Below are 1146974 nucleotides of genomic sequence, written 5' to 3'. Positions count from 1 at the left end.
GTACCCACACCAGAAGCCACTGTGAGGTTTCTTCTGGCAGAACTCCCCTCTGGCCATAATTCGGAGCCTGGAGGTGACTGAAATGACCAAGAAGTGGGGACTGCCCCCACTGAGGAAGGGGAAGGTCTTCCTGACAAAGGAAGCCTTTGCTCTGTGGCCGCTGCCTGTCCTGGGGCCTGCATGTCAGGATCAGCCTTCCATTTCTTTCTTTTTTTTTTTTTTCTTTTTTTTCCCCAGGCATGATTGACAACATTTTATGATTTTCAGATATACAACATAATGGTCTGGCATTTGTATGTATTGCAAAATAATTACATTAATGTAATCTAGTTAACATCCATCACCACACATAGTGACAAAAATGGAAAACAGTATGGAAGTTCCTCAAAAAATGAAAAATGGGAGCGCCTGGGTGGCTCAGTCGGTTGGGTGACCAACTTCGACTCAGGTCATGATCTCGCAGTTCGTGGGTTCGAGCCCCGCATCGGGCTCTGTGCCGAATGCTTGCTCAGAGCCTGGAGCCTGCTTCAGATTCTTTGTCCCCTTCTCTCTCTACCCCTCCCCAACTTGTGCTCTGTCTCACTCTGTCTCTCAAAAATACATAAATGTAAAAACAATGACAAAAAAAGAAAAGTGGAACTACCATATGATCCAGCAATCCCAGTTCTGTTTATTTATCAGAAGAAAATGGAAACACTAACTTGGAAAGGTATATGTACCCCCATGTTCACTGCAGCATTACTTACACTAGCCAAGATGTAGAAACAGATCATCTAAGTGTCCCTGGATAGATGAATGGATGAAGAAAATGTGAGATATCTTCCATTCCATACACACAATGGAATATTATTCGGCCATAAAAAAGACTGGAATCTTGCCATTGGTGACAACATGGATGGACCTTGAGTGCATTATGCTAAGTGAAATAAGCCAGAGAAAAAAAGATAAATATTGTATGATCTCACCTATCTGTGGAATCTAAAAAATGAAATGAGGCTCATAAATAAAGAGAACAGATTGGTGGTTGCTAGAGGTGAGAGGTTTGTGGGGAATGGGCTAAGGGGGGTCAAAAGGTACAGACTTGCAGTTACAAATCATGAAATCACGGGAATGCAATGTACAGCTTGGCAACTATAGTTAATCATACTGTGATGCATATTTAAAAGCTGCAAAGAGTACATCTTTTTTTTTTTTTTTTTTTAAGTAGACACCATGCAAGGCATGGAGCCCAGGGTGGGACTTGAACTCATGACCCTGAGATCAAGACCTGAGCTGAGATCAAGAGTCAGATGCATGGGGCACCTGGGTGCCTCAGTGGTTGAGCATCTGACTTCAGCTCAGGTCACGATCTCGCAGTTCAAGCCCCATATTGAGCTTGCCATTGTCAGCACAGAGCCCGCTTTGGATCCTCTGTCCCCCTCTTTCTGCCCCTCCCCTGCTTGTGCTCTCTCTCAAAGATAAACATTAAAAAAAGAAAAAACTATTAAAATTTAAAAAAGACGCTTAACTGACTGAGGCACCCAGGCACCCCTAAGACAGTACATCTTAAAAGTTATAATCACAAGAAAAAAAATGTAACTATGTACAGTGAAACCTATCATTCAACCCTCTGCCCTAGTTCTTGGTGGTCTCTCAAACCTTTATGATTGTCCAAGCAGCCTATTTTATTTCTCATAGCTCCCAGTAGTTGAGGGTATGCCAGGACCTGTCAGTGTCGTAAAGGACCTCAGACAACGCCTAGATCCAGGCTGATTGGAAACCAGACCCTCAGGCCCAATAGGTCCCTTTCACAGGAAGACTGAGTTCCTGTTGCTGTGACCCGAGGGTGGTGGCTATTTAATATATGGGACAGCTGGAGCAAGGCAGAGAGCACAGAGATTGCTTCCGCAGGCCTCCGTTCCTTGATTGCAGCTGTGTAGGCCCCAATTAGTGGGCAGGCCGAAGCTCCTCAACAAGCAAATAGGCCTCCTTCCCAGAAGGACTGGGGCTGTATTTCAGTGTGCTCTCTATACAGAGGCCAGAACATCTCTGATGATTACTGTCCCATGGGACCCAGGAATACAAGCCCCCAGGCGCTCAGAGCCAGGTGATCAAGGGGCATCCCCTGGGCTACAGCCACAAAAACTGGGTCTTGGCAAAACCAGGGCATCAGCTGCATATAGAAGCTCCTCTCCGGGAGAAACTGGAGCTGAGAAGCACGGCAGAGAGGGGCCTCAAAGATGGCACCCGCCAGGAGGGAGCAGAAAGATGGCGTCCATCGGTTTTTGTCCAGAGAGTATCCCAGCAGGCCCCTGCCCTCGAGTCCAACGCTTTAAAATTAGCAAATGACCTTCTGTCACATAAAGTCTGAGCACTTTTCAAAGGCTGCTTCTGCATTGGGCCAGAAGCCCGTGAGTTACACGGTGAGTAAGTCCACGTGTGAGTTCTTTCAGAGCTGTTTCTCAGTTTGCCGCAGCCCCACAGGTCTTTTGGGCTTGGGCCTGCTTGTTTTTCAAAGCTAGCTGTTTTGAGGGCTTGTCTTTCAGGAGCAGGTCTCAAAAGCTGGGGTGACTAATATGGGTACCAACTCCTCAGGGGAGAAGCTCTGGGTTTTGAGTCCCCTCCCAACTGTGGGTTGCTGCTGGGGGGTGGGGGGTTAAGGGTGCAGCGGTAGGGGGCAAGGAAGTGAGGGGGTAAAGAGTTGAGAGGGTGAGGGGTAGGGAGGTGAATGGGTAGGGGGTAAGAGGGTGGGGAGTTGGGTTAATGGTGAGGTTGTTTTTCAGCCTTTCCTACCTGCTTTGATGTGATTTTTTCCCTCTCATTTGCTGGATGTGAAGGGGTCATTCTGCTAGTTTTGGGGGTTTTTTCAGAGCAAATTTTTCCATGGGTAACTGTAGATTCAGTGTGTCCATGGGAGGAGGTGAGTTCAGGATCCTCCATGTCGCCATCTTGAACACGAACCTCAGCTTCCCTTTCTTAGTGAGGTCAACGTCAGCAGGAGAAGGCAGCAGGAAATAGTTCGTTATGAGCAGAGATACTGGAATCTAGGTGTCCTGGAATCAAATCTTGCTTTGTGATGCTGACAAGCCATGTGACCTTGAGCAAGTTACTTCCCTAGTTGAGCCCCTCTCCTAACTAGGAGCCATTTCTCCTACACTGTAAGTTTTGAGAGACTCTCATGGGTCTGTCACAATTAGAGAATGTGATTTACGTTGGCTTTCACGTTAATTCCAAACTAGTCCAAGTATCACAACTATTGGAGCTATTAAACTTTAAAATAAATTTTGCTTAAATTTAGGCAAGAAAACCCACGTTGTTAATCTGACTGAAACTCAATCACTTCCTCTACTGAAATTACTATTTCATAGCATGAGTTTTCTTAAGCAGGCGACTCTTCCATTATCGTGGAAGACTATACTTAATTCATACGATTGTTGTGAAGATTATGAAGGCAGGTTCGATGGTGAGCCTGTGATGAACTCCCAGTAAAGTCCTCCCTGTGACTGAATCGGCTCTGAATGTCTGGCACTATTGACCAAACTCAGCAATCCTTGTTTAGACTGAGTGGGGACCAGGGCATTACTCTTTCCTTTTAAAAAACTCTTGCTTCTGCCTAGTTCCTCTGGAGAAAAATATTTTTAATCTCCAGGAAATGTGGCCTTCCTGGAGCTTTCTAAGTATCCCTTGTTTTGATTCTACTAACAAACAATTTCTTCCCTGGGAGATTAAGTAGCCAATAGAATCAAGATAGACCTCTTAAAGGGGCACCTGGGTGGTTCAGTCAGTTGAGCATCCAGCTTCAGCTCAGGTCGTGATCTAGACGAACAGGGTTCGTCTGTTCAAGCCCCACGTTGGGCTCTCTGCCATCAGCACAGAGCCCACTTTCGATCCTCTGTCCCCCTCTCTCTTCCCCTGCCCTGCCTGCGCTCTCTCAAAAATAAATAAGCATTAAAATAAAGATAGACCTCGTATCAGCTCCCAAAACCAGAATTTGGAGCATGGGCCAGTACAGTTTTTTCCTAAAGATAGTTCCTGATGCTTTGATATTTGGGGAGTGTTAGCACTGCATATAATGCTTATCATGTAGCATCAGGAACACAGAAAAGGGTATATGCTACAGGCAAATCAAGTTCATCTAGACCTCTGTGTGCCCACTGATTTGGGAGGCTCAAATCAACAGACTGTAGCCTGTCATCAGGGCCTCACTTGGCATCAGGCCCTGGCTTCTAGCCCGACTCTGACACTCACATTGATGTGACGAAGCACTTTACTTTTCAGCCTCCGTATCCCTATCTATCAAATAAGGTGGTTTGACAGCCTTTCAAGTTAAACATTCCAGGGTCATTACAGAGAATTTTGAACAGACCATCTAGTCTACTTCAACAGCCTGAGTAACCTGAGGTCTTTCCGTTCCAAGCAATTGGAAATCATGTCTGCTATTTCAAGCTTAATTTTTCCACAGATTCAGATAAATGATAGGTTTTACATACAAAATATGTATATTCGCTCTTGATTTTTTTGTTTATTCCATTTACTAGAGCCAAAATGTTTTTGTAACATTTGTCATTCTGAAAATACTGAGTTTTAAATACCTCAACTTTTTTCTGCATTTTCCTTGACATGTTGATCTACTCTAGATTGCCACTGTTGCAGCACTCCAGGGGCAAATCTGTACTTGGTCATGTGGTCCACAGCTCAGTAGTGTAGAGAACACTTACCTGGTGCAAGACATCGGGGCTAGATTTTGAAGTGTCTTATGCAGAAGTCAGTAAATTAGTGAATTCACCTTCTTGTCCGTTCTGTCCCCTAAATCTCTAATCCAGTCTGTTTGCCGCACGTTTTCCCTGAAACACTAGTCCCAAAAGATACTCCTTAAAAAAGAATTCCATAACCAGATAAGCTAGAAAAACGCTGAATTCTAGAGTCCTTTGCAGGTAAGATGCTTTTGGTGATAAACCACAGAAAATGCTGTTTCAAACTGATTTAAAAATAAAATTATTGGGGCACTTGGGTGGCTCAGTCGGTTAAGTGTCCAACTCTTGATTTTGGCTCAGGTCATGATCTCATGGTTCATGAGATTGAGTCTGGCATCAGGCTCCACACAGACAGCACGGAGCCTGCTTGGGATTCTCTCTCTCCATTCCTCCCCGCCCCCTCAAATAAATAAGTAAACTTAAAGAAAAAATAAAGATTATTTTGTCCTGTGCGGGACATCTGGGGGGAGGGGGGAGGAAAGGACAGTTCAGTCATTCTGTTTATCATGCATACGCAGAAGAAGGTATAATGTAGTAAGTACGAACATAATTCAATACCTCGGCCCCTACCAGAGACTGCTTATATACCTGTTCTCAATGGCACCCCTCTCCATTCCCACATATGATTCTCCTCAGTGAAGTATTTAACCCTCTTTTGATGATCCAGGGTCATAATTCAAACAGTGGTTATTGTTGTGTGCTCCTACAGAAAGTGAGGTATGTCAGGCTCCCCACCTCTGACCTGAACGACCTCAGACTCTTGATTGAAATAATCTATTCCTATGTCCCCACCAGTGAGCGAACTCGAGGACAGGGATTCTGTCTTCTTCATCTATTTGCTAAGAGCCGAGCATAGGACTTGGCAAGACGTAGGTACTAATTTATATTTTGTTCTCACAACTGAATCTCTAATCTAAAAATGGATGCCGCCAGAAAGAATCGGACTCGGAGGTCTCTGGTAACTCCATTCTTCTCTCCTGCAAGAGTTTTAGCAAATTCATTTCGCCGGAGTCGTGTTTACATTTGACCTGTGAGTGGCAAACATTTGGTCAGAGTCCAAGTGCCCCATCAAGGACAGACAAGGTGACCACCCGCAAGTGCACTGCCACACTCTCCACGTGGCTGTAAAGGGTTAGGTGGTTGTTTGTTAGAAACCATTCTGATTGCTCAGCAGATTTTGTTCTCATTTTTATAATTGTGAAGGTACTGCGTATTGGGCAAACTACTGAAAGATCATTACTCTTGGGCCTGATCCTAATAAACAAACCCGGAAGTTGATCTCTAGACCCAGACGGGCTAGTTCATCTAAGCAGGGTGGAGTGTCTATGATAGCATCTTCTCCCTGAGAGGGATCAATGCCAAATCCTTTGTTCTCTCCTGGACTGTTTTGTTCTTTGGAACAATGCTGCTTTGATTTCTCTTTTGGGAGCTGGTGCTCCAAGTTCCTTAGCCGGGAAAGAAGTGGAGACTTCATTTCCTGCCTCGGCCCGCTGCTGGACTGTCCTGGCCCCAGCTTGTGTGTAGACGCGTTCTTCTGTCTCTCTCCTCCTGCTACTTCCAACTCAAAGTGGCAGCAGAAGCAATGTGAAGGAGCCCTCTTGGGCCAAGGAGGGGTGAGAAGGGAGCATCACCATATTCCTTGACCTATTAAGTGAGGGATGAATGCTGGAGTTTAGTTTTTATTATTTTTTTAACGTTTATTTTTGAGAGAGAGAGAGTGAGCACAAGCAAGGGATGAGCAGAGAGAGAGATCGACAGAGACAGACAGAATCCAAAGCAGGCTCCAGGCTGCGAGCTATAAACACAGAGCTCAACGTGGGGCTCAAACCCATGAGCCGTGAGATCATGACCTGAGCCAAAGCTGGACACTTAACTGACTGAGCCACCCAGGCGCCCTTGGTGTTGGTTTAAAGAACGTTCAAACCTTGCTTCAGCACCTGCAGCTGTCTTATCAGTCCACCCTGAACACTCTGGCCTCAGAATCATACACCTCCTTCCCGTCCATGGTTCACAGAAATCACAGAACTCAGGTTTCCACCCCTCTGATCCTCCAAGAAGACTCAGGGACTCTTCCTGCTGGAATCTCACACTGCAAACAGTTGGCTTCGTCAGAAACCTCTGTTCAAGGCAGATTCGAGGCTCTCAGTTGTCATATGATCTGGCATTGACTCCCAGTGACATTTGTGCTGTGGCCACTGGCCCCTATGCCCTATCACGAAGATGGCAAGTGCTTTACAGTTATTTGGCCCAAGGGAACAGGGTCCGAGAATGGGGAGAGGCTTTGGCCCCTTTGAAAAGAGCTGGGACTCCACCCATAGAAAAAGTTGGAAAATCAGTTGTTTGGATCGTAAGAAGACCTGGGGGCACAGACTTGCTTCTCCATGCAGTAGAAGCTGAGTCCCACTCCTGGAGACGTAGTATAATCCTTGGTGGTCAGCAGGGGAGCCTGTATTATGTTGTGCATCAGGGTTGTCAAACTTTTTTTTTTTAATTTTTTTTTCAACATTTATTTATTTTTGGGACAGAGAGAGACAGAGCATGAATGGGGGAGGGGCAGAGAGAGAGGGAGACACAGAATCGGAAACAGGCTCCAGGCTCTGAGCCATCAGCCCAGAGCCTGACGCGGGGCTCGAACTCACGGACCGCGAGATCGTGACCTGGCTGAAGTCGGACGCTTAACTGACTGCACCACCCAGGCGCCCCATGGGTTGTCAAACTTTAATGGGCTCAGAAATCACCTAAAGATTCTGATCCAGTAGGTCCGGAGTGAGTCCAAATATTTTACAATTCTAACAAACTCCCAGATGATACGAATCCAAAGACTACAATTTGAGTAGTGAGGTTGTACCTCATGACAAGTGTACCCCAGGGGCACCTGGGTGGCTCAGTCTGTTAAGCATTTGACTCTTGATTTTGGCTCAGGTCATGCTCTCTCAGTTCATGAGATCAAGCCCCATGTTGGGCTCTATGCTGACAGTACAGGGCCTGCTTGGTATTCTCTCTCTCCCCTCTCTCTCTGCTCCTTCCCTGCTCTCTGTGTCTCTCTCTCAAATAAATAAACATTTAAGAAAAAACAAACTGGGAACTGTGGGAACACCCACAGTTTTTTTTCATTGGGGCTAGAAGGCCCGGCTTCTAGCCCGGCTAGAAGGGGCTTGGTGTGGAGAGACAGGGAAGGGGGAGGAAAGGGTCAGAGAAGGCTTAGGGAAACAGGAGAAGATATGAAACCGTTATTTCAAAGAGCAGGAAAGTGGGCATACCTGAGAGGCAGTAAAGTCAGATGGTGTAAACTTCAAAGGGTCTGAGTCCTTGGAAGAAAAGAGGACAGAAGTGGTTGGAAAGTGCTGATGGGAAGTAAGGTGGTCAGGGGCCCATCCAAGGCCACTGGCACGAGAGGAAAGAGAGCAGGGGAAGTCACGGGCTCAGGCAACAGCCAGATTTCCTTCAGAGAAAGAAGATGACTGTAATGTTCAGAGCAAGATTGCATATATGGGGACATTTGCTGGTGACAGACTGGGGGACCTAGGGGACATGAAGAAAGGGTTTGAGAGAGCAGGGGTGGGGAATTGGGACAGAATAGCATATATACAGAAAAGTTCGGGGTGAGGGTCTAGGGTGGAGGACCAGGGGCCCTCGGGCTTCTGTTGGGGTGGGGAGGGAGTGAGGCATGATGGGAAAAAAGGTGCTTAGAGTGGGGGTACATTCTCCTACGACTCCAGTAACGCAGGGGTCCCTACTGAGGGAGGGGGCGGAGGGGAGGGCAGGGGCATAAGAACTACAGAACGGTGTCACTCCTGGCCCCGCAGGCTGGGTACCTCTTCCCCAGGGCCTGTTGCGTTGTGGCACTGGAGTAGGGAGGGATGTGGTTGTGACCTTGTCTTTCCGTGGCACGTTGTTACTGACGTGAGTTTTGTTAAAGCAGTGTGGTTAGGCAGTGCAGCGTCCACATTGCTCTGGTGACAGGACTCCCTGCTCAGCATTTCCAAAGATAAAACAGTAATTGTGTTTCGCGTCCCATGTACCATATATGCCCAAATGGAAGGTGGCCTTGAATTACAGTGTGATCCTTTTCCCGCGGTAAAGCGTCTCTCACTGCTCAAAAGGTGCTTGATTTAACTGAAGTTTATAGACTTTGGGATGCAGGCGAAATAGTTCAATGTCTATTAATCACAGGTATTAATTAATTTACAAACATACATTTAAAACCACATATAAAACAAAACATTGGTTAAGAACTAGTGTTTTTCTCCACATTTCATAAAATAATTTTACTCAAATTCATCATAAAATCTTTGACCAGGGCCTTGGTCTCCAGCCACGTTCCAAACTATGTGGCTTTTGAGAGGAGGTATCCTTCCCTCCCCGGGCATTGTTTGTGATCCAGGCCTGACAGTCTGTCTATGTTTGGCTGGAGACGCATCCTGAGCTACATGTGCTCATTCACATCACAGTAAGACTTTGGGCCTTTCCTTTTGTCTAGTAAGTGCATCTTGTGCGCCTCCATGGAGCATACTGATTTTTAAGTTGATCCTTAAAATGCTTATTTGTAATTTTTGCTAACTCTTTAGATTGTGTGATTACATCCCCAGGAATAACGATTAAATCTGTGTTAAATTTCTCTGTGCTTTTTTGGTCTGTTTTGGTCTTTTACACCGAGCCTGTCGGGGGAATATCTCCATACACATTGAAAACTAGCATTGATTGGGCCATTTCAGGTTCATGTTGATGGGGTTTTGGAGTGGTGGTGGGGGTTCAGAGCCGACAGCCAAGAAAGAATTCTAGAAACGTCTTTGGTGCAAAAAAAGGTGATTTTATTAAAGCGTCAGGACTGGACCCGCTGCCCTGGGGTTGTGAAGAGTGACTGCTTATATACTGTGGAGTTGGGGGAGGTAAAGTCAAGAAGAAGTTTTTTGTTTTTTAATGTTTATTCATCTTTGAGAGACAGAGACAGAGCGTGAGCAGGGGAGGAGAGGAGAGAGAGAGGGAGACATAGAATTCAAAGCAGGCTCCAGGTTCTGAGCTGTCAGCACAGAGCCTGATGCAGGGCTCAAACTCACAAACCGTGAGATCATGAAGTCAGATGCTTAACTGACTCAGCCACCCAGGCGCCTCTCAAGAGTAAATTTCTTAAAGGGATTGCCATATGCTAAAGAGGATTTAGAATTACTGGAGGCCCAGCTGTTGTCAAACTAAGGTTGTTTTTCCCTCTAGCAAAGCATTATCATTAAGATAGTAGGGAGTTGCTGGAGATTAGGTTATTGATAAGATCACCCTTTTCTTGTAATATTACTAAGATATTTGTAAACCGATGGAGACTCTATCACTTTAACCATTTGTTTTCTGTCCTTTGTTCTTGGGCAGCCAAGGTTGCCTGAGGAATACCACACTGATCCCACCCAGCCGGAGGGGGTGGGAAGGTGGGGTGGGGGGTTGTGCTAGCTTACCGCTTGGCCCTCAGCTTGCCTTATGGTCCCTCATGAGTGTGTCATCCCCAAATAATACATCCTTGTGCACAAAAAGTAATTGAGAGGGTCTCCTGTCACTTGAAACAAACTGTTAATGCTAAAATGTTGGGCCATTTGGGGATGGAAAACTGCAGGTATCTATGGTGTGGGTTGCCATATTTTAGTTTCCCCACCTTTGGAAACCAGCTCCAATGTTGACTGTGTCTAACAGAAAACATATAAGCTTTAGAGTTATTCATACTGTAAATCCTAGTTCTTCCAACAACAAACTATGTGACTTTGGACAGTGGCTTCATTTGAATGGTGGCTTCATGTCCCTCAGCCCTGATTTCCTATGGGTTCAATTGGGATAACAATGTCTGCACCCCAGTACTGTTCTGAGATTCCAATGCAATAATGTATGCCATGGGCCAGGCACATAGTTGGGGCTCCCAGAAGCCAGCCTTTTTCTTACTGATTTCTAAGAGCTTTTTGTGGCTTTTTTTTTTAAGTTTATTTATTTATTTAGAGAGAGACAGAGACAGCATGAGTGGGGGAGGGGGAGGGAGAGAGGGAGAATCCCAAGCAGGTTCCATACTGTTGGCACGGGGCCCAACGTGGGGCTCCAACTCACGAAACCATGAGATCATGACCTGAGCCAAACGTTTGACCAACTGAGCCACCCAGGTGCCCCTGTAGCCAACTCTTAATTGTAAATATGGCAAATATTTTTCTTTGTTTGTCCTTTGTTTATTTTGAGCCAAACAGGTTAATAGACAAATCCATCAGTATGTTCCTTTGTGGTTTCTGGATCTTGTTTGTTTGTTTCCACGCAGAGGTGGGTTTTCTGTGAAGTCGAAGAAGCTTATGCTTCAGGGTCCCCCACCTCCTTGGGCCCTGTACCTAATTTTGTATTTGTAATTTTGTATTATTTTTCCTAAAATGGCTCCTCAAATGATTTCATCTTTGGGCCTCACAAAATCTGGGGCTGTCACCAGTGATATGCTCTGAAAAGTCACCTTGCCCCAAATTATGAAACTCTTTAATATGATTAATTTTATATCTTTTCACTTATTTTTATTTTCTAAGTTTTCAGCGCTAACGGGGATTACTAGTGTGGTAATTTTTTTCAGAGTTGATTTTTCTCAGAACAAAATAGAGCTCTACCATCCATTCATTCATTCATCCAGGCTCTTCCCTCACCTTCTGCACCCAACTGGGTAGTGAGGTGGGTTCTGGGGAGGGGACAGGCAGGGGTGGCCTGGAAGGCTTCGTCATGGTGGCAGTGGGGATGCTAGTAGAGCAGGGGCAGGTGTGCTAGTTTCCGTTTCCTAGGGCTGAAATTGCCTCAGAACAACAGAAATGGACTCTCTCTAGTCCTGGATGCTGGAAGTCTGAAACTGAGACATTGGCAGGACACCTGAAGGCCGTAGGGAAGCATGTGGTCCATGCTGTTCTCTCAGCCTCTGGTGTTGCTGGCAATCCTCGGCATCCCTTGGCTTGTAGAAACCTCACTCCAGTCTCCACCTTTCTCATCATATGGCGTTCTCCCTGTGTGTGACTGTGTGTCTCTTTTTTCTCATACGGACACCATCCATATTGGATGAGGACCCATCCTTACGACCTCATCTTGATTACGTCTGCAAAGAGACGATTTCCAAATAAGGTTACAGTCACAGGTCCCTAGAGTTAGGACTTCCACATATCTTTTGGGTGAGACACAACTCAACTCATAACAGGTGGATGTGGAGGCTGAATGTTCCTCACCTCGGTCCTTTGGCCGGACCTTGAGAGGCGCCTGCACCATCAGGTGCTCACCCAGCTCTGATTGTACCCTCCCAGGAAGGAGGAGCTCACTGCCCCTGGGTGAGTCTCTTTCTTTCCTTTCCTTCTGTTCCCCCAACAGGTCTAGCAGAGATGAGTTGTGGCTCCTGAAATGCAGGGCAGGGTTTGAATGATGACCCCATGACAACGCTGTGTCCTAGTACATCAAAAACGCACACAAAAGGTGCCCATGACTTCTTGTTGAATAAATGAAAGACCCTGGGCAAGGTGCCAGTTTCCTTATCAATAAGATAAAGATAATAAAGTACTTGTCTCCAAGAGGTTGGGAAGATTAAATGGGATGATTAATGTGCCTAATCCAACCCCACATGTACGAAATGCTCAAGCAATGTTAGCTAGAATAAGCACGCTAATATGCCATAGCAAAGGGTGGATAATATTAATGAATAATTAATAGTATTAATAAATAATAATAGTAATCCTCCAAAGGCAGTCCGTTCCACTTAGAGAAAAAGCCACAGTCCTCATGATGTCCTGCTCTTTCACATGCCTCCTTGCCGCTCTCCAGCCGCAGGACCCTGCTCTCTGCTCAGCCACACTGGCTCCCTCATTGTTCCTCAGACGCCCCATGTGTGTTCCCATCTCAAGGCCTTTGGCTGTGCTTCCCCTGTGCCTGGAAAGTTCTTCCTCCAGACATTTGCATCATTCACTCCCTCACTTTATTTAGATCTTTGCTCCAGGGCCCCTTCCTCACGAAGCCTTCCCTGAACGCCCTATTTCAGCTAGCATCTGCATCACTCCCTGCTCTTCTGTTTTATTTTGCTATGTATAGCACTTTCCATCAGACACCAGCCACTTGTTTCTTCTCTCTCTCCTGTCAGCCAGAATGTGCGCTCCAAAAGAAGCCTTTGCCTCATTCACTGTTTCATCCCTAGCACTGGAACAGGGCCCAGCATGTAGCTGGTACTCAGTAAGTATTTCTAAGATGAAGGGACTTGTAGAGCAATCCCCACATCTGTCAAACACTGTTTCTCATTACCTGTCTATCCTGCTCCTTGCAATGACCCTAGGAGGTGGCCAAACCAAGGATTATTTCCATAGATAAGGATGGGCGCCTGGGTGGCTCAAGTTGGTTAAGCATCTGACTTCGGCTCAGGTCATGATCCATTGATAAGGCATATGAAGCCCAGAGAGGTGAAGCAGTTCGCCTAAGCCCTTGGAACTAATTACTTGGGAATTAGTAATTACTGGGATTCAGGCTCGTAGAACTAATTCCTTGGGAAGCTGGGATTCAGGCTCCAGTCTGTGACGCTGTGGGTCTCACGCAGACCTGGGTGGCCCTCGGGATTCACTGATAATCAGTCACACTGTTGACATCCACGGTTGACAGGGGGACCAGACCAAACCAAAGTAAATTCTCCCTCTCCCCTCCCCCCTTGATGAGCATGCCCAATAGGTTTGGTCCTCTTTCCCCTTGGGCTGTACCAGACGAGTTCCCTGGTGTCCTCCTCCCGAGAGGGGTGGGTGTCTTCTCCTCGGAGCCCAGCAGAGGGCGCGGTGGAGACAGTAAGCCTGACCTTGGCTCTATCCCATCCTTAGGGACTGACTCCAGGTGAGGTGGGCTGACAGGACAGTCTGTGGGTCTGGGTGGCATGTGGCTACAGGGTCCTGTGTATGCTCCGCTCTGCTGTGTGCTCAGGCGTCTTCTTGACCAGAGCCCGGGGTTTCCTTGGAGGACCCCCGTTGGAAGGCTGACTCTGAATCTAGTGAGGTATGAAGAAGGAGCTTTGTAAGTCCCTGTCCTCCTGGCCCTGCTGAGGAGCTGGTCCCTGAAGCTGCCCTGCACTGCCACCTCTGGCTGAAGATGAAAGATGTCCCCTCAATCAGAAGTGTTGGTGGAGCGCCTCTGGGGTGGAGGGGTGGGCGGGTAGATGGGGGCTCTGCGGAGCCAGGAGAAAGGTGAAGCCGGCTTCCCTACCACTGCCTAGAGAGCCCCCCCGCATCAAACGCTTGTCAGGAGAGTGATTCTTCCTTGAAGTCACAGCTTCTCCAGGGTGTTTCCTCCTCTTGGCTCGGGTGGCCTATCACCGGCCGTGGTTGCACCGTCAGCTCCCATCTACCTCCCCCGCTGTAGAGGAGGGGGCTCTTGCCTGGGAAGACATGGTGTCTCACTGCTGTCGTGTCGCAGCCCTAGCACAAGGCTGGCAGTGAGTGATGAGGCGCTCACCTTTGAATGTACGAATGAATAAATTAACGTGGGGAGCTGAACGTTTTGTAATTGGATTCGAAGCAGATCTGGTACAGATCAGGACAAGAATGATCATGCCGTCGGGTATCAAGTATAGTCACTCGCTCGGATTGCCAGGAAGTCAATGAGCTTGTTTCAAGGCCAGACTCTTACACAGGACTCTATCTGGACCCTGACCCCAAGTTTGTGTTCTTGAAGAGACACACGTTTTCCCTCATGCCCCAGTTATATAAAATTCGTGTTCCACAAAACCTCGATTCATTGTTGCATTCCATAGAATGCATTCCATTATTGGTCCTTAATATGTGTCTAGCCCTGTGCCAAGCCCTGGGAATAGAGCAATGAACGCGACACTCCCCGCCATCTGGGAGCTCTCAGCACAGTGGAAAGCCCGGGAGCAAGCAGGTGGTCAGAGCGCAGTGTGGTGAGTGCTAGAAGGGGAGTTGGAGTACAGAGAGGCCACCTAGCAGACAATTATGTTTTGGCTGTCTACCCAAGTTCCCTTCCAAAGTTCTTCTTTCCCTTTGCACTGTAAGTCTTTGCAGGCACCAGGGCCTGCTTGACACAGCAGGAGCCCTGAAGATACAGGCTCCGCAAGGGGAGAACACGTGATCCAAGCCTAGTCAGTTGTGGGCTTCTGCCTGGGGCTCTGAACCTGGACCCGATGTCACTGGGGGATTCAGATACCGGCACAGGAGGCTCTGGGGTGTGATGGGGGTGCTGGCAACATTGCTCTGGTCAGGCGGTTTCTGTGGTTCAGGCTACCCAGCTTCCCTTAGTCCCTCTTCATTTCTAAGTCTGGTCTCAGGGCTCCCTTGAAGGGAGTTCCGATAAAGTTCCTTTCTACTCAGTTTGTCCAGCGTAAGTTTCTCTTCTTTGCATCCAAGAGCTCTTGATTGGTACAAACTCCTCACCTAGTCTTGGCAGAGGAAGGCAAGTTTTCCAAATGTGGAACATTTATGCTCATCTCTGAAGGATGAGTGAGAATAAGCTAGATGAAGGGAGATGAAAAAGTGGGAATAGTAAGGAGAACAATGGTCCAGGCACAGGGAGCAGCCTGTGAGAGACCCAGAGATAGATGAAACAAAACAAAACCCCAAAACACTTAAAGGGGCAATCAGCAGGTAACTCCATTGCTCCATTGTTAAAAGAATTTGGATTTTCTTCTGAAGAAAACTTGGAGCCACTAAAGGGCAGAGTTTTAACACTCTGTGATGCAGAGAATGGACTGGAAAAAGAGCAAGATGAATGGGAACGGCGACTGTTCGGAAGTCAATTGCAGTGATTCAGGCGTGAGACAGTGGAGCCTGGTGCGGGGCAGTGCAGTGGAGATGGGAAGAAGGCAAGGGCTTCAGTAGCTATCACGGAAGGAAGATGGACAGAATGTGGTTGGGAAGGAAGCGAGGTCAAGGGTGACTCCTTTTGGGCTCAGATGGGAGTACCATTTAGAGCCAGAAAAGGAGGAAATGTTGGTTTGAGGGAGTTTAGTGATGGACACACTGAGTTTGAAGTGCTTGGGGCACATTCAGATAAAGCGTCCAGGAGCTGGTTGGATGTGCAATTTGATGCTCTTCCAAGACACAGACGCCTTCAGGATGTAGATGGTAATCGGAGCAATAGAAGTTGAGTGTTGAGCAAAGCGTAACAGTAACGTTTATAAGCCAGGCTAGAAAAGAGCTTTAAAAGGACACCGAGAAGCCTGAAGGCAAAGAGCTAAAAATTGCTGAATGCTTTTCATAGGTCAACTAAGACTGAGAAATGCCCATTGGATTGATCTGATTGGAAGCTCGGGATGGAAGCAGCTAAGGTAAAATGTGAATTCGCATACATCAAAGGCCTACTTCCGTAGGAGGCTCTGCTAGTGACATTCACATTACTTTTAGTTCTTGTGGCATTATTCCCATTTTCAAATCAGCTCAGAGGAACAAAGTACCTTGCCTAAGATCACACTGCTACTAAGTGGTAGGAATGAACCCTATCTTGTTACTCAAGTCCTTCCTTTCCACTTTTTCCTTTTAGGTCCAGATCCTGTCAGGTAGAGTAATTTTATTAATTTGTGATTTGGTTAAGTATTCTGTGTGCTAGGCTCTGGGGTTAGATACAGCCAAACAACAAAAAACTCCATCTCCTCACATTCTGGAGGGAGTTAGACCTAAATATGCAGTAATGGTGGTCATGGCACAATCTAAAAAGGAAGAGAATAAATTATGTGCGTTTTGTTTTTTGTTATTAAAGGAAGCTCTACACCCATGGCGCTATAACTCCAAACCCTGAAGTCAATAGTCACATGCTCTTCCCACTGAGCCAGCCAGGTAGCCCTGAGTTACATTTTTTAAATAGGGTAGACAGTGGGGTCCTAATTAACCCGGCATTTGAGCCACAACTTGGGGAGCCAAGTCATCTAGTTATGGGGGTGAGGGGAGAAATGGGAAAAAGCCTCTTATGCTTGGCATGTCCCAGGAAGTAGGAGGCCAGCGTGGCAGGAGAATGAATGAGGGCCAAGTTGCAGGAAATTAGAGAAATAGGGTGTTGGGAAAAGGACAGGACTGCAGACCAGATCAGATGTAGGGCTGTGCAGACCAAAGTACTATCTTGACTTAAAACCCACTATACTATGGAATGGTATTAAGATATACCACTGATACTACACCACGGTCATTATTTTTGTGTTGTCCGGCCATCCATGTACGGTTAGCTTCTCAAGTTACCATGTATTTCACAGGACAAAGAAATGTCACCAAGTTTGTTGCTATGCATTAGTAAGGGTTCTCTAAATTTGTGAGACTTCCCCTTGAATTTTCTCTCATCTGTCATTTTTTTTTTTTAAAGGTTTGAGAGAGCAACAGTGTGTGTACAGGAGCAGGGGAGGGTCAGAGAGAGAATCCCAAGCAAGCTCCCTGCTGTCAGCACAGAGCTGGACGTGGGCCTCCATATCACGACCCATGAGATCATCGTGAATCGAGAGGTGGACGCTTAATTCACTGAGCCACCCAGGTGCTCCTAAACCGTAATTCCTAAACCTGCCTGTAGTTGCTACTTAAGTCACACACAACTCTATCAAGTATCACAATGTTTATTGATAGATACAAGTATATAAAATCAGGGCATGAACATGACTTGATAAATTAAGTAGACTTAATTTCAATACTATAATAAGAGGGACCAATTCAAATTCTCACCATTTGTTTCACACCCACAAAACCACTTCAAGGGCATTAATGATCTCTCAAAACTGATCAGTTTTGTGCAAGTAAACCATGTTTCTTTTAAAAAGACTTGTGCACTTGCCCAGGCTCAAGGATATTAAAATCTAGCACATAAAGCCCATTACTAGAGGTAGAAATACAGGCAATATACTATTACGGCAACAACCATCAATTACAGTTAAGAATTTTTCTGTAACAACCAAATGGATAATCAAATATTGCAACAACTCAAGTATTACTGAGCAAAGTGCATTTCTACAGTATTCAGTGTTGCTATTCAGTTTTCTAACTTAAAACAGCCTATGATAACTGGCAGCAAAGAAGGTCCTTGCAATAGACTGCCTCTGCTTGAGAACTTATGATGTAATTATTGCATGCTGCTAATATACTATCTAAACATTAAAGATACTCCTAAAATATTTGATGGTAGACTATGATTAAGACATTACACTACAAAAAAACCTTATGCAGAAGGAAATCCTAACTGACGTGCTTCTGCTTTAAATATTGTGAAAACATTACAGCGGAATGAATTTTCGCAGTGGTTAGGTCAAATGCAGTTACGTCATAGCAACAGTATGTTTTGCACAATTTAAGGCTTTGGCTGGTTCTTTAGTCAGCTTCTTCCTCAGATTCTTCTTCTTCAGCAGTTTCTAGCCAGGTTAGCCACTGATTCACCTGTAAATTTGTAAGTTAACAGAATTAAGCTATACTTCTGAAAAAGAAACTCAAATCCATAGTTTTGACTTAGCTCCTTTAGTGGGTTTGCTAGCTTGATCCTAAGTTTTAGGTGGTACACCCTTTATAATAAAGAGAATTTATTCTTTATATGTGGGAAGCTGTTGACTTCTTGACACTACTTCCAATCACATCGTAGACTCATTTTAGTATGGGACAGGGGCTCCTCCCAAACCTGAATTATGTTAGCAATACTGGGGAGAGAGAGGAGAGAGATTCCTAAAAAGATTTCTAGCCCTATCCCAGAATTGCTAGCAGATTCCCCAAGGGCAGGGAGAATGATTAGCTCACAAAGCTCACCTGTGAACCTTAGGAAGAAAATACTGTAGAGACCAGTGCTTCTCAAAGCCTGATCCCCTACGAAATCAGCATGAGAATCGCCTGGACTGTGTTGTGTACCACAGACCCGCTAAATCTGATTCTCTGAAACTGGTTTTTCAACTACTCTGTAGGTGATTAATGTACTGTGATTTTAGAATCCCCAGAGATATAAACGTCTTCCCCTAGGACTAGAATTCTACTCACAGAAAATGAAGATGTGAGAAATGAGAAGCAATCTCTTCTTTACTAACATTTTTTTAAAAGCTTTAATCCAATCTTGTGCAATCACTCAACCATTCAACCTTTGGGAGTAGCTTTACTCCTAAAAAATGTTAGCCGCCAACATCTTACATATGTAATCACTAGGATAGAAGCCTTACACCACTTCACAGCTTTCCCTCACTGTACTATTTTTACCAAAGCTTGTAAACATGCAGAAAGAAACATACAGATAAAACTACAACTATTTTGCCTCCTGTACTTCACTAAATACTAAGTAAACTGAAAAAAGCAGACTAAATGCCTACAACAAAAGATTTACCTGGAACAAAGCCTTGCCTTTCCCAGGAAATTCTTGGGTTATATCTTCTTTCCAAGCCAAAAAAGCTTCTTCTTCAATAATTTCCATGTCATAAAAGTGAACAAAAAAGCGGAGCAACATGCCTAAAAGATAACACACAAACCCCGTGATCTAGTGTGATGTGGAAAAAACTGCCCCACGCTCGCCACCGTCGGGCTACTGTCCTCGGCCACTCACCTTTGGGGAAGTTGCTGTTGTAGCAGTGCACCTGCAGAGCATACAGGGCACTGACTTGCAGATCAACGTGATCATGAAGGAATTTCTGCATTACTGGCTTGAAAGAAAGCAGCAGTTGTTTTTCCTGCTCTAACTGTTCTTTGGAAGGAGCAGAGGAAGAATCTGTCTCATCACTGGGTGGGTTTACTTCACTAGAAATATACTGTAAGAAGCTGCACAGAAAGAGATCTTGTCAGAACCCCAAAGCAAAATTTTCTAGCCCAAGAAAGACCATCCTTAGTCCCTTGCCTTATATTTTCTAGTAAATAAGTGTTAATGTAACCATGGACTTTACCTTACCTAGTCATTAAGATGTTCACAAATCCTTTATCTACATGAAGTTTGGGGGAGATGTTATCTTTAATCCATTTATATATGGTTTGAGGGGATGGATCCAACTTTATTTGCTTCAACAATTCCTTCTCCAATTTGAGGAGTGGGAATAAGAAACTCAGTCCCTTTCCTTCCAAAATCTCCAACATGCGGTCCTTATTCTGATCAATTTCTGAAGAGACAAAACCATCTACACATCAGCAGGTAGTTCATTTTAGCCAGTTGGCCTGTCTAGAAAATGGCTTTACAAATGATTTCCCAAATGTACAAGATTTATAGTAACCCAGCAAAGCAAACACTTAGTATCTGGATCAAATGAGAGCAGTTAAATCATTATCACTTTTCATAAAGGTGAAATCTAACCTATGGTAATGCTTATCATTATCTGGACAAGATAATCCAGTCTGATTTGTATAGATCCACTCAAGATACTGAAGACTCTTCAGATTTTGTATTAAGAAAAAAAATCCCCAGGGGCGCCTGGGTGGCGCAGTCGTCAGTTAAGCGCCCGACTTCAGCCAGGTCACGATCTCGCGGTCCGTGAGTTCGAGCCCCACGTCAGGCTCTGGGCTGATGGCTCGGAGCCTGGAGCCTGTTTCCGATTCTGTGTCTCCCTCTCTCTCTGCCCCTCCCCCGTTCATGCTCTGTCTCTCTCTGTCCCAAAAATAAATAAAAAACGTTGAAAAAAAAAATTAAAAAAAAAAAAAAAAGAAAAAAAATCCCCAAAATTCTCTTACCTGGGAGCATTTTCTGCATATTGACCTTGCTTTGTTGAAAAAGTTCTGTTAACCATTCTCGATCTTGTAATTTAGCTAATTGCTGAAGACAAAGTAAGAAGAGAGGAAAATGGGTGCCACTTTCCAGTGGTTGAGCTAGTTCTGAAATGCTCACCAGCTCTGAAATGATGGCACGAGCTGCAAACTGTGCTAAATATGATTTCACCAAGGGGATGTCAACCTCCAGTTTGGGGCACTGGTCCAATACGTTCAGGAAAGCCTTAGAAGGAATACACAACACAATCAACTTAGCAGTTCTCAAACGTGAATGCAAAAAAGTTCCCCCAGAATCAGAGCAGTGTTCTCACCTGCATGAAGTTGTCACTGGTGGCTATCCCTTCCTGTTTGAGCAAACTGATCAAAGAACTTGCTTTTTCTTTATCTTCATCACTTCTATCTAGTGACAGGATAATTACTTTGCTTAACATCTCAGGAAGAAAGTGTTTAGGAGCCCTCATCTCTCTCACACCACTGACCGCTTCATTCGCGTTCCCACTATTCAGATATTCAGTCACAACAGTTTCCTGAAAAGAACACAATCCAAATCTCTTTAGTGTTTTCCTATCTCAAATAGACTCCATGAATCAGACTATGGGATTATTTGAAACTTACAGTTAGTTTAAGTAGTTCTTCCTTTGATGGTGGTGGCTTTTTACTAGTCTTGGCAGGCTTTTCCTGGATAAGTGGAGGATTAGTTTTGAGACCAAGCTGAGGTGTCTAAAAACAAACAAAAACACAGCAACATGACAAGTATGATTTAATTTTTTTAAAAGTGTGTGAAGTTATAGGAAAGACCCTAAAAAAAATCTTCAGACATCTTCATAAAATACCATAACCATAGAAAATACTATCCTACTACAGTCCATACCTGTCCCAGAGGTGGTGTTTGAGTGCGTGGTGGTTGTGCACTAGGAGGAATCATAGTTATCTGGGGCTGAAGCTTTGGCACTTGATTTTTATTCATTAAGAACGACTGAGCAGGCCTCAGGCTAATCTAGAATTGAAAACAAAACAAAGTTAACATGCAGTTGGTAAACATTAGATCCAACATCCTAAGATTAATTCAGTATATACAGACATCCTAGAATCTAGGGCGGAAGTTAGAGAATGGACCGCTGAAAAGTAAGCTCCATGTTAACGTAACTTCTGGCAAGAAAACTAAAGATCTGATCCACATGAAAATAATATACAGTTACAAAAATCTTGTATTTGTACTAGGACTCTCCTAGAATAAGCACCACTAAAATATTAACTAGAAAATGTCTTGTTTTATTCTTATAGTTAAGTCATTCTATACACAGAAAAACACCATTAAAATCCTGACAACCATTTTCTTTGCTTTAATTGAAGATTTTAAGAGACTTGCCCTCATATCTCATAATCTTCGCTCATAGGACGCTGGACATCCAAAGAAAGAAAAAGAAGTATAGAAAAGAAAGAATTAAAGAACTCCAGCATTAAGTCCTCTTAATAACGCGTCTTATTTATAATCATCGGGCAATAGATTTCTGAATTGACAAACTATGACATAGAAGTAACATAGGCAAATGTACCTCATCTGCATTAAGCTGTCCTTTCTTAGAAAACCGAGGTGGCATATCCTTCGACTGTCCTTGCAGCTGGGATAAGAGTCCCTGACTCTGGTTATGGTAGAGCTGGCTTAGCCCCTATTTTAGAAAGGGAGAAAGAAAGTCTAGATAAAAAGGGGTCCACAAATTATGGTAATGAAGTACCAAAGGGATGAGCCAAGCCATAAGGAAAGCTAAACTGAATTTGCCCAGAGAAAGTAAAGATGCAACAAGGGAAGAATAAAAATCTAGTCCTATCAAATAAAAACGCTGTGATTTTACTAATTTTAAGGATAAGCATCTTACCCAGTTTTAAGTAACTGGTCACACAGACGCTTTGGTTTAGAAAAACAAACATTACCCTAAAATATCACTTTTAAAAAAGCAAAAAATAAATCACATGTATTGGAGGATTTAAAATTTGTTGCCTAAGCATTCTTACGTTTCCTTACCTGGCTTTTCATAAACTTGCCTCCCATCTCTCCAAACTGCGATTGTGTGGGAGGCATGATGTGTCCCCCATGGCCATTGAAGAGTTGATTAGAACGATGACGCCCCATGGTGGGTGAAAATCTATCCTGGATAACTCCTGGACCAGTACCAATTCCGCTACCTTAAAATACATACAGGAACAACTCTTTACAACTCTGCTACTGTTAAAACATTTAAAGTTGATTTTTTATTTTAACAAAACCACGGTTTTGTTCAAAATCACCTGGCATTTGTCCAAACATATCAGCAAGTCCTCCAAGTGGGTCCCTATCCATTTTCATCCTGGGTGGCATGAACGGTCCCTCCAGAAAGAAGTCACTTCTCATCCCTTGAGCCATAGGAGCAGGAATAAAGACTCCTAGATCCTTTAGAAATAGCGAATAAACACCTGATTCTAGACACTATTTTACATAAATAATTCTCATTTGGGGGGAAAAAAAACCCTTTCAGGCTACTGGAGTGCTAATTATGCAATTTCTGTATATAATTTCTTCCCCAAATGGTAAACAAGAAACTAAAAACATTAATAAGCTCCATCGGTAAGAGGAGTCTCAAGTGTTAATAGGATCCTTGTGGTTCAATAAACTTAAAACCAACCGGATTAAAAAAACACCAGTATCTTACTTTTACTGCATCTTGACGGATTTGATTGATCGTCTTTGGTCCATTGTCAAGAAAAGCCTTGCGAGGAACCCAATGGTGTTCTCGCAACTCTACGGTATCCTTTAATTTAAAAATAGTTCCGGTAAGTTTTAATTTTAGTATTTCCAAAGAGAAGAAATCAGCTTATCAACACAGTTAAACCAGTTTTACCTGCAGCAGGAAACGAATCCTCGCTGGCAATTCCTTACTTAGCATCAAGGAACACATTCGGGCAAAGTACTGATCCATTAAGGACTAATAGAAGAGAAAAATACTTCACTAAAACATGTTATGACAAAAGTGTACTATTTAAGGCTTTTAAGACTTCTCACGTTATAATCAAAGTTGATGGGCTAATATGATAATCCCCTGTATCACAAAAACAAGTCCTTTGATTTGAAGAAAATTAACACAAGCTACTTAATAACATACCTTGGCTCGTTCATGGTCTAATCTAGGTCCCACTGTCCTCATTATCTGACAGAGGCACTCCAAATCCTCTCCCATATCTTTGAGTTGGACTCTCTTCTTCTTTTCCAAAAGCTACCAAAAAGAAATGCCAATGTGTTGACAAAGTCTTATTTAAGTTGTAACACTTTTCTACCTGTATTTTACAAAACACACTGCATACTTCACGTCACTATTTACAACATTTAACTAGCAGTTTTGCTGACCATTCTGAAATATTAAACTAACCTACCAACATTCTCAGATAGTACAAATTATAATTGACCCCTCTCCCACAAATAATCATGTAACCAGTGATAAATCTAAGCCTACATTCACATACTTACTGTTTTGATGCACTTATGAAGGATAGATTCATGAATAAGATCAAGCTTTCCAAGTTCTCCAATGAATTTGATGTTCCCCAACATCTTGATCTTAGCAATGGCTCTCTGTTCCTCCTCCTCGGGGAGGAGGGGATTTTCACGCTTATCATAGACTGAAAATACACAACAGAAAAAAGTCAACATTCAGAATGAAATTCAATATCCCCAGTAGTACTTAGGTATCAAACATAAACTCTCACCATCAACATTTCTGGTTCGGTTTTCAAATTCATCTTGTAATTTGGAAATTAGGAGGCGTCTGAATGTCTATTGGAAACAAAGACATTTGGCAGGTTTTGTTAAATGAAATCTTTCAAACCAACTTTGAAATAAGCAAGCAAACACTACCACTTACTGTGCTTTGCTTCTGTCCTGGTTGACCCTCTGCTGCTGGGCCATCAAAGTTTGGTGCATCTTCTGCCAATCGCAGACATAGCTGAGCATACAGTGAGCTATACTTTGGCTCTTCTAGGGCTTTGTCCACAATCTACAGAAAATGGCATTTTTCTTTTTTTTAAATAGGACAACCTTCTGAAAGTACCCTTCCTTTAACTTAATACTTCCTTATAAGCCTTAAGGATCTTAAACCTCCTAACTTTACTGACAAACTCTGCCTCGTTTACCTTATGCATATAATCTCTTACAAGTAAAGCCCCCCCACCCCCTCCAAGTTAAAAATATCTTGGATACTGAAACTATAAACAGACACTGAAATCTTATTATCAACTATCATACAATTCATTTCCAAGACCAAAATAGGTTTTCCACAGAAAGAAAAACACAAAAAATGTGAATAGCCTGTGCTTAGCCCATTTAACTCTCCAAGCATTGTATGAACAATTTACAAATTCACCTTTTAGGACAAAGGACAACCACACTTGGGGTAAGCACTGTGTAATGTATGAAATTAGCAAATCTCTGTTGTGTATGTGAAACTAGTATGAAATTGTATGTCACACTATACTTCAACACGAAAAGTAAAAACCCACCTCTTAAATCTGATGCCATTAAAAGTTGGTTATTTTTAAAATCACCATCACAATTCAATAAACACGTAGCTCATGCCTCCAAGTTTTAAGCAACAATGTAATGTACAGAAAACTTGGGTCTGTTAACTATTTTACTCTCCCTTTCAGCTAAGCCAATTTTTAACTTACCAGCAGTATGACCCCTTTAAGGATGAGTTTAGACTCTACACCCACATTGAGGAGCTCAAGGCATAGCTTGTCAAACTTTTCAGGAGTAAGCTTATTTAGTATGCTGGGGAGAAAGGAATCATACTAAGTGTCAGGCAACACACAAAAAATTAGAGTTGAAAAACAACTTTGAAATTAATTTTTTCTTCAAGACCCATCTTACCCGTATAACCAAAGGTATGTTAAAATAAAGCTGTTATTCAGGTAATATCTGTACCTGCTTCGGGGTCCCCAGCTGTTTGACAAATCTCACTACCTCAAAAGTCAGAGAGCAAGAATCTTGTTAAGGCTAAAATCCAGGAACTAAGACCAGTGTGTTCCATGCTTCTTCAGTGGGTTACACATCAGGCATGGGAAATATCAGGACTTCAAAAAGGCTTATGTATTTTAACTCAATGACCACAAGCAACCCTTAAGCCTCAAAATAGCCAACATGCTGCTCTTCAGTTTAAGATAAAACTGCCAACACTGGCATTCGTTAAAATACACACTTTGGACGTGAACATTGCCTTCTAAGTAATACAGCCTACACACGAGACAAACCCAGCCAACTCATTCTTTTTCCCTCGTTTTAGTGAAAGAACAAAGCAGATGTATAAACTTACCCTCTTACTTTCCTGAAGATTGCATCATGTCGTTCTTTTTCATTTGCGGAGTTGTTTGCTGCGGAGTTGTCATCTCGTCTAGTGCTTCGTGCAGGAATCCATTTCTGAGCGTTTTGCCCTGGGGTTTTCCCCAGGAACTCGCTAGTAAAAATTTATAAGATTCCTAATTAAGATGATTTAAAACCTAGCACGGTCACTTATCAAACGTCATCCCACTCGGGTATCTTTCTAAATAGAATAAGCAGTTTACATGTTTTCAGTTTCCCTTACAACTAAGCAACTCGCAATCAATGCTTCTCAAATTCAGAATCACCTGAAGGGCTCGTTAAAAGAGATTGCTGGGCCCACCCGCAGTTTCTGTTTTAGTGGGTCTGGGGTAAGACTAGATAATTTGCATTTTTAATAAACTCCCAGGTGATGCCAATCCTGGTGGTTCTAGGAGTCACACCTTGAAAACCAACATTTTCTAATGTTGTGTGACCATGTTCCTTGCATGCGTACAGCTCTACCACTAATTAGTACAGGTAACTGCTGATAATAGTAATTGTTGATTTCTGAATATTAATGAAAACAATCCAAAGAGCTAAGGATAAAGAGCAGTTCGAGGGCCCTAATTCAGGTAATTTAGCAAAAAGGATAATTAAGAGCTGATATTCTAAGATACGTAGCAGAAACCATGCCCAGTATGATTAAGATTCTCGATATCTATAACTACATCGTTATATGTGTGAAATACTATTAAACTAAATCTGTTCTATGGCAACTCATGGCTTCTACACACTTACTATACCTGTTGCCAGCAGTCTTGGGATAGTGCTGAGGTGCACCCCTACTTCCTCCTCCGCCCGAAGAAGCACTATTTAAAAGAAAAACTTCTTTAAAAATCCATATGCCACCTGTCTCACTTAAAAGGGCTAAAGGGTCTCTTTAAGTATTCTGTATTTCAGAAATTACACTACAGACGAAGAGGAAACTGGGCCTAAAGGAAAGTCAAATCACTGACAACTACTTTTCAGAGGACAAACAAAAAGATAATGAGAAGTGAAGAACTTAAAAAAAAAATGTACGTGGCACATTATACATTGAACTTGCAGCATATTAAGTCAGAATTACTTAGCGTGGGGATTCTTTTGATTTTGCGATTGGTCTCTTGGTAACAATTGCCAAAAATAAATCTCCACATACCTGAAACGAGAAGCACCCCCTTCTGCGATCGCACTCTCCACTTTGGCGGCTTGACAACGAAGAATCTTCAAAAGAATAATATTAATGGATGGGGTGGGGAGGGAAGAGGATGGGAGAAATGAAAAACCTAGAATGAGAAAGAGTACCAAAATTAGACACTGCTAACACACAAATCTATAAAGTTTCCTTCAATTAGAATTTATTTCAGATCCTGGCACTGCAGTTAACTGAACTTTGACTGCATTGCAGATCTCCTAAGACTAAAATAGAATGTACTCAAACACAAGTGGACAATTATTTTGCTTAGCCACCTGGAAATTCCCTTATGTTCAAAGATGCAAAGAACCTTCACAGAAATACAAGAGACAGCATTTCAACTGTGAACAACGAATCTTTGAAAAAGCCACATTCTACTTTCTTGAAAGCTGAGCACCGACATCAAGAACAGAAAACCTAACTTATCCGCACGGGCACATTATGTGGAAAATATCCTAAGTTTGCACTGCCTCGACGACGAGCCCAGCGGGCCGAATAAGACCTGACTAAAGGCTGTTTAGCAGTTTTCCTTCACTGTCCGTTCTTTTAACCCCTCCGCACACAGGGCATCCAGGAAGATGCGAGAGGGACATGGGTGTACGGTGGCTGGCACTCAGCAGGCGGAAGACACCGGCAACAACATGGCAGCAGGAACCTCCGCCCCATTTTTTCCCTTCTTGGGAACAAAAGAGCAGTGGATTCCTCCCACCCAGGCTGGAGTTAGGGAAGTGCTTCCGACAGCCTCCCCTCGAAGCCGCTGGGGGCAAGCCTCGGCGGGGAGGAGCGGAGGCCGCCCCCGCCGGCCCAGCGCCCGGCTCTTTGTTCTCCAGGCAGGAAGGCGGCCTCCTTCCCACCCGCCGCCTCCGAGCGGGCCCCCTCCCTCCGCATAAATCCCCGAGGGACTGACAGCCGCTTCTCCGTTCCCTTCCCTGCTGACAAAAAGACGGAAATCTAGTTTTCTCTACCCTCGCCGGTCCCAGGCGGGGCCCGCTCCCCGCCGGCACCGGGGCCTCACATACCGCCTCCCCGCCGGGAGGACGGACTCCGGGACTCCTACGCCTCGGCTGGTCCCGCGCCAACGGCCGGGCCCTCCCCGCCGGCCTGCACGTCGCTCCCCGCCGGGGCGCGCGCGGCCCCGCCACGCTCTCTCCCTCCGAGCACACCAGCGCCTCGGCCCGCCCTGACCCCGGCCACCGACAGCCACGATGACGGCCGGGGGACGCCACGGCTCCCGGTTTCCTTCTACTTCATCAGCAACGGGAAAGGAGAACAAAGGAGAAGAATTTCTAGGTGCCCGGAGCGCGGAAAACACGCTAACAAGGGCCGCCCCGCCCGGCTCCGCCTGCGGCCGCCATTTTGTACCGCTCGAGAAGAAGCGGCCAGGGGACGGCGGCCATTTTAGAGCGCTCTACTCGGCGGCGGCGGCTCCACTCACCTTCACCGAGAACTCAGCAGCTGCCGCCGCAGCTGCCTCCTCAGGATCCGGTCGTCGGGGACAGGGAAGGGAGGGGGAAGGGGAACGGAAAACAAAAAAGGGGGAGGGAAGGGGGAGGAAGGAGTCGGGAACGACTTGAAACTCTCAGCTCAGAGGAGTCGCTGCCGCAGCCACCACCCGGTACTCGCCGCCACCTCCATAGAGCTCCGACTCGCTGCTGGCGCTGAGGCGTGTCTGAAGCCGAACTTATCACTCTGGAGCAGCCGAACCCACCAGAGCCGCCCCGAATGGCTCCTTCGCCACCCAATCAGCAGTCTGGTTGCACTCTACCACCAATCCGCGTAGAGCGGTGGGGAGGAGTCACAGGGCCAAGCTCGGTTGTGGCGCAGCCCCGCCGCAGTGCGCAAAGCCATATTCGCGAAGGCTCTGAGACCAAGCCAGTGGCGTAAGGGGAGCTGAGTACCGTGGAGGTGCGGGCCACTTGCGTAAAGTCGGAGAGCCCTTCTGCGTCTGCGTTGGTGTGGCTGTCTCATCTTCCTCCTCTTTGTTCCCTGACTCTACCCTTGCTCGAGTTGTGTAGCCCTCTTCCCCTCTACCTCGTTTTGTCACCGGGAATATGGGGGTGGAACTCACTTCTCCCCTACCCTACCCGATTCCGGTCCGTGGCGAGTCAGAGCACTGATCTTTCCTGGCGCCCCCAAGGAGCCTTGATTTCCCCACCCCGCAGCCCCGGCTTCTCCGGGACCGGCCTATAGGGTTGAGGCCTGGCGCCCCCGGGGCGCAGTGCCTGGAATAACTATTGGTCTCCAGGTGCTCAGCTACGGCCTCCTTAGTTAGGTCGGGGAGGCGGGAGGATGGGTTCAGGAGACAAGAGGATGCACCCAGATGCGTAAAGAAGACTTCATTCAGCCTCTCTTTTATTCTACCCCCTGCAGAGTGAATGAGGGATAAAAAGAAGGGGTTTACTGTCTTTGTACCTCACACGAGAAGCAGCTTTTCCCGAAGGAATGTCCGGCCAGCGGTCACAGGAATACCCAGACTATACCAGACTTCTTTGGAAGAAGTATTTGCGGAGCGCGGGCGTTTGGAGGATTTTAATTGCTAGCTCCTGATTTTTGTTTTTTGGTTTTGTTTACTTGTTTTTAAGCACGTTGAAGATTGTCAGCCGTGTATTTCCATTTTATGTAAGGTTCACCATAACAAATAGGATTAGGCTTTTCAAAGCAGCAGGATGAACTATTTATACTTCTCAGGTAATATTTTTAAGGAGGGCTACCGGAAAATGAAGTGTTCCATCGTTTGCGACATTTCAGCTACAAAAAAAATGGAGTCCTGGCTATGCAAAAATGGAGTCATGTTTCCATGTACTTAGAAGAAATTTCCCCATCTTCATTTTGAACATGCAGTTCTCGATACAATGTATATCAAGAGCAAGAAACTGTGTTTTAATATGCATGTCTTTTAAAGAAAGTGTCCAATAAAGGACTGGATTTTCACAGACCAGACATGTTTGACAGGTCAAAACAGCTCTTGGTGTTGAAAGCACCTAGTCCATAATATAGTCTTCACGAAAGTTGCAGTTTGTCCTAGGACGTTTAAACCTGCTAATAGAAGGGTGTGGTGTGGCTCTGAAGATTTCTAACACAATTCCAGCATCTTTAGATCTTTGACATATATGAGGCTGATCATTATCCCTCATTCTTTTACTAGTTATTTGTTATTAAGTCAATTTCACTTGACCTTTATCTTTAACAATTGGAAAAGATCTCACTCTTGGAGTTAGTTACATGTGGAAAAAAAAACATTTTGGGAAAGGAGGAAAATTGTGTATCAAATACAAGAAATTGTGTTTCAAATACTTTGTAATTTCAGGACCCTGTAGCTTCAAAATAACACCAGAACAATATTTCTTTATAATATTGTTATAGGGCTTTATAGGTTTGCAAAAGGGCTTTTCATATTTGTGGTACTTTTTTACATAACTGGTTTACATTCTTCGTGACTGATAATTAATCTAAAGGAATATTGTTCAAAAACACTATTCTAGTCTAGATTTCAAAGAGAGTATTTCCTGAGCCCTAACACCCGGATGGTCTTTTGAGGAAACTGAAACTCAATAATTAAAAATAAAAAAAGGTTTTACTTAATCTTTGGTAATTGTGAACTCCTCTGCTATGGACTTGGCAGGTATGAATGTATGTGAGAAACTTGGCTGGGAGAAAGTAATGCAACTAAGGTGAAAATATGGATAAAACATGATCATAATTACCTTTCAATCAGTAGGAGAGATAGATTCACAATTTTGAAATGTTTCCATCACATCATGGATGTATGAAAATTCAAGTCATTATCTGGATTTTAACTTTTAGTTTATAGAAAATTGAATTTTAAATACACCCACTTCAATATGCTAGTTTTCACATTTCCATTTTATGTCAGTTTTCTATAAGATTGAAAAACAGAGTCCTGACTGACTTGTTAACTAATATATTTTTGCATTCTTTTAACTAGCCATGTCAAATGCTGGTTATTATTCTAACACATACAACTCCTGGAGCATCTGCTACCCTCTTTGTGCTTCCAGATTCCCTAATCATACATCTCTAGCTCAAATCTCTAACTTCAGTTCTGAATTTCCAACAGCCTATTATTAATCAGAGATGCAAACTTGCAGCCATATTGTATTTGGGCCACACAGTAATTTTAAACATTTGAATTAGTTGACATTTACATTTTTGAAGATTTTTACACAGAAATCTAGATTTCTATCTTCTTATGAAAAATCTTAAAACATGGCAATAGCTGAGTAGCCACTGCCTCATTTATGTTTTCTCTTCATTTCACTACAGTTAAATCTGATTTGATCTACTCATTTATATTTCTGCCTGGCCTCTATGCCAGTTTACTTTTTTGAGTTATTTGTTCAAACTCAAACAATTCAGTATGTAACTAACTGATCATTTTCCTATTATAAAGAAAAGGAGTCAGACCGGTTAGTTCAACTATCTTCTCTTACTGTGTAATGTTGGCCAAATTATTTAACTGCTCTCTTTTTTTTTAGTTTTTAAATCTGTAAAATGGGAATAATAGTAGTTATAGAGTTGTACAGATTAAATGGCATAATGTTTGTAAAGCACACAGCCTAGACCCTGACAATTTCTGTTACCATAGTATAATATTGATCAACCGTTTGACAACTGCTCTAGTTTTGCTAAGGATTCTACTAGAATTTATACTAGAAATTTGACTCTACATTTTCTCCTTCCTTTTGATCAGGTTTAATATTCAGTCAGTTACTAAGTCCTAGTGTTACTTCCCTCTAAATCATCTTTTTCCCTACAGTGTCATTGCATACATCCTAATCTAGGCCTTAGTATCTTTTTCTCCTAAATTATTGAAAAATTCCAGTTGGTCTCCTAGTCTTTTCCCTCTACTCTGTATACACATTAGTCCTCCTTAAAACACTTTTTTTCCCCCACAACATATTATCCATGCTCAAGAATATTAGTGCTTCATTGTTTTCTACATCAGGTGATCTCAACCTTGGCTGCACAGTAGAATCACCTGAGGACCTTTTATTTATTTTAAGGTTTTATTTTTAAGTAATCTCAATACCCAACGTGGGGTACGAACTCATGAACCTGAGATCAAGAGTCACACACTCTAGTGAGGCACCCCGCTGAGGACCAGGACTTTAAAACAATGTCCGGGCTGGATCCAGTTCTAGATAAATTTGGATCTCTTAGAGTCCAGGCATCAACCACTTTCAAAGCTCTCCGTGCGATTCCAATGTACAGTTAAGGTTTGAGAACTACTGCAGCAGGTCAGAGTATTACAGAAAATGATACATTTTACAGTTGGAGAAAACCCTAGGAAAAGGAAACTGCGTTCTAGAAAAGACAAAGGACTTTCCCCAAGTAGGGAAACAGGCGTTAGAAGTCAGGAATTCCAGTTCTTAACGCTTTTGTCTGGCTTTCAAGCCCTTCATGTTCTGGCCCTACCATACCTCTTCTGTTGGCCTTATTTTTCACCACTCCCAGACACCCAATCTTCCGTCATAGAGCCAGTTAAGCTGGTATTGCTACCTCAAAAAAATTCACTCCCAGTGATTCTCCATAGCTTCGAATTTTGAGGCCATCCTCATTTATTGCCTCCAATTCATTCCTGAAGCACAGTTATGAGTGTATAATTGCCTTGCTCAAAAACCTCAGTAAGGTCTACCACAGCAGAATAACATCTGATCTCCTTAGTTTGGCATAAAAGGCACTTTGCAATCTTGTTTTAGACTACTTCCCTGTTCCTAGGCACATCCCTCTTCTATTCCTAATTATCCATATTCTCGTTCTATAGTACTCAAATTTTACTTATTATTCCAGTGTTCTATACCATATGGCTAAAATTTGGAGGTCTTTGTCTACTTGGCAGAAAAAAATAAAGCCAGTGAGTTAATATACTAATGGCTAGACATGGGACTTCGGCTTAATCTCTGTTTTTAAGGAGCTCACAATCTAGACAAAAGATATGTAATCTAGCCAATTACATACAAGGGCAGGGAAGGGTAGAATCAATGCTAAACTGCGCTGCCAAGAAAAAGTGCTATAAGGTTTCATGAAGCTGTATCCATCCTTCCTTGAGTACCAAAATGATGATTTGGGATGGTCTAAATGGGCAAAGAAAGTTCTTGAGTTGATCGGAACGCTGATGACTTTTAGTTTAAAGCTAATCAGTTTTCATTGGTTAGAGTGCCGTTTTAGGGAAATTAACCTTGTGCTTGGAGTAGAATGGATTGAAAGGCAAACCTGAAGATAGGGAAATCAGTTAGAAGGCTATGTACTGTATTATTTTTATGGGGCTTATTTTTATTTCCCTTTCAAAATCATAAGGTCCTTGAGATGGAGAACATTTCTTTTGCATTTCCAGTAGAGTTCTTTGTACACAGCAGGAGCTGAGAAAATATTTATGCATATTATCTTGTTGACATTTATTCGTTCATTTTTCTCTTGGCTTCCATGACTTGACAGTTTCCAGGATTTCCTCCTACCTCATTGTCTCCATTACCAATTCAGCTGTCTTTACTGGCTTCTCCTCCTCTGCTTGACCTCTAAATATTAAAGTACCCAAGGATTTATTTTAGACCTTCTTCTCTTCCCTCTGACTACTTTCCCCCTAGGTAATTCACCTATCCTATGATTTTAAATACCATTTATATAATGATGATTTCTAAATTCATAACTCCATCTGATTCATCCCTTCCCCCATGCAAACTATAGATATATGTCAAATTGCCTACTGAAATTTCCCCTTGGGTATCTAATAGGCATTTCAAATTTAACATGTTCAGAATAGTTTTTTCCCCCATTGTTCATTATATGCTGGTTGCTAAAGCCAAAACCCTATGAATCACTCTTAATTCCTGTCTTTCTTCTCCCATATCCAATGCATCAAAGTTCTGCTGGCTCTATCTGCAAAGTATATCTTAAATCGGTCCATTTCTCTTGATCTACATCACTGTCACTTTAATCTAACCACCATTATCTCTAGCCTGGATTACTGCAATAGCCTCCTAACTGGTCTCTCAACTTCATCTCTTGCTCTCTAATACATTCTCTACCCAGAAGCCAGTCATCTTTTAAAAACGAAAATCAGATAACACCACTTCCATGTTTAAAACCCTTTTGATCATGGATATACGTTATATCCATAGTAAAATTCAAACTTCTCATTGTGGCCTACGTAACTTTCCATGATCCAGCCCTTGAATATCACTCTGGCTTCATCTCCTACCATGTTCCTCCTTGTCCTTGATAGTTCAGTCACACTGGTCTTTTTCTTTTCTTCAAACATTTTAAGTTCATGCACAGCTTTCTATTCCTCAAACATGCAAAGGCTGAGGCTGCTGCTTTTTCAAGTGCTACTGTCCAAAAAGCTTATTCCTGTTGTTGTTTTTTTATGTGGCTGGCTCTTTTTCATAATTTAGGACTCAGCTTTATCAACTTATGGTCACCTTTTTAGAAAAGTCGATCACCCTATGTAATATCTCCCTTCCAGCCACTCTATCTTATTAGTTGATTTAATTTTTTTTCATAGTCCTTATCACTATATGAAATGATTTTGCATTCTTTCTTGTATATTGTCTGCTTACTGCATTAGTATGTAAGCTCAATGACAGCATGGACTTTGTCATTTTCACTGTTATATCCCTAGATACAGTGCTTTTAGAAGAGTTTCTGGCATATAGAAAATATCAGTGAACATTTATTAAATATAAGAATATACATTCTCTCATTTGAGTGTCAGTACAAATCATGTGGATAAGTAGGGAAGGGTCATTTCCCCCATTTTATTTTATTTTATTTTATTTTTTCAACGTTTATTTTTGGGACAGAGAGAGACAGAGCATGAACGGGGGAGGGGCAGAGAGAGAGGGAGACACAGAATCGGAAACAGGCTCCAGGCTCCGAGCCATCGGCCCAGAGCCCGACGCGGGGCTCGAACTCACGGACCGTGAGATCGTGACCTGGCTGAAGTCGGACGCTTAACCGATTGCGCCACCCAGGCGCCCCTCCCCCATTTTAGAGATAGGGAAATTGAAAGGTGGCTTTTCTAATGTAATTCAGTTAGACTATAGCAGAATCTCATACTTTTCCAAGCGCACCAAGCTATTTTCTACAGCAACATGACTAACTACAATGGGGATATTCCTTTTTTTTTTTTTTTTCTTTTTGGTCACTTTTGCATGTGATGTGTAAGGTGCTTAGTTTCCTGTGGCTGCTATAACAATTTGTCCCAACGTGGGTGGTTTAAGACAACATAAATTAATTTTCTCACACTTCTGGAGGCCTAAAGTCCAAAATCAAGGTGTTGGTAGGGCTGTACTCCCTATAGAGGCTCTAGAGAACCCATCTCTTGCCTTTTCCAGCTTCTGGTGGCTGTTGGCTTCAGGTTGCATCTCTCTCTCTCCCGTCTTCACATTGTCTTCTCCTGTGTCACAAAAACTTTCTCTGACTTTCTCTCATGATACATATGATTGCACGCAGATAATTGAGAATAAACTCCTCTCAAGATCCTCAACTTAATCTTATCTTTTTGCCACTTAAGGTAATATTCATAAGTTTCAGTTTAGGATATGGACATATGTCTTGGCGGGGAGGTGTCACTATTCAGTCCATTAAATTGCTCATAGCATTTTATCCATAACTAACTTCTTAGAATTCTATTTAACTATGATAGTTAATTTGTGTGTCAACTTGCCAAAGCCTCAGTGCCCAAATACTTGGTCAAACATTCTGGATATTTCTGTCAAGGTGTTTTTTGGATGAAATTGACATTTCAATTGGTAGATTTTGAGTAAAGCAGATCACCATACATGATGTGGGTGGGCCTCATCCAATCAGTTGAAAGCCTTAATAGAAAAAGGAATAACTTCTTTCAAACAAGGAATTCTGCCAAAAGATGGTCTTTGGACTCAAACCGTAACTCTTTCCTGAGTTTCCAGCCTGCCAGCCTGCCCCATTAGATTTTGGACTCACCAAGCCTCAACAATCACATGAGCCAATTCCTTAAAATAAATCTCTCTATATATATAAATACAAATCCTGCTGGTTCTGTTTGTCTGGAGAACCCTGACTAATACAGCAGCTACTTGGAAAACTACTGTGGCCAGGTAGAGTTGTCTTTTTGGAGAAGTTGAAATTAATCTCATTTTCTTACTTTCTCTGGAAGGTTGATGGTTAACTTAAAACGCAGGTCATTTAAAAAGAGTACCTGGTCGTAGGTAATTTTTAAAGTACAGATATGCAAGACATTCAAACATGCAATTACTACGGGGTGAGTTTTAAATGCCAGAAGATGGGTTATTTATGCTTTTGCTTTAGGAACTAGTATATATATGTGCTGGAGTGGAATTCATCTACTAACTTGTTTGAAAACTTAATTTATATAATGAGAATTAGAGATATGCTATATGAATACATGTTTCTCTTTATAAATTTTTAAGTTTCTCTAATGAAAGAAGACCAATCATGATAAGTACTGAGCTTAAAGATGATGACAATAATCATAATAATACTTCAGAGCTGTGCAGCAGTATTTTTCTAAGTAGTCCAAAGCATTTTCTCATGTCACATCATGCTATCTTTTAGGGTGGATGGTAAGACGTAGGTAGTATTACAGTTCTATAATTCTACAGATGATGCAACTGAGGTACTCTACGATCTATATCTAAGGTCTTGCTCCTGAAGTTGCCCAAGGCAGGGTCTAGAAACCAGGATACCCAGTTCTGTGCCAAATATTCTTCCTTCTTTTTAAGTTGTTTGCCTCATTTGTTTCCTGGGCTGGGAATTCAGGATCCCTGACCCTTCTTCAGATTTAGGAGGTAAACTAGAGCTGTGTTTGTTGTGTGTTTAGATATCCTGTATTTCTAGTAATTTTGCCACAGACTGTGGTATAACCCTGAAGGACCACTTCAATGATGGAGAATTTCAAGGATTTGTGAATACTGTTGGGAATTCCAGCACATTTGGACTTGAGTACTCTAGTACTCATCATGGCTTGCAATTTTAGACTAAAAATATTAGTGAACATGGGAAAGATATGAGAAAATGAGAAATGGGAAAGTTTTGTGATACCAAGTAAAGGAGTTTCTTTTTCCTAGGTTTATTCATCCATTGAGAGAGAGAGAGAGAGCGAGCGAGCGAGCACAGGAGGGGCAGGGAGAAAAGGGAGAGAGTCCCAAGCAGGCTCCCCACTCTCAGCAAGGAGCCCTATGTGGGGTTCAAACTCACGAACTGTGAGATCATGACCTGAGCCAAAATCAAGAGTCAGATGTTCAACTGACTGAGCCACCCAGGCGCCCCAGGTGAAGGAGTTTTTACAGCACAACCAGCTATGTGCTTTTTTGAATCTTAAATTTTGGCAATGAAACTCAAATGTAGAAGAATGTTCATTTTTACCCATAAAATTATAAATTCATTACATGTGATTGCTCTGGTTCATGTAAATATTGCTCAAAGTGTAGTAGTCATTCTATCAATAATTTTGGTAGGATAATTTTTGTGCTCCTAAAAATAATAACATATTACTTATAATAACTAAAGAACTTACTGAAAATAACATACAACGATTGAATAATGTTTGCTCTATAGAAAAAAAATAGAGAGCCAATTATAAAAGGGAAAGAAATTTGAAAATAGTGTGGCAGACCTATGTGTAACAAAGTGAATTCTGGTTGCTAGTGCACCAAATACCTACCTTTCCTTGGCTATAAATACACTGTTCTCCGATTGACAGTTACATTTTATTGTGGTTGATTAAATAATAAGTGGAGAGAGAGAACATTTGTGAATCAAGGAACTAAAAACAGAAAGCAAAGTATCATAGTGAACCGATACTGATCCATAGTTATAAAAGTCTGTCTTAAAGACTTTACTTTTTCTCCCACAGCACTGCACATCTTCATTTTTATGTCCTGCAGCTCAACTCAGAGCCTGTCCATGACTCCTCCCCTCCCTTAAAAGAGACAGTACCTCTTGGGGTACACAAATCAACAAAAATCTTGGCTTGGGATGCAGAATGACAAACCAGAACAAAGGATTGTCCTTATTTTTAGTTAATTCACTGTATCCTGTTTCAGATCCTCTTTTCCCCCTCTCAACTATCATTTAACTTAGAACTTTATATTTTAGAAAGGATTTTTATTCTCTTCTGGACAGAACATTTTACACATTTGCCTGCTTTCTGCATTCATTCACTGTGATTACAAGGCAGAGACAAAATCCAGCTGTTCGGGGAAACAACTGGTGAGAAAGAAACTTAAATACATTTATTCAATGGTAAATTCACTCACACCTTTCTGATTCAGCTCACCTTTCCACATCTGACTGGAGCCAAAGGGCAAACACACATATACTGACAAACCACCAAATCAAAGTCAGAGGGGTAAAAAAAGGACCAGAGTCATTTCAAGTCCAAAGTAATGACTTTTGAGAACTTGGAGAGCTGATGATTTGGGAAAGAGAAAGTATTGTTTATTTTTAATTAAAGGAATTTAAAGGAAAGTCAGAAAAAAATGTAATTTTGACAATCCCTGGTAAGTTTAAGAAAGAAACAAGGGAGATCAAGATTTATGATTACAAGATGCACTTCTAAGCTCTCAAAGAAAACATAATATAATGTTAGAAGTCAAAGGGTAAACATTCTTTTTTTTTAATGTTTATTTATTTTTGAGAGAGAGACAGAGACAGAGACAGAGACAGAGTGTGAGCAGGGGAGGGGCAGAGAGAGGCGGAGACACAGAATCGGAAGCAGACTCCAGGCTCTGAGCTGTCAGCACAGAACCTGACGTGGGGCTTTAACTCGTGTACCACAAGATCATGATCTGAGCTGAGATTGGATGCTGAACCGACTGAGCAACCCAGGTGCCCCCAAGGGTAAACATTTTTTCTTTCATTTAAGAGTCAATGGGGAAAATCTTGAGAATCTACCTAAGTAAACAGCTACTTCTTTGCCTATAGACCAAATGCAGCTCATTGAAAAACAAATGCAGTATTAGCTTCTGCTTCATCTCTATGTTCTGCCTAGCACAGTGTCTGGCACATTGTGGTCATTCAATAAACATTTGCTGAATTGTTAGTGTGACTGAAGTAACATAGATCTTTCACCAATAACATCGTGGGTCAACTCATAATAATAATTAACAAACACTGTGCATACTATTTCCAAATATAGTTCTAAATATTTTATATGTGTACACCAACCCTAGTAGGTAGTTGATACTCTTCTTTCAAAGACAAGGAAGCTGAGGCACAGAGAAATGAGTATGTGACAGAACCAGAATTTGAGACTAGGTAGCATGGGTTCTAGATTCCAAAAGCTATACCCCACTTACACTGCCTTGGGTCAATCAAGAGAGCCCCACAGTAACTCCATGCTAAATTTAAGCAAAGCTGGATACCTGTCTGACCTAAGAACCAAGAAGACGAAGTGTGCCACTAGGCTGGGGAATTAGCATAGATATGAGGTGTTGGCTGATAGTAAGCCCTGGGAATCAGGAAGGGCCTCTGCTAGTTTATGGAGTGGGGCAAACACACTCACTCATACCCACAGTTTGGTTAGTGGAAAGTGAAACAGATTTCAATTCTTCAGCAGGTCTTTTAGACCACTTTTCTGGTCACCTTTATGTTGTACAGAAATTGGAAAAGGAGAGAGGTTAGGGGGTCAAGAGGGAGAGAGAAATAGGGATTAAAAGCCAAGAACAAAAACTGGCATGGGGAAAAGGGGAGATGGAGTCAGACAGCCAAGACTCAGAAGTTGATAAATCCATTATGGTGGTAGTATGATTGAATGGAGTTTCAAAAGTTTCCTCTTACCTCCACCCCTCAAATTCTGCTAAAAGGTCTTGTTCCTTTTGATCAGAGGAACAATATAAATACCAACAAGTAATAATGAACGTGGTTTTTAAAAAATCAATCTTACGAGAGAAAGACTAGAAGGGGAAGGGGTATATAAAATTTAGCTTGGAGTTTTTAATTTTCTGTGGCATAACATCTAAAGGACACTGTCAGAAATGGTCCTGGGTAGACAAGAATAGCATGTGATTTTTTTCCCCTCACAGACTGAAGAGGCCTGCAATCATCTTTGGTCCAAGTGCTACATGTAAATCCACAGAACATACAGGTGGATGCACAGATAAACTGCTGATAGGCACCAGGTGAAGAATAAGGACAACAGTTTATTAAAAAATGGCCTGAAATCCAATTCATATGCAATTTTCCCCAGGGCCTACATGTCTGAGACCTCAAGGAAAGAAGGGGACAAAGGACATGAGGGGCACCCTCAAGTAGGCTATTGAAAAGATCTCATGAGCCTGGTCACCAATTAACCTGTGTTAGAACAAAAGGCTATGCTTTCTAAATTGGAATTTTCCTTTTTGTAGTCTCTTTGCTGAACTTCCTTTTGGAATCCATTATGTTTTAACAAAACTCATTTTGGAAAAAAAAAAAAAAACAACCTTAAATGCACTAATAAGGAAATTACCTACTATATGCCAGGCATTGTGCTAAGGGTGCTAGGGATATGATAATGAAGAAGGCTTTGCCTTCATGCAGCTAAAAGTCTTAGCCTTCATGTAGCTAAAAGTCTTTTGGGGGAAGAAAGACACTGAAAAAGAAATTCAAATGTGATGTGTTGTTATGAAAGAGGAAGTACAAGTTGCTAAGGGCATTAGCGGAGAGAGCAATCAGACATAAGCAGAAGAGAAATTCTCAGTGGAAAGAAAAGCCAAGATAAAAACCAAGAACTCTCAAGAATAAGTGGGAATAGGTGGACATCCATGAAGTTAAGATTTTATTCATTTGACATCAAATGGGTTGAATAGTTCAATTAGGTAAGGACCCCCCCTGCTCTTTTTTTTTTTTTTCTTTTTCTTTTTGAGCCTTTGTCCAGAGAGTGGGAGCACTCTGAAAGATCTGGTCTGAATCCAGGCTCTCTCATTATTTTTATGGATTAATTAAAACTGTTATACACAACACGGCTACAGAATGTGGGAGATAGGGCTATTGTCCAGAAGAGCTGACAGCCTGGAGAGACGATGTATAAAAATGAAAGAAATAGAAGCAGTTTGTCAGGAGGTATAAATGAATAAAGCCTTATAAAAGGCAGAGGAAGAAATTGCTACGGGCAGGAATGATAAGACATGATGTCATGATGGAGATGTCCTATTTTAGAACTTACTGGTAAGTTATGATACCCCAAGACAGGGCTTAGTGTACAAACCTGGGTTTTAAAATTGACCAGGATTTATCAATCTCCATAACTATTGATATTTTGAGGCAGATAATTCTTTATTATTGGAGGCTGTAGTGTATTGGAGGATTTTTAGCAGCAATCCTGGCCTCTACCCATCACATCAGTAGCAACATTCCCCTCAGTTGTGACAACGAAAAATGTCTCCTAGCATTACCAAATGTCCCCTGGGAGGTAAATCACCCACCAGTTGAGAACCATTGCATTAGACCCTGATACCGTATTGAGCGTTGCTCAAAATGGCATACGGAAGGAGGTTCAGCAATACAGGAGAGTAGCCAAAGATGGGTTGATCTGTAGTTATGATGAGATAAATACTTGACATCAAGATTACACATTCTGGTATCTAGGAGGGGGGTCTTGGACTCCAGAAAGCCAGGCAAAAACTTCCCTTTCAGTATGAGACATTATGGGTTCAATTGTTATTGAGACTATCCAATGATCAGGACTAGACAGCTATTTCTGGGCCAAATGAACAGGGAAGATAATTCCATACTGTCTCTCTCACTCAAAGGGAAGATAAAAATCTACTCAAACAAGTATCTATTAGGGATCTACAGTACAATTATGTCAACATATAGGAGATGAGCAGGTTGAGCCATGAAGAGCTGGAACAGGTGGAAACAGATGTGAAACCACTTCCTTTAGGTTTGGGCTTACTCATGGGAGCTGAACTAGATACTCTTTCAACAAAGGGAAGACATTTTAATAATATTATATATTACTCATTAAGTGTCTACTATGTGCCAATACTTTAAAAACAGTATCTCACTTAGTCCTTAAAACAACTTAGTGAAGTATTACTATCCTCATACTTTAGCCAAGGTTTAGAGGAGTTAATAACTTGCTAGTTTATTAACAGCTAGTATGTAGATAACCCAAAATTCAAACCCAGATTTGTCTGACCCCCAAAACTTTGATCTTTCCAAGCACCATGCTGTCTTCCAAGGTGTAATAAGAAAGTGATGTGAAGGAAATTTTGGTTTCAGTAAGGGGTAGGTGTATGGGAAATGAATAGGCTCTGGCTGAAAGAGGAATTGTGTAAGGATGAGTGTTTACTCATACATACAGAGGTTCTTAGCAAATATTTAAAGACAGTTTGTAAAATAGTATCATGTTTAATTAAGGGATTATGTTTAAGGGAGGCACTGATGAATGCTGGATATCTAAAATATAATTTTATGCTTGTTCTTAAAGAATCCTCAATCTAATATAACACAACTAACAATTCTACAGTATAATAAAATAATACTTTATGTGAACAAAATTCCGTGGAAGCTGTGGGTTGATGCTCAACCTCTTTCTAATCCAAAAAAGCTGGAAAAGTAGTGACATTTCCCAGACTCCTTTTCATTAGGATTCTAAATGTGATTCAGTTCAATGGATCTTGTGAGAAATGAATTCAGAACTGAGCCATGGAAAGATACATGGAATCTAATTCACTTGTGTGGATTTGGCAGAGGTAATATATGTGATTCTGGAGCTAGCAGTTTCCCATAACATAGCAGCAGCAGCAGCAGCAGCAGCAGCAGCAGCAGCAGCAGCAGCAGCAAAAGTAATGCAGTTCTGTGGTGAACAACAATGGCAGCGGCTTCCTACAGCAATGATAGTGGGAATATTTCTAACCATGGTAGAAATGGATGGTGGTGAGGACTGAAGGTTATTCTGAAGAGTTGGGCCTAAAAGTTTCTCCTTTGGTACTTTCGAAGATTTTATAAGCACTCAATTTTTCATTTAAAAAGTTTGCCTAAACATGAACAAATAGATTGATGAGGACAGCACAAGCATCCTGGAACACTACTGTAATAGCCGTCCTCTGGGGATAAAGGTTGCCATGTGTTGCCATTCAAATGGGTTTTCTAATTTTAATGACAGTGAGAGATCCTGAGGTGGCAGAGGTCAGGTAGCAGAACATAACTGCTGTAGACACAGTGGGCACAATTACCAATATAAAGTAGTATTATAGTAGTAATTGAAAGGTTTGATCTACAGAGATCTTTGGTGGTGGTTAACTCTTCAGAGTTTCCAGTACTAAAATAGCTAAGGTCTTAAATATTTGTGTAATTGAACAAACCCTAGGTTGGGAAAACAGAGGCCTGACTAGAGATACCACCAAGAGTAATGTAATACCTTTCACCCATTTCCTAGTTCTGGAAAGTTCACAGACTCAGAACTACTTGAGTACAGAGTGTGCTAGGTACCTGTGAAAAAGGACCTTGTGATAATATCAAATGTATCATGTGTAAATCTTTCTCTCAGCCTTTCCCTAAAGGGACATACAGCTATATCCTAGGATAAAACTGTACACAGGTGGGGGGGAAGGGAGAGATATGGACAATGGTGTTAATCCCTGGTGACCCAGAATATTATGCACACAAGACTCACTGGTCTTATTGTATATCCTCACCATCCAGTAGCAGCGAGCCTTTAGAATTCTTCTTGAGTGGTCTTCTGAAGACTCAGTTCCAGTGTCGGCAGGGAGGGAACAATTTGCAAAGTTAGGGGTTGTCCTATTGCAGGGATTAGCAAATTATAGTCTGAGGGCTAAACCTGGCCCACATCCTGTTTTTGTACACTCTTTAAGATGGCTTTTACACTTTTTAAGGGTTGTAAACAAAAGCAAATATGTGACAGACAGCATATATGGTCCTTAAATCTTAGAATATTTACTATCCTTTATGGTCCTTTATAGGAAAAAGTTTGCTAACTCCTGTTCTATAGTATTATGTGTTGTGAACTAGCAACTAACATAGAGTACTGTTTTTCCCTTATCTACAGTACATAAGCTGGGGATCCAGGAGTGAGATAGACACCTCCCACTATCATACCTGTTGATCTATCCATAAAATGTTTTGCTTTCTATTCCCGTAACTTTGAGGTTTGCCATTTAAAGATCTTAGTATCCAAGGGAGGAATATGCTCTGTGAAAAACTCAACAATGGTTCCACTTAACTGGAAGTTTAAACTGATAGTTGACTATTTTGGGCTCTTCATGAGACTGGAACAATAGGGGGGAAAAACAAGTTACAGCATAGGCTGGGATAATTTATCTTTGAAATCAAGTGAAAATCCGATTGCTGTTACATAATAGGAGAAAGGATGAGAATGTCTTGAAACTCAGGAGGTACTCTGGGTTACCTCCTAGTATTGCTATGTACAGTGGAAAATAGAAAACTATAGCAATTGAATTCAAGCAGAAGCATTAAGATGCTTCATTCCTGAAGAATGAAGATTACCACATCATGTGAAAACCTAACTAGCTGTAGATGCTGGCAAAATAGATATAAAATACATGATGGATGAAAAAAACCTCAGACCAGTTATAAAATGAGGATGTAGTAGCTATCCATCTCCTGTGTTCTGTTTTATATACATCTATGTATGTTAATCCTACCCATTGACTTGTTTTCTTCCTACTTGATATAAGGTATATTTGTAGTTTAATTAATGGTATTATACTAATATTAATTTTTTAATTTGTGTATGATATGGTGATATAAGATGTTAACATTGTAAGAAGCTAGGTGAAGGGCATTTGTACTATGCAATTTTTCTGTAAATCTAAATTTATTTCAAAATAAAAAGTTAAAAGCACAATTATAAAAACAAAATATAATTTAGAAATACATATAATAAGGTGATGAAATTTTAGATGCAAGCTGGCAATAAAAAATGCACTTATATAAAGTTTGATCTTTTTTAAAAATACAAATGGCATTAAATATTTCTTCTAAATTACACTAGTCACACAATAATTTTTCTTCTATTATTTCTTCAGTGAATGCTGCCTTAAAATTCTCTCTCATCTCTTTTTTGGAACTATGAGAGAGATGTTGAAATCTCTGGATTTTTCTTACATATTAAACCACCTCTTCTCCAGTATCTTTGTTATTTTGGAATAATTTTTCAGCTTAGTCTTCCAGTTTTGTTTATTTGTTCATCATCAAAGTCCATTTGCTGCTTAGACCATGCTTTAATTTAAAAATGTTTAGGGGTGTCTGGGTGACTTAGTCGGTTAAGCATCTGACTTCAGCTCAGGTCATGATCTCTCAGTGCGTGAGTTTGAGCCCCGCGTCGGGCTCTATGCTGACATCTCAGAGCCTGAAGCCTGCTTCAGATTCTGTATCTCCCTCTCTCTCCGCCCCTCCCCTACTTGTGCTCTCTCTTTCTCAAAAATAAACATTTAAAATAAAATTTAAAAATAAATAAAAATAAAATTTTAACAAATTTTTTTAAAAAATAATTATTTATTTTGAGAGAGACAGAGAGGGAGGGAGGGAGGGAGGGAAGGAGAGAGAGAGGGAGAGAGAGAAAGAGAGAGAGAGACACCCAAGTAGGCTCCGCACTGTCAGCGCAGGGCTCCACTTATGTACTGTGAGATCATGACCTGAGCCAAAACCAAGAGTTAGATGCTTAACTGACCAACTGACCCACCCAGCCACCCCTAATTTTTAACAATCTTTAATCAGTTCTTTTTCACAAATTTAGATGCAGTATTCTCTCAGTCTCTCATATTCCTCTGGGGATATTCTGTATAAGGATTAAAATCTTAAAATACATGTAAGGTGCTTAGAACAATGCCTGACACCACACCCATTATACAGTAAATAATTGTCATTTCCAAGACCCTCCTCTGTTTACTCTAATCACTATTTGCTTGGGTGTTAGTTCTTTTGTTGATTGGTGTCAACCTTTCATAGTATTGGTTTTCCTTGGTATTTGGTGGTTCTTGATTTTGTATTCATTTTCCTTGGGTATTAGGCGGTTCTTCATCTTGGTATTCCTTATTCTCTGTGCATGATGCTGTTTCTGTTTACCATAGTTTGCTTTGATGATTGTGAGGGAGGGTATAGTAGCTAATATTCTGGGTGTGAAATGAGGCTTCCTTTCCTGGATATAGCCTCCTGGGGTATTGTCTGGCTTATCTGCCACAAGTTTCCAGAGTCATCGAGCTAGCCTAGGGGCAAATACCATTCCAGAGTACCCTAAGCTTTAAAGAATGAATGGAGGGAAAAACCAACTCAACCAGAGGTTTCAAATGCCATTCTTTTATGGTTGCTCTAGGACAATGTACCCTTCCCATTACCCCTCAACTCCCAGTTATCCATTGCCTCTGAGCTTGAAGCCTGATTTTTGCTCTGCAAATCTGATTTCATATGCCCTCTGACTTTCAGGGAGTCCTCAAAATTCCAAATCTGCTGGCAATCCTGGACTCCAAAAATCTTTAAAAATCTTGATCAGGTTTTTTGGTTTGTTTTTACAATTCTGTGCCTTTGTCACCTGGCAGAATCAGATTCATGCTTTAAGACTCAAAGTAATTTTTCTTCTTCAATTCATAATTCTTTAATCATATTTCTTCAGTGAACTTACATAGCTCCTTGTATACACCTTTATTGTTATTTACAAATGTCTGTATCCTTTCCCACTAAAACTGTGAATAATCAACAAATGAAAGATACGTTCTCTAAAGGTCTATGGGTGACACTGAGTGTCCACCAGATTCTTTTCTTTATGTGGTCTTGTTGAGAAGTAACTTACATTTTATGTGCTTCTGATGCTTCTGTGCTTATGAACCTTCTGATATTACTAAAATTTGAAATTTATGGTACCATGGACTGAGAATGAAAAAAGTTGAACTTGCCCTATCTATGAAGAAAATGATTAGGATGAACAATACTAGGAAAAACAATTAGGATGGAAATGGCTTACTCTTAGAGAACAGATTTTTAACACTTTAGAATGATTCATTTCTAGACAAGTTTATGCTAACCTTACGTTATTACTATGCATTCAATGGGAGAAGAGTAATAGAGGGAACACCGTGGCTTTGTCAGGCAGACGTAATTCGGAATCTCAGGTTTGCTACTTTATCAAGCAACTGGAACACTCTAAGCCTGCAGGAGGGCAATCTTCTAAAGTGGCTCACAGTGCTCTCTGCCTCCTGATATTCATGCCTTTGTGTAATATTCTCTCCTGTTTTTTGAGGGGACAGGGGGCTATATTCCCTATGCTCTCTTTTCATCCCTGTGACATAATATTTCATAATTAGAAGTTTGTATATCTTAATCCCCTTCACCTGTTTTTCCCATCCCTCCCCCCCCCCCCCAAGCCCCTCTTCTTGGGCAACCACCAGTTTGTTCTCTGTATTTATGAGTCCATTTCTATTGTAATACTCTCTCCTCTTGAATGTGGGCTGGATCTAGTAACTTGTTTTTGTTTTGTTTTTAAATAATCAATAGAAATTAAAAAACTTTTTTTTAATTTTAGAGACAGAGAGAGAGAGAGAGCGCGCGGGAGAGAGGGGCAGAGGGAGAGAGAGAATCTTTTTTTTTTTTTTTTTCAACGTTTATTTATCTTTGGGACAGAGAGAGACAGAGCATGAACGGGGGAGGGGCAGAGAGAGAGGGAGACACAGAATCGGAAACAGGCTCCAGGCTCTGAGCCATCAGCCCAGAGCCTGACGCGGGGCTCGAACTCACGGACCGCGAGATCGTGACCTGGCTGAAGTCGGACGCTTAACCGACTGCGCCACCCAGGCGCCCCATAGAGAGAATCTTAAGCAGGCTCTACACTCAGCACAGAGCCCAACCTGGAGATCAATCCCGCGACCTTGGGATCATGAACTGAGCTGAAATCAAGAGTAGGATGCTCAATCAACTAAGCCACCCGGGTGCCCATAGAAATTTATTTCTTACAGTTCTTCTGGAAGCTGGGAAATCCAAGATCAAGGTGCTAACAGGTTTGGTGTCTGGTGAGAGCCTGCATTTTTGGTCATGTAGTGGCTTGCTTTTAATGAAAAGATGACAAAGCGAACACTTCCAAAATTTAAAAACGTTAAAATGTAAAAGTTTATGACTTCTGTCTTACTGGCTGGCACTCTCTCACTTGCTCACTTTGATAAAGCCATCTGGCATATTGTAAGCAGCCCTATAGAAAGGTCTATGTGTTAAAGAGCTGAAGGCAGCCTCCCACTCAGTCCAACACCCTGTGAGAAACTGAACCCTGCCAACATAAGGGAGTTTGGAAGTGGATCCTTCCCGAAAAGAAACTTGACATGACTATAGCCCTGGCCAATACCTTCACTGCGGCCTATAGGAGACTCTGAAGCAGAGTCTGAACCTAAGCTGTACCTGGATTCATGACTTAATAGAAACTGTGAGGTAATGTTTTAATCCACTAAGTTAATTTGTTATGCAGCAGATAATGCAAAGCCTTAGCTTTCTCCTCTCTAAAACTGGGGTTGATAGCTTCACAGTTACAATAATTAAATGAAATAATGTATATAAAGCATTTGCCATTCAATATATACATTTTTTGAAAGGTACCCATTAACTCAAGTCCATAAAAGACCTCTACCAGGTATGTTTTATCAAAACACTTATGACATTAAAATAATGATTTTGAGGGCACTTGGGTGGCTCAGTCGGTTGAGCATCTGGATGACTTTGGCTCAGGACATGATCTCGCTTGTGGGTTCAAGCCCTGTGTCAGGCTCTGTGCTGACGGCTCAGAGCCTGGAGCCTGCTTCAGATTCTGTGTCTCCCTCTCTGCCCCTCCCCTGCTCACGCTCTCTCTTTCAAAATTAAAAAAAAAAAAAAATGTTTAATAAAAAAATGATTTTTAATGCTATACCATTTTTTATTTTTATAAGTTTATTTATTTTGAGAGAGAGAGAGCACGTGTATGCGCAAGCGGGGGAAGGGCAGAGACAGGAAAGACAGAATCCCAAGCAGGCTCTGCGCAGACAGTGCAGAGCCCTATGTGGGGCTAGAACTCACAAACTGTGAGATCATGACCCAAGCAGAAATCAAGAGTCAGACGCTTAACTGACTGAGCCACCCAGACATTCCTAAATAGTGCTGTAGCATTTTACAGTGATTTTACATACATTATCTTGTTTGATTCTCAGAGCAAGAACATGTGGCATAATAATATACATGGTTTTAATTCTGGGGTTCTGCTACAGAGTTCCCAACTCTTGGAATTTCCTGATAGGAATGTCTTTTGTCCCTCATTAGGGGTCCCTTTTGAGCACATCTGAGTTTATGCTAATGAGGTGACTTAGGTAGGGCCCCTAGATAGCCTTGGGATGGGGCTAGTTACCAGAAAGATCTAGTGGTCAGAGGCTTGGAACTTTCAGACCCACCCACTGACCTCCGGGAAGGAAAATATAGGGAAAGGCTAGATTATATAAAACCTACTGAACAACAAGTTGATGAGCTTCTGGATTGGTAAACTAGTGGAGATGTGAGGAGAATGGCTAGCCCAAGAGAGTGTGGAAGCTCCTCACCCCCTCCTATATACCTTGCCCTATGCATCTCTTCCATCTAGCTGTTCCTTAGTTATATCTTTTTATAATAAACTGGTAAAGGTATGTCAATGTTTCTCTGAGTTCTCTGAGTAGCTCTAGCAAATTAATTAAACAGGAGGAGGGGGTCATGGGAACCTTGAATCTTTAGCCAGCTGCTAGGGTGACAACCTGGACTTGCTATTGGTGTCTGAAGTGGGGCGGGGGGGGGGTGCGGTGCAGTCTTATAGTACTGAACTCCTAACTGTGGGATCTGACACTATCTCTATGTAGTGTCAAAACTGAATTAAATTATGGGAAATCTGGAGCGCCTGGCTGGCTCAGTCAGTAGAACATGTGACTCCTGATCTCAGGTCATGAGTTTGAGACACTCACTAGGTGTATAGATAACTTAAAAATAAAATCTTACACAAAAAATTGCAGGATACTGGTCAGTGTCTGCTGAAAATTGAAGAGTTGCTTGGTGTTGTTGAAAAAACCATGTATTGGAAAAAGAGAATAAAATACTATTCCTATTTTACAGATGAAGAAACTGAAGGTCAGAGAACTTAAGTGATTTGTCCAAGTTTTCACAAGTAGAAAGTGTCAGAGCTGAGATTCACACCTAGTCTTTTCTCTTCATTACCATGTTAACATCCAACACTTAGTGAACAATTATTAGGTGTCAATCATTATTCTAGGCCCTGAGAATACAGAAGCAGATAAGAAAATCAATGCCTATGTCCTCAAGGAGCTTCTATTTCTTTTTATACTATAAAATTGGAAAAAAAATAATTAACTTTTCATTCATTAAATCTTTTCTGTTTATTGTGGATTGATTTTCAATATTTTATGGCTTGGAAATGCAACGTTTACTTTACCATCAACTTTGTCCTAATGTGAGTAAATTTCACTAGGAATGATGTAATACAAAGCAGAACCACGGTGGTGTTTCTGTATTTGGCTAAATACTAGATAAATGCTCCACACATACATCAAACAATTTCTTCAGTGATTTTTTTTTTTTTAAGGTAGTCTTGATGCCTGTGTAGAGCTCAACACAGGGCTTGAACTCACAACCCTGGGATCAAGACCTGAGCTGAGATCAAGAGTCAGACGCTTAACTGAGCCACGCTGGAACCTCCTTCAGTGATTTTCATAATAGGGTTTATAAAAATAAATTTTGAACTTCAGGCCTTTGTTTCCTAAGTTTTACTCATCTCTTATATTGTGGCACAGAGTTTAGTTGATGAAGGTATGCTTTGAGCACAAAATTAAGTAGAATAGATACACAGATACAGTTTATTGGTGTTGCACTATTTAAGGAGTGCTAGACTTATTTGATGATGTTTGCAGGAACACTGAGAACTTACTGATAGTCAATTTATTGTGAAATTAGTAAGACTCACTTCAAGCTCACAACAGACTAGAGATTATCTATATTGTGTCTGACTTGACACTGAAGCCTTGAGAGTACCTTGTTTTCTAGAATAAGTACACAGTTTGTCAGAAGAAAACTTTCCCAAGCCTTCCTGAAAAGGGATGTTGGCTTGGTTCCTGATGCCAAGTGTCTGGTCAATCTATGGTGCTTTGATAGACCATATTTATATTTAAAAGCTGGTATGGGTATTTGAAAAGCGAATTGTTATTAAGGTAGATGTATTCTAGAGTGATTTTCACTGCTGCCTCCTGAAATAGGTGCTTGGTAGAGGAAAAAGATGGTGAATGAATGTTGCTGAGTGAATCTGGGAGCTTCTGAAAGTATTTGAGGCGTTGACAATATGTCATGACCTCCTACTTCTTATAAGACATGTCTAGCCTTTTCATTTATACATAAAGAATAATTAAAAATAACATTTTGCATTTTATTTTATTTATTTATTTTTTTATGTTTTTTTAAATTTATTTTTGGGACAGAGAGAGACAGAGCATGAACGGGGGAGGGGCAGAGAGAGAGGGAGACACAGAATCGGAAACAGGCTCCAGGCTCCGAGCCATCGGCCCAGAGCCTGACGCGGGGCTCGAACCCACGGACCGTGAGATCGTGACCTGGCTGAAGTTGGACGCTTAACCGACTGTGCCACCCAGGCGCCCCACATTTTGCATTTTAAATGCCCTTGTCTAAACCAAAAGTACTTCACGTTAGGCAATTAATTCTTCCATATCATGGTTATATAACCTACCACAGAATTGCCTAACACCTATGAAGTGCTTTGTAAATTGACATCAAGAGTGATTTTTAAATACTGTTTTTGGGGGTGTATGGCTGGCTCAGTCAAAGAGCATGTGACTCTTGACCTTGGGGTCGTGAGTTTGAGCCCCACATTGGGTGCAGAAATTACATAAATAAATAAAATGTAAAAAATTTTTTTAAAAATCTATTGTTTTTGTAGCATGGTGAAACAAAATTTTGGAACAAAAAATCTTATTCTGTCATCCCAGAATAAACCAAACCAGCACTATTATATTCAGACCAGAATTTACCTTACATATTTTGGGCAGGGAAGTAGGGGCTGCTTCTTTATAAGAAACCTTGAAATCATCTGGTAGAAGGAATTTAAAACTAAGTTAAAAAATAATTCCAACACTGAAATTCCTATGGGTGAGCCCCTTTTGCTCCTCTACCAAAAATTCTGGAATTCTCTTCCTTGAGGGACAGGGGAAAGGTGACAGCAAAAAGGACATGGTGGTAGCATGTAGAGTTACTAGAAGAGTATAGGTACTTCAAGAGTTACTAGATGAGGCTTGGAAACCCAACATCATCTTTTCACTCAATAAAAACATAATGAAGGCCAAATCTTTTATACATCATGGACCTTTGATTAATATACTGCATTTACTTATGATAAAGACAATCACCATTAAATTTTGAATGCTCCCAAATTTAGATAGTTGTCAAATTTGTGCCACAAAAAGTCTAGCATCAAGCTATATGGGATGAAAAGAAGTACAACATACGTTCCCTACTCTTAAGAATGGAGATGGAGGGGCGCCTGGGTGGCGCAGTCGGTTAAGCGTCCGACTTCAGCCAGGTCACGATCTCACGGTCCGTGAGTTCGAGCCCCGCGTCAGGCTCTGGGCTGATGGCTCGGAGCCTGGAGCCTGTTTCCGATTCTGTGTCTCCCTCTTTCTCTGCCCCTCCCTCGTTCATGCTCTGTCTCTCTCTGTCCCAATAAAAAAAAAAAAAAAAAAAAAAAACGTTGAAAAAAAAAAAAGAATGGAGATGGAGAATCTTTCAACTAATGTGTACATTTTCTAAAGGGGTCTCCACAGTTTTGGGTCTCCTCAGAAGTATATCAAGGGCCCAGTATCATCTTAATTTTGAGCTCTTCAAAGAAAGGATTCTATATGGTAGATATTATGTCTGTACTAATGGTTAGAATAGCTACAGTTAACAATAGCTCTTTCCTCAGTGCCTTCACACATTTTTACAAATAAGATACCCCCGGAGATGGTAACCTAACCCCAAACCCCTTTTCCTGTTTGAGAACCACAATGGCTTCTCATTGTACTTGAAAAAAAATCCAAAATCTGGTTCATTCCTGTACCTTTGGCAACTTCTATCATGCTCATAGAAGTTTATTCCATATATACTCATCTTTCTATTCTTTAAACACACCAAGCTCTTTCTGTATCAGGATGCTTGCATTTGCCTTCTCTCCATCTGGAATATTCTTTTCCCAATCTCATTTGAGTGGCTCCTTATCACTCAGGTTTCAGCTCAAATGTCACTTTCTTGAAGACCTTCTCAGATTATCTGTTAACACTCTGCTTCATTACTGTTTTATTTTCTTCACAGAACTTGTCTTTCCCACTAGAATGTAAATTCTTTGAGAGTAAATGACATGTTTATGCCCTTTTGTGTTACTATTCATTTAGTCTGAGTTTGACATTTCTTTCAGCAGGTCTATGGAATTTTAGGAAGGTAGAGTCAAAGGTAGGCACTTAGGTCACCACCTTAAGCCTGAAGTCTCACTTGTTTGGGGAAAGGTTTATTTTGCTCAAAGGGATTTGTTAAGAAAGCCATGCTAACCATGATGTGATGGATTTTACCCTGTCAATATCTAATTCTTCTGAGAAGTTAAAACAATCCTTTAGGGAACTTGTTTACAATTTCGACAGAAAGCAACTTTTAAGAAAGAGGACTACTCAAACTACTTCTGGCTGATTACTGTCCCAACAAGGCATATGAGTTATTAAATTAAAAAAAAAAATCACACCATATTTATCTAGGTCTTCAACAAATTAAAGGAAAAATAAGTTTGTTTTCAAGGTTAATTTCTAACTTGAATTTTATATGCCTGATTCACAGCTATCCCAGCCTAAGCTAATAAATAAAATACATTTATCAAGTTGTCCTACCAGGAGAAATAAATGGCACTTGATGATACCTAATAATACCAACATGCACTGATTTAGTTTCTGGTCTATAAAGTATTACCAGTGGCATAATTTTGAATGATAAAACTATGGTAGATGACTAAGTAAAGAGATCAGGCTATCTTAGTTTGGGATGGCACTCATCTCAACATTGAAACTAAGTTTACCAATAAATTTTACTTTATATTGCTTTCCCTTTGGACTATGTTATGAGGATTTTGCCAATGTAAACTATCTTTTTATTTAAAAATTTTTTTTAATGTTTATTCATTTTTTTTGAGAGAGAGACAGAGTGTGAGCAGGGGAGGGGCAGACAAAGAGGGAGAATACAGGATCCGAAGCAGGCTCCAGGCTCTGGGCTGTCAGCACAGAGCCGGACATGGGGCTAGAACTCACGAACTGCAAGATCATGACCTGAGCCGAAGTCGGACACTTAACCAACTGAACCACCCAGGCACCCCTCCAATGTAAACCATCTTAATAAAGGCATTTATTGGTCTAGGTAACAAACAAATTACAGGCAGGATAGTAATCAAGTGCTCTGATTCAGTCAGGGCTCTGATTTAATTTCTCACTAAGTTTCTGGCTCTGCCCTCCTCTATGTGTTGGCTTTATCCCCAGGCTAGAGAGATGCAGCAATTCCAGTTCTCCCAAGTACACAGGACCTTGATTTCTTCTTTAAAAAAAATTTTTTTTTTAAGTTTATTTTTGAGAGAGACAGAGTTCTAGCAGGAGACAGGCAGAAAGAGAGAGAGAGAGAGAGAGACAGACAGACAGACAGACAGACAGAATCTGAAGCAGACTCCAGGCTCTGAGCTGTCAGCACAGAGCCTGACAGGGGGCTCAAACTCCTAAACCACGAGATCATGACCTGAGACGGAGTTGGACACTTGACCGACTGAGCCACCCAGGTGCCCCAGGACCTTGATTTCTTTAAAGTGAGGAAACATCTTTTCTCAAAGCCCCTATAATAATCCACCCTTGCTTTTCTCTAGCCTACACTGGGTCACATGCTACTCTGGACAAATTCTTGTGGTCAGAGTAATACTATGCCTTAATAAACTTAGATCCAGGTTCCTGAACAATTGTTGTAAGTGCAATGGCATTGCACTCACCAGTATTTTTCAAATGGTGGATCATGACCCAAGAATGTATCATGAAATTAATCTTCAGGACCTAGTCTTCATTTAAAAAATTAAACAGATTTGAGATTGTGTTGCATATATGAAGTTAGTAGTATTTTATGAAACTTTGCTGCTTATGCATACACACACCTGGATTATAGTATAAAATCTGTTTCTTATTGTAAACTGAGGTCAAAAAGAGTTTGAAAACTACTATCGTATGCAAAGCAGTTTCACTCCCCAAACTGGAGTGGGGTCAGCTGTTGCTTAAGTACATGGATTATGTAAGGGAAAAATGGATCCCTGAAAGAAAATAGATACAATTTGGGAGAAGAAAATAGATGCTGGGGATAGTCAACAATTCCTACTGCAGCTTGCTGGACACTTTACTATTTAATCTATACTGGATTCCAATACAGTCATAACCAAGTGTTTTTAAATTTTTGCAATGTTCTCTCAAAGTATACCTCTCTTCCAAAGCATTTCTTTCCTTCCATCCAGTAAGTATCCATGATGGGGCAATTTATAAATTTCATCATTTGGTTGGTGGAAAGTATTATGGTAAAAGACTCATTGAAAAGCTTGGCTTCTAGGGAAAAAAACCCATATTTCAAATAACTGAGCACATCTTTATCATCATCCTAATCTTTAGGTTTAAATGTGGATCTTATTTGACAATAACTTTAGAGCTCATTTTAGTTTAACTAAGTCAAGAAACTAAGGCCTACAGAGGAGGATGAACTTATCTAAGGCAGTTAATTAGTTGTAGAACACAAGTCTCTTGACACCTGCTTCAGAATTCTTTCCACTGTACTAATTAACAGTACAGTTACACCAACTTTAAAAAAATGAAAGCAAGTAATGAACATGAGTAAATTCCAGATGAACCTAGTTTTACACTGCTGATGGATTCTTTTAAGAGGTGTAGGTAAATTATATTTGGGGGAGAAAAACTGCATTTTTTAAGGCAACATGGGAGCTTATTTACAAAATGCCACCTTTGAAGTCTTTGAGAGGCAAAAAAGTTAATACTTTATACGTTTAAGGCTAAGAATTTTAAAGCTAATTTTTATAATGTTACAGTATAAATTGTATTTCACTTTAATACTTCACCTTTTAAGGCAGGGAATTCAATTCACTGAGCTTTTTTTTAATGTGTATTTATTTTTGAGATAGTAGAGAGCATGCAAGTGTGTGCACAGGGGAGGGGCAAAGAGAGGGGGACAGAGGATCCAAAGCAGGGTCTGTGCTGACAGCAGAGAGCCCTATGCAGGGCTCAAACTCACGAACCATGAGATCATGACCTGAGCTGAAGCCGGATGCTTGACCAACTGAGCCACCCAGGTGCCCCTTTGTATGATTAGAAATTTACTAAGATCTATGAATGATCCTAAAGAAGTCCCAGATACTAGAAATTACAATGAGTATTTATGCATGTGTGGTACTAGGAAATAATCCTCATTAAGAAATAAAAGCAGTTTCAATTACTTATTTTTTATTACCATTTCTTTTTTTTTAATGTTCTTTTTTTTTTTTTAATTTTTTTTTTTCAACGTTTATTTATTTTTGGGACAGAGAGAGACAGAGCATGAACGGGGGAGGGGCAGAGAGAGAGGGAGACACAGAATCGGAAGCTGGCTCCAGGCTCTGAGCCATCAGCCCAGAGCCTGACGCGGGGCTCGAACTCACGGACCGCGAGATCGTGACCTGGCTGAAGTCGGACGCCCAACCGACTGCGCCACCCAGGCGCCCCTATGTTATTTTTTAATGTTTATTCATTTTTGAAAGACAGAGAGAGACACAGCACAAGCAGGGGTGGGGCACAGAGGGGGACACAGAATCCAAAGCAGGCTCCAGGATCTGAGCTGTCAGCACAGAGCCTGATATGGGGCACAAACCCATGAACCGTGAGATCATGACCTGAGCCAAAGTCAGATGTTTAACGGACTGAGCCACCCAGGTGCCCCTACCATTATTTCTTAAGTAAACTCTGTGCCCAACATGGAGCGCAAACTCATGGCTCGGAGATGAAGAGTTGCATGTTCTACCCACTAAGCCAGCCAGGCACTTCGCAATTTTAATTACTTTAAATATAGAGATGCACAGTGAAAAAGTCCTTTTGGGTTAGATACATCAAATTTTGTTTAATGCACAGGAAGAGTAACTATCATTTGAGGATGCCATAAGGACATTTTTTAGTTCCCAAATATCTCTTCCAGTATGAAGCATGCCACCCATTTCTTCCTTTAAGAGTTGTTTTCTCTTTTGTGTGAAAGGGTTTGGAGTACAATAGAAAGGGAGTCTGGCCGTGTTCAAGACTTTGTTTGCTTTGCTTTTATTTAAGAAAGGCAAAGTCTGAAGAGTATGTAGGGTTTAAACATCCAAGGAGGGGCGCCTGGGTGGCGCAGTTGGTTAAGCGTCCGACTTCAGCCAGGTCACGATCTCACGGTCCGCGAGTTCGAGCCCCGCGTCGGGCTCTGGCCTGATGGCTCAGAGCCTGGAGCCTGTTTCCGATTCTGTGTCTCCCTCTCTCTCTGCCCCTCCCCCGTTCATGCTCTGTCTCTCTCTGTCCCAAAAATAAATAAACGTTGGAAAAAAAAAAAAATTTTTTTAAAAAAAAACATCCAAGGAAAAAAACATCTTCTGTCTTAGGATTCAGCCATGGTACCTACAGTAGGTTAGGGTAACACAGAAGTTGCTGTCTGGAACTAGATTTGCCTATCATCCAGCAGGTCCCAGGCCCACCTTCAGGTGCTAACAGTCTACTCTCACTAGCCACACACACTATCCCTAGGTTAGTCCTGATACGTTACAGAACAGATAAGAAGTTGGCATCAAGAATCAAGTTGGGATAGTGGTAGCATTAAAGTGGTCTATTACGAGACAGCAGGGTCCCAGTCAAAGGACCTGGGTTTAATGCCAGAATCTAGACTCTCAGAGGAGGAAGTTACAGGTAAAGAAAGATATCTCAAAGGGTGCCTGGGTGGCTCAGTTGGTTAAGCATCCAACTCTTGATTTTGGTTCAGATCATGATTTCATGGGATCATGAGTTCGGGCCCCACAACAGGCTCTGCATGGACACTGCTGAGCCTGCTTGGGATACTCTCTCTCCCTCTTTCTCTCTCTTAAAATAAAGACTTAAAAAAAAAAAAAAAGAAAAAAAAAAAGGACTATCTCAAGAGAATGATACTCTGAACAAAGAACTTAATCAAGGGCTCAGGTTCAGTGATCACAAGAGTCCAGTTACAGACTTGAGGTATCAGCCAGACATGGACATTATGGCATTATATACACTTCTCAAATTAGCGTAGATTTAATTCTAGGATTAGTTGACAAAAAAACCTGCATATATGAGAAATTATGATGAATCTTTTTGGAAAATTAATTTTCCCTGATGGCAATTTACTCCCTATTTTTACATAGTTTTATATTAAGCAGTCATACATTGAAGTAGAAAGCTAATTTTTGATTAATCTAGAGAAGAAAACACAGGATTTTAAAGAATGTCCACATTTTAGTAGGGAGTTTTAGCTATACTCCCAAGTCACTGTTTGATGCTCTTAAGAAAAGTCTGAAAGGCAGTGGACCACAAAAAGTACCATCTATGGAAAAGACCTGCTATATTTTATTTGTTTTTTAAAGTAAGCTCTACACCCAATGTGGGGCTTGAACTTATGACTCCGAGATTGAGAGTCTCATGCTCTACTGACTTAGCCAACCAGGCACCCCAACCATCTGTTTAAATTACATCTTTATTGTGTAACCTTGGACAAATTAAAAACTCACTTAATCCCATAAGATTGCTGTAAAGATTGTTAACATACAAGCATCTAGTAAGATAAAATAGGTGCTTAATATTATCTGACAAAACCTGGGCTAGACATACTTAATCTTGCTGCCTTAGGTTAGGTAAGGTCCTACGGACTAGAAGGCTATTGAGTTGTCAGAGAATAAAAACCTAGACTAGAAGTGAGTGTGGAGGGGCGCCTGAGTGGCTCAGGTGGTTAAGTGTCTGACTCTTAATTTCAGCTCAGGTCATGATCTCACAATTCATGAGTTTGAGCCCCGCTTCATGATCTGTGCTGACAGCAAAGAGCCTACTTGGGATTCTGTCTCCCTCTCTCTCTCAAAAATAATCAAACATTTAAAAAAATAAATACAAGTGAGGGTGGAAGTGAAGTTTAAATGGGACATGGTTGGATATGACAGAGAACTAATATATGCTGTACACCTATTCCTATCATCTACTGTTAGGAATTTTAGATACATACTCATTTGATCTTATTAACAACCCTCAAATAAGGTGTACTTTTACACATGAGAAAACTGTGGTGTGGGAAGGCTCAAACTGCCCAATATTAAATAGCTAATTAAGCAGTGGAGCAAGTCCTCCAACCTAGTCATGCTACCACATTCTGCCTTAGTGAGGGGAGGTACTTCTACTCCCCAAAATGTGAACTCAGTTTGAGTAAGTGAGATTAAATAAAATAATGGCTACCCATATAACAGGAACACAAAATATTTAACACTGAGCTGGTGACCTGTACATGTGAGGTGATATGGGAAGAGAGCCTATGGAAAGTCAGAACTCTTTCAAAGAATTCTAAAAATAAATTGATAGGGTGTTTCAAGTCTAATCATTAGTAAGTGATTAGTAAAACCTCATTAGTCTACAGTATATGGAATTTACAATACTCTATATAGGAACCGAGAAACAATAAAAATATCTGAAAGCATTCCTCATTCTTCCTCCCCTCTCCAATATTTCAGCTTGGATAAAAGCTGTGACATCATTTAGTGACTTCTGCCTCATGAATTCTGGGTAACAGAATAATTAAGCCAAAAACACAAAGGGTAACTAACATTCAGTACACATGCAGATATACAAATATGAGCCACCATACCCTATTCCGTTTTTTGTTGATTCACCTTCACAACATTTTCCTTTACTGAGAATTTTACTTTAGTAAGGCCTTTTGCTGGGTAACAGAGACAGTGCTGAATAAGACCTTACAGGAGCTCAGTCCAGTAACAATGGGAATCACGAGGCCACCAAGTAGTTCCCAGTTGAGACAGACACAAAAACCAGGACCAAAAGAGAAAGATAACAGAGAATCAAAGTACCAAAGAGAAGTTAAGTCAAAGTATTGAAAAGCAAGTAAGAGTTTGTCAGGAAGCAAGGGGAAGGAATATTTTTTGAGACCTGAAAGCATGAAACAGTGTGATGTGTTTAGGGAACGGCAAGAAGTTCCATGTGACTGGAGGGCTGCATGGTAGGCAGGACCAGAAAGATTCCTAGTGATTAGATCCTAAAGAGATAAATTATGCTAAGAAACTGGGATTTTATCTTGTGGATCAACATCTTCCACAGTTAGGACCATGAAACTCTTTGAAATTACAATGTGAAGAAGAAATACCAACAATAAATACACACTGAAAGCTTCTGATTCTTTAGCTTTCCTAAAATCTAAAGTATAAAAAATATGAATCATTTTATTTAAAACCCCAAAATACCAGAGATGAAGTAAATCATCTTTTATTTTCATCTTATACTTGGTTATCAAGAGACATGCAAAACCCTCTAATTTTAATGAGAACAGTGTTTTTGTGTCTTTTTATCACATATCCGCTTAATATTAGGTGTAATGTTGCTAAGTCGAATACGCATATGAGGTGCGGCATCAAGTCTTTTCCTGTATTTCGTTTTTGTTGCAGCATAGTATGAAAATCCTGTTTCACACAGGTGCATTGTAGCAAAAGGAAGAAGTACACGAACTGCACGCCTTGCAATGCTTGGGTACTCTTGAATTAGGCTACTCCAAAAATCATTTAGTGAAAGTTCGCTGAAATTTTGTTTCACTTGAGAATCAGATGTTAAATCAATCAGGCTCTCATAGTCCCGTGCTACTAATGAAGCTGGTTTAACAGTTACTGTAAATGGATTTCTAACCCAAGTGTTACTGTCATTTGTTACAGGAAAATATTTTAACAGAGTAGAGCGCAAACCCCTTAGGTGCTGCACAATGGCACTACAAATATCTTTATCAACTGTAGAATTAATTTCGGTCAAAAAGTCACTGAGAGTAGGAAAACAATCAAAGTTTTCTTCTTCTACGGATGAAGCCCAAAATTCCAATTTTCTTAGCAATGATGACATTTTATCAAATACTGTAAAAACTGTCACATTTTTTCCTTGCATTGATAGATTTACCTCATTTAATTTAGTAAAAATATCTGCAAGATATGCAAGTCTTAGCAGCCAAGATGAATTTGTTAAACAATCAGACAGTCGAAAAGCAGAATCCATGAAAACCAATAGTTCACGACGGAGCTCAAAAAGTCTTACAAGAACTTTACCTCGGGAAAGCCACCTCACCTCTGTATTCAGAAGAAGTGCTGTGTGCTGGGCACCCATTTCCTCACATAAAATTTTTAGTAGCCTAGATTGATGTGGTCGAGCTTTAATGTAATTGATGATCTGTACTGCCTGATCTAGCACATTTTTCAGAGATGTAGGCATTATTTTAACTGCTAGTGCATGTCTATATAATAGGCAGTGACTACTGGTGCTTTCGGGAGCCACATATTTTATCAAGGTGACAGCCTCAGCAATTTTCCCGTCCATTGCCCTAGAGGCATCACTACAAACATCAACACATTTTTCCCATTCAATTTCATGTTTCTGCATAAAACTGTTGATGCAGTTGAAAATTTCTTCACCAGTAGCATTACTTTGCAAAGATTCACATAAGAGTAGGTCTTCCTCAATAGATTTATTAAACCTGTAACGAACAAAAACAAGCAGCACAGCAAGTCCTGAAACATCAGCTGATTCATCTAGTTGCAGTGAAAACCCATCACAAATTTTCAGTCTACAAACAAGCTCTTCTTCAATGTCAGCAGCAAGATCTTTAATTCGACGTGCAACAGTACTATTTGATAGTTGTACTGCATCTATTTTTTTACTATATTGTTCATCAAACATCCGCATCACGACATCTTTAGCACAAGGCTTGATGAGTAATTCTCCAATAGTATGAGCCTCTCCACTCAGGGCTATATGGTAACTTACATTGTATGATGCCTCTGTAGCACTTTCATTATCTGTATTGACAATTTTAGGTGTTGGGGGTTTATTATTTTCAGGTGAATCAAGATGTTGCTTGAAAAAGCTTATGTCTTTGTCTTTATATGCAGCGTGTTTAGTTTCCAAATGTCTTCGAAGCTTACTAGGGGCCAAAGAACTATTTGATAAAATTTTCTTACATAACACACACTGAGCATGAGGTGCATCTCTATTTCCAAAGTAAGTAAATCCAAAAGACAAGTAACTTTCATCATATTTTCTTCTTTTTGGTTTCTTACTAAATGTTGTTATTTTGTTGGAATTGGATATAAATTTGACCCTGGAAAGCTCACCTTCTGATTTTTTAGAAACTGAAGGCTGCAATTGTTCATCCTCACTTTGTAATATTCCAACCTTTTGATCATTTGATTCAGACACAATTTGATAACAAAAAGATTCTACTTCTTGTTTAAGACTTCCTTGTTTCAGCAAGAGATCCATAGGTAACGTGTTTGTGGCACAAAACATGGTTAATTTAGAATAAACATTGAGTATCACAAATATGTTGAAATTATATGACAGGATACATAGAAGATGAGCAATCATCAAAGAGATGATACAGAGCAATACATCAGTTAATTTGTAAATGCTGCCTATGCATCAACGCGCAGATGGAACATCACACGTTCGTGTATCAGGTGATCTCTCATGCGACTTCCTGGTGCTCTCAGGTTTGGCACACCTTTTCTTAAAGGTAGATTATCACATAAAAATAAAGCTATAGAAATGAGTTTAGTATTCTTAAACTTATATTTTAAAATAAACTATAAAGAAAAATTGTTAGCATTGATCTTTTTCTCAGAACACTTATTAACTTAGAGAATATTAATGTTCTATAAAATATAATGTGGGAACCAGTGGGCTGAGAAATAATGAAGAGCTGATAAGTGTGTTTTTAAGGAAGGGACCTTGAAGAATATGTCCCATGGCAGGGGTTGGCAAACTTTTTCTGTAAAGAGCAATCTAGTAAATATTTTTGACTTTACAGGTCATATAGTCTCTGTTTCAACTACTCAACTCTATAGTTGCAGCATGGCAGCAGACACAGACAATACTAACAGAACGGATATGGCTGCGTTCCAATAAACCTCTATTACAAAAACAGACAGCTTGGGCCATAATTTACCAACCCCTTCTCATGGCAAATAGTGTCTTGGAATCCCTTTTAACTTTCTGATGCCTACTGCCATTACATATTTTCACTGTTGGATACTATTATACATATGAAGCCTCCTTACCAGGGCTAGCAACAATTGTGATGAGCTGTATTAAAAATACACACAGTTCAAAGTTTTGCAAAACACAGAATTCTGTATCCTAAATACTGTGCTAACAATGAAAAATAAACTAATGACCAAAAGTTACCTACTATTTCTCTGGAATCAAAATCACATAAATATTTATATTATCCAAATTAAGACCCATTCAAAGTAATGTACATTTTACTGAGTACTCTGCATTCCATTATGCTATAGGTGAAGATTTAACCACGACCTAAACAAAACATAAACTCTGATTTTAATAGGTTTATTCCTCATATAATTTTTAAAAGCATAATTAGAAGGGAGAGTAATGCAAACTTTAAGACCTCTGAAGAAGACTACTAACTTTGCAAGTTAAGGAAAACATATTCAGTGTCTATCCAAATATATCTGCTTTTGATTTAAACTTCATGATTTGGCTACAGAGTAAGCTTTGAATTCTTATGTTACATCCTAAAGCAAAAATGGTTCTCCTATTAACAGCTAGATGGTAAGATACCTGAAATGAGTAGTACTCCCTTCTGCAATCACACTCTCCACCTTGGCAGCTTGAAATGCAGACTCTTCAAAAGAATAAAATTAAGGGATGGGGTGGAAAGGGAGTAACCAAAAGCCTAGAATGAGAAAAATTAAAATTAGACACTGCAAAAGCAGAACTAACTACAAACCTCTAAGATGACCGTTCATTACAATTTATTTTAGACCCAGGCAGTGCAAGAGATTCTTCACTGCAATGCAGTGAACTGAAATAGAAGATGGCTAGCATAGTAAAAATGCTAGTATCTTTGTTTCATTTAATGCCCTCGTTATTTCATCGTTTTGAGACAGTCTCCCAACCACTGACTTCATAGAAACACATGTAAAAAACTTTCAAAAACTAAACCTAACTTTTAAAAGTACAGCCACATTTTAATGTCTCTAAAACTAAACATGAAAAGTTATCTAAAATAGAATCATACAGGGAAGTGTTATTTGAAACATGCATTTTTGCTATAACCACTTTTGTCCCCTAACCAAGCTCCTAACTTAGGTTATTAACGTTTAGTGAGTGATCGTTTTTTATTATGCTTGAAACTGCTAGATCCCTCATACAGATTATTTAATCCTCAAAACAAACTTGAGAGTCAGGGACTATCAACAACCCCACTTTAGAGATGAACCAACAGACACAGAGAAGTTAAGTCATCTGCTAACTTAACACATCTTGCAAGTGAAGAACTAAGAGCAGAACCCAAAAGGTTGGGACTGCAGAGCTCATGAGCCTAACTATTCCTTGTGTGTACCTTGTATTCTAATTTCCCAAGCACTAACCGGCAACAGAGGGAAATGGATTACAATGGATTACGACTGCCAGAAAGTCGAGGGTCTCAAAGTGCAGCAACAGAAAACCCTACTCTTATCATTGGGAGCAAAAGAGCAATAGATTCTCGTTTCTACAATCCCGATTTGAAGTTAGCAACAGAGAACTTCGTGGAGCTGCTGGTTAGGATTAGGATCCCTCTCCCTTGGTACCAGAGGACACAACGGAGTAGGAAGCTTTGTTTTCCTAAGGCCTCAACCCCACCTCTTTTAGAGGTGCTTCCCGAATCTCTCGAGGACAAAGAGTCTGGACTCCCTAGAGAGTAAAGTTTCTATTCCATTCCCCGAAAAGGCTGGCAGGGCGGGGGCGGGTGAGAAACCCGGTTTTTTTGTCTCTTCTGAGTTAACTGACAGGTAATACCATCCATTCACCAACCAACCCCCCCTCCCCCGCCTCAGGCGGTTCCAGCTGTGAACAATACCCTCAGGGGCAGGAGGGCCAGGTTAAGAGCGCAGTCCACTCAGAAAGCCTGGGCAAAGGTGGGTGCGGTCACCCCTTCCTGCACCTACATGCTCCTTTAAGCGGCCACTTCGATGTGCTGCCCAGGCCAGCTATCCCTCCTTGTCACAGGTGCAGGCTGCCAGCAGACCGCCACATCTGGGGACTCGCCCACCCTCGCCTCCAGAACTCTTCTCTCGAGTCCCCGGGAAGTCTCCTCAGCACCCAACACTGTCTCTCTACGTCACCTCCATCAGTGATGGAGACCGGTCTTCGCTGCGGCTGGGCTGCAGAGCAGCGCCGCGGTCCCCAGCTGAGCCTGCGGCCGCCATTTTACACAGCTCAAGGCAGCGGCCATTTCAGAGCGCACCGCTCAGCCGCCGTGGCGGCTCTGGTCCTCACCTTCACCGAGGCCTGAACGGGGTCAAGAGCCAGTCGTCGCGGACTGGAAGGGGGAGGAAGGGAGGAAGGAATGAAAAACAAAACAGAGGGAAGGATTCGGGGACAGGGAGATGCTCTCAGCTCAGGGATATCGCCTATGCCACCTCCATAGAGATCCAGTTCGCGGCTGGCGCGGTCGCTCCTCTGAAGATAAATTTAGCACTCTGGAGCACCCGAACTTACAGTCTCCACGAGCGGCTCCGCCGCCGCCCAATCAGCTCCAGAGCTGCTCCCCGCCACCAATCTGCGCTGAGCAGCAGGGCGGGACCAAAGGAAAGGACCAAGCTCGGTTGAGGCGCAACCCAGCTGCTGCCGCCGCCGCGTTGGACCGGGGCGATGGGAAGCTTCGGCTGGTGCTAGACGTGAAACGATTGTTTTAAAACTTTCCTGGGCTCCAGATAGTCCGGGGGCTTGTTTAGAATGCAGGTTCCTGGGTGCTGCCTGACAAAGTCGGTGGTTCTGTGGGGCTGCACATGACTCTTGGAATCTGCATGCTCCCAAGCACTGGCGTGGTGCCCAGGCGGCGGTGATTTGTGTAGTTTCGCAGTTACCCCAAGGAGCGCGCAGAGCCTGGCTGCGGCTGCTTTCACGACTTCTTTGTTCCCCGAGCCGCACCCCAGGCTCAGGTTACGCAACCGCCTCCTCTTTCTCTTGTTTTCCCAAAGGAGTGGGGGCACAACACCCCTTCCTTTCCTCGCCCCTCCCGACGCTGCTGTGCCAGGGGCTCGTGGGGGCTCGTCCGGGAGCTGAGCCTCCCGCTAGAGGTCTCGAGTGACCCCAGACGCGGTGCGGGCCGCCGTGTAGGGATAGCGGCCTCTCCGCTGTGTCACAGGAAGAGTCCGCTCGCTCCGTCTTGGCACCTCTCACAAGTGGCACCCTCCCCGAGGGGAACACCCGGCCGCCTGCACCGGCAGGCCGGCCCTCTGGAATACTCCGTTGGCTAGCTGCCGCTTTCGGGTGCTTTAAGCGTGGTTCTCTCCCACGCCCCTCCCGCCTATTAAAAACAGCCCAGCAGAGGGTACCGGCTGGGTATTTCCCCTTTGGCGATCCGTCGCGGAGACCAGGAGTCGGTTTTTCCAAACTGTTTCCTTAAAATATATACACGTCTAGGGATAATTTGTTAAAGTACCAGTAGTACTAAACAGTAGGTCCCATTGTGTGTAATATTTCAGCCTTTCGAGGTCCCGTGGAAATAGCTAAATGTACGCTGGATAGTGTTTTCAGGCACTGCACCAATGACAAAATTCCCATCTTGTGGTCAAAAACAAGGGCAGCTTCTGTTTTTCTTAAAAATGCTTCCTACATATGTGAACAGATCTCTTAGGTGTAGAAAGAAGCCTACCCTGCCGGTAGCCAAGATATCCAACCAGCCTGATGGGGCAGGGCCCGGGTGGTGGACGGATTGGGACTGCATGGTGGCCCACTGACAGTGAAGCTTCTTGTACTCCTGCTTTTATGTAATGTGGCCTTAGCGTTGGTCAGGGCAGCTCCCCTACCAATGAAAGTACCTGGGGATTTGTCGGTTGGGGAATTGCTCCTGACAGACACCCCCCGCCCCCAGGAAAAGAACCACTGGGGAAAGAAAGAAGATTCCGCAGGGAAATTATGCAGCCCTACGTCCAGCTCTTGCCACTCTCCTCTACCTAAAGGAAGGATAGCTCCATATATTTCCCAGCCAAGGAGGGGGACAAATGGGTTCAAAGTCCCCACTCAGCAACAAAGGAATGTATCTATGGATACAAGTTACTCCAACCCCTAGGCCCACTTGGCCACCAGGAGGCATTCCAGATGATAACTGGACCTGGTGGGTTAAGGTACAGAATGGTTCATTAATTCCTAGGTATACATGTCTCTCTGGGAGCGCATAAGGCGTGGGTTCCCAGCGCCCTCTTGGCTCCCTCCCGGCACCCCAGACCAAAGTGAATACTTTTGTTCCTTGTACCGCAAATGGTTCAAAGGAACAATTAAGAAGTCATGTTCTTCTAAACATTCCACTTGAGGTGTTGAGAGCTAGATGACCTTGAAAGGGCAGGAGGGAATGTTACAAGAAAATAACTATGTTGTTCCTTAATGGGTGATTATACAAAGAAACATTTTTAGAATTAGGTAATGCTGAGAAACGTAGATAACACACGCTACAAGAAAATTGCTAACGAATATAATGCCACACTTGCCGCAATAAAGCGGCCAGTCTAACACAGTGCTGTTGTCTGTGCCCATTTTGTTGTTGTTGTTATTTTTTGCTGATGCCATTCATCCTTCGGGAACCCCTAGACCTGCTGGGGCTGGACCTTGGCACTACCCCTTGACACAATTTTCAGGAGGCCTGCATAGATGATTTCCTTGGAATGTTCATAGAAGACAACATTTGGTCCTAAATATTTTTAAGCTAATTCAACATCTTCAGATCTTTGCCCTATAGTAAGTAGGCTATCCATATGTCTTAATTATTTAAAACAAATTTTCCCTGTGAAATCAAATCATCAAAATTTTAGGTTTCATTTGAACTTTGACCACAAAGGTGGGAATCATTTTTGGGAAGGGGGCGATGCAGTTTTACTTGAAGAGCAAAGAATTTCCTTTCTTCATTGCAAGAGTTGTCTAGCTTGATAATAACATTGGAATGATATCCCATATTTTCATAGATTTTATATTTCACAATAAACTATTACATATAAGCTCCCAATTTACTCTTCACACATCTGGTTTGCATCTTTATGAATTGAGAAAATCTGAAACATTCGGTTAATGGGAGAAATAGTGTTTAAACAAGTTCAGCTGAAGTCTAGGACTTCACCTACATCTTAAACATCTGAAGAGTCTGATAATCAAGGACTTGAAACATAAGAACTTATACTGTAATTGCTTAGTCAATAAATTATTAGGTAATGTTGGCTGATGAGACAGATTAGAAAATATATAGACAATGTAGAATTCAGACCAATAATGACAATAGCTAACATTTATTGAGTATGTAGTAGAATCCAGGGGCTATTCTACACACTTTTTAAGGTGTTAACTCATTTATTCTTCACAACAACCCTATCAGATGATTGTTCCTATTTTAAAGATAAAGAAATTGAGCAGTTTGGTAATAACTGCCTAAGTTCCCAAAGCTAATTGGTGGCAGAGCTTAGGTTAGGTGCAATTCTGGTTGTGGGAATTACAAGCCAGGTGGGTCTAGATGGTGTATGTGTGTGTGCACATGCACTTGCAAACTCGTATTAGACAGATAACTATTGTAAATAAGATTATATTAATACATGGGGTATGTAGGTAGAGACTTATCATTAAAAAAGGAACTCTGTGTGTTACGGGGGCTCAAGTAAAATCATCACTGGAAGCAGTTACAAGAATTTCAACTGATCACCCAAATTTGCAGCCTCAGTTGCTGTAAGAGGTCTAAGATAGCAATTCTGTTCACATTGGTTGCATGAGTTAATTTGCATTGCAGTTAGGTTGGCCAGAAGCATGTGATGAGACAGGGAGCTCTGGAGCCAGTATTGTAGTTCAGAGTGTCCCCCCCGGTCCTCCTCTGTGCCAGGAGCTGATCCATCCAGCCTTCCTGATGGCACAGCCCGGGTGGTTGGTGGACCACCACACAGCGACCCTCCAAATGGGAAGCTACTGGTATCCCTTCTGTTACTCATCATGGCCATCCCCATGGTCCAATTGGCACTGATGATTCAAGATAAACCCATGGGGGCAAACCCGGGGATATTTTCTGGGGATGACCCCCAGGACAAAAAAGAAACCTTATATCCAGCAGGTGCCACCCCTGCCTGCCTGTCCTCTACCTAAAGGAAGGATAGCCCCATATATTTCCCAGCCAAGGAGGGGGACAAATGGGTTCAAAATCCCCTCTCTGGCAACAAAGGAATGTATCCATGGATACAAGTTACTCCAACCCCTAGGCCCACTTGGCCCCCAGGAGGCATTCCAGATGATAATTGGACCTGGTGGGTTAAGGTGTAGAATGGTTCATTAGTTCCTAGGTATACATTGTCTCTCTGGGAGCACATAAGGTGTGGGTTCCCAGGGCCCTCTTGGCTCCCTCCTGGCACCCCAGACCAAAGCGAATGCTTTTGTTCCTTGTACCGCAAATGGCTCAAAGGAACAATTAAGAAGTCATGTCCCTGTGAACATTTCACTTGAGGTGTTGAGAGCTAGATGACCTTTCATGAAAATAGCAACGCAAATACTTTATCAACTATAAGTAAGCGTAGATACATAATGAAAGTAGTATGAAGAAATTAATCAATAAGCAAAGGGCAGGAGGGAACGTTACAAAGAAATAACGATGATGTTCCTTAATGGGTGATTACACAAAGGAACATTTTTAGAATTAGGTAATGCCGAGAAACATAGATGACACGAGCTACAAGGAAATTGCCAACAAATATAATGCCACGTTTGCCCCAATAAAGCGGCCAGTCTAACACACTGTTGTTGTCTGTGTCCATTTGTTATTTTTGCCGATGCCATTCATCCTTTGGGAACCCCTGGACCTGCTGGAACTGGACTCTGGCACCTCTGTTTTTCAGTATACGTGGGCTGGCCTGGGAAGACTACAGCTGAGTCAGGCCCTGAGTGAGCTGACAGCTGGGGGGCCATTTGCTGATCTTGCACCTGCACCTTGAGCAAGTCCTTTCTTGAAAAAGGATCTGAGTGGCTCATCTCCATGTCTTGAAGAGCAGAGGTTATACACAGCATGTAACCTTTAACATAAATATGATAAATTAGTATAGTTGTCATTACTTTTGTGAAAGTTCACATTATCGTGGTGTTGTGTATTTTGTCAACTAAAAAAAATTTTTTTAATGTTTATTTATTTTTGAGAGAGAGAGAGGCAGAATGCGAGTGGGTTGGGGCAAAGAGAGATGGAGGCACAGAATCTGAAGCAGGCTTCAGGCTCCGAGCTGTCAGCACAGAGCCCGATGCAGGACTTGAACTCACGAGCCGTGAGATCGTGACCTGAGCTGAAGTTGGACGCTCAACCGACTGAGCTACCCAGGCACCCCTATATTTTGTCAACTTTTGAGATGTATGAAATACTTAAGTGTTTTGTGACCACGTGTATGAGATTGAATTATTGGTATTGGATTTACAAGAGTTACATAAGTGCTTATAAAGATTTCATTGGCTGAATGTTGGATATATTTCTTTTTTAAACTTTTTAAATTTGGGTTTTTTAAAAAAAGTTTATTTTATTTTGAGAGAGAGAGAGAGAGAGAGAGAGGGCATGTGCAAGTTAGGGAAGGACAGAGAGAGGGAGAGAGAGAGAATCCCAAGCGGGCTCTGCACTGTAAGGGTGGAGTCCCATGCAGGCTTGAACCCACGAACCATGAGATCATGACCTGAGCTGAAGCCAAGAGTTGGAAGCTCAACTGACTGAGCCACCCAGGAGCCCCCAAAAAATAGCTAAGAAAAGCTGACTATTTGAATATGCAAATTATGTTACATGTTTAGGAGGCATGGAGTCTGTTAAGCTTGTGAATTAATTAAATCATAGAGCATAAGTGAAAGTGATTGCCCATATTTTTATGCTAAGATTAGGAGATTATAGGCTAACAACATTTATAAATTGAGTTTAAAGGCTTAAGAAATATGAGTTTGCAATTTTAACATATTGTGCCTATTGATAAACTCATCATGCCAATTATCAATTTATTGGTTATTGCTTTTATTCACTCCTAGGACTTTCTGTATCCACTCCATGTTCAATGATTCTCAAAATATAACACTTACATAACTGACTTCCCACTTGAACCTCAGTTCCAGATTTTCAAGTCTGTAGACTTTCTCTTTGAATATATACCAACAGCTCAGATTAAGCATATTTAAAACTTTACAAATTCTCGCTAATAATACTTGTACTCATTTATGTTAAAGATTTTATTATTCTTTTAATATTCCAAGCAAACTTGGAGTCAATAGTCAGTCTTGACTAACCTTTATATTCCATATATAAAGGCATCAAGTTGTTACTTTTTTCAAATGTTGCTTAGGTCCATTCCCTTCCCTCTATGGTTCTTGTATGTTCTCTAGACCAGTCTCAAGAAATGTTCCTTCTAAATTATTGCTACAGTCTTGCTGGCTTCCAGTCTCTTTCCATTTAATTGGCTTTGTAAACCAATCTTCCATATTTTAATATCTCAGTGACTCACTAATTCTTTCATGTTATAGAATCATAAAACTTTAGAGCTAAAGAAAATCTTTAGAAAATATTATAATGCAATCAATCCCCCTTTCCCTTAGTTTTATAAAAGAGAAGAATCAATCCCAGACCTATCACATGATTTTGATGTCACATGCCCCACTGGTCTGGGGCATGTCTTAGAATTCCTTTTTATCTCCCATTGCATTAGACATAAACTGTTCATTTGGCAGATACACTGTTAAATATTGGTTGATATATAAATTTAGCCATTTTTATTCTCTGTTAAAAATTCTCTTTCTCTTGCAATGATAGATATCTAACCCATAAGCAAAAAAGTTAATTTTTTGGCTCACATTACTAAAAAGCCCATTGGTACAGGTATGGATGAGTTCAGTGGCCCAAATGATGTTTTTAGGGCTCTGTTTGAGTCTGTCTTTATAGGCCCTCTCTGAATGGTAGTGTAATTAATTGCCTTTGGCATCCCTAAACTTATGATGAAAGAGAGCATCTTCCCTAATAGCACAGGGAGAAAGGTTTCCAGAAAGATCTTTCCTTCTGTTTGTGTTATGCCCTTCCCTTCAAGGGAAGGAGCACTTAAATGGTCAACTTGGGACACATATCTCCTTGAATTTTGAGAACATAACTTTACTCTGATTCACCACCAGAATCTCAAGAAATGATTGAGAGGCAGTCTCTTGAAGGAAAAGATTCTGGAAAAGTAGATACTCACTAAATTTACTCTCTTTGCCCCTCATATCTGATCAGCTGCCAAGAAGTCCTCCACTGTTATATCTCTTGGTCCAAACTTTTCTCTCTAATTCTACTGCCATCAGTTTAGTCCAGGATCATATTATTAATCTCCTAACTAATCTCCTGGTTATCATCAATCTCTTATCAAATTTATCTTGCATGCAGGTAAGCACTTTACACACATTAAAATCATTCCCTTACTCAAAGCTATCCCCATTACTGGGGCAATAAACTCCTTGGCTTGGCATTCAAGATTCTCACAAAACTGATTTCAATTTTTCAACTTTTAAGAAATTTTACTGCTAGGTAGTAAGTGAGGCAAGTAAGGACTGGATTGTCTGGGGCTCCCTCTCTTCAGTCAGTGATCATATAATATGTAGGTTAGTTGTTCTGGCTTAAAGGCCCAAGTTTGAGTTATTCGTTTTGTTGTTTTATTTTTAATTTTTTTATTATTATTAAATTTTTTTAAATATTTTATTTTTTAGAGAGAGAGACAGAGACAGAGAGACAAAGCGTGAGCGGGGGAGGGGCAGGAAGAGAGGGAGGCACAGAATCCGAAGCAGGCTCCAGGCTCTGAGCTGTCATCACAGAGCCCCAACACAGGTCTCGAACTCATGGACCATGAGATCATGACCTGAGCCAAAGTCGGACACTTAACTGACTGAGTCACCCAGGTGTCCCTGTTTTATTTTCAATTTTAAGTTTTATCCCAAGCATAAAGTTTAAAAATTCAAATAGCACTGAAAGGATTATAAACAACAACAACAACAATTATTCCTTGGCTATTTTTTCTGATGCAACCATTTGTAACATTTTATGCCATACCTTTTCATATTTACCTCCATATTTCTTTTTTTTTTTTTTACAGTTTTATTTATTTATTTTGACAGAGAGAGCATGAGCAAGGGAGGGTCAGAGAGAGGGAGAGAGAGAATCCCAAGCAGGCTCTGTACTGTCAGCATGGAGCCCGCGCAGGGCTCGAGTTCATGAACCATGAGATCATGAGCTGAGCCGAAATCAAGATTCAGATGCTCAACTGACTAAGCCACCCAGGCACCCCTACCTCTATATTTCTTAATGAATATGTGCATTGCTCACATATGATCCATCATTATTCTGATTCTGAATCTACTTATCTAAAATCATTAAAGCCCTCAGTTCATTGGCTCAATCCTTCAGTGTTCCAGTCCCAAAATCCTGAGAGTGGAATCTGGTCCCAAGTTAATGTTTTTTCATCAAGCCACCTACCACTGGTCAGCCTTTGGGTGAGCTGCCTTTAAGTTGAGTCCCTACTGTTGCCAGGGGTGGAACAAGATGGGTGGGTGCTCTGGGCTGGCTCTAATAATTTGGCATTTGATTGTAGCAGGCATCACACATTGATGTCCTAAACTCAATTATGACTCCCTTCCAGCAAGTCTTAATGCTTGAGACTGGAAACCTAGAGACTGTATTTTCCAGAAGTCCTTACAGCTTGGACTGAAATCTAGTTTTTCCTAGACCATGAAACCTAGTTTCCATAAAACAGATATACTTTAGTGAGATATGCAAGTTAAAAGTGAACATTCTGAGGTGGAGGCTTTATTTCTGCCACTTCTGTTATTTCCACTGGCAGATGTTGGTTTTTCTGAGCCAGCTTTAGCAGAGGCCCCAATGTCCAGCCCCTAAATTTCATAGGTGATGAGAGACAGGGAGCAGGGTGTCCATTGTGCTGATTCAGATTATGTCAGTCAACAGCTGTGGAGATGGCTTCCTAATTTCCCAACTCTTTAAGTGTGTCAGAAGCATGGCACCGTGTTGGGCCAGTTTTGTAATCGTGTTCTGGAAGTTGTTCCTGAAAGCAGAGTTTCAAGTCTGTTCTGCCAGCCCTTCCAGTGATTTCATAAATCTCTAATTTCTCTTGGAAAATAATTTTCTGTTTAAATTAGCTGTAGTGATATCTGTGATTTACAATTGAATTCTAAGTGATGCACCTGTCAAAAGTATTCTTTAAATATTTGTTCAGTTCGATGAGGCAACCAGAAACTTCATTTTCAATTAAAATGATAAACACGTCCCTAAGCAGTGTCAGTATTTTGAAGCAATCTGGCAATATATTTCATGTTTTTTAATAGTTTCTATTCTCTTTTCACTTTTGCAATTTTTCTGAACCAGACACAATCTCTGAAGACATATTAAAAGGTTTGAAATTTGTATTCTAAAATTGATCACTGGTTCCTGGCCAACAGCACTATCCATGAACTATTTGGTTTCAGATTTAGTCTGCCTGATAAATTTAATTTAATTGTTCCTTCATAAATGCAAGACACAAAAGCACATGACAGACTTGGCTAGACTTGTCGATGCATAGTGATTACAGGTCCTAGAGGAAGACTGGTGTCTGTCTGCTACCTGCACAGTCTTGGGCACATCTCAATTTCCTCATCTGAGAAATAGGTTTACATATTAAGAAATAATTTTGTTTATTTTTTATATTTGAGAGAGAGAGACAGACAGACAGACAGAGAGTGAGTAGAGGAGGGGCAGAGAGAGACAGAATCTGAAGCAGGCTCCCGGCTCCAAGCCGTCAGCACAGGGCTGGAACTCATGAACCGTGAGATCGTGACCTGAGCCAAAGTCGGACGTTTAATCGACTGAACCACCCAGGTGCCCCTATATATTTTTTAAATGTTTATTTTTATTTTTGTGAGAGAGAGGGTGAGTGGGGGAGGGGCAGAGAGAGGGGGGTGGGTACAGAGCATCTGAAGCAGACTCTGTGCTAACAGCAGCAAGCCCCATGTGGGGCTTGAACTCACGAACTGTGAGATGACCTGAGACAGTGAGACACTCAACCGACTGAGCCACCCAGGCACGCTGAGAAATAAGTTTAAAAACAATAACATACAAACAACAAATATTTGGGTTGAAGTGGAATCATACATGTAAAGCACTTGATAATATGCCTGGTATGTAATAAGCATTCAATAAACGTTAGATAATACTACTGTTTTTAGTTTCTGCTACCCTGTATTTCAAGCAGGGGCAAATTTCTATTCCTTTACCTGTGCAAGAATTTGCCTGTGGAAACCTTTTTGTATCAGTAGTTACCAATTATTCTAGTGATTTTTCAGTGCCCCTTATAGAATAATGACTTGGGCCCAACCGTCCACCTTTTAGTCCAACTCTGGCTGTGTTTTGAGGAAGGATTGTGTGAGCGGCAGAAGCTGAAGAGGGAGGCAGTTCACTCAGAAAAGGAATATGGCAGATATTGCAGTGAACAACATCTCTAGTATAATCCAATTTAATTTACTTTAAAAGGCTTAAGTCACTTTGTCATTTTAAATTGTGACATACCTTACAAATAAATGCTACACTCTCCTTTTCTAGATAACTGCAGTGGAGACCTGTTGGTCTAGAAAGAACAGATTATTCAGCCCCGAATGGAGAGGATGGAATATGGCAAATCCAATGTCTTCTCATGTTCTGGAGTTGAAGGGAATGAGGCAGGAAATATATTGAGATCTCAGGTTTCATACATTAATAATTAACCTGGAACTTCATACCTGACAGAGCACCTTTACAATCTTTCTTCTTTGAGCATCAGGACAACCCATTTAGTTAAGCAGGAAGATACTCTTATTCCCATTTTACAGATGAGGAATCTGAGGTTTAGAGAAGTGGATGGAGTTGCACTTGGTCGTACCTATGGTTGTTGGCGGAGGCAGTGCCTGGATGTTTTCCTGACTCAGATCGGTGTATTTCATGCTTCCTTTTCTTTAGAAAAACTTTCTTTAGAAAGTTTTCAGAATTAGGATAATGCAGTTATAGAATACTCTTGCTAAGTTATTGATCTTAGGCTAAATAGTATGATCAGAGCTGTCATTTGGAAAAACACCATGTTCTTCTAGGATTGTCCTCTTATAGAAGGTGAAAACTAATCTTACTTTCTCCGGAAGGTTGATGTTAAATTGTTAAAAGCCATTCCTTTAAAAAGGATGCCAGACATGGGCAATTTTTAAAGCCAAAGTGAAGGTTTGCAAGTCATTTAAACACTCAATTACTTGGGGAGAGACTGAAATGCCAGGGGATAGGGTTATTTATGGTGCTGTGCTAAGAGCCAGTATATATATTTACTCGTACCAGAGTGGAATCCTGGCTCTGGATCATTTCCTGACTTGTTTGAAAATCTAGGCAAGTCATTTATTATGTCTGTATTTTGGAATTATAGCCTTGCTTCAAAGGTGTGCTCTGTGAATAAATGAGCCTCTATTTGTAAGTCTCGTTTAAATTTCTCTGACAAAGGCATATCAGTGTTGATAGTTGTGAAGGGTAAGGACATTGATAATAACGATGATATCAGTGTCTTGAATTTATGCAATACCAATGCTCTGAAAAGCTTTGAATGCTTCCCATCCAGCATGTATTTCTTAAAAAACTGTGATTACAAATACTTCACAAGAAATTATACCTTTTTTTTAAAAAAGATTTTTATTTTTAAGTGATCTCTACATCCAATGTGGGACTCACACTTTCGACCCCGAGATCAAGAGTCACCTGCTCCACGGACTGAGCCAGTCAGGCACCCCAAAATTACTATAATTTTTAAGTGCAGAATTAATAAAGAAAAATACAAGTATGATCTTATTTTATCTTCTCCCAGCCCTCCCCTTATTCCCCTCACTCACCACAGGTAATCACAATTAATAGTTCGTTGTCTACACAGATATATGTGTATACATACAGATGCATATGACTGATATACATTATTTTATAAATTACTCTGCAACATGTTTTGGTCTTGTCAATATGCCTTGAAGACATTTTCATGTCAGCATATATAACTCTATTTCTTTATTTTTTTTTTTTAAGGTTCGTTTATTTATTTTGAAAGAGACAGAGAGCACGAGCCGGGGAGGGACAAAGAGAGAAAGGGAATCCCAAGCAGGTTCTGCGCAGAGCCTGATGCAGGGCCCAAACCCATGAAACCGTGAGATCATGACCCCGTGGAAACCTCTAAGAGTTGGACGCTCAACTAACTGAACCACCCAGGCACCCCTTTATTTCTTTACTTTTAACAGCTGCAGAGTGTTCTACTTAATCTATTTAATTGTTCCCTTATGGGAAGATTTTTAAATTGTTTCTAATCCTTCAGCATTAGAAACAATGCTACGGTAAATTTCCTTGTTTATACATCTTTGTGCATCTATGTGTGTACTTCGTGGGTTAGATTCCTAACGTGGAATCATTGGCTTAAACTTTAAGCCTGAAAGCTACATGTTAAATTGTGCCACCAAAAGTCTGTACCAATTTATACTTCCATAAGTAGCACATGAGAGTACCTATTTCCATCCCTATGCGAGCTCTGTTTTATATATTATCAATCTTTCTAAACGTTGCCATTTTATAGATTAAAAACCTTGATTTTTAGTTCACTTTTACTTATTAATGAGGTTAAGCAGCTTTTCATAAGTTTATCCACCATATTTACTCTTCTGTGAACTGCTGTTCAGAAGCTTTCCCATTTTCCCTATTGGGTGGTTTTCTCTTTCTTACTGATATGGAAAATCTGTCGAAATATTATGATTATGAATCTGTATTAAGCAGGTTTTCCCCAGCTTACTGATTATCTTTTAAGACATTGTTAATGTTTTTTGCTGAAGAGAAGTTTTGAATTTTTATGAAATCAGGGTTTTCCTTGATGACTTCTGTGGTCTTGCCTAAAAAGGAAATTCTTCCACCACTTTGACCCAAGATTATAAAAAAAAATTCTATTATTTTTTTTTTCCAACGTTTATTTATTTTTGGGAGAGACAGAGCATGAACGGGGGAGGGGCAGAGAGCGAGGGAGACACAGAATCGGAAACAGGCTCCAGGCTCTGAGCCATCAGCCCAGAGTCTGACGCGGGGCTCGAACTCACGGACCGCGAGATCGTGACCTGGCTGAAGTCGGATGCTTAACCGACTGTGCCACCCAGGCGCCCCTCTATTATTTTTTTTTAAAGCACCACGTGTTGTTTAATTCCTGTGGAGTGTATTCTGAATAGCTGTGAGAAAGGGATTTACTTCAATGTTTTTCCAAATATTTAGCCAATTGTTTCAAGTCATAAGCTAGCTATTTCATTTTCATCCCAATGGACTGAGATGCCATCTTCTAGAACTATCAAACATTTACAGTTCTTGATTCTCTTTCTAGGTACAGCTATTTGTCAATTTCTATATCAATATTGTATTATTTTATTTTTATTATTTACACAGCTTTATAATCTATCTTAATATCTGGTATAGATATTTCCCCCACTCCCACATCATAGAGCTATATATTGTGCATTTTCTCTTTTTTCTTTTTTAAAATGTTTATTTATTTGTTTTGAGAGAGGGAGAGAGCATGTGTGTACACAGGGGAGGGGCAGAGAGAGAGGGAGGGAGAGAGAGAATCCCAAGCAGGCTCCACGTCCAGCACAGAGCCCAGTTCGGGGCTTGATCTGATGAACCATGAGATCACGACCTGAGCCAAAATCAAGAGTTGGAGGCTTAACTGATGGAGCCACCCAGGCACCCCATGCATTTTTTTTCAATAATAAGATTAGAATAAGCTTTTCAGATTTGATAAATAACAATGTTAGGATTCGGTTGGGATTAGACTTAATTTATAGGTTAAATGTAGGAGAGTTAGCATTTTTATATTATTGGGTCTTCACATTCTGGAGCATTTTGTGTTTTCCATTTATTTAGAACCATTATTTAGGCAGAAGATCTGCCTTCTGATGTTGTCAGAAGGTCAATAGTAGCCTATCGTTAAGTCATAATGCCTACATCCTTCACCTCGCTTCATCTCACCATGTAGGCATTTTATCACCTCACGTCATCATACAAAGAAGGGTGAGTAACAGAACAATAAGATATTTACAGGGAGAGAGATACAGAAAGAAACCATATTCACATTATTCTCGTTACAGTGTATTGTTATAATTGTCCTATTTTATTATTAGTTATTGTGTGTCTCTCCGAGCCTCATTTATAACTTAAAGTTTATCATAGGTATGTTGTATAGGGAAAAACAGTATATGTATGGTTGGGTACCATGGCATCTACTAGGGGTCTTGGAATGTATGTGGATGTCCTTGGCCTTGAATCAGATGTTCAGTTACTTGTCAATGGAAAACAGGATTCTGATCGTTTGTAACATGCAGTAGGATCATGATTAATTAAAGTATCACCTACAGTTATTTGGGAAGAAGTACCTCTTGAAGTAGTTGCCTTCCAGATCAAGCAGATTGTTGCACTTAACCATTATGGTAGTAATGATGACACTGAGGACTATGGGGTGGGATGATACCTTATGACTGCACTAGAAAAATGACAGAAAAAGACAAAATCAAGGCTTTAAGGTTGCATTCACACAATCAGAGAACTTTTATGGCAATCCTAAAAAAGCCTATTTCTTATAACTGTAAGACCAACTATATTAAAAATGTGATCAGGTGGTTGCAGAATTTTAAAGGAAATTGAGTTCACTGAGCCACCAAATTGTTTATGTAACAATCAGAGCTTTGGGAACAAGTGGGATTCTCAGACTTGGATTGCACTTGGATGAAGTTAAATGCCCAGGTCTTTCTGAGCAAGCAGCTGCAGTCTCTCTTCTTATGACTGAGAACACTACCCTTTCCTTCTTGGACTCTAAAATCACCTTATTTGAGGCAGTTGCCTTGCAAGGAGATGCTTATTCTCCTCAAGGCCCATCCTCAACTGTCCATTATTCCTATTCTAGACCTAGACTAGAGTCAGATCTCAGAACGCTCAAGCAGAACAAATGAAGATTCTGATTTGGGAGGAAATTGCTTAGAGTACAAAATAAATGCAGGAGTTTGATAATTCATATTGGTAGAAACCCAAGAGATATGTGTGAGAATAGATTCTAAGGATGTTAAGCCAAAAGGAACAGAATATAGTTTTGTATCAGGATTAATATATTGATATAGGTACATTTACCAGATATTTATTCTAGGTTTAATGTGGGTTAGCTAAAGCTGGAAATGGCTCTAATAGTTTGCTTGGATAATTAAATTTTAGACTCTATGATGGTGCACATTCATTGAAATTTGACACCACATCTTCCCTAACATAATATATGGAAGGACTCCAAGTGCCCCAAAGAGTGATAAAGGTGTCTTGATATCTATAACAAATCCCTTTCAACCACACCTGAATTTATGTTAATGAGGTGACTTTTGGAAAGCACCTAAGGAAGGGGACTGGTTGCCAAGGGAATCAATGGCGTGATTAGAGGGTTGGGACGCTTGGTCCCACCCCTCTACTTCCAGGGAAGGGAGAAGGGCTGGAGAATGAGCTCAATCACCAACTGCCAATAATTTAATCAGCCATGCCTATGTAATAAAGCCTCCATAAAAATGCAAAAGGAACGGTTCTGAGAGCTTCTAGGTTGGCAAACACATCTATGTACTGTGAAGGTGATCTACAAGGACAGAAGCTCCTGTGCCCTGGACCCTCTCAGACCCTGCCCTATGTGCCTCTTCATCTGACTGTCCATCTGTATCCTTTATCATAAAGTGGTAAACATGTTTCCCTGAGTTCTGTAAGCTGTTCTAGTAAATAATTAAATCCAAGGGGGAGGAAACCATGGGAATGTATGATTTCTAGTCAAGTAGACAGAAGTTGTGGGTAACTTGGGGGACCTACTACTTATGATTGTCATCTGAAGTGGGGGACAGTCATGTGGGACTGAGCCCTTAACCTGTGGGATCTGATACTATATCCAAGTAGATAGTATGAGAATTGAGTTAAGCAGATAGTATTAGAATTGAGTTAAAGTGTAAGACACCCAGCTACTGTCACAGACTTGCTTGTTGTGGGAATAACCCCTCACATCTGGCATCAGAAGTGTTGTGAGGGTGGTAGTGGTGTAAGAGAGAAGGAGACACAGAAAAGTGAGTTTTTCCTACTCAGTTTGTGGCACCTTCCTCATATCTCCTGAAGTAGTCCCAGTTGGGATTTCCTCCCCTGAAGTATTAAGAAATACATTAGCAGGTGCAAGCCTGGATCAGTTGGTAAAGCATGTGACTCTTGATCTCAGGGTCATGAGTTTGAGTCCCATGTTGGGTGTAGAGATTACTTAAAAATAAAATCCTAAAAAAAAAAAAAAAAAGAAGAAGAGGAAAGAAATACATTAGTGAGGAAGATACTAGGATCTGTGACATGCTGTGTGGTGTGTCCCCAAAATGATAGTGGCAGGTATCAGCCCCAAAATGATAGTGGCAGTTATCAGCACTGAGATGGACATAATACCGCCCTTCATTCACCTTCTAATCATGTCCCTCTGCCTCTTTTTCTCTCTTAAACACATATGGAGTCTTACTTTGCTGGGATTACCATAGGAATTGAGAAGCATTTGCATTTCATATCTCTAATATTTTTTATCCCTGGCTGCTGTATAACTGATGAATCACTTTAAGGAGGTGGGAATTTCAAAGATTGCAGACCAGGGCCAGGGGTTCTCAAACCCTAACTCCTAGTTACCAAATATAAAAATGAGAAATGGGGAGAAATTGTGGAAGAAACTAAGATAGTGTGTTATCAGTGAGGGCCATTAGCCATTTTTCTAGTTTTCCTAGGACTTAACAACTCTATCAATAATGTGCTTTAAAAATTTTTTAATGTTGGGGCGCCTGGGTGGCTCAGTCGATTGAGCGTTGGACTTTGGCTCAGGTCATGATCTTGCAGTTTGTGAGTTTGAGCGCCCATTGGGCTCTGTGCTGATAGCTCAGAGCCTGGAGCCTGCTTCAGATTCTGTGTCTCCCTGTCTCTCTGCCCCTCCCATGCTCATGCTCTGTCTCTCAATAATAAATAAACGTTAAAAAAACAGAAAAGTTATTTTTTAATGTTTACTTATTTTAGGGTGGGGGAAGGGGCAGAAAGAGGGAGACAGAGGATGCCAAGTGGGCTCCAACTGATAGCAGAGAGCCAGATGTGGGGGCTTGAACTCACAACCGTGAGATCATGATCTGATCTGAAGTCGAACGCTTAATCAACTGAGCCACCCAGGAGCTTCTATCAATAATGTGCTTTTTAAAATTTCGAGTTCAGTCACCAGAATTGAAATGGAGAAAATAGTTAATTTTATCACACATCAAAGGAACTATGTTGGGTATTCAGTAAGTGAAGTCACTTCACTGAAAATTTTAGTAGAGTGACTTATGTGTTTTTGGAATTATTGAGCATTATTAACTTACTGAAATGCTTTACCTTATCACCGACCTAGTAATAATTTGTTCACTAGACTGTGAATAACAAGTCACTTCTAAAAGGAAAAGAAAATTTGCAGTAGATGAAGGACAGTGTATCTTGTAGCAGATCCATATATATCTAAACTTTTAAAAAATCCATACCAACCTTTTCCTGGTCCAAAATGCATGAAGTCTTGGTTAATACATTTAATTTTTGCTGAATAAATAGATGACTAAATGCTTAACCATAACTGTCTGTGAGAATCTGAGTGCTTGTACTGAGAGTTTGCCTATGCCTTCAAGTGTTTATTTATTGTTGAAAGAGAAAGTGAGCAAAAGAGGGGCAGAGAGAGAGGGGGACAGAGGATCTGAAGCTGGAAGGCAGACAGCCGGATGCGGGGCTCAAACCCATGAGCTGTGAAACCATGACCTGAGCTGGAGTCTGATGCTTAACTAACTGAGCGACCCAGGCACCCCTGCCTGTGCCTCCAAACCCTGCGTATCACCATACCTCATCTTTATAGCCAGGCCTGACCTTACAATTCCTAAAGGAAGGAAGTGACTGCCACACTATACAACCTCCTAGGATGTTTGCTTAAGGATGGAGAGTCATAAACTGATATTCAGGTGATTTTTTTTTTCCTTTTCTTTATAGGTTATTTATTTAATGCCCCTCCCTCCACCACTTTTTCTCAAATTTGTATGGAGCCAGGCCAGCAGTTCCACATATGAATAGATTGTATGGAAACCTTTCCGTTTCCCCAGGCCTACTCTCAAACTGCAACTTTTCCAGAATCTACTGATGGATCATTGAGTCTCTGTGTTCCTCAGGACTCTAGACTCATGAAAGATATGAGGAGATACAGTTAAGGAACATCACTGCTATGATGTGTCATCCTCCTTCTCACTTTCTTGGCAGCTAGGACATTATCAATGTTCAGTTTTCCACCTCTCCATCTTTTTTTTAACCCAGAAGGTAGAAATCGACGGCAGGCATGAGAGAGAACACAGCACTGATTCTCCAAGTTTGGTGTTGGGACCACTTTACACCTTTAAAAATGACTGAGGATCCCAAAGAGTGTTCGTTTGTAAGGGTTATATCTATTGATAGCTCCTATGTTAGAAATTAAAATTAGAGACATTTTTGAAATGTTTATTTTTAAGTAAAAATAATAAGTTTATTATATATATATTTTTAAGATTTTATTTTAAGTAATCTCTACACCCAACATTGGGTTTGAAGGCACAACCCTGTAATCAAGAGTCATACACTCTACTGACTGAGCCAGCCAGATGTCTCCAAGCTCATTATATGTGAATGTAAATAACATTTTATGAAAAATTATTCTGTTTCCAAAATAAAATTTTCAGAATAGTAGCATTGTTTTACATTTTAACAAATTTCTTTAACAGCTACTTAATAGAAGATAGTTGGATTTCCACATCAGCTTTTACAGTCAATCTATTAAAATATGTTGTTTTAGTTGAAGTATATAAAAAAATCATGTATAAATCACACAGATATGTAATTGGAAAAGGGAGGAGTATTTTAAGATATTTTTAGTTAAGGGGTGCCTCGGTGGCTCAGTTGGTTGAGCATCTGACTTCGGCCTAGGTCATGATCTTGTGATTTGTGAGTTCGAGCCCTGAGTCGGGCTCTGTGCTGACCGCTCAGAGCCTGAAGCCTGCTTCAGATTCTGTGTCTCCCTCTCTCTGCCCCTTCCCTGCTCATGCTTTGTCTCTCAAAAATAAGTAAATGTTAAAAAAAAAATTTAAAAAGATATTTTTAGATAAACGTGGACAATCTTATTTGATATTACCCCAGAATTCGACAAGTGCAAGTTTCTTAAAAGAATGGTTCAAATGTGGAATCTGGAACTGTAGCAGTGAATGTTTTGTATTCTATTACATTACAATCCAGAGGTCTGTTTTGTACCTTGAACTTTTTAATTACCCTTGCATAATTTTGTAACATTATACATTGGTCACTTGGAAAACATTGACTTGCTGAATTACGCAGATCTTTCACATGTTGATGCATTTAATTATAAAACATCAAAAAATAATTCAATACTATTACCACTGATCTCATCAAAAAGTCTTAAGTTATATGGGGATGATGTCAAGCTTATGGCATTGTATACAAGGTTTCCAAAATTCTAATGTTCTCTTGAAAGCTAGAATGTTATCACTGGCAACAAATACTGCCAGCTGTTTTCCTTGTATTGACAGACTCATTTCGTTCATTTCTGAGAAAATTTCTGCCAGACATCTAAGTCTGATTTACTATAGCTTGTCTGTTGTTTCAAGAAATAATGGAGTTCCACAAAAAAAGCAGCTAAGTCAGCTTGTGACTCCAATGATTGTACAAGTACTTTTTCTGGAGACAGCCATTATATTTTGGTATTCAACAGAGGTGTTTTATATATACCTCCCATTTTGTCACACAGAATATTAGACCCAAGGGTTGACATTTCCATAATATTAATAATTTTTTACTGCTTCATCGAAGGCATTGTATGAGATGGGCTTTATTTATTTATTTATTTTTATTTCCTGTGAGTGTCTGGTAATGAAGAACAAAATGGCTACTAGTAAGAGTTAGGTGCCTAAGGAATCAGCAGCTTACCCACAATTATTTTTGTTCCATCAGTACAAATGTCAACACAGTGAGAAAGGCAAACAACATCTTAGTGTTTTAATCTCACAGTCCTCACACAATGAGAACAGTGGGTCTACATGACCAGCATATGAGACACCGACAAAATTCTAAAATTTAAGTCTTTTAGTGTTATTATCTTGAGCTTTCTCCAGCCTACTCTTCTTCATGTCCTTGCTATGTTGACTTTTTCCCCATGATTCTTTTGGGGGAAATCTTCATTCCTGTCTTCTTCTGCCTCTGTTGGGTTGGGTGCTCAACTCTGACATTAATTGCCTTTTTATCAGTTTGATCAGTAAGTCAAATATTTATACATAGACATAATTTAAAAAACATATACCAAGTTGGGGTGCCTGGATGGCTCAGCTGCATAAGAATTCGACTCTTGGTTTTGGCTCAGGGCATGATCTTGCAATTCGTGGTTTTGAGCCCTGCGTAGGGCTCTGTGCTGACAGTGTGGGGCCTGCTTGGATTCTCTTTCTCCCTCTCCCACGATCTCTGTCTCTCTCTCTCTCTCTCAAAATAAACAAACATTACAAAAATATACACCGAGTTCTTGTACCCTATCTGCTTCATATCTTTCAGAAATTCATCAAGATTTCTTTGGTGGTGATTGCATTCCTCTCAATTTTTCTAGTACTGCTATTTGTTTTTCTTTTTATGTCTTTGTTATTTCAATGGTATTTTGGAAGGAGTGGAAAGAACTTTGATTTCATTTGTCAATATCTTAAACCCAGAAGTTTTCCTTGTGTTTGGAGATAATGGAAATTCTGACTTTTCACCAATTTAGATGGATCTTTCCCCCAATTAGATTGGCTTGCAGAGCGAGGTTTTGGATACTTTGTGCCTCGGAGGTGCACTCGTCACCTCATTGTTGACTTTCGCTGTGCTGCCTCCCTCCAGAGTTCATTTCAAGGGCAGGGAGGTTATACATGCCAGAGATATCATAGTGTATCAGCCTTTCTAGTTGGCTCAATCTCAGAGCAATGTTCTGTTCTTACTCCAAACAATTCTTCATTGAATTTGGCAACAGTCTTTGGGCCTGGCTCTTAAGATCCCATTTGAAAAATGTCTATCCTTTTCGGTATGTTTTCATGACTTCATATTTTCTGGCATGAAATTAAGATAAACATGTCTTTCCACCAAGATCTAAATCAAACAAATAGGATGAAAATCTTGTGGGAGAGTTGTTTATTAGAAGGGAGGTTATAGCATAAATGGAGGCTATGTATCCTCAATTGAACAATGCAGAATCCAGCATAATGTCATCATTCACCATTGACTTATTTCACATGTGAAAATATTAGCAGCATATCAAGGTCTTCAAGGCCAAGGAAGGTTAGGCTCTATATCTTATGTACACCGGATATTTTTTACTTGAGCAGAGATAGCGTTCATTAAGATTCCTTCAGAAACTTGAAGTTTTCCACAAGTCAAAAATTCAGATGTCAAAAGGATTTTTCTTTTAGGAAGATTTTCAAAAAAGGTATATTAATTCTGTTCTTATTGATAGTGTCAGATTCACTTTTAGTGCTTTGATATATCACATGGACATCTTAAAAAGTTCTCATTCAGTACTAGAAAAGAAATTGTGTTGAAGTAAAAGTTCTTCTTGAGGTGATAACGCCGCTCAGCTAAGAATAAAGTAGTAAGTCAACGCTTGTTGACTGAATCTGGGTAAAATTGCTTTGAAGAAGTTAATATTTCTATATGGCTTTTAGCAGTAACACATATAGCAAGAATATGAGTATTATTCATTCATAATACATCCAATGTGGTTAGTAAGAAGACATTATTGCTCATTATCCACAAGTAGTAATAACAACATAGTTTTAAATTAATTAATTAATTAATTAATTTTTAATTTACATCCAAGTTAGTTAGCATATAGTGCAACAATGATTTCAGGAGTAGATTCCTAAATGCCCCTTACCCATTTGGCCCATCTCCCCTCCCACAAACTCTCCAGCAACCCTCTGTTTGATCTCTATATTTAAGAGTCTCTTGTGTGCTGTCCCCCCTCCCTGTTTTTGTATTATTTTAACAGCACCTTTTTTTAAAGCTCTTCTCCAAAGGAGGCTGTGGAAGAGTAGATTGTTATTCAGTGAATTTTCGTTACCTCCCTCCCAACCCTTACGGTAGGGGCAAGTATTCTTCTATTTCTCATTGATGTCAGACTTGGCTGTATGGTTTGCTTGGGCTAAAGCAAAAGGTATATGGGCAGAAGTGATAACATACAACACGTGAGCCTAGGTCTTAAGAGGAATTGTGTGCATCCTTACATTGCTCTGGGAACTTTTGTCCTTTGCCATGAGAAGAAAATGCCCCCTGGTAGCTGTTGCTCCTTTAGCCAGACTATCCTGGTTATCTTGCAAATATACATCCTAATGTAGCCTGTCTCAGCCAATCTGAAGGCCTGTGAACATGAGAATAAATGCTTGTTGTTGCATGACAGTCTTGTGGTGGTTTGTCATGCAGCAAAAGCTGATTTATAGAGGGATTCATAGCATTGCCTCAACATCATACAACTGCTTCCTCTAGGATATTAAGGTAGTAAGTAGATACTATAATTACTGGGTTACTAGGTGAGACAGAATTTTCTAAATTTTGCCAGGAACTTCTTCTTTGACCCATTGAGTCTTAAAGCATATTTCATTTCCATGTATTTGTGAATTCTCCAGACTAGCTTCTGTTATTTACTTCTAGTTTCATTCCATGGTGGTTGAAGAAGATATTTTATGATTTAAATTCTTTTAAATTTATTGAGGCTTGTGGCCTAGCACAAATGGTGTATTCTGGAAAATGGTGTATCCTGGAAAATGTTCCATGTGTATTTGAGAACATGTGTTTTCTACTGTTATTGGGTGAAGTGTTCTACATATGTCTGTTAGGTCTAGTGGGTTTATGGTGTTCAAGTCCTCTATTTCCTTGTTGGTCTTCTAATTGTTCTATCCATTATTTAAAAAAAATTTTTTTTTATTATTTATTTTTGAGAGAGAGACAGAGACAGAGAGCAAACAGGGAAGGGGGCGAAAGAGAGGGAGACACAGAATCCAAAGCAGGTTCCAGGCTCTTAGCTGTCAGCACAGAGCCCAATGCGGGGCTTGAACTCACAAACTGTGAGATCGTGACCTGAGCCCAAGTCGGATGCTTAACCAACTGAGCCACACAGGTGCCCCTGTTCTATCCATTATTGAAAGTGGGGTGTGAAGTCTCCAACTATTATTGTAGAACTGTCTACTTCTCCCTTTAATTCTTTTGGTTTTGCTTCATAATGTTTTAGGATTCTGTTGGGTATGTATGGGTTTATATCTGTTATATCTTCTTGATGAATTGACTCCTTTATCAATATGTAATATCATTCTTTCTTTATGATCGGAGGCATTTTCTGATCTAGAGTGGTAAACTGGATATACAACCTACATCACTGCCCACTAACATCTGCTCTAAGCATAGTTGCATTATGCAATAAATCCTTAACATTTGCTGCACAAAAAGGTATGAATGAGATGGATATTTCAAGGATGGAAATAAGGTCAGTGTGGCTGACATATTAGTATCAAGTGGAATCTATAAGGAGTATAGAACTTTCTTAATGAAATGAAATTTTAGTGGAGGGTTTCAAGCATGGGAGTTACATTTTAAAAAGTTCACTTTGGCAGCTGATGAAGAATGGATCATAGACAGGCACAAGTAGAAGACAGGGAAAGTGGTGAGGCTTTCTCTAAAGTCCAGATGAGATGTCAATGGCTTGGACTAGTGGGGCAATAGTGATGGAGAAAAGAATAGACTTTGGAGGTGTATCTTAGACACAGAATGGATAGGGCTTGCTGATGGATTTATGTAGGGAATAGTAGAGAGGACCCAAAAATAGCTTACATTTTTTTGGGGGGGGGGCTTGAATATCTGTATAGTTTTTCCTGAGACAAAAGAAAGAGTAGTAGCAGGTCTTTTTTTGTTTGTTTTGTTGGCTGGTTATTTGCTTAGGGTGAAGAATAAATCAAGAGTATTCTGTTTGCTCTTGCTAGTTAGAGATACCCATTTTAGGTAGTTAGGTGGCTCAAATGCTGTGTTACATCAAATAAGATGAGGACCAAGAAGTGATCACTGGATTGGCAATGTGGGAATCATTGATAATTCTGAAAAAGCACAGTCTCTGGAAAGCGGTGGGGCCAGAAATGTGATTGGAGTGGATGACCAGAGATTGTGAGATGAAGGAGTGGAGACAGCATACAGAGACAACTCTATCAGGAAGTTTTTCTGTCGAGGATTTGAGAAGTAGTTGGTAATAGTTGGTGGAGGTTGTGAGGTTTAAAGGAGGTGTTTTTTTAAATAGTTATTTTATTTATTTTGAGAGAGAGAGAGAGAGAGAGAGCGAGCACGAGTGGGGGAGGGGCAGAGAGACAGGGAAAGAGAAAATCCCAAGAGGCTCATGTCCAGCAGTCCAACATGGAGCCCAACATGGGGCTTGATCTCACAAACCGTGAGATAACGACCTGAGCTGAAATCAAGAGCTGGCTGAGCCACCCAGGCACCCCCAACACCTGTATTTTTTTTTTTTAACCAGTATTCTATAGTCCTTGTCTTCCAGACATCATTAACATTCATTCATTACTTCAACTCCATTTTCTGAGAACTCTGTGCCTTTGGCAGGTTTTGAGTTAATCTGCTTATCCCAGTAGACACCACTCCACTTGCTTATCAACTTACTGTTGATGGCTTTCTAGGGCTTCCCTTATGGATCTACTTGTCATGTACTTAGTTCCCTTGCTATCTCCTTTAAACCCACATATTCTCTGAAGAGCTCCCAGTGTTGTGCGTATTTTCCCCTCCTCCTACTTCCATCAGCACAGGTGCCTTCCTCTTTCCAGGTATCAGCTTGCTCCCTCCTAAGGGAATCCCAATATTCATAAGATATCTTAGCATTTTACAACTTCTCAATTTTTTTTAGTGTTCAATTGAGAGTGAGAGAGAGAGAGAGAGAAAGAAAGAGAGACAGAGAGAGCAGGAGAGGGGCAGAGAGAGAGGGAGACACAGAATCTGAGGCAGGCTCTAGGCTCCAAGCTGTCAGTACAGAGCCCAACACAGAGCTCCAACTCCTAAACCATGAGATCATGATCTGAGCTAAAGTCAGATGCTTAACCGACTGAGCCACCCAGGTGCCCTTGTCTGTTTTCTTCTACTGCCATGATCTTTCCATAATACCCATAGGGCCCAAGTGTGGCTAAGGGATTCCACTAGCTAGAGCCTTTTGATTTCTTCTCTCTCTGGGCCCCAAACTCTTCATTTACTGGACTCCAGAGGCATTGAAACAAATCGATTCTTTAGATCCCCTTTCCCCCAGAGAGCTGATATCCAAGTGTCCTTATAGATGTAGAGAACTGTGACAGAATAGTATCACAAAGGAATTATTAGTGGGACTAGGAGAGGCACACAACTGGCTCAGGAGACCTGTCTTCCTGGAAAATGCATTTCCTGAACTCCAACAAAACAGCATCTGGGGTTTTATTGAGAAAACTGACCAGGAAAGCCAAATATCCTTCACATTTCAATAAATGTCAACTTGCCCATTGAAAAAACACAGTGGAGTCTCCATCAAAACATGGAGTTGGGGCATGAGGTAACTAACATCTGTACTAGTAGTCTTCTGGGTTGTGGTTAAGGACTGAGTTTCACTGGGGTAGTGGTCCATGGTTTTACCTGTAAGGCGACTCATCTATGGCAGAGCCAGTCTTTATAATGGGGGTTAACCAATATAAAAATAATTCCCTGCTAAGATATAGGGGTTTCATGGGTTGTCTGGTTACATGTTCATGTAAGCATTTACAGCTCTGTGATGAGGTTGCTACTGTCTCGCTTTATGCTTATCCTTCAACAGATACCATTTTTTTCAAAGTGGTTATGATTTTGGCCTTGTCACTTCTGTCACTAGGCAGCTTCCAAATTGCCCATTCTTGGCAATGTTTAATGCCTTGTCCCCTGTCCTGCTGTCAGGGGCAGCTCATTTAAGCTGCCAAGAGGACCTGCTTTATTGCTCAGCCAGCCAAGGCCTATGCTGTTTTATGACATTTCAAAATGAATCAATGATAGAAATTTCAATTTGTTTCAGAAGAGAGTTGTCAACAGGCCCAGAGCTCAGAAAATGAGTGGCCAGGTCTTTTGGAGGCATTGGTTTGAGTATATGTGGAAGAAAGGCATGCTTATTGCTATTTCGGCATGCATTTACTCTCTGAAACTCATCCTTATTTATATGTGGGCTCTGCTTCTGAAGAAACTGGGGTAGCCTTAACACTTACTAACGAGTAGAATTCCTTTTTATCCACTTTGCTAAAAGTGATCACAGGTTGTTCTTGCCTGTCCCTTTGGGGGACTACCCCTCCTCAGTCCCTGTGGTGTGAATGCAGCTGATTTCAGATCTTTGGTTCACAGGTAGGCATGTGACTCAGGCCTGTCCAACGAGAAACATGGATTTGATATACGGCTGGGCATGTTAGCTGTATTAGAGTCCTGGAAACAGATGAAACTCTCAAATTGGGTTATCAAATAAGCTTCCCACAGAGATGTGGGCAGAGTAAAGAAAACCCTAAGTGAAAGTGCAGTTCCTGGGGTTACTCATAGCGGGGCATTGTTACCACACATGGGTTGTAGAGGCAAGACTGAGAGCCATTACTCAAACTCAAAGAGAGAGAGAGAGATGAGTAGAGAGAATTGAGGCAGGACCCATGACTATTGACCATGAGACATAGCTAATTGACGCAGACTCTTGCCAAGGAACTGGGGGTAATGAATATCTCATCTCATTCTTTCCTCTTCCCCCAGTCTCCTGCTGTCTTCCTACTGACAATCCCCAAAGGAAAGAGGAGGGGAAAGAAGCTATTGATGCATCCACACAGGCCAGCCTCTCAGCTACAGAACAGGGAGAAAGGTGGAGAGTAGATTTGAAGGGCAAGATGAAATGCTCAGCACATGAGCCAACTCAGGCCAATTGACAGTCAGCCCTGGGACTTTTTGATGGAACAATTAGGAAATAGGTACTCTATTTCCAGTGGAATTTCTGTGGAAAAGAAGCTTGGAGCTACTGGTGGTCCTCTTGTCATCACTCTGGAGAGAGGAAAGCAGAGCAGAGAGATGGGGACAAATTCCCTATGACACCATTAAGTGATGCATCACTTTTTAAAAATGTGATGACACACTTGGATCCAGTTACACTTGATGACTACCCTTAGCATTTTCAGCTAGGGGCCAATACATTTTCCCTCTGCTTGAGCCAGTCAGATTTCCACACTTGCATCTGAAGGAGGCCTGATGAATACACGGTCATGCTCAGTGTACTGCAAAACTTAGCTCCTGGAACTATTGAGATGATCTCTCTCACCACACCCAGCAGTGGCTTCTAACCTATTCATTTCACTAAATCTGGTCTTCTTGACTGTGCAGGTGCCAGCCCCTGTCTTTCCATAACCCTCGCTAGCTGTAGCTTGTTCCTCGGTAGCCCTGAGATAGCCAGGGTATCCCTGACCCAGATGCAACATGGAACAACATCTGGAATTTTACAAATCCCCATGTGTTCATGACAGTATTCAGTATGTGAGAGACAGTATTTCAAAATATGAAGGAAAAATAATGCAGGTCTTCCTTGGTAGGGAAAAAAAAAGGCTAGAATGAATATAGACTGGGGTTAGATGATTTATTTTTTTTTATTTTTAATTTTTTAAAGATTTTATGTTTAAGCAATCTTCACACCCAACATGGGGCTTGAACTTGCAACCTCAAGATTAAGAGTTGTATGCTCTACCATCTGAGCCAGCCAGGCACCCCTGGGGTTAGATGATTTAATTGAGATATTAAAATGTGTGCAAAGTTTATAAATGCTGGGCCAGATCAAATAATTCCATGGGAGAATGATTTTAACATAAGGATAGGCCCCGCTTCGTGTGCTCAGGGTTCAGAAACACCTGTTCTGAGAGATACTTAGTCTCAAAAGATATTTGATAAGTCTGCATCTTTGATAGGTGGTCTGTTTACAGGAAACCCTCTCTTTGGAACAATGGGTGTGTCCTTTAATATTATACTTTTCATCAGCAAGAAAAGAACCGGAGATAGTTTGTGGGCAGAGTGCCAGGAGGATACAGTCCTCTTCAGAGCAGTCTGGCAGCGTGCAGTCCTCCTGCCTCCATCTCCAGCATTTTCTCCATCCATACAGTGCAGAGTCTGTAAATACAGGGCTGAGGGGTGGGGTGGGTGGAGGAAGGCTGGAGCACAGAGTGGCAGAGCAGAAAGAGCATAAACTTGGACCCAGATTCTTCCATTTGTTAGCTGTGCAAACTTGGCTTAATCTCCCTGAGTTCCCGTTTCCCCTTCTGTAAAATGGCAATAATAAGATCTTCCTCAGAGCATGGTTGCAAGGATTAAATGAGATTGAATGAACAAAACTTCTAATGTACTGCTTGGCAGTTGTCTTCATAAGCGGCCAAAACAACATCAGTGAGGAAAGTCTGGGCAGGTCGGATTGCAGCACATCAAAGATTCAGTTTGAAGCCAGCATGATGCCTGGCGTTTAACAGCAGACACTAATTCCTATCTCCTTCTTCCTGCTTTCCCCAGGAGTGTTCCATCCCTCCCATGCAATCCTCCACTAACTGAGTGGGCACGCATGAGATGATGGAAGCAATTCTAGTTTTAAATAGCCTCAGTCTGCCTCTTTGGCCCCACAACCCCCCATAACCCCATAATAATTCTGAGGATTAGCCTAAGAAACAATCTAAAAGAAAGAAAATGTACCTTGTGCCAAGATGTTTACTACAGAATTATTTATTTATTTAAATGGTTTTTAATTTAGTTTTGAGAGAGAGCACAAGTGGGGGAGGGGCAGCGAGAGGGAGACAGAAGATCTGAAGCCTGCTCTGTGCTGACAGTAGGGAGCCCCAAGCCAGGCTTGAACCCATGAACCGTGAGATCATGACCTGAGCCCAGGTTGATCGCTCAACTGACTGAGCCACCCAGGTATCCCTACTACAGGATTATTTTTAATAGTAAAAAAACTTGTCAATATGCAGTAATGAGGTCAGTTCAATTATGGTAATTAACTAACTGGGTTATTCTGCAGTCATGGAAATGATAACTTTAAAGACTATACAGTAACATTAATATATTATTTAATATAATTTATTAAATTCTAAGCCAGGTAAATCAAAGATACACACAGAATTGTGTTTATACTACGACACGGGCTTGTGTCTATATCAGGGTCCTACTGGAGTCTCTGTTCTCTAAGTGTTCATTTTCTTCATCTTTCCACACTGGGTTTGTATTCAGATGGGGAGATTCTCTAAAGTCTCTTTTTATTTTTATTTTTTTTATTAAAAAGAAAAATTTTTAACATTCATTCATTTCTGAGAGTGAGAGAGACAGAGCATGAGCAGGGGAGGAGTGGAGAGAGAGGGAGACACAGAATCTGAAGCAGGCTCCAAGCCTTCAGCATTGATGCAGGGCTTGAACTCATGGACCACGGAATCATGACCTGGGTCAAAGTTGGACACTTAACAGACTGAGACACCCAGGCACCCCCACTAAATTCTCTTTTTTTAAAACTTTGTTTATTTTTTGATCAGGTGTGAATATTTTTTATCCATAAAACTTACCAAGGCCAGTAAAGAGAGACTAAAAAACAGAAACAATTTGATTCTTTGGGGTAACAGGAATTGTGATGAGTTTGATAATGCATTTTAATTCCTCCTGATGGACACAATGTTTAATTAACAATATTTTAAATTAATATTAAATACAATGTATTTTATTACTATTAATAATGTTTAATTAACAATAATGTACATTAGAATTATGGAATAATCCTCCCATTCCTGTTTTACGGTGCTTAGGGAAAATGAATTATTGGATATTAAGTATTTAGAATAAGATCGGACATAGAGTGAACAATAAATAAGAGCTTGTAGCATCACCATTTATTACATAAGAGGTACTACTCTTCCGTGAATGGACTCCAATAATTCTCATGACAATGCAGTGAGGGAGAGGCTGTCAGTATTCCAGTTTTAAAGATGGGGAAACAGGCATAGAGAAGTTAAATTGCTTGTTTAGGGTCACATCACCAGTAAGGGGCAGAATCTTGCTCCTCACTGTCCCATCACAGTACATGCTCATAAAGGAATGCTGGCTTATAGAAAACGAAATGGCCGGCTGAGCTTTTGGTCTTTGGGTCGCTAGGCCTCTAGGGAAGGGAATGATGAGGGTCTGGAGAGGGGGAAAAGAGGAACAGGGGCTGGCTCTGGCTCTTGTCTCTGCATCTTCTGGAGTGGAGGGAATGGAGAGGTTGGGAGTAGGGCAACCCAGGATTCACACGTTTGTTGGTGGAGAACGTCCATGACAGACATGTTGCTCAATTCAGACCTGGAGTCTGACAAAGAAAAGGGTCTGAACCTATGGGGCCACTCTTAACTTCCAGGGACTTAGAACTGGATGCTTGTTTGAGATATCTGAAACAACACGCTCCCCCACACTACTTAGAGAGTAGGAAGCAAGCCTTGAGATGGCAAGTGCCTTGCCTTCTTGTGCCTCATTATGTTTCTCCTAAGTAACCCCAAATCTGTAGACAGAAATGCTCGCAGACAGGTGTGAGACTCTCTCCAGTCTCTGTGCCCTGTCAGGGCTCTGCCTGAGGCAGTGTTGCCCTCTTCTCTCAGACCTCCACTCTCTGAGAGGCCTGAGAACCTTCCCACTCTGACTGCAATGAGACAGTGGGGGGTGGGAGTGGGCCAGCATGAAATCAGAAACAGCCCGGGGCAGAGCTGTCCCAAGTGATGGAGGGATTCCAGGAATCGGGGCCCAGGGGATTGATCAGGGAACCCCCAGCTGCTGGAATTAGAGAGTAAAGTCAGGCTGAGGGTCAGAAGCAGGCAGGGACCATAGGGACAAATCCTCACCCTCTGCCTGTCCTGGGAATGATCCCGGCTGAAAGAGTACCCAGGGGCTGGGGCTGAATCATGGAGTCTTCACCTGAGACTAGGAAGGAAGCCAGCACTGCAGAGTCAGAAACATGTGAGAAGCTGTGGTCTAAAAAGGGAAGTCCAAAGGGTCACCAAAGTGAAGGGGCCAGAAGCAGCTATGGCAGCTGGGATATGGAGCCAGGAATCTGAGAACTGGGGAGGTGAGAGCAAAAATAGTAGGTCCAGGGTAAACAGGATTGGCCTGGAACAGGTGCAGCTTGTGGCTCACTCTGGTGGGCCAGCTGGGTATGGTGGGGTATGGGTCTGCTAAATTTAAAGGGCCAGGACTCAGCCTGGGAGCTTGTTATGATAGCCAGGGCTGAGTCTGAGACAGTCTGGGCACAGTTTGCCCCGGACCTGGGGCTAGTCGACCAGGCCAAGTCACAGGGAAAGGCAGTGTTGGAGATAAGGACAAAGCCTGATGGGCCCTCAGGTGGAGGAACAAGTCTGAGCACTGGGGCCTCAGCACGGCACCACTGGTGGGGGGTGGGGAGGGGCCTGCCTGCTCAGGCCTGTTTGAGAATGTAGGGCTGCGGGAGAGAGTGGCTGATGAGTCACAAGTCCCAGATGTGGAGCAGATGCTGTAGGCAGCTTTGGGCTTCTTGTCAGCAGATTTGACCACGCCTGGGCCAGCTGTCAGGCTCAGGCCACTGGCCCTGTTCCTAGCACAGAGAAATCCTAAGAACTTTCTTCTCTGTGAGCTTTCCCTCTTGGAAGTGTTTTGTAGCCCCACAGAACCACACTGGGTGAGCAAATGTGTTCTCAGAGCCAGGCTTTACAAGCTGATTTTATGACGCATCTAGGCAGAAGGTGAAACGCCCCAGTCATTAACTCACTTCCCCTGGTGGGTGAATTCTGCAATGAGTCGTTCATCTGAGCTGTGGAACCAGCTTCTCTAGCACACACAGACCTGTCTGTCAGTGTACATTTGGCTGCTCGGAGAAATCCCTGGCACCTCAGGGGCTGTCCCTGGTTCACCTCTGAGACCACGTGCTTTCTCTTGCAGGCGACTTCAGCTGCTTCCTGGAACGGGCCAGGACACAGGGATGATGTTCCACAGATAAGGCTGTGCTGTGCCAGGCGAGGCCCAGACGCACATCTGGATGCTTAAACCCCAGCATACAATGGCAGCCAGATGGCTTCATCTGTCCTTTGAACGTGTCTGTCCTTTTAAATTCCAGCTTAATGGCCACGTGTTTTAGGCCACTTTTATCATCCCAAAATAGCGCTCTGACCATGTCTGCAAAGAAGGGCCCCTGAAGCAAACGCAGTAGGCTGGCTGCCAAGGCTGGCAGAATGAGACACAGTACTTGAAATAAATGCAGGGTGTTTGCTTACAGATTCTTCTCCACCACATCATGGATGAATCAGATGACTTCTCACCCCAGATTCTGTTTTTACCCACTTTCCTACTCAGAGGCGGGGGTGGGAGGATTTTATAAAGCTGAAAATATATCCCCAAATTATATCTTTTTTTTTTTCTCCTGAGTTTTAATGTAGACTAGGAATTCTTTCATTCTTTGACACAGTCAGGAATTATTTTTTACTTTTCTAGTTTCATTCTGTTTTAATTCATACTTGTGGGAAGAACACTAAGTAGGGAGTCAAGAGACTGAGGGTCAAGTCTCTGCTCTGCTCCCAAGGAATGGATTTGGGTCAAGTCAGTTCGCCTCTCTGAGTTTCAGTTTCTTTGTTGGCAAATGGGGTGCCAGTTCCCTGAGAAAGCTGGGAGCGTCCATGGGGCAGGCTGGCTTCCCCCTCGGGAGCCCTGGCGTCTGAACCCCAACCCTCCGCTTCCCAGGCCTGTTATGACATTAAGTTAGATCACGTGTGGAAACGCTTTGAAAACTAAAGTGCTACATTTCTGAGAGAGGTCATTATTCCTGTATACCATGTCTCTCCCACCCCCCCAAGAAGTGTCTCTTCTCTCCAGTTTTCTTCACACTCAACCTTGTAGCGCCCCCCCCCCCACCTCCTGCCTTTTTTTTCTAAAGTGCTCCATAAGTGCTTTAGGGGTACAGTGTAGTGGCATTAAGTCCTTGTCAGCTGCTGCTACCATCCATCTCCAGAACTTTTTTCAGCGTTCCAAGCTTGTGTTTGGCTTGTTTCACTTAGCATCTCTTTCAAGGATCATCCACGTCTGCTTCTTTTCAGAGATACAATTCCCAGAAAGTTTTAAGCAATTGGGTTTTTTTTTTTTAAACCCAACAATTTTGCCAGAACTTATTATAAATTGGGGGGAGGGATTCTGAATGGATATATCCACTTCTTTGTGTTGTTGTAGCTGTACAAAGTTTGTAGATGCTGTTTATAACTGGAAAGTCATGTTTGTAAATAAGAAATAAAATACTCTGTGTATCTGTATCAATCTCAGTTGCCCAGCAGCTGAGCGAGTGTGCAATATTTGGTATGTGTTGTTGGGCAACACTCTTCTTCCCCGACTGTTTATTTGTAACTGATGACTTACCTGGGAACTGGAGGAGTCCTGAGGAAGAAGACTTAAACCCTGTCCACAAATGGGGGTCAAACATCAGTGTCACAGCTGATGGTCTGAGGGTTCTGACCAAAGCCAGTTTTAGGAAAGGGATTTGGACCCTTTGGGGAAAATTCACTGAAAGGGAACAGGTAGGCTGGCATGGTGAGCCACACCTAGCACCTGAGGGGAGCAGCATCGAGACCTCTGAGCACCCCAGGAGGAAAGTCCACATATAAAAATTAGAAAACCATTAAACTCTGTAATACTTTGGGGTCCAGTGCAAACCTGCCAAGGAAGTTATAGCAGGATGATGGGGGGCCATTCTCCTCTTCCGTATGACAGTGACTGGTGACTAGAGTAGCACCGTCACGAGCATCAGTGGCTCAGGAATCTGGTGTCGGGGAGAGGGTCTCCATCCAGCTCAGCAGAGTCAGCGCAGTGACAGTGGTGGGCGTTTTAGTCACTGAGATGATGTGAAGCAAGCAGGAATCCCAGATCTCAGGCTTGTTGATGTAGAGGGCACATCAACAGCTTGGTTTGTATGGATAGAGGCCAGCAGCATGGGGAAGCCTGAGCTGATTCACGTTCAGATGTCAAGTCCCTTGGAGACTCCTGTAAAGTCCTGGAGGAGAACTTTGTAAGAGGCTGTAATTCTTGACGCGCTGGATTAGAGGCCAGGCCAATGAGATTCAGCTATTAATATGACCGTGATGGTAGTCATACCTATTGGCTGGTGTGCGTCAGCAACCTGCGGGTTATATATGTTTTGATTTACTTATTTATTATTATTTTTAAAATGTCTATTTATTTGTGTGTGAGAGACAGACAGAGTGTGAGCAGGGGAGGGGAAGAGAGAGAAGGAGACAAAGAATCTGATGCAGGCTCCAGACCTCGAGCTGTCAGCACAGAGTCCAACACAGGGCTCGAACTCACAAACTGCGGGATCATGACCTGAGCTGAAGTTGGATGCTTAACCGACTGAGCCACCCAGGTGACCCTATATGTTTTGATTTATTAATGACAACTGTAATGTGGTTTATTCTGATTACTAATTTGTTAATGTCATTTCATTTAAAATGTTTCAAGCAGAACTTACAAATTGCCAATACATAGGGAAGGTACACCTCTTGCTTTTGGCTTGTTTATGAAACTCAGGGACTTTGAGAATAGATGAAATCATCATTATTATAGTCTGTTTTTTGGATTTAGTCACATTTTCAGAACACAAGAACACATTGAGAAAACAGGAGGCAAGCGAGCCGTGAAGCCTATGGGATATAACTTTTCTGCGACGATGTTTGCTAAACCAATCTCTGTTTCTGAGTGGCTGCACTATCAGCAATTTCTATTTCTTCCAATGCGTCATTTATCATTGTTCTGGAATGCTAGGATCTGAAGGGGTGTTTGCTCAGAAATGACAAGTTTTTGTTTTGTTTTGAGCCATTCTCTGTTAGTTTCCTGCAGGAACATGTTTGGGTATTTCTACATGTCATACAGGTGGGTATTAACTACTCTTTTTTTTAATATATTTTTTTAAACTTACATCCGAGTTAGTTAGCATATACTGCAATAATGATATCAAGAGTAGATTCTAGCGATTCATCCTCTGCATATAACACCCAATGCTCATCCCAACAAGTGTCCTCCTTAATGCCCCTTGCCCATTTAGTCCATCCCTCCACCCCAACAACCTCTCCAGCAACCCTCAGTTTGTTCTCCATAGTTAAGAGTCTGTTAGGTTTTGTCCCCCTCCCTGTTTTCATATTAGTTTTGCTTCCCTTCCCTTCTGTTCTGTATCCTAAATTCCTCATATGAGTGAAGTCATATGATATTTGTCTTTCTCTGACTAATTTCACTTAGAATACACTCTAGTTCCATCCATGTTGTTGCAAATGGCAAGATTTCAGTCTTTTTGATTGCTGAGTAATCCTCCACTGCATTTATATACCCTATCTTCTTTATTCATTCATCTGTCAATGGACATTTGGGCTCTTTCCATACTTTGGCTATTGTTGATAGTGCTGCTATAAACATTGGGGTGCGTGTGCCCCTTTGAAACACCTCACCTGTATCCTTTGGATAAATACCTACTGGTGCAATTGCTGGATCGCAGAATAGTTCTATTTTTAATTTTTTGAGGAACTTCCATACTGTTTTCCAGAGTGGCTGTACCAGTTAGCATTCCCACTAGCAATGTAAAAGGGTTCCTCCTTCTCTGCATCCTTGCCAACATTAACTACTCTTGTTGAAATGATTCCATTCAATCCTATTCAAGTACAGGCACTGGAGGCTAGGACCTATTCAGATCCCCATCTTCCCTTTGGTAGGGCTTATGGGTGTCCTGAACCGTTGTAAATAGGATTTTTCTCATTAGGTAGGTCTCTTGTGCTAAGAAAAATGTTGAGACATGGGTGGGCATTGTTGCTGTTGGACCATGCATGGCTACATGGGGGTAACTGGTGATGGGATGCCTTCACTTGGGGACAATGTCGGCAGCAGAAGGGGCTCATCAGCATAGACAAATATTGGCTAAATTCTGGGCATTGGCTGAGCTCCCACTGACAGTGCTCTCTTGGGCCCAGCTGAGGCAGTCTCTTGAGGCTGACTCTCATCTTCCAGTGGCCCCTTCAGTTCTGGAAGCTTTACTGACTTCCCTTCTCAGGCCCCTGCCCTCCCACCCATGGCAAGTACAATGTTAAGGGAATCTGGTGATCTTCATCTGTTCTCTTTTCAAGTTATTTTTAAGAACTGCTTATTACATAAATCTTCAAACATACAGAAGAGTTGAAAGAACAGAACTGTGACACTTGCATGCACTCTATCTTGAATTAAAGCAATTGTAACATTTGTCATATTTACTTATATAGAACATCTTATATATGAAATACTTCAAAGTAAATTGCAGACTTTTCCCTCCTAACACTTCAGTATTTAGTTTGCATCTCCTAAGAATAAGGATATTCTTCTACATAAAATACCATGATCACATCTAAGAAATTAATAATTTGCTAACATAATCTAATTTGAATTACATATTTAATTTTCCCCATTGTCCCCAATATGGATTTAAAAAAAAGTGTTTACTTATTTATTTTGAGAGAGAAAGCGTGAGCAGAGGTGGGGCAGAGAGAGAGAGAGGGAAAGAGAGAATCCCAAGCAGGCTCCATGCTGTCAGCACAGAGCCCGATGCAGGGCTTGAACCCATGAACCATGAGATCATGACCTGAGCTGAAGTTGAGTCAGACGCTTAACTGACTGAGCCACCTAGACACCCCTCCATTATGAATTTTTGAATTGATACTTTAGATCCAGGATCCAATCAGAGTTTGTGCATTGCATTTAGTTGTTATGGATTTTAATCTCTTATTCTAAAATAATCCTCCCCGTTTTTTAAAAATCACATTGACACTCGGGGAGCCAGGCCAGTTGTCATGTAGTATGTCTCACCTTCTGACTTACCTGATCACTTTCTTGTGGTGTCATTTAATTTCTTTTAACAGAGCTCTTACATTTTTCTGTAAACTGGAAATTAATTTTAAAGGCTTCATTGTATTTGGTTAACAATTTTGGTAGGGTGGCCAATTTTTTTTTTTTTTTTTTAACGGACAGGCATCGTGCCCTATTCTCTTGTAGGTTTGTCCTTTGAATTTCAGCCATTTCTCTTTCTCCCTTTTTCTGTCAAAAGGCTTAGCTTTGGCACAGTACTTTTTTTCATAGCTATTGCTACAGAAGTATTTTATCAACCCATTTTGGAGTCTTCTCTTTGTATTTAAGCTGTGACATTCCTAATCTTCCTGTGGCGATGCACAATTGCCACTAGGAAGAAATGGAGTACAAGACAATGCAAAATGGAAAAGCACCTTGATTATGTTTGAAGGCTTACTGCATCATGCCTTCAAAGAACATTGCCATCTGCTGTGAAGGATCATGTTCTGGAGGTTAGAAGTAAAGGGAAGTAGAGGTCATGCCCCCAAAAGTCTTGCTCCACAGAGCTGGAGGGACACATTCTGCAGAATCCAAGCCTCCACTCCTGATCTGTATCATGTGAAAATATGCAATTTGGGTCCTTTTCCAAAACCAGGTCCCAAGAATAAGACTTATTTTGCAGCTGCTCATATTTATTTAGCAGTGCCATCATCCTTAGCATTTTTCCTGTTGACTCAGGTCTTAGAGATTAGTAGAAGGATAAATTATCTAACTATGAAATTCATTTTGATTCTGAACAAAGTCTCATAATAATCTCTATCCTATGGCGTCTTCTCTAGTAGTCTCAGGAAATCAGTAGGGAATGGATCATTTGTTTCCATTTCGTGGAAAGAAAATCAATCTTAAACTTTCTTTCTTTCTTTCTTTCTTTCTTTCTTTCTTTCTTTCTTTCTTTCTTTCTTTCTTTCTTTCTTTCTTTCCTTCCTTCCTTCCTTCCTTCCTTCCTTCCTTCCTTCCTTCCTTCTTTCTTTCTTTCTTTCTTTCTTTCTTTCTTTCTTTCTTTCTTTCTTTCTCCTTTTCAGTTCAACAAATGCATATTGAACCTATATTGTGCACCAGGAGCTGTGCATCAGAGAGCACAAAGTTAGCTTGAGCCCACGTGTTGCTTACAGTGGGAAAGAAGACACATAAACAGATACTTTCACTATAAAATTGCAGAGATAAGAAGTAGGTGTCAAGAGGTCAAAAATGAAGGGCATATCTTAGTTTTCCAGGAGGAGCTGAGGCCTGAGCAAAGACTTGAAGGGTGAGCAAAAGCCGGATGCCAAACAGTGAGAGGAGCCCTCTCAGCTTGTGCAGTGTGGTTTTCCCACCATCTGGCACATGGGAAATGTGAGTTTATCAAAGAAATCTCGGGGTGCCTGGCTGGCTCAGTTGGTAGAGCACGTGACTCCTGATCTCAGGGTTGTGAGTTTGAGCCCTGTGTTGGGTATAGAGATTACTTTAAAAGAGAGAGAGAGGGGCGCCTGGGTGGCGCAGTGGGTTAAGCGTCCGACTTCAGCCAGGTCACGATCTCACACTCCGTGAGTTCGAGCCCCGCGTCGGGCTCTGGGCTGATGGCTCGGAGCCTGGAGCCTGTTTCCGATTCTGTGTCTCCCTCTCTCTCTGCCCCTCCCCCGTTCATGCTCTGTCTCTGTCTGTCCCATAAATAAATAAAAACGTTGAAAAAAAAATTTTAAAAAAAAGAGAGAGAGAGAGAGAGACAGCAAGCTCAGCAGAGGAAGTGGTCTAAGCACAAAAAAGGTGTGGGGAATATAAATAGTTCAGAATTACCAGAAGACTAATGCTTACCCTTTATGGGGTCACAGACTCCCTTGAAAAAACTAATGGAAGCCGTGACAGACATGTGGTGGGGCAAAAACACACTGTACAGTGGGAGACTCGGGGTAGACAAGCATCCCGTGGAATACTTCTGCTTTTGTTGCCCAGTCAGTTACCCCTTATTGATAGTAGTTTGCTAAAGGATCACTTACTTTTAGCAGATTCTCAGAGTGTTCTCTACTACGATTGAGTTTTCCTAAAAGCTCCCAATATCACAAGTTGGTTCTTTGAATGATTTTCTTCTTGGTGTTTCTGGCAGGCAGGAAGCAGTTATAGCCTGAGAGGTTCTTCTGTGCTCATAACTTTTATATTTTCTTTGGAATTTGGAGGTTTCTTCTACTCCCAAAGAACCTAAAAGTGAATTCAATGAATATGTCTTATTGTTTGAGAAAACTCTATTTACTCCTTTCTTATTGTCCTTATGAATTCCAAAACAACAGGGTGCTCAGTAAAAGGTGTTAAGTCAAAAGGCCATTGCCATATTGCAAAGCATTCTGGGTGTGGGCTGTGTATTGTGTGTCCATCTAGAAAATTCTATTCTTTATGCAAGAGGGAAAAAGAACTAATACTGTGGCTACTGCTCTGTGTTTCACTTGCTTGTATTCTTTATTGAATAATTTCTTAATTATAGCTCTAGCTGCTTTCTAGCATATTGGATCCACTTTCATGAAGGATTATACAAATATTCTCTGATATAGTTTCATAAAAAGAAGCCTCTACCCAGGTGCACAAGCTTAATACGAGTGCAGGAAGAAGTGTTCATTAACTGATGCGAGAGAGACCGTGCATCTGTCGAGCAGAGTGGTGAGTCGTATGGCACAGACTTGGAGCTCTTTGCTATTGTAAAAGTTATGGTTTGTTAACTGTGAAAATGAATCCACATTTTTCTATGGAGCTCTTGTCAAACACACACACACACACACACACACACACACAAGAAGGGATGATTATACAAATGTATGTTGCAGTTCACGTGCACAAATGCAGACTGGGGATTTGGGGAGGCTGCCAAGTAGAGCAAAGCTTCTCAAACTTCACTATGCACACAAACTACCTGGGTGCTATATACAGACTGAATGTTGAGGCCCCCCCGCCATTCCATATGTTGAAATTCTAACCTCCAACGTGATGGTATTAGGAAGTGGGGTCTGTGGTAGGTACATAGGCCATGAGGGTGGAGTCCTCATGAATGAGAGTGATGACCTTATCCAAAAGACCTCGCAGAACTCCATTAACTCTTTTTTGGCAGTGAGGACACTGAAAAGACTAGGAGCCAGGAAGCAGGCCCTTACCAAACACCTGATCTGCTGATGCCTTCATCCTGGATTCCCAAGCCTCCGGAATGGTGAGAAATAAATTTCTGTTGTTTTTAAGTTGCCTAGTCTATAATATTTTGTGATAGCAGCCTGAACAGATTAAGACCCTGCGCATCTCTTTAAAATGCAAATGCTGATTCTGTATATCTGAGATGGGGCCTAAGAAAGAGCATTTCCAAAAGGCCCCAGGTTGGAGGAGCAGTGACCTAGGGAACCTCTTGGAGGAAGTGCCTGGATACCTCACAGTCTGCTTCTCAGCTTTTTAAGCCCAAAGTAGTGCAATCTAAATCTATCATCTGCAATTTTGAAATCCAGAAGCTCTGAAAACCAAAAGCATTTTTATAGTTCCTTTTGAGGCAAAACCTGGTTTGAACTCATGAGAGGCTATTTATAATCCTTATTTCTTTTTTTTTTAAGAAATATATTTTTATTTATCGAGATGAGAGAGAGAGAGAGACAGAGAGATAGAGAGTGCACGTGGGGGCAGGGGAGGAGTAGAGAGGGAGTGAGAGAGAATCCCAAACAGGCTCCTCGCTGTCAGCACAGTTCCCGGCTCAGGCCTCGATCCCTCGCTATGAGATCACAACCTGAGCCGAAACCAAGAGTCGGACACTCGATCAACTGAGCCACCCAGGCGCCCCAATCCTTATTTCTTATTTTGTATGAATATTCATGTTTTCATTATAAAAATATTGATGCCCTTGATTATAGGAAGCTGCTTTTGACTCTGCAGGGGATGTGGTATGTGACGTACACAAACATATTCTAGAATGTAAAAAACTCTGAATCCTGAAACACTTCTGACTCTCTCAGAGTATGCAGACTGGTGGCAATTTGGGGGATGCTTGCCCCCTCCCTAATCTTCCTTCTCCTTCAGAAAATGGTTCTCAATTTCATGGAGCTGGGCATGATCCTGGCTTCCCGCTCCCAGCAGTCTCCCAATCCCCAACGAGAGTGAATTTGATCAGGGTGGATACCTGACCCAAACTGGGCAAACCATATTCTCCTTGTGGGAATTTAGAATTGGGGTTCACAGATGTGTGTCTCTCTTGGCTGCTGGCACTGAAGCAGGTGAGAAGTAGCCTACTTCAGCTGCATGGCTGAGAAGCAGAGATAGCTGATCTATATGCAGAGAGAGGAAAATGAGGCAGGTGTGAAGAGAGAAATAGAAATGAGCGTCCGTGCCGCCACAGAGTGTGAGAAGGAAGGGGAACAATCGTGGGAGTGTGAGATGTACGCCCAGGGCGAGGGCAGAAGCATCTGTCCTGATTGCTCTCTGGTCCTGGTCCTAACTGCCCTTTCTGTCCTTGAGTTCTGGGACACATCGTTACCAGCTTATAACAAATCCCCACAGTATGTTAATGCTAGGTAGAGTGGGTTTCACTGAATCGCAACCCAAAAGGCTTAACTAAGACACTAACATAACTTTAAGTGCAGTAAGATTTTTTAGACTCTGGAGGATGGACATGCAAATCAAAGTCCCAAGATAATGCTGATTGATTAAATTTCCATGCAGAGTAACTGCCAGTGGGACCGGAATACTCCCGCTTACAGGTCAGCCTGTTCTCTTCCAGTAGGAAAATCTACATGGGAAGCCAAATTATAATGAGAAGGCTGCCTGATGAGTGCAGACAGAACCAGATAATTAGGGGATCTGAGCAGACTGTCTCCACACTACGATGGCCAGAGGCACTTTTCTCCACTTTCAGGATATGCTACACCTTGCATGTGGTATACACACAAGCGTGGGCTCGGGTATGCTTGGAAAATAGGCCAACTCACTAAAACCAGTTCACCTGTAAGCCGAGTCAGCTAACGGGCCATTTACCTAAAATTAATATTTGTCAAACCATTTCATGTACGATGGAATGGTTTTCGCAGCTTTCTGAATATTTTTCCCCTAAGGTGACCAGCGACTGTTTTATGTTGTACAATTCTGTCCCCTCTCTTTTCTCTTTCTTCTCTCTCCCTCCCACACTCCCCACCCTCCCTCCTCCTCTCCTTCCTTCTTTCTCTTCTACCTTCATTTCAAAGATATTGTGCCCACTGGTCTAAGGTTGTCTACCTCCTCACACCTTCATCTCCTAGAGCCCAAGACTGGAGGCTAGGTCTTCAGACGTGAGCTAGTTAAGACCAGAAATAGTGCCCAATGGAGAAAGTGGGTAGAGTAAATCTAGAGTGACAGAGAGAAGGGATGTCGGAGGGAGAGCTGACGGCCAGGAGCCAGAAGGGTCCAGGCGATTAAAACACTAAGACCAAAGCAGCAGGAGCAGGGCTGCAATCAGACCAGGAGCCCAGAATGGGATGAGAGACTGGACTGAATGGGCTGAAAGCAAGTGATGATATAGTAATAGTTGCACTATATTTCCATTGCCCTGTGGCTATCTCTTACTTTGCTATTTCTTCAAAACTGTAGTATGCGCCTTTTGGAAAATTTTGTGCAATCTTGAATTTGCATAAGTCTGGAGTTGCTCAACTCAGGGGGTGTTTTCTTTATGATTCATCGGCTTTATCCCTTTTTTTTTTAAAGCTCCTCTTTCCTGCTGCTGGTTGTCTGCCTCTCAGATATTTGTGTACTAGGTTTCGTTATTGAGCAAATTACCCCAAATCCACTGTTTATTGCTCTATAGTGAGGCATTTCTGTGTTGACAGGGAGAATGAAGAGAGGAGACACATTCATCAGAAACATATTAAGCTTGATTGCTTTTAGATTTTGTGACATCTAAATGATGAACTCATACTGCACTACAAATATTAACCCACACATTATTTTTAAAGCTTCTTGTAACCAAATGAAGTTTGTTTCCACTGTAAAAATGGTATGGGGCACCTGGGTGGCTCAGTCCGTTAAACAACTCACTTCGGCTCAGGTCATGATCTCACGGTTCGTGAGTTCGAGCCCAGCATCGGGCTCTGTGCTGACAGCTGAGAGCCTAGAGCCTGCTTCCCATTCTGTTTCAGTCTCTCTCTGCCTCTCCCCTACTCACACTCTGTCTCTCTTTCTCAAAAATAAATAAGCATTAAAAAAAAGTATACATTTGTGTTCATTTCCTGTTGCTGCTGTAACTAACTGCTGCAACTCAAGACAACACAGATTTATTATCTTACAGTTCTGGAGATCAGAAGTCCTAAAATCAAGGTGTTAGCAGCTCTGTGTTTCTTCTGGAGACTCTAGGGGAAAATCAGTTTCCTTGCCTTTTCCAGGATCTAGAGGCTGCCTGCTTTCTCTGAGTCATGGCCGCTTCCTCCATCTTTGAATGCAGACTCTTCAAATCTCTGTGCCCACTACTGCTTCTGTCGTCACATTGCCTCCTTCCTCTGACCCTCCTGCCTTCCTCTTAGAGGGACCCTTGTGGGTACATTGGGCCAGATCATCCAGCATAATCCCCATGTCTTGAGATCTTTAATCACATCTGCAAAGTCCCTTTTATCATGCAAGATACATATTCGCAGGTTCTAGGGATTAGGACATGGACATCTTTGGAGAGTCTACAATACTCACACTATTCAGCCTAATAATACCCATTCATAAGGCATTAATAAATACAGGAAAACAGAACAGAGAAAAATACAACTCATGGTTTGCCTACTGGAAGGTAAACACAATGAACATTTCCTTCTATCTTTTTAAAAATGAACAGTTTCGGGGCGCCTGGGTGGCTCAGTCGGTTAAGTGGCCGACTTCAGCTCAGGTCATGATCTCACGGTTCGTGAGTTCGAGCCCCGCATCGGGCTCTGTGCTAACGGCTCGGAGCCTGGAGCCTGCTTCGGATTCTGTGTCTCCCTCTCTCTCTGCCCCTCCCCTGCTCGTGCTCTGTCTCTCTCTGTCTCAAAAATAAATAAAACGTTTAAAAATTAAAAATAAAAATAAAAAAAATTAAAATGAACAGTTTTTACAGTTCTAGCCCTACTGTGTATATAATTTGAAATTCTGTTTTTCACTAAACATTGTATCATAGCCTATTTTCCATGTTAGTGCATAGTCTGAGCAAATATTTTTATTGACTATATAATATTTTATTGAGCAAATATCTCATTTTACTTAAGCCTTGCCTTGTTTTTTGGAAACTAAGCCTTTTTAAAAAATTTATTTAAATATTACAAACAACTCTATGACAAGTATTTTTGTTCTTCCTTGGAATAGATTCCCAGATGTGGAATTACTTTGTCAGTCTTCTTACAGCAAATATTTTTCAAAGGGTTTACACAAATTTTCAGAACCATCAGATCAATGTGAGTAGCCATTTCACTACATTCTCACCACACCAAACAAAACAACAACCATGATACTATCTTTGCCAGTCAGATAGGTGGAATAGATAACTTACTTTTGTTTTAATTTTCATTCATTTGTTTACAAGAGAGAGTGAATAATTTTTCATGGGCTTAGTTACTGGTTATAATTCTTTGTTGATGGATGAATTATTGATTCAGGCCTTTTACTTTTGGGGTTCAAAGTATTTTTAACCCATTTATCTAATATCTATACATTTAAAACATTTATTTAATGTTTGTGATATTTGTTCTAAATATTTTCTCTTGTCTCTTATTTCTATACTTTATGTCCAGAGGTTTTAAATTTGTACATGGTCTAATCTATACATTCCTTTTTTCCTTCTTTGCTTTTTAAAAAATCCTCTCGTCTCAATGGTTAACTACATAGTACATTTAATATCCTTCTAGTTTTTCTTATAGTTTAAAGAGTATCTCTTTAATCCATCTGGAATTTATGTTGGTATGAAATCTATGGATAGGCTCTGACTACCTGTTTAAATTTTACCCAGAGGAAGGGCCTGATTTGCACTTCTGAATTCTCTGCACTGAACCACCTGCCTTTTTTTCCCTCTTCACTGAAAAAAAATAAAAGAGGTGACAGAAAGCTGTGAAATGCTATGTTGTTTCCCTAATCACAGGGAATAAGTTTCCCTTTTTCTGAATATAGCTAACTTTCTCCAAATAGTCTCACCTTCTCATTAGTATTTTAGCTTAAAATTGAGACAGAAGTAGCCTTACATAAATTTGCTTAAATACACTGAAGGTGCTCCAAATTGGGCAAATAGAAAAAAAAAAAAAGTCCAGCTTTTAAAAAAGTTTTGAAAACCACTCTGTCAGATGTCCAACATTGTACATTTGAAAAATATGAATTGTAGATGAATTGGTCTGGGTGAAATAAACAAGAGCTGACAATGTTTCCTCTGGACAATAAATTAGACTAGCACAGTCCAATGAAAATGAAATGTGAGCCACATACAGACTTTTAAGTTTTCTAGTAGCCACGTTAAAAAAATAAAAAGCAAGCAGGTGAAGCTAATCCAATAATCTGTTTTGTTTAACACAATATGTCTGAAATATTATTTCAACACAAAACCTATGTTAAAATTATTGAGAGAGTTTACATTCTTTTTTTCATACTGAGTCTTTGAAGTCCAGTGTTTATATTACACCTACAGTGCATCTCAATTTGGATTAACTTCACTCCAGATACTCAATAGCTACATGTGGCTATTGGATAGCCTGTCCTATTGGATAGAGCAGCTCTAGACACAGTGACACATTTTGGCTGCTTGACTTTTATTTTTCTGCACTCCATGCTGAACAACCTTTACAAAATGTCTTTTCTCAGGGCCCAATAGAGTTGATCAGCTTTTGGCATTGCTTGGTTACAATCATTTTAAACATAACTCTCCTCGGCAGAACTTGGGGTGTTTCCCAGGCTCCTCGGCCATGATTTACAACCTCCGTTGTGGATGGCTGATGAGTCTCTTGGTCCCTCTGTCTCTCGGACTCTTTCTGCCTCTACCTCTTACTTCTCACTTATCTCCCTCCAGTTTTAGAATAAACGGCTTCATTACCTTTTCTGATTACAAAAGTAATAGCGTATGTTTATTGTGAAAAAAAAAAAAAGAAAAGAAAAGAATCAGGCACTTGGAAAAAAAAGAAAGTGATAATCAACTGTAGCCTATTATAGAATGATAGTCATTAGTCACACTTAGCAGCTTGTTCAGTATTGCAAGTATATATATTTATGAAAACAGAAATACACTATATGCTATTTTACCCTGCTTTTTACAAATAATGCATCATGGATACATTTGTATTAAAAAATGTGGATTGACTTCATTGTTCTTCATGGCTGCACAGCAGTCCATATATGCACTTACCATGTTTTATATAACTAGCTTCCTATTGTAGGGCATTTATATCATTTCCAATTTTTTACCCCTGGAGTAACTAGTACATCAACGAACATCCCTTTAAAAAAAAAAAAAAAAAGGTTTATTTTTGAGAAAGAGAGAGAGAGAGAGCATGTGAGCAGGGGAGGGGCAGAGAGAGAGAGGGAGACAGAGAATCTAAAGCAGGTTCTACACTGACAGCAGAGAGCCCGACACAGGGCTCAAACCCACAAACTGTGATTTCATGACCTGAGCCGAAGTCAGATGCTTAACCGACTGAGCCACCCAGGTGCCCCCCTAAAAATCTATTTCTAACTCATGATCCATATCCAGTGCAGGTCAGCAGGGGAGTTTTGTTCATTATAGACACAAGGTGACTCAGGCTGACAGAGATACAATCTCAAAACTTGCTTTTAGAATCATCTCATCAGGTAGAAGGGGACCTAGCAAACCGTGGTTCTTAAGCTTCCATCTCAACAGATACAAGCCACTTCGGCTCATATTTCATTTTCCAAAGCAAATCAGAAGAACACACCCTGCTTTCAAGGGGATATGGGAGGGCAGCCTTACCATAAACTTGGCATGAGAACAGGACTGTGAGCTTCCCTAATGACTGGAAGACTTGGAGGAAAAAAACTCCTATTTTCATGCTCCTTGTGTTCTCAGTCAGCATATCAAACACATCACTGTGCATAGTCCTTAGTAGGCCCTTCCTGCTTTCCATGTGACAGACTGTCCAGAGTCAGTTCTCCTATTGCCACAACCGTCCCCCAAAAGTACCCACCATGAGGTGCTTCTCATAAGGCATACACTTTGGTCCATCGTTTGTAAATACAGCAGTATCATTGCTCTGGGAAGGTTTTCTTGCAAATATATCTATCTTTCAATTCAAAGGAGGCCCAAAGAACATTATTTTGGACAGCTGAGGTCTTGATAATTTATAGGCATCTTGTTTGCATGCATTTTGTTTCTTGACAATAATATTGGAAGGAAACTAAAATTTGTTGGGACCCCTCTGGCTGTCAGACATGGTGCTAAGCATTTTAATATATTTTTATCCTCATTTATTTTTCATAATGACACTCTGAGGGAGGAGTTATTATTTGGGAGTGTAATTATCCAGTCAAAGAGGATGATTAAAGTAAAAAAAAAAGAGAAGATTTCTGGTCTGAGATTTATGTATAGGAGTAATAAGACTTTCTTTATCATGGCTTCCCTTAATTACTCTCATGGGGTGTTTTTCAGCCTCTGTAGGAGATTTGTAATTTCTCCAAGGTGTGTTTGACCATCCTGCATCCCTGTGAGATTTAGAACTTGAGGGCATATCATTTAGGACTCTTTTGGATGCAATTAATAGAAAACTAAACCCAACCTGGCTTAAGTGAAAAGAAGGGGGGGGGTGCGATTTACTGATTTACGCAACTAAAAAGTATAAAGATAGAACTTCAGGTATAGTTTGATCCAGGAGTTCAATGTCAGTTCTAAATTTTACTCTATTTCTTGTTACTCATTTTTCCTATATTGGCTTCATCTTCAGGCTCTAAGTGGTGAAAAGAAGGCTCTGGCAGTATCGGCTTTTTGTCCTCCCAGATTTAAATACAGTGGAAAAGATCATGTGTTTTTCTCTCTTAGCAGCCCCACAAAAATCTAATTGCATTTCATAGGGTGTGACTAGGTTAAAGTCTGTCCCTTAGCAATCACTATGGTCTGGGGACTGTGATGCTGTAACTGATGGAGCCTGAGTTAATGCCCATCTCTGGAATTAGGGATATGTCACCATGCCCTTTGTACATGGACCTCATGAGAGTGAGGGTGGGGATGGTTCCAGAGAGGAAAATCAGGGTGTAGTTGCCAGAAGTTAAATGTATCCTGTGTAGTGAAAACAACTGGAACTCAGTACAAACAGCACTTCCAAATCATCCTCCCTCTTTTACCCCTTAGAATGGTTTACAGTATAAAAATATTTTCTTCGTGCTATAGAGGCTCAACTGACAAGGTCACTGCAAGTACAAAGAAAAGTGTTCTTTAGAAGATAAACATTTATCTAATAATTACCACGAAACATGAAAACTTTCCATTTCTTAACCATTAGCAAGCTTAAAGCTCTATTAGTATTCAATTATAAAGACTCTGTCTTCCCAAGTTCTCACTATTTATCTTTTTTTAAAATAGGAACTTTTTTTTTTTTTTTACTTAAAATGACAAGAAAAAAATACATATTCTGGCAGAAAAATTGGAGAATAAAGAAAAACCCAGAAATAATCTTGTCATCTTTTTTCCCTTGTATATATGCCATAAACCTCCCTCATGTGCAAAATTGGGATAATGCCATGCATTCTATGAAATCTTTTACATTTAACAATATGTAATAAACATTTTACCATAGATATAATTATACATGTTTTCTTAAGTTTTAATTTATTTAAGTAATCTCTACACCCCACATGGGGCTTGAACTCACAACCCCAAGATCAAGAATCTAATGATCTTTTGACTGAGCCAGCCAGGTGCCCCTACAAATCATTTTACATGGTCTTTAATGACTGCTTGGTATTCCTCCAATGGATGTACCATGATTTACTTATACACATTCCCTACCTTTTTTTCCCCTTTTGTATAAATATAGTGATGGACATCTCTGTATATAGCTTCAGTTAATTCCTTAGGATAACTTTTAGATTTGTTCGCCAAAAAGATGGTATTGCCACATGCAATTTTCTTTTCATAGCTGCTAGATGAGTGAAGGAAATGTCAGTAGTATATTGCTACTTTGCACAAGAACACAATGATTTTGCACCCTGTAGTTGGAATGACCCACTTGGTCTGAGTGGGTGAAGACAGAAGTCATTTGTCTGCAGCTCTTGGCCAAATCCTGAGAGTTCCATCAAGCTTCTTGGGTTACCTCCCCTGGGGAAGAAACTGGAGTGTTCCTCTGTTTGAGGAAGGCAGTCCCAATGTGCAAGCTTTCTCTATCCTTAGCAAGAGTAACTAAAGTACAAGTGAATATAATTTCTGGACACAGAGAAATTATTACAGAAACCTTAAACCCATTTCATGTTCCATTTGTTGTAAGAAGTACAGTCTTCTGGAAGGGTGCACACAGACTTGATGTGACTTAAACATAAGAATGAATCACAATTGTCTAATCTTATTGGTTTGCCATGAGAAGGAAGGAAATATCAACAGTACGGGAGTGTTGGGGCATTTGGGTGGCTAAGTAGGTTAACCAACTCTTGGTCTTGGCTCAGGTCATTATCTCGCAGTTTGTGAGATCAAGCCTGCATCAGGCTCTGTGCTGACAGCACGGAGCCTGCTTGGATTCTCTCTCTCCCTCTCTCTCTGTCCCTACCCCCTCTCAAAATAAATAAATAAACTTGAAAAAAAAAAAAACAGTATGTGAGTGTTAGGGGCTGTTAGGGTGCATTGAGCAGAACTTCTCCAGGGCTTTCCAGTCCTTCTGTGTCAGGTAAAGCCAGTAACTGAGGAAACACCAAATACTTTCACTTGAGTTGTAAGGGCTCCAGAAATATTGCTACTAGTGAGTCATTCAAGGGTGTAGCCAAAAAGCAATTCCAGACAGGTGGAAAGGAGAGGTTTTGGATGACTCCACTATTTGAGTTCCCCTGAGATAAAGATCTGGCATGGGATCAACAACAGTGACACTTGGCCCTGTGCTCTGTACTTCACGTGATCAAGATCTCAAGAGCCAACTTGACCCAACCCTAAGCTCCTGGCAAAGATGACCTCTGGAGGTAAAAGTGAACACACATGGGCCACAGGCTGAGCAATGTCCAAAAGAAGTCCTTGTTTGTCTTTGAAGTCCTCATCTAAGGGCAAGACTTCTGTGCTGTTTATTTTTGCTGCAGCACCTGCCCCCACCCCTCCACCCCCACACACAGTGGTTACCAACATCTGCTGGATAGATGAACAGATGGATGGATGAGGCTAGGCTAGGACCAGTTCCAGCTGCCTCCAGTTCTGCCTGCCTAGTCTTCATGCATGGGTGCACAATGCTGTACTTGAGCAATGAAAGACGATGTGACAGAGGCCACTGTAGAGCACAGAGGGTTCAAGCTTGGGATTTGGAGCCAGACACATCAGGGCACTCATCCTAGCTCTGCCACCTGTTAGTTGCATGACCTCAGACCAGTTATGTGATCTTGGAGCTTCCGTTTCCACACATATAAAAGGGGTATAATAAAATCTCCCTCATTTGGCTATCAGGAAAATAAGATAATGCCTGTAAAATGTTTAGCTAAACCCTTGGCACATAGTAAGTGTTCAACAAATGGGCTCAGCTGGGACTCTATGCATCTATAGATGTAAAGCAATAGACTCAGAGAGTTAGCTTGGGAGGAACAGTACAGATCACTGTTTCTAAAGGAGGTGGCATTGTGGATTCTGAACCCTGCTGTGTCAGCTGGGGATAGCACTCAGGATTATTCTGTCACGTATGGGGGCCATGAATCATGAGAGAGAGGCTGTGAGGTCACATGTGTGGGGATGAGGTCAGGGCTGAGCTTGTGGTAAAGTGACAGCGAGCCGGAGGCAGATCTGCTTGATTCTCAGAATGAGTGATGGCTGATTTCATAGAAGATGAGAGACAGAAGGGATCTTCAGCTGTGTCTAGTCTGGGTCTCAAATTGGACGGGGCTTCTTCATCAATCAAGGCATGTTTCTGCTCAGCAGGGTTAGACCCTCCCTGCCAAGTGCCTTTATGGAAACTTTGTGACCGTTAAATTTGATTCAGGCAAGATGCACCACTGGGCAAATTTTATTACAAGTTCTACATGCCAGGAACTCCTACAGTTTGTCATCTGAGAAAGCCCCAGAACATTGACACAGGAGCCAAGCGCTGCCCTAGAAGCCAGGTGGGTGAAGACTCCACGTGTGAAATTTTACTTGCTCAGAAATGACTGATGGGGCTGTGGGTAATTACTGAATTCCATCTTTGGTAATCAGTCATTCACTCAACAAACATTTATTTTTCTTCTTTGCTTTCCTCCTAGGAGAATCCGCAGTAATGAGAGGTCACGTATCTGGGCCCACAGTGTGCTGGCAGCTCGTCCTTCTATACAGGCTCTCTCCCGCTCTTTGCTTCCACACACAGAAGTGTCTCCACATATAACCCCAGGGAGTTTGGGGACTCAGATATTCCCCAGACCTGCCTTTTTTTTTTTTTTTTTTTTAAATTTTTTTTTTTCAACGTTTATTTATTTTTGGGACAGAGAGAGACAGAGCATGAACGGGCGAGGGGCAGAGAGAGAGGGAGACACAGAATCGGAAACAGGCTCCAGGCTCTGAGCCATCCGCCCAGAGCCCGACGCGGGGCTCGAACTCACGGACCGTGAGATCGTGACCTGGTTGAAGTCGGACGCTTAACCGACTGCGCCACCCAGGTGCCCCCAGACCTGCCTTTTAAGGCAGTGGGGTTACAGCACAGAGGCTGGATTCCAACAGCACGAGCACTTGAGAAGATGTATGTTACAATTGCTGTTTAGCATCTTTGTGCATGAATTAATCTCACTATCAGAAAATGGGAATTTAGGTAGCACTCACTGGAGGAGGTCAAAACTTTGAGCAACAGAATTGTTTTACATTTAAAACTTCTGAACAAGTCACACTCTTACCTGTAGTCTATAATCACAGCCACTCAGGGGAGCTCATGGGAGTCAACACACTTTGAGATCAAATCCCCGTGCCCCTGGTGATCCCAGAGTGGCTCTTTCTCCAAGGCATCAGCATGATGTGGAGAACCCTGGACTCTCAGCTGGAGGTTGGGATATTGGGGTTCAGAATTCTGGCTCTGCCGCTCATCTGCCAGGTGACTCCCTGAGGGCTGCTGCTTCCTTGTGCATAGAAGGAGGGCAGGTGGGCCAGCCACAGAATTGCTCCCCCTTCCAACATTCTAGGAGAATGAGCTAGCCTGGCAGGTCATTCAGAAATCTGGAAACAATGTCATGACTGTTCCAATTAGTATATCCTTGGGGCGCCTGTGTGGCTCAGTTGGGAAAGAGTCTGACTTCAGCTCAGGTCATGGTCTCACGGTTTGTGGGTTCGAGCCCTGCATCAGGCTCTGTGTGGACAGCTCAGAGCCTAGAGCCTGCTTCGGATTCTGTATCTCCCTTTCTCTGCCCCTCCCTGGCTCTCTCCTTCTCTCAAAACTAAACAGAATAAAAAAAATTAGTATGTCCTCGGTAACTCTGAGCAGGGGTCACAGACATCAGGCCCTGGGTAGTGACGTCCCAGAGCTATGGAATTCCACTCAGCCGCAAAGTCCCCAGAGCCATTCAGCGGCCACTCGTTTTGAACGTGAAATTCTTTCATGGGTAACTTTATTATGTTGGTAGATTATCACTTTTATTAAACTAATGCTCTTTTAGATCTATGGCAAACTGAAATCTCCTGTTATTTTTCCTTGTTAGTAATACCAAAAAGATAATAGCATCAACTATGTATTCAGTTCTTATTATGCAGTAAGCACTTTTTTTAATTTAACTTGTTTTATTTTTTATTTTTTAAAATTTACATCCAAATTAGTTAGCATATAGTGCAACAATGATTTCAGGAGTAGATTCCTTAGTGCCCCTTTACCCATTTAGCCCATCCCCCCTCCCACGACCCCTCCTGTAACCCTCAGTTTGTCCTCCATATTTAAGAGTTTCTTCTGTTTTGTCCCCCTCCCTGTTTTTATATTATTTTTGGGAATATATATATTCCCTTCCCTTATGTTCACCTGTTTTGTCTCTTAAAGTCCTCATATAAGTGAAGTCATGGTTTTTGTCTTTCTCTGACTAATTTCACTTAGCATAATACCCTCTAGTTCCATCCATGTAGTTGCAAATGGTAAGATTTCATTCTTTTTGATTGCCGAGTTATACTTCATTGTTTATAAATATACCACATCTTCTTTATCCATTGGACATCCATGGACATTTGGGCTCTTTCCATACTTTAGCTATTGTTGATAGTGCTGCTATAAACATGGGGGTGCATGCGTCCCTTCGAAATAGCACACCTGTATCCCATGGGTAAATGCCTAGTAGTGCAATTACCGGGTCGTAGGGTAGTTCTGTTTTTAGCTTTTGAGGAACCTCCATACTGTTTTCCAGAGTGGCTGCACCAGCTTGCATTCCCATGCAGTAAGCACTTTTTATGTTGCATTAAGCCTTACCTTATTAGACTCTCCCAATAACTCTTTTATTGCTCCCATTTTACAGATGAGGAAACTAAGGCTCAGAGAGGTTCAGAGGATTTTTCCAAGGTCACATCATTTGTCAATGGAAGCACTAGGATTCAAATCTGGCTCAGTCTGACTTCTGAGTCCATGCTCTTCTCTTATGGCCAGAAATGCTAGTGTTTTGTATCACATGTGACTAGTGTCATTATAATCCACACACACTGGCTAAGTGTCAGCTGTGAGCAGAAGGCTGAGGAGGAGAAATAGGATGTAGTCCTTGACTTTGAGATCCTCAAGTCTAGGAGATGGAGCATGCCTGTATGTGATACAGCAGTATAAAACAAGTTGATTGTTAGAACTGGAGGGGTTCAGAGGCAGGAAAAATCTCCGAGGATTCAGAAAAAGCTTTATTGACAACATGGGACTTCATTTGGATCCTACAGAATCTGAGGAAAGCAGAAAGAAGAAGAGAGATGCTGGAAGCAAGGGGAAGGGGAAGAGCAAAGACCTGGAGATGACCGTGTACTTGGCACGTTTTAAGAATGTTGGGTTGGCGTGGCTGCTTGACACTAGAAGTTTGGGGAGCAAAAGATTCATTTGGGGGGCACTCGGGGGTCTCAGTCAGTTGAGCATCCAACTTTTGGTTTCCACTTGGGTCATGATCTCACAGTTTGTGGGTTCTAACCCCGCATTGGGCTCTGTGCTGATGGTGCAGAGCCTGCTTGGGGTATTCTTTCTCCATCTCTCCCTACCCTCCCCCCCCAATAAATAAATAAACTTTCACACACACACACACACACACACACACACACACACACACACACACACAGAAAGATTCATTTGGGAAGGAGGCCTGGGCCTTGGTCACCAGCTAAGGACTCAGCATCCACTGTGAGGACAGTTCCCTGAAGCAGATACACATAGGCTGCACGGGTCTTCTTTGTAAAGCAAGAAATGAATGACTTCCATAGAGATATTAGATACTCTTACATTAAAAAAGTGACTAGAGAAGTTTTACCAATGCTAAAACTGCCACTTAGAGAACATTTATAAATCCCCTCAAGGACTCTAACATTGGGTTGGCCACACGAATGGAGCAAACTAATAGAGCGTCCATACGGCAAAGTGTTCATGCATTTACTGATAAGAATTGGCAGGAAACAAAAGCAACTAAAAAGCCACGTTAGGATGGATGTTTTGTTTTTTCCTCTTTAAAGTTGACTTTACTGTCTCTCTCAGAAATAAACATATATTAAAAAAATTAAAAAAATAAAGATAGATGCCTGGGTGGCTCAGTTGGTTAAGCATTTGACTTTGACTCAGGCCACGATCTCAGTTCATGAGTTCAAGCCCCTCGTTGGGCTCTGTGCTGACAGCTCAGAGCCTGGAGCCTGCTTCAGATTCTGTGTCTTCTTCTCTCTCTGCCCCTCCCCTACTCTCACTGTCTATTTGTCTGTCTGTCTCTCTCTCAAAAATAAACAAACGTTAAAAAATTTTAAGTTGACTTTAATATTACTGTTAAATACTAATTGGCATTTTTTTTAAGGAGCTCAATCATGTTGGGATCCTAAGGGAATTTCTGAATTAAATATTAAGTAAGTTATTTACAATTTGTAGTGAGTGACCAGAAATTATTTCAGATTTAAAAAATTTCATCAAAGAAAAATTTACACAAGTCAAAGGAGATTGCATACACCATTCCTTGGCTTGGACTGCCTTTGTTTCTGGTTATCAGGGGGGATCCTAATCATCCTTCAAACACCAAGCAGGCTTCATCTTCTCTTTGAAGCCTTCCGTTCTGTTTTGCCCACTTGTGCCCCACCCACAATGAGTTTACCCAAAGGTGACTGTTTACCCGTGTTAACTTTTTCAGTAGGAGGCAGTAATTCGGAGTCAATTTGGCAGTTTACTTCTCCTAGCTCCACTACTCCTTAGCTGTGTAGTTAACTGATCCTGATTCCTCCTCCATAAAATGAGGATAATAATAGCTTTTGAACAGATGAGGATTGAAATAAAATAAGATGCTTAGACCAGTTTACAACATTTAATATGTGCTCAATAAATGGCTCCTTCCATAATTATCCGTTTCAATGATTGCAATTTATGTGCTGCTTACTTGTTTTTCTCTCTCACCAGCCCTAAAGGGCAGAGGCAATGTTTTCTTATCTCTGATACCCAGGAGGTGGCAGATCTCAGGCTCTCAGTTAAGTGTTTATTGAAGAAAGGAACCAGGTGAACTGCTTGAAGGTTTTGGGGTACCTGCTCTAAGGGCTCTCCTCTTCCCCCACAGCTGGATCACTCCCTAGCCCAGCTCTGGGCCCCACCATCACCCTACGCCAGTTTGGAATCCCCCTGACAGCTTCTGCCCCTGGAGCAAAGATTCCAAGGCTGCAGGCAGGGAGGAGGCCAGGGCAGGAACAGTCATGAATTCAATGAACTTCTGAGCCTTTCAGTGAGTGCCTGCAGTGCTCCCGGGTGGGGGCGGAGGGACTCCAGGTCTGAGTCAGGAGCTGGGTGCACCCCTCCAGCCTCCAACCGTCAGAGAGGGGCCTGGCCAGGGCTAGCAGGAAATCCCCCCAACTCTGCAAGCCAGTTAGACCCCCGAGGACTGGGTGAGGCCGCAGGGAAAAGATGAGGGTGTTTAGGAACTGTTCTGCAGCTGGCGGGGTGGGAGCAGGAGGCCCCTCTGCCTCTCACTTGGGTGCCTTCCAGATGCCACCTGGCCCCTTCGGCTCCCCTCCAGGACTTGTGCAGTTTGTCTGAGGACAGCAGAAGGGGTGGGTGGGAGCCCCTGGCCTGGCGCAGTAATACTTTTTTTTTTTTTTTGGCCAACTGGAGGGAGCTGGGGAGGCAGAGTTGTGGGGAGAAGGTCCCCAGCAGGGCGGAGGAGGCAGCCCTGGGGAGCGGGGTGGGGCAGAGTTTGAGGTGTGAAGGCAGTAATGAGGACTCACAGGAGAAAGGGGCCAGGGGGACACAGGTCCAGAATGCTGGAGGGAAGGGCCCAGAGTCCCTGTGGACCTGGAGGCTCTGACGCAGAGAGGCAGGAGCCAGGGTGGCCAACCGACCTCTCGGGAGTGTGGGAGAGGCCAGGAAGGACATAGTGCCGAATTTGGGGGGAGGTTGCTGAAGGGAAGGGGAGAAGGAGGAGGGGAGATGGAAGAGGAAAGGAAGTAGGGGGAGGAGAGAGGAGCAGAGAGAAAGAGACAGTGAGAGAGACACACACAGATTGGCAGAAAGAGACAGAGACACCCCCAAACCACACAGATCAACAGAAAGAGCCAGAGAAGTGGAGAGAGACAAAGACAGACACACACAGAGGTCAGCAGAGAGGGGGAGGGGAGAGAGAGAGACAGAGAGAACAAGAGAGAAGGGAGGAAGGTGGGGAGGAAAGACAGAAGGAAGGAGTTGGGGTGGGGGCAGGCAGAGAACGGAGGGAGAGAAGGAAAGAGAAAGAAAAATCTAGAGAGAAGTGGGAAGGAGAAAAGGAGGCGAAGATAGAAAGAATACCGGGAGGGGAGCAGAAGAGAGGCCCTAAGAGAGCCGGAGCAGCTGCCTGGGAGAGGCTTGGCCAGAAGCCCCCAGGGGGAGGAGACTTTGAGGAGCCAGTCTGGCAGCTGAGAGAGAGCTCCTGCTCTGATATTACCAAATAGAAGGGTTCAACAGGGAAAGCACCTTCCTCACTTAGTCAACAAGGCGGGGCTGTGCTCAGAGGCTGCTGAATGCTTCCTGGAGGTGCCAGGACTGGAGGAGAGGGTGTCCCAGTCTCTGTTGTGCTCCCCCCGCCCCCCCACCTCCCCCCCCCCACAAAAAACAAAAACAAAACAAGAAGAGAAGGCAGTGGGGAGGACAGGAAGGAGAACAGAAGGAGAAGGCAGAATTGTTGCCTGATCACTGGCTGAGGGGCACAGATGGAAGGAGGTAGTGTTTGTTGACAGGTATTTACTAAGCGACTACGGTGTGCTGGGCATGACCCCAGGCTCTGGGGCCACCGAAACAGAACTTCAGCCTCATGTTATGAGACAAAACGCATATCCCAGTGGGGTGACCATGGGTAAGTTACTGAACTGTGCTGTGCCTCAGTTTCCTCATCTGTAAAATGGGGCTTATTAGGAGACCTACCCTATAGGATTGTTTTGAGGATTAAATGAAATGATCCATAGAAAGTAGTAATTTGGTGCCTGGCTCAAAATGATATACTCTAAAAGGGTCTATCAGTGCTTGAGCTGCTGGGTCTTGAAGGAGAAGGCATTTGCCAAGTGAGAGCGGAATGGGAAGAACCTTTCAGGCAGAGACCATAGGAGGGATGGCTAGGATGCTTGTAGGATTAATGAGCACAGTAGGTACGTGGATTCCCTGTAGTAACATCACCCAGAGGGAGGGACTTGCAAACTTCAGGTTCTTGGGCCCCTCAGACCTACTAGATCTGGGTCGCTGGGCGGGGCCTTGGAATCTGAATTTTAACTTGCACTCCCAGACATTTCTGCTGCACCCCTTCCCTTCACTCTAGACCAGGGCCCTGTCCTGGTTCAGGCCTTATGGTGTTCAGTTGACTAAACAGCTTTCTGGTGGATCCAGCCCTGCTTTAGCCTCTCCACCTGTAATCTGACCCTCTTTCAAAGGATATCCCCTCTGTGAAGCCTCCCCTGACTGTTCAGGGGGGAATTAATGGCCCACGTCTCCATTCCTGCTGCACTTCGAACATCCCTGTATTCCAGTACTCATGAAATGATCAGAGTTGTTGGTATACATGACTATGTCTCTCTTATGCCTGTCCTCTACAAAAAGATGAAATCTTGAGGATGGAGGCAGGGCCTGACGGATCTTTTATCCCCTGGTCTGACACCTGTGGGGCATGTCATGAAGACCTATTCACCAAGTGGCTGTCTAGCTCTCTGGAAGATGCCAGGGAGCGAGAATCCCCTTACATGCTCTTCTAGGGGTCTCTGGGTTTTTCTTCCCTCTGTTTTCTTTTGTTTTGGGGTGCCTTACTTAGTAGCAAGATAATTCCTGTAGAAATAAATTTCTGGGCAGAGTACACAGCAGATCTCAGGCAGATATGTCAAGTTGCCCTGGAATGAATCTTAAGTACCTTGTAGGGTAACGTGTCCTGGAGAGAATCCTACGCTTCTTTCCACTTTTCTGTATTTTAGATGAAGGTAATAATAGTTACTCTCTTCCCTTCTTTATAGATGAGGAACCTGGATCAGGGACATATAGCTTGGTAGTGACACTAAGGAGTGGGACAAGGGGCACGTGACCTGGAATCCTGTTTGTCTGTTCCAAAGGTCCTAGTTGGTAAAGTCTAGGCTGCCGATTTTCTGTGTTTTTTTTTTTTTTTTTTTTTTTTTCCAGCTATGAGTCAACTCATAGATTTACAGATTCAGGAGTCCCATCTGAGAAAGGTCTTCAGCTGGCATCAGTGGTGATGGTTCCAATGGGGATGCATTTAAACTGATAGTAAGGTGCTCATGCGAGGGCTGTGGCCAGGCTCTGGGTTAACTGTCTTCTCACACACTGTTCTCATAACAACCCTATACAGTAGGTAATATTCTTCTTCTTCATACAGAAGGGGTAAGAAACATACCCAAGATCACACAGCCAGTAAGTAGCAGAGCTGGATTTTGAACCCCTGCCTGGGTCACTCCAGAAATGGAGCTCTTAACCACATGGCTCTCCCAAATTCATTGCCTTTTCATTCCATTTCATTGCATGAACATTAGAGGGTCTGTTATTGACAATCATTGAAAAGAATGATTGCAGGAACCTTGAATGAGCATAGAAAATGTTGATGATCCAATTGCCATAGTAAAGAAAGGAAGGCTCACTGCATTGGTCTGAAAATATTTATCAAAAATTTTAAAAAATGTTTATTTTTTAGAGAGAAAGAGAGACAGAGTGTGAGTGGGGGAGGGGCAGAGAGAGGGAGACACAGAATCCAAAGCAGGCTCCAAATCCAAAGCACAGAACCCAATGTGGGGCTTGAACTCATTAGCTGTGAGATCTTGACCTGAGTCAAAGTCGGATGCTTACCCAACTGAGCCACCCAGGTACCCCTGGTAAGAAAATATTTAACAGTAGGAATAAAAATAATCCTGTTGGCATAATTGTGGGTGAACTTTAAGTCTCAAAAATATCTTTATCATTATTGCTTCGTAGTCTTTAACAAAATACCACCACATAAAGAACGAACCCTGGTTTGATGTGTCATACTGGGAATGGCCACATGATGTCCTCCCAGCTCAGTCTAAGACTTCCAGACTCTACATCCAGCAGTCTTTGCCTGGCTGAGTGGCAAGGGCTAGTTAGAGTGGAGAGGACCCTAAGCCATTGAATCAACTTCTAACTGCTGAGGCCCGAAGGGCACTATGGCCAGAGGGGACCGAGGACTATTTCTCAGGCTGGAGGCTAATGATTTATTTGCTTGCAAGGTTCTCCATGGACAGTTTTGATATCAAAGTTTCACTCTGAAGACGACTTTGGGATTGTCTGAAGGAAGACAACGGAAGGTTTTAGATTTACAGAGTAGGAGGGCCACTTCCTGAGGGTTGAACAATTTGAGAGGGAGCAGAAGGAGGCTGAAGTGGGGGCTGAGAAACAGGAAAGGACAGAGTGTCTGTAGGAGAGCTCACAGCAAGCAGAGTGTATCACACATCACTAAGGAAAATATAGGTGCCCTTTCTCCCAACATTTTGTTTAGTTTTCTTGCCAGTCTGGCTTTAAGCTCTGACATTTAACCTACATACTGGGCAGTTGTTAAGTTTTGATTTGATGGCCAAAATCCAACCTTTTTAGTAGCATTTGGAAAGCAACTATGCTTACCACTATACCACCAACGCTGCACATGCATTTGGAGTTCCTGGAGGGCGTGGTTTTCAAACTGGTATGGATCACTATCACTGGCAGCACTTGTTGCAACAGATAGCTGGGCCCCACCCCGTTTCTGATTCAGTAGGTCTAGGGGGGGGCCTAAGAAGGTGCATTTCTAAAAAGTTCTCAGATACTGATGCTGCTGGTCTGAGACCACAGTTTGAGAACCACCACTATAAAGGAATTACTTTCCTCACATGGTCTGCCATTGTACCCTCCATTTTATTTATTTATAGGTTTATTTATTGATTTTGAGAGAGAAACAGAGCACACAAGTGGGGGAGGGGCAGAGAGGAGAGGCAGAGAGAGAGGCAGAGAGAGAGAGAGAGAGAGAGAGAGAGAGAGAGAGAGAGAATCCCAAGCAGGCTCCACACTGTCAGCAGAGAGCCCGATACGGGGCTTGATCTCACAAACCACGAGATCGTGACATGACCAAAGTCAAGAGTCGGATGCTTAACTGACTGAGCCACCCAGGTGCCCTTGTACCCTCCATTTTTAAAGACAAAAGCCGAAGACTCCAAATCTTTCCACTGGGTGCCCAGGTATAGGCAGGGATGGGCTGTGACCTGAGCTTGGTCAATGGAACAGAGTTTTTCAGAGAGTCTGGAGCACATGTTTCAAGGCTAAGTTGGATCGGTGGGAGGTTTTTCGAGGCAATAGCAGCTTCCAGCTGATTGGGCCATAGCTATTGGTGGGTTGCCTGGATCTCCAGTGACTGGGTTACTTTGGGTTCTACTGGGTCCAGACCAAGCCAGGTATTCCAGCCTCCCTTGATTCTGATCCTTCCGTACCCTTACAGCAAACTTCCTTCTTACTTAAGGTAACCAGAGTCCCTTCTGTTGTTTACAGCCAACATCTCTGACTCAGCCTGTCCTTTGTGCTGTCTCCCACTGCAGCAGCATGGAGGGAACAGAGTGAACTCAGATCACACTCAAGTTCGCAGAGCCAAGAACTGGACTTCTGAGGGGCGCCTGGGTGGCGCAGTCGGTTAAGCGTCCGACTTCAGCCAGGTCACGATCTCACGGTCCGTGAGTTCGAGCCCCGCGTCAGGCTCTGGGCTGATGGCTCGGAGCCTGGAGCCTGTTTCCGAGTCTCCCTCTCTCTCTGCCCTCCCCCATTCATGCTCTGTCTCTGTCTGTCCCATAAATAAATAAAAACGTTGAAAAAAAAATTAAAAAAAAAAAAAAAAAAAAGAACTGGATTTCTGAGTTCCTGTCTCCTGGGCAGTGGGCTCTTCCCTCCACATACACAGCCCTGCTCAGAAAGGCATTTGCAGTGTATGTGTACTAAGTCTTCCTGAAATATGGTAGGACATCCAAATATAAATATAGCCAATCTCCAAATATAAATATAGGCAATCAGTAGGTACTCAAAGTCCACAGTACTAGAATGCTATCCTTGCATGAGTTATGTTTCTCTTAAAAACAACAACAAGATTCAGCCCTTTAAGCCCTTGTAGACAGGTTTAAAGATGGTAGAACTCACACTTTAGATATTGTTTGTCAGTGTTTTACTGTTTTAGGATATCAGACCTTGTTGCTGTGGACAGTGATCTGCTATAAAGATACAGGTGGCGGGAGGGCAGAGGATCCCAAAGGAAAATGCTGATTCCTGTTGGTCCCTCTACTCATCCCGGTCTGCCACCCTGCCATCCCTAGGAAGGGGGCTGTGGAGGGAGAGGAGGCAGTTCGATAGCAAGGACTGGCAGCGGTATAACCAGCCCACAGCCCTGGAGGGGTGCACACCCAAAGAGGAGCTGTCCCTTCTTTCTTTGGGCAGGGCTTTTGGGAGGAGAATGAGCTCTGGTCACAGCCCCTCCAGTATCAGCTGTGTGACTTTGGGTTTTACCTCTCTGGTCTTTCAGCAGTTTCCAATTATTCCTTAACAAAACACTACAAAGTCCATTGCTTAAAACAACGCAAGCTTATTATCTTACCGTTTTGGAGGTCAGAGCTCCGCGACGAGTCTTAGGGTGCTAAAATCAAAGGCTGTGAGGGGCACCTGGGTGGCTCAGTCGGTTAAGCATTCAATTCTTGATTATGGCTCAGGTCATCTCATGGTGAGACCGAGCCCCACGTCGTCCATCATCATCGTCGGTCTCTGCACTGAAAGCATGAAGTCTGTTTGGGACTTTGTCTCTCCATCTCTCCCTGCCCCTCCCCTGCTCATGCTCTCTCTCTCTTTCTCTCAAAATAAACAAATGAATATTAAAAAAAAAAAATCAAAGGCTGCATTCCTTCTAAGTTCTAGGGAAGAACTCACTCTTTGCCTTTTTCAGCTTTTAGAGACTGAGTGCATTCCTTGGCTCCTGGGACATCACCCTGATTTCTGCTTCCAACGTCACACCTCACCTACCTGACTCTGACCCTCATGAGTCTTTTATAAAGACTCTTGTGATTATATTGGGCCCACCTGCATAACCCAGGCTACTGTCCTCACCTGGATCCTTAATTACATCTGCAAAGTTTCCTTTATCCTGTAAGGTAATGTATTTATAGGTTCTGGGGATTAGGACATGGACATCTTTGGGGAGTCTACCATAATACTCATTTACACTGTTGGGCTCCCCATAATGCCAGGCCATGTCTTCGAGCAGCATGTTTTTGGAGCTGTGGGGGGTCCACAAGGGGAATGCACATCCTTTGGCATCTTCTGTTTTCAGCAGGAGGGATGGGTGGTAAGGGGATACAAACAGCCTCCCTGAGACATGCTCCCCTCCCATCTCTCAGGGTGGAGGAGGGACCCTAGTCAGTCTCTTGGGGCAGCAGTGAGATCGGTTGTTAATTAGTTGTTAATTAGCAGGTGAGCTATGGAGAGGGCAACTTTCCCTGGAACTACTGTTACCGGGACGAGGAAAACTTCCTTTGGCCTGGGCAAAGAGGCCTCCTGTTTTCTGATTTTCTTATTTCTAGACACGAAACTGTCTCGGGGGCTTCAAGTGCCATTGGCTGCATGGAATTTTAACTGTCAAATCAAGGGGTTTTTAGCCTGTCTCTGGATTCTGTCCTGCAGACAATCCTCACCTTACCCACAAGCCCTACACATTTTTACATAAGAGAGAGGGAATATATACATATTTAGTGCATATTGTGTGTCGGGCACTATGGTAACCGCTTACACTACTTACGTGTATTATCTCGCGGATTCCTCATCACAACAATCCTGGGAAGCAGGTACTATTATTTTCCCTTTCACAGACGAAGATGTAATGACTTAGTTTGGTTCCATAATTTGCCCAGCATTTCAAAGCCGATGAATGGCAGGGTCGGGATTCAAGTCCTGTCATCTGATTCCAGCTCTTCTCTGTCTACCCTGCTTTTTACCAACAGATGGGGTGTGATGAAGATTGGTTGGAGGTGGTGGGGCAGGAATGCCCTGTCTCTGGGTCCCGGAAGAACAGGTTGAATGGGTGCAGTGCCTGTCTCTGCCCTCCAGCCCTGCCTGGACCCAGCCCACTTGGCCCAGAGGCCCAGTGGGTGGGTTTGGAATCGCTACTCAGGGACCTGGTATTTCACATGGTTGGGGGAGTTCTGAGTCTCCAGAGCCACCAAGTCAAAGGATCTCTTCCCCCTGACACAGGACTTGCATTGAATTCTTCCCCCACAACCCTCATTCAATCAACATTCATCCCATTAAATTCTTTGCTGGGTGTGGACTTCCAGGCTGGGCTGGGAGCCCTGACCCCACATGTCTGTGTCCTGATTTTCTGCCTAGTCCTCTCAGTGCTCCTTCCTTAGAGTTTGGTCCTATGCTCTCCATTCCCAGCCCTGAGCAGTTCCTTCCTGAATGGGCTCATTGCTGACTGATGGATTTGATGTGGCTGCCCCAAAAGGACCCTGTGGCCTTTGGATGCCATTCTTGGATGCTTCTGCTGAACCCTTGCAGGCTTCTATGACTGTGTGTTGTTCCAGTCTCCATCCTGCAGGGTCACAGATTCTTTTCCTTCTGTAGGGAAAACTGTTTAGCTTTTATGCAGTTGCCAAACTGAAGCCAAGAGAGCACTTGCTGCTGAGTGTTTCTGCAGAGTGAACTAACCCAACTCGTCTGTGATTTAGACATTTCCCCCTGCATTTTGCTTTCACCCTGTGTAATTAAAAAAGTTTTTTAATGTTTATTTATTTTTCAGAGAGAGAGAGAGAGAGAGAGAGAGAGAGAGAGAGCAGGGGAGGGGCAGAGAGAAGAGGGAGACACAGAATCCAAAGAAGTCTCCAGAGCTGTCAGCACAGAACCCAATGCAGGGCTTGAACTCACGAACCTTGAGATCATGACCTGAGCCAAAGTCGGACACTTAACCAACTGTGACACCCAGGCGCCCTCTTGTATGACTTTTTTATATGTGTGGGAAGGGGTGTCTGCTGGGTCTCAGGATACCCTGTATGACTACAAAGCACTGGCTCCTGGGAAGAGAAGAGCAGTAGCTTCTTTATTATGTCAGTTTGGAATCTGCATATCAGAATACACACCGTCCCTAAGGGGGCTGCTTTAATAGCTTTAATGAGCCTTCCTGCAGGTCTCAAGGGATACCCACTAAATGGTGATATATTCATTGTGGAACTGATTTGGGTCAGATGTGCCCACTTTATAGTCACTGTCAGATCCTAGAAGTCTCTAGATTTTACAGATGAGGAAACCCAGCCCTGAGAGGAGAGTGAGGCTAGGTTTGTATTAAAGACCACAGCCTGACTATAGCTTCAGTACAAGTCCTTGGTTCAGGAAGCCATAAACCAGGGTAGGCTTTCAGCAGAGAACCCCCAGCCCTGCAGCCACAGGTGAGCCTGTGTATTATATTCTTGAAGGACCAGCAGTTAGGATATCCCTTCACCTTGCCTTCCAAATCCATGTAGGGTGACTAGACTGGGAAATACGTGCTTATCCTGTAAGGGAAAGAAGCTTAATAGTGAATCTACCCCAGTTCATTTCACTGGGGCCACTGTATTCATTTCATTTGAGAGCGCCAGACAAGAGGCAAGACCCCAGAGAAGACATGGCTGGGTTGTGTGTCTTCGTCCTAAGTTTCCCTTGGCCAGCTTGTCCTGGATATCACAAGGTCTGACACAGCTCCACAGTTGTGGAGGCCCCACATGGTGTAGGAGGAGCAGAATTAATTCCTAGGCACTGGAGAGTGGTATGGAAGTGGCTGGATGAGTTGAACCTGAACAGGGTGTTTAGTTGGGAATGACAGGTAACAAAAGAACATCTGAGGTTATATCGTTGTGGGTAGACAAAAACGAAAGACCAGATCACCGCCTCCACTCCAAAGCCCTGGTTCTCTATTCCTCTGGGAAAAGGAAAAAGGGCACCTCAGTGGAATGGGGCTTAAAAAGAAATTCAGTTATGGAAAAGGGAAGTCTTATTTCTTGTGTACTTGAACTGTGGCCTTAGATTCAGAGCCACCACACTCTAATAAAGCATGACTGCTCCCAGTAGGCTCCTTCCTTCCCTGTCCCACAACAGACACACAGTGAAATGACTAGGTCTTTGGGCCTCTTCCCCAAACACATTCCCTCCCTTGTGGGGTCCTGGAGACTCAGGTGAGCTTTTCTACCGCTTACATCCTCCTATCTCAACACAGTTACACCTTCTTACACCCAAGCCTTGACAGCTGCTGTTTTCCTATAGTTCCTTAGGCGTGGGCTAGCCCCATGTGACCCATAAACATCTCTCCTCCATGCTGATCTCACCTTTCTGGCCATCACCAGTGATGAACTGACCACTTTTGCATGGTTTCTGATGTTGTTGTCATTCCTCTTAACCTTCCACCATTGTTTCTCTGCTGGAATGATTATTGAGCTGGGGAAGTTTCCTTCTCCAACTATTTATTACTTTTCTACTATGCTCAAAAAAGAATGACTTTATTCTCATTTTGTAAAATAACATGGCTAACACTTCAACTTTTATTTTATTCTTTCTTCAGTATTAGTCTCAAGGGCTACTTCTTCCATGAAGCCTTTGCTGATTCTCTCCTCCCTTCCTCATGTAGAGCCTATCTCTCTATCACTTATTCATACCTCTGTGGTTTGCATATATTGTGTTGTATTAAAATGATCATTTTATGATCTTTTTCTCTCAGAGGGCCTCTGGAAGCAGGCACTGGATCTGATTAATTCCTATCCTCAGTTCCTAGCATCTACTTCCTATAGTAGGTGCTCAGTAAATGTTTGATGAACTAAGGTCTAGCCCATAGCTCTGTGATTCTGTTTAATTTCTGTTGTAGAGTAGTAGAGATTTCTCAACACTTAGAACCTAGGGGGGAGAAACAGCATTTTTTTTTTCCTGGAATTCTTGGCCTTGCTTAAAGGATTTGTGGAAATAAAGGGACTGGTTTAGGGGACTGGGTTTGACTCTCTAAGACCTATGAATCAGGATTATTTTATTTTATTTTTTTAATTTTCTTTTTTTTTTTTAACGTTTATTTATTTTTGGGACAGAGAGAGACAGAGCATGAACGGGGGAGGGGCAGAGAGAGAGGGAGACACAGAATCGGAAACAGGCTCCAGGCTCTGAGCCATCAGCCCAGAGCCTGACGCGGGGCTTGAACTCACGGACAGCGAGATCGTGACCTGGCTGGAGTCGGACGCTTAACCGACTGCACCACCCAGGCGCCCCGAATCAGGATTATTTTTGATGTATATGGAAGAGGATAACAATTCACATTTTTCATTAATAAATTAAGATGGAGTTTGCATCCATGTTTCATCTCCTGCATTAGCTCAGAAGTGTTGGTTCTTTAGTATAACGGGGAAAATTAGAAACTGGTCCAGCCTTCAAAGGGCCAAATAGGCAGGCCCTTCTGGTTCCACTTAAGTTCTGATTACAGTCATTAGCCACTGATGGTTTCCCGCCTCTGCCAGGCTCAGACTCAGGGGGCCTTTTCAGTGTGTTCCCTACTGCTCAGGCCTGAACTGGGCTCCTGCACAATGGTCTGGCTGCACTCAGAATGGGTATGGAGCAGCTTGGGACAACCCACCTGGGCATGCATAGCATTGGAGCTGTAGGCTGAGGCTAGAGTTGATGGCTTTGGTTTAGGACTGGGGTATTTCACAAGGACTCCCTTCCTGCTCTTGGAGGTCTTTGGTTCTGTGACATGATGGCCCCAGAGATGCTACTGGGTCTTCTTTTTTTCCCCCACTCCTCCAGCAATTACACTGGAGTGCTGATCATCCATAGGAAGATGATTATGGCTTTCTTCCCTCTCCGTCTCCTTCTCTTGTTCCCTGAGCCCACCCTTGCACTCCTAGGAGGTCCAGTAGTGATTCTGTTCTGGGAGTCAGGCCAATATGGCCCCATGTCAGCCTGGCTCCTTCTACCCAACTCCAGATCAGTGCATTGGCACCTACCCCTTGCCTGTCTGCAGTTCAGAAACACTCTCCGTGCCCTAGTCTGATCTGTGGCTCTTGGTTCAGCAGGCCCCCGCCTCATCTCCTTCCAACAGCCCCCTCCCCTGCTTCACTAATAGGCACCAACTGCCGACTGCAATCACCAATCCTAGATCTCATCTGTGGAACTGGATTCATCCCCTCCAAACACATGCTTATCTAAGGGGGCAGATGCCATTGTAGTTGTTGAAGAACCATTTCACATATGCTCACAAAGCAACCTCCAATTCCACGTAGGAAATGGGCTCCATGAAACCTTTGTTCATCCAATGTGCCAGACCAGAACAAAAGGACTTAGAATTAACCATGTTTGGAGCATCTAGTTCTTTGATTAAAGAGGGCAGAGATGCTGGTTGTGTGGGCAAAGAGGGTGGCTCTAAAATGGGCAGTGTTGTATTTCAAACAAACCACTTGTCAAGAAATGAGCATTGTCTGTATGGGGGGAGGTTGTAATGAGGTGGAGTAACCAGCCAGCCATGCTACCCTTGGTCTGCCTATTTGGGAATCTATTGCAAACTGAGGAGAAGGTTTAGGGATCACCGTGTGATAGTTGCCGTCACTTTGAAGTTAAATTTTGCAAGAGCCACTGGCTATTTCCTCCAGGAATTCATATGCCATCTGGGCACTTGCTGCAAGGTGAATTTACCTGGATTAGATAAGTTAGATATTTTTCCTGGATGTTTTAAGTCAGAGGGAACACGTGGGACATTGCTTACTGTAGTGGTACCCAGATTTTGCTATGTGTCAGAATAACAAGGGGAGTTAAGAAAATTCCCACACCTATGCTGTGCTCACATTAAATCAGACTCTTTGCGGGTGGGACCTATCCAGGCATCAGTATTTTTAAAAGCTTCCCAGGTGATTGATTCCCAGGTGGTCTAGTCACTTACACTTTCCTCGTCAAAATCTTATATTAAAATAATTGAATTGTTATTAAATATACATAAAATGATAATTCAGAATTAACATTTAAATAAATATAACTACCTAGGTATAATGTAGAAATTCTCTTGTGCCAGATTTCAGTTGCTATCAATGATTGCTCTCTATAATCCTGGTTTGTTTGTTTGTTTGTTTTTTATTCTGCTTTAAGGAAAGACCCTGAGCTTTCTTTAACTTGGACTCTCAGTGCTAAAAAGTCCTAGGTCATTTCTGAGAAACTGACAAAATGCTGAAAGCAGAAGAAAATTCTGCCTGTGGAGCAGAGGTCAAATTTGAAAAGCTCTCCCAGAATTTAAAGAAAATATTTTGAGCTGAAGGAGAAGGAAAAGGTGATAAAGGGTATGAAAGTCAAAGACTAAGAAGTGGCTCAGGAACGATTATGAAAAGTATTACCAAAAAACAATTTTGCTAATTTTCTAAAAATCCTGAAATTAGAGATTAACCATCTTTGGATCATTCAGTTCTTTGATGGTTTCATAGGGTTGAAGCAAAACTGATCTGCTTACACCAACACCAAAGTGTCAGCATTGAAATGCTGGTCTGGGCGTTAAAGCCCTGCCTTGAATGACAAGAACGCCTCTCACCCATGTGAAGTGGGCTACATCCTCAATTCCCACTGCCTATTACTTTTAAAAAATTTAACTTTTATTGAGGGGCGCCTGGGTGGCTCAGTTGGTTGAGCCTCCAACTTTGGCTCAGGTCATGATCTCACGGTTTGTGAGTTTGAACCCATATCAGGCTCTGTTTACCCTCTCTCTCTGCCCCTACCCCATTCTCTCTTTCTCTCCCCCTCTCTCTCTCTCTCTCTCTCTCTCTCTCTCTCAGAAATAAACATTAAAAAATTTTTAACTTTTATTGTAAAAAAGGATCACCAAATATAGAGTTTAAAAAGGCAAAGAGTAGTCTACAGATTTTAATAAAAAGCAATCGTTTTATGCCCCGCCCCCGTGCCCCCATACCTCGTTTCCACTCCCCAGAGGCACACTTAACTCTGGCTGTTTCCCCTGGTATTTATCTTCATGTTTCTAAAAACCACGCTTATACTGCTATTTCTTAAACTTTCAATTTTAGACTTTCCCTATCCACTTCCCATTATGGAAGATATCTTTTAGTCCTCTTCTCCCTCCTCCCTCAAACTTTTCTCCTTCATCATCTTCCCAATAAAGTTAGATCAACATTCAATATTTGCCTTCTTTATGACCATTTAATTATATCGCAGCTGGCTAAGAAGTAACCTATGAATACATTTCCTTCCTTTTAATACTTTCTCTTTCTTGGAGGTAATGATTGTCTAATTTTCTCCATTGCTAGGGATTTGTTTGTGAACTCATCCCCCGTTTTTCCCCAACTCTCTCTTTTTCCTTAATGTTTATTTATTTTTGAGAGAGAGAGTGAGACAGAGAGAAAGGGACAGAGGATCCAAAGCAGGCTTGACAGCAGTGAGCCTGAAGCAGGGCTTGAACTCATGAACCATGAGATCATGACCTAAGTAGAAGTCATACACTCAACTGCCTGAGCCACCCATGTGCCCCTCCCCAAACCCTTCCACAGAGCTGTAAAAGTCCTCTCAGTGAGGTCAGGCATGCACACCAGGGATCCAGCAGTTTTGTTCCTTTCCCTGGATACATCCCTCCCACGGACCTCCGTCCTCCTGCTCTGGTTTGTACTGGCTGTTCTTTTCTAGGCCTTAGGACTAGCTGAACCTTCACTGAACACCCTTTTCCTCACTCCCATACTGGGTCTTTGCTTTTAGAAAGAACTCAATATCTTCCCTTCTCTTGTTTTACTCTCTAGTTTGGGTGGAGTATATCCTCCAGTTTCTTTTTCAGAAAGGGTGCCTGTAGCTAAATTTCTTGAGTCTTTGCATGTCTGATAAGTGACTAATGAGGGGAGGGAGAAGCTGGGCAAGGCCAGGGCACCAGGGGGCTGGGGAGCTGGAGGCCCAGTACAATCCCAAGGAAGCAGAAAGGCAGTGGGAGATGGAACTGAGAATCCAAGCCCCCTGCTCAATGCCCTGTCAGAATTCACTTATAAAACACAAACTGGAAGATCAAATTGGTAAGAATTTCAGGATGGTGGGAGCAGAGCATTAAACCAGTCACATAGGGCCCTTCTGAGCATAAGGCCCTGGGCGATTGCATGTGTAACATACCTATGAAGCCAGCCCTGGTGGGAAAAGAATGGCTTCCATATTATATCATGCTTTTTAACTGACCCTATCCATCCAGGAGAAAATGAAGAGACCTTTAAGTCTCTCTACATTCCAGAATAAATTTCAGATGGATTAACGATTTAAATGGAAGAAATGGACAAAACAATACAAGAGCAAAATCTAGTAGAACACAGAAATAACCTGGTGGCTTGGGAGACCTTTAAACTAAGACAATAGACTTGAAGATGCTATACTGGAAAAGATAGCTTTATGTACTTGCATAAAGCTTAGAAAATTGCATGGCAAAATATTTCATAAATGAAGCCAAAAGACAAATGACAAACTAGGAAAAGTTGCAGCATATAAAGAGATAAAGGATTAACATTTAAAATATTGAAATACCTCTCCAAACTGATAAAGAAAGACAGCCCAGTAGGAAGATAGACAAAGGATATGAATAGACAATGCACCCAGGAGGAAATCAAACACCCTGTGCAAGATGCTATGCAATGAAATCAAAGGGATGAGGAGATAGCGGTGCTCACACATCATGCTGGGAGAAATTAAACAGAGGTAATGCCTAGTAGAGGTTTTTTGCTGGGGAAGGGGCACTCACGATACTGGTAGAAATGTGAATAGTTAGAGCATTTACACAAAGAAAAAAATGCTCATGATGCAACAATTTCATTTTTGGGGATTTCTCCTGTAGAAATTAAAGGACTGAAAAATAAGGTTATGTCTACAAATGTGTTCATTGCAGCGTTTTAGTTGTGTCAACAAACAAAAATAACAAAATGAAGCTACAAAAAAGGATAATAAATGGTAATTTAAATATCCATCAGTACAGAGACTGTTGAACAGATTGCAGTATATGGATAATTTGAATCATTATGAAGCCTAGAAAAAGTGAATTATATCTATACCAACCTAGATATAACCTAGAGGGACTGCCAGTTAGGTGAGCTAACTAAAAGCACTGTGTGGAGAAGTGCATATAATAGAATCGTATTTTCTTTGTGTGTGCAAAATAATGCCTAAATTCCCAAATTGTATATGTGTGTGTAATTTAGTTGCACGAATGCGTGTGTGTCATTTAATTGCCCAAATGTGTGTGTTGTATAAGAATGAGTGTCATTTAGGGGCACCTGGGTGGCGCAGTCGGTTAAGCGTCCGACTTCAGCCAGGTCACGATCTCGCGGTCCGTGAGTTCGAGCCCCGCATCAGGCTCTGGGCTGATGGCTGGAGCCTGGAGCCTGTTTCCGATTCTGTGTCTCTCTCTCTGCCCCTCCCCCGTTCATGCTCTGTCTCTCTCTGTCCCAAAAATAAATAAACATTGAAAAAAAATGTTTAAAAAAAAAAAAAGAATGTGTGTCATTTAACTGCACGAATGTGTGATAACAGAAAAAATGTTGAGGGCAACCACCAGTATTTTAACGTTGGTTTTGCTGGGAGATGGGGAGGAGGAGGGTAAGTGGAAGGGGGATGATGGAGGTTGTTTTGGTGAGGAGAGCTGGGTATGCACTCGGAATAGAACGTGGATGACTGCATTGGAGAGAAGGGTTTGGTCTCTGAAACCTTTTATGGAAGGTTTGGCTATTGCCTTGGCTCTTGATGTTTGGGTTCAGGATCAATAACAATTTCACTATAATTTAATTTTAAGGATGTAGGAGTCCTACAGGCAAATAAGCTGAAACCCTAAGGATGCTTTTGAGGAATCTGTTAGATTTCTTCTCTGGAACACTAAATTCCAGAAGTTAGCAGTAGAATATCTACAGAAATAGAAAACTTTTACCCAGTGTTGTGGACTGAATGTTTGGTTTCCTGACACACCCCCCCCCATTCATGTATTGAAACGTAATTCCCAATGTGATGATATTTGCAGGTGGAGCCTTTGGAAGGTGGTTAGTTCATGATAGTAGAGCCCTCATGAATGGGATTAGTGCCCTTATGAAGCGACCCCAGAGAGTCCCTCCCCCTTCCACTATGTGAGGTTATATGAACAGGAAGTAGACCCTCAGCAGACATGGACTCTGCCAGCACCTTGCCCTTGGACTTCTCAGTATTTAAAACTCTTGAGAAATAAATTTGTATAAGCTATCCAATCTATGGTATTTTGTTATATCATCCCAAATGAACTAAGACACCCAGCCACATTGTCAGCAATATATGACAGCATTCTCTGATCTCTAAAAGCTAAGAAAAGGTACCAGCCAAGTACTTTTTCTATAAGAATGACTCAAAAAATGTCTCCACGTTACATAAAAATGAATTACAACAAGAAGGTAAGATAGGGAATTTAGGATTTGAGAGAAGCAAACAGTAAAACCTGTTAAAGATATAAAAAGTTAAGAGAAAACCGCCAGAAGACTAGCAGAACGGAGTCTCCGGAGCCAAGCGCAGACGAGAGGCCCACGGAAGAGGGTAGGAAGGGCGGCGGGGCGGTGTGCGCTCCACGGACTGGCGGGAGGGAGCCGGGGCGGAGGGGCAGCCTGCCGGCCAAGCAGAGCCCCTGAGTATGGCTGGCAAAAGCGGAGGGGCCGGAGTGTGTTCCAACAGCAAGCGGGACTTAACATCTGGAAGGTTATAAGCTAACAGCTCTGCTCAGAGAACGGGAGGGCTGGAGGACAACGGAAGGGAGAGTTGCTGAGTCCCGGGACGACAGAGCTGTTTGACGGGGAACAAAGGCACTCGCCAGCGCCATCTCCCTCGCCCATCCCCCAGCCAAAATCCCAAAGGGAACCAGTTCTTGCCAGGGAACTTGCTTGCACTGTGCAAACACCCAAAGCTGTACTTCTGTGGATCCATCCCTCCGGCGGGTCTGACTCCCTCCCGCTGCCGCAGGGCCCCTCCCGAAGCGGATCTTCGAAGGAAAAGGGAGCTGAGACTGTCCCTCCTGCCCCTGTGCACCTTGCCGATCCACCCCAGCTAATACTCCAGATCCCCAGCACCACAAGCCTGGCAGTGTGCAAGTAGCCCAGACAGGCCACGCCACCCCACAGTGAATCCCGCCCCAGGGAGAGGGGAAGAGAAGGCACACACCAGTCTGACTGTGGCCCCAGCGGTGGGCTGGGGGCAGACATCAGGGCGGACTGTGGCCCCGCGCACCAGCGCAAGTTATTCAAGACAGCACAGGGGAAGTGCCCTGCAGGTCCGCACCACTCCAGGGACTATCCAAAATGACGAAACGGAAGAATTCCCCTCAGAAAAACGTCCAGGAAATAACAACAGCTAACGAACTGATCAAAAATGATTTAAACAATATAACAGAAAGTGAGTTTAGAATAATAGTCATAAAATTAATCGCTGGGCTTGAAAACAGTATAAAGGACAGCAGAGAATCTCTTGCTACAGAGATCAAGGGACTAAGGAACAGCCAGCAGGAGCTAAAAAATGCTATCAATGAACTGCAAAATAAAATGGAGACAACTACGGCTAGGATTGAAGAGGCAGAGGAGAGAATAGGTGAACTAGAAGATAAAATTATGGAAAAAGAAGAAGCTGAGAAAAAGAGAGATAAAAAAATCCAGGAGTATGAGGGGAAAATTAGAGAACTAAGTGATGCACTAAAGAGAAATAATATACGCATAATTGGTATTCCAGAGGAGGAAGAGAGAGGGAAAGGTGCTGAAGGTGTACTTGAAGAAATAATAGCTGAGAACTTCCTGGATCTGGGGAAGGAAAAAAGCATTGGAATCCAAGAGGCACAGAGAACTCCCTTCAGATGTAACTTGAATCGATCTTCTGCACGACATATCATAGTGAAACTGGCAAAATACAAGGATAAAGAGAAAATTCTGAAAGCAGCTACAGATAAACGTGCTCTAACATATAAAGGGAGACCTATAAGACTCGTGACAGATCTCTCTACTGAAACTTGGCAAGCCAGAAAGGAATGGCAGGAGATCTTCAATGTGATGAACAGAAAAAATATGCAGCCGAGAATCCTTTATCCAGCAAGTCTGTAATTTAGAATAGAGGGAGAGATAAAGGTCTTCCCAAACAAACAAAAACTGAAGGAATTCGTCACCACTAAACCAGCCCTACAAGAGATCCTAAGGGGGATCCTGTGAGACAAAGTACCAGAGACATCACTACAAGCATGAAACCTACGGACATCACAATGACTCTAAACCCATATCTTTCTATAATAACACTGAATGTAAATGGACTAAATGCACCAACCAAAACATAGGGTATCAGAATGGATAAAAAAATAAGACCCATCTATTTGCTGTCTACAAGAGACTCATTTTAGACTTGAGGACACTTTCAGATTGAGAGTGAGGGGATGGAGAACTATTTATCATGCCACTGGAAGTCAAAAGAAAGCTGGAGTAGCCATACTTATATCAGACAAATTAGACTTTAAATTAAAGGCTGTAACAAGAGATGAAGAAGGGCATTATATAATAATCACAGGGTCTATCCATCAGGAAGAGCTAACAATTATAAATGTCTATGTGCCAAATATGGGAGCCCCCAAATATATAAAACAATTACTCATAAACATAAGCAACCTTATTGATAAGAATGTGGTAATTGCAGGGGACTTTAACACTCCACTTACAGAAATGGATAGACCATCTAGACACACGGTCAATAAAGAAACAAGGGCCCTGAATGATACATTGGATCAGATGGACTTGACAGATCTATTTAGAACTCTGCATCCCAAAGCAACAGAATATACTTTCTTCTCAAGTGCACATGGAACATTCTCCAAGATAGATCACATACTGGGTCACAAAACAGCCCTTCATAAGTATACAAGAATTGAAATCATACCATGCATACTTTCAGACCACAATGCAATGAAGCTTGAAATCAACCACAGGAAAAAGTCTGGAAAACCTCCAAAAGCATGGAGGTTAAAGAACACCCTATTAAAGAATGAATGGGTCAACCAGGCAATTAGAGAGGAAATTAAAAAATATATGGAAACAAATGAAAATGAAAATACAACAATCCAAATGCTTTGGGATGCAGCGAAGGCATTCCTGAGAGGAAAATACATTGCAATCCAGGCCTATCTCAAGAAACAAGAAAAATCCCAAATACAAAATCTAACCGCATACCTAAAGGAACTAGAAGCAGAACAGCAAAGGCAGCCTAAACCCAGCAGAAGAAGAGAAATAATAAAGATCAGAGCAGAAATAAACAATATAGAATCTAAAAAAACTGTAGAGCAGATCAACGAAACCAAGAGTTGGTTTTTTGAAAAAATAAACAAAATTGACAAACCTCTAGCTAGGCTTCTCAAAAAGAAAAGGGAGATGACCCAAATAGATAAAATCATGAATGAAAATGGAATTATTACAACCAATCCCTCAGAGATAAAAGCAATTATCAGGGAATACTATGAAAAATTATATGCCAACAAACTGGACAACTTGGAAGAAATGGACAAATTCCTAAACACCCACAAGCTTCCAAAACTCAATCAGGAGGAAATAGAAAGCTTGAACAGACCCATAACCAGCGAAGAAATTGAATCAGTCATCAAAAATCTCCCAACAAATAAGAGTCCAGGACCAGATGGCTTCCCAGGGGAGTTCTACCAGACGTTTAAAGCAGAGATAATATCTATCCTTCTCAAGCTATTCCAAAAAATAGAACGGGAAGGAAAACTTCCAGACTCATTCTATGAAGCCAGTATTACTTTGATTCCTAAACCAGAGACCCAGAAAAAAATAGAACTACAGGCCAATATCCCTGATGAATATGGATGCAAAAATTCTCAATAAGATACTAGCAAACTGAATTCAACAGCATATAAAAAGAATTATTCACCATGATCAAGTGGGATTCATTCCTGGGATGCAGGGCTGGTTCAACATTCACAAATCAATCAACGTGATACATCACATTAATAAAAGAAAAGATAAGAACCATATGATCCTGTCAATTGATACAGAAAAGGCCTTTGATAAAATTCAGCAACCTTTCTTAATACAAAGCCTCGAGAAAGTGGGGATAGAAGGAACATACTTAAAGATCATAAAAGCCATTTATGAAAAGCCCACAGCTAACATCATCCTCAATGGGGAAAAACTGAGAGCTTTTTCCCTGAGATCAGGATCACGACAGGGATGTCCACTCTCAGTGCTGTTGTTTAACATAGTGTTGGAAGTTCTAGCATCAGCAATCAGACAACAAAAGGAAATCAAAGGCATCAAAATTAGCAAAGATGAAGTCAAGCTTTCACTTTTTGCAGAGGACATGATATTATACATGGAAAATCCGATAGACTCCACCAGAAGTCTGCTAGAACTGATACATGAATTTAGCAAAGTGGCAGGATACAAAATCAATGTACAGAAATCAGTTGCATTCTTATACACTAATGAAGCAACAGAAAGACAAATAAAGAAACTGATCCCATTCATAATTGCACCAAGAAATATAAAATACCTAGGAATAAATCTAACCAAAGATGTAAAAGATCTGTATGCTGAAAACTATAGAAAACTTATGAAGGAAATTGAAGAAGATATAAAGAAATGGAAAAACATTCCATGCTCATGGATTGGAAGAATAAATATTGTTAAAATGTCAGTACTACCTAAAGCTATCTACACATTCAATGCAATCCCAATCAAAATTGCACCAGCATTCTTCTCAAAACTAGAAAAAGCAATCCTAAAATTCATATGGAACCACAAAAGGCCCCGAATAGCCAAAGTAATTTTGAAGAAGAAGACCAAAGCAGGAGGCATCACAATCCCAGACGTTAGCCTCTACTACAAAGCTGTCATCATCAAGACAGCATGGTATTGGCACAAAAACAGACATATAGACCAATGGAATAGAATAGAAACCCCAGAACTAGACCCACAAACGTATGGCCAACTAATCTTTGACAAAGCAGGGAAGAACATCCAATGGAAAAAAGACAGTCTCTTTAACAAATGGTGCTGGGAGAACTGGACAGCAACATGCAGAAGGTTGAAACTAGACCACTTTCTCACACCATTCACAAAAATAAACTCAAAATGGATAAAGGACCTGAATGTGAGACAGGAAACCATCAAAACCCTAGAGGAGAAAGCAGGAAAAGACCTCTCTGACCTCAGCCGTAGCAATTTCTTACTTGACACATCTCCAAAGGCAAGGGAATTAAAAGCAAAAATGAACTACTGGGACCTTATGAAGATAAAAAGCTTCTGCACAGCACAGGAAACAACCAACAAAACTAAAAGGCAACCAACGGAATGGGAAAAGATATTTGCAAATGACATATCGGACAAAGGGTTAGTATCCAAAATCTATAAAGAGCTCACCAAACTCCACACCTGAAAAACAAATAACCCAGTGAAAAAATGGGCAGAAAACACGAATAGACACTTCTCTAAAGAAGACATCCGGATGGCCAACAGGCACATGAAAAGATGCTCAACGTCGCTCCTCATCAGGGAAATACAAATCAAAACCACACTCAGATATCACCTCACGCCAGTCAGAGTTGCCAAAATGAACAAATCAGGAGACTATAGATGCTGGCGAGGATGTGGAGAAACAGGAACCCTCTTGCACTGTTGGTGGGAATGCAAATTGGTGCAGCCACTCTGGAAAACAGTGTGGAGGTTCCTCAAAAAATTAGAAATAGACCTACTCTATGACCCAGAAATAGCACTGCTAGGAATTTACCCAAGGGATACAGGAGTACTGATGCATAGGGGCACTTGTACCCCAATGTTTATAGCAGCACTCTCAACAATAGCCAAATTATGGAAAGAGCCTAAATGCCCATCAACAGATGAATGGATAAAGAAATTGTGCTTTATATACACAGTGGAGTACTATGTGGCAATGAGAAAGAATGAAATATGGCCCTTTGTAGCAACATGGATGGAACTGGAGAGTGTGATGCTAAGTGAAATAAGCCATACAGAGAAAGACAGATACCATATGGTTTCACTCTTATGTGGATCCTGAGAAATTTAACAGAAACCCATGGGGGAGGGGAAGGGAAAAAAAAAGAGGTTAGATTGGGAGAGAGCCAAAGCATAAGAGACTCTTAAAACTGAGAACAAACTGAGGGTTGATGGGGGTGGGAGGGAGGGGGTGGGTGATGGGTATTGAGGAGGGCATCTTTTGGGATGAGCACTGGGTGTTGTATGGAAACCAATTTGACAATAAACTTCAGATATTGAAAAAAAGAAAAAAAAGATATAAAAAGTTAATAAAAACTTCTAACCACTAACAAGAGAAGGTTTGATACAGATAAATGTAAATAACTACTACCACAGAGACAAAAAGGACTGCAAAAACATACAACTTTATTTATTTGCCTATTTATTTGTAATAGCATTTTCAGGTTGTAAAAGAACACAAGCTCATTATAATTAATTTTAAAATGCAAAATAAAAAAAAACATAAAGAAGAAAATGGAACCCATAATCCCATCATCCAGAGGCAACTGTTAATGTTTTTGTGGTTTTTTTTCCTCTCTTTCTCTGTGTATCTCTCTGTATTTTAAAGAATGGTTTTTATTATATATAAAGTTTAATATTCTATTTGTTTTACTTTATATTATATTATGACTATTTGCTCAGCTCATTAAATATTGTTTGGAAAGTTGATGTTTAGGGGCTTCACAATATTTCATTGTAAGGAGTACACAGTTATGTAACAATTTCTCATTTGGTGACATTTAGGTGTTTCCAGTTTTTAGGTATATTTAAGAGAAAAATTCTGCTACAAATTGCCTTCAGGATTATTCTTAACTGCCTAGTTGGTAATTTTCTTCACATTGATTCCGAGAAGTGGCATTATTGGGTCAAGAAATAAAAACTTTTTTTTTTTTTTAAAGATTTCATTTTTAGGTAATCTCTACACCCATGCGGGGTTCAAACCCATAACCCTGAGATCCAGCATCACATGCTCTACCAACTGAGCCAGCCAGGCACCCCAAGAGATATAAACTTTTTAAAAGCCTCTTAATGCCTGTTGCCAAATAATTTTCCAGAAAGTTAATTCCAATTTATTCTCCCACTAGCAGAGCATGAGAAGGCTCATCTCACTGAACCCTTCGACATCAGAGTAAGAAATGAAAGTTTTGCCAATTTACAGGTACTGTTTCTTTCAAAAAATTTTCTTTTTGAAAGTTATGTACAATTTGTTCTTTCTTTTAAAATCAATATTGTAGAAAAATCAGAAAATACTGAAAAGCGCAGGGAAGAAAATCATAATCACATCATTACTTTCGAATATGCAGAACATTTTTACACCTTTTCCATTAAGTCCTCCAAACAACTTCATTAAGTATAGTTAGTGTTGCTCCCACTTGACGCTTATTCCCACCACAGGTCAGAGAGGTTAAGTGAGTTGCCCATATCACACAGCTAGTGACAGGGGATGCTGGTTACTAACTCAGGTCTTTTGACATTTGATCTCACATTTCCCCCCACTGTGCTGGTTGCCCCTGGAGGGGCTGGACTTGAGAGGACACTCATGCCCCAGCTATACGCTGGGGCACTCAGAGCAGCACATTCATTTTCAGGTCCTGGGAGACTTAGTGTGGAGTCTGGGAGCAATGGAAAGGGAACCTGAGACCAGGAGTCAGGAGCCCTGGCACCCATCCCAGCTTGCCCATGGATTTGGTGTGTGCCATGGAGGTCAGGTCCCCTTTCTGAATCTGTTTCATGATCTAATCAATAAGAGTTCTCACTGCATGGTCACACAGGCAGTGAGTCTAGGAGACAAAACCTGGGTTCTGAAGTCAGAGGCTGGAGAGAGGGGCACGGGACGCCAGGGTGTGTCTGCCTGCTGTTCTTGGACATTCAGCTCGGATGCGTGTGCCCCTGCCCTGGGACCCCAGTAGCAGGGTCTTCATTCTGCCCTCAGCGGGGACAGGCTGTTTCCCAGATCATATCCAAGGGGACCAGGCACTGGGCAGGACAGAGCTCATTTCCCCTCTGTGTCATGATCCTTAGCAGAGGTCAGGGAGCCCTGCTAATTAATAGGCTGCTCTGGGATCCTCTCAAATTTGCTTCCAAAATGAATATTTGGAAGGGCATGGGCTAGATCACAAGAAGTTGGCCCTGGTATGAGGCATAAGCTGCTCCCTCTATCTTCATAAAGCTCTTCTTATTTATGACAGAAGACCCAGGTTTGGGAGTCAGAATCTGGGCCTCCAAAGATGCCTATTTGGGAACAGCCTTGTAATCTGTGGGAATAGCTTCTCACACTTTCCAGATCACTTTGGAAACAACTCCACTGTTACCTGTATTGTGGTTCTTTGCTTGCTCCAAATACACAGCTTTGATTCTCTGGCCTCCCTTATAATTCTGGTTTCTTGACTCCAGGTGCTGGCAAGCTTTGGCTCTGGCCCTGGTTCTGCATCCTTTCCACACCTGGACAAGCTCTGTCCTTATGGTTTGGACATTCCTTCTCCCTCTCCCTCTAGATCCCCTGCTTAGGGCAGATCTACTGGGTTGGAGGGAGAAAAACACCTAAGGATAGCACACTGAGAATACCTCCTTCTGCCCCTGTCTTCCTGCTTACACCAGGTCTTGAGGATTTGGATTTCACTTTAGTTTTCCCGTTATGGTTATAACTTTAATTGTAAAGAAATATGTTTGGGAGATCTATCCACATAGTCCTGGCAATGAAATGACCACTTAGGATGGGCTTAGACATTACATTTGGGGTTTTACTTAGACTTGGCCTCCTACAAAGACCAGGCTCAGCAGCTGTGAGGGGTTTGTGTGTTATTAAGATGGATAAAGCTAGGGGTGCAGGAATTCTCATATCTCAGCATGTAGAGTTCCTAAGGGAACCTGTACACGCAAGACAACTCTCTGCAAACATTCATTCATCAAACAAATGTTTATTGAACACCTGTTACATGTCAAGCACGGTTCTAGGTGCTGGGATACAGTAGTGAACAAAAGGGATAAAAACTCTTGCCCCCATGGAGCTTACATGTGGTGGGAGTGGGGATAGGACACAGGGTGGTGGGCAGCCAGGGGACCAGGGAGGAAGGCGAGGTGCACAGTTTGTATAACCCCAGAGGCAGACCGCGCATTCCAGTCACACGGCTCAGCTGCAGTGTCATTTGGAACGTTGGCTTTTGTTTTCTCATCTGGGATTATTTATAATCACAGCAGCCAGCACTGAATATGTATTATATGCCAGGTAGTGTGCATTTTCTTGGGGGAGTATTATCACTCCCATTTTGCAGATGAAGAATCTGAGGCACAGCAAGGTTACATACTATTCCCAATGTTACACAGCTAGAACATCTATCTGACTCTAAAGATGTGCTCTGAAACACTGCCCACTGCTGCCTCCAGCAGTTTCTAAATGGGAGTGCTGGAGAAATGCCTACCCAGGAAAATAGAGGCAAAGCCAAGCAGAGGGGTGCATAAAACTGGTTTTACACAGCGTTCAGAGTCCTGTTTAACTTGTTCTTTTCTGTATCAAGGCTACCAGAAAAAGACTATAACACAACTAGAAGAAATCTCTTACAGAAGCAGCTGGTGACAGTAGCCAGTTGCTAGGTGTTGCTAGGGCAACTTAGCTGGGAGTCTGGTTGTGAAGTAATTAAGCAGGGCATATAAATTACCTTAGCTAGTTTCCCCCAGAATAGACAGTTTCCTGCATTAAAGGAGGCGACAAGTTCCCTTTTCTCCTAAAGACGAAATGTATAAGAAACCTTTTGAAGATGCATAGAGACATGTCATGGTAGGGGTGCTGAGATCCTTTTCGTGTCCCATAGACCAGCTGGAGCTGGTCAGGATGAGACAAGGGTGTGTGAAGGTGGACGTGGGCAGATACCAGCAAGGGCAGAGCATGACTGGGGCTAACAGTGGGTTGGAAGTCAGGGCAGGAGCCAGAAGCCAGGGCCAGAGCTGATGGAAACCAGGGAAGAATGGGCAAAATAGCAGGGAAAAAACAAAATCCCAAACCACCCACGCCAAGTATGAGGCATCGCTTGAATTTACAATGTGATGGAACGAACTAATTGCACAGGGTGAGAAAGGGATTCCAAGCTTGTGATATCAACCCTTCTACTCCTGGTCTGAACAGCATCATTTATTGAGTAAGGCACCAGGCCCTGTATCAAGAGGCTACAGAGATTCAATCTAATCCCATTTAAGGTAGACAATAGTATGCTCCCATTTGACAGAGGAGGAACTCAAGTTTTAGTTACTTATCTTATCCAAAGCCAATTAGCTGGTCAACAGTGGATTCTGGAATCAAACCTGTTTCTATCTACCTCCAAACTGAAGACCTCAACTGCTCTGCTAATTTGTAGTTACTCCACCCATGGGGGTTTCCATGTTCAGCTTGCTTTGAAAGCACTGAGGGACCTTGACACTGCCTGCTGTGGCCCGAGTTGGCTCAGGACCTGGTCTGGGCCAGGGTCTGCATCAGTGAGCACTAGTATGCCAGCGGCAGGCTTCTGGGGGGAAGACTGGTGTACAAGGAGTTAGGCAGGGCCAAGAGCATGCACACAGCTGATGAAAGAGGCTTCAGAATGCAGTGAGGTCTGTGAGAAGGTGACATCGCTTGGAGGCAGCATGGAGGAAAGAGGAAGTGAGTAATGAGTGGCCTGCGGTACGCTCTTGACATTTTCCTTCAATTTCTCTTTGTCCTTTTCCAGCAAGTTGTGCAGTTCCCAGAGAGCTGGCTGGCTTGTGGAAGGCCCGAGTAAGCTTCTTATCCCCTCCCTTCGCAGTGACTTTGGAGTTTTGCTGTGGCGGCTGTAGTAATTTTGGCCTTTGAAAATTAGGGAGAAGAGGTTTTTTTGTTTTTTGTTTTTTGTTTTTTTCCCGTAAATATGGTGGTAAGAGTCAACAGAAGTCATAGTGTGTACTAGTTATCTGTTGCTGTATGGATCACCCCGAATTTAGCAGCTTAAAACAACAAACATTAGGAGCACTGGGTGGCTCAGTTGGTTAAGCGTCTGACTTCGGCTCAGGTCATGACCTCACGGTTTGTGGGTTCGAGCCCCGCATTGGGCTCTATGCTGACAGCTCAGAACCTGGAGCCTGCCTTGGATTGTGTGCCTCCTTCTCTCTCCGCTCCTCCCAACTCACTCTCTCTCTCTCTCAAAAATGAATAAACATTTAAAAAATTAAAAAAAAAAAAACCAACAAACATTATATCATACAGTTTCTGAGAGTCAGGAATACAGGAGCTGCTTAGCTGGGCAGTTCTGGCTTAGGGTCTCTAATGAGGTTGCAGTCATGATGGTGGCTAGGCTATGGTCTCATCTGAAGGCTTGTCTGGGGGGCTGGGGATCCCCTTCCAAGATGGTTCATCCCCATAGCTCTTGGCAGGAGGCCTCAATTATTCTCTATGGGTCTATATGGCTGACCTCTTGCAATGGCAACTGGTTTTCTCCAGAGTGAGTGACTGGAGAGACAGAGAGAGAGAGAGAGAGAGAGAGAGAGATGCATTTTTTTACCTAGTCTCAGAAGTTATACACCATCAATTCTGCTATATTCTCTTGGAATTGAATCACTAAATAGAGAGAAAGGAGAATTCATCTACACCTGTTGAGTGAGAGTATAAAAAAAATGGGGACAAATTTTTGGAAACCACCACGCAGCATAAACAAAGACCTGGGTGAAAAAAGTTACATGGCCAAATATAGAGCCTGGGAGTGGACAAAGATCCTTCAGGGATGGCTGCTGGTGCTAAGCAACACACTTGTGTTCTGAACACAGGGGAGGGTGTGCTTGTGTTAGTCTCTGATGGCTGCTACCATCCAGATGACAATGATTCATTCCATTTTCTCTTTGTCTGGAGAAAAAATCTCATTCTATGCAAGCCAAGCTGTTTATGGATCTTTCTATCTATTCACCCATTCATATGGGACCCAGGGCATGATAACAGCTATTCAAACTGAGGAATGTTAATTAGATGGAAAAATGTACACATCAGCTATCTCCATTTCAACTGAGAAATCTGGCTGAGGTACATAATTTGCTTCAATGTCATCTGTGTCAGGATTTTGAAAGGGTGGCAATATATCACTGTGTTAGACAAAAGCGTGGGATAAAAGGAGAAGGAACTATTCATGGCAACATGGGTTTCAGGATATTAATAAGTACAAATATTTGCTTCTCTATGGGAGCATTAAACTTCCCTTCATATGTCTTGGTTCTCGTGCCCAAAGTTATTTGCTTTTTACTACTGATATTGAAGTAGAATATTAGCTCATCTTTTGGTTATGAAATGTAGTTTTTACAATGGGCAAGTGCAACAAACAATCTCAGGGCTGACTGGGTGCCTCCTCTGCAGGCTGTGATTCAGAAAATCTATAACAAGGAGTGATGGAAAGCCAAGTATGATATTAAACAGTTGGCAGAGGGAGAGTTCCTCATTATCTCCATTTTGAACCTACCTCTTTCCCTTTCTTCTTTCCTGTCTTCCTCAATGGTAGAGTAGATGGCCCTACTGAGACATGTGCTTGCTGACCCTTTATTCTTAGCATGGCGAGCCATTAGTTGTGCCCTCGTGCACCCTGATCCTAAGGCAGAGTCAGTGGTGACTTGGCATATAGCTGACACTTTTCACATGGAAAATGACATTGTCAAGAAGGTCAGAATTGTTTCCCAAGTAGAGGAGGTGATACAGGCTCTCTGTGGCTGGACAGGAGAGCTGTCCCCAAATTTCTGGTGACTTATGGTGAACAGGACTTGCTCAGGGAGGGCATATCTCATATGACCAAACTGTGCTATGTAGATTCTTCTCCACCCTTTAGGGAGGGGCAGAACTTTAATTACCTACTTCAACTACATTCTGTTTCCTTCAGGTTGCTCCCCTGCCCCTTGTACTTTTGGTCTCTGTCCGTCATGCTGGAAACTTCTCAGACGAGCCTGGTGATCCCTGCATATCTTTGCACCGAGGAGTGGGGTTCTAAAAAGCTGTCATTGGTGCTTGTCAACTGGGAACTCATCTGTAGGGTAATCTAGTGGTGCCACTTGTTGGGGAAAACTCCAATGTAACTTTTAAAAATCCTTCCCCTTGAACCAGCTAGATTCTTCTTATTGACTCTTTCACTCTCCTGCCTGGAAAAAAGGCCTGGATGCTATGTTCTGAGAGCCCAGTTCAGGAAGCAAGACGAGAACCTGAACATTCTGTCTGTTGTAGTCACTTCATTCAACATGGTACCCTGGCCTTCAACTGGTTCTGTTGTCCCTCAGTCCAGACACCATCTGTGTTGTCCTCTCTAAAGAATAAACCTCTAGTCCTCTCTGGACAGGGAGGGCAGTCACCTGGGAGCATAGAGTTGGGGGAAGGGAACTTAGGATCAAATCGCTTCTTAAATAATTTGCAACAAATCTAACTTTTACCCTCCTTTACCCTCAACCCCATTGGTATCATTGCTGCTAAATTTTGTGCCTTTTATTTTTGTGTTAATTCTCAGCTCTCTCCATGTCAGTTTTAGGATCCAGTCTCCTTGGCCTTGCTGGGTGAGTGACTTTTCCTCCAGTTGCTCACTGTTTCCCCAAGTTCTGTGTTGTGGTCTCTTCTCTTCTCTGTTTCCTGTCTTTGTGGTTCTTGTTTCTCACAAGGCCTCTGGCCCTGTGCCGTGGACCAGGCTCTCTCATGGCCACCTTCCCTCTTTTCACTGACTATGTTCTCCAGTGTCACCGCAATGAGGTCGGGGCCAGGCCAGACCACATTTAACTTCTCTGCATAGGAGATTTCGCTCCATCACAGCATGACTGTCCATAGAAGTGATCAAGAGCCCTTCTGGGTACAAAAGCCAGGTCAGAGATTAAACAGAGGAAGAGACAACTTCTGTCAGGGGATTGAGGGAGGCCACCTTGAAGGAGGTGGCATTTGACTCAGGTACTGAGCAGCTCATTCACACTTCAGCTCAACTGAATTCAAATTCACATGTTCTGTATATGAGCAGGCATTGGGTTAGGGTAGGAGGTTAGTGTAGCAGAGAGGGGGCCAGATGGCATCTGGATTTGAATCCTGGATCCTCAACTACTGACTGTAATCTACATAGATTCTATGATCTTCACCTTCCTCTTGTACATATTGGAGTTAATAATAGTATAGTTCTCTGAAGTTGCTGGGCGAATTAATTAAATGCAAATCTGCATAGAAAGTAATTAGGGACTCACAGTGCAGTATGAATAGGTAGGTAGTGGCTGGGTATCTAAAAGGCCTGGATTTGAGCTCTGGCTCTGCCACTTAGTAGCCGTGTGAACTTGGGTAAGTGATGTAGCTTTCCTGTGCCTCACTTTACTCATCTGTACGCTGGGGATTATGTATTGTGAGGATTAAATGACATAATGTGTATTAAAAATTTAACATAGCACCTGGGACATAGACAAGAGTAATATTTGGTATGAGGAGTGTAAAACATTAGGAACACAATCCCTGAACCAGACTGCTGGGTGCAGACCCATGTCTGCCCTCAGGGCCAGGTGTCCTTGGTGAAATCCCTTAACCGTCCTTTGCCTCAGTTTCCCCAACTGTAAAATAGACATAATAATAGCCCACTGTGTAGGATGGTTGTGAGGATAAAAACGGTTAAAGTATGTAATACAATTAGTACCTATAAATGCTGGCTTATTACCGCTGTACCGGATTCAGCTGTTTTCCATTCCTTTGCTTTTTCCCTAGTGCCTTCCACCCACGGAAGGTTCTGTCCCCAGTGTGCCTCATAGGGCACACGGCTAGGATATCCTGGGGACATGAACTGAACCCAGGCTTGCCTGGCTTCAAAGTCTCAGCCCCTTAACTTCTCACAGTCCAATCCATCCTCTGGTGGGAAAGCCCAGGAGGAGTGACTCCTGCAGCCTGCTTGGAGGAGGAGGCCGTTCAGCCAGGTGTCATTGCTTATACTCTGCTCTTCCTGCACTTGGATCAGGAGGAGGCCTTGGAGGCACCTGCTTCTGCCAGAGGCAGGGGCTGCCGGCCCTTCCCGAGGTGCTGGGAAGGGAAGCTGGGCTCTTCCATGGCTGTCGCCCAGCAGGTCCCGGCTGTGACAGGTGTGTAGCTCAGAGCCCAGACTGATGGCAGTGAGGACGGGAGGCTGCAGTCATCACTCAGTGGCCTGATAATTGGATATTTCTATAATGACAAATTACAGCTGTTTCTCTTGTCATCGGTGTAAAACATTTCCAAAGCAGTGATTTCCCAGGAGGGGCTGTGGTTGTTATCCAGTTAAGACTATGGAAACGCCTGGCGTAGGGGACGTGGAGCATGGCTGAGTGGAGCTGTGTTTCCGCACCGCCAGCCTCTGGGTGTTTGGCTCTGGCGATGTGTGCAGAGAGATCAGTCTTCTGTCATAATATTATCACTGTTAATTCCACGCAAGTGTCATGTTGAGATGGGCTTGGAGGCTTGCAATTTGTTATCTGGCTCCAACCTGTACTGTTTTTTAATTTCACCAAAGGATATTGTAAAACATGAACATTAATGAAAAGTTCAGTCTTTCTTAGCTTGAAAATGCTTATAGCATTCAAAGTGAAAATAATCTTGGAAATTTGTTCTCGGGCCACTGGCCTATTACCTGAGCCATGAGGTTCAGATAGGGTTAGAAGCCTCCAAAATGTCTGTTTTGGCCTCCAGAAAGTCAAATCTCTGCTGTTTCCCCAAACCTAATTCTCTGACAGAAGTTCTGCAAGATAGGCTGAAACCGTCCTTGTCCTGGGGCTTCTAGGTGCTCCACAAATGGAAGATAAGCCCGTGGGGAGAAAGAGTATTATGTCATTTAACTTTTCTGAGTCTTTAACTTTTTTTCCTCATGTGTAAAGTAGAGTTATCATGAGGATTTATGAATTAATGCATGCATAGCAGCTAGAACAGTGCTTGGCATACGGTATAGGCTACGTGTAAGTGTTAGCTACAAAGAGAGCTCTCAGACTTGGGGCTCTTTCTGGCCTGAGAAACATCATGGAGATAAAATTGCAAACCTCCCCAAAGGGCCAAATCATCCTCATCTTTTATTTTTTCCAGGGAAGATCTTTCTTCATTCTCTGTCCTGGCAGCCTCTGCCTTTCTTCTTTTATTCTTCCTTCCTTTTCCCCTCTCTCCCTTCCCTCCTTCCTTCCCTCCTCCCTCCCTTCCTTCCTTCCTTCCTTCTTTTCTTCCTTCCTTCCTTCCTTCCCTTCATCCAGCCCTGCCTTTCTTTTTTTTCTTCTTCCCTCCTTCCTTCCTACCTCCCTTCCCTCCTTCCTTCCTTCTTTCCTTCCCTCCCTCTTCCTCCCTCCCTCCCTCCCTTCCTTCCCTCCTTTCTTCTCCTCTCCTTCTCCTTATTTTATTTTTTTGTTAACCCTCTATAGCACCTACCAGGTGCCAGGCACTTCTCTAAGGCCTTTACATATATTAGTTCATTAATCTTAACAATCGCTCCATGAGGTACAATGATTAGCCCCATTTTACAGATGAGGAAACTGAGGCACAAAAGTTAAGAGACTTGTCTGAGCTTACACAGCTAGTAAATGGCCAAGTCAGGATTTGGGCCCAGGAAGTGTGGCTCCCAGTCTCTGCTTTTAGCCACTGTGATGTTTCTTGTTTGCATGCAGTACAGGGTCCCAGTCAGAGTCTTTCTCAGAACCCAAGGGCCCATGTAGAACTTCTTGGTCACTGATACCAGCCTGGACTGAACCTGAATACTCGGTGACCCCAGACTGAACACCGAGCTCCAGATTCCCGTTTTCCCATTCAGGGGTCTGTGCTCTAGTCAGGCTATGGCCCCAGCCATAGCCATGTACTTCCTTAGCTTCCTCCATCACCATCCTTAGTCCTTCCCATTGCTGAGACCCAGCACAACCTGCAGCTGGATGCCCCCTCAGGACACCCTTGGGACACCTTGTAGCCCCCCCAAACACCAGGACACTTGCCAGAGGCCACATAACCAATAACTAGTTAAGTTTGGATTCAAAACGACGTCCATCCACCATTCTCCATAGATCCCCGGCCCCAGTGGTCTACACTCAATCGTCAGAACTCCAAGATCAAGCAGAGCAGCTGCCTATTCTTCCTGGGCAATGCAAAGTAAGACCAGGACCCCCAGGCTGTGCTCCAGCCTCGCCTCCATCCTTGGGGCACCCCCCTTCTCCTGGCATGAAATGGAAGAGAAGCAGAGTGCACACTGGCTGTCCAGGTAAGCCCAGCTGTCTGAACTGCAGCTCATTAGACTTGGGCTAATTTGTTATTAATTCCTGAGGAGCACAGAACAATCCAACAAGAGGCAAAAATCAATGGTCAAGGAACAGATAAAGCAACCTTCTGAGCAGAATGTGAGTGAGGAGAGTGGTTTTAAAAAGGCCTCGACAAACTATTTGAGGCACAGCCTGTAAAGTAGAGAATAAATGACTTTTTTTTTTACATTGGTTCATATTTTTTGTTCCAAGTTGGAAAGAGGAGAGAGGTAATGGGCTAGGGTGAGGGGCCTAGCTGGCCTCACAATGCTGAGATAATTATTGCTCAGTTCAAGCCCAAGCGATTTTTTACTTTTCAGAGGCGCAGAGAGCAATTGGGGGCTGAAATGGGTTTCAAAGTGATGGAGTGAACAATAAAGTTCAATTAGCAGTAATGGCATTGGCTGGGAAAAGCATCAACCCAGAACACAGTCAGTGCCTTCCTCCTTTCTCCTTTGTGCCCAGCAAGGAGGAGATAGGCTGAGCCAGAGGAAGAGTGGGAGCCCTGCTGAGGGGTGGGATGGGGTAGGAGAGGCCCTGGGCACATGGCCTCTCTGTGGGAGGGCCACACTGCAAGCCTGACTCCAGACTGCCAAGTTCAATGCCAAGACACATGGAGCCATTCCTGAGATAGTGCCACAGCCCGCCTCTGACAGAACAGGCTGGGCTGGAATTGCTGTCCTGAAGTTCCTGCCAGGGACCCAAGTAAATTAAAAAGGGCTGCCTGGGAGCGTGGGGGCCTCAGAGCAAGTTTACAGAGAATTTATAGCAGCCTACCAGGCCTTCCTGACCTGCCTAGCCACCTCCTTCACCTCTTTGGCCTAATTTCTGTTGTTATTCCCTTCCTCACTCTGATGCAAGCATGCTGGCCTTCTCGCTGTTTCTCTAACATGATGGGCACCCTCTGTTTAGAGCCTTTGCTGTATTTCCTTTGTCCCAATTGTTCCTCACCCAGATCTCTCTATGGCTTGAAATCTTACCTCCCTAAAGTCTTTACCACTCAAAAACACCTCCTCACTGCAACCTGTTCTAATCTCCCTATTTAAAATGAAAACTAACCCCAGTCTACTTTTTCTTTTCTTTCAAAGCACCTAGCGCTTTCTAAAAATACATATAACTTATTTGCTTATCATGTATTTGTGCTCATTGCCCGGCTTCCCTCCACTACAACGTTAGCTCCATTAGGGCAGGGGTTATCTCTTTTTCTCAGTGACATATTCTGACCTTCCAGGAAAGTGACTGACACAAAAAAGGCACTTGATAAATGTTGGCTGAATGAATGAGGTGGACTCAACTTCAGAGGCCAAACATTTCAACCTGCTTCTTCACAGGTGGAAGACTGAGATCCAGGGTGAGGGTGTGGCTCACTCAAGGCCAGTCAGCAAATGAGCAGCAGAGCTGGGATGAGATGCATGTCTTTGAATCCCCAGCCAGTGTTCTTTGTTCTTTCTCTGATTTGGTGGAGGGCAGAGATAACCCCTTCCAGTGTCTACTGGGGGCCAAGCACACGGCGTATCTGGGCCTCATTCGATCTTTACCTGCATCCCAGCCCAGTGACCTGCCAGGCTACTTTCTTCTCCTCACTGTCCTCTTAGCCTTTCTTATTACTGCCTCTGGGACATTCTGCCTGACGTTCCAGACTAACCCTCCCCCCTTGCTTCTCCTAAAGCTCTCAGCACATCCCCATCCTTATACTCAGGAAACATACTGAAATCACCTGGCTTGTCTTCTCTGCTTGGATGGGTGCTGCTGCTTGAGGACAGATTGCATTGGGTTCGCTGCTGTTTCCCCAGGGTCTGGAATCATGGAAGGCATTAAAAACTATTTGATGCATGAACAATGAAGTTATTTTAGTTATCTGTGCCTCACTTACTTCACCAATAAAGGAGGGCCAGTAGCATTTACTTTGCGGGGCTGTTGACAGGACTCTATGTGGCATGTAATAGGTATTCAGTTACCAGTCTTGCATCAGTCCTGTGTGGTGGGTTGTTCTGTTCTTTTAGGTGATGATTGGTCAGGTATGGCTACAAGTGGGACACAGGAGAGGCACGAGAAAACAAAATTCACTACACGCACAGATCCTTGATAGGGGGTCACTGTGTGCCACATGGTCACAGGGCGAGTGCCAGCTTTGGGTCAGGTGGGGAAGATGGGGATGAGGAGAAAGCATTAGGCCAGAGCCTTTATTGGGGTTTCCATGGCAGAGACAAGTTGGGCAGAGAAAACAGTTTAGGACTGGTTAGTTTGAATCTTTTGGGCAGGCTCTAAGCTATAGGGTGGTCCCTAGTTGCCTGGCCCCTGGCCCTTGGATGGTTAAAGCAGAGGAATATTGCCTCCTGGGGTGTAAGGGCAGGCAAGATAGAGGAGCTGAGGCTGTCGGGATTGCTTAGTTTGCACGTCAAAGCTGTGCTCCCAGCTGAGTTCTTTGTTATCTCTAAGAATCAGATTGTCCTGAGGGGCAGTGTCTCCCTGGTCAGAAAAGTTTATGATGTCAGAACATCATACTATATAGAAAACAGGAACAACAACAACAAATGCACACTGTACAGATATTACTGTCCCTGTTTTACAGTGGGGAGCTAGGGTCTTTTCAAGGTCAAGTGACTTGTTTAAGGCCATATTCTTGGTAAGTGTCCATGTGATGCCCAAACTTGAGCTCCTCCTACGATGCCTCACCCCTGACAGGCAAGGGTGGCTTATCTGCTCCTTTGGCTTTAACACTATGCAGCAGCAATTTTCTGGTTAGTTTGGGATCAAATGCCTGCCACTGAGAAACCTAAAGAAAGTGTGTAGGCCTTGGCTTACACATGTAGTGAGCTCGGTTGCTTCCACCAGCCCCGCCCCATCCTGGAAGCTTCTCTGCCTCTCCTGCAGGCCTGGTCACCGCTTGGTCGCCACTTAGAGAATTCCCTCCAGAGCTCTTGCCTGCCCTCAGAATTCCTGGGAGAGCCTCCTATTTAATTCTGCATGTGCTTAAGTCTTGGGAGCCTGGCTGGCCTCCTGTGTCTATCCTCCTCGAAGCCTTTGGTGGAGAAATCAGGAGGGAGTCAGCCTGTGTTTGCTCCCATCGTCCATTAAAATGGTGAAGTACATTGATTAACTTTGTTGTTTTTTTTCTAAATTGTGGCAAAATATACATAACATAAAACTTGCCATTTTAATGATTTTTCAGTGTGCCATTCAGAGGGTCTGATGTACATTCACCATATTGGGTAACCATCATCACTATCTATTTCCAGAACTGTCTCATCATGCCAAATAGAGACTCTGCCCATTAAGCAGCAACTCCCTGTATCTCCCTACCCTCAGCTCAGCCCCTGTTAACCACTGTTCTCCCTCCTGTGTCTATAGATTTGCCCCGTTTACATACTTCATATAAGTGGAGCTATGGGATCTTTGTCCTTTTGTGACTGGCTTCTTTGACTTAGCATGGATCAGAATTTCATTTCTTTTTAGGGCTGAATAATATTCCATTGTATGGATATACCATATTCTGCTTTTCCATTCATCTGTGATGGACACTTGTGCTGTTTCCACTTCTTGGTTATTGTGAATAATGCTGCTGTAAACATTGGTGCACAAGTATCTGGATCCTTGCTTTCAGTTCTTTTGGGTATATGCCTAGAATATCCAGTCTGAATAGATAATTCTCCAAGGAAGACATACAGATGGCCAGTAAGTACATGAAAAGATGCTCAGCACCATTAGCCACTAGAGAAATGCAAATCGGAACCTCAGAGCAACATTACTTCACACCCATTCGGATGGCTATTATCCATAAAACAATAAATAACAAGTACGGGGAGGATGTGGAGAAGCTGGAGCCCTTATGTATCGCTGGTGGGAATATAACCTCCTGGTCTCTTGGGTGCAGTGTTGGGAATAGAACGAGGGTTCTGCTGTCTGTCTTCACCCTGCCTGGGGCCGCTGGGCCTGTGCAGACACTGGCCAAGGGGATGGGATTCGGGTTGATGTCTTCAGGGCTGGAGATGGAAGAGGCTACTGGGTGCCTTGGGCCTTCAGGTGAGCTAAGTCACGGTTCATAGGGGAAGAGTGAGGCTCTGGTGCCATCATCCTTGCCCAGAGGCAATATCTCTAGGGCTGGAATGGGGCTGGGGGTGAGGGTGGTGATAGGGGATGAAGTCAGAGAGGAGGCAGGTTTGTGAGAAGTAAGGTCGGTTATAGCATACAACCATTATGGGCTGGCAGAGCACTGGTGGGTAGTCTACTTGGGTGGGAGAGGGCCAGGTGTCTGCTATCCTGTAGCCAGGCTTCGTGCCCTCTGCACTCATGCCTCTGTATTTCCGGGAAACTGGGCCAATCCAATGGCTCTGTCCTCACATCTTCACCCCCCATTCCACATCGGGGTGCTGATGCTTAGTAGTGGGCAGGCTTGTGTGTGCACATGTGTGCAGACCTGAGACAGGAAACGGGGTCATTGGTGTTCCATTTTCACCAGATAGAAAGTTGGTGTTGTTTCCCGGCCCAGTCTCTGAGTTCTGCTTCTTCATGGCTCAGTGAAAGGGCACTGGACTAGGAGTCAAGACAGATGAGATCTCATCTTGGGTGTACCCTTTGCTAAGTGAAAAGGGGATTTAAAGGATAAGGAGAGGCTCATACTTGAGCAGGAAGAGGCTCTCCCTCTTTCCTCTGTCAGGGGAAGGAACAGGGATCTGCTTCCTAGGTTTGTTTCTGCTGAGCATCACGGTAGCTACTGCACACATCATAATTTAGTCAGTACCTTAAAGGTATCAGCAAGCACCCTTTGTTTAGGAATTTGTAAAGACAACAAACAGATGAGCTAAGAAGCAAGCCCATTGTATTTCGTTTCCTCCAACAGTTAACCTAATCACAGCTGTACCTACATCAGCCACATACGATATGATACAAGGCTCCGCTTCAGGGAGGGCTGTGTGCTGTCAACCTTGACTCCCCTGGGTGACATTGACCTCTTTAGACACAAGCGATTTAAGCACCATCCAGTTCCCCTGTCCCCTGCCTTGTCATGATTATGCATATTCTGCTAACCCATTTCTGCTTCCTGTGCCGGCTCATGATGTGCTCAGCTCCACGCTGATGATTTCCTTGTTCAGAGCAGATGCATCCCCAACCCAAAGCTCTCAGGTATGGCTGCTTTGTGGGGAGGCATCAAAGTTTAGCCTTCAGATTCCTGAGGTTTCATTACTAGGTTTCTGGGTTTCTAGGTATTTCTAATCCTATGTGCTACTGCAGATATTGATGTAATAGGGAAAGAGTGGAGGTTTGTTATTCTTTGGTGGGAGGGGATAATCAAATTCAGTATCAGCTCCGTGCTCACTTGGGCCCCAGAGCCAAGTACAGCAGAACAGGTGCCAGCACAGGCTGTGGCTTCAACACAGACCCCACTTCATCTTACTGTTTTGCCAGGATGATCCCCATTGCTCCGAGGGCCTGGGTGGACCACGTCAACTGGCTAGGGCTGGACAGGTGGATACTCTGAGACTAAGAGTGGGTGTTGGGTCCTCTGACATTAATTTAGCTTGGCCATTTTATTATTTTATTTCATATGGTGTTATTTTCTTTTATGTCATTCCATTTTATTTTACAGGCTGTGTTGTTTTTGCAAACGACCTCCCACCTGGCTCTCTGCAGTTATTCTTGAACAGCTGTAGTCCCGGGGAAGTCCCCTCTCCAGAGGTATCTGGCAGAAAGGGGAGCATATGTCAGGGGGCTGGGGAAGCTGGCAGAAACCTCTTTTGTTCAATATTTTATTAGAGTCCATGTAGCAATGTATATAAAGTAAGTCCCATGGTGGGAAAATTTGGAATAAATTACTGCCTGCAATTTCCTGTTTGGCATTGATTTTACAGATTGGAGACTCGAAATGGGAATGGCCTGGTATTATTATGCCAACATCAGTATTGAAGGTCCCACAAATCCCTTGCAAATCCTACACTGTCAGAGCCACATGGAGCCTAAGAGACCAGTCAGTCGAACCCCACATAATATGGATGAAGCTCAAAGAGCCAGGAAGGCTGGAGGCCACATGGGGAAGAAGGACATAATCTGAACGATGATATTAGTTCAGCTTTCACGTCCCGAGGCACAGATTTTAATAGGTGTGAAAGATTGTTTTAAGGCAGCCAAAGTCTGTTATTACTTACTGAGAGTCCCCATCAGAGCGGTTGGCCTGCATTTTCTCTCCATGTTGTTCCTTAATGCGTGTTTCCGGCCCTGTTTTGAGACACTTTGGATTCTTTGATTCCTCTGGCAGGCATAGGTAGCTTTAACAGAGAGCTGTTCTGGGAGGAAAAGCGCCCAGGGCCTGGACAAGCCCATTCCCCAGTGGGACACTCACTTTTGTCCTCTGTGATATGGGGTTGGCAATCCCTGACCTGCCTTTGTCACAGGTAACAGATAGATGTCACAGGTAAATGGAAAGGCCTCCTTTGTCACAACAAAGCCAGGACCTGGGCAGGTTTAGTCCCATCTAACACGGCCAGCTCACCTCTTGAAATTGTCTCCCGAAGTCTTACCATCCCCAGGCATGTCACCTCCGGCTCCTCAATGCCAGAACGTCAGCAGGAGAGGGAAGCTGCCTTTGTTATGCTTGCCAAGGGAATCTCATGCTGCCTGAGTGTCTGTGTGTTCTCCTGTGTCTGCCCACTTCCTTTCTACTCCACTGCCAGTGATTGTATTAGGTTCCCTTTTCCATACCCTATAGAGTTGTGTTTGTTTTCTACTGGTATGTAACAAGTTGCCTGAAAATGTAGTAGCTTAAAACAGCAATAATCATTTTTTTTTTTTTTTCTCTCTCTCTCATGATTTCTTTGGAGGCAGAAATTCTGGAGCGGTGTGGCTGGATGGTTCTGGCTCACGGCCTCTCATGAGGTCGTGGTCAGATGCAGCCAGGGCTGTATCCATCTGAAGGCCTCAGTGGACCTGGAAGGTCTCCTCCCAAGGCGGTCCATTCACATGGCGGGCAAGTCGGTGCTGCCGATTGGCAGGGTGTCTGTGCCCCTCCACAGGGCAGCATGAGTGTTCTCACATCATGGCAGCTGGTTTCCCTCAGAGCAAAAGGTCTGAGTCCAAGGGAGAAGTTGAGAGGCTTTAAGGCCTACCTGATTTTCTGGTCACTCTGGACCAACCCTGAGGCCGTGTAAGAAGGGACCACATGGGGGCACGAATACCCGTGGGGTCATCGGAGTTTGGCTACTTCAGTCTACCTGCTGGCTCCTGATGATTCCTATATTTCCCACATGAAAATACACTCACCTCTTTCCAAGGTCCCCACGTCTCATTATGCTGCAGCATCAACTTGAAGTCCTAGGCCTTGTCATCTAATCAGGTCCAGGTTCAGATGAGGCTCCCCGGATGAATTTCTCAAATACAGCTCTTCCTGTAGAGTTCCTCTTGATCTGTGGGCTTGTGAAATAAAGGAACACGTTACCTTCCCTCTACATAATATGCAACAGTAGGACAGGCATAGGATAACTATTGTAGGTCCTCTTATAAAAAAAAAAAATGAGAGGGGAAAATGGGAGATACACTGGGATCCTTAGCAAGTCAGAAATTCTACTGGGTGCATGGGTCTTTTCTGGATTAGAACTCAGCACGACTGCTTGGGGATGGTTCTCGATGGCTCCTGGCTCTACCCTCTGGGCTCAGAGGCAGCAGCCCTCCAAGCCAGGCTCTCTTTTCCATAAGAAATGGTAGTTGTTTGCAGCTAAGTCTTTTCCTCAGTCTGCTTTCTTACAGGAGGTTGGAGGGCCAAAGACCTATTATCATTTTGCACTGCCGCTCTACCTTTTAGTCTAAACAGGCAGTGTTTCAGACAATGTAGTCATTTTACAATCATTGTGAGCTTTCTGTGAATCTTATGGGCACTTACTCCTTAGATAAAAGTCACAACCACACATATCAATGAGACTAGCCTCTTTCTACCGTGAGTTTTCTGGAAGGCTGCTGTGGGACACCACACTTAAGATTACCAGAAGCCCTATTGTTTATTGGTAAGGATCTATGAGGGACTTTTTTTTTTTTCCAGTTTGAATCACCACCTTAAATATTTCCAAGTTCTTAATAAAGGGTTTTATATTGCTTCCCTCAGGTTCATCTTTATACCACATTTTCCTGATATTTTCCTAGATTTGATCCTTGCCTGGAGGCCACTTAAAATTTTAGTATCATTTCTGTCTGGAGAGCTTAGGAGTAAGACATTTTTATTTTCAAACCCAGCAAGTCCTGGCTCCTTTGTTCTGAATGGTTCTTTCTTTAACATGTCTTCTCTCTTTTCATGTTTTATTATAAGCAACCCGAAGTCAGATGGCATGTCTGACATTCTTCCTGGAAATTTTCTTTGCTGCATCTTCCAATTCATACAGTACACTTCATATTTTCCATTTTGTCACAGCAGACAGTGTTGCTACGATTTCCCTGGCTATATGTTATGGGCTGAATGGTTATGTCCCTCAAAGTTTATATATCGAAGCCCTAACCTCCGATGTGACCGCATTTGGAGACAGCGTTTGTGAGGAGGTGATAAAGGTAATGAGGTCATAAGAGTGGGGCCCTAATTTGTAGGGCTGGCTCTGTCTCTTTGCCATGTGAGGACACAGTGAGAAGGTGGCCATCTGCGAGCCAGGAGGAGAGCTCTCACCAGGAACTGAATTGGCTGGCCCCTTGATCTTGGACTTCCAGCCTTCAGCATTGTGAGAAATAAATTTTCATTGTGTAAACCACCCAGTCTGTGGTATTTTGTCCCGGCAGCCTGAGCAGAGTAACGCGCTATCTAACAAAGATCCCTTTCCCTCCATCTTGCAACATGATCTTCCTTACTTTCCTTTAAGCCCTCGTAGGTGGCCTCCTTGAAAAACATCAGATTCCACAGTTTCTTCCATACGCTTCCAACTTCTGTCCTCAAAGCCTCAAAGCTGCTGTGTTTTTAGTTTTTTGTTACAGCCATACCTCTCCCACCCCTCCCCACTTACAGGTACCGAAATCTGTATTAGTTATCGGTTGATGCTAACATAGATCCAACACTCCAAAACTTATTGGCTAAAGCAATAATAGTCACTTGTCATCTCTCATAGTTTCAGTAGCAGCTTGGTTGAGTGGTTCTGGCTCAGGTTCTCATGTGAAGTTGCAGTCAGATGGTGTCTGGGCATCTTAAAGGCTTCTGGACTCCTGTGTATATAAGTCCTAGGCAAAGAAGACTTAAACAGCTGGTGGGGGGGGGGGGGGGGGATGGGACAGCCAAGTCTCCTTGGGCATCTTTCTCTGTGTGGTCTCTCCTCATGATTTCTCCAGCATGGCACCGTCAGGGCAGCCAGACTTTTACATGGTGGCAATAAGTGCTCCCAAGACATGTGTTCCAAGAGAGAGCCAGGTGGAAGCTGATTGCTTTTTATGACCTAGTCTCTGAAGTCACATGGCATCATTTCCGCTGTGCTCCGCTGGGGAGAGTAGCCCTGAGTGCAGACCAGATTCAGTGGGACAGACATAGATCCCACCTCTTGGTGGGAGGAATGAAACTCACTTTGTAGCAAGAACATGTGGGATGAAACTCACTTTGTAGCAAGAACATGTGGGATGGATGGATGGATAGACAGATAGATAATAGTCATTTTTGGAAAATACAATCTAACATAATATAATCCAGTACACAGGGGGTCTTTTATGAATGCTTGTTGTTCATTTAGTCGTTTTTTTGATCTTGTGGCTACATCCTCCTCCTCCACCTCATAATGAGAATAGTAAAAGTAGTAACGGTAATAACAAATACAATGACCATTTATGAAGCACTTACTTCTCTGTGAAGCACCTCTTTCAAAATTTCCTTTTTGATTGAAGCATAATATTTATGCAGTAAAGTTTACAAAGCTTGAGTGTATAGCTCAGTGAATATTTATACATGTTTACAGACATGCACGCAAACCTGCAACCAGGTATGGAAGATTTCCAACACGCCACAAGCCTCCCTTACATCTTCCACAGTCAATGCCCCTGCTGCCCCCAGGTAAACACTCTTCTGATTCTTGTCACCATGGATTAGTGCCAGAGTCCAGCTCCAGCAGGTCCAGGGGTTCCCGAAGGATGAACGGCATCGGCGAAAGTAACAAATGGACCCAGACAACAGCAGTGTGTTAGACTGGCTGCTTTATTGTGGCAAGCATGGCATTATATTTGTTAGCAAATTCCTTATAGCGTGCATCATCTATGTTTTCTGGCTTTACCTAATTCTAAAAATGTTCCTTTGTGTAATCACCCATTAAGGAACAACATAGTTATTTTCTTGTAGCGTTCCCTCCTGCCCTTTCAAGGTCATCTAGCTCTCAACACTTCAAGTGGAACGTTTCCAGGGACATGACTTCTTAATTGTTCCTTTGAACCATTTGCGGTACAAGGAACAAAAGTATTCGCTTTGGTCTGGGGTGCTGGGAGGGAGCCAAGAGGGCCCTGGGAACCCACGCCTTATGCGCTCCCAGAGAGACAACGTATACCTACGAACTAATGAACTATTCTGTACCTTAACCCACCAGGCCTAGATGTGCTCTGGAATGCCTCCTGGGGGCCAAGTGGGCCTAGGGTTTGGAGTAACTTGTATCCATAGATACATTCCTTTGTTGCTGAGTGGGGATTTTGAACCCATTTGTCCCCCTCCTTGGCTGGGAAAATATATGGGGCTATGCTTCCTTTAGGTAGAGGAGTCTTTATAGGGAGTGGCAAGGGCTGGATGTAGGGCCGCATAATTTCCCTGCGGAATCTTCTTTCTTTCCCCAATGGTTCTTTTCCTGGGGGCGGGGGGGGGGTCTGTCGTGGGCAATTCCCCAACCGACAAATCCCCAGGTACTTTCATTGGTAGGGGAGCTGCCCTGACCAACGCTAAGGCCACATTACATAAAAGCAGGAGTACAAGAAGCTTCACTGTCAGCGGGCCACCATGCAGTCCCGATGCGTCCACCGCCTGGGCCCTGTCATCAGGCTGGTTGGATAGCTTGGCTTCCATCAGATTAGTTTAACCTATTCTTGAACTTCACATAAATCCTAGTGCATGGACTCTTTTTTTTTTTTTTTTTTTTGTCTAGCTTTTCTACAATGTGAAGCCCTCCATACACATCATTCACTTAATTCTCAGAACAATCTTAGGAGGTATTCAAGAATTCACATGCTGGTCATATGCTGGCCATGTGTGCTTTGTTTAGCATGCACTATCTTTTTAATATATTTTGAGTTTGACTACTTTTTAGCATTGGAAGTTTAATGTGAGCACGTGTTATTTTATACCCAGGACAAGTCATTTATTTTCCTTTCCTGGTACCTATAGGCATTGCGTTTGCAAACTCCAAGAAGAGCATTACTGTCTCCAGCTGCTTAGAAGCTAGTGGTTCCCCAAGGGGTTAAAAAACGTGTGTAAAATCTCACACCAAGTTGATGGCAGTAGTGGATTTGAAATCAGGCCTGTCTTCCTCCAGCATTCCCATGCTAGGATCAGGGAGGACAAGTTTGTCCCCAAATGCTATTGATTCTGATTCTGAAATGCCCTTGTCTGCAGTCTCACCATCTCTGCCTTAGCCCGTGGGCAGGGCTGGGCCATTGCGACCAGCCTCAGCCCGACCCCTGCCCTCTCTGATGCTCACCAAAAGGGTCTCCAAACTCATCCAGTCCTTTCAGTCCCAAGCACATCTGTGTTCCTTGCTTCCGCATCTTTGTCATGCTGGATCCTTCTGCCTGGAAGGATCACCCCTACTTGGTCATCCATCTGTCAAAGCTCAGCCAAAGATGCTACCTCCTCCTGGCTGCTTGAACCTCCCCTGGCCAATCAGATGCTGCTCCTCTTCTCAGTACACCAAGACTCAGTTTTTAAAATTGCAATGCAATTACCAAACGATGGGTCAGATTGACCTGGAGTAATTTTTAGAAACGTGATAAAAATATCAGTCCTATAAAAGGTTAAAAAGGAACCCAACTTCATTTATTTGATCTCTGCTAAACACATCACTAACTTTTTATTGATTCTTAAGAAAGGGAGATGAGAGGAGTCTGAGCTTACCCCCACTGGGTGCCAAATGAACTAGCGGTTGGAAGTTTATTACTTCCAGATATCCCACTTGCTTTCCAGATACCCCATTGGGTTTCAATTCCATTGCAGCAACACTTGCTGAGCAGCCCTGGGCTCGACCATACAGGCTGGGTGTCAGGGAGGGATGAAAAGGGAGGCTGCATACCTGGCTGGAATGAGTCAGGGGCCTGGCTGAGGGCTGCCCATGGAGACGACGGCAGGGTGAAGTGCATCTGGGTATATCACTAGAGTTCAGGGTCTCTGATCCAGCCCTATCGCTTCTCTTTGTGAGACCTTGGGCCAGTTATTAACTTCTCGGGGCTTTAGCTTCCTTACCTGAAAAATGCATATTTCATGTAACTTTATGAGTTTCTGGACCCGGGGCAAATATTATCGTCCTTAATGGGATTTTGCTTTTCCCCATGTTTTGAAGTTTGAGATGCAAAATTATATTTTCTTCTAGCACTGTCCAGGCAATAAAATAATGGAAGCTATCTTTTACTGGACACTTGCCATGTGCCAGTCAGGATGTAATGTGCTCGGTAGGCCTATCACACACATTACATCCTTTATTCCCACTCCAATCACAGCCATCTCCTTGGGACAGATGAGGACAGAAAAACTCAGAGAGGCAAAGTGACTTGCTTGGTATCACATGGTTGGTGAGTTACTGAAATTTGACTGAATACATTCTTGGTAAATTTAAGGGTTCACATCTAGTTCCTTCTTCTGCTTGGTATCTTCCCATCACCGTTTTGTCTTTTGATAGCATATTTGGCCTATTTGGCCAAGGATAAGGTTAGTCATGGTACCCCATGCCACTGGCCTCAGAATAGGTCAGAGAGGTTACATATGGTGTGGGCTTCCTGGGGTTTTCCAAATTGCAGCCTGAGGGATGGCTTTTTTCTTTCTTGGATCATGGCTTTGGAAGAGTGAGGACCTACAGGTAGGCATGTTCTATCTTGCAACTTGGGGGAAAAAGAGCAGAGGTAGAGAGAGAGAGAAAGACAGACAGACAGTGCTGATGGTAGCTGGGTCCTTGGTTCAGCACCTAGGCTGGACCCTATCATGTGCTGCCCACATTCTCCTTAAGGAATTGTATTAGTGAGTTCTATCTGCCATAACCCAATACTGCAGACTGGGTGGCTTAAACAACAGAAATTTATTTTCTCAGCGGTCTGGAGGCTGAAAAACCCAAGATCAAGGAGCCAGCATGGCCAGGTTCTGGTGAGAGCTCTCTCCTCAGCCTGCAGATGGCTGCTTTCTCACTGTGTCTTTATGTGGCAGATAGAGGGCTGTGGTGTCTCCTGCTCTCCATATTAGGGCACCAACCCCATTGGATTAGGCCCCACTCTTATAACCTCACTTAGCCTGAATTACCCCCTCACAGGCCCTATCTCCAAATAAAGTCACATTGGGGTTAGAGCTTTGACATATGAATTTGGGGGGACACACACTTCTAGTTCATAATGGGAACGAAGGACTGTTTTACCTCAAGCTGCTAGCAGAAGGCTCTGAGCGGTCTGTCTCCTGTGGGGATTGCCTCAGCTCACGAGGGTTGCCTTGCCTAAGGTCATGCCCCGCTTTCTGGTGGGTTACAAAGGCCTGGCCTTTGTCTCAACTCAGGAAAACCGGCAAACTATGCAAGGGTAAAGTCTCAGCCTCCTTGCTCCAGCACTGAAGGATCATCCCATCTTCAGAATTTCTCCGGGGTAGTCCAGGGCTTCTGTCAAGAATGGCAGGGACTCAAGTTCCCCGCATCCCCTCCAGTCCCATGCTTTCCCCACCAAACTTCCTCCATGCTAATATCCATCTAACAGTCCATCCACTTCCTAGGGATCCCAATCCACCGTGGCTCCCAAAGCTGCAATTCTGTGAGCTACTTCAGTAACATGTCCTTATTTTTTTTGGCTTAAAGGCTGGTCCAAATTTAATTTTTTTTTAACTTCTAACCTCATAAACAATTCTGAAAGATTCCCAACTAGTCCAGGGAGGAAACTGTTTCCTCCCTCAACCTAGAAGCCCCCGGCAGAGGGCTGGTGGGACCTAGAGCCAGGAGTGGAGGGTCAGAGAGGTCCAGGGCCATGAGTGGATGGCACACTGGCATGTGAGAGGCTGGTTAGTGCATGGGGTCCCGGTGGACAGTTTCCAGGAACATCACGTTGCACGCACCTCTGTGCAAGCCTAGAGTCCAACCTACTTCATGTTCTAATTCTCCATTCTCATGCCTCATCTCGCCCAATCTTGGCTTTGGGACACTGAATTCTCTTTGTGTTTCTTATTCTTCTGTTCCTTCTCAGTCACTATTCCTTTACTCTTGATTTACACATCAGTGTGCCCCGGGATCCTGTTTCAGACCTCTCTCTTCTTACTCTTTTCAGTCTTTCTGATTGAACTTTTCAGTGACGTCAGCAGCCACTTTTTGCTGATCCTTCCAACTCGGTATCTCTAGCCTAAATCATCTCTGAATTCCTAAGTGATCCATCCCACTGATTGCTGCTGGACACTCACCTGGAATAGGATAGTGCTGTGGGTTGAATTGTGTCCTCCTCAAAATGATCCTGAAATCCCCAACCCCCAGTACCTCAGAATGTGACTTTATTCAGGAATAGGATCTTTACAGAAGTAATCAAGTTAAAATGAGCTCATGAAGGCACTCTATCCAATATGTCGAGTATCCGAATAAAGAGAGGAAATTTGGACACAGAGACACATGCACCAGGAGACATCACGTGAAGATGAAAGCAGAAATTTGACTAACGCAGCAGAGGCCAAAGAACCCCAAAGATGGCCCGCATATCACCAGAAACTGGGAGGAAGGCATGGGACCGATTCTCCCACATGGCCCTCAGAAGGACCCAGCCCCGCCTATGACTTCATCTCAGACTTCTGGGCTCAAGAACTGTAAGACAACACATTTCTATTGCTTGAACCCGCCAGTTTGTGACACTTTATTATGACAGCCCTTGGAAATGGATACAGCATAAGCAAATATACAAGTCTGAGGGCACTATAGAAAACTGTTCCTTTTAATTTATTGTTTGTGGAGACGTGTTTAACCTGACAGGGGAAACATGATGTATACATGTGTAATACACAAATTTGTATTCATCTGGAAAACTACTTAAGGTATTACATGCAGGAAGGAACTGATACACAGAACTTGATGCTTAAAAAATATTTGAAAGGGTGGGAACAGTAAAGGTTGGGAAAACTGCCAATGGTCTCAGAAAATCCGGCAGATATAAGAATTACAAAAACTCCCACCACCAATGATCTCAGCTGCCTGAAGCACAGATGTGGGTGACTCACAGGGGGACGTATGGCAGCCACTGCGAGACCTCCTGCCTGCACCTGCCAAAGCTTGTCTGCCTGCTAAATGTCTGAGGAGCAGTAATGGCTTCTGTTTCTCTTCTACATTCCAAATCTCACGGGCATGTCTCCTATTGGTGGAATCAAAACTAGAACTCTGTTGGCACGGGGATCTGGGAAATGTAGTCTATTGGTTTCCAGGTTCTGGTGATATAGAAAGAGCTGAGGAGGGCTGGGGTAGTGCTGTGTGCTAATGGTCAGCACCCAGCACAAAAGGCATTTGGAAATTACAAAAAAAAAAAAAAAAAAAAAAAAAGACCCATGCAAACAGAAAAGCCCTGTAGGGTGTTAAGGAGGTAACATTTGTGAATTTCCTATGCTGAGTAAAATGTGCCACTCCAATATAAGATGTTCTATAGCTGGAGAGTGTTCAGCACATTCAATGAACCAATTCTTTTTTTTTTAATTAAAAAAAAATCCAGATAATTGGGGCATCTGGGTGGCTCAGTCGGTTAAGCATCCAACTTTAGCTCAGGTCATGATCTCACAGTTTGTGAGTTTGAGCCCTGCTTTGGGTGAGTTCAAGCCCCACTTCGAGCTCTGTGCTGACGGCGGGAGACTGCGTGGAACTCTCTCTCTCTCTCTCTCTCTCTCTCTCCCTCTCTCCGTCTCTCTCTGCCCTTCTCTCACTCATGCTCTCTCTCCCAAAAATAAACTTATTTTAAAAATCCAGAAATTATTTTTGCTTTAATTAACACGAAATTATTTTTGCTTTAATTTTCTGAATAATTCAAAACTCTATTCTCAGTGAGTGGATGAATTTCAGACAGTACCTGTTTGTTGTGTGATGTTTGTGTGTGCAAATTTATGTTTTCTCTGTATTTGTATGTGATTCTGTGAAAAAGCCTCTGTGTTGTGCCGTGTGTGTGTGTGTGTGTGTGTGTGTGTGTGTGTGTGTGTATTTCAAGTTGGAAGTGTCTCTGTATATATTACATGTATTTGTGAATTTCTGCTCATGTCTGTAGGACTCCACTCCAAATTTTAGTAAGGATGTGAGAACTGGCTTTTCTTAGCACACTGGATAAGCACCACGACTGAGCTTTTCTTTCCTTTCTGATGGCCACATTATCTGCTTTCTTGCCTCAGGAGAGGCTTTTTGGTACCAGGGAGCAAAGTGTCACACTTTGTTATTACAGGGAAAAATGGAAGAAGCTGGGGCTACAGAAAGGGTCTTTGACTTAGCTCTGCTGAGCTTTCCAAAAGACGGTCTCTTATAGCACAGTCATCTCAATAAGGGAAGTGGAGCTGGGTTCAGTGTCTGTGCGTGTTTGTGTGCATGTGGGCATGTGTGTGTGTGCACTTGCACGTGCATGTGTGTGTGCATGTGCAGGTGAACCTGGGCTCAGGCTGCACGGTGTGCAAATAAAGCCTATCGGAAAGTCTGTTCCAGCTATCCTTGTAGCACCTTCAGAATCCAGACTAGATCCCCTGTATCTCCCTCCTGATCTCTCTTGCTCTCTCTCCCCACTCCAGGTCTATATTCTAAATATCTCTTTGTCCATCTGGGATGACCTCCCCATCCCCACCACATACCCCAGGTCATTTTCTCTCTGGATGATGGCAAGGGCCTCTTCAGATCACTCCCTTTCTACCTTCAAACCTATTCTTCTACTTTGGAAAAAACCATGTTTTCTGCATGTAAGCTGACCTCCTATTTTCCTCCTCCACTGCTCACTGGGTGTAGAAATTAGTTCAGAAGTCAAATGGCTTCCACAAGGAACCCCATTATTGCATTATTGCAGTGAGCGGAAGCTTGCAATTCATGTCTTATAATTAGATAAGCTGCTAATTGAGGAGGGGCATGCCAACCTGATTTGAGTCCTGACACAGTGATTAGAGTCTTAATTATAAGGAGGAGAGGCATCAAGACTCCTCATCTGGGCTTATCCCTGTTCATACTCCTGGCTGCTGCTGCCCTGGAGGAGGCACTGAACATTCCAGACTGCAAGATGGCTCTTCAAAAGCTGGGGCTGAACCAGGCCCGGCTGGTGGGAGGACAGATACCCCCACGGGAGATTTTTTTTTTTTCTTCTTGGGGCTGATCTTGGTGTTTTCAACTTCACAAATGAATCTGCAGAGGACAGGAATTCATCCTCCCAGAGCTCTAAGAAGTCACCTTGTTTTCAAGGCAGCTTCTAAAATCATTCAGAAAAGCATTTGCCTCCCCCCATTTTGGCAAAGACCTTGCTTCTTCACTCCCTCCTACCCTGCTTTTGTAGCATTCACTTAATTATGAATTAGCTCCATGAGATTGGCCTGTCGACATGACCTTCACTGTACCTCCAGTGCCAAGAGCCTGGCAGAGAACTGACACTTAGTATTCTGTCACTGTATGAATGTGCCAGGTACTGTCCTGATGCTGTGATACAGAGACAGATCAGACATCCCTCCTGCTCATGAGGGGGACAGAGACAATGAAAGGAATGGTGAGAGCACAGTGAGGCAAGGACAACGTGAGAGGTGAGCACAATGCGACAAGGGAGGCTGGAGGAGAGGAATCTCACGCTCCCGCAGTCAGCAAATATTTTCTTGGAAGAGGAGAAGCCAAGCTGGGTCTTAAAAGTTGTGGGAGTTATCCAGGCAGAAGAACAGGGGAAAGGCATTCTAGGTAGAAGGAAGGGCTTTGGCAAAGACATGAAGGAAGCATGAAGTACCATGATGTGTTCAGGGAATTGTAAAATGTTTGGAGTGGCTGAAGCATGGGGGTGTCGAGGCTGGAGGGTCTGGCCCTGGGGGTAGGGACACCAGGTATGGCTGTGCAGGCTGCTGGCTTTACAAGCATGCCCTACCGAGGGGGTAAGGGGCTGAAATACAGCTCCAGCTCCATGTGGCAAGCACATGCTTGTAGTTGCAACCTCCCAGAGGAGGCTCGACTTCTAATTTACACAATGGCTCCTACGGGCCAGCAGCATCTCCGTGGAGGTCCTTGCAGATCTTGCTAAGGGTGTACCCCTATCTGGGGCAGTGGTTCTCAAACTCTGTGCATCAGAATTAGCAGCAGGGCTTGATAGAACGGAGATCAATGGGCCCTACCTTTAGGGTTTCTGATTCAGTAGGCCTGGGTAAGTCCCGCAAATTTGTATTTCTTATATGTTCTGAGTGATGTTGATGCTGCTGGCCCAGGAACCACACTCAAAGAATTAGTGATCTGGGAAACAGGAAGCCATTGGAAAGGGTTAGGTTGGAGAGGCAGAGACAGAGGCTCAGGTGAGAAGGATCTGTTTTCTGGGGTTAACGTTTCTGATATCCCTTATGAACCAATAAGGACAGTTGAGGATATCAAGGACAGTGGATACGTGACATTCCCCCTCTTGTCCTGTCAGGTGAAGTCCAATGATTATATTCACTCAAGTAGGAGTTAGGCCCAAGAGTCCTCCTGTTTAAGGAGGTTTTGCCCACAGATGATTTAAGGAGTGGCCACATCATTACAAGAAGCTCACCCCCAGAGCTTTTAAATAGTGAGCTCCCAAAAGATTTAAATATCTGTTTACACCTTTTAAACAATTCCCTGGAGAATCTGGGCACCAGAGAAACCTACAGCCACCACATGTAAGATGAGTCAAACCTGGTGAAAAAGCTTCTTCGAAAACTCTTGTATAAACTGTAAAACTGTGTGTGTGTGTGTGTGTGTGTGTGTGTGTGTGTGTGTGTGTTTGGAGAGGGGAGGGGAAAGAAGGATATGGAACTACAGAGTGTCAAGACCTCACACACATTAGTGAACGTTTGCTGGATGAAGATGTGATGAGTGGACTGAGCATGGTGATGGAGAATCCAGGGACAGTCTGAGTGAGGGAATGTGGGCTGACAGGAAGCTGTCAGGGGGCATCTGGCTCTGGGCTGGATGTGGAAACTTGACTTGGGAAGCTGGACCTTCCCAGAGCCAGGGTTCTCTTTTGTGGTCTTTGAGCATAGTAAAAAGATGTCCTTGTGTACAGAGGGAGAATGGCTGCACCCTTCCTCCCTTGGAGGCTCAGGCCCAGCCTGTCCTCTGGCTGGGACTGGAGCTGACAGGTGGTCAGGGGTAGAGGGAGTCCATCTCTATTCTCTGGTTGAAATATAATCTCCAGGACAAACTGGCTTTGGGATGGGGGTGGGGAGAGTGGGTGCTGGGAAGAACAACTGACCTGATTATCTATCTTCTGCCTATTTCCAACCTCAGCCCCAGCCTTTCCTCAGAGCCAGGGCAGAACCAGACGGCAAGATCTTTTTTATTCACTGATTTAGGTTTCCCATTAGGGAGCCTCACACTGGCTGAAAGGCCACCATCCCCAACTAGCTCAACTGTTTGCAAACCGAGCCTGTCAGCAGCAATGTTGGGAGAAGGAAAGCCTTGTTGAAGGCAGCCGGATTCTGCCCCTAGGCGTCAAGGAGAAAAGAAGAGGGGAGGAGAGTCCACTCAGAGGCTGCAATCAATATCAGGTTGTTCTTAATTAAGACAGCTCCAGGCAGCACATTTCCATAATTCCCCATTAAAGAGGTCCTGATGTATGAGCCATTGCAGGCTGTGATTCCCCGAGTCAGCACTGTTCAGTGTCTGAGGCCTCTCGAATCAAAAAACTAATCCATTTCAATCACCCCAGCTTTCTGAGCACCTGAGAGGAGCCAGACACTGTGCCTAGAGAATGACACAGCAGCGGCTATGACTGTAGTCCCTACCGCCCAGGGCAAAGCCTCACTAGACCCTCACCTGGGAGGAGGAGCGTGGATTCAAGAGCACTTGGGTGTGGGGCCGGTCCAGGTGGGCGCTGGTCCTTCCTGTGATGACAAGGAGCAAGCATGGGACTGAGGGAAGCTTGCTGGATTGGAGACAGAAGGTCTGAGTTTCATTCACTTAGCTAAACTCTGTTGTCCCACGGCAGCCTGTCACAACATAGGGAGTGTTCTGTGAGATAGAGAGGTGGATGGTAGACAGGCTTGTGACAGCTCCCCACAGGACCGCCTATCTCCCCATGTTCTCGGGAGGCTGACAGGGTGTTCTGTAAAGATATAGGTCAGACTGTGGAGAAGGCTCCCGTTTGCGCCCTGTGAAGAGGGGTGCAAGGTCGTCTTGCTGCCATGGCCAGCCTGCTTGTCCACATCATGTGTTTGCAAACTTGGCTGAAATAGATAGTTACCTAGGAAATGTATCATACTAAAAATGGCTCAGCAAGAATCAGGAAACTTGACTAGACCTATAACTATTAAATAAACTAGAATAATTAATAATGCAACTCAAAAGCTACTGGGCATAAGTTCCCCCCACCCCCACAGGAGAGTTCTAGAAAATCTTCAAAATTTAGAGAATCCTTTTAAAGCTAAGTCAGATAATACAAAAAGAGAGAGAGCTATCGCTTGTGAGCTATTTCACACACACACAAAAATAGACAAGGCTAACACGAGATATAGATCATACAGTTATCTCTCTTAATAACATAGATGCAAAAATCCTAGCTAAACCGGTTGTATTAAGAAAAATCATACAACTAAGTTCGGCTCATCCATGAAATTCAAAGACAGTTCAATATTAGAAAATATGTTGGTGTATTACACCTTGTTAACAAATTAAAAGATAAGTCATATGATTTTCTTAATGCAAAAAATTATTCTATATATTTATTTACCTACCCTTTATCATATATAATATATTTCAAACACATTATTTTATTTTTAAAATTATTAGAAAATCAGAGCCAGGAGAAATTGTCATGATCTGGCATAGAGTATCAGAACCCCAAAATGCACATGGGAGAGTGGATCTAAGATAAATTTGAAGAAGCAGGGTGCCTGGGTGGCTCAGTTGGTTAAGTGTCTGACCCTTGATTTTGGCTCAGGTTATGATCTCATGGTTTGTGGGATCAAGCCCTGCTTTGGGTTCTGCATTGATAGCATGGAGCCTGCCTGGGACTCTCTGTCTCTCTCTCTCTCTGCCCCTCCCTTGCTCACACTCACCTGCCCTCTTTCTCTTTCTCTCTCAAAATAAATAAATAAAACTTAAAAAGATAAATAACAAAATACATTAAAAAAATTTTTTTTGCATTTATTTATTTTTGATAGAAAGAGACAGAGAACAAGTGGGGGAGGGGCAGAGAGGGAGACACAGGATCCGAAGCAGGCTCCCAGCTGTCAGCACAGGGCCCAATGCGGGCCCGAACTTACAAACCAAGAGATCATGACCTGAGGTGAAGTTGGACGCTCAATCGACTGAGCCACCCAGGCGCCCCAATAACAAAATACATTTTAAAAAATTTGAAGGGGTGCCTGGGTGGCTCAGTCTGTTAAGCATCCAACTTTGGCTCAGGTCATGATCTCACCATTTGTGAGTTTGAGCCCTGCCCTGGGCTCTGTGCTGACAGCTCAGAGCCTGGAGCCTCTTTTGGATCCTGTGTCTCCCTCTCTCTCTGCCCCTCCCGCACTCGCACTCTGTTTGTCTGTCTGTCTGTCTCTCTCTCAAAAATAAATAAATATTAAAAAAAAATTTTTAATTAAAAAATTTTTTTGAAGAAACAGCAAATTTGGGAGAAGTGATAGGATACTTCTCCACCAGATAGCCAGGGAGGGAACCCAGCCAGCCTGCTGCAATCCCACAGAGAGGGATGGGGGTGGCGATAAATACCCTGATCCTACTTTCCTCCCCGCGCAAATTTCCTGTTAGTTCCCTTCATTGGCCACACACAGTAGGAAGCAGGAGGCAAGGGAGCCTGCTGATCAGTCCATATCATTCAGCTCCCTGGGATCCAGAGCAGGAAGGGAAATGGTGAAGAGTGGTATCTGGAAGGATAAACAGAAGATGATTAAACACACTTAGGCTCTTTGACCAGCTACTTGACTCCTAGGAACATACCCTAAAAAAATTCATATGCTTGTAGGCAAGAAGATGTATATAAAGTTGTTTATTACAGCACTGTTAAAAATAAGAAAAAGTGGAGGGGCGCCTGGGTGGCTCAGTCAGTTGGGTGTCCGACTTTGGCTCAGGTCATGACCTTGTAGTTCGTGGGTTTGAGCCCCGTGTCGGGCTCTGGGCTGACAGCTCGGAGCCTGGAGCCTGCTTCGGATTCTGTGTCGCCCTCTCTCTCTGCCCCTCCCCTGCTCATGCTCTGTGTCTCTCTGTTTCAAAAGTAAATAAAACATTTAAAAAAATTAAAAAAGAAAAAGAAAAAGTGGAAACAACCAAATTGTCCCTCATTAGGTTGTTACATAACGAGGTTATATAAACTGTGGTTTATTCATAAAATGAAATGCCATAATACAATTAAAGTGGATGAACTAGATAAACATGTATCAGTGTCTATAAATCTCAGAAAGATAATGCTGAGTGGGAAAACTGTCACCAAAAGATACAATATGATAGTACTTATGTAAAAATTATTCAAGCCTGTAGCAAAGTGTATAAGTTTGTAGTAACTGCAAAAATATGAATAGGAAGGAAGCACTCTAGCTTCAAGATGATGGTAGCCTCTGGGGATGGGGGTGAGGGAAGGGAAAGAGAAGGGGTACTTTAGCTGTATTTGTATTTTTTTCATTTTTAACTCAGGATGAAACAAATATGGCAAAATGTTAACATCTGCTTAATCTCAGTGGTAGTATGTGAGTGAGTTATTTACTATTTGGTCTAATTTTAAGTATGTTTGAAATATCTCATAATTAAAAATTTAAAAACAATAATGAAGGAAAGTATGAATGATTTGAGAGACATTTAGAACATAAAAAAAGAGCTAAATGTCACTTATCGAGAGCAGAGTTAGGCAAACGTTTTCTGTAAAGGGCAAGATAGTAGATATTTTAGGCTTTGTGATCTGTACAGTCTCTCACAACTACTCAATACTGCTGTTTTAGCTTAGAAGCTGCTATAGGCAATATACAAATGAATAGGTTGGCTATGTTCTAACAAAGCTTTATTTACAAAAACAAGTGGCCAGTGGGATTTGAGTCACGGGCCCTAGTTTGCTGATCCTTGATCTAGATGTTCTACTTATCAGGCATGCTTCTTTCCCCAAGAATGTGTGTGTGTGTGTGTGTGTGTGTTTTAATGTGTATTTATTTTTGAGAGACAGAGAGAGTGACAGAGAGCGACAGAAAAAGAGCTAGAGAGAGAGAGAGAGAGAGAGAGAGAGAGAACAGGGGAGGGGCAGAGAGAGAGAGGGAGACACAGTATCCAAAGCAGGCTCCAGGCTCTGAGCTGTCTGCACAGAGCCCAACATAGGGCTCGAACCCATGAACCACGAGATCATGACCTGAGCCGAAGTCAGATGCTTAACCAACTGAGCCACCCAGGTGCTCCAAGAATGTGTTTTAAATAAGGCTCTGTGGTATGACTATATTCCCAACCTGCAATACTACAGATTGATTGATAGCACTTTGGTTGACAGTCTGTTGTTCAGACTCTCTTCACCACCAATCAAAGTACAGTGGCTGAAGAATGGATCCTCATCTGTCTTCATCTTTGTTTTGCTGTGAACATTAGCAGTCTTTCAAGGTTTCACTTTAGCTTGTTTGTAAGTATACTTTGAAAGCACTGGAAGTGTGGCAATCCTAGAGTAACCTCTTGCCTAAGCTAAGCAGAATGAACAAAACAATGAAGTATTAGCAGACATTTTGAAACATGCCGGCATCATTAGTAGGCTGTTGTGACTTGGAAGTCCAGCATATCATCAGAATTATCTAATTAGTTTCATTTTATGGGATTAAATGGAGAGGCAGCTTGTGCAGTGGTTAGGGACATGTACTCTGGGATTAATTATAGCACCTATCTCATTGGGAACCCACACCTGTTTCAGTCATCTATTGCAGCATGGTAAACCATTCCAGAACAATGGCTTAAAGACAGTAACAATCAGGAATGACATTAGCAGGATGTCAGCAGGTGGAATAGGTGGTCTCAGCCCTTGTCCTCCCTTAGAAACACTGATTTACCAAGAATCCATGGATAAAAATATCTTTATGAAAGTTCCAGAACCCAGGTGAGATGTTACAGCACTCCAGTGGCACAGAGAAATGAGAAAAGACACATTGAAAAAGGTAAGACAAAAGGTTCACTTTACTTCCCTAACTTGGCACAGTGCAGCTCTGAGAGAGATCCCCTTGAGTCACAGGTTTTCCTATGGGAGAAAGAGAGAACATGCCCACTTACAGATCCCATCAGCCTGTGGATATGTATAAAAAGCCCATAGCTGGGGCGCCTGGGTGGCTCAGTCGGTTGGGTGGCCGACTTCAGCTCAGGTCATGATCTCGCGGTCCGTGAGTTCGAGCCCCGCGTCAGGGCTCTGTGCTGACAGCTCAGAGCCTGGAGCCTGTTTCAGACTCTGTGTCTCCCTCTCGCTGACCCTCCCCTGTTCATGCTCTGTCTCTCTCTGTCTCAAAAATAAATAAAACGTTAAAAAAAAATTAAAAAAGCCCATAGCTAACATCATACTCAATGGTGAAAAACTAAAGCATTTCTTCTAAGATCTGGAACAATGCAAGAATGTCTACTCCCATCACTTATATTCAACACAGTACTAGAAGCCTTAGCCAGAGGGATTAGGCAAGAAAAAGAAATAAAAGGCATCAAAACCAGGAAGAAATAAGTAAAATTATCTCTGCATATGATATGCTTTTATATATAGAAAACTCTAAAGGCTATACACATGTGCATATGCAGACACACACACACACACACACACACACACACACACACACACCTTTTGGAACTAAAAATTAATTCATTAAAGTTGCAGGATACAAAATTAACACACAAAAATCAGTTGTGTTTTCATACACTGCCAGGAATTACCTGAAAAGGAAATTAAGAAAACAATCCCACTTACAACAGCATCAAAAAGAATAAAATACTTTGAATGAACTTAACCAAGGAGTTGAAAGACTTGTGTACTATAAACTATAAAACATTGATGAAATAAATTAGGGAAAATTAAATGAAAAGATATCCCTGGTTCATGGATTGGAAACATTAATATTGTTACAATGCCCATAGTACCCAAAGTGATCTACAGATTCAATGCAATCCCCATCAAAATCCCAATGACGTTTTTTACAGAAATAGAAAAAAACAACCCTAAAATTCATATGGAACCACAAAAGACCCTGAACTACCAAAGCAACAAAGTTGGAGACCTCATACTTCCTGATTTCAAAAATACATTACAAAACTACAGTAATTAAAATGGTATAAAAACACACATATAAATCAATGGAACAGAATAGACAGCAGAGAAGTAAACGCATGTATGTATATATGGTCAACTGATTTTTGATAAAAGTGCCAAGATTCACAAAGGGGAAAGGATAGTCTTCAATAAACAGTATTAGGAAAACTGCAAGAGAATGAAATTGGCACCTTTTTATACACCATACACAAAAATTAACTCAAAATGATTAAAAACTTAAACAGAAGAACTGAAACTATAAAACCCATAGAAAAATACATAGGGGAAAACTTCTTTATATTGGTCTTGGCAAGGATTTTTTGGATATGACCCCCAAAGCACAGGCAACAAAAGCCAAAATAGACAAGTGAGACTACATCAAACTAAAAAGCTTACGTGCAGAAAAGGAAATGATCAACAAAATGAAAAGTTAACCTACGGAATGGGGGAAAATATTTGCAAACTATATACCTGATAAAAGGTTAATATCCAAAATATATAGGGAACTCCTACAATTCAGTAGCACAAAACTAAATAACCCAATTAAAAAATGGGAGAACTGAATAGACATTTCTCCAGAGAAGACATACAAATGGCCAGCAGGTACATGAAAAGGTGCTCAACGTCGCTAATCATCAGGAAAAATGAAAATGAAAATCGTAATAATATATCACCTTACACTAGTCAGCATGGCTATCACAAAAAAAGAGTAAGTGTTGGCAAGGATGTGGAGAAAAGAAAACCCTTGTATACTGTTGGTGGGAATTGGTGCGGCTACCATGGAGAACATATGGAGGTTCTTCAAAAAATTAAAAATACGACTACCATATGACCCAACCATGGCACCTCTGGGTATATATCCAAAGTGTTTGAAATCAGGATCTTGAAAAGATATCTGCCCTTCCGTGTTCACTGAGGCATTGGTCTCAATAGCTAAGACAAGGAAGCAACCTAAATGTCTATTCACAGATGAATGAAAAAAAAATGGGGCATGTAACAGAATGTTATTATGCCTTAAAAAAGAAGGAAATCCTGCCATATGTAACAGCAGGGATAAACCTTGAGGACGTTATGCTAAGAGAATTAAGTCAGGCACAGAAGGATAAATATTACATGATACCATTTATATGAAGAATCTGAAACAGACCGACTCAGAAGCAGAGAGTAGAATGGTGGTTGCAGAGGCTGGGGATGGAGGGACATGTGAAGTATTAGGTGAAGAGTACACAATGTCAGTAATGTAAGATGAATAAGTCTTAGAGATCTACCATGCAGCAACAGAACCTACAGTTAGTAACAGTATTATATGCTTAAAAATCTGATAAGAAGGTAGATCTTATGTTCAAAATTCCTATCACACACATAATAACAATAATAATGATAATAATAATAATAACGGCAGGAGGAAACGTTTGGAGGTGACGGATAGGTTTATGGCATGGATTGTAGTGATGGTTTCACAGATGACTTATCTCCAAACTCTTCAAGTTGTATACGTGAAATACGTACGGCTGATTGTACGTCAATTATACCTCAATAAAGTGGTTTCAAAAGATAATTACAATCATTTATTTTGCTCTGGAATCTGGGAGTAGACGGGGTTCAGCTAGAAAGCCATTTCTGGGGCTGTCTCATGATGGTGGTGGTGGGACTAGGAACACTCAAGCAGTTGAATCTGAAACACTAGGGGCTCTTCAGGCATCACTGTCTCTGGTCTTTTCACCCTGGCCACCCTGGTGGCCTCAGGGTAGTTGAACGTCTTACTGGCTAAAGGCTTCCAAAGTGGCCCAAGGGAAACTTGCCAACCTGCATGACGTTGTCTCATGTAACCTCTGATGTCATGGAATACCATTCCTGCTGCGTCCACCTCAATTCTCTGTGACAGTCACAAAGGCTCTGAAAATGAATAGTTGATATACATAAAGTTCTTTAAGCCAGTTCTTGGCACAGAGAAAGTGCTACATGTGTTTATAAAACAGCATATACAAGAATTTTCTAGCTGGGGACTTTAAAGTCCCCAAATAGACACATGACCCACTAACTGGTCCATGGACAGGAAGCTTCCTGTCTCCTCTGACTTTATCTACTGCTGTTGTTCCTGTCCTTGTCACTGCCCCTTCCTTCTTCATTTCCACACAGATACACCAATAATCTATGCCTCCATAGCTACACCAAAGATCTGGGCCTTGAACCTTCCTATGAACTTGTTCTCTCATTTATTCAGAAATCACTGATGAGCAGGTCACTGTTAAAGGTGCTGGAGGTAGACAGTGAAGACAAGATCTGTGTTTTCCCCTGGGATCGTGTAACTGTGGCAGGTCAAACTGTTAGCTTGCAGGTAGGGAAGATCTGGGACTCATTATGGTTCTTGACATCATGCAGTGAGATATGTATTATTCTACAGGGAGCTACAAGGTGAATGTGTGTATGCATGTGGGGGGCGGGGGTTGACGTGGGCATAACGGGACTCAGAGGAAGGACAATGGATGTGTCACTAGGACGTGAATATATTTAATGAGGAGGCTGTCAGAGGAGTGACCATAGAAGAAATGACATTTGAGCTGCATCTTGAAAGGTGAGGAGGAGCTTTCCTGGCAGACTCTGTAGGGAAGGGCGTTGCTGGCAGAGGAATAGAATGTGCAAAGGGCCAGAGAATGTTTGCAGAACATGGGCAGTTCTAGAAGAGCAGATAAAATGGCAGCTTCGGGAATCCTGCCCAGAATTCCCAAGTGATCCCCATTTAGGTGGCCTTTGGCAACCTCACATGGTGCCCCAGAGCTTTAAAGTGCAACTGAGTTTGAATCTCACCCCTGGCACTTGGGTACTCTGTGACATAAGATAAGCTATTTAACCTCTCTGAACTATAATTTCTTTATCTGTAAAATGGGGATAATATCTTCCTCACGGAAGGAGATAGAGATGAAATGAAACGATGTATGAGAAAGCAATTGGCATTGTGCCCGGGCTGCTTGTGGGTACTTGAAGATAGTAATTATTACCCTCTTTATGGAGAGGCTTTGAGGTGCACCTAACAGGCACAGTATAGGGACTTATACCGGGCAGTATGTCCTTTCTTTTCTTACTGCCTAATACCCTTTTCTTGACACTGAAATGGCTTATGTCATAGGGAGTAATGGGAGGCAAATTAATGTCAAGACAAACCTGGGTCCCAACTATAACCCTGCCACTTACCATCTGTGATTTTGGCAAACGACATGTCTTCTCTGAACCTCCATTTCATTATCTGTAAAATGGGAGGTATTAAGACCTAACTCACAGGGTTGGTATGAGGGTTAAAAGGGGATAATAAATCTAAAGAGGCTGTCATATTTTGTAGGAGCTCAAAACTGTCATTGTGATGTGAAATTGCTTTGTACAGCACAAAGCACTGTACAGCATATTATTATTTTATTAAGGCAAAATTCATGGATCCAAAGTCTAATGGCTATTTCAAGCCAAGGTTTCATTTTTCTGCTGACTCTTGTTTTGCGGATGGAGCTGGGGAAAAAGAACACCTTTGTTTCCTCTACTATCTGGGGACTGACATTGTTCCTTACACTCTGCAGCAACCAAGACAAGTCACAAAGCAGCCCCCCCAACGTCAAAACAAAATGCCATAGGGTTGTGTCTTGACGTCCCATGGGAAGGAACATGTTCGTAATTGTGTGAAATGTGATAGAACACGAAACATGGACAGCATGATAAATAAGTCCAATTCACTGTGAAACATACATAATGATGCTTAAGACAGCTTAAAATTTGAAATTTGAAAATTTTCTATAGAAACCATAAAGAAAATTATGAGCGCCATCTTGTGGTGAGCTCTTTATTAAAACATCATTATTGAAGAACACTCCTTCCCCTACACAGAGCCTCTAAATTAAAGGCAGACAGCATCCATCCGTCCGTCCATCCATCCATCCATCCATCCATCCATTTACTCTCCCATGCATCTATCCATTCGTTCATGTAGAAATCCACTTAATAATTTGTTTATTTGTTTGAATGCTTTCTATGGTTTGGTCTGGGAGATGCCAGGACCTTGCTTGGAAGGAACCTACAGAGAGTGATGACAGATATCGGCAAACCAACAGTTCTGGGGAAACTTGATGGAGGGAACTTAATTCCGTTCTTGTTATTGTTGAGGTGGAAGATACAAGCAGGGGAGGCTTCTTGATGGCAGTGGCACCTAAACTGAGATCTGAAGGATGAGATTCTAGGTAAGAGGAGAGCCCTAGTGTCCTGGTTGGGGCTACTTTTTCTGGGCTGTCACATGCATGTGACATGTCACATTGCTGTCAGATGTCCACCTTAGTAGAATGACAAACTGGAGGGTATCCATCACACAGTGGTCAGTGTGGTGAGGAGACACTTGAAGGAACTAGGGAAGAGCCATGAAATGAAGTGCCTGCTAAGTGGACAGATTCTATAGCACAAGATTAATGCTTCCTATTAATGTTAGAAGGTATTAATAGCTGCCATTATGTTGGGTTTTTCACTTAATAGAATTCGTTATACTCATATCAGCAGAGTTGTGTTAGCATGGGCTGTTGGCCAAGATGTGGGAATGGCTTCATTATGTATGGCTGGATACATAATGGTGTTCTGTATCCAGAATCTACCTCTATTACCTGTTACAGGTTGTTAATTGATACATGTATTACAGAAAAAAGGCCCAGCAGCAAACTGGTTAAATTGGCCGGTGCTTGGCCGACATCTGAAGGATGGATGTCCCTTTAGCAATCATCCTCTGTTCCCTTTGCAGTCTCCCAGAATTAATGCTGCGCATATCTGACATTTGCCTAGCGGAGCATACAGTAGCTCCAGTGAGCCTGAGCAGGGCTTGTTGTCTTCAGGCAGAGCGAGTCCTCTCCAGTTCAGCACAGTCCCCACCACGCCCCATCGTCTCCTGATTTTCAAGTGTGTGTCTGTTATCTTTTGCATCACTTTGCAGGATTGTTCTCTTTATGATACAGAAGCATGTCTCTGTGTTCCTGTCTAGTAACAGTAATGAAATACAGACCAGAAAGGGGTTGTGTATTTCAATGAAAAATGGTGCAAAGCATATTTCTTTGTGGGATTAAAAAAATTCAGACACATTTAATATATAAACCAATTGTGTCTGTGTCTTAGACCTTGTCTATCTTCTTCATTCATATTATTTCCTTGGACTCTGTGAGTATTTGATTCAGGATGAGCAGGAGCAACCCTGGTCAGTGTCCCAGAGCAGGTGTTGTTGACCTCGACTGTCACTTCCCTTCAAAACAGTGCCTCCTCCTCAGATCCCAGCACTGTCCACGGGCAGGCTGGCCATATTTAAAAGATCCTGGATGGGACTTAAGGGCAAAACTTCAACATTTCAACAATTTCTTCTGATGGATCCTCACTTCTCTTCTTTAGTGTAACTCAAATCAGAAGGAATATGATGTTTTATTGGAACAGCCTTAGTGTTTCATTGTCTACAATTATGTCTAAAGTAATTTGTTTTCTCTGTGCCAGCGATCGATCTGTGAATTCACTAGTCTGGCTCCCCTTCCCAGTCCTCACCACTTCACAGCTGGGGTAAGTGGATTTTCAGCTTCAGGCTCTGCCCTCTTCATCCTCCTTCCTCTAGCCTCTGGAGCTCCTTTTGCCTCCGGTCGCGGGGGTTGGAGTAGATGAAGAAAGCATGGGGATGAGCATTAAGGCCGTCCTGCTGTTTGGATAAATTGAATTTTTACCCAGATCTGGTGTGGGGCTTCTGCTTTGTCCCTCTGACCAAATGCTAGCTCTCGAGGACCTTCCAGAACTTCCTGTTCCTGTTTAGAACAGTTAGTGTGGCCAGATGGTCAGTTTCCCCACTAGAGCTGATGGCCCTTTCAGCATTTTTCAGGGGAAAGGATTATGAACAAGGAGGTGGTAAAGAAAGTAAAGAAGTTAGTCTGACCAATTGAAAGTGTTAGCGACACCCACTGGCCAGTGTGGAACAAACCCCACTGCATTAGAGAAACTGATTAAATAATAGTGCTTACAGTGTAATAGTGAAAGTAATGGTGCTTCGAGCTTAAGTGATGTATGGACCCCTTTTGAGGGGAAAAAAAGCTGACAAATTATTACCTTAACTTCAAATGGGCAGATACTAACCTAAGTACAATCTCCTTAAAACCAAAACAAATGCACACATTCATTCATTCATTCATTCATTCATTTATTTATTTATTTATTTATTTATTTTTAAACGTTTATTTATTTTTGAGACAGAGAGAGACAGAGCATGAACAGGGAATGGTCAGACAGAGGGAGACACAGAATCTGAAACAGGCTCCAGGCTCTGAGCTGTCAGCACAGAGCCCGACGCGGGGCTCGAACTCACGGACCATGAGATCATGACCTGAGCCGAAGTCAGCCGCTTAACCGACTGAGCCACCCAGGCGCCCCCAAATGAATACATTTAAATATAAACAGCAAAAATATTCAGATAGACTTTTACAGATTTATAAAATGCAAACAGGTCCACAACACCAATACAACTCATCTATTCTAAATGTCCTTTGTTCTAAATATGCTGCCTTTGCTTCTGCAGGATGTAGTGAGGTTGTTTATTCTTCCCTTTGATCGGATCATTTGTGTTAAAGTTCATCCGGTTCATTTTTCATCAGCCTGAGACAGTTAAAGCAGTTCTCTGTGGCCCCTGTGCTGTCATAAGCACAAACCTAAATGTGGACACAGAAAATCTGTGGCCTGAGCTGGTCAGCCAGTTGATTCACAAGATACTTATATTGATTGTTTTTAGATTTTCATCAAAACAAACCCACAAAACTAAAAAACACTATCAAAAAGTTATGAACCCAGAGGAAAATGTCCAAAGGCTCTAGTTTGAGAAACACCAGTGTTAAAAGCCTGATGACCTGGCTGTCTCTGTGGTATGGGACAGGAAATGGAGCGAAGGAACAGGGCTTAAACTGTCAGCTTCTGTCTGCTTTAGTCTACATCTCCTCAGAGCTGGTCTGTTTCTCTGATTTACTGGGGAAACTGAGACAGCTCAGCTACTCACTTGAATTCTGGTCCTCAACTATCATTCTGTATCTGGCTTTGTGCTGCCATACCTCCCTGACAATCAGTGCTTGTGATCCCGCTTAGTGCTGGGCACAGGAATTGGTGGTTTCTGTAGCAGAATCCAGTCACTCATTGTCCAGAAACACAGATTGGAAACCTTAGTCTGAAAAAATTTTTATGCTATTGCTATGTTTGAATGTGAATGTTTATCATCAGGAGAATTTTAGATAATGGGCATTGGGAGGGCCCAAGAGAACTGCATAGATTCCAATTGTAAAGAATTGTTCAGAGTCAGGAAGAAACCCTGGATGCATTCAAACAACTACCAGGAACCTATGAGCTCAGTTGCCTTTTTCAAGATGGGCAGAGAAAAGAATATGTGTCACTCTGTGACTGGCAGTGGTTAATCCCTATGTCCAAAAAAGCATTCTGAGTTGATACTAAAACATATTATTTTCAGTCTCCAAGTACTGATTCATTGGGGAGAAACTGAGGCAGTGTAATGCTTGATCATCAGGGCCTGTCCCCAAAGTCCTACCGACAGGCTTGGTTCACGTGCAACTGCCCTCCATGGTCTGGCCAGTCTATCAGTGGTAATCAAAGCCAAGGATGGACTTTCTCTTGTTTCTTTCTGTGGAGCCAGTTGTCCACAGCCCTGTCTGCCCCAAGAGTTCAAGCACCAAACCTCAGGGAGTGATTCAAATCCCCTCCCAAGTGCTTCTGCCAACCTCATTCGAACCGACGATGTGCCTTTCAGTTGGACACTCCCACCCTATTTTCCCTAAAACTCAATGGTCTGAACTGAGTTGTACTGGTTCCACATTTGTGAAGTCATCTCAAATATATTTTAGAATGAAGTGGGATGTGAATGGATGAATTATGTACACACATATGGTAGGATATGTGTGGTGGTTAGAGATGGGTTCTGGACTCACACAGGCCTGAGTTTTAACTGTCCTGTCACTCAAGAGCTGCATTACCTTAGACAGATTCCTTGCTCTTTCTAGGACTTAGTTTCCTTCTTTGTAAAATAGGAGTCAAAATAATATTTATTGGGGCATCTGGGTGGCTCAGTCGGTTAAGCGACCAACTCTTGGTGTTGGCTCAGGTCATTATCTTGTGGTCATGAGATTGAGCCCCACGTTGGGCTCCATGCTGAGTGTGGAGCCTGCTTAAGATTCTCTCTCTCTCTTTCTCTCGCTCTCTCTCTCTCCCCCCTGCCCCTCCCCTGCTTGCATGTGCTCTCTCTCTCAAAATAATTAAACATTAAAAAATAATATGTATTTCATAATGTTGAGAGGACTAAATATTAATGTCTGAGATACCCAATGGGCACTCAGTCAGTTGTAATTTATTATCATTATTATTATTGCTGTTGCTATTGTTATTAGTTGAGCATATTATATATATGATACATATACACACATGGGCCTTTGGTTAGGCACAAGGGCTACCAAATTCTCCATCCTCAAATAGCTTCTAACGGTTCTGGGGTCTTCTCTGGAGCCACCCAGAGTTGGATCAACAGTCAAACTGGTTTGATGCCACACCAGCTGAATTTGGGGCCAGGATAAACAAAATCCACCGCCATCACCCAATCCTGATTAGGGTAGGATTCACTCTAGAGCCTGTGTTCCAGAATTAGATTGCACTGAGAAGGGGAGAGATGGGAGAATGGTAAGTCCAATCTTCACTACTTCATAGTTGAGGCTTCACTTAATTTGGGAGGTCTGCCTCTGCCCTCACTGGAAGATGACCCTGAAGACAGTGAATGAGCTGTGTCCTGCCAATGGCTATCGCACAATGAACTTGGGAGGAACCTCAGGCCATCTTTCCTTCGTAATGGCTGGAAACATATGTCTCAAGCAGAGTTTATAAAGATATCATTTCATTCTTTGTCTCCTCATTTCTGAGTCAGTACACAAATAGCTTGTTTTCTGGAGCTTCAGGGAAGCCCAGATTGACATGTTAGCCAGGAAGTAATGTGCCTTCTTTCTTCTTCTGTCCATAATGCATTCAAATCCAGATAAAAATATGTCGGAATTTGTTCAAAATCCATCAGTTGGGCCATTTTCTCAATGACAAACAGATGGCTCCTTTGAGTTATTCAGAGGGAAAACATTTTTCCTTTTTGTTCATCTCCGTTTTTATGGCTTAAAAGAATTAGTGTTTAATCCCAATTCCAAAATTGTTAATTAGTTTGTATTTGCTTCACTAAATCTGTTAAATAGATTTTTATCACTTCAGCTATATCTCCCTGACAGCATCTGGTGTCAAGTTTGCAGAAATAATGTTGGTTTTACAGCCAAAAATCAGAGGTTAAACCCCCAGGACTACAGATGTGACAGCATTAAAGGGAAATTCATCACCCCAAAGCCTTTCATTCCCATATATTTTAGAATCAGCCCAAACACCAACCCATGTTCTTGTTCCCCTTTCATTCTCTAGGAGCACTGTGGCTCAGTTCCTTTTTGATTTATTCGTGTGGTTATTGCTGATGAGAGCTCCCGGGGAGACCTCAGCCCACCCCTGCCATAGCCTTGGAAAATGAGCAAAAGCTCTTCTTGCTCAACTGCTTTCTGTTGCTTATAGAAGCTTCCATCCTGGACTAGGGCTATACAAGACTAACATAATTCATCAGTTAAGCTGATAAAAAAGACTGTGTAGGAAGTCTGTGCAGACACAGCTCTGTAATTTTACTTATAGGTAGGGGCATAATAGAGCAGAGCAGCACGAGTAAGGCAGTGTCTGTTGCAAATAAGCTGTTTTGAACTTGAATCATTGCACTTCAGGGAAAAATTAAGTGAAGTAAATCAAACAATCGGGATATTTGAGTCATAGTGGAAGGCTGCTGGACAATAATCCACCTGGGTATCTGTAGTAGGCTGAATAATGGTCCCGAAAGACGTCCGCATCCTAATCCTTAGAACCTGGGAAAGTTACTGTACGTGGCAAAGAGGACTTTGCAGATGTGATTAAGTTCAGGCTCTTGCAATGGGGAGAGTATCCTGGATTCTTTGGGTGAGCCCTAAATGTAATCACAGATGGCCTTAGAGGAGAGAAGCAGAGGGAGATTAGATAGAAGAGACGGGGAGGCGAGGATGGAAATACAGGTTCGAATGACCCCTTGAAAATGGAGCAAGAGCCACAAGCCAAGGAATTCAGGCAGGCAGTAGCAGCTGAAAAAGCAAGAAAATGGATTCTCTTCTCAGAGCCTCCAAAAGGAACCAGCACAGTCAACACCATGATTTTAGTCCAGTGAAGCTGATTCTGAACTTAACATTTGTTTATTTTTGAGAGACAGAGAGAGACAAAGTGTGAGCAGGGAAAGGGCAGAGGGAGAGGGCAACACAGAATCTGAGACAGATTCCAGGCTCTGAGCTGTCAGCACAGAGCCCAATGAGGGGCTCAAACTCATGAACCATGAGATCATGACCTGATTCTGGACTTCTGACTCCTAGAACCGTAAAAGAAGAAATTTGTATTGTTTTTTATTTTAATTTTTTTAATGTTTATTTATTTTGAAAGAGAGGGACAGAGCACAAGCAGTGGAGGGTCAGAGAGAGAGGGAGATAGAATCTGAAGCAGGCTCCAGGCTCTGAGCTGTCAGCACAGAGCCTGACGCACGGCTTGAACCCATGAACTGTGAGATCACGTCCTGAGCCAAAGTTGGATGCTCAATCCACTGAGCCACCCAGGTGCCCCAAAATCTGTATTGTTTTAAGCCACCACTTTCGTGGTATTGTTACAGTAACTGTAGGAAACTAATACAGGTATCTTTTCCTTGCCTGATGCTGAAGAGTTCTACTCTAGCAGACAGAAGTAACCTATACAGGCAAGGAGAGCCGGAGGGGACCAGCACAGTGCCTCCATGCTCTCAGGGAGTTCCTCTTTGGTATAGGTATGGGCAGCTGCGGCTGGAAGTAGAAATGGAAATAACAGCTAGCAAGCTCTGGCAGGTTGGGGAAGAACATTTCTGAGAATCATGGACAGTAGGCAATAGCACACAGAGAGACTGAGAGCTCTCGGCAACTGGATATTTACATACTTATTAGGAAAAGTCCAGTAAGCACAGACAGCAGAGGTCAGAGGAAGGTGGAGAACAGAGGTGAGCAAGGAAGAGTATCTGGACAGGAAAGAGCCGAGAGGCTTCACCCTAGCCACTTGAGAGGTCTGGCGGAGAGGGACTGGCAGTGAACAGCCAAGCCTCTCTGGTCTCACCCTTCACATGTTGCTATGGGGGGCGGGAGGGGATCTGAATGTCTGGATCTCTGGATCCACCAGCCCCATTCTGGATTAGTCTGAATTGGACAGATTGAGCCTCCAGTCGGGATTTCATTTCAGTAAATATCCTATTGTGCAAAAAGATTTCTTGGTAACTTAATTAAAAAAATTTGTCTTAATATTTATTTTTGAGAGTGAGAGAGACAGAGTGTGAGCAGGGGAAGGGCAGACAGAGGGAGACACAGAATCCAAAGCAGGCTCCGGGCTCTGAGCTGTTAGCATGGAGCCAGATGCAGGGCTCAAACCCATGAGCCTCAAGATCATGACCTGAGCTGAAGTTGGGTGCTTAACCGACTAAGCCACCCAGGTGCCCCGTTGGTAACTTAATTTTGATATCATTCTAAAGTACAGAAAATTGCAATAATACGAAGTCCTCCCATGTACACTTCAACCAGATTCACCAACACTTAGCATGTAGCCGCATTTGCATGATCATTTGTTCTCTCTAAATACAGATGTATCTGAACCGTTTGAGTAAGTAGGCATTATATCCCTTTACCCCTAAATATGTCAGTGTTTATAAGAACAAGTACATTTTGTAATTTGTTCTACAGTACGATTATCAAAATTGGGAAATTTAACATCAACAAAATGCTGTCATGCAATCCACAGTCCAAATTCAAATTTTGCCAAATACCTTTATAGGTATTTTTTCCTGGTCCAGGATCTGTTCCAGGTTCACACATTGCATTTGTCATGTCTCCCCAGTTTTCTTTAATTTGGAATTTTTCCTCAGCTTTCGTCTTTCATGGCCTTGACATTTTTGAAGAGTACAGGCCAGTTATTTGGTGAATTACCCCTCAGTTGCGGCTTGAATGGTATTTCCTCATGCTGGGACTCAGATCATGCAGTTTTAGCTTAAATACCACAAAAGTGATGCTGTGTTCTTTTCAGAACGTTGTACTGGGAAAGGGCATGATGTTGCCTTGTCCCATTGTTGGTGATGGTGACCTTGATCCCTTAGTCAAGAGGATGGTGGCACCTTCTAGGTCTCCACTGTAAGTTTTCATTTTCTCCTTTGTAATTAATTTGCAGAAAGATACCTCAATATTAGGTAAATCTGTTCCTTCTCAAAGAGCCACCCACTCATTGTAGCAGCCATTGATAATTCATATCTGACTCTATTATCACTATGATGATGGCCAAGTGGTGATTTTCTTACCTTCACCATTCCTTCTACATGCATTAGTTGGCATTATTGTATAAGAAAGCTCTTTTCTTTATTTCCCATTTACGTATTCATGTATTTAATTATGTCAGGTACACTCATAGATCTTATTTTATTCATGGGTTGTAAGTCATTGCTATCACTGTTCATCTTGATGCTCACATTAACCCAGATTTGGCCAATGGGAGCCCCATTAAGATGGCGCCTATGTTTTTTGATATGTTCCTATAATTTTTAAAGCACTTCTTCACTCTCTGTGACAAGACATTCTAGGTCCTTTTTGCTTCAGCCTTGGAAACAGCCATTTCTCCAAGGCAACCTGGTTCCTTATACTATTATAGGGGGAAATATTAAGAAGACCTGGGTGGTAGGTGTGTTCATTGCTACTAGTATAACATTGCTTCGAGGCCTTTTCAGCTTATGCATCTGGAACACACACATACACACACACACGCACACACGCACACAAACACACACATCTGTCTTTCTATCTATCCTATATCTCTAATTCCAATCCTACACCACAAAGTTCATCCCTAGCTTCTCCCATTCCATATTGATAACAGCTGTCTGTCACAGTGAGAAACTTGGCTCCCACCATTTCAATCTATTTATTCACGTGTTCAATCCTAGTTTTCACAGAAAGTGGTTTCAGAATTGCTGACCCATCCCACAGCAAGAACCAAGTAGAATTATCTATTAACACTTCTTGTATCTTTAGATTGCAGGTACATAGTCTCAGTACTGTGCTCAAAAGTTACTCGGGTTTGTTCTCTTGTTTTTTCCCTTTCGCGATGATTATGTTATTCTTTTAAATTCTAATTAGAGCTCTTTTTTTTTCTGTTTATAGTCCATTTCAGAGTGGTAAAACTGGTATCCATTTTGATTTGACTTAATTTAAAAAAAGTATTTAGGGGCACCTGGGTGGCTCGGTCAGTTAAGGGTCTGACTTCGGCTCAGGTCATGATCTTGTGTCCAGGCCGTGAGTTTGAGCCCCACATTGGGCTCTGTGCTGACGGCTCAGAGCCTGGAGCCTGCTTCAGATTGTGTCTCCTTCTCTCTGGCCCTCCCCCACTCACACTCTGTATCTCTCTGTCTCTGTCTCTCAAAAATAAATAAACATTTAACAAAAATTAAAAAAAAAAAGTATTTAAAACATTCATATGATCCCAAACTCCAAACATTTACTCTCACTGAAGTATCACTCCCTTACCCACCTGGTTCCCATCCACCCCTGTGGGTAACCATTCTCATTAGTTTCTGGTTTATTTTTTCTTGATTTCCTTTTGCATTTAAGAAAGCAGATACATGTGTCTTTCTCATTTCCTCTTTCCACACAAAAGGTAGAATGCTATATATATATATACCCCTTTTCAGTCTGCTTTTTCACACACAAAATATATCCTGGAAGTCACTCCCTGTTACTGCATACAGTCCATCTCTATTCTCTTTTACCACTGTGCAGCACCACATTGTACGGATATCATTTAGTTTATTCAACGCAACTCCTTACATACGAACACGGAGGTTGTTTTCAAGATTTTGAAATTATAAATCATGCTGCAATGAGTGCACTGGTGCATTTATTACTTTGTCTTGTTGCAGGTGTAGCTTCAGAGCAAATTCCTAGAAATGGCTTCCTGGAACAAAAGGTAAATGCATGTATAGTTTTGTTAAATACTGCCACATTCTGCTCCAGAAGGCTGTACCATTTTGCATTCCTATCAGCAATGTAGGAGAGTGCCTATTTCTCCCCAGCCTTGCCAACACAGTGTGGTGCCAAGTTTCTACATTTTTGCTAATTTGCTAGGTGATAAATGGTATTTCAGTGTGAGTTTAATTTGCATTTCTCTTTTTATGAGTTGAACAACTTCTCATAAGTTTAAGGAAAATTTTATGTCTTTTTTTGGGTAAATTGTTCACAAATTTTGCTCATTTTTCTATCAGGTATTTGGCTCTATTTGCTCACTTTTTTAGAAGAGTCCTTTATATATTATAGCTATTAGACTTCAACTATGATATATGTTGCAAATAATTTTTGTTTTGAAAAAATATTTAATACCATTACTTTATATGGTTAGAAACTAGCTATAAATATGGATGCTTGTGGGGTGCATGGGTGGCTCAGTCATTTAAGCCTCTGATTCCTGGTTTTGGCTCAGGTCATGATCTCAAGGTTTGTGGGAGTGAGCCCTGTGTCGGGCTCTGTTCTGATGCCCAGAGCCTGCTTGAGATTTTTTTGTCTGTCTGTCTCTCTCTCTCTCTGCCCCTCCCTCACTTGTATTCTCTCTCTCTCTCTCAAAATAAACATTAAAAAAAAAAATACTTGTTCTTGTGTTGACCATTAACAAACTCTATGTTGTTTACCCTTCTGTGTGTGTGTGTGTGTGTGTGTGTGTGTGTGTGTGTGTGTGTGTGTTTGAAATGATTATAAACCTTAAATATCCTTGATTCAGTCTAGATTAAAATTGAAGTTAAATAGCCTTGGGATCCTGGGGGCTCAGTTGAGTGAGCAAGGTCAGAACTCTTGATTTTGGCTCAGGTTATTCATGATCCCAGGTTCATGGGATAGAGCCCTGCATCGGCTCCGTGCTGAGTGTGGAGTCTGCCTAGGATTTTCCCTCTCTCTCTCTCTCTCTCTCTCCCTCTGCCCCTCTCCCCTGCTCTCTCTACAATAAAATTTAAAAAAAAGTTAAATGGCTTTTTTGAAGGAGGACTTTGCCTCCATTTTGACCTCAAGCTTTCTAATTGATTAAGTTCTTCTTTCCAGCTTATCTCTTAACTCAAGCAAAAGACCCTGCAAGCAAAGCAGCCCCTGATGGGAACCAAACTACCCCCTCAAGCATTAGGGACTGTCCTGAGCCAGAAAGACCTTGCATGATTGATCCCGAGAAAATGATCAACCTGACCTTCACTGCCCACCTGCCTATAGCCACTGATTTTTGCCCCACGTTTTCCTTATATGAACCTGTAAGTATTTTCAGCACTTTGGAGACAGTCTTTGAGACTCTAGTTCACTGTCTTCCTGGTACTGGCCTCACTGAAATAAATTCCTCTCTTGTTTCACTACCACTTGTTTCTCTGCCTTTGGGTTTTGTCAGCTATGAGTGGCCAAACCTGGTCTGTTTGGGACCCCTGTGCCACAGCTACATTTTCAACAAATGGTATTGGAGCAACTGAATATTCAGAGGCAACAACAAAAAGAACATTGACCTAAGTTTTGTACTTTATACAAATAGACTGAAATGAACAAACCTAACACTTTCAACTTATGGAAAAACACATAGGAGAAAATCTTTGGGATCAAAGGCTAGACAAAGAGTTCTCAGACTTGAAAACTAAAGCACAATATGAAAATGGATAAATTAGACCTTACCAAAATTAGAAACTTTTTGTCCATGAAAGTGCATGTAAGGAGGAGGAATAAACAAATGATAGACTGGGGAAAAAATTGCAAACCACATATCTGATAAAGGAGTAGTATCTATAATAAATAAAGAACTCTCAAAACTCAACAGTAGAAAACCCCAAACAATCCAATTAGAAAATAGGCAGAAGATACATAATGACAAAATAATGGTATAACCATTCTTAGAAACAGTTTGACAATTTCTTAAAAATAAAATGCAACTACCAAACAACTCAGCGATTGCATTCTTGAAAAATGAAGATTTATGTTCACACAAAAGTCAGTGCACAAATATTTATGGCAGCTGTATTTGTAACAGCCCCAAAATGGAATCAGCCCAGATGTCCTTCAACAGATGAATGGTTAAACATATTGTGGATCATACATATCGTGGATACTAGGTGGCAGTAAAAGGAACAGACTATTGATACATGCAACAACTTGAATGTATCTGCAAGGAATTTTGCTGAGCATAAAAGGCCAATTCCCAAAGGTTACATACTAAATGGTTCCATTTATATAACATTCCTGAAATGAGAACATTTTGGAAATGGGGGGACAGACTAACAGTGTCCAGAGGTTAGGGAGTGGGGTAAGGGTGGAGATGTGGGAGGCATATGAGTGTGGTTATAAAAGTGCTAAGGAGGGATCCTTATGTTGTTGGGACTATTCAATGTCTTGCTGCTGGTGGTAGATACATGATCTCATACAGGTGATAAAATTGTATGGAACTTAATACACACACACACACACACACACACACACACACACATCCACAAATGAATACAGGTAAAACTGGTGAAATCAGAATAAATGGGTGGATTGTATCAATGTCAATACCCTGGTTGCAATATTCAGCTGTACTTTTGCAAAACAAACCAAAAAGCTTTGTCATCCCTGAAGGAAACTGGGTATAGTATACAAAGGATCTCTCTGTATTTCTTTTCTTTTCTTTTTTTTCTTTTCTTTTTTCTTTTCTTTTCTTTTTTAAAGTTTATTTATTTTGAGAGGTAGGGGCAGAAAGAGAGAGAAGGAGAGGATCAATCCCAGGCAGGCTCTAGGCTGACAGCAGAGAGCCGGATGCAAGGCTCTCACTCACAAACCATGAGATTATGACTTGAGCAAACGCTTAACCAACTGAGTCACTCATGTGCCCCTAACTTTACTTTTTCAATTGAACTTTTTATTGAGATAATTGTAGAATCACATACAACTGTAAAAAACACAGGGGGTTGCCTCGGTGGCTCAGTCAGTTAAGAGTTTGCCTTGACTCAGGTCATGGTGTCATGGTTTGTGAGTTTGACCCCTGCATCGGGCTCTCTGCTGTCAGTGCAGAACCTACTTTGGTTCCTCTGCCCCGTTCTCTCTTTGCACCTCCCCCGCTTGTGCTCTGTCTCTCTCTCTCCAAAATAAATCAACATGAAAAAAAAAGTAAAGTTAAAGCCAAAGTGATAGGTTTTTAGCAAAAACATTGAGAGAAACTTTGAAGAGCCATCAATTCTCCTGCTTTGAGACTAGAGTCCTGGGTAACCATTTAGCCTTTGTTTAGACCAGTCATTTTCAATGGGAGCAGTATCACTTCCGAGGGGGTGAAAATTGGTTTTGGCCAGGGGAGGGGGGGAATCTCTAGATACTACAATGGTGGTTCTCCAAAGGATATAGTATGTAAACATATAGCAGTATAAGTACAGACACACACACACACATATATATAACTTCAAAAAGTTGGGGCTACTAGGGAAAGAAGGGCTGCTCCAGGGGATAATGAGAAAAAATGTTTGGAATCATTGGTTTAGACCAGTGATTCTCTTTTTTTTTTTTTTTTAATTTTTTTTTTTTCAATGTTTATTTATTTTTGGGACAGAGAGAGACAGAGCATGAACGGGGGAGGGGCAGAGAGAGAGGGAGACACAGAATCAGAAACAGGCTCCAGGCTCTGAGCCATCAGCCCAGAGCCCGACGCGGGGCTCGAACTCACGAACCGCGAGATCGTGACCTGGCTGAAGTCGGCCGCTTAACCGACTGCGCCACCCAGGCACCCCTAGACCAGTGATTCTCAATTGGAGTCAGGATTACTTTTTGGGATGTTTTTGAAAATGTGTGGGAGTGTTTTTGGTATCACACTGACTGTGGGATGTCATTGATATTTAATATACAGGCCCAAGAATGTTAACATGCTACAATGCATCGCCACAACGAGAATGTTCTTACCCCAAATGCCATTGATACCCTGATGAAAAATACTTGCTTAGCAACTATTCATATGCTCTGTACTCTAAAATTTACACGAAATCTATCTATTCTTACTCTGTATCTTGTCATCATAAAGTTGATTTTGTAAACTTGTCTATTAAGATGGACAAAGAGTTTTCCCTCAACATTAATATTTTTATTTAACTTCTAAGATTTTTAAGCTTGCTACTCTGAAGTTTTGTTATAGGAAACAAACACTTATTAGAATGTCTTTATTGTAATAAAGCATATTTGTTATGTGTTTTTTTGGGGTGTGTGTATGGAAAACTGTGTTTCTATCTTTTTTTCCCCCTGCCTACAATTTTAAACTATATTTGCCATAGAAGGTTGATTTTATTCACTTCACCTAACATCAGCCCTTGTGTGATGTTAACTATAATTTCACTGATATAGTGCTAATTAATTAGTAAAAAGGACAGTATAGATTATTTATAAAGAGAAACATAGCTATAAATATACCTTATTTTAAAATTTATTTTACAAGTCAAATATAGTGACTCTGATTACCTTGAAAATAGAAAATCTGTTTTATGCTATTTCTCAGTAAGGTTTCAGCTTCTTTCTCTCTCTTTCTTTCTTTCTTTCTTTCTTTCTTTCTTTCTTTCTTCTTCCTTCCTTCTTTCCTTCCCTCTTTATAAAGTATTGAGATAAACATTTCAGCTTTTTCTTTCGTCCTTGCTCCTTCAATCTCTCTCTCTCTCTCTCTCTCTCTCTCTCTCTCTCTCTCTTCTGTCTTTATAATGTCTTGAGATAAAGGAACCATTGCCAGAGGGAATAATTCAGATGGCTTTTGCAATCACCACCTTGGCATCTGAATCGAGCAGGAAGGCATGCCTTTTACAGTGGGTCACAAACGAAACTTCTGTTTGGTTACCCATTCTTTACCCAGACAAGCTGTGTGCAGAAACTCATGGTGACAGCACAGCCGGCTGTGCAGATATGGGCTGCCCAGGACAGGATCGTGGACAGGGAAGGCAGGCAGACGTGGGATGTATAGACCCACTGTAGAGACAAAAGTTGAGGAGACAAGGATTGAGCAGAAATTGGATTGTAGAGACATGGAGTTTACTGACAGGAGTTTCAAAAGCACAGTATGCAGTCTGGATTATTTATTATTATCTATTATTTATAGATGCAGTTGTAGTATAGACACTGGCCCTGAAGGCATCAGTCATGTAGACATAGCCTGTGACAAACTCTTCAGTCCTGGCCTTCGGGCAGGTTGTATGGCTCCGGCCCAGCAACAGCTACCCACTCATGTGCCAGGGAGAGACTTTGATGTCTGCAAGGTAGGAAAGCAGCTGTGAGTCACTCTTGCTCTGAGTACTGGCTTGGAGTTTTCCTTACAATGCCACTCCCACCCCCAAGGGACTTGGGAAGTCACTTCTTTCTGTCTTTTCACCGATGCTCAGAACAGAGAAAACTCTCTGAGGCTCTACTGCCAACAGGATCCACTCACTAACTCATTCACCAAGCATGTAGCAATGTGCACATGTCCTGCCAGCCATGACCCGGAGATAGCCCATGCCCTAGGGACCTCAGAGGCTGGCAGTGGAGACAGGTGTGCACACACGTTCTCTGATACCATGTGGGAAGAGCTGAGAGTTGTGATAAAAGCCCAGGTGGGACCCCAGAGGAGAGTACAATTCATCTTTGGGAGGGCAGGAATGGCTTTAGGAAGGAGAAGCATTTGAGTTTGGCCTTGAAAGAAAAAGAGGATTAGAAGAGGCAAGACAGAGAAAGGGAGTCTATGAAGAAAGGGCAGGATAAACCAAGGCCTAGAGGCTGGAAAGCGTCTGGCCAGCTGGGGAACAGAAGTGGGCGCATCAGCAACAACACAACATAGAGTATGGGCGTATAATGGAAATGAATCTGGAAAGGTTAGTGAGGACAACCTCATTTTGAACCTGACTAAGGTGCTCTAAAAATTACAGAATAAATTTTGGGGCTTCTGTCCTTAGTAAATTTGCATATTTGAGGGAGGCTTATTTTATACTCATTTTGATATCTCCCTATTTGCTCTCTCACATATTGGTACCGCAGTTGAAACTAAGGCAAGAAGAATCTCATTGTGATTATCCTATTACCCCCATATTTCTAAGGAATTGGGAGTTTCCTGGGAAAGAAGAAAGGGAGACACAGAGAGAAAGACATGTACACAGAGGTACACAGAAAGAGACAAAGACCAAAACTGAGGGTGGGGGGGGGGTGCAGAGAGAGGAAGAAAGAGAAAGAGAGAGAGAGAGAAGGAAGGAGGGAGGGAAGGGGAGAAAGAGAGACAGAGAGACAGACAGAGACATGGAGAAAGAGGAGGCAGATTCAGACAGGGAAGACTTGAGAGTGGATGCTGACAAGGCTGGCCTTCAGCTGGTCCTGGAGACCACCAGAGGTCAGTCTTGGGTCCTTCAAGAGGAAACCAAGAGGCATTTGCTAAGTATTGCTGCTCACCTGAGGACCATTCAGAGGAATTTATTCCACTTTAATATACTATGGAGTTAGCAGCTTTGAAATTCTTTACTGCCAAGGGGCCCTTAAAACCAACGAAGCAGGAGTCTCAGGAATGACCCATATGTCAGGCCTGCTTATTTATAACCCTCAGGACCACAATAAAAGGTGAATTTAATCACCTAGTGATTCCGGGCTTGTGGGGTCCAGATGTACGAACCCACTCCTCAGGCCCAGGAGTCTGCCTGAGCTTGGGAGTGAGTGAGTTTGGTGCTGGGCTCAGTTGAGAAAACGTCAGGCCTGGGCTAGTCCAGGGCTGGCTTGGTCTGGGGCTGGGCTTGAACTTGGCTGCCAGGTTATTGGTTCTCCTGTTATAGAAATCTGCTTCACAGACTGTGTCAAGAAAACATGGCACGAGAACAGGCCAGTCCAACTGTTTCTACAGGAAGCTCCCCGCTGCCCCCATCCCTCAAGCTCACTGAGATTGGTTTAAGCTAACCCCACATGGGACTCTAGAGCCTCTCAGCAGGGAGCAGGCTTTAGGCCTAGACTATTACTACACCGTTACAGAAAAGGTACTTGCGGTCTCTAGACAGAGGATTAGTAACTTGTACAAAGTTGCACAGCTAGGAAATGTCAGAGCCACGCAGCCTACACCCTGAGCCACAGCACAGATCAAGAAGACCCTTTCAGCCCGTGAAGACTTTACATCAGTGGAGCAAAAGCCACTAACGTGGACAAGAGTCACAAAGGGAGGCTCAGCAGCTGAGTGCGGAGGCCTGCGTAGGAATTGGCAAAGTAGGCAAGTGGGTGTTGTGGGGAGCACTTATTCCCCACTTCTGATGTTTCCTTCCACGTGGAGGGCAAGTTAGTACAACCCTCCTGGCTTCTTCCTTGACTTGTATGTTTGGGATGAGGAAATGGGCATGTGCCCCTTTCTCCTAAGGGAGGAATGAGGCAGAGCATTTTCCAGGGCAGGCCTCCGTGTGAGGGGTGTGTGGCCCTGCAGTGTGGCTATGACTGGGGCGACCAGTCCGTTCAGTTCTGGGCCTCAGAATGAGGAAGTCCTCTGTGGTGTACCTAAGCCACACACTCCTGTATTAGCCTTTTCTGTAATGAGTTTCCAGATTTGGTCTTACCACTCAGGAAGTCAAGATTTCAGTGAGGGGGATGGTGGTGGAGAACAGCATTGCCATTTTTGGGCCTCCCTCAGGCTATTTTAGACACAAAGTAAATCAGCAACAGCAAAGAAGCGGTGCCCTTAAGCCATCTAAGCCTTGTCCTGGAACCACCCCAACTGGCAGAAGAGGTATCGGGAATTTTAGTTTCTTCCCTTAGTATTCAAAATCCAGTTGGCCAGAAGCATTGCAGCTCTTCACCAGCTCCCTCCACGACCTCAAATGAGCCTTTTTTGGGGGAAAGGGGCCTTTCACTGAGATGGCTCACCTTCCTGCAGGGACCCTGGTGGGGCAGGAGGCAAGGAGGAGCTGCACATCCAGAAGCTGTCCCTTTGGCATAGACTGGGGGCCCGGGAAGGAATCCCTATAAAACCTCAGAGCCTCCTGGTCTTTTTCCTCACCCCTGTTTCATCATTAAGTGGAGACTGAGAATGGAGAGCTTCCAGAAAGAGAGCTCTCCTGCGACCTGCCTACGGAACAGTGTCGGGTAACCAGGGAAAGCTACTGGGACCAAAAAGCCGCGTTCTTAACTGAGGTCCCCTGTCCCTTCTGGGGCTTCTTGGAGACCACGGATACTTCCCCATTCTTGCTCTGAGGGGCCTCAAACTGCAGATAACCTTCATCAGGGGAACATTCAGAGGCACAGAGCCTCCATATCACTGACCATCTCAGAAGCAGCTTATTTTTTTTTTTTTTTAATTTTTTTTTTTTAACGTTTATTTATTTTTTTGGGGACAGAGAGAGACAGAGCATGAACGGGGGAGGGGCAGAGAGAGAGGGAGACACAGAATCGGAAACAGGCTCCAGGCTCTGAGCCATCAGCCCAGAGCCTGATGCGGGGCTCGAACTCACGGACCGCGAGATCGTGACCTGGCTGAAGTCGGACGCTTAACCGACTGCGCCACCCAGGCGCCCCAGAAGCAGCTTATTTTAACACTGATAGTAAAGACTGCGTTCAAATTGGTAATCAGTAATAAAGGCAAGCACACTACCACCAACTACTGGGAAGTTACTGTGTGCCAGGCACTGTTCCAAGCACTTCATGTGCTCATTTCATCTTTATAAGAATCCTATGAGATAAATACAGTATTATTCCCATCCTACAGAAGAGGTAACAGGTTTAAAGAACTCAAGTCTACTTGAAGGGGCGCCTGGGTGGCGCAGTCGGTTAAGCGTCCGACTTCAACCAGGTCACGATCTCACGGTCCGTGAGTTCGAGCCCCGCGTTGGGCTCTGGGCTGATGGCTCAGAGCCTGGAGCCTGTTTCCGATTCTGTGTCTCCCTCTCTCTCTGCCCCTCCCCCGTTCATGCTCTGTCTCTCTCTGTCCCAAAAATAAATAAACGTTGAAAAAAAAAAAAAAAAGAACTCAAGTAACTTGCCTAAGTTTATACAGCTAGTGAATGGCAGAGCTGGGGTACAATCTTGGGCACTCTGGCTCCATAGCCATGCTCACAATCCTCATAACGTAATACTATATAATATCACAGTCTGAAGCACCGTTGGAGAGCCTGTATGCTAACCATCTTGCTGTGGCAGATGAGGAAACGGAGGCCCAGAGAGTGTAAACGACTTGCTTAAGGTCACATAGTCAGTTAGTGGCAGAGTTTGAACACAGACTCAGGCCTTCTGGCTCCCAGCTTAGAGCCCTTGTGACAGTCCATGTGGTCACCATTGTTACCAAACCAAATCTCAAGCCATTTTAGCTAGAACTCAAACCTTGCGTTGACTAATTGGAATGGACTAGAATTATACTGCTGGCCTTTTGGGCTTCAGTATACTGTAACTTCGCTCAAGCACTATCAGCTTGCCAGAGAATATGAGTAACATGAAATAGCACCTCCAGCTACAGAGATGACCTCTGACTGGAACGGGGTCTAGGCCTGGGTCACCTCTTGCTTCCTGTGTCCATTTCTAGGCCAGGGAACATATCCTGGACAAGTGAGAAAACAGGGCATTATTTCCTACGTGGAAAAAAAATATACACAGTTTTTTCCTTCAGGCAAACGGGCTCCCTCTCAGATCACAAATTGTGACAGGTTTTTCATGGGAGGCACAGGCTCTGATGGGAACAGAGAGCTCTGGCGTAAACAACCCTCAGAGAAGGAGTAAATCATCTCTTGAAATGTTCTTGGCAGTTGTTCACTCACTAACAAAAATACCCTGCTTGGCATAGCTATGGTCAAGTCAAAACCCACTCAAGAGGCCTGGCAGTTTTTGAGGCGGGGCTCTGCTTTTGAGGAAGGCCTCCGTGGCTGATAGGAGAAGAGTCCCCTTCGGAGGGGCGACATGGGGTGGGGAGTGCCCGGAGGATCTCCGAGCTGAGCTGTGGCTGGAAAAGAGCAGCGTGGAGCTCCATAGTACCTTGTTAACTTGGCTCCCCAGCAGCCGGGGCTTGTGCCTAGCTCCGTGGGTGTTTGCTGAATGAGATTGAAAGCCGTAAAGGGAAAACCCTGAACTGAGGTTGCAAACAACAAACTGCTCAAGTGTAGGAAGAGGAGAGGGGGCTTAGCAGAGGCCAGGGTACAAAGCCCTGGGAGCTTTCGCTGAGTGAGCACTCATTAGGCGCCACCTCTATGCCCTGGCTGTCAGCGGGACTAATGAATCCACCTTAAGCTGTGCTATCATCAGCCTCGATTCCGCATCAAAGCGAGAGATAATCCCTGCAGGCTTTGCTTTGGTCAGCCCGTCAGGCCACATCTGAAAATCGGTGTCCACTTCTGGGACTCACATGTTTAAGGGGCGTGGGGGCAAATTGGAACATAATTCAGGGAAGGAAGATGCCAAGATTTGAAACCATGTCAGATTGCCTGAAGAGACTGGGGCTGTCAGGCTGCAGAGCATCAGTCTGGGAACAAGGCAGAAAGCGGAAGGGGGAGTCAAAGGTTGTTTTTGAAAATGTGAAGGGCTGTCGTAGGAAGAGAAAATTAGGTATTCTGACTTGGACAGGAGGCAGCTAAGAGTTGAAACAAGAGCATGAGCTTTAGAGCCAGAGAGACTTGGTTCACATGGCTGGTTCCTTCACGTTCTGCTGGGCCATAGGCAAGCCATGGGACCTCCTTGAGATTCAGTACTTGATCAGTAAAATGGGGACAGAAATGCTTCTTCAGCATTGTTGGGATGATATACCACTGAGAAGACAGAAGTCTTACAAAGAAGTATAATTGCAGAGGAAGAGTGTGAACCCAGGGCAAGGGCAAACTTTCTAACAACCACAGCTGGTTTTGAAAGCTGACTTGCTTTTTCTGTTGCTTTGTTTATGTTTATGTTTTTCTCCCAGAAGAATGCTTTCACTTTTATTCCCTTTCCTTGTGGCCTGCCTGCTTGCATTTCCTCATATAAATTATTCAGCTACTTTTCATCTTTCTTTAAAAGTGAGAAATAGAACACACACGTACAAGGCATCTAGTCCTAACGACTGCTTGTTTTCGGGGGCTGGCTGTCCCTTTGCTTAGCTCTGAAGAGGTCCTTTCACCTCTTACTATGGACTTCCCATTCTGGGGCTGGATGATCCACCAGCCCATCCTCGAAGCCTCTGTCCTGAGTCCTGCAAAGGATTAGAGGTCAATATCGCTGCCCTGACCTCCACCAAGAGAGTTAACCTGGATTGAAAGATAACTTGGGAGTTGTTGGAGCCATCTTAGTCCTCTGAAAATGTGTGAGTGGTAGTCCATTGTCCACCCCATTCTTGGCTTCTAATGAGCCAGGCCTCTGTTAGTCTACCCTGACGGGCAGGGTGTGGAGACTTCATGTCCGACTGCTTGGAATCTATGACTAATCTACCCTTGGAGGCCCATGACCAATACCCATCAGTGAAAGCAGGAGAGCTTGCACTCGGACATTCTCCGAGACCCTGAAAGATGGCTGGGCTTAAGTGGGTGGGTGTGTGGACTGTTTGGGTGGTACTATTGTGCCCAGCGAGCTGAGCAAGGATATACGAAGTCTGGAGACTGAGGGGCCAGCAGAATGCTGTTTACTCAAGGCAATGTGTGGCAGCTTGGTTGTTTGGAAAGGGTGGTGGGGTGGGGAGCCCAGGCACGTTAGAAGGCAGGTAGTATTGGGTGTCACCTCTGGAGGGACAGATGAAGTCAGAAACAGGAGAAAGAGCAATGAGGTTTAGAAGCAGGGGAGTGAAGGACAGGATGGAATAAAGGCTAAGGAGCAAGACACACAGTTCAGCATGGATGCCAGGAATAGTGGGGAAAGGCTAGAGGGTGTGGGAGGGGAGAGGGATGGTGCATTAAAGGGCCAGGGAACATGAATACCGGTGATGGCCCTCCTTTCAGGATGTCTCTCCAAAAAGTCTCCATTGATCTGCCAGGACAGGAGAGTCTGATCTCCGTTGGAACATGGACCATGGCCAAAGCAGAGTCCTATCTTTCATGGCAACCCTAACTGGGATCCACATAAAGTGCATTCACTGCAATTGCTTGATACATCTCTTAAGTTTTTTTTTTTTATCTTTAAGGTACCTTTTTTTTCCTGTTGTACTTTACTTGCTGAATGAGCTGAGCATTTTGACGTATAGAGTTTCTCACACGAATTTTGCTGCTTGTTTCCCTGTGGTGTCGTTTAACACATGCTTCTGTGTCTTTACTGTAACTTGGTAGATAGATCTAGAGATTTGGTTAGATTGGGGTTTGGATTTTGGCAGGACTACTCAAAGGCTGACCATCAGGAGGTATGTAATATCTAATGGTCTCTTAACTCTGTGATGTTACAACTATCGATAATTATTGACTGGAGTCCATTCATTCAATAATGGCTGCAAAATGGTGATATTCTACTTCTATTAGTTTTATTTATTTCTTTATTAATTTTTTTTAATGTTTATTTATTTTTGAGAGACAGAGGCAGGGAGACAGAGAGTGAGTGGGAGAGGGGTGCAGAGAGAGGGAGACACAGAACTCAAAGCAGGCTCCAGGCTCTGTGCTGTCAGCACAGAGCCCAACGCAGGGCTTGAACCCACAAACGGTGAGATTATGACCTGAGCCAAAGTCGGATGCTTAACTGACTGAGCCACTCAGGCACCCCTATTTCTTCTTTATTAAATTAGAATACTTCTGGGGCTCCTGGCTGGCTCAGTCAGTGGAGCATGCAACTCTTGATCTCAGGGTAATGAGTTCAAGCCCCATGTTGGTGTAGAGATTACTTAAAAATAAAATATTAGGTGTGCCTGGGTGGCTCAGTCTGTTAAGCGTCTGACTTGGTTTCGGCTCACGTCATGATCTCACAGTACGTGAGTTTGAGCCCTGTGTCAGGCTCTGTGCTGACAGTGCAGAGGCTGCTTGGGATTCTCTCTCTCTCCCTCCCTCTCTGCCCTACTCCATGTGCTCTCTAGCTCAAAATAAATAAATAAATATTTTAAAAAATTAAAAAAAATAAAATCTTAAAAAAAAGAGATAATTTAGAATACTTCCGTGGAGAGAATTTTCACATGATATACGGTCATACAGAAAAGGCAAGAACGTACTAGATTCTTTCCCTTTATTTACCAATTTGCAATTTGTCAACATATTTGATATATTTCAATCCACTGCAATGCTGGTTCGTGTTAGTGTTCACATCATCGCATCATTGGCTGACCACGAGGAACTTATTCAAGTGGCGTCTGAAGACCTTTTGATGCAAGCCTAGTAGTCTTTAGTAACTTCTTCCCTTTCCGGTGGGACAAAATATTCCAGGCTTATCTTGTACATTTCTTGTCCCCGTCTGGAATCCACCATTTCTCCCAAGAAGCTTTGCTTTTTTTTTTTTTTTTAAGTGGGAAATAGTTTTAATTGGCCACAATTTGAGTGCTTATGGTTTTCATTAACACTGTTTCTAATTATTGTTTCTAGGTCTTATAGTGTGATGGAGCGGGGGAAACTATGTATTTTTAAATATTAAATATACAATGAGGTTTTTTTTTTTAAATGGATACTTCTAATTCAAATGAAACATTATGGCTTAAAAAATCTAAATCTGTACCTCCTTTCATTACTGTCAAAAATACAGGCTCCCAATGACAACAATATAACTCTTGTTGCTTTATCCCATACCACATATAAACAGTCTCAGAGTAGCGATTTAAGATTATTAACACAATTTAAGATTGTTAACAACAATCGGTTTAAGATTATTTTCCTATTTCTTTTGTGCACTAGGCACTAGGCAAGTGCAGTTAAATTATGTTTATGTGCTTTAAAGTCACTTGGAATAGTTCTCTGTGTGGTTATGCCTCCAACATTATATGCATTTACATTTGTTTGTTTTATTTTACTTTCAGTTTTAGGGGTGACTTTTTGAATCTTAATTTTGCTTCATAATTATGGAAAATATTGAAGTATATCAGAAGTCGTCTAAAATGTAAGGTACATTCATAAAATCTACTTTCTACTATTCTCTCCCACTTATTCTCTCCTGTTCCTGGAAGTAATAATTTTTTTAAAAAATTATGGTTTATTATTTGCCTTAGTTTTTTTTTTTCCTCCCATGAAACAGCTCTGAGACAATGAGTGTGTGCAGGTAATTATGTTTTGGAGGTGACCCTACGGGACAGTAATGACAGAGAGAGAGGGAGAGAAAAACAGAGGGAAGAAGGTTAATCTAAAATGTGTTATTAAGCTGAAAGCTACAACGGGCAACTGGGGTTCTAACCACAGAGGACCTTCTGAGGAACCACATAGACTGTGCCTCAGAACTGTCTGCTGAAGACACAGAAGGTGGGAGGATCCACGGCTCCTGTTCTCTTGTCCCCTGTTGGTCAAGGATTGTCTCAGGGGGTGTTAACTTCCTGGAGCTTCCACATGTGCTTATGAACCAAAGTGGGTGTCAGCAGTGGCCAACACATCTCAAAGGACAATGCCAGAGATGCGCAGTACAACTTGGGCAAGGGCGGTGGCAGCTTACAGCTGTGCACAGCTGGTTTCTGCAGCAATGGCTGCCTGGAGTTAAACATGGGCTTGTAAAGATGAAGGCGGGGTGTGAAGAGTCTAACATATCCTTGCACAGTGTGTGTGTGTGTGTGTGTGTGTGTGTGTGTGTGTGTGTGTGTGTCTGTGTGTGTGTGTGTGTGTGTCTGTGTGTATATTTAAACAAGAAGCAATGTACGTACGCACACACATACACTTTCTCTCTCTCCCTTAGACAAATAGTAAAATAATCGCATACACACCTTATTCCACCTTGCTTTTTTCACTTAATCTGCTATCTTAGAGATCACACCACAGCAGTAGATGGAGGTCTTCATTCCTTTTCATGGGTGCCCATACTCCTTTGTACAGATGGATGTACCATAGTTTATTTGACTGGTCCCCTCTTGATGTTTGAGTGGGTCCTAATCTTTTGCTTTTATAGATACTGCTGCAATGAATCGTCTCTTTCATCCATTGTTTTCCCTTTATATTTTACCAGTGTTCCTTTAGAATAGATTCCAAGAGATGGGATTACGGCTTAAAAGGTGAATAAATACGTACTTGTGCTAGATATTGCCAAATGTAACCTCCTGCATTTCCATCAGCGAAGTATAAGAATGTCTGCTTCCCCACAGACTCACCAACAGACGTTGTTGTCAAACTTTTGGATTTTGGCCAATTGGATAATGAGAAATATCTCAATATAATTTTAATGTTCATTTCTCTTATAGTAAGTGAGATTGCACAGTTTTTCACCACACTTTTTTTTTCTGGAAGCTACTACTACTCACCCCTCTAGCCCAGTGGTTTAAAACTTTAGTGTGCCTCGGGATCCCCTGGAGGGCCAGTTACAACAGATGCTACATGCTGGGTGTACTGGGAACTCTGGGTTCAATTTGTTTCAGTCTGCCACCTTGACTGCAGTGACACAACCACAACACAACAGCAACAATAACAACCACCCCCTGTTGCAAACACATACGACACTTACTTCACACCAGGCGCCATTCTACGGGTTTCAGTTATATTAACTAATTTAATCCTTTTAAGAATATATTCTTCTCATTAGAGATGAGATAGCTGAAGCACACAGCAAGAGCAACTCGCTCAAGGTAATAAGTTGAACCAAAGATCTGAACCTGGACAATCTGGGCTTTTAACCATGACTGCTTCTTGCCCAAATGGCAACTTTTCAGTAGAAAGTCATTCAGATGGACACTAAACAAATTTTTTTAATTCTCTCTGATGGCACTGTTTCTAGGTCCTATGGATGAGCTGTCTTTCACCTCTACATTGGTAGTAGACATGTGTAGATCAGTCAGAAAACAACAGGAAGACTTACAAACAGGGAGTTTCACAGGGGGAAGAGTTCTGGTCTTTCAGCATGGGGAGTCTGGCCAGGGGAGGACAGGGAAGGTGGTGTTAGGATCATGGAAGAGCCTGCCCACATCCTGCTGTTTTCCGATTCAACTATCAAGTACCTCGCAACAACTTGCCTCAAGAACCAGCCATGGTCCTGGTAGGACTCAGAGGCAAGGAACCCAATAACCCCCAAGTAATCCTCCCTTCTGCTCATTTTGCCTGAAATCCTGTAACAGAAGGTCTCTGTATCTTCCCTCTGCGTAGAGAAAACTTTGAATACATGTTCCTCTGGGAGGGAAACACATTGTTGTGGTTGATTTTCAGTCTCCGTCCATCTGATTTGATCCACTCCTGCCTTGAAAAGGCAGATGGGGGAGGTTAGAGAACAGAAGGGCCCTGGTCTGACTCGGGGAGGGTGGGGGCGGTCAGAGAGGAAGGGATGAAGTAAATGTTTAGGTAACACTTTATGGTTAACAAAGCACTTTTGTATCCATTCAGTCTTCACAGAAGCCTGACACTAGGGGTATCATCATCCCCATTTTTTTTTGAGAGAGAGGGTGCAAATGAGCGAGGGGCAGGGTGGGGGAGGAGAGAATCCCACGAGGGGCAGAGAGAGAGAGAGAGAGAGACAGGGCTCACCTGAAACAGGGCTCCCGTTTTTACCTGAGTGGGGTTTGTATTCACCCGAAGTGGGGCTCAAGCTCACAAACCGTGAGATCATGACCTGAGCCAAAGTCAGATGTTTAATAACTGAGCCATCCAGCCGCCCATCCCCATGTTTAAAAAAATTTTATTTATTTTGAGAGAGAGCATGAGTGGGGGATGGGCAGAGAGAATCCCAAGCAGACTCCGTGTGGTCAGCACAGAGCACGACGTGGGGCTCGAACTCACAAACCATGAGATCATGACCTGAGCTGAAATAAAGACTCAGATGCTTACTTGACTGAGCCACCCAGGTGCCCCTCATCCCCATTTTACAAGAAGAATCTAAAGCCTGAGAGGGGAGCAGGGTGAAGCTAGGACTTGACACTATGTATCTGGGAACGTCCTGGTCACTATGGCATGAGGAGAGGGAGCAGAAAAGAGGGGATGGGCCCACAATGACGTATGTGCTGTGGAGTTTCCACCCCTTCTCCCATGTGTATGAACAGAAGGCAAAAGAAGCCAGTGTTCCGTGTGGCTTCCCTGCGCCCCTGCCCTTGTGGGAAACCACAGCCTGAAAATTCTACGATGGCACCAAGCAACTCTTCCCAGGCCCCAGGCCGGTCTGAAGAGGGGTACCCCACACGTTTCTGAGCTTGCCACTCTGTGTCTTTATTTCTTTGGCTGAAATGAGCTCCCATTTCTTGGCTTTCCCTCTGAGCCTCCACTACATCCGGGCCTTTGCCTTGCAGGGTAAATTTGTGACTTGTTTTTGCCAGTGGAGTGATGGGGAGCACTGAGGGACACTCTTAAGCCTGTGCCCTCCACTTTGCCTCTCTGAGGCTTTAGAAGCCGGAGGTCAGCCCCAATCTGCCTGGGAACCAGTGAAAAACAATAATGAAAATAGGCTTTACATTTGTGAGTTGATAAAAACCTCAGATGAATTGTATTATTGTGTCTTCTCAATAGACCCACGAAGGGGATTCTTTTAACCTGTTTTACAAATGGGGAAACTGAGGCTGAGAGAGACCAAATGACTCATCCAAGGTCAAGTAGCTGGAGGATGGCAGAGCTGGGCCTCCCCTCCAGTTGGTTTGACTCCAAAGCCCTGGCTCTCACACCCCACCAGAGAGCATCAGAGTTTGACGGATGATTTGCCATTCAGACTGCCAAGTGGAATCTCTGCAAGATGGATAATGAGGAAATCATTTTTCAGGGGATCAATGTGGATGAAAGATTAATTGATGAAACCCTGCCAAAAGGGGGATGGTGTAGAGTCTGGATTATGTTTCAGGGTTCCGGGAAACAGAGAGCATTGGAAGGAGGGAGAACATTGTTCTTGAGGAGAGAGTTCATGGGAGAGGGTGGACAGCCTCTAGACATGCAGGGGCCTCAATCGCCTGGTGTCTGGTATTACTGTTGGGAGACAATGCTTACTGGATACCTGGTGCAGAGACTGGCCACCTACTGGCCTCTTGTGCCCAAGGTATCTTGGAGATTTGGTGTCTTTCTACCTCCTGCGTCCCACCCGACACCCTGGGCAGCTGCTTTTGTGGGAGGCCTGCCTGCACCATGCTGCTCCGGTATTTGCTTACCTCATTCCCACCAGCCCTGTCTCCTGTTTTCCCTGCCTTCCTCTTGGAGGTGTTTCCCAGGGAGGTCATGTCATGCTGTGGAAAAGGGGCAGAGCGGTGTTGAATCCAGACCCCATTACTTTCTGTGTTACCTTAGGCCGCTTACCCTCGCTGAAACTCCCTCCTCTCAAATGTAAACTAAAGACAATGGACCCACCATGAAAAGTTGGGGGGAGAAGGAGGGTCAGGTCAGGAAACCTCCCAGACCAAGGCTCAGTGAGAGGAGACCATTTGAATCTGGTGACTCCTCCTTGGCCCCATCCCTATCTTGTGTTCCTCTCCAACTTGACTCTCAGAGCAGGTTGGCTCTGATTTTGAACTCTTGGGCCCTGCTCACTCCTTTCCCTTCCTGGGGAATTACTGCTTGTGAGCGAACTGCCCTGTGCTGAGAAGAGGGAACTAGGTCTGAGGGAGGTGAGAAGGGCAGCTTCCTACACAAGTCCACCCTGGGTCTTGCTTTCTGCTCACTTTCTTTCCCGATATCTTCCCACTTTGCTTCCAGGCCCAGGGAAGTGGATACAGCTCAGTCCACACAACCTTTCAGTGCTAAAGCCCCCAGGCCATCTAGGCTGGTGCCCTGCAGACCTAGACTGCTGCCTGCCCTCAGCCCTTGGTAGAGCCTTGACCATTCTCTGCTGAACAGGAGAGGCTTAAATAGGCCTCAGGCCCTGGAACCAGGTGCTGGGGTGCAGTCTCAGAGCTCAAAGAAAGACCTGCCGCTCTCCCCAGAGTTCCAGTCCCTAAAAACACTTTAAGAGGGATGTTCCCTCCCGGCCTCTCCTCTAGCAGAGTACCTGGCTGACATGATTGACAGGTCAGTGGGAGGGCTCTGGAGGCACAGGAGGACCAAGCCTGTGGGCAGGAGAGGTGTCAGGGCTGATTAGGCCTACAGTTCGGCAGGACCATTAGGCTGCTCCTGTGGTGGCTTCCAGGTATCCAAATGAAATGTCCATGGGGTATAGGGCACTTAAGCCTGGCGTGGGCTGGTATCACCATACAGGGACCTAGGAGGAAGGGCAATAGGCATGCCGGGGAAATGGTGGGACCCAGAGAGGGTCAGAATGGACATGTGATGAGCCTCCCTTGTGTGTTGGCATAGCATCTAGTGTCAAACAGGTGGTACAGGAGGAGGATCCTGGGTCCCAGAGAACACACTGTCAAAAGCTAAGTCAGGAGCTATACAATAGTTCTGGAGGTTAGGGCTCTGGGTGCAGGCAGTTCCAACAGAGAAGTGGCATGCTGGGAGGGAACAGAGGTAGAAGCTTGGTCTTATGACCTGGGTCAACATGATAGGAGCTTGGGGAAGTCGATGAGTCTATGAGACTATGGAGGTCCAAAGCTCTTTTGGGCCCCACCTGCTAATGGAGCTGAGACTCCCAACCTTCTCCCCATCCTGGTTCAGGGAAACCTTAAGGACTGGCCAGGGCTGAAAGCATGGAAATTTGACTGAAGGAGGTGGAGAAAGCAAGGAGCTGGAGAAAGCAAGGAGCTGGAGAAAGCAAGGTCATGAACTTTCCTGCTGGCCATAACTCACCATTTGTATCTCTGTGCTTCTCGGGCTGGGATCTGGGCTTGGATTTTCCTTCTTCTTGCATTGCCGACCTCTTGACACTCACAGATTCCTCTAGTTAATGGCCAACAGAGCATCTTCTAATGATGATGATGCTCTTAAGTTTTAAAAGTTCTTATTTATTCCCATGTATGAAATACCTCAATCCCCTAATCATGTCTGCTATAGAGAAATGCTCAATTCCAAGAAGGGGCTGAGGTGGCAGAGGGGTGGGGGTCTCCTGAAGTCCAGAGAGAAAAGGGAAGAAGCATGTAGGCTTTATCCTCCAGGAAAAGAATTGAGTGTGAAAACATTAGACATGCAGATGGGGTGGGGATGGAAATGGGAGACAGACATGGGGAAATGCCTGCACAGAGCTCCAGGGCAATATGCGAGGAGATGAGGAAATGTGTACACATAGCATGGCAACTCCCTGCAAAAGACTATGCATAGTGATTCATTTGTCCAGCTGATTGTTCTCCCAGCCAAAACTGGGTACCTACTCTGAGTCAGGGCTGGGTCCTAGAGACACATAAATGAGTAAGACTCTATCCTTGCCTTCCAGGAATCCACAACCTAATTAGAGTCAGACCAATAAACAGACACTTTTCAAACAATGTGGAAACCATGGAGTGTTATGGGAGTGAAAAGGAGGGGCTTCTGCCCCAGTCCAGAGTGCAGAGTGATGGAGGATGGTGCAGAGAAAGGCTTCTAGGATATCAGATGGCTGAGATGCTTCTGAGAGGTTAAAGAAGCATCTGGTGAAGAGGAATGAGGAGGGCTGTCCAGACATGAGTGAAGAACTTCAGGCAACCACAAGACATTTGGTGTCTTAGAGACTACAGCAAGAAGCAAGGAGTGGCATGGTAGGGACGAGGATACTGGAGATATCCAAGGATAGGTCTCTGGCCTTGGCCAGGCTCATGGGAAGTAGGAGCCAAAAGGCCTAGAAGAGGTTGGGAGACTGGGCCAGGCACAGGGAAGAAGGGCTTTTTAGATGATGTAACTCAACATCAGGAAGAATCTGGCCTGTCAGGTCATGAGTTCATATCAGGGGCTGACAAACCATGGTCCACGGGCCAAATCTGGCCCATCGCCTGCTTGTATATAAAGTTTTATTGGAACACAGTCATATTCATTCATTTGCATGCTGTCTCTGGCTGCTTTCATGCTATGTCAGAGATGAATATTTGTGATAACAAAGAGTATATGGCCCACAAAGTCTATAATATTTACTATCAGGCCCATTACAGAGAAAGGTGTCTGATCTCAGGCTTAAAGTAAAGATCAGCTGCACAGTAGGAGTAGGAGGCTGGACAGGCAGGTCAGCACATGTGTCCTGAAGGTATGTTTACAAGATGGTCTCTGCTCAAGCCAGCATGGTTCAGGTTGGGCTTAGTTGAGCTGGCTTAGCTGGTCTGTTGATGTTGACTGGAGCTCCAGAAAGCCTTGCCCTAATGGCACTTGGATAATAGAAGGCTTTTAGCTGATGCTATATTTCTATCCAGGTAGCTGTGTCCTTAGAGGGACACAGGGCTCTCCTCAGGTGAGGTTTCCTCCTCTTTTGGGAGTTCTCAAGATGTCATTTGGGTCTGAAGAACGCAGGGATCTGACCTCAGGAGTTCTCCAGGATTGACCACTCAGGGTTGTCGCGGTCCCTAGGTGAAGACAGCAACCTGCAGCATGGGTCCTGACAGGCATCTTTTCCAAACAGGCACATTTTTCAAACTGGTTTCTTGCCAGCAGAATTAGTGCCACAAGTATTTGTAGTCATTTATTCTGGGTCAACCCCTCCTATGAAAGCTTTTAAATAATCTAAAGACCTTGCTCTATAACATTCCTTTCAAAAGACCATCATTCTTAAGTCTCCATTGGCTTCCCGAGCTTGCTATGGTCCTAGGCAAGTCATTCCGCCATGATGAAGCTCTAGGAAACAAACACACATCTCTCAGGCTATTTCAGCCATCACACAGGGATTAACAGAGACCATATCTCCCTCTTCTCTAAGCGCTCAGATTTCTCAAGGCAGCAGTCATGGTGACAAGTCTTCTCTCCAGGTTAGGTAGCTGCAACTCTTTCAGATTTCTCTGCTTTCCACCCTTTCTGGACACGCAGCTGCCTGCCAACCTTCCACTCAAGGTATCATAGGCCAAAGGTCCTACAACAATCCAGGGGTGGTCTGATTTGGATCCAGATATCACCAAAGGCCAGTAGACTTTCTCTGAGGTGCTACTTCCATCATTCATGACCTGCAGAGACTGACTCCTTTGGCCATCAGGTTAAGATCCAGTTTAGGTTCATGTCTGATGAAATATCCCAGAGGGAAGCATGGCTGGGGAAAGTGATAGGTGCTTCAGAGACTCTGGTGATGAAAGAATGTAAGAGAATCTCAGGGGATTGAAAAAGAGAATTAGACCATATTTGTGTATGACCAGATCACCTCCACAATATTTACTCCTTGGAGAGGGGCTTTGTGAGGCATGCAGCCTCTGCTAGCTGGCAAAGAAATTGATAGTCCACAGGTGTTCTGTCCACTCTGCACATCCTAAACAAAACTGACCCAAGGAACCAAGGCCTCACTTTATATTTGGCTATTGGGACAAGACCAGGTAGCCAGGAGATGCATTGTCTTATGCCATCAAGGACCTAGTGACCTTCTGGTGGGCACTGGAAAATGGCTGAGATGGGACATCTGCTGCTCCAAACTCCCATGCCAGACCTGCTTGCTTCTTTCCCTGAATCCTGTCTTTGAAGAGTTCATCTTTCCTGATAGGCCTGGTGCCATTAGACTGCCCTTGACTCCACTGTTAGCAGAGAGGAAATGCTGAGAGGGCAGGTCTGGCTCTGGCTCCCAGCAGTCTGGCTTTGAGCTTGGTTTAAAAAGCTGAGCAATGACTAAATTAAGGCAGTACTGGACATGGGGAAAGCACTTTTAAACTTTGATTATGAGGTAATTATAGATTCATATGCAAAGAAATAATAGAGATCCCCTCCACTCTAGCCATTGGCCTCCAGTGATAACATCTTCAAAACTCTAGTGCAACATCAAAATCAGGATGTCAATATTGATAGTCAAGGTATAGAACATTTCCATCCAGAACCACACATTGCCTTTTTATAGCCACAAGTCTATTCTTTCTTTCTTTCTTTCTTTTCTTTCTTTCTTTCTTTCTTTCTTTCTTTCTTTCTTTCTTTCTTTCTTTCTTTCTTTCTTTCTTTCTTTCTTTCTTTCTTCCTTCCTTCCTTCCTTCCTTCCTTCCTTCCTTCCTTCCTTCCCTATCCCCTCCTGAACCATGGCCAACATTCACCTCTTCTCCATTTCTATAATTTTGTCACTTTAAGGATGTTATGTAAATGGAATCATATAGTAGATAACCTTTTGGGACCTTTTTTTCAGTCAGCATAATTCAATGAAAATCCATCTAGTTGTTGGGTGTATCAATGGTTTATTCCTTTTCACCGCTGAGTAGTATTCCACAGTACAGATGTACCACAGATTATTTAATCTTTCACACACTGAAGGACAACCAAATTGTGTTCAGGTTTTGGCTGTTGGAAATAAAGCTGCTATAAATATTCATACACAGGTTTTTGTGTGAATAAAAGTCATCATTTCTCCAGGGCAAGTGTAGAGGACTGCAACTGCTGGGTTGTGTGGTAGTTGAATGGTGACTTTTTAAAGAAACTACTGAACCATTTTCCAGAGTGGCTGTACCATTTTACATTCCCACCAGCAATATCTGAGTGATTTAGTTCCTCAGCATCCTTGTCAGCATTTGGTATTGTCACTATTGTTTATTTTAGCCACTCAGATAGGTGTACAGTGATATTTTATTATGGTTTTTATTTGCATTTCCCTAGTGAGCAATGATGTTGATTGAACATGTTTTCATGTGCTTATTTACCATCTGTGTATTCTCTTTGGTAACATGTCTCTTCATTTCCTTTGCCCGTTTTCTAATTGGGTTGTTTGTTTTTCTACTGTTGAGGTTTGAGAGTTCTTTATATATTCTGAATATAGTCCTTTGTTGAATAAGTGGTTGGAAAACATTTTCTCCCAGTCTGTGGCTTATTTTTCCATCTGGGATTTTCACAGAGCAAAAGTTTTTAATTTTGATGAAGTCCAATTTATAAAGTTTTCCTTTTGTGTACTGTGCTTTTGGCATTGAGTTTAAAAACTCACTCTCTATCCCTAGGTGTCCAAGATTACTCCCTCTGTTTTCTTCTCAAAAGTTTTATAGTTTTGTTTTACATTCGTGTGCATGACCCATTTTGAGTTCGTTTTTGCAAAATGTGAGATTTCAGTCAAGATTCATTCTGTTTTTCTTTTTTTTTTTTTTTTTTGCCTGTGGATTTCCAATTCTCCTGCTCCATTTGTTGAGAAAGCAATTTTTCCTCCACTGAATTGATTTTGCACCTTGGTAAAAAATCAGCTGGGCATCTTCATGTGGGTCTGTTTCTGGGTTCTCTATTCTGTTCCATTGACCACTGTGCCTATCCTTCTGCTAATACCATAGGGTCTTGATTAGTGTAGCTAGATAATAAGACTTGAAATTAGATACACTGATTTCTTTTGCTTTTGTTTTCCTTTCAAAATTGATTTAACTATTCTGGTTTTCTTTATCTTTCCATGTAAATTTCAGAATAATCTTGTCAGGATATATATATATATATATATATATATATATATATAATATATATATATATATATATATATATATATATATATATATATATATATATATATAACCTCTCTGGGATCTTGGTAAGAGTTGCATTAGACCTGTATATCTATTCAGAGAGAATTGATGTTTTTACTATGCTGAGTTTCTTGAATATGAAATGTTTCTTCATTTATTTAATTCCTCTTTGGTTTTTCTCAGTAGCATTAAATAGTTTTCAGCATTTAAGTCCTGTACTTGTTTTGTTAGATTTACACGTAAATATTTCCTTTTTTTCTTATTTTTTAAGGTTATTTATCTATTTTGAGAGAGAGAGAGCAGGGGAGGGGCAGAGAGGGGGAGAGAGAGAATCCCAAGCAGGCTTCGCACTGTCAACACAGAGCCTGGCTCAGGGCTCAATCTCAAGAAATATGAGATCATGACCTGAAGCAAAATCAAGAGTCAGATGCTCAACCAACTGAGCCACCCAGGTGCCTCCTAAACATTTCAGTTTTTGAATGATGTTAAATGGTATTGTATTTTAAGTTTCTGTGTTCATGTGTTCACTGCTAGTACACAGAAATACGAGTTTTGAATGTTCATTTTGTATTCTATGACCTTGCTGAACTCACTTATTAGTTCTAGAAGCTATTTTGTAGATGCCTTGGATTTTTCATGTAGACAATCTTGTCATCTGCAAATGGGGACAGTTTTATTTCTTCTTTTCTGATCTGTATGCCTTATCTTTTCTTTTCTTGCCTTATTGCACTGACTAGAACTTCCAGCACCACCTTTCATATTCCTATGTTAAGTAAGATCAACAAGAATAGAGGTGATTGGGTGGCTCAGTTAGTTAAGCATCTGACTTTGGCTCAGGACATGATCTCACAGTTTGTGAGTTCAAGTCCCACCTTGGGCTCTGTGCTGACAGCTCAGAGCCTGGAGCTGCTTTGGATTCTGTGTCTCCCTCTCTCTCTGCCACTCCCCCACTTGCTCGCTCTTTCTTTCTTTCTTTCTTTCTTTCTTTCTTTCTTTCTTTCTTTCGACATTTTCATTCTTTTTTTTATATGAAATTTATTGTCAAATTGGTTTCCATACAACACCCAGTGCTCCTCCCAACAGGTGCCCTCCTCAGTGCACTTTAACTCTCTTTCTCTCAAAAACAAATAAACATTAAAAACAAATTAAAAAAAAAGAAGAACAGGGGCGCCTGGGTGGCGCAGTCGGTTAAGCGTCCGACTTCAGCCAGGTCACGATCTCGCGGTCCGTGAGTTCGAGCCCCGCATCAGGCTCTGGGCTGATGGCTCAGAGCCTGGAGCCTGTTTCCGATTCTGTGTCTCCCTCTCTCTCTGCCCCTCCCCCGTTCATGCTCTGTCTCTCTCTGTCCCAAAAATAAATAAACGTTGAAAAAAAAAAATTAAAAAAAAAAAAAAAAAAAGAACAATGAGAATAGACATCCTTGATTTGTTTCCAATCTTAGAGGGAAAGCATTCAGCTTTTCATTATTATAATGTCAGTTGTAGATTTGTTGTAGATGCCCTTTATCAAATCGAGGATGTTCTCTGTTTCCATTTTCCTGAGAGGTTTTTTTTAAAAAAAATTACTATTATTATTTTAAATGTTTATTTTATTTTTGAGAGAGACAGAGCATGAGTCGGGGAGGGGCAGAGAGACGAGACACAGGATCCAACGCAGGGTCCAGGCTCTGAGCTGTCAGCACAGAGCCTGATGTGGAGCTTGAACCCACAAACCGTGAGATCATGACCAGAGCCAAAGTTGGTGCTTAACTGACTGAGCCACCCAGGAGCCCTTAAAATTATTTTTAAAAAATCCTGAATGTGTAGTGAATTTTGCTTTATCTGCATTGATTAATACGACCATATGACTTTTCTACTTTTGACTGTTAATAGGGTAGATTACATTGATTGATTATTGAATCCTGAGCAAGCCTTGTGCCCCTAGAATAAACTCCCCTTGGTCACAGTGTATGGTTCTTTTTACATATTGTTGAATTCTATTCACTAATATTTTGTTAGGGATTTTTGTGTCCATATTCTTGAGGAATATTGGTCTGAAGTTTTCTTTTTTATTCTGTTTTTGTGTGGTTTTGGTATGAGAGTAATTTTAGCTTCATAAAATGAACTGGGATGTATTCCTTCCTCTCTTATTTCTTAGAAGAGATTGTGTAGAATTTGTGTTATTCTTTAAATCTATGGTAGAATTCTCCAGTGGTCACTGACAGTTTGAATGAGAAATTCACTGTCCTTTAATTTTTTTTTCATACCAGTGAGGTATTTCTCTCTACTTTCAAAACATTTTTTGTCTTTAGTTTTTAGAATTTTGATGAGATGTTTGGAATTTCTTTGGGTTTATCATGTTTGACTTTCAAGCTTCTTGAATCTGTAGGCTTATGTCTTTTGCCAAATTTAGGAAGTTTTCAGCCATTATTTCTTTGAATTCTTTTTCATACCTGCCCTCCTTTCCTTCTTCTGGGACTCCAACGACATGAGTATTAGATGTTTTATCACGGTGTCACAAGCCCCTGAGGCTTTGTCCTTTTTTCTGCAATCTATTTCTTTCTCTTTTTCAGGCTGAGTAATTTCTATTATTCCATCTTCCAGTTTGCTGATTTTTTCCCCCTATGCCCTCCATTCTGCTGTTGAGCCCATCCACTGAACTGTTTCTTTTGGTTATTGTATTTTTCAGTTATAAAATTCCTATTTGGTTCTCCTTTCTATCTTCTATATCTTTACTGAGGCTTTTCAATCTTTTCATTTGTTTCAAGCACGTCTGGAATTGCCCATTGAAGCTTTATTTTATTTTTTCTTAAAACATGGCTACTTTCAGGTCTTTGTCAATTAATTCTAACATTTCTTTCAACCTGGGGTTGGCATCTTTTGATTGTATTTTTTTTCATTCAGTCTGAGAGTTTTCTGGTTCATGATATGACAAGAGCTGTTTGCTTGAAACCTGGACATGTTTGCATTACATTACGAGACCCTGGATGTTGTCGAAACCTTCTATTTTAATTGGTTTTCTCTGACAAGCTCTGACGGGGAGGAGGGTTGATGCCTCATTACAGCCAGGTGGAAGGAGAAGTGCAGATTCCTCACTCAGCCTCTGCTGACACCCTAGGGGGTGGCCTTGTTATTGCTGGGAGGGGGTGAAGTCCTGACTCTCCACTAGACCTCCTCCCATTCCACTTTCAATGAGGAGTGGAAAGATGTCTCATTATTGCCAGGTGGGGATGAAAGCCAGGAATCTCATGTGGTCTCCATTGCTGTAGGAAGGGTGGTGGTTGGCCTCATACTGTCTGGTGGGGATATAAGTCTCAGTTCTCTATTTGTCCTTCTTTGACACTATTCTGACTGGGTTGTTAGGGTGCCTTGTTATGACGTTACAAAAGTGGAAGTCTAGGCTCCCCACTTGACCTTCATTGGCATGGATGGGGATGGGGCTACAGATTTTTTTTTTTTTTTTATGTGGTGTGTGACTGAAAAAGAGGAGTTATTGCCTAAAAGTTTTCTGTCTTCCTAGGCTGCTCCTTTTGGATTCTTTGGCTAGAGAGAGCAAGCTTTTTCCCCCCACCCTGTATCTCCTGGCATTTTCAGTTTGCTGGTTTCTTTAGCTCCATATGTCTAGGATAAATGAGGCAAAAATAAAAGTCAGGCAACTCATCACCATCTCATTCCTTGTTTCCATGGTCTCTAGTTGATCTGCCTACTTCTGTCCATCTTTCAGATGCTTCTCACATTTGCTTTCGAATATACTATCAAGGACTTTTTGGTTCTACTAGCAGGAGGAATTGGGGAAAAGTATGTTTGTTCCAGCTTCCCAGAAGTTAAAGTCTGTCTCTTTGCACAGAGAATTTTTGATTCATAAAACTTCAATGGAAGGTCCCAACTCAAGTGAATAGGTAAATGATCACTTCTGCCATGAAGCCCTCACTAAATACTGTCCTCTAGCTTCCAGTCATGGGACACTCCAATCACTCCTTGTATTTATGGTTCAGATATTAGCTTCTCTGTTCACTTTGGGGTTTAGCATCATATACTCTTTTATACATGGAAGGCAATTTTCAGGAGCAAGCACAGAACAATTTTCCAATGCTCAGCTCTTTTCTCCTGGGAGACCCATTCCTAGAGAATGTACACTCCCCATCCCTGGAAACATCCCATTAGAGGCTAAAAGTCCTGGATTGGGAAGAAGGAGGCACTACTTCTAAGGCCTTCATAAGATTGTGAAACTGTGAGTTCACTTGCTTTCATTTGGATGATCTCCCAGGGACAGAGGCCATGTGTAATTTCTCATTTGTTTGGCCTGGGTCCTCGTGCTGGGCTTTGCCCACAGAATGCAGTTTGTGTCACTAATGGCATGATGACTGAGTGGCTGAATTTCTGAGTAGTATGCGGTCTAGCAGGCATCTGTTCAAACGAGCCAGACTCAAATACATGGTGGGTGGGTGAGCAGAGTTGGCTGTTACTCAGATTATGCTGTGGACTTGGGGGAAGGATCTTGATGTCAGACTCACTCCTTCCATACCAGCCCTGTATACTACATAATATTTTGGCTCAGCTAGTCCAGCAAAGATGGGCTGACTTAAAACTCACAGCACAGCAAATATCCTTAGAGAATGTGTAAGCATTTACCTCGCCTTGCCATTTCATTCTTGGCTGAGGACAGTTGGTCTCTCTTGGATCAATTACAGCATAAGAGCCAGATACCCAGGGCTCAGATTTTCAGATTTAAAGATTTAGAAGTCCATTAGGTAGTGAAGAGAACCAGGTAGAAAGGGCTGGCTTAGCACTTTTCTTCTCCTGAGATATGCAGAGACATCAGCTAATGAAATAAACCCATTAGGAAAAGAACATGGGGAAATTCCTTTCAAGAGCATGGAGGTCCTCTGGAGGAAAGAGAGCTGTATGACCAGGAGAGGGATTCAAGGATCTGTGGGCGAAAGTGTCTTTTCACAATGGTTTCTTCAAAAGAAACAGAGGACCTACTGTATTCCAGGCACTTTCATCTAGGATATAGGTGATCTCAGCTAAGTCTCATGGCAAATGGACAAGTTAGCCATTGCCATGGCAGTTTTAAGATGAGGAAAAAGGCTTCAAGAAGTTAAGAAATTTTTCTGAGGTCACAAAGCTGGCAAGTGGCAGAGCTGTGACTTACACCCTGGTCTGTCTGACTCCAAAGCTCATGCTCGCATCAGACCACTATTCAGGTTCTGCTAGGAGGGGAGGGCCAAAGGGAGAATTTCTTGGAGATTTCCTTTGAAAGGACCAAGCTTAGGAAGATGAAAGGAGAAAATAAGTATGAACTTTTTAGATTTACCCCTATTTACCACTTTTTTTTTGGTTATCATTCCTTATTGTATCTCAGACCCTCTATCTGTGAGCACTGTTCTGAATAAGTATGTCCTTTAGTGAATACGTCAGTTAGTGTCCAATCAGGAGAGAGAAACCACACAGTAATTTGAACAGAGAAAATTTAATATAAAGAATTATTAATTATAATGGGGACTGGAGTGATAAGAGATTGGTTAATGAGTAGCAAAGACCACTTTAAAGAATATAGGAATAGCAGGGGTTCCTGGCTGGCTCAATTGGTTGGGCATCTGACTCTTGATCTGGCTCAGGTCATGATCTCATGTTAGATCAAGCCTAACATTGGGCTCTCCACTAATAGCACAGAGCCTGCTTGGGATTCTCTCTCTCTCTCTCTCTCTCTCTCAAAAATAAATCAGAATAAAACTTTAAGAAATAGATACAGAGGGCTTCCAGCCCTCCTAGGGCTGAGATAGAACACCTAGACCAAGCACCTCCAGAGTTGAGGTCCAGGCCTTGCTAGAGAGTGTGGCTGTGGCTCATTTAATGGTGGAAAAGTTGCTATGGGATTGCACTTATGGAACTTGCTGGAAATCTGTCCTCTAGGTTGTCAGGGAAAGCTGTTTATCAGGAGTTATTTCCAGAGTCCCTCCACTATGACACCAACTGAGGGAGTTTCTGGGGAAAGCTGCTGGTGCTGTCAGTTGCCAGGCCATGGAGGAGCCAGGTGCTGGAGAAGCTGGGATGAGAGGTCATGAACTAGAATGAGGAGGGAAAACTGTCTTGCAACATCCCTCCAGTGCTCTCCATTGACAAAGCCTAACATGATGCCAGCTGGCACAGGAAAAGTATTCATACAGCCCATCTCTACTTTTGCAGAGCAGAGGGCAAATTTGAAGCTGGGAGACAATAAATTGATAACTGGCACAATGAAGGTCTTCTGATGACATTTGTTTCAATTTTTGTCTGAAAACGTCACCCCCTTTCTTGATAGTCATTTTTGCTGGGTGTACAATTTATTTTTTCTCAGCACCTGAAGGTATCATTCCACTGTCTTTTGGCTTTCACCAAGGAGTCACCTGTGGGTTTGATTGGTTTTTGTCTTTTTCTTTTCTTTTCTTTCTTGCTTATTTTCAAGTTTCTGTCTTTGCCTTTGGGGTGTTGAGATATGTCTAGGAGTGGATTTTGTTTTAATTATTCTCCTTGGAATTTGCTGAATCCTAAGATTAATGTCCTTTAGTTTTGAAAAAGTTTCAGCCATCAGTTCTTCAAATAATGCTTCTCCCCTCACAGTTTACTGTTTCCTCTCCTCTGGCAACACTGGTTAGGTGTAAGTTACACCTTCTTGCTTTATCCTGCTCGTCTCCTAACCTCTCATGTATTATCTATTATATATAAATATATATATTTAACTTCTGTATATTATATATAACCTCTATATATTGTGTGTATGTATATATATGTGTATACACATATGTATATGTATGTATATATATGTGTATATATATATATGTGTGTGTGTATGTATATATATATATATATATATATATATATATATATATATATATATATATAGTTTCTATGCTGCATTTGGGATTTGCCTTAAAGTTGACAAAAACTCCATAGGTGTATCTAAGAATGTTATACCCATTTGTTGATTTTTTTTATTTCAGTTTATACTTTGTTTATAGATGGTGTATTTGATTCTTTTTCAGATCTGTTTGCTGATGCTTATAGCTCTCCATACTGTTATTTTAGTCTTTTTATTTATAAACATATCAAGCATCTTTTATATTTTGTGTCTGTTAATTCTGATATCTGAAGTTTGTATAAATGTGATGAGGCTTATGTTGTTTCTGTTGGTTTTTACTCATGGTGTCATGTTTCCCTGTGTGTTTTGTTTTGTTTTGTTTATATTTTTGAATATAACTGCATATTCCTTAGAAATTTATTCATAGGAATTATTTGAGGACAGGGTTGAAGATGAATTCCTCCAGAAAGGATTTGTTTCTCATGGACTCCTCCAGGAGCACTATTAAGCAAGGGCCCCTTTACATTTCATTCTCAATTTGAGGTTTTGTGGACAATCCAAGCAATAAAAATTTGAGCTTCAAATCCTGATGATGATCTGGTTTGTAGGTGCAATTCTTAGAAAATGTTGTCCTCTTCACCCAGAAGCCAAGGTCTGAGGGAGTCGATTTTCTATCCTGTCCCTGCTGGTGAGTGGTGGCCTGTTATTTGTACTTCACCCTTTAAGGTTGAAGCTCCTTGGGTTCCTACTTTATGCAGGGGGTAGTGTTTCTTCTACTGGACCTCCCACTTTGGAGGGGTCATAGCCTTTGTCTCTTGTTTCCTATAAGCTGCAAGGCAATGAATACTGAAGTTCAAGGTTATGTGGGTTTGCCAAATGCCTTTGAAGGAATATTGGTTTCAGTATTCTCTTAGGTTTCCACCTTTACCTACTTTTGGCTCTGAGAATTTCTAACTTTCTTCCTAACTCATTTATTTCCATACTTTATTTAACATAGTACGAGGGTATGGAAGAACCTCTAACCTGCTGTAGTAAGAAACGGTAGTGTGAGCTAGACTCAATATATAATGCTATATTTAGTCCTCACAATAACGTTGGGACTAGAAACTCAATTTTTTGTTGGCCCTAGAAACTGAGGCTTAAGGAGTTTACGCAGACATCAAGTGACAGAACCGGGCTGGGACCTAAAGCTACGTCTTCTGGCTACACTTCTTCTGTGTTCTCCCCAACACATTACTCTGGTTTTCTGGTTTTCTCTCTTCATTTGATGCAAATTCTAGAACTCTGCAGGATTTGGGCTATTCCTTTAGCCCAGAAATGCATGGAGAATTCTACAGCCATCTTATATTAATTCTCCTCTCCTTTGTTCAAACACAGTCCAGCTTCTTCTGAGGGGACCCTCTTTTATTATGGTAGGAGACCCAGTAAGAACTGTCCAAAGGGATGGAGTGAGGTATCATGGTTGCAGCCCATGTGTCCCTGAAGATCTGTGGAGAGCGAGGGAGAGCAATCTCCTTTGCAGGGTATTTCCTACTCCATATTGTTTGTAGAATGTATGCCTGGCCTTCCCTTTGTCTGACAAGGCCTCTCCTCTCCTCCTTACTTCCTTTCCTCTTTGTCTGCCTCTTCCACCCAGTTCTCCCTGTCTCTTGCCAGGGAATTCAGAATAAACTCCAGGGACTGAGTACTTGTGTCAAACTGACGTTAACAATGGAAACATCATAAGTACGCATTCTGCCTTCTTCCAGACTTGGAAAGAACTGAGGCCAATTAAAAGTGAACTTTTAAGAGAAATGAACATCTTGCATGCCAGGTTTCAGCTGAATGTCACTGCAATTGCCTAAATTATAACTATCAGAAAAAAATGCATTCTAATTATGGAAATGCCATTAGAAGGAGTTCCTTCTGCCTGGAACCAGCTTAAAGAATGACTACCACCCACCCTCTACTTCTACCCTATTGCTCAAAAAAATTTCTACAGTTTACAGGGGAAAAAGGCAGTGTGCTATGGTGAAAATAGAATTTGCACCATATAGAACCTAGGTTTGGCTCCTCATTTCCTCCCCAATTCAAATGTTGAAGCCCTTAACCCCCAATGCCACCATATCAGGGGACAGAATGGCAATTAAGATTGCATGAGGTCATGGGGAGTGGCGAATCCAATAGGATTGTGGTTTTACAGGAAGAGGACATGTGAGGACATAGCAAAAAGGTGACCATCTGCAAGGAAAGAAGACAGCTGTCACTAGGAACTGACCCTGCTGAGCCTTGACCTGGGCTTCCCAGTCTCCAGGACTGGGAGAAAAATTTCCCATTGGTTACACCACCTAGCCTATGGTATTTTGTTATTTTGTTATGGCAGCCTGAGATGTCATTGCTTTCCTTTTGCTTTTTTTCTCTCCCCACAATTTGAAAAATTCTGTCAATCCCAGTGGCTAAATAGTTCTCTGTTTACAGTGTTTATTTTTATAAAGTTAAATGTGACCCATGGTTTAAAGAGTCATATATTTCTACAAGTCCTTTACAAAAATACTGCAGTCCCCACCCCGCGTCACTCCACCTCCTCCAGTCCCCCCTCCTTTGGTGGTTATGTTAGTATTTACCTCCAGCTCTGAACTGTATACCCACACATGCTACTTCGGTCCTTCAGTGTTAGTCTCATCTGTTGACTCCCGTGTGGTGGTGAAAGTTTAGTTTTGTCATCCCTTATCTCCTTGTGTATACAAACCACATACTTCTACAGTTTCCCCATCCTCCCTTTATATTCATATGATCACTTCAGTTTGATCAAGATTCCGCATCTATAGGATTATGGCTGCAGACTGTTACTGCTTGTCCTTTCCTGTACAACCTTTTGTTCTCCATGGAATTGATATTTATCTGGCATTAAAATTTTCCCATAGTTTTCTTGTACTCATCAGTAATTTAGCCCCTAAGCCCTTTCCCAAATGTCTAATCTCCTCTCAATATACTCACCAGATAAGTGGTTTATCAACATCTTAAAGAAGTTGTTTGTGAAGCTCCTGACCAACTCTAGGAGGGACTGGTGACTTCTATGCTTGCTGCACAGAGCATACCCCATCATTCTTCACTGGCAGCCTGGGAGCCCCTTTGTCCCTCATTGTGTCAGGTTCCCTATTTCCTGACCTCATTATCTTTTCTTAATTTACTTCCTTATTTTGGTATAGTGTATCCTCCAGTAACTTTTTTTTTTAATTTTTATTTTAATGTTTATGTATTTTTTGAGACAGAGTTAGAGAGTGAGGGAGGGACAGAAGAGAGAGGGAGACACAGAATCTGAAGCAGGCTCCAGGCTCTGAGCTGTCAACACAGAGCCCAACCCTGGGCTTGAACTCATGAACTGTGAGATCATGACCTGAACCAAAGTCAGATGCTTAACCAATTGAGCCACCCGGGCTTCCCAACCTCCAGTAACTTTCTGAGAAAGAGTTTATAGGAGATATTCTTATTTTTTAACTTGGCAAATCTCTAAATGTTTTTATTCTTCCTTCACATTTATTTGATATTTTGAATTATACAGTATAGAATTCTGAGTTGAAAATTATTTTCCCTCAGTATTTTGATGGCATTGCTTCATTTTCTTCTTGATTTTTGAATTGTGGTTAAGAAGTTTCATGTCAATCATATTTTGACCCCTTAACTATAATCTTTTCTTCCCTCTCTCTGCAAGATTTTAGGGTATTTTGTTTGGCCCTAGGGTTCTGAAATTTTCCTTTTATGCCTTAAAGTGACTATTTTTATCCCTTGCGCTGGATTTTCGATGGGTCCTTTCATTATGGAAACTTATGTCTTTCAGTTCCAGGATATTGTCTTGGAAAAAAATTTTTTTTTAAATTTTTTTAATGTTTATTTTTGTGAGAGAGAGATAGAGTTGAGTCGGGGAGAGGCAGAGAGAAAAGGAGACACAGAATCTGAAGCAGGCTCCAGGCTCTGAGCTGTCAGTACAGAGCCCAACCTGGGGCTCATGAATGGTGAGATCATGACCTGAGCTGAAGTCGACGCTTAACTGACTTCGACATGCAGGCACCTCCCCACCCACCAACTTTTTTTAATGTTTCCCTTCCCACTGTTTTGTCTTCTTTAAATCTACAATTCCTATTTGTCAGCTACCAGATCTTCTGAGATGATCTGCTAATTTTTTCACCTTCTCTCTCTCATTTTCCATCTCCTTATCTTTTTGCTGTACTTTCTGGGTGATTTACTCAATTGTTATCTTCCAGAACTTGTGTTAAATATTTCACTTCCGCTCACAAGTTTCTGTGAACTTCTGAGAGCTCATACTTGTCTGTTTTCTGAATAGTGCTTCATAATAGCATCTGTTTCTAATTTAGTGGATTCAGAATCTTCACATACCTCTCTAGGGTTATTATCAATAGGCACCTGGATATTTTCTTTTTCCTGTATAGTCTCTGTCCCTCACATTAGTTTTTCCCATTTGTTTTAGTCTGTCTCCAGGGTGGGGACATTCCTCACACATTTGTGGATTCTTATCTGTCTGTTTTTATTCATAACTGGGACTTACCAACCCTGGGCGTCAACATAGGGTCGTTGTGCTGGATTATTTAGGTGGATCTAGTGATATCATAGGTTTGAGCCCTCCTTTTAGACTGGTCAGATTTCCTAGAGAATAGTCTTCCAGTTTCCTGCCTAGAGGGTATGAGCCTAACTTAATAGCAATCACTAGAATCCATGTGGAGAAAAAGGCTGGAAGTCTCAACAGCCAGTGTGTAAACACTTTTCTAATCTGTCTGTTTTTTAGTGTGGTGCCTCTGGTATTAAATGGACTTGGTGTCCCTTAACCCAGAGATCCAACAGTAGCCTCTGGCCACATTGGGCTATTGGCACTTAAAACGCGGCTAGTGTAATGGAGGAACTTAATTAAATTCAATTTTTAATTTTAACTTGTTCTTAAAACTGCACATTCTATTTGGTATTGGGAAACTGTTCCGTATTTTGGAAAACTTAGGTATGTGGATCTACTTTCTAAATTGTAGGTTTTATCAAATCTAAACATAGATCAAGTATTTTCAATGAAAATTAACTGTTCAAATTAACGTGTACCAGAGTAGTGGGGAAGACGGCTGAGTAGGAGGATCCTAAGCTCACCTTGTCCCACAGATACAATGAGATAATACTCACATCAGTGTAAATAGCCCAGAAAATGACCCAAAGTCTGGCAGAACAAACTCCACAACTAAAGGTAGAGAGAAGGCCACGCGTGGAAGAGGGTGGGAAGAACAGAGATGTAGTGCGGAGCTAAACTGACCAGAGTGGTCCCGGAGAGGTTGCTGCCGGCATGGAGAGGGGAGAAAAACAGACCTTAGTGCCAGGGAACCTGCATGGAGATGAATCCCCATATAATTTGGCTTTGAAAACCAGAGGCGCTGAATTTTAACGCACAGGACTTAAATCCCGGAACCTTAAAAATCATGAGGTTTGGCTCTGGGAGAGCCTGGAGGGTGAGAGGAAGCTGAGTCCACAGACATAGGACGACATAGTCCTTACAGACATAGCATGACAACCAACCCACAGAGACATGGCCTAGAAGCAGTAGTTTGGAAAATTAGAAGGATACCAGAGGGTTATTTATTCATCTCAGAGTGTGTCCTGGGGTGGGGGGGGCAGGGTTTGCCGGGAGACTCCTCCAGGAGCATAGGAGTTGGTAGGTGCCATTTCCCTCCCCCACCCTCAGCATGAACACACGGCCACTTGCAGGAACCAGCTCGGTGCTGGCCCTCACAACCTAACTTGCTTACACCAAGATCTGCACCGCAAACCCACCCCCCCCCCCAACTCCCAACCACACTTCCATGGATCCACCCTTCCCAGTCATGCTTGCCTCAGTCCCGGTGCTGCAGGTCCCCTCCCTGAGAAGACCACCCACAAACCTTGCAGAGACCATATCTCTCAACCTGCATGCTCTGTGGGGCCTCAACTGGAGGCACTGGCGGGTCACCTCCCCATGAAGGCTGGCACGCACCTTGTTACAATTGGTCCACTAACACAACACAGATCAAACACTAACCACAACAAAGAGAGTCTTTGCAGACCAATGGACTGAAGGAAAAAATGGCCAAGATACAACACCAAGGCATACATAACACACATAGGAGACATGCCTGAAGCACCGAGTTCTGGTAAACAGGGCACTGTAGGACCTCTTCTTCACAAGGCCATTACTTTCAAGAGCAGGAGACATAGCTGACCTTCCTAACACATCTAAACACAGAGACAAAAGGAAGAGACAGAAGAATATGTCCCAAATGAAAGAATAGGACAAAACGGGAGAGCCTGGGTGGCTCAGTTGGTTAAGTGTCTGACTTCAGCTTAGGTCATGATCTCACAGTTTGTGAGTTCAAGCCCCGCGTCAGGCTCTGTGCTGACAGCTTCCTCAGAGCCTGGAGGCTGCTCTGGATTCTGTCTTCCTTTCTCTCTGCCCCTTCCCCGCTCACACTCTGTCTCTGTCTCTCTCAAAAATAAATAAATATTAAAAACAAACAAACAGAATAGGACAAAACCACAGCACGAAAACTAAGCAAAACAGATAAGTAATATGCCTGATAGAGAATTTAAAGCAATAATAATAAAGATACTCGCTAGATGTGAGAAAAGAGTGGAGGATGTGAGACCCTTAACAAAGAGATAAAAAAGAACTAATCAGAGATGAAGAACACAATAAATGAAATTAAAAATACACTTGATGGAATAAACAGCAGGCTAGAGAATGCAGAAGAATGAATTAGCAACCAGGAGGACAGAGTATTGGAAAGTAATCAAATGGGAACAGGTGAGAGAAAAAGAAATTATGCAAGACAAGAATAGACTTAAGGAACTCAACGACTCCATCAAGCATAATAACATTCACATAGGAGTCCCAGAAAAAGAGAAAAGGGGGCAATTTATTTGAAGAAATCACATTTGAAAATTTCCTGACTCTGGAGAAGGAAACATATCCAGATTCAGGAGGCACAGAGATGGCCCAACAAAATCAACCCAAGAAGGTCCACAGCAAGACACAAAGTAATTAAGTGGCAAAAAATCATGACAAAAAGAGAATTTTATTATTTTTTTTTTTTTAATTTTTTTTTTCAACATTTATTTATTTTTGGGACAGAGAGAGACAGAGCATGAACAGGCGAGGGGCAGAGAGAGAGGGAGACACAGAATCGGAAACAGGCTCCAGGCTCTGAGCCATCAGCCCAGAGCCCGATGCGGGGCTCGAACTCACGGACCGCGAGATCGTGACCTGGCTGAAGTCGGACGCTTAACCGACTGCGCCACCCAGGCGCCCCAAAAAGAGAATTTTAAAAGCAGCAAGAGAAAAGAAGATCATTGCATACAAATGGGACTTATGGAAGCCCCATAAGGCTATCAGTGGATTTCTCAGCAGAAACTTTGCAGGCCACAAGGGAGTGGCAAGATATATTCACAGTGCTGAAAAGGGAAAATCTGCAGTTAAGAATACTCTATCCAGAGGCACCTGGGTGGCTCAGTTGGTTGAGCATCTGACTCTTGATTTCAGCTCAGGTCCTGATTCCAGGGTTGTGAGAGGAGCCCTGTGTTGGGCTCTGAGCTGAGCATGGAGACTTCTTGAGATTCTCTCTTTCTCTTTCTCTCTCTCTCTCTCTCTCTCTCTCTCTCTCTCCCCCTGCTCCTCTCCCCCACTCATGTGCTCGCTCACTCTCTCACTCTCTCAAATAAAAAAAATTAAAAAAGAATAAAAAAAGAATACTCTAACCAGTAAGGCTATCATTCAGAATAGAGGGAGAGCTAAAGAGTTTCCCAGACAAACAAAAGCTAAAGGAGTTCATGACCACTAAAGCAATCATACAAGAAATGTTAAAGGGGAATCTGAGTGGAAAGCAAAGACCATAAGTAAGAGTAAGAAAAGTAGGAAGCACGAAAGCAGTAAAAGGAAGTGTATCTGTTAAAGTCAGTCGAAGTACTCACAAAACAAAAGGATGTAAAGATGACACTATATATCTAAAATGTGAGGTTGGGGGAAAGGAGCAAAGAATGGGTTCAACTTAAGTGACCATCAACTTAATATAGACAGCTATACGCAGAAGATGTTATATACAAACCTAATGGTAACCACAAATCCAAAATCGGTAATAGATACACAAAGAATAAAGAAAACGGAGTCCAAGTATGTCAGTAAAGAAAGCCAGCAAACCATGAGAGAAGAGAACAAGAGAAAAACAATCAGAGAAGAGCTACAAAACAACCACCAAACAAATAACAAAATGGCAATAAATACATACCTATCAATAATTACTTTGAATGCAAATGGACTAAACACTCTAGTCAAAAAACATAGGGTGACAAGATGGATTAAAAAAACAAGACCCAGGGCGCCTGGGTGGCGCAGTCGGTTAAGCGTCCGACTTCAGCCAGGTCACGATCTCAAGGTCTGTGAGTTCGAGCCCCGCGTCAGGCTCTGGGCTGATGGCTCAGAGCCTGGAGCCTGTTTCCGATTCTGTGTCTCCCTCTCTCTGACCCTCCCCCGTTCATGCTCTATCTCTCTCTGTCCCAAAAATAAATAAATGTTGAAAAAAAAATTAAAAAAACAAAAACAAAAACAAAAAACAAGACCCATCTATATGCTACCTACAAGAGACTCATTTCATACCTACCGACACATGCAGATAGAAAATGAGGGGATAGAGAAACATTTATCATGCAAATGATTGCCAAAAGAAAGCTGAGGTAGCAATACTTCTATCAGAAAAAAAAGACTTTAAAACAAAGACTGTAACAAGAGACAAAGAAAGACATCATATAATAATAAAAGGGACAATCCAACAAGAAGATATAACAATTACAAAAATTTATGCAGCCAACATGGGAGCTCCCAAACACATAGAATAGTTAATAACAAACATAAAGGAACTAACTGATGGTAAACAATAATATTGGGAACTTTAACATTCCACTTAAATCAACGGACAGATCATCCAAACACAAAATCAGCAAGGAAACAGTGGCTTTGAATGACACACTGGACCACCTGGATTTAACAGATATTTTCAGAACATTCCATCCTAAAACAGCAGAATACACATTCTTTTCAAATGCAGATGGAACATTCTCCAGAATAGATCACATATTAGGCCACAAAACTAAACCTTGACAAATTCAAAAAGATCGAAGTCACACCATGCATCTGTTCTGACCACCACACTATGAAACTAGAAATCAACCATAAGAAAAAAATCTAGAAAAAAAACACAAATACATGGAGGTTAAATAACACAGTACGAAATAATGAATGGGTTAACTAAGAAATAAAAGGAGAAATCAAAACTTACATGGAGACAAATGAAAATGAAACACAACAGTCTGAAATCTTTGGGATGCAGCAAAAGCAATTCTAAGAGGGAGGTTTACAGCAATAGAGGACTACCTCAAGAATCAAGAAAAATCTCAAATAAACTACCTAACCTTACACCTAAAGGAGACAGAAAAAGAACAACAAACAAAACCCAAACCCACCAAAAGGAAGGAAATAATAAAGATTAAGCCGAAATATATGATATAGAGACTAAAAAGGAACAGATCAGTGAAACCAGGAGTTGGTATTTGAAAAGATCAACAAAATCAATTAACTTTTAGCTAGACTTATCAAAAAAAAGAGAAAGATGACACAAATAGATAAAATCACAAATGAAAGAGGAGAAATAACTGATACCACAGAAATACAAAGGACTGTAAGAAAATCTATATGCCAACAAACTGGACAAACTATAAGAAATGTATAAACTCCTAGAAACATATAACCTACCAAAACTGAAGCAGGAAGAAATAGAAAATTTGAGCAGACCAATTGACAGCAGTGAAATTGAATCAGTAATCAAAACTTCCCCCAATAAACAAAAGTCCAGGACCAGAAAGCTTCACAGATAAATTCTACCAAACATTTAAATAAGAGTTCATACCTACTCTCAAACTTTTCCAAAAAGTAGAAGAGGAAGGAAAACTTCCAAATTCATTCTATGAGGCCAGCATTACCCTGATACCAAAACCAGATAAAGAAAACACCACGAAAGAAGAGAACTACATCGCCAAATCTCTGATGAACATAGATACAAAAATCTTCAACAAAATATGAGCAAACCAAACCCAACAATACATTAAAAATATCATTCACCAAGATCAAGAGGGATTTATTTCTGGGATGCAAAGGTAGTTCAATATTCATAAATCAATCAATGTGATACATCACGTCAATAAGAGAAAGGATAAAAACCATACGATCAATTCAATAGAAGCTGAAAAAATATTGGACAAAGTACATCATCCATTCATGATAAAAACTCTCAACAAGGTAGGTTTAGAGGGAACATAGCTCAGTGTAATAAAGCCCATATGTGAAAAACCCATAGCAAACATCATACTAAATGAGGAAAAACTGAGAGTTTTTCCCCTAAGATCAGGAACAAGACAAGGATGTTCACTTTCACCACTTTTATTCAACATAGTAATGGAAGTCCTAGATACAGTAATCAGACAACAAAAATAAATAAAAGTTGGTAAGGAAGAAGTGAAACTTTCACTTTTGCAGATGACCTGATACCATACCCAGAAAAACTTAAAGACTCCACCAAAAACTACTAGAAGTGATAAATGAATTTAGTAAAGTTGCAGGATATAAAATCCATGTACAGAAATCCATTGCATTTCTATCCACTAATAATGAAGCAGCAGAAAGAGAAATAAAGAAAACAAGCCCATTTACAACTGCACCAAAAATAATAAGATACCTAGTAATAAACTTAACCAAAGACCTATACTCTGAAAACAATAAAACATTGATGAAAGAAACTGAAGACAACTCAATGAAATGGAAAGACATTCCATGCTCATGGATTTGTAGAACAAATATTGTTAAAATGTTTATACTACCCAAAGCAATCTACAGATTTAATGCAATCCCTATCAAAATACCAACAGCATTTTTCACAGAGCCAGAACAAACAATCCTGAAGTTTGTATGGAACCACAAAAGACCCTGAATAGCCAAAGCAATCTTGAAAAAGAAAAGCAAAGCTGGAGGCATCACAATTCTGACTTTAAGTTATATTATAAGGCTGTAGTAATCAAAACGGTATGGTATTAGCACAAAAATAGACACACAGATCAGTGGAACAAATAAATCCAAAATTATATGGTCAATTAATCTTCAACAAAGGAGGCCAAGAATATGCAATGGGAAAAAGACAGTCTCTTCAACAAAAGGTGTTGGGAAAACTGGATAGCAACATGCAAAAGAATGAAAGTGCACACAAAAAATAAACTATGGATTAAGGACCTAAATTTGAGACCTGGAATCATAGAAAACCCTACAAGAAAACAGGCAGTGATTTCTCTGACATCGGCTGTAGCAACATTTTTCTAGATGTCTCCTGAGGCAAGGGAAACAAAAGCAAAAATAAACTATTGGGACTACATCAAAATAAGAGCTTCTGCACAGCAAAGGAAACAACCAACAAAACTTAAAGACAAACTACTGAATGGGAGAAGATATTTACAAATGACATATCTGATAAAAGGTTATATTCAAAATATGTAAAGAACTTATGAAACTCCACACCCAAAAAACAAATAATTCAATTAAATAACAGCCAGAAGACATGAACACACATTTCTCCAAGGAAGGCATACAGATGGCCAACAGACACATGAAAAGATGCTCAACATCACTCATTGTCAGGGAAATGCAAATCAAAACTTCACTGAGATATCACCTGTCAGAATGGCTACAATAAAAAACTCAAGAAACAACAAGTGTTGGTGAGGATGTGGAGAAAAAGGAACCCTTGTGCACTGTTGGTGGGAATGGGAGCTGGTGCAGCCACTCTAGAAAACAGTATGGAGATTCCTCAAAAAATTAACAATAGAACTACCCTATGATCCAGTAATTACACTAGTATTTACCTTAAGAATAAGAAAACACTAATTTGAAGGGATATATGTACCCCTATGTTTATTGCAGCATTATTTATAATAGCCAAGTAATGGAAGCAGCCCAGGTATCCACTGATAGATGAAGAAAGATCTATATTTTCAGTAGAATAAAATTCAGCCATAAAAAGAATGAAATCTTGCCATTTGCATCAATGTGGATGGATCTAGAGGGTATAATGCTAAGAGAAATGAGAAATAACAAATACCATATGATTTCACTCACATGTGGAATTTAAGAAACAGAATAAAAAAGGGGGGAAAAAGGAGACAAACCAAAAACACAGACTCTTAACTACAGAGAACAGAGGTTTACCAGAGGGGAGCTGGGGGTGCGTATGGGGGAAATAGTTGCTGGGGATTAAGAGTAGACTTATCACGGTGAGCACAGAGTAACATATGGAAGCGCTGAATCACTACATTGTGCACCTGAAACTAATAGAACCCTGTATGTTAACTACAGTGGAATTAAAATGAAAAAACAAACAAACTGATGTCTATTCTTCAAGTGTCAAGTACACACTGTACTTTGAAAATTAAGAATGTAAAAGATCTCATCAATAATTTTCTTATAATGATAATATTTTGGAAATATTGGGTTAAATAAAACACATTATTAAAGTTAATTTGAGGGTCACCTGAGTGGCTCAGTAGGTTCAGTGTCTGACTTCGGCTCAGGTCATGATCTCGCAGCTCATGAGTTGGAGCCCGGCGTTGGGCTCTGTGCTGACAGCTCAGAACCTGGAGCCTTCTTCGGATTCTGTATCTCCCTCTCTCTCTCTCTTTCTGCCCCTCCCCACACATGCGCGCTCTCTCTCTCTCTCTCTCTGTTTCAAAAACAAATAAACGTTAAAAGTTTTTTTAAAGTGAAGTTAATTTGACCTGTTTCTTTTTCCTTTTTTTTTTTTTTTTTTAAATGAGGATACTAGAAAATGTAAAATTATGTACGTGGTTCACACTGTGTTTTTATGGGTAGTGCTGTCTGAGAGGCTAGGGATGATGCTTCAGGGGGCATGAGGGTTGTCATTCGGCTTGGGACTGAGTCTCCCTGCTCTGTAAAGGTACATGCAGTGAGTCTTCACATCTGAGCCCCTGGCAGAGGTCCCAGTGCCTCTGCCTATGGGGCTTCTGGGTGCAGATCAGGTGTGGTCTGGCTTTGCTCGTTGCCTGGGTGGAATCCAGTTTCATTGGATTTGCTCATCAATTACGGACTAGTTGTCTGCTTTCAGATTTCTAAAAGTTTATTGCTATTGACTTTTTATCTATTCCCTTTGCCTTGAGGATTTATACTTAAGAAATAATTTACTGTTGTTTCAGTGGGGTTTCAGAAGGGAACAGAGATAAAAATGCGTGTATCCAATCCACCATCTTAAACGGGAAATCCTAAGTATTTTTTGATTCTCTTTCTTAATCCATCCTACTTTGTGTCCTCACTTCTTAGGAGGAAGATCCATCAAATATCTATTGGCTGACCCGACTTCTAGCCTCTCCCCATGCAAAGCTCTTTTTCAGGTTCCAACACACAAACAAAAATACTCAAGTTCCTCAGCATGACGAAGAAGATTCCCCTAGAACTGACCCTTTAGTACCTCCCTGCCGTATTGCTGCTACTTTCCACTCCAAATCTCACTGTCCATCAGCTCCCACATACAACATATTCTTCAATGCCTCTGCTTCGCCCATTCTATTCCCTCTTCTCCTCCTCCATTTGGCCAACTACTCTATTCCTGATAACACAGCTCACCAAACCTTCCCCAAACCTTGCCTTTGGTGGTCATGGGTGAGGGGATGGGGGCCAGACTGGGTGTCCTGTCTATTATAACAACAACACTAATGGCCAGCCCACACAGCACGAAGCAGGCACTCTTCCAGACCCTTTACATACCTGAGCCCACTAATACTTTGCAGTATGGCCTCATTTTCTATATGAGGAAAAGGAGGCACAAAGGTTCAGTGACTTTCCCAACTGACTCAGAGTTAGAAATTGAACACCAGAGTGGCTGCCTGTGTGTGTCACAAGTGCCCTGTGCTTTCATCACAGCGGTAGCAGCTGACATACGGGTCTGTCACCCCCACCACACTAGGAACTGCCTGAGGCCAGGGACCAGGTCATTTTATATCGCTGTATCAGAAATGTCTGGCACAGCGCCTGGCATCCAGTAGGTGCCTAATAAGGGCCTGGCATCCAGTAGGTGCTTAAAATATATCTGTTGAACAGACCTGCCATCCTCTTGTCATCTTCTATGGCCTCTCCCCATTTCCCTTGTGTGCATGCCACAGTCCTTGGTCGAGGTTTTCTGGCTTAGTCCCTTTTCATGCTGCTTATTTGGAAAACCATGATTATCAGTCCCTGTCAGTGTTGGAAGAGAAGGACCCATCAGAAGACATCTTCAGCAGCTTCCCAGGCATTTGCTTAAACACATTTTGTGTGCTTTTAGAATGGCAGTCACATTACTATCATTATTTTATTTATTTTTTTTAAAATAAATCCACTGGTTTAAATCATTGCAGAGGTTTAAATGATGCGGAAAATTCTAACGATGTTCCTTTGATGAAAAGATTTTATTTTTTCTTATACTTAGCATAATCTCCCTTTGAATTATTCCAGAAAATCTTAAAACCATAGTTTTATTTTTTCTCACTGTAATTTCTTTTGGGATGCCATGCCAGTGAACCGTGAGAAGGAAGGAGCTCTTTGCGTGCGTAACGGAGATGGCTCCACAAGGGGCAGCGCGAGTGCAGAAAGTGCCGGAAGCCTGTGGGCTGGGAAGCGGTGGGGGGAGGGGAGGCAGAAGAGTCCCACTAGCCAGGGCACGAGGTCAAGCCAGGTGAAAGTTGTCCTGGCCGGGAGAGTGGTTCGAGGGAGGCCAGATGTTGGCGCCAGGAGGCCGTCTGGGTGGGCAGGTTCATCTGGGAGTGGTCTTAGCCTTAAGTAATGATGGTGGAATCAGAGTAGAGTGGTTCCAGAGTTCTCCTATTGGAAAGCTTTAAGGGGTGACAATTTGGCTGAAATAGGACTGAAAGTGCTTTCGCATAGCAATATATGCAGAACTAAGAAGAGTTCAATCGTCCATATGAAGGTATGGGGCACTGATGGACTTCCACTCTGATCACCCCATCTAAAGAGCACCCTCTATTACTCCCATCCCATGAGCTACGGCTGTTTTCTTCTTAGCCCTTTGAATAAGTTACAGAAGAGATAAAGCCACCCACTACTCCTTCCACGACAGCATACTGGCCGGTGCCACCAGGCAGATGGCACTCCTGGAGGGGCAGGAAAGGGACTAGTGCTTGCAACCACGAGCTCTCGGGTCAGACAGGCCTCAGTTCAAGTCCTGATCCCGCCACATATCAGCTGTGACATATTTGTGTGACACTGAGGATTCTACTCTTGGCTTTTCAGTTTTCTCATCCATGCACTGTGGCCAACACCAACCTCTTAGGGTTGTTGGAAGGATTAAATGAGATTCTAGGGGTTGTTAGAAGGATTAAATGAGATTCTAGTTAAGCAACTGACTTTGGCTCAGGTCATGATCTCACGGTTCGTGAGTTTGAGTCCCCTGTCAGGTGACCGTGAGCCCTGCACTGGGTGAGCATAAGCCCCACTTCTTTCTCTCCCTCTCTCTCTCCTTCTGCTCCTTATGGGATTCCCTCTCTCTCCCCCTCTCTCTTACTGCCCTCACTCACTTGTGCCCGGTCTCTCTCTCAAAAATAAAATAATAAAATACAATAAAATAAAATAAAAATAAAATAAAATAAAAGCAAAATAAATAAAATAAAATAAAATAAATGAGATTCTAATGCATGTAAAGCATTTAGCAGGGTGCCTGGCATATGGTAAATATTGATATGATACTAGATGCTATTACTAGTACTATTAGTGTCTTTTTATTATTACCCACATGAAACGTCCATTCTCAGAGTTCAGGTAGTACCAGGGGGCCACGGGGAGCCTCAGGGACCAGAATCACTCCTGAGGTTGAGTGGCTGCAGGAACTTGGCAGGTGCTGAGGCTCAGGGTTGGCCTCAGGCCTGGGGGAAGACTGGCATACCTTGCAGGGAACAGGGCAGACTCCAGGGTGAGGGTTGGGAGATGCCCCTCGGGGACAATGGATGCAGGGGGCTGTGAACTGGGCTTGGAGAGCTCCTCCTCACGGCTCATCTGTCATATACACCTGAGGGCTGGGGCAAGACAGCTTACCTCCAGGCTGAGGATGGTGTAGCTACAGTTACTGATATCTGCTCTGGTAGGATGGGATGGGGCCGGGGCTTGTAGTTTGGCTGCACCCAGCAGGGCGGCGGCGGTGGGAAACAGGCTGAGACCCTAGGAGCCCCTCCTTGGTACTGCAGACTCTGGCTGTTGAGCTGCCCCTCACCCCTGCCCCGTCTGCTCTTCCAGGTGACGGTGGCCTCCAGGTACGTGTTGGGGGAGGGGCAGTGTGATCAGGATGTGTGGGGGGTTGGGCAGTGATCAGGTAGAGCTCAGCAACATCACTTCAGACACGCAGGCTGACATGGAGTCTGTGACCTCTGGGAAGCGGTGCACTATCAGAAGGAGAGCGACAGCTCAGGAAAGCCCCCCAAAGTGGCCACAAGGGCCAAGGTAGCAGGGCCCTGTGCAGGGGGGAGAGAGTAGGCCAGGCCTGCCCCTGAGTCTGATCCTCTGCCAGGCCGTCCCTCTAGGGGATGAGGCATCAGGCCTTCTGTCACCCTACCGTGACTCTATGCTCCCTGAGCCACCTGCTGGCAATTTGGCTGTTTCCAGGGACACAGAGTCAAATCAGGCCCACACCCAGGCCACTCAACTCTCGCTGCAAATTAACACAATGACCACCGGCTTAGAGCATTAGTCTGAATCGGCCTGAGTCTTTTTTGCTCTGGGACTGACAAAAATTCTGTTTCTAGGCCTATGATGAGGCTGAGGACCAGTCCCTGGACTGAGAGGTTTGCCAAAGTGGTAAGTGCTGTCTTGGGAGGCTGTTGGGGAACTACCGGCATGCTTGGCCCAGCGAAGCCCATCCTCACCCAGGCCTTTCCCTCAGACGGCTGCCTGTTTGTGCATGTCTGTATGCGGGCGAATGTGAGTGTGTGTATCCCCCCCCCACGCTGACGCCTTCAGAAGGTAGTGAAGGGCCAGTGCAGGATGGGCCACTGGAGCCTGTATTACTCCCTTTCCCCACACACCTCTCCCAACCCCCAGGGAATCACTATTTGTTAAAAGCCACATATGAGGTGTTAGCCTGGGAGTTAAAACTCTGAAAGTTAAGACGAACTATAATTCCCCATCTTTCTTATAACATCCTGGGTATTAGCTCGGGCAATGAAGTCAAAGAACCAAATGCTCCATTCCCTAACTCCGTGCTTTAGGACTAGCCTACCAGACCAGCATGCCTCAGTGTCCAGATCAGGATCATCATGCTGCCTTCACTCAGGTGACATGAGAATTAAATGAGATGATGTACGTGCGACCGTCTAGTATAGAACCACAACCAGGTACCCAGAAAGAGCAAGATAAATGGTAGCCTATATTGTTGGCTAAATTCTGAATGCGCTCCCTGCATGGATGTAGAAAAAGTTTAGCAGATCTTTTGTATTATTCTCCTGGCAGGACTTTAGGCTGGTAGCCCTGAAAAGATGCATGAAGGTGAATGCAGGCCTTGATTCTAAGATGTTGTCATTTGTAAGGTGCACCTCGTGTTTAGAATAGCTGTGTGTGTGTGTGTGTGTGTGTGTGTGTGTGTGTGTGTGTGTGTGACACAGAGAGAGAGAGAGAGAGAGAGAGAGAGAGAGAGAGAAATAATATACTGAATGTGAATATCTATTATAAGACATGTTCTGATTTCAGAAACATTAAGATACAGAAAATTGTGCATCTTAAATTAAGAAAATGCAATACTCCTCTTAATACCTTATCATGATTGAGGGCTTGCTATACAACAGGCACTGTGCTAAATTCTTTGCAGAAGTTACATCATCAAATCGTCATAGTGTCCCTACCTGAGTGGCACCATTAGGATCCTCCCTTGACCAAAACAACAACAACAACAACAACAACAATAACAACAACAACAACAACAAACAAATGAAGGCCAGAAAGTTTAAGTCACTTTTCCTAGACCATACAGCTGGCAAGTACTAGAAGCAGAACTTATAACCACTGGCTGATGCCAACGTATTTGTTCTTAATCCTTCTGTGCTGTTGCCTTCCAGTTTAGGACACCAGCGTCAGTGCTGAAATGGACATCCTTAGTCATATCCATTTCTCATGTTAGGGCACATATGGTTCCATTAATACATACATCACTTTTTATAAATTCTGGTTTAAATACAATATACTTTCTGGAAAGAACTTATTAACAATTCACACTTGAACGTGAATTCAAGTCTCTGAGTCTTATGATCTTACAGTGACGGGAGACCTTAAAATGCATCTAGCGTTGCTTCCCACCGAAGTCAGAATCCTCTGAACAGTGACTCTACCATGGCCACCTGACTGTCCTTTAACACCTCCCATGGCAGGGAGCTCACCATCTACTACTTCTCTATACTCACCAAGCACTAATTGCTAGATTATGTTGACCTGAAATCTGCCTCTCTGTAGCTCACCATCAGCAATCTTCACTCTTCTCTCTGGAGCGAGTATAAAATAAAGCTGCTTCCTCCATCCTGTGACAGCATTTCAGATATGCATGAACTCTCATATCCCTTCGCTTTTCTGTGCGGAATGCCCCGTTTTCTTGACATATTCCAATAGGACTAGGTTTGGTTTCTCTCACATCTCGGCCACCTGAGTGTCTGTACGTGCTCCAATTTAAAAAATATAGCACTGAACATATGTCACCAGGTAGGGTCCTTCTGCTGGGGCATTTGAAACTCAACCTTGACTTCTCCCTGCTGGAGTAGGGTTTGTAAAGAAATTTTAGAGACTGACTTCTAGTTGGGAGAGGTATTTATGAACCAAGTGCCATGTATGCATAACCACCCCATGACTCATTTTGTAGGAATTTTTAACCCGATGGGGAAAATCTACGTGTCACTCTGGTCCTCCTTGTTAGACCAAGTTTATCCAGGGTGGGCAACACGTCCAATCATCCCTGGGTTCCTCCTACATGCCTACTGCATCCATCTGCCCCCCTTTGCTGCCAATAAATGCAGTTGACTGATGGACTCACTGGGGCCTAAGAAGTCATTTTCCACTCTGTTGCATTTCAGAGTCCAGTTGTGTCCGCTGGAACCAGCTCTCCAGCTCACCCATTTCCTCCGTGAACATGGACTTAGACCCCATAGCTTGCTCATGCATCACAATAGAGTGAATTTCACTTTGGAGCATCACTCTCTTTTACCCCCCAACTGACAGGGAATCCAGAATCCTACGTGGAATTGCACATCCCAATCTGCAAAGAGCCCTGGGCACCAGCCCTCCCTGTCCTCCACGTTCCCCTTCTTGTATTTATCTGCTAAAGCGCCTGGTAATGAAAATCTCCCAGGCATAGGCATATTCCTAGGCTGAAGTGTGTGCAGAAGGGGGCAATGTATCAAACAGATGGTTCCAATTGCATCTTCATCAAGCCTCTTGCCACTGCTGTAGCTCCTGGCCCGTCCCTCTTCCCCCTCCTCCTCCCTGATGTTGCCTATAAATCAAGCATCTCTTTTTAAAATTGTAATCACCCAAATAAGGCGGTGATTTATAAGGAATTCTGAAATACCAAATAATCAGGCAAACACTTCAATTTAATGGCAGCAATAAGTCAAGTGCCTCCACGTTCATCTCGGGAGGAAGAAGCACATAGGTCCTGGTTGTTTCGAAATGACAAATGCTCTTTTGTGAGTTGTAACAAATCAATTATCCACATGTTGAAAACTGAGCAACTTCGTTTTAAGATATACTTTTATGGGTACATTAAAAGAAAGATGTCTTAGGGAAGGAGGGTACCAGAGCCCTTTAGTTATTTTTCTGGCAACAGAAAATTGGGGAGATAATAGCTCCAAGGAGAAAGCTGTCTGAAGTGACATCAATCAGAGATGCAGGCGCCCCGTGCCTACGGAAGGTGCACACAGAATGCGCAGGGTCTGGTTTCCAGCCAATCTAAGCAGGTAACAAGGAACCTGCTTCCACCTGCAGTGACATTTTCAATCGAACTAGCTGGCTCCCCAAAGAGCCCTGTGGGGGCATTCAATCCTCAAGCTCTCCTTGGGCACATTTGTCTGATTTGTATTTCTCATTTCAAGGAGAGTTTCTTCTCTTTCCGTTAAGAAAGAAGTCACGCCTCAGCAGCTGGCCCTGAGATTGGAAGCAGTGTTATCTCATTCTGTATGGCCCCATCTGTTGGGGCCGCCCAGAAAGGCTCGCGCCCTTTCCCACGTTCTATTTTCCTCTCCTCCCACCTAGCATTCATTTGCCACACAATGAAATACAAGAGCATCTGCTGTAAATAACCTCTCCTGTCAAAGCAGGCGGGCTCAAAGCCATCCCCGGCCCTCTCCCAGCTGGCAGGTTTATCAGTTTCAAAGGCCTTGAGAAGGTCATGCCATCACAGTTCCAAATGTCACGGTTGTCCCAGGGCATCGGGCTTTAGCCACGTCTGGTACAGTGGGTGCTGTTGTGGGAGACACCCTGCAAAGGAGATGTTGACAAACTGGAACCTGTCCTGGGGGTGGGTGAGCAGAGGATAACTGGTTTGGCCACTGGCCCAGGAAGAATGGATGCTTTGAGTTGGGAAGACTCATTGTGTGCAGGTCCATACATGACTAAGTCCGGAAGTGAGCACCCCACCCCGTCCGTTGCTGAGCGTGTTTATACACAGGGGCATTCTGTGGTAGGTAGCAGGTGACCAGGGTGGGCCCTTCAGGCTTTGCATCTCAGGCTGTATGACCCCATCCCTCTAAGTGGTGCCTTTGCTGGCAGGTGGCCTGCAATGTAGCAGCTGTTTTGGTATCAGACGTCCTGTGCCCCTGTGCAGGCCTGCTCTCTGCCACTTCCGCCCTAACCTAGCCCCTCTGCTTGGCTTCTCTTAGCAGACTGCCCTTCCACCTTCTTCCCTTCTTCCTTAAATCCTTCTTTGTCTCGACAACTTTCTTTCCTTTGTATTCCATCCCCACCCTTTTCCCAATTCTCAGCCTGCCTGGTTTGCGTGCTTTGTGGAAAACTGTATTACGATCCATTCATGGTTCACTCATTCAGCAATTATATTGAATGCTTTCTATGTGTTAAATAAACACATATATGTGATGGGCTATTTTATGCCAAGTTGACTGGGCCAAGGGTTGTCCAGATAGCTGGTAAAACATTATTTCTGGCTGTGTCTGTGAGGGAGTTTCTGGAAGAGATCAACGTTTGAATCAATAGACTGAGTAAAGAAGATAGCTCTCACCAGTGGGGGTGGGTATCATCCAATCTGCTGGGGGCCTGAACAGAATAAGAAGGCGGAAGAAGGATGAATTTGCTCTTTGCTGGAGCTGGGACGTCAATCTTTCCTGCCCTTGAACATCATTACTCCTGGTTCTCGGGCCTTCAGACTTGGACAGGTAAACCACTGCTCTCACCTGTCCACCCCCCATTCCTGGGGCTTTGCACTTGGACTGAATTATACCACCAGCTTTCCTGATTCTCTAGTTTGCAGAGAGCAGAGCATGGGACTTCTCAACCTCCATAATCCTGTGAACCAATTCCTATAATCAATCAATCACTCAATCTCTCTCTCTCTTTCTCTTACATATACATATATACATATATGCATGTATATATGTATTTGTACACACATGGATATATGTATGTATATGTACGTACATGATCTGGAGGACCCTGGCTAATACAACATACAAATAGTTCCCCTTTGTGAAGGCAAAAGCAAGTGTTATTAGAGAAAACCATGAGGAAGACCTGCCTTAGATTGGACAGGTGGGGAACACTTCTCTGAAGAAGGGATGTTTGGATTCAGACCTGAAAAATGAGGAGTCATCCAGATTAAGAGCGGGGGCCAGAGTGATCCAGTAAGGGAATAGAATGTACAAAGGCAGAAAATAACTTGGAGTGTTCCAGAAGCTGAAAGAAGAAACATTCGGTTTGTATTATTAATATTATTATTATAATCAGGGCACCTGGGTGGTTAAGCATCCAACTTTGGCTCAGGTCATGATCTCACAGTTCATGGGTTCAAGCCCTGCATCAGGCTCTGGGCTGACAGCTTGGAGCCTGGAGCCTGCTTCGGATTCTGTGTCTCCGTCTCTCTCTGCCCCTCCCCTGCTCACACTTTCTCTCTTAAAAATAAATAAACATTAAAAAAATTTTTTAATGAAAAAATATTATTATGATGTGTCACAGCATGAATGCACACCAGGACCCTTCCCACCTTGGGGTCTTTAAGCTGCTATTTTCTCTGCCTGGGAAGTTCTTGCTCAGAGGATCACATGCCTGGTTCCTCCCCATTGTTCTTATCTCTGCTTAGTTGTCCCCTCCTCCAAGAGACCTTCTCTCACCACACATTCACACCCATTCTCCCTTATCCAACCTCGTGTGTGTGTGTGTGTGTGTGTGCGCGTGTGTGTGTGTGTGTGTGCACTGAATAAAACTCTATTATTTATTTGATTACTTCCTGATAGATGATCTTCTTCCGTTAGAATGGAAACTCCACAAATGCAAATCCTATACTAATAAGCTGTCATATTCTTAGCACCAGGCAAACAACAGGCACTTAATAAATGTTTTGTGAATTAATGGATGATGAATGATAGGCTTGAGAAACAGAACATTTGTAAAGAAATGTGATTCCATTATAATCAAGCACCACAGAACAAATGCTGAAAGCAAGAGGGAGGATGTGTCAGGGACCCACGCCAGGACATTATTAAAGAGGTAGGAAGATGTGTAATGAACGTATTTATTATGTGAGCGTAAAGGCCAGTACTTAAGCTCCTTGCTCTTCAGTCAGCTAACACTTCTGCTGTTTGCATTATGAATTTGCTTAGCAACTCCTTTATGATAAATAAATACAGACACATTTCTGTAACAGGCATTCTTAATAATTAAGCTGCTGCCAAGCCCCCAGTGAGTGCAATGCTTGTCGCTGGTTACAACAAATGCTCTGCAGTGAAAGCCTCTGACCTACAAATGTGGGCACCCTTTCCACGGCTGTGCCCTTCCAAGGGATCATGTCTGGTTGTTTCATGTTTGCACAGCCATGAGGGGATGAAAAGGCAAGCCGACCTGCACTTAGGTTATTCACAGCTCTTTCTTGAGCCTTTAAGTAGCAGTCACTCGCGAATTCCTTTTCGCTTTTTCCACCATGATATTCCGGTGGCTGTTTATACAACACAGTCCCATTGTCAAATCCTAACACAGAACAGAACAACAACAAAAAGATCCAAGTACTTGGAGAATAAAACAGGTTGGAAGGCAGAATGGCTTGCTGGGTGAACGCTTAGATGTCGGGACTGAGGGAGAAACAGGAATCAGGATGATTCTTGATTTGCAGCATAGGTAAATCTGGTGGATGTTTGTATCAGTCAGATACAATCAGAAAAGCAGAACCACTAGGAGACTGATCTCTTTCTATCAATTGATCTATCATCTACCTACCGACACATATGCATAGAGATATAGGCATGCGTACAGATTTATTATAGGGGTTTGACACACAAGGTGGGAGCTGGGTCAACAGTTGTGTCCAGGAGTTACTTACTTTGGTGTCTGTAGGGCAAGCGGTCAGGAAAGGAAGATAGACGTGACATGGGAATGCAAGACAAAAGGGAATCTGCAGGCATGAGCTGGAACCCACAAGACTGGCTAGAACCTGTATCGCTCTGTCGCCGTCTTTAAGTGTTCATTGCAGGAGAAGCTGATTTCCTTCATCACAGAGCTCACACACACCTGGCCCAGCAGTGTGCGATGAAGGGAGCGTTCCAGCGGGAGCTGGAGGAGCTGTCTGCCTGGCTTTTGCTCACACGGGTGAGGAGGGCTAGTGGATAAGCGGTAACAGCACCTGCTACCCTGCAGCAGCTGAGAGTAAAACAAAAATTGTCTCTGCTTCCCTTCCGTCTTCCAAGGCTCACATAAAATGTCTTTTGTGGCTGATGTTAACCCAGGACTATGCAGGGAAGGGATATATGGAGAACAGAGGTTCAGCCTTGCCAAATGGACAAATCCCCTACAGTGGGGACTGACAAATCCCCACGCAAGGCAAGGGAAGTCACGGCCATGGATGAGATAAGTCAGGGATTGTGTCAAGCCAGAAAGTATCATTCTAGGGATAGGCACGGGGTAGGAACCTCCCGTGGAGAAGGAGGAGAAATCTGTGGGGTAGGGGAGAGCTGGTGGGAGGCAGGGCTGAATTTCTGGGTTAATGCTTGCATAATGAGAGTATGTGTCCATAAAAAATAACGGAGACCATGGGATGATGATAGCCAGGCATATGGTGAATTTAACAGTACCTATGGCACTGACCAATCAGACTGGGTGCTGGGCCGTGGGGAGTTCCAGGGACCCTGAAGGAAAGCCATCCCACCACCATGTGATGGTGATGGTGGTGGTGGTTGACACTGGGTGGCCAGGGACTTGGGGAAGCAGCTATTCACAATTCACTGTGGGTGACACTGCGGGTGTCAAAACATTCCTGTGTTTTGACAACTATTGTACCGTCTTGGTGTATATCCTCCGAATATCAGCTCTACTAGTACCGAGCATGAATCGAGTACCTATTATGTACCAGGTACTCAGCCAGGCACCATGAGTCTGTGCGATGGTGGTGTTACCTCTGAGTGCATTGCCCCTCCCTGACTGGCTCTGGGAGAAATCAGAGTCTGCGATCCCGGCAGACCAAATTGTCAGGCTTATTGTCACCAATCTCTGCTGCCATGGTGTGCACCACGTTTGCGGGAGGATGTATTTTGGGGAGGTTTTATAGGCCTTTTCCATGTGGGGGAGAACATTTAAACGCACAGCAGCTGCTAATGAGTGCCAGGCTGCTAATTAGAGCAGTCTGGAGGGGAGCAGCTGTCCTGCACAGTGGTGGTTTAGAATGACAAAGGGGGCTGCAGCTAGCTGTAGGAGTTCTGGGGGCTGCCTCTGTGGGGCAAATTCTGAACTAACAGAATCCAGGAAGACTCATGGAGCTTTAACCTCCGAAGTTCTCAGCTTGGATGATTTGATGTGATTGTCCACCCAGATCAAACATCAGAGGATTTCCACGGTGTTCTCTTGGTTGGTGGTTTATGGGTACAGTGTTGGAGACAACGCCTGAAAGGACTATACTCAAAGTAACCCAGAGGTTACTCACTTTCGCTTCATCCTCTCCCTGGCAGCATGAAAAGTATTCTTCTCCACCTGACTTCTGCCTTCTGAGAGTATCTCAAATGATCTGGGTATCTGTGTTAATACTACCAGATTGACCGAGGAACATATATCCCATTCCCAAGTTGTCTGTTTCCATTTAGCTCGGCATTAGTTGAGGCCAAGGTGAACAGGTTCAATTCAGATAGGAGCCAGGCAGCCCCAATTGGCCACAAACGTGTCTATAATGGTGGGCCACCCGCAGTGTGTGCCTTTGGTCTCTGAGGAGCTGGCAAAGAGGAGAGCAGTTCATTGGCCCTTTCACCTCAGCCACTAGGGGGCAGCACAAAACACAGGCTTTATTAACAGTGGGTCAGTGGGCGCCACTTTGATTTATGGAGCTTATCTTTTGGCTATACCTGCTCAGTCAATATGTCCTTCCTTGGATATTGTTTCCTACATAATGAAGAAAATCAACAAATGGTGGCAAATTGGATCTAGAGTTGGCAACTTTCAAAAAGTGTATTGATTATTTCAAAGACTTAAATTTGCTACATGCGTTCCTTACCAGTAAGTAGCAGTGTCCCCTTATTCATTTGTTATGAAATCCCAGGCTCTGGAGCTGGAAGTGACAAGGGAATCCCAGGCAGAGACAATGACACTCACAAAGGTATGGAAGCTGGAGTTTGGCAACAGCCATGGATAGGGTTAACTGGGGGCAGTGAAGTATAAGAAAAGCTCTCATTTTTATTTTAACAGCTTAAAAAAAAAGGGTGCCTCGGTGGCTCAGTCAATTAAGCATCTGACTCTTAATTTCAGCTCGGGTCATGATCTCACAGTTTGTGAGATCGAGGCCCGCCATGGGTTCTGTGCTGACAGCAAGGAGCTGCTTGGGATTCTGTCTCTCTCTGCCTCTCCCCTGTGTGTGCTCTCTCTCTCTCTCTCTCTCAAAATAAATACATAAACAAAAAAAGTAAGAAAAGAAAAGAAAAAGACTGATAGCTACTCTTTCAAACTCCAGACATTGTAAACTGGAGTTTTAGGTTCATCAACAATGGGGTTTAGGCAAAGAAAAGCAGAAAAAAAAAAAAATTTAATTCATTTCATGTTTAATTACATCTGAAGTTACTACTAATAATTACCCATTTCCCAACCTCAGTTGTGTTTATGACTTCCCATGATTATCTAAACTAGTTTCACAATTCTTGATGTTTGTACGTAAACATTAAAGGTTTGCAGTTCAGATGGGCAGAAACAGGCATGTCAAAACAATTTGAGAGAAAGATAGTCCTTATCTCTTTTTATAGAATGGCAGCTGAGAAATCAAGTGGGATATAATCTAGTTTAGTTTTACTGGGGACCTTGTCTCAATCTGATTTGTAAGCAAATAGATTCTTTAACTGCCTAGGTTGTAAATAATCTTTATCCTCCAGCTTCTTTTATCAGCCAAGAAAAGCAATTTACAGCATAATGCCTGGATAAACAAAAGCACTTCTAGGTCCAAGTGATTTTTGTCAGTTTCCCTTTAATTATAGCTGATTCCCTTCCTAAAAGGTGATTCATTTCTCATCTCAAATTTTTCTTTCTTGAAGAGGGGGACTTACATGATTCTGTTTTTGCGAGATTAGTATACTTCCTCAACATCCAAATGTGCAATGTTCTTCCATCACTTATAGGGTAAAGCTTACAAAGGTAAAACCTGAGAGGCCCTCCTCTGGTTTTGCCTCCTGCTGCTCCGTGCCCCCCTCCCCGCACCCCGTCCCCCCAGCCAGTCCGGTGCCTTCTGCATCCCTGCCCTGCTGAACTTCAAGCACCATATTCCTTCCCACCACTGAACTGGGGTACATGTGCTTTCCTCTGCCTGGAATATTCTTCTGTGCTACCTTCCTTCACCAGCTACTACCAGCCAATTTTTGTCCCAGATGACATATCCCCTCCTCGGGGAATTTGCTCTGACCACCTTCCCCATACATTCTAGTAGCCCATGCTTATATTGCAGTATTTTGCTCACTTGCAATCATCTAATTATCGATTCTAATTTATTTAAGTTTTGTCTTCTTTGCTAGACTGTAAGTTCCTTGGGGACAGGGGTCATATCTATTAGTTTACCACTATACCTTCCTCACATTGTATCCACAGTGATTGGATGCACTCAGTTAATAGGTGTTAGCTGATGGGCAAAAATACAACTCTTAAGTAAAACAGCTAAGTGCATTAAAGTAAAAGAATACACACTTTTAAATATTAACACTGTACATTTAAAAAAAATTTTAATGCTTATTTTTTATTGTTAGGGGCAGGGAGGGGCAGAGAGAGAGGGAGACACAGAACACGAAGCAGGCTCCAGGCTCTAAGCTGTCAGCACAGATCCTGACTCAGGGCTCCAATCCATGAACCGTGAGATCACGACCTGAGCCGAAGTCAGACACCTAACTGACTGAGCCACCCAGGTGCCCCTAACCTTGTACACTTAAAAAATATTGACAAAGCAAGATTTGATTCAATAAATTCTAGACACATTCTAGTATCCTTTTCATTGATCTTTAACTGCTACTCATCATGAAAACATTTCTTAGTGATTTATCCTGGAATCATTATCCTAAAGTCAGAAGCATCCTCAGGACAACATTTTCTCTGTGACTTCAGCTCAGTGATTTCAAGACAGTTTGACAACACATGCCCTTCCGTCTTAGACTGGTTGGTGGCATTTTCTGCCTCAGTCATAAGGAGTTTATTGCTTGCTCATGGATTGAAATCAGAGTGGCCCTCACTGCCTTCCTCACCTCCAGCTAGGAAAAACCTCCGCTATGAATAAATGACACCAACAAAGAGGTTCCTTGAGTCACAGGAAAGAGATTTTTTTTTCTTCCTCACAGTCAGCTTTTAGAAGCAGAGTGAAATGATTTTTCCTTGATTTTGCCATAGCTGAGTGATCCTTGCCTGCTCAAACCACAATTAACCTGTCACTTTCAACCTTCCATGCAATACAAGCATGGGCTGCTAGAATGTATGGGGAAGGTGGTCAGAGCAAATTCCCCGAGGAGGGGACATGTCATCTGGGACAAAAGTTTGGTGGCAGTAGCTGGTGAAGGAAGGTAGCACAGAAGAACTTACCATCTGGTTAGGCACAGAAAGGTAAAAAGCAACTCAAGGCAGGATATGCTCAGGGATGTATGAATATGTTAGGGACTAAGTCCTGGAATTTGGGGGTAGGGGTGATTTCTAAAAAGCTTATGTTGATCTCTAAGAAGGAGAAGACTTTGAAGCTTTTACCCCAATTTTCATGTAATTGATTTTCATTGCATTCATGTCTCAGACCCAAAGTTACCTCCCCAGAGCAGCCTTCCCTGACCACCCTGTTCCATTCTTTGTCCCTTTACCATGCTTTATTTTCCATATTCCCCACTACAACGTAAGTTCCTAGAGCTGAGGGTCTGTGTTTTGATCATCACTGGATCCCTAGCACCTAGAAGGGTCCTTAGCCCATAGTAGGCACTCATTAGTGTTTGTTGAATGGACGGAAGGGGGTGGGGGCTGAATGTACCTGGAAGATGGAAATCCAGGTGACAGAAATGGCATGAGCAAAGGAATGAGGCTGGCTGAAAGCAGGCCATACTGATGGGAGGGAGTGGTTCATGTGAGTGAACAATGAGAGAGTGAGTGGTTGTTTATGAGGTAGGATGGGGCTAGATCATCAAAAACTTTAAACAGCCAGCTGCAGAGTTGCTAGAATTGGAGTTGCTAGAATTGCAGGATGTGTGGGCTGGGCCTGGCCCAGGCTTGTGGCAGTGAGAATGAGAAGGTGAGGAGATGTTATATAGAAGCCATTGGCAGGCTGTGGTGAGTGACAGGATGGGGAAAAAGGGAGCATCCAAAGAAGGGGTCCAGCTGTGGAACCTCCAAGAATGTCGGTGCTTCTGACAGTATCAGCAAAGTCAGAGTAGAAACCGATTTTGGAGGCAGGCAGGTGGGCTCTGTGTGAGCTAGGTGCAGCTGAGGGAACGGCAGGACATCCCAGAGAGGCTCACCGCCCTAGGCGCTGCCACATGGATGCTCCCAGAAGAGGCGAGGGCCTGTTTCCAGCCTGCCCTGAGAGCTGACTCATGAAGCCGCTGGTTCCCACTACACTCTCTCAACAGCACCACAGGTACGGCAACCACGGGTTCACCTGGGCCTCGCCCCTGCCCCAACTACATTCTGTTTAAAGTCCTCTTGCTCAGTCCTCTTGCAAACCCTCCTCCCATCCCGATGAGGTACATTTCATGCCTAGCTAAGAGCTGATAGCCAGGCATACCAGGCCTTGACCCCATCCTTGTCATCAATCCAAGGTGTGACCAGCTGCTCACCACCCAGGTCTTGTCTTTCCCACAGTGCCGACCATCTAGGGAAATAACGTTTTGTGCCCTTACCTCGGTCTGGATAAATGCCAGTACTCATTTAGACGGACAGAGAATTCCCTTCAAGAACCAGATCAAAGTATAAGCACTGAAAAGTACAAGTTGTCAGGGCACCTGAGTGGCTTATGTCGGTAAAGTGTCCAACTCTTGATTTTGGCTCAGATCGTGATCTCATGGTTTGTGGGATCAAGCCCTGCGTAGGGCTCTGTGCTGACAGCATGGAGCCTGCTTAAGATGCTCTCTCTCCCTCTCTCTCTGCCCCTTCCCTACTCTTTTTTTTTTTTTTTTAACGTTTATTTATTATTTTTGGGACAGAGAGAGACAGAGCATGAACGGGGGAGGGGCAGAGAGAGAGGGAGACACAGAATCGGAAACAGGCTCCAGGCTCTGAGCCATCAGCCCAGAGCCCGACGCGGGGCTCGAACTCACGGACCGCGAGATCGTGACCTGGCTGAAGTCGGACGCTTAACCGACTGCGCCACCCAGGCGCCCCGTGCCCCTTCCCTACTCTTGCATGCTCTCTCAAGATAAACATTAAAACATTAAAAAAAAAAAAAAAAAAAAAAAAAAGGAAAGCACAAGGTGCCTTTAGACCCACTACCTTTATGCCAATGTCCTGTCTTGGTCATCATCTCCTTCCCTCTGTAGCAGCTCACCCAGGACTCGTCTCTAGGGTTTCCCCCCACTTACTCCCTTTTATAAAAGTCTCTGTTTAGAGAGTGATCCTATGGGCAAAGGATGGTTTTTAGAGGAAGACAGACTTGGATTATATCTAGGGTCTACTACCATCAATTGGGGGACCTTGGACAATGTACTTAATCTCTCTGAGCCTCATTTCCTTATCTGTCAAATGCAGAAAATACCATCTCAAAGGACTGGTACGAGCACTGACCAAGCCTCATTCAATGATCTTCATCACAGAGTGCTTAACACAGTGCCAGACACCCGTGGGGACGTTCCAGAAAAGTTCATTTCTCTTGTGTGTTTCCTTCTTCTGGGAAAGGATTTGGCTGAGTATGGTCTAATTCGTACTAAGGTGTTAATAGCTGAAAAAGCTGAACATTCTTGTACCCTAAGGAAGAGATCATGGTGAGATTTTAGGCACAATCAAGAATCTCTACAACTTGTAAGGGCTGGACAGCCCCTCAGACTCCTCTACAGTGGCACCAGCACACCTGGCCATTCCAGGGACACTTTTTTTTTTTCCCTTTTAGGCAAACTATGGACACATACCTCTCTTTTCTTTTTTCCCTGACAAAGCCATAAATGATCTGAGTGGTATTCTCATAGCATGGCCCTCTATTTTACCTGAGATGCTTTTTAAATGTACACATCATCAAGCTTCATCCAAAACCCACTGAATCTGGCTCTCTCTGAGGGTGGGATTTGGGAATCTGCTTTGTAAGTAATCTCCCCATTGATCCACTTATATCCTTGTGCCCGAGAACCACTGGTCTAGAACCTTAAAGGGGATAGTTTTATTGAGGTTCCAGAGCAAATCAAGCAAATAAATGAATGTAAAGTGAGTAAAAGTGACTGAGTTTAGGGCTTTGGCTGCCTTAGGGTTCTCAGCAGAGATACCTGCATGTCCAGATGGGGTCCATCTGGCTGGGAAGACCTTTCCTCCTCTCAGATCCTCAGCTGGATCTTCAGCTTTTTCCACCTTGATTCTAGGCACCTCTAAAACTCCAGTTTGGGCCGACCCTGTGGATCCTGTCCCAGATGGATTCCCCTGCTGGAGGCAGGAACCTCTCTATCTGGCCCCCAAAGATGTGGCCTACTTCATGGTCTCATGAGACTGGACCCAGGCCTCCACCTTGATGATGCGGCTTTTGGTCCATAATCTTTCCTTCTTCTAAGCACTTTGCATCTTTTCCTTCTCCCTCATTTCTCTATCTAGATCACAAATGTGCTAACATGTGCAACTGTGCATGCACATGTGCACATGTACACGCACGCACGCACACACACGCACCGATCCCATTATCCACAGGGTGCAAAGCCTCCGTAATTGAATGAGACCAATGCCTGGCATAAAGTAGGTGCCTAATAAATGCCAGTTCTCTTCCTCTGACCCCTCTCTCTCTTCCAGCTGTGGTAGACTGTCCGGAAAAATGGGAGGGAGTTCGAGAGGGGATATATTATGACTACATTCCAAAATCTGATCAGCGCGTGGGGCTGGCTGCTGGGTTTCCATGCCTGCATACCAATGAAGCTGCATCTGGAGCAGAATAGTTTGTGCCCATAAACCATGACCTTCATTATCCACAGAGGCGGCCAGCAGTGGCAGTCCCTGTAGAAATCGTTCCCATCCCAATTGCGAGGGTGGCAGAGGCGACAAGACTATGCCATTCGTCTCAGCAGCGCTAACAAATGTTTTCTATAGTGCTGTGCAAAATACACTCTTCCGCTATTCTTTCTGGCTGGGATGGGCTTTTTTTTCCAATTAAAAATTAAAATAGTTGCTGAATTTATATTCATTTCTTGGGTTTGCAATTCACGCTCCATTTCTCATAAGCAGACTGCATTATCATGGAGCTCATCTGCTTATATCACCTCTTGGAAACAACCTCTTAAATTTCTGCTTGGTTAAAGATGGTTCCCTTGTGACAGAGTACCAAAGGGCAGAGACACATGGAATCAAGTCAACAGAGAATGACACAAGGCCATGCAGCCTGACCCCTTCCCAGGAAAGAATTCCCCCCAGAGCCACCCCCATGGGTCATCTTGCCTCTTCCTCAACAGCTTTAGGGTTGGGAGTCACAAGGGTGGCAACTTGAACACTTTGAGAGTTCTTCCTTATAAGTAACTACAATTTGCATCCCCGTAATCTTCACTCCCTGTTCTTAGTTTTGCCCTTTGGGCCATATGAATAAAATCCTCTGCAAGAGAATTTTTGAACACATGAAGACAATTCTCTTGCCCTGTTATGGGCTGAATGGTGTCATCCAAAGAAAGGTATTGAAGTCTAATCCCCAGTATTCAGAATATGACCTTAATTGGAAATACAGTTGCCATGGATGTAATTAGTTAAAATGAGGTCCTACGAGAGTAGGGTGAACCTTAATCAAATATCACTGGTGTCCTTGTAAGACACACAGACACATAAGAGGAGAATACCACATGAACACGGAGGCAGAGATTGGGATGAGGCAGCCATAAGCTAGGGAATACTGGGTGTGGGGGCAGCACACCAGAAGCTGGAAAAGACAGAAAAGGCTCCTCCCTAGAGACTTCAGAGGGAGCATGGTGCTGTGAACACCTTGATTTTGGACTCTGGACTCTAAAACAGTGTGAGAATAGATTTCTGTTGGGTTAAGCCACCTAGTTTGTGGTATTTTGTTATGGCAGCCTTAGAGAACTCCTCTACCCTCTGAGACTGAACACACCCAGTTCCTTCCATTGTTTCTCATGTCATATGATCTCCATCCTTTCCCACACCTTGCTCCACTGATCATATTTCTTGTTCTAAGCCAATTACTCTCAAGGTGGTCTGAGTAGCCCATCTTGTACTGAGACCATGGCCTTCCACATTTCTGGATTCTGTGCCTCAGAGCACAGTGGCTTTCTTGGCACCTTTTTTTTTTTTTTTTAGCATTTCAAATTCCTGCTGAGTATATGGTCAACTAAGACCCAAGATTCTTCTCCAGGTGAACTGTTGCTAACTCTTGTCTCTCAACTGGTATGACAGTTTTGTTAAAATCTCTTATAATATTGATGATTGCTCTGTCTTCTTCAGATATTTTAAATCTTGAGTCAATTCACCGATGCATTCAATTCTTCCCAGCTCCATTCTTGTTTTATCTATTTCCCCCAGAAATCCCTTTGCGTTTTCACTCAATTATTAATCATATTAAGCTGAGGACAGAGAACTCTGACATTCCATCAGAGGCTTCTCTGCAGACTTGCTGTGAATCCATACGTTTGCTCACTCAGTAAATATTTACCGAGTTCCTAGTGCATGCCAGATATTATTCTAGGCACTGAGGATTTGGTGATGAAGAAGACAAATCTTAGTTTTCATGGAGTTTCAATTTCCATCCTTCTACTTTTAGGGATATATCTGACCATTCGTGGAATGTATTCATATCTGGGTTCCAGCAGATCCTCTTTTTAAAATGTCAGTTTCAAACCTCCTAAGCCAGGGTCCTGGAGAAATACTATTCCTGAATGGAGGATCAGAGGTAGTTCTTTCCAGCAAGCAAAAAATTTTTGCTTGTTCTTCTTTGTGACCAGGAGTTTCTGTCTCATTTTGCCACTTTTCTCTCCTTCAGACCTGCTAATGGGTAGAGCAGCATAGGGTTTGGATGGGAGGTATGGGGAAGGGCTGAGCTCCAAATAGGCAAGTGGAGACAGGAATTGGGAAAGAACCAAGTGCCCTGACTTTGGATCCTGAGGACAGGAAGCAAGATCAGCCAGAGATTTGTGCAATGGAGAAAATCGGAGTGGGGAGAGAAGGCAGAGTCAGGGTCAATGAGGAAGAGTAAAGGAAGGAGGTGGTATCTAGCTTGAAGAAGGGAAGACTTGGAGGATATGGGACCTGTATCCAGATATTATGCATTTCTTTCCCTAACATCTGACCAGTTGCAAAGCAAGAGAATAGGAGTGTGCTGGTTGTGTTGGTGGCAAGGAACCTAGATGTACTTAGCTGGGTTTATGCCCAGATGCCGGCGACTCTAAGACTTTAACAGCAACCTTACTGTAGACTGTCTGGCTCTCTAGTGGTGTCAGGGCTGCTGTTGCCTCTGGCATTGATCTCTTTTCCATAGCATCTGCACTTTGCTTTACACGTCATTCTCCTTTCTCTTCCTATTCCCAGCTGACTAATTATCTTTGCATTTTCCCCTTCAAATTCTGGAAGGAAAGCATCTGACAGTCCTAGTAAATTACCACCAATCCTATTGAACAGAGCTTTTCACACCCAGCTACTTTTTGGTAACTGAGCAGCCTCTGGATGGGCTCATCTTGGCCCAGGTGTCCACTCTGGTCCAGTTAGTTGCTGGTCTTTGCTAAAGGGCCAGTTAGCTGAGTTTCCCTTCCAAAGGGAGGGTGGGTGTGGTGGTCGTCATGGTTGCCACATAGTTTTTCATGTCCAGTGAATTGTATTTCCTAAACATCTCCATTCTGTTTCCACGTTTTGCCTATTTCACCATAATTTGGATGGGCCTGTCAAAGATCCCTTCTTTTTTACTTTTAAATGTTTATTTATTTTTTTGAGAGAGAGAAAGAGAGAGAGAGAGAGAGAGAGAGAGAGCTCTAGCTGGGGAGGGGCAGAGAGTGACACACAAATCTGAAGCAGGCTCCAGGCTCTGAGCTGTCAGCACAGAGACTGATGAGGGGCTCAAACCCATGAACCATGGGATCATGACCTGAGCTGAAGTTGGACACTTAACTGACTGAGCCACCCAAGCACCCCTCAAAGATGCTTTCTAACCTTAGTCTTGCTTCATTCCCCATATTGCTGTCACTATGATCTTTCTTTCTTTTTTTTAAAATATAATTTATTGTCAAATTGGTTTCCATACAAAACCTAGTACTCATCCCAACAAGTGCCCTCCTCAATGCCTATCACCCACTTTCCCCCTCCCTCCCACTCCCCATCAACCCTCCGTTTGCTCTCTGTATTTAAGAGTCCCTTATGGTTTGCCTCCCTCCTTCTCTGTTTGTAACTTTTTTCCCCTCCCCCCCCCATGGTCTTCTGTTAAGTTTCTCAAGAGCCACATATGAGTGAAAACATATGGTATCTGTCTTTCTCTGACTGACTTATTTCACTTAGCATAATACCCTCCAGCTCCATCCACATTGCTGCAACTGACAGGATTTCATTCTTTCTCATTGCCAAGTAGTATTCCATTGTATATATAAACCACATCTTCTTTATCCATTCATCAGTTGATGGACATTTAGGCTCTTTCCATAATTTGGCCATTGTTGAAAGTGCTGCTATAAACATTGGGGTACATGTGCCCCTATGCATCAGCACTCCTGTATCCCTTGGGTAAATTCCTAGCAGTGCTATTTCTGGGTCATAGAATCGTTCTATTTTTAATTTTTTGAGGAACCTCCACACTGTTTTCCAGAGCAGCTGTACCAGTTTGCATTCCCACCAACAGTGCAAGAGGGTTCCCGTTTCTCCACATCCTTTCCAGCATCTATAGTCTCCTGATTTGTTCATTTTAGCCACTCAGACTGGCATGAGGTGGTATCTCAGTGTGGCTTTGATTTGTATTTCCCTGGTGAGGAGTGACGTTGAGCTTGAGCATCATTTCATGTGTCTGCTGGCCATCTGGATGTCTTCTTTAGAGAAGTGTCTATTCATGTCTTCTGCCCATTTCTTCACTGGATTATTTGTTTTTCGGGTGTGGAGTTTGGTGAGTTCTTTATAGATTTTGGATACTGGCCCTTTATCTGATATGTCATTTGCAAATATCTTTTCCCATTCCATCGGTTGCCTTTTAGTTTTGTTGATTGTTTCCTTTGCAGTGCAGAAGCTTTTTATCTTCATGAGGTCCCAATAGTTCATTTTTGCTTTTAATTCCCTTGCCTTTAGAGATGTGTCAAGTAAGAAATTGCCGCAGCTGAGGCCAAAGAGGTTGTTGCCTGCTTTCTCCTCTAGGGTTTTGATGGTTTCCTGTCTCACATTCAGGTCCTTTTCCATTTTGAGTTTATTTTTGCGAATGGTGTAAGAAAGTGGTCTGTTTTCATTCTTCTGCATGTTGCTCTCCAGTTCTCCCAGCACCATTTGCTAAAGAGACTGTAATCTTTCTAAAATTTTTTTAAATGTTTATTTATTTTTGAGAGAGACAGAAACAGAGTGTGAGCGGGGGTGGGGCAGAGAGAGAGGGAGACACAGAATCCAAAGCAGGCTCCAAGTTCCGAGCTGCCAGCACGGAGCCTGATGTGGGGCTCGAACTCACAAGCTATGAGATCATGACCTGAGCTGAAGTCGGATGCTTAACCAACTGAACCACCCAGGCGCCCCTAGAGACTGTAATCTTTCTAAACACACAAGTTAATATCACTCCCCTGCCTAAAGTCTTTCAAAAACTTTCCATCATTTTGTAAGGAAAAAGGGAAACCTCCTTTGCTTACCAATTTCATCTCCGCATCCCATCTCAGCTCATCTCCCTGCCCTCTGTTTGTTCTTTATACTCCATCAAGGCCCAGCATGCGTTTTATTTCTCCAAGTCCCTGTGATGTTCCCTCCCTCCCTGAGTGTAAGGAAAACCCTTATTTATGTTCAAAACACATTGTAGACATCACCTTCTCTGGGAAGTCTGCTTTGGCAACCACCTCTGCTTCTGCCTCAGAGCTAATCACTTTCTCCTCTGTGCATTGTACACGACTCTATTGTTGTACTTATCATGCTGTATTAGAATTTCTTTTTAAACATTTCTTTCTCTCCTACAAATTTGCATGCACCCTCAGAACAGGAGCTATTTGTTATGCATATTTACATCTCCAGCATTTACCGCCAGTGCCTCAATAAATGTTGAATAAATGAATGAATGAGGAAATGATTGAGAGGAAGGTAAACTCACCTGGTATCTGCCAGGCACTGTGCTAAGTGTTTTACATGCACTATCTCATTTAATTCTCAAGGTGGGATGATCAGGAAAAGGAGGGCCTCAGGGAGATCCAGTGCCTTTTCCAAGGTCAAGGAGCTGATAAATGGTGGGACTGGGATTTGAGCCCAGGTTTGTCTGATTCCAAAGCCTTCACTGTTTTCACTGCATTAGCAGAGGAAGAAAGGTCTACAGAGACAGATTCTAGCTTAAAAAAAAAGAAACTTTTTTTTTTTTTTAAAGGATTGGAACCATCCAATGTGGAAATGGGCCAGCTCCACAGTTCCCATGTCAACAGAATGGGAACAGCTGACTCACAGGAGACAGGTCCCAGGATGTTGATAAAGTGTAATTTTCGAAAGGTTAAAAAACATCACTCTCGTACCAATATAAAATGAACATATGTCAAAGATTTTATTCTACTCATTAATTAATAAGGGAACCAGTCTAATTAACATTGGAACTGGCTTCAAGAGCATTAAGAAGGTAGATATTTGTAGGAAATGCTGAGGGAAGTTTGCTGGGCTGGATCCAAAACTGATTAGTGTCTAATAGGGTCATAAATGTAAACTTTGGGGGTATCTTTTTCACTGGATAGAAATTACTTACACCACTAGTGGTCAAAATCAACAAGTTAATATGTAACTTTACTAAATCTGAGATTTTAAATCAATAGTAAATAGCGAGTTGAACCAAATACAATCCCCTAGATATTTCCTGGGTGCCCTTGACCCCTCTGTGACTTTGAAAGGGCATGCCACCCACCCTTTGTCTCCAAGTTTTGGATAATTTTTCTGACAGCTGTACTGTTCAGCCCCAGGGCCTCACCCAAGGCAGGCTGCTTTGGGGCCCGGCTGGGGATGGGATGGGAGACGGTCAGTGTGCCAAGAGAATCCTGGGTCCTTTCTCATCACAAGGTGGGGATCTCTCCTCCCACCTTCGTGGGGAGCCAAAAGGAAGGAGATGAGGCCACGGCCAGAAGGGCTCCATGTGCTGCAGGCTGGGGTTGCTGCCATCAACCCCAGTTAGAGCACCTCCACTGGTGGGAGGTCTAAGTTACAGCCTCATCAAATTTTTAAGTTTTTATTTTGAAAATATCCCAACAGACACACACATGCAGTTGGATCTAACCCACGCCCTCATTTTCCTCAGGGTGGGGCAGATTAAAGCAAATCTGACATGTTATCACCCTCCTAAATTCCTTTACGTTGCACCTCCCCACATAAAAAATAAAAGGAAAAAAAAAAAAGGAGACGCATGTTCTTATGCCACATTGTCATTATCACATTTAACAAAATTAACAATTTCTTACTGTTATCTAATCCATAGTTAACATTCATATCTCTTTTACTGCCTAAAAAGCGCATTTTTATAGCCCTGACCACTAATATTTATTGGCTACCTCATCTGGACCAGGCTTTGTGCTAAGTGCCAGGCCCGCAGGGAAGGATGCTAGGGACAGGATCCCGCCCTGGTGGGGCTTGCATTCTCATGGTCCAGAGAGTGTGAAGGCTGAGCTCCTCATCTTGGAGCTGGGTCTGGCTCCGTGAACTTCCTTGGGTCTGGGTGACTCCCATGGTGGTTGAGCACTCCAAACCAAAACAAGCCTCGTTTGCTGGTTCAGTTTGGATGAGGAGGTAGCTGGAACAGGCTTGGGCTCTAGCTTCTAGGAGATGGATTGCAGAGGCCCTAGGCTGAGGACAATAGCATCCCTTAAGGAGAGGGAAGGGCTTTGGGCGTTGTGAGACAGTATTGGCTTGCTTCCGGAAGGCCAGGGGAGAAGAATGACCCACCAGAAGAGGTATGGAAAGAAGGGCACATACAGCATGTAGAGGAGCAGAGAGCTGAGCAGTATGGCATGAATGGGAGCAGTTATGGTCTAATTTGTTTTGACCTATGGTCGACACCCTTACATTTTTCTCTAATAAGGCCCATCTAGACATGTTTGGCTTGGTGGTTCGGCCTGTGAAAATCACTCCGAATTTTGATCCTGCCAGCCCCCCTTCCCAGTTTCCCGACATCTGGTTATGTGATAATTGTGCCTTCTGTGTCCTCATTCAAGTCTGTGATGAAAATGTTGAAGAGGACAGGACAGAGAATAGAGCCCTGTGTCATCTCTTGGAGAAATTCCTCTTGGTTGACAGCAGACTTTTAATCTAGACATTACAAACGGACATTCTTTGGACCTGCAGATGTGTCTGGGGTCATATTGGAGCCACGGATGTGTCTTGTTGGTTATGCCCAGTGTTTGTTTTTTAACTGGAATGTGCTTGCAACATTTTAAAATGGCACATCCAGATTTTTACCTTCTTTGAAAAGCCAGGGCTCTGGCTCCAACTTGCTCGAGTCCCCTCATGGCCACAGGACACTACAGCGAGGTGATGGTGGCTTCTCCCTTTGGGCTGACTTCCTCTTTGCTGGAGTCCTCGCCACTCTCTCCACTCATGTATAGGCATCAGAGACCCTCTTCGCTTCATTAAATGATGTGTTTTGGTTATGTTGATCTACTAACCATGAACCAGCTTCACTCACTCATTCTTCAGCTTTCATCTCACCAGCTGGTCCACAGGGTCTTGTGAGACACCTAGTCAGCATCTTCTGGAAGTTCAGTTACACACTCTCTACTTGATTTCCCTGATCTGCAGATTTAATAACCCATGAAAAAGGGAAAGGATGTGAGTTGACATAGCCTGTTCTTGGTAAGCCTGCACTGGCTCCTGGCAGTCACTGCTTCATTTTTAAGTGTTTAATAATTGATTAGGAATTATTCCCAAGGAAGAATAGAAGGTGAGCTGCAGCTTGGGGGTTGGGGCTGCAGCAAACTACTCCCCCCAAAGATGATCATGCTGCTGAGAAAAAGGCAAGAGCTTTAGATCTAAAAAACAAGCCAACATTTGAGTTTGGTTCAGGCACCTATGAGATGTGTGTCTTCCTTCCTCTCTCTGGGCTTCAGTCTCATCCACAAACTGGAGCTGACTTGTTCAATGAGGCTTCAAGCCATGCAATGAAGGGAATGTTTCTCAGCTAAAAAGATACCCGGCTGGAGAGGGGTAGACACCCTGGGGATGAAACTAAACTGCCTGGAAGTGTCAGAGCTGGACCATCTGCTTTGTGGGTGTCTTGGATCAGCTATACCAGATGATGACGATGCCCCCATAAAATCTCAGAGCCTGCAGGTGGAGAAACTGAGGCTCAGGGAGGGGAAGTGACTTCTAAAATTTCAAAGTGAAAACTGGTGGCAGAATGGAGATTTTTTAACCCAGGTCACCCAGATTCCAATGAAAGATTCCATCCACTATACCAGTGTATTTCAAACTTTTCTGATTCTGGCTCAGACTAAGAAATACATTATAATTCCTGCCTGGAACATAGTCAAACACATATATGGTGTGTTTGGATAAAACATATTTGTAACAAAATATTCATAACACAGTACCTATTTCTACATGCAATAAGCTCTACATATTCTGTTTATTCTATTTCATCCCATCCTAGTTCATTTAAAAACAAAAGTTCTGGTTGACACTTGAATTTGTTTTTGCTTTGCTCATTGTAAAGTAGGGGTTGGCAATCTACAGTTTGTGGTCCAAATCCTACCTACCTGTTTTTGTGAATAAAGTTTTATTGGTACGTAGCCACATCCGTCATTTACTATTGTCTGTGGCTGCTTTTGCGCTACAAGAGAGGAAGTGAGTACTTGCAACTGAGTTGCTGTGAATCTCAAAGCCAACAATACTCATAATCTGGCCATTTACAGAAAGAGTTTGGGAACCCCTGTAGTAACCTCACTTTGAGCCAGGCTGAAGCTTTTCAAACCACTTTCGTGAATAAAGTGTGACAATGGGTGGAAAGGAGAGAGGAAAGGGAAGGAAGGGGAGGGAAAGGTCTGTGGGCCCTGAGCAACTTGTGTTTTCAGAGTTTCTGTTGACAGGACAGGAGAAGCCTAGGATTCTCCATGCCATTTGCTGGCCTGTCCGTAACCTGGAGGCTTCTACAGCCCCAGTTTTGGGTTCATGGCGCCTTGGGGAAGGGCCACCGAATACAGCTCTTCTTTATGCTGTGGGGCAGGGGGAAGGTGGAAGGAGCAGGACCGCACCTGGTTTCCAGGCCCAGATCTAGCAGCTGGGGCCCACAGAGAGGTCAGTAAGTCTCTGTTCAGCAGGTCTTGCTTTGGATGCTCCTGCCTCTAGAGTTCTTAGTGGAAACGCTACGGTTTTTAGCTTCATTGGCCCCCACTTTGACAGGTGCTGGGTTGTCACCAAGTCTTTGGGCAGCCAGTCCCCCTGGCCTGCTGCCGTGCTGATACATGACAAGTGGGAGCTGCCATTTTGTATGCAGTGCAGAGACCTGGAGCCCTTCCTTGGCACCATGGAGACGTGATGATGCCTTTCTCAAATGAAACATGACAAGTAGCACCTCAGGAACTGGGGTTAGGATTGGTTACTAAGAATAAGCGAGACAGATTTTTTTTGTTGTTGTTAATTAGGAACAAATGTTCATATGCCCCTTGTTCAGCTCATGGAGACAGTGGTGTTGAAACTTTTTGCGAGGTGACACAGTTCTGTTTCAGGATCATGTGTCTCTGTGCAGGACCACTTATGGAAATATATTCACTCTGTTCCTATTCTGCATATATTACCCAAACAGACTGCGTAGTTCAATAACGTGTATACTTAGTGCATATATCCATGTGTGCTTGCATTTACCTATACAAAGCGTAGGTCATACATACAGATCATTAATATTAGTGATCACTAATCACTAATACAGCACGGAAATACATTTGGCAAGTGATTGAAGTATGCTACCATTAGATGGCCAGTTGCCAAGGCTTTTTGCTCATTTATTTTTAATAACAATGATAATAACAGCAACCATTTATCGAGTACCCACCACGTGCCAGGCTCTATATTAGGTGCTACAATACATCCTCTTATTTAATTCCCCCAAGCAATACTTTCAAAATAGACCTATTCATCTCCATTTATCTCAGAGCCGTGACCAGAGTTGCCCAAGGTCACAAAGGCTACAACATGAACACGGTCTCTGTCCTCATGGAGTTTATATTCCAGGGGGAATGCATAATTATAAGGAGAAATAATGGTCAGGAAGAAAACATATAAGGCTCTATCCAAACATACACCAGGGCGTTATGCTATGGACCAGCACTATCCAATATAAATATAATGTGAGACACAAATACAAGCCACGTACATAACTTTTAAATTTCCTGGTAGCCACGTTAGCAAAGGTAAAAAAAAAAAAAAAAGTGAAATTGTACTATAATATTTTCCTTAACCCAATATATCTAAAATATGATTTAAACATGTAATCAGTATTAAAAATTATCAATAAGATATTTTACATTCCTGTTTTTGTCCCAAGTTTTCAAAAATTTGGCATGTATTTCACACTTATGGCGCATCTCAATTTGGACTAGCCATTTCTCGAGGGCTCGGTAGCCACAGGTGGCTAGTGGCCACTGTATCATCACAACTCCAGACCAGGGGGTCAAGAAAAGCCTCCCTAAGAGGGGGCTGGTTAGCTGAGAGTTGAAGGATGAGCAAGGGTTAGGGAGATAAAAGGGGTCACGTCACGAGAAGGGTTCACAGGAAGGGGCCAGTCCATGCCTGAAGGCAGGGTACATTTGAACTGAAAGATAGTCAGTGTGGTTGGTCTTTGTGAGTCGGGAAGAGCCTGGTAGTCCAAGTTTAAAAATATGGCTTTTTAGGGGTGCCTGGGTGGCTCTGTCAGGTAAGCATCTGACTTCACCTCAGGTCATGATCTCACAGTTCATGGGTTCAAGCCCCGTTTCAGGCTCTGTGCTGACAGCTCAGAGCCTGGAGCCTGCTTCGGATTCTGTGTCTCCCTCTCTCTGCCCCTCCCCTGCTTACTCTCTCTCTCTCAAAAATGAACAAACATTAAAAAAAATTTTTTTAATATGGCTGTTTATCTGAAGAATGGGAGACACTGAAGAATTTTAAGCTCAACATTTGATACATGGGAATGAGCCTCATGAATGCCTTGGGGACTCACGAGGAGTGTCACTTCCTTTTCCCTGGGTTGTTGCTGAGGCCATGGTCTTCCTGCAGGTTCCAAGCTGCTCTGACTCACAGAATGGTGAGAGGTAGAACTCTGCCCTGATGTATCATATCCAGCTAGGGCTGCTAGTGTGTGGCCCATAGACAGCTGTGTCCTGGGACAATGCTCCACAAATGAGCATTAGAGGCATACTTCTCTCTTCTGAGAGACAGTCTTGCAGTAAGGTCTCCTCTCATGCTGCAAGGACAGCCCTGGAACTGCTCTGGTTTGGAGGTGACAGAGCCATGCATTCTGGGAGAGGCCCATCCCGTGATGTCTCTGGACCCCTGCCAAAGCTTTCTCCTGTCGCATGAGGCTTGGGCTCCTGCTGCTCAGTTGTCCCACCTCTCTCGGCCTCTTTACTTCTGTCTGGCATCTTCCTGCTCCTGTTCTGTTGAAGGCAGGCCGGGGAAGAGGGAAGGTGGGCTGATAGAGGCATCCCTAGTGCTTGGGCTGTTCCCTTCCTCTCTGGGAAGTCTTCCTCACCATCCAGTCCTGAGCTGGGGCAAGGGACCAAGAGGGGAGCTGAAGGAAGGTTTTTGGTACAGGCTTCAAATATATGAAGAGATGCCTTAGAAATCAGGCAGTCAACCCATTCCAGGTCAAGGCAGAACCAAGACTGAGGTATATGAGTTGCAGAAAGACAGATTTGTTTTCATAAAAGGAAGTGCCACCCTATAATCTGAGCTGTTAGGTATGTGTGACTGCCAGGCAGTAAGGATGAGAAGATCTGAGGAGATTTCAGAGAGCATCTTGGACAGGGACAATCCCAGGCCCTAGGCTAGGGCTGATCCATGGTCAATTCCTACTGGTCTCTGGTGAAACAGAGAAAGTGTAGAAATTTTCCATAGAACTCAATTTTCTTTTTTTTTTTTTAATTTTTAAAAAAAAATTTTTTTTTTCAATGTTTATTTATTTTTGGGACAGAGAGAGACAGAGCATGAACGGGGGAGGGGCAGAGAGAGAGGGAGACACAGAATCGGAAACAGGCTCCAGGCTCTGAGCTGTCAGCCCAGAGCCTGACGCGGGGCTCGAACTCACGGACCGCAAGATCGTGACCTGGCTGAAGTCGGACGCTTAACCGACTGCGCCACCCAGGCGCCCCAGAACTCAATTTTCAAATGCTGAGATTATATTCTTTACTTTTTTGGTATTAAAAAACAGTCTCTTGTTACAGCCTCTCGATACAGATTATTGTTATTTTTTATTGTCTCTTATTTGGTTGCCAACATTATAAAGTCTCTAAAAGAGTATTTTTGAAACTGTAATAGCCCATGATATCCAAATGCCTGGAATCATTGATCTACTGTAACTGTCCTCTTCTTCCCAGAAAATCGAAACCATGAGAATGCCCTCCACATCATTCAGCCAGCACCATGTGCAAGGGAAGCCCCAACACTTCTCACCACTTGTGTCTTGGTCTTGAGCCTTGAACCCTAGCTGTGTGTCTTGTTGACCTGTGGTTGGATGGGGACATTGTCTAAGAAATGCCAAGCTCCTATTCCTAACTTTGGAGGGGCCTAGCTACTGAGCATACCAAGACCTCATCAACAGAGACCAAAGGAGGCTGACAGGTAGATAGCACTGGTGGGTTTGAGAACTGGAACATGGCCTGGCTGTGAGTCTGGTGGATATTCTATTGCCCAAAGGCCAAAGGTTTTCCATGCTTGTATATATACAATAGACATCCATGCCAGGGACATGGGGCTGGGCAAGTTGTTGGGCAAGGTAGTGGTCACCCAAGTGGTAGAGGTCATGAGAGTGGAGGGGCAATGCTATTCTCAGGAAACATTCCAGCTATAGGAGGCTCCCAGGAAGAAGCAGAACATCTGGATGTAGAGAACAGCCCCTGGGGAGGGAGTAGTGAGAGAAGCAAGGGTCAGGGTCCCACCAAGTGGGATAAGGTTGAGGACAGAGTTCAAGTCCAGCATAGAAATCAAGTGCGAGGCAAAGAAACTGGATAAGAGCCCGGATGTAAGGACTGAGCCCACCTGTGGTGAAGGGGAAGGTCAGAGGAAGAGAAAGAGTGGGTTATGGTCAGCAGGTGCCTGGGAGTCAGGGTGCTGCTGCTTTGCCCTCATGATCTTCTCGAGGACCTCTGTTGGGGAAGTTGAGGTCACTGAAGTCTTCCTGTGCTGCTCAGGTTGGCTGCAGAAGTGGGTTGGGCATAGTTCACAGGCAGAGGTCTAGCATCTGGAGCTTTGAAAGGAGGAGAAGACCAGAGTTTCTGCTGTAGAAAACAGTTCCCACAGTGTGTTCCCTATAATACTAGTGGGCAAAGAAATTTGGTCAAATCTGCATACTCTGTCCTCCTTTTGGAGATTCATAGCCTACACAAATGTATTCAGGGCCCTGAGGAATCCTGTGGGAAATAGCTAACTTTGCTAAATCCAGCATTCCCAAAATGATCAGAGCATAGAGCCATATGTTAGGCCCAAGCCTATTAACCTTCCTCAACACGAGTGTTGACAGAACACCTGGCAAGAGATGCTATTCCAGTTACTTTAGGTTGGACCTTGAGGCCAACCAAATCCCTCATGCTCTGAGGGCTGTGTGTGTGTGTGTGTGTGTGTGTGTGTATGTGTGTGTGTGCATGCATGAGTGTGTGTACATGCATACTAGAGAGACAGAGAGAGAGAGGGGGAATCTCCAAACCAACCATGGGAAAATTGTGCATTAACACCACCACCTTCTGCCTGAACTGGTCACCTTAATGGGCTCTGACAAGAACACTCAGTCTTTGCTTCAGGCCTCTTCATTTTATTCTCAGGGAGGCTCTGGTTGACTCACTTTGACAGCAAAAATATGAGAAATTTTGGGGACAGAAATCTATCATGGGACAGATTTCCCATGATAATGCCTTGACTCCTCCCCTGCCCTCCCAGTGTCAGGGCAGTTATATTTCAAATTGTTTTTTCACGGTATTTATTACCAGCAGGTGCACTTGGCTAAGCATGGCGACAGCCTCCATCTGCATGCAGAGGGGGTGAGCTGTGCCCAGGAAGGCCTTCAGTGTTAGAACAAAACCTTGAACTGCTCTCCACTCACAAGAAGAGTGTTTACCTTGCACGGGAGGTCTGACCAACCAGAAGTGACCTGGTTTCCTTGAGCCTCACTTTGGAGGAGACAGCATGGCCTAGTGGCTTAGAGTCTATGTGCTGGTGCCCAACTGCCTGCATTTGAATTGTGACTCCAACACCACCAGCTGTTTGACCTTGGGCAAGTGATTTAACCACTCTCAGCCCTACTTTCCTAATCTCGAGTAGCATCTACCTCCTCAGGCTGTCGTGAAGAGTAAATATATGTAAAACTCTTAAATCACAGATAAGGGTGCAATAAATGCTGGCTATTATCACTACTTCTTAGTAACATCTTCCTTTTAGTTTTGGATTCAGAAGTAGGGTTGGGGGGGTTAGCTGTTTGCCTTGAATGCTTGGCTCAGATATAGATATAAATTCCATCTTTGGTTTTAAAGAGTCTACTAAGGAAGGACAGCAGGGAAATAAACACTAAGACTACTGGCAGAAGCATCACAATCCAAAGCACACACACAACATTTACCTTCCTCCTCGAGACTTAATATGTGGATTAAACAAGATAGTGTATGCGTAGTGCTTAGCACAGTGCATTTGCAGAGTGATCTATTAACACGCTCCCAGTGCCACCAGTGGTGCGAGAGTCAGGGGAGGAATTTGCAGAGTGTTTCATGTATTTTCTAGTTTAATTCTCCCTGGAATAAGGCATTTTGATGGAGGATCAGGGGCTCCGGGTATGGTCAACGCCCATCTTCTCAATAGATCGACTTGTCTCATTAATGTATAATGTATCATGTATACACGGAGGAAGTCATGAGAAGTTTGGCTGTGGTCAGGGGCTGTAGGAAAGAATGGAGAAAAGGACCACAGAAGACATAACCTTTGTTCGCTGCCTGACCCTTCGAATGGTGCCTGAGTCCCTAAGGTTAGGAAGGTGAGGATCAGAAGCTAAAAGACCTAACCAACTTTTATGAGACACTTTGGAGAGCTGCAGGCACAAGCAGAAACACTTTGGAGTCCCAGGAAAAAGCCAAGCACAGATGTGGGAACTTGCCATTCTCTCCAACCCTGCATGGCACCCCGCACTGTCCTGGCTCCCCTGGGGCACTGAGAAATGACACCCTAGAAGCGCATAGTGGACACTGTGTGATGATGGGAGGAGATATTTTTTCAGGTCTCTGTGAGTCTACTTGAGTTCTACAAGTAACCAGGAGGGCAAGTTCTCTAGCAGAGGTAGCAAATCCACAACCATCCCTCTGCCACTCTTTTTCCTCTGTCCTCAGAGCCAGGGCAGACATCACTAATCCATCACAACCTTCTTCTGATAAGTTCAGATGCAGCCTCAGAATTTTTCTTGACTTAGTGTCAAGAACCCCAACCAAGCATTCAAATGTTGGAGAGATGAAAGGCTATGCAGTCTTTGGCCTGTGTCAAATCCGTGCTTCTGGGCAGAGCCTTCAAGGCCCATGACCTGGTGTCCAAGCCTCCTCTCCCAGCCACTTATCTCCTGAATACTCTGTGACTTTGACCACATTGTCCCACCTTACCCCCACTTCTTCTTCCTCCAATCAGAAATTCTCTCTACATCCTCTCAACCTACATATAGTCAATGCATCCTTCAAGATCCCTCCTCTGCAATGTTTTCTTGGGATCATCCCAGGGACTTCCACTAGCTTTGAAGACCTAAGCCACTCAGTCTTCACTGTTGGCAGGATTTGTGCCAAATACAACTGAAACAATGGAGGGAGGGGCGTAGCCCATTGCTATGGACTAAACTGTGTCCCCTGAAAATCCATAGGTTAAAGTCTTAACTCTCCACCCCCCAATGTGACTGTACTGGAGACAGGGCTTTTAAGGAGGGGATTAAGGGTAAATGAAGTCATAGAGTGGAGCCCTGATCTGATAGAACTGATTCTCTCATAAGAGAAAGAGACACCAGAGAGTTCACTCACTCCATCATGTAAGGACACAGTAAAAAAGTAGGTGTCTAGAAGTCAGGAAGACAATCTTCCCCACAAACTGAACCCTGCCAGATCTTAGAACTGTGTGAAAATAAATTTCTGTTATTTAAGCCACCCAGTCCATAGTATTTTGTTAAGGCAGCCCAAGCAGGCCAATACACTCATGTTCATTGCATCATTAACATGTAGGGCCCCGTGGTCTGCATGAGGAGTACACAAATAAGAAAGGCATAGTACCTGACTTCAAAGACCTCATTGTCTTTTCTAACAGGGGCAGGTAGAGACAAACGTGACCAGAGGCTAAGGGACACTTTGATAAATATTTTGGTAAAAGCAAGCAAAATGCGCTGCGGGGAATGGTAGCATATAGCATAGTGGTTGGGAGATCACACGGACCTTGGTTTGAAACCTGCCTTTACAGTATGACCTCAGTCAAGTTACTTATCCTCTTCGAACCTCAGCTTCCTCATTGTAAAATAGAGATAATAATTCTGAATCATAGCATGATTATGAGGATTGAATAAAGTTAAGCAGATAAGATACTTAGTAGAGACACATGGACAGAACTGACAGTTATTTAAAATATTACCACTAATAGCACATGTAAAAGGCATCCAAGTCATATTGCTGGAAAGATAGTCCAAAAATCTTCTCAGAGGAGATAATACTAGAATTGAGTTCTTTAGGATGAGTAGCAGTTAACCAGAAAAAAGATGTGAAAGACATTCTAGGTAAAAAGAACAGAATTACTGGGGACAGGAAATAGTAAGCTACATCTGAGGGACTTCCAATAGATTGATAGAACCTGATGAATTCTGTGCAGGGGGTGTGGTGGGAAAGCAGAGAGAGTGGCAGGGGATGCAGAGCAAGAAAGGTGGTCAGAATCTATGAAGGCAGAGTTTAAACTTTGTTCTGAAAACTCTGGGGAGCCATTGAAGAATGTTGAACAGTAGGGCTTGGAATCATTATTGGATTTATATTTTTGAAAGCTCACTCTGGCAATAATGTGGAATGAATTGGAGAGCAATTGATGGCAGAGAGATTGGCAGAGAGATTTATGTGGATATTTTAGTGATCAGAGGAGAAGGGACAAGGGTCTGAATGAAGACAACAGCATTGGAAATGGAGAGAAGTTGACAGGTCCAAGAGACTGGGAGATGAGGTGGGGAGAAGTGTGAGGAGTGGGCAGCCAGCAAGAAGAGAAAGAAGGAGAAAATGGACAGAACTGACTTCCAAGTTTCTCTCTTTGCCTCAGGATGGATGGCAGTCTCATTCTTTGAGATTGGAAAGGCTCAGAAGTGAGACCAGGAAAGATGCAGGTGGGACACAAGATTTTGGTGTCTCTGGGTCATCTGTATTGAAAGGTCCTTCAGTAAGAAGTTGAATATAGAATTCTGAAGAAAGGCAAAAAGGTCTGGCCTGGAGAAATAGATTTGGGTTTATCTTAATACTGGAAATTGAAGCCCAAGTTTGATGAGGTCCTTTAGGAAAGAAGTGTGTAAAGCAGAAGGCAAAAAAAAAAAAAAAAAAATGTGGTGAACAGAGACATTTCAGGGAAAGAGGACCAATCAGAGCCAGTGAAATGATGATAGAGTGATCAAAGTGTTGGGCAGAGGGACTGGTGCCACTCCATCGAATAGGAAAAAAAGCTTTAGGAAGGAGGACATGCCAGCTCTACAAATGCCACAGAGAGGCCAGACAAGGTGAGGTGTGTTGGATCTGACAATCAGTCACTGATGGCCTCAGGGGAATTGTTCAAAGCTGAGGAGCGAATGGGAATTGAAAAAGCCTGCCTGTTAAGTGAGGGCTAAGGAAAGGAGGTTACCTCAGGAAGTCTACAAGGCTATGACAGGCACTCCTTTCAAAAAAGGAAGAGACTTATGCACATTTATAATTTGTGGGGCAGGAACCCATGGAGAGGAAAGGTTGAAGTTAGGGGTAAGAGAAGGTGTGATCGATGGGACCACACTCCTACAGGGACCTGCCCTACCTGGGAAGGGTGTGCAGACCTGGGTTGCAAGTCTAACTTTAGACAGAAGGAGGGACACTCTTTCATTGCAGAAGTGGGGAAAGAAGAATGAGATACATGCAGAGGCAGGTAAGTTTGAAGGGGACCAGAAAGGGAGTTGTCTGCATGGCTTGGCTTCCTCCATAGGGTAAGAGGGGAGTCACCTGATGAGATGAGGATCTTGGAAAGATGAGGAGCAGTTTGGAACAGTGGCTGGAATTGGGGAGAAAGATGCCAGGGGTGTGTAGAAGATTTCTCAGCAGCCCAGAAGCCTTAACATATGTCATAGGATCAGGGTGCCTGGGTGGCTCAGTTGGTTGGGTGTCCGACTTTGACTCAGGCCCTGATCTCATGTTTTGCGGGATCGAGCCCTGTGTCGGGCTCTGTGCTGACAGCTCAGAGCCTGGAGCCTGCTTCAGATGCTGTGTCTCCCTCTGTCTCTGCCCCTCCCCTGCTCATGCTCTGTCTTTCTGTCAAAAATAAATAAACATTAAAAAAAAATTAAGAAAAAAAACATATGTCATAGGATCTATGCAGGGCAGGAGAGCTGAACACAATGAAGACCGAAAGATTAAGGTGCTGTTGATTAAGGAAAAAGAGAGGACTCTACAAGAGGACAGATGGATGGGCGATCATGGCTGGTCTCCATTAGATATGCACCAGGCATAAGAGAATGAGAGATTTAAAATGGTCAGGGAGGGGCGCCTGGGTGGCGCGGTCGGTTAAGCGTCCGACTTCAGCCAGGTCACGATCTCGCGGTCCGTGAGTTCGAGCCCCACGTCGGGCTCTGGGCTGGTGGCTCAGAGTCTGGAGCCTGCTTCCGATTCTGTGTCTCCCTCTCTCTCTGCCCCTCCCCCGTTCATGCTCTGTCTCTCTCTGTCCCAAAAATAAATAAACGTTGAAAAAAAATAAATAAATAAAATGGTCAGGGAGCAGGACAGGATGGAAATATTAGAGAGGTGGACGAATGCAAGTTTCCAGATGTGCTCATGGATGTCTGTAGTGGCTAATGTAAGTGACCAGGAGGTTTCTGGATTAAAAAGCGTGCCCTAGGTGTCTCAGTTGGTTGAGTGTCCAACTCTTGATTTGGGTTCAGGTCATCATCTCGTAGTTTGTGAGTTTGAGCCCCAGGTCAGGTTCTGCGCTCACAGCTTGGGATTCTCTCTCTCTCTCCCTTTCTCTCTGTCTCTCCCACATGTGTGCACACTCTCTCTTTCTCTCTCTCTAAATAAATAAATAAACATTAAAAAAAGGGGGCCAGGAATTGTGAGGGTCAGGGTCTTAGATGGGTCTTCTGTATCAGCGATTCTCAAATTTTAAGATGACGCCTGTAACTTACTAAGGGATTTTGTTAAAATGCAGATTCTGATTCAAGAAGTCTGGGTTGGGCCAGAGTTCTTCATCTCAATAAGCATCCCCAATGACGCCGATCCCCCTGGTCCACAGACCACACTTTGCAGCACAGTGTCGAAACGGACATTGGAATGGTCCAGGATGAAGAGAGGTCTAGGGGTGGAGAGGAAGTCCTTGCCTGTGGCCTTCCGATCAGGAATGCTCCCAAAACAGAAAAGAGGAGTAGAGCAGAGGAGTGTGAGGGGAGCCTGCTCTGCCTGGCATGTCCCACAGCAGCCTCCCTGCAATAAGAGAGAAGGCTGCTAATTGGCTAGAAACACTTGATATTAATTAACTCAATAGAATCGTTCCCTTGAAGCCTGTTTTGCATAATTAATGAATGCTTAGCTATAAGCTGATGAAAACACTGAAGCCAAAGTGTTACAATTTTCCGATCAGCTAAGCAGAAACACCGCAATCCATACGGTTTGTGGACACAGCGAAAAGCTTAACTCGTGCTAATTACTGAGATTGGCTAAAGAGCCCTTGGCTTTGCCACATCTTAATGGGGGAGGCAGGGCTAAACTAGGACACGTGGGCACCACAGGCAGGCCGATAATTTGATACCTCTTCAATGAAATATTCTTTAAATATTTGTTCAACATTTACTTAGAGGAGAAGCTGAGTGCAGCCTTGAGGGAAAGCAGAGTTGGAAAGTGCTGGGCCAGATGCAGTTTTTCCTTTGTTGTCTCCAGCAATTCAGCTCTGGCCCAAACTTTTATCACATTCTCAGCAAAATAAGACTGTAGTTATAGGCCCATCCTCCCTAGAAAGTAGGTTTGCTTTCACCTCTAAAGATTACTGGAAATGTTCATGGGGAGTTCTACCTTTCATGCCAAGTTGTTCATTAAAGGACTCTCTTTGAGAGGTCTTTCAATAATTTTTTTTTTTTTTTTTTGGTACTTTGTTACATTTCTGGAGAAGTTGAGCTTCACTTTTCAAATGGTACTGTGGGCAACTGCTCAGATGGCAGTGTCTTTGTTTGGCTCTTGGGGATGGTACTGGGATATGTCAGAATCCTTAGCATTCGACCAGAACAGAAGTCAGTGGGGAGAGCTGGCTCACTTCTACCACGTATGAAGAGTTACCTTGCTATGGGTAGGATACTTAACCTCTCTGAGCAATGTGGATCAGAATACTTAATACCGTTAAAATGGCAATATTCCAAAATTGGTCTACTGATTCCATACAATCCCTATAATCCCAACTTTCTTCTTTGCAGAAACTGCCAGGCTGATCCTAAAATGATTATGGAAATTTAAGGAGCCATGGATATCGAAAACAACCTTAAAAAGGAATGAAGTTGTAGGACTCACATTTCCCAATTTCAAAACTTACTACAAAGATATAGCATAGTATTGGCATAAAGATAGACATATAGATCAATGGAATAAAACTGGGAGTCCAGAAATGACCCCTGTTGTAATCAAACCCAGGTCCGATCTTTTCACTGCATGACAGGCCAATAAGTCGAGAGATAAGGCGTGGGGGCAAAGGAAAGTGACTTTGAAGCAGCAGGCTAACCATGAAGATGGTGGACTAATGTCCCCCCAAAATCATCCTGACATCTCAGTGCAGGCAGGTGTTTGTAATGGGGGAGAAATGGGAAGGTGGGGGAGGGTGTGTGGATAAGTAACAGGCTATAGCAATCAGTCAGATGTCTTCAGTCGACATTCAGGATATGCTGATTAGTTTACCTTGTGCAAGGTGTTCTGTATCTTAGTTCGCACTCCCACTAAAAGTCAACTAATTCCCCAATGGGCTTATAATGCACAAACAGGTCTAATGTAGAATAACAAAGGAGGAAGAAGTGCTCGAGGCAGAATGAATTCAAGATGGAGTTCGTCTATCTATGTCATGACAGTTATGATCAACAGATTTTTGACAGGGGTGCCAAAACAATTCAATGGGGGAGAGAACAGTCTTTTAACCAAATGGTGCTGGGACAACCAGATATCCAGATGCAAAAAAAAAAAAAAAAAAAAAAAAAAATTAGGTTGGGGCTCTACCTCATAATGGATCAAAGACCTAAATGTAAGAACTATAAACTCTTAGAAGAAAACATTCACCCCGATGTTTCATGACCATGGATTAGGCCGTGGATTCTTAGAAAGGACAGGCAACAAAAGAAAAAAGAAATAAACTGGGCTTCTCCAAAATTAAAACTTCTCTGCTTCAAAGACACCATCAATAAAGTAGGAGACAACCCACAAAATGCGGTAAAATATTTGCAGATCATATATCTGACAAGAGATTTGTATCTAGAATAAAGACCTCTTACAACTCAATAACACAAACACCTGATTAAAAAACAGACAAGGGATTTGAATAGATATTTTTCTAAAGGAGATACACAAATAGCCAATAAGCATGTGAAAAAATTCTTAACATCATCAGTCATCTTGAGAATGCAAGTCAAAACAAGACTGTATAGTACTTCACTCCCCCCACTGCCGAGGATGGCTGTAATAAAAAAGATAGTTCATAACCAATGTTGAGGAGGAGACAGAACCCTCACACACTCTGGTGGGAATATTGAAAGGTGCAGCCACTTTATAGAATAGTCTGTCAGTTCTTCAAAAGGTGAAGAAACATAGTGTTATACAACCCAGAAATGCCACTCTTAGGTTTACATCAAAAGCAATGAAAAGATATGTCCACAAAAACTTGTACACAAATGTTCATAGCAGCATTCCTCGTAACAGCAAAGAAGTGAAAGCAATTCAAATGTGCATCAACTGATGAGTGAATAAATAAACTGGTATATCTGTGCAATTCAACATTATTCAGCCATAAAAAGGAATGAAGTAGTGATATGGGGTACAACATGGATAAACCTTGAAAACATTGTAAGTCAAAGAAGCCAGACACAAATGGCCATATTATTCTATTTATATGAAATGTCAGAACAGGCAAATTCATAGAGACAGAGAGATTAGTGGTCACCAAGAGATAGGGGTTGGGAGGAACAGGAAGCAAGTGCTAATGGATATGGAGTTTCTTTCTGGGGTTATAAAAATATTCTAAAAGGGCACAAATCTGTGACCACACTAAAACCCATGGAGGGGCACCTGGGTGGCTCAGTCGGTTAAGCGTCTGACTCTTGATTTCAGCCCAGGTCATGATCTAGCGGTTGGTGAGTTCGAGCCCTGTGTAGGGCTCTGTGCTGACACTGTGGAACCAGCTTGGGATACTCTCTCTCTCTCTCTCTCTCTCTCTCTCTCTTCCTCAGCTCCTCCCCTGTTTGTGTTCTCTCTTTATATCAAAATAAATAAATAAACTTAAAAAATAAAAACCATGGAATTGTTCACCTTAAATGGGCAAATTTTATAGTATGTGAATTATATTTCAATAAAGCTCTTACACACACACACACACACACACACACATTATCTCACAGTTTTCTGTGTGTGAAGTGTTCAGGCACAACTTAGCTGAGCCTTTCCCTTAGGATCTCACAACATTGCAACCAAGATGTCATCTAGGGCTAGGTTTTCATCAGAGCTTTGACAAGGGAGGGAACCATTTCTAAGCTCCCTCAGGGTTTTGGCAGAATTCATTTCCTTGTGATTGCTGGATTCACTCAGCCTGCTTCTCCAAAGCCAGCAATGGACACGGAGACTCCAGCAAGATGGGTGCTATGTAATCATGTAAACAGAATTAGGTACATCTCATCTCTGCTACATTCTGTTGGTTAGAAGCAAGTCACAGTTTCCACCTTTCAAGGGGAAGAAAATTGTGCAAATGTGAATAGGAGGCAAGGATCAGGACCATCTTAAAGTGTGTCCATAACAGTAATATTCTCAGAGACAATTTTTATAATTAGGTAAAATAGTTTTCAGTGGCATTTCTGGTTCTAATTTTTGGTGGGGGGGTGATTTTTGACTGCTATTCTGGAATAATTTTCAAAATTTCTTATATATAATTATTAATATTAATTGCCATCACTGATTGAGTGTTTCCTTAGTGCCTGACACTATACTAGGCACTTTTGACATATTATTTTATTTCATACTTAAAAAAGGAAGTATTATTGTATAGCATTATATAGTATTGTAATAATATTGCATAGTATTATTATGCAAGGAAGTTATGATTCCTCAGTTTACAGATAAAGAAATAAAGGCTATTAGAGACTATTACTCCCGAGGTCACACAGCTAATAAATAAAGGAGGTGGGATTTGAACCCAGGCCTTTCTGAGTCCAAAGTCTACCATGCCTGTAGGCACTATCCTATACTGGTCAGGTGTGTGTGTGTGTGTGTGTGTGTGTGTGTGTGTGTGTGTGCATTTACGTGTATGTGTGTGGTGTATGTTTTAGGCACTAGCAATATTTTTATTAGAATTTCCATAGAGGTGGGTATGAGTATAACATTAGACACCTTGGTGCACAATACTGGCTTTTTAGTCATGTATGGTACACCTAGTATGCACCAGGCATTTTATTAGGCACTGGTGATATAAGGCAATCTAAACAGAAATAGTCTACTAACTCCTTCTGTGACAACAGATATGCTGGGCCTACTTTGCTTAATACATTTTGCAGCTGTTATTTGATGCATATGCATATAGAATTCTTACAGCTTCCTATTGGATAGACTCTTCTATCATTATGAAATCTCTATTTCTAGTAATGTTTATTGACTTAATGTCTACTTAGGTATAGCTACCCCAGTCTCCCTTTGACTAATATTTTCACGGTGTATCTTTTTCCACCCTTTTACTTTCATCCATTCTGTAACCTTCTATCTAGGATTGTAAACCCAAGGCCTGCAGGGTTGGCCACAATCCTTCCATCTTTGGAAGAAAGGATTAAGCAGAAATAGAGGAGTCCTCACAAGATGTGAAGCTCAACTCTGAATCATCTGATATCTTATTCTCATTAAGGTGATCTGCCAGAAGCAAAAATAAGTACTCTCTGCAGTAAAATACCAGAGCCACAAGTGATCTCTACAATTTGTCATACATAATGTACGGCATGCAACAGAAAATAATCAGGCATGCGAGAAGATCAAGTTTGTTCAAAAACACAAGGGGAGAAAAACAGACAAAAAATCGTATTCACTAAAGATCTTGACATTACAGTTATCCCACTCAGATTTTAACTAATTAATCATTTTAAAGATTAAATATCTAGATAGGAACATTTGGCAGAAAACTAGAAAGTATTGAATGGAAATTCTGGAACTGAAAACTTCTTCTCAGAAGAGTGTGAACTCTATTTTTTTTTTTTTGTCACGCTAGCTCTGGGATTTCTGAAAACCTCGCTCTATTTCTCAGTCTTTCCATCACTGCTCTTGCTTTTGGAATTGTACCTTGCCTGTAGGGAAACCCAAATGCTGGGCTAAACTCTCTTGTATAACCTCAGTAGCTTTCCTATGCTCAAACACATTTTCACAATATTTTGTTTAGATTGTATAACTGTTTTTAGAGAGAGACTTGGGTGGAAACAATCATTGCCAGAAGCAGAACCCACGACAGAGTTTCTCAGGATATTCTTCTGGGCTTAATTTATTGTGCAAAGGAAAGCTGCAGTCTCAGAATTTAAAGGAAGACTTTCTGTTTCCTCCAGAAGAAAGGAGGAAAGTGCTTAGCAACCAGAAGCTGGCTGACCACCACATCCTCGTTCTCTAGCCCTTGAAAATCACAGGCTTCCTTTCGTAAACAAATATAACATAAGATCATTTCTGACAATTGCCTTGTGGTCAGCAAGGGAGGAACTGGGCTTTGACCCTTAGGTAGGAAATGTCTATGATACTCATGGGAATTGAGGGGGGACTAGTGGGCCTACATTAGGGAATTTCAAGAAGGATTTGTAAGAGATGCTGATAATATAACACGCATTTTAGAGATGTCAGTCCTCGTGCTGAGGGTTTAACTTTCGTTGACTGACAATTTACATGTTACACATTCTCTCTCTGCAGGTACAGCGCTGATCTCTTCAGCCCTTGGTTCTAGCTCATACTGCTTCAGCTGAGGAAAGAGACTGGCAGGGTTGTACTTTCCATTATTTGGTAGAAAGAAGGCATTTACCACTTTACTTGAGTTGCCTTTCAAAAAGGACTGGATAGCTTCTAGAAGAGAGCTGGTCTCCTTACTGGGAAAGTCCCCTATCTAAACAATTGCTTTGGCTGGCATTTATGCTTTCCTTGGGGCTGCTGATAATTCCTAAGTCGTGTGCTAATGTGTGGAGAACTTCCAAAGTGGCTGTCACCTTGAGTGGTATAATTATAGGCAGTGTATGAACCCTTGATAAGAAAATGGAGAAGAAAAAAAATCAAGATTAAAAATAAAAAACACCTGAAGATAATGAAGGTGGTAATGAATTCATTTTCCAGGAATGAGGAAAAAAGGAATAGAAAAAGTTTCACGGTGAATCTAGGGGTAGTTTGTTATTTCCCTTGTGGCCCTAACAGTCAGGACAGCAATGGTTAGCATCACAAGAAGCTGCATGAAGAAGCCTGAGCTTTAGAGGAGAAAGAAGGAAGGTCACATTGCAGTTCTATCATTAGTTAAGCACATATTCTGAAAATAGTATTCACCTCTTTGAGCCTCATCTGGAAATTGGCAATGATCATTCTTGCTTCACTGGCATGGTGTGAGGATGAAATGTGGAAACCACTGTGAAAAGAATAGCACCATCAGATAGAAAAAAGAGAAAAGTCTGGTTTGGCAGTGTGCTTAAATATGTAGATTTTGGAGCCAGACAGGCCTGGGTTCAAATCCCACTTACTTACTTTCTTTCTTTCTTTCTTTCTTTCTTTCTTTCTTTCTTTCTTTCTTTCTTTTCTTCTTTCTTTTTTTCTTTCTTTCTTCTTTCTTTCTTTCTTTCTCTTTCTTTCTCTTTCTTTCTTTCTTTCCTTCCTTCCTTCATGTATGTTTATTTAGTTTTGAGAGAAAGAGAGTGGGGGCGGGGCAGAGAGAGAATGGGGGACAGAGGATCCCAGGCAGGCTCTGGGCTGACAGCAGAGAGCCTGATGCAGGGCTTGAGCTCACAAACCATGAGATCATGACCGAGCCAAAGTCAAGAGTCAGACACTCAACCAACTGAGCCACTCAGCTGCCCCTATGTGCAAGGAACGTTTAATGTGTTCAGCCCTAAACTAATCACCAGCAGTGGGAATGAGACCACGGATTTGTCTGAGACAATCAAGATTCACCTCCTGGATGTGGGAGTAGAGCCCTCCCCACCTAGAGCTGGTGGCTGCCTGGAGAAGAGGGGGGCATATGGACAAAATCAGGGTAAAGTTTGAAGGAAGGAAGGAAGGAAAATAGTATTGAAAATGCTTTTGATTTCTTCTTAAACTTAGGAGTTGTTTAAACTTGAAGAAACTTACATTTTAAAACGGTCACAGATTTTGCTTTGTTTCCACTTTAGTTCTGAACTGTGGATAATATGATTTTATGTTTTTACTTTTAAGAACTTTTCAGTTTTTTTTTGTATACTATATACAGAATGTTTGCGTTTTATGGCCACATGAAAAGAAAAAGTAGTTTTTGTTCTTAGGTTGATATTGTTAATCATGTCATTCAGCTTTTCTGTATCTTTATCTTTTATTACCTTGATCTTTTTCTAAACTATTTTGGAATAATTTTAGATTTACAGAAAAGTTTGTGAACATAGTACATATTGGTGCCAGATATCCTTCACCTGGCTTCTCTTAATGTTAGTTAATATAACTACAGTATGTTTATAAACACTAAGAAATTAACATTGGCACAATTCTATTATCTCAACTGCAGACTTTGTCCTGATTTTACCAGTTTTCCTACTAATGTTGAACTTGATTTTTAAAAACCAAGATGCATTAAAAAGCCCCACTGACTTCTTTCTCTTTGCTTTTCCAGCAACGTTTGGCTTCATTTATTTTAATTCTATGTGGTTTACCGTATATAGCTGCAAGGCAGTTTTATGTTAATGGGGATCTAACCCTTCATAACTATAATGTGATTTTTTAAATCCCATTTAATGCTTTCTTTGCATTCAGCATTTTTGAGGAAGACAAACCCTGATTTCTTTAAATTTGCCTCCTACTCTTTTCCCCATTCTTTTACTTTCAGCTTTATGAGTAAATTTATTTGGGTATGTATCAGTCAGGGTCCTAGAAGGAGAGTACCATGCTCAAACTGGGTAATTTGATGTAAATTTTATACAGGGACCATTTGCAGAGGCGTGAAAAGGTATGTGGAGAAACCACTAGGGACGGTGTGGTACCCTTGGACTTTATGATGCATTACCATCTCTGCATCAGTTACCAGAACCTAGAGAGAAGGGGCTGCCTGACAGGAGCTGTGCCTTTGGTGGTAGGAGGCAGCTAGCCATTAGTAAGTTTCCATGCGGGAACCAGGGAAATAAATGCCCTGACCCCACTCTCCTCCCTCTGTCAGAGGACCTGTTGCCACCTCCTAGGACCAAACCCCATTGGAAGCCAGAGAGCAAGGCAACGTAGTGATACGGTGGTGTTGCTTGGCCTCCGGGCTAACAAAGCAGTGGAGAATAGCAGAGAGAGGGTTCAGAGGGCAAATGAAAGATACCTAGCGTGAGAAGTGTTGTTTCTATACGGAATGGTTATAACTAGGTTTCGCTTATTGGACCAATCTGAGAATTCTTTTTATGCCTTAGGTTATTTTATTATTTTTTTTGCATTAACACTTATTGTCATAACAGATGTGTTTAGCTTTATTTCTGTCATCTAATTTCTATTTTCTACCTTGCAAATTCTTCCCAATTCCTAGTTTTCTATCATTTGCTATTGTTGTCAGTTTGTTCTTTTCTATTTTCCGTTTTGCTCCCTTGAAATGTATACAGCCTGGGGCGCCTGGGTGGCGCAGTCGGTTAAGCGTCCGACTTCAGCCAGGTCACGATCTCGCGGTCCGTGAGTTCGAGCCCCGCGTCAGGCTCTGGGCTGATGGCTCAGAGCCTGGAGCCTGTTTCCTATTCTGTGTCTCCCTCTCTCTCTGCCCCTCCCCCGTTCATGCTCTGTCTCTCTCTGTCCCAAAAATAAATAAACGTTGAAAAAAAAAAAAAAAAATTTAAAAAAAAGAAATGTATACAGCCTGTTTTCAGCTCTACTGCTCGTTAAGTCTGCAAGTGCACTTAAATACTACAGTTAAACACACTTTTAGTCTCTGATTATCAACTCCACAGATGAAGGAATAGCTACGGATAGCCCCACCTTCCATGAAAGGTAAGAAAATTAGTGTATGCACTCTCCTCACCCCTCCCCACTCCCCAGATTTTGTTGGTAGGGTCTGTGGTGTTTGTTCCAGTTTATGATATATTTTCTTTCCCTGATTTTTACCTTATTTTATTTTAAGAATTATAAATGTCACCTTCTGTTTTGTGATTGTGATTGCTTTAGTTACTGAGACCTAAAGGCTTACCTGTATTAATTGCTCTGGAGAATTGTGCTGATTTGGAGCCAGATTCCATCCCATGGCTGCTCTTCAGTCCATAGTTTGTTCTGTCTGCGTTGGGGTGAGCTGGCTGTGTTTATGTAAAATCCTAGAGGTTTCTGGCTTTGGATTCCCTTTTGTCAGTTATCCTTAGAAGTACATTCTCTTGTTTCTCTCCTACGCTGTGCTCAGGAAATTATCTGCATCCCAGAAAGGGAGCACTAGGTGTGGTATTCCATGGCATTCCCTTCTGGCCACTTTTATCCCCGATTTCCATTACTCCAAATTAGGTATGGAAAGGTGGATATTTCTATATAGATGTTAAAGAATGTTTTCTTTTTCTTTAAAATGTTTATTTTTGAGGGGGTGGGGGAGGGGCAGAGAGAGAGGGAGACAGAGGATCTGAAGCGAGTTCTGTTCTAACAGTAGAGATTTTGAAGCAGGGCTTGAACTCACAAACTGTGAGATCACACTCTGAGCCAAAGTGGGATGCTTAACCAACTGAGCCACCCAGGTGCCCCAGGAATATTTTTGTTTTAGTATCCATGTCTCTGTTTTGCACTCTGTGTGTCAATTCCTGGAGTTAAATACTTTTAATCTCAGTTTCAAGATGAGATTTTTTTTTTTTAATTTGTGGTGTGAGATTGGGATCGTTCTGTACTTTCACTCTTGGTGTATATTTGCTACTTCTTTTTGTTCATTTCTGTAGGTTTGGGAAAATAAAGTTTTATAAATCTGCTCATATACTTCATTTTTTTAAATAAAAACCATTCACATTTAAATCTTTAATTTCTCTTATACCTGTTTTTCTATATGGTATAAGGTAAAGACTTGACTTCATTTTGGCCCAACGGTTCGTGTTTTGTACCAAACAGTTTGGTATCATTCAATAGAAAGATTATATTTCTCACATCATTTGAAAAACTACCTTTACTATGAACTAAATTCTCATCTATACTTAGGTGTCATTTGAGGTTTCTATTCCACCGATCTTGTCTTACTATTTTGTCATTGCTTACTTACACCCCCTTCTGCCCACAACCCCAAACCCATTCACTGTGTTTTGGGTGTGACAGTCCTGGCCAATAGCCACCCTTGAATCCAATGCTTTCTTTATTTTCCCTGCTCCTTAAAAGCATGGTGTGTACTCTCCTTCCCTATATGGTTGCATCTGTCTCTTACTCCGAGATACTTCTGAGAGGTTCTCTCACCCAGTTTGTATCTCCATGGGGAGAGAGATGGCTTCTAGGACCTGAGAAATCTATAACCATCCACAGTCCTGGACTCAGTAGATGAAAGAGCTTTGCAGGGTGTGGATGTGCTGCCTTCTCCAGCCCATCCTTCCCCAGACTTCCACTATGGCCACGAGAAGACCTTTTGCCTTCAGGACAATCTCATCTCATCACCAGCAAGGGCTTTCATCTAGCAACCACTCTGTAGAGCTTTGCGACTGCATACCATTGAGCTTCTAAGCTATTTAATGAGTCTGTCTTTCCCCAAATCATGAATATAGAGACAATTCTGCAAGCCCCCCAGAAGAATAAAGAACTGAAGATGTATTTTGGTAAATGTCACTGTTCAGAATTGCACAACGACCCTCAGAGTCTTTAAACAATTGCAACTTTTCAGGAATTCTGGACCTACTAGAGGGGAGACATTGACAGGAATATCATTTTTCCTGTTTTGTTTAAAAAAGGCAATTTTAGGGAAAATTGAAATTTATGACACAGTTACTTTTTTAGCACTCTGTAAATCTAAAACCATCTTGATAGCTGCAGAACATAAAAATGTATTATGGATAACTTGGTTTGCTCATAAAAATGATCATATTTGGCATATTAAATGTCAAAGTATGGTTTATGGCAACAGCAATTATACATTTACTAATTGAATCGACATTCAAATACAACTTGATTGTAACAAACAGAATGACGACACGTGGAGTTCAAGAACAGAGCACCTCAGAGTGCCCACGAAAATAGCACATTTCTTCATGCTCCTTTAGGGGATTTCATAGTCGCTGAACCATGTTGGAGCCTGTCAAGAATTTCAGTCAGAACTTCCAGAACTGGTGCTCTTTTCTTCCTCTCTATCACGAAAGGCAGGGTTATACAGAGGTAAAGACCATGGACTCTAGAACCAGACTGCTGGGGTCTGAATCCCAGCTCTGTGCTTACTAGCTGAGTGACCTTGTTCAAGTCTCTTAATCTCTCTGTGCTTCAGTTTCCTCAACTATAAAAAAAAAATACGATGAGAGATTTCTTCATAATACTGTTGTAAGGATTAAATGTGTTTGAAAGATACATAAAATTAAAAGTAAAGAAGTGAGAAAATGGATTAAAGTGCGCTAAGATCCTTATATTGATTAGGAAGAGAGTAAAAAAATATCAATTAACATTACACTTTGATGATTCAAGAATGGATGCGTCTGACAATAGCCTCAGAGTCTGAGAAGTAAGGAGGGATGCCCGGGTCCAACTCCGTCCAGTTATCCTCTAAACAGGGCACTCCTTGTTTCTGGTCAGGAAATCTGATCACCATCAAGATGTCACTCGTCTCTAATTTAATTTATACATTCATTGTGATCCAAATGAAATACTAAGACAGTTTTTTGCCCCTGGAGGTAGACAAGTTGATATTCAAGTTCACGGAAAAATGAACATATAAGAATAACTAGGGAAAATACTGAAAAGCAAGAACTGAGATATAATTAGCCTTCCCAGTTATTAAAACATACTAAGAATGCTCTATAACCAAGATGCTGTGGTACTGGCACATGAATAGACAAAAAGATTATTGAACTGGAACACGAATTCAAGAAACAGATCCAAGTACATATGGGAATCATGCATATAACATCTCAAATCACTGGGACAAAGAATAACTTTTTCGTAAATCGTGTGGGAAAATGAGACATTTGTCAACAAAGGAAGTTATATTCTTCTTTTACACCATATGAGAATAAGCTTGAAATGGATCAGGTATCTAAATATGCAAGATTAAACTGTAAGTAGTGAAAGAAAACATGGGTGAAGTCCTCTACAACCTGAGTGTAGGGAAGGTTTTCAAGCTATGACTCAAACTCCAGACGCAATAAAGGAAAACATCAGTAAGTATGAGTGCAAAAAAAAAATTCAAAAACCCCACTTTATAATGGCAAAAAATGACATAAGTAAGTCAAAAGACAAATGACAAGTTGGGAGAAAATATTTGCAACATATATCACAGATGTGGGGTGATATCCCTAATATATAGAGAATTTTTTTTTTAACTGGGTCGGATGGGTGGGTAAGATCTCTAAAATCTCCAAAAGAATCCCTAAAACTACAAGAATTCCTAAAAACTACAAATAGGAGGGGCGCCTGGGTGGCTCAGTTGGTGAACATCAATTCCTGATTTTGGCTTAGGTCATGATCCCAGGGCTGTAGGATCTAGCCCTGATCTGATAGTAAAATGACAAAATCCATGAGCAACCAATTTGTAAGAATATATTAAGATGGCCCTGATATTTATGAAAATATGCTCAACTTCACTCACAAATAAAAGAAATGCAAATTTAGGGGCACCTGGGTGGCTCAATCAGGCTTAAGCATCTAACTCTTGATTTTGGCTCAGGTCATGATCTCAGGGTCATGAGATGGAGCCCAGGGATGGATCCATGCTGAGCATGGACACTGCTTAAGATTCTCTCCCTCTCTCTCTGCCCCTCCCCAGCTCATGTGCGCTCATGTTCTAAAATTAAAATAAAATAAAATCCAAAAAAATAAAAATAAAAGAGAAATGCAAGTCTAAACTAAAGTAAGGTATCACATTTCATCCATCAGATTGGTAAACATTCAAAAGCTTGAAAATATACCTAGTTGGTGAGGTTGGTACAATCTCCACGGAGGGGTATTTGGAAATATCTAACACAACTACATATTCACTAAGTCTTAGACCCAGCAATCCTATCTCTAGGAATTTACCCTGAAAATACCAATATGAACTGTAACGATATGCACAAGGCTTTTCACTGCTGCATTTTTAAATAATGGCACATATTGCAAAGTACTTAAATGCTCAAATATAGGAGATTGGTTAAAAAAAAACATGACACATATACACATTGGAGTACCATTGAACTATAAAAAAAAGAATGAAGATTATCTCTATGAACTGATAGGGAGTAATTTCCAGGATATATTGTTAAGTGACAAAAAGCAAATTGCAAAACAGTATGTACAGCATGCCATCTTTTGTGTAAGAAAGAAGGGGAAATAATGAAACATATGTATATCTGCTTACTTTTGCCAAAAGAGACAGAAATAAATTTGACTACTTACAAAGATGAGGGGGAATGGGATCAATAGGGCAAGGGAAAGACTGTCATTTCTTTGTACATGCCTTTTTGCCTGTTTTTGGCTTTTGGAAGCATGTTAACATTCTGCATACTCAGAAGAGCAAAATTAAATCATCAGGGATGGGGAAATTAACTACAACTGAATGCAAACAGAAATAAGTGAACCCAATTGTATTTTGAATTAATAACATAACCATATTAAAGGGAAAAGAATTAAGTAATCCAAAATAACTCTTTTTTAATGTTTATTTATGTTTGAGAGAGAGAGAGAGAGAGACACAGAGCATGAGTGGGGGAGGAGCAGAGAGACGGGGAGACACAGAAGCCAAAGCAGGCTCCAGGCTCTGACCTGTCAGCACAGAGCCTGACTGCGGGGTTTGAACCCACGAACCACAAGATCATGACCTGGGCGGAAGTCGGATGCTTAACCAACTGAGCCACCCAGGCACCCTTTCAAAACAACTTTTGAGCACAGCTCTGACTACTATATATCCTCCATCTAGGGGAATAAAGGAACTACAAATGTTTTTAACGGTATGGGTAAAACTATTTTGAAGCTAATTTAAGTACATTGTAGAAAATGAATCGTAACTAGGTTGATGTTTTTGGGAGCTAGGACTTTACAATGTGGAAGAGTGAAATCTCAGTGTTAAAGAAGGGAAAGTGAGGAGGAACTCTGTAGGGTTGGATTGGAATTGTAAATACCAATAGGAACTCATAATGTGTTATATGTGCATATTCCCCAGCTCTGTATATTGAAAGGATCTAGAAGCAATAATACTTCAATAGCACTGAGTATACCTACTGCCAAAGTCCTGGTTTCTAAATACCATTCCTCACTAAGAGGAAACCAGGTATCTTTTGAGAAACAGCTAATTCCAAGGCCGCATCAAGAAAGTACAAGATAGACCTGGAACATCTCTTTGTGCCAGAAAATGTAAAAAAGTGTTTAAAAAAATGAGGGGAACATGTCAACAAAGATATAGAAACCACCATGAAAGGGGACCCACTGGCCAAATTGATGATAATTTAAGTATCAAAACAAATAAGGGCATTAATGGATTGTAACCCATTGAACAGGGATCATGAGTTCACATAGTAGATGCATAGATACACATTAGATGGCTAGATGGATGAGACGAGAGGTCTAATAATAGAATACTAACTGGAAAATGTACGAAAGTATGGAGGTAAAAGTTATCATCTTAGAGTCATCAGAGTAGACAGCTTGTGTAAGCAGAAAGAGTTAGGGGTCCCCAGAGAAAGAAAGATGAGACAAAGTTTTTGTGGCAAAAGAGAAATCATTTTAGGGCCCCAGTTATTTTCCCTGATCTGTGCCCTCCTGGCTCTACTTGGCCTAGCACACTGCTTGCAGAACTTCCTGGGAGGATCAGAACTACGAAGAAATGCAAAAAACTCAATGGTTAAGGATTTTAAGGGGACGCAAAAACCAACAGTCTCTACCAGGCCAGGAAATAGCCTAACCATATCAGAGATGGTAATGTGGGACCCAAGGAATTTAACAAAAATCCCCTACCCCTGGACAAGCAGAGCAAGACTAACTCCATTTTGTGCTATACCCATCATCTCATGTATAACCCCCACATGACCTACTTATTGCTTAAGACACTCCCCCACCCTAGTCAAGCTGCTGAGCACACCCTTACTGGAAACCGGCTCAAATAGGAATGTGGAACCCCTAACCGCCAAAGAATGTAAACCCCGCCTTTTGCCCGCCAAACTTGGGCGCCAATTCTGACCAGAGTGATAAGCAAGTTCAAACAGTTACTATAGGGTAATTGTAATTCAATTGGCCACCTGCGTGTGGACTGACATGACTATGCAACTTTCTGTGTGTGTTACAATCTCATTGGCCACTGGCCCCCATGAAACTGCTACGACTCTTAACCTAGGGGTCCAAGTCCCTGCTCCGCTGTGTCGGGTATACTTGGGCCCAAGCTCGAGCTTGCAAATAAACCCTCGTGCGTTTGCATCGGTATCGGCTCCTTGGTGGTCTCTCGGATTCAAAATTGGGGGCATTACAGGTAAATCAATGGTAAAACTCCCAGAGCTATTTCAAAAGTAAAGATTGACCTAATGCACATTCCTGAGTTGTTTTTGTAGGATTGAAACCATGCCCCATAGGGTTAATGAGGTTGAAACTAGCAGAAAGTTTAAAGCCTGTTTTTCAGAGAACGGTTGCTCCCTAATCAGTTACTGTTTCTTTTCAGGCCACACTAACAAATCCACCAGCTGTCTCTGCAGAAGCCTGGACTCAGGGTCAGCTGATACAGCTCCAGCCTAAGAGTCAGCAAGGCCCTGTATTCCTCACCTGAGATAAGGAGTCCAAGACTCCATCCAGTTCATAGTGGCTCTCAGAGCCCTCCCCTGATTTCACAGTTACCTCTGCTTCATTATAATGTCACAGTCTTGGTGTCTGGAGGAACACAAGCTTCATTAACATAACCTAGCATGCGTATATAGGCATGTTTTCAAAGTACACCTGCATAACCTTGTACCGCCTCTATAGGGAACTAGAAAGATCCCCCTTCTGAATATTCGTCCTAAACTCTATATAAAAGCAACCTGCTCACCCCTGCTGGGGGTTCACAGCTTTACAAGTTATTCCCGTGATCTCCTTATTTGCTGCAAATAAAGTTTCCTTTGTATTACAACACAGCCTCCTCCTGTCACTCACCAAGGAGCAAACTCAACTCATATTCGTTCAGGTACAGTTGAATCAGGCACAAATCATCAACAGATATTAAATCAAAGACAGAAATTTGATAAGGAGCAGGATGTTTTGGTGGTCTCTGACGTGGGGGAACAAAGGCAGAAGAAAAAAATTAAATTTCCTTACAACTTACAGCCCATTGACAGACAAGCCCTTGAGACAGGCAGAGTGACATTCTTCTCTGAGCTCAGATGCCTCAATGTTGACACTTTGCTAAGGGCAAAAGGCAATCTTAGCCCAACCCCTCAAGATCCTGTAAGACTACTTTACCATATAAAAATTCCTTTGAAAACTTCTTTTATCTCTACCCCCCAAGGTATATGTTGGCAATCAGCCTCCAAGTGGGCAATAGCCCACTGATACACATATGAAGGGTCTCATGACTGAGTTTTTACTAAACATTAATAAATGACCTTTTCCTAATAGCAGTTGGCCCCTCAAGGTCCTGGAAACCTTGTTTCCAAAATTCCTTAGAGAGGTGTGCTATCCCTAACCCCTTCCCAACTTAAAGGTATATAATCAGTCACCTGTCACAACCTCAGGGCGGCTCTTTCTGGGTTCTGTCCCTGTGGTTTAATAAAACCACGTTTTTTGCACCGAAGATGTCTCAAGAATTCTTTCTTGGCCGTCGGCTCCGGACCCCAACACTTTAAACTACATCCGTCTCAAAATGTCTCCTCACAGATCTAGATAGAATGTCTAGACAGGGCGTTTTAGAACCCAAACTGTAATATCTGAAATTTAAATCTTAATGCATGGGCTTAATAGCAAATTGAACACAGCAAAAGAGAGATCATTAGACAATTTCAAACCTTGGCACAGAGAAAAATATTAAAACACAGAAAGTGTAGAAGTAAAAGAATGAAAAAAGATTTATCATCTAAACACTAACAAAAAAAACTTCCATAATTATATTAATATCAGGCAAAATAGACTTCAAAACAAAAAGCAATGTAAGAGAAAGAGGGACATTTCAGAATGATAAGACATTTAATTCAACTCTAAGATATAGCAATTAAAAATGTTAATTTTACTTTACATACCCTCCAAATGTATAAAGATTGACAAATCTACACTTGCATTGGAAAATTTTAACACACTGCTCTCAATAAGAAAGGCAAAAGAAACAAAAAACAGGTAAAGAAATAAATGTTTGAACAGTATAATTAGCAAACAACCTCATAAACATTTTGAAAATACTCCACCCAACAAATTAAGACTACACGCTTTTCAAGTATACATGGAATATTTATTTTAATTGATAAAAATTTAATAAAAAAAAGTCTCAACATATTTCAATGAATTGATATCACACAAATTCTGTCTGTAATGCAATTGAACCTGAAATCAATAACAAAGTAGTGATAAATTCTCCATATGTTAAAAAATTTAGAAATACATTTTAAAATAGCCCATGGGTCAAGTAAGAAGTCACAAAGGACATTAGGAATTTGTTTGAACTGAATGATATGAAATACCGAAAGTTTTGTGTGTAGGTAGGTAAAGAAGGTATCTTTATACTATGATAATACAAAGTAATAAATCAAGTATCTTTATCAAGAAGTTAGACGAAGAACAGCACATGAATAGCAAAGAAAGCAAAAGTAAGTGAATGATAAATATGAGCAGAAATTAATGAAACAACAGTAAAAAAAATACCATGGAGAACATCAACAAAACCCAAAGTTGGTCCTTGGAAAAGATTAATAACCTGATACACATCTGCTGAGTATATCAAGAAGAAAAGAGAGATGGCACATGTCCAACGCTAGGGATGAAAAAGGCAACATTGCTAGATTCTGCTGATACTAAAAATAAGATATTAATAGCCTATTATTAATAACATAGCCTAGGTTTAGATTAGATGGGCACTATTCTGGAACAATACAACTTGCAGAAGATCTTCATAAGCTTTGGTGTATGGAAAGATTTCTTAGGGTATAAAAAAGTGCTGACTATACAGGAAAATATTAGTGACGTTTACTACATTGAAATTCAGAACTTGTCTGTTCATCAGATAACTCCATTGGAAAGGTAAAAATTCAGCCAAGGGTAGGAGAAAATATTTGCTCTGCATATGATAGACAAAGAGCTGATACTAGGAATACAAAAAGAATTTGTGCAAATCGATAAGGAAAAGTCAAACAACCAAATAGGAAAACAGGCAGAAGACTTGAGTAGCCACTCCACAAATGAAGCTATCTAAATGACCAGCAAACACATGAAAAGATGTTGGAGCCCATTACTAATCAAGGAATGTAAATTAAAAACACGAGATACCATCACACTCCAACAGAATGAATACATTTAAAAACAATATTTATTTTGAGAGGGGGGAAGGGGCAGAGGGAGAGAGAAAAAGAGTCCCAAGTTGGCTCAGCCCGGAGCTCAGTGGAGCCCAATGGAGCCCAGTGGAGCCCAATGGAGCCCAATGAGATGCGGGGCTCGATCCCATGACCATGAGACTGATGAGGGAGCATAAGGCAAGATGAGGGCAAAGCACAAGCTAACAACACCCCACTCCCCCTCCCCCCAAGGTGGGATATATGTGACATTCCTCAGGCCTTCCTGGGTGCCCAAGAACAAAGGAGGGGGGGGGGAATAATGGTTACTGATAGAGATCACAGTCCTGCAGGATATGAGTCTCCATCAGTTTACAAATGTCTTAATAAATTACTAGAAAAGGCAATCTCAACAGCCTCAGTCCTCAGTCTCAATAGCCTAACCTCCAGAAACCTATACACTCAATAACCTGGAGCCCTAACACCACCTTCCCCTCCATAGTGATGTGGGGAACAAAGGCAAGAAGAAAGTGTAAATAACATTACATTTCTTTATAACCTGCAGCCCACTGACAAATATTTGAGACTGAGGCAGAGTAAAACATTCCTCCAATAAACTCCCAACTGCCTTGTCTTAATGTTAAAACCTTACTAGAGGGAAAACAGCCTTAGTTGTACAATAACAAGGCCTCCAGTATCTTATGAGCCCTCTTTAGCATATGAAAGTCCTTTTGGAAACCTCCCTTTGGACTTTACCTCCCCCAACTCCATGGATATAACCTCTCACTCTTCACAACCCCAGTGCAGCTCTTTCTACCCACGGGTCCTGTACCGTGCTTTAATAAAATCACCTTGTTGCACCAAAGACATCCCTAGAATTCTTTCTCAGCTGTTGGCTAGAGACCCCACCACCACTCCATGACCTGAGCTGACCATCAAGCCATGACCTAAGCTGAAATCAAGAGTTGGATACTTAACTGACTGAGCCACTCAGGCACCCCCAGAATGAATATATTTTAAGTCTGGTCCTACCAAGTGCTGGAGTGGATGCGGAACAGTTGGAACTCAGCACACATTGCTGGCAGAAGTGTAAATTCACCTGGTGCCGGATTGGCTCAGTTGGTTAAGTGTCTGACTCTTGATTTCAGCTCAGGTCATGAACTCTGGTTTGTGGGACTGAGTCCCATGTGTGTGTGTGTGGGAGGGCTGACAGCAAGGAGCCCGCTTGCGATTCTCTCTCTCTCTCTCTCTCTCTGCCCCTCCCCCACTGTGTCTCTCTCAAAATAAATAAACTTTTTTAAAAAGTGTAAATTCACACAACTGCGGTGGAAGAGTGATCATTACATTTTAAAGTTGAACATACACATACCCTATGAGCCAACAGTTCCATCCCCAGATTTATAGCCAACAGAAATTCACGTACATTTGTGATGTGGGGAACAAAGGCAGAAAGGAAATGTAGATAAAATTAGGTTTCCTTAGAGCCTGCAGCTCTTTGACAAATACTTGAGGCTGGCAGAGTAGTACTTTCCTACAGGAACTCCCAACTGTTTTAATGTTAATTAAATGGATGGAAAAACAACCTTAACCACAACAGCTATGGCCTCCAGTGGGAGTCTTCTTCATCATATGAAAGTCCTTTTGGAAACTTCTCTTGGTCTTTATTTCCCCCTCAACTCTGAGTTGGTCCTCAGCTGGTCCTCACAATCCCAGGGCAGCTCATTCTGCCCGTGGGTCTTGTCCCGAGCTTTAATAAAGTCACCTTTTTGTACTGAAGACGTCTCAAGAATTCTTTCTTGGCCGTCGGCTCCAAGCCCCAAAATTTTGTGTACTAAGAGGTTTATATAAGAACATGTCTTGCTGCATTATTCACCGTTTGTCTCTGGCATTAATTTTAGGAGGCTGTGCTAGAGTTTGGGAACAGGTGCCCTTTAAACAGTTTGTATTGTAAAAACGCCTTCCCCACCCCCTCCCTTTTTTCCCCTTCAGGCTCAGGTGATTGTGGGCTATGTTTACATCTCAAAGACAGGAGAAAAAAGTTTAACTTCAAGAGACCCAGAAAGAATGTAAGCTCCTCTAAGAAGGACTTCGGTTTCCTAAGGCCAATCATTTGCAAGCCTTTTGAGATAACTATGGAAAGTTTGGGGGTTGGTAAAGGAGTCAGTGAAGGTTGAATGGTCTCTAGAGCAGCAAGTCAAGTTTTGTTGAGATTGTAAGATAAGGAAAGCTGCTCTCAATTCTTCAAAGAATTGGGTTGGAACTTAAATGACATCATGGTTTCATATCTTCAATTTACTTCTTTCCCTCTGGGTACATAGTTTGAATTAGGGGAGAAGGCCTTAAAAAAATTGCCATCAGGCTCTGAATTATCAGCTTCCAGTTGGGCCAACTTTGACTATGGAGCTACTTCAAAAAACTTCTTGTCAGTTTCCAGCTGGGACAGAGAGTAAATATTTTTGGCGGTGTTAAATAACCATCCCTTGGGGTAAGATGGGTGGGTCCTCAAAGAAGGTGCGAAAGACACCTTCCCAAGGTGCAGGGTTACTCCGGGAGATATCCAAAAGAAAGAGGAACCACCTCTGTGTCCCAGGCAGACAAGTGAAAAAGACAAACAGGAAGACAATAGCTATTTCTTTTCAGCCCCCAGGGTCTCAAATGCCTGCTGCTCCAAACAGTCCAGATGCCACAGTGGCACATTTTGGGGAGGCTTGCTCCAAACTCTCTTGGTCTTGCCTTAGAAATTTTGAAGAAATTTCACAATCCAGAAGCTAAGTTCAATTTTTAGTGTGCTCTTTTGCTAAAGCTAGAGAGGAAGAGGGGGAGGGGGAGAAACTTCAGGGGAAGGGAAGGGAAGAGAAGGAGCAGGAAAAGGTTGAGAGGCTCAGGGGAAGGAAGGGCAGGTGGGGCAGGAGAGGCGGAGGAGGAGTTTGTGAAGCCTATTTCTCTGATTTTGAAAGCCTCAAAAAAGATCGGAAGTCGCTTTTGAAGGTTTTGAGTTAACTACTTGAAGGGTTGAATTTCTTTTGGAGGCCTCCAGATGCCAATTAAAATTAGCTTCCCACTCATTTTGTTCAGTTTTATAATCTTTTTTCCTCTCCCAACTGTGCAGGCAAGTAAACTAATTTTGGGATATCAAAAGTGGCCCATCTTAGCCAATGAGGTTTGTTTTCTTCCTTCCTTCCTTCCTTGAGTGTGTGAGTGGGGGAGGGGCAGAGGGAGCGAGAGAGTTTTAAACAGGCTCTTTGCTCATCTTGGAACCCAATGAGGGACTTGACCTCATGATCCTGAGATCATGACCTGAACTGAAATGGAGAGTCCCATGCTCAACTGACTGAGCCACCAGGTGCCCCAACCAATGAAGTTTTAAATTATTCCCGGTAATATGAGTCTAACGGAACAAAAACATATGGAGACCCATATATATAAATAAATAAATGTAAATATATATTTATTTACTTATTTTTGAGACAGAGAAAGAGCACACGTGGGGAGGGGCAGAGAGAGGAGACAGAATCCAAAGCAGGCTCCAGGCTCTGAGCTGCCAGCACAGACCCTAACGCGGGGTTCTAACCCACAAACCGTGAGATCATGACCGGAGCCGAAGTCGGACGCTTACCCAACTGAGCCACCCAGGCACCCCCCATATATTTTTTTAAACATAGATCCTGCTGGCGTTCCCGAAAGAGGTTGATGACTTAAGGCTATTCTAAAGGATATATTTCCCTATGCTTTGGAAAGGTTTTAGATTGAAAGAAAACTTGGCCACCTGAAAATAAGTTGAGCACCCACCAGTAAATATCCTTAAACACGAATCCGGACGCCTGGACAGCAAATTCCCTTAAACCTGAATCCAGAGGGCAAATTCCTCCCCTCCAACAGAGCAAGGACAGGACCAGTTATTTTGCCCAAATAAAGTCTGATCTGAACCTCGACTAAAAGAGATAGGAGGTTCGGATCCAGGAGAACTCACCGCCAGAACCCCGAGGCTCCTCACAGTGGGAACACTTTGGAGAACCGTGGGTCAGATTTGCCATCGGAGCGTCTGCTGCTGGGCCCTGTGGGGGCAGGTGTCGGTTGCTCTGATCCCGCAGGCTAGGCCAACAATTGTCAACCAAGAAAGAATTTACTGAAATTTTAAGCAAACAGGCATTTATCCAGGCAATTAGAATTACAGTTGAGGAGGCACAGGGTCAGGACTTGCGTTGGAAGGAGACAAAGAGGGGCAGAGTTAGAAAGGTGAAAGGTCATGAGTTCTCATTCCGGTCTTCCAGGCAAAACAGGGGTTGAAATCACGTTAGCTGGGACTGGTTGGGTAATTTGCAAATGAGGGATTGAAACTTGTCAAATTGAGTTGGCTCCTTTTGATGGATACAAATGGTTCCTGGGTTTTGGTGAGGAGTTAAGTCCAGGCTGAGGGCTTGCAGCTGGCAAAAGGTTCAGGGCGCCTCTGACAGGACATGCATAAATTCCTCCTCCCCATGGCCTCCCGGCCCTGTTTTAAAAGAGTCTCTCCTAGCTAGGCTTGCTGGCTCCCTTTTGAAAATCTGTTGTGATTGGAACAAAGTCAGACCTGCTTATTTAGTTTACTACTGTCCATGGCTGCTTTCACAGCACGGTAGCAGAATTAAGTAGTTGCTAAAGGGATCATCAGCTAAGTGAAATATTTACAATCTGGCTTTTTGTGGAAAATGTTTGCTGACCTCTGACCTAAAACACCTGAGAATTAATTTCACAGGTGTTCCTTTGTGACAAATCACTGCCCTCCATTTTTTTCTTTTTCTTTGCTGTGCATTTTTGTTTTATGAGGGGTTGGGTTTTTTGTGTTGTTTTGTTTTGTTTTTTTTTGGTATATATGTTCTATTTCACAATAAAATATTTTAAATCTATCCTTGAGTTCAAGCAGAGAACACCGGAGCTGTTCTGGAGATATACATACTGGGCGGTAGACCATCTTACATACAATTTGTTCCCCCATCTGAACAAATTTACACTTCATGGGTTTTCAGGGTTATACAACAAAGCCAAAACAGGAATGTCCCCTTTTTACAGATGGAGAAATTAAGGCTCAGAGATTGTTTTTCCGGGATCTCAAAGCTTGAGGGGGAAGATGGGATTTGTATCCATTCTGTCTCACCGTAACCCACGATCTTTCCATTATACCATGGAGGTTGTCTGCTGGTTATTGTTAGAAATGAAACCAATAGAGAAAGAAGGAGAAACATCCTGATCCTCAAGCATTTTAAAGTTTAGATCCAGCCCTTAAATTAAGCCAGTATGTATTTCTCTAGAACACAGAAAAAGAATGCTTAACTGAATAATGTTTTTAGTCTTTTAAATAAAGTGCTTTACCAAAAGACTATCCAGGAGGGGAAAAAGAACAGGGCTCTGGAAACTTCTAGTTCTGGTGACTTCCAACAGTTACACAGGGGAACCCATCTTCAAACACAGGGTTGGTTCCGAACCTCACAGAGACCTGCAGGTGACTGATGGCTTTAATCGTCAGCGCCCCTCCAAACATTTCTGCCAGCCAGCCATTAAAATGAAATGACAGGACTGTCCAACCACTCATTCCCTGTGGGCACGTTATGCTCTGTTTTCTCTGCAATACGCCCAGAGTCACAAATGAAACAGTCCCCTTTCCCCAGCAACAACAGTTAAAGCAGAGATAGATGCCTTCTTGACATCTGCTCTGCCTTTGCCAAACTTTGGAAGCCTCCCATCAACAGTTAACGAAGTATAAATAATGGGGCAGATTAACCTCCTATTATTACAATTGTTCATTCAACTCTTTACACTAAGAGCCATTACATGGATATTAGATGTGAGGGAAATGCTATTTATAGCTGCTGGTCCAGCACCCAGTGGATGTTCCTAGATTCATTTATGCATTTTGCTAATGGAAACCCTCAACATGTTAGGTTATTCTTTCAGGTTCTTTAATCTGGAAGTGACCTTAAATCATCCAGGTCATCACAGTGGCATTTTCTTTTCCATCATACTTGAGATCATTTATGTAACAGGCAGGGTTGTGCCCAACACTCTTGCTAGCCCTCAAGACACCAGGGGCACCGTGCTCTAACGTGCTTGATTTGGGCACCAGACAGACCTGGGTTCAAATCCTAGCTCTTCCTCTTGCTGGGGGGTGGGGGAGGGCAACATTATAAAAGTTGTTTAATCTCCCAAAATTTTGAGTTCTTTCTGTATAAAACGCACATTTGTCAGGATGCAGTGGGATGATAGATACAAAATATTGAACAGGTTATCGGGCCAGTAGGAGGTAAGGGCAGTCATCAGTACAGTTATTTAGTTCCTGGTATCCATTGTTATTGTCTAATGAAACCCTAATTTCATTTAAAGACTGGACAGACTGGAAGGGGGGCCAGGTGCAATGTTGGGGCAGGGGTTATGGAACCTATTGGAAATGGCAGGCATCAGGATGGACTGGGGCCATTTTATTATGGGATGGCTTGGGGAGAAGAAATCTGTCCCTGCTCAAAGTCTCTCCTCCAATTTAACATCTTTGCCTGTTAGCTTCAGGCCTGTCCCTACTTTTGGACCCAGTTTACCTGAATGTCTGGTGTCCATTCCACATTTCAGCTCCTGGCTAATAGCACATTTACTCTCTTGTGACCTGGCCCATGGGATCAACCATCTAATACAGGAGATGGTTAAAATGGGTTCCATTGCCAGATGATTTGTTTAAACCAATGTATCTAAACCAATTTAGACCGCTTTTAATAGTTTAAAAGTTTTATTTTTTTTTTCACTTTTTTGATCGTGGTAAAATATACATAATATAAAATTTAGCATTCTAACCATTTTGAAGTGTATAGTCCAGTGGCATAAAGAACATTCCTATTGTTGTGCAACCACCACCTCTGTCCCTCTTCAGCACATTTTTTATCTTCCCAAACTGAAATTCTGCACCTATGAAACACCACTCCCTAGTCCGCCCTTCCCCAGCCCCTGGCAACCACCATTATACTTTCTGTCTCCATGAATTTTAATATGAGGCACCCTAGATACCTCATATAAGTGGAATCATGCAGCATTAGTCGTTTTACGACTGGCTTGTTTTCCTCGGCATCGTGTCCTTGAGATTCATCCGTGTGATGTGTCAGAACAGAGCCCAACTTGACCTAGGCATCCTTGAGCAATTTCCTTAACTGCTGGAGTTTTCACGTCTGTAAAATGGGAGCTACAATAGATTTGTCGGCCCCTGGCTCGCAGCAAGTGCTCAGTACTTGCAGTCTACCTCTGTTGTGTTCCTCTCTGATCTGCTTTCCCGGGCTCTTTCTGAAGATCTTTCGCCCTGCTCAGCATGGTGCTCCTGGGCCATCATAGCACCTGACACGTGGTTGGCTCTCCATACACATCAGTGGCATGAGTATCTGAATGAAACTTATTCTCTCCCCAGGTCTGGTCCCAAAGGGTTGGATGAGGGACACACTCTCTAAGATATGTCAGGGAGAATAATAGGGATCTGTTGAGGACATAGTTCAGCTCCCAACAGTTTTCAATATGGTACCTAAACCCCAGGGGGAATGAGTTAGTGGGGATGAAATAGAAAGCAACATTGTCTACATCTTGAAGTTGACAGGCCCAGTGCAGAGTTTAAGATCTCATTTTGCTACTTGCTGGGAGTACAACCTGGACCACGAATTTCCTCCTGACAGCTCAGTTTCCTCATCTCTCGGTGAGGGCCACAATCCCCCCTTCCCAGGACCACCAAGAGAACTGGATGAGATCACTGTGGGAAGACCTGCTATACTCTATCCCCTCTGCACCAACCCCTTCCTTGAGGAGCGGGGAGCAGCCTTGCACAGAAGGGTCTCAGCTGCCAGGGGAGCGACACATTATTTGCAGTGTGGATTCAATTTCCTCCTGCCTCTTCTTTTTGTCACAAACATAATAAAAGTGAAAGAGACAGATGGCAAGACTTGATTCACTTTTACCAAATGTTTTTAGGGTGTGAATATAAAACTGAAATCGAGGGGAACGAGAGGGAGGTTTGGCCTCCAAGAGAAGGCAGAGCCAGGGGCTGAAGACCCGTGGATCAGACAGTGCCCTTCACGCTGACCACGCTGGGAACTCTAATGTTGGTGAGAAGAGATGGGGCGTGGAGGGGCTGATGCCTGCACACGGCACCTTCCCAAGGGACCCGAGAAGGCAGAACACAGATCACTTACTGGCCAATGGCTCTGGATCAGATGAAGTGATGCTGTTTTTTTCCCCAGAAGAGTGAGGGCAACGTTCTGCAGCCTGTTCAAGGGCAGTGCGGCGCCTGACCTGAGCCTGGGTTCCTTTTCTTCACTATGGGGTACTGTCCTGTACACTTGCCTCTATTTCTTGGCATCCCTGGCCTCTACCCATTACATGCTAGTGGTACCCTCCCTCCCTCCTCAACCATTAGGCCAAAGCTGTCTGCAGATGTAAGGGAGGACAAAACTGGGGCACAAAACTGCCCCCTGCCCAGAACCACTGGGTTAGGCCTGTCAGGGGAGCCTGCCCAGGCCTGCCCTTCTCCTGGGGTGGGTAAGTCAGGAGGTCACAGGCAGAGTTATCTGACAGTCCCATGCTGGATACCTTTGGTTCTGTCTCCGGCCTTCCCCACCCGAATCAAGGGGCTCCCCTGCCCTCTGGCTTCTGCTTGGCTTTGGCCCCTGGGGAATGAGGAAGGGATTGGAGGAACGGAGGAGCCTGGGGTTGGGGTTTCTGTTCCCTCACTCCTTCTCTGCAGGGTGTCACGGGCTGCCTGCCTCCCTTGCAAAAGGCCACAGCTGCCCCTCCAGGCCCCTCCAGGTTCTTGTCGCTTATTCACACTTAACCCCACCAGGCCAGGGGTGACAACAGCCCCGTCTCCCCTCTCCCCACAAAGGGGGCTTACAGGCACAAGGGGACTGTGACCTAGGGAGTCTGGCTTCCAAGGGATGAAGGTGCTGGATCTCTCCCAAAGATGTCATGTCATCAGGTGGCTCTTCAAAGATGTCCCTAGATCACAGCAGTGTGTTGTAGGAAGGGGCACAAAGCCTGTGTAGGCTCCTCTCTCACGCCTGGGGACTCTGTCCTGGAAGGACTGGGCTCTGCATCTTTCAGCCCAGAGCCTCCTTGCCACAGTTCCAGAACACATTCCCCCCGAGGCCTTCCACTCCTTGGCTGACTGATGCCATGAAGAAAGAGAACATTCCAGAGCAGAGAAGTCTTTCCCTGCAACAGTTGCCAAACAGGCTCCTGTCCAAGATGCCTCCCTGCTGCCTGCCAGCCAGCTGTATTTCAAAGGTCACAGTTTCCTCCCAGCGGTTTTCTGTAGAGCTGAAGTCTCTAGGACCCCGAGATAAATTAAAATATTGATTGATTCTTAATATTCTCTCAAATCTCTCAAAATCTCTGGGTCTCATATAAATCAGTGTGCCAGTTCCAGTGACTTATTCAATAATCTGTAAAGTATCCTGGTAATTACTTTTGGGTCCCCCACCATGGCAGGGGCAGGCCACCTTTCCATCATTTTTAGGGCCCTGGGTACAATAGCCTACCAGGGGACTCCCATTTCTTATTTTAATTACTGAGTCTCTTCGACACAGTGCCTGTACAGCAGAAGGGAGCTCACATATTGGAATGAATTTGTTGGGCAGACCCGGGTCCGGAACTCACAAACTCTGCGCCTCTTTGCTGTCTTGTCTGGCCCCACACTGCCTGCCCCCGCCCCCCTGCTCCACCCTCTGCCCTTAGCTTTTTGGCCATGTTCAGAAATTCATTTAATAGCACCTCATTCCCCCAGATTAAATAAAGAGCCTGTCTTATTAAGGACAAGCTGTCTGAAGGCCACCAGCACATGGGCACTTCCGATGCTGCCCGAGGGGGCCACCTGGGTTTGGGTGTGGAGGTGGGATGGGGAGGCGGAGCGGGGAGACGGGCCATCTGCCTCCCAGAACAGCGCTTGCTTCCTCTGCTGTAACAAAATGACTTCAGCTCATTAGGGACCAACGCGGCTGTCCAAGAGGGTGAGCTGCTCCTAACAAAGCTGGAGATGCTGCTTTGTGCCAAATCCTTCCCATCTGGCCCCAGCTACTTCGGAGCCTCGTATTCTGTCCCAACATCCTCCCAGGCTAACCTGCAGCCAGATGGACCACCAGCCATCCCTGCTATGCACTTTGCTCTTTCGCCGTTCCTCCCTCCGTGAAAATATTCTTCTGTCTGGGATGCTTTCCTCCTCTTTTCTCCACCAGACAAACTCCTGGTCATTCCTCAAAACCTAGTTCAGATGTGAACTCTGAGGGGAAGCCCTGTGCCCACACCACACCCTGCAGTTTTCCTCTGGAACTGGGGATCCAGTTAAGCCTCAGAGGTATTTTCAGACATGGCTGCAGGGCTGGCTTAGAATAAAGCTCTCACGGTGTCCTACAAGACACTAGGTTATCTGCCTCCCACTGCCTCTGAGCTCACATCCTACACTTTGCAGTGCTCACTGGGCTCCATCACACTGGCCGCCCTCCTGTGGTCCAGATGCCGGGCATGGTCCCCCCTCAGGGTCCTTGCATTTGCTGTTCCCTCTGCCTGGGATGCCCTTTGCCACCAGCCTGGAGATCACAGTCCCTCACTTCTTGCTAAGTCTCTGCTCAAATGTCATCTGTCCACAGAGTCCTTCCCTGGCCACTGTATTCAAAACAGCCCCTCTTTTGTCTCCTTAATCTTATATATTGCTCATCAAAACACCACACGGTGTTATACAATGCATCAACTTACTTATTGTCTATGTTTCAGACTAAATTGGCAGGCCCATGAAGGCAAGGATGTTTGTCTGTTTCTTCATTGCCATATCCTCCAGAACCTAAACAGTGCCTAACATGGTAAGAAAATCAGCATAGATGTTTACATTAGGAAGTGAATGAACGAACGGTGAAACTTCATTTGTGGGAGTTGATTTGCTAGCTGGCCCATCCCCTGGACAGGTATCCCAGCCCCCGGAGGGAGAGAGACTGCAGGCGCGCTCTGAAGGAGCTGTTCTGGCAGAGTGGTCATGGAGGTCACACGTGTTAGATCCCCAGCTGAGCGTGTGCAACAGTGTCAGGGAGCGGGGCCTTCTGCCTTGTTCTGCCTGGGACCCAGCAGTGCTCAGGCATGTGGCAAGCTTCAGGGCCACCGTGGGGGCACTCCAGGAGACCTGGCAGGAAGTGGAGAATGGGGAAGGCCACTTGGAACTCACAGGGGTGTCCGCTGGGGCCCCAGGGCTGCAGTCTTGTGTGGGCAGAAGGAAGTAATGAGACAGTGCAATCTGAGGTATTGCTTTTACTGGGACCCTATTCACACCCACAGGCTGGAAGAAGGGTTTATTGTTTTGTTGACCAGTTTGCCTCGGGTTACAAACTGAGATCTCATACCGAGACATGCATGTACCTGTTGGAAGTGGCTTCAGGCTTGGTCATCGTCATGGAAAAACACTCTCCAGCCAAACTCCTCAGGCCTTCTGGGAATTTGGATTTAACATTCAAGCTTATTTTCTTTCAACTGCTGAGCAGGGAATAAGTCTTTGGTGTGCCTGTACTAGCCCAGGTAGGTGGGGCTATTGAACCTTGACCACCGGTGGCCACTCATCTGTTTAATCCACGGGTGGGGTGCTGCCCAGTCATACGTGGTGAGTGATTATTCTTCTGCTCCCCAAAGGGGATATGAAGACCCTATAGAGAACATAAGTTTGTTTGCCCAACATCCTTTCCCTGGGTGAAGCGTCCTTCCCTGACTCAAGGTGGCTCAGTGGGCGCTGTGAGTCATGGTACCTTTCCCCACCCCAATGACCACACTATGATTTGAGGTACTTCATTACCCAGCGGGGTCGTTCGTCCAGCGGCGGGCACACTGTTTTCAGGATCCACCATCTCCCGTGAGCCAGCTCTGAGGACAATGACTTGAGTCTCCCAGCAGCCATTTTCCCACCAAGTGGAGCATGTCAGCTCACAGAATAAAGTCACTACCTAGATGGAAGCCAGGCTGAAAGAAAGAGGGAGAGGCAGAGCCTCGCCGATGCCATTTGAACTTGGTTCTGGCCAAGCCTAAGTCAGTTTCACCCTGGGCTTGTTCAGTAATATCCAATAAATCCCCTTGCGGTGTGGCTAATTTGAGCTAGATTTCTGTCATTTACAACCAAAATGTCCTGACCAATACAGGTCAGTTCTTCTCTTCTGAAAACCACATGACCTGAGAGCTGGAAGAGAAAACTGGGAAAATTCATGGGATCCTCTCCCCAGGACCCCCGCTGGCCCCTCGCCCTCTGCTGCTAAATGCACCTGTGCACTGGCAGTCACCACAGAGCAGTGGGGCAGGGGCTGGAGCTCCAGCCGGTAGCTCGGTGCACGGATATTTAGCACCAGCTTCCCTGCCCTTTCTTCAGCCGGCAATGTGGGTCTTTTTTTTCTGTCCTACAGATCCAAAGTCCCAAGAGATGGGATAGAGAGAGTCACCATAACCACATCCCTCACCCCCCAGGCGGGAACTTAGGGCTCAAGACAAAATGTCTAAATTCTGTGTCACTTGAAAGGATTGGGAGCCGGTCGGCATGTGGGTCTCTGCTCGGCTGCAGCCAGAGCACGGAATTTGTCAGGACAGTGGGTGTCTCAGGAAGGTGGAGCTTAGAGCCACACAGAAAGCCCAGGTCCAAGGGGAGGGGCTTAAGTGACTACTCTGAAGAGGATGGAAGAAATGTCAAAACCTGGGAGTAGGTGCAGAAATCTAGGAACCAGGGAGGTGAGAGCAGGCATCGTGGGCACAGAGGAAGTGAAGAGGCGGTGGGACAATCAACTGCAACATATACAGGTGCCTTTTGTGGATCCTCAAAAGTGCCATCAATGGGTGGGACCAACTTAATCCAGACGGTTAACTGCTATGGGAAGCAACCACTTCTTTCCTAGTCTTGCCTTTACATAATTGTATTAGGACAATCTTTGTTCTTCTTTCTCTAAGCTAGTGAGAAACAATTATTAGGAAAAAATTTTTTTTTTTTTTTCTCAAGGAAAGTCATATCTGAATTTGTCTGCCTTTTTCCATTTTCCCCTATGGCAACCACATTCCTCTTACTCTGCACTTCCTTTGAGGAGACCTTGTCAAGGACCTTCCTTTCACCCACCCTGGAGCATGCCTCGGCCCGGAGCAGAGACTTAGGAATGTGGAGTTCTAGCCCTTTGCCTCTCATGGACCAGTTGTGTGACTTTGACTGTGTCACCCACTATGGGTAGTTTAAGTCATTTTTAAGGACCTCCCAGCTCCGCTATTCTGGGATGCTGCATCTACCTCCTTTACCAATTAATCTCTAAACCACACCCCATCCAGAAATGCCATTCCAAATTCTCACTGGTAAGCAGGTGTCTGCCCACAGACCCCGCTCCCCAGATGCTACAGGCAATTTGGGAACTATATTTTTAAAATCGCCACAGATGGGAAGACTAAACCGAAATGAGACTTATTTGAAAATGCTGCTTTTAGCATTTTAGCCCCATCTCTTCATCCCTCATTGCATTCAGCTTTTTGGATGGCCGCCCCAAATAGCCCATGATCTTTCCGATTGCTCAACAAAGTCTCTTGGAGAAGAGCCTGCTGGCTCCATGGCCCCTCCTCCCTGCCACCCGACAATTCTCATTCTAGTCCATTGCAGGGCTATTAAGATCCTATATGATCAATGTTATGGCCCTTTAACAGTCTCTGTTAGCTGCATAAACATGGGCAGATTTGCTTTTTCATCGTGCCCTAGAGGTCTATAACAGCTTCTATTATTTTCCCTGCCATATCTGTCTGTAACTTTAATCTAGGTTCTTGGCTCTATGGGTTCATTTGCATATGCCATCTTTTTATCCACACAGTAATGCTCTTCCTGCCTCTGTATTGCATTTTCCTTTCCTGGAAACAATCTATCTTCAGGTAATATCCCCAGAATTGGGGCCACTTTCAACTCTAACAAGCTAGGACTTGTCCCAGGAGCTGGTCTTGTCCCTGGGGCAGTATGGCAGTAGGCAAGCCTCAGGTTGGCAGGATGGTGAGTTGAGAGCTGGGCCAGAAAGCAGGCACAGACCAGGATGAAGGTGTGGGCAGCTCAGGAGCCAGGGTGGATGGAATTAAGGCAGGAGGGGGCTTCCTGGGAATTGGGAGCCAGGAACTGAGAGGGGAAAGTCCGAGGTGAGGGTCTTGGGAGTTGGCTTGAATTCAGAAGCTGGAGACTTATAACCAGGTCAGCTAAGCCCGAAGCTTCATTGGGAGCCCAGGCAATGTGACAGCCCTGGACCCAAAGAGACTTCTGCTGGGGACCTTCATGAGACTCTGGAACCAGTCTACTTTGGCTTAAATTCTGGCTACCCCTTTACAGCTGAGTGACTTGTGACAAATTATGTAGTGTCTCCTCACCTCAGTTTCCCCATCTGTAAATTGGATGACTGTAATAGTATCTTCTTTATAAAGTTATTTAAATGAGTTAACATTTGGACAGTTCTTGGAAGTGGCACTTGGCCCATAGTGGCATTGGATTCAACAATTTTCTTGAAATGTTTAAAGAAATTAAAGAAACGAGTTTACTTTGCACATGGAGAATTCTGCCCCAAGGGTATGTACCTTCTGATGCTACTGTGGGGATATGTTTCCACCCAGGGAAGGCTTGGCTTTGGTGTGCCACTTGTAACTCCTGCTGTCTCCATGTGCTTATTGGTGGGATAATTAGACAAGTATCCATTTGTATTTCTAAGTTCCCCTGAAAACATAGAATATAAATATGGTCTAGTTCTGCAATAAGTGTGTGTTATGGCACTAGTCAGTCCTTGGTTCAAATCCCCAATCTTCTATTCAGTCATCATGTGACACCTGGCAAGTTTTAACCTTTTTTTTTTTTTTAAGTTTAGTTATTCATTTTAAGAGAGAGACAGAGAGAGGTGGGAGAGGGGCAGAGAGAGAGAGAGAGAGAGAGAGAGAGGGAGAGAGAGAATCCCAAGCAGACTTTTCACTGTCAGCACAGAGCCCAATGTGGGGCTTGAACTCACAAACTGTGAGACCATGACCTGAGCTGAAATCAAGAGCGGGACCCTTAACCGACTGAGCTACCCGGTGGCTCATTTACACAATGAGCCAATTGTTTCCGCATTGACACAACAGAGGGACCAATATCTACCTCACAGAATGAATTCAAAGTTCAAGAAAAAGGGTGTAAAGCATGTGTCTCAATGCTTTTTTCCTCCCAGAAAGCCCCTTGTCAGCCAGGGCTGCAGTCTCATCTCATGGCTCTAGTGGGGTGGGGCAGGGGATTGGCTTCCAAGCTGATTCCCATGCTGTTGGCAAGATCCAGTTCCCTATGGGCTGGTGGACTGAGGGTTATCAGCTGTCTGTTGGACAGAAGTCACTCTTACTTCCTTGCCACATGGGTCTGTCCATAGGACAGCTCACAACATGGCAGCTGGCTGTCTTCAGAGTGAGCAAGCAGGAGAGCAACAGAGAGAGTGAGATGGAAGCCAGACTCTTTTTATAACTAATATGAGAAGTGATACCCATCACTGCTCTTTAGCAACAACCCTCAGAGGTGGGGGCTGGAGTTATACAAGGGTGTGAATACCAGGAGGTGGGGATCACTGGATGTCTTGGTGGCTGCCTCCCACACTCTGAAACTGCTTCTCCCCACCCCCCAACAGACGTCCCTACACTTCCCCTCTCCAAAGGCACCATTAGCCACAACCTCTGAGTCATTTTTCACTTTACCCCTTCCCCACCCTCCACCAGAGCCCAATCCCACATGCACTGGAGACTTTCAGTCTCTAAGCAAGAGATTTAATGTAATGGAGGCTCTTAATATAGTAATTTCACTTTCTCACTTGAAGATTTCTCTTTTTTTCCCCCGGGATCCTTTTAAGGTTTCCATTTCTTTAAACAGAGACGGTGGCTTTCCCCCTCCACCCATCTCCAAGAAACTATAGTAGCTAAATTCTGTCTCAAACATGTGTTTTACTACAGGATACTAGAATTCTTCCTTTATCTTGAATTCAGAAAACTTCTAACTCTAGTACTGTTTAAACACTGCCTTTGGCATGGCTCAGATGGCAGGGAGTGTTGGCTTCTGTGGGGACGGATTAGCCCTGCCGTTCACTGCAAAGCTGAGACACATCTGCTTAGGGTTTGCTGATTTCTTCCACTAGGACTCATGTCGGGCTTCAGTAGCCGTCAGGCTGAAAAGGAAAGAGCAAAGACAGGCTGAGATGGTAAAGCTGATAGCAAAGTGGGAGCAGCCTTGAGAAGAGGCGAAGTGAAGGATGGAGGCAGATACAGGATGCCTGTAAGCAGTTAGTCTTGGGGCTCAGCCGGGAATCCCAGAGCTATCTGTGCCACAGCCCTAAAATCTAAGCCAGGGGCTAGAGTTCAAAAGAGGTCAGAAGCAGTAGTAAAAATCAGTAGCCGAAATAATCCTAGAGACTTAAAGTATTGCGAGGTAAGTACTAGAGTTAATGGGAGCTGGAGAGTCAGAGAGGTATAGCAGTTTGTTCAAGGTCACACAGCCTTGAAGTGCCATCATATCCCCCAACCCCCTTTCCCCAGGCTGGGCCCTGGCCCTGGAAGGGGGAACCAGGTGAGTCCAACCTCTTCACTGCCCATGTGTGAAAACAGACCCAGCGAGGAAAGAGACCTGCCTAAGGTCACGTAGCAAGGAAACGGCCCGGAGTTCTCTTCTGTATCCTACACTCTTTCTATTATGATGCCTAGATTTTCACTTTAACAGACTGAATCCAATCCAACAGCTTTTCTGGAGCTACCGCCCCTGCCCCTGGTGTTCTTATTTCGGTGCTCCCAGCCTTCATCACCATGGATGCCTCTCGTGTCATTTTCCCCTTCAGGCTGCATGCTTTGGAAAGTTTTATCTACCATACACTCTTCCCTTACAGATAATAATAAATTTGTTTTCACAGATTTATTCACCAAAACCATATGTGTCTGCCAATCAGAGCTTCTGATCCATAAGAGATCATCACAGTTGGTATAAATATTGAGTTGATATAAATTGAAGCTTGTAGCTTCATTTAGGTTGGAGAGGAGGTGACTGAGAAAAGCATGTGCAAATTGCATGAGGCGTTTTAGAATTTTTAAAATAGCACACAGAGCTCTGCGACGGCTACAAGTGTGGAGGTAGGACAGGGCCCTGAGACCCCAGTGGACAGTGGAGTTCCTGGATCCCTGTGCTAGAAGGTGCCTAAAGGCAAAAGGTCCTCCAGCCAGACACCGAGCCACCCATCCCTGGGTTCCAGGTGTCCGTGGGAGCACTGGGACAGGACCAGATGGCTTCTCATTTAAGGGGAAATGGGCAGGGCTCTCCATCCACGGCCCCTCTTAACGTTGCTTAACTTCCACCATTAGTGCTCTATTCTTTTGATTCTTGAAGCAGATACACTTGGGAAGGCAGGCAAGTGGGCACAATTTAAACTGCGATAAGCTGTTTACTCCAAGTTACCACCCAAGCCCTTTGTAGGCCTGACAGTTCACCAGATGATCAAGGGTCCCAACAATGCCTCTGAGGGCCTCTGGGAATGGTCCCCAGTTCTCCTGACCCGTCTCTGTGGGCATGACGTATCCGGGCCTAACAAAGGGCTAGACGACCAGGTCAGCTGCTGGCACCTCCACTCGGTACCCCATTCCTAGGCTGGACGTGCTAACATCACAGAGCAGCCTCAGCTGGAGGGTCAGGGCCTGATGTGAGATGGAGACACTGTGATTTCCAAACCACACCAGGTTATTCCCCATATGCTAGCCACAGGGCACACAGCTTCCAGACCTTGTGGCAGCCTAGGGGTTTATCCAGCTTGCCTCCAAGATGCTGTTGGCAGGAGTGTAGGCCTAGGGCTGGGCTCAAATAAGGGGCAGAAAACTGATCTCCATGGAGATGGGAGAGCTAGAGGTGCCAGGGAGCCCAACGCTGTCTCCACCGTAGCCCTGTGGCTAAGGCCCTTTTCCCGCCCGATCTTCTGTAGACTTTCTATTGCTCTCCCCACACCCTCCCGGGATCTTCATAGTGGATCTTGGGCATCATGAGGCGGTCAGACCCTCCAGGAAGGAGGACATAGCCCATGGAGCTAGGTGCGAATGAGATGAAATCGGCCATGACCCTGCCTCAAGGGACGCTCTGTGAGGGGCTGCACATTCTGAAGCTAGAAACCACATTATCTTTTTTTTTTTTCTGACAAAAAAGGTAAGATATGGCAGATAAATTTTGCCTTCTTAGGTAGATATATCTATTATATAAATGTACATTTAAAAATACATGTTTTAGTTAATCTTTTTTTTTTTTTTTTTTTGAGAGAGAGAGACAGAATGTGAGCAGGGGAGGGTCAGAGAGAGAGAGGGAGACACAGAATCCAAAGCAGGCTCCAGGCCCTGAGTTGTCAGCACAGAGCCCAACACAGGGCTTGAACTCACAAAATGTGAGATCATGACCTGAGCTGAAGTCAAATGCTTGACCAACTGAGCCACCCAGGCACCCCTTTTAGTCTTTATTAAGGGAATCATAAGGGAACGTATGATCCTTTAAAGTAAGATTTAAATTAAAACAATTTTTAAAAAATTTATTTTTTATTAAAAAAAAATTTTTTTTACATTTATTTATTTTTGAGAGACAGAGCACAAGTGGGAAAGGGGCGGAGAGAGAATGAGACACAGAATCTGAAGTAGGCTCCAGGCTGCAAGCTGTCAGCACAGACCCCAACACAAGGCTCAAACTCACAAACCATGAGAGCATGACCTGAGCCGAAGTTGGACGCCTAACTGACTGAGCCACCCAGGCGCCCCAAAAATTTATTTAAAAAAATATTTATTTTGGGAGAGAGAGAGAGAGAGAGAGAATGTGTGTGTGTGAGTGGGGGAGGGGCAGAGAGAGATAGGGAGAGAGAGAGAATCCCAAGCAGGCCTCATGCTGTCAGGAGCCCAGTGTGGGGCTCAATCTCATGAACTATACCGTGAGATCATGGCCTGAGCTGAAATCAAGAGTCGGATGTTTAACGGACTGAGTCACCAATGTGCCCCTAAATTAAAATACTTTAAAGGTTTTTATTTAATAGTAGTGACTGGGAAACTTAATTGAGGATTCAGGTTAAGGTGATGGAACAATTTTGAGACAAGTCATTGAAAATCCATAACAAGACGGAATAATGAGTAAAAAACAAAATCCTTGCCTTTTAACAAACACCATAGAAAAGCACCAGTTTATTTCTAGATAGTCTGGTCTGAGATTCTTAATTGTTTTTTAAAAGGTAGCATATTATAACAGGAAAACATAAATAACTAAAAAATAATGGTAATAAATACAACAAACCCTTATAGGAAAGAGCCTTGATCCAAACTGAATTGTCAGGGAGCCTTCAGACTGAGCTTATTACATGCATTTTTCCAGCAGTTTTAAATGAGGTCAGGCTCCAGTGGGCCTGGAGACCTGTTTTGAGGGATATATCAACACCTATCAAGCCGTGAATCCTGTGCCTTTACACCTCTAATTGTTTGGGTTTCTTCCAGTCCCAAAGGCAGTAATTCAAATGTCTTTGACTTCTTAAGCCACCCTGATTTCCAGATTTCCACTGCATCTCTTTTTATAAAGCCTAGAACCTGAAATTGCCTTCAACAGATTTTTCTTATCTTTAAACTCCTAAAAATACTGCTTCTGGGCAAGCAGTGAGACTGTGCCCTCCTTCAAACCAATCTGCAGGGCCAAGGTCAAGGTGGGTGATGCAGGAGGAATGGTCACCTTTGACATGCGGAGGACTACCATAAGAGCTGGCATTAGGGGACGGTGGGCAGGGATCAAAGACCCCATAGAATGGAGCCCCAGGTCTGTAGCTCTAAAGCTTCTGACAATTCAAGCTGCCCTATTAAAGTTTGTGTAAAGAGGTCAGAAAGGGCCTTTCTTCTCTTGAAACCTCAAGATTGCTTTCTAAACTTCTGTGTCACCTGGGAGGTGTCCTCAAGTGACTCCCACAAATAGCCCAGACCCATTCTTTCCTCAGTAACATTTTCCTCACTTTGAGTTGATTGACAGCAGTCTTGTTGCCCTGGACACAGCTGATTGGACAAGAGGGAAGCCACACCCCCAGATGTGCGCCATTAGCATGACTGTGCAATAGGAATCCTGTCTATTGGACAGTGATGAACCAACTCAATCAAACCTTCACTTATGGAAAGAGTATAAATGCAAGATACACACAAGGGAGTGGAGTTTGATTGAACTCAAGTTACATACTGGGTGACAATGAGCTGCAGTTCTGGCTGTCTACCAGAAGTGCCGGTCCCAGGTCCACGCAGGGTGAGGAAGGAGGACGTCCCATGATTCCAGGCTGTGTTAGTTTCCTGTTGCTGCTGTAACTAATTAGCACAAAATTAGTGGCTTAAAACAACACAAATATGGGTTTTGGGGGTTAGAAGTCTAAAATCAAAATGTCAACAGGGGTATGTTCTTTCTGGAGGCTTCAGTAGAGAATTTAGATCCTTACCTTTTTTAGCTGAGGCTATTTGCACTCTTCAGCTTGTGGCCCTTCCTTGAATCACTCCAATCTCTTGTTTCTGTGTCACATCTCCTCCTACTGTGTTTTCTACCCTTCTGACTCCCTTTTATAAAGACTCTTGTGATGCCATTTGGCCCACCTGGATAACCCAGCACGATCTTCCCATCTCAAGATTCTTAACTTCATCACATCTGCAAAGTCCCTTTTGCCATAGAAGGTAACATTCACAGGATTAGGACGTGGAGATCTTTGGGGGGCCATTGTTCAGCTACCATACCTGCTTTGTATATTCTTTCAATAAGTCTGAATTTCTTGTAATCATCTACACAACTCTATACATTTGGGCTTCAATATCCACCCTGCTCACAGTCCCTGGCAGGGATAATGCAAGTATTATGTGATTCCACCTTCCTTGGCAATAAATAGTTGGTGAATAGCTGATCTATTTTCTGGTTGGTGACCTATTGGGTAATGACCCATTGACTTACCGTTGCCAGCCAGTGACTCATTGACTTCTAGAGAATCTGGATGAGATTGCACAGGAACAGTGCCCAATTGAGAGAGGGCTGTTTAAACTAAAAGTCACCTAGAATCAGGATTGATGGCTGATTGATGCACACGGCAGTGGAGGGCAAGCACAGTGTGTGTAAGCAGAGGAAGATGGTTGATCAATAGAAGAATTGAATGGAAACAGAATTAGAGAGATCATATGACCTGACAGAGACTGAGATGTCCTCAGGCCTGGGTCCTGTGGGGGTCTGGCTGTGCTTTCTACCCTGTCTCTTTAGTCTAACGTCCCTCTGTGTCACTGCAATAAACTACATCTCTGTTCTTAAGCCACAGTGGCACTTGATTCTTTGCAATGAAAACAGCTCCAATAAGAAGACTCTTTTTTGCTTGACTTCTTAAAAAGGTGACTCACGCAACCCTTTAAACCAAAGACCCTGTGTTCAAGAGGGGTTGTCGAGAATTCAAGAAGAGCAATGAGGAGGTGGGGTATTGCCCCTGTGGCCTCCTTATATCCAAGGTACTTTAGCTCTATGCCCTGGTGGTCCTCACTTCCCCACAGCTAGAACTAGAGAAGCTCTGAGGGAAGACCGCGGTTCTCCCACCCTGAACAGGATGAGGGGTTACTTGACAATTTTTTCAGGGTTGGGTTGCTGAGGAAAACAAAACAAAACAAAACTATTCTCACATTCCTACCCTTACCATATTACCTCAGTCCACAGGTCTGGATTTGATTTCTGCCTCAGTTTCCCTGCACTGAACTTCATTTCCTCACCCTGAATTCTCCCCATCCTACTCTCTCCCTGGGTTGGCTGTCCCTTGCTTTACCCCCAGAAAGTGGTCGAGGCCAGGCTGTGACTGAGCCATTACTCAGAACCATATTACCGAAGCACCTTCTGCTGTCTGGACTCACACCCGTCGGGTACTGGCACCTGCTTCTGCCACGCCCAAGCCGGCCTGTCCTCTGGACATCACGTGTGCCTTCCAACCTCCCAGAACCCCGCTGCCTCTGTCCCTACCTCCCCAGGATATAGGGTACTTCAGAAAGCACCTGGAAATCCCAGAACCGTAGACTAATGAGATGATTTTTGTTCAGCGGCATGTGTTCTGTGCAACAAAGTATTAATAGGGTCTCTGCTGCCTCCATGGCTTTAGTTGTCAGGGAAAAATTGAAGACCAAAACTGCTGAGGAGCTGACTGGTGATTTAATTTTCTCTAATTTTTCTACCTCTAGGGAAACTGTCAACTTAATTAGAAGCCAGACCTCTCAACTCTGCTGCAAAGTGTGAGTGGTTGCCCTGGGTTTGCAGGCCTACTGGCTCAGCTGGGAGGTCTCAGACACTGGGTCCTGTGGGACAAAGCCACCGGGGGGAGGAGGTCCTGAGACAGTTGCCCCTGCTGCCCGGCACGTTGCAGGGAAATCCTGCTTTGACAGTCCTGCTAGGATCGAATCTGCTCTCAGGTCACCCTGTCAGAAGCTGTTCCTCCTGGGTCTGTTTCCCTCCCGCCAGCAGCTGTTTCTACTGTGGAGCTGGCATTGTTTCTCCTTAATTCTTGGGGTACCAGACAAGACCTGGGTGTACAGAGAGAACCCCAAGGTGCAATACATTGGTTTCCTAAGCCCTGGACATAGCGCTAAAAGGCTGGCAGTAGGCTCTGCAGCCCGAGACAGGGTTCAGTCTGCAGCATTTCCCAAGCTTATTTGGTCTTGCAACACTCCGGTTTTAGAGCACTGATTAACATCTCCCTCAAATAGTGTTCAGTGGAACACGTGTTAAGAAAATGTTACTCTATTATAAGATTTATCACACTGTATTGCAATGATTTATTTGCATGTCTCCCTTTTCCACCAGGCTACGATGTCCTAAAGGGCAAGAAACGTATCTTATTCATCTTCTTAGCTCCGGCACCTAGTAAAGTGCTCCTTCATGGAGTTGGTCCCCTACCCAGCTCATGTCAAGGTCACCAACAATCTTCACTGCATTCAAATCCCTGGTAACATTTGGCATCCCCTCCTTCTCGAAACACCCTGGTCTCTTAGCTCCTGTGACACCGTACCCTCCTGGTTTTCTTCCACAAGGCCAGCAACGCCTTTGCAGTCCCCCTACAGAATCCTTCTCCCTACCTGTTAAAAAATATTGCAGTGCCCAGGGCTCCATCCCTGAACAGTTCCTTTGCTCTGGCTACACTCTTTTCCTCGGTGACCCTGAGCAGATCCACAGCATGAAGCACTTTCTATAAGCCAGTGGTTATCATGCATATATCTCTCCATGTGATCTTTCTCTTGAGCTCTAGACTCCCATGTGACATCTGGTCTTAGATGTCAGTGTTTGACAAATCTCAAACAAAACTCTTGATTTTACCCAGCAAACCTGTTTATCTTCTGGTCCTCCCTACAGTAGTAAGTAGCATCACCAGCCACCAACTGCTCACATCTCTGAAATCTGAAAACCATCCCACTTCTTTACCTTCCTTTTCAGTCCCTCAGGACAATCCTACTAGTACTACCACTATAATCGTTCGGAATATTGTTATTATTATTATTGGATATTCACTCCCCTCCCCCTCTCTCCATAGAATATACTTCCCATACACCTCATTGATATTGGACTCCGGTAGGTGACTTGCTTTGGCCATTGGGATGTTAGCAACCGTGTCCAGAGCTGAGACCCTAACTGTATTTGAAAAAACATAGTTTGGTACTTACATCCTGTTGGTTATCAATATGTTACCTCTCAGTCCAAGTTCACCGTTCGTTGCCCGATCTATAGAAGTGGATAAGGGTCTTTTACATCTATTGCCTTTGCCAGCTGACATGATGTTAAGTTTTGTCACTAGAGGGAGCTGGAGGTGTCTGACTCCCTCTGCATACCTGCCGACCAGCCTGCAATGCCCTGCTCCCCAGAGGGGGTTCTGGCTTGCCTGACAACTTATGGAGCAGCTCTGGCTTAGCAGCCCAACAAACTTGTCTTCCATCACATTTCTCCTCAACTATCCCCATAGCCTCTGAACTCGTCTCTTTTCTTCCATTCTTGCTACCCTGCAACACATCGTGATTCCAGCTGATTAATGATGTTATCATACATGACGTTTTAATATATATCAGGTTCTGTTTAGACTCATTTATCCTATTCTAGCACATGCTCTATCACTTATTTGATTTAGAGCCCTTGCCACAATATTTTAATTATGATATCTTTATTAAATATCCTCCCACCTGGTAAGGCAGGCCCTCCTCACTGCTCTTCAACATTTTTTTTGTTCAACTACACTTCCTGTTCACTCTTCCAGATAAATTTTAGAAGAATCATTTTGTCATGTTCCCCCAAACCCTCCAATATTACAGATTCCTTTGGGAAAATGAACATCTTTATACTATTGAGTTTTTCTATCTAAGAGATTGACACATCTATATTTAGTTATCTTTTTTTCAATAAAGCTTCCTGAGGTTCATTCTGTTGGTCCTGCACTTTCTTTGTGAAGATTATTTGTGGGCATTTATTGCTTTTATTGCTATTACAAACAGGATTCTTTACTTTTCTATTATAGCCTTTAAATGATTACTGTTGTTATATAGAAAAGTTGTTGATTTTTGCATGTTTATTCTGCAATGAATTATTTTATTGAATTCTCCTTGCTAATTCCATGTGTTTTCAATAGATTCTCTTGAGTTCTTTGGGGTATGAAATCATACTGAGTGTAAATAATGTTTTTCCTCCTCCTTTCCAATAATTTACCTCATACTGATGTTTGGTATCTTACTATGCCAACCAGAACTTCTAGTTGTTACATGATACATGATATCATGATACAATGTTACATGATAATGGTATTCTGGAAAATGTTTGCATTCATATGTAAAACATGAACATTGACCCTTTTCTCACACATTCCTATAAAAGCTAACTCAAGATGAATCTTAGGCTCAAATATAGAGTTTTAGCTCTTAAGAAGAAAGCACAGGAAAAATAATATTCATGTCTTTGGGCTAGGCAATGATTTTTTAGGACACACAAAAAAGCATGAATCATAAAAGAAAAAGTGGCAAATTAGACTTCATCAAAATCAAAACTTTCGCTTTTTGCAAGACATTCTTCAGAAAATGAAAAGACAAGCCACCAAGGGGAGAAAATATTGCGAAACACAAATCTGATAGAGAATTTGTATCCAGAGTACATAAAAAACCCTCACAGCCCAATAATAATAAGATAAACAGCTGTAGAAAAAAATAACTAGATGAAGAGTTTGAACAGACCCTTCACCAAACAAAGATATTTTGGTGGCAAATAGACACATGAAAAGATGCTCAGCCTTATCTGTTATCAGAGAAATAAAAATTAAAACCAAACCAAGAGACTACATCTACTAGTCAGCTCAAATGAAAAGGCTGATCATATCGAGTGTTAGTGCAGAAGGGTACAGAGCACGGGACTCTCATGTGGTGTTGGTGGGAATGCAAAACAGGACGGCACTTTGGAAAACAGCTTGGTAGTTTCTCTGGAGTTCAATATTTACTAATTATGACCCAGCGTTCCTACTCCTAGATATTTACCCAATAAAAATAAACATATGTTCATACAAAAACCTTTACGCAAGTGCTCATAGAAGCTTCCTGCCTGATAGTCTGAAGCTGAAAACATCCCCATGTCTATCAACCGTTGGACTGTGAAACAACTTCTGGCACACGCATACAGTGGAATAGTGCTCGGGCAGCCACGTGGATGGATTGCAGAAGTCGAACGCTAAGTGAAAGGAGCAGGCCACCATATGATTTCGCCATATGACATTCTGGAAGAGGCCACCCTACAGACACAGATCAGAAAAATGGTTGCCAGGGTTGGGGTTAGGGAGAGAATTAACTCCAAATGAGCTTAAGGGAAGCTTTTGGGGTGATGGACATAGTTTATACATTGAATGTCGTGGTGCTTAAGTAACTATATAGATTTGCTAATAGTCATCAAATTGTAAATTTTAAAGAGGTACATTTTAGCATATGCAAACTAAATCTCAACAAATCTGACATTTATTTATTTATTTATTTATTTATTTATATTTTTGTTTTAGAGACAGAGAGAGCATGCATAGGGGGAAGAGCAGAGGGACAGAGAGAGAGAGGATCTCAAGCAGGCTCCGTGCTCAGCACAGAGCCCGATGCAAGACTTGATCCCGTGACTATGGAATCATAGAACTGAGCTGAAATCAAGAGTCAGGTGCTCAACTGACCAAGCCACCCAGGCGCCCCAACAAATCTGACTTTTAGAGAAGATATGGATGCATAGGCCAAAAAAAAAAAAAAAAAATGGTAGCATTAGCTACAATCTTTGTTTTACTCTTAGTTTTAATAGCGATGCCATTATGTATTATTTTGGCAACAAGTTTGAAAACGAGAGACATATTCTTTGTTAGGCTAAGGAACTAGCCTTCTGCATCACTAAGATTTCTTAGCTGTTCATAACAGAAACTGATGCTGGAGGATTTCAGTGAAGAAGAAATTTTGATGGGACCCTGGATAGCTCAGAGAATCACCACAAGGTCAAGAACGGATGGAACCTGGGCAGTGGTCACCATGGCCCAGATGCCCCAGAAGACAGGTGTGGCCATGGCCATCTTGGATGTGAGATGCCACAGCTTGAGATGCCACAGCACTGTTGGCCCCTGGAACCCAGATACAGCAACTGCACTGCTGTCCCTGCAAACCCATGTTACTGCTGTTACTGGAGCCATCATACAAAATCCTCTGCATTTAATGAAACCAAATTAAAAATAAAAAACTCTCTGCTGCCTCTTTTCTTTGCTCCATCATCTGAGTGTAGGCCGAGTGCCTCACTGTTGCTGCAGGGGTGGGGCCAGCGCCTGGAAGAGTGAGCGTCTGGCATTTTCTCCATTTTCATACTCGGAGATAGCTCTGTCTGTCACCCAAATCCAGAAAGTGAGAAATTTCCCAAACATAGGGAGAGGGTTCAGATGTGGAGTGCCAGCCCACTAACCACCTCCATCCCAACAAATGTCCACTTGTCCCATCTATTCCTGGTATTTTAGAGAATGTCCCCTTTGGGAATTGATGTTGAATTTTCATAAATGATTTTCCTGCTCCTAGTGAGATAATCATATGGTTTGTCTTATTTGACCCTTTGATGTGTTCTATAAACAGATTTACTAATATTGAAACAGGTTTGCATTCTTCGGGTAAACCCTACTTGGTTGTGCTAAATTATTCTTTTAATATACTGTTGAATTCAATTTGCTGGCATTTTGTCTAGAATTTTCACATCTATATTCATGAGTGAGATTGGTCCTGTTTTCTTTTATGCTGTCTCTTTGTCAGCTTCAATGACATTCTGGACTCTTCCTCTCAGGGATTTCATGCCCCCTGATTGGGATTTGAGCCCTGAAATCTTTTTCATAAACCGCAGGCTTTACGACAACTCACATGGCTCATCAAGGGTTAGGAAATTACGGGGATAGACACAGATATGATGGGAAGTCCAGATGCCTAAGGCATCCCTTAAATTACTCTGGGACATTTACTGAGGGCAGACCATGTGCCAGCTGCTGAATTATTTAACCTGACGCTTAAATAAGCTTCTCCTCTGTGGGTAGAATTCAGATGACATGTGAAAATCATCTGGAAATAAGAGCATGTGAGAAGAGATGCGAGGCCATCTCATCTACCTGTGTTTTTTTTTTTTTTTTTTTTTTTTTGGTGGGGGACATGAAGCTCAGAGAAGGAAAGAGTGTTGCCCAAGGTACAGACCCCAGTTTCCCTGACTCTGTCCTTTGTTCTTCCAAAGACTCTACTTCATAGACAGTGCAGCTAAAAAACAGGTCCAGACCCTGGTGAAAACATCGTCACCAGCAAGGGCCGGCAAACTGAAAGCCCTGGCCCAGCTGGTATTGATGGGCTCCATACACAGGCCCCTGCCATCCTGCCCACCCGAACCGGTCCTGTCCAAACATGAGGACAAGGAGCATCAAATATACTCCAAAGATTACATCAGGGGTTTGGAGCCAGGCTGCCTGGAGGCAAACACTGCTTCCACCTCGTCGCAGCTGTGAGACCTGGGATTCCGACGCCTCCGTTCTTCATCTGTGAAATGGGGTATGAGAGTGCTTACAGTCCAACCTGGCCCGGGCTCCGAGCAAGCCCTCGGGTTATTTCTATAAGGAGCCGGCTTCGTGCCACGCCTGTGCCCGCGAGTGAGGCTACGGAGAGAACTCGGACTCAAAACAATGTATTATTGCAATGCCAACACCTGCTCAAAATACGTGACTTTTGCTCACAGGGATGGCATCTTTAGAAAACCGTATCTTTGATTTTTCTCCTGAAGCTCCCGAAGTATTTAACAGGACAAAAAGGAGCTTTGAATAATGATCAGAAAATTTCCTCAGCCTCTTCTCCAGGTTCTTTGATTTTTGCAGAGACACTCTGGGGATTTCCCAACTGTGTCGCCGCTCCCGCTGCTCATGGCCCAGGGGATGTCTGGCAGCTGGTGGCCAGTGCCCAGAGGCTGAAGTCACAGGCTGGACGCCTACAAATGTCTCCTGGCCACTCAGATCCCTATTCCTGCTTTAGGAAGGGGGTGTTCTTGTCTGTGGTGTTCACCCCACTCCCGCACACTCATGCCATGCCTAGGAGCTTGGCTGTGCTCTCCAGGCCAGTGGCTACTCCTGTTTCACCGTAGAGGCGTCTGCACAGCTTTGCCTGGGGTCTGCGCCTTGCATCTATGTCCCCAGCTCTAGCGTCCCCATGGTCTAGCCCTTGTTACTTTTTAGAACACATAACAGACCAGGGACAGACGCTGTTCCACAGCAGAGTTCTGCAAACAGCCTGAGTTCATAACAGCCTTGGCCTAGAGTGGGCTGATGCCACGGGCGACAGAGGGTCCTCCGATGGCACTTCCGGATATGCTCTGAAGGCAGAGCTCTGCCTTCACCTTGACCATCACCCACTCTGGGTCTTGGTTTCCTCAGCTGGGCAATGAAAGCCCTTCCTATAGCACTGATCTCCCTGGTCTAGTGGGCTTTAAAACAGGGTAAGTGAAAGTCAGAGGTCTTTGGACAATAGAAAGCTGTCATGAGTAAGGCAGTCGTATGTGTTGAGGTGTTTAACTGACATCCAATATGAGAAGACATCTTTATCAACAATAGAATAGAAACAGTCTGAACCCCACTTAAAGGAGGGGCTACAGGGGTGTCCCCAGGCATGCCCCAGAGGAATTACAGCTGGGCTTTACAGGGACGAAATTCATCGGAGACTCCTCTCTATCTCTGTCTGGGGCCATGTGCCTCTGTCTGTTCCATTTTTGTCTCTGTAAACCAGTTCGTTCTCCAAGGCTCACAGGTGTACTCCCAAAATGCAGCTACAGAATTCAGCCCTGCCCCACATCAGGGCAGCATGAGGCCTGGCTTTTCCTAACCTACAGTTACAGTGCCCATCACCAGGTGGCTGATTCCATCCTCGTGGCCTAAGACGGACCTGGCGGGGTGTCCACCTTTAGCCCAATCAGGACTCTGTGTCCAGTAGGGCCCCCTGTTACCTAGAACTGACATCAGCGTGTGGCAGGTAGGTTCTCCGAGACCGAGGGAGAGGCTGGCACACCCTTGCTGGGGCTCAGACATCCATCTCTTTCATTTCACAAATGGGTAAAACAGGGGTGCTTGGGGGGCTCAGTTGTTTGAGTGTCCCACTCTCGATTTCGGCTCAGGTCATGATCTCAGGGTTCACAAGTTTGAGTCCCATGCTGGGCTCCACACTGATAGCACGCCAAGCCTTCTTGGGATTCTTTCTCTCTCCCTCTCTTTCTGCTCCTCTCCCGCTTGTGTTCTCTCTCTTTCTCCCTTTCTCTCTCAAAATAAATGAATAAACTTTAAAAAAAAAAAAAAAACCAAATGAGTAAAACAAATGAGGGAGTGAAAATGATTAGTGCACTATTACTCAGAGAAGGGCAATGTAGGCTTGCATTCAGGCCTCCCCACCCATAATACGGACTTTTTCCATGATATCCCTCCTGCCCTTTTCTGCTTCAGACTCAGACAAGTGTTTGTGTTAGGTGGCCTTGTTCTCTAATAAAGAAATGGAAATCAAAACAACACCCCTGTGAAGCCAGGCTGGCCATGTGGGCAAGTTAATGTTGGTGGGAAGGGCTGTCTTCTATGGCTAAGCCTCCGAAGCAGGGCTGTGGGCCTCACTCTGAATGAAGCCTGCGGGGTCCAGGCGAGGCACCAAATGGGGCCGATGTGGCGCCTCTGCTCACTCACTAGACCTGGGCAGACCACTCACAGACGTCAGCCCTAGAAGGCGTCCTGGGACACGCCTCCTGCCTCCCAGTCCCACTCCTTGTATGGTGACAGAGAGCCCAGATCACATCCCATACCCACCCTCTCCTGGATGCACCAGAGAAGGGAACGTTTATTTTGAGAAACGTTGGTGCTAGGTTCTTTGGGGATATATGGTGCTAGGCTCTTTGGGGATATAATGGTGAGCAATCAGGCCATGTCTCTGCCCTGAGGGGGCTTGTGGCCTGAGCACCTTGTGTACATGCTGTGAAAGGAAGGAAGGGGCAGGGACCACAGGAGCATGGGAAGGCTCTGGCCCTGGTGGGGTGTGGGGGCAGCAGGGGCCACCCGCCATAAAGAGGGACACCTGGGCTGAGGCCTGCAGGATGCATTAGGATGGTCACTAACATTTCCAAACACTCACAACGTGCCTGGTACTGTGGTCTACACACAGTGCCTCATGTACTCCTGCAGCATTGGAGTGCACCCATTTTACAGATAAGGAGACTGAGGTGTGGAGAGCTTTAGTAAGTTGCCCAAAGCTACACAGGTTTTAAAAAAAAAAAAAAGGTGCTGGAGCTGGAGATTGGAATCCTGAGGGTCTGACTACAGGTCCTGTGTGTGGAACCACTAACCACAGCAGACATTAGCAGGTGGGGGAAGAACAGGGGAGGTCCCTGGGGGAGACCCGGTAGAGAGGCCAGCTCTGGCTGCAGCACAGTGAGTGAGGCACAGCCCGGAGCAGGCTAAGACCCGAGGCCTTGTAGGGCCTTGGGAGCCATATTAGGAATTGTATTCTTATCTGGAACACAATAGGTCAGAAGACACTGAATAAACTGAAGGACAGAAAACACATGATCAGAACTGTATTTTTAAAGCATTTTTTTTTTAACGTTTATTCATTTTTGAGAGACAGAGTGTGAATGGGAGAGAGGCCGAGAGTGGGGGAGACACAGAATCTGAAGCAGGCTTCAGGCTCCATGCTGTCAGCACAGAGCCTGACCCGGGGCTCGAACTCATGAACTGCCAGATCATGACCTGAGCTGAAGTCAGACGCTCAACCAACTGAGCCACCCAGGTGCCCCAGAACTATATTTTTAAAAGACCATTCTACGTGGGGCACCCGGATTGCAACCCCGGTTGACAGTCTGACTTCAACTCAGGTCATGATCTTGCAGTTCGTGAGTCTAGCCCCACTTCAGGCTCTCTGCTGTCAGCACAGAGCTCACTTTGGATCCTCTGTCCCCCTCTCTTTGTGCCCCTCCCCTGCTCATGCTCTCTCTCTCAAAAATAAATAAGCATTAAAAAAAAAAGACTATTCCGTGTCCAGAATGGAGATCAGATTGAAGGGACAGGAGTACATATGAGGAGACAAAGTCAGGGGTCACCGCAGGGTCCCAGAGAAGGGGTGCTGGCAGCTTGAGGGAGGGGCCAGTGAAGAAAGAGGGAAGTGGGAAGGGGCCTGGGAAAGCTCTTGACAGTGGTTGGTGAAGAGGGGGCTGCAGAGGAGAGTGGTATCAAGGGGACGCCTCAGATTCTGGCTTGTACCACAAGATGGAGAGGGGCCTGCCACTGAGATGGAAGACACTGGAAGGATGTGTTTATTTTCTGCATTCGTCCACACTTTTGTGTAAGTATGGCGCTTAAATTCTAAGGCCAATTTTACTTGGAGGATATTTAAGAATAGCCGTGTGTAAGGCAGTGGTTTGATGCCTCTTGGGAAAAAACAAAATGGCAGCCTTGTCTTTCCTGCCACTCATGGACCCTGCAATGGCACAAGGAAAATGACATTGAGGATGGCGCCAGAGCCCACCCTCAGCGGAGTAAAGGGAATGGGTTCTCAGCAGCCTTTCTGGAGACAAAGTCTCATGCCTGGATTTCAAAGCTCACTTTGCAGGAAATTCATAGTGTGTCCTAGAATTCCACATTCCCCGGAACCCGGGTTTTCCCAGGGAAGCCTGAGTATGGGGGACACCCATGTAACCATTGCAAAGTAGCAGGTGCAGAGCAGTACCATGGAAAGTCCCGGGGAAGCGCTGCAAAGTTCCACCGCCTGCCCCTGGAGCTGGGAAGAGATTTGGAAGTGGAGGACAAGGAAGCAGTCACTAGAGACTGCTTCAAGCAATAGGGAGAGAGCAGCCCTTCAAGCAATAGGGAGAATCCCCCCCACTCCTACCAGCACACACAGCTCTGTCATCCCATCTAAAATCTCTTCCTCCGGCAGAGATGCTCTCCTCACAGGCAAGGCATTTAGTGAAGCAGGTTTACTGGCCATGGTGGGGCCTGTCCAGAGGTCCCTTTGGGACCCGGGCACTCGTTCCCCCAGGTGCCAGGAGTGAAGGTTGCTGATGGCTCACAGTCTAGACCCCCCTGAAACTGCCCTCCACCTCCTCACTGCTGCACGCAGGCCCTGTGCTCTTCTGGAGGCAGCCTTGCCTGATTCCAGACAACCCTGAAGGCCAGCCTGGACGCAGAGCTCCATGGGGAATGGGTCCCTGTTGTGACTGCCTCTCTGTTCAGCTTCTCCCTTGGCCCCATCCCGCTTTTCTTACTCAGAGAATATCCCTGAAAAACCTCAGCCTCCGGATTTCCACCTCCCTCTCAGAGTCTGTCTCCAGGGGAGTCTGACTTACCGCACCGATGGCTTTGTAACGTGGCATTTTGGCTTTGTTCATGTAAAAGAATTCCCTTGCTTGTGTGTTTCCTGTTGGGGTGTGTCACAAGGGAGATTCCCTTGAGATTTTGGAGGGTAAAAGGGAGGCAGAGCCTGGCTCTGTAGCTAATGTGCTGACTCAGCTCCTTGCATGAAGCAGCAGCTGGACCAGATGCGTGAGTTTAGCTAAGTGATGAGGAGCCCGGCCTCGACATGGTTTCCACTCCACCAAGGTCAGGGGCAACAAGAATGGACACAGCTTCCAGGCTGTCCTTGTGGGGTCCCTGCTTGTGCCTGTGGGGCTCCAGCCTGCTGGTGATCTTTGCTTCCTGACTTCCCTACGGCCTTCAAGCTCCAGTATCGGATGCACAGACATCTGTACAGGGGCCATTTTTAATCCATTCCCACGATGCATGGGTCAGCTCCCTGCAAGCCATTCCTTGATATCCCAATCTCTTTTTCTAGAGATCTACTTGTTTTGCTTCACAGGTCCAACCCTGACTGACACAGACACACGTTCTAATTAGGGGCAAGTTGAAGCTGCTGCATAGATTAGTGCAGAAGCAAATAGGGTCAGATTAGCTACAAAAATAGAAGCACGGCTGGCAATGTCTGCTCTTTGAAGAAAGACATGTGAGCAGTAGGTATGTCTACCCTGGTGCTGGGATAGGGAAGATGAGGCTGTCCCAGCCCAGAACGAACACGGAACAGATGGAGCAACAGACTCAGATAGTGTTGGAGGAGATCTTGCCCCAGCCTCCTGGTTTACGGCAGCACCAGTGTCTCACAGGGAGGGGCTGGTAGTGAAATCCTTACCTGGCACCTGCACAGGGTTATTGCCGGCACCATTTTTGGATGTGTGAACATATACAAACAACTCCGTTCATCCACTGTTTGCCTCACTTATTCTCAGCTCTTTTTCTTGTGGTCCATAAAAGGCCGAGTTTTAACGTCCCTGCTGACAGATGCAGTACACGGGTGTGGCTGACCAGGTGAGCCCCAACCTATACAGACTCCGGTCCAAGCTGAGTTCTTGTCCTGAGACATTTCACCTTATCTAAGGGCATCTGTTTTCAAGTCTTGTCTTTCCATCTTCTTTCAGGAAGCCGTTATTTTACTTTCCATCCTCCGAATGAGACTGGACGTTGCCCCTCGGAGTTTCCGTGGCTGCGAGTGATTTACCTGACATGGAAGGATGAATAAGAATGTAGGCATAAGCAAGCAGAGACAGAAAGTTACCAACTGAGTCATAAGAGGGGATAAAGAGTAAGAGCAACAAAAAGGAATTGGAAGGAGGAGGTTTATTAGCTAATACTTGAACACATGATGGCCCCAGAGCAGAATTCTTAACGGATACTATGATTTTCACACATATTTTATCTGCAAAGCTGGAAAAGGCCTGTGAGAAGGGAATGTAAGATTCCAGAGCAGTTTACCTTTCAATTCTTCTCCTTAGAAGACCTATCCTTGGGCTCTTTGGCTCTAGGGCCTTCACTAGGGTTCCTTGCTGCTTTCTTCCCAAACCTCCCCTTCCTCTGAGTGTGGCCTAAGTACTTTGGAGCTGGTTCTCCTGGAAGCTGCATTGTTTGGAGGGCGCGCAGGAGCGGAGACTCCCGAGGGCAGGGCCAGGGGCGGAGCCTTCAGAAGGCAGGGCCAGGGGCGGAGCCTCCCGAGGGCAGGGCCAGGGGCGGTGCCTCCCGAGGGCAGGGCCAGGGGCGGAGCCTTCCGAAGACAGGACCAGGGGCGGAGCCTTCAGAAGGCAGGGCCAGGGGCGGAGCCTCCCGGGGGCAGGGCCAGGGGCAGAGCCTCCCGGGGGCAGGGCCAGGAGGCCTTTCTTTTTCTGAGAACTCCAATTATTAGCATATTTGCCAACTTTGGTTAGCTAAAAAAACGATCCCCCCAAAGATATTCACGTCTCAATCTCCGGAACCTGTGAATGTTACCTTCTATGGCAAAAAGAGGGCCGTTGCAGAGGGGATTAAGTTAAGGATCTTCGGATGGGGCGGTTGCCCTGCGTTACCGGGTGGGCCCCGAGTGCAGTCACACGTATCCTTATGAGAGGGAAGCAGAGGGTGACTTGACACACACAGAGAAGACGATTTAAAATCGGAGCAGAGACTTGATGATGCTGGCCCCGGGGACTGGAGTGATGTGGCCACAGGCCAAGGAAGCTGCAGCCGCCAGAACATGGAAGAGGATTCTCCTTGGGCCTCTGAGAGAGACTACGCTCTGCCAACATCTTAATTCAGTGCCATGATACTGGTTTTTAAACTTGTGAACTCCAAACCTGTGAGAGAATAAGTTTCTCTTTTCTTAAGACACAAAGTTTGTGGCTAATTTTCCACAGCGGCTCTGTGAATGTTTGCTGTAAAATGTCTCCTCTGTTAACACTTGGGATGGGGGGGAGCCTCTAGAGAAATGGGGTGAGGATGGGCCATAGTGAGTGGGGGTCTGGGTCCCTGGGCAGGTGGGGCTGCTGGGAGGGAACGGCCCAGGATCACCAGGTGCAGTGATGCAGAATAGTCCGGAGGCTGTGGATTCAGACAAACTTAGGTTTATATCCTGGTTTTGCTTCTGATCTGTTATTCGATTTTTGGCACGTTATTTTAATGTCTTTGAGTTTCCTTCTCTGTCAAACAGAAAAAAATAATACGTACCCTACTGGCTATTGGAAGATTTAATGAGACAAGGCAAGTCAAAAATAGTGCGGAGCACCTAGGACATCTAAATGCTAAATAAGAGATAACTCATGTGTGGGATTCAGGCATGGTTCTGGCAATCCTTACCTCCAGGAGGATAAATCCCTCTGGTCAGGCAGGGTGGCAGGTGCTGCTGAAGTGCACCTAATTCTCCATGTAGCCTGGGCTGCAGCCATGTCAGGATATGTCCACATAGGGGCAGAAACAGGGCTCAGGGCACTGGCACAGGGGGGTGGGATCTGGCTTGGGGAAGGAAGGTGGCCAAAGCCAGGCAAATTTTAGACTCTAGCCCCAGAGGACCCCAAGGTCCTGGGCATCGGGGGTACCTCATTTGTAGGACTCAGTGCACGATGAAAACATTGGGGCCCTTGTTCAGACTATGATGAATTTCAAGACAGCAATGCGGAGCAAAAATGAAGCACGGGACCTTTCTGAGCACGGGGTCCTGGAGACTGCACACCTTGCATACCCATGAAAGCAGCTCTGCCAGCTTTGGGGTGGCGGGGAGTCAAAGATAAAACTCCGTCCTGTTACCTGGACCAGGCCAGGCAGGAAAGAGCAGCATTCTGCTGAGCCCCAAGGCAGTGCTTGCTGCTCATCTCTGCTGTGAATGGGAATCATGGGGGACCTGTTAACAGGCAGATTCTGATTCAGGGGAGCTGCAGAGGGGCGCCTGAGGGTCTGCAGTTCTCACTAGCTCCCTGGGATGCCTGATGCTGACAGTCCCCAGGCCACACTTTAAGTAGCAAGATCCCAAGAGACACCTTAGCGACAGCACACGTGGGCGATGGGAACCTGGGCGTCAGTTTTTCTTTTCTTCTGTTTCTCAAGCTACCGATCTTACGTTTAGGGACGTGACACTTCTGTTCTGACCCAATGGGAGGACACCTGAATGTTATTCCAGGAGTCAGGCTGGGTTTGAGTCCAACAAAGATAGGAAATTTAGATCCAATAAGAGGGTCTATCAATTCTATTACTGATAATAACAGCAACAATAAACTAACATTACTTAGTAGTTTCTATTTACTGAAAACAAACCATGTGCTAGAAACAGAACAAAGCACTTTAAAGGCATTGTCTTTTTTCACTGTTTATACCTGTATTTAGTTGTAAAGTATTAATAATAGCTAACACACAGGTGCAAGGCCCTAAGACAGGTGGTTGTGTTATATATTAACTTATTTAAAGTCCTAACAAAATTTTAACTATTGATTTTCATGCATTATCTGGCATGACTTCTAACATCCCTGTAGTAGGCACAGGTACTGTGCCCATTTTACAGATGTGGAAACTGAGAAACGTTCAGTTACTTGCCCATATTTGTCTGACTCCAAACTGCATGCTCTCAAACACTCTCAAGTAGTTTGTCCTGGTGGTAGATAAAGCGGAATAGGTGAGTGTTGGCCATCACTAAACAATGTACAATGTGTGCTCACAGGTGACAATTTAGTGGATCCTCACAGCCACCCTGTGAAGCAGTGCTGATAAAGAGATTGAGGCCTGGAGATGTCAGTGAACTGTCTATGTTCACAGCCAGTCAGTGGGAGGTGTGAGGCCGGGGGCACTCAGACTCTATGGCTACCTCAAGCTGCCATTTCTCCATTGGAGGGACAATGACGGGAAGAGCAGTGTTCCAGGAGGTAGGCTTCCAGCTCCAAGTCCGATGAGTTCAGGCAGTGGCTCCAAGGAAGGGAGACATCTAGGGACAGAGCTGGGAGTCTTAGGAGGCATGTGCTCCCAGGCATGGCCTTTCCACAGCGGGCGCTGGGCTTCTGCTGCCACGGGAGGGGGTCAGAAGTCACCTCTTCCTAAGGACTGTCCTCTGCCTTTCCCAGGGTTGGACAGGCAGCAGATCTAAGGGCTGAGGGTGAAGTCTCAGACTCTCAGGTCTGATCGAACCCCTCTCGCTGGCACATTGTCCTGTTTCAGACCAGTGGAATTGCTTATAGTGCCCCCTGACTGCTTAGCTGGAGGGATTATGTGAGTAATCCAGGGAGAGCTCTGAGAAGAGAGCCTGGCTCCTCCTCCTATTGGTAGGGGTCATCTCCCTGCACAGGGCTCTCACCTTGGGATCTCGGGACTAACAGCAAGTCCCCTTGAGCTGAGGGCTGGGGCTTCCTTTTCCGAGCAACTGGCAGCATTCGCCATGTTGGCTGGGCTCAATTCTGCTAACATCTTGGGAAGGAGCACATTGTTGGCACTCCTTCCCATCCGTATAAAGCGTATATAACCTTCAAAGAAAAGGACAGCAATTTTCTCTCCAAATGTTATGGAAAAAATAGCTCACGTCGCAGGAAGAAGGTCTTGGTTCTCATTTCAGCTTTGTTATTGGGTAGCCGAGTGGTTTTGGGAATTCCAGCAAAAGTCTCTGGGCCGTGGCCTCCCTGTCTAAAGAGTGGGGGAGTTGCATTGACAAAGAATACAAGGCCTCTCCCCTCAAGGAGCTCCATCCTGGAGTAGAGGAACACCCCGGTGGAGGCATGTATTACCTACTCGCTATTTGTGGCTCTGACATTCTAGAATTACCCCCTTCTCACCCCTGGATCCTACCCACAGTATTGTGCTGAACAGGAAAGAAATAAATATGTTTGTTGCTAGTCCTGCTCTTTTACCACGTACCTTCCTCTCCAGTTAAAGACAAATCCCACATGAAGGCCAAGCTTTGAACCACTGACTTAGTGTGGCATCTGTCCACAGCAAGGTCCTCTCACTGGTCAAAGTCCAGTGGCTTCCAAAGTTCGGATCCAACAATATTAGACATGACCTTGAGTTTCTTTGGGCTGGTGAAGACAAAGATGTTCTGAGGTTACCTCTCACATTCTCTCAGCTCACCTGTACCCTTTTCCAGGAGGCCTCTGGCTGGTACTTCAAATCAGCAGGCCTAGAGGCTTACGTCTCAGTAATTCAACAACTACAGCAGCTGGTTCTTTTCCCTTAAGATTTAATACTTGTCATTTATCTGTGTCAAAACTGCAAAGGAGCAAGTTTCCAAAGACAGATTTATTATGTGTGCCGAATGTCTCAGGTGCAGCAGTGCATAGAGATGGGCTGAATTCTGTATCTTGCCTCGGTTTTTGTTCTATAAAAATAGCCACTTTTACTTTGCATTCAGACAAGTGAGAAATATACAGTCTTGAGCTGTGAGTCACCACGGGGCACTCACAGAAAGTAACATTATTGTGGGACTGGGTTCTAGCTATTGCTTTCAGGGTCAGCTGCTAGGCTTGCACATGTGTTGGCTTATGCAAAGAGCAAGTTGTAACCAGAACTGGCTACATAATTTGTGAGCTCCATGCAAAATGAAAATGCAGGGCCTCAAGGTTAAAAAGCAGGGGAAAAAGTGCTGCTATAGATAAAGCTTTTTCCTTTCTCAGGCTGCCTCTCTCTCACTTGTCATGGTGTTTTGCATTTGCTATTTAATGTTATTCTAAGAAAAATTAAAGTTTTCACTTACTAGCATGAATTTTACTATTCATCTTTATGTTGTGCAATGCAAAATTAAATGCAAATATGAGAGCATATAAGTCTTGGGTGGAGTCACTGAAATGATACAATTCATACTTTGCAGCTCCTCCCCAGAGGGTGCCCGACCCGGCCAGAGGAGGCAAGTCCAAGCCAGGCTTAGGAAGGTAGAGGAAGGAAGAGAGGACCCCTTACCCATGGAGCTGGCTGAGGGGGAACTCCAGGCATGGGGACACTTGCAGGGGAGTGTGAACCTTCCTGGGTGTCTTGGGGCCCCTCCCCACAATACGGGGCCCATGCACACTCTTTCTGGCTTGAGGGCTGCCAGCTTCCCCTGCCTGGCTGCTCTGGGGAGCCTCTGGACTGAGGCTTCCTACAGCTGCTGGGAGTGGGGTCTGGAGAAATCACTCTCCCTCCCATGAGCTTACCACCCCAAAACACAGCAGATGGGTTCCCCAGAGTTCGAAATGTTGCTGGGACATCTTGGTAACTGGGTTGGGGGTAGGAGAGCAGCTCAGTGTGCTGGAGACATGGCCTCTGGCTGCCCAGTCCCACCCCAAGATGCTATATAGGGTGTGAGCTGGGCCCTGACTCCCCCTGTGCCCTGCCTGGGGTTGAGGGCAGCAGCAGTTGTGGGGGCCCCCTGGCTGAGCATTTTGAGGAGGTGGCAGGAGGCAGGACGAGGAGATCTGAGGCCCTAATCCATGGTGAGTGCTCCATTGCCCCATCAGAGTTCACATGAAAACTGACTCTGTGATAATAACTAAGATTATCATTATCGAGAATTAGCATTATCAAGAATTTCAAGATGGTGATCAATCAGAAAGCATTAAACCCCACCGCAGGGCCTTTCTGGGGAGCAGTCTGTATGATGGCACTGCCCATGAGGCCTGGGCTGTAACCCTAGATCCACATCATGGCTTGGGCGCTGTGCTCCCTGAAATCCCGTGGGCTCTGGCTTCTTCAGGGCCATCACCCAGCAGGCCCACCGGGGCATCAGGGCCATGTGGGAGAGAGGAATAAACGCCAGACTCAGGGGCAGAGAATTCTTTGTCTCTATCCTGCTTCGGACCCTGCCATCTGTGTGTCCTTAATAAAGTCACTTCACTTTCCTATACAGCAGATCCTTGAACAACACAGGTTTGAACTGCATGGATCTACTTAGATGCGGATTTTTTACAACGCAGTAAATGTATTTTCTCTTCCTTGTGATTTTCTTTACATCTCTAGCTTACTTTATTGTGAGACCACAGTGTATTATATATAAAACATACAACTTATGTGTTAATTGACTGTCTACATTGTGGGTAAGGCCTCTAGTCAACAGTAGGCTATTAGTAGTTAAGTTTTGGGGGACTCCAAAAGTTATATGCAGATTTTTGAGTATGTGGGGGTCAGTGCCTCTAATCCTCATGTTGTTTAAGAGCTGACTGACTGTGCTTGAACACATTTCTATCCATGTTGTATCCTAGGAGATAAGGTGCATACTCACTAGTTTGTGGTTAAATAGCAACCTCAAGGCAAAAAGCAACCTCCCTGGTAAATCAGTTCTGCACTAAGCTTCTGCAGGTGTAATTGATCCATGCCTTAACAATAGCAGTGGGAACAGTCTAGAAAATAATTGCAGGAGGTATGCGTGTGGTGATTGAGGGACAGGGAGCTTGATTTTCACAACTTCATAAAGCAAGGTCAATGATTCAAACCTTGTCGATCGCGACAAGGGAACCTTCTGACTGAGGCCTGCTAGTGATCTCTCACTTTATACAGTTGATTAAAATAAAGTCTTCAAGCTAAATAAAACACCTGAGCAGATTTCCTGTGCCCAGATATGCTCAAGGATGGCCTCAGTGGTCTGATTTTGGACTTTGAGTCTGTCATACTCTAGGCATGATTTTTTAGGCACATTGTTTATTTATCAATAAATATTTGTTGAAGTAATTAAATGACTCAGAACCTGGTACCATCCATTTTTGAGAGCATTCCCTTATTTCCACAATTATTAGATATTTCTTCTAAATTTATGCTGGTTGCCTTTTTCTTTTCTTCTTCTTCTTTTTTTTTTTTTTTAAGTAGGCATCCTGCCTATTGTGGACCCCAACACGGGGCTTGAACTCACGATTCTGAGATTAAGACCTGAGCTGAGATCCATCAGAACCTGAATTGAAATCAAGAGTCAGATGCTTACCCAACCGAGCTACCCAGGTGCCCCACCCTTTTGTTTTCTCATCAAAAGTTAAACTTGAATTTCTCAGGCTAGTGTTCTATACTTGGCACAGGTATGTTTTAGGCATAGTTATTCTACTACTGATTACTGTACTGTTTCTTGTGGGGAAAAATCTGTTAAGAATAATAGAAGATCATTGGTGGTTTTTGACATTTCTTTGGTCTTTGATATATGGGCAAGAGTTACTTGGCCTCAATACTGGTGCTGCTTATAGACCTACAACAAGGGTCTATAAGCTTTTTCCTTAGAAGGCCAGATTGAAAATATTTTAGGCTGTGTGGGTCATATAACGTGTACAGCCACTGTTCAACTCTGTCATTGTAGTATGGAAGCAATCATGGACACCACACAAACATAAGCATGGTCGTGGTCCAGTGAGATCTTATTTATGGACACTGAAATTTCAATTTCATATCATTTTTGGTACAAAATATTATTTTTCTGATTTTTTTCCCCAACTAGTCAAACGTGTAAAAGAAACTTCTTAGCTTGTAGGCCACACAAAAACAGGCTGCAGACGAGTTTTGGCCTGTGGGCTGTGGTCTGCCAACCCCTGATTTAGGGACTGCCTAATAAGAATACTCTTTTGATACATCAGATAGCATTTCCCAAAGAACTTAAGCAGGCATTTATTCTGGCCAGTCTTCTGTTTAATCAACATTGCTACTCCTCTTCAGTGATTTTGATATCAGGGTATTACCCCCTTGTTATGAAAAATTGAAAGGGGAAATTCACCTATTCATAGATACCATAGTTTTGTGTCATGAGCCAAGACTGACCTCAATAGACAACTTACCTACTATGGAATTAATGTTGCAAAGAAGGAACACAGATCAAATGCGTCTAAAAACAAAGTCATCATTTTTGGTAGACAGCCTCCAACATTAAATTGACTTATGGCCAATAACCCTAAGGAACAAGTTAACTAATTCAGTCACAGAGTCATATATTTTGCAAACAATTTAGCTTAGAGAGGGCACCAGGAAACTATATTTCTCAAGGTTAAATGTTCCATGGGTGTTTGCAGAGATGTTTTATGAACAAGATGGGTATTTGGTCCACCTGCTTTAAATTTTTTCCAAGCAGAAATTATTGCTGTTTGTGCCCAGGTGAAGAATTTTGGGGGCTTAGCTGCTCTTTTGCCTGTGCACTGGAGTGTATCTTGTGCCTTGTGAGGAGGATCTTGGTTCACCGAGGACTCCTTCCGCCTTCCCCGATGCCTCCTGTTCATGCACGTGTCCTGGCCAGGCTCCTCAGCTTCTGGAAGGGTGCACTGATCCTGATCCCACTAGCTGACTATTGAGACAGATTTGCCCCATGCTCAACTTAGCAAGATGGCAAGCTCTATCACATGCCAGGTGTTTGACAAGCAGTCTCTCTAGAAGCCCAACCGAGCAGTTGAGAGACTCTTGTATGGGTAGAGATTTGTTGAAAAGGTAGCCCAGGAATTCTCCTCCTTGGTTCCGGAACTTTGGGGGGGCTCAGAGCCACCAAGGGTAATCTGATGAAAACTATGGGCCCTCTCCTCAGGTTGGGGGGGGGGGAAGAAATTGCTTTAAATTTCAGGAGTCTTAGCATGTACATCTGTTCTACATACTCTAAAACCCATTCCAAGTTGAAGGCCGGCAGCAGAGACGCCTCGCCCCTCCCTGTGGATGTTTTTCCTAGATGGTGTTTTGGGATTATCACATCCAGGGCCATTTCCTTGTTTAATATGAGGATATTGTTGAGCACGCTGTTCACTGCATCATGCATATCCTGCAAAATGAAAATCTGTGGGAGAAACTGCTCCCTGTGACCTCAGAACCGTTTCTGTACTTCTTTCGAGAAGCTGCTTTTGTTTGGTTTATTATTTATTTTTCTTTCTACATGTCGTGAATAATGCAACTCAGCATCTCTCCACCGTAGCTGCACACTTTAGAAACACAAGGGAGGGGCGCCTGGGTGGCGCAGTCGGTTAAGCGTCCGACTTCAGCCAGGTCACGATCTCGCGGTCCGTGAGTTCGAGCCCCGCGTCGGGCTCTGGGCTGATGGCTCAGAGCCTGGAGCCTGTTTCCGATTCTGTGTCTCCCTCTCTCTCTGCCCCTCCCCCGTTCATGCTCTGTCTCTGTCCCAAAAATAAATAAACGTTGAAAAAAAAAAGAAACACAAGGGAACGTTCACATCCTAAAGATGCCAGCCTGGACCAATTAAATCATGGTCCCCAGGATGGGGCCCCGAGTACATTTCAGAAGCTCCCAGTGTCCCTACTGGGCAGCCTGGGTTGAGAACAGCTGCTACTTGAGGACTCACCTCTGCTGGCTGCTGGCAGCAAATGCCCAGGGTCTCACAGCCCCCACGGGTGTCCTCTCCTCTCTCCTGACATCATTCATACCAGCCTTCGGGTCTTGTTTTCCACTTGTCAGTACATTTTAAATGTGACATTATCTTCTTGCAACGTATTTTATTTTAGTTGGAGACTGCTGGTGGATAACTTAACCTGAGCTAGCTTAACCTAAAAAGAATAGAATGGGGTTGTAATATTGCAGGGTTATCTCATGGACACAGGGGAGGAGGTGCAATTGGGTCACAGGAGGCACAAAGACTGGGATTGAGAGAAATATCAGAAACCAAGGCATTCTGTCTCCTAGTCTCTCTCCTTCCTCTTCTCCAAACACCCCATTTCTTTTTTTTTTTTTTCCTAATGTTTATTCTTGAGAGAGAGAGAGGGACAGAGCACAAGCAGGGGAGGAGAAGAGAGAGAGAGAATCCGAAGCATGCTCCAGACTCAGAGCTATCAGCACAGAGCCTCATGCGGGGCTCCAACTCACAAACTGAGAGATCGTGACCTGAGCCGAAGTCAGACGCTCAACTGACTGAGCCAGCCAGGCACCCCTCCAAACGCCCCATTTCTATGCATCTGTTTCATTCTGTCTGCCTCTGTAGAGCAGCTTTCCTTTCTTCTCTGTGAAAAAGGTTAGGTGACATGGTCTCATTCAGCCAGTCGGTGGAAAGTGACTGCTGTCTTCAAGTACCGGTTTCAAAGTCATGGGAGACAAATTGCAGTTGGCCCTGCTTGAGTCAGTCATTTCCACCAGGTCTGTTCACCTGGAACCTCGTGGGTGGGGTAATGAAGTGCAAACATGGCTTCCAGACCCCCCACTATAACCGAGAGGGGGAGGTCATGGGGCAGGCAGATACCCTTACAGACGGCTCCAACAGCAGTGTTCATGTAAGCCACTCTGAGCCTTTGTGGAATAAGGAGGAGTGCAAACAAACACATGAGTAGGAATGCTCAACATGAATTATGTCAGGAGCTGCCTGAGAATTCGCCTTAGGATCCCTGTAACAGAGGCAGACAATACAAACATTTCACACAGAGGCCAAAGGGGACCAGTATGCTGAGGAGACAGGAAACAACAGACATCTTAGCATCTCGAATGCTCCTCAAACACACTGACCCCTGCAAACGTCCTGAGGGTAGCCATTTCTGAATCTCTCCTCGACAACACACCTGTACGTGAAATTCATTCTAGACGTGATTCTGGAAAACCTGAGTCATCGCCCTTTCATGGCTCTTGGCCTTACTTGCCAGCACTGCTTTAAAAAAATGTTGCAAGGGGAGAGCAATAATTCCATGTTAACAGACATTACTGTTCCCTGGGGTTTGGTTCACACATCTGATGATGCTCAACATTGCTGCACAAATTTTGACAAATTTCAAAGGCACCGCAGCAGAGTCAGGACTGGACGGAGTCTCATTTGTCAAGCTAACATCGAGCAAGGTAAAAATCAAGCTGGTAGTATTAGCTGTAGCAGATGTTCATCAGGAACTAATTTATATTATGTAGCAGTAATAAAAATAACTCATTTTTTGAGTAGCTATTATGTGCCAGGATCTGTGCTAGGAAGTTACTTTCCTTAGTCTTGGTCATAATGCTATAGAATATGAGGTAAGTTTTTATGAGCGTTATAGTGAAGCATAAAGCACTTTCCTGAGGAACTTACTATAAATGTTGAGGTCCATGAATTTTCACAAACTAAACACACATATAACAAGCACCGAAATCAAGAAACAACATGACCACTTTGTGGTCATTTCCAGGTAGTGTGCCCACCCAAGGGCAGCCATTGTCTTTGTGTCTAAAAGTATACATTAGTTTTGTCTGTTTCTGTACTCTATACAAATGGAATAATAAATAGATACTTATTTGTATCTGGCTTTTTCCACTCAATATTGTGTTTTCTGAATTTCATACACATTTTTACATGGATGTAGACCATTTATTATTCTCATTTCTGTGTAGTATTACATTATACATGAATATGTGTTGATTTATTAATTCAGCCTACTTTTTTTAAAGTTTATTTTTATTTTTGAGAGACAGAGAGAGAGAGAGCAGGGGAGGGGCAGAGAGAGGGAAACACAGAATCTGAAGCAGGCTCCAGGATCTGAGCTGTCAGTACAGAGCCCGACGTGGGGCTCAAACCCACCAACAGTGAGATTATGACTTGAGCCAAAGTCGGACGCTTAACTGCCACCCAGGCGCCCCTAATTCAGCCTACTTTTGATGGACATTTGGGTAATATCCAGTTTTTCCTTTTATGCACAGTGTTGCTGTGGTCATCTAGTACATATTGTTTGGTGACTCCATAAATGAATGCCTTCCTCCTGGGGATATAACTAGAAGTGAAACAGCTGGGTAGTAAGATAGGCATATGTTCAAGTTTTTATTAGACACTGACGAACAGTTTCCCCAAATCACTGTACCAATGTGCACTTGCATCAGCAGTGCCGGAAAGTTCACCTTGCTCCACATTCTCCCCAGCCTTAATTTGGAACTTTCCACCTTTTTCTTTTTAGCCATTCTGGTGGGTGTGTTGTGGTACACACTATGGCTTTAATTGGCATTTCCTGTATGGTTAATGAAGTTTAGTACCATTTCATATGGTTGGTGTGGGGTTCTTGGGTTTTTTTGTCATTTGGCTATTCTCTTTGTGAAGTGTCTGTTCAAGCCTTTTGTCCATTTTTCTGTTGGGTTGTCTTTTTCTAACTGATTTATAGGAGTTCGGTATATATTCTGGATACAGCTCCCTGGTTAGATGTATGTTTTGCAAATATCTTTTCCCACTCTGTGTATTACCTTTTTACTCTCTTAATGATGTCTTTTGAAAAACCAAAGTTCCTAAGTCTACCTTATCAATGTACAGTTGACCCCTGCACACTGTGGGGTGTAGGGGTGTGTAACTCTTGACTCCCCCAAAACTTAACTACTAATAGCCTACTGTTGACCGGAAGCCTTACCAGTAACATAAATGGTTGATTAACACATATTCTGTATGTTGTATGTATCATACACTGTATTCTTACAATCAAATAAGAAAATCATAAGGAAGAGAAAGTACATTTACAGTGCTGTATTTATCAAAAAAAAAAAAAAAAAAAGCCACATGTAAGTGGATCCGCATGGTGTAAACCCGTGTTGTTCAAGGGTCAAGTGTAATCGGTATTCTACTTGGTAGGAAGTCAGAGGGCAAACCTCTCCCTCAGTCAATGGAACAAAAGTTTAGTATCCAGCTGTATCAGAACTGGTCCTAGCAGGGTCTAATTGACTTGGAGACCAACGATTTAACAACAGGGAGTGTCTCCTACAGTTTTAGGGGGCACGAGATGGCAGACAGCAACAGAGTTCCCACGGTCAGATGTGTCCCCTGTACATAGAGGATTAGAATTCCCAGGAGAGCTAACTGCTGGGTCTTGGATTGCCAGGAGCGGGGGATGGAGTGGAGTAGAGACCCTTGAGTAGAACAGACAGCCTCTGGAGGAATAGGGTGTAACTTTTGGGACAAATGCAAAGAACTAGGACCCCAACCTCTCCTTAAGGCTAAGCTTTTCTCTAGCTACCACAGCGATAGTACTGCGTTTTGGCTGGCCACTGTAAAAAGAAATGAAAATTATAACAGATGTATAAGAAAAGGGAAAAATGAATATGATTATTTCAATCATGAGAGCGAATATAGAGGGTCAGAAGGAGATTAAAACAACAATAAAACAGCAATACACATTTTTAAGGGATTGTAAATCACAATAAAGATGAAAGGTTAGGAACTTAAAAATAACAATAGAATAGAATGGATGAGATTTAAAAGAAAATGTAAAAGGCAATAAACCAACAAAAGAAAAGGTTAAAGATATAAAAGTAAATGAGAGGAAAGATTAAGATAAAAGAGTAAAACCATAAGGTAAAAAGCATAAAAAGGAGTACAAGTAGATGGGATTTAAGGATTAAGAACTAAAATTAAAAATTAAGGGGGACCTGACTCACTTGGTTAAGCATCCAACTTCAGCTCAGGTCATGATCTCACAGTTTGTGGGTTTGAGCCCCGCATTGGGCCTTGTGCTGACAGCTCAGAGCCTGGAACCTGCTTAGGATTCTAGGTCTCCCTCTCTCTCTGTCCCTCTCCTGCTCCCACTCTTTCTCTCTCTCTCTCTCTCTATTTCAAAAATAAACATTGGAAAGTTTTAGAAAATTAAATTAAAAATTAAAACTGTAAAGGTAAAAATACATAAAATCCCAAGAATAAGATAGGAGAAATAGCTTTTTTTTTTTATTGAAGTGTAATTAACATACAGTGTCATAATAGTTTCAGGTGTACAATATGATTCAATAATTCTATACATTACTCAGTGCTTATCATAATAAGTCTACTCTAAGATTAGACAAATATCTTTTTTTTTAACTTTTTTTTTTAATTTTTATTTTAATAGGCTCCATACCCAGAGGGGGGCTTAAACTCATAACCCCGAGATCAATTCTCTACTAACTGAGCCAGCCAGGCACCTCTTGAGAAATATCTTTGGATAAAACAATTTTTAAATGTTTATAACTAAAGAGAGAAACAAAAAACCTCAGCAAGCAGGAAGCAACTAGAAGAAATAGGAAAAAGACTGGGGATGATCCAGCTGGTGGATCAAACCCTCTAGAGGAGGGAGCTAAAAAGGGAAAGGTGGTGTCTCACATTCGTCGTATCACCTTCAACATAGAAATTAGCACTGTAGGAAACCAGTCAAGTTCTTGGCTTTGCCTATAACAAGAGAAGGCATGAATCCCTTACACAAACAGCCCCAGTGTCAGGGTCAGCCAAGCCAGCCTTTTGGCAACTTTCCAGTAAGAATAATCATTTCAGGTGGGTATCAGCACCTCCCTGGACCGGGTAAATATAAGTGCTTCAAGTCAGACCAGCAGAGCTGAGAAATAAGATCAAAGTCCCATCTTCATTGTATAGCTTTGTCCATCCTAAAGCTTCCAAAGTCTAATCCCCAACTGCCAGACTCAGGAACTGCCCTGTTCAGTTAATGGTAACTATTGACCTCCAACTATTAGGAATCAAGTAATCAATTCACTTATTTTCCGTTCCACGATTTCCTGTCTTCTTCCTCTCATTGCTTAATTGTCAGAGTGTATGTATACCATTTATATTCTTTTATGTCACTTTTACCTCCACCCTTGTTTTCATTTGGGTCTGCAGTTAAATATATTTGATGCTTGCTGACATTCTTTTTGCTAATCCCCCCCCCCACTCCCCGCGCCCAATTATCTCTTGTTTGATTAGGGCTCATTCTCTGGTACTCAGGATTCTCCAGAGAACAGAACCAATGGGGTCTGTCTTCCTTGTTCTCTCCCTCCCTCCCTCCCTTCTTATGAGGAATTGACTCATGTAATTATGGCAGCGGAGAAATCCCCAATTCTGCAGTTGGCAAGCCGGAGACCCAGGAGAGCCGGTGGTGTAGTTCCAGTTCAGAAGCCAGCAGGCTTAAGACCCAAGAAGGGCTGATGTTTGAGTTCAAGTCCAAGGCAAGAAAAGACTGATGTCCCAGCTCATGTCATAGGGCAGGAGTTTTTTGTTTTTGTTTTTGTTTTTTTTTTAAATTAGGGGTGGGTCAGACATTTTGTTGTTTTCAAGTCTAAAACTGATCGGATGAGGCCCACCCATATTAAGGAGGACAAGCTGCTTTACTTAGTCTGATCCCAATGTTAATCCTGAGGTGCCTGGATGGCTCAGTTGGTTGAGTGTCCGACTCTCCATTTTGGCTCAGGCCATGATCCCAGGATCATGGGATCGAGGCCTGTGTTGGGTTTCATGCCAGTGTGGAGCCTGCTTAAGATTCTCTCTCTCACTCTCTCTCACTCTGCCCCTCTCCCCCACTCGTGTGCTCGCTCTCTTCCCACCCCCCCTCTTTCAAATAAACAAAACAAAACAAAACAAAGAAAAGTTAATCCCATCCAAAACACCCTCAGACACATCTACAATAATGTTTGACCACATATCTGGGCACCTCATGGCCCAGACAGGTTGACACATAAAATTCACCATCACTTTCTCCTATTTTTCTCATGAGAATAATATTCCCTGAATTTTTGCATGTTTAAACTGTTAGCCTTTAGGCTTAAAGACAGTTTTTCTAGACAATAAAATTCTTGCCTCTAATTCCTTTTCCTGGAATATCTTATAAGAATTGCTTCATGTATTGGAGTTGAATAGTACTGTGGGGAAGTGTAATGTTAACCTGATTTCTTTCCTTTATAAGTGATTTGATCATTGTGCTTGGCTGTTGAAAGAATCTGTTACCTTTAAACTCTGATAATTTCATTAGGCTATGTCTCAATTATGACCATCTGGAGTCAGTTTTCCCTCGTACACGATTTGTCCTTTCAATATATGCATTCATGTCTTCTTTTACACCAGGAAAGTGTTCTTGAATTATATTTTAAGTAATTATTCTGTCTCATAATTTTGTTTTTCTTCTTTGGAGACACCAATTATGCATATGTTGGATTTGGGGGGGCCTATCTTCTTTGTCATCTGCAGGCATCTTCTGTATTAGCTGTAGTGTCTTATCTTCATTGTCCTCCATCTAATTTATTCTTCTTTTCTGAAAACAATTTTTTAGGGGTCTCCTATTTAATTCCTGAATTCTGCCAACTCTCATCTCACTTCTTTCCTGACTTCTTGTATTTCTGATATTTTCATCATTTTTTTCATTGCTGCATGCATCAAGTTTTTGAATTTTATGATGGAATATTTGGTTATAATGTTTATGTGGGGAGTTTTCTTCATCTGTGGAATTTTTTTTTTTTTTTTTTTGTCTTTGAGAGTATTTCTCTTTTGTGAGTGTTTGAATGGGTCCTGTTCCCATTCAGTATTTATGTTGGATGACTTTCTGGACCAACTATCTATAGGAAATTGCTTTGTGCTTATGTTGGAGAGGGCTGTGAGATGAGGTGAGAAAAGAGAATATGGGGAATCTCTAAACTTTGTAGCTCAAGAGCTTCCTCTTCTGTTCATAAAGCAGCAGACCATTTCCTCCAAATGTGGCACCTCCATGCAGCCACACATGCTGTGTCTCTCTGTGTGTAGCCTGCCTCAGAAGGGCTTCCAACTTAACCTTGTTTTCTTGTTTGTTTCTTAAAAAAAAATCTTTTTTAAATGTTTATTTTTTGAGAGAGAGAGACAGAGTGCAAGCGGAGGATGGGCAGAGAGACAGGGAGATACAGACTCTGAAGCAGGCTCTGAGCTGTCAGCACCGAGCCCGCTGCAGGGCTTGAACCCGCGAACCGCGAGATTGTGACCTGAGCTGAAGTTGGCTGCTTAACCGACTGAGCCACCCAGGCACCCCTCCTGTTCATTTATTTATTGGCCATTGCCACAAAAGGACACAGCCCCTGCCTCCAAATGTATATGTTTGTGCTTTCTGAGGTATGCCATTCCTTGACCCACAGGGGACACTTTGGCACCTTCTCTCTGTCCCTCCTGCTCACAGAAGTCCCTCTAGGACATTTCGTATTCCTTTCGGGGAATGCATTTCTTGTCAAGGATCTGAGCCCTGCTAACTAGAGCCTTGTTCTTCCTGACTTCTCCCTTCTCTGACTCTTAGGAGGATTTCCACAGGATTCAGCTGGTCACACCTGCTTCAGTGATTATCTACATATAACTTCTCTATTTTTTAGTTTCTATTTAAAATGCACTTGTATTCCCCACCCCTTTCATTCTCCTTGTTGCTCTATATGGTTTCCAAAAGAGTAAAACTCTAAAATGAAATCAAACCACACAGTAGTTTAAAAAAATCTCCTAGTGATTTTAATGTCTGAAGGGGGAATGATGACTCTAAAGAAAAACAAGGGGAAGATAAACACAGAATTCAGCATAATGATTATCCCTGGATACAGGAAGTATGTGGGAGGCAGGAAAATGCAATTGGGGAAAGAAAGCTTTAGCAGTATTGGTAATTTTGTATTTCTTAAATTGAGTACCAGGTTCAGAAGTATTCGCATTATTGTTTTCCATAGATTATTATGTATGATTAAACTATTTTTTAAAGTCTATTTGGTTATTTTGAGAGAGAGAGAGAGAGAGAGAGAGAGAAAGAGAAAGAAAGAGCAAGCGTGAGTAGGGGAGGGGCAGAGAGAGAGGGAGGGAGAGAATCCCAAGCAGGCTGAGCACTGTCAGCACAGAGCCCAATGTGGGACTTGATCTCACAAACTGTGAAATCATGACCTGCGCTGATACTAGGAGTTGGATGCTTAACCAGCTGAGCCACCAAGTGCCCCATGATTAAAATATTTTGTAATAAAAATCAATAACATTCTTTAAACATGAAAAGAGAAAATTATACTTTAGTGTTTTGAAATCTAATTTATATTCATTTGACTATTGCTGATGATACAATTGGAATAGGTTATATTTAAGGACAACAGAAAGGTAGCTCTGTGTGAGGAGCCAGTAAGCCAACATTATTATTCCCTCATCCCCAGCCAGATGAAAAGACCTTCAGAAAGTCAGAAAGTCCACCAGGATTCAGTGTTCTTTTTATGCTATGCTGTCTTTAACTGGATTTTAAAACAAGAGAATATATCATATAATAAAATTCCCACACTGCATTAATCTTGTTTGGCTGGAGCCAGAAGACCCTAGAGTGGTAACCAGAGGTCTGGGCAATAATCCCCACGGTCCTTGACTCCACAGTCTTATCTAAAGCCACTGGGAGTCAAGATTCCCTTCTGCTTTGCAACCCTTTCTCCAAGAACTTAAGACATGCTCCCCAAGGATAGGATCAGAAGGCCAATGACAATAATAACAGTAATGAAAAAAAAACACCACTCTAATTTTATATATACTGGTGTGGAAAGTTATATTGTGAAGGGGAAAAAAAAAGCCATGTGGACCAACATCCATGACATGTCCTATTTTGTCAATAAATTAAAAGACATCTATCCATCTGGATATATTTAAGTATCTTTTGTCTGCAGGCAGAAAATGTCAGGAAGGATGGACAATGGTTATCATGCAAAGCAGGAGTTGGTGTTAGGATAGAGGAAAGGAGTTTCGCTTCCTATTTTAATAACTTTAAAAGGTGTGGGGTGATTTTATTCAAATGTTTTAAATATATTTTTCAAATATAGAAATAGAATGCCTCTCTTCTTGTGACAGCCAGAGTCCCAAGGGCAGATCAGCTAAAGTGTCACCTGCCTTTAGCTTCTAGCATGAAGGGAGCTGCGTGTTCCCTCCCCCAGGGACTGAGGCAGCCTTCCTGCCTCTCTTTTGCAGGGAATTCAAGGACTGGACAGTTATGGCCAAAGTTCCCAACCCCATTTTTCCAGGACACCCTGGTGGCCTTCCTTGATAATTCAAGGTTCCTACATTCAGCATGGGTTAGTCTCTCCTCCCCCACTTGGTTTTTGTTTTGAAAAATGACCAAGGAGATGTATTAAATTTAAACAGTTCAAAACAAAGAGGCTTTGAAGACACCTACTTTTCTCCCTCTCTGGAAAACCTGATTTGAGTTTCGATCTGGATCTGTAACCAGGGGTCCTGACTTGAGGTTGCCAATTCCAGCCTCCTGGGGATCCTCAGCTGAGCCAGCATCCATGTGGGTCCCTGGGAGAGGATAGAGACCAGTGTACCTTTCACCCCCCTTTGGCAGGAAGCCAAGGCTGTCCTGAAGCTAAGAGGCTTTGCTTTCTCCTGGCCATTGGACATGGCTGACAGGGATAGAAAATCTGAATCTGGAGGACAATGGTATGTGCTAGCCCAAATCAGAAATCCAAATATGACTGGCAGATGGCAGAATGTGTGGTTATGGTGGGGGTTTCCTACTGATTCATAGACGTTTCCCATAACTTCCAAAAAGTTTCTCCAAAATCTCACTTGCCATTTTATCAGGACAAAAAAAAAAAGGAATAGTTTTTTTCATTTATAGCAAAACTCCAGAGGCATCTCCTTGTCAGATGAGGCTATATTGCTCCTACAAATAGAGTTCATTATTTTGTCAAAGTGAATTAAAATAAAATGTCACTTACTGAATGTCACATTTCTGGATTTGACATTGTATATAAAAGGTCCTTCTTAAAAAAAAAAAAAAAAAAAAAAGGAGAGAAAATCTGAAAGCCTTGGTTGGAAATCCACTTGAAGAAGAAGAAATAGAGGCATTAAAAAATCCCATTTGGGTTTCATAAAATTCCTTTCAAATGTGACAGTCTGGTAGAAATCAAGTATTTTTCAGTTCCTAAAATACAATTTTGATTAAAAATTTATAAGCTATTTGCAGGAAAGATACTCCATAAACTGAGAATAAGTCTTATGGGTCCTTTAGAGGAAAGCTGGGAACTTTTGACACGAAAGTGGTAAACTGTATTGCCTCCTACAAACATATACCCCTTTCAGTGTTTGGAGTGAATCGCTCTCCATATTCCAGTTGTTTATGCCTGTGGTGGGTATGGATGACCAGGACACTTGAGGGTGATAGAGCCACGAGGACTGGGCTCTAACAGGAGGGCTGGGTGGCCCCTGCAGGCTACACTCCAGAACTCGGGGTCCATATCCTCACCTCAGATCATTTTCTCTAAAATTGAAAACCGTCACCTCCATTTTCTGGTAGCAGGTAGAAGTGGGCAGATAAAGTGAAGAATGTTTGGTCTTCTTTTCTGCCCACATAAATTCTTCCCATCGCACAGGACTCATTTGAGTCCTGAGTAAGCGTGAAGTAGAAACCATAGGCTCATTTCTACATGGTTGTACTGACTGCTCTCTCTCCTGTCCTTACCCCCCACCTTCTTTGCCTGATGAACTCTTACTCAAGTATTCCTTCTCCTGTCAAGATTCTTCCTCACTTCCAAGTAGGAATAATTAATTCTGGACTCTCCAAATACATTGTATATATCTCTACTATGGATCCTAAAACATTGTAATACAATTATGTATGTAAATGGCTAGCTAATCCCATTAGATTATAAATTCCTTAAGAGCAAGGATTTTCTCTAACTGAATTTTATATTCCTAACATATAGTATGATACTTAGCACATGATAGGCATTCAGGAAACATTTGTTGAATAATTAAGTGGCTTGATGAATGGATAAATTAATAAATGAATGAATGAATGATTAAATGAAACTACAAGTGAATAAATAAATTCAAGTAAGGAAAATTAAATAAATATGAATGAATGGACCAATGGACAAATCAAATGTCTATTCTCCATATATGGGTGTATGTATGTGTGTGTGCATATATGTTTACATAAATGTCACATGTTACCATATTGAATTTCCCCCACATTAAAATTCATTTCTGCATTCTCAGGAAGAGACCAGTAGGCTCTGAGATCATTCACTTGGAAGGAATCAGGAATCAGAGTAGCCTGGTCCTTTGTCGGAGGTTGCAAGAGGGAGGTTACTTCTTAAGGTTTTGCCATGATGGTTTTGTTGGTTGAGTCTTCCCATTCAAGAACCTGTTTCCCATTTTCTACTCTGAAGATTTCCTGGCTTATTGACTTCGAACCTCCTAAGATGACCACTGAATTCCAACAGGGTTGTTCAGAACATAACCATGACCATTAGTACCTGTACTTAGCTCCTGACACCTGTCCTCCCTCCGGGGAAAATGGGGCAAAGGGTCTAAGGCCTGAAGTCTGAAGACACTTCAGCTGGAATGAGACTCAAGCTTACAACCCAAAGTACTGTCATCCAGAGACATGCATGGGGTACACAGAGTTCAGCAAATCCTGTTCCAGATCCTGGCTTTGCTCTTCCCTTGCTACATGACTAGTGTAACCTCTGTGAGCCTCAGTTTACTCAGCTGTTGAGTGGGGGATAATATCTATGAAGAACACACACATGATAAGCACATAATAAGAGGCAGTTTCCTTCCTGCCTGATGGAACAATGTGAAAATAGTAGCAGTTGAAGGTGAGAAGCTGCTTCTTGATGCGAAGTTCTTGGCATTATCACCCAAGATGAGGCTCCAGAAGGGCACTGATTCCACTGAACCCCACCAATAGCCCCATTCATTCGCTTTCAGTGATGCTACGGGTCCTGGCTCATCTCCCAAGACAGCCTGCAAGCTCCCAGTGGTCACAAGGGGCTATACTGCTGAGCGATTAAGCAACTATACAGTGTCACATGGATAAAGACTCAAGATAAAGACATGGTGGACACCTTGGCTCTTATTGCAGGACAAAGCTTGTTCTTCCATCTTTGTCTACCAAAGATCAAGAATCTTGTTACAGCCTTGGGGAGAATGGTGGGTCCTCAGCATTGCTGACACTGCTGTCCTCTATTGTGTCAGTTGGAAAGAGATAGACGAGAAGGTGGGAATAATTTCTGCACAGGGAACCCAGTCATCAAGCCAGCATTGGCCTGGAGAAGCCCCTCAGTCACCTGGGGGTCCTTTTTCAGAACTAGGTTGTCAAAGCCTGGAAGGAGAGCTAAGAGAAAAGCATGTTTCAGAGAAAGAGGCGGGACCCTGGAATCATCTGGATCCGGATTCATGCCGAGCAGGTGTGGGCAGGTCACACTGCCAGGGACTGGAGCAAGGCAGCCGCCCCGAGAGGGGCGCCACCTTCAGTTCTGCACCCTGGTTGCCTGCCTCACTTGCCTCAACCTGGGATTGGGCCTGGGTCACAGAACCTTAGCTACCTCATCTGTACAGCAGGATGTTGACGATTTGTAATTATAACAGTTAATGCTATTGAGAATGCTTCTGTTCACTTTACCCACATTAACTGATTTAGCCCTCACAACCACGTTCCCCCGTCTAGTAGCTGGCAGAGCTGGGGATGTGAATCCTGGGGGCCTGGCCCCAGTGTCCAGCCTCATCCAGCTACAGTGCAGGGTGGGTGTGAGAAAGACCACATGGGGTGACATAGACCAGAAATCATTGCTGAGGGGAGAGACTTTCATTAATAAACTGAGAGGGTGCCCAGTCACCCAGACCTTAGCTCCCCCATACTTCTTTTTTTAAATATATATATATATATGTATGTATTGTCAAATTGGTTTCCCTGCAACACCCAGTGCTCATCCCAACAGGTGCCCTCCTCAATGCCCATCACCCCCTTTCCCCTACCCCCCCATCAACCCTCAGTTTGTGCTCAGTATTTAAGAGTCTCTTATGGTTTGCCTCCTCCCTCTCTGTAACTTTTTTCCCCCTCCCGCTCCCCCCGTCTTCTGTTAAGTTTCTCAGGATGCACATAAGAGTGAAAACATATGGTATCTGTTTTCCTCTGTATGACTTATTTCACTTAGCACAACACTCTCCAGCTCCATCCACGTTGCTACACAAGGCCATATTTCATTCTTTCTCATTGCCAAGTAGTATTCCCTTGTATATATAAACCACAACTTCTTTATCCATTCATCAGCTGAAGGACATTTAGGCTCTTTCCATAGTTTGGCTATTGTTGAAAGTGCTGCTACAAACATTGGGGTACAAGTGCCCCTCTGCATCAGCACTCCTGTATCCCTTCCCCCATACTTCTTGATGCCTAGCTGGGCAGGTCCGAGGTGACACGCATCCTGAAGACCAGCATGGGCAGTATGGCCTTGGAACACTCTTGCTCCGGCAGATTCTAGACCTGGGGTTTTTTGGAGCACACTCAAGACCCGGGTTCTGGGTGATTGACTTCTCTCCCAGGGCTACCACCTGACTTTGTTAATCTAGCCCCTGTGAGGCTGTCACAAGGTTCATTCACATGCATTTTGGATAATACCCATTAGTGATGCCCATTAATTAAGCAGAGCAATTTGTTTATAATTAACTTGAGAAATTTATGGCTTTAGAAAACAATTACAGGAGCTGATATAAACACATTAGGTAGTGATAGCAATGCCAAATTTAATTGCTTTCAAGAAGAACCACTGATGTTAATGCTACAGCCATCACTAGTCATGTTTGACAGCAGCTTGTAAATTCATCGGTTCATGTATGAGCCAACACCTCAGGTGATCTGGACTGGGAAGCTTCGGCCCTTGGAAACGGTTTATGATATAGTACTAAGTGAAAAAAGAGGTTTGAAAATTATACGTGGTGCATTCCCAATTTGGTAAAAACAGTTCTTTGTGTATATCTACGCCTTCCTCGTATGATATATATATATCCTATGTTTATGTGATACATGTATTTATGAATATGTATGTACACATATAAATACATTTATTTCTTTCTAGTGAAAGAAATACATAAAAATGAAAGCCATGCGCACGGAGTACATATAACAGAAACGCAGAAGCCCCGATGGTTTTCCCTGGGTGACGGGATTACGATTTTAATTTTTACTTTATGGCTTTTTGTATTTTTCACAAATTTTATCGGAAGAACGTACCCTTTTTATACCAAGAAAAATTTAACGGTTATTGAAAGGGTGGATATAGAAAAGAATAAAAAGAGAGAGAGAGATGTTCTTTTTCAAGGAAATTATTTTAAAAAGATAAGCAGATTCTTCTGTAAGAATTGTGCGTGCTACTTCGTTGGCATTTCAAGATTATTTTTATTTTTGCGTGAGAAAATGACAAAATAAACTCACCATATTCATGTTCATCCTTACGTGATCCTCATCGTTGGGTTATTCCTGTCCTGGTTCTACAATTGAGAAAGAAAAGCAGCGCCCTTCAACTTTTAAAAATATCAGCTCATGAAAACACCGCAAGGGGCTGTTGGCCTGATTCCCACACTGCGGGCGCCTGCAGATTCAGGATAAGACACATCAACCAGTCACTCTGGACAAGGACAGATTCTCAGAGGACTCACTGAATAAACCTCCTGCTGACAAGTGCACGCGCTTAGGAGCGGGGTGACGGTTCATCCTTGCCAAATGATTCATCTTCCCAAAATGTCACAAGAAAAGGGAAGAAAAGGAGCATTGGGCTAAAAGCTGTGAATGCCTTTGCAGAAGATGCACTCCCCAAATGGTAGAGGTTATCTGACCCCACCTGCTCCCTCCCAGCTGAGGGGAGCAGTGTGACCCTTAGGGCCACATGCAAGCCAGAGACGGTGCTCGTAACGAACACAGACTGGCTCCTGTTAACGTGTAATGAACACCGACTCTGTGTCAGGCAGTGGCCCCATCTTTCATATTGCAGCACGTTAATAATTACAATTTAGCTCTGCTGACTAAAGATTTTTAAGCCCATGATCTGGTGCTCCTCCAAGTATAGTCATTGGAGCTTTTGTGTGGCTAGGTTTTCCCTGGAAAAGGTTCTGTAGTCCAGAAAGTGTGGGAGACCCTGATTATTATTTCCCTTCCTGGAGATTCCTAAAGGCATCAGCTTACCAAAGTCTTGGAGGAGTCCCACGATAAAGAAGCTTATTCATTCTCGTTTAATAGGGTGTCTTCCAGACTTGTTGAGCACAGAATGCTCTTGATCTTATAACATCTCTTCACATCTGATGTTAGTGTTCCTGAAACCAGTGTTGGGGAAAAGTCACCGAGTTCAGCTAGGGGGAAGATGCAGAACGACTGAATTTAGGACTGCGCCAGCCGGCACGTTATTTCCCTCACGCCTCCCTGGGTTGCTGGGATATACCTGGCACACAGAGTAGATCCTTAAAAAGCAGCTGAATCTGAGGAAACTATGAAGATTCAACTTCAAGTTCATAATCCAGGCTCTGTTTTGTGTTTATGACACACGTGGAGAGACGTTCCAACACCAAATAGAATAGCAACGCCGTCTGTAGAGCCATGAGTACGTTCTCTTGCTTAGCTTGGAAGCAGAACTGTGGGCCTGGATGACCCAATACACCTCGTCACCGTAGAGGCACAGCTGACGTTCACAAAGCCGTGGTATTTGTCCGAGTCGCAGAACTAGTGAGGCGGTCCAGCAGCTCAAACCTCCTGACTCCAAGGCTGGGTGCTCCTCAGCTCCAACTCTCTGTCCATGCTTATTCCCCCAGCCCTGCCACCCTGAGGTGGCACAATGTGATGAGGTAAACAGGGTCTTCTAAATGAGGCAGATGTGGATCTAAACCCCGGTTCTCCAAACCAGAATCTGGGGGACGTTGGGCAAGTAGCCTGAATGCTTTGTGCCTCAGTTTCCTGATCTTTTAACTCACCTCACAGAACTCCTGAGAAGGCAGATAATGATATTAATAATAATGGTAATAATAATAAAGCCATTGTCATATCCTCCGTAGGTATGGTATAAATGGTATCCCCTTCTTTTTATCACTATTTTGAGGAGCTCTTGACTAATTTTGCTCCTCAGGATAGGAATTCAAGTTTCCTTTTCTCTGTGGCTCTCACTTTGGAATGGTCCTTCATATCTGAGTAACAAGAACCTTTTGTATCAATAGGAAAAAAATGGAACTAACAAATAAATTGCCTGTTAATAAAACAGTGATGTTGAATTCTAAGGGTGTGAAACTGAGAACAAGAGAGAGTATGATTTGGGGCGCCTGGGTGGCTCAATCGGTTAAGCGTCCAACTTCGGCTCAGGTCATGATCTCATGGATCATGAGTTTGAACCCCATGTCGGGTTCTGTGCTGACAGCTCAGAGCCTGGAGCCGGCTTCAGTTTCTGTGTCTTCCTCCCTCTCTGCCCCTTACCTGCTCACACTCTGACTTTCTCTCTCTCTCTCTCTCTCTCTCTCTCTCAAAAATAAATAAACATTAAGACAAATTTTAAAAAAGAGAGAGAGTGTGTGTAATTTATCACACCCTGGGCTCTGTCTTCCGGTAAGGCTTGTAGATATGGAAATCGGGTCACCTCAAACGGAAGGACTGAGAGCTGTGTTCTGATCACTGCCTCATCGTGAGCTCCAGCTGAGAGGGACAGTCTCACTGACTTGGGTCCTGATGCTGTCATAGGTCAGCACAAGGCAGACACCAGTACATTTCTCTAGGAGAGTCATTCACTTTGGGCTGGCAGAGGGCTTGCTTCCTCTGATTGTCAGGCAGGGCTTAGAGCATTTTGCAGGCAGCTGGGCCCCAAGAAGACCTTACCAAGCTCTTTGGCTGCATCACAAGAAGCATTTATTTATTCTGACTCCTTTGAGACAGACGGCTGGCTTTCAACATCTAGAGGGACATCCTTTCTCTCCATTGCTCTCCTTCATTCCGCCCCCTCCATGCCTTCACTCTAGGCCTCATCTCTTATTTGGTCCACTGTACTGGCCTCCTAACTGGCCTCCCAGCCTCCTTTCCAGCCCACTTTTCACTGATCCTCTGCAGCCACAACCGTTTTTCCAAACTGTTGACATCTGATGGCTTCCTATGGTTTCCAGAAAACAGCCCAGAGACCTTAGTCTGACATTTGGGATCCTCCAAACCTGGCTAGTCTGCCTTTAACCTTAGTTTATATTCTTCTCACGTGTGCCTTATTTGCCCCAATCATACTGAGCTTCTTGACATTTGTTTTTTTTCTGTTCACAGCCTGTTATTTTAAGTCTCTAAGTCATTGCAGTGGCTACTTCTTTTGGATGGCATTTTTTCCCTTCTGCTTCACTTTCCAAACTCAGCTCAAATGTCAGCTTTGTGAAGTCATCTTCCCATATTCTCTAGGATAATCATCTCCTCCCTTTGATTCTCACACTGCTCTCTTCATATTCCTCATAAACATTTGTAAAAATGTCCCTTTCCCCCACCAGATTATAAGTTATTTTAGTGTTGGGCTTGTGTTTATTCAGCTCAGTATGCCCAGTGCCCAGTTGTTTATGACATAGTATCTGCTTCATAAATGGATGTATTAATATTTGGATGGACAGATGATAGATAGATGATGGATGGGTGGGTGGGTGGGTGGGTGGATGGCTGGCTGGCTGGCTGGATGGATGGGCAGATAGCTGGATGGGCAAATAGATGGGTGGATGAATAGATGGATGGATGGAAGATGCATGGATGTATTAGCAGATGGAAGGAAGGGAAAAAGGTAGATAGGAAGGAAGGATGGATTAGTGAGTGACTGAGTAGATGAGATAGGGAAAATGTAACCCAAATAGATTTAAAAGCTTGAAGTCCATTTAAGTACAACTGTTTTGCCTGCAGTGGGGAGGTTGCAATTGATTTTGTGATAAAACCAAAGGAAGTTGTGATGTAAAATATAAAGGAAAACACTCAGAAGACAGAAAGTAAGGAAGGCTGGGAGAAAATCATTGTAGCAGAAAAGGTAAGCAAAAGTCCAAACAACGAAGAGGGATTTTGCTACTCATCTCTGAGTTGCCCAGAGCCCAGATCAGTGGATGGCACACAGTAGGTATTCAATAAATGCTTACTGAATGAGTGAGAAAGCCTATGCACAAAGCTCATATGGAACCCAAAGCAGATACATTCTCTCTCAGAAGCAATAAGTGATTTGGAAAAGTCCTTGTCTGTGAGCATCACTGAGAGAGAATTCTGTGATTCTTTTGGATGCCAAGTTATACCCAGGGGGCTTAGGTGACGTAGGCTGATTTTCTGTTATTCGTTTGGTGTGTGTGGTAGGATCATTCTCAAACACGGAGTGTTCACACATGTGCAGCTATGGGCTGCCAAGTGGATGGTCTTCCCCTCCTGAGTGTGGGAGCTTCAGCCAAGGAAGGAACCTGTTTTCCCTGACAGTGGGACCAGCAGAATCAGACAGAGTACCACAGCTATGTTTCACCTTTCCACAGGGAATATTAGGTGTTGACGCTCTGAAATGGAAGTACAGCTCCAAATATAAAACAAAAAGAAATGTGATGGGAGACAAAGAAATTTCCTTACAAAAGACTTCCTGGCTATTGAGAGAGGGATGTGCTTGCACTGGATGGAGTCAGTTGCTAAAAAATTCAGCTGGTTTAGATATTTGGGGTCTGGGAATGGAAAGATACCAACACAAAATTCACTTTCCCTATCCTTCAGATATGGGAGAAAAGGGACTGCCCTCTTTATTACAGGGCTATTTAGGTCAACAAAACATTTATGAAACATTTACTATTTGCCAAGAACTGAGTTCCAACTGGGGACACAGAGAAGGAGAAAGCCTGTTCCCTGCTCTCAAGGAGCCCTGTGGGGAGGAAGGCAAGACAATAATCAATGGCAGTTCCATATGTCCAGGGCTCAAATGGAGGCATGAATGTCAAGGTCTAGAGGTCCACAGGGGAAGGGGTTGCACTTCATCTTACATGAAGAAACCATGAAAGGCCTCTCAGAGGAAGAAGGCTTATGAGGAGGGAAATGGAGAAAAGAAATGGTGTTCCAGGCAGATGGGCTAAACGCTGGGGCAAGACCAGTGCAAAAAGACCTAAGTGGGTGTGAAAATAATTGAGATGTGAGATATTAAGGGGGGATGGGGAAAATGCAGAGTCGAGATGCACACAGGAGGTAGAGCTTCCTGGACAGGAGGAAAGCCTGGCCAGGAGGGACGGGGAAGGCGGAGTCAACGTGTCAGGCACCATTCACAGAGATGGGAAACAGATGGGAAGGAACAGACTTGAGGGTGATGCCCAGAGGGGCAGATTGGACTGTCCTCTCCCGCAGTGAGTCTGCTGTGTTGGAGGACCCTTGGGAGGAAACATCTGGATAAACGGATCTGGAGCTTAGGGCAAAGAACAGAATGGAGATACAGGTTTGAGAGTCCTCCAGGGAAGCAGATCAGGCCCTGGGGATGCCTTTCGAAGTTGACAACTGCGAGTGGGGAGGTTGTAACAAGGGCTGGCGCACAAAACCCTCACCCCTGTGGGTTCATCAGTCCAGCTGTGGGTTTTCTGGGCTACCCCTGTGGGTATCACTTCTGCCATCACTCACCTACCTGCCTGTTGGTCCTCTGGATTGTCCCTGCTCTGCATGGCTACTACATAATCGAAGCTGCAAGATTAAAAGGTGGTAAACACAGCTCAAGCGACCAGTGTCAAATTCCAAAAGCAATGCGAGGGAGCACAGGCATCAGGAAATGGGGGGACCATTTATGTCACAGGCTTCCTGGTTCAGGGGGCTGGAGGTGGCCTCCACCAACTGCTGTAGGGGGCTCTTCTGTGCTCAGGAAGAGCTTTAGCTTGACTAGATTCCTGAGTTAGAGAGTGAGCCCTTCATAATGTGGTCTGACAGCCGAGTGTGACTTTTCCCACATATTGTTTTAAAGGGAAGATAGCTGCACTGTGGGTTCACTTTGTTCTGGGGTTTCCACTGAACTCCCCACAGGAAGAGGCCCTGGGCTGCAAACCTTGGGGACTTCTGTGTGAGGAGTTATGGGACCAGAGAAAGGGGTGACCTTCTGGGTAGCCAGCATTAGCATTAAAGCCCAAGGGCCCCACCTCTTAAGATTTAAGATGCTCTTGGGATGCCTGGGTGGCTCAGTCGGTTAAGCCTTCAATTTTAGCTCAGGTCATGATCTCATGGTTCGTGAGTTCAAGCCCTGTGTCGGGCTCTGTGCTGACAGCTCAGAGCCTGGAGTCCGTTTTGGATTCTGTGTGTGTGTCTCTCTCTGCCCCTCCCTTGCTTGCACTTTCTCTCTCTCTCAAAAATAAATAAACATAAAAAAAATTTTTTTTTTTTTTTTAAGGATTCAAAAATGCTCTTATGTTCTGGTGCTCACCCATAGGGGGAGCACTACAGTCAGCTCTTCTGAGGCCCTACTTTCCAGCTCCTGCCTCTCCCAGAATGTAAGGATTTCTGGATGGAATTTGGGGCCTGGGTTACTCAGGCTGAGTCAGTTTCTGCCTCCAGCTTCAGATGTGTCACCTGTCCCTTCCTGGAAGGAATTGTCGGGTGGGAAGAAAAAAATCCCTTCAGTTAGAAACAAGTGCTGCTGAGATTCAAATATTCACCTCCACACTCCTACCACAACCCTAAAAGATACAATGTCCTAGGCTTGAACCTCCAGGGGCTGGACCTGGTGGTAGTGGCGGGGGGGGGGGGGGGGGGGTCATTGCTGGCTCTGACAATCACCAGCTGTGTGACTGGGGGCACCACCTTTCAGTCCCTTCTGCCTTAGTGTCCTTACCTGTCTGGGAAATGCCAGAAGCAGGAAGGGAGGGGCTGTTCATACCTAGTTTTGTTTAGGACAGGCATATTCAAAGAAACGGGGGTACAGCAGGTGGCTCTACTTCTTGTCCAGGCAAACTTCTGCCCACTTCTACACACAAGGGCATGCACACAGACAAGTGCACATACAGTCAGACGCTGCCCCTGTGGGACCTCCCGAAGGTGTGGGTCCCCAGAATGTTATACAGGTTATAATTTAAGATAAAGGAGGGGCAGGAAGTAGCTTTTACGGGGTCCCACCAGGGGGCAGACACTATGCTCTGCATTTTTTCCATGTCACCTTATTTAGCCCTCACAGAATTCTATGCAGGGATTCAGAGAAGCAAGCCACTTGCCCAAGGTCACTCAGTAAGTAAGTGGTACAGCCAGGACTTGAGCCTTGGGGAGGTCTGGCTCCCAATCCTAGGCTCGTTCTGTCCCACACTTCCTCTGACACAGGACCTCTCCTACTGTGCACCCTGTCCAAAATCCTCCAGTCTGGGCTGCAATCCAGCTCGTCCTATCTGACTTGCTAAGAGCTCCCTGGCACAGGCTTCTCAAGTCCCACTCTCCTTCCTGAAGTCTGTTTCTTTGATTCCCACCACCCTTCCTTTTCAACCCCGCCTAGGATGCAAGGTCTCACCAGCAAAATCTCCCTTCAGCCGACTGTCCAGTATCAGTTCTGATCCACTGGTGACTTCTCATACTTTTCAGACGTCTCAGACAATGCATTCACTTCCCCATTTCCAGCTGCAGTTCTCCCACTTAGTACAGGATCACACTGAGAGCTGTTCTCTCTGTCTTCAGCTGGAGGAAGCTGGTACTTCCAGCTCCCACGGGATGGCCCCTCCAACCCGGTGCAGATAGAGTCTGAGATGGTTGGCTGCCACATGGGTGAGTTCTCTATCACCTACAAGCCTGTGAAGCACCACTGGACCAGCTTTGGGGCCACCTGCTTCTCCTGCTTCATCCCTCTCAAGTAGCCTGCTTGGCCAGTAAGGGGACAGGCTTCTCTGAATGGGTGGATGGATGGATGGATGGATGATAAATGACCTTAGAACTATACCCTCATTCCCATCTCTGGGCCCTTGATTTTGCTTTTCCTGATTCCCTACATTTGTCTCTGACTTTGGGTGGGAGAGTAATACTTCTTCTGCTCTCAGTCCTTTCTAGAGACTTCCAAATGAGGACTCTGGCCACTAGTCCATGATTTTGTCTCTTAGGCCATGGAGAGAACTTGTCAATAAGTCAGTGATTGACACTCTCCCTGCATGCCTTCTGGTCTCTTTCTGCCCAGCCTGTGCAATTGCAGAGGACAGGGCTGTGAGGACGTAACCCAGGCCACTGATGCCCTGCCTATCTCCTCTTAGCATTCGCCACCTCACACTGATGGCTCCCTCTTCAATGTCTGCAATTCTCTGCCAGAGGGGGTGGCTGGACATACTGCAGAGCAGACACTCCTGGGAAGATCCCTGGGCCAATTAGGGATGGCAGTTGGAGGAGAGATACCCAGCTCTCTTGTCACTCAGATGGCACAGCTCGGAGACGTAGTCTACACTATCAGATGTCCCCTGTGAGATTACCCTCAATTCCCAGCTCATGCACCCACCTGAGTTGACGCTCTTCCTGTTCCTGTCTCACCCCTCACTCCCCTAAAAGTACTTCCTGTACAAATTGCTGGGACTCAAATCCTTCTTAGGGTCTGCTTCTTGGGTCACGCAACCTAAGACAGGGTCCTAAAGCTGAAGTACTTGGTGACTCTGGCTTCCACATAGCTCTTTCAAAGGGGTCACAGCCACCAAATTCCCACAAAAGTTTCATGACTGAGTCAGTGCATATGCCAAAGCTCCAGCAAGTACAGGAGTAAAAAAAAAATGTTTAACATAGTCATCTTTAATGGAAGCAAGTTATGGAGCTAATAATACTGATATTTTCAATGGACCGAATTAAATTATGCTTCCCATCTTGTATCTTAATTAAAGGAATAAAAACTGTTTCACATTTTAATTAGCAAGTATGTCTTGAAAAGACTTAAATTAATATGGGAGTCATCACCATAGGAAAGCAGCCCTCTGCCAAGATTCATGAGGCCAGAGAGAGCATGGAGAACAGAATGGGGTTCTCGTCGTGGATAAGCGCAGCCGCGGCTGGAACTCAGAAACCTTGGCTCTTTGAATTTTCTGAAGGGATAAAAGCAGGAGTCTGGCGTGTAGCTGGGAGGCATGACCATTTTCTTTTCTAGAAAGGGCCACCTTCCACATCTTTTCTAAGGCATTTGAACACTAGACCTAGAAAATGTGAGTGTAACAATGATCCTTTTTATAATGACTCTGCCTTGGCTGCCTTCTTGCTTGCGAGTTCTTAGAGGTTCTGGAAGCCTTGTTGGCAGAGACTGGGAACAACAGGGGCTCTACCCCTGGAGCTAGCCTGGCAAGTGCCTTGAATAAATGTCCTGTGCAGTTTGGGAGAGGAGTCAGGCTCCAATGGCTGTGTGTTTCCCCTGGTTTGGGGCAAAGCATGCTGTCTACCATCAGGTGTGTGAAGTCCTACAGCAGGCATGTCTGCACATTGGTTTCTTTTTTTAGTTTTACTTGAAAAAAAATTCACAAGTAATATAACTTGTTTAAAACATTGAGAATACATGAAGCAAAGAGGAAAATTCAACCCCAAAAGCATCATCCCAGCATCCGCATCCAGAGATAATCACTGATGACATTTTGATGTGGTTTCTCTGCCTGTTGGCACCTCCTGGCTAACGTTTCTGAGGCCACTGGGGAATGAGGGACGGGAGGATGGAGGACGGCGCTCTCCTTCTCCTTCTACACCCCTGCTCCAGTCCCCACAGTACCCTTCTCACCACCAGCCACCTCTCCTGTTAGTTGTTCCAGTGTTGGGTTGTCCTCACCTCATTCCTACCATGAGCTGCCTGGTTCCCCCTCCTCCATGTCCCTCAGGATGCTTAACCCAAGTCTACTGTATAACGACCTGGGTTAAAGGGTTTATGTAAAATGGGGTTTCAAGATGGAAAAGGTTAGATTAGATGTCATTACTCCTCCCTTGAGGACTCTTCACTGCCTCTCTCTGCTTGGTCCAAGGTCCTGCCAGCAGACTGCTTGGCCCCCTCTCTCCCAAATGCTTCTCCTATCTCCTCTCCTCTTGGTTGTCTCAGTTTCCCAAACAATTCCCTTACTTGAGTTGCCAAAGGACCAATCTGAAGCTTCTTTTTCTCTTTTCTTTTTTTAAGTTTATTTATTTCTGTTGAGAGAAAGAGAGAAAGCACTAATGGGGGAGGGACAGAGAGAGAATCCCAAGCAGGCTCCATACTGTGGGTGCAGAGCCCAACGTGGGGCTCGAGCTCAACAAACCGAGAGCCCACATCAAGAGTCGGCCACCCAACAGACTGGGCCACCCAGGAGCCCCACCCTCAAGTTTCTGCTACTTTGTTGTGCTAGGTTCTTTTGTTCCTATTTTGTTGCTATCTCTTCCATATAGACCAGCTCAAAGCCTTACCTTTCATAGACAAGAGACCACAGATTTTCTAAATCCAATAGCCAACTACTTTTGAGTTTTATTTTATTTTCTCCTTCTCCCGAAATAAACGTCTTTAATGTTGTTTGATTTTTTTTTTTTTTTAAACTAAATTGAGGGTGGGAGAGTGGCATGTGTGCACAGGCTTAACCATATCTTTAGACTTAATTCTTAGAAGTGAAAACCTTGCTCAGGAACCATGAAGAATGTCAAGGCTTTTGACACATTCTGCCGAACTGCCATGCCCAGAAGAGTGCCATCTACTATCCCTCCGGCACTCCCCTGTGAGGGTCCATTTTCTACTAGCCTGGCCAGCTTTGGATGATATAATTTGGAGGGGGGAAAGAATGAGCCGTTTTGATGGCTGGAAGTCATACCTGCGTGCTGATGGGATTTCCAAAGCAGTCTCTGAGCTGTGTGTGGGCAGAGCCCGGGAGGCAGGAGCCCCCCGTGGAAAGCCACATGTCACCTATTTGACATCAAACTTCCAAATGGCAAATGGAATCTTAAGTTCTGCACAGCCATTTATCAAAGAGTTTCCAAATGTCACTTTCCAATTTGCATCAGACCTTTTCTACATATTGATGTGATTCTGTAACTAATGTATGTATTTTTTGCTGCTCTACCTAAATTTGCATTTGAAACTCTAATGAGGCCAGAGAGTGAGCCAACTCCCTGGGGGAAAAGCGTGCGGATGCTTCCCCCTGTGGTCCGTGAGGATGTCCTCAAAGAAGTCACAGAAAAGTCAGAATCGACCCAGGCAGCCCACTTGCAGTCTCTGTGACCTCTGGTGCTCAGTTTGGGCTCTGGGCTGACTTTTGACCCACGTGTCCTCTTGCCTTGGGGGAGGCCTATTCTGGTTTGCTTGCTTGTTCACCATCTAAGACGATGAGCCTGTACCAGAAGAGTTGGGCCCCCTGCTTTGCCCAGGGGTTTTACCAGTGGGGGCTCCGGGGCCCAGAACTAAGTTAGAAGCTTCTGCAGCAGAGGGAACTCAGGGCAGGGAGAGTGAGATGGCCACTCCAAATCTGAATTCTTTGGGAAAACTTGTCCCAATGTCTGATACTTCTGCTGCATTGTCCAGGGGCCTGCAACTAGTACCTTTGGGCATCACGGCCCAGGGCAGGGCCTCAGCTCTGAGCCCACAGGGTTTGCACTCCAAAGAAGCTTGTGGAGGGTTTACTGCTACTCATTCTGTCACCCTCTGCTCTCTCCTCCCTTTCCCAGGCCTGAGCTTTGAAGACAAGATGTTATCTTGAAGGCTTGTTTGGAGGTTTTGGAGGGGAGCATCTGACCCTCTGTCAACTGAATCCCAGTGTGGAAGGCCTGACCTTTCTAGGTGAGCATGGGACTCCCTGGTTAGTGTCAGGTTACCTGAGGCCCTTTAAACCAGCCTCTGGTCTTCCCCGGGGCATGCACTGAGGTCCCACCATCCCTTCCTTGAAAGGGAGCCACAGCCCCCAGCACAACAGCAGCAAGGCAGGTACCTAAACTCTCCTTGCTCATCCTTGGCCTGCTTTCTCTCCAAACTCCATTTTGCTCCATTCTGAATCCTTGGCTTCACACCCACATTTCGATTCTGTGTCTTGAGACTTTGGACTTGGTGTCTATGCTTTGTCTTCCAGGTATCTGGATCTCAGCTTTCTCTGGGACTCATGCACCAGGCTCTCTGCTTTTCAGCCTCCAGGATGCTGCAGGTAGGTTCCTGTCTATGTTCAGCCCTGGCCCCTGACCTAGGCCCCTCAGCCAGGGCCCCTGTGGGTCGAGGGCAGGCTCTCTTCCCCTCAAGTGCAAGTAGTATGGGGAGGAGAAAATAAAGGGGACCCTTGAGCTCTGTATCAGAGAAGCCGAACCCAGCCCGGGACGGTGGGGTGACAGCTAGCCAGTCCCCTACATCCATTCTTTCAAATGTATGGTCAATTCATAAAGATGGGCCAGGTGAGTACATCTCTCCCTTCCCCGCACACACCTGTCAGACCACACTTCTGCTGCAGGGAGCCACATAAATCTTTGGAACTGCTGGACTTCAGGCCCTGGGCCTGTTTCTGCCTGCCCCAGCCCTGCTTAGCAGCGGGCACCAAACCACTTAACCAGGAACTTTTTTTTTTAAGTTTTTCTTTAAATTCCAGTTCGTTAACATACAGGGTAATATTAGTTTCAGGTGTACAATACAGTGATTTAACACTTCCGTACATCACCCCGTGCTCATCACAAGTGCACTCCTTAATCCCCATCACCTGTTTCACCCTTCACCGTCCCCCCCCTCCTCTCCTCTGGTGACCGTTAGTTTGTTCTCTATAGTTGAATCTGTTTCTTGGTTTGCCTCTCTCTCTCTCTTTCTTTTTTCCCCCTTGCTTGTTGGCTTTGTTTCCTAAATTCCACATATGAGTGAAGTCATGTGGTATTTCTTTCTCTGATTTATTTCACTTAGTATTATACTCTCTAGCTCCATCCACGTCATTGCAAATGGCAAGATTTCATTATATATATATTTTTAACATTTATTCATTGTTGAGAGACAGAATGCTAGTGGGGGAGGGGCAGGGAGCGAGGGAGACACAGAATCAGAAGCAGGCTCCAGGCTCTGAGCTGTCAGCACAGAACCCGACGCGGGGCTCAAACTCACCTACTGTGAGATCGTGACCTGAGCTGAAGTCGGATGCTTAACCTACTGAGCCACCCAGGCGCCCCAAGATTTCATTCTTTTTTAAGGCTGAGTAATTTTCTATTGTATGTATATACCACATCCTGTTTATCCATTCATCAGTCGATGGACACTTGGCCTTTCTCCATAGTTTGGCTATGGTAGATAATGCTGCTATAAACATTGGGGTGCATATATCCCTTTGAATTAGCATTTTTTGTGTTATTTGGGTAAATACATAGTAGTGCAATTACTGGATCATAGGTAGTTTTAAACTTTTTGAGGAACCTCCATACTGCTCTCCAGAGTGGCTGCACCGGTTTGCATTCCCACCAACAGGGCAAGAAAGTTCCCCTTTCTCCACATCCTCGCCAACAACTGTTGTTTCTCGTGTTAATTTTAGTCATTCTGACAGGCATCATGAAGAACTTCACTTGCATGGGGACCAGGAAGGCATGAAGCCCCAGCCACTCCCTCAAGTCAAGAGAGGAGTTTTGGGGCTTCTACGGTCAGCCTGTGCATGCTGGGGAGAGACTCTGCTCTCCTTCTCAGGCCCAGGCCCAGCCTCAGCGTGCAGTCACAGGACTGCGGGCATTTCCTGGTTTGTCCAGAGTCTTAGCAGGAACGAAGCCTGTAGTTTGCTAGGGCCGCTGTGACAAATTACTACAAACTGGCTGGCTTAAGACAACAGAAATAATTCTCTCACAGTCCTGAAGTCCAAAATCAAGACATTGGCAGAGCTGGTTCCTTCTGGAGGCTCTAAGGGACATGGATGTCTCTTGTCCTCACTTCTGGTAGCTGCTGGCAGTCCATGGTGCCCCGTGCCTTGTGAACAACAGTGCTTCAATCTCTGTCTCTGCCGTCACCTCACCTTCTGTGGGTCTCAGCTCCCCTTCTCGTGTAAGGACACTGGTCATTGGATTCAGGGTCCACCCTGGTAGTCTAGCCAACTATAGAACCCTACCCTGAACCCCAGCTGACATGACTGGATTCTATCCCTGTGCGGCTTCCCCAGAAACTAAGCTTTTTCCTGGGACCCTTGCTGATTCCCTGCTGTCACCCACGACCCTGTATCTGAGCTCCTCCAGCAGTGCTCTCCCAACTTGTTCACTGAATTCTTTGATCCACCCAGAATGTCAGAATTAAACCAGGGTTCCCCATACCCCATGAGACACAGAACAATGGATTCTGGACCATCCAAACCAGGACAAGGCAGTGGCTCAGGGGAAAGGGCGTGGGCTTTGGTGTGAGACGAAGCTTGGTTCTCGGCTCCAACACTCACTCCCGGTACAAGGAGCAGGGTGGTGGAGGGGGTATTTATACTCACTGCCGAGTTTAATTAACCTGGAGTCTACTTTGGATAATGAGTATCACACCAGGCAATATTCAGTCCCCCCTACTCCAAAGCGAAACTCAGGACTAAGAAATCTTACCATTTTTCTGCCAGTGGCGATATGGATCTCTGTGATGCGTGAGCTTGGTTTAAATACCTCACACTTGACAATGAATATGCAAACAGATGTTAATTAAGGCCTTTGCTCCTCTTCCTGCCTCACTTTGAATATTCAGCCACAGTTAGTGGTGTTGGTATATCGCTCAGTGCCCAACCCTGAGCACCGACTGGCCTGTCCCCAGGTTGCCCTCCCCAACCTCCCAGGATTGTTCAGGGCTTGAATCATGTAGACCTGACCTGAAGAAACCTTTCTCTACTAGCGAGCAAGCACCCGCTCACACAGCCCTCTGATTAATTAACCGAGTCGTGGTTGAGGGCCTTTTTGTGGATGGGTGGAGGAGAACATGTAGCCCTGTAAACATGCTTAATTAGGCTGGATGAATTACTGGACTCCTTAGCAACGGTCTGGGCCTCAAAGCCAGCCTTGTGGCATATTTGCACAATGTGCTCTGTGTTTGCATGTTTGAAACGGGATCGATCTATCTGGGGGATGCCTGTGTGTCTGGTATTCAACATTTTTTCTTGGCACAGTCAGATTAGGGGGGAGCTCAGAGGAACGTGGCCCTCCCCAGGACTCTCCTCAGAGACGAGCTATGATTCTACTATTCAGGGAGCATGGCCAGCTGCTGCCAAGCAGGAGAAACAAGATGTGCATGTAGTTGCAGTGTTAGTCAGAAGTGATATGTGAAATATTTAATAATAGGGGTAGCACAGGTTCCAACCAATCAGAGCCAACAGCAGCCCTGAATGACAGAGTTGTTCTAGTGTGTACTAGCTGAATACCAGCCGTGGAAAACGTTAGAGTTTACAAAGAGTTTCACGTATATTTACCCTGTTTGACTGTAGCCACGACCACGTGAGATGGGTTTGGATACTTTCCCAATTATAGCGATGGGGAAACTGAGGTTCAGAGAGGCTATGTGTCTTTCCTTAAAGCCACATAGCTAATGCCATAGCTAGAAGCCAAGCACCGTCCTTGTTTCTACTACCATATCATTTGGCTGTGCCTACACAGATTCTGGGGCTCCACCACGTCCAGGAAGATCTAGAGAAAGCCCCCGGCTGTGGCTGGGCTACCAAGTGGCAAGCCCGGGGCCAAGGTGAGAGTGAGGGCAGGAGAGGGGCCCACAGTGTTCTGGGATTTGTAGTCAATCAGGGTGGAGCCAAGAGGCAAGAATGGGCCTTTTTGTGTCCTCTGCTTGCAAAGCTCTATGACCCTAGGGAGGCTCCGAGGAAGAGAAGAGGGTACAGAGCAAACATAGAAGCATTCCTGGAAGGCAAGGGCACGCTATTTATCTGGAAAGTGATCCCTGGATGCCAGGAGGAAGTGGGGAAAGTTAGATACAGAAGGCAAAGAGCTAATTAACGAGTCACCATTGTGGGCATTCCCCTGGGCATTCCCCTAGGGTTGTGGGCCATGTGGCCCTTGCCTCAGAATTGTGCCAGTGGAGAACGAGGAGGTGGGGCACTTTTCTACCCTCTGCCACCCCCCAGCCCCTCGCATGAACTTCACTGCACTTCATGGTTGTGCCGGGCCACTAAGAGAAGTCAGACAGGCAGAGACAAGAGACCGGGCGCAGGGGGTGAGGCCTGAGGACTGTCTTCACAACTGCCAGTGAACTTGGGCTGCTGGAGGGATATGGGATGGGGCAGCCACAGATCCCATAGGGGGCCAGAAAACAGGCTTTTTCCCGTTGTGGGCTGGTTTTCTCCATGGGAGGCATGGAGGCCTGGATGTTTCAGTCCCATGCCCAGGACAACACCTGATCTTCTGGGAAACTCTGAAGAACGTGCCCCTCGATTCTCCAGCTGTGGAGTCTTACTGTCTGGACTTCCATCTCCCAATCCTCTGACTTATTTGAGAAGCTTCTGGAGCCTTCACAGTTTGGGGAGCCTTGCTTGTGGCTCTGGTGGGAAGTGCCACATGCCCCAAGGCTGACAGTTTCCCCTCCTCCACGTCCTTACCCTCACACCAATCTGTAGCTGGCATCTCTACCCTGCCAGAGGGCCTGCTGAGGACATGTGACAGATATAGAACGTTTTAATTTCGGATGCCATTGATCTAGAGCACGTTAATAAATGGCACCTGTCAGTCCAAATGTTGTTTGCCATTTGTCTTGTCTTATCTGAGCACTGACTGCATCTAGATAGGAGCCGTGGCGGTCTTTGGGGACCGATTGTCACACAGCTGCTCCCCCCACCCTCCTGCCCCAGCGTCAAGAAGACTTGTCCCTCCAGCCTATGAATAACAAGGGCAGTGCCTCTGAGGTTGGCTTAGGGGCCAAGGATAGGAGAAAGTATCAGCAAATTGCTTGGAGTGGCTAAGAGAAGAGTGTCTTCACCTCCACTATGAGGGCTAGTCTTCCATTTTGGCGGTGAGTTGAAGAGAGACTGGATTGTTACCTGCTTACGGACCTCCACAGGCAGCTTCATTTATGTAACAAGTACGGGCGGGGGTTCATTATGGGAGTTTGTAGCTTGGCCCTATCTAGCCATATGGACACAGGCATGTTGATTGCCCTCTCGTTTCTTTCATCACATCACCTAGGAAAGAAGCATGGAGGTCTCTACCTGGTGCCATTTCATTGGGCTGCTGACAGCACTAAGTCAGGACAGCACTAAGAAAAGTAGAAGGAACTGTGGAGGTGCACTTCATTTATATCAAGGTGGATGAGTCAAAGCCAAGAACACCTGTACCCATATGGGATGGGTGAGGCTGGGCATGGTGACTCACCGATAGCTTTGGGAGAGAATCAGTGATGTTAACCCATCTGGATAAAGACAGAATGTGCCAGCAGAAGGGAAGGGGTCCAACACAGAAAGTGGGCTTCAGAGAGGAGGGGTGGTAGTCTAGCCCCAGCTCTGTCCTAGAGACAGGTCTGTTTTGGGGTGAGGACAATTCGTGGATCTTAGTGGAAATAATTCTCTCTGCCTCCTAATATTCCTCTTGTCTTATTCAGACACAACAAGCAAGCCTCTGAAGAATGTTTTGGTCTCCTCAATGCTCTAAAAGAGTATCCTGGTATGGTGGGCGTCAGCTGGATTTTCCAAGGAGCATTGTGGCGCCCGTATCCTATTTCCCTCTTTTTCATCCACCAGCTCTTGGCATAAGGATGAAACGCCCCCAGATCCCCAGGTGATATAGCCTTCAGGCAATCAGAACATAATGTTCCTGTCCTGGCCACAAGGGATGAATTCAGTGATGGCTACATGACCTAATGAGAACCCAAGTGAGATGCTTACTGGGGCTTCCAGGAGAGAATCCTTATTCCTGCCAGCTAGACTGGAAGCTGAGAGGATGGGGTCCTGGAGGGTAGGAAGCTATCTTGCAACAATATGGAGCCTAAGATGGAAGTCCACGTGGTGCAAAACAGAACCCAAAAAAGGAAGAAATTGAGTCCCAGTGATACCATTTGAGCCCTGAATCCAGCAGGGCCTGAAGTTGGACCTACCTCTGGAACTTTCAGCCTTGAAAACAAATAAAGTTCTTTCGTGCTTAAGTCATTTTGAGTTAGAATTTCTATCTCTTGCAACCACAAAGGTATCAAGTGAAATACCTGGACGAGGGATAGTAGCATTCCAGTCGCCTTTATGAATAGTTAGGTTGCATTCTTTTTTTTTTTTTAATTTTTTTTTTCAATGTTTATTTATTTTTGGGACAGAGAGAGACAGAGCATGAACGGGGGAGGGGCAGAGAGAGAGGGAGACACAGAATCAGAAACAGGCTCCAGGCTCTGAGCCATCAGGCCAGAGCCCGACGCGGGGCTCGAACTCGCGGACCGCGAGATCGTGACCTGGCTGAAGTCGGACGCTTAACCAACTGCGCCACCCAGGCGCCCCAGTTAGGTTGCATTCTTACTTTGCATCAGTGTCTTTTAGCTGTGTTTACCCTGAAAGATTGATGATTTGGGGGTGCACTGAAGAAGTCTACATTCTGAACTTGGCTGGCTGATAACTTGGCCTGGGTATAGCCCACCTATGAAAGACACTGACCAAGTGACCATCTCTGTGGTCATTGTGGATGGCACCTTATTTGTTCACCAACATACCCTCATGGGCTTCCTTCCTTCACGAGGCTGACAAGGTCACAGATGCTAGGTTACATATCATTCATTGCTTTGCTTATTGAGATGTCCTTTAATTCATTCAACAAATAAGCAAACAAGGAAATGGTGAAAAATAAGGATAGTCTTGTTGACTGAGTCAGGAGTAATATTCAAAATACAGTAAAAACTTGGTTTGTGAGCATAGCCTATTCCAGAAACATGCTTGTAATCCAAAGCACTTGTATATCAAAGCGAATTTCCCCATAAGAAACAACAGAAAGTCAGATGATTTGCTCCACAACCCCAAAATATTCATATAAAAATGATTACAACACTGTAATATAATACAAAGTAATAAAGAAAATATAAAATATAAAGAAAAAGAAACAAATTAACCTGCACTTACCTTTGAAAACCTTCATGGCTGGTGTGAGGGAGACATGAGAGAAGAGGGTTATTGTGTAGGATGACTTTCACTATCACTAACAGAATCACTGCTAGCTATTGGCTCCATGGAATCTTTTTCTTTTCGTGTAACTTTAACAAGGAACCTATCCAATGACACTTGCTTTTGCCTCCTTTTGAGGATTTCATGGAAATGTGACATTGTATTGGTAATCCTCCACAATCCCGCAGAGAGAGAGAGAGAGAGAGAACCATTGGCTCAGCTGTGATCATGTGACATTCAGCATCACTGTACTACTCATATTGCAAGACATAGTTCATTTATCAAGTTGAAATTTATCAACTTGAAATAGGAATGTTTGCTCGTCTTATGGAACGCTCGCAAAACAAGTTACTTGCATCCAAGGTTGTACAGTATTGCATTTAATAACCAATATGGTCTACTATAGAAGCTGTGGTTCCTGCAAGTGTCCATGCAAGGGCACCTCTAGAGAATGCTGGGCCATGTCAGGGATCTCAACCCACCATATGCCTTCTGGGGGGGCCAGTGCCAGGTTGAAGAATCCTTATTCTACCTTGAAGACAATTGGGAGCTATTGGGGCTGTATAAGAAGGAGACTGACTTAACCAGATTTGTGACTTGGAAGCATGTTTCTAGTGACGGTGTAGAAGATGATTGGACGAAGCACCACAGACAGGTAACCTTGGCAGAAGGCTGGTGACGACAGTCCAAGAGAAAGATGGGGTTCTATGTTAGAATAATCTTTTCCCCTTTGGGGGCTACTGAACTGAGTGGCTTGGAAGGACTTGGCCTTGAGATAATGTGTGTTGAGGGGGGGTAGTTGAATCTCCATAAAATGTGACACTTTTTCTGATGGTGTGGGGCAAGAGTTGGCTGTTTTTTGGTTTTTCCTTTCCCGTTGTGTTTAGGAATTCCCGAACACTCCCAAGAAACCTGCCCTTGCAAGATCCTGTCCTCCATACCTCCCACCATCCCGGTGCTCCACAGGGAGTCTGAAAAGCTTCAATTCACTGATACACATCAGGGAGAAGCTGCTGCTCAGCTATTTAAGCTTTGACTATCTCTGCTTGAAAAGCTTGAGATAAAATTTTCTAAAGAATCCTCCTTCCTTCTTTGCTGGAGGGGGGCACTTAGGTGGCTTAGGCCCTTAACCAATCACACTCCACCAGCAACCCTGAGAAGATCCCTGAATGTTCTTAAGTGGAAATGAGTGGATCATCAACCTTGGGGAAATTCATTCATTAAGCATTTGCCAAGCCCCTACTGTCAATCAGGCGCTTCTGCTCCTTTCACACCTGCACACCACAAAACATGTCATCAGCCCACAAAAGGGGGTGGCCGAGGCAAATCCAAAGTGGTATTTTATTTCCCTCATTGGGCAAAGCTGGCTCAGCACCGGGGCAATATTAATGGCCAGTTCCATTTAGGAGCTCCAGAACTGCCCCTTTCTTGGTTCTTCCATTTCCCTAAGGTAATTCTTAGGCATCCAAAGATTATGGCTCTAATGGACAACAGGTCAAATCAAGCACCGGTTTGATAGGTCACCTCTGTTATTCCCCAGTATCAGAGAATAGCGCTCCCACAAAGATCCCCTTTACTGCACTGTGATGTCTTCTGCAGAACTTGGAAGCAGGAGCTATAATATAAGGGGCCAAGGCTGCCACTCAGCCCAGACCAGACTTTGGTCTTCGGGATGGTTTTGCAATTAAGTAGGTGATATGGTTTTCTGCTGATAATCCCTTTTCTGTGGCCAGGAAGTTGATTCAAAGCTGCTTCTCACTGGAACGCTTTCTTTTTCATTCAAAACTGGGCTCTTAAAGGAGACAACTCTTTTTGTACTGAGCATTCAAGCCACCATTGTGAAGGACACCTTTTTTTTTTTTTTAATGTTTATTTTTTTTTTTTGTATTTATTTTGAGGGGCGGGGCAGAGGGAGAGGGAGAGAGACAGAGACAGAGACAGAGACAGAGACAGAGACAATCCCAGGCAGGCTCCACGCTGTCAGGGTAGAGTCTGTCGCAGGGCTCCATCTCAGGAACCTAAACCAAAATCAAGAGTGGGACGCTTAACCAACTGAGCCACCCAGGCCTTTGAATTCAAAGAGAGTCTTTTCCTCACATAGACTCTTGGGGGAGCCTGTCCACTAGGTGTGGGTGTGGGGAAGGGGATTCATGGTGAGGAAATGTTGAGAGTAGAGGGGGAAATAGAGGGGGTCCAAGGATGGGAGAAAGCCAGACAAACTCAGGAAGAATGCCAGTTGTCTTGAGGGCCAGCCTTGTTGTGGGCACAGAGGTTGAGCAACTCCCCTGTGGGCACAGGGGGATGCTAAGTAATCTAATGGGAGGAATCTGCTGGAATCCTAGATCACAGTTAATGCTAATAACAGCTACTACTTGCACTATACTTACTATGTGCCAGGCACTATTCTTTGTATGTATTAACACATTTAATCCTCAAAACAAGATAAATGTCATTATTATTATTATCATTTTCCAGATGTGGAAATTGAGGCAGAGAGCAGTGGAGTAATTTGCCCAAGTCACAGGGCTGGTGAGTGGTGAGGCAGGATTCAGAGATGAGGAATCAGTTGCGGGTCTGTCTGAGATCTGCTGCCCCAGGATGGGGTCTGGAGAGGGGGCCCCACCCACACCAGCAGGAGGGTCTGGGTGAGTTCCTGGGACCCTCAAGTTTTCACCTACACAGTTGGGGGAAGGATGGATACCAGTGGGTCGTGGTGAAGAGAAAATGAGACAGTGAGAGGGAAGTGTGCTCTGGGGGCCGGAGGGGTCTGGGCACACCTTCAGTGAGGTTGGTTTGCTGCTAGGAAGAGGGGAGTTGGGAGGCTGAGAGATTGGCTTTTCCAAGGAGAACCCAGCTGGTGTCCCAGAGACTCTGAGATTCTAGGGGAGCCATTGAGCCTGGAGAGGAGATGAAGGAGGCAAGAGAGAAGGACTCCCAGGAAAGGAAGTGAGTTGGGCATCAACCCCCCTCAGGAGCCATCCAGACCCAGAGATGGAGCTGGAATTCTCACTTCATGCAAGGTCCCATCTGGGGAGCCGGCAGGGGCCTCTGGACATTCCACTGGAGCCCAGCAGAGTGTTCCTACTGCAAACCTCAGAGGTCTTGGGCAGCTCTCATCAGGGCCCCTCCTCTATCCCTCTTCCCTCTGCTCTAAACTCTGCTCATCTCTCAAGGCCCAGGCCAGATGCTGCCTCCCTCATGAAGCTTTCAGGTCATTTACAAGACCAAGGACCATTCAGCTTCCTGAATGACTCACCACTGTGCGTCCACTTTCTGCCTTTTGTCAGGCTTATTTGCATCTGTGTGAGCTCACCAAGTGTGGGGAACTTGGTTACTCCCTGAGCCCTTGACAAATGTTTATTTAGTTGAATTGAGGAATGGTTTGGGAGTAGCCACAGCCCTCCTTCTAGCTCTACTGTGTGACCGTGGGTTAGTCATGAAAACTCTCTGGGCTGTCTCGTCTGATGAGGAGAGGGTTGGGTGGGATGATTTGGAGGGCCCCTTCAGCTTTGACCTCCCAGTGTTCTAGGGATGGAATGTCACGAGGTGGGCAAGCAGAGGTCCACCTGTGTGTCTGAGAGGCTGGCCCCCCTCGGCTGTGGCCTCTGTGGAGCAGACTCTGTGCCCAGCACTTGTCTTTTATTATTATTATTTTTTTATTGTTTATTTTTGAAAACTCCTTTGGGAGTTCTTTGAGAGACAGAGACAGAGCACAAGCAGGGGAGGAGCAGAGAGAGGGGGAGACACAGAATCCTAAGCAGGCTCCACGCTCCGAGCTGTCAGCACAGAGCCTGATGCAGGGCTCAAACCCACAGACTGTGAGATCGTGACCTGAGCTGAGGTTGGACTCTTAACCAACTGAACCACCCAGGTGCCCCCTAGCGCTTGTCTTTAATGCCCTTTGATTCTCACTGGCGGCTCTAAGAAGTCATTTAGGACCCTGAGTGGGTAGAATGAACACCAGCTTTATTCGTCTGGCAACAAGAATTTGGTTGGGAATAAATTGCTTGGCCAATGAGAGCATAATCACTTCTCATCAGATGACCCCTTGCCAGGAGCTGTTCTGAAATCCTGTCTATGGCTGATCCAGCTCTCACTCCCAAGGAAAAAAACTAAAAGCAAATTAGATGCAAGGATGATGAATCTGATGAAGGACAAAGATACCCTGAGGTTCTGTCTCCTGTAGAAAGACTCAGGAAGTGGGGAGCAGGTCACAAGCAATCTTAAGAAGCTGCCAAAGAAGCCTGAGGTGGGAAGAACTGGCAGCCCCCCACCCCCACCCCCAATCTCACGCCTGCGATGTAGGAAAGCGGGCTTCAGGCCCAATTCCACTGCATGGTGGACAATTATTCACTCGCCAGGCAGGCAATAAGACAGTTCTTACAACCTGTTCTGTGAGTTCTGCGAAGTCCCCGCTCTCCATCCTATTACATCCAACCTCACCTTGTGCGAAAGGACAACGCAGACAGGACAAAATCCCATCCGGGGGATTCCATGATTCTGGTCGACATCACAAGGCGAGAAAGCCTCCTAAACCAATGACCAGAGCCAGAACTGTGCTTCAGGGGTGAAAGGCACGGGCCTCCTTGGATTCTTATGTCCTTGTCACACAAAGATGAGTATTGTCCCCAAACTACTTTCAGCCAGACCTCATATCTGAACCCCTTTCATTCCACCAATGCAAACTCATTTCTAAATTTTTTTTTTTTTCAACGTTTATTTATTTTTGGGACAGAGAGAGACAGAGCATGAATGGGGGAGGGGCAGAGAGAGAGGGAGACACAGAATCGGAAACAGGCTCCAGGCTCTGAGCCATCAGCCCAGAGCCTGACGCGGGGCTCGAACTCACGGACCGCGAGATCGTGACCTGGCTGAAGTCGGACGCTTAACCGACTGCGCCACCCAGGCGCCCCAATGCAAACTCATTTCTGATATTCATCTTGCTAGCCAATACGCTACCATTTTCTCCAATAAAACTCATTTCTGACATGCAACATGCTAATTTTCAGAGCCTTAGCTGTTGGTTGAAAAAAAAATAATAGAAGTGCTTACACCGGTCGCTTCTGACATATGGGCTTCATCCTGAGTGTGCATGTTAGCTCATGACCCCTGGTCTGTAGATTCTCAATTAGGGCAACATCTTGGAAAATTGAGTTCCTCTCTATGCTGAAGTATTTGGAAGTAAATTATGGACATCATAACAAGAAACCAGTAATGGGAGACCCTGTGACTCTGCAAATCATTGAGTTTGAAGAGAGAAAATAATTTACGAAACCTTATCTCATACACAGCTTCTCTCCCCAGCTGGAGATTCAGTCACTGACTGAGTTCAAATCCCTGATCCCCATCACCAGCTTCCCTCTGCTCCTGGCCACAGGTGGAGTCACCAAACTCTCCAGAGTCTGGACCGCAGACAACCTTAACAGAGGAGCCTGGTGCAGATCTTAGAACAGTGCGTGATTGTAAGTATTCAGGCCACTGGATGAGCCTTCAAGCTGAGTTCCCTCCGTAAATTTAGTTTGGTTTGAATTTTATGTCAGTGGCATTCCTGGGAGAGATGTGGATTTTCACCTCCTTACAATACAAACCACTAATTCAGGCCTCTGGGAGTTCTTTCGTGGGGGGCTTTCACTTCCTATAAATGTACTGCCTAGATTTTGGGCACATTTGGGGACTCAGAGTCAGTTTAGCATTTTAAAAAAGCTAAAGAATATGTAAAGCATCCTAATAAAAATATAGTTAGAGCCCAGGCGGGAGGAATAATCATTACGTTAATGCATGGGGCTCGTATTCCCAAAGGCACTTTTGTGCTTATATAAAATCCTTTCCCCCCTGGTTACTGGTCTCAGAGAATGGCACTGTATTTACTGTTTTGTTGTTGTTTTCTGAGACCATTGGCATTTCTGAGTCTGGTTTTTGAAGTTCCATCCATGTTTTTATTTATGAAGCAAGCATGATACAGACAGCCCTGTGAACAGGTCCTGAGTTTTGGAATCAGACACCTGGCATCCCCTTCACAGCTCTGCCACCCCCCAGCAGGATGAGCTTGGGCTCTTCTTAGCTTCAACCTGAGCCCCAGTGTCTGCATGTGTGAAATGGGGCTAATAAAATTTATTTGGGGTCATGGGATGACTAAACTCATCAGTATTTGTAAAGTACTTATCATTTAGGAAGTGCTCTGTTAAGGGTAGGTGCTTAGTCCAAGGCCAACCTGACAATGCCTGTGTATGGAAACAGCTTTAGAAATGTGTGCCCTCAGGCGCTGTGAGTGGTTCTGTTCTGAAGAATATTTGTGAGCTAGTGGATCTGAAGCCTGGCTGACAGTGGTGGGTGGGCCTCAGACCGGGGGTATAGTGCACTTACCATTTGGACCCCCAACTCTGGGCACTGCTTGGTAGACTTAGCAAGGCTCTAGAATCCAGACCTTCTCTGGAGTCCTGCCTGAAGTTGGTGGTGGCTTGTGCTGGTCCCAAGTGAGGAACGACCGTCAGTCACAGATCCCTGGTTGGGAGACACAGGGGGCACTGGCCTCCTCCTCTCCTCAGCACATCCCCTCACCACACCGCCGCCTCCTGAGGCTCAGCCCACCCACCGGCCACCCCAGGTCAGGAGGAGGTCCGGCTCGGCATCAGCAGCCTAGCACCGGGTCCTTCTGACCTTCTGCCACCTCTTCCCTAGCCAGTCCTCCCCTGTCCCTTGTAGCCAGGCTCCAACGATGGAGGTGCTGCTGCAGTTCCTGTCTGGTGTTTCAGAGGTTCTAGAACTAGAATTGAGCCTTGCTCCCCTTACCCCCCCCCCCTTTGCCAGGCCCCAAGAGTCATGCCCCTGGTTTCCAGGGTCTGTGACTGGGGTCCTGCTACCTTCTCGGAGGCACCCCTAACCCTGGGCTCCCCACTCAATGTCCACTGCCTAACCCATCACCCAGCATTTGACCGTGTGTGAGTCCATCTGGCCGTGGGCCTTGGCTACCCTTGGGCTGGTGTGTCCCACCCTGACTGAGCCCTGGGCCGGGCCCAGGAGGGCATAGCCGCTGCCAGCCCCAGCTGACATGGGCACAGTCAGCACAGAGGCCATCTGCTGGGTGTCCAGGGAGCCCACACACACTTGGCTGGGAGTCAGGAAGTCTCAACTGGGGAGCAGCATCCGCCCCTCACGGCCTCTGCTGGAGAGTTGTGGGAGGGTTCTGCAACCCCAGCTCCTTGCTCAAGCTGTCTCTGCAGGCTCTGAAGCAGCCTGTGTCAGGAATGTGGGAGGGGGTGCAGATCAAGGCGGGGGAGCTGCCGGCAGCTGTAGGGAGGGGCGGGGGTGGCAGCTGCTGCTGTGACCGCCCACTCTCCTGTCCCCTCCACAGTGTGGCATTTTGGGACCAAAGGAAGCCTCCACCCCAGATGCTTCTGGGCTGAATGTAGAGACATGGGCAGAATCAGGCCCTCAGTATGTCCTTGGTCAATAATTAACATGAACAAGACTCCAAAGCTGTTTTTCAATGCCCAGCCCCTTGTCCCCCACTTCTGCTAGTCAGCTTCTGACTAATTGATCTGAAGCAGAGTCTGGGCTAAGTATTTTTCAAAGCTCTCCAGGTGATTATGATGTGTAGCCAGTGCTGAGAACTTCGGCTCCAGAGCTTTGCTATTCAAAGTGTGGCCCATGGGCCAGCAAAACTGACATCACCGGGGAGCTTGTTATTAATGCAGGGGCGCCTGGCTGGCTCAGTCGGTCAAGCGTTCAACTCTTGCTTTCGGCTCAGGTCATGATCTCGTGATTTGTGAGGTGGAGTCCTGAGTCAGGCTCTGCACTGACAGTGTGGAACCAGCTTGGGATTCTCTCTCTCCCTCTCTCTCTGCCCCTCCCCAGCATGTGCGTGCTCACACACACACACACTCTCTCTCTCAAAATAAACAAACATTTAAAAATAAATAAATGCAGACTCTCAACCCCAGCTATGGAATCCGAATCTGCTTTGTAAGATCCCCAGGGGGTTCAGAGGCACATTAAATTTGGGAATCACTGTGGGAAATAAAATCGACCTTCACCCAAGGAGGGCTGTTTTAGGACACCTCTGGCTGCTGCTTAATGGCTGTGACTGTGCCCATGTCAGCTGGGGCTGGCAGCGGCTATGCCCTCCTGGGCCCGGCCCAGGGCTCAGTCAGGGTGGGACACACCAGCCCAAGGGTAGCCAAGGCCCACGGCCAGATGGACTCACACACGGTCAAATGCTGGGTGATGGGTTAGGCAGTGGACATTGAGTGGGGAGCCCAGGGTTAGGGGTGCCTCCGAGAAGGTAGCAGGACCCCAGTCACAGACCCTGGAAACCAGGGGCATGACTCTTGGGGCCTGGCAAAGGGGGGGGGGTAAGGGGAGCAAGGCTCAATTCTAGTTCTAGAACCTCTGAAACACCAGACAGGAACTGCAGCAGCACCTCCATCGTTGGAGCCTGGCTACAAGGGACAGGGGAGGACTGGCTAGGGAAGAGGTGGCAGAAGGTCAGAAGGACCCGGTGCTAGGCTGCTGATGCCGAGCCGGACCTCCTCCTGACCTGGGGTGGCCGGTGGGTGGGCTGAGCCTCAGGAGGCGGCGGTGTGGTGAGGGGATGTGCTGAGGAGAGGAGGAGGCCAGTGCCCCCTGTGTCTCCCAACCAGGGATCTGTGACTGACGGTCGTTCCTCACTTGGGACCAGCACAAGCCACCACCAACTTCAGGCAGGACTCCAGAGAAGGTCTGGATTCTAGAGCCTTGTAAGGAGCGGGTAACCAACCTTTGTATCGGTCCGTTTTCTCCAGAGAAACAGGTTTCTTTTCCAGGAAATCTGCTTTTGCTTGTGAGGCCTTCAGCTGATTGAATGAGGTCTAGCCACATTATGGAGGGTAATCGCCTTTACTTCAAGTCCGCTGATTGTAGAAGTTTACCCCGTCTACAAATACCTTCAGGGCCACGCCTAGATTAGTGTTTGATTGAACCACTGGGTGATGTAGCCCAGCCAAGCTGACACCTGAAAGTAATCATCACACCCTCCAATGTGTCCACTGGTGTGGTTTTGGGGTGCCGGTGCCTTTAGGGGAGCGAGCGTTTGCCCGCCTGTCTGTATGCAGGGCTGGATGCTGGTGTTCAGTAGGGATGGGACTGGATCCTCCCTGTCCTTCTCCACCCCTGCCTGGGCTCAGGTCCCCAGCACCCAAAGCTTAATCAGTGCCACAGTCTCCCAACCGTGGTTTCCAGCCTTTTCTCACACCACACCCAGCAAGACCTTCTTAAAAGCAAATCCAATCAGCTCACTCCCTGTCTCCCTAAACTATTTTGGTTGCCTTTCTCTTAGCACAGCTGACTTCTTTCCAGCCAAGCCACTGCCTGCAGGAACTACCAATACGTCCTCAAAAATCCAGGCCGCCTCATATCTTTGGGTGTTTGCTCATGCCAAGAATGCAACTTCTTTACTTATGCACTCTATCCTGTCTCTCTTTTATCTGTCACCCACTGCCTATGTACACACACTCAGACACACATGCATGTACACACGTGTGAGCACACACTCAAGAATGCCTAGTCTAGTGGTGTATCTAGACCTCCTCTATGAAGTCTTTCCTTGCCTCTCCTCGCCACCTTAGGACTAACCACTCTGTCCTTTTTGTCCTCTCATCCACTCACCCCGTGCACTTGCCCACCCTGGGGTCAGTGTCTGTAAACGAACAGTGACGGAAGGAATGAGCAACTAAATGGATACATGCATGTGTGAATACCAAGCTTCCCCCAACCAGCTCATTTCTTTTTTTACCCTTTGAAGCATCCTGATACCTTCTCTTTTTTTTTTTAACTTAAAAAAAAAAATTGTATTTTGAGAAAGAGAGAATGTGAGCAGGGGAGGGGCAGAGAGAGAGAGAGGGAGAGAGAGAATCCAAAGCAGGCTCTGAACTGCCATCGTGGAGCCTGATGTGGGGCTCAGACTCATGAACCATAAGATCATGACCTGAGCCGAAACCAAGAGTTGGACGCTTAACCAACTGAGCCACCCAGGCACCCCAGAAGCTTTCTGATGCCTTCTAATTCCCACTGACAACCTGAGACTCAAAGAGGATGTTTGGATCCCATTAGGTCAGCCAGAATCTCACTCCTTCTCCCCACCGCTGGGCAGAGCAGAGGTGGGGGTAACAAATGCAATAGCTTGTGTGTGTCGAGCACTTACTATGTGCTGAGCTTTACATGGATTATTTTATTGAATACTTACAACTCTGAGGGCAAGTACTTGTATTTTCCCCACTGTGCAGATGAGAAAACTGAGACTCAGTGACACAGCTAGTAAGGGGCAGAGCCAGGGCTTGAACTTGGGCACCAAGCCTGATTCCAGGGTCCCCCCTCAACCACCACACTAGACTGTCTCCCAGAGGGACATACAGTTGCATTGAACAATTTGGTGGAAAGCACTTTATTTAAATACAACTCAGACCACAATTTGATTTAAAAAGTATATTTTCACTTTTATTATTTATAGGTAATGTTGATGCATGATGAAGTTTCTTCTAATGCACTTATTTTTTATTGAGATATAATTCACATATCATAAATTCATCCTTTTAAAGTGTACAATTTAGTGGTTTTAGTATATTCATAAAGTTGTACCATCACCAGCCAGTATCTGATTCCAGAACATTTTTATCACCCCCCAAAAGAAACTACATATACCCACTAGCAGTCACTTCCCATTGCCCCTCCCTCCAGCCCCTGGCAATCACTAATCTACTTTTGTCCCCATTAGTTTGTTTATGCTGGACATTTTATATAAATGGAATCAGATATTTTGGGGCCTTCTGTGTCACTTTTTCACTTAGCCTGATGTTTCCAGTTTCGTCCGTGTTGTAGCATGTATCAGTAAATCATTCCTTTCCGTGGCTGGATAATATTCTATTGTACAGTAGGCTGAGTAATGACTCCCAAAGACATCCGTGGCCCATCCCTGGAATGTGATCTTATATGGCAAAAGGCATTTTGCAGATGTGACTAATTGAGGATTTGAGATGGGAAGATTATCCTGGATTATGATAAGGATAAGGATAAAAGCAGGATTGCCGTGTTGCTCTTTGAAGATGGAGGGAGGGGCTTCAAGCCAAGGAATACCCAGTGGCCACTGGAAGCACCAAAGGCAAGGAAAGAGATTCCTCCTTCATAACCTCTAGAAGGCACAAGTCCTGCCTCTAGCCAGTGAAACCAGTTAAGGGCTTTCAGCCTCCAGAACAGTAAGATAATAAATTTGTATTGTTTTGGAAATTTCTGGTAATTTGTTACAGCAGTAATAGGAAACCAATATGATATGGATATAGCACATTTTGTTTATCCATTAATTAATAGACATTTGGGGTTTTCTTTTTTGCACTTTCTAGCCATTGTGAATAATGCTGCTATGAACATTCATGAACAAGTTTGTGTGTGGACATACTTTCAATTCTCTTGGGTCTATACCTGTGGTGGGGGGAATTGCTGGGTCATAGGGTAACTGTTTAACTTGATGAGCTTTGTTTTGCAGACTCTTGCACATCCTGAACGGCCAGCAAAGTTTCAAACCGGGCAGGCAAGCTGATGGCCGGGCAGACGGGGGAGATTAGCATACGGGAGCGCTGCGGAGGGCAGGCAGTCTGGAAGTTCCAAAGAGCTGCCATTTCATGCATATGCAGCACTTTCCCAGAGCCAAAGGCAATGGGACTGCAATCACTTTTTTCTGTGTATCTATTCGAAGGTAGAAGCAGGTATGCGGTTTCCTAAAGCTGCTGCCGAAACAGTGTAGATATGCCTAATTTGGTAAAAATAAACAGTAAGGATTTCAAAGGACGTTCACAACAGGCGTGATAAGGACAGTGTCTGTCAAGTGTCTTCAGACCCAGCAGTGGCACCTGAATACCTCCTGTGAGCCTCAGGCCAGGCCCTGGGATGGGCTCCCTCATATCAGTTTTTGGATTTAGTTCCCACAGAACCCCACGAGGAAGTATGGCGTTCCTCCATGTGTGACATTTGAGGATGACACAGAAGCTGAGCCAAGGGAAGCGTCTGCCCAGGTCACAAAACTGTTGTTTGAGGGAGTCCGAATTCAAACCAGATCTGTCTGCCTTAAATTACTTTTCTCTCCATAGGAAAGGAGGACGTTTCCTTCAAGGTACTTGTTTGGGTTTGTAAGTACACACTCTGAGACGGCTTCGGCAGTCACCTGATCTAAAACTTCTCTGGTTCACGTTAGAATGGGAAGTCCTTCTGAGGGAAATGACGTAGAGACAAAAGTCTTGGAGCTCCCCACAGGAACTGGGGAAGACAGAGGAATTAAAGCAGTCTGGGAGTGGTTTTTGTTTTGCTTTTTTTGTTTTGTGTTTTCGTTTCTTGAGCACCCATCCCAAGCCAGGCTTCCCCTACAGTTGTCTCAGCATCCTTTTGAGGTACTTATTATCAGTGCTTCACAGATGAGAGGAAGGGAATATGGAGAGGTTACGTCCCCCAAGTGACCCAGCTGGAAAATAGTAGAGGCAGGATCTGAATCCAGGTTTGCTGATTGGAAAGCCCTTGCTATTTTCCCCACATAATCTTAACCACTTCTTGGTTTGGAATCTGAGACTCAGAAGGGATTAGGATTCTTCTTTCTGGGAAGCATGGCGAGGGACGTGAGGGAACAGAGAGGTCCAAGCCAATGCCTCGGAAGCCTACGTTGACCTCTGAGTTGGTGTGAGTTTGGGAAGGAAGATGTAGACACACCAAGCTGGGAGGGACCAGAGAGACTCATCTGGTACAATATTGAAGCGTAGGCCCAGGAAAGGAGTACAACCTGGCAGGCCAGGATGCAGAAAGAGCGGGAGATTGGGGACCAAATCCTGCTCCACCTACTGGGTACATCTGGGCAAGAGATTTAATCGGGAGATGAGGAGGGCCCTGTGGCAATTAGAAAGAAGACACGTGACCGGGCAGCAGGTAGTCAGCATGCCTGGCCTTCCCAGGCAGCTGGGCTCTAACGGCTGAAGCAGAACAAAACGTCCTCGCCGGGCCTTCTTGGAGGCTCAGATGATGCCCATGAGCCCACCGGAGGCTGGAGCCTTCTCCTTCCTCCATCACTGACGAGAGACTGGGTTCCCAGTCAGGCTCGCCAGACCCGGATGTCACAGACAGCAGGGTCTCCGGTGGTCAGTACTTTTGGGCAAAGAGCTTTGCAGAGTCTGGAAATCCAGCTCAGCGTTTCCTCAGCCTGTAGCCCCATGAGACCTCAGGAACAAAGACACTGCAATCCCGCTGGCGGCTGCTTCCTTGTTGCTAAGCGACCACATATTTGATACTAAGTTCCTGTTGATGAAGCTAATTGCAAAGGTTAATTGTCCTCCCAGATGAAAAACGCTCCAGGAATGTATGTAGGAGTTGGTCTCTATGAACTTCTGAGAGAATGTGATTTTTGGGAAAAGCCTGTTTTTCAGACGGTGATGGCATCAGCACTTTGTTCTTCATGCTTTGTTCATTTCTCTGGGCCGAAGTTTTCAAACTTGGCAAAAGGGACTCTTACATGGAACCGCAACATATGTAAGAGGTCAAGGAGAGCTAAGGAGGTGGGTGGAGTCCCCAGAGCCCCGCCCACCACGAATCCACGCCCACTCGGAGCCCCGCCCACTCCCCCGCCTCCCTCCAACCCAGTGGCGTCCCTGTGGTGCTGGTTTCTGGCTTCTCCCTCTCCTTTCCTTTACTAAGCAGTGATACCCTTGAGAGGTAAAGCTGTGCTGTCTACCTCTGTGTTTGGAGTATCCAGCCTAGAGCCTGGTGCAGGGCAAGTGAACAGTGAATGCATCACTCATAAATGACACCCTCATGTGTCATGAACCAGGCTGGATCGCTAATGTGGATGCAACTAAAATACTTGATTCAAAGATCATGGAATGCAGTTTCAGCACTGTTCCAGTTGCTGGGTTACAGTCCCTGGGGAAGCAGGTCATGGGCATGAGAACAGAGGAAATAGTGGGTTTTCATTTCACCTCCAGTACTTACTGGTTATGTGACCTTGGGCAGATGGCTTCATCCTCCTGGAGGCTCAGTTTCCTCATCTGTAAATGGGGATGATAAAACCCACTTTGTCTCTCAGTGCTGTTCTAAGAACTGGTGTTGACTGTATAAAATATATGGCCCTGTGCCTGGCAGAGCCGGAGTTCAATAAATGGTAGCTATTTTTTTCGTGTGTTGTTGCTTTCCAACAAGAGGCTGGAGTGGTCACTGTGGGACAGCCTGCCTCAGGCAGGAGGGCGAATTCCGATTCAATTCATGCATGCTCTGAGAAAAGACACAGCACCAAAGCCAGGGGCAGGAGTAGTAAGCAAAAAGGAGTGGAGGTATGGCTCTCCAAAGCATCTCCAGTGGCATCTTTTGCATTTCGCAGTGAGGATTTAAGAGGGCTTTCCTTCCAAGAAGATGCTGAGCCTCTCGTTAGAGGGGCTGTGAGTGGTGCTGGGTTGATCACGTGGGGGCCTGCTGTCGGCCCTGGCTCAGGGTCACCTGTGAGGACCAATGCAGGTGACAGCATCACAGAGGGGCTTCCCAGGATCTAGGTGGAGCTCAGATCCTGACACTTCAGCTTCTGTCCTCCACACATTCAGCCCTCAGCACGTATTTAGGGAAGATGAGGGGGTCAGAGATGGAAGACGTGAGTCCTACTTCAAGGAGCTCATAGTCTAATTCAGGGGTTAGCAAACATTTTCTATAAAGGGCCAGCTAGTAAATATTTTCAGCTTTGTGGACCATATGGTCTTGTGCAGTTACTCAGCTCTGCCATTGTAGCATGAAAGCAACCATAGGCAATATGGAAATAAATGGGCACGACTGTGTTCCAATAAAACTTTACTTAAAAAACCAAGGTTACCCAAGGACTATAGTTTGCTAATGCCTTAGAGAAAGACAAAGTGGTAAACAGATCTTTACAGTAGGTGTCATCATGCAGATGTTACACAGGATATAGCAGGTATCCAGACAAGGAAAAGATATTTGCTCAAAAAACTTCCTGAATGGGGCGCCTGCGTGGCTCAGTAGGTTCAGTGTCCAACTTCAGCTCAGGTCATGATCTCACAGTTTGTGAGTTGGATCCCCACATTGGGCTTTCTGCTGTCAGTGTCTGCTTCAGATCCTCTGTCTCCCTCTCTCTGCCCACCCCCCCCCCCCATAAATACAACATTAAAAACAACAACAAAAAGAAACCTCTTGATGGGGTGCCCCGGTGGCTCAGTCAGTTGAGTGTCCAACTCTTGATATCAGCTCAGGTCATGATCTCATGGTTTGTGATTTTGAGCCCTGCATCGGGCTCTGGGCAGACAGTTTGGAGCCTGCTTGGGATTCTCTCTCTCACCCTCTCTCTGCCCCTCCCCCACTTTCTTTCTCTCTTAAAGTAAATAAATGAACTTAAAAAAAAAAAGTAAAAAAAAAAAAAAAAAAAAAGAAACCTCCTGAAGATATCAGCTGGGTGGCTTTGGAGAAGTCCCTCTCTATATCTTAGTTTCTTCAGTGGGATATTAATATTATAGAGATCATAGCATAAATGTGTTATACACCTAACATACTGTCTAGGTCATTGTTATATCCATAAGCTAACTCAATAAATGTCAGCAATAATAATAGCTAATGTTTTTGAGGGCCTTTCATATGCTAGCCACTCTTTCATGCACTCTCTCTATATTATCTTATTTAAATCTCATAACTATACTGTGAGAGATCTATAATCCCTCCAAGAAGATGCTGAGCCTCTCGTTAGAGGCTCTGTATGAGAGATGTATAATCATTCTTTCCATTTGACATATGATAAGACAAAGGCACAAGGAGATCAAATAAATCTGGTAAAGGCACAGCCAGGACTTAAAGGCAAATTCCTGAGCCAGAACTCTAGCTACTGCACTCACAATAACCACTGACAGTATATATTAGGACCCAGTCAAGCCAAGACGGACAATTGCTGGTCAGCAGGCATGTTTCTGTGGGCAGTGGGTCATGGGCTTCATTGCTTGCCCTCTGGCAGCAAAGCCTGAACCTAAGTCTCTGAGTGATGCCCACACCCTATTACCGTGACACCCAATGGGTCATTTCAACCACGTTTGCCTCAAGGACTCAAGGGCACAGATGTGTGGTGGTGTCTTCCAACCCTCTGTACCTGGCAGTACAGTGAGCTTATCATGTCAAGCTTCACTCCTTCCCTATACTTTCTCCCCTTATGTCTAATCACCAGCTACCCTCAAAAACAAGCAAACAAAATATATGGAGTCCTGTAAGGATGGGCAATGATATCCTCACTCACCATTTTGGACCCATTTCTTTAGAGTTAAAGTTTCATGGTGTGCCCACAGTGGGAGCAAATGAGCCAACTCTATCAAGAAATAGAGGCATAAACACTGTGGACTAAGGATGCCTTTGTCCACTTCTTGACTGATGGTCTCCCAGGGATCGGACCATCTCACTTGCAATCTATGCTTTTAGCAGCTAATTGCATTTCTTAACCATGCTGCTTCAGACAAAGTTACACAAGTACAATTCCTGGAAGTCTGACACAGCTTGTCAGAGTAGCAGGGCAGAGCTCATCTTACTGGAAATCCCCCTTGGTCTCTTGACGGGGGGGTTGAGGGGGGTGGGGTGCTCAGTATAGCAACATCAGGAGCCCCAGCCCCCTTAGCATTTACTGGGCTTCCAATTAGTGTAGGCCCTTGAAGTTGGGGTATGAGTCAGCCCAAGTCTGTAAGAGACAGCTTGTATCTGGCCCAAGGTCAAATTTCAGAGCACCAGACTCTAGGAAAGAGGCCCATCCATGTTTAAGGATTGGTGCCTGCACGCAGCTAGCTCACAATGATAATAACAACAATAGATACCATTGATTGAGTTCCTGTGGATCAAAAGCTCTTATGCAAACACTTTTCAGCATTGCCTTTCTCTTGTTGCAGTGGCCGGTTCTGCGTGGGCGTTGGTTGATTTCCCACAGGTACATCTTGATAGTTTCTCACCTCTGCTATGTGCATGTACCATGTGCCTCCTATGCTGGGAGTTCTCTGTTGATGCCCGTGTAAAGCCCCACTCTGCATCCCACAAGGGGAAATACCAAAGTGCAAGAGAGTCCCCCGTAAGACGAAATTTTGGCCAGTTGGAGATAGAAGTCACTAAATACATTCTTCCCTCATTCTCTCCCCTGAGAGATGGTTCCAAGACTCATCTTGTATTGCCCAAGGGCTTTCAGAGATGCCACTATGATTAAGCATTATGGGATTGCTTCTGCTAGTTATAGCCAGAATCTGGTAGCTATAGTGCGCTCAGGCTGGAGGATTTCTTGGCATGGGTGGAGTGGGGGGCTAGTCCCCAGAGCAGCGTCTTTCTAGGATAAGAGGCTCCTACCAAGTGTTAAAGGCATCAGTTTCAGTAGTGAAGATGAACTAGATTGGGCTAAGCAGGAATCAGGTAGAGGTAGATTGCTTTAATCTCAAAAAGCCTACGTATGTTCTTGACTTTCTGAGGATTTGGCTATTTACTGCCATAAATGCAGAGTAAATTGAAACCTACCTTTCTTCTCTAGGATATACTCCCTCTAGTTGCTCCCAAGTTTGGGCTAGGTAGCTTTCTGGACCAAGAGCTAATGGAATATCAGGTCTGAGGAGGCTATTTTTGGATGATCTTAGATTAGCACTTGAGCCAAAGCTCCCACATAGCCTTTGAAATTCCAGACAAAATATAATCGGGACAGACCTCAGGTATGATAACATGCCTCCTCACTATGACTTTGAGCCTGGAATTCATTATGTCGTGCACATTTGGAGCAGTGCTAACTAATCTAGGGTTTTTTTCTTCAGGTCCTTCTTCTGCTGGCTTTAACTAGCAATACTTTTGCCCAGTAGTCACAAATGGGGTGTGGCATAGACAATGCTAGCGTGGGGACTTAGGAATATCATATTTCACAATCTCCCCTGCAGTCTGCAACCTCAGACTGGGTTCTAACTTATGGGTTGTAGGCAAATATATGCCACTTTCAGTCCTGGCCTTAAAACTCTACGTATGTACATTTGCCCACACTTTCTCCCTTTTTTCCCCTCCACCTAGTTGGAAGCAAAGTTTTCCAGCTGGGTGGGGCCCATGATGAAAGGAATTCAATCCTCAACACTTGCTTGGAGGTGGAGGTATCCAGGAGAGTCACTTGTCACACATCAGGCTACGTTAAACCACTGAGATCTGGGATTGCTTGTTACTGGAGCTTAGCTCACACATACTAACAAAGCGGGGGACAGTGCCTTTCCAGCCCTCTTGCCCCCAAATCGCTCCAGGATGGTTGGGGAGCAGTTAGGTGTTCTCCCCTGGTCTTTGGCTCACCAGTCTTTGCCAGGCTGGATCAGGATGGAAGCGTGGGAAGGTTTTACTGAAGGGCCAGGTACATTTCAGAAGAGCAGTGTCCTGTGAGAGGAGGAGAGTTTGTAACTTACTGTGATCATTCCCTGTGCGTACAAGGGAAGCACTTCAGAGAAGCAGCCCGTACAGCTTCAGACCTCTGTCTTGGTTCCACCTGGGACCCTCTCAACTCCATTGGGGTTTGTCCTCATCCCTGGCTCTTCACAAGAAGATGACATTCTGCCCCTCAGATCCTTTAGGTTTTGTAAACCAGAGTGCTTTAGGCTTCCTTTCAGCTGATAATGGTGGTTCTGCTATCCCTGGGAGGAAGTGGTAAGGGTGTCTACGGGATGGTGTCACAGTCTCCTTCCCTCTCTCCCCTGCAAGGGGCTCTGGCTGCCTTTCTCACAGGCTCATCTGGGAAGCAAGTACCCCTCTCCATGGGTGTGCTACTTTTTTTGTCAGAGGCAACCTGGCACAGACTCATTTAAGGAAAGGACATTCTCTTGGTCAGAAGTTTTGACCTCGTCCCTTTATCAAACAGCGACCCCTTTCATTAATGCAAGGGGCCTTTGGTTCTTGTGGGGGCCTGGGTTAACTCATAAAGGTCACCAATTGGGCTACAAATAGCTCATTTTTGCCATTCAGAAGAGGTGACAGCCTCTCCTTTGGGATGGATGGTTCTCAAGTTACTCAACTCTGTTGGGGGGTTCCCAAGTTATTTTCATGCTTTCCCCAAATTGTATGCACATATATACACACATGCACATACACATGTGTATATACACACACACTCCCCTAGATGGTAGATAAGGTCATGCCAGAGCACAGCACACAGGGCACATTCCTGTCTCAGGGCCTTTGCACTTGCCTCTCCCTCTGCCTCAAACACCTGGTTTTCAGATTTCCATCTGGCTTGCTCCCTGCTCTCATCCAGGTTGTTGCTCAGATGTCATCTTCTCGGGGAGAAGATCATCCTATAAAATTGCATCCCTCATTCCCCAGCATCCTTATATCCTTTCCCTGCTTTGTATGAACTCCCAGCACTTATCACATTCTGACAGGGTATATATTTTACTTGTTTGTTAGTTTACTGTCTGTTTCCCCCAAAGAACATATGAACTCCAAGAAAATAAGAGTTTTCATCTGTGTTGTTTCCTCCTGTATCCCCTGATCTACAACAATGCCTGGAATATGGCAGGCGCTCAAAAGATACTTGTTAAATGAATTAATGATCCCCTTTTCCAGATAAAGAAGCAAAATCTCAGAGGGGTAGTTAGAGCTAGGGCGTGTCAAGAAAGATTTCAAACCCAGGAATTTCTGCCTCAAAGCGTTTTTATTTTCTGCTCTGACATCAGACTTCAGGCGTGCACGCTATGGCCAAGGGGCTGTGATGTGGGACGATGCAGCCACGAGGAGAATATTCTCTAACACCAGGTACCAGCGAGCTGTCTGCCCCAGTAGCTGTGCCTCGTTTGCAGGGTTTCTGTTCTGCCCACAGAAGCATTTACCTCGTCAGCAGCATCCGTGGTCTTTCAAATTGCTTCACCTCTCTGTGGCTCAAACACCTTCAGCTTCCTACCTGCAAATATTGCCTTTGAGGTTTTCGAGCCATGCTTCCATTCTGTCATGCTTGACAGGCTGGGGGTCAGGTGCCCTGGGGCCCCGTTGTCACCACACGCTTCTTATCGGTGTGTTGTCTGTGCCTTCTTTCCCAGGTGGCTCGCACTCCAGAAGAGGTGACTTGTGATTAGCTACTCACATTTGCTGATCAGGATTTCCATGGCCACATTCACCTTCCCTTCAAGCCATAAAGCTTTCCACGGAAGGGATCAAGCGTCACTTTAAATCAGTGGGGGCTTTAACTCATGCTGACGGCTGCGTCTACCCCCAGAGATTCTGATTCCATTGGTCTGGGCATCGGAATTGTAAAAATCTCCCCTGGTGATTCTCAATGTGCAGCCAGGGCTGGGAACACTGCTTCGATCGGCTGTTGAGCCTCTTTCTGAGAGGGGAGGAAGAGCGTACAATGTAGCTGAAAACACATACATTTCAGAAATAGTCACGTTTCATTCCCGAGTTCTCCTGTCCCTCCTCATCCGACATCCTGCTGGGGCCCGGAGACCGCGTCCTTCTCAGTTTCGTTGTGGAAATCTGATATTTCTATTTTCTAGATGCCTTTCTTACTACAAATAATGGCAAACTCTGGTGAGTATGAGGTTCTTTCTATTGGTCGTGTGTACCTCAGTTTTCTCACCAGGGAAATAGGCATAATAATAATAATGCTGACATGGTAGGTTTGTTGAGACTTCAAGGAGCTAATATATGTAAGCTAGGAGTTAAGTGCCTGGCATCAGCTACTATTTTTGTTGTTAGGCATCTTGCTTATCAAATACCTTCTCCAGAGTCCATTGTTATAGGAACTGATATTGGCTCTGAAGCAACCTTCCACCTAGATATTCCATGACTTTTTTTTTTTAATTTTTTAGGTTTATTTATTTATTTTGAGAGAGAAAGAGCGAGCAGAAGAGGGGCAGAGAGAGAGGGAGAGAGAGAATCCCAAGCAGGCTCTGCACGGTCCGCACAGAACCCGACGTGGGGCTCAAACTCAGAAAAAGTGAGATCGTGACCTGGGCCGAAACCAAGAGTTGGACACTTAACCGGCGGAGCCCTTGCATGACTCTTTAAGGGCTTTTGGCTTTGCCATGCCTCTGGCACACTCCAAATGTGTTACAAAGAAAGTCTCATCCTCTGTCTTTCAAAAGGTGAATGGCACTATTGTAAATCTTGGGACTTGCCTTGGGCAGGGGCCAGCCTCACCTGCCTCTGGACCAGTGTTCCGAGCCTGGCACCATAGTGGTGTCTATCCCCGGGGGTAGCTGTGACTACACCTCCCACAGGTCCAGAAGCAGGTATGGACAGATGCTGCCAAGACAGCGGAAGTGGCCACGGGGGTGGGTAGCAGAGAACTAAGTGGAGGAGCCCAGCATTGGAAGGGCCCATGTGCCGATAACCCAGGGATTGTGGGCCGGCATAGCCACAATGTTTGGTCCAATCACACATGCAAATATCTCCCGGAAGGGGGTGTCTGGGTGGCTCAGTTGGTTAAGCGTCTGACTCTCGATCGTGGCTCAGGTCCTGATCTCACAGTTCGGGGGCGTCAAGCTCCACGTGGGGCTCTGTGCTCACAGAGCAGAGCCTGCTTGGGATTCTCTCTGCCCCATCCCTGCACACACGCATGTACACATGTTCTCTCTCTCTCTGTGTCTCTCTCTCTCTGTCTCAAAATAAACAAATAAACATTAAAAAGAAAAAAAAAAAGGATCTCATGGATCTGGACTCAGAAAATTAATTGCGGAAGTCTGGTAAGCCGGACCCTGATCAGGGTGCAAGTATCTGTCTCTTCCTGTGGCCTGAAGTGGATGAAACAAGAGCACCCGCCCAGGGGAGAGACCACAACCAAAGGGAGGCAGAAAGTGCAATAGTTGTCCCCAATCTGGAGAGAATGATAGAGATAGAAGTGATACAGACACCACCTCCATCTCCTGAGACTGTTTTCCAGGGGTAGGGACAGACCAAATATTTGACAAGGGTAGTCATGTAGTGTGATGGGTTTCATGCCAGAGACATGTAAGTAGCTGTGGGCACAAGTCACAGGAGACCCGGGTTCACCCTGAGCTCCCAGTGGCAGCAGCTTCCCTCGACTGTGGCTGAAGGTTACCAGACCCACAAGCCTTTATTTCTTTACCTCTGTCTACATGTGTAGGAACTGAGAATGCCATGCTTGCCTTGTGTTGGCCGCATGCGGCTGTCCTAGCCCAGAACCTCTGAGAGAGGGGGAATCAGGTCCCCTTGTTCACCACCGTGTCTCGAGGGCACAGGAAAGCATGTGGCATTAGCAGATGCTCTGTAGTTATTCACTGAATACATGGATGGCTGCATGAACTAATGAATCCCAATGTAACACAATGATGGGGAACCCAGGGAAGTGGTGCCCAGAAGTCCACATGCCAGGTAGCCGGCAGGTAGCAGGGCACAGTGTGGTTAACAAGGTAAGACCCACTCAAAATCACTGGGGTGGGAGTTTGCAGCAGGGACCAAGATATGCACACAGAGCGGGCCTAAAGAGCCTCTGTGAATCATGGCCCCAGGACCTGGGCAGGTCTGGGCCTTTGGATGGGGATCAACACGCCCAGCAGCTGGGAACTGCTGACAATGGAGGAGGGCTGACACAGCAATGAAAAAGACATACGGTCCATTCAAGAGACAGCTAGTTAGTGAAGAAATTGCTCTGGAAGTAGAATATTTCTGAGATGGATGCAGAATCCGTAGGCTTTAACCATAGATCACATCATGTTTTCAAACACATTTCTCTGTGTCGACAATTTCACTTATTCTGCAGGTTGTGACGGATTCAAGTGCCATAATTCCTGCCAATGAGACCGGAGCCACATCATGTGGGTTCCCAAATTGGGTTTGTGTATTGCAGCTAAATGGCCATCTCTTCATTTAGAGGAGCTACAGTTTGAAGATGCACCAACAGTACAGCCATGATGACAGATGAGAAACCCCCAGTCTGGCAGGGCCTCCCGCCCAGTCAGAGCTGACTGCACACCCGGGAGGCCCTGTCTGCACCTGCTAGTAGTGTCATCTCATGTGTGGCCTTGCGCTTTGGGGATGGCAGGTGGGGCCTGAGGCAGCTGGTGTGCTGAAGGGGCAGATGGAACTCTGTCCAGAACTCAGTCCAGAACTCAAGGGTCATATCTAGTACCTAGGACAGCTGCTTCCAAGGTTCCTCAGGCTGCACTTCACAAGGACCAGCAAAGGGTAGAGACACCGGCACACCGTGAAACACGGGGTCCTTGGGTACCTGTTTGAGGCAAAGCACCTGCAGGGATGGGGAGGCTGATTGAGTCAGGTTTCATGAGGTCGCAAGAGCAGACACGCAAAAACATGCTGCAGTGATGCTTCCAATATAAAGATGTATGGATTGGGGTGCTTGGGTAGCTCAGTTGGTTAAGTATCCGACTTTGGCTCAGGTCATGATCTGGTGGTTCCTGAGTTTGAGCCCCGCATCGGGCTCTGTGATGACAGCTCAGAGCCTGGACCCTACTTCAGATTCTATGTCTCCTTCCCCCTCTGCCCCTCCCCTGCTTGCTCTCTCTCTCTCTCTCTCTCTCTCTCGCTCTCAAAAATAAATACACATTAAAAAAAATTTTTTTAAAAAGATGTATGGATTGAAAGTAAATGGATAGGCAAAGATATACCATGCTAACACTAACCAAAAGAAAGCAGGAGTTGCTGTACAAATTTCAGACAGAGCAGACTTCAGACCAAGAAAAGTTACCAGGGACAAAGAGGGGCATTACATAATAATAAAGATGTCAATTCTCTAAGAAGACATAACAAGCCTTAATATGTATGCTACTAACAACAGAGCATCAAAAGTATTGTCCTCTGGTTGTATACATTGTTTCTCTTATAATTTCTTTGACCCATACTCTTAACTACTGCCCACGCTATTATCCCTCTGAAAATGAAATGCAAGAGAACTTAGCTGCGCTCAGAGCTGTCCGCATTCTGAGACGCAACAGTTCAGTCAGGATTGAAACGAGGGGCTTATGCAAGGAATTCAGGGAATTCGGGGATGAAGTTTGGCTTTTCATAGAAGGAAGATTGCTTTATATCAGAGCAACATTCGGAGCTGAGAAAATCAACCAGAGCTGAGACTTGAATGCTCTTGCTGCTGGTTCAGGAGAGAATTGAGGAGAACAGGTAAAATCTGATTCAGATAAGCTGGAGCTCAAGTCTGTTTCTTTTGCCTCCTCCACGTGGTGCTGGGACCGGGTCTCAGGGATGAGCTAGGCGAGCGCTGGTTCCACTGGGAGAGAAGGAGTCAGTAAGAACGTCTCCTGCAAAGTCTTCTAACGTTGAAGCTGGCTTCATGACAGACAGCCTTTGCTCCCGTGCAGACCAGCATGGAAGATAAAAAATTATAAAAGTGTCAGCTCAAAGATGTTTAGTTCTTTCTCAAATGGCAATTCTCAGCATGCCACAGAGCTACTGGTTAACTCAGTAGCGTCACAGATGGGGCTTATGAGCTCAAAATTATGGTGAAAATTTTATGAGGCTCCATTAGCTTCATACGAGCAAACCACAGATGCTACTGGTGTACTTTGAGGAGTGATAAATAAATACTTACATACATACTTGTTTTCTTTAGTTGATTCATTCCTGAGGCAGAACCTGTATTTCATTTTCTCCCCCAGAGCTTGTGTTGAATGCTCGGGAATGATGTTTTAAAGACACTAAGCTTGTTTATTTGAGCTCTCGGGCCCCTCGGAGCAAAGCGGTCCTGACTGACCTTTCAGCATGGGTTGACTCAAAGTGACAGTTTCCTGTGATCTGTTACAGGAGAAACCATCTCTCTCTCCTTCCTGCGCTGAGCCATGTTAGCAGTCAGCCTGAAGAGTGAGCACAGGGTGAAGTCAGGGCTTCTGGCTTTTACTTCCAGCCTCCCCTGTTGTTCTCATCCCCTCGACACATGCCCGCCCCCCGCCTCCACAGAGCAGGCACCTGGTCTTACAGTGAGGCTGAACCAGGAGACAGTTCTGACTGGCAAACGCCAGGCTGTCCCCTGAATTGTCCCTTGTCCTGCTAAGCCTTTCTTACTGAATCTTACAAGCTTGGATTCCTCTTCCCTTAGGATTAGTTTTTTTCCAGGAAGCTCTTCAATTTTTTTAATATAATGTTTCGTTATTTTTGAGAAAGAGAGAGCGAGCGAGTAGGGGAGGTGCAGAGAGAGAGAGGGAGACACAGAATCCGAAGCAGGCTCCAGGCTCCGAGCTGTCAGCCCAAAGGGGCTCGAACTCACGAGCTGTGAGATCATGACCTGAGCCGAAGTCAGCTGCTCAACTGACTGAGCCACCCAGGCGCCCCTAGACTAGCATCCTTTAAAATTTTTTTAACGTTTATTTATTTTTGAGACAGAGAGAGACAGAGCATGAACGGGGGAGGGTCAGAGAGAGAGGGAGACACAGAATCTGAAACAGGCTCCAGGCTCTGAGCAGTCAGCACGGAGCCCGACACGGGGCTCGAACTCAAAGACCGTGAGATTGTGACCTGAGCCGAAGTCGGACACTTAACCGACTGAGCCACCCAGGCACCCCTAGACTAGCATCCTTTAAATGTGCTCAGAACACTGACACTGGCCTACATTTGGGCAAAACTCATCTCACACAAAGCCTATTTCACAATTAAGTGTTGAATATCTCATGCAGTTTACTGAATACTGTACCATGGAAATCAGAATGGGTGTGTGGGGACAGAACGGCTGTGTGTCAGTTGCTTACCCTTGTGATGGCGTGGCTGACGGGGTGCCGTGGCCTGCCACCACTACCCAGCATCACAGGAGAGGAGCGCGCCACATATCGCTAGTTCAGGAAACTAGCACAGTTCCAAATTTCCAGTATGGTTTCTACTTACGGGGCATTGCTTTTGCACCACGGTCAAGTTGAAAAATTGTAAGTGAAGCCATCGTCAGCCAGGGACTATCTGCACTTTCTATATTCTAGATACTGTGTTAAGTATTTTGTATACTGTAATTGATTCAGTTCTCAAAATAACCTTGTTAATCAAGATTCTTTTGATTACAAATGACAGAAACTTCAACTAAAACCGGCTTACACATACAAGGCAATTTCTTGACTTAAGTAACCAAAAGTCCAATATAAGCACATACCAAAATTAAACAAAGTAGTGATATGGTTCCCTCTGGGTGGATCTTGGGTAATTTCTCTTTCCCTTTTTATGTTCTACATTATGTATTTGCTTATACTAGACATTTGCTATGTTTAAAATCAGAGAAACTTTATTTGAACGCGGCTTATACGGCATTCGCCACATCGTTTCATATATTCTAATCAACTGGGACTCTTGTTCCCTGGGCTATGGTGTTCTCAAGGGCAAGGACTTCTACATGTGTCTTTGTAGGACCTTCCTTTTCTTTTCAATTTGTGCTCAAAGATATACATAAGGTGGATTGAATTCACACGTCTCACAAGGATGCTTTTTGCTCTTCCAATTCTTTCAGAAGACAGATGATAATAAGACAATAGTTTACACTTGATTCAATCCATGATTCCTCAGGACAAACCATGTAACCTCAAATGGAGGTAATAATCTCAGGTTATTGTGAAGCTCAAATGAATTAGAGCCCCGTGTGAGCTGTAAAATTCTGTACACCTGGCAGTCGGTAATGACTTGGGTTTATAGAGACTTCTCATTCCACAGCTTCTATCCTAGGTGAGTCATGTCTATTTCTAAATTTTCTAAGAACCATCATTATCTCTTGATGAAAAGATATGGGAGAGGAGAGAGGAGCTGGGAACATCAATTTAGGACACATTATTAATCCCCTGCCGTGTGCATGCTCCACACCCACACATCCTGCTGTCAGATTGTCAGATTCTTCTGACATCTCCTTCTGGAAAGCTTGAAGGGCTCTCAAGCCCAATAGGTTTGAGACTGAGTTCAGGATCTTGCTTCCAAAACTGGTCCTCTTGAAGCGTTCTTCATACCAGTGAATCTTTCCACCCTCAACTCTCTCTCTTCCTCAGACTCCATATTCAAGCCACTGCCGTGATCTGTCTACTTCACCTGTTATAGGTCTCTGGAATTTATTCTTCTTTTCATCTTCACTACCATGACTCTAGTCCAAGGTACCATCACTCCACCTCCTACTTGATCTCTCCATGGAAGAGCTTCCTTTCTTCCAATCAACTCCACTTAGTAGCCAAACACAACTCTGATCGTGTCACCTGCTCAAAACTCTTCAGTGACTTCCTCACTCTGAGGATACAGGTCCCATCTTTTTTTTTTTTTTTTTTAATTTTTTTTCAACGTTTATTTATTTTTGGGACAGAGAGAGACAGAGCATGAACGGGGGAGGGGCAGAGAGAGAGGGAGACACAGAATCGGAAACAGGCTCCAGGCTCTGAGCCATCAGCCCAGAGACCGACGCGGGGCTCGAACTCACGGACCGCGAGATCGTGACCTGGCTGAAGTCGGACGCTTAACCGACTGCGCCACCCAGGCGCCCCACAGGTCCCATCTTTAAGCAAACTCATGCAGGCCCTGCAGTGAGTAGGGTACCACCTGTCTTTTACCGTCTACCCTCATTTTCCACCCCTTCACTCTTTCGGCTCCTCCTGCGTGAGCTCCTTAGAGGCCCTTCTACCTGCCTCTTTATGGGCTGTTCTCCCAGAATGGAAGGACATTCCTCTATCCTCCGGTTAATCCTTCACAACATACATAACATCTCAAATGTCACGTCCTTGGCATCTTTTATTTCCCTGACTAGGTTGATCCGCCTTTTGTTCTGTCAGAATTCCGTATGTCCTCTTCTTAGCACTTGCTACAGTTGCAATTTTACATTGTTGGTTTAATTACTCGATTAATATTTGTTTAGTTACTCGATTAATATTTCCACCAGATTGTAAGGTCTATGAGGGTAGTGACTGTGTCTCTTTGTATTCCCTATCATATCCGTAGCATACGGATGGGGACAGATCCCAGGGGATGGGGACAGCAGGGGATGAGGATGGCACCCAGAAGATGATTGATACACATGTGTTGGACGGATGGATGAATGAATGAATGAATGAATACATGTGTACATATGAGGCACTGTGCTAGGAGCTAGTGATACAAAAAAATCAAGTACCCACAGTCAGGCTGGACATGGGCACAAGTCCACGGCCAATCACAGTGCAAGGGAGAGGGGCACTAGCCTGGTCCTGGAGGCTCGGGGACCACTCTCAGAGGAGACAGATTTTAAGATGAATCCCCAAGGACTAGCACGAATGCATTAGCTGGGTGAGCAAGGTGGCCCCAGATCTGCATTTTATAAACACCCTAGTAATTCAAATTGGGGTGGGGGTAGGGCTAGGGTGGATCACATGCTGAGAAGCATTAGTGTGGGAGGTTAGGGGGGGAGACAGGTAAGGGGGCTTCAGTGATAGTCGAGGTGTAGGGCATGGTCTTGTTTTAAATGCTGGACATTCCAGGGGCGCCCAGGTGGATCAGTCGGTTAAGTATCTGACTTCAGCTCAGGTCATGATCTCACAGTGGGTGAGTTAGAGCCCCCCGTCAGGCTCTGCGCTGACAGCTTGGAGCCTGGAGCCTGCTTCAGATTCTCTGCTTCAGATTCTGTGTCTCCCTCTCTCTCCTCCTCTCCCCCACTCATGCTCTATCTCTCAAGAATGAATAAACGTTTAAAAAAATTTTTAATGCTAGACATTCCAAGTGGGGACTCCATGCCATGTCTCTTTGCACAGACTGAAGAAGGAGATACCCTCCCAGGATGCAGACCTGAGGCCTAGAGGCCAAGGCTCTGAGCTGAGCTTTTCCCCGGAGAAGGGAGTTGGTTGTGGAGACCCTACAAAGGCCTAGCTTTTATATTTGTGTGTTTCCCCTGGACTACGAGAAAGTTTCGTAAAGCGTGCATAAATGGAAAACATGGCTTGCTCCTACATCAGCGATTCCCCTTTGCTCTAGCCAGGCAGAGAGGTCTGGTCCCCCTGACTGCCTTGGGCCGTGGAGGCATGGAGAATCACAAGAAGTCAGCCTGCTATTTCGTCTTTGCTGGAGGAGTGGGCTTTGTCCTAGAGGTTAGGGAGGTGAGAGCCAAGGGAAGACTTGAGGGCAGAGATGAGACAGATCGCTTCACTCCCAAGAGAGGCAGATGAAGGGCAGTCTCTCCTCTCTCTCTTACTCTTCAAATCCAGTCATTCTTCAGGATTGATCATTTTTCTCTCCTCCCTTTTCTTCTTTCTTGCTGACATGTCTTTCTCTTGCCTTTTCCAGAAAATTCCTACTCACCTAACAAACCCCAGATTATAAATCACCACCTCTTTTCTGTGGCGTTCTCTGACTGTCTCAGGCAGGCCACACACACGCGCGCGCGCACACACACACACACCCCATGTCTACATGAGAAACAATAGTAAAATTGGTCTTGGAGTCTGAAGAAGTAGATATGAATCTGAGCTATTTCATTCCCTCTTACTAGTTCTGGGACGTTGGGGAAGTTCTCGATCCTAGCTGAGCCACTACCTTTCCTCATCTGTAAAATGGGGACTTAATATTTACCTTGTGGGCTATTGTGAAACTTAAGATGGATGTCAAGATGGATATGTAGGCTATAAACGCGCATCAGAAAAATCCCATTGTTGGATTTCTTTTACTTCTGGTTACATTAAACTCTGATGGCCTAACACCCTACCTAAGACTTCCCTTCAGCTGGTGAGTGCCCCACAGGAGACACCTGGCCTCCTGCCCTTTCACTCTCTGCCTGTACCCAGGGATCTACAAAAGACAGCCTGCTGAATGCATGACTTTGCAATCCCTCGTCACCCCTGGGAAGGAGGTAAAGGCCTATTTGAGTTTGGCCCACTTGGTGAGGTTTAGACGGCCATACTGTTCTTATTCAGTGTCCTCGGTTTGGCCAGTCTGCCCGTTTATTTTTTTATTTTTATTTTTTTATAGTTTATTTATTTTGAGAGATGGAGTGAGTGGGGGAGGGGCAGAGAGAGAGAGAGAGAGAGAGAGAGAGAGAGAGAGAGAGAATCCAAAGCAGGCTTCACACTGTCAGCTCAGAGCCCGATGTGGGGCTTGAACCCATGAAACTGAGAGATCACGAACTGAGCCGAAATCAAGTGCTGGACGCTTAATGGACTGAGACAGGCGCCCCTGCCCAAGTTTAAAGTGGAGAAAGAAGTTTCTTCCCCTCCTATGCCCTTGTCCTTTGGTTTTCCTTGAACCATCAATCACCAAGATACAGTCAGCCTCCCTGGCCACACTTCTCATGTGTGGGCACTTGGGCTTCCACAACTACCGGTTCAGGGCTCTGAGCATCCTACCCACTGCTCTCCCTTCCCCCAGACTGCCTTTCCCTGCAGCCCCTCCTGCCTGTCTTGCTGTTGACATCGAAGGACAAATGCAGTCCTATATTTCAAAGTCATCGGGCAGATCTGATTAATTTTGGAAATGAACAACATGAAGATTCATCACAAACTTTCAGGTATGAGCAGCAATAAACAAAACCAGAGCATGGAGTGCTATTTATTTATTAAAACAGTAAATTGAAGGGAAATGGGCTATTTATTTTGCACGATGTCTTCCACAGAAATAATTGGCTCATTAATCACACTCTTGCTGTGGTCACGTTCAGAAGGTCAGGCTCGCCAGGGAATTGAAACAGGGGGGCGGTCTGCACAGCCCTGGCAGCGTGTAGAGCCTGGGGGGATGCTGGCTGCTGGGGGCCTTGGCATGTCCTGTGGATTCTGTGTCACATGAAGGTAGCCAGGAGGCTGGAAGGCAGTGTGGCACAGTGGCTCGGGCAGCAGGGGGCCTGGGTTCAAATTCTGGCTACTGCCACTTCCTATCTGTATGACCTTGGGCAGGCTAGTTCACTCCTACGTCTTGATGTCTTCATCTGTAAAATGATGCTGGTAATGGGAACTAACTTGTAGGGCACCAAGAGTTTAAGTGAGTTGGCAAGGCACCAGCATGGGTCCGGGGCAGGTTTGGTGCTCTTATGGATGTTAGTTGTGTTTGTTCGTTTGGTCCAGGTAGAGCCTCAGGCTGGGACACCCTGGTGTCGTGGAAGCTTGGAGCATAAGGTTACTGCAGTGTTGCCAAAGGTGGCCAAAGGAGGCAGACAGCATAGTAGAGGCTAGGGGGTCAGGCTCTGCAGTCAGCCTCCTTGGGTTCAAATCCAACCTCTGTCTCTTACTAGTTATATGTCCTATGGAATGACTTGGCCTTTGTGTGCCTCAGTTTTCTTCACTGTAAACTGGGGGTGATCACAATAGCACTGCTTGGTGAGACTATAATGAACGTTAAATGAGAAAATAAATGGAAAGTACTTGCCTCGGTGGCGGGCGTTAGAAATAATCGACATTTGTTATGATCATTTTTAGGACCTTCCTGGCCTGGGCCTTTCCCCCAGACACCCGGCGTGGTCCAGGCATGGTGGAGGTGAGCAGACATGCTGAACTTTGGGCCCCTTCCCTGGCAGGGACGCAGAGGGTGCCAGAGCCCAAAAGGGGAAAGGCTGGGGAAGGCGTGCCTACAGCAAAGGCCAATGCCACAGCGCAGCTGGAGGGTCCACGTGGTTTGGGCAGGTGACAGCAACGAGCAGGGGTTTGGGTTGATGGGACAGAGCAGAGCCCCCATGAGTAGGTGGCCTCTGGTAGCAGCAGCCCAGCCAACAAGAGGCTGCAGAGCACCATCCCAGTGGGCCGAGGGTCACGGAGAGGCCCCGGCTGGGAATCAGACTTCTGGAGGAGCACAACGGAGGGGGTGGATGGGCAGGGCGGAAAGGCCAAATGCGGGGCACCCATGCATTCCTATCCTCTCCCCTGCTCACCCAGTCTGGTACCCTTGGAAGCCAGAGCCAGAGTCTTTCCCAACACATCACTCCAGGAAGCTGTGGCCAACCAAATACCCTCAAATGGATGGGATCTCTTTGCTAGTCCAGGGCTACAAGGTCAAAGCCCATCCTAGGCTCTTCTAGGGCAGTGAGGTCAGCTCCCTCACATGCTGGTCAGGAGGGGCTGAGGCTATTGAAGAAGACCTGAGTTTCTTTCTCTTTCTTTCTTTCTTTCTTTTTCTTAAGTTTATTTTGTTTTTTCTTTCTTTTAAAAAAAAATTTTTTTTAATGTTTTATTTATTTTTGAGACAGAGAGACACAGAGCATGAACGGGGGAGGGGCAGAGAGAGAGGGAGACACAGAATCAGAAGCAGGCTCCAGGCTCTGAGCTGTCAGCACAGAGCCCGACGCGGGGCTCGAACCCACGGACCGTGAGATCATGACCTAAGCCGAAGTCGGATGCTTAACTGACTGAGCCACCCAGGCACCCCTAAGTTTATTTATTTTGAAAGAGAAGGAGAGAGAAAGTGAGCATGAATAGGGGAGAGGTAGAGAGAGGGAGAGAGAGAATCCCAAGCAGTTTCTACAATGTCAGTGCAGAGCTCGATGCGGGGCTGGATCCCACAACCGTGAGATCATAAACGGAGCCGAAGTCAACAGTTGGACGCTTAATGGACTGAGCCACTCAGGTGACCCTGAAGGATGCCTGAGTTTCGATGACCCTAGAGGAAGTGGACAGGAGGAGGCAAGATCCTTGAGAGACTCCAGCTGTAGGTGGGAAGACCTCTCTCCCTTCTCTTTCACATCAGTGAAGGAATACTTAAGTGGGAAAGTACGAGGTGTGGTCAGTTTCAGGGCAGGAGGCATCCAGAGACTGGGGGAAGGGTGTGAGCTGGCGAGGAGAGAGGGCCAGTAGGCGGCCTGGGACATCCAGACCAGGGTGAGGCTGAGCGTGAGTGTGCTGGTTATTCTCCCTCTTGGCTCTTCCCTGGCCTGCTGTGTGGACCGCATCAGTGGTTCTTCTGCCCTCTGCCTCCAGTTGGGTTTGGCCAATGCGAGGCTCTGGTAGAATATCTGACAGCAGGGGGGCAATGGGGAAGAAGTGGAGGCATTTGCCCTAAGCCTTCCCCATGCCCCCCAAAGGCTCCCTCCCTGCTGGGCTGCGGGCTCTACAGTGGGGAGCCCTCAGGCTGTGGCTGTTCGTCCTGCTGGGCAACCCACTCCCATGGCAGCATCAGTGAGGGTTGGAAGCCCCCTGCTCTTAGTCCCTTTAGCTAGAAGAGTAGGAACAGCATCCACTTTTGCTGTCTGGGGGTGCTTCCCCCTACCCTGCCCACACCTCTGAAGACTGCGGTCATTCTCCTGAAACCCTCTTCAGTTAACCTCCGGGGGCATCATCTGAAGGGTCCTTTTGTCCGAGTAGGGAAATGGGTCAGATTATGCCAGGGGCATTTCTGTGGTCAGGAGCTGAAGACGGACCAGGCCTGTGGAAAAGTGTGAGTAGGACATCGAAGGGGAGCAGAAAGTTTTTGGGGAAAGTAACTTTCGCACCGCTCCTTGGTTTGGGGGTCATTTCCTTGGAATTCCTGTTGGCAGTTGGATCCCTCACAGAAATCCTGGCGAGCCTTACCACGGAACCCAGGGATGGGATCTGGGCCCACACTTCTGAGCACAAAGGGAGCACAGCACCCCCTAGGGGCTGATGTGAGAGTGGCAGCACCTCTAGAAGAGGAGCAGGGAGGGGCAGAGAGGGGCACAGGGCCCAGAGTCCTGGCTCAGGTGCCTCTCTCACCAGAAGCAGCTCCTTTTAGGAAAAGGTTCTGTGTCATGGGCTAGATTCTGGGTGTTTTCTTAAAAAAAAAAAAAAATGCTGTGTCACAGGCAGGATCTGCAGTATAATTTGCCAGGCCAGGTACAAAATAAAAGTACGGGGCTCCTTGTTCAGAAATTAGTAAGAATTTCAAGACACAAGAGCATGGAACTAAGCCGAGGTGGGGGCCCTGAGCTCGGAGCCTCATGCCACATGCCCATGAAGACTGCCTGGGCCACAGCTTGTGGAGACCACGGGGGGAGCCCCCACCCATAGGCCCAGCAAGGGAGGTAACAGAGACAGACATGACATGGTGACAGCCTTGAAAGTCTGGCTTCCGGGTGTGGCTCTGCTGTGTAATTTGAAAACATACACATAGTAGGGCTGATGCCTCCCTAGGCCCTTTCTGGCCAATCATGTGAGCCAGATACCAATGAAGGACAAAATTCCTGTCTGTGGGTGGGGAGAGATGGGCTGAGGCCAGAGGGCGGGGCAGCGGGACCTGAGGGTCTTGTGGGGTCAGGGGCTGGATGTGGGCCAATGCATCTACTACATTCCCCTCCCTCCTCTTTGGCTGAAGTCAGGAGAAAGAGGAAGGATACATTTTTGGGTGGCTCTGTCCATGTTTGCTTTCCTGGGCTATTTAGATGGCTGTCATCACGAGGAAAGCAAACAAACACAGACTCTTAAGGCCAGAGAGTCTCTCCATCTTGCCTCGGAACTACCTAGTATCTCTTACCTGGAATTAGGAAGAAATGGTGAGGACGGAAGAACTCGGATTTCCTCTGCTTCACAAGAACCATGTTAAATGGTGTTAAGTGACGGCAGCCCAAAAGATCTTTGGGGAGTGGGCAGAAATAGCTCTTCTCTTTGGAGTCAGTGTGTGCGTGTGTGTGTGTGTGTATGTCCACGCATGTATCTATGTGACCGCTGCATGTGAGTGCACACATGTGTGCACGTGAGGGGCTGTGTGAGCCTGGGCATGTATTTACATAGAAGGTGCAGATGATGTCCCTCTGCTGCACGTGTGCGCAGTAGTTGTAGGTATGCTGTGCGTGTTCACACGCGTGTGAGGGTCTGGGAATGAGCAGGTTCTGGTGTCCAAAATCTTTACGTCCTGCTCCGGTCAGTCTTGTTGGCTGTAAAGGGCAGGGACCCGCTCAGCCAACTCTGGGAAAAGGCGAATTGGCAGGATGTGGATGGGTGGGGTCTGGAATGAGGAGGAAATGCGGGCAGCTCTAAGGCTGTCTCTGGTCTTCGTCTGTGTCATGGCCACATGCTACGCCTTCCTCATGGTGGGTCTGCTGCCTCTGCTCATCAGCTCCTTTCTCTGCCCCGCTCAGCTGTGGTTTCCCCCTGGTGACCTCAGCATGCATGAGGCTGTGGCTTGGTCGGTCCTCCTGGGGCCCCAATCTACCCTATGGCATGTCTCTACGTATGGCCATGGCTTCTTCACTAACTGGTTGATTTTTTTTTAATATTTTTAAATGTTTATTTATTTTTGAGAGAGACAGACAGAACGCAAGTAGGTTAGGGGCAGGGAGAGAGGGAGACACAGAATCCCAAGCAGGCTCCAGATTCCGGGCTGTCAGCACAGAGCCTGACGTGGGGCTCGAACTCACGAGCTGTGAGATCATGACCTGAGCCGAAGTCGGACTTTCAATCAACTGAGCCACCCAGGCACCCCTGGTTGATTCTTTATGTGTGTCATAGTGCAAATGTGCAAGCAGAATTTGATTGACCCCGTTCATCTTTCTGTGTTAAGTCATTGATTACTGGCCAGCCTATGGACACTTCCCTTGGGTCAACTTGACTCCCCGTGGAGGAAGACAGCATGGTCATGGTACCGGGGGGGGGGGGGTCACAGCTAGGGCTGTGGCTGGGACAGTTTTCCTCAAAAGGGGTGTGGATACAGAGGACAACAATAAACTTCTCAGGTCTGCATGCACAAAACTCCCTGTCACCTGCTCAGTGCCCACTCTCTTCCCTGGGGACACCAGGACAACTGGGGTGCCCCCAACAGGCAGGACTTGCCAGGCAAGGTGGGTATGAGTGTAGGCAGTCCCCCGGAGCCTGGAGTATGCCCTTCACCACCCCTCTTCCGCTCCCTTTTATGGGCTGAGTTGTGTTTCCCCCCAAAATCCATATGTTGAAGTCCTGGAAGTCCCCTCAGAAGTGACCTTACTTGGAGATGGGGTCTTTACAGAAGCAGTGAAATTAAAATGAGGACATTAGGATGGGTCCTAATCCAATATGACTGGATGGGGCACCTGGCTGGCTTAGTCGGTTAAGCCTCCGACTTCAGCTCAGGTCATAATCTCACGGTTTGTGAGTTCGAGCCCCGCGTCGGGCTCTGTGCTGACAGCTCAGAGCCTGGAGCCTGCTTCAGATTCTGTGTCTCCCTCTCCCTCTTCCTTCCCCCTGCTCCCGCTCTGACTCTCTCTGTCTTTCAATAATAAATAAACGTTAAAAAAAAATTTGTTTTAAAAAAGAGGAAGAAATTTGGAAACCGAGTCATACACACAGGGAAGACAGTGCAAAGGCGGAGGGAAAAGATGGTTAATTGTAAGCCAAGGAGAGAGGCCTGGACACAGCCTTCCATCACAGCCCTCAGAGGAGTCAACCCTGCTGACAGCTTGATCTCGGACTTCTGGACTCCAGACTGAGAGACAACACGTTTCTGTTGTTTGAGCCACCCAGTGTGTGGCACTGTTACAGAAGTTCTGGAAAACTCATACTCACTCCAAGAAAAACCTCTTGAAAAAAAAGAAAGAAGATACAGGTCACCAACATCCCTAGAGGGTGGGTTAGGGCCACAGGCATCCAGAGCATGTGACAGCCAGGAAGCTAGGCCCTCTCACACCCACAGCCCACCCCTGACCTGGGCGTTTCCGAAACTCAGTTCCTGGACTCACTGAAGGAGGAAAGTCTGAGGCTGGCGCCCGAGCTACTCATTTACCATCTTCGGTGAGACCCAGGCGACAGTTTTAGGCCAGGGGAAAAACTGATGACATAGCATTTCAGGAAGATCACTATGACCGTTGCAGGGAGGAGGGCTGCTGAGGTGGTGTGGCGGGGCCCATGCGAGCGATGAAGCAAGATGTGAGCAGTGGGGGCGTGAGGGACGAGAGGAGGTCTCTGGCGTGAGCACCTGGTGGAGGTCACTAGAGCGGCCCTGGGAGAGGAGCAATGGGTTGGTTCTCTGCTTGTCACATCAGCATTGTCTGAGGGACACCCACCCAGACGCCCAGGGCCCATCAGCAGCCGGAGATTGGGCCTGGAGCTCAGGATATAGATGTGGATTTGGGCGTCCCGGTGTCTGGGTGGCCCTGTGTCACGGGCGTGAGACTGTGATGCAGGAGTGGCCGTGAGCAGCTTCTCCTGGAGCAGACCCAAAGACTGGCATATGGGAGGTGACTGGGTCACAGCAGGGAGGGAGCTGGAGGGCGGGGAGATAGGGAGGGAGGAATGCCAGTAAAGTGCGCATTAAGGTGGGTTACTGGGGCTCAGTCCTATGGGGGGACTGTGGGGGGGGGTGGTGAGGCCTCACATGTGTGTTCCTGAAGGGTGAGGAGGCCCATCCCTCATGGACGGGCTTGTTCCTGAGGCCCACCCCCCTCAGTACTTCGGTCTGTCCACACGCAGGCCCGAGCATGTGCCTGTGGCCACAGAAGGGCCTCAGACAGAGACACAGGAAGCTGCGGGAGCTGCAGGTCTGTGACCCCCTGGCAAGTGACCTTTGGGGCCAGCCAGGATATGGCCAGGTCGCTGGCTTCTGCCATTGTCTCTGCAAACAATTGTGTCCGCTTCCGGTCGGGAGTGAGGGGCCCATCTTCTCCCTTCACTTCTCGGAGCGGGTGGGAGCCTGGGTACTGGCAGGCGAGGGCTGGGGCTGAGCTGTGGAACCAGGCTACGGGGCTCGCTGTCCTGGAGGTCCTAGACACCTGCTAAAAGAGCCCTTGATGGTATCAGGGAAGACCATTTCCTGTTTCTACCAAGTCGTCGGATGTGCAAACCATTAAGAAAATAATGACCTCACTCCAGGGCGTTCAGAGAGCCCCCAGACAGCTGCTAGTTAGCTTGCACCAACATCAGGGAAAAGCAGCCAGCTGAGGCTGCATGTGGCCGAGTGCCCTTGGCCTCCTTCCTTTACATTCTCTCCTCCTGCCTCTGCCCCATGCTCACCAGCCCCTCTGCTTCGGAGACGTGTGACCTTGTGTGTCTCACTTTTATCCCTCTGAGACCCAAGTGAGCCTGGACTGGCCATGTGGCCCTCACTCTTCGGGGGCCAGGGCCCTCAGGGATTATCTCAGAGCCAATTCTCCCACCAGGGCCTGGGCATCTGGGCTCAGAGAGGAGCTGCCCCCTATCCCCCTGTTTTCACTGCCCCCGGATTAACTCAAAGGGGAGAGCTCTATTCTGGGGTTTGCTTCTTAGAGTGTAGATGTTGGGAGTGGCTGAAGGCAGGGTGCCTTTGATAGGACAGGGGTGTGCGGAGTTTGTAAAAGCGTGGGTTTGGGTGAGGGCAAGCGCCTCTAGGCAGGTGAGACTGACGGTGTAGATGCTGGCACAGGCTGGACGGGCCACGGAAGCCAACAGGCCTGGTGAAGTATGGGCGTCGACTGGTGTCAAGGTGTGGATATCCATGACGGCGGCTGGGTGTTAGGATGTCAGTGGATAAAATAACAGTAGTTATGACTTGATAGCACTTACCATGTACCTGTCGCTGTTCTTAGTGTTTTACATAAATTCCCACTCGTTTAATTTTCACAACAACCCCACAGAAGACATTCCTATTTTTTAAGGAGAGGAAACAGAGATGGAGAGGTTTAGTAGCTGCCTGAGACCATCCAGCCAATAGCTGGGGCTGACTCAGAGTCCCCACTCCTGGTTCCTCTGCCCTACAGCAGGGACGGGGCGCGGGCTGTGGAGGTGCGGGTGTGGGTAGACTCAGGGCGTCTGTGATTGTGGCTTCAAGTAGAGGCTGCCAGGTGTAGGGGAGCACGTGATGGATGTAGCTGGGGTGGGAGGCCTGGGAGAGAGCAGGAAGAAGGGCACAAGGGAAGTGGTCCTGGCCGGGACCGAGCAGGGGTCTCAGACTCCAGCAGGGAATCAGAATTCCTGGACCATTTGTTAAAACCCTGTTTCTGATTCAGGATTTCCAGATGGGGCTTGAGAACTGCCCTTCTAGTAAGTCCTCAGATGATGCCGATGCCGCTGGTCTGGGGACCAGACTTGGGGGCCACTGGCAGGCGAGTGTGTGGGGGTGATGATGAAGCACAGCAATTGGTGCTGAGAGGTGAAGCACCAGGTGGGTAGATGAGACTAGAATGGAGGGGACTTGGGAAGCGTGGCTGGGTTGCAGGGCTCGGAGGAGTTTGTCAGAATGAGGTAGAGGAGTAAGTGTGGGGGAAGCCATATTGAGGCCCTGGCTTCCGGAATATGGCAAAGGCAGTGCCTACAATTCCCTCTTGAGGGTCTTGCTTCCTGTGTCCACCTCCTGGGTGGGAGCCATCAGGTGGGAGCCGCCTGGCCAATGTCTGGGTATCCTCTCTGGTCTGTGGTGGGAAAGCAGTGTAACCCTAGGTGGGGGGGGGGGGGGCGGCTATGGTGGCAGCCTGGGAAGTCCTAGTGGCCCTCTAGGGTGAAGCCTGTGCATGCGGGTGTCTTGGTGTGCCAGATGGCCAAGACGAGAGGCTCCTCTTCCTTGGGGGTCCCTGAGGCACAGGGGTGTTTCTATGATCACCAGTGTTTCAGCTATAGATTATTGATCCCCAACAAGCGGGTGTTGGGACTGGAGGCCCCTGGGAAGGAGGTCCCAGAGAACTTGAGAGGGTGGGTGGGGCTGAAATCTGTCCAGGAAGGGTTTCCTCTCCTGCCTCGGTCCTACAGCCTGACACTCACTACTGCTCTGCTATGAGCGAGAGGGTTGGAGGTGGTGCTGGAGGTGGGGTTGGGGTGTCCTTCAAACTAAAAACAGGAGCCTTCAACCTGAGGAAGGCCTACTTTGGATTGGGACAAGAACCATTCAGCCGGAAGCTATTGGAGGGACAGAGGATTGAGTAAGAGGCTCCAAGAAGGATGGTTCTACTCTGAGGGCCACTGGTCTCCTGAGGCTGGGCCCAGAGGGGTGATGTGGAGCCATAACTGAAAGAGCCATGTGTTATGGGTTCAATTGTGTCCCTACCCCTCAGTACCTCAGAATGTGACCTTATTTGGAAATATAGTCTTCACAGAGGTAATCAAGTTAAAACGAGGTCACAATGGTGGGCCCTAATCCAATATCACTGGTGTCCTTGTAAAAATGAGAAATGTGGACCCTGAGGCAGACACACAGAGGGACACAGGAAGCACATGGCCACCTACAAGCTAAGGAATGTTTGAGGCTATCAGAAGCTAGAAGAGAGACCTGAAACAGATCCTCTCACAGCACTGGGAAGGACCCAACTCTGCCCATCTTTGATTTTGTACTCCCAGCCTCCAGAACTGGGACAGAATGAATTTCTGTTTAAGCCAGCCAGTCAGTGGCACTTTGTTATGACAGCCCCAGGAAACAAATACACCGTGACACATGGAAGGAGCCGAACCGTCTTAGCAACTGGAAGGAGGCATTTGCTGTAGGCCAGGGTTACTGCTGAGGGCCGGGGCAATGGACCGCCCTGGGAGGTGAGGAAGGTGATATCAAGATGGGGCAGTGTGGCCTAAAGCCTAAAGCTCAGCAGCTGACGCTCGGGGGCCAGCAGAAACCCTGCTTTCTTCAGGAATGCTGTCTCCAAAGGACGCATCTGCTGTGGGAGAGGCAGAAGGAGCCTTCTCTCTGGAGGTGACTGTGAGGTCACAGTGCCCCACTCGCCACCCTGGGCCTCACAAAGAAAGTGGGCTACAAGAACTCCAAGTTCAGAGGAACCAGGCAGGCAGCTCCACTGAGCACCAAATGACTGCAAAAGCCCTTTTCTTAATCAATAGTATTTTATTGTCAGTTATAAATATTTTCCATTTGTCCCCTATTTACAGTTGCAAAATAGTTTATGATATTATACCATCACCCACCATTCGGCACCTTTCTATAAACTCCATGAAAATTGAATAGGAAATAAAAAGCTCTTTTGGGGGGGTCCCGCTAACCTGGTTCCCCCAGACTCAAACAACCCCCCAGACAGCAGGCAGCATTGCAGCAGGTGCTACACAGTAGCAAAGGGACGGGCGGGGGCCGCTCCCAGCAGGGTCAGGACGCCAGGCTCCTCAGGACGTTGGTGATGCTCCAGTGCTGGCCTGAGCACCTCTGCAGCACCAGCTGGAAGCCAAACTCCGAGTCGCTGTTCTCCTGCAGCTCCAGACAGCGCTTGGACTTGCGGTTCTGGATGGGGCCTCCCTGGGAGCCGGGGCAGAGAGTGGAGTCAGAGGCTATAGACGAAACAGGGGAATCTGGGGGGACCTCGGGCCTAGAGTTATCGGTGGGTCCAGATGCCTGGGGTCCAGAGAGGCTACAGGAGGTGTGGGGGCCAGCATTCCCATGCAGCCTCAGGCTGCCCTTCTCTGATGTGTTGGTCTCCTCCCTGAGACCGAACATGTGCCTTGGTTTTCTTCACAGGGCCCTAGTCCTTCGTTAGGACGGAGACACCCTGCCCCAACTTCCATCCACTTGCTGGGGTGTGGCATGCTGGTGTGCTCCCATAGCTCCCACCCTGGGGGCCAGACCCTGGTCCCCATAGGCATGGGCTGGGGTCCTGCTCTGAAAAGTCTAGTTCCTTGGGACTCCCCTCCCCATGACTGGCCTGAATTTGACCACCACCAGAGGCCCAGGACCTCCTGCTTTTAGGGTCCATGTACCCAAGTGGACCTCTAGAGTCATCAGTGTTGGTCTCCACCAAAGTCAGGCTCCTGGATATGTCTCCTAGGCCACTGGGCTCCCTCAGCCCTGGGCATGCATGCTTTTCCCCCATGCTACTGATGTTCTAGAATGTTCTGTAGCCATGCACACTCAGTTTATGCCCAAAGCCTCTTGAAGGAAGAGAGGTGTTGCTCCCCAGAGCAGCCCCATGGCAGCAAAGAGAAGCCCAATCAGTTTTTATTTTAGTGAGGCCCTTGCAGAGCTCAGATACTCTGAGGCTGCTGGCTGTAAGTCTGAGCATCAGCCCGGACTATTTGAGTATCTTGGAGTTATACCAATTCTGCAGGCAGAATTGCTTGGGGTAGGTGGTGGTCCTTATAAGTGCACTCTTTGTAGCTTAATGGCACTTGAGTAGATGTTCAAACTCACCTTCTCCCCAGAATCTACTCCTCTTGTGTTTACCACCTCAGTTATAAATATTTTCCATAAATAATTTCCCCCAAAAGCAATAGCCAGGCATTCGTGTGGGAGACCTGGGCATTCTCACTGACACCTCTGCCTTCTCCCCAGCATCTGATTAGGCACCAAGTCCTGCCAATTCCACACCCCTCTTGCCTGGTGACTGTCCCCTTAGTGCTATCACATCACAACCCTGCCTGCGTTCAGGCCACCATCTTCTGTCCCCTGGACAACTGCATCAGCCTCCTAGTTGACCCCCCTCAGACCTCCAGAGGCAGGGAAGAGTGATGTCTCTGAAATGACGTTTGGTCTAGAGGACAGAGCCCAAGTTCCTTAGCACAGACCTTCATGGCCTCATCTCCTCCCTCAGCCCCCACACCTTTTGTGCAGCCACACCAAACTTCCTGCAGTTGTGTAAAGATTTCTGTATTATCAGGGTTCCTAGACATCAAGCAAGCCGTGTCCTGTGCTGGGGGTCCTTCTCCATGCTTCCGTAGCAGGCCAAGGCACAGTCACATTTCAAGGCTAAGCTCCTGCTCCATTTCTTCCAGAAGCCTCCTTATCTCTCACCTCAGCCCCTCCCACCTCTTCTCCTCCAGGCCACCCAGCTAGCGAGGTGCTATTCACCCGTGTTTTCACCGTGTTTTCTCTATTCGCCCAGCATGATTGAACAGTAGAGGAATTACTAGTTTACTTGTCTCCCCCCCACCCTCCCATACTGACAGCTCTATGTCTTATCAATTTCTGTGCCCTCAGCATCCAGCCAAAAGCCTGGTACATAACAGATGATCAGTAAATGTTGGCAGTCATGACCTGCATAGGTGAGGAGGGATGGGTCTCCAGACAGGGCTGCTGTGTTTCACAGGTGTTTCACTCTGGAGTGGCCCTGAGCAGGCCTGGCAGCAGGGGGAGGGGGGCCCCTGCCTCTTATGACTGCAGCCCACCCCCAGCTACATCCCATGCCCATTCCATTGAACAGCATGCTGGGAGAGGAGACCTCGAACTTCTTCTGAAAAGGGTCATCCCCAGTCAGCTACCACTATCCCCATGGTGATGGCTGACATCTCAGAGAACATGAAGACTCAGTTCTCACAGCGACCTAGGAAACTGGCAGTATTTACCGCGGTTGGACACACGCATCTCCGAGACCCAACACTCCCACACTAGGTCTGTACCTAGCACAAATGCGTGCACCAGAGACAAGCACCTGAGTGCTTTCTTCAACATGATTTGTAAAAGCTCCAATCTGGAAACAACCCAAGTGCCCATCGATAGTAGAATGGATAAATAACTTGTGGTTAGTCACATAACGGAATATTGTACAGCATCACAAATATACAAACTAGAGCTCCACTCAATATGAATACCTAACAAATATCATGTTAGCAGAAGAAGCCAGATAAAGAACACATATATAATTCCACTTATATACACCCCCCAAACAGGCAAAATAGGACCATGGTGTTAGAGCCAGGATGGGGGTTATCTTTAAGGAGGGGGAAGAGGAAAAATGATTGACAGGAGGCAAGAGAGGGGCTCCTGGGATGCTGATGGTATGCTATTTCCTGACCTGGCTGGTGGCAATACAGGTGTTTGCTTTGCTTTAAACCACTGAGTTGAACATTTACATTTTGTGCATGTTTCTGTATGTATGTGTGCTATTCTTCAATTAAATAATTAAGACCAAAAAAATGCAGCTCCCTCAGAAGTGACTTTGAACAGTGGGTGAAGGAGGCAGGTAGTGAGAGACTGGATGGCAAAGGGGATCGGGGGTCTGTGCATGTGTTGGGGAGGAGGAAGAGAATTCCCAATTTCCAGTGGGTGGAAGATGGCCCAGCAAATTTCTTCTGGAATATTCAAGGGAAGAAAGCAGGTCTCTGCTGCTGTGGGCCTGAGGAGAGCCGTGACTCACTGCACCCAAGAGCAGAGAGACACCAGAGCAAAGAGGAAACCCAAACAGCAAGCTCATCTCTCACCCAGAGAGACACCAGCTGACTCAGGCCCTGAGGGGGCAGAGGAACAAGTGGCAGTGAGACAAGGGCTCAGAAAGGACCCTGCAGTCCGAATGTGGAGTTCACTCTGAAGGCCAACCCTCTTGCTCTAATCAGCAACCTGGGTGACCTCTACTTCGGCCTGGGGCCTCCAGCTTTGCTGGGCCTCCTCCAGGGGTGACTCACGTAGCCTCCTGAACCAGCACTTTCTTTTCCATGCTGCTCAGCCCAGGAGCATTCAACTCAAATCCTTGTCATGGAGGCATCCAGCAACGGGCCCCAGACTGTCCCCCTGAGGTTCCCACATGTGGGTCTGCTCCTGCTTCTCCACCCTTTCCCTTCCAATAGAGGAAGGTAGGGCTCATGTCCCCCGAGTTCCGTGCCTTTCTAGTTTAAACTTCCACAAGGAACTGAGCAACAATTTTGTATAATTTTTCCAACCCGCCTGCTCTCCTTTGGACAAACTCCAGTTATTCTGTGTCACTCAGAACTGACTGCCAAGCAGAGGGCCACCACCTCATTTCTACTGGACAACAGACTCTTTCAACACAGCCAATGAATCAGTGCTTTCGGTGGCCACGCCATGCTCCTGGGCTGACGACAGGTTGATAGCTTCAAGTAGTCCACTTGGAAGCTGTGGGACCCCATTCTGTCCCTCAAAAGCTGGACTTGCAGACCCAGAGACATCCCTTGTGACACCTGCTCCAAGCAAGGCCAGCCCATGGCTCTGCCAGGCACAGGTTTCTGCCATTTCTGTTGCCGTGGCCTGAGCGCACCTGTCGCCCACATCCGGGTTGGGCTGTGTCACTGCTGCTTCTTTGGCAGATGTGTGGCCAGGCTCCCCTGACCCTCCAACACTCCATCAGCTGGCGGCGTGCCAGACCCATGTCACTAGGAGTGGAGCTCAGGCAGGGTGCGAATGAGACCAGCCCCACTCACTAATTCATGAGCTCTGCCGGCCTTTCTGGCAGTGAGATGGGAAGGGACGGTGCTGACCTACGATGCTTCCTTCCTGGTTCTTAGCTGGTGGCCCTGGGTGAGCTGCTCTCCACTCTGGTTCCATTGTGTCTAGGACCAGATGGTAATTTCTGTCCTGACTACTGGAGGATGAGAGAAGGAGGAACGGGAAACCCTTCTATCAGCTATAAAACAACCAACGAGTGTGTATCAGGATGAGGGCTCCGGAAAAATTGCACAACAGGCAGAAAAGGGACCAGAGCAAGTGCCCATTCACTCTGCTGAAGATGGGCTTCTCAGAATCTCCTCAGGGGCTGGCCCGGGCCTGTGTGCCAGTGGCTGGGCTGCTTCCGTCAACCCTGGATCACTAAACTGGGGAAACTTGTCCAAAACAGAGAAGGCGCAGTCTCTCCTTTCCTGCTACCACTCAGGCACATTCTAAGCCTTGCACAGGAGCGCCTTGCCAAGCCCAAGAGAGGGAGGAGTGTCTCTGAGAAGGAAAGCATTCCTTCAGAGACTCAAATGTGACATTTCCCAGACCCCATCCTGGCCCTCAGGACCCTGGAGACAGGAAGTGTCATGACCCTGGGGCAGAAGCAGCCAGTGTGGCCTCTGGGAAGGATGTGGAAGAAACAGACCGAGGCCAAGAGCAGTGCTGTGAAGGAGACACAACCTCAGTGAGAGCATCAGGGCCTGTCAGGGAGGGTGAAGCAGGCAGTCAAGGAGAACTTCCTCCCTAGAGGCTCCAAGAGGAGAATCTTCTAGAGCAGAAGAGTAAGGCCCGTGTGGAGGCCTCGCTGAGCAGCCCTGGTCAATGTCTTGGGAACATATCTGGGCTAGAGGAGGAGGAGGCAGGCCACTTTGGGTGAGGGAGCTAGCACTGGCCACCGGTGCTGCCTCCCTCCTGTCCTCCTTCGCAGACCCCAGCCGCTCTCAGTGAATAATCTCTAGGCTCTCACCCTCTCTGGACAGATTCCATCCACCACAGTTGCAAAGGAGCCTTCCTTTCCTGCGGTCCATCCTTCCCTGGTGAGCTCAGCACACCCTGGGGAGCAGTCTGGTGCTGTGACTCTCCGTACCCCTCCCTGCAGGCTCTGCACTGAGATGGAACTAACAGCGGTTGCCACTGATTTCCCAGGCTCCCAGCACTGTGTCAAATGCTCCACATGCCCAGTCGCACGTATTCCTCATGATAACCCTGAGGGGTGGAGATGGTAATTGTCCGCACTGTATAGAACTGGAGACTAGGGCTCAGAAAGGTTGGGACACGGGCCCAGGGTCACGTGGTCAGTAAACGGTAGAGACAGGCTGGGGGCCCCTGCCCCATTCACTGTTCCTCACTAGCATGTGTGACTAGGCCCACCACGTCATCTCTCCCACCCCATGCCTGTCTCGAGGCAGCGGACTAGACTGAGTTCTGCGGGTGCCTCGATGTCTGGGGCGGAGGAAGGTCACCTTCGTGGGCTTCAGGGGCTCTGCGGAGCCAGTTTGGGCTAGTTCTTTTGAGGGCTCGCTGCAGACTCATGATTCATCCATCTATTCATCCATCCATCAGATATTTAGTACCTACTGTGTGCCAGTTACTGTGTAACTCTAGGCCATGGAGAGTCAGGAGTGACTAAACAGGAACAGATCTTTTTCTGTAGACAAAGACTGAGACTATATTCCAGGAGGGGGAGCAAACAGTCAGTTCTGTGGTGTGTTAGAGAGTGATCAGTCTGTGCACAAAAACGGACTGAATGCGAGCCCTTAAAATTCATACTGAAATCCTAATCCCCACTGTGATGATATTTGGAGGTGGGGCCTCTGGGAGGTAATTAGGTCATGAGGGTGGAGCCCTCATGAATTGGATTAGTGCCCTTTTAAGAAGAGACGCAAGAGAGATGCCTGTCTCCCTCTGCCATGTGAGGACGCAGTGAGAAAGGGAACACCTGCAACCCAGGAAGAGGGTTCTCAGCAGACACTATCTGCTGGCACCTTGATCTTGGACCTCCCAGGCTTGAGAACTGTGAGAAATAAATGTTTGTTGTGTAAGCCATTCAGTCGATGGTCTTTGTGTTCTAGCCTGAACGGCCTCAGACAAACCAGGTAAGAGAGTGGGGCCGGCGGGAGGCAGGCAGAAGAAAGAGGTGGCCAGGATGATCGTCAACAAGAAGGGGAGAGTTGAGTGAAGACACAAAGGGGGAGAGAAGGTGGCCTAGGTGGGATCTGGGGGTAGTCCTATGCCCCAGAGCAAGGCTCTCGCACCAGCAGAGGCCTGGTGTGTTCAGAGAACAGCACAAAGACCAGCGTGGAGGCCGTTGGGCAGCGTGGGCGTGGGGTAGGAGTAGGAGTAGGAGTTAAGGCCCAAGAGGTTCTGTGAGGACTCAGTGAGGACTCACAGCCACTGAATGGACTTTGGCTTTTAATCTGGTAACAGGGCCATTGCAGGGTCGGACTGACATGCTAACCGGGCCACTCTGGCTGCTGTGTGAGGCATGGAGTGTTGGAGGAAGGAAGGAAGCAAGGATGCCTGTTTGCAGTCTCTTGTCCTCACAGCCCAGGCCCATCCAGCAGCCTCTGGGCCGGGCCCTGGGCTCTGAAGGGCTGGGGCTTGATGCAGATCCCCTGGCCAGCGCCACCGTCCATGGAGAGCACAGTTCCTTGGTTTACCAGTCCAGTCATCGAAATTATTTGTGTAATACATACACCAACAGGATCTGGAAACACACAATACTTTTAATTAAAGAATTTAAATAAGGGCAATTAAACCTGGCAGGAGAGATGCCGCAGCACACAGAGAGCTTAATTGGAATGGAAACGGAAGTAAATATGGAAAGAGCATTACAAAAAATCGAAAGCTCAATGTATAGAATTAAGGAGGCTAATAATAATTCCTGGAGGTGCGTTCCCAGCCCCCAGCCTAGCTCTGGCTCCTTCTGGGCCTCTCTGGAGTAGTCACTTGGAAGGGCAAGAGAGGCCGTGTGGGCAGAAGTAAAGGAAGAGGGGCTCTGCTCCTGGCCTTGCCTCTGGCTCTTCCCACCGGACCCTGGGTCAGCAGCTCAGCTGCCCTGGGCCTTAGGCTTCTCATTTGCAGAAGGCCGGAGAGCTGTGGGGCACTCAGATTTGTGTCTTGCCATGGGGCACTGATGATGTGTAGAGTGGGGCTTGTGGAGCCGTGGTCCACTGTGTAGCTGACCCCAGATCACGCAGCATGCGCTTCCCCTCTGCTTTAGTTTCCCCAACTATGTGCCTGTGGCAGCTAGAGGTTTCCTAACTAGCCCAGTTCCTCCTGAGGGTGTAGGCTGGGTAAACAGATTAGACAGAGTCCCTGGAGGGCTCGCTTATCACAGATCACTTCTGGGCCTGTGATGGGGCCCAGAAAATGCCTTGTTAGGTTCCCGGGGGCTGCTGCCTCCGGTGCTGCTGGCTGGCTACCACAAACAAGCTGTCACAGTCTCAAGGAAGGGCTGGGCCTGGCTTGTCGCTTGCACTTGTGACCTCTGGAGCCTCTGGGCTGAGCTCAGGCTGGTCTCATGTTTACCACCAAAGTGTTTAGAGGAGGTTGTGTGGAGTGACTCCTGTATTCCGAAGTCTTCTCTGCTTATTTCAAAGCTCTCGTTCCACTTTCCTTTCTAATTAATTTTCCACGGCCAAATGGCCCAGTGCATCTTGGGCTTTAAGCACAGTGGGCTTGGGAGTTTCCAGGTTAAATAGTTAATGATTAGTAATCAAATACTTCAAAGCATGGGTGGGATGTTAGCACTAGTTAAAGAAACTCTGAGATTAAGTCTTTTCATAGAGGAAAGCAGTCTTTATGTATTATGAATATTTAACACTAGATTTATTCAAGAAGTACTCTGGCATTTATCTTTTTTAAAGGAGACTCACTGGGGCGCCTGGGTGGCGCAGTCGGTTAAGCGTCCGACTTCAGCCAGGTCACGATCTTGCGGTCCGTGAGTTCGAGCCCCGCGTCAGGCTCTGGGCTGATGGCTCGGAGCCTGGAGCCTGTTTCCGATTCTGTGTCTCCCTCTCTCTCTGCCCCTCCCCTGTTCATGCTCTGTCTCTCTCTGTCCCAAAAATAAATAAACGTTGAAAAAAAAATTAAAAAAAAAAAAAAAATAAAGGAGACTCACCAGTGCCTGAGTGAGAGTCTGCCTGGGATTTGCTCTGAAGGTCCACTGGACCAAAGATGGGGTAATGGCAATCTCAAGTGCGAAAAAAAAAAAAAAAAAGGGTGAAAGTGGGTTGTGGAGATAGCAGGGTGGCTGCAAGGAGTTCGCTGAGGTGGCAGGAATCCAGCCAGTTCACACACGCCAGTGACTGGTTGGCAGGGAGACCCTAGCCCCAAACTCCCACTGCAGCCATTCACTGGTTTTCTAGAAGCAAGACAAAGAAAGGCGCCATGGTATGGTGGTTTAAAGCATAGATCCCAGAGGCAAAATTCCTAGATTTGTTCTTGGACAAATTAGTCTCTCTGTGCCTCAGTTTCCTCATCTGTAAAATGAGGATAATTAAAGTACCTACTAGCATTGTTGGGGGGAGTTAAGTAATATTTATAAGGCAGTTACAATACTATCTGGCACATAGGAATCACCATGTAAATTCGGTAAATAATTTTTAAAATCTTTGGTCTGAGTAGTGGGGATCTGAGCCATCACACCTGCTCCTGGCTCCTGATCTCTGTGGGATGAGCAGTGGGTGGGGGGGCATGCTGACTGCCATAAACTAAACATCACAAACTTCCAGGGCCTACGCAAGGCTTTGTTAATCCATCAAAACTGGACAGTTCTACATTTGCCCCTTCATACGACACGGGAATGAAAAGGTGTTTTATTCCAGAGCCATAATGAAATACCAGATTATAGTCTTTTCAGTACAAAAGGTTCCTGAAGTCGGACTTCCTGACAGCGACTGGGAATCGGAATGGGAGAAAGTCAAGGACTCCTCCTCCTTGAGTGTGGGGAAATTCTTTGGCAGAATTAGCCGTGCTCCCTGGGAAATGTGCTCTGCAAATAGGTTCTTTTTTGAGTGGGTTACTCATCTTGCATCAAATTATCAAATTATACCCCACAAATCAGAGCCAATTATCCTGGACAGGCAGACTTGGCTCTACACTCAGCTCTCTTCCAGGCAGTCTCCTCATACTGTCGAAAATTTCTTCTCCCCTGGCATTAATAGACATCTCTGTTGTTATCCGTGATGTCCCTCATGTGGAAAATGCATAAATGCTTTGCAGAGAACGAGGCAAGCATAGGGGCTCAGGTGTGGGGACAGCCTACCAGTGGGAACGCTGATCTATGTGTTCTTGGACCCCCAGATGGACCTTGCTAATGTTTCCATCAAAGGACTCAACAGCCAAGGAGAGTGACGGCAACCCCCACAGTATGAGAACAGCATGAGATATAGTCTGGATACCCTGACATTTCGTCAAAGCCTCCTGTTTTAAAAAATATTCATACAGGGGCTCCTGGGTGGCTCAGTCGGTCGGGCAACTGACTTCAGCTCAGGTCATGATCTCATGGTCTGTGGGTTCGAGCCCCGCGTTGGGCTCTGTGCTGACAGCTCAGAGCCTGGAGCCTGCTTCAGATTCTGTGTCTCCCTCTCTCTCTTCTCCTCCCCTGCTTGTGTTATATCAAAAATAAATACATACTAAAAAATTTAAAAAAATTCATACAAATTTGTGTTCACCCTGCTCTACCTAGTATGCATATTTGTTTTAGTATAAAGCATTTCCATCCCCTTCCTTCAAATCTGAAGTTATAGGAAGAAGTACATATTTACTGTATAATTTAGAGTACCCCACATAACACAGTTAGGATGCACCACCACCTAAAAGTGTTATTTGTAGGAACTAGGGATTTCTCCAGCTAAGCAGGGCCCTTTGACTATTATGCTGAAATGTCCTTTTGCAGTGTGCACGCATGTGTGTAAGGGGAGTCATCAGTGGTAAACTTTTGTTCGTCTTACAGTCTCCCACAGACCTAGCTCAAGACCTGGTGCACAGGAGGCCTCTGGTTAGTTTTTGTGAATTTCTGAAAAAAAAAAAAAAAACTGCTTCATTTGATTAACAGCACGTTGGGTGACTCCTCTGTCTCATTTTCCATGAGGTGCTAGAGATGTTGGAAGTGTAAGACAGTCGTGCCCTCCCGTGTATTGGTTGATGGATGAGAGGAGTGTGGAGTGACAGAATGGAAAAACAGTTGCACACAGTGGGATGAAGATGGCCGTTGTGCAAGGAGTTCGGCTCATTTTCAAACTTGTGGTGCTTTTTATTGAGGCAGGCCCAGGGAACCTTCCAGGTGGGGAAGCCCTCCTCAGGGCTTGCTGTCTAAATTTAGCTTAGAATTACAGAATTTTGGGTTTGGCAGGCCCTTCAAGCCATCCAGTGCAAATCCACTGAGAGCTGCAGAGCCTTAGATGGCCTGCTGCATGGTCCCCGGAGCCCCTGGATCTTCCCTGAACTGCCAACCTCATTTCTGGACAACTCGGACTAGGAGAAAGCTGCTCTATAAATCGTCCCGGACTCGCCAGTCTTCCCTCAGAACCAATAGGACAAGACTGCTTTCCTGTGGGTAGGGCAGCCCTTCAGCTTTGAGAAGGCAGAGCTAAGGTGCTTCTGGTCTCTCTGGTCCAACAGCCTGCAATTCCTTCAACCATGCGTTCAAATAGATAGGTAGAATTTAAGGAAGTTGGACCTTAGAAGACACACATCATGTGGCAAGAATCCCTGTAAGAATATTTTAAAGAAAGGGATGCAGCCTTTGTGTAACCATTCACAATAATGGTAATGGCGGAAGAATGGCATTTCATTACCATGGAGAGGCAGTCTATCGCGTCACTTGGCAGGTCTGGCCACAAAGTTCTCTGTAGCAACTTGATATTTGCCTACTCCCTCTCCTTCTATTGGCATGGGGCTCATTGACTAAATGCCTCTTTCACTAACCGTTCATCACCAAATCCCAGAATCCCCCCAAATCTCAGTATGTAGGGTACTCTCAGAAGACTGAAAGTCCTATAATTTATAGGTAACACTTTAGGAGAGTCTTTAAACCAGGAGGAGTCACAAGCTAGAGAATCACAGAAGGCAATGACTACTATTTCCCGTGTTCACAAAATTTCTTCATGTGCTGATGTGGGAAATGCTGGCTGTCTAGAGACAGGTTCGTCACTTGAGAGGGACAACTCTGGCTGCCCTGTTCTTCAGACAGAAACCCAGAGCCTAGAGTGGTCCTGGGTTAATAATACCCCTTCACAATTCCCTCCTTTTCATCCATCACTACTTCCAACAGACTGATGCAGTGTCTCTCAAAATCCACCCCCCCCCACCCTCCCGCCCAGCTGCCTGGACCCACGCCCTCATGGTGATTGAGTCTGCCCCATCTCTCATGGGAATGATGGAACAGCCCCCTAACTTGCTTCCATGTCTCTTTTTTTCTAATCCACCCTGAACTCTGCTACCAGAGGGGTTCAGACCCCATCGTGGCAATCCACTGCTTAAAACTTCCTCCGGTTCCTCCCTCTGCTTTTAAGGTGAAGTCCAACTTGTTGGCCTGGCTTTCACCGATCACCACTATCTGCACCCAAACTGACCCTTATGTCTGAGCTCTCTCATGCCTCTTTGGAGGTTCCAAATTCCACCCATAACAACACTGGATTTGCATTCTTCAGACATACTCTGTTTTTTCTTGCCTTTGCCCAGGCTGAGCCTCTACATGGGATGTTCTCCCTTTTTACACCTGGGAACTGTCCTACAACTTTCAAGATCCAGATCAAACAAGTCTCGAATGTGAAGCCATCCTTGAGCCCGTCACCCCAGGGTCCCAGAACATCATACATCCCTCATTTCTGGTCTCGTCATGCATTTTATTGCGTGTTTATATGCTCATGAGCTCCTCCAGGGCAGAGGCTGGCTCTGTTTCATATCTGCATCCCTCCTGCCCAACCCCCATGCTCAATAAATGTTTGATGAATAACTGAAGGAAAGAATGTTCATCATCAGAAAATTGCTCATCAGAGCCCTGTACATCAGTGTTGCCAAGAGATGTTTCATCAAATGTGGTTTCTCAGTGTCAGTATCTAATGCTGTCCTGATTCATCCTGAAGCATCAGAAATGCAGAAGTGCTTGCAGGGGATAGAAGAAAGGCATTTTATTTGTTAAACAGAAAATCAGGGTATGAGATGGAACACTAAGATATGCAAATGCCTATCTTCTTTGTAGGAGAACCTGAGAGAATCGTGCTGGATTATTTTGAAATTAATTCAGCCTGAGTGTCTGTGGAGTTTAAATGCAGCCCTCAGGAGAGTAAATAATGCAGAATGTGAAACCGGAAAGGAGATTGGAGATGCACCAGTAAAAGGTCCTTTCAGCCCAACTTCTGCACCAGATCATTCTAGTTGGTAGGATACCCATGTAATTTGCAAAGATTAAAACCTGTTGCAAGAAAAGTAGCCCAAGAACACGATTTAATCACGTAAGAGGCTTCCAGCTTCCTCTGGCCTTGTCAACAGTAGTTCCTAACCAGCGAGAGCTTGTGGACAGATTCCGGTTGCTTGATAAACATCAATCATTTTGCATTAAACAAAAAATTCACATATGTTAATCTTTAAATATCAGGCAAGAGTGGCTGCTCTGGGTTTGCAAATGAGGGATTTAAAAATATTATTTCCAAACAGTTCCCCTCGGTAGAAAGATCAAAGATGTGACTGCCAAACCACCCTGGGAGTTAATTAGATATATATGTAAGTGGCTGAAAATTGCCCAGGCTCCAGGATTCCACATTCCAATATGGCCTGCTTTGCCGGTCACTGTGTCCTTTCAAGTAGGAACCACATGGGGCTGCCTGTTCAAGGCCATGTGCTGAGATGAGAAAAGGAAAGAGCTAGATTTGGGGGTGTCTTTGCCTTGAGTATGTCCATTTTAGGGGGGGATGTTCCTTTCTCTGCCCCGGTCAGGGATGGACAGATGAGATGAAGGCCAGCCAGGGGCACCCAGGCATCTGGGACTGGAGATGGAGAGAGGAGTCACTTCAGCCTGAGACCTTGGGGGCATGTCTGTCTATGAGGGTTGGAAACAGGCGGAGGTGCCTGTGTGGGGGGCTGGGATATGAAGCAGCCTGTGTTTGGATGCAACCAGCCTGTTTGAACTCCGGCTCCATCCTTCAGGCCCTATGATCTTGGCCAGGTGACTTCATCTCGTTTTGTCCCAATTGGGATGGAGTTGCTATGTTTATGAACACTGCACTTCATGAGGTTGGACGCAGCGGAGCTGAGGAGCTCTGTGTCCCTGGTGGTTCTGGACCTTTTCGGAGGAGCAAGGCTTCCAAAGAGGCCAGGGAGCTCACTTCAGTTCAACAACACTCATATCCTGGTGACACCAAGTCTCCAGCGTGGCAGGTGAGTGGCTGGGCCATGACCTCCAGGGGCTATTCCGGGGCTGCCCGGGGCCGCTTTCCCTCCTCCCCGTGAGCTGAAGCAGCATGTTCAATTATTAGAGGACTCCCAGCCACACGTGTCAATCTGCCTGACCCACAACCACCAGAAGCTGGGCATCTCGGTTCAGCCTCAGACCTTGCCCTGAGAGGAGATCTCGGTGGCCAGACAGGGCCATAAGGACCCTGGGGCCACTCACAGAGGAGAGGGAGGAGGGAACAGCTAAATGTTCAGACTGCATCTGCCTCCTGCTGGCTCTTCTTCCCGCCTCTCTCCCCCTTCTAGAAGCTCCCCTTCCCATTCAGCCTCACAATCTCTGCCACAGGGGCATTCAAAAGCCCACACCTACACATGCCAGTCCCCTGCCGCACATCTTCCTGCCCACAGGCTCAAGTCCAGGCTCATGTGCAGCTACTCCCCGCCCCCCGTGCCATCCAGGCCCCACCACCCCTGACTATCCGCAGCTCTCTGAACACAGCCGGGGTTTGATGCTTCACGGCTTCTGCACATGCTGTTCCCTTTCCCTGGAATGCCCTTCACTATCTTCATGTGGAGCACACTCCTACACATTCTTCAAGGTTCAAGCTAAGTGCTGTCTCTTCTGAAAAGCCAGCAGCCCTGGTCTGGCTCCCTACCCGCCATCTTCCTGGACAGTTTCTTCAACATTCCCAGGAGGAAGCTGAGCTCATGGGCCCAGGAGGCTTGGCTGAAGGCAGCAGAGAATGGCCTGATGTGAGCCCCTGCCCAGCCTCCCTAGATGGTATGATGTCCACTTCACCCCAGCAAAGTCAGCCCCACGCATCTCCACAGGGATATGTGTCCATTTCCCTCTGTTGCCTCCAGTCTGCAGGCCGATTTTGCACCTAGCCTGAGCTGGGAAACACCAGCCAGCAAGCACACATCCAGCCTTCCTCCCTCACCACATGCCTCCAGCCCTCTCTCTGCCTGAGGAGAAATACAGCCCCATCCCGTGTCACTCAGAGTAGACACCTGGCAGGGGACAGTGACAAAGGCTACCGCTGGGCAGAGTGTGGGGTCAGAAAAAGTGCTTCAGTGAGAGAGAGGGAGGCGGGAGGAAGATGTGCCCCATATTCTCAAACCTCAGCCCTGACCCTGACCTTCTTCCCGGTGGCCACTACTAAGTAAAAAGGAGAACCTGAAATAGTTCGCGGATAGTACCCAACATGAACACGTTGGGCATGTTATTTACCGTCTTTGTGTCTCATTTTCTTCATGGTACCTACATGCAGCTGTTTGGAGGAATAAATAAGCGAATACACGCCCCGTGCTTAGAAGTTCTGGCACAGAGTAAGCACTGTATGAAGGCTGGCTGCCATTCTTACCGGGACAGACTATTACAGTTCACCACACAGGGAGGAGCACGGCAGGAGCCACCAGTCCTGGTGCACCATATTCCCTCTCATGGAGCCCCATACATTATGCAGGCCCAGCCGGGACTCGGAGCTGCCCCACACATCTCCCACCTGCCCTTGGAAGTGCTCCCATTTGGCTCCCTGTGCTGCTCCCCAGCCATCTGCTTTCCTGGGGGGTCACAAAGCCCTTGTCTGGACTCTGGCTCCTGCTTTCTGAGTAGCCCTTAAATCTATGGCCTTGTTTCGAACTCAGTATTGACCTTCCTCACTCATTCAGGACCCAACTCAGTCCTCTGGATGCACACGCCCAGATCACGGATCAAAGGTTCCCCTACCCATAGAATATGATGCAGCCGGGACCTGTCCTGCCCCCCCTCGCCCCCCCCCCCCCCCCACCACGGGGAGAGTAACTGCCAGTCCCTTCCAGTGCCCACCAGCTTCCTCCTCCCCAGGGTGGCAGCAGCTTGCTGGGAGGCTGAGTCAGGGTCTCTTCTACTCGGTCCCACGAATACACCTATTCCCTTTCTGACTTCCCTGGAAGCTTCTACCATATACAGTCCTCCGATGCCTTAGAAGCCTGTGCGCCCCCTCACTTCCTGTTCTGAACACTTCTGCTGCACTGCCTGGGAGGTGGGTGTCCCTACCTGTGGGGGAAAACTGGCCCTAACTTAGTGGAATCCTGGGGGCTGGGAGCCTCTGGGCTGAGGCCCAGGTCCTCTTCAAAGCTGAATCATGGTGGGCCATCCCAACTGGGCATCTTGATCCTTGGACATCATTTTGTAACTGGGCTAATGGAGAGCCGGAAGTCAAATATGGGCCTCAGAACTGATGGAGGCTTAATATGGGAATGCCTCCTGTTCACCATTGTACACACTGCCCTTTGAGGAAGCCTCCTCCCCTAGAGTGAGCCCATTCTGGGAGGAAGGCAGAGCAGGGCACAGACCAGAGGTGCCTCGGCACTGTCTATACCTGGGACACTGGGCTTCATCCCAGGAGATAGGGCGTGTGGAGAGGAAATGTGAGAGTTTAAAGACAGAGAGGCCTAAATCTAACTTCCAGCCCTGATCCTTACTGTGTGACTTTGGGCACATGACTTCCCTCTCTGAGCCTATCTCCATGTATCTACAAATTAAACAAAATGATATAAAACAACAATAACAACCACAACAATTCCCCTTTTAGCGCCAATATCAGGAGCCAATGAGCTAATGTACATAAAATGTCTGGCACATAGTCAGTGCCCAGTAAATCCCGGGAGTCCCAGCCTCCCTGTTGCCACCATGTCCCTTTCCTCCTTGTCTCCTCCCACATGCTCCCTGGCCCCTTAGACCTTCTCCCCGCTCTGCTTTCCTGCTGCCCTTTATGGGGGCTCTGGGGCTGTTACCTGAGAGAACTGCCAGTGAAGCTTCATTCTCTTGGCTTTGGCATAACTGCACTCGATGAGCCGTGGCCGACTGTTGACATCCACCAGGCACCGGTTGTCATCATCGTCGACCGTGGGGCTCAGGATGCCCACGTGGATCTGCTGACTGCTCGTGTAGTACACGTTCTGGGGGTGGGGGAAGAATGTGGTTAAAATGCAGTGGCCAGAGAGATGGGGGGCGGCCATTGGGGATTCTCCCTGGCAGCTAGTGAAGAGAGCACAGTCCAGCGGTCTTCAAGTTATTTTCTACTGCAACAGGCAAGAAGAGGAAACCCTTTAACATCACGATCCAGGATAGTATCTGGTCCACATGTGTAACTGAAACAAAATTTTCAGGAAATAAAACTTATTCTTACCATATGCAATGCAATCTGATATTTTCTATTCTATTCTTTCAGTGGAAAGCATTGGTCATAACCTTTCAAATAGATTCCACCACCCACAGTTTAAAAAGCATGGCTTGAATCCATTATTTGCAGGCTTGCTGACTTCCTCTCTCCATAAATATCTTGTGCAAGATACTGTGGTTGGCCAGTAGATAAAGAGAAAAGACCTGTGCCATGCCTTAGGGAGTTCAGAGTCCTATAAAACATAATTTCCATCTAGACTAAGACTGTGTAGACCAAGGATTGGCAAACTTTTTCTTAAAGGGCCAGGTGGCAAGTAATTTTGGCTTTGCAGTGTGTTGGGAGGTCCTGAAGACCACTCCCAGGTTTGAAGATTTGATAGGGCTTACAAGACTCAGCACATATTTGTACTCACAGCTGTGAATTATTTTAGCAAAAGGATACAAATCATATTGGCAAAGGGAAAAGGCACCTGGGGCAAAGCCTGGGGGAAACCAGGTGGAAGTTTCCAAAGGTACTCTCCTAGTGGTCACAAGGATACACTTAATTCCCCCAGCAAGGAGCTGAGACAACACGTGTGAGATGTTTTCTACCTGGAAAGTTCTTAGAGACTCAGCTGGGCTTTTTTATCAGAGCTGGTCACGTACACAGCCTCTGCCTGGCACATACCAAAATTCCAGATTCCCAGAAGGAAAGCATGTGTTAGCACAAACTGTACATTGCTTGTACAGTCTGGTTAGGCATAGTGAACCACTCTTATAGATCTGGGGATGGTGGGAACCTCCTGAAATCCAAGTTCCAAGCAGGCCCTTCAAAGGACAGCAGTCAGCCCCACTGTGTTAACTCTTTTCTGCACAGAAGGCCATACAGTCTGAAAACTCAACTCTGCCACTGTAGCATGAACACAGCCACAGACAATACGTGAATGAATGGCTGTTAGGAGAATGCTTCAATTACAAAAATAAGGGCTGTGCCATGGGCTGTAGTTTACTGGCTCTGGTCTAGAAGAAAGCCACAAGACCCTTGGCCTTCCAAGTTTCCAGTCTCTTCCCTCAACCTTCAGTCATGGTTCCAAAGAAAAGGGCTCTGAGGGAGAAGTCATAAGGTTCTGTGAGTTTTTCTCTTCATATTACTAAAGAAATGAACACCCCCACTTAAGATTAGGCCCCAGGGGCAAATTGAGATACTACATTTCTTTGCTTTAGGTCAGAGTTCAGGGTGAGCCCTCTTGTTATCTTCATATATTAAAACATTCTTACTGGTAAATATTTTTGATTAATTCCAAATGAGAATATAAAGCATTTCTTGTTTTAGTAGAAGAGGGACTTATATATATATATTATATATATTAATGTATTATATATGTATATTATGTATATATTTTAATGTTTATTTTTAAGAGCACAGGCGGGGGAAGGGCAGAGAGAGGGGGAGACACAGAATCTGAAGTAGCAGGGCTCGAACCTATGAACCATGAGATCATGACCTGAGCTGAAGTCGGACACTTAACTGACTGAGCCACCCAGGCACCCGACATCATTAGAAGAGGGACTTTTAAACATGAGTGTGGGACATAAAAGGGATTGTGGGGTGAGAAGGGCAGTGCAGGGAAGGTAGATAAGGAGTGGTCCTTGGGGGCATGTTCTTTCTGACCTTTGGAAGTCCAAGGAGGGCATGGAGAGGCAGGTAGGATCACCCTTCAGACATAAGAAGATCCTCAGGCCAGTGTATCAGTCAAGGCCCTAACTGGAAACAGATGGCACACTCAAGGTGGGGGAATCCAAAGAGGGTATAATAAAGGCACAAGTCTCAATGATGTGGGTAGGATGTAAGCAACCATAGGGATAGTATAGTTCCCTGAGAATAATAACATGGAGCTATTACCACTCCTAGACCCCAAGGGATGAGAGAAGACAGAAGTTACCAGAATCTGTAAAAGTCATCTAGAGAAGGTTGACTTGGAAGAAGGCTTCAGGGAGGGAGGGGTTTGATGAGTGGTGGTGAATAAATAACTCAACTTTACTCTCCCCCCTCCTCACTTGGTTCTTCTGCTGGATCAGCCCATTGGCAGAACCCTGCTGGAAGCCAAAGAACATGGGAGCCCACTGAAACATTCCATAAAGTCAGAGTCCTAGAGTAGAAGGAAAGGATGGAGAGTGGATCTGGAGAGACAAAGAGAAGACACTCATTACAGGAAGGATGCACTCTCTCAAATCATCTTACAAGTTATCAGATTTGGGAATCCATGGAAATAGGCATTTAACTACTGAGATGACTGATTCTTCCCATAATAGAGGCAACCAAAGTTCTGAGCAGAGGCCAAATGTAGAAGGCCTGGCTCCAGCGTGGACATGTGACCAGAACACAGGGGCAAGAGGGTCCTATTCAGAACCCATATTGAGTGAGAGACCCTCCAGTGGGTGGTCTGGATTTCCAGTTCACCACTAAGGAACGCCAATGACCTGCTGTGGCTTCCAGTTTATTGGAGGTGAGGGAGAATATGATGACTGGTCAGATTTACGAATTTAAATAGATGCTGGTAGACATCTCATTCCTCCATCCATCCACCATCCATCCATTCATCTGTCTGTCCAACAACAATCTCTAAGTTGAGATCTGAGGATAATAGAGATGAGAAAGCTATGGTCCCTGTCCTGGATGATCCAAGAGCCAAGGTGGGGAAACTAACATTTCAGGAAATAATGGCTCTAATCACACTAAAATGAGCATTGTCTGTGCTTCCTCCATTCACCTAACCCAACTCTCCCTCCTTTGAAAATAGAAATAAAAACACCACCTCCTGAAAGCCTTCCACGAATATGCAAAAGCATGGGGCCTCTCAGCCTGCCACCTGAGCCTCTCTCCAAAAAGTGCAGAGCTGCTCATGACGTTGGGTTGAATGCCCCACGCCCTCTCCTCAGGACAGAGTGTAGCTCTCAGTCACCCTGTTTACCGGGACCCAGATTTCCCGAGGCTCGGCAGTGTGGGCTGCCTGACAAGGACAGCTAGGAAGCTAGTGACTGCCATCCTTCTTTCATCGCGGTCACCAGGGCCTGACTCTGGTCTCCGGGGCAGGTTGTAGAGACACAAGCGGCTGTGCAGGTAATAGCTGAAATCAGTTTTATTCACTTAGCTGCTCTGAAGTGCTTGGGGGAGACGCTTGGAGAGGCACGCGTGTGGTTCCTATCTGGCACAGCTGTCACTGGGGCTGCTTATTGCTCCGGAGTCTGGGAGAATCATAACAGGGACAGACAGTTGTTATTTAAAAGCAAACACCAAAGTGCATCTTGAGTGGTGTCACCATGAAGCTTGCAGAACAGGGAGAGAGATTCGGCAGAGGACGCTCTCAAGTGGTCCCTTGGGCACCTCAGAAGTCCAGCCAGCAGTGGATTGAATCGGTAAACGGCCTGAACACAAAGAAGGGGCACCAGTTTCGTACAAGATGCCCCACTTTTGGTACCAGCAGGCCCAGGAAGCACCGCTACACTTTCTGAATAACGGGGAGCCCGGAAGCTTTAAGCAAGCAAGGACCTAGAACCGTGGTTCTCAGGGAGGGGTGATTTTGCCGACCAGGGCATATCTGGCGATGTCTGGGGACATCTGTGGTTGTCATGAGAACGGGGGAGGGACGCTGCTACTGGCATCCAGGCGGTAGAGGTCAGGGACACTTGCTGCTCGACATCCTACCCCGTACCCAACAGCCGCCCACAGCGAAGAATGACCCGACCCCGGATGCTCAAGAATGCTGCTGTTGAAAACCCCTGCCTTAGGTGGCTAATAACGAAAGCTGAGATGTTTGTAGCTCCTACTCTGTGCCAGACTCAAAGTCATTTGCATGCTTTATCCCACTGAATCCTAAAACAACTCTGAGGAGGGCGCCGCTGTCATCCCCATCTTGTAAATGAGGAAACTGAGGCACAGGAAATTAAGTAAAAGTTCCACAGGTGGAGAGCAGTAGCTGAGATTCAAACTGAAGCAGTATGACGCCGAGCCACACCTGTGACTTTTTACCTTGCTCGCCTACCTACCTCCCTTGGGTCAGGGCAGCTCTAGCAGCCGGCCCAAGGGGGAGAGGCCAGGAGGCTGGCTTGGGAAGCTTCCCCTGTGATCTACGTGAGCCTGCACTGAGGAAGCAGAGGAGGGCTGGTGGCACCTGTGGTACAAGAGGGTACAAAGCGCTTAGCCATTTTGGGATGAGCACTGGGTGTTGTATGGAAACTAATTTGACAATAAACTTCATATATTGAAAACAAAAACAAAAACAAAAACAAAGTGCTTACCCACATTCCTCCAGTAACTCCCCAGTCAGCAGCAGAGGGGGAGCTCATCCTGCCCGGGGATGTTTTACAAACCCCAGGGGCATAGAAACAATAGTCTGACCCCTTGGCTACTCCCCAGCTGCAAACTACTGACTCCGCTCATTCTTCAAGCAGCCCCATGAGGCCTGAGGCAGGCCTTCAAACCTGAGCCGGCACTTCCTTCTTTTTTTGTTTTTAATATGAAATTTATTGTCAAATTGGTTTTTCATACAACACCCAGTGCTCATCCCAACAGGTGCCCTCCTCAATGCCCATCACCCACTTTCCCCTCCCTCCCACCCCCCATCAACCCTCACTTTGTTCTCAGTATTTAAGAGTCTCTTATGGTTTGCCTCCCCCACCCTAACTTTTTTTTCCCCTTCCCCTCCCCCATGGTCTTCTGTTGAGTTTCTCAGGATCCACAGAAGAGTGAAAACATATGGCGTCTGTCTTTCTCTGTATGACTTATTTCACTTAGCATCACACTCTCCAGTTCCATCCACGTTGCTACAAAAGGCCATATTTCATTCTTTCCTATTGCCAAGTAGTATCCCATTGTATATATAAACCCAAACTTCTTTATCCGTTCATCAATTGGTGGACATTTAGCTCTTTCCAAAATTATGGAACGGGCACTTCCTTCTGATGCTTGGAAGGAAAAGGGAGAAAGCACATGCAGGGTGACAGAACAGACACATCCGTGTCTTGGGGCTCACACCAGTGGCATTTGCCTCTCTGTCAGGCCAGGGGCAGGAGTCATGACTAATAGCGAAGCAGGCCAGCCAGCCAGGGAGCCCATTGGGTGCACACTCCTGCCCTTGGGGCCACAGAGCCAAGGCCAGGCAAACACCCCCAGGGCTGGAGGTCCGTCTTGCTCTGTCACTATATCTCCTGGACAAGCAAGGGCTCCCACCCTGACCCCTGTCAGCTGTCCTTAGCATCCCTTCCCTACCAGGCAGGCATGGAGGTGGGACCTGCCTGTGCCAGAGACTGAGCTATGGCCTTTTATAAGATCTGCCCTCCACCCCTATTAAACGGCACCTCCCTGACAGAAACTACCACTGGCGGCCGAAACTTCTCCGGAAGGCAGGTGGGAGAAAAGAAGAAACATACTTTTGTGCACCTATATGCCTGGCCCTCTGCAGGGTACTTTCCGTATCTGCGGTCACTTTCCAGTTGTAAGGATAAGGAAACTGAGGCTAAGAGGCTGTAAACACTTTGCCAGAGGCAAAGGCAGGCAGGTGCTCTCTCCCCCCTGCCTGGGGGAGGCTCCTGAGGAAGGCAGAGACCTTGGCAATTCAGTGCCTTCACCCCACTCTCGGGTGGGCCACCCCAGATGGTCTCGTCTCCCCCAGCCCTCAGCAGGGCCTCCCCAGAGCAGAGGCCAAGACGGGCAGAGGGAGAGGGACGAGGGTCTTCCAGGCAAGTAAGGAACATGGAGCAAAACGGGGTTTGTTAAATGACTTAATAATATGGTTTCGAGGTGCAACAGAAGTCCCAGCTCCCTTCCAAACAAAGGCCAGGTGGATTTTGAGCAGCTTTATTTCCTTCATTAAGTGATGTTTCCTTGGCAACACTGCCGGGCCTACTGAGTGGCTGCCCTTGAAAAATAAGGTAAGGTAGAGACATTGAAAGACACGGGGCAGCAGTGGTGGTATTTGGCTGAAAACTCCCTCAGCCTAGAGGGTGGTGAGGGGATGGAAGGCAGAGAGTCATTGTGGGACACTCTTTACAAGAGGTTCTAGAACGTACCACAGGGAGAAAACTTTATTTGCAGGGTGCTTTCATGGGAAAAATGACCGAGGGTGAAGCAGGGTCCTTGTGGTCATTTCTTTGGATACTTGCAGGATATCTGTATGTACCCTGGAGGATTGTTGCTGCCCAACAAAGACTTAAGAGACCAGCTCTCTGTGGGGGTGGGGGGGACACACCAGGGGAGTGAAAGTCTCGGGGTGGAAAATTACAAACAATGGTGCAATTACAAAGAATCAAAATGGCAGGGGCGGGGAGGAGGGCTGTTGGTAAAGATCACTAAAGGGAGAGCCAATCTCTGGGGCTACTGCATGGTGGGCTTCTTAGAGGAGAGGATGGGTGCTGGGCTTTGGAAGAAGAGAAAGATCTGTGAGCAAATGAAATGGGGGAGGATAGAGGGATCAAAGCGACATACTCCTAAATGCAATCAAGCTAAGGCATTGCCCTCTACCTTGCACAGTAGAACCACCTGGGGAGCTTTGAAAAGTATAAATCCGGGGCGCCTGGGTGGCTCGGTTGGTTAAGTATTCGGCGCTTGGTTTCAGGTCAGGTCACGCTCTCACAGTTTGTGGGTTTGAGCTCTGCAAGCTCGGAGCCTGCTTGAAATTCTCTCCTTCTCTCTCTGCCCTTCCCTGCTCGTGTGTGAGTGCTCTCGCTTGTTCATGCTCTCTCTCTCAAAAAATACATAAAACTTAAAAAGTATAAATGCGGGGCGCCTGGGTGGCTCAGTGGTTAAGTATTTGACTCTTGGTTTCGGGTCAGGTCACAATCTCACAGTTTGTGGATTTGAGCTCTGCTCTGTAAGTAGGGAGCCTGCCTGAAATTCTCTTCCCTCTCTCTGCCCTTCCCTGCTGTTTTGAGCACTCTCTCTTGCTTGCTCTCAAAATACATAAAACTTAAAGTGTAAATCCAGGTGCCTGGGTGGCTCAGTTAAGTATTTGACTCTTGGTTTCAGCTCAGGTCATGATCTCCTAGTTTGTGGGTCTGAGCTCTGCTCTGTGAGCATGGAGCCTTCTTGAAATTCTCTCTCCCTCTCTCTCTGCCCTTCCCTGCTCATGTGTGTGTTCTCTCTCTCTCTCTCTCTCTCAAATTAAAAAAAATATATAAATATAAAACTTAAAAATTCAGGGGTGCTTGTGTGGCTCAGTCATTAAGTACTTGACTCTCAGTTTCAGCTCAGGTCATGATCTCACAGTTTGGCTTTGAGCTCTGCTCTGAAGGTGGAGCCTGCTTGGAATTCTATCTCCCTCTCTCTCTGCCCTTCCCTGCTAGTGTGTGAGTATGCACACATGCTCTGTCTCTCAAATATGAAACTTAAAAATATATACAAATTAGGGGCACCTGGGTATCTCAAATCTTAAGTATTTGACACTTGGTTTCAGATCAGCTTGTGATCTGAGTTTGGGTTTGAGCTCTGCTCTGTGAACATGAAGGGTACTTAAAATTCTCTCTGACCTTCCCTGTTCGTGTGCATACGTGCATGCTCGCGCTCTCTCTCTCAATAAGGAAAAGGATAAATCAGTTTTAGCAGGTGAGACCTAGGCATGCAGGGTGTTCCAGGTGATTCCAATGTGTAGCCAGGGTTGAAACTAGCTGTATGAAGGACATTTTGGGGCAGCCCAGGGAGGAAACATGGGGACAGCACTTATGACCGCCTGGATTCCAAGCCTCTCATTGTGGGACCAACGGGGATCCCCATCTTCAGGGGCACGGTTTCCAAGACTCTGATGTGGGTGGCCAAGGTGGTAGGAAGCACCACTGTTTAGGACCATAGTTCCCAAAGTGTGGTCCTAGCATCATCTGGGAACTTTATAGAAATGCACATTTTGAGCCCAACCCCAGACCTGCTGAATCAAACTCTGAGCGGGGCCCAGGAGTCTGTATTTTAACAAGCCCTCCACGTGAGTCTGTGTGTGAACATTTGAGAATGGCTTGGTCCAGGTGAAGGTGGTCACGTGGGAGAGTCAGGTGGACCCGCGTCTTCACTCAGCACCTCCACCCTCCCTTTGTAGCTGGGAAACCACTCTAAGCCTCAGTTTCCTGACCTGTAAAATGCGACTGTGAGGATTATGATACTGATGGCCCCCAGTCTGGCCACAGGGCCTGCGGGGCACAGAACAAGGCAGGAAGGATGGAGCTCGTCATAGGAGGAGACCCAGGGAAGGGACTGCTTCCAGCTGTCCTGCCCCAACCCCCTCCTCTCTGCCCCCCCACCCCCATCTTGAGCCTACCTGACCAGTGGATCTGTGGGTAAGAATTCATGGAAACAGCAGGCAGGGAGCAGGGGGAGGGGCAGAGAGGGAGTAGAGGCTTGCTTTATTAAATCTCAATTTAGAGTAGTGACTCTGACATCTGTAATGTGTGCTGGAAATGGGCTGTTTGTCCTCTTTACCGAGAATGAGCTGCTGGCCCCTCTGCAGATAGGGCAGGCTGATTTAAGGGTTTGGTTACTAGTCATTAACCCCTCGACACAGAGGTTAGTTACAGTGCTGAGGGCTGCGGGGCACTGATGCTAAATCAGCAGTGAAGGGGAGTCATTTCCAAAATGATCTCATGTTCACTAAGCACAGAACCAGGTGCATCAAGGGAATGAAAACCTGTATAAACATTCTGTTTGCCATAGCTGTGAAGGAGCACAAGTGTGGAAAGCAAGGTCCCTAGCTCAAGGCCTCCCCTCCCCCTCCTCGTAAGCCCATTTCCCTGGTGGAGGGGAACAGGTGGGGCTAAGCATGTGAGTCCCCCAGGTGTGTGTGGGGAGGTGTATAACCGGCACTCAGCACATCGATCCGGTTTAATTAGCAAACACGCCTTCGTGCCCACTAGCGTGTGGCCTGAGACGGGCAATGGGGAAACGGGAGAAAGATACATGCATCCTCCCTCGGGGAGCCTGGTGGGGAGACAGGCCTGCTGTGAAGGGAAGAGAATAGCCTCATGGCCAGGCTTAGAGCAGAGTAAGAGCAGGTCAAAGTGCCAGAGGGGCCAGAGCTGGAGTGATTTACTCCGTCTGGGGCTAGTTGGTGAGTGAGGAGTTTTGAGAAGAGCCGAGGAGAGAGTAGTTTTCCCAGACAGGTGACAGGGGTGAGGGACTGCTGTCAGAAGGGACAAGACAAGCCAAGTCAGAGGCTCGGTACTACCTTGCCATGTTGGGTGAAAGAGGGGTCCCTACGGGGGTGGGGAGAGAAGGCCAGACGAGCAGCTCAGGGCTGAAGAGTTCAGACAGCACATGTGAGCTCTGACTTCAGGTTAACTGTCCCTCCACTTGTGAGCGCCTATGAGGAATCCTCAGAGTGGTTTGGGTCAGAACCATCCAGGGTGCCCGGAAAGTGAGCTGGCGTAGAGGTGACACGGCCACCTCTGCAGGCTTGTTTGGAGGAGGTCGCTCATGAGGCCATGGGGAGAAAAGCGAGCTTTGGACTAGGGTGTTGTGTTGGAACATCAGACTGAGTAGAGACGACTAAGCAATGCCCGTTTTCTGCCCCCCACTGTGCACCTGAGCAGGACAGCCAGGCAAACAGCTGCTCAGCACGATTGCTGGGCTTGGAAAGTTTGACTTAGATTCACAGCTTGTGTGTCTCATTCTGGGCCTTGTACCCACAGGGGTGGGGAAGGGGCAGCCATCTCTCCACCACGGTCTATGAGGCTGTTTGCAGACCAGTCAACCCAGTCAGCAACCTGAACCCCTCACCTAGCTCTGCCTTCTCTTCCTGTGTCATTCTGAGCTCCTGGTGTCACCTGGCTTCAGTGTTTCCCCTGCCAGCCCCTCTGTCCCCGGGAGAGAGCCAGGCAGCAGGGGTCATCCTGGGCTTCCCACATGGAAACCTAGCAGGAACGGATTACCAGTGAGAGCAGAGACAAACCGGAGGAGGCCGCTGCAGGATTCTTGATGCTAGGAACTTTATCTGCTATCTTGCAACAGTATTTTGCCTCACTTGGACCATAATGGTAGGCCTATTTCAGTTGGCTGGTCAGGGTACTCCATTGCCCTGGTTCTAGAATGGACATGTTGATCAGTCTGGGCCAATAAAAGTCCTCCCTCAGATTTTCTATTTGTGGGATCATGCTGGAAGGCTCTAGGCCCCGAGCTACTGTTGCTTTCTTCCTCAGGTAAATCAGGGAAGTCCCTTCCCCTTGAAAATAGGAGAGACTAAGGTTACATATGAAGGGAACCATAGCCAGAATAGGAGGAGGGCAGGCAGGGGAGAGAGAGAGAAGAGGAGGAGGAGGAGAGGGGAAGGGAAGGGAAGAGTACAGCAAGCTTCATTCCTGCCCCTGGATCCAGCCCTGCCTGAGGTTGGAGACAGACGTGGACTTGTCCGTTAGAGGAGATAAAAACTTTTTTGCATTTGAGTGTTGGGTCTTTGTCATTTGCAACTAAGAGTCTTGATTAATCTAGAATACCCAGGAGACATTTCAAGAACCCCAAAGGGGATGAACCAAAAGGATCAAATCACAGTGGTCTTTAGCTACTGGGTGAATGTAAGTGGCATGTGTGTACATGTTTTATTCATTTATTATAAAGCAAGGCATGTGTTTTAATAATTACTGAAGTTCATGAATTTGTTTTTTTTTTTTTTTTTTTTTTTTTTTTAACAAGATAAAGATCCCCCTCATGTGCATGCCAGTATGCTTTCTTTAGTGGGTGAAAAGCTAGTGGGCCCGGAGGTTCACATAGCCTTAGTTAGCACCTAGGAGTAGGCTGAGCATCTGAATATTACCTATCATGTAAGTATAAGAGAAGCTGAGAATTTCAGAGGAAGCCCAAGTTATAGGAAAATAAGATTGGTGTGGCCCAGGATGAGACTAGGAACAGGTGCCCTGGACTGGGATCACTGCCTGAGCCATCTTTTTCTGCAGCCTCCTGTGTCTGGGGAGCAGTGCTTGCTAATTGCCCCGACCTGGGCCTTAGCTGCTCATCCGGGTCCTGCTGCTTCCCCTCCCTTGCTCCTCCCGCTCTCTGCCTGTGTATTTCACAACAAGGTGAGAGGGTGCAGGGCCAGGGACTGGGGCAGGCAGTTGTGAAGAGGTGGGAGGGGAGCGGGGGTCATCGCACTTGGCCTACAATGAGCTGGAGAGACACAGATGAGGCAGCTCTGTGGCTAAGACATGGATCCATAAACTCTTAACTGCTGAGGACCCTGGAGCTGTCCCCATTCCTGCCACCCCTACCCCGGTCAAACTTCCTTTTGAGTCTATGTAGTGAATTACCCAGGTTTTCTATAATTGCACCCACCTTCATTTTAAAAAATTTTTTTAACGTTTATTCATTTTTGAGACAGAGAGAGACAGAGCATGAATGGGGGAAGGTCAGAGAGAGAGGGAGACACAGAATCTGAAACAGGCTCCAGGCTCTGAGCTGTCAGCACAGAGCCCAACGTGGGGCTCGAACTCCCGGACCGCGAGATCATGACCTGAGCTGAAGTCGGACGCCCAACCGACTGAGCCACCCAGGCGCCCCCCACCCTTCATTTTTAACCAAAGCTGCCCACGTTTGTTTCAGTTGTTGCTGTTGATAATAACTCCCTCCCCTTGCATGAGCAAACAGCTCGTTTGTTCACTGGGACATTCGCTATCTTCAAGAAATTTCAAACACCTGCTGACTGTTGGGTCCCGTTTTGGTCCCTATTTTGGAAGGTACTGCTCAGAGTCCTTCATAGCTGTGTCTGCTTGTCTGATACAAGCTGTGTCTACCCACTGACAAACAGCTAAAATGCAGCATCTCATGTGCACTTACGAAAATGCCCTGGCATTCTTCATTTCCAAAACACAACCGTCTGCCAACTCGCTATCAGCTGGTGACAGTCAATGCATGCTCTTCAACCACTTGAACAGATTGACTCACTGCTCTGTCCTATGAAACTCCTCCTGTGTTCCCCTCCCGACAGAGCTATTACATGTCCCTGCATTGTTAGTGTCAGAATTGGCCACATGCCTTTAACGAATGGGAGTGGGAGAGACCTGCTCCATTTCCAATCAAAAGCTTTAAGAGCAATCGTGATCTACCACCTCTCTCTTCACTCTCTGCCATTGGACTGACAGCATCCCAGATGGGGGCTGCTGCTTCGGTCCCAGAAAAAGGAGAGGTGACACAGCTGGAGCTAAACCATGATGACCATAGAGCATGAGCAGGAAATAAGCATTTCTTGTAAGTCACTGAGATTTGGGGACCATCAGCCTAAGCTGAATGATAAATTGATACTATATGAGGGGTGCTACGAAACTCTAAAATATGGGACACTGACTTTGGGGCCAGAAAGTGGGCAGTGAGGAACCATCCCCGGAAGCTGGAAAGATGGCATCCTCTTTTATGCAGGGGTGAGACATCTGGTATAACTGTTGCCTGTAGTAACTTGGCGGACTGTGCTTTTGATGAAGAGCATGCCTGTGTTCCTATTGGCTGCTTTTGACAAGGCTGCAAAAGGGGAGATCAGGTCAGCAAAGACTTGGACATGTAGCACGACCGAGAAATGTTTGTTATTGTAAGCCACTAGGATTTTGAGGTCATGTGTTACTGGAGCATGACGAAGCCCGAACTGACCAACACGACGATTGTGCTATGCTCCCTCACCAAATAATCACACAAAAATAGAATCACAGAATGTGATGCAGGATCTTCAAACAACAAAGGACTTCAAAATAGATACCAAGAAAACTTGGGGCCGCCTAGGTGGCGCAGTCGGTTAAGCGTCCGACTTCAGCCAGGTCACGATCTCGAGGTCCATGAGTTCGAGCCCCGCGTCAGGCTCTGGGCTGATGGCTCAGAGCCTGGAGCCTGTTTCCGATTCTGTGTCTCCCTCTCTCTCTGCCCCTCCCCCGTTCATGCTCTGTCTCTCTCTGTCCCAAAAATAAACGTTGAAAAAAAAAAATTAAAAACTTGATCTAGTGGAGGGAGGGGAAGGAGTTGACTCAAGAAAGATTGACTCTGGATCGGAACTGCCTAATTTGAGTGCTCCCTCTCATTGTTCACTAGCTGTGTGACTACAGACCATGTATTTGGCCCATTCATTCTTTCAATTTACTCATCTGTAAAAGCAGGTGATAATAACGGTACCTGTCGCACAGAGTTGTTGGGGGAATTGTATGGACTGAGCACTGGTTAGTGTTAGCCATTAGTAATGTTTTGTAACCTCTCTCCCATTGGGTTACCAGTTTCCCGAGGGTAGGAACCATGCTGGTCTTGCTCATTATTGTATCTATTGTCCAAACTGCTGTTTGATATATGACCTATACTCAAAACATTAGCTGATTGAATGTGTTAATAAACTATTCCAGGGACCTTGAACTCCAGGTGAGAAATCATCCAGGCTTCCTCCCTAGTACCTGTTTCATGTCACTCAAAGACTCCTCTAAGCTCTCTGTTCCATTTTAGACCAGCACCTTGGACAACACCTTCCATATAACCTTGTGGATTAATAGTTTAGACAGAATGGGATTCTCTCTCTCTAGGACAAGATTCTCAATATTTGCTCCCAGGACACCATCTGTGCCACACCTAATTCTTACCTGGACCCATGAGCAGTGATGGGGGTGGAGGGGCAGAGAGCTCAATCATTTGATGGCACACCACAACTGTTATCCTGCACTGAATTAAGAAGAGTTTAGAATATTCCCAGGGAGGAGGGGTTGGGGGAAGAAGCGGGGAAGAGAGAGTGTATGTGTGTGTTTGACCGAGATTTTAACACATGAAGTCAATGATGGTCTGGACTCACCAGCAATCTCCGTGACCAGGAAGACGGGGGACAGAGCATGGAAACAAAACCTGCCCGTTAAGACCCAGTAGGGAGAAGTCTGCTCAGAGATATAGAGCTCATGTGGATGAAATCTTGGTGCCTGATTCTGATTTGCAAATGTAAATCTCTCTTGTGCCTGCTCCAACACTATCTGCATCTCTACCTCCCTCTGCCCTGAGAAGAGTATGACCTGTTTTACTGGGGAACAAAGGTCCAGCTCATGTCTTTACTGGATGTTACAGACCTCAGACAGCAGTGCCAGATAGATTGCACTATGATAAGGTATTAGGAAACTGAGGCCATTTGGGGGGAGATTTCTTTTCTCGCCACACCTCAAGACAGGTGCTCAATAAATATTTTTGGATAAATGAGTGAGCAAATGAATGAAATAACACAGTGAATTTGAAAAGCCATTGTTCTATATTAGAAGGATGGCCACAGTTTTCCCCATTCTTGCATGCAGATTCTGCCCTGTGAGGCTGGGCTTGGCCTTGTGACTTACTTTGGGCAATGACAAAATTTTCACAGCAAATGTGATGCAAGCAGAGACTTCTACAGGGATGCTTGCCCTTTCTTGGTGCTCTTAGAAACCCCTGTCACTGCCATCATGTGAAGCAGCCTGGATCATCCTTTTGGATGATGAAACACACACGCTGCAGACACTCCCTCCTTCCAGCTGACAGTCAGCCAACCTCTGGAGGCCGACTCAACTAGCTGACCAGCATTTGGCCACAGATGCCTGATTGAGCCCAGCTGAAACCATCAGAAGGCAGGGCCAGCCCACCCCACCCCACCCAACCCAGCTCAAATTGTTGACCTTCAGAGTCTTGAGCTAAATAGATGGATGTATCTTTTAGTTTAAATTTTTATTTTTTGAGCGTATGCATATGTGTGCCATGTACAAGCAGGAGAGGGGCGGAGGGAGAGAATCTTAAGCAAGCTCCATGCTTAGCACAGAGCCCGATGCAGGCTCCGTCTCATAATCATGGCCTGGGCTGGAATCAAGAGTTAGACATTCAACCGACTGAGCCAACCAGGTGCTCCTAAATGGATGTATCTTCAGCCACTAATTTTGGGGGGTAGTTTTCTAGGCAGCAAAAATGATACAGGTAGCTCCTTTCACAGGCATGTTTGTTAAATATATGGCACAGAGTGTAGGTACTCAGCAAACTGCTGTTACTTTTCCCTCCTGATTAATGAAAATAATTATACTAATGATATTATTTAATGACCTCTATGTCAGTGAAGCTAAATGCTTCACAGATACTTCTTCCATCCTCAAAATAACCCTGGATAAGTGGAATATTATCATCTCCTTTTTTAGGTGTGAAAACTGAATTAGACGGAGGTAAATGAATGCAGAGCAAGTAGCAAAGCTGGTAACTGGACTCCGGTCACCTGGCCCCCAAACTCAGCTCCCAAGCACTACAATACCCTGCTTCTTACTAAAGGAGGAAAGGAAGGTTCCATTCTACCCCTTCCCACCTGCGGCCCCCACTCCTGAAGTGTTCTTCCTGCTTTGCTTTTGTTTGTGCACATCCTACTCTTTGAGGTCCAGGTGCGGCTCCTCCTCCAGGAAGTCTTCCCTGACCTCTCCAAGTCACCATGGCTCCGCCCTTTTTCTCCTTGGCAGCTGGGACTCTGATCCCTTCCAGTGGCAGAGGGGAAAGCTCCAGGAAGCCCTGCTGATCCTGGGCTGATGTGACCGGGATGGGGTTCGTTCACCAGGAGAGCCTTAGGGGAGGGTACTTTGTGGGGCCCAAGGTGACTGCAGTAGCTGCATACAAGGAGATGGGGCTCCCCAATCTGATTCTGCCGTCCCTTTCCTTCCAGCCACCCTCTTAAACATCTGGTTTAACTTTTGGTGTCTTTGTGGGGCTTTCTCGTCCTCTCTCAACCCCTAATATGCTCTGTGCTTCTTTCTTGGCCAATCTTCCTTTGCTTCCCCCTGACTCTTAAACCTTCCCCAAATGCCTACAGAACACCCAGTATCTTTCAAGGACAGTCCTTTCCAGCCAAAAAGGACTTGTCCTTTCTCTACCCACACATGGCTTTTCCCGAAGGATAATGCTACTCTTGTGGGCTTTGACTCTGCTGCTTCTCCCATCAGGGACACGAGGCGGAGCTGACAGTCTCCTCTCCCTGCAGCAGCGCCCCTTCTCCACCCCAACCCTCCATCCCGTACAGAAACCTCCCCTCCTTAGGCCTCAGCCATCAGACCCCACTTAAGCGCTGCCCGCTTTGTGCTTCTCACCCAAGTGCTTCCCAGGCAGTCCTCTGCTACCCTCCCGCCACTGCCATCCCACTGGGCAGCTCCTCAGATGATGAATGGCCCCACCTGCACTGGGACCTCAGCCACGGGGAGGGCCACCTGTACTGCGCTTCAGTCACTCACACCCGGGGACCCTGGCTCTCAGTGCCTGGAACTGTTGTCCCCTGAGATCTTCCCCTCCTCTGCCCTACGTTCCCCCAACCACCTGTCATCTTGATTACTCATTCTCTCACTTCCCGAATGCCTGCTCATCAATCTGACACCTTTGGAACAAGAACCCCCTTTTTTTTTTTTTCCTTTCCTCCCCTACCTTCATTTCCCTCCCAGCCTCTCCACATTCCTGAAAGGCTGCACCCACATTCCTTCAACTATCCCCTTGCCAGCACCTTCCAGTCTTTCGTTCCTTATTCCTTCCGCCTTTGACACCCTGTGAGCCCCATCTCTGCAGCTGATTCGCCTTCTCCACACCCTCTCCCGGGATACTGGGCACACCCACGAAAAATCATGGCACGGGGCACATGAGACCCTCCACAGACTCATGGTTTTCAACCTCAGCTGGGCCCCTGCACACTGCCCTCCATGCTAGGCCTTCTGGTGTGCCTCTGAGCCACCCCCCTCCGCAGGGTTTCTATACCTTCTCTACTCTCGAATACAAGCAGAGCCCTCATGCTTGACTTGCAAGACAGTCTGCAAACTCATTCCTCTTGGACAAACCTCCATCCTACCCTTGAAGTCCAGGGCCAGCCCACTGGCCTTGGACCCCATCCTCTCCTGTCCTTGCTCTTTCCCCACCCAAGAGTGTTGCTTCATTCTCTCCCCATATGAGCCCTCTTTCTCTACGGACTTCCTCCTCTCAGCCTCAGACACGCTCCCATATTGCTTCCCTTAAAAAGCAAATCAGAATACACATGTTCTCTCAACATCTCACCCCTCTTGGTAGCCAGCTTCTTTTTCTTTCCATCCCTTCATAGCAAACTGAGGGGGAAAGGAGTTTACACTTGCTCCTGGTCCTCACTTGCCTCCCTGGATGAAGCCCTCTACCCACCATATCCTCCTGGACATATCATGACCACCTAGCTGTGAGGGCTGAAACGCTCCTATAGCATCAACCGTCCTCATTCTTCACAGGTAGGTACCAGCTCAAACCTTGCCACTCTAGAACCCCGCCTCTTCCCCCAGAGGAACCAAGAAGGTAAATCCCGGCTCAGTCCCCTTTATGATCATCACTTAAAAGGCTTTAACTTTCCATGGATTCAATCATTTCTTTATTTAATATATATTTGTTAAACACCTATAACGCCCCAGGCAAATATGACTGAGTGACTTCTGAGCAGCTCAGGATATTCTGAGGAGCTAAAGATACTGCAGAGACATAAATGTGTTCTGTAGCTCAGTTCTACAAGAATTAAGACCAGCAAGGCCTTTTTCCTGCAGAAAAAAAAATGTTATGAAATTTTCCTTTTAAGCGTGTCCTTCACCCAAGTCAACCTCCACTCCCACACGTGTTCCTGCATTTAATAGTGTATTTTTGAGCAAGAAAAAAAAAACTGTTCTGGTGATTGATTTAGAGGGCCCGGCTCTGCTGAAATTCCCAGTATATTAACACAGTGCTAACCTCAAGGACTCCACTAACGCTCTATGCTGGCAGACTAATGCACAGCGATGAACAGATTTCAGAAAAAGCAGCGGGGACAAAGGCTGTGTGGTGACAATGGAGTTAGTTGGAAAAAATCAAATAGAAGAACCCATTTATGCCCATAATACATTCTGAACACATCTCCTTAGGAAATTTCTTGAAATAGGCCAGCATGTCCACAAGCTGCCCTGATCTAAACACCACTCAGACGTCCCCACTCCATGCCACCAACCATATCCTAGTCCTGGAGCCTCGTTTCCTATGTTCCTTATCACATTCTCAGCCAGGGGTTGGTACCACCCTCCTCCAGGGCACGGGGAAATGCACGGAGGTGTTCGGGTCCACACTGATGCTACTGCTGGTTGATCAGAGTCCAGCGAGGCTGAATGTCCTGCACGGTCAATGGGAGAAAGCTCTCTCGCCTGAAGGTTGAGTCGAAAGGGAAGGCAGGCTGCCTCTGTGTGCCAGCAAGCATGGTGGCAGGGGAGGCCTTGATGGCCGGGCTCTCCTTCCCCACTCCTGCCCAACCTGCACCCACAACAACTGGACCTCATCAAGAAAAAGGCCCTGGATCTGGCTTCCATTTCAGTGGGGGTGCATATATCTCTCAAGCTCCTGTCTGTAGGTCCCCACAAAAAGATAGTGGGTCTAAAAAGCGATACTGAGCCTGCCAGATCTTGACTATTAATAACTTGTATTACTAACAAAAACAGCAACTGCTATATAGTGACTGCGGATTTAGTGTACCAGGCGTCGGGCTGAGAGCCTTATGTATTTCTCCACCTAATCCTCACAAAACCTCTATCAGATGGATGTCTGTAACTCCATTTTACAGAAGAATCAGGCTTCGGGTGAAGGCTGGTAAGTGGCAAAGCCAGTGCGGCTGGGCAGGCTGCTAGGAGGTCTTTGTTAGGAAGACTACCTTCAATTACCCAAAAATCCAACTTTATGAACCGAGTCATTTACTAAGTGGAGGCGCGCTGAGTGCCTGCTCTGTGCCAGGCAGTGTGCTAGGCTCAAGGGATTCACTAGAGGGACAAGCAAGTGCCTGCCCTCAAGGAGCTTGTGATCTAGTGGTAGAGCATAAGTCTGTTTTACAAGGAGACAAACTGACAACTAAGAGCCCACTGTGATTAGGATCACACGCGTCCAGATACTACAGGAGCTGTGAAGCAATCAGATGGTTGCCGAGATTTGAGAGTAACTAGTGAGAACACCTAGGATAGGGTGGTCTGGGGAAATGGACTTTGGCTGAGATCTGAAGGGTAAGAACGGGGGAGAAGTGGATTGACGCTTTGCTCCTGGAATGCTGAGACTAGATGTCTTCCAATGGGGAGGAAGGGGGAACCCCAAAGGCAGGAGGCACATGTAGGGAGTCCTCATGAGTCAAGAGAGGGCTATAACCCACCTGCATTCTGGGTCAGAGCCCAGGGTGGATGGGGAAGGGCAGTGCCAGCTGGCTAGTGTTTGCCAATCACCTTCAGCCTAGTCTCAGGAACCTGCCATAAGTCCCTTCAGGGAGGAAACTGCAAATCAGACTCCCTTTTCCTTTAGATCCTAAGAAGAAGAGCAGGCCTGGTGGTAGGTTAAAACCTCCCACCCCTATAGGGTCATGGCAGCCTTTATTCGTCCTGCAAGGACACTCTGAACTCCTCCAAGGGGCAGCACCAAACTGTGGCGGCTTCTTGTCCTGTCTGCCCAGAGAACTCCCTGAGAGCAGAGGCCACAGTTGATGAAAGTAGGGAAGCAGTCCTCAGGCATGGCTCTGGGCATCGGCTTGGCATCTGTGCCAATAAATGCCACCAGCTGGGAATCCCATGACCCTGAACAAGTTACATTACTGCCTGGAGGCTGGTTTTCTCCACTGTACAAATGGGGTAACAGCAGAACCTACTTCCCAGGGCTGCTGAGGGCGTTAGCTGAGATTATGCACACAGAACATTTAGAAAGATGCCGAGGAGCAGTAAACAAAGGTAAGCTGTTGTCAGTATTATCTCTAGGCAGACTAGCGAGTTCTCAAAAGTGTGGGGACACTGCCCTAATTAGAATAGGAAACCCACCTTACTGAGCAGGGTCCTGTGCCAGGCTTGGAGTGAGGCACATATGGGTGTGCTCCTTCATTTAAATTTGGCATCCGCCCCATTTGACGGATCAGGAAGCTGACTCAAGGGGTTGGGGGGCGGTGAAGGGATTTGTCAGCACAGAGCCAGGTCCAAGGTGGGATCTAAGTTCAGCGGCTCTGATGCTGGTTCAGCGACCTGTCCCCAAGCTAGAAGCCTAAGAAGCAAAGCTCTCCAAAGGCTGGAGAGTGGAGGGGGGGAGGTTCAGCCTCTCTCCGGGTGGTAAGCCAGTACTGTTTTCCTCTGTGTTGGCCCACCATGGTGCTGCTAATGACTGCTGCTTCCCGGCCTGTGGGAGCTTAATAAAGTCATGCAAAACTCGCTGTTTACCACTCTGTGGAGTCTGGACATGAAGTGAAGAACATATCACATGGAATGAATAACAAATCAAGCGGCTCCTTTTTTTGTTTGTTTTAGCACCGAAGCTTAGGAGCACTGCAGAGTTCACCATCCCTCTGTGTGGCGTCAACATCTGTGCGCGAACATCCCCGGCGGTGCCCCACTGTGTGCCCGCACCCCCACCCCCACCCCCACCCTGAGCTGATGCTTCGGGCTCTGAGTGCAACCGCCAAAAGGGAAACGGAGATGGGTGGTTTCCGAAAGCAGGTGCCAAACCGGCTGCGCTCCCCCACCCAGCGTGGGGACAAGCTCCAGGCTGATAGCCCCTGGACCCACCTAAGGTTATCTGTGACGGAGCCTTGTGATGGGTCTGTGCCCTGGGGAAGCATCTAGAGCCCAAGAGAGGCAGTACCAGGAAAGAAAGCAGCACCGGTGGTCAGCATGCCCTTCCCAGGTTCAAGCCTCTTCCTCTGCCCCAGGAGAGGTGTGATATAATTGCACCTACCATAGTGTTCTGGGCCCTAGGGGCCTGCATCTACCACTCACTGTGGTGGGGACTTGGGTACATCTTTATGTCTTTGAGCCAACATCTTTGAAGTGGGAATAAGGTGGCAATGGGGCTTTAAGATGAAATGACACCTGGAAGGTATCTAGGGAGACTAATACATAGCAATCACATATATATGACGTGTCTTTTATATAGAAATACATATATATAAATACAATGTGTATTAATCAAACTAGTAACATAACCTCCTATAGTTAAGTAGTTTTTACTGTGAACTAGGTTTCAAGTTAGATATTCCAGGTAAAGAGAAATTAAGTATCCTGTCCCAGGTGACACAACTTCTAAGTGCAGAGTCAGGATTCACGCTCAAGTAGCCCCCACACGGCCCAGGACCGGCTAGTTACTGTCCTTTAGTAGGGCTGTATGGAAGAAATGAGATCGCAGGCTGGATTGAAAACCATGCACTCACTCCTCACTGAGGAGCAGACAGAGTGCAGTGAGTTCTCGAGCCCCGGGACGCAGGAAGGATACATTAGACACCAGGTCTCCATGGATGCTTCTAGGGCTGTAAGGATGAAGGGAGCCACTCCAGCCCTGGGGGTTCGGGGTCGGGGTGGGGTGGCTGGGATGACTGCAGATGCCAGCCCTCCCCATCCCAGCCTTGAGTGTCCCACTTTTGCACACTTGGAGAGGCCACCCTCGGGTGTGATCTAGCACCTGCAGGCATGTTCTATGCACGGGGTCAGAAGCTGTCATGCACAGGCCATCAGAGTGTCACCAGTCATTCCGCCAGAAGTACCACTTACTCTGCCTCCTGTGGAAATGACGGCCCTAGAATATGAGATGCCACAGCTCAGGGGCCAATAAACCTCTGATGAGGCCCTGCATCATGCAGACCTGGAGGCGTCTGCCTAAGTTGCTAGGCTGGTTGAGGGTCCCCTCAAACTGGAACCTAGTTAGGGCACTGTGCCAACATTTGTCAGCTGGTACCTGGGCAGCAAAGCCACACACTGGGAGGTGCGCGGGGCGCACTTTGATCCTAGCGGAGCCAGGGGGTAAACTCAAGAAAGCTTTTCAAAACCTCACAGCCATTCAGTGCCAGCCATTCTGATGTACTGATAAATAAAAATCCTAGAGAAGTGGAGAAACCTTCCAAAGGTCACAGAGAAGCGGCTGGTGATTTAAATTCTTGCCGCGCGAAGTAAGACTCTTCAGTTGTCTCTGAGGTGTTACTTGGGAGATCTGGGGGATGTGTGCACAGTCCATGAGAGGCCTCTAATGTCCCCCAGGAGCGCCCGCCAGGGCGGGAGACCTGGCTCCGTTACAGCCCCACATGGGAGTGGCACGTGTATATGCACGTACAGCCAAGTTAGAACTTTAAAAAATGAAGAAGAAATTCCAAAAAAATCTAAAAACGCAAAGGCACCAAAGTCCATCTAGAATTCCACACTTTTCTTTTATGAAACCTACTACCTGATCTAACGTGAAAGCTGTCTCTGGGTAAAAATAGAATACTTCTTTAAACTCTAATCTTTATATTTCTGAGTCAAAAAGCACTTCCTGAAGCACAACGTGGCGGTGTAAGTATTTCCAAAGCTTTAGAGGGAGTTAAAGATCCTTTCATCTTTCGTCTACAGCCAGGAATTCACATTCCTGTAGGAAACGCACTGTTTTCCCTGGGCCTTTTGTAGCCTAGAAGATGGAGGCAGCAAAGAACAGGAGAAGCCCCCAGACCCTGTCCTGTGCTATCCATCCTTTGACGGGCTGATGAGAAGGTGATCAGGGGCGGCAGGCTGCATCGTATGAACTGTGACGATCCCAGTGCCTGGCTTCCTGTCCGCACTGGGACCCCTCCAGATGTGGGGCCTGGGCAAAGTGCCTTTGCCACTCCCAATTCGTGGCATAAAGTGTAATGCTCCGTGCATGTTTCTTGAATGAGCGAATGAATGAATGAGTGAGTGAAGGAGTGATTGATCGAATAAATATGGAGTCTGTGGGGAGACCCTATTGTTGTATTTTTCCCAGCAGAAGAAATTTTCCAGGCTGTTACACTAATTAGGGCTAATATTCTCAGTTATTTTGAGGATAGCTTGAAATTTGCTGCTAATTTAAATAAAATGGTTACGTTTACTCATTAACCAATTAGCATGCTTCCCAGCAGCTTCACCTCACTAATTTGATTAGTTACACTATGCTTTCTCCTACCCAGAGCTGAGAACATCACAACTATATCAGAGTAAACTTTTTAAAAAACACGGAAGCAGAATCTCTCACAGGGTTTAAACACGGATGTGAACCCAGTCCCTCTTTCCAGCTCACCCTGTCCCCACTAGAAGTTGCTCTATGTTACCGTTCCTATCACTAGACTAAATTGGTTTTTCAAGGAAAACAAAACTTTCCAAACTATGGGGACTTCCTGAAACACAACCTGTCTCCTATGTTTGAAGAACGAATGATCGAAGCTGGAGGAGAAACTGGAAGCCAAAATACAGGCCCCCTTCCTAGCCCTGTGTTTGTCAGTGACCTGCAGTACATATGGGCTCAGGCTAGCCTGCTCATATCATTTTCCTGTTTTCTTATTTGTCAGAGGTGGAAGTGATTTAGCAAATATCTAAGTTTCTGTGGCAGAGACCAGCTTCCTGGGCACGCAGAAAACCCTAGCTTCCCACACCCTTGGTAGTTAGCTGGCAGGGCTGTGTGACTGGCTCTGGTGAATCAGACATGAGAGGAAGTAAGGTGAGGCACTTTTCATCTGAGGCATGAAAATCAGAGTTCCAAGCACACTCTTCCCCTTTGAGGGGGGGTTGTGGGTGGAACTGTGTACCTCAAAAGTTCGTATGTTGAAGTCCTAATCCCCCACCCCCCAGTATCGCAGAATGGGACCTTCTTTGGAAATAGTCATTGCAGATGTAACTAGTTAAGTCAGGATGAGGACACACGGGAGTAGGGTGGCCCCTAATCCAGTATGGCTGGCATCCTTATGACAAGGGACAGAGACCTGGGAGAACACCACACGAAGGTGGTATGCTACCACAAATAGAGTTCTTGGTAGCCAAGAACTACCAGAAGCTAGGAGAGAGGCCCAAAACAGATCCTTTCCTGGTGCCTTCAGAGGGAGCACAGCTCTGCCAACACCTTGGTCTTGGACTTCTAGCTTCCAGAACTGTGAGACGATATACTTCTGTTGTTTAAGCCACCCAGGCCGTGGTCCACTGTGATGACTGCCTTAGGAAATAATCTAGGGGAAAGGCCACGTGGTCAGACAGCGCATCCACAAGGGATGTCACTAATGGCCTGAAGAGGCACTCTGCCTTTAGCCAGCTTTGTGAACAGAGTAAGAGAAATGTCTAAAACCTGGAAATAAGGCAAAACGGGAGAGGAAACGGTCTGTCCTTTCAATATCCTACTGGGGCATGAACAAGCCCACCCAAGGGTATGCAATTTTCCAGGAGAATGTACCTGTGTTTGACTTTGTTATTTACCTTTTGACTGGTACCCAAACACTAGGAAGTTAAATGGTAACTTCCAGATTTGTCTAGTAAAGATCACACTAAAGGCTACGATTTTATTTCCCTATAGGACATTGACTGCTTTTGTATCTAATCTAGCAATCTTATTCTAACCTTCTTTTTTAGAAAATGCCTAGAGATCCTGAGCTCCTCAAATGCTCTCCAGAATTGCTTAACCTTCTTACTGGCTCCCTGATTAAGGAATTAAATAAGTTTTTGTCACATGTTCATTTTGATTTTAAGAATCATGTTTTATTTTTTTGAATTGACAAAATAAACTTGTTTGATTAATGGCAATGAGGTTTGAGGATTGTTTATTACCTGACTGATACAGATTCTTTCTGGTTTTAAAACCCCAAATGGAATAAGTTAGAAATCTGAAAGAAGGAAATGAGAAAGGGAAATGACTCTCCGGATCAGCAGGATAAACTGGATCATCTTGCTGTCCTGCCTTCTTGACCTTTTTCTTCCTTCACCATTCTTGGCCGTGCTTGGCTGAAATCCAAGCCACACGGCTCAACTCTGGCCATATGTGTAATTCTTAGGAGAGAGAAGAGTTCAAGCCCCCTGGCTGTGGTGAAGACTCGAGGATTAAAAAATATAGAACAGTCTGTCTCCAGCCCTAGAATGGGGACTTAATGAGGGCAGTGACTTCCATCTGGCTCATGACTGTTTCCCAGGGCCAAGAACATGACCTGGTACATGTTGGACTCTCACTGATTTCAGAAGAAAAAAAATGTAATGAATTAAAAGGTCCTACAATTCTAGGGTGGCAGTGCCCTTAGGGATTTCTTAGCTTAAGCACCTACATGATATAGGAACCTTTCATAATGCCCCTGGAGTCCACCAGAGTTGACTTGGACACTTCTGATGATGGAGAGGTCACTGTATCATCAGAGCCAATGACTGGGAAGAGTTTCTGCATACTCAGCCAAAAATATGTGCCTTTTATAATTTTGGACATTTTCATGTCTCTCTTAGATCTGTTCCTCTCCAGGCTAAACCATTCCCGTTCTCAAGGACACAGTCTTGAGTTTCTTTACCAATCTTGTAATAATAAGAGCCAATATCTAGTAAGCAATGACCGTTTACCAGGTTTGTTGTCTCAGTGCTTTATGTGCACTGATTGATTTAATTCTTATAATAACCCTGAAGGTAGGTACTGCTATAATCCCTATTCTAAAGGTGAGAAAATTGAGGCATGAGGAAATTTTGACACCTATTGAAGGAACCCAATTGGTAAGTGGTCTGACTGGGATTCGAACCCAGACAGTCTGGTTCTTGACCACTATATATTGCCTCATCGTTTGCTTTTCAGCATTTTCAAGCTTCCTATCAAGGAAGGAACTCCTAGCAGAGTCTAGAAAGACTGTAACTTTGGGCTGGTCTCTACTCCCCAGACAACAATGTGAGGTGCCACATCCCTCCCCTGGAGTTGTGCAGTGTACCACCTGCACAGTTGTACGTGGCAGTCTCATCTGTGCATAAGTGAACTTCCCTGGTCTCTCTGTGGCCTCTGTGGCCATGGTAACAAGAGATTTTTCCAAGAGCTGTCAGTGTGTGTGTGTGGGGGGGAATGTTCCTGGAAATACATATCAAGGGTCTGATTTGGACCAAGTCTAAGAGAGTCAGGCTCTGTATTTGTCCACAGTCCCCTCATGAGGTGTACCCTGACCACATACTAAGGTGATAGCCCTAAGCCTCCCCTTTTCTCCTCCCCATCCAACCCGCCCTGCCCCACCCCCCAGGAGCCAGTGAAGTTTTTAAGGGCTAGTGGATACCTTTGGGAAGGCTTGCCAGTCAGAAGCCCTGCCTTATCACCCACTGCTTATCCTGTGCACCTGCTTCTATGTCTGGTGGATGGAGGAACTCTACCAAGGACACATAGCCCATCTCCAGGATGACCCCATCCTCTTGGGCCACAGGGCAGGCCAGACTCAACAAATCCCCGCCATGGCAGGTTACCTACCACCCTGTTCTGGGAAATGTTTGATCTGAGGTTAGTCTCCAGCCTCCTTATCTCTGGGCACTAACAACTGTGCACCTCCTCTGTGGGCCTGGCGGGAGAAGGCAACTGGGACCCTGTGCTCCCTGTACAGCCTAGTACAGGAATGGGGAGGGGGACCCAAGTCTTTAAGACTTGCTGTATATCTCCATGAAGGAGTTGATTCATAAAGCACCGAGGGAAGGCAGCTCCCAGCCTTCCTGGCAAGCCCAGCACAAACTCACAGCTTCTCAGGCCAACTAAATTTCAGAACGAAGGAATTGAAGGTAAGTAGATCTGGTAGAGCTGGGCCTACAGCTGGCCAGCACAGCTTCCTCATTTGCACAGAAGACAGGCCCAGATGAGACGAATCAGTGGTGCTAGGGATCAGAATCGCCATTACCTTTGGGTGTAGAGTATTGACCAAGAGGAGGAATGAGGAAAGCCCAGTGGGATGACAGGCTCAATCTGGATGCTGCCTACGTGGTTGCCTGAAAATATGGAAATTCACTGAACACTTCAGATATATGTACTTTAGTGTACAATCATGTCTCAATAAAAGGATAAAACAAAGGCTCAGAGAGGATTAAGGTGACATTACAAATGTGTGGCAAGACCAAGCCTAGAACTCCGGATTCCCGAAGCCCCCCTTTCCATTATTCCACTGTATTTTTGCTGCCACAGAAACTCAGTGATGCTCCATTAGTCTAGGGGTAGGCTTTTACCAGGGCAGGAATCCATAGCACATGGCCCATGAGGTCAAGGAAAGTCAGTCCAGTGTGGGCTGGAGTTAGAATCTTGAAGGTATTTATACTGAGCAAGGCTTAATAAGCAAAAGCAATAGTAATAGTATAGCACTATCGCAACATTAACATCTAATATTTATTGAGTGCTTACTATATACCATGCACTATTTAAAACATTTTTTTAATGTTTATTATCTTTGAGAGAGAGCGAGAGCGAGAGAGCAAGCAGGGAAGGGGCACAGAGAGAGGGAGACACAGAATCTGAAGCAGGCTCCAGGCTCTGAGCTCCCAGCACAGAGCCCGATGAGGTGCTCAAACTCACAGACCGTGAGATCATGACCTGAACTGTAGTCGGCCGCCCAACCGACTGAGCCATCCAGATGCCCCTACCAGACACTATTTTAAATACATGTATTAAATCTTTACAACAACCTTGATGGTATATACCACTATGAATCCATATTTTACAAAAATACAATAGGCCCACCTTTAAAAACGTGCCCATTTAAAAATGTGACAACTAGAGAGCATTGAAGCTGATATTTGATTCCACACGACCTGATTCCATAATCCATGCTCTTAGCCACAACACAGACTGCCCTATATTGAACCAGCAGCAGCTAGTAGACTGGCAGCCTTTGCCCAAACTGACATCTGCTATCCCACAGAGAAAACACTCAACATTTGTCCAATGATCCAGATAAGCAACAATCCTGCAGATTTCCATGTAGACTTGTTAAAAGCAAGTTCCTTCATTGTCTCCTGGACTGCATGTATTAAAAAGCAGACAAGGAATTGACAAAAAGACAAAAACTACTTGTGACCTGGCCATGTTGGCCCATACTCAAGAATAACCTGGGGGAATTTCTGAGCTGAAAACTCCAGTGTCCAACTGCATTAACGATCAGAGAAATGCAAATTAAAACCATGGTGTGATACTATACACCTGCCACAATGTCTATAATTTAAAAAGACAGGTAATACCAAGTGTTGGCAAGGATGTGGAACAACTAGATAACATGTGGTTGGCACGAGTGAAAATTGAACTAATTAATTTGGAAATCTGTTTGACAGTATATTGGGTTGGCTTGGGTTGCCACCACAAAGTATCACAGGCTGGGTGGCTAAAATAACAGAAAGTCATTTTCCCACAGTTTTGAAGGCTGGGAAGTCCAAGATCTAAGTGCTGGTGCCTTCAGGTTCCAGGGAGAGCTCTCTTGCTAGCTTGCTAACCACCTTCTTGCTGTGTTGTCACATGGCAGAGACAGAAAGATGAAGAGAGAGAGAGAGAGAAACTTTGTAGTGTCTCTTCTTACAAGGACACTAATTCTATAAGATCAGGGATCTACCTTTATAACCTTATTTAACCTTAATTGCTTCCTTGCTCCAAATACAGTCAGGGTTAGTGATTCAACATATGAATTTGGGGGTGACACAATTCAGTCCATAGCATTCTTCCCCTGCCCCCCCAAGTTCATTTCTTCTCCCAAGCACAATGCATTTGTTTCACCCCAACAGCCCCTAAATCTTAAGTCATTCGAGCATCAACTCTAGAGTCCAAATGTCATCAAAGTATCATCGAAATCAGATGGGCATGAGGCTCAAAGTGTGATTTATTCCAAGGCAAAACTTCTCTCCAGCTGAGAAACTGTGATATCAGAGAAGTTATGTGCTTCTAAAATATGGTGGCTGGGCAAACACCGGTTAGACAAGTGTGTTCCAGAAGGGGGAAATTGGAAGGAAGAGGTGATGGATCCCAAATGAGTCCAAAACCCAGCAAGGCTAATTCCATTTAATCTCAAGCCTTGAGAACGATCCTCTTTGTCTTGATGCTCTTCCCTCCAGGCTCACTGGGGTGGCATCACCCTATGGCTCTGTGGAGTTGCCTGACCCTTTGGCCCTCTGGGGTGGCCCTGCCCAAGCCACTCATTGCTTTGACCCTACCCCTGAGGTCCTGGGAAGGGTCATCCTGGACCACTGAAACCAGAGAGGTAGGCCTGCCCTTTGAGGTGACAGCCTTGCCCCTGGGTCTGTTGGTGGGTCTGGCCTTCAGCATCTTTCTTCTCTTGAGGAATAGTGCATGTTCACAGATGAACAGCTCTATGCTCCTGCCTTGCGAAATCTAAGAAACCCATCAGCCTGCTTTCATTCTGTCCTCTCTTCAGGGGAGGCTGCCAGTGTCTCTGCTGGTATAAGCTCATCTCTATTTATGGCTTCTGCTGCTGTGATAGCCGATTGAGTCCACGAGTCCTACCATGGTCTCTTAATCAAACAGTTGTTCAGTCACACTCAGGGTTCTCTTCAGAACATGCCATATGGACAGGATGAGAATTTTCCAAATCTTTGAGGTTAAATGGGGTCATAAGGGTCAAGCCCTGATCTAATGGGATTAGTGTCCCTTCAAGAAGAGACACCAGAGAGCTCTCTCATTCTTTCTCTTCCTGCTGTGTGAGGACACAGAGAAGGTAACCATCAGCAAGTCAGAAAGAGCCCTCACCAGAAACCACATCAGCCAGCACTTTGATCTTGAACTTCCCAGCCACCAGAACTGTGAGAAAATAAATTCCCGTGACATTTTGTTACAGCAGCCCCAGCCGACCAATGCAGACATTGTCTGCTAAAAGTAAACACACATCAACCCTATGATCCAGTGATTTGACTCAGGTATAAATCCAAAAGAAATGAGTCCAAATGTGCACCAAAAGACCTGAACAAGGATGTTCATAGCAGCAGTATTCATGATACTCTCAAACTGGCAATTGCCCAGGTGTCCATCAGCCATAAATATATAGGCAATACTGTATATTCATAAAATGGAAAATTACACAGTAATGAAAATTACAGCTACATGTAGCAGCATGGAGGAACTTTACAAATACGATGAGGAAAGACAGAAGCCAACATGAGAAAGCATACACCCTAGGATCCTATTTATATAAAATTCAGAATCAGGCAATAATGCTTTTTTTTTTTAATCTAGGGGCTGGTTATTTTGGTGCATTTGCTCTGAAAACTCACTAATCTGTACACTTACAATTGGCTACTTTCTGTACGTATGTTGCGTGTCAATAAAAAGTTTACATAAAAATAGTCATCTGTGAAAAATATCGCAGCATTGTAAGAATGAGGAATGAGCTGCTATACTGTGTGGTGTGGGGAGAGTGTGATCTGCTGACTTACAACTGACCAGTCAGTGATGTCACAGCAGCTTGGCCCCCATAAAGGACGAGCGGGTGGAGGTCACGGTGGACAGTTGCTGTAAGTCTCGGCACACACACATCGTGATAGCCTTCAGTTGTATGTTTAGGTGGGTAACCACTCTTTTAAACTCTGTTATAATTGTACAAATATACACATCTTCTATACCATCTTTTTAAAAAAAATCATCGTGCCCTTCTGGAGGTAAGATAAGTAAACTCTGAAAGCGTCAGAACAGGTCAGTCTGTGGCATCTGTGGAAAAATGGCTGTCTGTTGTACTCTATTGAATAAGCCATTTCTCTTGCTTCCTCTTGTTTCAGCATCCTCTTTGGATATCTGGAGCCTAGGCTATGACTGGCTAATTTTTCCTAGGATAAGTTATTTCCCTGGTAGCTTCCCCTCATTCTCCACCAGGAGAAGGTCCTAAGAGCTAGAAAAGTTCTCCTGGCTATAGATCTTGGCTTCAGCTGTGATCTACTAAAGGGCAGAGCCCAGAGGCCATGAAATGGCACTGTGAAGAGATTCTGAGATGTCAGGGAGCTTGGGGGGACCTTGGGTTCCCGCCTGCTAGGGAAGGGCATGGCTGCCAGAGCGAGGACTGAGATTTACCCATAGTTTCCCCAATAAGGCAAGCGTTCCTCTTTAGAAATTTATCCCTTTCCTTGCTCCCCACCCCAGGGGATCCAGGCATCCCAGCATCTGCTCCCCGCCCCCCACCTCCTTCCAGGCAAGGCAGGCATGACTCTCCTCTTCTACTCATGAGCATACTCTTACTGAAGAGCCCTGGAAGCCTCTGGGCCTACAGTAGCCACAACATGACTTTAGCTATCCTTCTCCACACTGGACATACATGTGTACACCCCCAACAGGAGCCTCTCTCAGGGAACTCACCTGCGGTGTCATCCCATGGCAGATGTACACAATGGGAACGTTCTCTGTGTCTGGACCCTGATCAAGACACAAATCGGTCTTCAGAGAGTTCTGCAGCTGGACACCAGAGGAAAGGTAGCCACACCAAGGAGAAAGGAACAGAGAAACAAATGCATTAAGTCAGGAGAAGCCAGCATTCCACTGAGACAAGTCCCATGTCCATAATCGCCCCACGGCCCCTTGAATACTCTGGAGAGCAATAACCACCAGCTTTTGCCTTGCATGAAGGTGCTGAGGGAAAACCAGCCTCCAGTGAAGGAGAAGCATTCTTCTTGTTGTTAAACTGTGACAGTCCAGGTAGAAATAAAAGATATTCACACATGCACAAGATGGTGCCAGGTTCTTTACCCTGTCTATTTCCATAGGGGTGGCACCACGGCTTTCAATAGTCCTTGGTTAGAAGTCTTTGCTCTGGAAGGTTGGGCAAAGTGGGCAATATGTTAGCTGCCTTCAGGCCTGAGATGTCCTCTGGGTCCTTTCTGCCTCCTGCAGATCCAACAGGGGCTGGCTTGGCCCCTGTGGTGCCCAGATGATGAATCTCCAGAGTGGAGGTCAGACAGGTGGATAAGGGGTCCAGGATGGGAGTAGGGGAAGAGAGAGGTATCTCTTATCCTCACCCACAGGCACATAGCAATCAATAGAACCAGTGCCTGGGTACCATGGACCAGTGTCTTACCATGTCTGGTAAGAAAGCCAATATTCAATGTTCCTTTCTGGCATATGTCTACTTCCAGTCCTGGAGAGGACAGGTTATGGTCCACATGGCCCTGCTCACCAGCTATAGCTAAGTAGACCATGGTGGGCACCAACATGCAGTTTAGAATGAGTTAATAATTCTATTTCTTTCTCTATTCTCCACCCTTCTCCTTCTGGAATGTAACCATCTCATCATCCTCTTTCTATGTCCTAGAACTCTAGATGAGAGAGTCAGTGTGGTCAATGGGTGGTGGCCACAAGAATTGTGAAGCCATTTAGATTGGGTATGGGGGATCTATCGGGCCATATGTAAGCTGAGAGGTCCAATGTGGCCAAGGAAGAAATGAAGCATGAGACAGGATTCTAGAAGTTCTGCCCCTGCTATGGCTTTAGTGGCTTCCAGGCTCGGGTGCCCATGTCCGGCTGCACTTTACTTCCTGTGCCCATTAGAGTTTGTGGTATCGTTAGCCACCTCAACTTGAGCTAGCTGATACATAGCTCTTGTTAGCAACCGAAGCACTCTGCTTAGAACAGAAGAGGGATGTTGGAATTCAGGGAAGACCAGGGCAATGAACCACACAGGTGGGGCATCTAGCCAAGGAGGCCAGAGACTGATGGCGGCTGAGCTTTCATGGTCTTGACAACTTGTGGCAGGAAGGCAATGGACCCAATTAGGGGTGCAAAATGCAACAACCAGAGGCACGTGTGTGCTCTGTGAATCCCCTGTTCTTGACAGGGGACAAGGAACAGAGTCAAATTCTTTTCTCTTGAGCTTCCTCTCCTCTACCAGGCAAAGGCATCTCAATCCCAAACTTGCAGTTTGGAAGTTCTGAAGAAATATAAATGTGTGCCAGCTCCCTAGGCAGAGGCTCCAGAAACATCTATGTAGCAAATCCTCGTTTATAAAAGAACTATTTGGCTTGCCTGTGTGAGGCAGCATACGTAAACACTCTCTGGACTTCTCCCACAGCCTACAGAGAGGTGGGTGTCACATCTAAAGCTGAGAACTGTAATCCATTAGTGAGACCCGCTAACAGCTGTCGCAAAGCAAAAGCAAAAGGTCCATGGAGCCCTGATGTCAGACTTGGCTTTCTGCTAGGTTCTCAAAGCCATCCCCTGGGTGAGGAGGTAGGTGGTGGCTTTTGATAAAGTGCCCCCAGCTCTGTGTCATTCCTCCCCCATTAAGCAGGTGGTCTGTTGATGCTGTTGGGAGAGACAGGCTGGGATGGAATCCTGGCTCCAGCTGTGTGGTCTTGGACAAAGAACATTTACTCCTTTTTGTCTGTTTTCTCCTCTCTAAAATAGGGATAATAATAGTGCCTACCTCACAGGGTTGTTATGAGGGTTAAATGAGACACTACCTATGAGTACATAGCATGGAGCCTGGTAAATAGCAAGTGTGCAATAATTGTTAGCTACTATTATTACGGCTATAACCTTCCTGAGAGCCATTCAGGGAAACTAGCTTTTATGGCTGCATCTATGTGCCAGCTACCATGTGAAGTGCTTTCCATGTGTTATCTCCCCTAATCCTCAGAGCAATGCAGCCAGGTAATATGATCTCTTTTAAGGGTGAGGAACAGTGGCATAGGAAGGTCTGCCTCACCTCGTCGTCTGTGATGCCATTTCCATTGCATGGGCCCTTCCCCATGTCACCTCTACTTTTGCCTTCATTTTGTCAGACGAAGTCCTCTTCTTCCTTCTGCTCTCAGCTTCTCTGTTGCTCTGGAAGTGTTTCCTGACCCACATCTGGGTGTAAGGTCATGGCCCCATGCTTCATCATCATCTCCATTTCTCTTACTGTAGCGCTTGGTGTGCTGTGTTCTTACTGCTTCTTCACGTGCCTTTCTCCCCTGTCTGAGCAGGCTGGGGCTATGTCTTTCTCATGGTCTGTGACACGGGCCAGTCCTGGCCCATAGCAGACAGTAAATCCATGTGGAATGAGTGAATGAGTGAAGAAAATGAACAAATGGATGGCATTCCCAAATGAACAACACTGGCAGGTGGACAAGTGTAAAGTTCTTTCCCTCATGCAGCTGGCGACAATCCTGAGACTGAAAACTGCCCCCTCAGATGGTGTAACTATAACTTTTAAGGTTTTATAACCTGCCAAGATCACACAGAGTAAGTGGCAAAGCTAACGTTCGGAAGCTGGGTGTGTCTGTTTCCAGATGCTGTTCCATCTTCGCTGTCCACACTAGAGCTGGGATGAATCCAAAGACCCCGCCTCTTGGACGTGGAGCTCCACCATCCGGGGGAAACCCGTTCCCACACAATGGGGCCCAGAGGCCCTTCTGCCTGTGGCAGTCATTAATGGGACCTGTGAGTGGATTAATGGGCTGGGTTATAGACTTGACCCAGGCCCCAGTGAGAGTTCCAGGAGGTTATTTGACCTGGGCAATGTAGTTTGGCGTAAGTTAGCACGGAAAAAGTAAGAAGAAGCTTTACCCCCAAGAAGACCTCTGGTCTCTGCGTTTCAGAATAAAAATAATCACCAGGAAGAATGATTCAGCCTCAGCAAATCCTCTTGTGGCTGCATCCTGCTTTGCCCATCTTCACCCTGTTGCCCCCATTAAGAGTTAATTATGCTCCTTGACAAGCCAGCGTGTCTCTACTCTGTCAGAGCCCAGGCTGTGGAGGAGCCAGAAGGGAGGGGAGGCTGGCTGGGCTCCCTGAGCAGGGGCTGGCAGATGAACATGTGGGGGTGGGGGTCAGAGACCTCTGCTAGCCCCAGGGATGGTTAGCACTGCTCAGTCCTTTTGGGATGATGAGAGAATGGCTTTTCAGCACACCAGAGTAAAAGCAGCTCTAAGGACTCAGATCCAGATCTCAACCCTGTATATGCCACTTACTATTTGATCCACGAAAGGTTTCTGGGTGTGGTGGTGAGGGCTACACGGTAAGTCTGCTGTACATTTCATTAAGATGAGACCCTTTTGCTTGGAAGACAAGAATGCTTTTGGTAAGGCCCAGTACTGCAATGGCCGTATACACAAACCTCCACTGTTGCTTTCCCACTGTAGTTAATACTGTTTGGCTGATACTGTTCAGCTATAGCTGACAGCTTGGTGAGAACATGAATCCAGAAGCTGGCCCTAGCTCACAGGGGTTTTGGGCCAATGGTTTCTCCAGAGCCACAGTAGCATAACCCTCCTTTTTGGATTGGGTCCAACCATGGCCAAGCATCATATACAACTTGCTATGGGCAGAGTGCAGGGGGACCAGTAACAGCTGTGTCCTCAATATGGCCCTAGGGAGATAGATGGGGTTGATAGGTACTTCATAGTCTGGTGTGTTTCCATGGGAACAAGAGGATGTGAAGCTTCAGGTGAGAAGTTTTCTGGCACCCAAATTACACCAGCCTGAGAAATGGAGACGCAAGGGGCCACTGAGTGATTTCCTCAGGACATGTCAACCATGCCATGGAAACTCTTATGGGAGGATCTGACTCCCTCCTATAGGTTGGTCTGCTGGACAACAAAAGTCTGATTGGGGGACAGGATTCCTGGGATCCTGGCTCTGTGTCTTATAGCATCCTAGGATGTCAGAGTTGGGAGGCCCACTGAGAACATGGAGGCCCATCCTCAGCAAGCATTTTCCTCTCACCCCAACCCAAGCAGATGCTATGCCCGTTATATTCCTGGCTGAGGCAGGCCTTCAACTCAGTTTTGACCACAGCTTATTGGAGGGGAGGTCACAGTTCTTCTGAGTTTCATCCTAGAATATCAAAAAGGTCTGCAGGGATTCTCTCCAAAGACAGGGAGCAGAGTGCTATCAGAAGCTGATGTTTTAGGGGGTGCCTGGGTGGCTCAGTCGGTTAAGCATCCGACTTCGGCTCAAGCCATGATCTCACCGTTTGTGAGTTCAAGCCCTGCTTTGGGCTCTGTGCTGACAGCTCAGGGCCTGGGGCCGGCGTTTGATTCTGTGTCTCCCCCTCTCTTGGCTCCTCCCCTGATCACACTCTGTCTCTGTCTCAAAATAAATAGAGATTAAAAAAAATTAAGAAAAAAAGATGATGTTTTAGACTCAGTTCTGTGTTAATGACCTATGTGAACATGGGAAGGTCACTTTGCCTTTTTGTCACCCCCCACCCTGGAACAAGGTGGTGAGAAATCTATGTAGTTTTGCGGGCTTGTAGCTGTCAGCAGAAAAGCTCTATGTGTTCAGGAATCAAAGACCAGATGAGATATCAAAAAAATCAATCAGGTATCATTGAAAACACTTTAAGAGTTGAATCGTCCTGGGAACATTGGGATAATGGTAGAATTTACCATATTAAAAGTATTTTAACCTTAGAAAATACAAATCGTCAGGATATATATTTATATAGCTGAGACATTTTTCTATTCTAGGAGTACAGCATTATTTTGCCCCATTTAACATAGGGAGAAACTGAGGCCCATAGATGTTAAGACACTTGACTGAGAAGCAGCTTGGTCAAGATTGGTTTGGATCCGAACCACATCTGTCTGCATCCAAACCCTGTGCTCTGCCCTCCATAAGGGTAACTGCTCTGTGCCAAACAACAGGGGGTTGGCACCTCCCCCCAAATACAGTGAACTCAAGAAGGTTGTGTTCCAGAACTCCTTTCCTAGAGGCTGTGCGTGTGAGTGGAAAGCATAAGCCCCTTCGGTGGGGGAGGCATACAGGCTGGTCACTAGAACCTCAGGCACCCGTTGCTTGGGGAACAGTGGGTGATTGGTACGTTACCTCGCAATCTTAACCTAACTGCAGGGTTTTGTTTTATTAAGTAGCACATGCAGGTTTGAGGCTAGAGCTAAATTGCTTGAGGCTCCAGAGGAGAGACTAAGCACCTCTCAAGGGAACAGAGAGGTTCTGTCTATGAAACCAAAAGCTGCCTTTTGCTCGCTGGTCTACCAGAGGTCCCGTGGAGTCAGGCTCTCCCCTGACTCTATACCTCTCTCTGGCCTTGCTCTCTGTGTCTGAGTGAACCCCAAGGGGCAGGTCCTTACCACTCCATAGGCAATGATGTCCGAGTACATCCTCATCTCCGGGTATACGCTGACCAGGTACCACCGGAAGGTCTTGCACTGCAGCTGTTTTCTCAGGGCCTTCCTTGCGGTGATGTCCCCAATGTCGATTCCAGAGTCCTGCGCGGGTGTGCAAATGCAGAGATACAGCCACCACCAGGACATGGCTTCTCCCCAGACCTCCCAGCCAACGTTCCTGGAGACTGCCTAGTGAAGGGAGGATGTGGGACCTTAACTCCTTCATTTCCCCACATGTCCTTAGCCCCATGACTGTCCCCATGTGGGCACTGAAACGTGAGGTCAGCACTGATGGGGACTGTCACCAAAAGCCTTTGAAAATAAATAGAACAAGGGGGGCCTGAGTGGTGCAGTCGGTTAAGTGTCTGACTTCAGCTCAGGTCATGATCTCACGGCTTGTGGGTTCGAGCCCCATGTCGGGCTCTGTGCTGACAGCTCAGAGCCTGGAGCCTGCTTCGGACTCTGTGTCTCCCTCTCTCTCTGCCCTTCCCCCGCTCATGCTCAGTCTCTCTCTCTGTCTGTCTCTCTCAAAAATAAATAAACATTAAAAAAAATAAATGGAACAAAAAAACCTGTGGTCTAGGTGTAGGTGGAAGGAGCTGGAGCACACAGTTGGAGTACAGGTTTTTCTACCTCATGCTAGAAGATGAGAAGTTCTGAGCTGTGGGGGGAAAGAGGGAGGGAGGGAGGGAAAAAGTGGAAGGTGGAATAGTACTAATTCAAATACTATTCCTAATAACTGCGGCAGAAAAGTCTTTGCAATGCTCGCAATGTGGTAGGTTCTGTCCTGCATGAAACCTGCACAGAAGTTTATATGCATGTATAGTGGCCCACTGAAACCTATAGGGTAGCACTGTTTTATAGATGAGTTGAGACAAAGAGAGGTTCAATGACCTCTTGCCCAAAGTCCTACAGCTGATAAATGGTGGAGCTGAGAGTTGCACCCAATCAACCCAGGTCAGGAGTTCGCATTTTTAACCTATGCTATGCATCTAGAAGAGCCTGCCCTCTGCCTCCTAAGACCAGGTCCTTGTGGGAGAAGCAGACCCTCTCTTAGCTTGGGGGTCTTCGTGTAGAGAGTAGTTGTGTCTCTCACTTCCCAGGTATATCAGAGTGGTGGCCTCTGAGCCATCAAGGTATAGCAGGCAAGAAGTGGTAATGGAGACATGGATGTGTCCTTGATTTAGAGAGAGGCCCACATATTCCTTGTGGTCTCAGAGCAAAGGGGAGAACACTGAGTCCCTGGGCCTGAACACCGGCCGTGGAACAGGGCACAGAATCAGCTGAGAAAGAGTTGATGTCACAGCAGAAGACGGTGAGGAGTCTCTCTAGCTGGGGATCAGGTGGAGACTCCGTGACATCTCAGAGGATGACACCACGGAGCCAGGGACCAGAGAGGGCACGTGGTATTTCATAAGCCCAGAGTAGGGAGAGAGGAAGACAGGGAAATAACAGCTCTCTCCCACTGGCACTGGCACTTGTGTGCTGGCTATGTGAACCTCCTGCTTCTAGCAACAGCTCTGGGGATCAAGTTACTGGGGTTGGGAAGATCATGAAATGAACAGAGTTTGAGTTTGAAATGTCTGAGAAAAATCACAAAGATGGCCGCTGCACGAATCTGCACGTGATCAGGAGAAGTATTTGGTATTCGACCATGGAGGCCTGAGTAACAAGAGAGTGTAGATACAGAAGAAATACATTTATTTTTCCCACCAGAATTTAGGTAACATAAAAATGTGAACCTACTGCAGCCTGAAGTTTAAGTTCTAGACTGCTAAGGGGCAATGTCTTCTGAGTACTTCTAGATGACCTCATCTATAATTTGCCTATTCCTCGGCTCCTGCCCAGAGAACTTTCCAGCAACTGCTACTTGGCCTTTCTCTGCTGGATCCAGGAAACATGTTGGACTAATCTCTGTGCCCCGGACCTACCGCTGAGCCTGGACTGTATTGATGAAAACTAGGTTGAGAAAATATTTATGAAGTATTACAGATAAAAGCTGGCAATAAATGTAACCTGCCACTCACCCCAGCCCCAGCCCCAGCCCCACCCCCACCCCCACCCCAAGGGATCTGTTAAGTATTAGCTCTTTAAACTTCTCTGCCCCTTATCCTGATATCACAAAGGTATTTGCTAGGACCCAGGCCTTCCCCTTCATGCTATCATCGCCTTTATCTGACAAATTAACACTGTGTCTCAGCATTTACAGGGGGCCACTGGAAGAATCTGTCTCTAGAAGGCCCCCGTGCTTTGCTAAAATTCTGGGTTCCCACAGGAAAACTTTCTTTTTACATTCAGGATCAAGGGAAAGTTGGTCTCTCTCCTTATCTAATCGAAGGTGGGAGAAATACCCATCAGAGGCTCATTTCTACTTCTAGAAGATCCAAGAATCAGAGCTTTGCTCTGCTTATATTTCTGGATATCATGCCCCATCCCCTTTCTGGATATCTGCCTTTCCATTTTAATGGTTCAGGACATCTGTACAGTGTATTTACTGTAAAATGCATCAAACTGTTTTCAGATTGGGGGAAGAAATTGAGAAATAAGCAAACTTTCTCAGAGAAGATCACCTTGACCCTTATTATTAGAAAACAATAAATGTATCACCCCCTTTGCCAAATACTTAGTGGATTGAATAGAGTCCCCTGTAAAACTCATGTCTACCCAGAACCTCCAAATGTGATCTTATTTGGCAATAGGATCATTGCAGACAGAATTCATTAGAGATCTGCAGATGAAATCATTCTGGATTTAGGGTAAGCTCTAAATGCAATGGCTAGTATCTTCATAAGAGATAGGAGGGGGGTGGCATTGAACACACAGAGTCATAGAGACAGAGGGAGAGACTGGAGTGGTGCATTTACGAGACGAGGAATATGCCAGGAGCCACCAAAAGCTGGAGAAGACGAAGTATCCTCCCCTAGAGCTTTTGGAGGGAGCACAGCACTGTCGTCACCTTGATTTGGGGCTTCTGGCCTCCAGAATTGTGAGAGAGTAATTTCTGTTGTTTAAAGCCACTCAATTTGTGGTAATTTGTGATGGTGGCCCTTGGAAACAAATACACCCAGCCCCACAAAAAGCTGGCCAGTATTCCCACCTGTGTGTGCAGCCACATACACAACATCTTGTAGCCAAACCTAGAGAAGGGACATCACTTGTGTGCCATGGTGAGTCATCCCTGGCACTCAACCTGTCTTTGGGCAAGAGAAGGTGGCGGGGCGGGGGGGTGGTGGGTGGGTGGGAGGTGGCTAGAGTTCCCTAACCTGGTGTAAGAGAATGTTGATGCTTTGCTGCAGGCTGACTTCCTGTATGTTGATAAACAAACTGACTTTCAATCAAAGTAGAAAGGATGCCAGAGCTGGCAGCTCCTCTGGCCATCCCAAAGCTTGGGACTGAACGTGGAAAGGAAGCAGGTCATAGAGCTGGCGGACCTGGCTGGTGCACGGCAGGGGGAGGACTTGGCATAGAAGGCGACCGGGCAGGATAAATGCCCTGCAAGGGCATTTGAAAGCTGGGGTGGGAATGCAGAAGGCAGAGGCAAGACCACCCACACCGAGAGGTAAGACTTATCTGGTGCTTTTTCTACTTGCCGAGCACCCATCAGAGCCTTTATGTACATGAACTTATTTAATTTTCAAGGCAGCCACTGGGCAGGGTTGTGGGGTCTGACTCTCTACCTGCAGCTGGGATGCTGGAGGCAAAAGGTTAAGTAAACAGGTAACAGATGTGCTGTGGTTGAGCAGAAGGTCTTGATACAGCACCACAGCAAGGGCAGCCGAGAAAACTCTTGGGGAAGGCACGCGGGGCATGTGGCATCCACACTTCCTCCCTCTTTCTTTTTCAGCTCATCTTAAAAAAATTTTTTTTAATGTTTATTTTTGACAGAAACAGAGCATGAGTGGGGGAGGGGCAGAGAGAGAGGGAGACACAGAATCCAAAGCAGGCTCCAGACTCTGAGCTGTCGGCACAGAGCCCGATGCGGGGCTCGAACTCCCAGACCGCGAGATCATGACCTGAGCTGAAGTTGGACGCTCAACCGACTGAGCCACCAAGGTACCCCTTCAGCTCATCTTTAGTACATGCCAGGTGCTGTCCTAAGCACTGTGCATCCAAAGAGGAAGAAGGCACAGACTGTGCTTGAAAGGAAGGCCCAGACAAGTAAACAGACTCTGTACACAGTGTGAAGCACAGAAGCAAACAGGGTGTTGAGGGAGAGCAGAAGAGGAAGGAGCCCTTAGTCCATCTCACTGTGTGGGGCAGCTAAGATGGTGGGGAGGGAAAGGCGAGCAATCAGAGAAGGCTTCCTGGAGGAGGTGACACTCAAGGTGAATTAAAGACTAGCAGGATTAGTTAATCTAGTATTACTCAAATCTGGCAGCCCCAAACCGGCACCCAGAGAGCTCTGAACAGGTTCTGGGACCACTACATAGCTACTCATCACAATCTCTGAGGATGAGACCCAGAATTAATCAGCTGGTCTGCAGATCTGCTTTTAGGAGCCACTGACTGAGGGAGAAAGGAATTACACACACTGCCAGCAGATCCATTTGTTAATAAGCATCGGCGAGGTTTCCCTGAGCTCTGATCATGTGCCCTGGCTTGCGCTAGGCATGGTGACACAAAAATGAAGGATACAATCTGTCCCCAGGAAGCCTGTGGTCTAATGCAGTGGCTCTCAGCCTGGATGGATATTAGAATCCCTGAAGAGCTTTCCAAAAAATGATCCCTGGTCCCCTTCCAAACCAATTAAGTCATAATCTCTGGGGCTGGAGCACAAGGGATTTTAATGTTCAGCCAGATTTGAGAGCCCCTGGGGGGGGGGGGTGGTAGAGAGAGAGAAAGAGAGAGAGAGAGACAGACTTTTACACAATAGAACATTCTTTCACAGGATAGTGATGCAATGACACAGGCATACATGCAAAGGGGGCACTTTCTGTAGCTGAGGCTGACTTTCTAGAGGAGGGGTCACTGGAACTGAGTCTACTAGGATGGAGGGAAATCGGTAAGGGTGGATGCTGGGGGAGAGGCAGAGGGTAGGGAGTTCCAAGCAGAGAGGACAAAATGAGCAAACATACAGAGAGAAGAAATAGCATGGAATAGATGGGCAACTCTGGAGCTCTCACTGTCCTGCAGCCTACGGAAACTATAATACAGAGTGGGGGCAGGGGGTTATGGGTGGGCAGAGGGGTTTATGCCTGATCTGGTGCACAGTGGAGAGTCCGTTCAAGATTTTAAGCAGGGCAATGATGTGGTCACTGTGAGTTTTTAAAAATTTTTTTTAATGTTTTATTATTTTTGAGCGAGATAGAGAGAGTATGAGTAGGGGAGGGGTAGAGAGAGGGAGACACAGAGTCCAAAGAAGGCTCCAGGCTCTGAGATGTCAGCACAGAGCCCGGCGCGGGGCTCCAACCCATGAACCGTGAGATAATGACCTGAACCGAAGTCGGACACCTAACTGACCGAGCGCCACCCAGGCGCCCCACTGTGTGTGTGTGTGTTTTTTATTTTTATTTTTTAAAGATAACTTTGGGTAGTGTGGAGGATAGATTTGAGGGGGTAAGCCTCGAGCCAGGGAAACCAGAGGCTCTTGTGCAGGAAAAGACAAGACCTGAACTCAGACGTGAGGTGGGTAGGAACGGACAGAAGAGTTCAGTGATGGATTGGGAATGGGGCTTAAGGGAAAGGAGGATCAGAGGAAGACGTGTTTTAAGCTCACAGATCTGGGAAGATGGTGGTATCCTCAACTGTAATGGGAGGGAGAACAGGAGCAGCTTTGGGGGGAAAAGATGTTCTCCATTTTTGGCAGATCCATTCTAAAGTGCCTGAGGGAGCACTCAGGAGATCGACGTGCAGCCACAGGTCTGAAGCTAAAGGCAGAAGTCAGGGCTAGAGGTATTAGTTAGGAAGTCGTCAATGGATAGATGGTAGGAGGACCCAGGAATAGATGGGACCACCAGGGAGTAAAATGAGAGTGGTTGGCCAAGGGTGGATGCCTGGGTGCACTTAAGCATCCAGGGGAGGTAAGCATTGCCCACAGGGAATTAGGAGCATTCAGAGAGAGGTGGGGATATCCTGGGGTGTGGAATCAAGGAGCCAAGCAAGTACAGAATTTCAAGGAAAAGGTGGGATCCTGGAGGTTAAAGACTTTAAAATGTCCATTAAGCAGTTAAGATGCTTTGTCAAAAGCAGTTTGGGGGCAATACTGGGATGTGACTTTAGAAGTGAATGGAGGGGGGAAAGTGTTGACTCTTTCCAGAAGTCTCAGAAGAGGCAGGAGATGGAGTCTGGACAAAGCAGGGAATAGTGGGGGTCAAGAGATAGACTTTTAGAAAACACACTGACCACCTTCTCCATCTGAGGCTTTATCCTGGACACTCCCACTGCTCATCTGCCTTCCCTTTTTTATTAAAAAAATTTTTAATGTTTATTTTTGAGAGCGAGCGAGAGAGAGAGAGAGAGAGAGAAAGGGAGACACAGAATTTGAAGTGGGCTCCAGGATCTGAGCTGTCAGCATAGAACCTGATGTGGGGCTCTAACTCATGAACTGTGAGATCATGATCTGAGCTGAAGTCGAATGCTTAACTGACTGAGCCACCTAGGAGCCCCTTATCTGCCTTTCTTGAGTTCACTTCCCTCTCATCCTACCCATTTGACCGGGTTTGAACTACCCTCTGAGAAGTCACAGACACACACTGAGTTTCATCATTTTCCAGTTACTTTTCTCTCTTGGTTCTCTGCCATTCATTGGACTTACTATCCACTTCAACATCTATCAGCCACTATGAGGGGAGAGGGCTAAAAGATTGCAGCTTTGGGGTACAGAGAGAAGGGGGCAGGAGTGTGGACAGGACTCTAAGAGACTACGGATCTATGATACTTCACTGCTAAGTTCCTGGGGGACTTTCCAAGTGTTCTTAACATTTTGCTATCAGAGGACACCCACAGTGGGGCTCAGCATGCTCCCAAGAATACTGTGATCCAACTCCCACAGCCACAGATGGGTCTAGAAGGCACTGCTGTTTCCCTAGAAACACTCCCACTGTCAGGGATGCAATCCTGGGGCTGGTTCATTAAGGTTGCTCACACTCTGGCTGGTACTTCTTGGCTCTTCTTCTCCCTACTGGTGAAATGTCACTGGTCGTGGGAGTACACATCCCAACCCCACCCCACCCCACCCCACCCCACCCCCATGATAGTGGAGGTGATGGGGGCTGCCTAAAAGCTCCTGCCCATGGTCCAGGTAACCTTCAATCACTCCGCCAGGGCAACATTAGCTGGGTGGAGAGATCAGGGAACAGGGCCTTCATATGGAAACGTTAGGCAAAAATCAACCATTTCTCTATTAGGAAGAGAGAACTGAAGCTTTTTAAAGAATTCCCAAGGGGAAAGAAGGAGGTCATGCAGTCAATGGCTATCTCACATAGTGCAACATAACCAATGATCTCCAGGCAGACAGGCTGGTAAGCAGGTTGGGATCCCGTGGCTGGCATCTGTTGGGGTTCTCCCAACTCAGTGGTCCAAGGTCATTTCCATGTGACACATGACAAGGCAGAACCATCTACTAGAGAAACATTGCTTTTTCTCTGGCATTTCTTAAATGTAGGTGATAAGAGGGATAGAGGACAGTGGCAGGCAATGATGAGATTCTGTGATGATTAGAAACCATCCAGAACAGGGGCGCCTGGGTGGCGCAGTCGGTTAAGCGTCCGACTTCAGCCAGGTCACGATCTCACGGTCCGTGAGTTCGAGCCCTGCGTCGGGCTCTGGGCTGATGGCTCAGAGCCTGGAGCCTGTTTCCGATTCTGTGTCTCCCTCTCTCTCTGCCCCTTCCCCGTTCATGCTCTGTCTCTCTCTGTCCCAAAAAAAAAAAAAAAAAAAAAAAAAAAAAAAAAAAAAAAAAGAAACCATCCAGAACAGTTCCCTTCTTCTTCTGAGGGTCCTGTGAGAGTGTATCCCCTCCTCATGCATGTGGTTCCAGAAATCCCAAAGGCATATGGACATTCCTATTGCTCTGGTCACAGGTTCGATGGAGAAGCCTAAATACAGTCTACAGGGAGATTAAAGGGCACTTTGGTGAATTTTGGTAATTGCTGGTATATTTGTATAGCAGAGAGGCTGAGGACCTAGACATGAGGTAAAGTTGGAGCCACCTGGTCCGATGTTCTCATTTAAAATGAGGATAACTGAGGTCAGGAGAGAAGAAGTCTTTCTTTAAGCATGCTGACCAGGGACAGGGGTGGGGATAAGACATGGCTTAGTGCCTCACAGTCCGCCTCTTTTCTCCCACATGTAGTATCTTTTGGGGCTGAGAGTCTACTCTACCATGGATAATAAGACTCTGCCTGATCTATAGGAAAAGGGGTTAGTCCCATATTTTTTGTGTTTTAATGTTTTTTCCGACCAACCCTCCCCAAAACCCCATCCCCACAGGGGCTTCCTACCTCTTGGGGTATGTTCCATGCCATGTAGACATGGCTTTTAAATTCATCCATCCAGACTTCAGCCACCCTGAGGGCATTCCTGCGGACATGGGCTGTGAGGTCCTCGGTGTAGGGCTTGTGGGCTCGCTCAATGTGGGCAATCCGAGAACAAGGCAGGACTTCCACGCTCCCGCCACACTGCCACACCTGTAGAAGACACAGAGTCACTCACCAGTGCCCAGACCTGACTCTGAGCCACTAAAGTAGGCCTTAGGTGACCATTCAATCTGAGCATGAACAACTCCAGCTCTCTTCATCTTGTCTCTCCAGACTACTGTCTACAGAGGGGGTGAGCTCTACCTTATTTCTACTCCTATAGCAGGAAGGTTATTGAGTCATTATTTTGTGTCTTGTTTCCTGTTGCTGTGGATTTACCAGCAAAGAATGCACCTTCTTTTTCCATCCCTTCCATTCCTGCAAAGAAGAGACTAGACATTGTGTGACCAATGATCTGGGTTCTCCTAGCCCCTGACAGAGAAGTTAACAAAAATCTTCATAATGGTCTCTGCAGCAATGCTTGACCTAGAGGAACCAGTAGAGACTCCCAGCAGAGGTATCATCCTAAAATGGACCACATGGGCCAGACAGAGATTAGTGATCACCAGAGGGAGTGAGCCTGTTGCCCTTCTCCTGGTCCGTCTTTTCCTGGGCCCTGAGTTCTAATAGAACCCAAGAGAGAGGGAGATACAAAGAAGGCAATCATGTGAAACTTCTCGCTGACATCAGTGACTAGGAGCTTGAATCAGATGCAGTTTGACTTCAAAAAATAAAGAAAAATGATCTTCTCTTCTGAGTGCCGAAGGACAGTGTCTTGGAGGTCTTGCCACAAATGTTGCAGCCACTCTGAACTTCCAATGTTCTGGGACGTGCACATCTTTTTGTCATTGTAGAATGCTCCTCCTTCTCCAGCTGAAAAAATGTAATCTCTCAAGATCCTGACCACATGACTTCTCTGTTGTAGAGTCTTTGCTCAATTTTGGGGGCAGAGCCAATTTCTCCCTCCTCTGGTCCCCAAGCTCCTGATATCGCAACTTCCTGCTTACCTGTCAGCCTCCTTCCCTCACTTCGTGTTCCTAGATGGAAAGAACTCCTGTCTCCTTCATTTCTCATCCCTAGCACTAACACAGGCTTGGTACATACAAGTACTTAGTAAGTACTTGTATGATGATATATACGGATGATGATACTTAATCACTCAATCACTATATGATGCTTAATAAATGTGGGATGAATCCGAAATACCTGGCCAGAGCTGATGAATGAGGCTTCTGAGGGAAAATAATCATTATTTCTTGGTGGATAGCAGTGATCACCTGTCAGATACTGTCAACCAGATAATTTGGTAAATAATGTTCACACTTATAACCTGTATCCATCAAGGATAGGTCTGCATCTAAGATAAGGTCAACTTTGTTTTTCCTTTTTTTTTTTTGAGTCTAGTTAACATACAGTGTTGTATTAGGTTCAGGTGTACAGTACAATGATTGGAAAATTCTATACATTTCTCATTGTTCATCAAGATAAGTGTTCTATAAGGTCAACTTTGGATTTCACTAAGTTACTGTGTGTGTGTGTCAGGAAGAGAATGCCTTCTGTTCCACCCGTCTGTTTCACAACAGTTGGTCCCTACAGACTGTCAGAGTTGGAAGGCAACTGATCGCCTTTCCACTCTCTGAACTTGTCTTGCCTTCAGTATATAATTTATGGCCAATGGAAAAGACACAAGCGTTCGCACTGAGGGTCCACCATGTACCAGGCACTGGACTGTGTATGTGGGTAGGTAGTATAGTGTGGTGGTTATGAGCAGAGGGTTTGGAACCAGACTGCTTGGGTTCAAATCCTGGCTCTGTTTCATGCTAGCTGCGTGACCTTGGGTACGTCACTCAATCTCATTGTGTTTCAGTTTCCTTCTCTCAAATAGGGATTAAAATAGTACCTCTTTCATGAGGTTCCCGAGGAGATTAAAGTGATTATATACAAAGTGCTTAGGAACGTGCCTGGCACATAATCATGTCATCAGCTCAGCTCTTACTAAACAAATTATATTCAGCAGGATCTTTAGAATAACCCTGTGTTACAGTGGTTATTGTCTCCAATTCCAAATGGGGAAACTGAGACCAAAGGCTGTCCCTTGTCCAAGGCCACACGGCTGGTACTGAAGAGAAAAGGATCTGTCTGACCTCCACTGAAGCTTAGGCAGGAGAGGAAGCCATGGAAGGCCTCAGGCTGTGCACCTTCATTTCCATGACCCGTACATTCTGGGGCTCGTGCTGATTTCCAATTCACTTTGCTGAGATTTGCAATGAAAGCCTATGAATACTGTGAACATGTTACTGACAACACAGAGAGTCAGGGTAATTATTCTTTTGCAACTGGAACGGAGGCTATTACTTGGCATATTTCAGCAACACAACACAGAACATGATTTGTAACAAAGCTCTTTTATTACAAGACCTGTTTCTCAAAGAGTTGCTTCACCATTTCGCCTTAGAGTGGGTGCCTCTGCTGTGGTTCTGATCACAAGGGTGGCAGCTGTACCTCCTATGCCCTCTAAGCGCACGGTAAGAGGAACGGTGTGAACTCACTGTTGGACTCTCGAATCTACTGTTTTCCTTTTCTTTGACCACGGCCCTTGTCTAGGCCACTGTCATGTCTCACTTGAACTCTGGAACAGCCTCCAAACAACCGATCTCCCTCCTGCCTTCCTCCTCCAGCCTCTTAGCCTCTCTGCGGCCAGAGTGATCCTTTTAAAGTGTAGGGTGGATCACATGCCCTGCACCACACATTTCCCAGTACGGCCCTGAGGCCGTGAGGCCTCCTGGGGCCCAGCCCTGCCCTGCCTGTCCCTCCAGCCTAGTGCTGGCTCCCCCATATGCTCTATGCCACAGCCACGCTGACATGTTCTACATCTCCCAGCATGCATGTTTGTCCTCCCATCTCTGGATTTCTGCACATACAATTATATACCCCACCCCTGCCAAAGCTCTCCTTTAGACACGTGCTAAATGGTGCCTGGACAGATCATGGGTTTCCAGCAGAGTTGGAGTGGCTGGGCCAGTGGGAGGACATAGTGTTTGAAAGCACAGCTTTGGAGCCAGCGAGAACTAAATTCAAACATTTTGCCTCTGCTACCTGCTGCAATTCCACCTTGGGCAGGTCACTTCTCCCAAGCCTCAATTTCGCCCAGGAGAAGAGGGGGATGTGCAAATTCATCGTGTTCACCCTGGTGCTTCAGTCTGAGCACTGCATGGATGGCAGTCAAGGAGGTAGGGGCAGGACATCTGGGCTCATTCTGTCCCCACTGCATGCCTGCTGACGGGTGACTGTGGGCCACTTAACCTCTTGTCTATGAAACACGTATAATAGGTTGTTCCTGCACAGGGCTGTGGGCTCAGGAAGCCCTGCAGTAAGCCCTCAACGTGCACACATTATTATTTTATAATAACCTTATCATCGCTGCTATTTGGCTCTTCCTGAACATCCACATTCGGGGGAAAAAATGACTGCAGAGGACTCCCATGTCTGGCTAAAGCCCAACAGAGAAGAGATAGGCTGACTTCCAGAGTGCCTGGCCCAGTGCAGTAAGGTGAATCAGGCTCCTCCTTAGAGACTAGGAGCAGTTGTTAATCTAGAAGTCACTCCCACTCTCCTACCTTCTCTGAAAGGAATTCATCTAGAGAGGGGGTGACGGCATCTGTCTTGAATGCAGCCTGTGGGTTCCTAGCAGTCTCTGGGCACTGGAGCAGAAGATGTGGATTTGGCATGTTTACCCTGCTGCTTCTGGACCCTGCCCAATGACAGTGAAATACACAAGAGGAAGCCCATGATCTCTGATCCCCAGGTGGTAAGTGGCTCTGCTGACCAATGACTTGACACAGAGAGACTCTCAAAGGTCTGACCCACAGCTGATCTTGGAGACCCTGTCATGGAGGGTAGACAAAGGATAGGAAGGAAAATCACTAGCATTTGGACCTTCTGGAAAATGATATCATAAAACTTCCATGGAAGCTTGGTGTGGGGGAAGGCAGGGGTGAGGAAATGAGGAAGGGGAGCTGCATCTGGGACATGTCACAGCTGGTGTGAAGTAGAAAGACCCAAACCAGATAGAAACTACAGACAGGAATGATTGTGCCAGAGAAGCAGGGCCACTGGATGGACGGTAAAGGTGTGGGACACAGTGATGGCTTAGCCTTGCAAGCTAAGAGGAGGGTGAGGGTGCCAAGAGGAGAGAGGGCAGGAGAGGTGGGTACCAAAGACATGGCTGAGAAGTGAAGGTCAAGGGTCAGTAACCAAGAAGGCAGATGAGGTCACAGGGCACAGGAAGCAACTACAAGATGGAGAGCTTGGTTTTTACATGGGGTGCATGTGACCCCAACTTGTTATCACAAGTAAGACACGTGCTCAGTCCCACAGCTTCTGGGGATACTTGACACATGTCAGCCCTGGATGTAGGCTAGATCTTGTGGCTTCTGGATGGGCCCTGGGAAATATAGTTCTTGACCACACCAAGTTTCTTCCTGTCTCTGTGCCTTCGCACCTGCTACTCCATCTTTCTGGGATAAATCCCCCCCCCCCCCCCCACCGCGTTACCCAGCTCAAATATTACCTTCTTTGACCTGCCCATTAGATCCCCTCAGAATACTTACAGTGCCCCACCCTTTTTCTTGGGAACACTTATTCATAATACTCCCACTTATGTGTTTATTCAAGTCTGTCCCCTGCTCCCTGCTCCCTGCTAGACTATAAGCTCCAGGAAGACAAGGATCATGTTGTATTCACCAGCACCAGGCATATGGTATACATTCAATAACGTAAACTGTTATTTCAATGAGTGATTCCAGCAATCTCCGAGTCCTGGGCTTTCACTAACTATGGAGAAGTGGTTTTAACTCGCTCAGCTGGATCCCCTAATAAAGGCCATAAACATAAAATGTGGCCAGATTTGACTGAACACAATGACTTCCTTCAGACCCAAGCAGTTTTTCAGCGACGCTCTGACATTTAAGTGCACACTGCTGTAACTGAAGAGAGTCACTTTGGCTGCAGAGCGTAAATGAACGTTGTAAAACCTGGCAAGGCATCAAATGAGTGTGGTGGAAAGCAGGCGGCTTCATCTTGTGGAACGACCAACTAGTGTGGAGAAAGCCCTCGGCCTGGCCAGTGTTTGCAAACACCCACAGAGGAGATGCTGGGCTTGCCCTCAGGTGGGACCAAGAACTGGAAGTAGATGGTAAACAACAGTTAAGCAGCATGAAGTCTCACTCACCACCAGCCCTTCCCAGAGAGCCCTAATCCTATTAGTGTTTCCGGAAAGATGGAGCATCTACCTGGGAACCATCTGGGAAGGTGGGTCTTGGGGGCTGATGGAAGAGGGTTTCCATCCTGCCTCTATTGCCCATTAGCCTTTGACCTGAACCTGTCTTTGGGTGTCAGTTGCCTTTTTCTTGGGGATAATGATACCCTGGCAGGTTTAAAAGAGATGCTGTATGAAAAGCTGCCACTAGCAAAGACAGGCATGTAGTGGGTTCTTAGGGAAAGGTCAGGTTCCCTTTCCCCTTCCAGGCTGGGAGCTGCTGCTAAAAGGTCAGGGTCAAAGGATTTGAGTTTATGTTCTGTTTGTCACTTCTATAAACAAGGCTGTTTCCCTCCCAGGCCTCAAGTTTCTCCTAGCTGCCAAATGGAGGAACGGAACTCAGTGATGTGATAGATCCCTTCTACTTGCATTTTGTGAGTCTACGTTTTCTTGCCAGTACCTCAAATGATGCCCAGTATTTTGAGACATGACTGGCAGAGTCGTAAATCCGAAGTTGTAAAATAGAGAGACACTGGAGGGAGGTGACAGGATACAGCTTGACCATTTCTCCCACTCAGACTCATGATCACTCTGCAGTCTATGTCAAGGAGAGCAAATAATACTTCCGTGATAAATGCATTTGCTTGTTAATGTCCTTCTGAAGCACCGTGTTGAGGATTCTGAGGCTCTGAATCCTTCTAAAAGGATTCCCCGGGCTCAACGGAAAAGTGTGCCACAGTTTATTAGTGATGCTTCCTGGAGGCAAGGGATTGGGGGTGGTGGCATCTCCGCCTTGTACTCCATAGACCTAGACCACAGGACCCCAAATCCTGTCCAGCTTTTATCTCCACATGACTTTTAATGAGCTCTTTGCTCTGGGCAAAATGTTCCCCCTATTCCTTTAGCATAAAAAGCCTCCTTCCTGCTCTCCATCCATCCAAAGCCAGCCTGGCCCAGTTCCTCCAAACTCCTGAAACACATGATTTGTACCACTCCTGTGGTCCGTATTTCTTGGCTCATGTTGTTAATTATCTTTTTTATGTGTAACTGTTTCTCCTAACTTGGCTGTGAAATGCAGTGACCAGAGTAGAAAGCCAAACCAGGCAGGCTCGGGGAAGAAAGACAAGGAGGATGGAGGTTGAGGCTGAGGCCTGAGAAGAGCTGGCAGAAGACGAGAAACTCATTTCCAGGGTGGTCATAGGGTCAGAAATGCAGGCAAACCAAGATGCTGACCAGGGCTGTGCAGGGCCCCTATTCCTCAGGCGTCTTTCCATTCTGCACCCTGGGCACTTGGCTCACCTTGGCCCTAGGCCTGGTCCTGCATGGGAGTAAGAAGGGAAGAGGGGTCAAGTCTGGGCAAAGCTAAGACAAACGCCAGAAGCCACCAGCAAACTGAGGTCAAGGGCGTGAGGCAGAAGAGGAGCCAGGATGGGGACAATGTAAAACATGGAGCCAACCCCCCTCCAAAATGCACCTCACTCCCATACTTGCAACTTTTAGTCTCCAGAGAAAAGACCATATTCCTTAACATGATTTGCAAGACCTCTGAGACCTGGTCCTTTCCGTTTGCTGCAGCTTCATGTTTCACGCTCTGCTCTCCTGTTACATCAACTTCTCTTAGTTCCTAGGATAGACCTAGGATTCCTAGTCTCGGATTCCTGCCCTGTACCCCACACCATTCCCTTTACTGGAATTTTCCTCCCCTCCCCCTGCCCGCAGCAATACATTTATTTGCCTAGTGATTCCTACCTACATTTCCTGGCTGTCCTAAATTTGCTTAAATACCTCTGCTACTCATTGCCGTATTACCTATACTTCCTCTTGCACAGCACTTACAATAGCTGTGTGCAAATGTACAGTTTAAAGACACATAATATAAGGAAAATCTATTTACCTAGCACCCTGCTTACAAAACAGTACATTAGCAGTAACTCAGAAAACTCTGTGTGCTCTTCCTTCCTCCCAAAGGTAACCCATTATCCTGAATTTTGTTAATTTCCTTGCCATCAACCTAAACTATCTATATTTGGTTTTATCTGTTTTTGAATGCTACATAAATGAAAGCATATCGTCTGCATTCTGCAACCTGCTTCTTGCTTCATTTATTTTCATCACCATGGTGTTCCACTGTATAAATATACAGCAGTTTACTTATGCATTCTCTTGTTGGTCGACAGTCTGGTTGTTTCCAGTATAATGAGGAGCGCTCCTTGGAACATTCTTATGCACGTCTCTTGGTGCCCAAGAGCAGGCGCCTCTCCACGTATTTACACTGCGGTGGAATTTCTGAGGCACAGGTTATATACACATTCGACTTTCCCCAGGAAGGTGAAAATCTTCCAAAGCGAGTACACCAAGCTCTGCTCCCACAGCGCAGATGAGCACTCCTGTTGCTTTGCAATCTCGCCAACATTTGGTTCTGTCCAACGTTTTAATTCTTGCCGATGGGTGTGGAATTCGCTCTCACTGGAGCTTCAGTTTGTAACTCCTTGACTTTCAGTGAGCTGGAGCCCTTCCTGTTTACAGATCTGCACTACCAGACTGTAAGAGAAGACCCAAGGCCACCTAGCTCTCATGAGGGAATCCCTTGGGCCTCCACGATAGGTGCTTGATAAATCGTTCCTGCATGAACGCAGGATCAAGAACTTGGCCTGACTTCTGAATTATCCCCAGTGCACTTTACTTGGTGCTCTTCCAGGATCACAAGGGTTGATATTGCATTATTTTAGAGTGTAAGAAAACATTTTTAAAGTCCATGCTTATTCTTCCACTGGACCCCATGGAAAAACACTCCCTGGGGATACAGTTTCCCCAAGCCCTCTTCTTGTCAAAACACTGCCACAGAGTCCTCTGGACAGAATTGATGCTTGGGGGAAAAAAATGATGCTTTTTCTTGGAAGGTGTCCCTGAAGGGGTCTGATTTTGGGTCAACCCTAAGAAGCACTTGAAGCACTTTCCCTGTGTGAAAGGGAGTCTTCATAACTATCAGAAAGCAGCAGGAGGATCCATCTGGCAGAATTCCAAAAAGAGACCAGCTGGGCTGGAATGTCTGGAAGCTTTTCATGAAGAAAAAGTTAAAAGGCTGTTTTGCAGGGTCTTGAGATTTGCTGAGATAGCTGCTTCCCTACAGGAAACCCGGGGGCCGCAATGGCCCCAAGCTCAGCAAACTAACCCATCATACACAGGGGACTCTGCTTTTCCTCAGACGCCACTGCTCTATTAAGATTGGGGCCATGGGAGTTCACTTCCTCATGGGAAATTTCACGAGGATTGCTTTGCAAATTGAGATCAGAAGGCATCTTTTAATGGTTCCAACCAAGTAGAGTTTATTCATGGTTACTTCAGGTCTCCTTCTAGCTAACAGGCCTGGTTAATATTGCCCACACTCAAGCTAAGTTGGATTCATGACAAAATGGAAGGCGCTGGGCCTGAACATACGGAGGCTGGCAAAGCTGAGACTGGAGTAGGGTGGTCTTCAAAGGTGTGGTAGACTCGTACTGCTCACTAATATGTCTGTGCTCCTTTACATCTCCCATCCTCCCTTGCTGTCAGGAGGGACCATGTGAATAGCTGTGCCCAATGAAATAAATAGCTGCCACTTCCTGGCCAAGGGCAGTAAGTATCCCATGTGGGAAGTCCATGAACACGTCTACCTCCCTCCCTCCCAATCTGCTGGATGTTTAAAGCAGGATGACCCTGAGGTTCAAAGATGGGTAACCCCCCAAAGGAAGCTACCTGAGTCACCACGTAGAGAATGGCTGCCCAGGACAGCCTCCCACCTCTCAGGAGACCGATGTGAGCAGCAAACAAACTCGTCCTGGGTTAAGCCTCTGTGGTTTGGGGGCTACTGGTGCAGCTTTTGATCACCTCCCTGATGAACACAAGCTGCCAAAGAGGCAAAGTGACCAGAGAGGCTCGGCTCCTGCAATACCGATAATCAGGGGTTCAGTCTACTGAGTGGGACTTCGTAGCAGAAAGTCCCAGGCATTGGGAGAGACTATTCAGAAGGCAACAACTTCCCAACTGCAGGTGATAAGTGCATTCCGAACATGACGCCACCAGAGGCCGAGGGTACAGACAGTAGGTCTAGTCCCAAGGAGTGGGAGAGGGAGCTAGCTACCACCGGCAGGCAGGGTGTCAGACCTTCGCATAACAGGCTGTAGGTGAGAGTCTGCTTCATGTTCAGAACAAGAGCAGAGGTCAAAAAGCTAAGAAGCCAGCAGGGTGGAAAAGGAAAAGGTTGGGGTTTGGCGGTCACACACAGTCCAGAGTTCCTCAGACCGCTAGACAGCAGCCCTGTGGTGGCTCCGCTAATTCTGGAGCCGGCCAGGTGAGTCTGGGGCCGGAGCTGCACCCCAGCCTTGGTCAGGCAACACCATCTTAACAGGGCTGACCCTTACAGCTTCCCAGGCATGGCAGACAAGCCAGGCTAATTCCAATCCAGGCATTTCTATAGAGCCCAAACTATAGAACCCCCCCAAGCTCTGAGAAAGAAGTATTGACTAAGTTCCAAATCAGGGTCCCATTGACACGTGTGCTGTCTACTCTAATCAAGTCTTTGTTTTGAGCTAAGATCTCTGGCCCCATTACCATCATGGATGCTTCCAGAGAATAATAATAAGCTTGAATGTCACGGGGACTCGGGGAGCAATTTTCTGAAATCCAAATAAAACTCTTCTCATTGCTAGTCTGAGAGTCATTTTTATCAGATAACTTGGCCCATCCATTTACTCCAGAGTGCTCAGTGCCCTCTCTGGTGCGTTAAGTCCCTTTGAATTGCTGTGAGCATCTTCTCCTTGTGGACATATTCAGAAAATCCCACTCTATCCAGCTGCTATTCAAAGCTGAGCCCCTGGACTATGTTTAATTTATACTTTGCTATATGAAGATGAGCCACTTACTCATTTAAAGTGTTTCCTTTTTTATGTCTTTAATCAGTGGCTGTTTCTTTCCTCTCTGAGAAGCTTAATCTAATCAGAAACAAATCCTACACATATGAATGGCTCATTAGCATGTCCCAATCAAATTCAAATTGACTGTCCATATCAGATGCCCCCTCAAAAGGGTGACACTGGCCCAAAGGACGACTCTTTGGACTAGTGTCTGAAGAATATAGCCCATGGTAAGTTAGGGGGGGTCCTTTCTGAAATGCAGGGTAACCAGGAACCACTGGAAGAAAGGATACACTGTGTCATCACTACCTCCCGATCCCCAGCATATTGGTGGGCATATGACTCAGTGACATATGAGATGGCATAGGTGGGAAAGTTTGGCAGACCCTGGGCACAGACCTTAGAGGAAGCTATGTGTCTGGCTCAAGCATCACCCTCACAGTTGGCTCAGTGGGACCCTTGAGGAATACTATTCAGATAATAAAAAGGAATCTGAGATGCTGAACATTCTCTCACTCAGAAATGGTATTTGTTCTAAGCAACCTTCCTCTTGCTCCATTGGAATTCAGATTTAAAAAGCTGGTGTGCTGGGTCTTTGCTTAAAGAGATTTGCCCTTTTCATGCGTGTCAAAATGAATTGTCAGCTTGGGCGTCATCTCTGAAAGGTACCTATGGCAAACTCACATTAAAAATGGGATTTACAAAGGAGATCGGCATTGCAGTATAGAACTGAAGGAGCCCATCATTTCCCAGGCGAGCAAAGTGAGGCTCAAGGTCACGTGATAACTTAGAAGCAGATTAGGAAATGTACCCAAGACCTAGGCCTCTTGAGAGACAGGAGGTCACTGTGGTTCAGAGGCCAGGCTCAGGGGTTAAACAGTGTTGGTGTCAAATCCCACACTTCTCATTTGCTGGACTGGCGACTTTAGGCAACTCATTTCACCTTCTAACATTCAATCTCCTTGTCTGTGAAATGGAGACAAAAATGACACACTGAAAACAGTTGTTGTGACAATCAAATGAGCTACGTCCCTCTGTGCTCGAGATTTATATATCCCGCTGCCTACACGTTACCTCCACTTGTGTATCTCTGAGGCGTCACAAGCTTGCCTTGTGCAAAACCAAGTTGTCGATTTCCTTCCCTGCCTCCCCGTCATCCCCTAGTCTTCCCCTCATCCAACTAATAGCCCAAGCCTAAACCCTACATCAATAATGACGTAATCCATCTGTAATCCCATCCTCTTTCTCCCTTCCACGACCAATAATACACCAGCAGTCAGTTCTACCTCCTAAGTATAGCTTAAGGTTAATCACACCTCTCAATCTGCAGAGTCAACAGCCTGGTCTAAGCCACTATTATCTTTGTGTAGACAACCCTATCAACAGCCTCCTAAAGTCTCTTTCCTTCAATCCTTGTTGCCCTGCAATCCTTCTACAACTATGAATCCGATCATGTCCCTTCTCTGCATTAGTTCAATTCAACAATCATTTATTGACTACCCACTCTGTGCCAGGCACTGTTGTACGAGATGGGCATTTTGTCACTGAAAAACACATACAAAATCCCTGACTTTGTGGAACTTACATTCTGTGTTTTTTTGCCATAGCACTTGCTAGGGACAGAATTGTGTCCCGCTCCACCAAATTCATATCCTGAAGCCCTAACTCCCCCATGTGACTATATTGGAATAGAGCCTTTTAAGGAGGTGATTAAGTTAAATGAGGTCATAAGGGTGGAACCCTATCAGACAGAACTGGTATCCTTATAAGAAGACAAAGAGACATTAGAACACTCTCTGTACCATGTAAGGACACAGTGAGAAGGTGGTCGTTTACAAGTCAGGAAGAGAAGTCTTACCAGAACCCGACCATGCAGGAGTCCTGATCTCAGACTCCTAGCTTCCAGAATAGCGAAAAAATAAATTTGCATTGTTGAAGCCACCTTGGTATTCTGTTATGGCAGCCCAAGTTGATTAATAGAATAGCACTTACTGAAATTTGTAACTGTATATTTATTCTGTGTTCTCTTTTATCAGCTGTCTGTGCTATTATGCCATTAGCTCTAAGAGGGAAGGGGCTGTGCTTATTTTCAAACACTGTATGTCCAATGTCAAACATTGTAGGCCCAATGACACCTACAACAGCCACCTAGCGACGTGAAAGGAGAGAACTGCATTAAATGCACACATCAAAGTATAAGTCGAGTGACCATATGTCCTGGTTTGCCCCTGATAATATTGGTTTTTACCTGTTGTTCCAGTGTAACTGCTGGTAGTACTTTCATTCTCAAAACTGTTCTGGTTGGGATAAATTGTAATTTACTTAGATATTTATTATTTATTTATATATGCTAAGCTCATAGGGCACGACTTGATTTCAGAAATGCTGAAATCCAAGAGAAGCAACTCTCTTGAAATCATGATTCATGTTTTCTCTCCGCTACTTCAGGATTTCTTTCCATCGCTACAATCCAGTGCAGAAAATTACACAAGTCACTGACGAGCAGCATCCGAAGCAGGCATAATGAATACAGTGGGGGCACAGCACATCCGCGGTTCCAGCACCTGCCGGGTCCTGCAGCAAGCAAGGACAGGGACCGGGGCTGGTCCCTTGAACTTTCCACAGCTAGACAGACAGCACACACTTAGAGTCAGGATCTCTGGGAGTAAATGTTGTTTCCTGGGGTAGTTTACACCAGGGGTTAACTCTGTCTTCAGGACTGACTTTATGTTCGGGAAGTTTTGCTTGATAGCAAAACTTGTGTGTAAGGGTAATTTCTGTAAAGAGTCACTCACAAGCACTGGATACTTATCTGTATCCTGCCTCTTGCATCGCTTTACAAAGTAAAGAGCATTTGTAATGGGAGTAGATGTCTCTGAATTCCCCTTCTGCAATTGCAGATTTATGAAGATCAGGTCTCATCAAAAGAACACAACAGTGTCTGGAAGAGGAGGACAAAGAGGAGGGGGAGCGGGAGGAGGGGGAGGAGCCCCGGCTCACTTGCTATCTGTCATTCTGAGGGACTGAGTTTGGTCTCAGCTGATGGTCCCTTCCTGGAAAAGTCGAGCTACAATGTAATGGTGGCAGCAAGGCTACCTTCCAGGGTCTGATACAAAATTGCACAGAGACTGGGCTAAAACAAAAACAAAAACAAAAACAAAAACAAAACACAGAAAAGAACAGGCGGGGGGTTGGGGGGGCAGGAACGAATGACTCTCCGGAGCTTTTACATTGCTGGCTCCCAGGGTTTTTTTTTTTTTTTTCTCTTTTATTTTTCTTCTTCCCCCATACCAGGAAATTAAACACTGATACATTACTATTTATCTAATCCACAACCTATAATAAAATTTCATTAATTATCCCAATAACGGCCTTTATAGCTCTTTTCCTCCTTGGTCCCAACTTTTTAAGAAGGTAAAAATTTCCTTCAGTTTAAATCTCAAAACCCTTTATCAATTGTTACCTTTTCTATACATCTTATGAATCTCACTCTTCTACAGCTCCCTCATCGAACGTGATTAAAAAAACGTAAGTGTGAAGTCCCTTCCAGAGTAAAATTGTCCGTGGGCGTTCTCCCTTTCTTGCTCCCCACCATTTCTAGCTAATTGCTTCATTATGTACTTTTTTAATTGCTTTGTTCTTTAGGGATTAATTTTGCACTTATCGTTACTAACCGTAAAACTTTTACAATGTACTGTTAAACTGCGTCTGTTCAGCGGCTGGTTTGTAATTGCAGAGTCACTCATGGCTGGTGTGCTAAAGATAACGTGCTATGGCAAAGACGCCTTCTTCTCTATATTTTCAGATGCCGTCTGGCCACTGGGCATGGCAAAGTCACTAGTTCTGGGCTGCACGGTGTACTAAGCTTCCCTCGTGTATGCACATTGCAAGCAAGGGAGACCCCAAATCCTGGGGTTTAGGCCTCATAGGCCCCAGGTTGCTCAGACCTCAAGGGCCCTGGACATTTCAGGCCCCATGGGTTCCAGGAGGCCACACCTGGTGGCACACATTCCAGCACAGCAGGGCTAGATATAGCCAACCGCCTAGAAGGAAACAAAAATTTCAACCACTCTCCTAAGGTCAAGTCCATACTGTCCCAGGGCGCTGGCACTTGGCTTCTGCCTACGTGCAAACACTAGGTTACCCTCTCCCTCCATTCATGGTCACATAAAATCTCTAGCCTCCCTGTCTCTTATCAGTTTCCATCCACTCCCTCCATAGCCCTTTGGAGTCTGTCTCCTATAGCCACCCTTGACTCCACCTGTCCCCTCAAAGGCCGCCTTCCAGCTGCATCCATATGCCCTTTCTCTGCTCACATTCTCTTAGTACAAGATGGGGGCTTAAAGGCATTGGCATCAGACAGAACCATGTTCAAATCCAAGCTCCACCACCCTTTCCCTGTGGGACCTAGGCAGGTGACTCAACCGCTCTAAGCTTCTGTGTTCTGTTCTGTAAAAGGAGGATAATAATTCTAGCCTCTCATGGTTCTCAGGAGGCGTAAATGACAGCACAAAATTCACTAGAATGGAGGTGCTATGGTGGTAAGGCCTAGGCTATCCCGCTCATCTCTGTGTACCTAGCACTTAGCACAGCACAGTGTCTAGTATTAAATAAGTGTACGAAGCACAAATGAAGTGTTCAAAAGACAGCAGCTATTGTCATTAGTATTCCTCTTAGCTTAGCTATGGCACTCCTGAAACACTGTCTTCCCCTGACATCTCTTATTTTCCACCAATCCAGCTTTTCTCTATCTGGCTGATTCCTCCCTGTAACTATGGGCACCACCCTGTCACCCACCCCCTACTCAATGCCCGTGGTCAATTCCAAAATCTCGTTTCAGTTCAGACTTCATCATCACTGGGCTCCTCCATCCTCTTGCCTTGAGTGGGCACACAGAGGGCACCTGAGCCCCATCTCCCCTCCAAGCCTTCTGTTTTACACAGTGCTGGCTTCCTGTTGAAGTCAGGATCCAGGCACTCCATTTTCCTGTACCCTACCACCAAGCACATAACACAAATGGCATAAGAAATGCTCACTGTATGAATGGATAGACACATGAATAACGCAAGCTTTTTGGTCGTTTCCTTTGTTATTTACAATATCAAACATGCCCCATTTTCCCCTTTAAACCAATTCTCTATCCGAAATGCCCCTTTCCTAGCAAATGGTACCCCCAAATCTCCCATCATCTTGGCTTCACAGCTCAATGCCATCTTTGTCAGACTTTTAATAACTCATTTATAAAGATCAGAAAAGGCTAGGTCTTGACCTCCAACTATCACTCAAACTATTATTAGCATCCAACACAGTGCTAAGGGAACATGTGGACAGTGCCTCAGCTAAAGCTTTGAGTCACTGGGAAAATTCCGTTAGGAAGTATAAAAGCCTGCAAAGTGGAAACCTGTGTTTGGTGTCTTTTGAAGTCCTTGGCCTCAGAAGACTGCACGGATGAATTCTTATTCCACTGACAACTGTCAGCCTCCTAAAGGTTTTACCCCATGACAGTGGCTGAAGGACAATGCCAAAGCAGATTCCAATTCATGACAAAATGATATAAAACAGTGGCAGGGCTCACTGCCTCACCCCAAGTGCATGCGCGTGCACACACACACACATGTGCACATGGATGTGTGATTCCAAGTTCTCAGATTATTCTGAACTCTAGCTCCAGCTGGCTTAGATCAGCCATAGTGTTTAGAAGTAACCAGAGAAAAATCCAATTTAAGGTGTTTCATTTTCTCGGTCTCCAGGGATGGGAGGTAAGAGAATCTATGCACAGCTTTTCTATGAGATGTTGCATCTGGCGGTTTCCTGAGACCTTCTCAGCTGAGCAGGGAATTCTGGTGCCCACACCCTTTCTCTTCCTTCTCAAGTCTCTCTGGCTGTGCTGGCAGATGAGTTGATTTACTTGAAACTGTGGGAGCCTGTGTTTTTTAATATGCTCCTTGTGGCTGGGTGAGAACAACCCTGATGTTAGCAGTGAGCTGAGATTACTGAGACCTCTGAGGCGTGGCCTCCGGGGAGAACCATATAGTCTGTCATATGCTTCAGCACAGTAGGCTTAGCAAGCACCCATTAGCCCACCCAGACCTCTGTCACTGGTAATTTTGGTGACGTCTGTAGCCCTTTAACCGAAGATCTATTTTGTAAAAGTCTCAAATAATGGTGATGCCTGTTCTAGGCAGTTGCTACAGACAGACCGTTCTTTGCTTTCTCTTCCTCCTCCGTGTCTCCGGCTTCCTGAACACAGATTTCTGACTTCCTGTCTGTTTTCTGGTTCCTCTCATTTGGCAGCTCCTCCATATACTCCTTTTCTGACTCTCTGGACTCTGGCTTTTGGCTCAGTTCTTGTCTCTGTCACCCCTCCAGTTTAGAAGTCTGCTGTGACCTCCAGTAAAGACATTGTGTAGTAGTACTTTCTGACCCAGGGCCCATCACCCATCAGGGATTTGGGCTATGTCATCAAGCCCTAGAACAGTACTGTGGTCATTTTCCAAAGCAGTACCATTTTCCAAAGCTGGCCAAATGCGGAAATTAAAATGTATGCCATGGCTGAATCCTGAAGGCAGAAGTGGATAAGCATCATGATACAATGAGAAGGTCTTGAAGCCACTCAGGCTAGTTCTAAGCTTGAGTGATTCGGGGAGATATTTTATCCTGTTTTATCCTCCAGGTTCCTAATTCACAGAATGGGGATAAGCATGCAGACCTCACGCGGCTCGTGCAAAAATTAATGAGATAATATATACAGAGTGATGAGCCAATCGCATATAATAAATGGAAGTTCTCATTATTAGTATTATCACCATCCTCCATATTGGTGGCAACTACTCCTACCAGCTGTGGAACATGGATCTGCTTTAGGAAATCATAACTTTCTCCTGTTGCCCAAGAGTTTATGTCACCAAACAAATCGTAGATGTTCCAGAACTAGAAGACGATGTTGGTAACCAAGGAAATGTTTGTGTGAAACCTCTCAGCCCCAGGTCGTCTGCCATAAGCACACTTTTTTCCTTTCACTTGAGTCACCAAGGAAAATGCTGGACATTTTGGATGGCCTTCTGGACTGCCAATAAATGACCAATTTTTCTCTCCATGTGATAGCTCTGTCTTCCCCGTCTCTGACTCTCCGTTTCGGCCCCATGCCTGGTTACAGACCCCTACTTCCCAGCCTGAGGGGTCAGCCGGGGTCATGTGTTTTCCCCGCTGTCACTGTACATGTCACCCCCATTCTTTGTAACACCCATAGTCCCCTTCCCTGCCTGAAAACGCACACCCTTTCTCTGGGGTCCCGCATAAATGCCTCCACTGCGAAGCCTCACCTAGCTCCCACAGGGAGAGGGGTCGCTCACTCCTGGGTGCTACTGTTACACATGCAAGATCTTTCATGCTTGCTGTTTTGATTCTGAGACAGGTGTGCCTTACTTAGTACTTTAATGCAGAGTATGTTCACCGTAATGAATTTTTATCCTAATGAATTTTTATCCAGAAGGTATTTTTTGGAATAAATGTCACTAAAGCAATTTAATCCTCTTGGTTAATTTTTGATATGATTAAAATATATTTCCTTTTATACTCATTTTCCAGTTTTATTTTTTCCAGAATTATTTTCATTGGGATTAATTTTTTTTGCATTGATTTAATAACTGACATATGAATATCAGTACTTTTTTTTTATTATACACATCACATTTTACGATCTGTCACAGGGTTTTCATTTGTCATCGTTATTTCAGCCAAGTTTGGTTTTCTTGAATCAAATTTTGCAGATATGAATTATGTTAATATTTATTTCTTCAATCCATTTTTTAGTTTTTAAATTTTTTACCATATTCAGTTTGTGTTGATTATCTTTGTGTTGATTAACTTTACTCATGGTTTGGCAAAAGAATAATAGTTTATATTTTTTGTTTAAAAAATAATTTTAGGATTATCACAAGACAGGGGCACCAGGGTAGCTCACTCAGTTAAGTGTCTGACTCTTGATTTCATTTCAGGTCATGATTTTGCAGTTGGAGCCCTGGATCAGGCTCCATGCTGGGTGTGGCACCTGCTTAAGATTCTCTCTCTCTCCCTCTCTCCCCAGCTCATGCATGCTCAGCGTTCTCTCTCTCTCTCTCTCTCTCTCTCTCAAAAAAAAAAAAAAGAATATCACAAGACAGAGTGATCAGGTTTTCTGGGTTGTATACTTACTATAGTTACCATTGGTGGATCAAAGAACACAGAAGTCCTTGGAGTCAAAATGGAGGAAGGAGTCAACTCATCCTGTTTAAGTTCATGACACTTCCTATAATTTTCTATAAGACTAGTACTTAGAAAATGGTAAGGTGGGTTTGTCTTTACTGCTAGACTGAGAGCCACTCAAAGGCAGGGTCTGTGCCATTCACCTCTAGTTTCCCAGCACCTGGCAAGTGGATGTATGAAGAGTGAATGCATGAATGAATAAAAAACAAAAAATTAACCTACAAGAAATTTGAGAGAAATTTTGTCAGATTTCTCACTGAAGGCTACTAGACAGTGCCTACCTACATAAGGCATAATGGCTGCTGAAGCCATTCTTCTTGGGTTCAAATCTGTTTTTCCATTTATCAGTCATGTAACCTAGGGCAAGTTACATCCCTGCTCTGTGCTTCAGTGTATCCACCTGTAAGTGGGGAGAATAGTAATATTTGCATCTCAAGGTTGCTGCAAGGATTAAAGGAGTTAATACACATAAATCACTTAAGACAATGGCTCACATATAGTTATTGCTGCATCACTATTAACACTAATATTATGGTCATAAATCGCATCTATCTTTACAGTGATACCAACAGGTGGTGATGTTCATGTCATATTATAAGGAGCTCATTATTCTATTAGGCATTGCTCCCCCCTTTTTTTAAGTGACTCTAATCCTGGTTTCTTATATTGAATTGATAATGTCCTTACAACTTCTACCCCACCTCAGAAGGTCATAGTTCTGACCTTTTCAGTTATATAGAATATATTCTCTTATATTTGTCTGTCCTTCAATTTCAAAACCTGTTCATTGAGCACATACTAGGTTCTAAGCATCAATATGAAAGTTAAGTAGCCATAAATCCTGATAGCGAGCATTTTATTTATTTTTTTTATTTAAAAAAAATTTTTTTTTCAACGTTTATTTATTTTTGGGACAGAGAGAGACAGAGCATGAACGGGGGAGGGGCAGAGAGAGAGGGAGACACAGAATCGGAAACAGGCTCCAGGCTCTGAGCCATCAGCCCAGAGCCCGACGCGGGGCTCGAACCCACGGACCGCGAGATCGTGACCTGGCTGAAGTCGGACGCTTAACCGACTGCGCCACCCAGGCGCCCCTAGCGAGCATTTTAAAGTCTGTTCAGGAAAGAAGGAATGATGACATTGTTTGTCTCTTAAGGATCTTCTCCTTTGAATCCAAGATCCCCATAACACACAGTTGGTAAGCCAGAATCCAACTCACAAACATAACTTAAAACATTTTTAAGGTTAGACTTACAGACATAATACAAAGTCTATATATAATTGAAACTCTGTGATATCAGTACATAAATATACCAATAAATCAATGGAAATAGAACATAAAATCCAGAAACAGATTCAAATATATGTGGCAACTGAATGTTTGATAAAGGTACTACTGCAAACCAGTGAGGAAAAGATGGCATTTTAAATAGAAGGTATTAGAATAACTGGTTGACCATGTTGAGAACTAAGACACTTGGGTCCATTCCTCACACCATACATCAATATCAGTTCTAAATGAATCATATTAAACCATTTGCAATGACATGGATGGAGCTAGAGTGTATCACGCTAAGCGAAGTAAGTCAATCAGGGAAAGACAAATACCATATGATTTCACTCATTTGTGGAATTTAAGAAACAAAACAGATGAACATATGACAAGTGGGGGGAAGAGAAGAAAGGGAAACAAACCACAAGAGACTCTTAATGACAGAGAACAAACTGAGGGTTGATGGGAGGGAGGCGGGTAGGAGATGGGCTAGATGGGTGATGGGGATTAAGGAGGGCACTTGTTGTGATGAGCACTGGGTATTGTATGTAAGTGAAGAATCTACTGAATTCTACTCCTGAAACATATTGTACTGTTAACTAACTAGGGTTTAAATAATTAAAAAAAAAAGAAATGAAAAATTTGTGAAAAATACAGTTACACAAATATTGGAAGAAAACATAGATGAATTTCCTTATGATCTGATAGTGGGTAAGTTTTCCTATGACTAAACTCTGAAAGCAAGAAGGAAAAAGATACGTTTGCTTACATTAAAAAAAAAAAGGAAAGAAAAGAAAGGAAAAAAAGCTTTGCATGGCAGCAACAACAACAAAACAAGCACACACACACACACACACACAAACAAAAACAAACAAAAACAAAACGCCAGAAGCAAAATCAAAAGACAAGTAACGAACAGGGAGAAATTATTGGCAATTTATATGATAGGCAGACTATTAACATCCCTAATGTGTAAAGAAGTTCTAAAAATAGAGAAAAGACTAACAATCCTATAGGAAAATAGGCCAAAGATATGAAAAGCTCACAGAAAAAAATGCAAATGGTTTTAATCATATGAAAAGCTGTTCAACTTAGCTCTTAATAAGAGAAATGCAAATTGAAACTACTCTGAAAGCCCTTTCTCATCTGGAAGATTGGCAAAAACCCAAATAGTTCACAACATACTTTGCTGGTTGACTCCAAGGAACTCTTCATTGTTTCTGGCGGAAAAAGTACTACCCCTCTGGAGGGATATTTGATGATAGCCTAGCAAAATTACATACACATTTGCCCTTTGACCTCACAATTATGCTTTCAGGAATCTGTTCACACAATAACCCAGTAAAATATGAAAAAAATGCATGCACAAGACTATGAATTATAGCACTATGCCCTCAAAAGGAAAGTGGCAGAAATGACTATGGAACATTGCGTGCATTGGAGTACTATGTAGCTATAAAAAAGCAATAAGGAATAATCTCTCTATTCTATTATAAAATGATCTTCAGAAAAAATATACATATATTTTTAAAAATACAGTACTGAAAAGTGTAGACAGTATACTACCATTTATCTAAGAATGAGGAGATGTGAATATATAAATGTGTTTCCTTAGGTGTTTTTGATGTGTAAAGTAAATGAACAAACAAAATGTTTATGTTAGAGGTAGTAAGAACACAAGATGGAGAGGACAGTGATAAAAGGTAGACTTTTCTGAATATACTTGATTTTTGTGGATTTGACTTTGAGATTATGTAAATATTTACATAATTATAAAAAATTAAATATGAACAACAATTCCTAAAAATCAAAAGTGAAATGAAAGAAATGAACCTGTTTATTAGGTTGGGAATAATAACACAGAGGGGAACTATTCTAGATGACTTCAAATCACAGTAATTTGACTGTAGATCTCTGGTGGAATATAAACAACAGAAAGAAAGGTCAAAAATTTAGACTGTTTCTAGCAATCATATTGAGGGTGATAGGGTTGTTATTAGTATTCTGAGACAGTTGTGTGCATACTGGGGAATAAAATAAATAAGTAATTGTGTTGGTGTCATTAAGAATAAGAATTTTTGACATGGGAGAAAGGAAATAAAGAGGAAAGATTGATAAGGTGAAGTAAAAACTCAGTAGTCCTACATTTGAATCAGAAAGATCATAATTAATGCCTAGAAAATTTTATCTCTACCAAAATAATAACTTCTAGCTCTGACTACTTAAAAGACCTAGAAACATGAACCAACCCAATAGCAATGAGCACCCCTAGTGCCCAGATCGTGATTTTAAGTACCATTTTTCATTAAAAGAAAGCTGGGCTCCTTAGGGAAATGGCTGGTTATAGGTCTGGAATAGGAAATGTATAGATGAACCTGGAACATCTTGATGGCAGGGAAGCCATTAAAGAAACAAAGGGACTCAGGAACCAATGTCAGAGGCTCTCAATGGCCAAAGGTGAAAATATGCAAATCAGTAGGGATATTAAATATAATAAATTAAAATACATCAAATATATTTAAATCCATAAGTTCATAATAATACTAAAAAGGAATAATTGGTTCCCTTTGGAAGATGGTACAGAATCAAATCATTATTTTGAAAGTTGTTATAAAATTATTTATTCTGATTTTTCCAAATGAACTTTATCATATTTCTAGGCAACCAAAAAGTGGATGATTATAAACGTCTCTTTATATAAATCACAAGAATAAAAGGCACAGCATAAGGAATACAGTCAATGATATTGTAACAGTGGTGTGTCAGGACAGACGGTAGCTATGCTGTGGTGAACACAACATAATGTGTAAATTTGTTGAATCACTATGTGGTATACCTGAAACCAATGTAGCATTGTATGTCAACTATACTCAAATACAATTACGTTATATATTTATATATAACTATGAATAACTATATATATATATAATAACTATATATAACTATATTATATATATATATATATATATATATATATATATATATATATATATATATATATATATATAGTTATTCCAGGTATTAAATGAGGAAGGAAAAAATAAAAATATCACCGTTTTGCAACCTCTAATGAATTATTGGATCCAGGCAACATTCAGCAAAGAGTGCTAACATCACAAATGGGGAGACCACTAGACGTTCTGTACCTCATGATGGAAGCACACACATACTGCCTATGACATATTTTTGCTACAAAACTGAACCTACATCCCCAGATCTAACTACCAATTTAGAAGAAATATACGGGGTGGAAGGACATGTTAAATGACACCAGGGGGATTCAATCGGGAAAATCTGGACTGTGGGAGTCTGTATAGGACAAATGACCTGATCTCTTTAAAAATAAACTACAAGGGGGAAAAAGATGGAGAGAGAAATTCAGTAGATTAATAGACACTTAAAGGACATATTAAACAACTGAATTTTAATTCATACAAATGATATTTTTTGAAAAACAAAAAATGATGAGACAATGAAGGAAATTTGAACACCAATAATACTTGATGGTATTAGGGAATTCTTTTCAACACCTTTAGGACTGAAAATAGTATTCTTTAAAAAGTCCTTATCTATTTTAGATGCACTGAAATATTTTTGATGATACAATCTCTTGGATTTGGTTGAAAATAACAAGTTGGGGGAGGTTGCACAAGAGTAGAGATTAAAACCAAATTATCTGTGCACTGACACCATTGAAACAGGGTGATGGCTGCATGGCAATTTATTATACCATTCTATTTTTGCATATGTTTGAAACTGTCCATAATAAAGGTGTTTTTGTTTTTGCTTTAGATCCCATTTCTGATAAACTATCTGTAACATGCAGCACAGTACCCTAGATATCAGAAGACTTGCTGTTGAGGACTTTTGAACTCAGGTTCTAAATTCCCTTGCTATATAAGGGACCACATCATATGTAGTTCTTGAGCCTAAGGAAGCTGAAAGGAGGCATATATGATCTGCCCCTGTCCTTGGAAGCATGAGCATATAATCTAGGTTTAGCCAACTGTATGATCTCACTAAGGACTTTGAATCTTGGTAAATGTCACCAAGACCCAAGCAATGGTGCCCAGTATCCAGTGGCAGGGCCACCTAGTCATGGCAGTAGAGTCAGTCCTAAATATACTATTCTTACCAGCTGGTTTTGGCTATGGTTCCTACTGTCTAGTCTCTCTTGGTTTTTTCTTGTTTTCTGAATCTGCATCTATAGAGTTCTTATTAATTCTTTGAGATATCCAATGACCCTCCAATAAATTCCATTTCTCTTTAAGTTAGCCTGATTCAATTTTCTTTGCTTAAGACCTAGATTCTTGAGTGTTATCCAAATAAATAGCTCAGTAGGACTATATAACATAAATTAAAGCATGTTTTTAAAAAATAAAGCACTAAATAAACTGTATGGTAGCATATTAATGTAACATATATATCTACATGTATAATGCAATTGTAAGTTTTGTATAGAGCCTTTTATAGTTTACAAAGTACTTAAATTGATTTTTTTTGCTATCTTTGTTAAATAATGATTATAATAAAGACATAGTATAAGAATTTACTTTTTTGACCAACATAAATATTTTCAATCTTATAACACTTTCACTTATTTTGAGAGAGAGAGAGCGCATGTGCATACAAGGTGGAGAAAGGCAAAAGGAGAGGGAGAGAGAAAATCTTAACAGGCTCCATGCTCAGCATGGAGGCTGACACGGGGCTTGATCGAATGACCATGAGATCATGACCTGAGCCGAAATCAAGAGAGAGACACTTAACCAACTGAGCCACCCAGGAGCCCCTAATCTTACAGCACTTGAAAAATATCATGTGGCTTGCCAATAACACTCAATTGCTGTGTTCAGTAAATAGGATAATTATAGGGAAAGAATTTTGAAAATACATAGCAAAGGCATTGCCATTGTTTCTTAGTTGATTGTAGAAGCCAGAGATGAACCTAGTCCAGGGACTAAGGAATTTTTGAAACCTGGTGACTATGCTGTGTCTATAACCTTCTTTGCTTGTGTTCATCCCACATGCCCTGTGGAATAGCCATTGGCATTTTCTTAGGGTATAGAGAGATACTAGATTCTTCTTGGCTAAGAAAGAAGGTTTAAAAGTGGGCATGAAAACTGATAGACAAGGGCAATAAAAAGATGTCACAGAAATAGAATAAAGGCACTGTCTGAAGTACTGAGAAATCTCCAATGCAAATTTCTGTTTTATTAAGCTATTAAATAAGGATACCCAGATAAGGAGGACCTTGATCGATTCCTTGGTGATCCCAAGGCCAACAAATGGAGTCAGTCCACTGGACCTCTTATTGTCCTAGATTTTGCTCAATTACACAGGGAGAAGAGGCAGAATAATTCATAGGGAGAGATGCTACACTCAGCTAGACCTTAAGATGAGGTTAAGCAAGAGTAGTTAAAAGAGGCAAGGCTGTCACGAGGGTTTGGGTAATCTGGCTCAGACGGAATAAAGGCAATGATCCCGGCTTTGGAGCAGGTGGTAAGAGGTCGGTTAGCCTAGAGGATGAAAAAGCTGTTCAACAGGCATTACAATAGTAGACCATATTTTAAAGAGAATGACAATAATGAATATTCTAAGATGAGAGTCTAAAATGCCAATAAGAAACCTGAAGTGAGGAAAGCTTAGACATCCAGATAAGGAGTTGGTGACTGGCAAGTATGTCTAAGTGGGTGTCCAACATAGTCCTATCTGGAAGACTCTCTTCTCTGTGCTACGTTCCAGGGAGCTCAATCCAGTACAGTCGTCTACAGCTAGGGCAAGATGGAGAGGAGAGCTCTCTTTCCTCAGATTGCCTCTGCCCTGGAGACTCAGAAGGGAATTGGCATAGTTGTGGTAGCATTATTTCTCTGCCTTTCCTACTTCTATGGTTTCCATCACAGAAAGGTGGAGATAGCTGTTACTTACATTGAAGAATTTAATTTCAGGGGCACCTGGGTGTCTCAGTCCATTAAACATTGGACTCCAGATTTCAGTTCAGGTCATGATCTCACAGTTCATGTTATTATGTCCCATGTCAGGCTCTGCGCTGACAGTGTGGAGCCTGCTTGAGATTCTCAATCCCTCTCTCTCTCATTCACACACTGTCTCTGTTTCTGTCTCTCAAAATAAATAAACATTTAAAAAAATTTAGTTTCAAAGAATAATAAACAGGCTAGGCTTCCAGATGTTTCCCTATGTCAATTTCACATAACTGAGGAACTGTCTCTTCCAATATTAGAAATTTAACTGGCTTTACATTTTCTAAAGAAATTTTTAAACATGTCTATGCTCTTTCTGTTGTATTGAACAGAGTGCCTGTTGTATTCTGAATACAATTTAGAATACAATTTAGGCTTTTCTTTATGACTCAGACCTGTTATTAAGCACCAGTAATTCTGTTGTACATTTTTGTGCTCTAAACCCAGGGATCTGCCTGGATGTTTGGCCCTAGAAGAGATCCAAGTCATTGTGCTTTTGGTCATTACAAAGACTCTTCTCTTTCCTCCATATCCTTGCCAACACTTGGTATCTCTTGTCGTTTTGATAATAGCCATTCTAACAGGTGTGAGGTGATATCTTATTGTGGTCTTGATTTACATTTCCCTGATGATTAGTGTTCTTGAGCATCTTTTCATGTACCTGTTGGTCATCTGTATATCTTCTTTAGAAAGATGTTTATTTAGATATTCTGCCTATTTTTAAACAGGATTGTTTGGGTTCTTTTGCTACCACATTGCATGGATTCTTTATATATCTTGGATATTAATCTCTTATCAGTTATATGATTGGCAAATATTTTCTCCCATTCAGTAGGTTGACTTCATTTTGTTGATGGGTTTCCTTTCCTGTGCTGACTCTTTTGAGTTTGGTATAGTTGCACTTGTTTATTTCTGCTTTTTATGCTTTTACTTTTCGTGTCAGATTAAAAAATCATCACCATGATTTATGTTAAGGAGCTTACTATCTACATTTTCTATGGGTTTTATGGTTTCAGGTCTAACATTCAAGTCTTTAAACCATTTTGAATTATTTTTTGTGTATGGTGTAAGAAAGTGGTCCAATTTTTGCATGTGGCTGCCCAGTTTTCCCAATACCATTTATTGAGGAGACTGTCCTATCCCTGTTGTGTATTCTTGGCTCCTTTGTTGTAAGTTAATTGACCATATATGTGTGAGTTTATTTCTGGGCTCTCCATTTTGTTCCATTGACTTATGTGTCTAATTTTATGCCAATACCATACTGTTGTAATTTACAACTTAAGTGCTGTTTTAGCTGTACTTAATATAATGTAAAATGTAGCATATTTGGTATACTCAGTTTAAAATATTCTCAAATTTCCAGTATAATTTCTTTTATGACCTATGCGTTTAGAAATGTTTCATCATTTCCAAAAATATGGCTTTTGTCTATACCTTTTAGTTGTGGGTTTCTAATTGAATTCCATTGTAGTCAGAGAACATGTTCTATATAATGTTAATCCTTGAAATTTGTTGAATCTTGTAATTGTTAGATGCAGTGTTCTCTATATGCCCATTAGATTCAAACTATTGTGTTGGTCTATCAGTTCCTTGGAGAAATGTATTACAATATTCCACTACATTACTGGAGCTGTCGATGTCTCCTTGTAATTCTGTCAACTTTTACTTTATATAAATCAAGGTTGTGAAATTAGGTACATAAAAGCTTATAATTGTTATATATTCTGATGAACTGCACATTGTAGAAACCTTTATTTGTACTAAAACATGTTGCGATAGTATTTTTTCTAATATTAATATAACTATAGCAACTTTCTTTTCATTGGCATTTGCCTGTCATGAATTTTTCTATCCATTTAGATTTAACCTTTCTATATTATTACATTTCAGACATGTTTCTTATAAATAGCCAACAGATAACTTAAAAAATCTAATTTTAAAATGTTTGTCATTTAACTTAGTCCATGTAAACTTACTGTATTTACTCATATATTTGTATGTATTTCTACCATCTATGTTTTCTCATCCTTTCTATTTCTCCCCTTCTTACCATTTTCATATTTCATTTGTCCCCTTTACTTCTTTGGAAGTTATACTTTCTTTATCTATGATTCTCATGGCTTCCCTAGAAATTTTAATGTGCTCACTTCATCAAAAGTGAAAGTCAACTAATATCCCTTCCACCCTCATTAACATATAGGCACTTGAGAACACTTTCATTACAATCACCCCCTCCCAATTTATTGGCAATTGTCATCACACATTGTAGTTTTAATAATCCCATAAAACATTACTATAGTGTTACTTACCATCAACGTGTCTTTATATTTCCTCATATATTTTCTACTTTTTGAGCTAAGTATTCTTCTTTCACCTCAAATTTCCTTCTGGGGTCATGTTCCTTATACTTGAAGTGTATCCTTTGTAAATTTATTTTAGTGAGGATCTATTAGTGGCAAACTCTTACAGTTTTTGTGTTTCATAAAATGACTTTCCTTTATATATATATATATAAAAGACACAATTATTTTCTTTCAGAATATTTAAGATATTATCTCATCGTCTTCTGGATTCCATTATTGCCACTGAAAAGTCAACTGTTACTCTAATTATCATTAATTTTTCAGTAGTATATCTTTTTCTCTGGCTGCTAACAGATCTCTTTGTTTCTGGCATTCACTATGATATGTCTAAGTGTGGATATATTTGTATTTATCTTACTTTGGACAGGCCGACTTCCTGAATCTGAGGGCTGGTGACTTTCACCAGCTTGGGTACATTTTTAGTCATTATCTCTTAAAATAATTGCTTTTGCCTAATCCTCACTTTTTATTTTCTCCTTCTGGAATTCTAAGATATTAGATCTTTCCCCTCAATTCTACCTGTCTTTCAATCTTTTTTTTTTTTTTTTCATATTTTCTTCTTTGTATTCCTGGGATGATTTTGAATAATCTTTTTAGGTATATTTCCCAGTTTACTATTTTTCCTTTAAATAATATCCATCTGCATGATTTAATCCACCCATTAAACTTTTAATTTCCATTTTTATATTTATGTTTAAAATTCTATTTTTATCCCAATATGATGAGTCTTGTTCATAGTCTCTTTCTTCTTATTTATATCTCCAATTTCCGATTTATTTAAAGCTAGTATACAACTTGTTTCATACCCTGAGTCTGATAGAGTCAATACTTGAAGATTTTATAGAACAAATTTGGCTGTCCAATGCTTTTGCTGGTGTTTGCTCTTGGCGCTCTCTTTTCCCCTTGTTCGTTTGTGGTTTTTTAAAAAAGATGAACTCCTATTCCTTGAAACTCTGGCTGTGGGAAGTTTTATGGCCTGGGTTAAAAGGGTCTTTCCCCAGAGAGGGTTTGTATACATTTTTGCAGATGCTTAAGAACTTCCAACAACTTTAAGTTAAATTTTACTCTTGAGATTTTTCTGGATCATGAAGTATTTTGATTTTATATTATAAATCCAAGGGAGAAACTCACAGAGGAGAATTCTTCCTCTCTTCCCAGCAGAAAATTGAGATAGGCAATTTTCACTCTATCACTGGGGGTGAGGATGGGAGTATTTCTAGCTCATCTTTATACTGAGTTAATAGGCCTTTGGAGTGACCAGTTTTATGGGAGGTGAGGTTGGGGCTGGGGGTTATTTTATTAGACTCTTCAAGCTGGGAAACCCTTAGGCTTTGTATAATGTCCTCTGTACTCTGTGAAATTGAGAAATCATAAACCTAAAGTCACCAGGTTCTTCAAATATAGTAGATGCAGACTTTCTCTAGGTTCCTACCTATTTTCACTCACACTTTAATTTCCTTGTGTTATAACAAAGCACAAGTTGGATCTCCTAAAACCACAGATTTATTCTCTCATAGCACTGGAGGCTAGAAGTCTGAAAATAAGCATTGACAGGGCCATACTCTCTCCAAAGCCTTAGGACAGGATCCTTCCTTGCCTCTTCCAGCTTCTGGTGGCCCCAGGAATTCCCTGACATTACTCCAATCCGTGCTTCCATCTTCACATGGTCATCCTCCCTCTGTGCCTATCTGTGTCCAAATATCCCTTCCAAAAACACCAGTCGTATTGGATTAAGGCCACCACAACCCAGTATGACCTCATGTTCAACTGATTACATTGGCAAAGACCTATTTCCAAATGAGATCATATTCACAGGTACAGAGGGTTAGAACTTCAACATATTTTTGAGGGGAGTCCATTGAATTTATAAGCGTCTCTAACAATTTCTTAATTCCTTACCACTTCTTGAATGCTTTCTACTTATACTTTAGCATCTTTATAGCCATCGCCTATACAATCTTTCTGCCTTTTATTCTGTGTCAGCTCTTATTGCTTGTTTTCATCTGCTTGCCCACAGTAACTCCCTTCTTTTTTTTCCCACTGAGTTGTGGAATTAGAAATCAGAAAAAAAGGGGGGGATTATTGGAAAAAAATACAAAAAAAGAAAAAGGCTTTACATTCAGTAGATATGACTGAATAGAGTAGAAGGAAATTACTGCATGGACACTGTAATACTTTTTGGGGTATGCTCAAAAGACTTTTATCCCTAGATCACTGTGGTATATCTTTTAAAAAAATTTATTTTGAGAGAGAGAGATCATGCATGGACGAGTGCGGAAGGGGCAGAGAGTGAGGGAGAGAGAGAATCTTAAGCAGGCTCCACACTCAGCTCAGCACAGAGCCTGACGTGGGGCTTGATCTTACGAATCATGAGATCATGACCTTAGCTGAAATCAAGAATTGGACGCTTAACCAGTTGAGCTACCCAGGCCTCCCTCACTATGGAATATCTATCTAGGCTTTCTAATCATAAAGATCTGGGGTTAAATCTTTTCTCTACCTCTTCTAAGCTATATGACTTTGAGAACACATGTAAACTCTTTAATTTCACAATTTTCTCATCTGAATAAAAGGGGTATTATAATAACAACTACTTTTTAGGGATATAGATGGATGGCATGGTTAGGTGCCAGAGCAGGTAGCGAATAATTGTGCAAACAACTCTTTCTGTGTTCCAAATGGGCAAGGACTTTGAATATGTTATCTTTAAATCAAAGAAATGAGAAAAGCAACATCTCTCCTTTTTACAAACACTCCTGTGGAGATCCCAGATGATGAAAGTGAGGCACTGGGATGCGAACTCCTAATACATGAAAGGAAAACACTAATAACCACACAAAACATTAAAATCTATTTTGGCGGTGGCAGGGGGTGGGTAACTGGAATTCAAATGAACTAGCCTCTCCTTCTGTTCTCAGCTCTGTCGGCCAACAGGCCGTTCAGTCCGTGCTTTTATTTTTTTATTTTCTTTTTATTATTTTTTTTAATGTTTCTTTAGTTTTGAGACAGAGAGAGACAGAGCATGAACAGAGAGAGGGAGACACAGAATCTGAAACAGGCTCCAGGCTCTGAGCTGTCAGCATAGAGCCCGACGCAGGGCTCGAACTCACAAACCGTGAGATCGTGACCCGACGTGAAGTCGGAAGCTTAACCGACTGAGCCACCCAGGCACCCCCAGTCCGTGCTTTTAAAAACACCACCTTTCCTTCAACTACAATGACATTTCGTCTCTGTCAAGAGGGAGGGAAGAGATGGAGAAGAAGAAAAGCCAGGCAATGTTTTACACCCTGAACACAAACCCCCATAATTTTAAACACTTTTTGAAAGCCTCACCCAAGCCCACACTCCAGAACAGCTTTATAATCTGGGCGAGGAAAAGCCAGAAGCCTCCCACCACCCCATGACTGTCCCACATATGTGTGAGCTCAGTCTCTGGGAAGACCTCACACATCTACTTCCTCTCTGAGTCCTCAAGCATCTCTACCCAGAGAGCACACATACTGGAGGGGGCCCCACCTGCTCCGCCAATTCCTGGCAGCAGCTCCTTGTGAAAAATAGTATGTTTGGGGACGACCATTTATTTAGGAGTGGTGCGGAACTGAGATGGTGAGGACACAAATGGTGAATAAACGACTGATGTAGGGAGAGCTGGAGGAGGGAAGGTGATAACGCAGGTGCTGTCCTCTATGAATATATTAGCTCCCTACGAAGCCCATGCATTTTGACTGCCTTCAAAGCAATCTCTCTGGATTTCAGTGAATTCAAGTGTCTAGAAGTGTTTTCTAAGCTCAGCTGCAGATAGGCTGCTCCTGCTGCCAGTCGTCAGAGCCTTAGGATTAAGGCTGGGCAGTAAGTCAAGCCCACACAGTGCTGGTCAGACCATTGTAGATGTTGTGAGATGCTCAGCAGAGATGCCTAGTCTCCCTTCAGGGCAGGGCAAGGTCTGTTCAGGGTCAGATGACTTGCCCAGTGGGGTGGGAGGACTAAGGAAGTTAGAGGTAAGAGGAGGGTATGTCCAAGCTGGAGTCCTGACTGAGAACTGGAAATACAGACACTGAAGCCACAAGGCCAAGAGTGGGTCATTAGTAGGAAAGAGCTGGATGCTGGGGTGGTTTGCATGGAGAGCTGGCAGTGATGAGGAATATCTTGGATGATGGCCATGAACTCCAGCAGATACAAGGTCCTCTCCAAGGGCTGTCCCACATGGATGTGTCAGGCTGCTTCAATTACAATGCCCATGGAGAGGACAATGGGGACCACTGTAGGGATAAGTCACAGCTTGAATATTGTTTTTCTTTTGTGAGGGTAGGACCACGGCCTAGACAGAAAGGTGGGCTTCCCTCTAGGATGAGATCCTTCATTGTCTCCATTATTAAATTCTTGCCAACCACTAGGGCACCGAATGTGTCCCTCAGACATGATGGGGGAGGTATCCTTTTGGAGTTATCTTTTCATGGGCCCAGGAAAAAGAGCCAGAGCCTAGGAAATATTCCCATGGGATGAGAAATTAAAATGATGCCTATTGTGCATTCACACCATGTGTCAATAGCTGCAAAAGACCCTCTATTTCGGGGAAGGATGGTGGCTACCTCTGAAGAGTGGTCTGAATAGGTCTGAGTGTCTGACCAGCACATGGTGACATCAGAAAATAGAATGGAGTGAGCCTGGCTGTGTTTTGCTCTTTATAGCCCACGAGTTTTATTTCCCTGGAGCTCTCTCTTGGTAAAGTCTTTAGGAAAGTTCTCTGGAATGCTGTGGAGGAGGCAGAGAATATGAGAGTGAGAAATTCCAAGGGGAGGTGACTCTAAGGGTCACTCTGGTACAGCCACCCCTCGATGCATGCAGGTCTCTTCCTGGAGCACACTTCTGCTCAGACCTGAGGAGCCTATGTTTGGTTTTAACAAAGAGGTTGTTCCCATAGTTGGGAGCTCTATTCTCCCATGTCCCCGGCCCTAGCTGAAGCAGTTTCTGAAGTCCTTTTCTTCCTGCAAATTCTATAGGTCCCCTCTTGTGTCTCTATCCCATCCTCAAGCAGCCCTGATCACACACACGAAGTAAGGCTAAGGACTAGACATTCAGCAACCTGGAGCCCCATTTCTCCACCTCCTAGGCCCATTCACCTTTTGGGGAGCTGAGCCAAGCCTCTGGGTGAGAAACCTTGCTTACCCTGATCCCCAGCTCGACATTCTCGCCTCCGTAGACCTCCATGCCCTCGTCCAGTAAGCCGATCTCCTGGAAGTACTGCCGGTCCACAATAAAGCAGCCAATGAGGGCAGGGCTCCTACAGGGGTGAGGAGAGATGGGCCAGCAGTTAGCAGAGGGGCTGCCAGAGGAGTCTGAGTGGTGGTGCCTTCCTACCAGAAGGATCTGTTCCTCTTCCTTCTTTTGCTGCTGAGCTGGAGTGGGCCTTGTTCTCTGCGGGCCCCTCCCATGCCCACCTTCAACAGAGGCTGTAGAGAGGCTGTTTCCTCAAGGTGGCCGTGGGTAGCTCCCCACCTCGGGGCCTGCCATCATTCCAGGTGGCACTTGCATGGTGTGTTAGCCCAGAGACCGAGTACTCAGTCTGCGGGCCCAGGCTGCATGTCTGCTTTTGTAGCTTCCCCGATGCCTGAGCTCTGAGCTGCACAACCAGTCTCTGTTTCTACCTGGGTACCCATGCTACCTCCCTCACCCTTCCCCAACTTGGGTCCTGCGTGTTAACCTTGGTTCACTTAGAAAGATTACCTGGGGCTTTGGACAGCACGGTAAATGATTTGCATTTTATCTGGAGGTAGAGGAGTGTCAGTGAGGAATTTTAATCCGACTTTGGTAGGAGCAGAAATAAGTCAGCCAGAGAAAGACAGATACCATATGATTTCACTCATACATGGAATTTAAGAAACAAAAGAACAAAGAAAAGAGAGCCCCCCCCCGAAAAAACAAAAACAAACAAAAAAACCCACCCCAGACTCTTAAATATGGAGAACAAACAGATCTGTGCTTTAAAAGGAATCCTGCAGCAGCTGTGGGGTGATTGGGTGAAAACTGAGGAATCCAGTTGGGAAGCTTGTTGCTATGTCCTGTGAGAAATGATGAGGCCCTTGACCAGCGTATCAGGAATGGACAGACAGTTTAAGGACACATGTTAATGTAAATCAACAGAACTTAGAAACAGGTGAACGGGTGTGTGAGAGAGAGAGAGAGAGGGTGGGAGGACTCTGGATGCCCGCTGGCTTTGTGGTTTGCATGATGGTGGAGTGGGGACCACCCATCGATGTGGGCCATGGAGAAGCTGGCTTCAGAAGGAAGAAGCATTCCCTACTGGGAAAACAGATCTGAAGGTGCCTGTGGGACACTGGAGGGAGATAACCAACAGGTAAGGTTTAGTACATGGCCTGGGTCTTAGGCCTGAGCAATTGGGTCTTAGGCCTGAGCCAATTGGTCCAGGAGCTGGAAGGTCTTTCCTTAGTGACAGTGTGGGCTCAGGGTTCACAGGCCGTGTAAAGGCACTCACTGAAGCACAGGACTTTGCTAGGAGTGATTTGTATTAGGAGAATCAGCATGAGCACATATGGACTGCCTCTCTGCTGAGAGCATTAGCTTACACAAATGACTTTGAATTGTTCCACTGCACACTGCTACCATTTCTAGCCCTTGTATATAGCATCTTATCAGCTGGTGGCTGAAGGATTTGGAGGGGAAGAGAAAGAAAAAGAGAAATGATGAATCCTCAGTGATGAGAAAACTGTCAGTCACATGCAAATGGACCCATCTTTGAAATTGGAAACTCATCAAGGTGGAGAAACCGCTATTTTGCAGGCCATTTCTTTAGACAGTGTTGATGCAGGAGGCTGCTCAGGCAGGGACTGGTGCCTTCGGGTCCCTGGCCCCCCTCCTTTTAAATCACAGCATTTTGTTCTGGATGGGCTCACCTTCCACAGACCACAGGAAGCCAGGGAGGACAATCTACTTCAATCCACTACTCCTAAAGCAGGCGGAGATCCTGCTGTAGTGGAGGACGCTTTGACCCTGGCCTTGGAGGTGCATATTATGGGAAAAATTCCCTCCTGGCTGTGTGTCACTGAGAAAAGTTCCCTAGCCTCTCTGAGCCTCTGATTCCATATCCATGAAATAGAATCAACTAGAACCTCATAAGGATTAAATTAAATAATGTAAAACCTTGAAAACTTGTGGGACAGAATTGTTAATTTAAAAATCATTTAAAAAGATGCACTTGCACAATGAAGAAGCCTGGAGAATCCCCTCCGTGAATTCCTGGTGATTTAAAAACATCAGTCCAGAAGAGTGAGCAGAGTGAGGTCTCGACTTTTTCCTTGACGTTCCTGAAATGTTGAGTATTTCCACATGGTGCACCAAGACCTGCAGGAAGGAGCCTTCCCCATTTGGCCAAACCCACTCAGGGAAACAGCAGAATCTAAAACAATTACTGTGGAATGAGCACAGGCCACCTCAGGCAGTCTATTACTTATTAACTAGCTAGGGTATGAAGTAGACCCAATCAGCCTGGAAGGGTTATTGATTTCTACCTTACCTCATTCCCAAGAAAGATCAGAAAGAGCTTACAAAAAAAAAATGTCCAATACATTGAAATACAAAATACATAAATGTCTGAAAAGACCAAGAGTTCACAACAAATTAGGAGCCAGTTAGGATGCATGTACAGTGTTAGGTCCTCCTTCACAGGTTTTAAAGTAGACCCACGGGGGCACCTGAGTGGCTCAGTTGGTTAAGTGTCCGACTCTTAGTTTTGGCTCAGGTCATGATCTCACGGTTTGTGGGTTCGAGCCCCACATCGGGTTCCGTGCTGGCAGCAGAGCCTGCTTGGGATTCTCTCCCTCTCTCTCTGACCCTCCCTCACTCACTCTTTCTGTCTCTCTCTCAAAAATAAATAAATAAAAAAATTAAAGTAGACCCACAAAACTGACACTGAGCTTCCTGGAAGCCAACGTGAAAATGAACAAACATGTCTTAGGAATAAGAAGTACTGCTCCCATGTGAAAATATCACACTAATTCCTTGAGGATAATAAGATTTTCTTTGACTAGCAGTCAGTTTGAAATAAATTTCTCATGTCAGTATTCTTAGAGGTCACTCTGGGACATAGTGAGCAACCATCTCAAAAATGTCACTTTAGAATGCGATAGAAGAGGGGCGCCTGGGTGGCTCAGTCGGTTAAGCGTCCGACTTCAGCCAGGTCATGATCTCGCGGTCCAGGAGTTCGAGCCCCGCGTCAGGCTCTGGGCTGATGGCTCGGAGCCTGCAGCCTGTTTCTGATTCTGTGTCTCCCTCTGTCTCTGCTCCTCCCCCGTTCATGCTCTGTCTCTGTCCCATAAATAAATAAAAACGTTGAAAAAAAAAATTAAAAAAAAAAAAAAGAATGCAATAGAAGATACCTCTGGGCTCTTTTGATAGCTTACGTCATATGGACAAAGCACTGATGTACAGCTCCAAGGAAATAGGAGCCAAAGTGGGCAAGGTATATTTGTATAACTCACAGTTTTCTATGAGGTTCTATTCATCTAGGATTAAGTCAGTATGGTTCTTCCAAAAACCTTCCATGAATATAATTTTCTCTCAGCCAAGTTTTTGACAAAAGTTAGGTAATGAAAACTTTGAGATCCTATTCTTTGTCAAGGACCTAGAATTAGGTTTACTATGACCAGGTTGACACATTTCAAGATGAGCAGAACAAAGCAGCGAATATCAGTGCAGTCTTCTGCAAGAACACTCCTTGTATGACAGTATACTTCCTTCCAGTAGCATTCAGCTCACCTAGGGGCAGAATTCAACCATGGCAGTTATGAGCTCAACAGTGGGAATCTATGTGGATGACAACTAGATGTGGAATCTAGCCAACCTAGGTTTGGATCCTGGCTCCACTGCCCACAGCCTGTGTGGCAGGGACATTCTCCTTTGTCCATCTTATGGGCTGTCCTCATCTTGTGAAACAGGGATGACCCAATGAGCTGTCAAAAGGTTATAATGAGGAGCAAATGAGACTGTGTGTGTAAGAGACCCTTGCACACAGTGACCTCCAAACATATATTTAACAACACAAAATTGTGGCAGGGGCTAACAGGTGGGTAACAGGGGTAACTGCAGGAAAGCTATGTGGTTCTCTTTCACCTTGTTATAAATAGGACTATGGTTTGTTTTCTGGCAAGAAAAGATGTGATCTCAGATATTAACCACCCACTTTCAATTAAATTTTTCATAATCTTTCTCCCTCATGTAATACAAAGCAACATCAGTTTCTAATCTCCTCTTTCATTCCAAGAATTGTCCCCTAGGCCACCTCTGGTGCCATCTGTGTGTTTAACGAGCAGGACTTTGCAGAGAGCATAAAGGCACCTGATCTGTGATTAACCAGACAGAAATAAGGGCTGGTGGGGTGGCTGTTTCAGGAGTCCTGACCCATGGCACAGAGGCTGCACAGTGGAGTCATTTGGGTGTCTGTGAAGGCAGTGGCAAAGGCAGAAAGAGTTCAGAATCTTTAAAATGCAGTTTGAAGCCACTTTTGACTGAGTCCTACGGGATTAACTCGAATATCAGCAAGGCATACAAGGCGCTGTGAGGTCTGGTCTTGCCTCTCTGCCCCTCCAGCCTCATTGCCTGAGGCTGCCTCCTCATGGTCCTCCTCCCAAAGGTCCCTTTAAACCTCCTCTGTGTCCACAAACTCACTCTGCTTCTTCACATACGAAGGTCCCTGCCCCAGCTGGCAATCTCCTCTATGCACTTAAAAACAAGTGCAAACGTTAGTCTCTGAAAAAGATTTTCCCCACTTTCCATGCAGTTTCCTCCAGCAACAATTTGTTCTTCCAATTATTTTGTCTGTCTTCACTAGACTTCAGGCTTTTGGGGGCAGGAACTGAGTCTTAATCCCTGTGGATCCCCAGCACCAGGCACCGCAGCTGGTACCCGGCGGGTGTCCCATCACCATGTGTGCAAATGAATAACTCTGAGCCTCTGAATGGATGCTGGTGCCATAGTTCTTTTGGAAGGGCTCATCTGTAATTCCCTTCCGGCCCCACCCCCCACCCCATCATCCCACAGTGGGGCTGGAGTTTGGGGAACAAGTTTGAGCTGGGAGGCGAGTCCCTGCCTGGAAGACAAGGCAGAGAGAGCTGCAGGGAAGGATGCTTTACCTGATTGGGGCGGTCGAATTCTCCAGCTTCCACCAGGCCTTGGGGGGGTTCAGGTAACGACACCACAGCTCCCAGTCAAAGCCCTGGGCGGCCAGCGGGTACTCTTCTATCTCAAAGTTGTCATATTTGATGTTGTCAAAGGAGGGGGAGATGATCCGCTTCCGGTTCTCCTTTATGCGGGTGAGCACAGGTTCAGCCCTGAGCGAGAGGAGGGGAAGGACGGTAACTGCTTCCAAGGTGTCCAGCTGGCGACCCCTAGAGCTCCTTCCTCCCCCCACCCCTGCAGGAAAATGAACAAAACGCCTGGCCATCTGCTCCAGGAGCACTGTTTTGCCCCCAGGGAAGGAGTCCCTATTTAACCTCCACCCCTCTCCCTAGACTTGTGGGTTGGCAAGAGGCCTGGGCACTCCTGCAGCTTGTCTGGGGCTGAGCTGAGAGATTCTTCGTGCCTTAGATATTTGTGTCTGCTTGCTTTCACTTTTTCTACTAGAAAAAAAAAAAATCAAGACCCAAGAAAGAAGAGAGGAGGAGATCTGAGGTTCTATGGGAAGCTTTCAACTCAGGCTTTGATTTTGCTAAAATTCAGTGTATCAACCAGGAGGAAAAGGCAGATGACAGTGGCAGAAGCATGGAGGTGAGAAGAAACTTACTTGATGCTGCTTCAGTCCTTCCACCCCATCCCACACGCCCTCCACTGCCCAAGGAGAGGCAGGGGGTAGGACTTCCAGGCAGCCAGGAGGCCCCCATGGGCACCAGGCACATAAAGTGTTTGCAGACAGGAATGATGAGCTTCTTATTAATAATGCATTTGTTGCGTAATTGTTTATTCAAATCAGCTTGAAATAGTAAGTGTCCCTCTCCTCTTCTGGCCATAAATCCAGTGAAAATGCTTTTTAAATAGTCACAAATGGCAAGCAGGGACTTCAACTATAAAAAACAGCTTCATTGCAGCCTTAATTTGGGCCTGTTATATAAAAGTATGCCCAAATCTAGTCATGCTGCGTGCATGCCCGGCAGCTCCTTCCTGCTAAAGGGCCGTCCTCACCCTGGGTCTCTACTAAGCCACACACAGTGGGCCAGCCACAGCACACCCCCGCTGGCCCTGCAGGGATGTCAATGTCCTATCCCTGATTGGCTGCAGCCACTGAGTCCATATGCCTTTTCTCTTGCCCCACACAGCACCTCAGCAGCCCTGACCAGAGAAAGAAAGGTTTTCTAAGACACAGTTTCACCAATAGGAAGAATCTGAGATTCTATGCTACGTCTGGGTTGGCATTTGGGGGAGCCCAGGCCACCCGTGATAACATCAAGCTACCTTAGCCCCTTCTCACCACTGTCTGCTTCATGTCTGGTCCAGCTGTCCCTTGCCCAGCAGTTGCAGCCCTGTCCTGAGCTGGGCTGGAATTCTAAGCCTTGCCCTTAGTATTTACCCTCTCCCAGATCCCATCTCCTAGAGGAAGACACTAGCCAGAGTCACACCTGATGTCACCATACCCTTTAGACACTGTGTATTGACCTGTTGGACCCTGACTCCCCCCACCCTGAAGGGCCAGCCTGGTGGCCTATGTCAGTCACACATCCAGACCTCATCTGTTTCAAGAATTCTCTCCTTTCCCGCACTAGGACTGAGATCCCAGCATGCTTTGCACTCATTTGCGCCAAAGCCCTGGACCACACTGGGACTTCTCCTCCTCTCCTGATGGGCACTTACCAGCCCACATTGAACTCCACATGGGCATCAAAGAGTGCCACTACGGGGGCGGTGGCCACTCTCCAGCCGCTGACTCTGGAGCGGATGAGGCCTTCCTGCTTGCTGTGGCGCACGACCTTGATGAAGCCCGGCTTCTGGCCATTCACCTTGTCTACGTACTCCGTCAGCTTCTCCTTCAGCTCCTCTGGAAGGGAGAAAATGCATCGTTAGCATGAGGTGGGGAGGGGCGATGAAAACATTCACCCTTTTAGGTGAGAGGCTGGAGGGTCCATTTCCCTCCCCAGGTCTCCTTAATGTTCCCCAGGATGGCCAGGGCCGCTCAGCTTTGAAGGGAAAAATAGAGGCGAAAACAATTTTTATTGAGCCCGGCAACTTGCACAGGGTCACATGCTTCACACATACTGTCTATTTAATCTTCACAACAAGCCCATGGGAAAATGGGGCTCAGAAGGGTTTCTCAATTTGTCCAATGCCTTGCAGCTTGCGAGTGGCACAGGCTGGTTTCAAGCCGGGTCTAATGACTTCAAAAGCCGTATTCTTCTCATCAGCTCAGTGGCCTCTTTCTTCCCCTGTGCCCTCCACTGGTTCTCCCCTAATGCCCAAAGAAAGCTTCCATCTGCGAAGATTACAGCCCGGGACCCGTTCCTGCCTGGATCTCCATCCTTCCGGGAAGTGGACGACCAGGCATTATGCCCTGTGAGCAGTTGGCATTGGTTTGCCGCCTGCTGGTGCCTGGCTAAGCATCTGATTCCCCTGCTACTTCGTAAATGTACATGGGTCCTGCGGTCCCCTCGCCCCTCAGCCAGAGACGGCACGGCAGCCACGCTCGTTGGGTTTTCCACAGCAGTTTAGGCAACAGCCTGTGACACTCCTTTTCCCAAAATGACCCTAGTGGGCTGCATTCTCCCACCTGCCATCGCTGCACCTCCCCAGCACTCGATTTCCACCCTTTGCCTGTGTTCTCCAGGACCGCCCTGGCAGGAGTCCTCCTCCTACCTGCACAGCCTGCCCACGCTGTGGGATAGACCCATTGGGCTGAGCCTCGTCCTCATCAGAGGACAGCAGGAGCTCCGTGTCCCTTGGTGCCCAGTCTGGGGTCCTGCCAGACAAGCAGCCTGCCGTGAGAAAAGGGCAGGAGGTGGCCAGCACAGTGCCTGGCACCTGGCAGGCGTGCCCCAGAGCAGCAGCCCTGTGTAGTGGAAAGAGGGTGGTATTTGGAGGCAGCAATGATGCAGTTTAAGTCTGCTTTCCAGGTAGGAGCGTTATGATCCTAGGCCTGTTCCTCAACGAGTTGTTGATGTCTCTGAGGATGTGGTGGATGGTGGTGGATGTATTTCACGTGTGGTAAGGACGCGGATTTTGGGGAACCACAGGGTGGACTGTTAGGGATCAGCAAAAAGATACGCTGAAGCCTAGCCTCTAGTACCTTAGAATATAACCTTATTTGGAAGCAGGGTCTTTGCAGATTTAACCGAGTCAAGATCATTAGTCCCATGACTGGTGTTCTTATAAAAGGAGGAAATTTGGACAGAGAGACAGGTGCAAAGAAGGAAGATAAGTAAGGAGACATAAAGAGAAGATGGTTACCTACAAGCCAAGGACCATCTGAGGGCACCAGAAGCTAGGAGAGAGGCCTGGAACAGATCCCTCTCTATCACCTTCAGAGGGGGCATGGCCCTGCTCGATTTGGACTTGGTTTTGGACTCCAGAACTGTGAGACAATAAATTTCTATTGTTCCAAGCCTCCCAGTTTGTGGTATTCATACAGCAGCTCTAGGAAACTAATATAGTTGTTATGAGGATTAAATGGGATTGACATGTGAGAAAAATGCACAGCATATTGTAGATGCTTAAAAAAAAAAAAAAGCTCCTTTTCCTCCTTCCTCGGGTCCATCACATTGGAAGTTTTAAGAGAAGAAGGAGCCGCAAATCCTTCTTCATGTGCTCTGGTCCAGGACCACCTCTTCCTGCTCTGCCCTGAATCTAGGTTAGAAGTCCATAAGCAGCAAAGCCCTGGCGGCCAAGCAGGAGATTGGAACACGTGCAGGGACCTCATGGTCAGGGCAGGCCTTGGGGCATGCCGGCTACTGCCAGAACTGGTGTGCCCTCCTATAGACATCGATTTCAGATCTTTTTACACATGATGGTGGCCAAACAAACAGGGCTGGCTGGATGGGTAGGATGTCATCCCTAGGCATCCCTGCTCGAGTGATCATCATGGAGGTGAGGAAACTGGGCATCAGAGGCAGAAATGCTTAAAGGGAGGCAGGAAACGCAGGTGCTACACAGCTATCAGCTTGCTCTGTGACCTTGGGCAAATCCCCATGAATCCCAAGACCTCAGAGTTAGTTGCACAGGATTTTAATGTTCCTTTTGAACCAATTACCCATCTAAGATTTGAATCGCCTCTGTCTATCCTGATGAATGATCATCCGGCCCCTGCAGTGACCAGAAACACAGAGTCCATTCCTTACTGGGCCATTCTAAATATCCAATGTTGTTCTTCTTCCTTTTGCCCCCCAAATTCCAGGGTGCTTCTACCTTTCACTCACTGGTTCAAGATTTACTTAGGGGCCAAAGGGGGAGAACCAAAGCCCTCTTCCACATGACAACCACTTGGAGTAAAAGGCCATCCTTAAGTCCTTGCTGAGGATTTCTCTAGGTCAAATGTCTTCAGTGCCTCTGTATACTTCCTCACGTCTGGTGAGTTCAGGTTCTTTTATCATGCTCAGCTTTCCTCTAAATCTGTTAGTTTTTCTTTAACACTTAAATTATGCACCTAGAAATTGGCCTAATACTTATGGAGTAAATTGGGCTATACAGAATAGAATGAACTAATCACCTCCTTTATTCTAGAATCTATACCCCTATTCATATAGTTGAAGGTCTCATTAATTTTGGCCTACTTTTGACTCAAATTGAGCTTCTTGGGAACAGACAATGACACATCCTTTTCACATGTTGCTGCTAAGTCAGGCTTCCTTCATCCCGTTTCTTCACAGATGCATACACATGTGGATGCATGCATGTGTGTGTGCGTGTGTGTGTGTGTGTGTATGCATGTTCTGAGCCAAACCATTAGGATCTTATGTTTAGTCTGCTTTTATTCCATCTTTTTAAAGATTTACACCGTTTCTCTGAAGTCAGAGTATGTTCTTCCCTGATTCTGTTATCCAATGGCTTTGTTATCAAGCCCTCCAGCTTTCCTGCTTCTGCAAGAGTGATTAGCACATGGCCTTTATTGTCATTCGACTCATCCTTTTACACAGAGTGACCCTTGTGTGGAGTTGGGGCCAATGAGGCTGGTCGGTCAGGTGTTCTCATTCCATCCTGGAGAAAACTCAGCTGACTTTCAGGCTGCCATTCACATGCAGTATCTCTCACTTCAGCTGATGTGAAAATGACCTCGAGATCTCCAACCACACAGCTGGCTGGGGAGGCCTGGGGATGCCGCCGTCTGCAAGTATCAGGAAGTCGGCCATAGAGCGGCATAGCTCAATGTGCCCCGTGCTTACAAGGTCTTCAAGCGTGGCTGCCAGGAGGCCTCTTGAAACACTGACTGTTCCATCTCTTCAAAGGTCCACCTCTCATATATCCTTTTTGAAATTTTTAAGTAGAACTCATAAAGCCTGGTATTTGGGCTTTTGATAATGGCAGTTAAGGGCTGAGTCCAGGAGCTTGGAGTGAGAACAGAGCTAGTACCAAATGACACCCTTCTCCACCCCCAGGGAGGACATACCTGTCCCCTTCTGTCCCTCCCCACCCCTTAGCTGAGAACCACTGCCTCCTGTTGTTGGGTTTACTGACGGGATAGGGCTGTGGATGACTGCCACCCTGTGATACTCCATGAATCCCCCCTTCCTGAATTCACGTCCTTGTGTAGCCATCTCACAGGCTGAATCCGGGCTGACCATAGGGCAAGAGGATGCAGGGGGGAGGGATGTGAGCTGGTGGCGGGCCTAAGCCTCTGGAGGCCTTGCAGCTTGAACTTTCATTGTTTTGTCTGGCTGCCTTAAGTAAGGAAGCCTGAGACAGCCTCCTTGAGCTTGAGAGGCCCAGTGAGCCCCCATTAATTTAGGCTACCCCACCAAGGCCCAGACAGTGAGTGAGGCCATCTCGGATCCTTCTGCTGATTGCAAACGCGGGGTTGGGGGGAACCCAGCTGACACCCCATAGAACAGAGACAAGCTGCCTTGTTGCAGAACTGAGAGCCAGTGAATGGTTGCTGTTTTAAGCCACTTACTTCTGGGATGGTTTGTTATACACAGAGGCTAACAAAACAGGCTCTGTTATTCTGGTGTGGTGCTGAGGTTCGGGTAAGATTGTGAACTCCTGATGCACAGGAAATGTGAAGAGCCAGACACACACAGAGAAGAGCCACTTAGAAGGTGGCAGCAAGAGACAAGAAGGCTTTGCTTCTTGTAGGAGCTGCTGGCCCCTTCGTGCCTCTGCGCCCTGTTAACGGAAGTAGGATAAAGGTTTCTGGTGGACTAGCTAGAGGGAAATTCTGTTCTCAGCCCGTTGCATCCCAAACATTGGCTACTGATTAGAAGAGAGCATTCCCTTAGTCCTGACCAAACAGCTGCTATCAAAAATCAAAACAGTCCTGAAATACTCCAGACAATATTGGCTCATAGTCTTTGCAAAGTGTCTTTACCTAATTAGGTATTCATGTTTTCCTTCAACTTTTACATTGCCAAAGAGAGAAAGAACTATGTCAAAAGCACTTCTGCGTTTGCTAGGAAACCATCGCCCAAGATACTGCCTATTATATATTATATGTAATATATAATATATATATGACAAATGCCTCTCAGAACTTAGTTCAAAAAATATATTTTCTTTATACCTACACACAAATACATAACCCCGCATAGTTACCTTTTTGCCAAGGCTGCCAGGAAGCTCAGAGAAAAAAATCTAATGCCTAATCACAGGGTTCAGCATTCTTGCTTCTCTACCTTTGCAAAAGATTTGATTTTCAACTTCTAAAGTCTGCATTATTTTACTTTTTCCCCCCCCCGTGTGAGCTACCTTTAACTATTTCTTGAAATATCTACAAATAACTTTTAACAAAGTGTCTTGGTAGAGCAGGGCAGGAGCATAATTATGGAAAGAAGGGGGAGGCTGTAGGTCACGTTTGTTTTAATGTGTTGGGCAAAGACGAGGTGGGGAGTCTGCTCTCTGCGACTTTGCCAGATTTAGAATCAATGGTGGAGTTGTCGATAGCCAGCGTGGACAGAGAAATACAATCTGCACCCTGCATGGGGCCAGGTGTCATCCCTCTTCTGTTGCTCCTCCAGCCCTCCCCTGCTGCCTGCAAATCCCTACTCTGTTGACATCTGAACGACCTCTGTGAGTCAGCACTCCCGGAAGCCATGCTTATCAAATGCCATCCCCTCTGGGGAGGGCACAGGCCACTCTCCACCATCCCCATGTGGTGCCTCCCCTCAGGGCCCTGCTGAGTGCAGCCTGCTTGCTTGCTCTCCCTCCTTCAGACTTGCAAGCCACATAAAAATGCGGACTTCACCAGCCTGGTCAAACAGAGCCCTTTCTTCCCTCCCTGTATATGCCCCCGTGCTGTTCCTGTAAAAAGCAATTAGCTTCACAGGGTCATCCCAAAAGAAACAAAATGCAGGCTGAGCAGAAGAAGTCTGGTACTAATGGCTGTTAATCTGATTTGAACACCTAATGAGATACTCTTTATCTCTGGCATAAAGGAAAATAAAGGATCAGGAAATTGATGCCCAACGGGCCTTTGCTCTTCAGAGGGCAGCTGCATAGGCATCTTTGCAAAACGGCCTGTCCAGCCTTGCCCAGGAGGAACGTGGTCCTCATTCTACCCTCGATGCTCAGATGACCACTTTCCATGTCTGTCCTAGGTTTGGGGGAAGTAGGAGTGACGGGAGAGCCACCCACCCATTCATTTGGCAAATACCGAGCTCTCACTAGCTGCTGTGGCAAGAGCTGTGAACCAGATAGTCCTTATGGAACTTCCATTCTGCTGGATGAAAAAGGCATGCAATCTACTTCATTGGGAGACAGAGAGTAGGGGGAGGAGGTAGAGACAGTGGGGGAGAGATGGAGAGAGAGAGGGATGGAGAGGGAGAAAGACAGAGGGAGGGAACAGGCAGAGAGAGAAGGAGGGAGAAAAAGGTTGAGATTTTTGAAAAAGAATCTCAGAAATGGATTCAGGGCTCACAGACACCAAAGCCTCTTAAAGGACAGGCCTCCTGGGCCTGAGAAGCAGTTCCTGGTGCAGTTGGTGGCAAGTCAGAGAGGCACGGGCTGAAGCTACAAGATCTCCCTGCTGTCACTTTCCTATAGCCCAGTGGTTCTCAACAGGGAGCGATTTTGTTACACTCCCACCCCCGTGAGGGGATATCTGGCAATGTCTGGAGACGGTTTTGAGTGTCCCAACTGGGAGGGTGCTCCTGGGCGTGGAACTGCTAAATATCCTACCGGGCTCAGGGCAGCCCTCTGCAAGAAAGAATTATCCAGTTCAAAATGTCAACGGTGCCAAGTCTGAGAAACCTCATGTGGCTCTCAATGATGGAGGAGGCCTCGCCGTGGAAATCTGAGCCCAGACTCCTGCAAAGTTTTCAAAACTGGAGTTCCCAGGGCTGCATCTGCTCAGAGACGTATTCCTTTGGCCTGCAAAGCACTCCTGCTGGGTGCTAATTGGAGTTGGGCTGGAACTCCCGCTTTAGAAGGGTGCTGTGACGGGTGTTGTCCACTGGCCACCTTCCGTGGGTGCCGTCTGAGTAGTCCTCACAGGGTGCACACTCAGAAGCGGCCTAATGCTCCCGACTATGGATGGTCTAATGCTCCTGCCCACATTTCCTTGGCACCCACCTTCCCAGACACACTGCTGGCCATCCTCTCTCTGCCTGAGGGCTTTCTCTGGCCACCTGTACTCAGCCTGTCTACAGACATAGCTCTCAATCCGTTAGGGGTAGGACTCAGGGGATGAATATCTGTTATGGGGTGAATTGCGTCCTCCCTCCGCCCCCATTCATATGTTGAAGTCCTACCCACCAATACCTTAGTATATGGCTTTATTTGGAAATAGGGCCATTGCAGAAGTAACTAGCTAAGATCTGGTTATACTGGACTAGGGGAGACCCGAATCCAATATGATGGGTGTCCTTACACAAAGATGGCCATATGAAGACAGAGACACACAGGGAGAATGCCATGTGATGACAAAGCCATAGATTGGAGTGATTCATCTCTGAGTCAGGGAGCACCAAAGACTGCCGGGAAACCCTAGAAGGTAAGGGAGAGACATGGAACAGATTTGCCATCATCACAGCCCTGTGGATGCCTTGATCTTGCACATCCAGCTTCCGGAACTGAGACAATTTCTGTTGTTTAGGCCACTGAGACTGCCGCTGCTTTGATACAGCAGCCTTAGGAAATGAGTCCCTCCCTGCTTCCTCACCCCCAGGTGAGACAAAGCTGAGGCAGGTTGTACAGTCTCTGGGTGGTTCCCAGTGGGATTGGGCCTGGGGCCATAGTGGTAGCTTGTTTGTGAAGTCCGCGGTGTTGACTTTTCTCTCTGCCCTCACACCACACTCTCTCCTCACGGTTTCCTGAGGTCATCTATATGACAAATGACTCGACCCCAATGCCTGTTTCAGCGTCTGCTTCTGTGGGAACCCAAACTAAGAAGCCATACATTCTTCATGACACTATGGTCCCCACCAGCATATGAATTTTCAACCCTTGCCCAATGTATATGATGTGGATGTATGTATATATGTACGATGACTTAAGTTCCTCTACCCCTGTATCTCTGCATTAACTGGCTAATGTTCAATAAAGGAAATAATAGTAATAATGATGTACCAGGCATTTGACATTTAGCATATATTATCTCATTTAAGCCTTTTGACAACCCTATGACGTGGTTACTATTAATGTTCTATTCTGAAGACAAAGAAATGAAGGCACAGTGTGACCCAGGCTGTACATGGTGAAGTCCGGCATTTCAGTCTGACCGAGCTGTACCCAGAGTTCATGCTCTTTACTCTCCATACTGCCTCTCTAGGATAAAAACTAGCCTGTGCAAGAATCAGCTTGGTAGAGGGGCGCCTGGGTGGCTCAGTCGGTTAAGCACCCGACTTCGGCTCAGGTCATGATCTCACGGTCTGTGAGTTCAAGCCCCCCATCAGGCTCTGTGCTGACAGCCTGCTGCCTTTCCAGATTATGTGTCTCCCTCTCCCTCTGCCCCTCCCCTGTTCATGCTGTCTCTCTCTGTCTCAAAAATAAACATTAAAAAAAAAATCAGCTTGGTAGAAACCCAGGCTCCAGGGTACCACACTACGCAGAGTCTGATTTGGTATATCAGGGACCAGAGACTGTGAATTTCATACAAGCTCCCAGTGAGATTCTGATGGGCAGCAGAGCCTGATAACAACCGAAATAAGACCGGTTTTGTTACAGGGGGGGGGAAAAGGAGCCTTCTCTGCAATGTGTGTGGCTCCAGGCCTTCACAGAAGGCTTCAGACTCTGTCTGAGAAAGGCTCCCCCAGTACCTGCCCAGATAATTCCCTCTTCATTTTTCCAAACCCCTGGGCTCCATGTTGGGACCTTCAGTGACAGGCCCTTCATTGCCCAGTTGGTTTTCATTTCTCTGTGTGTCCATCTTTCGATCTCATGCGTTGGACTGTCCCCTGAAGTTCCCCAGCTGCCCTTTGCAGAGGGCACTGCCTTTTGTCCCTCTTGCCCAGCCCCACAGGTTCACATGAGCCAGCCCTGCCTTCCTCCCTAGCTCAGTGCTGTCCCCGAAACCCAGCCTACATGGGAGTAGCTACCCCCACTCCAGTGCCTGGGAGGGGAGCATGCACACCCCCGCTGAGAAGTGCTAATAATTGCTAGTCTCCAATAGTGCTAATTTAAAGATTAAAAGCACAGCACATTTCTGTTTATTCTTCCAAGAGCGAACAGTAGCTGGTCTTCCTCAGATCAAGATTAAGCGACTTTCCTCTAAAGCCATTTAGGGCCATCGAAACACAAATGATATGTCAACACATTTTAAAAGAGAGATTATTCATTGGGATGCCATGGTTGTCCAACCTAGCTGATCATCTGCTTATCTAAAGAGCTAAAAAAGAAGTACAGATGCTGCCCCACCCCCATCCCCACCCCCACAAGGAATCCAGAGAGGCCTGCTGATGAATGATGGTGAGCTGGGCTTGGACAGCGGTGATCCTAAAATAGAGCCTAGCAGCCTTGCTTTATGCCTTCCTGTCTCTTTAAGATCCTTCGGACAAGCCTTCACATTCTGGGCAGTTTACAAATTCTTGCATGCATTTCTTCTTCCTCTGTCCACTACACTTAGCTGAATTTCTGTCCAGCTCCTTTAATTGCCGTACTTCTTCAAAGTCAATTGCTACTGAAGTAGATTTGGAATGGCCTTAAATGGTTCTCCTTACTCGGGACTTGGGGAAAGGCTCCACCTCGGAGACCCACATATGGCATTTAAAATACAGCTGGAGGGTCCAGCCTTAGTGTCACAATCTTCCTGGGAGGCTCCAAGCATTAATTCAGTCTTGGCAAGTTACAGAAATCCCCAGGATTACCACCCAAAAGACCCAACCATCTGTTTCTGGGTGTATTCTTTCATGTCATAGCCAGGCATTAGTAACCACCAAACCCACAAAAAATATGCATTCCTCACTTAGTGGGGTCTCCAAAGCCAGGCTTTCAACATCCACTAACACTTTCCTATCTGCTCCAAAATGACTTATTTTCCCAAAGATCCTGTGTGCTGCAGTAAAGTGGTCAGAACTGCTTTCTGAAGATGGCGGTGCCAGGTGTAAAAAATGGTCCCCTGGCCAGTCAAGAATGTGTTGGGTGCAAATCAATGCTGCCCCCCCCCAAGCTCCCCCACCCTCCCTTCATCTTTCTCTCTCTCTTTTTGTCTCAACAATAGCAAACAAAAACAGCACAGAGCCTGCTGGGGATTCCCTCTCTGCCCCTCCTGTCCTCATGTGTTTGCATACTCTTTCAAAATAAATAAACAAAAAATTTTAAATCCAACCCCCCCCCCAAAACTGGATTTGTAACATTTTCCAGCATCTGTGGTATAAACACCATAACTGATTTCAAGCTCTTAGCGATGCCATTGACCCTGAATTGGGGAGAGTTGTGCATGCAGCGTTGGGGAAGGGTGTACACGATCAGCTGGTGATAATCCAGGTCAGCCCCAGATCACTGGTTCAAATGCCCAGCCAGAAAGGCTGCAGTTCTGTGGGTGCATCTCCCAGTTTAATGTATGATGGGCTCAGTGCTTTATATCTACCCGTCCCAGTCTTCATTCTTTCACCCAGCAATTATATATTCAGCACGTATGAAGTACTGTACATTATTCAAGATACTCATCTAATTGAAATCTCACTACCACCCTACAAACAATGACATTTATAGCTAATGTTTATTTAGAGCTCACCACGTGCCAAGTACTGTTCCAAATCCACTTCGTATGTTTCCCATTCTGTACTCTCGACAACTATGATCCCTACTTGAGGTGTGACGTATTATACCCACAGTCCATGCATTAGACACTCTGAGCACACAGAGGTGGAGGGATTTGCTCAGTGTCCCAGGGCTGGAAGCCAGTGGGACGGGGATGCAAACCATGTTCTTAATCCCACACGTGATTATCTTCAAATGACACAAGAGAAAACTCAAGGAACAGACTTTCAGTGATGTGCCCCTAACGACACAGATGGTAGGGCATGAGCAGGGGAGTTCAAACTCCGATCAGTCTGCCTCTAATGACTGCTGTTTGCTACTCTGCCCCACAGCCAACCAAAGGAGCTACATGCCTCAGGCCTCCCTCAATAGCGTTCTGTGATCGCTGATTCAATTCGGAAAGAAAATATCCTCTTCTCACTACTGTGTATCCTTAGTGCCCAAGGGAAGGGATTAGACTGCCCAACTCAGCTTCCTTTTGACTGGAGAGTTGGTAGAGTATTCACACACAAATCCAATTTCTCTGGGATAAAAATCCCTGAGCAAGCAAGACCAACAAATGAGGGGAGAGGGCCTGGGTTTGACTTTCCTAGAGCACACCTTACTCACCTTTGGAATTCACAATCGGGCACTATTCAGGCACAGTTGTGCTGGGAAACACAGTAAAGGGCCAAGGACAGAAGGCTGCCTGAACCAATCTGGGTGTTCACCATGGGGTACTGGTCCATGCTGTAGCACCCTCCAGTTCCAAGGGGGGGTGCTTCTGAATGCTCGCACCCTCTTTGCTCCAGACACCCGCAGACTTGCCCAAGGTTGCACAGCTGGTAACAGCATGACCGGGAAAAGAATCCAGCTCTTTCTCCCCGCCTCCCCGCTGCCAGGGGCCTGAGCTACAGGCACTCTGTTCCACCAATTCTCTATTCATCCACCATGAGTAATTCAGAGGATGAAAACAAGAATAATGGACTAATAGAAATCAGTTGTCTTCACAGACTAAATGACCTTGGACAGGAGCCAGCTTGCCTGGGGCTGTGGAGATGGAAACTCACATAAAGTAAAGGTGGGGCAGTGGCCCAAATGCTATGGTATTACTTTCAGGGCATAAAATACTCCTGCTCCTAGGATGATTTTCAGCAGGAATCCCGGGACTTATTAAAAATGCCATGATGGGTGATTAATGTCAGCTGCACCCAGGCAGAGTAGATTGGCCACTGTGCCAGCTCCAGCACCCCCCACCCCACCCCACCCCACCCCACCCCACCCCACCCCACCCCACCCCACTGCTCAGGAGCACTGGGCAGGGCCCTTGATGTGAACTTCAGAGGAGGGAACCACCAAGACCTCAAAGCCCCAGGAAATGCTGGCATCCAGCCTGTGACAGCAGGTTAAATCTGAGCCGGGAACAGGCCCTGCTGGTGTCCCAGCACACAAAGGAGATTCCAGAGGGGCCAGGTCCAGCGTGGGCATTTGGGAACGTCCGGTTGCCGTTGGCAGTTAAGCCAGAGGCCAACTGGAATTCTGGTACTAAATTCTCCTTTTGTGCAAGACTTGAAGATTTCTGAGTGCTGCCCAACTCAGAAACCTGATCCAAAATCTCATGACGGAGAGCACAAGAGCTTGTGAGGAGTCCCAAATTTCAAGAGTCTGAGATCTCTAAAGTCTGTGATTCTTGGATACTGACACCCATGATCCTGAGACCTTGGAAGTCTAAGCTTCTATAAATGCCAGAGGAACAGCCTCCCCCCAGGCCCCTACTCCAGCCCCATCGCTGTTGGCCTGCAGGGTTGAATGAAGGTCCTGGTTCCCACTTGCTTAGCCTCCATAAGGCTCTATACTCAAGTCACATTCCCAAACACGCCAAACTCAGTGGGGCCACAGTACCTTTGCATTAACTGCTTCCTCTCCCTGGAACATTCCTCCTGCCCCATCTGGCCCAGCTGAGACTCTTTTGGAAGTCTTCCTTGATCTGCAGCTCTCCAACTAGAGGAAAGGCTAGGGGAAAGGAGGGATTTTTTTTCTCCTTGGAACACAGACACAGGGCGCTGAAAACACTGATGTGTTCCAGGACACCAGTGAGGGCCAAAGACAGGCCTTGAGGTCCAAGTCCTGCAGCACAGCCCTGAGTGTCCTCCAGGGGGAGAGCTAAGGCTCCCAAAGGTTGTAAGTCAGCTCTGCACTTCTGCAAATCACCGTTGCTTAGGCTGTGTGACCAGCAGCCTCAGCCTGGCTGATTCATGACCCAGGAGACCCAGTGGGCTTTGCACGCATATTTACACCCTATCCACTGTCGGTGCTTGTCAGATCAGGAAGCTGGGTGTTATTTTCCTCAGCTCACTGAACATCTTTGGGCAATCTTTTCTCAAAGGGAAGAATCCCATGAAGGGGTGCATGACAAGGCAGACCCCAAGTGCTCTGCTCTCAGCCCTTGGGTTTTTGTTTCTTTATAAAAAGATGTCACAGGAAGCACAAAGAGCAGGGACTCAGAAGAGAGAGAAACTACAATTTAATTCCCAGTTGTGGCCATCTATCAGCTGTGTGACTTTGGGCATGGGACTTAACCTCTCTGAGCCTCAATTTCCTCATCTTTGAGATGGGAAGGATGTTATCTACTTCTTGCAGTGGCTGGAGGGTTCTGTGAGACAATGCCTGACATGCTGTAAGCACTTAATGAGTGGTGTTCTTGTATGCTCATTAGTCTGAACTCCTTTGTCCCCATCCTTTTTTTTTTTTTAATGTTTATTTGTTTTGAGAGAGAGAGCACGTGCAAGTGAGCATGAGCAGGGAAGAGGCAGAGAGAGAATCCCAAGCAGGCTCCATGCTGTCAGCACAGAGCCCGATGGGGGGCTTGATCTCATGAAATGTGAGTTCACGACTCTGAGCCCAAATCAAGAGTTGGACACTTAACTAACCGAGCCCCTCAGGGGTCCCTCCCTTCCTCCTTTTCAAAGGAAGGTGCCTGGCCTAGAAGCAGGCCCCCCTCCATTATTTGGGAAAGCCCAGCCTACAGCAAATTGTCCTGAGGCTTCCCCAGGTCCAGGGCACTGCTGCTTCTCCTCAGGGGCCACTTCATATTGGATCTTCAACCCCCTTCCTATCCTAGCCTGTCATCCACTAACTGAACAGCCCCTTATGAGGACATTCCTGTGTGCCAGGACTCCTAAGAGCTTTATGTGTATTAAGTCACTTAACCCTCAGAGAAACTCTATTAGGTAAGTACTACTGGTAACCCAATGTATGGATGAAAAACTGAGGCATAAACAGGGTGATCTGTCCAAGTTCAAATGGTTAGCAAGTGGTAGAGCCAACATGGCGGGTTCGGCAGTCTAGCCCTAGAGTCCACGTTCTTAACACATTTCTCGCCTTCGGGAGTAACGGTGGGAGGGTGTATTGAACAAGCACCTGATGGCTCTATGCTGGCCCTTCAGTCTCACTTTGCAATTTAAAGCAGACGAAAACCTAAAGGAAGCCTCTCCCATCTCTGCTCTCATTCACAGCACCCCTGGGAGGCAGGGACCTTTTCTGCTCTTAGGCCCATTTTATTTATTTATTTTTTCAACGTTTATTTATTTTTGGGACAGAGAGAGACAGAGCATGAACGGGGGAGGGGCAGAGAGAGAGGGAGACACAGAATCGGAAACAGACTCCAGGTTCTGAGCCATCAGCCCAGAGCCTGACGCGGGGCTCGAACTCACGGACCGCGAGATCGTGACCTGGCTGAAGTCGGACGCTTAACCGACTGCGCCACCCAGGCGCCCCTAGGCCCATTTTAAAAATGAACATAGCGAAGCTAGGAAGAAGAGGCCCGGGTATTCATATACCAACTCCCAGCAGGCACTGTTGAGGGCTGCTCTGGGGGCGCATTAGTTCCCAGCCCACCCAGCCTGCTCTGTGCATGGCAGAGAAACCTTCCCTGGCTTTGGAGAAAGCCCCCAGGTGAAGAGCTGCAGGTGCGGGCAATGGGAAGGCAGCTGTGCACTCCCAAGTGGTTAGGCCAGAGCTGTGGCCGCGCCCGCTGCTCTGCTACATGGTCCTGGCTTTGGGCACTCACCGTGCCTGGCACATGGTAGGCATACTTTGGTGTTCGTTTGTTTTGTTTTGTTTTAATGTTCATTTATTTATTTTGAGAGAGAGAGAGAGCAGGGGAGGGGCAGGGAGGGAGGGAGAGAGAGAATCCCAAGCAGGCTCCACTGTCTGTGCAGAGCCCGACACGGGGCTCGATCTCACAAACTGTGAGATCGTGACCTGAGCCTAAATCAACTGTCGGATGCTTAACCGACTGAGCCACCCGGGCGCCCCTGTTTTGTTTTAATAAATATGTTTACAAGAATGAATGAATGAATAAATGCTGTCCTGGCTCAATGCTTTCTAATGACCAAGATTTAAACCTCTCCAGGAAGACTTTGGGACTCTTTCTCTTCAATTCTCTCAGCCCTTTGGCCCTGTCTCCTTTATGGTGCTAATGTACTGAATGTCCCACCTGGCTATGAGCTCCTTGAGGAAGGAGATAGGGTCTTCCTCATCCTTGTATCCAGAGTCCAGCCAGAGCCTGGCCATTAGGGGAGGGTTGTTGGTTGGCTGAATAGCACCTGGAACAGAAGACCTTAGACTAAGGTTTGAGGATCCTTCTGGAAAATACCCAGAAAAACCCCGTGGTGCTGCTGTTAGACCTCACAATCACATAGGAATTAAAAAGTCACTCTTTGTCTAGAACCTACTTTCTGAAGTTTCAGCATGTGGTTCCTGATGCACGGTGGACACGTGGGTTCACTGGGCTTGTTTCACGTGCATTGTCCCACTCAATCCTCATGGGAGCCCGCACGTTAAGTAGTAGTGTGGCCATTGTTAACATAAGGAAATGGAGGCTGAGGACACTAAGACTCTTTCCTGAAGTCATAGAGCTCATGAATGGCAGGGCCAGACTCAACCCCACAGGCCTGGGGCAGGTCGGAAGACAGGCTTTGTCAGCTCCCCTCCTCAAGTTCACTTCTGACCTTCCTGAGAACCTCTGAAGGCCCAGTTCCCAAGAGGGTAAGTGAAGTAACAATGGGAAACATGTCACCCTTTCCCTAAGTGGCCTTCTTGCTGCATACCAGGCTTCCTTACAAGCATCTGCTGCTTCCTTGGGGTCAGCGAAAGCCACGTGGGCCATACTCCGTCAGCCCACCCCCATCTTGGCCATGGTGTCTGGAAACATTTTTAGAGCTCAGATTTCTTGGGTGTTATACATATGCCCCAGGCACCATATTAAGCCCTTTCTGCAACTGACCACACTAAGTCCCCACGCCCATGACCTAGGAGGAGAGAACCATTATGGACCTCACTTTATAGCTGAGCCCAATATCACACTGCTAGTGGTAAAGCCTGGATCCAAACCACTGCTGTCTGACTCAGGTACTGTAGGACATGGACCTTTCACAGGACATGGTGAACTCTGGCTCAAGGGAGACACATCATGTTGCCTGGGCACTCACCTATTCAAATACTACTGAATGTCTCTCTGTGCCAATCACTGCTCAGAGAGTAAAACCAAGCTCCCTTCCCTCAAGGAGCTCAAAGACCAGTAAGGCGATACATAGATACATAAATGGGTGTATACTATGATGTCAGACATTGAGTTTGTGCTATGTGGAAAAAGCAAGCAGAGTGAGGCACGCACAAGGACGGGAGAGGGGACCTAGCAGCTATGGTCCCTAAGCAAGGGTAACATTAACCACAGAGGGGCAGTGATGTCATCTATCCAATACAGAGGGGGAGGCTGCTGGCATTTGGGAAGCCAGAGACACAGTTGTGGATCTCAGGAGGAATGTGGGCAAAGTATTAGGCCTATGGGTGGGCCTAAGCAAGGGGCTGGGGTTTAGGAAAAGGTCCTGGCCTGAGAAGCAAAGTGAGGCAGAGCACATCCCTTAGCAGGGTACGTCCAGACACACACTGAGCAGACAGCCCCTCTGGAAGATAGGGCTAGTCCCCACACATCCCTCCCATGCCCTCTTAGCCTGGGGATGCCCAGCTTCAACCATGAAACTAAGCAGAGATGGGAGCAGAAAAGGGGAGGCCAGCACTGACCCCTCCAAGTCAAAAACCTCTTATATCCATGCTTTAGGTTCTAGAGGGGCTGGGAGAAGCCGGGGTTGAGGGAGACTCAAATCCAGGCATGGGCTCTGGGTGGATCATGGCTCATGCTCCTGGGTGCGAAGGTGTCGGATAAAACTCACTAAATGCTTTAGTCTGTGGAGGCCTGCGGTGGATCCCAAGTGTAGATAAAAAGAAACAACTGCTGGAAGCATCAATGATTATTTTTTTTAAATTTAGAGCCTAAGACTAAGGAGAGCCCCGTGCCAGCATCATCTCAACATGGACTGATAACATCGGCCAGGTCTTGGGCTCCAGCCCAGGCTACGTCAACTTCCCTGACCACCCTGCATGGGCTTTCCTCTTCCCTTAAAGCTTCCAAAGGTGGAGCCGTGGGGCCTGGAGATGCTATCACAATGTAGGACGCAGATAAGCACAGGTATTCCAACCGCTGGTGGGAGACTCCAGGACAGGGGTCAATCATCTCACCGAGGAGCCGTCCTTTGAAGTCTGCACCCTGCCCAGCTAGCAAGCCCGCTGGCATATTTTTTGGCCAGACCTTTTGGGATTATTGATTTTTTTCAGAACCCCTCTATTTTAGCAACATATATCATCATGCTTCTTTAGTGAGACCTCAGAAAACCCAAGAAATATTACCTCCCTGATCGACATGCCCTCGAGATTGAAAACATTGCTCTTCCGCACTCCGTGTCCCCATTTGTGCTTCCTTCATTCATGTGTTCGACTGGCAGATTTTCCCTGAGAACTCAGCATGTGGCAGGCCCGGTGCTCCGAGCTGGGCATATGGAAGTAAGTCAGGGTTCCGTCCTGAAGACTCTCACAATGGAGTGGGAGGAAATAATTAAGCAGATCATTTTAGTGCATTGAAATATGTTCTAAATGGTGCTGTGATAATATAGTACAGGATGGCATAAGCTTTACAGGAGGATATTTGAGTTGGTCTCAAATGGATGGATGAGGGGGCTCTGCTAGGAAGGTAAAGGAGACAGAAAAAAGCGTCCCAGGTAGAAAAACACAGCATGCATAAAGGCCGAGAGGCATGAACACTCATGACGTGTCTGGGAAATGGCAGGCCTGCCGAGAGTGGGCTACGCAGAGTGTGGGGTGCAGACTGAATGAGGGGGGAGGATGCTGGATATGTGTGTAGTGGGAAGATTGCAAGGGCCGAAAAGTATTAGGAAGTCATAAGGAAGCTTTATTTGGAGTCCTCCCCACTAGAAGTCTCTGAAAGATGAGCTGAAATGTCAGGAAGTGCCTTTCATCCATTTGTTAATTAAAAAATGTGGGGCGCCTGGGTGGCTCAGTCAGTTGAGCATCTGGCTCTTGATTTTGGCTCAGGTGGTGATCTCATGGTTGTGGGATTGAGCCCCGTGTTGCCCCCCACCCCCCCAACTGGGACTGGAGTTGGCATAGGATTCTCTCGAATCCTCTCTCTCTGCCGGGAGGGGCAAAAAAAACAAAAAAACGAAAAACAAAAAACAAACAAAAAAAAACCCTCAAAAACAAACAAAAAAAAAAAACTTAAAAAATGTACTGTAGTAGCAAAAAGAATTGCCCCATTCTAGAAACCCAAGTAAGTGAGGTTTTGATTTTGCTTTCCCCCCCATAAAGGTTATGTGTTCTTCATCTGGCTCCAAGCCTCAATCAGGCCTGTCTTAGGGCTCTAACAGGGGCCAGCACCATTGCTTGAGCCAGGAGGACACAGATAGCCATTACTAGGGAAGGTGCAGAGACTGGGTCTGATTCTCTGCCAGGATCACTCAAGCCTGTCCTGACCACTCCCTGACTATGCCTGGCATGTAATAGGTTCCTCAGTCTCCCAGATAATTCAGAGTTAAAGCAGCCAGACCTGATCTTCACCATGGAAACAACTCATGGGTCACCCAGGTGCATGGCCAGCCTGGCCCCCAAGCAGGACCTGACATGGTACCCAGTCTTCTGGAGAGAACACAGCACATTAAATCAGCCCTATAGCAACAGCCTGTGTTAGTCTCAGAATCTGGGCTTTTTGTCATCTTTTTTGAATCATTCATTGACTCATTCAACAAAACCATGGAGGACACAATACCAGATACCCATCCTCAGATAAGATTCAGTCCCTGCCAATGTGGGTCTGGCAAGGTCCCACAGGAAGAACCCTGGGTACAGATGGGGTTTCTGTGCCTCTGTGATTGGCTCACAGTGCCGCCTGGCCGAGAGAGCTACAGAGGAAAGCCTGGGCAGAGTGAAGTGAGCGTGTCTACCATAAATGGGGGAGATGGCTCCAGGGGAAGCAGAAAGAAGGGATTTAGCCTGTCTGAGCACCTACTACGGGCTGGGCACTTCATCTACACTATCTCATTTATCTCATTTAACCTTCACAATGATCCCATGAGATGGGCAGACTGGGACCCAGTGACTAGCAGAAAGGCAAGGAGGCACCTTGAGGAACCTCAGAGCTTTGAGTCTTCCTGCCTGAAGCAACACCCAGCTGGATGCATGGCAAGTGTAAGTGGTCACTACACTTGGGGGGAAGGGGAAGGAATCTAAAAATCAGCTTCTGAGCAGGTATCCCCCTATAGAGTAGAGACAATGACATAAAGAAAAGGAGAAGAAAGGAAGGATGGAGAGAGTACAAGCTGATCTGAACAGAGGGAACCAAACTCTGAGCGAAGAAACAAGCCATGTGGGGGGGAAAAGAAGTTCCAGAACTCTGGGTAAATGTGATGGGAAAGCCAGCTCTATAAGCATAGTATGTTGACCTTAATCCCGATTCAAATGTCGACTGACTACAAATTCCAGAGCACTAGTGGGTACAAGGAGGACATCGCTGCTTACTGCTGTGAGGACACAGCCTGGCGAGAGAGGTGTCACTTTCCTGGGGTGCATCTGAGTCTCACCCAGCTGTGGCCACTTCCCTCTGCTGTTAACCACCTGGGGCTGAACAACCCCACATAGAAAGAGAGGCACATCTTTAAAGTCTGGAGGGACACTGAGGAGGTCAGATGGCTGAGTGGTACTTTTATTGCTTTTTTCCCACTGACTTCGAAAGAGCAAAGAACTGGCAGGATATCAGCTGGATCCGCCAATGGTGTTCACAAGCGGTGTCTGGCTTTCTTGATACTGGCCTGGAATCCACAAAAGCTGAATCAAGCAGGCGACATTTTGTGAAGAGGGTAGGGAAGAGGGAGTTTGCTTAGGGATTAGGCACAGCAGAGAAGAAATCCATCTGTGAACCAGTTGCTATGGAGAACAGTGCGGATGGTGGAGAGAGAAAGCACGTGTGGGAGGGAGCATGAGTCAGATGAGGAAACTGTGGATCTGGGAGCTGAAGACAGAACTTCACTCCTCAGAAGTCTAGGCAGCAGTCTTGACAGCAGGAGCTACAAGCAAAGCTGACTCCAGGCTGGAAGCCAGGCACAGGGTGATCCCATGGGTATCACGAAGATTCGCGGGTGACTTGAGTTTGCATGAACAGCGCTGCTGGGGCAGGAAGGGTTAACTCCTGCCTGACACCCCCTCATCCAAGGGTGGAAGCACTTGGTGAGGCTAAGGGGGAGAAGAATGGAGGTGAGAGCTGGATCTCTAATCTGCCATTGGTGCTCTGACCCAATGGATCAAGAGGGAGGCTCTTTCTGGCCCAGAGGGCAGGATTGGTAGGGAGGTAAACTGCATAGAGAGGGTCCTGGCTGTCCAGATGCCAAAGGGAAGGCTTCCACTCCAGTCAAAGCAGGATGCTTGGCGACTTGTGGAGCTAACAGTTCCCTCCCCTGATGGCTGGAAGGAAGGTTGCCATGGTCATTACCCTTTGTACAGCTCAGAGATCTCAGAGAGTCTAATGAAACCTACAGGTCTTTTCCCCTAAAAAAAATGCATTCACACACACACACACACACACACACATGCACACATGCAAACACACAGACACCCTTTGCCCAGGTCCCCAATAGCCATTCATGGTTCTTGTAGGATTCCACGGGCTCTGACTAAAATACACTTTTTCCTCAGCCCTTGGGCCTTTGCAATTGTACTTCCCACCTCAAAGATCTCCTAATCTTTGCAGGACTCACTCTCTCGGATCAGTTTCTGTTAACTATCACAACCTCAGATAAGGCTCTCCCTGACCATCTCATCCACTCCTCCAATCCACTCCCTTCCATCCCTACATGTTCTATCACCTACCTGTCTTATTTTTTCTGCAAGGATTTTTAAGTGTCTAAAAATCATATTAATCCTTATTTGGTTCTCTTGAAGTCTGTATCTGCAGCTAAAATATATTATCTATATAGGCATGGGCCTTTTCTCTCTACTGATTTCTAGTGCTGTGACAGGGCTTGATACATGGTGGGGGAGCTATAGTTAAAAAAAGACCCTTTGCTATTCTGGGCTTATCAGTTCCCATCAACCATGAAGAACTGGTGAAATGCAGGAATCTTGGGGAAAATGTCCATATGGTCTCACAGGGCCTGTTAGAGAAAGACAGGCCAGGTATACCCAAAGCCCAGGCTTTAGTAGACAGATTTCGAAAAGTGGATGGGAAAGAAAACCGTAATTTCATGGATTACAGGCTTTAGAAGGAGGCCCTCAGAACCAAAATTCTGCTTGTGTAACCAGCAATGGTCCCAAACAGGAGTAACATGGGAGAAAACCCAGAAAAATCAGACCCTGGGGAATTCTCAAGGAGGCTCATATTTTTAAAAGGTCATGTAGAGAAAATAGAAAGGAGATTCAAAATTGCAGCTGACTGGGTCCTGTAAGAACGGAATTAAGAAGATGAGTAAGAAGGGGCCCGTGATGGGGGCCAAAGGCACATTGTAGGAAATGCCGAAGAGAAAGCACAGCTCCTTGGCTTCCATTCTGCAATTGCCCCTATGCCCGCGAGAGTAATGCTCGATTTGAAGGGAAGAAAAAGGAAATTAACATTTATTAAATAACTGCTATGTTCCTGCACTCAAGTGCTCCACGCATTACAGGCATTATTTAATCTTCAAAACAATCCTGAGAGGAGCTATTGGTATTTGCGTTTTATAGATGAGAAAACTGAGGTGTTAAACGACAGGTCCAAGACTGCATACTTAATCAGGAGCAGAGGCTGGATTGAAATCTCTATATGTCTTTCTGCAAAGTGAGTTCCTTCCATATCCACTGCCTTCTCTCTAAATCTTAGAGGATCATGGGATCTCAGAGGACTGACCTCTGACCTGGGCATCCCCATCCTGGTGCTAGTTGTGCCTGAGCTCACTGGGCAGCTGGCTAAAGTGGAGGAAGGGGGTATGATAATCACTACAAGAAACACTGACTGTAGGCCAGTAAACACTTCCTAAACACTTTCCACACCTAATTCGTTTACTCCTCACCATAAGCTTACAGGAAAGCTTATTTTATTTTTTTTAATGTTTATTTTTTATTTTTGAGAGAGAGATACAGAGCACACATGGGAGATGGTTAGAGAAAGAGGGAGACACAGAATCCAAAGCAGGCTCCCAGCTCTGAGCTGTCAGTATGGAGCCAGATGTGGGGCTCAAACTCACAAACTGTGGGCTCATGACCTGAGCTGAAGTTGGATGCCCAACTTACTTACTGAGCCACCCAGGTGCCCCAGGAAAGTTTCTTTTAAATTATTCCTCTTATTTTAATTTTTTTTAACGTTTATTTATTTTTGATACAGAGAGAGACAGAGCATGAACGGGGGAGGGGCAGAGAGAGAGGGAGACACAGAATCTGAAACAGGCTCCAGGCTCTGAGCTGTCAGCATAGAGCCCGATGCGGGGCTCGAACTCACGGACCGTGAGATCATGACCTGAGCCGAAGTCAGACGCTTAACCGACCAAGCCACCCAGGCGCACATATTCCTCCTATTTTAAAGATAAGAAAACTAAAGTACAGAGGTATCAGGATAAGTTACCTGCTTATAAAAGCCGAAGTCAGACGCTTAACCGACCAAGCCACTCAGGCGCCCATATTCCTCCTATTTTAAAGATAAGAAAACTAAAGTACAGAGGTATCAGGATAAGTTACCTGCTTATAAATGGCAGAACAAAGATGGAACCCAGGCAGTCAGACCTCAGTGCTGGGCATTTAACTACTCTGCTAAAAATGGATGTGAAGAGAGTGCCCAATTGTCACTAGTCAGTCCAGCCTGTGGTTGAGAAAACCATGACTCAGGGCACTGAGATCCACTGGACATTGTATCACTGAACTAATATGAAGAAAGGGGCTGGAAAACCACTATCAACTCAAGAAAAGGAACAGGATTATTCATAGTACAGGCAATAGGATTTAATACCAAGCACAGGCACAATTTCTTTTTTAAGAGAGGAAGAAAGATATACCAGGCACATAAGCCTAACATGGGCAAATATGTTGAAAATGGAAAGAGTATGGTGCTTAAGATTAGCTGAAGCCCCTGCAGCCAGGGTGGAGGGCACAGGGTGGGAAGGAGTAAGATGGAGTGAGAGAGAGGGAGGGGCAAGCCCTGAAGAAGGGGCTCTGTAAGTCATGTTTAAGATGTTCATCTTTATCCAAAGAGCAAGGAGCAAGATTGGAAAGGGGTGGGTTTTGAGTACCTACAGCATGAAATGGTGAGGCCTGGGGCTCAACAAAGATTTTATTAGAACAAATCAGTAAATGGATCACACTTCTTTCCTTAACAGGCTTATTAGTGCTGTAGGTCAGGGAAACATGTAAGTAGTGATGATGATGATGATGATGACAATAATAACAATAACAATACTATGCCAATAATAACTATAAACAGTAACAATACAGAGTTTTGAAATTTAGTGTAGTATAACAGTTAAATGAACACTAGTAGGATTTGAATCCCATGTCCTCGTTCACTAGTGTGTGAACTTGGGTTATTTGTTTTACCTCACTGTGCATGTGCTCTAAGATGTAAAATGAGAATAATAATAATAATAATAATGTAATATACAGTTGTTGTGAGTTTAAGAGGTAATGCACATAAAGCTTTTAGAAGAATGTCTGGTAGGTACCAAATACTCAGGGTTACCTATTATTACTATTATTTTAAGTAACAGTTATTGAGCACTTATTAGGCATTAAGTACATAGCGTTAGAAGTTTTATATGCATTACCTAATGTAATGATTGTTGATGGTTTCAAAATGAACTGTGTGTTGTATATAAGTGATGAATCACTAAATTCTACTCCTGAAATCATTATTAAACTCTATGTTAACTAACTTGGATTTAAAGAAAATTTAAAAATTAAAAAAAAAATTTTAAAGTCTTAATACAAACTGCCAAAAAAAAAAAAAAAAGCATTCACAAGGGCTTTGATATTACTCTTCATGAAATGGAGCTCAATTCCTTTCCTCCTGAATGTGGGCTGTACTTAGCGACCTGCTCCCAGTGAACAGAATAAGGCAGAAGTAGAAGTGTGTCACTTCTGTAACTAGGTCATAAGAAACATTACAGCTTGGTCATTCTCTCTTGGATCACTTACTCTGAGGGAAACTAGCTGCCATGCCATCAAAAAAGATCCATGTAGGTCCTCCACCCTAGTCAAGCCTTCAAATGATGGCAGCCCCAGCCAACATCTTGACTACAGTCTCATGATCCAGAACCATCCAGCCAAGACACTCCTGGATTCTTGACCCTCAAAGATTGTGTGCAATAATAAATGTTTGTTGTTTTAGTCTGATAAGTATGGGGTGATTTGTTAGACAGTAATAGATAACTAATACAATGACTGTTACACAAAGTCCCCCTTGGTATCCTTTAGGAAGGTTGTAAACTCAAAACATAAATGAGTAAAGTAATCAGGAACTATATCAAACCAGACAGCACGTGCCTCTGTAACAAAGACAGCTGCCATTCCATTTCAGCTGATTGTTATTAAGTACTTTTTCCAGAAATATAGATATTTTGGTGAGAAACCTCCTGAAGTTAAACATGAGTTTACATTTTTTTTTTCCAACGTTTATTTATTTTTGGGACAGAGAGAGACAGAGCATGAACGGGGGAGGGGCAGAGAGAGAGGGAGACACAGAATTGGAAACAGGCTCCAGGCTCTGAGCCATCAGCCCAGAGCCTGACGCGGGGCTCGAACTCACGGACCGCGAGATCGTGACCTGGCTGAAGTCGGACGCTCAACCGACTGCGCCACCCAGGCGCCCCTGAGTTTACATTTTAAAAAATAATGTGTAGACCAAACAAAACATTGCCAGAAAGCCACCATTTTGAAACATTTGGACTGGATGCTTAAAATATTTGAACTAGATGCTTATATAATCAAGAAAAATAGTTACTTACTGAATGACTGTGTCCAAAGGGATTGCTTTATGGCTCAGCATCAACATCAAAGGGGTTTCTAGCAGCCAGCAAAAAGCTCTTCCTTTAGTTCCATTCTACATATATTTTTTCTTGATAGCTTAGATAGAGAAGGTCTCAAAATTTGTGACTGATAAGATGGTAGGGGGAGAGTGGTAACACATCCAAAAACACTTTAACAAGAGGCAATGATAGCTCAAATCCAACAACATGGAATTTGACAGACACGAAATTGGAAGCTGTGTACCTGTCCCCCAAATGCCAAGTGCACCAAGACAGGAAGTGGGAGGCAAAATGTATGTGTTGGTCATGAGGCAGCTCGTATGGGAAGGGACAGCAGTTGAGGTGAGATATGCCCACTAGCCTCAGATAAGTGGGTGGGGAAAGTCCTAGGAGCAGAGAGGAAGAAGATGGACCAGGCACATGTAGCCTTAGGGGAGCCTGGCAGCCAGTGAAGGACTGAAGGTCCCGGCCAGTGGTCAGCATCAGGGAGGCACAGCTAAGGTTGCAGGTGGTACCTAAGGTGGGTATGGCATGGATCCCATCCTGGAAGGTTGACAGCCAGCCATCAGCTGAAAATGCAAACAGAAGACTGTCCAGCAGGGGGCATGGCCTATCTACCTGGACTGGGGGCCAGGGGCTCGGTCACATGGAAAACTCAGTCACAAAGGCCAACATCCAACACACAAGTTGGAATCACTTGCTGCTGTCATGCTCCAACTCATCCCAGAGTCCTTGCTTCATTAAGGTGAAATGGGAAAGGGAGGAAGGGAAGGACTCAAGCTCATAATGATGGCTCCCTGGAAGCAGACTGAGGACTCACTATATTCAGTACCTGGGGAGAGTTCTCAGTCTTCAGCCTGGGATCCCATTTCCATTCCTTAATATGCTTCTCACTCCTGGCTTTGAGGTCACCTGGAAAATCTGTGCTGTCACCAGACTAATCCTTACTTGACACTGGCTGGATAGTCATGGAATAGGTATCCAGCTCTTGTTCTATTTCGTACTAGTTCCTGTCTGTTGGATCTTTGTTGTGAGTATATGCCACCAAGTTACTGGTAAAGAGCTTTCAACAACTTTCCCAAACTGGGAACAGAACTGGCTTCAGTGCCTGAGTGGGGCTAAGTGCCCCTCTCTTTAATGGCTGAAGGTAGGCTGGGGCAGGAATGCAGGTAGTTCTTGGATACAGGACACAGGAGGGCAGTAGTGAGCTGAGGCCAGGCCACCTGGCTTTAGGCTGTCAAGTAATAGGGGAGATAGGAAACAGTTTTCAACAGGGGCATAATGTGATCAGAGCTTTCCTTTGGCAAGATCCTTCCAGCAATGGGGTGTATTCTGGGAGATGGGAAGACACACAGACTGGAAGTGGGTGGCTGCACTTGTCTTACAGATGACTAGTAAAGTCCCAGAATTCCCACAGACCAAAGCTTTCAGGCCGTTTAAAGTTTTCCCAGTAAGCTTAAACTCCTTCTTCACATTTTGCTTGTATGACTCCTAATTTCAGGTCTCAGAAAGTCCTTTCCTGTTCTGAGTCCCAAAGACTAAGTTAGATAACCTTCCCCTGGAGCCGCAGTGTGTCCTAGTCTATCTCCCCACTAGATACTAAGCTCTTTGAGGGCCGTGCCCACAGCCTGTTCAGCTATGGCTACAGTGCCTAGCACTGAACTTAGCATAGAGAACTTGACCTGGAAAGGCTTTTTGAAAAGAACAAATGGTTCACTCCTATCTCTAGGAGGGACTGCCTGACGCTCACCCATATCAGACGAATTTTTTCTATGGCTTCTATCAACACACTCAAGAGATCATTTCCAGGATTAGAGAGCTGTCCACATTCCTCCATGGAGCCAGTTTAATACACACCCACACGTGCATGTGCGCACGCATGCACACACACACACACACACACACACACACACACACACACACTCTTAGATTGCTGAAATTAAGTTCATGGGAAGTAAAGAGCAGGCAGACTAGTCTGGCTTTCTAAAAGCATCTCAATCTGATGCACTACAGGTCTCCGAACCTCTCACAATCAGGAAAAAGGGTGTTTCCAGAGCCTGCGCAAGCCAGAAGAGAATCAAGACATTGTGATGTGTTTGGCCTCAGAAACTCCAGGCCTGGCAACTTGGAGTACAGAAAACTTATCTCCTTTCCCAAAGAGAAATGAACAAATAAACAAATTCAGATCAGCCTCCTGAATGTGGCAAACACATGGGATCCTTTATGTTTTTGCAAGGGAGCAAAGAGAGGATTTGGGCTATTGTGTGACTTTAGCTCTGATGAGGTCCCTGCAGAATTTGGTGCTGGGTGGCATGGTTGAGCTGGCCTGAGCCCACGCTCTGTCCTAAAGCCTTAGGCCCCAGTCCCAGCTGTGCTGCCTTTTGTCATTCGGGAGGACGTCAAAGGGGATCCACTCCAGGCTCCCCTTAAATATTCTGGTTAAAACGCACCTAGGAATAAGAATTCCAGGCTCCCTCAACTAGAGAATAGCCCTTTCTGTTCTTCTGATCAAATGTTTCACTTTTACAAGTCTAAAATTACCATTTAAAGTAGTAAACGAGGGGTGCCCGGGTGGCTCAGTTGGTTGAGTGTCCAACTTCGGATCAGGTCGTGATCTTACAGTTTGTGAGTTAGAGCCTTGCATCAGGCTCTGTGCTGACAGCTTGGAGCCTAGAGCCTGCTTCTGATTCTGTGTCTCCCTCTCTCTCTGCTCCTCCACCACTCATGCTCTGTCTCTCTCTCAAAAATAAATAAACATTAAAAAAAATTATAAAAAAAATAAAGTAGTAAAAAAAGGGGCACCTGGATGGCTCAGTCAGTTAAGCATCTGACTTTAGTCAGGTCATGATCTCACGGCTCGTGGGTTCGAGCCCCATGTAGGGCTCTGTGGTGACAGCTCAGAGCCTGGAACCTGCTTCAGATTCTGTGTGTCCCTCTCTCTTTGTCCCTTCCCCACGTGTGTGTATGTGCGCGCTCTCTCTCAATAATGAATAAACATTTAAAAAATTAAAAAAAAAATAAAGTAGTAAACGATAGGGGCCAGTCTGCATTGCATACAGTAGATAAAACACTAAGCAAAGTCTGAGAATGTACTGTGGCCAGGCACTATCCTAAGAACTGAAGAGACATAGCCCTTGGTCTCAAGGAGTTTCCAGCCCACTGGGACACAGATATGGTAACAGACAAGTAGACTCCATTCTAAATGGTGAGTGCTATCCCAGAGGCAAGTGAAAATAGCTCAGGGACTTCCAACAACTACTCTTAGAGTAAGGAGGGTTTTTACAGAAGATGTGGCATCTCAGTGGGCTTTAAGGGATGAACAGAAGTTTGCCAGGTTGATAAAGGTGAGAATATCCTTCTAGTGAGAGGAATAGTCAGAGGAAGGTATGGAATGGGCTTATACGTTGAGTAAATTAGAAGTTTTCATAGGTGGCTGGCACAGAATTTTCCATGTAAAGAAGAATTAGGCTTGAAAGGCTGGAAATTAAATGTAAGGCAACAGAAGAATCATGCAATCATGGTTTATTTTATATCACCTTGGGAACACTACCCTTCAGTGTGTTTATAGAATGTAGATTGCCCTTTAAGTGATCCAGCCCAGTGGAATTAGATTTCTTTCCCCATCATCTCTGAAATGTAAGCAACACGTTCAATATTCTCAGAAAAAATAACTATTGTCATTGGGGGCGTAGACATGTTTTAATCCGTGATGACAGTTTGTCTTGAATCATACACCGCTTGTATCTCATTGAACCAGGCTTTGATGGTAGGCGGCTTCCTCTGATCCGCTGCCTCACTGAGCGGAACTCTGCAGCAGCGGAAAGCAAAATAATGAGCTCCTTTTGTCAAGGTGCCTCTGCTTGGTGCGTGGAGTCTTGGGAGATTGAGGACATCAGCCCCAGCTCTCACTGAGAAGGATTTCACATGGCCTTATCTCAGGGCCTAAGTCCTCCTTTTCAAGGATAGTGCCAATACCCCAAAAACTCTTTGGGGGAACTAAGTCTCAATTCTTTTCCAAGCCTGAAATGTGGCATGCTGACCTACCTGTCCTGCAGCTACAGGCAGGAACAGAGGTGGTGGGAGGGAAATGGGAAGATATGAAGGCCTCCTGTAGTGCCATTGGCATCTGACAAGAAGCCTTGTAGTGCCTTTTGGGGTAGTGTGATGCTTGTTTCTCTTTGGAGTGAGCACAGCTCTGGGAGGTGGGTGCTTCTCTCTTCTCTGCCCCAGGCATTCCCCTGAGGAAAGTGATCCTCAGAACCAGGAAAGAAAGGTGGTCATTTAGAATGAATCATATTCTCTGTAGGGCAGAAGGGATGCTAATGCTCAAACATGGTATGGAGGAGATGATAGGACAGAGGGCAAAAAGCAGGGGCCTGGACCGTAGACAGGTATGCAGAAAGCCAAGTATTGTATATAGTCAAGCACGTGACCTTGCACTTGAGACCTCCTTCTCAGAGCATCCCACAGGAAAGCCTTTGACAGTCAGCTGATGGAATTCTTCACCACTGCCAGACTCCTGGACGTCACATTTCTGATATGTTGTTTCTGCTCAGCTAGACCATGTCCTGTCATGGGAAACTCAATACCTTCCCAGACAGCTCATTCTCCCATTGAATGGCTCTGGCTGAGAGAAACTGCTTCCTCAAGTAGGGAAGAAGCCTATCCTGCTATAACTTGTAGCCACTGGTCCCGAGTTTTGCTGTGGAGAGCTCTGCTACAAGCCAGCCCTTTTGGTCCATGAAGCTGCTTTGAATATTCTGGGTCTTCCCTTCTGGAAGCTGAATATTACTGAGTATTTCAACCACCCTCATGTGCAAGCCCTGGTCCCTGAGAAGTCAGGTCACATCTTCTTCCCTCTGGAAGTCCCTACCTGAGGTCTTAATCCAGGTTTATACCTCCTCCTCCCCCACCCTCTGCGCAAGTAGAGACAGGCTTTGATTCCAGCCAGTGCCACCACCTGAGGCAGGCCCCTCACCCAGCCGACAGCAGTCTCATCTCACTGTGAGTGGTGTCTGTGTTAATGTCTCAGTGGCGTGTGGTCTCTGTTGATGGCTGTGCCGACTGTCACCCCAGCCAGGCGCAGGAAAGAGTACTGATGGCCTGTGGTCTGGTGGGCACAAGGCTCGCAGGCTGCTGTAGAGGGTGAGGCTGTTCATCATCTTTCTGCCCAGTTGCCGAGGGTGCTGGGAGTATTGTGCAATGAGCAGGATCCAGGAAATGACATTTGGAGTTACTTCTGGGCAGCCTGGCTATTCCAAGGTATCTGTGCCCAGAGGCACCAGGCAAATGATTAGCTAGTGCCCTGCCACTTGCCTGGCAGCAGGAGGAGAGCGCTCCCATTTCTCATGGGCTCCCCACGAGATGGGTTTTTTTTCTTCTGGAAAGGAGTGAGTGTCAAGAAGAGTGCACACATGCACAACACGGAGCCAATTATCCCTGCTCCGGGAATTGGGGATGTCCTCGATCACGGGATCCCCCAAGGGAACCCTGCACTTCAGTGCCCATGCCTCTACCCACACCATCCATCTGCACATGGGCAGGAGAAGTGGCTGTATTAGCTGGATTCAACTCAGCTGCTTTTATTCTTGGGTCCTCCCTGGGGAAATAGCTAATACCCATGAAATATAGGAGGGTAGGAGGGACAAGAGCAGGAGCTGAAACACTCAGAGCTTGGCACGAGCCTTGGGCCCTGAAGGAGTTAAGGGTCAAAGAGCACCCAGGGGAGCAGTGTTAGAGAATTGAGGAGAGTCTGACCCTGTAGAACCATCTTTTCCACTAAACCTAACCTAGTTCTTCTCAAACTCTGCTGCCCACAGCCCTATTCTCAATCAAGTATGACTGCCTTATCTCAACTCTAAACTCAATCCAACTCTGACTTCACCTTGACCTTGATCTCCTCTGGTCCCCGGCTATTCCCCCAAACTCCTACCCTGACCACACCTTGGCAACTCCACCAGACATGACTGCACCACCACTCTGGCCTCAACTTGCACACAATAGGAAAAAAAACACAGTAGAATATGCCCCAGGCACACCTCACCTAACCCAGCCCTTGGCCAGACCCTGACTCTCCTCTCAGCCCTCAGCTTGTTTCAGAGGCAGAGGGTGGAAGGGTCTCACCAGTAGCTGGGGAACAGACTCTAAGCCACAGAACTGCTTTGCCATGTTGTGTTTGTCCTTCCTACCTCACCCTCCCCACACCAGTACACTTCAAGTGGCTCAGACATTGTCTTGTTCCTTAGACAAGTTTTAATGGGAAACATCCTGACTTGGTTACTTGTTGCTTTTGTGTCCTCAGTCAGGGGACTTGGCTGAAGGCACTGGCCATCACTCTATTTCCTGCCTGCTCTGTGCTGGGTCAAGGGAGGAGGGTTAGGGCAAGGTGGATATAAGGGACTATCTTTTTTTCCCCCATCCCTTCCTTTGTCTTCGTTTTCTAGGCTATGAAGGAGACACAGAGGAAATAGCTGCATCATTGTTTAAAAATCATCTGGTTTTGGGGCGCCTGGGTGGCGCAGTCGGTTAAGCGTCCAACTTCAGCCAGGTCACGATCTCGCTGTCCGTGAGTTTGAGCCCCGCGTCGGGCTCTGGGCTGATGGCTCAGAGCCTGGAGCCTGTTTCCGATTCTGTGTCTCCCTCTCTCTCTGCCCCTCCCCCGTTCATGATCTGTCTCTCTCTGTCCCAAAAATAAATAAACGTTGAAAAAAAAATGTTTAAAAAATCATCTGGTTTTGTTCCAGTCGTATTCAAATGTTCTCAGGACAAAACTAAGACTATGGCTATCTCCTAAGCAGAGACCAGTCAAATCTTCAAAGTGAATTTGAAATGACTGGACTTTGGGAGGAATGAGGTAAACAAGAAGAGGGTCAAAGAGGTTTTCACTGACAGGGGTTGGGTGGGGTCTCTTGGTTTAGGGTTTCTTCCTCCTCTAGACACATACCATGACTTTTTAGGATTTAGAGCAGCAAGAGCCACATGGAAGTAAGAGGGCTCTTTGTTAGGGGTCAAGCCTCCATCGTCTCAGAACAGGAAAGGATATTTTTTCCTTAGGAAAATAAGAGGGAAGCAATGAATGGAGAGTATAAGTGGAAGCCCTATGAGGGCTCCTTTGACCCAATCTATGAGCTGGAAAATCTCTTTTAAATGCCTAGAAGCTACTAGAACGGGGAGAGAAAGTTAACATTTCCCAAGAGTGAAAAAAGTCAGTATTAAGTAGTGATGGATAAGAGTTCTGTTTGGCAAGGAAGAAATATGACTTTTATCTAACTGGGTGTGTGTCTCTTTCATCCTATGGCTTGGACTCCTGCTTATCTGTCTTTCTCTGTCCAAGCAGCTTTATGGATGCACTAGTCCTAACCTGATTTTGAGCTCCTTTGATGTGGTCTTTACAATGAGCAGGGCATCAACAGTCCTGCCAGACCAGAAGCCTAGTATCTCATCCCATAGAGATTTCCATTAGAGAGATATGAAAGTCCCAATGGCCATGAGTGGGTAAATGTTTCCCCATAGTATAGCTGACTTTCTTATTGTGGATAACTATGTAACTTATGCTATCATTTTAACAAAAATCACATCAATTAAAGAAATGAATAGGTCATTCATTCTTAAAATAATAGCCACTACTGACTGAGTACCTACAATGGCCATGCATCCAGGCTGGATTAGCAGCTGCTGGGTGTGCGGTAAAGACCCCTCCTTCATTAAGTAGGAGAGTAATTGTCGTGATGTCTGCAGCTCCCACAGTGTGTCTATCGTAACAACTGGAATCAGTGATTTTTTTTTTTTTTGGTATTTTTCTCTCATTTATTTATTTACTTATTTATTTATTTATTAAAATGTTTTAAATATGAAATTTATTGTCAAATTGGTTTCCACACAACACCCAGTGCTCACCCAACATGTGCCCTCCTCAATGCCCATCACCCACTTTTCCCTCCCTCCCACCCCCTGGAATCAGTGATTTATTATGCCATTTCTGATTTTTCCATGCTGGAATCTTGGGACAATACCAAATTGCAGGTAAACGTTGAAATATTCTGTCTCCATAGGGCTAATTTTTTTATACCAAGTACACTTATGGCTGATACATCACAAAACATTGGTATTTCCAGCCCGATCTCTACCTCCAAAGCTACTTACAGAAATGGCTCAATATCTATATGCTGTTTCAACCTGGTTGAGAGGTGGGGATGGTTCCAGGTGTTGCTGTGGTACAATAAAGGTGAAACTGAATGTAAGGTGACCATAGGCTTATAAAATAATAAAAGTTGGGTCAGGATTCCAAAATAATTTCAGAACATGGCCAAAGTCATACTCTAGTATGATAACCACCAAAACAAATATGAAAATTAGAGCTCATGGTAGTAGGTGCCCAAGATAAAAGCCAACAGAAGAGAAAGGACATGAGAGTTGTCAAACATAGGTCACAGTCATCTCCTTGGCCAGTGGTGTTCCCGTCACTCCCTTTTGCAAAGCCAAGGGCCTCGTCCCCATGGGTGTGGGTCTTCAGGTCCTTCCCTGGAGGGTGAACCCAAGAGTACTATTATCCATGGGGGATTTGTACTGAAGGGAGGGTCCTAGGTTCAGGTTGGACTAGGAGGGGACTGGCCCAGGACAGCCTCCAACAGCATCACTATAGGAAGAACCTAATCAGAAGGAAGCTCAGTGCCGACGAGCTGCAACTACATGGGTGTGAGCCAACAGACTCCCAACACAGGAACTGGAGCAGGTTGGGATGCTATACACTCAGTGGGCCGAGGCAGGATGTCCAGGCCCAGGCTCTAAAGGGAAGAAGCGCCAGAGGATGGCAATGTTTGGGGCTGGCTGTGGAGGACAGGGAATGGCTTTAAGGGCTAGCATCCAGCCAGCAACCATCCCTACTTTGTACTTGTGTGGCTTTCTGAGAGACCAAGCAAAGGGCTGGAGCTGAATAGCTGAAAGCATCCTCCACTCAAATCAGCAAATTGTCCCTTGAGAAAATAGACCAGGCAACTTGTACAATGAAGAGGCAATTAGGGAAGCTGCCTTCCCCCGAGAGAGTCACCACCCCGGAGACATAACCTACACCCCTTCCGCACATACATCTCCGCTCTGCAGAACCAGAGATAAATAGCAAAGGCCACTGGGCTTCAGCTCCATTTATTATTATTCAGAAATAGCACTGCGGAGCTTTCTCAAAGTCAGCTGCGTGATGTAGGCAGCCAGTGCTGCAAGATGATTTATGGGACCTGAGAGGAGATATTTCCGGTGACCGCTATTATCCAGACACAGTCAGAGAACACTACGGGACAAGGGAAGCACGTAGCTTTATTTGGCCACGAACTTAATAAACCTAGGAGGAGGGCAGAGTGGAAGAAAGAACACGTCCAAACAAAGGTTTAGTAGGCTAAAGGAAAAGGGACCAAATCCCCCAGGGAATGTGAGCAGCATGAGCGAAAATCTGGAAGCCAAAGCTGGCTCCAGAGGAGAGAGAGAAGGAGGCGGGGCAGGAAGTGCCAATTGTCCTTTAGGTGTATTAGGCGGAGGCCCACCCTCAGCCATTCACGACTCGAGCAAATACACCCACGGCCCTCCCCCTAAGGGGTTTATCATCTAGCTGGTCAGAGAAAATGTGCAAAAATACACGGAGAACCAGGCAAAGAACTTGAAAGTATCTATCTATCATGTGTCCTAGAGGATTGTTCGCCTCAATGGACAGATCATATTGCACCCAAGACCTATGTGGAGAAGGTTCCAGAAGGAGGTGATCCAGATGGAAACAGCCATAGGAACACCGAGTAAGATTCTCTTTCTGAGAGTCATCACTTCTTTGGGGTCACCCATTGTGATTCCTAACTCTCCCGGTTAAACAAAACTATCTTGAAAAAATGAAGACAGTCTGTCCCCCCACACCCTGTGTAGGTGGCTGGTGAGACACCCATGCCCACGTCCTAGGCACAAGGGAGGAAAGCCTAATTTTGCTATGTTCTAGCACTGCTCTGATGTGCGAACAGTCCCTAATGGGCCCAAAGTGGTTTATATGGTGTCTCAAACCCCTATCTTCACTCGGTGACCATGAGCTCCTTGAGGACCAGGGCTAGGCACAGGTAATGAAGAAAGTGGCACAGGGCCTGGCTTATAGTAGTGCTCTAAGAGGGAACAACCTGATTTTGGTCAATTACAGGCTGGATTCCTAGACTGTTCTCAGGGCAGACACACAAACCTAGATGGTCAGGTCTAGGTCAGCAATGTCCCACAAACAAATTTATATTCTAATCATCAAGCCTGCCATTTTTGGCCTCATGGTGCAGCACTGAGGAACCAATACAGATTTTTAGGGAAAAAGATGTCTCTAACTTAAAATAGCCCTGGTACCACAGGATGAAAGCAAAACCATCATCCCCCCCCCCCCCACTACCAACAAACCTCACTCCATTGCTGAGGCATGGGCAGCAAGGCTGGAAGCTCTCTGGCTCCAGCTTGCCCCCTCCCAGCTGTTGGCTCAGGGAGGTGAAGCCAGAATGCTCTTCTCCCAAGCTCCCAGGGTCAGCAGCTTTGCCTCCTTGGAACAGAGCTTCATCAGTCTCTAGGTTCCAGGAGCTTGGTTTCCTCAAACGCCATCTATAACCCCTGCCTTCTCCAGGGCAAGCTTAGCAGGTTGCAGGACCAGAGCAGCTGGTCTAGCTACAGGGCGAGGCCTAGAAAAAGCTCAGACACCACCTAGCCACAGTCCTGGGCCCTATCAGCTCTCCATCTCTACCTTGGCCTGGCCTTTGTGTGCCTGACAAGGCCCTCTGGGGGACCCCAGCACCCCCCAGAGTGAGACTCCTATTACCTCTGCACGCCCCCTCCCCACGCCGCCCCAGCTCTGCTTTCTCCCTGCCCCCAAAGGCGGCTCCATGCAGGACTCTCAGTTTACAGCCAGTCACCTCACCATGCCTGGAATTTTATTCAACACTGCCATGGGTTCTAGCTTTGTCCCTAAATCACTGTGTGACCCTGCACAAGGCACTTGCCCTCTCCGGGCCTCAGTTCCTCATCTGAAACATAAGGGCTCTTGACTAGGTCCTGGTGTCCTCCTGCTCTGTGAATCTCTGGTGCTGACATCTGATGAGCATTCGCTCTCTTTCCTTGCCTGGCGTCACCTGGATCCCTCCTACAAACAAGGACTAACACCTGCTGACAAGTACACCATGAACCCTTAAATTCCACCAGAGCAAGAAGTTAAACCAAACCACCTGCATCATGAGGACCCTGTCCTGAAGCACTGTTAGCTAGTGCACTATGTGGCGTGCTGGGCACCATCCACCCGTGCCCCACCTTTCTTTACCCTGTCTGTGCCCCAGGAGGCTGACCTGTGGGGAAGACATCCAGCCACAACCTTTATCCTGACAGTGGGAGATCAGGGGGAAGGGGTTTAGCCCCCCAGCACCTCCCTGTGGGGTCGGTCCCCCCAGGAACCAAAAGGTCAGCTCCTTTCAGGGACCCTTCAGCGCCATCTGGTTCCAGTCGCCTGTGTTTTCGGCCCTTCTGGGCTGGGGTGGGAGGGATCCCTGCTGTTTCCAGCCCTGTGGGCCTTGCTCTATCCCCACGGTTTCCCCACACTCTGATACCACCTCTGTAAATTGTCTCTATTATTAAACTCTCCTCCAATTATCTAGTTTGATAGTGCCACCTGCTTCCCGCCAGGGCCCTGCCATCTGAGCTTGCAGTCTGGAGACTGAAGATCTGTATGGAAAACACAGGATGGAGGAGGGGGCTCAGAGGTGAACCTACGAAAGCCCTAACTCACACGTCTACCTCCATTATACCCAAATAATAAAGCCTGCAAATGAAAGAAAGAGAGCATCCGTGGTGTTTTTTTACGTATCTTATTAAATGAGGACTCACCGGCCCTGTGTCATTAATTTCCATTTACCAAACTTAGTTTGCGAAAACTTTTTTTCAGATCGCTCTCCTTGGCAGTTTTCAATGACACACACACACAGTTTGCTCTGCTTTTTTGCAGACAACGTGCACACCGAGAGGCGTTTGCCCCTGTGTCTGGAGTTCCAGTCAAGTATCACTGTCCATCCAATCCCAGGGCTGGTGGCTCCTGCGCCTGTCTTGCCACTGCTCCAAGAATGCAGCAGCACTGGAGGCTTTACATGAAAAGGCCCCAGTGACCCTTATTTAGCCGAGAGGGTCTCTGTCACGCCCTCCCCAGGATACACAGGAGCCAGGCAGCCCACACTCTCCTCGGCAGCTTCCGGCCAAGACATGTTGGAAATGGCATTCTTCCTGTCTATTCCTCCAAAAAAAGCCTGCCTGTAGTGGAGAGCTTGGGCTTTTTTTTTTTTTTTTGTCGTCTCAATATCCTTCATCTCTCCCAAGGTCACGTTGCCAAAACCTCTTCACCCATTCTGTCTTTTGCCTTATTCCCTTTTCTTTGTCCCAACTTCCGGTTCCTTTTTCTGCCCCCTCCCCCCGACCCCCCGGGTATCTACCCACAGGGAGTGACTCGAATATACTAGAAGTAAAATCCTTGCAACAGAGGGAAAGGCTTCTAGAAATAAACCCTTGCTTAGTTGAATTTCACGGAAGTCACATTTTTTTTTCTTTTTAGTCCCTGCTGAATCAAGCACAGCTCTGGGCTCACACGGGGAAGGAACTCAATCCATTCTAACTGAGACACTGATTGAGAGGGCGATCTACCATCCTGGTTTGCTCAGAGGGATCCCAGTTTAGTGTGGGAAATCCTACAGTCCCAGGCACCCTGGGAGTGCTGTTCACCCTTCTCTAGCCAACTTCTTACCCACTCAGCCTGCTACTGCTACCACATCTCACACATTGGCAGTCGTAGGTCAGGTTCTCTGAGAGCTCAGCCTGCGATGGGGGTTCTTGAGGAAATGGCTTAACTGAGGCCGAGCTCTCCTTGTAGGGGAGGAGAGAAGCAGGGCAGGGAAGGGAGCAGGGCAACGATATGAGTTCAGCTGACCTCTAGGCTCAGTCTGCTCCACAGGGAGCGTGAATGGCACCTCAGGCTTATCCCATCTTGGGGCAAGCGGTGGGGTTTGAAACACCCATCTCGATCTGGCATTAGTTCTGGCCCATCCCCGCAGGAGGGGCACAATGTCCCAGGCATTTCTGGGTGAGGCAGCTCTCACCAGAGAGGGCAATTCCACTGAGGAGGGTACAGCTCTGAGCTTCTGGACACCAACACAAATGGCACCTGGGGGACAGATGGACTGGCCTGTGACAGTCCATCCTTGGCGGGGGACCAACAGTGTCCACAACACTAAGGCTCCAGCCTGATATCTGGGATGCTGAGGGAATGCCCTCAATGCCTGCTGCCAGTCAAGCTGTGGCCTCCTTCCCACTTCCCTGACACAGCCCCAGACCTCACAAGTGTGGCTGTACCTCAGTTTTCTGTGTCTCCTTCTCAGCACTGACCTGACACCCTTCTTGGCTAAGGCCTGGCCCCCCTAGAATATACCAGTCTTTCCCAGAGACTGCATCTTGCCCTGATTCTACCATCCCTGGCTGGATTGTGCTTTAAACCTGCTGAAGCTGTGGGCCTCTGACCCCCCCTAGCCTGAGTGAGTCTCTATAACCCTAAGTCTGGCAGGTGCTCTGTCTGTCAGAAGGACCCACTAGACAGAGACACAGAGAACATGTGGCCCCAGGTCTTGAGGCACTGAGGGCTCTGCCTGTGGGCTGCAGATGGACTTCATGGGGCAGGAGAGGTTCTAACCCTGGTTTTTCTTGACCTGGAGGGATAGTCTCACCCTGCTGCAGATGCTCCAGCATGCCTTACAACTTGGCCTGCAGAGATTTGGACAGAGTCAGTACCGTAGCTTTTTGGAAATGCAGTTTTTACAAGTATCTAAAACATGTGCCTCGTGAACCTTGGATGCTTCACCCATTTCGTTGGCGCCTCACCCTTTCTCAGTGCCCCTCTCTCCACCACCACACTTAACTCCCAGAACATCTGCCCAAGGGCTTTGCTTAGAGCCACAGAAGTCCGCTCTGCCCCAGCACACGTCAGTCTGAAGTGCTCGGAATTAACGTCCCTTGAGAGCAGCACTGAACCAATGACTGAAGGGAGCTGGTATACAAATACCCCGGCTCCCTCACCTCTCGGGGATGATAGTCCTGAGGCATGTATTTTACCCCCTTTCCCAGGATTTCCCCCTGGGTTTAAGCGCTGCCTGCCTGCAGTGGTGCCTGTCCTGCTAGCATACTCTTACTGCTGCTTCCCTCACCTCGTCTTAACTCCCCACCCTACCCGTATATCTTTCTCAATAAACTACATGCTCTTGAATCCATGTTTCTGGATCTGTTTCTGGGGGAAGAGCCCCTCCAAGGCAAAGCTGGAGCAGCCAGAGCCAGATCTGCCACACACGGTGCAGGTCCCCCGTAGGGTGTGGCTACATACCTGAGCCCAAAGGTCAGGATCCCTGCGGGAACTCTTTCCACACCAGACCCTTCTGCACTGAGGAGCCCTGGGGAAGGAGGTGGCAAGCCTGGCCAAACGTCTTACCAGAGTGCCGACACCCCATTAGGATTCAGAGGCGCTCTCTGCTTTCTCTAGAGGCCAGCTGATCTCAGGAGGTGATTCTAATCAGGGATTTGATCATCCTAGAGATGATTCCTTGAGCATGCTCATTCTTCCCAGGCTCCCTCAGGCCCCTTAACAACATTAGACTGCAATTTCAAGTTTATATAATTTGGTGCTTAATGCACCTTACTACTAGCCCAGAACAACTGAAGTAACTTGCTGAGATGTCAGCTTCATGTTGGAGCTACTCAGCATGTGAGCAGGGGGTGGGGGAGTCTAGGAAGGAAGACTACACCAGAAGTCCAGTTCCCTGGTCTTCAAAGCCTTGTTATGCAGACCCAAGTATTCTGCCTTTCTTCAACGAAATGATCAGGGAGCTGCCACCAAGCCAAGCTGCCTGGTCCTGACCCCTCCTTGGGCCTGGGCATCACCCCTGCTCAGCAGGGCCTATCTGTCCAAACAGCTGCTTGACATCTTCTCTTAGACATCTCACAAGCATCTCACATTCATCACATCTAAAACTTCACTCTGGTCTTACTCCCTAAACCTGTTCTTCCCCCAAGCTTGTGCCTCCTGTCTCAGTAAATGGCATGGTCACTCACCCCATTACTCAAGCTGGGAACCCAAGTTTCATCTCCAATTCTTTCCTTTCCCCTACATCCAATCACCAGCAGATCCAAATGTATCTCAAATCCAGCTGCTTCTCCCTCCCGCCAGCTGCCATAGTCCAGACCACCATCATCTCTTGAGTGAAGTATTCCAATAGTCTCCCAAATGACTTCCCTGCTTCTACTTTTACCCATATGGAAACTACTCACTCCAGACCAGCCAGACAGATGCTCCAGAAAGGACGGTCAGACCATACCTCTCCGCATCTAAAATTCCCCAATGTTGCCTACTGTACTGAGAATTCTCTTCCACAGGGTACTATGTGATGAAGCCCCTGCCCGATTCCTCAACATTATCTCAAGCCCTCTTCTTCCTTCCTTGCCACGTTCCAGACACACTGGCCTTCTTCTGACTCTGAGAATATGTCAGGCTCTCTCCCACCTCAGGGCCTTTGCACGTGTTGTTCCCTCTGCCTAGAACACTTTTCCATGGCTCTTCAGGTTGGCTAACTTCTTTTCATTCATTAGTGCTCAGGCCAGAGGCCTCTCTAACATCTCACCTTGGAGCAAAGCCCTTCCACCTCGGATTTATTTCACATCATCCTGTTTATATATTTTATGGCATTTATCACACTGTAATCATTTGATGTGTTTCTCATCTATCTCTCACACCAGACTGTGAGCCCTGTGAGGGCAGGGGCCATGCCAGTCTCATATTCCCAGCAATTAGCACAGTGGCCAACATACTGTAGGTGACTACTTTAGTAGTCTGTTGCTGCGTAACAAACAGCGTGAATTTAGCAGCTTAGGACAACACAAATTTATTATCTCACAGTTTCTGGAGGTTATAAACTCAGGCATGACAAGGCTGGATTCTCTACTCAGGGTGTCACTGGGCTGAAATCAAGATGTCAGCCAGGACTGTAGCTCATACCTGGGACCCAGGGTCCTCTTCTAGCTTTACTAATTGTTGGCACAATTCATTTCCTGGAGTTGTAGGAGCGAAGTCCCGGTCTTCCTGCTAGCTGTCAGCTGGGGCCACTCTCGGCAAGCAGAGGCCACCTGCAGTTCCCCGCCTTGTGGCCCCCACCGGCAGTTCACAGCATGGATGTTTGCTTTTTTTCAGACCTTGACAGCATATGTCTGCGGCTCACCTTTCTGCATCCGGCCAGAAGAAACTCTGCTTTTAAAAAGCTCATGTGATTAGGTCAGGCCCAAGTGATTGGGAACCTTTACTACATCAGCAAAGACCCTTCATAGTGGTAGGCAGGTTAGTGTTTGAATAACTAGAAGAAGTAAGTATATACCGGGGGCCAGGAGTCTTGGGGCTCCATCTTGGAAGTCTGCCAACACAGTGATCAGTACATATTTGCTGAATGGAAAAAAAAAAATGGACCTCTTTCTGACCATCTATTTGTGTAAGCAGCCTATATGACTGGTCCAGGCCTATGTGACTCCATCTTTAGATATAAGGCAGGCAGTTAAAAAAAAAAAAAAAAAAAAAAAAAAAAGACCTAGTGGACAATACAGACAAAGGAAAAGACAGACACATTCAAGCTGGGAAACATGGGTTCAAGCCCCAGCTTTGCCACCATCTTGCAGTGAGAAATTTTGGGAACTTGGGTGATTCACTACTGCTTCTCTCAATTCCTTCATCTTTCAAATGGACATAAAATACCTATGTCATGGAATGGAAAAGATTGAACCCATCTATCCATCCATCCATCCACCCATTCATCCATCTACCCACCTACCTATCCATACCTCTTCCTGTCTTTCCCTCTCTGTCTCTCCCTCCTTCCTCCCCTCCCTCTCCCATTGATACACCTGGCATAACATAGGAGCCCCGGTGGAAAGTGGAAGGATAGGACTGGATTTTCCAGCCATGCAACATTGAGGAGTTGGGTGAACAGGCATATCACCCACCGCTGGGCTGACGTATTGTAGGACTACAGAGTGTGCAGGTCTAGAGGAGAGCAGTTGAGTACCTAAGACTATGGAAACTCACTCCAGAAAGATTAAACAACCTTGAATATTCTTTTCAGAGAAAATACAATCACTTTAGGTAATACCTCAGCCTCATGCCTGAGCAGCCCTGGTCAGGAACACTCAGCAAACAACTCTGTTTTCTTTGATTCTCTGCATTAGTTCTCATGTTTAAACCAAATGGAATTTGACAACACAGACAAGCTTGCAGACACACCCCGTCCACTGGACTTAGCTAGAAACCTCCTTCAATGTAGGGGAAAATATTCCTTTCTTCAATGTCTAAGCACCTCAGGGAAGATATGGGGGAGTCAATGTGGCCACTGGGCGGCCTGGCATTAAAATCTGCCTCGCATTGGTGGTATTTTCTGTCACATCAGTTGAGTGTCAACTGGTGACAAGTTAATTCCTTCCCCGTATCTGGGTAGAGAACCCTCTCTCCACCTCCTGATCTCGTCAACAGGATCCTTCCATCAATTCCCCCGAGACCCAGGTCGGAACACTCTGCCAAGTCATATATGCAGGAAGCCTTGCCTTCACCATTAACTCTGCTGGAGATACTCTTTTTAATTTCCATTTGGCTTGGAACCCATGTAAATGCTGAGCCCTGATCTAATTTCTAATTCATTTCTGTCACCCCATCAAATTTACTGGGTGAGAAAGGGTTTAAAGAGTTGGGCTCATGAAGTTCCAATTCACCTTTCTTTCCCCAGATGAGAGAAACATGAGGCCTAGGATTTTTTTCCCCCTGGGTCTTATTTGGCTTTGAAATGATGTGGTTATTCACTCCTAGATGGCAGCGACCCCATTTTCAACCACAAGCACCACAAACACACTCTGGGACCATCCCTCAGCGTTGTGGGTCACAGGCAGTGCAGGAAATGGGGAGAGAATTAGGCCAGCCAGGGTGAGTCCCGGTGAGCTGTGGTATGTCCAAGTCATAGGCACCTGCAGGCTGAGTCAGCCCATGTGAAGGCCTGAGCTCCTGCTGTCCTCCCCTCCCCCTCCCCGACCTCCTGCCCCTGAGAGATGTCCTGCTGAGGGACATGTGGCTGCTCTAAGTGACTCTCAAACTATCTGCCTCCTCTGCAGCTTTCCTGGCCACTGGCCCCTCCCCTCCCCCACTACTGGCCCGGTCCAGGGTGCCTGATGCAAGTTGCAAGGTCTCAAGACTCAGGGATGTCTCAAGGACAGCCTCCAAGTCCACCACCCAGGCACACAAAATCCATACCTCAACCGCCTGACTGTGTGCTTTTTTGAAAGGCCGATCAGCCCAGAAGGGCCCCCCTGAATCAGTGGGACTAAAAGTGCACGCATGGCCTGTGCCTTGTCGAGTTCTCCAACTGCCCATGATGAAGGGAAGCTGCACGGAGGAGTGGCTCATTCAGCCTGTGTGGACTGGCTGCTTTCTGAGATGTGGGAAAGCAGCCAGCATGAGAGGGGGAGGGGACAAGAGGGAGAAGTTTCCACCAAGGCTGTGTGAGATACACAGCTTCTCCAGAGAAGCTTCTACGTCTTACACTGGGAGCCAGCACGACATAGGCTGTGCTTAGAAAGCCCAGGACTGTATCTGGCCTGCCCACGTGGCTCGTTCGGCCCACCAGATGTAAAAGTGTGATCTCCAGCTTGAAACAAGCCGGCCGGTCTTGCAGGCTAGGAAGAGGTGGGGTCCCTTCTGGCTGAGCGGGGACTCCTTCTCTTGTTCACCGCAGACCCACCAGTCCTCATTGCCTCACCTCTACCTTTCACCTTATCTATCTAGCCTCGGTAGGTAACTGAGTCTAGGACCCCTGAATATCACAAGGTTAAGGGCTCAGGCTCTGCAGCCAGATCCAACTTGGGCCCAAATGCTGTTTCTTCCATTCCTAGCTATGCAACTGGTAACTTTTCTGAGCCTCCGTGTTCTTGTCTGTGAAATGGGCTTGATAATAATAATACCCAGCTCACATGGTTGGTCGTAGGGTTAAATGAAGTAACACATCAAAGATGCTTGGAAAAAGGGAAAGTTCTTGTTAGTATTCACTTAGGCTAAGATTATATCAGCCTGGGGGTGGGTATAAATTAAATGCATGGGAAGACATTTACTCTGATGACAGAAATCCTAAATAGCTGTGTGCTCAGCCACACTCTGTCCAAGGAAGGGGGAAGATGCCTTCCCTATGACTTTGCAAAGTCACTATTCCCATCTCTTTGTGCCCATTTTCGTTCAATCATCACATTCATTGTGGGGCACAAGGCACTGGGGGAGGCCTCCTGGGGAAGAGAGAAGAAGGAATCAAAGAAGAAGCCTCCATTCAGGGCTAAGTTACTTCCGAGTCTGCTTCCTCATCTGTAAGATGAAGAGAGATACCAGAAAAATTAAGACAGTGTGTAAAAGTGTGCAGCACAGTGCCTGGAACACAGTAGGTGCCCAATACATGATCGTTCTGACTCCTTCCCTAAAGTCTATTAGAAAGACACAAAAACAGAGGCAAGTTCTGTCTTTTTCTCCACTCTCAAATCCATTATCCAAATCCCATTCAACCTCCAAGGCCCAGCTCAAATGCTAGCTCTTCCAGGAAGTCCTCCCAGAATGACCTTGACCTCTCCCTGGGGCTCCTCAGCACTCTCTCCTGTCACCTGTGGCTGGTGGCACTTACCACCACATTGTGTGTAACGGCTATTTGTTTACGGTGTATCATCTGCACTGGGCTGTGAGCTCTCTGGAAACAGAAACTGTTTCGACCCATTGTTGCATCACTGGTGCTGAGTGTGATGCCTGACACACGAGAACACACTCTGTGCATGTTTGCTGGATGAATGAGTGCAGACAGCAAAGCACTGGAGCAGGGTTGCTCTCTAGCTGTGTGCCACTGGGAAACTCACATACCCCCTCTGGATCTTTTGTCCCTCTAGTAAAGTGAGGGGCTTGCACTACATTTTAGGGTTGCCTGCTTCAAGTTGCCCAATGCCCCACTAGAGAAGCCCATCTAGCAAGGAGAGCAACCCACAAAGTGAGCTAGGTCACCCACCCTGTTCCTAGGTCGGGTGCTGAGTGGAGAACTACCTCCGGCAGGGCGGCAGGGCGGCAGGGGAAGGAATGGAAGTCACAGTATGGGGACCAGGGACGGGAAAACAAAGGGAGCCACATGTCTCGTTTGCCGGGCCCTGCCCTCTCTGGTTAGACTAAAATCAACGCCCTGCTTCAGCAGCACAGAATGAGTCAAGAGTCAGCCTTGGGGCTGTCTAGTAAACGTAGCCTTCCATTAGTGGTGGTTTGAACGAAACCTTCCTGCTCACTGATCTGACAAACCTGGGGTTGTTTTCTATTCCAGAGCTTTCCTCCCTACAATTCTACTTACATCTTGAACTCCCAAGGCATATGCGTCTAAAAACAAGTAGAAATGAGGCATCACTACATCTCTACATCTCATCTCTGCATCTGTGCCAAAGGGGGGCTGTAGAGTCTGTCTACTTGACTAAAGCTTGTCAGAGGCAAGAGCCACACCTGGTTCACCCCTGCCTCCCCAGCAAAAAGCATGGAACCTGCTTCTCCATTTGTTGAATGAATGCATGTCAATGGCTGCAGAAACTCCAAAGGCACAAGTCCCTGTGGACCTGAGCAGATACGTGAGGCAGTCCCTGAAAAAAAAAAAAAAAAAAAAAAAAGAACTCGTTCCCAATTTAGGGCCCTTAGGTGTAGAGTAGAGCCCTGGTTAAAAAAAAAAAAAAAAAAAAAAAAAAAAAATTCTCTTCCCCCAATCACAATAAGAGCAGATTTCTAGTGATGTGCAGTGTAGGCAGGTCCACACCTGCTGTTGTCATCTGCACTGGCTTCTACTGCACCCCCCCCCCCATGGTGTCTCCCGTAGAACCTTCCACCATGACATCAAACCGTAGCAGCACCAGCCTCCTGGGGGCTCTGAAGTACCACACAGGACATATCTGGACCGCAGCTGGGGTGGCCACAAAGCTCTAACTCTTGTCCACACGCTCCCTTTTCTTTCCTGGTGTTGCTGGAGGACACCTGGGTTGCTGTGTGGTCTGGGGCTGCCTTTCAGAAAATCAGTCTCACTGGGAGGCATTCCGGACTCCGAAGACTTAATATCAGCAGCGGTTTTAAGTGTTTGGGAAAGCAGAGGGATGATCTCAGCTTGGCCGTAGTGCCTGCATTCACGGTACCTACCCCGTCAGTACCGGTCTGTCTTTACAAGCTGCTGAGCGAGATAGGCTGGACAAGGAGACATCTCCTGTGGGCCGCACTACGGGCTGGGGTAGTATGACCCTGGCCTTTCCCAGAGACAGCTGGACTCCCAGCTGCGGCAGCAGGGCCCCTCACCCGGGGGCAGAAGAGACCGCTCCTGATCTCCTCCCATACTCGCTCAGTGCTCCAACTCCAGGAAATTCTCCCTCAACAGATGGTCATACGGCTGACCGCTTGAAGAAGGCTTTCCTGTATTTGGTTCCTGCTGGCTCTGTTAATCAAATGCTGGTCATCTTGTCTCGCCTGTAAAGCAAAATGGTCCAAAGTCCCCCTGCTACAGACTGCTTACAGGGAGCTCCTGAGCTAAGGAGGGCATGTTCTTTGCCCTCCTGGGGGCTCTTCTTGGGAGGCAGGGAAATATGTTGGGGAGTTTCTGATTCCCTAAGTCAGCTTCCTTTATCAGCAAAGGGGCCCAGGACGAGTGATGTGCTACCCACACTACTGCGAGACTCAGGTAGACTTGGCAGAGTGGCATGCTGGGACCCTGGCAGAGTGGCTGGTGAGGACAGAGAAGAAGATGGCAACAGGCAGAACCGGAGCTGGAGAAATTGACTGAGCTCTGGGGCTTGTCCAGGAGGCGGTGTCAGCAGGGGCTCGGCACATCCAGGCATCACTAAGGATGCTCAGCCCCCAGGTTAGGGGAAGACAGGTGGATCAGACTAGTGGAGCAGGGTCCCAGCCAGGGGGTACCAAGAGCAGGGGCAAGCCTCTCAAATAGGAGGGTTGGCCAGGCTAGATGGGAGCCAGAGCCCAGCTCAGGGGGTAAGGGCTCCATCCTAGGAGGGAACGGCAGACTGGTAGAGCACAGAGGCAGAAGGTCCAGTGTAGGACCAACTCAGAGGAAGTTAAGGAAGGCTGGGGTGTGGAGGGCAGCAGGTGTGGGGGACACCCCCAGGCTGCAGCAGCTCTGTTACGGCCATGCTGTCCACCATGGGAAGAAGACACTGCTGTTATTCTCCACAGAGTCAGCACTGGCTGGGCTATTAGCACATGGCCCTTTGATGTGCATCACAGAAAAGTATTCCCCCTCAGACTCCCAGTTTGAAAAGGCATTTCTGACACAGACTCATATCAGGATGCATGGCTTAGCGAACGGAGATCACGGGCTAGATTTAAACCCCCCACTTGCCCCTTGTCTGGGTGCCCTGGTCAAGGGCACAGCCCGCAAAACCACATGTGGTGGCTCTACAAGGATCATTCAGAAACAGACACAACTGAAATGGCCAGAAATATTTACCCGATTCCTTTCCACCACCATGGCCACTGGCCGAAGCACGTCCCAGTCCTAGGATCAGGGTTTGAGTCCGGCAGGGAGGGGTGGGCATTGATCAGGGCTTGAGTCGGGCAGGGAGGGGTGGGCATTCGCTACCCAGAGCAGCCAGGAGCTCACAAGTCATACGATTTCCGTGGGAGAGGGCTGGACAATGCCTGAGCACAGGAATCCGTATAGTCTGGCCAAGAGTAAGCCTCAGTCTGGGGGCGAATAGTGTGGCAGGCAGAGCAGCCCCAGGCAGCACGGGGTAAATGTGAGAGCCTCCAGGACCACTGCAGAATTCAGTATGAGGCCGCCTCCATCTTGAGGTTCCTGGGTGCCTGCTGCCAGTCTTATGGGTGGGCTATTCTAGTCACACCAGTCAGAGGCATGGGGGTGGTGGTGACAAGAAGCCTTCAGCTGAGTGGGCCGACAGCCCATGTGCCTGGCTGTATAAACACCTTTAAGCTGCCTGAGCCTTGGTTGTAATTAGATTAGCTATATGGGATTCTTTAAGCTCCATAAAGCACAATACTGTCAGACCATTCTTTTCCTCTGCTTTTTTTTTTATTTTTGCAATTATTCCAGCTGCATGCAAAGCTGTTGGTATTTTTACAGCTTGGAATGAGTATCTCTTGTGTAGGACAGCATCTTTGAAACATTAAACAATGATTAGGCAGCCTCTGGGCCAAGGGATGATGGGGTCTCCGCAGGGGGTGGAGGGGGACCCAGCAGCTGGTGACAAGCAATCTGGGAGTTCTGATTCTACTTCGTCACTACTCTGTGATTTTCTTACCACCGATTAAAAATAACAGTGACTCACAGTTGTGCAATGACTTGTCACTCATCACGACCGTGAAGGTGGCTCCAGGTAGTGGTGGAAGTGGCTCAGCCACTATCTGTGGGTCTTGTCCCTCCCCCCGACCGCCACTGCTCACAGAAGCCCAGTGTGATGGACCGAATCTGCACACCCCCCAGATCCATACAGTCAAGTCCTAATCCCCAACATTATAGTATTTGGAGGTGGGGCCTTTGCGAGGTAATCAAGGTTAGATAAGGTCATGAGTGTAGAGCCGCATGATGGGATTAGTGCCCCCTTATAAGAAAAGACGCCAGTACTTGCATTCTGTCCACACACAGGCAGCAGGGAAAGGCCATTTGAGGACAAGCCAGAAGGCAGCCATCTATAAGCCAGGAAGCAGGCTTTCCTCAGACACTGAATCTGCCAGCACCTTGAACTTGAACTTCCAGCCTCCAGAACATGGGAAACAAATGTCGCCCAGTCTATGGTATTTTGGTACAAAACACGGTACATGGTGTAAAAGCCACCCAAATGGAGTAAGACACCAGGTGCACCCATGCGTGCACACATTGCTCACACACGTTCACACCGCATCAGCGCACGTTCACCTGGTCACAGCCACTCACTCATACACGTGCGCACATAGACACGCCAGGTTCTCTCCGTTTCAAATGAAATAGGAAGCTGCCCCTCTCACGAGATGACCTGAGCACGGCTCTTCAGTTTCCTCTCAGTCCCGACACAAGCCTAGCCGCCTCCATGAAACACGTCTCCTTCCTACTGAACCCGGGCAAAGCTCCTGCTGAGGAGACAGCCACTCCCTTCTCTTAAGTTCCTTCTTCGCCTCTTTTGCTGGCCCTGTTGCCCAATGCCATTCTCTCTCCAGAGAATGAGGCCAAAATTCCATTAATTCTTTTGGAGTCTGAGATCCACAGTGCATGAGAGGCAGCCTGTTTAATGGTCGAGGGAGTCAACTCAGAAGCCAGACAGCCTGGGTTCAAATCCTATGTCTGTGTGACTTTGGACAAGTTCCTTAGCTCCTCTGTGCCTATTTCCTTATTATATAGAATGATATCGTAATGGTTCTTACCATTATCATACAGCACTGATTAATTTATAAAAAAAATCCTTAGAAAAGGCCCTGGCACATGTTAAGTGCTCACTGTGCTGGTGCTGCCTGATTCGTACTTCATCTACCCAGAAGCACTGGGAGTCACTCTGGTCAGAGGCCCAGGCCTGGAGAAGTGAGGGTCAAAGCCCAGCCCTGGGCAGAGGCAGCCCACTGAGCGGTGGTCTAGCCGGGGGCATGGAACACAGCCTGAGGAACCACTCATGTCCACACCTGCCAGCTGCCCTTCACTGAGGTAGATCCAGGACCTGTACCTGGGAGGGGTCTGGGGGAGGCTAATCCATGCGAGACTCTGGGACACAGGTCTACCATTTTATTTAGCGTGGGGGCTAGGGGGTCATCCTGGATTTGATCTACCCTCCGCAAGAAGTAATGGGGTGGGCTGCTGTCAGGGGAAAATCAGACACGAAGGAACCTATGTCCACATAGCTGAGCACAAGACCAGCTCCTGGTGCCAGTTCTCATGCTGTTCCCGCCCCACATGGGGGCCTTACCTCCATGATGGTCTTTCTCTCCAAGAGTGGACTCATAGGCTCCCTTCTGATTAGGAGGCTGCCCAAAGCTTATTTCTAAATTAAATAGTCTCACTCCTCCAAAAAATAAAAGAAAAGCCCCCGGCCTCCTAGCAGTGTGACGAGTAGAGAGACACGGGTTCCAGGACCAGGGGATCTGGGTTTGAATCCCCATCTAACCATGGCTTGGCTATGACCTTGGGCCGTGGTCACTTTTTATTTTCATCTGAGACTTAGCTTCCTCCTCTACAGAAACAGAGATGGTAACCACACCTACTTCCCTAAGGGATTGTGAATGTCCTTTTGTAACCAGTTTTATTGAGTGACTACTATGTGCTGAGCACTGGGCTAGTTGGTGGGACACTGAGATGAGTGGCACCCTGTCTAACACTGGTCACCCTGGCTAACCTGTGCTAAATTTCTCACTCTAATTTCGTGAGTAAATAGCCAGTACAAATAGTATGTGAGGGAGGCAGTCAGAGGCTGTGTGAGTGCTAAGGTGAACTTCCTGATCCAGCTGGCAGGCAGAGTGCAGAGTGATGGAGGGCTTTCTGGAAGCGCTACCACCTGAACGGTCCCTGAAGCTTGATTTGGGTGAAGGGGGTGGGCTGTGGGAGGACAGTCATTCTCAGAAGAGGGCTAAGCAGGGCAAATGGCCCGGAGCACCATAACAAAACCAAACCTGCCTGGCCTTGGCTGGGCTTCCACAGCCATATAGAGTGCAGACAGCAGGAAGACTGAACATGGGGCCACGTAGGGACACAGCATGGGGTTGAGGAGAGAGCCCTCATGAGAGTCAGAGGACCCAAGGTCCTACCTCAGCTCTGTCACCCACATACTATAGGGCCCTGGCAAGTCTCTGTCCTACACAGGTCCTCAGTTTCCTCCCAAGAGCCAGGTGGGGTTTGCCTGGTCTTCTGTCTGTCTCTCCAACAGCATGGTGGGGGAGGGACAGCCCCATTTACCCTGTCTGTGGAGGCTGCCTGGTTCTATGACTCATGCTGCCAACATTTGTTGAAGATTTCGAGCAAACGTGACCAGTGAGAAGGCTGCATCCATGAGCGAAAGGTATGCATCACCCAGGAGAGAGACCATCCAGCTTCAAGGGTGTGAGGTTCTGGCAACTGGCCATTCTGTTGTTGGAGGGCAGAAGAGGACACACATCAGGCTGGGTGAGGTTGGCCAAGTCACTGCCAACCAAGAGCAGACTGAGACCTCCAGGGAATGGTATTCTTTTTTTTTTTTTTTTTTAATATTTATTTTGAGAGAGAGAGAGAGAGAGAGAGAGAGCGCCAGCATGAATGGGGAAGGGGCAGAGAGAGACAGAGACACAGAATCTGAAGCCGGCTGGCTCCCGGCTCCGAGCTGTCAGCATACAGCCCAATGCAGGGCTCAAACCCACAAACCATGAGATCATGACCTGAGCCGAAGTCGGATGTTTAGCTGACTGAGCCACCCCGGCACCTCAGGGAATGGTATTCTTAAAAGAATATTTGATATTGCCATTGCTTTGATATGCTTTTAGTCACAACAGTCAGATTCATTTTAAAATTTCAAATAGCATGAAAAGAAGGGTGTATGATTTTTAAGTTTATCAAAAGAGGACACGAGTTAAAAAAGGAAATACAGAAAGTGCAGAAAAGGAAATGGTTTTGGAAGTGGACGTGGCTGGATTGTGGAATACGGTGACTCTGGGACAACCGGTGAGGGGACCTGAAAAGGCTCATGTTCATTGAGCACCTGTCCTGTGCCAGGCACTGGAATACCTGTGTCACATGAATGAGCTCACAATGGGGGAGAGGCAAATGCTTAGCTGTGTGCTAAAGTACTAGCACAAAGTAGTGGCCATCAAAAACCTGTTGGGGGAATGAATGAATGAATGAATGAATGAGTGAATGAATGAAGTGAACGAACAAACAGGTGAATGCCAAGAATCAAAGGCAGGGATGATTCTATCAGTTGCAAATGCTGGTGCTTCCCTCCCTCTGGAGATCCATAAAGGTTAAATCATTCAGTCCCAGATAAAGACATTGGCCTATTGGGATTCACTAAGAGCATGGTAATTAAAACCAGGAGGCTCACAGCCGTGTTCCCACCATTTCTTGAGATAACAGGATGAGGAGCCAGGGTGGGGAGACATTGTCTCAGAGCTACAGGGCAGGTAGGGCATGGCCTACCCTGGCAGGAATGCCTGCAGACATTGGGTAACATTGAAGGGAGGAGGCTTGGGGTCAGCCATCTGACTCTGTGCATAGGACCTGAGTTCAGGCCACGTTGGGGGTAACAGCAAGAGAAGCTCTGCATCCTGCCCGCCATTCACGTCATCTCCCTGGGATGCAGCAGGGAGGTCCCAAAGGCCCCACCGGGGGAAGAAACACTCCACCCAGCAGTGCCTGCTGCCTGAGGCTTGCTCTGGGGGAGCTTAAATGCCTGTCGTCCCAAGGTCCTCAGCTGCAGTACAGATGAGGGACAACAGTTAGAACAGTGATTCCCAGACAATGTCCCACTGCATGAGAATGCTCTGGAAAGTTTACTAAAATGCAGATTCCGAGCCCTGCCCCAGACCTACAGAATCAAAATGCACTGATTCATTCAATCACTATCTAGTACATCCCTACAACTACCAGGCACTACTCTGGGCACTGGAGACAGAGCAATGAACAAACCCCAAGTCCCTGTCTTCATGGAACTTACAGACGGGTGGAGTGAAAATGTACAAATAAATAAAGGAAGGTAACCAAGTGAGTACAGTATAACAGATGTAGTAATAGGTGCTGTGGAAGAAAAGAAGTGAGGAAGGGATGAGGAGTGACAGGGGTAAGGGCTGCCACTTTAACCAGGGTGCTATTTTAAAGATTTGAGCAAAGTCCTAAAGAGGCAAAAGAAGAAGCTGTGGGGCAGTAAAGGCCTTCCAAGTGAAGGGAGCTGCAAGTGCAAATGTCCTGAGGCAAGAATGCGCCTGGCACGAATCTCTGTATTTTTCATCAAGCTCAAACGCTCAAGTCTGAGACGACATTAGTAGAATGACCACATCCTACACAGGAGCTGCCCCCTGAAAGAGTGGAGCTTGTTTGGGATATTGCTAAGGAGGCAGAAAAACAGGGACTCAGACTCTCATACAAGGACCATCTGCAGAGCCTCCAGCCCTTGGCTTCTGAGGGAGAGAGCTAAAGATCTAGAGAGGCTTGGATGAAGAAGGCGGTCACTGACGGTCCCTTTCCTGTGTCTGTGGAAACACAAGCCTGACCCCAAACAAAAATGCCTTCAGACTCTCAACTATAGAGAACAAACTGAGGGTTGCTGGAGGGGAGGTGGGGGGCGGGGGGCTGGGCTAGACAGGTGATGGGCATTAAGGAGGGCACCTGTTGGGATGAGCCCTGGGTGGTATATGTAAGCGATGAATCACTAAATTCTACTCTTGAAACCAATTTTTAAAAAAAGGCAAAAGAAATGCCTGTGGAGGAGGGGCTTGGGGGACACGAGGTACCAGCACACACACAACGCGTGACACTGTCTGGGGAGATGTCCGGAAGGCTCTATACTCCCGCTTCATTTAGAGTTGCAAACACAGATGCCCCTTCCATCATGCCTTATCGCATTCAAGCCTCTGAACAACTCCTGAGGTAGGAATTCCACGTCCCAGTTTTACAGATAAGAAAAATAGGGTTCACAGAGGTCAAGAGCACGTAGCCAGGAAGAAGCTAGAAAGAGCTGGAACTGAAAAGCTGGCCGAAGGCCCATTTCTGCGTTCTTCCCACCAGAGCATACTGTTTCAGGAGGGAGAGAAAAGCAAGAGTTGCCTTTAAGTAGTGGTTACACATCAGCTGTTATTATTACTGTTGTTGCAGTTGTTGTTATTGTCATTTAGACTCACCCTGGGGGCACCCTTCACACCTTGCAGCTTACATGGCCCTTTCACTGCCATTACTTCACTGTCACTCACTTCCATTGTCATTATCCTTGGTGACTATGGGGCAGGTAGGGCAGGGCCTGAAATCCCCACAGGGCACATAAAACCAAGGCAAGGACCCACGGCCAGGAAGTGGCAGACCTGAGACCAGAAACAGGAATCCTATTAGGTTTCATATCCTTTTATTTATTTGCAGGACTCTCTGATGTCAGGGGCTAGATTCCCGTCATGCTCTTGGCCCAGGCTGGGTGCCCCATAAACATCTGTGGAACTGTACTGACTTGGCCTGACATGAAATAAACATCTCGCTCTGTGCTGAGCGAGATGATGCCCAAGAGAAGCAGGCCCCAAATGGAGCCTGAGCAGGAGGATATCGTCCTAGCCACCTTCCCCCAAGTCGGGCTGGTCTGGTCTGAAGGGTCCTCAAGCCCTTTGCTAAGCATGATGGCTCACCTCTTTCAAGGGCCACAGTCTCCAGGGTTTTTTCTGCCCTTCTTGAGAGCTCAGCTCAGACTGGTCTTGAGGAGACCCATTCCGGATCGCCTCCCTGCCCCATTCCACACAGGGCAACCCCAGCTGCCACCAGTCCCCTTCCCAACATGCCCCCACCCACCCAAGGTCTTGTAAAAGCTGTAGGATACTGAGACTGAGCACTATTACTCTGCCAGCCTCCTGGCACCCCTTCTTGTACCCCTCATTGCCTCCAGCTATCTCCCTGTTCACCCATCTGCTTCTCCTGAGTGGTACAGAGATGGGCCCTTTCTTCCCAGAGGCAGCCCTCACTTCTGTGCCCGGGATCCCCTCCTCTCCTCCCCCTTCAGAGGCCTTGGCCTCAAAGGCCACAGGCAACCCCCCCTCCCCAGACCAATGGAATTACCAGAGCCAAGAGATGGCCACCCAGATTGTGTAAAAGCTCCCCGAGCAATTCTAATGTGCAGTCAGGGTCTTGAGAACAACCTGCCTTTCAAAAAAAGAAATACAATACAATACAATACAATACAATACAATACAATACAATACAATACAATACAATACAATACAATACAATACAATACAATACCATACCATACAATATAGTGCAATACAACTGAATAACATAAACCAGACTATAATAGAAAATATCACCGTGCTTCACACATTAGAAGGCTAACTATTGTTTCTTAAAAGTTTTGTTTCAATAGCGTGTGCTATTGTATGAGTGTGAGTACGTGTGTCATCCTGGGTCATGATGTGCACGTATTTCTTACTACAGATTATGGTTAAAATTTGTGTAAGCGTGTGTAAGTGTGTGTGAGTGAGAAACATTGCTCCAGAATCATTAGGATCTGATTCTCTCTTGCAGCCAAAATCCCTGACAGAGAAAAGCTACCTCCCTGTCTGCTCTTCATCTTTAAATGGCTTCCATAGCCCCCATCCCCAATACTTTCCTAAAGCTTCCTGCTGCACCTTCCAAATACGGAGGCTTCTTCCCAGACTCTGCGTGCTCCCACCGTCTGTGGGTTCATTCAAATAAATGACTCTCACTTCTGGAATTCTCTCTGTCCAAGGAATCCGTCATCCTCCAGATTTCTCCTGCCCTTTCCCGTTCCGTCTCTCACCAGCTAACCCTCTTCCTCCTGACTCTTTAATGTCTCATGCTCAGTATTCTCTCAAGCTTCTATTTTTATTCTTCCCTCTTTTCTTTGCCACCATCTCCTCCCAGGCAGTGGCTTCAATTATTCTGTGCATAAGACTCCAAATTCACGTTCCCACGGTTCCCTCTCTGGAGCTCCAGCTGTGTAGTTGGCGAGCTATGTGGCAGTCTCCTGGGAATGCGGGGGCGGGGTGGGTAGGGGTAAACACTGATGGCCTTCAATTTGGTCATTCGCTTGACTGTGTCAGGCAGGTGAAGCAAACGGGGACGATTATTATTCCTATTTTACAAAGGAAGAAATGAAGATTCTGAGACATCATGGTCACTCATCCAATGGTGGAGAGGACCCTACAGCCCATGTCTCGAGACTTCAGAGTTCTTTCCCTTCACATCATGGACTGGAACTCATGTGTACAAGAGCAAAGCTACATCTTACCCATTAAACCAGAGGTTCTCAACCAGAGCTATGCAACACAGCCATTAAGAATGCTTTTTACTTTTTTATTTTTATTTTAAATGTTTATTTACTTAGAGACAGAGCGTGTGTGCACATAGCAGGGGAGGGGCAGAGAGAGAGACAGAGAGAGAATCCCAAGCAGGCTCTGCTCTGTCAGCACAAAGCCAGACTCGGGGCTTGAACTCATGAACTATATCATGATCTGAACTGAACCCAAGAGTCAGATGCTTAACTGAGCCACCCAGGCATCCCAAGAATGCTTTTCAAAACAGAGATGGCCAGATTCCACCTCAAACTTACTGAATTAGAATCTTCTGAGAGAGATGTTTGTTTCAGCCTTTATATTTTGAAGTAATTACAGATAACACAGGAAAGTACACAGAAATGTACAGGGAGGTTCCACACACCTTCACCCGGCCTCCTGCAACGTTAATATCTTACACAACTACAGTCCAATATCACACTGTGATATGATGTTGCCCCCATCCGCGGAGCTTTTCAGATCTCTCCAGTAAGATGTGTACCCATTTGGGCGTGGGTATGTAGTTCTGTGCAATTTTGTCACATGTAGCTTTGGGTAACTACCACCATAGTCATGATTCTTAACTTTCCCATCAGCATAATACTCCCTAGAGCTCAGGGTTTGAAAGCTTCCATCCTTGAAGAACCCCACCGCTCCTCCTCTTCCCTCTCCTGGGAAGGCACCATCATCCTCAGAGCCACCCTGGCTTGAAACTGAGCCATAATTCGCTAGCCCTCCTTTGGTTCATCTGCCCATAGCCTATTAGTCAAGAGATCCGGAAGATGCTTCCTTCATAATATCTCTCTGGCCAGTATCTTGCCTTTGATCCTCATACCCACCTCTATAGCACAACAGAGCCTCAGGATGCCTCGTGACTGGGGGATGTCCTCACCCTTGAAAGGATGGCTCATTCATCCCTTACCTTCTCACATGTAAGAGGAGAGGGGCCAGCAGGCCTGGGTGCGGCAAGGTAGGGTGCACGGGTGGGCTAGTCAAGCTGTTCTCCCCTTGCTCAGGCATCCATTCCATGGACACAGGCCAGATAATAGCAAGTAGCCGTGAGAAGCAGAGGCTGGGCCCCTTCCTGTCTCCTGCATTAACAATCACCTTTAAAACTATGCTGCCTGTTTGCTACCACTCTCTGATGTCTTTTCCTCCCTTTACAACCACGGAACAATTAGAGTCAAGTGATCCATAAGCACTGCCCTTCAGAAAGCTCTAAAATCCGCTTCACAGCGCTGCTCTACACTTCTTACTACATGGTGATAAAATGAAAAAGAAAATTTGCTTATTGAGATTAAATATATTTCAATTATCTGATACGTTTCAGCTTTAATTGATAACAAAACACAAATTGCCCATCTGAATTTCTCATTATAGCAACGATTCACTGGAAAATTTACTACCTGACACCAGAGAAAGCACTAAAGATAACACAGGCTCAGTGACTCTCTGATCCCGTGCCCTAGCAGCCTAGTATTTAGTATCGTGCATTATCCAAAGCACATCCATATTAATCATCCTATCAAGAGCACTGGTTTTAAAACCATCTCAGTACCTGGTCTCTAAGTTTGGAAAATGTTATGGGGTGGTTGGTATATGTAGGTATCAGAGGCCCCAGAATGTGCCCCAAGGGAAAGAGGTAGCTGGTAGCATGGCTGGAGAAGGGGAGAGAGAAGGGGTAAGGGCTTCAACAAGTGTTTGTGGGCCACCCGAGGCTTTGCGGAGGCCGGATGGAACAGGGAGCAGGGCATCCAGCAAAGAGGACAGACTTTTTACAGCTCTGTTGCTGCCACCGTGTTACACGCCCACTACCAGCCCCACCATCGAGACCCCTGCAAACCAGCGCCACACCCAGCACCATCAACACCTCTGCTATCATCAGCACCACTGCTGAGACAACACCAACAATCTTCCAGGAAGAGGCCAAGGGATACCACAAACTGAAATGATGCTTCACAGAAAAGAGTCGCTGTGCACGTGGTGCAATGTTCACCGTGCATGTGGTGGGGGTGGGGGTCAGGGCTCTTTATCCTACACTGCACTAGAATGTTAGAGGAGAGAGTGGACAGCCAATGAGGAAAAGCTTAGGGACCAGGCCCCTTCAAGATGCAGAGAGGGTACACCTATGGAGTGAACCTTCCAGAGCCGTGACCATCAAGAATCTCTCATCTCTGAAGCAACATCTCATTGAAGGAGCAGTCGTAGAGAGCCTTAAAAAATGAGAACTGCCCCCCCAACAGAGGCTCAACCCTCTGCTGAGATGTCAGGCACAGAGCAGGGTACAGGGCTCAAGGGAGTTTAGGCACTCACCGTTGCTGCTGTTGTCATCCACCAGGATGATCTCCTTGAGCAGGTGTGGAGGTGTGCGTTCAATGGCTGAGTGGATGGAGCGCAGTAGCACTGAGAGTGCTTCGTTGACGAAGATGAACACGATGCTCACCTCTGGCAGGCTATCGGGGAAGGAGAGGTTGCGGCACCTACAAAGAAGAAAAGCCAGGCTCTTGGATCTGTCCGTGACTCAGATGCGGGGCACCCCAGGTACTGACCCACCCCATGTCTTGGCTCCAGCTTTGCTGGAGGGCTCAGGAGTCCAGATTCTTCCCAGGGCCTCTTCTTTGATACTTAAGACAAGCCCTAAATATATAACAGACTCACAACCATTAAAATGGATTTGTACCACAACAGAGTCTGGATTTGTCAATAATCATCCCAGCTGAATAGTTGTGCCGTAAACACCCAGTGTAGTACCTGGAACACAGCAGGTAGTCACCGAGTGTTTGTTAGAAGAATGGCTCAATCTTTCTAAACCCAATAGGATAGAAAATGCAACCAACGGAAAGTCTTTGTTTTTTCAAAATGGCAGCCAACATCTAGGTAAGAGCAGACCTTAGATGATCTTCTTTGGGAGAAAAAGATGTGCCCTTCCAGTGACTTCTGCCAGAATCCACTCTGTCTCACTGCAGAAGGCATACTGCCTGGGCCTCTCCTACCTCTCATTCATCACCAGGAACCAGACTCCAGACCAGGTTGAAGCTACAGTCAGAGTCTCTACACAAATGAGGGACAGAATGACAGGTCTCGTCTCATTTCACAGAGGAGGTCACTAAGGCTCAGAGAGATTGAGTCCCCACTGTGAATCAGCTGCCAAGATAGAATCACACTATGGTCTTCTGACATCTATACCTGGTTTTTCCCTCAGGGAAAGATGGTTGCTGGAGAGACTACCTCTAACTGTCTCATTTCCCCCCCTAGTTGTCCTGAAACCCTGAAGTCATTTGGAGGTCTCTTTCCCAAACGACTTGGAGCATAATCTTAAAAGTCTACATGCTATTCCCAGTAGGGAGAGGAACACACAAGTACTGTAAGCATCACCTTTATGGGCAAGAAACCATGATGGGTGCCATGCTCGGGCTGAAACGAAACATTATTCCAGAAGGCATGGACTCCTGTCTTCAGGACAGTTGAACAAAAGGAAAGAGCAGCAATTATAGGCCCTGGGCTCAGAGAGGAGGCTGTCTACTCCCACCACCTGCCACTGGAGGCTCCAGGAGTTCAGGGCTGGTGACCATGGTGTATGGCTCCAAAGTGGGAGGTGCAACCAGGTTAGAACATGCAATAACGAGCATAATGGTACAGAGCTTCTGCTTGTTGGCAATTAAAGTGCTGCAGGATAGGAATGGGCCTGTTCTTCCTTAATGAGGAAGGCTGCAGGATAACCAGGGCTGAGCAATTTGGAGAAATCACCGTGGGGCCCCAGCCTGCTTAAGAGCAGGAGATTAATAAACTAAAATCACCGTCTCTATGGTTACCAGAAATTTACAGAAACTTCTCCATTCTATTTCCAGCTCTCCTTCTCTCTCACCAAAGAGAAGTGGGGGAAGGAAAAGAGTTGAGCCTCTTCCCAAATCTGTTTCATACTTACAATTTATTTTATTTTATTTTATTTTATCTTATTTTATTTTATTTATTTTTTAATTTACATACAAGTTAGTTAGCATATAGTGCAATAATGATTTCAGGAGTAGATTCCAGCGAGTCATCCCCCATGTATAACACCCAGTGCCCAACCCAACAAGTGTCTTCCTTGATGCCCTTTAACCCATTTGGACCCTCCCCCTCCCCCACCCCCCTCCAGCAACCCTCAGTGTGTTCTCTGTATTTAAGAGGCTCTTATGTTTTGTCCCCATCTTTGTGTCTATGTTATTTTCATACTTAAAATGTTAATAAAACCACCAGGTTGACAGACTTGCATCGTAGAAGGCATTCATTCTTGTATTTAATGGAATAAATATTTATTGAGCTTCTTCCATGAAGCAGGTACTCTTGTAGGCAATAAGGGCACAGCAGGACAAGGACAAAGTACCTGTCCTCACGGCACTTACACTTTGACAGGGGAAACAGGTCAACATGGAAGCAAACAAATGATATAATTTCATGTAAGTACTGAGATGAAAAGTAAAGCAGGGTAAGAGGACAGCGTGATGCCTTGGCAGCTGTTCCAGAAGGAGTCGTCAGAAGAGGGCTCTGGGAGGAGGACAGATTTAGTTACACTCTTAAATGGTATGAAAAAGCAAGTCGTGCAAAGGCCTGGTGGGGCTGAGGGAATAGTGCTGTGACCAGAGAAAAGCAACTGGCTCATGGAAGTGCAGTGAAGGGATGAAGGGGGTGGGGAGGTAGAGGGAGGGACTTTAATGAAGGACAAAGACTGGAAGGCCTCCTTAAGCTCATCAAGACCCTTTCCAAAAAAATTTTTTCTTGTTGTGAAAATGATTTTTCGAACAGCCATCAGAAAGTTTGTGGCCAAAAGTCCATTCCTCTAGCTAGTGTTCTTTTTTTTTTTTTCAGTGTTTATTTATTTACTTTGAGAGAGAGAGAAGGAGGGTACATGCATGCGTGTGGGGGAGGGGCAGAGAAAGAGGGAGAGAGAGGATCCAAAGCAGGCTCCATACCCAGCACAGAGTCCAACGCAGCGCTCGATCTCACAACCGGGAGATCATGACCAGAGCTGAAACCAAGAGTTGGATGCTCAACTGACTGAGCCACCCAGGCGTCCCTGGCTAGAGCCTATTTATATCTATCAAGACCAGCAGCTGACCTTTCCGTAGGCATGAAAACTCACAAAAGCATCAAGATACAACCCACTCACTGACTGCATTTAAAAAATAATACAATACATGGCCAAACTGCTGGCACGTGACTTTGTATCATTGGTTTTTTATGAAGTGCAGTGCACAGCTCCCAGTAAGGTGGGTACGGTGGTACATGTTGGCAATCCTTCCCACTAACCCCACCAGCCGTGCAGACTGTGACCCTGTGTCTGGTAGCACTTCTCCAGAGGGTTCCTCAGAGCCCCACTAACCAGAGATCCAGGTGGTTCGTAGGGGTTTTCCTGAGCCGCGGGTTAACAACCCTCTACTCCCTTCCCTTCTTCCCTTCCCCATTTACCCCCTCCCAAGGAGACCAAGTTGAATTTCTCCCAGTATCGGCCAGGCCCACTAGACGGTTTGAACCCCCAGGGCTATGGGTCAACTCCTGATGGCCTTTCCGTAAGCAGAATGGAAATGTTTTCTTTTACAAGCTAAACTCTGATCACCATTTCCACGTGAAAGACTCCTTTGAACATAAGGGTTTTCTACGCAGGCCCTTCTGAATGGAACACCTAGTGCAATACATCATAATGGTGTGTGTTTATTGTCTGCCTCCCCCACTATAACCAAGCCCCCCAAGAACCAGGGCTGTATTTTGCTGCTGAGCTATCTTCTATCCTTAAACCAGAGTCTGCCCACACAGTAGGTTTTTGGAATTAAACAGAGCTAACAGGGCTGTTTATTTTATAGAAAGCAGACATTTTATATGCATGCCACTGACCCCGGTGGGTTCCTTTTTTTCTGCAAACCTCCTCCCTGGGTCAGAGAGTCAGGGCCTCTCTCCACCAGCGGGGTCCTTCCTCCCCCGAACTTATGGCCCCAGTTCCTCACATTCTGTCTCCAGCAGTTCTAAGTTTCTTTGTACTGTAATTAAGTGATCCCTCCAGGCCAAACGTCCTGACCTCCTTAAATCCTTCCTCCTTTTCTCTCTTGGGAGCCACTCAGGGTCCCTCCAGCAACAGCTGCCTTGCCCTGGCCTCTCTCTCTACACCTGGAGGCAAGCTCCCTTACACTTCAGTTTATTTGAACCTAACCCCAAATATGGATGTGGCTGAGCAGAGAGGGGGGAAGGCTGGGCAGGATAAGAAACACAAGGTGAGGGGCACCTGGGTGGCTCAGTCAGTGAAACATCCAGCTTCAGCTCAGGTCATGATCTCACAGTCCGTGAGTTCGAGCCCCGCGTCGGGCTCTGTGCTGACAGCTCAGAGCCTGGAGCCTGTTTCAGATTCTGTGTCTCCCTCTTTCTCTGCCCTTCACCCACTCCTGCTCTGTCTCTGTCTCTGTCTCTGTCTCTGTCTGTCTGTCTGTCTCAAAAATAAATAAAAAGTGTTAAAAAATTTAAAAAAAGAAAAGAAAAGAAAGACAAGATGGGCCCGTTTTTAGGGAAAGAGTGTTAGAGGGTGGATGAAGCCACCCAGGCCGAGCTCCGCCCCAAGCTGCCACGTGACCATGGGTGGGCCACTTCACTTCTCTGTATGTCCCATCCTAGAATGAGGGTGGCAGAAGAAATGATCACCTAGGTGTCTTTCTCTATAAAATTCGGCATCTTCTACCTCCCATGTGGTGAAAAGAAGACACCTCGTTGAGGAAAGAGTTTGCAAACCTCCCCGCCCTCCCATCCAGCACCTGGATTTGGCCACCACTAAATGCCACAAGAAACATCCTCTTACTGCTATCTTGATTACACAAGGTGGCCAAATGTCCCGGTTTGCCCAGGATTTTCCCAGTTTCAGCCCTGAAAGTCCCAAGCAAGGCGGGACAGGAGGTTGCCCAATGAGTAGACGACAGTGTCCCTAACCTTCTTGGGGGCAGGAACAGAGCTTGCTCACTCACGACTGCGCTCCCACTGCCCAGCACAGTGCCTGGCCCGCAGCAAGCACTCAGTCAGCATCCGCCGAATACACTGACGCTGCCCTTTCAAAGTGCCCAACACACAGACACCAGCACACAGTCATGGTTCCTATTGTCATCTCGACGCTGAAGCACAACTCGCATTGCTGGAGAAGGAGGCATAAAGAAGGAGGCAGAAGAGCACGCTAGGCAAGAGGTCCACATACCTGCCGGTCACACTCACCATCATCACTGCCGAACACAGGACAGAAGCCTGCCTGCCCAGGGCAGCCCAAGGCTTTCAAAAGGAACACACATTCAAGAACTGCTGTGGAAGAGAATTGTTCCAGACCCCAGCCCAGCACTTCTATCCTCCAGGGTCTGGCCCTCACACCCTCTGCTCCCCAGAGCCTGCTCCCCACCCGCTCACCTCCCCAGAGAAGGACCAGAGGACATGAGAGTCAGAGGAGCCACACAGGCCTAACCGGCCTTTCTCTCCTGATGCTTCTGGAGAAAGCCTGACTGTACGAGACCTGCTCCTTACTCATTTTGAGAAGAGGCATATTCTCCATAAAATTAAGCCATAAAAGTTCCCTTTTTACTTTTATTCTTGTTCAAAGTCGAGCCATTTTCCACTAGAGATAAAAACAAGGCATTTCTGAGAGCGAGTACTAGGGCTGTCTAATAAGCCGGAATTGATGGTCATGATAAACTCAACTTTATCGATCTCTGCACACAGAAGGCGATGCGGGGTGGGAACAGCTAAGTAAGGGCCTCTCGGCCGAGCTCCCTGAGACTGCTGTGAGCTGCTCATAAGGCACATTTATACCAAGAGCTTCAGTGCCACTGTTGCCTGTGAGGGACAGTGGCCAAGTAAGCAGGGCCAACCTAGGCTCCTGGAGGCCGGGCGCTGCCCAGGACAGCAGCCAGATGCCTGTATGTGGCATCAGTGGATTTCCTGCCTACATGTGGCATCAGTAGATTCTCCCCTCCCTATGACCTCGGCAAACCTTCAAGCTCCCAGTCCATCTGGTGATAATTCAAAGAGGCTGCTTGACCGAGGGTGAGAGAGTGGGTAGACTTCTTCCAGAATAAAGGTCAAAGTCAAATGTTTGCTGATGCTGCTGCCAGTGCAAGGGGTAACCAGGTCCACCATGCTAGGGTTCTGGGAGTGGGGAAGGGACCTTCTTGGACCAAGCAGTGAGAAGATGACACACCTAGGTACCCAAGGGTCCCCAGCCCCTCTTCCTTCCCAGGGTTCTCCCAAGCAGCCCTCCCTGCAGCCATGGTCAGCACATGAGGGTTCAGAGATACCATTAACCACCTAGAACATTAACCTTGGGACACTGCCTTCTTGGCCCTTTGAGGCCGTCAGTGTCCTCGCCCCAGCTTCCCCCCTCCCACCTGCACCCACAGGAATTGCTTGATCCTCCTCTGGCCTTACTTGGGTACACTGTTGGCATCTTCTAGACCTTTCCAGATTAGATAGTCTCCCAGGCTTGCCAGCGTCCAGTCTCCTGGACTTAATGAAACCTAAAGATAGGTCAATGTAGGGATTCTCACTGAGCATGAGGACAGTCAAGACTTTTACTCTCTCTGGCATCTATATCTCCATGACCTCTGTAGCTAAGAGACTGCATGGAGCTTGCCACCCCCACTGCCCATGGACCCCATGTAGAATATTTGGAAATTATAATAGTAATAATTTCCATTTTCTGAGTGCTCATGATTTGTCATAAACCATGCTAAGAGATGTAGGGATATTTTTACTCTCCCCCTGCCCGCCCCCATTTATTCCTTCTTACAATCCAATATGGTAAACATATCTATCCCCAATTTATAGATGAGGGAACTAGGGCTAAGACAGTAAGTTATTTTCCAGGGCTTAAACCTGGCCTCATTTGTCTCCAAAGCCTGTACTCATAATCCCTGTTAAACTAGGGTCTGTATCTTCCTTCTCACTCTCACCCAGAGATGCATCTGGCAAAACAATGGTGTTGTGATGACCCAGATACTTGATTGGGGGTGGGGGCACAAAACATAAGTTACTCCAGGCTGCCAGCTCTGATGAAAGATGGAACGGGTGTAGTATGTCTAGTAGGATGATGGGGGCAAATATAAACACTGCTGGGCACCCGAAGCCTAAATTCTTCCTGTTGCATTGTTCCCATTGGGATAAACAATCCCAGTGACTCCTTGTATAAGGGTGTCTGGGTCTTCTGTCCTGTGGCTTCATCAGTTGGCTCATAACTGATGGGACCAGAGACCTATTCCTGAGCCCCAAGTAGCTACCAACAGCCTGGCTGTCAGCATACAGGGCAGCCTCACTCAAGACTCTGTGTAGCCAGATCTGGCAATCCTGAAGAAGGACCAGCAACCCTATCAAGCTCTTTCTCATGGGGAGGTTGAACGTGAGATACCCCAAGAAGGCAGAAGGCAGGAGTCTGGGGCAGTGGGAATGATGGAGTTGGAATAGGACACTGTCAGTGAGCTGGAGACACAGACAGTCACCACTAGAGACACAGAACTCTAACAATGAGCCAGGAGGATGCAGACTTGAGCTCGTCCATGATGTCTTCAACTATACTGCCCTCTTCCATACCTGAACACATGGCTTCGAATTGTATGATTACGTGACTATGTGTGAACATCAACCCACAAAGAATCCCACCCCTCTGTGGTTGCTGAGTGAGTTCAGTTCCTTGCTCTGAGAGAGCATACAAGACCTAGTAAAGAGAGAACAAGTATGACTCCTGGGCTGGAATTGGATGTCCCATGATTCTCCCAGCATCCTTCGCTTTTCTTGCATGCCACTTATTTGCTATTGCAATGTGTTTTTCTGTGATTGTTTAACAAACAGCAGTGTCTCTGCTAGACTATAAACCATATGAGGTCAGGGCACCTGGATGGCTCACTTGGTTGAATTCCTGACTCTTGATTTTGGCTCAGGTCATGATCCTAAGGTCATGGGATTGAGTACCATGTCAGGCTCTGTGCTGAGTGTGCAGCCTGCTTAAGGTTCAGTCTCTCTCTCTCTTTCTCTCCCATACACACACAGCCCCTCTTCCCTGCTCATGCTCTCTCTCTAAAATTAAGAGAAAATTAAAAAAAAAATTAAACAGCATCAGTGTAAGGCCACACCTGCTTTACTCACCAGGTATCCCTACTGCCTCACACCATGGTCAGCACAGAGAAGAAACTATTGAGCGTCTGGCTCAATGAACAAATAAATAAATAAATATTTGAATGATGAAGAGTAGAATTAATTCAGACCCATGAAAGCCCTGTGGGTGGGAATGATACCATGAGCTGACAGAATAGGAGTCACTGAGTCAAACATTCACTCCCTGACTGTATGAGTTTCCTAACACTAACAGAGCTGCTGTAAAAAATCATTGTAAACTTGGGGCCTTAAAACAACACAAACGTGTTCTTTTACAAGGATGGCACAGAGAGGCTGGTAACTTGCTGGAGGTCAACCAGTTTGTAAACGAGAGACCTGGCCTTGGAACCCAAGTTTCAAACATCACTCTATAACCTAAGCAGAAACTTCATCCGTTTGTTACCTCGTTTCTCTCATCCTCCAAAAAGCCAAAGGGGTAAATGGAGGCAGGCAGGGTGGGGATACCCAGAGGCTTCTGGGACCTGGCAAGATACCACATCTGGCCCAGCTGTGGAAGAGACAGCAGACACCTGAGAACTGAGAGCTTTACCAGTCTGCAAGGCAAGAGAAATAGACCCATATGGTCAGGGTGCAGATTTTGGCACAGAAACCACGGACAGGTCAACTACCAAGGAGATGTGATCATCAGAGTGTCCAGCTTTAGTCCAGAGGGAGAACTTCTACAAATGTTTTTCAGGTGATTATACAATTTCGAGAAAGGATCTGCTAATATCAAATGTTGATTGTAAGTAGGACAAGAGGGAAAAGAGTCATTTGAAATGTAAACACCTGTAAAGGAAGCAGGAAACCATTTGTTCCTAAAAACATCTTACTGGAAACCCAGGGAAAATAGACTCCTGGGGGCTACATGGACAGCTGCCCAGAGAACAAGCAGGCTGGCTCTGGTGGAGAAGACCGAGCGTCTCCATGTGGTGAGTCTGTTGGTAAACAGGTCAGGCCTATGGCAAGGAGAACGTGGGGTAGGGGAAGGTGAGCCCCTTAAGTCAGGAAAAGGAAGATGGGGCATCTCTGCTCTCCAGCAAAGCTGGCCCTGGGCCTCTGATACCCAGAACTCTGGAGCTGGGGTGAAATCCCTCTATGTGATCTGCCTGGCCCTCCTCTCATCTAGTGCTGGGGCTGATGGCCTGGTCCACGTGGCTCCTTGTCCACACGGCAGGACTCCAGGTAGTTAAAGTCACGGTCATGTCCCCCAAGCCATCTCTTTTACAGATCAAAGACCCAGATGATACAAGGAACAAAAAATTAAATAGCAGCGACTATGGGTCAGGCAGTGTTCTGAGAGCTCTCCATTCAACCTCTGTATTACTATCTCTAGCTTGCATATAGGAAACTCAGGCATAGAGAGGCTGGAGAACTTGCTGGAGGTCAACCAGCTCATAACAGCACTCTATAATCTAAGCAGAAACTGCATCTGTTTGTCATGTTACCCACTTCCCCTCTTGGCTTGTTCTCCTCTGAACATCCTCTTCTTTCTCTATATCCCTTAAAATCCAGTTATGCAGTTGTGATCTGAGTGGCAAAACAGACAAAACTATCACCTCCCCTTTTTAAGACAGTATATTTCTATTAATATAGCTCAAGATTATATTATCTTTAAGAATAGCCCACAGGATACTGTTGGCCCATAAGGAGCCTAACACGAAGAATTGGAACTGTTTTCGCCGAGTGCGTTAGTAAAAGAGTATTTTCCCCCCAACTGTGTGTGCTTAACATCTCCAGGGTGCTAGCAGAATCATTACTAAGGGTGTTCCCTCCTTGTCCTGAGGCAGCCCTCACGGAGGATCTCTGGGTCACCTCCATAGAGCTAAGATCCCAAACTAGAAAAACTCACTGGGGCAGAGGAGGGCCAGGGTGCTGAGGCAGTGTCCTACAGACACAAGACCCAGGTAAAAATACTGGTTCTGCCGCATACCACCCATGGGAACTTCAATACGTTTCTTACCTTTGCAAATACTCCGTATTCTCCTAAATAAAATAGAAATAATAGTAATTACCTCCTAGAGATGTAAGGGTCAAGTTAAATTAGAACATGCATGTTAAGCAGTTTGCACAGCACCTGGCACCCAGGAAGGGGGCAAGTGGTGCTCTTGGTGAAAATCAGCAGCCCCTGGGTAGCAACTCACACATGGTGTAGCAAATATGATCCCAGCTGCTCCCCCTAGAGCCCTCCCCCTTGTCCCCCAGGACCAGCTACATAATATGGGGGGCCCAGTGAAGAAAGAAAAGCTGGTGGTATTCAGAAGTTATTCAGAATTTTAACACAGTAACGGTAGAGCATTAAACCAAGCACAGAGCCTTTCCAGCCTTCTTGGGATCCTGTGCAGAGGCTGCACACACAGGAGTTTCCTAAATGCGAATATTGCTGCTGGAAGAAAGCACTACAGATGTGGTGGCTTAGAACAACACGCATTTATTATCTTATAGTTCTGGAGGTCAGAAGTCTGATGCGGGTCTCACAGGGCTAACATCACAGTGTTGACAGGACTGCGTTCCTTTCTTGAGGCTCACAGCGATAATCTGTTTTCCTGCCTTTCCAGTATCTAAAGGCTGCCTGCATGCCTTGGCTTATGGCTCTTTTCCATCTTCAAGGGCAGCAACAGCTGGTGGAGTCCTTGTCATGCTGCCATCCCCCTGGCTCTGACTCTTCTGCCTCTCTCTTCCACTTTTGAGTGCCCTGTGATTACACTGGGCCCATCCAGATAAGCCAAGATAATCTCTTTATTTTAAAATCAGCTGAGAACAACCTTAATTCCATCTGCAACCTTAATTCTCCATTGCCATGTGCCACACTATAGTCAATGGTTCCAGGGATTAGGACATGGGTGTCTTTGGGAGACCATTATTCTGTTTACTTCACACACCCATGAAGCCAGGCCTGCTGGCCCCCAAAGTCCAGAGATCTCAGATGTGTATCTAGAGTTTGCTCCATGAGAACCCTACAGCCCTCCGATCCATACATGCAAACCTGTGGCCACACCCCAGTGACAGCAGCAACACCCACAGCCACCTTGCTAACTGTTCCTAGGTGGACTGAGCCCCCTGGCTCCATGCTGCATTCTCTCTCTGTTATAATCCCATCCTGATCCTTTCTACTTGGATGTTCATACAGGATCTCTCCAGGTCAGGACTAGGGCTGTGTGTGTGTGTGTGTGTGTGTGTGTATGCACCCATGCACCTATCTGTCCCAGTTGTTCCCTCCTGGGGTTGCAGAAAATAGTCTTAACTCCCTTTAATCATCCCTTCATGCCTTGGCCTCAAGCTTGAGCCCACCAGTCAACCCAAAAGTCAGTCCACACTATTCCTGGGAGGGAGGGACTAAGACCTAGGGGGACACTGGAGAGAAGGGTGACATCATCACTGACAGACTCAGGAGTCTCTGACGATCAACCAGCAAGAGACCAGAAGCAGTACCTGCCAGAGGCTCTGCCTTGAACTACCTTGGAGGTAGGCCATAGGGTTGCCATGGCAACTTCAAGCCTTGAAGCTTGACACCCAGAGCTCCCCCTCTCTTGCCCACATCCACATGCCCCCCAGATCAGGTACTCATCCCTTACACTTTCCTGGCTCCTGTTCAGAAATAACAACCACTGCCTGCATAAAAGGATGAGATGTGCCCCTATCGTTTTGGAACTATGGGCTCCCATATGCCACCTGCTCGACCCGCTGTCACTGGGGTGGGGGCCCGCCCTTACTTTCCTGCCCTGAGCTGGCGAGTGGCTCCAACCCCCATGATCCTCCTTCCCCACAATCACAACCCATCTTCTCAGTGGCTCCCCAAAGATGCCACCTCCATCCCCTCCAACCCTCAGGCAAAGATTTCCCTGATCTCTTTCTTATACCCTCATTTTCCAAAAAATTGATACTTCATCTACATGCAGCAAAATTCACAGATCTTAAGTGAACTTGATGAGTTTTGACAAATGCATATTCCTATGTAGTCCACACTCCAATAAGACTTGTTTTTTCCCTTCTCTCTTTTTGCCCCTCATAGGTTATTTTGGAGCCTACAGACAAGGAGGAGGAGGGTGAGCACTGTGGGGCAGGAGCATACAGAGAAAGCCAGAGGAACGTTTGGAGCTTGCCCCTGGGGATGTAAGGGATGGGGCAAAGTCCAGCCTGGGTGGGATGCAGCCTTTCTTCCCTTCAATCCTGAGGCCTGGGTGTCTCTCCAACCCAGAAAGCAAGAAGGCATAGCCCTGCCCAGATCCAGCAAAGGACCCTCACGGGGTGAGGTCTAGGAGGACCACCAGAGGAGGATGCCAAGGCCCTGTCTCTCCTGAGTCTTCTTACCTGGATGGCCAAGGGCCTACTCTGCTCTTGTTACAACAATGAAGACAGAATGAATGGCATTTCGATTTCCCTCAAAGCCAACTGTCCTGGAGCCCAGAGGAAAATCGTCCTTCCTCTGCCCAGATGAGACTAACAAAATTGCCACACTTCCGGTTCCCATGTCCTTCCTTTTCCAGGGGAGGGCCGTCACAGATCCTAAAGGGAAGCTCCTTGCAGATGCTTCTCTGGGTCCTGCCTCCCTGCTACACAGAAGAACAGGGCTTCCGTGGGCCATCAAGTCCAGCCCCTGACTTACTACAAACATGTAAGAATGACTCCTCTTCAGAGAGGCCAGGAGATGGTCAGCAAGCTTTCTGATCACCTGTCCTGCTCTCCTACCACCTTCCATCTGGATTCCCGCTACAGTGTTAGCTCCTTGAAGTTTCTGTCTGACGCTTTACTGGGTACCTGGCACACACTTGGAGCTCAGTAAACGTTCGTTGGATGAATACATTAATAAAGCCTAGCAACACGCTGGCTGGACTTTGTTCCTCCTGCTGTGTATAAGGCACTGAGTATAGTATGGTCCTTTTAGCCAGATGGAAAAATGGGTCAGATTACCTCTTGTAGCACCAAGAAAGGAGACAAAATAAGGCACCAGCCAGAGATGATGGAAGAGTGGGTGGGGCAGGATTCGGAACACCCACTTTCTGGTCCAGGAATGAAGCCAAGCATAACGTCAGGGTTAGGACTTAGAAGAGCAAACCCAAGAGGAAGGACAAAGAGCAGAGTGTGAAATCCAAGCACACCTCCAGGGGCAGAAGTCCCCACGGGCAAACAGGAGGAGGGGACAAAGGCACTGAGAATGAAGCAACACCCACCTGGCCTGATTCTTCTGGAGACTATCCCTAGTATGGTGCTTCCTCTCCAGATGCTGCCGCTGCCCCACCCACCCTACCTCCAATCCCAACATTACCTGTAACAACGGCATCGTTCTCTACCTTGATGATGGATTGTATGCTCACCAAAACAGATTTTCCAACACTTAGAGAAGACTTTCCTGACTCAGACGAACTGATCAGCCCAGTGCCACATACTTTAAAGCAGTCCTCACTCCCAAGAGAATGTCACAGGTTGACACCTCAAGGCAGTAAGTCTGGTGGCAGTTACAAACACAAACCCTGGGTTCGGTCCCCAGCCCTGCCACTAGTGACCACAAGCAGATTTTATCTCTTCATGCCTCAGTTTCCTCTTCGATAAAATGGAAACTAATAATAATACTGTCAAATAATAAGAAATATATATATTGGTCTCTACCCCTGGTTTTTGCTGATATTTGGTCTTTGAGCCCAGTTCCTGACATGGAGATCCTAAACACTTTGTCATTTCCTGACTGAAAGTAGTATCTGACAGAGCTCCTAAATCCCTTGGAGTTTCCTGGGTGATAAGAGCATCTTTTTTTTTTTTTTTTTTTAAACATAATTTATTGTCAAATTGGCTAACATACAATCTGTAAAGTGTGCTCTTGGTTTTTGGGGTACATTCCCGTGGTTCATCACTTACATACAACACCCAGTGCTCATCCCAACAAGTGCCCTCCTCAATGCCCGTCACCCATTTTCCCCTCATCCCCACCGTCCCCCCCATCAACCCTCAGTTTGTTCCCTGTATTTAAGAGTCTCTTACGGTTTGTCAATAGGAGCATCTTTTGATCTAATGAGGTGACTCTTGATGGGCCCCGGATGAGGTCTGGTCACCAGAAAGACTAAACCATAATTAGAAGTTTGAAACTTTCAGTCTAACCTCCCCACACAATCCTCTGAAGAGAGAAGATGTGCTGGAAAATGAGTTAATAATCGATCATGCCTGCATGATGAAGCCTCATAAAGTATGGGTTTCAGAGAGCTTCCAGGTTGGTGAACACACCCACATTCCAGGAGGATGATGCACCCCAAGCCCACAGGGACAGAAGCTCCTATGCCGGGGACCCTCCCAGGCCCCACTCTATGTACCTCCTCATCAGACAGTTCATCCATATCCTGTATTATATGCTTCACAATCAACCATTACATGTAAGTATTTCCCTGAGTTCTGTGTAATTGCAGGCAAGTTCCTGAATTCAAGGATGGGTCATGGGAAACTCACTTTATAGCCAGTCATTCAGAGACACAGGTGATAACCTGACACTTGTGATTGGCTTCCGAAGTGAGGGCAGCGTCATGGGACTGAGCCCATAACCTGTAGGACTGACTACCAGAGGTAGAGAGTGCCAGAACGGGATGGAATTGTAGGGCCTCCAGCTGGTGTCACAGAATCAGCTGGTGTGGAAAAACCCGACACATCTGGTGTCAGAAGTATTGTGAGCAGGAGAGCAAAGAACACCGTGTGCTTCCTAGACAAGTACCTACTCCAGAAGGTTACTGCGAGGAGCCAAACAGTTAACATAAATAAAAGTGCCAGACGCATCCCTGCAAACATGGCTCAAGCTATATAAATGTTTGCCAATGTAATTTGAAATAGGATGATAGTAAAGACAGTGAAACAAATGTTTCCAAACGGAGTTAAACAGGATAAGCTAAGCGATGACCTTGTTACAAGGCAGGAATGGTTTTAGGGAAGTTAACAAAGAGGGGCACTTTTACCTAAGCACACCCTTGTTTTGAGTGGTCCCCCAACAGCTCTTGGGTCTCTGGCGTGTGTCTGGCACAGGCTCTGATAGAGTCCCTCCAAGCAGACGCATAAAGAGGAACTGCATTCTTAAAGCCACTGCAGAGAGGACTGCTGGGGGCGCACTCAGAAGGCTCAGCGCTACCTTTTATCAGGGATTCCATTTTTCCTCTATAAAGAGTCACCGTGCCCAACAGGGGAGGTGTGGAAACTCCATAAACTGTAGCTTTGTGCAGAGGGAAGGTCTTTCTATTGGGACTATTGCTCCTTTCCAATGGCTCAGAATTCTGCCCACCTGGAGTCCTTCAAAGATCCTTTCTCAGCAAAGTCTGGAAATCCAGGCTGGACTGGCCCCCAAAACGTGCCTCTTCCAGAGCATGCTTGCAAGGGATGGCCATGTGGCCTCTGTCCATCCCCCCCCCCCCCCCACCTTCCTGTTTCTCTCCCATGGAAATAGGAAGGAACAGCAACAGGGCACCTCTCTCAATGAAGGGTTAGGGGCTCCGGCATCGGTTGGCTCTTAACAAGACAGCTGCAGGCTACCATCAAAGACCAGGATTAGGCATCTGGATACACAGTTTTGGCTCAACTACTTATCCAACTGTGTGACCTCAGACATAACACTCATTACACTTTCTGTTCCTCAGTTTCCTCAACCCTGAATGCGAAGAATATGCCAGTTCCTTCCCTACCTCCATCCACTTCAGGTTGGCGTGGTCCAACAGGGAAGGGCATTCTCAACAAGTCGAGCCCTATGTAATTACCGTTAATTGTTATGGTCATGTTGCAGTCTGTAAGATCTACCCTTTCCTTCCTTAGCTTCCTTCTGATTTCCTTTTTAACGTGGAACAAACGTGCATTGAGCTAGGCCTGAGTTTTGCATCAGAGTTGGCTGCAAAAAGTCTGTAGCTCCTGTGCCGCCAAGATCAAGGCCAAGGCCCCTGCAGAAGTCCTGGGGCCCCAATTCCTCTTGAGGACTCTTCTTCCAGAGCGTCTAGGTTCTGCCCACATCAGACCTACTTCTCTGCAGCCCCAGGCACGGTGCCTGCAGCACTCCCGGAGGGCTGAGACCTTGTGGCGCGGAGATAAAATCACCTTCAGGATATTCCCAGAATCCAACCCCATCCCAACACCTGCCCACTGCCATCATGGTCCAAGCCACCATCGCGTCTCACCTGGCTATGCAGAAGCCTCCTAACTGGACTCCCTGCTTTCTCCCTGGCCCTTTCAGTCTGTTCTCAGCACAGCAGCCACAGGGGCCTTTAAAAATGACAATCAGAACATATTACTAGTCTGCTCAAGCCCTTGGATCCCCATCTCACAGAGTGAAAGGTACACCCCTTGCAGCAGCCTGCAAAGCCCTTCCCTGGCAATTCTCAGCCTGGGCTGTATACTGGAATCACATGAAAGTTCTAAGCAATACAGATAGAGTGTCACTTCTGGAAACTCTTTAACTGGTCTAGGGTGTGGCCCTGGCATCAAGATTGATTATTTATTTATTTATTTTAACGTTTATTTATTATTGAGAGTCAGAGAGAGAGACAGAGCATGAGCATGGGAGGGGCAGAAAGAGGGGGAGACACAGAATCCGAAGCAGGCTCCAGGCTCTGAGCTGTCAGCACAGAGCCTGACGCAGGGCTCAAACTCACAAACTACAAGATCATGACCTGAGCCGAAGTCAGATGCTTAACCAACTGAGCCACCCAGGTGCCCTATCAAGATTATTTTAAAGCTCCCTATGAGTTGAATATGTAGCCAAGTTTGAGAACCACTAACCTACTTGATCTGCTTCCTGTTGCCCCTCTGCCCTCATCTCCAATTACTGCCTTCATGCTTGCTCTGGTCCAGCCACATGGGCCTCTTTTTTCTTTTTCAAACATGCCAAGCACACTTCTCCTACCTCAGGACCTTTGCACTTGCTCTACATAGAAAGTTTTTGCCCAGGTATCCGCATGGCTTGCTTCCTCATCTCTTCTGGATGTTTGCTCACATGTCACCTTGTTAGTGAAGTCTTTCTCTCCACCTCACTAAAAACTCAACACCTCCTTCTATTCCAGGAAATCCCTATCTCTGTCTTCAACTTTCTATTTCTTCATGACATTTGCTACCATCTAACATGGTACATATTTTACTTTTAAAAAATTTATTTTATTTTATTTTATTTTATTTTATTTTATTTGAGAGAGAGAGAGAGAGAGAGAGAGAGAGAGAGAGAGAGAGAGAGAGAGAACAAACAGGGGAGAGGGGCAGAGGTAGAGACTCTCAAGTAGGATCCATGCTGGGGCTCAATCCCACAACCATGAGATCATGACCTGAGCCAAAATCAAGACTTGGATGCTCAACCCACAGAGCCACCCAGGCACCCCTGTTTTATTATGTGTCCCTGCCCCTCTAGAAATGCAAGCTCTGTGAGGGCAAGGATTCCTGTCTGTTTTGTTCACTGTACTATCCCTGGGCCTAGACTATGCTGATACATAAGAAGTGCTCAGTAACTATCCTTTATGTGAATATATACTCTTCTAGCCCCTTGTAGATCCTCAGCTGCTCTTTCAGCCCTAGAACCCAATCAGGTTCTCCTTGGGCCAGGGAAAAACCATACTCAATTATACAGTACACAGTAGGTGCTCAATAAATGTCTGTGGAACTGAACTGAACTTTCCTCCCTAGAAAAACATAGCCTCCAAACCCAGCAGCAAGATTTTTCCTAAAAACCCCAGATACAAGCTCACTGTGGTTTGCAACTTTAAGAAAATTTTAAAAATAAGGAGAAAGAGGGGAAAAGAAGGCATGGGGGGGGGGAGCTCACAAAAGTTAATGAGATTTTCTCAGCTGTGGTACGTGCCCACACTTTTAATAATTAGGAGTAATAAAAACTCTAACTGAACCTTAAAGGAACGTCTTCTGTGACAAAGAGAGAAGTCGAGACAGACTTCTGCGTCGGGCATAATGACTTGTTAGCCCTGGAAGATGGATAGACTTTAAAATACTAATTTATAGGAAAAAAATAATTGTTCATAAAAATGCAACTAATTGGGTTAAAATGACTTATTAACAAGAATACTGGATGATTCTAAAGCCCATAGGGAGTAAATTAGGTTATTAATCCTCAACGCCTCATGAAAGAAGCTTCCCCTGCTTAGCAGATGGAGAAACTGAGGCTGAGGGAGGGGGAGAGTGAGTTGCCAATGGAGGCTGAGGGCACAGACCCTGCGGGAGAGGGACCCAGGAGCCCCAAGGCCCTGTCCTGACTCTATCCCCAGAACTGTGGTGACCCCGTCTCCCCACAGGCAGGTCGAAAGGGCCCAGCCACTGACTCTGCTCACCCACTGGGTCTGAGGTCAGGCAGAGGCCGGTCGAGGGGCAGACGGTCACTGAGGTAGGCGTTGTAGCCGTAGTACTGGAACTGCTTCAGGGCCATGCGCCGGCCTTCAGGGCTGAGCTCCTGGCCCCAGTGTGCAAACAGAGAGGAGTCTGTGAAGGGCTCAGCCTCTGCCTCCTCGGGCTTGGCGGGAGCCTCTGGAGAAAGAAGGGACAAGGAGACAGTGGGTCAGAGTGCACCCCTGCAAATGCCATGACAACCCCTTTCCCTTCCTCACCATCACCTTGCATACAACAATCTTATCCCCGTATTTGGGAGCTGTGGGGAGGACAGACTGCAATCGTCATGCTTCTCCAAACTCATTTATCCACCCATTCATCCATTCATTCATCCAACAACCACTAGGCACAAGGGATACAGAAATACATCCTACAGGGTCTACCGAGAAGCTGAGGGATGTGATCCAGATGCCCCATGGCTTCAAGTGAGAACTCCCTCCTTTCCAGTCGGCCTCCCCACCAGAGATTCTAGCCTTAGCCCTCAAAGTGGGTTTCCACTTCTCTTTCCCAAGATTGCACCCCCACTCCCTGCCGGTCCTGGGCTGGCCCCACACCCAGGCCCTCCAGCTGAGGTTCTGCTCCCCTTTCCAGCTCTTGCCAGCCCACCTCCCTGTCCGCTGTCTGGTCTGATATGAGTTGCCTGGCCCCACCAAGCCCCATTCATGTGGCTCCAAGGACCTCCAGCCAGACTGCCTCCTGCTGCTTCCAGCCTGTGCCTACCAAATAGGGAATCACTGGCACAGAGGACAGCCCAAAAAATCCCCAGTCACCCATGCATTGTTGGCACTGCTCATTGGACCCCTGGTAGACTTTGTAGGGGCAGCCCCCACACTAGGATAAGGAGAGCTCATGGTTTCCCTGGAACTTTCTAAGAAAATGAAGAGGACATTATTACCTATAAGAGCAGAAGCTTTGGATTCATACAGATATGGATTCAAAGAAATTCCCGCTGCACCATTCACTGGCTACATGGCCTCAAGCAAACACTCAATGTCTCTGTACCTCGACTGCCCCATTTGTAATGCAGGCATACTAATATCTACCCATGTCCGCCCCCACAGGATCTGAGAGGATTACATACAATAATGTATATACAGCACTTCGGCTAGCATATGTCTCAGAAAAAGTACACAATAATTGGTAACCAGCGTAACACATAGCAAGGGGAGCCTGGCAGGGCATTTAAATCTTTCTTTTATGGGGGCAAAAGGTAGGTCTTTCCACGACATAGGCTGGTGGGTCAAGACTTGGGAATTTATTCTAAGGGTCATTTAGTCAAGGTCAGATATCAGAGCAATTGGACAGAGATGCCAAGCCCACTGGATGATGCCCTCCGTGCTCATAAACATGATATAAGTGAGAGATGGTGCTGGGAGTCTGGAAATGAGACAGAGACCAGAAGGAAGCAGAAGTAGGTTGGGGACAGAAGAGGCAGGCTTGGGATACTTACTAATGACCCCTCAGCCATCCAGGCAGGCTTGGGACTTTTGCCAATGCCCCCTCAGCCATCTGTATGAAGCCAGTAGGTGTATGAAACACCTATGTCAGATAACTTAAAGGCACAGGCTGGGCACAGGTGAAGGTCTAAGAATGCAGAGTCTTTGAGGTTGAGGAGCTCAGAGCTGCAGACCACAGTTCTTACTATCACCACCTCTTGGGGGGAACGCGCAGACATACCCCAAACCGGAGGTACATGAATCTCCTGGGATAACCATCATGGCTAGTCCCCACTGAGTGCTTTCCATGAGTCAGGCTCTGCTGTGAACGTTTTTGCCACATCAACTCATCGCGCCCTGCGTGGTGGGAACTATTATTGTTTCGACTTCACAGGTAATGAAAGTGAGGCCTGGGGAGGATGAGAAACTTGCCCTGATTCACTCACAAGGAGGCAAAGTAGTGGAGGGTCAGTCCTGAGAAGTCTGTCTCTCTAGGCAGTGGTCCTAACTGCTACACCATACACCTTCTACGTGGCAATGGGCCGGGACACACATGCGTTCCAAAGACAAATGAGGCACGCCAATTTTCCTTCAAGACATGGAAGGAAACTCAGGTACCCAAAGCGGATTAGGATCTAATAAGGAGTAAAATGCGAACTGCATGTGCATTTCTGTGACAGAGCAAGCGTTTTTAGTACTTGCGGTGGCCACTGCAAGTTCCGTGCCAGAACTCAGGGCCCACTTGCTCTCCCCTACGAGGCATAAGTGAAGGGAAGCACAGGGTTTACATGATCGATCGTCAAGGTCCTCACCATCCCTAAAAAGATGTAAGACTCGTTCGTGTGGAATGTTGGGGTAGTAAAAACCTAAACCAGTGAGCCAACTGAATCATATGATATTTAAAAGAAATGGAGTTTTACTGCTCTCACATACCTAAATGGATATTACCAAGTAAAATGAGATCAGTTAATGAAAAAATTATGATTCACAATTAGACCTGCATTGCATAAAAATGTATTATAAACATATTAAAGTCCTCGGTTCCACCACACGCCCCTGTCTTTTTGCTCGGCATGGGTATAAACCACAACGAACTGGAGAGCAGTGGGTCTCGAATGATAAGCCGGCGGGGGCGGGGGGGGGGGGGGCACGGCAGCAGCAAGAAGTCCTCTTCGTTGAATTCCTGCCCAGAGCCAAGCACCATGCTGGTCCATGTCTTTACCCAAGGTGATCTCTGTCTTGCTCATGGGTGTGCCCTCCACGAGGGCAGGCTGACATCTGTCTTATTCCCTGCTGCGCCCCCAGCATGGTACACAGCTCTTGTGAGGGGCTCAATATACCATTTTAAAATAAGTTAGTTGAGGTGCCTGACTGGCTCAGTCGGTTAAGCATCTGACTCTTGGTTTCAGCTAGGGTCATGATCTGATGGTTTGTGCATTCAAGCCCTGCATCGGGCTCTGAGCTGACAGTGCAGAGTCTGCTTGGGAGTCTCTCCGCCTACCCCCACCCCCCCGCCCCACCCCCTGCCCTTCCACCACTCTCTCTCAAAATATAAATAAATGAAACTTTTTAAATATTTTTTTTAACGTTTATTTATTTTTGAGACAGAGAGAGACAGAGCATGAATGGGGGAGGGTCAGAGAGAGGGAGACACAGAATCTGAAACAGGCTCCAGGCTCTGAGCTGTCAGCACAGAGCCTGACACGGGGCTTGAACTCACAGACCGTGAGATCATGACCTGAGCCAAAGTCAGCCGCTTAACCGACTGAGCCACCCAGGCGCCCCAAAACTTTTTAAAAGATAGAATAAGTTTGTTGAACAGTAGCCTGTAGGGTTAGTTATTCGTTCGACATGAGGAAACCAAAGATGAAAAGGTGAAATGACCAATCCAAGGTCATCCAGTTGGTCAGGGGCATTGAAGAAGGTCTGGCTCCCTCCAAACCTCACTTTCTTCCCTCTATATCACGAATGACAAACTACAGTCTGAGGGCCAGAGCTGACACACCACCTATTCTGTAAATAATGCTTTGTTGGAACACAGTCTCATCCATGTGCTTACATATTTTTTTTTAATTTTTTTTTCAACGTTTATTTATTTTTGGGACAGAGAGAGACAGAGCATGAACGGGGGAGGGGCAGAGAGAGAGGGAGACACAGAATCGGAAACAGGCTCCAGGCTCTGAGCCATCAGCCCAGAGCCCGACGCGGGGCTCGAACTCACGGACCGCGAGATCGTGACCTGGCTGAAGTCAGACGCTTAACCGACTGCACCACCCAGGCACCCCCATGTGCTTACATATTATCTACGGCTGCTTTAGAGCTACAAGGGCAGAGTTGAGTACATGCAACAGAGCCCATGTGGCCTAAAAAGTCGAAAATTCTCAACTATCTTGTCCCTCAAGAAAATGTGTGCTCTACATCTTATACCAGACATCCAAAGACTGGTTAAGGGTACTGGTTGCTGGGTGGCTCAGTTGGTTGAATGTCTGACTCTTGATTTCAGCTCAGGTCATGATCCCAGGATCGTAAGATCGAGCCTCTAAAAATTGGGCTCCATGCTGAGTGTGGAGCCTATTTAAGATTCTCTCTCTCTCTCTCTCTCTCTCTCTCTCTCTCTCTCTCTCCCTCTCTCTCTGTCTTTCTCTCTGTTTCTCTGTCTCTCTCCCCCCCCACCACCTGTCTCCCCCACTTATGCCCACTCTCGCTCTCAAATTAAAAAAAAAAAAAAAAAAGAGTAGTGTCAGAATCCTGGGGACACTCCAGATCTACCATTTACCAGTTAGACTAGCTTACCTGCACCTTAGTTTCCTCATCCAGAAAGTGTCATTGATCATAACAGTGACCTTTTCATAGGACACGTGTGCATACTCAATGAGATGTTCCATGTAAGGAGCTTAGCACAGTGCCTGGCACATGATAAATGTTAGCTCCATAAAGGTTAGCTACTAAGGAACCACAAAGCCCCATGGCCCCACTAGGGTACTTTTCTGGCAACACCTCGAGTTCAGATGGGGGAGATAAATGGCCCTGCCCTGAGGTCCCCAGCTCTGAAAGATGTAGTTACTGTCTAGGCCCCAGGTGAAGCGTTTCCATGTCCACTGACAAGTGGCCTGCCCTTAACTGGTCCTAGACCCAACTCCTTTATCTTTCCAGTAAGAAAACAGTCCTACATGGTCCTCAGCAAAGGAGGACCATCTTTGACATGGTGTTGTGATGGGCAAGGAGGCTTCAGGGAGGTGCCCAGGTTAGGACCAGGGTCCAGGGGCATCTGGACACATCTGGTGATAGGCCAGACCAAGGGCTGTCTGTCAGCCCGGAATGCCCCTCTTAGGAGCAGACTTGGGCTATACTGGGGTATAACATTTCCTACTGGGGTCTAGACCTCCTTGGGCACACCTGACCAACTGAGGGATGACTCAGAAGAAGTATATATCCAGAAAGCTAAGAGCTCCCCAAGGGGAGCTCATTCAAGGTAGAGACTCAGTGGGGCACAGTGAACTCAGCCTGGTGGCAGAGCCAGAGTTTAGAGGGTTCTGAGTACAGCACAAACTCTGTAATGCCAGTTCATTCCTCGCCCAGTGCTGGTGCTTCTCTGGGTCCTAGGGAGAGGGGGTCGACAGGGAACACATAGGCCATTTCCTCAGACAGCCACACATAGGACCCGATAGGCACCCGTGTAACTCAGAGGCAGGGAGACATTCTCCCACCTTCCTGCACTATGAGCTCTGTGGCATGGGCAGGAGGGGAGCCCCCTACAGGGCATGAGCAGACCCACAGGCTGGGGGAAACACTACCATGCTATACGCCCTCTCTGCACAGTACCCTCCAATGGCCAACTATCTCCTCGGCATGAAAGACTGAGTCCCAACTAACACTAACAAGGCCCTACAAGGCTCCGTGGGATCAAAACCTGAAAGCCTCCAGAGCTCACCCCCTACCACTGCTCCCCTGTCTTCTCTAGTCCAGCCACACCAGCCCCTTGGCCCCTTGCAAGACTCACTCAGCATATCTCACCTCAGGGCCTTTGCTCTTGCACTCCCTTCTATACCCTTACGACTAACCCCCCCTCACTTCCTTTCCGTCTTTACTCAGAAGTCATTTTCTCAGCAAAGCCTTTTCTAAACATTCAATCTCAGTGTTTCCTCCACACCCACTACAGGACTTTTTCTATTTGTCTTGCTAGTTGTTTGTCTTTCCTGACTCAAATGTGAGCTCCACGAAGTCAGGGACTTGCTCCATTCTCTGAGGAGCCCCCAGTGCTTAGAACAGTGCCTGTTCTAACAGGTACTCAATGAATATCAGGAAAATGAATGAATGGGGCAGTAGCAATAGGTCAGAAGAGGAGTCAGTAAGCCCCCTATCCACCAGGGACTCCCCAAATCCTCAGAGGGGATTGAAAGGGGACTGGAGTCTTGTGTCAGCAAGCAGGAGTGTGACGTCAGTAAAGGGCAAGCAAATTCTACTTGCGTGCAGTTAATTTCCTACCTAGCTCACTTATGCAAAGCCATTTGAGATTATGCTCTTAGCAGCCTCTTGGGGAGTTCCAAGGAATGTGGTCATTGGTAGACAGACCTCACCCTTTGTCCCAGGACTCTGGTAAATCTCTTATATCAGGGAATTACCTGACAGACCGTGCACAGAGGAATTGCCCCCAAAAACATGGGGAGTAGAGAAATAAGGAAGGAGGGAGGGAAAGCTGTGTCGGTTTCTTCCCTCTTCCTCTTTCTGCTCTCACCTGGAAGAGCTCAGAATTGGAAAGACCACATGAAGACTCCAAAGTCACAGAAACCCTGGTGCAGAGGACAACGAGGTGGTAAGACGGAGTCTTCAGGAAACTAACCTAAGATGCCTTCGGGGAGTGTCTGACCCAAACCGCAAGAGCTTCAGAGAGCCTGAGCTCTCTGAGTCAGGTATCCCCAACCTTCCCCAAAGTTCCTGTAGACGTGTGGCTGTCAGCCTTCCTCCTGACCTCATCCCCGGCTCAGTCTCTAAGGTGCTTGCTACAGAAATCCCTGCCACCAAACTCAAGGTCACTAATCCCTGCACCTTTTGAAGAGAAAAGGCACATTTGATGGGTCTGTGTAAAGCATGACATTTTTGACACTGAGGAAAAGGGCTGACTTACTCCCCCTTGACATCTCTTAGAGGAACCTGCCTTTCCCTTTGTAGGCCCCCCACCCCCCACCTTGGGGCCCAGGGAACAACCAATCCTGCTCATTCCAAGAATGCTCTCCTTGGCCAGCATCTGGGAACTGCTGTCAGTCAGCTTGATCCCAAGGGGATAAAGGCTGCACCTCTTTCATTGCCGGGCCTTGGGAGTCACTGTCAGCTCTGCCCTAGAGGGCGTCAACTCTTCTTATCAGATAATCAACAAATATTGAAGCAAGTTTATGCTGTGCCAGGCCTATTGCTGGGCATTGGAAATATAAAGACTTCTCAGACTTGGTGCCTATCCCCATGCAGCAGCCAGTCTAGGGAAAAGCCAGACGTATAGAGAATGTGATCAGTGCTCAGCCACTGGGTCACTGAAGACGGAAGGGGGGTGTGCAAGGAAGGCTTCCTAGAGGAGGCGATGCTTGAGTTAGACATGAAGAACAAGTGAGATTCACAAGCTCTCTCTGGGGAAGGGAACCCCAAGGGCAGGACCAACAGGAACAAGGATGCAGAAGCGGGAGAGAGCACAGTGTGGGGCTCAAGGCCTCTGGACAGATGGCTACCCACAGCTGAAACTGGAGAAGAAGCAGCCAAGCTGCTGGGGGCCTCAGTAGGCCTGGGACAGCAGGATGTATGGAAGAACCATAAAGGAAACTGCAAGTCTTACAGGCCAGGATTGGCCACACATAACATTTGGAAATCGCTTATAAACCTACCAGCATGTATGCCAAAGCCCAACATACTAACCATCACCAAAGGTACTGTGCCGAGGGGCAAAGTGCATTATGTGAGGTCCAATGAAGAGGGAACCGCATGCCAATCTAGGGTGTCTACTGCAAACCCTTTGCCCCTGTACACCTTACCCCAGTTCCACTGTCCTGCCCCTGCCAGGTGGTGAGGCCAGGCCATCACAGAGGCTGTGTGATGTAGGGCCTACCCTCCCCATCATAGATAAGAGGAAACTGCAGCCCAGAGACGTATCCCCAGCCTACCTCCATGTTGGGAGCGAGACACAATGGCTTGAAGATTGTAGAAACTTCAGGCCCCGGGAGACTTTCAGTTGGTCTGCTCGGGTCCACTGCAGCATTAAACTACTGAAATACTTCCACAGAGCTGGTAAAAAGCTGCTGCCCAGAGTCCCTCCAGGTGGCCTTGCTACCCCTGCCACCCTGGCTCTTTTCTTGGAATATTCCAGGTCTCTCCACCAGCCAGCAACCACAGGTGTATGCCTGGTCTGGCCAGCAGTCCTAGGACCTTGCTCCACACTGTGGCCAGCATTCATGCAAAATGGCTAGTGCCTGTGCCCTAGCTGGTTGAGTATGTTTTGACTATCACTTGCTCCAAACCCTTCCTAGGGGGCCCCTGTGAATATGAATTATGGGTTTCCAGAGACCTTTCACTCAGCTCATCTGTTTCTCCATGTGAATGCCCATTTCTCGTTGTGCATGACCTGGTTTCCAGAAAGTTCTACCAGTGATCACCTGGGGCATCGGGAAATGCCACCTTATGGTCTCAGATATGCCCCATGTGCAGCCCACTAATGAGAACGGAGAATTACAGATACATGTCCTGACAGCCTCTATGCTAATCCACAGAGACAGGAAGGAAGTGGGGCAGGAAAGCAGCTTGCGAGGCTTTGAGCAATTAAAGCAACAAAAGCCGCAGCTCTGAGGGTCGTGCACGGGTGCACACCCGCCAGGCACGAGGGCACATCTGGAGACTCTGCCAAGGCTCTCGTGGCTCGTGCAGCCCCTGATGCTGGAAACAGGAAGGATACCTGCGCAAGAGCGGCTGCTTCGGTGAGCAGCCCAAATGAGGACCTGCCCGGCTGCTTTTGCTCCGCACAATGGAGCGGCAAGAAAATGGGTTTGGGCATGAAATAAACATTGTAATGCTGCCCAGCCCATCCGCTTCTGACTGCCTGTCCTCTCCAGGCCCCCATTCCTGGCCACCCCCGTCTTCTGAAGCGGAGCCATTTAGCTGCCTCCCGCTGTGCACGTTAGTGAGGGGCCGCTAGCAATTTGGAGAAGCTGCAGGAGAGGCTCTGGCCCAGACGTCCCCTGAGCAGGAACTCAAGACCATCTCGGCTCTCGGATTTTCGGATGAATCCTAAACTAGCAATCGAAGGGGACGCACTGCACAGTTTCCGCTGGAGGACAAAGTGATTTGGGGCTCCCACCTCAGGACTGGGCGGCAGTACAGGTCAAGCTCTGCCGAGCGGACAGAGAGAGGCACCCGGGACTCAGCTCCCATCACTTAGCACCCCTGGCCCGTGGCCCATGTTCAGCCATGTGCTCTTTGGAAGGGGCAGCTTTGCCTCTGGTGCCTCAGTTTGGGCACCTCTAGGAAAGCAGGGGAGCCTTCTTGTTTCTTGTGGGTTTACTCACTTTACTATACATTCATTCCTATTTCAGGCCGAGTTCAGAAGGCTTTGAGGGTGTGTAAGGAGGGGGCCTTTGCTTCTGCCCTGCAGCCAGTCCTATAGCCACTGCTATTTCTGTTTCCGCCCTCAGGCCAGGCTCAAAGCCAAAGCTTGGGGTGTTTGGTGATACGATCCAGAATGTAGTGATGAGGAGGCAGCGGGAAGTGGGACAGACAGGCAAGCCCGGGTCCCAGGTGACTGCCTGCGGTGGGCACCAGAACCTGTGTATAAGGTCTCTCCAGGGGACAGACCCAGATGGACCTGTCTCCTGGTCCTCCTCCCGGTATGTTCTGGGGCCCCCTTCTCCCCAGTCCTGGGGTTGTTATTCACTCTCTCGGACAAGACCATCAGCCTGGCCCCTCGAGCCCCATCCCCTTCTCCTGTGAAATGGGGACAGCCTGTCAAGCTGCTATGTAGAATCACAGTGAAGTCAGCTTTTAGAAGCATGAAGGCTAAGTATTAAATAACGGAGGGGGCATTGCTCACTATCCCAGATAAGAATTCTTAAAGGATATTTCCTCTTCTTCCACTCCATTGACTCATTTTTTTCACATCTTTACTGGGGGGTAATTTATAGAACACAAAATTCACACACCTCAAATGTACAATTCAATGATTTTTAGAAATATTTTCTTTTACTCTTGAGATGCTTTGCTGCATGTTTTATTTGGGGCTAAAAAGAAAAGGGTAACTGGATATCCAGAAATGTGCACTTCCCTTGTCGGCTTTCAGGAAACTCCTGCCTGTTGGCTTCCCGCTGGTGAGAAGTCACCATTATTCCTACTAAAGAGCCTCGCGCTTGGGCCTCGCCAGAGCAGCTCAGGCTGTTTCCATCAAGGCCCGCCATCCAGGTACTACTGCTGAGGTCAGATTCGCTTCACCACACAGGGAGGGATTTAACCCTGAACTGACACCCTGTGCTGTCTCCACAGCCCGGGATACGTGTCTCCCCTCCCTCCCCTTCCAACACCCAGCTCTGAGGTTCAAAGCCAGCCTCTGTGCCCAGTCCCAGCCACAGGGAAGCACAGAGAGCTTCTGGGAAGTAGAGGCAGGAGGCCTCAGCCGACCCTTAACTCCCACACTGGACAAATCTGCTACACTGTGGGTCCCCTTTCTCTACTGTAAGATGGACCCAGTGTTTGGGTTTTATTTGGGAGAAAAAGGAGAACTTTAAGCCCATCATCGTGGTGCTTTTCTTATCCTCGAAATGTTAAGACAGTGTGCCTCTTCTTGGGCTCCCAAGGGAAAATTCTCAGACTTTTTAAAACACCTTTTGATATACTAAGAGTCCTAATAATAAGGAAATAAAGTATTCTGCATAAGGTATTTCCCCTCTTCCGTGCTTCTGGAGGTGCATTAGAACATGAGCTAAAGGTCTTTTGCCAGCAGCCCTCACAATTAGGCTTTCTCTCCCAGGGATCCTCAGAACTGCTAAAAGAAAGAAGTGGAATCTGACAAGAAAAAGCTTGGAGCTAATCAAAAGAAAGGAGCCCTGACAGTCTCAAGTCTGACACCATTAAATCCTTTGCGCAATGACTTTATTCATCGTGGCAAAGGCAAATCTGGGAGAGCTTCCTCTGACACCCAACGGGTGTTGTGGGGAAAGAGACAGACTTCTACAGAATGCCTCACTACAAGGCAGGGCCAAGGCCTGTCTGCAAGGGTGGCTTCCTGTAGGGGCTCTGGACTCAGCTCTGCCCTTGACTATCTGGGTGACCTCCATCCAGCTCTTGAACCTTTCTGAGCCTGAGCTTGCTCATCTGTCTAATGGGGATAATGTTATCTACCTCTAGCTCACTGTAAAGATTAAGTGTGGCGGTGAAGGTCAGTAAAGTGTTTAGCAAACCTTCAGATGCCTGGTAAGCAGATTCATTTCCTGTTGTCAGGATGGCTGAGTGGTCTAAGGAACTGCATTCCGGATTAGTTTGCTAGTGCTGCTACAACAAATGATCACAAATTTTTCTCTAAGATAAAATCAGGGTGTTGACAAGGCTGCTTTCCTTTCTGAATGTTCTAAAGGAGAATCCATTTCCCTGGATCCTTGAATCTTTGAATCCTTTCCAGCTTCTAGTGGCTGCCTGTATTCCTTGGCCCAAGGCCCTCTTACTTGATGGCCATTGCCAACATGAGTGGCTTTAGTCCTTTTCACATGGCGTCACCCTGACTTTCTCTTCCGATCCCCTTTCCACTTCTAAGGACTCTGAGATGACACTGGACCCACTTGGATAATCTAGAATGCTCTCCCTATTTTGAAGTCAGCTTATTAAGAACCTCAATTCCATCTGCAACCTCAATTCCCCACTGCCATGTAAGGTAACAGATTCCAGAGATTGTCACGTGCACACCTTTTGGGGGGGGGGGATGGTCGTTATTCTGCTTACCCCAATAAGAGCTCCATCATTGTGGGTTTTGCCATCAATAGAAAGGAGATTCTGATACTTTGCCCTCAGGGTTGTAGGGAGGCAAAGAAATGACAACTAACATTTGTTGAGCACCAACCATGTGCTAGCGCTGACCTCAGCACAGCGCTCTCTCACCCCTGACATTCCAGTGAGACTGCATGCAGGGATATGACAGGTGCTATCAGGGCAGGACTGACAGCCAGGTTCTCCAAAGGAGCAGGTGCACATGAGGGTAGCCGGTGGCCATGAACTGTGCAGGGGCGTCATCCCTGACCTTGAAGCCAGCATGGCCCTGCCTCCCTCATACACCAGCTAATGAACAACAAAGGACAGCCCCAGACAGCACAAGGCAGGTACTGAGGCAATCACTGTTCTGCCTCTGTCTCTTCTCCGCTGGCTCTGATTGAACTATCCTGGTTTCCAACTGGCTCCTGATCACTGGTCTTGCCTCCCACTGCTGTGCTTTGGACTAGGAATTGGCATTTGGCTACCCCCAAATTCTGCCTTTCAAAACCCCCTAAAGTTGCAGGTCTATTGTGTTTGTGTGTGTGTGGAGGGGGGTGGTTCTCATCTGAGAATCTGATGAAGACTGTGACCACTCCCCAGAAAATACACACTGACACATGCACAGAATAATCTGCTTTCAATTTCATGGGAGTCCTGGATGGCAATATGATGTAAAGCAGGGGTTGACAAACTTTCTTCTGTAAAGGACCAGCAATAAATAGTTTAGGCTTGCAGGTCAGGTGGTCTCAGTCTCCACCACTCAACTCTGCTGTTGCAGGGAGAAAGCAGCACTGGGCACCACGTAAATGAGTGGATGTAGCTGTGTTCCAAGATAACTGTTTATAAAAGCAGGCAGCAGGTCAGATTTGGCCTGTGGACTGCAGTTTGCCAAACCCTGGGGTAGTGGTAGCAAAGCCACCATGGCTCCTGGCTGCCCCATCTACTGGATGGATGGGTCTTAACTGCTCTGAGCCTCTGTTTCCTCACTTGGAAATGAGGATAACAATACTGCTTCACACGGTTGTAGTGAGGAAAGTAGGAATAAATCTGTGTCAAGCACTCAGAACAGTGCCTAGCACCTAGTAAGCTGGGTGGTGTCAGCTAGGCTCTGTCTGCTGGCCAAGAGCTTCTGCCTCCAGGAAGCTGGCTTTGATACACCTCTCTAGCTCCTCTGAGCCCCTGGTATCTGCCTCATGGGTCACAACCCTCGCCCACCTGGCTGGGGCTGAGTGAGGCCTAATTCAGCCCCAGCTGGGAAAGACAGAAGGCAGTTATGGTCTGGGATGTTCAAGTCCCTGCAAACTGGACGCTGGGCAAAGCTGGGGATAGAGAAATCAGACCCCATGTGTTGGGAGGGGCTGGCAATGGCTGGAGAAGGCAGCCCAGACAAGTGGGCTAGGATTCAGGAAGATGGCAAGTCCTAGCAAAGAACTACAGAATGATCTGGGGGCGGTCTAGGGAGAAGCACCATTATTTCTCTCTGGTCTGATGTGTCATGCAAGGAACGGGAATTCGTCTGACTCTGGGAGGCCATTCCAGATACTGTATGATGGCCTCCCACAGCCAGACAGATCCCACACCTTCTCTAGTGCCCTGTCCTGCCCGTCCTGCACAGGCTGGGGTCTGGGCCTAGGTGTGGCTGAGCTCACCGCTGAGAGGGCCGGGCAGGTAGGGGCAGCCAGAGCTCAGCGTGTGTGCACACACTCATGGAAATGGAAGTGGACATAATTAGAAATTATGCAGAATGAAAGCTTCCATTAAAGGTCCGAGTCTTTATGCTCCAAGCCAACCATATAAAGCACATGTGAAAAACTCACTTTAAGGAGTGACAAATGTGTGTATCTTAGGAACCAGGATTTATAGGTGCCATTATGTGCTACTTTAAAACAACCCTTTAAACCTAGGATTCTGCCTAGGAGATATAATGAACTCTGAAGCACATACCATCATTTTTTTTTTTCCCTGAGAGTTGACAGCCTGGAGCCGAGCACCCGGACTTCTAAATATACACCTCACTGTTCACACATAAAACACAGTGTTTCCACACATCAATTTCTTGGAATGAACTAGCTGGCTGACCCTGATGATGTTAAAGTGGCATGCTTCTCCTATAGCGATGGGAATAGCTGGGCTCGGCAGGGAGGAAATGGGGCTCTTTGTGCCAGGACAGCCTGGATCAGCCCAACCAGCCAGATGCCTGGATAGCTGTGCCTCCTAGGTTCTGGGATGGGTCGCACAGAGGTCCTTGCCTTGGGGAACCTGCAGTGGGAAGGAAGCCAGGAAGAGTGCACATACCTTCCTCCATAATATTACTCTACTCTTTTCTCTCCAGTCTCAGGCTCTCCACAGAAGCCTGCAGGCTTGCAGTCTTTCTTCTGGTCTTAGACCAGCAGGCCACGTGCTGGAATGCAGTGGCTTGCAAATCAGACACATCCACAGGGCTTGTTAAACCACAAGATCATCACGGGGCCCCCACCCTAGGACTTTCTAAAGCAGCAGGTTTGTGTGGGGTAGAACCTGAAAATGTACGTTTCTAACAGATTCCCAGGGGATGCTGAGGCTGCTGGTTGGGGGGGATGGGGCACGGTTCTCTAAGAACCGGGCTGTAGAGGTGACTGGAGTCCCAGGCTTTCTTATGGTCTGGCTCTGTGGCTCATGCCCTCCGTGAATGGGCAAGCCCCGCCCCCTTCTCTTTAGACCTCAGCTTTCTCCTGGGCAAATGCGAGGGGGGTGGGACAAGATGATCTCGAGTCTTAAAATTCTAGGGTGCTTCAGGTGGCAGATTCTAGCTCACACAGGGACTGGAAGCTTTTACTTAGAATGGTCAAGGGAACACTTCTACCTCTAGTTCAACTCTTTTGTCTTATAAATCAAGTCCAGAGAGGTTAAATGACTTGCCCGAGGTCACAATGAGAGGCAGCAGCTGATTCTTAGACTGGAAAAGGAGGCAAAACCCCTGAATGCCCTCATTCCCTGCTCAGTGCTCCCTCTAACACCTATGAGGATTCTGCCAAATAGCTCCGGGAAAAGGCAACTTGCTGGACAACCAAATATTTCCAGCACCTTGAAGGCAGCCAAGGCCTACAGCCTGAGGCTTGGGCAAACCAGTGAACCCCCCCTACAGAGACCCCTCACCAACGCTGGTGCCTGGATCCAGATCTACAGAAGCACCTGTCTTCTGTATGTCATATGTCGCCCATATGTCAGGCGAGCAAAAAGCTAAGAGGTGCTCTGCAGGTGTGGAGGGAGAGGATATTAATCACAAGATCCAGGGATAATTAAACCAGGCTCCCAGAGGAGGACAGTGTTCCTGGTTTGCTCAGTTATCACTGGCAGTATCCTCACATGTGGGCACACACACAGCTATACACACACACACACACACACACACACACACACACACACACACACACACACACACACAGTCACAGAAGGTCACAGCAGCCCACAAGGCCTATCCTGAAAACAGATTCCTCTAGTCCTAAGGGGCCGCTCACCACATATAGCAAGACCATTGAAAATATGTCATTTCAAAGACAAGAGAACACTTGTAAAAACAAACTTTCCAGAAGAAATATTATGGGGCTCCACTCTGGTTAAATAGCCTCCATCTGAATCCTTAATTGCAATTTACAGTGGAGAGGGATCTGAGACGCTAGGGCGTTGTGGGGCTGGGTCTGCTCACAGGCTCCTGGGTGCCCGGGCTTCGGAGGTCCCCGGGCTGTGTGCCCCATCACTCCTAGCAGCTGTTGGCTCGTCGGACATCTTTTTGTTACCATCCTCAGCCATAAATCTGCCAGCCCTGGCGGCTGTGCCTGTATTTCAATGAAGAGAAGTGGATTTGTCCTTCGAAAAAGTTAACATGTCAGCCCTCCCAAACCCCAGCTCCTGCAGGACCCAGAAAGGCTTTGAATCCATGTCAAAGAAGCCATCAAAGGAAATAGGCCATTTTCAAACAAAATCCATTTCTCGAGCATGACGGTAAAAATATTTATCACATGAAAGATGTGAAACCTTTATGATGTCTCAATGCTCTGTATTATGAATGCAGCATGTGTCCAGTGGAATGTGTGCAAAAAAAAAAAAAAAAACAGTCAGTCTATGATTCTAATAGCGGGAAAAATTAGTCCTTTCCATCTGGCAAATTCTTAATTTATCAACCCAGTTGTGCCGTATGGGCGCAAGACGCAAAGGAAAGAGGTGAGCTCGGCATTCAGCCAGACCAAATAAGCAAAGACTCTGGACAAAGAAACTCAACATGTTCAGGGCACAGGGAATAGGGGTCCCATGCTTATTTGGTTCTGTCATCCATGGCTTTGGATAGCATCCACACTCACACCTCATGCACAAGGTCAGACAGGGCCACTTCAGTGGGTCTCAGGATGACCCATAGGGTCTGAAATCTCTTCAGGGCACTTCATAATCAGGAGTGTTTGCCCTACTGAGGGATTTTCAAAATGCAAGATAAAGCTCATTCCTATGCCCCAGAAAGGATCATGAGGGGGCAAGCCAGCCTTCCTGGAAGACCCAAGTCTCCCAGGCTCAGATCTGAGGATGAGAATTCTGCTCAGAGACTGTATGGCCCTGAAGTTCCACCTCAGTGCCATGCCTCGAGGTTGGTGGGTGACCAGAGAGGGCACTCAGATGCACAGCCTCTCATGGGCTCATGAGTATGTCCTTCTCTTCAGAAAAGAAATGCTTTTAGTTCTAATGCCCTTTCTTCTGGGTGGGTGGCTCAAACAGAAGCTCCCTGGCAGGTACTAACACACTGGAAAAGATACATTAGCTTACCCTCCTTTTCTGAGTACCCACAGAGAGGCGAAAATTAAACTATGCATTTGGAGTTATGAATGAAAGCTAATTCACTTATTCAACTAATTATGTATCAAGATGCAGCTGTGCAGAGAGACAACCAACCTAGCTAGGTGAAGTATAAGAATCCTGAGCCACACTGCCAGAGTCTGGAACGTAGTTTCCCCACTTACGAGCTGTGTGACCTCATGCAAATCACTTAACCTCTCTGCACCTCAGCTGCCTAATGTAGAAAATCAGGGACAATCATAATATCTGCCTCTTTGTGGGGCTATTATGAGGACTGAGTAAATTAATAACAAAATCTCCTGCATTCTATGTGCTACATAATCATTGGCAATTGCTACTATTGTTACGGGTCAGATACTCTGATGAGTGTTAGGGATAAAATTGTAAACAGAAGTAGTTGTGTGGGGGGGAGTTGTTGAGGTGGCTGCTTATCATTTCTGTGTCTTCCCCACCAGTGTCTGCTTCACAGGGTAACTGAGAACACAAGGCTCCTATATCCTCCCTAAAAAGAAGGAGGGGACCCAGAGCCCCCCAGGACCCTAGGATGAAGGGCTTTGGGATCCCCAAGAAATGTCTGTCTCTGCTCCTGGCTTTCTACCCCAGTCCTGCTAAGGTCAGGGGAGGAAGAAAAATCAGGAAAGTCACATTGCATAGTGCAGCTTAGTGCCATAATGTGAGGGCCTCTGCATACAGACAGATCACCCCTTGGCTGGGGAGTTGGGTAAACAGGTAGCAACTTCTCCTGCCAGGCTGGTCACACCGTGAAAACCAGGTCAAGGAAATAAAGATTCCCACCCTACAGGGAAGTTAGTCTGTAGGGAAACACCAAAGATTCCTACAGCTTGGAGTCTGACCCTCCAGGCTGCCCTCTACTCCTGAGAGTCATAACCCAGTGGCCATGACATGTTGGCAATCACAGAAACCAAGGCATCCTAGAGCATGAGACTGAGCAGGGAGTAATCAAGGGGAGGCCTCTAGACCCCCTCACATACCCATGTCTCTCTCCTTGTACAAGATATACCATGGTTAGGTCCCTGGACCATGGACTTGGGCAAGGTCAGTCCCATGTTATCTCCTCACCTCTGCCAGGGCCCGGTAGGAGGAATGTTACGGCTGCCGTGTGCCTGGTGCTGGTCTCTCCCAGGGGGAGGGGTGCGCCCTGCCCAGCAGCCCTGCCTTCCTGAGCCCTCATCTCCCTGCATGGTCACCAGCTCACCACAGAGCCCAGTGGTCAGAAGGTTCCCAAATAGATGTGAGGTCAAGTCAGAGGCTGAAAGAACCGCAGAGCACATCCATCCAGACCAGCTCTTGGTCTCTCACGATCCTAACTCACAGTGAGAACCATTCGTCACGTCACGCTAGGACACACAGGCAGATATACATAAGGGAAACCACAGTTCATAAAACTGTCTGTAGCCTTACCATGTGTGACTAGTTCTGCCATGTTCTATTTTATTCTATGATATTCTATCAAGAAGGAATGCTGGTCATGACCTACGAAATTGATTCCATGACCTACTAATGGGTTGGGACCCACATTGTGAAAAACACTGATCTAGGTCAATGGATTGCAACCTTTTATAAATCAATGCCCCCTTTTCATAAGCATTAAAATCCCAACCCTCCTTTCATACTACTTGAAATTTGAAATAAAATAATTAAATATCCAAACTGAAAACAAATAAAAGCAATGGGCATTTGAAATATACTTTTTCAAAGTATAAATGCCATCTAACCCAACTGTCCCAAGATCTTGATATAGACGCCCCCCACAGAAGGAGAAAAGGTGCTCACCACTGAAAATAGGTAGGACAATGGCTTTTGTGGGACCCCTAGGGGAGGGTGGACCATGATTGGGGGTGTGGGAGGCCTGAAGTCCCCCTCTCCCCCTTTCCCACAGCAGCTATGATTTAGTCCATTTATATACTAGATATAGTATATAAACCCTTTAAAGGAAGGGTCAGTGGCTCAATAAAAAATGATTTAAACCCCACAAGCTGGTGAGTTCATCTATGTCATCTCCCAGGGGACAGAATGAGGCCAAGTCATTCATTCCATCAGGAAGGTTCAGAGACTTACTGAAGATGACACAGAAAGACAAAATTGGGGCAGAAGTGAGAGTGAGAGGGACACAGGACAGGAGGTAAGACCTGGGTAGTATTCCCCAGCCTTAAAACTATTCCCAAAAGGCCCAGCAATAAGGATACATACAGATCAATGAAGGGGCCCAATTTCTTGATTATGGGTTAGATTTCTAGAAGACTCGGGGTGGAAAAAGTCTCCTCTACTGAAAGTCAGAAGCCTTGCTTAACAGCTACATGTGTCTTTGATTAATAAAAGATAGGAAATAAATTGATCATCTCTGAACAGGAACTGTGTATTTGGAGAAGAGCATCTTCCTAACCTGGGGCCCAGGAGGCAAAAAGCTCTTGATGGAGAGAAGACAGGTATCCCTGTGTGTGCCCACCAGCCATGTATGCTACCTGTATCCATGGTGGGGAAGAGAGGAGGGCTCTGTTGGCTATTTCACTGATACGCAGAAGCCAATGCTGAGTGTCAAGTTTGTGGCTCTGTAGCACCTGCCACATTAAGTGCTGCTGCCCTAAAGGAGATCACCTACCACTTGATAATCAGGGCCGGTCCCAGAACTTCTGGTTCTGGCCATAGCTGCTGCCTTCTGCTCCTTCAGACAGGATTTTCTGACCCAGAGCCAGACAGCAGAGGCCACAGTATTCTTGGGGCTCTCAGGAAACTTCTCCCTACACAGCAGAGGCTGCCATGCCAATCTGATGTCCAGACAGAGGCATTTGAAGGGAACCACTCCATGTCCTGGACTGATCCCAGGTACCAGCTGACCATAAATGTCTCCAAGGGTTGGAGTCAGCCCAAGAGATACACCTGCACATGCTCTTACATGCTTACACATGTAGGGCACAGACAGGCACCGTCGCTGAGGCTATGGCTTACCCCAAGCTCCCAGCCCTCATGGCACATTAAAGCCATCTGGGAACAAAAAAACAATGAGCCTACTGATGCCTACGCTCTACCCTAGACTGATAAACTCAGAATATCTGGAGATAGCAACCAGGTTTTAGTTTGTTTGTTTTTTGGGTTTGTTTTTTGTATTTTGTTGTTGTTGTTCTTTATTGCCTTCTTTATCTCCCCAAGTGATTCCAGTGTGCATCCAAGATTTAGAATCACTAGGTTGGGGAAATAATTTACAAAATTCAATGTATACACAAGAATCCATCTGGAAAGTCTGGTAAAACACAGATGCACCCCAAGATGGCCCATCCCCAGAGATTCTGGAGCAGAAGTTCTGAGATAGGCATAAGAAATTAGCTACCCATTAATCAACAAGGACTTTATGTCAATCCAAACCATTGCAAACCTCAAATAACAAGCAACCCTTAAGTTTTATCCCCTGAACCAATAGCATAATCCCTTTGTATACCATCAATGTTTTATTGGACAAGCACTATGCCTTCTCTCAGATGTAGTAGTATATTATCATAACCTCCTTCAAATAGCGTTTTAGAAGTTTCATAACTGATGACTACAGGTCTATTTGGGCATTCATGATATCTCATTTTCCCAATGTGAGTATCACAAGGTCCCTTCTCCCCAAGGCAAATGATGGAAGGCTCTTTGATATACTCATAGAGAAGAAAAGAAAGTCTGTCAAGGACCTGGGCTGAGGTGGTCCTCAACCCCTGGCTGATGGGCCCAATTCTCCTTCCTGCCTACCATGCAGTTTTAGAAATGGCCAAGTCTCGTTTTAAGATTCTGAGTCTTTCCTCTATGCCACAAAGTCTTTGGGTGTTTCTGACACAGCATTCCCCAGAACACACTTTGGGAAACAGGGCAGTGAGGCTAGGCTATAGGGAGGTTGCTGCAGAATAAAAGCAAGGTTAGAGGATGGAGGGCCTCACAGGCTTTTCATCGAGTTCCACTTCCTGAGTCACCCGTAGGCAGGATTCTCAGGACTGGGGGCTTAGGATCCCCAGAAATCAAAGAGCCCTTCTCCACTTCAAGAATCCCTGGCTTAGTGAGCAGCTATTACTGATGGCATGTGGCAGATTCCACGGGTGTTGTGATGGGGAAAGTCTCCGAACTACTACTGCAGGAGGGATAACCAAGATGAAGCCAACAGGCTCCCTGCCTTCAGCGACCTCACGCTACTATGAGATAGACAGGTAGACAGGTGTATTGACAGTGTATCACCATTCTACACTGGGCTGCCTGGCAGGCTGGCAGCACAGATGAATGATCCTACAGCTGAAGCCAGGGTTTGGGAGGGAGCGTGTCAGGCACAACGGCCGCCTCTTGAGACAGGCCAGCAGAACTAAGCACTTTTTACGTCACTGTGAATAAACCAGCTCTGAGGATTTTATTTTTTGGATCTGAGGAGCCAGGAAAAGCAGTCAGAGTTGCTATGAACACAAAGGAATCCATCTGCTTTCTTGCCTTTGTGAATATCTCAGACAGTGCAGAGCTAATGAAGGCCCCAAACCATGGTCCCAGACTGTTCCTAGGGACTTCACAGAGGCAGCAGATGAAAGGCATCAGGACAGCTCTGAAAACCTGTCCCTCATTATCAGCGGTTCAATGCCTCAAGGCAACATGCAGGCTACACCTCTTCCCTCTGCAGCTTCCCCTTCACCAGTGGCCCAGACTGTTCCTGGGGGCCGGAGAGGACAGGCAGTACTTCCCCACCAGCCCCTGAGAGATCCGGTTCCACACACCACTCAGCCATCAGCAACAGGCACTTGGTCTGGGAGCACAGCAAAGTGATCAGGAGCATGGACTCTGGATTTAACAGACTAGGGCTCCACAACTACAACCTGTGGACTTTGAGCAAGTTCCTGAATCTCTCGTAGCTCCCAGCTTACTTGGCTGTAAAATGGGGAGAAAAAGAGTCCCTACTTCCTAAGAGCTGGGAAGAGTACACGAAATATTTCATGTAAAGCGCTGTCAGTGCCTGAGACATGGTAAGCATCCAATCAATGTTATATAGTAGTGGTACAACTAAGGTCACTGTGGCTATGTGGAACAACGGCAGCACAAAACACAGAAAGACTCGGGCTGAGAAGCCAATTCCCAAGCACAAGTGCCTGGTCTGCCCTCTACGAGCTGCATGACCTTGCACTCCTAACCTCTCTGAGCCTTGGCCTCCTCACCTCTGAGATGGACGTGATAATTACATTTACCCTCTGCCACAAAGGGTTTGCATATGTGTTGAACGCTGCGTTTGCTCCAGTTTTATTATCAGCACATCTAGAATGTGCTGGAGTGGCAGGTGTGACCCTTCAGCCTAGCTAGTGGGACAGCAGCCCACTGCAACAGTGAGCGTCCCTTCCCCAACAACACCTGAGGGATCTGGTTCTACAGACAACCAGGGAACTCAAAGATCCATTCACAGCTCATCTAAAAGCTCAGTTTAGTTAACCAGCAGGACTAGGAGGAATGCCCCAGAGGAAAGCCTACTGAATGTGTTGTCTCGATCATATCTTTTGCAGGGACCAATTCCAATCTCTAAGGCAGGCACAGGGAACAGGGTCGATCAAGGTCCAGATCTTGTCCTTTGGGGAGCATTCCTTCATTCCCAACAACTCGCTTTCTCCTTTAAACTCTGCTGCACACTGGGTCTGTGTCTTGGTGGCTAGCTTCTGACTCATGTTTCTGTCCTGGACCATCAGTGGGAACTTTCAGCTTCTCAGAAAATGGGAAGACACCTGTCATTAGGATGTGAGGAAAGCACTGTCCTCCACACAGTTGGCTGGCTTAAGTGACCACCCGATAGACCCCACCATTCCTCTGCTCTAGGCTCAGGAACAGTGACAGGATGAGTATTCATTGGCAAAACTTTGACCTTTTGATTTTTATATGATTCCTTGGCTGCCTGAGATATTGGCACTCACAGGCAATTGGCTGAAAGACCCCTTCAGACCCTGTTAGCTAGGTCCCTTGGCAGATTCTCAGACCCTTTCCTTCCTCTAGAGAACTTCTTCCTGCCACTGTGAGCCCTACGCTTGGCACACAGCAGCATGCCCACAAGACCTGTCCCCACACCTGAAGGGCAGGCAGGAATGACCTGCAGCTGCTATGGAGGGCCTGTGGCACATCCTTGGCCTCCAACCACCTGTGGCCCCAGGACACAACTTCTGTGCTCTGTGGGGTTCTTTCTTCTTCTGTGTTCCCATCCTAAAAATCTTTGCCTGGGAGTCAAATGTCCCTCCAAATGACTTCCTGATTCCTCTTCATCTGCACCCAAGAGCCCCTGCACATGGGACATCATCCTCCTGCCTGTATCTTCATCCTCCTTACATCATCCATGTGATGATGTGACCCCTGTGTCCATCTAATACAACCTTACCTGGGTTCCCCTCGTCCTATCCCCCCATTTCTCCCCTTTCTTCCATTCCAGTCTTCTTGTAATAGAAGTCTACACTGTCTGCCTTCTCCATATCCATCCCTACCGTTGGCTCTCTACCCCTCTCATGGTTCCAATGGTTCACTGAGGGCAGGGCTGTGCCCTCAAAGGCATGTCTGCATCCCCAAAACACAGCATGGGGCTTAGACATGATAAAAGCACACCAGATTCTTGATGAATAAATGAATGAATGTAAGAATGAATGAAAGAGCAAATCAACAGTACTCATATAAGTCACATCCCACTTTGGGTCTCATTTTCTCATCTGTCAAGCAGTGAGGCAGGTAGGACTGGCCCAATTCTGACATGGCATCATTCTGGGACTGTCTTCTTCATGCCATCATGATAGGAAGATGGTGACTGGCTGCTTATCATGGTGCCGGTGACAAGGGTGGCAACATTAATCCCAGGCAAGCTTTTTCTTGCTGTGACTCCCTGTCCCTCTCTCAGATCCCCCTTTCCTTTTACTCTCTGATGGCTCTGCCATCATATTTTGAGCCGAAGTGAAATGATGTTTATAACATCCATAGCACAGGGCTTGACCCATAAAAGGAGAGCCCTTGTAGAACCATAATGAATAAGGAAACTGAGGCTTGAGGAATAAGGCTACTGAGTCAGTAGCCTGCTTGGGGATACCAAGCAAGAAAATAAATAAGCAGAAGCCAAACTCTGGGATACTTTTCTTATGGCTCTGCTTGACACATGGCCCATTGGCCTCTTGAGGTCCTGCACTGCTCTGGCCCTGACGGGATGGCCGTTTGACAAATAAAATAGCTTTGCAGCCTGACTCCCTCCATTAGCAACACAGTTGTCCAGGAATCATGAAGGGCCTAGCTAAGAGTGCCCAGAAAGTGCAGGGGCGATGGCTAAGCAATAAGAACAACAGTGGTCTCAGCAGAAACCCACTGAAGGAAGCAATCTATGCTTTATTTGAGGTTTGCTTGCAAGACAAGTAGGCTGCTTTGGCATGTGCAGCAGGGAAAGGATGGGTGATCTATCCTACATTAGGAGCAGCTGATAGCATCTGGATCTGATGGGAGGACAGGGCTCTGCTGTCTGGATATGGGCCATGTTTCCCACTGCTCTGCACCGCCTGGCTGGAGCAGAGAGAAGGATCCATGGGGCCCCATGCCAAAGCCCAGCTGTCAGGCTCTGGCTCAGGGCAGGCCCCCGGTAGAAGGGAAGAGGGTTTGCATAGGAGTGGGGGTGCTTTAGGGGCAATCTCCCCCTTTTTCTCTCTCTGGGCTGATGTATTTCTTGGGGCTGCCCTTCTCTGTCCCCAGTAAATCCAACTGAAGTCAGTTCAAGGTGGGCCTATTCAGAAAAGGGAGAGGCACTAAAATACTAGAAGTTATTCCTGGGTTGCTCATTTGATGATGATTATCAGTTCTATAATGAGAAAACAATAACAGATTACACTTTAAGTACTTACTGAGCTCCTACTGAATGCACAGAGTAGAGCGCAGATATATATTCTTATAACTGAGTCTGGTTGGAGGGATGAAACTAATAAAGATGTATAGTTAAATTGAATTCAGCTATGCTATGTATATAAAAACCCCAATTATGTGCCAGACAGTGTGCTAAGTATTTTCATGTTCATTATATCATCTTCAGAATAACCCCAAGGAGGTAAGAGTTTCTATCCCGTTTCATAGATGAAGAAACAAAAGTGATACAGTAAGCAGGGGGCAGGCTGCCGACCATGTCACCTACCTGCTCACCTTCCCCTATTTGGGGCCTCTTCTCCTGTTACAAGCCCAAAACCCAGTTGGCCCCAAACAAGGCACTCTCAACCCATCTCTGGGACACACAGAACCAGAAAATGCCTGGAACCACACAGAACATTATGGAATAAAATTAAGTGGAATTCAATAGGGCTACTGTCACTTATTTAACTATCTCAGTGCAAAATAGTCTGAGGCAAGAGGTTGGATGAGTAAAAATGTATTTATTGAGCAATCACATGAAAGCGCTCTGGGCCCAGATTATGCTCTTGTATATAACTTACTTTATAAATACAAACCCAGTCTTATTCAGAGGGTTGGAATGAAAGATTTGCTTTTCAATGGAGAAATCTGCATTTCAATATAAAGGTGTCTCACTCACCAGAGATGTAAGATCCGATTAATTCTTTATATTTAGCATTTAGAAAGCCTGAGGACTTCAGGCCTGAAGGTGGCAGCTTGCAGAGTGAAATATGTGAGCCTCACTTCCCGCATCCTGAGCACCATCTCTGAAGTCTCCAGGGACAACAGCATCAGGGCTGTCTTTCCACACAGCCAAAGTGTGTGTGTGTGTGTGTGTGTGTGTGTGTGTGTGTGTGTGTGTGTGTCTGGGGGAAGAGGGGAATGAGTTCACTACCAAGCCATTCACTTGGTTATGCCAGGTGCCCAGTGCTGAGGCTGAAACTGAACTTGCTAGACAAGAGTGCCTATGCAGCCTATGTTCTATTGATGGAGACAGACATGAAGTAAAATAATCCAACAAAGCAGGTCCCTGCAGACTATGGCAACCGTTGCAAAGGGAATAAACTTAGCAGTCTAGTAAAGAGAAAACTATCGGGGTGGTCATCCCTACTTCAGATAGCTAGCGCAGTCAGCACTGGTCATTCTGAGAACACATTTGAGCTGGTATCAGAAAGATGAGAATATGCCAGCCACAGGGCAAAGAGGACAGCAAGCATGAAACTCTTGTGGCCAGAAAGCACTCAGAGGGTCCAAAGAACTAAAACAAGACCAGTGGGATTGGAAGTGAGGGATGGATCCCACAGGCACCCCGGAAGCTGTCATAAGGAGTGGGGGTAATGTTCTAACATCAAGGGAAGAACTGAAGGGCTTGAGCAGAGGAGCACCATGTTCGGATTAGTACATTAAAAAGTCTGTTCTGCTCCAACAATGGATGCGAGGAGGCCAGTGAAGAGCTATTGAGTAGTTCAGGCAAGAAGTGGCTTGGATGAGGCTGGTAGGTGAAGACAGAAAAGGGTAGCTGGATTTCAGATACATGTTGAAGTACAAACACCTGGCTTCAAAGTGAAGTAAGGACGGATTCATTCATTCACAACAAACACTGAAGATCAGGAAATGGGAGGCTCCCAACCACAGAAAGAGTTGCTGAATAGGAACAAGGCTTCAGGGTGGAGACCTTAAATGCACTCTGTGTGTGTGTGTGTGTGTGTGTGTGTGTGTGTGTGTGTGTGTGATCCCCCTTCCAGGGAAAAGATGTTGCACTCATTCACCAAACAATATAAAGGGACTACTAAATAGCATGTAGATTTCAACTTTCTCCCATTCCATTTTTTATCACAACAAACAGAATAACCAAACAAGATCTCCGTTTTCTTTTTTCTTATAATTCTACTTTGTGTCATTTCTCTGGGTGCTTTCTACCTGCATAATACATCTCGTTATCATATTGTAGTCACTGCATCTCACATAGTTGATAATTATCATATTTCTAGAGCCTGTTAACATCCACTTTCCACCGTGATATCTTTTTAAATCTCCACGTGAGCCATTTATTTCATTTTTTTCATGAAGATCACAGGTAGGTGCTCGGTGGAAAAACAATCATTAACGTCATTAAAACAGCAGGGTGAGAAGCTGAGAGCATGGCTTCTGACATCCTAAGAGTTTAGAGTTTCAACTCCCGAGACCCCAAATTGAGTTTTGTGCCTTTTAGTCATAATGAATGTTAAAATCAAAAAGCATACTTTAAAACAAAGTCTTCAAAACTTGGCCAGAAGCTACCCGATCCTGTGCTTATGCTCTCAGCAGGACACTTAACAATACTGCTAGCCAGACTGAGAGGAACCATGCAGACTGTTGTTGTACCTGCCCAACATTTATTTATTGTATTTCAGAAGATGCTGAGTCTTGGGCAGAGTTACATTAGGACACTGGAAAAGTGCCAGTCTGAATCTCCCAGCCCCAACTGCCCTTCTGTAGGGCACATCAAGTGAAATCCTGAATGGCATTCTGGATCCACATTAACCTGACACATGGGCATCTCAATTCCATACAACTCCAAACTATGCAGACCCTGAGTCCACTGTCTATGCAAGGGAAAACAACAAGCATCGAATCCAGGAACAGAGTTGAGGAGCCATGGTATTCATGGCCCATCTCATTCTCTAAGCTCAGGAATTTCTTTCCTGTACAGGGAGATGGCCCATAATGATAGAAATATGGACTGGAGAACCTGAAAGCGACTTCTCTGTTCAGCCTTCCCTTCTTGTCCTCCAGAGACTGTCATCTCTCAACACATAGTTCAAGAATCATATGTTTGCTTCATATCTGCCAGCCAGCTCCGTGAAAATCAGAAATCAATTAGCTCACTGCTTCAGATTCTGTATCTCCCTCTCCCCTTCTTGCTCTCTCTCTCTCTCAAAAATAAACACTAAAAAATAATAATAAAATCAATTAACTCAGTCCTCCCTCCATATCAGCTGATAACTCTAGCTCAGTGCCAACGTTCTCATGAGTAGCAGTGGAATTAGAGTCATCTAAACATCAATAGCAGCATGGAGAGGTGGCCCTCAGAGTCATGTTCTCCTGGGATTCCAGACCCTTGCCCTTGTAATAGCTGACTTAATAGGACCTGCAACTGTTCAGGGATATATATTTCTGTTCTCTTTCTTTGTTTTCTTCTGTGGTTATTGAGTAATACTCAAAACCAGGGAATGTGATTCCTCTTGGGTGAACAGAGCTAATTGGACACATTCAGAAGGGAGAAATTTCTCCCATAGCCTATAAAATTAAAGACAATAAATAAGCAAATAAAACGTGTTTCCTATGACTCTGGATGTGCTGTGGCATCCTCCTTTATAGGCTCGTAAACATCACCCAGCACTCTTGCTCTACTATCGACAGCTCCAGTGACAAGGCTGTGCTATCAGCTCACTAATTGGAATGTCCTTTTTTCAGGAAACTCTCTGAAGGAATTAAATTTCCAGCCTCCCACTGCCTTTTTCTTCAGAGGTATCTAGATATTCAAGATGGCTATTTCATAACAACTTTGGCACAGTGTGACACAGGTACAAGGGGAAGGCCGACTCTTAAAGATGCCCATGTAACAAGAATGCTAAGCTGGGAATTTTCACCAGGCACCAAGATGCGATGGATACCTGATGCATACAGTGAGTTCTCAGACCGGGAAATGAAACTTTAAAGAGGGTAATTGGAAATTGATTAGCAATTCACCCAGATTGAGAGGATAAAGGACTGGTTTATTAAAGACTTTAAGGAGAGGATTTGTGAAGATGATTTCTGAGCTGGGGACTCCCCTGAGAGGAGAGGTTGGATGACCTATCTCCCACTCCAAGCTTAATGGCAGAAGCATCAGTGGAAGCCACCTACAGAATTGATATGTGTTCCCCAAAGCCGGGGTACACAGGAGTCTGACTTATGGCTGAGAAAGCTAAAGCAGCCACTAAAGCCCCCTGCAATGGCAGGACAATGGTACACAGACATGGAATCCTAGGTGGAAATGTTAGCGTGCCATCATTTTAATAGACCTCCTGCGGCAGTTTACCAGGACAAGGGATCCTTCAAAGTGCTGTGGGGGTCAGAAACTGTGGAAGGATTGGGAGTAGCCAGTTAAAGCTGAGGCCCTGCTTCTGTCAAGGTAGTTGTAGTACCTGTCCCAGCAGGGAAGCCTCCAGAAAACTCACAAAAATTCTAATAGAGAGTCACCCTCCATGTCTGCCAGACCCACAAGGCACAAAGCCATCTTAGGGCAGGATCAGCCAAGTAAGAGCCATCCCCATGCCTTTCCCCTCTCCTACTTGCTAGAATGGTGAGAAAACACAGCTAGCAAATGGGAAATGAGAAGAAAGGAAAGTATAAAGCAGGGCCACACTCCCCTCCATGGATGGTAGAGCCTTTGGAGGAGAATTAACATCAAATAGAGTTTGAAATTTTACTGATTATACAGCAGCAGGCCCTCTTAATAACTGAACTGAGACTGTGTTTTGGTTTAAATTAATCATACAACTTATTCTTGCCCATTAATGAAAAAGAAAATCCTGGTCTTGTTTGAATTTTCACTCCCTGGCAGGGAAAGACTCATCCCCATTGAGTACATTTAAAAGGACAGTGATACCAAAATAAAGATACTCCTATAATTACACCTCAGGGGTCCAAAGTACTTATCCAAAGTACCAGATATACCAAGTCAGAGCAGCAGGATAGGACTCATTTGATCATCTATGGTTGATGGCTAATTCTGCCAGAAAGTCCTACAATTAGGAACTGATCCCTTGGGGACATTGTGCTCTATCTAAGCTGAAAGCTTCAATCCCATTTGGTCTTGATATTTTCCTCACTGTGGAGGGGGTAGCTTTATGTCCTTAGCAAAACAAATCTATATTTGGGGTTGTTTGTCTCAATCTGCAAGGAAAATCTGGGGATACCTAGAAGATCCTAAAAGCATCCAAAGAGAAAAAACAGGTCATATGTAAAAAAGCAAAAACTTGGGATTGCACCAGATCTCAAAAACAACACTGGCAGTTACAACTCAATGAATCAGCACCATCAAAAATCCCAAGGAAAAATTGTTTTCAAGCTAGAGTTCTAAAGCCAGCTAACCTGTCAATCAAATGTGAGTACAATATAAAGACATTTTCAGACATGCATAAGTAAAATATTTATTTCCCATGGCCTCATTCTTGGGAAGCTACTGGAAGACACACTCCACAAACAGGGAGCAAACCAAGGAAGAGGAAGCCGTGGGGTTAACACAGGGGATTCAGCTCAGGACGGAGGATGAGGGACTCCCTGACATGAAGATGCCCTGAAGCCTCAGGTGGCAGCACTGAGGTAGGCCATAAGCAAACAGCCCTGGCTGGAATAGAAGGATCAAGCACTCCAGGAAACAAAATGAAACTGATGGATTATGTGATATATTCAAACATTTGGAAAGTAATATTAACGGTGTGAAACAGATGTGATAGAGCACAAAGAAAAAAAATCAATGCTAAATACTTACATAATTATTTTTTATAAAAAGAGCACCTTAGTGTGTCTGGTATTTGCCTTTTTGCCATCCATTCCTTGCTCTCCTCTGACCTGTTCTGTAGCATGGGAGTTAGGAAGGACACTGGGGGGCTGATGCCTTCAAGCTGCACTTCTCACTTGGCTTCTGTCTGCATGTGGCCAATGGTAGGCAGTGAAGGGAGATGGAGAAACCAGGGTATTTCTCTCCCTCTCTCTCTCTCTGCTTCGTGTGGCATCTCCCACTGAGGTGCACCTCTTCCATGGCTTTGATCCCATCTGGATAGGCCCACCACAGTTCTACCTTTTGCCCCGTGACCCTTGTATTCTGGGCTCCAGAAAGATTGCCCACACCCTCACCCTTACACATGGCAGCAGCTTCTGGCTATTGCAAATTTCTCATTGCACCAACTTCCCCTGTTTGGCTTCCCAGCTCTTCCATTACCTGTGTAACCAATTCCTTAAATTCATTCTCTTCTGCTTAAAATGCTTAGTGATTTGTGTTCCTAACTGGCTGCTGATTCAACTAGGAAAAACAAAAGTTTCCATCGTGGAAGTCCACTTAACACTGACACATATTTTCACAGTACATAATGTAAACACTATTGTTTTTACCCAAAGTGTGAGGATTAGGAGAGACGACATGTATGTTTGGAAGAGGTGGAGAGTAGAAGGAATAATGGGAAATCATTATATATTGGCTAATATTGATGAATCAGGACATAGTGATATAAGCATGTCATTGAGTAATATGGTGGCAGTTTTGAGAAGAAACAGCTAAAAATGTTAAATGGAACTCCTTTGGAGGTCAAGGGTGGGAAGATGACTGATGAAGTACAGAACTATTTTATTTTATTATAAGTACTACTTGAGGTTTTTAACTATGTATAAAACTACTTTGATAGAATTCAAAATAATTTTAAAAATACTGATTCAGGGGCGCCTGGGTGGCTTGGTCAGTTAAGCGTCCGACTTCGGCTCAGGTCATGATCTCACGGTCTGTGAGTTCAAGCCCCGCGTCGGGCTCTGTGCTGACAGCTCAGAGCCTGGAGCCTGTTTCAGATTCTGTGTCTCCCTCTCTCTCTGCTCCTCCCCTGTTCATGCTCTGTCTCTCTCTGTCTCAAAAATAAATAAACGTTAAAAAAAATTAAAAAAAAATACTGATTCATTCTAGTGGTTTCTGAGGACAACATTAAGCTCACTAACCCATAGTTTGCAAAGCTGACCTTCTGCCCAGTGTGAAAATTTTAGGACATTTATTTATCTGTGGTTTTCGGCCCCAGTCCAACTCCCCACCACACCCTAAAGCTCATGCCTGGAGGACTCATGTCCTCTTTTGAAAATTCACCTTCTGTGAAGCCTCATCTAGTGGGACCCAGGCCAGAAACCTGAACTCGTTTAAAACAGTTGTGTCTCCTATCACTGTTTCTAAACTCCAGTTGCCCTGCGGATAGGTAAGTTACCTAGATGCTCACCTCCCTGGCCCAGGAGGGGGCAAGAAGACAGGAGAAGGTGAGGAGAAAGGAGCAAAGCCACTGCCCCAGTAGGAGGCTGGAGAAGACAGATGGGAGATAGCAAAGCCACCTCTTGGGTTTTCAGATCCAGGCAAGGAAATACAGTTCTTTGTTACCTTAACTATCTTGAGCTTCAACTTTCTTTTATTCAATAACCTTCAGTCTGAAACATAACTTCCCAGAATACGTCAGGATGATGGCCACATATAAGTGAAGAGAAGAGCTCTCTCTCTTTTGGTCATACTCCATAGCTCAGGCTCAGCCTCTGTTATTGGTTCTTTTTGCTTATCTCATTCCAGGTTTTACCCCTCTGATAATGGTCCAGGATATTCTTGTCTGTTCATTGTTAGTTGCTTATCCATCTTCCATCGGCCTAAGAGTCTGAATTAGTTCCAGCTAGTGGCCTCTCCCCTCTCTCATGCTGCCTTCTAAGCTACAACTGTCTATGAAGCACATTATGAATGTATTGGATACTCTGCTTCTAGTTTCTGGCAGAGAGAGGCTGTGGGTAGTTTTTGGTCACCACATGGCATTGTGATCTGATTGTGGAATGCAGTGGCCACTATTGCTGCTGGGGCTCACTGACATCAGGAGACTAACATTGGCAGACTAGCTTTGGCCCTCCAGAATCTTTCCTGACTATCCAGATGTATCCTCTCATCTTGTATCAGCACTTCCCACAGCATGCTCTGCAGAACCTTCATTCTGTGCAGAGTGATTAAGTGCTGTGAAATAGAGATCCATGGTCAAATAACTATGGGAAATGCTGGTTAGTCCCAGTTAAGTGAAAAAGACTCCTGACTTAGGACTTCTCAGGTCTCTGATATACACTGGGAACCTCCAAGAGCAAAGCATAATTATAGCACTGGGCAAACTCACATGATGGGGGAGCCCTCCTTTGAAGGACACAACCCAGGTAATATTCCACCGCTCCTCAGCACTGTTCTCCCAATCTAATGGAATTTGTTCAAATTGCTTCCAGAGGGATATTCCAAAGGGATCACAGTGGCAGGCTCTCCATGGGTCTGGGCAGCTACATATACGAGCTAGGTGAGCAAGCTCAGGACCAAGAGAGTAGTTGGATCTCCCAAAGCAGCCCCCTTCCTCAAGTTCCCTTGAGAGGAGCTAGTCTTTGCCACTCCCTCGTCCCAGCTACAGCATAGTACAAAGTTCTCTAAGTGCTCCCACACCTCTGTGCTTCGCTCATGCTATTGTTCCTTCCAAACATAGACCCCTTCTTCTCCACTGCCTTAGTTTAGGTTCTCCCAAGAGCCAACTCTGGGACAAGCATTTACATGTGAGTTGAAGGTGAGGAAAATCCTAGTAAGGGAGAAAAGTGAGACAAGGATGGGAAGGCAGCCAATAAAGAATGCTTTATCCCACCAGTACTGCACTGACTAGGGCTGAATCCTGCTAGGGAATCTTCATATAGCACACACACTTCCGACTTAGCTTCCCCATGAGGAGAGAGAACCGGGATATTTATATACCATCTCCTGTCAGTCATTGGTTGAAGGCTGCTGTGGAAGCCAAACTTCCACTTGCCATTTGTGCATAGTCATAGGAAATGAGGAATAAAACCTTCCCAGGTCATACACACAGAGCCCATCCTGCCTGCCATGGGTATTCAAAGTGTGCTATTCAAAGTGTGGACCAGCAGCATGAGCATCATCTAGAAGCTTGTTAGAAATTCAGACTCTATAAGCATAATCTGCATTTTTAACAACCCCCCATGGGTTTCACATGCACAGTGGCTCAGAGTTCTCTTCTTTGAACCATGAGTGGCTTATAGGTTTGCCAGCCCCAAATCCTGGCTACTTCCCCATCCATCCAATCTGATGCCCACCGTTGTGCCTGAGAGGCTTGTTTCCTTGCCTTTGCTCTTGCTACTCCCTTTGCCCACAGTGCCCTCCTTTTCCCAGCCCCATTCTTGGTTTGGCTAAATTATCCTCTAAAATTCAACTTCCAGGAAGCTGCCCTGACCCCCCCAGGCTGTAAGAAACCACCCTCTGGTTTCCCATAGACTCTGCCCTCAGTCCTAGCAGGACCTTCGTCAAACTGTGCAGGTTGTTGACTTTTTCTGTCTCTCCCATCACACTTGGAGCTGTGTGGCCACCTTTATATAACCAACTGCTCACAAAAACACTTAAAACATCTTGGTTGAAGAAAACACAATGTCCACTGGACATTTTTCTGAGTGTAAAATTGCCTGCTCATTCTGGAGAAGACTGAGAATGTGCCCCTAGCCTTCTCCTGGCCTGTCACACAGAGCTCCTGGGAGTGAAGGCCTGTAGAGGGTTTGGGAAAGATCAGAGTACCAACCCCATACGGCCATTCTGAAACATATACACTTTCCCTCTCAATTGAGGCAAGACTCTAAAAGGCAAAAGGCACTAAAGCCAGTCCTTGGTGATGCTAATGAGTTGCAGGAGGGCAAGTGGATCAGGGTCGTGACTTCAAGATATACCAAAGTTTCTTCAATAAATAATGAGCACAATAACTGTAGGCAAGTTTGTATTTAGGCTCTCTCCCCTGTGTTTTTGGAGGGATGATTAATCTAGCTCTAAAAGAGAAGATGTGAACTATGTGTGGGCGGATGCCGTTTGAAATGAAGGCCCAGAGCAAAGCAGCCATCATTGGACAGGTTGGGTCCAGTGTGTAACCCTCACCCCAAGGAAACCGTATCTACTCTGTGCCAGGAACTCTCCACACATTTTCTTATTTTTAAAAATAAGCAACATGCAATGTTACATTGGTTTCAGGTGTACAATATATTGATTCAACAATTCTGTACATTACTTAATGCTCACCAGGGTAAGAGTAGTCACTATCTGTCACTATACTATGTTATTACAGGATTAGGACTATATTCCTTACACTGTACTTTTCATTTTATTTATTTTATAACTGCAAGTTTGTACCTCTTAGTCCCCCTTCATCTGTTTTGCCCATTCCCCCACCACCTCCCCTCTGGCAACCACCAGTTTGTTCTCTGTATTTAAGAGTCTATTTATTTTGTTTGTTTGCTCATTTGTTTAGTTTTTTTAGATTCTACATATAAGTGAAGTCATACAGTATTTGCCTTTGTCTGACTTATTTCCCTTAGCATAATGCCCTGTAGGTCTATCCATGTTGTTGCAAAAGGCAAGATTTCATTCTTTTTTTCTATGGCTCAATAATATTCCACTATATATATGTATTATATACCTCCATTATACATGTCTATATATATTAAATATATCCATTAAATATATATAATCCATCACACACACACACACACACACACACACACACATTCATCCATTCATCTATCTTCTTCCATTCATCTATCAGTGGACACTTGGGTTGCTTCCATGTCCTGGTTATTGTAAATAATGCTACAATAAACATAGGGAGGCATATATCTTTTCATATTAGTTTTTTTTTGTATTCTTTGAGTAAATATCCAGTAGTGGAATTATTGGATCATGTAGAATATCTATTTTTAATTTTTGTGGAACCTCCAGACTATTTTCTACAGTGGCTGTACAAATTTACATTCCCACCAACAGTGTACAAGGGGTTCCCTTTCTCCAGATCCTTGCCAATGCTTGTTATTTCTTGTCTTTTTTATATGAGCCATCCTTACTGGGGTAAGGTGATATCTCATTATGGTTTTGATTTGCATTTCCCTGATGATTAGTGATATTGTGCATTTTTTTCATGTGTTTGTTGGCTACCTGTATGTCTTCCTTAGAAAAATGTCTATTCAGGTCCTCTACCCATTTTTTAATCAAATTATTTGTATTTTTTTTTTTTTTTGGTTTTGAGTTGTGTAAGTTCTTTATATATGTAGATATTAACCCCTTATCAAATATATCATTGGCAAATATCTTGTCACATTCACCAGGTTGTCTTTTTGTTTTATTGATGGTTTCTTTTAGTGGGAAAAAGCTTTTTATTTTGGTGTATTCTCAAGAGTTTATTTTTGCTTTGGTTTCCCTTGCCTCAAGAGACATATCTATAAATATGTTGCTAAGGCTGATGTTTAAGAGATTACTGCCTATGTTTTCTTTGAGGAGTTTTATGGTTTCAGGTTTCACATGTAGGTCTTTAATCCATTTTGAGGGGTGTGTGTGTGTGTGTGTGTGTGTGTGTGTGTGTGTATGGTGTAAGAAAGTGGTCCAGTTTCAGTCTTTTGCATATAGCTTTCCAGTTTTCCAAATGCCATTTATACAAAAGACTGTCTTTTCCTCATTGTATATTCTTGCCTTATTTGCTGTAGATTAATTGACTATATAAGCAGGAGTTTATTTCTGGGTTTTCTATCCCATTTCATTGGTTTACGTATCTATTTTTGTGCCAATACCATACTGTTTTGATTATTACAGCTTTGAAATATATCTTGAAATCTGGGATTGTGATACCCCCAGCTTTGTTTTTTTCTCAAGATTGTTTGGCTATTTGAGGTCATTTGTGATTGCATACAAATTTTAGAATTATTTGTTGTAGTTCTGTGGAAAATGCTATTGGTATTTTGATAGGGATTACAATCTGTAGATTACTTTGAGTAGTATAGATATTTTAATGACATCAATTCCTCCAATCCATGAGCATGGTATATCTTTCCATTTGTTTGTGTCATCTTCAATTTCTTTCATCAGTGTCTTATAGTTTTCAGAGTACAGGTCTTTCATCTTCTTGGTTAAATTAATTCCTAGGTATTTTATTCTCTTTGGTGAAACTGTAAATGGGGCCATTTTCTTAATTTGTCTGTTACTTTGTTATTAGTGTATAGAAATACAACATATTTCTGTATATTAATTTTGTATCCTGCAATTTCATTGAACTCATTTATCAGTTCTAATGGTTTTTTGGTAGGAGCTTTAAGTTTTTTTATACACATTTTCTCACTTAATCTTCCCAAGAGTTCAGTGAGCTAACTATTATTATTGGCTTTTCACAAATAAGGAATCAGAAGCTCAGAGTGTTTTAAAAAAATTGTTCAAAGTCAGAGAGCAGCTAAATGCTGGAGTCAAGATGACCATCTGAGCCTGCCATCTCTAAGGACATTTTGCAGAGCTCCTGCAAAATGCAACAGACTTTCTGCTGACCACTGGGAATCCAGGCTAATTCTGAGCAATTTGCTTCACTTCAAAAATAACTAAGTGAAATATTAATAAAGCACCCCAGCATCTCTCTGCTGCCTTCAAATAATGGAATGGGCACAAGACAAAGTATGTTTAATGTCATGCAACTCACAAGAACAAGAATCCAAGGGATTAGGACAGGCCCTTAGCAACTGTGGCAAAGGGGAGAGGGGCTGGGACCGTGAGGGGTGAGGAGAAACTGAGCAGCTATGCAGGGCCCTTGGGAACACCACTCAAAATAAGACCTTGGCATCAGTAACATGTGACCGTTATGCTAATCTCAAGGCGAGCCTGTCATAAGACACCATAGCATTAACAAATGTTTACTATGTTAGGGCCAACAGCAGAATTCCTAGAGAGGAAGTCTTAGAAAACCAATCTGAGGAGTGCTGGGTGGAATGTGAAAGATTAGCACCTACAGTCTCCCCTGAAGACCAGGGTACCAGCTGTGACCCAGGTGTCAGAGGAGAGAAGGAGCTGGACTTCAGAGACCAGGGTTAAGAACTGGGAGTTTGCTCCTGAAAAGGAAAATAAAAGGGAGGACAGTAAGTACCAGGCCAACAAGATGATGTGAGCCTGGGATGAAAGGTGGGTGATGAAACCCTGTGAGGTAGAATGGCCAGCACATGTTTTAAGGCTTCTAGGTGTTCTAGGTTTCTGAAGCCAATTAAAGCTGCTGTCCTACTAAATCTGTTTAGAGAAGGCCTACTGTGCACCTGAGCCTTTTATAAATTCTCTTTGTAAAACACACTGACTATGAGCACAGTGAGCACATCTCATAGGTAGCCCATGGAAAGTTGGGAACCCAGGATGCAGGGGCAGACTTAACTCACGGGAATGAGCAGGAATCTACACAGAGGACTGTACTTCCAGGGGCTGTGAAATTATCTGGAATGATGGGAGAGTTGAGTGAGTCCCAGCTAACACCTGACCACATTTGTCAGATGCTTTGACTATCCCAGGTGTCGTGCACCTCCCCCTGCCCTTCTTGCCTTCCTTTTCTCCTCTATTCATTTCCTGAAAATTCTCTGCCTGTCACAAGGCCCTCTGAAGGTCACAAACCTATTCCCCATCAAATCTGTCCTCATCACCAGAAAGAAAACAAGAAGAATATCAGGATGTTTTTTTAAGAGATGAAGTGTGTGCAAACGCCAAGGCCCTTGGGTACCACAGGACACTGATGGTCCTGTCAAGAAGGGACAGAGCTGAGGAACTGATCTGAAAGTTAAATAACTCCAAGTGGGGTTTCTTCATCGTCTTCTCTTTTTAAAAAAATAATTCATAGTATCAGACAGGTTGACAACTTATTGAAAATGGTTCCTCACCTGGAAAGTGCTTATTACTTACAGTGTACCATCTTTATTACATCGATACTGACATTTAACACTCAATAAATCTCCACTCCCTCCATGGAGATATGTCTGACAGCCAACAGGAGTCCCTGCCTTTTCTCTGAATTTCAGCATGGTTTTGGTTCCAGGGACTGTGCTCTGATATCAGGTTCCTCAAATCCAACTGAGTGGGAAACAATAGTCCTGAGATGCCTTTGTTCAAGCTGATGGCCCCATCCTAACCCAGCCAAGACCCCCTATCTGCAAAAAAATGGTGGATACCAATATGTAAAGGTAGTTGAATAAGTAAATGAAGGGAAGAAGGAATGGTCCTGCCACACCCTACCACAAGACCTGCTATAACAGCCAAGGCCCCTCCTAATCCATCCTCATCCTACCACTACAGTCCTACCCAGGGAATGACCAGCCATCACCCCCCAATAAGCCAATGTACCCCCAACCTCTGGGCCTTTCCTCATGTGGTTCCCTCTGTACTGAATGCATGATTCCTCCTAAAGTCTAAGTCAAATGCCTCCTCCTCTATGCATAGGCTCCCTGTGGAAGAACCCAGTGTTTTCTAGTCTGTACCCTAAAGAACCACGGAAGACTGCCCACAGTTCCACTCGGCACAACTGTCTGTTACTCCATGAGCTTCTCCAGGGCAGGAGCTTGTCTTTACTAATTTCAGTATCTGACTACCAAAGGCCAAAACATAATGAACAAATGAGTGAATAAATGAATGAGCATATCACTTTCTTCTCTACCTTCTTCTCCTTCTTCCCACTCTGTCTTTACTACCTCTATCTGGAGATTCCACGGGCTCTGACCTCCTTGGTTTCACTAAGTCTCTGAAATGATAGATTAAGGTAGGCAATATTTGGGACTCTGAAATGGGACAAATCTGTGTGTGTCAGACACACACACACATATACATACACACCCCATTAGGTGGTTGGAAGGATCAGATAACATAATACATGTGAAGTGCTTGCATATCCTCTGCTGTCCTAGAATACAGGAGCTTTCTTGTGTGCCACTCCTTGCTCTGAGAGGACAGTAGAGTCCCCCATCCTGCCTGGCTCAGGTGGTATGATTCTAGGCAGCCCTGATGGCCCAATGGCCTGAGGTAGAGGAACACCCAGGGCAAAGCCAGTCTAAGCTGGCAGGAAGCCAGAGCAGTAGCCTGTTTGTAGAGAAATGCAAGAGTATTCCTTCCAAGGACATGCAATCAAATGAATGTGGGGAGTGTTGTGCTAGTCTCCAATGTGTAATTAGAGTATCACACAGATGAGTTCTGCTCCAAAGCCTACAAACATTTCTTCTCTACAGGGTTTCAAGTTTCTCCTTGCTGCTAGGAGTAGCTTATACTGATCACTGGCTTGGCAAATGTCACAGACCTCTTGGGCTGGGCAGGGACAACAGAGAGCCCAGCCTCTGGGGATCTCACACCAGCCCTTCTGCTGCTCCAGAAATGTGCACATCCCCTGGGCCACAGAGGGATGGGGAGGGCAGACTTTCAGGGAATGAAAATTCCCCAAGCTGTGCCCCTGCAGGAGTTCACTGGTGACTGGGCAGCTGTCCTAGGGCAGGATGCCCTTCTGAGGTACACAGTTTCTGCTCTGAACCAAGTTACTTAGGGTCTGCCATTGACATTGACAGGGCCCCAAAGGCCTCAGGAGCATGGAGGAAACATCCTTGAATAAAGACCCTTGCCTACTCTAGACTTTTGAAAGAATACTGCTGTGTTTTCTCAAGGCCAGACAGAATAGCCAGAAAAGTACAAACAAAACGGGGAAAATGTGATTACTACACAAAAATCCACTAACACGCTCACAGTTCTTTACACATCAGAAGAACTCTGAGTGTGACCTGGTCTATCCTGATCTCAAAGCAGCAACCCCACAAAGGCCTTGTGAAGAAGGTTTTGGCCTCTATTTCTGCTTACCTACTACTTATGATGGGGTGTTCCTGCCTCTCTTCTTTAGTCATGGTCATTGATTAGAAGCTCTTTCTTTCAACAAGGTCAAATTGCCTCCCTAGCATATTATGCCATAGGTTCCACTTCTACCCATGAGGCCAGCCCCATCTGATACAAATAGAATGCAAGCCACATGTGTAATTTTAAATGTTCTAGTATCCCCATTAAAAATAGCAAAAAAGCAATATGTAATTTTATTTTATTTTATAAGATAATTTTAATAAGTATTTTATTTAAACCAACATACCTAAAATATCATTTCACTATACAATCAACCTAAAAATGATGAATGAGTTATTTTTAAATTATTGTTTCCATTTGAAATCTTTGACTTGGTTGTATATTTCATGCTTAGAGCACATCTCAATTTGGATTTTACGTATCAAGTGTTCGACAACCACACATAGCTACTGGCCACAAGGACGGGACAGCGCTACTGGGGGCACCTTGCTGGCAGCTGCCTTGGCCCTCCTCATACCTGTCTGCCCACCCCAGCTCACACATCCCCACTTCTTTCCATTCTTCTTCAACCTTCTTGTCTTTTGCTCCCTTAAGCTACTCTCTGTTGTGCTTTTATTCACAGTAAATAGTCAATAAATGCTCTTTATCTTCTCTACCCCCTATTTAAAAACCACTCCACATCCTTCCTCCTGTGAAAGATTCTCTTCACAGCATTATTGTAAAAAGAATTTTATATCACATGAATATTATTTGGCTTCAGGAAATGCTAATACACATTATATCTAGTAAGTATGTAAAGGTTCGATCCATTGGAAATACTCATTTATCCTTCCAACCATTTTGGGTACAAATCAAAATTATTTTTCCTCTCCCCTCATGTGAGCCCCCACATAGTGTTACATCAGTGGCTAAGCTTGAAGGTGTCCACACACTGATTGCTAACAAGGGCAGAGCAAACCCAGATCCTTGTCCAGAAACTCTATCACACAAATACAAGAGGTGCAGCCGGGACTGGAGCGGGCCAGGCCATCCAGCACCTCTGCAAGCCAGGCCTCCATCCTCCTTTCTACCGTACATAAAGCTCATGTTTCCAAAGCAAAGAGATAGAGAAGCAGCCAAGAGTTGAATCCCAATTTCCATGGCCACCCTCTGCCCCCAGTGCAAATTCCTGAAAGAAAAGTGCACAAAGATGATAAAAATGATCATGCTCTATATGATATCTGGGGTCAGGCAGCAGGATAATATGGTGGTGATAAGCCCAGGCTCTGAAATCAAATATCTGGCCATAGGTCCTAGCCCTAAGCCTTACTATCTGTGACAATGCACAAGTTTACCCTTTCTAAACTTCAGGACCCTCATCTATAAAAGAGAGATAATAATTATACCATTATATAGGGTACATTAGTTTCTTATTGCTGCTGGAACAAATTACCACAAATTTAGTGATGTCAAATGACACTAATTTATTGTCTTACTATACTGGAGGTCAAAAATCTGAAATGGGTCTCACTGGGCTAAACAGGTGTCAGCAGAGCCATGATCCTCCTGGAGGCTCTAGAGAGAATCCATTTTCTTGCTTTTTTCCAGCTTCTATAAGCTGTGCCCATTCCTTGACTCATGGTTCTCTTCCTCCATCCTTAGAGTCAGAAAGGGTGAGTTGAGTACTTCTTACATTGAAAAACTCTATTGTGCCTCTCCCTTTCACTTATAAAGACCTGTGTTTACATTGAGCCCACCCAGGTAATCCAGGACAGTCTCCCCATCTCAAGGTAAATTGATTAGCAAAATGAACTCCCTCATGCTATGTAATAGACCATATTTACAGATTCTGAGGATTAGGATGTGAATATCTCTGGGCACCATCATTCTTCCTCCCACAAAGGATTATGTGGAAGATCCAGGAAGCAATACCTGGCATATCATAAATCCTCAATAAATCTTGGAAATTTTTGTATTTGGTCCCAAATCCTATGTGAACTCCTGGCCCTGGGCTGCACAGTAGAGCTAGTCTGGTCCATTTAGTCCAGGCATCCCTTCTCTTGGACCCAACTGGCATCCTTCTTAGGGTGAGAGGGTCACTTCCAAGTGGGAGACAACTCTGGGTCCAGACCATCAGTGGATTCCTAAAAAGCCATGCTCCCCAGAAAGAAGCTGCAGAGTAAAAACCAAAGACAGCCCACCCTAAGAGGTAAGAGCTTTAACTTCTTTGCTCTTCACAAAGGATGCTCCATTGCAGGCCCCAAAGCCCAAACATGCCCTCACCCTTGACCCACATTGGTGCTTCTCCTTGGGGATACAAAGAAGGGAAAGAAGAGAGGATCGGTTTGCCCTAGAAGTGGGGAAAAATAAGAACCCACTGCTATGTTATGTAGGCAAAGTGAAATATGCCCCAAACTTGGAAAGAAGAAGACTTGGCAATAATAACAATAGTAGCAGTAGCTAACATTTAGTGAGCACTCACTACATGCCGTGCCCTGAGTTTTATGGTATTTATCTTATTTGATCCCCCAGCCAAATAAATGTGGGAGCATTGTTAATGAAAATGAAATGAGCAGGTATTTGCACATGGGTGGAAAGAGGCCACTGTTAGCAAATAGGTGAGCAAGAGATGTAGGACCCCTGAAGTTCCATCCTTTGACTTGGGGTGGGGGCATGTCTCAAGGATATGGTGCTAGAAGGAGATTCAAATGCAGAAAGTTGAAACCTATTCATCTCAGCTGAACCTCACTTAGATAAACAGCGTGGGCAAGAGATGTAGACAAGAGTATTTCATGAGGAGACAAATGTCCACTTGTCTCCCCCACTGTCCACAGAACCCACATGAATATGGAATTCCCGTGGCAGGTCTCTCCCTAGAGAGAAGATGCAACCAATTCCATCCAGGGCTGGTTTTAATGCTGGAACTTCCATGTAAACACTGGTGACTTAAGGAATGTTCTTAATTTCTCTGTACTTCAGACTTTTCATTTGTAAGATGATGATAACAATAATAATAGCGAACACTCGTATAGGAATTAACTAAGTGCCAGGCCCTGTTCAACAAGCATTATATGTGTTAACACTTATTCTTTATAACAACTCTATGAAATAGGTATTATCCTATTATATAGATAGGAAACTGAGGCATAGAAAGGTTGTATTAAGCAACATGCCCAAGGTCACAGAGCTGATGGTGAGCAGAACTGGGATTTGAATACACATGGTCTGGTTCTAGCCCCAGGGGTCCCAGCCACTACTCAATATTGCCTCACAATGTGGCTCACCTCATAGGGATGCTAGTAATTAAATATCTACGTAATATGTATTTTAATGCTCATATGTAACATATACCTGCTATAATAAATATTAAACATCTGAACAAGTTAACCAATGGATGGGGGCTCAGTGATGGAGCATTTCAGCACAGTCCAGGGACCTGCATGCATAGGTACTGCTGTTTCCAGAATGGTTGATCATGTGGCCAGAGTTATGAGGGAATGCAAGCCCTCTGTAGGATCATCTCTGACTTGTGTGTCAGGGGCAGTCCTGCCCTGAAGGTCCTTCGCAGCAGACACACCAAGAAGTTTTATAAGGCCTTTGACTTATTGTCTTTCCAAATCATGCTGTATTGTACTAGTTCTCAAGGAAACTGAGACAGCTCAACATGGGCTGCCGGAGGGTCTATCTGGTGTATCCAAAATTGGATAAGGCATCCAAATAGCATTATCATTCTGGCAGAGCCATGTTCACTGGACCTCAATACCCAACCCCTAAAGGTGGGCTCTGGCAGATACTGGGGACATGGGTAACAAGGGGGCATAGGTAGAGTTTCCACTGAGTCAGGGAGGAGCACCCACAGAGGCAAGATGTGGGAGCCTAGCAAATGTCCAGAGAGAGGTTGTCCACCTTGCTTATTTCTTTGGTTCTCATAGGGCCATTATCACCAGGCAGGTCAGAAGGCAGGCCTGTGATGCCAGGTGGCTCTCCATCAGATGTTCTGGCCATACAAGGGCACCTCAGCTCTTTGTCATCCCAGGAGCTCTGTGGCAGCTGTTCAGATATAAGATATATCCTAGAAATCATTTGCAAGAGTCAGATGGCAGAAAAGACTCACTATCATCAAACAGCCATGAGCAATGACATTTATAGGCACGAACACCTTCCAGGCCTCCTTCCCAGGCTCAGGGCACCGATCTATTCACTGAACGCAAAGAACAATTAGTCCTGCCAGATGGGGGATGTATCAAAAACCCTCTCCCTGGGCATAACCAATTAAAGCCTGGGTTTTAAAAAGCCGATTGATTCACTCAAAGGAGCAAACAGCAGGCTGCAGGAGCCCTTCCTGCTGAGCCATTTCTCTGCGTTTCCCAAAGCAGATCTAAAACCTCCCGATGGATTTGGTTTTCATATGGCTATGTGCAGTGTCCGCTGATAATCTCTATGATTCAAAGCACTTGCTGGGTATCTTCTGATGCATATTCATTTAATCATTCAACACAATTTCACTTCCCCCTCTCACCCCGGAATCTGTGCCCTGGGAAGGCTGACAGCAGAGTGCCGGGGCAGCAGAGTGGATGGCCCCAGCATGTCAGCTGGAGCCTCTACACTACAGCCACACAAGCAAATGAAGAAGGGACCTTCCGAGGCCCCCCCTCCCCTCCACAAGCAAGACAGACTCTCTGGGCATCCACAGCCACGCTGAGTCCAAGGAACAAATCCTGCCCGTTACAGGCAATTCAAATAGATGGAATCGGTAATGAAACGCTCATTTCTCACAGAAGGAAAGAATACCTATGATCCATTTAGCATTGACTCAAAATTTGATTTTTAAAATCTAAAATGAATATTGTATGATGAGTTTTATTGGCTCAACCAGAATTAATGAGTTAATGGAGGGGGGCGGAATAGTCCTTCATAGCAAGAGACAATCACTCCAAATTGTATCCCGGTGCTCTAGTAACACCAGGCATCATCTGGGTGTCAGGACCAAGCATTTAATCCAACGTATCTGCACGGATGTCCTGCCAGCTTAGTGTCTGGCTGTAGGGCACACAGAAAGGAGTGGACACCGGATGCCACCTTCTGGGTCACTTGTTGATTCACCTCACAGTCTCACAGGTGTAGTTGCCCCTTTAGAACCAACAACTGCACCACAAAAGCCAAGAGACCTGAGAACAGAGGGAAGAACTGCCTCAAGCCAGCAACAGACAAAAGCACACAGCAGTAATGAATCTGCTTTCTAAATCTCCCGAGGTGACGAGGTGATACCTCGTTCCCCTGACTTTCAAGCCTCTTGGGCCTCAACAGGGTGGCTTTTCCTCATCTGGATGGATCTTTTATTTGGTTTCTCTTCACAGCCTAAGTCCAGAGACCACTCAAGAAACAGTAACTCCTCATTCATTAAAAACTCATGGTTGTGTACATAGCTCAACACTACTGCATATACTCGGCAAAAAGCTTAATCTCTGGAAGCCTCAACTCTCTCATCTGTAAAAGCAGATAATATTAGCCCTCTTGAAAAATTGTTAGAAGAATCAGGGATAATGTTGAAGGTTTCTAGGTCAGTTTCTAGCACACAGTGGTGTTCAGTAAATGGCTGTTGTTTACAAAATGGAAATGATGACGTCTATACCTCAAGGTTTATTTCAAAGACAGCACATGAGGAACACCCACCCCTGGGTCTCCCAATTGTAACCGAAAGGTAAGTAGGAATTTCTTGCTTTCCTTCTCCAACCTGCTCCCATCCAGCATGTGGCAGCAGACCAGAAGCCATATCCTAAGGGTTCAGAGCCCAGCTCTAGTAGAAGACTGCCTAGGTTCAGATCGCGGGTGTCAAGTCACTTACCCTCCCTGTGCCTCTATTTTCTCATCAATAAAATGGGGTTAATATAAATATCTTCAAGGGCTGCTGTGAGAACCTGGCAGAGTACCTGGCATACAGGAAATGCTTGACAAATGTTTATAATGAATGTGTTTTTTTCCACACTACCAACCAATTCTCTGATACCAGCTGGGTGTCCTACAACTCAACAGAATTCTGACACTACCTACTTGGAGATAGCATCAGATCATGTAAGTTAAGGGCTCCATCCTACATGACTGCCCCCAACTTCAGACACCAACCATAAGTCCATGTCGTCACCTGTGCTTCTGATGGACCAGCTATAAATAGATTAGAGGTTCCAACAAACTCCTCCCTGGGTTCAATTAATTTGCTAGAGCAGGTCACAGAACTCAGAGACACATTTCCTTACTAGATTACCAATCTATTATAAACGCAGGAACAGCTAGGAACAGATGCTTAGGGGGAGGCATGGGGAGGGGGCTCAGAGGATCCATGCTCTCTGAGAATGTCACTCTCCCCAAACCTTCACATGTTACCCAACCCAGAAGCTCTCTGGACCTTGTCCTATTGGGTTATTTTGGAAGCTTCATTACATAGGCATTATGGATTAAATCATTGGCAACTGGTGACTGAACTCAATCTCCAGGCCGTCTCTCCTCCATGGAGGTCTGGGGTGGGTGGGGCTGAAAGTTCCAACTCTATTATCACTTGGTTGGCTTCTCTGATGACAACTCCCTATCCCTAGTTGACCTAGGGGCTTTCCAAAAGTCATTTTATTAACATAATAAAAGACCTTTATATTTCACATCACTTAGGAAACTCCAAGAGTTTTAGGAGCTCTGTACCACGAGGGTGGGGGACTGTTAAAACCAAATATGTATTTCTTATTGTAAATCACAGTATCATAATACTACTATCAAATACCACCATTATCATCTCCGTCATCATCACCATCATCAGGAATAAGAGGAAACAAAAGAATAAAGTAACAGGAGTAGAATCTAAATGCAGGAAGATGAAAGTCAAGTTCCCAGCAGAACTTACCATATTAAGAGGAAGCATAAGCCAGACGCTTGAGCCTAGGAACTCAGTCCCTTCTTAAGCACCTCCAGTGTAGGATCCCATGTGGCCTTAACAATCTGTTTCCCGCAGTCTGTATTTGTCACTAGCTACCTTGTCTGAGAAGGATGACTGACTCCAAGGGACCATGCATGCCCAGGGTCACCACATCCAAGATAACTGGAATCATCTTTGTTCCCTACAAAGTTCAGCTACAACTCACCATCTTCCCGACAGCACCAACCACCAACCAGACCCAACTCGGCCACATGAGACGAGGCACCTTTAGGCTGAGATAGATGCAGAGTCATGCCTCATACAATTTGCCAGTTTCCTTTCTTCCCTCTGGCATCTACCACACACACATTCCCAGTTTCTATATAGCTTCAGTCTTTCTTGTTTTTAACTCTGTAGGGGATCAGGGTAAAATTTAACAGCAGTTCTTCTTCCGTTCTGTCAGTATCCACACTCCGCATCTTGGGGCATTTCCACTGTGGCCAAGTCAGAGAGATGAATCCAGTCTATGGTGCCACTATTCAAAGCTGATGTGAGACTAATGTGCTCAGGGGAGGGAAAGTATTTTAATTTTACAACCCTAACCCTGATCATCTGGGAATGTCACAAATCAGATGCCTAATTCCACCAAAGGAAAATGCAGTAATGTGGAGTTATAAGCCAATCTTACACTCTGTGGTTTGAGTATATGAACAGAGAAGTCCAACATGAATCTTCCAGAGCCCCTTGGTTTTGCCAAGGGAAGGAGGTTGAGGAGTGTGTCAATAAACCCTGAAATTACATCTTAATTAAAAAATCTGATCCAGCCCAAGAGACATGAATAGAAAGGTATAAGAAATCAGGTCAGCAATTTTGTTAGCAACTTGAAGTTCTGAGCTGAGCACTTAGAGTTGGGATTTGGAAGCTTAGATTTCCAACTTTGATTCCTAAGGTCACCCAACAAAATAAAATGAAGAGCAGTGTTTTCCAAAGTGTGAATAGGAATGGAGGGTTAAATAAAATTAAATATGTTTCCTTACTGATGTACTTCTCGGAGACTGGACTATGCTACTGATGAATGTGAATCTCCAACAGGGGATTTGCTATACAAACTTCCCTCAAATGAATTTAACCTTTGGAGAGGGTATGTCTCGTGGGACTGGCCACACATCAAGAGTCATCAACTCAAGGAATGAAGGAACCTGCAAAAACAGGGCTCTAGGCCTTCCAGAGGAAACTGGAGCTCTAGTCTTAAGCAGCCATATTCATTTACTCATTACGAGCAAAGGCACATAAGCAGAAGCTGAGAATGAAGTGTAGTCATGATAGGCGAATGGATAAAGAAGATGTGGTTAATATATACAATGGAATACTACTTGGCAATGAGAAAGAATGAAATCTGGCCATTTGCAGCAATGTGGATGGAACTGGAGGGTATTATGCTAAGTGAAATAAGTCAGTCAGAGAAAGACAGATACCGTATGTTTTCTTTCACTCATAGGTAGATATTGAGAAACTTAACAGAAGACCATGGGGGAGGGGAAGGGGGAAAAAAAGTTACCAAGAGGGAGAAAGGCAAACCATAAGAGACTCTTAGGGACTGAGAACAAACTGAGGTTTGATGGGGGGTAGGGGAGAGGGGAAAGTGAGTGATGGGCATGGAGGAGGGCACCTGTTGGGATGAGCACTGGGTGTTATATGGAAACCAACTTGACAATAATTTATATTTAAAAAAAAGAAAGAAAGAAATTCAGGCACAACAGCTTCCCTCAAAGTGGAAAACCTCAGAGACCAAGCTAGGTACAAAGGTACTAGGTACAAAAGACTAGTGTTCCAAAGGTGTAAAACAAAGGATAAGTAGAAAAATGTGAAGACGTACCAGGAAGGGGCCTTAAAGTCCTTGTGAATCCCTGAGTTAGGGCAATCATGGTTATATAAGATGTAGTAGAGGCTCCTAGAGGTCCCTTAATACTGGAAACTTCTGCTACAAATATTCCAGGACAGAAAGAGTGTCATCAGTAAAGGCTTTAACCAAGAAACGGGCATGTGCTTCTCCCAAGCCAGCCCTCCTTCACCTTCTCTAAGATCCCCAACTTGAATATGTGCCAGACACTTTGCAAAGTGCATCACATCCATTCTTTCATTACATTTTCATAATCTTAAGAGGTATGTGTTATCAGCATCCTTGTTTCACAGCTGAGGCTCAGGAAAGTCAAGTCTAAGGACAAAACTTATCTAAGGACACAAAGCAAGGAATTAGAGCTGTGAGCTCATTATAAGTTTGCTGAATGAATGAATGAATGAATGAATGAATGAATAGGGAGAAAGGGTCTTTGCAAACATTTTCCACCTATTTCAAAGAGTTGGTAGAAAACAGAAATAGAATTGTGATTACCTACTGACATTGTCTTATTACTAGAAAGTCATCTTTCACTTGGAAAATGGGAGGCCCCTCCCCTGTGATTCATCCATCACTAAGAAGTCTGGGATCTCCCCATCCATCAGCAACACTCCAGATGGCACAATACTGCAAACTGGATCCAATTACAGGAAGAGTCAACTCTTGCCTGATTCACAGGAGCCCAATCAGCAGTTCCTGGGTTTAGCCACCAGCCCAAATTTACCCAGCAGTACATTATCAACTTCAATAATGGGCCTGCCAGGAAAACAAAATAGGAGACCGTTCTTACGTAGGAAGAGCTTTCCTCTTTATCAATTACACTTTTCTAAAGAACAGGCAGCCTACTATCTCTTTGTGGGTTCTGATAGACACTGCAGAGGAGTAGATGAAAGGTTATTATAACGAGGGTGGGAAGAAGGAAAGACTGTACCTGGGGGGAGGGAGGGCCCTGTGGAGTGGCCTGGAGAAGACACTGAGCTTTCTTGTGCAGATCCCATATTATTCTGACTCTGTCTACCTCTCTGACTCTGTTGTTCTCACTGTGATGGTCTACACTCTATTTCTGTCCTGGATCTCTGTAATGGCCTCCTAGCTAGTTTAACCAGTCCCATACCAGTCCCCTTGCACCCAGCAATCCATCAGCCACAGTAGCCACAGTGAACTTTTAAAAACATAAATCAGATCACATCACTCCCACACTTAAAACTCAACAATAGGTTCCCTTATCACTTGGTATAATATTCAAATTATTCACTCTGGTCTGTAGGGACTTCACTGCTACTGTTCATCCCACCCTTCCTCTCACTCACCATGTTCCAGAAGCACTGGGCTTCCTTCTTGAGGGCTCATTCTCACCTCAGGGTCTTTGCACTTCCTGCTTCCTCAGTCAAGAATGCTGAGACCCCAGGACCACACTCTTCGTGTCATTCAAGTCCCAGCTCATTTGTTGCCTGCCACAGAGAGGTCCTCCTTGATCACCCCTAACTGTTCCCTCGCCAGCCACTCTTATCATAACTTTGTGTTTTGTTTCCTTTATAGTACTTATTACATAAAATTATCTTGTTTATTATTCATGTTCTGCGTCTCCTTCTCCAACACATACACACAAGCTCCATGAGAGCAGACACCTGGCCTTTCTGCACCTATACCTCCAGCACCTGGGACAGTGTTCAGCACAAAACAGCAGCTTAATAAATTTTTGCTGGATTAAAGAATACCCCCTAAGGGTTCTTGTATGAATTAAATGAGACAGTTATATATTTAGAGTTTTTCAGAAGGTTTGGCACATCAAAACACAATATTTCAAGTTATGACTCTCTTATCTGGTATTATCAGGATGAGCCAATCTGTTAATCCAAAAAATCTGAATGAAATAGGGATCACTAATATTGTACATATATACTATACAAACTTCAGACACTATTTCAACTTGAAACATTTCTGGCTAGTCTATTGATGTAGAGCTAAGGCCTCTACTTGAGACAGGTCTCCAGGTTGGAGTTCGAAATCTATGTGTTCCTTTTTTTGAGAGCTCATACCTTTTATATATCATCTGTGGTTCCCAGATTTGGCTTTAGAATGGAGAAGGAACTTAACCTCACATACAAAACAATCTGAGTGCAAAATTCTTATAGAATTATGTACAAATTTTTCCTAACTTTTATCAGTTGCCCTGCCCACAACTAAGCTAACAGCCTACATCGACTGACTCTTATCAAACCATTCAATGCTTGCAGCTTGGTTTCCTTAACAAATGACTCTCTTTTCACCCATATTTCACTGGTTCACTTAATCTCAAATTATGTTCTTATAATAACACATTCAGCCAGCATAAGAAGGACTGGGTGAAAATGGAGCTCTTTGACTCTTAGTAAGCATTTACCAAAATGGTGGGGGCAATGTTCATAGGAATAGTATGGGTCCCTGTGTGCTGTGAATGTCCAGCAGGTCGTGGCCCTCAGTCAGTGAGTATTACAGAAGGAAGACAATGGAGGACATTGGTGAATTTTTGAGTTGGTTAAGTAGAGATGGGTTAAAAGAGATTGCATTATAGTATAAGAACTTGTCAATAGCAATGATTATAGTTGTCGTCAAGGAAGATTAAATGGAAATATGCCAAAATGTTTTCTCTGGTAGGTTGTTAATATTCCTCTTAACAATTTCCCATATCTTTCAAGTTTTGACACCATCATAAATAATACTTCACAGAAGCAGAGAGTAAATTGTGATCCTGGCGGAGTCAAAGGATAGTGCTGACAGTTACCGTTTCTAGTGCTCCTGTTCTATGCCAGCAACTTACATGGTACCTCTTGCCCTCATGTTCGCTCTGCAAGGCAGGTGCGAAGGTGCCCACCTTTATGACTGTGTGATCGTGTTCCCCTAAGTTTAGCCCCAGGTCCCTGTCCCAATACTACATTCCTTCCTCTGGCCCACAAAGTCACCCAATGCAGTCAGCATCTCCATGAGCTGGCAGGGTGTCAAGTCCATGAGCTTTCAACAGGACCAAATCTTCATTTATGTCACTGTCCGGCTCTCTGCTTTGCAAGTTAATTAGAAATAAAGCCTTTCCTCATCAGTCTGGCCTCCCCCACTGCTCTCTCGCTCCTGGCTGCAGGCTGCAATCCTATCTCCTTCACCTCTGGGCTCAGGACCCCATCCTGGAACAGATGCAGCCTCATCAGCATATCTCTTCTGTGGTGATGGCTACATCACTCACCTCCGTCCTGGAGGCTGTCTTCCCTGGATTGTGGTCTTCTTACTCTGCCCTCTGCTGCCTATGTTCCCTCTGCCAGCCCTTATCCACCTGGGTTTCTGCACCATTCCAGCCCTGACCTCCAAGAAGCACAGCCCACCACATGGCCTATCCTGTGTCCATCCTTGTCTGCATGGTTCCCACAGCCACGCCTTATAGCCTTGTGACCCAATGTCTGATCTGACCCAGAGTCCCCATTGTGATACCCAGAGAGACACAGACCTCTACTGCCCCAATTTAGTACTCACACAGCACATGAAATTGTTGGGAGGGAGGGTTTACAGGGAGTGGGGAATGTATATGGGAAGAGGGTACTCCAACACCAGGTACTGGTAAAGTCCTGGTGGCAGCTTCAGACAGATGGAACCCTTCCAGTGATGGCAGCAGTTAGCTCTCAACAGCCCCCAAACCGAAAGGACTCCACCACTCCAAGTTATCAGAGAGATTAAGACTCTGACCTAGAGAGACAGAGACAGAAAAGGGATCAGGAGAAAGGACACAAAAGCCAAAAGAAAGGCTGAGCATTGTCAAAACTTGACATATTCACCACATTTGTTCTCGTCTTATTCTCTTCTACAAAAAGACTTAATTGGCAACTGCAAGTAGGATCTCAAAGCCAGGATGAGGATGCCGCGGGTCTACAGGAAGAAAAGTCACAGTTCAGGGTCCTAGAAAAGTAGAAATCTGGACAGAGGTACCCACTACAAAGAACTTGCAAAAGGCTGGCCTCCCAGGATCTCTGACACTGGTGGGCAGACGTGGGTTTCAAATCCCCTTTGTATGGCTTTAGGTACGTGTCTTAACCTCTCCAAGGCTTCATTTCCTCACGTATAGAATGATGCTAGTAACACCTGCCTTGTGGACTGTTGAGGCTTATATGAGCTAATACAGGCCTGGTACCTAAACCAGTGGCAATGTCTGGACACAACTTTGGTTGTCACATGTGGTGGGGACGGAGGGAGGCATACTACCAGCACCAGTGGGTAAAAGCCAGAAGCCAGGGATGTTAGTAAAACTAGTAATCATCCAACAACGATCAGAGCAGCCCCCATGACAAAGAATGATTCAGCCCAAATGCCAGCATCAAGAAACTTTTCCAAAGCCCAGTACAGAGCGGGGATCAGCAAACATTCATTCCCCACCTCTTCCTCTCTCCACTCCTCTTTCTGGACAGTGCATAGCATCAGGGAAGGGCCAGGATCTCCTTCCCTTGCATCTCCCATAGAGATGGAGAAGGAAAAGTGCCAAGCAAAGTGCCTGGCACCTCCTATCTCTCTGCTCTTCCCGCAGAGCTGTGTCTAGCTGGAAGCCAGGCACACAGCAGGGATGTACAAAGGACAGATTTGTTAGCTGACTGGAGCAGAGGCCTCTGTGCAACACCGACCTCAGCTTGGAAACTGGACAGAAAAGCAGCTCTAAGGAAGCTGAGCTCAGACAGGAAGGCTGGGCATGGGTAATGCCATGAGAGGGACCTATAAGCAGGGACCAAAAAAAAAAATGACCATCCAATTGGGCCCAGGGTGCACCGTTTCTCCAAGACTTGACAGCAATCTCATATGCAGAAGGTAAAAGTCAGAATTCATTCCTTCAGTCAATTATTCACCACGTACTGGGCTACGACTCTGGTGTGCGCAGCACTCTAATGGTCTACATTAAAAAAAAAAATTCAATGTTATTATTTTTCCGGCCCTGTAACTATTCAACCAAGACATCGATGAGAATGAAAAAGTAAGCAAGAGAAACAGATGTTTAAATCTCATAGAATCTTGAATCTGACCAGCCTCATTTTAAATGGTGAAAATACCCACTTGATAAAGTGGGAAAAGCTAATATTATTCTATTATTCACTCTCTCTTTATTAAGGCTTCAGAGATGATTCATTGAGTTTCCGAAGCACAGCACTTTTTTTGTATGTTACTCTTTCATGAACAAACTATTCCAAGACACAATCTGCCTATATTATATAATGCATCTTCCACAGAGACAGCCCAAAGTGAAGCTACTTATTTCTTATTCCTGTATTTGGTAAGGCCTGTTTATACCTTGCCTGAGTGTGTGAGAGAACACAGGGGAAAATGCTTTGAGAGCTGGAAGCCCTGGGACAAACCTTTGCCCCTATTGTCAGTATTAGCCATCATAATTTCCAAATTCCACAGGGCAGAACAGATGAGGTTTTGCTTTGTGTTTCTGGATCCCGGACTCCCGAGTTGCTAAGATGCCTGTCCTTTTCTCAACTTACAGACTCTCTAGTCCGGGGAAGGTAGGAGCAAATGCACACCAAGAAGGCCCCAGATCTCGCTCCCAAGATCTTGCTCCCTTGCCCGCTGCCTCACTTTCCCCCATATGCTGCAGATCCTTGCCAGATCCTCTGTGGGAGCCGCAAACCAGGAGGCTCTCAGCTGCAAAGAGCCAAGAGGAGTCTTTCCAAATGCCTTTTGAGCCCAAAGCAGGAAGTTCTGCAAAAACACACCCACTGTTCTGAGTGGAGAGCCTGTCTGAGGATAAAGTACCCTCCCCTGAGCTCAGCTTAGCACCTCATAAAGCCAGACTCAGACCGTATAAATAAGATGTCTCTCTAAGGCAAGGTGAGGCTTACATGATTTATGTGCTCCTGGGGTCCCCTGCAAACAAGCTTAAACCAACAGTACCTGACTCTCCTTTCTTCTGTGGACTGACTTGGCTCCACAAGGTGGGGTAAAAGGCCCCTGTGTCTGCCTGGAGTGTTCCCGGGCCATCCCACTGGCTGAATGGGCAGGCGGGAGCATGTGTGGCCTTTGAGAAGCCTTGGTCCCTGAGCCCCTCCGGAAAAGGACTGCTTGGGAGCACAGACGGGGAGGCCTGTGACATGCTCTGCTGGCTTCTGTGTAAAGGAAAACAGGTAGAGGGAGCCAGGAAGGGAGCAAAGAAAGGAAAGTCATTTATAGGAACAGCCTGAGCAGAGAAACCAGATGTGAGCTGGTGTCAGCAGCAGGGACAGCCTGCTGCATAATTCATCCATTGTGGTTCTGTTTATGTGTCTGTTTTTAAGGTTAATCATTTGTTTGTTTGATCGAGGCTTACTCTTCTGAACGCTTCTGTTAGCACATGAACAGGATGCTTGGTATGAAACGCAAACATCCTTATTTGGCAGACACAGAGCTTGCTAAATTATCCTTCCAGCTGCAAATAAGTTGTGACATTTGTAATAAGTTGCCAGTCATAAGGGGCGCAGCATAGTCTCAGAGAAATTCACAAGCTGAATTTCTCCCCAGCTTCAGTCCCTCTCTCTGAAGGAAGCAGATATTTCAGCCCAAGAGGCACATTTAAGACAGAAGCAGAGTCACTCAGTCTTGGGTGTCGGGTCTAACCCACGAGCACCCTGTTGGTCTAGACTCCAGTCCCCATCAAAATGTTTGCAATGCATGGGCCAGGAAAACACCTCATGAAAAGGAGGTCCTGGCCCCCACCCACTGACAGCCTCACTTCCACCTTTGTGCAGAAGAAATCAGGTTTCTCTTCTCAACACCACCTCTAAGGAAGCAGGCAGACTCTAGAACTGTAGAAGGCCAGGATTGGGACTAGACTTTGAAGGTATCAGACGTAATGTGCTATATGAGAAAGCAGGAGACTCTGGAGCTGCATGGCTTTGGATAAATCATTTCTTCTTCAAGCCTCTGTTTCCTCCAGGTTAAGGGGGACTGGTAGGAAGCCTGGGGAGGACACACGTAAATGACCTGACACACTGTAGTTTCTTAAGAAGAGCTGCTGCTCTCATCATCCTGAAGCAAATCCATCAGGGTGCCCATCTCACTGCAATTTCCGGTCAGACTTCTTGAAGCCTTGCAGAGAAGCTAGCAGCTGCAGGCATTCACCCATCCCATCATTTCACAAAGACACAGTTTTGGCCTACTCAGCCCAGGCCCTGTGCAGGGCACCATGGGTACAGCAGCCAATAAACTCAATCTCCAGTCCCCTGAAAAGCTGAGTTCATCTGTGAGTGATTTCGGTAGAAAGGATTTCCTAATTTTGAGTCAAAACTATTTTGAGAAAACCTCACTACTTTCTGCAACACTTCCAACTTAATTTCCAGGCATCATCTTTTGCCCTCTTTTGGTTGATGTCTGATGCCCATACAGAAGTGCACCTCACAGAGGAGTGCCTCCTGATGAATTGTCACAAGCTGAGCACCTCCAGATAACCATCGCCCAGAGCAAGATCATCACCAGCGCTCCAGATATCCTGCTCCCCCTTCCCACCGCTACAGCCCAGGGTAGCTGGGTTGCTGAATTTTAGCAGCATACATTCATTTTGCTTGTTTTACTACTTTGGCATTATCTTTAAAGAAAATTATTTGTACTGGGTTCTTCACTCTCCTGTCCTGCTTTCACATAGGTCAAGCATATGAAAGGCAAACAATGAAAAGGTTTCCTTTTCTATCATGAAGCCTTGCCTCGACATAGTTTTATTTTTCCAATGAGCCCCTGAGGGTCAGGGCATGTGCCTCTAGGGCTTGTGCACAGTAAGTACTCAGTAAGTATGTGTTGAGTCAATGAATGATGACATCAGATCCATCAATAATCAACACATCTCAGCAAATGGAGAACCATATTCAACAGGGTCAGGGCAGGGAGAATGGTGATGTGGTTTTAGAAGGAAGGTTAGAGCAGATGCCTCTTTCCTGGGTCATTCTGTTCATCTGGATGGGACAGCCTTGGGCCCAATCCTGATTCACTGAAGTTCTGTCAAGTACCAGGCATTCTTGTTCTGCCTTCAAACATATTCACATTTTCCTTATTAAAAAGAAAATGAAAACCAACCACAAATAAATGACGTCATCAAACATTTAATGAAAGCCTACACTCTAATTCTAGGCAAGGGAGTGATTTACTGAGTGCCAATTATGTACTGGGCACTCTGCTTGCCTTTGATGACTCAGAATTTAATCAGGTACCACTTCTGCCCACAAGTAGCTTCTAGGCTGAAGGAAGATATAGGCACATAAACAACTGAAATACTAAAGTGTTGTAAGTGCTATAATTCAGATATATAACAAGTACCTTGGGAACATAGAAAAAGGATCAAAGTTTATTGGAAATACTACATGGAGGAGATGACATTTGAAGAGGGCTTGAAGAATGAGTGGGGTTCAGGAGATCAACACGAGGAAAGCATTCTGCAGGTTGAGTAAACAACACGAATAACAACAGAGCTGATACTTGGTGGTATGCATGAGCATGGGCAACTGGTCATTTCCAGCCAGTGTCTGCTGGGATTAGTCATGGGCTTGTTGTGAGAGATCATGAACATCCACCCTGAATAAAAGCAGGAAGACAAAAGAAGGGCAGGCCATGTTCAGGGAATAGTGGTGAGGTACAACTCCTACAACATCTAACCTCTGCTAAGGATGGTACATATGTGTCATGCAGGTCAACACTGACCGCTCCTATGCCCACAACAGATATTAGAAATCAATCATAGCACTCCTCCTAGATTCACCCAGAAACAACCTCACGATCCTGCTCCACAAAGAACTCGAGGCAATCACTACTAGCAATAGGATTTGGCATCATCCTGGGTTACCCACGACAGCTTCCACTGCCTCACAAATGCCATACAGTCTGGCTTCAGACATTCCACTGAAACTGTTCTCTCTAAGCTTTCCATTACCTTCCTCCTCACCAGATTCCACAGTCCTCATTCTGATTAAATACCACACTCCCTCCCTCCTGGAAACTCTTGCCTCCTCCTTCACGAATCTAGAGTATCATCTCTCTTTCCTTCTTCTAATGTCTTTAAGTTCTATCTACATTTCCTTCCCACTGTGTCAGATCTGGCTCTTGTCCATGGCAGACACTCTAGGCCAGGCCTTACTGATGTAACTCAGAGTCAGAGAAGTCAGCCATCCAACCTCACATACCCCAAAAGGGAGTCATCCCGCTGCAGCCTTTCTTATCAGTGCAAGTTGGCAGCGTTTAAAGCTGGCTCAGCTTTTGGGGACAAAATTATGGATTATTGAAGCCTCCTCCACTCATCCTGCAGCAACTTGTAATGCCCAGAACCATCTGGCTGATTTAGTCCTTGGAAGCTTCAGTGATGGAAGACTCAGCTGAGTGAGAAGATAGAAGCTACCAGCTGAAATAAAGTTTAGGGTTTATCTATTGATTTCAAATGATCTGTGTCCCAGAGCTCCAGCACGCAGCAGTTCTAGCAAGTGAATATAAAAAATGTACAAGCAACACACACACACACACACCCTATAAAACCCCACATGGATTTGCTATTGACCCCTGGTCTATATCATTCATGCATTTTGTGAAAGAAAAGCTGCCACAACAAAATATCTAATGTGGGTTCAGTACATATGTGGGATATTTTTCCTACAGTGAGATGACTTTAGACTCAGGATGATCAGGCATGGATGCTGAACCCTCTGTCTAAACCTTGTCCGGATGACTATTTCCCCAAATAGCTCCAAGGAGACACCAAGAAAGCAATGACGATCATTGGCCAATTAGTGGTTCAGGCATTTGGAGTAGGATGTGACTCCCAGAAAGCTTACAGGAAGAGAATGGCTGTCTCAGGCTCAGGCTTCCTGGAGCAGGGCTGACCATGCATCAGCCAGCACTATTGATTCCTGTCATTGCTATTTTCTGGTAGAAAGAGGGACATTTGTCTTAGATTAATTAAAAATGAACTAGGAGAAAGAACTGTGTTATAAAAATGAAGATATATGAAGAAACTCTCAAGACCGTGCTGTTTCCAGATACCAAGTGGATGAAGCATCTGGTCAGTGGGCAAGAAAATGCTCAGAAGACCCAAGGCAGACCAGGCTAGAATGCTGGCAGGTATACCCTGGTGTCTTTGGAGGTTTCTGGCTGCAGAGGAAGATGGAGAGCCGGTCATATCAAATGGCCTGCTGGTCCTCATTCAGACAGTCAGACTACCCTGCGTGGTCCCTTCCTAGACCATGCTTTTGCTTCTACATCTTCCACACTAGGTGTCTCGGGCAAGGAGACATATGGGACACAACCTGTCAGGGATGCTTCCAAAGGAAAGCGCACCTTTGAGAAAGCCTCTCCTTCTCAGAGGCTGTTCCCCATACACTGGGGAACTGAAAATGTAAACAAACAGGAGTAAAAATGGCCTGTGGTCCAAGGCTGGCTGCCTTGGCATTGTTATTCAGGACCATATGGACACTCGTATTTGATGGACAATGATGTGTAGATGGATGAATTTTTCCATCACTCAGAATTTCTACATTTTCAAGTCTCTCATATATTCAAAACAATAGAAGTCATTGAAATAAACATGTATTAAAGACTTACTTTATACCAGAATATTTAATTCTCACAAAAGCCCACCAACGAAGATATAGTTCTCCCACCTTATCAGTCAGGAAGCTGAGTTTCAAAGAAAAAGCCTGAACTGAGTCCGTCTTCCAACCACTAGCCTCAATGTTCTTTCCTTTTTTTTTTCTTCTTCTTTTTCTTCTTCCTCATGCTTCTCTTCCTCTTATTCCTCTTCTGCTTCAACTGCTCCCCCCAAAACATTCAGTTTCTCCTATTCATGCACAAAGATTGAAGGGTGAACTGCTTCTACAAACCTCATAGGAAGTCGCCTTCCTGGGGGGAGTATCCTTGTTCCACACCCAGCTCCCAACATCTCCTACTCCCCTAAGTTGAACTGTGTTCAACTCCCCCAGCCTTCTCTCCAAGCATGTACTGCCTGTCTCTCTATAACATGCTTATGTTACTTCTTCCTTTTTTTTCTTCAGTTTGAAGCATGGTCTATTGACTTTCCCTAATAGAAGATAAAGGTATAACTCTCACAAACATACTCCACCTCCTCTCCCGCCCATCTTCAGATGCACATTTATGCAAATAACTTTATTCCACAGCCAGACTTAATAGTTTAGGTGGGTATAGAGTTCCAAGTTGGAAAAGCATTTTCCCTCAAAATGTTAAAGGTATTGCTCTATTTTCTTCTAGTTTCCAACACTGCTTTTGAGGAATCTTAGGCCACTGAGATTCTTACTCTTTTTTTCTGTATGATAGCTTACAAGAGCCTCACTTTGTCCACAGTGTTCTGAAAATTCACTTTCATATGCCTTGATGTGGGTTTATTTTCATTCATGATGAGAAGCACTCAGTGGGCCCTTTCTGTCCTGATAAGTACTTCAGGAAAATTACAGAAAATTGTCTTGAGTTATTTCTTTGATGATTTTCTCCCTTACTGTCTGTCTCTGCTTTCTATCTGGAACACCTATTATTTGGATATTGGGCCTCTAGAACTGATGCTCTAATAGACTTGCATTTTCTCTTACTTTCCATATCTTTTTTATTTTCTCTCTACTTTCTAAAAGACAACCTCAATTTTACCTGCCAACAAATTCACCAAGTGTTTCATTTTTGCTAACACCTTGTTAATTCCTAAGGGCTCTGATTGTGACCTTTCTTTCTTAGAAAGGATCTTCTTCCTGAATGAAATTTCTACTCTTATCTCTCTGAGGATATCTAACAATTTTTAAAACTTCTTTTCCCTGGATTTTCTGTTTCCATGAGATTGGTTTTTTTCTCATTTGTTTTATGTCTCTGTCTTCCATATTGTTTCTCTGCCAATCATCTTGGATGTCTGGTGATCTTTGACCATCTCTTATATTAGGGGGTGGCAATAAAAGGTTCACTGGAGACTCTGTGTAGGGGGTTTTGTGACTATGGCCTCACAGTAATTTGGCTGGGCCATTTTTAGTAAAAACACCGATTACTGATCTTTAGAATTTTTCAAAGGCTGATCAGGTTCCCCAAAGAAGAATCTTATCACCTCACTAGAGTATAAAAATATGGCTGTCACTGTTCTAGGAACCAAGAAGAAGACAATGGCTGGAGAAGTCTCCACATTCAGTGTGACACAGGCTTTCAATTAACCCTGTTGTTTTTAGTACGGTAGCTCACTCTGTGTCAGATGTCCATCAGCACACAACATCTGTTTTACTCTGCTAAAAGAATAAATTTCCAGTCTCCTGTCAAAATTTTTTTTGGGGGGGGGGTGCAGCATTGATTTACCTGAACCCATAGAGTAAAAGAGGAGACTGGAGAGCCTAACTATTTCTTAAATTAACTTTCAACCAATCCTCCTGCTTCCAGCTCTGATCATATCCACACTTTTAGCAGTAGCTACTAGTAATGCAGAGATGAAGGAAGTAGAGATTACAGAGATATTTCTAGAGTAGTGTCAGTTGGGAAGGGGGTAGAAACGAGATCATAATGGAACTGATGGGTGAGAGAAGAACAAAGGTGTGTTTGGGGACCTTATGTTCCAAGGAAAAGTTCAGTGTTTATTGCCTACTGAGAGATTTGGATAACAAGAACATTGTAATCCAGGAGAGCAGATTTGGGAGTTTAAATATTGTACATGGATTAGGACCAAATGACGAGGAGTTTCCAATAAGAGGTGACAGAGAGGAATCTCTTCATGTACGACTACCCCCTGACCTTCTCCTCTCCTTTGCTCTCAGGTCACATATGGACAGAACCCCCTGAGGATAATTAATAATGGCCAGAATGGTTAAAAAGCAAAAATGCAGAATTCACAAAGTGCAAACTCAGCTGTTGTGCAGGGCAGAATTCTGATCTTTCCCCCAGCAGACTAAGCCAATTCCCATTCCTTAACACTTCCAGATTGTACACCCGGACCCCCATCCCTGTTTATGACCTGTAAGTATCAAGTAGATAACCACTTGTAGGACTGTCCCCAAATGTGTCCTCTATCTTCTATAACTGCCTAAACATCCTTTAATGAAAGCCCTTCCTGTCTTATTTAGCGATCAACAGTACAAATGCCAAGTTTCCCAGCAAGGGTGAACATATTGGGATCACCAAAACTTGAAAACAGCACAGGCTTTACAGTCAGACTGGTAAGGTTTAAAACCTGGTTCCGCATTTGCCTCCAGCTATGTGTTTGTGGCAAATTACTTACCTTCTTTGAGCCTCAGTCTCTATACTTATAAAACATAAATGAACACCATTCACTTCATAGGATTTTTCTGAGAATTACATACATAATTGTAAAGTACCTAATACAGTATCTGGCATGTAACGGATAGTCAGTAGTAGTAAAAGTAGAAATAACCAACAGTAGTAGTAATAGTAAGTAATAATGCTGTTGCGTGCATGCACACTATGTGGGCAAAAGAACACTGTGTCCTACACAGAAGCTACACTTATCCCCTGGTGTCAACTATGGGTGTGACATATATTAATTGCAATTTCTCTAAAAATATTCTTTGGTTTTAAATAAGTGTATTAATTGAATTTTAGCACAGAATTAATTAAGGTAAATTACTGATATATTGTCTAGATCCTGAAGCATCAGAGAATTTTTAAGTTGATACTAGTGACACCTACTGGTAAAAGTATGACATGGCAGCCTAGCTCTCTTAGACACTGTGAGAGGGGACAACTTCCAGGAACAATGTACCAAAACTGTAAGTCAATGGGAGTGGTAGTTTACAGACCTTCAACATGTCAGAATATATTATCAGCAAGAGTAAAGTAAAGAAAACACTAAGGGAAGCAAGGCAGGTAATCAAGAAAATATCTACAGGGTCCAGAAAACACTCCACAAATGCTTTGGAATGCCATACAGTAGCAACACATGTGAAATATTTCCCTTAAAAAACATTTTTACCTCAACATATTGGAGATGATTCTCAATTTTTTCAATGGAAATCAATAAAAAAATAGGATCAACTACCAAGATTCACTTTGCAGTCATCTTATAGCACACATCTTATTCTGCAAGGGATATGTACATTTGGTCAAGGGTAGCTTTGCTACATGTAAAGTTAACTTCATACCAATTTGGGATCACAGTCCTGAGAGCATACATTGTCCTATATTGCTACATGAGGAGTTGCTGTTGCTTTGTTTTAAGGTTTTCATTTGAAAAATTTATAACCTTAGAAAACTTGAAAGAGTGGAAAAATGAACATTTATAAAGTCTCCTCCTAGATTCATCAATTGTTAATATCTTACCACATTTTGGCTTGCTCTCTCTCTCTTTCTCTCTCTTTTTCTAGCTCTCATTCTCATCACTCCACCTCTAAATGCATCATCAGTTATCACTTAAGTATCAGGCATTCTTATATATTAATATTATAGTAATACACCATTATCATACCCAAGAAATTTAACATTGATAGAACAAACCATTATCTAAAATACATTCTATATTCAAATTTTCCCAATTATCCCAATAATGTCCTCTATAGCTCTTTTTTCATTTTCCCAATTCATGATCCAATCAGAGATCTAGCATTTCCTTTCATTGTCCTATCTTTTTGGTCTCCTTTAGTCTAGAACAGTCCTTCTGTACATACACACCCTTTTTTTCTTTCAAAACGTTGATAGTCTTAGAGTCTATGCAATTTTATTTGAAGGATATCCTACAGTGTGAATGTGTCTGATTAATTTCTCTTTATTATATTCAGGTCAAAGATTTTTGGCAAGAATACTACATAAGTGATGTTATGTCCTTTCCACTGTACTCCATCAAAAGCCACATTTGTCCCATTATCGGTAATGCTGAGTGTGATCACTTGATTAAAGTGATGTCTGCCATATTCATTGTAAAATTACTTTGTTCCTTTGTAATTAATAAGTAATGTGCAGGGTGTTACTTTGAGGCTGTGTGAATATCTGCTTCTCCAAATCGTTGTTGTTTTTTAATCACTGCAATTATTGTGATCCCTGCCTAACAGAATTGAGCAGTAATGGGAGGACAGAGGCATGGTCTTCATTCACTTCACTATCTCTGTAAATCCCATTTGGCACTGGTTAATGATAATGAAGCCTTTGGCACTTTTTTCCTATAGATGCACTTACAGGATAGAACCCCATTTAAAAAATGCATTACACCAAAGCACAGTGAAAGCAATTACCAATACTCAATTACTCTGGCATCACTTCATCACTGTAGATACTCTTAAATGCAATGCAAGGGTGGTTTTGAATATCCTGAAGGTGAAAATGAGTCTACAACAGCAGAGGCTCAGAAACCTGCAGAGGCTCCCAAGAACTACTCAAACCAATCCAAACTCCTTATTCTGACACTTGAGGTCCTATAAGATCTGGCCACACCTTTTATCCTATCTCCCATAACTCTCTCTCATGTCCCCACCAAATTGAGCTTCCCTCTTCTTCTTATATATACCCCCATGTTTCTCCTTTGCTTATTCTGATTCCTTTGTCTTGAGAGAATTTACAAACCTTACTTAGCTTCAAGGCAAAAAGTGAATTCTTGCTCTTCCATAAGCATTTGTTGAAAAAATAACTTTCCCTTTGTCTGAGTTCTCCTAGTCTGTGACAATTTGGGCACTTGGTACATATTATTGTTCTGTGTGTCTTATCTCCCCATAAGGCTGAAATCAGGCATGTGATTTCTGAATAATACTCTGAGCATGTGTTCAGAACACCAACAAAGTTTGGATACCAAATTAGTTTTGAAAGTATTTGATATCAAAACAAAATTTTTTAAGCATTTAAGTTGTTATCATGTGAAAAATTAGAACTGGCTGGTATTCCTTATAAATATTTATAATATAATATATTTTTATTTTGAATTACTTATGGTGGAAGGGGGAAGGGAACACTGGTATTCTTAGCACCCCATATATCTTAATCTAGTCCTGACTGAAAACTCTAAGAAAAGAATTCATGTTGTTTCTTTCCTAGCCTCAGGCCCAGCACAATGTGTTAGGCATGTTAACTGCTCAATAAGTCATTACTGCATGACTGAGAGAAAACTGGGAGTTAGACCAATTGTTTTTGATCCTTTGAAGATGGAATGACTTTACCCAATTCTGTTATTCCCCTTACCTTAGGAACATCTCATGAGAAGAGGCCTAGGCCCTCAGTGACTAACCATGCCAGAGAGCAAAGATTTGCCATTGACCTTTGGCCAGAGGCTTGCATATTTGAATTCAAGACTTTCATTGGCCTGTGGTCAGCATAAGGGCTGCCCCATCCTCTGTAACAAATGGAATATCCTGTTCTTGATAACAATTAAGGGCCAACCTCATTTTTTTTGCCTATGCTTGGGCCCACCCCAGTACCACTCAGTAGGTATATTCATTTAAGACATAGCCCAGGGGCATATGTCTTCTGGGAAGCCTCCTGAGGGCAGAACCTACTAGTACACACTTTGGATTCTTGGTTATAGCACCTGAACCCTCCAGATGTCTCGCTGTGGCCCTGTCAATACCAACCAGTGCCCATCCTATGCTAGCCATGGCATGGGATACTCAACACAAGGGCAGACCCAGCTCCTGCTTCAAAGGAACATTACCATCAAGTCACAGAGACAATACTGTTGTGTCTAAAGTGCCCAAGAATAAACAAGGCAATGTGGGATGAGGGGCTTTAAAAATTCCCATGCTGGAAAAATCAAGTTTAAGTGCAGCCAGCCTTTTGCCCCCCACTAAAGCACACAAAGCACTTTAACACATATTGTCTGAGCATGCTCTCCCAGAGGCCCTGTGAGATGGGTAGGTAAGAAGTGTTAAATATGAAACAGAGTAGTAAAAGCTGTCTACTCTGTGTCTCATCTATGAAGAAGTCTCCCCATATTTCTACCTCTACTCAGGTCACTCTACAAGACTTCTTGGAGTACAACTAATCACCAGGCACTAGGGACACAGAAAGTCCCTTCAAGCACGAACTATGTGCATTTAGTGATGCATTTTCTGGGTCTGACTCTGGGCTCAGTACAGGAGGAAATACAGAGATAAAAGTGCTTGCCCATGAAGAATTCTCTGGCTACTGTCCACTTTTCATTCCACCTGGTAGGACCTGTTGGCCCAACTGTCTTTTCATCTGGGCTGTGATATTTTTCAGAAAAGGGGTATCTCTGTAGCCTCAGAGGAAATCTCAGGGCTGAGCACTTTGCAACATCATTTTATTTAATTTTTTTAATTTGTTAATGTTTATTTTTGAAAGAGAGAGAGAGAGAGCACGAGCAGGGGAGGGGAAGAGAGAGAGGGAGACACAAAATCTGAAGCAGGCTCGAGGCTCTGAGCTGTCTGCAAGGAGCCCAACACGGGGCTCAAACCCACAAACCAATGAGATCATGACCTGAGCTGAAGTCAGACGCTTAACCGACTGAGCCACCCAGGCACCCCATGACATCATTTTAAAGACATGGTGATGTGATGGTGAACAGTCACAGAAAAACTGTCCGCAGCTTTCAAACACCCTCCCATAGCTCTATCAGTGAGGATGGTGCCCAAGAAGCCCTACTCAGTGTAGTTCCTATAGAGAGAGCCAGCACTCTTTCTTTTTGGGTGGGTGTGCTGCTGGCATCGCCTTCCACTTGACCCCTGCCAAAGACACAGGGTTTGAATGCAGAGGAAAGACAGGCTGTAGCAGAGGGCCTTCTGTCATGGGAATTCTGAAAACAGGCTGCCCTCCTTTGGTCTGAAGTATCCAAAGACCACATTCAGGGTCCATATCCCAAAATCCTAGCTATGGAATCTGCTGAAGACTGGAGGGACCAATTGTCCAGTTTGACACAGGGAGGGCTCTTGGAGCTACCATTGCCACCAGGCCCTCATCTCAAACCTTACAAACTGCACAAGCTTCCATCCTGAGGTTGCTCTGTCTGCCACAGACACCACTGATATACAGCTGAGCTAGTCCCCTGTACTGTGCAGAGCAGAACCGCACACATGTGATCCCCAGAGAAGGTCCTCCTATTCCTGGGGAGACTCTGTTCGGCCTCTGGTTATGTTAATGCAAAGGTTCTTCTCTTCTGGGTTATACGCTCCTTGGAAAAATCTGAGGAAAGGGTTGGGCCATGTCTCCAGAAAATGCATGCATACACACACACACACACATACACACACACACACACACACACACACACACACACACACACACCCCTACATATGAATATACATATGCATACATGCACATACATATACACATGTTTGCATATATATACACAGAGAGTTATTCCCATAATTTTTGCATGTCACAGATTCCCTAAAGTCCATCCATGAAATCCAGGTTAAGAATCCTTGTTTTTAAATCTTCTCAGGAACCTAGCAACCCTGGGTTCTTAGCAACCTTCCTCATTAAGTCACCAAGGAAGAAGTGAATTTTTCTATCCGAAACCCTCTGCTCCCGTGGGGTCAGGGCTGGGCCCCATCTCCCAAGCAGGAAGAAAGTGTTAATCCAGCCCGAGGTCCAAGTGTGGAGAACTGACTGTCTCGTGGCTGGGCACTCTTGACCCCCATCTCACAGCTGTCAGATTCTGCCTGACCCAGATCTGCCAGCAGGACAGATTTTTCTTTGTGGGAGTAGCTCATGGTACTTTGTCATTCACAGGCATTCTCTCTGGGTTTCACTTAGAGATGGAGGGAAGCATCCCTGTGTTGTGGAAATTCATCATTCCAAGTAGGAACAGGAATCTGGGACAAGAAATGTGGAGCAGGGGTCAGTGGCTGTCTGTGTAAACACACACACAGACACATGTGAGTTCCTTCTGAACCCAGTGCAGTGACAGCAAATTAGCCATTTCTTTAGGACAGCTCAGCCCAGCTCAGACCTTATCCACATAATTTAAGTGACAGATTCTTCATCCCAATTGGCAGTTTGTGCAGGGACTGTGTCTGGAAGGTGCTGTAGAGGGTTGGGCATCCCCTGAGGTCAGGACTCATTATGTGCCTTAAGCCAGTGGTATTTTCCATGCATGGCTACTCTCTCAACCCATCTATAAACAGCAGAACACAAGGGTGCTAGCTAGAAAAAGGATACATCTAGAAAAAGTCCCAGAATGAAGGAAACTCCTCTCATCAATCAGGTGACCCCTGTGTGTAGATGTGTGTATGTGTGTGTATATGCATGTGCGAGTGTGTGTTTATACATACCAGGTATGAAAACAGGAAAGGCAAACCCAGTAATCATGGATGGGACTTCATGTAGATTTCCCAGCAGACAGACCCCGGACAGTAGGCACCCCTCCCCTCTGGACCACAGAGATACACTAGAGAAGAAAAAGGTAGCTTGATGGGGGAGGAGAGCGTGCTCTTTGGAATCACAGATAACTGGACCCAGGTTCAAGTTCAGACTGAAGAGCTCACTCCCTCGGTGATCTTAGAAAAGGTACTTCATGTCTCTGATCCTTGGTTTCCTCTTCTGAATATGGGAATCAGAACCTCTGTCATAGGATCGGGAGCAATAAGTATGAGGATTGAAGAAAAGAAGCCAGCACCATGCTTGGCAGGTAGATGGTCGTTGATGCCAACCAATTGTGTTGTCTCTTGTTCCATTCTAGTAACTCCCGAAGGAATCATCCAAGCCAAAAGTACGACTCTAGCTTTTTTTTTTTCAATTTTTTTAATGTTTATTTATTTTTGAGAGACAGAGACACACTCAGTGGGAGTGGGGGAGGGGCAGAGAGGGAGACACAGAATCCAAAGCAGGCTCTAGGCTCTGAGATGTCAGCACAGAGCCCCATGCAGGGCTCACACTCACAAACCACAAGATCATGATCTGAGCCAAAGTCAGACGATTAACCGACTGAGCCACCCAGGTGCCCCCCAACTCTGGCTTTTAAAATCCTCCATTCGCCAAAATATCTACCTCTTTCAAAGACATGGGTGGTGCCCCCCCATCTCAGGAGAGGCCAGTGACTGGCACATCTCAGAGACGCCTGGGTGCTGAAACAAACATTGTGCCTCCACAATGCAAAGCTGCCTCCCACACCTGCATCACCAGCCAAGCCTGGTCTCCCCTGCCAAGCCTCAAGCTCCTGCTTCTCAAACAATCTAATCTGTTTTATTCAAGACAAGGAACAAGAGGGTTTTACCGAATGGGAAGTCAGTTTATTTCCTGGGACGTTTACATAGGTCACAGTAAAACAGTTTATGTCTCCAATGACATTTCTTCTGGGACTGCTCATAAGGAACATAATTTATTTTTTGAAGAGCTTTAAAGGTTGTTGTTCTTTTGTTGTAAGTGGGACTGATAATGTGTTTCTAGGCAGTTACAGGTCCCATTTGACTGATTCTGATGGGATGTCTTGAAAGAAAGCACCAGGCTTGAATGGGTCACGGATGGAAAACAGAGCCAACAGCCAGTGGGCAGCTCAGAGCCTGAGCGAGCACTAGATCCACGGTGGGCGGAGGGGAGCCACTGAGAGTGAAGGCGGCCCTCTCCCTGTGGGATCCTTGTGATCACAGAGACGGGGATTAGAACAGGAAAGGGAGTTTTCTGAAACATCCTCCCTTAAAGAGAATCTTGGACCCCAGCCCACCCAGTAATTCCCACATTACAGATGATGAAACTGAGGCTCAGAGACATGAAGTCACTCATCTAAGTTTTTGCAGGGAGTCAGTGTTGGAGTCTGGGTTTGAACCAAGGTTAGGTTTCTAGAACTCCAGGGCTCACACCTGTAGCTGTCTGTCCCAGGCTGACCCTTCAGGGAAATTGCCTCTGGCTTGCAGAGCCTCAGTCCTTTACACAGCAGCATCCTAAAACCATCCCCTAGGAATGGGCTTCCCTGAACACTGTTTTTGCAGTGACAAGGGTGGCAGGCTTCCCTAGTGGCCCAAGGGTCACCAATGCTGGCATTTATGAGCATGGGCAAGGAGAAGAAAATTCATACAGAGAATCTATTTTCAACATGTGAAGGTTCACATTTTCCATGGCTTGTCACTAATCTGGTAGTGGTCCCAAGCCGCTGGTGCTATGTCCCTCTCCTACTCTTGCCCTGTAAATGGAAAATTCAAGGAAGCTGTCAGAAGTTCACTCTGATCTGTCTTCCAGTTGCTCCCATCCTGGCTGCCAGCAGGAGGACTGGAGGACAAAGGAGAGATGGACACACCATGACAGCTAGGATTGACTGAGTGGCCGCAGAGGCAGGAGCAAATGGACCAGGGAAGGCTGCAGCTAGAGTCCAAGAGGACCCCAAGAGTGAGAGCAACCCAAAGGTCATACCAGGAGACAAAGGAGGCCTGGTGGTTCATAGGATGGCTGAGAGACAGAAATAGCAAAGAGGGGTTGAACCTAGAGAAGAATATTAAGAAGACTAGTTACCATTTATTGAGGACCTCTTTTGTACCAAACACATTGTCTAATGAGAGGCATTATAGAGTAGGAAGTGTTGTATCTAGATCTCAATACTGGGTTTAAGTTCCTAATCTGCCACTTGCTATCAAGGGCACTTAGGGGTTTGGGCAGGTCACTTTACCATTCTGTGGCTCAGATATCCCATCTGTAAACTAAAAGTAGTAATAATTCCCCTCCTAGGACATCACAAAGATAAAGTGAGGTCATCCTTGCAAAATGCTTGGTACAGGGCACAGAACATGATGAGCATTCATTAAACATAAGTTATTATTATGAATTCTCACAACATCCCAATAAGTCAGAATTAATACACCCATTTTTCAGACAAACAAACTGGGATTCAAAGGAGTTGAGATACACTCAAGGTCATACACATGTATGTAGAAGAAGCAGATTTGGAACCCCAGTCTTTGCCTCCAAGTCACCTGCTTTTTCCATAGGCAACCTATTTCTCAGACTCAGTGAATAAAACCAACACAGTCCCTGTCCTCACAGAGTTGATGTTCTAGCAAGTGGAGAGACAAACACATAAACAAACAGAAAACGTCTCAGATGGTGGTAAGTACGACTTAGACAAATGAAGTCAGGGGCCAATGGGGTACATTAGATACGATCAAGATGGTCAGGGAAGGCCTCTTCGACAAGATGAAACCTGAGCAAATACCTGAAGGGAGGGAGGGAGGCACGTGGCTATGGGGAAGGAAGAGCATTCCAGATAGGAGGAACAGCAGGCACAGAGACCCTGGAGAATCCGAGTGACAGGAGAACAGTGGAAGGCCCAATGACGGGGCACAGGAATGAGGGCAGGAGTGGGAGCACAGATGGCTCCCTCAGGTGGGGGAGGAGGACCATCACGGGGGAAGTGCCCCAACAGAGCCAGAAGGCTGAAGTTCCTTTCCAAGTCCAAATCCCCAACCAAGTGTGTTGGTACCAGTACAGAGACACAGAAGGGCCGTGGCTTCTGGGAGGAACAGGAACAGCAGACAGGAGCTTAGGGACTCAGGAACTAGGGCCACAGTCACCAAGAAGGTAAAGACAAGGCAAGGTCTCCAAAGAACTGGGCAGGCCAGGGAATCGGTCCAGGTAGATGGGGCTGGGGACAAGTCTGAGGGATGGTGGTAGAATGGACCCTGGCCATAGCCTCCTTCTAGCCCCCACTGAGCCCCAGGAGGGCCACAGAGCTGCTAAGTGGACCCAGCTGCAAGGGAAGAAAGAGTAGGAACAGGTTGAAAACCAAATGTCTTATACTCTGAAAAATCAATCAGAATTGCCCCCCAAGTGGCCACATCCCTAGACTGGCAGCATGAAGGAGGTTTGGGCTTAAATTCTTGGCTCTGCACTAAGTGGCATTAGAAAAGTCACCTGACCCCTCCTAGTCTCCATTTTCTATCAGTAATGAGACCACCCTGCAGGGGTGCTATGGGGGCTAGACATGACTGAATGCCCACAAAGGAGGCCCTCAGAAAACACTAGCTGGCCCAGCTACCTTTGCAGTATTTGAACGTGCTAAAGCCAAAACAGACATCAAGGCCATGGCCGATGCTGGCTGACTGAGCTCCAGCATATCCAGACAAGGTCAGCTCTGTAAAACAAGCTGCCTGGAGGTCACTGTGGTACAGGGCAACCAGATAGCCCAAGTAAGACCCAAGATTTAGCCTCCATCCACCCAAGACAACTGGGATTCTCCCAGATACATTAGCACTGATGTATCTTTCCACTGCTGTGTGAGAACACTTTTTCCTACCCTGGAAGAAATAAAGAAGAAAAAAAAGAGGGGGGGGGTAGGAATACATACACCCATATATATGCACATACAGACTTATTTTAATAAATTAAAATAAATATTTGTGGTGTTTTAGTGATCCCCAGGTAACCACTGGCCAAGCAGACCCTAACATACAGCTCTGGCATCCCTGGTCTGGGGCTGCACAGATCTGGCCTGCCCTAAACAGTATTTAAAAACAGGCAGTTACTCTCTTCTATCCCCATGTGAGTCTGGCTACTTGGATGAAAGGGAGAAAAACAGAGTTCCTGCTGCAGCCCTTTGTCCCAGTGGCCTGCCCCCACCAAGCCACCCAGAGTCCCCTCTTTTTACCCCTAGGATTCCTGCCCCAGCACTTGAGCTTCAAAACCTACTCAGCAGAAGGGTTGACACTATTTTAACCGAAGTGAGAACACTGATGACCATCTAAAATGAGCCTTGTAAGAAGAGGAAATCTGCAGTTTCCCATTATTACCAGTTTCAGCTAAAGCAGTGACATAACAATGGAGGGGTATAAGGCATCTGCTCTAAAGACTGTCTCCATCCACCAATCCCCAAGGTGGCAGAGCCCCAAAGTTACCAGCAGAAGGGTGCCATCTTCAGACACAAAGCCAGGCTATGGATACCTTCTCAGGAGCTGTGGGAATCCAGTTGATTTGGGGCTTGGCTGCGCAAGACCCAACCTATCTCCAAAGTGGGATCCCCTCTCATCAACCAGCCAAAAGCCCTTTCTCCACTGTTAGCCCAGTACAGACACCAACTTCATTTCATGGCTGAAAAGCCAGTGGCGGGATAAGTAGTGTTTGTTATCTAACTAAATTGTAGTTTGTTATCTAACTAAATGATGCGTGGATGAGAAAATTCTAACACAACTGTGGATCACTTCTGACAGCTTCGATTATGGTTTTGTTTAGTTAAGCACTTGTGCATTCTAATGAACTGTCTTATGGAATTATTAATTGGATCTGGGATTTCCAGGGCTTTTCCACTGCTCTGAATTCTTCCCAGTAGAGACAATGTGTCTGTGGTGTCTTGATTACAAAAGTTATTTTCCACTCAAAAATCCTGGGCCTAAGGCCTGGAACAAACCAGATCCCAGCATCTAAAGGTAGAGAGAGTAGTTCTTGGTCTTCCCACAAAGTTGAACACACAGAGGAGCTACTTCTTGAAAACACAAGGACACAGAATAAGATTGATTTGGGGGCATGATGGTCTGTGGCTTTTCATTAGGAAAAAAACTCCAGTCAAGAAGCCAGAACATGTAGATCAATTACTTGGGAGCTGCGTGTTAGTCATTTGGGATAAGGAGGGAGCGCTGGACCCATCAGCTTCTCTAAACACAGACCAGGAAAAGCACTGTAGGGCTTCTTCTGTCCTGCTTCTTCTCTAAGGCCATTGCCATAGCAGCTAAAAGGTTCTTCCAGCTTCCTTGATGAAACCAAACCCAGATCTGCTACTGGCAACAGAGGGTACACTCCACATAGAGAACAAAGAAGTTCCCTGGAGCTCACCCAGCACTGTCTCATGCAGTTGTAAGCTGTGGACACCTGGGGAAGTGAGGGGCGCTGCAATCCAGCTCACACCCCACATGTTCAGCCGAGGGCCCATGGGGCCCATGTCAGCCCCCAGAGTGTGTATCAGTCAGGGCTCCAGCAGAAGACTAGCCAAGAGAGTTTAATGAGGATATTTACAAAGGTAGGCAAGGTTGAGGGAAGTCGACAAGGGACAGAGGCAGCCTGGGCTAGCAAGAAGGGGGGCCGTTACCATCACAGGCCTGACGGGGTTAGCAGAGGGTGTCCTCAGAGGGAGCAGCAGGAGTTGCAGCTATGGGGTGAGTAGAAGAGCACAGACCTTGGACTCCCCGCGGGGACAAGGCTTGCAGACCAAATGGCCCAGCCTCTCACCCTCCATTCTATTGGGGCTGCCCACTGATCACCCCCGATCACCTCCTCCCTGGGAACCTGGGGCATGCAAGCCTGCATGGTGCAATCCACAGAGATCAGCCTCTTGGGACCCAGAGCAGCATGGAGACAGATGGGCAGTGAATGTGGAGAGGCAAAGGGGACTCATTCTCTGACTCTCACAATGGTCCCTATGGGCCTGATTGGTGCCAGGTTTTCAATCCCCACCTTCTTCTGGAGTGTGTGTGCGGGGGGCGAGGGTGGAAGTCTCTCATGGCTGGTCCCACTGCCACCACCACACTGCATGCCCTCTCCCCTTTCTGTGTGTCTCAGTCCCATCCCTCCTGGTCTGCAGGAGAAACCAGAGGAAGGAGGGGTGGTAACTCATCCATCAAAGTGCAATCAGGAAAATCTGGAAGCCCCTCTCCCTGGGACCATCTGCAGCCTAGGAACCCGCTCACCTCTGCCCACCTCACCCCCTAGAGGCACATAGAGTTTGTGGATAAGGATGGGTCCTGCCCTCTGTGCAAGGTAGACGGCAACTGTGCCCTGTGCGAGCCACGGGTAAACTTTAATATCCAAGGAAGGAATCTGGGGCATGTCTCCCAGAAAAGTACTTGACAGGAGGCACCAAAGGTCACATCCAAAAGCAAGAGCCAGCAAGAACTGTGAGAAACATACCGTCCTGTATTTCCTTGCTCTGCTGGCAGGCCCCCTGGAGAGAGGCCCTGGGCCTCTTGGGTGATATTTCAACAAACACTCCTATATTGCTTATTATGTGCCCAACAGGCACTGTATGTTCTAAAAGGTTCACAAAGATTTCCCCCACTTAATCCTTCCCCCTTCTGGAGGTGTGCATCCTAAGAGCTCTCCTTCATGCACTTCCTGCATGCCTACTTACTTCCATCTTGGTGGTCACCTGCCAGGGACCCAACCTGTGGCTCCTTCTTCAAAGTCAGAGAGGCCCTGAGTCATCTCTGAGATGACTAGGCTTGCTCAGATAACAGCAGAGAGGGCTCTTCAGAGATGCCTTACACAGGTCAGGGAGGAGTGGGAAGCAGGCCGCCATCTGGATGGCAGTTAGTGTGCATGGCTGGCAGGGGTGGGAGTGAGTATCCTCCCCTGAGCTCAGCAGCTAAAAGAGCAAATCTAGCTGGCTTGCCTGAGTTGGACTCTTATTCTACCACTTGTTCCCTGTGTGATCGGAGGCAGATCTGTACCTCGGTTTTCTCATCTATCAAATGGAGAAGATAATTGTACATCCCTCGTAGTGTTTTTGTCCAGTCTGCCTTCTAGACTATTTTGCCACTGGCATACTTTATAAACATGAGAAAGTCATTTAGCCTCCTTGTGAATTACAATAGCCTTGTGAATTACAATAATCATAATAGATCCTGAACTCCTTTCATGTGTATATCTCCCTTAATACAAAAACTCTAGGAGGCAGGTCTTACTCTAACCCTCACGTTATAGATTAGGGAACTGACGCACACAGAAGTTAAGTAACTTGTCCCAAGTACAGAGGTAGCGGGAAGCTGGAGATCTGGTTTCAAAGCTGACCCTCTTAACTACTTTATACAATACTTCCCTGGGAAGGTTGGCAGGTGAGCCAGGATGCATGGCTGTGAACAACAGCACTGGCTCACAGAAGCAGAAAAGGAATTAATAAAAAGACATTGGGTGGTTCATGGAATTGCCAGGAGAGGTAGACGAGCAGGGTCTCAGTTATGTCACTAAGTACATCATCACAAGTCTTGTTTCAGCCCCCAGACCTGCCAACACCACTGATACTGGGCACTGCTACCTGTACTGCAGCCACCAGGACCCCAAGAACTTGCAGCTCTTTGACTCAAAGCCTGAGAATGTACACCCTAATGACGTAAGCCAAGCCATGGACTAGGGCCTATATACAAGGGGGGCAAATCACTTCTCTTGTGCGAGGCCATTCTGATCAGTTTTAATTCCCACCAAGACTCAAAAGTAGAGAATTCCCCAAACATAAGTGGATTCAGATGCTGGATGGTCCAGAATGGCAAATATTCAACCAATGAGGAAACTGGACAGTGGGTTCTTTAAGGCTCTTTTCAGCAGCATGAGTCCATTCATTTTAACAAGCACACTGCAGTGGGGTGTATTGTAATTCCCATTTATAACCCCATCTTGTCTATAAAAATATTAGGTGTTGTTATCCATTGCCATTGCCTTGCCATGCCCGCTCCATCCTATGGGAAAATACTTTTCCATTGTCATTGGACTTGAGCATGTACCTGGATTTGACCAATAGGATATGATGTAAACTATGCCCTGGCTGAAGTTTTGAGAGACATTACATGGCTTTGGAGGACTCTCACTTCTTTTTTCTTCCAGGAAAATGGCATGTTCCACATGGGGGTTGTTCCTTCAGCCAGTGCCTCAGGGTGGGAAGACACACGGAACAGAACCTAGCAGAGCTCTGTAGCAACCACAACAGACTCACACAGCCTAACATTAATAGAGTAAGAAAAAAATGTTTCTTGTTCTAAGTCACTGATGTGGGGAGGCTGCTTGTTACAAAACTGTCTGATACATGTATACTGCAAATCACTCCACACCACTGACTACTAAACAAAGGGAATACATAAATAAATAGGACCCAGTCTCTGCCTTTGTGACACTCTCCAGTCAGAACTGGCACAGAGAGTAGAAATGTTTCAAGGGAGGCATAAACACAAGCCCTAGGGAGCACCAGGAGAGGAGACAGAGATTCTGCCTGGTGCTTCCAAGAAAGCTTCCCAGAGGATATGAAACTTGAACTGGATCTTGAAGGTTAAGGCAGTGTGATCTATCAGAGAAGGTTGAAGAGGAGAGGGGAGGGGATTTCATGCAGAAGAAAATATATGAAAATTCAGAGGCATAAGAAAAGAAAAACCATACATTTATACATACAAGAATATATTCTGGAGTTGCCGGAGTTCAGGCAAGTGAGGAGGAGAAGTGGAAGGAAAAACAGCCAAATGGAGAAGCTGATTTCAAATGGCCCAGAATGCCACTCCAGCAGGTTTCAACATCATACTCAAGACTACCCGGAATCACTGAAAGTTTCTAGATCTCGATTTTAGAAAAAGCATCATAAATGCAAAAATTCTCAATAAGATACTAGCAAATCGAATTCAACAGCATATAAAAAGAATTATTTACCATGATCATGTGGGATTCATTCCTGGGATGCAGGGCTGGTTCAACATTCGTAAATCAATCAATGTGATACATCACATTAATAAAGGAAAAGATAAGAACCATATGATCCTGGATCATATGATCATATTGATCATATGATCGATGCAGAAAAAGCATTTGACAAAATTCAGCACCTTCCTTAATAAAAACCCTCGAGAAAGTCGGGATAGAAGGAACATACTTAAACATCATAAAAGCCATTTATGAAAAGCCCACAGCTAACATCATCCTCAATGGGGAAAAACTGAGAGCTTTTTCCCTGAGATCAGGAACAACGACAGGGATGTCCACTCTCACCACTGCTTTTTATTTTTTTATTTTTTTTTATTTTTTTTTTTTTAAATTTTTTTTTTCAACGTTTTTTATTTATTTTTGGGACAGAGAGAGACAGAGCATGAACGGGGGAGGGGCAGAGAGAGAGGGAGACACAGAATCGGAAACAGGCTCCAGGCTCTGAGCCATCAGCCCAGAGCCCGACGCGGGGCTCGAACTCAGGGACCGCGAGATCGTGACCTGGCTGAAGTCGGACGCTTAACCGACTGCGCCACCCAGGCGCCCCTCACCACTGCTTTTTAACATAGTGTTGGAAGTTCTAGCATCAGCAATCAGACAACAACAGGAAATCAAAGGCATCACTTTGATCACATGAAGTTAAGCGTTCACTTTTTGCAGATGACATGATATTATACATGGAGATCCGACAGACTCCACCAAAAGTCTGCTAGAACTGATACATGAATTCAGCAAAGTTGCAGGATACAAAATCAATGTACAGAAATCAGTTGCATTCTTATACACTAACAATGAAGCAACAGAAAGACAAATAAAGAAACTGATCCCATTCACAATTGCACCAAGAAGCATAAAATACCTAGGATTAAATCTAACCAAAGATGTAAAAGATCTGTATACTGAAAACTATAGAAAGCTTATGAAGGAAATTGAAGAAGATATAAAGAAATGGAAAAACACTCCGTGCTCATGGGTTGGAAGAATAAAATATTGTCAAAATGTCAGTACTATCCAAAGCTATCTACACATTCAGTGCAATCCCAATCAAAATTGCACCAGCATTCTTCTCGAAGCTAGAACAAGCAATCCTAAAATTCATATGGAACCACAAAAGCCCCTGAATAGCCAAAGTAATTTTGAAGAAGACCAAAGCAGGAGGCATCACAATCCCAGACTTTAGCCTCTACTTCAAAGCTGTAATCATCAAGACAGCATGGTATTGGCACAAAAACAGACACATAGACCAATGGAATAGAATAGAAACCCCAGAACTAGACCCACAAAAGTATGGCCAACTAATCTTTGACAAAACAGGAAAGAACATCCAATGGAAAAAAGTCTCTTTAACAAATGGTGCTGGGAGAACTGGACAGCAACATGCAGAAGGTTGAAACTAGACCACTTTCTCACACCATTCACAAAAATAAACTCAAAATGGATAAAGGACCTGAATGTGAGACCATCAAAACCCTAGAGGAGAAAGCAGGAAAAGACCTCTCTGACCTCAGCCGCAGCAATTTCTTACTTGACACATCCCCAAAGGCAAGGGAATTAATAGCAAAAATGAACTATTGGGACCTCATGAAAATAAAAAGCTTCTGCACAGCAAAGGAAACAATCAACAAAACTAAAAGGCAACCAACGGAATGGGAAAAGATATTTGCAAATGACATATCAGACAAAGGGCTAGTATCCAAAATCTATAAAGAGCTCACCAAACTCCACACCCGAAAACAAATAACCCAGTGAAGAAATGGGAAGAAAACATGAATAGATACTTCTCTAAAGAAGACATCCGGATGGCCAACAGGCACATGAAAAGATGCTCAACGCCACTCCTCATCAGGGAAATACAAATCAAAACCACACTCAGATATCACCTCACGCCAGTCAGAGTGGCCAAAATGAACAAATCAGGAGACTATAGATGCTGGAGAGGATGTGGAGAAACAGGAACCCTCTTGCACTGTTGGTGGGAATGCAAACTGATGCAGCCGCTCTGGAAAACAGTGTGGAGGTTCCTCAAAAAATTAAAAATAGACCTAGCCTATGGCCCAGCAATAGCACTGCTAGGAATTTACCCAAAGGATACAGGAGTACTGATGCATAGGGGCACTTGTACCCCAATGTTTATAGCAGCACTCTCAACAATAGCTAAATTATGGAAAGAGCCTAAATGTCCATCAACTGATGAATGGATAAAGAAATTGTGGTTTATATACACAATGGAGTACTACGTGGCAATGAGAAAGAATGAAATATGGCCCTGTAGCAACGTGGATGGAACTGGAGAGTGTGATGCTAAGTGAAATTAGCCATACAGAGAAAGACAGGTACCATATGTTTTCACTCTTATGTGGATCCTGAGAAATTTAACAGAAACCCATGGGGGAGGGGAAGGAAAAAAAAAAAAAAAGAGGTTAGAGTGGGAGAGAGCCAAAGCATAAGAGACTCTTAAAACCTGAGAACAAACTGAGGGTTGATGGGGGGTGGGAGGGAGGGGAGGGTGGGTGGTGGGTATTGAAGAGGGCATCTTTTGGGATGAGCGCTGGGTGTTGTATGGAAACCAATTTGACAATAAATTTCATATATTAAAAAAATAAAATAAAATAAATAAAGTAGGATTCTGAGGGAAAAAAATAAAAAGAAATAAAAAGAAAAAAAAGAGGAAAAAAAGAAAAAAAAAAAGAAAAAGCACCATAAAAGTAACAGAGTGGAGGATGAGTAAGAAGCAGAGAACACAGTGAATAAGCAGGTTGTTAGATTAAAACTAGTCCCAAATAGGGGCCCCTGGGTGGCTCAATCGGTTAAGCATCTGACTTTGTCTCAGGTCATGATCTCGTGGTTCGTGGGTTTGAACCCTACGTTGGGCTCTGTGCTGACAGCTTAGAGCCTCAAGCCTGCTTCAGATTCTCTGTCTCCTTCTCTCTCTGCCACTCCTCCACCCACATTCCCTCTCTCTCTTCCTCTTTCTCTTAAAAATAAACATTTTTTGGGGCGCCTGGGTGGCGCAGTCGGTTAAGCGTCCGACTTCAGCCAGGTCACGATCTCGCGGTCCGTGAGTTCAAGCCCCGCGTCGGGCTCTGGGCTGATGGCTCAGAGCCTGGAGCCTGTTTCCGATTCTGTGTCTCCCTCTCTCTCTGCCCCTCCCCCGTTCATGCTCTGTCTCTCTCTGTCCCAAAAAATAAATAAACGTTGAAAAAAAAATTAAAAATAAACATTTTTTTAAAAATTTAAATAAAATACAATACGAAAAAAATAAAACCAGTGCCAGATAATAAGATCCTAAACTGAAAATGTTCACAAAACATTTCAGAGGTGAAATCAGTAAGACTTGGTTGGATAAGAGATGAGAATGAAAAAATGAGAGATGACACAAAATGTTACCTTATAGATTTAATCACTAAATGAGTGGTGGAATTGTTCGTGGATATGGGGGAAGCAGACAACAGGGACAGGCTTGGGAACAGCTGATACTTTTGTGTTGAACATATCACATTTGAGCTGTCCTGGAGACAAACCTATGGAAGTGTCCAGTTGGCACTTGAAAGATATGGAAGAAATTCCCAACTGCCTGGAGTTGGAGAAGTGTTTGGGCAAAGTCCTGGAATCAATGTTGGCACTTGCACTGAGACCACAAGGTGTTCACTGAAGGAACAGGATGTTGAAAGAGGGAAAAAAGAGAAGGCTGGCATTCTAGGCAGAGGATCAAGCCTGTATAAAGGCACAAAGCTATGATGTAATCAGAGAAAAGCAAGTAATTGAATGTGGTTGATGGAAGGGAAGACGATATATTGTGGCTTCCCTACATGACATTTTCCCACAATCCGTGGCACTGGTCATAGACCGATAATTTCTATGGGTAAAGGAGTGTTTGTATGGAAGTGACATAGTGTTACTTTGTGAATAAATCAGCAAATTCTTTTTTTTTTTTCAACGTTTATTTATTTTTGGGACAGAGAGAGACAGAGCATGAACGGGGGAGGGGCAGAGAGAGAGGGAGACACAGAATCGGAAACAGGCTCCAGGCTCTGAGCCATCAGCCCAGAGCCCGACGCGGGGCTCGAACACACGGACCTCGAGATCGTGACCTGGCTGAAGTCGGACGCTTAACCGACTGCGCCACCCAGGAGCCCCAATCAGCAAATTCTTAAAAGTAGACTCTTGGGATCCTTGATGTTCCTTTATGAACTCAACTGTTGGTCCATTTCTGGCATTAATGGATACTTCCTTCTCTTATGGTCCTTCTGCTATAAAAGTCAGAATATGTCTAGTTAATCACAGAAGTAAGAAAGGCCGTATCATTCTTCCTTTTAAAAATATAGTGGGGGGGCGCCTGGGTGGCGCAGTCGGTTAAGCGTCCGACTTCAGCCAGGTCACGATCTCGCGGTCCGTGAGTTCGAGCCCCGCATCAGGCTCTGGGCTGATGGCTCAGAGCCTGGAGCCTGTTTCCGATTCTGTATCTCCCTCTCTCTCTGCCCCTCCCCCGTTCATGCTCTGTCTCTCTCTGTCCCCAAAATGAATAAACGTTGAAAAAAAAAAAAAATAAAAATAAAAAAATAAAAATATAGTGGGGGTGCCTGGGTGGCTCAGTTGGTTAAGCGTCTGACTTTAGCTCAGGTCATGATCTCCCAGTCCGTGAGTTCAAGCCCCGCATCAGGCCCTGTGCTAACAGCTCACAGTCTGGAGCCTGCTTCAGATTCTGTCTCCCTATCTCTCTGCCCCTCCCCTGCTCATGCTCTGTCTCTCTCACTCTCAAAATGAATAAGTGTCAAAAATTTTTAAAAAAAATAAAAATATAGTGTATTTGTCAGTACAGACTGGGTTAGATTGCAGGAACAAAAACGCCCAAAATATCAGTGGCTTATACAACAAAGGTGTATTTTTCACCCATGCTACGCATCCACCAAGGGTCAACCAGGAGCCCTGCTCCTGTGTTGTCACTGCCATCCTTATACTGGGATCCAGGCTGATGGGGCACCTGTACCATTGATCCTTGTGCCCATGGCACAGAGGAAAAGAGAACAAGGTGAAGCATACACTGGCCCTTAAGGCTTCCACCTGGAAATGACATATGTCACTTCTGCTCACATTTTCTTGGCCAAAGTAAGTTGCACAGCCAAGCCTGGCATCCAGAGGCAGTGGGAAAGTATAACCCTCCCCCAGGCACATTCCAGATCTCACTGAACAGCAACACAGTCTATGACATACCACACTCATCTGGCTAGCTTCTTCAAAGTCTCTGATAGTGTTTCACCTAGACTACAACAATTCTCCTTTTATGTAGACACCTCCTTCAGGAAAGGAAATAACAGAGATTATATTTTCATATATGCATCTCTTTAGACCTTGGCATCAGATTACCAGTGACCTTCACATTCCCAGACAAGAACATCCCAAGTTTATGCCTGTCCTCCCTGCACTGTGGTCTTTCCAAAAGTCGTAATTATCTTGGAGATGCCCCCAACCCTGGACTAAGAATGGAGCCAAGAATCATCTGCTTCTGCTTCTACTCTGGCTTTTGTCTGCATAAAGAAAAAAGAAAACCTGGCACAGACCCTGTATTCACTATCGGAGGCATTTTTAGAACAAATGTCACCTATTGGTCTGCTGCTGGGTTGGGGATTTCTTGCTATGACTGCAGATAACTTGTTTGCCTTTCAAGTGTCTAGTCTGATGCAGTCAACTCATCCTGGTACCAAGCAGGAACAATAATTATTATTCCTATGCAGCTCTGCAATTAACCGGCTTTTCCTGAGTGAATGTCCGCAGGAGCTTCATTGAACAGAACTGTAAACAGATGCCACAGAGTCCTGCCTCCACCACCCCAGTTCACCAGTGAGAGGAGCGATAGGCTATGAGACATTCAAATGCCTCAAAGATTGATTGATTGATTGATTGATTGATTATTTATTTATTTATTTATAAACATTAGGTCTAACATTATTTAGAAAACCAAATTTTATTGTCTCCGTTCTGCTTCCTGGAACAGAGTTTTCTAGGTAACAAATTCCTGCCCCTTAATCGTACACAACCCCACCAAGCCAGGCATCTGCAATGGGCTATTTTCCTGTTTACTGACTAGTAGACATGAATTACTCTCTATTTGCTTTAACTGTAAGTGGTAAGAGCCTGTCAAACTCAGGTACCCTGGCGAAGACAGACAGCAGAGTCCCCGTTGTTACCCCTGCCCAAATCTCTGACCTCTCAAGATACCAGGCAGGCAGGTGGCTGGCTATTTACCGGGCACTTCCTATATGCCAGACATTGTGTGAAGCACTTTGCATGGGTTATCTCATTTAACCCTCAAGGCAACCCCATTGGGAGGTCCTATGATTACCCTATTTTACAGAGGAGAAAAGCGAGATTTAGAAAATGTTAAAGAAAAACTCTAAAGAGTAGGTGGCATATGCACTGAGTCTTAGAGGATAATTAGAAACTAGCCAGAGGTTTAAAGAGAGGAAGGCCACCCAAGCAAACTGAGCAGCACAGAAAAAGACATGAAATGAGGGGGGCGCCTGGGTGGCTCAGTTGCTTGGGCATCCAACTTTAGCTCAGGTCATGATCTCACAGTCTGTGGGTTCGAGCCCTGCATTGGGCTCTGTGCTGACAGCTCAGAGCCTGGAGCCTGCTTCGGATTCTGTGTCTCCCTCTCTCTGTCCCTTCTCCTCTCATGCCTCTGTCTCTCTGTCTCTCTCTCTCTCTCAAAAGTAAATGAACATTAAACAAAAATTAAAAAAAGACATGAAATGAGGAAGAATACTGTGTTTTCAGGGAAGAGTACAAACCAGAATGACTGGAACACAAGGTGCTTGGGTAGAATTGTCTATAAATACAGAGAAGGTTATCCAGGGCCAAATTATGAAAGGACTCAAAGGTTATGCTGAAGAATGCTCAAACGCCTTTACTTTAGGGACTGGTCAAGCAACAGAGGAGGGAATTGGGCTAGTATAAAATGGTAAAGAGTGGTAAGGACTGTGGCAAACTGGAAGCCATACACCTTTCAGATGGAAAGGCATTAAAATTCTTTCTTGTTTTTAAGTGTGAGTTGAATTTGGCCCTTGGGGCATGAGCTTGCAAACTCTAGTAGGCAGTGAGAAACTCACAAAGGGATTCATCCGGGAATGACACAGTTGGATCTCTTATCTTGAGGAGCTCCCTCTGACAAGAGTGTGGGTGACAGGCTCTGTGGGGGGCAAGACTGAGAAGAAGAGAAAAGGTGCAGAAGAGCAGCAGGAGATGATGGTAGGTGAGCCCTGGGGGGTGGCAGTAGGTAGAAAAAGGTAAAGGATCCAAGACGGAAATATTAAGGAGGAAGAAACTTGGCAGCACTTGAAGGCAAACAGGATGTGAGGGAGGAAACGCATGGGGCTTTCAAAGATAACCATGTTTCTGGTGCAGCACAGGGGACAAAGACTGGTGATAAACCCAGGGGGTGGGGGAGTAGAAGATAATGAGAGTCATTTCAGACAAGCTGACGGGCAAAGCTTTGATGTCTCTGCCACCAAGAGGCTCACAGGGTTGGTAGGGGTCTTGGCCAAGACTCCTTGCTATGTCCATGGCTGGATGGCTGATGGGCCTACCCATACCATGCTCATCAGTCCCTGCAGGGATAGCTTCTCCTGGATTGTAGGGGCACCCACAGTTCCAGGAGGCCCTAAGACTGCTGCCTGCCCCACTGCTGCACCAGGATACCTACAGGCGGACACATGCGCTCGTCAGATACCAGGTGTGATGGTGAATTTTACGTATCAAGTTGATTAGACCATGGTACCCAGATATCTGCTCAAACATTATTCTGGATGTGTCTGTGAGGATGGTTTTGAACGGTAGACGAGCAAGACAGATTGCCCTCCCCATTGTGGGTGGCCGTCATCCAGTGAGTTGAACAAAAAGGCCGACTCTCCCACAGGTTACAGGGAACTCCTCCCACTTGACTGTTCTAGCTGGAACATCAGTCTCTCCTGGCTTTGGACTGGAACTGAAACGTTGACTCTTCCTGGCCCTCAAGCCTGCTGGGATTTGGACTGGAACTACGTCACCAGCTCTCCTGGGTCTCCAGCTTGCTGACTGGATCTGGAGATTTCTTAGCCTCCGTAATCATGCGAGCCAACTCCTTATAAAAAAATCTTTCTTTCCATATATGTGTGTGTGTGTGTGTGTGTGTGTGTGTGTGTGTGTGTGTGTATATCCTGTTGGTTCTGTTTCTCTGGAGAACCCTGACAAATACACCAGGTCAAAAATACACCAGCATAGCTCCATGAACAGACTACTGTGTCTGGTTCTCTGAATGGGTCTGGTTCTCTCACGCACATGGAAAATGTCCTCAGCAGGATAATGTAAAGCAAGGTCAGGAGAGGGAGTTCCCCACAGTGCTGGTGGCTTTTCACAGCAAATTTATTTAAACCTCACAAGAGGCTAAAGAGACAGTCATGAATATCCTTGCTTTATTGGCAAGAAAACAGGCCCACGCTTTGACCTGGGTCACACAGCTAGCCCAGATGGAAATGTAAATCAATCCTCCTGTGTCTCAGTGCCCCCTACTCTGCCTGCCTGTCTAAGTCCCTCCTCTAAGGACAGGAGAAGAGTCATTGGTGCAGAGAGGATGGACCTAATCATACCCTGAAAACTCTGGTGAGTGTAGTCCAGTCCCAACGTCCACAGGTGTTGACCCTTGAGGAGAAGTGAGCAGCTGAGTGTGGGCTCACTGAGGGATGAGATCTGACGTGTAGAACGTTCCTCCAACACAGGCACTACTGAGCCACACCAGCCTGGGATTCCTCCCAGAACTAGCCTCTCTGGAAGGAGCCCAGCCTGCCCTTAGGCTTGGTATCTCTGTCATCCTAGAGGCCCTGGTTCCAAAACACGTGCCTCCTGTCCCAGAACTGGCTGGGCAGCCAGGGCACAGAGTTGTCAGCTTTGCCCCCCGTTTGTGCTGAGCAAATCAATCTAAGTCATCCAGGAAACCTCCTGTCCCAGAACTGGCTGGGCAACCAGGGCACAGAGTTGTCAGCTTTGCCCCCCGTTTGTGCTGAGCAAATCAATCTAAGTCATCCAGGAAGGGATTTAGCTGTGGGCTAAACTTACGGATGAGGGCGGCAATCTCCTCTAACAGCTTGACCTGTTCTGACTAAACATGATCCGCATGTGTCTCTGTGTGAGAGAGAGTATGTGTGTGTGAGAGTACGTGTGTATGTGAGAGGGCATATGTATGAAAGACTGCGTGTGTGTGAGAGACTGTATACAGGTGTGCATCTGTATATGAGTGTGTATGTATGTGTAAGTGTGAGTGTGTTTGCTATGTGTCTAATCATGTATCTGTGAGAGCATGTATGTGAGAGAATGCGTATATATGAGAGTGTATGTGTGTGTCTGTGTGAGTGTATGTGAGTGTGTATGCGGGAGAGTGTGTGTTTGAGAGCATGTTTGTGTGTGTCTGTGTGTGAGAGTGTCTTCTATGTGTCTAAATGCGTGTGTGACTGCACATGGGTGTGTGCTTGTGTATGAGCATGTGTGTAACTCTTCTTGGTTTTCACACCCAATGTGGATTCTTCTACAGAAACGTTCCTGCACCTTCCAGAAGATCTTCTGAGTCCAGCCCTTGGCATTACGGGACTCTTGGGCAGGGCAGCTGGGAAATGGCTCAGGTGCCCAGCTCTACTAAATCCCACTGGCGTGGCTTTTCCTGGAGCCGAGGCCATCATCACTCTCCAGGCTGGTGGGCCGGGCCTGCACCACCCCTCCTGGCACAGACTCATTCCCATGCACAGGCTTACAATGCCCCTCAGAGCAAGGCAGGGCAGCCAGAGAGGAGAAGGCTGGAGAGATCAAATTCCAGTCCTAACATGGGCAGGGAGGGGAATTAGCTCCCTGTCATCTTTAACACACACTCCATAACTTAAGGCAAGTTTTAAATGAAGTAGACAAATGCCTTCCCTCCACTGTAAACAGGAAGGCAGTTTTCTTCCCTGGCTGCTGACAGGGCCTTATCTCCACCTCCCGGAGAGGCCTCAAGGGGTGGGCTGTCTCAGCAATATCTGGGCAATGTGAACTGAACCCACATCCAAACACCACTCTGAGCACACGCACTCAACATGCTAATGGGCAACACAGGCCCATTAGCTTTGCTATCCAGAGTGCCTTTTGCAGTTAACCCTTCTGGAAGCCAACCCGATAAAAAACAGGTGTGCTGCAGGCACCCTACTGAGGAAAAGGAGAGGCAGACGATGGACCAGTGGTGGAGATGTCCCAGGCCACACAGAGCTGGGTTTGAGACAGAGCCGCTGACCACCATTCTGTGCTGCCTACCACCTGCACTAAACCGCCTGTGGGAACCGTTCGCAACCCAGGGCCACGCTGGTCAGCTGTGCCAGCCCATGGAGAGCACGAGAGCTCTTGTCAACCAATACTACAGGTTGAGGGTCCACTGGATGCTGGCTGGAAGCTCAGCCTGGCGCTGCCAGCTCCAAGTTCCCAGCAAAAGCCCCGGTGGGACCAATGATGTGGAAGGGGGCAGAGCCAGGGAGGTGAGGCCAAGTGGCAGAGAGGTTAAGAGCGCTTCTGGGGCCTTGGGAAGTGAGGGCAGGGACAACGCACTCACTGAGGACAGCATCATGATGTCCATATCCACCCCCCAGCTGCACATACTCTGAGAACATGTCTGGGCTTCCTCTCATACATAGGCCCTTGCCCGAGGCTTCCCACTGTACCTCTCACACCTCCTGAGCACCTGCTAGGGCAGAAAGAGGAAAACAGTACACAGGTATTTGTCTCAAGTATCTATAAACCTAAAGACCAGGGAGGCTGCAAGCCAATCACAGATGCTCATGAGTAACTGAGGCAGCACCGTGCATGTGCTTTGAGCAAACCCTGCAGGAAGCCCCACCTAAAGGGCTCTGAGAGTCCTGCTCGGCATCATGACCATGTGGGAGAGGCTTGGAAATCATGCTGGCTGCGCCACCACTGCCCAACCCCCCTCGTCCCGCCCCAGCCCTGAGTGCCCTTGCAGGAAGAAGCTCCCACCAGCCTGTGCACACCTGCACAGGGGTGTGTGTAAATGCAATCATAACGCTGCTGCCTCCTTTGCTCACCCAAAATTTGCACTCCCTCCCAAGATCCTGCTCTCCACCCTTGTCTGCCAGGCTCTGTGCCCAGGCAGGAGGCCCCTGCCTGTGGCATCATTCAGCCTCCCTTGGTAGAGCTTAGCCAATGGGAGGCATCAGCATGTCAGAGAGTAGAAGGAGAGTGGTCAGATTTCTTCCCCTCCTGAAGTACTTCAGGGCCACCTCTCTGACTACAGCTCCTACAAGGCAGCATCACTTCCAAGGCCCTGGTCACACTACTTCTCCTCCTGTCCCATCAGCCTTAGGTACAGAAGAGCTTCCTCTCATCATGAGTGTCAACGTGTCACCATGCCCTGCTCGCACTTTAAACTCTGTCCTTACCTCCTCATTAAGGCCTCTGCATGTGAACCACTGGGGTAAGTCCTGCTTTGCGTCAGGTCCCTTCTGATAGGCATGAATGTGTGTGTGTCTACATGTATGCATGCACATGGAGGGGGGTACAGGCAGGGTATATACACATCCAGCTGTGTGTGCACATCCTGACATACACACATGACACAGCTTTCCTCTGAACTTCCACGATTGATGGAAGGAAGCCATCTTTGGGCATCCATGTCTGCATCCCAGAATACTTACTCCCATCCTGACCCCATTTTGAAACGTTTAGTCTGGGTCTCTGCCTGACCCCACAGCTTGATGGTAAATTCCTTGAAGGCAAGGCAAGAAGGGGGTTGTTGGAGAAAGTAGGAAGGAGGAAGGGAGGGGATAGGAACAGAAAAAAAAAAGATGACTATCATTCAATGAGTACCTGAGATGGAACCATTTCTCTATTCTAAAAACCATGTAGATAATCAGTCTCATTTTACAGGTGGGAAACCCTGGCTCAGAGGCTCTGGGTAACAATTCCAAAGGCACACAGTTAATGAGCAGTGGAGAGGCACTCAACCACAGGTAAGTCGGGGTCCTGGCCCCTTCCAGTCCACCCTGCTGTTCCTTTGTCTCCCCCACCAGGAGCACACTGATAGCCACATAGTAGGGGCTCAAATGATGCTTGTAAAGTGGAACTGAAGCTGAGAAGGAAATCCAATGGCAAGCTTTCATCCAAAGAGAAAGCTCACCAGTCATGAAGAGAGCCAAAGTGCTCAAGGCCTTTGAGCTCAGATCATCCCGAACAACACAACAGGTAGTGTGTGAAGCTGTAACCCTACAGAAAGCATGGAGGGCTTCCCACAGAGCTTCTTGGCTCCAGTCCAAGACTGGGTCTTGGTCAAAGCCGGGGGTGTCATTAGGTTGCTGGATAAGGGCTTTCTGATGGTTGGACACATAATTGAGAACCAAAGCATCAGGAAGGCTGAATTGCTAACATATCCCTCAGCCTACCCTCTCAGCAAGGCCAGGGCAGGAACCCAACAGCGGACAATCTGCAGTCTGCATCACTGATGGAAACTGAAATGCCAGGTGACTAAGTGGACAGCAACGAGGGTGTTTAACAATTATATTAATAATAATAATAATAATAATAGTAATAACAATAACAACTAGATTCATCTTTTGGAAGGTCATACGGCTCAAAGTCTGGGGTCTGTTCAAGGGCCAAAGCTGGGCCTAGACATACCTGCCCCATCATAGTGACCAGCACATCACCCTTGTCCCCTGTCTACAGGGCTACTCCCCAGACTTTAGGTAATCGACAGGCCCCTGAAAATACTGCAGCCATCTGGCCCTGAAAATTCCTGCCTATCTTGCCAAAGCTGGCAAGAACTCCCGTTGAGCTGTTCCCAGGAATGAGCTCTGCCTTCACAGTGACACTATTAGTGATGTGACGCTACCTGCAGTGTACAGAGTAGAAACTCACATAGCTGGCACGCGATGGCGCGGGATTCAAACCCAGATCTGCCCTGTTGCAAATCCTGCCACCTTCGGCATACCCAATGGCGTCGACGCCCTCCAACGCCATTTAAATGCCACGGTTCACCATACCCTCCAAGCCGCGCCATGCAGGTCTCCCTGAAGAGCTGCCAGGAGTGAGAGGACGGTCACTCAGAGGCAGACATGTGTCACATCTCCAGATCGCCAAAGCCAGGCCTCTGTGGCACTGAGTCAGGCCTCACAGCGGCCACCCTGATCTCTCTACATTGCCTGTTCTCCAAAACAGCTATTTATAAACCTCATTTACACAAAGAGAACAGCACATTCTGGCTTTTTTCCTGCACTTTAAAGAACCAAGTTATGGATGAAGGAAATACGATGGAAATGTTAGCCAATCACGGGTTTGCCCTGGTGCACATCTGTGTATCCATCGTTTCTCCCGGTGCCATTTTAACAGACGCCTCTCCTCTCTGCCTCATTATCTCCTGCTCTCCTCTGTGCTCCTAAACAAAGACAACGTGGGCATACATCCAGGGCTTGCTTACCTCCCACCTAGCAGAGGGAGCAGGAAGGGACAAGTCACCCTCCCTGGCCCCTTAGGAAATGACAGTACAAAGACCTAACATGGATTGAACCCTTAGGAAATGCCAGCACTGTTTACACTATCTTATCTTACTCTGTCCTCACCATTCTTCATGTTACTACCCCTATCTTACAGATCAGGAAACTGAGGCTTGGAGAGGTCAGGCAGCTTATCCAAGGTCCCACAGCTGAAAAGGGATGAAGCCAAGACTTGAATTATGGATGGCAATGTGAGCCTGGTATCTGGGCCTTTGACTGTGGCCAGTTGGTCCTGGACCTTGACCATAGCTATTCAATACTAAAAAAGTCCAGTGGTGATCCCCATTACCAAGGTGATGGCTCCCAAGGGAAGATGGTATTCTAAGAGGCAGAGGATGACCATGCATGAGATTTCCTAAGGAGCTCTGCAGGCCAGGCATGGAGGCATGTGAGCCCATGCTAGGTGTCATATAAAAGGGGGGGGGGGTGGGGACAGCTACTGAGCAGCCATTTGATCTCACCATTACCTTGAATCATGGCTTTCATTTAACAGTCATCATGAATCAGTCATTCATTTAACAAATATTTGTGAAATACTTACTCTAGGTCAGACCCTTTGCTGTGTGCTAATGCAAAGGTAAATATGACAGTGTTGTCCTCAAGATGTTTAGCCAGTCAGTGAGACAGACGAGCCAAAGCCACCGACACACCCACTAAGGGGTGGCACTATCCTGGCCCAAGACACGGGCTCTCCATGTCTGCATGACTTGAAAACTTCCATCTTTCCCCAGGCCATCTTCTTTTCCACTAGCATTTCCCTTGTTTTACTTAGCAGGCAAATTTAGAACGTGTGCAATAGAACCTGTGCATTCCTTGCTGGCTTCTTGATGTATTCTTCATGCTGTGTTTACAAATGCAACTGCAGACACAAATTACTCCTGCCACCTGTCCTGTGAGACATGCTGGTGGCCTTTCATTGTTTGATGCTGTTGATGTTCCTTATGCAGCAGTGGTACATAAGGAGTCTGCTCCTGCCTTCTCCAGTGTGACAGGAAAAGTGTCCGACGCAGTGGAGACAATGCGAGACGGGGAGCCAGCAGTCCTGGTTCGGGCCCTGGCTTTGCCACCGTCTTCTGAGTGACCCAGGCAAGGCTGTTAACTGCTCTGAAATTGAATTTCCTTATCTTTAAACTAAGGAGACTGAACAAGGAGCCCCATTAGGTCCCTACTAAAGTCCCATGGAGCATCTAGACTCCTGTCCAAAAACACACATGGTAATTCATGGGTTGGTACAAACAAGCTGGTCTTTCAATCTATGTTCTCTCTCCAACCATTCCTGCCTATACTTTTAAGGATCCTATATAGGGAAAGACCTGAATTATCAAGACTGTGGGCTAGTCTGGGCACACGGTAAAGTTCACTGAGCACGAAAGTGCTGAGCATTTATGAGCCCACCAATTTATCCACACAACCTTGTTGAACTTCATCCAGCAACTCAGTAATAGAGGTACTATTATTATCTCTATTTTACAGAGGAGGACTAGACTGGCTAGCAAAGTTCCCAAGATCACACAGCTCATAGATACCAGGCCAGGCTTCCTGGCCATGTCTGTCTGCTCCAAGGCTCAAGTGTTAAGGCACGTTGCTCTCCTGCTTCCCAAGGAAGGCCAGGCAGGCTCTGGGGTGGCAGAGGTAGGTGACAGGAATGAGAATGGGGCTCCCCTTCCCTTTCTTTCATCATCACTGGACATTGCTGTTCTTGCTCCTGCTAATGTCTCCCTTCGTTACATCAGGTCCCGCCTTTGTGGCTCTTCAGCTGAGGAAACCAGCCAAGACCTTCAGTAACTCCATGTCTTGGAAATGAAAACTGAGACAAAGAAAAAAGGCCCCTGGTGCCCGCATGCCACTTCGCTAGATCACAGGTAGGGTGACTCTCGAAAGAGAAGGCCTCACAGAGTGCACTAATGGGATTTAGCGAAATGATGTTCAGCTTCCTATGTAGTGGTCACAGATATGACTTCTCCCACCGTTACCATGGCATATGTGTCCCTTCTTTGGAAAAACAATGACTGGAAATCACACTGGTGCTTCAAGGCAGAACTGTGTGTCAGGAAAGAACAAGGCTTGGCCAAAGCCAGTCAGCACCATTATCTAGTTTCTTATTTGATTTTCTCAACGGTATGCAATGCTCATGCCCCCTGGATTTGTTTGGGCTGTCTCACGCAGTTACATTTTACTCTCTATAAAGAAGGCTCGCTATGAATCAGGCATTATTGTAAATGCTTTATCAGTTTTAACTCAGCCAATCCTCAAAACAGCACTATGGGATAGGTGCTGTTAGCCCTCTTCCAAAGATGAGAAAATAAAGCACAGAGAAGTTATATCACTTGCCCAAGGTCACACGCTAATAAGGGGAAAGACCTGACTCAAACCCAGGCAGTCCATTGCCACAGTCTGTATTTTTTTTTTCAACGTTTTTTTTTTTTTTTTTTTTTTTTTTTTATTTATTTTTTGGGACAGAGAGAGACAGAGCATGAACGGGGGAGGGGCAGAGAGAGAGGGAGACACAGAATCGGAAACAGGCTCCAGGCTCTGAGCCATCAGCCCAGAGCCCGACGCGGGGCTCGAACTCACGGACCGCGAGATCGTGACCTGGCTGAAGTCGGACGCTTAACCGACTGCGCCACCCAGGCGCCCCGCCACAGTCTGTATTTTTAACCACTGTGCTACCCAGTGTACATTTGCTAGGAATCCATTCAAGATACAAATAAAAACAAATACATTGTATCTTTGTAACACTTCTAAGATAGATTCCCAACTCAGAAAAAAAAAGAAAAAAAAAAAAAAAAAACCTTTAACCGTGTTTCTTAGGAGAGAGCTTAGAAAATGTGGTCTCCAGGAGACAGGTGATTTTGTAGGTCTGCATGGTGTCTAGACAGGCAGCCAAGGAGAAAGGATCTGTCCGTATGTCTCCAGGGCTGCCCAAGGAAAGGGAGCCCGCCGTGAGATGATAGCTCCCTGTGATTAGACAGAAATAGCCCAGCCATGGAGGAGAGCCAGCCACCAGGCTGGCCAGGGCTGGAAGAAACAGCTTATAAAAGCAGTGCTGCCCAAAACTAGTTCTTGGACTTCCTGTAATAGAACCATCTCGGGATTTTATTAAAAATACAGATTCAGGACCTTACCCCAGACCCATGAATAGAAATCTCCAGAGGGAGAGGAGGGAATGGGATAGTAGTATAACCTTAAAACCTGAATCTTTCACAAGCTCCCTGAGTGTTCCGATGACAGGAAGTTTGGAGTCCTCTGCCATAAAACCTGATGGCTCTATTTGCCATAAGTCTCTGCGCACTGCGCATCCTCAGGAAATACGATGCAGTCACTGGAATGACTTACTGCCCAGCCCCAGCCCCGTGACTGAGTTTAATCTGATACTAACATGCTATAATAACAAGAATGAGAGCTACTGATTATTGAGCATCTCCTATGGGCCAGACACTGTGCTGAGTGCTTTAACAACCTTATTTATGCTCATCCTCATCACAGTCCATGCTTTACTTAGGATCAACCTCATTTTACCGATGGTAAAATTAAGGCTTGGGGAGTCTGGGTGACTACCTCAAGGCTACAGAAAAAGCAAGCAGCGGAGACAGAATTCAGACCCAGTCTGTCACCTTGATCACTCTGAGCCCAAGGTCAGTGCTACAAACAGTCCACCTGCTGCCATCGTCCTTCAGGCCACAGCTGGGGCTGGGAAGGCCCCTCAGTAAGGAAAACAGCATCCTTTGCACAGCACCCGCTGGACCATAGCTGCTCTTCTGCCTGCACAACCATTTCGGTGGATCCCCCGGGGGCACCGCTCCCCCCTGTTCTGACACCAGCCAATGTGCTAGGTTGACACCAGCAGCATTTGGCCTGAGCCTGTACAGTGGGAGAAACTGGGGCATCACCAGTACCTCCCAGTATCAGCAACTGAGGTGAAAACCTGGTTGCTGGGAACAACGACCCGGGGGCTCCTCTCAGGAGCTCATACAGCTCCCCTTCTGCAGATGGAAGGAACGGTGTCCATCCAGCTGACCTGAGGGCGAGTCCTTGCTTCGGAGATGTATGCCTTCGGCAGGCCGCTCACCCTGAGAGTGAATCTACCAATGGTGATATGAACGAGGACCTCACTGGGCCTCTGGATGGCTTAAAGGAAACACTATCTGGAAAGCATCTGGTCCTGGCCACGCACATTGTAAATGCTCAGATCTCACCTCTTTACTCCCGCCGTTGTCTTCTTTAATTTATTGGGTATCGTCCCCAGCTGGACAACACTGCCAGTCTTCCTACTCAGGCCTCCAGTAAACACGGGGTGCTCTTTTGCCGGCAGGGGTACCCCCACCCCCCACTCTCCCACTGTTGGAGCTCCAGGGGGCCCTAGGCTCCCCTATTTACTCAGCTCCAGGATGCAGGCTTCCCAAAAGAAGAGCCTTAACTGTCCTGTTCTCTGTTACCTCCTCGGGCTAGCAGCATGCCCGGCAGGGAGCGGGCACTCAGTACTCGCCAAACGAATAATTCAGTCACTCGACAAATGGGAACTGAGCCCTTGCTCTATGCAGGGCCCAGTGCTGTGGATGAACCCATCCGGAGCATGTGGTTCTGCCCTCGGATCTCACGGTGAGTCTCCCTCTCAAGGGCTCCTCTTGCCCTCAAGTGTGGCTAAGTCAGCAGGGGAGCCCCACACTCCTGGCATCCCTGCTCCTGCACTCATTTTTGTCCTGGGACAAGCCTCCTAGAGAGAGATATCAGACCACCCCCTTCTTCTGGAACTTTCCATGTAATCCCAAAGCCAGAGTGAAGCCCAGATGCCTCTCCTGAGCAGCAAGCAGGTAGCCAACCCTCGGCCTGGCTGCCACTCCAAAGAAATGTCCTGACACACTGTCACTGCTCACAGCCTCCTGCAGAAAAATCCACAGGCAAGAGAACCCTACGGCCTCCCCTGAGAAGGGCCCCCGGAGGACCCAGCCTCAACAGTGAAAGCACCAACCAGCCAAGACACCGGATTGCTGGAAACACAGAAGGAAGCTGGCCCCAGGGGAGGCTTCAGAAAGTTCCAGACCTCCCTGCCCCCACCAATGGACTAATGGATCCATCTCAATTACTTAAGTTTATTTACCGATCGTTATAGACTTCGCCCGAAGGCTGGAAGAAAAGCTATGTCTGGGTCTTAGGAAACAAAACAAAGCAAAACAAAACCTTAGCACCAAAGCGTTGGAAGGGGCTGCCAAAAGAAGATTGATCAGAAATAATCTCTTAGACTCTAAAGGATGTCAACAGCGGATCAGAAGTTGCTGTGTGCAAATGTGATGCATGGCTGTGACAACGGCACCTGGCAGAGGCGAAGGGCAACTGCATTCCAGTACCAACTACGGGAGGGAGAGTGGAAAAGGGCCCTGGGGCCAGGGATCCAAAGGCCAGCGTGTCACCTGCAGTTCCGCCCCTCCCCAACTAGGCAACCTTGGACAAGGGGCTTAACCTTTCTGGGTCTGTTTCCTTCTCTGAAAACTGAAAGGATGGGATCAGATCATCCTAAACATATTTTTGGTTCTAAAAACTCTTTTGCACCTCCATGTCAATATTTCAGAGACAGAGATAGTTCTGGCTCCTGAGCATGCTTTCTTCTCCACGGCTAAGGCAGTGTCCCCATAACCTTGGCAAAGGGCCCTAGAAGGTGCAGGATAATTGTTTCTCTGCCTCGTTGCTATGGAAACTTGCAACTCCTGCATCGCCAGCGCTAGGACAATGACGTGCCTAGAGCTCCTGGGGGGTTTGAGTTTGTTTTGTCCACGTGCAGTGTATGAATGTCGAAGTGCTCACAAAGCGGAAGGCGATGGCTTGCTGATATGAGTCACTGCTACTTCCCCTTTAATCACAAAGCTTCATTAGAAAGCTTGGGATTGTGGCGAGTGATCACATTAGCCATTCTGAGACTCCACTGAGGGGCTCCCACGATAAGAGCATCCCTTGGCCCTGATCTTGCCTTCTGTGGGCTTCTGCTGGCTGGCTCGGCGACTGCACCGTGACGCTTTACGACTTTCTTGCTACTTCTGATGTTGCCCTTCCCAGGATGCCCTCAGCAAGTACTGAACGACAGCATAGCACCTGTTTGTGACTCTATCTTGCAAACACATTAACTCAGCAGAAACATATGTCAGAAACCAGGTCTTTGAGGGCCTGAACAACACGTGTAATTGGCAAAAAGGCCGAAGGTGGTGGTGCTGTCTGCTTAGACTTTGAGTTGTCAGAGGGGGAGAGTGGGTTTGGAAATCTTCCCAGTCCATATTAACCCCAGCAAACACATCAGATTGGCTAAAAGATCGGTGCCGTCTTTCGATTCTCTTTTCAACAGTGGTAGGCGCTTCAGAAAACTGAAATGTGACCACTTAAGAGTCACTACCTTGCTTCTGACAAAACAGGGACAAACAACAGGCCTCCTTGCTTGTCCCACATCCAGTCCTAAGACCACAGCCTCCCCCTCCCCCCGGCTGAGATTAATGGGGGACACCGTGACTGCTGAGGTTTCTCGCCATCATACCCCACACCGACAAGCTCTTCTTCTCGCCAAGCAGGGGCCTCTGCCTACACTTTCATGCACACCCATCACCAGCTCCTCCATTGCTCCCACACATGTGGGCACCACATCTTCTCTGAACCCCACCTCCACTGCCTCCCTCACTTAGAGAGTGAGCTCTGCCCAATCAGTGACCGGCTACCGTGTTTCCAGGGTCTCCATCCCAGGAGTTGTTGGCCCCAGCCTTGCGGATCTGTGACAGGTGTGGGTCCCAGCTGCAGAGCCCGCTGCAGGGGTCTGAGGGAAAATGGGATCTGTGACCGAGACGTGCACTGTCGCAGCTTTACCGCTCACAGCAGGAATGGTCCAATTGGACCTCCTTGCCGTACCCTCCCCCCCCCCCCGCCCGTCCTGTGCCCACCACCCTAGCTGGCTGAAGTGACAGCGGTGTGGTGTGGGATAAAGAGGGCTTGGTGGGGACTCTGGACAACCCCCTGCAGTCATGCCTTTAGTTTCAGGTCAGGATGTCCGTTTTCTGCTGCTGTCTTAGTATGTTCGGGCTGCTATAACAAAACACTACGGACTGGGAGGTTTATAAACAACAGAAATGTATTTCTTACAGTTATGGAGGCAGGAAGTCCAGGACTGAGACGCCAGCATGGTGGTGCTCTGGTCAGGGCTGTGCTTCATAGCCAGCACCTCTTTCTGTGTCACACAAGGTGGGAGAGGCTAGGGAGCTCTCTGGGGCCTCTTTCATGAGGGCTCCACCCCACGACCTAATCACCTCCCAAAGCCCCATCTACTGATACCATCATCTAGGGTGTTAGGATTTCAACACATGAATTTGGGGGCATTCAAACATTCGGACTCCAGCAGCTACCTTGTCCCCACTGTCCCACACCGAAGGCCCGTCTCTGCACAGGGTGGTCACTCATAAGTGTTACTGAAGCCTTTCCCACCCTGGGGGAACTGATTGCAGCAGGCCAAGGCCAGAGGTGTGGGAAACAACGCAGTGCAGTGCAGCATGGGGAAAGGGGTGGCTTCAGCGTTCGGCACACAAGGGTCCAAGCCTCATCTCCTCTCCACGTGCCCACTGACCTGGCACAAATCCCATCCCTCCCTAGGGCCCTGTTCATCTGTAAAGTGAGGGTCTCGAGTTAGATCATGGATTCTTCCATCCTGTGGCTTGAAGATGTGACCCGGGTCTTCAGTGTGTCTCAGTGGGGCAAGTACAGCACTGTCCCCATTTTCTTCCCCTGGTGCTCCAGGCTCTGACAGCTTCTGGAAACACCTGTTCTTCCCGAGACAGGAAAAGCCTTTTCTAAATCATTTTCCCTCTCTCCAGGTCCAAGCCAAGAAGCTTGTAACAATAAAACGCCAGCCTAGTCTTCTGTCATGATTGTCTACAAACCTCATAAAAATTTGCTGCCTTGGACCCAGGAACGGTGAGTACAATTCTTTCTTGTCAGCCTGGAGGGTGCTCAGGCTTCAGGACTGCCCCCCCCCCACCAAAGGCAAGAAGCAGATAGCAAAGGGGCCAACCAGGACACCAAGACCCCCACAGATGTGGGAGGCCCACTCTCCTCTGATCAGGAGGGTCTACATTAGGCCTGGCTCACAACTGTCAGCCTCCGTGAAACCAGGGCACATGGTGGAAACTGAGGGAATCCAATCTTCAGTACATGCAGGGAGGGGGCCAATGTGATCTGTGAGCAAGGAGTGCTGGGTCCTGCTGATTTATTTTTAGAGACACACGTTCCCTTGTTATTAATAACGAAACGCTTGGATACCTAAGATCTTATTCTATGTCAAGCATGACACTAAGGGCTTTGGCTGCATTAAGTCATATCATCATTTATTCATTCAACCAAAACTTCAGTGAGCCCTTCGCATGTGCCAGAAGCTGTGCTCGGCACTGAGGCACAGTGTGAAGCCAAAGGGCCATGGCTCCTGCCCTCAGGAAGCAAACAGTCTAGGATTATGCTTCTCGGACTTAGGCATGCATTCAAGGAGACTTATCTGGTATGTTAACTCTGGGCCACATCCCCAAATAGGAATCTTAGCTTTTCTCAAGTACCTCATCCTTAATTCACAGTTTGTGAAACACTGGTCTAGTGCTATGGGAGAAGTCCATTACTATGCTCATGTTACAGATGAAGAAACTGAGGCAGAGAGGCTGAATAACTTGCACCGGAACACACAGCCCATAAGGGGCAAAGCTGACATAGGAACCCTGCTCTATTTCAGAGGCAATGTTGTTAATTATTATGCTATCTATCCTGTCTTCCCAAACCTTACCTAAAGAATTATAATTGTATTTACAGAGAAGCAAATCATTTCATTGTGTGTAATCTTTATGACAACCTAACCTTATGGGGTGGGAGTACTATCATTCCCATTTTGTAGATATAAAACTGAGGCTCAGAGGGTGAAGCAGCTTGCTCAAGGTCACATGACCAGCCGGCCCCAGAGCTAAGACTCAAAGTCAGGTCTGTGCCACTGCAAGGCTTATGCTCTTTCCAAGAACACATTCTACTTCTTCTGAAAATCCTTTTATAAAGGTGAAGAGGAATCAGACGGAAAGGCAACAACTAAAACCAGCTGTGGACAAAAGGCAAGGACAAAAATGCAAAATACTCGGCTAGCAGGTCAGGACCCAGGGGAGAGGGGCTCCTTCCTCCACGGCGTCTGGGGGTACTGACAGGCGCCGAACTCCCGAATCACCTGTGCCCCACAGAGCATAACCCACGGACTGGGAATTGCCAACCTGTGTGTATTTGCACTGCCGTGTGGCTCTGTGCTTACCGTCGTACATGTAGCGTGTGCACAGACCACAAGCGGACATTCACATGCACGCAGGACCCATGCCACACTCCTTACAATCCCAGCTCCTCGGGAACGCCCTTTTGAAAAAGTCACCTCGTGGCAGGTGGTCCTCCACTGCCCCAACTGGCAGTCACCACCGGATTAAACGGCCTCTGCTGAAAAGTCTTTTCCAGTCAAAAGAGGTTTTAGCAGCTAGAGTGCATGTGTAAAGGTCAGTTCCCCACCCGGGGGATGGCCAAGCCAGGGGAAGGGACAGGAGGCCAGGGAGGGCTGCCTGGGGGATGACATTTGAAATTAGGCATCTCTCTAAGCTGCCTGCAGAGCTGCAGGGCCCAAGGGAAGGCCTGGATCCCAGGGAACTCCGACTTTTTGCCTTTACATGACAAGCCCGTCTATGTAAAGCATCCACTAATCTGCAAGAAAAGGAGGATGAACATCACGGCACTCCAGGAAGGCACAGACCTAACTTCTCCAGGAGCCAAGACATCCTGGGGAAGATCCCAGCTTCTGGGGTTCCCTCTCCCCAGCTTCGCTGCCAGACTGCTAGTGTGGACTCCCTTTCCAGGCATCTTTGACTCACACTGAGCCCTGACATCCCTGAGAGCTCAAAGGGAGCCCGCTGCCTGGCTATCCCTGGACCACAGCATATTTGAAAGATGGGGTGCACAGGCGGGGTGCCCCAAGTGACAGAGTCCTTAACCAGACTTCAGTCAGGCTACTCCAAATCCTCCTTCCAACTACACCTCAACTTTCGGGCTTCTACATTCATCTCGGCATTGTCCACTTTTAGCAAGAATCCTGCTAAATCAGTTTAGCCAGATTTTCCCCGCAACTCAATATCTGATCGGGTTCCTCATCGCCCGTCGTCCCCCATGTAAGTCTGGTCACGCTGGCACGCCTTCAGCAAGAATCCTGGCAGGTCGATTTAGCCAGAATCCCCTTACCCCTGATGCTTCCTCAGTGACTTCCCATCCACTGACCCCACCCTGCTCCTTGGCTATAAATCCCCACCTGTCTTGTATTGGAATTGAGGCTGGTTCTACAGAGAGGTCTCTTTTCCCCTATCACCACGATCCTGAATCAAATCTGCTTTTCCTACTTTAACTTCTGTCCAGCTCCGGGGTTTTGTGTGTGTGTATACACAGCCACACCCAGCCCCCTCCCCCAGGCCCTGTGGCACTATCTCTTGCCCGAACCTCTAACAAGGATCTCTTGGCCTCCATCATCACAGCACCTGCACCTTCTCTGTAGCTGTCCAACAGAAAGCAAGTCCCGCCACCATGATGCTTTAAAAGGGAAGATGGCTCCTACCACCCACTGGATAAACCCTAAACCCTGACTTGGCCCTTCACAACCCAGGACCAGCCCACCTGCCTCCATTCCCTACTGCCCAGCCTCCCCCAGTACCCTGACCTCTAGCCATATAAACACATCTGTTCCCCAAAGAGCCCAGTAGATTCCCTGCAGGTTCCTGATTTCTTCCTGGGCCTTCATCCCTCCAGCTTATAAATTCCTGGAGGGCCTGGCACAGAGCAAGCACTGAAACTTCAGATCAGATAGGTGGTGAGTGGCTGGCTGGCTGGCTGGCTGGATTCGAGAAGTCCTTTTTTGGCTCCTGTCATCTTCATCTGATGTCTCCCCGGGAGGCAAATAGCCTGACCAGACATTTTCAAACACACTAGTAGCTTGGTCTCCACTTTTAAACTGAATAATGTGAAAGATGAGGATAATAGCACCTTCACTGTAGTGCTTTTGTGAGGCTTCAATGAGAAAATGTATACAGCAAGTAGTGAGCCCTGTCCTGACACATAGCAGGTGCACGACAAACTACAGCCGCTGCTCTTGGAACAAAGTGCTGTATGGAGCCTCCTGCCTTCCCATGGGCAGGGCCGAGGTCTTCCAGCCTCTCCCAGTTCTGGGGAAGATGGGTCTTTCCTGGAGGCTGGAGTGAAGGGTGGGGGCAGCCACAGAGGAGCCGTGGCCTACTTTGCGCAATTTTAGGCTCAGGCAAGGCCCCAGACAGTAAGTGACGTAAAGAGCACTCGAAGCCGGCTGCAGATAATGAGGCCCCGGGGGACAGGGTACTCAGGGTGGTGCTCCCCAGCAGCCTCTGGCGGTGCCCACAGCTCAGGCCTCTACGAAGTTGCCAGGCATTCCTCCCCCTCCACAAACAAAGGGAGGCAATCCCTGTCACCCCAGGCTTCAGGGAAGCTTCTCTCCAGCACCCATTTGTAAAGGCAGGAAGAGTTAAGACAAAGCTGCTCTACAGAACACAAAAGCCTGCCTGTGCAAGCCAGCCCTCGAACCCCTGCTACCAGGATCATTCTGGTCCTCACAGGTCTGCCAGCATCCATACACAGGCTTCTAGCTCAAATTCCTTCCATGCTGCAACCAGGGTGGGCAGTACTGATATAGGTCTCATTCAGTCCTTCCCCAGCCTACAGTCCATTCACTAGAGGCTCCCTATTGCCCTCCAGAGAAACTCCAAACTCTTTGGGGCAGCATTCAAGGCCTTTCCTAGCCCTTCCAGCCTCTGATCCTGCCCCACATACTCCATCTGCCATTCCTGGGGTACACCAGGTTTGCTCACACTTGCAGGCATCTGCGTGTGCACTTCCCTCGGCCTGAAACACCCCAAAGTCACTCAGTGAGAAAGTGACTGAGCCAGGACCCCAGGCCCTTTGATTCTGAGTTCCACACTCCTTGAGTGGGAAGGACCAGGGGATTCCAGAACATCCCAGCCCCATGGTGTTAGGATCCCAGGACAGACCTTTTCCATGTCTCACATCCCAGATTCTCTGAATTTGCCCTCGCTACAACTCTCTGGGTGTCACTGTAAGCACCCAGTCTTTGGCTTCCCAAATCAAGCCAGCACAGACTACCATCTGCATCCCCAAGGGTTTGAAGGCTCAGATGTAAAAGAGAACACAAGCTGACATTCCCAATTAACCTTGTTCTCACACTCAGTCACCGTGCACTGTGCGGCACACCCCCATGGGACTGCAGGAGACAGGAGTCCAGGGAGCGGAGGCTGGCCCTGGCCCCCGGGCCACAGGGAAGCACCTCTCCAACACCCGTTTGGGAAGGCCCTGAAATGTAAGACAAACTGCTCCATCCAACACAAAGACTCTTGTCCCAGCTCATTCTCGTGTCCCTGCCACTCGGCTCACAGGAACCTCTCTGCAGCCTCCACTCCCGCTGACATCCACACCTCCTGGGGGCCCTGGGCCAGGGACCTCTCCATCTGTCAGGAGGGGGGCCTCTGAGGGCCTTGTGGCCATGTGCACAAAACCATCACCGCCCTTCATCAATGGCCCTGCACATCCTAACAAGTTTGAATCACAAGGGTCAGGCACACAAGAGCGAACACCCATGCAACTTCCCTTTTTCCCAGCAACAAACTCTACTTTGACATGCTAAAAGTCTCCTAAGCAACGCAGTACCTGTAAACTCAATAAACAGATCTCTGTGCTGTGAGCAGAAGATTTAACGCACATACAAAATCTTTACTGCTGATCACGACAGGAATTTTCCTGGTAGACAATGGAGGCTTCATCCATACTCTCACTCATACTAATGCACTTGATTAGTTAGAACACCCAAGTTATGGCTGGGCACGTGACTACACAGAAGAAAGACTACATTTCCCAGTTTTCCTTAAAGTTAGGTGTGGTCATGTGACCATATTCTGGACAACAGGACATAGGAGGCCATGGTATGTATGACTTCCAGGAATTGTCCTTGGAGGGGAAAAATGTTCCCTTCTCCTCCTTCCTTTTTCCTGCTGTCTAGAATACACACATAATGATTGGAGCTGGAGCAGCCCTTGGTACCACAAGTTGGAAGGCTCATGTTAAAGATGACAGCAACAAACTACAAACAGCCCCCGGCCCCTGACACTGGGATAGCCAGACCAGCCCCAGACTGCTTAACTCCATACTTCTTCAATGTGGAAGAGACACTTCCATCCTGCTTTAAGCCACTATTATACTGGGTTTTCTGTCAGCTTGCTGCTGAACCTAAATCTAATGGGTATGGCAGATGAGCTGAAAAGGCTTGGTTTGCTTTTCTAAGCATCTTCCTCTGCATCAGTGTCAAACACTGCATGTGGGGCCTCTATGTCCCACATATTTGGGCATCTTGAGGGAGCTGCTTGTATTCAAATGGAATATGTGATTTCAGTCCTCAGAATTTGGCCCTTAAGATTTCTTCTCCACTCTTCGATCTGCACTTGACCTTCCTGTTTGATAGCCACTAGCCAATTTTTCTGGCCTACAATTCTTTCCCGTTATTCCCAGTTTTCTCCTCCACATTGCACACAGGTAGTGTTTATGTGGTCTGCTGGTTTCTAGGTTACTAGCCTCTTTGAACCGTTCTGGCTACAAACCTAGTAACTGGGCTGGGACCCCAAGCACTGACCTTCCTTTGCCCTCACCCTCTAGGAGAGTCTAGCCATGCGAATATCCTTATAGACTCACCTCAGTCTACCCCCAAAGCATGGTGGGGAATCAAAGTCAAGAGCCTATCCTGCCTGATTTGCCTTCTTAAAAAACCAAACTGCCAGCCGGTCCTGATGTGGTCATAGAAGTTAGCCAGGGAGGAGGAAGGCTCACATAATACAGAGGCAAATGCCATTGAAAAGGCAGGTTTTCCTGACAGGATATGACTCTGGTGGCAGCCCTGGGGAGCAGGGAATTGACTGGCATTACAAGGTTACAAATCGTTGCATCCCGTAGCAAAGACACAGAAACAGTGAGTGCTCAGCTCTCAGCCCCTGGGAGAAGTAGCACAGATGATCCCAGCCCAGGTGCAAACACAGAGAGCGCCATCTAGACCACATGACAGTCCCTAGACTCCTGGATTAGCAGGTTGATGGCACCTGGTCCCCAGGACCTATGTGCCAAGGACCTCTCAGAGGAAGATGCAGGGGACCTGAAGGCAGTCCTATTCTCACAGCTTTGCAAATGACATGTTGATTTTTGGCACCTGCCCTTGCGGTTCCTTGACCAACCCTTGTGCCATGTGAGCACAGACTTAAGCAATCTACAAGCCATCCTCCTGTCACAGCCCCACATGGCTCTCCTGAAAGCCCTCCTGCCTTTTCCTTCTCCTTCCTTTTCTTTCCTTGCCACCTGCCTGCCATTCTCTCCATCTCTCCCTCTCTCTCGTGCACGCCGTAATTTAGAAATAAGGTGTTCCTCAAGTTTTACTAGATTCTCATATTCTAGGTGCATAGGATACTTGGTGACTCACGACAGAGTACGTATGTCCATGGGAGTGAATGGTCTAGAACAGTGCTGTTCAGTAGAACATTCCATGACAAAAACTCTCTATACTTGCACTGTGCAAGAGAGTTGCCACCTGCCACGTGTGGCTTTTGAGCAGTTCAAATGTAGGTAGTGTAACTGAGGAGGTAAAATGTTAATTTTATTTAATTTCATGTCATTTAAATTTAAAAAGCCACATGTGGCTACTGGCTGCCATGTTAAACACTGGAGGTCTCAAGGGGTCAGACAAATAAGCAAATAGCTGTCCTGATACAGATTGATACAGATTCAATAGTTATGAGTTACAATAAACACCATGGTGGGAGCAAACAGTGTATGGTGAGTATGTATAATGGGGGGAATGTAACCTTTCCTGGGATGAGAAAACATTTCTCTAAAGCAGTCACATGTTAATGGATGACCCAACTATAGACATAAAAACAAAACTCTGTAACAAGGAAAAAAAAAAAAAGCCTGAAAGGAGTTACACCAAAAATCTTTTTCAAATGCCTTATAATGAGTTCGTTTTATTTATATAAACTTTTTTTTAAGTGGGTCAGCTCAACATTATCTATTTCTTTCTGAGGAAATGTAAACTAAATAAAGTTGCTGTCTATTTATATGTGGGCCAAACTTGATTTTTTTTTTCCTTATGCAACAGAGATCTGTCAAAGACCGGAATGTTCCCCACCCCAGCCTGGAGAAATGGGGGACAAGATGACTTCAGGACCCCTGAAGCCTGGTCTTTTCAAACGCCACACCTTGCCTTCCACCTTTACAGCTGCTAGAGCCCGAGGTCATCACTGAGGCCAGCGAGGACACAGATTCCCAAAGCCCAGAAATTTCCAAAACCTTTAACTCTTTAGATTTCCTTAGAGTTAAAGGCTATAGTGGCCTTTCCTGGGAGGCCATTATAGCTCATCCCCCTGGTGAGGACAGAGGAAGCTGAAGGCTTTGGAAAAGTTGGTATATACAGTTGCCATGAGAGCCACCCAAGTGACTGCTCCTTTCCTAGACGGGAATAACACCTTATAAAAAGGAAAATGACGTCTTTACAAATGCATTCACTAAAAAGAAGGAAAAGGAGAAAGCAGCCAGCAGGGCCTCTAGAGGCCCAGGTCTTCCCTCCAGGGGCAGGTAATGGGGCCTCTGCCCTGTGCTCCGGGGTTTCCGGGCAGTGAGCTGTGTCATGTGAGAAGTATAGCCACTCGTCTGACTTACCTACCAGGGCCAGACTGTGGCAAGGAGCCCAAGACCCTGAGAAAGTTAGTCATCTCCCCTCTGTCCCCCATAACTCTTCATTCAGATGTTCACAGTAGCGGTCGACATGTTGTATTCTTGTTGTTCATGCTTCTGTCACCTCAGAGAGGCCAGAAGCTTCTTGACGGCAGGTGCTAGTTCCATCCATCCCAGCATCCTCACGCCCAGCTCAGGGCCTGGCAGAGAGTAGATGTGAGTAAATGCTGAATGAACAAAAACAGCATATGGACAGCACAGAGTTCAAATCCCAGCCCAGCCTCCCAGTACCTGTGAGAGCTGGGACAAGCCACTTAACCTCAGGGAGCCTCATAGTAGGAATTAAATACGAGGAAGCATTTTGGGACACCTGGGTGGCTCAGTCGGTTGAGCATCCAACTTCAGCTCGGGTCATGATCTCACGGTTCGTGGGTTCGAGGCCCATGTCAGGCTCTGTGCTGACACCTCAGAGCCTAGAGCCTGCTTCGGATTCTGTGTCTCTCTCCCTCTGTCCCTCCTCCACTCATGCTGTCTCTCTCTCAAAACAAATAACATTATAGATAAGCATTTATAAAAAAAATTATGAAGGAGCATTTTAAGCCCAGCCTGGAGCATTTGAAGGTTCAATAGGCAGGAGCTTATTGTGGACCAAGCTGGAGGGGGAGAGACCCCCTTAAACACAGGGTGATTCCTATAGACCCCTCTCCCTGACTTAGAGAACTTGCCTTCGTCCAGCAGATGGATCCAATAGCTTAGCTTCCATGTTGGTTTTTCTTTTGACTTTTCTCAGGGAAAGATAGAACCATCTTGATTAAATAACCAAGTGCCACCCTCACCTGTCTCCAGGCCCCTGCCCCATTCCCAGTTACTAATGCTTCACCTGCATTCCTGAGCCATTTCAGGCTGTGATCAGCAGTTTTCTAGGAACCAGCTTTGGCCGATGGGCCTTCAGGGCAGACAGCCTGCCGTGTGCATCATTAGTGACCCCAAAGCCCAGGGCAACTGCAGGTACTGGGTAACACAGCTTTGTGCTTCACCCACTTGTAACTGTTTAGTCTAGGCCAGTAGGTTCTCAAGCTGTTGACCCAGGATCGACAGTATCAGCAGCATCTGGGAACCTGCTAGACAGGCAAACTATGGGGCCCCACCCTACTGCAAACCTACTGAACCACAAACTCGGGAAGTGGTAGCCCAGAAATGTGCATTTCACAAGCCCTCCAGAGGATTCTGATGGATTCTCAAGTTTGAGAGGTACCCTGAAGTTCTGCCTGGTTCCCCTTCTTTGATCACACTTCTTCCTGTCCCCAGATTGGCGTGTTCTTCCTAGGTTCCATCCAGGGTGGGCCCTGAGAACCTGAACAGACCTACCTGCCAGCTGCCAGGCTAACCCCATCTCTGTATACATTGCCTTCCTGACCCAGTATCCCAGGACAACCACTCTTAGAATCAAGATGCAACCATGCCAAGGCATACCTGCATGGCCCCCAAGCCAGAGGGCAACAGCAGGGAAGGGGGGAAAGCTCCAGGATGGGAAAGGCCTTGGAAACTCGCTGGAAGAAGAGAGAGAGTCATGGAGGCCCTTAGCAGAAGGGAGAAATGTGGAAAGGACTAGGACACAGCAAGCTGCCCCCCCCCATCCCCAGGCTCCTGCCCGACGGGAGGCCCTGCTAACCAGCTGCCCCCTCCCGAGCCCTTCTAAGCAGCCCTCCTTTTAAGTTTTACTTTCTGCTGAGCTGCAATCGCTCACTGCTGGGTGCCAAGGTTGCCTGCCACGTCCCTGATTGCAAGTCCGCAAATGTGGCCGAGAAATCCATTTAACTCCTAGAAAATGCATGGGCACATCCCTAAGGGAACACAGGGGAATTTGCCGCACAAGGCACAGCCGCTTCCCGGTTCTGCCTGCCTGAGACTTGTGTAATTATACATTGATTACTGCTTGCTCTCTGCACTGCTGGCCCCTGCTCAGCACTTCATAACTACAAAAGGATCTGCTGGTTAGGGGCCAGTGGATCCATCTCTGGTGAGTGGGCTCCTCTGGATCACCATGCTTCCACTGACACTGACACTGCTTCCCCCAATTACAGTTCAATTCTCCATCCTCAGCAGGACTCCCGCGGGAGCAGCCATGCACTCACTGTGACAGCAATTTGTCTAGAGTTGCGGCCCGCAGCCACCCCAGAAATTCCCATCCCTGCCTGAAGTATCTCCCCAGTAGGCTTGCCCCCTGTCCCAACCCACCCCAAAATGCCATCCTGACTGCCCCCTCTGCCCTGTCTCTTTTCTAAGGGCATCTGGGTTTGGGGAGGCACAATCACTGTGATGAGAGGGGGCCACAGAGATGTGGGGATCTGTGGTGAGTGGCAGGCATAGGTAGTCTCAGAGGGGACATGATCTGAAATATCTCAGGAAGCACCTATAATCTGTATCTCTAGTATTTCCCCATGTACCTTCTATGAAGGACATAATCTGGCCGGTAGCAGGTATTATGTGGGGGGAAGAGAGGGGGGCTTGAGGTAGAGACTTCTGTGGCCAAATACATGTGGAACACCCTAGAAGTAAATCAGGCTTTCTTACTATAAGGTGTCATAGAACTCTGTATTTAGGTCATTCCCAAAGAAAGATCTCCACAGAAATCTGTGTATTTCTCCACAGAACCCTATTCCATAGAGTGCACACAGAACTAGTGTTCCATGGAACCCACTTTGGGAACTAGAACTCTCTCAGCAGCTATGTTGTGAGAAGTGTGCTGGCTTCCTTACAGGGCTTATACACATCCACCTCTCCCCCAGATGCTCAATATATAGGAAGTGTTAATGGAGAGGCAAGAACAGCCAGATTTGAAGCCTGAAGGGCCCTGCTGCAGACAGTGCTTGCCTGAGCCTATGCCCCTCCCCGCCCCTCCAGGGTGAGGAGCCTGGAAGGAGTGGGAAGAGAGGGATAGGCAACTGGGGTTGTTCCTAAGAAGCCTGCTGGTCAGGAAATCCAGAATCCTTGACCCTACTCTTGTAGGCACCTTCCCAGGCACTTGGAATTCATGGTCACATTAAATCCTACCAATAACCCAGTAGAGTATGTCATTATTATCATTTTACAGATGTAGAAACTGAGATCCAAAGTCGCTAAGAAACCAGCAGGATTTGAAACAAGATGCTGAATGATGAGCCCTACTAAGGACCCTGACGGGAGCCCTGGCTGTCTGGGGAAGGGCAAAGGGCAGAGCTGACTGACCATATCCACCTACCACCACCATCCATGACAATCAAGATGCCAAGGACCTGGCCCCTCTCTGGCAGCCGGCAGGCTGCTGGGGCCTCTTTTATCAGATTGAACTTGTGAGCACTTTCTTGACATGGTGTAAACATTTTCCAGGAACAGGGTTCTTATCTTCCCAAACCCCTGCTTAATCCCAGTGCTGGTGCTTAGGGGCATCAGACTTCGATAGCACCGCCCAGGAGTGGGCACATGTCACCATGTGAAAACATGGGTTTAAGTGCATGTCCCCTATGATAAAAGTCGCCCAGGCCCTGGTTTCTGACTTGAACCTGCTCTGTTTGTTTTGGGAAATCTAATTATTCTATGCAAAGTAATTCCCTGCACCCCATAATTTCCAACAGAGTAATCGCAAACCTGGCGAAGACACTCAGCGGCAGTGTTTGCATCTCCAAACACACTCAGGCAGACCTTTCCCAACTTCCCAGAGGCCAGGAAGTCCTACAGGGAAGCGAGGGAGCAGGGGAGAAACACTTTTGGTGCCAAAGAAATGACAGAGCTCACACTCCCTCTGGATAGCCAGACCAGCGGCAGACCGGTGAGCAGCTCCAAACACAAGTGGCCACTTCCTGCATTTGCCCTATCCATCCAGATTTTTATTCAGCACTCACTATGTGCCAAGAAAGGATTGCAGAACCTTCCCTGGTCAACAAAAAGTGACTGTCTCATGGGGTCTTTATTTATACATATATATTTTTTAACGTTTATTCATTTTTGAGAGACAGAGAGAGACAAAGTATGATCAGGGGAGGAGCAGAGAGAGAGGGAGACACAGAATCTGAAACAGGTTCCAGGCTCCGAGCTGTCAGCACAGAGCCCAACGTGGGGCTCGAACCCATGAACCACAAGATCAAGACCTGAGCTGAAGTCAGACACTTAAACTGACTGAGCCACCCAGGCACCCCTTGGGGTCTTTATTTATAAAGTGAGTGGAATTGAACTGATATCTGTGAGCATCAGCTATGTGACAGTTTTAATTCACTGAATCTTCATTACAGTGCTATGAGGTATGCAATAGTATCCCCAGTTTCTAAAGGGAAGACTGAAGCTCAAGGAAGGTACATTACAAGGAAGCTACAGGTCACACAGCCATGCTGACCTGTTATCAGGACTCAACCTCTTTCCTCCTTACCATCCAGTCCTAGGCTTGAAAAGCTTGGCTTAAAAGCACCAGCCTCAGTCTAGGATAACTCCTGTTGACACAGTCATGTGCAGAACAGAATCTGCCTTAGCACCAGCTAACAATGGTGGATTCTGGAAAAGAGTGGAGATCCTAGCTGGCTGTCAGGCAGCCAGGCCTCCTCATGGTATGGATACAGGTTTGGCTACCCCACAGCTGTGCCTGGATCTGGGACCCACTGGATTGTAAAACCCCTAGTCCAGACTTGAATCTGCTGATAAGCATTGAATAATCACACACAACGGGAAGATTTCTCTCCCTTCCCTATCTAAAACACGAGCTTCCCCTACCTTCCATGATGCTTTCTTTTTCACAGGGCTTAGCATGGCCTGACTCTTCATTACATATCTATATGTCTACTTCTTTACTGTCTAAGACTACCATGGAAACAACAGTTTGAAATTCACTCTAGTTCACACAGTTATCTACAGGGCTAGCACATGCCAGGAACACAGAAGACTCTCAATACCTATTTGTTGGACGAATAAATGAACAGAAGCCCCAGGTGGTCAAACAAGATGCAGGAAAGCACTTGGCTACCTAAACAAGGCACATTTCTTGCATTGGATGACTTCAGGGCACTGCAAGAACTTGCCAGTGAATTACCATACTCATTTGAATGGTCTCTGATGAGTTCTAGAGAATAGGAGAAAGGAGGTTGGCACTAAGGATCCTGCAGTTCCAGTTTCTAAAGAGAATAAAGAAGTAGATTCTAGTCTACAGACCTCTGGTGGCACCCATTAGAGATTCCAGGAGAATTACACCAGGAATGATCTGAGCATTAGGATCCCAGATGGCCTGCTCTACTGGGATGAATAATGCCTGCCCGCCCCCCAAATTCAGGTCCATCTAGAACGTCAGAATGTGATGTTATTTGGAATTAGGGTCTTTGTAGATATAATAAGTTAAGATGAGGTCATAGTGGATTAGAGTGGACCCTAAGCCAATGACTCATGTCTTTATAAGAATAGAAAACAGAGATGCGGAGACACGTAGGAAAGCATACCATGTAAAGACAGAGGAGAGATTGAAGTGATGCATTTACAAGCCAAAGAGCACTAAAACTTGCTGACAACCACTAGGACCTAGGAAAAAGCAAGGAGGGATTCTTCCCTAAAGCCCCCAGAGGGAGCATAGCCCTATCAAACACCCTATCGGGAGGCTTTGGACTTCAAGCCTCCAGAACTATGAGACAATACCTTTATGTTGTTTTAAGCCATTCACTCAGCAGTACATTGTTACAACCACCAAGGGCACATCCTGTCAGATTGACCTCATATCCTTAACAGACTTACCAGAGCAGCAAGGCACTAGCGAAGGCTTCCTGCAAGGGTATGCCTCCCTTGGCCAGAAGGCTAGGCCCCACGGTCAGACGGAACACCCTGGATAGGAGAGACCTCTATTGGACCAGGTGGACTCTTTCTCGAAGAGACAAACTCTTCTCCAAAGAATTTCAGCATGTAACAGGAAAGGCAAAGGTTTGGGGGAAGGCAGGATGCCCTGGACGTTAATCTGGTTTGCTTTCTTTCATTTCCTTGCAGTCCTACAACTTAGATCAAATATAAGTCAACGCCAGACATCAGCAGACCATTATTTGCCAAGCAGATCGATCACATGAAGTTGACAGGACCTCAAAGGTCACTTTGTGTAAAAACTATAGGGCTTAAAGGAGAAACCTGGGGCTCAGGGAAAGGAATGGCATTAGATGCCCAAGGACATACAAGGAGGTAGATGCAGAGATAAACCCAGGATTCTTGCTGTCTTGCAGTTGGGTAAATGTAAGGAGCAAAGGTGAAACTCCATTGTGTGCTTAAGAAGTCAACTATCAAGGCCATGCAGGTTGTATGCGCAGGTGGTAAAAACTAGGAGACACCATTCACGTTGCTGTTTGTCCCTAGAACTGTGCAGGATGCACCCTGCACCCCATACGTGGCAGCCCCCACTGTCACCTGAATTGCCATCTATAGGAATTGCAAAATTGTCACTGGAGTACATCGGCAATATGGCACCAGTTAATTCAGGTTTCTGTGGGTAATTATGGAATAGACATGATTGACGGAAAGTGAGTCTGTCTCACTTTTGTGCATGATATGCCGTTGAGTAAAAAATACACTGAATATCAAGTTTTTAAAAATTTATTATTGGGGTACCTGGGTGGCTCAGTCGGTTAAGTGTTCGACTTCAGCTCAGGTCATGATCTCTCAGTCTGTGAGGTCAAGCCCCGCATCAGGCCCTGTGCTGACAGCTCGGAGCCTGGAGCCTGCTTCGGATTCTGTGTCTCCCTCTCTCTCTGCCCCTCCCCTGCTCATGCTCTGTCTCTCTCACTCTCAAAAATGAATAAATGTTAAAAAAAATCTTTTTTTAATTTATTATTTATACAAGTTCTAACCTGCCACCTCTGTTGAGTATTTTTGTGATCTGCATGTTTGAAGTTGTGCCATGAACTGTGTCACCAGCCTTGCACAATGCCAGCTGCCAGTAGCTTGCATTCAGTACCAGTAGTCAACTGCAATTCCAAACAGTATAAGCAGAACACAGTACTGTTTGTAGGAAACTAATGCTTGGTGATGGGTCAATGTAAGCTACCATTATCTTCAGCAAGTATTAGTGACAAACACTATCTGGTTACGGGTGACAGGAAAATGTACACTAAACTATAGTCCGAAATAAGTTCACATGTTGTGTTCAGTGCATGTTATAGCCTAAAGAACATAAAGAAAAAGGTGTACAGCTTTTATTACTAGAAAATCCATTTCTCCTTGGTCCCAATCAATGAACACTGAAGAAATATTTCAAGAATGTTAGATAGAAGAGGTGCCACATCATTAGCCTGCCCAGGGGGCCAACAGATCTCAGTGAGGCCCTCGTACCAAACCTTGTGTCTTTCCCCGACAATCCCAGGACATTGGTGTTGGATGGCCTTTGGGGACTGTCCCGTCTAGCCATTTTCACACTGTTTCAAGAAGCTCCAGGATGCCACCGAGGTGCCTCTACAAACTGGAGAGCCTCTAAGCCTTACTCCCATCCAATAAGAAAGACTACCACTTTACCAATTTTATTTTTGGAGCTCTAAGTTAGATTTCATTTGGAAAAGGGTTGTGCTGGCTTTTCAAAATACAATAATTATTGCTCTACCCTGGTTCCCTCATGGTTAATAGGATGGAGCTTTAACTGGAGAACTTGGATTCAACTCATCTCTGCCACTTACTAACTGTGTGACATTGGGGAAATCATGTAACTGCTGTGCCTCCATTTCCTCATCTGAAAAGTGGAGGTAATAACAGTGTCTACCTCACAGAGTTATTGTGAGGATTAAGGGGACTAGTACTTAAAAGATATGTAGAATAATGAATGGCATAGGGATGCCTGGGTGGCTCAGTCGGTTAAGAATAATGGATGGCACATACCAAGCACTTAGTACCTGGTAGCTTCTATTATTATTGTTTTGCATCCTCCCTATACAGAAGGGGAATCTGGGACCCCAGAGAGCAAAGCAACACACCCGAGGTTGCCCAGATTAGAGCCCTGGTCCCTCAGCCCTGAGGGCAAGGTGCTCTCACACCAGACTCGGCTCCAATTACCACCCAACCCTCCCCCCCACCCCCTCCAAGAAGACACACCAAGGCTACTGGTGATCACAGCTGGTCCTTGTCCACCTACCAAGTTTCACACTTCTTAGCTTGGAGTGGGAGCTGATTATCTGTCAAACTCAACTGAAGAATGAACTCAGCTGTGAGTGTTCTTGAGCTACTTGAATTGTCGTCCCCAAAGTGGGCCTGGATGGTTGCAGCTGAATGCAGCAGAGGCGGGGCTGGATGGATGTGGACCTCACCACCCTTCCCTGGCCAGTGCCAGCCAGTGCCACTACCCACCTTGTTGGGCAAGCTCCCCATGCAGGTGTCCTCACTCAGCCACGAAATGTTTAGAAAATACCATATTGCCCAGAATCTAAGATGCCCATTTCTTTTTTATGGCTTCAATATCTCTGAAATGATGACAAATCTTACAATCAATATGTACTTTTGATGTGGTAGTGTTTCTTCTTTTTCCTCTGAAAAACTATTATTAAATCAATGATGGGTCTTAAAATTGGTGGCATGCTAAAATAGAGAAAAGACCTTGTAACAAATGCTGTGAGATCCTCAATAGGAAAAGACAAGTAAGGAAAGAATGGCTAAGTCCTACTGCTGAGTGCTTGCAAATGCCCCAGCTAGCTGTTTTAGGTAGGTCCAAGGTGCCAGGGAGGGTGAGGCTGGGCTCTGGGTGGGGGTAGCACTTGTCTCTGTGGGTGAAGTCTGGTTGTGCCCCAGGCTGGAGACTAACTAAGGGCCGGAATGGCTGTGCATCCTGGAGCCATGAGGCATTTCCCAACCTTCTCCACAAACAGTGGTGATGGAAAGCCCAGCCCAGGCTCAGAGTTTCCTGGCTCAGCAACTGCTGCTGGACTTACCCAGAGTCCCTGGCAGGAAAGTACCCTGGAGGTGGAGGAAACGTGGCAACAGTTCCTGCTGTTCCACTGTGACAAAGAGGGTGGAGAGCTTGGCTCGAGGAGACTGACTTCATGGAGAAAATTATACCTGCACTCTAGGAGGGGCAGTTGCCAGAGCCCCTGCTTACTGTCCCCGGGATAGAGGACAGCACCGGTTCTACCTCCGTGTTTGGAATGCCCTCCCTGTGTTGCCAGAAGAGCCATGATGATTAAGGCCACAGCCTGTCTGGGTTTGAACCCCAGCACTACTGCTTACTAAACTGTATCCGTGTGTGCATCTATTTCCTTGTTTGGAGGAAAACAGAGATGATGAGAGAGCACCTCCCTCACCAGCTGTTATGGGGAGCAAATGAGTTATAATAGGTAAAATGCAGCCCAGTACTTAGCAAGTTCTATTTAAGCACTGATTTAGAGATTTGCTGTTGGCCTGGTAAATTCCTATTCACTCTTGGAAAATTCAACCCAACAATCACCTTCAAGAAGCCTTCCCTGACAACCTCCCACCCTCGCTTTCTCCTCCAACTGCCTCTGGTCTTTGGTTATATATGGTGAGGTGACTTTGCTGGGGGGATGAAGGAGGGGTTAGCCTCTCCATCTGTGGTCTGCATCACACTAGAATTGTTTGTTTATTTCTCCTGTTAGAGAGGGAGTTTCATGAAGGCAGGACTGAATCTTGGTCATCTCTGTGCCCCAGTACTTGGAATAGAACCTGGAACTGAGAATACCTTCATGACTATTTAAAGCATGGAAAGGACTGGGTGGAGTGAAATGCACAGCATGGCATGGGACGGGATGGGATGGGATGGAATGCAATGGAATGGAATGGAACAGAATAGTTATGGCACTATCTTTTCAAATCACAGCAGAGACACTTCCTCAAGGCAGATTCAGGAAGAAAAATAACCTTACACTGGTAGGCAGTTCACCACTTGGTGCCAGTGTCTTTGAGGTCTGGAACAAACAGGTCTCCCTGGGGACACCAGACCAGCACAAGCACTCTGGACCCTGCCTATGAGAGAAGCTTCCTATAAAAGCCAGCAAGAAGCTCAGCTGGAAGAGGCTCTGCCCTAAAACCCAGCTCCTCTTCTTCTTATTTTTCTTTTAATTTATTTTTGAGGGAGACACAAAATCCGAAGCAGGCTCTAGGCTCTGAGCTGTTAGCACAGAGCCCAATGCAGGGCTTGAACTCATGAACTGTGAGATCATGACCCGAGCCGGAGTAGGACACTCAACCGACTGAGCCACCCAGGCGCCCCCTAAAACCCAGCTCCCGACCCTCCCTTAAGGCTCCACCTCTGGTGTGGTGGTCCAGGAAATGGAGTCCAGCTCACCACACAGGACACTGACCCCAGTCAAGCCACCACTGGCAGTTCTGCTTGCCTGGCCACCTTGCAAGTACTGCCAGGGACCATTTTCTTGGGTCCTCACACCTGATCAGGTCTCCGGGGAGCGGAACCACTGCCATTCCTGCCAGGCCTTTCTTGGGGAACCCCTCTTCCAGCCTTTCTGCTGGAGAAAGGTGTTGTTGGCCCAAGATGCCACTGCTCTGCCACTGGAGAGCTGGAAGAGCTTATAGCTCAGCCGCCCCAGGGTCTTGTCCTGCAGAGGCCCCTTGGTTGGCACTTCTGCCACAGAAAACTCATTTTATTTAACCTTTCTTCCCATGATGGCATTTTAACGAAAAAGTCACTTAAGACCTGCAGTGAAAAATACATTTAACTAGAACAACGCATAACCCAAATGCCATTTGCCTTTTCTTATCAATTCTTAGTTCATTCATCATCTTTATTAAAAATCCATGAAGAAATAGCAGCCTCAAAAACTGCTGGGTGCCTTTTTCAGGGAGATGAGGGAAGGGAAAGAAAAGGGAAAGGAAATTGGGACTCTGTATGAGCATAATCACCTTTTCTTGACAGCAGGCCCTTTCTCTATCCTCCATGGGCAACCCCATCCAGGCAACTCCATATCCTGAGACCAAAAATCAAAACTTCTTCTGCAAATGAAGCCCCATGTTGTAGGGAAAGGAATCATGCAGGTCTAGATTCAAATTCCTGCACTGCCATTTATAAGCCAATTGACCTGGGGCAAGTTACTGAAGCTTTCTGACACTCAGTTTCCCAGTCTGCAAAATGGGTACAATAATGCCTATTTCAGAGGACTGTGGTAAGGATTAAATGAGAAAGCCAATGTGGAAACATCTAGCAGAGTCAGACAAAACACAAATGTCCAGTAAAAGTCAGTTCCTTCATCAATTCATCCCAAAAGCATACAGCTGAGGGAAACCCTTCTGGTCCAGCTTGGCAATGGGGGTGGGGAGTTGATAAATTTGAGTACAGAACTATGTCCAAGAATCTTCCTGAAAGCCTTCCAATGGTCACAGGTGTGGTTTTTCCAGGGAAACAAGGCACTACCTCCAGAAATCCTGGGATTCCAAGCAGGAGAGGAGTAGATGGCTGCTGGGCAGAGCCAATAAGGGGCAGCCATCTTGTGGAAAAGGGGAAGTCAGAACAGAAGAGGGGAGTGGGGTAATAACAACAGTTACCACCCACCATCGGATTTCACCTCACCACAAATCTGCAGAGATGCAGGTATTATTACCTCCATGGCTTGACAAGGAAACTGTGGCTCACAGAGATGAAGGGACCTACCCATGGTCACACAGCGAGTAAGTGCAGGGCAGGGCTCTGGCCAGGCCATCTGAACGCCTCCATAGACCATACTCTTAACCCCTCCTCTTTAAACAAACATGTGGGGGCCACTCCCATAGACGCTGAGTCTTCTAGGAGGCAGAAATGGGGCCTTGGGAGTTGTTCTGGAAACACCTACCACCACCATCATCCCTGCCAAGCTGGCCTTCATCCCCCATCAACCCCATGTCACCCAGCATGATTTTAAGTTCTGTGCACGGCCCCGCACAGACTTCTGCAAATAGCAAAATAAATCAGTAAATGAGCAAATGATGCGTTCTTTATTATGAAATTCTGTGGGGAAGAAGAATCAATCACATATTAAGTTCAGCCAAACACTAAGTTCTGGGGGCACCTGGTGGCTCAGCCAGTTAAGCATCTGACTCTTGATTTCAGCTCAGGTCATGATCTTACGGTTCATGGGTTCAAGCCCCGTGTCAGGCTCCGTGCTGGTGGCACGGCCCACTCATGCTCTCTCTCAAAATAAATAAACTTAAAAAAAAACACTAAGTGCTGTGCCTTCAATCCCCATTTTAATGATGGACACCTTGAGGCTGAGGGAGGCAATTTAGCCTGGGTCATGTGGAAGAAAGTGACGAAACAAACTTGCTCTCAGGTCTGCCTCGCCTGGGAGCCTAGACCTTCTCTCCACATCACGCTGGCTGAGGCTTCATCAGGTCCCCTGCGGTCCCCTGCAGTCTTCACATTCACAGATGGAGGTGCAGGAAAGGCCTGTGTCTCCCATGTGCTGCTTCTCTCCCTGCTGTCTACAGTTTGTGTCCTTCTGATGTTTCCTGCTTCAGCCTCCTCCCTGTAAACAAGACCTCCCAAGCCCAGGAGCTGCCTCCCTGACCCCCACCCCACCTGGCACAGGTGCCCTCCGGGAGTCCCTCTGTTCACAGGAACATGTACAAATTGGTCTTCCTCAAGTCAGTGTGTGGCTGTTGGTCTCCCGCCTTCCTAGTCTTAGGGCTTAGTTTTTCCTGACTTTCAGCTCAGCCTGCAGCCTGTTCCTTCTGGAAGCTTGGTTCCAGTGGTCTAAATAGGGCCTCTTGGTAGAGGGACACAGTCAAGGGCTGGGAAGACAGGATCTGCTGCCTTGAATAGCACAGCTGAAGAAGGCCTCTGGACAGCTTCCAGCTGGGAGCCCCACCATGAAGGGCCCCAAGTAGCTTCCAACTTGTGAGTCTGAACATTTAAGCTGAAAAAGGATTTAAATGCTCAGATTCTACTGACACTTACAGAGTGTCTTCTACATGCCGGCAGTGGGCTGGCTTTATCTCATTTGACTCTCACTCCGTCTCCATTACACAATGGAGGAAACTGAGGCTCAGAATATTTACATAGCTTACGGCTGGGAATGGGAGTCAGGGTGGGGGGTGGGGGTCACACAGCCAGTAAGTGGGATTCAAACCCAGGCCTTCCGATGCGACATCCAACATTCTCTCTGCATAGCCCTGCCTCCCCAACACCACACTTTTGTGGAAACTATTCTGAAAAATCAAAGCAACTCTTTTCTATCCAGAACTATAAATACCCAGAGACAGGGAGATGAGATGAGTTGAGAAAACAGACATCCTTTCCCAGGATTTGGGAGCAAATTCTTGCAAAGCTCCCAAAAGCATTTTGAGTTCTGAAAGCAAGAAACTGTCAGTGCAAAAAAAAAAAATTTTTTTTAAATAAAGGAAAAGAAAAAGAAAGAGTGAGCAGAGCAGAGTGCAAAAGATAAAGGGCTATGCTGATCTGACATTGGAAATACCATGGCTTTACCAACACCCTAAACCAGCAAGGACCTACCAGACGCAGCCCGTGAGTGAGGCATACGCTTGCTTAACCCTGACAGCAGCCCCATGGGTTAGGTACCGATATTAACCCCATTTTACAGTTGTTGAAATCTGAGCACAGAAAGGTGAAGTACTTGCTCAAGGTCACAGAGCTTGTAGCTTTTAACCCCAGGATGTGCAGCTCCAAAGCCCACGTTTATGACCGCCATGCCATCCTGCCTCCAGCTGAACAGCCCAGCCTAAGGGCAACATGCCTGAGTCTACTGGGGCCCCACTCTAGGTCCTAAGAGGACAGGCATATTCTTGGGAGTCTATACTCTGTTGTCAGCTTCCGCCAGGAACCCAAACCCAGCCTTGCATTCCCAAATCCCCAGAAGGATCGCAGGCAAGCACTCGGAGGAACACAACTAAATATATAACAGTTCCATCACTCGGGTCCTGTGAGGCTTCTCTTTCACGTCTCCCTCTTTTCCTCCCCATGACCCCATGCATTCCCTTTGTTTGAGGGTTGGAAGATTCACTTGCCTCGAATGCAAACCTGAAAACAGTCACGTCTCATCAGAGTGGCGGCACTGCAGCTGGTCCCCTGGTCCAGAACAAATTGGGTGCTAATACAGTGGTTTGGCATTTAAAGCTAATTTTTCTATGAAAACCATGCTAACCTAGCTAGCCATACATGTGCTCAGAATGTACCTGGACAACATTCATTCCAGTCTGTACTGTCTGGCACAGTAAGCGCTAGCCACATGTGGTTATTTTAATTTAAACATATTAATTAAAAGTAAATAAGTCACACTAGCCACATTTCAAGTCTTTGTAAGTGACATGTGGCTACTGGACACAGTATTGAACAGAGCAGATCTAGAACATTTCCATCATCCCAGAAAGTTCATACAGACTGACCTGATCTAGACCCTAGTCCCAAATTCTAACAATGCCTAGGATAACAGATTCCTTCTAAGATTAAACTTGGAGTGCCAGGAACACCCCCCTCCTAGAGGAAAACCATGATAAACTTCGGGAGAAAAGGGGGGGGGCTTTGGAATCACTGTCATTTCAGTCCTTGTATTGGAATGATCTAAGGCTACTTTGAGAACAGCAGCTATGAGGGTAAGTACCCCCAATCACAGGCACTAGGAGGGGAAGGACAGGAGGAAGAGAGGAACAGAAATCCCATGAGGTGGACTGGGAGTAAGAGAGAAGCACTTGAGCCATTTTGGAATCTATTCATTCATTCCATTGACAATTCCTGAGCATGTTAGACTTTATATTAAGCACCAAGGAGACATAGTTAAGTAAGACTTGGTCCCTGCCCTCAAGACCCCCCTCACATTAGGGGGTAAGACCAACAGAAAATGAATCAATGCTCTAGTGTGGTCAGTGTTCTGATATTAGAAAATCCAGTGGGTCTCAGGAGCTTAGACAACCAGATGGTGGATAAAGGGGTCTTAGGAATGAGAAGGGAGAAAGGTCTGGGGGGCTTCCAATAGGTGGTGCTTGCACTAAACCTTTACAGAGGGTCGAGAGGCATCCCAGGCAAAGGAAACTGCAGGAACAAAGATATATGGGACATGCGTACTTCATGTCATTACATCAGGCAGTGCTAAGGAGCCTGGGGCATCCAGGGAAGTAATGGGAGCAAAGGATGGAGGGAGCTGGTCGTGAAGTCTTAGGGTGTCAGGCCTTGGATCTGTCCCAGACACTTTCTCATTCCACAACACGCCCGTTTTACTGTGGCTGAGAAGAGCAAAAAGGACGAGCCAAACTGTACAGTCACATTCAAAACTTCTGTTCAGACTTGGCCTACTTCATGTCTGCTCACATTCCAACAGGGAGCCTTTGTCATTGTGCATAAAGAGTGTTCATAAATTAGGGATTATTTACACATTGAAAAAAATTAAAAACGTATGCAGGGTATGAGCCTTGTTTGGATCCTGGATTGCACGCATACTAATAGATGGGTTTGCACGCTTTTTCTTAAAGGGTCAGGTAGTAAAATATTTGAGGCTCGGTAGGACAAAGAGTCTCGCTCCCAACTACTCAGCTGTGCAGCTGGAGCAGGAAAACAGCCATAAACAATACGTAAATGACTGAGTGTGGCTGTGTTCCAAAAAAACTTTATTTATGACAACAGGCAGCAGGCCGGATTTGGTCCCTATAGCCAAATCCTGCTATAAAGAACATCTTTGGGCCCAGCAGGGAAATATGCATAACGATTGTAGATAATACTATTGTACTGATGTTAATTTTTCTGAGTGTGACAAGTATATCGTGGTTCTGCAGGAGGATGTCTTTGTTCTTAGGAGATACACGCTGAAGTATTCAGAGGGCATAAAGGCTATATAACTAATTCTCAGGTGGTTCAGGGAGATAATCAGTATAGGGAGAAAGAAAAATAAAAGCAAATGTGTTAGAAAAATCAGGCCAGATACCCAGGTAAAAGGTATATGGGTCTTCCTTGCACTGATCTTGCAACTTCTTTAGAAGTTTGAAATCTTTCCAAATAAAAGGTTTGGTGGAAAAAGAAACTCGAGCCACTTCAGACAAAAGGTCTTCGTGAGCAGATGGCTCTGAACTCCCTCATCCCGCAGCACTCTCTGACCTTCCTTAGCACAGGCTCATCTGTCTGCAGAGCACAGGCAAGTACACTTGATCATGTGTGTGCCATCTCTTGCAACACCAGAGGAGGTCATGTGAATGCAAAAATGGGTGTAGGTTCCTGGCTCCTTCTCAGGCTCCTTTTGTCTGAATTCTTGTTCTCTTCACCCAACAGCCTGGAGAACAGTGTCCTTTGGACACTGGGCTTCGGAGGCTGCAGCAGCACTAAGAGCCATGAGTGCTCCCCACCGTGGGATTTCCTGCAGGGGAGGGACTGGAGAGCAACCACAGAGGAAAGGAGGTCTCTAGCGGTTTCTATCTGATCAAAGGCCACCTGGCACCTGCAGGTGCTTGGTGTGACACTTTCTGCTGAGCCAGGAGCTGCTGACACTGTTAAAAAGGTTGGCAGCAGCACTTTCCCATGGAACCCAGATCTGAATCTCCAGTGGTCCTGCTGCAGAGGGATTTCCTAATTCTTGACATATGAGTAATCAATACGATGAAAAATACTAACACCTCCATTAAAGTGGGCATTCATTGATTTCCATTGGGAAGGGGGGGTTGTTTGGAGGCCCTGGATCTCAAAAAGCTCCAGTTTTGATTTTTCATCTGTCAAAACAACAGAAAGTACAAAGCGTACACTTCCTGAAGGGGGCGAGGCCCTCCCTCCCATTCCTTAGAGCAACATCCGTCAGTGGTACTCCTTGAGCCTTTCTGGACACCAATCCCGCCCAGCCCACCAGGGGATGCCTATCACTGCCTAAACCAGTCCAGGCCCATATCCTCCTTGGGGAAAGAAAAGGAGAAACAGGAATCCTCCACAAGGAATACATGCCATTGCTTGGGATCCAGGGGTCTGAGAGACTAGACAGAGACTTTCTTGACGTCTTTAAGAGCTAGGATCCAGAGACCTTAAAAAGTCTTCCTCTCTCCAAAGCCCGAGTCCTACTGAGGTAAGTACTCTGTAGGCCTTCCGCCAGTCCCAGCCACATACCCTCTGCGTTAGACTCCATTCACTTGCAGTTACTCCCTACCATCAGCCACGGCTGTAAGACAATTATACGACCGCCTTCCCCTTGCCCTGTGACTTACAAAGTGCCTACCCCACTGTCAGGATCCGCCATGTGACTTGTTTCAGCCAATGGAATGTGAGCAGACATGAATTAGGCCAAATATGAGCAGAAGTTTCAAATGTCACTGTACAATCTGTCTCGGCCTCTTGCTCTTCTCAGCCACAATAAAACGGGCATGTCGCAGAATGAGAAAATATATGGAGCAGAACCACAGCCAACGCACAGCCCACGTGCAACACAAGGAAGAAATAAACCTTTGTTTTGTAAGCCACTGAGATTTGGGGGCTGTTTGTTACGTGGCCAAACTTGGCAACAGTTGACTAACACCCTCCAATACAGGAGTAGCAAGTAGGCTACTGGGAGTTGGCCTGCTCTTTACACCCATATCCTATGGCTCCTGTCCACCACCTAACAAAGCCCAGACCTGGTTCTATCTTCTCTGTGACTCATTTTCCACCTATTTATACCTGAGGCTCCCTAAGGAGTCAGGCTTCCCAGCAGTGCCCTTAGGTCATGATTCATTTCTGCCAGTGATTCTAGTTGGGAGAAAGAATAGCAGGCCTAATTATTCAGCAACACCACTGATGATCTCAGAGTGAATATTCCCCCATTTTCCTCTCCTGGAGAGGCTTCGCACCAAGACCAATGGATACTCACTGTTTAAGACAGGAAGCTCAATGTACAGGAGAGAGCACTGAGCTAGAAGTCCAGAATGCCGGACTCTAGTTCAGATCAAGTCACTGGGCCAGGATGACCCTTAAACCATGAGTCTCCAAGGGCCTGTGTGATTTGGGCAAGTAACTCTCCCTCTCTGGGCTGATCAGTGGTTTTCAAACCCAGCCCTGTGTTATTCAGAGAGGTCTCAGCTGACAACTGAGATGGAAGAAGCCAGTGGCCAGTAGGGCCCTCATCCCCTGCTTTGGCCAGACCAACTCTGCTTTGATCTGTTGAACTTACTAGGTCTCCAGATAAGATTTGGTTGGGCCAGAAATCCTATGACAAATGTATCTCAAAGACACTGATCAGGTGACCTCTGAGCACACTTCCAGCTCTGGTGCACTGTTTGTGCATTCTGTGGTCACACACTTCCTTGTCACCACAGTCAAGTTTTTACTAACACCCAGAGGGCAGTCAATGATGACTGACTGATGAGCAAGAATATAATGAGGTAGATTTGAAACAACTCAACCAAGAATTATAAAACAGATTACTCTAGTTCTGCAAGGTGATGGGACTTTAGAAGGCCAAAGAAAGGGACACCAGTTGAGAGCTGCCACTGTGAAAGTGAAGGTGTTACCTATCTACTTGAGGTCCATCTTCTGCTTAGAGTGTAGGGTATCACCCTACCTGCCCCGACCCCAACATCCCAACTGGAAAAGGGTGCTTCAGACTGAGAGTCATACTTTTAGACCATAGTATATGGCCAACTATTTAAAAAGTATTTTTCTCTCTAAAGACCAGGCCCTATTAAGATAGGCACTCTGTAGGTATTCCACCAACCCCAACCACAAACCAGTTATGGCAGACTCCATTCTATTAGAGACTATGGAAACTATTTCAGGGTGTGGAACTTTGTTGGGGCATTTGTTGATCAGAATTCTCTGATTCTCATTCTCTACCACTCCCCTGCCCTGTCCTTTCTGTCTCACTCACATTGTCTCTGAATTAGTTTAAGAAACTCTGGGGTCAGGGAGCTTGTAAGATATAGGGCCTCTACCCAGGGGACAGAGACTCGCCTGGCTTCCCAAAGCTCCTGTGGGTGAACTCACATCCTGAGCCCAGGGGAAGGGGCCATGTCCCAGTAGTCAGGCCTTCACTACACCAGAGGCCACGTCCCATCTGCCATGGGACAAGGAGTGGTCTGGACACCATGGCAGAACCAGGGTGACTGTGACCTACATTCAAGTTGCTGGTAAGTAGGCAAGCAGGGCAGAGATGGGAAGTGGGGACCACAAAACAGGGCATGAGGTTGCTGGAGCAGCCAGAGATTAATTGAAACAGAGAGAAGCTGGCCCATGGAGACAGGAAATGCTCAGGAAATAAGAAACTCTGGTTCAGGGAGATTTATATAAGAGGGACATGAGCAAAACAGGCCGCTCAGGAAGTAGGGGCTCGCTTGATGGGAAAGGCAGCTTGGACTTTTCCTGGCTATAAAAACACAGGGAAAGGCCTAGATTCCTCTGTGAGCAGCAATGAGAGTGAGCTCAGGCGGGATGAGAGTCAAAGTAAGGGTGAGTTCCAGACTGTGACTGGAAGGCAGGATCTCACCTCACAGATCAGAATTTGTCCCAAAGGCTCCACAATGGGCTGAGTACACAGTATGAAATTTAACATGTTTGACAGAGTCTACCATGAACCACCCTGCAGCCATCTAATTTGTCTCCCTGCTTGCCTTCTTGCCCCCACTCCTCTATTCTCCATACTACAGCCAGAGCAAACTTTTAACACTGCTGATCTGGATGTCCCCTCCCTCTTACATGCCCTGGTTGCCTGGCATTGCCCACATCTGCTCACCTCTCCTTGCAACTCAGCCCACAAGCCCTTGCCCACTGCTCCAGCCTCATCTGGCCTCCTTCCCCTGACTCCCTAGGTTTCTTGACCACACCAAGTTCTCCTCCTCCTTGGGGACTCGGCCCTCTGCTGAGAAAGCTTTTTTTCCCCATGATTCACCTAACCAGCCACTTCTTTTCCTGCAGATCTCAGCTTAACAATCCCAAAGCTCTCACTGACCACCCAAGCTCAAGAAGGATCTCCCATCAACACCTCGTTCCTCTCACCTAATTTTGTTTTTCCCCTGATCACACTTCTCGCAGTATGTGCTGATCCATTTAATATCAGGCTCCAGACTGAGATAACACCACGAGAAAGGGATTATTTCAGTTCTCTGGTACATCCTCAGTGCCAGCACGGTGCTTGGTGCATTCGGGCTCAAGAAGTCGTTGCTGAACAACTGAGTGAATGCAGTTTACTTGCCTGTAAATAGCCTCCAAATTGCTCCCCACGTCTTCCCTCTAACCATATTAAAACCATGCCACTCTACAGAAGACAGGAGGGAACAGTGACCATGAACATTCATTGAGTGCTGCGCATGTGACTTGGCCTTCCCTGGCTCATCTCACTTAACCTTCACAGCAACCTTAATGAGGTGAGTCTTCCTATTTCCACTTTACAGATGAGAAAATCGAGGCTAAACCAAATTTAGTGGCTTCCCCAAGAGCATCAGAGTCAGGGTTTAAACTCTGGCAGACTGATCCTAGGCCCATGTGGTTAGCCACCACCGATATGGCAGCTTTGGGACGTAAAAGGAAAAGGTCCCAAGGACACGCGTTTGGAGAATCAACTCCTGACTCTGTGATAGAAGAAGGAAACCAACAAGTCTGCAATGCATTTCCTCGGCATGCTGGGAAACGCGGCTATCCAGCTATCCAGAAACTAGCTCTTCAATTAGTGCCAGCCTCTGAGTCTGGGCTCCTGTGTGTCCAGAAGCCATCCCCCACCAAGGTTTCAGTCCTCTCAATGACTAGGGGCAATCAAAGTCAGAGGAAGGCTAGGTGAATGATGTGCCCCTCTGCTGAGAGGTGCCTTTCCCCAGACAGTGGAAGTGCACTGTGGAGGGTGGGGTACTGTGCAGTTTTAGATGAGCTGAGTCCCCAGGGGCCCCTTTGCAATGGGCCTCATTGGCTTTGGTGACCTCTTGTCAATTAGCTGTGTCCAGGCCAAACATAATATCTTGACAAAGAGTGACTCAATTCAGTTCAAATAGACTTCCTCCACAAAGCCCATAATACCTAATGAGGTTATTTAATCTAGAAAGAAATCCAATGACCTGGAAAAAAAATGGTGTGTGTTAAAGAGACCCTTTTCTTCACCTGCATCTCCACACACTCCTCCTTAACCCGCAGACGGCACTATCTGCCTGGGCTGCCAGGCTATGAGGGTGTTTGTCGCATCTGGGGTCCCTGCCCTGTTCCCCTGCTCCGGGATGACACTGTGCTGGGTGTCCAGTGATGGAGGATGAGACCCCACACCAACTGGGAATTCTTTGGGAGGCACTTGACAAAGAGATTTCCGGGCTCTGCCTCTGGAGACTCTGATTCAGCAAGTCTGAGATAGGGCCCAGGAATCTGTGTTTTCCCATGCATGCACGCCTGTGGGGTAGCATTTGGACACTACCGAGTGGTGGTGTCAACGCTTCTGTCATGCCGTGTCTTGCATAGATGTAGGCTCAGTCACTCCTTCCTGTGGGGTCCCTGACCATGTAGTATCTCAGCTCAATTTACTTATCTTGTCTAGAAAAGGAGTACACGTAGGGGCCTGCTTGCCCCTTGGGAGGTGGATAGGGGTCATAGAGAGGATACAAGTAAAATAATAAGAGAGCTAACATTTATTGACTATTGACCATGTGCCGGGCACCAGATGAAGCACTTTGCTTACATAACTCTGTCTTCATAAAAACCATATGAGAGAGTTACTATTGTTGCTTCTGTTTTAAAGATGAGTACACTAAGGCACAAAGAGGTTAGGCGGCTTGTCCAAAGTTGCTAAGTGAGGGATGTGAGCTTGGCCATGAGACAGGTTCAGGCTCCTCCCCAGTCTTACCTGTGAAACCTGGCAAGGGCTGCACATGTGTGACAAAGCCATTCTGCATTCGGCTTTCCTGCCCCATCCTCCACTGATGGCATCAGGATATGAGGTCTGAACATGGGGACAGGATCAGAGGAGCCCTGAATGTTAAACATGCTCGGCCAGTGCCCTTCTGCAGGAGGACAAGAAACAGATGGCCCTCGTGTGACCTTACCTCCCTGCCAGCTGTCAGGGGTGTGGAAGCTTGCACCAGTTTCCACTGATGGGAAAGAAGGAAAATGCAGTGACAACAACAACACCAACTGGGACACAGGTTGCCATTTTGAATTGCCAAGGCCAGTAACCAAAAATATTGAGAATTTTTTTTTTGAGAGAAAATGTTAGTGTAGGAGGGGGCAAAGGGAGAGAGAGAGAGTCTTAAGCAGACTCCACACCCAGTATGGAGCCCAATGTGGGGCTCGATCCAAGGACGCTGAGATCATGACCTGAGCCGAAATCAAGAGTTGGGCACTCAACTGACTGAGCCACCCAGGTGACCCAAGAAGAATTCTTAAAACAGCCCCTTATATTTGTACATATGACAAAGAGGAGCAGATGATACCATTTATTGAACACCAACTCTATGCAAAACCCTACTGAATTCTCATTTTCTTGAACCCTCAAAGTTGCCCCATGAAGCGGGTCTTTTTATTAGCCCATTCTAAAGGTGACAAACCTGAGTATAAGGGACACTAATTAAAGTGGATCTGATTCAGATAGTCCCAGCTCCAAAACCCTGCCCTTCCTGGGCCACAGCGCCCCCCACAGGGCACTTCATGTCCTTTATGGTGGGAAGCTTTGACAAGGTCGATGCTGTGAGCGGAGGCTCATACCTCACATCTGTGTCCTGGAAATTCCCTACACACAGCTTTAGATACTGAAGAAAAATCTCCCTATCCCACAGCATCCTGGAGCATATGGGAAGGCTGACAGGACTGAGTTAAAGGGGTTTCAGCCTTATGCCGAAATAGGTGTGCCCACCTCAAGTATTGGTTAGGCCAAGATGAAGAGTCACAATTAAGCAAGCACTACTGAGAACCAAGAACTTACTCATAGATGATATCATTATTTTTTAATTAATTAATTAATTAATTAATTAATTAATTAATTAATTTTGAGAGAGAGCAGCAGAGAGGCAGAGAGAGAATCCCAAGCAGGCTCCACACTCTTGGCGCAGAGCCCGACATGGGGCTTGATCCCACGAACAATGAGATCAGGACCTGAGCCAAAACCAAGAGTCGGACGCTCAATGAACTGACCCACCCAGGTGCCTTTCAGAGATGGTATTATTACAGTTTCACAACCACCGGGCCAGATTGGGTTCTATTATCCTGTTTACAGATGCAGAATCTGAAGCTCAGCAAAGGGGAAAAGGCAAGAGGGAGGTAGGGATGCTATTTGGTCTGCCATTTCCCCAGAAACCTCACCTGCCTGGGAATACATGCTCTGCTGGGTCAGCAAAAGGCTGATGGAGAACACATCTTTTGTCTCCAAGGGGAAAATGTGAGATGGCATGAGGACAGATTTTCTCTCCACCAAGGGCTTTGTGTGACTGAAGGGGATGTCCTACTTTCTATCGTGCATCTTCCTCATTGTCTCAGTAAACTCATTTGGAAGACCGACTTCATGAAGCTCACCTTGATCCTTTATGCTCCAGGAGGCTGGTACATTGACCCCACTGTGTTTGAGGTGTCACCCTGGGACTCTCTGTACACCATTTCATTTGGTGCTCATGACAATATTAAAGGTCGGCTTGTTCTATCAAGATTCTCATTTTAGAAAAAAGACCTCAGGGAAATAGGCTGGCTCCCCAAATCTCCCAGGTGGATTTGGTATTCCAACCCAACTCGTCAGTCTGAGCCCACCACGTGACATCAGAAGGTCTTTCAATAGCAGATAAGCATCTAACAGATCCATTACTGTGGGTATGGCTCCCCACCCCCCATGAGAGAGAAAGGGAGATCACGTATCTATCACATGACAAGTTCTGTCAGCTCCAGTGACAGGGAGGCCACCTTTCCCAATGGTTGTCTGTGGCATCATCTGGGAAAATGGTCTCCAGATAGGACAATTGCCAGCTACGTCAGACTAAAAACAAAAGCAAAAACAAAACTGGACCCTCATTTTACAGAAGGGCCAGAGAAGGCAAATGGCTTCGGAAGCCTACAAATGAACCTCTGGCCCTGCCGAGATGAGCAAGCTGTTCATATCTGCTCCCTCCAGCTGGGAGAGTAGAGGGAGCCTGAAGGCTAGGCACACAGAGAGTGAGCCTTCCCTTTGGTCTGGACTTAACAACCCGATTTGGATAGACAGCCCTGAACTTTTGTACGATCATGCATTGCTTTGAAAGGATCAAAATACATGGTCCTCCCTCAATTCCTAACCACATCTCTAAACTCTAACCCTGCTGCATGATATGAACTCCTCTAGGAGGAAGCATCAGACCTACCTTCTGGCTTGGCCCTTCATCCACTTAAAGGAACCCACAGCACCATGGCTGCCAGGATGTCTCATGAGGAAATAAACCTCACCAAGGTAATCTAAAGTCTGTTTCACATCGGGAAAAGTCCACCTACAAGCACCCATCACTTCCCAAGATGGCTAAAAGGAAGCCAGACACCCTGAGTACAGGCAGGAGCTGATGACAAAAGGGAATCCCTTCTGCAGGACGACTGGAAGAGCCACACAAAACAGATGGAGCCAATTCAATATCTCCCCCAGCGAAGGAGTCATGTTAGAAAACCAAGGACAAGCAGAAGCATTAGTATAAATTACTCTGAGTGTTCATAAAGGCTTGCTGCTCAACACTCCTGGGATACTAAAGAATTGTTTGCTCCAGCCTAGCAGACCCAAAGCATGCAAATTAATAGCCATGATTTATCATGAGGGGTTTTCCTCCGGCATTGTTGGGACAAGGTTTCTTTAAGTATTTGGGTTCATCTATCTAGCATGTGCCCAGTCAAGTTACTGCTCATAACACATCATAAATTCAACATCTAAGAGAGGTTTATTTAAGCCAGCCTGGTGTCCAGGGTCTAAGCTCATTACCATGAATACAATTAATTCCTGGCAGGGCACTGGAGGGTGGGAACCAATTCACCACATCTGTGAAGCACTAGGTGGTCACTCATGGTCTCTGCAGGGGCAGTGGGGGTACTCCCACCCCTCACCAAGGTGTCTCTTGCTCACTCCAGAACCACTTGCCATCGCTTGATCAGCGTCTGCTTTTTAGCTGCCACACCTTTGCTCAAGCCATTCCTTCTTCCTGGCAAACACTGCCTACCCCACACCTTTGCCTTCCAGAATTCTAAACAATCTTCAAGGCCCAGTTCAAGGGTTTGCTCCACTAAAGCTTTTCCTCATCATCTAAGGCAAGACCCTCCTTCTTACCTCTCCAACCTACACAGGGCTAGGTGAAGAGGCTAAATATGAGCTGGCAGACCCTGGGTCCACACCATTCTCCCTCCAGAGCCTCTATTTCCTCATGTGGATAGGATGACCTCAAAGTTCCTTTTAGGCAAAAATTGACTCCAGTTCTCCTGCCCTGGAACTCATGTCCTATTATCTTCTACATGAGGACATGAGTTCCTCAAGGGTGTAAAGTGCTTCGTCCAGCCTCACGTTCTCCCTGACATCCAGCACAGCACGTCTGACAAACAGCAGATGCTATGAAACAATGGAAGGGAGGAAAGAGAAGCACAAGGCAGAGGAGAAGACAGGGAAGGAAGGAAAGATGAGTCACTCAGCTAAGCAAGGGACTCCATTCATAAGCCGTCAACTACTCTAGGGAAAACAAATTATCACTGCGGTCACCCCTTTGAGAAGAAAAAGTGATACCGGGCTCAAATACTGAAGATAATAACTGAAGATAATACTTCAGTTATATTCAAAAGATAAATACTGAAGATAATAACCATCTTTGAAAACTTACAATGTGACTGTCATGACAACAGTAGGAGGGGGTGATCTGAACCCCGCTTCACAGAAGAAGAAACTGTGGTTCAGAGAGGTGCAGCAACTAACCCAGGGTCACTCAGAAAGACAGAGCCAGGGTTTCAAGCTCTTCTGTTGAATCACCTGGCTATCTACTTGCCATTTTTTTTCCCAGAAGGCATGTATTAAAGCTTGGCCAGGAGATAGTACATGCTGTGTCTCTATGGCCAGCGGGCTTCTCCTGGTGTCACTGCAACTGATTAGGTTCCAGGGCCCTGATTCTGGGAAGGGGTCTTTGGTCAGGTCCCCCATCCCTACTGACCAGGCTGGGCTTCCGTGTGGGTGCTCATCCTGGCATCATGACCTGAGTTCAGAATAATTAAGGGAAAAAAATCTAAATGACAGAACATAATATCATTCCAATTAATTTTCCCCAAGGAGATCAACCACAAGGTGTTGTTGAAAAGAGAGGAAAGTGGGATTGCGGTGGGGATGGCAGGGGGAGTGGTTGAAGGGGGGGGCTATTAACATTTGTTGAAATGTTCTGCACTTCATGCAGGCACATGTGCCATGGCATACCAGGCACTCTATATACGTGACCTTCATCAGGTCTCACAACGATCACAGGAGGAGATTATGATCCCATTTTACAGATTAAGAAATCAAAGCTCCAAGTGGTTAAATAGTTTGCCTAGTGAACACAGCCAGAAGGAGGTGGAGCTATGATTCAAGCACAGGCCTGCCCAACTCTGAAGCTCAAGCTGAGGTCTGGGCCTTAGCACAGGGAACTAATGAGGTCAGGCCTCTGGGTGTGGAGCCCATCATAGTATCTGAGAATAAGAATGTGATAAGAATGTGTTCTGTAGCTGAAACCCAAACTATCATTTAAAAAGCTTTTTTTTTTTTTTTTCTGCTTTTGCTTTTGCACAGAGCAAATTTCTCTCCTTGGGCCATGGCCCGAGCCCCAGCTTTCCCAGTGTGAATGCACACCATTAGTTCCAGAGATGGAACCACGTGGGGCCGCTGGCTGAGGGCAGGCCTTCACTGCTCATTCCAGGAAAGCCCCTGGCCCAGGACCACCGGGGGCTGGATATTAGAGTGGGCCTTCTATAGACAGAGAGACCAAAACTCAAACCTCAGCCATTGTCTATCTTTGCTGACCTTCAGACTGTCCGACTGTCACCTGGAGGTAAACCACATATCCACAGCGCTGACTGGTTGTGCGACTGGAAATCCATTTCTTCATCTAAAATGGGGATAATGAGGGGCGCCTGGGTGGCTCAGGGTTGAGCGTCCGACTTCAGCTCAGGTCATGATCTCGCAGTTCGTGAGTTCGAGCTCTGTGTCAGGCTCTGTGCTAACAAACAGCTCGGAGCCTGGAGCCTGCTTCCAACCTTGTATCTCTCTCTCTCTTTCCCCATCCCCTGCCCATGCTCTGCCTCTCTCTGTCTCTCAAAAATAAATAAATGTTAAAAAAATTATTATTTTAAATGGGGATAATGATACTTACTTCACAGCTGGTGGTGGGAATTGAATGGAAGAATGTCTGAGCTGCACTCAGCAAGTGCCCACCCATACCAAGGGCTCAGTAATGTTAGCCATCATTCTGATTATCATCCTCACTTTCAGGCCCTTGTGAAGAGCACTGTGGGAATTACTGATTCACGCATTGCCCTAGGCCACAGAATGGAGCCTGTCTCCAGCAGGGGCAGCCCTGCTCACCCAGCCCTGCTCCTGGGTCAGCCCCGTCTGAACTTCCCTGCCCACTCTCTGGAAACTGCCTAGAATATTGGGATTTGTGTGATCACTGAATGACAGAAAAGGAAGCCATTCACACACTCCCAAAGTGCAAACATGCTGCCCCTTCGGGTTCTGTTTCATTAGAGACAGTGTCAATAGTGAGAGGTCCATGCCCACTCTCTCCCCTCCAATCTAGGGGGCCTAAGTGAGCCCACAAAATCCTGGGCTCCACACCCAGAAGCCAGCAGAGCTAGATGATTCAGAGACAGACCCTAGGAAAGATGGATCCTTCAATCTTAGTGGAATGGGGAGGCAGATAAGTTCTCAGCAGCCTACCTGAGGGAGAGAGTGTGTTTGTCAGGAAGATTCTTGGTTTGGGAAGTGCTTCGACAGAAGCAAGAAGACAGGGCCTGGGTGAGGATGGTGTGACCAAGGCTTCCAAGAAGCAGGAAACCACCCTATATGACGAGAGGAAAGACTATGGCAGTTTGAGAGAAGAAGCAAGCAAGACCTGTACCTCGAGATGTGACCTTCCCCATGGCCCTTCCCACGTTCCCTAAAGAGAAGGTGCTGTGAATGCCTATGAGGCTGCCTGAAGGAGTGGTTTTCTTTCCAGCATTGACTTCGAGCAAAGAAGAGACCACAGGTGCACGGGCCACAGCCAGACCTAGAGGCGACTCTGAGAAGAACCCCAGAATATGCTCAAATGCTGTGGCAGCTGACAATGTCCCTGGGGCCACAGACTCAGGGCCCGGGGAAGGTGTGAGGCAATCGAATCCCAGCAATCATCGGGTTTGGACAAGGATCCAGGACAGACCCTCCTTCCGGTCACTGGTTAGGAAAAGACAGACACCCATAAGGAGGAACCAAAAAGAACAAGAAGGGAAAAAATCAAAGTCCACCAGCCAAATGATCTCCTCGGTTTCTCCTTGTCACTGCTCCCCCAAGCAGCCTTTTCAAGTGAGAGCACACTGGCCCAACATTCAGCTCTCTTGTAGATAGAAGGAACTTTAATTAAAAAGTAAATTACAGCTTGAGTACACCTGGTAATGTGTGCAATGGCCTTGAGCCAATTAAGAAGAGGTTTCCCTTTCATCCTTTCCTTTGCCAGATGGATTTATTGCTTGGCTTTTAAAGACAGAAGACATAGAAAAAGCAACAAGGCATCTCAGGAAGAGACCCCAGGTCCTGGAGCCAGGAGGTGAGGGTGAGTCAGGGCTGCATGTCACAGGAGATCAGGGCCTCCCAGGTGCAGCACAAACGGGCAGCGCGGTGTCCTTCCCAGCTGCCACCTTCCTCTGGGACTCCTGCTGCAGAAGTGAAGGCAGTGATGGGGAGAAAAGAGAAAGGCACAATCCCAACCATCCTTTCCTCACCAGCCATTTCCTAAAATTGGACTTCTGATGCTTTGTGTCTGCTTAGAAATTGAAAGGGCTCTGCCAACAACTAAGAACTTGAGGCTTGGACCAACTGACTCCCTGGAGATCCAAAAGAGATGGGTGGCCTCTCTCTGCCCTTGGCTTCAGGAAGGAAGGAGGTGAGGCCAGCACTGCTGGACAGCTGGGGAAGGGCCACGTCACCTCCGGAGCTGTACCCAGACAGGAGGGGGCAGCTCAAGTTTCCCGGCCAGCAGCATCCCAGCAGACATGTAAGGTGGCTAGGAACTGGCTAAGGACAGATAATCCCAGTGTGGGGAAAACGTGAGTCTGGGCATTTGTTTGGCCAAGTGGTGGTGACGACAGAGGAAGCATCCTGCTCTGGTGCCATGGCATGGGGCCACCTCTCAGGAGCCTGCTGGGCCCCCTGGTCAGCCTGCAGCTGGCACTAGTGAGGGCTGAGTTCAGGCCCAGCTGCCACCATCTCTCCAGGCTTAAGCAGGGCTTGGAGGCAACAGACAGCAGGCTACTTGGCCTGGCTGTATGGCTTGCTCATTCCAAACAATGATTTCCAAACTTGTGTTAGTGGGTCCTGTGTATCCAAATAAATTCCTATGTGAAGGGAAACAGAAATAAGAAGGGGACAAAACATAAGAGACTCTTAAAAATGGAGAACAAACAGAGGGTTACTGGAGGGGGTGTGGGAAGGGGAATGGGCTAAGTTGGTAAGGGGCACTAAGGAATCTACTCCTGAAATCATTGTTGCACTACATGCTAACTAATTTGGATGTAAATTTAAAAAAAAAATTAAAAATTAAAAAAAAAATTCCTATGTGAATCCCAATGTCTTAAACTGATAGGACAGAGCTACTCTGGTGGACATAAGGGTGGAGGTGGGGGTCTCTGTCCTCACCCCTACCCATCAGGCCCACAGCCCCTGGGCCACTGTCAAAGTACCCTATGGGCCTAAGTTCTGGTACCCCATAACTGCAATGTGGGGAAAGGCAGGGAAAGAGCATGTGTGATTAGGACTAATAGATAATTTGTCCCTTTCTAAAGAAATGATTAAGCCCATTCCATTGTGCTCTGAGGCCATGCCAACAGACAATTTCATACATCAGTGTGCTCAGCCCTGCAACACTCAAGAACAAATTTCCACATTTTAGCCTGTTTCAGTTAGGAGAGAGGCCCAGGAGCACTGGGAGAGGGGGGTTGTCAGGAGGCAGTTTTAACACACTGGGTCTGCACGCAGCCCACAGCTGAGCTGTGGTTCAGGAAGTGTACCTGGACAAGGGCTTCCTGAGACCCACGGACTCAACAAAAGACGCTCCCCAAACCTCAGCACAACAGATTTCCTACGGTAATGAAAGAAAGGTCAGAATGGAGGGAATTTGAATGATGAAAAGTTCTGTATCACTCAACTTTGGACAAGAAAGTGAAAGGGAAATTAAGTGGACTAGAGAGACAAGGAGAGAGAAGATGATTGAGAGATACAGAGATGGATGGATGGATGGATGGATGGATGGATGGATGGATGGATAGACAGATAGGTAGACAGACATTTGGATAGATAAGAGATATCTCTGGGAAACTGAGGCCTCTATTCAACAATCAGATTAACCACTAACTCACTGTGTGACCTTCAGTGTGTCTCATTCTGTGTTCGGGTCTAGGTTTTCTAGTCTGTTCCCAAGATGCAAACCCCTTTGTGAAAACACCTGGCAGGCCCAGGGCAAATGTCATCTGTTAATTGATCCTAAAGACTGACTGAGAAAGGTGCCATCCTGTTCTTTCTCCACCTTGAGGCCTTCCTCCGGGTTCTCCGTTCCAAAGGCTTTCATAAAATGATCCCCAAGATGAGAACCCCTGAATCTTCCAGGCTTTCTCATGTCTCTGGCTGTTCCCTTAACTTGGAATCCCTCCCTTCACCTTGCTGCTACTTAACTCTTACTCACTTTTCAAGTTCAAATGCTCCCAGTTCCATGGCCAGGCAGTTCAGCCACTGGAGGTTATAGATTGATGAGACCTCCACACAGGAATAATATGCAAACTACTTGATACTGGAATAGGATGGCCACTGCTCAAGCAGAACACCCAACCAACCCAAAAAGATACTTGTCAAGATGGCCTACACGGCCACACAATATGTTCCAGTGACCATCGGCCCTGCCCCCACCTATCATCACCCCACATTAGGACGGTCTCCCCTCCTGGCCGAATGGGGACCTAATTCATTCCTGGGCTCAGCAAGAATGAAAACAGAGGGTGAGTGACTCCTACCTGCTGATAACATCTCCAAGAACAGGTCTAATAGCCACAGGATCATGGGTTATTTCCACGCTACCCTGGCAATTGCACAGGGGCGTCTATGAACTTTATCCTCCTCCAGCCTGAGGATATTCTAGTGAAAGGACACTACGGATTGTGTCCTCCTTCATGGTGCCACCCTGAATCCTGCTCTGCCATTCCCTCATCCTTGGGAGAGAGGGAGACAGTATGTCTTGTCTTGTACTGACAAGAAAAATGTACATGCTGGGTGGGTTTTGTCTATCTGCTGGTGTCCAGAGAGGAGCGGGCCTGCTGAGACCCAGCTGTGGCAACTCTAAAGACCTCATCTTCCTAAGTTGCTCAGAAATCAGGACAGAAGTACTCCAAGGTCTGAGGAATGGAGCAGAGCTGGGGCAGGGGTGGGCGGACACAGTGTATACTGGTGTGGGGTTGACTTGGCACAGGGCAAAGAGAGAGGCCAGGGCAAGAGACAGGACCCAGGCAAGCCTGGCTTTCTGGCTGTTACCTGGATTCACAGACTCGCTGAGTCCCACTGGCTCTGACTCATGTGACAAATTCATTTTTTGTGCAGCCACAAATGGGCCCTAAACAAAGCCAGGTCCTGGTCATGTGTAATTCCTGCCTTCCAGGGATGCCTGCCAGGATTTTCTGCTTTTCTCGCCCACCTGGAATTCACGGCCGGCCTCCTGGCTACTTTGGATCTGAACACTGATCCAAGCAGAAAGAGGCAGCTGAGACTCCAGCTGACCTCCCACCCACCCAGCTGTCCCCTCCCTGTTCATTCTCAACCCGACCACAAGCCCAGGTCATCTGTCGCCGTCGCCCACAGCAGGGCTGTGGAAGGTCGTGGTTGCCCACAGCAGGGCTGTGGAAGGGTGCAGCAACTTGGTAATTCAACAGGGGCTGCCGACTGGTGCTTCCTAACACCTGGCTCTACCACCCTTCCTAGCCAGGCTTGCAGATGAAGGGGAAAGACTTCATTTAGGGGCCTAAAAAGAATGCACGTGTCTGTTTCATGCTCAGCAGGACAGAAACATCTAGGCTGGTTAGAGGCTTGTGCTTATTCCCAAAGAGGCTGCTACCCCCCTCTGCTGGGAGCCTCTCTGCTTTGGGACTGACCTGATTGTCCTACAGGTGACCAAAGACTCATCCAACATGTATTTGCTAAAAGCCCATCAAGTGTCAGGCATCCAGGTACACGAGATGCCAAGGAAGAGGGCCAAGCCCCTGCCCCACGACAGTTCCAAAATATAGGGGAGGAGAAAGATGACCAATAAGCAGATATATCAAGGAATCTCCAGTGGCTATATGCGTACAAAGGAAAACAAAGCAGAGGCAATGGGAAAGAACAGTTGTCAAAGCAAGCCTCTCTGGGAAGTGAGATCTAAGCACAGGGCTGTATGAAGTGACGGGAAGCCATGCAGAGAGCAGCCCTTCTGGGCAGGGGCACCGAGGCAGGAGCATAGCTGGGATGTCTCAGAAGCAGCACAGGCTGTGGGCCAACAGCAAAGAGAGAACTGAGAGAGTGACAGGAATGGACGGCAGGCCAGAGGGCAAAGGGCCTCCAGGAAGATGCGTTACGGTTCTCAAGTATTCGCTATCCTCCTGTAAGAGAGTGACACAGGTCTATCCATTGCCCTGGGACTTGAAGTACTACCCAATGGGGATGATGTGTCCAGCCCCACAGTGAGAGGTGATCTCATGGCTTCGGCCAGTAGAACATGAGCAAAAGTGATATTCTTTGAGGGAACGAGTTAAGAGCCATTACAATACTCAGCCATTGCTGCCCCCTTAGCCCAGATCCCGGAATGAAGAAGTCATGTGAAGAAAGCCTGATATCCACTGTGAACAAGAAATACACCTTTGAAAGCACTGGAGGTGTTACTACAGCATAAGGTAGCAGAAACTCACAAAAACAGTCTTGCAAGACCCATTCAAGGAGGTGGAATTTCTTCTTCTTCTTTTTTTTTTTTTTTTGAGGAGAGAGAGGAAATGTGTGCATGTGCAAGTGGGGTAGGGGCAGAGGGAGAGAGAGAATCCCAAGCAGGCTCCACACTCAGCACAGAGCCCAGTGTGGAGCTCAATCCCATGACCTTGGGATCACGACCTGAGCTGAAATCAAGAGTCAGACGTTCAACCGACCGAGCCACCCAGGCACTCCGGATTTAGTCTTTATAGGATGAATAACCATTACAGGTCTTTAAGAAGAGTACTCTCATATGACTGTACTTTTATTTATTTATTTTTTGACTGCACTTTTTAAAAGACCACCCTTGAGACTGAATGAGGAACAGACCCCCTATCAGCCTTATCTCTCACTCACAGTACCCTAGTCATACACACTGCCACACACACCCCTGAAGATATAACCACCATGGGCCAATGGGAGGAAGAGTCCAAGATACCCCTGTGCCATCTTATCCCCCATGTTTATTGTCTATCCCAACTGAAAGGCACTGGCCCCTCTCCAAGTCCTGTCCACACACCTCAGGAAGGATGTTCATGTACTCTTCTGCAGAAGCTGTGAGGACCAGCAGAGACTGGTACTTTCCAGCTCTTTACTGAGAAGTTGCATTCAATTTGTCACTATGTGAAGGGATTTTTCCAAATATCACAGATCTAGGCTCGAGATATTGGTCTCCTGCTCATTTCCTTTAAGAAAAAGAAAGCCAATTCCACCCCTGTTCTTCCATTCTTTGAGGATAATCTCTTGGGTTCTCTCTCCTGGCACCTGTTCCTCCTGGATGCTCATTCTCTGTGTGCACATCTCATTACCCCAGTAGACCATGACCATCAGGTAATGCCTCTGTATCCTCCAGAGGATCTCACACAGTGCCTGGCATATAGCATGTTTTATATAGCATATATAAAACAAATAATATGTTTCAGGGTTAGCAGGTTTAGCAGACATATGCCATTCTGGTTATTAAAATGCTAAAAATATTGAATAGTGAAAGTCTTACCATTTTGTAAAAAGTCACTGTCCCCCACCACTTGGCAGATGCCTCACTACCACCTGCCATCCTGGTCCCTCCCCCAGCACTCCAATGCCCCCCCAGACCCAGGAACTAAGCAATTACTGTCTGGCACAGCAGGGGTTCTCCAGCACGCTGCTCTAGCACTATAGCCATGATCTGCTCTGACCAGAAACTGCCAAATGCCACATCAGTTACTCATATATTTGAGTATCAACCTTCATTGGCTCACTCCCTCAAGGATGATGAGGGCAACTTGAGATTTGGATGAAACAATATTCCAGAGGGGTGAACACTGGCTGGAAACACCATGATGCCCAAGTCATTATGTCATATAGACTGATCCCATATATAGTTTTATAGCGTGTTTAGCATATTTTGAATGAATGAATAAATGCATAATATCAGAATCCATGGTGAAAATAAAATCCAGAGGGTAAAAAGGTTGCTAGCTCTGTTTCTAGCTGTAAAGTACATGAAAGCTGAGTTTAATCAATAAATAAGAACGACTGTAGCTACTAAATTCTTTTCCACGTGGTACTAGCAAAGGACACACTTACATCTCATTCCCCAAAGACAGAATATCAAAAGACCAGAGGTCCTATGAGATGTCACTCGTTCAAAGGCAGACCTTGGGAATGGAGCACATCAAGACATCTCCAATGCCTTGACCACATATATGGCCAGGAAAATGTTGCCAAACTGGCCATTTCCACTCTACCAGCCAGCAGTGGCTGAATCTTCACAATGTGTCAGGCATTAACTGGACCCAGGAGGGAGAGACGAAGGCATCACCCAATCTGCAGGAGCATATGATCGCAACACCAACAGAGGATCTAGATAAGTGAATTTCAGTCTTGGGCAAGTCAGTAGCTCTCCACAAAGTGAGAGCACACAGTCACACTCAATGAACAGAGATGAACCAAATTCTCGTGAGGGCACAAGAATTCAGAAAGGAAACGCATCATGAGCTGGCTAGCTACAGACGGTTTAAGCTTTGAAGAGTGTGGCCAAGCAGATAGAAGAGGACACTTAGAGAGGAGCCAAAAGAGGAAGCAGGAAAAAAAGGGGGGTCCCTGAATTCCAGGGACTTGGTTCCAAAAGGCCGACAAGTAGCCAGAGGCAATAAAATGGAAGCAAACTGTCCTGCCAACAGTTGGGGATAGGAAACTAAAGGACTGACATGATACTGTGCCAGGAAAAAAAAAAAAAAAAGCCCATACAAACACAAGGGGACAGCTTGTATTTTACAGTCTTAGAAAAGTAAATCAAAGTAAACAGGAACCTTAGAGACATCAGATTACTAACGGATGGAAAGCCGATGGTCAACATCATGAAAGACTCTGGTCCCTGTTCTCAGGGCATTTCAACTGGCCACATTCTCACCAGTGAATGAGGTGGGCAGAGCTCAGCAGAGCATATTGGAACATTTAAGGACAGAAAGGAAAGCCTTTGGTGAAATACTCAGAGGGCCGTTTGCTCCTGGAGATTCCTGCGGAGCCTGGAGTGCAAACAAGCAAAACCAATGAGCCACAGTGTAAATTATTCCTATTTATTCAGCAATATCTATAAGCATAAACACACACAAACCATCCCTACTGCAGACTAAAATATGATGGTATTCTTCAGAAAAAGTGCTTGTATGATTGTTTGAGTTGCAAACTGAACTAGCCATTTTTTTCATAGAACGCTGTTTTTACTTGGAAGAACACTAACAGATAGAATTGAATGATTATTCAAAGTTGGGAACCTTTTAAAAATTAAAGAAGGGAGTTAGTCAATTCAAGGAAACTAACGAATTTTTCCCAATGATAAATTCAAGCTCTTAAGCAAAAATTACAGTTTTGGAAAAGTTGCACCCACCATCATGGGCTTGATAGCTTCCCAACATTCATGGGCTTCTGATGATATCAGTGGTAATATTAATGAAAGTAATTTGTGTTACTGTAGAATAAAAGATATCAACATTTGGAAGATCTGCTTAATCAATGAAGCTATCTTTTCCAACAAACAGTGTGAAGTGTTACAAAATCAGTCCTGGGTAAAAGATACAAGCATAAAAGTACAAGAAAAGTACAGTGGATTCTAATGTAATAGAGTACAAAAATTTTTTTATTTATATGATTTCAGATTCCACATTGCAACTAGCCTCTGAAAACCTACCACTTGTCCAGTTTGGGTACAGTATCACAGAAGAATAGCCACAATTATCTGAAATGGTACTAAAATACACCTCCCCTTTCTATCTATATATCCATGTAAAGAATGGTTTTCATACACTTCACCCAAAACAACAGCTTGCAACAGCCTGAATGAACAAGCAGATATGAGAATCTAGCTTTCTTTCCGGACATGAGATTTCTTAAAATGTAAAACAGTGTCACTCTTCCCAAAAAAGTAGCTTTTGTTTTGAAAATTATAGTTCTTTTTCATTAAAAAATGTCATTTATATTGATGTGTAATTGTGTTCATTGTTGTCATTTGTAAATAAACTAATACGTTTATTAACTTAAAAATTAGGTGATTATTTTGAAATGTTCTCAGTTTAAATTTCCAATGTGGTAGATATTGATAGATGTAACCCACATGAGAAAAAGCTCTTTGGGATCCTCAATAATTTTTAAAAGCATAAAGGAGTCCTATACTCAAAACACTTCAGAACAACAGGTTTAAACTAATGCTAGACAATGGGATATTCTACTTGTTCAGGGCCCAGCATCCCTAAGACCCAAGCTTGTACCCCTCCATATCCCAATAAAATCTGCCTTATTGACAAGCAGAAGAAAACAGGGACATTTTTCCTTGGGCTGGAAATAGGGCAAGGTTGGTAAAATATAATGTGTGAAGGCTTGATATTTAGCAGATGTACACCATACTGGTTATTAAAATGCTAAAAATATTGAATAGTAAAAGTCTTACATTTTGTAAAAAGTCACTGTCCCCCACTGCTTTGACAGATGCCTCACTACCACCTGCCATCCTGGTCCCTCCCCCAGCACTCCAATGCCTCCCCAAACCCAGGAACTAAACAATTACTGTCTGGCACAGCAGGGGTTCTCCAGCACCCTGTTCTAGCACTATAGCCATGATCTGCTCTGACCAGAAACTGCCAAATGCCACATCAGTTACTCATATATTTGAGTATCAACCTTCATTGGCTCACTCCCTCAAGGATGATGAGGGCAACTTGAGATTTGGATGAAACAATATTCCAGAGGGGTGAACACTGGCTGGAAACACCATGAATGCCCAAGTCACTATGTCATATAGACTGACATGGTCAGTCAAGCAGATTTGCCTCTGAAGAATCAGTTACACACCAAATCAATGAGAGATGCAAGAGCGGGCTGTGGATTCCCAGTTTTTGTGAGATGGGAATGAGCAGCAGCCACATCTAAGACCATATCTAGGAAGGAGCTCCCTTTAGCTCAAGGCAGTCTTTGAATGGGAGCTCTAGACTCAGCCTTGCTGGATCACCCACAGTTGCACAGGGGAAATCCCCTAAAGTAGGAAAAGCTGAGATTGGTGCTTAACATCTAATGTCCTCACAAATTCCATTTCAGAAGTTATATCCTAGTGGAGTAAGACCAGGCATCAACATCAAAGCCAACCTATAACAAGGAAAATTAACGTCCCCTGGCAGGTGCTCAAAGTGAAAGAGGCGAGAAAAGTCCATGCTGGTGAAGGCAAGATGAAGCCCCACACCCACTCCAGCTTCCCACGCCCCCATTTCAAAGATTAAGCAAGAAGACTTCTTCATCATCTGTAAGATTAATATAAACCCAAATGCAGAAATCTGAGGTGAAAGAGAGAAAAACAAAGAGACAGAAAGCCTTTCCTCTGATTCACTGAGTGGCATGTTTCTACTGATTAGGCATTTCACAAATCTACATTTTCTTTTCTAACTTCCACATCTTTATACACATAGGTCTTTCTTCCTTCCTTCCTTTCCCCAACCTTTTGCAGTTAAAATCCAACCCATCTTTCGGTGATCAGTTCAGATATCTCTTTCTCTGTGAACACTTCCCCAAACCTATGCACATCTTCTCAGCTGGAAATGGGTCCACCCTCTGCTGACCTTCTCTCACACATTATTGTTGGTCTCTTTCTTATGGCACTTCTCACATGCCATGTTGGGTATGTATTACCTCTGTCCATGTCTTCACCCCCATATTGGCCTATGAACTTGTAGGCAGGGACTACATCTTCCCCTTTGTATCCTTCTGGGCAACTAGATAGAATATGGCATTGTCTGTTGACTAAATCAATGGATGCATGCATGAATGGATAGATGGAAGGAAAGAAGGAACAATGATGTAATACCTTGATTCCTATCACGTAAATCAATTCTTACCTCTGCCAACTGGTTATAAATTCTCTCCTTGGATCAGGCAGATGCTAGGCTCAGTAATATCCTCTTTTCCTAATCATTCAGCATCCTGACCAACCCAACTTCATCTTCCAATTCTGGTGGATGAAAACTCAGGGACGCCATGAAGCAAGAAGAGATTTGTCTGGGTCAGCTCCAGGCTCGGGAAATTTTAGTTCTACTTTCTCTATCCAAAGGGGAATACTGCCAACACTCTATGCACACACCTAGGCAGGCTCCACTCAAAATCTCAAACCCCAGCTTCCAGGATTTATTGAGAGTGACTTATGATTTGTACTTTGTCATTCTCCCATTTGATGAGAACAGATGTTATTTGTTTCTAACACCCAGACACCTGGAACTAGGAAAACTCCTAGTGCCCACTTCATTACCATAAAACAAGCAGTGCCCATAAGAACTCTTTAACTACCATACCTATTTCTGCTCAGGGCTGAGGCAGCAGAATCAGTTACACCAGTAGGCACTGTGACTGCGGTCAAAACTGACACAGTACACCAAGACTTCATCTTGGGAAGGACTGCATGCATGGAATCCCCACGCATGGAATCACCTTCCCAAATGGCAGGAGAAAATGAAGTGACCCTGAATCCCTGAATAAAGGGATGAAGTGTTTGGACCTTGCTGTTTAGCTGTGTGTCCCTCCTCTGAGAGTCCCCATAGGACCGGAGGGAGAGAGGGCCTGCAGTCACTCTGCAACTTGGGCCATGGGCCAGTGAGGAAGTGGGTGACAAGGTATTCAAACCAGCCTTTTTTCCAGGAAAGAAGCACATAGATGAAGCCAATAGATCTTTCTTATGCCTCAGAATAAACAAGACCTGGAGCTCTAAAACAGAGCAAGCAATGCCCTTTGCCAAAGAAAGTGAATATCCACATTCCATGAGATCTTCACATTTGGCCACATTGCTAAAAACAACTCCCAAATATGAAAACACTATACCATGGCTCCCCTTTTCCTTTTCAACAGCACGGAAAACTGTTAGCTCCAACTCATAGGAGCTTCAACCAAGAGAGGCATTCAGTAGTTTGTGTTTTTTTTCAATGTTTATTTATTTTTGGGACAGAGAGAGACAGAGCATGAACGGGGGAGGGGCAGAGAGAGAGGGAGACACAGAATCGGAAACAGGCTCCAGGCTCTGAGCTGTCAGGCCAGAGCCTGACGCGGGGCTCGAACTCACGGACCGCAAGATCGTGACCTGGCTGAAGTCGGACGCTTAACCGACTGCGCCACCCAGGCGCCCCTAGTTTGTGTTTTTTTAAGCCTTAAACAGCTGATTTGTACAAGACTCACAGCCTTACTGAATGCTAATGACAGTCTGAGCCTGGCTGGAAAAAGTGACACAGTTTGTCCATCACTCCTAGCATAGCCACTGAGCAGCACACAAGCCAGGAGCTTCAAAGGCCTGACCCTGGGTCTGCTCACAAAAATTCCCAACAACCCACTCTCAGATCCACAGCCCAAATAGTCCATGGCAAGGTACAGGGAGGGCATCCACAAGAGTCATAGAACTATATGGCCTAGGAAGGCAGGCACCACAGGGTCACGTGGAACACTCCCTGCATCCAGAGCCACAGAACTTGATCTGGCCATTGGAAGAGAATCTGGGGTTACACAAACCTGGGTCCCACTCCTGGCTCCGTCACTTACTGACTTTGTGACATAATTTAAGGTGAGACTCAAATATATAACAACCAATAGAGCATGATAATGTGGCACACCGCCAAATGTTCACTAAAACTCATTTCCTTTTCTTCCTGGGCTACCAGACTACATTTCCCAGCTTCCCCTGCAGTAAGGGAACACTACATGACTGAGTTCCTGCCAATAAAATATGGCAGAAATCATGTGCTCCTCTTTGAGTCCTGGCCCATGAAAGCCTTCCCTGAGGTTCTCCATGTTCCCTCCTGTTTCTGCTGGCTCCATGCAGAGGGTCCATAGCAGAAGACTACAAGGCCCAAGCCTATATCCTTGGGTACAAGGAAGACTGTCGGCTCACCAGAGACTTCTACACTGATCACTGGGTAAGTGAGGAATACATTTTTACTGGTTAAAAACCACTGAGGTTTGGAAGCTAGTACTGCAGTTAACTTCCTTTCTTCTAAATAAAAGAGGTACAAATCGAACAGAAGGACCCTGGCTATTATGCTGTACCAATACACTAGGAATATATGAGTGAAATGCCACCCCCTGATTTGTTTCTGAAACCTCCATTTCTTCATTGGTGAAACAGGAATGTTCTGTATGCTGACCAAGGTTATTATGAGGATTGACTGAGATCACATATATAAAGCATGTAGCACACTATTTAGCCTATGGTTGACTGAACTAAATGAACTTCATGGAGTTCTTTATCATCTGTGTCTCTCAGGTTCCTCATTTGTAACTGAAGATTGTCCCAAACACTCCCTTTCTATTTTATAGGCCAGAGTGGGGGAGGCCTTGACAGCCTGAACTTTCTCTTCCTCCCTTATATCTTCAACCAGTCATTCTGTCCACAAGGAAAGCAGCCACCCGCCCCCCCCCCCCCACCCAGGACATACTGCTGTCATTTTTAAACAACTTCATGTAAATGCTTGCTTCTGAGTGGGTATTGGGGGAGTGATGGTTAAAGGAGGCTGTTAGTGATGGAAGTACATCTTCTTTCGTGCTAGATAGAAATACAATCAGCCCAGTCATACAAATGGTCTCGCATACTCTTTGAAGGGACCAAAACACACCAGCTACAAGGTTTGAGGACCTGAGAACACATCTCTAATTCTGAAAGCTGTGATTAGACACCACAAGGACTTAAATGTTCTGATTTTGACATAATACAGTTTTGATAGGTTCAGACTCTGCTGTCAGACCACATGGAGTCAATTTTTTCCCTATTACCAGTAACTATGTAACCATGGGTATATTATTCAATGTTCCTGTGCCTCAATTTTAATATCAGAAAAGGGGGATAATAAAAGTACCTATCTCAGACTGTTGCTATGAAGGTAAAGTGATATAATTCATATATAGTACCTGGTACATAATAAATACTCAGTAAACATTAGCTATTCGTGTCTATTCAGCACAGATCGGAACAAACTTTCTAACCAGTTAAAGAGACTCCTATTCTCTTAGTGAGTCCCTAGAAACACCGTCAATCTGTCTCCAGCAGACATTTTTCTATTTAATGATTCTAAAGAGACAGAAAAACTTTAATCAATTCCCGGAAGCAAAATGCTAAGAAATTATATGCACAGTTACGAAAAAAAAAATCAAAGATGTTTCCCACACATTGTTCAGCAGAGAAAAACATATTGACATGCTGTTCCTACAAGGAAATGGACTGAGTTTTCTAGATAATCCTGAGCCAGTCAGCCTTCTCACTACTGTCTTCCACTTTCCAGGGCCAAAACAAGGGGCTTCCTCCCCAAAGTTTCTTTCATGATTCCCTGGAGAAACCATGCTCCCTCACCTGTGGGCACACAACACACTTCCGGACCCTGGCATAAGCTCAAAACATTAAATTCAAAAAAAGATATATACAAATTCCTTCTTAGGAAACTAGAGACAGTGAAAAACATAGGAACATATTTCACGTAAAAATTCTACCATTGGGAGTCCCAACTCTGTGAATTTTTATGTATTTATTTGTAAAACAAGTATAATTAACATGCAGTGTTATATTAGTTTCAGGTGTACAATACAGTGATTCAATAATTCTATATATTATTCAGTACTCATCATAATAAGTGTACTCTTAATCTCCTTCACATACTGCATTGATCCACCCACCCACCTCCTCTCTGGCCACCATCAGTTTGTTCTCTGTATTTGAGTCTGTTTGTCTCTTTTTTTTCTTTATTCATTTGTTTTCTTTCCTAAATTTCACATATGAGTGAAATCATATGGTATTTGTCTTTCTCTGACTTATTTCACTTAGCATTATACCCTCTAGATCCATTCATGTTGTTGCAAATGGCAAGATTTCATTCTTTTTTACAGCTGAGTAATGTTCCAATGTGTGTGTGTGTGTGTGTGTGTGTGTGTGTGTGTGTGTGTGTACCACATCTTATCTATCTATTCATTTATGGATGGACAATTGGAATGCTTCCATATCTTTTTTTAAGATTTTTTAACAATTTTTATTTAGTTTTGAGAGAAAGAGAGAGAGTGAGCAGGGGATGCAGAGAGAGAGGGAGACAGATGATCCAAAGTGGGTTCTGCACTAATAGTGGAGAGCTCGAACTCACGAGCCACAAGATCATGACCTGAGTCAAAGTCAGATGCCCAACTGACTGAGCCACCCAGGTGCCCTAGATTGCTTCCGTATCTTGGCTACTGTAAATAATTCTGCAATAAACATAGGGGTGCATATATCTTTTTGAATTTGTGTTTTCATTTTCTTTGGGTAAATATCAAGTAGTGGATCATATGGTAATTCTCTTTTAAATTTTTTGAGGATCTTCCATACTGTTTTCCACAGTAGATGCACCAGCTTACATTCCCACCAACAATGGTTCCTTTTTCTCCACATCCTCACCAAAACTTCTTATTTTTTTATTATTTTATTTTAGCCATTCTGACAGTTGTGAGATGATATACCTTTGTCATTTGGATTTTCATTTCCCTGATGGTTAGTGATGTTGAGCATCTTTTCATGTGTCTGGGTCCCCTGTATATCTTCTTTGAAAAAATGTCTATTCACGCCTTCTGCCCATTTTTAATTGGATTTGTTTTTTTGGTGTTGAGCTGTGTAAGTTCTTCATATGTTTCAGATATTAACACCTTATCAGATATACCATTTGCACATATCTTCTCCCATTTGGTAAGCTTTTTGTTTTGTTGATGGTTTCCTTCACTGTGCAAAAGCGTTTTATTTTGGTGTAGTCCCAATAGTTTAATTTTGCTTTTGTTTCCCTTGCCAAAGGAGACATATCTAGAAAAATGTTTCTACAGCTGATGTCAGAGAGAATACTACCTATGTTTTCTTCTAGGATTTTATGGTTTCAGGTCTCACATTGAGGTATTTTATCCATTTTGATTTTATTTTTGTGTATGATATAAGACAGCAGTGCATTTTCATTCTATTGCATGTAGATGTCCAGTTTTCCCAACACTATTTGTTAAAAACTGTCTTTTTCCCATTATGTATTCTTGCCTTCTTTGTCATAGATTAGTATGTTCATAGTACCCAAAGCAATCTATAGACTTAATGCAATCCTTATCAAAATACCAACAGCATTTTTCACAGGACTAGAACAAATCCTAAAATTTGTATGGAACCACAAAAGACCCTCGGTAGCAAAAGCAATCCTGAAAAAGAAGAACAAAACTAAAGGTAACATGATCCCAGATTTCAAGATCACTACAAAGCTGTAGTAATCAAAACAGTATAGTCCTGGCACAAAAACAAGCACGTAGATCAATGGAACAAAATAGAGAGCCTAGAAAAAAAACCATGATTTTAAGGGAATCCCAACTCTTTCAAATGCCAAAGGCAGAACAGGAGCTTATTTTCAAGGGAGTCTGGGGCCCATCCTGGAAATATTTTTCCTTTTTAAGTTTATTTATTTATTTTGAGAAAGAGAACATGAGCAGGGGAGGGGCAGAGAGGGAAGAAGAGAGACAATCCCAAGCAGGCTCTGCTCTGTTAGTGCAGAGCCTGGCACAGGGCTCAATCTCACGAACCACGAGATCATGACCTAAGCCACAATCAAGAGTTGGAAGCTTAACTGGCTCAAGCACCCAGATGCCCTCATCCTGGAAATCTTTTAACATAGCTCTAAAGTATAAACAGAAGGTACAGTACTCTGAACTTAAACAAGTCATTTCCTTCTCAAGGCCTCTGATCACCTTTCTTGTAGATAAAATGTCAGGAGTCAGACTAGAACAGGCGTGACTCAAGCTTTTTTTTTTTTTTTTTTTTTTCCAATCTGACCACTACAGCCCCCTCTAGGCAAGACATACAATGTCCACTTCTCTGTAGTCCCAACTGTTCCTTGTTATATTACAACAAGCCCTTATCAGCTACTTAAGTTACCTGCCTGCCATTTGGATTTGCAGCCCTGGGACTAGAGGGTCTCCAGGGATCCTTCCACCTTGTCTGTTCATGAGTCTAAAATATCTCTGACCTGAAAAGTCTATCCCAAATCCCTTCCTCAGCTTTCCAAATTTCTGAAAGTCACCATGAAGCTTGACCTTCCTTCTCCAGAAACAGATTGGTACTAACAAAAGAGTTGTCAGGTGTATAAGGGCTTTTGTTCCCTTTTCTCCACATGCCACATCTCAAATACCAGTGGGAAATTTATGGAACTGGACCACACCTGATTTGTTTCAACAGTCTCCAGAGGCTACTATAAGTGATTTCACCATCTAAAAATTTCCAGGCTTTCTCAACTGCACTCTCAAGTTCCGTGGATAAGATTTCAAAGATGAGCTCCATGATCACTGGAACATTGTTTCCCTGTGCTGTGTGTGGCTCTTCAAAGAATCGGTCCTCATGTTTGTACAATGAGGAGTGGTAGAATTTTAAATGAAGGATGCTTTGAATTGCTTCTCAGCTCCTCTCTTCTTTGCTAGGAGACAAACATAGTAAATACCTCTTTTAGGAATTGAAAGTAGATTTTAGTCTGCACCAGACTCTATGTGTGTATGGAGAGAGAGGAGAAAGCACAGTCCTTTAAGGTCTAGATGGCCACAGTACATTGATATTTGCAGTTCCTTTCTGGATAGACCTCATTCCAGAATGTCTTCAATGCAGAAAGGCTCTCTTCCATCCACCAAAGTTAGAAACTCACTAGCTTAAGTTAGTTCTTAAAATTAATAACCCCATGGAATTTTTAAACAGTTTTGTTGATATATAATTCTCATACCATTCCACTGGTCCACTTAAAGGGTATCTATCAATGGTTTTTAGTATATCCACAGAGCCATGTGCTTCCATCACCACAACCTAATCTCAGTACATTTTCATCACTCCCCAAAGAAGCCCTGTACCCAATAGCAGTCACTCTCCATTTCCCATTCCCACTCCCACATCCAACCCTAGGCAAATACTAATATACTTTCTGTCTCTACAGATTTACCTATTCATATAAATGAAATGATACAATATGTAATCTTTTGCATCTAGCTTCTTTCACTTAGCATAATGTTTTCATTTTTTTAACGTTTATTTATTTTTGAGACACAGAGAGACAGAGCATGAATGGGGGAGGGTCAGAGAGAGAGGGAGACACAGAATCTGAAACAGGCTCCAGGCTCTGAGCAGTCAGCACAGAGCCCGACACGGGGCTCGAACTCACGGACCATGAGATCATGACCTGAGCCGAAGTCGGCCGCTTAACCAACTGAGCCACCCAGGCGCCCCTTAGCATAATGTTTTCAAGGCTCATCTATGCTGTGGTATGTATGGCTGAATAATATTCTATTACACAGATATACTATTTTGTTTATCCATCACTTTTTTAAAAAATATAATTTATTGTCAAGGTGGCTACCATACAGTGTACAGTGTGCTCTTGATTTTGGGGGTAGATTCCTGTGATTCATCGCTTCCATACAACACCCAGTGCTCAGCCCAACAAGTGCCCTCTTCAATACCCATCACCCGTTTTCCCCCTCTCCCCCCGCCATCAACCCTCCTCCCGCCGTCAACCCTGTATTTAAGAGTCTCTTATGGGTTGTCTCCCTCTCTGTTTGAAACTATATTTCCCCTCCCCTTCCCCTCCATGGTCTTCTGTTAAGTTTCTCAAGTTTCAAATATGAGTGAAAACATATGATATCTGTCTTTCTCTGACTGACTTATTTCACTTAGCATAATACCCTCCAGTTCCATCCACATTGTTGCAAATGGGAGGATTTAATTCTTTCTCATTGCCAAGTAGTATTCCATTGTATATATAAACCACATCTTCTTTATCCATTCATCAGTTGATGGACATTTGGATTATTTCCATTTCTCCTTAAAAACTCTCACATACAAGTTTCCGTGTGGACGTATTTTCAATTGCCTTGGGTATATACCTAAGTGAAATTACTAGGCCATTTGGTGACTCTACGTTTAAAATTTTGAGAAATTCCCAAATTGTTTCCAAAGTGATTGCACCATTTTGCCCCCAGCAATTTATGAGAATTCCAACTTCTCTACATTCTCACCAACACTCAGTATTATTTGTCTTTTTGACTAAAGCCATCCTAGTAAGTGTAGAGTCATACCTCATTGTGCTTTTGATTTGCATTTCCTGAATAGCTAACGATGTGGAGCATCTTTTCATGTGCTTATTAAACATTTGTATATCTTCTTTGAAGAAATGTCTATTCAGACACATTGCCTCTTTTTTAATTGGGCTATTTATTTATTAGTGGATTACAGTTCTTATATATTCTAAATATCAGTCCCTTAATAGGGACATAATTTCCAAGTATTTTCTCCAATTCTGTGGTTTATCATTTCATTCAAAAAATATCCTTTGACGCATAAAAGCTTTTAATTTTTATAAAGTTCAATTTATCCATTTTTTTCTTTTGTCACTTGTGATTTTGATGTCATATCTAAGGAGCCTTTGCCCCACCCAAGATCACAAAGATTTATGACTGTTTTCTTATAAGAATGTTCTAGTTTTAACTCTAGTAATCAGGTCTATGGTCATTTTGAGCTAATTATTGTGTATGGAGTGAGGTGGGGCTACAACTTCTAACTTCCCTTTTGATTTCTTCTTTGGTCCATTATTTAGGAGTGTATTGTTTAATTTCCACATACTTGTGAATTCCTGAGATTTCCTTCTCTTATTGATTCCTCATTCCATGTGGTCAGAGAATGTACTTGTATGAGTTCAATCCTTATAAATTTCTCAAGGCTTATTTTATGGCCTAACATATTATGGACTGTGGAGAATGTTCCACATGTGCTTAAGAAAGATATGTATTCTGCCTTTGTCGAGCAAAGTGTTTCATAGATACCTTGTACTTCTGCCTAATTGTGCCATTCATGATTTAAAGGAGGTATTATCTCCAACTATTTTTGTTGAATAGTCTATTTCTCCTTTAAATTATTTCTGTTTTTATTTCATATATTTTGGGGCTCTGTTCTTAAGTGCACATATGTTTATAATCGCTAATATATTCTTGATGGATTGAAGCTTTTATTGTTATAAAATGTCCCTCTTTATCTCTAGCAACATATTTTTGTTTTAAAGTCTATTTTGTCTGATATTAATATAGCCACACCAGCTTTCTTATAGTTGCATCTTTATCCATCTTTTCCCTTCAAACAATTTATATATGAATCAAAAGTATATCTCCTATAGACAGTATATGGTTGCATCTGTGTTTTTATCTAGTCTGACAATCTCTACATTTTGACTGAATAGTTTAATCCATTCACATTTAATATTATTATTGATATAGTTGGATTTACATTTGCAATTTTACTTTTTGTTTTCTCTATGGCTCATCAATTTTTTTGTTCCTCTATTCCTCCTAACTGCTTTCTTGTGAATTACATGAATATTTTCTTGTAGAACATTTCAATTTCTTTAATGATTTTTTAACTGCATTTATTGGATTATTTTCTTAGTGGCTGATCTAGAGTTTACAATATACATCTTAATCCATCCAAGCCTCTTAATTCTAATGAAATATAGAAACTTTACTCCTTATGTAGCTTTAGTCTCTCCTCTCCATTTTTGTGCCTTTGTGTTATTATTGTCAAATACATTACATTTCTATATGTTATATGCCAGCAATACCATTATATGATATATATTGCTTTATGCAATTCCTCTTAAAATCTGTTAAGAGAAGAAATGAGAAATATGGAACTATACTTTTATAATTGCTTGTAATGTACATTTCCTGGTACTCTCTATTTTTTTGTGTGTAAATTTGAATTCCTGTCTGGTGCCACTTGCATTCAGCCTGAAGAATATCCTTCAGTATTTCTTATAAGGTAGAGCTGATAGCAACAAATTCTCCCAGTTTTGTTTATCTGGAGATGTCTTTATTTTGCCTTTGTTTTTGAAGGATAGTTTTGCTGTATATAAGATTCTCAGCCTCCATTGTTTCTGATGAGAAATATACTATTAACCTTATTGCAGGTGATGGGGAGTTTTGTTCTCTGCTTTCAAGGTTTTCTCATTGTCTCTTAGCAGACATGCCACTGGTACACTTTATGGCGTCCTCCATTTCTCCAAGGCTCAGCTCACTTTTCTTCATTTGTTTTTCCTCTCTCTTCAGATTTCATAAATTCTGTTGATCTACCTTTAAATGTGCTGTCAACTCAAATCTCATTTTAAATGCCTCTAGTGAATTTTTTCATTTTTTTCATACTTTTCAGGTCCAGAATTTCAACTGTGTTCTTTATTTATCTTTATTGATATTCCCTATTGGTAAGATATTGTCATCCTACTTCCCTCTATTCTTCCATCAAAGTTTCCTTTAGTTCTTTAAACAAATTTAGAATAACTATTTTTGAAGTCCGTCTGGTAAGTCCAACATCCAGGTCCCCTCAAAGACAGTTTCTGTTATCTGCTTTCCCCCCGTTATGTTCCCCTGTCTTTGATGTCTCTTAAGTATTTGTTGAAAACCAGACATTTGAGATAATTTATTTTAGCCACTCTGGATATGATCACTCAGGACATGTGGGTGTTGTTTGCTTAGTTGTTTAGTGATTTAGATAGTCTAGTTCTGTGAATCCTTTACCCCACAAAGTGTGTAGTCTCTAATGTCAATCCCCAGAGACTGTATCTTTGGCCACGTGCACAATGTTCCTGACCCCCTATCCAGGCCCCTAGGGTGACAATGGTTTAGCAGGGCCCTTTGGCTTGTTTGTTTTTTGTTTGTTTTATTTTGTTTTGTTTTACTATCACTTTCACTTATCTCCCTGTGAAGCTTCTGGCTGGACTGCCCTATTGGAATCACATCTAGCTGTTAGCCTCCACTAATTGCTACCTGACTGCTCTATTGCTTTCTTCTTTTTCTTTTTAAATAATTTATCATCAAGTTAGCTAACATACAGTGTATACAGTGTAGTATTGGCCTCTGGAGTAGAATCCCGTGATTCATCACTTAAATACAACATCCAGTGTTCATCCTAACAAGTGCCCTCCTCAATGCCCATCACCCATTTTCCCCATCCTCCCAACCCCCCCACCCCCATCAATCCTCAGTTCGTTCTCTGTTAAGAGTCTTTTATAGTTTGCTTCCCTCTCTGTTTGTAATTTATTTCTCCTTCCTTTCCCCTATGGTCTTCTGTTAAGTTTCTCAAATTCCACATATGAGTGAAAACATATGATGTCTGTCTTTCTCTGACTGACTTATTTCACTTAGCATAATACCCTCCAGTTATACCCACATTGTTGCAAATGGCAAGATTTTATTCTTTTTCATAGTTGAGTAGTATTCCATCACATCTGTGTGTGTGTGTGTGTGTGTGTGTGTGTGTGTGTACACACACCACATCTTCTTTATCCATTCATCAACTGATTTTCAATAGTGACTTTAGGTATAAATTTCTCCACAGTCTGAAACACTTAAATTCAGGCTCCTTTGCAGGCTTCTTTGTCTTTGAAGTCAATCTTTGAGGCTTGTTTTAACCCCACAGGACAGTTCTTCTCAGATGTCTCTTTCTCTGGGTCTCTCTGTTAAACTTCTAGCTGGTCTAGCTGACCTACTGCAGCTCTTGTTGCTATTAAGGAGCTACCAGCCTCCTCTTAAATGCTTTCAAGCTTGAAATTCCTCACAGTTTGTTCCAAATGAAGTCAGTTCCTTCAGGGAGAGCGATAGAACTCTGTTCTTCTAGCCTGCCTCTTCTCCTAGGCAGAATCTCTGTACCACTGCTCTGGAGCTAGGGGTGGTGGGAACCACAGCCTGATTCTCTCAGAGTGACATGCCTGCTCTATGTGTGTGGTGCTGGGTGGAGATAGTAGCCACTGGTCTTCTTGAACAGCCACTCCTGGCATGGAAACTTCACTTTATGTGTGAGCTGGGGTGGTGGTGATTACAACCCAGTATTCTTGGCCTGGGGTAGAGTTTCTACCCTACAAGAGGGAGTTGCGTGGCAGAAAGCAGCCCCAGACTTAGCCATGCTTGCATGTAATAAAGCTTCTGCAACACAGAGCTGGAAGAGATGAGAAATGCAGTGGCCTGTGCCTCCTGAAGAGAAATTATAGCCCTAGAATAGGAGCTAGGAGGAAAAGGAAACCCAATCTTCTCCACATCTACCCAGAGAACAGCTTCTGTCTGTGAACTGGAGTTCAAAGGGGGAGCAGGATCATGTCTCAAAAGCCACAGTGTTGCTGTTCTAACTGAGGTTTAGTAGATTTTCTTGAATAAGTATTTCTCCATTTCATGTATGCACACAGAACAACTTTCAGAGACTTTAAATGGCTGGGGTTCTTTAAATAATTTTCAAAACAGATGAACATAGAGGAAGGGAAGGAAAAATAAGATAAAAACAGAGAGGAAGGCAAACCATAAGAGACTTTTAAAGACAGAGAACAAACTGAGGGTTACTGGGGGGGGTGGGCTAAATGGGTGTTGGGCATTAAGAAGGGCACTTGTTGGGGTGAGCACTGGGTGTTAAATTAAGTAATGAATCACTCAATTCTATTCCTGAAACCATTATTATACTATACGTTAGCTAACTTGGATTTAAATTTTTAAAAAAAGAAAAGAAAAAGAAAAAAATAATAAAATCATTTTCACCAGTTATGTTTGTATCACTGGGGAAAGGATCCACAGAGCTCCTCATACTGCCATCCCTAAAGTGCTTCTCCTAACCCCACATGATTTGCACTGAAAAAAAGACTGATTGAGGAAACAGCTGGCTCCATTTACCAGTGCTCTGTTTACTTCACTGTAGCCGTATTTTCTAAATTAAAAATAAGGGACATGTGCTCTGGCAAGGGCTTTGTACAGCTTCCAGGTACGGGAACCAGAAGGGCAGTAAATGTTGGAAATACTAGAATTTACAATTCATTTATACGGTTTCTGGGGACAACAGATCAGAATATGTGAAAATGTGTTGCCCCAGAAAATCTGGGGATATATAATTGCTAAAACTCTGGTTCTCCTGGACAGCTAGAAGGGATTCCTGGCTAATACAAAGTCTCCTTTGAAAGGGGACAGTTCTAAGCCATGTCTTCCCATCAACCATCTCAACTTGCATTTGGTGCTTCTCCAAAGACAATCAATTAATTCTTTTTTTTTTTTCAACGTTTTATTTATTTTTGGGACAGAGAGAGACAGAGCATGAACGGGGGAGGGGCAGAGAGAGAGGGAGACACAGAATCGGAAACAGGCTCCAGGCTCTGAGCCATCAGCCCAGAGCCCGACGCGGGGCTCGAACTCACGGACCGCGAGATCGTGACCTGGCTGAAGTCGGACGCCTAACCGACTGCGCCACCCAGGCGCCCCAACAATCAATTAATTCTAATAGGGATTTAACATGGAGGGACTGGGCTCTAAAGAAAAAACACCAGCAGCCAAGACTAAGTCTTGCCATGGAACACCCATCCTCCAAGGCTGGAAATGGGCTGCTTTGTTTCAACTCTGAATCAGCCATCACCTATGCATTCAGAATCTACTTTTCTCTCTTGGGCAACTTGGGAATTTCTCAGCTAAAGCCTAGATCTATGAATGTAGGCAAGGGGAATGCAGCCTGGCAAAGTTGGGGAAAGTTAATAGGGCTGTCTCTGACACTTCATTCCCAAATGTTCTTAAAATCAGACTCTGAAGTCACCAGGGAAATCTGGTTTTGAAATGATAGACAGCCCCAATCCCCTCAGCCATCAGGATAACACACCCTCCCTGGAAATATGCATCTGTCTAATTGCTCAAGATTGTGTACAAACTGAATATTCATGATCTTCACATTGACACAAAGGCTATATTTTTAAATGCTGCTACCCAATATTTAAAATCCTTTTTCTGTCCTTAAAAAGACTCATAGATTTTATTGGATCCACTGCAATTTGAGGCACCTGGCTAGCTGGGGACTACATGGACTACGAGCCACAGATCTCCAGAATGGGGGAAGAGGGCAGAAAGTACTCGAGTCAGAGCTACTGCAAAGCATAGTGAGTTTAGTATCTATAGATTGAATAAATATGTCTTAGTCATATATGTGTGACCAGTTTTCAAGGAAGTGCATTGGTGTGTTTAATAAGTTAAAACTCCATTTAAAAGGATTATTGAATTTCTGATTGTCTGTCATCATGTGTGGTCTCCACTGGTGACACCATCCTGACCATGCCATGTACCTGGCTGGGTCTCAGTTTTAGGATCAGTAAAGTGAGGCAGGCTTACTACTCAGGTGACCTGTCCCACATTACCGGGGAGTGGGGAGGGAAGGGGTGGACATGCAATCTGTTCATGGTCCTAGACACTCTGGACGGCCTCTGGCAACATCATACCAATGAGTGGCACACCAGAATTTGAACCAAGTTTATCTGACTAAAACTCAGCACCTCATCTGAGCTGGTAGAGGTAAGGCTGCTGTGTATCAGAAGGGCATGTTTAGAACCAGAACCCAGAGCACCATTTCAGAGCTTCCAGAAGCTTCCTGAACGTTGTTCCTGTCCTCTCAAGCTGGCAAAAACCAAAAGGCCTCCACTCCCAAGGCAAAGAGAAAGAGATAAGGAATTTGGGAAGCTTTTCTGCCCCAGGGAAGAATCAGCCTCAATGACAGTTTGGTATTAACTAGCTCAGCCATGCAGGGAGGCATAATTAGTTTCCCAGCCCAGAGTTTCATTCCACCGGTCCCCCACACCCCAAGGGCTACACAATCTGTTTGAAATGAAAAGAAAAATAAAATCACTGCTCTCCTCGGCTGACCCATCAGGCTATTGCTCCTGGCCGTGGGCAAAAGGTGAGGCAGCCATCTGCCTGCTGAGGTAACAAAGAATGGAATAGTCATTTTTAAATGACATTTTCCATTTTTCCCCTATGTCTACTACGCGCTGTTCTACCCTACTGTTTAAATGATTCTTTTCAAATTGAAAATATCAGGGAATAATAGGAAAAGAAAAATCACAGTACTCTGTGGTTCCTGCTAATGGGCTGCTCTGTCCCAGTGGGCCAAGTCAGAGAAGAACCTTCTTCCTGAGCGGGCCTGCTGACGGCAGCAGGTGGGTGAAGGTGCGTGGGGCCACTGTGAAGGGCTTACGGGTCCCAACCCAAACTGACACCCATGGGGGGTGTTATTCCACAGGTGGCCACCAGGGAACCAAGAGGATCAGCCTGCCCAATTTCTAGTTCCGCTACCGCGCCAACTTCCAGCCTCGGTGCCCAAGGACTTGCGACAGCGCAGGTAGAGAAAACGCCCTCCTGAGTCCAGAGTGGCCCCCTCTGAGAATTCTTCCTCCTCTAGGCAGACAGTTGCTGCCACCTCCCTCCTGGGTGTGGGAAGGAAGAGCTGGTCCCAACTTACTACCATCACCCAAAAGCCACCTCAAGATGGTGGGATCCATTGCGAGGTTCTCACAGGCCTCGGCATGGACAGGAGCCCAAGCTGCTGCCACTTGGACTGGGAAGCCAAAGGCCAACTTTCCCTTAGCTCCTAGGGCCCCGAGGAATTCTCGATCCTTTCTTAGAAATTAAGCTATGCTTTCAACTTCTTATGGGCTCTCTAGGTGTCCATTTAAGTGACCCCAACTCTGTCCCTCCTTTTGAAGCAGAGCTTCCCTGTTCAGCTACATCTTTTCTGGCATTTTTCTCCACTTTTTGGTGCAGGTTTGTTTTTCCCCTTCTGTACCTACAAGATTGCTTTCATTTGAAAGTGACCACAAGTGACAGCTTTATTAAAATAAAGATATCGAGGGTCCCCTGAAGGCTTCACACTCCTCTCACCAGCTGATTCCTGGGGGATCTCGGTGCAGGAAAGCACATTTTGCGCGCGCGTACACACACACACACACATACACACACACATACACACACTCTACTGAGCTGCTGCTTCCCTTTGATTAAACCTTGCTAGGGCAGTATGAGCTGTGAGGTGCCTTGAAAGAGACCCCAGAAATGCGTGTTTTCCTGTCCCTGACCCAGAAGGAGGACACAGCCTGAGACAGCCTCGTGCAAGCCACCCCTAAGCCTGGAGGGATGAGAATCAGTTCTTCAGTCCCCTGGCCTCCCTTCCAGACAGCTTTGAAGCCAGATACCTGGCTATGAATGTTCTTACTAAGTGGTTTCAGGCAGGCCTGCTTATTTATTCATTCAGTCACTCAACAAATTCCTACTTAGCCCCAACTACATGCCTGCCACTGTGTCAAACAGGAAATTGGAAAAATTAGGACTCTGTCCACCCTCAAGGAACCCAGAGTGTAATGAGAAAAGCAGATTAATCGTTACAGTATGGTACAACTTTCTCATCTATAAAATGGGGCTAATGATTTCACAGGCTTATTTTAAAGCTTATATAAGATGAAGTGAATTAAACCGTGCCAAACATCTAGTCAGTGACCGATAAGTGTCAATTTTCTCTCATTTCCTCTTCCTGATGTAAAATCTCTGCCCCTCCTTCATGGGCACCACCACTGGGATCTGGAAAGCTGGGAAGAAGTCTGCTCCCAGTATAGAGGTCGCATCTCCAGGAGCTGCCACGTACTGCTGGGAACCGAAGTCAGGTCCTGCTAACAGCCGTGTCCTCAATCCTTAAGATGATCCCAGGCAGTAGAGTGCCAGCCCCAGGCACTCAGGCCACAGAGAGGGGACTAAGGGATCCCCTCAGACCCCATCTAAGGAAATCTATCCGTCCCTTGTCCCTTAAGCATCTGGCTTCATCTGAGAATATATAACCAAGGGTTTATTTTCCCACTGCAGAAACTTCTTCTGAGGTTGAAAGAAGTAAAAGGATGTAGAGGGAAACTTTCTAGACTTGATTCAGACCTCTCCATCCCCATCCCAAAGTCTCCAGGGCCCAGGGGAGGGCCACCAGTACAGTCACCAAATTGTACTGGGGCTTGGATCCCTCAGCAAACAGGTTGAGGGTGTGGGTGCTGTTACTTCTGGGCTCTAGCATGCTCTGATTCTAAGTAAAGATCTTTCTAGATCTTTACCAGGCTAGAGCATTCCCAACTGAGATACAACTTGAGAAATCTCAGTCTTCTTTGCTAATAGATGAGGGAAGAGGGAAGGGCTGCACTGAGCTGTACAACAATACCATACATTCCTAATATGGACCAGTGTGAAATAAGACATTTAATTCTCAATTTATAAATATCAAGGCAACTTTCTGTACTTTGAAAGTAATTACAGACTCAAAAATCCTTATGCCTGTGTTGCTAAAAACAACTGGATGTTGTTGAAAAACACTTAAGATTCACAACTGTACAGTTTTAGGTAAATACAATAATTATTTTTCTGTGACCCAAACACTCCCTGCTAATCAAGAAATGGCAATCGCCCAGGAGGTTTCATAGTTATTTATTACAATTCTCTCTAGTAAGAAAGCAAAACCATCCCTCAGTTTTCTGCTGTCACTAGAATCTTTTTCACAAGCACTTTAAATAGTTAAGTACTAAAAGAAAAAAAAAATGTAGAGTGGAGCTTCCTGATGTGAAACTACATCTATCCTGAGTTGTAAAGAACGTATATTAAAATTATATCACACAACAAAATACACATTTTGCAGAGGGGGTAGAAAGAAAAGATTAAATTGAGTCTCCCTGACAATTGTCTTAAATCACACCTTCCTGCCTGCAATCGAAATTATAAGTCACGTTGCTTGGAATTAAATCAAATTCACCCTGGCGGGAAGATAGGCTGACGTGACTGCAATTCTGTCAGCAGGTCAAAACACACACACACAAAAACCCAAGTCTCTCCTTAAGGAGACTCTCTTTCCGTCATCGGGGAGAGTCCTTCCCATCCATCACTGGGGAAATGAGACTCTGACCAGGTAACTGGGCACCTTGCATAATTCTCCCACCAGCCAAGCTTCCTACAAACATAGCACATTCCTGACATGGTCTGCTGCCCACTGCAATGCCAAGTGGGTTTTACAAAACAAATATTTCTCTACAAACAGGAGCAGGTCCCCAGGCTGGCAGGCTTAGAATTTCAGAGAAGTAGGCAAGTCAGACGGAGACACTTGAGTATTAGCATTAGTTCGGGCTCCCCTCTCATCTCACTTCTGACCTTCTCAGGCTAGATGTAACTGGGGAAGTCTTAGCATACACATCATGTCTAATGGCACTGAAATGGGCTTCAAATCTGCTATTCTAGGCATTACAACCAGAAAATACATTCCTGATCGTGTTTTCTATGTGAGCTCCAAGAAGGAAAGATAGTGGAAATGAAGGAAAGAGGGAAAGAAGGAAGCCTGAAGAAAAGAATGTGCTTCCTGCTCCTATGCCTGCTCCATGACAGGCAGGGTGGGGGTGCTTTCCCGCATGGCATCTCATTTCATCAGCACAATGATCCCACAGTGTTTAGGGAGCAACCGCCCTCCTTTCTACAGCTGGGGAAACTGAGGCACAGGACAGCGAAGAGACTTGCCCAAGGTCACCCACCCTGAAAACAGCAGCACCGATTCCAGCCACTGACTGCCTGCATGCTTTTCCCCACATTAAATGAGAGGCGCAGGTAACTGCTGGTTAAGATCTGAGCTTACCCTCTCCAGATCGTCCCTGCTCCACTCCTCTTAATCCTCCTCATTCTTCCGAGATGTGTCATAAGCCCCAGTTCCTCCAGGAAGTCCGTTCTGATGATGCACTCTTCTAGAATTCAATTTTAACCCTCATTACACTAGTTAGCTTGCAAAAGATCTTCAACGGTTTCTTGTATTGTCTTCTAGGCCTGATTATGAGCTTCTTAAAGGAAAGAACCATGTCATATATATTTTTTCATCTCCTGACATGCCTGGCACAGAGTCAAGCCCTTGCAGAGTGCTCAGGGAGTAGCCACAGAACAGCCTGGATTGATGCCTTTAAAAGCTGGGCTTCTCTGCTAACCCCTGCCCATAGCTCCCCATTTCTCCCACAGTGGCCTACAAGGCCTGCACAATCTGCTCTCCAACCAGCACTTCTCTGGCCTCATCCCCCACCCCTTTCTTCCATAATCACTCTGCTCTGGCCACACTAGCTAACCCACGGTTCCTCAAACACACCAGGCACATTCCTACCCCAGGGCCTTTACACTGTTCCCTCCACCTCGAAATCTCTTCCCCCAGACAGAGTTCACACCTAACTTTCTTCAAGTCCTTGCTGACAGGACAGCTCCTGATCATCTCATTTTAATTACAACTCCTTTATATTTTTGTCTTTGTTCCACTGATGTACCCTCAGCACTTGCTAGGCACTCAATAAATGCTGGTTGGATGACGGAAGGGAAGGATCTGAGCATGTGACCAACAGAAAGCAGGAGTACGTATCAGGTCACTGTCAAATTCCCAATCATATTGGGGAAGAATAGGAACTTGGAAGCAGGTCTGCAGTTTCTCCCAACCATCTCATGCCCCACCCCCAACTGCTGGCACCCTGCCAGGATCCAAACTAATGCCAGCCTTGGAGTCCACCTCCTATATCTGCCCACAGAGCTAGGGGCCCACCATTATATCCACTTTACCTGAACATTCCATTTCCTCAATTAAATGGGAAGTTCCTGGCAAACTCGGACATGTCTGCTGTTTCTTTTGTGTGCACCAGTCCCCTCCATGGTCCCCCACCCGATCCCATGCCCTGAGCCTGGAGGACCCCCAAAAACCTTAGGTCTGAGTGAGTGGTGGAGATGGGCTTGCTCACACTAAGTCCTCTCCTGAAAAAAAATGATACTGTTGGCTTCAAAGGGCCATGCCCTGGAACCTCTTTCAGCTTTCCTGAGTGTTCAGTCCCGGCCAGCTCCTGGCACAGGCATCCTCTTGTGTCTCCAGGGAAGGATACCAGCAAAACAGCCACTTGGTAACCCATCTCAAGGCCTCGCTTCTGTCATGAATCTTTCTTCCAGTCTCATCGGCAACCTTTCTGCTGTAAGTAAGGGATAAGCTTTTTTTCTCTTGATCAGCATCGCTACAGCAGAAAAACAAGAGGATCCCTGACCTATTACTAAGGGGCTTAGCAAAGTAATGGGGTTTTACCTCTTAGTAAGCACATAATCTTGGACAAGTTAACTACAGTTGCTGAGCCTGGATTTCCTCATCTGTAAAATGGCACTAACAGCATCCCACAAGGTTCCTTACAAGGCTAAAGTGATGTAACACATGCAAAGCATTTAGCACGCAAGAGATGCTCAACAAACATTAATTCTCTTCTTCCTCCCATCTCTTCTCCAGACAACTTCAGGCCTATTTCTACAACACTTCCTCACTGGTTTCTTTTTCCAACTTCTGAATCTTTGATAAAAGTCTCTTGTATCCACTTCCCACTACATTTCCCCTCGAATATAAATCTCCAGATTCTAGTAAAATATTTTTTTAAAAACCTGGCCCAGGCACCTGGGTGGCTCAGTCGGTTAAGCATCTGACTTTGGCTCAGGTCATGATCTCACAGTTTGTGGGTTCGAGCCCCACATTGGGCTCTGTGCTGACAGCTCAGAGCCTGGAGCCTACTTTGGATTCTCTCTCTCTCTCTCTCTCTCTCTCTCTCTAAGATAAATAAACATTAAATTTTTTTTTTAAAAAAGCCTAGCCCAATTATAGACTTGGAGGGTCTACATCATAATCCCTACAATGTATACTTTCCTCCAAACAGTCTTTTAGAAAATAAAGCAAATCAGAGGATCAGTTTATTATTAAGCTGAGATTTAGATGTGGAAGAAACCAAAATGTTAAAAGACTCACTGTTCCAAGCCCTTGAACTGAGAGGCAGGTCTAAAGCCTCTCCCACACATATATCACCAACCGCCCCCCCTTTCCTCTGTGGCTCCTTCTGTCCCATCAGGGAAATATTATGATGATTAATTAGACAACGCCTGTCCCGTTGGTCAAGATCCTTTGAGGTGGGAACCACATAAACACCAAGCATCATAACTGCAATAAAAAGAAACCAGAAAACCCCTCAGCTCTGGGACCCTAACCAAGGCAGAGCTAAATAAATCTGGAGCAGAATATCAGGAAGGATCTTCCACATGGATAATAGAAAATGTCACCAGCATAAACAGGAAGAGAGATTAGTTCAATAAAGGAATAAAGGCACATTTGCGGGTCTCAAGTAAGATTTTTGCTTACTTTTAACTTCCCAGCATATAACTCACAAGGTTATTAATACAGACTCCTACTGTTTTGGGCAAATAAACAGCTGCTGATGTTTTGTGCCCAAACCACTTTATTAGAGCTTTCCTTTACAGCAATTGTTTTTTCCTTTCCAAATCCTAAGAGGCTCAGACAGTTAAAAAACAGAGTGCCAAGGCAGGAGGAATAACAAAGGAGAGAGGAGGCAGCCTGTGTGGGCAGAGAGAATGGGGCAGGGGCTGCTGGGACCCTCACTGTCCTCTTTACTACTCTTGGACAAAGTCAACATTCAAGAGCAGAGACCAGAAGACACAGATAGGGTGCAATCACAAGGGCTATTTTTGCCCTGATGCTAGGAGCTGTCATTAAACAGAATTTAACAGTGTGAGAAGATAAGGATGACCAACCATCCAGGTTTGCCCGGGTTCGAGGGGCTTCCTTGGAGCCAGGAACTACAGTTTTAAAATAGGGAAAGTCCTGGGGCACCTGGGTGGCTCAGTCTCTTAAGCGTTTGACTCTTGATGCGAGCTCAGGTCATGATCTCACTGTTTGTGAGTTCGAGCCCTGCATTCAGGCTCTACACTGACAGAGGAGTCTGCTTGGGATTCTCTTTATCTCTCTTTACCTCTCTCTCTCTCTCTCTCTCTCTCTCTCTCTCTCTCTCTCTCTCTCCCTGCCCCTCCCCCACTCACACGCACTCATGCTCTCTCGCTCTCAAAATAAATAAATTAATTAAAAAACAAAACAATGCCCAGGGAAAGTCCTGGGCAAACGGGACAAGTTGATCACCCCAGAAGACACACGACTCTGTCAATGGACAGGAAAGCACTCAGCATAGCGCCTGGCACACAGTGAGCGCTCTCTAGTCCCACGTGGAATTGGAATGAGCTCTAGCTTGCCTCGGGCACCTTCTGCTTCTCCTGCAGGACAAGTTCCTGGGGGTTTATGATGTTCCTAGTAGATCCACAATGATCCAAGAGAGAGGGCTCTCCACAGCTTCTGGAGCAGCACCTTGCTCACCCTTCCAGAGCGAGGCCTCTGCCTCTGGCACCCAACCTTGAGGCTCCTCACCTACATAAGGACAGACCAAGCCACCTGCCTGGCACACCACCCCCACCAGTCCCCCACTTGCCCTGAGGCCTCTGAGCTTACACTTGAACACAGTCTCCAACAGAATGATCTCCTGGTCCTCTCTCTGTGATTTTCACCTTTTTCTTTTTCTTGTGTAGGGAGCATATATGTTAGAAAGTTCCCTTCTTGTCTCCACCACGTACCAGTGTGTGACCTTGGGCAAACTCTCTAAGTGTCTATGTCTAACTGTCCTCACCTCTAAAACTCTCCGTCCACGTTGCAAAGGTAAAAAGCAACCTCGCATGGACAGCATCTAGTCCAGTCCTTGCCACACAGGAGTTCTCTTTCTCCGTGCCTCCTGATATAATCAATCTTCAATACTTGATATGCCTGTTGCTTTTAAAATAAGCCAAGGGTTTGGCTAGGATTCTCATTTGTCACTTCTGAAGCTTCAAATCCCCTCTTAGCTTTCTTACTCTTATATTCATTGGCTCAAGCAATTTTGGTCCTGTTCTCCTAAAGTTCCAGAGGCTATTAGCCTGACACTTATGGGTCCAGGATTCAAATCCTGTCCTGCCCAGGTCCCTGAATTACCTTCCCATTTCTCTGGGATCTCAATGGCCTTTAAAGGTCCATCCCAGGGGCGCCGGGGTGGCTCCGTCAGTTAAGCGTCCGGCTTCAGTTCAGGTCATGATCTCGCGGTCCGTGAGTTCGAGCCCCGCGTCGGGCTCTGTGCTGACAGCTCAGAGCCTGGAGCCTGTTTCAGATTCTGTATCTCCCTCTCTCTGACCCTCCCCTGTTCATGCTCTGTCTCTCCCTGTCTCAAAAATAAATTAAAAAAATACGTTAAAAATTAAAAAAAAAAAAAAAAAAGGTCCATCCCAGGACACAGAGATGGATGGGCAAAGCAAACAAGTCACCAGGGCTTAAAATGCAATACTCAGCAATCTTAAACAGGGCTGCACCTCTGTCTTAAACTCTGGACAATGGCTATTCTAAAGAGGTGGCCCTAAGCCTCCTCTTCAGACATCATTTTTCATTGTTCTCATCTGTCCCAAGGAGAGGGGTGCAGATACCACTCTTCTGGATCTTCCCAAACACAGTACTTTGTGAACTCCTGAAGAGAGGCAGTAACAAAACGTAGCCCAGAGAACCATCTGCTGGCTCTAACACCATTTCACCAGTGGCCTCATACGGAGAGCCTGTCACAGTCTCATTGGGACTGCACACTTAGGACTTTCACAAAGCTTCATTAAGGGCAGTTTCATCTCTGAAAAGCAAGCCTTCACAAAACTGATGGTGAATGATGGGCAGTGAAACAGCTACATCAGAACCCCATACCCACTGGGACGATTTGTCCTAGCAATATATTTTAGTCCATAATCCTGTAGTCGGCGGGAGGTGGGGGGAGGGGGGAGGAGGAGCCCCTGGGTGGCTCAGTCGGTTAAGCACCTGCCTTCGGCTCAGGTCATGATCTCACGGTTTGTGAGTTCGAGCCCCACGTGCTCTGTGCTGAGAGCTCAGAGCCTGGAGCCTACTTCATATTCTGTCTCTCTCTCTCTCTCTCTCTCTCTCTCTCTCCCTCCCTCCCTGACTCGCATTCCATCTCTCTCTCAAAAATACACAAACATTACAAAAAATTTTTTTAAAAGAAAAGACATAATCGTGTAGCCAGCAAAACTACCCAAGCATTAGTGTTCATATAATCAGGAATCCTCTTGCTTAAAGTTCCAGTTGGCTGCACTCAGCTGGGTCCATAAAAAGTACACAGCCCCACAAATAGGACTCCAGGACAGCAGTTGTTCCCGATTACTACCACAACAAATTTTAGATTGGAACAGTTGTACGGTGATTGGTCGTTAACAATAACTAAAATACCAAAACATACGAATGATTAAGTTTAACTAGTAAGTTGAAGGGATTTCAAGGTTATCACATTCTCTTGCATACTAATCCGCTTCTTGAGTGGGAGGAAAAAGGACAGAGTGAGAATGCGTGCACCGTGTAGGGACATGCTCCATCCTGGCCCCACCCTGGGGCGTGTGCCCTGCATGTGAAGGCATGCGTGTGAGGAGAAGGAAAACATTCAGCGCTTCCATACTCACACACTGTATTGTGGAACGGAGCTGCTCCACCCCCAAAGGCAGACTGAGATTTGATAAGCTGGTAATTGTAGGCACCATGGAATAATCAAATCTCTACCCAACTCAAGGACCCCCAGCGCCAGAGAGACATTCAAGGCCAGCATGAAAAGTGAGGGCAAGCAACACTCATATCATCTGGATCATGAACCAGCAGACCTAGCCCCCTCCACCCCTTGCACTCTGTTGCGGTTGCCCATCTCACATTTATGGGCTTCTGCCCCTCCATCTTTATGTGTGATCCTCTTTCTTCCCAAATCCCATCTTACTGCCTTCTGGCCACATTCATCACTCATTCAGCCTGGTGCTTCCCACAAAGAACCTTCTGCGCAGCATCACCTCTTACTAGACTGCCTTCCTATATGCTTCTCCACAGGGCAGCCATCTCTCCTAGACTCCTGGACAGGACCCAAGTAATGAAAAAGGGCAACAATCCTAAAGAGACCCTCAAGCCTCCAAAAGGCAATGGCCCCAAGGCATTTGGCTTCCCAAGTGAAGTGAAGTCAGAAATTCTACAGGATGGTAATGAAGATGGTCCAGTAACCTTGTGTGTGGCTCTGAATCCTATAAATACCTTTGGAAAAACACAGACCAGCATAGCCCAAGTGACTGCAGCTGACCTTCAAGGCCCTCAGACCAGGAAACCAGACTGTGGTTCTCCCACATTTCATTCTGAATTCTCCTTGAGATTCTACATCAACCTACTTATCAAGGGCAAATAACAATTTATGTCGAGTGAGTGGGAAAGAATGTGGAATTCATTTATTTTACAGCCTACACACTTGTGGATAAAAATGAGAATTCTTTGGCCATGGGAAAAAAGTTGTATTCTTTGGCAAGGTTTCCCGACTCCATGAAGATGCGGTCTGGGGCTATTAATAAAGGTAATTGGGCCCAACTTCTAAATCCTGCTCTTGCACTCTCAAAATATCAATCACTGTTACTAATATAATTTCACACGCCATAGTTCATTCCGAAGGAAAAATAGCTTTACTATTTAAATGACACCCTTTCCTCAACTAAACCCCACAAGCACTCAGAAAACATCATATCCTCTTCTTCACAACCATGCCAAGTCAGGGATCAGATGAGAAGGACACCAGCCAATTCTAGGTGACATCCAAAGCTACAAGGGACAAAAAAAAAAAATCTCCCCACATCCAGACCTAGGATATTTTCTGACTTTTAGGGGCCACAAATGGTTTGTAATCAGAGCAAGCAACCTGTTTTTAGTGACATAATATACATTAATATGCATATAATACGCCTAACAAACTTTTAGGAAACAAAAAGCAGTTAATAATCCATTTCTCCCATTGTTGGGATGATCTTGACTCACTGAAGTAAGATAATGGATTTAGAAATTAGTCATATAATGTAATACATTATTAATCACGGTATTCAGAAGGGTAAATAGATATTATAAAAACACTACCCAGGAATTCAATTTCCTTTCAGATGTGTTTACTCTCTTGAATTCTTTATGCTACCATCATCCCTCACAAAAATATAATAGTCAGGCCTTTTTCTCCCAAAACAGTGATTTTCAACCTTTTCTTTAAAAAAAAAAAGCACAGCCTTTTAAAAAGTAAAACATTCTATAGAACACCAAATATAAGGCATGTGAAGGAGGAGATACACTGGCTGCAAGGAGGAGAGCATGTGGGTGCAGGAGGGGTCCAGGAGACTTCAGTTGACCCTTTTATTTGTCAGGTCCCAGATCCAACCTTCCAGAAGCTTGGGGCTGCTTGGGGCCACAGTATGAAAATTACTGCCCTAAGTCATCTATGTAAAGCAAAAAATATGTACATAATATAGAATACAGGCCGTATGTGTGTGTGTGTGTGTGTGTGTGTGTGTGTATAACTAGTGATCTATGTAAATATACCATACATATATATAATATACAAATCACAAAACCTGACATCCCAAGAGAAAAACTGGCAAAAGACACTAATACAAGGTGAAAGTAACAGGGGGAGGTGGGGGGGGGACAGTTATTAAGTTCTACAGTAATCAAAGAAGTACAAATCAAAAGAACACTTAACAGTGATTACCTTTGCCCAGAAAAAGTTAAATGATACCACCAATGCTGGCCAGGTTCCATGAAACTGGTACAAGAATACATTGCAAGTGGCTGTGTAGCAAGATTTTAACAACAATCGTTCATTAAACTATTCCTACTCTTGGAGTCCGTAGTAATCCCACATCTGGAAATAGATCCTTAAAGATAGTTGAAAAGAAGAAAAATGAGGTGGATATGTTCATTTCTGCATTAATTGTAGTGGAAAAGCCAATGTTCTGTAATGGGGAAGTGGTTAAATCAATAATGGTTATACTGATGGTGGAATATTATGCAGTCATTAAAAATACAGTACAAGTTCTCTTTAAGAACCCTCTGCTTTGTCACCTCTCCTAATGAAGCATGCTTTCAATCCCCCTGGGAAACCAGCCCCAGGATGCCTTTGTCCTTCTGTGTCAGCTTTTCTCTCCCGCCCCCACTCACATCTCCAGCTCAGGGCTGAGTTGTTTGGCTACCAACAGTCCTCTGGGTTTGTTCCCAAATATGTTTTTACCTTTGGTACTTGTCATTGTAACAGAATAATTTAATTTAATTACATATTCTGGAAACCAATGGAATATGACTGCTAAAAAGATGAGAGCTGTTGTTTCTAAGAAAATTAATTTAACTGCTTTGCAAAGACTTTATCAAGCTAGTCACTGAAATAGCACTCAAATTGCATGTGAGCAAAATCACTGCGAAGGATGAGGCAAAAGTCGTAGAAATTCAGGCTACTACACAGAGGCTGCTTCATAAGCATCTTCAAGTTCTCAATGAATTTTAAAGGAAACAGAAGTAGAGATCAGTCTTTGTAAAATAGCACATTATGTAAGTGGCTTATGCAAGGAAGAAGATCAGAAAGGCCCCCGCCGCCCCGCCCAATGACAGCCTTGGCCTTAACATCAAAAGGCTTGCAAATGAATGTACAAAATATTCAAAAATAAAATGAAAATAAAATACTTAATGCAGATATGCACTATTTTGTTTTATTCTCTTCTTTACTCAGTTTTTCAATTAACTACCTTAAAGCCCAACTGTATTGAGTAAGAGGGAATCTATTGTTCTTTAAAAACAAGTCCACAGTGGCAGGGTCCGGGAGTGTCTTGATTTACTGTCATATCCAATGTCACCTCTCCACTGTGCTACCTGGCACATATTAGATCTCCAATAAATAAAGACTGAATCAATATACTATGTAGCAAACATGAAAAAATACTTCTAACAAAAAACAAGCTGAAAAAAGGTGAAATATGAAATTACATGCAAACCATGACTACACCTTTTTTTTTAAATACGGAGGCAGATGGGAAAAGTTAGAAGGGAAGGCTCAAATGCAAAATAGATGTGTTAAAGTAAAATGAATTAAAGGCAATTTTATACATTTTTAATTATTTTCTTTAATATTGGCACATTCTTTTACAGATTCAAAAAGATACTAATCAAGAAAAGGAGGGGCGCCTGGGTGGCTCAGTCGATTAAGCATCTGACGTCGGCTCAGGTCATGAACTCACAGTTCATGAGTTTGAGACCCACGTCAGGCTCTAAGCTGACAGCACAGAGCCTGGAGCCTGCTTCGAATTCTGTGTCCCTCTCTCTCTGCCCCTCCCCCACTCACACTCTGTCTCTCTCTCTCAAAAGTAAATAAACATTAAAAAAAAGAAGGAAGGAAGGAAGGAAGGAAGGAAGGAAGGAAGGAAGGAAGGAAGGAAGCAAGGAAAAAGATGAGGAGAAAGCTGTTTCAGTTTCTACGGGACTTCCAAAATAAGACAGGAACCAACACTGAGTAGGTTCCAAGCTCTCCAAAACACAAGCTGCCTTCAACACACCCTCTGCTTCATCCGCCTCACCACGTCCAGCAATCCCATCTTTCTCCTCCGAAGAGTGAACCTGTACGAACACTTATCTCCAGCCCAACAGGATGCTATTTTTGAAATCTGGAGCTATCCACCCTCTCGCTTACCAACTATTTGAAAAAAAATTTTTTTTTCAAAACTGCAATTTACATTCCCAAGAGATTCCCAAACACCATCTAATTAAATCATTCAATCAGAAAACAAATTAAAATGAAATATCACTGCAACCCCCAAGAGGAAAATAAACTTTTCAGTCATGACTAGAACAGACCTCTAGGGTGATGCTCCAAAGCCTCTTCTAATTGCAAGGCCTATGACACATTCTGCAGAACATTTTGTGACATTTGCAGTTTCCGGGACAACTTTCCTTCCAAAGCAAAAAGAAGCCTCAGCAAGGCTCCAAAGCAAAACATTCGTTTGAGAATGGAAACGCTTTCATAAATGACTAACCGGTGCACTGGGTATCCACATTATACACTCATTCACTCATCCATTCATCTATCCAACACCTACACTCTACAGGATGTGCCAGGAACTGTCCTGGGTATTCCACCAACACTTTTTAAGTGAACATAACCTCTGCCTCTCAACATAAAATAAAACAAAACCCAGAGCTTTCTGAGTTTACCTATGGAAGAGTCTCAACGTGGGCAGGTTCTGACTTCATCATTCCTTGGGCATCTTCTGAGGTCTCTAACTCTGACACCCTCTTCCATCATCAAGTAACTCCAGGGGATCGCTGTTTCCCCTGTGAGCTGCTGGCCCTCTAAGGAGACAGTACAGTATGTGGTGAAGAACACAGACCCTGAAGCCAGATGGGCTGGGTTCAAATCCCTGAACTCCCATGTATCAGTAATGTGACCCAGGCAAGTCTTTATCTCTGTCTGTAAAATGGAGTTAATACTACCTATTTTACAGGGTTGTGATGATTAAATTAGTCAATATACATAAAGCCCTTGGAATAGTGCCTGGCACATAATGGGCGCTATATAATTTTCAGCCATTATCATTACCCCTTATTCTCCTCTCCCTCAACTCAGCACAGTAAGCTGGATTGCTCAAAAGGCTGTACTAACTGGAGGAAACTTAACCGTGGAATACACATGAACGGTCTATATCATTGAGTACCAGAGTCTGACTGTCCTTCCCTACCCTCTGCCTCCAAAGAGTTGCACTTGGCCAGTCCCAAACTTTGCAGGCCTCTTAAACATAGATCTCTAAATTCACTTAATCCCCTGAATCCTAGCTCTGGATGGCTCTGGGGCCACTGGGAGGGCTGTCACTGGTCACACTACCCTATCACGGCGCAGCCAACCAAGTCACCTCCACTCTCTGTCTCCCATCTAGCCTTCCCCAAGTCACTGACACTTCCCCACCCTCTAGAGCCTGTGGCTTCCGCCTTTCTGTCCTGAGAACCTGGTCATTTCTGAATATCCACAGGAGTCCTAATATACAGTCAGGGCACATACCCAAGAGAACCGGACCAACGTATGTTTTAAGAATCCTGTTCTCTCTTTGCTTCCCATCTCTCCCAATTTTTTCAGGTATATATTTAAAAGTTCCGAACAATGTGTAGTTATAAGGTTTCCTGGGAACAAAATCACAAAGGCTCCTTTCAGCTTTAAAACTGCACTCACTTTCATGTAGAGCCTTATAAATCATGTGACATGGTCCACATTCAATATGATAGGGGCTACTCTGTGATGAGCTCATGGGTTAACAATGTCTCCTCACTGCTTCCCAAAGCAGTACCTTGCTCACCTCCTCCCTGAGCAGACTGGAAAGCACAAGAGAATCATTTTTCAGGAATATATATACACACACTCACGCAGAATCTGTGAATGAAAATCTCTCAAAACCTGTGGGCAAACTGGAAACGTCAAAGTAAGGTATGGCCTTGTGTCTCCCTGGGAACAGTCTGAAACACCCTGGGGCAAGCACTGTACTTCTATTGCTGATTAATTTTCAGTCCAAACCTACAGGATGGAAAAGGTAAGAAACAGCAGCAACAGGGGCCATCAGATAGATAAATCGGTCTGCTAAGCCCAGTTCCAGTTTGAAAGGCAGAGGTAGGTATGAAGGAGAAGCTGTCAACAGTCTCCTTTCGAGGGAAGTGTCCCTAAGCCATGAGCTTGCTTTGAAGTCATTAGTTAGAAAGCACAAGGGATATGTACACCTCTCCTGCACTCACCTGGACCTCCCCTGGGAAGGAACTATTCTGGACATGTGGGGTTACAGTGGGAAATGTGGACGCAGCGCCTATCTCTACCCTGGCAGGGGCAGCAGGTGCAGACGCCCACGAGTAAACAAATGAAAGTGCTCCTGGGGGAGAAAGCCTTCCATCAGCTAGATATTTGCCAAGATCTGCTAGGTAGTGGACCCAGAGTCTGCCTGGCCCGCCAGGTTTATAGGTGAACAAGGTTCCCTGCCCTTCAGAAGCTCACACGCTGGTAGAAAGCAGGGGAAGTGGGGGAGGTGACGAAAAGAGAAGTGTGAACGGGTGAGACGCGCGCGTGTGTGCACACCCAGTACCAGTGCCCCGCGGAGCTCGGACAAGGTTGCATCGGGAGGGCTCCCATACGCCATCCTCCCCTTGACCCCAGCCCTGGCCTAGATGGAGGGCAACCACCTCGTGCAGCCTTAGACTCAAGAACCACTCCGCGAGAGTCTGTCTGCTCCGCCCCAACCGCTCCCTGGGCCTGGGAATGCCCTGGGCCTGGGAGTGGAGCTACCAGAGGCAACGGCTTTCGCCCGGCCCCGCGGGGAAGGTGCAGCCCAGGGGGGATTCTCTCGGTCCTGGGCGGAGGCGCCACCGCAGTGGACAGAGCTCCAGGCTCCCGTGCTTCTTCCACGTGTCGACACCTGCTCCTGGAGAGGGTCCTGGACCCGCTGGTTGTGGTGGGGGTGGGCACCGCTATAGGTTTAAGCGGCACCCCTAGCCACAGATTTCCCCTACAGGTCCAACGGACCTGTGCGCCTACGGACGGCGCACAGCAGGGCTGGGGCTGGGTCTACGCAATCTTCCTAGTCCAGGCTTGTCCCGCAGCCTATGGGTTCTAAATGCCAAAGGCTGGGGCCGCGCGAGCATCTCGCCGTGGGCCCTTACAAGGGACCAAATGAGCTCGACTGTCCGCGCCCGCTCTCTCTTGTACACACACAAACATGCACGTACACACTCTGAGCCGGACCTGTGTGCGATCCCGAGAGCCGGCGAGCAACCAGCCCGGAGTCTCGGGCACATTTGGACACGTGCGCAGCGCGCCCCCACACCGCCAGTGAGCTGCACACACCCGCGCGTGGAGCCCCGCGCACACACGTGTGCCCTGGAGAAGCGCGCACGGCCGCAGACAGCGAGGGTCCCCCATGCAGGCAAGAGCGCACACCCAGCCCCCCAAGCTTCTGCGGCCTCAGACCCCGCAGCTGCCGGCTACATGCGCACCCGCCCCAGCGCACCCGGCGCCTCGCTGGGCACTCCGGGGCCTGGTGAGCGGCCCAAGTTTCCCGGGGCGCCCGTACCTTGGATATGCTGCTTGATGACATTCTCCAGGTGGTCTAGCCGTTCAATAATCTTCAGGGTGTCCCCTTTGTCTTCCTCCAGCTTCTTGTCAGGCGCCGGCTCCTGCCCCCGCACATACACGCTGGCGATGTAGTTGGTGACCCAGCCCACGTAGAGCAGACATATGATGTTGGTCATGCCGCTCAGGATCACGCAAGTGGACACCAAAGTTTTGGTCTTCCTGGTGCACACCATTCTGGGCTCCTTCCTCCATATAGAGCTCCCGGGGGACCCTCCTCGCCGCGCGCCGGCACTCCCCCGCGCGCGCACACCCCCTCGCCCGCCCCGGGGCGCTGGGCGCCCGAGCACCTGAGTCCCAAGGTCCTCCAACAGCCGGAGCTGCTTGCGGTAGAGCCGCCGTGCCCAAGTTTGGAGCTCCCGCCGCTGGCCACCCGGAGAGAGAGCTTGACAAAGGAAACGAGGTGGATTTTTTCCAAATTAAAAATCTCCTAGCCCTTCTGGAAGCGGTCACGGGTGGCCGGCAGCCGCGCGCCCGGATACGCGCGTCGGGGAAACTTTGCCACAACCTGGGTCCACGGCCGCGCCGTTTCCCATCGCCAGCGCGGGTTGCCTGGGCGGTCCGACCGGCCCGCGCTGCTGGAAGGACGGCGACGGCGGCGACGGCGACGGCGGCGGCGGCGGCGGCGGCGGCGGCAGCAGCGGCGGCGGGGAAAGCAGCGGCGCAGAGCGGCCCGGCCCCCTCCGAGCGACAAGCGCTGCCACCAATCGCGCTCCGGCTCGGGAGAGGGGCCGGTGCTGCGCTGCCGCGGACCAACAGGGAGGGCGCGCGGGGCGGAGTCCGGCCCCCGGGCCCCACCTGCTGGCCGCCCCTGGCTCCCGCCCTCCAGGGACGCGCCTGAGCTTCCACCAGCGCCCGCGCGGGCTGCCCCAGCCTCGAGGCTCCCGGAGAGGCGCGCCGCCAGCCTCAGCCCCTAGGTCGGCAGATTCCACCTCTAGGGGAATGCTAGGGGAATTCTTGCTCTTGCGCCGGGACCTCTGGTCTTTGCAGGGTCGCGCGGCTCAACGCCCCTCGGCGGGGCTTCTCGCTCTGGTCTCCCCGGCCGGCCGACTCCTTGTCCCTCTTTTGAGCCGCCAGGAAGCAGAGAGGCCGGGGAATCATGGGCCAGAATAGTCTGACTAGCCTTGCCCTTGGTCAGGCCCCGTGGGCATCCACTTCTTCCATAGCCTCACTCCAACCTCCGCCTGTCCGACGCCCTCTGTCCTCTGGCCTCCTGCATGGCTCCAGGCTTGGCAACTGCCAAAGGGGCTAAGCCTCCCAGGAATCTCCTAGAAGATTTTGGACCACCACCACCATCACCACCAACCCCCTGGAAGATTTTTGCCCCATCTAGATTTTTTTTTTTTTAATGTCTGCACAGCTCCCAGGACAAAACTGTGTCCTGTAACCCAGTTGTCATCCGTGTGGGACTAGGCTCATCTCGGTGAATAGGGAAATTCTGCACAGAAAGGGGAGAGGCGATGCAGGGGCATTGGGGGCAGACTATGCTCTCTGTGAACTGTAAAGTCCTTATGCATGCTGTTTGTAATTGATGTTAGAGAGGACAGAACTGTGACTGACAGCAAAGGGACATGGCTGGGCTCTAATGGCTGAGACTATTTTATTTGTTATAAGAGCAAATACACTTATTCATATTATCCCCTTCTGCTGAAGTCACTTCTTTTCAGCATCTGAATAGAATTCCTCTAAACAAAGGCTCTTTAAACACAGATTTATAACCTCTTCTCCATCTGTGGGTGCATTTCCTTGGCCTGCAGAGTCAGGGAGCATCCTGCTGCATAGCCACCTTGTACATCGGCACCCCAATGGGCCATGGTAGTAGTACCCACAGTGGCTCTCTCAAGTGATATTTTCTGGATTCAAGGAACTGGCCCCACAGAGGAGGGAGGGCACAAAACCAAAGAAGGGGCACTTTATGGTCATCAGCCAGTGCTTTGCTTACAAACCCCCCAAAATACGCTGTGATACCAACTGGAAGATTTCTCTTTCACACAGCTGGAAGCAGGTTGGGAAGAGAGAAGAGGAGAACAGGATATATGTGTCAATATGTATGAGAGGAGAGGACACACACACACACACACACACACACACACACACTCATCTTTTTCTGGGAAAAAAAAAAATCAAGGTAAAGAAATCTACAACCAAGAGGGAATAAAACCTGCCTCTCCCTTTCTCCTCCTCTGGAAGTATAATCAGCTCACAAATGAAGGGTCTGGACTTTCTTCCGGTTTGATGAATTTACAAGCAATGGCCTTGGATACAGTTAGTGGCAAAGGTCTAATTCTTTCCTTCTGTCATGCACCTTCTCCCAGGAGGAGCTCCAGAAGTTCATCTCTTCCCAGGATCTTCCTAAACCTCCACAGGGCTAGACAGAGAGGAGGCAATACTCGTTTTTCACATTCTTACTGGGTGGGGGAGGGTGGGGGGGGAAGCCCCAATTTACAAGGTTTAAGGCAAAAACAAAGTGGATTGTGTGACCTCAAATTTTTGTCCAGCCGATCTCCTAAGATAATTTGTAACTGTGGAGGGGAAGAATGCAACAAAAGAATGAAGAACAGGCTCTCCTCTCTGAAAGGTCACAGGGTCAAGTTGACCAGTTCAAAGAATATTCACTGGAGGGGCAGCCCAACTCCAGGACTCTAATCTCAGATCTACCACTTATTAGTTCTGTGAGGTAGGACAAATTTTAAAACATTGCTGGGGCTCAATATTCCCATCTGTCAAAGGAGTTGTTGTGGAGGAGTTGTTGTGGAGATTAAAATGAGAGAATGCACCAGAAAGGGCTTTAATTAGTGCAGGACACATAGTGGGTGCTCAGGACATGGTGAGTTTCCCACAGAGGATATTGTCTTTCCCCTGCTGGGCCAGAACTTACCTCCATGAACTCCATCCCACTGTTTAGCAATACAGCTGACCCTTAAACAACATGAGTTTGAACTGTGCCATCCACTTACATGCGGAGTTTTTCAAATAAATACATTACAGTACTACAAATGCATTTTCTCTTCCTTATGGTTTCCTTAATAACATTTTCTTTTCTTTAATTCACTTTACTAAAGGATACAGCATACAATACATATAACATACAGAGTATGTGTTAATTGACTGCTTATGTTATTGGTAAGGCTAAGGTCAATGGTAGGCTATCAGCAGTTCAGTTTGGGGGGAGTCAAAAGTTCTACTTGGATTTCAGCTGTGCAGGGGGTCAGCTCCCCAACCCCCCTGCATTGTTCAAGGGTCACCTGTACTTGGTTTCTCCACTGACCAGTATCAGTGCTCTCTCCCCTGATGGAAGCTAACAGGAAGTAAAGCTATAGGCAGCAAGGTGCTATCTTGTCTAGCTGGGTTCCAGCACATTGGCCATCTATTCATAATGTCTATTTTCACCATCAGTAGTATAGTGATATGCATTGGTTGATAGGATGTTCCATATGGGAAGCTGGTTTCAGGGACTGTTGCCTGCCATACCCTCAAATTTCCACTTAAGACTGCCAACTCCTTGGGTTATAAACAAGTGAACTGGAAGGAAGCACAAAGACTTTACCCACAAAGGTTTTGTAGTCACAAGGCCAGAAAAGAGCCTCCATGTAAACCCTCCTGTAAACAATACATGGGCTGTATTTTTAGTCCCCAGTTCAACTACATTAAATCCAGCAAGTAACTATTGAGCCCTTGAGGGTCTGTCTGAATGACCAGTTGCTCTGGGCCTTGCCTAAGTTTACCCCAGACATGTAGATACAATTGGAGTCTCACAGTCTCAATATGGGCCTCTTCTGAGCCTGGGAAGCTGCTAAAAATCATCCTTGAACTGGAAGAATGTTTCAGATTCTCAAGTTAGGTCATTTATCTAACTCCTACGTGTTTCCTCACCTTTATTTCAAATAAATCTTACTTCAGGGGAGTACTGTGAACTTAATCAGATAATGGATGTGAGCAAGCCTAGCAGAGACTCCAGGACAGCGTATTTCCCTAAACTTATGCCCAGCATTTGGACCTGGGGTTTCCTTCCACTCTTGCTCCAAGAGAAAGTGAGTACCTTGAAGAATCTATAAAAAAGGCTGGAGATCCTTGATAGAGTCTCCCTGGCACAATCTTTGGATTTCAGCCATCTTTTATATTGTGTAGGCAGCTGCCCTCTTCATGTGATTTCAGGGGGAGCTAAGTAGGACTTCTTACCCACCAGTCCAGCCATGCTATCATCCCACCAATTAGCAAGCCTTCATTGAGAATATCCTTAATGCCAAGGTTGGAAAAGCCAGTAATTAATGGAGTTTAACTACTGGGTGATTAAGTTCTAAGTGGGATACCCTGCCTGGGGATTAAAAGGAACAGTGGACCAATCCTGGCCAATGGCAAGGAGTCCACTCACCACTCATTGGAGAGAGATGTCAGTGGTCATCTGTACCCACCAGATGGCAGCACCATGCAAAGCCTTGGGGCCAGAGGTGTCCATTGGGATTTGGGGACTCCAAAGGGAAAGTGGGCCCTAAAGGTAGAATGACTCAATCCTTGGTCTGGCTTCATGGCAAGTGGGGTTTCCAGAGCCCTAGGAAAAAAGAGATTGTTGGGGCTTCCAGCAGGGATGGATGCAAAGTTCAGAGACAAAGGCTGTGGAGGAATAATAGGAACAAGATTGGATTCTTCCAAGCCACAGGACTGAGATGTCACTGAAGGAAGGCACACTTCTGGGAGTGGGGGGAAGTGGAAAGGTGAACAAAGAGAAGAATGTTTGTTTAGTACCTACGCTGTGTCAAGTCTAGTGTTTTTCATGTTATCTCTTGAACACAGACTAGGGAGCCAAATAGCTAGGCTCATAGTCCACGTCTGCCATTTACTTACTATGTTCTTGGGCAGGTTACTTAACCAGTCTGTGCCTCAGTTTTTTTACCTGAGAAAATGGGGAGAAAACTGTTGTTTTGAGAATTAGATGAATTCATGTATATAAAGCACATTAAATGCACTCTATAAGTATTAGTTCTATAAAGTGTTAATACTATCTCTGATCAACAAAGTATCTGAAAGGCAAATGAAAGGAGAGAAGACAAGCCACCAGAGGGAATTTTCCTCTAACTAGGAGCAAAGGGTCCTAGAAATAGACATTTGGCTCTTATTTTTTTTTTCAAGTTTATTTATTTATTGGGGAGGAGGGGAGGGGCAGAGACAGAATCCCAAGCAGGCTCCCCACCATCAGTTTGGAGCCCCATGTGGGGCTCGAACTCACGAACCATGAGATCATGACCTCAGCCAAAATCAAGAGTCACATGCTTAACCAACTGAACAATCCGGTGCCCCGGCTCTTCTTTCTTTACCTTATTGAAGAACCCAGAGCAACTCCTCGCTGAAATGCAGAGCAGATCCTGACAGGAATCCTGCAACCAGACCCATTTAAGCATCTGTCCACTTATTCACCCACTACGTATCTCTGAGTACCTGCTCTGGGTTAGACCCAATGTTAGGTACAGGTAATTCAGAGATGACTCACAGAACTGCACCCCTGCTATCAAGGAGATCACTGTTTAGTGGAGGAGGCCCATAAATAAACAAGTGTAATATAGTCTGATAAGCTCTATCCGACATACCATACCAGTATCAAAGAGAAGGGCACCAGCAGGTGATGAAGGCACCAAATTCCTCCCCAACAAGTAGTAATGTAATTTCTGAATGGCTCCACTTCCATTCAATCACTAGACAGCTTTGCTGGGCGGGAATTTGTCCTTTAGACCTAGAGGAAAATATTTGCAAGATATTTAATTGACTAAGGACTGGTATCCAGAATATATAAAGAATTCATATAAACCCATAAAATAGGCAAGAAAATACACAAAAGGAAAAATGGGCCAAAAATACAAGCAAGCAATTAACTAGAGAGAAAGTACAAATATCCGAAAAATACAAGAAAGGATGCTTAAACATGTAAAAATCGGGAAATACAAATACAGACACCATATCTCACCTATCAGATTGACAAATTGAATGTGATAATTAGCAAGTATTAGAGAGAAGACAAGGAAAATAAGTACTCACATATCATGCTGGTGAAATCATAGTTGGTACAATCATTTTGGAATGTAATTTGGCAGTAATGATGGAATTAAAAATGCACATACTCTATGACCTTGTACTCAAAATATGGTCCATGGGCCAGAAGCATTAGCTTCACCTGGGAACTAATTATCAGGCTCATCCCACATCTACTGATTCGAAATCTTCATTTTAACAAAATCCCCAGATGAGTCATATATACAATAAAATCTAAGATGCAATACACATGAAACTGTTAACCATAACCTTTCTTTGGGAGAAGAACCACAATTAAGGAATGTGGCCAACTTCTGAACTTGTTACCAGGCTCATCTATAATGTCTGATTTTTTACTATGAGTATTTCTTAATGTAATACTTCTGAAATTCAAGTTATTATGTTTATAATTTAAGAAGTAATTCCTTTGGTTGTGCTGAAATCTGCTTCATATTGGTTGCTGCCCCACTTTGTGACCTGAGGTATACACACACACACACACACACACACACACACACACACATAATTCTTGACCACCTCATGCTATGTATTGCATGCATTATGTATGTTGTATGTATTCCTTATTGAAAAAGTAAAAGGAATCATCAAGGTACATAACCACAATCACTATTTAGTGAGAGCAGGAATGTTACAATTACCACCTCCTTCTTTTGCACATTCAGAGCCATTTCTGAGTTTTGTGTATTTTACATAAAAGACATTTTTATAATGTTGTCTACTAGGGAGACAGTAAAAGATTTTATAAAAGTTTTGACTTACTGTTTCTTAAAAGAATGCCCAGTAGGAGGTATGTTGATTAGGAAAGCAGTAGAACATAGTGGTTACACACATGTAACCAGACAGACTTGGGTTTGAATTCTGGATCTACCATTTACTAATTCTATGAATCTGGGCAAGTTACTTAAGTTCTTGTATCTCAATTTCCTCATCTATAAAACCTAATATCTACTTCATAAGGTTGTTGTGAAGATTAAGTGAAATAATATCTGTAAAGCTTGCTACTCAGTCTGTGGTAAGCACAGAACAAAGGTTAATTTCAATAGTACTCAACACTTTTATTTAAATAATAAATCATGGTATCTCATTTCCAATCCATAATTATACATATCATGTAGCACATATTCAGGAGCATAACCCTTTTGTAGCCCAAGGACTAAGTGTATATTTTTAATGTTGCTGTCACTTAAAGAGAGGAGTATCAGTATCTAAGTAGAATCAAGTAGAACTACACAGAACAGTGATGTGTCTTGTTAGACCACCTATATCTCTAGGGCAAGTGGGGAATACTAGTACTTTCAATCATGGAACACTGTTCACACATTTCTTGATCTTCACAACAACCCCATAAGGTGAGGTATTATTATGCCCATTTTACAGATGAGAAAACTGTATCTAAGGGCAAACACTAAAACATGGTAGAGGGCTTCTAATTTCAAATCCAGTACTCTTTCCATATACCACAACCCTCCTAGGGATCTCTTAAGGGGTATCTATATTCAACAAAGGAATTACTGGCTGAGTAAGACTCAAAAGTAAGAGACTTCCTGGGAAGACTTTTCATCTGCAAGGAGGATTACTGAAAACAGAAGCACCTTCAAAACCTAGTTGTATGTTGTCCCCAAGCAAGAAAAAGAGCTGCTAATTTTTTTCCTTTCTGAATGAGTGAATCTGGTTGGCAAAGATGAAGAAAGGGAGTCACATTTATTGAGCACTTACTGATAGCAGAAGTAGAGTCACAGATTTCCTCATGCCCATGGGAGAACTCTTGTGTGGGCTTTAGGAAGGCAGGAAGAAGAGGGGGTGGGATTGCAAAATGCCCCCCTCGCTTAGGAAAATGCATACAGACTATCCCAATATTGGGATACAGAAATATTGGGAGGCAGAAATCTCCTTCAGCTGCTTCACAGCACAGAGCTCTCCTTCTAAAGCCTCCACAGAATAGCACAGGACCCATGTGAAGGCTTGATGGTGCCAGCCAGGCATGAGGAGAAGCGAGTGACCTTTTCAGGGTTGGTGTATGGTGGTCTGGGGCATTATTGGCCCTATGTAGGTTCTGTACTTTGCTGCCAGCCAGATGGTAAATAAAATATTCAACAGACACACAACCTTCTCACAACAGTGATGTGACTGGCTTATTCAGAACAGAATGAGTTCTGTAGAAAGCACAAATTGCAAGTGGCAAGAAGCAGCTGGGAGATAGTCAACAATCTGCTTCCTGTGACAGAGCCAGAGACCAGAGATGGGGACAGCTTGCATTTGCAGCAGGGCCAGAGTCCCTCTTCAGAGAACTGTGGAATTTGTCATCAAAGAACTTCTATATACTTAGTTCCAAAACAAATGCAGATGCACAAAAGTACAAAGTACTCAGACGGATGATTCCAGATAAAATAGCCTCAGCAGGTGCCAATGGATAGGCTGATGTGGCAGAATGTATTCACAGATACCCATATGATCGCTCTCCTGACAGAGCGCAAACCCAAATAGTGTCTAGGTATTTGCTAGTGATTCTCCAGTCTGCCTGGGCTCCTTAATCCGGGCATTTGCAAGCATGATGAGTGAGCCGACAGACTCCCGAACAGAGTGCTTAGGACCCCATGCCCTCGTGTAGTTTGACAAAATGGCAAACTCCTTTCCATCCCACGCTAATTTCACTGCAGGGTCTCCAACGACTGTTGAATGGGTAGGCCCAGCATTTTACGGTTGTGCTCATTTATAAAGCTTATTTCTGTAAGCCTTAATAGTTAACATTCTTATTTGTGATGTTGCTTTCTGAAACCAGAACACAACAATGCAGATTCATTTACTTTCCAATAAATTATTTTAAAAATCCCACTTCGCACTCACTCTTCAACATTATAATCATCTCCAAGATAACTCTCGATAGTGTTTCCAGTGATTACTATGTGGTTAAATCCAATGGAATTTCTCAGTCCTCATCTTACTTAACCATTCAATAGGTTTTGACATTGCTAACTTTCCCTCCTTTCTTAAAACATTCAATTTCCTTAGCTTTTAGGACAAGATGATCTCCTGGATTTCCCCTTGCCTCATCCCATTGCCAACCTATTCTTTGTTACTTGGCCATTAAATATTGTAACTCCCCAAGATTTCATTCAAGCCTCTCTCCTCTTCTTCCTCTGTTCTCTCCGGCCCTAGCCAATTTCATCTACACCCAAACCATCAATTACTCTTTATAGACATATGATTCCAGCCAGGTGTCTCCTCCAAGGTCCAGACCACTATATCTACATCCCTCCTTATGACTCAAAAGTATCGCCATCAAAATGACAAAACCAAACTCATGAGCATCCCCTCCTGTCTGCCTTCCCCAATCTGGTCCTCTTCCATTCTTCCCCATTGCAAGGTAGGATGACATCCATTCATTTGCATAAGCTGGAATCCCAGAAGTTATCCTTTACAATTCCCTCTCCTCTGCTCCTCATGCCCAATTCATGACCAGCTGGTATTGGTTTAAATTACTAATTGTGTCACAAATCCTTCCATATCTCCCCATGTCTTCTCTATGACCTTAAGTAAACTGCCTTCATCTCTTACCTGGACAATTAACTGGTAAACCACCTTAGTCTATTGGCTCCCGGAGGGCAGAGATGAGTCTCTGAGTTTTACTCACCATAGTAGCCTCAAAGCCTATCATTGTACACATAAATATTTAATAAGTTAATGAATAATATTTTTTACTTAAATTATGTATTATCTGATAGTGTCAGAGAACAATAAATCTGACCTATAAGAATCTCCAGACAATTGAAACTCGATTTCTTTGTTTTTTTTTTTTTATTTCAATCCATTTGAATGGGAATCTTTCTAAAATATACAAATGTGTATTCCTTTTTTTCTTCTAAAATGATAAAATTAAACTGCTGTTACTCTCTAATGGCGCTTATGTATAGATAGAACTCCAAATAAATGCCAATTTATTATAATTAATAAGTTACTTTAACAAGTTGCTAGATTTATGATCAATAAACACAAATCAATTGCTTTTCTACACTCCAAAGAATAATTTGAAAACAATGAAAAAAATTACATTTATCATAGCAACAAAAAAATACACCTAAAACTCCAGCAAAGGTGGTGCAAGAGACATCATAGTTCCAACTGACTTACTTCTGATGGCCATGGTTTCTAGCCAGAATGGCTTAACTGAGTAAAAAGTTGAGGTCCAGAGCTGCCTTCTCAGAAATGCCCAACTTTCTGCTACCAAAGCTTTTTCTCCTAATGAGCCTCTCAAATGGAATCTGAATGTCTCAGGCAACTCTTGTGCAGGTTTCAGACCGTTTATTAAATTAACAATAACAACAAAATAAGTTACCTGAAATAAGAGAAGTTCTTCAGGAGTCTTTCATCGACTTGGCTTCCTGGCAGTACATCTCACCACCCAAGCAAAACCAAAAGGTCAAGTACGAGTCTCAGGGATGATGGAGGGTTCCTGACCACCTTAGCCTGAGGGCCCTGGAGGGCTTCAGTCTCAGACCAGAGAATAGCCAATCCAAGTCTCCACAGCCAAGGCACCTCTCACACTCAATACAGGCTAAGGCCCACTGTTGCTGACTGAGGGGCCAGTGAGGGGCCCAGCGAGGGACTCAGTGATGGGCACAGTGAGGGGCCAGTGAGGAACCCAGTGAGGGACTCAGTGAAGGGCATAGTGAGGGGTCTAGTGAGGGGGCATGTGAGGGACTCAGTGAGGGGTCCAGTGAAGGGCCCAGTGAGGAGCCCAGTGAGGGACTCAATGAGGGGCCCAGTGAGGGGCTCAGTGAGGGGCCAGTGAAGGGCCCAGTGAGGGACCCAGTGAGGGGCCAGTGAGGGGGCCAGTGAGAGACCCAGTGAGTGGCTCGAGTCATGCCCATGCTGGTGAAATTACTGAGGGACTATTTATACCCTGTGCTTCTCTGAGGAGGTTCCCTAGCATCCTTGAGAGACCTTTCTAGGTCCTTCAAAGACTGCAACAGCCAAGCTTCTGAAAAAGAACCGTGCCTATCATGACTGCTTTGTTATTTTGCCCCAGCTCATGTGCCAGGTGTACTAATGAGAGGTCAGAGGGTTTGACCAAGCCCCAGCCCCTCTACTCTAGCGACTTCAGGATGGCCACCATCACAGAGGGAAACCCAGAGCTGGCCTTGGACTCCAGGGTTCAAGATGATGCCATTTTGGGATTAGTCCAGTGGCAACTCAACAAGTCACAAGCACTGCTGGGAATGTAGAATTGCCCTTTTTTTTCCCCTGACTTTTTAAAGAGACGTTAATATCACATTTTGTTGTTTATTCAATTTAATCTCCCAAGTTACCAAATGCAAGGCTGAAATAAGCAGATGTGGTTGGGGTAGGGCTGTTTGCCTTTCCATTGAACAATCCAACCTGCTGAGCAATTTAGATTTATGTTAATACTTAGCAGGTATGTCTTTCCTTAGATTCAAGCTGCCACTTTTCAGTTGCCAGTGTTAATTTCCCACTACATTCTTGAATTCTTTCTTAAGTTCCTATTCATAATCTGCTACAAATTGGGGGAAACAAACAGCTGAATTATTAGAATTGGATGTAAGTGGGGAAAAAAAAAGGCTTTGAGCCTGGGACTGAGGGACTCTCCTATGAATAAACCATTCAAGGGTTTGACACATTTATTGGTTCACTTATTTCCTGTTTCTCAACATCCTCACTATTCCAGCAGCTTGCACTCCTGGCCCCACCAATCAATTCCCTGTAAAGCAGCCAGAGTGATCTCCTAAAAATGCAAAATTGATCCTGTCACACACACACACACACACACACACACACACACACACACACACACACACTCCATCCCTCCCCTCTTAGAACCCTCCAGGGACTTCCCACTGCTCTCAGGATAAAGTCCAGCCTCCCTAACAGGCTTTCAAAGCCCTGGCCTCTCATACCTTCCCCCTTCACCACTAGGCCACTCTTAACCTCACCACATCTGCACCTCATCTTACAGATTTCATCTTGACTCTTTCTTCCAGAAAGCCTCCCTGACCCCCTGAACAAACTCACGTGTCAACACTGGTCCATGGCCCCATCCACTTCCCCAGGTAAACATTTAGCCAAAATCACAACTGCATAATAGCATTATAGATTTGTGGCTCCACCATTTAGTAGCTGGGTTGCACTGGGTATATTACTTAACCTCTCTAAGCCTTGGTTTCTTTACCTGTAAAATGGAGATAATTATTTCACCTTCCCCTTAATCTCTCAGTATGGATTGAGATGATGCATACAGAACACTTAGCACAATGAATGTGCTTACAATTTTTTATCTGTCTTCCTTTCTAGAAGGTAAGTTCCGTGGGGTCAGGAATCATGCCTGTCTTGTGCTCACTGTGGCCTGCACATCCCTGAGCCGAAGTACCTGGAACACAGCTATTCGATTCTATGCTGATAATCTACAGCATGAATAAATGAATGAATGTCAATTTCCTGCCAAAGAATCCGCAGGGGCTCCCATGCCAAGCTTGAACACATCTCCATTCTCCCTGCTGCATCACCGCCAACCTCTTCAGCTTCCCTCTGCTGCCCCTTCACAGCCTGTCTGATGAAGTTCCCTTTTCCTCCTCTCCCTTCACCAAACCCTCCCTTCCAGGCCTGGGTCCTGCCTCCTCCAGAAAGCTTTCCTGGGCTCACTGCTCAGGTCTTCTTGGAACTCCTCCTCAGCACTGCTCATTTCGTTCTCAACCATTCCCCAACTCCTTTCAGGCCTAGCCTCTCCTCCAGCTAAGAGGCAGTGGCCTTGAAGGCAAGCTCTGCTCTACTTCTCCTTTTGTGCCCTCTCCCTGCCGCAGTCCCTGGCCATCAGCTCTCTGTCTCCTGCTTCTGCCCCAAAGCCATTCCTTTTGGTGATATTTTCTCAAAAATTACATCCTCACAGTGTTTACCTCCAAGTTCCTGAGTTTCACCACGCCTCACTTAAGGTATTGACTTTTCAATTCGTGATAAATTATTCAGCAGCTCATTTTCAGCCAAACTCCTCTTTTCTTCAGGGCCTGCTCTCCTTCAGCTACCATCTCGGGGCTGCCTTTAAGTCTAATGACGTGTTTACAATTCATGCTCTGCCAGACATTAAAGCAAGGCAGCGCACTCAGGGATGATAAAGTGCTACTCCGAGGAAGGGTCCAACAAGAGTGCTGCTCTGTTGTTTACGGAGAACAAAGATCTCTGTCTCTACTACAAAGGATCTGTGTGCAGACACAGGCAAGGTTTTCCTGGATCTTTCCAGGCCTCCCTGAAAAGCAGCCCAGAAGCCGATGGGCACAGACAAATCTGATTCCAGTCAACCCTAAACTTGAAGATTTTCAAGCTCTGTGCCATCAGGTTGATGTTGGGGATAAGGTGGGGAGGGGAAAGACAAGAAAAGGAAAGAAAAAGAGAAACCATAAATCTTGCCTGATCAAAGCTATCTGAGAAACGAAGCAAACAAGAAGGAATACACAATGCTCACCCTCAGGATTGGGTTTTTAAGGTGGAGTCTTTTCATACTGCTCAAAGATACTGTTAGCCATCCCAGCCCTTCCTGCCTAATGGTCTTGTAGCCCAGCATGAGCTCCCTTCCTTCTGGATGTTTCTGCCCCTGGCATAGAGGAGCTCCTCTCTCCTTCACATTAACCCCAGACCTTCCTGGCTCTGGGTTGGAGACCCTGTTCCAAACACAGCCTCCTAACCAGACTGTGCCTGAGACCACAGGTCATTACTGCAGGTTTAGTACTATCAAACACATTAAGGTATAATCTACATGGTCAATAATGGGGGAAGAAAGGTGTGGGGACTCTACCACTGGGGGTCATAGGAAGGGAACGAGACTCCCATTGCCTTAGATGTTGCTGAAATCTACAACGTCATTTTCTTCCTAATTATGTGATCAGTTAGGCTCCAGTCTGAGCATTGACTACCTTCGAGGGTATGACCTGAGAAGAACAGAATTAAGGGGAGTGCATGATGAGGCAAGTGACAGGACTTCCCCGGATCCCATTGAAACTAAGCTGATGGTCCTGGTGGCACCACAGAAGAGGTTAAAAACAACAAAAGCAATATCAAAACAGATGAAAAACAAGGAAGGCAGCATGTGCAAGAGCCAGAGGAAGAAAATAAAATTAGTTGATATGACGGCACGTTTGCTCTGTCACAAAATCTTATCTTTCCTTCCTGTTCCTCTCTCTTTCACTGAATATGGAAAGGCTACAAAACCTGAGAGGACAGGACATTGTATCAGAAGCATCCACACTTTCTTCCTGGAAAAAACCTCAACCTTGGCAGGCGCGTTCTGCCACCCTACCTCTTCCACCACCCTCAGGCCCACTTCTGCCAAAGCTAATTGAAAAGAGGTTAGCCCAATCAGATTCTCCCTCCCAGGAATCTGTGATTGAAACACAAAAGCCTAAGCCTGTTAGCAGTAGGGAGTGAGGGAGCACGTGGTGCAGTCAGGAGATGAAACCACCATTTTAGGGCAGCCATGATGGCTCATGTACAAGTAGATGAGCACACAAAGAAGCCAGCTGAACAGAGAGGAATGAAGGAGAAATGCTTAGGGAAGGCAGAACAGAAACTGAGAGAGAGAGAGAGAGAGAGAGAGAGAGAGAGAGAGAGAGAGAGAGAGAGAGAACAAACTTATAGGAGCCACCAAATGGGTGTCCTTGCCAACCAAAGATCCCTGACACACAGACCTTGAATCCCCACCTCCAAATTACTAAGAAAACATTCACCCAGCAATTCAAGGTGAAATAACATTTAATGAGCACCCAAGAAGTGCCAGAAATATGGTAAGCTATTGATTAAAGCAAACTAGCTCTAATCTAAATAAATCCAACAAGATTGGAGCACCTGGGTGGCTCTGTCCGTTATGCATCCAACTTCGACTCAGGTCACGAGCTCACAGTTCATGAGTTCAAAACCCATGTTGGGCTCTGGTCTGATAGCTCTGAGCCTGGAGCCTGCTTTGGATTCTGTCTCTCTCTGTCTGTCTCTGTCTGTCTCTGTCTCTGTCTCTGTCTCTCTCTCTCTCTCTCTTCCCCTCCCCCACTTGTGCCTTCTCTCTCTCTCTCTCTCTCTCTCTCTCTCTCTCTCTCTCAAAAATGAATAAACATTTTAAAAAATCCAACAAGATTGATAGATTTACAATCACTCTACAAAGCTTAGGTAACCAGTACAAGTTCTGCAACTAGAAAGTAGCAGGACCTGGATGTGAACCCACTGGTGCTGACTCCCCCAGTTTCCACACTCCTCTCTAGTGTGAAAGAATGTGTGGTCCTTTCCTCTGGCACCATCAAGAAACTAGCAGGTTCATACTGATGAAGTTCCCAAATAAATGAAGTATGCCTTTCAAGGGAAAAAAAAAGTTTTTCTTTTTCAAAAACGGTAGTTGGGAATCTTGAAACATACATGACATTTTTCTGCCTATTACTCACTGAGCACAATTTAACATTTTCCTGATTAAATTAAGTCCATCCATTCAAAAATAGGTGGAGGACCTCCCATTTGCCAGGCACTATGCAAATAACTAAGAATACAAAGTTGCTTTAAGTAAGCGTCTACCTCAAAACAGATGAACATAAGGGAAGGGAAGCAAAAATAATATAAAAACGGGAGGGGGACAAAACATAAGAGGCTCTTAAATATGGAGAACAAACAGAAGGTTACTAGAGGGGTTGTGGGAGGAGGGATGGGCTAAATGGGAAAGGGGCATTAAGGAATCTACTCCTGAAATCATTGTTGCACTATATGCTAACTAATTTGGATGGAAATTTTAAAAAATAAAAAATAAAATTAGAAATAAAAATAAATAAATAAATAAATAAATAAATAAATAAATAAATAAATAAGCGTCTACCTTCAAGGAGCTCATAGTCTGGTAGGGGAAATATCAAGATAGGATTCATAATCATAACTATGATGGTAGTAGCTAGCATCTATGTTTAGCCTGTACTTGCACTATCTTAATCCTCAGAATAAGTCTATTCAGGATTATAATTATTGTTATTACTCTCATTTACAGAAGACAATGAGATTCAGAGTCCAATTTACAGGTGCTAAATATTGAAGCAGGGCAAATCATATAATGTATCCAGAACCTGAGCTATTAGCACTAGGCTATACAGTTTCTTCTGACCATTCAGACAAAGAAAGAGAAAAGCACTTGCAAAAGCTCAGCAACGGGAAAGAGCATTAGGCACTAAGAGAACTGCAAGCAGTTTTGTGTGTTTGGAGCATAAGTAGGAGAAAATGAAGGACAAGGAAGAAAGTGGAGAGAAACGAGGGTGGAAATACAGTCAGGGGACAGAGGTGGGGTAGCCTCATATTACACCTACCAAGGCAATGAAGGAGTTAGGTGGAGAGAGGATGGGATGATATTTGTATTTTTAGGAAGATAAGAGAGATTATTCTGGCCACAGTGTGGAGGGTGAGAATGAAGGGTCAGTAGTTGGGAAGGGGGAGGGGCAGGAAAGAGGGGAAGCCGCTCCCACCCCAGGGACATATGGAAATGGTGTATATGTGTTTGGGGGGTGGTCACAATGCAGCACTGAGTCTAGAAATATTCCATGTCCTGTTGCATTCAGTATAGACCTGCCCAATGTGTTGTCCTGTCCCAAATGCCCAGTGAGAAACACTAGACAAAGAGAAACTTGGGAGCCATTCTAGATGTGCTTTTCCTTCACCAGCCCCACTACCCAACCCACACACATATTAATCATCTGAGAGTCCTGTATCTTCCACTACTTCCATACCTTCAAGTACACATCTCACTATTTCTTCTTTTGACTGTGTGCTATTTGTCATTGGATCCCTGGCACTGAACCCTGTGCTTCGAACAAAGTAGGTGGTTGCTAATGTTTGTTGAACCCAATGGAACTGCCTAATCCTGTGGGATAAATGTTCCCTGTGCAATGCCCTTGGCTTGAATCAAATCAATTGATGCCCTCCTCACTTGTGATCTTGACATGAGTATTTCTCCCATGTCTCAGCAAAGTTGGTGATTTCTGCTTGGCTTCCTCGCCGCATTAGAAATACCACGTTTCATCATCATTGCTTTCTCTTCGAAAACTCTTTATATTGCCCAGCATCCCCTGGGTAATCAGAGCAAATATAATGTCTTTACTGCATCTATTTGTCACTTGGAATGCATGGCAAGGCTTCACGGAAAATTTCCTCAAGTTCACATTTCCTTTCAGAATGAGTCTTTATCTACATTTAACTCTTGAGTTACCTTTCTCTGTGTGTGTCCCTGTCTCTCTGTCTCTCTGTCTCTCTCTCTCTCTCTCTCTCTCTCACACACACACACACACACACACACACACACACACACACACACAAACACCATGTTCTGAATTAAAATGAGAAGAGCCATGGATTAAGAACCAAGAGAGCTCCACTCTGGCCCAGATTTTGATATTTGACCTTAACTAAGCAACTTGACCTCAGTTTCATTTATAAAATAGGGGAACTGACTCAAATAGTTTTCAAGGAGTCTAGGAGTTCCTTAGAGGTATCTAGGGAGAACACTGGGAGCAAGGAACAGCTCATACACACATACACGTGCATACACACACACACACACACACACACACACACACACACACACACGCTCACTGCGGTACTCAATGGTTGTGTCCACCCAACATTTTTACTAGGAAATACCTTCTGGGCACATGGTGGGATTGTACTTCTTGGCCCCTTTGTGATGGGGTAGGGCTGTGTGACTGTTTTTGACCCATGGCATCTGAGTAGAAGTGCTGTGTGCCACTTTTAAATCAGAGCATTTAATTAACAAGGCAATACTCTTCAGAGTTGATTCTTTTCTTCTGCCATGGCAACTGGCAATGCTCAGAATGGTGGCTGCTTCATACACTTGGGTTCTAGAGTGAAGCAGTGAGCTGATCCCAAGCCCACCTATGATGGACATTTAACATGAACAAGAAAAACTTCTGTTATAACAGCTGAAATATCCCGAGGGTTTTTTACTGCCCATAACTTAGCTTATTCTGACTAATACACACACATACACACACTCACCCTTTAACCAGAGCTTCTCTATACTTACCTGTTTTACATATCAGATTTCTGCATAAGCTTTTATTTGACAAATGAGTCCAACCGCTAAAAAGAAACTTGAAAACCACTAGTCCACTTGATTTCTGAGGACGCTTCCTACAAAAATCTATGTTATGCAGATTCTTCCAATAATCCAGCTCTTTTCCCTACTCTACATATTTTGACTTTACTTAATTTCCACAAGCTCCTCTTAATTTGAAAGTTACCTCCCATAGAGATTTACTCTCACATAAAATTTTTTGTCAACTTTTGGATCTCAAAATGGTGACCCACTTTTTCTTCACCATACATACCTTCACTTGCCACAGTCATCGAAACAAACTTAGCTGCCAGAGTTGACAGTTCCACTCTGACAAGGTGAGACTTGTTGCAAGCTTCCCCCACACTGTCTCTTTTCTATGAGACACAAATGAAAATGTGTGTCTTCGCTTTAGAGTCACGGCTAGTCTGAGTGTTTTAGTCAACTAGTATCCCCCACTATGGCTGGTCAGAGTTCTATACAAAGAAGGTATCCAGTAAACTTATTGATGGTTTCTTTGAAAATAGTGGATACATGTAATATCACTATTTCTTTGATAATCCAGTGACTTCTGGAATCTCCCTTTTTCAAGACTTAGGAGTGTCCTTTGACTACGATGGATGGCTGAAGTGAGATACCAACTGGAATCTGGGATATTAAATCAGTTACTGAATTTTGTTGTGCTTAATCATCAATCTAATAATCTCCCCCAATTCACTTTGTCTGGAGTGATGGCTTGGAATCCATATTTTTACTATGGTGACTTTGGGGCAGGTAGTTACAGAACCCCAATTTGAGAAATTTTACCCTTGAACTTTAATCTTTTTTTTTTTAACCTTAGGATTCTGTGGAGGTATCTTGGTATAAGTTCCCAAATACACAAGAGATTCAAAACATTCAGTTAAATGTACCAGGGGAAAATCACTGGTCATTTCTATATATTTCCTCTTTGGCAGTGGAGCTAAGGCATGAGAATGAAGGAGCTATTATTTGTCCTAGTAAGAGTTGTATAAGGGACTAGAGGAAGTGTCTCTTACCTAATTCACCAATGATGCCAAAGCAGAGCCCAGAGCTGGTGAGGAGCTATGGTGGAGAACCCAAGAATGCACAAGGGATCCAAGAATCCTTTGCCAAACAAAGGTGAGGAAGAGGTCCAAAGCAGGTTCTGAAAGTAAAACATAAGGTCAGAGAAATGAGAAGGTGACATACAAGTGTCAGATCCAGGCAGTTAACTGGAAAGATCTGAGTGAGTCCTAGGGATAGACACAGTAGCCTGGATGTCAAGGTACCCCTTATAGGGGACTAAGGCAAGCCAACAGGGATGAGTCAGGCAGAGTGGTTGCTGGAGTAAGGATAAAGGGTTTCTGGAGACTAAATCCAATAAAAACTGGGTTGGACTTTAATCCAAAGTGGCCAGGAATAAAGTCAGAGGATGAATGTAATCCACGACCCAGGGAGAACTAAGAGTTGAACCAAATAAATCTAGTTAAGTTAAAGGATGGACTTAATGGAGCTAGAAATAGGAGACTAGGGGCATCTGGGTGGCTCAGTAAGTTGAGCCTCCAACTCTTGATTTTGGCTCAGGTCATGATCCCAGGGCTGTGGGATCTAGCCCCACATCAGGCTCTGTGCTGAGCATGAAGTCTGCTTAAGATTCTCTATCTCTCTCTCTCTCTCTCATTCTGCCCCTCTACCCTGATTGAGTGCTCTCTCTCTCTCTCTCTCTCTCTCTCTCTCTCTAAAAACAAAACAAAACAAAGCAAAAATAAGAGACTAAAAATTTGGTTTCTGGTAGAAACAATAATAAAATCAAGAATAAAACATCAGAGCAGAAATTAATAAAGAGGTCAAAGGCAATTGCCCTGCTTGCAGTTGTGAGGCTGATCTCTGACTTTCATTGGCTCCATGTGGTGTGGGGTGGGTGGCCTGGTCTAAAGACAAATAAGGCAGATGCTTACCTGGATCACTGGATCCAGAGAAGATGGAACCATTGTACCCAAGACCTCCTTTTTCAGACAGAACTCAGCTGAGGTCAATTCAAACAGTTTGGCAATGCAACATAGCTGAGATATCAGCTACCAAATGCAATACTGAGGAATTAGGGTAGATAGTTGGAATTGCTTGGGCTATGCAACTTACTAGGCTCATGTTTGGCAAACAAACACAGCTTAATTGGGAGACAAAAGATTTTGAGAACAAGTAAGAACAGCATTCTCTCCCTCTTCATCTTCTTTTTCCTCCCGTTATAAAATGCCTTTGCTGAAACAATGGGCCATGGCCCAGTAATTCCACTGAGGCTGTGATAATTGTTTCTCATCACAAATTTGGGCACATCCTTCCCCAATTAAAAATTCTTTGTGCTCCAGAAGAAAATAATTTAGGACTCATTACAGCTTTGTTTTCAAATCAGTTAATAAAATGTGGTAGATAATGGAGGGAGAAGGCAGAGAACTGGGCTGGAAGACGGGAAAATTGATTCTTATTCCCAGTTCTGACATTTACTAGCCATGTGACCATAGGCAAATCATTTCATCTCTTTGGGCTTTTGTTTCCTTCTTTGTAAAAAGAAAGTTATTGAACATGATGGTTTCTAATGTCCTTCCAACTCAGACATTCTCAGATGTCCATGATTCAATAAGCCTGGGTCTTCCTACCTAACAAGAAAGCTTTGGAAAATGGAATTGTACACCTTGTAAAAATGGGTACTTAATTGTTGGATGATGAATGGATGGAGGGATTAATGAATGAGAGCCATCCGATGACACATATTTTGGGGCATTTCCAATGAAAGGGCTGCCAAACCAAGGTGAGGAAGAGACCTAAAGCACATGATGAAAGTAAAGCATAAAATCAGGGAAATGGCAAGGTGAACTTAATTGGTGGATCCAGATCCACTTCTGACCTCTATTTATCTAAGTCCTACAATAATGAATACAGACTCTCAGAACTCAAAGGCTTACCATGCCAAATTAACCCATTTCACAGGTGGGGAAACTAAGACTAGGAAACATGACTTGCCTACAGTTTTGGGGTTAGCTAGCAACAGAGAGATAGAAAGAGCTTTTTTGCCTCTCCTCACTGTGCTTGTCTTCTGTACTGTGCTGCCTCACATTTCCCAAATGAGCAACTAAAAATGAAGCTAAAGCTCTAGGCAAAGGCCCAGAGTTGATGACCCAATGTGACCTGAATAGTAATCTAATACTGGAACAAAAAGACTCCCAAAATGTTCCGAGAGAAGCTCTATTCCCTTTAACTCAACCTCTGCTCCAGAACCACCCTCCACCATCACCACTACCACCAACTGCAACTGAAAAGGGGCATGAGCAATGGGCTCTGAAAAATGCACATTCCATAAGAGAAGATGATCAGGAGCAAAGACAGAAAGAGATAATTTTAGGAATTTTTCTGGAAATAATTCCAGAGATTTTGATTTACTGAGAAAATTTATGGGCGGTGGCAAAAGTTGCAGCTTCTTTCTCTCCCTAGAACCATGAAAACCCCCCTTTCCATCTGGCCAGGAGTTTCGCCAACTTTCTCATAAGGCATTCAAACTCCCTAGACCTCAGCTTTCTTCTTTAAAATAGAGAAGGACAAAGTCAGCAATAATCAAATGAGGCCCATGGATATACCAGAACCAGATTCATACACTCAAAATGCTGTCTTCATCCGGTTACCTCTGCCTGAGACTCTCTTGTGTTCATTCTTACCCCTGAGACATTGCTTATTTGCTTCCCAGCCTAATATGAAGAGTTCTTTGATCACTCCAACCCAGAATAAGGCTTTCCTCATATATTTATGGCCTATGAAAGTCATTTGATGCTTGCATGCACGATGCCTGGAATTAACAACATTATTGTTTTTCCAGGTTAAGATCTCTTACTATCTGTAGTAGATCCCCAAAGATATCTATATCCTAACCTTCAGAACCTATGAATGTGTTATGTTACATGAAATGGAGAATTAAGATTGTAGATGGAATTAAGGTGGTTAATCAGCTGGCCTTAATTATCTTTGATTATCCAGGTACGCCCAAAGTAATCACAAGTTTCCTTAAATAAGGAAGGCAGAAGAGCCAGAACTTGAGAGATGGCATTGTGAGAATGCCTCAGCCAGTCATTGCTAGATTTGAAGATGGACAAGACCATGAACTCAGAAATGTAGGCCATAGGAGCTGGGAAAAGGAAAGAAATGGATTCTTCCCTGGAGCCTCCAGAAGGAACACAGCCTTCCCAACACGTTGGTCTTAGCCCAGTGAAACTCATTTCAAAATTCTGACCTCCAGAACTGTAAGATAAAAAAAACTGGGAGTGTTTCAGGCCACTGTGTTTATGGTAATTTGCTAAACTAGCAATAGGAAATTTATATACTGCCTATTATATCCTATACTTTATGCTGAACTTGTATATCATGGTCTAGTCAGTATTTTTCTCTGGCTACCAAATATCACTAAACACAAAGTAAGCAACTAATATGTATTTTTTAAAGTAAATGAATGAATGAATGTACTAATTAGTGTGATAACAATTTGGAAACCCATCAATCAATCCAATGATAGACTCAGATTATAAAAACCCTTGAAAGCAGACTCAGGAGTCTGGCTATAACATAATATGATTTCATGGAGATTTCTTTTTTTGTTGTTTTTGTTTTTTAGAAATTGGCATGTTCTCTTTCTTTTTTTTTTTTTTTTCAACGTTTTTATTTATTTTTGGGACAGAGAGAGACAGAGCATGAACGGGGGAGGGGCAGAGAGAGAGGGAGACACAGAATCGGAAACAGGCTCCAGGCTCCGAGCCATCAGCCCAGAGCCTGACGCGGGGCTCGAACTCACGGACCGCGAGATCGTGACCTGGCTGAAGTCGGACGCTTAACCGACTGCGCCACCCAGGCGCCCCTGTTCTCTTTCTTTTTTAAAAACATTATTTATTTATTTTTGAGAGAGAGAGAGATAAAGAGCACAAGCAGGGGAGGGGCAGAGAGAGAGAGAGAGGGAGACACAGAATCAGTAGCAAGACTCCAGGCTCTGAGATGTCAGCACAGAACCCCATGTGGGCCTTAAACCCGCAAACTGAGATTATGACCTGAGTCAAAGTCGGATGCTTAAGTGATGAGCCCCCCAGGTACCCCTCATGGATATTTCTTATCATGGACATTTCTCAGTACTCCCACATCCAGTGTTGCTATTATTTTTCCAAGACCATACCATACATTGAAATTAGTTCCAGATTTGAAGTCAAAAGTCCTGGGACAGAGTCCTGCTGCTGACATAGATTAGCTGTCTGACCTTGCACAAACTGTGTGACTAACCTAGGCCTCAGTTAACTCGTCTAGGAAAGAAAGACACTATTCACTATTCTAAGAACTTCCCAGGACTGCAGTAAGGAACAGACAAGTCAATGCCCAGAAAAGAGTTGTGAAAAGTGGTAAAACTCTATGTGAATGGGAGGAGCTGTTATTTACCGCCTTCCTCTTTGGACTAATTTTTAGCTAATAGGCATTTTCTTAGTGCCTCTACTGTACTCACATTACTATATGAGGCCTTGCAGGAGGAATGTAAGAAATAAACATTTGGAAGAGCTTGTAGTCCAAGGGAGGTACTAGGGTGAAATGAGACAAGTCATTCAGTTCCTACTCTAGTCTGGGAGCCCAGAGCCACCTGCTGCTGGCTTGGCCCCAAGCACTGAGAAACCAGCTACTGCTGACAATGGGAAGGAGCCTTCTGCTACAGATCCAGTTCAATGAGCTAAGGCCCAGAGCCCATGATTAACCAACTAAAGAGAGGGGTCTTTCATTTGATGGAAGCCTTGTGCAGGTAGCTGGTCCCACCCCAGACACAGAGCACTGGTGGAACAGCTCCTACCTGCTGGGTAGTGTTTGCAGGCTCCTTCTTCATTCTCCACAGACTCATGATCCATTGGGGCTGGGATTTGGGAAAAGTAGGGGCCTTGGGCATATGCAATCCCAATCCCTAGAAAACATCTGGCCTTCAGAGCTAATGCCCTGGGTTTTCCAATGGAGATTTCATTTCCTTAGGAAGTTAAGTCTTCTAGGTTGCCAACAGGGCCTGCCTTAGGCAAAGAACTGATGTTGAAGAAGCTACTGAGTATAGCTCCTTACTTCACAAATAAAAGTGCTGTAGATTCACCCCAAGTCCAAGATATTCACAGTTCTGTCACTTTACAAATAAACTCATTTTTAAAAAGATGAAAACACATGACACAAAGCTCTTAATCTCCCTTCCCATCGGCCTTGAATTCTCTCTACAGCTCTCCTTAGCTTCAGAAATATGGGATAAAGCATCCCCCTAATTATTTAAATCTAATTTCTTGTGCTTTTGATCCTATACTAATCCATAAATGCAAAAGGAGAAAAAAATGCTACAGGCACAAAGAAGTGCTCATTATAGGAATATCAATAAAAATTACATAAGCTAAAATTCTGGTTAGAGACGGTAGTTTGTTACCATGTGTTTATTTCTTCTTCATTCTGTGCTCCCACTAATATGATAAAAAGAATAATTCTTTAAAACCACATGGAGCATGGGAAAAGGGGTATCAGCAAATAAGCTTTTACTTTTTTATTGTTCATTTATTTATTTTGAGAGACACAGCGAGGGAAGGAGGGAGCCAGAGAGAGAGAGCACAAGTGGGGTAGGGGCAGAAAGAGAGGGAGAGAGAATTCCAAGCAGCCTTCACCTTCATGTATACCCGATGTGGGGCTCGAACTCATGAACTGTGAGATCATGACCTGAGCTGAGATGGAGTCAGATGCTTAACTGACTGAGCCACCCAGGTACTCCAGCATATAAGATTTTAATGAATTTTTAGAAGACTAAAACTTGAAGGAATAGCTACTGACTTAGCAGTGTGAAGGAAGCCAGAGGAGGGACAAGAAAAGGAAGTAATCTCCATAAAACCCTGAAAAGGCTAAGAATTCAGTGAAGCCAGAACACCTAGATCAAGGTCTCTGGTACGCAGCCTATTTACTTCTTTCCTAGGCATAAGATCTGAGTTTTCTTCTTTGGCAAAATTAGCAGGAGAAACTCAGGATTCAGAGATACCTCAGAGGTGGAGGGCAGGAATAATGACAAAGAGATAAATTGCAAGCCTGTAAAATGAAGTGATAGGACCAAGTCCTCCTTTGTTGCCACCATTCAGACCCCTACAGGCAGAATGCTTGTAGTTGGTCACTTCCCTTGTGGCCTTTGGAAGTCTCTTTCCTGGCATTTGGGAAGCACCAATAAAATGACCAACTAACTGTCCAAGTATCTGAAAGTGAAGCCCATCAGTTAAAAATCACCATCACCATCCACACCCATATACATTTATACATTCTTTCTTGAACACACACACTCACGTTTCCATGTCTTACTCTTAAACAAACAAGGCTCACTAAACTGAGGAAAATCTCCAACATGAAAGTGAGAAATTAAACAAACAAACAAAAAACACCTTATCTAACAGAGATCCAAGACAGAAGAAAACATTTTCCCCAAATCATTATCCTCAGTTACATAGGAGAAAACACATATATTAAACAGTAGGAAACAGAAAACACTCAGTGACTAAGAAAGAGTTCTTGTAAGTTAGCATATACTATTGCCAAAATTAAAAACTTGAATAAAATGCTTGGAAATAAAGTGCAAAAAATCTGAAGGAAAATAGAATGAAAGACAAAGAGACCAATGAAAAGGAAAAAAAATCTAAGAGAAGATAAATCCAAGAATTCTATCCTACAAATTATAGGAGCTATGGAAAGAAAAAGCAGAGAAAATTAGGGAGAGGGAGTAAAAGAAGGGTATTATTACATTCTCAAAGACGTCTCTAGATTGGAAGAACCCACAGGCTATCTAAATAAATGGAAAAAAAAAACACATTAAAAGTTCATGAACATGAAATTTCAGGGACCAGGGGTAAAGAAAAAATTATAAGATACTCTAAAATGGAAAAAAAATTACAAAGAGGAAATCAGAATTATAATGGCTTCAGACTTTTCCTTAACAATACTGGATGACAGAAGACTATGGACCAAGCCTTCAAAATTCTATTGAAAACTTTTAACTTAAAATTTTGCACACAAACTAGCCATCAGAATTAACAGTGGAACAAAGTTATTTCAGGCATTTCTTGATCCCAAATTATCTCTATTTATGAGGAAGATACAAAAGGATATACTCTAACCAAAAAGAGAGTAAACCAAGAAGGATGATGACATAGAAAACAGGAAGCAATAGATACATTTAGGAAAATGAGGTTGGGAGACCCCAGGGCAACAAATGTGCAACTTCCCAGCATCACAGAAGACCCCAGGAGGGTCACTTCTAATGAAAAGGGTGAAGGGACTTGATATAATATCTTTAAAAATAGAGCATTTGGAAAAGGTTAAGAAAAAATGACAAAATATGCCAAGGGATACAGGAGTGCTGATGCATAGGGGCACTTGTACCCCAATGTTCATAGCAGCACTCTCAAAAATAGCCAAATTATGGAAAGAGCCTAAATGTCCATCAACTGATGAATGAATAAAGAAATTGTGGTTTATGGGGCACCTGGGTGGCTCAGTCGGTTCAGCGTCCGACATCGGCTCAGGTCATAATCTCGCAGTTCGTGAGTTCGAGCCCCACATCAGGCTCTGTGCTGATGACTCAGAGCCTGGAGCCTGTTTCAGCTTCTGTGTCTCCCTCTCTCTCTGACCCTCTCCCGTTCATGCTCTGTCTCTCTCTGTCTCAAAAATAAATAAGTGTTAAAAAAAATTAAAAAAAAAATTGTGGTTTATATACACAATGGAATACTACGTGGCAATGAGAAAGAATAAAATATGGCCTTTTGTAGCAACGTGGATGGAACTGGAGAGTGTTATGCTAAGTGAAATAAGTCATACAGAGAAAGACAGATAACCATATGTTTTCACTCTTATGTGGATCCTGATAAACTTAACAGAAGACCATGGGGTGGGGAAGGAAAAAACAAGTTAGAGAGGGAGAGAGCCAAACCATAAGAGACTCTTAAAAACTGAGAATAAACTGAGGGTTGATGAGGGGTAGGAGGGAGGGGAGGGTGGGTGATGGGCATTGAGGAGAGCACATATTGGGATGAGCACTGGGTGTTGCATGGAAACCAATTTGACAATAAATTTCATATTTAAAAAAAATAAGTAAGTAAAATTAAATTAAGCAATTATAAATTTGGAGAATGATTTTAAAACTGATACAGAAATAAAATGGAATTATAGTACTATGTTCAGTTCTGAAATAAGCAACTTACAAAGTCATAATGGTATAACACTGATTACTTATGTAAAAATTATGATACAATTTAATTGGGAAGATGGAAGGTGGGAAATTGAGAGATGGTATAAAAAAGCTAAAGCCTGTCCTGCTATAACAGGAAGTTAATATACAATGTAAGAAATAAATGAGAAACAGGTAGATGCATACTGTTTATAAATATGGGTTTAGCTATAAAGAGAAAAGCTAATTAATTAAAGAAGAAGTTATCTCTACATAGTGGGACTGAGGTAGGAAGGCATGAAACAGGAAAATGATGTCTGTTATTATAAGTCTTTTATATATATCTTATGCTTTAAAACATATACATATAATACTTACTTGACAGTATTTTTGAATTAAAAAGTAATGATATAGGACGTTCAATTTCAAACATAATGGAGTACCAGGGGTTAGATTTACCATCTCACCTCAATAAAATCAGAAGAAAATCAGACAAAATATATGAAACTTTTTTAGTCATTGAACAAAAGGCAGAACAGACCATAATCTTTGTGAGAAGAGAAACAAATGTGGTGAGCCTTATAATTGCCCTATAATACTGTCTGAAGGCAATTTCCAGGCTGCAATACAAGGACAAAGGTTCCAAAAATCCTGATGATCTTGATGATCTAAGAAGACAGAAATAAGTTCAGAAGGGCTGCTGTCACTAGAATTTGCAGAAAAAAGGATCAGAGAGAAAGGAGCTGCTCAGAGAGAACTCCAAAGATCTTCAAAGGGGATCCTTTAAGTTTCTGTGAGTACTAATCTACAGGTGCATAAGATAAAACTGCCTGACACTAGTGAAATAATCTTCAGAAAGTAGCAGCCTGAACAACTTTCAAAGTTTACTAAGGGCTGACAATAGCTTAGGTTGCCACAAGCCGAAGTACAAAGATCTCATAATATAAATTTTTTTAAATGTTTATTTATTTTTGAGAGAGACAAAGTATGAACAGGGAAGGGGCAGAGAGAGAGGGAGACACAGAATCTGAAGCAGGCTCCAAGCTCTGAGCTGTTAGCACAGAGCCCAACATGGGGCTTGAACCCATGAACGATGAGATCATGACCTGAGCAGAAGTCAGACACTCAACCGACTGAGCCACCCAGGTGCCCCTAAAGATCTCATAATATAAATGACATCGGCTAGAGTCATCTGAAGGGCATTGCCTAAATAAACCTGATCCAAAGGCTGCCTTGGATCTACTCTAACAAAGCTTAATATCAAATTTGAAAAAGATCTAACTAATACCAAGAAATGTAACTGCATGCCAGAAAAAAAGTAAACCTGATACTATTTTTTCAAAAAATACAGTGAAAACGAGTATCCAACAACATAAGATCAACAATGTCTGGCATCAAATAAAAAATTACCAGACATGCAAAGAGTACAAATTTTCAGTTATAAGATAAATAAATTCTGGGGATCTAATCTACAGCATGGTGATTATAGTTAATAGTACTGTATTGTATTCTATCCTTGAAATTTGCTAAGAGTAAGTGTTCTTACCATACACAAAAAGGTCAACTATGTGAGGTTATGGATATGTTAATTAACTTCTTTGTGCTAATCATTTTACAATATACATATATTAAATTACCACATTGTACATCTTTTAAAAACCATATTGTACAACCTAAGTATTTATAAATTTTGTCAATTATAAATCAATAAAACTAGAAAAAGTTTTTAAAAAATAAACAGGGTTTTTTAAATAATAAAACACTACTATAGTAATAAAATCAGAAATTTTGAAAAAAAATCACCAAATGTAAAGAGAAGCAGGAAAATACAACCCATTTCCAGAAAACAATCAACATCAACAGACCTAGAAATGAGTGATAGGATAAAAATAGCAAGTGAGGATATTAAAATAACTATTAAAAACTGCTTCATAGGTTCAAGAGGGTAAATGAAAACATGACCACAACAGAAAGAGAATGAGAAGATATAAAACATCCAAATGAAACTTCTGACAATGGAAAAATACAAAATCTTAAATGGCAAAAAGAAAATGCATTGGATGAGATTAATAGTAAATTAGTGCTGAAGTAAAAGACATAGCAATAGAAACTATCCAAAATGAAGCACAGAGAGTAAAAAGATTGAAAAACATGAGCAATGTCTCAGTGGTCCATAGGAGCATATCAAACAGTTTAACGAATGTATAATTCGAATCCTGCAAAGAGGGAGGGGTACAGAAAAATATTTAAAGACATAATGACTGAAAACTTTCCAAATATGATTAAATATATATCCCCACAGATCCAAAAAGCTCAATGTCTCCAAGGAAAATAAAAATGTTTTTAATGCAACAGGGCATTTAGACTATAATAAGAGTTAGGAAGATGGTGGTGTAGGAAGACGCTGGGCTTACCGCGTCCTGCTGATCACTTAGAGTCCACTCACATCTGCCTAAACAACCCAGAACTGCCAGAAGACTAGCAGAACAGATTCTCCGGAGCCAAGCATAGACGAGAGGCCCACAGAAGAGGGTAGGAAGGGTGGAGAGGGTGCACACTACACGGACTAGCAGGAGGGAGCCAGGGGGAGGGGCAGCCTGCTGGCAAAGCACAGCCCTTGAGTCTGGCTTGCAAAAGCGGAGGGGCCAGACGGAGTGTGTTCTGACAGCAAGCAGGACTTAACATCTGGAAGGTTATAAGTCAACATTTGGACAACGGGAGGGAGTGTTGTTGAGCCCCGGACAACAGAGCTCAGCTTGGCAGGGAACAAAGGCACTCACCAGCGCCATCTCCCTCGCCCATTCCCCAGCCAAAATCCGAAAGGGAACCAGTTCCTGTCAGGGAACTTGCTTCCACCCCGCAAACACCCAACACTGTGCTTCTGCGGATCCATCCCTCCGGCGGGTCTGATTCCCTCCCGGTGCCGGTGCTGCAGAGCCCCTCCCGAAGCGGATCTCCGAAGGAAAAGCGAGCTGAGACTGCCCCTCCCACCCCTGTGCACCTTGCCGATCCACCCCAGCTAATACGCCAGATCCCCAGCACCACAAGCCTGGCAATGTGCAAGTAGCCCAGATGGGCCACACCACCCCACAGTGAATCCTGCCCTTAGGAGAGGGGAAGAGAAGGTACACACCAGTCTGACTGTGGCCCCAGCGGTGGGATGGGGGCAGACATCAGGTCTGACTGCAGCCCCGCCCACCAACGCAAGTTATTCAAGACAGCACAAGGGAAGTGCCCTGCAGTTCTGCACCACTCCAGGGACTATCCAAAATGACGAAACGGAAGAATTCCCCTCAAAATAATCTCCAGGAAATAGCGACAGCTAACGAACTGATCAAAAACGATTTAAACAATATAACAGAAAGTGAATTAGGATAATAGTCATAAAATTAATCGCTGGGCTTGAAAACAGTATAGAGGACAGCAGAGAATCTATTGCTACAGAGATCAAGGGACTAAGGAACAGCCAGGAGGAGCTAAAAAATGCTATAAATGAGCTGCAAAATAAAATGGAGATGACCACAGCTCAGATTGAAGAGGCAGAGGAGAGAATAGGTGAACTAGAAGATAAAATTATGGAAAAAGAGGAAGCTGATAAAAAGAGATATAAAAAAACCCAGGAGTATGAGGGGAAAATTAGAGAACTAAGTGATGCACTAAAGAGAAATAATCTACACATAATTGGTATTCCAGAGAAGGAAGAGAGAGGGAAAGGTGCTGAAGGTATACTTGAAGAAATAATAGCTGAGAACTTCCCTGATCTGGGGAAGGAACAAGGCATTGAAATCCAAGAGGCACAGAGAACTCCCTTCAGACGTAACCTGAATCAATCTTCTGCACGACATATAGTGAAACTGGCAAAATACAAGGATAAAGAGAATATTCTGAAAGCAGCTAGGGATGAACGTGCTCTAACATATAAAGGGAGACTGATAAGACTCATGACGGATCTCTCTACTGAAACTTGGCAGGCCAGAAAGGAATGGCAGGAAATTTTCAATGTGACGAACAGAAAAAATATGCAGCCAAGAATCCTTTATCCAGCAAATGTGTCATTTAGAATAGAAGGAGAGATAAAGGTCTTCTCAAACAAACAAAAACTGAAGGAATTCATCACCACTAAACCACCCCTACAAGAGATCCTAAGGGGGATCCTGTGAGAAAAGTACCAGAGACATCACTACAAGCATGAAACCTATAGACATCACAATGACTCTAAACCCATACCTTTCTATAATAACACTGAATGTAAATGGACTAAATGCGCCAACCAAAAGACATAGGGTATCAGAATGGATAAAAAAACAAGACCCATCTATATGCTGTCTACAAGAGACTCATTTTAGACCTGAGGACACCTTCAGATTGAAAGTGAGGGGATGGAGAACTATTTATCATGCTACTGGAAGTCAAAAGAGAGCTGGAGTAGCCATACTTATATCAGACAAACTAGACTTTAAAGGTTGTAACAACAGATGAAGAAGGGCATTATATAATAATTACAGGGTCTAGGGGCGCCTGGGTGGCTCAGTCGGTTGAGCGTCCGACTTCGGCTCAGGTCACGATCTCGCGGTATGTGGGTTCGAGCCCCGCGTCAGGCTCTGTGCTGACTGCTCAGAGCCTGGAGCCTGTTTCAGATTCTGTGTCTCCCTCTCTCTCTGACCCTCCCCCGTTCATGCTCTGTCTCTCTCTGTCTCAAAAATAAACATTAAAAAAAATTTTTTTTTAAATAAAAAAATAATTACAGGGTCTATCCATCAGGAAGAGCTAACAATTATAAATGTCTATGCGCCTAATACGGGAGCCCCCAAATATATAAAACAATTACTCACAAACATAAGCAACCTCATTGATAAAAATGTGGTAATTGCAGGGGACTTTAACACCCCACTTACAACAATGGATAGATCATCTAGACACACGGTCAAAAAAGAAACAAGGGCCCTGAATGATACATTGGGTCAGATGGACTTGACAGATCTATTTAGAACTCTGCATCCCAAAGCAACAGAATATACTTTCTTCTCGAGTGCACATGGAACATTCTCCAAGATAGATCACATACTGGGTCACAAAACAGTCCTTCATAAGTATACAAGAATTGAGATCATACCATGCATACTTTCAGACCACAATGCTATGAAGCTTGAAATCAACCACAGGAAAAAGTCTGGAAAACCTCCAAAAGCATGGAGGTAAAAGAACACCCTACTAAAGAACGAATGGGTCAACCAGGCCATTAGAGAAGAAATTTAAAAATATATAGAAACAAACAAAAATGAAAATACAACAATCCAAACGCTTTGGGATGCAGCGAAGGCAGTCCTGAGGGGAAAATACATTGCAATCCACACCTATCTCAAGAAACAAGAAAAATCCCCAATACAAAATCTAACAGAACACCTCAAGGAAATAGAAGCAGAACAGCAAAGACACCCTAAACCCAGCAGAAGAAGAGAAATAATAAAGATTAGAGCAGAAATAAACAATGTAGAATCTAAAAAAACTGTAGAGCAGATCAATGAAACCAAGAGTTGGTTTTTTGAAAAAATAAAATTGATAAACCTCTAGCCAGGATTCTCAAAAGAAAAGGGACATGACCCAAATAGATAAAGTCATGAATGAAAATGGAATTATTACAAACACTCTCAGAAATACAAGCAATTATCAGGGAATACTATGAAAAACTATATGCCAACAAACTGGACAACCTGGAAGAAATGGACAAATCCCTAAACACCCACACACTTCCAAAACTCAATCCGGAGGAAATAGAAAGCTTGAACAGACCCATAACCAGAGAAGAAATTGAATCAGTTATCAAAAATCTCCCAAAAAATAAGAGTCCAGGACCAGATGGCTTCCCAGGGGAGTTCTACCAGACATTTGAAGCAGAGATAATACCTATCCTTCTCAAGCTATTCCAAAAAATAGAACGGGAAGGAAAACTTCCAGACTCATTCTATGAAGCCAGTATTACTCTGATTCCTAAACCAGACAGAGACCAAGTAAAAAAAGAGAACTACAGGCCAATATCCCTGATGAATATGGATGCAAAAATTCTCAATAAGATACTAGCAAATCGAATTCAACAGCATATAAAAAGAATTATTCACCATGATCAAGTGGGATTCATTCCTGGGATGCAGGGCTGGTTCAACATTCGCAAATCAATCAACGTGATACATCACATTAATAAAAGAAAAGATAAGAACCATATGATCCTGTCAATCAATGCAGAAAAAGCATTTGACAAAATTCAGCACATTTCTTAATAAAAACCCTCGAGAAAGTCGGGATAGAAGGAACATACTTAAACATCATAAAAGCCAGTTATGAAAAGCCCACAGCTAACATCATCCTCAATGGGGAAAAACTGAGAGCTTTTTCCCTGAGATCAGGAACACGACAGGGATGTCCACTCTCACCACTGCTGTTTAACATAGTGTTGGAAGTTCTAGCATCAGCAATCAGACAACAACAGGAAATCAAAGGCATCAAAATTGGCAAAGATGAAGTTAAGCGTTCACTTTTTGCAGATGACATGATATTATACATGGAAAATCCGACAGACTCCACCAGAAGTCTGCTAGAACTGATACATGAATTCAGCAAAGTTGCAGGATACAAAATCAATGTACAGAAATCAGTTGCATTCTTATACACTAACAATGAAGCAACAGAAAGACAAATAAAGAAACTGATCCCATTCACAATTGCACCAAGAAGCATAAAATACCCAGGAATAAATCTAACCAAAGATGTAAAAGATCTGTATGCTGAAAACTATAGAAAGCTTACGAAGGAAATTGAAGAAGATATAAAGAAATGGAAAAACATTCCGTGCTCATGGGTTGGAAGAATAAATATTGTCAAAATGTCAATACTACCCAAAGCTATCTATACATTCAATGCAATCTCAATCAAAATTGCACCAGCATTCTTCTTGAAGCTAGAACAAGCAATCCTAAAATTCATATGGAACCACAAAAGCCCCTGAATAGCCAAAGTAATTTTGAAGAAGAAGACCAAAGCAGGAGGCATCACAATCCCAGACTTTAGCCTCTACTACAAAGCTGTCATCATCAAGACAGCATGGTATTGGCACAAAAACAGACACATAGACCAATGGAACAGGAATAGAAACCCCAGAACTAGACCCACAAAATATGGCCAACTAATCTTTGACAAAACAGGAAAGAATATCCAATGGAAAAAAAAGACAGTTTCTTTAACAAATGGTGCTGGGAGAACTGGGCAGCAACATGCAGAAGGTTGAAACTAGACCACTTTCTCACACCATTCACAAAAATAAACTCAAAATGGATGAAGGACCTGAATGTGAGACAGGAAAGCATCAAACCCTAGAGAAGAAAACAGGAGAAGACCTCTCTGACCTCAGCCGCAGCAATTTCTTACTTGACACATCCCCAAAGGCAAGGGAATTAATAGCAAAAATGAACTATTGGGACCTCATGAAGATAAAAAGCTTCTGCACGCAAAGGAAACAACCAACAAAATTAAAAGGCAACCAACGGAATGGGAAAAGGTATTTGCAAATGACATATCGGACAAAGGGCTAGTATCCAAAATCTATAAAGAGCTCACCAAACTCCACACCTGAAAAACAAATAATCCAGTGAAGAAATGGGCAGAAAACATGAAGAGACACTTCTCTAAAGAAGACATCTGGATGGCCAACAGGCACATGAAAAGATGCTCAACGTAGCTCCTCATCAGGGAAATACAAATCAAAACCACACTCTGATATTACCTCACACCAGTCAGAGTGGCCAAAATGAACAAATCAGGAGACTATAGATGCTGGAGAGGATGTGGAGAAACGGGAACCCTCTTGCACTGTTGGTGGGAATGCAAACTGGTGAAGCTGCTGTGGAAAACAGTGTGGAGGTTCCTGAAAAAATTAAAAATAGACCTACCCTATGACCCAGCAGTAGCACTGCTAGGAATTTACCCAAGGGATACAGGAGTACTGATGCATAGGGGCACTTGTACCCCAATGTTTATAGCAGCACTCTCAACAATAGCCAAATTATGGAAAGAGCCTAAATGTCCATCAACTGAAAAATGGATAAAGAAATTGTGGCTTATATACAGAGTACTACGTGGCAATGAGAAAGAATGAAATACGGCCTTTTGTAGCAAAGTGGATGGAACTGGAGAGTGTTATGTTAAGTGAAATAAGCCATACAGAGAAAGACAGATACCATATGTTTTCACTCTTATGTGGATCCTGAGAAACTTAACAGGAACCCATGAGGGAGGGGAAGGAAAAAAAAAAAAGAGGTTAAAGTAGGAGAGAGCCAAAGCATAAGAGACTCTTAAAAACTGAGAACAAACTGAGGGCTGATGGGGGGTGGGAGGGAGGGGAGGGTGGGTGATGGGTATTGAAGAGGGCATCTTTTGGGATGAGCACTGGGTATTGTATGGAAACCAATTTGACAATAAATTTCATATATTAAAAATATAAATAAATAAATAAATAAATAAATAAATAAATAAAATAATAAGAAAAAAAAACAGGGCATTTAACAAGCAAATTGCTGAAAATTGCTGATAAAAGAAAATTCTTAAAAGTAGCCAGAAGAGAAAAAAAAAGACCCATGTACAGAGAAACAAAATAAGAATGATAGAGGATTTCATGTTAGAAACTATGCAAACCAGAAGAAAATAAATCTGTCAACTATATTTTTATGCCCAAAAAAGTATCTTGCAAAGATGAAGTGAAATGAACGCTTTTTCGGACAAACAACATCTGAGAAAATTCATTAACAGTAGAGCTGTATTATAAGAAATTCTAAAGGAAATTCTTCAAGCAGACAGAACATAATACTATGTGGAAATGTGGATCTACACGAAGGAATCAAGAGTGTCTGTAATGAGAATAGGTGGAATAAAGTAAAATACAGTGTCCCACTGTTTAATCTCTTTAAAATAAAATTGTCTATTGAAAACAAAAATAATACCAGTATACCTTGGGATTTACAACATATATAGAAGTAGAACATGACGATGATAGTACAAAACATGACAGAAATTATTTACCCCATACATGAGCAGTATAATGTCATCTGAAGGTAGGTAGACTGTGGTAAGTTAAGAATGTATAATATAAACTTAAGAGTTGCCAATAGCAAAACAAAGTGTAGGTATATATAATAAGCCAACAAAAAGATCTAATGGAGTCATTAAAAGAATGTAGGAAAAGAAGGGAAGAAAGAATGAAAATAGAGGAAAATAGAAAACAAACAGCAATGTCATAGATTTAAACCCAGCCATATCAATAATTACATTAAATGTAAACAATCTAAACAATTCAACTAAAAGCAGAGATTGTGAGACAGGATAAAAAAGTAAGAACCAATTTTGTGCTACCTATAAAAAACTTACTTTAAAAATATAGGCACAGGTAAATTAAAAGTAAAAGGATGCAAAAAAGATAGATCATGAAAGCGTTAATCAAAAGAAAGTTGGAGTGGTTACATTAACACAGAGAAAAGACTTCAGGATAAGAAATATTTCAAATAAAGAGGTCTATTTCTAGTAATAAATCAATTAATCCATCAAGAGAACGTAACAGACCTAAATGTGTGTACACTTAATATCAGAGCCTCAAAACAATGAGGTGAAAACTGATAGAAATGAAACAAGAATTAGACAAACCCACAATTGTACCTGAATACTTCAACAGCTTTTCAGTAATTGAACAGCTCAGTGAAGATCACTAAGGATATGCAATACATGAACAAATTGAATCTGGCACACAAAGAGCATTCTGATGAACAACAGCAAAATACACATTCCTTTCAAGAACACACATAACATTAAGTAAAAATGACTATATTCTGAGTCAGAAAAATTCCTATAAGTTAAAAGGGTTGAAATTCCATAAACTATGTTTTCTAGTCACAATGGAATTAAACTAGAGATCACTAACATAAGAATATCTGGAAACAACCAAATATTTGGAAATTAACAACATGCTTATAAATAGCTCCTTTGACAAAGAAGAAACCAAAAGGGAAATTAGAGAATATTTTGAAGAAAATAAAAATGAAAACACAAAGTACCAAAATTTCTGGAATAGCTGTAGAGCTTGGGTGTGTTTAGAACAAATTTCATAGATTAAAAGAACAGTGGTACACACCAAAGGTAAAATGCAATACTACTTCAAGTCAAAAGCCGAAGGGATATTTGGCAAAAGCAGTGGATGCTCACCACACCTTCCCTCTGTTTTACCATGTCATCAGGCTTCCATTCTATCTCTTTCCTTCTCTCCATGAAATGTTTCCAAAGCCTGGATACAATAAGCTGTCTCTATCAACATAAGTCATCCATCCTTTCCTACTCATTGTAATTGTACTGCTAGAAAAGAAACATTTCATAAAGTCTGCTCCACCCATAGCTTTACACATACATACCCTTCTATCCAACCCCTCACCGCCCCACATTCACACACGCAGAGGTAGGGCTAAACGGAACTAGTGGTGACCAACATGTTAGTTAGCTAGAAATCTGACTGTGTGTGACTTTGCATTAGCTGATGAATGGGGCTGAAGAGATTCTATCTTGAGAACTTAACGTAAGACACAAGATTGCTGACACTTGGTGGTGGGAAGGTACAGTAAATTGAAAGTAACGGCAACCATTTGCAAGTCGATGAGTAAAAAGGGGAAGCTCTTCTGCAGAGAAAGGAAAATGGAGCTGACAAGAAGCAGAGAGGAGAGAAGAGCCTGTGGCCCAAGAGAGGGAAATTGAGGTAGTAGCCAGCTGCTTCTGTTCCTCTCAATCTCCCCTGATGCTTAGCTGCACTTGATTTCATGTCATTTGATTCTGTGAGAGCTCTACATCCTTGCAATAAACACTCTTCTTTACTTGAGTAACTTTGAATGAGTTTTCTTTTCTTGTAACCAAAGGAGCCATAACATGAACAGTTTCATGTGTCTTTTTAATTGTCTCCTAGTATTGCATAGTAACTTCTTTAAGGCTAAGCAGTGTATTTTATTTCATCTGTATAATGCAGCTCATGGCAACATGACTGAATTATATAAGCGTTGTTAAGGTTAATAATGAATGAATTCATTAATCTGGTTACTGACACTTCTACCACTACCAGAATAATCAATCACTTGTTTTGTCTGCCCTACATCAATTCCTTTGTGAAACAATTTTTTCTCTACTCCCTGTGGCTCTGGTGAGATCAAGAATCTCAGGCTCCAACCCAACCCAACCCACCCACCCATGAAGTAAAGGAGGCATACAGTCCACAACAAAGGTGAGTCAAGTTCTCCCACTCAGGATTTTGAGTCTAAGTCATTGGACAGTAGCCCCCTAAAGAAATATTGATCAGTTTCTGCAGTTGGGTACCCTGGACCTCCCCTAGTTCCTGGCCTTTCAAGGGTCTGATTAGTCCCCTTTTCCTTCAATCCTAGGGCCACTCCCCTGCCAATAACTCCCCACCCTTTTCTCATTTAAGTCATCAGATTTCATCTATTTCTGTTGTTTTCAGTCTAAGAATCCTCTCTGATATAGTTCGGTTCCCAGGGAGGCCAGTTTCTCCCCTGGTTCATTTAGAATAACTGGAAGAAATACTTCCTTTTGGAAAGAGTATCTGTCTTTGAAACATACCATCTTTGAAACAAATGAAATATTTCTTTATTGATCAGTTGCTCTACTGCTGGTTTCATGCAGTAGTCTCTGATCCAACCTTCTGGGTTGCCTTTTATGCAAGAGGCATCATTGGTTCTGCCTCAGTTGTTTATATTCAATCTCATCCTCACCTTTGAGGCTGTCTGTGAGTGAAAAAATAATGAGTCTTTAAAGGAATCATATGTATTTGGGAGCCCAAGCAACAGAGGCCAACTCCATTTAACCAAGTGAACACTTTTTCTACAGCAATGTAAAATAGACTCCATGACTTAGGTATGAGGGGTCTATACTTAGCTTAACAAGGCATGTCTCAGGCTTGAGCCTTGTGCCCCAGTTTCTGATGATGAACACTTCCTAGTCCTTTGCATTAGGATCCCTTCTTACAGTGAAGCCATGCTTAGCCCTGATTCTCCCAAAACCTCAAGTTCCAAGGAGGTCTTTCTCCTCTCAACACTCTGAAACATTATTCTGTTTTACTGAAGCACTTAGAATGAGAGCTTTTGGGAAGTGCTCTGTGCAATTAGATAAATGAATAGGCAGTTATTTAAAATGTTTTCAGATTTCCTAGAAAGAAATCTTATATTCTTTCCCTTACACTAATTTCTTGATGTGAGTAACAGTTCTGGGGGACATCCCTGCCCAATCCAGGGACCTGGATTTCCAAGGCAATCTAAAGTCCAGTCAAGAGATATTCATTCATTTTTCAAATCACTATTGAGTACCCATTGCATACCAGGCACTGTACTGTGATCTGGGTATACAGTGGTGAGAAAACAGGCATAGTCTTGCCTTCAAGGACACAGTCTAGTGGAGGAAAGAAAAAGAAATAAGCAAATAAACTAAAAAATAATCATAAATCAGTGATTAGTGCTATGAAACAATTAACTAGCAATGGATAATGATAAGAAGAAGTATTTTTAGATGGGAGAGGGCAGAAGGGTTTCTCTGAGTACTAAAGGATAAGGAGTGAGGGGTACAGCAACCAAATAAAATAGCATAGATGGAGGTGAGAAAGAAATGGAACCAGCCAAAGGTAGAGTGAGACAAGTTGAGACAGGAAGAGAGTTGGGGCCAGGTAAGGAGTTTGTACTTAAAATATGGCCATATGGTCACTTTGAAAAATAGTTTGGCAATTACTGAGTATCTACCCAAGATAAATGAAAACACCTACACAAAAACTTGAATGTTCACAGCAGCATTATTCATAATGGTCTAAGATCTGAAACAATTCAACTGCCTGTTAATAAGAGCATGGATAAATAAATTGTATGTCCATAGGATGGGATACTGCTAGGCAAGCAAAAAAGAGCCAACTACTCATACAAGATCAAACTTGTTTTTGTTGGTGGTCACTGTGTCATCAATAGCTATGAGAAAACTCAGTGAATGGACCATGTAAGATTGCACATTTTACTGTATGTAAATTATAGCTCAATATTTTAAAATGTAATGGAAAGATGCAGAAGGGTTTCTAAAGGAAGAGAAAAAATGTGACTTGATTTGTTCTTTTTTTAAAATTTATTCTGAGAGAGATTGAGAGAGTGTGTGTGTGCACGCATAGGAGGGGCAGAAAGAGAGAGGGAGAAAGAGAATCCCAAGAAGTCTCTACTGTCAGCACTGAGCCCAATACAAGGCTTGATCTCACGAACTGTGAGGTGATGACTTGAGCTGAAATCAAGAGTTGGACGCTTTACTGACTGAGCCACCCAGGCACCCCTGATTTGTTCTTAACAAATTCCTCTGATCACTGTGTAAAAATCAACTTGAAGGGAGCTGAAGAACAGGTAGAGTGACCATTAAAGGGGTTATTGCAGCAATCCAAGAGTAAGATGCTAAAGGCTTTGACTAGTGAGGAATAAGGGAAGCTGGTATACAGACTTGAGATGGAAAAGGAGGTGGAAATGACAGAGTTTGTTTATTTTTAAAAGATGAAAAAATAAAGGACAACACTTACATTTTTGTCTTGAGCCAATGGGTGGATAATCTTGCCATTTACTGAAATGGATGAGCAGACTATGAAAGGAACAGATTTGGTTGAGGGCACAGGGGAGAATCAAGAGCTCTGTTTCGGGCATATTTAGGCAGAGATGCATATGACACATCCAAGTAGAACACTCAAGCTGAGTATGTATTCAGTTGAATGTGTATGTCTGAAGCTCAAATGACAGATTGAGATGGAAATACAAAGTTGAATGCCATGAGCATGTAGATGATATGTAGGTCATGAAAATAAATCATTTAGGATGAGAGTGTAGAGAGAGAACAGTGTTATGAAACACCAACATGTAAACATTGGTAGAGGAAGAGGGCCTGTGATAGAAACTGAAAAGAAATTGTAGAGATATCAGAGGTGAAGAGAAGGCCAACAGTGTAATATCAAATAAAGGAGTTGTCATTTGGGTCTAATGCACTGAGGGGCTAAGATGAGGACACAAATTGTCCACTGGACTTGACAACATGAAGATTATTGGCAACCTTGAGATGAGAACTTTTATTGAAATGGTAAGGGAAGAGACCCAATTTGAAGTAGTAATCAAAGGTGAAACAATGGAGATAATTATGTAAATAACTATTTTGAGATATTAAGCTGTGAAGGGTTGTGGAGAGATGGGCAGTAGTTGGAAAGGGATGAGGGAAACAAAGAATGACTTTTAGAGATAAAGAAGAGCCAATCATGTTTGTGAGCTGAAGAGAATAGTCTCATAGGAAATGGGAGGATTGATCATTTAGGAGGGACAGGAAATAACTGGGGGAGTAAAACCTTGAGAACAGGAGAGAGAATGGGACCCAGAGCCCATAGGGGTTCCAGGTCCAGGAAGAGCTGAGTTATGACAGAAACAGCACCCTTTCTCCTTTGTGCCAGGAGGACAGAAGGGGAAGATGCAGATGAACACAGATATAGACTGTGGGAGTTTTTGTCTGATGGTTCTAATTTCTCAATTAGATACAACCGACTCAGGATAATCAGATCAGAGTAAGTGGTTAGGAATGAAGTAGGAGTTTTGAGAAGAGAGGTGAAGGTAGGAAATAGCATCCTAAAGGTTGAAATATCAAGTTTATTAGATATGCATAAAATGAGATTGAGTGGGCAGTGGACTGAGAAGGTGAGCTTAAAGGGAAGCTTCTCAGTTGACTGTGATTTTCTCCAGTGATATTCAGTTGCTCAAATTCATGTAGGTGGCTGGCTGAGTTCATCCAAGCTTGGAGTTTTGCCCAGTGAGTATGACAGCTGCCTCTCCCATTACTAGCTCTAAGGGAAAAGATATTTGTAACCTGATTAGTGAGGACCCAGACAATTGATGTGCCATATTTAAGTAATGTACTTAGGAGTCCAGGTGCTTGCCTAGTTTTTTGTTTTTTGGTTTTTGGGTTTTTTTGATACCTCCCTTGGTTAAGGGTCTAGTAGGAAGAAGGGTCAGTATCAAGACATTCCTGTGTCCCTGTGGCCATAGTGTCATCATAATGGAATTCAAATCTCACTTTGACCCCCTAAGCCATCCAACAATCTACTAGGGTTTCTGATTAATGTTCATCCTAAATGTTCCATTAATTAGTCCCACCCACTTAATTAAACCCCCAAACCTTCAACTGACACCCTTTGCAACGTTACTGTTATTGCATACCCCCAAAAGATATGGTGAAATACTAACCCCAGTACCTCAGAATGTGAGTTTCTTTGAAACAGGGTCACTGCAGATGTAATTAGTTAAGATGAAGTCATACTGGAGTAGGGTGATCCCTTAGGTCCAATATGACTGATGTCCTTATCAGTAAAAAAGAGAAGAGACATAGAGACAGAGACACATGAAGAAACAAAGTCACATGATGAGAGAGGCAGGGATTGAAGTGCTGTAACTTCAAGCCACAGGAACATAAAAGATTGCTGGCAAATCACCAGAAGCTAGAAAGAGGCAAGGAAAGATTGTCTCCTTCAGGTTTCAGAGGGAGGATGGCCCTGCCAACACATCAGTTTTGGACCTCTAGCCTCCAAAACTATGAGACAATACATTTCCATTGTTTGAAGCCAACCAGGTTGTGTATTTTGTTACAGTAGCTCTAGAGACAAATATAATTACTATCGCCCCTGTGGTCCTCACGGAATTTCCTGCCAGACTGAAGCTTTCCTAAACCACAGAAGCTGAGTCGGCCTAGAGTTCCTGCTCCCTTCTTGGTAGGTGGGATTCATCCAAGTCCTAGGTCTCCCCTGTCTTGCTCTAGGAAATCAGGAAGCTCTCAGCTCCTTGCTAAGTCAGCCAGCCAAACACAAATATGCTTTGATTTTACGGAGGGTACACATAACCCAGCCTCAGCTCCAGGAGGGTATGTTTGACATGGTGGCCATGGCAACAAACCTGCTGAGGAAACACTGAGTCCTCCAGCTAGCCCAGGAGGAAAATGCCTCTTTCCATACCAGTAATGCAATAAAAAGTTCTAAAAGGGACCCAGAAGGATTCACAGCGAGCACAATGACCCGGGGAAGATATGGCCCTTATGTGCCATGGTGTTAGCATGCAGCTAATAGTGGGCATAGAATAAGGAAAGCAGAGATCAGCCAGTGCATGAGGAAGAGTAAGTGATGTCAAACTGGGTGGAGGCAGAGGAAGGGACTGTACCAGGCAAAGTGCTCATGGAGTTCAAATATGGTCCATAGTAAAGCAAGCGACAGAAAGGGGTCTATAGGGATCACTATCTAATCTAACATGCAAAATAAAGAAGAACCCCATATAGCAGGAAGCTATACTATATAATGTGCAGTGCTATGTCACCATGCCATAGATCTATCTGTTCAGGTTGGATCCAAGCAATGTTGAGAGGAACACAATTCAGGGTCTGATCTCCCAGGAAGAGGGCTGTAAGGGCTAAGCAGAGGGTCAAGACTCCAGCCAAGTGATCTGGGATTTGGGAAAGTCCCCTAATCTGAAAGAAAGTGTATGATAAGAGGAAGGGAGCCACAAGAGGACCCAAATTGTGGATGGAGTCCACACAGTGAGAAGCAGCAATGCAGGGAAGTCTTCAACTTGGGTGGCACAGATACCCAAGGCTTGCCTGGGTTCATCACATCCTGGGTCTGGTTCATTCAACAAATATTTATTGAACTTTGACTGTGTTCAAGTCCGATTCATGCTAGGAGTACACAGAGAACATGATGCAGATTCTTCCCTAGAGAAGACTGGTCTAGCTGGGAAAACAGACCAAGCAGCAAATAACTACCATGTAGAGTGATAAACGGTAAATTGAGATACGAACAAAGTGCTGTGGGAATGCAGAAGGAAGGGACACAACTCTGCCTGGGGTACTCAGGATGGCAGAAAATATATTTCGTTAGTTTTATGGTGATCTAGATAAATTAAGAAATAAAAGGAAAAGTGGAATTCTATTACACCCTCATGCTCTGCATTCTCAACCCCATAGTCCAGACCTCATTTCATTCTTGCTGTTTCCTGTCTCCTTTGAAATGCTGAGTACAAATTAAGGATAATCATATATTGGAATTATTTGTCACTGTGTCATGAAAACGGTAATGCTTGATCAGTGTATTTCTAGATCTAAAACCTCCACACCCTCAACAGTTTGGTAGTCTCTGTCCCATGTAGTCAGATGACAGACCTGGGTGGTAACTGGATGCCACATGAAGTTGTCACAAATGACTCATATCTTAGGATAACACAGAGCACTTGATGAATCCTCTACCTCCTTTCTTCAAAATACCAGGAAAAAACACAATAAAGTGTTGGAAACCGTAGTGGTTATGTTCCCTTTCCCTGAACTGCTGACACCACTCCCAGAGAGACTTTTCAGTGGCCTCTAATGACTGGGCAGTGGACTTGTGGTTCCACACCCTGACAAGTGCTGATTGGTCCAAATTGGCCAATGTGATTCTTTCTTTCCAGACTTTAAAACTGCAACACAGGAGCTCTCTGTGCACTTCAACTGGGGAGGTGTGTATAACTGGTCCTAAGGCAGCCATGTTTGCATCATGTTTAAATGGGATAGAGAAAGGCGCTCTGCAAAAATGGGGGAATGGAGCATTTCCACAGAGGGTAGCTGGGGGAGAGTAGCGGAGGGCAAGGGAAGAGGACTGCCTTTGTACTGATGACACTGACTTCCTGGTTCAGGCTCTCTTGGAATGCCCCATTAATCCTTTCCTTTGGTGAAGAAGAAGGAGTTCATGTTCACCCTGGTCTGCTATTGAAGACCTCTCTTATTTATATAGATGCAAGGCAGGCAGCCCCAGCCATGGGGAAAAGACACAAGGGACCCTTTTACTTGTTTATGGTGTGCATAGTTCTGGGAAGAAAGTGAGAAAATTTGCATAACAGACACAGAATTTCTTCAAGGGAAGAAACCCTTGCCTCCAACCCATTCCCTCTAAGACCTAGGGGTAGGATTATCTATGGGGTCAACTTAGATGCTCCTAATCACAATCCAGCACCAGTGATAGGCACAGGAGCCCCAAAGATAAGTTGCCATAAGAATGAAGACAGGTAGAAATTATGGGGTAGTCCTGGCACCCTACGAAGAAAGGGAACAGAAACTGTGGATCAGCAGGCACTACAACCAGTTTGCATCCAGCCTTTCAGTCACTGCCATAAGCCCTATTTTGGCATCATGAATCTGACTGAAAAAGCCAATTATTGAATGCTCTAACATATAGGCTTAAAACATGGAGCCTTCCAACTAAAACTCCATAGCAGTTGAAAAAATTTCCACATCAGCATTTCTAGTAGAGATCTGAGGGAGGGTATAACTCAAAGATCATTATGCTCCATGAATTATCTCCCACAGCAGAAAGCAGGGCTTTGCTGCCTTTTACTAACAACACATAGGCTGGGGGATGTTGGAGCCTGTATTGACAGGGTCACCCAAGGTACAGCCTCCACACATTGTGGGAGAGACTGGGTGACATGGTCAATTTACTAGGGAGCCCTTTCACTGGGCAGTAGGCTCACAACTTCTCAAAATGTGCTATAGGTGGGTCAAGATGGAGCCCTAGCACCTTGCCACAGCCACTGGGCTTCAGACCCAACCCAGTGAGGCCAGCTTTCACTCAGCGGCCAACATCCTTCCACCACACTCTGCATCGCAGTAGAATGAACGGGGTTCCCAAGGTGAAAGTATAAGCATTGTATATATAAAGGGGGAGGTGTTTGTGGGCCTTGTAAGGGTTAACTGGATTTCCCATCTTCCTACTGCTACCAGCTTGGGGAGCAGGAGCGTTTACTCTGACACTTGGCTGAGGCATGCTAATCACATCCTACACTATAAATCAAAGCATTTTGGCTTCCTGATCCCTCATGGGATTAACTTCATTTCCCACCCTTGGGTTTTTGAGAAGTTCTTGTGCCCTTCCAATTAATTCTACTTTCTCCTTAAATTAGCTTGCATGGTTCTGTCATCTGCAAGTAAATAATCCCTGAATAAGGCAGAAACTAAGGTTAAGAGAAGATGATTGCCAGAATCAAGGTGGAAATTTCTCTCACTTCAGGGCTAATTTACAAAGCAAACTTTTGGTATGTCCCTGTTAAGGGTGGATTGAAATACACAGATAATGACTAAATAGACTGCCCTCTGAACCCCAGGCAGAGAACAGGGGGAAAGACAGCAAAAGCCTTTATATGCCCCTCATGCCCCACCACCTTCCCTTGGCTTGGGCATGCCAGTATCTACTAAAGCAAGAGAAATACCAACCTTATTGTTCAATATTTATGTTCTGAGGCAGCCAAATTCATGCTAATTTATTTGCTCTCTTCTCCTCCCCTGGCCCTATTTTCTTGAACTGTTCAGAAATGAAAACTTCAGGAATACAAGAGTATTGGGGGTAGAAGGTACAGGATCCCAGAAAACCACAAGTGGGGACAGGGACAGAGCCCTGGAAGCTCAGTACTCAGCAGCTTAGGGCTCTCCATGTGTTACACACACACAAAGGGGACTGGACTGAGGCTCACACTTAGGCAGAGAACAGGGGCCCCAGAACAGGAGCACAGTCCTCTGCCCAAAGGCAGATACCTGAAAAACTGCTATGCTCCTGAGCTGGTTGAGAGGCCTTGCTCTTCAGATCACCCAGCAGCTCAGGCTATGGGAAGGGGAGATGCCAGGACCATAGATGAAGTAGGGCAAAAATGAAAGAAAGTCTAGTTTAATTTCTTTTCACAAATGAACAAACAACCAAAACGCACAATATGAAGTGCAACAGAGAAATGAATAAAATTACGTCTTCCAAAAATTATTTACCACAAGAGACAGAAGAAACCTTTAGAAACATGCTTAATGTTTCGATACCATGAAAGAAGATCTGGTCTCTATAAGGTACACCAAAAGACCCACAAATGGAAACCGGGTTAAGAGAAAACCTGGGATGCACAGGAACTAGATAAAATTTTCAAAGTCACAACAGAATGCAAAATAAAATAGAAAAAGATTTTGAATTCCCCTAAATAGCAGTGATCAGCAAGATGGACTCACCATAAAAAATAAACAATTAAAAGCTGTGATATAGAGAACACACTGGGGAAAATCTCCAAGATTAGAGAAGAGGAGGGAGGGGAAAAGAATGATGAAAGGGAGGTGATAACACGGAAACAGATTGAACATCAGATCACAAGATGGTTGGTACCCAGAGCAAGAAGCTTATCTTGGTCTAGCACCTATGGGACCATTCTAATGTACGAGACCACTCTTAGGCAAGAAGGGTCCCTGCTCTGGCCCCTCACTTTGGAGAGCCCTGCTGTGACTCTCCACTGGCCATGACCCTCTTCCTAAAGCAAAGAGTCCAGTGTCTAGAGGATGAGCCCGCTCTCAGCTTGACCACACCCTGCACTCGGGATAGCACCTCGGTATCCTGAATTAAATTCTTCACCCAGGCAGCCTGAGTCGGCTTCCCAGATTTGAGCAGCCCTCTTCCCTGGACCCATTCTCCAAAAGTCAGACCACTCCTACGGTGTGGTCCCAGGCTTGAACTGCTTGCAGGGCTTACAGACAGAGCTTAGATGTGCACGTTGGGATACCCACTGTGTGCATGCAGTGACCCTTGCAGCGTGAGTCAGAGCCAGGAATGGGAAGGGAAAGAGAGGCAGTCTGGAGGCTGGGGGTCCTTGTTGGCTTTCCCGGAAATACCATATTCTCAGAACTCAGAGGAGGCTGAGAATTCCTATTTCAGTCCAGGCTTCTAGGTGCCTATGAAGGTATATTTGTGCAGGGTGGAGGAAGAACATATTTTATTTAAGAGTATATTAGCATGATTTATAACTTTTAAATATTTAAGCACATGATATGTGGTCCTTCATTTGTGCTCTTACCCTGGCCTCAGAGTTATAAGAAAGGCAGGGCTTGCCAGTTGTATTACTGTTCCTGATGATCAGCTCCCCAGGTCGCCTATATTAAGAAATGTAACCTTTAGCACTTCTTGTCCAGAGAGCTGCAGTCAGCTTCTTTTATGGAAAAGGAAGAGAAAGCTTTCTGGTAGGGCACCTGGCTACAGCTAGAACCAGGAGCTGGGACATCAAGACTCAGTAGCTCTCTCTCTTTCCCTTTGAGGTTTGGCCTAGAAAGGCAGGAAGACCCGAGAGCCAAATCCCATGCCATGAACTGCTGTCTGAGGTGACAGCCAGAGCAGAGGATTCCACCTCCACTGCCACGCTCTGGACATCGCCTTCAGGGTAGCTGACCTGCTTGTGCTTTCCGCTGGCGAGACTCAGTTGCTTAATTCCTAAATGTTGTGGTGCCCAGTCAGTGGCATTTTGCTTCTGGTTGCACAGGTCTGCTACAGCAAAATCCACCTCCTCATGCCGGGAGCATGTTAACAATTTTAACCCACAGGGCCCTGATCAGTTCTGCTGAGTACCTTCCCCTGAGCATAATGTTGGGGAGAGCTCTTGCTGCTCTGTATGGTGACGCCTGTGTGTGGCCAATACAGGAACTTCTGTGTGAGGCCACCCCTGATACATCACCAGGGGCAGTGGAAGGGTATGGACTGGGCTTCTGGACTTGCCACTATTACTCACAGATGGGTACTGGTGAAGGTTAACTTTACGTGTCAGCTTGGCTAGGCTATGGTGCCCAGTTGTTTGGTCAAACACCAGCCTGGATGTTGCTGTGAAAGTATTTTTCAGTTGTGATTAACATTTTTTTAAATTTTTTTAAATTTACATCCAAATTAGTTAATGCACACAACAATAATGCAACAATCATAACGCAACAATGATTTTAGGAGTAGATTCCTTAGTGCCCCTTAACCATTTAGACCATCTCCTACTCCCACAACCCCTCCAGTAACCCTCAGTTTGTTCTCCATATTTATGAGTCTCTTCTGTTTTGTCCCCCTCCCTGTTTTTATATGATTTTTGTTTCCCTTCCCTTATGTTGATCTGTTTTGTCTCTTAAAGTCCTCATATGAGTGAAGTCATATGATTTTTGTCTTTCTCTGACTAATTTCACTTAGCATAATACCCTCCAGTTCCATCCATGTAGTTGCAAATGGCACGGTTTCATTCTTTTTGATTGCCAAGTAATACTCCATTGTAATATATATACCACCAGATGTGATTAACATTTAAATCACTTGACTCTGAGCAAAGTAGACTACCCTCCATGATGTGGGTGGACTTCATTCAATGAGCTGAAGACTGACCAGAGACTGAGAATTCCCTAAGAAGAAGGTATTATCCTCAAGAATGCAACATAGTATATAGATACAGTATATATATATATATATATATATATATATATATATATATATAGTGTATATATGTATGTGTATATATATATATGTATGTATATGTACTGTATATGTACTATATATATGTATGTGTGCATGTCCTATTGGTCTATTTCTCTATGAAACTCTAATACAGTACTCAAGCATTACATTCTGGCAGTGGGCTGGGGGTACTGTTTGTAGCCCAACCTGTACAGCAGGGCACCTTGCTTGACCAAAACTCTTTCGAATCAGATCAAAGCCCCAGACCAAAGGCTGACAGTCAAGACCATTCTCCATGCTCAGTAAGCCCTAGAAATGTAGGAACTGGATTTCACATTGGTGTCCTGGCATAAGGCCAGGCAAGCAGAAGGGATCCAGAAGGGAAGCTGCTACCACTTCCTGTTCGGCTCACTTCTAGACAACCTGGTCACAGGGCATGGGACAACAGGCCAGCTCTAGGAGTCACCCTTTGATGAGGAGGGAATTTCCACTGTGCCGGGCCGGGCTTCCGCTGGCCATGGGCCTTGGCAGGGCTGAGCCTCATGGTAGCTGGTTATGAAAGCTGGCAGCTAGGGAGGGCTGGAGACAAGGAGCCAGCAGAGCTGGACTGGGGGCTTGGTGAGGTTCCCAGTGGCATCCACGGAGGATGGGCCGAGTCCAGGTCAGCTTAACCCAGACTCGCTACTATGTGGGTGGGAGAAGAGCTGCAGCCAGAATAATAATGTGGCATCTGACTTGGTTTCCTGAGACTTGGTTTCCTCATCAGGAAAGTGGGACTAATAATATCTCAAGGCAGAGCAATGAGAACTTAAAAGGGTGACATTTACTCTCTCTCTTTAAAAATAAATATGGGGCGCCTAGGTGGCTCAGTCGGTTGAGCGTCCGACTTTGGCTCAGGTCATGATCTTGCGGTTCATGGGTTTGAGCTGCACGTCAGGCTCTGTGCTGACAGCTTAGAGCCCGGAGCCTGCTTCAGATTCTGTGTCTCCCTCTCTCTCTGTCCCTCCCCTGCTCATGTTCTTTCTGTCTCTTGTCTCTCAACAATAAATAAGTGTTAAGAAAAAATTTTTTAATAAATAAACTTAAAAAGTGATTTTTAAAAAGGGGGTGCCTGGGTGGCTCAGTTAAGTGACTGACTCTTGGTTTCAGCTCAGGTCGTGATCTCAGGGTTCGTGAATTCAAGCCCCACGTCAGGCTCTGTGCTGACAGTGCAGAAAGAATTTGAAAGGGTGACATTTGTGTGGAAGTGCCAGGCACACTGCTTGTGTCCAAAAAATGTCAGTGTCCTTCCTTCTCCCAGGAAGGATGGGACATCCACCATGAGGGGTGAAGTGAGCAGGCTCTGGAGTGCTTTGTGAACCTGCACCTGCATCTTCCTCTGTAAGGTGAGATCTCTCCCCACAGAATTATCACAAGGACCCATGTAGAGTACTTTGCAGAGTATGCCTTCAGTAAATGCTGGAAAAAGAAACCTGTGTGACCCCCGCTCTTCAGGATGACACAGAAACAACCGATATAGGTTTAATTTTCTCTTGTGACATTGCAGGAGGGAAGAGAAGCAAATAGCAGTGGTATGATTTGCAAGGTGGTGCCAGCCCTGCTCTGGAGAACTGCATCTGGTCAGCATTGAGTGCTGGCCTCCGGCTGAAACCTTCAGCCTATAATACTGCACTTTGCCACCTGCCGCCCATGCTTATTAGTCTGAGGCAGTGAGAGGACATGCCTAATGACACACATAGCCCTGTGTGCAGACCAGGAGGGCCTGAGGCTTATTCCAAAACCACTGTCTATCCAGAGGATGGAGCCAGCCTGGCCAGTTCATTCTCCAGGCTGGAAAGGGAGGCCTGTGGCTGTGGACAGATGGCTCTGACCTCTTTTGTCTTGCTCAGCCTAGGAGGATGTGTCTTCCTACACACAGAACTATTCTTTTGCTCTTCTTCAATCAACAGTTTTAGAAATCCTCCTGATTCTGAATATGTATTGGGGCAGGGGGGAAACTTATTTTTTTTTATTTATTTTTTAATATTTATTTATTTTTCAGAGAGAGACAGAGTGTGAGCTGGGGAGGAGCAGAGAGAGAGGGAAACACGTAATCCAAAGCAGGCTCCAGGCTCTGAGCTGTCGGCACAGAGCCAGATGCAGGGCTCCAACCCACGAACCATGAGATCATGACCTGAGCCAAAGGCACACACTTAACCAACTGAGCCACCCAGGTGCCCCAGGGAGGAGGGCAATTTAGAAGCATATCTCCCCTGAGGAGGGTGCATCCTGTTCAAGGACACTCCCTTCCAAATATACAAGACTGGCCAGGAGTTCAATTGGAAAGGAGGCACTAGCCACTGGGGAAGCAAAGAGGAGAAAGAAAGAGTGAGAAGCAGTGCTCCCAGCTGAGGAAAGAGCTGAGAAATATTTGAGGGACAGGAACATCTAGGATCTATAAGTTATGTACCTTTTTTTAATGTATCCAAAATCATCAGTGAGGTCTGCGAGATGCATAGTTCCATATGTGAGTTCATGTGTGTGTAAGTTTAGAAAAGCAATGAGTTCCACACCTGATAAACATGGTGTGGACACAAGTCCACACGGGATTACAGAAATCAATCATGGAATGGGGATTCACATCCATATTCCCCAGAGCTTAAGAGACCAGGAGATCCCAGCTGACATGAAATATGAACCAGGTTTAGTCGGATGCTCACCTCACAGAGCCCAGGTCTTGCAAATCTGCTCAATCTTGTATTGGGGTAAAGCTTTAAGCAGCCGCTCCCTTGCTCAGCTTTGCCTTATTCTGATCTTGCTCTCCAAGGTGAACAGCCATGTCTACAAATGAAGCCAGTTGTCGTGAATGCCAGGATCCCTATCTCGACAGATGGAAATCAGACTTGTCCCTTGAAATGCTCCCAGGATTCCAAGGACAGCAGGCCTGGAGCTGTTCGAAAGAGGCCTCCTGTACCAGCTGGCTGCCTTCTTTCTTGCAACAAAGAGCTTTATTTGGAACTATCTAGACTCCCATTGTCTTACAAAGTAACTAGCAACCCAGAATGTTCTTGAATTATCCCTTTGCCTCTCCATCCAATCTCCGACAAACACCCAATACTCCTAGGCCTGCTACGGTGTAGAAAGCTGAGCACTTTCTCAGGGGCTGCTCATTTCTTCCTATTTTCAAATTAACCACACTACAAAAAGTCCCCACAGCTATAGAGTTGATAACAACAGTGAACAGATATTTGACAGACACTCTGCTGGGCCTTTTGAACAGACTGTCCCATTTCATGCTTACAGTGCCCCTATGCAGAGGTGCAATTATTGTACCTGTATTGAAAATTATTCCCATTTTCACAGACAAGAAACTGATGAAATTCAAGTTCTACTGACATACCTCCATCACTTACTTGGCATCAGACTACATGCCTTCACTTTAATCATCAATTCTTTTTAAAAAATAATAATAATTTCTTGAACACCTACCATGTGAGTCAATACTGTTATTCTTATGTTAAATACTGTTATTCTTATGATAAACCAAGCTGGAAGTAGTGAATTGAAATCATCCAGGGTTACTTGGTACATGGGAGATTTTCATGATTGTGCCTGAGGAGTGGATCTATGCGAAATCTTGAGTTACAAGTGGTCAATAATGGTCCATTTTAATCAGGATTTCAACAAAAGACAAGATTTCTGGAATGTCACACAAACAACATTGGCAAGAAAAGAGAGGTAGAAATAGACCAGGCAGCCAGAAAGCCAGTGGCTTCCCAAGTCCAAGGTATTCAGTTTGAGAGAATAAAGGAATCATTCCATTTCAAGGTGTAATTGAGTTTCTTTTTTTAGAGGATCATTATGTACCAAACCCCAGGCCAGATTTCACTCTTCCTGTGAAAGCCCAGTCTGTGTTTGCATTTGTAATCTTTTCCCGTGACAGAGGATCCAGGGCCCAATGGAGTTGGTACAACACTTATGCAGCCCTTGGCAGTTGGGAGAGGAGGTACCAACCACACAGAACTAGGGATCCCACTCTGTCACTGAGGCTGGCCCAAAAGATGTAGCAGAATGAGCTAGAACAGTGTCTCAAAAACTACAGCTCTTTGAGGCTCTGCAGTACTTTCCAGTTGCAAGAGGCAACCATTTCTAGGGCAATGCATGGCCAACAATTTGACCCATCACAAATTGGTGGGGGGGTTATGACAGGATCAGCCCTCTGTCTCCATTTCTGATGGGGAGAGACAGCTACTCCCTCACTCGCTTCAGGGCCACTTCAAGGCATTGAAGGATTCATGATGGTATAAAACCAGATGCTGTAAGGCTGATGATTTCACTACAGTCTTCCTCCTATGTGTGTCAGTCAATAGCTCCCTGACCTCAAAAGTCCTAAAAACAGTGCCTGATGACTGAGAGCCGCCCCCTCTGCCCCCGTGTCTCTCCCTCCTTCTCTCTCTCTCTCTCTCTCTCATCAGCCGGCAGTTTCTAGATCATTAACATTCTGGATTACATTAGATTAGAAAGGCATTTCAGACAATTCGAAGTCAAAGCCATGGGCCTGATGGGCCTAGCCCCAGGATGAATGAACCACACTTCCTCATCACATCTTGGGTGATTAGTTCTCTAAATGACATAATTAAGGTTTGTGACACTGGAGACTACACTCCAAGAGGGTCTGTCTCTACTTGCAACCATGCTGAGCTATATGTTACAGTGAAGTCTGTTGGAGACCCTGGTTTGTGGGGGTTAAGAACATGGAGTCGCGAGTCATCTAGAACGAGGTTTTCATCCAAACTCTATTAGTTGTGAGACTTTAAACAAGTTACTTAATTTTTCTACATCTGTTTCTTCATCTGTGTGATGGCAATGGAAAAAGATAGTATAGGAAAGTGAGAAACTAGGAAGGGTCTGGGATTTTGCACTAACAAGTTAGCCTGCTTTTCATTTTGTAAATGTTTATTTACTTATTTAGAGAGAGCAGGGGAGGGGCAGAGAGAGAGGGAGAAAGAATCACAAGGAGGCTCTGCACTGCCAGCAGGGAGCCCAACTTGGGGCTTGAACTCACGAACCGTGAGATCATGACCTGAGCTGAAACCAAGAGCCAGATGCTTAACCAACTGAGCCAGCCAGGCACCCCTAGCCTGCCTTGCATTTTACTTAAAGAAAAATCCAAACTCCCCAGGGTTGCCCACAGACCTCTGCATGATCAACTTAGCTCTACTCTTCAAGCCACCCTGGCACCCCTTCTATTCTAGAATACATCGATTTTTTTTTTCCCGCCTCAAAACCTTTTCTCAATATTGTTATCTGCCTGGACTAATCCAGATTTTGGGCATGAAAGTCACATCCTCAAAGAGCCTTTATTGGCCACCCTTATCTAAAAGGCCTCATCCCCTCCCTCACCCTACTGGCCATTATTGGCTATCTTTATTTCCTTTCAAACATTTTGGGGGTCAATGAAGTGGTCAGCTCTCAGGGACCTGCAGAGCCTAGGGAAGGCACAAGATTAAATACTGCACTTTGAGGGTGGAATGAACAGGGGGTACCTATTTTTAAAATGCAAACACCCCTGGGGCTCCTGGGTGGCTCAGTCAGTTAGGCATCCGACTTTAGCTCAGGTCATGATCTCACGGTTTGCGGGTTCAAGCCCTGTGTCGGGCTCTGTGCTGACAGCTCAGAACTTGGAGCCTGCTTCAGATTCTGTGTCTCCTCTCTCTCTGCCCCTCCCATGCTCATACTCTGTCTCTCAATAATAAATAAATGTAAAATAAAATAAAATAAAATAAAATAAAATTAAATTAAATTAAATTAAATTTTAAAAATGCAAAAACCCCTGAGAAGGCACAAATTGATAAGCTCAACAAGTTCCTCTCATGCCCATAGGAGAAGCTTCTGGCCTTAAGTGCCCTGAGCATGGATGGAAGGGGATGGAAGAGTATGAAGGAGTGGTAGCAAAACGCTGCCTCCCTAAAATAATGAATTTGAATTTCTGACATAAACCCCCACTCCTACCCACCCCTGAGGCACTGAACTGCAAACATGGAGCCCAAGCATTTTTAAGTGGTGCTGGACTTTAACCTGCAAATGCATATTGGTGATATCCATATATTCATTTTCTTGTGGCTGCTGTAACAAAGTATCATAAACTTGTGTGGTGTTTAGGAGGCATTTAAAGCCCCACTGCCTGGCTTTAAAGCCCAGAAATTTATTCTCCTATGGTTCTGGGGTTTAGAAGTTCAAAATCAGTATCACTGGGCCAAAATCAAAAGGTTAGCAGGGCCGTGCTTACTGTAGAGTCTAGGAGAGAATTTGTTCCTTGCCTTTTCCAGTTTCTGGCGGCTGCCGGTAGCCACATGCCTCCAATCTCTGAGGTCAGCATCCTCAAATCTATTTTATTATCACATCACCTTCTCTTCTCAGCCTTTGACACCAGATGGTATCAAATATCTCTCTGCCCATCTCTCATAAAGATACGTGTGACTGTGTTTAGTGCCCACCCAGATAATCCAGGATAATCTCCCCCTCTCAAAGTCCTTAATGCAATCACATCTCTTGTGACACATAAGGTAACATTCACAGGTTCCAGGGATTAGGACACGGATACCTCTCAGGGAGCCATATTTCAGCCAACCGCACTCGAACAGGTGGAAAACAAAAAAGAAGCAAAGACCCTTTTGCTACCTAGGTTATGGCAGAGAGGGAAGGAAGGGGGGAAGTGAAATTGGGAAGCAAAAGTGTGCTGGAAGTAAAGCTGGACTCCAGACCTGTGAACTGGAAAGCAGGAGAGGTCCGTGCACAGGGAGGTAGAGGACCCATACCTTCACAGGACGTTCCCCCCTAGGCCTGGCCTCTCATAGCCCATGTGGGATCCCAGAGGTAGCTTTGGCAGGGAGTTTGGAGTCTTGGGGCTAGAGAAGCTTGGGAAGAGCCCTTATGGAGAGGAGAGTCATCTCATGTGATGGGCGTGGGACACAAATGGGCCTTTTCCAGAGGTCAGAAAATGGATCCAATAGAGGCAGGTTACCTTGGGCCTAGAGGGAAGACAGACATGGAAAAATTATATTTGGCTCTCCACACATTTGACACTGATTGTCCTCTTTCTTGAAGCTCTCCCTTCTGGTTCTCCTCTTGCCTCTGTAACTGTTCCCTCAGGGTCCCTTTCTCTGGCCCCAGGTGTCCATAGTAGTAACCTGCTCCTAATGATCCCATATGGTCTCTTTCCCTACCTTTGATTCACTTTCTGCAAAATAAATAGAGTGAGATAATCGGTGTTAAAAGCACTGTGTCTGAGCCCCACTGCCTGGCTTTCAATTCTGGCTGTACCACCTCCTATGTGTGGTCTCAGACAAGTGCCTTACAGGCTGTATCGCTGAGTTCAGAATCTCCTTGCAGGAAATGGGGACAATCAGGCTGTCTGAGGAACTGAGATAAAGCACACAATTAGCTGGCAGCTGGTGAACAACGTTAGCCATTGTTGGTATTTGTTGCAGTTGTTGCCTTGTTCAGCTCTCTACTTGTCTTCTGTTGTGTGTCTGAACCCAGGAGGGGTGGGAGGGGGTGCCAAGTGACCACGGTCATCAGGCAGAGGGGCAGAGCTGGAAGGGAGTGGGAGGGGAGAAAAGATGGGCACCAAGGCTGTCCCCTCATGGAAAAAACATTTTTCTGAGGGTGACAGCAGCAAGGAGAGAAGCTGAGGCTGTACCCCCCGAGACCCAGGAGCAATAGAGCATGGTGTGTCCCCCAACACCTGCTGCCCTTCTCCTCGTCCCTCAGCCAGCCATAGCCCCTAAGACTTGGCTGACCCCTGGTCTTCCTAATTTCCTGCTGGAGAAGATGGAGGGGCTCTGAACAATGCTGCACAGAGTGGAAACACTGGGCCTATGGAGAAAGGTGAAAGGGGCAGGAATTATTTAGTTAGACAGGAAGCAGCCAAGGAGAGATTTAATAACAGTCTTTGAAGATCTGAAGGGTTATTATATAGAAATTGGTGACCAGCTGGCCCTTCTTCGCTCAGAGCACAGGGCCAAAGGAAATGAGTTTATGCTCTGGAAGAAGAGATATTCAGGTTAGGTAAAGATAGATAGATAGACAGAAAGATGATAGATAGGTAGGTAGGTAGGTAGGTAGATAGATAGATAGATAGATAGATAGATAATGATCTTCCTGTGTGGGTGGAATGGGCCATTAATGGACCTACAGTGGACACACATGGTGCAGCATGATGCTTGGAGGACAGGCCTCCAGAGTACTCAGGGACACCTCTATACAAGCAGTGATCTGAGGAGCAGACACCAATTGACTGGGATGGCAGTGTCTTTCCCAGTTGATATAGTGATGGGCCCTCTCCCCAACTCCCAGCCCCCATCCCATCTCCTACCCCCCGGAACAAAATCCTTGGAATTGTGTGGAGAAAAATAGGTCATCCTATTGGGAGTGGGATGGTGGTGAACCATGCAGGGGGGCACTTTTCTCATAATAAAAAGAAGAATGCTCCCCAAACACCACACAAATGCACCAGAATCTCATGAATTGCCCCTATGCCTTTTCTTGGAGATGAGCTTTCTCTGTTTAGGTGAAAATGGCCTTTCTGTTCTGGGCTACCGGTGGCTGAAGCGGGTCCCTTGGCTCATTCATTTAACAGACATTCATGGAGTGCCTGGGCCATGCTTGAAGGTAACAGGACTGGCAGCTTCATGAAACAGAGCAGTTATGTTTAGTGGTGAAAATCAAAAAGAACACAGATTCTCATTCGGCTCGGGGTCCTCTCTTCTCACAAATGGAGGATGCTGGCAGGAAAGAACCAGACTGTGTGTCTTTCTCAGAGCTATGGTCACCCACACTTCCTAATATTTAGCCCTTGCTCTCTGCCAGGCCCAGTACTCAAATGCATAGTATCTCATTGAATCATCATGAGACCACATTGAGGTTCTGTTATTAACTCCCTGGCAAAACACTAGTATCAACCTCATGAGGTTGTTGCAGTTACACAAGTTAAAATAGTAAGGCACACCTCTGCCGTATAAGCACACGCTATTATCATTGCTGCTGCTGATGTTGTTAAAGAGACCAAATGTTCCATCCAAGTTCACTCAGCTTGTAAGGCAGAGCCAGGCCTATCTGACACCAAAGTCTATGCCCTTTCTTTCTGTCCACTCACCACACATGGAGGCACCATGCACTGCAGTCAAAAGTATAGGCTCTAGGAGTTAGAAAAACAGACTGCCATTTGAATTCCAGCTCTGCTGGTTTCCAACTAGGTGATCTTGGGCAAGCCACTTTGTCCCTCTGAACTTTAGTTTATGAATCTATAAATGGGGATAATAATAGGACCGGCCTCCAAGTTAATTTTGAAGATTAAGTGCTATAGGACATGAAAACTCTAAATAAGTACTTAATGCACATCATTATTATTACTCTCATCAGCCATTGAAAGGGCAAAGACTAATTCACCAAAAAAAACCCCAGAATTCTAAGCTGGCAAAGAAGAGATACACTACTTTGGGCTTCAGGTCATCTGGAGACCCCCTCCTAACACATTCCTGATAATACTGTCAAGAGGTGGCTTTTTGGTAGTTGAAGATTTCACCAGAGTGTCTGTTTCATTGTCCTTAAATCCATAAAAACTGGCCAGAAAATCCCTGAGTATCCTTGACACTTTAAGAACACTGGATAGATCAACAATAGTTTCGGAGGCTTCAGGTCTAATGTGACAGAGAAGCCCACCCAGGCCAGCAGTGGGGCGGTTTCTATTCTGAAGGTCAAAGGTGGGCTTTAATGCTGCAACCTGTCAGGGGCTACTGAGAGCCCCATGCACCTAACATGTGCTTGACACAAGCTTGCATCTAGAAACAAGGAGACAGAGACAAGATCAATGGTCAGGAATACACAGGGGTACGTTCAAAGACTTCTGCTGCTGTTGCAGGAAATAAACTGGCTTCCGTTGTCTTTCACCTGAGTTGCTCTGTTGAGACTCTTCTAAGTCACATTTTAAGTTTTAATTCTATATTCGTCTTAGGGAGTAAATACCAATGACCCACCACTTGAGTCCTTTGTAATAAATACCATTTTATTGTAAATGGCAGATCCCTTGCTCAAAGCACAGGTGAGAACCAAAACATAAAGCAGAATCCCCTCTGGAGCGGGACGGGGCGGTGCTTGGCCCCAGCCAGAAACCCAATGACCATCCAGGGTCTTGTAAAAGCAAACACTAACATAAGCACTTACCATAGTCCTGGCACTATTTGAAGTGCTCTGCATATATTAACTCATTTAATCCACACAGCAACCCTATGAAGTTGGAAATATTATCATCTTCATTCTATATATGGGGAAACTGAGGCACAGAGAGGCTAATACCTAGCCCAAGATCAAACAGCTAGTAATCTGCTGAACGACAATTTGAATTTCTGTTCTTTACTTAGGAGCTATATTCAGGCCTCTCCTGTGCAGGAGCATGGACATATAGGACTGAGACCTCAGAGCCCCTAAAGAAATACGAAGCGGCACTTGGGGGTGGGAGCGTGCAAGACGATGAGTATGGGCATTACATTAGGAACTGAGTGCTAGAATCTTCTTTTTTCTTTTCATGTTCTTTTTTAGTAATGGTGGGGGTGGTGTTGGTTGGTATCGATTGCTAGTTTTACCTCTCTAAAAGGGTATTTGTTCCTAGATGCAAGTCTAAGTATGGAGCTTGGAGTGATTTTTTTTTTTTTTTTTTTTTAATTTTTTTTTTTTCAACGTTTATTTATTTTTGGGACAGAGAGAGACAGAGCATGAATGGGGGAGGGGCAGAGAGAGAGGGAGACACAGAATCGGAAACAGGCTCCAGGCTCTGAGCCATCAGCCCAGAGCCCGACGCGGGGCTCGAACTCACGGACCGCGAGACCGTGACCTGGCTGAAGTCGGACACCTAACCGACTGCGCCACCCAGGCGCCCCGGAGTGATTTTTTTTAGCCAGCTGATAAGCTAGCAAGTATCCCATAGACCCAAGGTCAGTGACAGCAGTAGCAGGACAAGTCCATTGCTGCATCTGGGGTGTGTCGGGTCTCAGAAACTATGAGAGTCCATATGGTCCTGTCAGAGGCCAGAGGCTATGTCTAGCAAAAGGTGACCACCACTAAGCTCCAATTAGAGCAAGAGCCTCAGTGGCAACTGCTCCCCTCAGTGTAGCCATGGTGACCCCAGGACTCAGACTGATGAAAGGTTTACAGGGAAGGATTTGGAAAGAAGGTGGATGGAAGAGCAGACAAGGGAAAGAGAAGTAAAAGAAATGGTGATTCTAGATGTGTCTGGATCAGGAGCATTCCTGGTGGAGACCCCAGACAATTCTGACATCTCCAGGGCTGTGTTCTTGGCTCGGCCCATCTAGAATCCTGTCTGCAAGAGTTGACCCTTGGCCACCCAGAGGTCCAAGTTCAATTCTAAGACCATCTGGGACACCTATGGAAAGTTGCCTATGAAAAGCGTCACCTAGGCCTATGAAAATTATGTTAACTATAGCTATAGCCTAAGGCATCTATCTCCCATTTTTTGGTGATGGTGACCTTACTCCTACCACCTAAGAAACCAAGCTTGCTCAAGCTCTCTTAGCTTTCAGCTCAGAAAAGGAAGAAGTGAAGGGCTTTTTGTTTTTCCCAGGTGGAGCCTACATTAGGCTTTTCAACAGGACCATTTCTAGGTACGCCACTGAGTCATAGAAATGCAGGGAAGGAGAGCCTCTTCTCCCCACACAGATATAAAGGTGCCAGTGCTAGCAGAGGTACAGAGCAGCAGAGAACCAAGAAAGGAGAAATCAGGCTTTGTACTGGGCCAAGTGAGCATTGCCTGGTCAGATCTCACACTGACAGTAAACAGCCAACCAGTTGTGCTGGTGCATTCTAGCCCCAGCCTAGAGGAAGGAGCCTCCATAGTCAGTTTCCAGCATTATTTTCTGGTTGTTCTGTGCATGCATTCTATCTTCCCCTACCACCCCCAACAAGTCCTTGAGCTACTAAAGAACCTTGTCATAGGAGATGATATTTTAAACATTTATCTCAAAAAGTAACAATTAGTCACATTGACTGATGGCTTGGCTAATGAACTGGGAGAACTAGCTGGAGGGTGTTAGTGAACTATGTGACTCATCATCTCCACTTATCAGCTACCCACTCTCCCCCCACCAATTGAAACAGGAGAGTCTCCAAGGAAGGAAGACAAGAATTAGTACCAGCTCAGAGCTTCTAAGCACTGAGCCAGGCCCGCTGCCCACATTATCTTGCTTACTTCTATACAACCCCCTTGAGATGGAGCTGTTGCATTTAGAAGGGGAAAAGCATGTATGGAGCTCTGATGTTCCTGGAGAGGCCTTCTTAGGGGACGTGGGTCACGTTGGTGAATTCACCTTGTCACAAGCCCTGGCATCCCTAGCCTTGCAGTCTCAGAAAACTCACAAACAAAGAGCAGACCCATTTGTTGGGGACAGATTCATGGGAACCAAGCTCAAGACCGCGTGTTAACATGGCCATGACAATGAGAAGTGCATCCATCCCATGGAACAGAATACTGCATTGTCTATGAATATTGGAAGCCAAGTTATTCACAAATGGCCATGTGGTGAACGTAGAATCAGCAGAGAGGTGGCTGATGGGGGAGTCCAGAGTAGTGCTCAGAGGACTCTGTAATTACGGTTCATCTACTGAGTCTCAGCTCAGGAGTCACTCTGCAGGAAGCCTCCCTGTCCCCATCCTCCATCCTCAATACCAAAGCCAGGCCAACACACCCTCTCTATGATCCCAGAATGCATAGTCCTCCCATGGCACTGGCCACACTATTCAACAATCCTCACTAACCACACTAATAGTCTGCACTGCTGCCTATCACTCTCCTTTGAGGCCAGGAGGGTGCCTCATTCCTATGATGTCCCTTTCACCTGCCATGTAGACAGTTCTTTGCTACTGGAGACATTAAAAAATGCAAATCTAAATCTTTGAGCCAGGACTCCCTCCTAACTGGGCAGTGCCTGAGGGTCTGCCAACTTTGGGTATGCTGACCTTACCCTTCTGTTTGTTCTCCAAAGAGTATATATACTGCTGTGAGTTTGTTTCCTACTAGCAAAATTATGATCACACACCACACTCACCTTCCTAAGACTAGACCTAGTCTTCTCAACTGACATTTGTATATCACCTGCTACACATCAGACCCACAGCATGTCCTGGGTCCCTCCACTTGTAACTTGTACTGTACATGCAGAGTTTTGGATTTAGTTCTCAGAGGGCAACCAAAATATCTAACGATAAGGGAGTGGTTAAATAAACCATACCTCCTTACAATGGCCTACTGTGCATCCAACACAATGATGTTTTAATGAAGCAGAGGAATGCTTATTCTATGATATTATGGGGAAAGGAAGTACATCATATGTACATCATGTAATTTTATCTGTGTGAATAAAAGCATAAAGTACTAGAAAGATTTATTTAACTGCTAAAAGTAGCTACTTCTACATGGGAGGGTAACAGTTGATTCCAACCCCCTTTCTCGTTAAGCCTTTCTGTGCTTCCCAATCTATAGTAAGTATGATGTTACTTTTATAGTTAAGTAAAACAATAAACTTTACTGAAAAATTCATGACTAGAATATTTACCATTTCTCTAAAAAATATATTTGTATTTAATTATGTATCTTCTAATGATTTTTTTTTTTTTTGGTAAGTCACAGAGAAACTGGATTATAAAAAAGTCTCCTCCTTCCCATATCCCAGGCAGAAGAGGTATCCCAGTGTGTCTACAACTGGGATCTAGAACTGGTGTCAACCCTGTCCAGGCTTGTCTCCCTTCCCCATCCCCCTTTCACCCAGATGCTTTCCTGGGTCACCCCTGTCAGCATGAGGAATAAACTGTCCAAGGTCATGTGTAAAGATGGAAAGACACATACAATGCTTCCATTAAAGGACTAGGTAGTTACTGACATGACTTCAAATTCTTTCCAATAATTATGTGATGCTTCAACCAAATCTCTCCTATGTAGCATTTTTAAAAATTTTGGCCTCATTTTACTGACATAAGATTCACATAACATAAAATTAACCATTTGATAATGAACAATTTAGTGGCATTCAATACAGTGTTGTGTGACCACCATCTATGTCTAGTTCCAAAATTTTTTCATCACCCCAACAGAAAACCTCATGCAGTAAAATAGTTCTTCACATTCTCCTCTCTCCCCAACCCCTGGCAACCACCAATCTGTGCCTGTGTGTATGAATTTATTATTCTGAATATTTCATATAAATGGAATTATACAACAGGTGGCATTTTGAGTCTGGCTTCTTATACTTAGCTTAATCTTTTCAAGGTTCATCCATGTTATAGCATGTATATTTCATTCTTTTTGTGGCTAAATCATATTCCATTGTATGGATCTACCACATTTTGTTTATCCATCCATCCAATGATGGACATTTGGGCTATTTCCACCTTCTGGCTATTGTGAGTAGGGCTGCTATGAATATATGTGCACATGTACTTGGCTTCTATGTAGTATTAATGACCTTATATTTTAGGGTAAATATCTGTTCTCACCATCTCAAGGCTTCCATCTGGGGACTGCCACATTCAGGAGCCAACCTCTCTGTGCTCCAAACCAGGACAAAGTTCCAGCAAGTCAGAAAGATTGAAAATGTTGTCGATTCAAAAACAGCTAGCCGTGACAGGCCTTGGAGGTGGATTCTAGGAGCAAATTAGTGGGAGAAAAAGAGGATGTGGCAAAGAAGGAGTAATTACTACTACAAATCTCTGGGAGTGTCATTTAGTTAAGCAAAATGGTGGCAACTGAATTGGCCACATCCAACTTCTCATTCATTATTAATGTCTGAGAGTAGGTTTCATTGTGCTAATACCTCATGGTGCAGCTCTGGCTGGACCCCTAGACATATTTAGGGAAAGAGTGCCACACATCTCAGCTGACCACTGGCTTCCAGATGTGCTAGGTCTCATCAACTGGCTTCACCAAACCCCCAGAGAATGGCTTTGTCCCAGCAAACAGGATGAGCAAGACATCATCCCAAATATGGTGACCCATCCCAACTTGTGTTTCCTGGCCACACTGGGCAGCTAGGTGCAAATTAGGGAAAACAGCTCAGAGAGGAGGTCAACTTTAATGGTTAGGAGTCCAGACTCTGAAACCAGAGAACTGCCAGCCTGCAGTTGAACTCTGCCTCCGGTTCTTGCTAGCTGTGTGACCTTGTGCAAGTCACAACCACTCTGAGCCTCAGTTTACCAACTGTCAACAGGCAATAGTGGAAAATACCAACCTCATCCAGGTGCTATATAATTTAAAAGAGAGTGTAGGATACGTTAGTTGAAGAGCTCAATAAATGTCAGTTAGCTAGGGTGGTATTGTAACACAGAGTAGTTCCAGGATTATATCCCCTGCCAGCATACTGCAAGAGCCCCAGTTCCCTTATCCCAGGAAGGCCCAAGGAGACCAATTTAAGTCTCCTAGTCTCCCTGTGGCAACCATTTTCCTAGCCTCAGACACACGCACACAGGCCCAATGCCCTCTACCTGGCTGTGGCTGATGCCACCAGATCCCTGGAACCTTCTCTTCATCTGGGGGCACAGACTGTCTCAGGCTTTAGCATCTGAAATGTAGCCCTCACACATCAAGCAGGGCCCAGAGGCCAACATCGGAATAACTCCTCCAGGGAGATGGGGTAAGGGGCTATTGATTCTTTTGGCTTTTTATCTTCTTTTTAAGAAATATGTATGCATGTTTAAAAAATATGTACATTTAAAGATACCGCGCTTAATAAGTAATACACAAATATGGCAAAAATAAATATAGGAATGAGTACATTCTGGGAACCATTGATTGATTCTAGTCTGAAGTGACTTCTGAGCCTGTGACTATGACTTATACAATGACCCCCTGATGTCATTGGATCTCTTTACCTCAAGGCCATATTCACCAAACAGCCTTTTCCTACTTACACTCCCTCTCAGCAAGGTGCTATGTTAAGTGCTGACACATACAAAGGGGAAGAAGAAATGAGCTCTGTCCTCACACCTGGTAAACTAGGCAGGCATGTCCACCAATAGCACTTGGAGGGAGCAGCCAGAGGGAACTCCTTTGGATGTTTCTGTCAGTGGTGCTTCCAGGCTGGGCTTAAAGGTCCCTGAAATATCTAGACTCTGAGCTGATGAGACTCCATCAAAGAAGTTGGTCAAAACAGATGCTATGGGGTTAGAACTTTGCAACATGCTGGTGTATTGCAGTGTGGTGGTACACAAGCGGTGATCCCATGCTAAGGGCAGTGGGGCTATCAGGTTGTCACATGACAACCCTCGTGGCATGGCGTGGTGGTGGCAGTAGTGTGCGGTATAGGGTCTGCCTACACTCTCACAGTGTGGAGTTGTGTCAGTGCCAAGTTCCACTTTGTCGTGGTGGAAAGTTCTGGCCATGTGCTGTTACAGCTGTCAGCAATATTGTGCCCACTTGCCAAGTTGTTACCAGGTCACGATGGCTTTCCTGTGCTCCAGCTTTATGAGCTTGCATTGTGATGTGGCAGTGGGATAGGGTGCAACACCACCTTTCTTGCTAGAGGGACTCCCATGTGGTTTGTGACCAGAAATTCTTTTCATTTCAGTGCCCAAGACACTGCGTGTTCCCTTCACTAGTCCATTTCCTCCTGAAACCCCAGCAAGGGCTGCAAACACGCCACACGCATTTCTCCTCAGGCAGAAGAGCATTTAGTGACGGTTACCGGGGAGGCCTAGTAACTATGATCTCAGTTTTGTCTCGGGGGTCTGCCAGGTGCTTTCTGAAGCTGCCACATAAAAGGCAATTGTCAGGCCAAGTCCAAGGAGGCAGGAAAGGAGCAGAGGCACAGCTCAATCCCCTAGTCAGGGTTAACCATCTCCTGGCAGTGGCTCCTAACTCACCAAGGGAGCAGTCAGCTGGCCAGCTTCTGCCCTTGTGCCTGGTGACCGTGGCCTGCCCCACTGGCCCAAAGAGCCTCTGAGGCTGAAGGTTCTCAAGATACCCGTGTCCTGCCTGCATTTTGTCAAGAAAGGCATGGAACCATACAAAACTGTGGTCCTGACCTTAAAATGTGTCTGTTCAGTACACATGAGGCAGAAATCTGCTCATTCCCATATGCCTCACTTCTCCGGGCCTCATAGGCTGGGGGAGTCTGGTAAGACAAAACAAGGGATTCTCATTACTCATGGTAGTTAGGTCACATCAGGCTGTCTCCAATCGGAACCACTGCTCACAGAGGAAATCAGGACTAGTTTCTTATGAGCCTCCACTCACAACATAGCTTTGTTTTCTGTGCGTTTCTGTGTAAACACCTTATTTAATATATATTGTCAATTCATTAACATTGACCTTACAGCCAACAGCATTATAACTCATGCCTCAACAAAGCTTATCTAACACACATACTTTCTCTGTAAGGCACATCCCAGCTTTCTTGTGCTTAGGAACCCAACTTGTGTTTAGCAGACAGTTCTTCAGCACCACACCTGAAGCCCTTTAGACAAGGAAATCAACCAAATAAAGCCCAAAAATGCAGAAGAAAACGTGGCACTAAATAGACTGGAAAGGACCCTTGTTACCAGTATGAGAACTGAAACAAGAAGGCAGAGCTCACTTGTCCAACTTCAGCCAGGTATGTGCACGTCAGGCCACTCAAATTTGTCGCCATTCTGCACATGCCATAAATGACCATGAAATCACCTTAAGTATTGATGTTGGGGTTACAAATAGATTTTAGCCAGTAGGCAAATTTGCAGATACATAATCTGCAAATAATGAGGATGTCCTGCAACTAGAAAAAGCATATTTAGAGACGTAGAGGACACAAGGAATCATTCATTCTAAGTGCTTTACATGTGTTGACTCATTTAATCCTGCCAGCAACACAATGAAGTGGGTGTTACTACTCTCCCTATTTACAGTTCAGGGAATGGAGGCAAAAAGCATCAAGGAATTTGCAGAGGTTCCCACAGCCAGGAACTGACAAAGCCAGGATATGAATCAGGTATCTTGCTCTAGAACCCCCATGCTTAATCCATATTGCCTCTGGGTAGAAATCTCCATCAATGACCTTAGTTTCTTAAGAGAATCACTTGGAAGTCAAAGAGCTGAACCCATTACCTTTCCTCTAGCATGGCAGGCTGACTCATACATTCTAATCCTGAGCAACTGAAGCTTTTCTAATGTTTCCAATGAAGCTGGTCTCCCATCTGTTATTTGATGGTCTCCACTGAAGCTTCTAATACTGGCCTTGCTATTATTGATAAATCTGCCTTGGCTGCCCTGCCTGATTGGGGAGGGCCTTTTCTTCCTACCATTGAACTACTGAGTTGCCATCTTCTTATGATACTCCATCAACAGTTTTGTAGGGGAGGAGGGAGTGTTGCATTATGTCCTCAGGACAAGTCATTAAGGCTAGGCACATGGTACCACCTCCATGACTCAGGCAAGAGGTCAGGTACCTACTTGAGAGTGATTCCCTACATAATAGTGATCCTCTGGCCCTCTGAACTCCTTTCCCCGCTGGTGTATGTGCACAAATAGGTGGGAGGTGGTATGGTAAATGGCTACAAGCACCAGATTTGGGTTTGAGGAATGTGTCACTATGGAAAAGTAACAAAACTCTCTATGCTTCATTTTCAACACTAAAGTAGGTGCGATGCTACCTGCCTTATGATAACAGTGATAAAAGGGATAAAGTAGGGGTGATAATAATACCGGGCTCATACGGTGGTTGAGAGACTTAACTGAGAACAACCATATTAAAGATTTCACACAATACCTAGTACCAAGAAGAGCTCAGTGAGAAGCTTCTTATTTTTCTTCCCACTTTTATTTCACAAGTATTAATTTTAGTGTTCTGGGCATACTACCATCAAATATAAAGGGCTTTTGTAGTTTCACACAAGAGTCCTAACACTTTCTTTTTTTTTTTTTTTAACGTTTATTTATTTTTGAGACAGAGAGAGACAGAGCATGAACAGGGGAGGGTCAGAGAGAGGGAGACACAGAATCGGAAACAGGCTCCAGGCTCTGAGCTGTCAGCACAGAGCCCGACACGGGGCTCGAACTCACGGACCGCGAGATCATGACCTGAGACGAAGTCGGCCGCCCAACCAACTGAGCCACCCAGGCGCCCCGAGTCCTAACACTTTCAAAATCAAATAGGACTCCTGGTGGTTTGTACAAATTTCTTAAGCTCCTAAGGTAGACATATAACTGCATATCTTCACCCCCCACTGCCAAAAAATTTCTAGAGGCACGTGTGGGATTCTAGGGAAGGTGGTAGCAATGATGATGTAATTTTTTATCTTTTTTTAGTCATCCCACAAAACAGAAAGAGACTAACACAGCAAAACCAAAATCCTCCAGACAATATCTACAGCAAAACAAAGAATTCAGACCAGCTCCAAAATATGAACAATTGAGGAACAACCATGAATACCACCAAAACCATGTAACATCAGCAAATGTGCAGGGGGAAGCCAACAAGAGACAAAGAGATTTGTGTTGAACCTGAGATTTGGGGAACCCCAAATTGCCAATAGATACTCCCAAGGAAAGGGGAACACAATCTGGGGAAAACGGCCATAACTGGCAGGGGTCTTGCACAATTTAGTTTCTGAGCACAAGATCAGACAATACCAGAGAAGTCTGGGTACTATGAGCTCTTAGAAATAACAAGAGCAACCTTCCAAGACAAAGGCCTACATTGAGTAGAAAATACTGAGAATAGAATCTAATTTATGTAGGACAAGGTATTAGGGGGAAAGGAAAGAAACATTCCTGATAAAACTGGGGGAAGGTAACTGAGCCAGCAAATGTTAGAATAAATTAAAGCCATATATTTGAACTCTTTGAAATAACATCAGAATAGTGAACTCTAGAGCTATGAAACTAGGAAAATGATCCTGGCCCACGCTCCCCTCCAAAGTGAATAGGAGAACTCATGCCCTTCAAGCATGATCAACAAAAAAGAATTGTGTTTCAATCCCACACAAAGTTATTTTAAGGAAAAAAGAGAATAAGGAGCAAAATGTCCCCACAGACAATAAATAAGCCAGAAATAAAGACAAAAATGCAGAGAGGAAAACAAAGAAAACCCAGGCACCAGATGGCTGCCTGGGTGAATTCTATCAAAACATTTAAAAGATAAAATGCCAATCTTACATAAACTGTTTTAGAAAATAGAAGAGGAGGAAACACTTCCAAACTAATTTTATGAGACTAGAAAAACCTTGGTACCAAAACCTTATGAAGACACTGGACATTACAGATCAATATCCCCCACGAATCTAGACATAAAACCCTTGAAAATACTGCAAGATGCAACAGTATATAAAAAGGATAAGCTTCATGATTAAAGTTCACTTCAGGAATGCAAGGCTGGCTTAACTTTCAAAAAGCATTCAATGTAACCATATTAAAAAGAAAAAAAGGAGAAAAATCATATTATCATTCCAGTAAATGCAGAAAACCCTTTCACAAAATTCAATACATATTCATGATTAAGGAAAAAAGTCTCTCAGCAAACTAATTCCTCAATCTCTGTGTTAGTATGGGTTATCCAAGAAGCAGATACCAAAATAAGATTAGACATGCAAGACATTTATCAGAGGAAATGCTTTCGAGAGGAAATAAGGAAAAGTCCTGGAAGAAGATGAATACAAATCTTACTTCAGGTGAAGGAGGAGAGGAGGAAGGCCAGTGGTAGAGAAGACTACAAAACTCCAGTACAGCTTTTAGAATTACGTAAAGCCTTCAGGTCACCCACCCACTAGAGGAACCCCATGTCTCCTAGGCATTGGCTGGGAAAAGTCTTTGGGAAGTGTCCCGTTAGCACAAAAAAGTGAGGGATTTCAAAATGCAGCTGCTGGAGCTGTCAGGCTTTAATTGCCCCACACTTGGAAATCTGATAGGTACATTCTCCTAGCCACCAGGGTTGTAAAAGGGTATGTATGAAAAACCTAAAACAAACTTCATACGTAATGAAACATGGAACACTTTTCTTCTTTTTTTTCAAGAGAATATTAAATCATTTATTGATTACACATGATAATGGATGATACACAAGCTTTAATCCCATCTATAATTGTATCTGATACCATAATTCAATTTATATATATTGCATAGGATGTGCCAACAATCATATTAATAACCAAATAAACTCCAGGACTTTGCTTGGGTGACCCTTTTAACGGTGAACTCCAGGTCACAACATGTTAACTGTCAGTTCAACCACACCAATGTTTGTGGAGACAATGGCTTCTGTGCCCAAGCAGGTTGCAAATAAATTTCAGATGGAATCTGTCATCACCCTGAAGAAATTCTAACTTCACACTGTTGGGGTGGTTTACCAAGATGGCTTCAGAGTAGACTAACTTTACACAGCACATTTAAAAAAAGACACATTTATTCAGCATCATGATCAGACTATTACATTTAGCAATCAACAGCATGGGTGCAAAAAAAAAAAAATCTACAGTAAAACCCTTTGTTGGAATGCTTTACACTTTCCACAGAACAGAAACTAAAATAACCTGCTATACAATTAGTCACAAATACAGTCCTCGAGTTTTTTGCCCATACACATGAGTATTGTCTAAAACATGTCTTCTTTGTAATAGCTAGGCCCTGCCACCACTGTGCTTGGCTGAGTTCACAAATCTGTTGTAATCTATAGCTTCCCTGTCACTTCTCTGGCTCTCCTCTCCTGCTAAGCTTTGTTTCCTGGCAGTAATTAAAACCTTACGCCACTGCCATAGCTACTGCTGCTGTTGGAACCGCCACAGCCACTTTGGTTTCATAGTTTGGCAAAGTATTGGCCTCCACCACCATAGGGGCCAGTGCTTGTGCCTCCAAAATTTCCTTTCATGGGTCCAAAATTTGAAGATTGATTGTTGTAATTGCTAAAATCATTACAGCTTCCACCACCTCCAAAGTTGCTTCCACTACCACTGCCAAAGCTGCCTCTACCTCCTCCATTGTTATAGCTGCCATAGCTGCCACTCCCGCCATAGCCACTGCCCTGGTTTCCATAACCCTGTCCACCACTTTGATAGCCTCTGCTTCCTCCAGAGTAACCAGGGCCGCCTCCTCCATAACCACCATCATTACCAAATCCGTTATAGCCATCCCCACTGCCACCATATCCACCACCACCTTGACTGCCACCAAAGCCACCTCACCCACTGAAGTTTCCTCCATGGCCAAAGTTGTCGTTCCCACCAAAACCACCTCCACAACCACTGCTGAAGTTCTCAGAACCACTTCGACCTCTTTGGCTGGAAGAAGCACCAGCCATCTCTTGCTTAGATAAAGCTTTGCTTACTTCACTGTTGTGGCCATTCACAGTATGGTATTTTTTAATGACAATCTTGTCTACAGAGTCATGGTTGCCAAATGTTACAAAAGCAAAGCCTCTCTTTTTGCCACTGCCTCGGTCAGTCATGATTTCAATCACTTCAATTTTCCCATACTGTTCAAAATAATATTTTAGGTAATGTTTTTCAGTGTCTTCTTTAATGCTACTGACAAAAATCTTTTTCACAGTTAAGTGGGCACCAGGTCTTTGAGAATCTTCTCTCGAGACAGCCCTCTTTGGTTCTACAACTCTTCCATCCACCTTGTGTGGCCTTGCATTCGTGGCTGTGTCCACCTCTTCCACAGTGGCATGCATACGTGACAAACCCAAAGCCTCTGGAGAACTTGGTGTTTGGATCTCTCATTAGCACACAGTCCGTAAGCATTCCCCACTGCTCAAAATGGCTCCTCAGACTCTCCTTGGTTGTTTCAAAGCTCAAACCTCCGATGAAAAGCTTCCGCAGCTGTTCAGGCTCTTTGGGAGACTCAGACTTAGACATGATGGCGGTGAGAGGGGAGAGTTTCACGATGCTTACTCAGCGGCGTCCACGGGCAGAAAGGCAACACTTTTCTTCTAAGAACAGGCATAAGTCAAGGATGTCTACTATTCTGCATTGTACTGAGATTTGGTCCCAGCCAATGCAGTAAAGGAAGAAAAAAAGCATAAAGCTTGGAAAGGAATAAGTAAATTATTACACATGTAAAATACTTACCCCCAAATCTACCAATTAATAAGAGAATTTAACAACCTTTCAGGATACAAGAGCAATATACAAAAAGTAACCGCATGTCTATATACTAGCCACAAACAATTGGAAAATAAATTGAAAAATACCATTTACAAAAGTATCAAAAACCAGAAAAAGTTTAAGAGTAAATTGAACAAAATATATGCAAGCCCTCTATACTGAAAATTATAAAACATCTCTGGGAAATTAAAGAAGACTCAGATATATGGAGAGATATAACATGTTCATGTTATATGAAGCCTCAATACTGTTAAGACGTCATTTATCTCAAGGTTGATCTACAGGTCCAACATAATCCTGTTATGAACTAAATTGTGTGCCCCCAATTCATATGTTGAAACCCTGACCCCCCCCCCCCCCCGTACCTCAGAAAGTGACTGCATCTGGAGACAGGGTCTTTAAAGAGGTGACTGAGTTAAAATAAAGCCATTAGGGTGATGCCTGATGCGATCCGACTGGTGTCCTTTACAAAGAGGAAATAACGAGCACACAGAGACACTGAGGATGCCCCCACACAGAGGAAAGACCACGTGAAGACACAGCATGGAGGCAGCCATCTGCAAGCCAAGGAGAAACTAAACCTGCTGGCACCTTGACCTTGGACTTCTAGCTTCCAGAACTGTGTGAATATACATTTCTGCTGTTTAAGCCACCCAGTCTGTGGTATTTTGTTGTGGCGGTGCTATCAAACTCACACAAATCCCCCCCAAAATCCCAGAAGGCTTTTTTTATAGAAATTGACAAGCTGATTCTAAAATGTAAATGGAAAGGCAAAGGGCCTGAAATAGCCACAACAATCTTGTTAAATCTTTTTAAAAAGTCATAGGACTTATATTTACTGATTTCAAAATTTACTATAAAGTTACAGTAATCAATGCAGTGTGGTATTGGTATAAGTGTAGACAAATAGATGTCTAGAGAAAACAGAAGCAGACCCATGTGTATACAGTCAATTGATTTTTCACAAAGATGTTAAGGCCATTCAATGAAGAAAGAAAAGCCTTTTCAATGAATCTGACAACTGGATATCCATGTTAAAAATCAAAATCAAAAACCTCAGACCATATACAGGAATTAATTCAAGATAGGAAAGTGCTAAAACAATAAAACTAGAAGAAAATATAGGAGAATACCCTTATGACCTAGGGATAGGGAAAACGTTTCCAAAGAGAACACAAAATATGCTAAATATAAAAGAAAAAAATGATAAATTGGGCTTCACCAAAATTAACAACATCCACATATCAAAAGATACAATTAAGAAGGGGTGGGGGGGAAGGCAAGTCACAGACCAAAAGAAAATACCTGCAAAACATATACCTGACAAAGAAGTTGTATAAGAAATATATAAAGAACTACAAATTGGGGCACCTGAGTGGCTTAGTTGGTTAAGTGTCCGACTCTTGATTTCAGCTCAGGTTATGATCTCATGGCTCATGAGTTAGAGCCCCACATTGGGCTTCCTGCTGACAGTGCAAAGCCTGCTTGGAATTCTCTGTCTCCCTCTCTTTCTGCCCCTCCCCTGCTCACTCTCTAACTCTCTCTCAAAAATAAATAAACATTTTTTTAAAAAGAACTAAAATCACTAATAAAACTACAACTATTTAAAAAGGGCAAATGCTTCAAGAAGAACTTCACAAAAGAAGATATATAAATGGCTAATAAGCACATGAAAGGATGTTTAACATCATTAGTCATCAGAGAAATTAAAATTAAAACCGAAATGAAATATCACTCCACATCCATTAGAATGGCTAAAATTTAAGACTGATGATACCAGTTGTCAGTGAGAATATAGAGCAACTGGAACATTCATACATTGTTGGTAGTTTGTTAATGGTACAACACTTTTGAAAAATAATTTCTTGTTTTTTTTAACTTTTTTATTATTTTTAAAAATTTTATTGAGACATAATTGATATGTACCGTTATATTTGTATACAGCATGTATACAGTATATATTTGTATACAGCATCCCCAGGACTTACTTATTTTATAACTGAAAATGTGTACCTTTTGACCATCTTCACTCATTTCACCACCTCAAAGCATCCCCTGGTCAATCTATTCTCTGTATGTATGAGTTCCTTGTGTTTCTTTTTAAGATTCCACGTGTGAGATCATATGGTATTTGTCTTTCTCTGGCTAGCTTACTCTACTTAGCATAATACCCTCAAGTTCCATTCATGTTGTCACAAATGGAAAGATTTCCTTCTTTTCATGGCTGAATAATAGAATAATATTCCAGTGTGTGTGTGTGTGTGTGTGTGTGTGTGTGTGTGTGTGTGTGTCACATTTTCTTTATCCATTCACCCATTATTCATCCATCGATGGACATTTAGGTTGCTTCCATGTCTTGGCTATTATAAATAATTATGCTGCAATGAACACTGGCATGCAGATATCTTGTTGAGTTAGTGTTTTCATTTCCTTTAGATAAATAACAAGTGGAACTGTTTTTTATAACAGCTAGCACACTCCTACCTTATGAGCAAACTGTTCCACTTTTAGGTATACACTCAAGTAAAATGAAAACATGTATTCACAAAAAGACTTGTGCAAAAATATTTATAGCGGCTTTTTTTTCTTCTTTTATTTTTTAATTCAAGTATAATTAGCTTATAGTGTTATATTAGTTTCAGCTGTATAATATAATGATTCAACAATTCCTCAGTGCTCATCACGGTAAGTGTGCTCTTGATCACCTTCACCTATATCATTTATGCTCCATCCACCTCCCCTTTGGCAACTACCATTTTGTTCCCTACAGTGAAGAATCTGTGTTTTTCAAAAAAGAGACTCAAAAATATGGAGAACAAACTGAGGGTTGCTGGAGGAGTTGTGGGAGGGGGGATGGGCTAAATGGGTAAGGGGCATTAAGGAATCTACCCTGAAATGATTTCTTCACTATATACTAACGAATTTGGATGCAAATTTTAAAAAATAAAAAATAAAGTTAAATTATAAAAAAAAACTGTGCTTTTGTTTGTCTCTTTTTTCTGTGTTCATTTATTTTGTTTCTTAAATTCCACATATGAGTAAAATCATATGGCACTTGTCCTTCTCTGACTGACTTATTTCACTTAGCATTATACCCTCTACATCCATCCATGTTGTTGCAAATGGCAAGACTTCATTTTTTTATGGCTGAGTAATTTTCATATATATATAAATATAATATATACACATATATATATATATATACATACACACACCATACCTTCTTTATCCATTCATCTATGGATGGACACTCGAGTTGCTTCCATATCTGGGCTACTATAAATAATGTGCCAATAAACATAGGGGTCTATATACCTTTTTGAATTAGTGTTTTTGTTTTCTTTGAGCAAATACCCAGTAGTGGAAGTAGTGGATCATATGGTAATTCTATTTTTAATTTTTTGAGAAACCTCCATACTGTTTTCCACAGTGGCTGCACAAGCTTGCATTCCCAAGTGCACAAGGGTTCCTTTTACTCCATGTTCTCCACAACATTTATTTCTTGTGTTTTTTATTTTATCCATTCTGACAGGTGTGAGGTGATACTGTGGTGTGGATTTGCATTTCCTTGATGATTAGTGATGTTGAGCATCTTTTCATGTGTGTGTTTTCTTTGGGGAAATGTCTATTCATGTGTTCTGCCCATTTTTAATTGGATTAAAATTGGATTTTTAATTGGATTTTGTTTTGGGGTTGAGCTGTATAAGTTTTTTATATATTTTGGATATTAACCCTTTATCAGATGTATCATTTACAAGTATCTTCTCCTATTCAATCAGTTGCTTTTTGTTTTGTTGATGGTTTCTTTCACCATGAAAAAGCTTTTTATTTCGGTACAGTCCCAGTAGTTTAATTTTGAATAGCATTTTTATTCTTATACCCCCAAAATGGAATAAACTAAATTCATCAACAAATGAATGCATAAATTGTGGTATATCTAATATGTAATACCACCCATAAATTAAAAAGAACATATTACTGATACATTCAAGGACATGTGTAAATCTTAAAACATAAATTAAGTACAAGAAGCCAGACACAAAATAGCATATACTGTAGAATCAATTTATAATATATTTGAAAACTGGAAAAACTAAACTATGGTGGTAGATATTAGAACACTGTTACCTCTGGGATACAGTAGGAGGTTGTCTGGAGAGGAGGGAGAAGAAACTTTTTAGAGTGATAGAATTGTTTTCTGTCTTAATTAGTGTTTTGTTCCACATACAATTTGTCAAAATCATCAAACTGTACCCATAATGAATTTCACAGTAAGTCAGTTATACCTTAACAAAGATATGAGTTAAAAACAGAAAAAAAAGAGAACTAATAAATACATCTAAAAGTTAATTATTTGAAAAAAAGAATATAATAAAATAAGCTGTTAGCTGATGTAACTGGGAAAAAAGGGGGGTTTATATACATAAAATTAGAAATGACAAGGAGGAAATAACCAAACTAAGCACTTTTTTAATGATAAGAGTTGACTTTGTACAATTCTTCGCAAATAAATTTTGGAAAAGTAGATGAAATGGATAATTTTCTAGCAAATACAACTTGTCAAAATCAATCCCAGTGGAGACAGAAAGTCCAAACATATAAAATACCACAGAAGAAATAGAGGAAGCAGAAAAAATTTCTCACAAAAATGTCCCAGGCCCAGGCTGTTTCTCAGGGAAATTCTATATTTAAAAATTATTATATGAAGTGAGTATAACATCTATCTAAACCTGAAAATGATTGCATCAACAAAAGAAAATTACAGACCAATTTATCTTATAAATATCAATAATTAGCAAACAGAATCCAACAGGACATTAAAACATTCATCATGACCAAGTAGAATAGATTCAATATTCTAAAATTCATTAATATTATCCATCATATTAATAGAGCTTAATAGAGCTAAGAATTATATAAGTGTGTATCTAGAAAAATCCGAATTACTACAGTACTAGAAAACAACTACAAACAAAATAATTTAGTACAGTAGGTTATAAAATCAATATACAAAAATCAGATCTTCCCCTATATACAAATAAAAATCAGTTTATATTGGATGAGAAAACCACCTTTGTGAAAACTAAATAAAATTAAATACCCAGGTGTAAACTTAGCAAGAAATGTCCAGGACCTATAGGAAGAATAACTATAGAATAATTCAAAAATGCACAAAAATAACCTTGCATAAATGAAAAGATATAACACATTCCTAGACAGGAAGACTCAATATCAGAAATTTTAGGTCAAAATAAGTTCATAACATGTCATATAGTTCATAAATTTAATATAATCCAACAAAAATATGACTAAGTTTCTTTCTGGAACTAGATCATTTTTTTATAAAATTCATTTGGAAGAACAGACAAGCAAGAATAGCCAAGAGGGGAAAGCCTGAAAAGAGAGAGAGAAATGGGAAAGGGATAACACTGTGAGACACTGAAACATACTCTAATGTCTCTAATTAAAAATGTGGTGGTGCAACATGCATGACCCAGTGGAACAAAATAGAAAATCCAGAAATAGATCCAATTGCATTTGGAAATTTAGTATATTATAAAGGAAGAATCTCAAGTTATTGGGGAAAATGATGACTTTTTTTTTTTTTAATCAAAGGCATGGAGCTAACTGAATAGCCATAGAAAAGATAAAATTGTATTCATTGCCCAAACCATGTACCAAGATAAATTCCAAGTGGATTAGAAATTTAAACATATTAAGTGAGTCCATACAAGTATAGAAAAAAATATTCTATAATCCAAGAGTGAGGGGCACTTTCCTACTTCTGACTCAACGTTTAGAAGCCATAAGGGAGGGGCGCCTGGGTGGCGCAGTCGGTTAAGCGTCCGACTTCAGCCAGGTCACGACCTCGCGGTCCGGGAGTTCGAGCCCCGCGTCAGGCTCTGGGCTGATGGCTCAGAGCCTGGAGCCTGTTTCCGATTCTGTGTCTCCCTCTCTCTCTGCCCCTCCCCCGTTCATGCTCTGTCTCTCTCTGTCGCAAAAAATAAATAAATGTTGAAAAAAAAAATTTAAAAAAAAAAAAAAAAAAGAAGCCATAAGGGAAAAGATTAAGGAATTTATTACATAAAATAAGAAAAAAAAATTTTAACTTACATGGCATAAAAACACCATAAGGAAAGTAAAGAAACAAATAACAAACTTCAACTTTTTCAATTTTTCAACTTTTATCATAAATAAAAGTTTAATATTTACCATATATAAAGAACCTTGAAAAAGAAAGAATGAGAGGTGCCAGTTAAGCATCTGACTCTACATTTCTGCTCAGGTCATGATGTCACAGTCATGAGATTGAGCTCCATGTTGGGCTCTGCACTGACAGCATTGAGCCTGCTTGGGATTATTTCTCTCCTTCTCTCTCTCTCTGCCCCTCCCCCTCTCACTCACACATTCTCTTCTCTCTCTCTCTGTCTCAAAATAAATAAACTTAAAAAAAAGAAAGAATGAAGACTAATAATGCTACAGAGAAAAAATGCTAGGAATATATACAGACAATTCATAGAAAACTAAATACAAATGCCTTTATCTACATGAAAAGATCTTGATTGTGCACATAATAAGAAAATGGTAAATTAAAAACACAATAGTATACCATTTTTCACCTATCACAGTGGCAAAAAATTCAAGATCGATGAGTATTCATTTGGCCAGGCTTTGAGAAAACAGGCACTCTCATCATTGCTGGTACAAATCCTATAGAGGGGAATTTGGCAATTTTTAACAAAATAACATATGCATTCTGACCCTTTGACCCAGGAAGCTTATTTCTAGGCATCTGTCCTAAAGAAACACTGACAAAAACACAAAAATACGGACACTTATTTTGTAATAGCAAAAACCCCAAATGTTCATCAATAGGAGTCTACTGGAGAAACTACAGTACATCCAAATAGTGAAATACTATGCATCTAGAGAAACCAATGCAGACTATCTTTGTATATAACTATAGCATGAGCTCCAGAATATAGTTCTGTACACACACACACACACACACACACACACACACACACACAAGAATCAGATATGGATTTACTTATGTAGATAATTACAGAAGTATAAACCATAAAGTAAATAAAATCTTGGCTAAAGGGAAAGAAGGAAAAAGGGAGTTTGGGATAGAAGTTGGACTTCTGTGAATAATACCTTGTTTTTTAATTTTTTATAATTTTTTATTGAAGTGTATAGTTGACATACAATGTTATATTAGTTTCAGGTGAAAAACAGAGTGAATTGACAATTCTATATATCACACGATGCTCACCACAAGTGTAGTGTTTTTTTTTTTTTATTTGACCCAAGAGACCTACTTCTAGGAAAATGAGCCACGAAAATGTTTTAGGTGGCTATAGATTATGTTAAATCAGGATGAAAAAACAATTCCTAAAACAAAAGCAAAATAAAATAAATGGACCTAACTGTGCACTGAGATTATAGCCTGATGGAGAGGTATATTATTTTAAATGGCTTGAAAATACAAAAGTTCATAATAACTATTTTCACTAATCCTATTTTGGCATGATTTTTCTAAAATCTATATAATAAGGTAAAGCAAATAAGCAATTACACTATTGTCATTAAGAACCAAGACTTTTAGGGGCGCCTGGGTGGCTCAGTCGGTTAAGCATCCGACTTCAGCTCAGGTCATGATCTCGCGGTTCGTGAGTTCAAGCCCCGCGTCGGGCTCTGTGCTGACAGCTCAGAGCCTGGAGCCTGTTTCAGATTCTGTGTCTCCCTCTCTCTCTCTGACCCTCCCCCGTTCATACTCTGTCTCTGTCTCAAAAATAAATAAACGTTAAAAAAAAATTAAAAAAAAAAAAGAACGAAGACTTTTAGCATAAGAGGAAAAGATTCAAAATAAAATTGAAGGGCTAAGCAAAGCCCTGTAATCTTAAATTTGGGTTGTAAGTATCAGTATAAACTTATAATATATTTTCTCTTTAAGAGGGATTTCCATTTCCAAGCTTGGACACCTTTTGTTTCCAGAAAATGATGACTGGGGACATGGTCATGTCAGAATTCAGGACGCAACTCAAGAAAGAGGTTCACATTCACTGGCCAGAAATTAAAAAAAAAAAAAAAAAATCAGCACAAAAGAGAACAACTACAATGGATTTAAACACATGGAATATGTTTAAATTCATAAGTTCCTTCCTAATAATAGCATAAAACAAAAAATCTCATTGGTTACCTCTGGAGTATTTAAGGGAACCAACCCGCTATTCTGAATGCAGGTAAGTAGAGGGAAAAAATCAAACATTCAACCTATTCTCCTGATTAAACTATGTCATAAGTTATCTAAATAGTTAATGAGGGAAGAGTTCTCTCTATCGAAATAGTCCATGTAATAAATGATGAAGGAATGACAGAATTAGAATGCCGCCATTTTGCAAATCCCCAAATGAAGTCATGAATCTGAACAATGATTATTAATGGCTGTTACATCACAAAAAGGAGACAACCAGTCATATGTGCTGGCTGACAGAAGCACATGACAATACTTACAATGTAGTCTTGCAAAGAAAGAAAGAAATCTGAATCGGACCAAGTCACTAGGTCTAGCTGCCATTTTATGGGAAATATAGGGAACAAAGGAGCAAGGTAAATGATACCAGAGGGATGCAGTCCTATCTCGAAAACAAGAAATGACCTGGTCTCTTCAACAAATGACATAAAAGGGAATAAAAAGAAAGGCAGGGGAATCTATAAATTGCAGAGATAAAGAGAAATATCAACCACTTGCAATGTATGAATCTTATTTAAATCCTAATTCAACTGGAAAAAAACAGACAATTGTGGAAATTTGAATACTGGATATTCAATGATATTAAGGACTTATTAATTTTTCAATGTGATAGTGTTAATACTGTTCTTTTAGAAAGCTCTCATCATTCACAAAAGCATACAGAAGTATTTACAGATGACATTATTTGGGGGATGTGTGTTAAACACTCTGGCAGGGGGAGGGAGGGGTACAGATGAAACAAAAGTGGCTGTGAGTTTATTTTGTGTCTGGGTAATAGGTTCATGAGGGTTCACTGTACTATTCTGCCTAATTTTGTGAATTTTTCAATTTGTTATAAAAACTGTTTAATGCAAGAAGTTCATAGATTGGGTAATTACTATATATTGGTGAAGGCAGACCTTTTGAAAGTAGAGAACTGAGCAGGAAAATCCATTAACTGCAGATAAGTCACTCAAAATGTATCCTTTCTTTTTGTCACTTTAGGCGGCCTCTTTTTCACTGGGGCTGGATTAGCTGTTTCACAAATGCTCCACACGAGTATGTATGCCCAGAAAACTCTCCATCTGGAGAGGCTACTGCACCCTGGGCCCAGGCCACCTTCCCAGACTACACCACCTTTTCCTAAAAGCTGCTCTAAGTCATTCTGCCTAGGCCACAGTCATGCGGTGGGCACACTGCTGCTCCAGTAACATACCTAGGACCCTCGGGTAGTTCAGTCCTTCTCCCACCATGAAGTTCCCTCGGGCCAGACCTGACTATAGAGCTCTTTCCTTTTCTAGGTTTTAATCATTACTTTTTCACCATTGTCTCTGTTTCTTGAGGTCTGTTTCTATCAAAATCATGCACACACACACACACACACACACACACACATACACACACAGTAACTAGTAGTCTCTTACAAGAATAGGCACCAGTGCTGGCTTCAGCAGCACATGTACTAAAATTGGAATGACACAGAGAAGATTAGCACAGCCCTTGCACAAGGATGACATGCAAATTCGTGAAGCTTCCATATGTAAAATTAAAGAAGAGGCACCTTATACCTATCATCTGCTGTGTCAGTCCCTGCTTACCCCTCTGCATTCAAATACTCACAATGACCCTGAGAGGAGCTATTATTATCCTATTTTACAGATGAGGAAATGGAGGGAGAAGCTTCACCAAAACTGCACAGCTTGTAAATGGCAGAGCTGGGATTTAAATCCAGGTCTACCTGCTTGCAAAGCAAGTTTATTTAACCATAAATTGCCTGAATTGCCTTCTTTAGCAGCAAAGTGGCTATTCAATCAGTGCTCGCTGGGAGATACATGAATCTAACTGAGAAATTCAGGCATCCTGCTCATGTCTTCCCTTTCACAACTTCTTTATGTCCTAATGTCAGGCATCCCTTTTGCTCCCTGGACTGGAGGGGCTGAAGGATGCTTTCCACCGGGCCTGGAAGAGTATAAACACATCTGGAAGGAGGCCGCTGCCAAGCAAACCATGCTCCCCCCAGAGTGCGGACAGGATGAGGTGGCTATAAATAATCACAAGAGTGTGAAGAGATTCTCTCCCTGGACTCCCTCTGCAAAAGGTTGATGGTAATTGATGAGGCTACAGGGACATGCCAATCCTTCTGCTCTTAGAACCAGGTGTGGTTATTTACAGAAATGTCACTTTCCCAGCCCTCCCTCCCTATCTCTGCCAGAGGCTTGGAGATCAGCAAATAGCAATTTATTGCTGCCCCAGGGCACACAGCAATGAGGCACCTATATGCCCCACTGTCTACAAACCAGGCTCAGGCTCCTGCTCTGGCTGAGAGATGCTTCCTCTTTGGAAATTTGGAAAGACAGAGAGATCACAGATTTGCCCCCTTTCCAGGCAGAGGGCGGTCAAATGAACCATATCACAAACCACCAAGTCAATAAAATCTGGAGTTTCCACATTGCCCAGCTCATAGTGGGAGAAATAAATAGACCACTGGAAGAGAAGTCAGATGAGTGGCTACCGACCCCAACTAGGCCATCTGTTAGCAATCGATGTCTGAGCTCCAGTTTCCCAACTGTAAAATGGAGGCTAGTCTTCTGTCACATGCCAGACACAAAAGGTTTTTGAAAAGAATACATTAAGTAATGGAGTTAAATGACCTGTATTGTGTGAGACCTTCATTATCATAGTCATTATTATAATGAAGTCCTATAAGCCCCTATTAGGAGTGTCCATGATAGGTTTCAGAAAATAGTTTGCACTTGTTCTGCTCTCATTCCCATGGCCTTGCTGGTCAGTGGCATGAGCAAAGTGGAAATGCAGCATATAAATTTGATTTCTCACAGCATCCGAATTGTAGATGAAAATCATTTTGTTATAACAAGGTTTACACCAAAAAATAAAATAAAATCAATTTCACAACTAAGTAAAAATGCTTTTGGGAATAAGAGAGCAGAGCTACATCTCAAGATAGCCCAAGCTGGCTGAAAGTTCTACTCTGAATAACTGGATCTCAACCAATAATGGATGGAAAATTGTCATGCTCCTTCCTTGCTCAGGGTGATACCAAAAGACCACACCAAAGGCTCCCCACTGCCAAGATGTCCAGGGTGGCCGGTGCAGATAGAGGCCAGAGAGAATGATAAGCAACAGAACACCTCAATCTGATGTTCCAGCTTCTTTTGGGGGCTCCACTCTAGTGCCTCTGCCAAGAGTATCCCTAGGAAGTAGCTCACACAGATAACCTCTCTTAGCCCTGCAAAGTGGAAAACTTGATCTGTAAACAACAGAGCTGGTATTTGAATCCAGATCCATCCACTTTCTAAGAACCATAACCTGCTCCCAGCCTATAATTGGACTCCCCATTGCAGGGGAGTCCACTTAGAGTCAACAGGAACTATATCTTATTCCCTTTATTCTGACATCGCCTTTAGCCATCTGGCCCTTTTGTGCTTCCACAGAGCAGGCTTGTACTTGGAAAGTAAAGCCCCAGAGATGTCCCCATCTAAAAAAGATATCAGGCTGAACTGACCAGGGTAGTTTGTCTCTTGGTCAGGAGGGGAGTATTTTTCCTTTCCTCAGAAGTTCGAACCCCAAAAAACAATCAATTGAAAACATGTATAAAAAAGCAACTTAGTTTTATTTCTCTCCTTAGGAGTAGATGTTTTAGAAAAAGTTCTGACCGTCTGATTTTGTGTTAGGATGAAGAAGCATAAACAATAATTTTTATAAGCCATAATAATAGTTAACATTCATGACTACTTTTTTAAGTGTCAAAATTTATGCTGAGTGATTTACATGAATTATCTCAAATGATTAAACAACCTGCACAAGAGTCTTTACCCCTATTTACAGGTGAGGGAGAGAGGCTCAAAGTGATTTACCCAAGATCACACAGTAGAGAGGCAGCTTCAGTTCAATATGCAGATATTCTGAGGTAAAGCCCCACACTGGTTACATAGGCTCCAGGCTTTGTTCTACAGAATCTATTCAAAATCCTTTTTTAAAAATCCTTTCTTTGGATAAACAAATGTGGTATATCCATACAATGGTATATTATTCAGCCATTAAAAGGAATGAAGTGCTGATATGTGCTACAACATGGATGAACCTTAAAGATGTCATGCTAAGTGAAGTAAGCCAGACACAAAAAGACAAATATTGTATAATTCCACTATATGAAATATTTATGATAGGTAAATTCATAGAAATAGAAAGTAAGATTCAGGTTACCTCTGGAGACCTGAAGGGGAGAATGGAGGAAGAGGAGAATGGAAAGTTATTGTTAATGGGTATAGAGTTCCTGTTCGAGGTAATAAAAACATTTTGGAAATACTGGTGATGGTTGTACAAGATTGTGAATGTATTTAATACCACTGAACTGTACATTTAAAATAGTTAAAATTCCAACTAAAAAAATTTTATACCATATCTTTCTTATCTATTTGCCTTTCAATGGACACTTAGGTTGCCTTCATATCTTGGCTATTGTAAATACTGTTGCAATAAACATAGGGGTGCATATATCTTTTCAAATTAGTGTTTTTCATGTTCTTTGGGTAAATATCCAGTAGTAGAATTACTGGATCATACGACATTACTATTTTTAATTTTTGAGGAACCTCTATATTGTTTTCCACAATGGCTGCACCAGTTCGCATTTGCACCCACAGTGTAGGAGGGTTCCTTTTTCTCTATATCCTTGCCAACACCTGTTATTTCTTATGTTTTTTATTTTAACCATTCTGACAGGAGAGATCTCATGGTGGTTTTTATTTGCATTTCCCTCATAATGAGTGATGTTGAGCATCTTTTCATGTGTCTTGTCAGCCATTTGGATATATTCTTTGGGAAAATGTCTATTTGAGTCCCTTGTTCATTTTTGAATTGGATTGTTTAGGGTTTTTTGGTGATGAATTAAGTAAGTTCTTTGTAGTTTCTGGATATTAAATGTATCATTTGCAAATACCTTCTCCTACTTGATAGTTTGCCTTTTGATGGTTTCCTTTACTGTATAAACCTTTTTATTTTGATATAGTCCCAATAGTTTATTTTTGCTTTTGTTTTCCTTGTCTTAGGAGACATATCTAGAAAAATGTTGCTATGGCCAATGTCAGAGAAACTACTGCCTTTGTTCTCTTCTAGGATTTTTATGGTTTCAGGTCTCACATTTAGGTCTTAAATACATTTTTAATTTATCTTTGTGTATGGTGTGAGAAAGTGGTCCAGTTTCATTCTTTTGCATGTAGTTGACCAGTTTTCTGAGCATCATTTATTGAAGAGACTATCTTTTCTCTATTGTATATTCTTTCCTGCTTTGTCAAAGATTAATTGACCATATATTTGTGGGTTTATTTCTGGGTTCTACATTCTGTTCTATTGATCTGTATGTCTATTTTTGTGCCAGTACCATACTTTTTTTTATTACTACAGCTTTGTAGTGTATCTTGAGATCTGGAATTGTGATACCTCCAATACCAGCTTTGTTTTTCTTTCTCAAGATCGCTTTTGCTATTCAGGGTCTTTTGTGATTACACACAAATTTTAGGGTTATTTTAGTTTTGTGGAAAATGTTGTTTTTATTTTGACAGGAATTGCGTTAAATCTGTAGATTGCTTCAGTACTGTGGACATTTCAACAATATTTGTTCTTCCAATCCATGAGCATGAAATATCTTTCTATTTGTGTCATCTTCAATTTCTTTCATCAATGTTTTATAGTTTTCAGAGTACAGGACTTTCACTTCTACAGTTAAGTTTCTTCCTAGGTATTTTATTCTTTTTGGTGCAATTTTAAGTGGAGTTGTTTTCTTAATTTCTCTTTCTGCTACTGATTAGTGTACAGAAATGCTACCAATTTCTGGGCATTAATTTTGTATCCTGCAATTTTACTGAATTCATTTATTACTTCTAGTAGCTTTTTGGTGGAGTCTTCAGAGTTTTCTATGTATAGTATCATGTCATCTGCAAATAGTGACAGTTTAACTTGTTCTTTACCAATATAGATGCCTCTAATTTATTTTTCTTGTCTGATTGCTGTGGCTAGGACTTCTAGGACCATGCTGAATAAAGGTGGCAAGAGTGGACATCCTGTTCCTGATCTTAGGGGGAAAGCTCTAAGTTTTTCACCATTGAGTAAGATGTTATCTGTGAGTAACATAGATAACCTTTATGATGTTGAGGTATGTTCCCTCTAAACCAATTGGTTGAGAGTTTTTATCATAAGTAGATGTTGAGTTTTGCCAAATGCTTTTTCTGCATCTATTGAAATGATGATTTTTAACTTGCTTTTGTTGATCACATCGACTGATTTGTGAATATTGAACCACCCTTGCATTCCTGGAATAAGTCCCATTTGATCTTGGTGAATGATCCTTTTAGTGTATTATTGAATGCAGTTCGCTAATATTTTATTGAGTATTTTTTCAACAGTGTTCATCAGGAACATTGGCCTACAGTATGCTTTTTTTGTGGTGTCTTTGCCTGGCTTTGGTATTAGGGTAATGCTGACCTTGTAGAATGTATTTGGAAGCATTCCTTCCTCTTCTGTTTTTTTGTTTTTTTTGAGGGGGGGGTAGGGGTATAGTTTGAGGAGAATAGGTATTATCTCTTCTTTAAACATTTGGTAGAATTTACTTGTGAATCCATTTGGTCCTGGAGTTTTATTTTTTGGTAGTTTTTTAATTATCAGTTCAATCTCATTGCTAGCAACCAGTATGTTCAGATTTTCTATTTCTTCCTGATTCAGTTTTGGATGATAGTATGTTTCTAGGAATTTATCCACTTCTTCTAAGTTGTCCAATTTGTTGACATATAAATTTTCATAGTATTCTCTTACGATCCTTTGTATTTCTGTGGTTTCAGTTGTTACTTCTCCTCTCTCACTTATGATTTTACTTATTTGGGTCCTTTTTTTTCTTGATGAGTCTGGCTAAGAACTTATCTGTTTTATTTCTCTCCAAAAAACCAGCTCTTGGTTTCATTGATTTTTTTTTATTATTTTTTAGTCTTTGTGATTTATTTCTCCTCTGATATTTATTATTTTCTTCCTTCTACTCACCTTGGGCTTTGTTTATTCACCTTTTTCCAGCTCCTTTAGGTGTAAGATTAGATTGTTTATTTGAGTTTTTTCTAGTTTCTTGAGGTAGGCCTGTATAGCTATATATTTCCCTCTTAGAACTGCTTTCACTGCAACCCAAAGATTTTGGACTGTTGTGTTTTTACTTTCATTTGTTGTCATGTATTTTTTTTTTAAATTTCTTCTTTGATTGTTTCATTGACTCATTGGTTGTTTAGCATCATGTTGTTTAGCCTCCATATGTTTGTGTTTTTTCCAGTTTTTTTTCATGTGATTCATTTCTAGCTTCATACAATTGTGTTCAGGAATATGCATGCTATGATCTCAACCTTCTTAAATTTATTGAGGTTTGTTTTGTGGCCTAACTTGTGATCTATTCTAGAGAATGTTTTCCATGTTCACTTTAAAAGAATATGTATTCTATTTTTAGATGGAATGTTCTGTATGTATCGGTTATGTCCATCTGGTCTAATATGTCATTTAAATACAGTATTTCCTTGTTGATTTTCTAATTGTGTGATCTATTCATTGATGTAAGTGGGGGTATTAAAGTCCCCTATTAGTATTGTATTATGTCAATTTCTCTATGTTTGTTGATAGTTGCTTTATGTATTCCAGTGTTAGATGTGTAGATATTAACAACTGTTACATCTTCTTAATGGATTGATCCCTTTATCATTATATAATGCCCTTCTTTGTCTCTTGTTAGTCTTTGTTTAGAAAAAAAATTTTTTAATGCTTATTTATTTTTGAGAGAAAGAGTATGAGCAGCACAGGGGCACAGAAAGTGAGAGAGAGAGAGAGAGAGAGAGAGAGAGAGAATCTGAATCAGGCTCCAGGCTCTGAGCTGTCAGCACAAAGCCCAACACAGGGCTTGAACCCACGAACCATGAGATCATGACCTGAGCTGAAGTCAGATGCTTAACCGACTGAGCCGCCCAGGCATCCCTTGTTAGTCTTTGTTTTAAATTCTATTTTGTCTGATATAAGTATTGCTACCTTGACTTTTTTTTTTTTTTTTTTTTTTTTGCTTTCATTTGCATGGTAAATGTTTCTTCATCCCTTCACTTTCAGTCTGTATGTGCCTTTGGGTCTGAGGTGGGCCTTTTGTAGGCAGCAAATATATGGGCTTTGTTTTTTTTCTTAATCCAGTCTGCCACCCTATGTCTTTTGATTGGAGCATTTAGACCATTTACATCAAACTCCAAATTTTATGTTATATATAAGTATAACATATATAAATATACATTTAGCATAAAATCTGCTTAAGTTAACCAAAACTGATTTCTGTTACTTGCAACTAAGAATGTGCCTGGATCCACTAAGATGGAACTTATACTCTAGGCCACAATAGTAATGACCAGCCCAAATTACCTTGAAAAACATTTTAAAAAACCAAACAGATGAATAAAAGCTAGAGAGTAGACAATAGTTTGTCAATGTACAGACTAGATTTGGGGATTCTTTTGCATGGGTTATCAAAGGTTGCCCATGCAGGATGCCCATGCAGGATGAGAGGTTGAGTTTTAGAAGCATCCAGGAGGGACATTATTTTAACAGTATCCTTTCCAATTTTTTTTTTTTAATTTTTTTTTCAACGTTTATTTATTTTTGGGACAGAGAGAGACAGAGCATGAACGGGGGAGGGGCAGAGAGAGAGGGAGACACAGAATCGGAAACAGGCTCCAGGCTCCGAGCCATCAGACCAGAGCCCGACGCGGGGCTCGAACTCACGGACCGCGAGATCGTGACCTGGCTGAAGTCAGACGCTTAACCGACTGCGCCACCCAGGCGCCCCCTTTCCAATTTTAAATAGAAAAACATATCACAGATAGAAACTTTATAGGTCTTCTATCATGCACTATGGAAAATTCAATAACAATTCCATCTGCTGTACCAGAAAGCCCTGATGTTATGAAGTCACAAAGAACAAGGTGGTACCTAGGCCAGACTTCCGGGAAGAAGATGCTTTTCATGGAGCCCACAACTCCTCAAGGTTGGAGCCCACACCCCAGGATGGTGATTACAGTATCTCAAATCAAATAGTCCTTACCATTGTAACCTGGCTGCTGAAATCTTAGTGCTAGGCTAAAGGAGTAAAACCAATTAAGTTGCTATTCCTTGCTGTTCCAGCTGTGCCCCCCCAATCCTAAACTCTCCCTCCAGGCTGCTTCAATATCTCTAATTGCTCCCCACTGACCAAGTTTAAGTGCGATTGATCCATAACAATAGCTTCCTGACTGGTCTCATTCATTCATCAGGTATCTACTGACTACCAACTATGTGCCTGGCCCTGTTCTAGACCCTAGGGAAAAGCAACGAACAAAAGAGAACCCTCAGGGAGCTAATATTCCTGTGAATCCCATCATCTAGTATCACTCCTCTATAGTACATCCCACACATTAGCCAACAGAGACATCTTTCAGAAACACAGATCTAATCATAGCCCTCTCAGGCTGAAAATCCTTCCCTAGCTCCTCACTCCCAAGGATGAAGTTCAAGCTCCCTGGCCCACAAGACCCTTCTAAACTTAGCCCTACGATACCATACAGCCTCACCTTCACCTTCTCTCTGCCCCAGCATCCCACTTATGGTGAAAAGAGCTTGGCACAAACAACATCAAGAATCACGTGGTGCACCTGGAACTTGTGGGCAAAGGGATCAGCAGGTGTGCCCAGGCCCCTGTCTTCTCAGCATCCTGCAAAAAAGAAATGTTTAGGCTGCAGCACAGCTGTGTGTGAAGTGGGTCATCAGAGGGCTCTACCCTTTGTTGTTTTCCATTTGTAGGGACCAAATGTGGAAGTGGCTTTGCTCTAAGTAGAGGGAAAAATAAACATTTAGGACTTCAGGCTCCAAGGGATACAGGCTGAGGTACCAGGTGTACAGAGGACTGCTGGGAGGTGCCAGCTGCCTAACACCTTGAGACCCTGGGAGCCCCATTCCACAGGAAACTGAATTAAGGCACAGATAACTCTGAGGAGAGAAGAGTGTTTATCCAGGTCTATGAGAACTGCAGCCTTTCCTGGGATCAGAGATCTGTTCATCCTAGTTCCCCTTATTGGAAAGCAATTCAGAGACAGCCCCTATTGTCATTTATTCACCAGTTCCACCCATCTCCAGCCACACCCCCATCACAGCATGTATCCCATCCCCAGACACACCACGCATTATAAACACTCTGGTACCTCCATGCCTTTATACATGTGCTTCTTGGTGCCTGTGGCACTTTCTCCCCTCTCTGGAGAATTCTTTCCACAGATGTCAAACACAGCATTGACAAAGGAAGTGGTTCTACATGATCATTCAAAGCCTGACTTCTTGCTGAGACCTCTGATCACCCCTATACATATATACCATTTCACGCATTGGGCAGAATTAAATTTGTGCCCCCTGGGAGTCCTGCTAAATTCTGCTTATTACTATCTATTTCTTTTCACATTGTCTCTCCACTGAATTATGAGCTCCTCAAGTGTAGGGTCCATGCCTGTCATCCCTATATTCTGCCTGCCACAGAACATGTTTGTGGAAGATAGAAAACTGGAGTAGAAACACCATTTTACTGCTCTGGAGTCTTAGCACATGTTGTTCCCTCAGCTCTCCCCATCACAGGGGCCAAATGACTGGCCCCTTCTTATTCAGTAGGTACAGCTTATTCATCATAAACCAATACAAAATAAGTCACTTTCCATGTGGCACCCTCTTCTTTTCCTCCATAGAACTTTTCATAATTTATAATTTCATGTTCATGGTCTATCTCTCCTGCTTGACTATAAGCTCCAAGATACATAGAAGTGCTTATTTTATTCCCTAGTGTATGATACAGTAGTGGGGAGGTAGGGGAGGAGTAACTTAATCTGTGACCATTTTTTTTTAATAAGGAAGCATATCCGGCCTTGAAAACAGACAGGTTAATGAGACATTCTTTCTCCTCACCTAGTCCTGCCTCATTCCCACCCAACAGCAGTGGTTCTCCACCTTACTGTACAGTGGAATTATCTGGGCAGTTTTAAAAATTACTGACACCTGGGTCACCTCATCAGGCATTCTGATTCAATTATCAAGGGTATTGCCCAGACATGGTTAGGTTCAGATGCTGCCCAGCTGATTCTAATGTACATCCAGAGCAGGGAGTCACTGTCCTACAGTAGGGGTTGTTCTCTCAGGGTTTTAATGGCTTTATGGGGCTATGACTGCCAAATCTGTCACCTGAGATAATTTTTGGCACCTAACAGAGAGAAGCCCACAGCTCCTCTGGCCACCGGAGTACCAGCACCTATGCTCCTTAGAGCAGATAACATGTGCAAGATATAGTAGGTTCTGATGCTCCACCAAGAGGCCCCCAATAAGCAGATGGGATTGAGCAAGCAGACCTGGTGTGCTGCAAAGAGGAGCCAAGGCAGTAGTTCCTCAGGAAGTGGCTAACAAAGCTGGATGGTCATCCATCCATGGAGAACTTTGTTTCTTCATCCTCAAATGGGTCAAACAGCCTTTCCAGGAGGATAGCTCTCCAGCCAGATAGTTCTCCCTGGCCCTGCAAGTAAGAAATGGGCCACAAGACTTGTGGCTTATTCTCAATATAGTCCTCATTGTTTCCGCATAAACATTTTAGAGTAAAGTTATCGTCAGGCCTATGTTTAGAAAGACAGCTCTGGGTTATCAGTACCTGTCATTTATCAAACTCTCCAAGGTACTAAAACATTCATTTTTGGCTGACATTCAGCTATTTCTCTATAAGCAGGTGAAGTTAGATTTTCACTTATCAAACTCTATTCATTATTCTAATTTAATTTCTCTGCAACCAGAGTTAGAGCTTTTTTTAAATGGAAAGTCATTCTGACCTGAAAGACACAATTGCTTCATACCATCATGACAGGTCAATTTAAGAATGCAAGAGGCTGATAGCATAACTTCCAGGCTCATTTCCAAGAGCCGAACCTCCCTGCAGTGGTCTGGGGCCTCTTGGGCAGTTTGCTGAAGTTGCAAAACTCCTCTGACTGCTGCCATATAGATTCAGGTAGGAGCAACATAGCCAAAGAAATAGCCCCAGAATACCGGGTGGCTCCTGCTGTTTTCTCTAACTTTCTCAGCTCAGTTGAAGATGAGAAAGGCGGCTACTCCAACTGCAGAAGACATGGCTGTCCACGTACTCTGTTCCCAAAGCCTGCCCCCAAGGAATCCACTTCCTCCTGACTCGGCCTCCAGTCAGCTCAGTTACGCCACTCGTCTCCATCCTTCACCCTCTTGGTCCCTCGCTCATCAACATCAATCGTGGCATTGAAAGCCATACTATCCCACCTTGTACCACCAAACTTCATCATTGGTTCAGCCTGATGATAAATAAACCCTCATCCATCTTTACTTACAACATCCTATTAGGTGGATGTCGCAATGACTAGTTGTCTGTGCAGTAACCACTCTCCCTTCTGCTCTGTTGGGGCAGCCAAGTGCCCAGCGAACTGACTCCAGGGGTCTCAACAAGAGGGAGGTAGCCAGGGCTTCTGGGAAGCCACTTTATTTTTTTATTTTTTTTTTTCAACGTTTATTTATTTTTGGGACAGAGAGAGACAGAGCATGAACGGGGGAGGGGCAGAGAGAGAGGGAGACACAGAATCGGAAACAGGCTCCAGGCTCTGAGCCATCAGGCCAGAGCCCGACGCGGGGCTCGAACTCGCGGACCGCGAGATCGTGACCTGGCTGAAGTCGGACGCTTAACCGACTGCGCCACCCAGGCGCCCCAAGGGAAGCCACTTTAAAAAAGGCTAACTCAGCTGAGTGAACTTCTTTTATCCCCACACCCTTTCTCTTCTTCCTACTGGCATGTTGATATGACCACTGGGGCTCCCCAGCCCTAGCCACTGACTTCCAGACTTCTTTTAAAGTCAGAAAATAACCTGATAATGTGTTTAAGCCATTGTATTTGAGTTTTGGTTCCTAGCAGCTCTGCTACTGTGATAAAACCCAGAGACTGGAAAGTAAGACCTAGAATGGCCTTCCCAAGCCTTAGCAGATGTTTCTTTGGGAACACCCCCTCCAGCATTGCGTTCAAATAACCACTAAGTGTGTCCATCTTCCACCCGAAATAGTGAGTTCCTTAAAGGCAAACACTCTTCACGTATTCACAATTAGGGAACAGCACCTAGCACACACCTGGCACAAGGCAAGAACTGTGTATGTTGAATGAATAAACAGAAGCTGCACTGGGGGTCTAGTGTTGATTATTCAGTTTCTGAAATTAGCTAATTTTTTTTTTTTTAATTTTTTTTTTTTCAACGTTTATTTATTTTTGGGACAGAGAGAGACAGAGCATGAACGGGGGAGGGGCAGAGAGAGAGGGAGACACAGAATCGGAAACAGGCTCCAGGCTCTGAGCCATCAGCCCAGAGCCTGACGCGGGGCTCGAACTCACGAACCGCGAGATCGTGACCTGGCTGAAGTCGGACGCTTAACCGACTGCGCCACCCAGGCGCCCCTGAAATTAGCTAATTAATGAAGTTATGTACCATCAGCCTTATATAGAGGATACCACGATTTTAATCAAAATGCAAAATGAACTAGGCCTCATGGTCTCTAGGCAGTGGTTGTTGAATTGATGCCTCCTTGGGGTGAGAAGAAACACTTCCTGGGCATTAAAATATTCTGCCATGGTTAGTCACTCAACAAAAAAAATGTGGTATTTACTGAAGATCTTCTAGTACTTGACAGTTATCCTTATATCTGCTTTGTAAAGTAAGTGTCCTCATTGCCCCATTTTACTGGTGAGAAGCCTGAGGTCCAGAGGGTGAAATGACTTTCCCAAGGTCATGGGCCATTCCATAGTAAGGCAGGGATCTGAATCCAATTGTGTCCACACTATTCCTACATCACCTTGCTGCTTTTCTACTCCATATCGGTTTTAGAACTGAGGTTGAGATGGTCCCAGTTCCAAAAGATAAAACACAATGCACCGATGGTGGCCTATGTTTTTCACTCTATAATCTCTAGGCTCCTTTAACCCAGGTGAAGAAGTGGTGGTAGGGAGGGAAAAGGGCCACAAGCCACTGGCAGGCTGACGCCCCAGAGTTCCTCCTAAGACCTGAAAATGTGTGCAATTGCCTAAATTAAAATCAATATACTGCTTGGCTGGAAGGCTGCACAATTGTTTTTGAAGCTGGGTATATTATGTTCTAAATGTTTAATCTGGCAGAGGCCATAAAAGACGAGTTCCAGGCCATTTGGAGCTTATATTGCGAACAAGATGGTCTACGAGGCAGCTAAAACCAAAAAAAAAAAAAAAAAACCGACAGCAATCCCAACAGAGTGACACAGACAAATTGATCTGGTTCTGACATGGATGCTAGGCGGCAATTTGGGGTGAAAGAGACTTTGTTGATAGGAGAAAAGCAGTGATAAAAGCAAAATGGTCAGCTGTCAGACCTCACTTTCTAATGCATGGGGAGGCTTCCCTGAGATGGCAAAGAAATCAATATGTCTAAGGCAGACGTGTTGATTCGTGGTGCCAGACAGTCAAGAAAGGCAATCCTAGGCTCCAGATGTTAATAGATGACCATTTAGCATGCGTAAGTCTGATGCACTACAGGCCCAGAAGGACAGATCCTCCCAACCCAAAGCCTGCAGCTGAAATAAGCACACATATAGTTTTCTTAAGGAATCCTCCTGTTGAAGGCTTCCTGACGGGGGGGGGGGGGGGGGGGGGGAGTATAGTATGGTGGTTAAATGCACAGGCTTAAGTGTTGGATGTAGATTAAAATTCTAGCTTTCTTATCTACTCAGGACATACCGCTTTGGAACCTATCTGCCTAGGTCTCCATTTCCTCATCTAGTGGACTCCTTATAGGAATAAGAGGAGTACCAGTCTACCAGCAATGAGGTGAGAATTAAAGGAGATAATTGGCACAGCCTCAGGTATATAGTAAGTGTTGAATAAATGTTACCTGTTAGTATTAAGGTTCTCAGAATGTACAAGAGTATGGGCCAAGTATAGCAATATTTAAATGCCAGAAAATGTCACAACTTGGCCTCTCTTTTTTGTACTGCAGGCATTAGGTACATTCGTGGCAATGCATGGTGTCTGGTATCTCTTGGTTACTCTTATGCCAAAGGTTTGGCATTAGTATTTCAGAGCAGGGCAGGGCTTGAGCCTTGAAACAAACTCATTGAAGTGTACCGTGGGTTTATTAGATTGAATCCTCCTTCTGGAAATATCCTCAGGGGATGAGGGCCATCATAGATTGTATACTTATTACATGCCAGACACTGTGTCAAATACTTTACTACTATTCACACTAATTTCTTACAGTTCTGTGAACTGAGACACAGAGAGGGTAGAAAATTTGCCCACAGTCACACAGCAACCTTGGGAGGCAGAAACCATGGTTTTTCCAAATTCAGATTTCTAAATTCAGTATTTTTTACCCTACATCACAGCTGTGTCTTTATTTATAGAAATACAAATAAGATTGCAAAGGAAATGTTTAGTTTGCTTATGAAAGCCAACAGTTTTTAAGAGTCTATAAAATTACTTTAATTTAACCCATCTGTCTACAGAAATGTACCACAGTAACTACAAATGTTGTTACCTGTTCATTTGAAGAACAAATATGTAAAATTTCTACTTGTAATACTATGTTATGTCAATAGTGTTCATCACCTAGTTTTTCACTTGAGAATTATCATCTAGTGGTAGAAAATACTTCTACAGAAAAGTGGGTTCAAATGCTGGTTCCACCATGCACCAGTTCTGTGGTTTTGAACAAACTCCTTAATTTTACTGAGCCTCTATTTCTTCATTATGTAAAAGGCAGTTATTAATACTAATTTCAGGGTCACTACAAAAATTAAATGAGATAATATGTATTAGGCACCTAGTACAGTGTCTGGTACTCCTAAATAATGGGAAACTATCATTATTCCCAGGAAATAACCCTTCTTTAAAATATTCTCCAATTCAGACATACTACTGTTCAAACAAGCAAATTTCACTAAACACAGATGTCTGATAAGCCAGCAATCCATTTGCAGGAATCCAGCCCAAGGAAATGCTCACAACTGCAGAGAAAGATGTATGTGTGTGACAATATGAATTACATAACTGTTTATTTGTAATAGTGGGAAATGGGAAACAACCTATATATTCATCAAAAGAGAAATGGTTAAATAAATTGTGATTTATCTATATCAGGACAAACTTCTGTAAAGAGCCCAAGAGCAGATATTTTCAGCCATCCAACCTATGTGACAACTACTCAGTGCTGTTGCTGTAACACTAAATCAGCCATAGACCATATGTAAAATAATGGACCTGGCTATGTCTCAGAAAACCAAAAACCAAACCAAACTCTATTTAGAAAAATAGATAGAAGGCCACATTTGGCCTCAGTTGGTTTCTAACCCCTAAATAAGTGGCTGAATACTACATAACTATTTAGAAAATAGTAATAAACTAGACCTACATGTATTAGAACAGAAAGATATCCACAAGGACTCCTACAAATCATAAGAAAATGGTAAACAGTACAATAAAAAGTGGCAGGAGAATATGAACAGGCAATTCATAAAAGATATCATTCAGATAGTCAGTTTGAAAAGTTGCTCAACCATCTAATTAAGTTTGTAATTAATTTAGTTTCCAAAAGCAAACTAAAACAAGAAGATCCAATTTGCACTCATTATATCTGAAAAAATTAAAACATTGACAAAATCAAGGGTAGGTGATACTATAGAGAAAAGAGTACTCTCATACACTGTTAGAACAAATATAGATGAGGACAATCACTTTGAAAATATCTCTGGCAGAGTCTATTAAAACTGTAAATGTGCATATCCTATGACCCAGCATTTCCTCTTCTAGGTCTATACTGCAGAAAACCATGTTCACATGTGTGTATTCAGAAAGACCAAATAATGAAACTAATGGAAGCATTATAAAAGCAAGGAAATGAAAATGACCTAAAGATCCACCAATAACTGAATGGGCAAATATAATGTAATACATTCACTCAACAAAGTACAATTCAGCAGTTAAAAGGTGTAAACCAAATTTATGTTCATAAGGATAGGAAGATCTCAGAAATACAATGCCAACTTTCAGAACAGTCCTCACAGTATGATACAATTTATGTAAGAACATGGACACAAACAACAAACTATATACTTGCTTTGGGTACAGGTACATGTGTATAAAGGTATTTAAAGAAAGATCTGGAAGGATATGCACTAAACTCAAACAGTAGTTATCTTGAGGCATGGGAGAAAAGATTAGAAGTGGTGGCCCAAGGAGACTTTAGTTTTACCCATAATATTCTAACTTTTCACAAAGAAATAAATATGTATTATCTCACAACTGAAATAAAATTTTTTAAATGTTCATGGTGTATTAACTGAATAACCAAGTTACAAAACCATATATATTAGATGATGGCATTTTATTTTTACAATTATTACATGTTGTTGTTGTTGTTGTTGTTGTGTGTGTGTGTGTCTGTCTGTCTGTCTGGAGGGTTGTATATCAAATAGTTAACAGGATTGTACAGCTGTGGAAAGAGGATTGGGGCCTGGAGAAGAATAATATATTAGTCTCCTTAGGCTGTCCTAACAAAATACCACTAACTAAGTGGCTTAAACAAGATTTACTTCTCACAGTTCTGGAGACTGTAAATTCCAAGATCCAGGTGCTGGCAAGATCTGGTGAGGGCTCTTTTCCTGGCTTGTAGACGGCCACCTCCTTGCTGTATCCTCATGTGACTTTTTTTGCAATGTGTGTGTCCCCCAGGGAGGGGGGGAGGATCAAGGGGAACAAGTCCTATGGACACTAATCCTATCTGATCAGGGTCCTATCCTTATGACCTCATTTTAACCTTAATTAACCTTAGAGGCACATTTCTAACTAAAGCTACACTTGGGGTTGGGGCTTCAACATATGAACTTTGAGGCAACACAAAAATTCAGTTCATTACAGCTACTTTCCCTCTGTTGATGAGAAAGTATGGTGTGGAAACCATACTGCAGCTGGAGCTGGCTAAGCTCTAACCCTGCCTGTGGCACTTCAGAGCAGCATGGCCACGGAAAGTCAACCTCAGTTTCTTCTTCTGAAAAATCATATTAAATATGTTATTTAATATGGTACTTACTCTGTGCCAGGTACTCTGCTAAGAACTTGATTTTATATGGCTATCTTCCTCACTTCAACCCTATGAGGTAGGATCACATCCCCATTTTAGAGATGAGGAAACTGAGAGGCAAAGAAGCTCTGTGACTTGCCCAAGTTGTAATGCAAAACTGTTGCAGACCTGGTTCCAGAGACCACAATCTTGAGTCACAAGCAATACTCTGAATGTAAGTTATTGTTATTTTCACTTCATATAATATGTTCAAATATGTTTAAGTTTTATAATCCTTGAATTTTATAGAGTATATGTATGTGTGTATATATATGTATACCTACATGTATGTACATATACATGTAGTATCAGTTTCTTATTGCTGCTATAACAAATTGCCAACAAACTTAGTGGTTAAAACAACAAAATTTTGGGGCGCCTGGGTGGCGCAGTCGGTTAAGCGTCCGACTTCAGCCAGGTCACGATCTCGCGGTCCGTGAGTTCGAGCCCCGCGTCAGGCTCTGGGCTGATGGCTCGGAGCCTGGAGCCTGCTTCCGATTCTGTGTCTCCCTCTCTCTCTGCCCCTCCCCTGTTCATGCTCTGTCTCTCTCTGTCCCAAAAATAAAGTAAAAAACGTTGAAAAAAAATTAAAAAAAAAAATTTTATTTTTAATAGTTACAGAGGACAGAAGTCTAAAATCAAGATGGTGTTAGGGCTGTCTTCCTTCTGGAGGCTTCAGAAAAGAATTCATTCCCTTGCCCTTTCCAGCTTCTAGAGGCTACCTACATTCCTGGGTCATATTCCCTTTCTCCATCTTCAAAGTGCAACATTCCCACCTCTGACTCCATCACCACATCTCCTTTTTCTGACTCTGACTCCTCCTACATCCCTCTTAGAAGGGCTTCATCATTATATTGGGCCCACCCAGATAATTCAAGATACTCTCCTTAGCTCAAGACCCTTAAATTAATCATATCTGCAAAGACTTTTTGCTATGGAAGGTAACACATTCACAGCTTCTAGGGATTAGGATATGGTCATCTTTGGGGGTCATATATTAGATGGAATGTACACACACACACACACACACACACACACACACACACACACACAATTTAATGGAGGAAATCTGATATATTAACTACATGTTAATATAGTACATATAATTTACATATAACATATGTACAACATATACATATAACATACATATATAATGTATATATTTGCCTTCACAGCACATTAGATACAAAATTTTTTCACTGGAGACTTCTGAATGCATGACTCTAGGAAGAGAATCCAAACTCAAAAGCATATTTTTGGAATTTGCCATGGAAACCAGGTCAAGATTCCATTTCTTCCCCAAAATGCCCAGAGGTCTTTCATGCCTCCCATTATTCTGTTTCTCATTCTCTCTGCTCAGAAGAAATCTGAGCTCAGGACAAGGGAATCTGGCTGAGTCTCCTACTCAGGAGATGAGGGCCCCAGCAGGTCAGGTCTTATGTTTGTCCACAGGTCAGGAATTACTGATCTAATCCATCACAGCAGGTTAGAAAAAAGCGGTGACTAACTGGACACACAAGTCTCCTGGGCCCCAGAGCACTGCAGATATTTGCTTTGAAACAGCAGGACAACTTGAAAAACCCACCTCCACCAGAAGGCCAGAAAAACAGATTCAGACAGAATCAAAGGGCCACTTGGCCAAGGGCTGGGTCTGCATCAGTTCTGACACAGTTCTCTGACACCTCCTTGCTCAGGCTTTGACAATGTCACCTAAAATAGCTTTATTCTAACCAACCTAAGCACTAAACCTTCTACTTCAGGAAAGAAGAGAGCTTTGTGGTTTTCCTGAAAAATCCTTGCATCTGGTGCATCTCTGTAAGAGCCTCAGTGGTGCCACTAAGTTGATTCTGTTTCTTCTTGAAAACATTCCCTGCACAATCCCATGCATTTTAATTTCCAATCAGCAATGTTTTGTCAAGGTAACCACAGTGCTACCGAGTGACAAGTCTCAGCAGCTGCCATATGGACCCTCAATTATCTCCTGGCTGAGTCTGTTTCAAGAGACCATCTATTGTTCTGAGTTATACATGCTTCCCCCCAACCCCACTGTGCAGCTAGCTTGACCCAGCTATGTGTGAGCCCCACCAAGACCTTCCTTTCCTTTGCTTTGATTTTGGTCTGTGCCAGACCCTTTCCCAGTAGTGAGAGATAAATGTGGTAGGTTGGTAGATATGGTCAATGCATAAACTGTCACTCTAGCTGCACTGCACAGGTGAATCTAGGCCACAACAGGAAAGCATGGGGGCAGAAGGTGAGAGGCCAGAGGATCCAGTCTCTCTGCATGTCCTATTGTTGCCAATTGGTCAAGGGAGAGTCAGGTGACCTCCAAGTGCCATATGGAGAGTGAGCCTTGAGCAGATAGATACAATGTCCCTGTCACTAACCCTGTTACCACATCTTGCACAAGCCACTCCCACTCACTTATCAGAGTGAGTCTGGCTGTCTTTATCAGACTAGTTTATGGGGCACCTAACATCCCTGATAACAGTCCATGGCACTGTCATTTGCATTTATTACAAATCATCATTAAGATTTTTTCCAGCTCAAAGCAACATTTTATTGAGGTAGCTCTGATTATAGATGGGAAAAAAATAAACCTAGACCATGATATTTTTTTAATCAAAATTACTCAAAATGAAATATTTGTGTAGCTGACAACTTTCAGGGTTGGTCAAGAATGTGATTGTTTAAATATGTCTTCCATTCCTTCATTCTCACACAAATCTTTAAAAGAAAATGGGTGTGGCAAACCGACACTCAGCCTATTCTATCTGGAGTCAACTCGGAATCCCTGTCTTGTAAGACATACACATCTCTTGACACTATAAACCATATGGTTGAGGGTTTTTTCTTCCTCATTTTAAATATGACTTCTATCCATCAAATGTAACAAAGTTGACAGGGCTTAAGACATAGCACAGAAAAGAAGGAAGGACTATGCATTGAATAAAGGGTAATATCTTCTGAGCACCTATTATATATCAGGTATTGTACCAGACATTTTCTGTGAGACAGATGTTACCCCTAAATTTCAAATGAGGAAACACATTCAGAGATGTTACATAAGTGACTCAGGTCACACTGCTAATTATATGGATGTTGGGATTCATAATCTGTCACTAAATTCCAAGCTAATGTTGTTATATTGTGCTGCCTCTCCAGCATGTTAAAGCAGGATAAGTTTTCAAACAACCACAGAATACAGGGTGTTGAACGTGACCATAAAATCTGCAAGTGTGCAATATAAAAGACTATGACAAATAAAGTTAGAGTTAGTTCATCATAAGCCTGAGCTTCAGTTCTCTCAACATTTCACTGTACACTTATGAATATATCACTCTAGGCAGAGAATCCAAACTCATAAGCATATTCTTGGAATTTGCCATGGAAACCAGGTCAAGATTCCATTTCTTCCCCAAAATTCCCAGAGGTCTTTCATGCCTCCCATTATTCTGTTCCTCATTCTCTATCCCTTTCTCCCATAAAGAGCACAGTTTCAGCCTATGCCTTTCAGAGTCCTGATAGCCTGGAGGGATGGCAATGGATACAATGGCTCATGGATGGCATCATCCCCAAGGAGGTGCCAGGCAGTAGGATATCATGGCTGCATTTCACGGCATCTTCCACACATGTGCTGCTGCCTTCACAGAACACACAGTACTACAAATATCTCAGTATTGCAAAGAATGGCCCTACTCTCTTTTCTACACTCCTGTCTTTTGTCCTCTCAAAAATTGTTACATTTGATGAATATAGAGCATATTTAAAATGATTTAAAAAAAGAGTTATTCAGATAGCTTATAGTGTCAAGAGGCATGCCAACTCTCACATGATAGGAATTCCAAATTGATTCTAGATCAATGTTTCTTTGGCACTATTGGCATTTTGAGCCAGATCATTCTCAGTAAGAATTACTAGGTGGAGTGGTCTGTATCCCTCAATCCCAACCCTCTTCCCCTAGCTAAGTTCTACTCATCCTTCAGGTTCCTGCTTAAACATCACTTCCTCTGAGTGGTTTTTCCCAACCTTCCTGTTGGGAAGGGTTCCCAACCTGTCAACTCTAGTTGACATATCCCCTCCAATGTATTTCCAAGGAACCCCGAACTTTGCTCACTGAACATGGTGTTGTAACGGTCTGTTTACTTAGATGGTGGAACAGAGAATTTACATAATGTTCTGATCCAGTCTATTCTATTTGTTGCTTTCCCAATATAATTACTCATTCATTGCTTTTGTCCCTCTATAGCATCTTTGTCAAACTATCATCAAGTCTCTACCTTCACACCTTCAGTAATGAACCCACTACCTTTTAAGACCTTCATTTAATCGCTGAAGAGTTAAAAATGTGTCTTAATAGTAACTCCCAATATTTCTTCTTATAATTTCCTTTTGGCCCTGGCTTTACCACTGGGAGACACTTTTACAATGACAGGTAGATGTAAGCAACTCAGAATTGTTTAACATTCTCAACCCAAGCTGACCTCTGCCAACTACTAATCTTTCTTGCATTCATATCTCTTTGGCCAGTCAGCTGTGTATATTCAGGAAATACAGATTCTTGCTTTCTGAATGAGAGATGTATGATAAGAAAGGCAAACCACAACAGGGATAAGTAAACTTCTTCCGGGCCCAGCCTAGGAAACAGGGTCTGGGTCTGGGTTCCAGGGAGATTCAGAAGCAGAGTTATCAACTATGCATCATCTGGAATCAGAAGCCCCTCTGCTCCTGCCCAGAGTTTTGTGAATCCTCTTGAGATACCAAGTAGAGGCAAACTCTGCATATACTCTGGGAATTCCAGATGTGTATACAAAGCCTCAAACCTGGTCATTTGCCCAAGGCAGGTGTTACGGACTGAATATTTGTGCCCCCCCCCCAATACTCATAGGTTGAATCCTGACTCCCAACATGATGGTATTTGGAAATGGGGCTTTGGGAGGTAACTAGGGTTACAGTAGGTCATGAAGGTGGAGCCCTCATGACAGGAATAGTGGCCTTATAAGAAGACAAGGAGGAGAGAGATCTAAAATGTGCTTCCACTGAAGGAAGGCCATGTGAAGACACAGTGAGAAGACAGGCACCTGCAAGCCAGGACAAGAGCTTTCACCAAGAACCAAATTGGTCAGCAAGTTGATCATTGACTTCCCAGCCTCTGGAACTGTGAGAAATAAATTTCTGTTGTAAAGTTACCCAGTGTGTGGTATGTTGTTCTGGTGGCCCGAGCAGACTAATACAGTAGGCAACCCAGAAAGAAGTTAACATGCACAAAGGACCATGAGGAAGGTAAGCAGCAAAGTGGTTGCCTCCGCTCTCTCATCTCAGGGCTCTCACCTCGCTCAGGTTACCAGCAGCTCTCCCTCATACAGCCAGAATGCTCAAGGAAACATGTTTCTCTCCCCAAAAGGTGGTTCCCCTGGTACCATGCCAGGCTCTCTGCTCTCCCTGAAGCCAATTCGGACCACCCAACACCTGCACTCCAGAAGTTCCCACCATTTCTCAGAAAGAAGTAGTTACATTTGCATCTAGCCAGCAGCACCCTTACTACTTAAATACCACTTCAAGGTCTCTCTCAGAAGAAAAGCTTGTCTTCCCTAGGGGCTCCTGTCTCTAATCTCACTTCCCCTAAATGTTTCTCCACACTGCTGCCAAAGGGGCCTTTCTAGAACACAAATATGATCTTGCTACTCCCCTGTTTAAAGCTTTTTGAAAGATTGCCCACTACTTTTAGGGTAAAATCTCCTTTATCAAACTCCTCTGTACTGCCCCTGCCCTCTTCCTGGGGGTCATAGCTGACCACTCACAATTTTGCCCCTAAGTTATACATCCCACACATTTGGAAGTTCCCCAAAGGTCCACACTCCCTAATACTGTTGTACGTTTGCCTGTGCCAGCCCCTCTGCCTGAGATGGCCCCTTTCCCCATCCTCATCACCTCTCATGGAATATTCTATGACCTGCCCACCCCAATCCATATTCCCTCGGCTGAATCAGCTGTCCCTCCTTTATATTTCTACACCTCATATGCTTGCTCCTAAAATAGGCAACACATCACAAACTTCTCTATCTGTAATTTAATCTACTCATTTCTCCACCCCACCTATAAGCCAGGAAAATTATCAGTCTTTATTTGTAGCCCTCTCACTCAGTACAGAGCCTGGCATATAGTTGGTACTCATATATGGTTTTTGAATGAATGAGTGAGTGAATGAATGAATGGCCTGTGATGACTGAAATAATGAAAATCTCACCATCATGACAATTTCTACAACCTACATGATTAATGCTACATTAACCTCTTTCATATATCTCCTTCCAAATCACAGTAAGTTCCCAAATCCATGAACCACTGTCACTGTCCAAACCAGTGACTGCTAGCCACATGTAGTTTTTAAATTATTTTAAAATTAAGTAAAATGTTATGGTCATACTAACCACTAATGACTATCATGCTGAACACTGCAGGTATAGAACATCTTTATCACCACAGAAAGTTCTATTAGTGCAGGTTTAGGACAAGGCATATGAATTTGGTTTACAAAGCAGAGAATACATATACCTTTTCTCCCAGGAAGATCAAAATCTAACCTAGTTGATTCTGGTTCATCAGAAATTAGCCACGCATTTCTGTCTTACCTATGGTTATGAATATTCATTTTTGTGTATATGTAAATTATTTCTGTTATGATAAACAATTATTTTAAAATTTCTTGCTCCTTAAAATTATCCTCTTTTTTTTTTATAATTGCCATATGGCTCGCTGATTTACAAGGGTGTTAAGAGACTTAATTAATGTTTATTTGGAGCTTTGCCTGTCAAGGTTGTTATTAGAGGATCCATGGAGATTCTGCTTGTAACAAAAAGTTGGGTGGAAAACCCTAGCTTACTTGAACAGAAGCATAAAAACAATGAGAAGAAGTCTCTAGTCAGATTTAATTTATCACTTTCCTTTATCACCTATTTATTGAGCATGTACCATGTGTTTAGCAGTGAATGGCAGAAGGAAAATGTGGCTCCTGCTGGAAACTTGTCATTACTTCCTAGTAATGGAATTCCTGGCATCCATCAAAATTGCTATTACTGGTAGTGAAGCTATAAGGAGATGAAATGGAGATGTGGAGGGTACTGGCTGGTGGCTCAGGCTATCCCTGCCTTGATGGGATCACCATAACCCTGGTCATTATCTGTGTGGTTCTAGAACTGAATTATGCCCATATACCTAAAAGGGATGGGTAATCATCATCATAATCTTCATCACCATCATCATCATCAACATCATTATCATCATCAACATCATGATGATAATCACTAACACCTAGATAGTATTACTATGTGCCAGGTACTGCTCTAAGCCATAAATAATAATCAATTACTTGCCAAATGTGACAACCATTTCCCAGTGACCCAACACTAGTGTTTGCATCTATTCCAGAATCCTGGTAGCTTGGGAACTTGCTTTAGAAGTCCAGAGGTTGTTTGCTAGGCTTTGACTGCTATAGAATGCATGAGATATCTAGCACCCTCACCTTACCCTATATAATTAACATAGTTCCTGGGGAAGCTGCATAGTTCTTTCACTAATTCCACCTTTTAGACACACCTGATTGGTCAACGTGGACACTTGACCCAAACGGGCCATAAGGCTCCTCCTCAGGATACGTAACCTAGGACAGGAGAAAGGACAGTGAGTCCGCCTGCAGTGGTGAAGGCTATAAGGCAAAACTCAGAAGATATGGGTGTCTATTTTCTCCACCATTTGGAGAAAGTATGTAGGAAGAGAGGCAGAATCCAGCACATGGGAGAAGCAAGGAAAGTCCTAGCCATGTTCAAGCTCCTGATCCCCAAGTGTCCTGAGTCCAACTTCATCTCTGATCCTCCTATCAGCTTACAGCATTCATGTCTTCCTTGGCTTCCACACCAATAAATCTCTCTTTTGATTTCAGGTTATTCAAGCTGAATTTCTTTTACTTGCAACCAAAACAGTTTTGACACAGATGCCCTCAGAATAGGGTCCAAGCCCCTTAGCACAGAGCAAATGCCCTGCCTGACCCAGGCCCTACCTTCCTCACCAACGCCATGCCCTGCCATTCTCCCTCTCTCAGTGCCCAGAATACACCATGATCACTCTGTCCTCAGGACTTTCTTGCATAACTCTCAACTAGAAGCTCAATGATGATAGCGACTGTGTCTTTTTGTTCACTTCTTTATTCTCAGGGACTAGCAAAGTGTCTGTCATACAGTTGGGGCCTAATAAATACTTATGGAATGACTTCACGAGTCAATACATCAACAGAAACTGAATAGTCCTGATGAACTTTTCGCCCAACCACTGTGAGGGCCTGTGGAATATCCCTGCCCACAACAGGAGCACTTCTCTAGGTCAAGAACACTGTCTCCCAGATTTTCAGACCTTCTCCCCTGGACAATGCTGGCACTCAGTGACAAATCTGGCCATAAGGAACTCCCCCTGAAATCTCACTTGAGACCAGCCTTCTCTATCAGCAAATTTCCTTCAAGCAATGACCCACGGTTAAGTTTCAGCTACAGCCAAGTTAATGCACACAATGATGGAGATTCTCCAGTCTGACTGAGGCTTGATAGACTTAGTACTCCACTCCTTTTTACTGACTGCCTTTTACTAACTTCCCATTTTATGGGACATTTCTGTAGAGAGCAGATCTCATTCTACGACATTTTTATTCTTCCTAATTTCACTCATAGGAAGAAGGTAAACTTGACTCAAAGCTCTAGGGTTTCCATGCCTGTTATCACTCATCATTGGAATCCCTGTCATTGAAATAACTACACCAGCAGCTGCAGCAGCCACAGGCACAGAGGTGGGGTCGGCCCCACCAGCAGCACCATCACCATAACAGCAGTAGCAACAGCAAACTCAGGCAGGGTGGACAGTAACATTTAATTGAGATCTTTTTTTTTCTTCATCATTTAAATCCATGCAGACCCCTTTTATCAACTCTCTTCCTCTTTGTTCCCTGCCCTGCCCTCTCTTCACTTCCCTGTGCTCTCAAGATCACTGCTAAAGTGGCATTAAGAGCTGTCCCTTTCCCTGGGTCCTAATCCCCTCCCCTTGCCCCCAAAGTCCTTCTTAAGCAGGTTGGCACCTGGCCCCAGCCTGCCCTCCAGTGTCCTGCTTTGATGGCAGATTCCTGGGCTGTGCAGCTGACAGTTTGGATCCCTTGGCTGGCTGCCAGGGTATTCCACTTCTCATTACTTTTCTCACTGCAATTCATTTCCTTGTGATTGGAGACAATTAGGATGCCAACAAATGGCTGGTCCAGCCCTGTTTGGCAGTTACATAACCACAAATAAGTATGCACTGCCCCATCGGAAGCAAGTGAGCTGCTAATGAGGAAGATTAATTACAAAGCGAGGGTCACCCCAGAATGGCCCCTCACCGCATTTCACCCACTGCTGGAGAGAGGCCAGACACCAAAGCCTTGGCTGCAAAAATCAAAAAAACTGCACAGGGGCCCATTTCGAGAGAGGACTGCCGAGTCCTATTTATGGAGGCAGAAAGGGGTGGGAGGGGCACAGTTGTCCCATCCTTGAGAACCTTGTGGCATGATCCCCCAAGGTCATCCCAACAGCAGAAGATTCACACGCTCTGCACCTCTTGGTCTATTTGCCATACTTCCTTCTTATTTCCCCCTGAATGACTCATGGCTTTGAGTCTTATGTTTCCTGCTTCAACACGCTAAAATACATCCTGGGGCTTATCTTCGAGGTTATTCAATTCTCCCACACCTCTTAGTGGACTGTGCCCTGATGAACTACCAACCAGCCATACGGAGTGTCCTGGGAAAAAGCAGCACAGGGGAATCCAATCAGCATCATCTGTGGATCCAAGCCAGATCTTTTCCAATAAGCCATATCTGGGCTACCTAAAAGTTTTCCCTTTCATACCTTTCCATAAAAACCTAGGCAAGAGCAGCTTCTTTGACACTTTCTCCCTCTTCAAGCTGCCACAAGTTATGTCAAGCATGACTTTTGAGGTCATGAATGGGAAGACAAGTCCCAACATCAGAAGTTGGGAGAATCAGGAGAACATCTTTATTCTGAGCATGAGGTGAATTGGGCATGTGGCTCAGAGTTAGGGCTAAAACAATAGGAATTGACTGGAAGTCCACTTTGTAAATGAGAGTAATTCCGACTGATTGCAGGAATCTATCGAGGCCTTAGCTCCTATGTGCACCTCTTCAGAGTTTTCTTGTGTATTATAGGTAGTAAAAATTGTCTTCTCCAGTTCTCTTTTGTCCATTCCCCTCTCACACATTGACAAAATGAGAATAATCACTGCACAAAGTTTTACTTCTTCCTTATCCTCCAAAACTACCCCATCCAAGGTTTGCTATACTTTTGATTGAATAATAACACACCAATACCAATAAATGTTTCCAGATTTCTTATCATAAGACCATGTCCATTTTCATCAAATGCCAAAAAATGTACCTTTCTAAAATACTGTAAGTGTAATCTATTAGCAGGAATCTGAGGGTCCCACCAAATTCCCCCTTCACCCCTCATTTTTAGTTTACAATATGGACTTAGTCCCTTCTCCCATAAGGATACAACCTTTGGCCTTATAAGAAAATTATTTACATATTTCAGTTATCTATGACTCAAACTCTTCTACTGGTGGAAAGTTAACTCAATATAAAACTGTTTTAAGACGTAAGGACCAGCGAGTATACAGTGCAAGGTAGGGAGTAGCAGAGGATGACGCTGATGGAGTAAGCACAGGCCAAATAATGAAGGCTAAAAGATTTGTACCCTATGTTGTAGACAAGTAGTATACTTAACATGTTTTTATGTAGACAAATGATGATACTGTTCAGATGCACACTGTCAAAGGCATACCCAGATTTATACACAATTCCCCAACCACCATCTATAAATCCCCCTTTCCATTCCTCACCAAGGAGCACTGCATTATGCAATTGATTTAGGATAATGTTATTGTAGAAATAAATATGTATCTACAGTAATATTCAAACAGATAAATCAGTCACAATCTTTAGGACGTTAACTCATTACTAACAAGTTTCTGGCAACATGCAGAAATTTTTACCTGTTTTGGTCACTGATGTACCCTCCCCCCAAAACACCTTCAACAGTAACAATACATAATAGATGTTCAGTAAATACTTTTTGGATGGGTGGATCGATGGATTTGCCTTGCAACTAATGTGACAAACCAGTGTGTTATGCCACCAGGGGCTGAGAATGACCGTGGCCAGAAAGTTAAGGATTGACAGGATCCTATGCATGTTTTTGAAACACCACTCCACTTGCTGTGTGAAGGACAGGATAAGAAGAGCCCAGCAGCAAGGAGTCCTGTTAGGAGGTCAATGCAGTGACGCACATAGGAAATGATGAGTTCCTGAACCATGACAGTGACGATGGGGCTGGAGAGGAAGGAATGGATCCAAGAAACATTTAATAGAAGTGAACAAAACTTAATCAAAGAAACTTTTTCCCATCATGTCTTTGAACAGGATTAATTATGTAGGTAAGAGGCAAGGACTGGGAATGTTCATCATACTGAAATCATAGTGGCAAAGCCCAGCTGCCATTATTATATGTTGGCAGAGTAGGAAGTCACCTCCATATTATAATGTCAGGAGCACGTGGAGGAGTCGCAATCCAAAAATATCTACACCACCCACTGCCTGAAATTACACCATTAAAGCATTTCTTGCTTTTAATCCTCACCTCTCCAGATGACTTTAAAAGATGCTAATATATTTGAGAAGAGGGAGAAGGAATATTTATGGGGTACAAATAATACATTAGGCATTCTGCATAGTTCTGTCGAATTCTCACAACGACCTTGTGATTTTAATATTGTTAAGGGGAAAACTGAAGCTCAGAGAGAAACACACATAAGTGGTAAAGCTGGGGTTTGAGCCCAGGTCTTTGTAATTTCCTTTTTCTTGAGAGAATGGTGACTGATACCATCATAATGATTGTTACTACCACTATTTCTGTCTTGTTCTTTTTACAAATATGAGAATAGTGGGCCCAAGAGAAGAGGAAGTGGCAGAAGCTCTGAGAAGTGAGAATGGTGCAGACAAGACGGAATAAGTTTGCAGATAATAAACATATTTAACGTCACAACTTTCCCTAAGACTACACTTTAGTGCAGGCATGGGTGGGAAAGTGGCTGGTAAGCATCAGTGCCACACAGATCAGTGTGGTCTGGGATTCTGAGCACTCTCATCCTCATGAGCTATAAGTTATCAGATCATAGCAAGAGCTCCCAGGACAAGGTGCCTGTGATCTTGAAATAGTAACTAAATCCAGATCAGGAAGCTGAAAATGGAGTCAGGAAGAGTAATTTCCTCCATATTTCCCAGATAAATGGAAAGAAACTAGCTGGCCCTGACCCTAAGGATACTCCCCACGTTTAGAAATTTACTTCTCTCTTGAAGATTTTTTCATTTGACTAATTCTTTCTTGTTTTTCTCTTTCAGAACTCAGTATTCTTCTACATCTGAGCAGTCCTAGAGTCCTACTTCATCTCCCAGAACTTTGCTTTCTTCCTATTTTTTCACCCGGGTACTTCTAACATCTAATAGGAGCTGGGTTATAATATCACACTTCACCAGCAGAGGCTGCCAGCTACGTTGTCTTAATGTGTCCGTGATGTTAAACCTAAAAATAAGTTAATTTCAGTTTATTGATATGAAGATATATCCTGGATTAAAAGTTTGTAAATCTGAAATGTGTGCATTGAGTTTATTTTATCTAGCTATACAGAGGTTAAGCTCAGAAGAAGAGGGGCCAAGGTCAGAAAACGATGAGAGACTAGGCAGGACCAAAACCAAACATCCGGAGTGAGAGCAGAGTGAGAGCTGGGTCGGAACAAAACTGGGTCAATCACCAGGCTGAGCACGACCCAGGGGCATCAGACCCTCACTGATTAGATCTGTCAACTCCCTCAGAATTAATCAGGACCTCTAATTCATGCTTACCAAACTTACAAGACACTGATTGATAAATCAAATGCTGAGCCATTAATTTTCAGAGAAAAATTTAAGCGATCATTGGTCTGGAACCCAGGACCTCCCCTGGACAGTGCTAGAGAAAAACTGACAATATCTTGGTCTCTGGCCCTTAACTTTTCCAGATCCTTTGGAACATTTTCCTCTGTGGGTAATACTAAATACATGTTACGTGCTGGTTACCTGGTTAAGTTAAAGCTTGTACTGGTATTCACATTCTAGAAAAACCTTCCTGAGACTATACTGAATTTTCACAACAGTTACATCCACCCACTCTCTCTTTCATTCAATTAATACTTATTGATGCCTACTATATGCCCAGCAATGTGCTAGTGTCTGGACATGTAACTGGTAAGTGAGAGTGGCATGGCCTCAGGTCTTATGAAACTTACATTAGTTCGGGGAGACAGACAGCCAATTAGTTTGGGGAGACAGAGAAGCAAAATCACTAGAGAGTGCAGGAGGGGTATGAAGGCATAGTATACTGCAAGAAAGGATAATAGATGGGGCACCCGGGTGGCTGAGCCAATTAAGCATCCAACTCTTGATTTCAGCTCAGGTCTTGAGCTCACGGTCCTGAGTTCAAGCCCCATGTTGGGAAAAAAAAGGGGGGGGGGGAAGAAAGAAAGGATAATGAAAGCCCTCCTTAAATGGGGTGAAAATGTGACTTTTAACCTGAAACCCGAAGAAGCCAACCTTACAAAGATAGATAGGGAAGGTATAGCAGGGGCTGTGATTCCAAGCAAAGAGAAGGCATATGCAAAGTCTCTGAGCTAGGTAAGAATTTGATGTAAAAGATGATCAGTGCTGCTGGAATACAATGATCAAGGGAAGTACACTGTATGAGGTGAAGTTAGACAGGAGGCCGGGGACAGATCATGCAGAGCCTTATGTGCTATGATAAGGAGTTTGGATTTTATTTGAAGTGAAACAGGAGTCATGGAAGAATTTTAAGAAGTAGGGTGATGTGCTGTGAGTTGAATATTTAAAAGATCACCCGGGCTGCTGTGTGGAGACTGAATTGTGACTTAGGTGAGGGAGGTGTCTTTTTAGAGGAAAGGAAGTAAATTGAATGGTGAGACATTTAGAAAGGAGAATTGACAGACTTACTGATGGACTTGATGTGGAGGAGGAAGAAAAGAATGGTTCCTGGCTTTCCAGGAGGTGGTGGGACCATGAACTAAGAAAAAGAAAAATTATCTTCTAGGAAAGGTTTCTTTTACCAAGGTCAATACTTCATGCCCTCAAAATTCTGGAGTCAAGACTTTGTATATACTAGTAGAGATTCTCCCCCCCATCCTGTTCCCCCCCAGCAAATCTCCAGACTTATTAAAATCAACTACAAAAGGCCAAACCGAGCAGGTGGCACTCATGATCCTCCTACAGACACATCAGCTCAAATAACAATTGTTAAGGACGGACTCTCTCCCATTTTAACCTCCTTAGTATGGAGGAACAGTACTGAACATCTTTAATTTACCATCTCAATTAAATCCAAATATTAAGGTCACTCTTTAGACACTCAGACACATTATTAAATCTTATCCACTTATCATTACTATTGTTGCTGTTATTAAATCTTTATAGGTATCTCTGGAGACCTCTTGAATGCTATTCAAGAACTAGAATTGTTCAAATTAACCATAAAAAACAATTTTCAATAGATTTATTTTACTTAGCCAACATTTATTAATTGCCTACTGTGTGCCAGGCACGATTAGATCTTCCCAGCTGCTCCAAGAGGTGGGGGTCGTTGTTCTCGCTTGAAGCCTGAGAAAATTAAGATACAGAGAACGTGACTGGGCAAAGTCACAAGCAGTGATTGCCACTTAGGTACCTTGGATACAACAGTCACATTCTCTTCCACTCTGCTCTTCTGAACATGCTTCCATTTGCGATTTCCTTGGGGTTATCAGCAACCTCGTGCATAAATGACATCTTTATAAGCATCAAGAAAAAAGAAGCCATATGCCAGGGATAGCAAACTCAAGTGTCTACTGGACCCAGACAGATGCTGTTAATTAGTGAACAGGCCTGATAGAAGGACAAACTGGGAGTCACAGGGACTGTGGTCAACTGGGGAGCACATGCCCCTTCCAATGAGAGCAGCTCCTTCTTACCCCCATATCACTGCCACTGCTAGAAATGTGACCTGCGTGATCAGACATTCTGCTTTCTCAAGGAAGTGAGAAATCCACATTTCCATGTGAGCTCCCTCAAGTTTTGAGTTTGCAACAAAACTCAAATACTCTTAAAAGTACTGTGCGTGGCAACACCATGCAAACCTAACAAAATGGGTGTGTGGGCAGAATCCAGCCTACAGGCTGCCAATTTCTGACCTTAACTGTACAGATCATTGACGCATTATTTATGATCTGGAAGAACTTTAAACAATTTTAATGTCCAGTGATGTAGGCTGGCTCAGATATCTGTGGTGCAGCCATCTGATTGAATTTTTACAGCCTTTAACAGCCAGCAGTATGAAGACCATGTAGCATACTAAAAAAATGCTTAGGATAAACAGCAGGGTAGCATGATTCTGCTGTGACATTAAATTCAAAAGGCAAACTACAAAATGATACCCAGTCAAGTGTTTTAAATGTTGAACTGGAGGACGATTACAAAAGTGAACACATGTGAAAAATCATCAAGCTATACAGACACAGATATACTTTGCAGCATGGATATCATACCTCAATAAAAAAAATTAATGATGCCTGGGCTATGATCACTATTCTGTACATTTTTGCATGAAAATGGACACGAATTTCAAGGAAGCATGGGCAAAGAAAACAATTTGATCGTGTTGGTTGTGGGATAATGGAAGACTCTTTCTGCCTTTCCCTCCATATGGATTTCTATTACTGTTACTGTAACATGGTATTGGGGGAAGATTTCTCAAAATATCGTATATAAGAGGGGCGCCTGGGTGGCTCATTCGGTTAAGCATCTGACTTCGGCTCAGGTCATGATCTCATAGTATGTGAGTTCGAGCCCCGCATTGGGCTCTGTGCTGACAGCTCACAGCCTGGAGCCTGCTTCAGATTCTGTGTCTCCTTCTCTTTCTGTCCCTCCCCCACTTGTGCTCTGTCTCTCTCTGTTTCTCAAAAATAAATAAATGTAAATATATATATATGTGTGTGTGTGTATATATATATATATGGTATATAATAAATCAGTAGTTACCATCCCATTTCAATGCAGATTGAAATCCCAAAGAGAAGAACACTATTTACTGTTTGATCTGGGCTACTTTCCACACCTTCCCAACTAGAGATAGTGAGACCCCCACCTGCTGCCTCAGCACCATCCCTGAACAGGTCAGAAGGGACACTGGAAGCCCCAGCCTTACAAGGTAACAAAGAGACATGATGTTGTCAGCCCACAGTCCCTGCTACTAAAAAGCTTCCAGCAAGTCAGAAGCACCTCTCTGCCCATTGAGCTACCACTGCCCCCACTGAATCGTGCAGAATGATTTCTGCTGCAAATATTGAAAAATCCAACCAAATGGTTTAAATACCGGAGAAAGTTTATTATCTCATGTATCCAGAATTCTAGGGAGGGTGGGACTCAGAGGACCACAATCAGCAAGTCAGTGATGTCAGCAAGAGCTCAAGTTCTTTCTATATCCCTGTCTTCCCATGGCTGCCCCTCCACTCTGGTGGCAGCAATAGTCAGAGACGCAAGTAGTCAGAGAGACAGCAGTCAGAGAGTAAGTTCTTTGTTCACATCCAGCAAAGGAGTGATATTTTCCTCTGCAGTTCTCTCTTTAAGAGGGAATTTGTTTTTTGCCCAAAAGCTCCTATTGGACATTTTATGTCTCAGAATCAGTCACGTTATTGTTTTAAAAGTAATCCCCAGAAAGGAGGAGGATGAAATTACCAAGAACAACTTGGACTAATCACCTAGATTGACACAGATGTGGGATGCCAACCCCAATGTCCTTGGGACCTCTTATCGATTTTTACCATCTAGAAAATATCTTAAATGTGTCTGCCTCATTGGTTTCCAAGTTACCATAATCTCATGGTTGGGCTATATAAAAAGCCTCCTAACTAATCAATCTACAAAGTGCTGGTGGACAGGAACTGTCATTACACACTCAGTTCAATCAAGAAGCCAAAGCACTAAGTCAATCTGCCTAATAAAATGTAGGAAGCAGGGGGTCAGGGCAGAGAAAAAAAATGAGCTAGAAATGGAAAGAAACTTTATTCTGGTGTTGAACTTTGCTTCTTTGCATGTGACATGGTACCAACATTAGACCTTGTGGCACCTTAGGTTATAATGTGATTCCAGGACTAAATGTCCTTAGTAATCAGTAAGTTTTTCCTGGAAATGCCAAGTTTAAATCTCAGAAAGAATCAACTGCCAAGGCCAAAAAAAAAAAGCACTATTCATTCATCCAATACATTTTTGAGTACTTATTCTATCCAAGGCAATGTGCTTGACACTGGAGATACAAAGGTGAATAAGACCAACAGTCTAATCTCTTAGAGCTAACAGTATATCAGGAAAGACAGTCATTAAACAACTAATTACAGACTAATTATTTTTTTTTTAATTTTTTTTCTTCAACGCTTATTTATTTTTGGGACAGAGAGAGACAGAGCATGAACGGGGGAGGGGCAGAGAGAGAGGGAGACACAGAATCGGAAACAGGCTCCAGGCTCTGAGCCATCAGCCCAGAGCCTGATGCGGGGCTCAAACTCACGGACCGCGAGATTGTGACCTGGCTGAAGTCGGACGCTTAACCGACTGCGCCACCCAGGCGCCCCACAGACTAATTATTTAATTGCAGTTTTGACAACGCTATTAATAGAGAAATATAGGCAATTGAAACCATATAATGATTTGAGGTGGGAGGCATGAAATCAGAAGATGCTTCCCCAAGGAAGTGACATTTAAACTGGGTGGACTTTAGCCAGAGAAACAGTAAGGGACAAGTATTCAAGGCAGAGAAAACTGTTGTGTACAAAGACTCTAAGACAGAATGAAACAAGGAAAGATGAAAAAGGAGTGTGTCCAGAATAAAGAGAAGAGCAGTACAAGATGAACTGGGAGAGGTAGGGGTTTGTAAGGAAGGGCAGACCAGCAGAGTGCAAACCTCTTCTGCACTAGAGGTTTAAGAAAGTGATATGATCAGGGGTGCCTGGGTGGCTCAGTCAGTTAAGCGTCCGACTTCAGCTCAGGTCACATCATGGTTCGCGGGTTTGAGCCCCGCCTCAGGCTCTGGGCCGACAGCTCACAGCCTGGAGCCTGCTTTGAATTCTGTGTCTCCCTCTCTCTCTCTCTCTCTGCCCTTCTTCCACTCATGCCACTCATGCTCTGTCTCTGTCTCTCTCAAAACTAAATAAAAAAACATTAAAAATTAAAAAAATAAAGTGATATGATCAGAAGCCAGAAGATGACACCACAAACAACTGGGAAGAGACCATCAAAAACATAATAAATAAGCTGTTTCCAGAATTCTGGGAGAAAGAGGACACTCCTACTAGTGGATGGGGCTCTAAATAATCTGGCTTGTCTGCATCCAATTCACTCTCTTTTTCAGCTGTCACACTGCAGCCACCATACAGCCACAGATGTCAGTGAATGACATAGTGTTCCCTTTCCAGTGCCCTTAGGGGTGATGTGCCCATGTGTAGCCTGGAAGATATTCCTAGATATCTGTGATATGGGTCTCGCCACCTGCCCTGGCCTTGTAGTCAGCCTCCTTCCTACCCCAAGATTTTGCATTCCAAACGGGAACACTATTTCTCCAGTCACTGGGCTGTGCAGAGGGGTTAATTTGCCTGTTAATTTTCCACATGAGATAATACGCACAATGAAGCACAAGTGAGAAGCAGGACATCGACACTGTCTCCAGCTGATAAATCAATTCATACTTTAAATTACTCTGGGTAACCCCAGTCACCACTGGGTTCCTACTTCCATCTATCCTGATTTGTATAAAGTTGTCTTCCTGGAGCATGAAGACCCCAAGAGGACCCTGAGCAGTTTCGCCTCTGCACCCCAGTGGCACACTAATGGCCCAGGGAGGAGGAGAGGCAGGATTGACGGCAGGGCATCCCCAAGGCATGCAGGCAGCACGCACTCCATAGCAGAGGTGGTGGGGCCTGCTGGGCCTGTGCTCAGTGTCAGCAACAGCGTCAGCCAGCTTGAGGTCTGGCCAGCTAACACCTGGGGTTCAGAGGCCACTCACCTCTCCTTACCACCTGGTATCTCAGCTGATTAATTGCCTGGATCATTCATCCATTTCACAAATATATACATGGGTGTCAGATACTCTGCTTGGTTTAGAGGAGAGAAAAAGATTGAAAAGATCCCCTTGTACCTTAACACAGGAGATCAGAAAAAAATCAAGCAGGCTGGGTGTCAGTCCCAGCTTTTCCATTTAAGAGCTACGTGACCACGGGCCAGCTCTATAACCTCTCTGCAGTTTAGGTGCCTCACCTGTGAAATGGAGACAAGCTCTAGTTCCCAAAGTGGTCACAAGGGTCCATGTATATAAATAAAGTTTCCATGCACTTGCTTGTCACTGCATCACACAAAATAGGCTGCATAGATCATCACCAGATGTAGAGATTATAAAAATAAGCCATGTGAAAAGGCTACATATTGTATAAGTCCATTTATATGGAATATCTAGAATATGTCAATTCAGAGAGACAGAAAGCAGACCAATGGTTGCCAGGGGCTGGGAAAGGTGGTGGGGCGGGGGGTGGGGGGGCGGGGAGGTGCGGGTGCGGTGTGGATAGGAAGCAACTAGAATGGGTACAGGCTTTCTTTTGGGGGTGATGAAAATGTTCTGGAGTCAGATCATTGTGATGGTTGTACAACTCTCTGAGTATGTGAAAAACCACTGAATTGTATACTTTAAAGGTATGGAGTTTATGGTATATGAATTATGTTATTTAAATGTATAGGGGTGTGTGTGTGTGTACGTGCATGTGTATGCCATGTTGCATATATAAAATCTGCTTTGGATGTATCTCAGGAGGAAATCCATGCAATATGAATCAAGATGATGTAGATGGATTCAAATATGAGTCCAGAGCCGGAGTTTCAAGAATAAGCAACGGGGCTTGCAGGTACAAATATGCAATCATGATGCGTCTCGCAGAGGCAGCCCATCTCAGATTGGACCAGCCACAGTTCAAGTGTCGGTAGCCTCCTGTGGCTAATGGCTATGCGTCTGAATAGCACAGGTTCAGAAGGAAGACTGAAAAGGAAAGAAGGAAGGAAAGACAGACGCAGCAATTGAAACCTCCTTCGAGCTCGCCATGTATTCCAGTACCACCTTATTCCGCTTCACAAAGCCCTGCAAGGGAGACGGCACTAGCTCCACTTTGACATTGGAGTAAATCAGGGCTGAAAGAGGTTAAGCAAGCTTATGAAAGGGGAGGTGGTTGTTGTTAAGTAAGGAGAGAAGACACCTGAAGAGAGGAAACAGCTAAGATTAACAAAAAAAGAGGAAAACCATGACGGGCAAAGGAAGGTCCCAGAGGATGTATGTGGAAGGCCACTTGAAAAGGACAGAATCCCACAAGACAGTTGTGTTTTATGTGTCAGGCAGGTGTGGAATTAGCTTCCCTTGTAGAATTCTCTAACGCCAGAACCATAAGAGCGGATAGAAGGCCATTCCATTATCAGCTGGGGTCAACTTGAACGTGAGCATCGACAGAAATGTGTCTCTGCTCAGCGGAAGCTGAGATGTCAGCCGCACGGGTTTGCAGTCATGCCAGGAAGCAGCCCGTGCCCATGCTGCTCACTCGGCATCTCCTGGCTGCCTTCCCCCCTGACCATACCGATGCCCCCACCCCACACCCCAACAGCAACAGCAGCCCTGGCCTCTGTCTCTGACCCTTGCCCCCTCCAATCACTCTCTTTCCCCTTGCCTCTGTGTCACCTGGTTCCTTTTCTCTACAAACCCTTATTTCCAAGCCTCTTTCCTCTCCGTCTTCATAAATAATCCGGGAGAGGCACTTCCAGCAGTGTCTCGTTCATACGCATAATTAAAGTGGCCCTCTCTGAGATAAGTCTCCTCCCTAAGTCATTGGTCAGATAAGGAAACTGAGGAAAAGGGGGGCAGAGCACCCACGCCTCCTGCAGCATTTCCCCTTCAGACACCAACCACACACCAACTTCTTCACATGTGTTTTTACAACCTGAGGAATAGGAAGGAGGGAATACAGCCAAATTCCAGTTCAGCTTCCAGCTCACAATACACTCCAACCAGCAGTAAGTTAGGCAGCTTGATATGGTGAAAAAGCCCCGGCTTTCACGTATCTGGACTTGAGTTTGTGTCCTGACTGCAACTTCTTAGCCATGTGGCTTTGGATGAGTTCATGAACACCCTTCTCCCAACCCCCCAAAGCTTGATTGCCTCAAGTTTTAAAGTTAAAAATCCTTCAATTTTTTTTATTGTTTTTTAATGTTTATTTATTTTTGAGAGAGAGCATGAGCAGGGGATGGGGGGAAAGAGGGCGGGGACAGAGGATCCCAAGGGGGCTCCCCGCTGACAGCAGCAAGCCCCATGCGGGGCTCGAACTCAGGAACCGCACAATCATGACCTGAGCTGAAGTCGGACACTCAACTGACTGAGCCACCCAGGTGCCCGAACAGTTAAAGATCTTTTTTTTTAAGTTTATTTATTCCTTTTGAGAGAGAGAGAGAGAGAAAGCATGAGTGGGGTAGGGATAGAGAGAAAGGGAGAGAGAATTCTAAGCAGGCTCTGTGCTGTCGGCTCAGAGCCCAACATGGGGCTGGAACTCATGAACCATGAGATCATGACCAGAGCCTACATCAAGAGTTGGACACTTAACCAACTGAGCCACCCAGGTGCCCCGAAAACTCTTTTAAATGGAGAGAGCGAAAAAATCTGGCTTTCCCAGTTGCACTAACAGTTAAAACACAGAAGGTGCCCGAAAGGACCAGTTCTCCAGCTTCTTGTGGCTGTTACTTTCCTTCATTCCTTTCTTCTCTCAATGAAGAACATCAGGCTCACTCTGCAGCCCAGCACAGACACAGGGTTATAGTCCGCAGGACTCACCACCCAGCACACCACCCTGTTCTCACCTCACAGGTCAAAGTCTGTCCTGCTTATTCAGAGCAACACCCAGGCTGAACCAAAGTGATGCCACCTATTTCCCTGATCTTGCATCTTCTGTTCATAGGGCCAAAAGAAAGCCAAAAAGTCCAACCCCCATTCTGACTGTGCAGACAGGGTGGCCTCCTGAGATTTCCTCTGTTAATGATGCCTCAGTTACTTTTGCAGCTCCAGCATTAAAACCCCGATTGCATCAAAGCCCCGATGAGTCACACATGAGAATCCTCCCTGGGGGAAATGTCAGGAAAAGGACAGGGTGGAGGAAGTTGAGGGTACAATGATTTTGTGGTTCAGCAAACCCAAACACTCAGTTCTTTTTGTACTCAGCACCTAAAGTAGTGCCAAGAACACAGATAGCTCTCAAAAAAAAAAAAAAAGTTAAAAAATAAATAAATAAATAAATAAATGGAACAGGATATTAAAAAACAGAGAGATGTGATAGAGTATAGAATGTTCAAGAGATTGCGCACAATTTGGTTTTGCAAAAATGTGTAAGAGAGATAGTGGGGTCCAACCAACAAAGTTCAGGCAAGCTCTGTGTACCCAAATGAAGGCAGATCCAGAGTGAGGTCTGCCACCCCCACCAGAAATCCTCCCTCCTTTGACAAGGTCTACACCCAAATCCTCCAATTCACCCATGTCCTGCTACAGCTAGTTTTTCTTTCCCTTCTATTGCTCATCATTTGCCTTCATGGAATATGTCATCGTAAGATTTGTGCAGCTTTATTCATAGTAGCCAAAAGCAGGAAACAGCACAATTGTCCATAGGTGGATGAATGTATAAACAAACTGTGGTATATCCATGCAATGGGATACTACTCAAAAATAATAAAAGGGGTGCCTGGGTGGCTCAGTCGGTTAAGCATCCAACTCTTGATTTCAGCTCAGGTCATGATCTCACGGTTTGTGAGTTCCAGTCCCATGTCAGGCTCTGCGCTGGCAGTGTGCAGCCTGCTTAGGATCCTCTCTCTCCCTCTCTCTGCCCCTCCCACTCATGCTGTCTCTATGTCTCTCAAAATAAACAAATAAAAACTTAAAATATTAATAATAAAAGAATAAACTGATATACAAAAAAACATGAATGAATCTCAAAAACAGTACACTGAAGGATGGAAGCTAGAGAACAATGAAATAATCATCAAAGTGCTGAGATAAATTAACTGCCAGCCCAGATTCCATACACAGCAAAGTATCTCCCAAAACTACAAGCAGAATTACGTATTTTTAAACTAATAAAAATTGATTAATTTGTCAGAAATCTTAATGAAAAGTTTTAATATTTTGAACTAAATGATAATAAAAACCTGAAATAGCAAACCCAGTAGGATACAGCTAAAATTATGCTTAGAGAGAAATTATACCCTTAAAACAGATATATTAAAAAAAGAAGAAAATTTGATTAATCTAAGCATCCATCTCAAGAGTTAAGAAAAAACAAATATCTCAAGAGGAAGAAAATAGTATGATGGTAAATGAAGAAATAAACATGCAATAGAAAAGATCAACGAAGTCAAAATTTGGTTCTTTCAAGACTAATAAAATTTATAAATCCCCATCAAACTGATCAAGAAATAAAAACAGAAAAACAAATAACAAAGCATAAATAAATGTAACACCACTACAGATCCTGTAGCCATTAAAAAGATAACTACCAAAATGAAGTAGATCATCTAAATAGTTCTATAACAATTAAAGAAAATGAATTGGTAATTTTAAAATTCTCTGAAAATAAACCTCCAGGCCCAGATGGTTTCACTGAAGAATTCTACCAAAAATATCTATCTATCTATCTATCTATCTATCTATCTATCTATCTATTTTTGAGACAGGGACAGAGAGAACGAGCATGCAAGCGCAAACAAGCAGGATAGGGACAGATAGAGAAGGAGAACAGAATCCAAAGCAGGCTCCAAACTCTGAGCTGTTAACACAGAGCCCGCCACAGGGCTTGAACTCATGAACTGTAAGATGAGATCGTGACCTGAACCAAAGTCAGATGCTTAACCGACTGAGCCACGCAGGCACCCCATATTTGAAAAAACTTTAACACCAATTCTACATAATACCTTCTAAGTAATAGAAGAGGAGGGGATACTTTCCAACTCTTTTAAGAAGCCAAGATCATCCTGATATCAAAATTAGACAAAGACAGTGCAAAAAAAGAAAACTATAAGCCAATATCTTTCATAAATACAGATGTAAATTTATTACTAAGAGAATATTAGGAAATAAATTCAGCAATATATAAAAAAAAGTAGACACCATGACCAAGTAGAGTTTATTCTAGGAATGCAAAGCTGGTCAATATGTAAAAATTAGTCAATGTAATCCACCATATTTATAGGAGACCAAAGAAGAAAAAAATCACATGATCATAATTGAAAGTCTGTAACAAAATTCATCACTATTTATGATACAAGCTCTCAAAAACAAACAAACAAACAAACAAAACAACTTTAGGAATGGAGAATTTCCTACACTTAATAAAGAACATCTACAAAAAACCTACTATACCATTTCTACTAGATGGTAAAAGACTGAATGCTTTCTCCCTAAGATTGGGAGGAAGGCAAGGGAAAAAAAACCCAACTTTATTGAGTTATAACTGACATACAAAAAGCTGTACATATTTAACGTATACAAATTAATAAATTTGGAAATAAGTGTGTACACCAATGAAACCATCACCACAACCTATGCCACAAATACATTCACCACCTTTCAAAGTTGCCTACTGTCCTCTTTATTTTTTGTATGATAAGAACACATAACCTAAAATCTACTCTCTTAGCAAATGTTTAATTATATAATACAGTTTTGTAAACTACTAGGTACCATCCTATACAAGAGATCCCTAGGTCTTAATCATTTTGTATAACTGCCACTTTGTGCCCTAAACTAATACCTTCCTGTTTCCCCTGTCCTGAGTCCAAAGCAACTACCATTCTACATTCTGCTCCTGTGAGTTTGACTATTTTATTGCTCATATAAGTGGTATCACATAGTCTTTATCCTGTGTCCAGCTTATTTCACTTAGCATAAGGTCCTCTAGTTTCATGCACATTGTTGCACATAGCAAGATTTCCTTCTCTGTAAGGCTGAAAAATATTCTCTTGTATATTTTACCACATTTTCGTTATCCATTCATCCACTGATGGACATTTAGGTTGTGTTCATGTCTTGGCTATCATGAATAATTCTGCAATGAATATGGGAGTACAGATACCTCTTAAGATCTTGATTGCAATTCCTTTGGTGTTGGATTGCTAGATAACATGGTATTCTGTTTTTAAACTTTTGAGGAACCTCCATATTGTTTTGCAGTAGTAGCTGCACCAATTTACATTCCTACCAACAATGCACAATGGCTTCTTTACCCCCACATCCTTGCAACACTTATCTTTTGTTTTTGATGATAGCCATCCTAACAGATATGAGGTGATATCTCATTGTGGTTTTGATTTGCATTCCCTTGATAGTAATGTTGAGCACCTTTTCATATACCTACTGGCCACTTGTATCTCTCCTTTAGGGAAATGTCTATTCAGTGTTTTTCCCCAGGCTTTTTAAAATTTTTTAATGCTTACTTATTTTTCAGAGAGAGAGAGAACAAATAGAGGAGGGGCAGAGAGAGAAGGGGACAGAGCATCCAAAGCAGGCTCTGCGCTGACAGCTTAATGTGGGGCTCAAACTCAAACTGTGAGATCATGACCTGAGCCGAAGTCAGAGGCTTAACTGACTGAGCCACTCAGGCGCTCCTCTTGTTTTTAATCATGTTATTCATTTTTCCGCTGTTGAGTTGCAAAAGTTCTTTATATATTTTGTACATTAACCCCTTATAAGATATATGGTTTGCAAATATTTTCTCCCATTCCATAGATTACATTTTCATTTCATTGATTCTCAGTTCTGCAGAAGCTTTTTAGTTTGCTGTAATCCAACTTGTCTATATGTGTTTTTGCTGCCTGTGCTTCTGCTGTCAAAAAACAAGAAATCATTGCTAAGGCCAATGTCAAGAAGCTTTTTCCCTATGTTTCCTTCTGGAAGTTTTATGGTTTCAGGCCTTACAAGTAAGTCTTTAACCCATTTTGAATTGATTTTTGTGTATGATGCCAGAAAAGGGTTCAATTTCATTCTTTGGCTTGTAAATATCCAATTTTCCCAAGACCATTTATTAAAGAGAATATCCCTTCTCTACTATGTATTATTGGCATCCTTATTGAAGATCAGTGGACCACATATGTGTGGGTTCATTTCTATGTTCTCTATTCTGTTCCATTGGTCTATATGTCTATGCCAGTATCATACTGTTTAATTACTGTAGCTTTGTAATATATTTTAAAATCAAAAAGTATAATTCTTCCAGCTTTACTCTTCTAACTCAAAAGTAGTTTAGCTATTCAGGGTCTTTCATAGTTCCATACTAATTTAGGACTGTTTTTTCTATTTCTGTAAAAAGTGTCATTGGCGTTTTGATAGGGATTGCATTGAATCTGTAGATCATGTTGGGTAATATAGACATTTTTACAATATTAATTCTTTTGATCCATAAACACAAGATGTCTCCCTACTTATTTGCATCCTCTTTAATTTCTTTCATCAATGCCGTATAGTTTTCAGTGTATGAGTCTTTCACCTTGTTGGTTAAGTTTATTCCTAAGTATTTTATTCTTTTCCATGCTATTGTAAATGGAATTGTTTTCTTAATTTCTTTTTTTGGATAGTTCATTGTTAGTGTATTAAAAAAATGATTTTTTCTTTGTGCTTATTTATTAGCCCTTTACTAGTCTATATAACATGCACTGCATAATACGTATCACTAGTAATTCAGTCTTTATTGCTATTAGACAGGTCAGGTTCTCTACAGGAAGAAAAGAGCAAGAATGGCAAAATTTAGGAAAACTCCTGTCACGTACACCCAGCAGGTTTTAACATATCAACCTGGCCCAGGGAGGAAGATGGGGAGCAGATCCACCCCTCCTCCTAGGATGCAGCATTACCATGTTTTTTGTTTTTCCTTTGTTCCTGCAGCACATCCCAACCCACATGAGTCTCCATCTCCTCTCTGTAAAATCCATGTTAAGCAACTACCGTCACTCTCCCCTGTGTCTGTAGCACTTATCTCTCTATCAGTGCCTATTTCCTGTTCTTGTATATGATACTGGACTTCAAATGCCTCACTCTGTTGATCTCCATTCCATCCCGCAAGTGTGTCTAACCCGTTAGCTGGTTGGCCTATACCAGCTCATGCTTGTCTACATTCTGTGTGCCTCTACTCCATCTAGAAAACCAGTGTCTTCATTGACTTTCTCTCTAGCCTCTGTCTAAATGTGTTTCCTTACCCTGTGCCTACAGCCCACCTGTACCTCAAGTGTCTTCACCTACTGTGTCTCACTTGGTGGTCATTTACCTATTAGAAGACATCTTGGCTCCTTCCAGATTTTTGCCTGGAATATTTGTTTGTTAATAAATATGCTTTATATATGTTCTTAGTGGTTTTTATGTGGACATATGTTTTCACACCACACATTATGTAAATACATAGGGGCCAATTGCCAAACCATATGATGACACTATGCTCAGCTTCACAAGAATCTGGTAAGATGTCTTCTCAAGAGATTGTACCATTTGTTTTCCCATTGTCAATGGATGATATTTCTTGTTGTACCACATCAAAAGGTAGAAATAATCTAAATTCCCATCAATAATACAACAGGCAAATAAATTGCAGTGTATCCTACAATAGAATACAGCAATGACAATGAGTGAAATCCTGCTATATGCAACATCATTGTTGAATCTCATGACATAAAACTGAATGAAAGAAGGAAAGCACAAAGAATATTGGATGATTCTATTTATACAGTGAGGGAGCAAAAACAAGTTTAAGAATCTATGACATTAGGGGTGCCTGTGTGGCTCAGTCAGTTGAGTGTCCGACTTCGGCTCAGGTCATGATTTCGTGGTTCGTGAGTTCAAGCCCCGCGTCAGGCTCTGTGCTGACAGCTCAGGGCCTGGACCCTGCTTGGGATTCTGTGTCTCCCTCTCTCTCTGCTCCTCTCCTTCTCACACTCTGTCTCTCTCTCAAAAATAAATAAAGATTTAAAAATTTAAAAAAAGAATATGATGTTACATTCAAAGTTATATTTATCTTTAAGGAGAGTAGGAAGAATGACTGGAAGGTGGCGTTGGGTGTCTTCAGGGGTGCTGCTAATGTTCTATTTCTTAATTTGGTTAGTGGTTACATGGGCATGTTCCCTTGGTTAAATTCCCTGAACTTACTTAAAATTTGTGTGCTTTTTTTTTTGTATGAAAGACCTTTAAACAAAAATTTTATTAAAAAGTTAAATTTGAAGTGGTGATGATGAGCAAATACTGGACACAAAAGAGAAACTTTTAGATATAGATTGCCCCAGGGAGGATGCCAGGAAATACCAACCATGCAGAGGGCCAGATGCCTGGAAATGAAGAACTGATCAAGAGTGAGTGCCAGGCCAGGGCGCCTGGGTGGCTCAGTCGGTCAAGCGTCCAACTTCGGCTCAGGTCATGATCTCGCGGTTTGTGACTTTGAGCCCTGCGTCAGGCTCTGTGCTGACAGCTTAGAGCCTGGAGCCTGCTTTAGGTTCTGTTTCTCTCTCTGTGCCCCTCCCTTGCCCACACTCTGTCTCTCTGTCTCTCTCAAAAATAAACACTAAAAAAAAAAAAAGAGAGTGAGTGCCAGGAACCAAGAGCAGGTGGAGCCAGGAAAGGCAAGATCCCAGACCAAGGAAAGGTGAAGCGAGAAGATCCCTGAAATACAGTGGCTGAAATATGAGAGCAGAAGCTGAAAAGTATTTTGAAATGAAGGCAGTAGCAGCCAGGTAAGCATTCAGGACAGGAATTTTGGAGCAATGAGATGATCCGAGTTCGTGACATGTTTTAACCATCTATCCCAGTCATTTTTTAAGTCTTGGTTCCCAACTAACACAGGTCACCTTGCAATCTTAGACTTTAGAACTTAACTTCTCTCTGACAATTCCCAAAGGATTTCAGTGGAGGAGGGGGAAGGGAATTGTCACTCTGATATATACTAAATATTCAAAACCAGCCTTTCCCCGTCTCTCCTTGGTCTTTGAAAACCCAAGAATGTTTACAATACAATAATGAAATAAAAATAAAGTCATTCATCAAGAACCCTGTATTTATTTTCTTTATGTCTGAAGGTTGTTAAATCCTAATTATCCTGAACTATTTTCATACTGCTGAGCAGCCTCCACTTATGAAGTCAGTAATTAATATTCAATTTGCCTAGAGCTTTCAGATTTGCATGTTAATTATTGATTTCTTAATCACCAGGATGGGTATTTGAAAGCTTTAGAGAACACTGACATTTCAGTAAATGTTACAGAGTGATCATCTCTGTAGATTGGGGTTTTTAAGAAAATATTTTGCAATCTTTTATTTTCAGATTTCCTCTCCACCTGCAGCTCTGATTCTTTCCCAAAGGCATCTGCTCAAGCTCTGCACTACTGTTATTGATAGAATCATGAGTATAAATCAGGAAAGGGGTAATGTCATGGTCCCAGCTTGATCATCCTTCTACCAAGTGTCATCTCTCCAGGAGGGGCAGAGTGAGGAACATTAGCAACACAAACAAAGTAGAGAAAGATAAAGCTGGAACTAATTTCGCTGGACATTGGGGGAGTAACCTGGCTATAGTGGTTGGTCTAGTTGATATATCTGGATTACCTAAAGCATAGAACTCAAAGAGACTGTAGTTGGGGAATTTAGAAAATTGAAATGAGGGAATTCTGATGGTAGATGACACTCGACACACAGGTAGCAGCAGCATCAAGTTGTGGCCAATCAGATCTTTCACAGCAGGACCCCAGCCAATTACAGGAGGACTCAAGAAAAAGGTCTATCCACTCCTCAGGAAAAAGAAACTGACAAGAACTAAAGATATTTTCATTATTTTTTCTGACTGGACTCGTGCTCAACAGAGCTCCAGATTGAGTTAGAAGCCTCAGTGTCTTCTGACCATGGTCTTTCCATGGCTGGAATCAGAGAAGCAACACACATATATACATACACAAGGGCTCATCCATACGCAGAAGCTCATGCAGTATTTCATGAGTGAGCGTTCTGGAAAAAAAAAATGCCAATATGCCAAGTCCATCCAGGCCATGCCTGAAGCAATCAGAAGAAGACTAGCTGAGAGCCAAGAGAAGACATGCTTGGTCAAATGCTGAAAGAAATGGGGTGGAAGGAAAAGACATTGCAGGGATATAAGAGGTTGGACTACAAACAGGCAAAAGATAGAGGATGTGGGGATATGGAGTGGGGCAGTTTAGAAACAATCTTGAAAATACAACTGCTAAATCCCTTTAGTTGCTACTTGCCACCCAACTGCCCAGACAGTGAAAAGGTCTATAAACTAAAGGCTCTCATTAGACAAGTATTAAGAGGGCTGGGATAGGAAATGCTATGGCGTAGATGCTCACCAGCAAACAATCTCCCTGGAATAGCAGCTCTGCAATAGGTAACTAATAAGCTCCATCCAGAGTGGGGAATACATTACAAATTTCATTCCTGCTGTCAGGACTGGCTAATAAATTGCAGTGAGCCTAAGGCCACAGATGGATGAAAGGAACGAGGCTTGACAGAAGGCTACTACAGAACTCCAGGCTCCCAATTTATGCTGACCACCACATTGATTCTACTTAGTATGTTGATCCAAACATGGTATTTCCCAGCAAGAAATTTAACCAATAGAATAGCATATAAATATCAATAGCCTGTATATCTTTAAGTACCCAAAAGTACCTTAATGTGGTTTTCAGTAGAATGGCTGACCGTGCTCAACCATACAAGAGCAATGGATTTGGAAAACTCAATGACAGCCAGTATCTTAAATTCCCTAGGGTGGTAAACATGAGTTCACTTTTTAAGCAACTTTTATGCAACATTTAAACTGGGGGCATCGGGGCGCCTGGGTGGCGCAGTCGGTTGGGCGTCCGACTTCAGCCAGGTCACGATCTCGCGGTCCGTGAGTTCGAGTCCCGCGTCGGGCTCTGGGCTGATGGCTCAGAGCCTGGAGCCTGTTTCCGATTCTGTGTCTCCCTCTCTCTCTGCCCCTCCCCCGTTCATGCTCTGTCTCTCTCTGTCCCAAAAATAAATAAACATTGAAAAAATAAATAAATAAAAATAAAAAAAATAATAATAAACTGGGGGCATCATGCTTGCAATTATCCCAAGGTATTAAGAAATGCAAGAGTAAGCCAGATGCTTGGCCCTGTGTACATTCATCATCATCTTGTTATTCTATTCTGTTCTTTTCCTGAAACATTTTGCACCACACTGAGCTCTAAGCCTGGCTTCAAAGTGGTCCAACATAATTGAGATAGCAGTCACTTTAAAATGGCTTACCCAATGCTCCATCCTGACCCTCTTCTCACTTACCTGCTCCAGTAGATTCTATTAATAGCTCCAATTCTTCATCCTCCCTGGACCCATTCCCTTTCATTGTGACATTTCAATTCCTCCCACTAAAAAGTCAAAAAATATTCCCAGCCCACCTCCACTCGGTCCCCAACTTGGATTCTGTCATGTGACTTGCTTTATCAAAGTGAATGTGAGTAGGCATGAGAGAACAAATGTTTGAAAAGTGCTTTTTCTGGTCCTGACTAAGAGGCATCTTCTGGATCTTCTGGATCTCTGACATGCTCTCAGCCTACTCCCACCTCCATCTTAGAACGATAAGAAAATACAATTGCTTCCCCACATTTCTTGGGGCAGCAGGAACTCAGCAGGGTTGTCTAAGGTCCTCTCTGCCCCTAATACCCATATTTGAGCTTCCTATTCCCACCCCATGGCATCATGGGAGTTACTAAAAACTGTCATCTCCTAGCATTCCATTAATTCTTAGAACACCCATACCTTCTAGAGATTATTGTGCCTTCATAATCAACTTGGAGCTAACCCTGAGGAGCTTTTCCCAATGACCCTCACCTGCACACATTCTCTTCCTTCATTCCCAACTTTTCTCTCTCTTCAGGTAGAGAGATTTTTCTTTTTTCTTTTTTTCTATTAGTAGAAATAGGAAGAAAGGTAACAGGCTAGTCAAGTATTCTTCCAATCCAATTTCTCTTCTTGGTGGGGGATGCTTTTTAAGTTGTTTTTTTTAAATTCGTTAGTTAACATACAGTGTTATATTAGTTTCAGGTGTACAATATAGTAATTCAGCACTTCCATACAACACCTGGTGCCCATCACAAGTGCACTCCTTAATCCCCATCACCTGTTTCACCCATCCCCCTACCCACTTCCCCTCTGGCAACCATTAGTTTTTTCTCTATAATTAAGGGTACCTGGGTGGCTCAGTCAGTTAAGCCTCCGACTTCAGCTCCAGTCATGTGGTTCAGGAATTCCACATTGGGTTCTCTGCTGTCAGCATGGAGCCTGCTTCAGATCCTCCCTCTCTCTCCCTCTCTCTCTCTCTCTCTCTCTCTCTCTCTCTCTCTCTCTCTCTCTCTCTCTCTCTCTCTCTCTCTTACTGTCCTTCCCCTGCTTGTGTGCACGTGTGTGCACTCTCTCACTCAAGAATAAACATTTTTTTAAAAATTAGTCTGTTCCTTGATTACTCTCTGCCTCTCTCTCTTTTTCCCCCTGCTCATTTGTTTCTTAAATTCCACATATAAGTGAAAACATATATTTGTCTTTTGCTGACTGGCTCTGACTTAGCATTATACTCTCCAGCTCCACCTATGTCATTTTCATTTTTTATGGTTGAATAATATTCTGGGGTGTGTGTGTGTGTGTGTGTGTGTGTGTGTGTGTGTGTGTGTGTGTACACATACATACATGCCACAACTTCTTTATCCATTCATCATTCGATGGACATTTGGGCTGCTTTCTTAGTTTGGCAATTGTAAATAATGCTGCTAGAAACATAGGGATGCATGTATCCCTTTGAATTAGTCTTTTTGTATTCTTTGGATAAATACCCAGAAGTGAGATTGCTAGATTATAGGGTAGTTCTATTTTTAACTTTTTGAGGACCCTCCATTCTATCTTCCACACTGGCTGCACCAGTTTGCATTCCCACCAGAAGTGCATGAGAGTTCCTTTTGCTTCACACCCTCAACAACACCTATTGTTTCTTGTGTTGTTGATTTTAGCCATTCTGACATGTGCAAGTGATATCTTATTGTAGTTTTGATTTACATTCACTTGATGGTAAGTGATGATGAACATTTTTTCATGTGTCTGTTGGCCATCTGGATGTCTTCTTTGGAGAACTGTTTGTTCGTGTATTCTGTCCATTTTGTTGTTGTTATTTGGTTTTGGGGTGTTGAGTTGTATAAGTTCTTTATATATTTTGGTTACTAATCCCTTATCAGATTTGGCATTTGCAAATATCTTCCCCCATTCTGTAGATTGCTTTTTAGTTTTGTTTTTTGCTGCACTTTGCTGTGCAGAAGTCTTTTATTTTGATATAATCCGAATAGTTAATGTTTGCTATTGTTTCCTTTGCCTCAGGAGACATATCTAGAAAAAGGTTGCTATGGCTGATGTCAAAGAGGTTTACTGCCTATGTTCTCTCCTAGGATTTTTATGGTTTCAGGTCTCACATTTAGGTCCTTAATCCACTTTGAATTTATTTTTGTTTATGGCATAAGAAAGTGATCCAGTTTCTTTCTTTTGCATGTTGCTGTCTAATTTTCTCAACACCATTTGTTGAAGAGACTGTCTTTTTACCATTGCATACTCTTTCCTGCTTTGCCAAAGACCAATTGACCATATAGTTGTGGGTTTATTTCTGGGTTTTCCACTCTGTTCCATTGGTCTATGTGTCTGTTTTTGTGTCAGAACCATGCTGTTTGGATTACTACAGCTTTATACCATAACTTGAAGTCCCCATAACTTGAAGTTATACCATAACTTTGATGCCCCCAGCTTTGCTTTTCTTTTTCAAGATTGCTTTGGCTATTTGAGGTCTTTTGTGGTTCAATACAGATTTTATAATTATTTTTTCTAGCTCTGTGAAAAATACTGGTGGTATTTTTGATAGGGATGTATTAAATGTGTAGATTGCTTTGGATAGCAGAGACATTTTAACAATATTTGTTCTTCCAATCCATGAGCATGGAATGTTTTTCCATTTCTTTGTGCTATTTTCAATTTCTTTCATCAGTGTTTTACAGTTTTCAGAGTATAGGTCTTTTGACTCTTTTCCAAACCACCTTCTTATGTCAAGATAATTCATTGTGGTTTTTTTTCTTTCCATTTCAGCTATGGCCTCCTTTCCCTGAAGGCCAAGGTCTAGTCTGAATGCTGAGAAGGGCAACAGGACAAACAAGGGAATTGAGTAGCGACAGCAATAACTCCAGTAGAAATCAGTCACTACCTCATTTGTTCATTTGTATAGCAAATAAATAAGTGCAAATCAGAGACAGGTTCAGGTGAATAGATAAGTCATCTGACATGTCAAGCCAAAAACAGGAACTCAAGAGGAGTATCAAGTCATGGACACCAAAGTAGGGTAAAGCTATTGGTAGAAACTCCAAGCCATCGTAGATGTCAAGAAAAATAGCCAAGGAAGAGAATATCAATAGAAAGACCCATGTTGGGGCAGGAGTGTAGGACACTCTGAAAGGCGACAGATTAGACTTCAGGAATATATAGTAGTGGTCAAAGAACATTTGAAAGTAATTGCAGTGTTGCTTATCCTAATCCAAATATCTTGACCATGAGGGTCTCCCTGGCACAGCTGTTAGAATCTCCTAGTGATTTCCTACTGTTGGCCTTCACCCAATACCCTGACCATGAATTAAATCTCCAATGTGGTCACATGGCTCTAGTTGACATGGACTTATTTCTGCGCATCCATGAGTCTCAAAGCCCTAGAAGAAATATCTGGAGAGGAGGAAAAGGGAATTATTTGAGCAAGTACAGCCTTGAACACCAGAGACAAGATGTGGAAGAATAAACATCCTCCATCTAAAAATGGATGTGCAACACACTCTAAGGCAAGTGTGAGGTGCTGTCTGGGTCAAGGATGATCATTACCTCTGCTGTCTGGACCACTGAAGACAGGATCCATGACCCCAATGCATCTTTCCCATCTTTGACATATATTATTCTATGAATTTTTGATGTTTCAATCTGTGTACTTTGGGGAGAATAGTGGTGATTACAAAAAAGTACTTTCCATTCTCCTGGGGGGTGTGATAGATGGCTAGTTTCCGAGAAGATCTGCAGCAGGGAGAAGCTGAGGGGGCTTACACTAGCTGTGAGCTGTTCTTACATGTACCACTTTCAAAAGGCAAACTAAATCCTTTCAAGATAGAAAACAGTGGGTTCGCCTCTTCCCCATTTTGGCAATTATACTTAGGCTGCTCTGTTTCATAAAGTTATGGAGCGGTTATTTGGGATTAAAGGAGCAATTGAATCTGTATCAAAAATAAGTTTGATATTCCTTGCCTCCCTGACAAATATGTAATTACTGCCTTCGCAAAGGGGCATTTACCTGTCTGTCAGAAATACACTATGTTTTCATTTCCTGTGAAATCCTCTTTTACTTCTGAAGACATATCTGTGAAAGAAAGTGAACACTTCCGACAGACACTTCCCAAGGGAAAGCATGAGCCTTCACCCTGCCTGTGGGGTCCTGGCCCTTAAGCAGCACTATTTTGTTGATGAAATGCAGTCATGGCCCTGTGTGCTTTAAAAAACAGAACCCCTTGGATTTCATTCATTTCCAAGGTCTCTGCCACTGCCCTCATTCACATTCTACTTAAGAGATTCCTTTCCTGAACATTCTCCTTAGTTTTTCCCCTAGAAATAAGTCGTTTGCATTTAAAGGGGGAAAGTGTTATAGCTCTGTGACTGTGGAGTCCCTACCTAATTAAAATCCTGGGACGTGGGCTCTCTCCTCTTTCTTAAATGTGCTCACAGTTAGCAGCACACCATCCTCTGGGGTGAGTCATCCAGTTTCCAGGCTATCATCTCTTGCACATAATGAAAATCTTGAAAGTGTGCGGTCAAGAGCAAGCTCTAATAGTAGTGGTAATACCTTTCTAGAGCTTTAGGTTTGTAGACCACTTTCACAGTCCCTGCCTCCTTGGAGCCTGTAAACATTCTTAGAAGGCTGATGTTTTCCCATTTCCCAGATCTGAAAGTGAAGGCCTGGTGAGGAGAAGGGTCTTGCTAAAGTCAAAGAACTCTATGGATAGTCTAACCCAGTCCTCCTGAGTACATATCCCAGGCTTCTGGCACTGCCAAATAAAAACCATCACCAATTAGACCAAGAGTTATGGGACTGGGGCTTGGCACCAGGTGTATGTTGGGCATGCCCACAGTTTCCTGGGGACTCTAACAAGCAGGCAGGGCTGAGAATAGCTGCATTCCCCCATGCAGCCCTCTTCCAGACCCCAGCTCTGTGCTCTGGAATGAGAACAGGTAATGACTTTTCATACAGGAAGAGGCTGGTGTGTGTGTGTGTGTGTGTGTGTGTGTGTGTGTGTGTGTGTGTGTGTGTGGTGCTGGAATGGAGGATGCTGCAAATGCACAACAAATTTTGCTTAATTACTTGATCAATTAATGAATGGGCCAGCAGCCCAAAACAAGAGGTGGTAAGAGCAGCAAGTCTCTGCAAAAGAGTGGCATCAGTACCACCAGCCACCTGGGGTCCACTGGAATGGAAAAATGGCTCATACCTGTAGCCCATGCCCAGTCCTGCCTAGAAGCAGGGGCTGATCCAGACACTGGGAGAGAAAGAGTTTGGTGGTAGAGTGAGATATGCAGTAATAAAACCTGATAGAGTGTTGACAAGAATTCAGTCCCCTGGGATTCTAATTCTCACCACTGAGTCTTTCAAGATGGGCTCAGCCTGGGATAATATGGTCCCAACTGACCTGCAGAAAATCAAAGTATTCACTCCACCACAACTGCTGCCCCTAACGCATTTCAGAGAGGTTCCCAATTCTCACACATTCATATCACAAGGCAGTTCCCAGTTCCCAGCTCCCTCAGAGTCAACCAGGATGAGCTAAGATTCCTCCTCAGTATGGATCTGCAACAGACTGGGATTCTAGAAGAGCTCTCCCGGCTCTCCTCTGAGCACACTAGGATGGCATGCTGTTCTAACAGGCAAAGGGCGCATTGTAAGAGGCCAGACACCAGAAAAGAGAAGCACTAAAGGTCCCTGGACTGAAAGACAAGCAGATGAGTCTGGTGCAAAGACTGATTCTAGCTGTAACCAGGCAGGCTCTGCATCACTAAGTGAGAGGGCTACTGATTGTGGCACCAAATAAGTGAAGTCGAAACCACAAGGGCTGACAAATGAAAAGGTGCTCGACATCGGTAATCATTAGAGAAATGTAATTCAAAACTACAATGAGACACCACCTCACATCCATTAGAGTGACTACTATTTAAAGAGATAGGAAAAAATAAGTGTTGGTGGGGATGTAGAGAAAGTGGTACTCTTACAACTGTTGGTGGGAATGTAACATGGTGCTACTGCTATGGAAAACAGCCTGGTGGCACCCAAAACAAAATTAAGAATAGAAATACCATACAACCCAGCAATCCCACCTCTGGGTATATACCCAAAAGAACTGAAAGCAAATTCTCAAAGAGATATTTATACACCCATATTCATCGTAGCGTCATTCACAATAGCCAAAAGGTAGAAACAAGCCGAATGTCTATCAGCAGATGAAATAAACAAATGTGGCATATACACACACTGAAATATGACTCCACCTTAAAAAGGAGTAAAATTCTGATACATACTACAATCTGAATGAACCTTGAGGACATTATGCTAAACCAATCACAAAAAAAGACAAATGTTGTATGATTCCTCTTCCATAAGTCACCTAGGATAGTCAAATTCATAAAACAGAAAGTAAATAGTGGTTGTCAGAAGTAGGAGGGGGGATAATCAAGAGTTGTTGTTTAAGGGATAAAGTTTCAGTTTTGCAAGATGAAAAGAGATTCTGGAGATTGGTTGCACAACAATGTGAATGTAATTAACAGTACTGAACTATACACTTAAAGTGGTTAAGACAGTACATTTTATGTTATGTGCATTTTACCACAATTTTTTTAAAAACCAACTGAAATGGCTGGGAGTGTCACCAACCTACCAAAGCTAGAGAAAGTAGACAACCAACACTTGCTCAGAGAGCAGATAGCTTTTTGTGAATAGCTCATTGCATAAGACAAACAACTGCCAGTTCAGAGTTTGAGGCGAGGTACTTCACCTGGTCAGTTTCTTTTGGACATTGTTTCCCTGGAAAACCTCCAAGGCATTTGCACAGCACATTTCTGTGTCCATTCTTGCCAATCTATTGTACCATCTAGGGCTATCTGGGAAAGCCATGATACAAAGGCAACTGAAAAGAGTACTTAATCCTCTCCATCAGCCTTGTGGGCATGGGCTATCTCTGTCACCAGAGTGACCACAGGAATTGGGGTTGCAGAGCAGAGAATACACAGATAAGAGAACTTTGACACTGTTAGTGTTGGAGACCACTGAGATTGCAGGGTATTGAGGCAGATGCTACCATTGCTATATATCAAGGAGATAAACTTTGGTGGCTTGAAAGAGTAACCTATAAGGAAAGTGGATAGTCAGGAAGAAAATGCCTCCTTGGTAAGGACTGTCATTCAGACTCATGACAGTGGGCAGCCAGTGGGATAAGTCATCACCCATCAGTCCCACTGAACCCTAGGCAGGAGGATCCCTATAGAAACTAAGGAGGCTAATTTCTCCTCTGCTCAGTCTTCCTGGGACACTCCCATAAGCAAGAGCCACTCCTTCCTGGAGACTCCAGTGCTTCCAAATGTTCTAATTCAACTGCATCTGGTCTTGTCAGGCCCTCCCAGGTGCAGAGACAATAAGCATGAGATCTATACAAGTTTGCTGTCAGAATGAACCAGTAAAGGACGCAGGTCCTGTTGGGAAGGGATGCGTCTTGGGAGTTTCTGCCCATCTACCACGAAGGAGATTATTCCAGCTGGACTCAGAGAAAGCCTGAAGGTCTATAATGCAATTTTTAAATAAGAATTCCCAGTGTGGGGGCACCTAGGTGGCTCAGTCGGTTGAGTGTCCGACTTCAGCTCAGGTCATGATCTCACACTCTGTGAGTTCAAGCCCCGCGTCGGGCTCTGTGCTGACAGCTCAGAGCCTGGAGCCTGCTTCAGATTCTGGGTCTCCCTCTCTCTGCCCCTCCCCTGCTCATTCTCTGTCTCTCTCTGTCTCAAAAATAAATAGAAACATTTTTAAAAAATCAAAAGAATTCCCAGTGTGGCAATTGATTTATAAAGTGTGGCATCTCCAGCCCCACCACTGAAGCCTAAGGAAGAAACCGCTGAGCGATGCATGGCATAGGAAGTCTGCAGCTTCCCAAAGAACTATGTCCTCAGCCTTTCTTCCTTCCTTCTGCAATATTACTGGAGTAAGTATGTGGCACATGTGCTAGATGCTAGGAAACCAAGGGTGAAAAGTAGAGTAGGTCCTTGATGTCATGGAGCTTATATTCTAAGGTGGGAAACACATTTTCCCACTGAAGTATAACTGGATGTAGGACACTGATGCCCAACACCATGGCACAGGGGGCTCACAGTCCCCTTCAGGTCTTTGACAAATAAAACTGAACCTGAGTACTGGGCCCTTTTATAAAAGGGTTATGGTAGGACCATGATCTGAGAAACATCAAGCATTCCTGGTAAGAAGACATGAAGATTCTACACCCTTTCCCAAGGGTCTAGCTTTCCAATACAGCATCCACGAGCACTTCCTAGGGAGGAAAGCTGAGTTTCTCATCCTGGTGCACAAAGAAGCTGGTCTTACAAGACCAATCACAATAAGGCCATATGTCACATTTGCTCAAAGCAATGACTTTTAGAGTCAGACAGCTTGATTCCACCACTTACTAACTATATGAACCTGACCCTCTCTGTGCCTCAGCTTTACCATGTTTAAAATGAAAATAATAATCCCAACCTCCCAGAGTTTCTAAGTACATCAAAAGAGGTCCTATATTTAAAGGACTTGCACCAAACCTGGCATATGAGACTTGGCAAATTTTCGTGGCTTCCCCTCCTCCCCTGGGCTGCCTCTCCTTTCCCTCACCCCCTGACCTGGACTCCATATGGTCCTCCAGAGCACCCCACCTATGCTTTCTTCCCCTCCCAGGGTGGTTCCAGTTCTCCCAAACTCCTATTTTCTTTGTTTCTGTCCTCAGATAACCAGGAGGGCCTGAGGTATCCACCGGATCACAGGTCTGTGATGAGTCCCCACCACTTACCTGTAGACTCCACATCTAGGGAGGAATCACCTAGGGGAGCATTAGGGGGTGTGGAACCTGCCTAGGAAGGGAATATTAAAAATAAGCAGACATTCAGAAACCCCCAGAAAGAAGGTGGTCTGTCCTACAAGCACAATAGGATAGTCCCTTAGCTATGAAGCAACAACTCAAAATCTTTCCACTGACAGGCCAAAGCGGTTGATTTTCCTGGAATTTCCCCTCTCCCATCCTCTTTCTTCAAAGCCAGCACTCGAGGGTAGATGAGCTGTACAGTAGTGCCTCCCAGTTTTATTGCAAATTAAACATGCACACATTATAAACAAACAATAGATGTCTCTAGAGTAAATATACAGCTTTCAGACCCCTCATAAATTCTTCAAGAGGAGCTCTTTGCAGTTTATAGCCTCAGTACAATTTTGAGTGAGTTACAGCCCTGTGTGGGATGTCACGAAGGAGACTGCTCATGAAGGGGGGTTTATATAAGATTCTCCACTCTCCCGTGTTGCTGCAAACTTCTCCAGGCTGGGGTGTGGTGGAGGTGCAGTCTCACACTGGGCCATCCTCACCTTCTCTCCATGCCTTACGATTTCTTGTAAGACTCTCTTTCTCTAATAAGCTTAGAATTTGCCCCTGCTCACCAAATACCAGAATTCTGGGACCAGGGTATCCAGTCACCCAGTCCTACTTCCTTAAAGTCTTATGTAGGGGGACCAAGGCCCAGAAAGTTTGAGCAACTCACCATTAAACAGCAGAGCCAAGAGTAGAACACAGATCTTCTGACTCCCAGCCCAGTGCTCTCCCTAACACGCTGTGGGCTCCAGCCACCTGACATAAATAAAAGGGCTTTTAAGTGCTTGTAATACTGAAAACTCCAGATGATCATGTGCTGTTAAGGGCAGGAAATCAGAGAAAGAAGCTATAATGTAGTTGCAGGAGATAGAGTCATAATGTCAAAACCAAAAGCAGGAGCCAAATGGAAGGGGCAGAATGAGACCTGTGTGTGACCAGCTTCTTATTCCTGAGGGAGCATATAGAAGACACATAGACATGCAGGACCCATCCTAAGCAGGGAGATGGACAGGAGGTATGGGGATTTCTATTACTGACTCTGGAACACGTTTGCACTTAGAACATTCCTCTTTTCTATGGGATGGGTTTAGTGTCTTTTTAGAATGTCTACCTCATACCAATCTTTGTTCTGAGTCTTAAGAGCAAGCCAACAGGGGCACCATTCAAGGAAGTCCAAGCACAAGTGGGTTCTAGGAGGCTCTAAAAGAACTCCCTGTTCCACATAACAAATGGCATCTTGAGGTCTCTGGTATGCTTCATGTGACCCTAACAGGAAGAGTCTCCAACAGAGGTAGGTGCTGGGATATTAGCTCTTGCCCTACCATATTTAAATGAGGAAACTGAGGCCTAGAAAGGCTGGTTTACCAAAAATGACATAGCTGGTGACCAGAGCCAGAAGTCTCCTTATTTAACTCTAGCTGTCAGACTCCCATTCCAGTGCTCTTCCCCCCAAGCTTCCCCCAAACTGCCCCCATGGCAGTCCTGCCTTCCAAGTGGCAATGTTTTCTAATCAATTTAACTTGACTTTTTGAGACTGTTGTCAGTGTCGTGATACCCCTTGAAATCACTGTCTAGAGGACGTCTATACAATGTTCACACATATGAGTCTAAGGAGGAATGAGAGAAAGCAGGCAGTGCTAGAGAGCAGCAGGTCAAGGTGAATGAATGAAGGTGCCACACACCTCATGGCTTCCCAGCCCTTCCCTGCACTCCTTGTGAGATTATCTCCTACAGAAAACAGAAAGTACCATGAAGATAGCTTCTTTTTCTCTCCTTGTCCCTTCCATGGGTATCCCCATTTGACTCTAGACAGCTAAGGCTGTCTTTCCTAAAGGAAATAATCTATAATACTATAAAAAGCAAAAGAAAGAAAGGGTTCTAAATGTCTGAACGGAGGGGAAGAGTCAAGAAAATCATGTGGTATTCATGAAGTAGGATAATATGTAGCCATTATAAGTGACATTTATGCTGTCTATCACATGGGAAAATGCAGTCTGCACAGTCTTCAGGAAGGAATGATCACAACTATGTGAGAACTATGGATAGAATTCTGTGTAGGGAAAAGGCTGGATAGAAATGTACCTAAATACTAACCATGGATTGTTGGAGTGGTAAGACTATGAGACACTGTCAGGGGCTGAATGTTCATGTCCCCCCACCCAAATTCATATGTTGCGATCCTAACCCCCCAGGTGATACTATTAGGAGGTGGGGCCTTTGGGAGGTGATCAGGTCACAGGGCAGAGTCCCCAGGAATGGGATTCATGCCCTTATGAAAGAAAGCCCTGGGCGCCTGGGTGGCTCAGTCAATTAAGCATTTAACTCTTGATTTCAGCTCAGGTCACGATCTCACAGTTCATGAGTTCGAGCCCCACATTGGGCTTCATGCTGACAGCCTGGAGCCTGCTTGAGATTCTCTCCCTCTCCCTCTGCCCCTTCCCTGCTCATTTATTCTCTCTGTTTCAAAAAAAAAAAAAAAAAAGAAAGAAAGAAAGAATTAAAAATGTTTTTAAAAAGAGAAAGAGAGAGCCCAGAGAGCTCTCTCACCCCTTCTGTCATGTGAGGACACAATGAGAAGACAGCCGTCTCTAAACCAGGAAGCAGGCTCTCACCAGACACTAAATCAGCAAATGCCTTGATCTTAGACTTTCCTGCCTCCAGAACTGTGAGAAATAAATGTTTCCTGTTTAAGCCATGCAGTCTATGATATTTCTGTTATAGTAGCCCATATTTTTCCTCTACTTTCTGTTTCTCTGGTTTTCAATTTTTTTATAATGAATATAAATTTTAGAACAGAAAAAAAAATGTAAACTTTTTAAGCATTGCCTTTCCAAACCATGCCAAACTTTTAGAGAAAATAGTGTTTAGTGGTTAAGGCTCAAGTTGACATAGATTTGTTTGAATCCTAAGGTTAATTGTTAATTGTTTTATCCCTCTGTGCCTCCATTTCCCCTTTTGTACAGAATACCTAATTCACATTATCATTGTGAGCACTGAATGGGATAAGTTTGAAAAGCACCTCTCCCAACACCTGACACACAGTAGGCGCCGCATAAATGTTAGTAATTACTATCATCGTCATTATTGCTATTGTTGCTAACTCCAGTGCAGGAGCTGGTGGTCAGAGTGCATACGAGATCAAGAACAGCCTGGGTCCTCCCTCTGGGTGGAGAGAATTCCAAAACTGCTAAATGAACATGGCAATGCTAGAGGGAGCCTGGAGCTTTGAAATTCCTAAACAGCTACCAGATGGTCTGCAGTGAAAGGAAGTTCCTAGGCAAATGACATTGGTCAGTTAGCCAAGCCACCGTTCTGCTTCACCATGAGCTTTTTTGGCTCTAGACCTTCTCAAGACAGAATTGCACTTTCTCAGGGGCTCACGGTGAATAAATTTTCCCAAGGAAAAAGACTCCCAAGTAGTCTTCCAGATTTATATGTGTTCTTTTTATTGAAACCTAAATTCTTACATTATAAGGAATGTTCCTACTGCCAAAAGCATTCATCAATAAATGATGAGACTGGACAGGATAACCATAGAATTCCAAATAGCAATCGAGTTTCTCTGAAGAACACGACTCTGTTGTATCCAAGGAGTTCTGCTAGCTACTTGGCAATAAGGATATGTGATTAGAAAAATATCAGTTATTCTTTCAAAGTAACAGCTTTCCTTAGAATAAATGAATGGATTCCCTTTTTTCAGGTCCTTAAAATATTATCTGAGCAAGTTCTAGCCCATCACATCTCTGTTCTGAAAACTGTATTGTTCATTGACAGTCTTGGGTTATTAGGTACATACAAGACCCTCCGTGGAGGAAGCTCCTCTTCAACTGCTTACAAACTGTAGGTATGAAACTGGTATTCAGAGTGGAGAGGAGATCAGAGGATTTCTACCAATGAACCACCCTAGCAATTCCTGTGGGGATCTGTGGAACTGAAAGTCACTGTTCGCAAAGATATGTTGATGACATACTGTTGGTTTAAAATAACTATGACATACTGTTGGTTTAGAAAACACTGAGCCCAGTATTTTCTGCCATTTTTTAAGCTTAATGAAATGAAGATTAGCCCAAATTAGTATGTCTTCCTTCTGAGGTTTCCAGGACACTTTGTGCATATGCCCACCAGTGGCAATCCCACACATCACCAGGCTAACCAGTCCCCATGGGGAAACTGAGGGAGCTCAACACCAGAGAACACGGACTGGACATATCCCCTCCCTTATTTCCATGTGACAGCATCTCCTGAAACACACCCCTACACTTTCACCCATTTCCAATACTGATGGAATAAATGGTTAAAAGGAGTAGAATCCGTTTTATGGATGCAGGTTTTAATGAATACAGAGATGTGTTTACCCCCAATTTATCCACTGCCTTTGGCAATAAAATTTGACTGTGTCGGAAGGAGATTTTCATAGTTCTATAAAGAAAGGCAGCTTATAGCATGAAAAGCTTAGAGCTTTTCTGAGAAAAAAAGAAAAATTGAAGCCAGAGGTGGTTAAAAAATATCTCCCATATCCCTCACAAGAAACAAACTATCCTATCCATGCCCAGGGTATTTGAGATTTGCAGCAGGGAATCCTTCTAGTATTTGATGTTTTCATTTCCACAGTGACTGACACATCTCAGTAGCATAGTGAATGCTTTTCTTCTGGATTCCTCTCCAGCATTATCATTATTATTACCATCACTGTTAGGTTAGGCACTAGTTTTGCCTAAAGCAACAAACCTCAAAAACTCAGCTTTCAAGGCTCTCCCTAAATTATTCGTATACCTATAATGGATCTTATATTATCACTGTTGCATTTTTATTTCCATCAGACTAAGACTCTCCAGAGATCTGAAAACTCCCCCTACCTTTGTGAACAGGAAGGCATTCCAAGGCTCCATAGATCTCTCCCAGGCAAATGAAAACAGTATTACCTGGAGAATTCAGACCCCACCGTTGCTTTTGCCTGAACTAACAAAAAGATTCTGTTCTTCATTTCCTTTGATCTTCCCTCCAGCTGTAAGAAATTCTACCCTACTGGAATGGAAACTTGGATGCAATGCATGGTAGACTCTCAGTAATGTGGGCCAGCCAGCCGGGGAAAAGTACTGTTGTGGGTAATACTGTGAGCTCCTAGAGGTAGGAACTGTGACTTACTGGTTTCCTATCTTCCAGCACCTAGGAAAGGATCTTTGAGTGCTTGCTGAATCTCAGCTAGTTCAAATGAAGAGGCCAATTGTGGCAAGAGCCAGATGGTCTAAGACCCAGGGTCTGACAGGTTCTGCACTGAATCAGGCAAAGCAAGGCCATTGGTGGGGTGTGATGGTGGGGGAGAGAGGACAAGGGGTGATGGATGACTGATATAGAAGAACTTGGTATTGAGGGACATGCATATAGAGGTGATGGCAATTCTGGTGATCCATGTATTTATGGCAGGACTTTAGCCAGTAACTTGGGAAGGGGTGGTTCAAGAAGATTTCACCACCTCTCCATCACCATCCCCAACAGGGAGGGGAGAAACTGAACTGGATATAAGTCCCAACCACAGAGACAGAGTTTAAGTTGGGTCCAGTCAGGAAGAGAGATGCTAATACAAGGCATGATAGCCAGGTGACTACAGGGCATTGGTTGAGGCAAATGCCCTGTCTGGCAAAGTCTAATACTGAGTGAGGAAGTACCAGGACTGAGCAGCCCCTCAAATAGGCAGAGCTTATCCTTGACATTCAAACACCAAGTCTGGAAGTGTGACTTAACTCCAGGCCCCCCAGTGATGGGTATCAGGCTACTACTGTAAGCTATGTCCTAGTCAGAAATGGGTAGGGGCTTTATGAGGTCCTAGATTGCAGTTAAGAGGACCTGAGTGAGGCCAAGACACAAGCAGTAAAACACTTACAGTCCCTCCCTGACCACTTTCTACTGAGCATTTGGAAATGACAAAGTTAAGGCTTGAATTAAACTGAAACAATACATTCTGGTAGAATACGTATTAAAAGATGACCTTGGCCTAATTTTGTTGTTGTTGTTGTTGTTGTTGTTGTTGTTGTTGTTTGAAGGAAAAGAACAGATTGTACAGTATCTTTTTTCTAGGCAGCAAATCGAAGTTCTTGACTCCTTAAGAATCTGGCACAAGAGGGGCGCCTGGGTGGCGCAGTCGGTTAAGCATCTGACTTCAGCCAGGTCACGATCTCGCGGTCCGTGAGTTCGAGCCCCGCGTCAGGCTCTGGGCTGATGGCTCGGAGCCTGGAGCCTGTTTCCGATTCTGTGTCTCCCTCTCTCTCTGCCCCTCCCCCGTTCATGCTCTGTCTCTCTCTGTCCCAAAAATAAAAAAAATAAAAAAAAAAAAGTTGAAAAAAAAAAGAATCTGGCACAAGATTTGGGAAGTTTGGTGAGTAGGCTGAATGTGTCCTGCTTTGGGGAATCTTGCTTGGCATCAGCTATGCTTCTTCAGTGTAACCAGGCAACTGGATGATTTTATCAAGACTGCAAAGGCAGAAGAGCTGGCCAAGTTCCATAAATCAGTGGTCTGAGGAAAGGTATGTTTATGGCTTCTGGGAGTTGGTGAGGAGAGGAAGAAGGAAAGAAACCACTCACAAAAACCATGCCACAGAGGGTAAGGAGAAAGAGAGGATAGATGGACATCAGAGAGGTCATGATGGGAAGAGGAAGGGAGACTTTTTCATCCAACATTCAAGATGTCCAGGGATGAATGATGGATGTGCCTCTTATGGCCAACTGGAATCTAAAAAAGGACCCAGAATCTCTATCCTTCTCTCCTTACACCTTCATCCACTTCTGAGTTTTTAAAGATTATATTCTGTACCCATTGTATCAGAAAAAGTTCAACCAGAAAAAGAGACTCCTCCAGGGTTTCCAAATAGGGAAGATTTTAATATAGGGAATTGACTCATCTAACCAACAAAAGGACCTGAGGAGCAAAGATTGGGATGGCAGCTGCAAAATTCATGAAATCAAGAGGTTACCAAGGAAGTGGCTGCTACCAATATCTGCCATCCACAGCTCAAATCAAGTGACATGGGAGAATGCCCAAATGTGCTACGAAACTCAGGAACTGCAGAGAAACTACAGCCTCGGCTCCCTGTGGCAGGTGGTTCTCAAGAACTGACTTGGAAGTTTCTGTAAACCTTACTTTTGCCTCCTTCCCATCTGCCTACAATTGCGTCAGAGAATAATGACTTCTACCCTGCCACCCTTCAATCTGCACATGGGTGTACAGAATCTAACCCAGAATGATCATGGTGAGGAATTCTGGGAAATGTACTTGCAGACTTCTCTGTAGTAATGATGCAATGATGAAGATAATGTAGAAGCAGACAGAATAGATGCGGAGTTAACAGCACACAATCTGACATACCCATTGAGAATGAAGGATTTACCAGTTCCACTTTCTTATCCTTGGCATATGACTTATAGTTTGTGGGTGATTCTGTTTTGAGTCTATCTCCTTCCACAGGCTTGAACAATGGTATTTGAATATTTGAAATGTGGTAGAGATGGGGCACCTGGGCGGCTCAGTTGGTTAAGCATCAACTTTGGCTCAGGTCATGATCTCATGGTTCGTGAGTTCAAGCCCTGCATCAGGTTCCATGCTGAGAGTACAGAGCCTGCTTGGAATTTGTTCTCTCCTCTCTCTCTCTCTCTCTCTCTCTCTCTCAAAATAAATAAATAAACTTAAAAAAAAAAAAAAGAAATATGGTAGAGATTGCTTGCTTGTTTATTCACTCATTCCCTGAATATGTGCTGAGCTCTTACTAGGTGCCAGATGCTAGTCTAGCTGCTGGGGACAGAGTGGTGAACAAGACAGGCAAGGGCCCTGCCCTCAGAGGCTTATACCCTGATTAAAAAGTGCCATAAAGTAATAAGGTGAACAAATTGAACAAGGTAATTTCTTTTTCCTAACAGCTTTATTGAGGTATATTTTACATATCATAAAATTCACCTACTTTAAGTGTGCAATTCAATGACTTTTAGTAGATTTACTGAATGGTACAACAATCACTATAAATCAGTTTTAGAACATTTTCATCCCCACAATAAGATCCCACATGTCCATTTACAGTTAATCCCAGTTCTCACCCCCAGCCCCAGGCCAACACAAATCTATTTACCGTCTGCATAAATTTGCCTTTTCTAGACATTTCATATAAATGGAATCACACCAATAACTTCAATTTGGGATAAATACATGAGTTAAATGAATCACCTAACTAGACAAGAGTAACTAGGCAAGAGAAGCATTCACCTTTATTTTGGATGGTGGAAGAAGGCCTTCTTGAGAAAGACTTCTATTTGAGCTGAGATACACCTTTTCAGATATGTTAGGCATATATTGTCCAGAGTATGAGGTAGAGACTGTATTAATTGGTATAAAATACACTAAATACAGTAAAATACACCAATAGACTAAGAGCATGGTTTGGAGATGATATGAAGGTTACATTACCCTCACAATAATCATCTATGGCAACAGTCATGCCTAAGGAGAGGGTGCTGTAGAGACTGGTGGGCTTCTAGAAGGGCACCTTCTGGGGGCGCTTGGGTGGCTCAGTCGGTTGGGCGTCCGACTTCGGCTTGGGTCACGGTCTCGCGGTTCGCGAGTTCGAGCCCTGCATCGGGCTCTGGGCTGATGGCTCGGAGCCTGGAGCCTGCTTCCGATTCTGTGTCTCCCTCTCTCTCTGCCCCTCCCCCGTTCGTGCTGTGTTTCTCTCTGTCTCAAAAATAAATAAACGTTAAAAAAAAAAAATTAGAAGGGCACCTTCTGGTGGACAGAACTCAGGAAGAGGTTGGAGGTTGGAAGACTGACTCAGAAGAAAGGGACAAAGGGCTCTGTTTTCTCTCTAAAGAACAAAGTCCTCAGATTCCATTGACAACCATGCCCTGGCACCTATCAGAATACTCAGACACAACAAGAGATAGAATCAAACAGAACATCTGCCTCCACTCCTCCCCTGCCCCAGGAGCTAAGCCAGGGTACGGCAAACAGCCTTCAGAGCAGTATGGGGCGGGCAAGGGCTAAGACTTTAGACTCAGGCAGTCTTTCCAATACTAGTTCCTACTCTTCCTTGCCATGTGATTTCAGTTGCTGTTTCCTCATCTGCAAAATGGGAATTAAAACTCTCATCTTGGTAGACCGCTTTAAGGGTTAAATGTGATCATATAGGTAAGCGATCAGCCCAGTGTCTGACATATCATAAGGCCTCAAGAAATTATACGATTTGTTATTGTGAAGGCAGGAGCAGCAGGCTCAAGATTCAGGTAGATAAAAGGCAACATGAGGTTAGACACTCTTTGGTAGATCAATTTTGACTGATTTAACTACTTTAGCCGGCAGATTTACATAAAAAGACAGATACCAGTGCTGCTACCAGACATAATTAAGTAAAATGACTAGAGTCTCAGAAGCAGCCAGAGTCAGGCGAAAGTAAACCGATTCTGCAAATACAGCAGCTTAGAACACAGGGGCCATAAGACAGACAGCCCCCACCCCACCCAGGGAATGCACGCAAATTTTGGGGAGTCTATTGGATAGCTTCTGAGATGGAATGGGGTTGGAGACAATCTTAAGGGTAAGAAACCTAACACGTCAGAGTCAGAGCAGTTGTTGTGTTGCTATTATCTTTATAACTATTTGTTGTTATCATCCCCAGACCCCAGCCCAATTTGTCAGATGAAGAGAACTATCCAGTAAGACCTAGGCAGACAACGAGATTCAAAGTTCAAAACGCTGTGGGCCATGAAGAGCTAAAAAATGAAAGTAGGGGTAGGGGGTGGGAGCAAAAACCTAGAGGGCCCATGACCTGGGGAGTCTGGGGCATAGTCACCACCACATTTACCACCATGTCTCCAAATTCCCTTTCAGGAATTTTTCTGAAAACAGAGAAATAAAAATCCTAAAACGGCTATTTCTCCTGAGCTAGTAAAACCCACAAACAGGATGAAAACAGAACCTGCAGTTTCCACATGGGTCACTCGCTCGTATACAGTCTCATTGCAGAATTCTGCTCAGTGAACAACTCAAAGGAAATACAGGGAAATATCCATCATGTAGCCCCAAGACTTGCAAAAGTTGATATTAATCAGTTCTGACTAAAGAAAAGCCAGCCACCAACTACCTTTGTCTTGCACCTTCCAAGTGGGCTGTTTTCACTTCCTTTCTAAATCTGGAGAAAAGACTTTTGAAGGGGCCTGCCATGTAAGACTGTACCCCAATAGAGCCCAGCCAAGATGCTCCATGATTAGAAGACACAGAAGAGTGTGTCATCCACTTTCAAGAGCAAAGCTTCAGCATTCATCAGAACGAGGCTTAAATCTTGGGTCTGCCACTTAAGCAAGTGACTTAAATCTCTCTGTGCCTCAGTTTCTTTCTCTGTAAAATGGGACTGATAACAGTTCTGGCATCATAGGGTTGCAACAAGAATTAAAAGAGACAATTTATGCAAAGCATTTTGTAGAGCACCTGTCACATTGTGAGTGCAACAAAAATTGGTTATTACTATTCACATATTCAAACATAATTGGTTGGCATGCACTGCACTGTGAGCTGAGGTTTGGACATACCTGGCCTGATGGAACAAGAGTCAACTTGGGAGAATGAACACCCGAGTTTCAATTCTGGCTCTGCCCTTTATTAGTTGTTCCAACTTAGTCAAGTCTTTTAAACTTCTTGAGACTCAGCTTCCTCACTTAGCAAATGGGAGTACTAGTATATATCCGCAGTATTGTTATGAGGAATAAATAGAATACTGTCTTTGAAAAGCATGTTGAAGGAGATACAGTTAGTCATTTGTGGATTCCTTGGGCATTTTGCCTCTCTTCCTTTTCTCATTCAGTCCACTCCTTTTGTACCTATTCTCTTTCCCATTTTGGTACCAACCAGAAGCAAGGGAAGTGAAGGAGGGCAGAGTGACAAAAACCCAGTCCACTGTATCAGCTATTGATAATCCTATAATATTTCTGATGAGAGAAAAAGTTGAAGATGTGTTTAATTCATACACAGATCCTGGAGCATGAGTATATTTCCACTTTCCAGGGTAAATATAGGTTTGTATAAGGAGATCCGGTGTTAGAATCAGGGGCACCTGGGTGGCTCAGTCGGTTAAGATTCTGACTCTTGATTTCGGCTCAGGTCATGATATCACAGTTCATGAGACTGAGCCCCACATGGGGCTCTGTGTTGACAGCATGAAGCCTACTTGGAATTCTCTCTCTCTCTCTCTCTCTCTGCCCCACCCTTCCCCACCGCTCTTAAAATAAACATTTAAAAAAAAAAAAACAACAAGTGTTAGAATCAGAAATATATTCTAATTCTTAAAAAATCCTTATTCTATCCCTTATACTTGTGTGACCAAGAGTGAATTACTTAAAATCTCTGAGCCTCAATTTTTTCAACTAATAGGAGTAAATACACCAAATAAGTAGAGTCATAAGGTTGAAATATAAAAGAGGTAAAATACAGTGTCTGGACAGATACGGTATTCAATTAAGTGGCAGTTATTCCAAATTGAAATGTCGATTTCAAGTCCTATGATAATTATTTTTTTAGCACTACCAAGATCTTTTTATGAAAGACGATAAAGTCCTAACCAGCTGCCAGACTCAAATGCAACTTCTTCATTATCCTCTCCTTCCCTTCAGACCATGCTTCTTGTTTCTTCAGACATCACGATATAATTCATCAAATCACCTCTCCCAAGATTCTTGCTTTCAAACCAGTGGTCTTGTCTTTCATAGCAGCATGCATCTACAGGACTAATCACTCTCCAGAACTAATGTTCTGTCAGGAAAGGGGTACTGAGTGCTACCATGTGCAAGAAAGCACTCTGCCGGCATCCCAGACAGGAAACTGTGAGATGCACAGACCCTGACCCTCAAGGGAGACACCTGTCCACAGTGACAGTATCTCATGGCACAGTGCCCAAAGCCGGGTGAGGACCAACATTGGACAGCCAGACAAGGCAACCTTTAGGCTGGGCCTTTGAGGACAGGGAAGGGTTTGAGAGGTGGTCAAAGGAAAGAGAGGAATGATATGGACAAAGGCATGGAGACAGGAATGGCGTCTCCAGTTTGGGTTGCCTGAAACATGGTAGGTTGAAAAAGTGGTAGGAGAAGAGACTGGAGAAGCAGTACAGAAAAAAGATGCTAAAGATCCGAACTACAGTAGTGGTGCTGAAGGTAAAGAAGAAAAGAGTATAAGAGACATTTCTGAGGGTGAATCATCAGTTCTTAACAACCAAAGGACATTGGCAGAAGGCTGAGGAGGGGCACCCAGGAGGGCTCTCAGGTTCGACTGGAGGACTGAATCGGTGGTGGCTCCACTGACGGAGATGGAGTCCTCGTAGGAAGAACAGGTAAGGGAGTAGGTCTTCAGCTCAACCTGGCATGTGTTGAATTTGAGATGCACGTGGGATGCATGCCAAGCCAAGGTAGGTGCCCAAAGACACATCCAACATGTAACTCTGTTGGAGCTCTGGGCACCGTGCTGGCTGAAGCGTTATGTTTTTCTCTCTGATAAGTGGAACCAGACTGGCAGATGTGTCTGGACTGGACAGAGGATTTGAGCAGTCATCTTCATAAATGCAATCACGGAAGCCATAGGGTAGAAAAGGCGCTCCTTGCACCCCATGGCTCCCCGCAGAGGGAAGAACTCGTGGCAAGAGCTTGATAAATCACAGCCACATGGTTGACTCTCTTGACACAGCTCTCCTCCCTACCCACCTCATCTTTTCTATCGTGTTCACATCTTTCTTCCTTTCATCTCCTCCTGCTTCTCCTTTGCAGCTCCCAGTGAATGCCCGATGAATCCCGGCTTAGCGAATAGGCTAAACTCACCACTTAGAAAACAAGCCCTAGCTTTTATCTTCCTCTGTGGGTTTGAGTCTGCTAGAATCAAAGTAATAGCACGATTTGTTTGGATTAGCATGAAGACTTCTAATCCGCTCCTTTGCAATATTCCATATTTTAATAACTTTAATAATTACTGCTTCCCTTTTCTAATTAAGAGCTTAGAGACAGAGACCTTGGAGAGGGACCAAAACAGTGGTGTTTGGTATGGTGGAGGACAGGAAGAAACACTTGCATAGCAGAATCAACATTCAGAGCCAGCTAAGAAGCACTTGGAGTTCATTTCTGTGAGTATTTATTATGCCCCCCCCCCCCCCGGTGCCCCGCAACCTGTGGTCAAGGCCCCGCATGCTGGAGATACAGATAGTGCAGATACAGATGTCACTTTCGTCCTGTTTGAGGTCCAACTAGGATGCCCTAGGTCACTCTCTGACAACAGTAACATAAATTCCATAACGATATCCTTCTGGTAATGTCCCTAGCAGCACTTACAGCTTAGAAGTCTAGACCACCTTGGCTCTGGCTCACTGTTCTAACTTTAGGGAGGGGCACTGGTGGCTGAGCAAAGGTCCCTGCTGGGGAGTTGCTTTCAAACCACAAAAGTGCTTTTGAGTTCTCAGCAACAGTATGGGGATGAGATCAGTTCTGGAGTCCCCCACCTCTTGGACCCAGAATCACATCCTCTTCTCTCCTGGAGCTTGTCTTCAAGAGCTGAGCCATTTTGAACTCTCATACAGGGGATTTTGTTATGCCCCTTTTCCTCAATCACACTACACCTCTTCTTTTAACAAAATCTATCTTTAGTGATTCCAAGTGCCACCCTTCTGCTAGGGACTCCAAACCCCAGAGATAAATTTGATGCCACCTCTGCCTCAAAAAATCATGGTCTTTTGAAGAAATCAGACATGGGACATTACATTCTTAGAAGGTAGGATAGAATGAGTGCTAAATATAGATTCAAAAAAGCCCTCATTCATTCTGACTTTGTGAATTGAGGCCAGTTTTGCAGAGGAGGCATTTGATCTGGTTCTTTGAGGATAAGAAGGATTTAACAGATAGATAATAAGGGAAATAGTATTCCAGGATGGGGGTGCAGAATAAGCCAACCAGGGAAGCTTGAAAATGCTTCACTTAGGGAAAACTGAGGGGTCTGGTACTGATAAAGAGCAGGATTCAGGGGTGCCTGGGTGGCTCAGTCCGTTAAGCGTCCAACTCTTGATTTTGGCCGTCACAACCTCACGGATTCTTGAGACTGGGCTCTGTGCTGATGTGTGGATCCTGTTTGAGATTCTCTCTCTCTCTCTCTCTCTCTCTGCCTCTCCCCTGCTCACGTGCATGCATGTGCTTGCTCTCTCTCTCTCAAAATAAATAAATGAACATTAAAAAAAAAAAAAAGGCAGGATTCACACCAGGCTGTATAGGACATGAAGCTGAAATGAATAATGGCATCCAACCACGATGCCCGATTCCCATAAGGAATCAGGTCTTTATCCCGGAGGGGTTGGAAAAACACCATGGCAGGATTCTCGAGATAGGAGTGATCTGAATTCTCTTATTCAGATGAATAAGATGTAGGAGGATTACTGCTCATCCACATGAAGGAGGAAGAAATTAACAACATGCTACCAACATGTAAGCTATTGCTTCTGCCCCAGGAGTGGGAGACAGAACAAGGGTAAGGGTAGTAGGAAGCAAAGGAGTTACGGTACAGAAAGAATCCATAGGCTTCTCCAACTGCCTAGCTGAGGTATCACTGGCTGACACATGTTTGATCACCCTCACCAGAGTACAGATCCCCTGAGGGCAGGAACCATATCTTATTCACCTTTGTGGCCTTAGTGGTTAACACAAGTGGCTCTCATTATAGTAGAGTCTTAACCTGGTGGCCTTAGGTGAGTTACAAGGGGGTCTTCAAGTCTCCCCAAAATTATATGCACAATTTTTTGTCTGCGCCTTTCTGTTAGAAAGGGCCTACAGCTTTTATCACATCCTTAAGGGGCCCTGTGACCCAAAAGATGGTTAAGAACTGCTCTAGAAATTTGTCACCTTCATAAATGTTTCTGACTCTTGGTTTCTGTTTTTATTCCTTCTCTAAGTACTAACTTCCTATAAAAAAAAAAAAAGATAGGGTCAAACACATTAAATGGGTACTATGAACGTTATTATATTTTATTTGTAGTAAAAACCTAACATATAAATTCAGCTGAGTCTAATATGCTGAAACTCTGAAAGACATTTTCCCTGCCCGCATCTGACCTCATTCTCCGGTAACACACTCCATTCCAGAACCTACTCTCTAATAGCTGATGCATCTATGAGGATGTGAATCAATTCTAATTTGGAGTTCAGCTTCTGCAGCAAGTGCCTTTGAAGAAGCACCTTCCCGAGAATGCCAGCTTGCATCTTTCAATTACAGCTAGATAATTAGGATGGGGGCTCGCCTGCTGCCAGTTCCGTTTCTGCATGGGGGGTGTGGGGGTGCGGATGTGGTACTTCTGGGCAACACACACATTCACCAAACATTGAAAGGGATCCTGTTGTCCAAACCCAGGCTGAAGAAGGAGTTGGTGCTGCTTCTGCATGCCAGAACAGTCTGGGAGATGTGGCTTGGATGCCAACTATGAGATGTTCTGTGATAGCCCAGTGGTTTATAAAGACTACGGAACAGAATGTTTCCAAGTGGAACTGGCCCAGAGAACTTGGAACATATGTTCCCTAGCAGAAAATAGCCTCTGACATCCAGAAAAGATGCAGTCCAGTTGGGGCGATGGGGGTGAAGATACACACATAAAAAAAAAAAGAAAAAAGAACCTACTTAACAAAAGGACAGAGAAGTGTATGCTCGGTGCAAGGTAAATTTTTCAAATGAAGGGAAGCGTTGTAGGAATTCAGAGAAAAAAACTGCCACTGTGTAATGAAGTTCATAAAAGAAGGCCATGAAAGAGGGGCAACGGCAAGGAATTAACATATCTGCACCACATATTCATGCATTTAACTTAATTTCTTTTTTTCTAACAATGAGGGAGCATCTACTATGTTCCAGCTAAGCCACCAAGTAATTTTGTATATATTATTTGTTAATCGTCACAACTACCTTTGAGGTAGGGGTTATTATCTTCACTTTATGGATGAGGACTAAAGCTCAGAAAGAGCAAATAAATTTCCTAGGACATGGCTACTAAGTTCCTGAACCAGAACCAGAACCAGAACCCACGTCTACCTGCCTCCAAAGACTAAATTCCTTTCACACCACAGTGTCCCTAAAAAGCTATTAGTACAATGTGGATGAATCTAAAAAACACTAAGCTAAGTGAAAAGAAGCCAGGCACAAAAGGAGTCACATATTTATGACTCCATTTATATGAAACATCCAGAACAGGCAAATCTAGTGATAGAGACCTAATGGTTGCTAGAGCTTGGGGAGAGAAAGAAACATCAAGAGGTTCCCCCTCAGTATATTTGGGGGATAGTGAGGTGCCTGAATCAAGTCAAGCAGCATGATGAGCCAACATTCTCTTCTCGATTCAAGGGAAGATTTTCAATGAAGGTGTGAGGATCACTCTTTCGCTGAGAGTGAGAGTTCCCAGGCACAAACATCTGTGCTTCTTAATCACGATAGAAGAAGCTGCCCAAGATTATCCAAAATGCCCCTGAGAGCATTTACAAGGGGTGAAGGTCGTCATTGCTGTGGGTCTTCCTAAATCAGGAAGATGCAAAAGTCTTTTGATCATTCTCAAATAACTCTACATGTGGTCATTTCTTGGTTGCTTAGGAGCAACTCTGAATCTCTGTGAATTTAAAATATACAGAATAATCTCTTAGCTAATGAAGATGCCTAGTCAGCCACCCAGCATCCCATCTCAACTGGGCTTTGTTAGCAGCATCGAGGGTACAGAAACTCTCATGAAGGGCCTGAGGGAGTCACAGGAGATATTTAATTTGGCTGCACTGCCTTTTATGTGGGAAACCATAGGCCACATGAAAACGGGGACTTATGAAGGCAGACAAAGGTCTGCCATCCAAGCAGCAGTGAGCCTGGAAACGGGACTTATCTTGGAGTCTCAATATCCTTTCAGGTTCTTCGGGACATGTGTGCCTTCACTTTGCACTATTCTCAGAAGGATCTGTATCAGTGATGGTGGCTTCTGTTTATTTGGAGTTTCACACACCAAACTGACCCTTTCAAACCCTCACAGGCTTTCCGGTAGCAAAAAGGAGGTAGCAAGTGGACTCACCTGTTCCCTTGCCCTTCTCCAGTCTCTGGTCTACTTTCCTCTTTGCCACAGTCAACTCCCAGAGTCCTGGGAGAGGGGACATGGTTGCCCTGGTGGGCCTATAACTCAGTCTCTTCCAAGTACACGCTCTATTCTGAAAGCAGGAATCAAACTCTTCAGCTGCTCATCCATACCCATTACTGGGGTGCCCAGAAAGATGTAGTTTGTGGAGAGTTCCTGGGGAGTTCCTCGCAGAGTTCTGCACGATGCCAACCATGATGCTGAAAGTCACATTCTGTGTGGAGTCCAGTAAGAGTTCTATGGAGTGTCCAGTGGAGTGGCATACACAGAATTCCATGCAGTGCCTCGTGACTGCCCTGGGCCCAGGGAGATATATAATGTGTTACAGCCAAGGCAAAGCCAATGAGATGACCTCAGCCATCCCAAATGTGGTATCTGTCAAATAGCTGTCATGCTCAGCAAAATTCCCCTTGAAGTGCTCTGAGCTGTGCCCAGTGACATGTCCAACATGGTGTTGAGTATAATGCCTAGTGCCCAACAAGTGTCCATTTGATGGCCTGCATGGTACCTAATGAATGATCTTCAGAGAGTGACGCACCTAGGAAGCTTCTCCCCTGCCCACAACCACCCGCGGCAGTCCCCTATGATTGCCCCTCTGGCCTCCTGATGACCCCAACCCCACTGCCAGCCTCTCCACAGGCCCCTCTGGTCTTTAAAAAGCCACATAGTATCATTTAAAAACAAAAAACAAAAAAACAATTTGTTCCAAAGCTGAAGACAGCCAAGAAAATGTAAAACCTCAAATACCAAGGTAACAAACTTCAGTTTTATTTTGAGATTCTTTTTTTACACCGTTTTAAAAAAACAGCACTCAATAAATACTTGTAAAACAAAACAATATAAGCACATAGTACAGAAATCTATGAAGTACAAAATAAAATACCCTCTTCCCTTTCCTCACCCTCCCATCTCCCATCAAGCCCTCTTTCTGGAATTAGCCACTGCTCATTTGGTTTGTGTCCTTCCAGATATGTTCCATGCATTACTCAAACGTGTATTATATGCACATAATTCTTTTTTTATACCCACAGGGCATTAATGATTCATTCTTCTGAAGCACGCTTTTTTCATAAAATACAATGTGGTAACCTTTCCATGAGGGTACATGTATGTTTACTTCATCATCTTTGATTGAAATACACAGTAGTACTATTACTTATTTAACCAATCTTCTGTTGATGGCATTTAGATCATTTCCACTTTTTACAGTCACAAACACCACTGCAATTAACATCCTTTAAATTGTGATAATATCGCAAAATAACTCTCCAAAAAGATTATAATAATTTACACTTCTTACTGACAAACGTAATAGAAATCTTTCCATTGCTTCTGGAAAGCCTTTAATTGACTCCACTTTAAAAGTTCCAGGTCATATCACAAGTTTCGGGTTCAGAATGGGAGGGCTCATTTTTGCTGGGCTTCGGCTTCATCCCCGTGCCTTGCAGCATGTAGGCTGGCATCCAGTCCTTGACACTCTCTCTCAGTCCAGGTGTCTGGCACCCCCCAGCTGCCAGTAATAAAGACCTGTCCTCAGTGTTCAGGAGGCAGGCTAACTCACATGGCCACCAGGGTCTGCAGTCTTCCGCTGCCCCCAGGCCTGCCCCCAGAGATCTGGTGAGTGAGCACAGAGCCAGAGGCTATCTCTAATTCCCACAGAATAGTCCTTCTGCCTGTCTGACAGGCTTCTGTCCTCCCTGAATTTCCCATCAGTCCCCTAACCTGGAATGGAGCTTCTCCTTGCCCCTGATCCCAGGCCAGCCCAGCCTTGGCCCCAGCATCTCCCCCACTGATGGCCACAGTGAGGGTCCTGAGATGCCTGCTGCCATCCACATCTCCACCTGTTGTCTTGGTTCAGAGTTCACCCCATCCTCTAGAGCTGGGTCTCTGGATATTTACTACTCTTTTGTCATAGTGGCCCAAGCATCTCTCGGCCAGCCTGCATTCCCCTCCCTCCTGCAGCACCAGGGCCTCGCCTCTCATTTCATTCATTCATTCAACAAATATTTATTATGCGCTATGAACATTTTCTACTGAATTGCACAATTCCTGAAATAATAATTCTTGCATATACATCAAGCTCTGTATTTCTATGGCAATATGGATGGCAGGTTATTGAAATTTTATGAATTTATTACTACAGACTGGATATAGTTCAGTCTTTTTCCTGGAAGAGATGCACTCCTATATAGTTACCATTATAGTACTATATCCCATCCCACGGACATGTTATAATAGCCAACATGCATTAAGTACCCACCAAGTGTTGATCTAAGAAGTGAGCATGCATTAATAATCCTCATCAAGACAACCATATGAAATAAATACTACTGTCATCCCCATTTCATAGGTGAGTATCTGAGGCTAACTAAATTACCAACAGAGCCAGTATCCAAACCCAAGCATCTGACATCAGAGCCTGCACCCTTAACCACTATGGCATTCCGCCCCTCCATAGTGCTTTTCTACATCAGATCCTTGGGCAGAGGCCCAAAAATTCATCAACGGCAGCTTGGGGAAATCCTGAAAGATGAAGGGTCCAGGACCTAAAATGAGAGCAATAGCTCTGGACTCTGGCCAATGGAACTTCTTAGCAGGCTCAGTGATCTGCAGGCAGTGGGCACCATTGACTAGCATGTTCCAGTGATGTGATGACAGAGATACACGGAGGCCAGTGCTGAACACACAGAGCTGTCAGTTCTGTCCTGCTGATAAGAGGCGGCCACTCAGACTTACTCTTCTTTCAACCCATCATCTCCAAGCTTCTCTGCATGGTGGTTAACATGTCACTGTGAGAATTAAGGGCAAGGATTCTGGGGGCAGAATGTCTGGGTCCATCTAGATCTTGGCTCTACTACTTCATAGGTGTGTGACCTTGAGATGAGTTGCTAAACATACCTGTGCCTCAATGTCCTGGAATATGAAATGGTAGCAATAAATGTGAACTATTTCAATACCATCCCAAAGGCTGGCCGACCACTTTGGAGCAGCTGAGGCAGTGAACATAAAGCCACAACTTGTCCTTGTATAGGTGCTACACAAGGTGCACTCAGAGGAGAACAAGACGGCAGTAGAATAGCAACCTGAGTGAAAATAGGTGTAGTAGTTTGCTGGGGCTGTGGTAATAAAGCACCACCGATTGGGTAGGTTAAACACAGAAACGTGTTCTCTCTCAGTCTGGAGGCTGGAGTCCAAGATCAAAGTGTCAGCAGGTTTGGTTTCTTCCGAGAGCCATGAGGGATGCATTTGTTCCAGGGCTCTCTTCTTGGCACAGCTGGCTGTCTTCTCCCTGCATCTATTCACATCATCTCCCCTCTATGTATATCTCTGTGCCTAAATCCCCCTTTTTATAAGGACACCATATTTGATTAAGGCCCACCTTAATGACCCCATTTTAACTTGATTACCTCTGGAAAAAAACATATCTCCAAATAAGATCACGTTCGGAGGTGCTGAGAGCCAGGATTTCAACATACGAATTTTCAGGTGACACAATTCAACCCATAACAATCACTAGTGAGAAGAGTTACCATTTATTGGGCAACTATCACGTGTTTTACCGTGACTCTTAAAACCCACAGCAAATCTAAGGTATCTACTAAGAAAATCGAGATTCAGGGAGTTATAGTGACTTGCCTAAGATTATATAACTAGTCATCAGTGGAGCCAAGATTTGGATAAGGACTGTCTGACTCCAAAGCCATGTTCTTTAAATGTGATATAATAGTGTCCTTTTAGTCGGTTCCTAACTTGCCAGTGACTTGGGACCATTCCTGTAAAGATACAAGGTCTTATCTAATCTCTGTGCCCACCTCTGGAGCTCCTCTGCCTGGAAGGGGGCTAGTTCTGTTCACATACAGATCCACGGGGACTCCAGAAAATCACAGGCTTGCAAAGCAGGAAGAAACTTCTGGTGTCATCCAGTCCATCCCATCCTTTACAGATGAAGAATGAGTTGCTTACTACACAAGATCACACAGGCAAGGGAGAATTAGTTTTGAAGCTGCTCTCTACCCAACACTGCCTTACCAGAAGAAATTGTGAACTTTGCTGGCTGATCTAATTTACTTAGCAGACTATCTAGCATTTTTGAGCCATTTATATAAAATCATGAGATTAGCCATTTTTAATCAAATACAGTCTGACACAGTATGAAATAGCCAAGGACAGGTCTGTCACACAAACATCCTGCAGCTTTAATTACCAAAAAGCCAGCCCCTCACATTTATCACAAGAAGCATTAAACTTCTCATAGGACTTCTTTTCTATGCCAATACTTTGAATAGTAAGAAATCAGGAAAAAGGTAATCTGTTCTTGTCATAGGAATTGTTATATAAGAAAGAAAAAACACATCAAATCTCCATTCTCCAGACTGAAAGCATGGTGTTCCTCCGTAATAGCATCCATCTTCCCTCAATCACCAGCTTTGGGGCACACCACCTGGCCAGCATCTGGGGCAAATATCCTCTGCCATGCCAGCTTTCTCTGTCCCCAAATCCAGCCCAAGTTTCTCAACAACATTAATCAGGCAAATGTCAGGAGAACTGAGACAGAAAGTCGACTCCAGATCTGAATGACAGGTATGATTCCAGGAAAACAGTCAAAGATCTAGTAACTGCAGACCCAGCTCTGCCTCTTAGAAACAGTACAGCCTCAAGCAGATTCCTTTAGCCTCAAAAAGTCAATTTCTTCACCTTTGAAATGAGAGAAATAGTAGCCTGCCTCACAGGTTGTGAAAATTAAACAACACGACCGTTAAGATGCACAGCACACCACTTGCGGTGAATATGGCACCACGTGTAAACTCGACAAACCACTGAGTCGGACACCTGAAGCTAATGTAACATCGTGTGTCAACTATACTCAAAAAAAAATAAACTAAATAAAAATCAGTTAAAAATAAAATGCACAGCACAGTGGCTGGCACATAGTAGGGGCTTAAATATTTTTTTTAATTTTTAAGTATATGGAAAATCATTTTCTTCCCCCTAAAACTGATGGGGAGTAATCTGTTCCTTCTCTTACATATACACACACATACGAATAAGGAAGGAATTGGGAGTATTACAGGCCCTAACGTGGCCAATCTTTGGGCTAATGCTGCCACCTGCTGCTGGAGAGCCAGCATCCCATGCAGCTAGTTCATAGGGATGAAGGGAAATACATGAGAGACCATACGGGATGCACCTAGATGACCCCTCTCTAGCACACTTCTCTTCCATCGTTCCGATCTGAAACAAGGGCGTACCTGACTTATCTGGTCCTGGGGTTCCAGTCAAATTTCTGTGGCAGGAGGGACTTCTCAGACAGAGGATGACATTTTCCTAGTAGGCCACATTTCCAGCATTAGGAACATTAGGACAGCCAAGAGTTGTGCTGCACCAGAAGTCAAAAAGTAGTATGCAGCCTGTGGACACACTTCACGGAAACTACATAATGTTAGCCCACACTGTGGTTCATAAAATTCAAATTAGCCACAATGCTTAAATGTCAGATTTCACCTTAACATGTGGATTTTCAGATTATTGTCTCCCTAAATCCCAATCACAAAGGCTTGCAGAGCATAAGATGGCTAAACAAGGTAGGATTGATTTATACCTTCAAGAAATAATAATAGTAACTACCAAGCACCTAGTCTATGTCAGGTACAAAGAAGAGCATTTTAACCTCAAGTGCTGACCTCAAAGATATTTTCATCCATCGTGCATTCAGATCTCACATCTCTGCTCTATGAATTTGCTTTTGTTCTCTGGGCAAAAAATATAAAATCACCACCACATCCAGTCCATAATAAACATGACTTGCATAAATAATCCATACAAAGTAAAACTTGCAATGGCAAAATCTTTGAACAGTAACATTTATATTGACTGAAAAATCATAAGAAGAATCCTATCTTTCAGGTAATACTGAAAACAGCAAAATTTGAGCCAAAAATTATATGTAAAAAATAGAATCTTCTTCACAAAACTTTGATAAGGTACCCAGGAGAATCATACTTGTTAAAAATAATGGTCCAAAAGAAAATTCCCAATAACGTAAGTTATAGTCAGTCCAGCTAGATAGGAAGAAAACGCTAATTATTGAGTCTTTGTCAAAAAATGTTTATGGAAAAACTAACCTTAATAGAAAATTTTCAGTAAGACAAAAATTTTAATCTGAAAAAATAAGCAAATGTGTTGTATAGGAAATTGTTGAAAAATTATATTGGTTTTACTATCTGTTCTCCTTCTAATTCCACAGAAAACTCATGCTGACAGCCTAGTATATGTCCTTCTGTATACTTCTCCATACTATAATCTCACATACTCATATTCATATTGGCAAAGGCTTTTCATTGTTTGTCTTACAAAAACTGAATCATACATTTCCTGGCATCTTGTTTTTCTCATTTAACAATATCTTAAAGAAATCTTTTTAAATTAGAATGGGCTTATTTGTATAAAAGAAAGTCCATGAGAGGGATTGCCAAGTGGCAGGAAAGATATTTTTATTTTTAAAAGGAATTGCCAGGGGCGCCTGGGTGGTGCAGTCGGTTAAGCGTCCGACTTCAGCCAGGTCACGATCTTGCGGTCCATGAGTTTGAACCCCGCGTCAGGCTCTGGGCTGATGGCTCGGAGCCTGGAGCCTGTTTCCGATTCTGTGTCTCCCTCTCTCTCTGCCCCTCCCCCGTTCGTGCTCTGTCTCTCCCTGTCCCAAAAATAAATAAACGTTGAAAAAAAAAAATTAAAAAAAAAAAAAGGAATTGCCAGATTACTTTCAGAAGGACTGAAATAGTTCACCTTTCCTTTGGCAAAGGACGTGCATACCTCTTTCTCTATATCCTACCAGCAGTCTGCATCACTGCTTCTTTCCACTGGTCTGGTAGAGGTAAGGATTAATCTCATTATTACTTTAATTTGCATTTCTCTAACTTCTAATGAATTTGGGCACCTTGTCACGTTTGCTGGCAACAAGATTTGCTCTTCCACAAAATGCCTGTTTATAAGACTTGGCCATTTTTACTGGGTAGTTTGTCTTTTGCTCGCCATTTGTAAGAGTTCTTGGTATATTTTCATTACAAATTATATACCTATCACCTGCATGACAATTAGGTTTTTTTCCAAATCAGTCATCTGTCTATTGACTCTGCTGATGATCTTTGCCATACAAAAGGATGAATTTTTATATAAAGATGATTAAACTTCTGGTTAAAGGGGTCTTTCCCCATCATTCCCAATTCTTAGAAAATGTGGGAATGTAGTCTCTCAGATTATCTTGCAAGACGTTACTGTAAAATTTTTTATATTTAGTCTTTATATATATCTTTATTTTTTTTGGAATAAACATAAGATAAGGATCCAAGTTTTTCTTCCAAGTAGATAGCCAGTTTTGCCAGGACCATTCATCACAGAATATATTCTTTTCCCACTGAGCTATACTTCCAACTTCCTAATGTAGACGATGCTTATATAATCCAGGGTTTATTTCCAGACTCTTTATTCTATTTTACTGATCTAGTTACCTATTCTTGTACCAGTGTAATACTTAATTTATAGTATGCTCTGATATTCTATAAACCCTCTCTCACTAATCTTTTTATCATATTTTTCTGAGCCATCTTTGGACATTTATTCTTCTACACAAACTTTAATACCATTTTATCAAATCCTTCCCACTCAAAGCCCCTGGGATCCTAGTAAGAACTGCATTAATTTTACATATTAATTTTAGAAGAATTGACAATTTTAACATTGTCTTCCCATCTGAAAACATGGTGTTTTTATTTGTTCATATCTTGTTTTATGTCCTTCTAGAAGACATATAACTCCTAATGATTTATTTGCTTCATATTAAGTCTTGTTCTTGTTAAATTCTTCCTATTTTATAGCTCTGTTGTTATTAAGTAGTTGTGAACATTTCCATTTGTAGTTATTTATTTTTGTAGTACATAAAAATTGCTGATTTTAATGTATTTATCTTGCATCTAGACACCTAGCCAAATTACCTTATTAACTCTAAGAAGTTTTACTATGGTATCCTGGATTTTCCATGTATATAGTCAAATAGTCAAAAAGTGAGCTTGTTTTTCTCCTCTTCCCCAGTATTTTCTCTACCAATTATTTTACTTATTTGTTACACTTGCACAAATCTCCAAGACAATGTTAAATAATAATGACAAGGGTAGGCATTTCTGTCTAGTTCTTGGTTTGAATTAAAATGGTTTTACTATTTTACCATCTAGGATAATATTTGCTGTTCTTTTTGGTAAATGATCTTTATTGTGGGGGGGATAGTTTTTCTTAGGGATAGTTGCTGAATTTAATCAAGTGTCTGTCAAATGGAGATGTTGGTTTTTTTTCCCTTAATTTGTTGATAGATGGATGTTAATAGGTTTCCAGTATTTATATTTTTGAAACAAAGTGTACTTGTTTTACTACTCCTAAATACATTATTAAATCTATTTGTTAATTCTTTATTTATAAATGTTGCACCTATATTCATATATGATCACTGTCTATGACCTAGTTTATAAAACATTTTTATTATCCTTTAAAAATGAGAAAAACAATTTTGTGAATCTGTCTAGGCCTGTTGTCTTCTTCAACCATAGCTTTATAATCACCTTTCTGACATGTTGTATAGTAATTGGTACATTCATATTTTCTACTTCAGCTTATTCCTTTGGGGGATTTATAGTTGGGTGGGGGGAGTTGGAAATCAAACATATTGTCATAGAAGTACATTTAGTTTTCAATATATTGTCATAGAGGTACATGTAGTACTCCTTATAATTATTTTGATCTGTATCATTTTCTTTTTTTTTTTTTTTTTTTAATTTTTTTTCAACGTTTATTTATTTTTGGGACAGAGAGAGACAGAGCATGAACGGGGGAGGGTCAGAGAGAGAGGGAGACACAGAATCGGAAACAGGCTCCAGGCTCTGAGCCATCAGCCCAGAGCCTGACGCGGGGCTCGAACTCACGGACCGCAAGACCGTGACCTGGCTGAAGTCAGACGCTTAACCGACTGCGCCACCCAGGCGCCCCATGTATCATTTTCAATTTTACATCCTTTTTAATCACAGAACCAGGGTTTGAACTCTAGTCTTCATGACCTTGCTCTATACTATACTCTTAAAGTTAATTTAGGCTGAATCTATAAATGAAAATCATTTTGACTGATTTGACTGAAAAAAATTAGTCAACTGCAGAAATTACATTTTTATAAAGTTTAAATTATCCTAATTTTTACTTAAAATAGCTATCTTGGCATAAATAGCATTAGCAATAATATAATCATGCTTGGCAAAATCTTGGAGAATTTGAATTGTCTTCAATTAGCAAGCAGCCTCCTTGTTTCCCTCATTCTAAAATTGGTTTTTGACTAGCACCAATAATTTCCATGGAAGAAAGCAAAATCCTCTTTATCTGAGACTATAAGTGTTATTTAATTCTTGAAAATAGTATTCAAACTAACATGAGATTTCTTTCAGTTTAATAAAATACTACCTAATTAGGAAGAAGCTTTACTATTATCTCTAGGGATATATTAATATCATTAAAAAGAACATATGGTTGAGAAAGTTGTATGTACATTTATAATTTTGTTCCCTTCTGAATATGAAACACTATTTAATTAAGCTTATTACTATCCTTAAAGCTTTTTCTCAAAGGAAATGTTCTTCATTCTAAGCTACATATCTTCTTTTGTAAAAAAAAAATATATATATATTTATGAAAATTTTTTAAGAAATCCTGAAATTCTACAAGTAGATATACTCCAGTTGTATGCAAAGGATGACTCCCTTCTGTCCTCCCTCATTATATTTCTACAGTAAAATATCAATCAGAGCTATCCGCATGTGCTCCCTTTCTTTCTCTCTTGGTAACAATTTCTTAACAACTATTTTTTCATGAGCAAACTGGAGAGATAAACCAATTCTCCATACAATTCAAGTAAAAACAAAAGAAAATAGCACGGGGCCTAGGAGAAGGGTATAGTAAAGGCCATCCTCTGGACTTAGGTATAGACACAGACTATGGCTCATCCATCCATCTTGCTTTCTGCTCATTTTAAACATCTTCTTTGCCCTCATGGACAATATACTTCCCTTTGTCCCATGTTCTTCAGTTTTACTTCCATCTTAGAGTTCCACTTTCTTCCTTTCTTGCTCTATGTATAATCTGATCTCTGCCTAAACTATTCTTCCGAAGTCCACCTTCCCTGTTATGAGTTTAATTCTGTCCCAACAAAATTCATATGTTGAGGTCCTAACCTCCAGAGCCTCAGTATGTGAAATTATTTGGAAATAGGGTTGTTGCAGATATAATTAGTTAAAATGAAGTCATACTGAGTAGGGAGGGCCCCTAATCCAATATGACTGGTGTTATTACAAAGAGGAAATTTGGACACAGACATACACACAGGGAAAATGCCATGTGATGACAAAGGCAGAGATTGGGGTACTATATCTACATACCAAGGAATGCCAAGATTGCCACTAAACCATAAGTGAGGGGAAAGGCATGGAACAGATTCTTCCCTCACACTCTCTGAAGGAACCAACTCTGCTAACACCTTGATCTCAGACCCCTAGCCTCCAGAAGTGAGACAATACCTATCTGTTGTTCAAACCACCCAATTTGTGGTACTTTGATATGGAAGCCCTAGCAAATTAACATATTCCCCTTCCAAATTTAATAGTATATTTTCTCTAGACTCATCCACATTAACTTCTCACTTCAACTGATTAACAGTGGTCACCAAGTCCTTGTAAAATTCTTTCCTAACACTGCAAAACTATAGTTCATTGATCCTCTTCTGTTGTTTTTTCTTACTTTTCTAATTTCTTACTTCTTACTTCTTATTTCTCTAATTTCTCCTCCCCCAAACCCCAAAAATGTCTGTGCCCCCAAGTTTCTGTCCACAATCATTTCCATTATTAGTGGTAGTAAATTTTTTAAAATAATTAGCTTTTATTGAGCACATGCCAGGAGTCATTCTAAATATCTGACATATATCATCTAACTGAACTCTCACATCCACTCTGAGAAAAATGCTATTTTCTATCCCATTTTGTAGATGATTAAACTGAGCCCAGAGAGGTTAAGTAACTTGCCACAGCCACAAAGAGTATGTGGCAGAGCTGAAATTCAAACTGAGATCTGACTCCTGAGCACCGACTCACTTCTATACTGTTTCTCACTCTTTCTCCACAGAGAATAGATCTCTCTCCATCTGTCCTTTGAAATCTTACAGAAATATGCTGCTTTGTTTTCTCCTCAATGCAAATGAGACTGTATCCTGTATCTCCAGAGCCATTTCTTTCCCATAGTTGGGATCTCCACCTCAAACGCCTCTTGTCCAAAACTGAACCCCTTCCATTTCCCTCCAAATATGCTTTGCCTTTTTTACCCCTTGTTGGTTCCACCAATCTCCTCTGCCACCCATGCTTGGAATTGTCATAGCATTTTTCATTCATATCTGTCCTCTGCCCCTTTTTATAATGTTTCCAAGTTGTGTTAATTCTACTCCTGAACAACTAAGTTACCCACTCGTCTCCGTTCCACCTGCCTATACCATCCCCCAAATTGCCTCATATTTCTCCACATTCCATCTTTTCCTTCCCCCATCCATCCTACGTCCTACCGCCAGCTCCTCCTAAAACATTCATCCATGCGGTTGCACTCTTCTGCAATGTTCACTGCCTAAAGAATAAGGGCCAAACTCCTTGCACAGAAGATGAGGATCCTCTAGGATCTAGCTTCAACCTATCTTTTCCAATCTCCCTTGCTAACCAAACAAAACTTCTCACTTTGTATAAACACTCAGATTTTCCTGCCGTGGTTCTTCCAGCATGCCCTCTGCGTCTCTAATCCTTAAAGTTCAGTGCAAATACTTCTTGTTCTGAAAATTTACCCCAGATCTTTCACCAGCTGTGGACTATCTCTCCCTCCTCTGAACTCACTGTATATGCTATTCGTATTTGTCTTGAATCATTACCACTATCCACCCTCTATTCCAGTTATTAGTCTACATATCTTATATCCCCCACCAGACTATGAGCTCCTAGACGGCAAGAACGGAGATTCATCTCGGAATTTGCCACAGCACTTAACACAGTATGTAGCATAGGGTAGGTATTCAGTAGGTATTGACTAGCTTAATTTGTAAAGTCTCTAAGTAAATGAATGTATCAGCCAAATTGACTGAGACCATTTGAAATTCAGAGTGCAGCGCAGCAAAACCTTAAAAGCAGATTCAAATCACCAAGAGATTTGACTCACCTGGGTCCCACTCTGATCCAGCCAGAGGTTGTCATTATGCACAGTGATTCTGCTTTTGTGTTTCTGTGGAACACTCCAGGCTAAACTATCCATTGACACCAAAGCCCTTCTCTGTTCATTCCCACCACACCCTGGAAGGTCAGAACACATCATTATCCTTCTTCACGTTTCAATCTATGAGATGCTAGGTATGTGCCTAAACCCCTGTGCAGTGATAATAACTCATGCCAAAGTACTTTGAACTCAGTAGGTCCCATTCACCCTGTTGTTATGAACATTCCCATGCCCAGAGGCCACCACTAGGAGGCTCCAGCATGTCCCTGAAGCCAGGCTGTTCAGCAAGTCTCTGGGAAAGATTATAGAAAAACTTCAAAGTCTTGATTCCAATCTCCAGACCACAGAATGCAGGGCAATCCCAACAACCACTCACCTGAGTATATAGCCAGAGGGTGTCCAAGGGCCTGATGAGAAACAAGTATTTCTCTTGTCCCTGCATATTTGAGATTCCTGATGTGGCAGTTAAGTGGATGGTCCCTGCCTGCAAACTAAAAGAGAAGGATAAGACCTAATCACTTCAAGAAGGGAAGAGGGGCTTTGGAGAATGTAGCATTACTTTTTTTTTGGCAGTGGTCAATTAAGTATGCAGCACAGAAAAAGTATCTCAGTGCTATTGTTCAATGTTTATCCACCAACAAACATAACCAAGTACCCCCATCTAAAATGCTCTTCACTGATCGCAACCTTTTACTTTTTACATATATTAAAGGGATCAAAGTTTCTGTGTAAAAGTAGAAATCTAAACATATTAAGCATTTCTATCTTGTAATGATTGTAGTGAAAAAGGCAAGATCACCAACTTTATTTCTTTCAGAAGCTTGATTTCATAAACTTTTCTTTAATATTTACTTATTGGGGGGGCGGAGAGAGAGAGAGAGAGAGAGAGAGAGAGAGAGGGAGGGAGGGCATGAGCAGGGGCAAAGAGAGAGGGAGACACAGAATCTGAAGCAGGTTCCTGGCTCCGAGCTGTCAGCACAGAGCCCGATGTGGGGCTCGAACTCACAAACTGTGAGATCATGACTTGAGCCAAAGTCAGGCGTTTAACCAACTGAGCCACCCAGGTGCCCCTCACAAGCTTGATTTCAAATGAGGTATGACAACTAAAGTCATTCACAAATTTTTGGAAATTAATATTTAGCATAATAGGAGAGTTGCTTTGAAACTATATGAAGAACCAAAAACATCTGGCAAGTAATATATTCTACAAATTAAAAACACTTAAGTCAGTTTTTCAGTAAGCTCAGACAAGGATCATTTATGCACAGCTCTAAACTGGCTTAGTATTTACAAATGCAATTTGAGAAAAATACTGTATATTATGGGAAACATAAAAACAGCAACTTAAAAGAACAAATAACTTTGCAACAACAGTTACACCATATACTATGATATTACATCTATTCTCACATTGGTCAAAAGTAGCTATAAAATATTATATAGCATGATATTATTATAACACAGGAACAATGTACAAATAATATTTAAGACCCTGAATTCACAAACAGTGAGCTTTGGGCCTTAAAAACAGTATTTGAAGTTGGGAATGCAAGTTGGTGCAGCCACTCTGGAAAACAGTATGAAGGTTCCTCGAAAAACTAAAAATAGAACTACCCTATGACCCAGCAATTGCTCTACTAGGCATTTATCCAAGGGATACAGGTGTGCTGTTTTGAAGGGACACATGCATCCCCATGTTTATAGCAGCACTATCAACAATAGCCAAAGTATAGAAACAGCCTAAATGTCCATCGACAGATGAATGGATAAAGAAGATGTGGTATATATATATATGTGTATATATATATATACATATATATATAATTTATATGTGTATATATGTATATAACTTATATGTGTGTATATATATATAATTTATATGTGTGTATATATATGTGTGTGTGTATATATATGTGTGTGTATGTATATGTATATATATGTATATACATATACACACACACATATATATACACACACACATATATATACACATATATATATACACATATATATATAATGGAGTATAACTCTATATATATATATATATATATACACACACACATATATATACACATATATATATATATATATAATGGAGTATAACTCAGCAATCAAAAAGAATGAAATCTTGCCATTTGCAACTATGTGGAAGGAACTGGAGGGTATTATGCTAAGTAAAATTAGTCAGAGAAAGACAAAAATCATATGACTTGACTCATATGAGGACTTTAAGAGATAAAACAGATGAACATAAGGGAAGGGAAACAAAAATAATATAAAAACAGGGAGGGGCACAAAACAGAAGAGACTCATAAATATGGAGAACAAACTGAGGGTCACTGGAGGGGTTGTGGGAGGGGGAATGGGCTAATTAGGTAAGGGACACTAAGGCATCTACTCCTGAAATCACTGTTGTACTACATGCTAACTAATTTGGATGTAAATTTAAAAAAAATAAATAATAAGGGGCGCCTGGGTGGCTCAGTCAGTTGGGCGTCCGACTTCGGCTCAGGTTGTGATCTCGTGGTCCGTGAGTTCGAGCCCCGCGTGGGGCTCTGTGCTGACAGCTCAGAGCCTGGAGCCTATTTCAGATTCTGTGTCTCCCTCTCTCTGACCCTCCCCCGTTCATGCTCTGTCTCTGTCTCAAAAATAAATAAACATTAAAAAAAAAATTTTTTTTTAATAATAAATAAATAATAAAACAAGTTAAATTAAAAAAATAGTATTTGGAATAACATAAATTTTACTGCTTAAACCACAGCAAAAAAGACTAGGTGATGTAATCGAGAATTTAAGCAATCATCTATTTATACAAAAGTACTCATATTTCTAAATTGGATAATGTTTTAGAATAAGCACAGTTATAATTTAATAGCTAAGGATCAAACTCTAGTTTTTATTTAAATAATATTTCTCATGTGTTAAGGAAACCTAGGCACAGGTTGTTTACAAGACATCAAAACTTTTGGGGGAAAAATTAAAATATGGTCATTTTTACATTTGCCAAAAATCCCTCTTTGTAAACCATCATGAACAATTTTTTTTTTTTACCATTCAGCCGTTTCATAGATATGATCACACTGAGATAACTATATATTTTTAAAACTTTTTTTCTAAAAAGGTGGACAACAGTATTTTCTATTCTCATTCAAAATTGAGGTCAGCTAACATTGCCTTATCTGTATTTGTTGGTAACTTGATATTAAAATCCCAAGAAATTACTGTTGCCACATTTCCCCAGCCCATTTTCTTCATTTTACAACAAAATGTTAAAATTCACAAGCAGGTATCATGCCAAGATTTTTTATTTTCTTAATAAAAAAACCCAGTGAAACATAAAAGCTAAAAAACTCTGCTTTAAATTTGGATTTGCTCACATTCCTGCATAATTTCTAGGCTTGAAGTGTTCTTTGTCTTAGTTATTTTCACTAACAGCTTTCTAAGAATATTTGTTATCAAGGTAACTTTTTTAAGAAAAATCATTAATTCCATTTTGTTGAATATATTTTATCTAATCGGCAACCTGATGCAAACACATTTTCCCCTCTGGCTATAATTACTAAGGATTGCAGTCATCATACCAGAGTCTTCATCATTATCTTCTAAAAGGCTCACAGTCTCCAAAACATTTTTAGAAGTCCTATGTATTCCATCACTAGCATCCAGCAGGTTAGGAAATACACTCAGCCCCTCTTAACCAAGTTCTGCTTCCTCCAGTCCAACTCAAATCCACACGCTTTCATCCAAATCTACTTTCTTCCTGAAGAACAAGGAGGTAGCTATGGCTGAAGAACTCAAGAAATCTGTCTGACTGGCCCCCTCTTAGGTGCCCACATGACTTCTGATTCTCTTAGAGGATCTTAAGTTGCCCTGAGTGAGGTGGCTTGAACTGTTTCTCCACCTAAAGACTTGCTAAATTTCTGCAGAATCACAGAATGGTGATTCCCTTTCCTACTTCTGTCCCTAAATGTTTGGGAGTTGCTAAAGACAAATTAACTGCATTGACTACAATGACAACTGGGGGAAAGCCTCAATCAGGAAAAATAAAAGTCCTCTGAGTTAGAAACATCTCCTGACTGTGATCAAAACTACTGCCTATTTTTCTAGGGCTTGATGTGCCTGTTTGAGAAACCTGCTTATCTTTCAGACTCTCCACCCAAAATTCATCTGAGTTACATGTTTTCAATTCCAGCACAGATGGGCAGAACGACAAAGGAAGCTCTATGCTCTGAGGCCAGCTGTTTATTTCAGGGATGGCAACTCCTAATACAAGGCCAACAATGATTTCCTTTGTGTGCCCTTTTCTGTTTTCTGGAATCTGCTAGGATCCTATCAACAAAACAGCAAGAAGCAGTTTTAAGAGCTTCATTGCAATTATCTAGAAGTACTGGCTACCTGATGTTTGCGGTGTTCATCCTGACAGGCAAACATATATAAATACTTACATAGCTCTTTTGGTCGTGTCTTGTTTTACTTTCCTGGGGAGAGATGAGGTTTCTGTAAAACCTTGTAAGTTATGTCTGACAAGAGGTCTTGCCTAAGACTTTTTTTTTTTAAGTTTGTTTATTTACATTGAGAGAGAGAGAGAGAGAGAGAGAGAGAGGGAGGGAGTGTGCGCGCGCGAGCAGGGGAGGGGCAGAGAAAGGAGAGAGACAATCCCAACCAGGCTCCACTGACAGCACGGAGCCATATGAGGGGTTCGATCCCATGAACCCCTGAGATCATGACCTGAGCCAAAATCAAGTCAGATGTTTAACCAACTGAGCCACCCAGGTGCCCCTTATCTAAGACTTTTTAAATGTGTTTTTCTTGGAGTGCCTGGGTGGCTCAGTAGGTTGACTGTCTGACTCTTGATTTCGGCTCAGGTCATAATCCCAGGGTCATGGGATCAAGCCCCTCAAGAGCTCTGCAATGAGCCTGGAGCCTGCTTGGGATTCTCTCTCTCTCCCTCTCTCTCTCTGCCCCTCTCCCACTATGCACGCTCTCTCTCTCTCAAAACAAACTTAAAGAAAAAGAATAAAGATGAAAGAAAAAGCTTGATACTGATAAATGTCATCTTTGGTTGGTTTGATATTGCCTACACTCTTTTTGTCATGTTTAGAATTTTTGTTTTTAGGAGTTTTATTCTTTTTGCAAGACAAGGCGTGAAAATATTTGAGATATTTTTCAAAATATTCTAGTTTTCTGAATAAAATATCATTTTCACTTTCCTGATATAGCTGAGGTATATTCTGATGATTAAGGGAGACTTCCACTTCTTATTTGATTGTCCAGCTTTATGCTTTCTTTGATGACGACTTGTTCTAAATTTTCCTTTACAGCCATCAGAGTTTTCAAACTGGTGCTCACCTGGTTACAAATGATGATACTTAAGACAGACAAAAGTAAGCTCCATTCACCACATTATAAACGTTTAAGTCATCACCATAGGCGTACAAACCTACAGTAGGTGCTATCTTTGGTCATACCTCAAAAAAGGTTCATTGGAGAAGGGAGCTACAAGTCCTTGAAAAGAAAAAAAATTAAACTACTATATGAGCAAGTACATAACAGGTGATCAGATGAAGATGATTTTATCAAAGAGTAACTATGCAATATTCTTCTAGTAATATTACAGATAGTACATATTACAATACTCTGATTTCAATACAAGTAGTTTTGGATATGTCTAGCAACACTGTAAGATAATTAAGCTGTAACTGGTAGTGACTTGATGTACTTTAGGTAGAAATGATCACTTTCCTAAGCATGCACTCCCTAAACAAAGTGCAGCCTGTGATTTGATTTTTAAGCAGAAAAAAAAAAGGTTTGTTTCCAACTTGCCAATTTAGTGAAGTTTAAAGAAGAGAATGTTTCTGTTTCATAGAGTATATCAAAGAGGTATGTGATGTTTTAAGTAAGAAAGCAGAGGATCAAAGATGAAACTTCACCTGGGGATCATGCACCTAGAAGAAACATCATTTTAAAACTATAGACCCATCAAATCACCAAAAACTAAAGATGCCAATTTACAATAACAGCTGTGGCCATCTAATAACATACCACAAAACCAACCAAGTCATGTCCTGCTATGAGGTACTAACAAATATCTATGTAAAGTCCCCCTCCTAAGACCTGCATATTACCTATAATAGTAATTTACACTTGTATGGTGTTTCCACTTTCAAAATGTTTTCACATCCCATATCAATAATAATAAAAAAGGATGTTATGTGATGTGCCAGATGCGGCTGTAATGTAAACTGAGAGGGGAAATGTCGACCATCAGGCAGTGGTTGCAGGCAGGATAGCTTTGCCTTTAGTACACTGTATTACGTGAAGATAAACTCCAGACAATGAAGCTGGGCTCCAATCAAAACAAAATCAAATAAGGCTGACAAAACCAACTAAAAGCCAAGGCAAGAGAAGCACATTGGGTATGTGAATCAAATGTCTACCTACTGACCTACACAATAACAGGGAAGGAATAAAAATAGAACACAAGTCTAGATTCCACTGGTTAATTTAAACTGCTTGTCATTTCATCTTTAAATCTGCCACTCCAACTGATCGGGGTTGGTAGCAACAAGGAAATAGAGTGTGCTTTACAGAAAGGACCTAGTAGGAAGGAAAGAGAGAGAAAGCTATGCACCAATATACTCACTAAGCCACATGGCACATCTCCAAAGCTAAACAGAATGACCCCAGAATACAAAACACCAAACTGTGAGGTGGCTAGGGCAGCCTTCCTTTAGGACTGCTCCCTTTCTTGGGCTCTTTCTCACCTTGTCTACTACCTCCCTATTTACAATTTATTAGTCCCCTCACCTGACATTCCTACTCCCCAATCCTCCACTCTCAAGAAAGAAGCTTCAGTGTAAATCAGCTGAGGTCAGATATGCCTTTTTTTTTTTTTTTTAATTTGAGACAGAGAGATAAAGCACACATGCAAGCAGGGAAGAGGGAGAGACAGAGACAGAGACAGAGAGACAGAGAGAGACAGAGAGACAGAGAGAGAGAGAGAGAGAGAGAGAGAGAGAGAGAATCTTAAGCAGACTTCATGCCGAGCTCTATTTCCAGGTTCGAGCCCATGATCCTGGGATCATGACCAGACCCGAAATCAAGTCAGACACTCAACCGACTGAGCCACCCAGGTGCCCCAAGGTCAGATATTCTCAACTAAAATGTAACATATAGGGGCACCTGGGTGGCTCAGTTGGTTAAGCATCCAACTTTGGCTCAGATCATCATCTCCCAGTTCATGAGTTTGAGCCCTGCATCTAGGTCTGTGGTATCAGCCAGAGCCCACTTCTGATCCTCTGTCCTCCTCTCTCTCTGCTCCTCTCCACTCACACTCTCTCGCTCTCAAAAATAAATATTTAAAGTATATCAAATAAAATAAAGTTTAACGCACAATATCAGATGTCTGGAAGTGACCTCAGAAGGGCTTTTCCCCTAATTTTTCACCCGCTGCATCAATTCTCCTATAATTGCCACACATGGAATCCAGTCGAGTAAACACCTCCCCTGATTGTAAATCAAGGCTTCCTGGGGCAGCCCATTCCATTTCTGGACTGTTCTGATCATTAAAAGGTTCTCAGTCATGCTAAACAAAATTAGCCCCCTATGGTTTCTCCTCACTTGAGAAATATGAAACAAGTCCTTCTCCTCCTGGCAGCCTTTCACTTTATTTAAATACATCTGTCACCTCCCCCACTGAGTACCACCTCCCTGCAGTTCAAATATGCCCAACTGTTCCTCATATGACATGATTTATAGGCCCCTAATCATGTTGCTCATCCTCTCTTGAACATGTTGCAGTTCAGTAAAGTCCCTCTTCCAAAGTATGGAAGACAATATTGCAGGAAGTCCCTCTTGCCCAGAATTAAGGACAATATTGCAGGAATGGCCTAAATATGGAATAAAAAAGCCTTTGTCTACCATCAAAAGAATTATAGGCATCAAGGATGGAATGAACAAGAGAAGGATTTCTATTGTTACTATCAGACTGTGAGGTGGGGAGGTGGGGAGATGGGGGGGGCGGGGGAAGGTGTGAAAGAGAGTTCACCATGCTTTGCATTCTGTGATTTTGGCATTAGATTTAAATTTTTTTTTCATGTTTATTTACTTTTGAGAGAGACAGAGCATGAATGGGGGAGGGGCACAGAGAGAAGGAGACACGGAATCTGAAGCAGGCTCCAGGCTGAGCTGTCAGCACGGGGTGGGGGGAGCCTCGAAGTCACAAGCGATATCATGACGTGAGCCGAAGTCGGACGCCCAACCGACTGAGCCACCTAGGCGCCCCTTGGAATTAGATTTTAAAAACACAAATGAGAACCCACTGTGTGCAGCGTTCTCTGCTAGGCACTTTTGGAAAAACAAATCAGTAAAATACAGCCCTGAAAGAATCCCACAAACCATCATCTATCCCTTATCCCCTCCTCTTCAGGCAAATCACAATCACACAGGTCTTTCTGATGAGGCAGATTTGAATTACTCATCCATGTTAAAACGCCTGGCTGGGGCTAGAGACCCCAGCCACCCACCCACTCAGCCTCAGGATGATGAGCTTGACCTGACCCCAGAAAAGGTCATGGAAGTATTCTATATGCTTGTGACAGTGGCCCCACTGACTCATCACGCCATCCTGACTCTTGTACGCTGTACCCCCCTCTTCCCAGTCTAAGAGCTCTCCCCTCTTCTCAAAATACAGCCCTCTCCTCCTTCGTCGGCCCAGATCCCCTGATGGTACACATCTATAATCTATATTACCCCTGACCCTGAGATGGACTCGCCCAGTTTCTGCTGACTGGCAGCTCCTGAGGACAGGGCTTGTCTCCCCACCAGAGTCGCGAGCACCTTGCATTCTCTTTGCCCCGGTCACTGTTAGCAACCACCACCAGTAAGGACACACATGGTGAGGCTTTTACAGAATCCAGAACTGAAAGCCCTGGGGATCTTCCATTCTACAGCTGACAAGGGAAGCCCAGAAAGTCAACTGACCCTTTTGAGGTAACAGAGGGACCCTGGTGATAGTGTGTATGCTGTCTTGATTTCCTGGCTCACTTCTCCTAACGCGGGAGGAGGTTTTTAAAATCTAAACACTTTCTGTGCATTTACAGAATCAGCCTGGGACCGGCTTCATATTTTAAGAAAGAAGTCTACAAACCTCAACGCCCACCACACTTAGTATATAAGACACGCCCCCTCATCGCTAACTGCCTATCACAGAGCTGGCCAGAGCGCCGTTCTCCCACAGTCCCTCCGGCAGAGGGCGAGGATTCGAAGCGCAGAATTTGGCGGTTCTCGATTTTCGCTCCTCAGGGCCCTCCCACGGCCCGGGCTCGCCAGCCCTGTTACAAGGCCGAGGGGCAGGGGGCAAACCTGAGGCGACACCGGCGGCTGGGCCCCGCCCCCGCTTACCCGGCCCGGCCAGCCCCGAGACCGGCGTGCACTCGCTCCCGAGCGACCCTCGGGGTGCAGACTCCACCGCAGGAGCCCCGAGACGGGGAGGCGGCCCGGCCTTCCGGCCGCGTGCCCCGCGTAGAAAACGGGCTCCGGCGGCCCCCAGCGCCAGAAGGGGGCTGAGCGGAAGCTGGGGGGCCAGACGTACCCGCGCCGCGTCCTGCGCCACGCCCCCGACCCAAGCCACGCCCCAGGCCGTGCTCTCCCTTGCGCGCCTTCCCGGTTCTTTCTTCACCCTGCGCTCCAGCTCTTCCACCTTTCCGCCCCTCCCCCCTTACTCCCGCGCCGAGTGCCCCTCCCTCCCGGCTCCACCCCGTCCTCCATTCCAGCTTCCAGGCCTCGCCAGGACCGACGTAGTGACCCCACCGTTCGGCCCTGCACGTTGTTGGTTTGAGCTCCGTGTGGTTAAAGCATTCGTACCACCCAAGAGTGAGCAATTCAGTGTAATAACATGAGCTGACAGAAAACCTACTGGTGCCAGGCTCTGTTCCAAGTAAGTTACCAGTATTGTGCCCTTTTAACAAATTGGAAGACTGAGGCCAAGGTGATTAAAAAGATTAAGACTGATGGATAAAAAGGAAAGTGGTATATCCATACAACGGAATATTACTGAGCAATAAAAAGGAGCCAACCGCTGCTGATACATTCCATAACTTGGATGAATCTCAAAAACGTCATGCGAAGAGAAAAAAGCCAGACACAAAAGAAAACATACTTAATAATGCCATTTATATGAAATTCTAGAAATGGCAAATCAATAGCGACAAGAAGCAGGTCAGTGGTTGCCTGAGGCTGGAGATGGGGCAGGAAGGAAATCTTGGAGGTGATGAAAGTATTCCAAAACTTTATTGTGATGGTGGTTGCACAACTGTGCACCCTTACCCAAATGTATCAAGCTGTATGCTTAAAATGGGTGATTTTTGTGGTATGTTAAATGTCCCTCAAAAAACTGCAAAAAAAAAAAAAAAAAAAAGGAGGGGGAGGACAAAAAAGAGAACTCTGGGTAACACCAAGGGTGAATGGAGAAGAAACAGGAAAGGTAAAGAGGAGTCAGAGAGGTGTAAGTAAGAAATAGAGATAGCACCAAAACCAGGTGGAGAGACTAGTGTGTGGCGCATTGTAGATGCCAAATAAATTCTTGTTGAATGAATAAATACGCAGTGTCTAGAGGGAGGAAGTGGTCAACGTGCCACAGAGAGATTGTAGAGGATGAGAACTCTAAAGAAGCCCTGGAAGGTTGAGCTAGAACCAGGGAGAGCAGCCTGAAGACGAAAAGTCGCCCGTTTTTTCTGTGTCTGTGTTCTGAAAGGTTCCAGGGAGAGAGATGTAGGAGTATGGTATGCGTGGGCAGATCACCTGCCCTACGTCCGGTTCAGTTAATGGTAATACGGTTGTAAACAAAACCAATGGAATATTGGGCTCATTGTGATTTTCCTGTTTACAAAATCCATCATAGTTTTAAAATTGTCAAAAAAAATGCTTTTTTTAAATAGGGTTCAATCGTATGAAAACATTTTGCAGTATTTTTAATGCTGCTTGACCATTGGCTTGAAAAGGTAGTTAATGATGATCTGTCCCATATTCTGAATTTTTGAAGTACAGGTTCAAGGCTTTAGAAGAGTGACAATCATAGAAGATATGTCCCCTGCAGTGCAAATTTTCTGACAGTGGTTTACACATGTATGATTAGCAGTGTGCTGTGGTATTCAGCAAAGCCAGCCCACAGTCGAGGCTTTCCAAACCTCATGCTCTGACTTGCAGGACCTGAGTCACAATGACTGATGGAAGAGGGTATTGCCTGTTAAGGGCTGGTGGACTGATTAATGTTCTCAGCATGAAGCTTTGGGCCTTTAACCCTGACAGATCATTAGCTCACAGAAAATGTCCAGCCTCCGGGGGTCATGGTTGTTATTACAAACTAATAAATACATGAAAACATAAAACAGAGCAAATGGCCTTTTTATGTACTGGAGATATTTAAAAACTAAACTGCATATTTCCATGAATATAGAGTCCTGTTTGTAGCATAAATCCTCCCTTAGCTTTTAGAAAGTAGGAGCAGAGACCATTAGAAGAGCCATACTTCACTGTTAATGTTGCATTAAATTTTAACCACTGCAGTCATGGTTAAGGAGATATTTTCATTATAATCTGGTACATTCAGGACCTTGCAACTTAGTTCAGGGTGCACGCATTTTTGGCAAATTGATTATATTCATGTTGGCTTCTTACTCAAAGGATATGAATGTTTTACGTTTGATAAAACTTAATCAGTCCTTAAGGTTATTTACATGTTAGAAAAGATAAAAGCCTCAGACACAGACTAATACATATTATATGGGGAAAATATTAAGCCCCTGTAGGAAGAAAATCAGCCACTGTTTCTTTGTTGTTAAGTACAATATGTTCCAGTGAAAAATAGACATACCACTATAAACTGATAGTACATAAAAAAAGGAAACCAAATGCTCACCACTTCTGGAATCATTGTCTGTTTCGTTAATTTCTACTTTATATCTTCCTGGAAATAAAATATGAATTAGCTAACAAAAAGACAAATGCAGTAACGGGGAAATAATCAAGGGGAAAGGGCAGACTACAACTATTCCAGAAATAGATGCCACTTTAGTCACTGGGATGGGGTCAGAGGTCTGGGCTCCCTGGTGCTAAGTAAGGCCCAAGGGGAAACTTGGTAAACCTGACATAAGTGTCAGAAGAAAAGAAAAAATGTGTGTGGGATCTCCCAGAAAACTAGTAAATTTTAGAAACGTGTTAAAATTGAATCAGGTCCCATTCTCTTTGACCATTAGACTGTGGTTCTTTAGTGACACTTTGCTATGAGCTGAACTGTGTGTCCTCCCCCCTCTACACACATTAATACGTTGAAGCCCTAACCACCCCCCCCCCCCCCCCCCGCAGTGTGACTGTATCTGGGTAGGGTCTTTAGGAAGTAATTAAAGTTGAATGAGGTAATAAAGGTAGGACCTAATTCCAAAGAACTGTGGCCTTATATGAAGAGAGATCTTTCTTTCTCTCTCTCTCTCTCTCTCTCTCTCTCTCTCTCTCTCTCTCTCTCTCTGCCATCTGAGGACACAGAAAGAAGGCAAGCTACGAAGAGAGCCCTCACCAGAACCTGACCATGCTGACACCCTGATTTTGACCTTCCAGCCTCCAGAACTGTGAAAAAATTAATTCCTATTATTTAAGCCACCCAGTCAATAGTATTTTGTTATGGCAGCCCAAGCTGACTAATACACGCTTTGACATAACAAATGTTGTCACCCATAAGACGTGAGAACACAGAATGCAATCAAATGTCAAGAAAACTGGGTCTGATCCTGGCCCTATATCTCCTTCCATGACTTGTCAATGTAGAAGACAGTAGATTCTAATTAGATATTTTTACCTGTCCTATAAACTGCAAATAGATAAAGTTGACTCTTCTTCAATGTCACACACCAAAGTCATATGTGCTCTTTAACAAACTGTACAGTAAGCCTATTCACATCAGTCTGTTTTTAATAAGTTAAAAAACAAAGCAAGGTATCTACATAGATGTCCCAAACTGTGAGACTGATTAATTAAATTATGGTGGGGGTATCTGGGTGACTCAGTCAGTTAAGCATCCAACTCTTGATTTCAGCTCAGGTAATGAATGATCTTGCAGTCTGTAAGCCTCAAGTCAGGCTCTGGGCTGTCAGCATGGAGCCTACTTGGGATTCCCTCTCTCCTTCTCTCTCTGTCCCTCCCCAGTGCACTCGCTCTCTCTCTCTCTCTCTCTCTCTCAAAATAAATAAACTTAAAAATAAATAAATAAATAAATAAATAAATAAATAAATAATGGTGCTTTGACGCCATAACTATGAACTCTTGGTTTTGTTGTTTTTTTTTTAACATTTATTTATTTTTGAGAGAGAGAGACAGAGCATGAGCTGGGGAGGGTGGGGCAGAGAGAGGGAGACACAGAATCCTTGAGCTGTCAGCACAGGGCCCAATGCAGGGATCAAACCCACAAACTGTGAGATCATGACCTGAGCTGAAGTCGGCCCCTGAACCGACTGAGCCACCCAGGCACCCCGTATGAACTCCTGTCTTAAGAAATTTTGAAAAATAGAGGCGCCTGGATGGCTATCAGAAGCGTCGACTTCAGCTCAGGTCAAGATCTCGCGGTTCGTGAGTTCGAGCCCCGCGTTGCTCTGTGCTGACAGCTCAGAGCCTGAAGCCTGCTTAGGAATCTGTGTCTCCTTCTCTCTCTCTCTCTCTGCCCCTCCCCCACTCACACTCTGTCTCTGTCTCTCTCAAAAATAAATAAACGTTAAAAAAATTTTTTTAAAAAGAAATTTTGAAAAATATTTATAATATTAAGTAAAATAATATATAAAGACATAATCTGATTACAATCACATAAAAGAAACTATAAAGATAATGTAAAAATGAAAGCAGCAATAGGTAGTTTGAAATATGAGTTACTTTTGCCTGCATGTTAGTCTCTGAAATGTTGCTAGATTTTTTTTTATTATTTACAATTTTCAAAATAAATTCAAAAGCACCTATGGAGAACTGTCTTTTTATTACCAAATTGACTGTGCCTTTTGTTAGTTATTGAAGAGTCCAATTGTGATTAAAGTTACATTTGATTTATAGTGTTGTCATTTCAAATACACAGAGTCAAAAATGACTAAATTGAAATAACCAAGTGTTTCAATTTTAATGAGATCTGAAAGCTAACTTAGCTAAATGTCTTCAAAAGACAAGGTCAAGATAAATGTTGGCGTGATCGGATCTCCTCATCTCACTTGTCCCATGTGTCAAGATGAAATGAGAGCATACTCTTAGAAAAAGGAAAGCATTCAACCCCCACCAAAGCTAGATTCTGATCACTAAGCATGAGTGAATAACAGAGGCCTTGTATTTATTTATTCACTTAGTTGTCATTCATTCAGTTGACACTTACTACTTAGTATGGGGCAGTGATTTAAAGCATGGACTTCAAAGCCAACTGCCTGGATTTAAATCTCTATCACTTACCAGAGTTCTGATCCCATGTAACAGTCAAGATAAGTTAGATTTGCTATGGTGTTTCAGTCAGTTTGGGCTGCTGTAACAAAAATACCATAGATTGGGCAGCCTATAAATAACAAATGTTTCTCTCCCACAGTTCTGGAAGCTGGAAAGTCTGAGATCAAGGCACTAACAGATTCACTATCTGGTGCGAGCCCATTTCATGGTTAATAAACAGCTATCTTCTCACTGTGTCATCCACGGCAGAAAAAGCTAGGGAGCTCGCTGGGGTCGCTTTTATAAGGGTGCTAATACCACTCATGAAAGGGATCTGCCCTCATGATCTAGTCACCACCAAAGTCCCTACCACCTCGAAATACCATCACATTGGGGATTAGATTTTCAACTAATTGAGTTTGGGGGAGGGGCTATATATTTAAGTCTGTACCATGTGTAACAGATGACAACTGAAATCTCTGTTACTTAAAACACCTTGTTAAAAAAAATTTTTTTTAAACACCTTGATATATTCCTACTCAAGCTACATTTCCCATGTGAGGGAGAGAGCTGTGCCCTACATAATCACTCAGCGATCCAGGGTGATAGAGACTCTAGCATCTTTAGCTGTGTATATACATGTCAGCATCTTGAGTCCTGGAGGGTCTCATACCAGCAACCCAATGCTTCAGGGGTGTCTGGGTGGCTCAGTTAGCTGAGCATCCAACTCTTGATTTCAGCTCGGGTTGTGATTTCATGGTTGTGAGACTAAGCCTGGAGTCAGGCTCCCTACTGGACATGGAGCCTGCTTAAGGCTCTATCTCCCTTTCCCTCTGCTCCTCCCCTGCTCATGCTTGTGCTGTCTCTCTCTCTCTCTGTCTCAAATAAAAAGAAATGCTTCAGCGAAGAAGTGACTCATAGCACAGAAGTGATGCATATCAATTCTACTCATTGCTTATTGTCACAAGACCACCTAACTCCAAGAGGGTAAGAAAATCATCCTCCCACATGCTTAGATAGGAGACCCAGGGAAGGGTGAACACTAAAAGCCTCTATGAAAAATTGAGCAAATTACTTAGCCTCTTTGTGGCTCCATTTCTTTATCTGTAGAATGAAGATAATAATAGTGTATAGCTTATAAAGTTATTGTGAGGATTAAGTTAATGTACATAAAGCACTTTGAACTGTGTTTAACACTAATACTCAATGAAAGCTATTATTATTATGTACCAGTCATCGTGCTAAGCAGTAGGGACAAAAGATGAATTAGACAGCTCTCTCTACCCTAGGAGTTCACACATTAGAGAATAAATATATATAAGTAATGATTCCACAGGAAATCTGATTAATATCACTCGGGAAAGTGATCTTACTTCTGAGTAGTCTTAGTAACGCAGATAAACAGAACAGCATGGGAAAGTGGAACACAGGCTGTGGAATCAGTCAATTCTTAATTTGACCCTTGGCTTTGCCACTTACTGGCTGTAACTTAGACGAGTGACTTAACCTCTCTGAGCCTCGATATCCTTCCCTGTAAAACAGGAACTTAAAAACATTCACCTGAGATTAGTTAGGATGAAATGTGAAACAGGTAGCATAATGTGCAACGTGTAGTTCAATTGATAGGAGCCATTATTTTGAATATATTCTTAAACACTCTAGACAGAAACTTTCCCTGTTCTATTCATTTCAAATCAGTAAACATGCATAGAGCGCCTATGTGCCTATCCGTACTCACTGGGGAATATAAATTTAGCTGGCTTGTCTTTTTCAGGTCACATCAAGTAAAGCATAACATGAAAAATAAGACAGAAAAAAAAAAACAAAACACTACATAATCCCAAATCCTACATATGCCTTGATCTAGCCTTCCCCCACCGCCCACTCCCCCTCTACTCTCTCCAGAATCCAACCCCACTTAGATTCTTCCCAATCATTTTGCAAGTTTCCAAGGGGCATCCTGTGGTTTCTCCAAGATCCAGGCTTCTTTCCTTCCTCTTTGCTCATCTTCCTGCAATGAACCCCTAGAGAGGGCCCTTCAGCTCCCACCAGCTCCACTGCCCCCTCACTGAAATGCATAAAATGGTTCACACAGGGAAAGACAGGATGCTCTGTGGTAAATCAGCCATTGTGGACATCCTTTAATTAACTTTTAATTCACAAATAAGATCTCAAGCTGTACATCACATTCCTATGAATATTCACTTATCTTTGGTCAAGAATCTTCTCTGTAACCAATCTTTTATTTCGTGTAGCTGTGTGGGTTAGCACAATCGAGATGAGTATTCACTGTTAGCCAAAAGTCGAGTTACAAATCTACCCAACCAGGGTCGCCTGGACGGCTCAGACAGTTGGGTGTCCGACTTCGGCTCAGGTCATGATCTCACAGCTTGTGAGTTCGAGCCCCACATCGGGCTCTGTGCTGACAGCTTGGAGCCTGGAGCCTGCTTCAGATTCTGTGTCTCCCTGTCTCTCTGCTCCTCCCCTGCTCACTCTATCTCTCTGTCTCTCTCTCTCTCAAAAATAAATAAACATTAAAAAAATTTTTTTAAAAATCTACCCAACCAGATGACCCCTCTTCTGTCATAAGTTAAAAAAAAATGACATCAAATACCATAAAAAGATAGACAGTCTGTATTTTTTTTGATGCGAGTTCCTAATAAATAATTACCTATATACTTCTTTTGTAGAATCCCTAAGATCCTACAAACAATAGAGTCATAGTTTATAACATAGCTATAAATTAATAACCTTATTGAAATATTTTTCGATGGGATTAGATTAGGTCTTCCCAAGCCACCAGCCTGAGTACAATTGTACCAGAAAAGCAACAGTATCAGAGGATCTTGGGACTAGAGGTTCTGCCTCACTAGTCCATTCAGCTTCTTGATGAACAGCTAGGAGTTGAGGGAGGAGTGTGTCATACACTTCACTTATTCTGCCCCTAGGCACTGACAGCCGCCAAAGACACCGCGTGTTGCTTTTTCCTTGACATCCACGGTCACCTCCCCACTGCACAGTGCTGCTCTGCGGCAGAATTCTGGGCCTCTGGGTGAGGCTCAGCTGCTGAAATCACTCCTTCCCCACCCAGGTACCTGATCTGGAGAGAACCTCAGGCTTCTACCTGTCTCTAGCTCCAGGAACCTGGTGTGTCCCAGCAAGCTTTATCCGTCTCGGTGCTTCTCTGGCATCAGCCAAGTTCATGGGGAGGCAGCTTGGAAGACCCTCCAGAGGAGGTGAGCCCCAGTTGCCTAGCTAGGGTGAGGTTGTGTCTCCCTCAGTTGGTGGCCAAGCCCTCAACTACCAGTCACCTGATCTAAGACCCTGCCTGCTTCCTTCCTGCTTAGCGAGATTTCTCTAACGGGAGGTGCAAATGTTTTCCTTGTATCCGTTTTCCGAGAGGTACCCAGTGTAAGTGCGAGTGTGTGTGTCTGTGTGGATTTTCATTTAGGGCAGTGTCTAGTACTGTTTCTCAGTGTAGATTTATGTTTACTTAAAACTGTGAACTCGCTTTCCTGACTGACTTTTCCCTTTTGTAATAAACACCTTTGGTTTAAAAAATTATTCTTATTTTCTGTATTCATTCCAGAGGTATTTATTTCTGCCGAAGTCGTGACAGTGATGAATAATCTGGCTCTAACAGAACTTACATTCTATTGGGTTAGACAAATGTTGAAGAACTAATACCATAATTTTTAAATTACAATTACGGTAAGTGCTAAAAAGGAGGAAAACGAATTGCTAAGAGAGGATATGACAAGTCACCTGACTTATCCAAAGAGGGAGAAAGGCTTTCTAGAAGGGGTGCTGATTGAGCTGAACTCTGAGGGATAGGTAGAAAATAACTGGGCAAAGGACGTGTATGGGGTGGAGGAAAGCACCATACTAGAGAGCATTGCAGGAAGTTGAAACAACATGTGCAAAGGACACTGACTGCTCTCAGGAGCTGAAAGAAAGTGACTGAAATGCAAAGATCCAGGAGGAGCATGCCTAAGAGGAAGCTGGTGAGAAGGCAGAAGGCAGAAGACAGATCCTGAAGGGCCTGTTCACTACACCAAAGACTCTGGTCTTTACCTTATGAGCTGTGGCAAGAATTAGTGAGTGTAAACAAGAGAGTTATATGATTCTTTTTTTTAAGAGATGGTTCTAACTACTGTGTGGGAAAAGCATGGAGGGAGGAAATAGAATTGGGAAGTTATTTCATTAGTCTTAACTGAGAGGTGATATTGGATTGACCTAGCTTGTGACTAGAGATGGACAAAACTGGGCAGTTTTGAGATATATTTAGGAGGTAGAATTCACAAACAGCTAAGGCCTGAAAATTCAAACTAGTAGACATGAATTTAAGTTTAAAAAGGGAAAAAACCTAGTAAGGTTGAGGAAAGTCCCTACTTAGAAAGGGTGGCAGGGGCGCCTGAGTGGCTCAGTCCGTTAAAGCATCTGACTTCAGCTCAGCTCATGATCTTGCAGTTTGTGAGTTTGAGCCCTGTGTCAGGCTCTGTGTTGACAGCTCAGAGCCTGGAGCTCATTTCGGACTCTATGTCTCCCTCTCTCTCTGCCCGTCCCCTGCTCACAGTCTGTCTCTCTGTCCTTCAAAAATAAATAAACATTAAAACAATTTTTTTTTTAAAAGAAAGGGTGGCAGAGTTCACTTTGAGATAATAGCATTATGCAAAGACTAGAGGGTGTTACGGGAAAGTCATATTTTATTCCTAAAACTTAAAATTCTGGGTTGTTGGATCTATCTATCTATCTATCTATCTATCTATCTATCTATCTATCTATATCTTTTATGTTTCATAAAATAATAATTTATAAATTATACATCCATTTCATAAACATTCATATATTGTATGAATACATATTCATGTTATATTTATGAATATCTGTGTGTTCAAAATGCACCCATAAGAACAATAAGGAACTCTTGAGATGTTCAGGGCAAATTCCTGTTGAAGACCAATTGGGCTACTCAACATGGTTGGTCTGCTTGGGAAATAATAGAAGTAACTACTTAGAGAATGTGTTTATATTACACAATTTATATCTGTCTATTTATTGCTACTTTATTTCTTCTTCATTCCTTGGAGAAGGACCTATAACAACTAAAGCTATTGGTCTCCAGGGAAGCCAGACACAGATACAGCAGTTGGAGAGAAAAATCTCTCCTGTGTCTCCGTTTCCCTTAACCTTCTGGAATCGGATTCATTCCTGGCACTTGAGAAGGTCTGATGAGTGAAAGATGAGTTGTGGCCATCTGGTACTTCTGGGGAAGTGCCATTGGGTCATAAAGAGAAAAACTGGGTAAGGAGTTAGGAAATAGGAGCCCTACCCCCTGTTCTAGACCTGGCTTCCTGGATTGCCTTAAGTGGATTACTTGACTCCCTGGGCCTTAGTTTTTGAGCAGGAGAATTTGAACTCGACTACGTCCAGGATTCCCACAGTACTTGTTCTGTGACTCAAAGGGAGAATACAAAGTCTCCTACCTAATACTTCACAGACAGGGTCTCTCTAGTCATTCATTAATTCGTTTGACAAACGAGAACCACTGTGTACCAAGTATGACCATTGGCATGAGGCACATAGCAGTGAACATAGACAAACATCCTCATGGGGTTTACATTCTAGTGTTGACAGTGGCTCTATTCAAACTCTGACATTTTTAATATACAGTTAAAAGAAGATGTTTTGGGGTTTTGTTTGTTTTTTAACACTAGTCAGAAAAAGTTTGTTCTTTCAATACTTGTCTCAGGCAGCATCTTCTTCCTTAAGAAGGCCATCCCTCTGAAGACTCAGAAAGGGCAGAGTAGTCCCTTCATCTGTAAGTTATAGCGTTCTGTTCTAGGAGATTTATTCATAAATTGTATGTATATTTACATATTAATAGACACAAATAATCATTCCTATTGAAAGTCAATATTGGCATTGGTCATCTCAGTCAGACTATAAATTCCTTGCAGAAGTGACCACTTAGTCTCAGACAGTTGGTGAAGTGCTGGGCCCCAATAGGTGCCCAGTGCACACTTGCTGAACAGCTCTGTGCTATGGGAACGTGTTGGAGCGATTAACCCCTGCCCTCACTGACTTGTCCGGGAAGAGCCCTCAGAGCAGGATTACACCTAAGGAGAATAAAAATGAGAAGCCCAGGGGCGCCTGGGTGGCTCAGTCCGTTAAGCATCCGACGGTCCGTGAGTTCGAGCCCCGCGTCTTCGGGCTCTGGGCTGATGGCTCAGAGCCTGGATCCTGCTTCCGGTTCTGTGTCTCCCTCTCTCTCTGCCCTCCCCCGTCCATGCTCTGTCTCTCTCTGTCTCAAAAATAAATAAACGTTAATAAAATAATTAAAAAAAAAATGAGAAGCCCATAGAATCAGAACCATGGACCAGTGATCATTTCTTTGCTACTCCTGGCCTCATAATCCAGCAGTTGAAAAAAAATGACGGCAACTATACAGATTCTCCTTTGGCACCCACATTCTGCACTCCTGGTTTGAAAATTCCTTCTACGAAGAACAGTACAGCTTTGGGATCCACAAATCATCCCTTATCAGAAACAAACAGTTCATCAAATGATTTGGAAATGAAAGATTGTACATCGCTCGTTTTAATTCAGAGAAGCGTTTTGAGAGTTTTGCAGATCCCTCTTCTCCTGTAATTTCTTCTTACGAGAATCTGCTGAGAACATCTACACCTCCAGAAGTAACTTCCATTCCAGAAGATATTCTCCAGAGGCTATCAAAATACAACTCAAACCTAGCTACTCCAGTGGCAGTGAAAGCCGGGCAATTCACATTGCCCTACAGCTTTCCCCCTTTTTATTATTATTTTTTAAATTTAATGTCCATTTATTTTGAGAGAGGGAGAGCACGAGCAGGGGAGGGGAGGGGCAGAGAGAGGGAGACACAGAATCCGAAGCAGGCTTCAGGCTCTGAGCTGCCAGCACAGAGCCCAGGGTGGGCTCAAACCCACAGCCATGAGATCATAACCTGAGCAGAAGTCAGATGCTCAACAGACTGAGCCACCCAGGTGCCCCTGGATTTTCCCCTTTTAAAAAACCAACCCATAGTAAAGGTGAACATGGACACTGAAAAAGAAAAGAAAAAAGCTGGAATCCCACTCATGGGCTCTTGCCAGGTTTCCTTTGCTCTGCCTGCCCTTTCTCGCCCCCAGGTTTGTTTCCCTGCCCAAAGCTCAGGCTTGCTCAGGTCCTGCTTCCGCAGCTGTCAGCTCTCCAGGGCAGACCATGGTTCTCTTCTCAGGGGTGCATTCCAGCACATGGGCCTCCCAAGTGGGGAGGGCACATCACAGGGAATACCCTAGAAATCCACTGAGGTGTGAGAAGAAAATACTCGAATACACACACATACACATTTACTTTTTATCAAAAAAAAAAAAGGAGGAAAAATTAAGATTTACTTACATTTCATGCGTGGATTGACATCGGCACCCTCACTCGGTATGCATGTCTGGTGGCCTCTCAGTGCATATGGTACCCTGGTCACTTTAAGGGAAAGGGGTAAGGGGAGTTTCCACAGTAAAGACAGGGTCACTGAGGGTTCAGTGAGGTAGATTTACAGATTACGTTATCTGGTTTTAACTAACTTGCCCTCACAAAGTAGAAAGGTGGCTTTAAAAGATTCTTACAAAAACAAACAAACAACAAAAAACAAGAACAAAACAACAACAAACAAAAAACGACAGCTGGAATATAATGCCAACAATATAACAAATACTTACATAGCATTTACTACACACCAGCCACTATCCTAAGTGCTTTGTCTCTATTAATTCATTTAACCTGCACAAAAAACCCAGGGAAGATGGGACTTTTTTACTCCATTTTAAACACGAGGAGACTGGGGCACCAAGAGTTTAAGTTGCTAGTTCTTAACCCAGAGCAGGCAACCTGTCTCCAGTCAGTGCTCTTAAGTACAATACGATACTCCTTGTAAGCACAAGGAAACAAAATAGCAGAGTGAACACTTCTTCTCTTCTTGGTACAACACCTCACTCACATATCTCAGGAAGTTAAAGTTTTGACTAGTGTGATGGTCAGACAAATGTTTATGAAACTATCAAGAAGATACTTGAGGGACGCCTGGGTGGCTCAGTCGGTTAGGCGTCCGACTTCGGCTCAGGTCATGATCTCACAGTTCGTGAGTTCGAGCCCCGCGTCGGGATCTGTGCTGACAGCCTGGAGCCTGCTTCACATTCTGTGTCTCCCTCTCTCTCTGCCCCTTCCCTGCTCATATTCTGTCTCTCTCTGTCTCAAAAATAAATAAACATTAAAAAAAATTTTTTTTAAAAAGAAGATACTTGAAATATGGGTTTACATTCACCATCCTTAATGATGAATGTTGCCTTGTTTATGATGTCTTGGGATGTTAGCCAGTAATAGGAGGACATGTGTTCAATTCATAAATAAATTAATCAATATATCTTAGTGGGTTTTTTTTAATGTTTGTTTATTTTTGAGAGACAGAGCATGAGCAGCAGAGGGGGAGAGAGAGAGGGAGACACAGAACTCATAGCAGGCTCTAGGATCTGCACTGTTAGCACAAAGCCTGATGCAGGGCTTGAACGCACAAACTGTGAGATCATGATCTGAGAAGGAGATGGACGTTTAACCAACTGAGCCACCCAAGCACTCCCTAGCTTAGTGCTTTCTTAAATAAGCACCAGGTCAGAACAATTTGGAGACCACTCCCCTGGAGATTAATGAATAGCTAAACAACTCTTACACTCCAAATTATTTGTTGTGGTTACTTTCTGGGGACTGAGATTGTATGCAATTTGTGAAGTTTTAAGATAAAATTTCCATTTATTACCTCTAAATTTAAGTAGTGTTGGAATTTTCCAAAACTATCATGAAACATTTTATAAGGCAAATTTGAAGAACAAAATTTATTTCTGTGCCTCCGCTAACTACCCTAAAGTGCCTGATTTCCTTTTTTTTTTAATGTTTACTTATTTTGAGAGAGAGAGAGAGAGAGAGAGTATTAGTTGGGGAGGGGCAGAGAGAGAGGGAAACACGAATCCAAAGCAGGCTCCAGGTTCTGAGCTGTCAGCACAGAGCCTGACGTGGGGCTCCAACTCCTGAACTGTGAGATCATGACCTGAGTTGAAGTCAGATGCTTAACCAACTGAGCCACCAGGAGCCCCAAAGTGCCTGATTTCTTTGCATGGCATTTAGGATCTTCCATGATGTTTGTGACCACCTTCTTCAGCTCTCAGAATCCCCAGGTTACTTTTGCCTTCCACCAATCTCTTCTCAGCAGTGTCTCTAATGGGCTGTCAGTACTTAGTTGAGTCTTGGCCATTGCATTAGGCATGTGCCCCAGAAGGGCCTTTTTTTCCTCACTGGAACAACATCTTTCCAGTCATCTGAGACTCAAACGTCATGTCCTGCCTGAACCTACTTCTCTATACACTCAGGACTTTATTTATAGATGCATTATATATTTTAACATATTGTTTCAGTTATGGCTAGGGCTTCCCCATGTGAGTGTGCACGTTGTGAAATGCACCAGATGGAGGCTGAAATCTTGCCCAAGCACTGTTCACCAGACTGTGAACCCAGGGACACTTTTTCCCAATTCACTCACTGTATATTGCTGTTCCTACCAGATTGCAAACTCCCTAAGAGCAGAGAGCCTTCTTGTTCATCAATCTGGCCCAGTTCCTGGCAAAGAGGCCTTGTCAAAAAGACTCTCAATAAATACCTGTTGAATTGCATTTCAGAGCACATTTTCAGACATAAAGCTCTTACATGCTCCATCATTTTTAATCTTCTTTATTCAGTTATGCAGGAAATCAGCCACCACACTGACTTTATGTTCTTTTGAGCATTTATCACAGTGTCAAACACCTTAGGGATATTTAGTGGAGATTAATTTATTATGATAAATGACCCTTGCTCATTTTCTGTTCTTTTCATCACATCTTCTTATCTATTTTTATGATCTACCTTCTAAGTTTTATTTATTATGTTTTATCTCCCAAAGAGCCTTACATGATTGTAGTGTTCACACATGTAATAAATTTTGAAGTTTTTGTAGTTAAATCAAATGAGACATTGAATCTGGCTAAGAATTTATGACTCCACACAAACAACAGTGCCATTCACACAGCGGAATCCAGTAAATTTGATTATTGGCAAAATGAGCTCATAGTTGAAGATTCTGAAAAAAATTTTAAATTTAAAAAATGGCCTAGTTATCTATGCACAGAGAAAATTCTATCAAGAGCTACCACCTAAGTGTTAATTTCATTGGTTTTTCTACCAGAGGTCTCATGTAAACCAATGAAAAAATATTCCTCGACTCACACGTATTGGTCTGTTGAAAGGTCATGATAGAAAAATTTAGATGATGTTACGCAAAACAAAACCTGTTATGCAAAAACAAAAACCTGCCTGCTGATGGGGTGCCTGGGTGGCTCAGTCGGTTAAGCGTCCGACTTCAGCTCAGGTCACGATCTCACGCTCCGTGAGTTCGAGCCCCGCGTCGGGCTCTGGGCTGATGGCTCAGAGCCTGGAGCCTGCTTCCGATTCTGTCTCCCTCTCTCTCTGCCCCTCCCCTGTTCATGCTCTGTCTCTCTCTGTCTCAAAAATAAATAAACGTTAAAAAAAATAAAAAAAAAAAAAACAAAAAAAAACCAACAACAACAAAAAAAACCTGCCTGCTTTATAAAAAGAGGGAAGAAGAAGAGGAAGAAGAGGAAAGGAATAACAACTACAACTGCTTTTTATCTTTTTAAAGAAAGTTTCACCTTCAGGGTGTGTAGAAAGAAATTCATAATCTTCCAGAAAAGAGCAACTATAAAGATTAAATAACTGAAGGATTTTTTTCTTTTTTTTTTTTTTTTTTTTTTTTTAAGTAAGTTCTACACCCCACGTGGGGCTTGTACTCACGACCCAGAGATCAAGACTTGCATGCTTTACTCACTGAGCCAGTGGGGCACCCGAAGGATTAAATAACTAGATCTTTTAAAAATGATCAAAAAATGGGGTCACTTTGTCTAGTGAAAACCATCAAACACTTGATGGTTTGAACAGTTAAGATGTAAAGCATCAAGCTGCAAAGTTCATGTGCTGAAATTTAAAAGAAAGGTCCAAAGACATTGAATCATCCAACTTAGTTAAAAATTAAAAGTGATTAATCATTGCTTTCCTTCAGTGAAGGTGAATTATACTCATCACTTAACCATTAAGAAAGTTAAAATATATCCTATGGAAATATATTTTACATGTTAAAATATTTTCTAAACTGTGGAGTAAGACTGCTGGTTCGAATCCTGGTTCTCCATTTATTAGCCTACTGACCTTGGAAAGTTATTTAACTTCTCCATTCTTGTTTTCCTGTCTGAAAAATGCGGATAATAATTGTACCCAACTCAGAATGTTATTGGGGGGAATAAAGAGATACTATGTGTAAAATATTTAACACAAGGCCTGGATCATAGTAAATCTCAACAAAAATTTGTGACTGTCATTAGAGATATAATAAAGAACTTATGAATCAAAATTGATAATAGGGGTACCTGGGTGGCTCAGTTGGTTAAGCGTCCGACTTTGGCCCAGAGATCATGATCTCACGGTTTGTGAATTCGAGTTCCACATCGGGCTCTGTGCTGACAGCTCAGAGCCTGGAGCCTACTTCAGATTCTATGTCTCCCTCTCTCTCTGCCCCTCCCCGACTCATGCTCTGTCTCTGTCTGTCTCTTTCTCTCTTAAAAATAAACATTAAAAAAATTTTTTTTAACCTGGGTGGCTTGGTGGGCTAAGTGTCCAACTGATTTCAGCTCAGGTCATGACTCACGGTTGGTGCATTTAAGCCCTGCATCAGGCTCAGCGCTGACAGTCTGGAGCCTGCTTGGGATTCTCTCTCTCTCCCTCTCTCTCTGCCCCTCCCCTGCTTGCACTCTCTCTCTCTCAAAATAAATAAACATTTTTTAAAAAAACAAAAGTTATCAAATACTGAACATCTATAATGCGTCAATCACCATGTTAATTAATTTTCATACATTATTTTTAATTAGTTATTTTTAAATTTTTTAATGTTTATTTATTATGAGAGAGAGAGATAGAGAGAGAGAGAGCACGAGTGGGAGAAGGGCAGAGTGAGAGTTAGAGAGAATCCCAAGCAGGCTCCACACTGGCAGCACAGAGCTCCATGCAGGCTCAAACCCATGAACCATGAGATCATGACCTGAGCTGAAATCAAAACTCAGATGCTTAACCAACTGAGTCACCCAGGCACCCCTAGTTGTTTTCAAATTATCTAAGACATTGGAACACCTGGGTGGCTCAATCGTTGGGCGTCAGACTTCCGCTCAGGTCATGATTCCCCAGTTTGTGGGGTCAAGCCCCATGCTGGGCTCTGTGCTGACAGCTCAGAGCCTGGAGACTGCTTTGGAGTCTGTGTCTCCCTCTCTCTCGGCCCCTCCCTTGCTCATGTTCTATCTCTCTCTCTCTCTCTCTCTCAAAAATGAATAAACATTAAAACAATTTTTTAAATGAATTATCTAAAATGCACATGCCCCCGTGGCCAAAGAATTAACACAGCATGATTAAATGTGAAAGTGAAGATTAGAAGAGCCCAGCCTACACTGATGTTTACATTGACCACCTCTAATTCCAAGAACTCAGAGAGAACTACCGTAAACTTTCTTTTTGGTAGAATAAGATCATATGCTCCTAGAGATTTCTATGTCTACAGTAGTATATACATATATAATCCTCATCTTTTAGTATACATATGCTATACATGCTATCCTACAACTTGCTTTTTCTTTTCCCATTTATTATATGTTGATTTTCTTTCTAGATCACTTTTTAAAAATAAACTTTTCATACTGGAATAATTTGGGGCTTACAGAAACTTGTAATAGGATCTTGTATGTAGTTTGAGACATGAAATATGAACACAAGATATAACTTAGATACATTTGTTAAACATAAGAAACCAATATTGGTTCGGCGGTATTAGCTGAACTCTGGATTTTGTTCCGATTTCACTAGTTTCTCTGTTAATGTCCTTTTTCTGTCCCAGGATGCAAGGCAGCACACCATGATGCAATGAGTTCACATCAATTTTTAGTTTTCTACCTCATTCTAACAACCGAATAGTGTTATATAGTACAAGTGTACCATAATTTACATAATCCTATTGACAAGTTTTCATACTTTTTCTAGCTTTTGGCTACTGCAAACAGCACTGTAGCGAACATCAATTTGTGTACAGGCATGCCTCATCTTATTGTGCTTTGCTTTATTGCACTTCACAGATCCTGAGGTTTTTACAAACGTAAGGTTTGTGGCAACCGTGTATCCAGGAAGTCTATTGGTGCCATTTTTCCAATAGCATTTGCTCACTTCATGTCTTTGCATCAGATTTTGGTAATTTTTGTAATATTTCAAATTCTTTCATTATATTAATCATGGTGATGTGTGATCAGTGATCTTTGATGTTGTTATTATAATTGAACCATGCCCATATAAGACAGTGAATTTAATCGTTGAATGTTGTGTGTGTTCTGACTGCCCCACTGACCAGTTATTCCCTGGCCTCCCTCTTCCCTGAGACACAACTATATTGACATTAGGCCAATTAATAACTATACAACGGTCTCCAAGTGTTTAAGTGAAAGGAAGAGTCACACATCTCTCACTTTAAGTCAAAAGCTGGAAATGATTAAGCTTAGTGAGGAAGGCATGTTGAAAGCCAAGATAAGACCCAAATTTGGCATCTTGCAATAGTTACGTTGTAAATGCAAAGGAAAAGTTCTTGAAGGAAATTCAGAGTGCTACTCCAGGGAACACATGAATGATAAGAAAGCGAAACAACCATATTGCTGATATGGAGAAAGTTTTCATGGTTTGGATAGAAGATCAAACCAGCCACAATGTTCTTTAAGCCAAAGCCTAATCCAGAGAAAGGCCCCAACTCTCTTCAATTTTAGGTAGGCTGAGTGTGATAAAGAAGCTGCAGGAGAAAAGTTTGAAGCTAGCAGAGGTTGGTTCATGAGATTTAAGGAAAGAAGCCATCTCTGTAACATACAAGGGCAAGGGCAAGCAGCAAGTGCTGATGTAGAAGCTACAGCAAGTTATCCGGAAGATCTAACTAGGATAATTAATGAAGGTGGCTACTCTAAACAACAGATTTTTAATGTAGGTGAAACAGCCTTCTATTGGACAAAGAGGCCATCTGGGACATTCATAGCTAGAGAGGAGAAGTCAATGCCTGGTGTCAAAGCTTCAAAGGACAGACTGACTTTCTTGTTAGGGGCTAATGAAGTGGTGACTTTGAATTGAAGCCAATGCTCATTGATCATTCTGAAAATCCTGGGGCCCTCAGGAATTACGCTCGATCTACTCTGCCTGTGCTCTATAAACGGAACAACAAAGCCTGGATGATAGCACATCTGTTTACAACATCGTTTATTGAATCTTTGAAGCCCACTGTTGACAATTACTGCTCAGGAAAAAAAGATCACTTTCAAAACATCACTGCTCATTGACAACACACCTGGTTCCCCAAGAGATTCGATGGAGATGTACAATGAGATTAACGTGATTCTCATGCCTGCTAACACAACTTTGGCCCTTGGATCAAGGAGTAGTTTCAAGTTTCAAACCTTATTGTTTAATAAATACATTTCATAAGGCTATAGCTGTCATAGACAGTGATCCTTGAATGTAACGGGGCAAAGGAAATTGAAACCTTTTGGAAAGGATTCACCATGATAGATGCCATTACACATTTTGTGATTCATGGGAAGAAATCAAAATATCAGCATTAACAGGAGTTTGGGAGAAGTTGATTCCAACCCTCATGGATGACTTTGAGGGGTTCAAGACTTCAGTGGAGGAAGTAACTGCAGATGTGGTAGAAATAGCAAGAGAACAAGAATTTAAAGTGGAGCCTGAAGATGTGAATGAATTGTTGCAATCTCATGAGAAAACTTTAACAGATGAGAAATTGCTTCCTGAGAAGCAGGATTCCATCTTGAGATGGAATCTACTCCCGGTGCAGAGGTGCAGAGGCCATGAGGACTGTTGAAATGACAATAGAGGATTTAGAATGTTACATAACCTTAGTTGATAAAGCAGAGGCAGGGCTTGAGAGGATCGACTACAAAGTTGAAAAGTTCCAGTATGGATAAAATGCTATCAAACAACATCACATGCTACAGAGAAATCATTCCTGAAAGGAAGAGTCAACCAATGTGGCAAACCTCACTGTTGTTTTATTGTAACAAATTGCCACAGCCACCCCCACCTTCAGCAACCACCACCACTGTGGTCAGTGAGCAGCCATCAATATCAAGGAAAGATCCTCCACCAGCAAAAAGATTAGGACTCACTGAAAGCTCAGATGATGATTAGCATTTTGTAGTAATGAAGTATTTTTTATTTTTATTTTTTTTTTATTTTTATTTTTTTTAAAATTTTTTTTTCAACGTTTATTTATTTTTGGGACAGAGAGAGACAGAGCATGAACAGGCGAGGGGCAGAGAGAGAGGGAGACACAGAATCGGAAACAGGCTCCAGGCTCTGAGCCATCAGCCCAGAGCCCGACGCGGGGCTCGAACTCACGGACCGCGAGATCGTGACCTGGCTGAAGTCGGACGCTCAACCGACTGCGCCACCCAGGCGCCCCAATGAAGTATTTTTTAATTAAGGTATGTACATTGTGGGGGGTTTTATTTGGACTTAATACTACTGCACACTCACTAGACTGCAGTATAGTAGAAATACAACTTTTATATGCACTGGGAAACCAAAAAATTCATTTCCTTTGCTTTTATGAGATGTTTGCTTTATTGTGGTGGTCTGAGTTCTGCAGTATCTCTGGAGTATGCCTTACATCTTTATTCATTTGTACAGTAGGATAATCTTGGAAATAGAACTGCGGGGTATAAAGATGTGTACATTTTGTACATAATTTTGATGTACATATTGCCATATTGCCTTCAAAGAAGTTTACACTAATTCATATTCTACAAAATGTAAATGAGTTCGTATTTCCCCATAAATCTTGCTGATCTGAGAGTGAAAAGAGCATTTTGTTTTTTTCATCTGCAATTCTTTAATAATGAGTAGGGTGGAGCATCTTTTCTGATGTTTATTGGCAATTTGTATATCCCTTTTGTATGAAATGCCATTTTTTCTCTTTTATACAGGAGTTGTTCATCTTTTCCTTATTGATTTATAAGAGTTCTTTTATATTAAGGAGATTAGCCATTTCTTATATTTGGCGCAAATATTCTTCCAGCTAATATTTTGTCTCTTGACGTTATTTATATTACCATTTTGCTACACACAAGTTGAAAAGATTTAATTACCATCTTTCCCTTAAAACTCTGGATTTTGTTTTTATTCCATGACAACATTATTATAAAATATTCACCTCTGTATACATTATGTGTAATCCTCACAATTTAGTAAAGTAATTATTGTAAAGAACACTTGATATTCTCGAGGAATACTGAGATGTCTTCAAACACCAAATTTGTAAGCACTACACTATTACAAAGATCTTATGAAATGATTCAAAGGTTTAACACCGTGACTCCAACTTTGTTTTATTGGATTCCTCCTTATTTTGGACCTTGAAATTTAAGGGTTTGTAGACACCTAGAGGAAGCTAGGATGAATCGTGGTCAGTTTTCTTTGATTTCATTAAGCTCTGATATTTGTGTCTCTTCCTTTGATATATTTGTAAGGCACTTTCTGTTAGTGTGAGCCTCTTTTTATGCTGTTGAAGACACTAACCCATAAACCTTTTCTTTTATAAACATCTTCAGCTCAGAAAGAGGCAAGCACTTCCTTGGCAATGACTTTTTTTTTTTTTTTTTTAGTTTATATCAATGGAAAATGCTATGTCAGGTCCTTGAACCCATCTCTCTTTGAGGCCAAAGTGGGTTGAGAGTTCTACTAACGTCTTCACTAATTGCTTCATAAAATACTTGCATATGCTCCTAGCTCTCTCTTGGATTACATTTTCCTGAGCATCATGTTTCCTATTTTTATCTTTACACCAAGAGTTACTCATCTTTTCAGTGTTTACTGGGTTTTCTACTCATTTGAGGAATTTTTTTTTTAACCCCAGTGGTGGAAGCACTCACTGAACATAGTTTCTCAAAATTGTTTCTTCTTGCTTCTTTATTCATGTCATTTCCATCGCAAATATAAGGCTTTGACTAAGGTTACATTCCACTCTCTCACTTAATCAAAGAGCCTATCTCATGGCAAAGAGCCATCACTTTATTAATTTCTTCAATTTCATTGTGAACAGATTTGCAATTTCATTGCAAATAGAATTTCTTTTCAGAGCCATTTTTTACAAAAGAAAATTTTAAGCATTCTCATGGAGATACTACCTAAGTGGAGAAGAGTAGGCAATAAAGAAACTATGTCAACGTACAGTTGCTGGATGATTAACAAGATTTATTCACTAGCTAAATGACTGGTTTATTTACTCATTTATTCCACAAATATTTAAAAGCACCTATATGCCAGGCATAATTAGGGCTGCATAATCCCTCATGGAGCTCAGTCAAGGGCTGGAATAATTATAGCCAGTACATATTGATTGTTTCATATTTGCTGGACAGTGTGCTGCATGTTTCAAAGTCTTTATATATCAAGTTCCTCACTTGCAAAAAGGGGATAATAGAGTAGTTTTGCATAAAGCTGCTGAAATAATTAAATGAAATAATATGTGTAAAGTGCCTAGAACAGGACTGGCTACGTCTATAAATAAATAAATAAATAAATAAATAAATAAATAAATATCTTGTTACAGTTTTATGATTATTATTATTTTCTTTGTATTTAATATACCTTAAAAAGTGGTGCTATTATTATCCTCATTTTATAGATAATAAAACTGATGCTTAGTAAGTTTAAGAAACCTATTCAAGGAAAACCACACAGTTAATAATAACAGAGGTAGGATTCAAATTCAGGTAAGCAATTCTCAGCTTATTCTTTCAACCCCTCAGCTATCCAGTCTTCTATACTCTGGCTAATGATAAAATTTAAACTTCCTTTCTAGCACAAATATGGAGGGTTATATGTCATGGACCTTTCTGGCCCAAACTGCAAATGTTAAATTGATAAATGCCAATGGTCCGCTTTCTACTTGAGAAAAAAGAGATTCAGAGAGGTCTTATATGGAAAAGTGTCTGAGCTTAAATCTCAAAACAGGGGTCCAAAGCCATATCACACTGACTAAAAGATCTTTTTAACTTTATTAAAACATAGTCATGGTGAAAATTTCTATTCACATTTATGGAATACATTTAACAGTATTACTGGTAGTTGCCGTTAGAGTGGTAAACATCATTAGCTCTTAAATTATACAATGTGACTTTGACTATATGGCTTTAAAAATGGTTTAAAATGTTTTGTAAAGGGTCTTGAAGGGAAAGGAAAGAAGAAAAGAAAGGAAAGAAATGCCTTACATATTACAATGGACATTTCTAAATGCACTTTTTATTTTGGGGAAATTTTAGATTTGCAGGAAAGTGGCTAAGAAAAAACGAGAGAGGGGCGCCTGGGTGGCGCAGTCGGTTAAGCATCCGACTTCAGCCAGGTCACGATCTCGCGGTCCGGGAGTTCGAGCCCCGCGTCAGGCTCTGGGCTGATGGCTTGGAGCCTGGAGCCTGTTTCCGATTCTGTGTCTCCCTCTCTCTCTGCCCCTCCCCCGTTCATGCTCTGTCTCTCTCTGTCGCAAAAATAAATAAATGTTGAAAAAAAAAAATTTTAAAAAAAACAAAAAAAAACAAAAAAAACCGAGAGAGTTCACACGTACTCCTCCCAGTTTCCCCTTTACATTACCATCATACATTTGTCAAAACTGAGAAACTGACATTGGAACATTGTTAGTAACCAAACTATCTGTTTTATTTCACCAGTGTTTTCATTAATATTCCCTTTCTGTTCCAGGATCCAATCCAGGGTACCACACCGCATTTAGTTGTTATGTCTCCCCAGTCTCCTCTGGTCTGTGACAGTTTCTTAGTCTTTAATTGTTTTTCTTAAGCTTAACTGTGTTCAGGAACACTAGCCAGATCTCCTGTAGAATGTCCCCCCAGTCCAGGTGTGCCTGATGCTTTTTTTTTTTCATGTTTTGACTGGGGTTATATTATGAACTTTTTAAAGTGAAGGGAACAAGAAAAATAATCCAAAACAATTTATAAGCTTCTGACCTACACCAGTCCTGGCAATTTTTTAAAATGTGACTCTCCCCTAAGAAATGTCATTAATTCAATAAAAATTTATTAAGCCTGTGCCAGGCACTCTTATAGGCACAGAGGAAACATTAAGGACAATCAGCCTAGATTGAATGGTCATGAAAAGCCTGTTTGAGGAGGTAACATTTGAGAGGCCCAAATGACCAGATGGAACTACATAAGAGCAAAGATTTGGGAGAAGAATGTTTAGGAAAAGGGATTAACTACTGAAAGGCTTTGTGGCAGAGGTAAACTTAGTTTATTTAACAAGCTTCAATAAGGGCAGAGTGGCTGGGTCATTGTTATAAAAGGAAGAGTGGTAGATGAGATGAACAAAGTGGCCAGGGGCTAGCTTGCATTGGGCTTCGTAGGCCATGGCAAGGGATATGAATTTTATGCTGAGTGGGACAGGAAATCTTTGCAAGGTTTTAACTAAGAGAAAGTTTTAACTAAGAATTATATATAATCTGATATATTTTAAAAGGATTACTCTAGACATTTTGTGGAGTATGAATTTTGTGGGATAGGAATAGAAGGTAGGAGCTTCTAGTTTGAGTTCTAGAAGTTAGGAGACAATTAGGTAGTCCAGGCAAGAAAAGATAATGATTGGAGTAGGATGGGAAGTAGTAGATATAAAGAGAACTGGTTGGATTGGGGTAAATGTCAGAGGATGAGGCAACAGCACTTAGTAATGAATTGAAAGTGAAATAAAGATTTTTAAGTTTTGGGCTTGATCAACTGAATTCATGATGGTGCTATTTATTGAGGTAGAGAGAGCCGACAGAGCATATGTTGCAGGAGGAAGGTGGGGGAGGCTCAGAAATCAAAAATGATCTGTTCAGGTCAATTTAAATTTGAGATGTTTCAAGTCATCAAAAAGGTAGATGTATGTATAAGTTTGGTGTCCACCAGAGTGTTCAGGAATGAAGACATAAAATCCATATAGAAAATAAACAAACACATATGCATGTAATATTAGTAACTTAATTTAGAGTGGGAAGAGTAGGAAGAGTAGCCAGACATCAATATTTGCTCATTTATTTATTAATCAATTCATGCATTCATATACTTACTCCACAAATATTTACTGCATAACAGCAAACCTATCAGGCTTTAGTACAGCCATGTCAATGGCCTCCAAAGAGAAGAATACAACCAGAGAAGGTGGATCATGGGAAGAAAACATTAGAACTTAAAAAAGGTATTTTTATCTAAAAACATAAAAAAACTAAGTCTTATGAATATTTAATATGTAGATTGACACTGGCATCTCACTATTAATGAGTAAAAATTATGAGTTATGCAATGTGGGGAATAATTCAGGGATTTTTTTCATTTTCTTTGATTTTAATCTATTGTGTGGTTTTTTGGTTTTTTTTTTTTTTGAGAGACAGAGAGAGAGAGAGAGAGAGAGAGAGAGAGAGAAAATCTTAAGCAGCCCTCATGCTCAGAGCAGAGCTTGATGCAGGGCTCAATCCCATAATCCTGGGATCATAACCTGAGCCTACAACAAAGGTTGGACATTCAACCTACTGAGCCACCCAGGCGCTCCTTAATATACTGTGATTTATTCCAGTTTATGTGTGCTGGGTTAAGAAAATTTACCAATGACATTATTATTTCATTAAACTAATCCCTCACTAAAAGGAAAGAAGCTAGGGGTGCCTGTGTGGCTCAATCAGTTAAGTGACTGACTCTTGATCTCAGTTCAAGTCTTGATCTCAGGCCAAGCCCCATGTTGGGCTCCATGCTTGGCGTGAAGCCTACTTAAAAATAAATAAATAGAGAGGGGAAAGTGGGTGATGGGCCTTAAGGAGGGCACCTCTTGGGATGAGCGCTGGGTGTCGAATGGAAACCAATTTGACAAATTATATTTAATATATAGAAAAAGCTTTAATGTAGGGGAATATAATGTTGCTAGCTCTTCTAACACACTTAATAAAAATTTAGGCTAGCAAAAAGATAAATTATTTAAAAATAAATAAATAAAATGAAAGTAGCTAGAAAAAGATTTCTGGAAAGAAAACATGAGTCGAAGACAATACAAACATAAGCAAAAAAGGTGATAGGAGAGATGACATATCTACTTCTAGCATGAGCTGTACAGAAACCATCTTATTAAATAGTGGGAAGGACATTTTGAAATCAATGATTTGGAAATATTTCTATTACAGGAGTTTAATGTATAAATGGTTTGTGTGCTACCTAAGGCTGAGACAATGGTAAGCGAGGTGAGGCATTCCCCTCCGGTGCAAAACTTAAGAGGACAGCCACAACCTCAGTAATCAAGATAAATAGTATCTTACTACAACATTTTTTTTTAAAATTTACTTATTTTTGGAGTGGGGGGCAGAGACAGAGAGAGAGAATCCCAAGCAGGCTCTGTGCTAACAGCACAGATCTCATGAACCACGTGATCATGACCTGAGCCAAAATCAAGAGTTGGACGTTTAACTGACTGAGCCCCTCAGGTGCCCCCTAAAAATTCAAAATTAATGCAAACATCTATGATGAACAAAATATCAAAATTTTAAATAAAGACAAGGTCAAGGTCAGTACCCTAAAAACATCTTACACATGTACATTAAAACTTGAAGGCAGAATTCTCTAAGCTATTGAAAACTCTTCCAAGCAATGAATTCCAAAGAGTTCTGAACCCATTTGTTAACAATTTAAAATGCAACATTTTCTGGCTGACATGAGGAAAGATAGAAAGTTAGTTGAATTTCAATAAAAACTTTTCATGATTGGTGGATGGAAGTGATAAAAATGGATACTTGCATTAGTAAGAACAGCCAAAGATGTACTTCTTCCATTAAGATTTACATATCTTTGTGAGTTATCTTTTCCAGCTTATGACAGCCATTAAAATGAGGTACAGAAATAGCCTGAACGTTGAATCAGACAATTTAATAACTGCTTCAGAAGGTATTAACGATTTTAAAAACCATTGAAACCCAGTCAATCATATTGCTTTCACTAAATATATTTAGTGAGACTAACAAGAATTCTTTCTACCATTAATATAAAAAATAACTCTTACAGTTACCTTTAAATGTTTATCTTATCCTTTTTACATATTAAAAACGTTTTATGTCACATATAGCAGGATGTGTATATGACTTATACAAGTATACAGACTTACACACTTTTTTTTTTTTTTTTGCTAATAGGGGAGTGCAATCAAAAAACGTTTAGAGAGGGGCCCCTGGGTGGCCAATCTATTAAGCCCCTGATTTCAGCTCAGGTCATGATCTCACAGTTGGTGAGTTCAAGCCCCACATCTGGGCCCTGCGCTGACAGCTCAGAGACTGGAATCTGCTTCCTATTCTGTCTCCTTTTCTCTCTGCCCACCGCCCCTCACACTCAAAATTAATAAACGCTAATAAATAAATAAACTCAAAAATAAATAAACATTAAAAATTTAAAAATAAAAGTTTGGAGAGCACAAGTACAGGTAGTTAACGCTGTGGGTGTTAGGAATATGGCAGGATTATATTATCTCAACACGGTGCAAAATCTCTGTACCCACGGAAGTCTTCACGAGGGACCCCTTGATGAGGCTTCATAAAGGTTCATGAGTGAGATTTGGAAAAATATCTATTGCCTAATTTGTTTAGTATAAAACAGAGCACAATGCTGACAGAGGAGATTTAAGTACTCTGAAAACATTCTTAAAGAAGATGGTATGTTCAAACCGCAGCCCTACTCGCAGAAGCGATCTCAGTCCCAGACTTGAACCTGTCGGGAGAAGGAAGTTCCCATAAAGGGGGCAGGAGAGTGCCCCTCTAATGGAGGGTGTGTGTGTGTGTGTTTGGCGGGGGAGGTGCGTGGAGAGTAACAACGTTTCTCTGAGACGAGGGCTGCTGCCTCCCGTCGCAGGAAATGGCCTTGAGGTCCCTCGAGCCGGGGCCATCAAGAGGGTAGGGAGAGGCGAAAAAGAAAACGCAGTTCCTTCAGGCTGGGGCCGCGTCTGAGGGCGGAGGCCGAGAGACCGCCCGTGACGCCTTCTCTTCCAGAAAGAGGCCAGGGCTATGTGAAGAGGGGCTGAAGTTCAGCCGCTTTTCTAACAGGAAGGGAGAGCCGTATTGGGGGGGGCGGTAGGGTCAGAGAAGGAGTTTTCGGCTCGACTCTTTCCCTGGTGGGCAGCGGGACCGAAGAGCCCCAGAAGGCATGGAGTATTCTGAGGCCTGGCCCTCTCCCTGCCGGCAGGGGGAGTCCCGAGATGGACGGTCCAGAATCCCTCCCACGAAAGGCGTTTGCAGGGCCGCTGAACCACTTTTGTACATCCCGGGGCTGAGTAAGAGGTGAGGTAATTAGACGCGAACGACAGCTGCCTCGGCACCTTGGGCGCCTGGCGCGGGGCTGGGAGCCCGACGGTCCGAATTCTCGCGAGAGCGGTCGCCGCCATTTTTCCATTGATTGCAGCGGGCTGGGGGAGGGGCCGACGACGAAGGCGACGGCGGCGGCGGCGGCTGCGGCGGCAGCGGCGGAGCAGCCGTGGGTCGGTGTCTGCGCGCTGGTGTCTGAGGCCCAGTCTGAGGCCTCCGCGGTTGCCGGAACGCAGACGGTGGAGAGGATGACTGCCGCTGTTATTCTCTCCTGAGTTAGAAAGCCGCCACCACCCTGCCCCCTCCCCCGGCCGGGCAGAGAGGAGCGGCCGGAGTCTGAGCCATGGTGCCCGGCGAGGAGAACCAACTGGTCCCGAAAGAGGTGAGGGGCCAGCGGAGGAGGCTAGGCCCGAGGCCTGCGTCCGCTCGAGGCAGAGCAGGCCCGGGCGAGGGGTCCGCTGCGGGCCCAGCTCTTGTGCGGGCCTGGCTGTGAGGGAAGGAGGAGGTGTGTGGTGGGGGCTGTACGGTGGGTGCGGTGAGCAGTTGGGAGACCTGACTGGATCTAAGGGGCCTGGGGAGTCGAGACCTCCTTTCTCGCGTTTGTCGGGCTGGACAAATAAAGGAGCGGAGTGGAAGGGATCAGGTCCAGCTTTGGGGGAAGAAAGTGGCCTTTTAAGTACTTATTTAACATGTTGAGCCAACGTAATTTTGAAGACAAAATTCTGTAACAGTTGGTAATGGGCACGACAGGGTGACGGTGCTTCTTCTGGTTTTGACAGTGGCAGTGTGTAGCTTTCGGGGCTTGTGAAATCTACACCCAACTTGAGATCTGTGGGAGGACAGAGTTAACTGTTAGGACTTTTTTGAACTCCTGTTACTCGGTGAATACCGTTGGCCTGCCTAAATGGGGCCTATCGAAGATCGTTGAAAAAGTTAATGTGACTTTCATGTAAAGGTAAGAGATAGCCGAACATTACCATATGGAGAGCTGAACTACTTTTTGTAGTTGGGTTGTGTATGCTAGTTTGGGTGACTTCTTGAATTCTTAAAAGCAAGTGATATGAGAAGCCTTGACATCTTGGCTTCTCTTGAATAGTAGTAGAAGGTTAATGGTAGAATCCAGCACTGGCCAGTGAATTTCAACATATTAATAGTATCTCTGTTGGCTTTATAAATATCTTCAGCGTATCCAAATGTGTATTTTTAACTGGTTAATCATCAGGCTAATGCTTTGGATTTTTATTCTCATATACCTTAAATAGAGGCAGTGTCTTTTTGAAATGAGCTGTGTAGAATCTTGGTATTTGTAAGTGATGTTCCTTAAAAATTCTTAGTTTTGCTTTTTTAGTTGCTTTGTAGCAATTGGTTGTTACTTAAGCAAGCTCTGACACTGCAAAAGTGATATTAGAGTTATTTATGATAAAAATATTTTTCTAACTTTGTCAGATGATATTGTTTTGCAAGCACAGTTTTTTAAAAACTCCGGTATCATGTGTCAGTATTTATTCATTGAACATCACAAACTCTGTGCAAAGTGGCTAAGCAGATAAATTAATCAGAATTCTTGCCTTGGAAGCTTTCAAAGCTACTAAGAAAGAGAACACTGGTAATGTTCCTTGAGCTTCATGTAGGGGAGAGGTACCTTATTACCTAAGTAACTCTTATGCAAGGATCGAAGTAATAGTTGCTATAAGAAAGATACAACATGCATTTTCTTTTAGAGGTACATACTGCTGGTTTTCATTCTTACAAAAACCAAAGTTAGGCCTTTCTTAATTTTTTGACCATTAGAAAAATATAATGTAGGTGAAACGTTAAGAAAATGCAACATCAGATTTCCCTGATTGGTGTATTAAAAACACGTTATGGATATATAACTTCGCAGGAAAATATCTGTTGTGTAAAAGCTGATACTATAATGCTGCTTTTACCAAAGTTTGGATTTTAATTTCCTCTCCTTTAAGACTAACTCCTTTACCTAAGGCTTCAAGCACATCCCAGTTTTTTCTTCTTCTATATTTTTTGGAACATATGCCTTCCCCCCCAACCCCCCATCATCTAGATTCATCTTCAGGCTGTTCTTTTTCCCTGGCTCTTCTCATGATTCCTGGAAGCATGCACAGTAGTCTCACATCTTAAGACTGTCACTTGAAGTTCTTGCCTTTTTAAGCTAGCTAGCTACCTAGTTCTTTTTTGATAGCCATACTCTTTCTGAATTCTTCTTACTTGCTTCTCTTCCTTGGGTGTTCTGTTGCATTTGCTTTTGGTGATATTGTACTTTTTTGTTTTTTTTCCTATCTGTTTGTCTTATCTGCCTGCTCATTTAGTCAATGCCTTTTCTGTGTCCTTAATTATCACTTCTGTCTTTGTCATCTCCTGTCTGGTCTTTGTAGTAGGAATAGAATTATACAGTGCTAACGCTGAGGGAGAGTATAGTGATCATCTAGTAACTTACATCCCTTTACTTTAGAGATGAGGACATAGGGCCAGAGGATTGAAAGTGACTTGTTTAGGATCACATGAGTAAATTAGAGGGTGAGGACTGGAACTCACATCCCTGCACTGTTCCTTGATTATATTCTAATTTATAGATCCCTCTGTGTAACCTGGAGGGTCTGGAAGAGTAGTGTGTAACTAAATAAATTTGCTATGTGAAAATAAATTGTAGAATTAAAAAAAAAAACTTGCTTTGGTTCTAATGGCTTATTATCAACAATCTAGAGGATTCTGTTTTTGTTTGTTTCGTTTTGTCTTTAGGACCTTTGTATGGGGAACCTCTTACCTCTACTAGATTTAGATCTTGGTTGGGTGTGTGCATTCATGCATGTGTGTAGTTGTTGAATGAATAATATATTATTCTCATCCCTGAAGCTCCAGGACAAATGTATCGTAGACCACTCCAAAGAAGGCAGCTTAGTGTAGTACAGGTATTGGTAAACCCTGTGGGTCAAATCCAGCTCGTAGCCCGTTTTTATATGGCTGTTATTGTAAAAAAATAAATAGAATAATTTGTGCCACATGAAAATATATGAAATTCACATTTAGTATTTATAAATAAAATTTTACTGGAACACAGCCATGCCATTTATTTACTGTTGTCTGTGGCAATAGGAGAGTTGAGTAGTTACTATAGATGCTGTCTACAGGATAAATTTGAAACTACTTAGCTTTGTATTCAAGGCCTAGTACAGTTGATTCTGGCCACAACCTTCCTTTTCAGCTTATCTCTTCTCCCATGAAACAAGTTTTTAATGCAGCCAAACGAGTTTCTCTGTAACTTGCTTTTTACTTCTATTTGTACTATCACCTCTTTGCTACTTCTTTGTTCAGACTCTTTGTATACATTTTTCCTTAAACACCCCATAGTTCATTTATTGTAAAAATCTTTTTATGACCATTTTAACCTTAGGGACTTCTCCTTCTTAGGAGACCTTTACATATGACTGGAATTCATTTGGCAACTAATGAATAGTGCTTGGTGACACCTATTATGGTCTCAAACTGTAATATACATTTTTATATTATTATTATTTTTTTTTTTAATTTTTTTTCAATGTTTATTTATTTTTGGGACAGAGAGAGACAGAGTATGAACGGGGGAGGGGCAGAGAGAGAGGGAGACACAGAATCGGAAACAGGCTCCAGGCTCTGAGCCATCAGCCCAGAGCCTGATGCGGGGCTCGAACTCCCGGACTGCGAGATCGTGACCTGGCTGAAATCGGACGCTTAACCGACTGCGCCACCCAGGCGCCCCTATTATTATTTTTTAATGTTTGTTTATTTTTGAGAGAGAGAGACAGAGTGCGAGCAGGGGAGGGGTAGAGAGAGAAGGAGGCACAGGATCTGAAGCAGGCTCCAGGCTCTGAGCTGTTGGCACAGAGCCCGATGTGGGGCTCAAACTCACAAACCATGAGATCCTGACCTGAGCCGAAGTCGGACACTTAAGCGACTGAGCCACCCAGGTGCCCCCACATTTTTATATTATTTTTTATGAATTCCTTGGCAGCAGAGATCTTTGTGTGTGTTTCTCAGTTTTCTGTTTTTGTATACATTATAGGTCTAGGACAGTATCCTTTCTGGAACATATATTCAGTAATATTCATTGATGTGGTGACAGCGTTGTAAAGAAACCTAGAATTCTAACCAGTTATCCCCTACTTGGATGTTTTCCACAGCACCGTTGGCAAGCTGTTTTCCAACCTTTGTTTGAACATTTTCATGACTAATCTCTGATAACATCTTTGCCTTAGAAAAGATGTTATTTTAAGTTTTTGAGCTGAAAGAAGTCTAGACCTCTATACCTGCCATTTTTTGATGATTGCCTTTGAAATCCTAAATCATTTCCCATAGGATAGCTTTTTCTCATTGTTGAAGATGTGAGAGGGGAGTAGGAAGTCAGTCCTCTTTTCTACAATCTGAGCGTCCTCAGTTCTTTAACTTTTTCTCAGTTGCTCTCTTTTAGACACAGTCCAGTGTTTTTAGTATCCCTCCTAAATTATTGTACCTAGAGAAGAGCAAAGAGAGTGTGATCTGTTCATTGTGGTTAACAGTAAAGCTTTTCACCTCACTTTTTCATTCTATTCTATCTCTTTGAATTGTATTAATATTGGCTTTCAGATCTCTTGCTTTTACTATTATCCCAATTTTTATTTATTGCTTTGTTGCTTTTATTATTCTCCTTCTTTATAAGGATTTGTGACACTAATATTTATTGAGTCCTCACTGTGCATATTACTGTACTGTGACATGTAAGGAATGTGTAGAGGAAATAGAGATTCATTTTTCCCTCAAGTGTCTTATGTGTAATTAAGGATAAGGTACATATTTACTAATGGTTTAACCATAGTACTTAAAGTGATGTCCAGAGTGTATAAATGTAGGGAAGATGGAAAAGTGAAAGAAAAGACAAAAGAGTATTTAGTTTCATATCTCAGTGCATTTCTTTCTGTCTCTTTTCTATGCAGTAACTACTGCTTCTATTTGGAACTAATGGTAGTGATAGTAATAACCAATATTTATGGAACATTTATTGTATGTCAGATGCTGTTATATGGGCTTTGTATATATTACCTCATTTGAGCTTCACAGTGACCTCACATATGAGGTCTTATATGAAGACCATTGATATTGACAACTCTCAAAACATTATTTTTTTTAACGTTTTTGTTTATATTAGAGAGAGAGAAAGAGAGAGGGAGAGAGCTTGAGCCGGGGAGGGACAGAGAGACTGAGACAGAATCTGAAGCATGCTCCAGGCTCTAAGCTGTGAGCTGAGAGCTGTTAGCACAGAGTTGGACGCAGGACTCGAACCCACGAGCAGTGGGATCGTGACCTGAGCCGAAGTCAGATGCTTAACCAGCTGAGCCACCCACCCAGGCTCCCTGAGAACTCCCAAAACATTAAAACAACTTATTTTTTATTTGTTACCTGTTTTTCTTTTATTCATTTATTTATTTTTGAGAGAGAAGGAGCACACAGGAGGAGAAGAGAGAGAGGGAAAGAGGGGGGAGAGAGAGAGAATCCCAAACAGGCTCTGCTGTGTCAGCACAGAAGCCAATGCTGGACTCAAACTCACGAACCGTGAGATCATGACTTGAGCCGAAACGAAGAGTTGGACGCTTAACTGGCTGAGCCACCCAAGCACCCCTCTATTATCTGGTGTTTAATAAAATCCATCAGTATTTACTACGGTCAATGTCAAATGAATATTCTTTTAATTTTATGTTTCCTAATTACTTGAGGAAATAAGCTGCGATGATCTTTCTTGGTTTTGGCCGTTCTTTAAAAATTAGCCTTTAAAAAAATATTTGGAGTATTGATTTTCCTTTACCAGTAAAAGGCAGTTTGGTAGTTATGTCAAGTAACAACCGTGGTTTACATATATTGGAGTGTTTAATAAAAATCATTAGTATTTCAGACACCATTGGGGAAATGTCCACTTAATAAAGCAAAAAAACTGAATGCAGTTGTGTATGATTCCAAATTTGTCAGGGAAAGAATGGACAATTTAGTGTTATGCGCACTTAAAGATTAGAAGGAATACTCTAAAATAATAATTATTGTTCTTGGATATCTGGATCATTGAGCTATATTTAGATTTTCTTTACATAGTTCAACAATGGGCATGTACAGTACTAAAAAAAAGAAATTTAAATGAACTAATTGTAGTTTTTGAGGTAATTTTTGGTATTGTTTTTTATGCTGATTTTTATCTTTTCCCTCTCTTCTTGCTCTGTGTATTTGCCACAGAGTAATCTGATCCACTTGCGTGGCTTCAGCGTTTCATTGTAATATACCCATTTCTGTCTCCATTCCTGACCCCTCTTCTTCTAGATTCAGATTTCCACCTGCATACTCGATATCTCTAGTTGGTTGTACTCTTAAGACCCACAAATTGAATGTAGGTAATATCAAGATCTTTTCTATCTCTCTCGTCATGTTCTCCTCTCAACACTTTTCTTTCCTGTTCTGTTCAGTTAGTGTTGTCAGCATCTATTGATTTGCTTAAGTTGGGAGATTTTTTTTTGACTCCTCCTTTTTCCTTTTTCTTATATTTAAATTAGTTCATCACTTGTATCCTTACTTTTCACTTTGTGGCTCTACATTTCTCATTCAAATGTATTCCTGCTAAGTGGTGGTTTTTTTTTTTTTTTTGACCTGTAGGCTGTTCTCTTTCCTAAGCTGTCCTCTCCACAACGTCAGTTAGTTTCTAAAACAGGTGAATTTATGATTTACTTACTTTGAAAGTTTATAGTTACTACCCTCTGATTGCCAAGTGAATAATAGGTATTGTTTATAAACACTGTGTGCCAGACACTATGCTAAACAGTTTACATATGTTATCTTATTTAATTCCTGTAAGAGCCCTCTAAGACAGCTATTGTTTTTCATTATCTTATAGATGAAGAAGGTAAGGTTTAAAGAGGTTGAGGACCTTGCTCAAAGTTATAAAGCTGTTTGGTTCTAAGTCTGCACGCACAGCCTTCACCAGTGAAAGTACTTCATAATCCAGCTTCAGTTGATTTTTTTTTTTAAGTTTAATTTTTATCAAAGTTATACATGCACACATTTAAAAGAGTTTAATAGTTCTGCAAGATTATTGACAAAACATAGTCGTTTGCAAATTCTCCTTCCCTTTTATTTCAGGCTCTTCAAAGACAACCACTTTCAACTCATTTTTTTGATGTTTATCTCCATATCTCAAAATAGCATGCTAGTAGTGTTCCTTCTTGGTTTTTCAGTTTAAGGCATTATCTACTGACTTCTTACAGTGGAAGATATGGTTTACTGCTCTCCCCAGCCACTCAGAGACACACTTCTCAATCCTGCTTAATCTTCCCAGTATTGTCATATTGCAAGTACTTTGGTTACATCAGTACTCAATGTGACTATAAGCTATTCATAGTTGAGCCCTGTAGTTTGCTGTGATTATTTTCCTTTCTAGTACATCTTGTTTTCCCTGAGTTAATGGTTTTTGTTTTTGTTTAAATTGGCTTTTGTTTAGTTTTCTGTGTACTTCATTTAGCCAAGGGGTTCTCAACAGGGGACAACCTAGTGGACATTTGGCGGTGTTGGGTGGGTGGAAGGAGGGCAGGGAGTGTGCTACTGATATCTAGTAGTGGAAGCCAGCTGTGCTGCCAAACATCATCCTATACTGCACAGGACATCCTCAACAAAGAATTATGTGGCTCAAAGTGTCACTAGTGACACTGTTGAGAAACTGTGATTTAGTCCAGACTCTCTCTCAAGTGTGTAAATCTCGTCTTATTTTGTTCAAACCTACTAATTTTTTATTTACATTTTTTTGAATTGCAGCTGTTGTCTTAGATTTGCCTTTACTGTCATCTTAGTAGACCCCCTCAGGTCTCTCTTGTATTGGGTCTCCTCCTTCTGTATCTGATGTCTTCTTTCTTTGCTTGTTTTCTCATTTTGGAGGACCACTTTCAGTAGTGGTCTCTGGATGGGATACAATTTTTCCCAGACCTCACATGCCTGAAAATGTTTCTTTTCTCTTGCTTTATAGAGTTTGGCTGGACAGAGAATTCTTGGTTAGAAAAAAATTTTCTCTCAGAATTTTGCAAACATTGCTCCGCTGCTTTCTTTTTTTCAGTGTTGCTGTTGAGGCATCAGATGCTTAGGAGATTCTTTCCCACTATTTTGAAACTTTCTTTTTCCTTTCTGGAAGCTTAGAGAATCTTTTTGCCTACAATTCTGAAATTCCTGTATTATGTGCGGGAATAGGTATAGGTCTTTTATAATCCATTTCTATTGAGTTCAGGGTAGTCTTATTCGTTCAGAAATGTATTTCATCAGTTCTGGGAAATTTCCTTAAATGTATTTTTTTCATTTCCTCCATTGGTTTTCTTTGTTCTCTCTTGAGTTCCTGTTGTTTAGTCGTTGGGCCTACTGACTGCTTTCTCTAATTTTCTTGTCTGTGTTCATCTATTTTACATTTCTTTTCCCCTTGCTTTCTGGGAAATTTTTCTCAACTTTTATCTTACAGTTCTTCTACTGAGGTTTTATTTCTGCCATCATATTTATAATTTCCAAGCACTCTTTTTATTTTTCCTGAAAAAATTTTAAATATTCTGTTTCTGACTTGTGGATGCAATGCTTCTCTTATTCCTGTTGGGAAATTAGTATAGTTTTCCTCTCTGCGTATTCCCCCTTTCCTCCAGATTTCCTTTTTGTGTTTATTTGCTTGGGCTTTGTCTTTCATATGAGATGGCTGGTGATCCTTCCAAGTCAGCTCTTAAAAGAGGTGCCTTAAAAAGCTTAGAAGCCCTACAAGTGGGTGATTATGATTTTCCCTGTAGAGGGATATAGTTGAATAACTTCCTTGCAGATTACCAATGACACATCTTCTGTCTTGTGCTAGACTGATTTCCCAGAAAAGGTTTCTGATCTTATGCCGGGAGAGGACAAGCTTGGGAGTTGAGTAGGAAAATCATTAAGGATGTAAAAGAATGTAAATACATTTTCATTTGTTCTCCAGGTTTCAGTATGGCATTCCTCACATTCATTTGAGCCTGGCGTCCTCTAGTGCAGAGACACCCTGTTTCATGCTCTCCGAGGTCATTTGGCCTTTTGCCAGGGAGGGTCAAGGAGTAAAAGAGGGGCCTGGGGGTTCTCACTGCCTCTTAAATTTCAATCTGTTCTTCTAGTTTGGACCCCACCCTTATTCCCACGGTGTCTGAAAATGCCAGCTTCTGTGCCTTTCAGGGTTTTTTTTTTTTCCCTCCCATTTTCCTTTAAAGTTTTTTTGTAGAAAAGTTGGAAAAAGATTGGAGAATTCTCATATACGTTTCACCGAGCTTCTCTTCATGTTAACATCTTATGTAACTATGAACACTTATCAAAAGTAAGAAATTAACCAGATTTAACTAGTTTTTCCACTAATGGGCTTTTTTTGTTCCAAGATCCAAATTCTTGATCCTATGCTGCATTCTGTTGTCTTGTCTCCTTAGTTTCCTTTTATCTGCGACGATCCTCACCTTTTCCTTCTTTCATTGACCTTGACACTTTTGAACAGTTATTTTGTATAATGGCCCTTAATTTGGGTTTGTCTGACATTTTCTCATGATTTATGACTTCTCTCATGAGGTTAGGAATTAAAGAGAGGGATATTACAGATGTGATGTGTCCTCAGTACATCATATGGGGGGTCTTGGGGAATATGATGTACTGCTAGTGATGCGTTAACCTTGATCTCTTGGGTATGGTGTCTGCTGGGTTTCTCCACTTGTAAAGTTACTATTTTCCTCTTTAGTAATTATTAAATATTGGAGAGTATGCAGTTATCTTGTTTCTTTTTAAACTTATTCTGCCTACTAATTTTTAGCATCCATGTATGGATCTTGTCTTATTACTGGTGCATTCTAATAGCAATTTTCTATTTTCCTCATTATTTCTGTGTTTATTCATTGGAATTCTGTGAAGAAGAGTTATCCCTATTCTCCATATATCTACTTACATGTTTATATCGATATAGACTTCTGGGTATTTATTGTATTCGTTCAGTTATAACCCAATACTATTTTATTTGCTTTGTTTTTTAAGCTGTTCCAGTCTTGGCCAGGGAAGCTCTTTCTGGTTGGCATTGGTGTGTTCATCCTTGCTTTTTGAGCACTTAACTTACTTTCTGGCACCACATTATGCTTCAGCCCGTGGTATATTTTCTCTGCCTCAACCCTGGAAACATCACTTCTGGGAGTATAGGAGGTCTTTTGGTATAAATGTTGTCTGGTTTTCTTCTAAGCTAATGTAGAATTCAGCCTCTTCAGATGTAGAGTCATTACCATTTGATCTGCTTTCTGGTTTCTAAAACCATGTTTCTGGTTTCTTACAGGTTTAGGCTCTCCAAAATATTTCTTTACTCTTATTTTAGCAATATCTTGAGAAGCCGCAGAGCTAAATGCTTATATGTAATCAGTCTATCCTCTTTAACCTCTTTAATCAGTCTATCCTCTTTAAATTCCTAACTTAATGTTTTTGTCTTCTGCCCAGGCCAGTTTTGTTTTAGCCACATTTGACTGTATTAGTTGCTGTTCCTAGATGAGTTGTTTGCTTTCATGTGTCAATTCTGTGCCCTGCCCTGAGTGCATAGTATGAAGTACTTTTTTATCATCTGGTTCCTAGGGAGTTTTAAATGGGTGAACTTGGATTTTACATGAAAACTATTTAAGTACTTTTTTAGGGTTTCCTCTTTTTTATTTTCCATTTCTTTTGATTAGTCACATAAACTTTTTGCATCTTAGTGTTGAGGTACCACAATTTTTTGCTGAAATGGAAGGGAGAGAGCCAGTACATTTCTGGGGTACTAGAGTACCATGGTAGCCCAACTTGGAAAGAAAAAATTGTATTGAAAATAGGGTGTTGTGAAAAACATAGTATTAAATTGTATATTTAAATATCTATTATAAATTAAGGTTCCAGAAGACATCTACTTTTAAAACGGATTCATTTTTTTTAATGTTTATTTATTTATTTTGAGAGAGAGACAGAGCGTGAGTGGAGGAGGGACAGAGAGAGATACAGAATCCGAAGCAGGCTCCAGGCTCTGAGCTGTCAACACAGAGCCCGTTGTGGGGCTTGAACCACAAACCATGAGATCATGACCTGAGCTGGAATCAGATGCTTAACTGACTGAGCCATCCAGGCACCCTATTTTTGTGTGTGTGTGTGTGTGTGTGTGTGTGTGTGTGTGTGTGTGTGTGTGTGTGGTTTATTACACAGATTTTAAAGTGTTCTGTCCAGATACTGTTAGCTTAAAACCTAATTTTGTACAAACATTCTCCATTGTACAAAGTCTCTAGGGCAAAATGATTATGATTGGCAGTGATGGCAAATGATTAGCAAAAATGACATAATCCTCCACATCAGGATTCTTAAAGAGCACACCTTTCTCCTGAGCATTATTTGGTATTTATATGGTGGAAGAAGGGGTGGATATAAGTGTAGTGTAAGTAAACAGAGGTCTTCTTTCTGTCTTACTGCATACTTCTGCTTACTTTATCTCTAGGTGTGGAAGCAATAACTACTGCTATATTCTTTTGTTTAGTAGGACCAAACTGAACCGTGCATACATAAAGTAGCCATGGATATGAATATTTTCATTTATATAAAACTTGCTACAGCCCACTGTTGAGAGATTTATGAAAATTACTGAGATATATGTCTTGAATTTTGATGTTTTTTGAAAAACATGCTTTTAAAATTTTATCCTACCAGCAAAATCTAGCCCCTCTTACTTCCTACAAGAAACCGTCCTGATTCTCCTCTTTCAACCAGATTGCATTTCCCTAACCCTGAAACCCATTGCACTGTATCTTTTGGCATTTGAAAATTATACCCCCTTATTATAAGTTACATGTTACTGCGTTAATACCTTTATTAGATTAGAAACTCTTCTAAGTCAGGAGATGACAGCCAGAGTGCCCGGGTTTAAATACTAAGCTTTGTGACCTTGGGCAAGTTACTTAGCTTCTTGGTACCTTAGTTAAATGAGGATACTAGTGACTACCTCCTAGGGTTGTTGGGAACATGAAATGAGTTAATACATGTCTTGCATATAATAAGCACTCTATAAATGTGCAGTAGGTATCATTTTTGTTGATACCTTCATTGTGTTATTGCTTGCATCCTATATTCTTTCTAGGGGCCAGCACATTTATTGTTGTCCAATAAATAGTTATTGATGAAATGAAATTGTATTTTAGTTATTAAATGTACTAGTCAGTATGGTTACAGTTCTGATTTTGACCTGTCAGCTAAATATCTTTTTTTTTTTTAAAGATTTTTTTAACGTTTATTTATTTTTGAGACAGAGAGCGACAGAGCATGAATGGGGGAGGGTCAGAGAGAGAGAGGGAGACACAGAATCTGAAACAGGCTCCAGGCTCTGAGCTGTCAGCACAGAGCCCGACGTGGGGCTCGAACTCACGGACTGCGAGATCATGACCTGGGCTGAAGTCGGACGCCCAACCAACTGAGCCACCCAAGTGCCCCTAAATATCTTTATGTGTTTGCACAAATCCTAAATGATTGTTTGATTTGACAGGTTCTTTTATATCCTGGAATATTGCTGGTATGAATATACTGCTATTCTTAGTGTTTTGAAAACTGAAACATGTAACAGAGTACAAATACTAGAAACAAATTTTTGAGTCTAATGAGGTTCTGACAAAAATCAGTTTAGTATGTATAGGTATTTGTCAGGATACCTTATGGGATTAACAAATTAGTGCTTTGTAAGATTTAGTGTGAAATGTTATTTTAAAGCAGGGTCCATGTTAAAAGTAGTTTGTTTCTGGGGCGTCTGAGTGGTTCAGTCGCTTAAGCGTTGACTCTTGATTTCGGCTCAGGTCATGATCTTATGGTTCGTGAGTTTGAGCCCCATTTTGATCTCTGTGCCTGCAGTGTGGAGTCTGCTTGGAATTCTCAGTCCCCTTCTCTCTCTCTTTCAAAATAAATAATAAACATCACAAGAAAATAATAGTTTGTTTCTGAAAAAACTTTATGTGTTCGATAATTCTGATTTTCTGTAACTCTAGAGTAGTACCAATTGACATGGATGGAAGAGACTGTTGCTGTCAGTTGTATATTGATTGTGCTCTAGATTTGATCCTGTGTAGTTGACTGCTATGAGACTTGCAGTCTTTCAAATATCAGCATAACATGCTTGTATTCAATAAATACAGTGGCTTCCCAGTAGAGAGGAATTAAGGGCTATTAAGTGACATAATTAAGAAAAGGTTTGGAATTTAAGTCTTTATATAGCGAATCCAGTACCTTTGTTAAGATTATAGATTTAGCTTTAGGAAGACCATGGACCTCATTTATGACTTAAGTGAAATTTTCTAGTATAATCAAAGCATTGTAGTCTGACTATAAATACCTTTCTTGTTTCAAATGATACTTAGCTATTTTTATTTAATCATAAATATCCTTTTTCAATAGCTCCTGATGCACAATTCATTCATTCAGTTAAGCACTGAGTTAGTAGCTGCTAGGAGTCAGATTCAAAGATAAATAAGGAACCTGACCTAGTTCTAGAGGCTAGCCCAGTTAATTTAGTTAGAGGGAATAGTGTTTAAAACACAAACGTTTGTAATATATTTTAAGGAAGTGAGAAAAAGTTTAGGGTACATGCATAGGTTGTCTGGGATTCAGTAGGAGAAGATGGTTCTGGAAGGTTGTGTCTTAAAATGCTGAAGGCTCTGTATGCCTATAAGGAGGTTAGATTTTTTATTGTGTATACATTAGGGGGCAGGAAAAAGTTTTTCCCAGAAAAAGTTAACAGGTTTGTTTATAATTGTTAGAAAGCTTAATTCCTGAAACTCGTTCACTGAAACATTTTTTACTTGTGTGAATGTTTTATGTCCCTGCATTAGTGTGAAAAATCTACACACAAATGAAAATGGAAGAGGAGGAACATGCTAATACCTTATTCTCTTGTTTTTGTTTTTTCATTTGCAGTTATTTAATTAGGTACTTTTTTGTTTTTTAAGAATGAAGTATTTCCCATCATAATGCATCCTAAGTGCATTTCCCGCATATGAGTTGTGCTGGCAGAATATCTTTTGGCATAATTGTTATATTTTTATGTGGATAACCCACAGGTAGGTGTCTTCAAATATGCTAAATAGATAGGTTTCATTTGCCTTCAGAAAGTGCTAGGAGAGCTACACTCTGGCAGTATAGATCTGTTTTGAAGTCCTAAGCAATTTCTCACACTCGTTGCTAGAAGGGAAGTTTGCAAGTGAGAAGTTCAGTGTTCTGATTTTCACTGACAGTACAAGGCTTATACCAATGTGGTTTCTTCACATAAGACACATTTTTGTGAGTGACTTTTGTAGTTGGTTGCTTCCTGAGTGCTTTAGCACTGATCTGTTTGCAGGCATTAGGCTTGGTAGAGATGCTGATATAGAGAACTCCAGTGTTTACCACCCTTCCTATTGGCTGAAGCTCAGGAGATAGAGGTAGCACTGGTGTTGGAGAATAATGACTCTCATGATGACTGTCATGTTGGCAGCCACACAACTGAGAACACCACAAAGAATGTTTTTAATTAGGGGATTAATGAAAGCATCCCAAGGATATCCCCAATGTTCCAAATAAAATTAAGACTTTAATTCTTAACCACAAGGAGCTCTTGATATAGCCCTGGTTGTGGGTTGCATTAAAAAGTAGAATTTTTGGGGGCGCCTGGGTGGCTCAGTCGGTTGAGCGTCCGACTTTGGCCCAGGTCATGATCTCGCGGTCCGTGGGTTCGAGCCCCGCATTGGGCTCTGTGCTGACAGCCCGGAGCCCGGAGCCTGTTTCAGATTCTGTGTCTCCCTCTCTCTCTGACCCTCCCCTGTTCATGCTCTGTCTCTCTCTGTCTCAAAAATAAACAAACATTAAAAAAAAAATTTAAAAAAAAGTAGAATTTTTGACTCGTCTCCTAAAAGGTGTGTATTGCTTTACTAAATATAAACTGAATTTATATACATTTATTCCATTTTATTGATAAAATGTCTACCCTTTTATGTGTTTAGGTGTTTTAATTTTAAGTTCATTTATTTATTTTGAGAGAGAGAGAGCAAGAGAGAGTGTGGGAGAGGGGCAGAGAGAGAGAGAGAGGGAGAAAGAGAATCCCAAGCAGCCTCCATGCTGTCAGTGAAGAGCCCAACATGGGGCTCGATCTCACAAATCATGAGATCATGATAAGGTGTTTTAATATTATTGCCTTTAATTTTGAGTTTATACCAAGTTGTGTAATTTGTTACATTATGTTTATTTATAGTACTTTGTGGTAATGAAAGAGAATTGGTGAAAAATTAGATACCCAGTGATGAAGTCTCTTATTAAAAGACATTTGAGAAATATTACTGCTTTAATTTTGACATTTTAAATATACATGCCTTGTAATATTTATTTATCATTACGTTATTTACCATTAACATGGCACAAATACAGACACAGAATAGACACAGAAAGAAATAGACACAGAAAATGTTTCTACAATTCAGTAATATGATTTAATATAGAAAGGATGTAGTAGTTAGGTATTACAGCCCCTTCGTTTTTAGATTAGAAAAACAAAAAGGCCGTACAAGCTCAGTAACTTACTCAAGGTCTCCTCTAGTGGAAGAACTTGAATGAAACTTTTTTTTTTCTTTAAGTTTATTTATTTATTTTGAGAGACAGGGGAGGGGTAGAGAGAGAGAATCCCAAGCAGGCTTCACACTGGCAGTGCAGAGCCCGATGTGGGGATTGAACTCATGAACCGTGAGAACATGACCTGAGCTGAAGTCACATGCTTAACAAACTGAGCCACCCAGGCGCCCCAAACCGAACTTTTCTTTTAAAGTCAGGTTTACTGAGGTATAATTTATATAGTAAAATTTGCCCTTTATGGTATACAGCTTTGTGAATTTTGACAAACTGATAGGATTGTATAGCCACCACTACAGTCTAGATATTGAATATCTCCATTACCTTAAGAGAGTGTTCTCATGCCCCAGTCCCCACCTCCACCTGCCACTGCCCCCATACATGTTCAGGGCCTACAACCACTGATCTCTTCTCTGTCCTCATATTTTGCCTTTCTAGAATATCATATAAATAGAATTCATATAGTATGTAGCATCTGGAGTCTTCTTTCCTCTAGTATAAAACTATCAGAGTCATTCATGTTGTTTAAGGTATCAGTAGTCTTCCTTATTGCCAAATGCAACCGTTGTTCATCCATTCACCATCTAATGGACATTTGAGTTGTTTCTAGTTTTTGGTGATTCTGAATAAAGCTGCTACAGATAGTTGCGTACTGTGTTTTGGGTGGTAAGTACATATCTAACCTTGTAAGACACTGCCAAACTCTTTCCTGAAATGGCTGTACTGTTTTGCATTTGGATCAGCAATGTATGAGCATCTTAGTTGCTCTACATCCTTCCTTGTTGGTACTTGGCAGTTTCAGGGGGTCGGGGGGGGGGGTTGTTTGTTTAGTTTTTGCTCTGTTTTTTTTTTAACCATTCTACATTCTAGTAAGTGTGTCGTGATGTCTTTGTGGTTTAATTTGCATTTCTGTAATGACTAATGATGTATAGCATTTTTTCATGTCCTTGAGGATTTTTATTAAGCCTGATAAGAAAATATACTTTATGCAATTATTACATTTGCTAGGTACTGATAGGAGAGAGAGAAGATAGAAGAGTACCTGTTCATGAGGAGTTTATGATTTACAAAGGGAAAACTGGTAATTACGTTAAATGGTCATGGCTATTTGATAACCCAGTTCACATAGTCCCTGGTCTGATGAAAGAAAACGGTTGGGGAATCAGAAAACTCAGTGATTTGACTTTGCCTCAGTCTCTTAACCTTTCTCGGTCATTTTTATCTTCTTTTAAATGAGGGAGTTGGACCAGATGAGGTATAAGATTTATCTCTATAAGTCTACATAAACTAGGAGGTAGGAGTCTATATAAAGTAGGAGGTGTTTTTACTACTTTTATTTATTTAAAAAAAATTTTTTTTAACGTTTTTTATTTATTTTTGAGAGAGAGAAAGCATGAGTGGGGCAGGGCAGAGAGAGAGGGAGACACAGAATCCAAAGCAGGTTCCAGGCTATGAGCTGTCAGCACAGAGCCCAATGTGGGGCTTGAACCCCTGAACCATGAGATCATGACCTGAGCCGAAGTCGGACACTTAAGCGACTGAGCCACCCAGGTGCCCCTGTTTTTACTACTTTTATAGTAGTAGGTTTTTAACTTTTGTAAAGCCATGTATTCAGAAAACAAAAAATCTTTGTAGATTTTTCCTGTCTGATGAAATTCATATTACCCAAAAAAGATAACCTTTTGAAATTTTAAATATTATAAATTATAATATAAATTTTAATACCTTTTGTGTGATATTATTATATTATAACCTGTAGGGTAATTTTCAAGATATTTTCTCTTGATCCTCAGAAAAACTATTTGTGGACCTTGAAAGTGAGAACTAAATGACTTGCATACAATTATACAGCTAAAAGAAAAGTAGCCACCTTGACCTGAGGGTTCTAGCCTTGATCTTTTGCCCTTTGCAGTACATTGCTCTTTGCACTATAGGCTACTCCAATAGGAAATTCAAATAGTCTTCTAATAGTTTTAAGTAACCTTCACCCTTTTATTTCGGTTGTACAATTTCATGTTCAGAGAATTATAGGCATGTACTATTTTTACATTAAAATTATTATCAATGCTTCTAAATAAAAGTATGGTAACAGATAGTATAAACAAGCTTCTTTGATTTAGTAATAATGCAGTAGAACGTTTAAGATTTGTAAACAAGTCAGTTGTATCAGAAGCTGAGTCACTGCTTGTCAACAACAGCCTACTCTTACAAGAAAACTTAGCTGTAATCAAAAATAAAGATAACAGGAATAGTAAAGGGCATATTATTTCCTCTCCTGAGAGTAGTCTGTTGAGTTTCTAAGTTTAGATACCTACAGTATATTATTAGTGGGTTACCCATTTCCAGTAGTAGAACAACTATTAAAAGGAATAAGGCAGAAGTGGAAGGAGTATTAAGATGGAAGTGAGGGGAAAAATAATGTCATTATAATTTTTTTGCCACAAATATGTTAACATTATAAAGTCATCAGAAAACCTGTGTTGTTGTTGTTGTTGTTTTTAATGTTTACTTTTGAGAGAGAGACGGAGTGTGAGCAGGGGAGGGGCAGAGAGAGAGGGAATCACAGAATCCCAAGCAGGCTCCAGGTTCCAAACTGTCAGCACAGAGCCCAACAGAAGGCTTGAACTCAGGAACCACAGTATCATGACCTGAGCCAAAGTCAGATGCTTAACCGCCTGAGCCACACAGGCGCCCCAGAAAGCCTGTGTTTCTTAGTAGATCTGTGTTCATATGTGACCTTAAGGCAAGCAAGTCACTTCAGGTTCCAGAATTTCTTTTATTCATCTGTCAAATAAGGAGTTTAATCTGATATCTAAATGTCCATCTAGCTTTAAATATTATAATTTTATGTTATGTGTGATGAGTCATCTGTTGATGGTTTCTTAACCATCAAGTAAAATATATTGCTCATAGTTAGATTTAAACTTTAAGAAGTATTTTTTTTTAAGTTTATTTATTGTGAGAGAGAGTGTGAGCTTGAGCTGGGGAAGGGTAGAAAGATTGGGAGAGAAAGAATCCCAAGCAGGCTCCACATCATCAGCGTAGAGCTTGGTGTGGGGCTAGAACTCATGAACTGTGAGATCAGGACCTGAGCTGAAATCCAGAGTCAGACGCTTAACCCACTGAACCACTCAGGTGCCCCTAAACTTTTTTTTTTTAACTTTTTAAAGTTTTCAAACTTCATATTGTTAATTTTCTACTAACTGAATGAGTGCTTGATGTAATTGTTACAAGTAAAAAATAGGTTATATAGAATTCAGAGTTTTAGATATATACTTACTTATTTTTTACTTTTTTTAAAAAAGTTTATTTTTGAGAGAGAGAGTGTGGGGAGAGGCAGAGAGATGGAGAGAGAATCCCAGGTAAGCTCTGCACTGTCAGCGCTTAGCCTGGGAGCCCAAAGCTGGGCTCAAACTCATAAACTATGAGATCATGACCTGAGCTAAAGTTGGGCACTTAACCGACTGAGCCACCCAAATGCCCCAGAGTTTTATATATTTATATACTTAGTTTTCTTATGATATTATGAAGTTCTGGGAGCTTGTTTTATGGGTATTTTAGAAGGAAATAGAATGCAAGGAGGGGAGATTCTAATATTAGAGCACAAAAGGTAGGTATGAATATAGGTATTTTTACAAAACTTTTAAACCATACGGTATCTATGTCATACTATTCTTTTTTAATTTTTTTTTTCAACGTTTATTTATTTTTGGGACAGAGAGAGACAGAGCATGAACGGGGGAGGGGCAGAGAGAGAGGGAGACACAGAATCGGAAACAGGCTCCAGGCTCTGAGCCATCAGCCCAGAGCCTGACGCGGGGCTCGAACTCACGGACTGCGAGATCGTGACCTGGCTGAAGTCGGACGCTTAACCGACTGTGCCACCCAGGCGCCCCTATGTCATACTATTATACTTTATTACTTGATTGTGCTATATGATTTGGAAGTAAATGTGATAAATTGACAGGCAATGTTGTATCTTACTGAATATTGCTTTAAATTCAGAAAATCCATATTCTGATATATTGAATAAGCACCTGTTAATAATGCAAATTAGTTTATCACAGAAGTAAAGTAGAATGTACTTACAATTTTTTATGATGTGAACTAAGCTTTTATAATAGGTACAAAGTTGTCTTTTAGAAAATTCCTATATGAAGATTTGAATTTAGAAAGCAGTTGTAAAGCAGAGTGATTATTGTCAAACTTCCTTTAAATACTAAAAGCCCTTGTACTAAAAAAGTTTGAAAATTTAAACTCAGTTTGGAAAATTTTAAAACTTTCAAAATCACTTTTTAGAAACTTAAAGGTTTTTTTTTTTTTTTTTTTTTTGATGTTTATTTATTTTTGAGGGAGAAAGAGCATGAGTGGGGAAGGGGCAGAGACAGAGGTAGACAGAAAATCCTAAGCAGGCTCTGCACTGTCAGCACAGAGCCTGATGCAGGACTTGAACTCACAGACTGTGAGATCATTACCTGAGTCAAAACCAAGAGTCGGACACTTACTTAACTGACTGAGCCACCCAACCATCCCTATTTAAAAGTTTTAAAAGAGCATACTTTATGCTTCCAACAGCAGAAGCTCTGTAATGTATTATGAAATTATTTTCCTGAATCTAATTTCCCAAATATATTTTGTTTATTGAATTCCATAAAAGACTTAGATTTTCTTTTGCAGTTTGTTTTCAGTAGTAAAGAATGTAAATTAGCCGTTTTCATTTCTTAGCTAAGCAGATCTTGCATATGAATTTGCCTGTGTTTTTCCTGTATACTTGTGCTCTTTATTCATGTTTGTATTGAATCTTTATGATTTTCTGAAGTATTTATGTATTCCTGACCAGTCTCCTCAGTTGTTGGACATATTTGTTTTCTTTGCGTATATTGACAAGTAAATAAATATTATTTATTTATTTTTTATTTTTAAGCAATCTCTACACCCAGGGTGGGGCTCGAATTCACAACCCCAAGATCAAAAATCACACACTCCACTGAGTTAGCCAGACGCCCTGCGAAATACAATTTAAAAAAAAACAAACAAATCCTAGATATATGAAAGAAATTTCTTTTGAGAATTGAGCCTAAAATTAAATATTATGAGTATAATTTCACACTGATGAAAAGGCTAGGGTTAAAAAGACTGAACCATTTGGGGGAAGTTGTAGAGGGCTGCTAGTGGGACTGGAGTTAAAGATAATTGGATCTAAGCAAGTCTTGTATTTTTGTTAGTAAATGCAGTGTGTATCACTTCCTGATTATAATGATTCATAGAGATGTTTTGTTAGAATGGCTTAACTGTTTAGGATGGCTAAACAGGGGAATGAGAAATGTGATATATTTGAATGATGAACTTTAACTTCAATTTCCACCCACATTAAAATGGAAACAGTGAATGATTTAATTCTTGAGAATTTAAAAGTTGAAAAAAATGGGTAAAAAATTATAACTTGATTCATATAAAATTTGATGATTATGTCTTTACCTTTAATTCTCTTTTGTTTACATACTCATTTATTCCTAAACTAAATATTAAAAATACACTGAATAAAAAGTTCATGATTAGATTAAAAAAAAATATGATTAAAATTTTTAAAACTTACATTAGATACTCAGCTTCCTGGCAGTTAACTTCTGTAGTTAACATTTTAGCTTTTAAGTGAACAAAGTGAGATATAAATTCTAAAAATAAATTTTTTTCTAAGGAATCCTTAAGGAGTACTAGGTCAATTTTAGCCATTCTCTAATGGTTTCCTGCCCATCATCAGTAGTTTAATATTATTCAGGAAAAGGACATGTTTATTATTAAATTTTCAGCTTAGCTATGTATACATTTTTAGTCATTTGATTACTTCTTATTCTATGCAGCAGTCTTTTTAATGTTAACTTTTACATTGAATAATTTATTTTGATGTTCAAATTACTCTACATTTGGCCAGTGAGAACCTTTTCAACTGTCTCCTGTGTCCTTTTGACATATCTCCCCGTTCTTGGAGTACTTCTTACTTTCTGCCAGGGAAGGATATTCCAAGCTCTTGTACCTTTCCAACACCGACACTAAGATCAGTCATTTCTACAAAGATCTCTTAATCCTTTTTGTGGAGAATGGTATTCAGAAATCACCATCTGGGCACTAGGTGTGTTTATTGTTGCAGGGATATCATTGCTTCTAGGTCTCCTCAGTAAAAAGGAGCTAGAAAATATGCACACTCACATATATAAATGTGAAATCTGCCTTTATATCGTTTATATATGCGTCTATATATAACTCAAATCATATGAAAGCCTTTAATAAATAGGCAGATTTTTTTTTCTGGATTATAAGAGAAAATAGAAATGTATTTCATGCTTATACATATATTTACACATATCCATAGTATGTTTTTGTGACTATAATGTGTTTGTAACATAGAACTATTGGAAACCCAGTTGGCAGACAATTTTGCTACTTCCCCAGATTTATGATCATAAGTTCTGTGTGATTAATTTTTTAATTTGGTAAAATATACATAAAATTTACTTAATCAGTTTTAAGTGTACAGTTCGTTAGCATTAAGTACATTTACATTGTTGTGCTAGTCACCATTATTCATCCTCAGATATCTTTTCATCTTGCAGAACTATACCCAGTAGCAATCACTCCCTATTCCCCTACCCACCCTCTCAATGTCTGGCAACTACCATTCTACTTTCTGTCTGAATTTGTTTATTCTAGGTACCTAATGTAAGTGGAATCCTACAGCATTTGTTTTTTGCGCTTATTTCACGTAGTATAATTTCTTCAAGGTTTATCCATGTTGTAGATTGTGTCAGTATTGCCATCCTTTTTAAGGCTGAATAATATTCCGTTTTATATGTATGTATAGAGACATAAATACATTTTATATGTGTATATATGTATACACATATATACACACATACATACACCTTTATATTCAATCATATATCTATATTGATCTGTGTATATAAATATTTATTTCCATCTTTTGGCTGTTGTGAATAATGCTGTTATGAACATGGGTGTTCAGCCATGTATGAGTCCCTGCTTTCAGTTCTTTTGGTTATATACCCGGAAGAGAAATTGTCAAATCAGTAGACCATTTTAGCACTCACAGCAGGTCCTATATTTAGAAAACTTGTAAGCTTAAATGATGTAAGTTGTATTTTGCTTTGCAGCATAGTTGTGGACTTGACTAAGAGCTCATGATGTCTAGCTCTTTGTGGAAATAACCCAAACATCGCATTGAGTCAACTCCAAATTATTTTATATAGAGTTTTGCACAGTATGTCTAATTACTTTTGTAAAACAGCATTTGTACATTATCCTAGAATATAATATTTCATTTTTAATAGGAAGTGGTTTCTTTGTGTTATTACCATTTCTGTTTAGAGAACTTCCTTTAGCCATTCTTCTAGGGTAGGTCTGCTAGCAACAAATCTTTTAGTTTTCTTTCATTTGAAAATGTCTTGATTTCCCCTTCATTCCTGAAGGATATTTTCACTGAATATAGGATTCTAGGCTGACAATTCTTTTAGCTCTATGGAAAATATTGTGGAAAATATCTATGTTTGTGATTTTTAATGAGAAATCTTCATTTGAATTGTTTTGCCCATATACATAAGGTATTGTTTCTCACTGTTTTCAAATTTTTTCTCTTTGTCTTTAGTTTTCAAGGATTTTTTTTTCTTTTTTGAGAGGCAGAGCAAGAGAGAGCATGCCTAAGTGGGGGAGGGGCAAAGGGAGAGATAGAATCTTAAGCAGACCCCACACCCAGCATGGAACCCAATGCAGGGCTAGTTCTCACAACTGTGAAATTATGAGTTGAGCTGAAATCAAGAGTCAGGTGGTTAACCAACTGAGCCACCCGAGCACCCCTAGTTTTCAAGGATTTTGATTATGATATGTGTTTACATGAAATACTTTGGATTTAATCTGTTTGGGATTCACTCAGCTTCCTGAATATGTAGTCTTATGCCTCTTGCCAAATTTGGGAAGTTTTCAGCCATTATTTCTTCAAATAGTTTTTCATGTACACTGTCATTCTTTTTTCTTCCCAGGACATGGATGACACGAATGTCAGTTAGGTCTTTTGTTATGGTTGTACAGATAATTGAGAATGATTTTTTTGGTCTTTTTTTTTTTTCTTTATTTTTCAGATAAAAATGTCTGTTGTTCTTATCTGCAGGGTCACTGATTCCTTCCCTTGTCACCTTCATTCTGCTATTGAGCCTACCTAGTGAGTTTTAATTTTAGTTATTTTATTTGCTATTTCTTTGCTGATACTTTGTTTTTTTCATTTGTTTCATGCTGAACATTTTTACACAGGTGCTTTAAAATCCTTGTCAGATTGGGGCGCCTGGGTGGTGCAGTCGGTTAAGCGTCTGACTTCAGCCAGGTCATGATCTCGCGGTCTGTGAGTTCGAGCCCCGCGTCAGGCTCTGGGCTGATGGCTCAGAGCCTGGAGCCTGTTTCCGATTCTGTGTCTCCCTCTCTCTCTGCCTCTCCCCCGTTCATGCTCTGTCTCTGTCCCAAAAATAAATAAACGTTGAAAAAAAAAATTAAAAAAAATAAAATAAAATCCTTGTCAGATAATTCCAATATTTGCATCATCTTGGTGTTGGCATCTATTGATTGTCTTTTCTCATTCAAGTTGAGATTTTCCTGGTTCTTGGTATGACAAGTGACTTTTCATTTTATCCTGAATGTTTTGGGTATTGCATTATAAGCTCTGAATGTTACTTAAATGTTCTGTTTTAACAGATTTTCTCTGATATCCTGCCAACAGGTGAAAGGGGGTTCTCCTTCATTACCAAGAGGTGGAAGTAGAAGTCCAGATTCCCCATCCCACCTTTATAGCCTGGGTGCGAGTGGTGCCTTGTTACTTCTGGTTGGGGGTGAAGTTCAGGTTCCCCTTAAACTTCTGTGGATACCTGCTTGACTGGAACAAGGGGGTACACTTTGTTAGTCCTCCCATGAGGCTTCCACTGATACAAGTGAGGAAGTGCTTCTACCACTGGGCTGTGATGGAAGTCCCACTTGCCTACTTTGTCTTCTTTAACACCACTCTGGTGGAAGGGTGTGGGAGGGAAGGGAGTGCCTTGTTTTAGCCAGATGAGAATGGAAATCTCTTGCACCTTGATGATGGGAATGGAGGCAGAGCAACTTTCCCCCACCTCAATCCCCCCAGTGTTTGGCTGTGGTGTGATTAGTGTCTAAAAGTTTCCTGTTTTGTGAGACTGCCTCTGATCCTTTAGCTGGAAAAAGGCATTCATGTCTTGGGCATTTTTCAGTCTGTGCTTACTCAGACCAGAATATATTAGGCAAAAAGAAATCCAGGGAATTAACCATCATGACCTTCATTCTTTGGGTCCTGAGGTCCCTAGCTGGTCTGCTTCCTCTTCACCTTTCAGTATCTTCTTATCTTTGTTTAATACATAATGCTTTTAGTTGTATTTAGCAGGTGGAATAGGGAGAGTGTATCTACTCCCACTTGTCCCAGAAGTGGAGCTTTTGGATATTTTAATGTGTAGAATGTTATGTGTGATTTTGAGACTATAAAGTGACATTCATTTTTTTTTTAGAATAGTATTTCATAGTATTTAAAGAATAGTATTCTTTGAAATGGAGCTTTTAGAGATTTTAATGTGTAGAATGTTATGTGTGATTTTGAGAATATAAAGTGACATTCATTTTTTTAGAATAGTATTTAATAGTATTTAAAGAATAGTATTCTTTTAGAATACTATTTTCTTTTTAATTTCCTTGTAAGAGGCTTCCAACCTTCCTTTTGGCCTCTATTTTTCCAGATATATATTAGTTGAAGTTAGTAGTTGAAGTTTATTATCATAAGCCTTCGGTTATTTTAGACATCCTTAGTTTCTTTAACTATTTTCTTATGTAGTAACCTCACATTGCGCACAGTCTGCATATTGTCTGTTAATGTTACCTGATCTTGATTGTGCTAGTTTTTATTGTTTGTTTTCTGTAGACCTATCATGTTGGTTGTTGTACACACTGAGTGTAGTTCTTGAAATCTCCCTAGATCTTTTCCATGTGTACTGTTGCCTAGGTAAATTGCTTTTGTTTTCTTATTGTACATGTTTGAGTGGTTAGGTGTTTTCTCTCTTGTGTTTGAGAGGGTAGGAGTAGGCTAACACTTAAAATTTTTTACTTAATATATAAGTTGAGTAAATTTGTCAAGTTTATTTCTTATGATTTACATATAAATTATAAAAACAAGTATATGTACAGTGCTAAATATTTGGAAATGTCAGAAAGCATAAAGAAAAAACACCTCTAGCTTTACCCCTCAAAGACAATACTGTTAATGCTTTGATGAGATTCTTTTATTCTGAAATTTTTCCTTCCCTCTCTTTTCCAATATAGACTCTTAAAAAAATGGTATTATAGTACCTTTTAAGGCTAGCATTGTTTCTTAGCAATATATTGGATATTTACCCTTGTCTGTATATCTCATATAGCATTATTTTCAAAGACTGCATGGTATTCCACTATGTATATTTATTATAATTTTCTTATAAATTATTTTCTTTTTTGGCGAATTAGACAGCTTTTGGTATGTTCTTATTACATTTACAGTAATGTTTTGCTGAGTATCTTTTTACATTCACGTCTGTACATTCCAATATTGACAATACCGTTTGGAAGAATTTTTTTTTAACCTTTTATTTATTTTGAGAGAGTATGAGCAGGAGCAGGGGAGGGGCAGAGAGAGAATCTTAAGCAGGCTCTGCCCTGTTAGTGTAGAGCCCTACGTGGGGCTCAGTCCCATGAATCTTGAGATCATGGCCTGAGCTGAAATCAAGAGTTGGACGTTTAACCAACTGAGCCACCCAGGTGTGCCACCTTGGATGAATTCTTGAAGGTAGGATTGGTGGATTATCACATATGTCCATTTTATTTTTTGAACAAAAATAATGGGTTTTATTCCTATTTAAAATTTTTGTTTTGGTCATGTCTATTGAGACAAATTTGAAATTGATACTGTTTATTATATTAACTATTCCTTATGTTGTTCCTTAAATTTGATCATCTTTTTCATGGCTTTGTCTAGATGATTACTTAAAGCGCTAAATAAAACAGGACTGAAGATAGATAATCTTTTGGCATAATCTTTTAGTTGTGGTTTCAGTTAAGAGTTGTAATTGTTGGGGCGCCTGGGTGGCTCAGTCAGTTAAGCATCCGACTTCAGCTCAGATCATGATCTTGTGGTTCGTGATTTCGAGCCCCAGATCGGGCTGTCTGCTGTCAGCGCAGAGTCTGCTTCAGATCCTCTGTCTCCCTCTCTTTCTGCCCCTCTTGTGCTCTTCGTATTCTCTCTCTCTCTCTCGAAAATAAACATTGGGAAAAAAAAGTTATAATTGTTAAGGCACATTTTTATCATTTTATGCATAGCAATGTTTTTGTCAGGTGTGCTTTTCTGAAATCAAGATATTTTGTACCTTTCATATTTGTTGATGTATCAATCTATCAAAAATAAGTAAGATGTGCATTAATTTAACCTCTTAGTCATCTGTGTTTTGTTCCCATTTTTACATCATCTTATTATGAAGAATAGGATACAAAAAAATGAATATATTAAGTTTAGTTTAAAGAAGAATAATAACTTGGGCATCTTTTTCAGTATATGAAACATTACCAGTACCACTGAAATCCTTATAACTCCCTCCTCCTCAGTTCTGTCCCTGCCTCTACCACCATTCTAAATTTTTGATAAGTGTGTTTTTGTTTCACCACATGCTGTGTCAGTAAACAATAAAATGGCTAGTTTATATATTTTTGAGCTTTATGTAAATGGAATTATTTTGTGTCTATTGGTCTGTGGCATATATTTTACTACGAGTTGGCTCTTCCACTTTGTTTTGAGATACATTCATGTTGATGTACATAACAGCACTTCATTTTCTCTGTAACATAGTCTTCTGTTCTATGAATATACTACAGTTTATCATGGAAGCACACTTAGGATATTTATAGTTTTGTGCTATTTTGAGCAATGTACTGTAAACATTTCTGTACACATCTCTTGTTACTTGGGGCAAGAGTTCCTTTAGGAGATGATGGATGGCTGGATGGCAAGATGGATGGATAGATAAGAGATAGATATTCCTGGTGGTGAGATTAATCGATTGTAGGATAAACGTATTTTCAGATTTATAAGTAATATCAAAACTGTTTTCTCAAAGGGTTATATCAGTTTACATTCCCACTAACATGAGTGAGAGTTCTTGGTTTGTAGCTTGGTTTTTTTGCTTACTCATAATATTGTGCATTCAAAAATTTCTTTGTGAGCTAATCATTCACTTCTGAGAATCTCCTGTTCATGTCTTGGCCATTTTTCTATTGAATTATCTTTCTGTATTGATTTATGGAATTTATTATTATTCTGGGATACCAGTCTTTTGTTAGTTACATTTGTTGTAAATGTCCTTTCCCAATTTGTTGCTTTTTTTTCATCCTTTTAATTTTTTGAAGTCAAGAAGTCCATGATTGAACTGATCTTAATCAGTCTTTTTGTTTTTTATATACTTAAAAATTTTCTTTCCTATCCAAGGATTTTAAAAATAATATTACTTTTTATAAAGGATTTATAGTTTTGGCTTTCTTTTTTAAATTTATTTACATTTATTTAAATTTATTTTATATTTTTGAGGGGCGCCTGGGTGGCGCAGTCAGTTAAGCGTCCGACTTCAGCCAGGTCACGATCTCGCGCTCCGTGAGTTCGAGCCCCGCGTCGGGCTCTGGGCTGATGGCTCAGAGCCTGGAGCCTGTTTCCGATTCTGTGTCTCCCTCTCTCTCTGCCCCTCGCCCGTTCATGCTCTGTCTCTCTCTGTCCCAAAAATAAATAAACGTTGGGAAAAAAAATTTAAAAAAAAAAAAAAAAATAAATAAATAAATAAATAAATAAATAAATTTATTTACATTTATTTAAATTTATTTTATATTTTTGAGACAGTAGGGAAGAAGGTCAGAGGGAGGGACGGAGAGAGAGAGAGAGAGAAAGAGAAAATCTCAAGTAGGCTCCATGCTGAGTGTGGGGCTTGATCCCAAGACCCTGTGATCATGCCCTGAGCCAAAATCAAGAGTCAAATGCTTAACTGACTGAGCCACCCAGCGCCCCTGTCACTATTTTTAATTTTAGCCATTCTGATAGGTGCGTGGTAATCTCAATATGATTTTAATTTGCATTTCCCTAATGGCTAGTGATATTGGCCATGTTTTCATGTGTGTATTTGTCATCTATTTATGCCTTGTGTTGAAATGTTTTATGTTTTTGCTTAGGTTCTAATTAGATTTTTTTGGTCAGGTGTTTAGAATTCTGGGTAGATACTAGTTCTTGTCAATTATGTGGTTTGAAATATTTCTTCTCAGTCTATAGCTTGTCTTTTCATCCTTACAGGGTTTTTATAAAATAAACTTTTTCAATTTTGATGAAATTTATCAATTTTTCCTTTTATAGACCATGCTTTTGATGTCATATGAGAACTCTGCCTAGTCTTATTAGCCTGGAAGATTTTCTCCTGTTTTTTTTTCCCCTTAAAAGTTTTATATTTTTCATTTAAGTTTATTATCCATATTCAGTTAATTTTTGTATATGGTGAGATACTTAGGTTAAGGATTATTATTTTTCTGCATATTAATGTCCAGTTCCAGCACCATTTGTTGAAAAAACTCATTCCTTCATTGAATTGTTGTATCTAGACAGAAATCAGTTGGGCATATTCGTATGGATCTGTGTTGTGTTCTGTTGATTCCTCTGGGTATTATCTTATATATACCAACTTACCAGTTGAAATGCAGAATCATTACTCCTTTATGTCCCTTTACCATTCTTTGTTTATAATATAATTGTGTCAGATATTTCCTCTATACATTTATAACCATATGAAGTAGTCTTTTCATTTTTATGTCAATTGTCAAACATTTAATAAAAACTCATGAGAATGAAAGTGTATTGTATTTAACCTTCTTTTTCATATTGTCTTCCTTCCTCCCTTCCTTCCTTCCTTCCTTCCTTCCTTCCTTCCTTCCTTCCTTCCTTCCTGATGTTCTAAGGTTCTTTCTTTGATCATTTCCTTTTTGTTTAGAGAAATTCCTTTATCCATTTCTTCAGAGTAGTTTTACTGGAGACAAATTCTTTTAGTTTTCCTTTATCTAAGAATGTCTTGAATTCTGATTGATTACAAAGGCAATTCCTGGGTCATTTCTAAAGGACATTTTCATTTGTTTGTTTTAGGCTTCTGAGTTAACAGTTATTTTCTGTAAGCACCAGAAAAAAATACTGTTCAGCTTCCTCTGGCCTTTATGGTTTCTGTTCCACTTTCTGTTGTTTGTTTGTTTGTGTGTATGTTATTTTTTCCTGTGTCTTTTTTCCCCCTAATTTGAGTATAGTTGACACACAGTGTTATATTAGTTTCAGGTGTGTGTACAACATAGTGATTTTGACAAATTTATACATTATGCCTTATCACCTTAAATGTAGCTTAGCATCTGTCCCCATACGTTGCTAATACGATGTCATTGTATTCCTTATGCTGTGCTTTGATTTTCATGATTTACTCATTCCATAACTGGGAACCTATATCTCCAACTCCCCTTCACCCATTTTGCCCACTCTCCCACCTCCTGTCCTCTGGCAACCATCAGTTTGTTCTCTGTATTTTTAGGTCTGATTCTGCTTTTTGCCTATTTATTTTTATTTTTATAAGATTCCACTTTGTCTTTCTTAGTCTGACTTATTTCATTTAGCATCATAGCCTCTAGGTTTATGCATGTTGTCTCAGATGGCATGGTATCATCTTTATTTATTTATTTTTTATAATGTTTTTATTTATTTTTGAGACAGAGACAGAGCATGAGCAGGGGAGGGGCAGGGAGAGAGGGAGACACAGAATCTCCAGGCTCTGAGCTGTCAGCACAGAGCCCGACATGGGGCTCGAACTCATGGACTGTGAGATCATGGCCTGAGCCAAAGTCAGACGCTCAACCGACTGAGCCACCCAGGCACCCCCGGTATCATCTTTATTTATCCAAAGAAAATAAAAACACTAATTTGAAAAGATATGTGCACTCCTATGATTAAAAAACGAAACATTTTTTAAAAATGTTTTTATGTTTGAGAGTGAGTGCAAGCGGGGGAGGGGCAGAGAGAGAAAGAGAGAGAGAATCTGAAGCAGGCTCTGCACTGCCAGTGCAAAGCCCGATGTGGGGCCCAAACCCATAAACTGTGAGATCATGACCTAAGCTCAAGTCAGACGTTCAGCTGACTGAGCCTCCTGGATGCCTTGTGCACCCTTATGATTATTGCAGCATTATTTACAATAGCCAAGGTATAGAAGCAACCTAAATATCTGTCAGTAGGTCAATTGATAAGGAAGATGTGGGGTGTGTGTGTGTGTGTATGTGGGTATACACACATATGCAACCATAAAAAGGATGAAATATGACCTATTTTTGATAGTTTCTATTGTTATGTCTTCAAGTTTATTAATCTTTTATTCAATAGTACCTAATCTGTTAATCCTACCCATTATATATTTCATTTCAGATATTGTACTTTTCATCCCTAGAAATTTGAATTGGATCTTTTTTATATCTTCCATGTTTTTTCTTAACATACTCATCTACTTTATTTATTTATTTATTTATTTATTTATTTATTTATTTATTTTTTGAAGATTTTATTTTAAGTAATCTGTACACCCCAGTGTGGGGCTTGAACTCATAACCTGTGATCAAGGGTCGCATGCTCTACCAGACTGAGCTAGCCAGTCTCCCTTCTTGAAATATAGAATATAATTAAAAACTTTTTACACCCTTGTCTCCTAATTCTATCATATGTATCGTTTCTGGGTTGGTTTTTCTCACTATGAGTCATAGTTTCCTGCTTCTTTACATGCCTATTTATGTTTGATTGCATGTCAGACATTGTGAATTATTCCTTGATGGGTACTGGGTATTTTTTATTCCCATAAATGTTTTTGAGCTTTGTTTTTGAATGCAGTTAATTTACTTGTTAACAGTTTGATATTTTTAAGGCTTGCTTTTAAGCCTAAGCCTGAGCCTAATTTGGTCCCACTACTGAGACAATATTCTTCTGAGTACTCTTATCTGATGCCTTGTGTATTATATTTTTTTCATTTTGGCTGGTGGGAACTGAAATGAGCGCCAGGGATACTTTACTGTGGTTTGTTCACCTGCCTCAGCTATTTCTTCACATGCATATGCTGATGAGTACGGCTGAATACTCATGGAGGACCACTCTACAGATCTCTGGAGCTTGCTGTTTCCACAGCTTTCTTTTCTTCAGTATTCTGCCCTGTAAATTTTAGCCAGATTGGCGCCCTTGAACTCCCACCTCATCTATTCAACTCAGGGAAATTACTGGACTCTATCTCTATATATTTTGTGTAGGTTTTTAGTTGTTTAAGATGGGGAAGGTAAATCCAGTCTACTATGTCATCTTGGTTCATAGTGGAAGTTTCTTTTAGATAGATAATAAACAAGTAAAATAATGCAAATACATCAAATGGCCAAAAGTACTCTGGGGAAGCCTGAAGCAAGGAAGGGAGATAGATGTCAACTATCAAGAGAATTGTAATTTTAAAAGGATAATGAGAAAGGAGCGCTTAGTCGATTGTGTCAGTCAGACTCTTGATTTTGGCTCAGGTCATGATCTGGTTTGTGGACTCTGTGCTGACAGCATGGAGCCTGCTTGGGATTCTCTCTCACCCTGTCTGTCTGCCTTTACCCTGCTCTCTCTCTCTCTCTCTGTCTTCCTCAAAATAAAATATGAACAGAAAAAAATAAAAGGAAGATGAGAAAAAGACCAGATTGAGAAATTGACTATTCTGATTTTCTTTTGCTATATAACAGTCTGCCCCCAAACTTAGTGACTTTTGCTCATGGGTGTGCAGTTTAGGCAAGGCTGGGCTGGGACAGCTCATTTATGCTTTGCTAGGTATCAGCTGGGACAGCTGAAAGGCTGAGGACTGGAATCATCTGAATGCTGGTGTTCACATGTATGGTGGTTGATGCTGGTTGCCAGCTGGGATCTCATTTGGGCTGTGGCTAGAACATCTACACATGACCTTTCTATGTGGCTACTTGGCTCCCACACAGCATAGTGGCTGTGTTCCAAGGGCAACCATCAGAGAGAGAGAGAGCCAGGTGGAAGCCGTATTGCCCTTTCTACCTCAGCCTTGAAAGTCATGTTGGGTATTACAAGAAGTCACTAAGGCTGACCCATAATTAAGGGGACTGGAATTAGACTCCTATTCTTGCTAGGAGACATGAATCTGTGGACGTATTTTAAAGCCACCACAATTATATTTGCACAAAGGAAGTAAGGATGTCGAAGGGAAGAGCATTCCAGGTAGAATGGACAGAAATGCAAAGACTCTAAGGTTGGCAGGTACCTGATTGCTTAGATTTGTTTACAGTTGAGTTCCTGCTGTAAAATGGCAGCTCCCTGAGGACAAGGGCTTTGTTCCCTGCTGTTTTCTCAACACCTAGTGTTTGACAGATAGTTGCAGTTCTTATTTGTGGAAGAGATAGCCTTTTGGCACCGTGTTTCAAAATCCTAAAAATTAGTACCTAACCTTTGATCTAGTAATTCTTTGGGCAGTTATCTTTAGGAAGAATAGTGTATACATAAGCAAAGCTGTAGTGAAAATTTGAAAGTGTCTAAATGCCCATTAATAGCAGATTAGTTAAGTAAATTATAGTTTTCTATATAATGGAACACTGTAGTTTTAAACTACATGTTTTGGCATAGAAAGATAATTGAATATTGAGGGACAAGGAACAGAATTAAAATAATGTGTACAGAATGATCTTATTTGGTTAATAATTAGCAGTCTATATAATATATGCATAGAATGGAGAGGGATCTGATAGGATGTATATCAGAATGTTAATAATTGTTATAGGTGTTATTTTATTGATTTATTTTTTAAATGTTATTTTTATGAGTGTGGGGTGGGGAGGGGCAGAGAAAGAGGGAGATAGAGGATATGAAGTGGGCTCTGCACTGACAGGAGAGAGCCAGATACAGGGCTCAAACTCACAGACCCTAAGATCATGACCTGAGCTGAAGCTGGATGCTTAACCCACTGAGCCACCCAGGCACCACTATAGGGGTTATTTTAGGGTTGCTCGTTAAAAAGGTTATTTACTGCTATTATAATAGAAATACATTTCTATTGTAAAAGCAAATAATGTAAAATGTTTTCATTGATGTGGAATAGTATCCAGGTTACTGTAATAAAAAGCACCTTTATTTATTAATTAAAGAAGGTGGAGGAAAACAAGATTTGTACAGAAAAAAGTGTGAAATGGTGTAAAACCAAGATTTTTCAGGAAATTATCTCCTGATTATAGGTTATCTTTCTTTTGAATATTTCTGTTTCCTTAATTGGAAAAATAAGCTTGTCTCCTAATAAGAAAAATATTTATATTAAAAGAAAATAGCTACAGGCGGTAGTGATAAGCAGCTTTACTTTAAGAATATTTATCATGTTAAAAATCCAAATTTATAAACCACCTAAATCAAGGATCTCTAGGTTCCCCTGTAAAGTTTCTTTAATGGACTCAAAATATTATGTGACTTAGGAAGAGAAAGACAAATACTGTCTGATCTCACTTATGTGTGGAATCTAAAAGATAGAACTCCTGGAAGCAGATTGGTGGTTGCCAGAGGAAGAGGGTACAGAAAATAGGTGAAGGTGGTCAAAATGCACACACTTCCAGTTCTAAGATAAGTAAGTATTGGGGATGTTACGTACAGCATGGTGACTATAGTGAACAATACTGCACTGTATTTGAAAGTTGCTAAGAGAGTAGATCTTATAATTGTCATCACTAAGAGGAAAACAATGTGTGAAACAAATGTTAGCTAAAGTTAGTAATCATTTGGCAATATATACACATATCAGATCTTTATGTTGTATACTTTAAATTATTACAGTGTTGGATGTTAATTATATTTCAATAAAACTGGAAAAAATATTATGTGGCTTAGAACATTTGATTTACACTTAATTCTGGAGCTACCACTCCGTGCTAATATTAATCTTTACCACTATAGCACAGGTTTTCAGTAACCTTACAAGAGTAATTGAGCCTTAAAGTAAAAATTAGAAATGTAAATTATGAATAAAATCCTAGGTGGTATAATACTCTAATACAGATTTGATTGCAAAAATGTCTTTAGCTTAATTGTTGTAATTTCACTGTCTTACCTTTTTGTTTTAAGGAAATAATTTGTAATTCATTTTGTTCTTATATACCATAGGATGTGTTTTGGAGATGCAGACAAAATATCTTTGATGAAATGAAGAAGAAATTTTTACAGGTAGACTGCTGATGTAATTGCTTTAGTATGATAATCAGCAGAACAAGTAACAGCATGTTGGTATTTTTATTTAATAACAAGGCATGTCTTAAGCTTTATGTTTGTTTGGCTTATTTTATTTCAACCTGATTTTAATAAGAAGAAAGTCACCTTAAATGAATATGCACCTTATTTTTAACATGGGAGTCAGGGGGAAAACCTAAAAACTATGGAACCCTTTGTTTTGAGTTTCAGGTATAGTTGTTGTCTGTTTTTTATGCAGATATATTTCATTTTCTGAAATATTAGTAGTGCTGCATTGAATCATTTAATAACTTACAGAGTCAAAACCCAGAAATCTTACTTGAATAATTAAATAAAACTATTACCTTCCTAACAGGCTGACTGCATTATAAACCTAAACTTTGCTGTGATGTTGCATCCCATTCTAACCTTTACTTAATGCCTCATTTTTCCTGGGTCCTTTAGCTCTAAAATTTTTTTTCTTCAACGTGCTTCCTTTAATCTCTAAATGGTCTGTGGCAAGAGACCATTTAGGAAAAGATCATATAACATTGGAGTTTACTGGGTGGGGGCAGGGGGGATAGGATGGGGGAAGGTCGTAGAATGGAATGGATGGAGCATCTTAAAAATACAGTTTTTTAAATGTGAGTTAGGGCCCTCCATCATTGCTCCAGTAATTGTCACTTGTTAAAGTAAAAATGCATATCTGAATGAGGCTGATAAATTTAATAAGTTTCAGTCAGCAAAAATATTCATTCCCTCAGTTCTCTTTTTTAATCTATGGCAGTATTCACTGTGGGTACCCAGAAGGGTAATGTGCTAAGGCCTGATTTCTTAGCTCATAGCAGCTCCTGTACCAAGAAGTAGGGAGAATGGACTTTGTGTGTGTGTAAGTTTACAACCATAATGTTATTCCTTGTAATAACATTGAAAAGAAGAAAGTCTTGAGAGAAAATGGGTTGATTATTAAATTTAGAGGTCAAGAGGTCCCTTTGTAATGTTTTAAAATTCTTTATATTAATTTTGTTTCTTAGAAAAATCTGCATCTTGGAAACTGAGTTTTGTTTGATATTAAGTTGTTTTCTACATGCTAATACATTCCAAATATATGCTATCAATTATACACCTTGCTTTTAAAATAAGGAACACCTAGGAAGTGTTTTTTAATGAAACAAAAATTATGGCGTTAATTTCAGAGAACTCAGATTTGAATTTAGAACTATTAGGAATGCCAAGAAAAGGAGATGCCCTGATTTAAGAAGTGAACATGCTGTCAGGCAGACTCTGCGATCCCTCAGACAGAACAATCTTGTGTCGACCTCTGCAGGATATCCCTAACAGCGAGCTTATCTTTGGAAGAAAATACGTTTTCAGTATTTTTATCCCAATATTTATCTTTTGTAAATAAGACTGTGGTTTAAATTTGTTTTTTACTTTGTTTTTTCAAGAATTCTTTCTTCAGAGTATGTTAGGAAATCCAGCTTTGTTTCTGCAGTGAGCACAGACGGGCACAGACCAAATGCTCTGTTAGCATGCACAGTCGTAATGTAACTGCTGTGGACTTTTCCCTTATTCTCACTAGTCTAATATTGCTATGAGTTGTCCATAAAATAAGTGGTTTTAATTTTATAGTTTGTATCTTTTTTCTAACTGTCTAGATTTTCTGTGTAGAGAACTTTGTGCCCATCTCATAGCTCACCTAAGACACATGAAATATTTTCCCAAGTGGAACATGCTTTAGGCTTTTCTAAAGCTTTGCACTTGTTTTCTCTTATTCATCATAAAACTCTTTTAACTCAAAAACTGTGCTCTCTTTCCTAAATTATGATGTATCCTTAGATGCCTTACCTTAATGTTGCATTTAGTGTTTACATGGATACCTTCCCTGCTCTGGTATGCCAACACCACCATCACTACATCCTTTCCATCTAGTGCTTGCTGTGCTTCAATGTGTTTAAGTACATTTTTGTTGTCTAAGGCTGTAGAACAGCCTACCGCAAAACTTAGTGGCTTAAAACAACAACTAGTTTATTCACAATTCAGTGGGATGGGATCTGGGGCTCAGCTGGTCAGTTTCTCTGGTCTATGTAGCATCATCTGGGATCATTACTTGGCTGCATTTATCTGGGCTTTGGATGACATGTCCAAGAAGGCTTTTCTCCGTTATTAGGCACCCCAGTGCTCCTCTGATGTGGCCACGTGTTCTCTGTGTAGGGCTTCCTCATAGCATTGTGGTCCCAGGGTAAGTGGGATTTTTTGTTGTTGTTGTTGTTGTTGTTGTTACTCATAAGAGGGGATGTTCCAAGAGGTGCAAAAGCAGAAGCTGCTAATTTTTTTTAAGGTCCTGCCTTAAATCACACAGTGTCACTTCTGTCACATTCTGTTGGTCCTAGATAGTCACAAGGCCAGTTCAGATTCATGGGAAGGGGAAAAAGATAATGAGTGGCAAAGAATCTAGCCGTTTTTCATTTACCTCAAGGTAATGCTTTTTCCTTTGGGTGTAAATGGGCTCAATCAGGGGCAGAGCTCCAAAGAAAACAAGAATGGTAGCTACCCTATTTTCCTAATTCCAAGATACACCTTTTTACATTTAAATGTTTTGGAAATCTGCATGTTTAATAAACAATGTAGAGGGTTTTTTTTTTTTTTCTTAAAAAACTGTTATAAAGTTATTGTTACACTTTTATTGATGATATCTGAGAATTGAGAAATGATTTTTTTTTTCTTACCAGGTCTGAGATTGGGGGGATATAAGGGGAGTGATTAGTGTTGGCAGTAGTGTTATGAAAAATTTACATGTAGTCTATGGATGATAGCCATATGTTAGATTAAATTAGAAATAACAGGCCAGAAGGCAGAGTCTGAAGTAATAAGATTTTTAAGTGGCTAGCTTAGAGCCTTAAAGAATAGCAGAGATTTTTGTTTGTTTCACTTATTCTAGAATTGAATTCAAGAGTAAGGTGTAGTTAGCTCAGAAATTCTGCTTATAGGAATTTTAAGGAAGTAGAAAAGCACACAGTTATATGTAGATGTTCATCACAGAATTATTACTAAAATGTAATGAAGTCTAACCTAAGAGTGAGTAACAAAGAACTGATAGAACAAATTATTATTAATCCATGTAATAAAATACTATCACCTGTTAAAAATGGTAAGTTAGAAAAAGTTTGACATGGAAAGATTACATGATACATTTATTAGTAAAGAAAGAAATTACAAAACAGCATACATATTCTAACCCAGTGTATGTGTTTTTAAGTGTGCATGTGTATGTGAGCAAATATATTTGGAAGGATATACTCCAAAATGTTAATAGTTATCTGTGTGTTATGGGGTACAGACGATTTTTACTTTTCTCTTTATACTCTTCCTATTAAAAAAAATGAGCAAAGTTATTTTTATACAGTTCACAGAAAAGAAAGCCATTGTCCTTAAAAAGAATAAAAGGCACACATGAGATTAAATTTTGTGTTTACTGTAGTACATTAGTCTTCAGATTCAGATGAGATTCCTTTTGGGATAATTTCTCCACATTTTTTAGTGGAAAGGGAGGAGGAGTGGAGTGGAAAGAGAGCGCCTATACCTTATGCTCACATACTTAGGGGAAGAGGCAGGAACAGCTAAGGTCTGGCCATATGATGTTGCCGCGTTATTCTTGTGTATACTATTATGCTAACACTTTGGATTTCTGAATTCTTTGGTAGGGTCATCTTCTAGGACCATCAGTTCTAGTCTGTGTGAGGTTTTAAAATCTGGCCCCATGGTATTTTATAGTTGGAAAACTTGAATCTACTTCTGAAGTATATTGTTTGAAACTATGAAAGTGGATCTTTTATATTTGAAAGTTATTTTGAATTGTTAATTCTTTTACTGTAAACTAGAGTTTAAAAAGGCCCACTTTATGTTCCTCAGTTTGGGATTAAAAGGTGTGAAGCAATCATTACATGTGTTAATATGACACCTTATGTTTGTAGAGGAAGGCTTTTTCCCCCCTTTCTGAGAATCATTATTAATGCTCTTTTTTGTTATCCTGTGTATTTTATAGAAATGTATTTTCCTTTTTTCATTTTTAAATGAATTATTATTTATAATTAAATATTTTGATTTGCCTAAATATGCTAGCCAATGTGTAAAATAGTCTATTTAAAATAGATGACTACTTTAAACATTATACTTATTTTATAGAAATTTATTTTTGTTCTAAACTACTTGGATTAACCTTAATTTAAATAATCTCTTGCAAACCCAAAACTGTATATACCAGAAACAAATTATAATCGTATTGCTCCACCAAACAAACAGATAAACCTTGTGGCTATCCTGTCTTCAGTACTATTCAGTAATTCAATAATTATTGTTTAAAAATGGGTAATATAGAAGTAACAAAAGGTTGGAGTTGATATTGTTGTAAAAGAGAAGGAAAGAAATAAATGATTGTATACATAACCGGTTGTAGAGTTCATATTTCTGTAAAGCCTGTTATGGGGATGGTGAGACTTACCCCAGTTAAATGCTGCCCTTGATTTTGAGGGGAAGCAAGAGATTTGCATAATCAGATTTGCATGTTAAAATACTATTCTGGATTGAAGGAAGATAAGATTAGAAAAAGTTAAACCTCTCATGAAGCTATTGCCATAATCTTGGTATAAGATTTTGATTGCTGCAGACAGGAATAAAGAGAAAGGAGGATGGCTCAAGAGATATTCAGAAGGTAGAATTGACGGAAGTTTGGTGATTTTGTGAGGTGAAGAAGAGGGAAGAGATGAGGAAGATGCTCAGAACTCTAGTTTCAGCAGCAGGTAGATGATGGTGCCATTCACTGAGTTTGGCATTATAGGAGAAGGAGAGAAAGAACTTCTTACATTAAAGTATCTGATGCAGCCTACTACCCCTGTGGAAAGAAAAAGAAAAGCAATGTCCTTCAACAGCTTGAGAGGGAGGGCAGAGCTCCTTGGAGAATGTCTCCTTTGAAAACTTTTTGTCTTGATAATTACTGAGTTATGTACTGGATGCAAAAGCAGGAAGAAAAATTTGTGACCCTAACTTCCTTCTACATTGGTAATTGAAAAATTTTCCCCCCTTGCTTTTCTTTACCTGCCTCTGCTGGCTGATCTGTTTACATAAGCTTGTCAGTTCCCAACACGTTGATAAATGGGGCTTTTGGACATCTGGTGTACAGATACAGTAACACAAAGATCAGGATCCTGGTTGCCTGTGCCCCCTAGTTAGGGATTTTCCAATTTTAGACAATTCACACTTATTTCTACACAGTTCCCTTTCTGTTTCTTCAGGAAACCCAGAAATGCTAGATTCAACTGTGCTAATGACACATTTTTAAGGATCATATTTTATTATTTTCAAATGAAAATTGCTCAAGTATACTGACTTCACACCTTGTTGACCATTGATTTACAGCCTTAAAAAGGCAAAAGCAAATATCCACAAGAATGACTGTTGATTCTTAAATATACCCTAGTTTTTCCAAAACAAACACATAAGGTGCTTTATATGTCTGACATATCCATTACAGTGGATTTCAGACATAACAAAACAGTAATACTAGCTTAGAGAAAATAATATTTTGTGGGATATGTTTACATTTAATCATAGAAAATATGGCTAATTATAATTGTTTTGTTTTTCTTTAAAGATAAACAATGTTTGTTTGTTTTAATTTCAGATAGAAAATGCTGCTGAAGAACCTAGAGTTTTATGTATAATACAAGATACTACTAATTCAAAGACAGTGAATGAACGGATCACTTTAAATTTGCCAGCTTCTACTCCACTCAGGAAGCTCTTTGAAGATGTGGCCAACAAAGTAGGCTACATAAATGGAACCTTTGATTTAGTGTGGGGAAATGGAATCAATACTGCTGATATGGTAAAGCCCTAGACTTAAAGCATGTTCTCTTAAGCTGCTAATAATAATGTAATTATTGCTATTGTTAATAATGAGTATATTAAATCCTGAACCTTTTTTAATATCATAAGCAAAACTGTAATAAGTAATTTAAGAGCCCATGTGCAGCTCAATGATTGGATCCCTCTTCATCCTTTTGCCTTCATTCTGGATTTAACATTTGCTTGTCCTAAAGTTTGCAGAATGACATCAGTTTTTAATTCATTCATGTAAAAGGACTATCATATTGTGTCAACTATAAAAAATTTTCCAACATTTACTGCATGGAATATTACTCATTTTTTTAAGTGAAAAAAACAGGATATGGGACCATATGTATTTTATCTAATTTTTGGAAAAGAAGAGAAAAATGTATGTATAAAGGAAAAGGAAAGGAAGGATATACACCCATGTTAACAGAGATTATGTACCATATACAGTGGTAGGCACCTGATAGAAGCTTGGTGTTACCGTGACTTTTGCTTCAGAGATCTCACAGTGCTGTTGTAGAAATAGATGTATTGCCAAATAATTACACTAACGTGTTTGAAGTAATCTATTGTAAGTTTGTTCTGAGTGCAAAGAGGAGGCATTGATCACTTTTGCATGTGAGAGACCATTTTAGTTGGATCTTATCTGCACTATCAGAATAATATTGGAAATGGTATAACTGCTCACCAATTAAAACTCAGGTTCCCTAAGCTAAGCAAGCTTGTAAACAAGCTACAGTGGGTCCTTTAAGACTTTGTAAACTAATTTGTTTTCTTAACACAAATTTCCATGCTTTTCCATCTCCATGTTTTTGCTTACATCACCTCTTTCTGTCTGTGTGATTGCTATTCTTAAGTTCTCTAGGGAAATACCTCTGATGGGAAATGAAATTGAATGTGTTATCTCTGTCATATTTAGAGAGCAGAGTTTTAATTGGGTCCATAGGTGAATCAAAGATGTTTGATGTTGCTTGATTTGCCCTTAAAATCCATGGTATTTTGCTTTCTATTCCATAATCTATTTGCATTTTTAAAATATAGAGCTAATGTTTTAAAGTAACCAACTTTTCCCTCTGAAATTGATCAGTAAAATTGGTAGTCCAACAAGATATACAAAGAGAAGTAATATTTAATCTGAAACTCTGAATGCTCTGTTATATCACCACGTAACTTCTAATGTTGCCTCGTTTTAAAGGATAGTTCTGTACCATCATGTGTGTCTCCCCAAGTCTTATGTACCTTTCACTTTTAAGAAACCTTACATGATGTTTCCTCATGCCACCTTATAAGTAATCTTTCTCTTTATACCCTGATTATACTTCCTCTTCTGCTATACCACTTATCAGAGCCTTCTTTTTATTGTTATTCATTTGTGTCTTTCCATGTGGTAGAATGTGTATGTTTTAGTGGCTGGGACCTCATAGTAATAATTTTGCATCTTCCATAGATAGTCTCCCTAGGCACTCTAAAAATGTGTGTTAAATTAGCACCTACATGGGGCGCCTGGGTGGCTCAGTCGGTTAAGTATCCGACTTCGGCTCAGGTCATGATCTCACGGTTTGTGGGTTCGAGCCCTGCATCGGGCTTTGTGCTGACAGCTCAGAGCCTGGAGCCTGCCTCCGATTCTGTGTCTCCCTGTCTCTCTGCCCCTCCCCGCTCGTGCTCTGTCTCTGTCTCAAAAATAAATAAACATTAAAAAAAAAAAATTAAATTAGCACCTACACTATGTTTAAATAGCTCTATGTCAGGATTACCTTCTTCTCTTTGTGTGGCTATGACTGACTTCAAGTACTTGACTTCTGTATTTTTGTTTGCTTACTGTACATTTCTGAAAGCATACTCTTTGCACCTGCTTATGTATACTTACGTGAAAACCTAACCCACATAGCTACTCACCACCTCATACACATAGATTTGTTGAGGTAAAACCTCCTGTGTATTCCAGCTATATTATCTGATCTCTTATCAGAGAACGTAGAGGACCCAAACATACCTTTCCTCCTTCCATGTGGCTTCTCTTAGCTTCCGATTTTCTATGTCCCATATTGCTCATGGATTTCTAGATGTAAGCCTATTAAGAGAGACCATATAAGTTTGTTATTTTATGTACTTAACACTTATTTGAACTTACTATGTGCTTAGTATCATTCTGTTATGAGGCTCTATACAGAAAATCTCATTTAGTCCTTACAGCCACTCTGTGAGGTAGGTGCTATTACAGCCTCATATTATAGGTAAAGAAGCGGAGTTATGGGGAAATGGAGGTAACTTGCTCAGAGTCACACATATAGCAAGTGGCAGCATCTTTTATAGGTAGGTTTTGTATTTTTATCCTTAATACCTATACTTTTATATAATGTAAGTTCCTAAGAAAGGCATTTCCATAAAATAAGTTTTTCTAAGGAGGCATTCCTCATGTCATGGAAACATTAAAAACATCTTTTAATATAACAAAATAGTTTTAAAACAAAAAGAATGGGGTGTTCATTTCATCTCTTATTTTTCTCAACAGTGGACTAGTGTGTGGGTGAGTCCCTACTGTAGACTTGGAGCACACAGAGCTCCATCTGTCGTCCACCAACCAGAGTGTATCAGAATGAAATTGCCCTATCAGATAAAAGAGTTAGGTAAAGATTACAGATCTTAGATGTTTAATTTTCAAAAGAGTAATCACTTCTGTCCTCCTGGAATCCTCTGGATCCTGGCAGTGAACTTGAAATAGGTTATCATTTACTAGGACAGGTTGTTCCTTAAGGAGTCTTTCTGAAAGTGCCCATGTTGGTATATTACATAATTATTTTGGTTAGGTTGCTTAGTGTGTTGCTTATCTGGGAATTCTCATATTCATATATCAAAACATGTTTTTACAGTTATTAGTTATATAAAATTATCTTTAGCGAGTCTTCATAAAAATGTGTTACATACTATATTGCAGACTTTTTAGAGAACATAGAAACACAGATGTTTATAATTAGTTTTTTTGCACAATACTTTTTTTTTTTAATTTTTTTTTTTTCAACATTTATTTATTTTTGGGACAGAGAAAGACAGAGCATGAACGGGGGAGGGGCAGAGAGAGAGGGAGACACAGAATCGGAAACAGGCTCCAGGCTCTGAGCCATCAGCCCAGAGCCCGACGCGGGGCTCGAACTCCCGGACCGCGAGATCGTGACCTGGCTGAAGTCGGACGCTTAACCGACTGCGCCACCCAGGCGCCCCTGCACAATACTTAATATTACTTCTTAACCTTACCTTTTTTCTCTCCAGTTTTTTTAAATGTTGGGAAATGTGAACATCTGGGATACCTGTCAGTATATGTACTGTCACTGGGCTTAGCCACCCTAATATATGAGAAAATGAGTTAATTCCAAGTCTAGATTAACAGAATTTACCAGAATCTTCACTTTAAAAAACAGTGTTTGAGCACAAGGATTGTGGATATGTGTTCATTTACATATTACTTGTTTTATTTTATTATAATTAATGTTCCTCATAATCTGAGATATTTTATTTTATGCCCATAGGCTCCACTGGACCATACCAGTGACAAGTCTCTTCTTGATGCTAATTTTGAGCCAGGAAAGAAGAACTTTCTGCATTTGACAGATAAAGATGGTGAACAGCCTCAAATACTGCTGGTAAACTATTTAGAAAGCCCCATATTCGTATTTTTTGTGGACTGTCACTGTTGAGAAGCAGGATTCCAAAGGAAGGAGAAGAGATATGATTTGTAATTTATATATAATAAATTATTTGTCTATTTTATGTTGGTTTGTTATAAGTGTATATGTTAATAGGGTAACAGTGGACGTCCAAAGCACTGTTGTGTGTGTATATAGTACGTTGCTGCACTGGGAACAGAGGTTGCCATCTTCAAGGCTACCACCATGACAGGGTTGGGGTGGATCTAGGATAAAATAGAATACCACAGAGATCTTCTCCTCTGTTTCAGTGGCCTTTCCTTTGGTTAAGTATTTGCATAGTTGCTGTAAGTCCTTGGCAGTTATGCCTAGATTTTTCTGTATTTTGGGGTAGGGACAGACCCACAGAATTCTCTACTCTGACATTTTTGCTATCACTCTCCCCCCTTCTTTTTGGAATAGCTAGTTTGTAAGTTATGTGCTTTATTTCTTTTCTTTTAGTATTTGCCTTTCCTGTGTGGTCCGGTGGTCTTAGAGGTCATCTAATCCAGTAACTCCCAATTTGAGGGGCATTCCTAAAAATAATTGAGAAAACCTGGTCTGATTTACCTTGTTGTTTTACTGACTCAGGAAAGTAAGGCTCACAGAGTTTATGGACTTTTTTTTTAGAACACTTCTCTTCAATGAAACTTCATTCAAGAAAAGTTCTCTTTGATGCTTTTCATGTAGAAGTCTATTGTGAATTAGAATACCTGTCTGGACAGTAGACAGTAGTTAAACAGAGCATCCATACTGAAACAATACTAGAATATGCTCTATCCCGTCAGTTACTTTTATGATATCTCGAGAAGATTTTGATTTGTCTGAATGACATTGAAATATAAATTAGCTATTAATTTAGGGAGCTCTAGATCCACAGTTTGGGAATTCATGTTTTAAAATGCATAGTAATTACTCTTCAGCTCCGTCTTAACTGCTTATGCTAAGTATATATCCCTGAATCCTTTTTCACATCTTTCTCATTAATAGGAAGTTTCTTACTGGAGACAGTAGGAAATGATCCATTTTATCCAACAGTTTTTAAGTATGCCCTATCTGCCAGGTCTACTTGGCAAGGATGATGTAAAAATGAATGATACACTCTTGTCATCAAAAGAGTTCACAGTGGAACTTTATCCTTCTCTCATAAACAAAATTTGAAAAAGAATTAGGAAAGTTACAAAAGTAAGAACTTTGAAAGGAGACCAGAGCATCTCTCCAACATGTTTTACATTGGGTGTCTTTTGAGTCTTCCTGTAGGAAATGGTGAGGGTGTACATTCCTTTGAATGTCTTGGTGGTAACTGTAAGGCCTCATGTTTTTTCATTGCCTCAGCAATTAGTGTGGTTTTTGTTTGTTTTTTTTTTCCCCATTGTTTGAGCAACATGTGCCACTCAGTAAATATTGGTTGTGCTGCATTTTAGGAGGATTCCAGTGCCGGGGATGATAGTGTCCATGACCGATTTATAGGTCCACTTCCAAGAGAAGGTTCTGTGGGCTCTACCAGTGATTATGTCAGCCAAAACTACTCCTATTCATCTATCTTGAATAAATCAGAAACTGGTAAGATTTTTTAATTATGGTGAGGGTGGTTGTATTTTCATAAAATCATACTGTGTTAGACCCAGAGTAATCTTGGAGATCTCAAGCTTAATCCTCTCATTTTATGAATTAGAGAACTGAGACCCAAAGCAAGGTTACTAGGTAGCATAGATAAAATTAGAGCCATATGTGGTTTTTTTTCTCTCAACTTCATGTTGGTTTTACTATATTGTTATTGCCACTCTTTAGTAATAAAGTAAAAAATATTGAGTGTTGTATTTTGAAGGAAGACTTTTCTTTTTGATAGTTTTCTATTTTGAATTTTATCTTAAATTCTGAAGCTGACTTTCTTTGGAAAGGAATGTTTCTGTTATATCGTTTTGGATCAGAGTAGACTAAGGGGGATACTTCTGTTTTTTTTTTTTTTTTTTTTTTTTTTTTTTATTTTTTAACGTTTATTTATTTTTGAGACAGAGAGACAGAGCATGAACAGGGGAGGGTCAGAGAGAGGGAGACACAGAATCTGAAACAGGCTCCAGGCTCTGACCTGTCAGCACAGAGCTTGACGCGGGGCTCGAACTCACGGACCCAGAGATCATGACCTGAGCCGAAGTCGGCCGCTTAACCGACTGAGCCACCCAGGCGCCGCAAGGGATACTTCTGTTTTGAAGCAGATGGGCTAGCCTTATTTTTTTATTTATTTATTTTTTTTCAACATTTATTTATTTTTGGGACAGAGAGAGACAGAGCATGAACGGGGGAGGGGCAGAGAGAGAGGGAGACACAGAATCCGAAACAGGCTCCAGGCTCTGAGCTGTCAGCCCAGAGCCCGACGCGGGGCTCGAACTCACGGACCGCGAGATCGTGACCTGGCTGAAGTCGGACGCTTAACCGACTGCGCCACCCAGGCGCCCCTGGGCTAGGCTTATTTTATTAGACCTACTGTGTCACCTTGTAGTTTAATCAAATTGTATGTTTGAAATTAATCATGTAATTTTAAAATTCCTGTTAACTCTTTTCTGAACATTATAAAGATTTTTGAATTTTTTCAGTTTTCTCAGTATATATAAGATTGGTTAATTGCCTAAATATAATCTGGGTACTTTTACATAACATTTTATCCTACAACAAACCTTTGCAATAGATAGTATTATTTATGTTAAAAGAAATGGAAACTGGGCTTCCAAGAAGTCTTTGATTGCACAGCTGGTAATGCTAGGTGTGACTTGAGAACTTTTACTCTTAAAACTTCAAAACAGGGGCGCCTGGGTAGCTCAGTTGGTTAAACGTCCGACTTCAGCTCAGGTCATGATCTCACAGTCTGTGAGTTTGAATCCCACATCAGGCTCTGTGCTGACAGCTCAGAGCCTGGAGCCTGCTTCCGATTCTTTGTCTCCCTTTCTCTCTCTGCCCCTCCCCCTGCTCATGCTCTGTCTCTCTCTGTCTCAAAAATAAATAAAATTAAAAAAAAAAAAAAAAAAGAACTTCAAAACAGAGATGATTTTAAATATTATATGAAATACATAGTATAAGAATAAAATTATAGCATTACATTGCAAATTGTGTTCTAATGGGATCTATAATCTTCTATTTTACTATATTTTGTAATTAAAATGTAGAATAATTTCCTTATAGCTGATCATTTGTACAGGCTTAATCGTGTATTTTTTTCTGGAAATACCAGTAAAAGTTGGTTGTATTTGGTGTTTAGGATCATTTGTATCCATAGACCTTTTTGCAGTCATGTACCAGGAATCAAAGAATGCAAAATTATCTTCTGTTTCAGATAATTGGAGGTAATAAAGCTGTTTATCATTACACTGTCTAGAGTAGTGATTTTCAGATTTTTATTTCTTTAAAAATCATTTGGGGATACTTGTTAAAAATGTAGGTTCCAGGGCATTACTCCCCAGAATACTGGTTGGATAAATTGCATTTTGTTTTAAATAAGCACCCTAGATTATTCTGAGATAGTTGGAATACTTTGAGAAAGTTTCAGATTTAACAAATTAGGATTCTTGGAATATTTGCTTTGTATTCTCACAACCAACTTAGTCCTTTAATAGGAGTATTTACAGAACTCCTGCCTTGTGCTATGTATTCTATGGCTCTATGATGCCCATAAATTCCTAGAGAGTAACTTACACGTTAAAAAAAAAAGTTCTTTCTTTGATTGTGCAAGTGTAATACATGTTCATTGTCCTACTTTAAAATGAAGAAAGTGAAAATCACAGTACTACTAGCAGAAACTACTTATAGTGATTTTGCTTATTTCTGTTGCAAATGGGGGTATCAGGTTACGAGCATTTTTTGATTTGTATTTATTTTTTCCTTAATACTATATGATAAGCATTTAAAAACAGTATTCCATTGTATAGTTTAGATATTTAAGCTGTCTAATTATTACTGATGTTATGATGAACATTCTTGTACATAAGTTTTTATTTTTATCTCTGATTATTCCCTTAGGGTAAATTCTCAGAAATTGAATTACTATGTTGAAATTTAATTTAAAAAATTTTAGAGGCCTTTGATCTACATTGTCATGTAACGGTAGCCTTCATTTCCAATTATTGTTTCTCACACACCTCTACTCCCTTCCTTTTCCCTACCTTTACATTTTCCCTCTAGTGTTCTAGGGGTACTGCCTTTCTGAATTAAAATAGTCTATAAGCATCTAAAGGAGTTGTTCAAAAATAATTTTGTTATTGAAATTTCATTTTCCTTAAATTATTGTAAATCTTGGTACCACGTACCAAATGTTTTTATTGGAAGATGCTGTCATGATTTTGACTCAGGACTCTAGGAACACATTTCTCCATAATGCAAGAGGTTTGGAGATTTGGTGTATTCTTTCCTGTCTCCCCTGCCTACCAACTTTCCCGTAGCCAGCCACTGTTTTTGACAGGAGGTGGTAGGGGTGGACAGGGATGGGGTATTGTGTGTATGAACATTAAGGGGCAAGGAGTGGATTGAAGGCTAATGAGGACTTGCAGATGATTAGAAACTTTGTAACTAGGGTGCTTCCATTATCTGAATCCATGATAACTGTCCTTGGCTGGCTTCTTTAAGAATTCTTTTATTTTATCAGCTCCAGGAGTTGGCCTGTTACATCCTACTTCATTTGGCCTATTTGATGCCTACCTTGTTACCTGCCGGTTCTGTTCACGATTTTTTTCTGCATGTGCCCCTCACAGAATGGCATGTTTTCATCTTTTCCCTTACTAGCTCACACTTACGGTATTGATTCACAGCTATTTCAGATATAGGACCCACATGGTAACAGTTGTCATTTAAGTTTGTTGATTTAGACAGTGCTTAATGACAAGATTTCTGTTATTCAGTAGCACTTTTATTAGTATCACTGAAATCTTCATAGTTTTGGAAAATAGTGCCTTTATGTGAGACACTGCATTCTTTGCAAAATATGGTGCTAAATCAGGTACAAAGGACCATAGGTTTTTCTATATGATTTTTATTGCTAATGACAAAATAAAGAGTAATGGCAATAATTAAGTGCTGTTACTCCTTCCTTTAAACCCTCTTCTCCTACCACCCCTTTTTTAAGCCCAGGGAAGGGAAACAAGGTCACATATAAATGATACATGATTGGTCTATAGGTACACAAAGGACTGTAGTAGTAGTCATCTTCACTGTTGAGGGATTGGGGGAAGGAGATGGAAAAGAAGGGAAATTCCAGGCAGCCTCAGCCGGGAAAAGTAGAACAACCTGGTCTCATGGCCAAAGCACTGTTGTTTGTGGGGAAGAATCTGTTTATAATAACTGAGAATGAAATAATGCTTCATTATGAATAATCAGGCTACATATCCTATAGACTTGTGTTATTTGTAAGTCATATGCACTTTCCCCTTAAGTTCACCTGCTTCTGTGTTAAGTAGTAGGATAAAGAGATAAATCAGATTTGATCCCTCCCTTCACAGTCTGATGGGGAAGACATACAAGCAAATAGGTCATTACTGGACAGTGAGCTGAAGCCTCTGATATGGATTAAAGACAGGCTGCTATGAGAACAGCTCAGGTGGGGGGTGGTTAGGAATTGAAGTAGTTTATAATTCTATAACAATGTAGAATAGAATATATAAACACAGTATTCTTAAATATGAAAGGCATTAGAAATCAAAACTTGAACCGTAGTCCAGAGTAGCTACTCGATATCTTCTTAGAACCATGCAGATAATGTGGAGTCTATTCCTCTTTTCCACAATTGACCAAGGCTTAGCATGCATATTTGTTTGTCCTTTCATCATTTTTGGCAATATAGTTATCCACAAAGCCTACTATTTCTCAAGACATTTTGATAATTGGGAAGCTGAAAAAGTGTTTTAAAAGGCTTCAGTGAACACCTTCAGCATCTACTGAGAAAAGATTGAAGGTTTTTTGTTTTTTTGAAACACCCAAGTCATTTAGTATTAAGTGGGAGTGAGTAAGCTTAATTATTAAGCAAAGTGTTTACCACATTCTCTTCACATAATGAGGTAAACTAAAATGATGAGACTGATTTTTTTGTGTATGTGTATCTCATAAACTGGGCTTGAAGTCTACTTCAAAAGAGACATTCCAGAAATGTTCTCAACAGTGGTAGCCATGTCCAGTCAGATTTATAAAGCTGAATAATTCTAATCATTCACTTAAATTTTAAGTTCCTATATGCTTCTCCTTTTTTCCCTCCTCCCTTCCCCCCTCCCTCTCTCTATTCTTCCCTACTTTTGACTTCTCTTTTTACTTTATAGTTACTCTTGCAGAGTGTGCTGATGTATAGAATCTCATACTTCATGGACTTGTTAAAATAGAGGAAGTCACTCCGAGTTTTTATATAATGAATTTATCTCCTATGTTATTAATTCTTGGCATGAATTGGTTTATAGGGCCTGATAGCAAGAGATAGCTGGTTCAGTTCAGTTTTCCTATTTTGGGTGTGTGATCATTAAAGTAAATTTTTAAAAAAAAATTTTTTTTTTCAACGTTTATTTATTTTTGGGACAGAGAGAGACAGAGCATGAACGGGGGAGGGGCAGAGAGAGAGGGAGACACAGAATCGGAAACAGGCTCCAGGCTCCGAGCCATCAGCCCAGAGCCTGACGCGGGGCTCGAACTCACGGACCGCGAGATCGTGACCTGGCTGAAGTCGGACGCTTAACCGACTGCGCCACCCAGGCGCCCCGATCATTAAAGTAAATTTGGGGAACAAAGGTTATTTTTATGTCAGTTAAACATACCTATATTGAAGTATTCCTCTTTAAATTTTATTAAATGCTAGATAATACCCATGCATATCTCTGGACATTAAACAAGATATCCTCACTTGTTCTGCGAAGCAAGGTTTTTACATAGAGCACATTTTAGAAAAAAAGTCTTTCTTAGGTGCTATTGAAAAGTTAAAATAATTTCCAATTTAGTAACTGTAGTCTCTCAGTTTTCACTGTGCATTCAATTCTTATTAAGCTTTCTTTTTGTTATTTTTAATGTAAATGCTGATTTATGTGTATTTGTGTTTTCTTTTTAAAGGATATGTGGGATTAGTAAACCAAGCAATGACTTGCTACTTGAACAGCCTTTTGCAGACACTTTTTATGACTCCTGAATTTAGGAATGCATTATATAAGTGAGTATTCAAAAAGATTTTATAAATAAAATTGATTTAAGAATGAAAGTATAGGTTTTAACTAATAAAATCTAATTTACCTTCTTACACTTATTTGTAAAGTTTGGGGCATTTCTCACTTAATAAAGACACACCTTGAATAGTATTTAAGAAAAAGATCTTTTGAGAGACTGGCATATGAAAAATTTGTGCAGAGAGAGAACCAGAAATGTAGACTAGCAAAGGATAAAATTAATAAGATTTACATTTGGGATAAGCTTACTTTATTTAAGCTTCCCTCACTTATAGCCTTAACATCTTTATTTTTTTTTAAGTTTATTTATTTATTGATTTTGAGAGAGAGTGAGACCAAGCAGGGGAGGGGCAGAGAGAGAAGGAGAGAAAGAATCCCAAGCAGCTGTCAGTGCAGAGCCTGACTTGGGGCTCAATCCCATGAACTGTTGAGATCATGTCCTGAGCCGAAATCAAGAGTTGGACGCTTCACAGACTGAGTCACCCAGGTTCCCCTAGCTTTAACATCTTTATAAAGAATTGTTGTCTGCTTTTTGAGATAATCCGAATATGTAAACCATATTCTCCTTTCTTTTCACTTCTCAGTTTAAGAAACAAAGATATCTTTTTAAACTTATAAACTTTGTTTCTAATTAAAATATGTTGGGTGTGTGTGTGTGTGTGTATGTGTGTGTCTGTGTGTGTATGTTTATAAAAGACAGTATATACACTAGGTATTTTAAAATGCTCTCTGAAAGAAATTCCATATTTAAATAAACTCTAAAAGTCAGACAATTATTTTTGTGAGTATCTAATAATACATTTACTATGCCCTTGTTTTGTATATTTTCTTTAAGGTATATATAACTTATTTTTTAAGACATTTCAGAGTACAAATTAACTGATTTTTCCTTTTTTTTGTGCTATTCTTATACAGTATCCTTGAAATTATTGCAGATATATATTTAAAGTATTCTTAGAACTTTTAATATTGATTGTGTTGCTCAGACAGCACTATATTTACATTCATATGTAAGCTCATCATCTAAGTTTACTTGTGGAAATGGACATTGTAATGAATCCCTCTGTACCCATCACCCAGCTTTGGATTTTATCAACTCATGACCAGTCTTTTTTATGGAAAACTCTCCATTCTGATTATTTGGAAGCACACCCCCATCACATCATCTGTAAATTATCTCTCGGGTCAGTGCAGAGGTTTTCCTGATTGCCTCATAATTTTTTTTAAACAATCTGTTCAAATCGGGATCCAAACAAGAGCCGTACAGTAAAACTGTTATGAGTCTTAATCTATTTTAATCCCCTTCCATATTTTTTTCTCCTTACAGTTAATTTTTGAAAAGATATATATTGAAAACTGATGTCATTTTTCCTGTACTTTTCCACAGTTTGGATTTTGCTAGTTGAACGCCATAGTGTCATTTAATATTGTTCTGTTCCCTGTATGAATTAATAATAAGGACAAGAGTCTTGATCAGATTCAAGTTCTGTGGTTACTTTTAGATGAGCTTTGCCTTTCATTTGTGTTGCTTTCTTAGGCCTTTTTTTTGTTCAAGTCTAAATTTCTTCTGAATTTATGAATTAGAGAAAGGCTACTATTTTGTTGGATAATAATAGCTTCAGTTAATATTCAAAGGTCTTGCATTATATGATGTTAACATTAATGATGTTTTAAGAATATAAAAATATTTTATAACTAATTTTCAAATATTTTATTTCAATAGATGGGAATTTGAAGAATCTGAAGAAGATCCAGTGACAAGTATCCCATATCAACTTCAGAGGCTTTTTGTTTTGTTACAAACCAGCAAAAAGAGAGCAATTGAAACCACAGACGTTACAAGGAGCTTTGGATGGGATAGTAGTGAGGGTACTAATTCTCTTGTAATGATAAGTGTTTCTAGTATTCAAAGGAATTCTGGGAGACAGTATTATAAATAATATGTATTAACAGTTAATTAACTTTACCATAAACCTTTTCATTGCTTTTTGCTGGGACTTAGAAATAACTTGTTTTTAAAATTTAAGTTCTCAGGGTAAATTTTTGAACAATTAAAATTTTCTTGTAAAGTAAGTTTGGTTAAATTTTACTTTTATGTACTTAAATGAAAACTTTTAAAGTTTATTGTCCTAGATTTTTCTTAATATATTTCTTAACTCTACAGTAAAACATAACAAAAATAGCAAATATCATAGCACCATAAAGCGTGTGTTACTTATAAAATACTAAGATCTCTTGATTCTTTTCCTTGTGATTACTTTTTCATCACTATAATGTATAGTTTGTGTTCTTTGTTTAATTTAGAATTATTTTGTGTAGACTTTTCCATGTTCTTGACAGTTTGCTTTTAAACAGAAAATTGATGTTTTGTTATGCTAAATGTGTTGCTGTTTTTAATTAAATTTTATCTTAAAATAGCTTGGCAGCAGCATGATGTACAAGAACTGTGCAGAGTCATGTTTGATGCTTTGGAACAGAAATGGAAACAAACAGAGCAGGTAATTCATCTTGGGTTGAGGGGAATGTCTTATAATAAATCATTCATAAGTGACTTCTATTCTATTGAAATGTTTTAAAACTTTGGGAATAGTCCAGTTGTTAAAGTACTGAATGGGGAATTGAAAGTACTAGGTTCTCACTTGGACATTAACTGAGTCATACAGATCCTCATTAAACCACCTTAGACCTCAGTTTCCTCCTCTTTAAAATAAGGAAGTTGGGTTTTGTGATCTAGATGATCTCTTTTTAACTAAAAACTGTGTAATTCGTGTGTGTGTGTGTGTGTGTGTGTGTGTGTGTGTGTGTGTGTGTTGGGGATGATTTTTGAACAGTATTTTCAGATATTTACTAAGTAAACTATATAATCTATAGCAGATTAAGTATATTGATTATTACCTTCATTTGACCAAAGAGTTATGCTTTGACATTTAGGATTCCTGTTAATCTGTGACTCTATTTTTCTTCCAATGGAAAAAGAACATGTTAGAGGTGGGGAGAGCATTTGATATATCACTGTGACATGAAGAGTTAGGTTGAACTGGGTGGGTGGGGCTCAAAACTCAGTAAGGAAGAAGGTTTATACTGGCTCTAATGACTGGGGATCACAGGGATAAAAAAGGGATACTAATCTGGAAGATAGCCCGGAGGGTCTGCCCTCTGATTAGAATTATTTTGATGGTTTGGGCCAGAGTTTTTCAAACTGGAAGTTGTGATCCTTTCGTGTGTTATGAAATAATTTTAGTTAATAAACATCAACAGTTAAAAAAATGGAATAGTATAGACAAATATAAGAGAACATCACTAAAGTAACGATAAATATTATTTTGTGCAAATTTTGTTACAGTTAGATGTACTGGATTGTGATGTAAATTATTCTCTTACTGTGGGTTGTTACCAAAACTGATTGAAAAACACTGGTTTGAACCATTTAGAAATGCCCTCCCTGATGTAGAAAACAGAATCAAATATGACTGGGGCACATGAATGAAGAAGGCTTCATTATATAAATGGTATTAGTATAGGCAATGATGTTGGGTCCTAATTTAATGCTAATGTAAGTCCTAGATATTTGAAGAGAGATAAATTTATGGAAGAGGTAGACTAATACACTTTCTTTTCTATTCTTAAGAGATACTGAAAAAATTTTAAGTTTACATAGTGATCTAGTTTCTCTACATAGTCCTATTGTATTTTAGTAACTTTATGTAAATGGTATTAGGGGCAGTTTCTTCTTCATAGGTCTGAAGTTATTCTTCCCCTTATTGTGTCTCTCTGTGGGTCAACAATTCCATTAAGATCAGCTGAGGCAATCCTGCGGCGTTCCCAAATTTTGGTATAAGAATTTTGAAGCAAGACATTCACATGGAGGGTCCTTACTTAGCGAGTTAACTAACTGCCTTTTTTTGGGCCAGAAGAACCCCATTTGGCTAAATTTGGGGATTTAGTGAGAGATCCATTCTTTTAAATGAGGATATTTTGACGGAGATGGAGTTGAAGATTTTTTTTTTAACTTCTATACATTACAAAAATTGCAGTATAATGTTTCCCCTCAGAATTGTTTTATGTTTAGTATTGAAAGTTAAAGTTTTATTTGCACCTTGAGCTGGAAGATACGAGTTTAGAAATCAGAATATATTCTTGTGAGAGTGGTGGCATGCAGGTATAAAGCCGTAAAAATAGCTGGTTATTTAGCTATGTAAGTATTAACATGCCTAAAATGATAGATGTATTCTCATCCTAATGAAAAGATAATATGAGGCTTAATAGTATGATAAATTGGTAACTGATTTCAACAAAACATATTTTAGTAGTGGAGTTTTTAGTGATAAGAGAAGTGAACTAGTCAATTTTTGTGCATTGATTCTTAAATTAGTGTTAATCTATTTTTATTGATTTTTAGTTGATTTGTGTCAAAACTTCATTTTTTATAGACTTGTAGATAAATTTTTTAAAAATTTCTTTAATGTTTATTTATTTTTAAGAGAGAGAGAATGGGGGAGGCGCAGCGAGAGGGAGACACAGAATCTGAAGCAGGCTCCAGGCTCTGAGCTGTCAGCACAGAGCCCAACTCGGGGATTGAACTCACAGACTGCGAGATCATGACCTGAGCTGAAGTCGGACTTCTTAACCGACTGAGCCACCCAGGCGCCCCTAGACTTTTAGATAAATCTTAAAGCTTTCCACAACTTCAGCAATAAAGAATGAATATCCTTCGAAATTTATTTTTAAAAGCAGGTATTATTGTGTTTTTGTGTATTTTAAAAATGAATTTTAAGGAATACTTTTTAATGTTTTTATTTTTAGGCTGATCTTATAAATGAACTATATCAAGGCAAGCTGAAGGACTACGTGAGATGTCTGGAATGTGGTTATGAGGGCTGGAGAATCGACACATATCTTGATATTCCATTGGTCATCCGGCCTTATGGGTCCAGTCAAGCATTTGCTAGTGTGGTGTGTACCTTTCAGCTGACTGCTTGTGTATCCATACACAGAATACATAATAGCACAGTGGTATAATCTATTGTGAGGTAAGTATCATCCTAGATACACCTTCTTGGGTTGTTAGTAATTCCTGCTCTTAAACTAGCAAGATCTAGAAGATTTTTGACCCTTCAGTGAGTCCTAATAGTGCATGTATAAAAAGGAAAGTGAATGCAAATGTATGGCCTCATGGTTTAGTATTTTATTCTTTCTGATAGATGACTAGATTATCTCACTTTATCCTTTTCCCCTATAAATAGTCTATTTTATAAACGCTGTTTTGTGACCATTTTTTTGTATCAGAAAGTACTTTTTGTTTTGTGTGCCTATTTCCATATATTTTTTAAAATTGGGGAAAAAACCTCTGGTTTTTATGAGAGACAGAGGCCACATTTTTTAAAGGAAACATCCCTATTCTTTAATTTAAAATCATGCATTGTAGAAGCACAGTAATTTGAAGAATCAGATGTAAATTGATTGATTGATTAAAATTAGCTTAATTATTTATATACTGAGAATCCACTTGGGAGCTTATCTAAGATTTTCTCATTCTTATCTATATCTTAATTGCTTTTTGATAATTTTATTATTGTATTTTATTGTATTTACTTACACAAAAGGAGAGCCATGGAAAGGAGTTTAAGTTGAGTTTTAAAATTAGAATGTCCAGAAACATTTATTCTGAATCTATTAGGAGCCAGGGGAGACTTTCAGAGTCATCTTATTTTGGGCCTGACTTATGTTGTTATCAAGCTGATGGTGGTTTGTAGCTAAAAATCAGTGTTTTTAAAGCTACTCCATACTTTTATCCTTTAAAATAGTGCGTCTAGTATGATTTGTTCCTCTAGCCTCTAGGACAATTATTTCCCTTTGCTTTTTTCTCCTACTTTCATATGGCTATCAAGAAATTAAAGAAGTTATGGAATCAGTCCATGGAAATCCAAAGTAGAAGACCTTTTCTGAATAGTGTAAGATTAAGTCTTCTTTCCTGCACTGTGTTTCAGCCCCTTTCCTGAATAGATTTGAGAAATTTTGTTAATAGTACCCTTTGTAAATTGCCATTCTAGGTATAGAAGATTGGCCTTGGTGTAAGTGGCTAGTTTTGTTTTTCATTTTTGTTTTGTTTTGATTTTTGATTTTTATTTTTTAGTTTAAGGTAGAAGTGTCATATTGAAAAATTCTTGTCTTTTAATACTTATTTCCTAATCGTTTTTAATATTGGCACTTTAGCAGAATATACTAGGGAAATATTTGGTAGTCTCAGATGATAAAGACAATTTTTTCTGCGTTGCTTTGGTTATGAAAGTATTTTTTATGAAAGATTTTTCACATAAATGTTCAGTTTAGTTTTTTTACATATTAATTGAATGTTGAGGAAGCTGGTGCTGTTTGTTTTGTTATATTGGCATATATTTGAGTATTCAGCAAGTATAATTGCTTAGCTAAATCTTTTTGTCATTATTTTTTCACCTGCTGATTTACCACCACTCTCTTAAGTATGTGATAGAGATAGCAATGGAGTGATTTGGAGGATACTTCTGGAGAAGTGAAAAAAGACACATTTCTAAATGACATTCTCCAAAGGTAGTATCCTCCACTGATACATGGATAGTGGTGGTGTTGATTCAGTGGGAATTGGAAGTTATAGCTATGAAGCAATTATGTGAGCAAGTTTATATAACACACATGCATGCGCTAATAGGGCTTGCAGAAGGGAACTTAAAACTTGCTAGATTTTGCTGGAATCTCTTTAGGGAAATTATAGCAGGTGAACTACCCAAGATAGGGGTTCTAAGGAGGATACTACCTTCAGAGAACTTTAGTTAGAGGTAAGTAAATTCCCATTATTTTCTGAATTCAAAACCTATAACCTACACTTTTGAAGCCACAGAAAGCATCACACAGCCATCTAAAATTAGTTTTATATCACTGCTTGCCATTGTGTATTTTGTTAATTCTATGTGTTTTCAAAAAGAATTAGGTATAAATGTGGATTGTAAAAAATCTAGTTAAATTTCGTTCAGACTATTTAATATTTGGCTTAATTTGACTTGAACTCTTAAAATTTATTTTCTTACTTTTATTAACGGACTCTTTCTTGGATATATGCACACACATAAACACATGTATATACTTACACGTACATTGATAATTCTGTGTTCTGTTTACTGTATATTCTTTTCAATGAGCCACAATATAATAGATACGTGTATACCGTGAGGTTAACACCTGATGCTTAATCTCAGACAATTAAGTGTGAGGTTCTATTAAAAATTAAAGTTTTTTTTTTAAACCTTCATCTGAAACATCCAGTTTCTAGAGTTGTTTTATCTCTGTGTTCAAACAAATTTAACTTGAGAGTAATATTCGGATTAAAATATGAATGGAATTAGCACTTAGCTAATTTATCATTATGACATTTATAATAAATTTTTATGGTCATCTTTCAGCATGATTGATAGCAGACTACTTTTTAAATGAGTGCTAAGAATCGCCTGCAGTTTTTAAAATAGCTTTTAATGATATTTTCTTTATTGAATTACATTTTAGTCATTATAGCTGTGGTATTTATTAAATTGCTGGTCTTCATTTTGCCTGGCCAAGTGGGAATCAGTGTTTCATGGTTCTTTTGCCATTCTCTTATCTCTCAGATTGAGTTCTTTTTAACACTCCATCTCCAACAGGATTTAATAGAAGTTTAGGAGGCCTCTTTGATTAAATTTGGGAAATGGTATGACTGTAATCCTCTTTGAGAAGTTAACAGTACATATTTTATTTTAAATGCCCTGAGGTTTCCTGTAGTAGAGAAATTTACTTAACTGTAATTTTCTTTTACTGTGGGACATTTGTTACCATTTTAACAAAAATTCCTTTTTTTACCCTTTAAAAATTTTTTTTAATGATTTGTGAGATAACTAGAACCTTTTCTTTTCATTGATTAGAGCAGTCTAAACAAATCTCTCTAAATTTCATAATCAAAGAAACTTGCATCTGCTTATTGCTAAGCACATTTGAGAATATATTATTATAATGAGATAGTCCTGAATACATGCTAATAATAGATAAAAATTGGAAGTATTAATTTTTACTGACAGCATATTTCACAAATTAAGCAAAAATGGTATAGCCTCATAGGTTTGACATTAACTAGGGAGAAGCTTGTCTATTTAATGGTAAATTTTCGACACTATATTTTTATGTATATCTTTTGTCATGTAACATTTATTGAGTTGCCTACTCTGTGTAGGCATTGTTTTAGACCCGTTTTCTATTTATATACTTTTATTCTATTATTAGGTAAGTACATTTAAATATCTTTATTATCACAAAATGTATTCAGAAGTCTGAAATTGGGTTTATAAGTGTCTTTGGAAAGATCAGATTGTGTGAAAGACTTCTGTTCCATAAGTAAACATAGTTTAATGATTGTTTTAAAGTTTTTAATGCAACATTATTTAATTCATAAGTACTTATGGAATCATAAGCATTTCAAGTGTTTAGTATGCACAAATTTATACCATAGGTTCTACCCTGAATTAACAGATGATTTGGACATTCTTAAATATCTGGCTTAGCCACATAACTCATTTGGATGGTGGAGTGGTCCATGTTTGTCCAAATATGTAAGCATCACATAAAGAAAAATCTCTTCCACAGACTCTACCCTCATTTTTCTAGGAATTTGTGTGGTTGGACATAGTGGGAACCAGTTTAAAAAGTGGGGACTTCTGCTTTCAGGAAGATGGAGTAGATGTACATTGCCCTATTCCTCCTGCTAAAACAACTGAAAGTCTTGAACATTATATATAAAATAAAACATAAGAAGACTCTGAAAGGTGGAGAAAAGGCATAAAGACTAGGGACCTCAGGACTCAAGGAATGACATGGGGTGAGTTCCCTGGGTTTTCTTTTCGCCTAATATAGTCCAAACTTGGAACTGAAGAAGCTGGCAACCTGGAAATGAACAGGCACAGATTGAAAAGCCTGCTGTCTCCAGCCAAAAGACCAGGAAAGGGACAGCCTAGCAAGGCAGAAAACTTTTAGGCAATAACCATTCTGCTCTAGCCAAACACCACAGAAAGACTGTGGCCCCCATCTTAACTCATGCCAGCCGAGGCTAAGTAGGGAGCCCAGACATCTGTTCTCATGAAGTTGTAACTAGGCTTTCTAGCCCCCTGCCTGAGTAGTTTTCAGAGAAGGCTGAGTAGGTAGGCAGGAGTTTTATCCCTGCCGGGCAGTAACAAACCTTCCCACTACTGTTCTCTTGTTCCCCTGGTTCACTGTCATTAGAGACACATGGGGAGCCTAGCCTTCACTCCTACCTCGTAGTAAAGAGGTGCTTCTTTCTGTCCCTACTGGAATGATGTCAGAAGAGACCTAGTGAAGAGTCAGGATTTTTGCCATCTTTGAACAGTAAAGAGAGTAGCCCCTTTCCACCAATGGTGTCAGTAGAGGCTATCAGGGGAGATGTAATGAGACATGCCTTCCCCTCACAGCCAGGGTGTTATCAGCAGAGGCCTACTGAGCAGTCAGAATCCCAACCCTTGCCCAGCAGTAATGAAGAGCCCCTTCCCACCTCAGGTGTCAGCAGAGGCCATGTGGGAAACTTGGACTTCTTCCACCTGGCAGTAATGAAGCAGAAACCTTTTCTTTCACTGGAGCAGTGTCAAAGGAAGCCAGTAAACCAGAAAATTCAAATAGGGTTTAGAATCTCATAAAACCCAAAATGTTTGGGTTTAATTAAAAAAAAAATCACTCTATATACAAGAACCAAAAGAATCTTACTTTGAATGAAAGTAGAGACAATCAATAGATAAAAACAGCAAAATGACAGATGTTAGAATTATATGACAAATATTTTTAAATAGTTATAGAAATACTTCAGTGGGAGATCCCAAACTTTTTGAAACAAATGAGGAAAATAGGAAATCTCAGGGAAGAAATCACAGATATAAAGAAAAGTGAAAGGGGAATTTAGAACTGAAAAAATGTAATACCAAAGTGAAAAACTTGATGAATAGGCTCAACAGCAGAATGGAAGAGACAGCAGAAAGATTCAGTGAACTTGAAGATAGAACAACAGAAATTGCCCAGTCTAAACAGCAGAGAGAAAAGACTGGAGAACATTTTTAAAAAGGTCCTCAGGACCTATGGGACTATAATAAAAGATCAAAGATTTGTGTCATTGGAGTCCTGGAAGGAGAGGAAAAGGAAGATAGGGCTGGAAAAATACTTGAAGAAATAATGGCTGAAAATTTCCCAAATTTGGCAAAAGGCATAAAGCTATAGATCTGAAGAGCTAAGCAAACTCCCAACAGGATAAATCAGAATCACTCTACATCAAGTCCAATTATAGTCAAACTTCTGGAAACTAAAGACAAATACCTTGAAAGCAGCAAATGAGAAAGTTACCTTTTCTTACAGGGTACAAGCACCCTGATTTCTCATAAGCAAATTTGTCATCAAAAGTTATGGAGACCAGAAGAAAGTGGTACATGTTTTTAAGTGTTGAAAGAAAAGCACTGTCAACTAGAATCTTACAACCACTGAAAATATTCTTTAGGAATGAAGGGGAAATCAAGATCTTGGATGAGGGAACACTAAGGGAATTTGCCACCAGTAGACCTACCTTAAAAAATGGCTAAAGAAAATGCTCTAAACAGAAAGGAAATAATAAAAGGAAGGCGTCTAGGAATGTTAGGAATTAAGAAAGAACATGGTAAGCTAAAAATCTGGGTAAATACAATAGACTTCACTTCTCCTGCGTTTCCTAAATTATGTTCGATGGTTGAGCCAAAACTATAAATTATTTGATGTGGTTCTAAATGTATGTAGAAGAAATATTTAAAACAGTTATATAATAAATGGGAGAGGGTAAAAAGATGTAAAGGTTTCTGTACTTTACTTCCACTGATAAAATGATGACACCAGTAGAATAAGTTATGTGTATATAATACACCTAGAGCAACCACTGAAACACTCCAAAAAACTAGATGAATGAAAATAGAATTAAAAAAACACATACAGGTAATTCACAGTAAAGCAGGAGAAACAAAACAAAACTAAAATAGCAGGCTTAGTTAGACCATTTATATACCAATTAAAGGGTAGAGATTCACATACCAGATTTAAAAACATGACCCAATTGTATGCTTGCTACAAAAAACTCCCTTCAAATCTATTAGTATAGACAGGCTGAAATGTAAAAATATGGAAAAATGTTATATAAATATTGAGAGAAATAGCTATATTAATATCAGATAAAGCAGACTTGAGAGCAAAGAAAATTACTAGAAATAGGGGTATTATTATATAGTGATAAAAGGGTTAGTTCATCAAGAAGACCACGATCCTAAATGTGTATTTACCAAATAACAGAGCTGAAAAATATATGAGAGTGTTGTCCAAAATGAAAGGAGAAATTGACAAGTCTACACTTATAGTTGGAGACTTTAATGCCCCTCTGTCAATAATAGGTAGAACCTCTAGACAGAAAATTCGCAAATAAAGAGCTCAACAACACCATTGACAAACCCCGCATCAGGCTCTGTGCTGACAGCTCAGAGCCTGGAGCCTGCTTCACATTCATATTCTCCCCCGCCCCCTCTGTTAATAATAAACATCTTTTTTAAAAGCTAAAAAAAAAAAAAAAGAAAAAATTAAAATCGTTGTGTGTTTTTCAACAATGGCAGAATCAAGTTGGAAATCAATAACAAAAAGATAACTGGTAAGCCACCAAACGTTTGAAAAATACACAATGTGGAGCGCCTGGGTGCCTCAGTCGTAAGCGTCGACTCTTGATTTTGGCTCAGGTCATGATTTCATGGTTCCATGTCAAGCTTGTGCTAATAGCATGGAGCCTGCTTGGGATTCTCTCCCTCCCCCCCTCTCTGTCCCTCCCGTGCATGCACACTCTCGCTCTCCCTTGCTCTTTCTAAATAAATAAGCTTAAAAAAATAAAAAATACTAACAAAAAAGAAAAGTACACAAAACATTTAAATAATATGAGTCAAAGAAGAGGACTTAAGGGAAATTAATAAAAACAACCACAAAAACTTTGAAATGAATGAAAATGAAAATATATCAAATTTTGAGACACAGCTGAAGCAGTACTGAGAGGGAAACTTACAGCATTAAATGCTCACCTTTATTAAAATGGTTATATTAGTAAAAAAGGGGAGACGTTTCAAATCAATAAGCTTCCAGCTAACCTGAAAAAAGAAGAGCAAAAGGAACCCAAAGTGAGCAGAAGGAAGGGCATAATAAAGAAAAGAGCAGAATCAGTGACATTGAAAACAAAAACAAAAAAATCAGTGAAACACAGAGCTAGTTCTTTGGAAAGATCAATACAGTTGACACACCTGTAGTAAGGGGGGGAGGCAAAAATTTACAGTATTAGGAATGAAATGAATATCACTACCGATCATGCAGATATCAAGAGGATAATAAGGGACTACAACAAATAACTCTGCACACATAAATTGGATAATTTATATGAATCAATTCTTCAAAAGCACAATAATTTTTCCAGTATGAATTAGATAATGTGAATAGCCCCATAATTGTTAAGGTATTAAATTCATAATTAAAAATTTCTCAAAAATTGAGTCTCCCAAGTTGGGATGGTTTCACTGGAGCCTTGTGTCAAACATTTTAGAACAGTGAGCACCAAGTACACAGTCTTCTTCTAAAAACTAGAAACGAAGGGGACCCTTCCCAATTTGCTTTGTGAAGTTACTTTTATCTTGATACTAAACCAAAGACAGTTAAAATTGACCAAGCCAGTACCCTTAATTCCTAAAGATAAGAATATCCTTACCAAAATATTAGCAGATAGAATTAAGCAATATGTAAAAAGGATTATATGCCATGACCAAGTCGAGTTCATTTCAGGGATTCAGAACTGGTCAGTATTTAAAAATCAGAGTTATCTACCATATTGATAGTCAAAAGAAGAAAATTCACACCATCACATCAATTGACTCAGAAAAAGCACTTGACAAAATTCAGTATTTACTCATGATTAAAAAAGAAAAAAAAACAACTCGGAAAACTGGGAATAGGGGTAATTTTCTCAAATTAGTAAAGAACATATTTAAAAAACCTACAGCTAACATGGTACTTTATAATATAATAATATTTTTGAGAGAGAGGGCGAGTGGGGGAGAGGCAGAGAAAGAGGGAGACAGAGAATCCTAAGCAGGCTCCAGGCACTGTTAGCACAGAGCCCAATGCAGGGCTCGAAGTCTTGAACCGTGAGATCATAATCTGAGCTGAAACCGAGTTGGATGCTTAACTGAGTGAGCCATCCAGGTGCCCCAACATTTTTTTTTTTAAGTTCATTTATTTATTTAAAGAGAGAGAGACAGTGCAAGTGGGGGAGGAATAGAGAAAGGGAGATAGAACCCCAAGCAGGCTCCGTGCTGCCAGGGCAGAGCACGATGCAGAACTCAAACTCATGAAACTATGAGATCATGATCTGAGCCAAAACCAAGAGTTGGATGCTTAACCAACTGAACCACCCAGGTGCCCCTAGAATGTGAAGGTTGTTTCTAAGCAAAGATGTCTGTCTGCTCTCACCACTCCTACTCATTATAGTCCTGGGAGTCCTAGCCAGCACAATAAGGCAAGAAGAGGAAATAAAATGCATTCCAATTAAAGGAAGAAATAAAATTACCCCCCCCCCCATTTAGGTAACATGATTTTTTTAAAATGTAGAACAGTCCTCAGTCATCTAAAAAAAGAAAAAAACAACCCCCCAAAAAACCCTGTAGAACTAGTAAGTGAGCTTATTAGCAAGATAGCAGGGTATGAGATAAACATACAAAAATCAGTTGTATTTCAATATAACTAGCAAATAACATGTGCAAAGTGGAATTTAAAGTACAATACCATTTACAAATGTGGAAAAAGAATACCTTACATGTAAATCCAACAAAATATGTACAGGACCTATGTATAAGAAAGTATTAACTCTGAAAAGAATATTAAAAAAATTTTTTTAACCTTTTTTTTAATTTATTTTTGAGACAGAGAGAGACAGAGCATGAACAGGGGAGGGTCAGAGAGAGGGAGACACAGAATCCGAAACAGGCTCCAGGCTCTGAGCTGTCAGCACAGAGCCCGACACGGGGCTTGAACTCACAGACCGCGAGATCATGACCTGAGCCGAAGTCGGCCGCTTAACTGACTGAGCCACCCAGGCACCCCTGAAAAGAATATTTTAAAAAATGGAAAGACATACTGTTCTCACCAATTAGAAGATTCAGCATAGTAAAAATGTCAGCTTTCCCCAAGATTATAGTTTAATTAGCCTTTCTTCTCAAAATCTGGCAAGATTTTTTTGATGATCTAGACAAGCTTATTCTAAAATTTATGTAGAAGGCAAAGAAATAAGCTACACATGGTAAGAGAATTTGGGGAAAAGAAGAATAGAGGGGAGAAATCATTCTACCTGATAAAACTTATTATAGAGCTACAGTAATCAAGACTGGTATTGGTGGAAGGATAGACAAATAGATCAGTGGAACAAAATAGAAAACCCAGATGTACATTTGCACAAGTATGTCCCAACTGATTTTTAAGAAAGACACAAAAGTGATTCAGTGGAGGAAGGATGGTCTTCCACTTCCACTTCAAATGATGATGAAACAATTGCATATCCCTATGCACAAAAATGGACCTCTACTTAAACTTTATACCTTGTACAAAAATTTGCTCAAAATGGATCATAGATTTAAATTTAAAATATAAAGTATAAATTTTATTTAAAAAATATAGGAAAAATATCTTCCTGTTCTAGAGTTAAACAAGTTCTTAGATTTGATACCAAAAGTACGGTCCACAAAGGGAGAAATTGAAAAGTTGGATCTCATCAAAATTAAACATTTACTCTTCGAAAGCCCATGTGAATGAAGAGGATAAAAGGAAGAGCTACAGACTGGGAGAACTTCTCTGCAAACCACGTATCTGACAAGGGACTAATATCTAGAATATGTGAAGAAACCTCAAAATAGTAAAAGTAGTAACCTCAATAGTAAAAAAAAAAAATCCATTTAGACAGTTGGCAAAAGACATAAACAACATTTCATCAAACAGGATATACAGATGTCAAATACAGGAAAAGTCCACTGTCACTAAGGGAACTGCAAATTCAAGCCACAGTGATGATAATCCTTTACCTGCAGAATGGCTAAAATAAAAAATAATGACAGCACAGAAAGCTGGTCACAATGTGATGAAAATGGATCACTCATACATTCTTGATGGGAATATGAAATATTAAAGGGAGTTTTTTTATAAAACTAAACATACAATTACCATAAACCCCAGCAATTATACTCTTGGTAACTTATAGAATGAAAATTTGTGTAAGTTTATGTTCACATAAAAACCTGTGTACAAATGCCCATAGCATCTTTATTTTAATATCCACAAAATGGAATTCGCCCAGAAGTCCTTCATCTAGTGAATGGTTTAACAAACTGTGGTACATACAAACCATAGAATACTACTCAGCAACAAAAAGGAACAAACTATTGATACATACTAAAATTGGAATGAATCTCTAGGGAATTTTTATGCTGCGTGAAAACTAGTCCCAAAAGGTTACATGTGATATGATTCCATTTATATACATTTTTGGTAGAATTTTAGGATTTGGGGCAGATTAATCATTGCCAAAACTTATAGATGTGGTAGGACCAGGGGAAGGACAGGAAGGTGGTTACTTAAAAGGGCAACATGAGGGATCCTTGTGGTTTAGAAACTGTTCAGTCTCTTGACTGTGGTGGTGGATATGTGAACCTTCACAGGCGATCAGATTGTATAGAACTTAATACTCACACATACACAGACAAATGAGTATACTAAAACTGGGAAAACCTGAATAATATAATGTAGATTGATCAATGTCAATATCCTGATTGTGTATTATACTATAGTTTTGCAAAAAAAAAAAAAAAGTTACTACTGGACGGAACTGGAGTAGAAAGGACTCTGTATTATTTGTTTTGTTTTGTTTAAACGTTTATTTATTTTTGGGAGAGAGAAACAGCGTGTGAGCAGGGGAGGGGCAGAGAGCGAGGGAGACGCAGAATCCGAAGCAGGCTCCAGGCTCTGTGCTGACAGCTTAGAGGGGCTCAAACTCAATAACCATGAGATCATGACCTGAGCTGACGTTGGACGCTTAACTGAGCCAGCCAGGTGCCTCTGTATTATTTCTTATAATTGTCAACTACAATTATCTCAAAAATTGCAGTTAGAAAAAGTGGATGGCTTAGGATAAAGTTCTTTTCCTAATTAAAAAAAAAAAAAAACAACACAAAAAACCAAAGTATATGTTCTGGAAAGATAGATAGTTGGATATATTTGTAAGGAAGACATATTACTGTATATCAGTAGCACAGAATTAGTACATTAAAATTGGTTAGGAAGTTACCAGTGGTAGTTCTGATTTATGTTTGATCTGAAAAATAAAGTATCTTATTTTAGTACCCATTTCTGTATTCAAAATAAAATAGACATTTCATGATAAAAAAAAATTGTAAAAAGAAAAAAAAGAATTCATAGGCAATGCCATTCCTTGGATATATATTATAATTGCACTGTGCCTAGATTTTCTGCTTTAACTATAAAACTGTAGTAACCAGTATTTTTTTATATGAAGAACTAATGAATGATGTAAGAATTCTCTATGTTCTATTCTGAACTCTGAAAATTACAGTCTATAAAATGTATAAATTACATTTTATATAATAGGAGTAAACTAGAAAAAAACTATTATCTTCACTCTGGAATGATGATAAACAATCATGGTCAACCCAAAGCTCACATGATATGTGAGTAATTTAACATACTCAAGAGGACAGCTGATGATAAGCAGAGCAAAAATTTTTGTGTGTATTAATAATGGTGCAGTATACTATTTTATTCCATTTTTGTAATCCATAGTTTATCTTTTAATATGTAACATATAGTTTAGTATGATTTTTAGTTATGCATCACATTAAATGAAGATAAATGTATATGACCACATTTACATAATATATTTGTTGAAGGCATAGATGAATTGAAACTAATTTTTATGACTGACTAATCTTGTTTATAATTATCCTGGAGCCAACTTGTTAAATAGTGAATTAGGAAGCTATAGAAAATTATTATAATATAGCTTGAACTGGTTTCCGAGTCTGGAAGATAATGGTGGCCATGTGAATCTGTATATATCTATACATTTTCCCAGAAAACCTAGACAAAAAGGAACACAAATGAAATGCGGATAACCTATAACTTCTTCATTACGGGGACAGAATGCCATAAACTTCCAGTTACCTGTAAGTAGCAAAATAATCAAGCTTCTATTGCTGCTATAGGTCTATATATGTGGAGAGGATGGAGTGGAAAGCCTTTGAGACTGTGAAACAGAGAAGGCCTTGAAGGACTTAAACAAAATAAATACAAAAATCACCCTCACAAGGAAAAAGTACAACAGGACATGCCAAAAGAGTTTATAGCACCGGCCACAGGGAAGGAGATCTCGAGGGAGACATGGCATCCTTGGAGGAATTTTGTCTCTGGGACAGAAGATAGAGAAGTATGATGCCTCTGAGTCAGTGGTGAAGAGAAAACCAGAAGAAAGAGAAAAAGTGTGTCCTGTAGAATGAAAGACCTCAAGCTCTCCACTCCTGTTACCCATGCATGAAACTACACTAAGTTGACAAAAGTTTGAGGTACTCTCAAACTAAAGAACGCTGCCCACAAAATGACCAGGTGGGTGGGGGCTGGGAATCAAATTTACACAGCACCCTGTTAGAAGAGAACAGTAAATAGGTATAAAAGCATTTTAGCTGATAAAAATCCACTCTGCCAAAAAAAAGCCCTGAGGAAAATAACCACAAAGTACTGTAACACAGTACTCCAGACTAAATTAAATATTCTCAAGCAAAACAAAACCTGGTATCCAAAAATTTAAGGAGAAAAATGAAGAAACAATAGGAAATGCAATATGAATTGATCAAACTCAGGAAAGAAAAAAAGACAAAATTGTTATTAGAAGTGAATAAATTATAAAATGCTCAAGAGAATAGAATGGAATGAAAATCTAAAGAGGGATGTAGAATGAAAATGAGAAAGAAAAAAGGATCTCAGAGAAATGAAAGCCTGGCAGAGGGTGTCCAACGTAACTGAGTTTGTGAAGAACGCCACAGGGGAACAAACCTTAGGAACTATTAGCCAAGAAAACTTTCTGGAAATAAGGGAAATTTAAGTCTACCTTTTGAAGGACCTTCCGTGTACTTGGGAAAATTGACCTGGAATGATCAGCTCAGACCATATTTTAGTAAGCTGTTAAACTTTAAGGATAAATTGAGTTGGCATCATACACTGGAAGAGCAGCATACAAATCATGGCAACAGAATAGCAATTTGAAGAAATTCACTGAAACAAAGTACAGACCAAGGATTTGACCTCTAGCCAAGGTTTTATTCAATTATGATGGCAGAAATTCCATTCTTGAACATTGAAGAACTTACTGAAATGGTACTATATCCATGAGTTCTTCTTGAGTTTATTAGGGGATAAACTCCATCCAGTGAAGAGATCCCCAGGGAAGCTTCAGCAAAAGGACTATGAGCATTTAATGTGTTTATTTATAGAAGTAAGGACTAAATGGAACAAGGGTGGGGACATAAGTAGAAGTATAACATATTATATGTAAGACGAAATAAAAAGAATACCACTCAAAAGGGGAAGGGAGAAAATGAGAGAAAGTAGAATGAGATCATAGACTGTTGAATGGGTAACAGACAAAGGATGACACTTAAAACTGGCAAACCGGACCCTAAAAGCTTAAGGAAAGAAAAGGGGAAAAATGGGGATTAAGGGTGCAAACACAAGTATAATAAATGCACTACAACAAAATTACCTTCCTAAATACCAAAAGAAAATGTAAGAAGTAGCAGAACACAGCACATGGAGAAAAGAACACAGTAAATATTACTTAATACAGTAATTATAAACTAGATGAAACAAAACATATCCAATATGAATGGTCTTAAGTCGCCTATTAAAAAGATTTTTAAGTTGGCTCATAAAACATGAAAATTTGGTTTAAGCAAGAATCCATTAGTGGACGCTAAATCTAGGGCGGAAAGTTTAAGACTCAGGATATTTGCATGGTCTCCAAGTATCTCCTTACATATTACATAATTGCTGCGAGGGATAAAACAATAACTATGTAGTGGAAAAGCTGGATAACACTTTGTCCAGTTGATTAAAGTTCCTATCACCAATAGGGAGGTTGGGGACATCATGGTCTGTGACTGTGATACCCTTAGAAGGACACATTATAATTTAGGTGGTAGTCTAGTAAGGAATACAGAACCTGAATCTAATTATAAGGAGCATCAGGCAAACCCAAATTGCAGACATTTTATAAAATAGCCAGCCACCTCTTTCAAAAACCCCATTTATGTCATGAAAGAAAGGCTTTGGAACTGTTCCAGACAAAATGAATCTGAAGAGACAGCTAAATGTAATCTGTGATCCTGGGTTCAATTCTCTACTAGTTGGGGAGAAACACATTATTAGGATTAGGAGGACAATTGATGGAATGGGAATATGGCAAAAGTACTTTATCAATCTTAAATTTTCCTGAGTTTGCTAACTCTATTGTAAGAATATCCTTGCTCTTAAAAAGTCATATAGAATTATTAAGAGGAAAAGCATGATATGTAAAACTCTCAAATTCTTCAGAAAAATACACAATGTGTGTAGGGATGGGAGAATGATAAAGCAAGGGTAGCAAAATACTAAAAGTTGGTGAACTGAGTAAATTACAGACATTTTCAGTTCTTTAAACTTTTCTCTGAGTTTTAACTTCAAAAAACAAATAACAATAAACAAACAAGCAAAAATCAGAAGAAGATAGCTCTAGCTATGAACTATAACCAGAGACCAGTCCACACAGTTCAGTGAAGAAGAATCTGAGTTCCATAATTTTCTCCCCCTACCTTTTTGGTTAAGGTATTGAGTGTTTTACATTTCACTTTCAATTTGGAATGCTTGACTCATTTGATATCAGTCCATGCTAAGCTATATATATGATTTTTCTTAGAGCTTTTTCTGTGTTACATTTTTACAGGATTTGCCTTTTTCGTGCCTAAAATGTGTTTGAAAGAAAAAAAATCATTCTGAATGTGTCCTTTTCTTTGACCTCCAGTAAAATGCTTGGTCATGTGGAAAAACACCCACTATTTGGTTCTCCTCCCCCCCTTCCCCCACCCTGTCACTTCCTTGTGTTCTGAGAACAAAATATAAGATGGATGGGGTTAAAGGCATTTAGAGTATCTTTTCATATTTTTGATCTAATTCCAAAATGAGTTGTACCAAACAATATGTGGATAGTAGTTTTGTAAGTGTTGCCAGCTCTTTCACATTTTGCCAGATCAAGCTTCTTTATTTATCTTTTGAGGAACAACATGTTTTGAATCAAAAGAAAAATATTTGAAGATATTTTGTCCTAATGATAGTTTCTTTATATAGTAAAGAATTTCTTTATATAGGTAAATATAGTCAGTAGTTCTGATCAGACCATGTGTGAAGAGATCACAACAAATGAAATTTGAGATGATGCAGTCCGATGTTATATGTTGTATTAACTAAAATTTATTTTTTATTGTGAAAAATCGGTGATTAAAAATTAAAAATTTTATGCCCACTGATTCTTCACCAATGTTTATACTAAGTTTCTTGCTTCTGTCTTAAGGCTGTATGGAGAGAAGAGAATCACGTGGTTCCTCTAGGTGAACAGTCCAGGAGCTCTCCTACATTTTCAAGTGGAGCAGTATCTGACATGCAGGGAGAAAGTTGTCCGGTGTTTTTCAGTCTTTAGTTCAGTGGTGAATTACTGAATGATGCTAACTGTAGTGATAAATGATGGTTATTAGGTTTTTTTAATGCAGGGATAGTGTGAATTCTTCAGAGTTCTCTGTTATTTACTGTACAGTTTTGAATGTTTCCTTTTACAAGAAGATTGCAGTGATGTATGTAACTGCTTTTCTTCTGGAACTTTTAATCTAAAGATAGGATTTTTATTAGGTTATTTAGCCAAATTCCACAATGTAAAGTCAGCAAAAATTAGGTGGAAATGACTAACTGTGATGTACAGTACTAGGAAACAGATTTCATGCAGAATTAAAGCAATTATTTTGTCACTCAGTTTTTATAATGATATTGCTGTTGATCGTTTTTTTCCTTTTTGCATATTGAGTTCCTAATTTTCTAGCCATCTTCTAAGAATTTTGGTAATTGCAAAGTTTTTATATTCAGGGCTTTAACATTATAATGTTTTTAAGTAATTATAAAACAGTCATTTTTTTTTCTTCTTACTAGGAAGAAGCATTGCATGCATTTATTCAGCCAGAGATCCTGGATGGCCCAAATCAATATTTTTGTGAACGTTGTAAGAAGAAGTGTGATGCACGAAAGGTAGATGCCATGTAGAAATTAATACTAGATTACCTGAGTTTATATTCAATATTCAATAGGTCCCTTTTCTTTTAGGGTCTTCGGTTTTTGCATTTCCCTTACCTGCTGACCTTACAGTTGAAAAGGTTTGATTTTGATTATACAACCATGCACAGGATTAAGTTGAATGATCGGATGACGTTTCCTGAGGAGCTAGATATGAGTACATTTATTGATGTTGAAGATGAGGTAAAATATTTATTATACCTATTTGTTAAAAGATAGTAATCCATTTTGGTTGGTCATGTGTTTAATTAAAAGAGCTATTTGAGGAAACCAATTTGACAATAAACTTCATATATTGAAAAAAAAAAAGCCACTTGGGGTAACAACACTGGTGTTGTTTAAACTCTTCTTGATAGAAGGTTTTCCTTTCTCTCCATATTTTGTAATGGCAAGTTATATAAAAAGATCTAAATTTGTATAAGCTTTTTTTTCTCACCATAAATTATATTTCACATAATCTTGTTTGATCAGAATAACTCATAATATTCTTTGAAAAGACAAAAAGGATCCCAAACTCTGGAATTACTTCTTTAATTTGAGCGATAATCTTATGTTTCATAACTTTCTTAGCGAAAGAAACCAATCTAGAGGTGGGCTGCACTGTGTTTCTGGCACATAATAAACACAACAAATATGTAAGTAAAATGAGCAAATTGGGTAGTATGGCCTTAATATCTTATATTTGTCTTAGTGTCATTTTCAAGGATTAAGGTTTCTGGGTTATTCTCAGCTAAAGTTTGCCACCTCTTAAATAGGCTAGGTTAGAAAGCTAGAAAATAAAGGTATTTTGTCTGTTTTCCTTTTTTAATTAGTTTTTTTTTTTGTAGTCAAAACTTTTAGTTTGAAGAGTGTAACTTGGAAGGGCACAGGTAATGCTTATCAGTTTCTTCTACTCACTGACCCCTGCAAATCTCTGATTCCCCTAACCTTATTCGGTAAAAGATTCTTAGTATCCTAATTTATTCTTTGGAAACTTCTGATTTCATTATGGGAAATATTTACAATCACTTGAGTTCTTAGAAAGTGATAAATCTTTATTTTTTTCAAAATTACCGTGAATCATTTTTTTCTGATTGGAACTTACCACTCTAGTTATAAAAATACCATTTCCCAAGAGCTGAAAAGTGATTTTAAACATTCATGAAGTTTTAGTTAATGCTGTTAAGTATTAAGTGATGATGTGGCATAGAAGAACAACTTTTCTGAGCCTTACTTTGTAAAGTAAGGACAATATTTACTCTTTATAGCTTTCATGAAAAGAGTGCTTTAGATAAAGTAGATGTTCATTGAATGGTACCTATGACCAGGTACTTTTGAAAAGTTTAATTCAAAATAGTATTTCAAACACTTGTGCTTAAGCTAGGAAATCTTTCCAAGGTATACCAAAGTAAACAACCTCTTTACAGGAGTCTTCACAGAGATTAGTATTGGATCAGTTTTCTGTATATACCTAATATATTCTTGTAAAAGGAAATCTTTTACAAATAAAGAAAACCTAGATCTAGTTTGACAGGAACTTTTAGGAAGTTCCAGGTCCATATCTTGGGAGAAGAGATGTTCTGGCCTAAAGGAGCGTCAGGAATGATCTCCATTTTTGTTCAAGAAAAGAGATGATATTCTTTTGGGATTTGAGAACAAAAGCTCATTTTGGCATTTAGGTTCACAGCTTTTACAGATTTTGGTGAAAGAAATGGTAATTTATGTTATTACTTTGCAACTATAAACATAAATGGGGTTTAATTAGAATTCTGAATCACTGATTCATTGTATTTGAATTTTAAGGACATTAATAGAAATGTTTTTAAAATACACGTTTCTTAAAATTTAGTGATTCATCACTTACATATAACACCCAGTGCTCATCATAACAAGTGCTCTCCTTAATACCCGTCACCCATTCAGCCCATCCCCAACCATCTCCCTCACATCAACTCTCAGACACTTAACCGACTAAGAGCCACCCAGGCACCCCTAGATTTCATTCTTTTTGATGGCTGAGTAATATTCCAGTGTGTGTGTGTGTGTGTGTGTGTGTGTGTGTGTGTGTGTGTGTGTGTATCACCACATATATGATATATACATATATGTATGATACTTATGATATATGTATATATCATATGATATATATGTATCACATTTTTATATGTATATATCTCACATCTTTACCCATTAATCAGTCGATGGACATTTGGGCCCTAAAATACACTTTTTTTGGTTTAATTTTATTTAAGGACTCACTCTCTAAGATAAGATAAATTTGCTTAAAATAGATATTTTTATTAATAACATCTGAAGTTATGTGAAAAAGTTAGCATGTAGAGAAAAGGCTTTACTGAGTATGTTTTTTTTTATTTAACTTGTAATTGTAAGATAATTATGTTTTATTAAGAAATCCCCTCAGACCGAAAGTTGCACTGACAGTGGGGCAGAAAATGAAGGCAGTTGTCACAGCGATCAGATGAGCAATGATTTTTCGAATGATGATGGTGTTGATGAAGGGATCTGCCTTGAAAGTAATAGTGGAACTGAAAAAATTTCAAAACCTGGACTTGAAAAGGTACCTTTTATAGTTTGTGGGTTTTAGTTGAGAGAATAAAATAATCTCTGAGCTGTTATATAATTCTCTAACTGTTGTGACCAATAAATTCTCCTTAGGAGAAGTAATATTTGAAAAGTAAGACTTTTTTAAAGCTGTTTTGTTTTTTTTTAATGTACATATGTGATCATAATTAAACTTTAGGAAAAAACTGCTTACAGGCAAGAGCATGAATTTTTGGAGGCTGATCTGTAGCTGGGGGGTGGTATGGAAAAGGAGATCACTTCTGCCTTAAAAGTTACACCACGCCTCTAAATCTTTATATAAGAGTTTTCTCATACAGCAAAATGAAAGTTATTTGGCTACATCCATTCATTTTAAGATTCTGGCTCTGGAACTCCTTATGAAATAGTTAATAATAGAACTGATCTTTCTGAGGTAGGAGAAAGCCAAAGGCTTCAGCCTCTCTTGCCTCCCTATCACAGCCCTTAAGGCACTTAAAAAAAAAAAAAAATGATACAGTTCAATGGATTATAATTTGACAACTACAAGATTTGATAATCTCTGTTATAGAATCTTTTATGTCATGGTGTCAGTGATTTTTAAAATGTTATCAAACCATTTCTTTCATATTCATATAATCTGCTTTATTGAGGGGAGAATTATAGGTCAGATGTCTTGAGCATGTATAAATTATGAATCAATAGCCTAAAGACTGCAGTAGTTCAAGTCTTGCAAAGTCATATTAAATACAGGGTTTTTAAGGCAGTATTTAAGAATAGAATTTCTCTTGCATTATTCCAACCACCATCATCATTTACCTTTTAAAATTATCTATTTCAGGGCAGATAGATGATCATGAGTTGCTATGTAATGAATAATGTAACAGATATGTTATAACTTAGTGTAAAGAACACTGCATTCAAGCAAGGGTTGGCAAACTGTGGCTCAAAGTCTAAATCTAATTCTCTGCCTATTTTTCTACATAAACAGTTACATCTGTCTTTTTTTTTCCCCCTTGTCTTACTGCTATAAGTAGGATTTCTTACAGTGTTGAATAGGAGTGGTGAGATAGGGCATTCTTGCCTTATTCTCAACTCAGGAGGAAGGTGTTCAGTTTTAAGTATGATGTTGGTTCTAGGGTTTTTGTAGGTGTGCTTCATTAAGCTGAGGAGGTTTCCATTCATGATAAAAAAATTTTTATCATGAATGAGTTTTGGATTTCATGAAATGCTTTTTCTGAGTCAGTTGATATATAGGATCACATGATTTTTCTAATTTAGCCTGTATTACAATAGATTGATCTTCTGGCATTGAACCATCTTTGCATACTTGAGAAATGTCAAATCAGCAGATCACTGTATCACAGATATTACATAAATACATTAGAAGATGTTCCAAATCATTTTATTGCTCAGCTCTTTTGCAAAGGAAATGGAATAATCTTGTTTGAATAAAAACATTATTTGTGATTTCTTGATCTTGACTGTGCATACCAGAATAGTCTTCTAATTAGAAACTGCTTCTAAAATTTCAGATTATTATTTTACTTTTACAAAAAAACATATTTCAGATATGCATAGTTACAGAGGTTATAACATAATTAAAACGTGAAGGAATGCACTGAATGGAACTCTGATGTATAAAATTATGTGATGACTTTACCATTTTAATTATCTTAGAGGGAATTGTGCCTACAATAAATATCTAGGACAGCTAACATATTATTTTACTCTGTACTAATAGAGAATAGGAAATGCACAAATAAGGGAAATTCTTTCTCTTCTCTGAGGTACTTTTGTTTTTTCCTCTTAGAATTCCTTGATCTATGAGCTCTTCTCCGTTATGGTTCATTCAGGGAGTGCTGCTGGTGGTCATTATTATGCTTGTATAAAGTCATTCAGTGATGAACAGTGGTACAGCTTCAATGATCAACATGTCAGCAGGGTAAGGAGGGTTTTTTATTTTTAATTTATTTATTTTAAGAGAGAGAGAGCGAGAACATATGTGTGTGCATGCTAGCCAGAGGGGCAGAGAGAGGGAATCCCAGGCACTATCAGTGCAGAGCCTAACATGGGGCTCGATCTCATGAACCGTGAGATCATGACCTGAGCTGAAATCAAGAGTCAGACGCTTCACCTCCTGAGCCACTCAGGCACCCAAGGAGGGGTTTTTTAAGATTATTCTGAAAGACAGGAGTAGAGCTATTTCTAATCAACAGTAGGGGTTTATTAAAAATGGGAGACTTAGTTTGTCCAGTGAAGCATTTTAAAACACATGCCAAGTCAGTCTTTTGTTTTTGCTTTGAGTAAATTTTCTAGTTTATCATTGTTACTTATTTTGTTCTGTTCTGTTTTGTTTTGTTTGGGTCTTGCTAAGTGTTTCCAAAGGCAGACTCCCTTTTTTTTTTTTTTTTTTTTATCTTGAGCCTTCATGTGGGCTACCTGTTGAGCACTAGAACTAATTGGCTGGTAGCAGCCATTGATTCTGATCAAATTTTGTGAATTGGTAGTTGTACGGTACATTTTAACTCTGAGATGAAAATTGGCTTACTTGTTGACATAAAGGTAATGATGTTATAGATTTTAGAAGAAGGTAAACACTGTAACAACTTTTTAGATAACACAAGAGGACATTAAGAAAACACATGGTGGATCTTCAGGAAGCCGAGGATATTACTCAAGTGCTTTTGCAAGGTAAATAACTTCCTAATTTGTACTGTTTATAAATTAGAGTTAATTATAGCTCCTCAGCATTTTTTTGCCATTAAAGAAATTTAACCCAGGGGTCAGCAAACTATAACCCACAGACCAAACCCTGCCTGCCTCTAGTTTTTGGAAATAAAGTTTTATTGGAATGTCACTATACTCCTTTGTTGAAGTATTGTGTGTTGATCTTTTCCCTTTAACAACAGAGTTAAAATAACTTCAATATGGCCAAGAAAAAAACTGGCTGACTCCTGACTTAACTGTAGTAGTGGTTCTAGGACACAGGTTTTTTGAAGACTTAACTGTGTAACCAAGAGGAGATGTGGAATCTTCTCATAAACCTGTCAGGAAAAGCAAAGTAGATTCTCCTTTTTTTTTTCCTAGAATGTTTTAAGTTTGAACCTATCATCGAACACTTAACATGGTTTTCTAATTCTTTGAAACAAAGAAAAACTATTAAAATATTTGATGCTGGGAAATGGAATCTTTACAATCTACTTTTTGTTGACATTAATCTTTTTTATATTTCTACTAGCTCCACAAATGCTTATATGCTGATATATAGACTGAAGGATCCAGCACGAAATGCAAGTATGTTAGCATGTAGTTATTTGATTTTAATCTGTACTAATTTCTTTTATAAGTTTGGCAAACCCAGATAACTACTTTTAAATGATTGTTTTTTGTGCCTAGAAAAATTAATTATAAAGATTGTTATGAGATAATACCAAGTGGTGAAAACACTTGGAAAAAGTTGAACTATTTTTTAATACACTAAGAGATAAAACTTACTCTACATTAAAAAAGGGGGGTATTTATTTTCAGTTAGATAGTTGCTCAGTGATGATAAATCCCAGATCTGTGTTGCAGCCCTGACTCGCCATCTAGGTGGCCTAGAGCAAGTTTTTTAGCTTTTCTAAATCTTATTTTCCACGTCTGTAAAATGGGGATAATCATAGTATTTTATAGGATTATAATGAAAAATTAAACAACATTTTTTAGCATTTAGCATCATGTCTACTAGTACATACAATAACTCGTATTTATTTTTTTTTTTAATTTTTTTTTTCAACATTTTTTATTTTTATTTTTGGGACAGAGAGAGACAGAGCATGAACGGGGGAGGGGCAGAGAGAGAGGGAGACACAGAATCGGAAACAGGCTCCAGGCTCCGAGCCATCAGCCCAGAGCCTGACGCGGGTCTCGAACTCACGGACCGCGAGATCGTGACCTGGCTGAAGTCGGACGCTTAACCGACTGCGCCACCCAGGCACCCCAATAACTCGTATTTAGCTGTGACTGCTTTTTTGGTATAAGCCTTTGGAGTATTTTATTATCAAAATGCTTTGAATGGGGACCCTTAAAAAAGTCAACTTCTGACTTACCACTCTAAAAGTTCCTGAGAGCTAAAGTTAAATATCTTTGTTTATTTGCTTAAAAAGCAAATAAAGTTTTATGAGTCTAGTATGCATCCTTTATTACGTTTTTTTTTTTTTTTTTAATGTTTATTTTTGAGACAGAGAGAGACACAGCATGAGCAGGGAAGGGGCAGAGAGAGAGGGAGACACAGAATGTGAAACAGGCTCCAGGCTCTGAGCTGTCAGCACAGAGCCCGACGTGGGGCTCGAACTCACGAACTGTGAGATCGTGACCTGAGCTGAAGTCGGACGCTTAACCGACTGAGCCACCCAGGCGCCCCTATTATGTTTTAATTGTGTTGAGAGTCCTCAAAATAATCCTGTATACAAAGTATGTGGGTTCGTCTTTTATTATTACTTTAAAAAATTGCAGTTCCCCTTTTTTCTTAATGCTGACTCTGAAGCAGTATTGCAAATAACTAGATGTGTTTGTGTGTACATGTGGATATATACACAGGTGATATGTTGACCTGTATTTTTTTCATAATTACTATAATCACTGACCTTGATTTCTGTATTTCCTTTGTTTAGAAACTACCATACTGTAAAGTTTATTTTAGGTAGTTTATGTTTTGTTTATATTTTTGAAAATCCTCATTAGATTGTGGTATAAGGCTTAAGACTTAATTTATCTTTTCACTAATGATAATCCAGAGTCCAGAGTCTGTCATATAGTGGCTGTTTAATAATTTACTGTAGGTGCTCGCTTCAGCAGCACATATACTAAAATTGGAACAATACAGAGAAGATTAGCATGGCCCCTGCGCAAGGATGACACGCAAATTCGTGAAGCGTTCCATATTTTTGACAGATACCATATGCTTTCACTCTTATGTGGATCCTGAGAAACTTAACAGAAACCCATGGGGGAGGGGAAGGAAAAAAAAAAAGGAGGTTAGAATGGGAGAGAGCCAAAGCAGAAGAGACTCTTAAAAACTGAGAACAAACTGAGGGTTGATGGGGAGTGGGAGGGAAGGGAGGGTGGGTGATGGGTATTGAGGAGGGCACCTTTTGGGATGAGCACTTGGTGTTGTATGGAACCAATTTGACAATAAACTTCATATATTGAAAAAAAAATTTACTGTAGAATTAATGGGGAAAAAAGGAAATTATAATAAGTCATTTCAGAACAGAGATTTCAGAGGAGAGTAATCATTCTAACTTTACAGATAAAAGAATGATACCCCAAAGGTTAACGTGTCCAAGACCATAGCTACCTGGAGGCAGAGCCAGGATTTTATTTCCTGTGTTCTCTGTGTCACCCACCACTCCAGATATTTCCATTAGGGCAATAACTCAGCTTTCCTTTATCTACTCCCCAAAAATGTAGTTTTGTGCTGAAACACCAGAGGGTGCTCTATGTATGATATGGAATATTTTTACAATGAGAGTTTATTTCTATAAATAATCGATTTTTACGTTCCATAGGGATTTGATTACATATATATATATATAAATATATATGTGTAGATATATAAATATGTGTGTGTGTGTGTGTGTGTGTATATATATAAATTGTTCTCCCTACTTAAAGCCTGATAATCATTGGCGTTATTAAATAGTGTCATATTCTCATATTGGCACTTTTAATGCTTTGAGTTACATATAAAATTCTGTGAATAGAAAGTAGCTAAAAGATTGTTTTGAGAACAAAGGAAAGATGAGCCTATTAGTGAATAATAACAAATAGCATTTGTAGTAGCAGCAGCAATAATAACACTTATTACATTGTATTATATCCCAGGTAAATACTCTATGGGGTAGATGTATTAATAAGTTTAAGAAACCAAGGTCTAGAGAAGTAAACTTGCCCAAGGTCACACAATTTGATGGTGATAATGAAATCAGAAATGATTTTATTTCAAAGTTTCAGAGAGACTTTTTCATTCTAAGAGTCTTAATCTGCATGCCAGAGTTGTCCTGGAGCCAAGAGATACTATGGATTAAATGTGTGGTTTTTTAAAATGTATGAGACCTAATAACCATGTGCCATTATCAACTACCTCTTCACTCTTGTCTGGAAGAAGCTGATGTTCTAAGTTAAGAGATTAATGTAATTGAGATCTGTTTTGATGAGAGCTATCATAGAAATATGTACTGTGGGAACATAATAGAGCAAAATTATGTAAAGGAAGCTCAATTTCCAGTGACTATGTCTTGCCCTGTTTTTATTACAATAGAGTTTCTAGAAGTAGATGAATATCCAGAACATATCAAAAACTTGGTGCAGAGGGAGAGAGAATTGGAAGAACAAGAAAAAAGGCAACGAGAAATTGAGCGCAATACATGCAAGGTTAGATTTCCTAAGTTTACTTTTAATTAAAATGCGCTATTGAAGTTTGCTTAACTGCAATTCTCGTAACATTCATTGGGCTGATTCTGTAGGCAGTTATACTATCATTTCATTAAGCAGTACAACCAACTATATTACTGAAGTAAGATCTGATTTTTATGCATTAATAAACATTAACATGTAGTGATAATACTCAGTGCTGGTAAGGTTACAGTGATGCAAGCGTTGTCACATTCTGCTATAAGACTAATAAGCTGGTAAAAACCTTATCTTAAGAGCCTTAAGCAAATTCATCTTTTTTAATGGAATTCTCTTAAGAAAATATCTCTTAATGAGATAATCACAGATGCTATAAAAATTTTGGCAGCAAGGACATTGATCACAGTATTTTCCAAACAAGGGAAAAACTTGAAACAACCTGAAAGTATGTCAGTAAGAGAATGATTACTTAAATTATGATACATGCTTATAAAGAAACATGCAGTTGTTAAAATTAATGTTTTTGAATTCTTATAAGATGAAATATAATCACTATATTTGTTGTTGAGAAAAATAGACATGGAAGAGAATGATTTAAGTTATATATTTTTTTAATTGTAATATTTTGACTATTAGGAAAAAATACTGTCTGCAGAAGAATTACATTTTGACTTGATGACTTGCTGAGATGATGACACTATTTTACATTTTCTAGATAAAATTATTCTGTTTGCATCCTGTGAAACAAGTAATGATGGAAAATAAATTGGAGGTTCATAAGGATAAGACATTAAAGGAAGCAGTAGAAATGGCTTATAAGGTATGTTTAATTGCACTGTTGACATTTAATTATTGATATCTTAGGTAACAATAGTAATCTCTTTTCCAAAATTTTTATTATGGCCAGTAGTAATATCAGCACTTGCAGTAAACTTGATAGTCTATTTACATCATCTCTCTCTCAGTGGGTGTAGCTTATACATCTTCTTTGGAACATACCCAATTGAGTTGGAGAAATTTCTCACCCTGAAAGCCAGTTCAGTTTTGTAGAACCAAGAATTAGAATTAGAAACAAAAACATTTATTCTTTTTCATTCATTTAACAGATATGCATTGAGACCCTCCCACAATTTGCAAATATTTTATTGTTTAGATGCCGTAAAGTAAGTCAGTAATATATTGAGATTATTTCTCCTGAGATGTTAACCATGAGAAGCAGGCAGCTATGCAAAAAGTTGGGGAGAATATTTTAGTAGAGGTAACAACATGTGTGAAAACTGAGATGAGGTCGTGGCCGCCGTGATCAAAAAACTGATAAAAGGGACATTGTATTTAGATTGTCTTGAATGAGAGGAGAGTAGCTTAAAATCAAATTAGAGACTTTATACAAATAGTAGGTTGCAATTTATTCTAAGAATAATGTAAAGTTATTAGTGGGTTTTGAAAGGCAAATAGAAACGGAAGCATTCTTTAACCAGATTATTCCAAATGTTGTCTGTCATACTTGACAAATTTTTGCCCTTTCCATGTAAATATGAACATCATTGAACTGAAATTAAAGTCATTAGTTAGAGAAAAAATTGCAGGCTACATTACAGTGTTCTGGTTTTGCTCACAATTGCATTTCCAGTACTTTTTCTTGGTGTGCAGGAAAATGAAAATTTGGGTGGGTATGTGGATGAGCAAATGAATGAACAAACAGTAAAATTGATACATAGCTCCGGATTTACCTCATTAAAAGTAAAAATCCTTTAAACACAGTGGACTGTAAGCATCATCTTTGCAAAACAGTAGTGAAACCAAATGAAACTAAAATAGAGAAAACATCTTAACAGTTTTTACACAATTTTACAGTCTGTAATAGCAGTAACAGTAGTTTATATTCCAGCAGTTTTTAATGCAGGAAGACAAAGATTGTCTTAAAAGTCAGAAGTAAAAGTTCATAAATACAAAGAGTCAAACAAACAGAAGAGAGAAATAAGTCAGTCTTATGTACCAGAAAGAGAGCTCCATCTTTGGGAGGAGTGGGGGGAATAGAGGTCGGTGGGGACACACACCAAAGCTTACTGTTTTTCTTGAAGGTCCTAATCACAAACCTTAAATAAGTATGAAATACTTTGAAGTAATCCTTTCTGTCTCCAGGCAGTTCATTTTTCACTTAAGAGATGTTGCATCCAGAGTATGCCATCTACCAGTAACATGGGCCAGAGGGAGATTTTATGACAGAAATTCCATGCCCTGAGCTGTAGATATGCTGGAGGCTCATATGGAAGGGGAGCTGCGAGGTGGCGCATGGGAGACACGGAAGCTGTGGCCTCTCTGGTGGCTCTGCGAGGAGTGCTATCCCCTGCGCTTAGAAAGATGGTTAAACCCAAACATGTCATCACCAGTTCTTCTCCAGATCGGATTAATGCAACAGAAGCTGCATATTCTCTTGGTTGTTCTCCCCTGGGTTCCAGAGTAGTGATTATAGAGCAAGGGATTATAATACATTGATTTTGAGTTCATCTAAAGTTTAGAATGTTAACTTTTTTTAAAACTAGGAATGTTTTAAAAATTTGTTAGTGCATAAGTTGCATTATTTAGGGGATAATGAAATAATTAAAAATAGCATTGAAGTTATGCCTTTAACTTTGATGTCTTTGAACTTTGATGCAAATCATAAATATATGAATTTTATTGTTTGCTAGGACCTATTGGTGGTGGAATTACACATCAGACTAAACTGTGTGTGTGTGTGTGTGTGTGTGTGTGTGTATATATGTGTGTGTGTGTGTGCATATATCTGTGTGTGTGTGTGTGTGTGTGTGTGTGTGTATATATGTGTGTGTATGTGTGTGTGTGCATATATCTATATGTGTGTGTGTGTGTGTGTGTGTGTGTGTGTGTGTGTGTGTCCCCCGCCTGGCCTTGTTTTCTTTTAGATGATGGATTTAGAAGAGGTCATACCCATGGATTGCTGTCGCCTTGTTAAATATGATGAGTTTCATGATTACCTTGAACGATCGTATGAAGGAGAGGAAGATACCCCAATGGGACTTCTACTAGGAGGAGTCAAGTCAACATACATGTTTGATCTACTGTTGGAGACGAGAAAACCTGACCAAGTTTTCCAGTCTTACAAACCTGGAGGTAAAGAATTTTACGGTTGTACTGGACTTAAAATTTTCACGAGAAGGTTTTTTAATAGAAATGAGTTTAATTTTAAATTTTTTTATGTTCTTAAAATGCAGAATAATTTTGATAGGTTAGGAAGTAGCAACAAGCTTAGAATTAACTTCTAGATTACTTGCAAAGAGCTATATACAAAATTTTAAAAAATTAGCTTGCAGCCTTCAGTGGGATTTTTGTTTTTCAGTGCTGAATCATCCTCCCTTCTCTTCCCCCCTTCTCTCTATTTATACAGAAAAAAAGTCCAAAAACAGTATAGTCTCATCAACTCTCAGAAGTAGAATCTTATTTTTCAGGGTTTCCTTGATGAAGTGGTTTCATAACCCATTGCTGCCAACACTTTTTATTTTTCTTCATCTTCTCCATTTTTGCAGGTCCCAGGAACTTCATTTTTTTTTTTTGTCTTCATTAAATCTGTCACAGTCCTCAATATCTTGAGGGTTTTTTTGTTTGTTTGTTTGAGACTGATGTGGAAAGCAAAATACCACACTCCTAGCTTTACCCAGAGTAGTCCCTAAAGACAGTTACATGACCAGAGTTTTCTAGTAATCACTATGTAAACTGTAACAAATAGGGGAAAATAAAAATGTTTAAGTAACTTTAGAGAATTCTCACTATTGTTGCATAACCCTGAATCCCTTCTATTGGTTGTTACAATTCAGACTTATGTTCTCTACTTTTATTCCTAAAAATTGAACTCACAAAAACCTTCTTCTGGGGGCGCCTGCCTAGGTGGCTCAACCGGGTAAGTGTCCTACTCTTAATTTCAGCTCAGGTCATAATCTCATGGTTCATGAGTTTGAGCCCCTCATCAGGCTCCACACTGATAGTAAAGCCTGCTTGGAATTCTCTTTCCCTCTCTCTGCCCCTCCCCCACTTGTGCATGTGCTTGCATGCTCTCTTTGGCTCTCTCAAAAAAGCAAAAGTAAAAAGCCTTCTACTCTCAAATTCTATTTCTCTGCAGATGCTATAAACCTCTCTTTGTTTTTTGTTTTTTTTTAATTAAGGCTCCTCTTTTCAAAGTAGATTAAGTATGGTACTCTTCAGGGCTCCATCAGTCAGACTCTGTTCTGTTTGTAGAGAGTTCCTTTGGAGCATTTCCTTGCAGATTATTTTTGGTCTAGATAGCAAAAATGATGATTAAAGTGTAACATGAGTCAGCAATAAAACCACTTTTTAAAAAGAGAACTTTAGGGACATCTGGGTGGCTCAGCGTCTGACTTCAGCTCAGGTCATGATCTTGCGGTTCATGGGTTCAAGCCCACATTGGGCCCTGTGCTGACAGCTCAGAGCCTGGACCCTGCTTGTGATTCTGTGTTTCCCTCTCTCTCTGCCCCTTCTCTGCTCACGCTCTCTCTCAAAAATAAACAAACTTAAAAAAAAAAAGAAAAAGAGAACTATACGTGTGAGTGTGGATTGTAAAACTTGCAGATAGCGTTTTATTTATTCATTAATAATGACTTTAGCAGAATATTTTATCAGATTTAGATTAGAAATCTAGGGAAAAACCTGACCATTTATATACACTTCATAAAGGAAATTAAAACATTTAAGCCAGAGAATAACTAAGTGTTTGAAGATCATTTGCTTTTCTAGTAACTAAAAGTTTAGTTATATATAATCTGAAAACAGAAGAGAAGATAGGATTAAGTTGTAATATGAAAAATTTAAGTGAAAAAAACAAACCATGTAAACCAAAGCATTTTTCTGTAGACTCTTCTGTAGAATGTAGAGAATATTATTTGGAGGAGAAGAAGTCTTTGATTATGAACAAGGTCTTGAGTGGTATAATGAAGGTTGATCAAAAGCAAATAGGGTTGCTGGGTCCCCTTTAGAATTTGTTCTGCATTCTCTAGTAATTTAATGTTGTGGTTTAGGTCTGTATTTTGCAACTTTGGATATGTATTTTAAGTTTGTTTATTCATTCTGAGAGAGAGAGAGCATGAGTGCACAAGTGGGGGAGGGGCAGAGAGAAGGAGAGACAGAATCCCCACACCATCTGCACAGAACCCAGTGCAGGGTTTGAACTCATTAACTGTGAGATCATGACCTGAGCTGAGATCAAGAGTCAGTGCTTTAACTGACTGAGCCACCCAGGAGTACCTGGATATGCATTTTTAATGTGGTTGATAAATTTGTGTTATGTTTTACAAGGAAACAAACCATGAATTTTTCAAAAATCATATTTTGACTGTTGTCATTGTTTTTTGTTTTGTTTTGTTTTTTTAATTTACATCCAAATTAGTTAATCCATATAGTGCAACAATGATTTCAGGAGTAGATTCCTTAATGCCTCTTTCCCATTTAGCCCATCCCCCTCCCACAACCCCTCCAGTAGCCCTCTGTTTGTTCTCCATATTTAAGAGTCTTTTATGTTTTGTCCCCCTCCCTGTGACTGTTGTCATTGTTTTAAAGAGATCTAGGAGAACTTTTTTATTAGCCTCATTTCCCATTTCTTTGTAGATGTTTGTAATGTAATACCTTGCAAGGAGAAGTTTATTATGTATTATATACATGTGTAACATTGTTATGTCTACTATCTTAATAGTTCGGAAAATATTACCTTGCCATCTATTGGAAATACATTAGGAATGCAGTGCTCATGTCAGTGCTCATGACTTTTAAAAATAACATCCATTTATGTTTTTGTATTTTTCAAATGTTTTGTGTTTTTCAGAAGTGATGGTGAAAGTTCATGTTGTTGATCTTAAGGCAGAATCTGTAGCTGCTCCTGTCACTGTTCGTGCTTACTTAAATCAAACGGTCACAGAGTTCAAACAGCTTATTTCAAAGGTAAGTTTTAAAATTGGTCAGTGAATATTTTTGAGTGCTTGTTCTGTACAAAGCATTGTGTGATAGTTATGAGTGTGGGAACTAGTACTTACTGGCAGGAGGCAAGTACAGTTAGAAGAGAAACACACTTCAAGTGGAAGACACCAAGTGACCAAAGTATGGAGGTCAGGAAGTGTGAGGCAAGCGCACACAGTGATGGCTTATGTGTTTGGCTCAACCTCTGTATAGTACAGGCCTAGAAATAGAAGTTAGTTTATTTCATGGAGAGTTTTTAAATAGTAAACACAAAAGCATGGGCTCTATTTGATGTGGGCAATGGGAAGTATGTTATTTGTTTTCCTAAGTTCAGCAGTGGTATGATGACAGTTCTGCTGTAGAACGGTAAGTTCCTGGATAGAGGGGGAGTCCGTAAAGTAGATGAGGAGGCTGTGGAAATAGTGCAGGTGAAGGCATTGGACCAGAAAGGAGAGAAGGGGTAGATTGTAAGAATGATTATATGCATAGAATCTGCAGGACTTGGGATTGGTTGGAGTAAGGCAAGAAGGAGCACAGATGCTTTGAGGAGTTTTGAACTTGGGTAGCCACAAAGTAGTGATCTAGTAATCAAAATGGAAGAGTAGGGTAGGGGAGCAGATTTGACAGGGAAGGTGGTGAATTAAATACTGGCCATATTCGGTGAGTTAGTGATAAAGAACATAGACTCATTCAGAATTTGTGAGCTGGAAAAATATGATGAAAACATTCAAATTTCCTTGGGCCAAGCTAGTCCACTCTAGAGAAATGATTATATTGTACTCTGTAGAACACTGAGCACACAAACACAGGTGAAATTTTTCAGGATTCTTAAGCCCCAGGTTTAGATGACTTGCTGTAGTGGAAATTATTCAGTAATAGCAAGCAAGAAGTTGATCCACTTTCTAGTCATTCCTCTATGGCAGTATTGTCTTTGATCTCATCTAGGTTTGTTTGTTTGTTTTTTTTTTAATGCCTATTTTAACAGGGTTGTTGTGAATGTTAATGGAACAAATAAATGCTCTGTTTGTGGAGAAAAATTGTTATTATATAAAAGTTGGGTTTTAATTATTATTGCGTTAAAAAAACAACGGCCTCTAATACTTCTGCCAAAGTAATAGATAATTTGAGGAGATAAATCATGTTTTGGAGATAGATTTTACAATTAAATTGCTCTTAGAAAGACTATATAAGTGTACTTGCTCCTTATTACAGTTTAATCTAGAGTATGAGCATTGAGGTAGAATACAAAAGAAACATATGACATTGCCTTCCTGAAGAAGTTAATAATTTTATTGGGGGAGAATATATCTGTAGAGAATAAAGGCAGTCACAAAGTATTTTGCCAAAAAAGGCAGCAGATAAAGTCTAACTAGACCACCAAAGAATTAGTTATCATTAGTTGTATTGAAAACACATCATGTTTTTTTAAATGTAAATTTTTTTGTCTGCTCATTTCTTGTGAAATTCCTAAAATGATACCTCAGATTAAGGACATGTACTTTTAGAGTAACTTGAAACTTTACCTATTAATTTAATCTCATTTTACACAGAAGAAAAATGATTTAGTAAAAGTATTAACTATTCCAAAAGAATTCATCAAAAGTTCAGGAGGTAAACAGTTACTAGTTTGACATCTGTTCTCAAAGTGTCAGTTACTCAGTTTCTTTGGAACCACATCCCCTCATTTACTTTGCAAGTGCGAGAGGAATAGAATTTTTAGTGAAAAATCATTACCTTTAAAATAGTTTCAGAGCATCCATTCATAAGTGATACTTTGTTCACCTACTTTACAGCATAATTAATGGATAGGACTAAAATTTTTCCCATAGATTCTTTAAAAATTTATAAACCTCCACTAAGATTATTTTCTTTTAATTTTCTTTCTGTTTCTAAGAACTCAGCAGTGTGTCTTCATCCACATTTCCAAGTCCAGCAGAATTATCCTTGCGAGTCCTTTTTACTGACTTGCTTCCATTGCAGGCCATCCATTTACCTGCTGAAACCATGCGGATAGTGCTAGAGCGCTGCCACAATGATCTGCGCCTCCTCACTGTGCCCAGTAAGACCCTGAAAGCTGAAGGGTTTTTTAGAAGTAACAAGGTATGTCTTTTATTTCTTCATTACTATTGTCTATGCTGGTAATAGTAAATTAAGTTTCATATTATAAGTCTGGCCTCTAGAGCCATCCACTATGTGTCTGTAATTTCCCTCGTAAATTCTCCCAGCGTCTCGGCAATTACCTTCCTTTGTAATCAGGTCAGATCAGGCTTCTTTCTGTCCTACTCCATCCGTCTGTCGGTTCTCCTCTAGGTCTTGTTCATGAGCTACCTCTGCCTGCCTGCAGTATTCTTCCCCCTCTCCCTACATTTTTTTTCAAGGCGCAGATTAGTCCTGCCTCTTTGGTGAAGCCTTACTGACTATTTCTGTCCACAACAATCTTGTCCTCTGAATTCTGTAAATTATGTTACATTCGTTCTTGAGCTTCTCCCATAAAGCACTACTTGATGGGGAAAGTCAAAGACATGCCTACTCTAGAGAAGATTGTCATTTGGGTTCACCCAAAGGGGTTCACCCTTTGCCTACTTATTTATCTCAGATAGAAAAGAGAAAGTTCACATTGATCTGTTTCATCTCTTGACGTGTTCTATCATTGATAAATGATTTTTCCTGTGTGTTTATTCATAACACCATCAGTTTACCCTGGATCAATTGAATCCAAAATTTTCCCTGTTTGCCATGTTTTATTTATTGCCTTTTCCGTTCTCATTCATCTTAGTGCAGTCTAGTCTTTTATCTCATTTAACCTTTTTTAGTATTGTCTTACTATTCCTAAGGTGTAATTTTTATTCATCTCTGTTTTCTTTGGATACTTTTGTGTGGTGCTTATGTGTGTATCATTAAAATCCGCCCTAATACCATTTTAGGGTGAAAAGTAAGAGGGATCTCACTTTATTTTTTTCTTTAAATGGTTAGCTAATGATCCTAATCTGTAACATTGATTGGACACTGGTTATCTGTATTTAACCAGTACTTCCCCCAGATTATTTGAAAAACATCCCCAGATGAAATAGCATTTCATCTATAAATAATCTGGATGTCTATCTCTAAAGGGTGAGAACTCTTTAAAAACATAACTATAATTATATTATTACATCTAGAAAATTAACAGAATTAATATCAACAAATGTCTAGTCAAGCTTCTCTTATTATCTTGTAAAATTTTTTTTCTGACAGGATTTATTTGTTCAGGTAGGATCCAAATAAAGTCCATGATATACCTCTCAAGTCTATTTTAACCTACAGATCCCCCATGTGTATTTATTTCCTTGTCATTTATTTGCTCTAGAATCAAGTCATTTGTCCATTAGATTTTTTTTCTATAATCTGGATTTTGGTATTACATTCCCAAAATGCCTTTATACATGTTCCTCTATCCATGTTCATGCTATGCTTGTTTTTCTAATGAGCAAGATGTGGAATACAAAAACTTTCTGAAAATAGAAAATCCAGTAAACAAGGTATCTGTGTGTGCATGTGCACATGTGTGTGTCTCATCTATCTTAGCACAGTTTTATGGCTAATTACAAAGACATATGAACATAATATTTATTGTATTTAGTCTCCAAAAACCATACACATTTCCTTTAGAAATGTCATCATCCCAAATTTTACAACATTTTGTCTTGTATTGAGGTGATATGAGTGAGAATGAATGTCACTAAAATTAATGATGTAATGTAACTCTCTTACTATTTAGGTATTTGTTGAAAGTTCTGAGACTTTGGATTACCAGATGGCCTTTACAGACTCTCATTTGTGGAAACTCCTGGATCGTCATGCAAATACGATCAGATTATTTGTTTTGTTACCTGAACAGTCCCCAGGCTCTTATTCCAAAAGGACAGCGTGCCAGAAAGCTGGGGGTGATTCTGGTGGTAACGTGGATGATGACTGTGATAGAGTCAAAGGACCTGTGGGGAGCCTCAAGTCTGTGGAAGCTATTCTCGAAGAAAGCACTGAAAAACTCAAAAGCTTGTCACTACAGCAGCAGCAAGATGGAGATAATGGAGACAGCAGCAAAAGTACTGAGACAAGTGACTTTGAAAACATAGAATCACCTCTCAATGAGAGGGACTCTTCAGCATCAGTGGACAATAGAGAACTTGAACAGCACATTCAGACTTCTGATCCCGAAAATTTTCAATCTGAAGAACGATCAGACTCAGATGTGAATAATGACAGGAGTACAAGTTCAGTGGACAGTGACATTCTTAGCTCCAGTCACAGCAGTGACACTTTGTGCAATGCTGATAATGCTCAGATTCCTTTGGCTAATGGACTTGACTCTCATAGCATCACGAGTAGTAGAAGAACTAAAGCAAATGAAGGCAAAAAAGAGACATGGGACACAGCAGAAGAAGACTCTGGAACGGATAGTGAATACGATGAGAGTGGCAAGAGCAGGGGAGAAATACAGTACATGTATTTCAAAGCAGAACCCTATGCTGCAGACGAAGGTTCTGGGGAAGGACATAAATGTATGTACTTAGAAAGAAAACTCCTTGAAACAGCACCAATTGGTTTCTCAGTTTATTTAAATTTTTAGTTAAGAAAGGAACCAGCTAAGAGTTAGGTACTTTGTTCTAGGATCACCCATAACTTCCTGGATTATAAGAGTGTTCTCTGTTGCCTTTGCTTTCATTTTCGGGGCAGTTGTAGCAACAACTGTCTTTGGACCTCCGCAGCACATCAGACCTGTGACAGCAGTGATGTCACAGCTCTGGGGAAGATAAGTGAAAAAGAAAAGGAAAGAATTAAGAATTGTTTTAAAGGAAAGAATCAAGAATTGTTTTAAAGGAAAGAATTATGATAAAAGCCCTAAGTTAAAAACTAAGAAATAGTTTAAAAAGTAAATAATATACCAAAAAGATAAAATTTGGTATTCACTGCTGAGGAAAAGTTTTTATTTGTGCATCCCCTCTCTTCTCTTTATCCCTCAATGCAAATAACCCCCTCCCCCACCCCCTAAAAAGTCCATGGTTAACTGGGAAAGTCAGAAAAAGGAAAGGGGCTTTTTTAAGTTGATACTTTGAAGTAAGCTCCAAGCAGAGTATAAACTAGAAATCCTCAAGTGTATAATCACAAAAACATTGAAGAGATCTGTCAGTTCAGGTATTTGGGATAAGCAGCAACAGCAAAAACACACCTACATGAAAACAATAAAATGACTTTTATAAAACATCAGATGAAAACAGCCAAAGAATGTACAAAAGTTTTCTTCAAGTATAAAAGAGAAATAGCTCAAAAAACCAAATACTTTGCATTATATTACCCCTTATATTCTTAATTTTAGTTTTCAAAACACTTGTTCTCACTTGAAGCTTCTCTGAAATTAGTAAAGCAAATATTGATATCCTCATTTGACTGATAAGAAAACTGAAGCTCATAGTGGATGGATGACTTGCCCAAAAGTATATGTGTAGCTAGTAAGGAGTGGAACCACTACTAGAATATAAGTCTTTGAATTGAATGCATTTGCTGTTACCTTTATGACAGTGGGAAGGGAGTCCCACTCTATCCATCTGTTCATCCACCCCCCCCCCCCCATTAATATTTCCTGAATCCATTCAAGATGCCAGGCCCTACGTAGATGTTAGAAGTGGAGATGACAAAGATGCAGCCTCATGTTTCATCTGGTGGGAGAAGGCCCACAACCACCATGAAAGTTAATTGCTACGATGCTTATAGTCTCAAAATTTAGTCTCTTAAAAGGAAGTGGTAGAAATTATTAAATCAGTAATAAAAATGCATAAATTTGTCTTTTTAACTAATTAGTTCCCAGTAACACTGGAACCATGTGACATCCATATAGATACCTTGCAGAAACTCAAGTGGGAAAATGTGGGTTCGTGAGCCACAACGGAGACAGAAACTCTATAATAATGTTTTAACTCCCTGTGGCACTTTTACTTCATAAGGCTCATTAATTCACATCATCTCACTTATTTCTCAACAGCTGTGTGAAATTGATGCCGTTAGACACATTTTGCTGATGAAGAAACTGGCTCAAACTGACTTAAATAATTTGCCGGGGGTCACACAGCCAGTAGGTCACACTGCTGGTCAGTCCAGCTCCTGTGATCTGATTGTAAGCCTGGTGCACATTTCTCCACCTCATAACTGCTACCCACTGTCCCTTACTTTCCTCACGTCAGAGTAAAGGAAAAATAGCCAGTAGCTACCCTTTCTTACCATCCTCAACCCTTCAAGAGCATTAGCAAATTAAAAACAGCTCCTTTTTACAAAGAGGTTAGAAATTTCTCTTAAGTGGTTTGTTTTAGAATGATGTGCTGGAGAGTTGACTGCATGAGAGTCTAAACGTTAAGAATTTAATAGGAATACTTAGAATTGTAGACTGAGGAGTCTCCTTCCACCTTTTTGGAAATTCATAGTGGGCTAGTTTACTAGCATTCGTTGAAATAGTAAACATGATGATCAAGAGAACCCGTTTACTACAATTTATTTTGGTTTTCAGAAGCCATGCAGAAGGCTTGTTTGAACAGAAAAAGTGGAAACGGGCTTAGAGGTAGAGGAGTAGGGTTGAGAGCCAGCAGCCACGTGCTTCAGGAGTCTGTACTAAGACTGTTTCATCACAGCTCCTCAGAGACCTGAAAGTTGGTACCTGGGTAACATGGATGATGAATAATAATACGGGTTCTTCAGAGTGATAAAATGCCAGGGTGTAACACATAAACAAAGAATTTGATATCTGAAGAGTGACATTTTATGTACAGTATAGACAATATGGGTAATAACTGAAATACACTTAAAGTGATGGTCTTTAAGCTATCTGTTATAATCCAGGAATTGTTTCGGGGAGTATGGACCTTTCTCTGAAAATACTGTTCCACTGTGACCTATTATAGGCTGCAGGCACTCAGGGATAAATAGGGAGATCAAGGTAATAAAAATGAGAGTGCATTTGCACTGATAATTTCTTTGTACAATTTTGATATCACTTCATTTAGAGATACATAAAAGAAAGAAACCCTAAAGATATTTTGAGGTTGCTCTGTGAAGAGACCAAACGCTTCAGTTTGAAGAGGTAAATAGGGAAAATGGTATGATGGTAATCTCTAAAATTATAATTACAGCCAGTCAATTAAGCCAACAATTTTTGCCAGGGCTGTAGTACACATTTGACATACACTGACCCCAAGGTATAAGCACAACTATCTGCATTTTATAATAGAGGTAATTGAGGTACAGAGAAGTCAAGTCACAGTCACAAATGTAAGGTACAAGGAGGAGCCAAGAATTCATTCAGGCCAGCCCATTTCACTACAGAACCACTTGGTCCTAATCACCGTATTGGACTCTATCAATAACAACAAACATTTGTATCTTCCTGTGATACATTACTGTGAGTTAGAAACCAAAATTGTGGTAATAGCTTATTGTTTGAGTAATGACTTAGAATTTACTACATTTGTCATAGCAGCAATCAGTGAGACTGGTGTAATGATCCTGTGAGAAAACTGAGGCCCAGAGACATTGGATGACTTACCAATAGGCATTTATTAGGCAACAACTGAAATCTAGTTATTGGCTTCTGATTTCTAATCAAGTAATTTTTTCATTATACCCTTCTCTCAAGAAATGTTGTACCTGCTGGATAGTATAAATAGAGGCTTATTTGCCAAAAGCTGGGTTACTTAGGAGTATTTCTTAAATTTTAGAAATGGACATTTTAAAGGAATTAAATGCTGCCTGAAAAGTTATATATAACAAAAAAGTTCATCACCATGTTTATATTCTATTTCATACTTTATGGTCACATTTTCTATAGTGAATCTGAATCTTATAACCGGAAAAACAGTAAATGGACATTAATTTATTTGAAAAAGTCCACTCAAAAATTCATCAACCCAAAAGGTGGGTCAACCTGGGAACATAAACCAGTCATGTTTGAGGGTCTCATCCTTGACTTTTTTTTTCTTTTTTTTTTTTGAGAGAGAGCATACACTTGGGGGAGGGGCCGAGAGGGAGGGAGGGGGGAGAGAGAGAGAGAGAGAGAGAGAGAGAGAGAGAGAGAGAGAATCCCAAGCAGGCTCTGCATCGCTGGCCCAGAGGCTGACACGGGGCTCCAATCCATGAACCATGAGATTGTGTGACCTGAGCTGGAGTCAAGAGTGGGACACTTAACCGACTGAGCCAGACAGGGTGCCCCTCACCCTTGACTTTTGATGTAAATTTTACAGAAAACCAGAGCCTACCCTAGAGAGAGCCTTATAGCTCTAGAGGAACCACGGGCTTAAGGTGGGGTGGCAGCTCTTGTTATACTGCACTGTCTATATTGTAAGAGAGAGAGGAACTTGAGTGAAATTGTTACTCTTTACTAGGATATGAAGACTGGAGTCTTAGAAATATTTCAGAAGTATGTTCATGAGTAACTTGTAAAGGACAAAAGATTAATAAGTATTAGAAGAAATAAAGCTCACCAAAAACAATCCTATTGCTTTGCCATGAGAGCTTATATCAAAGCTTGCAGGGGGGTGGTGGGAGTTTCTGATCCATTTAGATGCTCTTCCTGTTACGGTCCAACCACATGATAAAACAGATATCATCATATGCTCATCTTGACAGTTTTTTCTAGTAGAAATCCCAGAACCAAATTTACTAACAATTTTTGAGGCAATTACTAGATATCTGACACTGTGCCAAAAGCACGATAAACATATTAACCTCACTGAATTCACACTGCAGTACTAGGAGGTAGGTACTACTCTCTCCATTTTTAAAATGAGGAAGTGGGTATAAGGAGGCCAGTGGCTTGCCCCAGGTTACATAGCTGGCCGGGAAGCAGAAGAGGCACGGTTGGAACCCAGCCAGAGCCTACATTATTACTGTGAAGAACTAGGAATGTATGTAATTGAAAAGACTTTCCTGAAGTTTGGTTTGGGACTCAGCAGCGTATATAAATAAATAGATTAGCACTTCAATCTCTCAGAACGTTGGAAGTTGTTGAAGTTGTTGGATTTTATCGTATGCTCCGTGTCTGTGTTTTTTTGTCCATGCAACGTTGTGTATTAGCTTAAAGTCAAATAACTGAAGGGGGTGTTTTTTCCCTGCTTACAGTATAATAAAGTGTATATGATCTGTTTTATTTATATTCTAAGAGGTTTCTTTTTTTGTTTCGCTTTTGTTTTTTTTTGTACTTAGGGCTGATGGTGCATGTTGATAAAAGAATTACACTGGCTGCTTTCAAACAACACTTAGAGCCCTTTGTTGGAGCTTTGTCCTCTCACTTCAAGGTCTTCCGGGTGTATGCCAGCAACCAGGAGTTTGAGAGCGTCCGGCTGAACGAGACACTTTCATCCTTTTCAGACGACAATAAGGTTGATTAAAATCATTTCAAATAATTAGAGTCTGTTTTACATGATAGATTTGAGAACATCTTGCCTGTTTCCAAGTAAGATTAAATAGATAGCCCTAAGAGGGTCATTTTTTGTTTTTATGTTTAGTGATTGGTCGTTTTTTTTCATTCATCTAACAAACATTTGTTAAGTGTTAACTGTGTGTCAGTTACTGTTCTAGGTGCTGGGAATCAGAGGTAAAAGATACACCTGTTCTCAAAGAGCGCATAATCTAGAGAATTTTTGAAGACCAAACTAAACAGTGTGGGGAGAATGGGTTGTTTATTCTGCAGAGGTAATACATCTAAAAAACTGTTTTTAATTTATAGATTACAATTAGACTGGGGAGAGCACTTAAAAAAGGAGAATACAGAGTTAAAGTGTACCAGCTGCTGGTCAATGAGCAAGAGGTAAGTAAGCTGCTTCAGAGCAATATGACGTCACTTCTGCTAGTTATTAAAAACAGAGTTCAGAGATGTTGTGACTTGTCATTTCTTTTGCTGTCTCTAAAGCACAGACAGGACACTTTCCAGAAGCTATTTTGGTTGTGCGGGTCATATTGCCTGTATTGCAGCCACTCATTTCTGCCCCTGTAGCACAAAACCAGACGTAGACAATACATAAACCAGTGGAATTAGCTGTGTCCCAACAGAGTTTATTTACAAAAACATGCAGCAGACAAATGTGGCCCTCAAGCCTTTCTTTGCCTTCCCTCTGCTTTAAAGTATTGTTACACATGTTGGAATGAGGCAGACATTTCCTGCTTTGAAAAGGAGACTTGTTTGTGCTTGATTTTAAGAAATTCTCACGTAGTGCTCCAGGGGGATAGCAGTTGATCTGTAGAGCATGTAAGGACTTTTTGCGTTCAGAGAGTCATTTCAGTATTTAGCAGGCATTCATTTATCTCGTAGATGCCATATGCTCGCAGATGTTAACTCCTTGAATCTGCATCAGTTAGCTATGATGTAGATATTATTATTCCCATTTTGTAGATGAAGAAACTGAGGCACAAAGAAGTTATGTAACTTGCCCAAGGTCATGTAACAGATGCCAGACAAATGCCCAGAAGAAAAAGGCAAAGTCCCTGTTTTGGGGATGTTTATAACATCTTAGTGAGGACCTAGACAAATGTGCAAACTAAATAGCAAAGACCGTATTCCCCCCTTCTTATCCATAGGGGATGTGTCCAAGACCCCCCTCCCCCCCACCCACTGCCCAGTGAATGCCTGAAACCGAGGATAGTGCCGTGCCACTCCCTACATATACACTATGCTCTTACCTAGACATGTATACCTTAATAAAGTTTAACTTACACATTTGGCAAAGTAAGAGATTAACTTTTGCCAGAAATGAAATACAACAGTTACAACAGTACACTGTAGTAAAAATTATGTGAATGTGGTCTCTCTCAAAAAATCTCATTGTATTATATTTACATTTCTTGTGATGACGTAAGATGATAAAATGTGCGTGTGATGAGATGCAGTAAGGGGAATGACATAGGCACTGTGACATAGCATTGGGTTACTACTGATCTTCTGATGATTTGGCAGAAGGATCATTTGTTTCCGGACCCCAGTTGGCTAACTGCAAGTAACTGAATGTTCAGAAGGGGAAATCACAGATAAAGATGGACTGCTGAAAAGGGAGAAATTTTTCATAAAACGCCTTCATTTGTCCAACAGAGAGTTTATTGAGCACCCATCATGTCTCCTTTATTTCTTCTGAGAGAGAGAGAGAGAGAGAACAAGTAGGGGAGGGGCAGAGAGAGAATTCTAAGCAGGCTCCGCATTGTCAACACAGAGCCGAATGTGGGGCTCAAATCCACGAACTATGAGATCATGACCTGAGCCGAAATCAAGAGCCAGACGCTTAACTGACTGAGCCACCCAGGTGCCCCAACCCATCATATCTCTTATATGTGAATGTTTCATCTGCGTTTGGGGTTTGTAGATAAAATGTCCCTTCTGAGACAATGAATGAACATATTTGGAGAAGTAGTATGCAGTTCCCTCATTTTAATCCATAAAAGTGATTTTTACTTTCAAAATTGCGATCACTTTATTATAAGGAGAGAAATATGAATGTGGTATTTAATCTTCACAATGACTCTGTGAGGAAGACACTACCCCCGGTTTACAGATGAAAAAAAGGAGGCCTGGGGGCACCTGCCCCTCTCCCCTGCTCATATTCTCTCTCTCTCTCTCTCTCAAATAAAAAAAATAATTATTAAAAAAAATTAAAAAGGAGGCCCAGAAAGGTTAAGTAAACTTGCCCAAGATAGCTTACTTAGTAAGTAGTGGAGCCAAGATTTGAACCTAGGAAGATCAGCTCCTAAACTCAGTCCTATAATTGTCATACTATACAGTGCAAATAAAATGTCTTGTGTACCCTTATTGAATGTGCAATTCAGCTCTCTGATTGTTTTATGTTTGTATTCCTAGCCATGCAAGTTTCTGCTAGATGCTGTGTTTGCTAAAGGAATGACAGTACGGCAATCAAAAGAGGAATTAATTCCTCAACTCAGGGAGCAGTGTGGTTTAGAGCTCAGTACTGACAGGTAAAGTAAAATTACAGTGTCATCAGCAATTAGAGGAAATCTTGTGTGGTCTGTTGATATGGATTGGTATGATTTTCTAAAACCAGAATTAAAGAATTCCTCTACTAAGAATTTTAATACTACAGATTAATAGAAGTAAGCAAAAGTATTAGAATTTGTTTGCACTTCCTCTGTAGGATACTAAATTTGAAATTGGGGGAACATTTCATTATAGTTTCCCCCAAATTAAAAAAAATTTTTTTTCTGTTTATTTATTTTTGAGAGAGAGGAAAAAGTGTGATCGGGGGAAGGGGCAGAGAGAGGGAGACAGAGAATCAGAAGCAGGATCCAGGCTCTGAGCTGTCAGCACAGAGCCCAATGTGGGGCTCAAACCCATGGACTGCGAGATCATGACCTGAGCCAAAGTCGGACGCTTAACTGACTGAGCCACCCAGGCACCTCCTATTTTCCCAAAATTTTAATGAATAATCACTTGACTTTTGTATGTAAATATAGTTCATTATTCATCGATGTCAGATTCATGTTGTTGTTTTTAGGTTAACAATCTGAAGTAATAGTAGTTTAAAATGTCTCATCACATTTGTAGATTTCGTCTAAGGAAAAAAACATGGAAGAACCCTGGCACTGTCTTTCTGGATTATCATATTTATGAAGAAGACATTAATATCTCCAGCAACTGGGAGGTTTTCCTTGAAGTTCTTGATGGTATCATCCATATTTTTGTGGGGAACTATCAGTTAGAAATGCTCTGGAACTAATAGAAGCCTATAGTTTTTATCAAAGAACAAGTTTTCTTCCATCTTTACTCTGGGTTGCATTTGCCTTTTAAATATTTATTTAATTTTGAGAATATTAATTTCTCCTTACAGGAAGTTGACAGTTTCCAAGTTTGCATTTATAGTACTTTTTACAGGAAACTCTGCTAACATTTTCTTACCTGTGTTTGTTAGTTTCTTTTTTCATTATGGCTGATTTTGTTTTGAGGATGTGGTATTGATAATTTACCAGGGATTTTGAGAACAATGACCAAGTACCACAAACTGGATGGTTTCAACAATAGAAATGTGTTGTCTCACAGTCTGGAGGCTGCAAGTCTGAAGTCAGGGTGTTGGCAGGCTTGCTTCCTTCTGAGGGCTGTGAGGGAAAATTTGTTCATGGCCCTCCCCTAGCTTCTGGTGGTTGATTGGCAGTCTTTGGTGTTCCTTGGCTTGTTAAATGCATCATCCTGATCTCTGTTTTCATCTGAACATGATGTGAGATGTGCGTCTGTGTATGCTTGTGTGTCTGCTTCCACATTTCCCCATATTATAAGGACACTAGCCCTGTTGGATTAGAGTCACCCTAATGATCTCATTTTAGCTTGATTACCACTGTAACAACCCTATTTCCTAATTAGGTCATATTCTGAGGTACTAGGGTATAGGACTTTAAATGTCTTTTTGAGGAGACACAGTTCAGCCTGTAAAAGTGACCCAGAAGAGGACCTGTGTTTGTCACACCTCCTGCTTTTAATGATCTACATGGGAACATTTAAAGTATTGTTTTTTGGAGGAGGTAATGGGAGAAAAGTTGGCTTTGGGGTGATCATATCAAGGGAAACAACTAGTTCTATGTCCTTTTGTGACTGCTATTGCCTAGAAAGATTTTGATTTTCCTTTTTTTCCCCTTAGAAATTAAAACATCATAAGATTATGATAGTTTTCCAAGGGTTCAATAATACTAACACCTCACCTATTTCATGCTATTTACGATCTGATTTGGTTTAAATTTCAATTGTTAAAACTATGATTATTTGACAAGTTAATAGGGGAGTCAGGGACAGCCAGGACACTATCTACTATGATGTGGAGGCAAGTGTTCCAGATTGTGATTCCTTCTGTGAGTGTCTGGGGCCTTAGAGAATAACCAGTGTGTCTGAGTAGACCAAGAAGGGATGGCGAAGGACAAAGAAATTCCCCTTGTTAGGGAGGATTGAGTATGTATTAGCAGAGATGGGTTAGCCGGGAGATGTTACTGGATGGTGGGTATCTGTGTCAGTATCATTTCAGTATATATGTTAGCTTCAAAGTAGTTGAGTGAGAAATAAATCATGTGAAATCATGTGATTAAATCTAAGAAACATTTATTGACCTGTAAATTGCCAGACACTGCTAATCTCTGGTGCTACAAAAATGAATAAGAACTAGTGATTGCACTCCAAAAGCTCAGTCTATAAGAAAACCAGAAATTCCACAATTTCTGCAAACCTGTAATTCCAAAATCATAGGTACTTAAGGACCAAATCAGTACAGTTTGCTCTCGTGTACACCAGAGAGAAAGGTAACAATTGAGCTGGTTTTGAAGAATCAGTAAGGTTTGAGTAAAAGAGAAGAGAGGGATTAGTGTGAGCCGGAGTGAAAAAAGAAGATAAAGTGAAGATGATTTGATCATGATGATGTTAGATTGTGGGGGTGGTAGCCAGTAGAGAAGCAAAGATTGGCAATCCAGAGAAAAGAGTAGTTGATAGAGCAGTGTCCAGCAGGACTCAGGAAGGAGTGAAATTAGGAGTCCTGGTAGAAGGAGAGCTTGCAAAAGAGTAAAGAATTACCTTCAGAGACTGGAGGGAAGAGAGGAAATATTCTATTCTCAAAAACTTGCTGGGATAAGTGGGATCTTTTATGTGCACTTTCTAAGCAGAACACTTGAAGTAAATCTTGTTTAGTCAGGCCATACAGGAAAAGTCAAATTATGGGCCTCTAGAGAAAAGAGAAAGATGACCTAATCTTGCATCTTCATAGGGGTGGAGAAGATGAAATCCATGTCCCAGCTTGCAGTTTTGTCAAGACGGTGGAGGCCTTCGGAAATGAAGCTGGATCCCTTTCAGGAGGTTGTGTTGGAAAGCAGTAGTGTTGATGAGCTGCGAGAGAAGGTAAGTTCATTTGAAATAAATTGAACTAATATGTGTTTTTCTCCGTGTTGCATAAGAGATAACCTAGGAAGTAAGTGCCAAATAGTCACGTGTCAACCTTTCTTTCTTTGTCTCTTTCATACCTTGTGACACCTTGTCACACACTCTCCTCTCCTTGTTTCCTTAGGCTCCTGATGCTTTGAAAAATTACATTGGCTTTTGGCCATCCAGAAGTGGACCCCTCGCTTTTAGTTACTTGAATCAAGTTTGTCCTGAGTAATTAGCATTAGTTAGAAGTTACTAGAGTAAATTGCTGTATATATTTTAAAAAGCCAAACGCTTTTTAAAATGCGTGGAATTGAATAAAGGATCTATATGAAGCTCTCTTTTGCATTTTTCAATTTAAAGGTTGGAATTCTGTGGCTCTCTGGGGAATGGGTGAATTATTCATAAGCAGTACTAGGATAATTGGCATCTTAAAAACACTTTGTTTCCATAATTCACACCAAATGCAAAAATAAATTCTAAATATATTAAATTTATATAAAAATACAATAAAATGTTAAGTGTACTAGATGAAAAGGTTGAAAATATTTTTATGTTCTAGAGACAGAAAGATCTTTGTAAGCATAATACCAGAAACTAAAAAGGAAAAGACCACATAAAAGTATAAACCTTCCAGACAGCCTCCTCTCCAATTCTTCTTTTTTAATTTAACAAATGTTTATTTTAGAGAGAGAGAGCATGAGTGGAGAAGAGAGGCAAAGGGAGAGAGAGAAAGAAAGAATCTTTCACGGGGCATGGAGCCCAATGTAGGGCTCTGTTCCATGACCCTGGGATCATGACCTGAGCCGAAATCAAGAGTCAGACACTCAACTGACTAAGCTATCCAGGCGTCCCTCCAATTTCTTCTTCTTCTTTTTTCAATAAACAACCGATAAACAAAGATAAAAAACAAGGAAGGGGAAAAATATTTGAAACAGATATGAAGCATTATGGTCCGTATTTATATGGAGCTACTGCATTAATAAGAAAAAGGTGAATAATCTAATTTTAAAGTAGGCAAAGAACTTGAATAGGCAATTCATTGAAGAATAAATACAAGTTAAAACAGTAACAGCATTCTTTTCCTCTTAAAATGCTGGAAGTGTAGGAAATAAAATGCCTTGAGTTGTCAGTTTGGGAAAACAGGCAAGATCGCACGGCTTTTTTTTTTCTTTTAATGTCTATATGTTTTTGAGAGTGCACGCACATGCGTTCACATGAGTAGGGCAGGTACACAGAGAGAGGGAGAGAGAGAATCCCAAGCAAGCTCTGCACTGTTAGCACAGAGCCCAATGTGGGGCTCATACGCATGAACCGTGAGATCATGACTTGAGCTGAAATCAAAAGCTGGACGCTTAATCAACTGAGGCACACAGGCGCCCCTCATACAGCTTTGATAGGTGGCTAAATTGACATCACTGTTTCAGGCTTCACTTTGGCATTATCAGCTTTTCAGATGTGCAAGTCCACATCTAAGAATTCATTCTCAAGAAATATTTGCAGAAATATGAAAGGATGTTCATGAAGGTATATATAGTATAGCATTGTAACTAGAAAAATTAAAAATAGGCTCAGTGACCATTGGTAGGGAATAAAATGGTATATTGTTCAGCTGTTGAAGATCATGAGGTTATTCTGTGTCCTATTCTTATATATAGGCTATATAAAAGTATTATATAGAGAGGTTTCATAAATATAATTTTGTGCATTTTAGATATATGTGATGTAGTTTATATGTGTGCATAGGAAAAGGTCTAGGAGGAATATACTAAGTTGACATTTCTGGGACATGGTATTTGCAGGGTGGACAAGAGACGATTTCACTTTCTGCTTTTTTTTTTTTTCTAATTTCTTATATCAAACATTTATTCCATCTTTGAAAACATCAAGCTATTTCTGTGTGGGTTAAAAGGTTGATAACTTATTTAAGCAAATTTATTTTTTAAAATGAACTCATATAAAATGTTTCCTTTTACAGCTTTGTGAAATCAGTGGAATTCCTTTGGAAGATATTGAATTTGCTAAGGTAAAGTCTTGAGAGTGTTTGCCTTTGGGTACTGGTGCTCAATAAACATGGCTGTCAGCATGATTTATTCATTCATTTATTTTTTCCTTAGGGTAGAGGAACTTTTCCCTGCGATATTTCTGTCCTTGATATTCATCAGGATTTGGACTGGAATCCTAAAGTTTCTACCCTAAATGTCTGGCCTCTTTATATTTGTGATGATGGTGCCGTCATATTTTATAGGTATCTTTACAGTGTATTTGTTATTCATAGTGATGTAACATTTTTGTTGTCCATAAGTATCTTGTTTTCCATAAATACCTTTACTTTTTTTATGGTATAAAGCAGCCCTGACCAGTACTTAGTACAAGAGCCACACATTACATTTTGAATTTTTCTAGTAGCCACACTTAAAAAAGTAAAAAGAAACCGGTGAAATTAATTTTAATAAAATATTTTAACCCATTATATCCAGAATGTTATCACAACATGTAGTCAATATCAAAAATTGTTCATGAGATATTTTACATTCTTTTTCTTACAGTAATTCTTAGAAATAGTGTGTGTTACGCTTCCAGTAGGTCTCAAGCTTTCAGTAGGCACGTGTAGCAAGTGGCTACTGTGTGAGCCAGCACAAATACGGAGGAAAAAGAATAGTCATTGATGCCTGGCAGATAAGAGTTCTGACTAGGCTTTGTTACTTACCTAACTCCTCGTCATCTGTGAAATGGTGACAGTGATGTCAGCCTTGCAGGATTTTCTGAGAACAAGGACTACTGCATTTAACAAAACTGTCCATAGTACATGTTATATATAAATGTTCAATCAGTGGTGGCTGTTATTACACTTACAATAGCATGGGAATTTTTCTGTACCATTTTTAGAAGTCATTGCTGTGTTAATATAATGAACACATTTGCCATCCAGGACATCTTAGTATGAGATTATTTAACTTCACCAGTGACAATCAGATTTAATTTTCTTACCAAGGAGCATTATAACATTCAAGCGTAAGTTACTAGAGGCAGATGGATATACCAATCTAATATATAATTAATATTTTAAATGTAGGGATAAAACAGAAGAATTAATGGAGTTAACAGACGAGCAAAGAAATGAACTGATGAAAAAAGAAAGCAGTCGACTGCAGAAGACGGGACATCGTGTAACGTACTCACCTCGGAAAGAGAAAGCACTAAAAATATATCTGGATGGAGCACCAAATAAAGATCTGACTCAAGACTGACTCTGCTAGTGTAGCATTTTCCCTGGGGGATTTTGGTTTTAATTAGATGGTTCACTGCTACTGTGTAGTGCCGTTATGGCCGGACATGGTTAGGGGTAACCCAGTGACACCAGCACTGATTGGACTGCCCTTCACCAATCAGAAGCTCAGTGCCCAATGGGCCACTGTTTTGACTTGGAATCATGTTGTGCACTATAGTCAAATGTACTGTAAAGTGAAAAGGGATGTGCAAAAAAATAAAAACAAAAAACAAAAAGCGAAACCTGCTACTAGGAAAGGGGGAAGGGGAATGAGTACACTTCTTTTATTGCGGACGAATGTGCACATAGCCGCTAGTAAAACTAGCCTCAAACAGGATGCTCATAGCTTCATAATAAAAGCTGTGCAAAGGCCATGAATGAATGAATTTTCTGTTTATTTCACTGATACACACATTACCTCATTGACAATTTGGAAGTAAATGCAACTGTGTGTTGACTCTTGGAAAGCAGCAAAAATAGGAGCTGAAGAGAGAAATTCTTAGAACCAGCCATAACCCAGTAAAGAATTGTGAAGTTGTGTTTTTATTTTGTTTCATTTTTTGCAAAGTATTAAAACATTATTCTGGAACATCAAAACGTTTCCCTTAGACCGCTCCCAGCAAGTAGCAGCTCAAATTGCTGCAATATTGTAATTATAACTGATTGTACTTAAGTTATGGATGTAGAGAATATGGTTCACTCGTTCATTCAGCATGTAAATAAAATTGATCCTATTGAGTTATCATAATTGCAGTTCAACTATTTCCCATGGTTATTCTTTTCACGTACCATTCATGATGTACATTTGTGTACATTGAGGAGTATAGCAGTCTATGTACATGTAATCCTCAGTGAGGTTCCTCAGTGCTGGGTCCCATACAATTGTATTTGCCCTTGTTAATGAGGTTTTTCTGTTCAGCGGCTTCAGTTTTTTCCTTTGTACATTTACTTTTGAAGATTTACTTCAAGTTTGAATCTTCTCGAACCCTTGTAAGTCCCACTTTAATTTTTGGAGTTGATTTGTAGTTACATGTAGTTTAACTTTGCGAAAGCGTCTTAACATCGTGTTGAAAAAAACTTGCTAGTAAGTCAGGTCATAGCACAGGCTGATGTAGTCAACATGATTTCATTGCAAAGTCTATTAGAATGGGCAAGTTTTTGCTTTGCTAAATATGACTTCAATGAACACAATTCTACATAAATTTTGAAAATGCCATCTAATTTATAAAAATCAATTAAAAAGGTTTTGGTAAAACTTTTTCATGCCAGATGCTGTTTACAACGATGAACATGCCAATAAAACATTTGTTCATTCTGTTGTGTTATTTTAGTCATTAAACTTTTGTGGATGAAGAGTCTGGGTTAAGAATAGATTTATTTTCTTTAATATTTTGTAATGAGTATTGAATAATTCTTTCTGTAAGATACGTTTACAGTAAAGTTCTCAGATGAAAAGATGTTAATACTTTGGAGGATCCTGTCAGTATTTCAAAATCAGATTTTTACCTTATTTCCTTTTAAGAAAGATATAATTAGAAAATAGTATTAGCAGATGTTGGCTTTGTAGTTTGAATATAATGATTGAGAATTCCATAATATCTTTAAAGTTTCTTGGAATCCACAGGGGGGAAAAATCTTTTCTAAGGTATTTTTCTGGCTAATTTTTATTCCATGTAAACTGTGTGCATTCTGCTAAATTTCATCTAAGTACTGTTCTGAGTCTGCGTTAGGGGGTTGGCGTTCTCATAGTCTCCTCTGCTTCTTGGAAGCATGTGCAGTGAATTGTCTTTCCAATCACTTGGATTTTCTGGTGTGACATGACAACTCTTTGGTTCTGATACAGGCCTACTTACTTGGAATTTAGGGGTTAATAAATCGAGTTTCTGCGTTTGAGGACTGACTATGGAGCAGGAGAGGCCAGTTGTCAACAAAACAGGCTTTGGGCTTGGTTTGGTTTGGTTTCGTGTTCCTTTAAGAGTCAACGGTAAAGTTCTCACACCTGCTCCTCATTCTGTGCCTTCTGCCCTGCTTTTTGTTTTCTGCTGCTGATTACAGGCATACTACAAATACCAAGAGTGAAGAAAATAGATCTCATTATAGAAAAAAAGTTGAAGCTTCCTGCTTTTCAGTGCCTGATAGAGTGAGAGCACGGTGTTGCACTTTGACCATTTCAGTAAAGGGAGCAACGAATTGTTCAAACTCAGTTTGTGGTGATGGGCGCAGTAATTTATGCGAGGGCGGTTAATGTGATCCACCTCCCTCAGATTCAGAGAATCACTTGAGGCAGGAGCCAAGAGGCAGAACACTGACTGTGTGGATCAGTTGCCCAAGCGCAGGGCAGCGAGGCCTAGTGATCACTCATCTGCTGAATCTCCTGAGGTGGACACAGACCACATGCAATAAATCGTGACCCCGTTCCTCAGAGGTCGCACAAGGATTTTGAAGAGCTTCTACCATGGGAGAGATGGGTTTGCATCAACCAGGCATGCCGTGGGAGAACCAAGTACCTACATATCTGAAGCAGGTGCTGAAGGTGAGGAGTGCATTCTGGTCAGAGAAGCAGAAGCTATGGTTTCAGGACTGTGCTGTGTCTGGCTGGTCTGTAGAAGCTTGCTAGTTCAAAGTCCACCTGTCAAACCAAGGTGTAAGTAAGGGGTAATAGCTACGATGAGATAAAAAGAGCAAAGGAGCCCTGCACTAGAGTATTTGCCGATCTGTTTCATAATGGATGGGAAGTACTTAGAGATTCTGAGAAAATGGTGGGGGAGGGGGCCGTGAGGCTCTGCCACAGCTAGAAAAATCGTTGCCAGGCTACACAGTTAGGAATGGTGGTGTGGTCCTTCTCTAGGCCAGGAGAGAGCTAAAACTTACTACATGGTCGAAGCTAAATGAGTACACAGAATCTGAGCATGGCTAATCAGTGTTGTTGCTAAATCTGGAAGTGACCTGTGAATGTATGGAATACAATAAAATCATTTATTCTGGTTCATTTGCTAGTATTTCCTTTGCAATTGGCTACTCTAGTTCTCCTGCTGAATTCTGTCCCTTTGTTTAGCATCACGACCCTAACCAGCTCTTTTGCACTTGTGACTTAACAAATTGTAGTCTAGAGTATATGGAATAGAAGATAATCTGAAGCAGCTTTTTTTTTATTTGCTAAATAAAACTATTGCATCTAAAGTCTGTGTAGTTTTTGAAAAACAAGGCAATATTTTAGTCATTAGCAGTCAGAAGCCTTATAAGGCAATTTACATTTTTAAAAGCAAAATTTTGTGGAATGTATAGTTTTCTAGGGGCCTAGTAAAATATTTTTTTTATCAGGTTTCAAAGGAGTTCATGGCCCAAATAAAGCTTATAGCCATCTAGACTAGGAGTACATGTCATCAAAGGTGCTCCTTCAGTGCCATTCCTGTGGGGAAGAAGGGTGCTATGTGACCACCTGATTAGTTCTGGTGTTAATTTTCAAAAGTCAGCTTTTAGAAACAAGAATACTTGACAAGATCAAGAGTGCGTGAAAGTGTGTGTGACCATTCAGAAAAGCACACAGCGATCATTAGGGGCCAAGCTAGGAGGGCAAAAAAGCACTGGGGAGAAATGCTCTGCCCCTTCCCCATGACAGCACGCCTCTTCATCCCCTCACCAGCTCATCTTTACTGGAGAAACAGGTCTTCTGACTGGTCAGAGCCTGAGAATTGACCAGGCCAGGAATGATTGATTAGTGGACCTTACAGCCTTGCCTGAGAAGTGGGGAACATACTTCCTTTCCGCTTTCTTTTTTCCCAGCCTGCCTCTTTCCCCAGTGAACTGAGTGTTCAGCCTCTTTTATAATGCTTAAGTAACCCATTTAATTAAGGAGTACTGGTTTGTTGAGAGAGAAATACGCAGTGGTTCTGTTTTTCCAGTAATGGTGCCAAATGTGTTCTGTCAAATGCAGTTTCCCACTGGAAGTGGGCTCTGAGGACGGGGGAGCAGGGTGGATCCGCACATAAATTCTGTGAGGGAGGGACTTAGCTTTATCTTATGTACCATGGTCTCCTGGTACTCATGCAGGTAGGGCCTGGCGCAGTAGGAACTCAAAATTTTTGCCGAACAAAATCTTCAGCTTCATTTCCACACGCTTGTTCAAATTCACCTTGCCTTCCAGGCGCTGTGAATTACTTGCAGTTTCCTCTATGTGCCAGCCCTTTTTCTCACCTCTCTCCCTCTGCTCTGGCTCAGAATGCCCTTTCCTGTTCCTTCTGATCACCTGATAAACTCTGATCTCTGAGAGCCAATTCCCATGCAGCTGAGTGTTCTCTGGGGCTCCCATCACCGTTCTGACATTGGGTTGACTGCTTTGGTGGGTGCTGGGTTTAATGTGTATCTCCCATGAGGCTGTGGTGCGCCCAGGGTAGGGACCCTATCTGGCTCAACCTGGCAGCCCCACAGCAGATCTTAGCACCTGGTTCTGAGTAGGCTCTCAGTCAGTACCTGTTGAGTAGTAAGGATGTAGAGTGGTCCTGGTGACTTTTGACACTGAGTAGAGATCAGCTCTATATTTGATCTTAAAATCATCAGTATATCCTGGGCCTACTGTACTAGATTTTTTATTTGACTTTTAGCACTATCGCTTAATATTTTTGAGCTTCCTTTTTTTTTTTTTTCATCTGCTAAATGAAAAAATACTCGTGGATTCAATGAAGATTAGATATGATAGAGGTAGACTGCCTAATCCGGTGCCTGCCCCCTCCCCCAGCGGACCTTAATATATTGTCTTTTTATTATTATAGTCTCTGAAGATCTATGTTCTGGCCCAGAACCGCATTTGAGTGGAAAGAAGAGTCATATACATTCCATTTACTCTTTCAGAAGACGGTGAAGTATTGACACTCTTAAGACTAATGCCTTACAAAGGAGTGAACATTTCTAAAATATTTTGATGCTAAAACCGGTGTGCTTCACTTGAATGTTAAAGTCACTTACGTGGAAGAGTTTTTTGGTTTTGTTTGTTTTTGGACAATGCAGATCATTCCCATTTTATTTATTCAAAGTCAAAAAGAAAGAAGACATCCAAGAACTATAAAGGAGTCATCTAAGTGATTTATGCTTGATTTTTAAATGCAACATAGATGTTTATACATAATTTAAAACTCAAAGCATGCTTATACAATCATGTGCAATTTTAAAATTTAACTCTGGATGAATACATGATGGAAACAGTCAATGGCACCTGAAAATACCATTTGCAGAATAGCATCCAGTCCAGTGCTCTCAGTGTGGATGTTACAACCATATTTCATAGAGCCTTGCTTGGTTTGATTTTCTCCACGTGGTTTATAATGGTCTTCAGTTGCTGGTAAGTGATTTTGCAAATTTCATTTATAATCCTGGCCCTACAATCACTGTTTCTGACAAGTTAACATATATCTTATGCACCAATCGTAGTACTTTCAAAGTCACTAACATAACTAACTGCCATAGGGGGACAGCGTCAATATCGCTGGTCTCCACTAGAATGATGGCCACCCCCACACTGAGGAGAATGCTATTTCTACCAGAAGTTTAATCTTACAGTGAACTAGGTTGGCCTTACTTCCAGATACGCCTCAAAAACAAACAAACAAAAACCCATCCTCCCTCTTACGGAGTGTTTTCCGTGGCCCTGAGGCTGGTGGGGAGAGCACTGGGCTTGGAATCACACCTGGGTGCATCTTGCTCTGATCTTCACTAGCTGTGTGACTTGGGCAAGCAACTTGATGTCTCTGAGACACCAAAATCCTGACAGATGGGGAGACCACCACCCTCCTCACCGGACTGGCAAGTGATGCAGAACTGCTCCCCTGGCACAGAGGTAGGAGCCGAGTAACACTGATGAAAGAACGGGGACACGTGGAACACAGAGTGCACAGAACACGTCACCCACAGCAGCTGAAGGCACAGCCTGCCTGTGCCTGTGGGAAGAAATGCGTGGAAAAGCCACTTGTTACATTTTCACCAGGTTTACGTTTGCAAAGCAGGGCACTCTTCTCCACATGTGTAAGAGTCAACATTTCCCCAAAACCCATCATGGGGAAATCTGCATCCTTTCCCCTTGCCTCCCCTCCAACAAATCTCCAAGGGACGTAGAACAAAATGAAATGTGCCAGGTGCCAACCAGCAGAGGCAAAGCAGCCAATGATCTGGACCAGTTTAGCAGCCCTCCACCCTCCCATACACCCCCATCTTCCCCAGGCACGGGAACCGTGCACAGTCTGGGAGGGTGTTGGGCAAATACACAGCACCTCATTTTGTTTCAAGCCAGAGGGAACATGTACTGGGAAGAGGCCATGGAAAAAAGCCCGGTAAAGCCCACACCTAGAGGACACAGCTGGGGAAATAAATTAGCTATTTCTATTGCATGTCTACCCACAAAACAAGCCTGGGTCTAAATCTCTTCTCCCTCCAGCAGCTCAGAGGCAGCACCGGGCTCCCCAAGAGCCATTTCCACAGACAGGCTCCTCTCCAGGTTCTCCAGCTCCTGGCGCACCTCCTCAATGAAGCTGCCATCTTCGTACTCGTTGGGGGCCCCTCTGGGCACCAGGCTTTCTCCGTCCTCACTACGGCTCCCGATGAAGGCCGGCTTGCACACGTACACCAGGCTGTGGCTAGGGAGAGACCAGGCAGGGACTCAGCCAAGGGCCATGTGTCCCCGCAGGGGGAGGGCGTGTGAAGTTGGACGCATCAACACAGGGAGACCCAAGCAGGAAAGCAAAGGCCCCGCACCTGGAACTCACCTTCACCCCTCCGCTAAGATCTCAGTGGAGTCTCACCTTCCTGTCCACATCTTACTTTAACAAACATTGCTGAGGGAAGACCACTTTTAGAGGGATGGCTGCACACCTCTGATGGGAGGTCTGTCTTCCTGTGAGACTCTCTGGGGCAGGCCCTGAGGACTTGGGGGCCCGACAGTTCATGGCAATGTGTCACCCCTCTCAGCCCCCTGCCCATCTGGGCCTCGTGGTGGGAACAATTCCTGACGGCGGGGCAGAGCCTGTCATATCACGAGACAGGGCCAGGGAGTTCTGTCTGTCTGCCCGGCCACCCTGGGTTCTGCTGGAGGGAAGGTTGGGAGTGACTGCACAGAGGCCACACCTCTCCTTCACGGTTTCTCGGCAGCTTATGACACCATCAATGGTGCCCTCCAATTTGGTGGCCCACTCTCTAGTTTCCCTTCTACCTCTGTGCCTTCTCAGTCATCTCTGCCAGCAACTTCTCAGCTTGTCCTTCACAGTGATGGTCCTAGGTGGGAGCTCTTCTGCCTCTACACCATCTCCCTTGGTCACCTATTCATGATGAGGCTTCAACCACCGTGTGGATGAGCTCCGCATCTGTATCCCTGGCCACACCTTCTCCTGAGCCCCAGAACGATAGATCTGACTGCTATCAGAAGCTCCATCCAGATGACCCAAGGACACCTCAAATTAAACCTACCCTGAACTAAATCCACATCACCCCTCTGCTCCTGAGATCCTACTGGGTGGCATCTCATCTGCTCTCAACCTCTAACAGGGAGGGCAGGTGGGGCCTCACCTGTGGGGTTGGCAGAGAAGGCCACTGGCACACGGACATCGGTCCAGAGCTCCATCAGGCTCTAACTCCCAGGTGATGAGGTCCAGAAGCCGGCTGGCGGGGTCATGGCACAGCTCACCCTCCACGGGCAGGGGTGTGCACACAGGAAACAAGAGACCTAGGGCCAGGGCAAAGTCACCCCTGTGTGCCCAGCACCAAGCAGGCAGGTACCACAGAAGGAAGCAGAGAAATGGGGTGGAGCCCCAACTTTCCAGCCCCTCAACCTCGAAGTGGAGGTTAAAATTAAAGAGGTGAAATGAGAAGAAACAAAATGGCAGAATGGGCTGTGGAGGGAATGAGTCTGGAAGGCTGGAGCAGTTAGAGAGGACTGCCTGGAGTGGGGGGGGGGGGGGGGGCTTGTGCTCGGTTTTGAGGCCAAAGGTCTGGAGAAATAAAGAGTGTAAGAAAGGCCCTCAAGGCTGGGACACAGCAGCAACAGAGGCCTGGGGTTGGGTGTGGCCTGGGGGAAGCCTTGGAAGGGAAACGGAGGAGTCTGATGAGACAGAACAGAGCAACCACAGCTGCCAGAGGAGCCACACGGAGCGCCGACCTGGAGGAAAATGGCTGGGACAGAAGGTACCAGGCGGGCTGGGAGCTGCAGAGGCTGAGCTGGGGAGGCAGCTGAAGGAGACATTTTCAGAAACACTGCAGGAGGGAAGAGCCTGAGCGACCTCACCCATGAGGGCCAGTGAAAATGGAAGACAGGACTAGAAGGGGGACATCCTCAGAGGATAGGACAGGGCCAGGTGCTACCTTCAGGGCCTGGGAAATGAGGTGGAGAGTAGGGAGGGCTTGTTCCTCCTGCCCTGGGCTCATGCATCCTGAAGGGATTTAACTTTTCTAGGTGTCCACAGGAGACACAGACAGAAGACCTGGTGGTCCGCTCCAGGTGGGGGCCTGCCTCAGGCCAGGCTGTGGGGCTGGGATGCACCCTGAGTGTTTGGGAGCCTGCCAAGGAGGTGGGACCCTGCAAAGGTGTGTCTGGCACAGATGGGGCCCCAGGAAGACCAGGATGGTGGAGCTTGGGACAGGGCTTGCCCCGTACCCAGTGGAGAGCCCACCCACCTCTCTGGAAGGCACAGCACAGCCCAGGCTGGCAGTCCCTCTGGTTGTCACAGATGGTCCCGTTGCCGCCTCTGGTGGCTGCCTTGGTGCAGTGACCCCAGACGCACAGCTGGTCTCCACAGCACTCACTGTCCCGGGTGCAGAGCTGCGGGCAAACAACAGCATGCTGGCTCACGTACTGTCACTGTCCCCAGCCCTGAAAATGCCACACGTAGGTTAACCACATGCTCCCATTATACAGAGGAGGCAACTGAGGTCTGAGGCTTGGGGGCTTTTAGCGGAAGTTAAGGGAGCAGAGACGGGAGAACACTGGAAAGATGGCACCTGGGGTGAGTCACGTATCTGGAGTATTTCCTATGTAGCTTGAGATTTTGCAAAGGACATAGTGTGTCCCCCACAGACTTGTGCCTTGCCTCCTTTTTATTAGGCGCCTAGGTTAGGAAGGAATGTGGCTTATGGCCCACAGCTGCAGGCAGCAGCCTGATTCAACAGCTGACTAAATCCAGGCCCAAGCCCGGAAGGCCATCTGGATGGGGAGGGCGTGGGGGTGCCACAGTGTGGAGCTGCACGCGGGACTGACAAGCATGGAGCACACCGGGGCCCCACAGTCACACTTGGAGGTGGCAGGCTGGAGGGACACCTGCAGCTGCCTGACCACAGCTGGCACCAGACAGGGGAGGAAGAAGCCCTCTATTTTCCAAACTTGTTATCATGCTGTGTTATTACTGCCTCGGTAATGAAAAAGGACAAGAAAAGTCAATGAGCCCATATGGCTTTGTCCAAAACATCTGTTGGGTGGAGGGAGTCCCCGCTTCCCTGGCTTCGTGCTTCTCTGTGGAATCTCTATCAGGGAAGTCCTCTGGCTTCTTCCGGCCCTCCCTCCGCCCTCTCTGGGCAGATGGGGAGAAAGATCTGGAGGGTGGAGGGTGGCGGGGTGGGAGCTGCAATAGTGTCACTGGCAGCATCTACGGGGATGGGTCTACCCCGGGGGAATGACAGGTACCGGGTCCCCGCCTTCCCTCCCTCCTCTGTCACCCATGAGATCATGCGGCAAGTGAGGGTGGTGGCAGGTCTGCAGATGGCTTCCTTGTCACTCCAGGAGTCAGCCCCATTGGGCCGCATGGAGAGGCTCTTCCAAGCACGGACATGGTTAAAAGCCCCACAGAAGACTTCCGGGAAGGCTTCTCCCCCAGGTCTCCTTCTGTGGGACCCAGCCCAGCCCCCAAGACCCGGTGCTGCAGCCGCAGACGCCTCTGGGCACACTCACCGTCTGCTGGTCCCGGCAAGGCTGGCAGGTGTACTCGAAGCTAGCAAACTGGCAATACCTGGCGGGCCCGCAGTCCTCGTCAATGATGCACTCCTGGGGAGGGGGAGGGGGTGGCTTCATCAGCGGAAGGCAGAGCAGCAAACCCGCAGTGTCCCATTTTATCCCAGCACGCCCCCCCCAGGCTCAGGGTTCTCCAGACTCCCCCTCACTCCATGGCCATGTGGACTCCTGCTCCTCAGTATCCACACCCTCCAGGCCGGGAGGGGCCCTCGCCCACACAGGGCGCCTGGGCCTCTGCCCTCCAGGACGCCGACCCAGTTCACACAATGGCATCTGTGTGCAGCCCCCGCCTCACATACCCAGGGCGGGGAGCACGGAGACTCGGGGCCATCTCCAAGCAGAGCAGATGGATTTAATAAAAGAGCTAATGAGTTCCAGCCCCAGGCGGCTGCACAGGAGGGGCTGGAGCCCAGACTGCTGACCATGAAGGAAAGGGCCGCAGAGGGTTCCCGTGGCCCCCCTCCTCAGAGTCCCGGGTCTGGGGCTGCCAGGCAAGGGCAGTTGCTAGCTTCCAAAGGAAGGAGGAGGGCGGCTGGCATGGGCCCTGCAGCCCAGCTGGCTGGAGAAGCGGGGGAGAGAGGGAGGCCATGGGAGCGGGCTGGTCGGGAAGAGTCCCCTTACACCAAACTAGCCACGCCGTCTGGGGCCCCGTGGCCTCTCTGCACCTCCGTTTCTAGGTCAGAGGCAGGGGAAAGTCATCTCTACCTGCTGTCGGGTGGAGCCATGAGGTGGATCAGGGGGCATGGAGCACCCCTGGGGCTGGCACCCTGCCGGGTCCTCCTAGTAGGGCTTCCTCCCGGCCTCCCCGTGGCAAGTGGGGCAGCTCTGCAAGAGGGGTCCTTGCTCTCAAAAGGAGGGGTCAATATTTGTCCTGTTCCATACCAGCAACCCTAAAATGCCAGCATGCCACCATCGTGGTTTTTACAGGTGAGAAAACAGGCTCAGAAAGGGGCAGAGGGCTGCCTCAGCGCAGGGTTGGGTCATGGGCTGTGCCCCCAATCTGTCTGAACCCCAGAGCCTGTCACGGCCTGAGAAGTCCACGGCGCTGTAAGTAAGCCATAAGACCACCACCCGCTCCTAGACACATTCGGCTCAGCCAGAAGCATCCAGGTCCAGGCACTGCTTCCAAAGCAGAGAAGGAAGAGAATGGGGTGGGAGAGAAGAAAGGAGAGCCAACAGGCAGGGATTGTTTCTCTGAATCTGGCCATGTCTTGAGGCACTGGGATGTAAACACGAATATGAAAAAGTCCTTACCCTCAAGAACTTCTAACTCCATTGAAAACAACCCCCCGCCCACCCCCCCCCCCAAAACTAACAGAAAAGGAGACAAAAGACCCAGACAACTTACGAAAACAAAAACCCTTCTGCCTCTTCACACAGAAAAAGATGTTCAACCTCACACTTGAAAAAATGTGACTTAAAAGAGCAGGATACCATGTTTTCACTTAGAATGGACCCAATTAAAAAGGTTGATGGTATCTGTGGTAGGCAGAGAAATACCCCTTCCCCAAATGTCCGACTCCTTGGAACCTGGGACGCGTCACATTACAAGGCAGGGGGAAATTAAGGACACAGGTGGAATTCAGGTTGCTAGTCAGCTGACCTGATGGTAAGGAGAGACTCCTGGTTATCCAGGTGTGCTCAATGTCATAAGGGGCTTTGAAAATGGAGAGGTGGGGGGCAGAAGAAGGGTCAGTGTCAGAGTGATGCCACGTGAGAAAGACTCCAGACTTCACTGGTTTTGAAGATGGAAGAGGGCTATGGGCTAAGGATCTATCTCTCCTAAAGCCTCCAGAAGGATCTCAGTCCTGCTGATACTCTTAAGATTTCAGCCCAGTGAGTCTCGAGTGGGACTCCTGATCTCCAGAACCATAAGATGATCAATTTATATTGTTGTAAAACCACCAAATTTATGGTTGTTACAGCAGCGATAGGAAACATTATAATATCCCATGTTGGTAGGGATTTGAGAAAATTGGCGTTGCTTTGGGGGTAATTAAAACTGAGCTGGATGTTTTTTGCAGGCAATTCATCAGTTTCTATAAAAAAATTTAAATGTGTATCTCCCGACCTCATAATTTCTCTTCCAGATGATTATCCTCAGAAACACTTGTCCATATGGACAAATATCAGAGCACAGGGATTTATTTTTTAAAGGGTTTATTTGTTTTTGAGAGAGAGGGAGAGTGCAAGCAGAGGAGGGGCAGAGAGGGAGGGGGACAGAGGATCTGAAGCAGGCTCTGTGCTTACAGCAGTGAGCTTGATGAGGGGCATGAAATCACAAACATGAGATCATGACCTGAGGTGAAGTCAGAGGCTCAACCGACTGATCCTCCCAGGTGCCCCATGGATTTTATTTTTTTAAGTAGGCTTCTTTCTCAGGGCAGAGCCCAATGTGGGGCTTGAACTCATGACCATGAGATCAAGACCTGAGATCAAGAATCAGATGCTTACTTGACTGAACTATCCAGGCGTCCTGGAATACAGGAATGTTTAAGGCTATACTGTTATTTTATTGTAATCCAGAAATAATGTGAAAGCCCAATGAGAGGGAACCAATTAAATGATCGTATATGCGGTCACTTCTTAGGGAAATGCCAGAGGGCGGACATTACAAAGAATGCGGTAGCACTGTTTACAATGGCTCAAGAAATAAAAAGAGCAAATGGAGGACCTGCAGAATTCCACTTTTGTGAAGCAGAATAACTATGTGCGATCCATGCCTGTGTCCAGCACGGTGCCTGGCGTATAGAGGGCACGCGATAGTTAAGCGTGGAATGGATGAAACCCCTTGATTGTTACTGTGGCAATCAGGCCAACAAAATGCCGATCATTAGCAAGGATTTGGGAACCAAAGCAAAAAACATACACATTCCATTAATCTGGCTTCCCACTTCCCAAGAATCCTGAAGACTTGGAATTTTCCTCTATATAAGCTTCCTCTTCCAGATCTTTAATTTAAAAAATATGTACAGGCAAACCATAAGAGACTCTTAAAAACTGGGAATAAACTGAGGGTTGATAGGGGGTGGGAGGGAGAGGAAAGTGGGTGATGGGCATTGAGGAGGGCACCTGTTGGGATGAGCACTGGGTGTTGTATGCAAACCAATTTGACAATAAATTTCATATTAAAAAAAAATGTATATATGAACTACAACCTTACTAGCACCAATCCCTGGGAGGCACTGCTATTTACCAATCTCCATCAGGAGGGGTGCACATGTATCCTTTGGAATATCTTCCTTACCCTAATGACAAAGCATTCCCTGCAAAGCCACAGCAAAGTAACTCATTTTCTTCCAGATATGAAAATATTTTTGGCACGGAACGTTGCCAAACACTTCTGAAAAGCCTCAATACACTAAACCTACAGGTTTCCTTTGCTGACATGTTTTTGCTAACTACCTGAGAGCTCTGGTAAGTTAGTTCAGCATGACTTCCCCTGGAGAAAGCCGGGTGCTTTTGTTCTAATGATCCGGCAGCTTGTTGGTTGTGGGTATGTCCTCTCAGCAGCCCTGGCGACTATTCTTTAAGAACTGTGATCATCCTGGAAACCCTGGAACTCCAAGGTGTGAAGAAATCATAAAGGCCAAAAAAGCACAAACTTTGAATCCTGGTTTTTTTCACTGAGTACCTGTGTGACCTTGGGATATTAATTCAACCTCTTTTGAAAATGAGGGTGATAACAGGACCCACTTCACAGGGCTGCTGTGTTGAGTTAGTGCTCTGTAAATGGTGGCCATAGCAACACAAAGCTGGACAGCCCATGCCCATCTGATGCCTTATCCCCATGGAGCACTAGCCCCCCTGCCAGGGGACCAGCTTGTCGGAAGGAAAGTCTAAACAGGGGCTGCTGTCTCTACCAGCAACTCTCTGTTTCTATCCCTGGAAACACTTGAGGATTTTGCTATCTAGTCCTGACTTATCTCTATCCAGAGAGTGTCAGATCCATGGGCAGTGACCTGTACACCCAATAGGAGTAAAGTTCCTGGAGCAGAGTGGCTTCTCTTTGTATGAAGATCAGGCTTTTCCTAGAAGGTTGTTGTTAGGATGTCCTTGGAACCACAGTAGAGGGGACGGCCATCTTGCCAGCACAAACCAACCAAAAGCCCCTAGTAGCTGCCAGAACGAATTGGAGGTCAACCAATCACCGAGCGACAGCACGACCTGACGCGAAAAAGGCCCACCCGGACCTAAACCCGGAACCGCTGCAGCTTAAAAACCCCACCCCGCCACACCTGGGGGCGACTTCCCTGACTCCTCTCTCTCTCTCCCTGAGTCACGGAACCTCGCCCGAGACCTTAGTTCCCAAATAAAGCCTTTGACTGCTAAAATTTTTTAGCCTCTGACTCTTATCTTTACCCTGCCTTATGCCTGATCCTAACAGTTGTTAGTTTAAGTGTCTCCACTAAAGACTCCTTAACTGCAGGAGGCAAGGTCCCAACTATCCTGGGAACAGGTCAGGTCCTCCCATCTTAAACAAAACTGAGTAGATGGGAGGTGGGGAGTGTGGTGGACATGGGTTGGTGCCTCCTAAGTAGAGCCAAGTCTGGAGCTGAGAAATCCAGGATTTTACTACTTTAAAATGTTTCTTCTTTTGTTATGTTTATTTATTTTAGAGAGAGAGAATCAGAGTGTGAGCAGGGGAGAGGCAGAGAGAGAGGGAGACACAGAATCTGAAGCAGGCTCCAGGCTCTGAGCTGTCAGCACAGAGCCCGACGTGGAGCTTGAACCCATGGACCGTGAGATCATGACCTGAGCTGAAGTCGGATGCTTAACCAACTGAGCCACCCAGGCACCCCTATTCTTTCTTAAAAAAAAAAAAAAAAAAATTATTTTTTTGAGATAGAGCGGGCAAGCAGGGGAGGGGCAGAGAGAGAGGGAGAGAATCCCAAGCAGGCTCCACACTGCCAGTCCAGAGCCTGAAGCGGGCTCAAACCCACAAACCATGAGATCGTGACCTGAGCCGGAATCATGAGTCTAATGCTTTAACCAACTGAGCCACTCAGGCATCTGCAGGATTTCATTCTCTTTAGTAGTTCCAGCTCCTCTTCCCTGTCCACATGTGGGCCAATGTCTTAAGGGGGCCTCGGAACCCAGCTAGGTGCAGGATGGCTGAGGAGGTGAGTTCTGAAGGCTTGGCTGCTTCCCTATCTAAAGGGCCGGGGAGGTTCTGGGCTTGGGGTACCTCTTGGACCATTAGGACCAGAAGAGGGAACCCATGCTACACCAAGGCAAAACTAAAGACACACAGCAGTGTAGACTGTCGGGGTCACCTGAGTGCCACAGAGCAGCTGGGATGAGATGTTACAGAGTGTCCTTCAGAGCCGTTAACAGCCCTGGCACAAGAGGCCCACCGGTGCCTGCCACTCGGCACAAACTCTCTTTAAGCCCCTCAACAGGGTCTTATTACCCCCACTTCACAGACCAAGAAGCTGAGGTTTAAGGTGGTGGATCCACCCAGTCACCCAGCTCAGACGTGAAGTCAGGAGTTCAACCCTCCAGGCAGGCTCTTTCCACCTCCTAGGAAGATCACCATTTTTCTCCTTCTTCAGCCTCACCAGTGTCCTGTCCCTCAGTCACAGCTCAGCAGAGCCTGCCAGGGACACACCTCCCCAGTGACAGAAGACAGGAACTCAGGGCCAAGGCCATGGCCCCTGGGCATCTGGGTCTCGGGTCGCTAGTGTCCCGGCTTTGGGGCTCCTCTCCAGGCCTGGCCACTCCCTGTCTGTGCCGCTCCTCCCTCCAACTGACAAACAGCCTAGAGGCTGGCCGTCAGGACAGAAGCCATTCCGAGGATCTGGTCTGTGCAGTCTGGAGGAGGACGGAGCTATATTTAGAAAGCTCTGGCCAGAGGCCCCGCAGGGCTCAGTTCAGATGCTGCGGGAGGTGGGGCAGGCGGGGAGCACACCAGAGATCTGGCAGGATGCCGGGCCTGGAAACAGCCCCGGTGCGTCGACACGATCATGAAATAGTGGAAAATGGCAAAGGTGCTGTTCTGCGTCTTTAATTTTGCGTTCAGCGTTTATCAGAGGAGAGTGGCTCTGAGGAGGCAGAAGCCCAGAGCAGTGGGGAGAAAAGAGCACAGCAGCCCCGTCAGGCTTTCCTCAGCACACTGCAAGGCGAGCGGCATGTGGCTTCTCTGTGGCCCTTGTGCTACCGCGCTGGGCTTTCCCACCCTGGCCAGGGGCACTGCCCACTCTCCTTGGGAGCCCCAGACTGTCTCGTTCTCGCGACCAGGGCCATCCACGGTGTCTGCTCCAGCCCAAGGCCTAACTCCTTCCCCGGGAAGGAGTGAGGACACATGGAATGGAGGCCCAGGGGTCCTCCACCGACAGAAACTTGCTCATCCCCAGAGCTTTGTGCGCCACGGCTGGAGGGGAGAGGATGGCAGTGGACGCTCAGAGAGCACCTACTATGTGCCAGCACTCACTTGAGCCTTAGTGGGTTCCCCGGTCCTCGCAGCACCCTGTGAGGTCAGCGCCCATGACGTACCCCCCAGCATGGGCTTGGCTGCCATTCACGAAAAGGATACAGGAAGAATGAACAGATGAACTCTTTCTCAACCTCCATTCTGCAGGTAAGGAAATTGAGGCTCAGAGCCCAAATGGCATTTGAAAACCCAAGATAATGTAAACCCAAGTTTGTCAGATCTTCCCACGCAAGCCAAGGTTCACTCTTCCCACCGCACCTGCTGCCTCCAAATGCCCAGCGTGGGTTGAATTGTATGCCCTGTAGTTCATACGCTGAAGTCCTAACCCTAGTACCTCGGGGATCCTATTTGGAAATAAGATTATTACAGATGAGTTACTGAAGATGAGGTTATTAGGGTGGACGTGGTGTCCTTATAAAAGGGAAGTTTGGACACAGAGACACATGGAGGAAAGCTGATATGAGACAGTAGACGGCCATCCACAAGCAAGGAGAGAGGCCTAGACCTGTCCTTCCCTCACAGCTCTCAGAAGGAATGGGCTCAACACCTCGACCTGGGACTCCCAGCCTCCAGAACTGGAAGAGAATACATCTGAGTCACCCAGGCTGAGGTGCTTTGTTCCCTTAGGAATCCAACACAAGCCCCTGCCCCCAGCAAGCTACCGCCATATCTTCTCCATCTTGGAGATTCCACCGCATTCAGCCTCTGTCCCGAGTGTCAGCATTTCCCTGGGGGAAGGTGACAGAGAGGAGGCCAGTGGGGAGGCACTGGCATATTCTGAAGGCTGTCGAACCTCAGGGACCAGAGCATGGTTTCCTGGCTGAGCCCCACCCCCCATCAACCAGAAAGTTCTAGGCTCTGGCACCCCAGGCCCAACTTGTTACTTGAGGTTTGGGTGAGTGGTCTTTTCCTGGCCCTGAGCATGGGGTTCTAGGCCCTGAAAGCTCCCAGGATGACAGATGGTATGGTCTGTGCGATAAACTGATGACCCACCTGCATGTGGGGCTATTGTCTGAGCTCTGGCCCTCCTGAACAGAGATGCTCCCGTGGAGCAGAGCAGACCATGGGGAACAGTCGTCCTGATCCGCCCAGGACTGGGGGCTGCCAACACCAGAAGGTCAGGGGCATACAGGAGAGCCGTCCCTGTGTGGAGTGCACGCTCCCACACTCCCCTCTCCAGCCCCATCCCTGCACTCGCCACGCTGCTGGCTTACCCATTTCCCCACGCCCTCATGGCCACCCGGTGCCAAGTGTACCTGGGGTGGCATGAGGGGCAGACAGGTTTGGCGCCCATGCCTGGGCTTGACTATGGGTTCACTTACAAGCTGGGTGATCTTGGGCAAATTACTGAGCCTCTCTGTGTCTTGGTTTGCTTATCTGTAAATTGTGAACCTCGTGAGGTTGTCATGCAGATTAAAAGAGATGACAGGTGGGGCGCCTGGGTGGCTCAGTTGGTTGAGTGTCTGACTTCGGCTCAGGTCACGATCTCATGGTTCATGAGTTTGAGCCCTGTCAGGCTCTATGCTGACAGCTCAGAGCCTGGAGTCTGCTTTGGCTTCTGTGTCTCCCTCTCTCTCTGCCCCTTTCCCACTCATGCTCTGCCTCTCAAAAATAAATAAGTGTTTAAAAAAAATTTTTTTTTTTAAGAGATGACAGGTACACCTGCTTAGAACAGTGCCCAGGCCCCAGGACGTAACCCCCCGGGGCGCACCTCCATCTGCAATGCTTAACTCACAGCGGGAGCTTAAAGGTGGCCATGAAAAGGCTTGAACAACCTTCTAAGCTTCAGTTTGAGCCGGTGCATTCTGTCCCATTAATGGAATGCCTCTCCTAACTGCAAAGGCCCAGAATATCAGGTCAAGCCAGGGCTAGTCATCCATCACCATAAGACCACCTCCTGTTTCACCCTGGAGCCCAACCCAGTGCTCTACGGAGAATAGGTCAGACCCTGGGAGCAGGCAGGCAGGGGGCCCTGACGCTGCTTCTGCAGGACAGCAGGTCCCCAAGGCTGGGCCCTGGTGCAAGATCAGGAGAGGTGCCGTGAGAAATCAGCAAGAAGCTTCCCTTCAAGCTCTACGAGATTGCCAAATCAGGCTTTCCTGCCCCGTGGGTCTTTATTTGACCTTAAAACCAGTCCAGTCACAGGAACCTGTAAACCACACATGGGTCTCAAACACAGCAGGGCACCCCCAGCCTCTCCTGGACCCTGCCCTGGAAACTTTCAGCCAGCTCAGGACAGGTAGGGGGCCCCAAACCTCACCAAGAGTTCTGGCCTGACCCACGAAGCAGAGATCACCCTGTGGAAAAACCCAGGCAGGAGCCAGGAGCCGACGCCAGCCATTCTTTTCCTGAAGTTCCAACGTGTGCAGAAGCGTGGGTCTCCTGGGGCCATTCCCCCAATTCTTCCTTCCCCAAGTCACACAGCCCATGAAACAGGAGCCTGCACCCCACAGTTGGGCGGGCACACCACCTGTGGAGAACACCTGCTCCCGACCCTTTAGTGCCATGGATGGTTCCGGAAACAGTCCTGCAGCTCTCGTTCTCCTCCTGCCCCTGCCCCCAGCACATGCAGCCCCCTGACCCTGGGCCCTCTGGCAGCCTCCTCGCTGCTCCAGCCGCCCAGGGAGCCTTCACACCCACCGGTGGTCTTCAGGGCTGGAGACGGGGTGTTCCAGACAAAAGCCTTTCCTCCACCCGGGGCCCTGTCGTGCTGCCAGCCGAGGGAGACGGCCAGCCTCACACTCAGAACTTCCCAGCACATTCTTTAGGCCTGAGTGAGGTTTCCCCTGTCAAAGTCACGCCCGTATTTAATTCCAAAGGAAATTCCTTCTTGTGCCCGAGCTCTCCCTAACCAACTGAGCACCGTCGCCCCACCAACGTTAGAAACCGTGCGGGGAGCCCTCTCCACACCCCACACCATTCCTGGGGTCTTGGGGTCTGCACCGTCCCCACCCCCGCAGACAGTGGGGTGGGACCCCTGGGCCTCGCCTGGGTCTGACCTTTGCCAGACACATCTAGGACACAGTCGGCACTCTACACGCAGAAGGTGCCTCCTGCTCAAGTCATCAGGAGCCTGCCAGGAACTCCGGGTCCCAAAGCACCAACAACGTCGCAGCAGCCAGGACTGCAGCACCCCCCAGGTCCCCCAGTATGAGGAAAGGACCCAGTCCCACCAACCCCCACCACTGTCTCCTTGCTTGGACCCGCATGAGACCCCTTAGTTTTGGGGCCTCGCAGTGGTAGGACCGCCAGATTTAGCAAATTAAAATACAGGATGAATCTGAAATCCGTATTTCGGATATGTGGAGAATAGTTTTGTACAGTAGGCCCCAAATATTGCATGGGACAGACTTAGACTAAAAGTTACTTTCGTGTTAGACATCTTGTGTTTCATCTGCCAAATCTATCAGCTCAGCAGGAGTGTTTCTTGGAGGAGAGACAGTGAGATTGACCTTGGGCAGAAGGAGGATGAAAAGGAGGGACCAGTGGCCACAGAAAAGGGTGGCCTCAAAGATACCCATGAGGATGAGCCAGCAAGGACATCGGGGAGCCCCCTCTTGACGCTGGGCCGTCAGCTGGGAGCAGAGGACCACCGGGAGTCTGGCCCGTCCATCAGGGGCTGTGCGTGCAGGCACAGCTTCTGGAATTCTCATGTTTCCTGTACACCAGAGTTGTCCTACACCCTAGATGCTGACTCATGTAATTTCCACAACAATCCGCTGAGAGAGGTACTTTTATTATTTCTGTTTTATAGATAAGGAAACAAAGGCACAGAAAGCTCAAGACACTTGCCCAAAGCCGCACAGCTTGTGAGCAGCAAGGTTGGAATGTGAACCTAGACCTGCTGGCTCCTAGCTAGGTCAGACAAGGAATGGGAGCCAGGATCCAGAAGCCTGTGGGGCCTTGCCCTTCCCAGCCAGCCCTGCCCTCCACCCGTGAGCATTTCCTTCCAGGGTAAGAGATCCCCAACAGAAGAGGGGGGCACAATCCCTGGTACCAGGAAAGGCACAAATCGTGCAAGTGAACCCCAACTTTCCTAGCTGCTCTGTCTCTCCCATCCACTGGGGGATACAGCCCACCCCCGCCTTGTGCTTTCCAATCACAGGGGGCGCCACTGCGCCCTCCTCTCAGGGAAGCAGAGGCGGGGCTAGGCTGGGCCCCATCGTCAGTAGCCCCTCCCTGTCCTGCTATTTCTGTTGAGGACCCACAGGCCTGTGGTGGCTGCAGCCCCAGTGCCCCGTTCGGGCTGAAGTCCCACAGGGGACTCTAGGAGAAATGCTTCCAGTAACGGGCAGAGAGCCAGGTTCTTGCCAGGTTCCCAGGAACTGAATCCGGACTGGATCCCAGGAGGAGACGCTGAGTGCCAGAGAGAGACAAAGCAGGCTTCATTCCTTCCAGCTCCTGCCCTGAGAGGTCTCTATCCCTGCCCCGCTCCTTCTAGGGCCTGGAAATTGGGAGAGAGGGGCTCCCACTCAGACTCATGCACAAAAGTGAGGCCGCCTCGCCGACAAGGGAGGGCTTGATGGCCCTCACAGAGGGCCCTACCCACCTACTGAGGTCACACCTCATTCCCGGCACCATTCTTGTAGCGAAGAGGCTGGCTGCCAGCCTCTCCTCCAGGCTCCTGCTGCAGCCCGAATTATCTTCCTAAAACACAAACCTGATTACGTACATCCCCAATCACAGTGGTTCGGAAAGCCCCAGCAGAGCCCTCGAGAAAGCAGACGAGCGACTAATTCAATCAACACCTAACAGAAGGAGACAAGCTGCCCTCCAGGCCTGGGAACGGCCAGACTGCATCTGTGACACTAGCATAATAAAATGATGTGACAAGGGGGCAGTGAGTAAAAACACAGGTGTGTCCCCCAGTGACCTGGGAGGGGGCGCCCGGGGTTCAGGCGGTGGGGTCTCTCACTCTGGCTGCAGCAGGCAGTGCCTGGAACCTGTGAACTGCCCTCCATAATACTGTCTTCCCATGGCTTGAATTCTTATCCGGCAACCTTCAGACAGCCAACCTGGCTCCCCAGGACCTCGGCACCAGATAGGGGGTGTCCTGGATGGGGTCTCAACGTTTCTGCCACTGCAAAGAGGCGCTCCTCACTCTCGCAAATTAACAACCTTGCTCTTTGGTTTACGCATCAGTGAGGTTGACACATAGTTGGCAAGAGGGCCAAGAATGTCCAGTCTCTGGATGTACAGGGCTCAAGGGTCCTGGATTCTAGTAAATTCACCAAGGTTGTGAGTCCCCACAAGACCTTCACCCTAAGGACACTCTACCTTGCAACTCACTGTCTTTCTACCTTCCCTGCCAACCATAACCTGCAGTCTAAACTCTGCATGGCATACAGAGCCTGTAACAGTTCCCAATCTGCTTTCCTGTCGGATTTCCTCACCACCCCCCTAAGATCCAATCTTAGTTCCAACTTCTAGAATGCCCTCACTGATTCATCTTTAAGAAGCAGCACAAGTGTGCCCTCCTCAATGAAGCCCTCCCTGACTCTCCCCACCGGGAAGCTCTTGGTACCCCCCTAGCCCTCTATGCACCCCAGTAGAAGTTGGGTGAAGAGAGGAAGGCATTTAGGCTCAAAGAACCAACGGAAGTTTGTAAGACTTGTCCAGACTCCCAGTGCAAAAGCCTGGATTCAGGTTGTAGGGGGAGCTTTTCTCTCTGTTGGGTTGGCCAACATGACCCCTGGCTGCCTGGTCATTGGTGTCACTAGGCAACCCAAGCTGGGAAATGCCTCAGTCCCCAAAACCCCCTGAGACCTTTACTTGAGTCACTGGCATCTTCTCACCCAGAGCACTTATAGAATCTTTGGGCCGAGCAATTGTTTGCAGAAATAAGAAGTAGGAGAAACTGAAAGAGCAGCATACCCACTACCAAATCATCCCATCCTCACCCTGAGAGAGCACAGAGGCTCTAGGGATTCACTTAAACTGAAGGTGGAGGGGGTGACACTGTGTGAGCTTCAAGGCTGGGTCCTACGAAGCCAAGCAGCTTCTGCTCAGCTCTCTCCCTATTCAGATGGCCTCTGGGCCAAGCCTCCATGTAGGGAGGAAGCTCAGGCTTCATGGAGAGGCCGGCAGCACCAGCTAGGGTCCCAGCTGACAGCTGGCAGCTGAATGCAAAGAGCCCCGAGATGATTCTGGCCTTAGCCACTGAGTCACCCCTAGCTTCAAGTCTGAGCTCCCAGAGTGTGGAGCAGAGATGACCCATTCCCACCGCACCTTTTCCAAATCCCTGACCCCTCGTTGTGAGCATAACAAATATTGTTGTACAGCACTGGGGGGTGGGGGGCAGACAACTAGAGCAGTGCTTCCCAAAGCTGCCGGTGCTTATGCTGGGCCCTCTCCCCTGCGGCAACCTCAGGCAGCCATTTAGAGCGAGGCAGCCAATTCCACATCCCTCTGCTTACTCGCCTTAGAGCCTGGTGGCTGATGTCAGGAATCTTTGATCTCCACTTTGGCCCTCTCTGGCCATGACCACGGTACAGCCTCTGTGGCCCTTGGCTTCCCTCCAGGCCAAGCAGGTTTGATGCCGTTTTCCTTGGCTGGATGGCTCCACTCACTGTTTCAAAGTCCACCAAAGCTAGCATTTCTATGAATTCAAGTGATTTTCAGAAAATACCAATCCCTGTTGATGTTGAGTCTCTGGGGTTGGCGGCTGGGGGTGCCTCCTGTGGTCCTGATTGGTCTCTGAGGAAGAGGCCACCCCTCAATCCTAGTCATGACCCCACGGTGCTGGAAGAGAGATCCATGGAGGATCTTTGTGCCTTCTGTTTTTTGTTTTTTTGTTTTTTTTTTTTTAATTAATTCATTTATTTTGAAAGAGAGAGCATGGGCAGGGGAGGGCAGAGAGGGAGGGAGAGTGAGAATCCCAAGCAGACTCCACACGGTCAATGTGCAGAGCCCAACATGGGGCTCAACCTCACAAACTGTGAGGTCATGATTTGAGCCAAAATCAAGAGTCGGAAGCTTAACCGACTGAGCCACCCAGGCGCCCCTGTGCTTTCTGTCTTTTGAAATAAATGTTCTGGGCAATGAACGGCAGGTGTCACAAGCAACGTCTGGGGAGCGACGGCAGGCCCTTCAGGCTCCTTGGCTACGGGTCAGGGGTCTGGAAGGAGAAGCGGCATTGTGAGCAGTCCTCCTTGGCGGGGGAGAGGGATGGGGGTTGCCGCAGGCAGGTTTCCTAGGAGACGGCTCCAGGAAGCCGTGACAGGAATGTCTACGGGAAGGCAGGTTTTTGGCATCAGTCTGAAGGGTCGATGCTGCCTGACCGCTCCCGGGCCTCTCATCTTCAAATTCCGCTGCTTCAGGCAAATCTCTACCGCCCTCCTCTTCCTCCTTTTCCAGTTGTGAACAGACGTAGCTGTCTGGCTCACATCTTCATCCACATCCCGCATCCCTTCGCCTCTAGTCCTGCCGGGCCTCGGCCACTCGTTGTGACACATGCAGCCAGAACCAGAGCTCCCCTTGGTGCTGGCATCTGCCCCAGACAAATAGCACTCAGCCTTGGAGGACAGCAGTGCCGTTCCCTTGGCAGTGGTGTCCTGGGCCTTCACACTGCTGTGACTAGAGGCCACAGCAGTGCCTCGGGAGCAGATCAGGATGATGCTCCCATGTGACCGTGGCGGGCAGGAGCCAGTCAGGGCTTTGTGGGGTAGCCGGGATTTTGTGTCCTCACCCTCAGACATCTTATACAGCTTCTGATGAAATCACCTTGCTTCAAACAAAGCAATTAATAGGCTAACGCTCAGTCACATCCAGGTCGTCTACTGGCGCTCACTAACCCGGGTATTGTCCATGTGACTGGTTGTGTGATCATTCATTCACACAATGGGGGGAAGGATAATAATGCAGGAAATGAAGAGTAGGAATAGGGCAGGTTTCAGGGGTAGGGGGCAAATATCTGCTAGGTTTTTCAGTAATTACCAAAAGCTAGCTGGGTTCTGAGAGTGTTCTTTCTGCTTAGTCATATCTTGGTTACGCTCACCACCCTGCCTCCATCGTTGGGGATGGATAGAGTCTCACAGTATTTACTCGGTTGGTATCTTGTTTACTCTTTTTATGAGTCAGTGAGCTGACTCAGCCTAACCCAATCCCTTCGTAATGATTTTCCTTTGCCTTGGGAAGGAATAGATGTGTCCCGTTCCTTCTTACTCTTAGCCGTGGGAAATGGTGCCTATACGAGATCCGGTTTCTCAGAGGCTGGTGTTCTCAGACTCGGTCCCTAAGCACATACACTGGAGAGAACCGTGGGTGGTGGAGACCAGAGCACCTTCTCTTCTCGTCCATCCCAAAGGCATGGGGCTGGAGTCGTCAGTGGAGCGAGTGGGGTCTTCTCTGAGGGACAAAAGGCTCCGGGGCTGTGCAGAGATCCCCCTGACACACTGAACGTCTCCAGCAGGCTGTCTTTTCGGTATCCTCGGGCTGAGCCATCAATGAGCAGGCCCCCAAAGGGAGCCAGAGGTCAGGAGATACTTCAGGAGGCAGTTGACCCTGCCGAGCCACGACAAAGGTCTCTGGCCTCCCCAGACGGAGGCTGACCTCTGCTGGAGTCCCGAGCGGCTCCCCATCTGGGCCACACAGGCGTCAAACAGCAGATCTGGGGAGCACCTGGGCACACCTACATCCGAGATGGACCCCAATCCCAGCATTTTTAAGAGCCCCGCAATGTTGGTGACCAGCATTTGTTCAAACTTCAGTTTCCTGCGGATGGATCTTCATAGTCCTTAGGATTCAGACCACCTGGATGGAGGCCAGCACTACTCTGGGCCTCAGGGCTTAGTCCCGTCTACGATGGTGGGGATTCCACTCCAGAAAATGCAACAGATGGATCCCTTTCAGTAACCTCTCCACCTAACAGGCTGTGTCTAAATCCGAATGACTCAGAGGCCCCGGTGTGACTGGCCACTGGCCTTTTTCAAAATAGGGGGTCTTAAGCTTTTTTGTGCCATGGACTCCTATGGCAGCTAAATGAAGCCCATGGACCCCCAATCAGAATAACGCATGGTGAATAAAGGAAAACGCACAAGACTACAAAGGAAAGTGATTGCACTGAAATACAATTAACAAAGTATTTTGAGATACAGTGTGTCACGAGTTTCTTTACTAACACACACTCAGTAAGTGAGAGCTACTGGCAGGCCTGATGATGACCTTAATTTCTAAATAGTGGTGACTGTAGATGCTGTTGCAAAGCATCTGCAGCAACAGGAAGAGAATTTAAAATTGGTATTGGTCACAAAGGCACTGCTAATAACACTGTGCTTTGTTGCCTACACTCAAGATTGAGGGACGCACCACTTTGATTTCGAAGTCCGTGAAGACAAGTGTGTATTTTTTTCCCCCAAGAGTTCTATCCAGGTTAAGAAGGTGATCCTCATGCATATCCAAGGTTAAAAATAAAAAGCACGGCTTTTAGTGCCTCAAATTTCAGGCCCTCTTTTAAAAACACATCTCAAAAGAATCCCTTCAAGTTGTTTTTTTTTTTAATAGGAAAAAAAAAAAAATAAAATTGAAAGCAGCATGAAACAAACACAAAGTTGTTTCCCCCGTGCAGAAAAAGTCACTTCCCCCGCCCTCTGCCAGGCCGCTGGGTGGGGGAACCAGCCTGGCATTCATCCTGGGCCTTGAATGAGCTTCCAAACCCCAAGTCCTGGCCCCTTTCCTACCCTTAGCAATTATCCTCTCTTCTCCCGACACTACCCACAAAGTTCTACCACAGTGAGGGCTAAAAAGGGGCTTGTGGAATTGTTAAGCCTTCCAAGTTGAACCGCTTATGTTAATGAGCCTGGAAAAGGCCTTAATATGTTTCAGGTGTGGAAAACACATGCTCTAGCCTCCTTCTGCTCACGAGGGGCCATATCTTCTTGTGCTTCCCCGTGGTGGGATGGCGGGGTCGGGGGAAAGCTGTGGCTGCATGCAGTGGTCTATGCAAGGTGGTGTGGGCACACCCAGCTTTCCTGCGCCCGACACCCCGAGGCGCCGGCTCTGAGAAGTCCAGCCACATGGAGCTGAGACCCAGGCCCTGTGCTCTGGAAGGATCCGCTCCCCCCAGGGTAAGCTCCCCAGGTCTGCTTCCTTCCTCAGTCCTCCTTGCTGGGCGAGCCTGGGTAAGTCACCTAACATCACTGGGCCACAGCTTCCTCAACTGCAAAATGAGAATGCGGAAACCTAACGGACTATGTCGCCAGGAAGATGAAAGGTGGTGAGCGTGGCCACCTATCACGGCATGCGCCCCACATTCCATTGCTGTCAGAGGCCTCCCATCCGGCCCTTCTGGAAGGTGGTGTCGTCCAGAAGGAGCCTTGGCTTTGAAGTAAAACACTTATTTCCAAATCCCAGCTCTGCCACCTCCATGCTGGGTGGCCTTGGCTGGTCACCCTGTGCTTCCTGGTCTTTAACAGGGAGCCAGCACCCCGTTTAAGGCGGGTTTGGTAAGAGTTAAGGAAAAGAGCGTCTATGAAATGGTCACACACCGCCTGGCACATAGTAGGTGCTCAGTGAATATTCTTTTTCCTTTCATCCTCTCAATCTTAGCAAAGCGCTCGCGGGGAGGGGAGCAGCTAGCTCTGCCAGGCAGGCACTGAGTGGGACTACTGGCCTCTCTGCTGCCGGGTGTGTGTTCTCTCCGGGGAAGGAGGTCCCTGTACATATTGTCGGGAGAAACACAGGGCCTGTAAGCAATGGGAAAAACAAAAGGGTGCCGGGTGGGGAAACTTGTGCATGTGGGAATAAGCCTACGTCCCGCGGCTTCCAGGACTTGAAAAGGATGGAGTCTGCTGGCCTCCACGCACCTCTAGCCTCCCAGGCACCCAAGGGCCTGGGGCTCAGGCCTTCCTCTGTCTTCTAGCCAGGACATTTTCCGTGCTGACCATACTCGCGAGGCAGTGGGCTCTTACTGCCCTTTGTGCCTGCTCCGTCTTCAGGGAGGCCTTGAATCATGAGACTATGGAAAATTCGGGCTGTTTCCCTGTGGCTGGACTTTCCACATCACATCATTGAGATTTGTCACTGGCCAACTTCAGATACGTGGGCATGCCACCCACTTAAAATGCTTTTCTCCAGTGGTTTAGCATGTTCCTCTTTGGTGGCAGCTGGTCTCTCACCGACCAGTGGTGAGAACAGAAGAAAGTGGGTGAGAGATTCCATGGTTTCCTGAACAACTCTCCTCTGCTCTCCTCTCTGGGTGACCCCAAGGGGTTCTGCCATCCTCAGGAGGGAAATATTCCAGCATTCACTGCTACGGAGTTGCCCTTTGGGGAGTTTGGTTTTTCATTCTGGGTGTTTAGGGAGGCAGGAAGTGTTTAATGACTCAATGTAAATGACAGGAATGTGGGGCGCCTGGGTGGCTCAGTCAGCTAAGCTTCCGACTTCGACTCAGGTCATGATCTCACGGTTCGTGGGTTTGAGCCCCGCGTCGGGCTGTGTGCTGACAGCTCAGAGCCTGGAGACTGCTTCAGATCCTGCGTCTCCCTCTCTCTGCCCCTCCCCTGCTCACATTCTGTCTCTCTTTCTCTCTCTCGAAAATAAACATTAAAAAAAACAAAACAAAATAAAATCAGATAAATGATAGGAATGTAATGAGAGGTGGAGAGATCATGAGAACCTCTTCAAGCACCTGAAATCACGGCTGCAAACTTGCACGACTTTCTCTATCAGAAATAGATCTATTTATCGAAAAGCCCACAATTTATGCCCCGGTTCACAGCCTGATTCTACCACTCAGTCAACCGTCTACCACTTCAGGAACTTAACTTCTCTACACTCAGATGTCCTCTGCTGTGAAAGAATACTGACTTCTCAGGATGGTAAAGGATTAGAAGAAAATAAAACCTGTAAAAACCCCTGGTGCACAGCCCGACCAACACGAGGCGTTCAGTAATGTAGACAAATGAACGAAAGCTAACAAACACAGAGGGGGTCATCTTTCTTGTCATCTGCCTGTTTGTAGCTCTTCGCTGAACTTTATCTTCAAGGATTTCTGCTCCTGCTTATATTCCCCAAGTTATTCCTTGGTCATACAGTCCTCATTAAATCTGTGCACTCAACTACTAAGTGCCTACCTCTGGTCAACACAGAGGTGAACGTGACAAAGTCCCTCCCTTCCCAGTGATGAAGGGAGCCTAAGGCCAGCTGAAGGCAAAGCACATGCTGGCAAACACCCCCACATGTGTGACATCCCTTGGGCACTCCAAAGGAAAGGAGTACCCAGGGAACAGTTCACTGATCGAGATCACAGTCATGCAGGACAGCGGTCTCCATCAGTTTACATATGTCTTAGTAAATTACCAGACAAAGGCACTCTTATCAACAGCCTAATCTCCAGACACCTCTAGGCTCAGTTTCCTGGCGCCCCCACCTCACCTTCCCCTCCATAGTGATGTGGGGAACAAAGAAGGAAATGGTAGGTAAAATTAAATTTCTTCCTGACCTGCAGCCCTTTGACAAATACTTGAGGCAAATACAGAGTATAACATTTCTCCAGGAACTCCCTACCGTCTTAATGTTAATGCCTTGCTACAGAGAAACAGCCTTATCTTGACAAGAGCAAGGCCTCTCATATCTTATAAGTTTTCTTTAGCATATGCCAAGTCCTTCTAGATGCCTCCCCTTGGCCTTTACCTCCCCCAACTCCGTGAATATAACCTCTCACTCTTCACAACCCCAGTGCAGCTCTTTCTGCCCACGGGTCCTGTCCCGTGCTTTAATAAAATCACCTTTTTGCACCAAAGACATCTCAAGAATTCTTTCTTGGCCGTTGGCTCTGGCCCCCCAGCACCACTCCAAAACCCCATCACGAGGGCTCATGGTCTTCTAGACCCTTCTCCCTGCTGCCACTTTATGAACTTCTGATTTTCTCCCTGGGCCTGAGAAGACCCTTCCCCATCGGTCTTCATCATCTTTCTCAGCATTAGGCAGACTGTCTTCTCTGTTACTAATCTTTGGAGATGTGGCACCCAGAAACCTGCTTCCTCAACAGGAAACTCCAGGTCCACAATGTATTAAAAACCTAACTGGACAATAAAGTCCCAACTCCATGATTTGGAGAAAATTCATTTCTGTTTTCTCATTTTGTTTTAATGTTTTTTTTTTTTATGTTTGAGAGAGAGACAGAGTACAAGCGGGGGAGGGACAGAGAGAGAGGGAGACAGAATCTGAAACAGGTTCCAGACTCTGAGCTGTCAGCACAGAGCCCGACGCAGGGCTCGAACTCACGGACTGTGATATCATGACCTGAGCCAAAGCTTGAAGCTTAACCGACTGAGCTACCCAGGGCACCCAACTGTTTTCTCATTTGTAAAATGAGAGGTTTGGTCTAGAGCAGGAATAAGGAATGGATGTCAAGTATAGTGCTTTTCCAACTGATTTCCAGTGGCTGCTTGAAGTGCTGGGTTGTCTCAAGTTCCAAGGCCCTATCTGGGCTCATTAGGAAGTAACTGCAATGGCTGCCATAGTCACGGTGGTGGGGGAGGGGGGAATGGCAGTGTTGTGCCACCTGCTTTCATCCCTAGTCTACAGGAGCTCAAAGGTCCCTGATAAAATTTTCCATTTATAACTCTGTGACTCTGCAATATCGTTTTACTTATCTTTGGCATGAGGCTTGTCTTCATACACAGCAACTTTCTCATCTGCTTTATTTAGCACCTCAGCAGCCATCACCTGAGAAACTTTCTGAATTACTGTGTTTCAAGTGGAGCAACTTTACAACAAAACAAACGTATTTATTGATTTGTCACAGTCCAGAAAGCTGCTTCCTGTCCCCAGGGGTCCGGCAAAGCAGGTCAGAAGGAGAATTTACATTTACTGGGTATCTATTAAGTGCCAGATGCTTTCTACACATTGTCTCTTCTAAAACACCCTTGGGGCGGTCACTGAATTCTCCTTTCACAGAGCAGGGACCAGCACTCAGAGCAGTGAGGGAAGCCCTTCCCCTCCCGCCACGGGATTCCAACCCATGGCACTTCGCAACTCCAAATTCCACTGCACTGTGCTCCCTTAAATGTGCCCAATGTCTTGTTTCTTCTTATTCTTCCAGGAGGTGGAGGTGAAAAATGAAGCTAACGGCAGTTCTAGACTGAGCCATGAGATGTGTGCAAACATTTAGATGGCCCCATCCGCAGCCATCATTCCCATAGTTTTCCCTCCAGTCTGCTGGAGCTGTCACCAAGAGCAGACGTTCCTGCCTGACTGGGAGGCCAGCTAAGCTCATCAGATTTGGGGGCCTGACGGTGAGTCCCCTTCCTTACCCAGGTCCCCTCCACTGGCCCCACCTCTGATCCAGAGGATGACAGGGCATGGCCAGGGCCTCCACTGGCACTGTCCTCTGTCCTTCCTCCCAGGAAAGCCCTCCCTACCACCAGTGGGAATTCAAACACTGCTGCCACCACCACACGCTCTCCCCGGAAGTCAGAGACCCCACCTGAGCCCCGGGAGTCTGTGGTTCCCCCGGCAGGAAAGTGGGAGGCCTGTGGAGCCTCCATGATTCTTCTAGGAGACTCTGTTGGGGGGTCTTGTAAAGGAGGGAGGGGACAGGGCATAGATTAAAAATGGTCAAGAAAATCACATCTTTGGATCCCAGAGATGAATCTCCAAGATGGAGGCTGGCCCTGCATGCAGCCAACCTGGGGCTAGAGGCTGGGGTCAGGGTGGAAATCTCTGGGCAGTGGCGGCAGCTATACCTCAAAGACATCCCCTGAGGCTGTGGCTGTCACACTGCAGAGGCCACACTGCCTTGACCAAGGGCAGCAGGGCCCAGGAAGTTTTATCCAGCCCTTCTGCTCAGATTGGGCCCTTGAGTCCCCCAGCGCCTGCAGTCATGGAAACCAAGAGATTAAAAAAATGTCCCACCTCATGCCCCCTTGGTGGGAATGGACAATAGGTCGGCTGCTGTGGGAAACAGTATGAAGGTTCCTCAAAACATTAAAAACAGAATTACAATGTGACCCAGCAATTCCAGTTCTGGGTTGATACCCAAAAGAACTGAAATCAGGGACTCGAAGATAGTATTTGCACGACCCCTGTTCACAGCAGCATATCGGCAATAACCCAGAGGTGGAAACAACCCAAGTGTCCACTGATGAGTGAATGGAAACAAAATGGCATAGGCATACAACGGAATATTACTCAACATTACAAAGGAAGGAAACTTTGATACATGCTGCAACATGCTAAGTGAAATGAGCCAGTCACCAAAAAAACCAAACTTAAACAAAACAAAAAACAAAAACAAATACTGTATGATACCACTCATAGGAGCTACCTGGAGAAGTCAAATTCCTAAGAGACAGAAAGCAGAAGATTGGGGGTTGGGGTTGGAAGAAAGGATGCCGTAGGGAGTTACTGTTTAATGGGTACAGCGTTTCAGTTCTGCAAGATGAAAGGATGTCTGGAGATTGGCTGCACAATGGTGTGAATGTACCTACTACTGAGCTATGTACATAAAAATCATTGGGTACGATAAATTTGATGTTGTATGTATTTTACCACAATTCAAAAAAATGGTCCATTAAGTGTAAGGGTTTTGGGAGTTTGGGAATCAAGAAGACGTGAGGGATGTGTTTTGTGTTTTTTTTCTTTTAGTACAGGCTCTGCTTGTACAACTTCTCTGAGCCTCAGTTACTTCATCTGCAAAATGGGGTCAGTAGGTATCTGCCTTGTGTGGTTCCCACGCAGATTATGTAAGGGGAAGTTGGTCAGATCCTAAGCACAGTGCCTGGCAAACAGCCAGGACTCCACAAATGGCAGCTCTTCCCTTCATCATCATCTATTACTATTAGCGTCATTATGGTCATTAGTTATTACTGAGCACTCCATACATCACAGCACCGATGGGGTGGTCTGAACTGTTACCAGCATTTTCCCTGAAAATGAGCAACAGGTGGATTTGGGGGGGGGGGGGTGGTAACTTTATGGCCACTTTCAGCACCATACGGACTAAATGAGGGGAAACGGTGGGATGCTGTGGCCCTTGGTATTATTTTTTTTTCCCCTGATGTTACTTTTAAAATAACACAAAGTGGGTTCATGAGCTTTGGGAGTTATTCAGAACAATGCCAAGGGGCAAGGAAGGGCAGAGCCACATATCTTACAGCCAGGATGCAAAGGTCCTATGGTGAATGTTGCTCAGGCTGCTCTGGGGGAGGGTCCTTAGGTCCCACTAGCAGCAGACAGCCACACACCTACATGGAGAGTTCTCCAGCCCCGGACATGCTCGGGCTGCTCAGAAACCACAGAAGTCGGCTTGTTCTGCAGCAGATGCCGTCAGCCTGATGAGATTTCAAGTTTGATCACTGTCATTTAGCTGGCCTGCCTAGTGGCACCAAGCAAAAGCAGACCACTCCATTTCTAAGTAAACGTTTCCAGATTCCAATCTCTGAGGCTGGGCATTTTGTAGGGCACAAGGGACTCAGACCTTGAACTTCACCAGGATTAAGCAAAACTTTGTCCCCACCAATGAACGTTTCCACTGACCAAACCATGTCTTCCTGGTTCTTTCCTCTGGGGATTGTGTGGAGCCTCAATACACTGTATACACAGTACAGGGCATGTCAAACTGTTTCAGATGCAGGACGTTACTAACTCAGCATGTATGTCTAACTCCTTGGCTGGGCTCTTGAAGCCTTTCCTGATCTAATTTCTGCCTCTCCCCAGCCTCATCTGCTGCTCCCCCCAAGCATGCATCCGCTCTGGCTTTCTAAACTATGCAGTGTTCCTCACACGTGGTCTTATTTCCGTAAGCCTCCCTGGCTTTGAACCAAGAATGTTTCTGCAAGGAATGCCCTTCCTCCCCACAACTGAGAATTCCTAGATATCATCCAAAATACAGCTCAACTGTCACCTCTTCCAGGAAGCCGGCTGAGAAATGTGAAGGGTCTAAGACTTCACCCTGCTTGCAAAGTGACAAGTGAACCTTCCACGGCTTCATGGATGGCAGCAGAAGACAGGAGACCCCTGGGTCAGAGACAAAGGACCTTACTGCTGACAACACAGAAGTAGTATGAGCTTCATGTCTGTGACGGGTCCCCTTGGCTTCAAGTCCCATGGGGCAACCAAGGGGGGGCCCAGGTGGGTGCTGTGCATTCAATGGGTGTGCATCAGAGCTGAGGAATGTCCGGCTTAGAAAACCCAAATCTTTTTTTTTTTTTTTTTAATTTTTTTTTTTCAATGTTTATTTATTTTTGGGAGAGAGAGAGACAGAGCATGAACGGGGGAGGGGCAGAGAGAGAGGGAGACACAGAATCGGAAACAGGCTCCAGGCTCTGAGCCATCAGCCCAGAGCCCGATGCGGGGCTCGAACTCACAGACCGCGAGATCGTGACCTGGCTGAAGTCGGACGCTTAACTGACTGCGCCACCCAGGCGCCCCAACCCAAATCTTTTATAACAGACTGCAGTCATACCTGCCCTCTGCCGAGGAGGAAGAGCCATCTCTGTCTTCCAAGGCTGCTTGCTGTACAAACATCCTTGAAAAGACAGTCTGGAGCAAAAGGGCAATTAGTGTCTCTGTTTATAAAATGAGCACAAATGCCACAGACTAGGAAGGACTGTCTCCCAAAAAAGTCCTCCCTGGCTACCTGATATGGCAGCTGCATGGTGCTCCCTCCCACCATGCCCTGTATGACCTCTGCCTTGGGAAGAAATATGAATTCACGTTATGACCTGTGTATTTTTTTTTTGGTCTACTACCAGCCTGGGTGCTCTCTGAAGTCAGGGACTGTCTTTTCTGTTTATCTGTCAGACACAAAGAAGTGCTCAATAAATGTGCAAATAAATGAATAAGTTGAATAATTAATATTGGGAATTTTGACAGCTGTGGTTTTGGGGTAATCAGATAAGGACAGCAAATGTCTGGCATTTACTGACTGCTTACTTTTACGTTCTACACAATGTGTGGCTTTTTTTTTTTTTAACCTGGATTATTTTTATCTTATCTGCAGGGCAACACTACATGGAAGGTACTTTCATTAATACCGCTGTACCTATGGAGAAACTAAGGCTTAGAGCAGTTAAGGCATTTAATCAAAATCACACAGCTCATAAGCCATAAGGCCCGCACTTTGAACTGGATCCGCCTGGACCCAAGCCCTTAGCCACCCCACTGAAATGCTTCTCCTACAGGAGGCAACCAAGCATTTGTCTGGAGTGTGGGGGGAGAAGGAAGGAGGCAATGCTTATCTTTTTGTGTTTACAGGGGTGGAGGCAGTCGCCTGCACGTCACTGTCACCCCCTCCCCAGGGTGACTTGTACACTGAACGCTGGGATAGTTTCCACTGGAACTTCACACCTTCCTAATCTGCCCCACAGTGGGGCGGATGCTTTTTGGTCTTGGGAACAGTCTGGAATGCAAAACTGACCTTGCTCCCTGAAAAGGGGAGTAAGGATGAGATAAATCTGTGGAGCCTCTATTTGCTACAACTTCTAACACGCAGACAGCCATTGCCCTGAACCTACTGGTATCCAAAGAAATAGAAATAAAAAAAAGGCTCTAGATGATCACCCGCTGTAACACCCACTATAGATGAGGGTTGGTGGAATACAGTCTCAGAAATTGCTAAGAATAAAAGTAGTACAATCTTTCTGGAGGAAAATACGGCACTATCTCTCAAAATGTTATATATGCACACCCTTTGGCTTATTTAGCAATTTAATTTTTAAAAGTTACACAATGAAAATACTTGCAAAATCATTTAAAAATATAGACAGATGTGGGGTGCCTGGGTGGCTCATTTGGTTAAGCGTCAGACTTCGGCTCAGGTCATGATCTCACGGGTCATGAGTCCGAGCCCCAAGTCGGGCTCTGTGCTGACAGCTCAGAGCCTGGAGCCAGCTTTGGATTCTGTGTCTCCCTCTCTGTCTGCCCCTCCCCTGCTCATGCTCTCTCTCTGTCTCTCAAAAATAAAAAAAAATGTTAAAAAAATTTTTAAAAATATGTAGACAGATGATTATGGCAAAATTATAAATAATTCATATGCTCCTCTTAAAAACATTTTTAAAATATAGAGACAAAGGAAAAGTCTCTGCAAATTTCAATTCCTCCAGAGATATCTACTATTAATGATTTAGCATATATTTTGCTCAGCTTTTTAGGCATACTTTTCTTTCTAAAAATAAGGTATTTTTATATGCTGTATGAGTAAAGTGTATTTTATATACTTTATATAGTATACACACTGTTCTGCGATTGCTTTTTTCACTTAACATTGAATTGAAGACATCCTTTCATATTAACTTCTATAAAACCTAAGTGAAACTCATTTGTGTTAACTTCATAGTATTTTCATGTTGCATGTGGCATCATGCATATTTCATGAATTCCTTCTTGAAGGATACTTAGGTCGAGGACAGTACAATTTAATACAGCCAGGTTATAGCTCAAAGAGAAATGCCTACTTCTTCTTCAAATCCACTCACCCACATCAACTTTATTTGGGACTGTTTATCCATTTCTCAGAATGATCCAGAACTCTTCGATTTTTCCTAAATTTTTTTTCCTGCTGTATGAAGGCATGAGGGCCCTAAACTTGGCCAGAAATCACAAAGTCAACTCAAACTATAAATCTAGAAATGCAAACATACCCAGATGTTTGGTTATAGGACTGGAGACCTGCACATTCACACAAGACTATGCTATCACCCTTACAACCCAAAGTCGGCTGTTTTCTATAGAAACCAGTATACATCCTGCCAGCTTCCCGTAACTTGTCAGCGCCTGACTGTCACCTATTCTTGTCATTCACTGTGTCCCATCCTTCCTTCAGTGTGTATCCCCAATGCCCAAACCAGACACAAATGACTGGCAAGGACAAGATGGGGGCAGGGTGAGTCAACCTGAGCACAGAGCTTCTGGCAAAGCCCATGACTCAGAGGGTGAGGCAGGCCTCAGAAGAACTTAGCCCCAGGCTTTAAACATCAAAGCAAAGAAGCCAGTGGAGGCCTTTTACACATAACCTCAGCTGCCAAGCAAATTCCATTCTTTTTCCAACAGGTTGCTGGGAACCAGGGGAGAAGCCAATTAGAACCCAGTTTTAATTACTTTTCAATAATAACAAGCCTTACAAAGAGCTTTTATAAACCCTGCCTTCCTAGATTCTCACCCAATTTTGTCAACCAGAGATTATTAGCCCCATTTGATAAACGAAGAAACCGAATCACAGAGGTCAGAATTTGTAAGGGTCAGGGCAGGGTTTGAACCCAGGTTCAGACTACCTTGTTCAGACTTCAATCAGCCTGGACACAGACAGGGAAGGGCTGTATTTCCCAGGACTTGGCCACCCCCACCTCCCTGTCCAACAGGACTCCCAACAGGAGGCAAGGACTTTGGGAGCTGACCGAGTTTCTCTAACAGACTCATGCCCTGCCCAATGCATTTCTGTTAAAATACACCTCCAGTGACTTGTTATCATGGTGCCCTCAGCAATTCCACTAAATTGATAAGGGCGACTCCAGCATCAAATATCAGGGGATGGGGAGCAAATGAAGCTGGTACCCCACCTGTGTTGACTCTGTGATGAATGAACGGTTGGAAGCAAAGGAGAACCTGAGGCCTAATGGAGAAGGGGGTCAACAAACCTCCTTTCTTCTCTCACATGCTTGGTGGGTCTGTCTCTCAGGGCTTTGAGGTGACCAGATGTTTACCATTCAAGGGGAAACAAACCAACATAAGTCTTCAAAAAGTCCAGCCATGGTTTACCATTCTACTTCCCCAGCCTTTGACACAAAAAACAAAGTACCCTCACAAAAGAGAAGACATTTGGTTTCACACTTGTGGAGAATTCCCTTGTCACTGTCCATAGACCACCATCTCTAGTAAAAAAAGGCACTGTCTGCATTGATCATTCTCTGGGACAAGGGAGTCTTGGTCACTCAAACTGCTACCATCTGGATGTTTTGGGTAGTGAAATGTACCTGTGGTCTCCTAAGTCTTGAGTGGTATCTTGGAGTTGGTTGTACGTGATTGGATGTGTAGGTTCAAACTAGGTATAGTCAGCTGGAAAAACAAACTCACTCTTCTAGATCATATTCGAATGTGAAAACAGAAAAGACAGCAAATGCATGATGTGCTAAGCTTTGTAGTTGTGAGCCGTATTTTAATGAGAGGACATGTCCCTTTCAAAATGGTGCCTTGGCTAATTGGGCGAGATGCTTCATGTTTGGGGACACTGTTCTATAAATAAAAGCTTCTCGTTTATGCATAATGGCTTGTCCGCTCTCAGGCTTCCGGCACGCCACTTTCTTCCGCTCAAAAGTAGCCCAACATCAATCAGCCCACCCACTGGCCCGTGAAGGGAGCCGGGCTGAGGGCTTAGAACAAAAGCCTCACAGAAAGACGTCAGACCCCATCACCATCGCAGGGGCGCTCAGGTGAAATAACAAAACGCTTTCACATCTGAATGTAAAAACAGACCAAGACCTTGCACATACTGGGCTAAATTTTCTAGACAGCCATATAGTATTACTGTCTGTAACTTTCCATGGGCCTCCTTGGGTTACCATACATATTAATACACATTGCAGCATTTGAAGAAAGGAAAATATGGAGTGCACAGTGATTATTTTTAATTGAATTCATCTGGGCGTTTTAAATCCTGAAACTTCAGCCCCTGTTTACAGTATTTGAAGGTTTGAACAGCATAGCATTTTGTTCTTTTGAATGGCAAATCTCTCTTTTCCATTTCAGAGAAAGTTTCTTCAGCGTGTAATGCATTTCAGGGCCAACTGTAAAAATCATTATATTACGAAACTACGGAACGGGACAGTGGTGACAATGTTCATCCGTTTGCAAAAATCATTATATTACGAAACTACAGAATGGGACAGCAGTGACAATGTTCGCCCGTTTGTGTCCCTTTGAAGGAAATCTAGTCTTTATGGCTTCCTATTCACTAAAAGGAGTGCCTCGTTTCTGTAAAGATGATGCCCAAGCCCCAGCTCAGTTGTGTTGGAACAATGGTGACCCAGGAACCAAGGAGGAGTTGAATGGAAGAATTCTGTGGGCATTCGATACTAGATCTTGCTTCTCTGACTCTTGAGAAGCCACATCAACAATGAGAGAGGCTCTGTTGTAAGGTACACATGCCACCATTTCTGCCACATGATAGCCCTTCCACAGATGACTTCAAAAGTCTCCAGTCTGTTCTCTAAAGACCATGGGACTCGCCAGACACCGGCCAGTCAAGTATCCGATGCCCCAAATCTCCCTTCTAGATAAGCAAAGTGGAATTTATTCCCACAGAGAAACTCAAGGAGTTTCTTGAGCAGAAATCAAGAACTGGGTTTCTATGATCTATCCCTTCCCGTCAACCTGCATTCACAAGACCGGTTTGGGATTATACGCTGCACAAGGGCGCTGTGGGCCCTCCATCACAGGATGGACACAGGAGACTGTGCGGGCAGGTGTGGGGATTCTGGGCCTCCCAGCTGGCCCCGGAGCACGGACACACATGGGCACACAAGGCCACGCACACCGGGGGCAGCTGGGAAGTGAGCTCACTGGTGGCGGCACACAAGTGTGGCCCAAGCACATTCTCAGCATCTTCAAGATCTTCAAGATCTTTAAGATCTTGTTTCTCCCCGCCGCCCCCCCCCCCCCACCCGCCCCGCCACTCTCAGGGCCTCAGTTCCCTTCCCACAGGGCTCAAAACCTGACACATTCACCTCACTTGGAGGGCAAAAGAGGAGGCATGGGGTGGGCCTCTGGCAGGTGTTCATCATAAGGCCCTGGGAAGCTTCCCGGAAAAAGGATGTACCATTGTGCAATAACATGCTTTTTTTTTTTTTTTTTTTCTCTCACACTTGACAACAGAGACATTTTTGCTAGTTCACAGCCCTGAGCGTTCTGTTTCCCCCACCCTTTCTATTGCATGGTTTCTGCTGAGGCTTTCCTTCCCTCAAGGGGCCCCAAACAGAGACCTAAATGTATAACACTCTGAAGCTTTTCCCTCTTGGTACCATGACCACATCCTGTGGCTGTTTGTCTGTCTGTTTTTGTTTTCTTTTTTTGCTTCCCTCTCTCTCTTCCCACCTTTGAAGCGCAGCCTCTCTTCCTTCCAGACCGTCCGTTGACCCTATCTTCACTCCAAAGGCTTCTGTGACCAGGGTGACCCAACTCGTAAGTGACAAACCCCTGCTTCCAGCCTCTGCTGCTAGAGCTCTTTCCATTTCACTACAGAGCTTGCCCCCAGGTCCCTTGAATGGTGGGTCACCATTATCACACACAACCAACTGGACCCTCCAGCCTGAGGTAAATGAGCACCGTGCCAGAACCAAGCAAAAAGGACCCACCAACTACCAACCACATCAACACTACCTCCCTGGCTGTTGTGGGTACACTGCTACCCTTCCTATGAGAATACCAAAAGAAGTGAAGAAAAATCCTTGATCCCCTGTGAAGGCCAGGGATGCGTTCCGCATGTTGGAGGGTAAGAACTTGTGGTTAAAGTCTGTGTCAGGAACCTGGGGACAGACAGGCTGGTTCTTGGGGTCCCCATAGAGGAAGCACATTTTTACTGCTGACCATGTCACATGGCAGTCACCTTGTCCACTCCTCATCAGGCATCTGCATCTGAAGCCAGCCACCTCTCTGAGAAGGTAAAGTACAGGTGAGCCACCTGGGGCCTGGGAGTCTGGACACCAGTGACTCCAACTAGGTCATCTCCCAACCGGTGCCCAGGCTTTCCTCCTGTGAAATATGCCCCTTCCAACATTAGGACTATGTGGTTCTATAAAAACCATGCTGCCATTGGACAAAGCAGCAGGCCACTGTGTAGTAGGAACAATCACAAGTGGCCAGAGCATGAGGCCTGGAGAAGGAGGACAGCCCTTTTCCCTTAGACCACGGGCTTCCCTGTGAGGTCTTCCTGCTCTCAAACTGCCTGACCAGGGCTGGGCTTGTAAGAGGCCTGGCCACACCAGAGGTTCTGGGGATTCCAGGTTGGATGCATCAGATCTCATGGCCAGAGCCCCCAATCAATGTACTTGGTACCTCCTTATTCCCTTTCAAGGCTGAGGGGGAGCCATGCAAATACCAACTGAATCTCATTTCCCTGTTGTTCCTGATGCAGAGAGCACTGAGCCAGAGCCTGTTACCAGACTGCATTGTTCCAGCCAGAAATGCAGGCATCCGGGCATCTTGGTAGAAAGGAGGCAGAAGAGGCGAATGAGAGTCAGCTCCCTTCTGCCCACAGCCTGAAGTCTGGGTCACCCGTCACAAGCTAAACAAAGGTGTGCACCTCTGGGGTGAGCCCAGGAGAGAGGACAACTCACGTGGCTCCTTTTGGCTTCTTCGTCTCCCACAGACGTGATGACCGTCTCCGAAAAGACCGTCTGTCCAGTCTGGTTGTTGGTGATCTACGGCAGAGCAAGTATAGTGAGCATGCAACAGAAGGAATTCTGGGCACATCCCACAAGCTGGTTTCTTTCTTCCATTTTCTGAAAGCAGGGGCATCTGCCAAAATAGAGAGAATGCCCACTCCCCCTTTCGTTCTGAACTCCACCAGAAGCCGTCAGACAGACGGCCTCCTCTCTGCGCCGCGATAAGGAACATAACAGAGTCTACCTCATAGGGTTGCTATGCAGAGCGCTGGGGAGGTCTGTGCAAAGCCCTCGGCACAGAGCCGGTCATTGAGCACATACTCAACACTGGCTGCTTTTATTGCTCTTGGGGCTCGTCACCTGAAACTCAACGTCAACTTTCTTTTCAACAGTGACAGGTCTGGGTGTCTAATCAAACATCTCTCATGAGAAGCAAGCAGGCTTTACCCACAGCTACCCCACTCCTGATTCTGGCGAAGTATTTTATCAAGAAAGCGCTTAAGTACAATGGGAGGCTCCCTTATCTGGGGTCTGGATCTGATTCTGTAACCAGCAGCAGGCGCCTCTAAGCTGAGCCCCCCAAATCCTGACAGGCACCGTGGGCCACTCCTGCCCCACCAAAGGCCCTGTCTATCGAATGTTCGTGCTGGTGGTGAAGAGCAGAAAGGATGTCCACCCAGGAGGTGGGAGATCTGTGTTCTTCGAGCCTCGGCTCAGCTACCAACAGCCATCTAGCATGCCACCAGGAACAAGCCACTTCTCTGATTCACAGTGTCCTCATTACTAGGTCATCTGTAAAGTTCCTGCCAGCTCTAATATCACAAGGAGGCTGCATCCAGAACAAAGTGGAAACTCAGCCTAATCTGTCATAGTGGATCCAGCTGCCGTTCTGAAGAGATATATTTTAATCAACATATATACATACACACACATATATATAACATATAATCAACATATATACATATATGTAATATAACATATAATCAACACACATATATATACACACATATAAATTTGAGAGCGAGTGTGAGTGGAGGTGGGAGGGGCAGAGGGAGAGAGAGAGAAAATCTTAAGCAGGCTCCACACTCAGCACAGAGCTCGATGAGAGGGTTGATCCCATGACCCTGAGATCGTGATCTGAGCCGAAATCAACAGTCAGACGCTCAACTGACTGAGCCACCCAGGCACCCCTTTAACATTTTTATCTTGATAAATCTCCACTCCAGCAAATAGGCAGTGTCTTCTTCCTCTATGCCAGATTTTTGCCAGATTAACTGATGGTATATTTTTAAAAATTCTATGGTTCTATACATGCAGGACTTCTTAAAGTCTTTAGTATATACTAGTGTGCATTTTTCTATCTCTAGGAGGAGAAGGAAAATGTTTTCAAAATATGTTTCACCACCCCCCAGTCCCTCTTTCGTGAAGCATTGCATAGGACAGGTGCTCCATGGAACCTACTGGAGAACTAGTACGCTGTGCTGATAACATAAATTTACTGGAAAAAAAAAAGGAATATAAGAACTTGCTGTTGCAAGCACTTTGTAGTTTACAATGATCTCTCATGTACTTTAAACTATTTGCCCCTCATGCTACTGTCACGTATGAATTGACATACTTATTTCGTAAGTATGGTTAGTGAGGGACGTAAAATTTAAATAATTTTTCAAAATCATACTAGTTACTGGAAGGACTCACACTTGGGTATTCCAACATCTACAAGAAGCATCCTTAAGTAGCCAAACTTGTTATTGTCAAAAAGAATGACTTAACATTGGTTTTGACAAAGATAAAATAATGACTTTGGGAAACATTCTGCAGTCCTCAGATGAGCAATGCTAAAGGATTTTTTTTTCAGTGAGTGAGTCATTCATTTATCTGGGGGTGACGGGGTACACTCTGAAGCTGGGCCCATCAGTAGGCAGCAGGAGAAGAGCCACATAAAGGCTACTTTACAGTCAAGGCAATGGCCCATAAAAATTGACCCCTTTATGCTCTATGACACACAAACGCTATTGTTTCAACCAAGTCATTACCTGGGCCTTTGAACAAAAGTGAGACTCTCTCGTGAGAACCATCAGGCCCTGTGTATATGAGTTGAGATGAGATTAGAGGTCAAGCTCCTTGATGCTAACGATAGGACATCAACTCAACAGCCTCTACAATGACCCTGGATGTCTGCACGCCAGACTCTCTTCAAGAGAAACCAGGCTCACAAGGTTTGCCCTCACAGTCCTGCCTAAGTCACGATGGCGACCTCTCACGCCAGGGCAGGTTAATGCTACGTGCCTCTGGATTTCTGGTGTTTTCTTCCTCAAGTCAGGTAATGAATGAACCTGCTTGCTCTTCATGCCAGACATTAAACCAAGAACACTTAGACATGGGGCAGGCTGGGAAAAACTCTGCTATGGGAGTTTGAATGGATAACCAGCAAATGAAAAGATGTTCAATCTCATGGCAATAGAGGCTTTCCATTCTGAAGATGGAGTGTATCACATTCTGAGTTCCTCCTAAGGAAACAGTGAAGATCCAGTCACCAAACATGAACTCTATTTCAACTCTCTACTAAAACATATATTAAAACCTATGAGATAAATTCCTCAAATTCAATACTAGAGACGTACCTCTCTAGACACTTGTTTGCACCCTTTTTTTTTTCAAATGATAAAAACCCCAGACCATTCCTTTGCAATTGGACTGGCAGGCAGCCTAGAGTTGAATTTATTACTTGAATGCAAAAGCAATTTAGGTTTTTGATATGTACACCACTCTCCCACTTAAACAGCTCCCTTACTCCCTCTGGTTTTTAATCTGTGTTTTACCAACCTTGTTTGTATTTTTGGCTTATGGATCAAATTTGTAAATAAGACCTTAGTTCTCTGATGGGGCGGGGTGCTACAGAAAGGAGAACGTGCTGGCCCTGGCCACGCTTACCTTGTGAATTTCTCGGTGCACGTGGATGGTATTATTTCCAATCTTGGTTTCTGTGTTGGTCTCATTATGATAACTGGAAGGTAATTTTGCCACGTTTACTTCTGATGATGTTTTAGCAGCAGCTTCTTCTGCTTCCATCTATTAAATCAATGAACTTAATGAGCAAAATTGTTTTCTCTTGATACAAATCATTCCACTAGAAAAAAAGAAAACCACTTCTCTTTTCCTCTTCTGCAATTACAAATAATAGTAGCAATATATACCATTAAGTGAATACCCACTACAATAAGACACTGCACTAAATGTTTTACATATGTTATAGCCTTAAATCCCACCTCCCTAGGAGGTGGGTGTGAATGTACCCATTTTACAAATGCGGAGAGTAAGGCTCAGGGAGACTGGATAACTCCCCAAGACTATCAGTGAAGGGCATCACTCATCATCAGGGAAATGCAAACCCAAACCACAATGAAATACCACCTCATAGCTGTCAGAATGGCTAAAACCAAGAACACAAGAAACAACAAGTTGTTGGTGAGGAGGTAGAGAAAAAAAAAAAGCCTTCATGCACTGCTGGTGGGAATGCAAACTCGTGCAGTCATGATGGAAAACAGAATGAAGGTTCCCCCAAAAACTGAAAATAGAATTACTGTATGATCCAGTAATTCCACTACTGGGTAGTTACCCGAAGAACACAAAAACACTGATTCGAAAAGATATATGCACCCCTATGTTTACTACAGCATTATTTACAATAGCCAAACTAAGGAAGCACCCTGAGTGTCCATCGATAGATGAGTGGATAAAGAAGATGTGGTATACACACACACACACACACACACACACACACACACACACACACACAGAGAGAGAGAGAGAGAGAGAGAGAGAGAGAGAGAGAGAGGAATATTACTCAGCCATAAAAAAGAATGAAACCTTGCCATTTGCAACAACATGGATGGAGCTAGAGGGTATAATGCTAAGTGAAATAAGTCATTCAGAGAAAGACAAATACCAGAAGATAACACTCAAATGTGGAATTTAAGAAACAAAACAAAAAAACAAAGACAAAAAAGAGACAAACAAGTGACTCTTAACTATAGAGAACAAACTGGTGGTTACCAGAGGGGACATGGGTGAGGGGATGGGTGAAACAGTGAACGAAGTGAATTAAGAGTATACTTGGGGAGCCTGGGTGGCTCAGTCGGTTGAGCATCCGACTTCAGCTCAGGTCATGACCTCGCAGTTTGTGAGTTTGAGCCCCGCGTTGGGTTCTGTGCTGACAGCTCGGAGCCTGGAGCCTGCTTCGGATTCTGTATCTCCTCCTCTCTCTGCCCCTCCCCTGCTCATGCTCTGTCTCTCTGTCTCTCAATAATAAATAAACGTTAAAAAAATTTTAAAAAAATGTATACTTATCCCGATGAACACTGAGTGATGTGTAGAATTGTTGAATCACTATATTGTACACCTGAAACTAATATTATACTGTATGTTTACAGAAATTAAAAATAAAAAAATTGGGGGCACCTGGGTGGCTCAGTAGGTTGAGCATCCGACTTCGGCTCAGGTCATGATCTCACAGTTCGTGGGTTCGAGCCCCACGTCAGGCTCTGTGCTGACAGCTCGGAGCCTGGAGCCTGCTTCGGATTCTGTGTCCCCTTCTCTCTCTGCCCCTCCCCCACTTGTGCTCTGTCTCTCTCTGTCTCTCAAAAATAGATGTCAAAAAAATTTTTTTAATAAAAAAATTAAAAAATTCACTGTAGGATATCCACAAGACACATAAAAAGAAAAAAAAAAGACTGTCAGGAAAGGGCAGACGTGGGATCTGAGCATGCTTCCATTGAACGGTCTTGACCCTTGTACACCTGCTGTTGGTGCCCTGTCCATCTCCCCGTGACCTGCATCCAACTCCCTTACGTGCCAACAACCAGCTTTGTCTCTCTCTGGCAGCTCAGCGTGCTCAGCCTGCACAGACCTCAAGCGCTGGGGAGTTAATACTCCAGGAACCATCCTCAATCAGTGAGCCAAAGGCTATGCTGGTAAGTACCCCACCCCCCTCTCCCCGAGAAGAGGCAGAGTCTCTCTGACGCCCAGTGGGACTGAACCCCAGTGGTGCCTCAGTGCCTAGCAGTAACCTGCTCATTAGCACAGTCTCTATTCCTTCTCTTCTCCTCCATCTTACTTTCCCACTTCCTTCTAGTATTTCTGGGATCACTTCCCAAGTAAATTATTTGTCCCCAAACCTTTGCTGCAGGGTCTGGTGGTGAGGGGTGGGAAAAGCCAAACATCCCAAGACAGCCCCTTACCTGATACAGGTAGGGCGACAGCTATGTCTCCTTCCCCACCCCACCTCTTGGGTACAACAGGGACCCTTGTAGAGAGAGGGTCAGCTGACTAGTTCCCAGGGTCTCCCCTCTTTCTGGCTCTTCTTCAACATGTGTTCTTCTCTGGTGTCAGATTTCTTTTTTTTTTTTTTAATGTTTATTTATTTTTGAGAGAAACAAACAAAGAGCGAGTGGGGAGGGGCAGAGAGAGACACACACACACACACACAGAATCCGAAGCAGGCTCCAGGCTCTGAGCTGTCAGCACAGAGCCCGACGTGGGGCTCAAACCCACGAACTGTGAGATCATGACCTGAGGCGAAGTCGGAGGCGCCCCTGGCGTCAGATTTCTGAGGCTGCTGGCCTCAAATCCTCCAGTCTTATGAGCCTCCGTGACACTTATACCAGATATGTCATTCAACCTGAAGCTGTACCCAATTTCCCCTTGTGCGTTTACCACTGTGCCCCACCTCGAGGGAGTAGTTGACAATGTGACCAGTTCATAGCTGACTGGACTCAAAGAAAGGCCAGTTGAGCCAATCCGATACTCTCTCTAGGATTTAAACAAGAGACACAAAGAGAAGTTCTAGTTGGTGGCTGGCAGTTTTCCAACACTGCTATCTTTGACTCTGGGCTATTTTTACTTCTCAAAACTAATCCTCAAAAAGATTCTCCTATTTAAAAAAAATCACTGTCTTCTATTCTCTCATGTACTAATTAAGGCACCTCTTTTTTCCTGTGTCTCTCAACCACATTTGATGAGCTGGGATGGATACGGGAAAAGAATTGCCAAGTCGCGACATAGCACAAAAACACTGAACTAGAAGTGAGTCTGGTAGACACAAATGAGGACTTGGTCAACAACTGCTGTGTTTGACCCTGAGAGGATTGCCAAGGTGTCCGAAACTTGATCACTGGATTCATCATCATCGTGGTCATCATCACAATAGACGGCCTCCACCTTTGGGCATCAGCTATGTCTGAGCCAATGCGCCACGCCTTCCCTGCCTCCCTGAGCATTCACAGCAACGCTAGGAGGAAGGTGTTGTTGCCCTCATTCTGCAGATGAAGAACACGAGTGAAGAGAAGTGAAGGGACCTTCCTAAGTCATCACATCACATTGTTAGTAAGCGGCAAAGCTCAGACAGAACTCAGGGCAATCTGACTCCGAATATTGTGACTTGTCCAGTGTGATTCTGCCCTGAGTAGCTTATGCATTTACTGGGTAGATAGCAGAGCCCCACATAAACCACTTTGGGGATGATTATGACAGTTTCTAGAAGCAAGCCAGGGGTTTAAAGAAATGAAAAAAAAGGCCTCCAGGAGGAGGAGGAGGGGTGACTGAGCTGGTCTCCAAGAATGGGTAGAATGTGAACGGAAAGGGGCACGAGGAGGCAAGGCTGTGGCGGCCTGGACAAGAATGGTGTGTGTTGTTGGCTGGGGCACAGGGTCCACATTGGGCACAGGATAAAACGGTGGATGATGAAGTAGAGAGGGACTATGGGCAGATCCAGCTGTCAGCACAGAGCTCAACGTGGGGCGCGAACCTACAAACCATGAGATCATGACCTGAGCCGAGGTCGGACGCTTAACCAACTGAGTCACCCAGGTGCCCCTTAAATTTTTTTTAAGTGACAGATCCTGGAATGTTTAGTGACAGAAAAGATACACCTGGAAAGAGCAGGAGGCTGAAGATGCTAGAGAGGCTATATCCAGAAGCAGAAGGGAATATTTTCATGTTTTTAAAATTCCCATTGGAAACTGAATCCTCCAGTTTGGCTTTCGAATAATCAACAAATTACCAAATCTAAAGTTTGCTCTGGGCTGAGCAGAGATTCTTTTTATAAAACTTTCTCCCTCTCAACCAGTGGTTATTTCAATAGAATGAGCTAATAGTTCTCTAATGGCACCATGAACTAAAAGTACAGTTTACAATGGAAATTTCAACCGCAACTATTACTGCAAGAGAAACTTAAGCCTACAGCAATAGGAGTTGCTTCATAAAGGAGGAATGTGCATGTTATAAAAAATGGCATTTAGAGCTGGTTGTTTCTGTGTGTCCGTGAAAGGGGTATAGCAGGAAAAACTGGGAAGATAAATCGAAGCTTGGTATTGGGGCTCTTCCTCTGAATACCCAAAGTGATTAAGAACATTCTAGAATGTGTCAGTTACAATGAACAGAAGGAAGGGAGGGGAAGAAAGTGGTTTTATCCTCAAAACACACTCATCAGTAACATATAGAATATTAAAACATCAAAGTAGGAACAGCCTATATTGAACCATTTGGACGTATGCTTCCCCCAATAATGATCCTACAAGTACAGTTAACTTCATCTTTCCCTTAACAGTAATCAGCAGCTTGGGGTGCCTGGGTGGCTCAGCTGGTTAAGCATCCGACTTCCACTCAGGTCATGATCTCGCAGTTCACGAGTTTGAGCCCCGTGCCGGGCTCTGTGCTGACAGCTCAGAGCCTGAAGCCTGCTTCACATTCTGTGTCTCCCTCTCTCTCTGCCCCTCCCCCATTCATGCTCTGTCTCTCTCTCAAAAATAAACATTAAAAAAAAAAAAAGTAATCGGCAGCTCGAGTCAGCTGGGATATTTAAAATATCAGGAAATTACTTGAAAGCAGATTCATTATGCAACTATGTAAACAACTAATCCATCTGTCCTGGTCCTTTCCTCAGGGAAGTAAATAGCAACTATCCTGTATTTATGAGATGTGAGGGGCTTTCGGCAGTCACTTTTATTTTTTTTTAATGTTTACTTATTTTGAGAGAGAGACGGAGACAGAGTCAATGAGTGGGAAAAAGGCAGAGAGAGAGAGAGAGAGAGAAAGAGAGAGAGAGAGAGAGAGAGAATCCCAAGCAGTCTCCATGCTCGGTGCAGAGCCTAACTCGGAGGCTCGATCTCACTACTGGGAGATCATGACCTGAGCCCATGTCAAGAGTCGGCTGCTTAACCGACTGAACTACCCTGGCACCCCTCCGGCAGTCTCTTTTTAAAAAATTAATACTAATAGCCACAATCTATTGAGACTCTATTAAGTATCAGACACTGGTGGTTCTTTGTCATCATCCACGCTGGTACTATTAATATGATGACAACGACAGCCATTTCTTCTTGGGAACCAACAATCTCCCATAACCCTGACCGCAAACTCAGGGGGTGACTTCTATTACACAGTTTTACTTAATCCCATTTTAGACATCAGACAATTTGCTTTACTTGCATCCTCTCGTTTACATCCCCCCTTAGCCTAACGGAGGCGGGGGAACATTTCCTAAATCCCACCACTAGTAAGTGGCAGAGCTAGGACCAGACGGAGAAAGGTTGACTCCCATGGCCTGTTCTCCTGCCATGCGGGTGTTCAGCCTCTCTCAACCTGTCTTCACTGCCATTGAGGACACTCTCTGGGAAGTGACCACTGAGCAGGACAGAGGTAGCAGCCAGCAGATCTCCTGGTGGCAAACTTCCACCAGCCCACCTTCACAACCCAAGCAGAGGTGCATCTGGAGGGAGGAAGCTGGGGCCCTGGCAGAGACAATGAGGACAACTCCCATGGAGTAGACAGGCCACTAAGAGCTGCTGATCCCAAACTGCTCTGATCAATGAGCAGGACTAAAGAGGCCCCTGCTTCTCCCTCATCTCCCTCAGCAAGCACCACCATCAGAAGACCATGCTGCACAAACAAGTTCATACAGAATAAAAACATGGAGTTGACCTCATCAGTCTCAGTGGGAATCCGTGTGCAACAGGAAAAATCCTGGAACCCAGAGAAAGAAAGCAGATGACCCACCCTGGCACCAGAAGGATCATGAGCTCCATTAATATGCAGAGGCAGAGTAAGAGACGTTAGGGTCCATCTGATTCCCCTCTCCTTTTAATTGTTCCATGTCATGATTCTATTGCCTTCACAGGAAATAGAACGTCTGTCCATGGGTTTTGGAACCTGGCCTGTCCAGTGGATGTTCAGTACAGCTTCCCACACAGCCGCCTCCCAATCCAATGTCCCCTTCACTGCATACTCCATCAGGCTGACTGCTGTGGGAAGGAAGGGGAAATATCCCCAAACTACGCAGATTGTGGGGAGAAAGCAACCTGACCCGGTAGACCAGAGCTAGCATTTAAGGCTCTGTCCAGATGGAATGTAGAGAAATGGGTGGGAAGATGCCTGACACCCCCCGCCCCCAGCCTGGACATCTGGTCTCTTGCTGACTCCTTCACTGGGATGGCTGGCTTCTCTCCAAACACAGGCTACATACAGCCAGAACCAGGCCGGACAGTGACCATGCCACCGACCCCAGGCACCAGGGACAGCTCCTAACACCTGGGCTGGGAGGGCTGGGCCAGCTGCACCTCTTGCCCTGAGGACAAATGGGTGTTCACCATAGAGGATGCCATCCATAGTGTCTGGACCTGGGAGGTGATGGAAAGAAGAAGCCGGGCAAAGTTTTGCTAAGGTATCTGGTACCTGATAATAACAGTTGCTGTATATTGCCCACCTATTATATGCCAGGTGCCCACACATACCATGGCATTTAGTTCTAACAGGAAACCGAGGTACAGGATGTTAAGGGACTTGCCCAATGTCGCCCTGCTAGTCAGTGGCAGAGGAGAACCTTGAGCCCAGGACTGACTCCAAAGCACTACTGAGGTGGAGGTGGGTTGCCTTCCACGTTGCCCTCCCCACGCCCACCCCCACATCTCAAAACGCACACTGCTGGGATTCAGGATTCTGATTTTCCTTCGTTGCCTCACACGGCATTTGGGGAAGCCCAGACAGACCAGCAGCAAAGCTTTCAGGGCTTTTTGTCCTCACGTGGCATCCTAACTATGTCTTGAGAAGATGGCACAAGTTCAGAGCCCGACGTACAAGCTACAACTTGAGATCCCTGGAGCTTCCTCTGCCTCTCTGCAAAACCACAGCGCTGGAATACCAGGGGCCATGCAAGCATCCGCTTACGACAGGGGGGAGGGGACAACTGCACACTTGAAGACAATTGCAGGGTAGTGGCCAGCGGCCTGTAAGCAGGTGGTGACCCCGGCTGCCCCTGGGTGAGCCCAGCCGGAGGCTCTCGGCGAACGGGCCCAGATCCAGATCTTTTGGCAGGAAAGTCAGAATGAGATGGGAGTTGAGATCACCCTGCGCTGCCGCCGGATCACTCCGAATCTGCTGCCCGCTCTTTACAGCCCCTTCGCGGAACGGAGGAACCCGGCCAGCGCTCCGAGCACTGCTTCCCCCAGCCAGGGGCTATCCCGAGCCGCCCGCCCGCCAGACGCACCCACCTCTTCCACGGCGCTGCGCAGTTTGTGCTGCGTGTCCTCCATCAGCTCCTCAACCTCGCGGAACATTTCGTTGAGGGTGGCCTCTTCCTGCGGGTAGCTGAGAGCCGGGCCGGGCTCGACGGGAGCCGCGGTCGCCGTGGGAGCCGGCGCGGGGGCCGTGGGGACCGCCGCCGCCAGCAGCAGGCACAGCAGGGTGCCCCCGAGCCGCCGCATCTCCGCTCTGCGCCCGCCGCCGCCGCCGCCGCCTGCGTCCCGGAACGCGGTCAGAGGCGCGCCGACCACCCCCACGCCGGCCCCGGCGCCCCGCCCCGCCCTGCACCCCGGCCAGCCCCCGGCGCCCCTCTACCCCCCAGAGTGCCCTCAGGGCGCGGCGCCCCCTGCCCCCACCGCTCCATCCCTTCCGCACCCCCACCCCCTCCTCCAGCACGGGCTGAGCTCTTCCCCGGCCCCAGGGATGCCCCCCTCCCCGGAGCAGCGACAGAGCCTAGTCCCCAACGCCCGTGGCGCTCCCCCCACACCCCCGCTCACGCCCCCGCCGCCCCCGGTTCGAGAACTGCCCCTTCACGACCAGGTCCCAGCGCAGCTCGAGCGCCACGACCCCACTCCCAGCCCAGCCCTGGGCAGCCCACTCTGGGGCGATCCGAGCGCCCGTCAGCACCCTCCCCGCGGGATCGGAACCCGGTCGAGGGCCCGGCCCCTCAGCGGTCCAGACGAGACCGAACAGAGCCGCCCCTTCCCCGCCGCCGTCCCTCACGCACCCAACTGGACAGAGCCGCGCTCGGGTTGGACCTGCCAGGCCTCGCCGGGACGCCGCCGCGGGCTGCGGGAACAGGAGCGGCGCGGGGGCGGGGAGCGCGCAGGGATGCGGCAGCGCTGGTACCCGGCGAGCCCGCAGCGCGCCCCGCCCGCCCGGCCCCCGCCCCGCGGGAGGGGCCGCCGCCCAATCCCACGCCATTGGCCGGCCGGGCGACCGCGACCCCGCGCGGCAGGCCTGCCTCCTCGGCCGCGCGAGCCGCCCCTTCCCTGCATCCATTCCTATCCATTGTCATCCCTGGTCTGGATTCTCGATAACAGCTTACGGTAGGCGCTGGGAGGCTGTTCTCCCCGCGTCCCCCTTGCCCTTTCCAAGCCATCCTGTACCCAGCATGCAGGGCAAAGCCCCAGCCCCCCAGCCTGGGGGCCGAGGACCCTCACAGGCTGGCCTTAACACGCCTGCCGTGCTTGACGCCTCACTGCAGCCAAAACAAACCCACTTGTAGCTCCGGGAGTAGGTCGTGAGAACGTGAGCAAGCTCCTCTAGGGCGACACAGCAGAGTGGTTGAGGCCAGACAGCGGCGGCCAGACTGCCTGGTGTGAATCCCAGCTCTGCTCCATGGGACTTGACCAGTCTGGCCAAGTCACCAGATTTGTCTGCGCTCCGGTTAGTCCAAACGGAAAAAGGAGGTTAGAGTGGCACGTGGACCTACTAGTTAACAAGCATAATGCATGCAGAAAAGTGCGGGGCATGTGGTAAGTGGGATATGTTGGCGAATCATCGTGGGAGCAGAACTTTGTTTTATTCACAGCAGTCTCCCCAGCATCTAGCTGACTTGTCCCCATCTTTAAAGAACCAGAAGTCTCTCCAGTGCTCTCCAGGCTCCTCCCCATTTCTCCTCTAGCTCCCCAGCACCATGTGCTGTCCCATTGCCCCAGCCTTGCCATGGTCTGTCTGGTCACTGGCCCATTCCCCGCCCCCCCCCCCCCCCCCCCGCAGTGACCAGGAGCCCTTGGGAAGCAGAGAATGACTCGCTCACCTTTGTGTCACTAGGGCCACAGCCATAATACACACTTGGCCCCTGAGAAATGGATGGGCTCATTAGTATAACAATAGCTATTAGTATTTTGATAAAGCGATACCATTACTGAGTGCTGTGTGCCAGGAACACAAATTAACTGATTTAATTCTGAGGTTGGTATTATTGCTTTTATTCCCATTTTACTAATAAGGAAAATTTTGGGGAGCCCGGGTGGCTCAGTCAGTTGAGCATCCGACTCTTGGTTTCAGCTCAGGTCATGATCTCACAGTTCATGAGTTCGAGCCCCACACTGGGCTCTGTGCTGACACTGTGGAGCCTGCTTGGGATTCTCTCTCCCTCCCTCTCTCTGCCCTCCCCTGCTCGTGATGTGTCTGTCTCTCTCAAAATAAATAAAATAAAAACTTTAAAAAAAATAAGGAAACTTTTCTAAGGCCAGGTAGCTAGTAAGTGGTCAAACCCAGGAATCTGGCTTCAGAGAGTCTTCACCCCCTCGCTGCCCAGGCGGAGTTGGAGCTGACTTGGGAGTATAAAATGAAATATTCTGTAGGTGACTACTTGGAAAACGTGTGTTTGAACACGAAGAAATTCAGGACGTGCCACCCCAAATATGTCATTTAGGCATACTGATTTTTTAAATGTTTATTTATTTATTTTGAGAAAGAGTGAGAGAGACAGAGCATGAACGGGGAAGGGGCAGAGAGAGAGGGAGACACAGAATTTGAAGCCAGCTCCAAGCTCTGAGCTGTCAGCACAGAGCCCGACTCGGGGCTCAAACTCACAGACTGTGAGATCATGACCTGAGCTGAGAGGTGCCCCTGGCATACTGATTATTTTGAGCTGAAGGCACTTGAGAAATAGCAGATGCAGGAAAGGCTCTCAGACGTCCCCTTTCCTACCTAGAAACACCATGAAATTCCCTATGAGAAAAGTGCCTTCCCTGTGCCAGCAAGAGAAGAATGTCCTTATCACTAAGTAGGTACTGGGAACCGATGTCAAAATGGATCTGTACAAACAAATTTACTAAAATGACCCTTACTTTCCACCAGCTTTCCCCCCACCCCAGATCTAGTCGCTACCCCACAATTTACCATCTCAAGCCCAGAGCCCTTTGCCCTCATTTCTTCACAAAGTTATTGTTTCTTTGTCTAAAACATCTATAAGCTTTCTGCTCTGGTCACTTCCCTGGGTCCTCATTTTCTTGTGAAGGCTCCCAGGTACACATGGAATTTTAGTACAACTTGTCCACCTTTCTCCTCTTAGCCTGCCTTATGTCAGTTTAGTTCTTAGGCCCAGCTGGAGACCCTACAAAGGTAGAAGAGAAATTGTTCCTCCCCTACAGGGCCCACGGCCTCTTTGTAGTATTCATTCACTTGGGTCCACAGCAGAGTGTCGAGTGGGGAGAAAGTGTATCCGAGGCCTTCATGGCACCAGACATTGTACACGCCCCAAGTCCATAGTGAGGGCAGGAGACTCAGAGAAGTTACGCCATTCCCTCAAAGCCAGACAGCAAGCGAGGGGTGGTCTGGAAGGAGACTCGGATGTGCTCTTCCGCCTTATTTCTCGTGACTGCGTTTCTCTGTAGAACTTTCCACATCACCATTTGTTGTAAAGATGAGGCTTCCAGCTATGTTCTCTTCAGGTACTGAACCTCTGGGCTGGGCCCTGCTGAACATCCAGGGAAAGCCCCTTCCCCCAGAATCCACTGCTCTATCCTCTAGATATGTGGCACCTTACCTATTCATTAGCTTTCTGGGGGTGGCTGAGCCCATGCTGAGCCCTTGGCTGGAGCCAAGTCTCCAGACGCACCACCTTGCCACTTGAGGTGCACTCACTAGGAAGAAACTAAAGCAGGACTGCAGGCTGCGGCCAGGGGGCGCACTGAGGCCAAGCTGAGAGCTGCCATGGTGCAGATTTACAGAGCAAACCATGCGGTTTCAGTCCTCCATGGTGCTGGCTGTGAAGATTGGGAATTTCCCCAAATAAGACTCGTCTTCTGCCTTACACGTTTTGTCATGAGGTCTGGAGATCTTGACTTTCAGACTGAACTTTAAAACAAAAACATGGGGGCGCCTGGGTGGCGCAGTCGGTTAAGCGTCCGACTTCAGCCAGGTCACGATCTCACGGTCCGTGAGTTCGAGCCCCGCGTCAGGCTCTGGGCTGATGGCTCGGAGCCTGGAGCCTGTTTCTGATTCTGTGTCTCCCTCTCTCTCTGCCCCTCCCCCGTTCATGCTCTGTCTCTCTCTGTCCCAAAAATAAATAAAAAACGTTGAAAAAAAAAATTAAAAAAAAAAAAAATAAAACAAAAACATGTTGAGCGACCCCGAGTGTTAAGCAAAGGGGCATGTACTTTTTCACATGGGGTCTACATTTTGCATTCCTACATGGGTGGGGAGATGTATTGATAGTTCCATTATTAAGTGAAACTACAAAAAAAAAAAAAAATGGGAGGAAATAAGAAAGGAAAGGTAAGAAAATCTATGGACCTCGAATATAAGCGTCCTCCCTGCTGAGCTTTTGCCAATCCGATCAGCAACCTGAGGCATTCTCAGGCAAGGAGGACAGGCACTGTCAGCCGGGAGATGGCCCCAACTGGATCCATACACAGTCTGGGCTCCAAGAAGTTTGGGGGCAGGGGAAGGGGAAGGCCTGTGGGTTTGGGACCTGAGTTGAGAAAAGGTCACATTCTAAATGGTCACTGGAAGGTAAGGGGTCCAGGGGCACACAGAGCAGGCAGAGCTATCCAGATCAATCATCTTCAGGGTAAGGAACCTTCTAAAATGCCACAATTTCCATTATATCACTGGTCTAAGTTCTGTAACAATTAGTGACACGTGTTTTTTCTCTTTTAAGGTATTAGAAGCACTCTATAATTATTATTTAAAAATTCTAAGTGCTCATGGGCGCCTGCATGGCTCAGTTGGTCAAGCATCTGATTCTTGATTTCGGCTCAGGTCATGATCTCATGGTTCGTGGGTTCAAGCCCCGTGTTGGGTTCCACACTGACAGTGCGGAGCCTGCTAGGGATTCTCTCTCTCCCTGTCTGTCTGACCATCCCCCCGTCATGCTCTCTCAAAATAAATTAATTAATTAAAAATTCTAAGTTCTCACATTTTCTCTACGAGGGACCCTCAGAATCATAAACTGGGGTCCCATGTCACTGTTGAGAGGAAGTGACAGAAGAGCCGTTGTAACCTTCTAAAAATTTACCTAGATAGCGAGCACCTACACAGCAATTTCACAACTAGCTGTCTGCCCTCCAGAAACTCGTGACCATGTGCCTAACAAGGCATAATATAAATATGTTTACTGAAGCCACTTTTTACAAAAATGTGAAAACCACTTGCTTAGTGGCTTTCCAGCAGGAAAATGGATAACCTGGGATTTCTGCAAACAAGAGAATACGCCGTTAATGTAATGAGCAATATTTCTAGGCAACGACATGGATAAATCTCAGAAGACATAATGTGGAGCAGGAAAGGCAATTTGCAAAATGAAATGCATACAATACTGTTGGTGCATATTGTAAAAACACAAAATGGCAGTTTATATTGCTTATGGATGCTACAAATATAGTAAAAATTACGGAACATGTGTCGAATGCCCTGAGGTGGAAGGCAGAGGAAGAGATGGAAGTCGTCTTCAGTGGGATTAATAACATCTTATTTCTTTAGGAAAGAGCGCGTGCCAGAAGGGGGAGGTTCTGAATTAGAAGTGTCTAAATATTGGTATCTATTTAATCATCATAGTTGATTAACTATGTGTAAGTTCATGGGAGTGCCCATTGTACTATTTTTGGTATGTTTGAAATAGCTTGTGAATAAATTGAAACAAGCAAACAAAAAGGCAATAGGCAAGTCCCTCCACCTCCATCCCGCCACCCAGAACAAGACAAAATGAAAAACCTCCTAGTGCCAAGTAGATGTTTCTTAGATCTGTTCTTAACAGAAATGCTCACCTCCCCAAAGCCCAGCAGTGGCTGCCATTATTGTGAGGTGAGAAGCAGGGACGGGGGGTGGGAGGGGAGAGGTGGCACAGGCTGGCAGGGAGGGGCATTTCTCTTCATAAAAGGCCCTTCTGTCTGCTTCAATGGTTATAGCTTTCCTCCTGGGGTGTTTTGTTGGGCCAGGGAGCTGGAGCCAGGTAAAGGCTCTAGGCAGGGGGTGGGGCTTATCTGTGCCCCATGCAAATAAGGAAACCTCGGAGATCCAGAACTTACAGGCACCCAGTCTGCATAGATGCCCATTATGCACTGATTTTTAAAACGTTAACAATTCACAATAATTCATTATATCTGGGTGGGGGGCCGTTTCTCTCTCTTTTTCTTTCCCTTCCATAGAGCACTCTGCACATAATTTGGAAATAAAATGTGAAGAGCTGGCTGGGGAAAAGGTATCTGCATGGCTATTTAGTGTCTGTTTTCTCTGTCAGAATGAAAGTCACCTGGGATTGCACAAGATGCCTGTCCCTGCAACGATCTCCAGTGCAGCCAGAGCACCTGCTAGGGGCTGGGGGCTGGCCCTCAAGGAATCTAGTGCATGAAGAAACAGAGAGATAAGCAGATAATGCCAGGACCCATTAACTCTGGTGGGATCCATTCATCTGCATGGATGACTCTCCTTATCCACCCCTTTGGGCCAGGGACAAACTTGTCTAAAGCTTGACCCATCAGATTCTGTCTTGGATTTAGGGCTGGAGACACCATTCAGCTACTTGATGACAAAAGCCAACTTGGAGAGAGAAATTCAGGGATAGAGACATTGAGGGAGCGAGATATCCAGAAAGACATTTGTGAGCCCCAGAGAGGGGGTGATGGGAAGGAAGAGAGTGGCGATGTCATAACCACGTCATTCTGGTTCCTGGTTCTAATCTTTCTCGAGTCTTTCTGAAGCCCAGCCGCTCTTAGATTCTGTGAGATGTTTTGCATTCTTCTCATATACTCCCCTTTTTGTTGGAGTTAGGTTTAGGGACGTTCTATTAGTGGCTGCCAAACTGCCTTAAATGTCTGGAGTGGGGCTGCTTATATCTTAGCAAAACAATTCTCTTCAAGGAAGGTTTCAATTAGAGGAGGTTCCTACCCCTCTCTGAGACCCATGAGTTAGAGGCAGCGGGCCACCCCATTTTGCAGGAAAGGGAAATGCCAGCCAGGGGCATCCTCTCCTTCCCTAGTTGATCCCTGTCTGCAGTGCCAGCCACCACTTTCATGAAGCCCTCCCAGGTCCTGCCTGTAACTTGTGATTGTTCAGGCGGAAAGTGGTGCCAAGGTTTCTCTGAATGGAAACTCCATCTGGTTTTGGAAAGAGTGTTCACGTGGATTCAGGATTTCCATGAGTAACAGCCACTGAATATCCAAAACATACATGTGATTTGCCAAGTTTCCATGGGTGGGTGAACCAAAGAGACCCGGGGGACCATATTCCTGGCCATCGCCCATGGAACACAGACCAGGAGGATGAGCCCCCAGCCTAGCTGTCTTGCTTTTTTATTTAGCAGGTGGTTTCATGTGCTCTGTGTACGCTTGCTGTGAGTCTGAAGTGGAGGGTGACTAAGGAGCAAGAGAATTTGGTAGGGCCTGTGCCAAAAGAGGAAAAGCTAAGAATCGATGTCCTTAGGCAACTAACAGGGAAAGAATATCTAGGTATGTGATTCTACCCAATTCTTTCCACTGCCTGGGGACAGAACGATATGCTTATTTCTTCTCTGGAGTAACTTTCAATGCAGGTGACATAACAGAAGCCCCCATAAAGCTTGCTAAACAAAACAGGTGCCTGGGTGCCCTTTGGAGATGAGGATCTAGCAGGTGTGAGATGGGACCCTTCAGGCTACATTCTGGAACAGTCCTTGCTAAGGATTCTGTTATCATCAGGCCTCACCAAAAAGTCTCCCACCATACCGTCAGTCTCCACCCTACCCACCCCACCCCCCGACCTGAGGAACAGCATGGTCTGGCCCAGCAGTGCTTGCTTTCCCATGGATGTGGTTGGAAGCTGCTGGAATAGTGGAACAAAGGCTGGACTTGGAACTAGACAGTCCTGGGTTTGATTTCTGACTCTGACCGTAACTGCCATGACCTGAGTATCCCAGTATTCTCTAGCTTACGGACATGTTAGTGCCCGAACCACAGGGCTCTTAGTTAGCCCAATCCCACTGTCACTAAGAAGATAATCTGAGAAGGTCTCTAAGGGGTGTATTTGTGCACCTACTTTCCAGTTGCCTTCACCACCACTGTCTCCAAGACAATTGTGCCATCTTGAAGATAATAGGCCAAGACTTGAGAGGCGGTGTGCTCAACAGCCTGGCAGGGCATTTCCAGTTGCTGCTATTGGTTTCTGCTACATTAAAATCCTTGCTGGTCAACAGTAAAAAAAGAATAAGCTACCTATACACATGACAACACGGATACATCTCAAATGCATTACGTTAAACATTCCGTTAAGAAGCCAGACTCAAAAGGCTATATACCGGTTCCATTTATACAATATTCTAGAAAAGGCAAACCAAAGGGACTGCAAACAGATCATTGGTTGCCAGATGGGTTGACTACAAAGGGCACAGGGACATTTGGGGGATTTTATACCTTGATTGTGGTGGTGGGCAGGAAGCATGGATATACATTTGTCACAGCTCATCGTACACTGAAAAGACTGAATTTAGTGTACATAAATCCTACCCAAACTAAAAGACAATGAGGGGAAAAGGTAAAGTAGCTCGCCCAAGGTCAGAGCCAGGAATTGAAGCAGGTTGTGTTGAACTCCTGGGTCCAGACTTGGAACTGCCCTGCAGTATAGCCGCTCACCAACCATAGGCAGCTCCACAGGTGCAAGTGGTGCTTCTCAGGAAAGAGGGCCTTGACCTCGGTCAGGAAGGTCAGGCAAAGGAGCCAGGGGTGGACATCATGGTGTAGGTGAACGAACTGTGTTCCGCTCACGGTTTTGCTACCTCCTAGATTTATCATCTTGGATAAACGGATTTCTCTCTCTAAAATCTAGTTCTCTCACCTTTGAATAACTTTTCCTTTGTTGAAAGAGAGCAATAAAAGCCAACCTTAAGAAATAAGCCCTTGTTGGGAGACATTGCAGGGTCGGTGCCGAGGGCAACCCCAGCCCCGCGTTACTCTCCAGCCGGGGGACTGGGACAGGTCTCTCCAATCGTCAGAACTCCACTTCCCTCGTCTGTAAAAGGAGGACAGGAACTGCATCCACTTCATGGGAATGTTGTAGGTCTTACAAGAAGTAGTTTTTTAAGCCACTCAACGAAGTGCCTGGCATGTCGTAAGCATCACTGAGTGTTAACTATTATTATATTGTCACCCTCAACGTCATTACCAAGCCCAGCCAACAGAGCTCTTGCAAGTGAGCAGGGAACAGAGCTCCCTTTGTATATGCTCAGCTGGGGCTCCAGGGAAGGCAGGGTGAGGGAAGTGTCTACAGCAATTTTGCTTAGACCACAAAGGGTTATGGAGGGTCTCGGTGCAGACAGCTCTCTTCTGTTTACACAGGCAAACCTTTTATCCGCCTCAGCGCACAGTGCCGCCAGGATGGCAGGGTCAGAAGAAGTTCACATAATAAACACGTTCCCATCCCCATTTCGGTCCGGTTGCTGAGGCTCTTATATTTTAGACTCCTTTTCTTTTCTCGCGCAGGGTCTGCACATCCCTGTCGGAAAGAAGATTTCCATCCAGCCCTCTGCTGAGACGTGAGCAGGATTCAAATGAAGGACATGTTCAAAGTCCCACAGTTACCAGGGGAGACTTCCCGCCATGGGAGCAAATTGGATAGCTACTGCTAAAATAGGGTCCCTCGGTTTTATTCCTCTGTCGCTGTCTTGCTCTGTCTGTTCCTTCTTGATCCGAAGCAGACCCTTGGAGTGGGTCTATTTGCCTCATATCTGATAGCCCCTAGCTAGTTTGTGCTGCTTGGGGAATGCACACCACTGGCCCTGAGGTTGGCCAACGCTGCCGGGCAGAACATCCCAGTGCCCATCATTTTGACCTGGCGGCTTTCAAACATCAGCAAGTATCAGAACCACTTGGGGGCAGGAGGGGCAGTCTCCTGGATGGGGCCCTGGACGTTGCATCTCTAACAAATTCCTAGGTGATTCTAACACTGTCTTCCCAGAGACCCAGCCTTTAGAACTTCTATTCTTGATTGTTGGCGAGATAGCAAATATCACCCGTGATTAGAAGAATGGTGAGGGAGTTGTTGGTAGAACTTCAGCCCAAGTGAAAGAGAGAGAGTACGAATGTTGATGAAATTGTTTTCCAAATTTCCCCTCTGCTTTCTGCCAGCCGCTGCCACCAAACATTCTCAATTGGGTTCAGATCACAGGACCAAGAGAGGAGGAATTGGTAAAAGATCTGCTCAAGAACATGGACCCAAAAGATGGTCCAGGCACCAGGTGGACAAACAGAACCATTGTGAATATTAGAATCTCCATTGTGTTTCCAGAACACAATTCAAGGGGGCAGAGCGGAAAGAACAATGGTGAGCGTCCCATCCAACATAAGGTGAGGTTAGAAACAGGGAGAAAATAAAAAGTGAGCAGCTTAGGAACGGGTTTGGATGTGGAACCTGACATGGGGTAGGGCAGACAGTGAAGATACTACTCTGTAAGGGTGAGTGGGTGCTGGAGAGCAGCCTGCTTTTCTGATCTGAGGGCTAGATAAACCCTAGAATGGGCCGCTGCTGGTTTTAGGAACCAGACAGGCCTGAACAGTTCTCTTAAAGCTTAAGAGTTAGGTGGGCAGAGATGCTGTGTTCTAAGAATCACATTTTGTAAAACTACAAATAGTTTATAAAACTGTTTTCACCTATCAAAAGAATGAGTAGCTCTATCTGTTCTCATGTTCTCATTCATTCATTCTACTATTACTTATTGGGTGCTAAGGCTCTGTTCCAGGAGCTGGGGATAGAGATGAACACAAGAGCAAAGCCTCTGTTTGTATATAGTTTGCATTCCACAGGATAGAGAAATCTCCAAACCTGCGCACAACACACATGCACACACACAGAAATGGTGTTAAAAATTTATATTTTACGTGGTGATCAATGCTGAAGAGAAAAAATAAAGCAGGGAGAGTGGCTATAGTATGTGAACTGTGGGGAGACTTCTCCAACAACATGACATTTGAGCAGACATGAAGAAAGTGCAGAATGATCTCTGATAAAACTCTTGTGTCCAGAATAGGCGAAGAACTCTTACGACTCAATGACAAAAAGACAAATAAATGGGCAAAGGACTTGAACATTTTTTGCAAAGAAGATATCCACATGGCCAACCAGCACAAGAAAGAGGTTCAACAGCCTTTACCTCGTATCTGACACCTTCGGTCATTACAGAAATGCACATCAAAACCACTCCACACCCATTAGGATGGTTAGTTAAAGAAAGGGAAAATAAGTATTGGTGAGGATGGAGAGAGATTGGAATTCTTATACATCGCCCGTGGGAAGGTAAAATGGTTTAGTCAGTGTGAAACACAGTTTGGCAACTTCTCAAAAAATGAAGTGTAGAATTGCCATATGACCAAGTAACTCCAGTCCTAAAATTGAAAAGAGGTACCCAACCAAGTATACACTCGTGCATATTCATAGCAGGACTGTTCATGAGAGCCAGAAGGTGGAAGCCACCCAGGGTCCATCAGTGGACGAATGGATAAACAAATTGTGGTATATCACACAAAGGGATATTAGTTTTAAAAAGGAGTAAAGTGCTGACAGATGCTACAACATACATGAACCTCCAAAACATTAGGCTAAGTGAAAGGAGCCAAAGGTCACCGATTGTATGATTCCATTTATACCAAATATCCAGGATGGCTCACTCCATGGAGACAGAATGCAGGTGGTGGTTACCTGGGGCTGGCAGGGGAGGCTAAAGGGCAGCAACTGCTCAATGGGTAAGAAGTTCTACTTCAGAGCGATGACAATACTTTGCAACTAGGTTAGAGGTTGTGGTTGTATAACACTGGGAACGTACTGAGTGCCACAGAATTGTTTCCCTTAAAATGGCTGATTTGTGTTATGGGAATCTCACCTCATTAAATTTTCAGAAAAAAACAACAACGAAAGAAAGTGAAGGGTAGGATGATCCCTAAGAAAAACTGCTAAGGAAAAGCAAGACAGTGTATAACGGTGTGTGTATATTACCATGTCTCTATCAACGCGGAACATCCCCAGGTACCTTTCTGTACCCGGTGACGTCTGTAAAATGTGCATGTATCACCTATGCGAAAAACTAAAAGCAAATTAATGAATTATTTGTAAATGCAACGCTAACTGCAGAGTCAGATCTGGGTTGGAATCCCTACTCTGCTGGGCATCGACTGATGACCTTGTGCCTTTCTGAGCCTCACATCCACATCTGTAGCACGGCACAGTAATTGTACCACCTCCCCAGCTTGCCAAGTACTTTAATGAGATTGTGCATGTAAAGGGCACAGTGCTTGGGATGCTGCGAGTGCTGAGGAAACGGCGTGAGTGGTTTGTACTCATAAACTTCTGATGACAAGTATGTGGGTTTCCTCCACACCACCAGCCAGTTCTGCAACACCTGGTCACCGACTGGTGTTCAGTTCAATTCTGACACTACTTACCCAGGGCTAGTGCAACCTGCTTTTCTGACCCAATGGCTAGATGAAGCCACAGGTTAAGGGCCCAGATAAAGCTAGATAAAATCCACAGGTTAAGGGCTCAGTCCCACATTTAAATAAAAATAAAATAAAATTAGGGGCGCCTGGGTGGCTCAGTCAGTCAAGTGTCTGACTTTAGCTCATGTCATGATCTCATGGTTCGTGAGTTCAAGCCCCACGTTGGGCTCTGTGCTGACAGCTTGGAGACTGGAGCGTGCTTCGGATTCTGTGTCTTCCCCTCTCTCTGCCCCTCCCCCACTCACACTCTGTGTGTGTCTCTCTCTCTCAAGAATAAATAAACATTAAAAAATGTTTAAAAAGTTAAAATTAAAATTATATTAAATTAAATTTAAAACAATACATTTTAATAATAGGTTTTATTTAAACTAATGCATCCCAAGTGCTACCACTGTAATCAATATAGAACTTACCAACGAGATATTTTACATTTTTCCATACTAAGTCTTCAAAATCTGATGTGTTTTATACTTAGAGCATATCTCAGTTTGGACTAACCACATTTCAAGTGCTTAACAGGCGCATATGACTGGCGGCTGCCATATTTGACAAACAGAGGTTTAATTGGACAAAAAACTGATCTTTCAACAGCTCAAAAGAGATCTTCCCATTTTCTCTTTTAAAAGTCATGTCTCTGGGGTACTTAGAAGACATTTGTATACACTCTGAAACACTAATTCCAATTTCCAAGAATCCATTTTTCAGAAATGCTCGCATAAATGCGAAAAGGTATATTAACAGGTATGTTCGTCGTAGCTTTGCTCCTACCAGTGGAAGAGAGACTGGTTCTGGAGTCAAAATGCCTGGCTTCGAATCTGGGCTCTGTCGCTTAATAGCTACCTGGCCTTGAATAAATTAATAAGCCCTTATCTTCCATTTCCTCATCTGCATTTGAAATTATAACAGGGGGCTCTTTACAAAGATGAAATGAAATGATCCACGTTAAGTGCTTCTGACAGTTCCTGGCCCATAGTAGGTGCTCAATAAATCTTACCTATCATTATCACTACAAACAGAGGAACAGTGTGGCCATGGAAACGTCCAGCAACAAGGAAATTATTTACTGAATTAAGGTACGTCTATGTGGTTTAAGCTACCCGAGAGCAGGGACCATGTTTTAGTCTCTATTACACAACACCCAGCATGGTCCCTGGTATATGCTATGTGAAGGATGAATGGCGTGC

The 1146974-nt window shown here is 44.0% G+C and overlaps 6 protein-coding genes, 6 long non-coding RNA genes, 3 other non-coding genes and 1 pseudogene across 32 annotated transcripts; 5 read left to right on the top strand and 11 right to left on the bottom strand.

The window, feature by feature from the left end:
• Positions 1-17267: 17267 nt before the first annotated feature.
• Positions 17268-28515, bottom strand: EIF4G2 (eukaryotic translation initiation factor 4 gamma 2). The gene is made up of 21 exons (XM_086677994.1): positions 28373-28515; positions 26902-26966; positions 25717-25857; positions 25073-25175; positions 24271-24402; positions 24116-24182; positions 23877-24028; positions 23515-23625; positions 23254-23337; positions 23065-23163; positions 22664-22805; positions 22401-22561; positions 21934-22047; positions 21249-21374; positions 20993-21097; positions 20689-20904; positions 20342-20600; positions 19572-19776; positions 19233-19444; positions 19017-19138; positions 17268-18094 (listed from the first exon to the last, which is right to left on the bottom strand). Exons 7-21 carry the CDS (start codon positions 23958-23960, stop codon positions 18029-18031), a joined length of 2106 nt encoding a protein of 701 aa, XP_086534120.1. The 5' UTR covers positions 23961-24028; positions 24116-24182; positions 24271-24402; positions 25073-25175; positions 25717-25857; positions 26902-26966; positions 28373-28515; the 3' UTR covers positions 17268-18028.
• LOC112866240 (small nucleolar RNA SNORD97) lies at positions 21743-21881 on the bottom strand. The gene has a single exon (XR_003224095.1). It is a non-coding gene; the product is annotated as a small nucleolar RNA SNORD97 (small nucleolar RNA).
• A 31969-nt stretch (positions 28516-60484) lies between the features above and the next one.
• Positions 60485-66517, bottom strand: ZBED5 (zinc finger BED-type containing 5). 7 transcript variants are annotated; one of them, XM_086677999.1, is made up of 3 exons: positions 65775-66517; positions 63852-63966; positions 60485-62772 (listed from the first exon to the last, which is right to left on the bottom strand). In XM_086677999.1, the coding sequence occupies exon 3, from the start codon at positions 62634-62636 to the stop codon at positions 60552-60554; it is 2085 nt and encodes a 694-aa protein (XP_086534125.1). In that variant the 5' UTR covers positions 62637-62772; positions 63852-63966; positions 65775-66517; the 3' UTR covers positions 60485-60551. The 7 variants fall into 7 exon arrangements, with proteins under 7 accessions (XP_086534125.1, XP_086534123.1, XP_086534122.1 ...); XM_086677997.1 differs by having other exon boundaries at positions 60485-62777; positions 65775-66516; XM_086677996.1 differs by lacking the exon at positions 65775-66517 and adding an exon at positions 65553-65766 and having other exon boundaries at positions 60485-62808.
• Positions 66518-96450: 29933 nt separating this feature from the next.
• LOC147576658 (uncharacterized) lies at positions 96451-97721 on the top strand. The gene is made up of 2 exons (XR_015241017.1): positions 96451-96541; positions 97387-97721. It is a non-coding gene; the product is annotated as an uncharacterized LOC147576658 (long non-coding RNA).
• A 59304-nt stretch (positions 97722-157025) lies between these two features.
• LOC147576657 (uncharacterized) lies at positions 157026-162739 on the bottom strand. 2 transcript variants are annotated; one of them, XR_015241018.1, is made up of 3 exons: positions 162551-162739; positions 157170-157320; positions 157026-157092 (listed from the first exon to the last, which is right to left on the bottom strand). It is a non-coding gene; the product is annotated as an uncharacterized LOC147576657 (long non-coding RNA). The 2 variants fall into 2 exon arrangements; XR_015241019.1 differs by lacking the exon at positions 162551-162739 and adding an exon at positions 161440-161626.
• Positions 162740-315667: 152928 nt separating this feature from the next.
• On the bottom strand, positions 315668-331154 carry LOC147576656 (uncharacterized). 2 transcript variants are annotated; one of them, XR_015241016.1, is made up of 4 exons: positions 331005-331154; positions 330621-330750; positions 329549-329619; positions 315668-316992 (listed from the first exon to the last, which is right to left on the bottom strand). It is a non-coding gene; the product is annotated as an uncharacterized LOC147576656 (long non-coding RNA). The 2 variants fall into 2 exon arrangements; XR_015241015.1 differs by having other exon boundaries at positions 329549-330750.
• A 44031-nt stretch (positions 331155-375185) lies between these two features.
• Positions 375186-380035, bottom strand: LOC147576655 (uncharacterized). Its single transcript, XR_015241445.1, has 3 exons — positions 379895-380035; positions 379666-379803; positions 375186-375320 (listed from the first exon to the last, which is right to left on the bottom strand). It is a non-coding gene; the product is annotated as an uncharacterized LOC147576655 (long non-coding RNA).
• Positions 380036-381858: 1823 nt separating this feature from the next.
• Positions 381859-385125, top strand: LOC147576654 (uncharacterized). Its single transcript, XR_015241444.1, has 2 exons — positions 381859-382018; positions 384815-385125. It is a non-coding gene; the product is annotated as an uncharacterized LOC147576654 (long non-coding RNA).
• A 28711-nt stretch (positions 385126-413836) lies between these two features.
• On the bottom strand, positions 413837-769052 carry GALNT18 (polypeptide N-acetylgalactosaminyltransferase 18). Of its 3 annotated transcripts, XM_025928366.2 has the most exons (11): positions 768357-769052; positions 592130-592322; positions 574020-574186; positions 515784-515967; positions 514073-514270; positions 509094-509208; positions 475846-476031; positions 467369-467506; positions 461661-461756; positions 430294-430458; positions 413837-414258 (listed from the first exon to the last, which is right to left on the bottom strand). In XM_025928366.2, exons 1-11 carry the CDS (start codon positions 768589-768591, stop codon positions 414112-414114), a joined length of 1824 nt encoding a protein of 607 aa, XP_025784151.1. In that variant the 5' UTR covers positions 768592-769052; the 3' UTR covers positions 413837-414111. The 3 variants fall into 3 exon arrangements, with proteins under 3 accessions (XP_025784151.1, XP_025784153.1, XP_086534096.1); XM_025928368.2 differs by lacking the exon at positions 475846-476031; XM_086677970.1 differs by lacking the exons at positions 413837-414258; positions 430294-430458 and adding an exon at positions 457289-457315.
• LOC147576653 (uncharacterized) lies at positions 627093-669035 on the bottom strand. Of its 2 annotated transcripts, XR_015241009.1 has the most exons (3): positions 643758-669034; positions 641851-641991; positions 627093-633399 (listed from the first exon to the last, which is right to left on the bottom strand). It is a non-coding gene; the product is annotated as an uncharacterized LOC147576653 (long non-coding RNA). The 2 variants fall into 2 exon arrangements; XR_015241008.1 differs by having other exon boundaries at positions 641851-669035.
• A 17163-nt stretch (positions 769053-786215) lies between the features above and the next one.
• On the bottom strand, positions 786216-947258 carry LOC147576652 (uncharacterized). Of its 6 annotated transcripts, XM_086677971.1 has the most exons (7): positions 941260-942431; positions 938055-938169; positions 937625-937755; positions 835205-835293; positions 824938-825150; positions 787583-787710; positions 786216-786364 (listed from the first exon to the last, which is right to left on the bottom strand). In XM_086677971.1, exons 1-5 carry the CDS (start codon positions 941272-941274, stop codon positions 825066-825068), a joined length of 435 nt encoding a protein of 144 aa, XP_086534097.1. In that variant the 5' UTR covers positions 941275-942431; the 3' UTR covers positions 786216-786364; positions 787583-787710; positions 824938-825065. The 6 variants fall into 6 exon arrangements, 1 of the variants encoding a protein (XP_086534097.1); XR_015241011.1 differs by lacking the exons at positions 786216-786364; positions 787583-787710; positions 824938-825150; positions 835205-835293; positions 941260-942431 and adding exons at positions 926099-928121; positions 947081-947256; XR_015241012.1 differs by lacking the exons at positions 786216-786364; positions 787583-787710; positions 824938-825150; positions 835205-835293; positions 941260-942431 and adding exons at positions 926099-926968; positions 947081-947256.
• On the bottom strand, positions 839159-841307 carry LOC112865304 (heterogeneous nuclear ribonucleoprotein A1 pseudogene; annotated as a pseudogene).
• LOC112866177 (U6 spliceosomal RNA) lies at positions 850930-851035 on the top strand. Its single transcript, XR_003224045.2, has one exon. It is a non-coding gene; the product is annotated as a U6 spliceosomal RNA (small nuclear RNA).
• Positions 947259-975499: 28241 nt separating the features above from the next.
• USP47 (ubiquitin specific peptidase 47) lies at positions 975500-1083391 on the top strand. 2 transcript variants are annotated; one of them, XM_086677967.1, is made up of 29 exons: positions 975500-976071; positions 1010656-1010715; positions 1016399-1016602; positions 1020135-1020248; positions 1021715-1021853; positions 1027359-1027455; positions 1029192-1029337; positions 1029887-1029966; positions 1032272-1032421; positions 1048844-1048939; positions 1049015-1049167; positions 1051374-1051541; positions 1053336-1053467; positions 1054140-1054216; positions 1054764-1054819; positions 1057827-1057939; positions 1058634-1058738; positions 1060843-1061050; positions 1063767-1063882; positions 1065878-1065997; positions 1067655-1068435; positions 1073120-1073295; positions 1073643-1073723; positions 1075758-1075873; positions 1076460-1076578; positions 1078651-1078781; positions 1080784-1080831; positions 1080923-1081053; positions 1081882-1083391. In XM_086677967.1, the coding sequence occupies exons 1-29, from the start codon at positions 976033-976035 to the stop codon at positions 1082054-1082056; spliced, it is 4131 nt and encodes a 1376-aa protein (XP_086534093.1). In that variant the 5' UTR covers positions 975500-976032; the 3' UTR covers positions 1082057-1083391. The 2 variants fall into 2 exon arrangements, with proteins under 2 accessions (XP_086534093.1, XP_025784267.1); XM_025928482.2 differs by lacking the exon at positions 1010656-1010715 and having other exon boundaries at positions 975503-976071.
• LOC112866270 (U6 spliceosomal RNA) lies at positions 1056346-1056452 on the top strand. Its single transcript, XR_003224105.2, has one exon. It is a non-coding gene; the product is annotated as a U6 spliceosomal RNA (small nuclear RNA).
• Positions 1083392-1087137: 3746 nt separating the features above from the next.
• DKK3 (dickkopf Wnt signaling pathway inhibitor 3) lies at positions 1087138-1134229 on the bottom strand. Its single transcript, XM_086677969.1, has 8 exons — positions 1134108-1134229; positions 1133350-1133594; positions 1125740-1125877; positions 1122758-1122841; positions 1091996-1092088; positions 1090729-1090873; positions 1089625-1089781; positions 1087138-1088699 (listed from the first exon to the last, which is right to left on the bottom strand). Exons 2-8 carry the CDS (start codon positions 1133560-1133562, stop codon positions 1088480-1088482), a joined length of 1050 nt encoding a protein of 349 aa, XP_086534095.1. The 5' UTR covers positions 1133563-1133594; positions 1134108-1134229; the 3' UTR covers positions 1087138-1088479.
• Between the last annotated feature and the right edge of the window lie 12745 nt (positions 1134230-1146974).

The sequence above is a fragment of the Puma concolor genome, chromosome D1 (assembly GCF_028749965.1).
Source record: "Puma concolor isolate L17-30 chromosome D1, mPumCon1.1.hap2, whole genome shotgun sequence".
Lineage (NCBI taxonomy): Eukaryota > Metazoa > Chordata > Mammalia > Carnivora > Felidae > Puma > Puma concolor.
The sequence above is the reverse complement of the archived record's forward strand: the minus strand, read 5'-3'. Positions and strand labels throughout refer to the sequence as shown.

Bases quoted from the DNA above. Each gene is read 5' to 3' on its own strand.
- EIF4G2 (XM_086677994.1), bottom strand. From the start codon at position 23,960: ATGTTGGGGAACATCAAATTCATTGGAGAACTTGGAAAGCTTGATCTT. The intron at 20,905-20,992 runs GTAAGTTTCAAA...TGTTCTTTTCAG, and splicing joins AAGAACTACTTAAACTAACT to GAAACTGTTGTGACTGAATA. The intron at 19,139-19,232 runs GTGAGTGGCCGA...GTTATCTTTTAG, and splicing joins CAACAGCAACTTCCCCAAAG to GCATGTTGCTCCGCTTTTTT.
- ZBED5 (XM_086677999.1), bottom strand. From the start codon at position 62,636: ATGATTGCTCATCTTCTATGTATCCTGTCATATAATTTCAACATATTT.
- GALNT18 (XM_025928366.2), bottom strand. From the start codon at position 768,591: ATGGTGTGCACCAGGAAGACCAAAACTTTGGTGTCCACTTGCGTGATC. The intron at 592,323-768,356 runs GTACGGGCGCCC...TTCTTTCTCCAG, and splicing joins CATCAAGCAGCATATCCAAG to AGGCTCCCGCCAAGCCCGAG. The intron at 467,507-475,845 runs GTAGGAAGCCCC...ACACCCGCGCAG, and splicing joins CATGGAACATACCCCAAGAG to GACTCTGGAATCGACATTGG.
- LOC147576652 (XM_086677971.1), bottom strand. The intron at 835,294-937,624 runs GTGAGTCAAATC...TTGTCTTACCAG, and splicing joins TGGATCAGAGTGGGACCCAG to ACTCCCCCAGCCTATGAGGC. The intron at 825,151-835,204 runs GTCAGGACCACA...TCTTCCCTCTAG, and splicing joins CTGAACAGACACATTTTAAG to GCCCAAGGTAACCTGCCTCT.
- USP47 (XM_086677967.1), top strand. From the start codon at position 976,033: ATGGTGCCCGGCGAGGAGAACCAACTGGTCCCGAAAGAG. The intron at 1,027,456-1,029,191 runs GTGAGTATTCAA...TTATTTCAATAG, and splicing joins TTTAGGAATGCATTATATAA to ATGGGAATTTGAAGAATCTG. The intron at 1,078,782-1,080,783 runs GTAAGTTCATTT...TTCCTTTTACAG, and splicing joins TTGATGAGCTGCGAGAGAAG to CTTTGTGAAATCAGTGGAAT.
- DKK3 (XM_086677969.1), bottom strand. From the start codon at position 1,133,562: ATGCGGCGGCTCGGGGGCACCCTGCTGTGCCTGCTGCTGGCGGCGGCG. The intron at 1,089,782-1,090,728 runs GTGGGTGGGCTC...CCCTGGCCCTAG, and splicing joins GTGCTGTGCCTTCCAGAGAG to GTCTCTTGTTTCCTGTGTGC. The intron at 1,088,700-1,089,624 runs GTGAGGCCCCAC...GTCTCTCCCTAG, and splicing joins CTTCTCTGCCAACCCCACAG to CCACAGCCTGGTGTACGTGT.